Here is a 1,153,433-nt window from a genome sequence, read left to right on the forward strand (position 1 = left end):
ACTGTTACAGGCATTCAAACATTATAGTGGCACAGAAACTATTGAGCCGAAAGACATGATTAATTTCGTGTTCAGATTGGTTGAAGGATTGAGACCTGAAATTAGTCAGATAATAGTCATTTAATTTGGTGGCTGTAGTGATGAGATTGAATTGAAGCAGAGAAAGTTGAAGGAGAAGGCAATGGTGATGCAGATTAAAGCAGCACAAACAGGCATGCAAGGAATTTTTCCCCAACAGCAGCAAGGAAACATGTTGTTTCAGAATCAGGCAAAAGGTAGAGATTGTGGTGGAAATATGAATGTGAATCGCAGACCCGATTTGAGTACAGTGGTTACCATGAGAGATGTAGAGGGATTGAAGAGGTTGTTACCTTGCCACACTTGTGGCGGCCTCAGGCATTTGAAACGGGAGTGTCCAATGTTAGGACAGGAAGGTGATTGTTACACAGGTGAATGAAACCAATCCTTTTCCAAAAAGGACTGAGCATGAGAGGTCAAAATTATAATTTCCAAAATAATGCGAATCAAATGCAAGAACTTCAGCCCATGCAGCAGATGCAAATGCCACGTTTGCAAGTGCCACAGTCACAGAAAAAGCAACCCCAAATTCAAATGGTACCTAGACAACAAATGCCAATTCCTTAGGCTCCGATGGACCAGCAGCAGATGATGCTTACTCATCAGGGCACAGGTCAAAGGTTTAATAACAGTAATAACACAATAAAACCAATACCCTTTACACAGTGAAGATGAATCGAATGATGAATGGATGAGTGAGAGTTTGGACGAAGAGGATTGTTTAGTGGCAGCTTCTTTAGAAATAGACCAAAAGACCAAAAGGGTCCATACGTGAAGGGAAAGGTGATGTGTCACAAAATGTCCTTTCTAGTTGACGGATCTGCAGAAGTTCCTAACTTACCTATTTCGGGGAAGACAGTACAGATTGTAGGAGTTGCAAACCAATATTTGACAAACCCGATTAAAGAACAAATTTCAGTTAAAATTTGAAATTTTAAAGGCCTGAATAAATTTGTGGTTTGTGATTCGAGTCCCGTATCCCTACTGGGAAGGGACTTGCTGTGCAAAACAAGATGTTCAATTACCAGTTAAAATCATGGGATTGACATACAGACACATAGTGGTGGATGAGGAATACCCATTGATCAGTTTCTTTCCGGTCTTTGCAATGCAAGACCTTCTGTAGTATCTAGTGCGTGTTCTTTGGTAGAACCAGAACCCTAGTCATGTGTTTTGCTTTAGATTATACCTGGGTCAGAGGAGAATGTTGAGGGGAAGGAGAGAGACGCTTATGACTGTTGGTGAGTGGATGGGACTTTCATACTTCCAATAAACTTAACCTCCTCTATCCTCTGTTTCTTGGATTTATTGGACCTTGCCACACTGGCGACGAGGATGGGATACAGAGGATTCAACGTGATCTACAGGAGGTGAATGATCAAGTCATTGTGAAGGTCCTAACACTGGACACACCTTTGAGGACCACTGTGAGGAGCTTACTATTTGTGTCAAGCAGAGGATCACACCGCATTTCTTCCTGCCTTTGTTGTGAAGGAGGTTGTGTTCCTTGCGGTACTGGAGAAACCTGGTATGTATATTTTTTTGTTTTTTGGTGTATTCAAGGATTTTGGTGGGCAAGAAACTTGTGGTGTGAGGAAAACAAACGTCACATTTGTTTGTTTTGCTCCTCACAACCTTGAAAATGCTGGTGTGGTGAAGTGGCTGGTTACTAAAAGCACATCCTGTGTATCTACAGTTCCTCGATCGGTTCCAGGAGGATTGTACTGTTTTTTTTTCTCGAAATCGGCCAGTACCTAACTTACCTTCTCAAGCGCGTTCCGTGCGCACTCCTTTGGCACCGACGGTGAATGCACATACAGTGGTTCGTTGGGAGCTGATGCACTCATCCCAAGCTTGCGCTGTTCCTTTTCACTCCCTCGCGACTTGGATGTTTATCTTTGTATGAGACGTCTATTTGTCTTGGCGTGCGGCTGACGAAGCATCTCTGACGTGCAGTCACTGCAGCGTCTTGCTTCACGGACATGCGGCGCATCAACGAGACGTCTTATTGGTGCGTCCTTCTCATCTGTGCACTTTTAGCAAGATTTTGGTATTCGGTTCATCGAGGCCAAAGGAGATATCGCATGCAGTTCTACACAATACATTTTACTAGTAAGGAGATATCGCCTGCAGTTCTACACAATACATTTTACTAGCGTGTGGGAGGAATCACACGCGATTCCAGGACCATAGTAACTGTTACTTTGTGGACAATAGAAGTATTACGCTTCGGATGACAGGAGTCACAACACTGTTTATTTATTTCTTCAATGTTTTGTTTATTAACTGTTCTCTTCCTAGTTGTTTTTTGGAAGATAAAATAAAGGGGGGGGGTGTATAATTTACAATTTGCTTGGAAGAGGAAATTTACCTATTAAGCAGAATGTTACAGCCCCACCGTTTTTTTTGGCTTTTCCTGGTGAGCCACCCATAAAGTGGCGGAAATGAAAAAATGTGTTTGAAAGATATGCAAAAGTTTGTGGTGCGTCTTTAAGTGCAGAAAGGAAATCTGCATTACTCTTGCACTGTTTGGGTTCAGCGGCACAGGACGTTTTTGACAATCTGCCAGAAGTGGTTGATGAGAATCTAAATGAGTATGAAAAATGCATAGAGAAATTAGATAGGCATTATTTGCCAAAGGTTAGCACCTTTTTAGAGGGATATCATTTTGGAAGGAGATGTCAAAAAGAGGGTGAGAGTGTGGAAAATTATACCACTGCGATGAGGAAATTAGCTACCTCATGAAAGTTTGGCGGTTTGGTGGAAGAGCGTATTAGAGACCAGTTCATGCTTGGGTGCAACATAGAAAAAATAAGGGAAGAAATTTGGCAAAAGGATGAACCTTCTTTAGATTATGTTTTGCTAATTGCTAAAAAACAATTGAACATTCTTTACAATGTGTGGAAACCATAAAAAGAGAAGAAGTGAGTGGTGACAGTGTACTTGTGGTCAAAGTTAAAAATGAAAACTTAGAAGCTACCAACTGTAAGAAGAAAGAGAAAGTTTTCTTTCAAGAAAAGTGCTTTCGGTGTGGCAAACAAGATCATATGGCCAATGACATAAGTTGTCCAGCGGCAAAAGCTTCATGTAGACTCTGTAAGAAAAGAGGTCATTTTGCTGCTGTATGAAGTGATGGACAACTCAACTCCAGAGGATACAGGTGTGACTGATTTTGAATGTGGTCAAATTATTCTTCAAGTGGAAGGAGGAAGAAGGAAGATTCCCCTGGATGAAATAATGGTGGATGGCGAGAGAACCAAAGTTGTATTTGACTCTGGAGCAAAGATAACTATTGTTTCAAACAAATTGTATCTAGGAAAACTTAAGAATAAGGTGAAATTTTCAAACCTGACATCAATCCATATGCTTATGGTGGTGAGCCAATTAAGCTATATGGATATTTTTGGGGTTTACTTGAATTTAAGAGTAAGTATGTCAATGCAAAAATTTATGTCTCGAAAAAGGGGACAGCATTTTAAGTTGGTTTCATCAGAAGGATTTAGGAGTGATACTGGATCCCAATAGTGATCTGCCCGTGAAGCTGAGGGAACAATTTCTGGTGAATACAGTACAGGATGGAGAATATGAGAAGCATTAGGTGTTTGTGGATGATTATATTGAACATTTGAAAGTCAAATTTCCAGAAGTGGTCAAAGCACAGGTAGGGTGTCTCTGGCATTATTCTCACCACATTCGTTTAATTCATGGAGCTAAACCTGTGTGTAGCAAAGTTCGTGGTGTTCCTCTAACAATACGAGAGGAAATGAAAGTAGAACTGGAGAAATTGATGAAAGATGGCATAATTGAGAAAGTGTAAGGAACTGAATGGCTCGCCCCAGTGGTTGCAGCCAGGAAGGCTAATGGTAGTCTTCGTCTGTGCATAGACCTGAGGGAGCTAAATAAGAATATAGTTGTGGACAGATATCCCTTGCCCAACATTGCTGACATGTTGATGTTGCTTCATGGTGCCAAGGTATTTTCAACCATAGACTTAACATCTGCCTATCATCAGATTAGCCTGGATGAAGACTCAAGAGACCTTACTGTCTTAATCACGCCCTTTGGCACTTTTAGATATGTTAGGCTGCCATTTGGATTAATCTCTGCGGCTTTTGTTTTTCAAAGAGCTTTAGAGAAAGTTTTAAAGAATCTGGATGGGATTAAGATATATCAGGATGATGTTCTTGTATATGGGAAAAATGACTCTGAACATGATGAGAGGTTACAAAGTGTTTTGGGGAGACTGAAAGAGTTTGGTTTGACAGTCAAACTAGAAAAATGCAAATTTAAGAGGAAGTCTATAGAGTATTTGGGCCATACCATTACGAGTGATGGTATCACTCCAAAGAAAGATTTGGTTGATACCATACTAAAATTGGAGTCACCTTCACCTGTATTGGTATGGCAGATTATTATAGCAAATTTGTGAAGGGGTTTGCTGAAAGATGTGCGAACATGAGGAAACTACTACGCAAGGGTGAAGAATTTGTTTGGAATTCTGAATGTGAATCAGAATTCACGGAAATCAAAGAAATGTTGGGAAAGGCCCCAGAGTTGAAAAGTTTTGACCCTAATTGCAGTTCGGTGTTAATCACTGACGCAAGTATGAAAGGGTTAGGTGCTGTGTTACAACAAGAGAAAAGTGGTGCTGAGCGGGTCATTTTGTTTTTGTCTCGGGCCCTGAAAGGGGCGGAAGTGAATTATTCGGTGATAGAGAGGGAGGCTCTTGCAGTTCAATGAGCCATTAAGAAGTTGAGGAAATTACTGTGGGGTGCTAAGTTAGAGGTGAGGACAGATCATATGTCTCTTTGTGAGATCTTTTTTAAAAAAGGGATTGATGCCATTTCAAGCAGAATCACCAAGTGAGTAGTATCTCTGCAGGATTATGATTTTGTGGTTAAGTATATTCCTGGAGCAGAGAATGTGGTAGCTGACACTTTGTTGAGGTTGGTGCGTTTTGGTGATAGTAACCAGGGAGGAGACTGTGAGAGTGGGGATCAGGATGATGAGGTGGTGTGTGAAGTTGATTATGGTCCCGTAACTGAGGAGAAGTGGCGAGAGGGTTGTGAATCTGACAAAACTATGTCTGAGGTGTTATCATTGCTGAAGGGTGGATGGGAGAATAGAAAGGAGGGGAGTTTGGATTCTCAAAATTACTGGCATGTTAAAGATGAGCTGTCTGAGAGGAATGGACTGCTGTTCCGGGGGTCAAGGTTAGTGCCACCTGTAGGATTTAGGGACAATTTAATTACCCATGCACACAGTGGTCATCAAGGCATTTCTAAAACCAAAGGGATGCTACGTTTAACATATTGGTGGCCAGGGATGGATGGTAAAGTGGAAAGAGCTGTGAGGGATTGTATGTAGTGTGCATTCAGTGAAAAGTCTGCCAAACCCAAGGTTCAACCCATGGTTATTAGGGATCTTCCCACACATCCGTGGGAAGAGATCGCCCTTGATATTTTAGGCCCAGTTCGTGGGGATGGATGTGACATGTATCTCATTGTTTTGGTTGATTTGTTTTCAAAATGACCAGAAGTGGTTTTCACAAGAAAAATTTAGACGAAGCATGTTATTTCTTATCTAAAAGACATTTTTGGAAGAGAGTGTGTTCCAAAATCTATTCTTACAGACAATGGGGTACAATTGGGCTCCAAAGAGATGGAGTTGTTCTTGAGTGATCATGCCATTCAACATAAGAAGTGCTCCCTGTATCATCCTGAGACCAATGGTATGGTGGAACGCATTAACAGGGTGCTTAAAACGACAATAGCTATAGCCAAAGACAGTGGTCTAGATTGGAGGAAGGAGGTAGTCGAAAGGATCGAGTCGTACAGAGTTTCGCCTCACTCTGTGACTGGGAAGACTCCTTTTGAGTTGTTTAAAGGGAGACATCCCAACACTCGTGTAGCACCTGGTTGGGTGAATGATATGGAGCTAAGGTTGTACCAGACACTGATTGCAGAGTGAGAGAAGAAGAGAAAATACTGTCTCGCAAAGACAATTTTGATGTAAGAAAATCAGCATGTGCAACAAAGGTTCAGGTAGGAGATTGGGTGATGATTAGAAAACCTGTTAAGAAAGGAGGATTTTCTGGTAGACCTAAACTGGTGAGAGTGGTAAAATTATTCACTAATGCTGTTAAGACAGAAGACTCCAGAATTTAGAACCTTAATCGTGTTGTGGTGATCAATAAGGACGCTGTTGGGAAAGGACAAGAATTTATCAAGAAGGACTCAGCAATCGGAGTTAGAAAATCTGAAAGAAAAATTGTGACTCTAAAGTACCTGGAAGAGTACATTACATAAATGTTTTGGTCCCCATACATTGTATAATTCCAAGTTTTCATTACTGTGTTCTATTCTTGTTAACTCTGTTTGTATAAGGAAGGGAGGTGTGTAGTATCTAGTGTGTGTTCTTTGGTGGAACCAGAACCCTAGTCAAGTGTTCTGCTTTAGAATATACCTGGGTCAGAGGAGAATGTTGAGGGGAAGGCGAGAGATGCTTATGAGAGTTGGTGAGTGGATGGGACCTTCATACTTCCAATAAACTTAACCTCCTCTATCCTATGTTTCTTGGATTTATTGGACTTTGTCACACCTTCCTTCTGATTTACAGGGAACAGTAAAGATGAAGGCTTGGGATGTTTTAGGAAAATATATTGGTCTGATAAAACAGGTTGAGCAAGTTAAAGTCCCATTCAAGCCAAATGCAGTTTTTCACCAGATTCCCCAATACCACATGACCCTAGGCACACTCAAGGGAATTGCATCTATAGTTGCTGAATTTGTAAAAACAATGTGTTTTAAAAGAAGTACTGAGCAGCCCATACACTTCACCAATAATGGGATTGAGAAAGCCCTGTGGGAAATTTCAAATTGTTCAGGATTTGAGGAAAATCAATGCTGTCCCGTAGTGCCAAATCCAGCAGTAATTTTATTTTAGATTCCATGCGATGCTGAATCGTGGACCTATCACAAGCATTCTTTTCTGTGCCTCTTCATGAGGATAGCCAATTTCTTTTCTGTTTAAAATTCCCGAATCGTGTTTATTGTTGGTGCAGAATCCCTGAAGATTTTTCAGAGTCACCAACAATTTTCAGTCACATACTGAATAGGAATCTGGAAGCATTGAAATTGCCTTTCCAATCGACATTAGTTCAGTACATTGATACATCACATTGCTAAATCATTTGGGCAAACATGGACATAAGGTGTCCCCAGCAAAATGCAATACTGCCAGAAAGAAGTAAAATAGTAGGGACCTTTGATTGAACGGAGAGTATGGAAAATTTCCAGAGAATCACAGCTATACTGCAGATGAATCCACCAGCTACTCAGAGAGAAGTCAGGATGTTACTGGGAATGGTGAATTATTGTTTCCACTGGATTCCCAATTTCTCAATTATTTCAAAGCTATTGCAGAAAGTGACCCATAAAAAAGTTACCAATGCTCTAGAATTGGATGGGCATGTATGAAAGCATTTACTGAGTTGAGAGATGGTTTGTAGATAGCTCCGGCTCAGGCAAGTTTGCCTGACTACACAAAACCATTCATGTTGTTTTGTCATGAGAGTGATGCTTGCTCACTTGCAGTGTTGACCCAGGTACATGGTAGTGTAAACCACCCAGTAGCATATTTTTCAGCTTCAGTGGACCCAGTTGCAGCAGCTTTACCTGGCTCTTTGCTAACTGCAGCAGTGGTTGGCTTGAGCCTCACTCAGAGTGAGAGCATTATGATGAGACATCCCTTAACTGTATTCGTCCCTCACCCCATCGAAGTTTTGATTACCCGAACAAAGACGCAACACCTTTCAAACGCCAGGTTGACCTGATACAAAACTATAATTTTGGGTTCACCAAAGGTTACTTTGAAAAGGTGTAGAGTGCTTAACCCAGCAACTTTGCTTCCTGAAGAGAATGCTTAAATTGATAAAACTGAAAGAAGTTGAACATGACTGCCTGGAGGTGACTGAATTGTGCACTAAACCTAGACCTGATATTCAAGATACTCAACTAGAAGAAAATAACAATGTTATGTTTGTTGATGGTTCCTGTTTAAGAGACATTACGGGAGCGCTAAAAGCAGGATATGCAGTGTGCACAATCTCTGGAATACTCAAAGCTTCCTGGCTCTCAGAAGTCTATTCTGCTCAAGTGGCTGAATTGGTGGCTCTTACTAGAGCATGCCATGTTTCTGCACAACTTATCTATACCGACAGCCAATATGGATTTGGAATAGTGCACTGTTTTTGTCAGCTATGGTCACAGAGAGTTTTCATGACCTCTTCTGGTTCACCAATAAGAAATGGTGAAAAAAATTAATGATTTAGTACACGCCTTGCAAATGCCTGAAAAGATTGCTGTGGTAAAATGAAGTGCACGCCAGAAATTGAAAGATTTTGTGTCAATGGGAAATGGATATGCAGATCAAGTCACAAGGTTTTGCACATTGAATTAGATATCTTTCAAAGACAAATGGCAATTGTTACCTGAAAAAGAAATTTGTATGAATTATGCCTTGTCTGTGATTGACATTTGGGAACAGCTGAAGGCTCTACAAGAAGCTGTTGACAGGGAGGAAAGGAAAACATGGGTTAAAATGAAATGTGTTCAAAGGGAAGGTGATGTGTGGGTGTCCGGGGTCGGACAACTGGTTCTGCCAAACTGCTTGTTGACTCAAATGGCTAGATACTATCCTGGTCAAGACCATGTTGGGCGAGATGCCATTCTTCACACATTTAACAAGTGTGGTTTAATCCAAAATTTAGACAGGTTGCAGAAGCAATTTGTCACTGCTGTGTCACTTGCCAACAAATTAATGTAAGCAAGAGACCAGTTGCCAGCATGAGCCATATTGGGAGAGCGAGAGGTCCATTTAGCAGGATGCAGATGGATTTCATTGAAATGCCTGTGTGCAGAGGATTGAGATACGTGCTTGTGATTGTTTGCATTTTTAGTCATTGGATTGAAGCATACTCCACACGCAGAAATGCCATCCTTACTGTATCCAAGCTATTGCTTAGGGAATTAATTCTAAGATTTGGTTTCCTCGTCTCTTTAGAATCAGATAGAGAAAGTCTCTTCAACAATGAGGTGATTAAATTACTACGTTCAGCTTTAAACATTGAGCAGAAGTTGAATTGTAGCTATCGCTCAGAAGCATTAGGACTTGTAGAGCAGATGAAGGGTACCCTGAAGTCGCGACTTGCAAAGATGGGTGCATACACAAATTTGAAATGGCCAGATGCTTAACCACTAGTTCTGATCAGCATGAGAAACGCACCCAACAGGAAAACTGGACTGTCACTGCATGAAATCCTCATGGGTAGAGCAATGAGGTTGCCAGCGGTTCCTGCCAATGCTCTTATGAACATAACAGGTGATATGATGTTGGACTACTGCAAGGATCTAGCTGATCTGGTTCAATCTTTTTCTCATCAGGTGGAAGAAACAACTGTATTGCCATCACCAGAACAAAGGCACAACCTGAGAGCTGGGGATTGAGTTCTAATTCAAAAAGACATGAGGAAAACGTGTTTGGAACCATGCTGTAAAGATCCCCACCAAGTAGTACTAGTTACTACTACTGCTGTGGAGTGTGCAGGAGTTTGGCACTGGATGCATGCCAGCCATACCCAGAAGGTACCCTGTCCTCTGGATGATGAAGATGAGTTGTTGAGAGTACCAACAACATCTAAACAAACTCCAGAGAAGGAGAGAGAAACTGGAGATTCAGAGACAGACTCTGAGCAGACAGAAGAAATTTCAGATACATCTGTAAGAGGCGAGACTGAAGGCTTACAGGAAATTGACCTTGAACCAGTTTTACCTTAGGCATCAGAAGAGCCTAGACAGATGAGGGCTCTCTCAGAAGCAGACGATTTGAGTAAACAGTAAGAGCAATTCACTGACCAAGTAGAAGGGGCTGAAGCAAACCAGAGTCAATCAGATCTGACCCCTCAAGAATCAGTTGCAGGTACTTCAAGTCAAAATCCTGCAGTGCAAGAAGAAAATGCCAGTTCAAACCTAAAAAGATCATTGCCAAAAGGAGCACGAAAAGGAGACAAGTGGCCTAAATCACAAGCTAAGAGAAAGGAGTCAAACACATTGATAACAATCAAAGAAGAAATAGATACAACAAGAAAATAAGATTTGAGTGATGGAGAACTGAGTGGAGATCGAAAACTGAAAAGAAAACGAGTCACAATGAAAGATACTTTTGTCCTGAATGGGCATATGCAACAACTAGTGAATGGCAAAGTTAATTTTTGTCTTTTTGTTTTGATCGAGAAAATGCAGGTCAATATTTTGGCACATGAAATTGGTTCATGAAATGAACTTGAATGAAATAAAGACATTAAACTGAAGTAAGATAAAGTTACCTGGGAGAGACATTTTGAAATGAACTGATTTTTGACAAGCTGCTAAACCAATTTTGACAACAGTTACTGATTTTTGACAAAAAGCTCTGAAAAAGAAACTGAGAGCTGTGAATAATTACAAAGAAGATTATTTTGTTTTTAAACTTTTGCTACATAGTTATTGTGATTGGCAAGTGGGTATCCAGGGAGGTCTTGTAGTACTTTTATCAAGTCTATAGAATGCTCCACACTCTGTAATGTTTGAACAGACAGTCTTTATTTTTCAATGAGGAGTTCTAAAGATTAATTAGAGTCTTTTATGCTGATGAGTTATTTGTCTGTCTCTTGTTTCCTTTCATTGGTGGCCGTTTCTTTGGTTGTTCCATAGGACGTCAGGGACTCTTCTGTGTTTCACTCCCATGTAGCCAGCAAGAGAAGGGGAGAAAACAAAACAAGAAGACTCTATCAGGTAAGTGTTTTACTCTTTTTATCTCTTTCTGTTCTAGAATGTTGTTTTATTCCTTTTGTGCACGTAGTTTGGGGTGTGCTAGAGAAAGGAAGGGGAAGAAAAAGAAATAGGAAGAAAGTCCTATTGTTGTGCTCACACGCAAATGGAATTAGTGCTGCCCAAGAATTTGGTGTCTTGTTAGATATCTACTTGTTGGTTCTTGTACTATTGTGTTTCCTTTATTAATAGTTTTATATTTTTTCAGAAAAGAAAATAAACAATAAGACAAAAAATACTTCCAGTGCTCAAAACGGTGCCCTGTTTTATCTGACCGTGGCTCCTGAGGGCTTTGCCCTCTTACTCTCTCTTGGTGCTGTGCTCCATAGTGCCCAGCCCTCCTCCCCAATACCTTCCAAACTTCCCCACCACTTCTGACAGCTGACCACGCAAGTAGTCACGTACCTGAAAGAGCCATGTCCCTCCTGGGACGTGGCTGGCTTTTTCACTCTCCCCGTTCCCTGGCGCTGGATCCTGGCTCTCTGGTTCAGCTTCCCGACCTCTGCTCGCTGTCTTACGTCGTTTTCCTTCCTCCAGTCTCTCCCCCTTCGGTCCTCGTCCATCTTCCTGCTCGCACTTCTCCGTCACCGTGACAACGCTCTCCTTGCTCCTTCCGGCTCTTCTCTCTTCGTGGGGAGTCCTAATGACGTAAGCATGTTCAGTCATGCTTACGTCAAACAAGTTTTTGGGAGTCCCCCTGGGGGACTTGTACATCAGCCCGACCTACGATGTTTCCTGGTCCCTGGCACAGTTATATTTATTTAACTATATCAAGAGGTTTAGGTGTAGGAAGTATTTAGGTATTCGATTAGCAATTGTATGTGTCATAGCATGTTTGTTATTGATTGTGAGTATGAGCTCACAGAACAAGGTAAAAACAAATCATACTTCTTTTTTAGAAATTACTACACCTACAGAATTAGATAAACTTGTGATAGACCAAAAGTATTAACACTAAAATAACTCACAAGGAGATCTTTCTTCTAATGTTTTCCATTGCTTGTTGTGTGAATATGTTGAAATGGTGAATGTGAGAGAGTGTTATGTTTGCAAGCAAATGCCTTCATCAGTGGAAGAAGGTATGCCGTACCACAACTTGCCACTAACATATGGAATAAGTTGCAGAATTCTACTAACAAGATTATATGACCAGGAGTGCATTCAGTATTTCTACTCCAACCATGATTTAGTGTTTTCTTTTGTTCCTATTATAAAGTACTTAAGTAGGGTAGCTAGAGAAGAGCACATAGATTTAATGAGAGGTTTCTCTGAACCTCCATTGACATTTGGTACTGCTTAAGCTCACCGAAATAACCTCACATGCTTACTAACACCAGTAGAGAAATCATTTTTAGATCAGACTGATGACAGGAGAAAGGCATTTAAAGGACAAAATAGACAAAGGGTTAATGAAAAGGACATTTAAGAATGACCATGCTTTTAGTGTTGCTAAGATACAAGAGAAGTTAGCTTTAGATGCACAACATATAGGGAAACTTTGTATATGTAGATCACAATCTAAGACGGACACATTGTTTGTGGGGACGTGCTTTTTTCAGAGCAAATGGACGTTCATGTTAAATGGACACGACCCAGCAATTCCTGGAGTATATTATATTTGTGTACAAAAGGCCTATTACCGTCTTCCTAGAAGATGGTATGGTACATGGTATTTGGGAGTAGTTTTCCAAAAGATATCTTAACTTGATAAACTGAATGAGACGCCTAAGGTGAATGAGTTTCATCTTGCTAGATCAAAGTGAGACTCATACTCTAGTATAACTGGAGATATATCCAGAGCTATTATTCCTTCAGTAGGAGTAATCCTAAATTCTTTGAAAATTTGAAGGCTGTCTACTATTGTGGACAACATGTTGACAAGTTTTTCAGGAGCCATAGTTCCAATGGACACAGAAATGGCTGCGGTAAGATATATGACGCACCTTGCGTTAGGCATCCTTTTAGCAAAAGAAGGTGGAGTCTGTAAAATGTTGAAATCACAACATTGGTGTACTTACATTTCTAACAATAGTAAGGGAATTAAAAGCTTCATTAACAATCTGACTAATGTTAACACTGACTTAGAAGATTTGAAAGAATCTGGAGTTTGGGAAAATGCTGGCAAAAGTTTTGCTTCTATGGGAAATTGGCTGGGCAACCTAGGCAAAGGGATTATTATGAAAATAATTCAGGCAATAGTAATTATTATAATTTGCATTTTTGGCATACGGGGAGTTTTAAACTGTATAATTTAATTCAACAGTGTAAATTGAAAAATGAATAGAAGAGGGAAGAAAATGAATTGAGAATGATAAGGAGTAGATGCTTTAATGAGAGTTGGAGAAATAAAAGAAATGTTAAACGTTATCAAGGAAAAAATTTAGGTTAAAAAAATGCCTTGTTGTGTATTGTAGAGTGTGATGACATATTTAGTCATCAGAGGAGGGATTGTGAAAGCTTCTATATTCAATAACAAATTTGCATTGATAAGTAATCAAGAATTCTACATGTTTTAAATTAGCATAGAGAAAAATAAATGTTTACGAGAAATGTGCCTGCCATGGTGGCCATCATTTTGTGTACGACGATTTTAATGGGTTACATAATATGCCATAGTCAAAGAAAATGTATTTGTAGACCTGAATGATGTATAATTAATATGTATTTGCTTAAATGTATTATACATAGACTAATTGAGAATTCTAGGCCTACTTGTCTAAGACTCATGCTAAGTTTCATCACTATAAAATAAATGTTCAAAATTGTTTTTCTGATGCATGGAGAAATGTCCGTGCTTCATTTGTCCTTGTACACGCAGAGTTGACAAAATATAATGTTGCAATGTTTACTAGATGATGTCTTAACTTTCTCATGAGACTTTTATCACTATAGTGCAGAGGAACTTTTTGTGTTACTTCTATTCTATTGATGCATGACAAGTGGATGTTCTTCCACACTTAACAATGGGCTCACTGACAAAAGTATGAATTGCAACTAAAAAGATATCTGGCGGACCTCGTGACAGGAACAGGAGAGGAGCAGTGAATCAACGACATGTGAAAGACTGTCTAACTATATCTTAGATAGCATAGATTTTAGAAATAGAGACTACTGGTTCAACTGTGAACACCCGATATTATGACCAATGACAACGTGGGAAAATACTCTGCTTGCTGACCCATTAAGGAGATGTGATGCTATTTTCTGTTTCAGGTTTTGTCAGATTTTTCTAGGTACCAACTGCTATATTTTTGCTAGAGCCATAGTTAGATGTTCTTCCTAATTATTTTTGTCTTACTTTTACTTTTTGCATGAAGACCAACATGCACTTCGAATTAGGCGTTTGGGTAGTTTCAAGTCCCGTAATCAAACTAATCAAGGAATGATTTTGTTCAACTGTTGATGACTAAATGTATGCTATATCTTTAGTTCAAATATTAATGATAATAATTGGTGTAGTAACCTTTGAATGTTTGACTTTAAATGCGTTGGTGAAGTTAAGGTTCTTTTGTCGTTTTTTTGTGTTGTTCATGTATGTTTATCAGCTAATTTTGCAATTGCTTTGCGTGACCTTAGCTTTGCTAATATAGGGAAATAAATATTTTAACTTTACCAAAAGGTGTGGTTATTCATGGCCACATAGGTCATGGTGTGTGGAGTTACTGACCTCAAATCTTTATTAAATGTGATGACATTTTGAAATGTTATGTGGTAAAATTGTGCTGTATAAGGTTTGTGACTGTGGTAAATCACTCTTAACAGTCAAAAGGTCAATCGAACCTGTAACACATCCCCTTATCAATTATATCATAAAAGCCCAAATAAGGCTAAACACGCTCACATTTATGACAGCATTCTTATTTACCATATCAGAGTGATGGAAGAGAAATTTGTCATACTCCACTGCCAGAATGACTGAAGAGAGACTTTTCATATTAATCTCGGAGTGACTGAAGAGAGACGCGTCACAGTATACTGTCAGAGGTGACTGAAGAGAGACTTTGTCACAGTTTACTGTCAGAGGTGACTGAAGAGAGACGTGTCATAAAGCACTGTCAGAATGATTGAAGAGGGACTGGCCATAATGCACTGTCAGAGTGACTGAAGTGAGACTTGCCATATTGCACCACCAGGGGTGACAGGAAGGAGAATCTTCACATTACTCTGTCCGAGTGGTTGAAAAGAGACTTGTCACATTACACTGTCAGAGTGATAGAAGATAGACTTGTGACATTACACTGTCAGAGTGACTAAAGAGAGATTTGCCATAATGCACTGTCAGAGTGACTGAAAAGAGACTGGCCATAATGCACTGTCAGAGTGACTGAAGAGAGACTTGCTATTCTACACTGCCAGGGGTGACTGGAGAGAGAATTGTCACATTACACTGGTCCAGTGGTTGAAGAGAGACTTGTCACATTACACTGTCAGAGTAGCTGAAGACAAATGAGGAATTTCCACTGTCAGTGAGGCAGAAGACTGAGTAGTAATTTTCCATTCTTACAGTGACTGGAGACAAGACTCGATATGTTTCAGACTCAGAGTGAATGAAGACAGAAAAGTCACGTTTCAGTTTTAGAGTGATTGAAGACAAGATTAGTTATGTTCCAGTCCTAGAGTGTCTGTAGAGAATGCAAGCAAGCAAATGTCTTTGCATGACTAAAGAGGATTGGGACATTTCCTGATCCCTAATGGGGTAAAGTTCGAGATTACCAAAGGTTTGACAAATCCATAATAAAAAAAATAAGCATCATTAAATGAAGGCTATTATTGACACGTGGCTTGCACACAGCAACTGGCACCTTAATGAGGTTATTGCACACAGAAACAGATCTTGAGGTGTTGGTAATGTTTGCAGAAGTGCTGTACTTTAAATATACTGACGTGGTATTTCTACTAATGTAAATGAAAGGATGAGAAATTGAAATGGAGTTAAGCCCAAATGTAAGCATCTGAGGTCACAAATGCTAATAAATATGGCTGAAAACAATTTAAGAAGAAAAGTGAGTATTGTGCAACAGTTTGACAATGCATTTTTAGGAATGTGCCATGTAGGAATGGCAGTACTGAGCATTAAAACAATTGAAAATTGAATTATGTCTAAAGCTGTCATATGAAAGCAGAAGAAACTAATTTTTCAAATTCAAATCTGGGCAGATCACATGTTAAAGTCATAAGTGTGTACACAGAATAAAATTCTGAAAGATGTAAGATAATATTATATGGAGAGAGGTACTATTAATATTGATTATGGCCATATTATCAAAATCTGGTAGACAATAACAGACTGCACATTAATAAATCTGAGATTGATGCACAAACCAGTGTAGTGCCATGATCTCGAAATTAAAAAAGGGAAGAAGGTCTCCTGGTACGTGAACACTGTCCATGTGTAGACGTGTGAGCAAGAGAGTGTAACAAACAATTCCTTAGTAGCGGATTCACCCACTGCTCTGAGAGTGTGATATTCTGCTTCTGCTCCATAAAATGTCGAGCTAGGCCCGCAAATGCAAAAGCCAGGGTGCCTAGTCCTATTGCCATGCATTGGGCAGAGTTTATTTTCAGGCCCAACGTTAACAATTTTCTAACCCCTGACCACTGATAATCCTTGGTCCACCGACAGTTTATTTGAGCTACAAACCGAGGACAAGTGGTACAAAGATGGAGAGAAAGGGATAAATAGATAGGGAGAGCGTGAGACAGGAAAATGAAAGCAAACTATGGTCCCCATTATGACAATGGTGGTAAAAACCACCCACTGCCGTGGCGACGGCAGTCAAAAGATCGTCGCCGTGGCTACCATCCGTCCGCCATAACATGACCACAGCCGGATTTCAGCCACAAGAAGGGCGGAAATCCGTCTGTGGCCAAACTGGCGGATGGTGGTAAGGTGGCGCTGCTACCACCAGCAGCCCCACGGCAGTAAACCAACGCCAGCAGTATTATGACAAATGATACAGCCTGGCAGTGTTCTGCTGGAGGCCGCTGCTGGGGGTAGCAGTGCCCAGTCTCGTCCCCCACAGGAAGACCCCCTGGATCCAGGTAAGTCGGGTCTCCGACGGGGGTGTGGGGTGTTGTGTGTAGCGGTGTGTGCATGTATGTGTGAGTGTGTGCGTGAATGTGAGTGTTTGTTTAGTGTTGTTTGCGTGCATGTATGAATGTGTGTGAGTGCGTGTATGTATGGAAATGTGAATGTATGTCTGCGTGTATGTTTTGATGTGTGTGCGTGAATGGATGAATATATGTATGTGTGGATGAGTGTGTTTCTGCGTGTGTGAATGGAAGGCGTGGATGTAGGGAGCGGTTTGGGGGAAAAGGAGCCTCCTATCAGTGACAGGGAAGAAATTCGTGGTGTTTGGGACAATGGTGGCCGCCAGGCTGGTGATTCTTATCTCCAGCCCGGCAGCTGCTACCGCCATGGCGGTCAGAGTGGTACATTGGCAGGTTGGCTTCAGCCAACCCACCAATGTCATAATGTGGCGGTAAGTACTGCCTGGCTGTTGGCGTTTGTACCGCCACATTAGCTCCAACCGCTGGGGTCATAATGACCCCCTTTATGCTTTGTGACCCCCATCTCTGTTTGAAGTTTTAAATATGTTTGTTCATGGTCGTATTTCACAACAAATGTATGAAATAATTGAATAAAATATTTAGGCCCAGATTTACTAACATTCAACCCAAGGCAGTGCAGTGTGCCTTCCTATTATTTGCCCAATAAGCACACACCCCTTGAACACATACCTATACACACCACTGACACACTTCCACGTGCAAATGAGAGAAAGGGTGGGCACTGGATTATCCCACCAATCGATATGGACGACTTTGCAGTACAAAATCTCAATCAGTGCCCAGCCCGTATTTATCTGTTTGTCCTGGCGCTTGCCGGATGCAATAGTATGTAATGCTGAGTATGCAGTCCTTTTATGTGGTAATCAAGTTTGTACTGTCTTGCGAGTGGCACCACGCGAGTGCACGCGCAAAACTAGTAAATATGACCCACGTGTGAAGGGCTGTTGACTACATAATGGAGCCTGTGATTTGTGCGTGCCAGATATTGCTTCAGAAAAAATATTAATACAAGCGTCATTAGTTGACCACCATGGAATAGGAGCTAAACTAGAATCAGTGGAATTATAAACTAGATGGAATGTTCTGTGGTGACAAGGTTTATGATGCACCAGAAATGGCTTTACAATTCAAACTGTTTTACAAATTATGTGCAATGTCACGAACCTTATTTTAATGGTATAAGGGCTGTTGTGTGAAATTGCATTTTTTATCATGCACTGCACTTTTAAAAAGCCAATAGACATAAGCTGTAAACCTTTATATACATAGATAAATGTCCCTCTGTCGCATGTGCGGGGGCACAACGATTAAATTTTTTTAGAAAAAGCTAAGAACGAGAAAATGCACCTAATTTAATTGCGTTTTATGGTTTCAAAAATGGTGTGAAGTTAAACGAAAAGCTCAACATTACTGGATAAAAATACAAACGTTTATTCAGGGTGACTCTCAGATGAGAAACTAGCATCTTGTGCATAACTGCCTTCTTCTTAGTCTAGAGACAAGCACTGGTAATGCCAATAGGTGTGTGGGTGAACGAAAGTGCCTTTTGTGTCATTGATGGGCTGAGGGAATACATAAGCCATTTTACGTGCACTTAGTCATTCATCTTTATACTCATGCATCTGTACAACTATCCACTGATCGATTCTTGTCTTCATCCTAAGACACACCCGCAATAAAACATGCACAAACTCAACAACCTATGCAAGATAAATTAGAAGGCTATTAGTTAAATAAAGTAAACATGCTGCTGTCTAAACACGTCATATGTCTACGTAAAATAACAAAACTAAATCTAGCAGTTGATGTCTGCCTTACAAAGGTATTGTTTGTAAATAGTCTGTTGGTTAAGCATTGACACAACATTTAGAACCATTTAGAACCAATGTGTTGACCATCTTGGAATGGCAAACTAATGATACACTGTGGACACCAGCATTCCATAAAGGTCTCCTGGTTTAAAAGAAGTGGACATTGGATGTGGTGCACTGCAGATAAAACGAGTGGCAAGCACGCAATCTATTAGCAGTGCCTGGACTGCTGTAGTATCCTTTTAAGAAGCATTATGGTAAAAAGAACAGAAGGAAAGAAATGAAAAGGGCACTATAAAAGGAAAAAATCAAAACTAAAGGACCAGTCAATGGGCCTAGGCATTGAAGAGCACCAATTTTCAGGCGGATGTACAAACATGAACACAAAATGCAGTAATTCACAGGTCAAAAGAACCAATGATTGTTGTTGGCTGGACCCATTGTCCCATGCAGTTTGCTGTCATGGATAGAAGCAGAGTGTAAATAATACTCAGATGGCAGAACAGAGAGGACTCAAAGGCCCTTTATGGATCTATATGGACATCTTTATATACATGGATCGAAGTTTTATTTAATTATTTTTAATTAGATATATAACATCGTGGCACACAGCTAAGATGCGATTCTGGAAATAAGCGCTGCAGTTGAAAGGTTCTTCCCTGATGGTTTGTCAGAGGCAGTGACCAAAACCAAAATCCTTCCCTACAAAGGAAAGCTTAGACGTTTCAAGTAATGAAATATCTACCATAGGCTTTAATACAAAGAAATAACATTGTACCCTTAAATTCCTTTTGATTTAAACATATGTTTTTCACAATCAATAATCCATATGTGAATAATACCTTTATCATAACTTTCATAATAAACAGATCAGGTTTATTGCAACAGGAATACTATTTATGAGTGAACCCATCAGACCTGCAGGTGTTGTCAATAGCTTATCTCCGTAACCAGCTCAATCCTCCTGTAATGGGTGCATGCATTCCCACAAGGTAACAATGAGGCAGCCAGTCATAAAACGATATAGTCTACTAAATTACAAAGCAAACACTATCTCTCTTAAGAGGGCCTAGCAAGGATTCTGACAGTACAAATCATGCTTTGTATGATGGGACAACAAGCACCAACACCCTTGCCTACTATGGTAATATGTGAGATTCCGTGTAACAAAATACCTATCTGTAGATTTTAATACAGAGTAATAACAATCTACACTTGAATGCCTATTGAATTTAACATATGCTTTCCACTATCAATATGTTCAACCTACTTCCTTTATCATACATTTTCATTATAAACAGTCAGGCCTATAACATTTATCATTAGTTTGTCACCTGAACCAAATCAGACAGAGTGTTGGTTCATGAGCCTTCCCACAGGGTAGCCTTCAGCTAACCTGTAATAAAATTTCAAATATGTACAAAACACAGTTGCAAAAACAATACAGAACCCCTACTAATAGAGTCAAATAAGCTTTTCCACAGTGCAAATTGTCTATCTCCATGATTTGTTGAGGAGGGGCATCAGCACCAAAACCCTTGCAAGATTCTATGTAACAAAATACCTGTGTGCATGCTTTAGCACAGAGTACTAAGAATCTACCCGTAAACTCCTATTGCATTTATCACATACTTCTCATGATAGGTAAGGCCTACTTTTTTTGTCATAACCACTCATTGTAAACAGATCGCACCTAACTAATCTAAAACAGCTGTTCCCAGTGAACTGAAAAGGCCTCTAGCATCCACCAGTGGCTTGACATAGTGTTCAAATCAGGCCTACTGAAGTGCCCATAAACTGAAAACCATAAGGCATACAACTGTAAATCACTAATATGTGCAAAATTACAGGTGACAAAACAATATACAACCACTCTCAGTGGGGCTCAACAAGAATCATCAAAGCAAACTTCTACTCCCAGAGTGTGTTAGAGTTGGTGACCAACACCAAAACCGTTGTCTACAATGGTTATCTGTAAGCCTACATGTAACCAACTATTTTTATGCGGCCAGTAGCATAATGTGACAATTAGAGGCCTATTGACTTTACCATATGCATTTCACAATAACTAAGCCAGGTCTACTACCTATGTTATAACTTTCTATAACAAACAGACCAGCCCTGTGACATCAACATAATAATTCCTTGCATAGCAATCAAGCCTGTAGCTGTTATGACTGGCTTGTCACCATAACCAATTCTAGCCACCTGTTCTGAGAGTAAGCTTTCTCACAAGTCAAGTCATTAGGCATACAGTCATAAAACTGGAAACGTATACAAAATTACAGTTGGCAAAGCAAAAAACTGTTGCTCCTAAAAGGGCCTAACATGGATTCTCACAGGGCAAATCATCTTAACTTGTGCTTTGTCAGAGGGGTGTAACCAATGCCAAAACCCTTGCCTACTAAAGTAATGTATGAGATTCCTTGTAACAAAAATTCTATCTGTCAGCTTTAATTTGGAGGAGTAATAACAATCCACCTGTAAATGCTTGTTGACTTTAATATCCACTTTTCACAGTTAATATTACAGGCCATTGGCTTTATCACCACTTTTCATAATAAACAGTCAGTCATATTTCAGTTATCATTGGCTTTTCACCATAACCAACTCAAGCCTATTGTAAGTTTTCCACAAGGCAACCATCAGGCATACAAGAACATATTTATACAAAGTTACAGTTTGCAAATTCAAAAATATCTCCTAAATCAGCCTAACAAGAGATATTACAGTACAAATCTTCTAGCACCACATTTTTCTCGAGTGGATAAACAACATGGAAACCTTTGCCCTCTAAAGTAATCTGTGAACTTCCATGTAACAAAATACCTGCTTACAGGCCTTCCCGTTTTCATGTTAAAAAAACTTTTTTACTTTTCCCCAATACTTTAACTATGGGAAACTCCACAGTCAGGGCAAAGACCTCTCTATTGTGGAATAAAGGGAAACTGCAAAAAGTTAATTAAACTTGATAATAAGTTACTAAACAAATTTCATGTTAAATATGAATGTAAATGTACTATTATATACTTTATTTTAAATGTAGAAGAAAAACAACTGCACCATTAACTTACATACGGTTTTATCTTTATTTATTTTAAATATATTAAATTAAATCAATATTATTTTTTAACGTATACTATAAAAAATAAATTTTAATCCAAAGTAAAGCAAATAATTGGTTAAATATGGATTAATAATGATTAAAAGTATTTTGATTGATTTTGATTGAAATTCCTTTATTTAAATTATTAAAAAAATAATCATAAAGGTGCAAAACATTACAATTTACATAATTCATCTGATGAACAATCAGACATGTTAAAAACCTTAAAATGTTGAAAAGAAACAAGGCCATAACCCAACCATAGGTTCTTAAATAAAAAATTATATATTCTATCTACAGAAACCATAAACATCTTAGGCCCAAAGTTCATAATCTTGTTCCAAAGCAAGGCATTTTTTTAAAAGTTAGAAACTGCCCTTGCAACCATGGAATCATTCAGCAGTTGTAAATATAAGAAAGCAGGGCGATATTGATAAAAACCCTTGGTTTTAAGAATGGGCAGAAGAAATCTTCTTCTAAGAGAATCATAAAATTTACAGAACAAGACCAAGGTGGTCATTACAACATTGGCGGTAAAAGTCGCTTACCGCCGTGCAGAAGACCACCAACACACCGCCGTGGCCACGGAATTCCACCACAGCAATTATGACCCAAAGGCAGGAATCTGCCAAAATCTAGACACCCACACAAGTCCGCCACACCAAAGGTCAGTGATAAACTGGCGATAAGAAATCCTCCACCGTCACGCCAACAGGAATACGCCCATACTATCACGACCCACGAATCCACGCGGCGGTCTTTCAACCGCGGTATTCCGTTGACGGTACACACCGCTGCACTCAAAATACACACACTTTTACAAAACACATCCACATTGGACAATTCCAAATACACACACCTGATACACATACACACACCACTCCCACACACACAATACGATATAAAATACACACCCACATCACCCACAAACCGCTATGACAACAATTGCAACTGAAGGCCAGAGAGAGACACCACCATCTACAAACAAGCATCCACAGGCACTCAACACATCACCCACATAATATCCACGCACTTCACACAACACACCACTAAATATCACCCCACACATCACAACACACACCACCTCACACATCACCCACACCACCCCATGGCACCACAAAGACACCCCAGGTTCGCTGAGGAGGAGCTCAAAAGGTCATGGTGGAGGAAATCATCCGGGTAGAGCCACAGCTATTCGGATCACAGGTGCAGCACACCTCCATAGCTAGGAATATGGAGCTATGGCGAAGAATCGTGGACAGGGTGAACGCAGTGGGACAGCACCCAAGTACTAGGGATGACATCAGGAAGAGGTAGAACGACCGACAGGGGAAGGTCCGTTCCGTGGTCTCAAGACACCACATTGCGGTACAGAGGACTGGCAGCAGAGCCCCACCTCCTCCCCCACAACTAACAACATGGGAGGAGCAGGTCTTGGCTATTCTGCATCCTGAGGGCCTCGCAGGAGTAGCTGGAGGAATGGACTCTGGTAAGTAAGATCTTTACTACTATATCCCCCACCCTACCGGCATGCCATCACATACCCCCACCCTCGCCCTGACCCCCATCACTCCTACTCCTCACACATGTCCCAATATCACAAACCACCCATCCCAAACCCAAGCCCTGCATGCAAAACCAAAGCATGGACACCCATCACCAAAGCATGGCCACTGCACATACACTCCCCTAAACCATCATCACACAAGGTCCTACACAGAAATGCAAACACTGGGGTACACGGTCACCCACCCATTGCACACCATGGCACACACAGATGCAATAATCATGCTTTTACACCCCTGCAGGACACCTACCCAACGTCACCAGACAGGAGGGTCCAGACATGTCCACTCCACCCACAGAAGAGGCCCACCATGATGACAGCAGTCCTATCCAACCTGAACTATACGACCAGCCTGGCCCATCTGGGACCTCGGGACAGTCGGTTCCCCTCACACTGGCACAAGCCACTACAGGGCGTCCCCCCTCTGGAAACACCAGCACAACACCCACCCAGCGGGCCCATACCTCTGTCCCCAGGACACGTCAATCAGCAGTGTGTCCAGCACTACAGGGAACCCAGGCTAACCCACCACCCAACAACAACAGGGACCTGGGGGCAGTGGCAGTGGGCACATGGTTCAGGGGACAGAGGCCCAGGAACACAGGGGAACTGGGAGGACTGCTGTGCAACAGGGGGAGGACAGGCCCAGGGAACCCACTCTCCACAAGGCCCTCTCCAACATCATGGGAGCCTACCACCATTCCCAGGAGATGATGGCAACGGTACTGGCCAAGTTTCAGGAGACCCAGCGGCTGCAGGAGGAACAGTATTTGGGCTTCAGGGAGGAACTCAAATCCATAAATTCCACCCTGGGCACCATTGTAGGGGTGCTGAAGGAACTCATCAACACCAAGAGGGACACTGTGGCACAACAAGGGGTCCCTGACACTAGCCTGGATGATGAACTGCCCATCACCTCCACCCGCCGCTAGTGGACAGGAGGCACCGCCACAGGACCACCACACCGGCACTCCACCCCCTGCAGAGGGAGAACCACCCCGCAAACAGTCCCTGAGATCCAGGACAAAGACAGAGAACGATGCCAAGACCCCTGCCAAGAAATGAGACCACCCTGATTGTCATCCTTTTGCCCCACTTTGTCACCCTGTCCATCCTTAAACTGCCCCAGCTCCACTTCCTATGCCCCTTTGGACAATGCACCTGTGAGATTAATAGACTGGACTCTGCCATGGACATTCCTCCACCATCCCCCCTCACCATTTTACAACCCCCTCCAATATTGAGCACTTAAATAAACACCCTTACAGCACAAAACAATCTTGAGTCTGTCTGTGATTTCAAAATAGTGTATTAGCAATTACAGTGCCAAAATGCTCTTTCAAATGTAATGTCAAGATACCTATGTCCCACAGCTCTATTCCATGAGGATACAAAGCAGATGTCACACAGTGGGACCCACATCTGTGAAATGGTAAGGGAAAGTGGCAGACATTAGAGAGGTATTAGATTTAAATTAGATGTAGCAGGCAGGCTTGTCTTCTTACCTGTGTCTCACTGGAAGTATTGCAGGATCACCGTGTTCCTGTTGTCGATGTCCTCTTCTTCTGCTTCCTAGTCTTCACTGTCCACAGGCTCCACAGCTGCCACAACACCTCCATCTGGACCATCCTCCTGCAGAAAAGGCACCTGTCGTCGCAAAGCCAAGTTGTGAAGCATACTGCAGACCACGATGATCTGGCACACCTTCTTTGGTGAGTAGAATAGGGATCTACCTGTCATATGGAGGCACCGGAACCTGGCCTTCAGGAGGCCGAAGGTCCGCTGGATCACCCTCCTAGTTTGCCCATGGGCCTCATTGTAGCGTTCCTCTGCCCTTGTCCTGGGATTCCTCACTGGGGTCAGTAGCCATGATGGGTTGGGGTAACCAGAGTCACCTGCAAATGGCGAGGGACAACTTTTAGACACACACTAGCTCATAGGGACATCCACAGACCCAGACAACTATTCCTACTGATTTGGGTCCATTTTCTCACCTAATAGCCACACCCGGTGCCTCTGGAGTTGCCCCATCACATAAGGGATGCTGCTATTCCACAGGTTGTAAGAGTCATGCACTGAGCCAGGAAATTTTGCATTAACATGGGAGATGTACTGGTCTGCCAAACACACAATCTGCACATTCATGGAATGGTAACTCTTCCGGTTTCTGTACACCTGTTCACTCCTGCGTGCGGGGACCAAGGCCACATGTGTCCCATCAATGGCACCTATGATGTTAGGGATATGTCCCAGAGCATAGAAATCACCTTTCAATGTAAGCAAATCCTCCACCTGAGGGAACACGATGTGGCTCCGCAGGTGTTTCAGCAGGGCAGACAACACTCTGGACAACACGTTGGAAAACACAGGCTGGGACATCCCTGATGCTATGGCCACTGTTGTTTGAAAAGACCCACTTGCTAGGAAATGGAGTACTGACAGAACCTGCACTTGAGGGGGGATTCCTGTGGGATGGTGGATAGCTGACATCAGGTCTGGCTCCAACTGGGCACACAGTTCCTGGATTGTGGCACGATCAAGCCTGTAGGTGATGATCACATGTCTTTCCTCCATTGTCGACTGGTCCACAAGCAGTCTGTACACCGGAGGATGCCGCCATCTCCTCACATGCCCCAGCGGACGGTGCCTATGGAGGAGAACAGCGAGCAGAGAGTCAACCAACTCTGAGGTACGTAAACACAGCTTTCTCTGAAAATATTGATAAATCGAATTTTGCCTGTAATAGTGTTTAGGTAAGGCCTAGGTATGTGTGACGCAGTAAAAAATAAAGCCATGTGGGCCCCTAAAATGGCGACTGTCTGACCTGTAAGGTGGGACAAGGGGATATGAGGTAACTGCGCTGGCATTGTACACTGTCGCGGTTAGCGGTCAAAGACCGCGGCGCAATTCTGCATTGGTTAACATTGGACCCTATGGGTCCCAGGAGCCAATGACAATGAACGCCGGCGGTGACGACGTGGGAGGGGTTCCCGTCGCACCATGACCCCCCTGATGTTCAGGATCCTCGTGTTGGCGTACCCGGAGTTGGATGGGCGCTTGAGGGCATCACAGCAGCAACAAGGGGGTGAGTACGCTCTCATTCTGCTGATTCAGCGCGCATTGTAGGTGTCTAGGTGGGGGAGGTGGGCTGTGGGTTCCCTTAGGCCAGAGCAAGTTTGGCAGTTAAGTTCCCTTCTTCAGGCAGGCCCTGTGGCACCCCACCCCACCTGTGTACAGTGCCAACTACACCTAGTCAGGCTCCTGTGACATCCATGTGTGCAGAAATCGGCCATAGCCTTGTAAGCCATGCCCCAGGGATTGAATAGTGGACCACAAGCGCACAGCGTAGTGCAGGGGGCTTCTGTGTTTGTCGTGTCCGCCAACTGTAGCAGTATTGCATGCACTGAACATGTCTTTCTTCTGTCCCCCCCTTTTTGTGGTCTCCCTGTTCTTGTGTGCATTAGCATCATCAGGCGGAGGAGCAGTGGCACCGGAGCAAGAGGGAGCTGCATCCCACATGGCCCTGGAGGGCAAGACTACAGACTCCGAATTCACCAGTGGGACGGAGGGTGAGGGGAGCTCCACGGCGGGGACAGGAGCTGACACCAGCGAGATGGACTCCTCCTCTGATGGGAGCTCCCTTGCGGTGGCGGCCCCACCTGTGCCTGTCGCATCTACAGGTACAGCCGCCACCCCCCCTACCAGCACCGCCCTCCCAGCAGCCCCTCAGCTTTTGCCCCGTGCCCGCTCACCCAGGAGGGTGGGCATCGCCTTCACCCAGGCACCTCAGGCCCTGCCCCAGTCACCCCTGCTGCCCTCAGTGAGGAGGCCATTGACCTCCTCAGGTCCCTCACTGTTGGGCAGTCTACCATTTTGAATGCCATCCAGGGTGTAGAGAGGTAGTTGCAACAAACCAATGCATACCTGGAGGGCACTCACTCTGGTCAGGCAGCCCTTCAGCGAGCTTTTCAGACTCTGGCCTCTGCACTGATGGCAGCCATTGTCCCTGTCTCTAGCCTCCCCCCTCCAACTTCCTCCACCCAGACCCACACCCCTGTACCTCAGCCTATCCCAAGCACACCATCAGACCAGCATGCACACACGTCAACACACAAGGGTAGCTCTGGCAAACATAAGCACTACACATCCCACAGGCACTCACGCAAGTATGGGGGCTGCCTGTGCTCCAAGTGTTGCAAATATCTATGTAGGCTCTTTTGAGGAGAAATATATCTATAATGAGATAGCACAGTTTTTTGAAAATATTCATTCCTGGTCTCGCTATATAGATGACATTTTTTTCATTTGGACAGGAGAAGAGGAATCCCTACTTGAATTCAGTAAGTGGATCAATTTATGTGACTACAATCTCAAGTTCACTTTTCATATCAATAGAAATAAAGTTGAATTTTTAGATCTTTGGATAGGTCACAACAATTCCCAACTTCAAATGTCTTTGTTTATCAAACCTACAGCAAGAAATACTATTCTCCATTTTGATAGTTTTCACCCCTCCTGCCAGAAACAAGGGATACCTTTTAGCCAATTTCTAAGAGTCTGTAGAAATTGTTCTAATATATCTGACTTTGAATATCACGCTAACATATTACAACAAAAATTCCTATTGAGAGGTTATCCTAAGAAACTAATTAGAGACTCGTACAAAAGAGCCAAGTATTACAACAGGGCCAGTATGTTCGAAAAACAAAGGAATGAAAATAAAAAATCTATGTCCACACTGGCCTGTGTAATTCAACATTCTAATTTGAATGAGAAAATCAGAAAAATTATCCTCTCTAACTGGAAGATTCTTAACAGTAATCCTAACCAGGTACCAATAAGACGTCCCCTCCTATCGTTTAGGAGGAATCAGAATATCTCTAATAAATTGGTGAGGGCATTACTACCTAAAAATGAAAGTTTTTGCCAAAAATCCATCTGTGGAGATCGACCGATTAAAGGACACCACAAATGCGGCAATTGTAAAGCTTGCCCCACAGCAATTGTGGGCGACTCCTTTTCCTGGAAAGGTAATAACTATGCTCTCTCAGATATGACGAACTGCAAAACCGCAAATTGTATTTATTTGATTAAGTGTACATGTCCCCAACTTTACATAGGAGAGACAGGAAGGGAAGTCAAAGTCAGAATATTAGAACATATGTCAAACATTAGAAACGGTAAAGAAAGTGCCCCTTTAGTATCCCATTGGAAACAACATGGACACCAAGTAGACGATCTTACTTGGACTGTTATGGAAAAAGTCAAGAAAGCAGGACAGACAGATGATCACAAAATAAGGAAAAAACGAGAAGTTTTTTGGATTTTCACTTTAGACAGCTGTGCAAAGGGACTGAACGAGCTGACTCCTTGGGAAAATGCTATTATTTGATCAATTTTTATATTTATTTTTATTTTGTTTCAATAAGTTTTGTTATTCTCATTCTTCTATATATAATTTTATTTTTCCTTGCGGTATATTTAGTTGTTTCATCTTATTCCCCGTCTTTGTTTGTAATTTTATTAGTATCTTTATTCTTCTTCTTATGCTCATTTATGCATTTCCCTTTTGTATTATTTTGCACGTTGGAATAGTATTGCTTGGAATCAGAATAGAGTTCATTTAGGAACCCATCTGATCGTTTTCATTTAGCAACCTATCTAGTCAAAATTCGTGCCATTTTCCTAAAGATTATTTCCATATAGGCATTAGTGCCGATGGAATCTCCCTTTCTAACAGAGAAATCTCTTTTCTCTCTCTGCTGGCATATGTAGCCCAATGGTTACATAGGCGCCCATAGCTTTGTATTGTCAGCCGTAGAGCCGCGAAATTCCAATATGGCGGCGAGAGTAGTTTAGAATACTTCTACGAGAGGCCGCGGACTAGTCGAGCGCTACATTCCCATTAGCCACACTATTTAAATAGATGAAAGCTGCGGCCGCCCACGCATACCGACCAAAGGGGAACTTATCGGCATATCGGTGAGTCGCTTCTCTCTTCCTTTCTTCTATTATTCAACACGTTCCTGCCATTAGTTCTGGGAGTAAGCCCTCTTGGACTGCTCTTGGCTCTTGCTTAGAAAGCATGACAAGAGTGTCGTTTGACCATTATTCTTTATCACTCTCGGCGCTTGTAACCATAATTAATTTTATTGGTGCAGGATTTCCTACTCAAAGTGTCATCAGCCCGAAATTTTAATTGAGATCATCAAATATAGAACATTAGTTCGAAGTTTTTTCAATCGTGGCAGGTAATTATTAGTACCTTATACATTTACTCAAAACCTTTTCATTGAATAATAGATTTTAGAATCTACAATTAACATTATTACAATCATGTATAGACCGTGTGTTAGCTACTTTTATTGGTCTTGCATTGTGTTTATGTTAGCATTCATATCTATTTATTTATTGTCCCTATATATAGCCAGACCATCTTCTTTTGGCACAACGGATGTTGCCATGTCAATATAAAGAATCGGATTTAATAAGAGATTACACTATTGTCCGTATTACCAACACAGTCAACTCGAGTAAGCTAGTAAATACTTATAGAATAAAAGTATTTCTATAATATGCACTGATGCATGTTCCCACGGATATGGGATAAAAGCTCTAAGTATTTCTGTATAAGGTATTATTTTATCACATTTTAGCCACTACATATATCTTAACTATCTTATTAACTAACATAGTTTATATAAGTATTTATTTTGATTTCTATACTTACATCTCTGATGGACTTGTTCAATTACTTTATTTCTCTAGTTTTCAAATTTCTGTCTCTATCCTTCATCTTTACTTTAAATTTTCAGTTCGATTGTTTTTTAATCCATATATTTGAACAATAATGTGCATGTCTACTATATATTCGTCTATGTAGACATATATACTTACATATTGAAGATTTTAATTAATTAATTTTATTAAAGCTAACAATGCTATTTATGCTTATAACTCTATATATCTTTTTTTCTTCCATTAGATGACATGACTATGTGACTTCAGTATATCAAGCATCCAATATTCAATTAATTTAAGAACCTGGCTGCTTAAATTAGACTTTTGCTGTCCTTTATCAATGGGAATGGCCCTGAAGAAGGTGACCTGTAATCACTAGGAACACCGAAACGCGCGTAGGCCGTTGGTTCCCACAGCATATATTTGTTGTAGCGACACAATTTGGACCTGCTCTTTTTCAAATATAGATTATCTCTGTATCATACTATCAGAGTTTGAGTATTGTTTTTCTGTTTTTTATATGTTTTTATATGTCTATATTTATTGTATTTATCATGTATTAGTCTCTCCATGTTTTTACATGTGTAAGTTAAATACTTGGCTCCATTGTAATATATTGTCTTTTGTCGCCTAGTCTGACTGTGGTGTGTCTGATTTAGGATTAGAGTTTCATTTATTTATAACACATATAAGTCACAATAATATGTTTATTCACACTCTTCTATTAAAGGTTTTCTAATTGTGAACCTGTTCTTTGTTCTTTCCTGTTATTATTTGATTTTGTACAGCAGCCGGGTATCATTTTTCTTGGAATGACCTTAATTTATTAGCTTGCTTTTATAAGTCTGATAAGGATTTAATTCTGAAGTTTAGTATATCTTCAGATATTATATTACAGTTGTAGCTCATGTTGTAATTTCTCCCATTTGTATTTTTCCCTGATTGAGCTACTAGCATTCTTGTAGGGAACCCCCATATAGTTTTTCTCTTATTGTTACGACACTTTGTCGTTGGGGCCTGGTTTAGCCAGGAGTTTATTTATCATTATTGTTCTTATATATATATATACTTTTTTATATAATTTTTAGGTCTATTTTTCTATAGTCATGTTCTTTTCTTTTCCTTTTTATCTTTTCCCTTTTTTTATCTTTTATCTTTTTTTCTAGTTATTGCTCTATTTTCTTATTTCCCTATTTTGGTTTTCCTCTATTTTTTCTAATTAGTGATTGTTAGTTTTTATAGTTTTTTCAATCAGAACAAGTCTCATTTTTTTCATCTTTAGGAATAGTATTCCATCGTCTTCGTCAGTTCTAGACTAAATATGGACTCTATTAAAACATTTGGCTTTAATGAAGAAGATCTAGCTAAATTATTAGAGCAACCGAGATCAGGGGTAGGTACATCAATCTCTGTTAACCAACCCAAAGAAGGTTGGTACAAATTACTAGAAATTAGGAAAAAGACCAAACGTACAGAGTTACATGCAGAATATATCCTAGAATATCTTAGAGCAGGGATTATTCCGGCAGGTCTAAGAGTGAGAAATGTTCCGGGTCTCTTTGTAGAGATCAGACAATTTCTAGAGAAATGGTCTCTCATTTCCAACCGTTGTTCTCGGGATTGGATGATTCTTATAGTTGAGACAGCTAGAGAACTGATGGAAGTTCTGATGAAGGAGATTCAGACATTAGAAGATCAATTGAAATCACAAGATTCCCTTCAAGAAGCAAAAAAACAGTTAGAGACCATCAATCAAGAGCTTGAATCATTTAACCTATACTTAATCAAAAGAAAGACAGACAAGCTCAGAAAAGACATCAGATGGTTCACAACCGAGCGGGCATATCCATATCTATTAGATAAATACTATACTAATCAACAACAGAATATGCCAGATCAAGATTGACAATTTTGGACACATAAAAAAATTGTCACCTTTTCGGATACCTCTGAATCTGAGGGTGAAGGAACCTCTAATCAGTTGGAACAACAGAGTAGTAGATTAGGCTTCTCTGAAGGTCCCAATCGAGCTAGCCATCATTTTTTGTCCAGGGGAGGAAGACCCCGCACAAGATACAGGAATTTTCAGAGGAACAGATATCAGAATGTGGACAACGGGCACATATTCTACAAACCCGGAGACAACAATACGGGAGGGACTAAAGGTAGTACCGGTTTTCAATCTTAGAGCTACCCCTATAGACACAGATACAGAATCATTGCTTAAGAAAGGATTATCCTTCATTCCTACTACCTCTATAAATAAATTTGACCTTCTCTCGGATCTGCACGCTTTTTTTAGAAGAATCAGACTCACTAGATTCTTTGAAGATAAAGAAGACAACAGGGAGCCTAATCAATCAGGCCTTAAACCAGCTTCCACTTTTACACCATATTTAGATGCAGTAGGACCTGAAGTAAAAATCTTTGAAACTGTTGTTACAGAGAAAATCCAATCGTTGCTGACATTTGTCCCTAAACCCTGCTTCAATCTAAATAAAGGGGAATATCAAGCTCTGAACAACCTACAGAAAGATAAGACCACCATAGTCAAACCATGCGATAAAGGTGGCGGTATAGTCTTATTAGATACAGAGGTCTATAAATATAAGATCCAGACTATACTTAATGATCCTCATTACTACCAAAAAACCAATGTAAATTGGCAAGAACGAGTTAAAAGAGAAATAGCTCAAATTACCAACGAAGCATACGATAGTGGACTTATTTGTCATCAAGAATTACAGTATCTGAATCCTGTGAAGACCAGAATACCAGTATTTTATGGCGTTCCCAAAATACACAAAAACGCCACAGATCCTCCTATGCGCCCTATAGTCTCCACCGTAGGAGCTCTCACAGAGCCCTTGTCCAAATATGTGGAGAATTTCTTGAGCCCGAAGGTAGCCCAACTCCCAGCCTTTATTCGAGATACTAGCCATATCATCGCTAAACTAGAAGGACACCCCTATAATCCCAACACTCAACTATTAGTCACGATGGATATTGAGGCACTATACACTAATATCCCTCAGCAAGAAGCTTGGCAAGCAGTGGCTTCTTTATTTGAAAAAGAAGGCATAACAGAACATACGGCCTTCATTTTACAGTGCCTTGACATTGTGTTGCGAGAAAATTTCTTCGAATTTGATAATCAGATTTTCCAACAAAAGAAAGGGGTGAGTATGGGGGCTGCCTGTGCTCCAAGTGTTGCAAATATCTATGTAGGCTCTTTTGAGGAGAAATATATCTATAATGAGATAGCACAGTTTTTTGAAAATATTCATTCCTGGTCTCGCTATATAGATGACATTTTTTTCATTTGGACAGGAGAAGAGGAATCCCTACTTGAATTCAGTAAGTGGATCAATTTATGTGACTCCAATCTCAAGTTCACTTTTCATATCAATAGAAATAAAGTTGAATTTTTAGATCTTTGGATAGGTCACAACAATTCCCAACTTCAAATGTCTTTGTTTATCAAACCTACAGCAAGAAATACTATTCTCCATTTTGATAGTTTTCACCCCTCCTGCCAGAAACAAGGGATACCTTTTAGCCAATTTCTAAGAGTCCGTAGAAATTGTTCTAATATATCTGACTTTGAATATCACGCTAACATGTTACAACAAAAATTCCTATTGAGAGGTTATCCTAAGAAACTAATTAGAGACTCGTACAAAAGAGCCAAGTATTACAACAGGGCCAGTATGTTCGAAAAACAAAGGAATGAAAATAAAAAATGTATGTCCACACTGGCCTGTGTAATTCAACATTCTAATTTGAATGAGAAAATCAGAAAAATTATCCTCTCTAACTGGAAGATTCTTAACAGTAATCCTAACCAGGTACCATTAAGACGTCCCCTCCTATCGTTTAGGAGGAATCAGAATATCTCTAATAAATTGGTGAGGGCATTACTACCTAAAAATGAAAGTTTTTGCCAAAAATCCATCTGTGGAGATCGACCGATTAAAGGACACCACAAATGCGGCAATTGTAAAGCTTGCCCCACAGCAATTGTGGGCGACTCCTTTTCCTGGAAAGGTAATAACTATGCTCTCTCAGATATGACGAACTGCAAAACCGCAAATTGTATTTATTTGATTAAGTGTACATGTCCCCAACTTTACATAGGAGAGACAGGAAGGGAAGTCAAAGTCAGAATATTAGAACATATGTCAAACATTAGAAACGGTAAAGAAAGTGCCCCTTTAGTATCCCATTGGAAACAACATGGACACCAAGTAGACGATCTTACTTGGACTGTTATGGAAAAAGTCAAGAAAGCAGGACAGACAGATGATCACAAAATAAGGAAAAAACGAGAAGTTTTTTGGATTTTCACTTTAGACAACTGTGCAAAGGGACTGAACGAGCTGACTCCTTGGGAAAATGCTATTATTTGATCAATTTTTATATTTATTTTTATTTTGTTTCAATAAGTTTTGTTATTCTCATTCTTCTATATATAATTTTATTTTTCCTTGCGGTATATTTAGTTGTTTCATCTTATTCTCCGTCTTTGTTTGTAATTTTATTAGTATCTTTATTCTTATTCGTATGCTCATTTATGCATTTCCCTTTTGTATTATTTTGCACGTTGGAATAGTATTGCTTGGAATCAGAATAGAGTTCATTTAGGAACCCATCTGATCGTTTTCATTTAGCAACCTATCTAGTCAAAATTCGTGCCATTTTCCTAAAGATTATTTCCATATAGGCATTAGTGCCGATGGAATCTCCCTTTCTAACAGAGAAATCTCTTTTCTCTCTCTGCTGGCATATGTAGCCCAATGGTTACATAGGCGCCCATAGCTTTGTATTGTCAGCCGTAGAGCCGCGAAATTCCAATATGGCGGCGAGAGTAGTTTAGAATACTTCTACGAGAGGCCGCGGACTAGTCGAGCGCTACATTCCCATTAGCCACACTATTTAAATAGATGAAAGCTGCGGCCGCCCACGCATACCGACCAAAGGGGAACTTATCGGCATATCGGTGAGTCGCTTCTCTCTTCCTTTCTTCTATTATTCAACACGTTCCTGCCATTAGTTCTGGGAGTAAGCCCTCTTGGACTGCTCTTGGCTCTTGCTTAGAAAGCATGACAAGAGTGTCGTTTGACCATTATTCTTTATCACTCTCGGCGCTTGTAACCATAATTAATTTTATTGGTGCAGGATTTCCTACTCAAAGTGTCATCAGCCCGAAATTTTAATTGAGATCATCAAATATAGAACATTAGTTCGAAGTTTTTTCAATCGTGGCAGGTAATTATTAGTACCTTATATATTTACTCAAAAGCTTTTCATTGAATAATAGATTTTAGAATCTACAATTAACATTATTACAATCATGTATAGACCGTGTGTTAGCTACTTTTATTGGTCTTGCATTGTGTTTATGTTTGCATTCATATCTATTTATTTATTGTCCCTATATATAGCCAGACCATCTTCTTTTGGCACAACGGATGTTGCCATGTCAATATAAAGAATCGGATTTAATAAGAGATTACACTATTGTCCGTATTACCAACACAGTCAACTCGAGTAAGCTAGTAAATACTTATAGAATAAAAGTATTTCTATAATATGCACTGATGCATGTTCCCACGGATATGGGATAAAAGCTCTAAGTATTTCTGTATAAGGTATTATTTTATCACATTTTAGCCACTACATATATCTTAACTATCTTATTAACTAACATAGTTTATATAAGTATTTATTTTGATTTCTATACTTACATCTCTGATGGACTTGTTCAATTAATTTATTTCTCTAGTTTTCAAATTTCTGTCTCTATCCTTCATCTTTACTTTAAATTTTCAGTTCGATTGTTTTTTAATCCATATATTTGAACAATAATGTGCATGTCTACTATATATTCGTCTATGTAGACATATATACTTACATATTGAAGATTCGAATTAATTAACTTTATTAAAGCTAACAATGCTATTTATGCATATAACTCTATATATATTTTTTTCTTCCATTAGATGACATGACTATGTGACTTCAGTATATCAAGCATCCAATATTCAATTAATTTAAGAACCGGGCTGCTTAAATTAGACTTTTGCTGTCCTTTATCAATGGGAATGGCCCTGAAGAAGGTGACCTGTAATCACTAGGAACACCGAAACGCGCGTAGGCCGTTGGTTCCCACAGCATATATTTGTTGTAGCGACACAATTTGGACCTGCTCTTTTTCAAATATAGATTATCTCTGTATCATACTATCAGAGTTTGAGTATTGTTTTTCTGTTTTTTATGTGTTTTTTTATGTCTGTATTTATTGTATTTATCATGTATTAGTCTCTCCATGTTTTTACATGTGTAAGTTAAATACTTGGCTCCATTGTAATATATTGTCTTTTGTCGCCTAGTCTGACTGTGGTGTGTCTGATTTAGGATTAGAGTTTCATTTATTTATAACACATATAAGTCACAATAATATGTTTATTCACACTCTTCTATTAAAGGTTTTCTAATTGTGAACCTGTTCTTTGTTCTTTCCTGTTATTATTTGATTTTGTACAGCAGCCGGGTATCATTTTTCTTGAAATGACCTTAATTTATTAGCTTGCTTTTATAAGTCTGATAAGGATTTAATTCTGAAGTTTAGTATATCTTCAGATATTATATTACAGTTGTAGCTCATGTTGTAATTTCTCCCATTTGTATTTTTCCCTGATTGAGCTACTAGCATTCTTGTAGGGAACCCCCATATAGTTTTTCTCTTACAGTGCCAACTACACCTAGTCAGGCTCCTGTGACATCCTTGTGTGCAGAAATCGGCCATAGCCTTGTAAGCCATGTCCCAGGGATTGAATAGTGGACCACAAGCGCACAGCGTAGTGCAGGGGGCTTCTGTGTTTGTCGTGTCCGCCAACTGTAGCAGTATTGTATGCACTGAACATGTCTTTCTTCTGTCCCCCCCTTTTTGTGGTCTCCCTGTTCTTGTGTGCATTAGCATCATCAGGCGGAGGAGCAGTGGCACCGGAGCAAGAGGGAGCTGCATCCCACATGGCCCTGGAGGGCAAGACTACAGACTCCGAATTCACCAGTGGGACGGAGGGTGAGGGGAGCTCCACGGCGGGGACAGGAGCTGACACCAGCGAGATGGACTCCTCCTCTGATGGGAGCTCCCTTGCGGTGGCGGCCCCACCTGTGCCTGTCGCATCTACAGGTACAGCCGCCACCCCCCCTACCAGCACCGCCCACCCAGCAGCCCCTCAGCTTTTGCCCCGTGCCCGCTCACCCAGGAGGGTGGGCATCGCCTTCACCCCAGGCACCTCAGGCCCTGCCCCAGTCACCCCTGCTGCCCTCAGTGAGGAGGCCATTGACCTCCTCAGGTCCCTCACTGTTGGGCAGTCTACCATTTTGAATGCCATCCAGGGTGTAGAGAGGTAGTTGCAACAAACCAATGCATACCTGGAGGGCACTCACTCTGGTCAGGCAGCCCTTCAGCGAGCTTTTCAGACTCTGGCCTCTGCACTGATGGCAGCCATTGTCCCTGTCTCTAGCCTCCCCCCTCCAACTTCCTCCACCCAGACCCACACCCCTGTACCTCAGCCTATCCCAAGCACACCATCAGACCAGCATGCACACACGTCAACACACAAGGGTAGCTCTGGCAAACATAAGCACTACACATCCCACAGGCACTCACGCAAGCATCACACACATGCAGACACACCAACATTCACAGCCTCCACTGTGTCCCCCTCCTCCTCGTCTCCCTCCTCCGTCCCTGTCTTGTCTCCACTCACACCTGCATGCACTACATCCTCAGCCACTACGTCCATCACCAGCACACCCACCACCACACCCTGCTCACGTGCAGTCACCAGCCCCACTACCATTCACACATCCCCTGTGTCCTCTCCCAGTGTGTCTGTGAGGCCACCTCCCAAGGTACACAAACACAGCCACACACCCACCCAACAGCCATCCACCTCACGACAGCCTCCAGCCCATGCACCTTCACCCAAAGTCAGCAAACGTACACCACCTACAACCACTACCTCTTCCTCCACTCCCAAACCCCCTCCAGCTACCCGTCCCAGTGTTCCTAAGAAACTTTTCCTGGCCAGCCTTGATCTCTTTCCCTCACCTCCCCCACCCCTTCAGTCTCCTAGGGCCCGACTCTCCAGGTCCCAACCTAGCACCTCAGCCACAACATCGGCGGGACCAGTGGTGCCAGTAGTCACCGGATTATGGAGTGCAGCAGGGCAGCCAGTGTGGCAAGGAGCCACAGCACATACAGTCCCCCACCTGTCAAGCATCAAAAGTTGGCCAGTGCCCGGCGGGAGAGGGGAAAGAAATCAGCCACCAAAGCCGCTCCCAGGGGTCCGGTTGGGAGTGTGGAGACAGCTGCGACACCATCCAAGGTGGGGAAGGGGCTCAGTAAAACCGGAAAGTCTGGGAAGATCAGCATGGCGGACAAGACCGCCAGCAGCCCCACTGCCCAGGAGACGACCGCCAGCAGCCCTGCTGCCAAAGACAGGACAGCCAGCAGCAGCCCCGCTGCCCAGAAGGTGACCGCCAGCAGCCCCGTTGCCAAAGACAGGACCACCAGCAGCAGCCCCGCTGCCCAGGAGACAACCGCCAGCAGCCCCGCTGCCAAAGACAGGACCGCCAGCAGCAACCCCGCTGCCAAAGACAGGACCGCCAGCAGCTGAACCGCTGCCCAGGACAACACCAGCAGCTGAATCGCTGCCCAGGACACCGCCACCAGCTGAACCGCTGCCCAGGACACCGCCGCCAGCAGCCCCGCAGGCCAGGACAACACCGACACCAGCTGAACCGCTGCCCAGGACACCGCCGCCAGCAGCACCGCAGGCCAGGACAAGACCGCCACCAGCTGAACCGCTGCCCAGGACACCGCCGCAAGCAGCACCGCAGGCCAGTGAGCGCCAATGGTTCAGACGCTACTGAGTCCGCCACGGGCAGGATGAAGCACTCTGGGCACAAGGCTCCCTCCAGAACCAGTGGAGAGACAAATCCACTACCTCTGTCCTTGGCAGGATGAAGCAGTCTGGGCACAAGGCCCCCTCCAGGACCAGTGGAGAGATACATTCACTACCTCAGTCCTTGGCAGGATGAAGCACTCTGGGCACAGGGCCCGCTCCAAAACCAGAGATACATCCACTACCTCAGTCCTTGGCAGGATGAAGCACTCTGGGCACAAGGCCCCCTCCAGAACCAGTGGAGAGATACATCCACTACCTCAGTCCTTAGCAGGATGAAGCACTCTGGGCACAAGGCCCCCTCCAGAACCAGTGGAGAGTTACATCCACTACCTCTGTCCTTGGCAGGATGAAGCACTCTGGGCACAAGGCCCCCTCCAGAACCAGTGGAGTATCCCGTCCACTACCTCAGTCCTTGGCAGGATGAAACACTCTGGGCACAAGGCCCCCTCTAGAAACCAGTGGAGAATGTTATCCACTTGAGAGACTGTGGCTTTGCACTCCCCAGGATGCAGAAGTGGGCAAACCACCCACTGTAGAGACTTGAGAGACTGTGGCTTTGCACTCCCCAGGATTGAACAGTGGGCAAGCCACCCACTGTAGAGACTTGAGAGACTGTGGCTTTACACTCCCCAGGATTGAGCAGTGGGCAAACCACCCACTGTAGTGACTTGAGAGACTGTGGCTTTGCACTCCCTAGGATTTAACAGTGGGCAAACCACCCACTGTAGAGACTTGAGAGACTGTGGCTTTGCACTCCCCAGGATACATCAATGGGCATGGAGCCCCCCTCGTGGATCTGGCCTCCCCTTCCCTTCCCCCTGAGGTGCCTGTTGTATTTCTAACTGATGCCCCTGCAGTGTTCTCTCCGTCTTGTTCGGGTATTGGGTGTGGGCCTCGCCCATGCCTTTTGGGCCCAGTGATCTACGGACTATGATGGTGGAATCCCTTGGACTTGTGTTCTTGGTGTATGTAATTGTATATAGTATAAATGTATATATTTGTAAATATTCTTGATGTATGCAATTGAATATATCACAATTATTCGACTCATTTACTTTTGTCCTTGCATTCTTCAAGGGGGGTTGAGGGGTGTAACTGTTATGTATCAATATGTATTTGTGTATGTGTTGTAGTGGGTGAGGGTGGGGGTGGGGGTGTTGCGTATTGTGTGTGTGTGTCACAGTTTTTTCCCTCCCACCTCCCCTGTGTCGTAGGTGCAGTACTCACCGTTGTCTTCGCCGCCGGCGTTCGTACTCCTGGTAGAGGAGCAGGAAGATAAAGGCTGGCAGAATCTGGAGCTCGGGCTCCATGGCGTCCTGATTCCTCGTGGGGTGTGTAGAGTTGAGCGTTTTCCCTTCCAATTCCTGTTTCCGCCGTGTTTTTGTTCATGGTGAATCCGCCCCGGAAAAGGTGGCGGATTGGTGGGTTGTAATAGTGTGGGCGGTACATTGTGTTCCGCCTGTCTGTTGGCGGTTACCGCTGCGGTGTTTGTTTGTACCGCCATGGCGGTCGGAGTGTTAAAGTGGCTGTCTATGTTGGCGGTTTCCACCATGGTCGTGATTCCATTTTGTTTACCGCCGGCCGTTTGGCGGTTTTATCTCCGCTTTAGCACCGACCGCCAGGGTTGTAATGACCCGCCAAGTGATCTAAGGTCTGGAGTGAAGCGTTGTCACATGGGCAAATTTTTATCGCAGATGGCTCATATTGGCCAGGCGGGAAGCATAAGTTGCAACGGATGGAACCTAGTCTGAACCTGGTGAGGGGGACACTTTCCCATGGGCTTCTAACAAAGAAAAGGTAGGGTTCTGGGTCAAGAATAGTATTTGAAATCATCAGGGCCCTGGGTGACTTACTACCCAAGGCAGCGTTTTCTCTACTTTCACTGAGCTGCGTTAATAGCATTTCCTTCACAGTCTTTTTGTCAGCCCATTTCAACGCTTCAGGATTAAAAAATAATTCTGGGCGCCCAGCTGATAAAGCTAAAGATAAAATATACTTAAGCCATGCGATTTTAAGGCCTAAGTCAGAACTGAGGCATTCCTCAATAAATTCCCTGTTAAAAGTTGCCATTTCCCCACTCCAAACAGATATCCACAACAACATCGGTGCAATTTTAGCATGATCTTCAGCAAAGACCAGACCCAACTCCTCATGCATAAACCGGATTGAGCTAGCCGGTCCCAGCCCTAATAGCTTTCTGCAAAAATGATTTTCTTCGCGATGAACAGATATACAGTTGGAGTACCCCCCGATTTCGCCGGCATATAATAGTACAGGTAAGCATTTCATCTTGTAGATCTGCAGCAATGGTAAAACAGGCTTGCTCCCAACTAAACAAGCAAATCTAAAGAGCACCCCACATTACTTTTCAAAGTTCAGACAGTGGTTTGCAAGTCATTTGGTCCACGAACAGTGCTCATCAAAGGTGACACCAAGATATGAGAAGGAGGTTACCCTTGTTACCACCTGATCCTTAACTAAGATCGGTCTGAGGTTCGGGTTCTGCTTCTGACAAACCATAAAATGTGTCTTAGAAGTGTTATCATCAAGTTGCAGGTCACCCATAAAATCAACTAACAGATCCACCTGAACTTTAAGACCATTCCATGTGTGAGAAAGGATGTGAGCGTCACCTGCATATAATAAAGAAGGGACAGGATTATTTTTGACTTTAAAAAAATCTTTGCTATGGGTAACTAGATATGATATATAATAAAAATAGGATTGGTGCCACACCACACCCCTGCCTGACTCCCCTGGCTTGTTTAAAGACATCAGAGCATTCCCCTGCCTTTCCAGATCTAACTGAGGTGTTAATATCTTTGTGGAGCGTCCAAAGGAAATTTACCAAAGGTTGGGGTAGCCCAAGACCTTCCAGGATTGACCATAGCTTTGATCGAACAACACTATCAAAGGCACAGCTCAGGTCCATATTGGCCAGGTAGACAGCGCCCTTCTTGGCTACCACATATTTTCCCACCAATAGATTAAGATTAAGGCACTGTTCCATTGTCCCTATGCTCTCTCTAAAACTATATTGGGCCGAGCAGATAATATTATTTGCTTGTATCCATTCTTTGATACGAAGGAGGACAATGCGTCCCACTATCTTAACTGTGGATTCCAGCAAAGAGATGGGGCGGTAACACACTGGGTCCTATCTACACCATTTTTTTAAAACCGGCACTATTACTGCTGACTTCCATGAGTTAGGGATACCAGTTTACAATGCATCGTTAAGAATATTCATCAATAGGGGAGCCCTCAGGGCAATGTTTTCCTTATATAAGTCCATAGGGGCGCCATCCGAGCCGGGGGCTTTATTGGAGGTCTTCCCATGATGGCAACCTGAACCTCCTCCAATTTAAAATCTAAGCACAACGGAGAGGAAGCAGCCACGTCCACCTCTCCCAATTGTTCTACACTGCCCAATGAGTAAACCCCCTTGAAGTAGGCAACCCATTTTTGGGGAGTATGATGGTCCCTACAATGTCAGGGGAAACCTGAAAAGCAGGCTTCCCTTTCGCTATATGCCAGAAGGATCTCACATCCCCGAGCTTGCAGGCACCCACTAACTGCTCCCACCTCTCTTCTTACATTACATTACTTCCTACGTTTTGTTGCCACTTCGTAAGCAGCCCTAGCTTCACTGATAGAGTGGGGGTTCCTTGATGGTCCTTAAGGACTTTGTGGTGTTGTTTACTGGCAATATGGCAATTCTTATCAAACCATCCATCTTTATGGTCTTTTAACGGTCCAATATAATGGATCTGAGGCTGCTATTCAGAGACTGAAAGTCAGCCAAAATGGCCACTGGTGGGGACTCAAATAGTAAGAGGGAGATAGAAAACACATTCCTGCATCTCTTAAAAACCTCCACCAATAGCATGGGATCAAAACTTTCTGCCAGCTGAGCCTCCTACCTTGGTCTTTTGGAATCAGCCCAAACACACCTGGAGTCAAGTTCATAGTCCCAGTAGTGGAAGTAACCATTCCAGCTTCTATGGCATTATGGTCACAACGGTTGGTTGTGGATCAGCCCCTTGCTAAAACACTCAGCAAAACTATTAGAAATAAAAATATAATCAATTATAGTCCCTTTTCCCCACCCAACAAAAGGGAGTTTGAGTAAGTCACCGCTTGCCACTCTCTCCAGCATATTACAGAGACCGACACGTGTCACTTCAGTCACCAGAAATTTACCCCTAGGGTCAGGGGCTTCTGCGGGTGATACCCAATCATCCATAAGGAGGGGATCTACACCCAAAGGGGCCGTTCCTATTAAAATCTCCAGCTAAAAGGACATTGAAACACCCAACTTAAGAGCCACCCTCGCCTCCCCCTCTATATCACCCCTATCTAAACCATTCACTATCTACCTCCCTCTCTCCTCCTATCCACCTATCTCTCTATCTCTCTATCTCTCTATCTCACTATCTAACTCCCTCACTCCCCACCTCCTCCTATCCACCTATCTCTCTATCTATCTATTTCTCTATCTATTGATTTCTCTATCTATCCATTTTCTCTATCTATTTCTCTATCTCTCCCCCCTTCCCGCCACCCCCTCTATTACCTATTCTTCCTATCCTCTCACAAACCTCCTCTCCCTCAACCCAGGACGCTCCAACACCTGCTTCCAAGCTCACCCCAAACGCACCCATGGACCCTTCGCCTGCAACTCCTGCAAACACATCTTCCACCACGCAACCACCACGACCACAAGCCCACGCGCCATCAACCACCTCAAGTGCATCCTGGTCAACGCTTGTTCCATCCACAAGCACGCCATTGAACTCTGGGACCTCCTGGACTCCACAGCACCGGACGTCGCCTTCATCACGGAGACCTGGATGAACGCCTCCTCTGCGCCAGACATCGCCACCGCCATCCCCGAAGGCTACAAGATCTCCAGAAAAGAGCACACCAACCAAGTAGGAGGAGGTATCGCCATCATCTTCAAAGACTCCATCAGCGTCACCACCTCCACCGAAGACACCCCCCTCGCCGCTGAACACCTGCATTTTCAGATTCGCACCGACCCGAGGACCACCCTCAGAGGATCCCTCGTCTACCGTCCTCCCGGACCACGCGCCCCCTTCAGCGACGCCATCGCCGACTTCATCTCCCCGCACGCCCTCGCCTCACCGGACTACATCCTCCTAGGCGACCTCAACTTCCATCTGGAACAAAACAACAACCCCAACACCGCCACCCTGCTCGACAACCTCGCCAACCTCGGCCTCAAACAACTGGTGAACACCGCCACCCACATCGCCGGACACACGCTCGACCCTATCTTCTCCGCCAGCAAACACGTCTTCTTCAGCCACACCTCCGCTCTACACTGGACCGACCACAGCTGTGTCCACTTCACATTCCGATGCGAGACCCGCCACCTCCGCACTTAACCCATCGCTCGTCGACAGTGGAACAAGATCCCCGAAGAGCAACTCTTCTCAGCATTCGCCGCCAACCAACCCACCCTCACCACCGACCCCAACGACGCAGCCCTCAGCCTCACAAACTGGATCTCCAACTGCGCAGACAACCTTGCTCCCCTCAAACGCACGCATCGACAGACCAACACCAAAAAACCTCTCTGGTTCTCTGACACCCTCAAAGAATCAAAGAAAACTTGTCGCGCCCTCGAGAAGGCCTGGCGCAAGGACCACACCGCTGACAACATGACCGCCCTCAAGAACGCTACCCGCGAACACCACCGCCTGATCCGCGCTGCTAAAAAGACCTTTTTCACCGACAGACTGGACTAAAACGGCCACAACAGCAAAGAACTCTTCAGCATCGTCAAGGAGTTCTCCAACCCCAACGCCAACGCCGTCACGCCCTCACAGGATTTGTGCGAATCCCTCGCCACTTTCTTCCATCGCAAGATCAGCGACCTCCACAACAGCTTCGGACACCAGACCCAACATAACACCACCGAACCCGCACCCCCGGCCATCACCCTCAACAACTGGACCCACATCAACACTGAAGAAACCAAATTCATCATGAACTCTATCCACTCCGGCGCCCCTTCGGACCCCTGCCCTCACTTCATCTTTAACAAAGCCGACGACATCATCGCCCCGCACCTCCAGACCGTCATCAACTCTTCTTTTTCTTCTGCTACCTTCCTCGAATGCTGGAAACACGCCAAAGTCAACGCCCTACTAATGAAACCTACGGCTGACCTGAGCGACCTGAAAAACTTCCGCCCCATCTCTCTTCTGCCTTTCCCAGCCAAGGTAATAGAGAAGACCGTCAACAAACAGCTGACCACCTTCCTGGAAAACAACAACCTGCTCGACCCTTCACAAACCGGATTCCGAACCAACCACAGCACGGAAACCGCCCTCATCTCAGTCACTGACGAAATCAGAACCCTGATGGACAACGGTGAAACAGTCGCCCTCATTCTCCTCGACCTCTCGGCTGCCTCCGACACCGTCTGTCACCGCACCCTAATCACCAGCCTCCGCTCCACCGGGATCCAAGTCCAGGCCCTGGACTGGATCGCCTCCTTCCTCTCAAACCGTTTCCAAAGAGTTTACCTCCCTCCGTTTCGCTCAGAACCCACTGAGATAATCTGCGGCGTACCTCAAGGCTCATCGCTCAGCCCGACACTCTTCAATGTCTACATGAGCCCCCTCGCCAACATCGTTCGCAAGCACGACATCATCATCACCTCCTACGCCGACGACACCCAACTTATACTCTCCCTCACCAAGGACCCTGCCAGCGCCAAGACCAACCTACAAGAGGGTATGAAGGACGTCGCAGATTGGATGAGGCTCAGCCGCCTAAAGCTGAACTCTGAAAAAACGGAAGTCCTCATCCTCGGCAACACCCCGTCCACCTGGGACGACTCCTGGTGGCCCACGGCCCTCGGCACCGCACCGACCCCCACAAACCACGCCCGCAACCTCGGCTTCATCTTGGACCCTCTTCTCACCATGACCAAGCAAGTCAACGCCGTGTCCTCCGCCTGCTTCCTCACCCTCCGCATGCTCCACAAGATCTTCTGCTGGATCCCTGCCGACACTAGAAAAACCGTGACCCACGCCCTCGTCACGAGCCGCCTGGACTACGGCAACACCCTCTACGCCGGGACCACAGCCAAACTCCAAAATCGCCTGCAACGCATTCAAAACGCATCGGCACGCCTCATCCTCGACGTACCCCGCAACAGCCACATCTCCGCACACCTGAGACACCTGCATTGGCTCCCAGTCAGCAAAAGGATCACCTTTCGACTTCTCACCCACGCGCACAAAGCCCTCCACAACAAGGGACCGGAATACCTCAACCGACGCCTCAGCTTCTACGTCCCCACCCGCCTCCTCCGTTCCTCTGGTCTCGCACTCGCTGCCGTCCCTCGCATCCACCGCTCCACGGCGGGTGGGAGATCTTTCTCCTTCCTGGCGGCCAGGACCTGGAACTCCCTCCCCACCAGCCTCAGGACCACCCAGGACCACTCCGCTTTCCGGAGACTCCTAAAAACCTGGCTATTCGAGCAGCAATAACCCCCCCTTTCCCCTAGCGCCTTGAGACCCGCACGGGTGAGTAGCGCGCTTTATAAATGTTAATGATTTGATTTGACCCTCTTTTCCAAGATCAGAATTGCTTGGAATAGAGACCTGATCTGACAGCCCGAGTAATAACTGAGTTACACAAATGTACAACAAAGAAATGAAACTTTTCAGAAACCACAACCCACGATATTTGTATACCACTGTGCCTAAGAGGGATTGGAACAACTTGCAGCGATGCAGTTACTCGAAAAAATAGAGCCAAACCACTACTAGCTCCTGACCCTTGTGAAGGAGTTACTAATACAATGTGGGTCTCAAAACCCTATACAGAAAACAGCTCCTGTGTCCATTTTTCTTGAAGTAATATGATGTCATACTGGGAGTTGAACGTAATCCACTTAAGGTTCGGAGGGTTTATTCCAGAGACCCGCGCAATTCCATGAAATGAAACTTAGTTCCCTGGATGCGCATGCAGGAATACCTTCCTGAGGAGCGCAACCATCTGGCTTAACCCCAGCCAGAACCCTCATGGGCACAGTGATAGTTTGTCAATCAAATTCACCAAGATCAGACAGGTGGGTGAACCTATTTCTGGTGGATATCGTGGGAGCGGAGCACAGCCCTAATCTCTGCTCCAGATAATTAAAACCCCTAGCTACCCACGGGGTGGTGGGCTTATAGAAAAATCCTAAGGGCAGAATCCTAATGCCGGGTCCCATCATAGGAGGTTGCCTGGCAGTGAAAATCAACCTCCCCGCAATATCCGGGGTTCTACAATTAATCACCACACAGTCACACTCAATGGACTTATTTGTAGGACCAATCCACTCAACTCTTCGCACAGATAGTATATTCCTAGATTCCATGGGGTGAAAAGTAGTGTTTTGGCTCAGCCAGTGACAGACCTTGTTCTGCAGGTTTTCAGTTGACTCACTGTGGGGAAACTCAAGGGGAGGGGAACACCAGCTAATACTGCCACATGTGAGCAGCACTCAGGCGGTAGATTCAGACGGGGCAGTCTTCTGAATGGTGCAAATCGAGCAACCTTCCCCCGGTTATTTCTAAAGACCCCCTCTATGGATTTCCCCTGAATCACTATTTCCCTCCCAACTTCACGAAACAAGGGGCCCAATATAATACCTAATGAGGAGCCCGCAGCACGAGATTGTGAGGGTTGAATATTAGAAGGAGCTGAAGGCAGAACTCCTGAGAGACGACAGCCGAGCCCACCTCCCTAAACTGTAGATTACTAATGGCTTCTCCCTGCAGGTGACAATCCTCACATCTTCTTTCCTCCAGCACCGTGGACCCATGAGTGGTCAGCGTGGGATCTGGCCTATTCAAAGTGGAGATCAATGTCTCCAATTTGGATAACCTTTCTAGGACTGGAGCCAGACACTGCTCGATAACGTTTTAAATGCATCCAGTACAAGATCCCTCTCCTGGCTACCATCCGGGATCCATACCTTGCTGCTCATAAAACCTCTTCGCTCTGGCTGCTTGGGCTGTCGCTCCCTTTAACTAGCGGAGCACCCTTTTTGGCTATAAGTGGGATCTGTACTAAAGAGTCCATCAAGTACTCCCTCCCAGCTACTACCTCTCTTGGGTGGTAGTCATTGGGGGTCCCAAGGGCAAAATATCCAAGGACCCTATGGAGTAGTGGAGGGAACATGGGACCGTGGAAAGTCCCTCAAGTGGCCCGCCTCTCTGGCCTTCCCCCGGCTCCAAAGATAACCTCCTTTCAGCCAAGTCGATTTCTTTTGCAATTAAGCCCATATCCCCAGTTAGAAAGGCGTCAATTGTAGATCCCTTTTGAGGTTTTGGGGATGTTACCTTACTCTCCTGGAGTTTGCGTCTTCCCATATTGTGGCCCTCGTCTCTAAAAGCCTTGATACACCTCTTTAAAAATAAGGATGAGATTATGGAGAGGGCATAGACACATATTAGCTTATACCTCACATCAAAACATACATGATAAAATAAGGCAGGAGTCAAAACCAAGAGGGCAGGCCCAGCCCAGCCTCCTTCGGGCTCTGGCGGGTGTTGATGGCCTAAACTTGGCCTGGGCTTTGCCCGGGCGTGCTCTGCACACTTCCCGCACAGCCGAGTGTTCCCTTGCGCTTTATAGCGCTCATTGGAAATGCCAAGTGAGAGCAGGTGATGTCGAAAATGGCTGCCTCCTGGGGCCACAAAGCAGTCTGGGGTATGTAGTCCCTTGTAGCAGAGTTTAGCGCTTCCCAAAGTATTTTATATAATCAATTAATTGTAATATAATAATAGTTTATTCAAAATAATGTTACATTCATTTTTAAGTTCCAAACCTTTTTGCAAAATATTTTATCAATCAAAAAAAAATTAATACTATGTTTAGTTGCACTACATATTTATATTTTCACTATTTGAAATAATGTGTTTTACTTTATCATTATTTCCGATTGGATTTTATTTTAAGACTCTACTGCCATAATTTCCTATGGGAGGATGCTGCAGTATCAGTGGTTGGCTATGTGTGATGCTGGACTTACTAATGTATTTTTTGGCAGTAATAACTTAACACTCGAAACTTACCATGTGTGATGCTGGACTTACTAATGTATTTTTGGGCAGTAGTAACTTAACACTCGTAAGTAAATTTGAGTATATCCCCTTTTTCAGGGGGTGGAGACATTCAACTCTACACTTATGCATAATTTTACACTCAGACTTTGTGACTAGCCAAAAGTAGTAAAGCTACTTACAAGTATAAGAGTAAATTACCCATGTAAATTACTCATAAGGGAAAGTTACCTCTGTGAATTGTCTATTTTTTGTCCACAAAGCAATTGGCGTGTGTGGTCCAGTAAGACAGAGTTATAGAAACCATCATCTTGTTATGTTTTCACATGTGTGGGAAATACAATGCAGTAGATCCTTGCTGGGCCTCAAGCAAGCATAGGTATGGACAAACTTTCCAGCTTGAATTGAAGCATCTGGCAAGTTATCACACATGCAACTTCTTCAGCTTACCTGGATCTGTGATGCATATTGCACTTATAACAAACAGGCTAAAGACTTTAAGGCATTTGTATATATTGTTGTAGGTTCTGGTAACTTTTTGCCACAAGTGTTCACACAAAAGAAACCTAAAGTGTTATTTATGAAGGTTTTATTTCAAGCCAATTTTAGTTCACAACAATTGCAACAATGATATTGCATAAACATTATTGCATGAACCATTTTTAAAAGGTTAAAAAAAGGTTAAAAGTAGCAAATGCAAATGTACGGAGTGTAAATATGACAAAAACAGACAACATGTTAAATTGCGTCTTCAGAATCAAAGGTTTGCTGTTATGAGGACGCAGTATGTAGTTGTCAACACCTTTGCATACCTGAACTTCATCTATTTTTCCAGTCTGAAACCTGTCTGCAAGACAGGTCAAGTTATGTATCTGTAGAAGGACTGTTATTAAATGTTGACCTTGATGCAGCTTGATGCGGAGTCACATAACTCTACTGTCTGTCATCCTGTATTCCAAGTTTGAATGTCATTCTTTGCCAATCAAAAGTAGTGGACTAGTTCCTGGGCTGATGTAATATTGTGCTGTAATATGCTTGTGCAGACAGAAATGTGGAATCTCTATTTTGTCTTGCAGTCTGTGCAACTGCTGGAGTTTCAGATTGGGAATTGCTGCATTCACAGTGCTTAACTATGACAGTCTCAAAAGACTACTCAGTGGACTTCAAAAGTGAGAGTAATTGGAAATTCAGTGGATAGTTGACAGTGGTGGCATTAACATTGGATAAGTTTGGCAAATGCAGACCAGGTCCAAGGACTGGACTATATCCCTTTAGCTATTTCCTCTCTCCACTCTCTGGGGATCAACTCAGTTTACCGGAAAGATACTAAAGACTCAATCATTGTCTGGCTGGTGGGCAGCCATTGCTTGCTGTGTACCTGATTAGTTCATTTAGAGTCTGGTGAATTGGGACAATAGGCATAAATCAGTGGCGCTCCTGCCCCTACAAACGTACGGTTCCTGTACTCCATTAAGAAATGGGTTTCAGTTGAAAGAGCCTCAGCCCACTCCACCAGTGAAAATATTTGTGCTGGTGGCTGTACTACACTTTTGCCAGGTCCTAGGGATGGTCACTGTTTTCCACTTCCCAAGAAGACGTGTTTTTTTTCCAGGAAATAAAATGTACAAGTGTCCCTGCTATACAGGAAGAAAACTCTCTTCCAATCCGGGACATTTGTCTCTTAACTCATTGCAACAAACCTGAACTTTGGGCTTTGTTACTACAAAGCAGAACACAATATTGAGCAGTCCACTTAAATGTGGTGGCCTTCTCGGTATTCAATAGTAATGAAACTGCCTCCACTGTCTGTCAGATGCATTCATTGCGATAAGTGACAAAAAAGTAAAAACAAGAAAATGTGTCTGAGGTGTAAGAAGACCATGGATGGCAGGGCATGAGGGAAAAAGAGCGATCGGACAGAGGGCAACAGGGAGAAAGAAGGAGAGGAAACAGTCTCTGTCATGAACAACTAAAGAGCAAGTCTGATCCAAGCAGTGGAAGGATACATCATCTAATCAAAACACTGTGAAACTGAAGTACTCCTGGGCAGCCCAAACACAAGAATAAGGGGGAAAGCCATCAAGTCAGGAGCAGTAAAGTGAGACATATAACAAGCCTATCCATGTGCATTTGATATCTATTGGAAACAGTTTTGTGCCTAGACCTAAAAATAGACCTTCTCCTTTTATGTCTGTGGTACTAGAGTTTCATTGCAGTCTATACCAGCCAAGCTCCATTCCTCCTGTGCTTCAGGAAATATCTACTATATCCTATTTTAAAACTATTTTTTTTCTATGTAGATAATCTGTATTTAGCACTTTGAAGTCAGCTCCCTGCTTTCCTCTCCCCTCAGCGTTAACATCATCTATTCTTCTCCCTAACAGGGTGGGATTGGGCACCAAAATAGGCCCGGGCAACCCACAAATGGTGGCCCATATTCCCAGATTACAGTCTTTCATGAAGCACTGCTACATTAATATCAGGAGACTAATTTTTGCAAATATGTGTGGTAAATTTGTCACTTTAAAGCTTATAGGGGGTCATTAAAATTGGTCAAGAGAGGAAACACTGCATCTTTGAAAGCTGAATACTTACCTGGAGTGTCAAAGCCTTGCACAAAAATGTGATGTATCCTGTCCCAACCAACTATGTCCTGTACTATGATCATCATAGAAATGTAGTCTAAAGTCAAGATGGAAGGGTTTAAGCCAGCCTGCATTGGTCAGTCCTCATGGGAGGTGGGTAGGGCTGAAAGGTGAAAAAGATGGTCCTCTGGAGTTGGTGCTCTGGGCCGCCTATGATACTCCTGGCTTGTCAGAGTTACAGAAAAGAAAGGGCTTGGTGACCCTGGGTGGATGCAGGTGTGATATGTGTGGTCTGACTCCTATCTCGGCCTCAGTAACTGAACTAGGCCACTTAAGATTTCTTCCTTTTTGGCAGCAGAGGAGGTGGCGGGGACATAAGAAGTTGAAGAAGTGGTCTGAAGCAGAAGTCTGTTGAAACATGGTCTCCTGGCCACCTTTGGGCTGGTTAGCTCTTTGCTTGGTCTTCCTGCTGCAACCTTTGGATCCTGCTGTTAGTGGGCACTGCATAATTCATCTCTCTCACATGGCAAATGTGGAAATTGAAATCCGAAGGTGGGAAGGAAAGTTATCACTCCTTTTCCCTCTAGAACCCTGTGGCTGGATGAGAAAGGGGTAGGGTCATAGCCTCAAGGCACAGCCCCCCTCCACCAGCCCTACTGTTTTCAGTGCCATCATAAGCGTTATTGGCACCCAAGGCAAGACCTGTCTTGGGGGCCATTGTTTGGAACAGCTGTGAATTTTTTTAACTAATTTTCAGCTATTATAAGTCCTCATGATTGGAAACAATATTGAACTACAATCTTTCAGAAATGTTGGCATGCAGTAACAGTGGAAAGATGAAGCTGCTCTGTCTGCACCAGCCAAATAGAATCAAAATAAAGCGTGAACAAGCAAAAGTCATATCTTTTTGTGTATGGATCTAACTATTTTGTCATGCTACATAGTTTACATTCAAATGAATGTCTAATAATCTAGTTTCTATCATTGTAGGAAAGACATTGTAATGGTGATTGGTGGATGCTTTGCAGACCAGTGGATAATATTAAAATGTTGTGCATAGTGCTTGAGATTGTAGCTTTAATTGCTGAATAACAGTGGTAATGTAGAGAGAAGGGCAAAATGAGTAGTTACAGAAAGATAGGTTAGGTAAAGTGGACAGTGAAGTAGAGCGAAAGGCACAATGAAAGGGGTGTATGGAAAACAAAGATTATTTGTACAGAAAAGAGGTGAATTAGAGAGAAAGAGGCGAGGTAGAGAAGGAGAGGATACATTCAGACAGGGAAAGAGTGAGAGTGTGAGCAAAAGCCTGAGAGGTGAAGCATAGAGATATACAAAGAAAGAGACAGAGAAGGTATGTTGAATAAAAGTGCCCCAGAGATAGATTTTAAAGAAAAGAAAAAAATGTAATACTAGATTAAAACGAGGGTTAGATGTACAGAAAGAGGATTAGTGATAAAGGAGTACATTTGTGATAGAGGTGACACAGGGGTTGAAAGAAGCGGAGAGGAGAGACAGTGACCAAATGAAGGCCACTGAGGGGTTGGGTATTGAGAGAAAGAGAAATTTAGGGGGCAGAAAAATGAGGTAGTGTGTGAGATGTAAAGTACTGAGAGGAAAAGAAGAGAGTGGTAAAGTACAGAGAGGGAGGTGAAAAAGGTAGAGAGAAGTGAGGCATAGTGATGAAGTGGGAAGGTTAAGATATAGATAAAGTTGAGAGAGGGGTAAAGTATTTGGAGGAGATAGACAGGGCAGTGAAATGTAGAGGACTGTGAAATGCTGAGGAAGGGTGATGTAGAGCTGGACTAGGGAGGAAGAGATATAGAGATAGACCCAGATTGCTTATTTTATGACAGGTGGGATACAGAGAGGTATATTTTAAATAGAGGTGAGATTGAAAGGTGGTGGAACAGGCTACAACAGGAATTGTGAGGTATGCACATTGAGGTGTAGAGATCAGTGAAGAGAGATTGAAAGAAAATGTGTGGGGTAGAAGAGCTGAAATAAAGGAAGGAGAGAGATCTGAGACAGAAAGATACATGATGCTTAGAAAGAGAGGTGGGAGTAATAAAAGATAACACAAAGGTTGTCATAGAATGGGGCAAGATAGGTCTAGGCAGGGATTTAGTGACTGGTGAGGTATAGGGAAATGAAGCAAAAAAGATAGGTAGAAAGAGAAAGGAAGTAGCAAATGGTGAAGTGCAAAAAGAAGGAGTAGTATAGAGAGAGGCAAGGTAAACAGTGAGGGAAAATGAAAAGTAAGTGAAAGGGAGGTAGACAAAAAAGTAGAGAGATCAGTAAAGAAGGGTGAAGACAGATAGTGAGAGCCATAAGAACAAGTGATGGGTGAGGAGGGTAAGAGAGGTAACCGAAAGGTAGAAAGTGGTGAAACATGGACAGAATGAGACACAGTCAGAGGCAGGAAGAGAGAGAGGGCCAGATGTAGAAAGCATTTTGCAAGGTGCAAACTGCGAAAATCGCAGTTTGCGCCATGCAAAATGCCTTTTGCGATGCGCATTCACAATTTGCGAGTCGGTACCGACTCGCAAATTGTGAATGCGACCCGCAAATAGGAAGGGGTGTCCCCTTCCTATTTGCGACTCGCATCGCTATGCTAAATTGCTTTGTGACCGTGAATGCGGTCGCAAAGCAATTCGCAGTTACCACCAGTGTCACACTGGTGGTCACCCATTCGCAAAAGGGAAGGGGTCCCCATGGGACCCCTTCCCCTTTGTGAATGTTGCCAAAAAGGGTTTTTCAGAGCAGGCAGTGGTCCAATGGACCACTTCCTACTCTGAAAAACCGAAACCAAATGGTTTCGTTATTTTTTTTATTTTGCAACTCGTTTTCCTTTAAGGAAAACGGGCTGCAAAATAAAAAAAAAACTGCTTCACTTAAAAAGCAGTCACAGACATGGAGGTCGGCTGACTTCAGCAGGCCACCATCCCTGTGAGTGCAGGGACTTGCTATGGAGTCGCAAAATGCGACCCACCTCATTAATATTAATGAAGTGGGTCTTTGCGACCCCATAGCGACTCGCAGTCGGTGTCTGAGACACCATACTGCATCCGATTTTGCGAATCGGAAATTGCGAGGCGCACCGACTCGCAATTTCCGATTCGCAAAATCGGTCTTTGCTACATCTGGCCCAGAGAGAATGGGATTGTTATAGAGTTAGAGGTGAGAAAAAAGAAAGCAAGACATTATTTTACCAGGCGTACCTTGGGAGGCGAGGGCCTTTGCAATTGTCCAAATTGCCCATTTCTTAAAATATTACTGGCTGTTTTTGTGCCCTGACAGGCTGAAGAGTGAGGAAGGTAGCCTAGCCATAGGGAGGTGAGACAGAAAGTTTCAATTTCTCTTACTGCTGGAGAGGGAAAGAACATCACCCAACATTAATATGAACCTTATTAGAAGTTCAGATATTACCTCATTAAAGTACTACCAATGTTTAGAAGTTTCTTTGCTAATCTAGAAGTGACAGTCCTCTTTGAATTGTATTGAGTGCGTTATAAACAACCTGAGGACAGATTTGCAAGCCGCTAGCACCTTCTTGTGCCATATTACTGTCATGTTTCACATAATGTGGTGTTAGGAAGTCGTTTTTGCCACACAAGATTTACAAAATGGTGCAATACATGCATTTCACTGCACCATTTTTGGTGTCATTTTTAATGCCTGATCAGAGCAGGCATTAAAATGATGCACCCATATTAACTTAGGGGCCCCTTTGTACTTTACTCCACTAGCATCAACATTTTTGACTCAAGTGGAGCAAAGCACCACAATAGCGTCAAACATTTTGACGCTATTGTCCTAACGTGCGCCATGGTGTGCCTTATTATAAATACGGTGCCCCCATGGTGTCGTAGGTACCGTAAGGGCACGCAAGAAAACTGGCGCATCAGAGCTGATTTGCCAGTTTCTTGTAAATCTGCCCCATAAAGTGCTCCAAAGTTTGAGAAGGGGTACGCTTAGCTTGATTCCCTGCTGAGCTACAGGACAAAAGCAGTTGTGAGTGCAGAGGCCTTGTGAACATCCTCATGAAGGCTACAAGGGTATGTTGGCTCTCTTACTAACCCAGCAAGAGGGTTCAATGAGTTGCAACTGCTGCCTACAGCTGCTGTGACCTGCAGGTGAAGTGTCCTAATGAAGGCAAAACTAAATAATCCATCCGAGGTAGGAATATTGAGTACTTTTCAATTGGGTAAGTGACCTTTCTATAGAAGGTGCTTACATAAATTCTAAGTGAGCACTATATGAAAGCACTTGGCCATTCCCTGCACATGCACACAACAGATAAACATGTAAGTGTAGTCCCAGCTGCAGAGCTTGCATCACAAGCACCAGCATGACCCGGCCCACATAAACCTTGTTGTTTGTTATTATTTTCACCATCTCAGCTCTCGATCTCTCTTCCACCCACAAACTCCCTCTGTAACTTTCTCTTGCCCGGTCCTTTATTACATTTGTACTCTTTCTATCCAGCACTGTCTTTCCTAATCTTCACTCCTCAAGTCTTTCTGTGATTCTTAGGCCCAGATTTAAGAGGGCCTAGTGACTCCTTCTGCCACATTAACGTCATTTTTTTATGATGCTAATGTGTCCCAATGAGGTTGTTAGAAATGGGGTCTCTAGTTGGCAGAGTTATACTCCCTTGTCCAAGTAGGGACCACAATCCTAGTCACGGTAAGTCACTACACAATCCAAATTATCCTGTGCCCACCCTCTGGTAGCTTGGCACTTAGCAGTCAGGTTTAACTTAGAAGGCAATGTGTAAAGTATTTGTGCAACAAATCATACAGTAACACAGTGAAAACACCACAAAAATACACCACACAGGTTAAGAAAAATAGATAATATTTATCTGAATAAAATAGGGTCAAAATGAAAAAAGAATTCCAATAAGCACAAGTTGAAATATCACTTTGAAAAGGTTTAAAAGAGTCTCAATCCTTAGAGATTAACAGTTGTCTCTTTGTTGTACACAGTACCTGGGATGTGTCAAAAATAATGATGCACGGAGACCACAAAGGAGGAGATGCGTGGCCAAAATAAGGTGTTGTATCAGATTTTCCGGAGTGGCACAGAGGATGCATAATTTTTTTCCCATGCTGCAAGGGTTTGCATCATTTTTCGGTGCGCTTTCTTGGTTCCTTACTGCGATGTGGGGATATTTTGATTCGCATGGACGATGGTGTGAAAATCCTTGACACACTGAAAGAAGGAGCAGGCGCTGCATCAATCCGTTAGGTGGTGTGTCAAATTTTACGTCGTAAGGCAGACGCTGCATCGAATTTCCAATCGGTGCTGCATTGTTCCGGTTGGCTGTGCGGCGATTTATCAGCCGCAAAGCAGGCTTTACGCAGATTTCTGCAGGCACTGCATCGATTTTTGATTCACAAGGAATTTGTCAAGAGCTAAAGTCTCCTGAATAATGCTGCTCTTAAACACTCCCCTCCTCTCTCAGCTTAATCTGCTAACATTATTACGTGTCCACAGCCACCCCAAGTGAGCCCCACATGCTGATAATAGGCCAGTCCAGCATGACACTGGTGAGGATGCTGCCAGATCCTGCTAGGAACTGAAGGGATAAGATTGTGTCTGTCCCTGCTGCAGGCTTCCAAAGTACGTGCTTAGGGTCCAGAGAGTCACTGGCAAAGCCGGACACTACAGCTTATCCTGTAACCACTAAAAACTGGCACAAATGGATGAAACAAATCGCCACACAACTTCACCTCAGGCACCGGTCCTTCACCCATTTCCCAAATGACCGGTTTACGACTCTAACCCTGTATTCTCCCTACTAAGGCCCATATTTATGGAAGGTTAGCGTCATCTTAGCTTCATTCATTTTGACTTTAAAACAGCGCTAACTTAACTCCATATTTATATTTTGACACTATACCAGGCTAATTACAAGCATGAGCTGCACACCCTGAATCCTTCTAAACACCTACAGAAAAGACTGCTCTCAGAATTCACTACACAATACGTACAACACCATGTCATCATTTCCTTGCCCCAGTCCTTACATCGTAAGGTATGTTCACACTGTGGAGACAGTCGCACCTTTGAAGATGATAAGTTTAAACTCCTCCCTTTCCAGGTGTGCTTGTAAAGGCTGGAGGGGGCAGCTTTCCTTGTTAGTGCAGTCTGCTGGGCCTCAGTTAGATCTTCCACTTGAAGGCCTCTAGTGGTTCCATTGGAGGTCTTTGGTGCTAGTTGACTGCTGGGTCAGACGTTTGTTGCATTGAGTGCCAGGGCATGCTTCATCGGTTAAGTGACACTTTTCTCAGTCATGATGTTTACTTCCTCATTTGGGTGGGTTTGGATCTGATTGTGTACTCCCTTTTTGCTCCTTGTTACACCTGACATTCAATTTGCCCTTGGTGTGGTTTGCCTCCTTCCTCATGAGTTTTTGTTTTCTGACTCTTTCCTAAGGCGTGAGGGCTTTTCATGCGCTCACCCCATGCAGTCACTCCTGGGCACAGGGCAAACACTCAACTTACATATGGGTGGGCAGTTTGGTTCCCCGTCTCAGATCTTCTGGTGGATTTTTCACATTGCACTGGTTTGCTGTTTGATCTGCATTTCTGTTCTATCGTGCAGTTAGGCACATTACATATTGGTTGATGCAGCGCTTGTCTCTAACCTACTGGTGTTGTCTCCTTGCATGATTTGCTGGGTGCTAGCCTTTATATGCTGTGTGCTTTTCCCAACACAATTCGTGTTTTTCCTCCTCGAGTACCTAATCAATTATTATGATTCTTCCCTTTTTTGTGGAGCTGGGCACTATTTGGCTGACCTGTGATGGCTGGTTATCCATGTTTAAAAAATCAGCACAGTGCAATTATTCAGTTCAGCATTGTTAAACACTGGTCGGAAACAAGAATGCAGTTTTGCTGGTAACTACACAACTTACAAATCCAGTCTTCGGGGTTTTATGTCAACACCAGGCAAAGTTCAAATAAGTACCAAGAGTGAACCCACAATGGCACAGGGGCGGCCTGGTGCGGAGCTCAGATTAGGAATTGGGTGCCCAATGTTAACCAATACAGACTGAGAGTGAACGAAGATGTGCTGCTCATGGGTGAGTAGGAGGTGGCAGGGATTGATCTCCTGGGGTTGAGGTAATTACAGGGGGGACAACAAGGCAGCATCAAACTTACATTCTCAGCAGCACAGAGGCCTCTGGGCCCAGAGTGCCAACAAAGAGTGAGGCTTCCAATGTTCAGCAATTGCGCTGGGGGCAACCGAAGAAGCTCTGCTCACAGCTAAGTAAGGCAGTGTCAGGGGTCGATCTCCTGGGGTTGAAATCAGTACAAGGGGACCACAAGGCAGAACCAAATATCACACTCAGAGGCACAGGGGCAGCTAGGTGCAGAGTGCCAACACAGCGTCGGGCGCCAAATGCTAACCAATGAGGGAGATCACTTTTGGAAATAGGCTGCAGGCTTGTGCCGGGAGGCTGAACGAAGAAATCCCACAGCTTCCCAGGTAAATTCTGATGCTAGAGGACATAGGGACACTGATGGTCCAGCTCCATAAGGCCCAGGGGCTCCTGTGCAGGTGTGTCTTTTGGCATTGGGGTCATGCTTAGGGGGAGGCTTTGGGTTCAGACTGCAGACTTTGAGGCAGAGTCCAGCAGGGGTCAGCCCATGGTGGATTCAGACTCAAAATCACTGGGGAAACTTCACAAGAGCGGTGGGTCACTTCAATTTGGGCTGTGAGCGTTCATGTTAGGGGTGGGTCCGGAGACTGTTTCGTGATTCCTCAGTGCAGTGTTCTTTTCTTTTGAAGTTGGCGCCTTCTTGAACAGGTCTGCTGTTCTCAGGGGCCTTAATTTAGTACCCATGCCTTAGGAACCAGGGGTACCATTTACTAAGGACTTACAGTGTTAGCTAAAGGTTTGCAAATTGGGGAAAAATGACTGTGCAGTTTTGGAGGAAAGATCTGGCACTGGAGCCTCTGTGAATGCAACAAATGCTTAGCACTACCCTCTGATTAGCCTAACTGCTCGCCCACACTACCACACATGGTGCATTAGTCCTATCTACTTTTTGCCTCTGCAACACCAATTGGGGATTCACTGGACTCTGCACAGTGTAATTGTTTTTAGTGCACTACACCTCCCTCCTTGTAGATGGCCAGCATTTCACACCTATTTTCAGTAAGGATTTAGATTACGATGTACATGTCATTGTCCAAAGATAAACTGAAAATATAAAGTATGTCTTCTAATCTGTAATTAATCCTCTTTCAGGGTGCAATGCTCACCATTTTTGTCAGCCTATATTTATGCTTTTGGGGCTCTGCTGTAGTACGCAGGCTTCTGGCAAAACCAAAGATGTGGCATTCGGCCTTCTCCAATGCAGTGGTTTTAAGAGTAGGGGTGCTGCCATCAATGATATATCCATGAAGTCAAAGGTATGATGAAAACTCCAAACATTACACTAAGATCAAGTGTGAGAAATGAGCCTTGAGATAAGTGTATTCCCAGTTGTGCATTTTGGAACAAGTTGTCCCAACTATATGACTAAAGTGTGGTGAGTTACGGTACTCCCTTTAATGAGACTACATCTTCCATTGAAATGACCTCTTGAAATGTCAACTACATTAGCATTAGGCATGCAGGTTTACAGCTTAACCTATTGTGTGCACAAATGATGACCTATGAAAATCAAGTTTCCGTGCACTTATCATTTGCCCATCACTGTAGTAAAGGGTCTTGTTTTTTTTTTACCCTAATAAAATCTTTGTTTCGATCACACTGAAGAATTACAAAACACACAATGTATCTCATTTGCACTTTTTTTTGCTGTTGATATAGTTAGAAGTATTTTAGTTCATTCACGAGTGTCTACAGTTTGGTGTTTGCTAGAAAATGTATGACATCCTGCATCCTTCCCATTCACGCTTTCTGCCCACCAGCAAGATTGTCACTTAGTTCACATTATAACATTTCGAACACAAAATCAAGGAAAGAGAAATCAAATTGAAATGTTCATGCTAAATGAGCAGCAGTTTGCCTGAAGACATCTCCTGACTCTTTTCTGTTTGCTGTTAGTTTAAAGCTGAAGCTGAGTTAAAAACAAAGGCCGAGATTTAAGAGGGCCCAGCGCCATATATCGCCGTCATTTGTTTTTTAACGGCAATGTGGCGACATTATGGCAAAAACTCTGCACCATATTTACAAAGTGGCGCAATGCATGCATTGTGCCACTTTGTAACCCTTTGTGCCTGTGCCAGGAATAAAGTATGCAAGGGGGAGCGTTCCCCCATTAGGGGGGAGGGGATGAAAAAATTATGCAATTAAATCTAAAATATTTCTTTGCACCATTTTTAGCATCATTTTTTAACACCTGCTCTGAGCACCATTTATTAAAAGGGGCCTCTAAGTACTCTGCAGGACTAGCGCCCACCATTTTTGGCACTAGTCCTGCAAAGTACATAACTTGCGTCAAAGATTGTGATGCTATTGCCCTTATCCTGTGCCATAGTGCCCTGTATATTAAATACTAAGTATTGAAGACCCACAGTCAGATCAATCACAATGACTGTGCCTGAGAATGGAGGAGCATTGGGTACATGGTGTAACTCTAGAGGTACACTAGAATGGTGGAAAAGTGGGAGATGTAAGGTCACTCCGTATCCTTTTTCATTGACACTGGTGCTACCCATTCTACTGTACCTATAGTGGAACTTTGAAATCTACCCCTGGAAAACAGATCCAAGTTGTAGGTGTTGCCAACAAGCAAATGTTTAATCTCATTTCAGCTAAGGTCCCTGTGAAGAATGATACCTTTAAGGAAGATCATCAGTTTGTAGTTGTTGAATCAAATCCTGCGAGTCTTTTGTGGAAGGATCATTTGAGCAAGCTCATCTGCAATTTATTGTACCTCAGATGGAGTTGAGCTTCAAACCCATCATGAAGATTCAGTTTTTAAATTGAGCACTCAGAAACACATTGTTGGGCTATTTCATGTTCTGACCAGGGAATTTGTGCTGCCTGACTTGGGAGATTCAGTAAGAGAAGAAGTCTGGGATTTTACTGGCAAAGATATTGGAGTAATTAAAAATGTAAAACCAGTGAAAATTACCCTTAGACAGGATGACAAATTTCCTTGAACACCACAATTCAACCTCTCACCAGAGGCTGTGGCTGGAATTACTTCTGTAATCAAATCAATGTTGGAGCAAGACACTTTAAAGAAGATCTTAGGAAGCCTGTGTAATTACCATATTATGGGCATACTGAAATCAAACAAAAAATGGTGGGTCTTTCAGGAAGTGCAAAAGATCAATAATATTGTTATCCTGTGGTACTGAATCCAGCTGTGTTATTATTACAAATCTCTTGTGATGCTGAGTGGTTCAAGGTAAATTATTTGTGCTAAGTATTTTTTCCATTCCCTCACATGGAGACAGACAATTTCACTTTGTGTTGTGGTTAGGAAGCCGAGTTCTGGAATGGAGCTGAATTCCACAGGGTATACAGAAAGCCTTTGGATCTCTAATCAGATCCTGAAAACAGATTTGGAGACCCTAAAGGCGCTGTGCAAATCTGTCCTAAATTAGTCTTTTGACAACCTGTTGGTGGCATCCACAACAAACGAAGCATACAAACAATGCACCATAGCCGCTGGACGTATCTTCACAAAACTTTCCAAAAAAAAGTTCACCCACCTCAGCTCCTTCATAGAAAGTTTTGTAGTCATCTGTCAAGATGAGGCTGAAAAAAGGGGGGTCCCAAAATGTTAAATCCCCATGCATTTTTAAAGACGTGTCACAGCAAAAACTGCTGAACAGAATTACACCAATTTTGGCAAGAAACTAGATTTTGGTCCTCAGATTGTACTTTTTTGTGATTTGGTGTAAATCCATTCAGTAGTTTTAAAGAAATTAAGAGTACAAAAATGTACATAGAGGGACAATTGGGCTCTCTCGAGAGAATCTAGCGGGAGCACCAATTTAAAAATAGAGCGTTCTGATTGATCCATGGAGCTTTATTTCTCTTGGGCCTTCTCACTCCCATGGAAATCAGACTCCCCATGAGAGTTGGCACTCCAATTGTCTGCCAGCAACATGAGAAAAATGTTGCAGGCAGACATTAAAGGACTCGGGGACTAAGGGGAATATTTATCCTTTCTTTGTGCTGCATTAGTCACTTTTTTACGCAAATTCAGTGCAAACTTAACTCCATATTTATATTTTGATGCAAGAGCCATCTAGCGTCAAAATATTAGAGTTAAAGAGCATTTTTTGGATGCATGAAACCACCTTGCATCAATGAGATGCAAGGTAGGCATTCTCATCCAAAAAATGACTCAAAGCCTCTAGCGCCTTATTTATCCTCCTGTGCAAAAAAGGTGCAGGGGGGAGACTAGCCAGGCTTAGCGCCATTATTTAACGCCTGGGTCAGGGCAGGCTTTAGGGGACCTGTGGACCCATTTCCATGGTCAAGCACCATAGAAAGAGCCCACAGGGGCCCACTCCAAGGCCCAGGAACACCTCCACCCACACAAGAGGGACACTAGAGGATGGGGGGGGGATGTCATCCCAGGTAAGTAGGGGTAAGTAGGGGTAAGTAGAGGTAAGTATTTAAAAAACAAAATTAAACTGCCATTGGGGGCCCTGGAATGGGCCCCCGTACATGGCACTGGGGGGTGCAAAATTTATGCCCAGGGGACCCTTGTCCCCTGTGCTGGCTATTGGGGTGGTGAGAATGACTCCTGTCTTTTATAAGACAGGAGTCATGTGGTATGGATGGTTTTGCATCAGGAAATGATGCTAGGCTGGTTAAAGACATTTTTTTGTGCCTCTAACCAGCCTAGCATCATTTTTGTGTGCAAAACCCCCTTCCACCATTCCGCCACCCCCACCAGGCTAACATAATTTTCCCAGACACTAGTCCACCCTTTGCGCTGGCTTGCGGAGTTCCATTAATATGGTGCCCAGCTGGCGCTGTGGAATGACGCAAGCTGGCGCTATACTTTTTGACTCAAAAAGTATAAATATGGGCCTTAGTCCCCTGTCCTGAACTTAGGAAAAAAATAGTATAGATGGGCAGGGTAGGGGTACCTTGACCTCCTAGGACTCATGAGGTTGACACGGTGGAATCCACCCTGGGGCAAAAAAGAAAAAATCAGCAAAAATAGGGCAATCACGCAATACTCTAAAGACATTAAAAAAAAATGTTCACCAAGCCACATTCAATATATATAAATCCTGGAGAGCCCACAACCAGGGCTGTTTTCATGGAGGGGAGGAGGGCTGCATGGCCCTGATCCTGCAGGGGCCCCGGGAGCCCACCCTCAGGGCTGAAATTTGATTATATGGGGGGGATAACAAGTCCTCCATCCCGAGCAATTACACGCCTCAGGGAGCCCATTCCGGGGGCCGAAGATAGCACAAATGCGGAGGGGGATGCATGGCTTACCTCGCTGAGCCATTAGAGGCCTAGAGGAGGCCACCCCCGGGGCCGGACATTTTATGAATGGGTGGGGGAGACACATGGCCTCCCTCCTCATTCCATAGAAAGCCCTAGGCAGCCCACCACCAATGCAGAAGATACTTTGAAAGGGGAGGAGAGCCTTGCACCCCTCTCCCTGACCCCCATAAGGCCACAGGGAGCCCACTCCAAAGGCCAAAATATATGAAAATGGGGAGAGGGCTATGTGAACCCTCCCCAATCCTCAAAAGGCCCAGGGGAGCCCACCCCCAGGATAGGCTCAGTAGCTATGTCCCAGGGAGCCCACCCTGGGTCATATCAGTTTCCCTGTCTGCAGAAGCATGGGCAGGAAAACCTGGGTTTGGTCTCACTTGGCAGTAGCATTTTGAAATTCCCACAAAGCAGGAGCACATACTAAGGGCATGATTTAGATTTCGGCGCACAATGGTGACCGATATCCTGTCTGCCGAAATATAAATCCCATAGGAAATGATTGGTTTACAGGTTATCCGTCATCATTTTGGTGGAGTAACCCTTCTGCCAAAATCTAAATCAGGCCCCAAGTTCATTCCCAGGGGGTTGGAGCTTCGAAAATGCTTCCACCTGCTGGAAGCAGACTTTAGATCTGTTTCCGTCCCTGCAGTGATGCAGGCAGAGATACAGATCTAAATGTTGCTCACACCCACAGGGAGCAGTATTAGGAGTTGGTTCCCCCGGGCAGGAGCAGTGCTGGCTCCCGCTGGCTCTCCCCACAGCTCCCAACAGCACTATGGCAGGCACTAGGTCACCTAATTTAATCGTTGATGGCCCTGGGTAGGGGAGACAGTTGGAATGGCTAAAATGTGCAACTTTATATGACCTGATAGATCTGTTGATGATGAGGTCTTTATTGGCTCTCCTACTATCAATCCTCTAGAAATGGAAAGCCCCAATCCTCATACTGACCTTTGGTGGAACAAGATTTGTCACCCATACTCCATACAAAGACTCCCTTCCATACTTATGTAAAACAACCATCCACTGCTATGCACAGGCATCTTCCAAGCCACCTGGTCATAGAGTAGGCATAGGCACATCATACAAATGCATATCATGGGTGAAAGATTGATGTCTTTCCTGAAATTGCTGAAAGGGTTCATCAATACTGCTTCTCTTCTCTGCTAAATCAATAGGATGATATACAGAAGCTATAGAAATTATAGACTGCCTTCAATCAATACGTTTTGAAATTAATTTAGATCAGATGTACTAAGAATGTGTTTGGTAGACGGGGTTCTAATTTGTGCACCAACTTTAGCAAATACATTTGCATCTTGAGAGCTGACCTAAGTACTAATAGATCAGCTCACAAAATACTGAATTGTAGTGGGTCATAATTGGACATACTTCATGAATATTAATGAAGTACCCACTGCAGTTTGCTGCCACTAGAGAGATGGAGCATGCTAGCGTAAGCAGACCACCATGTTTGTGATTGCTTTTAAATTACGTAATAATTATTTTTTAATGTGGCTTGTTTTCCTTAAAGGAAAATGGGATGCATTTAAAAACTGAAAAGTTTTACAAGCTTTTTTTAGAAGTAGACAGAGGTTCCATTGATCACTGCCTACTCCTCCAAAAATTTTCTTTGCAACACTCAGAAAGGGGAAGGGGTCCCTTGGGGACCCCGTCCCATTAGCAAAAGCTTACCACCTCCGATTAGGTGCTGAAAAAATATTAATATTCAGTTACAAAAAATTAATACATACCTTAAGGAATCGGCATTTGGAAGGGACACTCTAAAAACTCCCCTTCAAAATACCGATTCAGTATGGTTTCCCAAACCTTTTTAGCGATTTGGAAAACTTTTTCCAAATTGTTAAATGGGATTAATACATTTGGAAAATGGTTTAAGTGTTTGTGAACTTTCTGATTTACTGCATCCAAGGGTTTTTGAATGCTAAAACAGTTTTTACATCTGTGTCTAGATATCTTGCATCATAAATGAAGACGTTTTAAAGAATCTCTGGCCTCATGTGCAGAAACGTTTTTCCAGTCTCAAAGGCTCTGATTCGCAAAGTCACAGCCTTCATGACCACAGTACAGCGTTTGGGTATGTACAAAACCCATGTTCGGTAATGTTACGGAATTGCAAAATAGGCCTTCGAACTGACATTTTAGTGTGTTCTTTCCAATTTGCAATACCTTAAGCTATGTATCAATGGATTGCAATCACAATTCTGATTGCAAACCATTTTTAACTTACTGGCTCCTTAATGGAGGTGGCATCCATGCACCAATGAGGAGGAGGGGGCAAGGGACCAATTCCCATTTATTAATGTTGAGAGAAACATTTTTAGGAGTATGCACTCCTACAAAAGTTTTGAACCTTTTACATTTTTAGGGTCGAGCAAGCGAGTGCATGTGCTAGTGCATGCATCTCACTTGCAGGACTGTTGCTAACTAAAAATGGCTTGGAGCCCCGCTGTTGCTTTCCATTTGTTGGCTTGCATAGCACTCGTCCATACAGACTTGCAATTCATCACTGCAGACCTGGCATCATTTCCGTTCCTTTCTGTGGAGCAGGGACCAAGAACTGATTGATTAAAATTATTTAGCACCCGTATGCTGCTCCTGACCTGATAGAGGTACTATTTTGTTCTTTTAATGCCCTGCAAATAGAAGATGTGTGACTGGCAAAAAAGTGCCTAGCAGGGAAACAAAATTGCAAAGCTTTATTTTCTATAGTTAGCTTATTTCATTAATGTTGCCAAGTCTTTTCTCACTTTGCACTTGTGTTTATGCACATGATCATGGCAGTTGTTTTGAGAAGGTACTGAAGTGAAAACAGTTATGTGTTTATTTTTGGTCACCTGTCTACAATTGTGCACTACAAGGGAGCATGGCTGTGTTGGATCTATTGCTTTTTTCACTTCAGCAAAATACATTATTACAGATTGTTTATTATACTTATTGAAGGAGATGGGACTTTTGTTGCACTAGAACCATTGCTGTCTTCTGTTCATCATCGTCAGCTTTATTCAATCAATTGACCATGAAGGCAACAAAGAACAATAGATAGTAAATAAAATAAGTCATCACGTTTAAATACAGCATCTATAAATTAGTGTGAAAACATTGAAACATATAATGAGATAAAATTTACACATACAAATCTAAAAGATCTTATCTAAGTCGGTTGTATGGGACCTGGTATTACTTTTAAGAAACGGCGACGTATGTGCCATGCTGCCACTAAAAACTTGCTTACTGCAAGATTGACATCAGTTGAATTATCACTTTTTAGACCCCATATAGCCGAAGAACAGTTTTTTAATCCTATGGCCCTACAGGTATTGCGGATCCATTTTGACCGTGGGATCACATATGCTGGGCAGAAGAACAAGAAATGTTCAACAGTTTCTGAAGTACCACCACAAGCAGGACATGTGTCAGGGAGACTATTCTGCCCCCAGCTATGGGTCACTGACATCAGGGGCAAAGATCCAAATTGGAACCTTGCATATAAACTTTTACCCTGCAAATCCGGTAAAATGTCCAAATAAAGTTCAAACTGTGGAGACCACTTAAAATCGATAAAAGAATTGGTTAAACAACCATGTGTTTTGCAGGTTACATAATTATCCCTGACATAAGACCAATAGATTGACTTTAAAACATTTTTGTGGCGTCTCTCTAGAATATGAGGATTTTCCCAATAATCACCCAGACCCAACAAACAAAACCAGTGAGATACATGTTGGATCCAAGGGAGTGTGTTAACATTTTGACATTTTAATAAATCGAGTAATAAAGTCTTGTATATGTCTAATTCAGGAGTGGTCCATATCCTGATCCAATAAAGAAGAGGTCTTAAAATGACTAGGTCAGCTACTCAACTTAAACCCAGGTCAGAGAATAATGGGAACAAGGGTGTAGTCCGTGGACACACAATCAAAGCCCTTGCGAAATTATTTTCACCCACTGATATCTTGTTGCAATTAGAAAATCCCCATACTTCCGCTCCATACAGAGCTGCTCCTTGCGCCTTGGCTATATAAATTTTAATTGCTGGGGATACAACTTTTCTAAAGGAACTTTGATAAAAACGCAGTATAGATGAAACTCTATGTTGTCGCAACCCTGCACTCTTTATGATCTGATCTTCCCATGTTAGTTTACTAGTTAGCCTGACACCCACGTAATCTATGGAGCTGACTTTCTTCAGGGGGACTCCATCAATATAGATGGAACATCTTTTACTAGGATCTTTAGAAAGCACCATCAATTTAGTTTTGTTAATGTTGACCTCCAACCCATGTTCACTACAGAATAAATTAAATCGGTCAACAAGGGTTTGCAGCCCCATTGGTGTCTTTGAAATGAGGAGTGAATCATCTGCGAAGAGGAGAATGAGAATTTTGTGTACATTCAAGGAAGGGGCATCATTCTGACAAATGGTCACAACCTTCACCACTTCATTAATAAATAAAGTAAATAGTAAGGGGGCTAGCACGCAACCTTGGCGAACTCCCCTTCTGATTGGAATCTGTTCAGTCTTTTCGCCTTGATTGCCCCACCTCACTTGCGCATAGGTATTTTCGTGTGGTCGTTTTAACAAAAGTAGTATATCCCCTGGAACTCCCAGTCTACCCAGCACTTCCCATAATTTAGCTCTTGGGACCAGATCAAAGGCAGATCGCAGATCTATAAATACTACATATAAGCACTGCTTGGCGATAAGTACATATTTCCAATACAATATGGCCAACCTGAAGACCTGGTCTACCGTGCTAGTTTTCACACAGAATCCTGCCTGAAGTGAAGAGAGAATTTGATGATCGTCATCCCAGCTAGTTTGCCTCTGTAAAATTTGTTTAGCAAAGATCTTTTGTAAGTTTTCTATAAAGTTAATTGGCCTATAATTGGCTGGAAGATTTACATTGCCTTTTTTATGGATTGGTATGATTTCGGCCCTCTTCCATGTGCCTGGGATTTGTCCCCCTGCAGCAATACTGTTTGAGATAGCATTGATGTACCAGGACCAAATGTTTGGTTCCAATCTATAAAGATCTCCAGGAAGCTTATCCGACCCGGGTGCTTTGCCAGGTTTTAAACTATTTATGGCCTCAAGGGTTTCTTCTATGGTAAAAATAATTCAACCCTTGGGGGCACAGTGGTCCCCCTCTAGAGGGGGCAGGCTAGGGTTCAAATCTGGAGGCATTGATGGTGGATGGACAACATTGGTGTCTGTTAGACCCTCTGGTAAGGCATAAAGACTGGAAAAATGCTCTACCCAACGTCCGGGTTGTATGTGGTTATTAGGGCAATTCCTGCCTCCATTTTCTCTTTTAGACAAACGTTCCCAGAAGTGCTTGTTGTTCTTCACTCTAGAGGCATCTAGTAATTCCTGCCACAGGGAATCCTCCCACTGCTTTTTCGCATTGGATAGGGTTCCTGTATATGTGCACCTGGCTTGTTTGATCTTCTCCTGGGAACCAGACATTACTGCTGCTTTTAGCCCAGACTTTGCCCTGGAGCACATCTCATCAAACCATCTCTTGCAAGCCCTTTTCCCTTCGCAAGGCCTTGGCCGAACCACTTTATAGAAGAAGCTCTGTAGCTGTATGGCCAGGCTGTTGTGTATTTTGAGAATTTTTTGAATTTTTACCATTGCTGTCTTATACCTAAAGGCTTCCTAGCCATGGGGCGTGCCTCACCTGCTCCGCTGGTAGCCTTGTAATCTAACTGTTAACAGTTTCAGTGTAAGGATTCCTAGCACCATTTTGGGACTACCTGCTGTGAACAGAGAGCTAATATTTCCCAAGCTTTTATTAGTATATTTTTTACACATTATCACATTATGCCTAGATATCAGTCTCCAGTTATAGGGGACCAGTGTTAGGGCTAGCTTGTTGGTTTAGTTATTTAATTTGTTACTGTTTCCTACCTTCCAATCTTTTCTATAGTTTCCTTTTTTCTGACTATTTGCCTGACCATTGTATATTTATGCAAACCCACTTGTAAAGCGCTCTGGTGCTCGAAGGCATGGTATGTGCTCCATGAATATATTAATAAATACAGTAAAACAACTGAAGTTGCATAAGAGCCTTCGATGACTTGTATCCCAGTCTTCAGTTGGTGGTGGGTTTGATGAGTGCTAGGATATTGGAGTCTGTGGGATTCAGTAATGCTCAAGTGTTGTTTGAATGCCTACTCGAGGAAGAATTTTCACTGCCTTTTCTGAAAGCTAGAATTTATGGTAGGGTAGGGATGGAGGGTGCTCCACACTGGAGCTCTGCAACTTGATGATGGTGCCTTGGCATGGTTCATATTAATGTGCATGAATGTGCTGACACTAAAAGAGAGCAAACCCAGCTCCCAAGCAATAGAGCCTTGCACACTAGGGAGAGCCCACTGAATGACAGTTGTCAAGCAACAGGTAAGTTCTAATCTTTTGAGGTGTAATGCTTCTTGAAGAGATAGGTCTTCAGTTTCCTCCTGAGTTGCATCAGGTTAGGAGACATTCTGATGTCAATGGGAGACTGCTAAAATGTTGGTTAAGGAGAAGACATCTTCCTTTTTAAGCTCAAGTCTGTGAGTGCATGCGCTGTTGCATGGGTCTCGCTCTGGAGACATAGTTGTTAACAAAAAGGGCTTGGAGCCTGCCCATTGCTTTCCATTTGTTGCCTTGCATGGCACTCTTCTTTACAGCCTTAGTAACTGGTCACTTCAGATGGAGCATCATTTCTATTCCTTTCTATGGAGCAGGGACCAAGCACTGATTGATTCAATTTAGTTAGCACCCACCTGCTGCTCCTATAGAGATACTATTTTGCTATTTTTATTAACGTCTAGTGCCCTGCAAACAGAAGACATGTGATTGGCAAAAACATGCCCAGCAGGACAAACAAAATTGCAAAGTTTTATTTTCTATAGTTAAATCTTTTCTTTTATTCTGACAAGTCTTTTTCTCTCACTTTGCACTCATGCTTTGTTTATGCTCCCAGGTGAGAGCTGTTCTCCAAAGATGATGACTATTGTGTTCTAAATACCGCATAGTGAGATTGTTTCTTTCTCATGTGTAATTTCCTAAATTATGCTTTCACACATAATCGTGCAGTACACCCCAATCCACCTGACTCCAATCCAATCCTCCCCACTCCAATCTACCCCATCTCACTCCACCTCAAGCCACACCAATCCACTCTAATCCAATCCACCACACACAATCAAATCCACTCCAATCCACCCCACACTGATCCAATCCACTGCACACTAATCCAGTCCATCCCACTCCAATCCACCTCACAATCAACCCCACTCCAATTCACTCAGACCCACTCTAATCCAAACCACTCACCCTAATCCAATCCAAACCACCACACTCCCACCCTCCCAAAACCCCCTAATCCAATCCACCCCACAAAATCCAATTGTCTCCACTCCAATCCATCACATTCTTTTTCCTCAATCCACCCCATTCAAATCCACCCAATCCAACCCTCCCGTCCCCACACCAATACACCCCACTCCAATACAGTCCACCACACTGCAATCCAATCCCCCCTACTTCAGTCCAAACCACCCCACTTCAATCCAGTTCACTCTGCGCTGACAGTTCACCCCACGCCAAGACAGTTCACCCGACACAGTCCAGTCCACCCCACTCCAATCCAATCCACCAGAATCCACTCTACTCCAATCCATCCCACACCAATCTAATCCACCCCACTCAAATCCACCCACCATTCAAATTCAACCCACCCATTCCAATTCAACCCAACCTCCTCCACTCCAATCCACCCCACTCTAACCCAATCCACCCCAGTCCACCCTACTCCCATACACCCTACTCCAGTAAAATACATCCCACCCCACTCCAATCCACCCTCTCAAATTAATTTCACTTCCATTCCAATACAAGCCACCCCTCTCCAATCCATCCACCCCATTCCAGTCCATCTCACTCCAATTCAATCCACCTTAATGCACCCCACTCCAGTCCAATCTTCCCCACTCCACTTCAATCCACTCCACTCCAATCTACCCACTTCAATCCATCCCACTCCAATTTAATCCACCCCATTCTAATGCAACCCATCCTACTCCAATCTAACCCAATCCACCCTACTCAATCCAATCCATCCCACTCCAACCCAGTCCATCCCCAGCACACTCCAATCCACTGAACCCTAAGCCATTCCAAACCACCCAATCCAATACACCCCCCCACCCCAATCTAATCCAAGCCACCCCACCCCACTCAAGTCCACCCCACCCCAGTTCAGTCCACCCTGCTCCAATCCACCCCATTCCAGTCCACACCACCCCAATCCAATCTTCCCATCCTATTTCAGTACACCCCACTCCAATGTACCTCACTCCAATCCAATCCAATTCTTCCCACTCCACTCCAATCCAATCCACCCCACTCTACTCCAATCCACCCCACCCCACCGCAACTCAAATTCAATCACCTAAATCAACTCCAATCCACCCAACTTTAATACAGGCCACCCCACTCTACTCCAGTCCACCCTACTCTACTCAGGTTCACTCCACTCCACTCAATCCACCCCACTCTACATCAATCCAATCCTCCACCCTATACAATCCACCCACCCCAGATCAATCCACCCCACTCCAATACATTTTACGCCAATCCACCCCACTCCAGTCCAGTCCACCTGACTCCAATCCACCCCACTCCAGCCCAATCCACTCCATCAAACTCCAGTCCAATCCAATCAACCACAATCCATCCCACTCCAATACAATCTAATTGCCCCATTTCACAGAATTCAACCGTCACTCTAATTCACTATATTCTAATCCAGTCCAATCCACTCCAGTCCAGTCCACCCCACCCAGTCCTATCATTCTAATCATTCCACCCACTCTAATCCAATGTACCCACCCCACTTAAATTTAATCAACCTACCTCAATCCAATCCACCCCACTCCAATTCACCCGACCCAATCCAGTGCATCCCATTTCAATCCATCCCACTCCAACTCAATCCAACCCAGTTCAACCACTCCAATCTACCCTACACCACTCAATCCCCCCACTGTACCTCATCCAATCCACCCTACTACCTCAATCCACCACAACCCACTCCAACCTACTCCACCCCGTGCCACCCCACTCTATGCCACTCCACTCTACGACACTGCACTCTATGACACCCTCTGCCACTGAACCACTGAACTCTAAACCCTTCTTCTCCAGTGTATGACACTTTACTTCCCCTACTCCCCTCTAAGACACTCCAATAAATTAATTCTATGACACTCTACTCCCCCTGTCCACTATGCAACACTCCACACCACTTATTTTTAACTATGCTCACCATCTGCCAAACTTATGAACAACATGGCTAATCATCTATTATCCTATGGTATTACTAAAGTTGCCCTAAGTGGGAAGGATATGCCCGGATGTGGGTCCCTTGGTCCCACTGCGCCACTGGGCTCAAGCTAGCCTGGCTGATGAAGGTTGCTTGTTTCTGGTACAGGGAGTACCTCGCCTGGCAGTTCAGGCTGGACTGTTCCCATGGGAAACAGGGTCAAGACTGATTTGCATATGCCTGGGTCCAAACTGGGGTGACATAATGAACAAAAGAGCAATGGATTAAACCCAGTTCTGTGACTGGGGGTGAGTGTTGAAAAGTTTTAGCACTCCGTCCATCATCCTTTTGCATTGCTAATGTTGCCCTAAATGGGAAGAACATGCCCAGATGTGGATTCAAGCTAGCCTGGCTTTTTTTTTGTATACTTAGAATTATTTAATCACTAAATTACCGTGGAAGTCTAGGTTACTTCCCCCTTGCATTGACCATCAATTTACTTGCACTGTTAGAAAGTGAGGATTTCTCTACACTTAAAACCATCTGTGCCTTACAGCCTGTCTCAAATCAACGTCTGGTCTGTGCTGGTTGACAGCTCCCTTGTGCATTTCACCCAGACAACCACAAACACAGGATACTCAGTACCATCTGCATTCATCTGCATACTGAATGGGTCTTCCTGGGATGGATGGGTGGAGGGCCTGACACTTACATTCCAAAGGCCAGTGCCCTGCCCTTACACAAATGACTGATAACACTCCACAGGGAACCTGACAGACAGGACTGGGCTGAAAGGGGAACGTGTGCACCTTAAAACCACTCTTTGAAGTCTCCCCCACTTCAAAGGCATTTTTGGGTATGTAAACTGGGTGTCTGACCCCACCAACTCAGACACTTCTGGACGTATACCTGAACTCTATCAGAGGAGCTGCCTGGCTGCCCAAAGGACTCATCTGGACTGCTTTGCTGAGAAGGACTGCTGGCATTCTGTTGCTCTGCTGCCCTGCTGGCCTCTGACTTTGCTGGAAGGAGTCTGACTTCCCCAAAAGTGCACTCCAAGGGCTTGGATTGAGCTTGCCTCCTGTTTCTGAAGTCTCAGGGCAAACAAAGACTTCACCTCTTCAAGAAAGTCCTTGTGCATCGAAAATCGATGCAACAGCAGCAGAAATTGGCGCAATGCCTGCATCGCGGCTGAGAAATCGCTTCACAGCTGACCAGAACGACGTAGCACTAACTTCCTAACTGGAAATTCGATGCAGCGCTTGGCTTGCAACTGAAAATTTGACGCATCTCCTACTGGATCGACGCATTACCTGCTGCTTCTTCCAGCGCTTCAAGGATTTTCAACACATCGTCCCTGGGCCTCAAAATATCCCTGCATCACAGTGAGGAACCAAGACTGTGTGCCACGCCGGAAAATTCGATGCAACACCTTAATTTTCTGCGCATCACCTCCTCTGTAGTCTCCGTGTGTCATTATTTTCTACGTATCCCAGGTACTGTGTGTAACAAAGAAACAACTGTTCATTTTTAAGGATTGAGACTCTTTTAAACCTTTTAAAAGGGATCTTGCAACTTGTTCTTTTTGGACCTTTGTCATTTGGATCTTATTTTATTCAGATAAATATTATCTATTTTTCTAAACCAGCGTGGTGTATTTTTGTGGTGTTTTCACTGTGTTACTGTATGATTTATCGCACAAATACTTTACACATTGCCTTCTAAGGTAAGCCTGACTGCTCAGTACCAAGCTCCTAGAGAGTGGGCACTAGATAATTTAGATTGTGTTGTGACTTACCGTGACTAGGATTGTGGTCTCCACTTGGATAAGGGTGTATACCTCTGCCAACTAGAGACCCCATTTCTAACAAAGTGTATGCCCAGACGTGTGTCCAGTGCTCACTGTCTCACTGGATTCAAGCTAGCCTGGCTGATTAAGGTTGATACCCTTAACCGGTCCCAGGATGCTTGTTTTCGGTCCTCGGAGGACCTGGCCTGGCAGTTCGGGCTAGACTGTTCCCATGGGGACCAGGGTCAAGACTGGTTTGTCTATGGCTGGGTCCGAAGTGGGGTGGCATGGTGAACAAAAGGACGATGAATTAAACCCAGATCTGTGACTGGGGGTGAGTGTTGAAAAGTTTCAGCACTCCGTTCATCATTCTTTTGTGTTACTAAAGTTTCCTTTAGTGGGAAAGGTATGCCCAGACGTGGGTTCTGTGCTCACTGTATCTCTGAATTCGAGCTCACCTTGCTGTTGAAGGGTGATACCTTGACACCTGGATTTATGCTAGTCTAAGCTGACCTGGCTGATGAAGGGTGATACCTGCAAACTGGTCCCAGGATGTGTGTTACCAATCCAGGGAGGACCTGGCCTAGCAGTTCAGGCTGGACTGTTCCCATGGGGACCCCTGGTCAAGCCTGATTTGCATATGGCTGGGTCTAAACTGGGGTGGCATGGTGAGCAAAAGAATAATGGATTAGACCCAGATCTGTGACTGGGGGTAAGTGTTTGAAAAGTTTCAGCACTCTGTCCATCATCCGTGTTACAACATGGCTAAAACACATTGCTAAAGCAAATATCAGTTATATAGATGAGACCTATTGGTTTACAAATTTGACGTTGTTGGGCCACATTAGAACCATAAACAATGATGCTAATGTGGCGCAAGGAGGCTCTAGGACCTCTTAAATCTGGGCTGCAGTTTGTGAATAGGCCTTAATGGCTGTGGACTTAGAGCCAGCATCTTCACCCCTTGGAGGCATTAGATTTGGACCAATAACTCAGTACCCAGTTATGACACCTGAGAAACATTCTAGGCTGACAGATGGCACTATTCCAGGAAAGCACATCTTGTGGCAATCGCCACCAGCCTTGGTCTAGCGCTGGAAAGCAGTTTCTAGTGGCACTCTAAGAGTGAACAAAATATTCAAGTAAAAGGATACACTGCATCTAGAACAAACCCTGCTACAAGGGGATCTGATGTTTTTAAAGAGATAGTTAATTTGCTCTGCTAACACTTTATTTGTGTTCATGCGGTGACTTTGGGTCCCGCTGGATGCATGCGCTGACGCGGTCTGAGGTGCAAAGAGACAATTCCTCCTGTTATTTTCTCACAGAAAAGTTTAATGCACTCTGTCCATCATCTGTGTTACAACATGGCTAAAACACATTGCTAAAGCAAATATCACTTATATAGATAAGACCTATTGGTTTTGCTAATGCTTGTTTTAAATGCATCTAATTTTCCTTTAAAGAAGACAGGTTGCATTTAAATAAATCATTGTTTTTTTTAAAGAAATCACCATCATACATGGTGGTCTGCTGATCCCACCAGGCCACCATCCCTGTAATAGAAGTGAATCGTAGCGGGGCACAATTTGCGACCTCCATCGTTAAAATTCATTTCTTCGGTCGAATTGTGACCCACTAGGAGTCGCTATTTTGTAAGCAAACCTATTAGTACATAGGCCGGTTTGCAAACTACCACTGCATTCTGTAAAAGTAGGTGCACAAACTGCAATCACTTTTAAGAAATACCTTCTTTCTACAGCAGGCCGTGCGTGCTGCATATATACCTGCTACAAAAAGAATCCTTGAGTGACACTCAAGTCTTTGTATCGCAGACCAGGCTGAATTTGCAGGAGTGATGCTTTTTCTTAAGGCTCCATAAATTATTGATGGAATTCAGGAACATTTCCAGAGGGAGCCCATGGAACATCGCAACTCTTATCACACAAATGCATTACTGGGTACTGAGCGGTCCTTTACACTAAATATTAAATGAATCATCAATGTTAGTTTGTGTAAACACCAACCTTTGCTTTACAAGCTGAGGCTCAGTGGGAGTTAAGCGTTTTTTTCCCGCGCAGTCACCGCATGAACACAAATAAAGTGTTAGCAGAGCAAATGAACTACCTCTTAAAAAATATCAGATCCCGTTGTAGCTGGGTTTGTTGTAGATGCAGTGTATCCTTTTACTTGAATATTTTGTTCACTCTTAGAGTGCCACTAGAAACTGCTTTCCAGTGCTAGATCAAGGCTGGTGGCGATTGCCGCAAGATGTGGTTTCCTGGATAGTACCGTCGGTCACCCTAGAATGTTTCTCTGATGTCATAACTGGGTACTGAGTTATTGGTCCAAATCTAATGCCTCCAAGGGGTGAAGATGCTGGCTCTAAGTCCAGTTTCCCAGTGCCTACAGAACTGAGGAGCAACTAGGCATTAGCTCCTTGTCCATCCTGTTCCACCTCTGACCACAGCCATTGAGGCCTATTCACGAACTGCCGTCCAGATATAAGAGGTCCAAGGGCCTCCTTGCGCCACATTAGCGTAATTGTTTATGGTGCTAATGTGGCCCAACGACGCCAAATTTGCAGCACCATATTTACAAAGTGGTTCAATGCATGAATTGTGCCACGTTGTAACCCCTTGCGCCACATTATGCCTGCGCTAGGCATAATGTATGAAAGGGTAGCATTCCCCAGTTAGGGGGACCACAAAAATGGCACAGTGGAATCTCAATGGGCCCCTACGTACCTTGCAGGATTAGCATCAACATTTCGCCACTATTCCTGCACAGTACATCAATAGCGTAAAAAAGGGTGACGCTTTTTCCCCTATGGTGCGCCGTGTGTTAAATACGGCACATATATGGTAGCGGTAGAGGAGCGCAAGAAAAGTGACGCTGCCTTGGATGCAGCACCCCTTTTCTTAAATTCAGGCCTGCATTTGTGATACTTTTAGTGTCCTAAAATGGTACTACTCAGGTGCTACAGAATGTTTTTCAAAATCCTACATGCGGAGACCTGCATCTTCACTTCTCTTACATTTTACTCCATGGAGATCTCCACCCTAATTGCGAAGATCTCCGCGCATAAAAGCCTACCTTTTAATTGTAAATATGGGAGAGATAAGGGGAGTGGCTGGAAATTGGGGAATACTTACAATTAAATGGAAGGCATTTAGGAAAGAGTAAGCAGGGGTGTGGGCAGGGCTAGCAAATGGGTTATGGAGGGAGAGAGACCAATCCACAAAAGAGAAAGCCCATTGCTGTTCTCAAACTGGACTTCTAAAACTTCAACAGCAATAAATGTCCCAAAACAGTCGCAAATCCACTCAAGCTCAGTCCTTTAGTAAGTTCACCCACACACATGGCCAACCAACATGCAAAACTCTTCCTTAGAAAACAATGAAGGCAGGTATTTAAAATAAAACCCCTTAGAAAATAACATTAACATAAATTAACTTCTTCAACTTTTTAAAAACATATATATACTTTAGTTAATCTTAAAAGCAATATATATAATTACAAATACTTGTGATTTTATTATAACTTTTAATAAACTTTTTTTTTAATGTTTGCATACGTATTAAATAAAAACAAACATTTTACTCTAGGAGAAATGTTTTAAAATAAACCTTGAAATAAATAATTATATGGAAGCTATATTTGAAATAACTAAATTAATAAAAAACACTTTTATAATGAAAGTGTTGTAACTTTTTGTTCTAGATTCAAAACTATATATTTTTTTACATTATTATTTAACATGAACATATTTTTTCAAATTTTATATAAAGTTTTATAAACATTTTTCTTTTCCTTATACTTTACCATCGAGCGATCCCCAATCTGGTGGCGGAGATTTCAGCTTATGTATGAAAAGTTACCAGTAGTAACATCATGCTTGTGAATTTTGCTCTACACTCAGATTCCAATGGACGGGGACATACTACACTTTGGACCAGCTTTGCACCCTGAAATTCTGAACAGCCAAAATGAGTATGAGTTATAGCAAAATGTGAGAGCAAATTTAAGTGAGTGAATCTTCACATCTAAATTTACATTTATTAATAGGCCTTTAATGTTTTTACCTAGGTCAGCCAAGAATAAAAATAAGAAAAAACTCAGATTTGTAAACAATGCCTTATTTTGGCCCAGCCTACATTTGATGGTAAAAGCATCGGACCCACATACACATCCTGTTTTTTTTCTCTCTCTCTGATGGTGGATGCATTTTTCATTATTCATTAGGTAAGGCTTTATTTATTTTAGGTATATGTTTGGCCTGCTAAAGCGATCAGTCTGTTTCGAAATGAATTTCTTAATATAGTGCTGGAGTGACCTTGTCACAATAGGAGCTTGATGCATTGATGTGCTTATGTTTTTTTTAGGGTCGAGCCTGCGTCCCATGCACTCGCGCATGCGTATCCATAGCGAGATGCTTTAGGTATTAGAAAGGGGCTCGGAGCCCCGTCCACGTCACGTCAGTGTCTTTCATTGGCAAGTTGCTTGCCTGTTACAATCCGCTTCTTTTGATTAGTGGAAGGCAGGCATATGTCATGCCTTTTCCGTTGGTTAGCCCTCCTCGAGGACAGCGACCAAGTACAGAAAACATGCGATGCTCGCTGGGTTTGTGGACTACTTCTTTTTCTCTATTTTCTATACCCATCTAAACCCATACCTGGGACCTCAATGATTTGACAACAGGGCGGCTACCGGAAGTTGTTACTGCGGGGCTCCTGGGCCCGCATGCCAGGTGCCATGGGAGGCCCAATCAGAGGGGCTTTGATTAGGGACTGCGACAGTGAGTAAGCAGTTGTCAGAGAATGCTTAGGAGTAAGTTAAGGTGACACTAACACGGTGACATAGCCCATTTATAAAGGACTGCCATTTGCTATTAGCACTGACACCGCGGGTGAAGCGCAGAACTACCTAATTGTCCGGTGGACAAGAGAACCACTGCCTGGATTGCTGTGCCATACCCTAGGGAGGGCCCCTGGGGCAGCATAACACCAGCAGATGAAGTGGCCCAATGAGACGACCCCTGAACCACCTAGGACCCTAAGGAACTGCCAGTACTAATGCCGCCCAGTGGCGTGGTTGCGTGGACTTTGGGTCCCGCTGGATGCATGCGCTGGCACGGTCTGAGGTGCTAAGAGGTGATTCCTCCTGTTTTTCTCCCCCATAATATGTCTCCATGGAGATTCCTGGCTTCTGGGGCCTATCTGCTGCCCTCTGCCAGAGTGCTATATGAGCGGAGCCGTAGATTGCTGTCCAGGCACTGACCTGTGTCTGGGGGACCGAGGTCTGACTAGCAGACGGATGGCTTGCCACTGCATGCAGATTACAACACTATTTGACCCTCACTGGAGAACTTCAAAGGCACTGTGGGTCCTGCCTTACCCCACCTGCATCTCCTCTGGATTGCTCCTCTTCAGCCATAACTTACTTGTTCATCACTACCAGTGAGCGCAGTAGGCCAGCCAGACAACTTCCTCGCATCTTCTTACTATGTGGAACCGCATTATAGAGAGCCTGCTCGTACCACCCCAGTCATCCCAGGTCAGGGTTGGGGAGGGGGGGTCCTGAAGGCACTGCCATGCTCCGAGTGACTTGTCAAGCAACTCCTGTGTCTCCATTGAATCCTGACTCTCTATCTCTCTTGGAGCAGCCAGGGGGAAGGCCAAACAATCAAAACTTACATTTGAATACCGCAAACACAGGAGAGTAGAAGACTTGTCTCCCATAGAACTGCATGCGAGTGAAGATGGTGGCATGGCTCCTCTCATGAGTCAGGCATTCGTACCATGTTCATGGAGCTTAAACATAGCTTCATGGTGATTGACACCATAACTGAAATGCTGGCAGATAGATATGATCATCCAGAAAACAAAGTTTAAAAGCATGATAAATGACTTGATCAACTGGAGCACCGCACCTTGAGACCGACAACAGGTAATTTGCACCAAGACAAAGATTCTGAGGTGCTTGAGGAGAAAAAAACTATGCATTATTGGTTTGCTGGAACCCAGAGAGAAGGGCAGCATGGAAGACGATGTTGAATTACTCTGCACACTGTTTGGCATGTTAATCATAGAGAGATCACATAGGTCCAATGGGCTGAGACCCTCCCAGCAGGCCAGCTAAAAAACTGCAGAAATCAGGCCACAATCTTACGCCTTGCAAGAGCAGAAATCCCTCCACTATCAGGGCAAAGCGATTTCTATCGTCCCAGACTTTACGATTGCAATGCAGGCCACCAGTGGGAATTCTTACCGGTTAGACAATCTTTGAGAAAAGCAGATGCTAAATATTTACTCATTTACCATGACAAACTCTGGATCCAATACCAAAGCAAAACCCATTGTTTCACTAGCCCTCAAGTCCACCACCAGGGTTGTCAAAAACATGAACAGGACGTCACGTTTGTCTGCTACAGCCCTAGCCATGGCAATGGAGCTCCTCAGTGACAGTGATTAGGAACCTCAAGGATCCTTTTTCAACTAATAGGACAACACTACTAGAAGACGTACAGTTTCCATATGAGCTTCGAATAAGCATTTCTGTGATTCCCTCAAGAAGACGATAGCAGACATCCATTCACAGATATTGCTGGTAGGCCACCTCAGGGTGGAGGGAGATTCCGGGATGCTTAGCTGTCTCATCTCCAACCACCTGGCTGCCCAAAGCTGGGAGTGTGTTGGGCCCCTGGCCCTCCCTCAAGGGATGATTTCCTGGTTGCTTTTGGATTTCAATTTCACCATTGAGCTATTTCGTGGTTGGGGCAGCACTATATGGCCTGATTGGGTGGTCAAAATGGGAGGTGGGGGTTCTGTTGGTATGTTTAGAAAGTTTGAAGACTTTAACTGCTTAAATGTTTGTCTGTCCTTTCTTTTCCTGACTACTTAGAACCATGTGTATTGTTCCTTCACATTATGGTGGTCATTACAACCCTGGCGGTCGGTGTTAAAGCAGCGGTAAGACCGCCAACAGGCCGGCGGTAAAAAAAATGGAATTACGACCGTGGCGGAAACCGCCAACATAGACAGCCACTTTAACACTCCGACCGCCACGGCGGTACAAACAAACAGCTTGGCGGTCACCGCCAACATACAGGCGGAGGACAATGTACCGCCCACAGAATTACAACCCACCAATCCGCCCCCTTTTCCGGGTCGGATTCACCGTGCACAAAAACACGGCGGAAACCGGACTTCGAAGGAAAAATGCTCACCTCTACACACCCCACGAGGAACCAGGACGCCATGGAACCAGAGCTCCAGATTTTTACAGTCTTTATCTTCCTGCTCCTCTACCAGGAGCACGAACGCCGGCGCAAAGACCCCGGAGAGTACTGCACCTACGACACAGGGGAGGGCAGAGGGAAAAACAGTGACATATACGCAACACGCAACACCCCCAACCCCACCCTCACCCACTACAACACACACGCTAATACATCATGACACATCACAGTTACACCCCCCCAACCCCCCTTGGAAGAATGCAAGGACAAAAGGAAATGAGTCGAATTATTTTGATATATTCAAAAACATGATTCGAAAATATTTACAAATATATACATTTATACTATATACAATTAAATACACCAAGAACACAAGTCCAAGGTACTCCACCATCATACTCCGTGGATCACTGGGCCCAAAAGGCATGGGCGAGGCCCACACAATATACCCGAACAAGACGGAGAGAACACTGCAGGGGCATCAGATAGAAACAAAACAGGCACCTCAGGGGGAAGGGAAGGGGGGGCACCTCAGCCGGTTGAGTGCACGACGCCAAATACACGAGGGGGCCCCATGCCCACTTTTCAATCCTGGGGAGTGCAAAGCCACAGTCTCTTAAGTCTCTACAGTGGGTGGTTTGACTACTGCTATATCCTGGGGAGTGCAAAGCCACAGTCTCTTAAGTCACTACAGTGGGTGGTTTGCCCACTGTTCAATCCTGGGGAGTGCAAAGCCACAGTCTCTCAAGTCTCTACAGTGGGTGGTTTGCACACTGTTCAATCCTGGGGAGTGCAAAGCCACAGTCTCTCAAGTCTCTACAGTGGGTGGTTTGCCCACTGTTCAATCCTGGGGAGTGCAAAGCCACAGTCTCTCAAGTGGATAACAGTCTCCACTGGTTCTGGAGATGGCTTTGTGCCTAGAGTGCTTTATCCTGCCAAAGACCGAGGTAGTGGATGCTTTTCTCCACTAGTTCTGGAGGGTGCTTAGTTCCCAGAGTGCTTCATCCTGCCAAGGACTGAGGTAGTGGATGCTTTTCTCCACTGGTTCTGAAGGGGGCTTTCTGCCCAGAGTGCTTCATCCTGCCAAGGACAGAGGTAATGGATGCTTTTCTCCACTGGTTCTGGAGGGGGTTTTGTGCCCAGAGTGCTTCATCCTGCCAAGGACTGAGGTAGTGGATAACAGTCTCCACTGGTTCTGGAGGGGGCTTTGTGCCCAGAGTGCTTCATCCTGCCAAGGACTGAGGTAGTGGATGCTTTTCTCCTCTGGTTCTGGAGGGGGCTTTGTGCCCAGAGTGCTTCATCCTGCTCGTGCCGACCTCAGTAGCGTCAGAGCTCTTGGCGCTCATGGGCCTGCAGTGCTTGTGGCGGCGGTGTCCTTGGCAGCGGTGCTTGTGGCGGCGGTGTCCTTGGCAGCATGGTGCTTGTGGCGGTGGAGTCTTTGGCAGCAGTGCTTATGGCGGCGGTGTCTTTGGCAGCGGTTCAGCTGCTGGCGGTCCTGTTCTTGGCAGTGGGGCTGCTGGCAGTCGCCTCCTGGGCAGCGGGGCTGCTGCTGGCGGTCCTGTCTGTGGCAGCGGGGCTGCTGGCGGTTGCCTCCTGGGCAGCGGGCTGCTGCTGGCGGTCCTGTCTGTGGCAGCGGGGCTGCTGACGGTCGCCTCCTGGGCACCAGGGCTGCTGCTGGCAGTCCTGTCTGTGCCAGCGGGGCTGCTGGCGGTCGCCTCCTGGGCAGCGGGGCTGCTGCTGGTGGTCCTGTCTGGGGCAGTGGGGCTGCTGGCGGTCGCATCCTGGGCAGTGGGGCTGATGGCGGTCTTCTCCGCCGTGCCGATCTTCCCAGACTTGCCGGTTTTTGTGTGCCCCTTCCTCACCTTGGAAGGTGTCGCAGCTGACTCCACAATCCCAACTGTACCCCTGGCAGCGGCTTTGGTTGCTGGTGTCTTCCCTCTCTCCCTCCGGGCACTGGCCAACTTTTGATGCTTGACAGGTGGGGGACTGTCCGTCCTGTGCTTGCCACACTGGCTGCCCTGCTGCCTGGTGCACTCCAGAATCCGGTGACTACTGGCACCACTGGTCCCGCCGATGTTGTGGCTGAGGTGCTAGGATGGGACCTGGAGAGTCGGGCCCTTGGAGACGGACGGGGTGGGGGAGGTGAGGGAAAGAGGTCAAGGGTGGCCAGGAAAAGTTTCTTAGGAACACTGGGAGGGGTAGATGGAGGGGGTTTGGGAGTGGAGGAAGAGTTAGTGGTCGTAGGAGGTGTACGTTTGGTGACTTTGGGTGAAGGTGCATGGGCTGGAGGCTGTCGTGAGGTGGATGGCTGTTGGGTGGGTGTGTGGCTGCGTTTGTGTACCTTGGGAGGTGGCCTCACAGACACACTGGGAGAGGACACAGGGGATGTGTGAATGGTAGTGGGGGTGGTGACTGCATGTGAGCGGGGTGTGGTGGTGGGTGTGCTAGTGAGGGATGTAGTGGCTGAAGATGTAGTGCATGCAGGTGTGAGTGGAGATGAGACTGGGAGGGAGGAGGGAGACGAGGAGGAGGGGGACACAGTGGAGGCAGTGGATGTTGGTATGTCTGCACGTGTCTGATGCTTGCGTGAGTGCCTGTGGGATGTGTGGTGCTTATGTGTGCCTGAGCTTCCTTGTGTGTTGAGGTGTGTGCATGCTGGTCTGATGGTGTGCTTGGGATAGGCTGAGGTACAGGGGTGTAGGTCTGGGTGGAGGAAGTTGGAGGAGGGAGGCTAGAGACAGGGACAATGGCTGCCATCATTGCTGAGGTCAGAGTCTGAAAAGCTCGCTGAAGGGCTGCCTGACCAGAATGAAGGCCCTCCAGGAATGCATTGGTTTGTTGCAACTGCCTCTCTACACCCTGGATGGCATTCAAAATGGTAGACTGCCCAACAGTGAGGGACCTGAGGAGGTCAATCGCCCCCTCACTGAGGGCAGCAGGGGTGGCTGGGGTAGGGCCTGAGGTACCTGAGGCGAAGGTGATGCCCACCCTCCTGGGTGAGCGGTCACGGGGCAAAGGCTGAGGGGCTGCTGGGAGGGCAGTGCTGGGGGGGGTGGCGGCTGTACCTGTAGATGCAGGGGGCACAGATGGGATCATCACCGCAAGGGAGCTCTCATCAGAGGAGGAGTCCGTATCACTGGTGTCATCTCCTGTCCCCGCCGTGGAGCTCCCCTCGCCCTCCGTCCCACGGGTGAATTCGGAGTCCGTAGTCTCGCCCTCCAGGGCCATGTGGGATGCAGCTCCCTCCTGCTCCGGTGCCACTGCTCCTCCGCCTGATGATGCTAATGCACACAAGTACAGGGAGACCACAAAAAGGGGGTGGGGAAGACAGAAGAAAGACATGTTGAGTGCATGCAATACCGCTACTGTTGGCGGACACAACAGACACAGAAGCCCCCTGCACTATGCCGTGCACTTGGGGTCCACTATTTAATCCCTGGTACATGGCTTACAAGGCTATTGCCGATTTTTGCACACATGGATGTCACAGGAGCCTGACTAGGTGTAGTTGGCACTGTACCCAGGTGGGGTGGGGTGACACAGGGTCTGCCTGAAAAAGGGGACTTCACTAGCAAACTTGCCCTGGCCTAGGGGAACCCACAACCCACCTCCCCCACCCAGACACCTACAATGCGCGCTGAATTGGCTGAATGAGAGTGTACTCACCCCCTTGTAGCTGCTGTGCTGCCCTCAAGCGCCAATCCAATTCCGGGTACGCCACAGCCAGGATCCTGAACATCAGGGGGGTCATGGTGCGACGGGCACCCCTCCCACGTTGGGAGGCCATCCCCAGCTGGGCCTCCGCCGTCTTCTTGCTCCAGCGTCGAATGTCCTCCCATCTTTTCCGGCAGTGGGTGCTCCGTCTGTGGTAGACCCCCAGGGTCCGGACGTCCTTGCCGTTGGCATGCCAAATATCCTTCTTCTGGTGGGCGCTGACCTACAGGAATTGTACAGGGGAAAAAGAGAAGTTATTACCAACTGCACCGTCACAGTCATTGGCCCGCATCCCTACCCTTGCCATGTGGCACATGCTCTCACCTTCGTCTCATGCATGCCTCATTCTCCTCCCCCATCTTTCATCCAGCCCACTCCACACAGGCATTGCCCATACAGCATGCTCCCAGTGTACTTACCTGCTTGTCTGGAGGAGAGTAGAGTAGCGTGTACTGGGGGAGGACCCCATCCACGAGCTTCTCCAACTCCTCCGTGCTGAAGGCAGGGGCCCTTTCCCCAGACGCACGAGCCATTGTCTCTTCCAGACTGAGGTCACAGCAGCACTTGTAGTGTAGGTCCTCTTGTGTAGAAAATCAGTGATTGAACAGATAGAAAATGGCGGTCACGTCCACGGCGGTGCGTACCGTCACCGCCGGCGTACATCATCATTGGCTCCTGGGACCCATAGGGTCCAATGTTAACCAATGCAGAATTGTGCAGCGGTCTTCGACCGCCTACCGCGACGGTGTAAAATGCCAGCGCAGTTACCTCATATCCCATTGTCCCACTTTACAGGTCAGGCAGCCACCATTTCAGGGGCCCACATGGCTTTATTTTTTATTGCGTCACACATACCTAGTCCTTGGCTCAACACTCATACAGGCAAATTTCGGGTTATATATAGTTTTCTGAGTAAGCTGTGTGTACGTACATCGGAGTTGGGTGACTCTGTGCTGGCTGTTCTCCTCCATAGGCACCGTCCGCTGGGGCATGTGAGGAAATAGCGGCATCCTCCGGTGTACAGACCACTGGTGGACCTGTTGACAATGGCGGAAAGACATGTGATCATCACACAGGAATCCCCCCTCAAGTGCAGGTGCTGTCAGTACTCCATTTCCTTGCAAGTGGGTCATTTCAAACAACAGTGGCCATAGCATCAGGGATGTCCCAGCCTATGTTTTCCAACATGTTGTCCAGAGTGTTGTCTGCCCTGCTGAAACACATGCGGAGCTACATCGTTTTCCCTCAGGTGGAGGATTTGCCTACAGTGAAAGGTGACTTCTATGCCCTGGGACATATCCACAACATCATAGGTGCCATTGATGGGACCTATGTGGCCTTGGTCCCCCCCGCAGGAATGAACAGGTGTACAGAAACTGGAAGAGTTATCATTCCATGAATGTGCACATGGTGTGTTTGGCAGACCAGTACATCTCCCATGTTAATGCCAAATTCCCTGGCTCGGTGCATGACGCTTACATCCTGCGGAATAGCAGCATCCCTTTTGTGATGGGGCAACTCCAGAGGCACAGTGTGCGGCTATTAGGTGAGCACCTGGAACCAAATCGGTGGGAATAGTTGTCTGGGTCTGGGGATAACCCTAAGAATTAGTGTGCGTCTAACAGTTGTCCCTCACCATTTGCAGGTGACTCTGGCTACCCCAACCTTTCATGGCTACTGACCCCAGTGAGGAATCCCAGGACAAGGGCAGAGGAATGCTACAATGAGGCCCATGGGCGAACTAGGAGGATTATAGAGCGGACCTTCGGCCTCCTGAAGGCCAGGTTCCGGTGCCTACATATGACAGGTGGTTCCCTATTCTACTCACCAAAGAAGGTGTGCCAGATCATCGTGGCCTGCTGTATGCTTCACAACTTGGCTTTGCGACGACAGGTGCCTTTTCTGCAGGAGGATGGTCCAGATGGAGGTGTTGTGGCAGCTGTGGAGCCTGTGGACAGTGAAGACGAGGAAGCAGAAGAAGAGGACATCGACAACAGGAACTCGTTGATCCTGCAATGCTTCCAGTGAGAGACAGGTAAGAAGACAAACCTGCCTGCTACATGTACTTTAACACTACTACCTTTCTACTGTCTGTCCTTTTCAACCAGTGTATGGTCACTGAGTTGTCACTTTCCCTTACCATTTCACAGATGTGGGTCCCACTTTGTGACATCTGATGTGTTTCCTCACAGACTAGAGCTGTGTGAAATAGGTATGTTGACATTACATTTGAAAGAGCATTTTGTCACTGTAATTGCTAATACACAAATTCGAAATCACAGACAGACTCCAGATAGTTTTGTGCTTTAAGGTTGTTTATTTTAGTGCTCAATATTGGAGGGGGTTGTAAAATGGTGAGGGGTGATGGTGGTTTGAGGATGGACAGGGTGACAAAGTGGGACAAAAGGATGACAATCTGGTGGTCTCATTTCTTGGCGGGGGTCTTGGCATCGTTCTCTGTCTTTGTCCTGGATCTCAGGGACCGTTTGCAGGGTGGTTCTCCATCTGCAGGGGGTGGGGTGCTGGTGTGGTGGTCCTGTGACGGTGCTTTCTGTCCACTAACGCCGGAGGAGGTGGTGGGCAGTTCATCATCCAGGCTAGTGTCAGGGGCCCCTTGTTGTACCACAGTGTCCCTCCTGGTTTTGAGGACTTCCTTCAGCACCCCTACGATGGTGCCCAGGGTGGAATTGATGGATTTGAGTTCCTCCCTGAACCTCAAATACTGTTCCTCCTGCAGCCGCTGGGTCTCCTGAAACTTGGCCATTACCGTTGCCATTGTCTCCTGGGAATGATGGTAGGCTCCCATGATGTTGGAGAAGGCCTCGTGGAGAGTGGGTTTCCTGGGCCTGTCCTCCCCCTGTCGCACAGCCGTCCTCCCAGTTCCCCGGTTTTCCTGTTCCTCTGTCCCCTGAACCGTGTGCCCACTGCCACTGCCCCCAGGTCCCTGATGTTCTTGGGTTTGTGGGTTTGCCTGGATTCCCTGTAGTGGTGGACACACTGCTGATTGACGTGTCCTGGGGACAGAGGTATGGGCCCCTTGGGTGGGTGCTGTGCTGGTGTTTCCAGAGGGGGCAAGCTCTGTGGTGGCCTGTGCCAGTCTGAGAGGAACCGACTGTCCCGAGGTCCCAGATGGGCCGGGCTGGTCGTCTAGATCCAGTTGGACAGAGCTGCTGTCATCACTGTGGGCCTCTTCTGTTGGTGGTGTGGACATGTCTGGACCCTCCTGTCCGGTGACGTTGGGTAGGGGTCCAGTAGGGGTGTAAAGCATGATTATTGCATCTGTGTGTGCCATGGTGTGCAAAGGGTGGGTGACCGTGTACCCCAGTGCTTTCATGCCTGTGTGGGACCTTGGGTGATGATGGTTTAGTGGGGTGTATGGGTATGTGCAGTGGCCATGCTTTGATGATGGGTGTCCATGCTTTGGTGTTGCATGCAGGGCTTTGTGTTGGGATGTGTGGTTTGTGATATTGGGACATTTGTGAGGAGTTTGAGTGATGGGTGTGGGATCGAGGGTGGGGGTATGTGATAGCATGCAGGTAGGGTGGGGGATGTAATAGTTAAGATTTGACTTACCAGAGTCCATTCCTCCTGCTACTCCTGTGAGGCCCTCAGGATGCAGAATAGCCAAGACTTGCTCCTCCCATGTTGTTAGTTGTGGGGGAGGAGGTGGGGGTCCGCCGCCAGTCCTCTGAAACGCAAGGTGGTGTCTTGAGACCACGGAACGGACCTTCCCCCAAAGGTCGTTCCATCTCTTCCTGATGTCATCCCTATTTCTTGGGTGTTGTCCCACTGCGTTGACCCTGTCCACTATTCTTCGCCATAGCTCCATCTTCCTAGCTATGGAGGTGTGCTGCACCTGTGATCCAAATAGCTGTGGCTCTACCCGGATGATTTCCTCCACCATGACCCTGAGCTCCACCTCAGAGAACCTGGGGTGTATTTGCCGTGCCATGGGGTGGTGTGGGTGATGTGTGGGTTGGTGTGTGTTGTGATGTGTGGGGTGATATTTAGTGGTGTGTTGTGTGAGGTGCGTGGATGTTGTGTGAGTGATGGTGTTGAGTGCCTGTGGATGCTTGTTTGTAGATTGTGGTGTTTGTCTCTGGCCTTCATTCGGAATTTTTGGTAGTAGGGGTTTGTGGGTGATGTGGGTGTGTGTTTTATATTGTATTGGGTGTGTGGGAGTGGTGGTGTGTGTATCAGGTGTGTGTATTTCGATTTGTCCAATGTGGTAGTGTTTTGTAAATGTGTGTGCATTTTGAGTGCGGTGGTGTGTACCGCCAATGGAATACCGCGGTTAGAAGACCGCCGCATGGATTCGTGGGTCGTGATAGTGTGGGCGTATTCCTGTTGGCGTGACGGTGGAGGTTTTGTTTTCTCCAGTTTATCATTGACCTTTGGTGTGGCGGACTTGTGTGGGTGTCCAAATTTTGGCGGATTCCGAGCTGTGGGTCATAATGACTGTGGCGGAATTCTGAGGCCATGGCGGTGTGTTGGCGGTCTTCTGCACAGCAGTAAGCGGCTTTTACCGCCAATGTTGTAATGACCCCCTATGTCTCTCATGGGCATGACAGGTGTACATGCTCTCACTCCCTGTCTGAGATTAAGCAGACTAAATGCGTGGCGTGGAATATCTGTGACCTTAATGACAGGTGTATGGCACGCCACGTGTGAGCCTACCTGCAACAACACCAGATGGACATTTGCATGCTGCAAAGAACTGCATCTTACTGAGGATACTAGATTGTCCTGCAAGCGGGCTGGAATGAAGAATGCAATATGGCATGTTACTCCAACTACGCCCAGGGAGTAGCTTTCCTCATTTGCGAAGAGCTTCCTTGGCCTATGCACCGAGTTCTTTGTGACAAACAGGGTAGGTATGTCCTGCTGTCGGGGGCCCTATGTGGTATCCTGTTTTGGCTCATCTCTGTGTATGGCCCAAATACATGATCCCTGCTTCTTTGCAGACGTACAGTGCTTAGCAAGTGTGCTGAGACCCAGGGCACTCTTGTATGGAGGGGACTGTCATGTAGTTGGGGTCCCCAGGTGGACCGCTCTAGCGAATCTTGGTGCCCTCATCCAAGGGCGGCAAAGCAGCTGTGCTTGTTAATAACAGACAACCACTTTATGGACCACTGGAGGGTGTGCCACACTGGTGATGCGGAAGGCACATGTAAAAACCACTTTGCATATTACTTTGTCACACATAGATTTTTGGTTGGCAATGCATGGTTTAGAAGCATGGACCTCAAAGGTTGAACACCTCTGATGGATGCTATCTGATCATGCTTTGGTGCTCCTGGAGTTGCTCCTGCCAGATTGTGCCATGCGCACTTTTGCTTGGTGACTCCTCTTTAACGTTTTGTGAGATCAGGTGTTGTGAGAAGATGTCAGATCAGCCATTATGGGCTCTTTTGAGCAAAACAAAGTGCTTGTGTCCTCGCAGTCCACACGGTGTGAGACCTTCAAGGCTGTCATACGGGGGGTCTGCATCACGAAGCAGTTGAGGGTATCGAGGGTGCTGCAAAGCAAACTGGCACACCTTGAAAGTGAGATTCAGGATTTGGAGCTCCGCTACTTTGAGAGCTGCTCTTCATCCCTCCTGGCGGAGATCAGGTGCAAGTTAGGGGAATGTGAAGAGGCAGCCAAAGAGAAGCCAGCTACCTAGGCAGGGATGCATCCGTGTTGCGATATGGGCAGGGGGATAGGGCTGTGCTAGAAATGGGGTCTTTAGTTGGTAGTCAGATTACCCCCTGTTCAAGCAAGGACCCTCACTCTAGCCAGGGCAAAGGAGAATCACCCTCCATTATCCACTGTTCACTCGCTTGGTAGCTTGGCACGAGCAGGCAGGCTTAACTTCAGTAGCAATGTTTTTGTACCAATACACACAGTAATACAGTGAAAACTCTACAAAATGGACACCACACCAGTTTAGGAAAATAGGCAATGGCCCTCATAATGACCCTGGTGGACGGGGAGAAGTGGCGGTAATACCGCCAACAGGCCGGCAGAAAAAAAATGGAATTATGACCATGGCGGTTAACGCCATGGTCATCTGCCACTTCTCCACTCCGACCGCCAGGGCGGTGACGACCACTGGGCTGGAGACTTCGGTCTCCAGTCCGGCGGCCATCACCAGACCACCGACGGTATCAGGACCCTGCAGACTGCCATGGATTTTGTGTGGTTTGGAACCGCCACGAAATCCATGGCAGTAGGCACTATCAGTGCCAGGGAATTCCTTCCCTGGCACTGGTAGAGGTCTCCCCTGCCCCCTTCCCCACCCCCGAATCCTCCCCCCACACCACTGACCCCCCTAACACCTCCCAAAGGTGGTAGTACAACACTCCCCACACACCCCCACATCAACACACACCCCCCTTCATGCACAGAGACACCACCACCACACATACACGCACAAATGCTAACAAACATTTCAGCAGACACACACAGTCATACACGCAACACATACATACAGACATACAAGCACACATACTCACAGTCAAACATACAGACAGACACACACACATATCCAAACACACAACACCCCCGCATGCATACATGCACTCACACACCCCCTCTACACACTCACACTCACACCCCCATGCACGCACACACCACACAACACCCCCGCCTCCCTCCCCTAATGGACAATCACCTTACCTGTTCCGGTGATTCTCCGGGAGGAGACGGGATCCATGGGGGCTGCTCCGCCACCAGCGCCCTGTCACCAGAGCACTGTCACACCAAATCATGGGATGTGATTCGGTGGGCGGTGTTCTGATGACGGGACGGTGGAGCAGCCTCCACTTCCCTGCCAACCGCCAGTATGGCTGCTGGCGGCTCTCTGTCCGAAAAAGGACGAATGGCTGCCAGCAGCCATAATAAGCTGCACGGAAAACCGCCTGCACTGGCGGTCTTCAGCGCGGCGGTACCTCGGCGGTCTTTCAAAAAGACAACCGAGGTCAAAATAAGGGCCAACATTTATCTAAATCAAACAAGACCAAAACAACTAAAATCCAACATACACAAGTCAAGATAAGTATTTTCAAAAGAATAGGAGTCTCTATCCTTAGAAAACAGTGAGAATGCTGTTGTTACACAAAGTACCTGGTTAGCGTAAAAAATAAAGCCCCACGTCAATTTCAGCCACAAAGCCAGCGGTGCATCTTTTATCAGCCATGTTGCAAAAAGTGTGTCAAAAGTTTCCCCATACAGCGTTCTGTGTGGGGAGTTTCAGTTCTTGTCTGCCAACTTTACCTTTCAAGGGCCCACGGACTGGATATGGCACCACTTGACATAAGTCTCAGCAGAGTAGGTTTTTGATGGCCCGGGGACTTTAACAAAAGGAGGCAAGCTCAGTTCAAGCCCTTGGAGATTCTTCTCAAGAAGGAATGCACAATTAAGTCCAACCTTTATCCCCTTTCACAGGCAGAAGCAGCTACTGCAAGATATCCCAACAAAACACAGGCACAGGCAGGGGCAGCACTTCTCCTCAGCTTTTCAGTTCTTCTCCTTGGCAGAGGTTCCTCTTGAATCCAGAAGTGATCTAAAGTCTGAGGTTTTGGCTCCACTACTAATACCCCTTTCTGCCTTTGAAGTTGGCAAACGTCAAAGGTAAGTCTCTGTTGTTCACAGGATCCTGCCTTGTCCAGGCCTGGCCCCAGACACACACCAGGGGGCTGGAGACTGCATAGGGAGAGGGCAGGCACCGCCCATTTAGGTGTAAGTGACTACTCCTCCCTCCACTCTGACAGAGATGGCTCATCAGGATATGCAGGCTACACCCCAGCTCCCTTTATGTCACTGTCTAGAGGAGAGATGCAAACAGCCCAACTGTCAAACTGACCCAGACATTGAATCAAAAAACAGTCAGCGTCACAGAATGGTTTAAACAAGAAAATGCCTACTTTCTAAAAGTGGAATTTTTAAACACACAATCTAAAAACAACCTTTACCAAAATATATCTTTTAAATTGTGAGTTCAGAGACCCTAGGCTCCATATTTCTACCTGCCCCCAAAGGGAATCTGCACTTTAATAGTATTTAAAGGCAGCCCCTATGTTAACCTATGAGAGAGATAGGCCTTGCACAGTGGAAACCGAATTAGGCAGAAGTTCACTGTTAGGACACATAAAACACATTAGTATATGTCCTACCTTAAACATACACTGCAAACTGCCTATGGTGCTACCTAGGGCCTACATTAGTGGTGCCATACATATATGAAAAGGAAAGGTTTAAGCCTGGCAAGTGGGTACACTTGCCAACTCGAATTGGCAGTTTTAAAGTGCACACACGGACACTGCAGTGGCAGGTCTGAGCCATGTTTACAGGGCTACTCATGTGGGTAGCATAACCAGTGCTGCAGGCCCACTAGTGGCATTTGATTTACATGCCTTGGGTACCCCTAGTGCACTGTACTAGGGCCTTACTAGTAAATCAAATATGCCAATCAGGGAAAGCCAAAGCACATACATTTTACATGGGAGTACTTGCACTTTAGCACTGGTTGTCAGGGAGACCAGATCCTCGGGCCTGCGCACGTTTCCAACATGTCCACCACAAGACAGCTCCAAAATTCTGATAGGAATATCACAGAGCCTAAGAGAGTCCAAGTGGGGAAAAGGGGATTAGGTAGGGAACAGCTGGGAAGGAGACCTGTAAGAAGCAAAAGGTTAAACAACACAACACCAGAGTATAATCACATTGACTTTCACTAGACTATGGTTCTAAGCATTGTCTTACTGTAACCATGGATAAACTAAGAAGTGACTTATAACTAGACCTCAAGAACTCTGGATACCTGAAACAAATCAAGAATGATTAATGCAATGTTTCATAAGAGCTTTTCATAAAATGTCACATAATGTCTAGAAATACATGAACCTTCTAGAATACTGTTTCGGCACAAACACTGCTTTTTTTACATGAGAACTAAAGGCAATCTGAGATATTCCCTGGAAAACAATTGGAATTGTACTAGGGACTTAATATGCACAAATTACATCACATTTTGAATTTAGCATCTTCACAGAAAATCCATAGGCTCAGGATAAATGTGTGCACTTCAACAAACATTACACATCAAAGTTTTTAGTTGCCATGAAATGATCGCGCAACACCTTTGCCGAACTGAACACCAAGTTTAGATGCTGGAAATTAATTATGCACACTACCTATTCTAACAAGTATAAGCAAATGCCATGAAATGATCACGCAAGCCTTTGCCGATCTGAATACCAAGTTTAGATGCTGGAAATGAATTACGCACACTACCTATCCTAACAAGTATAAGTAAATGCCATGAAATGATCGCGCAAGCCTTTGCCGATCTGAACACCAAGTTTTACATGCGGGAAATGAATCGTGCACACTGCCGATTCTAACAAGAATAACTAAATGCCATGAAATGATTGTGCAAGCCTTTGCCGATCTGAACACCAAGGGGCATATTTATACTCCGTTTGCGCCGGAATTGCATCATTTTTTTTTACGCAATTCCGACGCAAAACTAACTCCATATTTATACTTCGGCGTTAGACGCGTCTAGCGCCAAAGTCCATGGAGTTTGCGTAATTTTTTTGCGTGGACACCTACTTTGCGTTAATGATATGCAAGGTAGGCGTTCACGTCTAAAAATTGACTCCGAGGCATGTGCGCCGTATTTACACTCCCGGGCAAAATTCACGCCCGGGAGTGGGCGGGTCAAAAAAAATGACGTACGGCCGCTTTTGCGCCGTTTTTTAGCGCCTGGAAAAGGCTGGTGTTAAGGGACCTGTGGGCTCTGAAGGAGCCTAGAGGTGCCCTCCGATGCCCCCAGGGACACCCCTTGTCACCCTTGCCCACCCCATGAGGACACCCAAGGCTGGAGGGACCCATCCCAGGGACATTAAGGTAAGTTCAGGTAAGTCATTTTTTTTTTTTTTTTTTGTGGCAGAGGGGGGCCTGATTTGTGCCCCCATACATGCCACTATGCCCAATGGCCATGCCCAGGGGACAGAAGTCCCCTGGGCATGGCCATTGGGCAAGGGGGCATGACAGGAGTCATTTCTATGGGGGTTGGGAGTCGAAAAAAATGGGGCAAATCGGGTTGAGGCGAAAAATTTGCCTCAACCTGACTTGCCCCATTTTTTGACGCCCAAGCCCCATATTCCCCTACGCCGGCGCTGCCTGGTGTACGTCGTTTTTTTCCACGCACACCAGGCAGCGCCGGCGGCTAACGCCGGCTAACGTCATTGATTAAATACGCCGCCCGCATGGCGCTTCAGAATGGCGTTAGCCGGCGCTAATTTTTTTGACGCAAAACTGCGTTAGCGCAGTTTTGTGTCAAAAAGTATAAATATGGCCCCAAGTTTTACGTGCGGGAAATGAATTGCGCACACTGCTGATTCCAACAAGAATATGAAAATGTCATGAAATGATCGCGCTAGCCTTTGCCGATCTGAACATCAAGTTTTACATGCGGGAAATGAATCGCGAACACTGGCGATTCTAACAAGAATATTTAAATGCCATGAAATTATCGCGCAAGCCTTTGCCGAACTGAACACCAAGTTGTACATGCGGTAAATGAATCGCGCACTCTGCCGATTCGAACAAGAATATGCAAATGCCATGAAATGATTGCACAAGCCTTTGCCGATCTGAACACCAAGATTTACTTGTGGGAAATGAATCGCGCACTCTGCTGATTTGAAGAAGAATATGCAAATGCCATGAAATGATCGCGCAAGCCTTTGCCGATCTGAACACCAAGATTTACATGCGGGAAATAAATTGCGCACTCTGCTGATTCGAACAAGAATATGCAAATGCCATGAAATGATCGCGCAAGCCTTTGCTGATCTGAACACCAAGGTTTGCATCTGAGCAATGATTCGCGTACTCAGAAAGTTTCACGAATAGGCCCCAAAACTTTAGAGTCTTTTTAGAATGGGGTCTGGGGCCCAGCCCGACCTCCGCCTTACCACCCTGCTCAAGGATCACCAAGATAATGCGGGGCAGGCCTGGAATGTCAAAGTAGGCCTCCGGAACAGGAGCTCAGAAAATTGCTTCTGCTCTGCACCGGGACCACTGAATAGTGAGCACGTGGAGCTGGGCTGGCTCCCTTATGTAGAGTCTGGCCCAGCCCACAAACCACACCCAGTCATGCTGCAGAGAAAGCTTCTAGAAGGTCCTAGAAAGGGACCACACCCTAACACACTCAGTCTACAGCAATATCTTACAAATGAACAGTTATTGCAAACATCATTAATAGTGTTTTTCAAGGTTAAAGTCTGCAATGCAAAAGGTTAACATACTGCATATAAACACAATGCATGAATTATGCTCTTGCTTAAAGGCTGGGTTTTTAGATTTTTGCTTGCCCTTAGAGCGTGCACTGTCCTGATGTTGGCACTGGTTAGCAGTGGTAAAGTGCCCAGAGTATCAAAAACAGCAAAAACAGACTCCAGCACACATCAGCAACCTGGGAAACAGAGGCAAAAAGTTAGGGGAGACCATGCCAAGGATGCCAAGTCTAACAAACCAGCAAGACCCTAGCCCACCTCTTAAGCAAGCCTTGAGCCAGTGATTATTCTGTTGAATTAGAAGGTGACTACCATCATGAGTGTGTGGGGATGGCGGCTGTACAGAGGGAAATGGCTGCCTCCTACTTCAAACTCTATACAACCATGCAAGATGCATCACGGCCGGACCTTACCCCCTACTTTGACTCAGTGCAGTTGCTATGGTTCTAAAATTAGCGAACGGGTGCAAAAGAAAAGAGAAATTGCACTTCCTGGTGCTGGATGATGACATCAGAACCAGGAAGTACCTCCCTTGAAATGAGAGGGATCTAGCCACGACAGACAGCAGAGGTACACCCAGCTGAGAGGAGCAACTGCAGCCATGGCAAGACAAACTAAGGAGGCAAACACTGCAGGGAGGAAGAGAAAACTGAAATTCTCTGACAAAGAGTTGGAGGTCTTCACTGAGGAGTGCTGCCTACACTGTGAGGTCCTGTTTGGGAAGGCGGAAATGAGTCACCGCTCCATCAAGGAGGTGCGTAAAAGATGGTATGACCTCAGGTCAAGAACCAAGGAAAGGGTTGCATAGCAGATGCAGGAGGCACATGGAACAGGTGGGGGACCATCCACAGTACCACCACCCACAGCAATAGAGAGCATGGTGGAGACCACCCTGGAGCCAGAGGCTGCTGCTGGAATTGAGGACCTGGACAGTTCAGAACCTGGAACCTCCAAAAGTAAGTAGCAAATCTCACTTATTTACACTATTGAAGGCACCATGCGCACAACCACAGTTCACAAAAGTATGCATTATCCAAATAGTTCCATGCCTAAATGCCCACCTCAAGTTCAGTGCTTTATGGGTAATGTAGTATAGTAGTCCAATATTTGAAGAATATTTATTTTGATGAGCCACACATCTGAGAGGCACTGACAGTGAATCCCCTGTGTCCCACAGGTCTCCCTCAGGTACCCACTGATGACCCCAGTATGGAGGGAGATGAAGATGCCACCATGACAGCAGACAAGGCAGTCAGCATTTCTGCAGGGGAGTGCAGCACCACACCAATTGTTTCCCATGCACATGAGACAACAGAGGAGACAGATGTGGACAATGAGGCAGTAAACCTGACTCCCAGGCCACAGATGTCAGCCACTGAGAACAGCAGGGTCTGGGCGTAGAAAGTGTCATCTGACACATGATACAGGTGAAGAGAATGTCACTACACAACAATTCTTTGGATTGGAGGCATCCCTACTCGGCATTCACCGCCTGCAAAACAAACACATGCGGATGATGAACTGGAACTTGCACCGAATGCAACAGACCCTCACACAAGGATTTTGGAATGTTGAAACTCAATTATCCACCATGAACACCAACATGTTCAACCTCACCACTACCATCACTGACCTATGTAGGGAAATGGTGGCAGATCGGGCACATGTAAGGTGCAAAGAGCGCAACTCAGCTCATGGTTGGACCAGCTCAGTCAGTCCATTGGCCGCCTAGCCACCACAACTACATGCCTGTCAAGACGCACTGCCACGCTCCAGGTTAAACTAGGGAATTTTGCTGGAGATGTGGCAAGGGGACTAGGGTGCATTACTGCTGCTGTTGACCTCACTCAAACCTTCCAGGCAGCAAGAGGTACTGGTGACACCCCTCAGGACAGTGAGGACTTATCAAGTGTAAGCAGCGTTTCTGCCTCAGATGCCCGCATCCTGTGTAGTAGCAGTGCCCACCAGACATCCGTGGACCAACCAGGCACAGGCCATGGTGGTCGTAACTATAGGAGGGTGTGATGTTGTCTCCCTAGGTTTAGCCTAAGCCACAAGTGGAATGTGTTAGGTTTTGTTACATAATACTTGTTTACTGCTGGCTATACACCACCATTTACATTATGCACTTCTGACATTAAAGGATATTTTTGTTTTGCACAACCTGGCTATGTGTATCTTACATTTGTGAGTGCTATTACAGTTGGCACTTACCTTCCAAAGTAATGAGTTGCTACGTGATCCCGTCTCAGCTTGTCCTCCATTGCAATGCTACCATCTCCAGGCTGTCGTTGTGGAGGCTCCTGCTCCTCATCCTCTGAATCTGTGTCATCTAGGGTGGGATGTAGCACCACGTCTGGTTGCTATGTTGTGTAGAATGGCACATGTAGCCACAATCTTGCATGCAGTCTCTGGAGCATACTGGAGTGCACCTCCACTTTTGTGCAGGCATCTAAAACGTGACTTCAACATGCCAAAGGGCCTCTTAAGGACAGTTCTTGTGCGCCGATGTCCAGTGTTGTAGCGCCTCTCATTCTGATTGGCAGGTGTTAGGTATGGGGTGAGTATCCATGGCCTCAGAGCATATGCACTGTCACCTGTGTAACAAAACAGCAGATATCAGCATGGCTTCACATGGTTATGCAGTGACATGTAATTATGAGATTGGTGTGTACTACATAGTACCTAATACATATCCATCATCAAACTCCCCACATTCTAGGCGTTGGGGTATCCCACTGTTCCTGAATATGTACACATCATGTGTGCTCCCTGGAAATGTTGCCACTATATCAGTAATGACATTATGGGCATCACATACCACCTGGATGTTGAGTGAGTGAGTACATTTCCTACTGCGGAACACATATTCCAGATTTGCAGGAAGACATGTGTCCCGTCCACATACCCTATTACATGGGGAAAGTTTGCAATTCTGAAGAAGTCCAATTTGGTGTTGTATATTTCTTCTACATTCCTGGGAAGGTAAATGTATCTGGCATGTGTGTGAGTATGGCATCTCAGAACTGTCTAAAGAATCGTGACAGGGCACTTTGGGACACCCCACCAGCAACAGCAATCACCCCCTGGTAGCTACCCGAGGTCAAGAGGTGCAGTCAGGGCAGCATTTGCACATGTGTGGGGATGGAGCAGCTGCACAGGGTTTGGCTTTCTAGCTGAGCTATCAGCAGTTTAATGATCTCTAATATGACTGTGCTGCTCAGTCTATATTTCTCAATATTTCCTCCTCAGTCTGTTGAAATATGGTCTGCCTGGTTCTGTATATCCTCTCCTGTCTCTGCCTCGTCCTCCTCCGCTGGGCAGCCTGGATTCGCCTGCTCCATGCAATCAAGTAGAGTGCAGCCATTTTGAAAAACCCAGATGCCTTCTCGGTCTGCTTTTATACTTTGGTTCTGATTACCACCTGTTTAGAATCAGTGCTAATCTGGGTGTGCAAAATGGCCTATTTGCGACTAATCGCAATTTGCAACTGCCTTGTACATACGGTTTGGGAGTCAAAAATTGCGATTTCTTATTTGAGAGTCGCAAAATCCAGTCGCAAATGTTTGTGATTCAGTAATTTGTAGCATCGCTATTTTTGACTCCAAAATGGCATTTGTACATACCATTTTGCACAGTCGCAAATATCGCTGCGACCGATTTGCGAATCGCAAAATGTCCGTACACGTGGCCCTAAATACCAACCGACAACCATAAAGACAATGGTGACTGTTAGAAACTAACACTAACTGGGCCCAATACTATTAAACACCAGCAACAAACAGAGACATTGTACTGGCTGTTGGAAAGCAGTATACCGCTTTATTTCTTCTTTATAAAAATTTGAAAGAAATGGCAAATTATACCTCATCATACCATGTATTCATTTGTCTACATAACAGAGGCATATTTCTATGTGAACCTGTACAGCTGTTTTAAAAAATGATAGATTTACTTTCCATTATTTTCCAAACACAGTTTTTATAAATAAAAAATATAGAACTTCAATAAAAAAATCAAAAACTAATGCTTAGTTATAGGTAGGAAAAGGTTATTGTGAGTTGAAAACAGTATGTAGGGTGGTGCACAAGTTACATTAATTTGATCATGGTGCATAAATTACTATCAATTTATAATGTTTGTTTAGTTCACATATGGTTTGTATATTGCAGAGTGGCCTAGAGTGGAATACCAAAGATTGGAATGACATAGAGTCATATAAATTGGAGTGGTATAGGGTGGAATGGAGTAGAGGTGAGTGACATAGAGTGGATTGGCATATACAGATTGGCAAACGGTATAGTGGCCTAGAGTGGAGTAGAGTAGAGTTGAATAACATAGAGTGGAGAGGTGAAGAGTGAAGTGGCATAGAGTGGAATTTCATAGAGTGGTGTGGCATAGAATAACACACAGTAGAGTAACATAGAGTGGGATAGCATAGACTAAAGAGTGGCATAGAGTGGAGGGGTGTAGAGTGAAGTGGCAAAGAGTGAAATGACATACAGTGGAATAGTGTACAGTGGTGTGGAGTAGAGCAGAGTGGTGTAGAGTGGAATACCATGGAGTGGAATGCTGTAGAGTCATTTATAATGGAGTGGTGTAGAGTGGACTAGCATAGACTGAAGTAGTATATGGTGGAATGGCATAGAGTGGAATACTGCAGAGTGGTGTGGTATTGAGTAGTGTATATTGGAGTGGCATAGACTGGAATAGCATAGAGTGAAGTGGCATAGAGTGGAGGGGTGTAGAGTGAAGGGATTGAGAGTGGAATACCATAGAGTGGCATAGAGTGAAATAGCAGATAGCAGAGGGGCGTAGAAGGGAGTGGTGAAAAGTGGAATACCCTATAGTGGAGTGGCACAGAATCATTTATAGTGGAGTGGTGTAGAGTGAATAGCGTAGAGTGGAGTGGCATAGAGTCCGGTGGTGTAGAGTTAAATAGCATAGAATGGAGGGGCATATAGGGGAGTGGCATAGAGTGGAATACCATAGAGTGATGTGGTGTATAGTGAGGTATAATGGAGTAGCATAGAGTAGAAAAGTGTAGAGTGGAGTGGCATAAAGTTGAGTGGCGTATAGTAGAGTTTCATAGAGGGGAGTGGCATAGAGTGGAATGGCATACAGTGGAGTGCCATAGAGTGGAGTGGCCTAGAGTAGAATAGCATAGAGTGGAATTTTGTATAGTGGAGTGGCAGAGAGTGGAAGAGTGTAGAGTGGAGTGATGTAGAGTGAAGTGGCATAAAATGGAATACCATAGAGTGGAGTGGCTTAGAGTGGTGGAGAGTGACGTGGCATAGAGTGGAATCATGTAAAGTGAAGTAGCTTAGAGTGGAATGGCAAAGAGTGGAATACCATAGAGTGGATTGGCATTGAGTAGCGTAGAATAGAAAGGTGAGATGTAGAGTAGAGTGGCATAGCGTGGAGTGGTGTAGAGTGGAATAGCACACAGTGGAGTGATGCAGAGTGTTGTGGAGTGGTGTGATGTAGAGTGGAATGGCATAGATTGGAGTGGTATAGAGTAGAATGGCACAGAGTGGAGTGGCATAGAGTGGAACAGTGTAGTGTGAAGTAACATAGAGTTGGGTGGCATAAAGTGGAATACCATAGAGTGGAGTGGTGTAGAGTGGAGTGGAATAGAGTGAAATAATATAAAGTGGAGTGGCTTTTAGTGGAGTGGCATAGAGTTTAAAACCATAGAGTGTAGTGGCGTATGGTAGCATCCAGTGGTGTAGTGTGTAATAGCGTACAGCCGAGTGGTGTAGAGTGGAATGTCATCGCCTGGAGTGGTGTAGAGTGAAACAATGCACTGTGGAGTGGCGTAGAGTGGTTTAGAGGGGAGTGACAGAGTGGAATACTGTGGAGTGGAGTAGCGTAGAGTGGCGTTGCATAGAGTGGAATATTATAGACCGGAGTCAGGTAGAGTGGATTAGCTTGGAGTGGAGTGGCATATAGCAGAATAACATAGAATTGAGTGGGTTGGAGTGGAATAGTGTACAGCAGTGTGGCATAAAGTAGAGTGGGGTAAAGTGGAGTAGCATAGAATGGAGATGTGTAGCATGGAATTGCATAGATTGTGGTGGCATAGAGGGGAGTGTGATAAAGTGGGATGGTGTAGAATGGAGTGGTCAAGAGTGGAATAGCATAGAGTGGAGTGGTGCTGAGTGGAGTGGTGTACACTAGAGTGGCATAGAGTTGAGTGGCATAGAGTCGAATAATGTAGAGTCGAGTGGCGTAGAGTGGAGTGGCATACAGAGGAATACTGTATAAGGGAGTGAGATAGAGTTAAGTGGTGTAGAGTGGCACAGGGTTGAGTAATGCAGAGTGAAATAGCATAGAGTGGAGTGGCGTAGAGTGCAGTGGCATAGGGTGGCATAGATTGAGTGGGATATAGTGGAATAATTTAGAGTGCAGTGTGATAGAGTGGAGTGGTGTAGAGTGGAGTGGCATACAGTGGAGTGGCATAAATGTGATTGGAAGGGAGTTGAATAGTGTATAGTAGAGTAGCGCAGAATGGAGTGGGGTAGAGTAAAGTGGTGTAAAGTGGAATACTGTAGAGTGGAGTAGCATAAAGTGGAATGGTGTAGAGTGGGATGGCATAGAGTGGAGCACCATAAAGTGGTGAAGAGGTAAGTGGCATAAGAGTGGAATAGTGTTGACTGCCATAGAACTGAGTGCCGTAGAGTCACATAGCATGGAGATTAAAGGTATGGAGTGGAGTGGTGTGGAGTGGAAAATTGTAAAGTGGAGTGGTGCAGAGTAGTGTTGAGTTGAATAGCATAGACTGTAGTGGCATTGAGTTGAGTGGCACAGAGTGGAGTCGCCTACAGTGGAATACTGTAGAGTGAAGAGACATAAAGTAGAGCAGAGTAAAGTGGAACAGCATAAAGTGGAGTGGTGTAGAGTAGAGTGGCATAGAGCAGAGTGGCATGGAGTGGAGTGGTGTGCAATGGAGTGGCATAGAGTGGAGTTGTGGGAAACTGGCACCTTGTTGCAGTACCCCCTCCACCTTTTGCCTGGTTTCTGAATGCAAATTGGACTGGAGTGCAAAGGGATCCTGCTAACCAGATTCCCAGTGCCAGTGTTCTTTCCCTAAAAAAGATTGTAAAGGTAATTGGATACACCTTTAGCTATAACGATAAGTCCCTAGTAAAAGGTACTTAGGTACTCAGAGCATGGGGTACCTAATGGTAGACCACGAGGGCAGCAGCACTGATTGTGCCATCCTCTAGGGCCATGCATCCAGGTGCACCCAGCACTGCGATTGCAGGTTAAGTGTTCTGGTGCAAACCTAAAATACAAACGACATGGCACACTGCCTGTGTGCCTGTCCAGCATACAATGCATTTACAATGGGTAAGACCCACCTCTGGCACACCTTATAGCCCTAAAGAAAGGTGCTCCATATTATATGTGAGGGAATAGCTGCATGAGCAATATGCCCCGGCTGTGTCCTTGCCAAACCCGGGACATAGTGAGTGAACAGAGAAGCCATTTTAATACATGTGCTGGACACTGGTCAACGCCTGTTTCCCAGCCTCATGGTGGCAACTCTAATCCCTGGGTTGTTCGGTATCAAAAAACTAAGCATGATAAATCAAAACTGGTGCCAGTATTGGATTTATCCCTAAAAGTACCCAAGGCCCACCTTAAAGGTGCCCCCTGCAAAAGCTAAATAGCCTGGCATGGTTACTGACTGGTCTCATCCCACTGCCACCTCCAATCATCCAATATACAAACCTTGGGGGAGAGCCCTGCCTCTTCGGTTTGTAAGACTACAGTATGCCCTTCATGGCTAGAGGAGCTAACACCCCCTCCCTCTGGATGTGCACAGTCCTGGCGGTGAGCACAAAAGGGCTTCCTGCCCTGGAAACTCGACCCCCAAGCCTGCTGCTAGCAGCAGCTGGCATTTCCCTTTGCAAACCCCCAGTTTTCGCTGGAGCAAAGGTGGGAAACCTAACAAATGGTAGGAGGAGTGGCCTCACTTGGCATGCACCACCCCTAAGGTGTTGCCAGTGAGGTGGACCATCTTTTTCATCTTCCTCCATCTTGCATGGAGAGAAAATAGTCAATGAGGTTTAGGGAAGCAACCCTTCCCACAGGAAATGGTCACTATAGTGGATGTAGCCACCCAAAGGTAACTGTCCCATTGGACACTACCGGGGTCCCCCTAAAATGCCCACTAAATTCAGTATTTAGTGAACACCACTTAACCGAGATTTTTTATTCAAAAAGAAGAAGAGAAAACAACACCAAGAAGAATCAAAGCCAGAGAACTGTGGACCTGCTGTACAGGAAAATGCACCAAACCCTGCCTGCTGCACCCAGGACCTGACAATCACCGCTGCGGAGGAGCTGACCATTGGACTGACCTTGAGAAACCCTGATGACTTTCAGGTTTCGTCCCAGGTCAGTGGACATTAGACACCAAAAAAACAGCTTCCCCACATCTGGAAAAGGACTGGGAGGAAGCCCCAGTCAAGGGACTTCAGGAACACCCTGAACCTCCCACCAGAGTGTCCCCTTTGTCCTGTAAACCATGCTCCAAGAGACTGACCTCCAGCTCTAAGGGACTCCATTGTACACAGGTCCTGGATCAGCAACTCGCCCTGCATTCTGGCTGTACAGTGTTCTGCAACGAGAAACCAGCTGTGTCCACAGGGTCCCACACCCCTTGCAACCCCAACACCCCAAGGGAACCCCAGGGCACCACCTTTGAAATTGCAAGAATCACCCTTTTCAAAGTGGTCCCCCTGAGTGGTCCTGTACCTGCTCCAAAAGACTTTCTAACGCTGCTCCCACCAGGACCCGGATCTGCCCGAGCCTCTCCAGCTGGCACAGTATGCCCACTGACCACCTTGACCAACCTGCAAAAGTGGAGTCTGGTAAAATAACTGTGCGATTTTATATGCATTTTAAAAAGGGACTGCCTATTGATTCCTATGGTGCGTAACAACGCACAGAAAGACTGAATTTAATAAAACTTCAAAAATCCATATCTTAAAAAGTACTTAACCAATTTTGATAATCTTGGTCTTAAAAATTATATAAAAATCTGAAGTACTTTTATAAATTGGCCCTGAGTTATTCCTTTGTGTGTGTGAGTCGCATGATTGATTGATACTGTGAGTTCAACCACTGCTTTGCACTTCTCCAAGATTAGCCTAACTGCTCGACCAAGCTACCTCAAAAATTAGAGCATTAGGTGATCTAATTTTTGCCTCTGGAAACCAACGTGTGGTTACCTGGACCCCCTACACAGTGTGCCTGGTTTTGTACACTACATTGAGGGCCAGCCTCCTAAAGGCATAAAGTCAAGTGGCATAGAGTTGAATAGCACAGAGTGGATTGGTGCCCAGTGGAGTGGTGTACAGTGGTGTGGTGTAGAGTAAAATAGTATACAGTAGAATGGCATAGGCAGGAGTGGAATAAAGTGAAGTGGCATAACGTAAAATGGTATTGAGTAAAGTGGTGTACAGCAGAATAGCAGGGATTGGAGCTGCTTAGGGTGGAGTGACATAGAATGGGATACTGTAGAGTGGAGTGGAATAGAGTGATGGATAGTGGAGTGGTGTTGAGTGGAATAGCATAGATTAGAGTGGAGTAGAGTGGATTGGCGTAGATTGGAGTGGTGTATAGTAGAGTGAAATTGAGTGAAGTTGCATAGAGTCGAATAGCTTAGATTTAAATGGCATAGAGTGGAGTGGCATAGAGTGAAGTGATAGGTGGAATAGCTTAGAGCAGAGTGGCGAAGAGCAGAGTGGCATACAGTGGAGTGGTATACAGTTGGGTGGCGTGTCGTAGAGTGGAGTGGCATGGAGTGTCGCAGAATGAAATGGAATGTCGTAGATTGGAGTCACATGTTGTACATTGGAATGGCATGTCGTACAGTGGAGTGACGTGTCGAAGAGTGTTGTAAAGTGGAGCATTATAGATACTAGTGGAGCAGAGCGTTGTAAAGGGGAGTATCATAGATTGGAATGGCGTGTTCGATAGTGTGTTGAAGTGAAGTGGTATTCAGTGTCACACAATGGAGTGGAATACAGTGGTTTAGAGTGTCATGGCATAGAGTAGTACAGTGAAGAATTGTGCTGTACTGTGACATATAATAGAGTGGACTAAAGTGGTGTGAAGTGGCATGAGACAGTTACATAGAGCCACTGTGCAGGGGCATCATGTTGAAAATGGGCAGGCACCTCAGGGAGATGGGGGGGTGTGGGTGGTGGGAACCTCAGCTAAAGTGGGTAACATGCCCACAGGTTCTGGAGGGGGCTCCTTGCTCATTTGTTCCTGGTGGGGAGTGTAAGGCCACAGTCTTTGAAGTGGGAACGTGCCCACTGGTTCCGGAGGGGGCTCCTTTCCCAATTGTCTCTGGTTAGTGTCCTTGATGCCCTCTGCTGGAGGTGAGGGCTCCTTGCCCACTGCTTGTGGAGGTGTTACTGTGGCTGCCTCTGCTGGAGGTGAGTGCTCCTCGCCCACTGCTAGTGGGCGGGGCCTCCTACCTCTCTTTGCTGGTGGAGTGGGAACCTTCCCTTGCTTGGGTGGTGGAGTGAGATCCTTCCCTTTCTTGGGTGGTGGAGTGCGAACTTTCCCTTTCTTGGGTGGTGGAGTGGGAACTGAACCTTCCTTGCCTCCAGGACTAGGAGGTGCCTCCACTGTCCCTGTATCCTGTCCCTTGGTTTTCACCAACCTAGTCCTCCCTTTCTGAGGCAGAGGTGCGCACACAGTAGGAGTGGCAGCCGTCACACTCTGGGGCCCCTTTGTGACAGCAGCTGAAGATTTGATAGGCAGACTGTTTGGCTGAGGTGCTGTGCTGGGTCGTTGGGCTTGTCTGTATGTGTGCATGGGACAGGTTGAGGTTGAGGAGAATGGGACTGCGAAGTGGTAGTTGGAGGGGGGACCATAGGAACAGGGACACTGACTGCCATCAGAGAGGAGGCCAGAGCCTGAAAGGATCTCTGTTGGGCTGCTAACCCACTGTGGATGCCCTCCAGCTATGCATTGCATTGCTGCATCTGGGAGGCCACCTCCTGGATGGCATTCACCATGGTTGACTGACCTACAGAGATGGATCTCAGGAGGTCAATAGCATCCTCACTGAGGGCAGCAGGGCTCACTGGGGCAGGGCCTGAGGTGTCTGGGACGAAGGAGATGCCCACCCTCCTGGGTGAGCAGACACAGGCAACTCAGTGGGGGGCTACTGGGAGTTCAGTGCTGGGACGGGTGGTGGCTGTACCTGTAGCTGGGGTGGTTCCAGAGGTGTTCGCCACCACCAGGGAGCTCCCATCGGAGGAGTAATCAGAATCAGTGTCACCTCTTGACTCCACCATGGTGCTCCCCTCTCCCTCAGTCCCAATGGTCCCTTCGGCGTTGGTGGAATCTGCCTCCTGGGTACGGTGGCTAGTGCCCCTTCTCCTCCACCAGATGATAATAATGCACACATGGACAGGATAACAGAAGAAAATATGGGGGAGAGAGAGAAAGAGAGCACTGGTTCAATTACAGTACCAACACCAGAGATGGAATACACATTACCATCACACACAGGGATCACGATTGGGTACTATGCATCGCATTCCATTGGCTAGGTACCACAGCAAGATGAGAGCCAACCACCACCAACTGCATCCCTCCTGTCTGACCTGGAATGCCACCTACTAGGAATACAAGATTTTGCTATACTCCCATTTACCTTGTGCTGGACCACGCAGCAATGTCCGATCAGTCATTAAGGGGTACCCACTAACTGAAACCCACCATCAGGATCCCCTGACAGCCAACAAAAAATGTTGTCACACTCACTGTACTCACCCCCTTGTGGCTGCTGTGCTGCCCTCAAGCACCCATCCAGTTATGGGTAGGCCACCGCCAGTATGCGAGCCAACAGGGGGCCAGGTTCCGACAGGCTCCCCACCCTCTTTAGGAGGCCATCCCTAGCTGGGCTTCCGCAGTCTTCCAGGCCCAGCCTCTCAGGTCTTTCCAACCATTTCCTGCAGTGGGTGCTCCACCTGCTATAGACCCCCAGGGTCCGCACGTCCTTGGCTATGGCACGCCACAATATGTAAGCAAAAGTATGCCATCACCGCCGCCGGTGATCCTCATTGGATGCTGTACTACATAGAGCCCGATGTTAACCAATGACAAATAGCAAGACCGCCTTCCGCCATGATGACCAACGCCGGCGGAGTTACATCACTTCCACCAGTCCATACTTATAGGACAGGCAGTCGCCATTTCATGGTGGTAGAAATTGAAAACTGCGTCATTGCTGTGAAGTGTACATACATGACCATTCACGTTGTCCGATTACATACATGCACAGTTGCACTGGGGTGGTAGTTCCACCCTTCTCACTCTTGTGTCCCTTAGATACCTACCACTACGGATGAATAGGAGGAAGAGGCAAGACCCCGTGTACAGATCCCTTGTGAACTTGGCTACAGTGGAGGAGAGGCATATAATACTGACCTATAGACTTGACAGCGCCACAATCACAGAGCAGTGTACTCAATTGGAGCCTGATCTGATATCAGCTATCCGTCATCGTACTGAGATCCCCCCTCTTGTGCAAGTTCTATCAGTGCTCCATTTCCTGGCAACTGGTTCTTTCCAAGTGGCATTGGGCTTGGCAGCAGGAATGTCACAGCCAATGTTGTCAATATTGTTGGCAAGGGTTTTGTCTACCTTGCTCAAACACATGTGCAGCTACATCACTATCCCCCAAGTGGAAGATTTGGTCACTGTGAAGGCTGGATTCTATGCAATGGGACATATACCTAATATTATTGGGGTGATTGACTAAACACATATTGCATTGTCCCTCCCCCGCCACAGTAAATAGGTGTTCAGGAATCTGAAGATTCCACTCAGTCGATGTGCAAATGGTGTGCCTGGATGACCAGTACATCTCCCACGTCACTGCCAAGTATCCTGAGTTGGTGCATGACGCCTTCGTCCAGAGGAATAGCAGCACCCCAAATGTGATAGCACAATTACAGAGGCACAGGGTGTGGCTAATAGGTAAGCCTGAGTCCCCACGCAAGATAAGTCAATGTATGCCTTCTGGAGTCATCCCCCATACCATTGTGTAAGGCTTATGTTTGTCCCTCAATTCTTGCAGGTGACTGGCTATCCAAACCTGTCGTGGCTTCTGACCCCTGTGAGGAATGCCAGGGCAGGGGCTGGGAATCGGTATAATGGTGCACATGGGTGAACCAGGCAAATCATAGAACGTATCTTCGGCTCCTGAAGGCCAGGTTCAGATGCATCCATCTGACAGGTGGATTCCTGTACTACTCCCCTGAGAAGGTCTGCCAGATAGTTGTAGTATGCTACATGTTGCACAACCTGGCCCTCAGACGACATGTGCCTTATCTGCAGGAGGAGGAGATTGGAAATGCCCCTGTGGCAGCAGTGGACCCTGGGGGCAATGAGGAGGCAGAGGATGAGGATGTAGACAACTGAACATCAGTAATACGGCAGTACTTCCAATGACACACAGGTAAGACAGTGGAACTGACCATTCCTCTAATTATTTATGTTTTCAGTGTGGATGTGGCAGGATGACATTCACTTCCTTTACCTCTCAACTGACTGTTTCCTATGCCTTCTCTATTTGCAGATGTTGGTGTTATTACAACTGTGCACTGATGTCATGACTACAGACAGCTACAGCTCATCATGTGTACACTATACCAAAGTTCATGTCAATTGCCCAAGATGTAACTGTTCACATAAGGGCACATTTTCATCAAATAAAGCACTATCACTCAAGTTGTGTCCAATGGTGTTTATTGTAGTACAATTAATAGAAGGCATAGTGCAATGGAATGGTGTGATGGCTGCTTAATATATAGGGATTAAGTGTGTGTCTTAAATTTCATTTGATATTGTCTCTAGATGCGTTCCAATGATTGAGTGTGCAGGGAAACCTGCACCAATGCTGTGCACGCCCACTCATGTGAAACAGTTGGTGTATTTACACACATTTGTAAGTTCAATTCCTACACCCATACGCACGCCTATGTTACAACTGAAAGTCCATACTTAACTTGTGCAGTAACTGTAAGAAAAATCCACAATCATCCAAGGGGAAGGTTTTGACGGAATAATCGATACTAGGAGAACATAGTTATACGTGATAAAAACGTTTTCTGAACTTAATAAGAAGATGAGTTCAATTACTTAAAGTGCCTAATTTTGCTCAATATATGGCGTATGCAGATCTGGAGCTAGTAGAACTTGTGTATTTCCAGTAAATCCCATACAGTTCCATATTACATAAATGTGAACCCAACATGTGTGCCTTTATAACAGTAGCAAACATTACTTACAGGTGATGTAGGGTGCATCTATTTTAGTCAATTGGGCTCTGATGTATACTATACATCTAGTGTTTTTTTCTTGGTTGTCTGGGCACGTCTCCTCGTGCAATTATTTAACACATGGATGTTGGATGCTGAAATTTTGTTTGATGCATCCGTGCAATCGGACATAGGTTTTTTGTCCTTGAGCAGAAGTCAGAAAGGTTAGTTATAACTGGGTCTCCATCACAGAAGTGCGGTCTATCAGTATTACCTACCCAAACGGCATAAACATGTTGAGGTCAGAGGTCCAGATTTAATGGAAAATGGTGGTGCACGGCACTGCGCCAAATTTCGTGCACCGTCATTTTCACAACACAGGGATGTACCGTATTTAATTGAATACGGTGCACCCCTGTGTTTCCCCCTGCGCTGGCGCTAAATTTGCAGCTGTGTGCCAATGCAGCCACCCTTGCACCGTAGTGCAAGGATGGCTGTGTTGAGAAGGAGATAGTTTTTCTGCAGGAAGGAACACCTTTCTGCACAAAAGCAGTCTTAAATGGCGATTTGCTCTTTCTATAAGTGTGCTGCAAAATGCAGCACACATAAAAAGTGCAAAAACAAGGAAAAATTAAAGCATCTTTCCTCGTTGTGCCACTCCAACGCGGCCACCAGTGTGGTGTTCGATTTTGGTGCTGCCTCAGGTTTACAAAAAACTTGTAAATCTGGGGCAGCATCAAAATGCAATGGGTGCTCCTGTGGCACGCACACAGCAACACCCATTGCACGCCGTGTCCGCGCAAAGTGCTGCGTGTCAAGGGGCCCTATTTACAAGGTGGCATTAAACCACAAAAAGTGGCTTAACGCCACCTTGTAAATACGGCCCTAGGGGCTCCCAAATACGCCCCAGAATGTCTAATGGGAATCCTTTCAAATGGCGCTTGGAGATGGAGAAATAAATTCAGCTGCTCTGTGAGATATGAAGTAGCTATAAAAACACTTATGTGTAGAACAGGGTTCTTGATGATAGTATATCTGGTAAGGCAGCGCATGCAATAATGTTTATCAGCAAGATATAAAGGCAAAAATGATAAGGAGGTTTTTGGACAGGCACAGTTCATCATCGTCTCTTCCAGACATGTATTACAGCTCCTTTGAAATATCTGAAGGCAATCACTGCTGCGAGCCAGATGTTCCTTTCTTAATATACAATAACATGTTCATCACTGTCCCGCAAGCACACAAGTGTTAGTATTGTTTCACTCTGAGTCAGTGAATTAGGACACGGATTGCAATATGGCTGAGAAGAGATATAATGGTTCATTAGCTGTATAGGATTGCCTGCAATAGGTGCATTTCTCTACCCACAAAAATGGGGAGGAGGAAGAGAAGAAACCATAGTGTAGTTTCCTGTGTGTCCCCTTCCGTGGATCAGGGTTCTTCTACATGGAAATATGTCTTTGTATTCCTAAGTACTTATTTCTAGTATGTTACTACACATAAACCCACTCCATGCTGTGTGGGAGAAGACTTCGGTCTACAATACAACAGCGATGACGAGGAGAACTAAATGTAGTGGTACAACAAGGAATTAAAGAAATCAAAACTGAAGGAAAAGAGAACAAGTTGGCCAAGAAAACACGAAGAAAACACCATCCTTGTATAAGAAGAAAGCTGCCTCCAAATTTCTTAGATTAGTGCCTGGAACCTTCAAGGCTGCATTGTGAGCCTGTGGGTAGAAGGTCTGCTGAGAAGAGTAGAGTGGAGAAGATGTCTTGTCAAGGAGGACAGAGATCCTGCGTATGGCCAGGTGAAGAAAGGTTAACTGACGAGTCCACAGAAAAGCTACAGAGGTGCCGTGTAACTATGATAATCTCTTTAAAGAAGAAATCTTTTGTGGTGATCCTGGTTTGGTGTGTCGACAGATGCTGCATCAGTAATGACTGAGTATATTTACTGTAAAGCAACTTTAACAAGAGTAAAGTGCAGTTGTTGGTAAAAATCAGAGAAGCACTGGATTACCATCACTCTGGAGAGTGCAGAGAAGGTAAAAAACAGCACACAGACAAAAAGTGCTGGGATCAAGATTTTGGTGTCCAGAAGGGACGTTTCACATTTTTCTCATGCTGAGGGTAAGCATTCAACAGATAGTGTGGAGGTGAAAAATGCCATAAATGTTTTCAATGAAATTAACTTCATGCTGAGAGATGATCATGTCACAAAGGCATTTAATCTAAGGAGTGTTCTTCACTGGGTCTAGAAGGTTTTCATACAACCTGTCAAACTGAGGAATTCCCGGTGTTTCTTTCTGTACTTGTGAACTGTGATGTAGTGGTCCAGGTGTAAGCTCTAAGGGCCTGACTACAACATTGGTGGTCCTACCACAAGACTGCCAATGCCGTGGGGAGGATGCTCCTGTCTTGCCAGCGGCACACCTCCCAGTCATATTACAATGTTTTTGCCAGGCTGACAGGTGGGAACATTGTATTACGACGTTCGCTCCAGTCAGCCTGGTGGGAACAGTGCTATTGGTCTTGGCTCCCTAAACTACGGCACTCTTGGAATGCACACTGTATGCAAAGCAGACAGTGTGCATTCGGAGGGTGCTGGGCAGGGGGGCCCCTGCACTGCCCATGCCATTGGTATGACCGTGAGTCTGGCAGTCCTCAGAACACAAAGACTCATAATGAGGCCCTAAGTAATTGCTGGATCCCGATTTAAGCTTCATGAATGTGCAATATTGGAAGAAAAGGTGCTGCACTCTCTTTGGCACCAAAATGGGAAGAGGGACTTTACTAGGAAGAGTTGGTGTGTACTTAAACATAGAGTTGCGAAGGAAATGTGGCAGCAATCTGCCCTGTTTAGGTGACCAAATTCTGGAAATGTCCTCAATAACTTCAGGGGTTGAATTTCAAACCCTCGGTGCAGGGACTTAACTCAGTACATATGTTAAGTTAAAGATACCCAATGGCCTGCAATCCTAACACAAGGTCAGCAAGCTATTCTTTGTGCAGACAGTTTTTAAGGTTGTGTATGAGCAGTCCTATTCAATGGGTTAATGGACACAGTGACATTTAAAAAAATGTGTTCGCTTTGCAGACAACACACTCAAACATTTCACAAAAAAATCTGGGCTTGTAGTTTTAAAGGTTTATTTGATTATTCTTGATCTTGCGCAAATGAAATTAATCGCAAGGGCACAGAATGAAAATAAGGTAGCAGGCAAAATTGCTAATAATAATTAGAACAATACAAATATTTCAGGTATGTTTGAATGTTAGATAGCATACTAGACGCTAATGCTATTTTGAAACTCTACAAAAAAATGTAGTGGCCTAAAACAGTACATCTTAACCTTTTGACTGCGTTTGACCTTCACTTAATCATTACTGGAATCCAGGCCCCCAGTTGTTTCTATATTGGAATCCAGGGAACCCCACTGAATCATTATTAGAAGTTGGGAATCCCAGCCTAAGCAGTTTCGATGATTTGAAATGCAAAGCAGTACTCAATTGTATTCAATTCATAAACAAATATGAAAATACTACATTTTAATTTTAATGGGAAGGTCAGAGGTGTGTCTAAATTCAATTGAGGCCACCAATAGTCCATACGATATTCTATTTGATGCACTTCCACTGTTCCCATTAATTAATATATTACTAACTTTTTGGCCCTCATTATGAACATGGCGGTCCGTTCCGCACCGCTGGCGGCAGAAACCGCCAACAGAAGAGCTGTCCGGACGCCAAATAATGAACCAAACAAAACTCATGCATCCCGCGCACCACCCACCGCCAGGAAAGGAGTCCCGCTGACGACGGCAGAGGCCGCCCACAGGCCGTCGGAAAGGCCCAACCCGCCCAACAAATTATGAACCACCATTCCGCCGCAACTTCCGGGGCGGGAACCACCGCCACACAAAGCCAGGCGGAAAAGAAACAAATAGAAGGAAACACTCACCGGAGCTCAACAAAACGTGCAGCAGCAGCCATGGACAGAGAGCTGCAAATCATCCCAGCCTTGCTCCTTGCCATATATCTACACAACCGAGACTGCCAACGAAGACGACAACGGTAAGTACCACAACCTACAAAACAAGGGAGGAAAGGGCAAAGTTACATACCCACCCACCCACCCACTCCACCCACCCCGCAAAGCCCCCCCCAACCCTTCACAGCAGCAATAGTCAGACACCCCACACCAAGAGGGACATACCCGACCGAAGGCCACTGCAACTTGGCCATAGGACATACAATAGCACCACAGCCATAAATTTAAACAAACACCAGGGTGGAACTGCGTGCAGCCCAAACGCAGGCCACACAGAAACTTTATTATGAAGCTCACTGAGCGAAATGATGAAAACAGGGCCAATGGCCAGTCCAGAAAAAGTCAATTTTCCTTGGCCACAACTGGCCACACTTGACTCCCACAAAGGCTGGGTACTCCACTCAATAGGGCACCATAGGGAGATCCAGGCACCTCACGGAATGGGAATGGGGGTGGGGATTTACGACGGGGGTGGGACTTTGACTTGCTTGAGGAGGTTGGAGGGGGGTGGGCTTCTCCTTAGAAGGGGGTGGTGGCTGTTTGGCACGGGCGGAGCTGGATGCTTTTGGCTCAGAGCGGGCCTTCTTCTTAAGTGGAGAAGGGGCATGGGAATGGGAAGGCTGGACCGGGATGGGCTGCGATGTGAAAGGAGCGGAAAGGGCAAGGAGGTGGGCACGTTTCGGGACAAGACAGGGTGGGCCAGTGGGTTCAAACAGGTCTGCACGGGAGAGGAAAAGTTTCTTGGGAGCAGTTGGGGTGGGCGTGGATGAGGGTGTGGGAGTGGAGGCAGAGGGAGTTGATGTATGGGGTGTAGGTGTGCGTGTAGTGGGTGCCGGTAACTGCTCAGTATGCTGTGGTGTGGTGGATGTCTGATGGGTGGGTGTCTTGCTGCGTTTTAGTGTTTTGGAAGGTAGGGGGTGGACACAGTGGGAGACGACAGACAGCTAGTGTGGATGTATGTTGGGTGGGTGTCTCCAAGTTGGGTGAGTGTGCTGCATGTGTCAACTACAGTGGAGTTGGTGAGTGCAGGTGTGGTGCATGGGGTGCATGTATGGCTGTCTGCTCTTGTGGTGAGTGCAGGAGGAGGAGCAGTAACAGTGAGTGACGGTGCAGTGCATGAGGGTGTGCATGTAGAGGGGACAGACAGGGAGGCGGAAGAGCCGGGCACACTGGGGGAAGTGGACATTGTTGTGTGGGTAAGTGTATGTTGGATGTGTGAATGCTTGTGGTGGGAGGTGTGGTGCTTGTGTTTGGAAGTGTGTTCTTTGTGTGTTGAAGTGCTTGACTGTGTGTCTGAATGTGTGCCTTGGACGGTTGAAGGGAGTGGGGTGCTGGAAGGGATAGAGGAGGTTGGAGGGGGGATGGAATGGCCAGGGAAACTGGCTGCTGTCCAAGAGGAGGCCAGAGCCAGAAACAATCTCTGAAGGGCAGACACAGCACCGTGAATGCCACCCAGATAGGCATTAGTCTGCTGCACCTCTGATGCTAGCCCCTGGATGGCATTGACGATGGTTGTCTGCCCTACAGAGATGGTTCTCAGGAGGTCAATAGCCTCCTCTGTGAGGGCAGCAGGGCTGACTGGGGCAGGGGAGGAGGTGCCTGGGGCGAAAGAGACGCCCACCTCTCTGGGTGGGCGGGCACGGCCAACTCGGTGGGGAGCAGAAGGGAGGGCACTGATGGTATGGGTGATGGCGGAAGATCTCACGGTCGTGAATTCTCCACTAGTGTCCGCCACCGCCGGAGGACCCCCATCGGAGGAGGTTTCAGAGTTACTACCAACGGTGGTAGTAGCCTCCCCCGTGGAAGACCCCTCGCCCTCCCACCCATTGGTTCCCTGGGCGTCCGTTGTCTCTGCCTCTGAGGATCCGTGGGCCGCTGTCTCCCCACTAATGGGTGCCTCTTCTCCCTTGCCTGATGTTGATGCTGTACCAGACACACAAAAGAGAACAGGGATGGGGAGACAAAACAGGAGAGACACTTGTAAGTAGCTGAGTGCTGATACACAATGGCCAGACATACACCTACCCAGCAGACACACCCAACAGGCAGCACCATGCACTAGGCCCATGACCACGGCCCTGACTACTGAGCAGTATACTGACCTACACCCATATCCTGTCATTTTATTGAAGCTGAGGTAGGTGAAACCTGACAGGGACACCCCTACACCCTTTGGGGAGCACACAGTAGCTGGACACCAGTCAAATCCCTGCTCTAATCCCCATGAGCCATATCGCACACACACTCATCCTTCCAGGCTGAAGTATGGGCTGTGAGTACTCACCCCCTTGAGACTGCTGTGCAGCCTTCAAGCGCCCATCCAGGTCTGGGTACGCCACCGCCAGGATCCTTCGCATTAAGGGGGTTAGTGCCCGACGGGCACCCCTACCATGTTAGGAGGACTTCCCCAGCTGGGCCTCACTGATCTTCCGCGCCCAGCGCCGCAGGTCCTCCCACCTCTTCCGACAGTGGGTGCTCCGCCGGTTGTAGACCCCCAGGGTCTGTACCTCCTTGGCGATGGCATGCCAATGTGCCCTCTTCTGGTGGGCGCTGACCTAGTAGGGAGACACAGAGAAGAAACACAGAGGTCAGGCACCTGCATGATGGCAATAGCTGGCTGATTGTTAGACATAGGACAGACAAAGGTGGAATGCACCGTCACCGCCGGCGGCGATCATGATACGCCAAGATTCCCCATTGGCATCCATGTTATCCAATGAGGGTGCGAACAGCAGTAAACATCGCCGAACGCGTTGACGTCAACCGCTAGCGGTCTTAGGTCACTTCCACAACGAAGGGGCAGAACTACAGTGGGCAGACATTTTGCCATCACCTACGCATCTTGAAATTCAATTTAGTCACAATGCTGGGCCTACTAGCACATATGTCTCTATCCATACAGCATATTATCACACATGATTTACTCTGTTCCCTCTTAGTGATGTCAATGTACATCTGTCAGGTTGTAGTTATTGCACAGACACTACTATGAAGAATGCAGTGAATGTGTTTAGCAAATATGCCTGTGTATGTGTGCACATGATTCCTTGTTCTTACCCCTCACAGGTACCGACCCTTGTGGCGAGGAAGGGCACCATCTGTGTACAGACCACTTGTGGATATGGGGACCATGGTGGAGCGTCAGATCATTATCACTTACAGACTCACATGTGCAACTATTCAGGACCTATGTGCCACTGACTCCCGGAAATCGTAATCAGCATGCCATTCCAACTGAGGTGCATTTGTTCAACATCTGCAATCCTATGTGTGATTCCCCCACAGTGCAGAGCTCCCTGCCATCAAGTCAGACTTCTATGCCTTTGCAAACATTCCCCATGTTATTGGTGCCATCAATGGAACCTACATACCAATCATCCCCCCAAGAGTGAGTGAACAGGTGTACAGAAACAGGAAGAACTTTCACTCCATGAACATCCAATTGGTATGTACAGCAGACCAGTACATTTCCCATGTGAATGTCATGTTTCCGGGTTCAGTCCATGATTCATTTGTTTTGAGGAACAGTAGTGCTCCACAAAAGATGGAACAACTCCAAGAGGACAGAGGGTGGATCATAGGTAATTGTGCCTGTCACTAACAGACACATTGCTGGAAAACAGCCTGTCAGACTAAGGACATTCCAATGACGACTCTGTATTGACCATTTCTCTAGGTGATTCTGGCTATCCAAACTTGCGTTGGCTCCTGACACCAGTGAGGAATCCCAGAACGGATGCAGAGAGGAAATACAATGAGGCCCATTGACGTTCTAGGAGGATGATAGAGCTTACTATAGGTCTCCTGAAGGCTAAATTTTGGTGCCTACATATCTCTGGGGGTTCCTGGCCTATGAGCCTGATAGGGTGTGTAGGATAGTGGTGGCCTGCTGCATGCTGCACAACGTGGCAGTGAGACATTCAATCCCCCTTTTGGAGGTGGAGAGTGATATAGGTCCTGATCTGTTACCTCAGAGAGGTGAGGAGAGTGATGGTGAGGATGAGGAAGGGGAACATGTAAATTCCAGAAACCAACTGATAAAACTCTACTTCCAATAACTGTCTGGGACTTCAGCCTGTATATGTGGTTAGTGACTGATACTGTAAGTGTGCCATGTCAGTAGGGGTAATTGGTCATAATATGCGAGTCATGGACCTCTTCAGCATGGTACAGACAGACAACATAAGCATTCCCTTCTTGACTATTTAGAAACACACTGTACCAGCAGCATGCACAATTTGACCATAAAGTTTATCCCTGCCTGTTGCATCATGACTCCACTTTGTTCAACATTGGAGACAGGGGACAGTGTTACAAGTGAGATATGTTGTTTATTGGTGGAATACAATGAATTGTGCTATGTACAGTGATGGAAGTCATTATGGTTGGTTGTCCTCAAAAACGACTTGGTGGCAGTCCTGTTTGACTTCATAGGTGGGTCCTATTTGTAGTTCAGTACATCATTTAGCCCTCAGCTAAGTGCAGTTGGTGAATGGGCGGCGTGGTTGCTTGGCAGTAGCAGCAGTGTCAATTGTTGGTAGGGGCCTGTTCTTTGCTGGGTTTCCAGTGCCATATCTTGGCCTGAGACTACATTTGGACGGCTGCTGTGAAGCTACTTAGGGTGACATGGTCGGCCCTTGTGATTCCTGGGAGGGTTTTTCCAGTGCTGTTTCAGCTGCTTGGGACAACTGTTGCTGTTAGTCCAGGGCTGTTATGGGGGCCTCTTGTCCGGTGTGGGTGTCTGAGGGTTTGTTGACCAACTGCAGCAGTGCTCCAGCAATGGTGGCCATTGTGGCATTGTGTTCTTTCCACTGCTCCATGGCCTGTTGGTGTTGTTGCTGCAGCATCCTCTGACTTTGCTCCAGGGTGGTTACAATCTGTGCCAACCTGCCTTGGGTATGTTGGTATGCCCCAATACCTCTGCAATGACGTCCTGGGCTACTGCATCTATCCGGTGCCCTACCCCCTGACCCACTGGGGCACTTGACCTTGCCCTGGCTCCCTGTGCCTGTGTCCCCTGCGCAGGTCTGAATGTGCCACTAGTACTGGGGCAGTCGTCTTCCTGCATGTTGGGGTGGGAGACTGGGGCCTCTGTTGCTGTGTTCCACCTGTTTGTGCCCTGGGTCCACTGTAGTGGTCTTGACTGGGTGTTAGGGGTGACAGTGTTTTCCTGGCTGGGGCTGCTGCATGGTTAGCATCTAGGGCTGTGTGAGGGGCCTGCCTGCTCATCAGTGTCCAGGGATCCTTCACCAGTGTCCTGTGATGTGCCTCTGTCTCCCTGGAATGCTGTGGCACTCCTTGTCCCCTCCATCTGGGTTGCATGGGTGGTGGTGCCTGTTGGGGGACATAGAAGTGTTTGTTACATATGCAGGAGGGTTTGAGGTGGACAGTCTGTACAATTTTGTGCTGATGTGTCTTTCAGTTGCCTTCAGTGGTGCCTTTGTGAGGTGGACATAGCATCTAGTGGCAGTGGTGGTGTTACATTGTGGTGGGGGTTCTTATTCCATTGTGGGTACGTGCAGGGGTGGGTGGCCGTGCACAGCGGGAGTGTTGTGGGCCTGGTAGAGAGTTGTGGGTGATGCAGGGTGGTGGATGTGGTGGGTAATGGCTGGTAGGGGTGTGGGTCTAGGTGGGTGTGGGTGGGGTGGGGTGGTGCATGCATTACAGGTATGGTGGATATGGGGTAAATGTAGATGACTTACCCGAGTCCATTCCTCCAGTGAGTCCCTCTGGGTGCAGGATGGCGAGTACCTTCTCCTCCCAGTTGGTGTAGTCGGGTGGTGTTGGTGGCGGTCCTCCCCCAGTCATCTGCAATGCGATGTGGTGCCTGGATACCATGGCCCGGACCTTCCCCCGGTGTTGTTCCATCTCTTGCAGATGTCATCCCTGGTGCGTGGATGGTGTCCCACTGCATTCAACCTGTTGTCGATGGTCTGCCACAGCTCCATTTTCCGGGCGATGGGTGTGTGCTGCACCTCGGAGCCGAATATTTGTGGCTCCACTTTTAGGATCTCGTCCACCATGGTCCTTAGCTCCCTTTCAGTGAAGCGTGAATTTTTTGGGGGGGACATGGTGAGGGTGGTGAATGGCGTCGGGACTGGGGACGGTGTTTGGGTGCTCCTGTGTGGGTCGCTATGTGTGTCCTGTCTGCTGGCGTTCTCTGTCTGGCTCTGGTGCTCTCCGTCTTCTGGTCCTGGTTTCCTTGCAAGGGATTGTGGGGTGTGTCTAGGGGTGTTTTATGGTGTTCGGGATGTGTGTCAGGTGTGTGGGTGCTAAGCCTAGCCAATGTGTGCAGTGGTTGCTGTTGGGCCCACTTGCCGCCCGTGGCGGTCGCAGCCGCCAATGGTTGTCCTGCCTCCGCTGTCCGCCGAGGTGATTTGTGCATCTTTATTTGGAGGGAGGGATGTGGGTGTGCTTGGCGGTGGTGGGGTGGGCCAGGATTCCCGCTGACAGGATCCTGGCGGGGAGTGGTGGTGTGGGAATGTTTGGCGGGGTTGGGTTTTTGGTTCATTATATGGCGGGTTTCCATTCGCTGCCGCCGGCGGGATTCTGTTCACCGCTGCCACGGCGGTCGGCGGTCTTTACCGCCATGTTAATAATGACAGCCTTAGTCTCCAATTTCAAATTCCTTCACATTTACAAAATGTTTTAAAATGTTCTATTTTACATGTAGCTTCTTTATTTACATAGCCCTTATTAGTCTGTTAATTTTATTTAATTAAATAACCAGTCGCAGACCCCTTTATTCTCCGCCATGGATCCCCAGGGGTCACTAGACGCAGGTTAAGAACCACTGGGCTAAAACATTAGATACCCTCTCTGTCTGTTGAGCATTTGGAATGGATCCTAGAGCATCCAGTTTGAAAAAGCAAGTCTGGCTGTTTGTTATCAGAGTTCTGCCACAGAAGGGCAGGCTTGTGCTGCAGTCAATGACAAGAGTCCTAGCATAGCTGCTCCCAAATCGTGCATCTGGGTATCCAGATGTATTGCTCTGACTGTGAGCAGAGTCTGGATCACAAATCAACAAGTCAGAATGACCTCTGGAAATAATCTCTAGCACAAAGACCTCTCCTAATCAATGATCAAAAACCCAGGCTTTTTGTAGGAATTAGCTACTGATTCATCCAATATTTTAAAACCAAATCAGAGATTCAGACATTGTTATCTCCTTAGTTTAAACTATCACAGTGTAACATATGTAAGCTTACCTTCACATACTTACATTTAAGGGCTGCAGTGAATGCTCATGGCGAAGTCTCGAGGAATAGAGTACAAAAGAAATGTTGTGAGGCCAGCTTATTATGGAGTTCATTGTCTAAGGCTCCCCCTGTTTAAGGACAACAAATAACAGCTAGGGCTGGGCAGAGCAGATGCCTGCATTATTGGCACCTCTGTATCAGTCCTCAGTCTGGCATACTAATTACGAGGAACAGAACTCCAGCTTTTTTTGTCTTACTGTAGAAATTGAGCACTCTAAATAGAGACCTGTACAAGGAAAGCTCCCTACAACGGATAGAGGAAGTGAATTTGAGTTTCTGGACATTTCTTGGTGTACTAGGTGTGGCTATCAAGTAACACTCCTTTGAACCTGAGAGTTGTTTGCCTTATGAAATAGCAGAGTATACATTGATTATTTTTAGGGTTATTGCACAGTTCATTCATAATATGAGTTTAATGTAATGGTGCATTGGAGTCCAAGTTCTGTGACCTAAAAAATATTTCTATCTTTATAGTTTAAATTGTGTGTCTGCTGTCTGCGGACATACCCATGTACTGAGACATATTGTGGGTTCCTGTTAGGTGCAGACATATTTGTTATTTAATGTTCATTGACGTGGAATGCTAATATCCTTCACAGTAATTTGGTGTGTTTTATGCACGTTTGGCATTTGTTTCAGGGATATAAATTATAATAGAGTTAGTTATAATTTTGATGTACAGAGTTCAGCAAGGTGGAAGTTGAGCTGAAATGTGTTTGAATATGACACCAGCTCTTAGAATTGTGTGTCCTTAAGGTTCTTTAGAAGCTAATTCCAAGTGAGCTTTTGTGAAAGTGTTTTATGCTCTCCGTCTATGTGTTGAGGTGTGTGATGGTCTGTTCAGACATAAGGGTGATGGGTAAACATCATGTTGAAGGAGGCTTCAATGTTTTGTGCTCTGGGTTGCCAAAGTGCTCTAGAGCTGTGGCTACTTTGTGATGATGTGGGAAAAAATGCCGGTGCGTCGTATGGAATCCACTGACATAGCTGAGTGCCGGGGATTCCATGATACGCCAACGAATGACTGCGCTCGTCGTTTCTCTGTGCCCCGTTTTACATGTAACTTCATTTTATGTGCGTACTACGAATAAACCTATTTTGTGGAGCGAAGGACTGATTTTGCCGCTCGTCTTTACAACTGGCGACGAGGGTGAACAAAGGAGCCTTTTATTTTCTTCTGGCCCCTCTTCTTTCCCGGCCGTAGTGATTCGCAACGGCCGAAGCTGTGTTCACCATACCGCGGTCTCTGACAGAAGGCGGCGCTTTGGGGGCACAGAGTACGTTTATTTTTCATTATTTTCCATTCTTCAAAGTGTTACGAGCCGCTATTTACAACGTGCTTCAAATGGCACATACGCATGCTGTACTGGACTCTGCTCGCGCATATCCTTGCGCGCTGGCTTTTTGAGACTGGAGGCGCGTTCCTGACATTTAGCGCTGTGGGAGGCGCGATCCTTATAATGAACACTGTGGGAACTTTACACATTTTCTTACCACTGAATTTCCTGGCTGGTGAATCATTTCTTTTCCTCATCCTGTACTGGAGCTTGCTGTTCACCACTCTAGAGAACGTCAGGTTTGCCAGGAAGATCAAAGAAACAAAGGAAGGACACATTTCTTTTTCCTCTTAAAGTGAAAGAAGGACTACTTCTGATTAGCGAATTGGTTCGGCCATCTTTCTTTGGGACACTGTGCAAATTCAAATAATTTTTTTTGTTTTACTATCATCATTTTAAAAGTTAAAGAAGAAAATCTGTAAAAAGGAAAATGCAGAATGTAATGCCACCTGCTCTTTTTTTACAGGACCCTGGTGATCCCCCCTTGGAATGGAAGTTGTGGCTTTGTTTCTTTAAAGCTTTTTTGGGTGCCATTGACGGCCACAAACTCAGGCCGGAAAGGAAAAAGTGTTTAATGTATTATTACCTGGGTGTGGAAGGTCAGAACATTTTTGATCATTTACCTGTCTATGAGTTACGTGAGGATGAAGAGTTGGATGAATTTGAAATGGCTGTAGCACAACTGGACAAGCATTTCAAATATTGTAGTACATAGGTAAAAAAAAATTACGAGATCGCAGAATCCAAATGAAAGTATAGATTCGTTTATCACAGCGTTAAAGGTTTTGGCTGCTAAATGTGAATTTGAAAATTTTACTTCGCAACTCATACGTGACCAATTAGTTGCGAGGTGTCATTCTAAAAGGATCCAAGAAAAGTTGTTAACATGCAAAGACCCCTCCCTAGACAAGGCTATTGACATAGCAAAGAGCATTGAATGTTCGCTGGAGGACGCAAAGCAATTGGAAATGTTGTTGTCTAACATTTCTGTTTCAGGTGCAGTTTTGAATTCACAGAACAATGACAACAAGAAATCTGTTTCGTGTGGAAAGGAGACAAGAGGCTATCACATTCTCCAGAAATACTTCGTCTCCCAAGGTCAACCACAAGACTATGGGGTCATTCCGGCTTTACCGCCGCGGTCAGAATGGGGAAAAAAGCACCGCCAGCCTGTTGGCGGTGCTTTCAGTCATACTAGCCCTGGCAGAATTACCCCCTATGTATTTCAGATGTGGTTCTGCAAACCATATTTCCTCCTTTAAGAACTGTCCTGCGGTCAATCAACAGTGTAAGGGCTATTACAAACTTGGACATTTCTCACAGGTGTGTAGGAGCATCAAGAAGAGTAATGTTCGTTGTGTACTAGAGGAAGACAAAGAGATTCTTCAACACGAAGACAACAAATTTGTATTAGTAGTCAGAGACACTCCTACAGTCAATAAGTTAGTAGTAGATCCTGACATTGATATGTCTATTGGAGGAATTACGGTTAAATTATTGGTTGATACAGGAGCTCCATTACAATTGTTTCTACAGAGAAATTCAACGAGTTCTGGGGGAAAAAACTCTCCCTCCTCCTGATGTTGCTACGCTGGCTTTTGAAGGCAGCAAGATTGACTTGATTGGGTACTTTTGGACTTCATTGTTTGTTTTTAGTGAAACCATTCAAGGCAAAGTTTATGTAGCTAGAAAAGGTATCAATGTCTTGGGGCTAATTCACCAGGCTGAGTTTAAATTAATCATCAAACCGGGAAGGGTGAAACCAATCACCATTGAGAGGAGTGATAGCAACTGTGTTCAAACTGTTTCTCACACTGCTAATATCTGGCAACAGAAATTTAACAAATTATTTCAGGACAACTTAGGAAAAATAACAGATTTCACACACATAATTAAGATAAAACAGGGAGCAGTACCCATAAAACATAAATTAAGAAATGTCCCATTTAGTGTGAGATCAGACTTATCCAAGTTGCTGAAAGATATGTGCGAACAGGGCATAATAGAGAAAGTGGAAGCTACGCTATGGTTGTCTCCCATAGTTCTGGCAAAGAAGAGTTCTGGGAAATTGAGAATGTGTGTGGATTTGAGGAGTTTGAACGAAGTGATTTGGTTTGACAGTTTTCCGTTACCTCGTATTGATGACCTCATTACGAAAGTAGGTTCTGCCAGTTGGTTCACGAAATTAGACCTAAGATCGGCCTATCATCAAGTAGAATTAGATGTTAATTCAAGACACCTTAATGCCTTTGTGACTCCTGATGGGACTTTCCAATTTTGCAGATTATCATTTGGCCTAGCATCGGCTGCAGCCGTATTTAAAAGATTGATGACTGATATGTTTTCCAATAATTCCAATGTGGTGGTATTCCAAGATGACATATTGGTCATTGCTGACACGGATAGTGCACACAACATCGTTTTGGAAGAAGTCCTGAAAACCTTGGAGGATAGGGGGGTAACCCTAAGGAAGTACAAGTGCATTTTTAGGACTAGGGAAATTGAGTACCTTGGTCATGTTCTTTCTGAAAAGGGGGGTCAAACCCAAGCCAGGCTTGGTAAAAAGTATTCTTGAAGCCCCCGCTCCAGAGACCAAAGAGCAATTACTATCTTTTCTAGGGTTGTGTGAATTTTACGCGAAATTTTTGAAGGATTTTGCCAAGACCACAGATTGTCTCACATTATTACTCAAGAAAAAACAAGCATTTGTGTGGTCCAAAGAATGCAATAAAGCATTTGAACAGATTAAACAAAGCATTGTTAGATCTCCAGCATTACAACCCATCGTTAGATCTCCAGCATTACAACCCTTTTCAGAAAATTGTAAGACCATGGTTACAGTAGATACGTGTGAGTATGGTTTGGGAGCAGTTTTAACGAAAATTTCTGGTGATGGCAATGGCAAGGAGAATACTATTGGTTTTGCATCAAGAACTTTGCGAGTGGTGGAACGGAAATATTCCGTGATTGAAAAAGAACTTTTAGCTTGCCTATGGAGTGTAGAAAAGTTTAGGCAATATCTTTGGAGTAGACATTTCATCCTAAAAACGGATCATCGTCCTCTATTAGAAATTTTATTGGGAAAAAAGGTTAAACGCTCCACTGCTCGTATAGCCCGACTTTCAGCAAAATTGTTGGAGTTCTACTTCTCGATTGAGTATATTCAGAGAGGATGACGAACTAGAGTGGGAGAAATTGAGGAGTGTTTGATAGCATGCATCACCGACTTTGACAACATTTCGGAGGAAGGGTCTTGGATTGAGTCATTAAAGAATGATAATTTACTATGCAATGTTATGCATATGGTTGAGGTTGGTTGGCCAAAGGAGAAGAGTTTTCCATCAGAGTTGCAACCTTTTTGGAAGGTGTCAGATGAATTATCCATTGAAGGAGACAAACTTATCAGAGGTGATAAAATCGTTCCTCCTGAGTGTTTTAGGAGAGATTTGATAATTAAAGCACATTCTGGCCATTTATGTTTCACCATAACCAAAAGAAAATTAAGATCAAACTTTTGGTGGCCTGAGATGGACAAAGAAATTGAGGAATTTGTGAGAAACTGTGCTAGGTGCTGCTTAAGTGACAAGGTACTTATCACTCAGGAGGCGGGAGATTCTTTTGTTCCATCACCAGCAAGAGCTTGGCAGAAAATCGAGTTGGATTTTCTAGGGCCCTATCATGTGTTACCACCTGACATGAGTTATTTCATTGTAATAGTGGATCACCTTTCAAGATGGGTGGAGGTTTTACCTGAAAGGTTCCCAACTACACAAAGTGTTATCAGTTGCTTAAGAGATGTTTTTGGTCGTGAGGGTTTCCCTGAACAGATATTAACAGACAATGAGGTTCAACTTGTATCCGGGGAAATGTGTGAATTCTTAAGTAAGTGTGGAATTAAACACATAAGGACCCCATTATATCATCCTCAAAGCAATGGCATTGTGGAACGTTTTAAATCGTGTGCTTGTGGAGTGTATTCAGGCTGCTCTTAGGAGCAACATGTCGGTAGATCAGGCTATTAAGGAATTAGTTTGGTCTCATCGCACAACACCTTGTGTTGCCACTGGTAGAAGCCCTTTTGAATTAATGAGAGGCAGAGTCGCTACAACAGAATTATGTCCTTTTTGTATGATTGAGTTGTTTCATGAAGGTAGCAACTTGAAGGAAGTTTGGGATACGGCAAGACTCAACTCTGATATTGTTGGCAGAAAAAGAGTGAATGGGTTTCAGGGTAACAATACTCTGCAGGTGGGTGATTGGGTGAGAGTAAGGGATCCCTTATTGGTCAAGAAAGGCATGTCAAAGTTCAGAGAACCTCAGCAAATTCTTGAAGTACTCAGGAATGCTGCAAGACTAACAGATGGTAGTTGGTGGGGTATCACGAGATTAGCTTTGGATCCCAGTATTCGACATAGTATTGCGGAGAGTGAGGTTCAAGCTAAACAAGTGGGGAATAAAGTTCATGCCGAACAATTTAATGTGGGGACTAGAAGGAGTATGAAAAAATGCTAAAGGCCCACAAAATTTCACCCAGGCCCCAAAATCACTAATCACACAAGGGCAAAGACAATACACCAAGCACAGGAGTAGAGGGTAACTCACCCATTGCACAAGATGGCACACACAGATAGAATAACTATGCATTTACACCCCAACAGTACCCATACCCAACGTCACCGGACAGGAGGTGCAAGACATATCCAGTCCCCCCACAGAAGAGGCCCACAGTGACGACAACAGCTCTGCATGCCTGGATGAAGAGGACCAGCCCGGCCCATCAGGGACCTCTGGACAGTCGGTTCCCCTGCCACAGTCACAAACCACCACTGAACCTCTCCCCTCAGGAAAATCCAGCACCCATACAGCGGGCCCATCCCCCTGTCCCCAGGACACGTCAATCAGCAGTGTGTCCACCACTACAGAGACCCCAGGCAAACCCACCAACCCAAGACAATCAGGGACCTGGGGTCAGTGGCAGTGGGCACACGGTTCAGGGGACAGAGGCACAGGATGTATGAGGCTGGCCTGGCTTAAAGTGGGGACCTTGTGGTACTTACACCATGTGCCAGGTCCAGTTATCCCTTATTAGTAGATTAGTAGTGTTCTAGCAGCTTAGGCTGATAGAGGTAGCTATAGCAGAGCAGCTTAGGCTGAACTAGGAGACATGCAAAGCTCCTACTATACCACTTATTTCATATAGCACTATATCATAGGAAACACAATACTCAGAGTTACTAAAAATAAAGGTACTTTGTTTTAGTGACAATGTTCCAAAATTATCTCAGAGGATATACTCCCTTGGGAGGTAAGTAAAATACACAAAATATACACACAAACCAAAATCAGGTAAGTAAACAGTTAGAAAAGTAGTACAAACACTGTTGAATACAATAGGATGCAATAGGAGACAATAGGCCTAGGGGCAACAAAAACCATATACTCCAGAAGTGGAATGCGAACGACGAATGGACCCCAGGCCTAGTGTAGTGTGTAGAGGGTCGCTGGGAGTGTAAGAAAACACTAAGGGTGCCCAAGATACCCCACCCCAAGACCCTGAAAAGTAGGAGAAAAGTTACCCTACTACGCCAGAAAGACAGTAAAGTCGAGATAGGGGATTCTGCAAAGGCAACAACTGACTGCCAAGCACTGAAGACGGATTTCTGGACCTGAGGACCTGCAAAGGAAGGGGACCAAGTCCAAGAGTCATGCAAGTGTCCAGGGGAGGCATGAGCCCACTAAACCCCGGATGAAGGTGCAAAAGGGCTGCCTCTGGGTGGAAGAAGCCAAAGATTCTGCAACAACGGAAGACGCCAGGAACTTTTCCTTTGGTCAGAAGATGTCCAATGGCGTGCTGGAGGATGCAGAGTTCTTTCCACGCAGAAAGATCACAAACAAGCCTTGCTAGCTGCAAGAGTCGTGGTTGAAGAAAATGGTTGCTGCCCGGGCCCAGGAAGGACCAGGAGGTCGCCCCTTGGAGTAGGAGACATAGGGGGCACCCAGCAGTACAGAGAGCCCATGCAAAAGCAGGCAGCATCCGCAGAAGCACTTGAACAGGCATTCAAGAAATCTGAGCACTATGGTCATCTCAACACTACAAAGGAGGGTCCCACAAAGCCGGTAGTCAACTCAGTGAGTTGAGCAATGCAGGACGGAGTGCTGGGGACCTGGGCTGTGCTGTGCATGAAGGAATCCGTGCAAAAGTGCACAGAAGCCCTAGCAGCTGCAGATTACGCAGTTCACAGGATTACTGTCTGGCGTGGGGAAGCAAGGACTTACCTCCACCAAATTTGGACAGATGGACCACTGGACTGTCGGGGTCACTAGGATACAGCTCTTGTATTCCAGGGTCCGTGCACGTCAAGATGAGAGGGGACCCAGAGGACAGGTGATGCAGACGTTTGGTGCCTGCATTAGCAGGGGGAAGATTCCGTAGACCCACGGGAGATTTCTTCTTGGCTTCCAGTGCAGGGTGAAGGCAGACCCCCCTCAGAGCATGCACCACCAGGAAACAATTGAGAGAGCTGGCAGGATTAGGCGCAACAATTTTGCTGGAAATCGTCTTGCTACTTTGTTGTGGTTTTGCAGGTGTCCTGGAGCAGTCAGCGGTCGATCCTTGGCAGAAGTTGAATAGAGAGATGCAGAGGAACTCTGGTGAGCTCTTGCATTCGTTATCTGAAGAGGAACCCACCGGAGAGACCCTAAATAGCCCTCAGAGGAGTATTGGCTACCCAACCAGGTAAGAGCCTGTCAGGAGGGGTCTCTGACGTCACCTGCTGGCACTGGCCACTCAGAGGTCTCCATTGTGCCCTCACACCTCTGCATTCAAGATGGCAGAGGTCTGGGAAACACTGGAGGAGCTCTGGGCACCACCCCTGGGGTGGTGATTGACAGGGGAGTGGTCACTCCCCTTTCCTTTGTCCAGTTTTGCGCCAGAGCAGGGTTGGGGGCTCCCTGAACCGGTGCAGACTGGCTTATGCAAGAAGGGCACCATCTGTGCCCTTCAAAGCATTTCCAGAGGCTGGTAGAGGCTACTCCTCCCCAGCCCTTAACACCTATTTCTAAAGGGAGAGGGTGTAACACCCTCTCTCAGAGGAAATCCTTTGTTCTGCCTTCCTGGGACTGGGCTGCCCAGACCCCAGGAGGGCAGAAACCTGTCTGAGGGTTGGCAGCAGCGGAGCCCCGGGGATGCATGGGATTAGCACCCCAATACCAGATTTGGCTTGGGGGGGACAATTCCATGATCTTAGATATGTTACATGGTCATGTTCGGAGTTACCATTGTGAAGCTACGTATAGGTATTGACTTATATGTAGTGCACGCGTGTAATGGTGTACCTGCACTCACAAAGTCCGGGGAAATTGCCCTGAACAATGTGGGGGCACCTTGGCTAGTGCCAGGGTGCCCTCATACTTAATAACTTTGCACCTAACCTTCACTAAGTGAGGATTAGACACATAGGTGACTTATAAGTCCTATGTAAGAATTGTCTGAGCTCCCTATGGGTGGCAAAAGAAATGCTGCAGCCCATAGGGATCTCCTGGAACCCCAATACCCTGGGTACCTAGGTACCATATAGTAGGGAATTATAAGGGTGTTCCAGTGTGCCAATCAGAAATGGTGAAAATGGTCACTAGCCTGCAGCGACAATTGTAAAAGCAGAGAGAGCATAAACACTGAGGTTCTGGTTAGCAGAGCCTCAGTGATACAGTTAGGAACCACACAGGGAACACATATAGGCCACAACTATGAGAACTGGGGTCCTGCCTAGCAGGATCCCAGTGACACAGGCAAAAACAAACTGACACACAAATAAAAAAATGGGGGTAACATGCCAGGCAAGATGGTACTTTCCTACACAGGATAACAGGGAAACTGGGAGGACTGCTGTGCGACTGGGGGAGGACAGGCCCAGGGAACCCACTCTCCACGAGGCACTCTCCAACATCATGGGAGCATACCATCATTCCCAGGAGACCATGGGCACGGTACTGACCAAGTTTCAGGAGACCCAGCGGCTGCAGGAGGAACAGTACCTGGGGATCAGGGAGGACTTGAAGTCCATTAACACCACTCTGGTCACCATTGCAGGGATGCTGGCAGACATGGCCAACACCATGAGGGACACAGTGGCACACCAACGGGCCCCTGACACTAGCCTGAACGATGAACAGCCCTCCACCTCCGCGCCGGCGCTAGTGGACAGGAGGCCCCGTCACAGGAACAACAGGCCACCAGCACCCCACCCCCTGTAGGAGGAGAACCAGCTCGCAAATGGTCCCTGAGATCCAGGAACAAGACAGAAAACATTGCCAAGACCCCGCCAGGAAATAAGACTCTCCTGATTGTCACCCTTCTGTCCCACTATGTCACCCTGACAACCTTGACCTGCCATTACTCCACTTCTTATGCCCCCTTGGACAATGCACCTGTGATACCAATAGACTTGACTCTACCATGGACATTCCTCCACCATCACCCCAGCCCATTGCACAGCCCCCTCCACTTATTAGCACAGAAATAAACACCCTTGAATCACAAATCAATCAGGAGTCAGTCTGTACTTTCACAAATGTGTAATTGCAACTTCTCAGAAAAATAGCAATGTTGATGTTCATTTTCACATATCAATGTTTGACAGTTGTTGGGCATCAGTAAACATAGCAGAAGGCAGAAAGTGGTACCCAGATCTGTGAAATGGAAAGCCAAAGTGAAATATCAGCATCCATACACAGAGGTAAAAAGGCAGAATCATGCAATGTCCTACAGTAGTATGAAATGAGAGGAGCAGTGCCAGTCTCTTACCTGTGCCTCACTGGAAGTATTGCATGAGGATGTTGTTTCGGTTGTCTATATCTTCTTCTTCTACCTCCTCTTCTTCACTGTCCACAGGCTCCACAGCTGCCACAAGACCAACATCAGGCCCATCCTCCTGCAGAAAAGGCACCGGGCGTCGCAACGCGAGGTTGTGCAACATTTCGCATGCCACGATGATCTGGCACGGCGTCTTCGGTAAGTAGTATAGGGAGCCACCTGTCAGATGGAGGCACCAGAACTTGGCCTTCAGGAGGCCGAAAGTGCGCTCAATTATCCTCCTAGGTCACCCATGTGCCTCATTGTAGCGTTCCTATTCCCTTGTCCTGGGATTCTCACTGAGGTCAGTAGCCAAGACAGGTTGAGGTAACCAGAGTCCCCTGCAAATATCGAGGGACTACTGTTAGACGCACGCTAACCCTTAGGGACAACCCCATACCCAGACACCTATGTCAACTGTATTGGGACCTTGGGCTCACCTATTAGCCACACACGGTGCCTCTGGAGTTGCCCCATCACATAAGGGATGCTGCTATTTCTCAAAATGTAAGTGACATGCACTGAGCCAGGATACCTGGCATTCACATGGGAGATGTACTGGTCTGCCAAACACACCATCTGCACATTCAGGGAATGGTAGCTTTTGCAGTTTCTGTACACCTGTTCATTCCTGCAGGGGATGGGACAAATGCCATATGTGTACCATCAATGGCACCAATGATGTTGGGGATATGTCCCAGGGCATAGAAGTCACCTTTCACTGTGGGCAAATCCTCCACCTGAGGGAAAACGATGTAGCTGCGCATGTTTTTCAGCAGGGCAGACAACACTCTGGACAACACGTTAGAGAACATTGGCTGTGACTTCCCTGATGCCATGGCCACTGTTGCCTGAAAGAACCCACTGGCCAGGAAATGGAGTACTGACAGGACTTGCACTAGAGGGGGGATTCCTGTGGGATGGCGGATAGCTGACATCAGGTCTGGCTCCAACTGGGCACACAGTTCTTGGATTGTGGCCCTATCAAGTCTGTAGGTGATAATGATGTGTCTGTCTTCCATTGTCGACAGGTCCACCAGGGGTTTGTATACCGGAGGATAACGCCATCTCATCATCTGCCCCAGCGGACGTGCCCTATGGAGGAGAAGGGTGAGCAGAGGGTCATACACCACATAGCTTGCACAAGGGTGTTTAGAACAATCGTGATGTAATCGTTGTGTTGCACTGTCTGTCCGTATTCCTGCCCAAAAGTGCTGTGATGCAGTTAGTTGCCCGGCCATGTGCCCCCCTGAAATGGCAGCTGCCTGACCTGTAAGGAAGGACAAGGGGAAATGAGGTAACTGCGCTGGCGTTGTGCAGCGTCGCGGTAGGCGGACGAAGACCGCAGCGCAAATCAGCATTGGTTATCATTGGGCCTTATGGGTTCCAGGAGCCAATGACGATGTACGCTGGCAGTGACGGTACGCACTGCAGTGGACGTGACTGCCATTTTCTATCTGTTCACTCACTTTATACCTGACCTTCAACAGGAGAGGACCTACACTGCAAGTGTTGCTGTGACCTGAGTCTGGAAGCGACAATGGCTACAGTGTCTGGGGAAAGGGCCCCTGCGTTCACCGCAGAGGAGTTGGACAACCTGGTAGCTGGGGTCCTCCCCCAGTACACGCTACTCTACGGTCCTCCAGACAAGCAGGTGAGTACACTGTGAGCATGATGGATGGGACATGAATGTATGGAGTGGCGTGGATGGAAGATACAGGGGGCAGAGACCAGAATGTGAGGATGGTCAGTTGTGTGTTTCTGGGCCAGGGTGGGAGGTTTGGGGCCAATGAGTAAGAAGAACCGGACGGGGGAGTTAAATCCATTCTTACTTAACGTTTCCTCTAGGTCAGCGCACACCAGAAGAAGGGTATTTGCCGCGCCATCGCCAAGGAAGTGCGGACCCTGGGGTTCTATCATAGATGGAGCACCCACTGCCGCAAAAGATGGGCGGACCTGCGCCGCTGGAGCAAGAAGACGGTGGAGGCCCAGCTGGGGATGGCCTCCCAACGTGGAAGGGGTGCCCGTTGCACCATGACCCCCCTGATGTACAGGATCCTGGCGGTGGCATATCCAGAGTTGGATGGGTGCTTGAGGGCATCACAGCAGCCACAAGGGGGTGAGTGCAGTCTCATTCAGCTGACTCTGTGCGCTTTATGAGGTGTCTGGGTGGGGGAAGTGGGCTGTGGGTTCCCCTAGGCCTGGGCAGACGTGCCATTGCTAGGCAGGCTCAGTGGCACTCCAACCCCAAAAGTGGTAGTGGCCCTCTACCCTAGTCAGGCTCCTGTGGGTTCCAGGTGTGCATCAAATGGGTCTAGGCACCGTCCCCCATGGGCACGTGATTTTACCCTGAACTCTTAGTGCGTGGCCTAGTGCATAGGGCTGCTCCCTGTGTGTTGTGTCCACCAACGGTGGTGTTGTTGCAGGCATTGACCATTTGTCTCTTCTGTCTTTCCTCCCCTTTTTGTTTTGTCACCCTGTCCTTGTGTGCATTAGCATCATCTGGCGGAGGAGCATTGGCACAGGAGCAAGAGGGAGCTGCAATCCTCATGGCCCAGGAGGGTGAATGTACGGAGTCTGAAGGCACCAGTGGGACGGAGGGCGAGGGGAGCTCCATGATGGGTTCGGGAGGAGACACCAGTGACAGCGACTCCTCCTCTGATGGGAGCTCCTTTACGGTGGTGGGCGCATCAACAGGTACAGCCGCCACCCCCTCTACCAGCACCGTCCTCCCAGCAGCCCCTCAGCATGTTTCCCGTGCCGCTCACCCAGGAGGGTGGGCATCTCCTTTGTCCAATGCCCTCAGTGAGGAGGCTATTGACCTCCTGAGATCCCTCACTGTTGGGCAATCAACCATTCTGAATGCCATCCAGGGTGTTGAGAGGCATTTGCAACAAACAAATGCATACCTGGAGGGCATTCATTGCCTCAGCACTGATGGCAGCCATTGTCCCTGTGTCTAGCCTCCCCCCTCCAACTTCCACTACCCAGACCCAATCCCCTCTACCTCAGCCTATCCCAAGCACACCATCAGACCAGCATGCACACTCATCAACACACAAGAGTGGACATGGCAAACATAAGCACCACACATCCCACAGGCACTCACACAAGCACCATCCCCATGCAGACACACCAACATCCACTGCCTCCACTGTGTCCCCCTCCTCCACGTCTTCCACCTCCCTCCCAGTCTCGTCTCCACTCACACCTGCATGCACTTCATCCTCAGCCACTACCTCCATCACCAGCACGCCCATCACCACACACCGCTCACGTGCAATCACCACCCCCACTACCATGCACACGTCCCCCATGTCCTCTCCCAGTGTGTCTGTGAGCCCTCCTCCCAAACTACACAAACGCAGGCACACACCCACTCAACAGCCTCCAGCCCATGCACCCTCACCCAAACTCAGCAGACATACACCTCCTACGACCACTACCTCTTCCTCCAATCCCAAACCCCCTCCATCTTCCCGTCCCAGTGTGTCTAAAAAACTTTTCCTAGCTAACATTGACCTCTTCCCTATACCTCCCCCGTCCTTTCCCTAGGGCCAGGATGTCCAGATCCCAGCCCAGCTCCTCAACCATGAAATCCTCAAGCACTGTGGTCCCTGCAAGTCCATTGCCATCGTGGGTGGCACTCATCAGGACTGCCAGTGTGCCACTTAGTGAGGCAAAGGATCACCCTATTCCACCACCTACCAAAGTGAAGAAGAAGCCCACATGCTGTAGGGAAAAGCCGCACCAACCACCCAGCAAGTCATCATCCAAGACAAAAGAGGACAGGGCCAAGGTCCCAGCAGCGACTTCCAAGGTGGGGAAGGGACACAAGGCTAAAGGGAAGTCAGCTCAGGGCATTGAGCCTCTGGGTGAGAGACTGGTGTCACCCCTTCTGCAAGACAGAACAGCAACCTGTACGGCGGTGGCCAACGCCACAAACACCGCCACCTGCACTGCCACCTGCACCGCCACCTGCACTGCGAACCTGCATGTCTGCTACCTCTGCAACAGTCCCCAGCATCATCCCCAGTGGGCAGCCGTCGGTGGCTGCAGGAGACGTCCTGCTGTTTCCCTCCACAGGTGCTGACACATGCACCACCAGCAGCATCTCTGCCACAGACACTGCCACAACCACCGCCACCTGCCCCGTGACTTGCTCAGACAGTGCCACCACAGCCGACATAAACATCATTCCCAGTGGGCAGCCGTCCGAGGCTGCAGGAGACGACCTGGACCCTGCACAGACTACATGAGGCACCACAACCAGCACTGGCAGTACCAGCAGTTGGCAGGCAAAGTCGCCACAGGGTGGAGTGTCTCTCTGCCTCCATGGAGTCTCATGCTACCTGTTCCCAGAAAATCTCGTGCCTCACACACCCAGGTGAGGGAATGGGAACTGCCACACACCATGTGCAGCACTTTGGGCACCAAGCCCCCTCCAGAACCAGTGGACAAAAGCATCCACTACTCCAGTCCTTGGCAGGATGAAGCACTCTGGGCACCAAGCCCCCGCCAGGACCAGTGGAGAAAAGCATCAACTCACCCAGTCCTTGGCTGGATGAAGCACTCTGGGCACCAAACCCCCTCCAGGACCAGTGGAGAAAAGCATCCACTCACCCAGTCCTTGGCAGGATGAAGCACTCTGGGCACCAAGCCCCCGCCAGGACCAGTGGAGAAAAGCATCCACTAGAGAGATTTGCACCCCCCAGGACCAATCAGTGGGCAACCCACCCACTTGAGAGACTTGTGAGACTGGCTGTGCACTCCCCAGGACAAATCAGTGGGAAACCCACCCACTTGAGAGACTTGTGAGACTGTGGCTTTGCACTCCCTAGGAGCCCCCTGGTGGTGCAGTGGCGTCGTCCCATCTTCCGGCTGAGGTGCCCTCCCTCCCCTTCCCCCTGAGGTGCCTGTTTTGACCTGATGCCCCTGCAGTGTTCTCTCTATTTTGAGGCAGGTATCATGTGTGGGCTTCGCGCATGCATTTTGGGACCACTGATCCACGGAAAATGAATGGAACACTATCCGGACTTGTATAGTTGATGTACATTTTGTATATATTGCTCTTTTACAGACCTGTTGCCCTATCTGGACTTTCGATGATTACACTTGTTACAATCATTTTATTTGGTCCTTGCGTTATTCTAGGGGGTGACGGGGTGTAAATGTAATGTTGATGCATGTATTTGTGTGTATGGTGTTGTGGGTGAGGGTGGGGGTGGGGGTGTTGCGTGTGTGTGTCACTCTCTTTTTCCTCCCCCTCTCCCCTGTGTGCTAGGTGCAGTACTCACCGTGGTCGTTGCCGCCGTCTTTGATGTTCCTGGTAGAAGAGGAGGTAAACCAACATTGGTAACACCTGTAGTTTGGGCTCCATGGTGTCCTGGTTCGTCCTTGGGTGTTGAGAGGTGAGTGGTTTCCCTTCCAAGTACTGTTTCTGCCAGCTTTTGATGACCTCACCCCGGAAAAGCTAGCGGATTGGTGCCTTGTAATACAGTGGGCGGTACATTGTCTTCTGCCTGTCTGTTGGCGGTTACCGCCGCAGTGTTTGTCTCTACCGCCGCGGCGGTCGGACTGTTAAAGTGGCTGTCATGGGATCCGCCATGGTCGTGATCCCATTTTTTTTACCGCCGGCCTGTTGGCGGTATTTACCGCCACTTTAACACCGACCGCCAGGGTTGTAATGAGGGCCTGAGTGTTTGTTTTCACTTGTTACTTGTGTGTGTACAACAAATGCTTAACATTACCCTTTGAGAAGGCTAACTGCTCGACCACACTACCACAAATAGAGCATTAGTATTATCTATTATTGCCTCTGTCAAGCCTCTTGGGGAACCCCTGGATTTTGTGCACACAGTATCTCATTTTGATATAGGATATACAAAGCCAGCTTCCTACATTGGTGGATCAGCGGAGGGCTCTAAGACTTTGCATTTGCTGGACTACTCAGCCAATATCTGATCATACGACTAAATTCCAAAATTGTGATTTTGAATTTTGACTATTGTTACAAATTTTTTAAAGTCCTGCTAGGGCCTTGTGTAAGTCCCTCTTAACATCTCTTTTTTGAGTTTAAAAGTTTTGTAAAAGTTAGGATTTAAGTACTAGAAGTAGTTTTTAGTTTCTTAAAAATAAATCCCAACTTTTAGAGACATAGGCCCTCATTATGACCCTGGCGGTGAGTGATAAAGTGGCGTAATACCGCCAACAGGCTAGCGGTAAGTATTGCCAAACTATGACCATCGCGGTGAGAACTCCCATAGACAGCCAATGTACCACATCATCCGCCAGGGTGGAAACATCACTCACCACGGCGGTAGCCGCCAATTGCCAGGTGGAAGACAAAGTACTGCCCAGCATGTAGGAGGCTGGACTGGCTTGTAGTGAGTACCAAGGGGTACTTGCACCTTGCACCAGGCCCAGTTATCCCTTATTAGTGTATAGGGTGTCTAGCAGCTTAGGCTGATAGATAATGGTAGCTTAGCAAAGCAGCTCAGGCTGAACTAGGAGACGTGTGAAGCTACTACAGTACCACTTAGTGTCATATGCACAATATCATAAGAAAACACAATATACAGTTATACTAAAAATAAAGGTACTTTATTTTTATGACAATATGCCAAAGTATCTTAGAGTGTACCCTCAGTGAGAGGATAGGAAATATACACAAGATATATATATACACAATAGCAAAAATATGCAGTATACTCTTAGAAAACAGTGCAAACAATGTATAGTTACAATAGGATGCAATGGGGAAACATAGGGATAGGGGCAACACAAACCATATACTCCAGAAGTGGAATGCGAACCACGAATGGACCCCAAACCTATGTGACCTTGTAGAGGGTCGCTGGGACTATTAGAAAATAGTGAGAGTTACCCAAATAACCCTCCCCAAGACCCTGAAAAGTGAGTGCAAAGTGCACTAAAGTTTCCCTAAGGACAAAATAGTCGTGTTAGAGGGAAAATGCAAGGAAAACACAAATCAGCAATGCAACAACGATGGATTCCTGACTGAGGGTACCTGTGGAACAAGGGGACCAAGTCCAAAAGTCACAAGCAGCTCGGAGATGGGCAGATGCCCAAGAAATGCCAGCGGTTGGTGCAAAGAAGCTCTTACTAGGCTGAAGAACTGTGAATACTGCAGGAACGACAAGGGCTAGAGACTTCCCCTTTGGAGGATGGATCCCCCACGCCTTGTAGAGTCGTGCAGAAGTGTTTTCTCGCCGGATGGACGCCAACAAGCCTTGCTACACGCAAATCGTGCGTTTGGCGTTTTTGGACGCTGCTGGGGCCCAGGAGGGACCAGAAGGTCGCAAATTGGACCTGCAGAGAGAGGGGACGTCGAGCAAGACAAAGAGCCCTCACTGAAGCAGGTAGCACCCGGAGAAGTGCCAGAAACAGGCACTACGAGGATGCGTGAAACGGTGCTCGCCGAAGTTGCACAAAGGAGTCCCACGTCGCCGGAGACCAACTTAGAAAGTCGTGCAATGCAGGTTAGAGTGCCGTGGACCCAGGCTTGGCTGTGCACGAAGGATTTCCGCCGGAAGTGCACAGGGGCCGGAGTAGCTTGCAAAGTTGCGGTTCCCAGCAATGCAGCCCAGCGAGGTGAGGCAAGGACTTACCTCCACCAAACTTGGGCTGAAGAGTCACTGGACTGTGGGGGTCACTTGGACGGTGTCGCTGGATTCGAGGGACCTCGCTCGTCGTGCTGAGAGGAGACCCAAGGGACCGGTAATGCAGCTTTTTGGTGCCTGCGGTTGCAGGGGGAAGATTCCGTCGACCCACGGGAGATTTCTTCGGAGCTTCTGATGCAGAGAGGAGGCAGACTACCCCCACAGCATGCACAAGCAGGAAAACAGTCGAGAAGGCGGCAGGATCAGCGTTACAGAGTTGCAGTAGTCGTCTTTGCTACTATGTTGCAGGTTTGCAGGCTTCCAGCGCGGTCAGCGGTCGATTCCTTATCAGAAGGTGAAGAGGGAGATGCAGAGGAACTCGGCTGAGCTCATGCATTCGTTATCTAAAGTTTCCCCAGAGACAGAGACCCTAAATAGCCAGAAAAGAGGGTTTGGCTACCTAGGAGAGAGGAAAGGCTACTAACACCTGAAGGAGCCTATCACAAGGAGTCTCTGACGTCACCTGGTGGCACTGGCCACTCAGAGCAGTCCAGTGTGCCAGCAGCACCTCTGTTTCCAAGATGGCAGAGGTCTGAAGCACACTGGAGGAGCTCTGGACACCTCCCAGGGGAGGTGCAGGTCAGGGGAGTGGTCACTCCCCTTTCCTTTGTCCAGTTTCGCGCCAGAGCAGGGGCTAAGGGGTCCCTGAACCGGTGTAGACTGGCTTATGCAGAATTGGGCACCTCTGTGCCCAACAAAGCATTTCCAGAGGCTGGGGGAGGCTACTCCTCCCCTGCCTTCACACCATTTTCCAAAGGGAGAGGGTGTCACACCCTCTCTCAGAGGAAGTTCTTTGTTCTGCCATCCTGGGCCAGGCCTGGCTGGACCCCAGGAGGGCAGCTGCCTGTCTGAGGGGTTGGCAGCAGCAGCAGCTGCAGTGAAACCCCAGGAAGGGCAGTTTGGCAGTACCAGGGTCTGTGCTACAGACCACTGGGATCATGGAATTGTACCAACAATGCCAGGATGGCATAGAGGGTGCAATTCCATGATCATAGACATGTTACATGGCCATATTCGGAGTTACCATGGTGAAGCTACATATAGGTAGTGACCTATATGTAGTGCACGCGTGTAATGGTGTCCCCGCACTCACAAAGTTCAGTGAATTGGCTCTGAACAATGTGGGGGCACCTTGGCTAGTGCCAGGGTGCCCTCACACTAAGTAACTTTGCACCTAACCTTTACCAAGTAAAGGTTAGACATATAGGTGACTTATAAGTTACTTAAGTGCAGTGTAAAATGGCTGTGAAATAACGTGGACGTTATTTCACTCAGGCTGCAGTGGCAGGCCTGTGTAAGAATTGTCAGAGCTCCCTATGGGTGGCAAAAGAAATGCTGCAGCCCATAGGGATCTCCTGGAACCCCAATACCCTGGGTACCTCAGTACCATATACTAGGGAATTATAAGGGTGTTCCAGTAAGCCAATGTAAATTGGTAAAAATGGTCACTAGCCTGTCAGTGACAATTTGTAAAGAAATGAGAGAGCATAACCACTGAGGTTCTGATTAGCAGAGCCTCAGTGAGACAGTTAGTCACTACACAGGTAACACATTCAGGCACACTTATGAGCACTGGGGCCCTGGGTTACCAGGGTCCCAGTGACACATACAACTAAAACAACATATATACAGTGAAAAATGGGGGTAACATGCCAGGCAAGATGGTACTTTCCTACACAACCCCCCCCCCAAACGAAGGACAATAAGACTAGCCATTACCTGATGAGTCTTCATTGTCTAAGTGGAAATATCTGGAGAGTCCATCTGCATTGGAGTGGCTACTCCCAGGTCTATGTTCCACTGTATAGTCCATTCCCTGTAGGGATATGGACCACCTCAACAATTTAGGATTTTCACCTTTCATTTGTTTTAGCCAAAGTAGAGGTTTGTGGTCTGTCTGAACAATGAAGTGAGTGCCAAACAGGTATGGCCTCAACTTCTTCAGAGCCCAGACCACAGCAAAGGCCTCCCTCTCAATGGCAGACCAACGCTTTTCTCTAGGGGTCAACCTTCTACTAATAAAAGCAACAGGTTGATCCTGGCCCTCAGAATTAAGTTGTGATAGGACTGCCCCTACTCCTAATTCAGATGCATCAGTTTGGACATAGAATTTTTTAGAGTAACAAGGGCTTTTCAGGACAGGTGCAGAGCACATGGCCTGCTTCAGCTCCTCAAAAGCTTTCTGACAGTTTGCTGTCCATAATACCTTTTTAGGCATTTTCTTGGATGTGAGGTCATTAAGAGGGGCTGCAATGGAGCCATAGTTCTTAATGAACCTCCTGTAATACCCAGTGAGGCCTAGGAAGGCTCTCACCTGAGTCTGAGTGGTAGGGGGAACCCAATCAATAATAGTTTGGATTTTCCCCTGAAGTGGTGCAATCTGTTCCCCACCAACAAGGTGTCCCAGATAAACCACCTTACCCTGCCCTATCTGGCACTTTGAAGCCTTGATAGTGAGGCCTGCCTTTTGCAGGGCCTACAAAACTTTCCAAAGGTGGACCAGGTGATCATCCCAGCTGGAGCTAAAGACAGCTATATCATCCAAATATGCTGCACTGAAAGCTTCCAGCCCTTGCAGGACTGTGTTCACCAACCTCTGAAAAGTGGCAGGTGCATTTTTCAGACCAAAAGGCATTACAGTAAACTGGTAATGTCCTCCAATGGTAGAAAATGCAGTCTTAGATTTAGCATCTTCTGACAATTTGATCTGCCAATACCCTGCAGTCAAATCAAAAGTGCTTAGATACTTGGCAGATGCCAGTGTATCTATGAGCTCATCTGCCCTGGGTATAGGGTGAGCATCAGTTTTGGTTACCAAGTTGAGACCTCTATAGTCGACACAAAACCTCATTTCCTTCTTTCCATCTTTAGAATTGGGTTTTGGTACCAGTACCACAGGAGAAGCCCATGGACTGTCAGAGTGCTCAACCACTCCTAGTTCCAACATCTTCTGAACTTCTTGCTTTATGCAGTCCCTGACATGGTCAGGCTGCCTATAGATCTTACTTTTGACAGGTAAACTGTCTCCAGTATCTATAGTGTGCTCACACCAAGAAGTGGTGCCTGGCACAATGGAGAAGAGTTCTGAAAATTGTCCTAGGAGATTTATGCAATTATCTTTCTGCTCAGCAGTAAGACAATCAGCCAAAACTACACCTTCCACAAGAGCATCTTGTTCTGTGGAAGAGAAGAGATCAGGTAGAGGATCACTGTCTTCTTCCTGTCCCTCATCTGTTGCCATGAGCAGGGTGAGATCAGCCCTGTCATAGTAGGGTTTCAGGCGGTTGACATGGAGCACCCTAAGGGGACTCCTGGCAGTGCCTAAGTCAACCAAGTAGGTGACTTCACCCTTCTTTTCAACAATTGTGTGGGGTCCACTCCATTTATCTTGGAGTGCTCTTGGGGCCACAGGCTCCAAGACCCACACTTTCTGCCCTGGTTGGTACTGAACCAAAACAGCCTTCTGATCATGCCATTGCTTCTGGAGCTCTTGGCTGGCCTGAAGGTTTTTACTGGCCTTTTTCATGTACTCAGCCATCCTTGATCTGAGGCCAAGTACATAATCCACAATATCCTGCTTAGGAGCTTTTAAAGGTTGTTCCCAACCCTCCTTTACAAGTGTGAGTGGACCCCTAACAGGGTGTCCAAAAAGAAGTTCAAAGGGGCTGAAGCCCACTCCTTTCTGGGGTACCTCCCTGTAGGCAAAAAGGAGGCATGGTAGAAGGATATCCCATCTCCTGCGGAGTTTTTCAGGGAGTCCCATAATCATGCCTTTGAGAGTTTTATTAAATCTCTCCACCAGTCCATTTGTTTGTGGATGATAGGGTGTTGTGAACTTGTAAGTTACACCACACTCCTTCCACATGGCCTTTAAGTATGCAGACATGAAATTGCTTCCTCTGTCTGATACTACTTCCTTTGGGAAGCCCACCCTGGAAAATATTCCCAGGAGGGCCTTTGCCACTGCAGGAGCTGTAGTGGTCCTTAAAGGAATAGCTTCAGGATATCTTGTGGCATGGTCCACTACCACCAAGATAAACCTATTGCCTGAAGCAGTAGGAGGGTCAAGGGGGCCAACTATGTCAACCCCTACCCTTTCAAAGGGAACCCCAACCACAGGCAGTGGGATAAGGGGTGCCTTTGGAGTGCCACCTGTCTTACCACTGGCTTGACAGGTTTCACAGGACTTACAAAATTCTTTTGTGTCCTCAGACATCCTAGGCCAATGAAACAGTGGTACCAATCTGTCCCAAGTTTTCATTTGACCCAGGTGCCCAGCTAAGGGAATGTCATGTGCCAGTGTTAGGAGGAACTTTCTGTACTCCTGAGGGATCACTAATCTCCTGGCAGCTCCAGGTTTAGGATCCCTATGCTCAGTGTACAAGAGGTTGTCCTCCCAGTAAACTCTGTGTGAGTCACTGACATCCCCATTAGCCTGTTTGACAGCTTGCTGTCTGAGACCCTCTAATGTGGGACAGGTTTGCTGTGCCACACTCAGCTCCTCTCTGGCAGGCCCCCCTTCACCCAAAAGCTCAGCAGTGTCTGCTTCCAGCTCCTCTGGTGTAGGTTCTGCACAGGGAGGGAATTCTTCTTCCTCAGAAGTAGAATCCACTGTAGAGGGAGGGATAGTAGGAAGTGGTTTGCTTCTACTAGCCCTAGCTTTAGGGAGCACTTGGTCCATTGTTCCAGGATCCAAGCTTCCCTGTCCTTTTTGCTTTTTGGCCTGAGCCCTTGTCAAAGCAAAAATATGCCCTGGGATGCCCAGCATTGCTGCATGGGCCTCCAACTCCACATCTGACCAAGCTGATGTCTCCAAATCGTTCCCTAATAGACAGTCTACAGGTAAATCTGAAGCTACCACAACTTTCTTTGGACCAGATACCCCCCCCCAGTTGAGATTTACAACAGCCATGGGGTGGCTTTGTGTTATGTTGTGAGCATCGGTTACTTGGTACTGGTGTCCAAGTATGTGTTGTTCAGGGTGCACCAGTTTCTCAATCACCATTGTGACACTGGCACCTGTGTCCCTGTAGGCCTGGACCTCAACACCATTTATTAGGGTTAGTTGCTTGTACTTCTCCAAGTTATGGGGGCAAGCAACCAAAGTGGCTAAGTCAATAGCCCCTTCAGAGACAAAAGTAGCCTCTGTGGTCTCCCTAATCAGACCAACCCCAACTAAATTACCAAAAGTGAGCCCAGCTACTCCCTTGGATTGGCTATTAGTAGGTTTGCTCCCACCACCACTGCTATTAGTAGGGACACTAGGTGTAGCAGTAGGGGTTGTAGTGGTAGGAGCTGTGGTGCCTTTCTTTGGACAACTGGGATCTGTTGTCCAATGGCCTTTTATTTTACATAAATAGCACCATGGTTTCTTTTCCTTGTTCTGATTAAAGGAGGATTTGGGCCCACCACCCCCACCAGAGTGTTTTTGTGGGCCTGATGAAGACTCATTTTTAGATTTGTCCCCACCCTTGTCAGAAGACTTACCATCCTTCTTTTTGTTGCCATCTTTGTCACCCCCTGTATGAACTTTTCTGTTCACTCTTGTTCTGACCCATTTGTCTGCCTTCTTTCCCAATTCTTGGGGAGAGGTCAGATCAGAGTCCACCAAGTACTGGTGCAACAAATCAGACACACAATTATTAAGAATATGCTCTCCCAGGATCAAGTTATACAGGCTGTCATAATCAGTAACTTTACTGCCATGTAACCACCCCTCCAAGGCCTTCACTGCCTGGTCAATGAAATCAACCCAGTCTTGTGAAGACTCCTTTTTGGTATCTCTGAACTTTATCCTGTACTGTTCAGTGGTTAAGCCATAACCATCCAGGAGTGCATTCTTAAGAACTTGGAAATTGTTAGCATCATTTTCTTTTACAGTAAGGAGCCTATCCCTACCTTTTCCAGTAAATGATAGCCATAGGATAGCAGCCCACTGCTTTTGAGGGACATCCTGTACAGCACAGGCCCTCTCAAGTGCAGCAAACCACTTGTTAATGTCATCCCCCTCCTTGTAAGGGGGAACTATCTTATGCAGATTCCTGGAATCATGCTCTTTTGCAGGATGACTATGGGGAATACTGCTGCTGCCACCATGGGTATCTAAACCCATCTTCTGTCTTTCCCTCTCTATTTCTAAAGACTGTCTATCCAAATCCAGCTGTTGCTTCTTGAGCTTCAGTCTGGTTTGCTCCACTCTCAATCTATTGAGCTCCCTTTCTAACAATCTGTCATCAGGGTGGGTGGGAGGGACATTTCTAGATACAGAGGTATGATGGGAATGAACAGAAGGAGACCTGTCCCTTACAGAGGGCACCCTAACAGCTTGGCTACCAGCATAATGTGAGAGCACATCATCAGTATGATGTGATTCAACCTCTGTACCAACTATGCTAGACTGTCTAGTAATGGGCAGGCTGAGAAGTTTCTTTCCTGAACCTTTTCCTGGGGGAGTCCCTGGATCAGATTGAGAACCATTAGCTACTTTTTCTACAGATTGGGCACTTATGGCCTTATCCTGTACTCTAAGCATATTAATTAACAGTTCTAAGGAAGGATTCTTCCCTACACTCAAACCTCTCTCTATGCAGAGACTCCTTGCTCCTTTCCAGCTAAGGTGATCATATGCAAGTTTGGACAGTTCAATTTTTTGGCCTGTGCCAGACATTTTTTAGAGAGAGTTAAAGTGATAGACAAAGAGAAAAAAGTTTTCAGAACTTTTTGGAAAGACAGAAAAAACTTTTTAAACTTTTAAGAACTTTTTGAAAGTTTAGAAGTACTTTTCAGCACTTAGAAAAGAGTGAAAAGAGGAAATGCAAAACTTTTTGGCTATGTGTATATACACTGACCTTGTTTTGTATATTTTTCTCTTATGAAAAGTACAATGACAAGAGTGGTAAGTAGTCTCAAAGCACTTATCCCACCGCTGCACAACCAATGTAGGAGGCTGGACTGGCTTGTAGTGAGTACCAAGGGGTACTTGCACCTTGCACCAGGCCCAGTTATCCCTTATTAGTGTATAGGGTGTCTAGCAGCTTAGGCTGATAGATAATGGTAGCTTAGCAAAGCAGCTCAGGCTGAACTAGGAGACGTGTGAAGCTACTACAGTACCACTTAGTGTCATATGCACAATATCATAAGAAAACACAATACACAGTTATACTAAAAATAAAGGTACTTTATTTTTATGACAATATGCCAAAGTATCTTAGAGTGTACCCTCAGTGAGAGGATAGGAAATATACACAAGATATATATACACAATAGCAAAAATATGCAGTATAGTCTTAGAAAACAGTGCAAACAATGTATAGTTACAATAGGATGCAATGGGGAAACATAGGGATAGGGGCAACACAAACCATATACTCCAGAAGTAGAATGCGAACCACGAATGGACCCCAAACCTATGTGACCTTGTAGAGGGTCGCTGGGACTATTAGAAAATAGTGAGAGTTACCCAAATAACCCTCCCCAAGACCCTGAAAAGTGAGTGCAAAGTGCACTAAAGTTTCCCTAAGGACAAAATAGTCGTGTTAGAGGGAAAATGCAAGGAAAACACAAATCAGCAATGCAACAACGATGGATTCCTGACTGAGGGTACCTGTGGAACAAGGGGACCAAGTCCAAAAGTCACAAGCAGCTCGGAGATGGGCAGATGCCCAAGAAATGCCAGCGGTTGGTGCAAAGAAGCTCTTACTAGGCTGAAGAACTGTGAATACTGCAGGAACGACAAGGGCTAGAGACTTCCCCTTTGGAGGATGGATCCCCCACGCCTTGTAGAGTCGTGCAGAAGTGTTTTCCCGCCGGATGGACGCCAACAAGCCTTGCTACACGCAAATCGTGCGTTTGGCGTTTTTGGACGCTGCTGGGGCCCAGGAGGGACCAGAAGGTCGCAAATTGGACCTGCAGAGAGAGGGGACGTCGAGCAAGACAAAGAGCCCTCACTGAAGCAGGTAGCACCCGGAGAAGTGCCAGAAACAGGCACTACGAGGATGCGTGAAACGGTGCTCGCCGAAGTTGCACAAAGGAGTCCCACGTCGCCGGAGACCAACTTAGAAAGTCGTGCAATGCAGGTTAGAGTGCCGTGGACCCAGGCTTGGCTGTGCACGAAGGATTTCTGCCGGAAGTGCACAGGGGCCGGAGTAGCTTGCAAAGTCGCGGTTCCCAGCAATGCAGCCCAGCGAGGTGAGGCAAGGACTTACCTCCACCAAACTTGGGCTGAAGAGTCACTGGACTGTGGGGGTCACTTGGACGGTGTCGCTGGATTCGAGGGACCTCGCTCGTCGTGCTGAGAGGAGACCCAAGGGACCGGTAATGCAGCTTTTTGGTGCCTGCGGTTGCAGGGGGAAGATTCCGTCGACCCACGGGAGATTTCTTCGGAGCTTCTGGTGCAGAGAGGAGGCAGACTACCCCCACAGCATGCACAAGCAGGAAAACAGTTGAGAAGGTGGCAGGATCAGCATTACAGAGTTGCAGTAGTCGTCTTTGCTACTATGTTGCAGGTTTGCAGGCTTCCAGCGCGGTCAGCGGTCGATTCCTTATCAGAAGGTGAAGAGGGAGATGCAGAGGAACTCGGCTGAGCTCATGCATTCGTTATCTAAAGTTTCCCCAGAGACAGAGACCCTAAATAGCCAGAAAAGAGGGTTTGGCTACCTAGGAGAGAGGAAAGGCTACTAACACCTGAAGGAGCCTATCACAAGGAGTCTCTGACGTCACCTGGTGGCACTGGCCACTCAGAGCAGTCCAGTGTGCCAGCAGCACCTCTGTTTCCAAGATGGCAGAGGTCTGGAGCACACTGGAGGAGCTCTGGACACCTCCCAGGGGAGGTGCAGGTCAGGGGAGTGGTCACTCCCCTTTCCTTTGTCCAGTTTCGCGCCAGAGCAGGGGCTAAGGGGTCCCTGAACCGGTGTAGACTGGCTTATGCAGAATTGGGCACCTCTGTGCCCAACAAAGCATTTCCAGAGGCTGGGGGAGGCTACTCCTCCCCTGCCTTCCCACCATTTTCCAAAGGGAGAGGGTGTCACACCCTCTCTCAGAGGAAGTTCTTTGTTCTGCCATCCTGGGCCAGGCCTGGCTGGACCCCAGGAGGGCAGCTGCCTGTCTGAGGGGTTGGCAGCAGCAGCAGCTGCAGTGAAACCCCAGGAAGGGCAGTTTGGCAGTACCAGGGTCTGTGCTACAGACCACTGGGATCATGGAATTGTACCAACAATGCCAGGATGGCATAGAGGGGGCAATTCCATGATCATAGACATGTTACATGGCCATATTCGGAGTTACCATGGTGAAGCTACATATAGGTAGTGACCTATATGTAGTGCACGCGTGTAATGGTGTCCCCGCACTCACAAAGTTCAGTGAATTGGCTCTGAACAATGTGGGGGCACCTTGGCTAGTGCCAGGGTGCCCTCACACTAAGTAACTTTGCACCTAACCTTTACCAAGTAAAGGTTAGACATATAGGTGACTTATAAGTTACTTAAGTGCAGTGTAAAATGGCTGTGAAATAACGTGGACGTTATTTCACTCAGGCTGCAGTGGCAGGCCTGTGTAAGAATTGTCAGAGCTCCCTATGGGTGGCAAAAGAAATGCTGCAGCCCATAGGGATCTCCTGGAACCCCAATACCCTGGGTACCTCAGTACCATATACTAGGGAATTATAAGGGTGTTCCAGTAAGCCAATGTAAATTGGTAAAAATGGTCACTAGCCTGTCAGTGACAATTTGTAAAGAAATGAGAGAGCATAACCACTGAGGTTCTGATTAGCAGAGCCTCAGTGAGACAGTTAGTCACTACACAGGTAACACATTCAGGCACACTTATGAGCACTGGGGCCCTGGGTTACCAGGGTCCCAGTGACACATACATCTAAAACAACATATATACAGTGAAAAATGGGGGTAACATGCCAGGCAAGATGGTACTTTCCTACACAGCATATTAAGACACATCAATCCGCCACCTTTTCCGGGGCAGTACCAATGGTATAAAAACCCTGGCGGAAACGCATCACTGAAGAGAAACTACTCACCATCGGAGACACAGGGAAGAACAACGCCGACATGGAACCCGAACTGCAAGTCTTTCCGATGATCTTCTACGTAATGCTCCACCGGGAACACCAACGGCGATGAAGACGATGACGGTGAGTACAGACACCTAGCACACAAGGGAGGGTGGGAGAGTGACACGCACGCACGCAAAACACACCAGACACACACACCACACACACGTCCAGCTACACACGAAAAACAATTTCTCCCCGAAAAACTGCAGAATAATGCAAGGACAACAGGAATGGATGAAAGTGATTGTAATCAGATCAACATCAAAATAACTAATTCGGATTGTCAGTGAAACGGATATGTACACATTTACACAAAGGGACACTGCCCAGTCCAATGTTCAAAGGGCCTACATGGCCACAGGGCACAGTCTAAGGCGCAACTTGAATCCTGACCACACCCACGGCATCAGTTTGCAAATAGGCAGGCACCTCAGGGAGAGGAGGGGCACATCAGCCGGATGCAGGAACAAGCCCACTGGTTCTGGAGGGAGCTCCATGCCCCTTGCTCTGTCTTGTGGAGTGCAAGGCCACAGTCTCTCAGGTGGGTGACTTGCCCACTGGTTCTGGAGGGGGCCACTTACCCATTGCTCAGTCCTGGGGAGTGCCAGGCCACAATCTCTCAGGAGGGAGACTTTCCCACTGGTTCTGGAGGGGGCAACTTGCCCATTGCTCTGTCCTGGGGAGTGCAAGGCCACAGTCTCTCAGGTGGGTGACTTTCCCACTGGTTCTGGAGGGGGCAACTTGCCCAGTGCTCGGTCCTGGGGAGTGGAAGGCAACAGTCTCTCAGGTGGGTGACTTTCCCACTGGTTCTGGAGGGGACAACTTGCCCATTGCTCTGCCCTGGGGAGTGCAAGGCCACAGTCTCTGGAGTGGGTGACTTGCCCACTGGGAGGGGGCAACTTGCTGATTGCTCTGTCCTGGGAAGTGCAAGGCCACGGTCTCTTAGGTGGGTGACTTTCCCCTTTTTCTGGAGGGGACAACTTGCCCATTTCTCTGTCCTGGGGAAAGGAAGGCCACAGTCTCTCAGGTGGGTGAATTTCCCACTGGTTCTGGAGGCGGCAACTTGCCCATTGCTCTGTCCTGGGAAGTGCAAGGCCACAATCTCTCAGGTGGTTGACTTTCCCACTGGTTCTAAAGGGGTCAAATTGTACAGCAGCCCTTGGAGTGTGGCCTACATGCCGTCCACTGGTGGTGACGGCTGCAGTGTGGTGGTGGATAGAGGAGCCTCCTGGGCAGCCCCTGCACTTTTGGATGGCTGCAGTGTGGTGGTGGATGGAGGAGCCTCCTGGGCAGCCCCTGCCCTTTCGGATGGCTGCAGTGTGGTGGTGGATGGAGGAGCCTCCTGGTCCACCTCTGCACTTTCTGATGGCTGCAATTCATCAGCTGGCGGTGGGGGCCCTGTGACAGCTGGTGGTGGTGGAGGTGTCACCCTGACAGCCTCCGCTGGAGCAGAGGGCTTCGTCTCCTCCAGTTCATGGGGTGTGGATCCCTTACCCTTCCTGTCAGTGGCAGATGGGCTCTTTCCCTTCCTGCCTGATGGTGCAGGCTCCTTCCCCTTCTTGCTGGTGGTGCAGGCTCCTTCCCCTTCTTGCCTGGTGGTGCAGTCTCCTTCCACTTCTTGCCTGGTGGTACAGGCTCCTTCCCCTTCTTGCCAGGTGGGGCAGGCTCCTTCCCCTTCTTTCCTGGTGGTGCAGGCTCCTTGCCCTTCTTGCCAGGTGGTGCAGCCTCCTTTCCCTTCTTCGATGGAGGTGTGCTATCCTTACTGTAAGGAAATGCCTCCTTGGCATGGTTGCCCCCTGACTTTTTGCCTTTGCTGATGCTATGTTTACAATTGAAAGTGTGCTGAGGCCTGCTAACCAGGCCCCAGCACCAGTGTTCTTTCCCTAACCTGTACTTTTGTATCCACAATTGGCAGACCCTGGCATCCAGATAAGTCCCTTGTAACTGGTACCTCTAGTACCAAGGGCCCTGATGCCAAGGAAGGTCTCTAAGGGCTGCAGCATGTCTTATGCCACCCTGGAGACCTCTCACTCAGCACAGACACACTGCTTGCCAGCTTGTGTGTGCTAGTGAGGATAAAACATGTAAGTCGACCTGGCACTCCCCTCAGGGTGCCATGCCAGCTTCTCATTGCCTAGGCAGTATAGGTAAGACACCCCTCTAGCAGGCCTTACAGCCCTAAGGCAGGGTGCACTATACCATAGGTGAGGGTACCAGTGCATGAGCATGGTACCCCTACAGTGTCTAAACAAAACCTTAGACATTGTAAGTGCAGGGTAGCCATAAGAGTATATGGTCTGGGAGTCTGTCAAACACGAACTCCACAGCACCATAATGGCTACACTGAAAACTGGGAAGTTTGGTATCAAACTTCTCAGCACAATAAATGCACACTGATGCCAGTGTACATTTTATTGTAAAATACACCCCAGAGGGCACCTTAGAGGTGCCCCCTGAAACTTAACCGACTATCTATGTAGGCTGACTAGTTTTAGCAGCCTGCCACAAACCGAGACATGTTGCTGGCCCCATGGGGAGAGTGCCTTTGTCACTCTGAGGCCAGTAACAAAGCCTGAACTGGGTGGAGATGCTAACACCTCCCCCAGGCAGGAATTGTCACACCTGGCGGTGAGCCTCAAAGGCTCACCTCCTTTGTGCCAACCCAGCAGGACACTCCAGCTAGTGGAGTTGCCCACCCCCTCCGGCCAGGCCCCACTTTTGGCGGCAAGGCCGGAGAAGATAATGAGAAAAACAAGGAGGAGTCACTGGCCAGTCAGGACAGCCCCTAAGGTGTCCTGAGCTGAAGTGACTCTAACTTTAAGAAATCCTCCATCTTGCAGATGGAGGATTCCCCCAATAGGGTTAGGATTGTGACCCCCTCCCCTTGGGAGGAGGCACAAAGAGGGTGTACCCACCCTCAGGGCTAGTAGCCATTGGCTACTAACCCCCCAGACCTAAACACGCCCTTAAATTTAGTATTTAAGGGCTACCCTGAACCCTAGAAAAATTAGATTCCTGCAACTACAAGAAGAAGGACTGCCTAGCTGAAAACCCCTGCAGAGGAAGACCAGAAGACGACAACTGCCTTGGCTCCAGAAACTCACCGGCCTGTCTCCTGCCTTCCAAAGATCCTGCTCCAGCGACGCCTTCCAAAGGGACCAGCGACCTCGACATCCTCTGAGGACTGCCCCTGCTTCGAAAAGACAAGAAACTCCCGAGGACAGCGGACCTGCTCCAAGAAAGGCTGCAACTTTGTTTCCAGCAGCCTTGAAAGAACCCTGCAAGCTCCCCGCAAGAAGCGTGAGACTTGCAACACTGCACCCGGCGACCCCGACTCGGCTGGTGGAGATCCGACACCTCAGGAGGGACCCCAGGACTACTCTGATACTGTGAGTACCAAAACCTGTCCCCCCTGAGCCCCCACAGCGCCGCCTGCAGAGGGAATCCCGAGGCTTCCCCTGACCGCGACTCTTTGAATCCAAAGTCCCGACGCCTGGGAGAGACCCTGCACCCGCAGCCCCCAGGACCTGAAGGACCGGACTTTCACTGGAGAAGTGACCCCCAGGAGTCCCTCTCCCTTGTCCAAGTGGAGGTTTCCCCGAGGAACCCCCCCCTTGCCTGCCTGCAGCGCTGAAGAGATCCCGAGATCTCTCATAGACTAACATTGCGAACCCGACGCCTGTTTCTACACTGCACCCGGCCGCCCCCGCGCCGCTGAGGGTGAAATTTCTGTGTGGGCTTGTGTCCCCCCCGGTGCCCTACAAAACCCCTCTGGTCTGCCCTCCGAAGACGCGGGTACTTACCTGCAAGCAGACCGGAACCGGGGCACCCCCTTCTCTCCATTCTAGCCTATGTGTTTTGGGCACCACTTTGAACTCTGCACCTGACCGGCCCTGAGCTGCTGGTGTGGTGACTTTGGGGTTGCTCTGAACCCCCAACGGTGGGCTACCTTGGACCAAGAACTGAACCCTGTAAGTGTCTTACTTACCTGGTTAACCTAACAAAAACTTACCTCTCCTAGGAACTGTGAAAATTGCACTGTGTCCACTTTTAAGACAGCTATTTGTCAATAACTTGAAAAGTATACATGCAATTTTTATGATTTGAAGTTCCTAATGTACTTACCTGCAATACCTTTCAAACAAGATATTACATGTTAAATTTGAACCTGTGGTTCTTAAAATAAACTAAGAAAATATATTTTTCTATACAAAAACCTATTGGCTGGATTTGTCTCTGAGTGTGTGTACCTCATTTATTGTCTATGTGTATGTACAACAAATGCTTAACACTACTCCTTGGATAAGCCTACTGCTCGACCACACTACCACAAAATAGAGCATTAGTATTATCTATTTTTACCACTATTTTACCTCTAAGGGGAACCCTTGGACTCTGTGCATGCTATTCCTTACTTTGAAATAGCACATACAGAGCCAACTTCCTACACTTACCACCACGAGTAGGTGGTGCTACCACTGTCCCCGTGGACTGTTTGGCTGAGGTGCTGGGTTGTGTCCTTGGTATCCTGCTCATACAGGCAGGAGGGGGGAGGAAAGAGGTCAAGTTGGGAAAGGAAAAGCTTTTAAGGGACGTTGGGGTGGGAGGAGTAATGGGAGTGGAGGTTGAGTGAGTGGTTGTTGGAGGTGTCTGTCTGCTGGATTTGGGTGCAGGTGCATGGGCTGTATGCTGATGTGAGGTGGATGGCTGTTGGGTGTGTGAGTGCTTGCGTTTTTGTCCTTTAGGGGGGGCAGACAGGGTGGCAGAGGACAGAGGGGACGCGTGGATGGCTGTTGTGGAGGTGTGTGTTCTGCTTGGAGTAGTGATGCTGGTAGTGGATGCTGATGTAGAGCATGCAGGTGTGAGTGTGGACATGACTTGGGGGGAGGTATTGGAGGAGGAGGAGGTGGGGGAGACAGTGGATGCAGTGGATGTTGTTGTGTCTGCAACTGTATGGTGTTTGCGTGAGTGCTTGTGGAATGAAGTGTGGTGCTTGTGTTTGCCTGTGCCACTCCTCGGTGTTGTCTTGTGTGCATGCTCATCTGTATGTGTGCCTGGGATGGGTTGAGGTTGGGGAGAATGAGACTGGGAAGTGGTAGTTGGAGGGGGGATGGTAGAAACAGGGACAATGGCTGCCATCGAAGAGGACGCCAGAGCCTGAATCGATCTCTGTGGAGCCGCCAATCCACTGTGAATGCCCTCCAGGAATGCATTGCATTGCTGCATCTGGGATGCCAGGCCCTGGATGGCATTCACAATGGTTGACTGCCCTACAGAGATGGATCTCAGGAGGTCAAAAGCCTCCTCAATCAGGGCAGCAGGGCTCACTGGGGCAGGGCCTGATTTGCCTGGGGTGAAGGAGATGCCCACCCTCCTGGGTGAGCGGGCATGGGCAACTCGCTGAGGGGATACTGGGAGGGCGGTGCTGGTACTGGGGTGGCGGATGTACCTGCAGCTGGGGTGGTCACTGAGGTGTCCACCACCACCAGGGAGCTCCCATTGAAGGAGGTATCAGAGTCTGTGTTGTCCCCTCCAGTCTCTGTCGTGGTGCTCCCCTCGCCCTCAGTCCCACTGGTTCCCTCGGCGTCGGTGGACTCTGCCTCCTGGGTCCTGTGGGAGGCAGCTCCCTCTATCGCCAGTGCCCCTGCTCCTCTGCCAGATGATGCTAACGCACACAAGGACAAAATGACAAAACAAGAAAGGGGGCGAGAGAGACAAAGGATACACTGGGTCAATGACTGCACCAACACCACTATTGGCATACACATCACCCTTACTCACAGGGAACTGACTTAAGCACTATGCATTGCACTACTAGTGATATGCCTAGTCACTAAGGCAAGATGAGGACCACACACCGCCAACTGCAGCACTCCTGGGACCCACGATGCCCTACCTGATATGGACTGCTAACAAGCTAGGTTATCTGTATTTGCCATACACCCATTACCCTTCAGATGACCCATGCTGCAATGTCTGAATTGGCCTTAGGGGCACCCACTAACACACATCCACCACCCGGATACCACCTCACCAGCCAAAATATGTATTGATACCCACTGTACTAACCCCCTTGTGGCTGCTGTGATGCCCCCCAGGCGTCCATTCAGCTCAGGGTAGGCCACCGCCAGTATGCGGGCCATCAGGGGGGTCAAGGTCAGACGGGCACCCTTTCCTCATTGGGAGGCCATCCCCAGCTGGGCCTCCATGGTCTACCATGCCCAGCGTCTCAGGTCCTCCCACCGTTTACGACAGTGGGTGCTCTGCCTGCCACAGGCCCCCAGGGTCCGCACGTCCTTGGCGATGGCACGCCATATTCCCTTCTTTTGATGGGTGCTGACCTGCAGAGGCAATACAGACAGGAGAACACCATTAAACAAACAGTCCAGCCTGTCACACAAATGGCCCACCATACCCATTTCCATCACCATTGGCACACACATAGGCCAGCGCACAACATGTACACTGCCACAGACAACCCCCCAACCTCCCCCCACCCTTACACAATGCTTTCACACACATCTCCATGCATCCTTGCTACATGCATCGTGGCCAAAGTGTACTCACCTGTTGGTCTGGAAGCCCATACTGCTGTCCGTACTGGGGTAGGACCCCATCCACCAGTTGCTCCAACTTCTCCGAAGTGAAGGCAGGGGCCCTTTCCCTGGTCACACGGGCCATGGTAGGTTCCAGACACAGGTCACAGCAACACACGCAGTATAGGTCTTCTCCTGTTGAAGGTCAGGAAACAGGTGAGGATTGAGATAGAAAATGGCGGTCTTGTCCGCGGTGGTGTACACCTTCACTGCCTGCGTACATCCCCATTGGCCACTGTACTCCACAGAGCCCCATATTATCCAATGAGGAATTGCATAGTGGTGCAAGACCGCCTTCCACCATGACGCCCAACGTCGGCGGAGTTACCTCACTTCCACCTGTCCCTACATACATGACAGGCGGTTGCCATTTCGGAGGGGGCAGGCATATCGCCAATTACTGCATCACAAATTAGATTGACACATACTTCGCCATTAACACTGTCCCAATACATGAGTGCACCATGTGGACTTCTGTTGTGGTTTTGTTGTTCAAATTGTGACAGCCTACTCACTCTTGTGTCCCGTAGATAACTACCGCTGCAGATGAATAGGAGGTGGAGACATACCCCCATGTACAGACCCCTTGTGGACTTGAGGACAGGCAAATTATACTCACCTATAGACTGGACAGGGCCACAATCACAGAGCTGTGTGCCCAGTTTGAGCAAGACCTGATCTCATCTATCCGTCATATGACTGGAATCCCCCCTCTTGTGCAAGTGCTATCAGTGCTCCATTTCCTGGCGATAGGTTCTTTCCAAGTGACAGTGGGCTTGGCAGCAGGAATGTCACAGGCAGTGTTCTCAATCGTACTGGCAAGAGTGTTGTCTGCCCTGATAAAACACATGTGCAGCTACATTGCTTTCCCCCAGGTGGAAGAGTTGGCCACTGTGAAGTCCGGATTCTATGCAATGGGACAAAGCCCCAATATTATTGGGGCGATTGATGGGACACATTTTGCGTTTGTCCCCCCCCCTGCCAGAATGAACAGGTGTACAGGAATCGTAAGAGTTTCCACTTACTGAATGTGCAGATGAAGAGCCTGGCGGACCAGTACATCTCCCACGTCAATGCTAAGTATCCTGGGTTGGTGCATTATGCCTTTGTCCTGAGGAATAGCAGCATCCCAAATGTGATGGCCCAACTACAGAGGCACAGGGTGTGGCTAATAGGTGAGCCATGGTCCCCACCCACTGTATGTCAGTGTATGCTCTGCTGTTGATCCCATAGGATTGTGTGTGGCTAAATGTTGTCCCTCAATACTTGCAGGTTACTCTGGCTATCTAAACCTATTGTGGCTGCTGACCCCTGTGAGGAATGCCAGGACAAGGGCTGAAGAACGTTATAAAGAGGCACATGGGTGAACCTGACCGATCATTGAAAGGACCTTTGGCCTCCTAAAGGCCAGCTTCAGGTGCCTCCATCTGACAGGTGGATCCCTGTGCTACTCACCAGAGAAGGTCTGCCAGATAGTAGTGGTATGTTGCATGTTGCACAACCTGGCTCTCAGATGACATGTACCTTTTCTGCAGGAGGAGGAGGCTGGAGATGACCCTGCGGCTGCAGTAGACCCTAAGGACAGTGAGGATGAAGAGGCTGAGGATGAGGATAAGGCCAACAGAACATCAATTATCAGTCAGTACTTCCAATGACACACAGGTGGGACAGTGCAACTTCACATTTCTATGACTACTGGTGTATTCTGTGTGGCTGTGGCATGATGGCATTAACTTCCTTTACCTCTACTTACTGTCACCTATGGTTTATAATTTTACAGATATTGGTGCTATGACAACTGAGTACTGATGTGCTGACCACACCCAGCTACAGGTCATTTTTTCTATGCTCTCACAATGTACAGTTCATTTGCAATGGATGTAACTGTTTCCATAAATACACATTTTCAACACATGACATTCAAGTACTTGAGTTGTGTTCAAGGGTGTTTATTTTAGTGCTAACAAATTGAGGGAAAAGTGCAATGGAATAGGGTGATGATGGAGGAAAGTCCATGGTATTATTCCAGTCTGTTTGTAGCACAGGTGCAGTGTCCAAGTGGCCATAGGAAGGGGAGCAACAGCAGTTCAAGGTGGATAAGGTGACTGAGTGTGACACAAGGGGGACAATCAGGAGAGTCTCATTTCCTGGCGGTGGTCTTTGCAAGTGTCTCTGGCTTCTGTCTGGGTCGCAAGGAACGTTTGCGGGGTAGTTCACCTTCTGCAGGGTGAGGGATGCTGGTGGCCTCTTCGTCCTGTGGTGGGGCCTCTTGCCCACTAGTGGCAGCGGAAGTGGAGGGCTGGTCAATGGACTGGCTAGTAGCAGGGGCCCGCTGGTGTGCTGTTGCCTCCCTCATGATGTTTGCCATGTCTGCCAGCACCCCTGCTTTAGAGATCAGGGTGGTGTTAATGGCCTGCAAGTCCTCCCTGATCCCCTGATACTGTCCCTCCTGCAGCCACCTGTTCTCCTGCATATTGTCAAGTATCTGGCCCATCATGTCCTGGGAATGTTGGTAGGCTCCCAGGATCTCGGAGAGTGCCTCCTGGAGAGTTGGTTCCCTGGTCCTGTCCTCCCCCTGGTGCACAGCAGTTCTCCCAGTGTCCCCGTTGGCCTGTGCCTCTGTCCCCTGAATGTTGTGCCCACTGCCACTGACCCCAGGTCCCTGATTGTTTTGAGGGTGAAGTGTGGCCTATGGTCCCTGTACAGGTGGGCACACTACTGATTGTCGTGTCCTGGGGACAGAGGTGTGGGTACGATGGGTGGGTGTTGCTGTGTTAGATCCTGATGGGAGAGGCTCTGTGGTGGTCTGTGAGTGGGCTTGGGTGACCGGCTGTCCAGTGGTCACCTGATGGGCCAGGTAGGTCATCCAGATCCAGATGTCTAGAGTTACTGTAATCACTGGGGACATCTTCTGTTGGGGGACTGGATAGTCGTGGCACCTCCTCTCCATTGTCATTGACTGGGGTACCTGTGGGGATGTAAGTGATGTATTATACTTCATGTGTACAACATTTGTACATCCCTGGCTTCCCCTCTATCGTTGGTGTTGCCCTGCCACCTTTTGCTTGCGTATGGTGATGTATTATGTGATTGTTAGTTTCCCTACGCTGTGCATGCTTTAGTGATGGCTGTCCATGCAGGGCTGGGAGGGCTGTCCATGCATTGGTATGGCATGCAACGCCTGGCATTGTGGTTAGTCACATGTGCAGGTGCAGTGTGTGGGATGGAGTGGAGTGATGGGAGTGAGGGTGAGGGGGTGAGATAGCATGGAGGTATGGGGGTGATAAGTAGTAAATATTGACTTACCAGTGTCCAGTCTTCCAGCTACTCCAGCGAGTCCCTCAGGATGCTGTATTGCCAGTACTTGCTCCTCCCATGCTGTGAGCTTTGGGGAAGGAGGTGGGGGTCCATCACCAGTTTTCTGTATGGCGAGCTGGTGCCTTGCTGCAATGGAACGTACCTTCCCCCATAGGTCGTTCCACCTCTTCCTGATGTCGTCCCTTGTTCTTGGATGCTTTCCCAAGGCGTTTACCCTGTCCACGATCCTCTACCATAGCTCCATCTTCCTTGCAATGGATATCTGCTGTACCTGTGCTCCAAAGAGCTGTGGCTCTGCCCTGACAATTTCCTCCACCATGGCCCTTAACTCCTCCTCAGTGAAATAGGGGTGCCTTTGTGGTGCCAGGGGTGTTGTGTGGTGTGTGTTGGTGAGAGTGTGTTGAGTTATGTGGTGGGGTGTGCGATGTGGGGTGAGTGAGGGATGTAGGGGTGTATGTGATGTGTGTGTCTAGTTGTCGCACTGGTCTTGGTGTCAGTCTGGTGGCAATGATTTGTATTCGAAAAGGGTTGTGTTTTTTATAGTGGTGTGGGTGTGTGGGTGTGGGTGTGGTGTGTGTATGAATGTCAGGTGTGTGTTTTTAGTTTTGGCCAATGTGGTGTTGTTTTGTATGTGGGTGTCCATTCTGAGCGCAGTGGTATGCACCACCAATGGTTTACCGCCGTTGAATGTCCGCCGTTTTGATTCGTGGGTCATAATGTGGTGGGCGTTGTTCTGTTGGTGTAACGGTATGGGTTTTGGGACCGCCATTTTTCCACTGATCTTTGGGCTGCCGGATTTGTGTATGTGGCTGTATTCTGTCGGATTGGTATGTGTGTGTCATAATATGATGAATGAATATTCGCCACTGCGGCGGTATGTTAGCGGCCATCAGCGTGGAGGTAGGCGGCATTTACAGCCAATGTCATAATGAGGGCCATAATGAGTAGCTCAGAGGATATGGGAATGGAACTCAACCTCACCCCTTACCTGCATCAAGGGATGACAGAGCTAGGATCCATCTGTGAGCTTAGAAAAATTTAAACTGGTTCCAACCCTACAAAGGTCAAGCTACAGGAGCTCTTGGCAGAGTACACCATGGACCACCCTACTGAAGGGGAAGACCTCCCCTAAGATAGGAAAGACGCTGGGGATCAGGAGGTAGAACTCCCCCTCCTACCCTAACTAGGGAGACCAGGGTTCTAAGACTCCTGTCTCCACAAATCAGACTCAGAGTCTTTGGATCTTCCACAGGGGAGTCCAGTTCCTCTGTGAACATTGCGGGCACCCTCAATGAGGAGGACATCCTTTTAGCAAGGATGGCCATAAGATTAGCTTTGGAGAAACAGCTCATAGCCATAGAAAGGGAGAGAGCAGAAATGGGTTTAGCACCCTAACATGGTGGCAGCAACATAAATAGGATCAGAGAGAATACTGACATCCTAAAAATCCCCAAAGGGATTGTTTCAAAATATGAAGAAAATGATGATATTACCAAATGGTTCACAGCTTTTGAGAGGGCTTGTGCAACCAGAAAACTAAACAGATCTCACTGGGGAGCTCTCCTTTGGGAAGTGTTTACCGGTAATCCTAGGGATAGACTCCTCACACTCTCTGGTAAAGATGCACAATCCTATGTCCTCATGAAGGTTACCCTGATTGAGGGCTTTGGATTCTCAACTGAGGAGTACAGAATTAGGTTCAGGGGGCTCACAAAACCTCGAGCCAATCCTGGGTTGATTTTGTTGACTACTAAGTCAAAGCACTAGATGGTTGGATAACTGGCAGTAGAGTGCATTACTATGATGGGCTGAATAATGCATTTATAAAAGAAAATGTGTTAAGTAACTGCTTCAATGACAACTTGCATCAACATCTGGTAGACCTAGGTCCAATTTCTCTCCAAGAATTGGGAAAGAAGGCAGACCACTGGGTCAGGACAAGGGTGACCTAGACTTCCACAGGGGGTGACCAAAAGAAAGGGATCACAAAGCCTCCCCAGGGGAATGGTGGTGAGACATCCAAGGACAAAACTAAAGAGTCTTCTCAAGGGCCCCAAAAACCTGCTCAGGAGGGTGGGCCTGAGGCTCTTCACAGTCCAAAAATGGGTATAAGGGTAAAAGCTTTGATCCCAAGAAGGCCTGGTGTCACACCTATAGACAGCATGGACACCGAACTTGAGACAAGGCCTGTCCCAAGAAAAGTCACACAACTTCTACTCCAGTTAGCACTGGAATAGCCAGTCTCCAAGTAGGATCAACAGTGTGCCCAGAGCAAATCAGGGTTCACACTGACGCTACTTTAGTCTCTGAGGGTGGGGTTTATATAGCCACACTAGCTGCCTGGCCGCCTAACTTGCAAAAATATAGGTAGCAGCTCTTGATAAATGGGTCAAAGGTAGAAGCCCTGAGGGATACAGGTGCCAGTGTCACCATGGTGACAGAAAAGCTGTTTTCCCCAGGACAGTTTTTGGCTGGACAAACATATACAGTTACCAATGCTGACCATGAAACTAAAGTCCATCCCATGGCTGTGGTGACTTTAGAATAGGGAGGGGTTACTGGCCTGAAACAGGTAGTGGTCTCTTCTGCAATACCAGTAGAATGTTTGCTAGGGAATGATTTGGAGTCCTCAGCATGGGCTGAGGTAGAACTCAAAACCCATACAGCCATGCTGAGTATCCCTGAACTGGTGTGTGTAAAAACAAGAGCACAGAGCAGAGCACAGGGTGAAAAAGAAGTGTTGGTACCTGGAATAATGGCCCAACCTTCAAAGAGAAAAGATAAGAGGACGGGGGGACCAGCCTCTGTACAGCAAAAATAACAGGACCTCTGTTCCCAGGAAGATGTCCTATCCCCTGAGGGAACTGAGTCCATGGAGCTGGAGCCTTACCAGGTAGAGCTCTAGGGCCCAGGGGGACCCCCAGGGGAACAGCTGTGCCAGGGACAAAAGACTTGTCCCACTCTTGAAGGCCTGAGACAGCAAGCTGCTGAACAGGAGAAAGGAGATGTCAGTGGCTCCCACAGGTTCTATTTACACTGAGTAGTGCCTCAGGAGTTTAGATAGTTTATCCTCACTTTGGCCCATGACATCCCCTTATCTGGGCATTTGGGACAAATCAAAACATGGGACAGATTAGTGAACCATTTCAATTGGCCCAATATGTCCCAGAAAGTAAAGAGTTTTTTAGCTCCTGTGTCACCTGTCAAGCAAGTGGCAAGACTGGTGGCCATCCAATGGCCACCCTTATTCTACTTCAATTGGTGAAGATCCCCTTTGAAAGGGTTGGTGGGACATTGTGGGTCCACTTGAACCTCCCACATCCCCAGGGAACCAATACATACTGGTAGTAGTGGATCATGCTACCAGATACCCTGAAGCAATTCCTCTTAGGTCAACTACTGCCCCTGCAGTAGCCAAGGCCCTGAGTATCTTTACCAGAGTGGGTTTTCCTAAGTAGGTGGTTTCTGGCAGAGGTACCAACGTCATGTCAGCTTACCTCAAACACATGTGGTATTAGTGTGGGGTGACTTACAAGTTCACCAAACCTTGTCATCCATAAACTAATGGCCTTGCTGAAAGTTTTAACAAGCCATTGAAGGGCACGATCATGAGGCTCCCTGAAAACCTCAAAAGGAGATGGGATGTCCTCCTGCCATGCCTGCTTTTTGCCTACAGAGAGGTGCCACAGAAGTGAGCAGGGGTTTCCCCCTATGAGCTTCTGTTTAGCCATCTTGTAAGGGGACCATTGGCACTTGTTAAAGAGGGCTGGGAGAGACCTCTCCATGAGCCTAAACAAGATGTCGTGGACTATGTGCTTGGCCTCCGCTCAAGGATGGCTGAGTACATGGAAAAGGCATCCAAAAACCTTGAGACCAGCCAATAACTCCAGAAGTTGAGGTGTGACCAAAAGGCTGCAATGAATTGAATTCCAACCGAGCAGAAAGTCTGGGTTCTGGAGCCTGTGGCTCCTAGGGCATTCCAGGACAGATGGGGTGGCCCTTACCCAGTGCTTGAGAAAAAGAGTCAGGTCACTTACTTGGTGGACCTGGGCACTAGGAGGACACCCAAGAGAGTGATCCATGTTAACCGCCTTAAGGGCTATAATGATAGGGAAGATCTAACCATGCTGATGGTTACTGATGAGGATCAGGAAGCAGAGAGTGAACCTCTCTCTGACCTCCTCACAACTGACCCTAAAGATGGGACAGTAGATGGAGTGGTCTATTCAGACACCCTCTCTGCCCAACAACAAGCTGACTGCAGGCAAGTCCTGCAACAGTATGCTGAGCTCTTCTCCTTGACCCCTGGTTAGATACATCTGTGTACCCATGATATGGACACAGGAGACAGTTTACTTGTCAAAAACAAAATATTCAGAAAGTCTGACAAAGTCAAAGAGAGAATCAAAGTGGAAGTCCAGAAGGTGCTAGAGTTAGTGGTAATAGAGCACTCTGACAGTCCCTGGACTAGCGCAGTGGTCTTAGTCCCCAAACCTCATACCAAGGATGGAAAGTGAGAAACTAGGTTTTGTGTGGATTACAGATGTTAGAAATTGGGTCTTTGGTTGGCAGTCAGGTCTTCCCCTGTCCAAGCAAGGACCCTCCCTCTAGTCAGGGTAAAGGAGAATCACCCTCAGCTAAACCCCGCTCACCCTCATGGTAGCTTGGCACGAGCAGGCAGGCTTAACTTCAGAGTCTAGGTGTAAAGTATTAGTACCAACACATACAGTAACTCAGTGAAAACACTACAAAATGACACAACACAGGTTTAGAAAAATAGAAATATTTATCTAAACAAAACAAGACCAAAATGACAAAAATCGATCATACACAGGTCAAGTTATTGATTTTAAAAGCAAAAGAGTCGTAACTCCTTCAGTAAACAGTAAAAACACTGGTAGCTAGAAAAAGTACCTGGGTAGCGTCAAAATAACACGCACAGGTGAGTGTGCATCAAAAAAGGTTAGCGATGCGTCGATTTCTCACCCGCAAGCGACACCGTGCGTCGTTTCTCCTCCTCCGGTCGGGTCAGCGTGCATCATTTTTCCTCTCCACAGGAGAGCAATGCGTCAATCCGGGTAAGCACTCGGGTCTGGGCAGGCGTTGCGTTGCTTTTCCGCACCCAGCAAGGTTTGCACCGAAAATCATGCCCACAGTATCAGCAAAACTGCGCTATGTAGGTTGCGGCGTTATCAGCTTCCGTCAGCAGGTGTTACGTGTCAGTTCTCCACTTGCGTGTGTCGATCTTCCAGCCGCGTTGCTGGTGGAGCTTCGATTTCTGCTGCGAAGCCGGCGGTGTGTCGTTTTTCAGCCTACTCTCAGAAGGTGTGTCAAAATGTTCCCCGCATGCCGGTCTGTCGTGGATTTTCAGTCTTGGTCTGCCAGCTTCACCTTCCAAGGCCCCAGGAACTGGATAGGGCATCACTTGGCAGGGCAGGAGTCTACGCAGAGAGTTCGGGTGCTGGCAGGGGAAGTCTTTGATGGCCCTGAGACTTCAAAAACAGGAGGCAAGCTCAGGACAAGCCCTTGGAGATTTCTTCAGAAGCAGGAATGCACAACAACGTCCAGTCTTTGTCCCCTTGCACAGGAAGAAGCAGCAACTGCAGGATAGCTACACAAAGGACAGCCACATGCAGGGCAGCACTTCTCCTTAGCTCTTCAGCTGTTCTCCAGGCAGAGGTTCCTCTTGATTTCCAGAAGTGATTTAACGTCTGTGGTTTTGGGTGCCCTTCTTATACCCATTTTGGCCTTTGAAGTAGGCTTACTTCACAGGAAAGTCTCTTGTTTGTGAAATCCTGCCTGGCCAGGCCAGACCAGTCCTCAGACACACACCAGGGGTTAGAGACTGCATTGTGTGAGGGCAGTCACAGCCCTTTCAGGTGTAAGTGACCACTCCACCCTCCCTCCTAGCACAGATGGCTCATCAGGATATGCAGGCTACACCTCAGGTTCCTTTGGGTCACTGTCTAAAGAGAGGTGCAACCTGCCCAACTATCAAACTGACCCAGGCAGGGAATCCGCAAACAGGCAGAGTCACAGAATGGTTTAAGCAAGAAAATGCCCACTTTCTAAAAGTGGCACATTCAAACACACTATCTTAAAACCAACCTTACTAAAATATGTATTTTTAAATTGAGACCCCAAACTCCAAATGTCTATCTGCTCCCCAAAGGGAATCTACACTTTAATCACTTTTAAAGGTAGCTCCCATGTTAACCTATAAGAGCAATAGGCCTTGCAACAATGAAAAACAAATTTGGTAGTATTTCACTGCTCGGACATATAAAACACATTAGTATATGTCCTACCTTAAACATTCACTGCACCCTGCCCATGGGGCTACCTAGGGCTTACCTTAGGGGTGTCTTATATGTAAGAAAAGGGAAGGTTTAGGTGTGGCAAGTAGGTACAGTTGCCAAGTCAAATTGGCAGTTGAAATCTGCACACACGGACACTACAGTGGCAGGTCTGAGCCATGTTTACTTGGCTACTAATGTGTGTGGAACAACTGCTGTAGGCCGTGACCCCTCCTCCCTCCCTCCTAGCACAGGTGGCTCATCAGGATATGCAGGCTACACCTCAGGTTCCTTTGGGTCACTGTCTAAAGAGAGGTGCAACCTGCCCAACTATCAAACTGACCCAGGCAGGGAATCCACAAACAGGCAGAGTCACAGAATGGTTTAAGCAAGAAAAGGCCCACTTTCTAAAAGTGGCACATTCAAACACACTATCTGAAAACCAACCTTACTAAAATATGTATTTTTAAATTGAGACCCCAAACTCCACATGTCTATCTGCTCCCCAAAGGGAATCTACACTTTAATCACTTTTAAAGGTAGCTCCCATGTTAACCTATAAGAGCGTTAGGCCTTGCAACAGTGAAAAACGAATTTGGCAGTATTTCACTGCTCGGACATATAAAACACATTAGTATATGTCCTACCTTAAACATTCACTGCACCCTGCCCATGGGGCTACCTAGGGCTTACCTTAGGGGTGTCTTATATGTAAGAAAAGGGAAGGTTTAGGTGTGGCAAGTGGGTACACTTGCCAAGTCAATTTGGCACTTGAAATCTGCACACACGAACACTACAGTGGCAGGCTGAGCCATGTTTACTTGGCTACTAATGTGTGTGGCACAACTGCTGCAGGCCCACTAGTAGCATTTGATTTACAGGCCCTGGACACCTCTAGTGCACTGTACTAGGGACTTACCAGTAAATCAAATATGCCAATCCTGGAAAGCCAATTACATACACATTTTATACAGGAGCACTTGCACTTTAGCACTGGATAGCAGTGGTAAAGTGCCCAGAGGAGCAAAAACAGCAAAAACAGAGTCCAGCACACATCAACAACCTGGGAAACAGAGGCAAATATTTAGGGGAGACCACGCCAAGGATGAAAAGTCTAACACGTGTCCCCCCAGCTGAAAGTGGGGAGCAACTACCCAACCTCATGGGAGTTCTCATCACTAAGGCAGAAGAATCTGGACAGACCATCAGCATTGGCGTGTTATGTGCCAGGGCAGTGTTCCACCATAAAGCCCATCCCCTGTAGGGAAATAGACCACCTCAACAGTTTTGGATTCTCACCCCTCATCTGCATTAACACCTCTGAGGGGCCTGTGGTGGGTCTGAACCCAGAAATGAGTTCCAAACAAGTAGGGTCTTAGCTTCTTCGGTGTGCAGACCACACCAAAAGCTTCATGCTCTATGGCACTCCACCTACGCTCCCTGGGAAGTAACCTCCTGCTTATGAAGGCTACAGGTTGATCTAGGCCCTCTTCATTAAGCTGTGAGAGTACTGCTCCAATACCATGCTCTGAGGCATCTGTTTGCACAACAAACTCCTTGGAGTAGTGAGGTGCCTTCAGTACAGGTGCTGTGCACATGGCAGTCTTCAGGGCATCAAAAGCCATCTGGCAAGACTCAGTCCAGATCATCTTTCTGGGCTGCTTTTTGGAAGTCAACTCTGTCAAGGGAGCAACAATTGTGCCATACCCCTCAACAAACCTCCTATAGTATCCTGTGAGACCTAAAAAGGCTCTCACCTCAGTCTGGGTCTCGGGAGGCTCCCAAGCCTGAATGGTATCAACCTTAGGCTGTAGGGGTGCCACATGGCCACTCCTCACCTGGTGTCCCAAGTACACCACAGAACCCTTCCCTATTTGGCACTTGGTTGCCTTAATAGTGAGGCTTACCTTTTGCAGAGCCTCCAACACTTTACAGAGGTGTTGCAAGTGTTCCTCCCATGTGGATCTGAAGACAGCAATGTCATCGAGGTAGGCAGCACTGAACTCATCCAGCCCAGCCAACACCTGGTTGACCAACCTCTGAAAGGTGCAGGAGCATTGTTCATCCCAAATGGCATCACCTTAAAATGAAAGTGCCCATCTGAGGTAGAAAATGCAGACCTCTCCTTGGCCCCCTCAGACAAGGCAATTTGCCAATACCCAGAAGTTAAATCAAATGTGCTGAGGTATTTGGCAGCTCCCAACCGATCTATGAGCTCATCAGCTCGGGGGATGGGGTGTGCGTCAATGTTAGTGACTGCATTGAGACCCCGATAGTCCACGCAGAACCGGAGTTCTGGGGTGGCACCAGGAGCAGCAGCCTTTGGGACCAAAACCACAGGGCTGGCCTGAGGACGTGGGAACTTCTGGGGCCGGTTTCCCGTGCCCCTTGCCCTTCCTCCTTCTGGCAGACACCTGGGCCACTCTTTCAGGCTCCAGGGTCTCCTGATCCCCTGACAGGCTTCCATAGACCTGGTGGATACGCTTATCCACCCAGGCAGACCCAACATCTCCAAGTGTGACCTGTGTTCCACCTCCTTCCAAGGGGAATCCTCCAGGTCATTGCCAAGCAGACAATCTACAGGCATGGTTGGACTCACAGCTACCTTCAAGGAACCTGAGACCCCTCCCCCATTCAAAGGGAACCTGCACCACTCTGCACAGGTGCTCTGAGTTGTCTACTGCAACTACTTGGTAAAGTACCTAGGGATCTATCTGCTCTTCAGACACCAGGTGACTCCTCATTGTAGTCAACTGGCTCCTGTGTCTCTCAGAGCCTCCACCCTCTGTCTATTGATGGTCACTCACTGCCTGTACTTTTTAGTGTTCTCAGGCACTAGGGTTCTCTGGACCATCTCACTGTCCCCTAGTGAGACAAGGGGCACCTCTGCTGGCTCCCACCCACCTGGAACCAACTCCTCCCCAAGCGCTACACTAGCCAAACCCTGGGACCGCGCACCAGTGGGTGCAGGTGTACTCTTGGGGCATTTGTGGTCCCCCTTCACATGACCCACCTGGTCACATGTATAGCACTTACTTGGGGGACTCCCTGCCACAGGTTTCCCTCTGGAGAACCATGGCTTCTTCTCACTGGGGGGTCTGGGAATCCTTACCCTGGGAATCAGATTGGGGCCCTTTAGAGAACTCCCACTGTTTACCCTCACCTCCCCCTTTTCGTCTGAGAGGGACCCTGCCCACCCTTGGCGTGGTCTCCCCCATACCTCTTTTGGACCCTGGTGCTCTCCCAGTGTTCCGCGTCCTGCGCAAGCTTTCTGGGTCAGTCAGCTTGCTGTCAATCAGGTGCTGGCGCAGCTCTGAAAAACACAAACTGTACAAGTGCTCCCAAGCAATCAGATTGTAAAGCCCCTCATACATTGTCACCTTACTGCCCTTCACCCACCCATCCGGTGACCTGCAGAATGAATCAACACATTCCAACCAGGTTTGGGATTCCTTCTTTTAGGACCTAAACTTGTCCTTATACTGATCGGGGGTGAGACCATACCTAGTGATCAGGGCGTTCTTCATGATAGGGTAAGTGAGCTCCTGGGGATCCCCTAAGGATGTCAGAGTATCTCTTCCCTCTACCTCAAAGTGCTTCCACAGAGCCACCCCCCAATGAGCTTGAGGGACCAGATTCATATGGAGAGCAGACTCATTCCCCTTAAACCATAGCAGAATGTCATCCTCCCTCTTGTAATCCTTCACAAGATCCTTAGGAATGTGCACCCTCCTCTCGGGCTGCACTGCGATGTGGCTGTCACCATCCCTGCTACACTGGCTCCTCTGATCCAGCTCCCTCAAGCTGAGCTCATGAGCCAAAAGTAACTTTTTCTCCTCTATGGCCATCCTCATTTTCTCCAACTCAAACTGGTGAGCCCTCACTGCCTGTCTGTCCTGCAACTCTTCAGAAGTCAGACCCTTATATGAGACACTGCTACCTGCCCTGGAGATCCCCCCCCAAACAGAACAGGCCCACCCACAATTCCATTGTGAATACTCTGCACATCCTCCTCCTCCTCACCCTCATCCTCATCTCCTGTGTGCCCCTCAGCTTCCTTGGCTGACACCCAGGCCCTCAGTGTCTTTTGCAGCTCCTCCTACCTGGTGGAACTCTTAATAGGGCAGGCAAGATCCTTACAGAACTGTTTCAATTGGGTCACTGTGTAACTCCCCAGTTTCCCTAAATCAAAAGTAGCTCCAGATAATGCATCTCCAGACTGAGACATGATGAAAAGTCAACAGAAGTGAAAAGTTACAAAGACAGAAAACAAGTTCCCAATTAAGTTCAAAGTAAATCAAGAATTAACACAAAATCGAAGTAGGGAAAAATCTGAAAAAAAGAGAAAAAGCAAAATCACAAGACAAGTAGTATGTGGTCACGTACTGGTCTGCACTGAAAACAGTAGTGTACACTTTATCACTGTATATCAAGTACAAATACAAGTCCAATCCCAACTGCTGATCACCAATGTTAGAAATGGGGTCTTTGGTTGGCAGTCGGGTTACCCCCTGTCCAAGCAAGGACCCTCACTCTATCCAGGGTGAAGGAGAATCACCCTCAGCTAACCCCCGTTCACCCCCTTGGTAGCTTTGCACGAGCAGGCAGGCTTAACTTTAGAGTCTAGGTGTAAAGTATTTGTACCAACACACACAGTAACTCAGTGAAAACACTACAAAATGACACAACACAAGTTTAGAAAAATAGAAAATATTTATCTCAACAAAATGAGACCAAAATGACAAAAATCCAACATGCACAAGTCAAGTTATTCATTTTAAAAGCAAAAGAGTCTTAAATCATTTAGTAAACAGTAAAAACACTGTTAGCGGTGAAAAGTACCTTGGTAGCGTCAAAATAACATGCACGGGCGAGTGTGCATTGGAAAAGGTTAGCAATGCCTCAATTTCTCACCCGCAAGCGTGAACGAGCGTTGTTTCTCCTCCTTCGGTCAGATCGGCGTGCATTGTTTTTCCTCTCTGCAGGAGGGCGATGCGTCGATCCGGGCAAGCAATCGGGTCCAGGCAGGCTTTGTGTCGTTTTTCCACGCCCAGCAAGGTTTGCGTCGAAAATCCTGCCGCACGGTATCAGCAAAATCGCGCTATGTGGGTTTTGACGTTATCAGCCTCCAGCAGCAGGTGTTGCACATCGGTTCTCCAGCTGTGTGCGTCGATCTTCCAGCCGTGATGCTGGTGGAGCGTCGATTTCTGCCACGTAGCAGGTGGCACATCGTTTTTCTGCCGCGTCTCGGAAGGTGCGTCAAAATGTTCCCCGCACAGCAGTCTGTGCATGTATTTTTAGTCTCGGTCTGCCTGCTTCCAAGGAACTGGATAGAGCACCACTTGGCAGGGCAGGAGTCTCAGCAGAGAGTCCAGGTGCTGGCAGTGGAGGTCTTTGATGGCCCTGAGACTTCAACAACAGGAGGCAAGCTCAGGACAAGCCCTTGGAGATTTCTTCACAAGCAGGAATGCATAACAACGTCCAGTCTTTGTCCCCTTGCACAGGCAGAAGCAGCAACTGCAGGATAGCTCTACAAAGCACAGTCACAGGCAGGGCAGCACTTCTCCTCAGCTCTTCTCCAGGCAGAGGTTTCTCTTGATGTCCAGAAGTGATCTAAAGTCTTTGGTTTTGGGTGCCCTTCTTATACCCATTTTGGCCTTTGAAGTAGGCTTACTTCAAAGGAAAGTCTCCCTTGTTTGTGAAATCCTGCCTTGCCCAGGCTAGGTCCCAGACACACACCAGGGGGTTGAGGACTGCACTGTGTGAGGGCAGGCACAGCCCTTTCAGGTGTAAGTGACCACTTCTCCCCTCCCTCCTAGCACTGATGGTTCATCAGGGTATGCATGCTACACCCCAGTTCCCTTTGTGTCACTGTCTGGAGGGAGACGCAAACAGCCCAACTATCAAACTGATCCAGACAGGGAATCCACAAACAGGCAGAGTCACAGAATGGTTTAAGCAAGAAAATGCCCACTTTCTAAAAGTGGCATTTTCAAACACACAATCTTAAAACCAACTTTACTAAAAGATGTATTTATAAATTGTGAGCTCAGAGGTCCCAAACTCCACATGCCTATCTGCTCCCAAAGGGAATATACACTTTAATCAGTTTTAAAGGTAGCCCCCATGTTAACCTATGAGAGAGATAGGCCTTTCAACAGTGAAAACCGAATTTGGCAGTATTTCACTGTCAGGACAGATAAACACATTAGTATATGTCCTACCTTAAACATTCACTGCACCCTGCCCATAGGGCTACCTAGTGCCTACTTTAGGGGTGTCTTATATGTAAGAAAAGGAAAGGTTTAGGCCTGGCAAGTGGGTACACTTGCCAAGTGGAATTGGCAGTTAAAACTGCACACACAGACACTGCAGTGGCAGGTCTGAGCCATGTTTATAGGGCTACTAATGTGGGTGGCACAACCAGTGCTTCAGGCCCACTAGTAGCATTTGATTTACAGGCCCTGAGCACCTCTAGTGAACTGTACTAGGGACTTACCAGTAAATCAAATATGCCAATCCTGGAAAGCTAATTACATACACATTTTATACAGGAGCACTTGCACTTTAGCACTGGATAGCAGTGGTAAAGTGCCCAGAGTAACAAAAACAGCAAAAACACAGCACACATCAACAACCTGGGAAACAGAGGCAAAAAGTTAGGGGAGACCATGCCAAGGATGAAAAGTCTGACAACAGAGGACTCAATTCTGTCACTAAGACAGATGCTCACCCAATACCCAGAGCAGATGAGCTGATTGACAAGTTAGGTGCAGCCAACTTTCTGAGTACCTTTGACTTAACTGCACGGTACTGGTAAATTAGGATGGCACCTGGAGCAAAAGAGAAAACAGCATTCTCAACACCTGATGGGCATTATCAGTTCACTGTTATGCCCTTTGGCATAAAGAATGCCCCTGCCGCCTTCCAAAGGTTGGTGAATCAAGTCCTTGCTGGTTTGGAGTCCTTTAGTGCAGCATATCTAGATTATATTGCTCTCTTTAGTTCCAACTGGCAGGATCACCTGATCCACCTAGAGAAGGTTTTGCAGGCCCTGCAAGCAGCAGGCCTCTCTAACAAGGCATCCAAATGCCAGCTAAGGCAGGGAACAGTTTTATACTTGGGCTACCTTGTAGGTGGAGGCCAAGTGCAACCTTTACAACCCAAGATCCAGACAATTCTCAAAAAACCCAGACTCAAGTCAGGGCATTCCTTGGCTTGACTGGGTATTTACAGGAGGTTTGTGAAGGGATATGGGTCCATTGTGACTCCCCTCACAGAACTGACCTCTAAGAAAATGCCCAAGGAGGTAAACTGGACCATAGACTGTCAAAAGGCCTTTGACACACTAAAAGAAGCTATGTGCTCAGCACCAGTTCTAAAAGCTATTATTCTAAGCAATTAATTGTGCAGACAGATGCCTCTGGACATGGGATGGGAGCAGTCCTATCACTAACCAATGATGATGGTCTTGACCAGCCTTTTGCTTTCATTAGCAGGAGTTTACTCCCCAGGGAGCAACGTTTGAGTGCCATTGAGAGAGAGGCCTTTGCTGTGATTTGGTCACTGAAAACGTTGAGACCATACTTGTTTCGTACTCACTTTATTGTTCAAACTGACCACAGACCTCTCAGATTGCTCATACAAATGAAAGGAGAGAACCCTAAACTTTTGAGGTGGTCCATATCCCTACAGGGAATGGACTTTGTAGTGGAACACAGACCTGGAACTGCCCATGCCAATGCAGATGGCCTTTCCAGGTTCCCTTGGGAAAGGTTAGTCTCATCCTCTTTCGTTTGGGGGAGGTTGTGTAGGAAAATGCAACACAAGAGGATGATGGACGGAGTACTGAACAATGCAAACACTAACCCCAAGTCACAGATCTGGGTTTAATCCATCATTCTTTTGCTCACCATGCCACCCCAGTTTGGACCCAGCCGTATGCAAATCAGTCTTGACCCTGTTCCTCATAGGAACAGTCCAGCCCGAACTGCCAAGCCAGGTCCTCCCTGGACCGGAAACAAGCATCCTGGGACCAGTTTCAGGGTTTCACCCTTCATCAGCCAGGCTAGCTTGAATCCAGTGGCACCGTCAGCAAGGGACCAACGTCTGGGCATACCCTTCCCACTTAGGGCAACTTTAGCAACACAAGAGGATGATGGACGGAGTGCTGAACAATGCAAACACTCACCCACAGTCACAGATCTGGGTTTCATCCATCGTTCTTTTGCTCACCATGCCACCCCAGTTTGGACCCAGCCGTATGCAAATCAGTCTTGACCCTGTTCCTCATGGGAACAGTCCAACCCGAACTGCTAAGCCACGCCCTCCCTGAACCAGAAGCAAGCATCCTGGGACCGGTTTCAGGCTTTCACCCTTCATCAGCCAGGCTAGCTTGAATCCAGTGGCACTGTGAGTAAGGAACCCACATCTGGGCATACCCTTCCCACTTAGGGCAACTTTAGCAACACAATAGGATGATGGACGGAGTGCTGCACAATGCAAACACTCACCCCCAGTCACAGATCTGGGTTTAATCCATCACTCTTTTGCTCTCCATGCCACCCAGTTTGGACCCAGCCGTATGCAAATCAGTCTTGACCCTATTCCTCATGGGAACAGTCCAGCCCGAACTGCCAAGCCAGGTCCTCCCTGGACCGGAAACAAGCATCCTGGGACCAGTTTCAGGGTTTCACCCTTCATCAGCCAGGCTAGCTTGAATCCAGTGGCACCGTCAGCAAGGGACCCACGTCCGGGCATACCCTTCCCACTTAGGGCAACTTTAGCAACACAAGAGGATGATGGACGGAGTGCTGAACAATGCAAACACTCACCCACAGTCACAGATCTGGGTTTCATCCATCGTTCTTTTGCTCACCATGCCACCCCAGTTTGGACCCAGCCGTATGCAAATCAGTCTTGACCCTGTTCCTCATGGGAACAGTCCAACCCGAACTGCTAAGCCACGCCCTCCCTGAACCAGAAGCAAGCATCCTGGGACCGGTTTCAGGCTTTCACCCTTCATCAGCCAGGCTAGCTTGAATCCAGTGGCACTGTGAGTAAGGAACCCACATCTGGGCATACCCTTCCCACTTAGGGCAACTTTAGCAACACAATAGGATGATGGACGGAGTGCTGCACAATGCAAACACTCACCCCCAGTCACAGATCTGGGTTTAATCCATCACTCTTTTGCTCTCCATGCCACCCAGTTTGGACCCAGCCGTATGCAAATCAGTCTTGACCCTATTCCTCATGGGAACAGTCCAGCCCGAACTGCCAAGCCAGGTCCTCCCTGGACCGGAAACAAGCATCCTGGGACCAGTTTCAGGGTTTCACCCTTCATCAGCCAGGCTAGCTTGAATCCAGTGGCACAGTGAGCAAAGGACCCACGTCTGGGCATACCCTTCCCACTTAGGGCAACTTTAGCAACACAAGAGGATGATGGACAGAATGCTGAACAATGCAAACACTCACCCCCAGTCACACATCTGGGTTTACTCCATCGCTCTTTTGCTCACCATGCCACCCCAGTAGCCACCCCTGGAAGGCTGAGGTGAAACCCAAGTGGCAGAGAAGAAGACGGCCCACCTCATCCATGCAGAATTGTATTGCCACATCCGTCAAGTTGCCAAGGTATACAAGGGAATGGGAAAATGCTTTTTGGAGGAGAGAGCTACTGGAAAATGGTGCATCACACCCCAGGGACCATCCAAACCTGAGAAGCCAAGTAAAGCTGAGGATGTCTCAGTGGACCAAGGTGGTTCTGCTGAACTTATTGCTAGTACCTCCAACAGCCAGCCTACAGAACCAGCATTGCCCCAGGCACAGACCTCAGGACTGGTTAGCCAATTTGTATATACAAATTAGGGGAAGCCCTTTTAACCCCACTGTATTAGGGCCAAATCTCAACCCAACATACAGGTATACAGAGGATATATATATATATATATATATATATATATATATCCAAAGTGAAAAAATCAATTAATCACTTAAAACAATTACTATCTTTACCATTCCAATTATTTATTAGTTTTTGTCTCTCTTTGTCCAACTCTCATGGATAAGAATAAAAACATTACAACACTATATACATAACTACATCACAATCAATACATACAAAAGCAATTACCCATACACAATTAATAAACATATAACACTTCACATACAAAATTCTAAAACAATATTCAAAAAGAATAATTTTTTTGCACTAAACACTTTCAAATTATAAGCCGCTAAACCTTTTCCCAGCAAGCAGTGTTGTAATATGAGGTAATGAGGTTTAGTATCGTCTTTCCTAGGTTCTTTGTTCCCGGTACTTATATACAATACAGTCCCATTTTCATTGTCTCATTATTCCATAATTCCAAAAACATTCCTTAAAAGTATAGTACAGGTTAGCCAATTTGAGCAGATGATGTTGAAGGACATGTCCGACCTCAAGTTCCAGGTGGCAGGGCTTGAGTACAAGATGGACACAGTCATTCGGCTTCTACAGAATCTGCAGCAAGCTGTGGACCAACTTTGAGCCACACGGACTCTTTTGGCCTTTCCCAATACTTATAGTGTTTTTTAGAGGAATTGTTTTTGTAGCTTAGTTTAGGGTTAGTTAGTGTAGATGTAGTGTTGGTATATTAGTTTAAACATTTTAGGTGGGGGTGGATAAATATTTTGGGGCTAGGGGTGTTTAGGATTTTTTTGTGGGTGGTGATTGATGTGTTAGATATGTGTTTTATAGAAAAATAAAAAAATTACAAAACAATATGGCCCATATTTATACTTTTTTAGTGCCGCTTTTGCGCTGCTTTTTGATGCAAAAACGGCACAAACTTACGAAATACAATTGTATTTTGCAAGTTTGCGCTGCTTTTGCGTAAAAAAATGGCGCAAATGCGGCGCTAAAAAAGTATAAATATGGGCCTATATATTTGGTTAGGATTTTATATGTAAGTAGTTTTTGTGTAGGTATAGTGTGTGTAGTTTCTGTATGAAGATGTGTATTAAGGGGAATGGGGGGTTGTTGTTTAACCTATCATGTTAAATGTTTAAATTATGTTATGTTTAAAATATGAATTTGGCGGTCTATTCCGTAGACCGCCAAAGTCACCGCCGCCATATTACCGCCATATTATGGCTGCTGGCTGCTCTCCGTGACTATTTGGCGGAGATGCCGCAGCAGCCATACTGGCGGTCGGCGGTCTAGTGGAGCTTGCTCTGTCGCCACCGCCACGTCACCACAACTCCACCTGCCATATTACTACATTGTAAACGGCGTGGTGGTATTGTGTTGGCAGGGCGATGGGAGCGGAGCAAGCGCCATGGACCTCGTTCCTTCCCGGACGACTACCAGGTAAGGTGATCGTCCGACAGAGGAGGGGGGTGTTGAGTGTTGTGTGTGTGAATGGGTATGTGTGTGTGTGTGAATGGAGGGGGGGTTGTGTGTGTTTGTGTGTGTGTGTGTGTGCAAGTGTCTGTGGGAATAAGTGTATGCGGAGGGTGGGGTATGTGTGAGTGTATGCAAGGGGGGGTGTCGTGGCCGTGTGTGCATCTGTGTGTGAATGAGTGAGCGTAGATGTGTGTGTGTATGTATTTAAGTGTAGTGTGTGCGTGCATGGATCTGGGCGGGGGAGGTCAGTACAGTGATGGGGGGGGGTCAGTATGGGGACCAGAGGGGGCGTCACTGCTTGTGGGGGAGGGGGGCTTCTGATGGAGTCAGGGGTTCCTACATGGAGGGGTGGTTGGGGAGTTCTATTGTGGCGTTCCAAGTATCCTTACCACCAGGTATTTTGTGGCGAGGCTGCCGCCACGGAATCCCTGGCGGTAAGGATACTTATTATACCGCGGGCGGTGTTAGGAGGACTACCTGATCGAAGGTGGTCCCCACCTGGCAGTCATTATTTGGTGGTCCTCTACCGCCGCTCTGTCAGCGGTCTGACCAAAACCGCAGGTGTGGAAGTGCAGGACCGCCAAGGTCATAATGACCACCTAAGTATCTTTGAATCCTTGATAAAAGTCTTCCTCATGTTTACTGTGTAGGTGTTAGCATATGTGCCTACGTAATGTGAACTAAATGCATTTATCTTTGCTAGCAGTGTTTTTAGGCATGTGTGACTTGGTGAAAGGTCTATGGAGAGGAATCTGTCTGATTGGGCATGGAATGACATTAAGATTGACAAGCATAGTTGTGCTCTGTAAGTGGCGCTCTTAATGTAAAAGAGGAGACAGGCCAAAACAGGTTTTCCCACTTTGTTGCTCTGTGTGTGTGTGTCATGCCACATGCATTGGAGGTGTGGTGATGTAGAACTATTGTCACTAATCCAGGAAACATGGATTGGCAGGCCCGTATGCACTGAGCCTTCCATCATTTGCTTGTCACAGCAGAGTAGTTTGTTGGCTAGTATCCATGGATAGACTCCCCACTAGTGCTGTGACTTAATTCACCTTCAGCATTGATTGCATGCTACATGTTGCACTTCATGCTTGGGACCTACAGTGATTACTTTCTAGTCTACATACACATAGGGTTCACATGATCTATTCCCCTCATCCTGTGAAGATCTGTCCATGGTACCAGTACATATGTGTCCCTTTGGGGAGTATGTTTTTTTTTTTGCCTCACACAATCCACCAGGTTCTATTTAGTTCACACTCCTACAGTCATATGACACACCGATTAAGATAAAATAGTTAGTATACGTAATTGTACAAAGAAATACACATATCTAGATACATACACATAATCAAATTATAATATGTTTACGTTCACAGGATATGCAGTCCATTGCTGTTTGAGTATGGTGATTATGTAGGATAGAACCAACTCTTGAGTAGTGTTCTGAAGATAAGGTAGTTATCGTGGCTCTTATATTTGGGGGTAATGAATTCCATAGTTTGGCCACTGGAACAGAGAAAGATGTACCAATTATTGTCTTTCTCTGGTATAATGGTATTTCGAGGCGGGGTGCCAATCTTGAAGAATGGAGGTTCCTTTGTTGAATGTATTTGGTCATTTTATTCCTGATGAAAATTGGCCCTGTTCCATGTATTGCTTTGTGGGTGATACAAAGCAGCTCAAAGGTGGATCTTCTGGCAACCGGTAACCAATGGCAAGGCAGGGGAGATGTGGGCTAGTGGCTTTACATGCAGTAGTAGTCTAGTAGATAGAGTTGATCCATGATAGATCCATGATAGAGGCCATTGGAGTAATCCAGTTTCGATAGTACAAGAGCAATAGTAGCCTGCACTTTGTGTGGCAACCTGAGTTGGGGGAAGATGCATCACAGAGTTTTCATGGTGATGAAGCTGGATCTTATTAATTTGTCCACTTATTCATTCATTATCAACTTGGACTCGATGGTAATTCCGAAGTTTTTTACTTCCATAGATAGTTTAGGAGGCGCCCCCAGATCGTCAGGCCAGGAGCAGAGTGGATCATCATCTTTCCAATAGCCACATGTGAGTATTTCTGTTTTGGAAGAATTCAGTTTGAGATGGCTTCATGTCATGCACTGATCAACAGCTCTGAGGCAACTGAGGATTTGTGAGTTTACAATGTTGTTGGGGCATTCCAGTTTAGGAAGTATTTGTGTGTCCTCTGCATAGTTGTAGCATGTGAGTTTAAATTCATTGATTATTGTTGGTATTTACATCATGTGGATGTTGAAAAACATGGGTGAAATGATTGAGCCTTGAGGGACCCCTGCTTTTGTGAAGCAGGGTTTGTACGAGAAAGGGGGAGTGTGGATGACATTAGTTCTTTTTTTAAGGCAGGATGTGATCCAGCCGAGAGCAGTCCCCTCTATGCTGGCTTTGCAGAGTCTTTGTATTAGAGTGTCATGGTCAACTGTGTCAAAGACAACTGAGAGGTTCAGGAGAAATAGTGCAGCAACTCCTTTGCAGTCTATCGTGTTTTCAAAATCATCCCAGATGGCAGTGATGGCAGATTCAGTGCCTCTTCTTGGGCAGAATCGAGTTTGGTAGTTTGAAAGTATGGAGTTATCTTCCATGAGTTGTGACATCTGGGCGAAAGCTGCTCTTTCTATCAGTTTGCTCAGAAAAGGATCATTTGTAGTTGGTCTGTACGTATGCCTTTTTAAGATCTTTAGGAAAGATTCTCATAGATAAAGAGTTATTGATGATTCTTCTTACTGGTGTGGCAGCAGAGGTAGATGAAATAATATTATTGAAAATGTGAGGTGGACAAGGTTCAGAAGGGGAGATGGAAGGCCTGCTTGCTTTTACCAGATCCATAAATTCACTTTGTGATATTTGTTTGACGGAGTGCAGAGGCCGTTTTTTGCTTATTCTTGAAAGGGATCAATGGAAACGGGTTGGTGCTGATGATTATCCTTTGTTTTAAATAGGAGTCCAATGTGTCTGCCTTGGTTGTCTAATAATTTGCCAGTTTGTCTGTGAAATCTTGAGCAATGGGGAAAGTTCCTTCCATGCATTTTAGGTTTTCAAAATTAATTGAGAATTTTATACAATTCTTTATTTGCAGATATAGCATTTTGAATTCTGTCTGAGTAGTACCTTTTTCAGCTTTTTTGTTTGTATATTTCTATATTCTGTTAAGTTTGCATAGCTGAAGTTTGTCTTGAATGTTGTATGATTTGAGCAATGCTTGTTGCAGCCTTCTGATTTGTTGTTTTATCTTTTTTAGTTCTGTATTTCTCAAAGGTGCTTGTTTTCTTTTGTCCTGTTCTGTTTTTCTTAGTGTTATTAGAACATCTAAAGCTTCCTGCAGCCACTTGTAAAGTTTTTTAACAGAATTTATTGTTTCTAATTCTGTGTTGGTTGTTAGTTGTGTTTCTAAATGTTCAAATTTAGTTTGTTCCATGTACGTAAAGTGTCCTGGGTGTGTTGATGTGTGATGTTTTACGTTGGAAAGTTACAAAATGGTAGTCTGACCATGTGATGCTTTGAATGGTAACTAGTTCTGGGTTTTCAAAAACAACATCTAAGATTTGTCCAGCAGGGATTGTGTACAATCTGATGGAGGTTCAATATTAATAGGCTAGTTACAATAGCTTTTGGATGGGCATATTGGGTTTGTCAACCCAATGTTTAGGCCCCCAAGAATGCATAGGTTGGAATATAGTGTTAGAAGGTTTGAAACTCCATCTAGAAATGTGTCTGAGAATGTAGACTTGCTAGGTGGTGGCCTGTAAAGGAGGAGAAAGTTAGAGGAGGAAGTTGGCATGGGGTTGCATCTGGTGAGGATGACCTCACAACCTTGTATGGAGATGTTGTCTGTTTTGAGGAGATTTATTGCCTGTTTGAATATAACAGCTAGCCCACCTCCTTTTTTTGCCTATACAGTTTTGTGTGAAGGTTTGGTAGCCTTTTCATGTAACACTGGGGCCATGTCAACTCCCAACCATGATTCAGTTATGAAGAGTAAGTCAGGTTGTGTGTCAGTGAGTAGGTCATAGATGTGGTACTTGTTTTTAGAGAGGGATCGATCATTTATGAGTAGGCAGTTTAGAGATTGTGTTTTGGTGGTGGTGTGATTTTGTTTTGCAGAGTATTCATTAGTATATTTTGAACGGGTAGCAGGTGTGTCATTAGTGTTGATATTAACTGTATGAGGGTCACAATAGTGTTGTTTTTCTATATAGTGTTCCTCGTCCAGCAGGCTTAGAAGGCATTCTGTTGGGTCTGTGTGTGTTGGTGGTGGAGAGGGTAGTTGAGAGTGAGAGTTGTGTTGTTTTTTTAGAGTAGCCTTGATGTGTAATAGACATGGGAATGCAAAATTGTGAAGAGTGGCATGTTGTATATTTTGTTTGCATCTGTTTAGGGTGGAAGAAGTATGGGTGGTATGGAGCATGTGGATCATATTGAACTTAATGGACTCCAGGATCTTGTGTATTTGCCCCAGCTGTTTGACAACCTTACTGGTGCCACTCTGGCAGGGCAATTGTTCATGCCTCTGCCTCATGACACCAGCAATATCAACCAGGGACTGTTGGAGTCCAAAGAGCAGAGTGTAGGTGCCTCATCTAGTGGACAAAGTGAATTTATTTAGACTGAGGCACCTATGGACTGCCTCTAAGGTGCCTGCCAGGGTCTCCATTCCAACCCACACAACATCTAGCATCTCCCGCTGGACTCATACTGCCCGACATTGGAATTCCACTGGGGGGTCCTCAGGGTCCAGGGCTGTGGGTGGTGTGGCCAGTGGTGTTTGTTGTGTGCCTGGTGGATCCTCTGGAGACCCTGCAACACAGTTGGCCTTTACCGCAACCGGAGATGGTGAGTCAAAGAAGACAGGATTTCCAAGAGCGTGTCTCAATCAAGGGTTCACAGGCTGTCATCCTCAGCCTGATCACCACCCAGACAGGCATCTGCTCAGGAGGTGTAGCTACACCTTCTGCAATGAGAGAGAGAGCAATCTTAAGGGTATCCTTTGTGAGATGTTAAAATGGGTAAACTGTTTGACAATCGGACTTGCTAATGTTTGACTTTCAATACAACATTAATGCATAGGATGTCTGTTACGCGGACTCTTTGAGTCCAAGTTGCACTGTAATTGCCTTTCATATGCAGTATCTCTGCGTTATCATTACAACCACTGTTTGATCAGGCAGACGTTTGGACTCTTGGCACATATTGCAACACTGTTACACAGGTCACTTGGCCTACCATTCCTGGAGGTATGAAAATAGATTGTGTCCCCATCTATCAAGGTGCTTTGCATTGGTTGTCATGATGGCTATAGTGACTGGGTTCTAACATGTTGACCCCACTACTGTTCAGATTGCTCTTTATCCCTAGGGTGGGTGAATTCCCTGTGCCAGTATTTAGTCCACTGCTCCTGTGCATGTGATGTGGCTTTGCTCATGATATTGTTTTGATCCTGCCATCCGGGTTTCACTCTACCCTAATGTCACTCTGCCTTGTTGTATTGTCTACCATGTACATTGTGCATTCATGTGTTCAATGGTTGATTTTGTTACACTTATTAGGCACAACCCAACACACAGAAAAAAAAAACATGATAGATTGCAGGAATATGTGAGGACATTTAATTCTCGTGTAGTTCCTATTTCTGCCTCCTCATTTGTAATGATAGTAGTGCCCACTGTTCATCATTGTGGACAGTGGGAGCTACGTACCAAATATGAGGTTATGGTCAATGTCACACTAGGTAGTTTGCTAGCAATGCCACTCACCCCAGTTGATACTTGCCATATTTCAGTATCTGCATAGCGTGACACATCATCTGACTCAAGTCCAGTCACATGTACATGCCTCCTCTGCCCCTCCTCATTTAGGCCCAGGGTTGTATCTACCCAGTATTGCAGCATGACTGATAACCTCCACCTCAGCCGCAATCATCACTGACTCGTGTCCTTTTTGTTGCCAGGCTAGTTTTTCATGTCCCTTGACAGATCCCTATTTCACATCCTCCAACCAGGACATGTGTGGCAAGGTGATTCAATTTCCCTTCAGACTCCCTCCTGCCAGATGCTACATCTTCACCCAGGACCACATGACATGTAGGATGTTGTACTCCAATGGGCTCTTCTCTGTCATCCCTACCCAGCTGCAACACAAGTGTGACACACTCAGACACAGCAATGCATGTGTATTGGTTATGTTACTTTGCAGAACACGTATCCATTCAGAGCTACTTGCTATGCAACATCACCACATTCAGACACAGTGGGAGTTCAACCTACTCAGTCATCACTTACAATGCAATGCACAACCAAGGGCCCACCAGAGCCACAGATCATCTTTGGTTTCAACACACATGGTCCCCTGATGTGCACCACTTGCATTTACCCTGGCCCAGCCTGATTTAATACATGGCATGAGTTTGTGTGGTCCCTACCATGGACGCTGACATATGTGTGGTCTCACCATAAACATCAGGGCAGCTGTGTGCTATGTATTGTCAAGTCAGTCAATGTACACAAGTCTCTGTGTATGTTCCTATGTGTTCATACTTCACATTCTCCACACATGACCATTGTCTTAGGTGAGCTGATTTTCATTTGACAAGCACATGCCTTTGATTTCCATAACAGTGCATATTAATGTTTATGGGCCCATATAAGACACAGTGGCCTGATGGTGCAGGTGGGGTTTGTTAACGTAGTTTGTAAAGGGATCAGTGTCCATGCATGAGGTGTAGTTCCAGTTCATGGGGCATATGTTGATGCATCTTCCACTGCCGCTACATCACTTTCTGAGACACAACAGTGGTGCAAACTGCAGACCCATTTCTACAAGGTCACAAGCCCACTTCATATGGCTTTTTCTGGGCTTGGAAATGTGGCGTAAGGAAAGGCAGCACAAGCCGTTATATTGCCTTTCTCTGTGCCAGGGGGCATAGCATGGACATTGTGGTGAGTTTTCAGATGCAACACAGATTGGTTTAATTGCACTCCCTGATTTCCAAGGTTTTGTGACCCGGGTAATGCAAAAAAAAGTGTTACACCTCCTCAGGGGAGCCATAACAAAGAATGGTATCCTTTATTATCCTAGATTTTTTTTCCTTTTTCCTTGTGTGCTGCATTCTGACAAACACACAGGAAGAGGACAAAGCTTAACTTGTCTGCGATGCAGGCATCCTTGCAACAGGGATGCCAGGGTGCTTGCATCTGTCCCTCAGTGTAGGAGGCTGGCCTGGTTTTTAGTGGGTACCGCAGGTACTTACACCTTATACCAGGTCCAGTTATCCCTTATTAGTGAAATGTAGTCAGTCTCTAGAAGTCAGGCTGTCTAGAGGTAGCTGTAGGCAGAGCAGCCACGGCTGAACTAGGAGACATGCAAAGCTCTTGCAATACCACTGTAGTCACACAGTACTCATACACATGAAAGGTAATACTCAGTGTTACCAAAAATAAAGGTACTTTATTTTCGTGACACAAGGCCAGAAATACTTTGGAGGCTATACTCCCGTAGGAGGCAAGTAAATTACACAATAAATACACTAGTAACTAAAATCAGGTAAGTAAACAGTCATAAAGTAGTACAAATAGCCAAAATCACCATAGGTTACAATGGGTCTAGGGGAACACAAACCATATACTAAAATAGTGAAATTCTAATGTCGGTTTCCCACCTAGGCAAGAGTAGTGTTTAGAGGGGCGCTGGGAGTGTAAGAAAACACCAATGGTAAGTAAAGTACCCCACCCCAGAGCCCAGGAAAATAGGAGTAAAGTACAGCAAGTTTCCTCAGAACATACTATAAGTCTTGATAAAGAATTATGAAAAAACCAAGCAAGACTGCAAGACACCAACAATGGATTCCTGGACATGAAGACTTGTGGAGAGAGAAGACCAAGTTCAAGAGTCACTGAGGAGTCCAGGAGTAACAGGAGGCCCTGCTAACCCAGATGAAGGTGCAAAAGTGGATTCTCCGGTTGGAAGAAAAAGTCAGGGATGCACCAAAGAAGACACCTGCGGGTTCCTGCTTGGTCAAAGGAAAGGAAAACGGGCTACCTGGACCCAGGAGGGACCTAGGGGACCCAGGAGTGACCTAGGGGTCTCAACTTGGACTGAGGAGACAAAGGAGCCTCTCAGCACTTCAGAGAGCCCTCAGGAGACCAGGCAGCATCCACAGGAGTCCCAGGACATGGGGACAAAGGAGTTGCAAATGGTGGTTGTTGCAGCACTACACAAAGGCATCCCACACTGCCGGAGAACAACTCAGGGAGCGGAGCATCGCAGTAGAGAGTGCTGGGGACCTGGGCTACGCTACATATGAAGGATTTCTTGGAGAAGAATACAGAAACCCTAGGAGCTGCAAAAAACACAGTGCACAGGGGTACTGTCTGGCTCGGGGAGGTAAGCTCTTACCTCCACTAAATGTGGACAGCTGGACCTTTGGACAGTAATGGTCACTCCGGTCTACTACCTGTGTTCCAGGATCCACACTCGTCATCAGGAGAGGGGACCCAGAGTACCGGTCATCGCTGCTGTGAGGTGTCTGCTGATGCAGGGAAGTGACTCCGTCACTCCACGGGAGATTCCTTCAATTCCTCTGATGCAGGATGAAGACAGGAAGTCCTCAGAGCGTGCACGACCTGGAAACTGTTGCTGGCAGGAGCTGAAGATACAGAGTTGCGGTAGCCGCCTTGGATGCTTCGTTGCAAGTTGTAAAGTTCATGGAGCAGTTCTGCGTTGATCTGATGGTAGAAGGTGAAGCAAAGGATGCAGAGGAGTCCTGTTGGAGTCTTGCAATCTGAATCTGAGAAACACCCAGAGGAGAGACCCTAAATAGCCCTGAGAGGGGGATTGGTCACCTAACCAGGTAAGCACCTATCAGGAGGGGTCTCTGATATCACCTGCTGGCACTTGCCACTCCTGTGCTCCCAGAGTTCCCTGACCATCCTGAAAACAAGATGGCAGAACCCACGGACACTCTGGAGGAGCTCTGGGCACCACCCCTGGGGTGGTGATGGACAGGGGAGTGGTCACTCCCCTTTCCTTTTTCCAGTTTTGCGCCAGAGCAGGGACTGGGGTCCCTGAACCGGTGTATACTGGATTATGCAAGGAGGGCACCATCTGTGCCCTTCAAAGCATTTCCATAGATGCTAGGAGGATACCCCTCCCATGCCTGTAACACCTATTTCCAAAGGGAGAGGGCGTAACACCCCTCTCCTAAATAAAATGCATTGTTCTACCTTTCTGGGATTGAGCCGCTTAAGCCCGACAGGTGGCAGCAGGTGGGGCTGCAGTGAAAACCTCAGAAGGCTTGTGCGGCAGTGCTGGGGGTCCATGGTGGAGCCCCCAGGGTGCACAGAATTGGCCCCCCAATAATAGAATCAGTATGGGGGTACAATTCCCAGTTGTTAGACACCTCACATGGCCATATTCAGAGTTACAATTGTGAAGCTACATATATGTGTTGACCTATATGTAGTGCACACTTATAATGGCCTCCCCGCACTCACAAAGTCCGGGAAAATGGGCCTGGACAACAGGGGGGAACCTCTGCTAGTGCAGGGGTGCCCTCACACACAGGTACTATGCGCCTAACCTTCAGGGTCTGAAGGTTAGACATAGAGATGTCTTATAAGTGACCTGGTGCAGTGAAAATGGCTGTGAAATAGTGCTTACACTATTTCACTCAGGGTGCAATGGCAGTCCTGAAGAAGTGTTTTTATGAGCTTCTCATGGGTTGCAAAAGAAATGCTGCAGCACATAAGGATCTCCTGGAACCCTAATGCCCTGGGTACCTAGGTACCATATACTAGGGACTTATAAGGGGGGTCCAGTATGCCAATTCGCAGTGGAAAACTGGGTTGCCAGTATGTAAGTACAAATTTAGAATCAGAGAGAGCATAAGCACTGGTGTTCTGGTTAGCAGGATGCCAGTGACACAGTTAAGCATACTGACAAAAACAGTGAAACAGACTTACAAGTAGGCCACAACCTATGAGCACTGGGGTCCTGACTAGCAGGATCCCAGTGACACAGTAAAAACACACTGACAAATAGGCCAAAATGGGGGTAACCATGCTAGAAAGAGGTTACTTTCTCACACTCAGTAGCCGAATATGCATCCGCACATGGGGAAAGGACGAGAATATACATCATATTGTTGGTACAGGCTATTCCTCCCCTTTCCATGTGGCACAGGACAGCCCAGCAAGGTTAGTTGCACTGCTGCCTTGCACCACTTAGCTTGTGACTCGACACCCATGTTTTTTACTTTGTATTGTGTGACTTGTAGTTTTGGTGACTCATGATGTGCATTGCGCTACACATGCTAAAACACAGAGGTTGGTCTGGACTGGTGCTGCCTGCACTTCACACATGTAATGGATACATGTGACAGAGCGTGATTAAGATGTGTGACATATTACTGGACAGTGTGACTGGCATTTCAATGGCATTTGACGGGACATGACAGATTTCTTCCTTATGCCTTGCAGACAGTGCAGTGGAGCACTGGGACATAGGTAGCTGAACTGCACAACATGGTATTATTTGCCGCCATTTCCCATGTTGCTATCTACCCTATGTGTGTGTTGGTTCCTCATGTGTTGCACTGTCTTGACCGGGGACACAAGCCACCAGCGCGTCTGGGATGATAGCTGCCACCCGCTCCTCCAAGACATCCAGTCCTTCTGGGGCACAGGGCTCACTTCTACGGTCTGCATTGTTGCCTTCAAGTCTTAGCCAGTTTCTCCTTTGTCAGGGGCAAATAATCGTACCAGTGCTTCTTGCAGTCAGTAATGGTCCTCTTTGCTTATCCCACACTTGACTTTCTCCACAATGGACTTTCAAATGGCTCGTTTTCACCCTATTGGCAATTTTGAGGTGACAAAGAGCTGATGTTGGTGATTTGTCACCTCAGTGATCAAGATGTAATTTTCCTCATTACTGAAGTTACACTTCCTCTTCCCCTGTGAGTCTGTCTGGACATCCTGGCTGGTGCTCGGGTTGTTGTCTCTGCTGGTACTGGCTGCTGCCTGGTCCCTGCCTGCCTTCTGTGAAGTGTGCCATTTTTTTTCAACAAAACATCATTTTTTGTAATTTTTTGGCGCATTCCACACTCACAAGTGACGCAAGGTCGATTTGCGTCACTTTACGTGCAACAAGTCAGCCCTACGTCACTTTTGCAGCAGTAGCATCAGATTTTGCCACGACAGGGCGCACACAGGAGCATCATTTGTTTTGAAGCAGCCAGGATCCTTACTCCGTGGTGCTCTGTTTGTGAATACAAGGCATCCATGGTGTAGGATTATGACGTACTGAAGCGCAAATTATTTTGATGCATTGCTGACGCAGCATAGCGATGCGTCATTTCTTGTAAATAGGGCCCTGGAGTTGTTCTGTGTTAAATTCACCAGCATGAAAATGGAGATTTATATGAAGTGCAGATGATAGTCACAGGTGTTTTTTGCGCTGATTCGTGCCCTTTCCTCACCCATATCCACCTGACTTTTTACATCATTTTTTTGAAGGAATAGATCTTTAGCCTTTAACTACTGGTTGCCACTAGATACAAGACCTTCCCTCCACCTACAATATGCAAAATATTTCTAAACAGATACATTAGCAAACAACATGCAGTGTGACAGGGAACACAGGATTAACAACTTGGTTAGAGCAACCACATTAGTTCTCATGCATTGCCTAGTAGTGCAGCGACTCCAGTACATAACTGTAAGGGAATCCATATTCCACTGGCCGTCCTTCTGCCTTCATACTCTATCATGAAATTAACATTTATTTCACATCAAATATGGTCTCACCGACAGGTTATTTCATTTTCTGTCACTTGACATTTCATTACAATTATTCATCCGAAAAGCGGCCCCCATTATTCAGCCGCGCAGAGTGGGATCCGGTAATTGTGATGAATTGAACGTAACAGGGCAGATAGATTCCGTGTGCGGGATACTTTCCTTGCCGTAATCACAGCTGGAACACTTTTACTCTGCTGCAAGGTGTTGGGTTTCAACTCTGCGAGCCCGCAGAAAATAATAGGTAAAATGTACTGTAATGTTTTTTAAAAAATTGATTAACAGGTCAAATATGTACACATCAGCTGACATGAGAGTCAAAAGGTAACTCGTACTGCAAAACATTTTTTTTTTAAAGAATTATATTTACCAACGTCCATTGTATGTATTTTGAAAATCAACATTCTTTCAGGTAGAAAGGTATTTGACAGATTTAGAGTAACTGCCTTTCTCACACACTGCCTCCTTTGGGACTCGCTCTGAGTCACTTGAATTATGCGATTTTGCAGACAAGGGTTTTCTGCATAGTTATGAATTTGCCCCATTTGCCACATAATCCATCATCTGCTGTATACTCTACAGATTTTAACAAAAAAAAAAAAGTTTCTATCTCATACAGATCCCAAAATTACTGAAAACGCAGTGGCACACTTTGCCACACAGTGGAAGGTCCTTCACGCCTGTATTTTGGTGTTAAACTGGTACTAATGAGGTGAAACCTTTGCCAAAACAGTGTTAACATATATAGCAAGCATTTGAAATGCAATGGGTCTCGCGTTTGCGCGAGTTAGAGCTATTGGCATTGTAAATTCCTAACTGGACATTTCTTGCCACATAAGTTGAAAATGAAAACTAAAACAGTTGACATAAGCAAGACGATTCAAATCGCTATTGCTGCTATAATCATGAGTGTGAAGGAGATACACAAAAGGAAAAAGAAGTTCGCTCGCAGTCAAACATATCGGCAAACTGCAATTATCCATGTAACAGGGTCGTTGTCCAAGGCAGGAATAAAACCGCCTGAGGACGGACAAATGTAAAGCTTATACCAATGAGAACAAAGGATTTTTGAAAGGCAAGCCCATTAACGAGTGAAAGTGATGGGCGTGCGGTGGATGTGGTTAAAAGCCCACAAGACTTACAACAGGTCAAAGCGCTTGTGCACTCGACCTAAAAATGACAAAATAATGAAGCAATACTGTTGAAAAATGCACTGCACTATGCTGCATAATTTGCCTTTTCATGCCGCATCATTTAGTCAACCTGCCACATAATGTGTTCCTTCCTTGCTGCATACCTCTGGGAGACCAGCTCATGATGTATGTTACGTTTGCACAGATAGTTATCACTGCTGCCCCAATTCTCTGTCTCAGACATACCCCCTTCTTCTCAAATGCTCTTGTGTGCGGTCTCTTTGCCCGTAGACATAGGAGGAGAAAATCCATAAACAGAATGAATTGGAATAATTTCCAATGTCTGTCACAGATATGGGCTGCCCTTTTGAAGAAGTAAATCTTTTTCATATAATTTGACGAGCAAATAAATGAGTTGAAGAAGATTTGTCAAGGAATGCTGTAAGTCAACATGATTACTCACACTGTGATCCGAGCAGTGGGCTTAGGGGAAGGGATCACAATTCCGCAGTAAAAATATTGTCCTGTTACAATATTGCATTAACAGCATCTACCCTCACTTTTAGTCAAGGGACAGAAGTGTGGAGCAAATCTATCTTTTCCTACATGTGTTCGACAGTATGGATGCAACATTTGTTCTGTGGATATTTCGACTGTGGGACCGACCAGCTGTTTAGCACATTCTCTGTGTTGACAATGCGACTGTCGGACCTCGATCAGGGGACCACAGAGCAGACAGGGCTAATGGGCCCCAACCATGGTAGTTGAGGTTGTTTGATACTGGTGATCTGGGATCTGTCCTACTAAGGCTCTGAAAACTGGGCTAAGAACATCCCTTTGCTCACTTGATCCTCATGGTAGTGAGGACGAACAGTCTAAAGATTCATAGGGATAATGTAGGGGACAAGAATGACTTATTGTCCAGACTAAAGCTTTTCTTTTGTTAAAAGAAAGTACTTAAATCTCACAAGAATACTAAATATTGCACATGCACAACTCAATAGGCATGCAAGTACAGGGTTGTTATTTCAGTTGTGATCTCTAGTATAGTTTTATATCTTTTCCGGTATTCTCTTTTTCTGCTATAGCACGTCACATGATTGATTAGGCAGAGATGCATAAAGCAAATCGGCATCTTGTGTTTAATTGGTAAAAGACTTAAATCCATAATGCAAACTAATCTTTATATTCTAATCTCACGTTCCAGATGCAGGCTAAGTCCTACTTTTTCCTGCTGGTTGGTGTTGCAGCTCTAGCAGTGTAGCAAGTGTGGTAAGGGTACCCAACTCCGTTGATAGCTTCACTTCATTTGTGTCCCTGGCAGCAACCTCAGATTGGAACAGGGACCACTGGATGACATTGACATAGATGGCCTGTTCAGCAGCACTTATGTTTGGCTGGAGAGTATTTCTAGACTAGGTACAAACAGATACTGAGGTACAGCCATTGTGGTCTATGGGCTGGACAAGGAATTTCCACTTTGGCAGTGATTGCATCTTCATTACCTGATGTTGACAGCAGCATCAGGATTGAGGTTTGATTACAGATTGCCATTCAATGCAGTGATGCTTGTTCTTGTAAATGTCTTACCAATTTTCACATGGGAACTGTTCAAAGGGGCCAGGAGATGCCCTCACAGCACAAGTCCACAGAGAGTGAAGGGTAGGCCTTCACTCTTTGTGGTTGTCAACTTTCTGTACATGCTCCCCAACCTGGGAAAATGTTGGGCTTATCCTCTTTGTCTATCTCTTGTCTTGCAGTGCCAGTCACACTTCTTCATCCGCTGATAGACAGGTTTCTGGGTATTTTAGGCAGAGCCTCAGCATCTAAAACAGAAAGGGTAGCCTTCAGGTGAGGTCCCTTCCTTTCTCCATGAATGGCTGTCAGACAGACACAATCACTGATCACACAGCAACTCTTTGAGTATGTTGCACAGCACCCTCCTTCTTGTTCAAGAAGCAATTAGGCCCATATTTATAAATTTTGCCACAAACACAATTTTGTGGCAAAAAGTATAGCGCCGGCTTGCGTCATTCCAAAGTGCCAGCCGGACGCCAAATTTATGGAATGCCACAATCCAGCACTCAGGTTGGGCTAGCGTCAGAAAAACTAACGTTAGCCGGGTGGGGGTGGCAGTACGGGTGAAGGGGGTTTGCCTCAAAAAATTACGCTAGGCTGGTTAGAGGCAGCTCAGCGTCATTTCCTGATGTAAAACCACCCAAACACCATGACTCCTGTCTTATAAGAGAGTCATGCCCACTACCCTAATGGCCAGCACAGGGGCTCAGAGTCCTTTTTTGAACTGGAACGCCTACCTTCCATCTCATTGAGGCGAAGTGATTTCAAACATCCATGAAATGACGTTAACTCCTATATTGTGATGCCAGAGGGGTCTAGCATCAAAATATAAATGTCGAGTTAAGTTTGCCCTGAATTTGCATAAACAAATAACGCAAATTCAGCGCAAACAGAGTATAAATATGCCCCTTAGTGCTGTAACTAATAGGGGTGGTTTTGATTCACAGCCGTTATGCAAATGGATAACTCCCATAGCCGTTATGCAAATAGGTCACTCCCACAGCAGGTTGCAGTGGGGCTGCCTTCAAACAGGAGAAAGCAAACATAGGCACAATATAGTGGGAGATCTTTGTACCTTCTTGTCATTAGCCTTCCTGAAGCAGCAGAAACAATGGGGAAGGCATGACCTAGAATCGTTTGCATCTTGAACAACAGACACTGGAGCACCACTCTTCACCCATAACATCTACCAAATGGCAGTGCTAAAAAAACTAATCAGGATTAATCAGCAGCCTTCCGTTGTTTGCTCTCCAAGCCTACATTGAGTTGCTAAGGAAATCTGTGTCTCCACTCTTCTTCACTTCATTGTCTCGACTCCATCCTCCAGCCACAGGAATGCAGCCAATACACTTCCACTGTCTTGGGAAGCATTCCTCTTCCATCATGTGCCATGGGAAACCAGGGGCACCAAAAAATGAATCCCACCGTCCCGGTACTGGTCACAGAATAGGTTTCTAAACCTCACATTACCAGAGATAGGGCTGGCGCCTGCACACATTCTAGTTCAGTATGGTGCTGGGGTCGAATTCAGATAGTCACTATATCAGTTTCACATTAAGTTCTGGCACTGCAGGCAGGGGTACCTGCCTGTTTACTATGCAGAGGACATTTCTGTTGAAACAGTGACATATACTGTAGGAATTCTTACTCTATAAAAATTACACAAGTAATCCAGAACTGTGAGCTGTATGAGCGAATTGCACATTGGTTTATTGGTTGAGTGGAGGCGTTAGACATTTGGTTTCTGGTTGGCAGGGGCATAGACAGTGTCCAAGTAGGAACCAGACTCCTAGTCAGAGTAAAACACACACACACCTTAGGTCAACCTATTCTCACCTTCTGGTAGCTTTGGCCCAGAACAGTCAGGCTTAATGTAAAAGGCAAGGTGTAAAGTATTTGGGCAGCACTTGAGACAGTAAAGCAATGAAAACACACCAAAAATTTATTCCACACCAGGTTAGGAAAAATAGCTTAATTTAATAAACAAAATGAAAACAACAAAAATCCAGTTAGTAGAACCCAAGATATTAATTTACTTAGACTTAGTTGTAGTGCTTCAAAGCATAAGGCGCCAACCAGGGCTATCTGGTCGCAGTGGACTGAGTCAAGTCTGAAATGGGCTGCGAAGGACTGGGGTTAGGTAAAGGGCCCAGACTTGGTCTGCTGAAGGAGAACCTTGGTTTTTGGATGCGGCGACGTTGAAGTCGAGATGCGGGAAGCAGAGGAGGCAAAGTGTTGCTGTCGATCATTCAGATGTAGGCATTGCATCGGTGTTGATGGAGATTTGCAGGTTCCAACTGGCCCAATGGCGTTGATGCACATGTTATGATAGTTGCAGTACTTTACTCCCACCTCCAAGGGCCTAGGACTAGATTGGCACCATTTGGCAAGGCAAGGCTCACAGATGGCACAGTCCAGGTTTTGTAGGCGATGTGTTGGAAATCTTTTGTACCCATGAGACTTCAGAAAAACAGGAGACAAGCCAGCAAGCTCTTGGAGTCACTCTGGTACTGTGTTCAAGTGCTGTGGGTTCATTCTTTCTAACCCAAGCAAGGAGGAAAGTAGGCACCAGGTCAGCAAAGCAAGAAAGCAGTTGTTCCAGAGCAGCAGTCCAGCAGAGTCGCAGTCCCTGTAGCAGCACAGTAGACCTTCTTCTTGGCAGAGTATCCACAGGTCCAGAAGTGTACTGAGTTGTTGGTGCCTTTGAAGTGGGGAAACTTCAAAGAGATTTCTTTGAAGTGTACAGATCCCCTTCCGTCCTGTCTTGGCTACAAACTCCAGACTCACTACAAGGGATGAAGCAGTCCTTTGCGTGGAGACAGGACACAGTCTTTTCGGGTGTAAGTGAAGCAGTGCTCAGCTCCGTCCCCCCATCAAGCCAGTTAATGGCCCACTGAGGCACAACAAGTCACACCTAAGCTCCAATTGTGCGAGTCTGTTTAGAGGGAATGCACAAAGCCCAGCCGTCGCCACTCCCTAGAAGTATATTGGAGATAGACTGCTGGCACACAAGGCTAAGAGTAGGAAAATACCAACTTTCTATAAGTGGCATTTTCAACATTGTAACAATAAATCTAACTTTACCACTAAAGAGGATTTATCATTACAATTCCATAATTACTAAACATGACAAATCAACCCCTTCCCATTCGGGAATTACAGCTTATTAAAGGGAATAAGGAATCCCCAATGTTATCCAATGAGACGGGTATGCCCTATAGAATTGAAACATGAATTTGAGATTTCTTCGATACCAGGACATTTAAAACTTAAAGGTACATGTACTTCCTTTTCATTACACGGCACACTGTCCTAGTGGCTACATAAGGCCTAACTTAGGGATGACATATGTGCAATAAAAGGGGAGTTTAAGGCTTTGCAAGAGGTTTTAAATGGCAAGTCGTCATGGCAGTGTAACACTGCATTCAGGCTTTAGTGGCAGGCCTGGGGCCGCTTAAGTAGGGCTGCAGGCCCACCAGTTAAATTGTAAGATAAAAACTAGCACCTGAAAGATCAAAGCGCCAACTGCGGACACGTAGTTGGAATTGCGTGGGTCAAAGTTGAAAAATATAGCTGACTGCGACAGAGTGCGAGTCAGAAACAAGAAGTGGAATGTCCCTGGTTGGTGCTTATCTTCAGTCTCAGTAGATAGTTCAGAAAAAACGTCTATGAGAAGGTAGGAATTCACCGGTGTAATGCTGCAGGCACTGCCTGAGGAGGATGCATTGTGGTTGGTGAGCCGCTGGACCAAGCTTTGGTGAAGATTTCTTCATTTGGACCTGGGGCCAGATGTATGTAGGGAATGGTTTGTGAATATCAAATTGTGAGAAAACAGGGCTGATTGCAGAGGCCCCCTAACTTTTTGCCCCCATTTTCCACTTTATGCTGGTGTTTTCCTGACTCTGATGGTGCCCTGGGTACTGCTAACCAGTCCCAGGGCATGTGCTCTGTGTAAAATCAATATGCAAATTAGGCTAATTATAATTGGCTAAGTTAACCTACCTATAAGTCCCTAGTATATGGTAGGGCATGTAGGTTTAGGGACCACAGCATAGGTAGTGCACCCATAGGTGCACTGCTGAGGTGCCCAGTGTCATTTTAAAGGCAGGCCTGCCTTGCTGGCTGCTTTTAAATTAAAGTTATATGCAAATTCGACTTTGGAATTAAAAGTAGTTCCAAAGTCTTAAACTACATTATTTTTACATATAAGTCACCCCTAAGGTGTGCCCTATGTGCCCCTAGGGCTGGGTGCCATGTAACTATAAGCAGGGACTTTATAAAAATAGTTTTATAAGCCCTGGTGAGGTAAAAACAGCCAAATTCGTTTTTCCCTCATGGAAGTAAATGGCCTTCATAGGCTAGAATGGGGAGACTTTATTTTACATTTTAAAGTCTCCGTAAAATGTTGCATACCAAGAATTTGGTATCAAATTAATTGTTGTAATAAATCCCACAACTTCCAGTTGTTGGATTTAATATAACTTGTTCATTTAAAAAGTTTTAGACTTTACCTAAAAAGTTGCCAATTTCAGCCCTGCATTGTTTTTGCTGCTGTGCTCTGATTGGCCAGCCTGCAGCAGCTTAGTCAAGCTGCCTTGATGAGGTGTGAAGTGGCCTGGCTTCACACAAAGGAATGTGCTTGTGGGAGAGAATCTCCCCTCAGCAGATGGTGAGGCAGGAAGGGGGAGGGCTGCCAAACTGGTCTTCAAAGGCAGAGAAGGACATTTGGAGCAACCAGCAACACCCCCACATCCTGCAACCCCAGACAGCTAGGTGCCCCCTTGATTAGATTAGGAGAGGGCAGGAGAGGGGTGTGTTTATGATTTTTAGCCACACCAGTGGGTGGGCTCAGCCAGATGTAACCTCCAAAAATCAGATTCAGCCATGTTGGATTTTTAGAGAATGTTGCCTTCTGGGATGGATTTTTGCCACACTTCCCAGGAAGTAGTCATCACAGGGGGACGTCCCTGTACCTGATTGGAGAACCAGGACCCCCCTGCTTTTCACCCAGGAGCAAGGATAAAACTGGCAGACCTGCCCCCACACCTCAGATCCCCACCAGATTTCAACAAGAAAAGAACTAAAGGAGAAGAAGGACTGCCCTGCTGGACCCCTGGCCTGCACCTGGAACCTGCACTCAGAAGGACTGCACCAGCTGCACACTTGGGCTTCACCACAAGAAGGACTTTGCCTGGATTCAACTGGTTCAAGGAGGGGCTCCCTGTTTGCTACAGGTAAAAAATTGCTAACCAGAGTCCCCTGCGCCAACTCCTGAAGAAAGCGACCAGCTGACCACTGCCCAGTGGCCAAAAAGGAGTTTGCGCCAGGTGCACTCTGGGAGTTGTAGTCTGCACCCCCCAAGGACCATCTCAGAACTTCTGGACCCTTGAGGTGAGCTGTGGACCCCAAAAGAACCTTAAAAGAACATCTGGGTGAAGCCCCGGAAGTTTGGAGAAGATTTGAGAATTTTTGTAAAAAAGCTTCATAGAGGGACTGACCCGCCGCGGAAATTCTAGCCGGCTTGCCTCAACCGCGACCCGGCCTGATTTGGTGGTTCGTCCCGGTAAAGAAAAATCTCCAAAAAAGAGACTAAGTCCGAAGGTAAAAAGTTGACCGGGACCTCCCAGCCATCGTATCGAAGAAGGGCTCCACGGACGTCGGATCAAGATCCAGGTTTACCCCGGTCGAAGGATTTTCACCTCGAAAAAACGACTAAGTCCGAAGGTAAAAATCTCCACCGAGGAATCCAGCATCGCGTATCTGGAGAAGGGCTCCAGGAGGTCGGATAGGACTGGCAAGTTCGTACCGCTGAAGAAAATCTTCAAAATAAAAACTAAGTCAGAAGGTAACTTTTTAACCGAGGCCTCCCGCGACCTGTAGCCGAGCAGGGCTCCATCGCGGTCGGCCTGAAAGTTTGACTTTGCCCCGGTCGAGGTGCAACCAGATGACCCGATTGGCGCTTTTTTGTTTCTAAGCGCTAGAAAAGTAATAATTCTTTAAAAATTCATATCTCCGGTTCCCTTTATCCGATTTTATTCGTTTTTGTGTCATTTTAAAGATAAAAATATAAACTATTGTTATAAATTGTTTTTGGATTTTTGAACTGTTTCCTGTGTTTTATTTAATTACTGTTTTGTGATATTTGAATGCTTTACACACTGTCTCCTAAATTAAGCCTTGACGCTCGTTGCCAAGCTACCAAGGGTTAAGCTGGGATTAATTTACTGAGACCTAACTGTACCTAAGTGGAGGTTGGTGGCTTGTTGCTAGGTGTAGGTACCTACCTGCCCTTACCAATAACCCATTTTCCAACATTTTTGGTGGCAGCGGTGGGATCCTGTACTTGTGTTCAGTATCACGTTACAGTTTTAAGTAAAACGAATTAAAAATCCTTTAAATTGTCCTAGTGCAAACTTTTTTTTTTTTTTTTTTTTTTTTTTTTTAATTTATTTGGATTAATTTCAATTATTGAATTTTTGTAATTTTTCTAAATTCTTGTTTCCAAAAAGTTTTTGTTGACACAAAACCAGGGAACCATGGAGCTTGATCTGGCTAGCCTACCCACACTGACACTAGTCCAGCTTAGGGGGTTGTGTATTGAAAGAGGGTTGCCTGCAACCACTGATCTCAGGAAGCAAATCCTGATCAAATCCCTGACAGCATGGGCTGAGGCCCAAGAGGTAGACTCAGAGGAAGCTCCAGAGGAGGGAGAAAAAGGGGAGGATGCTAGCTCTAACCACTCAGGGGAGGGAAGGCATCTGAGCCTAAGTGAGGACGAGGAAGAACGGTCCTCAGTAAATACAGTCACTAGGGGCAGAACCAAAGCTAGTGGTGGGAAGGGGGTCCTTCCAGGAGGAGAGAACCCATCCATCAGGGAAAGAGAGCTGGAGGCCCAGCTAGCATATATAGCTTTGGAAGCAGACAAGCTGGCCCTAGAAAAGAAAAAGTGGGCAAACAAGGAGAAAAGAGATGGTGGCAGCGATAAAGAAGCTGAGGTGTCCATGGGTGGGGGAGTTTGCCCCAGATTACCCAAGGGGGTGGTTCCTGCTTATGTAGAGGGGGATGATATAGACAAGTGGTTGGAGGCCTTTGAGAGGGCACTCCAAATGAGAAGGGTTAGGCCTCAATACTGGGGTTCCCTTTTGTGGGAGTTGGTCCCCAACTCAGGGAGGGATAGGCTTCTGACCTTAAGGGGGGAGGAGGCAGATTCATACCCTAGTATGAAGAGGTGCTTAGCCAAGAAGTTTGGTCTGACCCCAGAGCAGTATAGAATGAAGTTCAGGGACACCCAGAAGGTCAGTACCCAGTTTTGGGTTGACTTTGTAGACACCTCACTAAAGGCACTAGAGGGCTGGATTATTGGTAACAAAGTAAATACTTATGAGGGGTTATACAATCTGATCATGAGAGAGCACATCTTGACCAATTGTACCCAAGAAAGGTTACGCCAGCATCTAGTGGACTCTAAGCAGACCAACCCTAGAGAGCTAGGGGAGGCAGCTGATGAGTGGTTGAGAACCAGGGTGGTTGTCAAGTCCCAGGGGGGAGACTCCAAGAAGGGGGGGGCAGGTCCCCAAAAACCTAAGGAGAGAGGTGGTAAGCCCACCACAGAGACTCCCTCTGTACCCCAGAACCCTAAGAAGGAGGAGAGAAAATCCCACTCCCACTCTGACAAGCAGAGACAGGGAGACCCAGGGTTAAAAAAGCTCTTGGACAGTAGGGCTTGCTTTGACTGTCAGCAGACAGGTCACTTCAGAGGGGATGCAGCCTGTCCAAAGAAGGTGGTTAGCACTGGGCTGTCCAGTGTAGCCATGGAGGAGGACTCCTCAGATGATGAAGTCCTCCTAGCATTGAGCTGGGAGACAGGACCAGATGGTAAGCTGGTGATCCCTGAGGGTGGAAGTAGGCACTTCCACCCCATTCAGGTGAATGGGATCCCTACCACTGGCCTGAGAGACACCTGTGCCAGTCACACTATGGTGAGTGACGGTTAGTGACCCCAGACATGTATGTCCCAGGAGAGACCAGGAAAGTCAGGATAGCCACAGGGGAGGTCACCTCCAAACCTGTAGCCATAGTGCCCCTAGAGAGGGAGGGTATCCTTGACTGGTTTATGGTGGTAGTCAGTGCTGACCTCCCCCTAGATTGTATCCTGGGCAATGACCTCCCAGAGGTGGGTCTGGTCCCAGATGGGGCGGTCGCCCAGGGCGCCCCCCCAAACCAAAGTCCTGGGGAGTCAGTCCCTACAGTTAGGAGACAGGGATCCCCAAGAAAAGGAAAGAAGAAAAGGAAGGGTAGGCCACTCTTAAAGAGAGTTCCAGGGAGCCAAAGGCCTTCTGCCCCAGTAGGGGGGGAGCCCAGAGTTGGCACTGGTGAGGCCTCCCCTGACCCCAAGGAAGTCCTGAGTAGTCAGGCAGCTGTCCAGATGCAGGGTGTTGCCCCTGCACTGACAGAAGGGAGAGTGGAAGGAGGGTGTCTGCCACAGGAGGTGGTAGCCCCCCACTCTAGACAGCAAGAGGGGTGCCAGGACCCCAAAGTTGCCCCTAAAGCAGCTCAGCCACCTGTCAGTGGAGAGCTTAGGGTGTGGTTCTGGGTACTGACAGCTGTCAGTAGCCTCTGCTGGGTGCTAGCCTTCCTGGCAGCACAGTACTTGGCCTGGGAGGCAGACCCCAGGGCCAATAGCAAAGTAGGCCCCCTGACCCTGTTGGTCATGGTGGGGTTGCTCAAGAGTTGGGTGACCTCTTTGGGTAAGCTAGGTGTTGCCCTAGCAAAGTTAGGAGAAGGGGAGGTGGGCACCTCACTACCCAAGTTGGCAGAGAGAGAGGAGGAAGACCCCCCTAGAGGGAAGTTTCAGTTTGAGATGGGTCCTTTCACTGTTGGGATGGCTTCACTACCCAGAGGGAGTGACCATGACAGGAGGATGTAAGGCAGAGTAGGCCCTGCAAAGGGACAGCCAGTTTTCTTCACTGTCTTCCTCGCCTAACAAGCCAGGAAGACTCTCCCAGGGTTGGGCTGAGTCTCCTGGGCGTGTGGGCTGGGGGGGGGCTTGTGTGAGAAAACAGGGCTGATTGCAGAGGCCCCCTAACTTTTTGCCCCCATTTTCCACTTTATGCTGGTGTTTTCCTGACTCTGATGGTGCCCTGGGTACTGCTAACCAGTCCCAGGGCCTGTGCTCTGTGTAAAATCAATATGCAAATTAGGCTAATTATAATTGGCTAAGTTAACCTACCTATAAGTCCCTAGTATATGGTAGGGCATGTAGGTTTAGGGACCACAGCATAGGTAGTGCACCCATAGGTGCACTGCTGAGGTGCCCAGTGTCATTTTAAAGGCAGGCCTGCCTTGCTGGCTGCTTTTAAATTAAAGTTATATGCAAATTCGACTTTGGAATTAAAAGTAGTTCCAAAGTCTTAAACTACCTTATTTTTACATATAAGTCACCCCTAAGGTGTGCCCTATGTGCCCCTAGGGCTGGGTGCCATGTAACTATAAGCAGGGACTTCATGAAAATAGTTTTATAAGCCCTGGTGAGGTAAAAACAGCCAAATTCGTTTTTCCCTCATGGAAGTAAATGGCCTTCATAGGCTAGAATGGGGAGACTTTATTTTAAATTTTAAAGTCTCCTTAAATGTTGCATACCAAGAATTTGGTATCAAATTAATTGTTGTAATAAATCCCACAACTTCCAGTTGTTGGATTTAATATAACTTGTTCAGGTAAAAAGTTTTAGACTTTACCTAAAAAGTTGCCAATTTCAGCCCTGCATTGTTTTTGCTGCTATGCTCTGATTGGCCAGCCTGCAGCAGCTTAGTCAAGCTGCCTTGATGAGGTGTGAAGTGGCCTGGCTTCACACAAAGGAATGTGCTTGTGGGAGAGAATCTCCCCTCAGCAGATGGTGAGGCAGGAAGGGGGAGGGCTGCCAAACTGGTCTTCAAAGGCAGAGAAGGACATTTGGAGCAACCAGCAACACCCCCACATCCTGCAACCCCAGACAGCTAGGTGCCCCCTTGATTAGATTAGGAGAGGGGAGGAGAGGGGTGTGTTTTTGATTTTTAGCCACACCAGTGGGTGGGCTCAGCCAGATGTAACCTCCAAAAATCAGATTCAGCCATGTTGGATTTTTAGAGAATGTTGCCTTCTGGGATGGATTTTTGCCACACTTCCCAGGAAGTAGTCATCACAGGGGGACGACCCTGTACCTGATTGGAGAACGAGGACCCCCCTGCTTTTCACTCAGGAGCAAGGATAAAACTGGCAGACCTGCCCCCACACCTCAGATCCCCACCAGATTTCAACAAGAAAAGAACTAAAGGAGAAGAAGGACTGCCCTGCTGGACCCCTGGCCTGCACCTGGAACCTGCACTCAGAAGGACTGCACCAGCTGCACACTTGGGCTTCACCACAAAAAGGACTTTGCCTGGCTTCAACTGGTTCAAGGAGGGACTCCCTGTTTGCTACAGGTGAAAAATTGCTAACCAGAGTCCCCTGCACCAACTCCTGAAGAAAGCGACCAGCTGACCACTGCCCATTGGCCAAAAAAGAGTTTGCGCCAGGTGCACTCTGGGAGTTGTAGTCCGCACCCCCCAAGGACCATCTCAGAACTTCTGGACCCTTGGGGTGAGCTGTGGACCCCAAAAGAACCTTAAAAGAACATCTGGGTGAAGCCCCAGAAGTTTGGAGAAGATTTGAGAATTTTTGTAAAAAAGCTCCATCGAGGGACCGACCCGCCGCGGAAATTCTAGCCGGCTTGCCTCAACCGCGACCCGGCCTGATTTGGTGGTTCGTCCCGGTAAAGAAAAATCTCCGAAAAAGAGACTAAGGGCCTGATTCTAACTTTGGAGGACGGTGTTAAACCGTCCCAAAAGTGGCGGATATACCACCTACCGTATTACGAGTTCCATAGGATATAATGGACTCGTAATACAGTAGGTGGTATATCCGCCACTTTTGGGACGGTTTAACACCGTCCTCCAAAGTTAGAATCAGGCCCTAAGTCCGAAGGTAAAAAGTTGACCGGGACCTCCCAGCCATCGTATCCGAGAAGGGCTCCACGGACGTCGGATCAAGATCCATGTTTACCCCGGTCGAAGGATTTTCACCTCGAAAAAACGACTAAGTCCGAAGGTAAAAATCTCCACCGAGGAATCCAGCATCGCGTATCCGGAGAAGGGCTCCAGGAGGTCGGATAGGACTGGCAGGTTCGTCCCGCTGAAGAAAATCTTCAAAATAAAGACTAAGGGGGTCATTCTGACCCTGGCGGTCGGTGATAAAGCGGCGGCCAACCCGCCAACAGGCTGGCGGTCCAAAAAATGGAATTCTGACCCTGGCGGGAACAGCCAACGGAGCCCGCCACTTTAACACTCCGACCGCCACGGCGGGACACACAAACAGCGCGGCGGTCACCGCCAACAGGCAGGCGGCAGACAATGTACCGCCCCCCCTATCACAACTCACCAATCCGCCACCTTTTCCGGGGCGGGAGCACCGCCGATAAAAACACGGCGGAAACAGACTACGAACGGGAAAATGCTCACCTCTATACACTCCACGAGGACGGAGGACAGCATGGAGCCCGAATTGAACATCCTACCTGCTCTCGTCTACCTGCTCATCTACCACGAGTACGAACTCCGGCGCAGACGACAACGGTGAGTACCGCACCTACGACACAGGGGAGGGGGGGAGGAGGAAGGGTTACGTGCACACACATACGCAATACACCCACCCCCCAACTATCTACACACCAATGCAGAGCACCAAGTCAAAGTGACCCCACCCAAACCCCCCGGAATAATGAAAAGATATAATTAAAGTGAGAAACTAAATTTATGTATAAAATAGGTTCATTGAAATCATGGTAAAATAGGAAAATGAATAAAAAAAATTCAAGTTTAAACATTGCGTAACCAATAAATAGAGGCAATAAGTCCAGCACAGTCACTGAAATTTCAACTGTCCGTGGGCCAAAGTGTATCAACACATGGGCCAAGCCCACACAGGAGACCTGAGTCCGTTGGAGAGAACACTGCAGGGGCATCAGATGATAAAACTACAGGCACCTCAGGGAGAAGGGAAGGGGGGGGCACCACAGCCACATGAGTCCACGACGCCAGATCCAAGAAGGGGCCACCATGCCCACTGTTCAATCCTGGGGAGTGCAAAGCCTCAGTCTCTCAAGTCTCTACAGTGGGTGGCTTGCCCACTGTCATATCCTGGGGAGTGCAAAGCCACAGTCTCTTAAGTGGATAACAGTCTCCACAGGCAATGGAGGAGGCAGGGTGGCCCGAGTGCAGCGTGAACAGTAGCTCGACACAGAACCGGCACTGTCATTGGGCCAGCGGTGCTTGAGACGGCGGGGCCCAGCGGAGCGGTGCTTGAGACGGCGGGCCCAGTGGAGCGGTGCTTGAGATGAAGGGCCCAGCGGAGCGGTGCTTGAGACGGCGGGGCCCAGCGGAGCGGTGCTTGAGATGAAGGGCCCAGCGGAGCGGTGCTTGAGACGGTGGGGCCCAGCGGAGCGGTGCTTGAGATGAAGGGCCCAGCGGAGCGGTGCTTGACAGGAAGGGCCCGGCGGAGCGGTGCTTGACAGGAAGGGCCCGGCAGAGTGGTGCTTGAGATGAAGGGCCCAGCGGAGCGGTGCCTGAGACGGCGGGGCCCAGCGGAGCGGTGCTTGAGATGAAGGGCCCAGCGGAGCGGTGCTTGAGACGGCGGGGCCCAGCGGAGTGGTGCTTGAGATGAAGGGCCCAGCGGAGCGGTGCTTGAGACGGCGGGGCCCAGCGGAGCAGTGCTTGAGATGGATGGCCCAGCGGAGCGGTGCTTGACAGGAAGGGCCCGGCGGAGCGGTGCTTGACAGGAAGGGCCCGGCGGAGCGGTGCTTGAGATGAAGGGCCCAGCGGAGCGGTGCTTGAGACGGCGGGGCACAGCGGAGCGGTGCTTGAGATGAAGGGCCCAGCGGAGCGGTGCTTGAGACGGTGGGGCCCAGCGGAGCGGTGCTTGAGATGAAGGGCCCAGCGGAGCGGTGCTTGACAGGAAGGGCCCGGCGGAGCGGTGCTTGAGATGAAGGGCCCAGCGGACCGGTGCTTGAGACGGCGGGGCCCAGCGGAGCGGTGCTTGAGATGAAGGGCCCAGCGGACCGGTGCTTGAGACGGCGGGGCCCAGCGGAGCGGTGCTTGAGATGAAGGGCCCAGCGGAGCGGTGCTTGAGACGGCGGGGCCCAGCGGAGCAGTGCTTGAGATGAAGGGCCCAGCGGAGCGGTGCTTGACAGGAAGGGCCCGGCGGAGCGGTGCTTGACAGGAAGGGCCCAGCGGAGCGGTGCTTGAGATGAAGGGCCCAGCGGAGCGGTGCTTGAGACGGCGGGGCCCAGCGGAGCGGTGCTTGAGATGAAGGGCCCAGCGGAGCGGTGCTTGACAGGAAGGGCCTAGCGGAGCGGTGCTTGAGACGGCGGGGCCCAGCGGAGCGGTGCTTGAGATGAAGGGCCCAGCGGAGCGGTGCTTGACAGGAAGGGCCCGGCGGAGCGGTGCTTGACAGGAAGGGCCCGGCGGAGCAGTGCTTGAGATGAAGGGCCCAGTGGAGCGGTGCTTGAGACAGCGGGGCCCAGCGGAGCGGTGCTTGAGATGAAGGGCCCAGCGGAGCGGTGCTTGAGACGGCGGGGCCCAGCGGAGCGGTGCTTGAGATGAAGGGCCCAGCGGAGCGGTGCTTGAGATGAAGGGCCCAGCGGAGCGGTGCTTGAGACGGCGGGGCCCAGCGGAGCGGTGCTTGAGATGAAGGGCCCAGCGGAGCGGTGCTTGAGACGGCGGGGCCCAGCGGAGTGGTGCTTGAGATGAAGGGCCCAGCGGAGCGGTGCTTGACAGGAAGGGCCCGGCGGAGCGGTGCTTGACAGGAAGGGCCCGGCGGAGCGGTGCTTGAGATGAAGGGCCCAGCGGAGCAGTGCCTGAGACGGCGGGGCCCAGCGGAGCGGTGCTTGAGATGAAGTGCCCAGCGGAGCGGTGCCTGAGACGGCGGGGCCCAGCGGAGCGGTGCTTGAGATGAAGGGCCCAGCGGAGCGGTGCTTGACAGGAAGGGCCCGGGGGAGCGGTGCTTGAGACGGCGGGGCCCAGCGGAGCGGTGCTTGACAGGAAGGGCCCAGCGGAGCGGTGCCTGTCTTGGCGGGGCCCTGTTCAGCGGTGCCTTTCTGCACGGCGGGGCCCTGTTCAGCGGTGCCTTTCTGGACGGCGGGGCCCTGTTCAGCGGTGCCTTTCTGGACGGCGGGGCCCTCTTCAGCGGTGCCTTTCTGGACGGCGGGGCCCTATTCAGCTGTGCCTTTCTGGACGGCGGGGCCCTGTTCAGCGGTGCTTGTTCTGTAAGTCAAGGGAGTCAGACCTGGCCACGACTCCCTGCTCAGTCGCCCTCCGACCGTGCAGTTGCTGGACCCTTCGGTGACGGTGTCCTGGGCCCTTGGGTGTCCTCCCTCACACCCGGGATGGGGCTTGTGGGGCCCTCCTGGTCCGCGCTCCTGCTGGCTGACTTCTCCGCCCTGCTGCCCTTGCCCTCCTTCGATGTGGCTCTCTGGGCCTTGCCTCCCCTGGATGTTGTGGCAGGTGAAGTGGCAGAACTTTGGTCCTTGGGGGCAGCCGTGTCAGTCTTCTCGCGGCGGCCCCTTACTTTACGGGTCCTCTTTCCAGGGGGGGGGGTGGCTGTCCCCTTGCTGCTGACCGATGTATCACTGCTGGCAAAGGGGGGACTCCAAAATCCATGCACTACGGTGACCCTTGAAGCTGGGCTGGTGGTGGCTGAGGCGCTCTTGGGACTCTTAGCAGATGGAGGGGGGGGGTCAGGTGAGGGAAAGAGGTCAAGAGTGGAGAGGTCAACTTTTTTAGGACCAAGGTAAAGGGTAGGTGTAGTGGTTATGGGAGTGGAGGAAGAGGAGGTGGTTGTAGGAGAGTCAGGTGTGCTGTCCTTGGGTGAAGGTGCATGGGCTGGAGGCTGTCGTGAGGTGGTTGGCTGTTGGGTGGGTGGCTGCCTGCGTTTGTGTGTCTTGGAAGAGGGGGTGACAGAAACAGTGGGAGAGGACACAGGGGACGTGTAAATGGCAGTGGGGGTGGTGACTGCACGTGTGCGGACTGTACAGGAGGGTGTGCTGGTGATGGAAGTACTGGCTGTTGGTGGTGTGCATGTAGGTGTGAGTAGAGACGTCACAGGGAGGGAGGAGGGAGACGAGGAGGTGGGGGACACAGAGGTGGTAGTGGGTGTTGGCATGTCTGCATCTGGGTGTTGCTTGGGTGAATGTTTGTGTGATCTGTGGTGCTTATGTCTGGATGAGCTGCCCTTGGGTGTTGAGGTGTGTGCAGGCTGGTCTGATGGTGTGGGTGGGATAGGCAGAGGAACAGGAGACAGAGACAGGCTGGAGGCAGTTAGAAGAGGGAGGCTGGAAACAGGGACAATGGCTGCCGTCAGTGCTGAGGCCAGAGCATTGAACGATCGTTGATGGGCAGCCTGACCCAAATGAATGCCCTCCAGGTATGCATTGCTACGATGCACCTCCCTCTCTACCCCCTGGATGGCATTCAAAAGGGTAGACTGCCCAACAATGATGATCTGTAGGAGGTCAATGACCTCCTCACTGAGGGCAGCAGGGGTAACAGGGGCAGGGCCTGAGGTGCCTGGGCCGAAGAAGACGCCCGCCTTCTTGGGCGAGCGGGCACGGAGCGAAGGCTGAGGGGCTGCTGGGAGGGCGGAGCTGGTGCGCTGGGTGGCGGCTGTACCTGTAGAGGCGGGGGGCACGGATGTTGCCGCCACCGCTAGGGAGCTCCCATCCGAGGACGTGTCGGTGTCACTGGTGTCACCACGGGTCCCCGTTGTGAAGCTCCCCTCGCCCTCCGTATCACTGGTGGTCTCGGTGTCTGTGCCATGGCCCACCGGGGCCTTGTGAGTTGCAGCTCCCTCGTGCTCCGGTGCCAATTCTCCTCCGCCTGATGATGCTAATGCACACATGCACAAGAAGATAAAGAAAAAGGGTGGGGGGAGAAATAAAAACAGGTTGAGTGCATGCATTCTCAACACCGTTGGCGGAGAGGACAGACACAGGAGCCTCATGCACTAAGCCGCGCAATCGAGGTACACTACTCAGTACTTGTGACTAGGCCAACAGGTCTAGGGACAACAAACGCGCACATGGGTGATGCAGGACCATGGATAGCTGTACTTGTCACCCTACAGAGGTGGGGGGCGGGGGCACAGGGACATGGCTAAAGGAGAGGACTACACTACAGAAAGCGCCCTGGCCTAATGTCACCCACAGCCCTCTTCCCCCACCCAGGCACCTCCACTGCGCGTAAAGATAGCTGAATGTGCTGCTACTCACCCCCTTGTGTCTGCTGTGATGTCCTCACGCGCCCATCCAAATCGGGGTAGGCCACCGCCAGGATCCGGGACATCAGGGGGGTCAGGGTACGACTGGCACCCCTCCTAGGTTGGGAGGCCATCCCCAGCAGTGACTCGGCGGTCTTCCTGGTCCCGCGGCGGATGTCCTCCCACCTCTTGCGGCAGTGGGTGCCCCGTCTGTTGTGGACCCCCAGGTTCCGGACTTCCTTGGCGATGGCACGCCAAATGTCGACTTTCTGATGGGCGCTGACCTATTTGACATGTACAGGGTGAAATTGGAAATATCATCAATTTTCCGCATGATAGATGCGATTGGCCCCCCCTCCCCAACCTTGCCATGTGGCACATGCTCTCATCTGTCGTGCCTTGCACTCGTCATTGTCTCCCCACCCCACCATCTAATATCCACCCCACTCAACACAGGCATAGCCCATTCAACGTGCACACAGTGTACTTACCTGTTGGTCTGGAGGACCGTAGAGTCGCGCATACTGGGGCAGGACCCCATCCACAAGTTTCTCCAACTCTTCTGCAGTGAAGGCAGGGGCCCTTTCCCCAGTCGCAGCAGCCATTGTCTCTTCCAGACCGAGTTCACAGCAGCACTTGCAGTATAGGTCCTCTCCTGTGGATGATCAGGTCTCGAGTGATTAACCAGATAGAAAATGGCGGTCACGCCCGCAGTGGTGCGTACCGCCGCGGTGCGTACCGCGACCGCCGGCGCACCTAGTCATTGGCTCGTGAAACCCATAGGGTTCGATGTTAACCAATGCGGCTTGGCGCCGCGGTCTTCGACCGCCTACCGCCACGGTGTGTCACGCCAGCGCATTGACCTCACAGCCAAACTCCAAAACCGCCTGCAACGCATCCAAAACGCCTCGGCCCGCCTCATCCTCGACGTACCCCGCAACAGCCACATCTCCGCACACCTGAGACACCTGCATTGGCTCCCAGTCAGACAAAGGATCACCTTCCGTCTTCTCACCCACGCACACAAAGCCCTCCACAACAAGGGACCGGAATACCTCAACAGACGCCTCAGCTTCTACGTCCCCACCCGCCCCCTCCGCTCCGCTGACCTCGCACTTGCTGCCGTCCCTCGCACCCGCCGCTCCACGGCGGGTGGGAGATCTTTCTCCTTCCTGGCGGCCAAGACCTGGAACTCCCTCCCCACCAGCCTCAGGACCACCCAGGACCACTCCGCTTTCCGGAGACTCCTAAAGACTTGGCTGTTCGAGCAGCGATAACCCCCCCTTCCCCCCCTAGCGCCTTGAGACCCGCACGGGTGAGTAGCGCGCTTTATAAATGTTAATGATTTGATTTGATTTGATCCCACTGTCACACTTCTCATGTCAGGCAGCCGCCATTTCAAGGGCCCACATGGCTTAATTTCTACTGCGTCACACAGGCCTAGGCCTTGCATTGCCACTCATACAAGCCATTCAATGCTTTGAGAATCGTGTACTGTGCAAGCTGTAGTTACGTACCTGTGGGTTGCTTGACTCTGTACTCCATGTTGTCCTTCCTAGGCACCGTCCGCTGGGACTTGCGAGGAGAAGGATGAATTCTCCCGTGTACCGACCGCTGGTGGACCTGTTGACAATGGAGGAACGTCATATAATACTTCGATACCGACTTGACCGAGCCACTATACATGAACTGTGTGCCCAGCTGGAGCCAGCACTGTTGTCCCCCATCTGCCAACCCACAGGAATTTCCCCTCTGGTGCAGGTTCTGTCAGTCCTCCATTTTTTGGCAAGTGGGTCTTTTCAGACAACAGTGGCCATGTCATCAGGGATGTCTCAGCCTATGTTTTCTAAGATTTTGTCCAGAGTGTTGTCTGCCCTGACGAAATACATGCGGAGCTACATTATTTTCCCTGAGGAGGGTGATTTGGCCACTGTGAAGGGTGACTTCTATGCCCTTGGACATATCCCCAACATCATTGGTGCCATTGATGGGACCCATGTGGCCTTAGTACCCCCAAAAGACGATGAGCAGGTGTACAGAAACAGGAAAAATTACCATTCAATGAATGTGCAGGTGGTCTGTTTGGCTGACCAGTACATCTCCCATGTAAATGCCAAGTTCCCTGGGTCAGTGCATGACGTGTATGTTATGCGAAATAGCAGCATCCCTTATGTGATGGAACAGCTACAGAGACAACGTGTGTGGCTAATAGGTGACTCTGGTTACCCCAACCTGCCGTGGCTACTGACCCCAGTGAGGAATCCCCGGACCAGGGCAGAGGAACGGTACAATGAGGCCCATGGGCGATCTAGGAGGATCATAGAAAGGACCTTCGGCCTCCTGAAGGCCAGGTTTAGGTGCCTGCATATGACAGGGGGATCCCTAATGTACTCACCAAAGAAGGTGTGCCAGATCATCGTGGCCTGCTGTATGCTTCACAATCTTGCATTGCGACACCAGGTGCCTTTCCTGCAGGAGGATGGTCCAGATGGTGGTGTTGTAGCAGCTGTGGAGCCTGTGGAGAGTGAAGAGGAGGAAGACGACGGGGACGACACGGACAACAGGGACACAGTCATACAACAGTATTTTCAGTAGCACACAGGTAAGAATCCCCCACGCCATTTTACATTTACTTCTGGCCTTCTGCATCTCTACTTTCTGTGTTTCCCCCAGTTCCTTTCAACTGAATTGTGACTTTCCCTTCCCTTTTCAGAGCTGTATGACCCACTGCGTGACTTCTGGTTTGTTCGCCCATGGAGTAAAGCACATTGACATTGGTATGTTGTCATCACAATGTAACTGAACATTTTTGAACCGTTATGTGTAATACATTTGTTAAGAATACAAGCAGACTCCTGAGTGTTTTAAGTGCAATTAGTGATTTATTTAAAGTGCTACATATAGGTCCATGATAGTAAAACGGTGATGGGTGGGGGTGGAGTGATGTCCATGGCAGAGTCCAGTTCTCGGTCGCACAGGTGCATTGTCCATATGCCTGTGGAAGGATGGAGCAGGGGCAGTTCAAGGTTGGACAGGGTGACAATGTGGGACAGTGGAATGACATCAGGGGGTATCTTATGCTGGCGGGGGTCTTGGCATCCTACTCTGTCTTCCTTTGTGATCTCAGGTTCCTCTTGCGGGGTGGTTGATCTTCAGCAGGAGGTGGGGTTCTGGTGGCCTGTTGTTGTGTGGGGGCCTCCTGTCCACTAGCGCCGGCGGAGGTGGTAGGCTGTTCCTGGTCCAGGCTGGTGACAGGGGCCCTTTGGGGTGCCACATGGTCCCGCAATGTGGTGACTATTTGGTTCAGGGCCAGGACGATGTTCCTGAGCTCCTCTCTGTACCCCATGTACCGTTCCTCCTGCTGTGCCTGGATCTCCTGGAACCTGGCCAGTACCGTCGCCATCGTCTCCTGGGAGCAGTGGTATGCTCCCATGATGGTGGTGAGGGCCTCTTGGAGAGTCGGTTCCCTGGGCCTGTCCTCCCCCCCCTGTCGCACTGCAGCCCTCCCAGTTGCCCTGTTTCCCCGGGCCTCTGTCCCCTGGACGGTGTGCCCACTACCACTGCCCCCAGGTCCCTGTTGTTGTTGGGGTGTTGGGTCAGCCTGGGTGCCCTGTTGTGGCGGACACACCGCTGATTGACCTGTCCTGGAGACAGAGGCATGGGCCCGCTGGGTGGGAGCTGTGCTGATATTCCCAGAGGGGGTTAGGTCTGCTGTGGCCTGTGTCTGTGTGTGGGGAACCGACTGTCCAGAGGTCCCCGATGGTCCGGGCTGGTCATCAGGTTCTAGGTCGACAGAGCTGCTGTCCTCACTGGGGGCCTGTTCTGGGGGTGGGATGGACATATCTGGACCCTCCTGGCCGGTGTGTTGGCGTTCGGGCCCTGCAGGGGTGAAAGAGTATGGTTATTGCTTCTGTGTGTTCCATGGCGTGCGATTTGTGGGTGCCCTTGTCCCCCAGTGCTGGCATTCCCTTGTGGGAGGAGTTGTGAGGGTGGTTTGTGGGGGGGATGGGTATGTGCAGTGGTCATGCATAGGTGATGGGTGTCCATGGTTTGTGTTGGCATTCAGGGTTTGGTTTTGGGTTGGGTGGGTTGTGCTGGTGAGACATTGGCAGGGAGGATGTGTGCTGGGGGGTTGGGGGTGAGGGTGGGGGTGTGGGTTGGCATGCTGGTGGTTGGGGGGGGGAGTAGTTGAGATTAGACTTACCAGAGTCCATTCCTCCGCCTACTCCAGCGAGGCCCGCAGGATGCAGGATGTTCAAGACCTCTTGCTCCCATGCAGTGAATTCGGGAGGAGTGGGTGGTGGTCCACCGCCAGTCTTCTGCACAGCGATGTTGTGTCTTGAGACCATCGACCGTACCTTCCCCCGTAGGTTGTTCCAGCGCTTTCGGATGTCTTCCCGGTTTCTGGGATGCTGTCCCACAGCGTTGACCCTGTCGACGATCCTTTGCCATAGCTCCGCCTTCCTGGCTATTGTGGTGTGTTGCACCTGTGTGCCGAAGAGCTGGGGCTCTACCCTTATTATTTCCTCCACCATGACCCTGAGTTCTTGGTCCGAAAACCTGGGGTGTCTTTGGGGTGCCATGGGGTGGTGTGTATGAGGTGTGGGGTGATGTTTGTGGTGATGTGAGTGGTGGTGTGTGGTGATGTGTGCGTAGATGTGGTGTGGTTGATGATGTTGGGTTCCTGTGTGTGTTGGGGTTTTCGATTGCTGTGCTCTCTCTCTCTCTCTCTATCGCCTTCTCTCCGATTTCCTACTAGTGGGGGTTTGTGGGTGATGTGGGTGTGTGTTTTATAGTTGCTTGGATGTGTGGGAGTGGTCTTTGTATGTGTATCAGGTGTGTGTATTTCAAATTGTCCAATGTGGCTGTGTTTTGGAGCTGGGTGTGTATTTTGACCGCGGCGGTGTGTACCGCCAATGGAATACCGCGGTTGAATGACCGCCGCGTGGATTCGTGGGTCGTAATGGCATGGGCGTGTTTGTGTTGCCGTGACGGTGGAGGTTTGGTCATCTCCAGTTTATCGCTGCCCGCTGATGAGGCGGCCTTCCGTGGATGTCGGGTTTTTGGCGGCTTGGCAGTTGTTGGTCAGAATGACCGTGGCGGTTTACAGCGGCCGCGGCGGTAGAATGGCGGTCTTCTGACCGGCGGTAAGAGCCTTTTACCGCCGAGGTCAGAATGACCCCCTAAGTCAGAAGGTAACTTTTTAACCGAGGCCTCCCACGACCTGTAGCCGAGCAGGGCCTGAAAGTTTGACTTTGCCCCGGTCGAGGTGCAACCAGATGACCCGATTGGCGCTTTTTGTTTCTAAGCGCTAGAAAAGTAATAATTCTTTAAAAAATCATATCTCCGGTTCCCTTTATCCGATTTTATTCGTTTTTGTGTCATTTTAAAGATAAAAATATAAACTATTTTTATAAATTGGTTTGGGATTTTTAAACTGTTTCCTGTGTTTTATTTAATTACTGTTTTGTGATATTTGAATGCTTTACACACTGTCTCCTAAGTTAAGCCTTGATGCTCGTTGCCAAGCTACCAAGGGTTGAGCTGGGATTAATTTACTGAGACCTAACTGTACCTAAGTGGAGGTTGGTGGCTTGTTACTAGGTGTAGGTACCTACCTGCCCTTACCAATAACCCATTTTCCAACACAAATAGTGAGTGTTTGCAATTCGTTACTAGCCCTTGGAGTCACTCCAGTTGTCCTGGGTTCAAGCAGTGGAACAAGGATCAATCTGCAGGGCAGTCTTATGAGGTTTCTAGTATGGCTCCCGGCAACAAAGCAGTCCTTCCATTGCAGCAAAGCAGTCTTGTATAGTACACTTCAGGCCACAGTAGCAGGCAGCTCTCTGAGAGTCCTCCCGCAATTCCAGAAAGTGAGCTGATATGTGGGACTGAGGGACCTATTGTTATTCCTGGTGTCTACTTCGAAGTAGAAGAATTTTCTATAAATAAAATCCTTCTCAAGCTCTTGAAGATGAACAAGGGAGGGGGTGGGGCTGTGAGGGGGTGACAAGTCTTTTTGTGAAGGCAGAGCACAGTCTATTCAGTTGCTAGTTGGGTTGTGTCTAGATCCGCCCCCCACCCCAAATTGCCAGTTGATGACACATCAAGCCACACCTATTGTGTGACTGTCTGGGAGGAATAAACAAATTCCTGCTGTCATCTACTCTCAGTCATGTGACCCAGGAACTGGCTGCAGGCACCAAATATGTGGGGCAGGAAAATGCCAACTTTCTGAAAGTAGCATTTTCAAAATTGTAAATTAAAATCTGACTTTATAATTGAAGAGGCTTTTAAATACAATTTCTCAGACACCAAACATGGAATGTTTACCTGTTCCCAATCAAAAGTCAGCACTTATTAAATGTAATAAGAAACCCAATGTTATCCTCTGGGAGAAGTAGGCCTCGCAGTAATGAAAAATGAATTTAAGAGTTTTTCCCTACCAGGACATGTAAAATTTAATTGTACCGGTCCAACCTTGCAATCACAATGTAGCCTACCCTAAGGGCTACCTAGGGCCTACCTTAGGAGTGACCTATATGCAATAAAATGGGAGTTTAAGGCCTGGCATGGGGGTTATATTGCCAAGTCGAATTAGCAGTTGCAAGCAGTATTTAAGTTACACATAACATGTTTTAAAGGGGCTTCTTAAGTGGGTGGCACTATAAGTGCTGCAGGCTCACTAGTAGCATTTAATTCACAGGCTCTGGGTAAATGGTATAGCACTGTATAAGGGACTTATAAGTGAATTAATTGTTCCAATCAGGTGTAAGCCAATTTTACTATGTTTAAAGGAGGGAGCATAAGCACTTTAGCACTGGTTATCAATAGTAAAGTGCACAGAGTCCTAGAATCAACAAAAGGAAATGTCAGCAAAAAATGGAGGGTAAAAGCAAAACGTCTGGGGGAAGACCACCTTAAGGCTGGCATGTCTAACCCACTAGTGCAGTGGTTCCCAACCTGTGGGCCGGGGACCCCTGGGGGTCCGCGAAGCCTCCTCAGGGGGTCCGCGGCTGCTTAAAACATTTAATAATATTAGGTCCCAGATATCAGTAATGACTCCTCGGGGTCCCTGTGTTCCAATAATGATTCAGTGGGGGGGCCTGGGCTCCAGTATTGATAAAATGGGGGTCCACAGAAGTCAAAAGGTTGGGAACCACTGCACTAGTGTCTTAGGTCAAGCCACATTATCACATCTTGGCATGTATAGAAACTGATAACACCACATTCTCCTCTTAATAGGGATATTGAATAGCTCAAAGACCCAGGCCTCATCTGCCTACCGAGATGTCAAGCTGCAACCTCAATTTTCAGTGAATAAAAACTAAAAAGAGCCTCACAGCCGCAGCACAAATAAAGCATGGATCGGCATTGACTCATCTACAATTAATCTCCAAGGATTCACAAGAAAGATTTGGATCAAAAAATATTTTTCAAAGCTTATCGGCATACATTACTTAATGCAATAAACCTTCTCTAACAGAGCTGGGCAATGCCCTCCTCGTTACGCTGGCTAAAGTGAAATTGCAGTTTATGAATAGTCGGAGGGAACTGTTGTGAATCCTATCTTGTTTTAATGGGAAACAGGAGTTAGCTAAGCCTTCTGGCTTGCGGACCTGTGCCTCCGTCACCAAGTGACTTTTACCCTACTTAGCTTGCTCTCTTTTAGCGCAATTATTTAATTATATGTTTCCTAGGTGGCTGCATTGTTTCTAGTTAGGCCAATGTTTTAGTTTCATGTTATCAGTGCCACCGTGCTAAGGCGTCACTATCAAGCGACAATGATAAAAAAACTGTGGGTATTCACATCAGGTATTTGCCTTCTGCACGCCTTTGAGGGAATAGTTTACATAAATTGTCGTCCCAAACCTGTCTTGTTATCTCTTGTTTGGGTAGAGACCTACATCAGGGGTCCAAGCAAATCTGTATAAATACACCTCACTTAGACAGACAGTCAGAAGGATTCCGGCCAGATGCCATCGCTGCTATTGATGCTGCATGTCGTCTTGACGCTGACCCAGTCTTCGTGTCCCTACGTTGCCTGAGCTAAAGACCTCATTCCAAGGGAACGAGGGTTGGGGGGGCTCTTCGCATGGACGTGGCATTTTCAGATTAGGTTCAACACTCCTATCTCTCTTTTAGGTTAGAGATTAGGTTCATCATGCTAGGGTATTAGGACATATTTCACATCTCATGTCATTTCATGCCATTGCAAGATGGTGGGGGTCTTTGTATTAATGACTCTTGTCTTTACCATCCTGTTTCTAGCATTATTCATCATCCTAATCATTGCAGCCCATGCAACTTATTGTAGATTGCTGATTTTGTAATAAAACCTATTTAAAACTTGACTGCATCTCCTTCATTGTATTTTTTTTTTTGATTGAGACGTTCACGTGAGAAAGGGGTAATATCCGTTTAACCACAACACTCCCTGAGATGTCACACTCTTGAGTCCATGCGTAAAGGCTGCCACAAATCACCTTTTACTGTTTGGGTTTTTGGAGAGGTGCTGCTTGTGAGTCGGTAGGGTTGGGACAACAGTTGCGACTTGTTGTAGGATTGGCATAGTCACCTACAAATGTAAGTACTGTCATCCTTAAACCAGCAGTTTTGCCTAGAGCAAGAGTCAAACTACGACATGGTGCCACCAACGATGGTGTTCAGGCACTAAATTACGGATACCCTGACTATCACTGCCTCATATACAACAGGAACCCTAAGTACCATTATATGGAGATGTCTTGGGGAAGATCCTCCTTAGCTGAACAGGGACTACTTACTTAGGCTGTAGGTTGTTTAAGCTCAAATTCATAAAAGGATTTTTCTCTCCACTTGGTGTTCCATCTCTTTACCCATTTCACAACATGGCTAACGCCATAGACATTCCTGAGAGTGTTAGACAAGCATTAACACTACACTTAGTAGCACGCAGCTTAAGAGAAGAGGGCGGGGATGTTACATTCATAGAGGAAGCTAGTGCAGCTTGTCAAACAGAAACATTTTATTCCTGGGTTCACTTCTCTAAGGCAGACAACACTACATGCACATTCTACACATATAGAATTGCAAATGCACCTCATCGGTACCAAGCAAACCAGTATCATGAAATACAGCTCACTTATTAGGAGCATCAGAACTGCTTTGAAGGCACCCTACCACATGTAATACAACCCGTGAGATTAGGTCCCTTATGTAATGACGGACCTATGTGGCCTATGTTTGCCACATACACACCTCACCCAGGTATACAAAATATGCAGACAGCAGATCTGCACAATTTATACATTGAGATAGTAACACTGTATAGACGACTTGTTCAGTTCGTAATGCGAACTTTGAACACTACACCAGCGCGCCCAGCACCACCTGCACCTCCTGGATACCAATTGGCTACTACTGGGATTAATCCACAAACAATGCATACTATCATGGGTAAGGTAACACAGAACAAGAGAAAATCCTGTTCTGGATAGAACAGAAATCAAATCAGCTGGAAGCTGTGTTTCCGCATACGGGACCACAGGATAAACATAGAATTCTCACAAGGTGCTTGCCTTTTGGGACAGTTCCCTCAGTGGATGACTGCGCCACATGGGGTACAGTCTTAGCTGCAATTTTTACTACCACACATGGTACCCTGACACTTGCCAATTTACCGGAAGTGTTAAAAATTCAGAGTGAGCACGGTGCAGCTCCAGCCCTAGATCTGGGGATGAAATATGAAATTAATGTGTCACTTTTACATAGTCTCCTCAATAATACTGAGTAACATTAAAGGGAAAGCGGTAGCACTGGCTATACGCCCGTGCCTCCATGAGATTCCACATTTGGGCCAGGAGAAACAGCTACCAAAAATGATTCCCAGTACCTATACCAGTATAGGACTGGATAGTTTGGGAATCAAGCCGAAGAAGCTTGAAATACAGGGTACCTCCCCTGAGGAAGGTATTAAACAAGCACAGGAGGATCCTAAGAAGCATTGGGATAAACAAAAAAATTTAAAGATAGACAAAATCAGAGAGCAGATTCTTCACACCTGGAGAACTCTGACAGGTGATCTACTCTCAGAAATAGAGAAAATATATAGGCTCCTGACAGATATACTGATTCATGTCCCACACGTTCCTTTAAGGATGCACTGGATAGATGTGGAGAGAGAGGGGGCCGTGCTGATCGACGTCCTAAATACGTGAAACAGAAAAAAGACTCACCACAGTCTTCAGACAAAAAAGAAGATAAGTCCCCACGACAAAAAACACACTTTAGAAAGAAAAAGGTGGCAGCACTGTCAATTAAAAATGGCAGTACACTTGAGAACATTGCTGAAGAACAAGACGTGGGCAGTGTCAATGTTAGACAGAGCAGCAGAGGTCACAATATGTCTCCAGAGTCTGAAAGATCATCTGGATGCGACAGCAACTATCGATTTCATTGCAGTTGAGACTGGACGGTGCATTCTCCCAACCGACAGGGTTTATGATTTAAATATCCAAATTGAGGGAGACATGGAGTGCACTATTTTTGTGATATTTTGGGATGAACTTAGTTGTGATATCCTACTGGCTACCTGAGCACATCTGTAAGGTCCCACATGGGGAAAATGTAATTTTGCCTTCAGGCACCTGCGTTGTACCGCAATCATGTAGGTTGGGACAGGGATTCTCCTTGCCATGTAATACCTATCAGGTCTACACCCCAGACTCAGCCACAATAGCCTGTTAAACATGAAGCTAAAGCTCCAGTGAGGGAGATCCTCCCTCAGCTCGAGTAACAGGGTGCAATTGAGCCCTGTGTCACTGCAATGAATAACCCGTTATTCCCTATTACAAAAACCGACCCTTCTTACAGAATAGTCTTAGATTACAGACACTTAAACAGTCATACAAGAATATACGCTACACAAAATTCACATAGCACAGCACAAATTAATAACACAGTGCACAAAAAATACAAAACAACATTGGATATTGCCAATGTTTTTTTTTCTGCCAAAACTTAGCACACAAAAGTTGGGACCTGAGTGCATTCTCATTTGGCCCAGAAAAACGCTTCTGTCATTTGCCCCAAGGCTACAAAAACATCCCAGGGCTGTTCTCAGCCCGTGTAACATCAATATTGCATGATATTGCTCGCTTGTCGTTGTCTTACGTGGATGACATCTATCTCACAGATGACGACCTCAACATTCACCTTACCAGGGTCCATCGGATCGTTTTAGGATTTGCAGGCCTTGGGTACAAATTTAACTTTAGGAAAACAAAAATACTCTTTCTCAGTGTATCATTCCTGGGATACACGCTATTAAACGAGGGCAAGAGTCTGGCCCCACACTTTCTAGAGAAATGTGCTCAACACCAACCACCAAATACAATCAAGAAATTACAGTCTTTACTTGGTTTCTTCAACTATGGCAGAACTTACATTCCTGACTATGCACAACACCACTCCATGACTTAATACGCCCTGATTTTTCTAGCAGACACTGGACTATTGAACACACATGCATCCTTAGGGAATTGCAACAGGACATGCTAGAAGCAAAACACTTGCACACTTGTGACATAAAAAAAAAGTGGTCATCAGAATAGTTGCTGGTGCTATTGGGTTCACTTATGTCACCTTAAACAAGGGTGACACAGTGCCATAGCATATAAATCATATTTATACTCCAATACAGAACAAAGTTTTGCACCCACAGAAAAAAATCTAACTGCAGTTCATATTGCTTTCATTAAGGAGAGGCCACTTGCCCAAGGGAAACGCATCATTGTCATTATCCCTTCTGCCAGCCTTAGAGGCCGTCACCAAAGCAAACGTTCCTAATGTTAAAGCACTACATCCACGCTGGATTCAGTGGGCAACCTCATTGACTGCCACCGATGTTGACTACATCTTTGATCCAAAACATCAGACACAAGAATTTATCCAATACAAACAGGAGTACCACGACCGTCTAGATATCTTGCCACTTGACAGATATCATTCTGTCATTTACACTGATAGTTCAGCACAACCAGCTGTAGGTACCAAACATCAATATTCAGCCACTTGCGCTGCTGTGAGCGGAGTGTTGAAGGATGGAGTCTTCCACCCTCACAATACCTACACGCAGACCTCAGGGGACTGCACAGCTCAGATTGCTGAACTTAAAGCCCTTAGCACTAGAACTCACAGAGCCAGGACTACTGACTTTGATTGTCTGTGACTCATACTACTGCGTCCAGTCCTACAATGATTATCTTAATCAGTGGCAATTGAACGGGTTTAGAGATTCCAAAGGGAACACCATAAAACACAGAACTCTGTGGGGTAGGGTGGCAAATCTTAATGATAAGCTACCTTGTGTCCATGTAGTAAATACATTGGGCCACCAACGTGCAGGAGTACACGTTATCAGCAATACTTTGGCTGATGAAGCGGCGAAATCTGCAGTAGCTACGGCTTCTGTGGCTGCAGTGACTTGTTCTCAGATGAGATTGAATAATTACATTTTGACTGCCGTGAAAGCTTAGGCTGAAGGCAAACCCCTTCCAAAAGCATACCCTACAAAATACTCTTACCATATCAGTGCACAGAATGTTGCCTACACAACACTTCCTGAGGTTGGAGATCGAGTGATCCAGAACTATCCAAAATTTACCACATGGCTTTCGCAGTCCCATTATAAGCAAATTACATGGACCGCTCAGCACCTCTTTCAAAACACCTTGGTTCACAAATTCTGCAATTAAAGGTGCAATCCCTTCAATCGTCTCTTGTGTCATGTGATATTGAGGAATCCTGAGAAAAATTGCATTTGGCTTGACTGGGACCTTAACTGGCTCAACTCCTTTCATGAGACCAATGTATTTTCCTGTAAAATCCCACACACTCATTTTAACCGTTCCCTGCAAATCTGAAGGAAGATCTCTCACTGTGAAAACTGGAAAGAAATTAACCAAAGGGTACTCCTTATTCACTGTGCCACAGTCTGTTTCTGTGGACGTGATCTTCTTCATCACTGTTTGTATCAATGGCAATTCCATCATTTGAACAAGTAATTGAACATCTTGTCTTACATAGCAAGTCCCTTCCCAGTAAGGAGACCGGACTCGAGTCACAATCTACAAATTTGTGTAATCCTTTAAAGTTGCCAATTTTAACCTGAACTGGTTCTGTAATTGGGTTGGTGAAATACTGGTTTGCAACTCCTACAATCTGGACGATTTTCCCTGAAAGGGGCAGGTTTGGAACGTTTTCAGTTCTCCCTGTAGAGCATGTAGCTCCTGTGTCAACTAGAAATTAGACTTTGTGACCCATTACCTTTCCCTTCACATATGGACCTTTCTGATCTACCTCTAACAAAGCTGCTGACACGCATTCTTCTTCATCTGAACTCTCACTTACCCAATCAACATTTAGTCCATCCTCACTGTGTAGCAGGAATTGGTGTACTGTGTTATTACTCTGACTAAATATTTGACATGTGACCTGCTGAGGAAGCATCACCTGCTGCTGCTCCATTGGGGCTTGAGGTATTTGAATTTGCTGTCTAGGTACCATTTGAACTGGTGGTTGCATTTGCTCCAACTGTGGCATCTGCAATTGTGGCATTTGCATCTGTTCCATGGGTTGAAAACCTTCCACTTGATTCATATTACTTTGAAAATTTGGATTGTGACCTCTCGTTCTCGGTCCTCTCATATTTGAAAAGGTATTGATTTTGCTCGTTTGCTGAATAATACCTTCCTGACCTAACATGGAACACTCCCATTTCCAATGTCTGAGGCCTCCGCGAGCATGGCATGACAACAATCTCTTCATCCCCTGCACATCATTCTGAACAACCACAGTATTCAAATCAGGACTACCGTTCACGTTTCCAATTCCACCACGAGCTCTACTTTTTGCTTGGTTCTGCAACCACACGTTTCCCTGCTGTTGCTTTTGGGGGAAACGTCCCTGTATTCTTGTTTGTGCCACTTTATTTTGCATCACCATTGCCTTCTCTTTCAACTTTCTCTTCTTCAACTCAATTTCATCACTACAGTACTTTGAATAATGCAATACTTCATAAATCGGCTTCGCTTGCCAAAAAATCAAATGACTCAATCATCTGGCTGATTATGGGTCTCAATCCTTCAACAAATCTGAACACAAAACGAATCATATCTTTCAACTCAATTGTCTCTGTACCACTGTAATGTTTGAACGCCTGCAACAATCTTTCATAGTATGCATGTGCTGACTCCTTCGCTTCCTGGGCTGCCCTGTCTACTCTCTGCCAATCAATGTTCTGGGGCAAAAGTCTCAGTTTAAAAAATGCAATCACCTTATAGTAATTTTTAATTACATCAGGAGATGGTGCACCAGTTGCTGGATCTCTCTAAGGTTCTCTTGTCGGCCAATCTGCACACCTCTTGCACTCAACCCATGAATCTGCTGGAACTACTATTTCTAATTGGGTGTTCAAATCCTCCAATAGGCATTTTGCGCATTTCACAAACCTATCTGTTTGCTGGTACTACTCTACTGGTTTCTCTCTCAACCTGGGATAATTATTAGTAAATGACAGAATTTAACTTCTGCTCCAGGGGACATGCAAAAAGTTCCCTCTGGAAATCTCTCTCATTGGTAGAATTTTCACTGAATCCTCAACCTGCTGCATATTAGCAGTGAAATTCACAGAATTCCTTTTCTTCTTGTCTCTTTTCTTCACCCATCGGCCTTCCCACTTATCTAGTGCTCTCCATGTTTGAATGCTCTGAATTAATTCCCTAAGCTGAATTTTCATTCCCGGGACTCTCATGTTTTAAAAATCCTTTGAGTCAAAATCTAGTCTGTAACTCCTCTTCAAGTGCTTTGGTTTCTCAATCTCTTTGTCATATTTCTCTGCTAGGACTGATAATTACTGATGTATTATTTCTGCTTTGTTCGTAATCAGTCTAAACAAGTAACGCAAGTCATCTTCTCTGAATGTGTCAATTCTGTCTAAACCCATTGTTCCCTCAGTTAGGTCTTCTGCCTCTAGTTTAAGCCTGGTCAAGTTCAGAGCACTTCCTCTGCTGGAATCTCCTTGTGTGCTACTCAACTTTTCTAACCATTCAGTTAAAAGCTGAGCTGTCAAACCTTGTAATGAAACATTGTTACTGCTTATACCTGGCACTTGCTGTAACATGAGGCTCGGGGTTTCTGGTGTCACCATGCTTGGATTAGGACCTACGTGTGATCTCACCTCATTATTTGGAGAGTCCTGAAAGGACTTAAATCAATTAACTGACCTGTTCCATCAAATGTTGCTCTCATGCGAGTTATCATTCTTGCACCCTCTTTGAGTCTTTTCCTCGCTATGCTTGGGTTCAGGGTTTTCTGCTCACTGTTCTCATTGTTTCCCTGGGTAAACAATGGTATGACTGGACCTATGGTAAATGCCACTGATACTGCGTCTGGACTTGATCGGGCATTTGCATCTCTAGGGTATATTATTCCCATATTCTGACTTGTCAATGCAGACATTTCTGTCTGTGCTCCTGTTATGGGGGTGTATCTCGGGATCGTCTGTATCTGTATTGGGGACATCAAGTTCAGGGTAGACTCCATCTGAATCAATGTCAGCTTCTGGTAAACTTGTCCTGTCGGCACTACTAGGTTTGTTGTGGTATCTACAATAGATACATCTGGGTAAATTCTGGGAATATCCATCTACGGCATAGGCCTTTGAATCACTGAAGTATTGGGTCAACTATGACTAACCTGTATCTGGCTCTGGGTCGATTCAACTGGTATTGGAGCTGTAGGATCTACACTGGTATTTGAGCTCCTCTCATGTGCTGCATGTAGTGGGGGACGATTTCTTAATACTCTGTAAAATAAACTCATCAGCATCTGACTCTTCATCGTGTGTTAAAGACTTCCTAGACTCTGGATTTCTGCTCTCTTTCGTCTGAAGGATAGGAATCCCTTTTCCTAGTACTCTTCTTAGCCTCATTCCATTCTCTTGTGTGATTGCAGGAAAATCTTAATTCCCTGTAAAGTCTCAGTCTCAGTTCTCCAAAGCGTCTGCTCACTATCCCATCGAGCCTCAGCTAGAGTATTCTTGGCTTTTTTCATTTTTCTCTCAAATTTCAGCTTCTGCTGTTGTCTAGCTACTAGTTCCCAAATCGCTAATGCTTCAAATTGTGCTGGTCTTGGAGGAGGTTACAAATCATACAGTACTCTCCTCAAATTCTCTAAAATACTCAAATTAATGGTTCCATGGGAAGGGAATGCTAAGCTCCCATCTTTCTCTGTCTCTCTGCATCATTGTTTCTGCCAAAGACATGGTGCAGCACCTTGTTCCTCAAATACAATACAGGCAGGTGTACCTTCTGGTGGTGTAATTTTCCCTGTTCTAGTTGGAATAAACATATCTCCCCTCAGGGTACTCTTTAAAGCATTGGAAAATGTCATTTCTGTGGTTCATGCTAGTTTCAATCAAATCAGGGAATGACTTTCAATCCCAAAATCCTTTTTGCTGACCTCCTCAACCAATTACATTTGACGGTTGTCCGCCAATCCATTTGTGACCCCTTTTACAAACCGATCTATCCCAGCGCAGCTCCAATGATGTCACACTCACACGTACAGCGGCTGACAAAGCCCTTTGGCTTGCCCTTCCAAACTCAGATCTGCGCAAAACTAATGCAAAATATTGTGAGCTCTAAATAAAATCAAAACCCAATTTGTCTGTTTAGTACAAGTAGGGTAACACAGTCGCTTCAGAAACCTTACTGATTTTTCACTGTGGTATTTCGCTCTAACAGGTACTCCTTCTATCTCAGTTTCCCTAACTCGTAAGCAAAATTCAACCAGAAAATTTCACCCCCAACCGATCATTGGGTCTGTTCTGGTGCAAATAGGACTCATCAAATCTCAGTCGAAAGACCTTTCATTCACTTCAACACACACTCTTGAGTTTGTCAACCACGCCTGATTGACCAGTTAAAAAGACAAATTACAACAAAAACCAAGTGTCTCATAAACTTATTCAGTACTCCGGCGTATTTGACCACGCAGGGTCCGTATACCAATAACCACATGGATAATTTTTGAGCACAAAGCGCCACACACATGTGAAGTTCGAAAATTTCCCTGCTCCCACACTTCAGAGTACGCATACTCCTTCAACAACTTCATTTGGAGTATGCAAACACCCTAAACCATCACAAACATCACAATTCACCCGCGATTGCCTTAAGTTGTGCAAGCGCAAAACCTATTTCATTCACTTTGTCACTAGAATGCTGAGAACATCCTCAAACAAGCATTGGCAAGCTCCAAGGTTCTGGGAAAGTCATTGTAAGTTCTTAGGGCGACACTTTCAATTTGTATCAATGAATCTTAAAATCTTAACCTTTTCCAATTTCTCTTACCAAATCTACAAATTGTTTTGATCTCTTAAGGAGACTACCCATCCAACTCTTTAATCGGTTTCGTAAGGGAAACTCTGTGGCAGCCTCTTACGGAGATGTAACCATCCTACTCTGTCATCATTTCTAGAGAGAAAAAGGGACCATGTGATGGGCTCTTAAGGAGGCTAAACCTGCACTGAGCCTTATGATGGGTTCTTAAGGACACTTACCAGCCAGCCTCTTCTACCATTTCTATTAGCGCGTGTGTCCTTATTTGGTCTTTTATTATTAATTTATAAGGGGATGCATTAGAGGTTCAATGGACCTTTTGACTGCGATTAGAGTGGTTCCCACCATAAATTCCAAATACCGCGCAATTACATCACCAACATCAGTCAACAACATCAAACACCATGGGAGTCAGAAATCTTCACACACCATGACCCATTTGGTCATGAATAACCACACCTTTATGTAATGTTAGAATGTTTATTTCCATATATTAACAATGCTAATATCATGTAAATTAGTCTCAAAACCAACTGGTAGACATACAAAAACAACACTGGTTGACCAAATCTTCTAAAGAATCTCAATGTAACAAGTGCATTGATAACCAAGCATTTGAGAGTCACAGTACAAATTAAAAGCAAGAACAATTGCGCAATAAAAATAACAGACAGCGAGGCTCAGCAAGTGAACAACTTCAATTCTTCGTTAATAACAATTTGTTAACATTTCTGGGTCTCCCTAACTAACCTTCTGATTAGAATAGCATGTTGGGCTTCATGCAAAACAATTTAGACAAAACAAATTTGGAAAAACATCTAGCTATGACTCTATCAAAATAGCGTTTAGTACCTGGGAGCCAAAAACATAACTTGCAATAAGAACAATAGCATTTTGTTACCTCTCCTTTTATGGATCAGCAAGCTGCGATTATCTTCATCAGTTGGACATCAATTCGATCAGCCTCAGCAATGGGCAGTGAAAGGGAATGGTTCAGAAAATGGGGGCTCTAAGCTATCTGATCCATTAGGAGGCAAAGTCTAAAGGATCTGCATTCACAAGTTTGGCAATAAAGTTAAAGATAGAAATACATCATCAGGAACTGTTTAGCTCCCCAAACTGAATGAATAATCCTCTATGGAGGAAATCAAAGTAGGAAAAGGCACGCTCATCTCTGTGCAGGCTAAGTTAGAATCTCCTAAATCTTTCCACGGTGTCATTGGTCGCAGAATCTTACATTCACAATTAGTCCAATAGGAAAAAAACTGAAATCTAAGACATAACTAAACTGTCTTTCACATCTCGATGATAGGCTCCTCTTCTCCTGTTCCCATCTTCAGGATCGTCGGGTAACATTTTTGTATCCATCCGTACTCCAGTCAGTGCATCCATTGGTAGCTCCAGGGAACATCGCTGTCTCACGCATCAAACTATACAGTGTAAAAATTACTAATACAAGATATTTTAGCAGGCAGTTCTCATGAGAAAGTTAAAGACATCTGCTAACACTTGGTCTATGCATTGAGAATAATACATGAATTCATTTCTCTAGACATCCATTCGCACAATTTTATTGAACAATGCAGCTTAACATGAGACTAGGACCAAAACTCGCTAACTTAAGGCCTATAATTAATAAAGTAAATACATAATTTAAAATCATTAATATAACACACTACAACAGTAACCTAAACATAGGCACTTCAATTAATATTAATACAAATTCAATAATGACACTTCATGATCAACGGTGGCCACTCAAATGGTCACATTTTCCAAGTTGCACATTAGTTTTTTTATTAATCAAATTCTATGCAGATTAATAATCCAAAATAAATGAAATCATTAGTAATAAATTCAGCGTTCACAGCATCCATTGTTTTGTTTGTAAGTGTGACTGAAGCATTTTAAACGGCCCACCTCTTGCTCTTTGTTTTATGTCACCAGCACATGCATTTCTACAGTTGTCTATTGTTTTTTTTGTTGTAAATTTGGCATTTCACAAAGGTTCTTGCAATGCTGATTGGAATGAATATACCCAAATCCTTCTCAAACACCATATAATACTGATGCAAAAGCAAGTCTTGTTTCCCCACCCTGAGAAGATCCACCAAGGCTAACTCGCACTCACTTTGTCCTTGCCTTAAAGAGAAAAAGTGCCTCTAAAAAGGCAGAACTAAACTATGATGCTGCTTGTTGCAGCTAACATTACACACCTTGAATGGCGATCCCAGGGCACCCCGGTGCAGTCTCAGGTGCCTTCTCCTCAATCCATCTCTTCCCACCAAGCCTTGGATCACCAGCAGCAGTGGCTGGGAGCCCCACACACATGTCCTGCCATTGACAATCCCCCTGTAGGCCTGTAGTTTGGGATGCATAGTTCTTGATTCCTTTCTGGCATTATTGAGAGATAACCAGAACAACAATACTCACAATCCTCTGTCCATACACCTACCCAGCAGCAAAGAACCACAGTGGTCAGGCTCAACAAGCACATATGATTTGAGTTTAGTGAGTGATGCATTGGGGTGATTTAATGACTGCAGCTCTGATTATGAACTACATGGAGCTCCACTCCTCCATGCCACAGCAGTTCTAATTTCTAATTTCACTCACAAACATTCCCATAAAGCTCAGGCAATATCTGTTTTCTCTCTGCTTGGATCAACTTGTTTTGACTTAAATGCATCTTGTGTTTGATTTTGGGGGTGGTCGGTAAACCCCTCCATACGGCAGATGGTGGAGTTTTTGCCAAACTCCACGCTCCAAGTGGACTGCACATTGGCAAAACTCCACTAATTCTGCCAGACGGAGTGGAGTTTACTGCTCATCCCTACTTTAAACCTTGAGTAAATTGCCTTAGACCTCATTCTGTGTTTCTTTATCCTATTTTCTTGGTGAGTTGTTGCTTACTGGAAACTGTTTCCTTGAGAATCCTATTCCTCTACATCTGATTATTTTCCTATTCATGGCATGCCCTGGTTTGAGCAACCTGTTTTATGCAAGCTACCTACTTAATTAATTAAACCTGTTACTCTACACTTGATTCTGTTCTCATTCACCACCTTAAATTGATGAGCTAGCTGATGTGAAAATTTGATCTTACCCATTTAATCCCCCTATTTTTTTCTTTCATAGACTATTCAATTTTTGGACTACTGTCATGAGTGAGTCACACTGAGTGAGTCTCACTGTTAGGTGAATTGGGAGTGCTAGCCACCAGTACCCATCCTTTAAAGCAAGGTTTGCTGTTGCACAGCTAGGGTAAGAGGCTCTGGGTTCATTGCACGTGAACACGTACTCACTTAGGCTGACAAATCAGATGACTCTGCATTTCAGACATTGATATGCACACAGGTAGCATGTCATTGAAGAGACGCTTCATAGATCGCTGCTGAGTGCTGACCCATACATGCTTTATAATTAAATTGGACAATCATAGTGTAAGTCTGTTGTGTTTTACTAAAAATTATATATGCTTCACTGTTTTGTACATTATCGGTGAAATCTGAATCAAAGTACAGTTTTCTTGTATTTAAGCATCAATCCTGTGGTAAATATGAATCCCAAGTGAAGATTTCATGTTACATTTGTCTAATCTGCATTCCTTCTTGCAATTGAAGATTTATTAGCTCCTACTCAGCTTGGAGAGACAACCACTTTCCCACACAATAGAGCTATTTGCCTAAGATTAAGCCTTTTGAAGGGAGTGGAAAAGATGAGGACAGAATATCAATGTGTTAATTACTTTTTATAATGTAGCAGGCCTGAGAAGGCATAACAAAGAGTGGAGTTGTGTAGAGCTGAGTAGCGTAGAGTGGAATAGCGTAGACTGGTGTGGCATAGAGTAGAATGGCATACAGTGAAGTGGCGTAGAGTGGAGTGGTGTACAATGGAGAGGTGTTTTTACAGTGCAGTGGCGTGTCGTAGAAAGCAGTGGTGTGGAGTGTCAGGGTGGAGTGGAGAGGACTGTTCTGGAGTGTCAGAGTGGAATGGACTGTTGTAGATTGATGTGGCGGGTGAGAGATTGGATTGATGTGTCATAGAATGGAGTGGTGAGTCGTAGAGTTGAGTGGCGTGTCTTCTCAAAAAGTCTACAATCTTCCCACAATGCAGACTAAGAATCTTAATTATGAGAGGCTTGCACTGATAGAGCGTCACTTTTTCTGATGATCTGGCAGCGCAAACCTCTCAATCATAACTATTAGGCCATTCCAAGCCACTTTGCGTGGCTTTGAATGGCCTCATAAAACTGGAGTAAGGCAAAGCGACGCAAGTCACTGCGTTGCCTTACTCTGCGCCAAGGAGGCATTCCATGAGCATTGTGTCGGTTTTCCAATGCAACACCCATTAATTTTGATACTGCTCCAGAGTTACTTAATCACATAAATGGGGGGAAGTGCCAAAAACGTACGCCTTTTGAGGTGAGGCCTAACAAGGGGAAATATTTGAATATCTCTATCCCATGTGTGTTCTATGCATGTGTGCTGCTTAGAAAGAGGAAAAGGCCTCTCAGGACTATGTTTAAGCAGGAAGATGCCCCTTCCTGCACCAAAACATTCCTGCATTCAAAGCAGACACCCTTGCACTATTTTTTATGCTATTGATGTACTCTGTAATCTAAGAGATTTCCTTGCGTCATTTTTTCAGCCCCCGTAATGGGTGAACGCCCACCTTGCATACATTATGGGGGTCATTGTGACCCTGGCAGTCCTGAGACCACCAGGGTCGCAGTGGCACTCTGACCGCTGCCAAAGCGGTTGTCTGACAGCTTTGGCAGTCATCTGACCACCACATTTTGACCGTGGCAGTGGCGCCACGGTCGAACCACCAGCACTGCCAGTTTACCTCCACAGGAGAGACTAGCGGTCCTAATCCACTAGGGCAGCTCCGCAAGCCTTTTAGCTCCTCTGCCCTATGCCAATTCAAAAGCGTGGGAATGCACCCTATTTATGTGATACAGTGCATTGCTATCCTTTCAGCCAGCGTCACAGTAGAAATGGCTGCCAAGTGCCAACACAGGCATCCTTGCACCATGGTGCAAGGGTGTCTGTATTGTTAGCACAAGTGTTTTTTGTGCTGGAAGCAGAATGACAATGCATAGAGAGAGGAAAAAAATGAGGAGAAAAAGTTACTTCTCCTCATTATGCTCCCCCTGGGGAGGCGCACAGCTTTGACGCCTTTTCAGGTGTACAGATTCTTGTAAATCTGGGAATGTATCAAACCCCATTGGTTGCATGGGAAAACCCACTGCAATGCCCCTGGAATGTCTCCGTGATATAGAGTAAGGCAACGCAGCACTTTGAGCTGTTTTGCCTTACTCCATATCTATGCGGCCATGCAAAGCCACGCATTGTGGCTTTGCGTCACGTCATAGATATGATTTAGAGGCCTGTACCACCAGAGCATCATAAAAAGTGACACTCCGGCAGCGCAGAACTCTTGTAAATGAGGCCCTTGATATACTAGATGTGCAGGAATTCTGATACTGCACAATGTTCTGCCTTATTTGTGATACACAGTGCCTTAAAGCTTATGCATTATGCTACCAGTAAGTAATGTGACATACAGAGCCAGACCTGCCAACTCACATGGAACTACTGTGTGTCATACTGTTTTGCTTTCTTCACACAATCACCTGAGGAGCCAAAATTACAATGTGGCAGGAAAGAGAAGCTGGAAACCACTGAACAGTGTAGATTTCCAGCTCCCCTTTGGAGGCTGTAGGCAGCGAAGTCCATTACGAGGTGTGAAAACACCACATGACATTGGCTGCAATCCCAGCAACCTTTGTATTTTTTGTTTTATTTGAGGGGGCCGGAGGTTGCTGGGGGCAGGGCACAGGCAGACGGACCTAAGCATAAAACCCCGTAAACGCCTGAAGGGCCCTGTCCCACATAGCAACATTTATTTTTAAGTTGGCAGTTCTGGCCTCCCTCTGGGAAGAGAACGAGGAATATCCTTCCTAGAAAACATTCCAAGGAGGGAAAATGTGCTTCTTCCTGGTTCCATGGCCTTGTAATCATTGAAGGAGTTGCGGGGGCTGCTGGCCACCTGTCAGGTCTCGGCAATATACTCTGGAGATTATTACATCCCACTTTGGACACACAAGAACTGCATGTGTCCACTGATGTTGGTGCTTGCAGAAAATTGAGCTGAACTTTCCCAAGTCTGGGAAGAATTGTGAAGTTCACACTTTCTGCAGCAAAGATGATCCTCTCTGAATGAGGAGCCACCCAGTCTGAGCTTTTACCACCCTCTGGTTGTAAAATACTTTTATTTTAAGGATCTATCAAAACCTCTATACAGAGAGAGGCGTATCTGTCATACACTATAGATCACTGTCCTAAAGTTGGGTTACTATTGCAATGTATTTCAATTGCTGCTGTGTAAAGGTTTGTGAACCTGATAAAAAGTAATTTGGTTTGGGAGGAGGACTGTGATCCATCATTTTGCAGCATTGTGATGGCAAGTGGAGACAGACAATTATCAGTACACTTTTAGGACTATTGTCAGATCCATTTCACGCGCACAGTAGCCATTTTCATACTGTGTGTGCTTTCTCATGTTCAGGAGTGCTCACGGTTATTTGAAGGATATGAATAGGCCAGGCGAAATTTTATTTCGGCTTGTGAAGTTTGCAATATTCTCAAATTTCGAGTTATGCAAGATTTGTGAAATTTGTCAAAATTTCACCTTAAACAATTTCGTCGAACATTTTCTTAAGATTCATGCACGTTCCATAAAAACGTCTCGTGAGATACGAGGACACACAGGTGCATAAAGAAAAGGTCTTACCGAGAGACATTTTTCAATCAAATCAGTCCACTACTGATAGCTCACGATCTTTTTGAGGTATATACTCGATTAAAGGACACAGATAAACCAGCCAATAGTATTTTACTAAGACTGTTTAATTTTGTGTAGTATGGGAAATTTAATATAGTTTCATGAGCAATTTTACATAATTTTGCAAAACCCTAACTATGAAGAATATGTACAGTTTATATCCTGGTTTAACCATTGTATTTCCCTTTTACTGTGTATTGTGATGGGAGTTTTTTTTATTGTTTTATCCTCATTTCTTTTCTGAATGTATTTATCCATTTGAGGTTATTATTAAAGTGTAATGTATCTGCAAGAACTTGAAACTCTGGCCAAGCATTCACACCTTTATTACAACTGTGATAATTTTCAGAATTCAACAAGGATGCTTAGAAAAACAACTTTCAGACCGAGTATTACCCAATGTCCTGGTTTGGTTTCACACAATTCACCCTACATAATGCTTGAGTAATCCTGCATCAGCGAAGACTGTGGAAAAAGAATCACAATCTTTATTTTAAGGCTTTATTTGGGACAAAGCAACTTAAATCATGTTCATTACACTCCTCAATTCCAGTCATGTGTTGCTTGAAAACTGACAGTACTGACAGGAGAATGATTCATGAAGGTGAATAATGTAAACATTTGTAAACAATAAGTAACGAAAAATTGCTAATCCAACTCAGCCACAGTCTTTGTCAGGGTGAACCACAAAAAATCACTAAATTAACCTGCACTTAACCCTCTGGTAGGTTGGCACAAAAGCAGTCAGACTTAACTTAGAGGCAAAGTGTAAAGTATGTATGCATAACCTAAACAGTAATAAAATGAAAACACAACACAAGAAAACATCTAACAACAATTTAGAAACATAGAGTAAAATGTAGTAAATGATTTGATACCAAAATTACAAAAATACAATCAGTAGACCAGGTGATTTTCCAGAATCAAGGAAAAGTATCGCTCCTTATAGCTCAAAGGGCCACTTGCGATAATCTGGTCGTCTGAGGCTGGGTGAAAATCACAAGTTCAGACTGACTATGATGGAGCATGGGCCGGATACAGGGACCAAGTTATTCTCGCTGGCAAATGTTACTTTCTAAAGTTCCACGTGAAGAGTTCAGTACATGGTGGAGGAGGCCGTGAGGAGTAGGAAAAATGCTGTAGATGGTCGTCATTGTAGTACGAAGAGCAGGCCGGGTATTGTGAATGGTCATTGCAGTAGCACGAATATCCTTTTGGGCCATGTAAGGTCGTTGTTGGAGCTTTGAATTGGCAGTTACCGTGGGCTGTTGATGCTGTAGCGCGAAGTGCAGATTTTGCATTGCTGGTCATTGCTGGCTATCCCTGTAGTGTGAAGAGTTGGGTTTACCGAAACATCAAACCGGTGGTCGGAAGGGGCAGTCAGATTTTGGCGGGTTGAGTTGCAGGTACAGACAGGTACAGACAGGTTCTGTACAGAAGATCAGCTAGGCAGTTGTAGAGAGGACTCTGGCGCTTGTTGTGTCCCTGTACCTCAGAACAGAAGGTCAGACAGCTGGTCTTGAAGTCAGCTCAGCCTGGGATGAAGGATGCGGGTCCAGTCTTTCTTCTCAGACAGCAGGGCAGACCTCAAGCAGCAGGGCAGTCCTCTGGCAACAGGGCAGTTCTGTTACTGTAGTATCCACAGGTCTGAGGATCACCATTTTTATACCTGGTGTCCACTTCGAAGTGGAAGGAACTTCTGAAGTCTTCCCTCTTACAGAAGTGTCTGGAACTTCCTGCCTCCCTGTCCTGGTTTTAGTCTGTCTGCAGGCGTAATAGGCTACTGTAAAGTCCTTTGTGTTTGAGATGAGGCAGAGTCTTTGAAGTGCAAGTGTGACAAGTGACAACTCTGAGCCTCTCATCAATTCAGGGTGGCCATCCAAACAACACCCATACCCTCTACTGCAGTGGTTTTCAAACTTTTTAATGCTGCGCCCCCCCCAGTGGGAAAAAAAAAATCGGGCCCCCCCCTCAAAAAATTTCATAATTATTCTATTAAGCTGGCAATGTTTATGTCTAAACTTATTTTAAACATTGCAGTTAAGTTCTGTTACCTTTTTAAAAATGCTATAACCATTTTTTCTGCTTAATACAAAGCACTATTATCTGCAGAATCCTTCTTTTGGCCAGAGCCTGGCACACCCCTGGGATCACTTGATCACCCCCCCCTGGTGGGGCCCGCCCCCCAGTTTGAAGACCCCTGCTCTGTTGTTTGGCTGTCTGGAAGGAATACACAAAAGCCAACTGCCAACCGTACCTAGTCATGTGACCAAGGAAACAGGCTGCAGACTCCAAATGATTAGCACAAGAAAATGTCAACTTTCTAAAAGTGGCATTTTTAGAATTGTGACTTAGAATCCAACCTAACCACTAAAGAGTATTTTAAGATGATCCAATGTTAAACTACCGAAGCAGTAGACCTTGCAATGGTGAAAAATGAATTTAAGAGTGTTTCACCACCAGGACAGGTCGTTTTTCACTACCAAGAAGTAGCTGCCAATTTTTTTTAAAAACAACACCCCCTGCCCCATGGGCTGTTTAGGGCCTACCCTAGGGGTGGCTTATATGTATTAAAAAGGAAGGCCTGGGAAATGGTTTATGTTCCCAGGCCGAAATGGAAGTTTATACCTGCATGCACAGACTGCAATGGCAGGCTTGAGATAGGTTTTAAAGAGCTCTGTAAGTGAGTGGCACAATCAGTGCTGCAGGCCCACTGGTAGTATTTAATTTACCAGCCCTGGATGTATGGTGTACCACTTTACTAGGAACTAGAAAGTAGATTAAGAATGCCAATTTTGCCATGTTTTAGGGAGTGAGCACAAGCACTTTAGCACTGGTTAGCAGTGGTAAAGGGCACAGAGTCCTAAGGCCAACAAAAACCAATCCAGCAAAAAACGGCTGGGAGAAGGCAAAAGGTTTGAGAGTGACCATGCAGAGAGGGTCACGTCCAACACCACCTTTACACTGGCAGACTCTTTAAAGTGCCTAAAGTATAATCTACAAGGCATTAGTATTGTCAAGCAGTAACCAGATTTATGCTCACTGACCATAATCCTGACCTCATCTAAGCCAAGTCCTCTCCGCAGGAAGTGTGCAAAGGTTGCACTTGTTTCTGGTACTCGTAGCCCAGCTCACAGATTGAAAATAGTTTGTTAATATTACTGTTTTCCAGCTGAGGTCACAAGAGAAGGAACACATTATATTCTGCACACATTTGTTAAAATTTAATCTTCCAGAGTTGGTAGTGCAATCCTGGTTTCTGCTGCCCAGGGTTTTCGGTCTGTTCCTAGTCACTAATGGAAACTGTTGGGGGACTTGTGATATTCTTTTAAAGTTTTTTTTTATTTTCTTTATTTATGCAGATGATAAGACAAGAAATGACAAACTCATTGGTCATGGTGTTTCAATTGCAAGTAAGAGAAAATGAATCACAATAATCAGTATCTTCATCCCCCCCACTACCCTCACACTTCCCCATCAAGCCAACATGTCATGGTCATTGCTATAGTGTCAATTTGACCGTAAGTGGTGTAACCCATCGGCCAAGAGGTCCACACGGTTGTCACACATTCCAGTTGTACAGATTTCTGCTAATGGCCATGTTAGTTTTTAGAGTGTCTCTCAAGTTCCCTCTGCACGTCTCTTTCTGTCGCCTCAGCAAAGCCCTTTGTGATTTCCCTCCAAGTTGTTAAGTCATCTTGGACTTTCTCGTCTTTCCTGGCCATTTTATAATGTGTTTCTTCTACTAAGGACCTTTGTAACATGACCAGCACCCACAGTGCACAACTGAGGTGTTGAGTGCCCAACAAGCCAATTGCAAGCACCCTTTTTGCTAGAGGCAAGCCCAGCCGTAGAAACTATTAGTGCATTTTTTCCTCTTTGGTCAAGCCACAAGACCTAACTGATAGTGCTGAGGATGTGGTGACAGCAAAATCCTCATTGTTCCCACTTCACACCAATAATCCAGCACATTCCAGGGGCGTAGGGCAGGTGCCTGATGACTCTCCTGACAACCTGCTTCCACACCTGGGCTGTCTGGCACATAACACATATTATGGCAGGACCTAAGTCACACCTCTGTCATTAGGAGAACAGAGAGGGGTTCCCAATCACATGTGCTCTTCAGCACCATTAGTCACCTTACTGCACATTGTATGTGGGCTGCAAAATTATATAATTTGAGATTCGGTATCCCTAAGCCCCCTAGTTCCCGATCCACGTAGAGTACCTCCAGCAATCCCTGCAGCGAAGGCCAGCTCACACCACAAATACTAGGATACTGTGTAATAGCTTGAAGATGTCAGGTCTCAGAGGACAATTTGTGTGTAGGTGATACAAAAATTGTGGCAGCAGCACCATCTGAGCCACCACCACCTCTTCCATAATATAGAGTGGGAGTGTGCACCAGAAGAATACCGATGCACAAAGTCCCTATATCACCCTCTCCATATTGCATGCCATTTGTCTGCCTGGTGTTGCGGCCACCCTAATGTCCAGGTATCTGAAAGTGTTCAATCTCCAGATTGTGGAGGTGCTACACTTTCAGTTGAGCCAACCCCATCCCCCGGGGGGGGGGGGGTTGAAGAATACTTTTGTGCCTGTTGAACCAAAGATCAAAAATCTCACCAAATACCTCCAGCAGGTGCAGCAGTTGAGGCAGTGAAGTCTGAGACACCACATGAATCCAGTCCCGAGTTCTGATCCCCCAATGGTGTAAGTCTTTCCTGATCTGGAACACCAATGGTTCCAGGGCCATGGCAGACATAAGAGGGGACAATGGATAGCCCTGTACCGAACCCTTTTGAGCAAACCAGATATTCAACAGCTTCCCTCTTGACTGGGCTCCATGCCATATGGCTCATGTACAAGAGCTGGACACAGCCACTAAAGGTTGGCCCAAACCCCATCGGCTGGGACACTTTCAATAGATAAAACTAACTCAAAGTATCAAATTCCTTCTCCAAGTCAATTGTTACCAGGGTTAGCTCCTCACCGCAGTCTATGATATTATGCAGCTGGGTTGTCCACCTCCCTATGCAGTCCCTGGCAATAAGTTTTAAGCATGAACTTGTCTATGTTTTACATTTGTCCCCAACTCTGTGCCTCAGGGGATCACCTTTCCCTTCACTGCGCATTCAGCAACATACCCTCCCAATGACTTTCTGTCAAAGTTGCCAGGAGAAAGAAGCTGCAGTAGTTCAACAAGGAGAAACGGCAATACCTGTCTTCAGGTGGAGGTTAAGTGATATAGGGCCTCATTACGACCCTGGCGGTCATAGACCGCCAGGGTGGAGGCCGGAGGTAGCACCGCCAACAGGCTGGCGGTGCTACATCAGGTATTCCGACAGCCGCGGTCGCCCAGCCGGGTCCGGCGGTTTCCCGCCGGATTTCCCCCGGCTGGGGAATCCTCCATGGCGGCGCTGCATGCAGCGCCGCCATGGGAATTCCGACCCTCTTCCCGCCAGCCTGTTCCTGGCGGTTTACACCGCCAGGAAGAGGCTGGCGGAAACAGGTGTCGTGGGGCCCCTGGGGGCCCCTGCACTGCCCATGACACTGGCATGGGCAGTGCAGGGGCCCCCTAACAGGCCCCCATTAAGATTTTCAATGTCTGCTTGGCAGACACTGAAAATCGCGACGGGTGCAACTGCCCCCGTCGCACCCCAGCAAATACACCGGCTCCATTCGGAGCCGGCTTCATCTTTGCTGGGGCTTTCACGCTGGGCCGGCGGGCGATCTTTTGAAGATCGCCCGCTGGCCCAGTGGGAAAGTTAGAATGGTCCCCGCGGTCATTCGACCGCGGGGCGGTGTTTGGGCAGTTTCCGCCCGGCGGGCGGCGCCCGCCGCCCGCCGGGGTCGGAATGACCCCCATAGTGTCGATCTTGCTTGTTACCTTACGGAACTGCACCAAGGCCACCACTTTTTAGAAATCTGCAGCAAATGAACCATAGGGGAGAGATTGGTTCAGTAATGTATGCAAGGGGGGCACTCTCCTATTAGGGGGGGCGAAAAAAATGGCCATTTGTTTTCAGCATTTCTAACGCCAGCACAGAGTAGGATTTAAAATGAGACTCCGATTGTTTTCACTGGGCTTCTAGGTGCTTTGCAGTATTAGCATCAACATTTTTGATGCTAATCTGGCAAAGTGCCAAACTAGTGTCAAAAATGTTGATGCTAGTTCCCTAACTACCGCCATGTTAAATATGGCGCACACATGGTGGCGTTAGTGGGGGGCTAAGGGGCGCAAGAAAAGTGCCGCTGCACTGGGTGCAGAACCACTTTTCTTCAATATGTCCCATAATTTTGTGTAATTTGGTTTAATCCCTCACCCGAAAAAAAAAAAATTGCCACGCATATCCTTAATAATGATGAAAGTACATGGGTGGCACGTTTTCGCTTGAGTACTCTATTAAAACATGTTACTGATTGTCAAAACAAGTTTTCCCAAATATATTCCTGTACACTGAGCAACTCCTCCTGCAAGTATTTTTTCACTTGGGACACATGACAGTAAAAGGGGACAAACATTCCAAATAACTCCCAGAAAACACCTTAACGCACGTCTTGACTCTAAATGAATGCCATCGTGTGTTCATTTGAGTATAGTACAGATGTCACATTTTCTAGTCACTGATTTCGGTTGATTGTCAGGAACACGAATTTGTTTGCCTACTGTCAACTTAAAGAAAGAAGGAAATTCTTAAGAGTAAGGTTTTTTTTATATAGCGCGGAATTACACAGATTGGGAATGGAGTTGGCTGGGTAAATGCACAGTTTTCCTTTTATTCTCTTCGAATTACATTTCCCCATAAAGAAAGCCCTTCTCCTATAGCACCAACTATTCTGGGAATGACTCATTGCAGTTCTCATCCTCGAAGAGTAGTCTCTTTAGTTGGCTGCAGTGCCCTCCGGCCATCTTCTGTGTGACAAAGGGTCGAATTTTGGTTTGTGAATGCACACAAATGTACAAGATTGTAGTGTTCCTTAATTTACAAGGAAAATTAAGCCTTGTAATGCCCACTTACCACTCTCTTGGGATTTACTTCTTGTGGATAAACATTTAGGGTAGTTAAGTGAAATATATATGTCTGCCAGGAATTGTATTCTGAATTCCTTGTTGGTGCAATTGGAAGCTTTTTTAGACATAAACCTTAGTTTGTGATCAAATTACCCTATTGTGTTTGTGTGTCCAAACACAGGAAGATTTTGGAGACAGGCGTCTTTTGCACATACAGATAGCCGAAGTTACTCAGTTCATAACAATGCCACGATTCATTTTGGGCCCTCAACCCCTTAGCAAAGGGAAAGATCTTTTTCGACTGATATGTTGTAAACACAGAACAGATTCAATCAATGCTGGGAAAGTTGTGTAAACTCTCAGCAAAATTAAGGCATGGTGTACCTTGAAAATTAGTTTTTGCATTTTTGTTTTAGAAGTCATCTTACCTTTAGAATGGTCCGCAGAGAAAATCATACACGCGTGTTGTGCTTATTTAGAATATTTTGGATTGCGGACATGAACCCTGGCAACACTATTCAAGCAGCATCTCTTTTATAAATTATCTCTGCACTCTGCACTTTCTTTTTAAAATTGTTAACTGTTGTAGTTATTATAACTGGATTCTGAACTTGCGCTTCTAGTGATAACTGCGCTATGATACAAGGCGATATAGCTAAAACAAGATTGGCTACTGGGGGGAACCAATTAGAAGCTGTTGTAAATGAACGAAGATACACAGGTTGTTTCAATCAATTAATCACTTGTAAAGTGAGCTACTCACCCGTTAGGGTCTCAAGGCGCTGGGAGGGGGGGGTGTGGGGGAAGGGTTGCTACTGCTCGAATAACCAGGTCTTGAGGCGTTTCCTGAAGGTCAGGAGGTCCTGGGTCTGTCGTAGGTGGACGGGTAGGGAGTTCCAGGTCTTGGCGGCGAGGTGGGAAAAGGATCTGCCGCCGGCTGTAGTTCGATGGATGCGGGAAACGGTAGCAAGGGCGAGCTTGGTGGAGCGGAGTTGGCGGATGGGAGTGTGGAAGGTGAGTCGCTCATTGAGGTAGTCAGGGCCAGCGTTGTGAAGAGCTTTTTGGGCGTGGATGAGGAGTTTGAAGGTGATCCTCTTGTTGATGGGAAGCCAGTGTAGGTCTCTGAGGTGGGCTGAGATGTGCTTGTGGCGTGGGATGTTGAGGATGAGGCATGTGGAGGCGTTCTGTATACGTTGCAGTTTCTTCTGGAGCTTGGCCGTTGTTCCCATGTAGAGCGCATTGCCGTAGTCCAGTCTGCTGCTGACGAGGGTGTGGGGGACCGTCCTTCTGGTTTCGGGGGGGATCCATCTGAAGGTCTCGCGAAGCATGCGGAGGGTGTTGAAGCAAGAAGATGAGACGGCGTTAACTTGCTGGGTCATGGTGAGCGATGAGTCTAGGATGAAACCTAGGTTGCGCGAGTGGGTGGTGGGAGTTGGTGAGGTTCCTAGGGTGGCTGGCCCCCAGGAGTCGTCCCATGCAGGGCGGTTGGAGCCGAGGATGAGGATCTCAGTCTTGTCCGAGTTCAGTTTGAGGCGGCTCTTCTCCATCCAGTTGGCGATGGCATGCAGTCCATAGCGGAGATTGGTCTTTGCTGTGGCGGGGTCCTTTGTGAGTGAGAGGATCAGCTGGGTGTCATCCGCGTAGGAGACGATGTTGAGGCTGTGAGATCAGACGATGTTGGGGAGCGGAGCCAGGTAGATGTTAAAAAGAGTTCGGCTGAGAGAGGATCCTTGGGGAACGCCGAAATGGTCTTGGTGGCTTCAGACAGGAAAGGAGGGAGGTGGACTCTCTGAGTTCTACCAGAGAGGAAGCATGTAATCCAGTCCAGGGCCTTGTGGCAGATCCCAGCATCGTAGAGGTGTTTGCGGAGGGTGTGGAGACAGACAGTGTTGAAGGCTGCCGAGAGGTCTAGGAGGATGAGCGCAGCGGTTTCGACTTTGTAGAGCATGGTCCAGACGTCGTCGGTTGTGGCAATGAGTGCGGTCTCAGTGCTGTGGTTCTTACGGAATCCGGATTGGGAGATGTCTGGTGTGTTGTTGTCCTCCAGGAAGCGGGTCCGTTGGCCGTTGACGATCTTCTCGATGACCTTCGCTGGGAAGGGTAGGAGGGAGATGGGCCGGTAGTTGTTGAGGTCTCCGGGTTCTGCTTTGTTGTTTTTTTAGCAGGGCGTTGACTTCTGCGTGTTTCCAACTCTCCGGGAAGGTGGCGGTCTCGAAGGAGCTGTTGAGGATCATTCGGAGTTGGTGGGCGATGATGTGGCTTGCTTTGTTGAAGACATGGTGGGGGCAGGGGTCGGAGGGTGATCCAGAGTGAATGGTGCTCACGGTATTGATGGTGTCCTCGTCATTGGTGTGGGTCCAGGTAAGCAAGAAGTTGGTGTGGCTGGGTGCGTTGGGGTTAGTGGTGGCCACGGTGGTCGTGGGGGTCGAGGAGTTGAAGCTGCAGTGGATGTCTAAGAACTTGCAATGAAAAAAAGTGGCGAGGGAGTCACAGAGGTCTTGCAAAGGAGGGGGGTCGATGGAGCAGGACTTGGGGTTGGCGAGTTCTTTCATGTAGTTTCTTTAATCAGCCTGCTCCAACGTGACCGTCTCCTTGTCAGTCTCTAAATAAACTGACCAAGGAATTCAAATCATGACATTCTAATAGAACATTGAATACAAGGTTCCATTACATCAACCAATAGACGACAGAAGCCTTCTTAGAGCTATTGTGTACGGAGTGTGTTAGGCTCCACGCCTATTTAATGTGAAGCGCGGACGCGCCAGTAACTCTGTTCAAGCAGCATCTCTTTTAAAAACTATCAATGCACTCAGTGCTTTCTTCTTTAAAGTGTTAACTGTTTTAATTATTGTTATTGGATTCGGGACTTACACCCGCACTGTGTTACTTGGCAGCATAGTTGAAACATGATTGGCTAGTGGGCAAACCCATTAGAATCGTTTTTAGAGCTAAGGCATACAGGCCCTCATTTCGACCTCAGCAGTCTTTTTTAAAGACCGCCGAGGTGCTGCCGCTCTGAAGACCGCCAGTGCAGGCAGTTTTCTGCGCAGCGTATTATGACTGCTGGCAGCCCTCCGTCCTTTTTCAGATGGAGAGCTGCCAGCAGCCATACTGGCGGTTGGCGGGGAAGTGGAGGCTGCTCCACCTCCACCGCCCGTCATCAGAACACCGCCCACCGAATCACGTTCCATGATTCGGCATGGCGGTGTTCTGGTGACGGGGTGCTGGTGGCGGAGCAGCCCCCATGGATCCCGTCCCCTCCCGGAGGATCAACGGACAAGGTAAGTTGATCGTCCGTTAGGGGGGGAGGTGGGGGAGTGTTGTGTGAGTGCATGGGGGTGTGCGTTTGAGTATGTAGAGGAGGTTTGTGAGTGCGTGTATGCATGCAGGGGGTGTGTTGTGTTTATGGGAAATGTGTGCAGGTCGGTATGTGTGCATGTCTGTTTATATGTGTGCGGGTATGTGTTGTAGTGTATGTGTGCGTGTAGGGGTGTGTGTATGTGCATGTTGAGGGTGGGGGTGGGGAGGGGGTGTGTGTATGTGCATATTGGGGTGGGGAGGGGGGGTCCTGCCACCTTTGGGGGGTGGCAAGGGGATGGAGGGTGGGGGGAGGACTCAGGGGTGGGGGCGGGGGGTGGGGGAGACCCTATCAGTGCCAGGGAAAGAATTCCCTGGCACTGATAGTGCCTACTCCCTTGGATTTCGTGGCGGTTCCAAACCACCTGAAATGCATGGCGGTATGCAGGGTCCTGATACCGCCGGTGGTCTGGTGACGGCTGCCGGGCTGGAGACCGAAGTCTCCAACCCAGCAGTCAGAGTGGAGAAGTGGCGGATGACCATGTCAGCAACCGCCATGGTCATAATTCCATTTTTTTTTCCGCTGGCCTGTTGGCGGTATGGCGCCACTTCTCCCCCGCCCGCCAGGGTCGTAATGAGGCTCATAGAGTGTTTTAGGGTCCAAGCCTATTTAATGCGAAGTGAGGAGGCACCACTAACTCTGTTCAAGTGGCATCTCTTTTAAAAAGTATCCTTGCACTTTGCACTTTCTTTTTTAAATTGTTAACTGTTGTACTTATTGTAACTGGATTCTAAAGTTGTCTGGCTGGGCCCGGGCCAGCCATAAGGCCAAAATCATCGCCTGCTCCTCGAAAGAGCTCCAATGTCTCGATTCAGTAAACTTGAATATATACCCCTCCCCTCAACCTGAAACTACACAAACTAGGTTTATTAAATATCCATGACTCCACTTTTATCATTTGTAATCTACCTTAACCCTCACGAATCCTCAGCCCAAACAGCTTCACCAGTACCACCCACATGCAAAATTCCATCCAACTTTCAGTGAGTTACCTTAATACATGTTCCCTTGTCAAACACCAGATTGAATATTCCATTTATTGGATGCAGTAGCACCAGATATGTTATTATTAACCGAAACTTGGCTTGCAGACGAGTCGTCTCCAGATATGTTATCAGCCCTTCCTACCGATTATTATATTTTACAAGCAAACAAACAGCAGGAAAAATTAGCAAAGGCGTAGCAGCAGTAATTAGGAAACATATTAAATTCACTAACTTGACATCATTAAGTCTACCTTCAGTTGAAAATCTTGTGAATAAAGTTCAATCCTCCACCCCTTCCTTGACATGCTCTTCTGTACAGACCCCCACTTCCTCAACTTCCAGCAGAGTCAATTTCCCTGCTCATTATTGATCAAGCCAATTTACTGTTAATTGGTGATTTGAATTATTGGGCAAATGAGGAAAAAGGTGGCCAGCAAGCAGCTTTATCCTTAACAGTTTAAAACTAGAAAAGCAGGTATTTAAGCCCACCAAATATTAAAAGTCATACCTAGGATCAAATTTGGACCACCAAATTCCTTCTGGAAAGTCTGACAATTGCTCCATGTGTATGGTCAGATCACCATTTGATTACATTTTTGCTGTCAGATCTTGCCCTTCCTAAACCATTGCCAGGACCTGGTCCGCTAACCACTAATTGGTCACGAGTTGACTTAATGTTTTTTTGCAACTAGTGGGAAAAATCCTTTCAAACACCTAAGGAAGATATAGACGGTTATGAGGAAGCAGTCAGGGAATGGCTAGTGGAGGCTAGCAACATTTATGCTCCCCTTAGGAAAAATAAAACAGATGAGACATTAGGATGGGCGCCATTAAATGGTTCTCAGAAGAGCTGAAAGCAGCCACACTGGAACTTTGGCACACTAAATGCAAATGGTGAAATAAATACTCTCCTGATCTTTAGGAAACTTTTGTAAGACAACTTAAAGAGTACAAACAGCTGATCAGGCAAGCCTAAGCTACTTTCTTTACAAGTAAAATTCTGACTTCCTCTAACAAGTCAAAATAGATATTTAAAATAGTCTCAGAGCTTTCAAATCCTGATAGAATTACCCTACCTATCACACCATCCCAATAGCTCTGTGACCCTCTCAATTCTTTTTTATCAGGAAGATTGAGACTATTAAAAAGAGTATTTCCGTCAACTCCCTGCACAACACTGCACCACCTGATGTTAAAAACACATGCCATCTGTAGTGTTTTCCCAAGATCAGTAAGGAGGGTCTACTGGTGCAACTGACAAAAGTTAAATCTGGCAGATATCTCCCCCCCCCTCCCCGTACGAAAGTATTAAAAACTGTATTCCCACTTTTCCAAGAACCAGCACTGTCTCTCCTTAATCTGTCCCTTAATCAATGAACATAACCTAGTTCCTTTAAAGAGGCACTAGTTTTTCCTTTATAAAAGAAAGTAGGTGAGGATCCCCTCAATTAAAAACAATTACCAGTTGATTTCTTTGCTCCCCTTCTTTGCAAAAATACTTCAGGCACACGTAGCTCAACACCTCAGTTTCTTCCTTGAGGATTCAGATTTTCTTGATCCATGTCAAGCAGGCTTTCATCTGGCTCATTTTACAGAAGAAGCTATCCTTTTGGTAGTGGATGACATGTAAGACGAGGCTGATAGAGGTATTACTAAAGCCCTCGCTCTACTTGATCTCTCAGCTGCCTTTGACATGGTTGACCATAACCTTTTGGTTGACTGTGTCAGGGCTGCAGGACTTCAGGACTCGGCAATTAATATGATCGTCTCTTTTTTAAAAGACAGATCACAAGCAGTCAGACATCCCCCTTCATATTCCCTAAAATACAATTAAATTGTGGGGTGCCACAAGGTTTTCCTCTCTCTCCACACTTTTGTTCACTTATATATTTGCCCCTTGGTTCACTCTCTCAAAAACATGAAAGTTAAAATATATAATTATGCGGATAACATGCATCTTCTCTTCACAATTGACAATACACCTAATTCCAAGTTGCATTTCCAAGATACTATGCTGTTTATCTGGGATTGGTTGAACAGCAATCCTTTTAAACTAAACTCTGACAGAGATAGTAATCACCAAAAATAAGCTCAATCTCTGGAACCCTTCCTTTTGGCCCATTGAGATCGGTATTCCTTCCTCCAAAGAAGTAAGTAAAAAATCTTTTGTTTATCATTGATGAGGATCTCTCCCTGCAATCACAACTTGGAACAGTGATATCATCCTGCTTCTTCCAACTCTGCAGAGTTAAGAAGATAAAGAAATTTCTCAATGTTAGTGCCTGGGTCCCAGCCATGATCGCCTTGTTTTTGTGAGGAATTGACTACAACAGTTGTTTCTATCTGGACCTTCACAACTATCTTACCAGTAGGCTCCGGTTTGTTCAAAACCAAGCTGTTCAGCTGATTTATTAACTCCCCAGACATTGCCTTATTTCTCAAGTAACAAAATATCTTCACTGGCTCCCAGCTGCCCAGAGATCCACATTTAAAACATGTTGCATAGTTTTCAAATTCCTGCACATGAAAAGTCCAGCTTTTATTAAGTCCCACATCCATAAGTACTCCCCCATTAGAAATCTTATATCAACTCATCTACACTATGTAGTGACCCCTCAATTTAAAAAGAAAAGGACATGTGGAGTCAGATTCTCAGTCATTGCCCCTCGCATTTGGAACTCACTTCCCTTGGAATTCAGGACTACTCCCAACTATGGGAGATTAATACAGATGTTCAAGACTTGCCTCTTCAAGAAAGCCTATCAATGAAATCCTGAGCCATGTTTGGTCAGTTTATGTGCACTCTATAAGATATAGTAACATAAACACATAATACAACCCAAGTCCTCCAAAGTTTTCAATAACATAGTTTCCCAATTTTCCTAGGGTGAGCACCAGCATTAAAATAGGAACTCTGTTGTGTAGGGCAGTGGTTCACAACCAGTGGTCCAGGGATCCCTGGGGGTCCACAAACCCTCCTTAAGGAGTCCATTACTGCTTAGAAAATTAAATAATATGAACAGATTAATAAAGTGTATCTAAACAAAGTGGCTAAATGTAATATTGAACATTTTAAAATGTACTGTAAATGTCAAGGAATTTTAAATTGGATGCTGAAAATTAAATTAGTGTTTTCAGATTGATTTGTGGGAGCAGTGCAGGTGCACCAAACAGAATATAGTGTAGATGAAGTGTGGCTTCAATAGAATTTAGACAAGCTCCAACCTTCCTATTGAAATTAACATTTTTATATTTGTATGCAAATTAAGTAAAATGTGTTATCATTTGTGTATTTGTTTGATGAATGCTTGTTTCTGTATTTTTTTGTGTATTGTTTTTTGGTTCAAATCATCGACCATATTGAAGGTGCCTGCCTTCCAGTAATGACTCAGTAGGGGGTCCCCGGATTCCAATAATAATTCAGTGGGGGTCCCCAGGTTCGAGTAATGGTAAATTAGGTCCCACAGAAGTCAAAATGTTGAGAACCACTGGTGTAGGGAACTTACCTGAAGCTGTCCTGAAATGTAGCCTTTACCTAAACTTAATTTAGCATCTTACAATGAAAGGAAAGAGTGTCATAAATGTCAGAAGAATGTCTTTGTTTCGGATTTCACAACAGTGTAATTCCATGATTCAAGTACGCATTGTATTTTTAGTATTTTTTGATTAAACGCCCTCCATTGTCATTTGCTTCATTGTTCCCATGGCATAATTTCTTTAGACAGTTTACAATACGTCGTTAGGGATACAGTCCCCTTAAACAGTTTTGATTAAAAAAACATGAACATAGCAACAAGGCAACAAGGCAAGAGGCCAAAAAACAAAATAGCACAAAAGTACATAATCCATTAAAATCAAATCAAAATGACAAAGGGAATAAATAATTTTTATCTTGCTTTCAGTTTTTTTATTCAAGTGCAACGGACATTTTTTCATTGCTCCTCACCATTATTAAAAAAGAAAACTACAAAAAATTAAATTGCTGTACACATTGTTGCGTTCAAAGCTACAGGAACAGAAACAAACGTGACATATTTAGTTGAATTTTAAAAAATATAAAAGGGCCTAAGAATGCTTTATTTATAAACAGAGGGGCTTCCCTAAACTGGCCAAGGGTGGGTGGGCAGTTCCAGTTATCTCAGTGACTGGCACTTGAGGATAGGCAGAAATAACATCCAATTAATGAACCCACTTACAAAAGCCATGTCCACCCAAATTAATGCATTGGGCCAGAACCTTACAAAGTTAGTACTGATGCTTGGTGAAAGGTCCACTGTGGAAGTCCTTAAATTTTCTTTCGATATGCACAAACCAGGGAACAACTATAATACATTTTGTCAAGTTGTCTTAAATGACTGCTGCTTACCATCAATAGATTGCCAATACCCTGTCAAATGTTCATCCTTGAAGATATATCTTATTGCAGCTTACGCAGGGGTGTCCAGCATATGTCCAGGAGGGTCAGATCTGGACAAGATTATCAAGATAACCACATAAAATAAATGTAAAGGCAATGAATCTAGCTCATTCACATAGTTAGTGAAGATCTGACGAATGTGGAGGTACATTGGACACCCATGAGCTGAAGATATACATTTTCCACCCTCATCAGGCATTGTTCTTGATAAGTTATTTTTCTTGGTTCCTATCACTCACGGAATATTTACCAAGTTGAGATCAATAGTAAGGAGTATGTATATATTTCAAAATACCAACAAAACCATAGAGTAGGGTCAGACCGTGTAGGAAATTATTCATCACTGCATTATGAAATTGTAAACTGAGATTTAAAACACAAATGTAACAGTTTTCTTAGTTTCGTTGCTCTGGGTGATGAATGCAAGAACATCTTGATTTCTTCCTCCTAGAATTACAAAGACCTCTCTTGAGCAGTAAATTGGGTCATATCTCACCAACACAAAAATTCACGATAATGTGTTTGTGAAAGAGCTAAAAGGAGCTTTAAAGTCTTTTGGTTTTATTGAAATGATACCTAGGGTAAAAGGGGTTATTCCTGAGGTGAAGAGTTCCAGGGACACTCCATTGCTTTAGTAAAATATTATTTTTGTGCCTGGAAGTGCTCCCACTGGCAGGACAAGCCCATCCTGTCTCTCATGGTGGTTCTCTGAGGACTGTCTAGTGTTAGAGCTTTACCCTACTCACGGACAGGCTGAGCAGTCACTGAAAATGAGGGATGATGTCATGTGTCCAGTATCTCACGGGATGGCGACTGCTCTTGAGAAACCCCCTGTGTGCTGTGAATAGTCTGATTGTGGGAAATTGAATTCTGCTGCAGTTCTAGAGCAATGGCATTCTCAGGAAACTCCTTCACTTGCTTCTTGTACTCCAAGAACGTGCACACCTTGGTGGCGATGGCAATGATGTTCTTGCCAATGAAGATGGTTGAGACTCTGCTGTCCTGGAAAAGGACCATGTTCACTGCCCGGATGAAAATGGTAACAAGATTGATGGTCACGAGGCTCAAGACAGGGTACAGCATCATTTTCTGTGGGGCGATGTGCTCGCCTTGCATACTTATCTCACTCAAAGAAACACAAGGTAAAATAAGGAGTAGTATGTAACAGTAGAAGAACATGAGACCTTCAGCCCAAATGGGTAGGCCGGTCTTATGGGGTTCCCACAAGTTAGCCTGAATGTCCAAAATATCTAAGAGGTCCAACGCAACCCAGAAGAGACGACCTCTCAAATCCTCTTTTTTTCTGAACGTTCTTACATACTCCATGCTATCAAGAGCAACCAGCACCAGGTAGAGTCCTGGTACACTGATGGACAGGAGTAAGGTCAGTGCCTTTCTTGCAACAGTATCTAAATTCTTTTTGTCTGTTTTGTAATTCTGAAATATAAAATATAACTTGATCTCCAGAACAAATATATAGAGAAACCACAAAATCATGGCATATCCTCGCTTGGCTGTCTTCACTTCGGCACCCACCCAGACAGCCACGTAGCGGAGCACAATAAGAAAACAGATGTCTCCCACAAGCACTATGATGCAGACTCCAATTTTCCTTGGTCCTTGGTTCTGCTCCACAAGATAAGCATCCATGAAGGCCATGCTGGTCATGATGACTATCGTCGTAAGACACACGTGACGTTTGTCTGGTGGAGGCAGCACCATCTTTAGTATCACCAACACAGTTCACTCAATTGGCACTCACTTGCAGGCCTTCATCAGGGAGGTGCAGTGGACCTTACTCAACCTCCTCTCATCAGTAAATTGACATGGGCGGAATACAAACAGGGATTTCTTTCTGGGTACATAAGTGATTTGTGGAGGTAAAGCGGAAAATTGTCGTTGTGAGGCTGAGAGTCAAAAAGTCACTTGTTGAAGCTAACATACCCCAAATATGATGAGTAAATTTGTTCTTGAGAAGCCAAACAATCCCGTAAAAATTAAGATAGTGTCACTCCCTTGTTTAAACAATGTAACCTTTCTTTGCCATTCCTACTGTCATTTTAGTACTGCTTTTAACTTATTATTTAGAGTATCATCAACACTATTTTATTTAGTTCTGAGATTTTTATCCAACACAGCACACTTTTATTAATGCTGCTCCTATGCTTATTAATCAATGCCTGTCACCAGTGCTGGTGTAGTGCTGGACCAGTCAATGTAGCTAATGTTTCTTTGGGCAGTGGGCCAACTCTTTTGGCGTAGATCCTCACAAATTAACAGTAATTGCTGACTGGTCACTCCAATGCATTCAGCGGTGCATACTCAGGGAATTAGAAAGGAATAGAAGCTCAGAAAGAGATGCATCTCTTCTTGGAAGTTGCTCACAAGAGTGAGAAAGTGGCAACAGGCTGTCGGTCTTGGGATGAACTTCGATCTTGGGCAGTTTGTTGTTGGCTCATTTTATGAAGTCACTTGCCTGAAGCAAGCCAGTGGTTTGAGTTTGCATGTTCATCCTTTTTGACGTCTCTGCATTTTTAGTTGGCTGAAGGGATCTGAATGAGACAAAAGAAAAAAAACAATAATGAGTGAAGGAGTACAATAATTCAGAAAACAAGTCTGTCAGCATTGCTTCATATTAAATTGTGACTGCTAACTTTAAGGCTATGCCATTAAGAGAACTTTTATCTTGAAATAAACCCATTGGTCCAGGGTGTCCTTGGGGCCACCAATTAGAAAATTAGAACATATCACTTTGGTTTGCTTTTTCCAATGTTTCATTAACAGGCAAGATCCCCTCGTCAAACTCGATTGGAGATTTCACGATAAGGGTGAAGAATGCTAGCCTAAGCCTTCTTGGGACACTGATATTCTGCCTCAGCATGCAATGGTATAATAATGTATTTTGGATGCCTGCTAAGCAATCTTTGAAATTATTGCAGAGATACCTTTAGAGAATATTCATGTATCAATAACTCCACTGCTTATTGACCAAGTCAGTAATGCATCCTGGGGATCTATTGGAAGAGCAACTGAAAGTTTGTGTACAATTTAGAAGGCAATATAAAACGTATTTCTCAATTTATTTGGTGATTTCCTAAACATGCCCAACAGCAGATGGTCGGTGGAGCAGAGCCAAAACATAAAGATTCTGGCATGCATGTGAACCAAGTTTGCAAGAATGCTAGGTAGGCCTAGGTGAGGTGAAGAGCAGCATTTCCCTCTCTTCTGCTGCCAGCCAGTTTAGTCTGTGGTTCTTGTTTAAGAGGCTTTATATAGATCTGGTCTTCCTCTAGTAGGTTCCTCTAATAGCTCACCTCCAAACATAACTGGGAGTCTTGCAGACTTAGGGGAACATACAAACAGTCAGCTGACCTTATGCAGGCTTCACATCATTTAATGAGGTTAGGTTGCTCTTAAAACTGTGATATGTCATCTTCACAACAAGATGGTAAAGGTTTGAATAGCTGTGTTGGCAAGAAAGTCGTAGTACTAATAGGTATGTGTTAATTAAATAAGTACAACATTTTGGTTTTCCATTAAATCACTTACTCCACTCACGTTAAAAAGCTACTTGAATGGGTCATCACCCATGGTCATTACCAGAGGCATTCAGAATTTCTGTCACTTTCATGACTGTGATAGCCATAGAAATAACTCAGCTATCAGACCTCCATTCAATCGCTAATTATTGAAGAACAGAAGAATCCCGCACAATGCTGTATTCCACACAAAGTACTTAATTCCTAACTTTCACAGCACAGGCCTTGGTTGCCAAACCCTATGATGAGAAACATCTTCCAAAGTTAAGCTCCAGTTCATGTGGCATTCATCATTTTTAGTCAGTTCCTGACACTTTTTACAGTACCCCAGAATGACCACATGTGTGCCAAGGAAAACAAATTTATTGAAAATCGCAAAGAATTTTAATTTTAAAATTTCAAAAATGTTCTACCTGTAATAATTATAAATAAACAATTAAAAACTATAGTCAAAGATGATTCTTAAAGAAACAGTAAAAATCTTCTCCATAAGACATTTTTACAATTTTATTTTTACAATCTTATTCTATGTACATAAAGTAAAACTTTGAATGGTAAAATGTCCTTACCGTGTGCAATTGCAATTTTTTTCTTTGGGGACAGTATTTATCTGTGAAGAAAGCCCTTTTACTACAAACCTTCCACTAGGTCTAAATTCCAACAAAAGTGTAAAGTTACTACAAAAGTGTAGTTTGTAAATACAGAAAAGTATTACAATTATTCACAAGTAAAAACATTACTCAAAATTGTAAGTTACCTTTGTGAATCAGGCCCCATGTGTTTATAAAAAAAAAAACAATACATTCATAATGTATATTTTGGTAATATGCAATTAGACTGAACTTATTACAGACCTTGTTTTTAAATGAAGAGCACCTGTAAAACTCAGCTGGTAATGTCCTTAATTCACCTCTCCAAAAGAATAAGGGTCTGACTTAGATCTCGGCGGATGGAATACTCCTTCACAAACGTGACAGGTATCCCACCTGCTGTATTACGATCTACATAGGCTATATTGGGATCATAATATGGCGGACGGGGTTTCTGTCACGTTTGTGATGAAGGATTCCCCTCTGCCAAGATCTAAATCAGGCCTTAAATCTTTTGGCACCAGGAAGTCTTAAATGTCTCCATCAATTGAAGGCCTCCCAAACAGCTTTGGGTTCCTGATTAGCCAATTTCACACATTTACATTTCTTTAAGGTGGCAGACACACTGGCAAGAATGCTTAATGATTATAATTTTGTTTTACAAAGTTTTTATTGAAAGTGTGTTTTGATGAGGGACAATTTTCTATTTCATGCCCCAAAATCGTGGCTGAAGGGGGCTCTGGCTAATGCTATTTGTCCAGCATAAGCAACACACTCTCAGCTTTTATATTTGTAACACCCCAAGCTGAAGTCAACATACACACAAGACATCAGGACCAACACATACAAATTTGCTAAACTTTTATCAAAAAGTTGAAAAAAGCCAGACTTCTGGCTTTGAAAATGCTTGTTTTATTCTTTTTTTTTTTTTTTTAAACATTATTTAGGAGAAGGCTTTACTTCAAAAACGTACTTTTGCACAATTTTGGGGCATTTTCCCACATCTAAAATCTGGTTCAATATGGTGTAAGTTTAGACTGGGTAATGAAATTCCATTATGTACCAGTAATGTTGCTTTACTGATGAATAGATCAGAATTTGCCTATCTACCAGTTGGATTAACACTGAGCATAAGCCTGTGTTTAACGAGCCCCTGTGCTTGGCACAAACAACTTCTCACTATTAGCAATACTAAAACAGGCCCACCTGGGACTGAACATGCTTTGAGGAATGAACACAAAGGACTAGTTGGAGGATGTTTAGGGAAAAGAAGGGGGGATTGAGGATGAGCCTAGAAGCATAGGCATTCCATCATTGATTGCATCATTCAATCAGACATTCGACAGGTATTTATGAAATCAGTTATCTATACTTGCAAGATAAACTGTTGTGTTATGATGAACTCTGCCACCATATTCACATATAACTTTGCCTGTCACAATATACAAGTAAAACCAAACCTTCCCAAAATATTCAAAGAAACAGAAATATAGCATTGTTTGTCACTAACAGTCACCTGCAGCAGTTCTACTATGAATAATTGGATAAACACATTTAGATTTCCAGGAATAAGAGTTCTAGAGGCAGCAGCCAGAGTTTGAATCCTGTAACCTTAGGCTGTCCATGGATGCCTGCAATCTGTAAGTTTACAGACTGGTGTCTGAACAGTAGAGAGAAAAGTTTCAGCTCTAGTCAATGGTTAAAATGGCCCCTGTTTGAACTGTACTTCTCACATGTCTTTACCGATTCAAGGCACTATCCTATTTAATGCACATTTACTAGAATTGTGATAAAAAAAATAGGTAGAACATTATTTTCCAGAAGACATGGTTTCAGGTGGGGAGTGGGGTGGGAGTCAAGCACTGGAACTTGACACCCAAACAGCTGCTTTCAAAACAAATGCCTTTCTTTGCCAATGTTGTGTTGTGTGAATGCTTGTGTGCTTGTATGTATGTGTGTGTGGATGTGTGTGTGTGAATGGATGTCTGCATGCGTGGATGAATGTGGGAATGAGTGTGTGAATGCGTGTGTGTATGAAGGTGTGTGAATGAAGGGGGGGTCTGAAGAAGGGGGGGTGTGGGGGGGAAACCTGGGGAGGGGGAGGGGGCAGGGAAGACCCCCTATCAGTGACAGGAGGAGTTCCCTGTCATTGATAGTGCCTACCACCATGGTTTTCGTGGCGGTGAGGTTGCCACGAAAACCATGGGGGTAGGCTGGGTCATAATCCCGCAGGCGGGCTAGTGACGGCCGCAGGGCTGGAGGCTGAAGTCTCCAGCACGGCGGTCGTTACCACCGTGGCGGGCGGTGTGGTACATTGGCGGTTTGGCTTGTGCCAAACCGACAATGTCTTAATATGGAGAAAAGTATCGCCAGCCTGTTGGCAGTACTTTCCTCAATAGTAACGCCGTCCGCCGGAGTCATAATCACCCCCTAAGTAATTCATTATCTGCAAGGGACCAGACCACCTTGCATATGGAGGAAGACCCCTACTCTGTACCTGTGCACGTTTGGAATTATGGTAATACGAAACTGCGGTTTAAAATTCCTGAAATTACGTTATTATGCCACATCCTGTAATTATCACCATTTCCAGTAAAAGTATAGTGCCAAAGCATAAGACAAACTTGTACAACCACAACGCAAATGGCTATGGTTCACAGCAACTGTGTTTTTATTCTGTTTTTAGCACACAACAAATACTCCTAAATGGTCAATTAACATTTCATATAATTAAGCTTAAATTCGTGGAATTTTCCTGCAATTTCGAATTGTTATGCAAAGGCAAATTAAGCAAATGTCACACACCTATGCACAAAATCAGAACAAGTTCTCATGAAGATTAGATCTATACTACAAGAATTAGCAAATGCCACCCTTTTTATAATCGAGGGGCAGGATTATAAGGCTATTTTCTCAAAATCACACCATAAATAAAGCAGAAAAACGTGTAAGGGACTCCTTGTCTCCTAGTCAAGATGCAAGGCCTTGAAACTATCCCATGCAATGTATGAACATTTTCAGTAACATAACACAATTACTAACATTATGATCACGAAAACCCTGCTGTTTTAGCTTCAGCCTCAGAGGTATAGATGCACTGGGTTCCAACATATGCAACCATTCTGACGGAGGGCGCTGTGACCTTAGTTCCCGCTCGGTCCATTGCCTGATGGTTATCATGGCAACCACAGTCCACATCGACACAACATCTTATTACCTCAAGGGAATGTTGAATTCTGTGAATGTGAGTGGTTTGTGACGACTGTCGATGCATGATTTTTTTTTAAATGTCTTCCTTTTCTTATTGCCGTTTGTGTTTTTTTCGAAAATGTATTGTTTAGCTAGTTGTTTACAGTAAGGTTTTATGTAAGAGTTAACATATCTGTTTTACTTCTTACTCTTTGTGTTGGTTTAATCTTTTTAAAAGAAAATGTTTTGTTCAGCTGGCTGTTCACAGTCAGTTTTTAGGTAAAGTGTCGTACCTGGATTTTTTTTTATATATGAGATTGTATGGAATCTATGGAAATCCATAGCAACACATAGAGGGTGCAATGATTGCTTCATTTTAGGAAGTTATGAGGTCTCTCCGGAATCTGAGGTATGTTGCTTCAATGTTTAAAACCGTTTTAAAATTACGTTTTCTATTACCATGCATCTGAATCAGAAAATTAAAATAGTGTAAACCAGCTCACCATTGCATTATGTGAAATCTGACACAATAATGTTCTCCTAAATAATGTTCCCCAGCCGTGTTCCTTCTCTCTTATCCCTAAGCGAATATTTATTTGGCAAGACAGTGATCTCCAAATCTGCAGAGTAAGAGAAATGGGAAGGGCCTGGAGGCAGATGAAGAATAGGGAAGTAAAGAGAACAGTGTATTGAGAAGGGTGAAGTAGAGAGAGAAGGGAGGTAGAGGTTGAGATAAGTGAGCAAGGAGATGCACTAGATAAAGAGTAGAAGGTGAACTTGCTAGAAAGAAAGAAAGATACATTGAGGTAGAAAGACAATGAGTTTGTTAACAAAAGGTAGTGAGATAAGCAACGCTTTAGACTGACGTAGAGTGCAGTAGAGTTAAGGACAATGAAACTTAGACAGCGGGAGTGGGGTTGGGTCCCTTTAGAGTGAGCTGGAGAGAGATAGGTTATGTTGAAAGAGAGGCGAGTTAAAGAGAGGTTGAGCAAGACAGACAGAGAGATGAGGAGTAGAAGTAGAGAGATGCAAGGAAGAGAAAGTGTTAAGCAAACGAGAAGGGCAAATTGTGAAAAGATATTGAGAAGCTGGTGAGGTAAAGAGAGCAGTGAGAAAGAGATAAAAGTAAAGAGAGAAGGATAAAGGATGGAGAGATGAAGCGCAGATAAAAATGAAGCGATTTAGAGACAGATGCAAAAAGGTAAGGTGAGAGAGGTAGAGAGAGAGAGAGAGAGACAGAAGAAGAGCTAGCGGTATATGTATGGTATATATGTATGTGGTATTTGTATAGTGCAAATGTAGCCTACAGGAAGCAAAGCACTGTACAGGTTCAAAGGCAAGCATGCAGTCAATGAGTGAGAGGAAAGCTAGCTGGATTCTTGGATCAGACATGTACTATTACCACATTCTGATGAAGTGTTCTTTAAAGTGGTGTCTTCAACTCTTTCCTAAATTAAAAATGCGTTGAAGTGGTTCTCATGGGGGTGTTGTTCCAGATCCCGGGTGTCATCTAATGGTGTCCTGGCTACGGGTGTGCTGAGAACCACTAGAGTTGGTGAGCGTGTCTGCAAGATAAGCAGGGGCATTGGTGTGATGGCTTTGTAAATGATGCAGCTGTCTTAACGATGTTTTGGGATTTCATCAGGATTTCATCAGGATAGCGAATCTGTGATCATATTTCTGCAGGTCATGGATAACAGATGATGCCTTTAAGTGGGAGACAATATAGAGTCCGGATGGCAATGGAGCAGGGGCTTACAACTGTCCAGATGTGAGTTTACAGGGGCTTGAACTGTAATTCTGAAGGTTATTTCCAGAAGAAATTGTTTCACTTTCTCTAGAAAAGATAGATCATACTAGATAGACGATGATTACCGTGAGGGTGAGGTTGGTGCCCAGAGTGAATGTAAGTGACTTAGATTTTGTTGAAATTTGGGGTTAGAATCCATCATCATTTAAGTCATTGAGCCAGGATTGTACTATTTGTTGCTTGTTCTTGAAAAATAGAAGGGATTCTACCTTGGTGGGACTGAGCTTCAGGAAGGCACTGGACATCTAGGTCCCGATGAGGTGAAGGCAGTGTTTAAGGCATTGGATATCTATACCTGAAGGAGACTTTCAAGTAGAGTTGCATATCATTAGCATATTAGTGGATTTTGATGCAGTTATCTGTGAACAGAGCCCCTAGAGGCTTAATGTGGAGGATGAGTATGAGCTAGAGTTGCTAGTTAGGTAAAGAAAAGTGGTAGGGACAGAGGTAGACAGATGTACAAAGAGAGAATGGAAGTAAGAAAGTTGAGGCACTCATGGCGAGTTGAAATACAGAAGGTAATATCAAGAGAAAGGCACAGAGAAAGTTGTGAGGTAAAAAGAAAGAAGGGAGAGAAGAGTGGTAGACAGGTAGAGATGGTGGCAAAGAGAGAGCAGAAGAGAGAGGTGTAGTAGCGAGGGTAACTGAAATTGAGAAGGAGGAACAGAAAGAAATGAGAGAGAGAGAAAGAAAGCTGAAAAGAAAGGGTATTATAGAAAAAAGAAGTAGAGAAAGAGAGGCATCAAGAAAGGACAGTCATTGAAAAAGAGGATGGTATTGAGGTGTGATAGAGAACAATTAGTGAGATAGATATAAAGGATAGGTAGAGATAGAGAAGAGGGGTGGGAGGAGATCAGGTAGTGACAGGATGTGAGGTAAATAGATAAATAAGGTACATAGAGAGGTAAGTTAGAAAATGGTGAGCTAATAAAAGGGATGAGGAACAGTCAGAAAGGGGTAACGTTCAGAGAGATGGAGTGAGAAGCATGTTGAGAGAAAAGTAAGGAAAGGTAAATTATACATGAAATTGAGAGTGTTGAAAGAGTAGGTAGGTAGGTACCTAGAGCGATAGAGGCAGGTAGAGAGAGGTATAGAGAAAGAGATAAAGAGAGCTTTAAGTAGAAGCACTGAGCAGGAGCAATGAACACGAAGATTATTGCCACCTACTTCCAGAGAGAACAACAGTTGAGGGTTTGTCAGGCTGACCCCTGCCCAGTTGTTATGTTTAAGAACAATCTGTTTCTAGGCACACAGTTTTCTGTATACCATCAGGGTCCATGGATGGTGTGGGCCCAGCAATTTCTCACTCTACCCATGCCTTAAAACCATCTACATCAAACTGATGTGATTTGGCTACTTCCAAATAAGTACAAGGCAATGCATGAGGGTCAGAGGAGAGAGAGGTAGGGAAAATTGAAGGGGAGGGGAGTAGGGCATAATTTGCCTTAACAAAACAACAATGGGGAGTGGCTGGAAACTGGAGAATACTTACTACAAACTGGAAGTGTTTTAAGGAAATTTAATGAGGGTTTTATGAGACATGCTAAGACAAACATGCACCCAGGCTTGAAATGAGCCTTATGTACTCATATATGCACACCAGTGTTGTTGTTAAATAATAAACACAATCCTTGTCAGGGTGAACCACAGAAAGTCACTAAATTAACCTATGCTTCATGCTCTGGTAGCTTGGTGCATAAACAGTCAGTCTAAACCTTTCCATCCTCTCTTATAAACTCTTGCACAATGGAGAGAAGGAGAGTTTGGACCATGGGATTAGACAGCAGCAACACCATGGACAACTGGAAGCACAAGCCCCCTGATGACTTAATGGACTAAATACTCTATCAGCAGCTTACCCCTAGGACCAGTGGGTCTCGCCAGGACCAATGATGCGGGCTCGCTTACCCTCCCTAAGGACCAGCTGGGGGAAGACCTGGACTTCTGTGCCCAAGTGGGAAGAGAGAAGAACCAAAAACCAAACAAAGGAGAAAAGATGGTACAGGGAGCCAGTAAAACCAGCCCCTGCAAGGTGTGCCATTGTTGAGGTCCAGGAGGCCTGCCAGACCTGCTGTAGGTAAGATAGGGCTCACCACCAGGAGTAAAATGAATCAAAGCACAAGGAAAACAGCCTAACAGGGCCAGGGTTATGCCACCTAGAGGCTTCTCCCATTTTACCCTGCCTTCAAAATCCAGCAATGGAGCCTGTGGGGCTTTACCACATCTTCTATGATTTCTACAGGGAGATGCTACAACACTCTTTGCAACATGCCAGGAGAAATGGGCATGCATAGGGCCCCCTCCTCTGGGGCCCCCATCTCCCTGGGCGTGACATAACAAAAAACCTGAGGCTTGAGACCTCATCCCTGGGAGGTGAAGAAAAGAAACATTGTGCATTTATTGATGGATTATAGTCTGAGGACACCATCTCCTGGACTGTAATGTGCCTGCAAAGCATGCACATTGCCCACCCTAGTGTCCATGTCAGGGGATGCCCTCAGCCTCCCTGCCCATGCTTTTCTAAAGCAGTAGGACAGTGCTGCTCCTGTCCCGGACAGGAGCAAGGAACCAAACTGCTACCGCCTAGCAGAAGCAACAAGGAGAATGCAGCTGGCTCGCACACCCGAGGAGGAGGGCATGTGGGGAGCAAGCTGGGATCACATGAGTCTTGGCGCTCCCACCACACCCCCTAATGTGGGATCTCCTGGCGCCCCAGGAGAACAAAAGAAAAGAGAATAAAAAGATGCACAGCAAGATTGTACCAGAGAAAAAAGCATCTGAGGCCGCTCATGACATTTATAGCTCCACCGAAAGTGCCCCACAATGCCCTGTGGGGCTTGTCCACTCACGTTTCTCACAATGTGGTGGCCCTGGGGATGGCAGGGGCACTACCAACAATACAAAAAGGGATCATGAGTATCTGCTTGAGGTGCAGCAGCCACACAGAAGTGTCTTTAGTAAAATGGTCTTAAGTTTCCAGGGTCAAAAAATCTATAGCCCTCAGGCTTTTGCTTTTCAGCATTAATTTCAAAGTATTTCTAAGATTGGATTTTTTGTTCTTTAGCCTGGGAGTGCAGGGATCTCTAGTTGTTAGTCATATGGTTGTATGCTTTGTGGTTTGAAGCAGTTGAAGAAAGACATAAACACGTTATGTTGCCTGACAATGCTTTATTTAAAATCTATTGTTGACAGTGATTTTTGATGAACACTGCACTGCTTTATTGACAAGGATGATTGCTTGTAAAACATATGTACTGATTTCAGTGATAGAGAGATGATTTTGAACATGTGACTCTTGGACGTTTAATTTGGTGACCTGGGCAAAGATAATAGGCCTTCATTATTTAGTGACACCCTTCTTATGTTGTAATGTGCTATGAAGTATATGAATGAGTATTGTTATTTTTGGGATTCATGACCCACTTGGGGTCAAATGTGATTTCAGAATGTCACCAAAGGTATTTCTACCTCCCTCATGTATATATTTGTAAATTACTGCGTGGTATTTTGTAGTGTGTGTTTATTAAATGTACATTTCTTTTTTCAAAGAAAAAGCACAGACTGGACAATCATTTATTCAGTGTTGTCACTGCATGCCTACGAATGGTGATTACTGGCCCACACCACCTCCACTTAGAAGGTCCTTGGACTGCTCTGCTTTGCCACCCTAGGGATTCAAGAGCTACAATTGGGTACTTGGTTCCCAGTCAGAGGATAATTATTGACCTATTACTTGTGCAAGGCTGACATCCTGCATAACTAATCGCCAGATTTCCTTGCAATGTGGAGCTCCACTGGAGACTACCATAAATATGAATCCAAGCAAACCCCCTTTGACAAATACATATCTGTCACCAGTATCAGTCCATGTACATATCATCAAGAGCTGCAGAAACCTTTAGAACAAAATGGCACTCCCTACCTCTGGGAGATAGAACATGAAATGGCAGCAGAGGAGGGCATTGACAGGGTTGTTTCGCTGTTGCTGTCCACTTTGCTCGCCCAACTCCTCTTCAGCTTCCTAGATCTCGCAGTAAGAATTGTGTCACCTGGAGAAGTACTTCATCTAATATATTATGTCATATAATTGACATTCTGTAAGGCTTTGTTCAGAGGTACCGGGGCCCATAGAAGGGATATGTTTAAACCTGCATCATGAATACACCTGTCAGGAGAGAGTGGAAACTCAAATATGAGGAAATACCTATGTCTACTACACATGTTTGCTAATTTATGAAGTAGGTTGGATTGCACAAGCTGTCCAAGAACTGGGATCAAAGGAGATATCTATGGAAATCCAGAAGGGAAATTAATTATTCCAATTAGTTTACACCGGGATCAGTATAAGCTGTCTCCAGTGTAGGCAATATACCACCATTCATATCACTTTAAAACAGGGAACCCAGGTATTATACAGAGGGCATGACCTTACTTGGTCTGAATTGAAGTAGATGCCCCCCCACAAGGTGAAAAAAACACCAATGGAATGATAAAATGTCTAAACCACTTGTGATGATTTTTGACCTCCAATTAGAGCAGTGAGTCTACGTGGCACCTCATGAGGATAAGTGAGATCTTAATTGTTCTTCTTCAGCCAGCAGGAATACTGACAGCCCTAGAATGGCTGGTAATTCCTGTCTGTTGTAATGGGACATGAAATGCATGTGAAAGCTAGCAGTGGATCACAATTAATACTCCACCAAAATCTCACATTGTAACATGTTATGTGATTTCCTGAATCATATGGGTGGAGCACGAGCACTCTGTAAACTCACAGACCATCATCATACATGATGTCAATCTGTGACAGCTTCCCATTATTAGTATGAGTGTCCTAAAATGGTACAGTAGGCAGTAATGCAGCACATGTCAGTGTGACTATAAAGGGTACAAGAAAATCGAATAGGCATGTTCTGGTGTGGTACTTCGGGTCAAACTGAAGGAGGAATATCTAGCCAAATGTTTTGTGGATGTAACTGAAGAGGTCATCGGACCTCAATGTGTCTCACTGGCTCGAAGCAGAAGACATATTGTTCGCTGGCAGCCTGACCAAAAGCCTGAGTGGATGGAGTGACTTTCCATTCCAGAGCAGGAGATTCTGTCAGATGTTTCTAGAACCTCTTCGGTCCAGATAGGTATGGCCAGAATTTGTTTCAGGACACCACATTATGGGTTCATCTCCTGGGAAACGATCCATCAGAGGGCAGGTGGTAATGGGCCTCTTGCTGAAGCAATGCAAGAATGTGGAGGGAGTGAGGGGAACACCAGTACTCCTAACAGGTGAGGGAATAATGGGGCCCATGTCTAAAATTCAAACTACTGTACTACTACTTACTTATTTCTATGGGATAGGGGAGATCTTCACGTGTGTAAATTTACTGCATAGTAGTAACTGTAGCAAGGGCTGGTAAGGTGGCTGGAAGAGCGAGCCTACTAACTACTAAATGGAAGGACCCTAGGGAGGGGTAGAGAGAGGTTTAAGCAGGGGCATCATCTCACACACAAAAGAGTAAGCCCATTGCTCTCCACAAGCTGCACTTCTAGAGTCACTACAGCCAAAAAGGACCCAAAACACTAGTGAATCTAATCCACCTAACAGCTGGAGTATGTCTAAGACCCCACCTAACCAACCACAGGTACTGTAATACCCTCCAATAGAGCATAATGGAGATAGAGACTTAAAATAAAACCACTTAAGAAATACCATCTATGGACAGTGCATGTAGAAAATCTGCATTCTGTGATGCACAATTATTACAGTTGCAATAATGTAAGACTGTTCAGCAACACATTATTAATAATATATATGTTGCATGTATTTACAGAAGAAACAACAACAAGAACAATTTTAAATACACAAAACACCAATTGCAGATGTCTCGCACACAAATAATACAATGAATCAGCGATCTAGCAATGGAAACAAAGATATGATGTATATACTAGTGTAGCTAAAGGAGATGTTAATACACTATGTGGCAATGATGTCAGAGGCTCTGGCTATATAGTTATATGTTGTTTGAAAAGCTTTGATGTCAGCGAATATCTAATGCTTATTAAGGTCAGAAAACACTAAAGGGCATATTTATTTTCCCCTAGCGACACCTTGCGCCACATTAACGTCATTATTTTTGCATACATTATGCCTGGCCCAGCGCCTGGCATAATGTATGCAAAGGGGGCGTTCTCCCATTACAGGAGCCGGAAAAATGACGCAAGGAAATCTATGAGATTTCCTAGCGCTATTTTTGTATGGCACTTTTAAAGCCTTCTCAAGAGCAGGCGTTAAAAGGGGGCTACTATTTTTTAGAATGGGCCCCTAGGTACTCCGCAGGAGTAGCGCCAATATTTAGGTGCTACTCCTGCAGAGTACATCAATAGCGTCATGAAAAATGACGCTATTGCCCCCTACCCGGCACCATGGTGCGGCGTATATTAAATACGGTGCACACATGGTGGCAGTAAGGGGCTGCTAAGGAGCTGCTAAGGGGCGCAGGGAAAGTGGTGGTGCACTCGGTTCAGCGCCATTTTCCATAAATCTGAGCCTAAGAATGTAATGGCACAGAACAATAGTATAAAACCTGGAAATAGGTATGACTATGAAGTCTGAAAAGGGCTAATGTTAGTGGACCTTGGAATGGATACAATCCAATTGATAAAATACATTGCCATAATTAAAAGGGAATACTTTGTGTCATTCAATATCTGTAAGTACAATTTACGGTTTGTGATCCTAGAAGTTTCCAAACCTTTTAAAATCAATACAGAACAAAGCAAACACCAAGTAAATTAAGTATCGGTTAAGAAAAAGGATAACAGTCAATCTCCAGACTGCATGCCTCAATATCTAGTGAGGGGTTTTAAGAGCTCAGTGATGTTTGACAATCTGCTGTCATTGAGATACCACTGGATTTAGGATTGCTATTCCAACTTCTTACATGCTGATCTTCAAACCTGTCTTCTTCACTGAAAGTAATTCAGAATTCGGCTGTCTGACTGGTACTAGCTGCCCATAGATTTTGTCATTCCTTCACTCTACTTTGAAAACTTCACTCATTTTCCATCAGTGAATGGATCTATACTGAGATTCATTGGACTGTTTACAGAATGCACTTGCCTCTAGGGGGTTTAACAATAAACAAATGAGGAGCTATTATCCCTCTGAGAGTTTTAATTCACAACCAATATTTATACTATTCCTAACTTCATAAAGTGCAGGCTGGGTGGTTATTGCTTTTTGGTCTGGGCTGCACACCTTTGAGATACTCTACAAGGCAATCATTGCTAGATCTTGTATCAATAATTTTGACACTATTCAAAGACATGTCTATTCTCCTAAGCGTCCTAAACATTTTAATTCAGAGCAAGTTTTATTATTAACGCCAAAAAGTGCTTTATAAATGCAACAACATTAAGGTTGATCCTTCAGCAGACCACCTCTGTTCTTGTGCGAAGGAGAAGAGTGGGCTTCAAGCTGCTGGATTGCTGTTCTGCTTTTCTTTGCCTGGATGGGTGATTTCATACAGGCAAGATATCAGTATCTGCAAGACAGTCCTGCAGAGTTTCAACACAGCCTTCTGGCTTTGTCCAAGAGTCCTAGCCGGAAGGAAACAAGGAGCCAGCAGCATAGTGTAGATACACAAGCAGCAGAGGGCATATTCATGTCAATGTCCCAAATCTTTTCAATGAGCTGTTGGACAGCTTCATTTTTTATTCTTAAAATTGGGAAGTTGGGCAGATGGCCACCGATAATCCGATCAGTATTCTTTGCAAACTTCAGGTGTCTGGCCAGTCAGGTTGGCTTAGGATCTCCCTCCTCAGAGGGGAATTTGGAAATGTCACCTCTGCAGGATGCACACCAGAGACCCCTTCCTATGTGCAGGCCTTAAGATAATCCTTTAGGTGGTTTTATACATTAATTCTCTTATAGTGGCGTCTACACAAATAAACAGCAAGAAGAAGAAAACGGGAGTGGGGTTGCTCTCTCTGAACATCCTTTAACCTCCATCTTATAAAAAACATTCTAATACAAATGTAAATGTTTGAAATCAGTTAAGTCCAACCCTCATGACAAGAGCCTTGGTAATATTCACAAAAGCTATCACAACCAGCACCCCTACCTATCTTGCAGACATTCTCACCATCCCCTGTGAATCTCAGCGCACCAGCAGCCAGGGCATCATAGAGACTGCAGACTAAGAAGTATAAAAATGAAAAAAAACAATACATCAGAACTTTTTTAATCGATGCACCTGGGATCAGGAACAACATCACTGTGTCTATCAGGATGGCTCTTCAGAGACCATACAACAACTCCATAGTTCATAAAATTGTTTAGATTGGCCAGTTCTCTTGGCAAACACCCTCTCTTTGCCCCTGACTTTCTGCATTTTACCCAGCTAATCAACAAAGCATATAACAGATTTAGATGTCAAGTTTTGGGGAGTAGCTATCTGGCCACAAGCATTGTGATAAACAATATCTTATGGCTTCTTTTTGCTATCAATGACATCTGACAGAGACCAAAAAGACTACGTAGAGAGTTCTGCAGGATTTCAATCCTCATCCAAAAATGTAAATAGGTCGTTACAGAAATTATTTATGTTAGAGCATTTCCAAATCATGTGAAACCAGTTACCTTTGTATATCACATCAAATCTGAAACATTTATTCAGGTAATCTTTAAAGATTGTGTTAAAAAATTGGGTGGGTCCGGTAAATAGGATAATTCGAAAAGAATTACATTTTGTGATAGCATGTCTCAGAATTTAAAAATGTAAACAATTAACTTTCTTGTCTTGTGGCACTACTGACCTTTCCTCCATGAGCCTTTTAGGATACAGCCAAACAAATCTGTCTTATCACATAATAACCCTTAAGAAAGCCGATCACCAACTTTCCTCCTCTGAGGGGTGCTAATTAAATACCCAGCTAGCTCCCTTTTTTCTACAGTAACTTTTGGATCTATAGACTGCAGTTGACCAAAACTAACTGTATATAGGAGACAGTCTTTATTGCTGGTGATGGAAATTGTGGCTTCCTCTCAAGATTTTCATTTGTCACCAACCAGGAAATCATCTAAGATTAAATCCATTCATTGGTCAACTTTTGTAAACGGTTCATCCATTACTCTCCCATTCCCCCATTCAATGAGTCCAATAATTGACTCAGAATGTATAATAAGAAGACTGTATCTTTTTTTTTAAATGCACTTTCCTTCTAAAAAAGCATTGGAGAGTCTTGTACCTGACTTTTTAGGAGATTTAAAGAGGCGTAAGGGATCAACAATTACGTTCTCTGTAGTCATTATGTCCATCAGTTGATTATGCAAGTGGTTAAGTGTCGAGCAAGGTTTTCTAAACCTTAAAGCGAACTGTGCAAAGTGAGCAATATAGTCAAATCTCACACCAGGAAGGGGTAGCTCCCCTTCCGCCATGCTTCTGTGTAAAATTGCTGAAGATATTCTTGGATTACCTCTGGTCCATAGAAATGATGAGATCATATAATCCACTTTAAAAAAAAAAAAAGAAAACAAAATGCAGGGAGCAGCAGCAAACAGAACATTTAAAAATGGAAGCACTGACATCTTAATAAGAGTTAATGTAACCAACAGCGTAAGAGGTAAGAGCATCCACTTAACTAGTAATGCTTCACCTTATTCAAGAGGGGCTGATAACTCATATTACGCAACCCACCTAGTTCTTCTGTGACAAATATGCCCAAATAACATTTTAGTCAAGTAAGTGCTCCAGCTCCAAACTCCGGCAGCAATTTCTCCCTTAAGCAGCTGCAAAGAATAATCTCCATTCTGATTTTATTGATATTATATCCCTCTAAAGTATTGAAAGATTTAAATATCTCTAACACTCTATTTTTTTGTGCTAAACTCTTGGGGGCCAGTATTAACATTACGCCATCTGCATATAGTTTCACTTTGGACGTTTTGGGAAAAGGTGCTTTAATGTTGTCATCTTGTCTAATAGCCCGAGCCAAAGGTTCAATAAAATAGGCAAAGAGAACAGGGGAAAGAGGGCAGTCCTGTCTAGTGCCTCAAAACACTTTAAAGGCACCACATACAGATGCATAAAATTAAACTAGCTTCAGTATTAAAATACATTCTTTTAATAAACCTGGGAGGAAAATCAAAATGACCTAGGAATCAGGAAAAGCGTTTCACAGGTCAAACAACATTTTGGCTTCTAAAAGAAAAATGGCTTCCAGAATCCGCTTGGTAACACAAATGTCGATGAACTCAATTAAATATTTTGTGTTAGTGTAAAGTTGCCGCTTTGCCACAAACCTATTCTGATCTTCATGTATCAACTTCGGGGCCAGTTTATTCAACCTAATTACAAATACTTCCTTGCAATTTTGTTACTCCTGACAGCCTTAGGGTAGTCTTTTCCCAACATTTTGCCTGCCTCCCTCCATTTTTTCTGAACTTGTTTTTTCTGGGTTTTGGACTCTGCACAATTTACCACTGTTGACCAGTACTAAAGTGCTTGTGCTCTCTCCCCTATGGTCATATTGGCTCATACCCAATTGGCATATATTTAATTTAGTGCTAAGACCCTAGTAAAGTGCATTCCATGTGCCCATGGTCTGTGAATTAAATGCTACTAGTGGGCCTGCAGCACTGATTGTGCTATCCCCATAAATAGACCCTTAACCTTGTCTAAGGCCTGCCATTGCAGACCCTGTGTATGCAGTTTTACTGCCACTTCGACTCGCCATTTAAATCCCTTTGCCAAGCTGCAAACCTCACTTTTATTACATATACGTCACCTCTAAGGTAGGACCAAGGTAGCCCAAAGGGCAGGGTGCTGAGTGGGAAGGATAATTGTCTCGGAATCTAGGGGGAATCATTAATCGTCCTGATGATGACCCTTTATTGACTGATTCTCCTTTTGAGGTTGAAAGGTCGACATTAATTCTTGTGGATTATTTCAGAATATAATGTGTGACTTCTGGACACCTGGACTGAAGGGGTCCCCTAAAAGTTCACTCTTTCTCTTATATATGTTTAACCACAAATTGTATATATTGTAGGTAACACTTGACACTTTATAATTTTACACTAATCACGTTTCACTGCACTGTTATCTTGGGAGCACCTAATTTTGCTAAATCATGTTAATAATTGAATAAACATATATGTTTATAAGTTCCTTTGAACTTTTGGGTTTATAATGTTCTTTCAAAAGTAATTGTTGCCATGGGAGTCAAGGGCCACACTCCCCCTTGGGGCCATACATTTCTTAGAAACGTTTAGAAAGTGGCCATTTCTCTGCTCTATGTGTCTTACAGTCTGTCTCTAATACACATCTGGACTGGATGACAGTTCACTTTGTGTATTTACTCCAAACAGCCACAAACACAGGAAGGCTAGGTGTGCCTGAGTACCCATCTACATACATCTGCATTCTGATGCCCCTTCCTGGGCAGGATGGAAGGAAGGGGCTCACACTTACATTTCAAAGGGCAGTGGCATGACTCCACACAAAGTACTGATTACCTCCCACAGATAGGCAGACAGGACTCATTTGAAAGGGATCCTGACACAATTCAAAGCCATTCTTTCAAGTCTCCCCCACTTCAAAGGCTTATTTTTGTACAAGTACTGGGTCTCTGACCCCACCAAATCAGACAATTCTGGACCGATGACTAGACTCCGTCAGGAGAACTGCTGTGTGTTAGACCTGACAGCCTTAGGGTGGTCATTCCTAACTTTTTGCCTGCCTCCCTCCACTTTTGAGAAACAGTTTTTGCTGGTTTTTAGACTCTGCCCACTTTACTTATAAGTCACTTGTAGAGTGCACTATATGTGCCCAGGGCCTATAGATTAAAAGCTACTAGTGGGCCTGCAGCACTGATTGTGCCTCCCACTTCAGTAGCCCCTTAACCTTGACTTAGGCCTCCCATTGCAAGGCCTTTGTGTGCAGTTTCACTGCCAATTCGACTTGGCATTTAAAAGTACTTGCCAAGCCTACAACTCCCCTTTTTCTATATATAAGTCACCCCTAAGGTGTGCCCTAAGTACCCCATAGGGCAGGGTGCTGTGTAGGTGAAAGGCAGGACATGTACCTATGTAGGTTACATGTCTTGGTAGTGTAAAACTCCTAAATTCATTTTTACACTACTGTGAGGCCTGCTCCCTTATTAGGCTAACATTGGGGCTGCCCTCATATATTGTTTGAGTGGTAGCTGCTGATCTGAAAGGAGTAGGAAGGTCATATTTAGTATGGCCAGAATGGTAATACAAAATCCTGCTGACTGGTGAAGTTGGATTTAATATTACTATTTTAGAAATGCCACTTTTAGAAAGTGAGCATTTCTCTGCACTTAAATCTTTCTGTGCCTTACAATCCACGTCTGGTTGGGTTTAGTTGACAGCTCCTTGTGCATTCACTCAGACATACCCCAAACACAGGATACTCATACTCACTTGCATACATCTGCATTTTTAATGTGTCTTCCTGGGCTGGGAGGGTGGAGGGCCCGCTCTCACACAAAGGACTGCCCCACCCCCTACTGGGACCCTGGCACACAGGATTGAACTGAAAGGGGACCTGGTGCACTTCTAAGCCACTCTTTGAAGTCTCCCCCACTTCAAAGGCACATTTGGGTATACAAACAGGGCCTCTGCCCTACCACCTCAGACACTTCCTGGAGAGGAAACCTGAACTAGAACCTGCACCCTGACAAGAAGAACTGCCTGGCTGCCTAAAGGACTCACCTGACTGCTTTCTGAAGAGGACTGCTGCTTTGCTGTTGCCCTGCTGTCTTGCTGCTCTGTTGCTTTGCTACAGAAGTGCTCTCCAAGGGCTTGGATACAGCTTGATGCCTGTTCGTTGAAGTTTCAGGACCAAAAAGACTTCTCTCCTGCAGCTGAAATCTCCGTGCTGCGAAAATTTGACGCACCGCCTGCCAAGAACGACGCACAGCCTGCTCGTGGTGAAAAATTCACTGCACGCCAAGTCCGGAATGACGCAACCCGACTTCGCAACAGAAGATCGACGCATCCCCAGCAACACAACCAGAACTTCGACGCATAGTGCTACTGAATCGACGCACGCCGATTCAGAACGACGCAGCCTGACTTCCTGAGAGGAATCGATGCAGCGCATGCAGTGCGGAAGAAAATTCCACGCATCGCCTACCGGAATCGATGCAGCACCTGTGACTTCACTCCGCAAGCCCAGGATCCCACGCATCGTCCCCCAGGCGTCTGAAAACCCCGCAACCTGAAGAGGCTCCAAGTCCGCGTGCCGGAAATCGACGCAACGTCTCCCCGCGTGAAAAATAACAACTCAAGTCCTTGTGTGAAGGGGCGAAACCGACGCACACTCACCGATTTCCATGCATCTCTTCTTCTGCGGTCCCTTGCGAGGATTTTTCAACGCAAACCAGGTACTTTGCCCTGCAAGAAGCACTTGTTGTTTCTAGGAGAACTTAAGACACTTTTATTTCTTTTATAGTAATATTTCAACTCTAAGACACTTGATATCACTTTCAGTGATATCCCTACATTTGCTTATTTCATCTTTAATCGTTTTGACCTGCATTTATCCAGATAACTATTATATATTTTTCTAAACACAGTGTGGTGTATTTTTGTGGTGTTATATTGTGGTATTGTATGATTTATTACACAAATACTTTACACATTGCCTTCTAAGGTAAGCCTGACTGCTCAGTGCCAAGCTACCAGAAAGTGGGAACAGGATAATTTAGGTTGTACTGTGACTTACCCTCACTAGGATTGTGATCCCTACTTTGACAGGGTACATACCTCTGCCATCTAGAGACCTAGGCCTTGATTTAAGAAGTATTAGTGCCACATTAACATCATTATTTTTATACTGTGGCGTTAGGCTCCAAACATCACCGCGCCATATTTACAAAGTGGCAAAATGCATGCATTGCACCACTTTGTAACCCTTTACGCCACATTATGCATATGCCATGGATAATGTATGCAAAGGGGGCGTACCGCCGTTAGGGGTAGCACAAAAATCTCTTAGATTCCACTGCGTCATTTTTTGTGGCTACTTTTAACACCTGCTCAGAGCAGGTGTTAAAAGGGGGCACACCAGTGGTTACAATGGGCCTCTATGTACTGTTCATGGTTGGGGCTAACCCTAAACACTACATCAATAAAATTACAAATGTTGAAGCTACTGCCCCCTACCCAACATGTACACATGGGGGACCTAAGTGGCGCAAAAAAAGTGGCACTGCACTGGGTACAGCGCCACTTTTTTAAAATCTGCCCCATAATTTCGATCAAATCTTATAATCTGCATTGAACAGTGTGATAGGGCGATAAGAATTAAGGTCTAGAGCATCTTTGACTTTTTGTTTTAAAGGCACACAACACTGCCATGATTGAAGAGGGGGGGGTAACCCATCCTTCAATATAAAATTAGCAAACTACAGTAACAAAGGATTTAAATGTTCCCAAATGCCTTATGAAATTCAGTGGGGAATCCATCAGGGTCCCCCACCTTACACCAGGGCATGCTTGTAACTAATTCTTCTAGTTCATGGAGAATGATACATTATCGATAAAACTCGACCATCATTAGATTATAGTGTGGAAGTAAAATGTCCTCTAAAAAAAAGTACCCAGCTCCCCCGATCAACAGCACTATATATATTATTTTAAATAGTCTGAAAAGTCTTCCTAATCACCCCTTCCGATAAAATCATAACACTTGGTTTGGAGCACAATGATTATATTATTTCTGAAGCACTCATGAGTTTATGAGGCCAAACATCTCCCTGCATAATCACTTTCTCATACAGTAGCTGCATATACGTTGGATTCTGCACATAATTGTTTGCATAATAGTATGAATAGAGCCAATTCGTCTGATCTAAAGACTTCCTATTTTCCCTGGACTCTACCCTAAAAAATGTCTCATACTTATTAATTTGATCTTCTAAGAAATATATCCTTGGAGCTCAAAGAGGCCCACACTGAGACTATTAAAGCATCCCATACTATAGTAACAGGGCAGTGTCCATATTAAGCTCTAGAAAATTCTCAATTTCAACCCTGCAGGAGCCCAACTTGCTCTCCCCCTCTAGCTATGTTTTATTAAAGGCCCACATTTGTGGCGTGGATTTTTGCTCCCCACTCCATACTTCCAGCTCTAGTGCTGAGTGATCTAAAAACCCATTCGGGAACATGTTCTACCTTTTAAACTTAATTGGAATAGAGACCAGAAAAAATCAATGCTTGACACATTGCCATATTGATTTGAAAAACAGGTAAACTCTTTTTTTTATCATGAAAGGCCATTTATCAAGGGTCTCGTAACTTAAACATGCTAGAATAAGTTTAAAGAGCCCTAGCAGTATGCGGTTTATGCTGTCTCTTGTTTTAGTAGAGGAATCAAGACCTGGATTTTGAAGGAAGTTAAAGTACTACCCTAATATAATCTTGTCTTTTATTGACCCTAAAAACTGAAAAGGTTTACTCAGTGGACTAGGATTGTATGCCACAGGTGCATACAGACAAATTAACATTAATAAAAAGGAATCAATCAAGCTAATGACCCAGCACCACCATCCACCTTTGGAGTCAGCCTGACATACATAAATATATAAATATATCACGAGCTCTGTATCAGCAGCGCTAGGGGATGAGAAACACTTAGGGCCTCATTATGAGGCTGGAGTTCACAAGACCACCAGCCTGGCGGTCTGACCACCACATTACAAGTTTGGTGGTCGGACCGCCAACCGAATGCCCTGTCCCCCAGGATCCATGATCCCAATGGGCTGACGGTATTCTTGTTGGTAATCAGCCAGGGCGCTGCTGAACTCAGCGGCAGAGTGCTGATTACAACCTTGTTCATAAACAGAACACTCCACCCACCAACAAATTATTTGGATGTGGTGGTTTGACACCCATAGCAGCTTCAGCTGAGTTCCTACTTAACCACTGCATTGTAATGTAGTGTGCCTAAGGATGAAGGAAGCACCCTTTTCATTAGTCCTATCGTATTAGGCCCTTTCAGCTTCCAATAGAAAATCCTGAGTTGCCTCCCCCTCAGTAAAGACCAGAAACTTGCCTCCCACAACATTTTTAAGCTGACTGGTTGAACCTACTGAATTTAGATCTCCCTTAACTCTGAAATCACACAACATTAACTTGAATTCACATAGATGACAGAAGGTCTCAAATGACATATCAGGAAAAATCTGAATAGAGAAATCTTGATCCACAATTATACTTTTCAATGGAATGGCCTTCTGCAGTATGTGCTCACAGATCCTAAAGTCCTGAAAGTAAACTAGAATGGTTCAAGTCCTTTTACCATCCCTAGGTGATCTATCAGCAGGTACTTGTGTTCTCTAGCAACAGACACCAGTTCATTAAGTACATGAGTTGCTATCAGATCTGTAACTGCCTTGGTCATTTCTGTCTCTGATTTCCAGTTCTAGGGAGCCACCAATAGCCGCAGGTTAGATCTGCAAAAGTGATTTTCCAGGTCCTCAAGCTTTCGGTTCAAGATCTGTTTTTCCTTCTGCATTTTTTTAATCCAGTTATCCTGCTTCAAGACCCTATTCTCCAAGTCTGACGCCCTTTGCTCAACTGTGAATTTTAATGAGTGCCTAAATCCACAACTCTGGCTCCCACAGTTTCTAACCTTGTTTCCAATTTACTCGCAAGATCAGCTTGAGCAATTTTAATGGCAAGCTCTTCCTGTAGGACCAAATGGAGCATGGCAAAAATGTTCTCACTCTCTGAACCCTCAGAGCTATTCCATAATGCTGTTTTACCAACCTAAGGGAGATAAGGTAAGCTGGGGCAAACTCAGACTGATGATACACATCCCTCTTTAACAGCCTTCATGAAAATTTGGTATTGAGTCTCATACTGTGCCTGTACATGTTTGTAGTTATCCTTGCTATGTGCTGAGGCAAGAGCCTTAAAAGTGTCAATCCCAAACTTTTTGTCTTCCTCCCACCTCAGTTTACTTCCTGCCCCTGGCAGGCTTCCCTTTACCTGATCATTGCTGTATGGACTCATTATATGTTCTGAGAGACAAATTGATGTCGCAAGGTCCACAGGTCCTAGTGGCAAAGCACGCACCACAGTTACTTGCCTCACATTTTCTCTGCCCCCAATTGACTTTCTGTCATCCAGACCCTTTTCTCCAGGGCCTTGCAGCTTAATACCCCCTGCTAGATCCATAGCCTGTTGTTCTGGCTGATTTGTTTCCAACAATATCTTAGTTTTAACTTTAGAAGGGGAGCAGGCTTGGTATGGCTTTGACTTTCTAAAAGAAGGCATCTTTTTCAACATTGCACTCAGTTGCGGTAAATGGGAATAAGCAAGACAAACATAACGAGGAGGGAAAAACTCTCTCAACTCCCCCTAATCCAAAAGGTACAGGACAGATAGCTTCTAATTTGCTAAGGATTGGTGAGTATTGGCTGTCTTTTAAAGCTTAGCACCCCAAACATACAGGGGGCACACAAAGGCGTGCCAACAACTGGGCCATCTAATATCCTCAGCTATGCACCACCACTTAGCTGTGCCTCCACTTGTGGAAGCATAAGACACATTATCATCTGCACCGCTTTCCCCCTCATGAAGCTCAGCACTCAACAACTTCGCTGGTCCAGTCAAATTGGTCCTGCCCAACAGCTTATTTGCATCAAGGTGTATTTTGAATTCCTCGATTCGCTCAAATAAGCCTCCAGGTCACGGCACAGCAAATTAACATTAATATTGCCGCTGAACTACAAACGCCCACAGGCACAATAGTCCAAACTAGCTTCCATCACCCAAGCCTGAAATGTTGAAGCCACATTGATAGGAGCCTCAGACACATAGCCTGCCTGGAACACACACTCTACTCATTCCCCCACAGCTACCCTTTATCATAATTCATACAAATTCATGTTTGTGAAGGATTATACCAGTGATGATTGTGTGCAATGTTTATGGGCATTATATGTAGTAAAATAATATACACATGAAGCCGTTTCCATGAGCCTAAGAATCAGGGCACTGCATGGGAAGACCTGCAGATAGTGCCTTTAGGTGTTCCTAAGCATCCCAAAAATTATTAATTAGCTGTCAGGTCTTGGTATGAAAGTCAAATGGAACCGCTGTGGAACTAAGGTGGAGAGACCATTGGGAGTCTGTCTTTTAAGGGCATACCCAGGGGGTGAGGACTCTCAATAACAGTTTAGAGGTTCCTAAGGATTGTAGGACATTCAAACCTCTTACCAAAATATAAGAAGCACAGGAGGATCTTTAAGGACCAGGTTGTGGTATTTGCTAATATAAATGTATTTTACACATGTTTTACTGAAACCCAAACAGGCATAGGTATTTGTGAATGAGATACACTAGATTTATGTTGCTTATGAAAATTTATTTTTAAAAAATGGGGTCTCTAGTTGGCAGCGTTTTGCACCCTAGTCAGAGTAGGCCACACAGCTAAACTATCCCCTGCTCACCCACTTGGTACCTTGGCACAAGCAGTCAGGCTTATCTCAGAGGCAATGTGTAAAGTATTTGTACACATCCACATTAACATAGTGAAACACAACAAAAGTACTCCACACCAGTTTAGAAAATTACCCAATATTTATCTGAGTAAAATAAGACCGAAATGACAAAAATCCAAAATACACAAGTAAAGATACAACTTTTCAAAGATCAAACCTTAGTATAGAACTTAGGCACACAATAGCTCCAACTGGGGCTATCACGGCATCTTGACTGAGTCACTTTCAACAGTCTAATGCTGCTCACGAGGGAGTGAGGGCTGGTCAAGGAGTGGCACAGACCCAGGTACAGTACCTTGGAAAACGATGAGGAAACAAAGATGTTTCAGGGTCGGGCAGTGAGGCATCGCTGGAGCCAGTGTGGCCTTGATTCCTTACTTCTACCAGGGAGGTGAGACTTCAGTTCCTTACTGACAGGCAGGGGAGGTGAGGCGAAGGTTCCTTACGGTTGCAGGGGAGGTGATGCAGTGTCGGTGGCGAGGCGTTGGTTCTTTACGACAAGGCGGGATTGATGAATCCAGCAGGTTAAGAAATGAAGTGTTGTGCAGCGGAGTCGGAGTCGGGTGTCATGGATGTCAGTGACACGGCACTCGGGATTCACACCATGGCAGGACTTCAGAGACACTGGAGCGGCATTGAGTCTGGGTTGCAGGTTGCGTTCATTGCAGTCTGCAGGGACCACAGCTCTGGTGCCATACAGCCTCACGGAGTCAGACAGCGGTGCCGTTTTTTAAGTCGATCTAAAGTCAATGTGCTTGGCTTCTTCTTGGTTGCACCAGAGCTCACTTCCAATGGCGCAGGAACAGGATTTGATACCACGTGGCAAGTCAGGACTCTCAGCAAGAGAGCCCAGGTGCTGGTAGGTGACGTCTTTAACAACCTTGAGACTTCTTAACAGGAGGCAAGCTCAGGTCATGGAGAACCTTCAAAAGCTGGACGTAGAAAGCCAAGTCCAATCCTTTCACTCCCAGGACAGAAGCAACAAGCCAGCACAACAAAGCAACAAGCAGAGTGGCAGTCCCTTCAACAACATCCAGCTCTTCTTCCTGGCAGAATGTCCTCAGTTCAGAAGTGTTCTAACTATGTGGGTTCAGTATTTATACCCATTTCTGTCTTTGAAGATAGTAAACTTCAAAGAGAAGTCTTTGTAGACCCTGCCTTCCCTGCCCTGGCCCAATACACACTTCAGGGGGTTGGAGACTGCTTTGTGTTAGGACAAGCTCAGCCCTATTCAGGTGCAAGTGCCAGCTCCTCCCACCACTCTAGTCCAGGAAGACCCATCAGGATATTCAGGGCACAACTCAGCTCCCTTTGTGTGACTGTCCAGAGTGAATGCACAAACAGCCCAAGTGTCATCCTGACCCAGACGTGTACACAACAAACAGGCAGAGGCACAGAATGGTTAAGCAAGAAAATGTCCACTTCAAAAAGCAGCTTCACAAAAGATGTATTTTAAATTGTGAGTTCAGAGACTCCAAACTCCACATCTCGATCTGCTCCCAATGGGAAATTACACTTAAAAGATATTTCAAGGCAATCCCAATGTTTCCCTATGGGAGAGTTAGGCCTTGCAATAGTAAAAACCAAATTTAGCAGTATTTCACTATCATTACATGTAAAACACACCAGTACATGTCCTACCTTTTAATTGCACTGCATCCAGCCCATGGGGCTGCCTTGGGCCTATCTTAGGGGTGACTTACATGTAGTAAAAGGGAAGGGCTGGGCCTTGCAAGTGGGTGCACTTGCCAGGTTGACATGACAGTTAACAAACTGCACACACAGGCACTGCAATGAAGGTCTGAGACATGTTTACAGAGCTATTCTTGTGGGTGGCAGAATCAGTGCTGCAGGTCCACTAGTAGTATTTGATTTACCGGCCCTTGGCACACATGGTGCACTATACTAGGGACTTACTAGTAAATCAAATATGCCAGTCATGGAGAAACCAATCACCAATACATTTTAGACAGAGAACCTATGCAGTTTAGCACTGATTAGCAGTGGTACAATGTACAGAGTCCTAAAACCAACAAAAACAAGTCAGAAGAAATAGGGGGAAGAAGGCAAAAAGTTGGGGGATAACCCTGCAAAAAGGGCCAGGTCCAACAGTAGCATCTGCTCAGAACCAACTCAAACAAAAGCAGTTAGATTCATTATGATACATCTCTGGAAAGTGCATTTACTGGAGAAACCTGAGCAACATTTAAGTTACCAGCTTGTATACCAGCAGGGCAGGCCCAGTTTCATCTTTCAGAAATCTGTACAATGAGCACCAGGTAGCTAGCTAAGATTGCTAACCTTTTCATTATTATTGATGATTTTTAAGGGCTATATTTCACAGTGCAGAGTGCTTGGTGGAAGTGGTACAAGAATGGTTACAGCGTGCATTGTTCCATCCTCTTGCAGCACTGCTATTGCTAGTCAGTGTATATCATTTTGAATTTCTCCTGTGATCGGAAAGCTATTTTAGAGCCAGAAAGTGATATGCTCATGTTAGGGGTTTAACCAGCTGAAATAGGATTGCGACTGACTGATCCAAATTTCTGAGCCTCTAATAAGGAGACCATTCCATCGACTGGAGGCTTGATTATGAATATCTGGGTAACATGTATGATAGTTATCACACCCAGGAAATAATGATACCCTGGAGATCATTATTGTCTGCAATAAATACTGCCAATCAGCAGTTTCTATGTGAATAAGAAGGTATAATATATCAATTTCAATTGTGGTGCTTACCACATTAAAATCTGCACATCCCAGTATTTATCAAGCCTTTTTCACCCAATAATTTTCAGAAGGCTTGACCTGCGAACATTTAAAGAGGGAAAAGATGACTGTCACAAAAATATGAGAAAGTCATACCTTCAACACCTCTGCAAACAGATGTTTGCACAGGCGCTTGAATTGTACGAGACACTCATAATCAAGGCCAAAGTAGAACTGCCCTGCCACAAAGGCTCTTTATGACAGGAGCACAATCCCACTAATTGCACCCCAATAAATATAGTGCTTTGGTGCAGTATTTACTAGGTACCACTCTGAATTTTGGACCCCAGAATAGGGGATATTGTGCTAATTTCCTGTGGTTTTCCCATTCCAAAGTACAGAAACTCAGATTTCGTGGCATTTACTCCCAAGATTATAACAGGGATTTGCCTGGTGAAGATCATCTGGCTAAACACCCAAGGCATAGGCATTCGGCACCTGAGCAGAAATCCCTTTTTGGGCACAAATTTCAGTTTAGTCTTGATTCAGGTTTTGTGCACAGTCAGCCTAAATATTTCTTCAGTAAAGGCAGGCAGATTGCTGAGATTGGTATAAGGGGACCTAATGGTTGATGAAGTTTGAAGCCATTAGAAAATCTGGGGTTGACCATGGAAAGCATTTGAAACATGGAAATGTACTAGAAGTTTGATGTTTTTTCGTTTGGAATCCAGTGATCCAACGGGAAGGCTTCTGAGATAAAGATATTGTATCGTAAACAGCAAGCATAAACCACCTACGTAACAAATATCTTTTGGTAGCCCTCTGAGAATGCTGCTGCAATAGTACAGAAGAGTAGAAACCATTAGAGGCGGGGGTGAGCTCCTCTCCGCTGGAGGAGTTAACAGAGTTTTTGGCACTCCGCGGTCCACATGGAGCGCATAGTTTGGCCAAACACTCTGCTAGGCCGGCAGTGGAGCAGAGCTCACCAGCATGCGCACTTGCCTTGCACTTTGTGGCCCATAACTGGGCTGCACTTTACACTTAGCTCATAATGAAGACAACATTTTCCCTACGACAGGCAAGGAGACCTAGCTAAGGTTTTGCTTTCTGCCGGTCAGCGTGGAGCTGCTGCAAGCTGCTGCTGACTGGCTGCACCAGTGCCAGCTCCGGATCCAGCCCTCCCCCATTTCACTGTCCTCAGCAGCCCGGGAGCAGGGTGCAGAGGGAGGCACAGAGCCAGGCCACGGGCAACAGGGACCCTGGACCCAGACAGCATTCAGGTCAGACCCTCGTTTTGCTTTCTCTTCTATGTGCACATGGGGGCCCGCACTGGGCATGGACAGTATTTGCATATGAGGGGAGTTTGTGCTTGGAAAAAAGAGACTAGCAGTCAGAGCTCCAATTGATAAGAACCCACAGTGCGAGGGGGCCCCTGAGCTACAGGAGGCCCCCTTAGCACAGTACACTGTGCATGGGTGGCAGGCACCTGACTGGGTCAAGGTTCTTTTCAGGGGGCCCCCACAAGTTTCGTTACGCCACTGCTCCTCAGAGTTCCGGGGAAAGGAAGTGGTGTTATGAGGTGTGGTGCTGAGGCCAGCAGGGAGTGCTGGAGACCAGGGTAGCATCAGCTGCTGAGTGGTAGTCTGGCAGCCCCCGCCAGATAGAGATGTGTGTGGCCTGAGAGAGTGCCTTAGAGTCCAGTGGCAAGCAAGGCTAGGCACTTTGTGAAAATACCAGACTGCTGGTGGTGAGCTGGTTTGCTGCTGCTAGTGCTGTGTCCTAAAGACGGGCGGACTGAGGCTGTGTGTAAGTGCAGAGGCAGCGATTGCAAGGTAGGTGCAAGATAGCTGGCGTGCTTGACCCTTCGTAGCAAATTTGTGAAGGAGGGTAGTTGGTGAAGGGAAGTGTGCTGGTGTGGTTGAGAGCAGTAGGCTCCAGACCGATGGGCTATGTCAGCACATCCTCTCCAACCATAGATGGTAAAATGAACGTTCTCTTAGTAAAGGTTTTCACATGTGGAATGGAAGTGAAATTGTTGCCATAACTTACACTCATTTACATACGTGTTGAACTGGAAGAAGGGCAGTCCTATGTAATCCAGTCATGCAAGACGGAACAGCAATGGGTCCTCTAGACAAACACCATCATGCAAATGATAGTAAAGGGCAACACAAATCCACAAAACACAACAAGACAAAGGCGCAGATTTGCTAGCACTTTGTGCCACCGCAAAGTGATGAAATATGAAGGAAGAGATGCAAACAGATCCTTTTTAGGGTCGAGCCTGCTTTGCATGGGCTCGCGCATGCGTATAGCAGGGAGACTCTTTAGTATTTAGAAAAGGGCTCCGAGCCCTGTCAACTTCACGTCAGTGCTTTTTATTGGTTCGTGGGCTTCCCTAATTAAATCGGCTTGCTTTAATTAGTCGAAGGCACGCATAGGTCATGCCTTTTCCGGTGGCTAGCCCTCCTCGAGCGCAGCGACCAAGTACAGAAAACATGCGAGGCTCGCTGTTTTGAATCCGGCTGGTGGACTTTTTTTAAAACTAATTTACGAGCCCGATCTCGCTTGGCAGAAGTCGAGCGCTTTACCTACTTGATTTCACTTTTTCGTGTTACGTGCATAAATGCACTTTTGCCCGATAGGTGAAAAGTCGGGTTAGGAGTTTACAACGCGATCGGCTCTAACACGAGCAAACGCGAGACCCGATGCATTGTAAATGCTTGTTTATTTTCCAGCATAAAAGTACTTTGTGCTCAAAATGTGCCCTTTTCTCGGTGCAAAAAATGCTTTGTGCTGCTTTATATCACTTGGCATCAAGGGGCACTCTAGGTAAAACAGCTCGAACACCCATTTGATACAAAGCCTCTTCTACTAAGATAATCGGAAAGGGCTTTAAAAAACTGTTACTGTCTCCACAACCCCAGGCAGACATTAGGCATAGGAAATGATTTCATTATTTCAAAAAACTATACAGTCCAGATGTTATGAAGTGCATAGCAAACATCCAATGCATGAGATCTCTCCCAGCTAAGGGTAATCTTCCAGTTAAAATCCTATGCTAGACTGCACACACACACACGCACACACACCTCTTTACCATGGTGCAAGGCTGTGCATCACTCAAGGTCGATCTAATTAGAGCACACGCATAGTGATTGACGGCAGCAGAAGGCTAATTTAGTAGACACTGTTCTGTCCCCCTTGCACAATGTAACACAGCAAATTTGTTTTCTGTGCTGAGATGATGAGTACCACTGAAGTGACAATGGGTAAAATTTGCTTTTTACAGTGCTACTAAACTGCAAGTCTGTGGCTACACATGCTGCCAGAAAAGAAATATAAATCTAGGTGTGAATGTATGTGTACTGGGACAGTGAGACTTCTTAGTTTGTCTGACCATAATGTTTTCACTCAGTTGCCATGAATGTAGAGCCGTAGTCTGGATCCTAGCCTGAAACTGTTTCATAAGCTTCTGCTCATTTCACCATCTTGATTAATAGGCCCAATCTACTATGATAACAGTCTTGTAGTGAAAACTCACAAGAGCTGTACTGCTCTTTTACCTTGTCATGCAGTATGTTATGTACGTAACCCCAATAGAAGAAATACAGTATAAGCCACGGTGAAACTACACACACACACAACTATACATGTTCCATGCACCATTTTTAAAAGGGGTGACTTTGTGAGGAGGATAGCAGTGGTTGGCCTGGTGAACTACTGGTGACTGCTCCATGGGCATGCAAGCAGCAGTACTGTGTACTGAGACATGTTTACTAGTAAAGAACTATGCATTCTGCACGTACGTGGCGCAATATATTAATGCTAGGGGAAATGGGTAATATAACATTTTATTAATCTTTTGATTTGCTCATTTCAACCTTATTCTCTACACAAGGTTATATTTATTTAGGGATTTCTCAAAGACAAATGACTCTCATGCACATCTGTTAGACAACTCCACTGGTTACAGAGGTCACACATATTTCGAGGAGCTGTTACGGTCAGATGTACGAAATCGCTGGTCTGTGATTTCCTAATAGTGAATTTTAGCGATTTGCTGTTAGGAAATCGCTAACTGCAATGTATTACAGTGTGTTTGACACTGTCTGCAATTTCCAGTGGGTAGCAAATAGACCTGCCTTGTCAATATTTAGGAGGCATATCGCAATGTGTGACACACTGAGAATGGCCAAAATGACAGGGGTGGTGGCCTACTGGGGTTAGCAGACCAACATGTCTGTGATTGCTTTTTCAATAAAGCATATTTCTTTTGTAAAGCAACCCATTTTCCTTAAACCTTAAAGGAAAACAGGATGCATTACAAAAACGAAAATGAAAACTTTTATTTTTATTTTTATTTTTATTTTTTAAGTGCAGGCAGTGGTCCATAGGACCACTGCCTGCACTTAAAAAATGGAGGTACCCACATTAATAAAGGAGAAGAGGTCCCTCAGGGACCCTTTCTGTTTGCGAATGGGTTACCACGTCTTTCACAGAGTCAGTAAAATCTGAATGTTTTGCAAAACATTCATACATGCCCTTACAACTCGCTATTAGGAAGGGATGCCCTTGACAGGCCCCTTCCTACTAACGACTGCAAACCCTATTTTGCGATTCAGTAATAGGCTACCGAATCACAAAATGGGTTTGGTATATGGATACATTATTTTTATTGGCCGCAACTAGCCTTATGCTCTATTTGCAACCACTAAGAATGTTTATACATCTGGCTCTTAAATCCTTATGTAGGTAGACATGGTTTGAACAGCAGATGCTCTTTATATACAACATCTCCTATGTGACCTGGATTTTTTTTGTTCTGAATTAGATGTGCTAATCCAGAACGGTGCAAAAAGGTCATTAACAAAAGTTCAATGAAACCCTGACACATTATAACAATGATGCAGGATTCACTCTGCAAATCCCACCTAGTATGCTTCAAGAGACTGCTGAACTCCATCCTTGCAATGGCACTTGTAAAATGCTGGTCATTCAATCTTTGTCTCTTTAAGGACCACAGGATTCAATAAAATAAAAATGGAGGCACAATGAGAAGGAACATTGAGATGGAGCAAGCAGAGGGCCCGTGGAGCACTGAATGTTCCCCCATTGCCTGCGTGCTGACATTCACTAAGTGTTAGACCTGGCATCCTTGGTGTAGTTCTCTCCTAAATGTCTGTCTTCATTCCTTCTGTTTTGCTGACTTTGTTTTTGCTGGCTTTAGGACTCTGTGCACTTTACCACTGTAAGTGCTAAAGGTCTATTTAATTTACTTGTAAATCCCTAGTAAAGTGGTACTGCATGTACCCAGGTCCTGTTCATTAAATGCTTCTAGTTGGACTGCTATATCACAAACAACAGTGGTCCTTATGTATAATACATGTTGCTTATCAATAGAAAACCAACATAATAACATTAATTGGCACAGCAGCAGGATGTACAGATGGAAAGGTAACACTCAAACAAGCTATTCAGATTTTAAATATATATATATTTATGCAAGGTACATAACAAATACACATCACCTCACGGACAACTCCCTACATACATAATATAAATTACAAAGCATGTACAATGCCCCCTCAGCAGGAACCTACAACAAACAATTAAAATACATATTCATGTGAATGAAACCATAGAAGGTTTTGGACTGCAGTACTGATTGTGCTACGCACTTAAGTAGTCCTTTAAACATGTCTCAGGCCTGCCATTGCAGCCTGTGCGTGCAGTTTTAAACTGCTATTTTGAATTTTGACTACTAAAATAAACACTTTGCTGGGCCCAAACCTTCCTTTTAATTACATATGTCACCTCTAGCTTAGGCCCCTGAACAGCCTGGAGGATGGGTGTTATAAAATGGTTCTCTAGTTGGCAGTGGTATCTACCCTGGCCAAGTAAGCACCACAATCCTAGTCAAGATAAGTCAAATACATAACCAAAATTATCCTGTGCTCACCCTCTGGTAGCTGGGCACAGAGCATGCAGGCTTAAATTAGAAGGCAATGTGCAAAGTATTTGTGAAACCCACATACAGCAATCACAATGAAAACATCACAAAAAGACTCAACATAAGTATATGAAAAACAGAGAATATTTATCTGAGTTGGTCAAGGCCAAAATGATGAAAATCCAATGAACAAAAAGATGTCAATAACAAACACACTTTGTAAGCAGCTCATTTTAGAGCCTTGGTGGTAGTTTGGAAGAGTATGTTGGTCCTTCTGTGAAGAGCACTGTGAAGACATGTTGGGGCTGTTTTGGGACCGGTCCGAGTATGGAATTCAAACCCAAAGAGGTGTTTGTCTTTTTACTACAGAGAGTGCAACAAAAGCTCCAAGGCTTCATAGGCCTCTATCGTCAGGGAATACTGCGCTGCTACTGCGGGTTAATGGTGAGGCGGAGTCAAGGCAGGCCGGCGCCGTGGCAGGAAACAGGGTTGCGCCCAAGCATGGCTCGCCACCAGGGAAATGCAAGCATGTGCAGCCCGTATTCGTTACCTGGCAACACAGGTGGCCTGCTGAGAGGATCCGGCTCTGAACTCCATGCAAAGAGGGCGGTGAGTTGCAATGAAGCCGCTCCGTAGTCTTGGCAAAGCGGGCAGTAGGCTGCACTGAAGCTGCTCTGAAGTCCTGGCAAAACGGGCAGTAGGCTGAAATGAAGCCGCTCCAAAGTCCTGGCAGAACAGGCGGTAGGCTGCAATGAAGCTGCTCCAAAGTCCTTGCAAAGTGGGCGGCAGGCTGCAATGAAGTCGCTCCAAAGTTTTTGCAAAGTGGGCGGCAGGCTGAAATAAAGACGCTCTGAGGTCTTTGATGTCCTGGAGACCTTAAGTAGAACCGGTGGCAAGTAAGTAAGCGCTTGGAGTCACTCTAGAGGTAGTTCTTGGTTCTTTATCTGCAGGGCAGAGGTCAGCAAGCAACAGGGCAACTCAGCAAAACAGTACACTAGATCCTTGAAACTGTCAGGCACTTCAAAGCGGCTATCCTCCAGCACAGCAGCTTTCACTCCAGCAGAGTTCTGTTTTAGATTCAGAAGTGTACTGATTTTAGGGGGGCAGAGACCCAGTATTTACAATACCAAAAAGTGCCTTTGATGTGGGGGATGACTTCAAAAGGTTTCTCTAAAGTGCACAGGTACCCCTTTCATCTGAATCCCAGCTCAGGACCACCTTTGTGTGGGCTCTGATCACTACCCAATGAAGTGTGTGAGCCCTTCTCAACCTCCTTCCAAGGAAGGCGCATCAGTATGCAGATGAATGCAGATGAAGTTGACTATCCTGTGTTGTGGGTGTCCGGAGGAATTACACAAGTGCAGCTGCCACCGAGCCCAGACCAGATGCGTCTTGAAGACAGACTGTAGACACACAGGGCAGTGAAGGCAGAGAAATGCCTACTTTCTAAAGGTGGCATTTCTAAAATAGTAATAATAAATCCGACCTTACCAATAAAAAGGATTTATCATTACCATTCCAATAATACTTAACATGATGGAGCTGTTCTTCTCTGACCTGGAATTATAGCTTTAAAGTATCCTAAGGAATTCCCAATGCTGGCCTATGAGAGAGGCAGGCCTCACAGTAATGAAAAAACGACTTTGGTAGTATTTTATTACCAGGACTTGTAAAGCCCAAAAGTACATGTACTGCCTTTTACTTAAATGGCACCCTGCCCTATGGGTTACCTAGGGCCTACTTTAGAGGTGACATATGAGAGAAAAGGGGAGTTTAAGACTTAAGAAGAGGTTTCAAGTGCCAAGCCTAGGTGGAAATTAAACTGCAGACACCGGCCTTACAGTGGAAGGCATGAGATATGTTTACAGGGCTACTTCAGTTGTTGGCATAATCAGTGCTGCAGGTCCACTAGCAACATTTAATTTTCAGGCCGTTGGCATATGGTATACCACAAGCCATTTACAGGTAAAATAAATATGCCAATTGGGGATACACCAATGTTACCATGTTTGGGGGAGAAGCACATCCACTTTAGCCTTGGTTAGCAGTAGTGATGCGCTCAAAGTCCTTGAGTCAACAATAAGATACAGCAGGCAAAAGGTCTGGTAAGACTACCCTAAGAAGGCCGGGTCTAACAGTGGGCACAGTGTATTTAAAAAAAGGACATATGCTTTTACGATTTACATGTCCTGGAAGTGAAAATCTCCTAAGCTTGTTTTTTACTAATGCAAAGCCTACCTCATCCATAGTATAACCTTAGAATTCCTCATTACATTTAATACACTGTAACTTCCAATTGGGAGCTGGTATAAAAATCTAGTTTGGTGTCTAAAGAATTGTAATTAAAAGCCCTCTTTATTGGTAAAGTCAGATTTTTAATCACATACTGAATGTGCCACTTTAGAAACTTGGCATTTTCTTGTTCTAACCATCAGGTGCCTACAACCTGATCCTACGTCACAGGACTAGGTGTAGCTGGTAGTTGGTCTTTGTGTATTGTTCCCAAGCAGTGAAACAAAGGAAATATAGCTTTTGGCAAGATGAGCCAAACTGAGTAATGAGGGTGAGGAGCTGTCACATACCACACTTACACATCCAAAGGCTCTGCCTGAGCACTCTCACAAAGAGCTGGAAACTGTCTATTGTGACCTAAAACAAGGTGGAGGTAAGACAGGGAGGAAGAGGATGTTCGGCACCTCAGGGTGTAGAAACCTCTAGAAGTTTCCTCCACTTCAAAGTGGGCACCAGGTATAAATATTGGGCCCTTAGAACCAAATCATCAGTACACTTATGATCCTGTGGGCTCTGCCAGGAAGAAAGACTGCTGTGCTGCTGAAAGGACTGCCACTATACTGGGCTGCTGCTCTAAAGGACTGTTGGTCTGATGTTCTGACCATCTGCCTTGCTGCTCCCGTACCTGAGGGAGAATGACTGGACCTGCATCTGTTGAACCCAGGACCCCAGAGTGACTCTAAGGGCTAGATGGCTGGTCTCCTGAATACAGCCTCAGGGACAGAAGGCTCCAACAACATTAAGCTCAACACCTGGACTCTGTCATCTATGAGTCTTACCCTGATAGGTGGTGCTACCACAGTCCTGGACCCTTGGAAGTGGGCCTGATGGTGTTCTACTAGCCCATGTGTGGATCCAGCAAAGTCAACGTATCTCCTCTGCTGCATGGTGTAACCCTGAGCAGAATTGATGCATTGCTTCTGCTTTGTAGACTTTCCCGGGGTAAGGGCTTTGCATGGCACTTGCAGCCTGCAGCCTCCTTGAAATCGCTGCTGTGCAACACATCCTCAACACAGGCCCTTGCATCACAATCTTCTTGTCGACTGCATTCTTGAAAACGATGCAGGTCTCCGCATTGCAAGCCCTGCAGCTTCTTCGGAACCAGCCTGGGCGTTATACATCCATGATTCAGGACATCACATCAAAACCCCCCTTGTCGACAACCTCATCAATGAAGATGCAGGACCTCACATCGCAGCCTCTTGGAACCGATGCAGCACAACACATCTCGGACCCAGACCATGCATCGCCTTGCCTGGACAATGCATCCTAGAAGCGGGACTAAGCAACTCTTAGAAACCTGGATCTAAGATACTCTTGTTCAGCAGGCCTTGCTGGGTCCCTATAACCGGCCTGCATTTCTTCACTATTAGCCTGAACATGTGACTTTGTCCCAGTTTAGCAAGATCAGATATCTACAGTTGGCTCTTTGTGCTTTTTCGTGCTGTTTTCACCTACGTTTTTAAAATTGCATATTTCCAGTTCTACTGTTTGGAGTTTTGTCCTTTTAGTCTTGATTTTTAATTACACTTTATTCTATGTTTCTTTTCTGTGAGATTTTTCTTATGTTATGTTTTCACTTTATTACTGTTTGAAGTGCTGCATAAATACTTTACACGCTACCTCTAAGTTAGGACTGACTGCTTCATGGCAAGCTACCTCAGAGTTGAGCACAGGTTAATTTGTGGGCTGCTTGTGCCACACTCTGTCAAGGATTGTGGTTGCTGCTTGAGTAAGTTTTCACCACCTCTAACCAATACCACAAATTCTTAGTCTTAGGGCAACCTGTCCCTCATGGAAAACTTTAGATTTGCTAATGGGTACCACCTACTATTTGAAGTTGTTAGACTTTCAATAGTTTGCAAATAGATGCTGTCTGCTATCTGGGGCCAGTAAAGTTTCAAGGATTTGCCAAGGGATACGTCTGCTATCAGAAGCAGTTAATATTTCAATAGTTTGAAAATGGTGGATGCTGACAGCTCTCAGGACTCGGTTATTTATCCATGAGACTTGCAAGGACCAACAATGCTAACTTTGTGAGTCACAAAGCTATACGTGAGTTCTATGGCCAGTTGTACAAAGGATTTGGCGGTTTTGTACTTCCAAAGCCTGTCAATTAACACAGTGCAGACTTTGCAAGTGAAAAACTATTGTTTCCGGGACGTTTGTTGCTTAACAGTTCTTAGGCTATGCCCATGTCATACGCTACACCTCCCAAAATGGCAATTTTAGACATTCCATGTTTATCCGTCATTCTTTCCCTCATTACCAGGTCCTATCTCTTCAAGACATGTTGGCCCATGTTTAAGAAAAAGTGGTGCATCAGAGTTTATGAGTCACTTTTTCTGCGCCGCCCCTGCCAGCACCTAATGACACCATGGTTGCTGTGTATTTATAATACAGGACACCATGGTGGTCGCTAGCACAATAGCTCCAACATTTTTGAAGCTATTGTGGTGCTTTGCTACACTAGCGTAAAAAATGTTGGCACTTGTGTAGCAAAGTGCAAGGAGGCCCATAGGTTTCTATGTTAGTGTCATTTTATCTCCCGATCTGGCACGCATTAAAAATGACGCCCAAGATGGCAGAGTGAAATCTGTTAAATTTAAGTGCGCCATTTTTGCAGGCCTCCTGGCACCGGAACGCCCTTTGCATACATTATGCCTGGCACAGGCATAATGTGGCGCAAGGTTAACAAAGTGACGCAATGCATGCATTACGTTACTCTGCAAATATGGAGGGGGTAAAACCCCCTTTGTGCCGTCTTAGCGTCAAACAAATGACACTATGGCGGCATTAAGGTGGCACTAGGGGTTCTTAAATTTGCCCCATTGATTTCTAATAGTGGCCTTGGAGTCTGCCCATTACTTTGCATTGGATAGCTCCTTTGGCACTCTCACTCCCTTGCTTCTTAGTGGTCAGCTGCCATAGGCTTCCTTTCTCTTTGTGTCTTTGTCTCCCCTCTGCTGCATGGATGCTTTAATAACATCCTTCCACTGCTTATTTTTTAAGGTGCCACTTTTTATTTGTATTAAGTACTATATCAGAGTGTGTCTATTTGTGCCATCTCCCTCTTGTACTTAACCCCTCTGTTTTCCTCCCGCCTGCTACCTTGCTGCTGTCTGCCTGCTTGCCCTCATCCCCTTCCTCCCACCTTCCATTGTTGTCAGCTTGCCCCAGGCATTTCTCTCCCTCCATTGTCCATGTTACCCCTTATTCAACTCTCTTTCTGCGTTTTTCTTGCAACATACACCCTCCGTCCTCTTTGCTTCCCACACCCCTTCTCGCCCTGCCAACAGCAAAATAAAAAGTGGTGCATCATAGTGCTTTGTTTTCTTTTTAATTTGAATAATGGTTTACACCGTACAGCGGTGCTATGCAACATGGGTAAAAAACATTGACAAAGTTAAAAGCTCTCTTGTGGGTGCAACCTATTGATTTTACCAGTGCTTCTGTTCTTCTTGGCGCTCCATTAAACACAGAAGGAGGGCTCTTTTCAAACAGTTCTCGCAGATGAGAAGGTAGACTCCACGCAGAGTTGGCCATATGTTCTGGGAGTGAAGACAGCAAAGAGCCATACACGAATGCAGTGCTTAGCTTTATTCAACACATGGGGCTCGAAATCCTGTGCAAGCTCTGATCAAAGCAGGGTATTAGACTGATGATCTCTTTGCATGGTTTCCCCTGTCTTCTAGTTTCTGACCTCCTGTTTTTTGAGCCTGTGCTGGATTTAGTTTTTGTTAGCTCCAGGACTCTGGGTACTTTACCACTGCTGACCAGTGCTAAAGTGCAAGTGCTCTCGGTTTAACCTGTATTAGTGCTTGGTTTATCCACAATTGGCATATTTTATTTACTAGTAAGTCCCTAGTTTAGTGCACCATGGGTTCCCAGGGCTTGCAATTCTACTTCTGGGCCTGCATCACTGATTGTGCCACTGATGAATAGCCCTGTAAACATATCTCAGACCTGCCACTTCAGTGTCTGTGTGTGCAGTTTTGAACTGCAAGTTTGACCTGGCAAGTGCACCTATTTGCCTGGCCCAAACCATCCCTTTTACTACATATATGTCACCTCTAAGGTAGGTCCATGGGCAGGGTGCAGTGTATTTAAAAGATAGGACACTCACTGGTGTGTTTTACACGTCCTGATAGTGAAATACTACTAAATTTGTTTTTCACTATTGCAAGGCCTATCTCTCCCTTAGGGTAACATGGAGATTGCCTTGAAAAATCTTTCAGTGCAATTTCCCATTGGGAGTAGATAGAGATATGGAATCTGGGGTCTCTGAACACAAAATTTAAACATACATATTTTGGTGAAGTTGGTTTTTTAATTATAAATTTGAAAATGCCACTTTTAGAAAGTCAACATTTTCTTGCTTAACCATTCTGCGCCTTTGCCTTTCTGTGGAATATAGGACTGGGACAGGATGACAGTTAAGCTGTTTATGAATTCACTCTAGACAGTCACACAAAAGGAGCTGAGGTGTGCTCTGCATATCCTGATGGATCTTCCTGGGCTAGAGTGGTAGGAGGAGCTGACACTTGCACCTGAATTGGGCTATGCCTGTCCATAAACAAAGCAGTCTCCAACCCCCTGGAGTGTGTCTAGAGCCAGGGTAGGAAAAGACAGTTCTTGTGCAAGAACTACAAAGAATTCTCTTCAAAGGCAGAAATGGGTAAAAGTACAGGACCTGTGACCCCACAAAGTTAGAACACTTCTGGACTGATGACATTCTGCCAGAAAGAAGGGCTGGATGCCTTAGGTTGGACTGCCACTCTGCCTGTTGCTTTGTTGTGCTGGCCTGCTGCTTGCTCTGCTTGCTGCTTCTGTCCTGGGAGTGAAAGGACTGGACTTTGATTTCTACATCCTGCTTTCCAAGGTTCTCCAAGGTTCTCCAAGGTTCTCCAAGGGCCTGAACTCAGCTTGTCTCCTGTTAGAAGTCTCAAGGACATCAAAGACCTAATCTGCCAGTGCCTGGACTCTTCTGCTGAGAGTCCTGACTCACCAAATGGTGCCAACTCCAGTGCCTGGGACCTTGGAAGTATAAGATGGTTACTGTAGGAGGCTGGCCTGGTTTGTAGTGGGTACTTTGGGTACTTAGACCTTATACCAGGTCCACTTATCCCTTATTAGTGAAGTAGTAGTGGTCTACCAGCTTAGGCTGATAGAGGTGGCTATAGCAGAGCAGCTTAGGCTGAACTAGGAGACATGCAAAGCTCATGCAATACCACTTATAGTTACACAGTACTTATACACAAGTAAAGACAATACTCAGCGTTACCATAAATAAAGTTAGTTTATTTGGGTGACACAGTACCAAAAATATCTTAGAGGCAATACTCCTTCTGGAGTTAAGTATTATACACAATATATACACTAGACACCAAAATAAGGTAAGTAATTAGACATAGGATAGTGCAAACAATAGGAAATGCTATAGAATGCAATGGGAGAAAATAGGTCTAGGGGCAACACAAACCATATACTAAGAAAGTGGAATGCGAATCACAAATTCCTCCCTAGACAAGTGTGGTGTGTGCAGAATCACTGGGAGAGTAAGAATACAATAAAGGTAAGTAAATTACCCCACCCCAGAGCCCAGAAAAACAAGCCTAAAGTACTGCAAGTCTCCTTAGGACACACTACACCTCGTGAAATGGATTATTGCAGTAACCAACTTAGTCTGCAAACAACAACTGCTGGATTCCTGGACCTGAAGAACTGCAAAAGAAGGGGACCAAGTCCAGAAGTCGAAAGAAGTTCCAAGAAGGACTGGAGCCCCTGCCTACCCAGAAGAGGGTGCAAAAGAAGAGTCCCCGGTTGGACGAAGACTGCAGGAATGCACCCTAGGAAGATGTCAGCGGGTTCCTGCATGATGCAAAAGATGTCCCACGACGTGAAGATGGATGCAGATGTGATTTCGTGTTGGAAGTCACTAATAAGCCTTGGTTAGGATAAATGTGTGTTTTGCATCAAAGTGGCGCTGGCTGGACCCAGGAGGGACCTGGGGGCCTCAACTCTGTGTGAGGAGGAAGAGGGGGCTCTCAGCACTTTAGAGAGCCCTCTGGATGCCAGGCAGCACCCACGGGAGTCCCAGGACATGGGGACAAAGGAGGTGCAAAATGAGGTTGGTGCACCACTACAAAGAAGGTTCCCATGCCGCGGGAGGTCAACTCAGCAAGTTGAGCGTCACAGGATCGAGTGCTGGGGACCTGGGCCAGGCTGTGCATGAAGGAATTTTGCAAATAGTGCACAGAGGCCTCAGGCAGTGAAGAAGACGCGGTGCAAAGGGGTACAGTCGCTCTCAGGGAAGGCAAGGTCTTACCCTTTCAAATTGCATCAGCAGGACTTCAGGACACTCTGGGGCTCATTCTGAGCCCGGCGGGCGGCAGGAGCCGCCCGCCTGGAGGGAGCCGCCAAATGACCGCACCGCGGTCAAAAGACCGCGGCGGCCATTCAGACATTTCCTCTGGGCCGGCGGGCGCTCTCCAAAAGAGCGCCCGCCGGCCCAGAGGAAATGCCCCTGCAACGAGGACGCCGGCTCAGAATTGAGCCGGCGTAGTTGCAGGGGTGCGACGGGTGCAGTTTGCACCCGTCGCGTATTTCAGTGTCTGCATTGCAGACACTGAAATACACAGTGGGGCCCTCTTACGGGGGCCCCTGCAGTGCCCATGCCATTGGCATGGGCACTGCAGGGGCCCCCAGGGGCCCCGCGGCACCCCCTACCGCCATCCTGTTCCTGGCGGGCCAACTGCCAGGAACAGGATGGCTGTAGGGGGTGTCAGAATCCCCCATGGCGGCGCAGCAAGCTGCGCCGCCATGGGGGATTCCAAGGGCAGCGGAAAACCGGCGGGAGACCGCCGGTTTTCCTTGTCTGACCGCGGCCGAACCGCCGCGGTCAGAATGCCCTGCGGGGCACCGCCGGTCTGTCGGCGGTGCTCCCGCCGACCCTGGCCCCGGCGGTCTGAGACCGCCGGGGTCAGAATGACCCCCTCTATGTCGATGGAGTCCATCCTCTGTGTTTCTAGGAGCATGCTAGTCGCTGTGAGAGGAGTCCAGGAGTACCGGTCGTCAGCTTGGAAGGTGCCAGCGTGAGCAGGGGAGTGACTCCGTCACCCAACAGGAGATTTCTTCATTCCTTCTGGTGCAGGATGAAGACAGGGATGCTGGCTGGAGCTGAAGTTGCAGAAGAAAAGTATCCCTTGGGGATACTTTGTTGCAGTTACAGCGGTCCTAGAGCAGGCTGCAGTTGATCCAAGGTCAGAGGATGAAGTCGTATTTGCAGAGGATTTCTGCTGGAAACTTGCAAGTAGAATCTGAAGAGAACCCACAGGAGAGACCCTAAATAGCCCAGAGAGGGGGATTGGCTACCTTATCAGGTAAGGACCTATCAGGAGGGGTCTCTGATGTCACCTGCTGGCACTGGACACTCAGAGCCCTCCAGAGTGCCCCCACACCTTGCAAAGCAAGATGGCTGAAGTCTGGGACACACTGTAGGAGCTCTAGGCACCACCCCTAGGGTGGTGATGGACAGGGGTGTGGTCACTCCCCTTTCCTTTGTCCAGTTTCATGCCAGAGCAGGGGACAAGGGGCCCCTGAACCGGTGTAGACTGGCCTATGCAAGGAGGGCACCATCTTTGCCATTCAAAGCATTTCCAGAGGCTGGGGGAGGCTACCCCTCCCCAGCCTGTAACACCTATTTCCAAAGGGAGAGGGTGTAACCCCCTGGTCTCAGAGGAAATGCTTTGTTCTGCCTTCCTGGGACTGAGCTGCTCAGACCCCAGGAGGGCAGAACCCTGTCTGTGAGGTGGCAGCAGCTGTAGCTGCAGTGCAAGCCTCAGAGAGCTGGTTTGGCAGTACTGGGAGTCCATAGTGGAGCCCCCAGGATGCATGGAATTGGCTCCCCATTACCAGATTTGGAATGGGGGGACAATTCCATGCTCTAAGACACCTTACATGGCCATATTCTGAGTTATCATTGTGAAGCTACATATAGGTATTGACCTATATGTAGTGCACGTATGTAATGGTGTCCCCGCACTCACAAAGTCCCGGGAAATGGCCCTGAACTATGTGGGGGCACATTTGCTAGTGCAAGGGTGCCTTCACACTTAGTAACTTTGCACCTAACCTTCAGCAAGTGAAGGTTAGACATATAGGTGACTTATAAGTTACTTAAGTGCAGTGAAATTGGCTGTGAAATAGTGTGTGCACTATAACACGCAGGCTGCAATGGCAGGCCTGTGGAAAGGCTTGTCTGAGCTCCTTATGGGTGGCAAAAGAAATGCTGCAGCCCATAAGGATCTCCTGGAACCCAAATGCCCTGGGTACCTAGGTACCATATACTACAGACTTATAAGGGGGCTCCAGTGTACCAATTAAAATTGGTAAATGAAGTCACTAGCCTACAGTGACAAATTTAAAAGCAGAGCGAGCATAAGCACTGAGGTTCTGATTAGCAGAGCCTCAGTGACACAGTTAAGCACTATACAGAGACACACATTAGGCCATAAACTATGAACAGTGGGGTCCTGACTAGCATTATCCCAGTGAGACAGGCAAAAAGATACTGACATACAGGTAAAAATGGGGGTACCATGCCAAGGAACATGGTACTTTCCTACAGTTACCTGAAGAAGAAAATGCACGCCCAACTTGCTGAAACAGAAAAATCGGAGCAGCCGTTGTACCGTGGCACAAGAATCGACACAGCTTGTATGGATTTTCCACACATTTTCCCTGGGGTGGCAATTTTTCATCAACCCCGCACCACAGTAAGGAATCGAGACTGCGTGTCCGGAAGTCAACGCATCGCCTTTCCTGCAAGGAAAGAATTGATGCATCACATCTCCTGCTAATAAGAAAGCGACGCATCACGTCTCCTGCAAGGAAAGAACTGATGCATCACCTCCCCTGCACAATAATGAATTGACGCATCGCTTTGCTTTTCAGCGCCTCACCTCCCCTGCAGGCCGCATCATCTTTGATTTTGACGCATCCCAGGTACTCTGTGCTAAAAAGATAAAATCATTGATTCCTATGGATTAATACTTATTTCAACCTTTAAAAAGTGATAACTTTACTTGTGTATGTTGGATTGTTGTCGTTTTGGTTTTGTTTAATTCAGATAAATATTGGCTATTTTTCAGTGGTGTTTTCACTGTGTTACTTTGTGTGTACAAGTATTTACACATTGCCTCTGGGATAAGCCAGACTGCTTGTGCCAAGCTACCAAGGTGGTGAGCAGGGGCTATCTTAGCTGTGTGACTCCCTTACCCTGGCTAGAGTGAGGGTCCCTACTTGGATAGGGTGCAAACTACTGCCAACTAGAGACCCCATTTCTATCACAGTGTCCATCTGAATTCACTGTATATTGCTCATGGTTATAGAGGCACTTGGGTTAATGAACCCTCTCTTTGTCGTGTCTAGGATGAAGAAAAACGTGCACATGATGGTTGCACAAAAATATCTCTTTTAACTTCTGATTATAAAAAGAGTGTATTTTTAGGATCTTACATTGTAGATCCCCTTGTTGTATGATGATCTTTTTGATTTTTTTACTCTTCTCCTGTTCTTTTACTATCCATAACCTCCTTAGGTGTTTCTCTGACTCACTTTGTTGTCTCTAGTTTGGTCCAGTGTGCTGTCTTTGAATTGTTTTGGGTTTAAAGCCTGTCTCTGCCTCTCCTCCTTTCTGTCTCTTTTCTGTCATAGCATCCACTCATTCACCCCCTTGCTGTCTTGATAGCACCTCTACTTCCTGTCCTTTTATCATCTATGGTCTTACCTGCCCTATCCATTATACAGTAATTCTGTTTGAAGTGCCACTTTACCCCCTAGTTTCTTATTCTCTAATTCCTGGCATTTTATTTCTCCTTATTTCTCATTTGTTTTCTTCCTTATCTTCTATGCTCCTTTTTGGTAACTATCCCCATTTCTTGTGTCTTCTGAATTTCAGTTCCATTATTAAAAGCTTAATTAAACAACTGCTTCCCATTATGTGTTCTTCACTCTGTGTTGCTTTATTCCAATTGAAAATGTTTTCTATGGTCTATTTGTCTTTTCTTTTACGACAAAGATTTGTGACAAACGAGATCACTGACATCTCACCGTAGTGCATCTTGTCTTGATAATTAAATATGAATTGATCATTTAATTGAAAGGAGGGTGATATTTGCAAAAATGACTTTTGAAAGCACAGTCATGCAAAGCAGAATGGAGACACTACTGCGTAGTACTGTGCACAAGAATTATATAGCACTACTTTATTTTTCAGTCTCGCTTAGAAAATGTATGCACTGTCTCTTTGATACCTGTTCTAACAGTGGCCTTAGAGACTGCCTATTTATTACCCTTGATATGCTTCATTGTCACTCTAATTTGCATTCATATTATTGGTCAGCTGCGTAGGCTTCCTTTCGTTCATTCGTTAGCTTTATTTCGGTAAAAATAAATACCATAAAAGCACATCACAATTCACAGTTTCATAGTTTTACAAGACAACAAGCTATATAAAAAAGATTTCGAACATGAAGAATTGAGCTACATAAAAAATGTTAGGCATAAAATTCATACCATATTATAGAGTCGTATAAAAATGCAAGATTTTGCATAATAGGTATTAGAAGTCAAATACGAACCTAAACAAACATATCACATAAGATAAAACATTTCTGTTTAAAAATATAAAAGTATCTAAGCATAAAAGAGAAAGAATGCATTAGGCAATGTAAAGTGATAAGTGCATGCAATACAATTTACAAATGGGTTCATCAATGACCGCTCCCCACATCCATTGTTAAGTTTTCCTCTATTGTTTTAAGCGTATTCAGTCTATTATGCCAGATAGAATCTAGATATTTTGCCAGGCAGCAGGCCACTAAAACAGATGGGTCAGATTTAAGAATTCTCAAAGCCAGTGAGCAGTTTTTAAAACCCATTTTCCTACAAAAAGGAATAATCCAACGGACTCTCTGTTTGTGGTATGCAGGGCATTGAAAGAGGGTATGGGTTATGGATTCTTCTCTGGCACAGCCCATCGGGCACATCTTGGAAGTGCAACTAGTATTAGACCATTTATATGTTAGTGTTGGAAAATGGGTCATTGGTAAGGGCAGGTAGGTACCTACACTTAGCAATAGGCCACTAACCTCCACTAAGGTCCAGTTAGGTCTCAGTAAATTAACCCCAGCTCAAACCTTGGTAGCTTGGCAACGAGCGTCAAGGCTTAACTTAGGAGACAGAGTGCAAAGCATTCAAATATCACAAAACAGTAATTAAATAAAACACAGGAAACAGTTTAAAAATCCAAAACCAATTTATAAAAATAGAATATATTTTATCTTTAAAATGACACCAAAACGAATAAAATCGGATAAGGGGAACCGGAGATATGAATTTTTAAAGAATTATTATTTTTTTGCGCCTAGAAACAAAAAGCGCCAATCGGGTCATCTGGTTGCACCTTGATCGGGGCAAAGTCAAAGTTTAAGGCCGACCGCGATGGAGCCCTGCTCAGCTACAGGCTGCGGGAGGCCTTAGTTAAAAGTTTACCTTCACACTTAGGGGGTCATTCTGACCCTGGCGGTCATGGACCGCCAGGGCCAACGACCGCGGAAGCACCGCCAACAGGCTGGCGGTGCTTCCGGGGGCATTCTGACCGCGGCGGTAAAGCCGCGGTCAGAAAAGGGAAGCCGGCGGTTTCCCGCCGGCTTCCCGCTGCCCCAGGGAATCCTCCACGGCGGCGCTGCAAGCAGCGCCGCCATGGGGATTCCGACCCCCTTCCCGCCAGCCTGGTTCTGGCGGTTTTCACCGCCAGAACCTGGCTGGCGGGAACGGTTGTCGTGGGGGCCCTGGGGGCCCCTGCAGTGCCCATGCCACTGGCATGGGCACTGCAGGGGCCCCCTAACAGGGCCCCACATAGATTTTCAGTGTCTGCGTGGCAGACACTGAAAATCGCGACGGGTGCAACCGCACCCGTCGCACCCCTTCCACTCCGCCGGCTCCATTCGGAGCCGGCATCCTCGTGGAAGGGGGTTTCCCGCTGGGCGGGCGGGCGGCCTTCTGGCGGTCGCCCGCCAGCCCAGCGGGAAACTCAGAATGACCCCCTTAGTCTTTTGTTCGAAGATTTTCTTCAGCGGGACGAACCTGCCAGTCCAATCCGACCTGCTGGAGCCCTTCTCCAGATACGCGATGCTGGAATCCTTCGTGGAGATTTTTACCTTCGGACTTAGTCGTTTTTTTGAGGTGAAAATCCTTCGACCGGGGTAAACCTGGATCTTGATCCGACGTCCATGGAGCCCTCCTCGGATACGCTGGCTGGGAGGTCCCGGTCAACTTTTTACCTTCGGACTTAGTCTCTTTTTCGGAGATTTTTCTTTACCGGGACGAACCAGCAAATCAGGCCGGGTCGCGGTTGAGGCAAGCCGGCTAGAGTTGCCGCGGCAGGTCGGTCCCTCTATGGAGCTTTTTTTCAAAAGTTGTCCAAACTTCTCCAAACTTCTGGGGCTTCTTCCAGATGTCCTTTTAAGGTTCTTTTGAGGTCCACAGCTCACCCCTAAGGGTCCAGAAGTTCTGAGATGGTCCTTGGGGGGTGCGGACTACAACTCCCAGAATGCACCTGGCGCAAACTCCTTTTTGGCCACTGGACAGTGGTCAGCTGGTCGCTTTCTTCAGGAGTTGGTGCAGGGGATTCTGGTTAGCAATTTTTCACCTGTAGCAAACAGGGAGTCCCTCCTTGAAGCAGTTGAAGCCAGGCAAAGTCCTTCTTGTGGTGAAGCCCAAGTGTGCAGCTGGTGCAGTCCTTCTGAGTGCAGGTTCCAGGTGCAGGCCAGGGGTCCAGCAGGGCAGTCCTTCTTCTTCTGTTGTTCTTCCTTGTTGGATGTGGTAGGGAACTGAGGTGTGGGTGCAGGTCTGCCAGTTTTATCCTTGCTCCTGGGTGAAAAGCAGGGGGGTCCTGGTTCTCCAATCAGGTGCAGGGTCCTTCCCCCTGTGATTACCACTTCCTGGGAAGTGTGGCAAAAATCAATCCCAGGAGGCAACATTCTCTAAAAATCCATCATGGCTGAATCTGATTTTTAGAGGTTACATCTGGCTGAGCCCACCCACTGGTGTGGCTAAAAATCATAAACACACCCCTCCCCTGCCCTCTCCTAATCTAATCAAGGGGGCACTTAGTTGTCTGGGGTTGCAGAATGTGGGGGTGTTGCTGGTTGCTCCAAATGTCCTTCTCTGCCTTTGAATACCAGTTTGGCAGCCCTCCCCCTTCCTGCCTCACCATCTGCTTAGGGGAGATTCCCTCCCACAGGCACATTCCTTTGTGTGAAGCCAGGCCACTTCACACCTCATCAAGGCAGCTTGGCCAAGCTACTAGAGCTGGCCAATCAGAGCACAGCAGCAAAAACAATGCAGGGCTGAAATGGGCAACTTTTCAGGTAAAGTTTAAAACTCTTTACCTGAACAAGTTATATTAAATCCCACAACTGGAAGTTGTGGGATTTATTACAACAATTAATTTGATACCAAATTCTTGGTATGCATCATTTAAGGAGACTTTAAAAATGTAAATAAAGTCTCCCCATTCTAGCCTATGAAGGCCATTTACTACAATGAGGGAAAAACGAATTTTGCTGTTTTTACCTCACCAGGGCTTATAAAACTATTTTTATAAAGTCCCTGCTTATAGTTACATGGCACCCAGCCCTAGGGGCACATAGGGCACATCTTAGGGGTGACGTATATGTAACAATAAGGCAGTTTGAGACTTTGGAACTACTTTTAATTCCAAAGTCGAATCTGCATATAACTTTAATTTAAAAGCAGCCAGCAAGGCAGGCCTGCCTTTAAAATGACACTGGGCAGCTCAGCAGTGCACCTATGTGTGCACCACCTATGCTGTGGTCCCTAAACCTACATGCCCTACCATATACTAGGGACTTATAGGTAGGTTAACTTAGCCAATTATAATTAGCCTAATTTGCATATCCATTTTACACAGAGCACAGGCCCTGGGACTGGTTAGCAGTACCCGGGGCACCATCAGAGTCAGGAAAACACCAGCAAAAAGTGGAAAATGGGGGCAAAAAGTTAGGGGGCCTCTGCAATCAGCCCTGTTTTCTCACAGTTAGGGTGCGCAGAGGAAGGGAGCCTATCCTGAATCTAATATACAATGCACGTGCGCGTGGAGAAAGTACTATGTCCATCTATTGCACAGATTCGTAGTGGCATTTGAATTGTAGAAAGTTGCCCGTCATGGAAGATGGCGAAACAACAGACAATTGTGAAAGTTGGACATAGAGCCAAAATGCATCCTTCAATGTCTGTATTGCATTTTTTGGGATAGATGGTGGGTCCTTCCAGTAAGACCCCAAGCCAAGTAGTGAGAAGGTCTGTCCTACGTATACGCGCCACTTGATTTTTGAACTGGTGTTATTGGCCATCAGATTGACTAGCCCACATCTATAGGGAGCAAGAGAGTCTAGTGACCATAGGTGAATCCAAAACAACAAAGGCCTGAGTGCAGCGATCTGGCTAATGGGGGGCAGGTTTAAATCCATTCGAATAGGGAGCATTGGAGTGCTGGAAGGAACTCTTAGCAACGACCTTACGAAAGAGTTTTCCACCTTTGTCAGATCGTCTAAATTACAGTGGCCCCACAATTCGGCTCCATAGAGGGCCCCCCCTCTTGCTTGTGATTTGTAAATTTCGACAGCGGGCGTCATGGCAAAGCTAGGAGATCTAGCTGCGAATCTTACAATACCACTCGCCCGTTGTTTCAGTCGGAAATTAGCCTTCTGAATATGACAATGCCACTTGTGCGAGTCTTCTAATTTCAGGCCTAGGTAATCAAAATCGCTGACTCTTTCCAGCGCGGCGCCCTCTAAATAAATGGGTCGTCGCATCCTGCCTTTTTTATCCCCAAACACCATACACTTGGTTTTTAGTCGATTAATTTCTAGGCCATGGTCATTACAGAAGTCCATGAACCTCGAAAGCAGGGTTGAAAGACCTGTAGCTGTTTGGGATATCAACAAGGTGTCATCAGCAAATAGGAGGCAGGGGATCTTCTGCCCCCCTAGTTTGGGGGCATCATTGGAGCACTTCGTAAGATAAGGAATACATGCATTGATGAAAAGAAGAAATAAGGTGGGGGCAAGCAAGTGTGTTTGTCCCTCCCCTGGAAAATGGACAGATTACTTGTGTCCTTCCACTGCTCATTTTTTCGGGGCTATTTTTTTCTTTGTGTTTAAGCACTTTACCAACATCTTTTCCTGCTGGCTTTCTCATGCTTTTTGTTTCCTTCACATGCCTTCCTACCTTCTGTCGTTGTTGCTGGCCCCCATCCTACAACCCGTTGATTTTGCTATCCACCACCCACCTTCACTATTCCATTGTTGTTGCTTTTGCCCTTCCACCCTCTGCTACCTATGTGCTTGCTCCCATTCTCTCTCTTCCACACCCAAAAATGTTTTATGATGTGGCCAGCTCTGGTTGTGTCATAGATCTTTTTCCCACACATCCTCCCACCATGCTGCCTCCCATCCCATCAGCAATAAAAAAACACACATTTGCAATGCAATAGGTCTCGCATTTTCTTGAGTTAGCGCTATTGGCATTGTAGATTCATAATTGGACTTTTCTTGCCACATAAATTGGTCAACCCTGCCTCATAATTTTATCCTTTCCTGCCATATAATTCTAGTGGCCCAGCATTTAACTAAAAAACTTCCATTAACCTTCTTCCCCTATCTTAAAACATATACAATTATCATGTAAACTTTTATCAGAAATAAACTTTTGGCATTAGAGTGTAATGCTCAAAAAACCGTAACAAAAATATAATTTGGGACTGATTGGAGGGTGAAAGAAAAGAGGGAGTAGGAGTAAAGATGGAGAGGACAGTTGGCGTAGTAACGATTTCATGGACCCTAGATTCAGAAAGGAAAATGGTTGACTGCAATTTCGGTTGGAGAATACAGCAGTAATTAGAGGTGATTGAGGTCCATAGATCTCTGGGTCCTTATGCCACTGCACCTGTTGCTCCATTGATAACCAGGCCTCAGGAGAGAAAGCTGATGGGGCATAAAAAGAGAAGCGAAAGGAAGACAACAGACAAAAGGAAGAAAGAGAAGGGATCACAAAGAAATAAAAGAAAGATGGGAAAGAAAGAATGAGAAAATGAAAACACAACTAAGAGAAGAACTAGAGCAAACATGTGAGACAAAACAAAAAAGGAAAGGAAGCTAGCAAACGAAAGATAAAGAGGAAAAAAATTATGAAAGACGTAAAAAGAAAGAAAAAAATGAACATAAGAGAAGAAAGAGAGATGGTGAAAGAAACAAGCAGCGAAAGAACCAGGGCATGTATGCACTGACACATTTCCCACAGACACATAATGGGAAAACCACTTTGACACTTCGGGTCCCGACAAGTATCCTGTGGCTTCCACACACAGATGGGAAAAAGAAGGATTTATCATAAAACGTGACTTGACAGATAAAGATAAGAAGAACACCACAGAAAGGAAGGAAGAAAGATCTAAAAAAAAGGGTGAAAGGACGCATATCAAGTCAAAGGAAAAAGAAAATAAAAAGAAAGAAAGAATGAAGGGAAGAGAAAAAAATAGTGAAAGAATGAACGCGTGATGAAGAAAAAGAGAGGAGTGAAACAAGGAAAGAAATAATCAAGATTTTGCAAGTTTGAAAGAGTAGGTAGCAAGAGGAACAGGAAAATTAAAAAAAGGTAAAGGATTAGAAATAAACAGTTGAAAGAAAGAGCAAAACTGTTAACGCATGGATTTTAACAGCTGGAAAGAGAAAAGTGGGGGAGAAAGAAAACATTGAGAGTAAACAGAGTAAAGGAAAGAACTGAGTGAGATAGGTGAAACAGACCCTCCCAAATAAAGATGGCATCTAAGAAAACATTTAATTGGCTCCCCCATGTCCTCAAATAGAAGTCATAGTGTGGAACAGCAGGGGGCAGTACTGAACAGCAGGAGGTGCATTAGCAGAGTTGGATGTGAACCCCAATACAGTAATATTGGGGAGCTTCAGATCAGGATTGAGGGATATCGACAGAGCTGTGTCCCCACCCAGCGCTGGAATAACTGAAAGGGTGTTGGTGAGGAATTAGAAACGGAGCCCGTGTAATTCCTGGTGTTGGAATAATGGGGTGCTGCAGGTTAGGTTTGAGGTGTACTGACAGAGTTGGATGTGGGCTGCAGTACTGGAATAGTAAAAGGCAAACATGGTCAGAAGTGAGGTATGTTAATGGAACCATGTGTGGAACTTAGTATTGGCATGCCAGTATTGCCGAGTGTTAGACTGGAGGTGCCCTAGAGAAGCTGTGACTGGGCACCGGTATGGGAGTGCCATTGCCTCCGAACCACAGAAGCGAGGAGTTCTGAAGGATGCATGTGTGTGAGCCTTAGTACTTAGATGAAATGTGCACTGAATGTTAGAATTGATGGATTCTGGCGGAACTGTGGTGGTTCCCATCAACAGTGGTGTTGGATGTTAGACTTGAGGTGCACTGGCTGAGCTGGGTTTAGCTTTTTTGGGTCCAGTATTGGCTTGTCAGTGGGACTGAATATTAGAATTGAGCTGCTGTAATGGAACTGTATGTGTGCGGGGCCCCAGTAAAGGAAAGGAAGTGACCTTGCCGTGGTAGAATTGAGGTGCAATGATGGAGCTGCGCCCGAGGTCCTAGTACTGGAACAGCAGAGTGTACTGACTGTAAGAATTAAGTTGCTCTGGCCTACATCATGTGTGGGGTTCTGACATGGGCACGGCTGAGGGCTTGGAGTGTGTGAACTGGGGTGCACTTACGGAGGTGCGCCTGAGATGCGAGTAGTGGAAAAGCAGAGTGTACTGACTGTAAGTACTGAGGTGCTCTGGCAGATGGCGTGTGTGGGGTGCTGTCACGGGCACAGCTGAGGGGCTTGGAGTATGTGAACTGAGGTGCACTGATGGAGCTGCACCCGAGGTCCCAGTACTGGAAAAATAGAGTGTACTGACTGTAAGAACTGAGGTGCTCTGGCAGAAAGCATATGTGAGGTTGTGGCACGTGCAGGCTGAGGGGCTTGGAGTGTGTGAACTGAGGTGCACTGATGGTGCTGCGCCCGATGTCTTAGTATTGGAACAGCAGAGTGTACTCACTGTAAGAACTGAGGTGCTCTGGCAGACAGCGTGTGTGGGGTTATGGCACGACTGAGGGGCTTGCAGTGTGTGAACTGAGGTGCACTGATAGAGCTGCGAACAAGGTCCCAGCACTGGAACAGCAGCGTGTACTGACTGCAAGAACTGAGATGTTGTGGCAGACAGCCTGTGTGGGGTTCCTGGCACTGACATTGCTGAGGGCTTGGATTGTGGAGCAGCACCCGAGGTCCCAGTACTGGAGCAGCAGAGTGTAATGACTGCAAGAACTGAGGTGCTCTGGCAGACAGCGTGTGTGGTGTTTCTGGCACTGGCACAGCTGAGAGCCTGGAGTGTGTGAGCTGCGGTGCACTGATGGAGCTGTGCCCAAAGTCCCAGTACTGGAGCAGAAGAGTGTACTGACTGAAAGAACTGAGGTGCTCTGGCAGGCACCGTGTGTGGGTTCCTGGCACTGGCAAGGCTGAGGGCTTGGAGTGTGTGAACTGCGGTGCACTGATGGAGCTATGCCCGCAGCAGAGTGTACTGATTGCAAGAACTGCAGTGCTCTGGCAGACAGCATGTGTGGGGGTCCCTGGCACTGGCACGGCTGAGGGCTTGGAGTGTGTGAACTGCAGTGCACTGATGGCGCTGCACCAAATGCCACAGTACTGGGGCAGCAGAGTGTATTGACTGCAGGAACTGCAGTGCTCTGGCAGATAGCGTGTGTGGGGTTCGTAACATTGGCACGGCTGAGGGCTTGGAGTGTATGAACTGAGGTGCACTGATGGAGCTGCAAGTGGTATCCCAGTATGGGGCAGATGTGGGCACTGTCTCTAGGGATTGCAGAGCCTGGTAGAGCTGGGTGCCTAGGCTATAAGCAGTTACAAGTGATCCTCGACCCCTGCTCTCAGCACAGTCAGGCACACTTGCTAAAGAAAATCCAAGCCAAGGAAGGGATGGAGCCAGGCAGCTGAGAAAGGGTGCAGAGAGCCCACAAAGACCAAATGTGACCACGATAACAGTCTAATTTATAGCCTTGTTTACAGCTAAGCTCAGTGAAAGAATGGTCTGCAAATGAAAAGGGAAGCTTCCCTGGACAGGAGCAGGAAACAAAGTAAAAAAATAGTCCCCTACGGACCAGATAAACAGGACCAAGTGTAATTATACAGTAGTTGGTCCCTGCTCCCACACATAAGAAGGAGGGACAATGAGGCATGACTGACCACTAGCAAGCAAGGATTTTTAAATGACACTGAAACTAACAAATGAAATAGCTGGAAGCCCACAGAAGAAGTATACTTAAAAGTATACAAGATGTCGTATGCTTATACTCAACCTAAAAAGTGCAATGAGCTGTCACAGCACTTTTTCTTTTTTTTTCTTTTTACTTTCAACCATGCTTAAAAGCAAGCGAGCTCCTGAACAGCATAGCTAGAAGACAGTGACAAATGAGATCTATTGTTTATGCATTGCTTGTTTTTCATTCCCCTTAAACTACCACCTACCTGTCAGGCAATTGGCCTCGTATTGCATCTCACTCCTAGGAACAGACATTGCTTGTTTTAGTTGTAGGCAACAGGTTGGTTTTGTAGAATCAAGGACACAATTAGTTATGGAAGAAATAAACTAGACTGAAACACTGGCATTTCGGGCCATGATCATTCAAACAGTGTCCCTCTGTTGCTTCTGTCATGAACCATATGAACTTCTGATACGTCATCCAAATGCCAGAGGCTTACAATGATAAAGTGACAGACGTCCTTGGTTTGCTTTCAACTTTGGGAAGCTGCGAGGTTCGTTTGAGCTGTTTTGCATCTCAATTTACATGTACTGGCTGCCTGAAGCAAAGCTTTGAAGAGAATTTGGGCATCCCGGGGCGCTTGGCCTTGAAGTTAGCCCCTGACAGACGTGGCGAACAGCTACTGCATAATCAGCACAAATTTCCCCTTCATTTTCTGGCAATCCGTTGTGAGCAGACTTCTGCCGACTGCATTGCACGCGGGGCTGCAAAAGGGTCAGTGTGACGCAGGCAGACAAACAAGGCTTGTTAGCCACTGGATTTAGCGGGGGCTGTTGAGAAAGAGGCCCGCAGGTGATTTTTTTCCCCATTTTTTTTCCCCAAGAGGTAGCAGACGTGGCGCTTATCTAACAAAACGTACACCTTATTGCAGACCAGCTGGGCCAAGAAAACACGTGTGCATGATTAGACGGGCAAGATGTGTATCTCGTCCGACTGATCTGGTGGGGTGCTGGCCAAAAGATAATGCTTAGTAGCCGCGATTACAATGAAGTGGAAGGTCTGTGTAGTGCATGCAATAAATTGCATATGATATGGTGCCCCATCACCGATTTAGCTGTGCCCTTTTGTCTCTGTGCAGGATTCTTTCCTTACTGTCAGATGCCACTACTAGCAGAAATGTACATGGTGCCCTCTCCGTGGGGCACCCTGTACAGCCTCCCGCCCCCAAGCCCAAAGAAGTTCATCCAACATGTTTTCCTCTACTTAGGGAAGGATGCAGTCCTTCTAAAAAGTCTTTGCATGTGGAACTGCATCATATCCTACAGCAGTGGTCCCCAAACGCTTTAATGCTGCGCCCCCCCAGTTGAAAAATAAAAGTCATTGGGCCCCCGCTAGAATTTTTCACAATTATTTTCATAAAGATGACAATGTTTAAATATGTCTAGACCTATTTAAGCATTGCAGTTAAGTTTTGTTACCTTTTTAAAAATGCAATAACATGATTCTGCTAAAAACAAAGCCCTGTTATCTGTATAATGCTTCTTTTAGCCAGAGCCTGGTGCCCCCCCTGGGATCAGTTGAGGCCCCCTTAGGGGGGCCCACCCCACAGTTTGAAGACCTCTGCCCTACAGTAACTCATCTGGCTCTTTGTCCATGTGCAACTAGGTCAATGAAAACACCCACCGGTATCACAGACCAAGCAGCCCGAGGTACACACTAGGCAGCACCTTGCTTCACCTCTCTCCTACCCTTCCACCAAGCTCTAGAGTTCCTTAATCTTTCCTAGGCCCGAAACAGGCACTAAAAAGTGCTGCTGGCAAATTTGGCTGCTTGAATTTAACAGCCTGTATGTTTTCCCACCAGGGGTGTCCCCTTTTTATACTGGACAGGCTATACAGCACCGTACTTCTACTGTCTGTTAAGTAAGCCACCCACACTCTCCCGTCTGTGACTACAGATAGGACATCAGGCACCATCATTGGGCTTTGAGTAACAAGGATATTCCTGAGACGCTCTTTGGGATCAGGTCTCACTCTCAGTGTCACCAGGAACTGCCTAAAAGAATAAGAACAGACCTATGCCCAACCCAAAAGTCACTAATGCAGCCAGAATGTCCCTTGCTCTCTTGTGCTACTGAGTCCCACTTTGACATGTCAAATTATTCTACTAAGCAGCCGCTGCCCATCCTTTAGGGTGGAGGGGCCATGCCCCCGCCCCCCACCTTTTGCCCCTCATGAAGACTGCCTGTTAGACTGAGCAAAGGTCAGCCTGACAGACACTCTTCATGTTCAGATCAGGCAGCCATGAGTGAGACATGTGCGATTTGTGCAGATTCCTGGCTGTCTAAGCTGAATTTTGCTGGGCTGGAGAGGTCACAGCTCCACAGCTCAGCAAAGGTGCCTCGAGGCCTTTCCCCTCGGTGACGAGGGGAAGCGTCACCCATTGGCTTCGATCTGGGCACTTCACGTTTAAACCCTGAAGCGCCCAGGGCGAGTGTCAATCAGTGACACCTTGTCACAGAGTGTGGAGGGGTCAGCAGTCTCACTGACTCCATCCCACTCTGTGACGAAGTTGGGACTGCTGTCTTCCCTCATTGGCTGACCTAAGGCAGCTGTCCTAACCCTCCTGGGACCTCCGAGGCTGAAGGTAAGTGTGTGTGTGTCTGTGTGTGTGTGTGTGTGGGTGTGTGGGGGGGTGTGTGAAGGTGTGTGTTTTTTAAATGAATGTTTGGTGCGTGCGTGTATGTTGGAATGTTGATGAGTTTTGTGAATGGATGTGCGTGCATGTGTGAATGAATGAGTGTGAGTGTGCTGCCCACCCCCTCCCTCCTATAATTACTGGCCCCCACTGCTACTAAGCTAGGATTTCAGGCTCTGAAACTCTGCTCTCTGAGGGTACAAACATGCTCTTACAGCCCTGGACCAATTACTCCGTGAACTGACACTGAGAGAGATCAAATTTTAGTACTATTTTAGTGGCATAGAAGTTAGCATATGATGACTAATTACCCTATGTTTAAAAGCCTAACAGAGAAAACATGAGTTGTAAAATGTGCACGTTCGAATTATAGTGGATCATGTGTCTGCCACTCTTATAAAGCACTACGTTTTAACTTGGCAATAACTAATTTGCTTTGCATATTTGATCTGAATTGTAAGGTAGGAAACATGCTTTATTAATGTATTAATCTGTATTAAGGCCTTCTTAGCTTGATCCGGAATAAAATATTCATTTTGCAGCAGTAATGGAAAATTACTTGTTAATTCTGTCTCCTTTGACTTGAATTCTTTTCTAGGGTGCTAATGTGAAGTTGAATGTCCTAGAGTATTGAAGGCAAGCAATATGTTTGTTAATAACAATGTTGTATTATTTGTTCTAGCTATTGAACAAGACAGGAAATTTATGATTCACGCAAAATTGTATTATTCATTTAGTGTACTGTGAGAGAAGATCATGATGTTGCAATTTATTAGAAAATGTAATATTTTGTCGGAATTGTGTGAAATCATTGAAATGACAATGCACTTTGGTTGAGAAAATATGGAATAGTTGCAAATTTGAAGGTGCCATATTCGACCATTGGACATTGAATCTGATGTCTAAAGTGAGCCCACCTGAAGGACCAATCAAGAGGATTGTGGTCTTTTAGGTCGAGCGTTTGGCCTGCTGTATACTTTTAAGTATACTATAGAGTGAGTTCCAGCATTTTAATTTGTTAGTTGCAGTGTCCTTCAAAAATCCTTGCTTGCTAGTGGTCAGTTCTGCCTCTTTGTCCTGCCATTTTTCCACTTTGGGAGCAGCACAAAGTACTGTGTAATTACGCTATGTCCTGTTTATCTCTTCTATAAGGGTCTTTTTTTGGCATTTGCCTGTTTCACCTCAACAGTGTGGGTGCTTGTTCAGTTACTCCTCCCCACCAGCTTCCTCTGTAAACATAAACCAACAGCAGAGTGGGGCTTTTCGAGGGCCAGCTCTTCCTCGCTCTCTTCCTTTTGTTATTTTCAGTCTGTATGGCAATAAAAGTCCAGTCAGTAATTTACAACGCTATGAGCTCTAACTCGAGCAAACACGTGACTATTGCATTCCAAATGCTTGCTTTATTTTTGTTTGGCATCTGGGCAAATGTCTTCCTGCTTTTAGGAGTTAAAAGTTGTCCCGGATTTCAAAAACAAATCCTAGGCTGGATACACGTCTCGCAAATGAACCCGAGAAACATAAATAGCTGGTCTCTCCCGCTGCCCATTCGCAGCATGTCACCATTTAAGAGGCACAGCAGAATCACTGGGAGGAGGGCTGGATGGAGGGAGCACCACATTCCGACCCTTCGCTGATCAGTGCTGCTCTGAGCTCTAACTCGAGCAAACACAAGACTATTGCATTCCAAATGCTTGGTTTTTACAGCCTACTTTCCAATGCTGAAGCAGTTTCTCGTACCATCATAATGTAATCTGTCTGACTGCCCAGGTTGTTGTCAAGTGCCCGTGATTCGTACTTTTCCAGTAAATCGTCTCCTTTTGTCACGGCACACTCGGATCGAGAGCGTCGGATCTTTAAAAATAATGCTACAAGACAGGCTGACTAAGTAATGGCGGTGAGCGGCCGGCATTCCGTCGAAACACGAAGGATTGTTACTCAAGGGCCGGGGCACACAGCATGGCCAAATTCCCTTTCTGTCAGTAGACATAAATAAACGATGGCGGCAGTCAATCGATGTGCTCATCCTGACCTGGGATTGGCAGATTGATAGAAGGCGGGAAGCGCGTGAGGATAGCTTTCACTGAAACGGAGATGTCCGCTATCAATAAGTGTCTGTCAAGGCTGAGGAATTTCGTAATCCGCTGAGAGTATCCAGATAGCTTGTTGGCATTTCATTGCCACTTCCGTGGCATCTCTTTCTAGGAAGCTTGGTGTCCTGCATGTCTGCTTGCTGGAAAAAGACATATCTTCAGGGTAATCTAGACCGAGAGGTACTGAATGCATCTGCATTAAGGATAACTTGAGTCCTCCGTTAACACACATCTCAAATTCAGATCCCCCAGGTGGCGACGGTAGACACATGTTACAATGATTTTCATACCGGAAGATGCTTCTCTATTGCAACCGGCTTCCATTTAATTCCCTCTTTACTGTTAAGCGTAATGTATTTGGGTTAAAATGTAATGCATTTTTAAACCTGGACTTCAAGAATCAAACAAGGGCTATTGATCTCAAATCTGTCAAAAGTTGTCTTAATGAAATTCATTTTCTTTCCCATCAATGAGTATTGTATCAGAAATTATTTGTTACAGACTGGGCTTTCATGAGTAATTTTTAAGTAAATTAGATCAGATTATTTATGTTGTAAGTGGCAGGCTTGTGATTTCACATTGTTTAAGTCCCAGATGTTCAAAACAAAACTTCTCAATTGTAAATGATTGAGAAAGACGAATAGTATGTGCAGTGTTTCCCTATAACTGATTATGTACATTGAGTAACAAATTATGCTAACAGGCCTCTTTCCTGTCTATTGCTTGCGCTTTGTTCTTCCGGGTGAAGGAGTACATACGCAGACAGGGCGCAGAAGTGGAGATTTATGATTGCACAGCCTGTTTCAGGGTAACCTAATTTTTCTGCTTTGGCCTGGATGTGGCAGCGGTGGGTGCAGCACCAAGTGTGCAAAAAAACTGTGGCACCAACACAACACTGGCAGACCTGTGCCAAACTCCACTGTTGCCATGGGTCTCACCATCTCAGTGCTCTTCTCCCCGCTGCTCAGCGAGAAGCAGATGTGGATTCTCATGGGTGAGAGTGATGGTTACCTAAAAGCCAGTCAGCCAATTGAGAAGACATCCCACTCAGAGCCACCCACTCCAACCAAGAGTCAGCCTCCATTTAGTACTTCTGTATAGTTGGTCTCATATATAACAATATTTATTTCTTTCTTTTAATTGCATAGCCCCTCCCAGAGGTACAGACCTCCACAAAGTCAACTTCCCCCACCCTCAACCAGGAGCATAGAAACACCCCAAATATAAACTGATTGAAAGTGTAACCACATGCCCTTCCCAGGGAAATATGTTACATTTTAGGTCCCTGGCCCATCCAGAAGGCTGATCACACCACGACTCAGCAGACAACTGAAACGACAAAATAGCAGATTACAGTGCTTAATGGCCAGTTGAAGGACTACTACTAATTTATGTGAAAACCGGGCCATTGCACCCAAGCTCCATAACGAGGGACCAAGCCTGACTCTGAGTACAAGTAAACGAATTTCATCGCCACCACCTTTCCGTTACAAGGAGACCACATGCAAGCTACTGAAGGAGGAAAAGCCTTTTTGTTCTCTGCTCACTTAGGCAGGCCCTATTGAGATACAGGGTCCTACACTCTAGTTCATATAGTGTAGTAACATCCTCCCCACTTCTAGTCTTTTGTAGCATTCCAGGTGCATGGAAAGGATCTGACCTTCACCCACCTCACTCTCACCTATCTTTCCCTCATATTCGATAAAGCTTGGTCCCTCGGATCGTGGCCACAGAAAGGGTTTGAGAGACTACCATTGTTGAGAGTTGTATGTGGTTTACTTTTCATCTCAGTCACTTGGCCAGACTTACACATTTTGAGTTAACAGATTGACAGTGCATCACAGTAGGCCACCATATCCTTGTTACTAGTCCTGGCAGCGGAGGTGAAACTTCTAAATGAAACAATGAGACGTTTGCACGGTAATAAATGTCAGACTACTGTTGCAACTGGGCATGCAGCCGGGGAGGTTGAACCGTATCTCAAAGGCCTGGCATGCCTACACTATCATTCTTAGTTCATAACATCGTACTTTATCAAACTTTCTTTTTACCTATTTTTGTAAAAACATGCCTTCACGAATGTACTTGTAAATATGCATGGGTTAATTATATCTGTAGTCCCGATCATTAATGTCAGTGTTAATAATCTATGCAGCAATCACATTATCCTGCCAGTCGCACACAAGTTCACGTTGTTTTAGCTTGTCTTTTTTTATCTATACTGTACAAACCACAAAGTTGCTGTTTCTTCTTTTTCTTCCTCAAGAGTAGGCCCCAATCCTTCAGTGCATTTGAATTTTATAGTCCAGGTTAGTACATAATGAACTTTCCGACTGGACTTCTTTCCTCCCTCATTATAGTGAAAATTATTTGTGTCAGCACTTCACAGGATGCCTTATCTATCTAAGCCAGTTAAAGCATTCACATGGTTCCATCTCACTCGCAGTGGCTATTTAACTGACTGTCACTTTTGTTTTCTTTCAGTTGGACTGGACGCGGCCGGCAAAACCACAATCCTCTATAAGCGGAAATTGGATGAGATCATCACCACCATTCCAACAGTCAGTACTTGGTGAAAGCTTCTTGTCATCTACATTTCTTTGCCCTTCTCAGGCTGATGTTTTGATTCTCTTCTTCTGCAGCTCTCACCCTTATCTATTCACCATGCCACATAATTCCAATACACAAATACGCTGCACACCACACAATACCACCCCAAACAATTCCACAACTAACAATTCTAATGCAACTCACATAATTCAACTCCGGACCACCTACATCCATAACACTCCAAAAGAAAACACATGGGTAAAAGACATTACCATTTATAACGCCAATAGCTCTAACTCTTGAAAATGCGAGACCTATTGCATTGCAAATGCTTGTTTCATTAGTGAAAGACTCTGAAACTTGGAGTTAGTTTACTCCTGCCGCAAAGCTGTCCAGAACCCTGCCAGAGTCTGTCTGTTTCTAATTAGGTCTCTTGCACTGCCTGTTGTCTTCAAGTTCCCTGATGAGTTTTCTTCTCTTAGTCTTAATTGCTCTATTCTGTTATGTGGTTCAATATTAATATGCCTACTTAATTCTGAACTTCTGATTTGTCCTGTGTGCTGCCCGTGTTCTGCACTGTCCTGATGCTGCAGTCAACGGACGCCGGGAAAAAGTGACCATTCTGTCTGATGAAGTACTACTGTCTGCTGTCCCACGAGGAGAGGTATAACTAAATGTGGTTTCTTGTATCCTTTTCAGTTAGGTAATTACACCAGCGTATTTTTATAGTGAGTTACCCAGTTAGATGATTTTATAAAATTATTTTTGTCTTTCTTTTATTTGTGCTTTTGCCTGCATGTGTTAGCCCATTTCCATGCATACAAGTCTGAATTTGTGTTGGTGATAGGGATGGCCCAGCCCTGAAATCTGAATGTGAAAAATTTTATTTTGATGATTTACTGTTGTCACCATCCTCTGAAATCATTTGAAATCTAACAAAAGTGTGCATATTGTGTTGTTATCAGTTTATATTATTCTTTTCGAATGTTCAACAGTATTGATGTTTAGTAGGTTAAATCTTTTCGGACGTTTTGGTCAGCCTATGGTTTTCATGTATGTTTATAACTTAATTTTGTGCTCCATATATGTAACATTGATTTTGGGATTGTAATAAAGTTGTGAAACTTTATTCAGTTTAGAGTCTGATTTAGTGTAAATTGCTCATGGTGTTTAGATTGTTATATGGTATAATGTCATTGATTTGTGATTAAATTATTCTGCCTACTACACTCTTCGCCAAGTCCAAAGATCTAGTCGACCTCATTTGGTAAGAATAGTGATGGTGTCTCACCAGCACGTTTGTGGTTTCTGAACCTTAAGAGGGGCGATAATTTTCCTCGTTCAAGGCGCCGACAGTTTTGGTAACAGAGTTATGGTTTTCTCTTGTGAGGAGGAGCGTCAGAATGTGCCCACATTGTGGGTTGTCCTTGGTGTAGTGTAAGAGTTTATGAAATTCCAGCGTTGTATTACAAGTGTACAATATGTGTTTTGAGTAGAGTTTGCGCTTGCAAAACTTTGGCTAAATTGCACTGAACTGTGATGTGTTAAGTGAGTAGGTAATTGAGTAGGGAGTTTGCGTACTCCAAGTAAGAGAGTGGGGAGCTGGTGTACTCCAAGTGAACGTTGTGCTTTGTGCTAAAAAATTGCCCTTGTGGTTGTTGTTATCGGGTCCTGCGAGGCCTAAGACTCTGGAGTATTGTACAAGGGTACAGAGACACTTGGTTAATTTATTGTCTGCAGTAAGCTGTTACTCGATTGAGCACTGTCGGCAATACCAGTAGATTTCCCTTGAATGGGTGAGTTTTTGGTTGGTATTAGGTGAATCCTGAGTGCACAGGGTGAATCCGTATCAACCAGAGTGAGATTTGTGGGTCAAAACTTACCTGTGTTCGTGAGAAAGCCATAGCCGTAAGAGTAGCTGTTTGTGCGAAAGGCGATAGTCAAAAGTTCTGTACAGCTTTCAAAGTCTTTGAGTCCTGCCCGTAGTGAGTCGACAGGTTTTGGTTTTTGTGCTTGCAATATTTTCATTTAGGTTCTGTGTGAGAGGTGTATGAGACGGCTCTGAAGTGAGTCGCAGCTGCTGAGCGAACTGAGTGTGATGTCATTTGGTCCACGCTGGGATAGGTCGGTTGGTGAGAAAAGCCACACACGGATTGGTAAACAAGACTGTCCTGCCAAAGGTTGAGAACTGCTAGTGAAAAGGATAGTGGGGTTGAAAATTATTTCCTGGTTTTGTAGATTTTGTGAGAAGAAAGGTACCTTAGCTTTCCCCTGTTACAGAACCCTTAGTTTGAGAATATTGGAGAATTTGAGCAGGGTGTTGTATGAGTCAAAACCCCTTCTTAGACCTGCACAATTTGAAGCACTTGCTATTTGGGAATAGGTTGTGAGACAAAAGGAGGCTCAGAAATGTGAAAGGAGAATGAAGAAAGCAGAGAAGACACTAGCGGAAGCTAGATGGGATGAAGAGCAGAAAATGTGAAGAGCAGAGACATTACTTGCAGTGAAGCTGTTCCCAGTAATGACACAGGAAGGTGATGGAAGTGTTAAACCTAAATCCCAAAGGAAATCTGAGGAAGATACAGACAGAAATTGGGGGAGAATAAAAGGGTAGTAGTAGTAGTAGTACAAACTTTATTCGACTTTCAACAAGTCATAAAAGTATCAGATATTATACATTTCAGTATACAATAAATAAGATCAAATAAATTAAAATAAATTAAAATAATAAAAGGATACGTACAGAGTATTTAAAATATCTTTAAAATTTCCTAGATTCGAACCATTAAATGAAGTAGATAAAATTACATTGCTACCCCCATACGCTTTCTTGTATTTAATACGGAGCATAAAAAGTTAGCCAAGGTTCCACACATCTCAATAGAGGATAACACCTGGAGGCTGGCGTACACGATACGACACTGGGGCAAGTTGATTAACCTTAAAAGAGGGGCTACTAAGCGCTTTCTCTGTTTGGCATAGAATTTACAGAATAAGAGCACGTGAATTGTAGTTTGGGGTGCCTTTGCATCACAGGGACAGGCCTTCAGCATGGTGCTCCAATCGTTCATAGTTGGAAAGGTTACTAAACAATGAAATATATCTAGCCTCAGTCTGGTGAGAACAAAGCGGTGGTGGGGGTTTACCACGTTCGTCAAATAAGGCTGTATGCCCTCCGTCAACAAAATTATTTGATTTTGAATGACGGTGGGCTTTTTTGATTCAGCCTCCCATAGTGAATCTTCTAAATATTTTAATGCCAGAACACTCAGGTCCTTCCTAGAGATTTTTCCCAGCGAAGCTGGGTTTGTGTAATAAACTTTGTTACCCATGTTTTCAAAGAAGGTCATAATGTATCTTAACCAGGGCACCCTTGCTGCGTATGTAGACTCCATGCAGTCAGTCAAGATGGCCTTGTTTAATTCAGTATATTCCGAGGTCCAAACTTTGTGCCATAACAATAATGGTTGAATCTTTATCAAGTCTGTAATAAAGGGGAGCCTCAGTTCAGAGTGGATAATGTATGATGATGTACCATTTGGTACCATCAATAGATGTCTTAAAAAATCATTTTCCACCGTCTGTACCGGGTTACAGTCAGTATATCCCCAAATTCCAGATCCGTACATGACAGCCGGTGTGCACTTGGCTTTGTAAATTTTTATCATGTTCGGCAGGGTGATCCCCCTATCGTTTTGGAAAAAAGCCTTAAGGCCACCGTTGATTTAATAAGCTGGGCTTTTTTTGTTTTCCTACAATTAACCCAGGAGCCCTGTTTGTCAAACTTTATGCCCAGATAAGAGAAGGTTCGCGCGGTTTCTACCCTCCCATCCGCGGTAGTAATATTATAGATCTTGCCGCATTTCCCGCCACAGTTCATAATAAACGTTTTTGAGCGATTGACAGTGAGTCCCAATTGTGACATAAATGTAATGCAAGTAGTTAAAAGTTTTTGAAGAGCTAGTGGGGTCCTGGCCATTAAAACTGCATTGTCTGCGTAGAGTAATACAGGGACAGCGCGATTACCTATTTGGGGTAGATCTTTGCAGTTACTAGCCAATACATTTTCTAAGTTATTTATGTACATTGAGAACAAGAACGGGGCAAGAACACAACCTTGGCGCACACCTCTATGTAGACCAAAAGGGCGAGTACATTCCCCTTTTAGCCCATACCTCACTCTTGCTCTGCACCCTGTGTATATTTCTCGTATAAACTGAATTATGGCTGGTTCTACCCCCATGCTGCTTAGGATATCCCATAACTTATCGTGTAGTACACAGTCAAATGCTGATGATAGGTCAATAAAAGCCAGATGCAGGTTACCTTCTCTGATCTTTGTATACTTTCCAATAATAATACTTAAATTCAGGCTTTGCTCCACTGTCCCGATTCCTTTCCGGAATCCGTACTGGACATAAAGCACTCTTTTCTTCCGCCCATATTTGCAACCTATTCAAAATAATTCTCCCTGCTAGTTTAGCCGTTGTATCCAGCAAGGAGATTGGCCTGTAACAGGCTGGGTTAAGGCGATCACCTTTTTTATATATTGGAATGATGTTGGAGTCTCACCAGGATGGTAAGGGACCGCGTATGCAAATGGCCCTCAATGTCTGCGTCAGTACAGGCCCCATAGCTGAATATTGGCCTTGTATAAGTCAATCGTAACGCCATCGGGGCCCGGAGCTTTCCCTGATTTACTTAGAGTTATGGCTTCCTCTACCTCCTCAAGGCTAAATTGAGGGGTTATGATCGGACGTGGACCTTCCTGGAGACCTTGATCGTATACAGGAACTGTAGGCTTCAAGTCGCTAGCCAGCGAGTATATTTTAGAAAAGTGTTCAATCCAATCCTCTTCGGAAATCGCTATTTCCATCCTGGGGGAGTCTCTGTCCCCAAACACAGGAGAATTGATTGTTTTCCAGAAGAGGATGTTATCTTTCGTACAGCTAGCTAAATGTAGAGTTTCCCACAGAGTTATTTTTAAGGTCAATTTCCTTTCCTTCATTGCTGCCTTGTATTCTTGTCTACACTTGCGTATATCAGTTGAAGATCTTTTTGGGGCTCTTAGAGCCTTTTTCAGTTTCCTATGTGCTTGTGAGCAGTTATAGTCAAACCATTGAGTGGCCCTTTTTTGCCCCGACTTACCACCTCTGATAGTAAGGGCTTCCTTTATGGTTTGCATAATCAGTGTAAAAGCACTTAAGCATCACCCTGGATCTAGATTCTCACTTAAACAGTCTGCAAAAGCGTGCTTGCAGTCACATAATAACTGTTTCAACAGGGACTTGGGGTCTGTCTGGGACCATTTCAGGGTATATCCATTACGCAGCACTAATTCGATGTCATCTACCTGAGTGGCCCTGTCATCCCTGTCTGCTATAAGGGGAGTTAGTGAGGGGTTCAGGCTCTGGGGATAATGGTCGCTAATTGCAATGTCATGCAGAGTATAATTCATAAGGTAGTGTGCAGAGTGAGTTGACATTAAAACATAATCAATCACAGTATTCGCACCCCTTTCATTGTAAGTAGGTTTAAACTGTGTTTCATCCGAATATAATTCGTTTACAAAGGATAGATTATGGGTTTGAGCCAGTAAATTCATTGCGTCTCGAGTTTACTACATCTGGCAAGTGACCTACTACATCTCCCTCCAGAGGTTACACCTTACGTAGTGGTCTTGGCTAATGTTCCACCCCTAGACGATCAGCAGCAAGAATCATGGACGGCCCTGAGAAATAAGGCCCTCAATTGGATAGGAGTTCGTCTGGGTTCGGGAATGGCTGGGCCCCTTTTTGAAGACATAAAAATGGTCAGAAGAATTAAGTGGATAGGAAGAAGTAAGAAAGCGCTGGAAGGAGATTGTGTGGTCCTTTCATTCAGCTCACCAAACATAGTGGACAGAATTATCTATGAATTAGGAGCCAGACAAGTCACTCCCCATGGAATCACGCTACTACCCTTAGGTTTCTTTTATCAAAGACCAGTGGGGTATAATCCCATTAACCCACAACCAGTAAGAGCACCTCTAAGCACACTAGACCCTCTCACAGGGCGTAACAGATTTCACCCTCTCACGACTCTAGAAGATATAGATTGACTCAACAAGAACCAGACAGTTTCCTCAGATGAACTAGCTCAGGTAGCATATTGTTGGAAAATGGCTTATTGGTAAGGGCAGGTAGGTACCTACACCTAGAAACAAGCCACCAACCTCCACTTAGGTACAGTTAGGTCTCAGTAAATTAATCCCAGCTCAACCCTTGGTAGCTTGGCAACGAGCGTCAAGGCTTAACTTAGGAGACAGTGTGTAAAGCATTCAAATATCACAAAACAGTAATTAAATAAAACACAGGAAACAGTTTAAAAATCCAAAACCAATTTATAAAAATATTTTATATCTTTATCTTTAAAATGACACAAAAACGATTAAAATCGGATAAAGGGAACCGGAGATATGAATTTTTAAAGAATAATTATTTTTCTAGCGCTTAGAAACAAAAAGCGCCAATCGGGTCATCTGGTTGCACCACGACCGGGGCAAAGTCAAAGTTTCAGGCCGACCGCGATGGAGCCCTGCTCGGCTACAAGTCGCGGGAGGCCTCGGTTAAAAAGTTACCTTCTGACTTAGTCTTTATTTTGAAGATTTTCTTCAGCGGGACGAACCTGCCAGTCGAATCCGACCTCCTGAAGCCCTTGTTCGGATACGCGATGCTGGATTCCTCGGTGGAGATTTTTACCTTCGGACTTAGTCGTTTTTTTGAGGTGAAAATCCTTCGACCGGGGTAAACCTGGATCTTGATCCGACGTCCGTGGAGCCCTTCTCGGATACGATGGCTGGGAGGTCCCGGTCAACTTTTTACCTTCGGACTTAGTCTCTTTTTCGGAGATTTTTCTTTACCGGGACGAACCACCAAGTCAGGCCGGGTCGCGGTTGAGGCAAGCCGGCTAGAATTTCCGCGGCGGGTCGGTCCCTCTCTGGAGCTTTTTTACAAAAATTCTCAAATCTTCTCCAAACTTCTGGGGCTTCACCCAGATGTTCTTTTAAGGTTCTTTTGGGGTCCACAGCTCATCCCAAGGGTCCAGAAGTTCTGAGATGGTCCTTGGGGGTGCGGACTTCAACTCCCAGAATGCACCTGGCGCAAACTCCTTTTTGGCCACTGGACAGTGGTCACCTGGTCACTTTTCAGGAGTTGGTGCAGGGGGACTCTGGATAGCAATTTTTCACCTGTAGCAAACAGGGAGTCCCTCCTTGAACCAGTTGAAGCCAGGCAAAGTCCTTCTTGTGGTGAAGCCCAAGTGTGCAGCTGGTGCAGTCCTTCTGAGTGCAGGTTCCAGGTGCAGGCCAGGGGTCCAGCAGGGCAGTCCTTCTTCTCCTTTAGTTCTTTTCTTCTTGAAATCTGGCGGGGATCTGAGGTGTGGGGGCAGGTCTGCCAGTTTTATCCTTGCTCCTGGGTGAAAAGCAGGGGGGTCCTGGTTCTCCAATCAGGTACAGGGTCGTCCCCCTGTGATGACTACTTCCTGGGAAGTGTGGCAAAAATCCATCCCAAAAGGCAACATTCTCTAAAAATCCAACATGGCTGAATCTGATTTTTGGAGGTTACATCTGGCTGAGCCCACCCAATGGTGTGGCTAAAAATCATAAACACACCCCTCTCCTGCCCTCTCCTAATCTAATCAAGGGGGCACCTAGTTGTCTGGGGTTGCAGGATGTGGGGGTGTTGCTGGTTGCTCCAAATGTCCTACTCTGCCTTTGAAGACCAGTTTGGCAGCCCTTCCCCTTCCTGCCTCACCATCTGCTGAGGGGAGATTCTCTCCCACAAGCACATTCCTTTGTGTGAAGCCAGGCCACTTCACACCTCATCAAGGCAGCTTGACTAAGCTGCTGCAGGCTGGCCAATCAGAGCACAGCAGCAAAAACAATGCAGGGCTGAAATTGGCAACTTTTTAGGTAAAGTCTAAAACTCTTTACCTGAACAAGTTATATTAAATCCAACAACTGGAAGTTGTGGGATTTATTACAACAATTAATTTGATACCAAATTCTTGGTATGCAACATTTAAGGAGACTTTAAAATTTAAAATAAAGTCTCCCCATTTTAGCCTATGAAGGCCATTTACTTCAATGAGGGAAAAACGAATTTGGCTGTTTTTACCTCACCAGGGTTTATAAATCTATTTTTATAAAGTCCCTGCTTATAGTTACATGGCACCCAGCCCTAGGGGCACATAGGGCACACATTAGGGGTGACTTATATGTAAAAATAAGGTAGTTTAAGACTTTGGAACTACTTTTAATTCCAAAGTCGAATTTGCATATAACTTTAATTTAAAAGCAGCCAGCAAGGCAGGCCTGCCTTTAAAATGACACTGGGCACCTCAGAAGTGCACCTAGGTGTGCACCACCTATGCTGTGGTCCCTAAACCGACATGCCCTACCATATACTAGGGACTTATAGGTAGGTTAACTTATCCAATTATAATTAGCCTAATTTGCATATCCATTTTACACAGAGCTCTGGCCCTGGGACTGGTAAGCAGTACCCAGGGCACAGCCAAGAGTCAGTAACCACCAGTACCTGTCCACAAAGTGTGGGGGTGATCAGGGCAAAAAAGGAGGACTTTCCTACACATATAAATCAGGGCGGGTTTTGAATAAAGAACACACATCCCACACAATGGACCCTATAAGAAATAGGATTCAACCCTACTTAAACCAGAGCAGCGCCCTTAAAAATATAACCCATCTATCCGGCGGTGTTTTATCTCCCTGTTTATCAAAGGACCAGTATGGTATTCCTAAACAGAAAGCAGAGATAGCTTTACTGTTTTGGAACATTGCAGGTCTAACCAACAAGATAGGCAATGAGACCTGGGTGAACTTTATAGAAGAATATTCATGTATCTGCCTCTAAAAGACGTGGCTATTAAGTCCTCTCCACATTAACGGCTATAAAACATTTCACTCACCAGCCGCTCAGTCCAGGTACGGTAGACCAAAAGGGGGACTATGCACATATATTTCGAACAAGTTACGTTTACAGAACCTAGAGATGAAATTTACGAGTTCGTTCTATCAAATGATAGAGAGTAACTTGGATTATAAGACCCATCTAGTCATTATTAATTTTTATAATAATGCAGCCCCTGGAGAGCTTTCCAGTATTCTAATGGAGATGGGAAATGATCTAAAAAAAATAAGTGCAAATAATAACCGCAAGATCTTCATGATCTGGGGCGGCGATTTTAACATCCACCCTTGTAAAGAATCCTCAGACAAGGTATGTGGCTGGGATCCTGAAGGTGTTGGCTTAAGACTTCACTTTGCACATAACACCCAAGGAGACGCAATGAATAAAAGGGTAGCAGATGTCGAGATTGATTCGGATGATGAATTTATAACTCAGTTGTTGCAGAATCGTCCCCCACCATCAAATGAGGTTGCATCAGTAAGCCAGAATGTAGTCCTGAGTGTTGCCACAGCTCCAGTTTCGCAAGGCCAGGTTCAGATAATTCTAAATGTGCTTACTGTTAATGGTGCACAGGTGCCAGCGGTTTATCCGACAATTCCAAATGTTAATACCGTTCAGAATGCTCCAGTTCTAGTTATGGCAAAGCTGATTCAGAATGTGGGAATGACTCAATTTGAGTCCACACCTAATGTACAGACACCTGTGCAATTTGTGAACCAGAGACAGACAATGCCTATGTATTCCCCAGTAATGGCACCACAGAATGTTGCCCTGAATCAGTGAAATCAAGCTTTTGGTACAGTATTAACTGGCCAAAGTAAAGGATTAATGTTCCTGCCAAATCGAACAAATGTGTCAGGACCAGAAGCATTTACTATTCCTGTAACTATAGGCCCATAGGATAATAATGAGAGTGGTCCACAGATCCCAAACCCAGTATCAGCAATGAATTCACCTTTTGGAACTAATGCAGAAATGGAGAGACTGAGCACTACTGTTCCAGCCATGACCCCTATGAATTATTTTGGTTCTAATTAGACAAATGATAGAGTGGATCCAATGATTGATGTGACATGTCCCCATGCTCTACAGGTTCATCTGTGTTAGCTCAGGAGCAGGCTTTGAGAACATCCTGTATCCATCCACAGCCCATGACCTGAGGAAATAACATTAGTTTGCAAGGGTTATCAGCACAACAATTGACTGAATGGTTAGATAATTTGAGTGGAGTATCAGCTCCAGGATACATGCCTGAGGGAGAAAAGACGTTGAACATGGCCAGATAAAATTGGAATTAAATGAAATGATTGAGGGAACACTTGAATTAGACAGTTTAGACTCTTACAATGAAAATGAGTTGTGCTTTATGTGCAAGGATGTTACTCTTTGAGCAGGAAAGGTTTATGAGTAATTAACTAATTTGGCTGAGAAATATGAAATCAAGATGAATAAATCCAAACAGTTGAAAAAGAGTTACAGATTAGAATTTGATTTGAGAGACATTGGCAACATGAGAACACCTGGAATAAATATCCACATTAAAGAGTTGATTCAAAGCATTCAAACTTGGGAAACATTAGATAAATAGGAAGGCAGATGGGCAAAAAAAAAAGAAGAAAAAGCAGGCTACATCTTCAAATTATGTACAGCAGGCTGAGGGAGCTGTAAAGATGATGCCATTGACAGACATTCAGTGAGGGAATTTTGTTCATGTCCCAGGGGGGCAGAAGTGACATACTATTATTTACAAATGATTACCCAAGGTTGAGGGAAAAGCCTGTGGAATGGTACCAAAAAACAAAGAAGTTTGTCAAGCTTGCAAAATGTTAGTTGGAAGATCTATACACTTTGAGATTGTTTTTCCAGCACATTTGTGGGTTGAGTGTAAGCAGAGTGTTGATTGGCCAATGCGTGAGCTGGCAAGGGATGTAGTGACAGGTGCGCTGTCTGAGGAGGTGATGAAGACCTATTACAAGATGATTGAGTTTCTGAAAATGAGGGTTTTCCCTAAAGATATTGATTGGCAAAGAATTGACAGATATTGACAGAACATCTCAGGAGATGAAGGAGTCTGTTCATGCTTATTATGAGAGATTGATGCAGGCCTTCAAGCAATACAGTGGCACAGAGATTATTGAACTGAGAGGCATGATTCATTTTGTGTTTAGATTTGTACAAGGATTGAAGCCTGAAATTAGCAATATGATTTGGAATCATTTGACTTGTTGGCAAGGAAAGCAGATTGACAAAGTATTCCATTACATAAAATATTGTAGTGATGAAATTGAGTTGAAGCAGAAAATGTTGCGGGACGATACCATACAAATTAAGTCTGCCCAAGCAGCAGGTATACAAGTTCTGCAAGGAATGGTGAACGGAGGAGAAATGCAGGGAACACAGCAGCAAGGAAACGTGGTGCCTCAGTGCAAAGGTAGAGGGTGTGGAATTCGAGTAGATCCGAATGCGAGTGTGGCTGACGTTCAAAACATGAAGAAAATGCTTCCTTGTCATGCGTGTGTCAATGTCGGACATTGGAACCGGGAGTGTCCCTTTAGTATTGTAAATAATTTGGCAAAAGGTGGTGGTGTTGTGCAGATGGTTGACATCAGTCAATTTCAAAATCAAAGAATTCAAAGGCCTCGAAATCAAAACATTAACGTTCCTACTGGATCCGTCCAAATGCAAGTTCCTCAACAACATGTACAGGTTCCCCAAAGCAAATTCAAGCACCACAGCAAATTCAGACACCACAAGCTCTGATCGCACAGCAACGGGTGGTGGTTCCTCAGCAGAACATTAACCAACGTACGAATGCAAATGTAAATCAGTTAAGCACACAATACCCATTAATTGATTTTAGTGATGATGAAATGAGTGAAGAATCCAGGAGTGAGAGCTCAGAAGAGGAAGAATGTATATTGGCTGCCTCACTGGAGCCTTTAAGTAAGGAGGGACTCACACCTCTACCATGCACAGTTTTTTAGTCAAAAATTGTACTGCAAATATTACCTGGATATTACCAGTGATGTTATCAAAGATGTTATAAGTGACGTAATTTTTGGTGCTATCACAGTGCATGGCGAGGGTGCAAATTATAGTTACCGTAGGGCACTAACTATAGTTACTTGAGATAACTATAACTGTAAATTTCTGTGGGTTTGTACATTTAAAATGTGAGCCTAACTATAACGTCCCTGTAACCTTTGTTTTTTCAAGTACATTTCTATGTTTTTTCATTCCTATTTCTCAACTATACCGTCCCTGTAAACTTTTTTTTTTTCAGTGAATTTCTATGGTTTTTCTAACCAAAAGTAGTTTTCATTACTATATGTCAATTCAGCCACTGCCGTGCACAGCCTTCGGCCGTGCATGGTCGAGGTTGGCCACAGGGCCTGGCCTGTGACCAGACCCTGCAGCCAACTCCTCAAACTCCCCACCCCATGCTGTATATGACCCTTTGGCCTTGCATGGTGGGAGTTGGTTGCGGCCTGTCTCTCTGGGTGTGAGAAAAGATTGAAGAGTGTGTATCTGGGGGCAAGAGTGGCTGTGAGAGTGTCTGGGTTTGAGAGTGGGTGCCTCAGTGTCTGTGTGGGTCTGTGAGTGGGTGTGTGAGGGTTTCAGTGGGTCTGTGAGTGGGTGTGTAAGAGTGTCAGTGGGTCTGTGAGTAGGTGCATGAGTGTCTGGGTGTGAGAGTGGGTGCATCAGTGTCTTAGTGGGTGCCTCAGCATCTGTGACTGGCTACATGAGAGTCCGAGTGGGTGTGTGAGTGTATGAGTGGGTGCATGAGGGTTTTAGTAGGGCTGTGAGTGGGTGCACGAGGGTCTGAGTGGGTCTGTGAGTGGGTGTGTGAGTGTCTGAGTGGGACTCTGAGTGGGTGCGTAAGGGTCTGAGTGGGTGTGTGAGTTGGAGAAACAGATTGAAAGGGAGAGAGGTAGTGAGGAAGATTTATTCCAAAGTGGTGCAGCACGGTGCTGCGCCAAAAAAAGCAGCACCACCCCACTTTTGAAACGCAGGGATGCACTGTATTTACTGGAATACAGTGCACTCCTTTGTTACCCTCTGCCCCCGTTGCGGAATTGAGCTGCGTGCGCCAATGCAGGCATCCTTGCACCATAGAGCAAGAGTGAATTCAGAAGAAAATGAAAAAATAATAAACGGGCAATGATTGGGACAACCTGACCCCTTAATTCTAGTCCCCACCAGAAGGGACACCTTCCTCAACATACAAAATCTGTCCCCTCAATGCAAAGGGTGAAGTGGATGCACAGCTAAAAAAAAAGCATCACAAGTGAAGATTCCAATTGGAATGTGGAATCAATGCAGTCCTGAGAATCGCTCAGATATGCAGACATCAAGTGGTATTGTCAGTGATGTTCAGTCCATCTGGATGCAGTGATTTTAAATGGTACATCCAGAATTTTTCTCTGATGTCCAGTAGTTTTTCCTTTAAACATGTTCCGCAGGGGAAATCTTCAAATCTGATAGTAAATGGTCCACAAGGTTAAAATGATTGGCTGCAAATTTGGCAGAAAGGGCACTCCTGGCCTATAAGGCGGCCTTTTTGTTATTTGATGGTAATCCGTCCTGTCGTTTTTGAGACTTTAAAGAAAATCCGAATTTGTATAAATAGGGACACGGGTGCTCTGCAAACCCTCCCGATGTCGTGCTGACATCTGATTGGCTACCAACACTTCAACAAGGAAGTTTTGACAGCCAAGATGGGACTCAGAAGAAAATGAAAAAATAATAAACGGGCAATGATTGGGACAACCTGACCCCTTAATTCTAGTCCCCACCAGAAGGGACACCTTCCTGCACATACAAAATCTGTCCCCTCAATGCAAAGGGAGCTGAGGTGTGTCCTGCATATCCTGATGAGTCTTCCTGAGCGAGAGTGGGAGGGAGGAACTGACACCTGCACTTAAAAGGGATGTGCCTGCCCTCACACAATACAGTCTCCAACCCCTTAGTGCGTCTCTGGAGCAGGGCAAGAAAAGGCAGGGTCTTGTGCACTACAAGGACTTCCCTTTGAAGTTTGCCTACTTCAAAGGCAGAAGTGAGTATATGTATTGGACTGCTGACCCCACAACTTCAGATTACTTCTGGGTCAAGAGGAACCTCTACCAAGGAGAAGAGCTTGATGCTTGTGGAGGACCTGCCACTCTCCTGTTGCTTTGCTGTGCTGGTCTGCTGCTGCTGCTGCTGCTGCTGCTTCTGCCTTAAGAGGGAAAGGACTGGACTTTGCCTTCTGAAATCCTTCTTGTGAAGTCTATCTAATGGCTTTGACTGAGCTTGCCCACTGTTCTGAAGTCTCAGGGATATCAACAACTTCATCTGCCAGCGCCTGGGCTATTCTGCTGAGAGTCCTGACTTGCTAAGTGGTGCCAAATCCTGTCCCTGGGCCCTTAGAAGTGAAAGCTGATAACTTGCAAGGGAAAATCCACACATCACTGTGTGCGTGTCAGAAAAATAAACACAGCGCCTGTCCCGCGGCTGAAAATTCTGCGCAGCGCCTGCCTTGTGGCTGGAGAATCAACGCAGCGCCTGTTCTCAACGCGGACTCTTCGCATGGCGTCAGAATTTTCCAAGCATCGATCCTGGGCGTCAAAATCTTCAACATCACCTCACAGACCTGAGGCTGCCTGTCCGGAAATCGATGCATCCCTTCCCTGTGAGAAAGAATTGACACATCGCTTACCCGACAGAGAAAGAATTGATGCATGGCCTCAATTGCGAGTAAGGAATAGACTTATTGCTCTCTTTTCCGACACATGCTCGCCCGTGCGGCTTTATTTTTGATGCATACCAGGTACTTTGGGCTAAAAAAATACATCCATTGATTTCTATGAATTAAGACTCTTTTTACTCTAAAAATTCATATATTTTCTTGTGTATGTTGGATTTGTGTTGTTTTAGTCTTGTTTGATTTAGATAAATGTGGTGCTTTCACTGTGTTACTGTGCGTGTTGGTACAAATACTTTACACATTGCCTGAGATAAGCCTCACTGCCTGTGCCAAGCTACCAAGGGGGTGAGCAGAGGTTATCTGAGCAGTGTATCTCCCTTACTCTGGCTAGAGTGAGGGTTCTTAATTGGACAAGGTGTAAACTGACTGCCAACTAGAGACCCCATTTCTAACTATTGGTTTACACTCAATTGGCACATTTATTTTACTTGTAAGTCTCTAGTACAGGGTACTGCATGCACTCAGCACCTGTAAATTAAATGCTACTAATGCACCTGCAAAGCACACAATGTTCATGGAGGAAACCTTTGCATACAAATATTTCAGCGATATTAAATACTATTAATGTTGTAATTAATCATAGATTAAATATCATAAATGAATAAACCTTCAAACAGCATGTAATTTGTTTCTGGGAAAATAAATAATTTTTATATATTCATTTATGGAATTTAATCTATGGTTAATTACATCATTCAGTCAATCAATCAGTAATTTGTTAAGCGTGCTACTCACCAAGTAGGGTCTCAAGGCGCTGGGGAGGGGGGCAGCTGCTCGAAGAGCCAGGTCTTGAGGCGCTTCCTGAAGGTCAGGAGGTCCTGGGTCAGACGTAGGTTGACGGGGAGGGAGTTCCAGGTTTTGGCGACAAGGTGGGAGAAGGATCTGCTGCCGGTTGTGGTCCACTGGATGCGGGGGACGGATGCGAGGGCGAGGTTGGCGGAGCGGAGCTGGCGTGTCGGGATGTGGAAGTTGAGACGCTCATTGAGGTAGGCAGGTCAGGCATCGTGAAGAGCCTTGTGAGCGTGGATCAGGAGTTTGAAGATGATCCTTTTGTTGACAGGGAGCCAGTGGAGGTCACTGAGGTGGGCTGAGATGCGTTCGTAGTGAGGGAGGTTGAGGATGAGTTGTGCTGAGGCGTTCTGGATGCGCTGAAGTTTCCTCTGGAGCTTGGCCGTTGTTCCTGCGTAGAGAGCGTTGCCATAGTCCAGTCTGCTGCTAACGAGAGCGTGGGTGACCGTTCTTCTGGTTTCAACGGCGAAGCATGCACAGGGTGTTGAAGCATTAAGATGTGATGGCGTTGAGTTGCTGAGTCATAGAGAGCGATGAGTCCAGTATGAAGTTGAGCTTGCATGTGTGGGTGGTGGGCCTTGGGGCAGATCCCAGAGTGGCAGGCCACCAGGAGTCATCCCATGCTGATCTGTTGGCACCAAAGATGATGATCTTGGTCTTCTCTGAGTTCAGTTTGAGGTGGCTTGTCTCCATCCAGTTGGCGATGGCGTGAAGTCCGGTGTGGAGGTTGGTCTTGGCGGTTGCGGGGTCCTTTGTGAGAGAGAGGAGGAGCTGAGTGTCGCCCGCGTTGGAGACGATGTTAAGGCTGTGGGAACAGACGATGTTGGCGAGCAGTGCCATGTAGACATTGAAGAGGGTGGGGCTGAGTGAGGCTCCCTGGGGGACTCCGCAGATGGCCTTGGTGGCTTTTGACAGGAACGGGGGGAGGCGGACTCTTTGGGTTCTGCCAGAGAGGAAGGATGTGAGCCAATCCAGTGCTCTGTGGTGGATTCCGGCATCGTGGAGGCGTGTGCGAAGGGTGTGGTGACAGACAGTGTCGAAGGCTGCGGAAAGGTCAAGGAGGATGAGGGCAACGGTTTCACCTTTGTCGAGCCTGCTCCTGATATTGTCGGTGCAAGCGATAAGGGTGGTCTCGGTGCTGTGGTTCTTGGGGAAGCCGGACTGGGAGATGTCGAGTAGGCTGTTGTCCTCCAAGAAGCAAGATAATTGGTTGTTGACTATCTTCTCGATGATCTTCGCAGGGAAGGGGAGTAGGGAGATGGGCCGGTAGTTTTTTAGGTCTTCGGGTCGGCTTTGGGCTTTTTGCGCAGGGCGGTGACTTCGGTGTGTTTCCAGCTCTCGGGGAAGATGGCGTTCTCAAAGGAGCTGTTGATGATGGTTCGGAGCTGGGAGCAATGATTTGGCAGCTTTATTGAAGACGTGGTGAGGGCACGGGTCGGCGGGTGAACCGGGGTGGATGGTGCTCATAGTCTTGGTGATTTCCACGTCGTTGGTGGGGGTCCAGGCACTCAGGATGTTGGTGTGGATGGGTGCGTCGGGGTCGGCCTTGGCAGTGGTGGTGGTGAGGGACGGCAGTGCAAAGCTGCCATGGATGTCTGTGATCTTGCACTGAAAAAAGGTGGAGAGGGAGTTGCAGAGGTTTTGCGAAAGAGGGGGGTCAGCAGAGCAGGACTTGGGGTTGGTGAGTTCCTTGATGATGCTGAAGAGCTCCTTGCTGTTGTGTGCATTGTCAATTCGTTCTTTGTAGAAAGATCTTTTGGTGGTCCGGATGAGCTGGTGATGTTTGAGGATGGTGGATTTGAGGGCGTTGTGGTTGCTTTCTGTTTGTTCTTGACATCAGATCTTCTCGGCTTTTTGGCATTCCCGTTTTGAGGCCTGTAGGTTTGCAAACCAGGGAGCTTTTTTGTTGGTGCGGGTGTTATTGGTTTTCCTGAGAGGAGCGAGGGTGTTGGCGCAGTCGTCGAGCCATTGCTTGAGGTTGAGGGCAGTGGTGTTGGGGTCGCTGGTGTTGGGTGGTGGGGTGTGGGCAAGGCTGGAGATCAGTTGGTCCTTGGAGATCTTGTTCCACTTGCGATGAGGGATTTGATGCTGTTGGTGGTGGGAGGTGGGTTTCTGGAAGGAAAAATGGACACAGCCGTGGTCGGTCCAGTGGAGTTCGGTGGTATGGGTGAAGGTGATGTGGCTGCTGGTGGAGAAGATGGCGTTGAGTGTGCGGCTGGTTGAGTGGGGGGGCATGATGAAAAGTTGCTTGAGGCCGAGGTTGGTGAGGTTGTCCAGTAGGGCTGAGGAGTTGCTGTCGCCAGTGTTCTCCGGGTGAAAATTCAGGCCGCCGAGGAGGATGTAGTCCGGGGAGGCGAGGGCGTGGGTGCTGATTGTGTCGGCGATGGCGTCGCAGAGTTGTGGGTGGGGGCCCAAGGTTCTGTAGATGAGGGTCCTTCTCAAGGTGGTGTTGGCATTAACATATATCTGGAAGTGCAGAAGTTCAGCGGTATCTAGTGTGGTGTGGGTGTCGGTTGAGGTCCTGATGGAGCTCCTGTGGTTTATGGCGAATCCTCCTCCTGGTTTGTTGGTGCGGTCTCTGCAGGTGATTTTGTAGCCCTCAGGGATGGCTATGGCAAAGTCGGGTTCCAATGAGGGGTTCATCCAGGTCTCGGTGAGGAAGGCGATGTCTGGGGAGGTCCCAGAGTTTGACAGTGTGCTGGTGGACGGAGCGAGTGTTGAGGAGGATGCAGCTGAGGTGGTTGAGGTGGGTGGCATTGCTGTGGTGCTTGGTAGCTTGAGCGCAGGTGAAGTTACACGTCCGGCATGAGAAGGGTCCATGGGTGGACCTAGGGGAGGTCTGGACGCAGGCGGCCACGGTTGAGCGCGTGGAGTTCTTTGGCAGTGTAGCAGTGTCTGGTGGTATGGGGAGCGCCTGGGACACGGGGACTGGTGCTAGGCACGGGCCAGGCGTGGACTGGCGCAAACGGGCTTGCCTCTGGTGTGCCTCTTGTGCGCCCGCTGCGTGGCTGCCAGTGGCCGCCCAGCGGCTGGCATTAAGAAGGGGAGGTGGGAGCAGCTGGGAGGCGGGGAGTGGTGGCAAATGGGGGCGCGAGGGTGGCAGGGCCGCAGGGGACACAGCGGCTCGGACAGGAGGAAGGTAAAAACCGGCAAAAAGGTTGGAACTTTAAAAAAGGCAATAAAACAGAGTAAAAACAGGAAAGACACAAGACTGAGTCAGAAAAAACAGAAAAAGTCACAGAAGAAGGTAAAAATGGTACAAAAACACAGAGACAAAATACAGGACACACACACAATACTTACGCAAACCACTAGCCACCAGGGATGAGGCGCAGGCGGGTGCCTGCGCGTGGTGGAGGGCTTCGAACTCGCAGCAGCAGCGAGGGCGGGGTCGGGGGCACGGAGGCAGGCTGGTGGAGCTGCTCAGCGTGTCGAGTGATACCTGGCCTTAAGACAGGTCAGGGGTCACTCTCAGCACCGCGCAGCGGCCACTATTAAGAAGGGGATCTGGGAGGGAAGAGCAGCTGGGAGGTGGGGAGCGGTGGCAATCGGGGGCACGAGGAAGGCGGGCCACAGGGGATGCATCGGCTGGGACGGGAGGAAGGCAAAAACCGGCGAGAAGGTCAGAACTTTAAAAGAGCCAATAATTAGTATTTAATATTACTGAAATATTTGTATGCTAATGATTCCTCCATGAACATTGTATGCTTTACAGTTTAGATTACCCAGTTCTGTGGGGAATATTGGGTTACCCTGTTTATTTATAACTCTAGTACACCTGCAGCATCAATTGTGCCACCCACTGAAGTAGCTTTATAAACATGTGTCAGGCCTGCCGTTGCAGCCTGTGTGTGGAGTTTTCATGGAATGCCATTTTGACATGGCAAAATACATTTTAATAGACCTAAAACATTTATTTTTAATACATATAAGTTACTCCTAGGCAGAGTCGAAGGCAGGATGCAACATATTTAAAAAGTACAAATAAAAATAAATGAGTAAATCTGGCACATGCCGTCTGTCCCTGTGATCTGTGTATGAAACAGTGGGAGCTGCTGCTTCTTTTCTCTTCGTATGTCTTCAGTTTCTTTCTGGATTGCAGGAGAATGTCATCTGTTCTGATGCTGATGGGGATATTTTTCCTGATTTTATTACTTAGATGGATAATCTCTAAATAGGATAGAGTTTATAAATTTTCTCAATAAGCTTTAACTCAATCATGCTTCCATTTAGGTACTAGGAGGTTTTTCTAGATTCTGGGCTGTGTTTGCTCTCCCTCCTCATACCATCCATAACTGTGTCCTGTTTTTTTCATTTAAAAGTCCTGCATAAAATTCTTCGTTGTTTGTATTCCCTCCTTAGGATGGTTATGTACAGTAATGTTTGGATTTTAGAAATACTGCTAATTAGGGTTTTCTAGATAAAGCGTCCATCATCTACAAGGAATCAAAAATTCGCTAGTTGTCAACTAATCAAGTTTGATCACGTGACTCCTTATCTTTGCCATCTCTATTGAATCCCCATTTAAAAAAATAATTCAGTGCAAATAATCACATACCATCCACAAAATCTACTAGAAGAGCCCCGCGTTCCTATCGCAAATATTTGTGAAGCAGTGTCTAATATGCACACTTCATTTGGGCATTCAGTGGATAGTTATGCCACTCTCTACTCGCCTGAGGAAATGGAGCAGAAGATCAATTTGATCGCTGAGAGCTATTTTCTGGAACCTTTTTCCTTTGAGTTTACAGGCTGAACCAATATTGATTAAATTCAGGAGAAGTGCAAAGACATTTGTTTTTTGCCAGTAATTCCTTAGCCTACAGCCTTGCGTCAAAATAGCTTCTACAGCACCAAGGGACGGTGCATATCAGAGTACATTGCACTATACAAATACCTATAAATAAATAAAACAAACAAATGGAAGAGGCCTGCTGTCTCGTCTTTTCCTTCTTGCATTTATTATTCTCTGGTCTGGAAATGTCTCGGCAGCTTGAGGTGCTTTCAACTTAAGCTGCTTTATTTTTCAGCCACATCTATAGGGGTGTCAATCCTAATAGCCATGTAGGTGATGCAAGTTTTAAATTCTGCAGTGACGCTGTCAAACTCTTTCAAGCCCCTGATGAGACATGACGGAGCATCTAAGATGCCTTTCAGGGGATCCACTGCAGTGTCAGGAGACTGTCCTACCTCTGCTTTAGTCTCCAGAATGTGCATTTCAAAAAATGGCTTTTGAGTTAATATATGTGTTTGCTATGTTTACAGGTTTTACCTAATGACATCCTCTGTACCTCACCATATTTGTATTAATAGCTATTATCGTGGGCAATCAATTTCCCTTACATCACTGTGGTTAAGCATCTTGGGGTTAAGGTCACTGGAACACCTCAAGATGGGTCTGAAAAGGAAGAAGCATAATAATGCCCCCCATAACCTGAACTTCAGTATGTCTCAAGTCAATCACCCCGTAGCCACATGTTCGCCACAAGATGCCCAAAACATGTGGCAGGACCTCACACACACACCATCCCAACCTTCCCACACAGGACATAATATAACTGCACACACTCCAACAAAACATACAAGCATACCTGTAAGTAGCCTTGAGACTTTGAATGTTACAATACCACACTAGCAGAAATTACACACTTTACAAATGCTTGATAGCGTAGCACAACATATTTTGGCTGAGTCCTTTGTATTGCATCATTGAAAACTGAAATTGCCATACACTTTGCCGAGTGCTTGGCACAGATGCATTGGGTATTCTTTGGTTATTCACAGGTATATGAAACCCTAGCTTTTATTTGGTAAAGAGTTAGGACTGTTGCTTTGAGAACTAATCTGATATTCACTTGCTTTTTGCGTGACTGTAGTAATCCTAGTCAAATATGATGTCAAAAGCTCTATCCACAGTCTTCCAATTGGGAAACAATGAAAAACTTTGTCTTCCACTTTCTTCTCCATGCCTAAATTTACTTTGTGCATGTACCTGTGACACCAGTCCCAGTTTCCCTGTGTATTTGTGAGAATAATATGCATTTATTTGTGGTTCATAAAATTTCCAAACTTTACTAAACAAGTCAAACTTTTCAAACTTCCAGTTTTCACTATCTGATATGATCACATTATGCCTACTCATCAGCTGGCCTGTTTCGACAGAGATCAGCATATATAAAGTGCACAATACAAAAACAGCACATACAAAGGTCTCCCAATTTATTTCCCTCTTTGACAGTACTAAAGCCCTTGTAATTGCTGCACTCATCTTAAAAACCTTTTAAGAAAATTATGTGAGCGCATCGATTCCCTAAAGGTAAGTGGATTAACTAAAATATGCATACATGTCAGTCCTCTTCACTGACCTGAGTTTTTAGCAGAAAAGTGCCAAATACGGAACTAATACACCAATGCATGCTATAACAAATTCCGGTATGCAGTTCATCATCATCAACAGACACCCTGTCTCTCATGTCACCAAAATTACCTAAATTGGAAGAATGTATAGTGGCTTTACAATCCATAATAGGCTTCTTCTTCTGGAGGAGCATGAATCAGCCATTTTATTGTACACTATTAACCTTCGCTTAATTGAGTTTTGAAATACTTAAGTTGATCCACACTATGTTTACTAGTAATCTCAGGAATCTACTCATGGTTAGATGATGATTTCCTCACCTCTACAAAAGCAGTGTATTCAGTGTGAACATTGTGAGTTGTAAATGCCCTGAAAAAGTTGCCAACAAAAAATAAGCAACAGCAAACTAATAATTTCCCCTAGTGCCATTCTTTCCCTCCATAAGTACATAGCATTCTGGGGCCTTCATCGTAGTTATTTTACCTATACCCAGGTATTTATTTTTCAAGGGGTAACCTAATTTGGTACGTGTCATACAATACTAAATTAGAACTTTCCTTGTTTCTTTTCTCTGAGCTAGAATAAACTGGGTGCGGCTTCTCCACCAAGACCCTTCTCATAACCCCTTTTCATTTTCTTAGGGCGCCAGATATGTTTTTTTTTTTACTCCAAATATGTTTACTCCACCTGCTTTTTACTCCTTCTTTGTAAGGGCTGCTATGTTTCAGATAACTTGGGATTCTGATACACCCAAACCCTTCAGACGTTCAGTATAAAAGACATGGACCCACTTCCATCTACTGCTGTCCTCACTCAACATTTAGGGGCAGATTTAAGAAATGTGATGCTGCACCCAGTGCAGCGCCACTTTCCTTGAGTCCCTTAGCACCCCCTACCGCTACCATGTGTGCGCGGTATTTAAAATACAGCGCAGGGTAGGGGGCAATAGCGTCAGAATTCCTGCCCCTATTGATGTACTCTGCAGGAGTAGTGCCAAAAGTTTGGCGCTACACCTGCAGAGTACATAAGGGCCCAGTGTTACCAATGGAAGCCTCTTTTTAATGCCTGCTTTAGGCAGGCGTTAAAAGTGCTGAAAAGAATGGCACAAGGAAATCACTTAGATTCCCTTGCACCATTTATTCCCCTCCCATTGGGAGAACGCCCCCTTTGCTTACATTATGCCTGGCGCGTGCATAATGTAGCACAAAGGGTTACAAAGTGGTGCATGCATTGCACCATTTTGTAAATATGGTGCAGCATTTTTGACCATCTAATGCCACATTAGCATAAAAAAATAATGCTAATTTGTTGTTAGGATGGAGCTAGGGGCTCTTAAATCAGCCCCTTAATTTTTCACTGCCCTAAACCTATGGTCGGCTGGCGCATTTCCTGACTGTAAAACAATAGTAGCATTGAGGGACAATCAGCACGTCTAGCAAGCCTCTCTGATTCATTAGGTGAATTTATGTATCAGCCAACATAGTGTCTGTGCATGGTTGCCCCACCATGACATGAGTGCCCCGCAAGAAAGGAAGCTGCCACCATCACATCTGAGACCCAGAATCTCAGGAAACTGAACAAAATATAACTTTACTTCCACTCATGAAAGGCACAAACACATCAGTAAAGGGCTACTTTAATTTTCATGTGATGTGACATCTTGCCGGATGAGAGTGATGCTGAAAGCCACTACTTACCAATGGGCAAAGAAATTGGTGTATAAAGGATGTCAGAAACCCTTTCAGCGGGCCACAGGGCATGCAGGAGCTACTGGGCCCAACTGTGGGGGTTGAGGCTTTTTACTCCTGATGACCTGACTTACTTTGGAGTATTTGGCTCTAAGCAGTAACATGGGTCGAGCAGTTGAAGGCCTCCGATGGGGAGGTAGACCTCAGGGGCTGAACACAGGCTTACAACTCAAAATAAATAGCAGTAATAAATGATTGTCCAATCAATTACTTGCTTTTATGAAAAGAAGAGTATTAACATACAAACACAAAGTAAAATATAACATAAACAAACAATACACACAACCCCCTGAGGGCGAGACTCTAGTGTTTAATAAGCAGGTCCCTGAGTCCCAATTCTCTCTGAGTGAAGGCAATGGTTATTCCTCATTCACTACAGGTGACATTCAGGTTTGGCACTACTAGTAGTTCAAGCCTCAGGAGTCCCACTCTGACCTTTATGAAAGTCAAAAGTGTTCCAGTACACAAAGCACTATGAAACAAAACAGGTTCCCTCGTGGCCTTCCTGCCCTATGATCAGTCTTAACTGCCCCTGTGGGGATTGTGTGACTGGAGTCTCTGGGAGCACTTCATTCGCAGGCAGCAGGGAGAACTGCAGCGGCTACTGTTGATGAGTAGGACTTGAGGCTCTCCTGGGGCATCGGAAGGCACCCAGGATTCTTCCTCTGGTGAGACGGTAAGTTCTTTTGACCCTTTCCACAGGTGGACTGGTTGATTGCTCCAGTTGTGGTGCTCATTTGGGGGATTAGGCCTGCACAGGTACTACTGCGGCCTCACCTTTAGACGACACTGAGAACCTTGTTTTTTTCCTGTGGCACCCTCTTATATATGGAGTAACTGACCTTACTCCACACATGAGCGAATGCACGACTGATACAGCAGTAACTTCCTCTTTATAACGGTGCACTCTGGCATATGGGGTCACTGACTTCTATCTGCACATGGACTATGGCCCAATCAGACATGGCAGTAATCTTCAAGGCAGCCGCCTTTAGCATGCAGGGTCACCAAATTCACTCCAGATATGGGCTACAGACTGATCGACACAACAGTAATTTTTGAGGCAGCCCTCTCAGATATACTGGGTTGCCCACTTCACTCTGCACATGGACTCTAGCCCAGTTTGGCACAGTAGTAATGTTCACAGCTGCCACCACTGGCATATGGGATTGCATATTTCACTCTGCACATGGGCTACAGCCCGATCAGCAGGCACAGCAGTGCTAACTGCAGTTAACCTTAAAGACAGCCACCTCTGGCATGTGGGGTTACCAACAATAACCTGGACATGGGAGATCACCTCACTACAGGGACCCACTTACCAGGATCCCTCACTGGACCTTGCTTCCTCAAGCGCTCTCTCTTTCCTCACAGGGCACACTGGACCTGGCAAGCAGGCAGGCATTGGTGCTCCAGTGACAGGTGGTCTTTGATTTCCCTGGGTAATGTCCCATCACCCAGCTGGAAGACTGGTATGCCTTAGCCCCCAGTTTTGGCCACAGGCAGAAGTCTTGCAGAGCTCCTGCTCTTTGCACAGACCGACTGGCTGCTTGGCTGTTGACAATTTTGGAGACCTCAAGTTCCCAATCTTATAGTCCATTTCCAGAAACCAAATGGTATTTTGGGTCTGAGTCTTTAAAGTTTATGTTAGGGATCTGATTTCTTTTGAAGAACCCACTTCTCTACCTTGCCCTTCCTCCATAAAGCACTGTGTTATAGTAGGAGTGACTCCAAATCTGACAGCTCCACAACACAGGCCATGGGAGTAACTGTAGCTTAAAACCCAGCATTACATAAAAAAGTGGGTCATTGCCAACCAGTGTGCAGAAGTAGTAGCAAGGTAGAAACAAGCAGCCATTAATGGTTAGTAATATAGAGATTTCAGAGGACGTAGACGTGTGTTGAGAGATAAGGTAATGTTGTTCTGACAGTTGAATGCAGTGCTATATTAAAATCAAATAGAGTAACGGGTCCAATATGTGATGCTAAAATTGGAGATGTGGACCTGAAAGTGATGGCTGATTCTGGTTCAGCAATCACAATGTTACCAAATGGAATTTTTCATGAGAGGTGGGACAATAAGATCACCCTTACAGTAGACATATGTTAATCCCAAGGCTCTTGGTGAAAAGGATACAGACATGCTTGGGTATATCATGTCAAAAGTGGAATGCTTGGGTAGAAATATCATGGTTAAGGTGGAAGTGGCCATCAAGGGAAGAAATATAATTGAGTGGTAAGATCTGATGAGAATGGGGTTGTACCTTATACCTGGTGCTGAGAATCCAGTAGTCCTAAGTGAAATGGGGATAGCATTTGTGAAGGAAGACCCACACCTGGTAGAAATTGAGAGATCCTATTTCAAAACAATTAGGTGTTTAGTTATCGTGTTGGGATAGTCTAAGGTTTTGAGCATCAGATTCATCTCAAGCCAGATGCCCAATCAGTAACTCTCAAGGTTTGCTTAAAAACATTGAGTGTGAGGGATCAACTTAAATTGGTGCTGAAAAATGTATGTTCTAAAAGGGGTAATCACCCCATCTGAGTCATCCCAGTGGGTATCACCAATTGTGGTGACTAGGAAAAAATCTGGAAAGGTCAGACTTTGTTCTGATTTACACTCATTATGTATGTAAGTTCTTGTGGATTGCTATCCCCTCCAAAAACTTCAAGAATTGTTAGCTAATCTAGGAGGGGCAAGCATTATTTCCATCATAGACTTAAGGTAAGCCGACCACAAGATACCGTTTATAGCTGAGTCGCAAGTACTGACCACATTTGTGACTCCCTTTGGGGGCTTTCAAGTACTTGAAACTACTGTTTGGTCTTGCTTCGGTGACCATCATCTTCCAGAAGCTCATTCGGGATGGTGGTCGGATCGCGCAGACAGGGTGATCTGACCGTCCCATTATGACCGTGGCAGAGCTGCCACGGTTCAATCGCCGACACCGCCAGGTTGCACCCAGCCTGCAGTTTGGCGGTCTCAGCAGTTGTAATCCGCCTGGGCAGCGCTGCCCTGGGGATTACAAGTCCTCATCCGCCAGCCTTTCCATGGCGGTAAACACTGCCATGGAAAGGCTGGTGGAATGGGGTGTTGGGCCCCCATTAACAGCCCCATCGTGCATTTCACTGCCTGAATTACTGGCTGTGAAATGCAGGACAGGTGCTGTTGCACCCAACGCACTACATCATTGCTGCTGGCTCAATTACGAGCTGGGATCAATGTTTTGGTGAGTGTTCCACTGGCCCAGCAGAACACTCCTAATATGGCAGGCAAAAGACCTCCAGTACCGGCGGTCTTTTGCCTGCAGCGGCTTTGGTGGTCCTGTTAAATGAAAGCCGAAGTCGTAATGAGGCACTATATATTGATCTTTTCAGACAAATGGGAAACACAAAATGAGATCTTAACTAAAGTGTTGTATACACTCTTTCATGCTGGGCTGACAGTGAAATGTGACAAATGCTAACTTGGCACGCAGGACCTTGATTACTTGGGACACATGATCACTTCGGATGGTATTAGACCAGAGTTTTCTCTAATTAAATCCACTCATTATGCCGCTCCAACTAAAGGTAGCGCTGCACTTCGTTCTTTTATGTTATGCTCAGATGGTAGAACCTTTAAGGGCCTTATTGAGGAAAGGTGTAAAATGCACATGGAGGATGATCTGAGTAAACCTTTGAAGGAGTAAAAAAAAAATATATATTGAGGAACCTCCAGTGTCAAGTCCATTTCCGGATGATTGCACATGCATGCTCATAGTTTACACCAGTTTATCTGTTTTAGCTGTTCTTGGTCAGTGGGTCTCAGGAAGAAAAGGTACAATTGCTTTTGCTTCTAGGACATTAAAACAAGCTGAAACACAATACAACACAGTTGAAAGTGAAGTGCTTGCATGTGTATAGGAAGTCTAAAAATTCAAAAGCTACATATGGGGTTGGGAATTTTAAGTCTATACAGATCATAAACCTTTGGTGCATAATTTTAATGGTGGTGGTTCCCAAAAAGCATCAACTTGATTAATATGTTTACTTTCCGAGATGAAATAGTATCACTTTGTGATTAAACATTTGCCTTGGGGGAAGAACTTTAGGCCATATTGCCTGTCACAAATGACATTGGTGGATGAAGCACTGGACGGTGAGTTGGATGACACTGAGGCCCATATTTAAACTTTTTTTGCACTACACTTGCGTCACTTTTTGACACAAAATTGGCGCAAACTTACAAAATACAATTGTATTTTGTAAGTTTGCGCTGATTTTGCATCAAAAAACGACGCAAATGCAGCGCTAAAAAAGTATAAATATGGGCCTGAATGTGTGGTAGTTGTAGTGAATGCTACTGAGGAGTGTGCTCCAGAAATAACAGAACATGCATGGCAAAATGCTTATTCTGCTGATGACAAACTCAATCAAGTGAAACAATATATAATCAATGAATGGGCAGTGAGTAGAAATCTGTCAGGAGAGCTAAAGAGTTTTGCTCAGGTAGCTACTGAAGTGTGTATTAGTAATGAAATGATCATGTGCCATAATTTGTTCATTCCACCTGAAAGGTTGAGAAAGGATATTATTTGTATAGCTTATCTGTAACATTTTGGTATTACTAAAACCTGTAAGCATTTAAAACAACATTACTGGTGGCTTTCCATAGATACACAGGTAAAATCTACCTTTAATGGTTGTACCAAATGTCTCCTTTCAGACAAGCATTGAAGAACCACTGAAACACCATTTTATCCTGCACCTCTTCCTGACAGTCCTTGGGAAAAAGTTGGATTGTATTTTTCAGGACCATATGAGGTATTATCTGGCCACAACAGATATTTAATTTTGCATTTGTTCATTGACTACCACTTGAAATGAATTTACTTTGTTATTTGTGATGATCCCAGCACAGAAAATGCTATAAAATTGTTCAAAAGTATATTTGCATTAGGAGGTTCAGTTAAGATTATAGTCACAGACAATAGCACACATTTTGCATCACACTGCATGTGGATATTTTTTTGAATTCCATGATGTACAACACTTCTAAGTGACTCATTATTCACCTTCCTCCAACGGATTTGAGGAGAGAGCCGACAGGTTAGTGAACGAAGGCATTCAAACAGCTCTGTCTTCAGGGCACAATGTTCAGGACATTGTGAAGACAAAAGCATGGAGTCATAACACAATGCCTCGTTCCACTACTGGGGTAGATCCTTACATACTGTCCATGGTGAGGAAAGCACATACAAATTTATTTCCAAATTGGTTGAAAATCAAAGCAATCTTTAAAGAAATTAAAGCAGACAATGTAATGAAATCTTTTGTGACACAAGAGCAAAATGCAATGAAGCAGTGGTTGATACAGGGAGAATTCTGAGAACACAGACTTGCATGTTGATGACTGGGTTATGAAGAAAAATCCAAAGATAGCACAGAAAGGCATATCAAAATTTTCAAAACCAATTAAGAAAACAAAAGTAAAGAATGGTTCAGTTCTTCTTGATAGTAAAGGTTGGTGGAACAAGAGGAACATTTTTTGCATTTCTAAACAACAGGCAGAATTGATAAGAAGTCCCAATGATGACATGTAGGAAATTGTGACTGGCCTAATTGGTTGCAGCCAGTCAGTGAAGGCGACATTGAATTCAGAATTGACGAAATCAGCTACCCAGCCTTCTCAAAGAATCCATCAAGATATTAACAATGGTATCTCTATTATAGAATCTGTAAATTTGCCATCTTCCCAAGATGCACAGAACGGTGTTGTTGAAGAACCAGAGAAGAGAAAGTGTGAAGGCCATCAAAGGAAGATAGTAAATAAATTAAACGGCTGTATTGTTTTAAGTAGTGCTAACTTCATTCCATATGTGCTTTGAAATACTTGAGGTATAGACAGTGTATCACTTTATGTTTATTAATTTTTGATCCCTTATACAGTTATCTTAGTTCTTGTATTTATTGGTTCTGGAAATGAGGAAGGTGTTTGTTAGACCTTGAATCTTTTGGCATGGTTTCCCCCGACTTTTTGCTTCCTGACCTCTTGTTTTGACTGTGTGCTTGTTAGACCAAACAACCTTAGGGTGGTCAACCCCCACGTTTTTGCCTGCCTCCCTCCATTTTTCTGATTCTGTTTTGTCTGGTTTTAGGACTCTGTGCACGTTACCACTGCTGGCAAGTGCTAAAGTGCATGTGCCCTCTCCCCCAAACATGGTATCATTGGTTCCTACCCAACTGGCATATTTAATTTCCATGTAAGTCCCCAGTAAAGTGCACTAGCGGTGCCCAGGGTCTGTAGATTAAATGCTACTAGTGGGCCTGCAGTCCTTGTTGTGCCACCCACATAAGTAGCCCCTTACCATGTCTCAGGCCTGCCATTGCAAGGCCTGTCTGTGCAGTTTCACTGCTACTTGGCATTTAAAACTACTTGCCAAGCCCTAAACACCCCTTTTCCTACATATATGCCACCCCTAAGGTAGGTCCTAGGTAACCCATAGGGCATGGTGCTATGTAAGTAAAAGGCAGGACATGTACTTATCTGTTTTACATGACCTGGTAGGGGAAAACTCACAAATTCATTGTCCACTACTGTGAGGCCTGCTCCTCTCATAGACCAGCATTAGAACTGCCCTTATATACTTTTAAGTAGTAGATTCTGATCTCAAAGGAGTAAACCTGTCCTGTTTAGTATGGCCAGAATGGTAATAGAAAATCCTGCTTACTGGTGAAGTTGGATTTAATATTACTTTTTCAGAAATGCCACTTTTAGAAAGTGGGTATTTCTCTGCACTTACTGCCATCTGTGCCTTCAGCCTGTCTCCAATCAACATTTGGTCTTTGCTGGTTGACAGCTCCCCTTGTGCATTCCACCCAGACAGCCTTAAACACAGGACACTCAGTCACATTTGCATTCATCTGCATACTGAATGGGTCTCCCTGGGCAGGAAGGATGTAGGGATTATCTCTTGCACTTCAAAGGACAGTGGCCAAAAGACTGATAACCCCCCACAATGATCCTGGCAGACAGGACTGGGCTGAAAGGGGAACTTCTGCACTTCAAAACCACTGTTTGAAGTTTCCCCCACTTCAAAGGCATTTTGGGGTATATATACTGGGTCTCTACCCCACCAAATCAGACACTTCTGGATCTACACCTGGACTCTGTCAGATGGACTGCCTTGCTGCCCAAATGGCTAATCTGGACTGCTTTGCTGAGACGAAATGCTGCCCTGCTTGTTGGCCTGTTGGCCTCTGGCTCTGCTGGAAGGACTCGGCCTTCCCCACAATTGCTCTCCAAGGGCTTGGATTGAGCTTGGCTCCTGTTCTGAAGTCTCAGGACCACAAAAACTTTACCCCAGAGAAGAAAATCCCTGTGCGTGGGAAAATTAACACAATGCCTGCAGAAATCGATGCAGCGCCTTCCTCGAAGCTGAAAATTCACTGCATCGCCTACCGGATCAATGCAGCACCTGCTCCTTCTTACTAGTGTGTCAAGGATTTCCAACCCATCGTCCCTGGGTATCAAAATATTCCTGCATCGCAGTGAGGAACCAAGGCTGTACTCCTGGAAATAGACGCTTCACCTTGCAGCGTGGAATGAAACAACACATCGTCTGTGCTGTGCTGTAAAATCCGATGCAGAGCCTTATTTTTAATGCATCTCCTCCTCTGCGGCCCCAGTGCGTCGTTATTTTTGACAAATCCCAAGTACTGTGTGTTACGGGATACAACCACTGAAGGACTAAGACTCTTTTAAACCTTTAAAAAGTGATATCTCGACTTGTGCATATTGGAATTTTGTTGTTTTGATTTTATTTTATTCAGATAAATATTATCTATTTTTCTACATGGGTGTGGAGTACTTTATGTGGTGTTTTCACTGTGTTATTTTATGAGTTATTGCACAAACACTCTACACATTGCCTTTTAAGTTAAGCCTGCCTACTCTATGCCAAGCTACCAGAGAGTGAGCACAAAATAATTTAGAATGTGTTGTGACTTACCCTGACTAGGATTGTGGTCCCTACTTGGACAAGGGTGTATACTTCTGCCAACTAGAGATCCAATTTCTAACAGTGCTGTACTTTGCTTTTGCTGGCTTTATGATTCTGCACAGTTAAACAGTGCTATCCAGTCCCAAATGGCATGTGCTCTAAGTCTAAAACATGGTAACATTGGCTTCTCCATGATCGTTATATTTGATTTACTGGTAAGTCCTCAGTAAAGTGCACTATGTGTGCCCAGGACCTATAAGTCAAATGCTACTAGCGGGCCTGCAGCACTGGTTGTGCCACCCACTACGGTATCCTTTCAAATATGGCTCAGGCCTGCCATCACAGAGCCTGTGTGTGCAGTTTAAACTGCTATGTCGACCTGGCAAGTGTACCCCTTGCCAGGCCCAAAGCTTCCTTTTTATTACATGTTAGACACCGGTAAGGTAGGCCCTGGTTAGCCCAAGGGCAGGGTGAAGTGTATTTAAATAGTTGGACATGTACCTTTAGGGTTAACATGTCAAGGTAGTGAAAAACTCTTAAAATCAGTTTTCACCATTGCAAGGATTATGTTTCCTATAGGCTAGTGGGGGGGTTGCCTTCAAACATATACTACGTTTCATTTCCAATTGGAAAATATAGAAAATTGAGTTTGGTGTCTCTAGATTCACAATTTAAAAACCCATTTTTTGGTAAAGGTGTTTTTTAAATTGCAGGTCCAAAAATGACACTTTTAGAAAGTTGGCACTTTCTTACTTCAATCATTCTGTGACTGAGACTGTCTCCAATGCATGTCTGGTCTGTGTAAGGTTAAGTGACAGCTGCCTTTGTGAATTTCATCCAAACAGGCATAAATACAGGACACTCAACTGCCCCTGCATTCCATCTGCATACTGATGGGCTTCGTGGGCGGTAAGGGTCGAGGGGCTCTTACACTTCAAAGGGTAGTGGCCTGACACCACACAAAGGACTGATAACCCCCCACAGTTCTCCTAGCAGACATGACAGGGCTGAAAGGGAACTGGGGCACTTCATAACCCCGCGTTGAAGTCTTCCCCACTTCAAAGGTACATGTTGGTATAAGTACTGGGCCTCTGACACTCTATACTCAAAACACATCTGGACCGAGGACATTCTATCAGAAAGAAGGATTGTGTGGCTGTTAGGAGGGACTGCACCTTTGCTGTTTGCTCTGCTGTGTTGGTCTGCTGGCTGCTACTTCTTGCCTGGGAGGGAGAGGACTGGATCTAACTCTCTACATCCTGCAATCTAAAGTTTCTCTAAGGGCCTGACTGAGCTTGCCTTCTGTTTCTGAAGTCTCAGGGACATCAAAGATCTCACCTGAATCTTGCTACTAGCACCTGGGCTCCTCTGATGTGAGTCCTGCTCTGCCAAGTGTTGCTAACACCAGTCCTCGGCCATTGCAGGTGAGTGTGATGCCCCAACACAAGAACTGACACAACAACGGCACGTCACTTGGAACCGATGCATCCAGCTGCAGAAATACCGCTTTTGCCACTGGCTACACCGAAGGCGCGGACAATGCTTATCAACTGTGCGACGCAATAACCCCGACTTACAATGCAGCTCAGGCTTGGCCAATGCAGCACCGACGCATCAGAAACAGTACTAATCGCTTATGGACATCTACACAATAATGACGTTGCCCAATGAGGAAACGCTGCATTGCTTGCAAGTGCAACACATCCCCTCCTCTGGATCAATGCATCGTCACTGAGCATCGATGCAACAAAAGTACAGCCAGTGGATCTACGTGACTCCTGTACCCGAACCACGCTTCATTGCGGGCTGACTGAACTTTTGAATCTGCCCCAGTCAGCGTGACCAGATAGTTCCAGTTGGAGCTATTGTCTTCTAAGCACTACATTTTGATGTAATATTTGAAATTTCATACCTTGACTTGTATATGTTGATTTTCTGTTGTTTTGGTATTGTTGGAATCAGATAAATATTGGCTATTTTTCTAAACAGGTGTGAAGTCTTTTTGTGGTGTTTTCACTGTGTTACTGTGTGTGTGTGTGCACAAATACTTAACACTTTACTGCTTTAGTTCAGCCTCATTGCTCAGTGTCGATCTACCAAAGGGTGAGCACAGGTGAAATTTTAGTGTGTATCTTAGTTGCCCTGACTAGGATTGTGGTACCACTTGGGCAGAGTGCAAACCTCTGTCGACTAGAGAACCAATTTCTAACAGTGCTGTAGTATGTTATGCCATGTTTCAAATGGTTTCATTCCACTTTGTGGAATGAAAAGGGAGCCTCCTTGCTCCTGAGCACTGCCATATTCTTTTCAAATGTGGGTGTATTCCAGCTGCATAAATAAACTTTTTAACCCATTTTCCAGCTGAGGCACTGTGTACAACAAGATCTGCCAGATAGCAAGAGCTGTTAGGTTTACCAGATGAATCCATTACACTAACGATGTAGTGCTGAAGTCCTGAGTTTTTATTTAACAACCTGTTGCACTCTGGGAGTTGTAGTCTTGGTTCACTTCAATTGATCCAATTAAACTCACACATCATACAGAAATGATCTATAGCAGAAAATCATAAAACTGGAGAATGATTGTATCGTTGGTGATAGGTTGGTGATCTGGTAAACATTCTTTTTGAACAAATGGCAGCTCCAGAAGACGCTGGCACTGAGAATGCCCATACGCCCAGCATGATTGATGCGTACGGTTGTTTGTCTCTGCTGCCCTTTAATTTGTGGATCATCTGCTAATTGGACATCAGTATGTATATAATAAGCACTGTACTGTAAGCTGAACATCGCATCCTCTTTGAACCACTGAGTACGTGAGGTCAAGCCTGGCGGAACTGCTGGTCTTTGAATTGAAAAGAAATGCAGTGCGCAGCATACTCACTCCCTGGAGCACCGTAAAGGATTGGAGTGGTCTCTGATGATTTCCCAAACGCTACTGTCTGTAAAATGCTGAGGGAGCCGGGGTAGTGTCAGTCATGCTTCTAACACAATTGATTCCCTCCCGAGCCTCCGGGCATCTCAGATTCAGTGAGATGGCGGAACGTCTTCGATGATCTTATCTGCAGTAATTGCGGGCCTTGGTGTGTATGCCTGTCTCGCAGCTGCGCAGTCGCCTCGTGTTCACTTCACTGACGCTTGAAGGCTCATGGACACACCGCTACACACACAGGTCATCGCCGTGAAGAAACTCGTGCTACCCGCGGCCCCAGAACAGAGGGCTGCCCGACTGCTTATTTAATCAAAGCAAACACACCTCAAAAAACACAAACTAAAGCATCCCCACCCACAGGGGTCTTGTCGTGAGACCAGACACGAGCCTGGAGAGGTCCTGCAACGGTCCTATTTAACTATCACCCAAACTCGCAAAAACAGCCAATATAGGGCCAGATGTAGCAAATTTGGAAATTGCGACTTGCAATTTGCGAGCCGGAGCGACTCGCAAATTGCAAGTCGCAATTTCCAATGCAGAACGGTGTCTCAGACACCGTCTGCGACTCGCTATGGGGTCGCAATGACCCACCTCATTAATATTCATGAGGTGGGTCGCAAATTGCGGCCCCATAGCGAGTCTAGGCACTCGCAAACATGGAGGCCTGCTGTCGTCAGCAGACCTCCATGTTCGTGACTGTTTATCAATAAAGCAGTTTTTTTTTTTTAAGTGTAGCCCGTTTTCCTTAAAGGAAAACGAGCTGCACTTTAAAAAAAAAACGAAACCTTTAGTTTCGGTATTTTTTCAGGGCAGGTAGTGGTCCAAGGGACCACTACCTGCCCTGAAAAAATTATTTTGGGTCCATTCACAAAGTGGAAGGGGTCCCATGAGGACCCCTTCCAATTTGCGAGTGGGTTACCATCCACTTGAAGTGGATGGTAACTGCGATACCCTTTGCGACCGCATATGCCGTCGCAAATGGTATTGCATTCCACTCCGAATCGCAAATAGGAAGGGAACACCCCTTCCTATTTGCGATTCTGAAATGCATATTGCGAGTCAGTCCGGACTCGCAATATGCATTTCTGCATAGGGAAATGCGTTTCGCGAGTCGCAAACGGCAATTTTTGCCGTTTGTGACTCGCTAAACGTTTCCTGCATCTGGCCCATTGAGACGTAACTGAGGCCATCTTTCTGTCAAATAACTCACGCTCGGACAAAACATGGGATTGAGTAATCCCTTTCAGATCCAGAGAGCTTCCAAAGCCAAACATATGTAATGTGTGCTCTACAAAAGAGGTAATGCAAAACGTCTGGTGTCATTAGCATAGCTAGGATGTCAGAGGGCCTGGTGCACCGTGCAAGCAAGGAAATGCCTCCTTTGACTACTGTGGGGATAGTACCATGCAGCAATGTACACAATGTACACAATGCAAAATGCACCACAGACCTATGGGCTCATGTGCACTGCGCCTTGAAGCACCAGTGGTAACTACGCCCCTGTATGGTCTTGGCGCAGGGATTTGGGGTGAGCAGCACAGGTTGTCCTGAAGGCAGAGCAGAATGTCTGACAGAAAATGCAAACCAAGCTCTGCGGCACTATTTTGGAAAAGGTCTCACGTCTCCAAGGGACGGGGTTATTATTTTACCTATAGGGAGATGACATGAGGAAGTAGGGGGTGAAGAAGAGAGAGAAGACAGATCGGAAGGAAGAGCATAGGGTGAAAGAAGAGATACAAGATACAAGAAACCAGGGAGCTGGAAGGCATGAATGATGGCCAAATTCAAGTAAATCAGACTAGAGGAGAATCCTGGCTCAGCTAGAGGGCCCTCCTGGATCATCGAGCCCAACACAAGCAGAGTCCAACCGCTCCCTTTTTGGGGGGGGGTCAGCTGTTAGAGGCTGTGAACCTAACATTCTGTTAAAACTGGTGAATTATCTCTTGGCATCTCTGACCAATAGACAATGTGTCTGGTTTGGTGTGAAAACCAGCATTGGGTTAGAACTCTAAAAATGCCAACATAAACCCCAAATACTTTCTCAGAGCAGGGAGAGTACATGGAGGGAGGAAGGGTGGGTAGTGGCGCAACCTTTGCTAAGAAAACACCAAAGGAGGAAGAGTAGGGAGCATTCAGTCCCGGAGTGGTACTTTTGTTTTTAGGTCTTGGCTAGACAGCGCATGCGCTGTCTCTTGGAGACTATTATAGTCTTACAGTGGGCTTAGAGCCCTCCCGTTGCTTACCATTTGTTGGCTTGCTTGGCAGTCATATTTACAGCCTCGTAATTGGTCACTGTAGGCCTAGCATCATTTCCGTTCCTCTGCGTGGAGCAGGGACTAAGCACTGATTAATTCAACTTAATCAGTGCTCGTCCGCTGCTCCCCTATGTTTTATTTTCTATAGTTGACTTGTATCTTTTATTTTGTCACGTCTTGTTTTCTCACTTTGCACTCATGTTTTGTTTTTGATCGTAGTCAATGTTGATGATGATCATCTTGTTCTAAATATTGCAAAGCAACATTACTTAATTCTTATGTGTAATTTCTAAAATTATTCTTTAACACATAATAGTGCAGTACATCCAAACTAACCCCACTCCAATCCAATTCTCCCCACTCCAATCCACACCAATCCACCCACCTCACCCACAACAATCCACCCCACTGAATCCTATCCAGCTCAGACCAATCCAATCCCTCAACTCCAATCCAAACCACTCACCCCAATCTACCACACTCAGTCCTCCCAACCCACCCCACTCAAATCTGCTCCATCTGCCCTACTCCAATCTGCCCCACTCCTACTCAAAACAATCTGCCCCACTTCAATCCAAAGCAATCTTCTCCACTCCATTCTGCCCCACACCAACCCCAAAAAATCTGCCCCACTACAATCTAAAACAATCTGCCCCAAATCCAATCGGCCCCATTCCAATCTAAAACAATCTGTCCCACACTAGTCTGCCCCAAACCAATCTAAAACAATCTGCCCCACTCCAATCCAAAAACAATCTGTCCTACTCAAATCTGCCCCACTCCAATCCAAAAACAATCTGTCCTACTCAATTCTGCCCCACTCCAATCCAAAACAATCATCCTCACTGTAATCTGCCCCACTACAATCTGCCCCACTCCATTCCAAAACATTCTGCCCCTCTCCAATCCAAATCAATCTGCCCCACTTCTATCCAAAACAATCTGCCCCACTCTAATCTAAAACAATCTGTTTCCACACCAATCTGCCCCACTCCAATCTAAAACAATCTGCCTTACTACAATCCAAAACAATCTCCCCCACTCCCAATCTGTCCCACTTCAAACTCCCCCACTCCAATCTGCCCCATGCCAATCCAAAACAATTTGCCCCAATCCAATCTAAACCAATCTACCCCACTCCAATCTGCCCCATTTCAATCTGCCCTACTCCAATCCAAAACAATATGCTCCACTCCCATACAAATCAATCTGCCCACTCCAATCAAAAACAATCTGCCCCACTCCAATCTGCTCCACTCCAATCCAAAACAATCAACCCCACTCCAATCTATCCTACTACAATCAAAAACAATCTGCTCCACTCCAATCTGCCCCACTTCAATCCAAAACAATCTGCCCACTCAGTTCTGCCCCACTCCAATCCAAAACACTCTGACCCACTCCACTCTACCGCAATCCACAACAATCTGCCCACTCCAATCCACAACAATCCGCCTCACTCCAATCTGCCCCACTTCAGTCCAAAACAATCTGCCCAACTCCTATCTGCTGCACTCTAATCTGACCCACTTGAATCCAAAATAAACTGCTCCACTCCAATCCACCCCACTCTAATCTGCCCCCCTCCAATCTGCCTACTCTGATCAACCGACTCCAGTCCACTGCATTCCATTCCACCCAACTCTATTCCAATCCACCTCACCCCAATTCAATCCAGCCCACCCCAATCCACTCCACTCCAATACAATCCACCACCATCTACCGAACTCAAATCCCAAAAAATCTGCCCCATTCCAATCTGCCCCACTCCAATCCAAAACAATTTAGCCCACTCCAATCCAAAACAATCTGCCCCTGTCCAAAACAATCTGCCCAACTCTAAAGCAATCTGCATACTACATTCCAATAAATCTGCCCCACTTCAAAATCCAAAAAATAAGCACAACTCCAACCCACAGAAATCTGCCCCACTTCAATCCAAAACAATCTACCCAACTCCAATCCAAAACAATCTTCCTCAATCCACTCCAAAACAATCTGCATCACTTGAATCTGCTCCACTCCAATCCAATCCACTTTACCCCTATCCAATCAACCTCACTACATCCCAATTCACCCCACTCCAATCCACAATCTCCCCCACACCAATCCAATCCACTCCAGTCCACCCCAGCCCAATCAAATCTACCCCACTCCAATCCAATCCCTCACGCCAATCTGATGCACTCACCCCCTTCACCCTAATCTACCCAACTCACCACACTCAAATCCAATTCAGCCAACCGCTTCCAGTCCAATCCACCTCACTGATGTTCAATCTACTCCAATCCAATCCACCCCACTCCACTCCATTCCAACCAGCTCCATTCCAATCCAACCCACACCACTCCAGACTAATCCAACCCACCCACTCAAATCCATTCCATCCCAGCCCATACCAATCCAATCCACCCACTCCAATGCAGTCCACCACAACCGAATCTACCCACTCCCTCCAAACAATCCCACTCTAATGCAATTCACCTTAATCCACCCAACCCCAATCCAGTCCAATCTAGTCCACTTTAATCTACCCCACGTCAATCCAATCCAATGCACCCTATTACCAAACTACCTGAATCCAACCCACTGCCGTCCAAGCCACTCCACACCAATCCAATTCACCTTTCTCCAATCAATCCCACTCCAAAAAGTCCACCCACTCCAATCCAATCCACCCCACTCCAATCCAGTCCACCCACACCAATCAAATTCACCCCACTGCATTCCACCCCACTCCACTACAGTCCAATCCACCACACTGAAACTCATTCCACTCAAATCCAGTCCATCCCACTCCAATTCAACCCACCCCACCCCACTCTATCCCATCCCACTCCAATCCAGTCCACCTACTTTATTCCACCCCACTCCTGTCCACTCCACTCCAAACCAATCCAACCCATCCAAACCAACCCACTCAATCCAATCCACCCCACTCCAATACAACTCAACTCACCCCTTTTCAATCCACCCCACTCTATCCAATCCAATCCACCCCACTCTATTCAGTCCCACCTAGACCACTACCTCAATCCACTCCGACCCACTCAACTCTATTCCACCCCACTCCACTTCACTCTACACCACTCCACCCTGTGACACTGCACTCTATGGCTGCCTCTGTCACTGAACTCTACTCCCCTCTACTCAACTCTGCAACACTCTACTTCCCCTACTCTACTCTATGACAGTGTGTGCCAACAAATCCACTCTATGACACTCCTCCCACACTCCACTCTATGACACTCCATGCCACTAAACTTTAGCTATGCTGAACAGCAGCCACACTGGTGTAAAACATAGCAAAAACACATTGCGAGGCGAGACCTATGAGCTTTGCCAATGCTTGTTATGTAGCTGATGCCAAATTAGAAGTGAAAGGTAATGAGCGATGAGGGTTCAAGGTAGAAGAAAGGGAAAGTGTGGGAGGGAAAAGATGGGAAATTAGGGAAAGAGATGAAACAAAGAGTGATTAGCTCAGCCGGTTTTAGCACAATGTACTGTGAGTATAAAATAAAATGTTCTTGGTTACCATGCTGATTTTATTAGTTTTTTTAGAGGGTGCAGCTTTTATTTGGGCTCTGAGAGCCAAGCTGGACTCCTGGCTTTTGCTCTGGCTCAGCTTGTTACATTAATTATCTGTCTCGCCCACTTCTAAGGCAGACTAATACTGCTACGTCCTAAAGCTTGTGCTAGCTGCTCACTGAGGCTTCACAGTGAAGAACTGATGGTGAGGGTCCTGCCTGCTCCGGCTGCTGGTAAAGATGGCATTTACAAGTATGTCTTTGAAAAGGATGCAGGGCCAGATAACTAAAGGAGAGAACACTACTCTATCCACACACTCCCATTAGTAAGGGAGTAGGGGGCTGCAGGCTGCTCTTCGGGCTGGGAATGCCCTGCTCAAGTCAGCCACCAGAGCTAAAGAAGTGACCGTTAGTGACACAGCCTGAAAAAATGACTGGGGTTATACTTTGGGGAGAAATTGGTATGAACTGAGAATAATAAAATTCACTCCCAGTGCCCCTCTTCCCCTGCAACATTTTGATCTTAATTGGGGCTGCTGCTAGTTACTGTCCTCGGATTTGCACTAGCGAAAGGACCCAGTGAAAGCAGCATGGGAACTGCCGGGCATTCCTAGTTAGGTTGAGCGTGCAAGCGCTTTGACCTATTGTAAGTATTCTGGGCTTTTAACCACGCCCACCAGATGCCCATCACTTTCACTCGTACATAGGCTTGCCTTTTCAAAATCCTTTGTTATCATTGGAAAATGCTTTATGTTTGTCTCTCCTTAGGGGGGTTTTGTTACCCCCTTGCAGACTGCCCCTGCTACATGGATAATTGCACGATTGCTGATACGTTTGACTGCGAGCAAACTTCTTTTTCTTTTTGTGTCTCTCCTTTGCGCACATTTCGGCCATGGTGCTTTGAACCGGCACGCTTATGTCAACTGTTTTACTTTTCATTTTCAATTTAAGAGGCAAGAAAAGTCCAGTTAGGAATTTAGAACGCTAATAGCTCTAACTCGAGCAAATGAAAGACCCATTGCATTGCAAATGCTTGTTTCATAGCATGGAACCATCTGCACTTGATTGCCTTGCAGAGCCTGCAAAGAGGCTGGTAAACGTTTTGAATTCCACTCAAGCACCTGATGGGATAAGCAATAGGGCGCAAAGCTTGGCATCTTAAGTAAGACTGGAACAGAAAAGAGGTCAAAAGAAAAGAGGTCCCATTATTGAGTTAGATCACTAACTGACTGGCACATATTTGCAGATTGGAACAATTGTGAACTTTTAAAGACATGCTGATGTGCAAGGTATTGAAGACTGTGTTGATTTGAGCTTACTACAACCAATGTTTGTTTTAAGATCAGGGAAAACAACAGTAACACCCAGTCTAGCAGACCATATAAGAGGGCCACAAACAATCACAAAACTGACCTGTCAGACCAGTCCATCAATCACTGCCTGACTGCTTTATAGACCAATCCAGTCCTGCTGGCATCGGTGAAATTTCCTATCTAAAGCTGGAGCCTGGAACATTTGTAGCATCCATTGCTTGATATTACTTTGTGTAGTATGGGTATTATGTAAACATCTCTGAAATGTCATGTTCATCGAGCCAGTGCATGAAGGGTGCTTACTCAAACAAGCAAACAGCTTAAGGGTGCTATCCCACATTACCTCGCTGTGTATTGTATGTTGAGTTGATATTCCCTATGCTGCACAGTTAAAGCTAGCACCAGCCAGCCCTAAACATGACTTGTGAAACACAAAAAAAGAGACACTAGGATTATGTTGTTAACTACCCTAACAAGGGGTATGCAATTATTTTGCGTACTTCATGCAATACTACGATTGCTGCACTTAGTTCATTAAGTTTTCTGCATGCATGTTTTCAATTTAAAATCAGGCCTGTTGACCGCAAGATTTGTGGGGTTGGCATAGTAAAATTGTTAAACTATGAGAACTTGTGGTGAGCTGGTAATCAGGAGCTATTAAATACTTTGGATCTGTATTAAAAAGTTGCTCATGCCCAATCCCAGTGATCTCAATGTGACTAGATTGATAAACATGTATAATGGACCCCACTAAAATGTGTGCTTTCATTTATACCTGAAGAAGGGACTTATTCCTGAAATTAATAGGCAAATTTAATATGTTGCACACATTGTGCAAACCAAAAAATTAAAAGACTAAGGGCCAGATGTAGGAAACTCACAAATTGCGACTTGCAATTTGCGAGTCCCTGCGACTCGCAAATTGCAAGTCGCAATTTGGGATGCAGAAAGGTGTCTCAGACACCTTCTGCGAGTCGCTATGGGGTCGCAAAGACCCACCTCATTAAAATTAATGAGGTGGGTCGCAATTTGCGACCCCATAGCAACTCAGGGCACTCACGGGGATGGAGGCCTGCTGGGAACAGCAGACCTCCATGTCCGTGACTGATTTTAAATAAAGCAGTTTTTTTTTTCTTCAAAGTGCAACCCGTTTTCCTTAAAGGAAAACGAGCTGCACTTTGACAAATAAACTGAAACCTTTTGTTTCGGTATTTTTCAGGGCAGGTAGTGGTCCATTGGACCACTGCCTGCTCTGAAAAATTATTATTAGGTCCAGTCACAAAGGGGAAGGGGTCCCATGGGGACCCCTTCCCGTTTGCGAGTGGGTTACCATCCACTTCAAGTGGATGGTAACTGCGAGTCCATTTGAAACTGCGACTCGCAAATAGGAAGGGAACACCCCTTCCTATTTGCGACTTGGAAATGCATTTTGCGAGTCGGTTCGGACTCGCAAAATGCATTTCTACATACCAGATGGGGTTTAGCGACTCGCAAACGGCGTTTTTCGCCGTTTGCGACTCGCTAAACCTTTCCTACATCTGGCCCTAAATTTTAAAATGAAGCACATTTGATCCTAAACGGAGTTTAGTTCACTTTTTAAAGAGATGGTGCATCGTGTAATCAGAGAATCACAATTGAATGGACCAAAGAAAACCCCTTATATGCTGCACTGAGCAGCAAGCGCCTTATTAGAGTCTTGTTAATAAAATGGCAGTATGAGCTAGAGCCCTCTCTAGCCACATAGCAAGAGAAGATATGAAGATATGTGCTATGTAAGATGCAGACTATCCATACAGATAAACAAGAGATTTTTTAATAGATTACGGCACCTGAAAGGCCTGTAGGGCTAGAATAGAGTCAGATGCGTGTTGCGCACATGACTGAATCTGATCAAGTCCAATGGACTTTACGCATTTTCAGCTGATGTAGAACCTTTAGATTCCTGGTTGATTTGTCTACACACTTAGGTAGGGTCTTTTTCCTGTGAGTGCCATCACCTCAACATAAAGGGGAACAGAGTCCAGACAGTAGTATCCTGAAAATTGATTACAGAACTATAGGCTAGATTTAAGAAAATTCCACTTGCAAAAAGATGTCAAACCGACTTTTTGTGAATAGTGTAGAATTTTGCGAACCAGCCTGTGTTATATGTCAGTGCGCAAAATTCAAATTCGGATGGATCGCAATCAATCCTATCTCATTACTATTTATGAGGTAGTTGCAAATTGTGCCTCACTCCGAATGGTGTCCATCGCAGGGATGGTGGCCTGCTTCAGTCAGAGTACAACCATGACTGTCATTGCATTTTAAACACTTTATGCAGCTCATTTTCCTCAAAGAAATCGGCCTGCAGTTAAAAAAAATGAAAAGTTAGTTTGAGGATAAAAAGTGGTCATCTGGACCACTGCCTACTTCCCAACTAACATTTACAAATTTACATTTTATATTTACCTTTTGTGATTGGATTACTAGTTCCATCCCAACTCTGTAACTTTTAATGTTTTGCAACCAGATTACATTCACAAAACATTGATACATTGCATTTCAAATTACAATTTGGAAGGGATATCCTAAACAGACCCTTTCAAACAGCGATTTGTTATACATTTCTAAACCCATTTTGTGATTTGGAAACAATTTAATGCAAAACAGATTTATTACAAAAAGTGCCTTTTTAGGTTACAAGCCCTGTGACTTTGCCACTTGCAGGCTTTGTGATCCCAAAATGAGTTTGTACATCTACCCTTTGTTAGGTTAAACCGGCTAAGTGTTGGGTGTGAAAAGCAGAAAATGACCTGAGTGCACAACTTGGCACTGTATGCTGACCCTCAACCAGAGACGGGCAGGAAACCAAAATCAGCACTAACAAAATTTTCAAAACAGCTGTTGCACTGCAAGACTTCGCAACTGGAATAGACCCACGAGGGCATGCTTGGGTCTTGGCAGCCCACTCTGCTCTGCAAGCAGCCCTGCAGCCTGCGGTACACTGGGGAAACGCCAGAGTGGCAGAATGGGCAGCCCCAAACTAATAAACACGACCTGCATTGAATTCCCCATTACTCTTTTATCCTCTTTCTTTTCTCAACAGTGCAGTTCCAAAGACCACAACACTAACTGCATAATTTGCCTGTCCAGTGAATTTCATTGCTGTCTCTATTGGAAAGGTACCCTCTGGAGTATCTTGAATACACATTGTCCTGATCCTGCAGCAAACCGCAATTGACTGATCGGGCTGGTCTGGGGTTCCCTGTCCAGACGCATACATAATGTATTGACTTCAAAGATCCCTGAGTCACTTTTTCAATAAGCAACACACATCACGGAACACCACTGTCAAATGGCCTATTTTCTCCCTTTTTCTTCGGCATTAAAGAATTCTTTCAGATTTTCAAGGCAGTATCATTTAGGCCGAGAAGGCATTCATCGACAAGCCACTGGTAGGGAGGTACAGTTTAGCCAATTTTATTCACTTACAAGAAAATCAAAAGCAAATCAGGGATCATTTGACCTAAAGTCCCAACTGATAAATATTCACATACTTTTTTTACAATAAAAAATTGTACATTTGTATCTGCTCCAGTGAAAAATAGGCAAAACAAGCCAAAATAGATCAAAATGAGCCCCGTTTTCCCAATACACATTCAATGTGTACATGTGCCTCGTAAGTGAATAAATATCATTAGCTAAAGTTCCACATGTGATGATTAAGATGTCAAAATCCATGCAGGAAGAACTTGTGCAGGTGAAGTCTCTAGAAGCTTGTGCTTCCATAACTGGAATACTGAAGACAGAACCCCAATACATAAGTGAAGAAACTGCGAGGATTTAGAATACTCAAGCAGGCAAAGCTCGTCTTTTCGTTCACCAGATAGATCAAATATCTCCAACCTGGCCCCCGAGAAGAGCAGCATACCACACAGACAGTTCTGTGCTCTGCAGACAAAGCTTGAAGGGGCAAGCGGTATGAGTAGCTGCAATGCTGAACCTGCAAGTACACCCGAGGCAGAACCTTTTAGTCCCTTGAAAGCTTAGCACCAACACTTATAAGAAAAAATATCAAGATATACACCCCTCCTGATCACTCCACTCAAACAACCTCCTCATGGTTCCTAAAACAAAATGTCAGCAAAAGGAGACAGGTGTTTCGCTGCGGATGGGCAGTACCTGTCTCTGCACAACTTCACCTCCTGCACTTGGACAGTTTCAATATTCTGCTTGAATATAGAAAAAAAAACTTGAAAACCACTTGTCCTAACCCGATAGACCGCCTTTCTTGTTTCCTGAAGCCCTTGATACATCAGGCAGCCAATTCTATAAAAGCACTTGGGAGCAAAGGTAAATCTTTCACCTGGATCCAACATTTCACTCAAGCCCACCAAGGTTCACTCTGAAACTGACCTTCCGAGGATGTGACACCCACATGCAAGACCAACAAGGGGGTTTTGTCATTTATCGGAACGTCCTTACCTTACCCATACATGTATTCCCCCCCACAACCTTACATGTTCATGCTTGTCTTCACTGACTCTTCCTGAAATGCATATAGTAATTTTCCTACTCACAGTCATAAACACAATATATGATCTCATACAGATTTGTGATTGCGGCCCGTAAACATTTAACATGATAGTCATTGTTCCAACAGGTGTTTATCACACACAGAGTTCAGTTAAGAATTTAACCAAAAACATTCAATATTTCCATTGAAAAGATCCTATACTGTACAAGACTATGTAAAGAAAATTTGTAAATGCAACTCAACAAGCACCATTGGCAACCAAACGCTCTTCAGAACACCACTTTCCCCCATTATTAGCTGCACAGCTCACATATGTAGCAATAAATTATAAATCCCCCACCAAACTGCTTTACCTTCCAGCAAACAGGCATCACAGGACGGAGGCACTCCTTGCTTCCGTCTTGTGATATATGTTGGCTGGAAGCCATGTAGGGTCATATTGTGAAACATTTACAACTGAGAGGGGAGCAGGACACTGAAACCCTGCATCCTCCTCCTACCTCCATGGCATTCAGTGATAGCTCATGTAGAAGATACCAGGTTTGTGTGCTACAGTACAAAGCATATATCTGAGATCAAAGATATGGAGGGAACTAAAGGGCAGAACTTATCCTGAGTTTCAACTGGAAGGAATATTTGGTGCTCCCCCTGCCTACAATTACGAGCTCCATGCAATCTGTGAAAATCTGCCTTTTTATAACTAGACATGGATCACACTGGTTTGTCTACAAAAGTTTTCCTTCAGTCTTTTTTAAACAAGATGTACACAAGAACTTCCCCGGACATTATTGAGGCCTTACGCTATAGATTCCACTCCGCTTTAAAAAAATTGTACCAAATATATTTAATAATTTCTTTTATTTATGTTTTGTATCTATAAAACACACACCATCACATAATGCTGATGAAATGTTGTACTAAAATACAATGCTAAGTAATAACAATTTAACACAGAAGAAAAATAATGGAATAGCCCTCTACAATAGTTACAATGTTACGTGTTAATTCAAAATTAGATAACTGTCAATCAAGAGGGAATGTACATGATCAACACATTTTAAAACTATTTTCTAAAGACTGCAGCCCATATTTATAATTTTTTCATGCAACGCACAACAATGAAATGCAACAAGACAACTTTCTGTGCTACACTGCGGGACAGGGAAAGGACAGGAATGCACTATATTTACCATTATATTGCACATTTCTCACCTCTCGTGCTGGCGCACTCAGGGAAGTCAAGTACCAAGGCAGACACCCTTGTGTCATGGTGCAAGGGTGCTTGTGTTGCCGGCAGGACTGTTGTTGTGCAGGAAGGAACACATTTCAGCACAAAAACGGTCCTTGGTAGCAATTTCCTCTTGTTAAGGGTGCTTCATTCTACAGCACCGCTAGAAAGAGGAAACAACAAGGAGAAATAAAGATATGTCTTCTTCTTGGGCTTCTGGTGGGAGAGCATACAATCTGATGCATTTCCCGGTCTACCAGTGTTGGTGAAGTTGGGAAATAAAATAACTTGTAAAATAAGCAACATTTTTGAAGACTTTGAACACAGAAAGGGAAAGAGTGTGTGTGTGTGTGTGTTTTTGTCTGGATGTATGCAAAATGTCCTGGAGAATTCTGACAGACACCTCACCATACCAGACTGAAAGCACTTGTACACAACTATTTCCCAGAAGATACATTTATTGGGGGGGAGATCACCCTAAACACCAGCTTGCTCCCCTCTCCCCCGAAGCTACGTCTCTGGATATCTGCCATGTAAAACCAGGGACACTCAAAATATGCAATTTTCTACTGAAATGATTTGCACTCAGTTCCTAACTGTAGTAGAAAGCTGTTCAATACTAATCCGCAAATGTCTAAAAGACTGGTTTTGCAGGAATATCACTTCACAGATAAAATGTCAGAGAAGCAGGTTCACCAAGCACAACTAGAATATGACAAACACATTCATTCTCTATTCTGCAACTTCAACTCTAATCTCCTTAGGAGCTTAATGAAATGTAGCTTTCCTATTTATTTATTTTAGTAAATAAAAAAGGAAAGGATTAATACATGCAATTTTGGTTTCACATGACTAAATGCACCAAAAACTACAGCAAGATAACAATTAGATACACCAACTGAAAAACTGCACTAAATTGTATTGATCCGTGGGCACCTAGCACATGCTCACTATCAATGGCAGCGTTCAAGTGGTTTCTACATTTTGTAACAGGGCTTTTCACTGTGACCAGATCTTTAAAAAATCACTTTCTTAATTGTATTATTTATTTTATTCTTGAAAATAAAAATATAGCATGTAAGATCCCCTATTTACAGGCTACATACTATGTGCATACTACATGCTATGCAGATGCTACACGTACAAGATTGTATGTATAGCGAGTATAACTATCACCTAGACAAATGGAGATAAACATTCATTAAAGAGAACATGAACAAGCCCGATTCCATGTATAAACATATATATGACTTACTTTTTAAATACCATGCACTCTGTCATACAGCCTTTCAGAGACTACCCTAGGGGTGACTTGTAGTTATTGAAAGGGTAGCTTTAGGGCTTGCAAAAGGTTTGTTTTCCTGGCCAAAATTGCAGTTGTTAAACTGCACACTTAGGCTGCAGTAGCAGGCCTGAGCCATGATTTGTAGTGCTACTTTAGTGGGTGACACAATGAGTGAAGCACCCCAGTAGTATTTAATTTACAGGCCCTGGGTACGTGCAGTACCATATATATATATATATATAGGGACCTATAAGTAAACTGAATAATCCAATCTGGTGTATACCAGTTTTACTACATTTCATAGGGAGTGCAGAAGCAATTTATTACAGGTTAGCAGGACTAAAAGGTGCGAGCCCTATGGCCACCTGAAAACAAGTTCACTTAAAAATGGCACAAAAACCTAGGGGAGATCCACGCAAAAGATGGTAAGTTTCAACAATAACATAGTTGTATGCCTACTTGCAAACATGATGAACAGGTGACTTTGGCATGATATAGCAGAAGGCAGCAAGAATGTTTGAAATTCCTACTGCAGCTTGATCTGTTGCACTAGATTTTAAATCTATTCAAAGTTGAAGTTAGTAATTAAACTAGTTAAGTATTAGTTGTATTATACAATGTATGTGAATTTATAATAAAGTTCATATCTCATTCTTTCACGATTCTTAGAGACACAAAAGCAACTTACTCAATGAATGTTCTAACAATAAATATGCAGATTTTGTAACCTCAGTTATGTAATAGATCTGTGTGTCCCTGAAGTGGTCTTTGGATTTTGATCTCTAAACAAAAATTTACTTTTGTTATGGTGTACATGAGAAAGGATATCATTCTATTTAAAGTGCACTATTTCCTGATGGCTTCTATCCACATCACACCCACACGTAATGTTGTAATATACTTACAATTCATCAACCATCCCCTCTTAGCCGACACCTCCCAGAACGCTGTAAAGTTGCAGTTTAGTTGTAATGAGTGTAATACAGAATAATTAGTAACATTTATTCAATCATTCATAAGTAGAAAAAAATCAGTAGCTTTTTTGCCATAGCTCCAATCTACGAATGATCCTCAGGTAACGCAGTATTATTCTATGTTGTCGATTGGCTTTCAGTAGCAAACTGCATATTATATACAGTGTAAGTCTTTTTTTACTGAATCTGTTTCCATATCCCTAAACATGTGAGCATCAGATTATTAAGATGGCTGACACCCCAGCGAAATCTTTATTTTTGATCTGCAACATTTTCCTTTGCAAATGTCTGTTCATGTGCCGGAAATCCTTTATAATGGAATAGGAATTTATGATCCAGAAGCCGTGCAGCAAATGGATTACAACTGCAAAATGTTATCATTATGTGGTGTCCTTGTGAAACTCAACTTAATATATGTATTCACAATTATTGTTTAATAACATGACAATAATACAATTCAATACTGACTGAGAAACCTTAATAGATTTTTACAAACAGACCTATGGAAAATACATTATTTTTATGTAACAGTGTATTTCTATGGCAGTGGAGACTGTTTTTTATTTACTTTTAGAAGAATGGTGACAACAGTAGGTTTTCAAGTCAGTAGTGGCTCAGTGGATGACATGATTATTTGTCACTAAGCTACTGTCTTGCTTGAGAAAGCCTGTCAATACACGAAATGTGTTGGCAGTAATAGTTTTCTGAGGCAAGCTCAGGAATACAATAGAAATGAAATTAGTCTCCGTGATAGAGTGAGGAACCTTCTCTATTGAGATCATAGAAGATTCATCTTCAAAAGGCAGCAAGATAATCCCTGAGTTGGCAAAAAAGGTGTAGCTAGCCACCCTTTACATAGTATGACACCATTTGTGGCATCCACAGTACCTTGTTCACTTAAGTTCTAATTAAAATACCTGGAATGCTTAAGTGACCGAGTGATAGAATGAGTAAATTAGAAACACTTGTGATCAGTTGAATCAGTTTGTTTGCATCTATAACACTGAAGTAGTTGCTCTTTTTCTCATTACCTTTCACGGTGATTTCAGAAACATCTCTATTTACAAAATGAATGTTCATTTACCAGACTGTTTGCCACTGTCCTAGTGCCTAGAATCGTCCGGGTGGAGGAGAACACAGTAAAACTTTCATAACATAACACTGCAAACTTTCTACTCTATTCCTCTTTTGTGGATGCGCAGGTTTTCAGTTCTGGGTTGTAGTGCTGATTCTTCTTTTTCATTGCCTAGGCACCAAGACATTGCTCAAAGGCAGCTGTTTTAGATTAGACTCAACAAAGTTTATACCTGACGTTTGCAGAAACTGTCTCAGAAAAGCCAGTCAGTTTCCTAACATATCAGATCTACACAAGGAGGTTAACAGTGACCTATGAAAAGGTGTTTAACACAAAACACATTGGGTTGGTCCTTTTTCGATCTGTGATTCCAATCAAAGTACACCTCCTTGTGTAAGCACAGAATCAACGCTCTCCTGCTATAGCCACAACTACTCTCTGCCCCTTTTATGTTATCAGTGAAGAAAATATCACAAGCATTGGCAAAGCCAATGTGATTTATTGGCTTTGCCAATGTTTCTTAGCAGCTCTGCGCAACCTTCACAATTTTGTGCTGTGTGGCTAAATTAAATTAAAAACCATGCATGCACACACATAAACGATGGATCAGTAACTAAAAAATTTGGGGGTGGAGGCAAAGCAACAAAGAGTGGAAGGAGAACATGGAGAAACAGCAAGGCAATAGAGAGCAACACGGAGAGCAGGGGTGAAAAGTACACAATGGAGACGGCTTGAAAACACACAGTCTTTATGTAATGCTTCACACAAAAGAAAAAAGTAGTGCTAAAAAAGCAAGCAATGGAAGCAGTGATACAAGCCAATCACAGAGATTGTAAAGGGGCAAAGCTTCATGGTATGAACAAACACAGGATTGACAAACTTGGACAGGAATAGGAAGTGGCCAAATAAGAGTGACAAGGAAAGCAACCAATGATAAGTGTTAGGAAATAGGGTACTTTTTGCAGGGCTGTAACCCAGCTCAAGCAGCAACCACCATTTCTGTGAGGGTGAAACACAAGCAAACCCCATATTAACCTCTGGGAGTTTAGCATTAGAGCAGTCAAGCTTAACTTAGAAGCAATGTATAAAGTATTTGTGCACCACACAAACAGCAATACTGTGAAAACAGCACAGAATAATTCCACACCAATTTAGAGACATTGAGTAAAATTATATATATATTTTGAGAGAAAGAATCCAATCAGTAAAACCGAAGATATGCAATTTTAAAGATTTAGGTAAAAGTTCTGCTTATGAGCACAAAGTGTCAATTGTGGTTATGTGGTCATGCTAAACAGGCACAAAGCCACAAGTTCAGGATGACTGCAATGTAGTGCAGCCTGGATACGAGGACCAAGTAAGGCCTGGTAAACAAAGTACTTTAAATCCTGGTTGCAGAGCATTGTGAGATCTTGTGGCTGCAATGGGAGTTCCTGCGTCGAGGATGCATTGTACAGCAGCAGATCTGAGGAGCTGCGGGGCTGTGATGTGAAGTCCTGCATTGAGGATGCGTTGTGCAGTGGTGGCTCGGACAAGCTGCGGCGGTCCTGCATCGAGGATGTGTAGTGCATTTGGGATTCAGGTGCAGAGCTGCAAGGAGGTACATCACACTGCATCAGTTCTGCTCACAGACCACAGCCAGGCTGGCAGAGCACCTTCAGGCCCACTTTTAAGGGCCCAGGATGGGGTGGCATCAATTGGGGGAACGGACTCACAGCAGGCAGAGTCCAGATGCAGGGCTCATGCTGGTTGAAGCCTATTCTGTCCCTCAACCTCTAATCCGGGGGGCAGTGAACTAGTCCTTGGAGTCACTCTGGTAGCCCTGGGTTCAAGATGCAGGTCCAGTCTCTCCCACTCTGGCAGTAGGGCAGCGGAGTAGCAGGGCAACAGAGAAGCAGCCCTTCTTGCAGCATAGCAACACAGCAGTCCTTATGAGTCTTCCACAGGTCCAGAGTTGTACTGAATAGTTGGGTCTGAGGGTCCACTATTTACACTTGGTGCCATATATGAAGTAGGAGAAGTTTCTAGAGCACTCCTCCTTCAGAGGTGCCTGGAATGTCCTGCCCCCTATCAAGTGAGAGATGACATATCCTGCCAACACCCAATTCCCCCTTTGTCTCACTGTCAGGGAGTAAAACACAAAGACCAACTGTCAGCTGCACCTAGCCATATGACCCAGGATAAAGGATGTAGGCCCTAAATGGTTAGGAGAAGAAAATGCAAACTTTGTAAAAATGACATTTTCAGAATTGCGACTTAAAATCCAACCTTACCATTAAAGAGAGAGGATTTTCAACATTCTAACCTAGCCTTAATTGAAAGTTATCACTTATTAAATGTAATGAGGTAGGCCAATGTTATCCTATGGGAGATGTAGGAATCACAGTAGTGAAAAATAAATGAGAGAGTTTTACACTACCAGGACACGTGAAATGTAAAAATACATGTCCAACATTTTGGATACACTGCACCCTGCCCTATGGATTTATGACCTATCCTAGGGGGGACATAGGTATTAAAAATGAAGATATATGCCTGCAAAAATGTTTATAAAATGGCAGTTTAAAAACTGCACACATAGACTGCAATGGCAGCTCGGAGTCACATTTCAAGTGTTACTTAAGTGGGTGTGTTGGACCTGGCCCTTTTTACAGGGTCATCCCAAAACTTTTTGTCTTCCTCCTCCTATTTTTCTGACCTCTTTTTGTTGCCTTTAGGACTCTAAGCACTTTATCACTGCTGATCAGTGCTAAATTGCATGTGCTCTCCCGTCTAAACTTGGTATGATTGGCTTACACCCGATTGGCACATTTAATTTACCCGTAAGTCCCTTTTACAGTGGTATCCTCTATACCTAGGGCCTGTATATTAAATGCTCCTAGTAGACCTGCAGCACCCCTTGTGCCACCCACAGAAATAGCTTTTCAAACCTGTCTCAGGCCTGCCACTGTAGCGCGTGCATATGCAGTTTACGGCCACATTGACTTGGCAAGTCCAACTACTTGCCAATGCTTAACTCCCTTTTTACTACACCTAAGTCACCCCTAAGGTAGGCCCTACATAGCCCTATGGGCAGGGTGCTGTGTATGTAAAAGGTGGGACATATGTCTTTATGTACTATGTGTCCTAGTAGAGGCAAACAGCCTATTTAGTTTCTCACTTCTGTGAGTGCTGCTCATCTCATATGATTGCATTGGAAATGCCCTAACATATGTCTAAGTGGTATTGTCTGATCTATGAGGGGTGGCATAGGCATGTTTGGTATGGTTAGAATGGTACTGAGTAATGCTGGTGTAGGTGGATTTTTTTATTACCATTGTAGAAATGCCACTTTTAGAAAGTGGACATTTTTCTGTGTTCATAACTCTGGTGCTTTTACAGCTTGAATCAAATCCATATCTAGGGTAGAGTGACAGCTGGGCTTTGTGCATACTTTTTTAGAGAAGCAGTACACAGGGAGGGTGGAGGTGTAACAGGAGTACATCTGCATACTGAATGGTCTTCCTGGGCTGGGAGAGGTAGAGGCGGGGCTCACCTGCATCTGTAAAGGCTGTGCCCTGGGCTTACACAAATTGCTCGTTCATCCCTTACTGATGTCTGGAGCCAGGTCTGGAGGATAAAGGGGACATTCCTGGAACCGGTTAGTGCTGGTTGGAACCCCCTCTACCCTTTTGTGGAAGCTGTGCAAAATGAGTATGAGTACAGGGGGTTGTCCCCCACATTTGTAGACACCTAGTGGACTTGTACCCGGATGCTGCTGGAAGGGGCGGTGACCACCATTAGGACTAACCTGCTAGCTGTGCTGACCTGTGGCCTGCTAGGTCATGAGGAGGACTCCCACTGGACTGTCAGGATTCACTTGTGCTGGCCTGCCCTCATCCTCTCTTGGGGCCCCAGTTTTCTCCCAGGTGTCAGCAGAGGAATTATCCTCCTGTTGCTAGTGCTGCCCAGGGTCAGTGAATTATAGTGCCTGGGGAGCACTATACTTTCGGCTGAAGCGCGTGAAGTGCGCTTTATGTCTTCCTACAAGAGCGCATGAAGAGAGCTTATTCGCCACAGTGAGTGCAGAGTACTCCTAAGGATTGTTGCCTACTTTGGGGCCTGGAAGTGCCCCGTGTCCTCATGGCTGTGCCCCTCCAGCCCACTTCTCCGACATGGAGGGGTCGCGAGAAGGCCACTGACCTAGCGCAGCCGAGCGCGCTCCGTGCCATGCCCCGGAGGCACCAGTGTGTCCTTTCTTCTGAATAGTCACAGCCACTGCCCGAGATGCAACACAACAAGATGCCAGCTCCTGGACGCATCAGGAGCTGGAAAAGGCCAAAGACGCCTGCCGGTCAGGCAGGATTGTGGTGCCTCGCGGCCCCGGTCAGAAAAGCTCATCCATCTGAGCCACCTCGCAACTGGGTCCCTAAAGTGAAGGAAGACAGAGCTTCCTGGAGCAGCCACTCCCTCTTCTCGCTGCATCACACTGCCTACCGGAGGGCAGCAGCCCAGGCCAGGATTTCTACCTTGAGGAGCCCAAGGAGGGTTCTCCCTGCCACTCTGTGACAAGGAGGCCCCGTGAGAGGAGTGGGGTTGCTTCCCTGTGAAGGGCATGGATTGTGGAGGGCAAGTCCCCCTCTTTGTTGGAGCTGTATTGGGGGCAGTATCCCTTGTTGGAAGGATGGGGAGGAAAAGCTCAACGGAGGTCTCCGTGCCTGTCTAGCCCTCTTTCTAGTGCTGCATTCTTGGTAGTAGGAGCACAGAAGCTCCTACTCCTCAGCATGATGAGCTGTGATCCACTGTACTGGAGGTGCTGAGGTACTGAGGTCACCGTGCCTGTCTAGCCCTCTTTCTAGTGCTGCATTCTTGGCAGTAGGAGCGCAAGAGCTCCCAGTCTCAGCATGGTGAGCCGTGACCCACTGAACTGGTAATAACATAGGTGCATACGCACTGTGGTTTTTATGTAGAAAGTGCTGTGGGGCGGTTACCTCTAGGATTTCTCCCAGCACCAGGATGAGTGGTTGTCCTCGGGGTATATGCTGCATTCCCCTTTTCTCTTTATGAGATGATTCCCTGACTGGTCGTGGTGGCCATGATGGGGGATATGTGCATAAAGACAGGGTCTGTCTGATATACTGGAGGAGGGTGGATACGATTTTATATGACAAATGTACTGGGAAAGTGTTCCTTTTTGTGGGCACTCACCAGGATGTTATGACTTATGCCCTATTTTTAGTGATAATGATGACCCGACAACTGCTTGTGTAGCAGGATATTACTGATACATGTTGTTTTTGGTCTAATGATGATTTATGTTTGCGCAATACAGTGGAGTATCCTTTGTGGTGTATTTTTCTGTTTCACATGTGTTGTGGGTGTTGTGCTACCGCTTTACACATTGCCTCTGGGATAAGCCTGAGTGCTTGTGCCAAGCTACCAAGGGAGTAAGCACGGGTTATTTTGGGTGTGTAGCTCCCTTATCCTGACTAGAGTGGTTGTTCCTGACTAGCTGAAGTGCCTACCCTAGCCGACCAGGAATCCCATTTCTAATATGGTGGCCGACTAGTAGCATTTGATTTACAGGTCCTAGGTATATGTAGTACCACTTTACTAGTGGTACCACTTTACTAGGGACTTAAAATAAAAAAATGTGTCAATTGGGTGTAAGCCAATTTAACCATGTTTAAAGGAGAGAGCACAAGTACCCTTCCACTGTTTAGCAGTGGTAAAGTGCACAGATTCCAAAAAGTCAACATTTTCCGGAAGACAAAAAGTTTGGGGATGATCTTGCAAGGAGGACCTACCTCAACAATGAGCAATTGGCAAGCTGCAAACCCCTCTATGTTCTTGGTAAGCCACATTATGGCTTGCAACAGACAGCATAAGCGCTGTCTAGCACGGTTGGCCCAAAAATGTATGTTTTACTGCAGTAAATATAGTAGGGAGGGTGGAGATTAAGATTTCCTATGGAATTTGAAAACCTGATCGCAGAAAACATGTTTGCAGCTTTAGTTTAATATTTTTTTTTTCAAAATGCACAGGGGTTCCTATCACCAGACTGTAACAGTTCTATGAACAGAAAGGACTACTGAGCAGTAGATTCCTGTACTGACAACATATAATTGGTGACACTGGGAAGCAACAAGGGGAAATAAAGATCAAAAAGTGGGCGCTTGAAAAGAATGCCATGGACACATTTAAAGGGATATTGTAAGTTTTAACAATGACTGATTCAGCTAGAAAATCTTTTGTTAAATTATTTTCCCCTGTAGGAAGATACTTCTGTTCACAAAAAAGTTAAGCATATGGTCAATTCAACAATCTCACCATAAGAGACACTACTCAAATGGCTCAGTTTCTATTACCATTATTTGTATGGAGCAAAGACAAAAAACAAGTGTAGGAAAGTACCATCTTGCCTGGCATGTTACCCCCATTTTTTACTTGTGTGTCAGTTTGTTTTTGCCTGTCTCACTGGGATCCTGTTAGCCAGGACCCCAGTGCTCATAGTTGTGGCCTAAATGTGTTTCCTGTGTGGTGCCTAACTGTGTCACTGAGGCTCTGCTAATCAGAACCTCAGTGCTTATGCTCTCTCTGTCTTTAAAATTGTCACTGCAGGCTAGTGACCATTTTCTCCAATTCTAATTGGCACACTGGAACACCCTTATAATTCCTTAGTATATGGTACCTAGGTACCCAGGGTATTGGGGTTCGAGGAGATCCCTATGGGCTGCAGCATTTCTTTTGCCACCCATAGGGAGCTCAGACCAATATTACACGGGACTGCCACTGTAGCCTGAGTGAAATAACATCCATGTTATTTCACAGCCATTTTACACTGCACTTAAGTAACTTATAAGTCACCTATATGTCTAACCCTCACTTAGTGAAGGTTAGGTGCAAAGTTACTAAGTTACAAAGTTACTAAGTGTGAAGTCACCCTAGCACTAGCCAAGGTGCCCCCACATAGTTCAGGGCAATTTCCCCGGACTTTGTGATTACATGCGTGCACTACATATAGGTGAATACCTATATGTAGCTTCACAATGGTAACTCCGAATATGGCCATGTAACATGTCTAAGATCATGGAATTGTCCCTCATGCCAAATCTGGTATTGGGGTGCCAATCCCATGCATCCCAGGGGCTCCAGCATGGACCCCTGGTACTGCCAAACTAGCTCTCTGGGGTTTTCACTGTAGCTACCGCTGCTGCCAACCCACAGACAGGCTTCTGCCCTCCTGGGGTCTGGGCAGCCCAGTCCAAGGAAGGCAGAACAAAGGATTACCTCTGAGAGAGGGTGTTACACCCTCTCCCTTTGGAAATAGGTGTTAAGGGCCTGAGAGGAGTAGCCTCTCCTTGCCTCTGGGAAGGCTTTGAAGGGCACAGATGGTGCCCTACTTGCATACACCAGTCTACACCAGTTCAGGGACCCACCAGCCCCTGCTCTCGCATGAAACTGGACAAAGGAAAGGGGAGTGACCACTCCCCTGTCCATCACCACCCCAGGGGTGGTGCCCAGAGCTCCTCCAGTGTGTGCCAGACCTCTGCCATTTTGAATGCAGAGGTGTGAGGGCACAATGGAGGCCTCAGATGTGGCCAGTGCCAGCATGTGACGTCAGACACCCCTCCTGATAGGTGCTTACCTGACTAGGTGGCCAATCCTCCTCTGAGGGCTATTTAGGGTCTCTCCTGTGGGCTTCTCTTGAGATAACGAATGCAAGAGCTCACCAGAGTTCCTCTGCATCTCCCTCTTCGACTTCTGCCAAGGATCAGCCGCTGACTGCTCCAGGACACCTGCAAAACTGCAACAAAGTAGCAAGAAGACTACCAGCTACATTGTAGCACCTAATCCTGACAGCTTTCTTGACTGTTCCCTGGTGGTGCATGCTCTGGGGGCTGTCTGTCTTCACCCTGCACTGGAAGCAAAGAAGAAATCTCCCGTGGGTCGACGGAATCTTCCCCGTGCTAACGCAGGCAGCAAACTTCTGCTTCACCGGTCCTCTGGGTCCCCTCTCATCGTGACAAGCGCGGTCCCTGGAACACAGGAGCTGGATCCAAGTGACCTCGACAGTCCAGTGGTCCATCTGTCCAAATTTGGTGGAGATAAGTCCTTGCCTCCCTACGCCAGACAGTAATCCTGTGTACTGTGTGAACTGCAGCTGCTAGGGCTTCTGTGAACTTTTGCAAGGAATCCTTCTTGCACAGCATAGCCCAGGTCCCCAGCACTCCGTCCTGCATTGCTCAACTTGACCACCGGCTTTGTGGGACCCTTCTTTGTAGTGTTGAGATGACCGCCATGCTCCGTTTTTTTGAACCCATGTTCAAGTTCTTCTGCGGGTGCTGCCTTCTTCTGTTGGGGCTCTTTCTGCTGCTGAGCACTCCCTCTGTCTCCTCCTCCAAGAGGCGACCTCCTCGTTTTTCCTGGGCCCGGGCAGCACCCATTTTCTTCAACCGTGACTTTTGCAGCTAGCAAGGTTTTTCTTTTGCGTTCTTTCAGCGTGGAAACAACTCTCTATCCTCCAGCACGCCGTGGGACATCTTTTGCACAAAGAAGAAGTTCACGGCATCTTCCGTTGCAGAATCTTCAGCTTCTTCCACCCGGAGGCAGCCATTTTACACCTTCATCCGGGGTTTAGTGGGCTCCTGCTCCCCCTGGACACTTTCGTAACTCTTGGACTTGGTCCCCCTCCTTTGCAGGTGCTCAGGTCCAGGAATCCATCTTCAGTGCTTTGCAGTCAGTTGTGGTCTTTGCAGAATCTCCTATCACAACTTTAGTGTGTTTCTGGGGAAGTAGGGTCACTTTATTCCTACTTTTCAGGTTCTTGGGGTGGGGTATCTTGGACACCCTTAGTGTTTTCCTACACTCCCAGGGACCCTCTCCACTAGGTCTGGTGGTTCGCATTCCACTTTCTTAGTATATGGTTTGTGTTGCCCCTAGGCCTATTTCATCCTATTGTATTCTACAGTGTTTGCACTACTTTTCTAACTGTTTACTTACCTGATTTTGGTTTGTGTGTATATTTTGTGTATTTTACTTACCTCCTAAGGGCGTATACCCTCTGAGATATTTTTGGCACATTGTCACTAAAATAAAGTACCTTTATTTTTAGTAACTCTGAGTATTGTGATTCTTATGATATAGTGCTATGTGATATAAGTGGTATAGTAGGAGCTTTGCATGTCTCCTAGTTCAGCCTAAGCTGCTCTGCTATAGCTACCTCTATCAGCCTAAGCTGCTAGAATACTATTAATCTATTAATAAGTGATAACTGGACCTGGCACAAGGTGTAAGTACCATTAGGTACCCACTATAAGCCAGTCCAGCATCCTACAACAAGGCCCTTAATGTCAATAGAAGCATTATAGAAGTTCAATGGCTAGTCTGTCCCAAAATTTTGGAACAGGTAAATATGAATATGGAGTGGTAGAAAGTTTGCTTTCAAGTTTGTAAAGCCAAGAGTAAAATCAGACTGCCTAAATACTGACCCGTAGTGCATTTGTGTTTGTTCTCCAAGTGTGCAAGTCTGTTTCCCTAGTAGGAGCTACTTATGCAAGAAGGCAATAGAGAAACCTCTCACAAAACCTGCCAAGCCTCAAGACGAACCACTGAGCTACCAATTACTGAAAGGCATCCTTGGTGAGGGCTGTGCTAGGAGCTGTAGAGGTTTCCGCTGAGATACTTAAGTGTAGTAAGGTGAAGTGGTTACCCACAGGGGAATATTTCTGATATGCCAATGTCCACTCAGTCATGCATGACAATATTGAACATTTCAATGCACTAACAAGGGTTCTTATTTTAAATGCAGATTACATCAGAAGGATACGATGTGCAAAATTCTGATGAAACTTGCCATATCCCTAGAAACTGTAGACTTTAAGTTGGGTACACAGTAAGACAATCCAATAAAAAACAGCCTTTAGTTCCCAGCTTTTATGCTGCAGGACATTCACCGCACAGTATTTGCCACTCAGGAAAGTACCATGCTGATAAGTTATTGTAGAGGTGCAAGTAAAGGTAAAGATCAGTAAGGCAGTGTTAGGGTTTAGCGGTGGGTAGAGGTAAAGGGAGGTTAATGTAGTTTTGGGGTTTAGAGGCCTATAGAGGTAAAGGAAGGTAAGAGTAACCTTAAGGGTTGGGGTACAGGTAGAGAGAAGTAGTTCTATGGTGTAAGGAGGGAAAGGGAAGTAAGGACAATTTTAGGGATTAGGGATGGGAAGAAGTAAAGGGAGGCAAGGGTAAATTTAGGGTTCAGAGGAGAAGAGGTAAAGGGATGGTAGGAGTAAAAATAAGGGGGGATTCACCCCAAAAATAAAATAAAAATAATATATTATATGTATTCCCCAGTTTCAGGCAGAGAGCATCTCCTTTATATGGAACACTATACAACACCACCAACACTCCAAATTTGCTTACCTCTAATGTCTAGAGTTTTTAAGCATAGGATTACCACAGGGCAATCCACGCTGAGCTAGAAAGCAACAAAGTCTTTTACTGTAAAGTCTTTAAACATGGAAGTGCCTTCCATTTGGAGGTGAAAAAAAGGCAAGCACCTTTTACCATTCCAGGCACAGTCATACAGTTTTAGATTGGTAAAATACAATTCAAGTCAACTTGTAATGACTAAAAGGAACCACTGGCATATGTGTTTCACTCGTATTAGGGCTCATCAAAGAGCTATAGCTATATACAGACACAGAGACCAACCAGTATAAATCAAAACAATGCCTTTCAGGCTGAGAGTGCTACATAAATTAAGCAAAAAAGGGGCGAGAACCCTGGATAGTTCCCCAGTATCAGATAGAGAGCAGCATCTTTATATTGACCTACTGCACCACTGACACATTGTGTGGTGTGTGTGTGCATTTATATTTATATACTCATACACACAAACACATACATATGTATATACATATATATATATATATATATATATGTGTGGGTTTTTACACATGTGCGTACACACACACACACCCACACACACACACATATATATATATGTACATACATACATATATATTATATGCAACATTGCCGCTATACCAAACATTTCAAGGGTAGCCAGTTCACATTAGCAATCAACCACAGATATATGGAAAACTCTTATTGCAGACGGTGTTCAAAATGTATGCAATTTGCATACATAACTCCCCCTTTGTGAGATGCTATTGGCCCCAGGGACCCCATTTCCCAGGGCCTGTAATTTCTAAAGGTGGGTGCCATGGTGCCAACCTACAGCACATGCCATAGTCTTGTTGGGGGCTTCAGGGGGGAGCCCCAAGGCTTCCGCTGCACTAGCCAGCTCTTCGCATGCACTTGGTGCTAGCATTGCTCCTGCCCAGGGGGAGCAGCTATTACTTCTGCTCCTTCCAGACGGGAGCAATATTTTGATCTGTTTCCCCACCCATATCAGTGAGGGCAGGGTAACATATCAAATGTCAGATCCCCAGCAAATAGCATGTGAGCCAGGGGATGGAGTCCCTCGGGCATTAATGGCTCAAGGAGTGGGGCCATGTGCTCCCCTGGTGGGGTTCCTGGGTTCTTTAGAGGCTCGGGACAGGGGTCAAGAGGCCCTTCCACCATATAAAGTAATTTTGGCCCCAGGGTTGGGCTCACTGGGGCATCTGGAGGCTCAGAGCGGGGGACCACCCAGCCCACCTCCCCATTATGAATACAACCCCTGGGGTGGGGTCCCAGGGGCATAAAGTTAATAAATGCAGGCTTCCTGGCGTCCGGGGGATAGCAGCATTGTTTCCCGATATTAATTTATTTTTTACCCCAGTGGTCCCTATGGGTCCCCCCATGGGCCCAGGGGGTCATGGTTTCCTTACCCTACCCCCTTATATTTTCTTTAAACATGTTCAGAAAAGGGCGCTAAGTCCCTGAGTCCTATAATGGCTGTCAGCAACATTGCTGGCAGCCATCAGAGTGTTCACTTCTGAGGGAGTTTTACTCCCACTGGAGTGAGATGGCCCAAGGGAAATGAAGTTCCCTTACCCAATCAGAATGTTCTGTTTTTAAACTGGTGCTCCAATAAGACTCTTGAGGACTCAATTCTTGAGGACCCTAATGTCCAGATACACAATTATTTTTCAACCTTAATTTTTCAAAAACTACAGAATTAATTTACACAAAATCACAAAAAGCACAATCCGTTGACCACAATCCAGCTTCCTGCCACATTTGCTGTAATTCCATTCAGCAATTTTTGCTGTAGCCCATTTTAAAGAAGTCTATAGGAATTACATGGGGATTTAGTGTTTTGTGACCCCCCTCCTTTTCTCTTGGCCCCGCTTCACAGATCACCCCAAACTTTCCATGCACAAAGTAGTCAAAAAAGAGCACTTTTTTAGAATGTTTTGTGGAGATTCATCAGACGTTGCCAAAGTTATAAGTAACACAAAAAACGCTTTTCCTATGGAACACCTGACCTAACTATATATACATAGCCAAATGGAGTGTTGTAAAGGTCAAGACGGAGTATTCCTCTATGGTAAAGGCATGCAAAGTAATGGTAAGTGCTGTAATGTTGTACAACCAACCTGATTGCTGAAAGCAATAGAAAATAAGTACACACTCTCACATCCTCACAAATTAAATCTTTCAGAGTAGGTTTAAGGGTCATTAAAACAATTTCAGGGAGAATAGTGATACCTATTATTATAAACAGTATTAATTAATCAATAAAACTGTTTCCTGTGAGATTAGTTGGAATTGGGATGGCCACTTGCAGTTGATCATGCTTTTCAATGGGGGCGGAGTTACAACAAAATTCCACTAGATTAGCTCCAGTGACCCTTAGTTAGACGGACTGAAAAGAATACATGCTGAGATGATAAAATGTTTCTGTGATCAGCTATGTGAAGTGGGCTACAAATAAGCCTTATTTAATATTTTTTATCAGACACATGTACCTCGAGTTAGCCTGTGGTAGAAGTAGTAAATCCATATCAAACTAGTTAGGTGTGGCATGCTGCATGGAGTGAACACATCTTATCTACAATGCAACAGTTGATAAAGAAGGACCCAGGCCATGTGAAGAATGTAAGTGTGTTGCTTAACGTGCCAGAGGTTACATTATAAGAGCTCTGATGTGTTCTCCAAACAAAATGTTCTTAAAATTTTTCGGTGTTGTGGTGTACCGCTGGAAGGCCATACACAAATGTGGGTTATACTTTCTAAATGCTGATATCCTGAACAATAAAATATATATGTCCATGTACCGCAGTTCTCAAAACGGTGCTGCATTCACAAACACATCATTAGGACATGATGTCAAAAAATCTATAATGGTTTCAAAGTTTTAGGACCAGCAGTTTCATGAAAATGAGCTCACAAATCCTTTTGTTTTGAACATACACAGGTTTTATCTTGCCTTTACTAGATGGGGAGGTGGAAAAGTACGTTGAGGTTAGATGAGCTAGTGACAAATCCTGTAGTCTGCACTTATACTTTATGTAATGTTGAACCAATAGCGTGTTTGTTTTCTGATGTTATTTATGGATTCAGGTAGTTTCTGGTAACATTTTCAAGTAATTGACTTCCTAGGTTCTTTGATATTGCTACTGTGAAAGTCTGACCTTGAAGCTACTTCAGTATGTGTGGGAAAAGTAAGGTGAATGCAAGGTAAGGTATGACAATAGGAGGTAGAGTATGCTGGCATTCTACACCAATCCTCTTTGGTGCACATGGTTTGTGATTTGAAATCATTATTTTACGCAGTTTCGAACAAGCGTAGCTGACCTCAGGGAATTAGTGGTCGAACTGAAACTGGCACTCAATTGTTCATCCCTGCTGAATATTGGTTGTAGGTCCTTGTGCCAAGACTTGGTGTTATGCAACCACCATGAGTACTCTGCCGCTGTGGATTCTGTGCTAACACTATCAAATTCACTACTTAATCGCTTGGCACCAGGGTCTTTTAACAAAAAGATGTTCTGAGTGAGGAGAATTGTTCTTCTATTGCCCTCTCATTAATCATAAGTGTTTGCTGCATACCAAAACTCAATCTGTGTGCCTTCAATGGTACCTTTTCTGTACAGTTGTTTACAAATAACCTCCAGGTTCCATTACCATGCTAAAAGCTATTAAATGTATATTTACCAGGGTGCATTCCATGGTGTATGTAGCGCAATGGTGAAAGCTACAAAGTTTCCCTTGGCACTGATTAAGAGATTCTCTCCTGCTATTCAGAATTTAAACAATGAATATATTTGCAACACATATTTTGAGATTATCCAGATTTATTGTTGATAAAAGAAATTCAGCATCATGACGAGTTTGGCGGTCGCAACGCGGGACTGCCAAACTCACGGGGAAGATGCCATTGCAATAGAGCATTGCAGACCAGCAGGAACAGTGCTACGAGCTAGCACTCATCTCCCTTAAAGGAGCTGAGCGCTATCTCATAGCACAGAGGGGGCCTACCACAACCCTCGAATGTGACTGCCTGCAAAGCAGACAGTGCGTGTTCTGAGGGAGCTGGGCGGGGGGGTCCCTGCACATCCTCACCGCCAGCCTTTCCATGCTGGTGAAACTGCCATGGGAAGGCTGGCAGTGAGGGGAGTTGTAATCAGCAAGGTGGCGCTGAGTTCAGCGCCGCCCTGACTGAGTAGAACTCAGACCGCCATTACCACATCATGAACCATGTTCCCGGCAGGGATGGTGGTCCCCTGGTAGGCCAACGACAAGGGTTGTAATTGGCCAATCAGACTGCCCGGAGTGTGGTGGCCCAACTGTCAGCGCGAGTGTAGTGGTCAGAGGACCGCCAAACTCACAATGAGGCCCATATTCTAAGCCAACAGGTAGCGTTTTGTGGTGCCATTCATTTTCTCCTGGCTGCTCACCTTTTCTGTACAATATAATTTCCACTGAAAGAGAGTTTTTGTAAGAATGAAGGTCATAATAACTGTGATGTGACTGATGGAGATGTTTATTGATTTTTCTGAAGTCTCTAATAAGCAGGTTGCTCTGTAAGTTTCCCTTGAGTTGTGTCGCTTCATCCTGGTGGACAGAAGTAAGTTTACATTTATTTTATACCAACTGCGGAAGTGAAGTCTCATACATAATAGCCCTTCAATGATTTTTATGTAATGAAATTGAAAGGTACTAAGTTTGTACAAGAAGTGACATTTATTTTTTTCTATTGTTCAGAATAAAGTATGTTTCTGTGAAAGGCAGGTTTTAGTAATTTAACAGAGGAATTTGACCTGTAAAGATATTTACTTCTAATTTATCACATCATCATGAAGAATGTTGAAATTAAATTTGTTGTGTACTGTTTAGGGGTGGGCAGAGCTTGTGTAGTCTTACTCCACAGGATTCTGCGGAGTTACATAAAATCTCTGTGAGATTCTGTTGAGTTCTGCAAATGGGCAGAATTTGGCACGTTGAGCTTCTTGCACTGAGTTTTAGCACCGGGAGCTTGTTCCGTAATGTAAAATTAGCACAAACGGCCCACATGGCGTGCTGGAGGATGCTGCTTCTTTCTGCAGCTCAAACAGATTTTCTACTCGAGAGGCAGCTTTCCCAATGTGAATGGTTGTGACCTGCCACGACCACCCACATTGAGAAAATCTCATCAGGTGGCAGTCTAGAGCTTGAAAATCGCGCTAGGGGAAACAAATTCTCTCTTGCGCTCGTCAACTTAAAGTTGGTGAGCCACGTCTGAGAAAAAACTCTGGCAAACTGTGCTTGTCAGAGTTTTGTCAGAACTCTGCAATACTCACTTGAGGCCAGATGTAGCAAAGGTTTTTACCCATTCTGTGTCTATGGGAAAAAGTGTTCGTACATATGGCCCTTTGTGTGGAAGGGCAAAACTCTGCAAACTCCACTGACAGAACAGAATTATCCACCCAGCCCTAGTCTTGTTCAAAACTGTTATTAACCAGTGCCACACATTTTAATTTCAGTTTAATGTTGATAAATATTTTTATTACAGAATTATGAGGCGGCCTCTGTGTTCATGTTTGTGGGCATCTGTGAGCACAAGGAGTATTTAGGAAGTTGGGTTGCCTGGTAATTGATGCTGAATTGTGTGAATGAACATTGTTTCCATTGACATGATGCTGTCTCAGGAGAGGTCTGACATTTTTGACATGCTAGACACTGTTTTCCTGGTAATAACTTATGCCCAGGAGGTGTCTGTATGATTATTGACTTTTGCACTATTACAACGGCCACCACCAGAGCACATTTTTGTGTTGTTTTGATTTGGATTCTTTAACGTTTTGGGTGTGCAGTCATCACCCTACTCTCTTAGAATGTGTAGTTGTCTTTGATTCTGCTACTAGGTTTTATGGAAGTTGTTGTTTATAGGCAGTTCTTTAGTGAAATTCCCATTTTAGCGGCAACAAAAGCAGGTTTCAAGTTTTGGGTTCTAGCCCAAGGAAGAGGTGTGCACTTCCTGTATTTTATTTAGCTGCGTTATTCCTGATCTGAGCAGTGGACAGTTTAGAAAGATGTTCTCTAACAAACCAAGTATGCAAAAGAGATCAGTAGCTGCTGGGTAATCAAGGACTTAAGGATCAGAAAACATGCCCTTGGATACATGCCAAGACTTTGGCCTCCTGGGCCCATCCATTGGTCACCTCCTAAGAAGAAACCTGCGACCCCCTCTGCCCTTGCGCAATAACACTGGTGGAGCGTACGCTTGACAACACTGACACCATCAATCCTTTCTTGCCTGATAAGAACTCTTGTGCAATACAACTAGGAGGAGATTGGCAGCTTGAGCCTGTAATACACTGAGGCTGCCTGCTGAAAGTCGATTGCTGCGCTCTTGCGTTTTATAGGTATTTGAGCTACAGGGACCAGTACTAATGGGAAGTTTATGCAAAATGCAAAGTAAATGTGTTTGTAAATATGAGTTTAAGTAATTGGAGAATTTTGTGTGGTCTATTAGAAGTTCGAGAAAGTATTCCTAGAAGTATGTTTTGTAGTGGCATTGGTCAAAGACTATACTGAATAAGTCCAGGACCGTAGCCACGGGGGGCCAGCTGGACCAGCCAGTCTTTATTTTGTTCAGGCTCCCCCAAATCATACCCTGAATTTTATTTCCTTTAACTTCTAATGATGAATTATGAAGCCCAGCGAAGTGCCACTCATCCAAATTTAGCCTAAAGCAATCAGAATGCTCACACACACTGAAAGCTCAGCATGTTGTTTAAAAAGAAAACACAAATTCCCTCCTGTGCTTGCTCTCCTGGTACGGGCTTGCACAGACAGCCAATCAGGAGAGATATAATGGTCATTATGAGTGATTGCCCGGCCCTTGTGCCTGATATTCAAATTGGTTGTGACCTAGTCCTATCCCGGTGTTTGCTGTGTCTCACATGAGACGGCTTCACATGCACCCGATAGCTGCCCAGGGCTGGACTGGGAAACCACAGCAGCCCTGGCAATTTTTGTGAGAGCAGTCCCCATAGGGTTTATACCGAACGAGCCTGACCAATACCAGGAAGCCTGTAGGCGCTTCTCCCCACCCCCTCAAAGAAAATTTGGGAAAAAAGTGATAAAAATGGGGGTGCATTCTACAACACATTTTCATCATATTTTCAAATATATTCCCTTTTAAAGCATGGTAAATGATGACCTTATAGCACACCAGGATACAGTAATCTTTATTGGGGCTCTTCAAGGAATCCCTCACCATCACCCTCTAACAGTGCCTCTCATGTCTGCATATCCCCTCTCTCACATGTATTTAATTTGTTTTATAGTGCCTCTCTTACCAGCGTAAGGTGTTGAGGCACTTTACATCGCACACACCCAGACAATGAATCATACATGTGTAAATCAGTTTATAGAAAATGGTATATAAGACAAAGGAGACTACAAAGTATAGGAGTCACATATCCATACTGGTAGGCATTTGTTATGAGTGCTTGGTCTGGGGAAGCATATATTCAGGATTCAGAATGTAACACAGTTGTTAGGGTTGTCTATACTAATAACAACTTATTTCAACCAAAAAAAAACCTTTTTAGCAAAATTCGATTAATCAAAGACTGGGAAAAAACACATAACATTCTAACCTATATCATACAGTTTGCATGCAGCTCTTTGATGGTAGTTCATAGCTCACTGTGCTAGAGTATCATTGTAATTTCTAAACTGCACAGTAACAAAAGGATCTCTATGATAAAATCAGTATACCAATGAACTCTGCACTTAAAAAAACTAAAAAACACATTAAAAAAACTATTAACCCTCTGCACTAGACAAAACTCCGATCTCTCTCCTGCAGGTACATTAATCACCAGAGTTATCTTGGCACTTTTGTTGTTGTCTGAAAATTGTTGGATATACAAGGAACTCTTCAGTCTTTTGAAACTGCTGCACTGCTACAAAACCAGCCTCCCAGGAACAAAAGCGCATTCCCACTCTTCCAGCCTCCTGGGCAAACACCCGATACCTGGCACAGCCAGCCCGGCCTTGTAGGTGCCCACGGGTCTGGAGTCACTTAATGCAAACTGTTGACCAGTCTGGTAAATTGTGCCCAGGTACTTTTTCAGGAGAAGGTATAATGCTACCAGTACTGGAGTCTAGTCTGAGAGGGCAATGTTGTGAAAGTGACAGTGCTAATTATATGGAGAGATGTACTAGAAGCCTGGAAAAGAAGTGTCCCCGGGACAGTGAGTGAATTATGAGTGCTGCTCCGAGAGAAGAGACCTCTGTCACCTCTAGTGCTAGCGAAGGAGGCCCCCCTTTTTCATGGATGTCAATTCACCAAAATGCCAGGGTTAGCAAGTGATATCACATGCCCTATGACCTCCACTTTCACTCACAGACAAATACTTACACATACACATTACGTCACTCCTGTGCACACACACCCATTTTAACATAAACGCACCCTCACCTGCAAGCACACACATAACATACATTTAAAATAATTTTTACTTACCCCAGCTGCCATAAAAGGGCATATTCACATTTTTAACCACACTAATAGTAGACAATATAATATTATTCACTATTAGTGTAATAAAACCGTGACAGAAAGAAAAGAGAGCGGAGTCCCAACTGATGTCAATAAGGAGGAGGTGCCACTGTGTTCCTGCACTAAATTTGACATTTCTGAAGCCAAGGGTCACAAAGGCAGTGCCAGGGGTCACAAAGGGCTAGCCAAGGGTCACAGCTGCGACCCCTGGTGATTCCCAAATGACATCTGTGCCCTTCTTGCCCCCATCCATTGTGAACTGAAATGGAAAGAAAGCTGTCACCATTGAGCACCATGCAGCGAGCCAGCTCAGAGTGGACTAGCACAATGGGAACATGTTTTGACAGGGATAAAGGTTTTTGAATCTAAGAGCACTACACTAGAGAGATGTAAGTAAGCCCTAAAATATGCACCAGCAGCCTAACCATGCCCCTCCCTCCCTGTCCCTGAGAGTAAATGTGAAACAGGCTGGTTGTCAATGACTGTGCCTAGTAGTTATGGAAACAATGTGTGCAGGAGCCACACATTCCTCACACATCAGTTTAATATTGCATTGTCATGTGTACAAAGTGAGACCTTCCCCAATAAAAGTTTATTGAGCTAAATAGTGTTTTACATTTTGAATAACGGCAGCTCTTGACTTTTGTACCTAAGCGTGTGCGGTTTACAAAGACATCAACATTTGTTTTACTCCTGCAAAACACGCGGGGGCATTTTTTTTTTGTTATTTACTTTCCTAAAAGTAACGCAAAGCAGCACCAAGCTCTGGTTTGCATTACTTAGCACCAAGGGGTGTTCCATAGGTGGTACATGGGTGTTCCCATCGAACCACCCTTGATTTGTGACGCAAAACCATATCTTCCAAAAATATGAGACAGGGTTTCGTGCCAAAAGGCAGTGCTCAGCTTTCTGTTTCCCTTGCCATGCAAATGAGAGGGCTGTGCTCTCCTTTGTTTATATCGCCTAATACTTTAACTCAGTTTAAGAAACTTTAACATGTGCTTATGTTTTCAGTACAACTGATCTATATAATCCTATATTGCAGTACAACCACCAAAGTAAAATCCAGACTGAATATCAGAAATTGTAGTATAGGTAGATCCTCTGACTAGCCAAGTGACAGAAATATGCTTTTAAGGTGCCATATTGATATCCACTGATGGTAGACTACACCTAACAAACCTGTGTTTCTGGGTGAGACAAGATAATTAACAACAGCATCAGAACCAATAGAGCAGTATCTGTTCAGAAACATGGCCTGTACTTGAGGCACATTTGTCACTAAAACCAACCCAGGGCAGTCAGTGCATGTGGACCAAGTTGCCCATTGTCAGGGTTGCCCATTGTCAGGGGTGCCCACCCCTGAAACATAGCTGTTTGCTTTTGCTTGGTGGTAGATGACAGCTCCCACCAATCAAAAACAAAAAAGTCCCCTTTCTGCCAGCAGGAGCTGTCAAACATTTTCGGTGGCAGAAAGCTGAGTTTTGATCTTTTTCCCTGTACTCAAAAATGCATGCAGGGAAACAGATGAAAAGCATTGCTCCCACAAGCAGGGATATGCTATTTAAAGCAGCTCCCTGCTTGTGGGTGCAATGCCAGCTTCCACAGGACTTGGAGGACCAGCTAGGACTGCAGGCCTTCAGGCTCCCCCTGAAGTTCTCTCTCTCTCTCTCTCTCTCTCTCTAGATTATCATTGAAATGGTCTCTCCATACAATGACTTAAAAGAGTAAGACTAGTAAGATGTTTGGTACAAGAGTTATAGTTACATTTGGATGCAGAACAGAGTCACTTCTGGGCTAATGGTCAAGGTCTTGTGCTATCACTCAGTAGACTGAAGATTCAGATCCTAGTATAGCTAGGCAATATGTTTATTTACTAGTGTTTTGGCCGTTAAACCTTCCTAGTGATGGAACATTCATGCTTCTTTCCAATTACATGTGTGGGTTGACTGTCATAGGTATGTCTGGAAGCCTCACAGTAAAGAATCACCTATGACTTAAAGGTTAAGGTCACAGACCTTCACACTGAAAGTTGAGAGTTCTACTCCAGGTGTCTCTGTGGCCATTTTCCTTCTTTAATTTCTTTGAAACTTCGAAAGTTTAAGGTTCATACTGAAAGGTGATCTCACTCTTTTTGATTGACAAATACATTTTTATTTTCCATTTGTCCAGAAATTTCTCAAGTGTATTATTCATCAAAGTCTAAAAAACTCTCTATCTCTCTTTAAGAGGTTGGGTGATTATAGGGGGTTGGTCTTGGCTCCAATCCCCATCACACACGGCCAAAGGTTGTGTGTAGCGGTGGTTGGATTAATGTATAGTAATAAAAATTACTTTATGTTAGAAAAACATGGAAAGCCACTTAAAAAAACAAAAGTTGCAGGGACGTTATACTTAGGCTGAAATTTTAAATGTACCAAACAAATAGAAATTCACCTGTTATAGTTAGAGTTATCTCAAGTAAATATAACTTGTCCTCCAAGGTAACTATCACTCGCGGTCTCTCGTCATGTACTGTTAATTACCCCAATAATTACGGCACTCATGACATCTTTGATAACATTATTGATAATATCAATGTAATATTTATAGTGACATTTTTGACAAAAAAGTGCATGCAGGGGCGTGAGTTATAGTTACCTTAGGGCACAAGTTATAGTTATTTGAGATAACTCTAACTATAACAGGTGTATTTCTATTGTTTGGTAGGTTTAAAATGTGAGTCTCACTATAACTTCCCTGTAACCTTTGCTTTTTTAAGTGAATAAATATATATATATATATATATATATATATATATATATATATATATATATATATATATATATAATATATTTATATATATATATAATACCTAGTGGCGGTCACCACTAGGTAGTCATAGTTAGGACCATGTTTCCATAGAAAAATGTTTTTTTTTACATGCCTATATATTTGCCACCATTTGACGAATCTTCACAAAATGTTCCCCAAAAGTGTTGGGGTAATTCTTGTTGTGCATGGAAAGTTTTGTGGTGATTCGTTAAGAGGGTGCTGAGAAAAAAGGGGGGGGTCAAAAAAGTTGTATTTCCTTTGTTAATTCCCATAGGACCTTTAGATACGCCTATAGCCCAAACCACTGAACTGAATTACACCATATTAGGCAGAAAGCTAGCTATCGGTACGCAGGTTGATCTTTTGCTTATTTGGTGTAAATTCTTTCAGTAGTTTTGAGAAATGTAGGGAAATCCAAATTTGTAAATCTCTGGTAGCGGTGTCTTCGCTAATAATTTGTTAATTTTCACAAAATGTTTGTAAATGCACGTGCGAAAGGAAGCGCACTGGGGTGAAAATCCTAATTGAAAGTGGCATAAGAGGCCAGGGTGCAGGTACTCTGACCCCAGGGGTGTGATTTAGGTGTGCTTTAGGGGCAAATAGTGGATTTTAAATAATTCTGTGTTTCCAAGTGTGGTACTCGCAAAAATTAGCAAATGTTCATGTATTATTCGCAAAATATTCGCAAATCTGAAAATAATTGAAAGAAACATCACAGACTCATTCATACAGTAATTCATTCACTCATACATGCACTCAGAGACTCATGGCCCACTCACACACCCACTCAGACACTCATGCACCCCCTCAGACCCACTCATAGAATTACACACCCACTTTCAGAACCACTCAAACACTCACCCACCCACTCACAGATCCACTGACAGAGACGGAGCCAATGGCCAACCTGCGCTGTGCTCCGCCAAAGGCCATGCGTGGCATGGGGTTGGGTAGTTATAAGGGCTTGACTGCAGGGCCTGGCTACAGCACACAGCCAAAGGCCCTACGTGGGGGGATGGAATAACCTATAGTAATTACAATTACTTTATGTTAAAAAAACAATGTAAATCATTAAAAAAAACAAAGGTTCAGAATTTACTCATATAAAACCATAGAAATTCAGCAGTTATAGTTAGAGTTCCTTTAAGTAAATATAACTCTTGCCATAAGGTAACTGTAACTCACGCTTTCATCATGCACAGCTTATTAGTCCAAATATTATATCTTTGATGAGATCTTGTATGGCATCTTTGATATTATCACTGCAACATCTGCAATACAATTATTGATAAGAAAACTGTGCATCGCAAGAGCGCGAGTTATAGTTACCTTAGGGAGCGAGTTATAGTTACTTGAAGGAAATCGAACTATAGTTGCTGAATTTCTATGGTTTTGTATGAGTAAATTAAGAACCTAACTATAACTTTCCTGTAACCTTTGATTTTTTCAGTGAATATTTATATATAATATAATATATATAATAAAAAAACAAAGATTGAGGATACTACATACAAACCTTGGAAATTCTAAAGTAATTGTTATAACTTAAAGTTATACTTTGCACACCCCAAAAACTTAATAAAACTTATGCACCTCAGTACATAGTGTTGAGAACTCTCTACGCAGGGTAAAGGAACAATAACTTGCACCATTTGCTTATACCCTTTTGCATTACATCACTTATAGTATGTTACATCATGACATTCATAATAACACTCAGGCCATTTCAAATAACATCATTTATAAGAACACTGTGCATGTAGCATGCTGATGTATAGTAGCGTGGAGAGGAGTGCATACAGTGGAGTGGTGTGTTATATAATAGAGTACAGTGGCATAGACTTGAGTGGTGTGCCATAGAGTAGAGTGGAGTGCAATTTCATAGAGTTGGGTGTCATAGAGTGTCTTCAAATGGAGGGTGTATAGTGGAGTGGTGTACTCTAGAGTGTCATAGAGTGAAGTGAAGTGTCATACAGTGCAGTGGTGAGGCTTGTCATAGAATAGAGAGTGGAGTGCCATGGAGTTGGGGGTAGAGTGGAATGTCATAGAGTGGAGTGGCCTGTCATAAACTGGAGTAGCGTGTTGTTGAGTGGTGTGTCCTAGAGTAGAGTGGAGTTGCATAGAGTGGACTGACATCTCATAGAATGGAGTGGAGCCGTGTGTCTTAGAATGGCGTTTCCTAGGGGGTCTTAGAGTGGAGGCGTGTAGAGTGGAGTGGTGTAGGATGTAGTGTCATGTTGTAGAGTTGAATGGCTTGTCGTACAGTGTAGTGGTGTGTCATGTAGTAAAGTGGGGTGGTGTGTCAGAGTCAGTGACATGTTATAAAGTGGAGTAAAGTGGTTAGAGTTTAGGGGCATATAGTGGAGTGAAGTGTTGGTGAGTGGCATGTGTACAGTGGAGTGGTGTGTTATACAGTGTAGTGGCGTGTTGTACAGTGAAGTGGCTTGGAGTGTCACGGGGAAGGAAGTGTTGTAGAGTGTAGTGGCGTGTTGTAGAGTGGCATGGCATGTCATAGAGTGGTGTAGCATGTTGTAGAGTGGAGTAGAGTGGTGGACAGAGGAGAGACATAGAATGAGTACAGTAGAGTGTAGTGGTGTGTCATAGAGTGGCGTGCTGTAGAGTGTCTTAAAGTGGAGGTGTGTAGAGTGGAGTGGCATGTTGTACAGTGGAGTGTCATAGAGTAGAGTGGCATGTTGGAGAGCGTGAGTGGAATGTTTTAGAGTGTCTCTGGGAATCCCTGTTATAACTATGGAGTGGCTACCACCTCTCTGTAAAACTTACAGACAACCATTTTTCGTAAACCAACAGCCTGTAATTCAATCTTGCATGGCAATAGTGGTCATCCAAAAGCTTTGAAGTGGAGTATTCCATATAGTCAATTTTTACGGGCTCGTAGAATCTGTTCTAATGATGATTGCTTCAAGACTGAAATCATGACGATGACACAGAGATTTTTAGAGAGAGGATATCCTTTGAAGATTCTTAAAGATGCACACTTGAGGGTCTTGAATATGTCTCGAGAAAAATTGCTTTTCAAGCATGATAACATTCATAATCAAGATCAAAATAAGGTATCATCACCTAGACTGTTCTTAGAGTTTAATTCTCAACATTCATATTTAAATAATATCATACAGAAAAATTGGCATGTTTTGAGACATGATTCTGCCATTAAGGACAGTATAGGTCCACATCCATGTATCACATATCGCAAAACTCAATCTTTGGGTAACCATCTTTCCAGAAGCCTATTTCAGAGTCCCAAAACTAATATGTCGTGGCTGGCTAAAAAAAGCTTGGGCTTTTGGAAATGTGGACATTGTAAATCTTGTTTGTATGCACAGAATACTCAGACATACACCACGTTTGAAGGAAAAATTTGTGACATAACTGATCGTATCACATGCCAAACTGAATATGTTGTATATGTCATTGAATGTGGGTGTCGCAAAATATATGTGGGCAGTACCATTCATAAACTGAAAGTCAGGTTCCTGCAACATCTTAGAGCCATTAAGAATCATGATCCATCTTATCCTTTAGCTAAACACTTTTGGGATGTACATGAAGGTAACTGTAGTTCCCTAGCATTTTATGGTGTTAAAACCATTGCGGCCCATCCCCGAGGAGGCAATAGAATTGCACATTTGAGACAAATGGAGTCCAAAATTATTTTACTTTTAGGTACAGAACACCCTTGGGGTCACAACTTGGACGCAGAGCTTCATGGTCATCTGTAAGTTTTTAGATTTCCCCACACAGATATATACATTTTTTCACATTTTTTCACACATAGATTTTGTCCAATAGAAAACATGAAATGAAACTGATGACTTTTTTAGAATACTGTGTTTTGTTAGGATCCTTACTGATTGACTTTATTATTATTGTTATTATTATTATTATTAGCATGTTGCCGGATTGAAACTTAGTGTATTTTGGTAATAATTTTTTATTAATATTTGACTCACTTTTAGGGTGTTATACTCATCTATTTTATTCTTATACTGTTGCATAGGGCTTTGGGGAGGATAGTGGCGCACATATACACTCTCCTGTTGCTGAATTTGTGGGGTTTATTTACAATTTCCTAACCGATAACAATTTTACCTATGATATGGATCTATTAATTAATCTCTTCAGATTCCTTTTAGAATATATTAATTTATAGGACTATGACTAATTTAATGAATTATGATGATGAATATCCATTTATTTATATATTTATTCTACGTTGAAATCCCTTTTACCTGTATTTTATTTTTTATTTTTAGAATTGACTGAATTTACTCTATTTATTTGTCATCATTTGTCATCTATTTATAGCCTGTATATGGAGTGGATGTATTGCAATCAATTGGCAGTACATATATTTATATATTTATATATTTATATAATTAATTAATTACATTTATATATCAGGCTTTTAAAATTTAAATTACAATTATTAGGTATAAGTGGGCAATATGTGGACATCAAGAGTAAAAGGAAAAAGGAAAAAGGAAAATTGAAAAAGAGAAAGAGAGAAAAAAATAGCATACATGGGATTTGTTTTGTATTCAAGAATTGTAGACTGTGATTACAATTAATTTTTAGTGTTCACAGGTGACCAGACTATATTTGTGATAATGTATTATAATATGAGAGCAATATATAATGTCACATTTTTAGTTCATAGTTTATTTCAAAGCATGCACAGGATTAGGAGTTTCTCATTTTTAAGTTAAAATTGTGACGTTATAAAATGGCCGCTCCATTTGCACTTCTCTTGAGCTATGCAATGAACAACAAAGAAGGACTATATGGTTTAAATAGTTGAGTGTAAAATGTCTGCCAATGTCCTGTTGAAGGCTTCGGCCGAAACGCGTAGACATTTGGTTGGGACAGCGTGTGTGTTTTTTGAATGGTGGACACATTGTCGATTTTCTTTTTGTGCTTTTTGTACCAACTTTTGCTGGTTTGATTTACCTGCAATCTAATCTTTTTTCAGTAAATAGCAGCCGATGAATTTATCGATAAAAGTGTTTTTTTTTACTATTTTACCAGCTGGTATTGGATGATGTGCAGCCCTTGGTGTGCGATTTAAATGCACCATTTTTTCTGAATATATGTATATATTTATATAATAGTAATAATATACTTCCAGAACTGCCGCATTCGAAAAGGAAGGATGGATCTGCCAACATCCAGTTGGCCCATCACTAAATGGCTAAATGGATGAGAGTGAAGTTATGAAACTAGCGTTTACAGATATGCAGAAAGACTAAGGGGCTTATTATGACCTTGATGGAGGGGTTTCCTCCATCACAAATGTGACGCATATCCCGACTGCCGTATTATGATTCCATTATATTCTATGGAGATCGTAGTACAGCAGAAGGGATATCCGTCGCATTTATGATGGAGGAAACCCCTCCGTCAGGGTCATAATAAAGCCCTAAAGATTGAGGCTTGACAATGGTTGCATTATTAAATAATGTTGTGAAGTGTCAGTGACTCTCTTGGTGAAAGCTGCAGCAGAAGGGTCATTTACAGTGTGTTTGAAACAAAGTAACCACTCATCTATCCAGCACTTACTTAGTAGCTCACAGAACTGCCCGATTCCATATGCTTTCTGTGTCTTTCTAGAGGTCCGTTAGTGATCAAGTCTCTTACTTTCAATTTCTAATTTTCCCCACTTTGCAGTGATATCACATATTTTGAAGATAAGCTATCTTCCAGTATCCTTTATTGATGGTGAGTACATGCTGTGGTAGGATAGAGCAGCAGACTGCCTAATCGCTCTGAGTCCACTCTGCTCTTCCCTGTGCCCCGACAAAGTGGTATCGATGTCTCTGATATTTTTTATGCAATGTCTGCAAAGGAGGCCTCTCCTTGTCCGACTCCTCCAACTGTCTGACTTGTCTTACTTACCGGACACACATAATAAACTGATTGTGGGTTGAGGAAAATACAAATTGTCTCCTCTATCCATCATTACTCTTCACCTATCTCCCCACAGGACGAAGGAAGGGTTAGGTGTGTCATCCTTGTTAATCATGGTTAAAATCATGGGTAGAAGCAAGGCGTTTACCGAAGCCCCTTTCCACTATGCAGGGGCTTCATTTTAACAAGCAATCTTAAATAAAAGATAATGGTCTGTTTGGTATAATCACACTGATTACATACCCATTTTGCAAATAAGTATAAGAGATGGGGTGTTAAAAATGACGGCATACACAAGATAGGCTCAACCACATACACTCGGATATATACATGCAGACTGATGATTTTATAACCATGCTATATAGAGATGCCAGTGTAGCCTACCTATTACTTACCATTGGTTGGTTATACTGTCTATAATGACGAGTCACATGATCCTCTTTATAAGGATTTATTTGATTGAAAGCACAAGATGAAATACATAAAGAAGGGGCACAGAGCACAAACATAGCACAAGACGGAGAGACACCAACAAATGTCGGAAACCTCATCTGCATGCAATGTCACCAGATTCTATGTGACATGCATAGCATTCCAAGACACATCATTACACTGTCACTCTTGTGTGCCTGCTTATGATTCGATTCCTTTTCTTGTTCGTTTCATCTTTGTCCTTCCCATGGAGCATAATCTCTTTACCTTCTCCTTAACTGGCTGGCTTCAAGGCTTTTTCGCCTTGCTTTTAGCCACCCACTTTCTTTTTATTTGTCTAAAGGACTCTACAATAGTGCATTGCTTCTGTGCCCTGTATTGGCTCTCCACCTGCTCGCTTTCAAAATAACATTTCCAGGTTTTTTTATTTATTTTGTCTAATGATACAACTAAGATCGGTAGATAAAAAGAAGGAAAATGGAACGTGTCATTTTGTAGGTGGGCTCATATGTCAGAGGTGCCCCAACAAGATGATGTGGACGGCCGCATCATAGGTTATTTTTTCTGCAGCCATGCTGCACAGCATTAGGAATGCAGTACATCATCTTTAAAGACCAGTGGCAAACTAAATAAGTCCCAAAGGAGAGACCATAGTCTGCTTCTTTCTCCTCCTCTCTTTCATTGTCCACTCCTCCTTCCACTCCTCTCCTTCCCCATCCTTTCACTGGGCCATGTTCTTTTCCCACATTTCTTTCTCTCCTCTTTTCAATTTTCTTCCTCTACTGTCTCCTTTTTCTCTCTTCACAAGACAAAGGTTACACCTATTGCCTTTGCCAGCACTTGTTTCTTTATAATTTTCATTCATGGTAGGATAATGAATGTGGCTAAAAAACCTTCTACTAACCCTAAAAAAAATCAAAGAGAAATTGTGTAGCAAGTTAAGGCTATTACTTAAAAGCAGGACATTGTGGAAGAGTCTAAATACTACTAATACGACGATCACAAATATCTCTGGTCAGTAGCACTCTCACAGCAACTGAGCCACAAAACTAGCTGGGGTGTTATTCTTTTTTGCCCCTGTTAGAAATGGGGTCTTTGGTTGGCAGTCAGGTTACCCCCTGGCCAAGCAAGGACCCTCACTCTAGTCAGAGTAAGTCACACACAATCCAAATTACCCTGTGCCCACTCTCTGGTAGCTTGGCGCTGAGCAGTCATGCTTAACTTAGAAGCCAATGTGTAAAGTATTTGCGCAATAAATCATACAATACCACAATATATACACCACAAAAATACACCACACAGTGTTTAGAAAAATATATAATATTTCTCTGAATAAATGCAGGTCAAAATGATTAAAGATGAAATAGCAAATGTAGGGATATCACTGAAAGTGATATCAAGTGTCTTTAGAGTTAAAATATTACTGTAGAAGCAATAAAAAGTGTCTTACGTTCTCCTAGAAACAACAAGTGTCTCTTGCAGGGCAAAGTACCTGGTTTGCGTTGAAAAATCCTCGCAAGGGACTGCAGAGAAGGAGATGCGTGGAAAACGGTCAGTGCGTCGGTTTCGCCCCTTCGCACACGGACTTGCGTCATTATTTTCCAAGCAGGGAAGACATTGCGTCGATTTTGGGCGCGCGGACATGGCTCCTCTTCGGGTTGCAGGGTTTTCAGAAGCCCTGGGGACGATGCGTGGAATCCTGGGCTTGCGGAGCGAAGCCACAGCAGCTGTGTTGATTCCGGTAGGCAATGCATGGAATTTTCTTCCGCACGGCAGGCGCTCTCAGGAAGTCGGGCGCCGTCATTCTAAGTCGGCTTGCGTCGATCCAGTAGGGCTATGCATTGAAGTCCCAGTCGTGTCGCTGGTGCTGCGTCGATCTCCGTTCGCGAAGTTGGGCTGCGTTGTTCCGGACTCGGCGTGCAGTGAATTTTTCACCCAAGCAGGCTGTGCGTCGTTCTTGGCAGGCAGTGCCTCGAATTTTCACTGCAAGGGGATTTCAGCTGCAGAAGATGAGTCTTTTTGGTCCTGAGACTTAAGGGAACAGGAGGCAAACTCTATCCAAGCCCTTGGAGAGCACTTCTGCATTAAGGCAAGAGAGAAGCAAGACAGCAGGGCAACAGCAAGGCAGCAGTCCTCTTCATAAAGCAGTCAGGTGAGTCCTTTAGGCAGCCAGGCAGTTCTTCTTGTCAGGGTGCAGGTTCTGGTTTCCTCTCCAGGAAGTGTCTGAGGTGGTAGGGCAGAGGCCCTGTTTTTATATCCAAATGTGCCTTTGAAGTGGGGGAGTCTTCAAAGAGTGGCTTAGAAGTGCACCAGGTCCCCTTTCAGTTCAATCCTGTCTGCCAGGGTCCCAGTAGGGGGTGTGGCAGTCCTTTGTGTAAGAGCAGGCCCTCCACCCTCCCAGCCCAGGAAGACCCATTCAAAATACAGATGTATGCAAGTGAGGCTGAGTATCCTGTGTTTGGGGTGTGTCTGAGTAAATGCACAAGGAGCTGTCAACTAAACCCAGCCAAACGTGGATTGTAAGGCACAGAAAGATTTAAGTGCAGAGAAATGCTCACTTTCTAAAAGTGGCATTTCTAAAATAGTAATATTAAATCCAACTTCACCAGTCAGCAGGATTTTGTATTACCATTCTGGCCATACTAAATATGACCTTCCTACTCCTTTCAGATCAGCAGCTACCACTTAATGTATGAGGGCAGCCCCAATGTTAGCCTTTGAAGGGAGCAGGCCTCACAGTAGTGTAAAAACGAATTTAGGAGTTTTACACTATCAAGACATGTAACTACATAGGTACATGTCCTGCCTTTTACCTACACAGCACCCTGCTCTAGGGGTTACCTAGGGCACACCTTAGGGGTGAATTATATGTAGAAAAAGGGGAGTTTTAGGCTTGGCAAGTACTTTTAAATGCCAAGTCGAATTGGCAGTGAAACTGCACACACAGGCCTTGCAATGGCAGGCCTGAGACCAGGTTAAGGGGCTACTGAAGTGGGTGGCACAATCAGTGCTGCAGGCCCACTAGTAGCTTTTAATATACAGGCCCTGGGCACATATAGTGCACTCTACTAGGGACTTATAAGTACATTAAATAGCCCAATTGGGTGTGATCCAATGTTACCAAATTTAAAGGGAAAGAGCATATGCACTTTAGCACTGGTTAGCAGTGGTAAAGTGTGCAGAGTCTAAAAACCAGCAAAAACAGTATCTCATAAGTGGAGGGAGGCAGGCAAAAAGTTAGGGGTGACCACCCTAAGGCTGTCAGGTCTAACAGCCCCCATTTCCCTTTACTTTTACCGACTCACTTTAAGTCCCTGGGGACACCCAATCTCAAGTTCAGAATTGAGCAAAAATTGTTCTTGCTTTGGGGATGTTTTTTACACAAATACTTCCAGTTATTAGCTGGAGACAAAGAATGTTGTGATGCCCTGACAGTGGGGTTCATTACAAGTCTGGCAGTCACTAGACCATCACACTCACGGATGGCAGTCGGACTGCCGCATCCACATTGCATCCCGGGCAGTCGGGGCATCAGGGAACTGCCAGCTCTTCCAGGACCGGAAATCCCGGCGGTCTGAAGGTGGTGGTGGTCCTAATCCGACAGGGCAGTGCTACAAACAACACTGCCCTGGGGATTATGACCCCCTTCTCTGCCAGAGGTTTCATGGCAGTACTACCGCCATGAAAATGCTGGCAGACAACGGGAGCAGGGGGCCCCTGGGGTGATTGTTGCGATGGTGCTGGGGCATCCTGCAGACTACAGCATTTTCCACCAGCTCGATTACGAGCTGGAGACAATGCTGTAGCCTGTTTCCTGCTAGGCCAGTGGGACCTAGCGGGAAACTCTCATTAACTTTGGCGGGGAGGTCACCACAGAGGCAGCAGCCACCCTGTCAGGAGTTTGGCCGCTGACTTTTCCGTCTGCCAAACTCAAAATTGGGCCCAGTATGTTTACCTCTTTTAGTGTATAGGGGAAGTGATATATAGAATTATGAGCCTATAATGCGGCACAGTCGTTTGCAGACTCAAGGTAATAAGGAATGAGTTGAAGACCCAGTAATCAGAAAATTCAGATGCCATTTTTGCACCATAATTCATCATTCAAGATTTGTATTTCTAATTTACTTGTAAAAACAGAATGAACTACATTTTATATCATAGGTCAAAATAATCTAACATTCGCACAGTTAGAAATGTGTTACTCTGGAAAACGTGCGATTGCCTAAATACAACGCTTAGAAATATGTGTTTAGGCCTTTGGGTTTTTTTCTATGTATGTCACAGTTTTATAGAACGTAAGAGTACATGAGCTCAACTGCACTCCTAGGACAGGCAGGGAAGGCTGCGCTGAGCACAATAAAAGCATTTATTAATTAAGAGGAGCTGTCACCTTGCAGTGGCAAGTGGAGTTTGTGAAGACTTAATTTACGGTAAGGCGCCAGGCTGCCAAGAGGGAGCTCGCTGCAGAGTTGTGATGCGAAGAGCGTTTCAGGGCGCTTAGTTCACCATGGGCGGGAGCAGACAGCTATATGATGAAAGTCCCTTTCAGACACACCGTGTGTTTGAGCCAGCCGCAGCTACCGGGGGAGGCGATGAGCAGATACTGCCGTCGCCCTGGAATGGCCTGTTTCCATTCCAAGCGAGTTCTTGGTTCCTTTCAGGATGGGCTGCGCTGTCTCAGCACAGGTGCGCTTATAGGGTGTTAAGTGAATTTATATAATCCGATATTTCCCCTATTTAGAGCTTGCTTCAGACAGTAAAGTCCGTAAACATTTTGTTTCTGAGCGGTGCCGGCTGAAATAATGCACTAACAGAGAAACAGAGACATTTTGGGTTGATTTAATTCACTTTAAACACTGCAGGCTAGTGCTCAATTTATGAAAGAATCCCTGCTGGGCAAAAAAAAAAATTTCATAAGCCAGACACTGTTGAAGATCTGGGTGCAGAATACCAAGGCTTCTAAGTCTTCATTCCTCATCATGCATCTTTAATTAATCAACAGACACTTCCTGCCTCTTTATTTTACTCTTCTAGGTTTCGTTTTTTTTACCCCTTCTTTCTTTACCCATTTGGCATGTTATTTCCTGTTTTTCTCTTCCTCCTATCTCCTTATGCATTTTTCTCTTTTGTTCTCGGTCAAAGTCTGCCAGTGTCTAATTTGAGTCGGTGGTCGTTGGCACACATTTTGCTGGTTGCTGGGGCTGGCCACTGGCACACATTTTTGGGGACAAGCAATTATTTTGTCTAATGAGGCAAGGGAGTGAAAACACACGAAGGGGAAAAAGGTGAAAGAGAAGGGAAACGTCCTGAACAACGCATTGGGAACAACACAGACATTTCCCAAGCAAGTGTAACCATGCTTGCCAGAAGAACAACTGTCCTTTTCTCTGCCTTAAGCACGCATATGCATGCTTAAGGCAGAGAAAAAGGCAGAGTGGATCGGGAGAGGATGCGGTCTGGAGAGTGGGGTTGGGGCAGGGTTGGGGGTAATTTTTAGGGGTGAGGAGTGGGTAAAGGGCTTGGTGTGGGGTTGGTGAGTTGGGCTATTTATTTTTTAGGGGCAAGTGTTTTTTTTATAGGGTGGATCAGGAGGGTGCCGTCAGGTAAGTGGGGCTGGGGCAGGGTTGGGGTAGTTTTAGGGGTGGAGTGGGGGGTTGAGGTAGTTTTGTTTTTAGGGTTGGTGGGGGGGTTGGTTGATTTTAGGATGGGTGGGGGTGTCGGGGTAGTTCAGCTTTTAGGGGCAGGGTGGGGGGTCGAGGTAGTTTTGTTTTTAGGGGGAGTTAGGGGGTCGGGTAGTTTTGTTTTTGGGAGTGAGGGGTCGGGGTAGTTTTGTTATTAAGGGTGGAGGTGGAGGGTTCAGGATATTATTGTTATTAGGGCTGGTGGGGGGGTCGGTTTTTTATAGGGTGGTGAGTCGGGAAGGTTTTAGGGCTCAGGGTGGGTGGGGGTGTTGGGGTAGTTCAGTTTTTAGGGGCGGGGTTGGGAAGGTCAGAGTAATTTTGTTTTTAGGGCTGATGGGGGGTCCAGTGTCTATAGGGGGTCAGGGAAGGTTTTAGAGCTCATGGTGGGAGGGGGGCGTCAGGTTTGTTCAGTTTTTTGGGGGTGGTGGTGGGGGGGGTCAAGAAATTTTGTTTTTAGGGGCAGGTGGAGGGGTCAGGTAGTGTTTTTTTAGGGTGGGTGGCGGGGTCAGGGTAGGTTTGTTTTTAGAAGGAGTGGAGGGGTCGGGGTAGTTTTGTTTTTAGGGCAGGTGGGTCGGTGGCATGATAGAACCATGTATGCCTTTATTAGTCATGCTTTTACAACAAAAATCATTGTAAAGACATGATGGGTAAAGGCAGCCGTTGAAACAATGTGGTCTTTGTTCCGACCTCGTTGTTAAGGCAAGCGTGGTTCCCACATGCGTTGTTTCATCATAGATTCAAAAGAGAAGGACAGGAAAAAGGCAGGGACCTGTGGGAGTGAGTTAAAGAGGCAGGCAGTATCTGTCAGTGCACTAAAGGGACCTCAATTGGAGTTGGGACTATGCAGTCCTGATCTTTGGCGCATTGACATTTAATAGTGCCGGTTGTGGGTTTCTGAGCAGGGCTTTGGACACGGCACTCGTTATTTTGCAAATGAAGCACTGAAGCTTGATAAGGATTAATAAGTGCTGACTCCCAAAAATGTGGGCTGGTGAGCTCACTAGCAACCACCGTCACAAAGTAAGTACTGATGCAGGCACATAAAAACATGCACTCTGCTCTGCACTGACTCAGCGCAGACTATCATGATATAGTCCATCCTAGACTTGTGGATGCTTGGAGCGCACCGAGTGTACTCTACTCAGTGCTAATGGTACCATTTCTTAGTGATACTGTTGTGACATGGTGCATGGGGCTGTGCTATGCACAGAGGGGCATATTTACAATCTTTTGATGCAGGGCAGCTCCACAAGCCTTCTTGCCACACTACCTGCATCAAAGAAAAATGCAGGAATGCACCATATCTAAGATATGGCACATTCCTGTCCTTTTCCACTGCTCTGGCACACAATGCTCTGTCACATGCCATTCCAGCATCCCTGCACCATGTTGCAAAGATGTCTGTGTTGCAGGGATTATTGTTTAAGTGCATGAAGGGGCACATTCCTGCACGAAAACAACCACAAGAGGTATTTCCTCCTTCTATATGTTCTGCAAAATGCAATGAGGAGAATGTTTCTCCTCATTGCAATTCACTTACGCCTCCCCTTGGGATGCGTAGACTATTGATGCATTGCCAGGTTTGCGAAATCTTGTACATCTGGAAGTGTGTCAATTGCCATTGGTGTTAGGTGGGAACACCCACCTTATTGCCCATGACATGCCTCCCTGTCGCAGGGCGAGTCACATAGTGATTTGATCTGCTTTGACTCAGTCCATACAAAAACTGGATACCGTGACACTAGTGATCATACCGGATACTAAAGTTGCAACTGAATCTTACATGGTTTTACCTCTTGCTTTAAATAGGATTGAAATTTCTAAATTGTAATTGTTTGCTCATATATTTTGGCCCCTTGAACAATCAATAGTCAGTGCCGACTTTTTGTCAGTTGTAGGCACCAACATTCAGTTATGTGGACCATGACTTAATTTTCATCATCAGGCATTGAGTAAAAGAAAAAATGCAGAAAAGGAAGAAACAAGGAAGAAGAAGAGGTAGGAAAACAGGGATAAAGAAGAAAGTATGGATGAAAAGGAACATGCAACAGTATGATAAAGAGAAAGGAAGTGTAGGGGGCAGAAAGAAAGGGGCATGTTGTGGGATCACAACTAGGCAACCTTGGTATTCAGCAAGCTCAGCTTTCAGCAGCATCGCAAGTGGGCTCCTAACAAAACTTTGGGCCCCTTTATTGTATTCCAAATTAAGCACCATTTACAGCCTCTAACTCAATGCCACTTCTCAGAATTTCAGTTAGTCATTGAACCTTTACATTGTTAGGTTGTCTACGATAGATCCCCTCCCACCCCGCTCCTCATGACTTTTCTTTATACTCGAGCTCCCACTATGACTGTGACTTTATATATAGTCATTGTCTTCAAATGTCTGCCACCTTATTGGCAAACTATTGTAAACTTTAAAGTAACTGTTAAATATGTTTTTTACGTTGTCTAATGCTCACCATGGCTTCACATTTCAGGCACATCACAAGTTCCCTGTTTGTGTTCATATACATGACTTACAAAAATATTTACTCAATGTACACTAGGTTTCTATCTTAGCACATTATTTTCTGATTTGTTGACATATAGTAAGGTTGTCAATGTTTGAAGTTTAATGAATAATTAACCAATCTTTATTTTATCTCCCAGAGTTATTGTATGACTGTTTAATAGTATGATTAACACCTTGTTTTCCCTGTTCCAAATCTATGGTCATGGCAACCTGACTTGCCAAACTAATAAATAATAATAATATTATTTATTCACTTCTTATCTTGATTTACTAGTCCTTTGTAGCCAATTTCATATTTTCATTTTTTTCTTATAGGTTGTATGGACATTACTATCCCTATTTCAATATTAATTGCTCTTTGTATGATATTGGAAATTTAAAAAGTGCCAAGTGCAATGCATCATTGACTTTTTGTATTAAAGTGCAATGTACAGTGTTCTGAAACTCGAACCCCTGGAGTTCGAGATATGTAAACTAATCCATAATTCATAGTAAAAAACTAATCAATATTCGTAACGACCTTTTTATGAATTCAAAGAAACACTACAGGTAAAGATAAGCAAGTATTAAAAAAATATATAGGTTTGGCTTTGAAATAAAGCATTTTGACATGCATAAACATAGCTAAAGCCATGAACACATTTGTCAACACAGACAGGTATCCTGATTTTTTGGTTAGGTTGAGCCTAGGTAGCGCGCATGCGCTGTCTGCAAGACCAGCTGTATTCAGTAAAAGGACTCTGATCCTGCTTGCTGCTTATCATAGGTTGACTGCAGTGTCGCTTTTCTTTGCTGCCTCTTAACTGGTTACCGCAGCCGCTACAGCCCTTCCTTTCTTGGCTGAGAAGCACCAGCCAAGTACAATTCCCTTACGCTTTGAGTGTTTATCAGTTGTTTGGGGTAACTCTTTTTTTAATTGTTTCTTGCCTCGGATTGTGTTCTGATATATGTGACTATGGCCCTCATTCTGACCCTGGCGGTCTTTGACCGCCAGGGCGGAGGACCGCGGGAGCACCGCCGACAAGCCGGCGGTGCTTCAATGGGGATTCCGACCGCGGCGGTAAAGCCGCGGTCGGACCGGCACCACTGGCGGGGTCCCGCCAGTGTACCGCGGCCCCATTGAATCCTCCGCGGCGGCGCAGCTTGCTGCACCGCCGCGGGGATTCCGACCCCCCCTACCGCCATCCAGATCCCGGCGGTCGGACCGCCGAGATCCGGATGGCGGTAGGGGGGGTCGCGGGGCCCCTGGGGGCCCCTGCAGTGCCCATGCCACTGGCATGGGCATTGCAGGGGCCCCCGTAAGAGGGCCCCTAAATGTATTTCACTGTCTGCTGCGCAGACAGTGAAATACGCGACGGGTGCAACTGCACCCGTCGCACAGCTTCCACTCCGCCGGCTCGATTCCGAGCCGGCTTCATCGTGGAAGCCTCTTTCCCGCTGGGCTGGCTGGCGGTCTGAAGGAGACCGCCCGCCAGCCCAGCGGGAAAGTCAGAATTACCGCCGCGGTCTTTCGACCGCGGAACGGTAACCTGACGGCGGGACTTTGGCGGGCGGCCTCCGCCGCCCGCCAAGGTCAGAATGAGGGCCTATATGTGTTACTTTACTTCGTGTTTTGATATAGGGTTGCTTTACTTCCACTTCCTTTGTTTGCAGGCATTCTGTATTAGTCATTTTCTTTCCATTGTATTGTTTGCTAACAATTGCAATGTATTTAACTTTTTTTTTAGGCATGGAAGAACCGACGCTGAGACTTGAACTCCCCTAGGTCCAAAGTCAGCAGCTCTGGATGTAACAGGAAATTCTCTCTCTAAATATTGCTGGGTTTCTTTCTTTTGAGATTGTGTTTTTTTAGGGCTCAGCTGGTGGCATTAGGAATGTGGGTCTCATGCACTTTGAACCACCTGCTGCTTTTTTGAAGGACAAAGAATGGGTAGCATTACCAAGAGCGGCGATGCATCTTACCCGCCAACCGCGAATGGCATGAGAAGTCCTGTGGATTGCTCATATTTGGCTTGTGCAAATGTGGCAATGCTGGTAGCACTCTATTATAAACATGAAAGACATCAAAAATATATGTGCAGCACACATTGTTCTAAGAAATTGTGGTGTTCTGCAGACTGAAATACGCCCGCCATGCCCACCAAGGAGGGGATGCCAGACAGCCCCTAAGTGAACCACTGCAGTTTAAACAGCTCCACACCATCCAAATGATGAGGCTGCAGCTTGTTGACCTCATAGGAAGATGCATGCCCTTCTGAGTGAAAAGTGTGGGCAGAGAAGCCAGTAAAAAAAAAACAGTTGCACGAGACACTCAGTGCCCCCCCACCCCAGAAAAAAACAAAACATATGATAAGCCTTAGTGCCTTAGACCCACTGCCTTCCCTTGTTTTCTGTGTCACTGGGCGTATGTGCTGTTGTGGTCTTCTTCAGTGTAACTAGTTGTGTGTCACACTGTAGTGAGCATTTTATGGGGCTGTTTTTATGTGCCATTATGTAACTTCTTCAATGTCGCTCTTTATAGAAAGTATGTCTCTAGAACAGGTAAAATGAAAGCAGTGTAGAGTGAAGTTTGGTCAATACTTGTATATTCAGTCATTAAAATAAAGTATGATGTATTATGAAGAAACCCTTGTATAGTGCATTCTTTAAACTGAGTTGTGTCCAGGTATTTATAATGGGCCACGATGGAGATGGTGCCGAATGCAGTAGGAGTTTCTCTCTGGGGTGTAAAAGGTGTTCAGAATACGTGTTCTTACAAGCCTTCCTCTCCAAAAAGATCAAACAGCAGTGGTCACCGATGGCAGTTGCAGTTGTGATTTTGTGAAAATGTGTGGTTAGGGTGGCTCTCTAGGAATTTGTTTACTTGTTTAAGTAAACCAGTAGCCTGCATCAATCTCTATTTTGATCCTTGTTGACTTTTTTCCAAATCTGATAAGTGTGCAGAGCTGTAAATTGTAGCTTCCAATGCCATTCAACCACCCAAGCTTTGGAAATACTGGCTCACACAGCAGTTAAAGATTCATTAATGCTCCAGGAAAATATTTCACTTTCTATTGATAGAGCTGGCACATTCAAGCTATCTGTATTAGGAAACATAAAAACAGGTCCAGTTTCCTGGTAGAGTGAATTTCACAGAGGACAGTGGATGTAAAATGACTGTGATCACCAGGTAGACATTAATGTAACACAGAAAATTGAAATCCCAGGTAGATACTTTTACGATGGGTGAGATATTTACTTGTTGTTTGTGCTATGCGGACTGTACTAAAGGTTCTCCTTCATCCTCAGTATGCATTTTGAATGAATTAGGATCTAAATACTTAGGGCTTTCCTTCGCTGAAACTGGGAGTGCCTACATTTGAAAGCACTAATCCAGTACTATCTTGCAATGTATTTATGCCTTCCATCTCAGTTACATAGCAAAATTGAGAGCATCATGTCGGGCCTGATTCTGTGTCCATCTTTTGCATTAAGCTCTACAGGTAATACCGCAGGCATTTCACTTTTGTCTGTAAGCTTTTGTTTGCTGTGGAGAGAGATGTAAAATCCATAATAATGTATTTATTTTTGTGTGCTCTGGCTACGTCACGGTAGAAGAAGCGTCCTTCTTATACATCTGCACAGTGTCCATTGGGACACATATTGTTTGATGTTTCCTGGGTAAACTGGAGATATACACGCTTTGTTCCTTCACTTTGATACAGTATGCGTGGTCTTGAGCTCTTTTATGTGTTTTGCTAATAGGGTGTTTTTTTTTTAAATATAATCTTTAATAATTGAAGGGGCACTATTTGAATAATTTGTTCCATGATATGGCACTGGGCCTATTAGACTAGAACACTCCAAACCAAAACACATAGATAAAAGACATTGTAATTTACAATGCCAATAGCTCTAACTCTCGCAAATGTGAGACCAATTGCATTTCAAATGTTTTTTTCCTTTCTAACAGACTCACAGGACTGACCCTCAAAAGTCAAACACACCAGATAACACCAATTTAGGCTAAGGGGGATAAAAGTGCTTCTGATAATACAGTGTGAAAGCAGCAGAAAATTAGGTACCTAATCTGCCTATAGATCATGAAATATTATAACTTTCCTTGTGATTAAAATTCATAATACTAGTTTTCAGGGGGGAGGATTGCAATTTGCTGCTGCTGATATAAGCACAGGATATTTTGAAACACTACAAACACTGAAAAGTGTCTTGTTTTGCTATGCAGCAACAATGCATAACATGATACAATCACATACCTTCTATACAAGCTGAGGAAGAAAAGTCTGGGAAACAAAAACAAATATTGTGTACTTGTTTAGGCATGCAGAGTTGCGTAGATCACCACCAGTATTCTAGATTACTCCTAGTCCAACTCTTCCTGGTCACAGTCCTAAGTGTGGTTTTCCTGGATCACTGGAGAGACCTTTTGAGTTCTGTTGACCCCCATGTATTCATCACTAGAACCCGGGGATTCCCACTAAGTCATTGCCAGAGCCAAGGTCACAAGCCTAAGCATTTTCAATGACTTGAATCACAAAACAATACAGAAGAAAATACATAAACAAGTGTCCATCAAACAAATACACAAATGATGAAATACTTTATTTAATTAACAAATAGTTTAAAAAATGTAATTTTAATGGGAAGGATGGAGAGTTTCTAAATTCAATTATGGCCACTCATCATTCATACTATATTCTGTTTAATGCACTTGCACTGTTCACACAAATAAGTTTGAGGATACTAATAATTTTTAGCCTCTAATTTAAAATTCCTTCATGTTTTATAATGTTCAATTTCACATTTTGCTTCTTTATGTATATTCACTTTATTAATCTGTTAATATTATTTAATTTCCAAAGCACCCCAGACCTCTATCCTCCTCCCTGTTCCTGTTTTATTTAATTTGGTCCTGAAGTGGGACTGTTGATGTTGACTCACCCCTAAACACTCTAAAATCTATTATTACTACTTTTATAATAAACCTCCTCGCTCCCTTAGAAGAAGGGACTATGAGGGACGTCCAGCAATCAGTAATTCTGTTTTTTCACTTAATTGAGGGGCAGATATGTGTCCATCAGTTGCTCAGAGTTCATCTGTCTTTGTTGTACTGTGGGTCCTGTTCTACATCAAAGCCATGGTGCTGTACACCCTGTCACAATGGACTTTTTATTACCGGACTTCGAAGCATCAACATTTCTTGCTCTTTAGTGGTTGCCTAAAGAGGCGATCTGTTTTGTGAGGATTGAGTAATGTCTCACAGATTCACTGCTAGCCATGTGCTGAGAGATACAAGTGTAATGGACTGGGATATGATCATGGGGCTGAACTTCTTACATGGTCTGACACTGTGGTCAAAGGCAAGAACCTCACTGAACTGGAAGAAATCCCATCCATTATTCTGGCTCCTCCCTTCTTTGTGCTCTCTCTAGGGGGTCAAGTGTGACTGCAAGGAAATATATTGTAATCTCTGTATATGACAGTTCATTGAATATGTACTTGTGTGGAGTTGAAGTGTTGTTCATTCAATGTAACTAGTTCAATTAAAGAGTTTTAAAACTCAACCCTAAAGTTGACAACTTCAGCTCTCTAGTGTCCTTTTCTGATTGGTCAGCCTCTGGCAACCTGGCCAGGCTGCTTTGACGAGGTGTGAAGTGGCCTGGGCTGAACACAAAGGATGTGCCTGGGGGAGGAGATCTGCCTCAGCAGATGGTAAAACAGGATGGGAGGAGAGCAGCCAAACTGGTCTTCAAATGAAGGAAGGACATTTGGAGCAGCTCAAGACCTCCCCCATTTCCTGCAACCCCAGACAACTAGGTGCCCTCCTGTTTAGATTAGAAGAGGGCAGGAGAAGGGTGTGTTTAGGATTTTTAGCCTCACCAGTGGGTGAGCACAGCCACACCTAACCTCCAAAATTCTGTTTCAGCCATATTGGATTTTTTAAGAATGTTGCTTACTGGAATTGATTTTTTGCACACTTCCCAGGAAGTGGTCATTCAAGGGGGAATTAGTCGTCCTGTGATTGGACAGTCGTCCCCCTTTGATTTTCACCCAAGGAGCAAGAATAAATATGGCACAGCTGATACCCACACCTCAGATCCCTAAAGGGGAACATCAGAATAAGAAGGACTGCCCTGCTGAACCCCTGACCTGCACCTGGACACTGCACTCTGAACAACTGTAACAGCTGCACACTTGGGCTTCACCACTAAAAGGACTTTGCCGGGCTTCAAATGGTTCAAGAAGGGACTCCCTGCTTGCTACAGGTGGAAATAGCTAACCAGAGCCCCCTGCATCAAATCCTGAAGAACCTGACCAGTTGACCACTGTCCTGTGGTCATTTTGGAGTTTGAACAAGGTGCATTCTGGGAGTTGGAGTCCTAGCCCTCAAGGAGCAACTCAGAGCTTCTTAAACCTTGGGGTGAGATGTGGACTCCTAAAGGACCTTCAAAGACCTTCTGGAAGAAGATCCAGACGTTTGGAGACCTTTTGGTAAAAGGCTCCATAAAGGGACTGACCCGCCGTTAAGTTAAGCTGGCTTACGTCGACCGCGATCGGGCCTGACTTGAAGGTTCATCCCATTAAAAAGAGGGCTCCTGGAAAGGCAATACAACGATGTCGACTTGAAATCGGCTTGCTATGGAGGGTCCTCAGACATCGGAGAGAAAAAGCTCCAAAAAAGTGACTACGTCCGAAGGTCAAAAGTTGACCGAGACTTCCCGCACAGCATATCCGAGGAGGCCTCCATGTACGTCAGATCAATATTCAGCTTTGGCCCGGAGGAAGAAATTTGTCCCGAAAAACCATCTAAGTCTGAACATAGAATTCTTCACTGAGATCTCCTGAGATGTGTATCCGAAGAGGGTTCCAGGAAGGTAGGATCGGACTAGTGAGTTCATCCCACTGAAGAAAATCTTCAAGAAAAAGACTACTCATTGTTATCCAAGAGACGATGGTAAGGTGACTGTACACTGTTACTTCCTAAAGCTTAAGGCTCCTTGGAAGAACATCATACAGTATACATGGCATGGAGGGGTGTGCCTTCTTTAGTGTTATGATTGGCATGTAACCTGCATATGCATGCAAACAAATCTTCTGGTAAAGAATTGGGTGCATTGCCTATAAGTCTGGGCAACATATGATGTGTCTGAAAAAGAGTGACTAAAATTGACTGGGCAGCCGGTCAGCCTGCGTGGCAACTCGAAGAGAAACATTTACCTTACACACTGGATTACCAATTAAAATAGAAAGGTGGTGATCACTGCAGCAGCGTATACCCTACCTGTTTGTGGTCTCCCCTTGACTGTGATATCAAGTGGTGGCATCAGAGTTTTCAGACCAGGTGTTAAAGTTCAGGTAGGCCCATTTCCATGGTAAAACATCATGGAAGGGGCACAAAGATGCTCACCCCAAGCCCCAGCAACACCACCACCCACACCACAGGAGGAGGGAGCCCATCCCGGGTAAATTGCAGGTAAGTGTTTGTGTATGTGTGTGGTGTGCCATTGGGGTCCCCATACATGGGGCCCCCTGCCTGGCACTGGGTATGTAGGGCTTGCCTAGGGGACACCGGTCCCCTGTGGTGGGCATTGGGCTGGAGGTAATGACTCCTGTCCATACATAGACAGGAGCCATTTTTTGGCTGTTTGTGTGTCAAAAAATTATGCTAGGTTGGCTAGCGACAGATATTTTGCCGCTAACCAACCTTACTGTCATTTCTTACCCACTAGCGCCATTCCCCCTAACGTCATCCTCCACCAGCTAGCGTCTTTTTTTGAGATGATAGCCATTCCTTAGCGCCATCGGGTGTCATTTAATAAATATGGCGCATGGATGGCGTTAAGGAATGGCGCTAAATAAAATGAAGCACAACTGCGCTAGCGCAGTTGTGCACCATTTTCCATAAATATGGGCATAAGTGCCTCATCCAGGATATTGTTTCCACCACGCCTTCCTAGACCACTTCTGGCTGGTCATATTGACCCTACCAATGTATTCCTCCAAATCATATAGACGGATGCTGTTCTCGAAAGCCTGAAGTCTACCCATAAAAATAACCCAGCAACACTAATAGCCTCAAACATGATGGATATTACTGGGGACACCCTGACACATGAACTGACTTTGATTAAATCAAATGTTCATTCAGTTGGCAACACTATAGAAATGCCACAGAAGTGAAATTGATCTGAAGGGACAAAGTATCATTCCAGAACAGGCTGAATGTGTCAGAATGGAGACTGCTTTCCTGGTTTCTCCCTATATTTATGCCCTTCTTTAGTTGCCATGATCCTTTCTCCTTCCCAGCATTCCTATCTTCTCCCTGCATGCCTGTGGAACCTTAATTAACATGGTGACTTTTCTATAGGTTTCTGTGCTATATTCCCAACCCAATATGGTGTATTTTACTTCCTGTTGGTCACTTCCTGTTCTTTGGGTATATAAGGTGAGGGATTCCTGTTCTCTTTGCGCTGCAACACTTCCTTTGGGTGGTGATCTTTGCTCCTGTTTCTTCTGCGTCAGTTATATTTTTTCTTAGCCTGTTCCAGTTTTTTTCATTGTCATTCCCTCTTTTGTTCAGATTTACTTTTTACTTTTTGTTTTTGTTCCAGGAGTTCCTGCTTGAGGTTTTTTCCCTTTTTTGGGTTTTTTCCCTTTTTGGGTTTATTCCCTCCTTCTGGAGGGCACGGACTGCCTTTGGATGTCCCTCCGTCAGCAGCTCCGTGCCTACCAGAAAGAGTTGCCCCTACTTGGGTCAAGGCAGAACATAAAGGAACCAAGACCTCGCCGCATTTCCAGTGGGCCACAGACATAGACAACGAGTAGTTTGTGACAGAATACTGAGCTCGTAAAAAGGAGACAGATCTAGAGCAGGAAATCTGGAACATGCAATAGAAACTGGTGGGCTGGAGTTCAAAAGCACAAGCGACTTGTGTTTCATGGCTGTCCCAGAGGCGCTGGAGCATTCGGACAGGATTTTCACGCTAAAGTGGAGTTAGATTGGCAAAAACGCTGCGCCATTTTGTAAACCCTAGCGCCACATTGTGCCTGAGCCAGGCATAATGTATACAAGAGGGGCGTTTCCCCATTTGGAGGCCCAAAAAAATGACGCAGTGGAATCTATGAGATTCTATTGCGCCATTTTTAGTGTCATGTTTAACGCCTGTTCAGAGCAGGAGTTAACATGAGGCACCCCATTATTTATAATGGATCTCTATGTCTTTTTCAGGATTAGCGCCAAAAGTTTTGCTGCTAATCCTGCAAAGTACTACAATCGCGTCAGTAATTATAACGGTATTGTCCTAATGTGCGCCATTATGCGCCGTAGGTTAAATACGGCGCACACATGGTGATGTTAGGGGGGCGCAATGGGATGCAAGAAAAGTGGCGCTTTAATACATGAAGCGCCAGTTTTCTTAAGTGTGGGCCTAAATTTCCTATGCTCTTTGAGTTTCAGAAGGCCCACAGGATTCAATCTACATGGCCCCGAAAGCAGGAAGTGCCTATACTCAATATAGCCTGTTCTATTAGTCTCTGAAGGCTAGACAGGTCTTCTGGGTGACAAAAAAGCACAATGGCTCATTTAGCCCAAAGAAATTCACAAGATCTTTAGCCCTGCATATTATGCACCCAGTTGAAGAAATGGGATACCACATGAGGTCTGACAGCTACAAAGCTTGTCGCGATTGATGGCAAGAAAAAGGAGTATTCTCTTGTGGGGAGGGAAGGAGTGAACGATCTGTGCATGGTGCTGGCAAGTGGTCGGCCTGGGCGATGGTGGGACTTGAGCATCGCTGTGCTGGAATTAAATTTTGCTCAGTGAAGTGGGTGAGGCTGAGAGGAAGAGAACGGGAGTCACTGACAAGCCCCTTTTTTATTTAGGTGAGTTTTGCACTTTGCCAAGCACCATAGTAAACAGATTTTACAACTTTGCGCATCCCTAATCTCATCGCACAGTGCTGCAGGCTAATAAAAGAAGCACTAGACAGGCTGTCACATGACATGGGCTCTCTTCCTATATGTATGCCATGCGAAGCTTTGTGCGCCCTTTGCGGTTACATCTGATGGAGAACCAATTTGCTCCTTGGCATCCTTCTGGAAGGGAGTTTCTTGGTCCATCAAGGACCGCTCAGGCTTGAAGAGGTTATGTCTCCATTATGTGTCATTCAGCAATACTGTATCCTTCTGAAGCACCTCCGAAATGTGGAATTGCTGTGCACAGCTGATTTAGGCATTTAAAAATGAATAACCTTGGCATGAGGGCTGGATGAGACGTGGCTGCCACATATGTGCAAATAAAGATTAAACAGGCAGATGCAGATGGCAAAGCAGAGACAGATGTTATATGTTACTTAATAGGAACATTTTTATCTGAATCTATTTCATGCGTAGCTAGGGAAGGGTTACATCCCTCCAATCCCTCAACTCCATCTGTGGCTGCAAGATCTGTAAACTCATTAATCGGGTTGGTTTGCTTACACTGCCAGGAATTTATCATGCACTCTTTCTTCCTCTCCTTCCCTCTAGGCTCCCCCCTCCACTCTTCTGCTCCCTACCTCTGCTTTCCTCTCCTTTCAGACAGGACAATAATCTTAAAAACTAAGGGGGTCATTCTGACCCTGGCGGTAAAATCCACCAGGGCCAACGACCGCGGGAGCACCGCCAACAGGCTGGCGGTGCTCCCATGGGCATTCTGACCGCGGCTACGGAAAACCGGCGGTGTACCGCCGGTTTCCCGCTGCCCTGGGGAATCCTCCATGGCGGCGCAGTTTGCTGCGCCGCCATGGGGATTCCGAGCCCCATACGCCATCCTGTTCCTGGCGGTTTTGGCCGCCAGGAAGAGAATGGCGGTATGGGGTGTCGTGGGGCCCCTGGGGGCCCCTGCAGTGCCCATGCCAATGGCATGGGCACTGCAGGGGCCCCCGTAACAGGGCCCCACAAAGATTTTCAGTGTCTGCCATGCAGACACTGAAAATCGCGACGGGTGCAACTGCACCCGTCGCACCCCTTCCATTCCGCCGGCTCCATTCGGAGCCAGCATCCTCATGGAAGGGTGTTTCCCGCTGGGCTGGCGGGCGGCCTTCTGGCGGTCGCCCGCCAGCCCAGCGGGAAACCCAGAATACCCGCGGCGGTCTTTTGACCACGCAGCGGTATTCTGGCGGGCCCCGCCAGGCCGGCGGCTACCGCCGCCGGCCGGGGTCAGAATGACCCCCTATATATCTGACCAGCTTGGTCTGTGCCCCATTTCAATGCTATGGAGACGTTCTCTCTGGAGCCCTCACACGTAACATTCAAAGTTTAGGTGGACACAGGCTTACTACAGAAGTCGACCCTCCTTACAGGGTACAGGGCGATTCACTCACTGACACAGCCAGACCTCAGTGAGTAAAATCTAAGGAGCATATTTACAACCCCTTAGTGCCACCTTGCACCACCTTAACGTCATTTTTTATGCTAAGGCCGCGTTAAGAAGGACTTTCTCCCGCACCACTTTGTAAACCCTTGCGCCACATTATGCCTGCGCCGGGCATAATGTATGCAAGAGGGGCGTTCCGACACAGGGAAGCCAAAAAAAATGTTGCAGTGAAATTTAAGACATTTCACTGCTCCATTTTTTCCATCATTTTTAACGCCTGCTCACAGCAAAGTGCCACCATAGCATCAACAATTTTGACACTCTTTTCTTAACAAGCACCATGGTGCGCCGTATTATGAATATGGCGCCACCATGGTGTTGTTAGGGGGCAAGGAGGACACAAGAAAAGTGGAGCATCAGGACCAATGCGCCACTTTCTTGTAAATATGCCCGCAAGTGCCTGATTTAGAATAGATGGTAACAGGAAATTCTATGTTTTCTTTAAAGAAGTCATAAATACACCAGTGGAGAATGTTACATTTTGAAACCATTCTCTCCTTCACCTCACTCCTAAGTTGTGTTACATAATGGCAGGTAGCTCCCACTGGAAAAGAAGTGCTTTATTGAAGACGCAAGTGCCCACTTTTAAATGGAGTATCACTTTCTTCACTAATCAGAGGATTTTTCATTAGCAAGAGAGTATTATTTCAACCATATTGTTAACTCTTCAAGAAATGTAATATGCATTACTTTTGTCTAGTCTCTTCTCAGGCTCCATTAACAAAAATATAGTCAAAGTAAAGTAAAGTCATCTTCTGGCCTGTCCATAAATGTTGGACTGAGAGTTATCTCAGCCTCACCACGCTTCCCATTATTACCCTGAAGCCTTCAAACCAGAGCACTCCAGTCATGAGCTGTCCTATTAAATTATTACACTCAGGGAAGGAGATAAGCAAAGGGGGCTCTTGGTAGGCCCTTGCTGTCAAGATGGCCCAACATCCTCCGTCAGCCCAAGAAATGTTCTTATAACTTTGTGTATATCAGGATCTCGCCAGAAACAATAATCCAATCATGCAATTGCAGAGCTGGTCTGTGAAAGATTCATGTCCACTCCCAGTGACGCAATCAGTGGCAGTGCTGATGGAGACTCAAAATATACTTCATAATTTCAGATTTCAGATAGAGAGAACACATCCTTTAATTGGAAATTGGTCTACTACCATTCAATAGGAACTCAACAGGGTATTTAAAAATAAAGTTGCTTATTAAAACAAATTCTCCCTATTGACATACTGGATTGCTTCCTCCAGACTGTAGCTGTGATTCAATGACTTTGGCGTAGAAAGCCACACTCTGCTTCTTTTTGGAGTGCAACTCCTTTGCTGAGGGCTGCCTTTTCCATAAATTGACATATTATTCAAAGCCTTGCTCCTGAGGTACAAGCCAAAATTGGCCACTCCGATGAGCAGTGCTGCATAACACCAAATTGCAGCCATTGAAAAAGAGGTGTTTTCTTTCAAAAACCAATTAATCACTTCTGAGTTCATTAATACATTCATATCGGGCACCAAACAGTACAGTTTGGCATAAGTTTCAAACAGTTCTGCTCTGAACCTAAGCGTTATGCGAATGAGTTTGATGGTGCAAGTAATATGTGGAAAGAGGAGCTTCACGTTACTGCCTTGGCGTACCCCATTAGTAACTTCAAGACAGTTTTAGACCTGTGAGATACCATAGTATAACTTTTCTTTTTACTAAAATGCAATGTGTATACATGCTTATATTACCGTTTGGGGATGTTTGACATGCATCCCATGTGCATACTGCTGGCCCTAGCAAAAGGACCTAATCAGGCAATCACTTTCTAGTTGGGCCTGCTCAACAGGAATCCAATAAAGAGCCAATAGGTGCACATCGACCTTGTGAGACTCAAGGGAACCACAGAGAGATAGGTGGGATGCAACCTTGTTAAGGGTTAAAAAGCAAAAAGAGACATCAATCAATCACTCAATGAGGCGTTATTTGTATAGTGGGTATCCAGGTGCTTGCTGCATGTGTTTATTCCAAAAGCCATGTTTTCAGGCCCTTTCTGAAGGGGGTCAGCGAAGGGTGGTGCAGAGGTAGAGGGGGAGGGCGTTCCAGGCTTTGGCGGCGATGTGGGAGAAGGAGTGTTCTCCGGTGCAGAAGCAGTGTATGCGTGGTATCTTTGTGAGGGTAATGTGTGCGGAGCGGTTGTTCCTGGTCGGTTGGTGGAGGTGAAGGTGGTGGTTCTGGTAGGCAGGTCCTTGGTTATCAGGACTTTGTAGACATCTGTCTCCTTGGGCAAACTGGAAGGCTTTCGGTTACAGCCTGCATTGATAGTTCAATGCCAAGTTATGAGGGAGCAGAGTTAAAGGTAAAGAGATCGTTTCAGCTTTTTAAAGTGCTACAAATGTGTCTTTGAGGGCCGTGGATTACAGATCCCCCATTATGATATAAAGAATGGGACAAGGAAGATTACCCCAGGAGTAATGAAGATTACCAGAAAGTAATCCATCAATTCACAGTTGTTTTGAGAGTGCTACTGCCTACAACAGAACTTTGGCACTGGCTTTTCTAAGGGTTGTTTCAGATCCTTTTCTTACCCACTGTTTAATTTCAGATCAAATAATGCCATTGCTGAGAAAAGCAGCACAGATTGACACAGATTAACAGGAAACACTGGTTTATTTTTATAAGCCAGGGGAAAAATTGAAAATATTATTAGAATGTTCTTTTGAAGCCTCAAGCACAGGTGCTTTGGATACAAGATTTCTGACATTAGGTACAAGATTTTCTAAAGATTCACACAACGCGGGGCATCATGTAAAGTTGCCACGTCTCATTCTGTGAACTGAAAAGAGCAGAACTGTGCCATATCTAATCAGGAATGGGGTACGGGCACTTGGGTCTCCCAATGTGCTGGTGCTTTGTGCAGCCACTGTGCAAGGGTGTCATTATTGTGGTCTGTATACTTTTTGTGTAGGAAGGGATACCTTCTTGCACAAAAACTATGGGCCTCATTGTGAGGTTTGCGGTCTTGAGACCGCAAACCTCACAATGGTGGTTGTGGTCAGACCGCTGCACTCCAGGCTAATTTGTCCACCACATTACAACTCTGGTGGTCGGACTGACAGGGAACTGACGCCACCGCCAGGGACAAGGTTCCCTACGGGGTGGTGGCGGTCGGAGTCGTGGTCATCATCATCATCCTTTATTTCTATTCATTTGAATCATAAAAGGTACAATCAAAAAGAAAAAAAAAACACATCATACACTAAAATGCAGTAGCATACACACTCCCCTATTCCTCTAGGATAAAAATCTACGTATAAATAGAAATATATACAATATATTAAAACATACCATAAAACACATGCTCCAGAATTCATTTTAGGCCCTCAGGTTTAGGATATTTTCTTAGCACTTAATGTCTTTGACCTAATGTGCCAAATGGGAAATGTAAGGGGTCTGACCAATAGAGGCCCAAGCCTAATTTAATAAAACTGTTCTTTATATAGCAGCTCCACTCAATTTTCTCTACATGCAGACCCTCCCACAGCCATCTAAGCAATAACCTATAGCGTTCTAGTTCTTCTGTGGACCATACCCTGAACCAATACTGCAGCCGCCGAAGAGCAGCAATATCTGCAATAGATAACAGACTCAGATCCAGGCGAATAGTGAGAGTTGGTGAGCTCTGTGGGATCTTTAGCAGTGCTTTCAATTTGCTGAATCCCCACAATTCAGTGCCATATAGAGCTCCCCCTCTAACTTGACTTTTATATATCTCTAACGCTGGCGTAATGGGAAAATTAGATTGTTAGACCTGACAGCTGACAGCCTTAGGGTGGTCACCCCTAACTTTTTGCCTGCCTCCCTCCACTTTTTAGATACTGTTTTTGCTGGTTTTAAGACTGTGCATTTTAGCACTGCTGACCAGTGCTAAAGTGCATATGCTTTCTCCCTTTCAACATGGTAACATTGGATCATACCCAATTGGACTATTTAATTTACTTATAAGTCCCTAGTAGAGTGCACTATGTGTGCCCAGGGCCTGTAGATTAAATGCTACTAGTGGGCCTGCGGCACTGATTGTGCCACCCACTTAAGTAGCCCCTTAACTTTGTGTCAGGCCTGCCATTGCAAGGCCGGTGTGCAGTTTCACTGCCAATTCGACTTGGCATTTAAAAATACTTGCCAAGCCTAAAGCTCCCCTTTTCCTACATATAAGACACCTCTAAGGTATGCCCTAGGTACCTCATAGGGCAGGGTGCAGTGTAGGTAAAAGGCAGGACATGTACCTATGTAGTTACATGTCTTGATAGTGTAAAACTCCTAAATTTGTTTTTACACTACTGTGAGGCCTGCTCCCTTCATAGGCTAACATTGGGGCTGCCCTCATACATTGTTTAAATGGTAGCTGCTGATCTGAAAGGAGTAGGAAGGTCATATTTAGTATGGCCAGAAAGGTAATACAAAATCCTGCTGACTGGTGAAGTTGGATTTAATATTACTATTTTAGAAATGCCACTTTTAGAAAGTGAGCATTTCTCTGCACTTAAATCTTTCTGTGCCTTACAATCCACGTTTGGCTGGGTTTAGTTGACAGCTCCTTGTGCATTCAATCAGACACACCCCAAACACAGGATTCTCAGCCTCACTTGCATACATCTGCATTTTGAATGGGTCTTCCTGGGCTTGGAGGGTGGAGGGCCTGCTCTCACACAAAGGACTGCCACACCCCCTACTGGGACCCTGGCAGACAGGATTGAACTGAAAGGGGACCTAGTGCACTTCTAAGCCACCATTTGAAGTCTCCCCCACTTCAAAGGCACATTTGGGTATATAAACAGGGCCTCTGCTCCTACCAACTCAGACACTTCCTGGAGAAGAAACTTGTAACCAGAACCTGCATCCTGCCAAGAAGAACTGCCTGGCTGCCCAAAGGACTCACCTGACTGCTTTCTGTGAAGGACTGCTGCTTTGCTGTTGCCCTGCTGCCTTGCTGCTCTCAGGCTGAGGTGAAGAAGTGCTCTCCAAGGGCTTAGATAGAGCTTGCCTCCTGTTCCCTGAAGTCTCAGGACTAAAAAGATTTCAACTCCTCAAGAAGGACTCCTTTTGCGGCGAAATTCGACCCACAGCCTGCCAGAAACGATGCACAGACTGCACTGTGGTGAAAATTTTACTGCATGCCGAACTGGAAATGACGCAGCCCAACTTCGCAACGAGATCGACGTAGCGCCAGCGTAGCGACTGGAAATTCGACGCACGGCCCACTGGATCGATGCATAGCCGAGCCGGAACGATGCAGCCCAACTATCAGAGAGGAATAGACACAGCGCCTGCTGTGCAGTAGAAAATTCGATGCAACGCCCACCGGATCGACTCAGCTCCTGTGACTTCGTCCTGCCAGTGCAGTAAATCCATGACTGTCCCCGGGGCGTCTGAAAACCCAGCAACCCGAGGAAAATCCACGACCGAGCACCGGAAAACAGTGCACAGTTGTCCCTGCGTGGAAACTAAACGATGCATCGCCATATGTGGCCCGAGAAATCGACACACCCCTTTGTTTCCACACTTCTCCTCCTCTGTGGCCCTTTGTGGAGATTTTTGACGCAAACCAGGTACTTTGTGTTTGAAAGAGACTTTGTTTGCTTTTAAAAGACTTATAACACTTTATATCACTTTTCATTGATATCTCTACATTTACTTATTGCATCTTTGATCGTTTTGACCTGCATTTATCCAGATAAAATATTCTATATTTTTCTAAACACTGTGTGGTGTATTTTTGTGGTGCTATATGGTGGTAGTGTATGATTTATTGCACAAATACTTTAGACATTGCCTTCTAAGTTAAGCCTGACTGTTGAGTGCCAAGGGGGTGGGCACAGGATAATTCCCAGATAATCGAATTCTGTGACTCTTTCAAAAGCCTCGCCATCTAAAGATATGGTTTTCTTCACTTTATACTTGCTGTCGCCAAAGACCATGTATTTAGTTTTGGTACCATTTACTTGCAGACCATGGTCTCTGCAGAACCCCAGAAATTTATCTGAGAGCTTAGACAAACTGGATGATGCTTGTGATATTAATAGGGTATTGTTGGCAAATAGTAAACAAGGTGTCTTGGACCCACCTATTTTTTGGGGCGTCATTTTTGCAGTCATACAGGTAAGGAATGCAGGCATTGATACATAGAAGGAAAAGTGTGGGTGCCAGCACACAACCTTGCCTGACATCCTTTCTGGGTAGGTATCTTGTCTGATAGTTCTCCATCCACGCCCATCTTATGCTGGCAAAATTCCCAGAGTAGAGTTCCTGAATAAATCTTATCAAGGCCCCGGTGACACCAATTTTAAAGAAAATCTCCCATAGTTTATGGCGGGGTCGAAGGTAGACTTGAGATCTACAAAGGCTATAAACAGTCTCCGGGCATCCAGGTCAATCATTTTCTACTTTATTGTGAGGAACTGGAAGATCTGGTCCACTGTGCTTGTCTTCTGCCTAAAGCCTGCTTGTAAGTTGCTTAGAGCATCTGTCAACAAAATCCAGTCCCAAAGTCTACTCAATATTTGATAATAAAATATTTTCTGGAGATTATTTATCAAACTAATGGGTCTGTAGTTAGCCGGTACTGACTTGTCTCCTTTTTTTGTAGATGGGTACTATGATGGCACATTTCCAGGATCGGGGGGATTGCTACCTGCCAGAACAGCATTTGACACACAATTCATATAAGGGCCCCAAAGCTTCAGATCAGATCTAAACAGATCAACTGGTATCCTGTCTAACCAAGGCACGTTCCCTGTTTTCAGCACCTTAATGGCTGCCGCAAAGTAAAGTCGGTGATAGATTCATCCCCTTTGTCAATCCACTCATATAAGTTCTCCAGACCTATTGGTGATGCAGGCTCTTGTCTACATATTTTGGCAAAATGGAGGGCCCAGTTTCCAGCAGAAATATGGCAATCGAGTCTAGAGTTCTCATTACGCCCATTTTTAGAAACCAAGGACCAAAAGCCTTTAGTGTTTTTTTTCTTTTGCAGCTATTAGTAGCTCATTCCATGTGTCCTCTTCCCACTGTGCTTTACCGCTTTTAATGACATCTGCATAGTCACGCCTAGCCAGGGCTATCATAGGTCTAGCCTTCTGTCTTATCACTTCCAAAAGTCTGGTTTTAGCTTTTTTACATCTATTATCGAACAATTTGTTGACTTGGCCCAATTTCAACTGCCTTCGTCCTTTGTGATCCCTGACAAATAATACCTTCAAGGAAGAAAATGGCTTAAATGCTTAGCTACAATCTGATCAGGAGCATGGATATTAGATGTAAATTACGACAATTGGCTGGAGACTAAATCATGCAATCTTGCTACTAGAGCGCCTGAGTTCCCAAAAGTGTCCCATTTTATGGAATGCTGATTGCTCAACACCACTAAATAGAGCATGGTATCTTGCTTACATGATTTTCCCCATTGGCTGAAAAACAGCCTATTACAGTATACCATTACGGGAAGATGATCACTATTTTGTTAATTTCCCACCCTGGGATTCATGATCTCATGCCATATCCTTAGATCTATAAGCACATCATCAATAAAACTACTATAGCTTCCCTGAGAAAAGTTGGTTTAGCCGGGCTATCTGAGTGGAAACGCTCATTGCCTGGCCGCGCACCATACGTCAGCATTAAGTCCATGGTCTGCAATGCCCTAACACCTGTCTTAGAACTGCTTCCTGGACATTGAAAGAAGTGGGATTCCCCACGTTACATCCTCTTCCTGTGTCAATTCTGAAAATAGAGGGTAGGGTTCAAATGACACATTAAAATCTCCAGAAACAATGGCAAGGTACGTAGATGATAATTCTGCCACAAGTGTGCTCAGATGGCTAATAGTTTTGGAAGTTTGGCTGAGGGGTCCCAGTCTATTATAAAGATTTACAAACAAAAGCATGGGGACTGTTTTAACCTAATGCTGACCTTTAATATATCAGGTGAATCAACATGGTGTGGTCAGTCATGGCTGCGATTAGTTCAGTGCCACGAGTTTAGTTTCCACCAGCCCCCACCATGAAAATGCTGGTTGAAACCCAGTGCTGGGGCCCAGAGGGGGCCCCTGCACTGCCCACAACCATGCCTGCTATAGCAGACAGTGTGTATCCGGAGGGTACTAGAAGCACCCTCTGTGCAATGGCATTGGCTCCATGAAGCTGAAGACAATGCTGCTGCATGGTTTCCACTGGGCTGACCGGCGGAAACCTCTGATTTCAGAGGTTTCCGCCGGTCAGCCCAATGAAAACCTTGCAATCGGCCTGGGGTGGAGACCAACAGCTCTGCAGCGGTCTCCACTCTCTTGGGCTGGCAGGCCTATAGTCAGCCCACCTGCCTTGTAGTGAGGTCCTATGTTATGAGACTGTTTCTTTCATGTATGGGTGCTGCAGAATGCAGCAAACATGCAAACACAAAAAACAAGGAGAAATAAAGATTTTTGTCATTGCTATGCAAGCCTCACGTAGACACAGGATTTTGGCATAGGTCCATGCCTGCCAGTAATTGTCAATAAGAATTTCCATCAAAATAAGCAGGTGGATCCAAAGGAATTCCCATGCACCGCCCCTATAGCGATTCCCTGATTTTGCTGCGTTGCATCACTTTTTGTTACAAACCAACACAAATTGCTATTTGCTTTGATTGGTAAAATCCAAAATAGGATTTTGCATCAGGTCTGCATTAAAAGAGTAAAGCAAACCTAATGCAAATCTTTGTAAATCTGGGCCACAATTTTACTTGAAAGTTCTTACTGTTGTCCTAGGTCATGCACCTGAAATGAATCATTTAGAACTGTAACATTAGAAATACAAAACAGCCCTCCAAACAAGCCTAAAGTTGGGGCACTTGGGGGAGTGCTGTAGAATACTACGCAGCTGAAAGGAAATGAAACATGAAGGGAAAGGCACAAGAGCATTGGTTAGGAGGTGGCTCAGTCCTGAAACAGAGCTGAAATACATGGGATTGTGCCTGGGTCATTTCAGAGACTGACTTCTGAAGGCAATTCCTCCATGGCTAGCATCCCTGTCTGGGCCTGCTAAGTCCCTTCATCCTTTCAGATCACACAAGGGATAGAACAAAAAGCAAGACTGCTAAAAAATGCAAGGCAGCACCTCACTGGTGAAAAGAGTGACATGGGAGAACAGAAGCAATATCCTGATGATCCCGGAAAATGACATCTTGTCCTTTTGTGCATTATATTGTGGTTTAGATTGAGATCTAAAACACTGACAGCAACTAAGCTCCCTTTGAAGCCAGCATGGCTCAGCTGATTTTAAAATAGCTTCACCGTGGACCAGAATATTCAATGTAGATGAGGGATGCGTCACCGGGCAAGACGTTAGTCCTGTGTATTGACGGTGGGGTGAGGTGCGCTCTTCCGGTTCAAGAACTGATGTGCTTAGAAGTAGCAGTTCCAAGTTAAATTTACACTGCACAAAAGACAGTGCTAATAGGATTTCTGAAACAACCAGCAACTAATTAACTAATTAATTGCATTCTTCGTATCTTTCTAAGGAAAAGAAACTGATAACTGACAATACAACGTTGTATACCAAAGAATGCAAACCAAACAATAATAATCACAAAAAGATTCAAGAAAATAGAAAACTGCGCAAGAGATACATTTGCACTCAATTACTTGAAACGTGAATTTGGCAAAACAAAAGAGTTCCAGTGTTGGTGAGAAAAGGACTTTACACATAGATTCTTGAAGCAAGATTTTTAAGTTTAACCCAAGACATTAATATAATAAAATAGTTCATGTGCCGTAGAGGAAGAAAATACTGTACATGAAGATAGATTAAGTGTGGCGAAGAAATTACAGCCCAAACCAAGATGGTGCAACCAAACACTCCTAATGTTGTTTGTTGCTCAATTCATAATGTCAAAGTTAAAGAAATATTTTGTTCCCAATCCAAGATGGAGGTCAATAAACATCCACTTCCGGTTTATCACTCCAAGCAGTGTGCTGAGAATTTGCGATGGCAAGGATGGTGGAAGATAAAACTTCCATTTCCGGTTCACCAGGTCTGATAACCTTCAAACATTGACTGCAGTGGGACACCCCGCTCACTGTAAGCCCCACAGAGAAAAAGGAGAGGGGCACTGTGAGGGATGCATACACAACATGTGAGGTCGGCACACGTGCTGGCATGTGTACTCTCATAAATCTACACAGGGAGACAGTGCATGAACCCAGGCAGCAGAACGGGTATTGTACCAGCTAATAAGCACAGTCAATGATAAGTTGAAAAGTCAGTAAAATATAGCTCACTTCCGCACAGCTTACTTGCCCACATCTGCAAAAGGGTACAGTTAATGAATGCTGTCCAACTTTGTTTGGAACGGGCATTGCAATGGCTGATAAGCACATTTAATGGAAGGTTGAAAAGTTACTAAAGTATAGCTTACTTGTATACCGCTTAGTTGCCTACACCTATAGAAGGGTACAGCTGATGAATGCTGTCCAACTTTGTCAGTCATAGAATGGTTTCAGCCAAACTGTAAAAATTCAGTAGATTAATTCATGTAGATTTTGAGGTGAAGGATGAGGTAATGAATGGTTCCTGACAGTCGTAACCAATATAAAGAATTGGGACATCTACAGATGGAGAGAAATCTTTTTTATTTAATTTCAGCATATACATCTGAGCCTCCACACCATAAGTCTTCTGCTCTAACTCTCTCCAACCCTCCTTCTTTTGAATTACCACATTCTCAGGCACTGGAACTCCCAATCTACTAACATTCTTTGGAGCCTTACACAATAGAAGATACACCATTGGACATGTACTTTTAAGTTTTTAATCTCTTGGTAGCGAAAAACGTTAAAATTCATTTTTCACTACTGCCCAGCCTCCCTCTCCATTTTAATAACATTGGAGGTACCTTATTATCTTTAATAAGCTGTAACACCCAATTAGGAGCAGGTAAATAATCAAATTTGGTGTCTAAAGAATTGTAATTAAGGCCCTCTTCAATGGTAGAGGCAAACCTTTTATCTCATTTCTGAATATGCCAATTTTAGAAAGTTGCTGTTTTCTTGTCCTAACCATTTGGTACCTGCAAGCTGATCCTGAGTCACATGACTAGGTACAGCTGTTAGTTGGTCATTGTGCATTGCTCCCAGTCAGTGAGACAAAGGGAAGATATGTGTAGGGAGGATGGGCCACTCTGAGTTAACGAGGGTAAGGAGATGTTACCTACCACACCTGCATGTCACAAAGGTTTTGCTTGAGCACTCGTACAAAGGGGTTGTCACTAATCTATTGGGACCCCACATAATCTGGGGCCAGGGCAAGAAAGAAGAGGATGCCTGACACCTGAGGGGGTGAAAGTCCATAGACCCTTCCTTCTTTGCAAAGTGTGCACCAGGTATAAATATTGGACCCTTAGTCCTGACTCTTCAGTACACTTCTTGACTTGTTGTCCCTGCCAAGAAGTAGGACTGCTGTGCTGCTGAAAGTACTGCCACTCTGCTGGACTGCTGCTCTGAAGAATTGATGTCCTGACATGCTGAACTGTTGTAAACTGTACTTTTGCCTGGGTGAGAAGAACAGGCCCTACATCCACTGAAGCCAAGACTCCAGAGTGACTACAAGGGCTAATTATCGGATCTCCTTACTAGAGCTTCAGAGGCAGAAGGCTCTACCACCTTGAACCCAGCACTTGGACTCTGCCATTTGGAAGTCATATCCTGCCAAATAGTGCCACCCCAGTGCTAGATCCTTGGAAGTGGTCCCGGAGGTGCTTTGCCAGCCCATCTGTGAACCCAGTGGAACCAATGCATCTCCTCTGCTAAGCAGTGCAAACCAGCACAGCGCCTCTGCTACATTGACTTTCCTGATGCAAAGACTTTTCGTTGTGGCCCCATCGAGTCTGCCACTCCTTGATGCATCCTCAATGCAGGCCCTTGCATTGCAAGCTTCTTGTTGATGGGTTCCTCAACAAAGAAGCAGGACCTCACGGCCTCCCAGCTCCTCAGAGGTGCATCATCTCGGCTATGCAGCACATCCTCAGTGCCAGACTTCACATCGAAGCCATCGTTGATGGGATCCTAGAAGACAATGAAAGACCTTAGACCACAGCCTCGCAACTTCACACAACTGATGAATCACATCACCTTGGATGCATGACATGGAATCCTGCAACTCTTCGCAACCGGGATTTAAGGTACTCTTGTAAAGCGAGCCTGACTGGGTCCCTCTAAGCAGCCTGTGCTCCGTCACAGTCATCCTGAACCTGTAACCAGAATCCACAGTTGGCGCTTTGTGCTTTTTGGAGCTATTTTCACTTAAATTTTTCACATTTCATATCTCTGATTCTAGTGATTGGATTTTTGTCATTTGGTGTTGAGTTATTTATTAAAATGTACTATGTTGTTCTTATTTGGGATGAAAGTTTCTTTGTGTTATGTTGTCACTTTATTACTGTTTGAAGTGCTGCATAAATACTTTTTCACATTGCCTCATAGTTAACCCTGATTGCTCTGTGCCAAGCTACCTGAGGGTTAAGCAAAGGTTAATGGGCTTTGCATGTGCCAAACCCTGACAAGGATTGTGGTGCTGCTTAAGTAAGGGGTTCACCCTGCTCAGCCGGTAACCCAATTTCTTAGAGGCAGTTAATCAGGGTGTGTGACAGCCACATAGAGGAAGAGGTAACCAATAGTTATCTTCTTCATAATGTCATATGTAAAGAGTATGCAGGCACTTAAGTGCGTATATATGTGCACAAGCACAAGTGTGTGCCAAATGTAATAACCTTTGAAACTACTAATAGTGTCAGAAGTAAATAACCAAATTCTTCAGGATTGCTTAGTAAATCACTGTTTCAAGCTCTATCGTTTTCAACAGAAGTTACAAGACACACAGATGCAGAGTCATGGGAATTAAACAGAAGACTGACCAATGAATTACGATTACTTCTCGTATCAAGAGTTGATCTACACGTCCTATTACTGTAACTACAGTACTTAGCTACACAACCCATCAGTTTAAAGTATATTTAAAATAGAAAAATAAACGTATGTTTTTCTGCACTTGTGCTTGCGTGTGTGCGTGTGAAAGTGCATTAAAGTGTGTCTGTAAACAACTTGCTCATCTGAACCTCTGAGAAGTAAAATTCAGAGCCTAAGGTCACCGAGAAATGATTGCCGTTCAGGAAAATATATTTTAAATCTGAGCGTCTGTTTGTATTTGTGTGCACCTTCATATATGTGTTCAATTGTATGGATATGTTACCTGTTTCTGACATTACCAACTCACGTCTCTTTCAAAAAGAACTAAAATGACAACACAGAACATTTGAAGACGGCTTGACAAGCAAGTTAATTCGGGCACAAACTCTGAGTAAGCGTTCGTATTCTATTTATCCTCAGTATGCCACTGGAACCAACAGCGCTTCATATGAATGAGTGTACTTTCACCCTGCCACCAGGGGGTGCTGTCTGCAGTGCTGCTGTGCACCGGCGGCATCTTAAAACTCGTTTGTACTACACTCCTATGTTCATTCACATGCTTTTATTATCATATTTGAAAGCAGACCAATACCAGATTCCATCTTTGTTTGGGTCAAGTCTGGAGTTGGATGCTGGAACCTACGTGCCTTCCCCGAGGTTGAGACCTAAAGAAGAGATATTCAAAGAATCTGGCTGCAGTTTTAGCCCTAATACGGGACTGCTAGAATCCAGCCAAGTTCTGAAACAAGATCCATTTCATATTACATTCCGGAGTTATATTCCTGTCCACTTGCTGTTTTCTGGAATCTGTATGAAATCGTTCAGGCAGAGAGCTGGAGGCGGCCCTTTCACTGCCCTCGCCAGCTCTGCTGCGGCGAGCACACATCAACCCAGCCCTGCCTGGGTGGCTGGAAGGACGTTATAGAGAGAGCTTTATGTGTGTATTTAATATTTTTAAACAGCACTGCTCTACCGAAGATGGGCGTAAATGCGCCCTGCGGACACTGAATACAGATACAAGTCATAATGAAGTGGAAGGCGTAAACTATTTGAGGTACATCGGACCACGAGAATTATAATAATGGGTGGAGAATGGATGACATTTAACATATTACTCATAAAAATAAATGCACTGTCTCGTGAGGGACAGAAGGCAAAGAAAACTGCAAGTGATAACCGCGACAGCGGGACATATGGATACCTACATAAAATACATGCTGAACAAATGAGGTTTTATTTTTTCACTAAACTGAATAATATCAACTTGCAAACTACAGCAGGCATCTCAGCAGCGTAGGAGCTGCCCCTGGGAATGCCTATGACAGTCCGATGAACATGATTTCCCTAGATCGCCAGTGTTAGACTTTCTCCACTTCTGAGGTTTCAAAGCAGACCCAAGTTCTGATGGCTTTTAAAGAGGTTTAAAGATGTTCTGCATTGCCTATGAAGGGAGACAATTTCAAATGTATTTGGGCTTCTACAGGAAGTTAGTGAAGATCCTTGTGCACGAGGGAAACATGATCCAAATGTTTCTTTCCAGACATTAGAGTGGCCGGTCCGTGTGGAACAGCTTTAAAGGGTATCCGTGTCGTTTCAGCAGTATCACAGGCGCATCATTTCGGAAATCAAGCAAAGGTTCACCAAAGACTGACGTAAACACTAAATAGAAGTCTTTAGGAAAACATTAGCACTGAAAATGTTTTTTTTCTCCACAAAGCAGAGCAGCTACAGCTCTTTTTAGAGAGTAATCAATATGGACACTCATGCAAAAATGCTAATCAATCCAAAACCTCTATGACATCAATAGAGAGAGATTTGGGGTAAAGCCATTATTGTTGAATTTGGAGAGTCATGTTTTATTTAAACTGGATTTGAGCTGCCTGGAAAGTAGAATTGTTTTCTAACAACCTCATGTCTTGGCGTGCCTGCTTTGTAAGGTCTGGCTCGACTGTGCAGCAGTCGTGGGACAATTATGTGAGAATCTCCAGGAGAGATGCTTTGGTTCCGCCCACATGTTGGGGACTAGAAATACATTATTCGTCCGGCACAAATGTTATGCTTTTACAAAAAGTGTCTGCTCTCCAGGCATTTCTGATCATTTTGCTTATTTATCCAGCTGCCTGAGCTTGAACTTTCAGGGACACACCCATGACACTGTAATGCTATGAAAGTGTCTTACATACCGAGATTATTTTATGTTGTTATTCTTTAACAATAGCACAGATGGGAGGAGAGCAGTGTTTACACTACATGGAATTTTTGGTTTAGCTGTCACCTGGAAATATGTCATCAACAAAGAAAAACTCACAGAGTTCTGAGAAAGGGCCCTGAGTTGTACTCACATATTGGTCCCTCTGAGCACAGCAATGAAGTAGGCTGTGCTAGCCAATCATTTTGGTTCTGCTTATCCCATCTGAGAAACCATGCATATAGAAGGTTTGCAATGTCAGAATCCTTGTCATCCTCTGACTCTTAAAAGACAAAACATTTTCTTCTGCAAGCTGCAGTTTTGTATAGTATGTACATTTATGACTGTGTGCCTCATGGCTGTCTTGTAAGAAATCTACTGGCCTGATTGGTTCACTAGGAAAAATGCCCATAGGTCTGATCTGTTTATTATAAAAACTTATAAAAACATTAGGTGTGATATATTGATGGTAAATAGCATGTGTTAAAATCAACAGGCACTTAAGAGTGGATTGTTAATTCTCTAAATCAGTGGTTCCCAACCTTGTGACTTCTCTGGACCCCTGCTTTATCATTACTTGAACCCGGGGACCCCCTCTAAATCCTTATTGGAATCCGGGGGACCCCCCCAATGAGTCATTATTGAAAGCAGGGAACCTAGTCTGTTAATATTTTTTAATCTTCTAAACAGTCGCAGAACCCCTGAGGAGGCTTCGCAGACCCCCAGGGGCAACCGGATCACAGGTTTGGACCACTGCTCTAACTTAAAGCCTACAGTAAGGTACTTTGTTACACGAAATTCCCTATATAGGTAATGATTCTGGTCTTAAATACTTCCCCGTACAAACCCCTGGGGGCGACTGTGCACTGTAATAATTCTTTCTAGAATCTCTTCCTATATGTCTGCATGGGTCTTGTAATAAAAAAAAAACTAAAAAGAAAACATAAATCCATATATAGTAATATATACCCATACAGATGTATGAAGGGCCTTTGGGTCCACTGTGTTCTGCCACTGGTCTGTCTGAGTGTCATTTACAATCTGCTTCCATCGAAGACAGCAACCTGCATGGGGTAATCGTTCAGTCTGCATCAGTCCTTGACTCACTTTCTCAGTGAATGGTGACATTTACTGATCATGTGTGTACATCCACCTAAGAATGAGTGCACTTTAGTTCCAAGGCTAGGTGTCCAGCCCTTTGGTTTTAATTGTCTTTTTTATACTTCCACTTTCATTTCTTTGCTTCTTGGCTTTTGATTTTAATGTTTCTTAAGAGGATAGTACAGCACTCTCTGCAGGGCTAGAGGGCTGCTTGACACTCATTTCATCTGCAGTGTGCTGCATTTCATGGGGGCACTTCCTCTAAAACAGGAGATCATTATGGAATGCTGTTATACATAGTTGCCCATTGTTTAGTATTCCAGGGTGCCAACACGTTTCTGAATTTGGTGACCGTGCTTGACATTTCAAACAAAAATATACTATTTACAATACCTTTGCACAAAAGACATCAGCTGCTCTTTTTGGTTTTGTTATTGCTTACATATGTTGACCATGTATAGAAGGCAATATGTTTTCTTTTTTCTACTAGTAGTCTTGTAATTTATCTTGCACCTGTTATTGAGTTTGTGTGGTTATGTCAGAAGGTGAGTGAAAGGATAAGTCCGTGGACTGAGGAATGGATGCATGAGTGCAAAGATTTGCGACGGAGTGAGTGTATGATGACTTACTAAGTGTCTACATCAATCACTGACAAATAAAGCACTTTCTTTTCTGAGCCAGACCTATTGGCATTGCTTATGTTCGCTTCCCCGGCAGCCTACATTGTGAACCTTTTTAATACCTGAAGAGTTCTAATTCCTTTTGCTGCTTTTGCAGTGACTTCTCTTGTTTCCGGTGGTTGCACTACACAAATGTCTGTTTTATGTGTGATCCATTGTCTCAAATGTTACATTTTTAGGTTCTTGTTTCCTGTGTTTGCCGTGTGCAGCATTAAACGTTATCTTTGAATGACCATAACTCACAGTCTTATGTTTTCTGCGTTTTTTTCTGGTTTTTCTTTTGCCCCATATCTTGCATTTCTACCCCCTTCCAATGGGGCTCTAGCCAAAAGCTTAGTTGGCAGTGACTCTTACTTTAGTTTCTTTTGGCTCTATGCTTACTCTAATCTGTGCATTCTTGAGTGCCCGTTTTCTATTCTGTGTTCCAGTGCATCTTGGATATATCCTCAATTTCAATTTCATGAATCTCTGTTCTAGTTCCCATGTGACAGCAGAGCATTCGGTGTTCTGGTGCCTGCTGTATACTGTACAACTGTTCTTGATATCTGAATTCCTACTAAAACTTTATGTAAGCCTATTGGTGGTTTCTGTTTTTGTTTTCTTCCTTATTCCTTGCCCTCTTTACTCTTTCCTAAGGAAATATAGTGTGTGTCCTTGTACACTGTCTCTAATTCTTCCCTTGTCTGTACTTGATTTTTGTCTACCCTTCATTCCTTTCACTCTGGTTTTTTATTCTATGTTTAAATAGATCCACTGTGTACTACAGATCTGGATCCATTCCTAATGTAACCTCATGGTTGGTCTTTATTTCAATAAGACAAGCAAAAGACTTGAGAGCTCATTCCACTTTACTGGGTACCATGCCACTCTGCTATGTCAGCAGAGGCACTGACCTCTGTCCCTCTGGTGGTGCACCACCTCCTGTACTTAGCCATCCCTGCCTAAATGTATAAATGTAATCATATAATAATTAGCTTTTCACTTTAAATCGTGTTTTGGTCCTACAACTGCATTTAATTTATAAAAAGAGACAACTTTCAGTTGATCTGCTATTTTGAATAGGTAAAATATTTGTAAAAGTTGTAGCAGCACTCAGATATAAATATGTATTTAATAATTGCAGAGAACTATCTGAAACTGATGGGGACTCCATGTGAGAGGGCACTTGCTTTCTTCAAAGCACTGGACACCATAATAATCCTGCAATAGTGTTTTAATTGATTACACAACAGCACAAACTGAACACTACCTAATAGGTTTCGATGATATTGGTGGTCTACTGCACACATTGCAATAGTCATCAAGATTGCTTAGTACTCTTGGTGGGGAGCTGTTGTATGATTTACAACTTTGAATATGGAGCACTTAAAACTATCAACTTGGAGTTCATACATAAGGATTGATTTTTGCGTTGGACTAACTGAATCCAGGTATAAAACCCTTACTTTGTCGTTAAGTATTGACTTTGAGCAATTTGACTGTGTGAACATGGAGCTTTGAAATAAATTAAAAAAGAATTGGCTAGGACACGTTCTGAGAGCAATCTGGTGGAATTTGGAAAGAAACAAATCATGCTTTGTTACTGATTGTTGTCATGAATTCTGTAAGGAGACTGAGGGATTGGATTTAGATTTCGGCGGATGGGTTACTCCGTCACAACGGTGACGGGTAGCCCGTCCACCGAAATCTAAATCCCATAGGAAATAATAGGATTTAGATTTAGGTGGATAGGCTATCCGGTCTCATTTATATTTTGCCAGTTGGGTTACTCCGTCACAAAGGTGAAATCATACCTGGGATTTGATTTCAGTGCACAGGCTATCTGTCATCATAATGACAGAGTAACCCGTCTGGTGAAATCTAAATCCCATAGGAAATAATAGGATTTAGATTTAGGTGGATAGGCTATCCGGTCTCATTTATATTTCGCCAGTTGGGTTACTCCGTCACAAAGGTGAAATCATATCTGGGATTTGATTTCAGTGCACAGGCTATCCGTCATCGTAATGACAGAGTAACCCGTCTGGTGAAATCTAAATCCCATAGGAAATAATAGGATTTAGATTTAGGTGGACAGGCTATCCGGTCTCATTTATATTTCACCAGTTGGGTTACTCCGTCACAAAGGTGAAATCCTTTCTGGGATTTGATTTCAGTGCACAGGCTATCCGTCATCGTAATGACAGAGTAACCCGTCTGGTGAAATCTAAATCAGGCCCAGAGTTTGGCACATATGGATAATGAACCTGTCTCCTTAAAGATTTTGATTTGCCGTAACAGAGCAGTGTGTTTTAATTTTTTTAATTCACAAACTGTTCACCAGGTCAGACAGTACTTTTATGCCATATAAAGGATAAATACAATGAAAAAAGTGGAGACTTTTTGGGATGTTTATTGCTGGGTGACTGAGTGCAGTAAAAGATAGAGTTATCCGAGAGGTTCACAAATGTAACTAACATTGCTTAGCACCCCACTGTTTTCTATCTACCGCTAGCTCAAGGACATCGGAGATGTTGTCGCATACAAAATTACTGAATACTGAGTCACAGTGAATAAATAAATATTTAATATTTTCCTTTATGTGCAAAGTGAGTGTGTCCTACTGGGCACCATCTCCAATCATACAATTAAAGGCAGTTGTATGTCATTATATTGTCTACAGAAATATTGTGCTTTTAATATCATTTTTCAAAAGTATCCCATTGGGTTTATATTTATATTGTTAAGCCAATTACAGCCATTTTTTTGTAGATGATATTCTGACAAAGATATTCTGGTATCGGATTGTGTGGGGGCTCTTGTTTATTTGGTAGTGTGTTTGTGTGTTTTTCTCCATGTGCGAGTGAATAAAAATGTGCTCAAAATCTTCAGTGCTACGCTGTACAGTGCGAGGGTTTTTTTAGAAGATAAAAGAGTTAAATTGTTTAACAAATGAACGAAAAAACACAAAATCCAAAAACATAAATAATGCTTATTTTAATTTTCTTAATGCAAAAAAACAGAAGACAGTTCACATTTAGAACTATACTGGCGTGATGCCTAGACCAGTAGCAAAAAGCTTCACCAGTAAACAGAAGCAAACATTGTGAAAAGGAACACTTTTACCTTTCGGTAGCGTGATGTTTTTTGGTGCTGTACAAATGATGACTTTGTTTCAGACTATAGACACTTTATATCCAAGGAGTTTGAGAACATCAGCTTCCAAAATGTTGAGCAGTGGAGATCCCTGAGCATCAACTGCTAGTCCAACTTGAAACGGCCATTAAAAGCTGGATGGGAATAAAGAAAAAAATAAGTTTACATTTATATCAATCCATGAATATGAGTGACTTGAGAACCTAAACTCATCTAAAGGTTGATTCCAGCATAATCAGTTTACTAACTCCAACCCTGATATATGACTCAAACCAAACCACATTAAAAGTTGAATTCTTGTAGTCACTTATGTTGCTAGCTACTCATTCATTACATGTAATTCAATTGATCCTTTATCCTTTAAAAACCAATGGCTTTAAAATTATAAATATAAGATCATTGAATGTTCGCAACTAAAGGCCAGATGTATTAACACACTCACTGCAAAAATTACTTGCAATTTGAGACTTGTATTTTTGTTACCGGTGTGGAATTTTGCAAACTGACCTGTGTACCAATAGGATGGTTCCCAAAATTCAGAATCAGAGTGGGTCGCAATCAGACTTACTCCATTAATATTCATGAGGTATGCCTCACATTGGGACTCAGCAAAGGTCAGCAGATCACCATGTCTGTCATTGACATTAAAGAAAGGAACATGCTTTAAAAAAAAAAAAAAGCTGCCAATTTTACTTAAAGAAAATAAGGACGCTTTAAAATAAGTTTTCTATTTTGAACCACTACTTATTCCCAGGAAACATTTTTCAAAATTCACAAAGGGGAAGGGATCCAAAGTGCACTTTTCAAATCTTTGCGACCAGAAAACCAGTTGGAAACCACTGATACATGATATACTGATTCACAATTTGGAAGGGACGCTTACAACACACTACTTCCAAACTGTGAATCAGTAATCATTTGAAACACATTTTATGAGTTGGTAAAAGATTCCTGACTCCTAAAATGAGATTTGTGCATTTAATAAATCTATGGCCAGATTTAAGAAACCCTTTGCGTCACCTAACGCCACATTAGCGTAATTTTTCTGATGCTAATCTAGCGTTAGATTCTCAAAAATGCTGCGCCATATTTAGAAAGTGGCACAATGCATGCATTACACCACTTTGTAAAACTCTGTGCCACATTATGCCTGTGCCAGGCATAATGTATGCAAGGGGGGCATTCTGGCACCAGGAGGCCATTTCTAGCATAATTTTTAACACCTGCCTAGGGCAGATGTTAAAATGAGGCTCACATTGTTTTCAATGGGCCTTTTTTCACTTTGCAGGATTAGCGTCAATATTTTTGGTGCTAATCCTGCAGAGCACCAAACTAGCATCAACATTTTTTACGCTAGTTCCCTAACGTGGGCCTTGGTGCACCGTATCATAAATATGGTGCGCACACGGTGGCATTAGGGGGGTGCAATGGGGAGGAAGAAAAGAGGCACATAATGACATGATACGCCACTCTTCAAAAATCGGCCCTCTAGTCTGCTGTTGCAAAAGCTGGTAGAAGGCTAGAAGAGCCGCAGTATAACTGGCCATTGCCTAGCATGTGACTAACACTGACTAGACATATTTGTCTTTCTACAGAATTAATCTGTTACATCAATTTTGATGTATTCCTGACCATATCTTGAACGGAGATACAGTGTTCAGAATGGCAAACACAAAAATTAGTAACTCTGTCAGCAGACCAGTGCCTCTGAAAAAAGGGCTGGAGCAGTGGCATGCCAGGTTTTGCTTGTCTGGCTACCTCAGGCCCACTGGTACTTCTGATATCCTGGCGGTCCTGTCATGAAACCTGCTGTTTAACTGTAGGTCTGACAACAGGCTGCATACACTCACACATAGGAAGCCATTATACGTTGCACAGTACTGGATGGGTGCAAATTCAACAGACATTATTACTGTTATTTTACAGTAACAACCTGAGAGTGCTGGCACAATTACAAGTTAAACCCCTTGTCTTGAGAAATAACTGTGTGGACACAAAATTACTGTGTGCTATTCTGCACTCTATTTTGAGGGTTTTAAGACACACATTTAGCACCTGATGTCAGTAGTGGCTTCTGTGTGGGGCAAGGGTGCAGAGAGGGGCAAGAGAGGGTATAGAAAGTAGGAAATACTTTTGGCAGAGGCAAGCATAACCTTGACACAGAAAAAGGGTGGGTGTGACATGATTCTGGAACCTGGCTGTCATTGGCACTAAGCCCTCGAGCGATTTCAGCAGCCCTAATTTCCATCCCTTCAAATCAGCTCCTGTGTTTCAACACCCAGGAAAAATCTGTTGCAGGAACACCCAGCCAGTCATGACCAGGCAGAGTGGAACTCCACACAGGACTCCTCTCATACCAGATCAAATCCTTAATGTGGGACAAGTAAAACTGACGAAACGATGAACATAAGAGGCAGAGGCAGTCTGGCCTACAGGGAAATCCTTAATTCATCAGGTCACTTCACTGGAGACACATCACAGCTTTCATTGATGCCATTCTAATAAACCTCAAGGACCATATTTAGGAGAAAATGATGGTGTGCGTCGCTGCGCCGAATTTGGAAGTGTCATGCACCGTCATATGCAGTACTCAGGGATGCGCCATATTTACTAGAATACAGAGCACCCATGAGTTTCTGCCTGTTCTAAATATGCTGCCGTGTGCGAATGCAGCAACCCTTGCACCAGACTGCAAGAATGGCTGTGTTGAAGGGGAGCTTGTTTTTGTCCAGGAAGGAACACCTTCGTGCACAAAAACAATCTTAAAGAGCGATTTGCTCTTTCTAAGTGTGCTAGAATGCAGCACACATAGAAAGATCAAAAAACGAGGAGAAAGCCATGCTAATGCCACCTCTGGGGTGGCGTTAGATTTTGGCACTGCCTTAGGTTTACGAAAACCCATAAATCTGGGTCAGCGTAAAAATGTAATGCGTGTTGCTGTGACATGCCCACAACACCCATTGCATGCCTCTTTCACACAAAGTGCTGAGTGTGAAAGGGTCCGCATTTACAAGGTGGCGTTAAGCCACAAAAAGTGACTTAACGCCACCTCGTAAATACGGTGCACTGCATAGTGCCACCGAGCTTCACTAAAAGTGATGCTCCAATGGTGCTAGGGGCTCTTAAATATGTCTCCAAATGCCTTTACTGACAGAAATAAAGAAACTACAAATGTATTTCAACATTGCCTGCGACTGTATTCCATATTTTGTCAATAAATCATAAATCAAATATGAACTGGTTATTTATCTCTAGTACGTACCCGATACACAGCATGCTGCCTGCCTTTTTGTGTATCTCTTAAGCCCTAGATAAATGTGATTCCGGCTGCTGGAGCTCCTGGGCGCTTGTGCCAAGAGCCAAGCAACTCATCTTATTTATTGGCTTGTTTGTGGCTTGTTTGCTGATTGTGTTCGTGGGAGGACAGTGACAGGTCTAGCAGGTCATCATGAGTGTTAGAAGTATCCTAGGGCTAGACATAAAACAGATACTTGGTCCAGGGGAGGATGGAGTCAAAAGGAAGCACATGCTCTGTGCAGATTCAGCAAAGACACAGCATCTTTTGTGACCAGTGCATCTTACATGATTAACAATATGAAGCATGCTACCTGCAATCACTAACAGGAGTCTCTCCACTCTGGGTTACTGAGATAACCTGCTTATACCCTAATTACGAGTATAGGAGATGTATGTTCCACAAGATAAATAATGATACCACGGGGTACGTTATTAATCGATGTGATAAATATCACGAGTTGTGGGCGAATACCATGAGGATTTTAGTGTTTAATGCACCAACAGTAAATAGTGTAGGTTTGACCTGCCGCAATTTAACGCAGTTTGAGCTATTTAACACATCCCATAATTTATTGATGTGCTAAATTTCTAACAACTCAAAATTCCAACCTGTGCATAAACAGGGGTTTATGCACAGGTTGGAATTAAGCGCCCAACTCATAATCACTTGGAAAAGCTTTGAACGATTAACATAAGTGACCTCATAATGCACTTCTAAGGATCCGTACATATGTTATATGAGCTCAATGAACCAACACTTGTGAGTTCATTTTCTATTAGGAGAAACGTGAGCATATAGGTGAAGACAGTCATAAATTGTAGATTCCAGTTGCTTTTCACTAGTACATATGAACAAAAGTATTTGTTAGTAACCTTCAAGGCATTATGGGTAGGACATTTGTGAATGCTGGGTAAGGAGCCAGGAAACTTTTTTCTCTTGCGAAATAGCTGCAATTATCATGAAAAGTCAGAAGCATTATGCAAAATGCACTTGGTATCTTCCATGAAAATGGAATGTGAAGGCATGCCTTACATACAAAGGTAGGCAAGATACCAACAGAAGACTAGTTTGGGCAGGGAATGTCTTTAGGCTGCAACACAAATCAATTTTACAGCTTCCACAAGACATTTTCGGATTGCACTGGTTTCCCAATGGTGACATTTTTATGAAATATCAAGACTGTAAACCTGGAACAAACTGAGCATAATTCAAGTAACGTGAAATTAGTGAATTTTGCAAGAATTTGGCCACATAATAACAATTGTAACACTGGCCCGGACCTGGGCTGCATCATGCAAAACACTCTGCTAATGCACTTAAACTTAAAATACATTGCTGCACTTTCGGTTTTCTTAGCTCTGGATCTCTATCTACGCAGGCAAGCCACGTACATTCATTATCAGGAGCTCCAACATATCGAACGTTAAATCAATTACTACCAATTACCACCAGCAGTAGATATGATTTCTTTTAGATGTAAATCTGAGCATATTGTGTTTGACGAAAATATATTGCAGATTGCTATGCATTATAGCTAGAGGACCCAGTTTTCTATATATTTTCCTAACTTCTTGAAGCTCTTTTTAAAATTTAATGCAAACTGCTTTTAGAGTGAGTTATTTAGAAATGAATATAGCTAATTAAATGCATATCACACAAAAAATGCCAAACTCTCTACCTATATTCTAAAAGATTCAAAATCAACACAAATCACATCGCATTGTAATTCCAGAACAGCAGATTTAATAGAATTTTGAGCTAGTTTTGCAGCACAAAAGCAACACAAACCTATGCAAAATGCATATTCGGAATTTACTTACCAATGCAAAACTTGTTTTTTTTGCATTGCAAGATTGACTCAAAGTAACACAAAGCAGCACTTTGGCCTTCTTTGAACTACTTTGTGTATCGGAGGGGTGTTCCATGGCCGGTGCATGGGAGTTTCCATGCAACAATCCATGGTTTTTGATGCAAAGCTCTATCTACTGACAATACTAAACAGGGTTTTGCAGCAAAAATTCCGCCTCTTTGAGAATGGCGATAACTTGGTTTTTACATCTCCAAACTTTTCTCACTTTGCAGGTGTGCTGCACTGTTCAGCTTACATCCAAAGTGGAAAAAGTATTCATGTTTTTCTAGACTTAGGGCCTGATTACGATCTTGGTGGAGGTAATACGCGGTAACAAATTTGACGAATATTACGTCCACCATTTTACGATTTACATAGAATACATTGGAACTGTAATACGGCGGACAGGATATCCATCATATCTGTGACTGAGTAACCCCCTCTTCAAAGATGATAAACAGGCGCTTAGTATTCTCTTCAGGAAGCATACCATCCCAGTGGAAAATCTATGCTACACAGGGAGAAGGTAACTTTGTACTATGGTGCAATATTATGTGTGTGGCACTAGGCAGCCTGATTGTGCACCAGTGCTAAGGAGAGCATGATTGTGCCATATCTTAATAGATAAGACTTTTTCCAGCTCTCAGTCACATAATGGGTGCTGCATAGCTGCGTATTGTGACATATTTGTAAATCTGCCTCTAGATGTTCTAATAATCAAACAAAGGTAAACTAGGATCACGGTGGGGATCATCACTACCAAGACTTTCCTTGGTACCCCTAGGCCTTTACTTTCTACTTGTTTACAGTAGCAAATCAAAGTCTGTTGCAACAGTAGCAGCGAATCAAGGGGGCCAATATGGAAAACATCTGAAAAAGCGAAATTTCCATCTGACTGAAGAAGTAGCGTTTTATGTGAATTTTACAAAAAACGTATCTTTTTCATGCAATCATATGGTCTTATGCATAATCCCATTATTTGGCTGATAGAGAAGTCCCAAATTAAAAATAGTGTATGCTTTTCAAAATAAATATAGCGGCTGTTCTTCTAATTAAAGAAAGTGTCATTATTTTCTCATAGCAGGTGAAGGATAACTCATATAGAATGACACTAATGTGAACCATGGATTGCTTGTCCACTCTGGATGTGAACATTGAATATTTTTAGACTAAAGCAGCAACATATTACTTTCCTAGAAAACTGCACTTCACCTGAGTGATGTCACAGACACATTTTGACTTAAATAAGTTACACTGATATGCAGAAAATTCAATTAAAGAAACAGAAAATGCTGTCATTCTTTTGAAGATCCTTTCACTATTTTCAGAAAATTGAAAAAAACAAATGGCCTGATTTAGAGTTTAGGTGGGAAAGGTTCTTTCCCACAAACTTGACACAGTACCCTGGATGCTAAACTGAAGGTCTGAACTCCTTATTTAGAGGACAGGACCCGTCATTCCCCACTAGCTATGCTGGCGGAAACCCTAAACTGACTGCCCACTAGAGTCGAGGCTGTTGCTGTAGGTGCATCAGACTATCTGCCCTATATAGAGTAAACAGTCTGATGTACTTTTTTATTTTTGTATACACAGCACTTGCACTGTGCTTGCAACATCTCCTGTATTAAAAAACAAATCGTAAAAGGGACTTAGAACCAGCCCAGTATTTACCTGAACTTACAATAGGTTCATTCCAACCTCACTCATTTTTAAATGCTTCTCATTGGTCAGCATGTTGTTACTTTATCACTTCCTGCTCTGCTGGCCTGTTCATGCCGTGGAATGGAGCTTGGCCCTAGTACAGTTACCAGTCACTGGCAACTAGCTACTGGCCAGTGTCCTTCCACTGGCGAGGCACTCTGATGGTACTTTAAAAAAAATAATTTCCTATGTAGCACTCCATACATGTGCATCTGCAGATTGTCTTCTCTCCTCCGTCTGTAGCTGTTCCTCTCCCCACCTCCTCTTACTTAAAGCATGGTTCAATACATAAGCATATAATGTTGAACAATAAATATTTTGTACCTATCCATGTGTATTTGTTAGCATTCAGTTCCTCCCTGAAATATGACCCCTAAATGCACTGTGAAAGCGCTACCCTCCTCACACTTCTTATCTTCCTCAACAGTGTTTTTGCAAAACTTTTTGCATCAGTGTCCTCAAATTACACTGCAAGTACAAATGATGGCCTATCTTAGAAAACATCATGCTGACAGGATAGCAACGACCATACACGTGGTACTCTTCATCACAACAGATGTTGCCTTCCAAAAACAAAACATGAAAAGCCAAATTGGTCTCCCTCCCACCTTCCTATAGCTTGACAGAACACAAAGGTATCAGAGTGCTTAACTTGAACAGCAGTTGTATTAGTTACAGGTGAACACATGCATTTTTAAGCACAGTGAAATTAAGTGATTCAGCCCGAATCACAGGATGTTGAGCCTCCCTCCAATGTTGCACAGTGCCGCTAGTTGCTGGACAACATGGCTTAAAGTTTTTTTAAAAAAGTGCTTTGATACAGACCGCGATGACCGATTTAGCAGAGGCAAAATCTACTTGCTTTGCCAATGCTTGTTTGCAGTTAGGGGCTGCCTAGGAAACCCTGGATGTCCTGAACTGAATCATTTACAAATGTCCCTCACATCTTGTAAGAAAACGTCCTGCATGTTAGGGTGATTAGTTTGTTTTTAAAAAACAAACTTTGTTTTGAAAAAAAAAAAATGTATGCTGCACCGTTGCCTAAAACACGGGGCCACTCAGAAAACTTTCAGTGCCTTCAGAGGCAGGTACTAGTCCGACCCTGGTCATTACTTCCACTACCTCATAGATGGCAGACCATGTGTCATACTCTTAATCAGGCCCAAAGTTACAATCCTTCTGTCTCATACAGTCATGGCCTTATGTAAAAAGAGATACACAGTTGATCTGTTTATCTTCTATTAACAAAGCAGGTAATGTTTCAATGTAAACAAGCATTTACAAATACAATAGGTTTCACATTGCCAGACATCTCCTCAAATGCCAAGCAATGACAAAAAAGTACGTGTCCTACATTTTGAAGGCAATTTTAGCTAAGCATATACATTAGACTACATGTTACAAATTTTTATTTGTAGAGGTTCCTCTTTTTCTGAGACTACTTGTACCGTATTCACAATTGTGCCTTGGCTCAATCATTCGATAACTGCCCAAAAGATGCCAAGAGGTACCACCATTACTCATTGTTAGGTTAGGCACTATATCATGTAATCCTGTCATGTGTAATGAATTACCACCATAGTTCACTAGCTAAGGATGGCATTATAAAGGGTGTGGATGCATGGATGTCCACTTTTGAGTAAGGGATTCCCATAATATGTTAAGAGTTAATGCCATACTTTCAGAATCACTGTATGTGAAGCATGATCGCTGTTCTGTCAGGAAGAGCATAATGTCAGTGGCAGACACAATCATACCAGGACAGCCCGCAATATGGCAGGAATTACCAACATGATGCCTGGGCCTGCATTTTTCGAAGCATTTGCCATGGATGCCTAACAGTTACCAAGTATTACATCATTGTACCAGGAACAGAATTTTATCACAGATGGGCATCATGCCATGGATGCCCGGAAGCTGCCAATATGATTAACTGAATCAGACTCTCTCAAAATGTCAGCCTCTATCGTGATTCTAGTACCAGTGAATGCAGGAAGAATATTCACATTTATTAGCTGTGGATGGGCAAATACAAAGGTGTTCCTCGGGGAGAGGCAGGCTATGGCATTTGGAGTATAAGCAAAACACACAGGACCAGATTTACTAACATATGACAGTGCAATGCCGCAAGACAACTAGCTGTGCTGTGCTGTGTGAAATGCAGAGGGCAGAAATCCACCATCTCCATAAGAAACGGTGCATTCCTGCTCTCCCTTTGTGCTGGTGCGCTAGTGACTGCCAATCGCCAATGCAAATACCTTTGTGCCGTGGTGCATGGTGTGTCTGTGTTGCAGGCAGGATTGTTTTTTGCAGGAAGGGACACCATGCGTAGGCTCTGAAAATAGGGGTGATGCAACACCCCCAGAAATAATCATGCTGGAGCTCAGAAGGTGAATGAGCAATAAAAAAGGCCTTTAAAGTTTGTGTCACATTTGTTGTGCATTTAAAGACAAAGGTCAAATGTCAGGCTGTGTCTTCGGACAAATTGACAGTGCAATACCTCACAAATCCTCCAAAATGCACCACCAGCTACGTACCACACCCTTACCACTCTCCTTTTGAACAAGCATAGCACATTTTCTACACTTGATTTTTTGCGGGAAGCTTGGATTTTTCACAATCCTTATAGCTTCAGTGTATTATCATTAATAGCAGGACCCCAACTCTGAAATTAGTCCCAGCACCACTGACACCTTTCTGCACAGAAGCAATCCTCTAAGGCGTTTTCCTCTTTCTCTGTGTGGTGCGGAATGCATTGTTAATCTACCCTGGGAAGGCATAGCATGTTAACGCATTCCCTGGTTCAGTAGTGTTGGTAGATCTAGGAATGCATCAAAAATCATGGGTGGATGCATGGGAACACCGATGCTGCACACATGGATCAACTTCCCAGAACACTGTAACACAAGGCAGAGACTTACGCTGCCTTGCATTACTCCAGATGTACTATGCTATGCAGAGCCACAGAAAGGGGCCCTGCTCGACATAGTAAATCTCACTTAAGGGCTTGCGCTGCCCTTGCATCACCATGCATTACGCAAGGGCAACATAAGGCCTTGATAAATCTGGCCCATAATTTTTCCACCCTGTTCGCAGACCCTGATTAACTCGTAGAAAGATTTAGAGCTAGTGTTTAAAAGTACTCAGAACACCTTAGTACTACAAATGCGGGGGTCGGACAAGGGATTTCTCCAAAAGTGAAAGACATTTCCTGCTGGAGCAAAACATATATTTGTAAGTGCATACTTCCACCGTGGATTGGATGCATCAGGGGGAGAACCGAGGGAGGAGCAGTACACAGGGAAAGGTCAGACTTGAACAGATGTACGTGCCGGACGAAGATTTCCGGGTATCTACTGGAAGACAACTATCTGTTAAATCTAAGGAGTTACCCTTGGGGGGGGGGGGGGCTGATTTAAAAAAAAAAAAATAGAAATACATTTTCATAGGTTTTTTACCGCATTTTTAGAACATTTTAGACATTTAAAAAATTCCGAAGGGATTATCAACTTGTCCACAGTGAAGCTATGACATTTAGATGTTCCCACCCTAAGTAAAAGTTGTTTCGGATTACTCTATAGAGTTACAGATTTCTCACATGGGGAAATACTTACACATACAAATGTAACACAGCATGTATACAAATATATATTTACACGTCTGTGAATACTTTGCAAAAGTGCAATTAGATTGTCATGTTTTCCACACACGGATTTACTTTGATCCTTGAGACAAGTACCCCCCACCTCCTATCCAGGGTGGCATTGTGCTATGTGACAGTTTGTAAATATCTACAAACCATAGAGTTTGTGAATGTTCACCTACTTTCCAAAACATGCCTTTCCCTTCAATTGGATTTTTTCAAATGTAATATTATAACATATTGATGTGAGGGGTAGATTCCCATTTTGTAATATTAACCAAGAATTTACACTTATCATTTGCACAAATAAGCTCAACATTGGCATGGAAATGTTTTTGAGAACCTGGCCTTTGATGAATAGATTTCCAAGTTCTGAATATAACCGAAGTGAATCATGACCTAGGTTACTGGCGCCTTAACCTACTGAGTTGCTTCCTGGCCGAGATGCTCAGATTAAAATCTACAGGAACGGAGGGTGTCAGACGGATCCCCAGGAGACTTTCCTTAACTGGAGAAAAAGTAATTACTTTATGCAGATGGCTGAAAAAATAGACATCATCTCGCTTATTATCTTTAATTATTTAAGTGGATGTTAAGTTTCATTTTCTGAAATATAATGATGCTGCCTTAACCCACCGAATAACATATGGCATATGGCGAACTTAATGGAAAGTGTGTTTTAATTGGCATGATTTGCAGCCTGCATTAGGAAACAGGAAATGGATGAAATGGATGTCATTGGGGTGCTCGTTGAGCAGCAGGGAATGAGCTGTTCTGGTTTGCTTTGATAGATGAATATTATGACGAGGACTCATTTGTGAGGATGCTGTAGTTGCTTTTTCTGAGTGGTGTGACTGCACTACGGAATTTTGAGCATTGCAATATTGTGGTATTAGAATATAGTGGTAGAAATTTGAGGGACAAGATATCGAAAGGTAAGTGCATATAGAGGAAGTATAGATTTACTGTTCTTAACTCCACATCTAAGCACACTGAAGATATATATATATTGTCAGCTTACATGTGTGTGGAGTTGGGGGTTGAAAATGTCTACTTGCTTACTCTTCAATATTACAGTCTAAATATTCTGGTTATAATATTTGAAACCATCTAGATTCCCATATCGGCATTCCAGGGGCATCCCCCTTGGTATTTGGACTGTGCTTTTGTAAATGTCTGCTGGGCCTGTCTCTCAAGGGTGGCATTCAACCAGTGCTAGATGATTAGTCTTGTATGGGTCACTGTTCCAATAACAAGTGACAGACTAAAAGTTTTGTTTGTGTTCATGGAAAGATCCATAAATAGGTCTGTCGTTCAATACGTCAATGAGTTTCACGGACATAGATTAACTTGGAAAAGAGTCGTCAACAGGACGCCAGAACTGGGGGTCGCCAGAACTGGGGCAATTAAGCAAAAAAATCAGCAAAGAAGCAAGAGTTATAAGACCTAAAAATGGTGTATTTCCACAAATTACAATGGAACGCTCAAAAGTTCTTAATTAAAATAGCCACAGAAATGTATGATCTAAACACCATATGTCTACCTTTGATACCCCTGGCCCACCCTGGTTAACCCTAGGTTTATGGGGCATGAAGGCAGTGGTAGGAACAGAAAGTACACTGGGCTTTCAGATCCTGTTTATTTCAAGTAGTTTCTGCTCCTCAGAATTCTCTGAATGCCTCAGCGGCAAATGGGAGTGTGTTAATGTTGTCCAGTCTACCAAGCAACATACAGTGTGATGTTCCATCACGGTAAACGAGGCCCTTCTTTGACCCAGTGACACGCTGTCCAAGGAAATAACTGCCTACAATGTATAAGGCACCTGTGTATTAAGCATACTTAAAACTGTCTACTCAGTGCTTAGCATTGGACAGCCATACTCTGTGTGTTCTTATTGTAAAATAGTGCCATGATTTAACCATTACATCATCTTTTGTATGTAATGGATAAGCCAGGATAATAAAATAATTGCAGTGAATACCTGATCATCTTCGACAGAGCATGAAAAAAGACATACTTAAATTTAAAAAAAAAGAAATAACAAAAGTATAGTGAAGGTTTGATTTCAATGCATGTAAAGCCTGGATACATGTGGTTGGGAAAGATGTTCATCTGGAGAGTAATCTGAGAAGTGTGTGGTCCTAAGTGGGAGCTCAGAGGTTGAGTTAGGTATGGGCCATGGTGTTGTGGTCTGGAGATTGGTCTCAAAACTGGTTGTTTGTGAGAAGAGTGATCTGTAAAAAGATCTGGAATAGGTGTGCTGGGTTATTTATATGGGGACATGTTACAGAGAATTGCCTACAAGAAATGTGCTCAAGATAATGAATAGGAAGATGTGGGATCTAAGAAGTAGCCCAGAGAAGACATATGAGCTAGAATTAATGAGGCTTGGTAGTAAGGCTTAGGGGAAGTGGTTCCTCGAGGGAAATCTTGTCTGGAGAATAGTCTGAGAGTTTGATTTGTCTGGATAGTCAGCTATGTTTGAGAGGTAGCCAAGGAAATTTGTGGTCTGGAGTGGGGCTCAAATCAGTGCCCGCTGGTGTTTGACATAGATTTTGTGTTAGCTGAAGAATGGCCTGTAGGATGTGTGGTGTGGGGGTGGCCTGTGATTACTGCGACTGGTGAATGGTCCTCCAGAAAAGCAATCTGCAGAAGGAGGACTGGAAATGTTTAGTGTTAAGAACTCATTTAGCTGGTATTGTTTCATTGGTTGCAAAATGTTAAGGTGATAGTTATCCTGCAAAAATGTGGAACCGATTCACTATAGGGGGTGTGCTTAATGGTGCAGATCCCCTACTTAGTTTAAGAAAACCAGACACAACACAAGGGCACACATCGAGGCTGAGACATTGTTGTTCAATTATTGTAATATGAAAGGACTTTGTTTAGTGTGAACATTTTAGATGTGAAATACACTCTCTGCAGATGAGTACAATGGTTCCGCTAGAAACAAATAAATTTGCAAATACCGCTAATGTTCACTTAACAATTTAATGGAAACTAATTAGTAATTATTTCTATATATGAAGATTACACTTGCAGTTCTAACACAGATGGGTGTAGTTAAAGTAGGAATTGGTCAGATATTGACCATCAGCAAGAAAGGTTATACTGATGTGTCTTGTATCTTCTTATAACTATTTACCAATAAAGCCATGCACATATGCGCCTATATCTCTTTTATGACTGTCATCCAGCCTCAGGATCCCAGGTTTGATTCTTACCATTGCACTCAACACTTCCAAAGAGGAAACTGAGGGTTGACCTAAAAACTCCCCATCTTCAGGTCTTCACATAAATTCCCTGCAACAAAGAGGACACTTTATTCTATACTTGATGTTGCACTTCGTTTTCATTATATCTTGCTCAACCCAAAGTTGGTTCGCCAGCTCTTGTTCTATATACTAGTTTCTCCCTATCTCTACACATTGCTTAATTTGACCTGGTGGTTGCTGTAGCACCGGGGGCAACAGACACTCATTTTTTAGTACCAGCACTTATTTTACTTCATCAGACTTTAACCCAGAACAGGAGAGAGAAAATACAAAATGGAGAAAGAAAGAGGATGAGAAAGACAGAAAACCAGTGACAAATGAAGAATGCAGGGATGGAAAAGAACATGCACGAGTAAGTTATAGAGGCAGCGAGTGCCTGTTACTAGATTAAAAAGGCATGCAGTGGAATTAATGCTACACTGGCTTGGCATTATCACTCCTTCCATTGATAGCACCGGCTGCGGACTTCTGAGCAAACCTTTGGGCAACAGCACCAATTCTTTTACAAATTAACCACTGCTGCTACACAGAGAAATCACAAGGATGTAAAGCCATATGGCCGATCTGTGAGTTGTTGATAACATAGGTTGACAACATATTAATAGACTGAAATGTATATGTGATGTAACACATGTGCCCATGAAGATTGATGGGCAGTGTGTTTGTCGCAGTTCAGGGACATGTCCAAGAGGTCATGCACCAACAGTTAAAACAGTACTCAAGCCAAGAAAGTTTATGCATCCACTTTCAATAGTGCTCTTCACAAAACTAGTCAAATGCTCTTGCCACTCACTGACCAGTAGGACGATATTTCAAAATCCATAGTCCACCCCTTGGCGCAAGGCAAGTTCCTATCCTTGATGAGGTGGCAGTCAGTGCTATAGCGAAGATAAAAAGAGGGAGATGAAGAATGCCCCAAGCATCTCTTTGCCAGTTTTTGCATTCTTTTCTGAGAAAGAACTCTTCACCAGGTAAATTCAGCTAGAGGTTTATTCAGTCGAAAAGGCACTAACCTCTACAGGACATGCTACAATCTCTAACAGCCTTTCCTAGAACTCGCCAGACACAAAGTTTCTGGATGGCACCCACACATTTCTAGAAGATATATCACAACCTTAACTGTCCATCAGCATCAACCACAACACCTTTTCTTTTAGTGACAACATGAACAAAACCATATTAGCTTTTAACATGTTTCACTCCAACTTTCATCATCGCTTGTTGTGAACTTGTAGGGAGAATTGGTATCATTTGAGCTCTATTTGGTCGAAGAGGTAAAAACTCAACCTTATCGACATCTTGGTTTCCCCAGGGTGACTTATCTCAGGCACTTTACTCTTCGGCTTGGTTCACCTCTTCTCTCCTGCCAGACATGATCTTTGTCATTTCTGCATCGATGGGATCACTCTGTAGAGTTCACTGATTCTGAGCATCACTTCCCACTCTACAAAGAGCTGAATCTAATTATTGTAGCACTGCCTTGCCTCTCATTCTGAAAATGATGACAGTGGGACAAAGAACCAAGCCCTTAGTCTGTGGTCAGAGTACGAGAAAACAATCCCCTTAAGTATAATTTCCAGTGACCAGTACTGCAGAATGTGAGAAAGTTAAACTCTGTACCATGGCCTGTGCATTCACGACAAAATATCGAATTTATTTGAAAAAATACTATTTTAAAATCTTTTGGTTTTTGGGGGGTTCTAGACTCTTTTTCCTGTTGCCTCATCACCTTTCCTTAATGCGCTCTCGTATCTTCCACATTCCCTGAACCTTCTTTGCATGTAGATCCTCGTCACGTTTCCTTTTTTATTGTAGAAAATATGGCATTGCAATAACTTATCATGTTAGGTACGTTATTCCCATTTGTCATGCTAAATTATATTGCAATAAATATTCCAAATATCCCATACTGAAATAAACTATTTATGTTTTCAGTTTCTTTTTTACAGTTATTTTTTCTGCTGCATATCTGTAATTTCAGGCAGTGAGAAGAGCTGTCACTTTTCTGTAGGTAGCTATTGCTAATTCGTAAAATAGGTCAGCAAGATTAGTGCTCGCTGCTGAAATCTACTAGGGTCAGAGATCTGAATTCCAGGAGGAACTGAACCTTGGATTTATTTTAATAAATTTTCAGAAATAAATGATATAGCAAATATGGGCTTCTATGATTCAAGCTCGTGGCATTAGGGTTCAAGATCATTAGGAGCGCTGGAACTGGTCTGTCTGTGTTACAAAACCTGTGAAAATTCAAATTCTTAAAATGTATTTACGCTGTAACAGAAAAGTCCACATTGCTTCTTCTGTATTACTCGGCCAGAAATTCTCTACAGTCCACATGCTTACAGTTTTATATCCTTTGGATGGGGGGACAACTTCAGAATAATCAGGAAATAAAATAACCTGTTGCCCTGATGCATGTCCTTCTTATTTGAAAGATCCCTCAATTTACGCCACCATTTTTAAATAGTGCAAAATCCGTAGCACTCACTTAGGTTATGTTTTGCTCTCTCTAACCCCAGTAGCTTTGGGGCAGTTCCAGTTCCAGTATACCAGATATTTCTAAAGAAATGGAGCAGTGTCTTACTATTTGTGCATGTTATTTTATGGATAATAGGAAGATACACCGACTCCAGGGCTTACTATAGATTACTCGGGTCACTGGTTTTGCTAGTCTGTTAATAAATGGCAGCGTCAAGATAGAGGAACTGTAAAAAAATTCAGTCATTGTAGTGAGGGATGTGGTTGCCAGGTCCCGTGTTCAGTGGCGGCCGGCAGCTTTAGGAGGAAGGGGCACACACACACACACACTCATTCTTTCACACACAGACACGCACGCACGCACATCCATTAACAACACTCATACCATTCAAACATGCACGCTCGCACCAAACATTCATTTTAAAACATCACACACACTAATTCTTTCACACATGCACACACGCACATCCATTAACAACATTCATACCATTCAAACATGCACGCACGCACCAAACATTAAATTTGAAACATCACACACATACACACACACACTTACCTTTGGCCTCCAGGACCTTATGTCAGCCAGTGTGGGAAGGCAGCAGTCCCAGCCTCGTCACAGAGTGGGATGGGGTCAGTGAGACTGCTGACCCCACCCCCACTCTGTGACGAAGTGTCACTGACAGACACTCGCCCTGGGCACTTCAGTGCTTAAACTGAAGCGCCCAGGGAGAGTGTAAATTGGTGACGCTTTCCTCGTCACCCAGGGGAGGGCCTCGAGGCACCTTTGCTGGGCTGCGGAGGACACGCCCATAGGAGCTGTGATCTCCTCAGCCCAGCAAAGTTCAGCTCAGGCAGCCAGGAGTCTGAGCAAATCGTGCATGTCTGCTCCTGGCTGCCTGACCTGAACATGAAGAGTGTCTGTCAGGCAGACCTTTGTTCAGCCTGACAGACACTCTTCATGGGGGGGCAAAAAGTGGGGGGGCGTGGCCCCTCCGCCCTAAAGGACAGGCCGCCACTGCCTGTGTTAGAAACTGGGTCTCTAGTTGGCAGAGGTCTGCACCTTGTCCAAGTAGGAACCACAATCCTACTCAGGGTAAGTCAGTTACACATCACAAATTAACCTGTGCTCACCCTCTGGTAGATATGGCACAGAGCAAACAGGCTTAATTTAGGAGGCAAAGTATGAAGTATTTGTGCAATATTTAAAACAGAGAAAACATCATTGAAAGAATTCACACCAGGTTAGAATAATAGATTTTAATTTAGTGATTAAAACAAGACCAAAACAATCAGTTAAAGTAAAGATATGGATTTTTGAATATTATCTGCAATTACAGTGCTTAGAAACTTAAAATGCAAACCGGAGCTATCTGGTTGCGCTAGACCGGGATAAATCCAAAGTTCAGGATGACCGCAATGGAGCAGCGGCAGGCTACAGGGACCAACCTTGTCACGCTGAAACAGCATCTTGTGTGGAAGGTTCCATCGACGTTGAAGATCCGATGTGAGGAACAGAGGAGACAATGCGAAGGTGATGCATCGGTTCTGATCCACACAGTCAGGAATGTGTCATTTTTTTTGTGCTGTGCATCAGTGAATGTAATGTCCTAAAGGTGTGGTTTCAAGCCCTTTAGGATGAAAGAGATGCAATGTTGTTGAGCCATGTAGCCGGCGATGCTAAGGCAAGGCATCGAGGCTGGGGCGATGTGCCAGTTCCGAGCCACGTGGTTGGTGCTGCGATGTCTTTGTCCTCGGTGGCAATATGTCAGTGTCAAGGAGAGATGCAATCATTCAAATCTGCCCAGTGGCAACAATTCATGGATTTCCATAGGGAACAGCGGCAGAACCCTCTTCCAAGAGCCTAGGACCGGATTGGCACCACTTGGCAAGACAGGTCCCATAGTTGGCAGAGCCCAGAACTTGCAACAGAGTGGAGCAAAGTATTTGATGTCCCTGATACTTCAGAACAGGAGTCAAGCCAGCAAGCCGTTGGAGTAACTTTGGTTCTGGGGATGTAGAAATGCAAGTCCAGTCCGTCTCACTCCCAGGCAAGGAGGGCAGCAGGGCACCCACAGCAAACCAGGAGTCCGGCAAAGTCCAGCAGAGTTCCAGTAGAGTGACAGTCTCTTTTGCAGCACAAAGTATTTCTCCCTAGCAGAATTCCCTCAGGTCCAGAAGTGTAGTGATTAGGTGGAGTTTGGAACCCAGTACTTATACCCAGTTGTGCCTTTAAAGTGGGAAAGATTTCAAAGAGAGGCATTTGAAGTGCACAAGATCCCTGTCCTTCCTTCCCTGGCTCCATGCACTCTCCAGGGAGTTATGCAGCCCATTGTGAAGGGTCAGGACCAGCATTATTCATGTGTAAGTGTCAGCTCTTCCCTCCCATCCTACCCAAGATGACTCATCAAGCTATTAATTGTCCATCAGGCACACCTAAGTTCCCTTTGTGCCTGGCTGTCTAGAGGGAATGCACAAGAACCCAGCTGTTACCGACGCAAATGTGTATTCAGAAACAGGCAGAGGCACAGAATGATTAAAGTAAGAAAATGGTAACTTTCTAAAGTTGGCATTTTCAGGCTTGCAACTTAAAACCCAACTTTACCAGCAATTGTGATTTTAAATTGTGATTTCAGAGACACCAAACTCAAAATATCTTTTTGCCCCGAAATGGAAATTACACTTGTAAAATGTAATAAGTAAATCACAATGTTAACCTATAGGATATATGGGCCTTGCAGTAATGAAAATGAATGTAATAGTTTTTACTACCTGGACGTGTAAAACTTAAAAGTACATGTCCAAATTTTAATACACTGCATCCTATCCTTGGAGCTGTCCAGGTCCTACCTTAGGGGTAATGTATGTGTATTAAAAAAAGGTTTGGGCCTGGGAAGAGGGTTAACTTGCCAAGTCGACATGGCAGTTTTAAACTGCACATAAAGGCTCTGCAAAGGCAGGCCTCAGACATGTTTAAAGGGCTGCTAAAGTGGGTGGCACAAACAGTGCTGCAAGCCCACAAGTAGCATTTAATTCACGGGCCATGGACAGATGTAGTGCACTGCTCTAGAAACTTACAAGAAAATTAAATATGCCAATTGTGGATAGGCCAATGTTATTATGTTTTAGGGAAAGAGCACATGCAGGAGGTCACAAAGCAAAATGCCAGGGGGAAACCACACCAAGGATGTCAGGTCTAACACTCTGCACCACCCATCTTGCCAGCTCCTTTTATCAGTCAATTTTTCAATAGACCTCCTCTTTCCCTATGAGTGGGTCAAGGAACAGAGCAGATGTTCACAAACATCTGCAGTTGTCAAATTTAATCCCTCTAAAGCTCATCCCCAGTCTCATGGTGATAGGTAAAACAGGTCCCAAGACTCTGGTCAAGCTCTCAGGTCTACCTGGGCTGAATAGTGGCATTTACATAGGTCATGGGTTGCTGCAGGCCAGGCTAGCAGTACTTTAGCTGGGCATTCAGGCAGGGCATTCTAACCACAGTAAATGGGTAGCAAGCATTCTCCCCAATGAAGAAAGAAGTTTCAGGAGCTGGACAAGCTTAAGTCTAAGCCAAAACAAAATTTAGTGAGCTACATAGTAGCTCTAGAGTGCATGCTCAAAGTTGGACCATTGAGCCGATGACCAGCACCACTCGGTGTCCAGTGCATCCTGCAGATTCACAGATCTGTACAATCTGGATGGGTCAATCTTTTTCTCCTCATAAAGCTATTTAGGAAGCGCCTCTCTCCAGAGCATTGTAAAATATCTTACCTATATGGTGAGGATGCCCATCTCCATGGGGAGGCTGTGGCAAGAAACAGAGTGGCTACCTCCCAGGGAAGCTTCAAACAAAGATAAATCACAAGGAAAATGTGAGGGATGCTGCTGTCTTCAGTGAGCAGCACTTATCCTCCATCTTGCAAATGCTATTCTTGAAAATAAAACAAATATCCTGTGTAAGAAAATGCCCTTTTTGCCTGTCCTCCCTCCACTTTTTGCTAGATTTTATTGCTGATGTATGGACTTTAAACACTGGGGAGCTGTGGTCCAACACCCAGTGGACGTGCTTTGACCCCTTGCAACATTGGTTAATCACTGATTGGCATATTTAACTTACCTATAAGTTCTTAGTATATGGTACTCTGTGATCCAGGGCCTGGAAGTTAAACATCACTAGTGGACTACACACTTGTTGTGCTACCACTAAAGTGACAAATTAAAACATGACTAGGCCTGCCACTGCAGCCTATCTGTACAGTTTTAAAACTGCAATTTCGACTTAGAAAAGTAAACCCTTTGCTTGGCCTAAACCTTCCTTTTTAATACTTATATGTCACCCTAAGGTAGGCCTAAGTGCACATAGGGCAGGTTGTATGGTATTTAAAAGGTATGACGTGCACTTAAGTTTTACATGTCGTGACAGTGAAAACTCTCCAGAGTAACTTTTCACTTTGGCAATCCTAGCTCTTCCATTGAAAAACACTGGGTTAGATTATAACACCTTAAAATGCAAAACTTACTTTTGGGAAAAGCTAGAACCATGATTCATAGACACATATTAATAGCAATTTGAAATCCAATCTAATGGTCAGGTCAGATATTACTTTATAATTGTGGAAATGCCACTTGTAGGAAGTTGGAATATTCCTGCCTAAAGCCTCTCATGGCCTTTTCAGAGTTAATACCCAATTGTCACCAAACAACCTGCTGGCCACCTGCAAGGAGGTGTGAATGGCTCCCAGGAAAGAGAATGAAAGGGATTTGGCTGGAAGGAGGTGTGTCCTCCTCCTGACAGGATAGTCTGGAGGTGTGCCTACCAACTGCACAACCTTCAAAGGGGCATCTCCTATCACAAGCCAGAGTGGCAACAATCCCAGTGGGAGGTAAAACATGTTTCAGAACTGGTTTGCAGAGAGAGGTTCTCATTTTCCTAGACACAACTCAGGGATGCACCCAGAGCTCTGCACAAGGGAAGAAAGATAGTGCCATACTGGTTTGAGATAGAAAGAGGCACTGTGGGATAACTTACTGTAAACCACATCAGAAGTGCTGAACAGGTGGGTAGGCCCACCCCTGGGAACGTTTATCTAAATAGTAAGGGAGAGGCCAGGAGTTTCCATCACCCACAAGCTGGCACTGAGCATAAAATTGGCAACCTCAGTACCCTCTTCAGAACCCTCTACAGAACACCTCCAGACCTTTGGAAGATAGAAGATGGACTGCACCTTATTTTGAGCCTGTAGAGGGAAACCCCCCCAGGCTGGACCTGTGTGTATCCAGGACAGAAGAGTGGACTTCAAGGGCTAGTTGGTGAGCCTCCTGCTCAGCTCCAGGTACGAGAAGACAAAAGATCTGCTGATTACAGCTGATAATTGGGTTACAGAGTCAAATAATGAGGCTATTACACTCTGCCCCTGCACCTCAGGCAGTCACCATCGCTACATCAGTTCAGGAAGGATCTTAAATCCTAGCTCTTCAATTGAAGCTCAGAGGACAAACTCCCTTTAGCGCCTTGAGACCCTTATGGGTGAGTAGTTGCACTCTATAAACCCTGATTTGATTTGATATATTATTAAATGTAATGTCTCTAACCCTAAAGTAACAGCTGGTCTCCATATCCAATTTCATGATGTGTGCGATGAAGTTTAACCTAAGTAAAGTTTTAATTATGATTTCTGGAACAAGACAAAGAAGTATTTGCCAGATAATGGGTCTCAAATGAAAACATTCTATGGTTGGTTGGAGTATCAGAATTTTAGAATGTTATTTTTAAGTAATATGACCACAAAGTTGCATCTATCTTCCCAGGAGGACTGGGCAACAATTATAATGTTAGCTTGGCTACATTTAACCTCCATTGAGCAAAATAAGGACGATACATTGTTAAAACCTCACAAATTGTCTTCCACTTTGGTATCCTGCAGGCCTGGTCCAAGGTAAACTGTGGAAAGTGTTTTTGTCTGTAATGTCAAGTACCATGAGAGAGGGAATGTTGTTGGACCTAGGAATGGTTGGAATAGCATTCGGTGTACACATAAATAATGTTTTTGTGGTATTCTATCCATAGACCTCACTTGGATTATTAAAAAATCTTCTTCTTGAGTCGCACAATGAAGTAGATATTTTTTATTGTTTAAATAAAAAGCTTCAATGTTAATGTTGAGCAGAAATGATCAGTAAGAGAAATCAAAACATGTAAACATTTATTCTCTGGAACTTTACATTAAGCAAGAATTGAGAGGGAGGTCAGTACAACTCACCCGGGTGCCACTAGATAATCCAAGGCTTTACACTATGCTGGTTTCAGGCAGGGCTCACAATGACCAGGCCAAGGGACTAACCCCTTGAGACTAAAGGCGGGGAAAGTGATTGTGTGTCAACCCTTAAGAGCACAAACTGCAGTCTGAGGGTCATTAGGGATTACAGGCGACACAAACTCTTGGCAAAAAAAAATAATCATATGTGCACATTTAGATACAAAATAATATTGAGCGGATGATGCAGCTGTACACTCTGGTAGGGACTTTCATTTTGTGAAAAGTGACGAATTCCAGAATTGTAGTTGTCTACTGTCACTGGAACACAAAATAGTTTAACTTGAATTGAAACGTGTTCCTAGGCTAGAGATTTACAAAAGTGACTATACAAGAAAGTAGAGAGAAATTTTTGAACATTCTTATGTTCTCCTTTATAAATATTCTACCAATTTAAAAATAGCAGTAGCCTAAACAATTGATATTTTCACGTTCTGCTTAATTATTTTCCCCCTAGAAAACCTAAGGTCATGGACGTTAAGTAAACTATTTTATTCAGAGATTATATATATATATATATATATATATATATATATATATATATATATATATATATATGTATATATATATATATATATATATATATATGTGTAAATTGAGTGAATATGAAAAAAATAAAGTGGCTTTTCTGCACTTATATCTGTTGCCAGTTCTCCTCCAGTTGGCATGACAATGTGGATGATCTCAGACATAGTGGAGTGACGGCCTCCAGGGGCATGAGTGTCCAGCGAAAATCATGCTCAAAACATAGGTAATGCAACGTATTTGATAGGCAAGATCAATTATACTGGAGCCCCCAGAGAACAATGTATCGTACTCCTGAAGCTGGATATATATGAAGAGCACGTTTTGGGCAATCCATAAGTGTGGCAATGCAAGGCCACAGTGCCCATTTGAGAATACAATGCAATAAAATAAGAAAAAAACTGTTCCCTAGAGCTTTGTAAATTCAATTCGCACAAAAGGCAAATGAGCAAACTTTGGCCCAGGTTTGGCTCATGTCATCGCCAAAAATCCAGCAAAAGGGCAAAACCAAATTTAAAAAAGTAACAAAAAATGAAAAGCAATGGATTTGAAAACTGATTCTGAAAAAATCTAAATGAAATGGAAATACTCTCCAGATTCAGACTCTGTTAAATTAAGTATTTCTTCAGACCTGAGCAGAACGTACTGTTTCTCAGAATTTGCTACCAGTGCGCAAATAGGTAACATTGTAGCACTACAAAAAAGGACTCATATTTCCAAACAGTTGAGTAGTCACTGCTTAGCAATTAGCAGCTTGTCAAGTAAGGAAACATGTCAATGCTTCTCCATGATGTCCATGAGAAGACAGGCCCGTATGTTTACCATCATTAGCTAGATCATACCAAAAGACGAACAACAAAAGAAAATAAAATATGTCTAAAGAAGGGAGTATACTGAAGGCTGTGGAGGCTAAGGTGAGATACCCGTTAAAAGCCAGCAACATAAACTTTTGGAGCAATTGGAAAAAGACGAGTATCAAAACTATCACCAAATTTATCTGATTCCTTGTCTCTCTCACACATTTTATTGGCCCTAGAAATGAAAAAAATAATTTAACCTTATGAATTTGGATATTTGATAGCCAATTTCTTTTAGCCAGTTCAATTTCATTAATTGTAACATTTAGAGCTGTCTAGCTGAGACTCAATATTAATGGTAATATTTGTAATATCGAGAAATGGAATGTTCACGGCGCTGATTGTTCAAACTTGAACCTGAAGGAAGACCACCTTATGAAACATAACTCAGTCCTTATCCCTCCCCTTTACTCTTTCATCCTGCATTTCTGTTCCCCTCAGTCTTTTCCCTCGTGTAACCTTCATTACATTGTATCTCCCCTTCACACTCTTCACACTGTTCTTCACTTACTCACCCCATCCTCTCCTAATTACCCCCTCCTACTCTCTCTCCATATAACATAAAGTGATAAAGATGGAGTCCAAGGTCTGAGTGGCATAAAGCATCTTTATGATGAGGGATTATTTCAATTTATGATTAAAGCTTTTGATAGAATTAGAATACTATAGCAGTCTCCTATACTTGCAAAATACAACTTCCATAAATTATCACCTCTTGCTACAGCTGACCACTTAAATGCAGTGTTTTCATGGTAAAAGACATTAGAGGGTTGACATTCCATGTAAAGTTCATGCAGCCTTAATTTGGTTCAAGTATTAAATGGCTGCAGACCTTTTTGGACGTTAATATAGTCAGTCGGGATTATTAGAGTTTTGCTGGGTACCTGGTTAATTCAACCAGCCACAAAACATAAGCAATAAACAGATAAATTAATACAGGATATCAGCATCATTAAGGGTCGCCAGTGGAAGCAGCTGCTAGCTAGGACTGCGCTATGAAGCCAGAACTAACAACTATAATCTCCACTTTTTTGCCATTTGGGATGTAGAAGTCTTGCCTTACCAGGTAAAGAATTGCTTATATTTCTCAAAGTGCTTTATTTGATGTACTTCGGATTTACCAAAGTGAAATTGTACAACTGTCTTTGTGGAGGGTTAAAAGCAGGAAAATGGACATGAAGCTGACTGTATAACATGTTGTATGTAGATGACTAATGTGCTTGGCTGGTGCAATCTAACTTGCTTGATCCAGTTTTATGTCAAAATAACAACCACTTAAAGCTTCCTGCAGCAAAGATATTGCAGCCAAATACCGAAATATCATGACGTTGCATATACATAGTCAAATATAGTTTTACTCTGCTTAACTTCACATAGATGCATGTTGACGATACAGATGTCTTCTAGGTGTGGAGATGTGGAGTTAGGAATAGTAAATTCATACTTATCTGCAAAAATGTTCACAATCTATAGGTAGTCGAGATTCTGTCTAGGATATTTTGTAGCACACTATATTCAACTCAATACACCAAGAGTGTAGCACTTGACCCATCTGCCACTGTGTGAAGTGGATCAATGGAAAGGTTTTAGTACTGCAGAGGTATAAACTGGTAATCAGTGACTCAGTGAACGGTCCAAAGTATGTTTGTTTTTAATGTGTAAATAAAAAGGGATGTCATAAGGAATATTGTGGGTGCCGAATGAAGTAATGTGACAATTTTGTGGTCAGCTACTCCCCCTCCTTTAGCATGAATCTCAATAGAAGTGAGTTCTTCATTGATCAATCAGAACATTGGATTGTTAGGGTTCCATTGGCAATGATGATGGGTGATTCTCAGCTCCAGGTTCACAAGATGCCTTGACCCTCAACATTTCACTGAAAACTGGGAGTCACAGTGGAAGAGGTGACCCAGGTGGCAGCTGCCAGATCTCACCTCTTCTTCTGGTGTTAACAAAAAAATAGAATGCCACTTAGATTTCTGTGCTTCATTGTAGCTTCATCTGTAACCATAGAGGTGTAGAGTTCTCCGGGAGGAGTGTTAGAATGCCAGTAGTGGTTGAAGACATTTTTCCAGCACAATCTGTGTACAACGTTCTGATACCACTTAATCCCTCTCGTTCTAGATTCTTTCTTGACCACAGCCCAGAGAATCACAGATCTAGACTCTCTTAAATATAACTCTGGATATTCAGTTTTCCACTTGAACCAGTCATAGAGTAGAAGAGGTCTATTGCTTGTGCGAAAAGTGAGATGGGGCATTATCTCGTTAGGACTATACACACTTTGCTCTGAACAGAGATAGTTCACTTACAGGGTATTTCATAGGCAGAAGGACAGTTTTTTCGACATGCACTGCTCAATGGTGTTCTCTGGGTTTCCAGTGCATGGCAGGTAATCTAGATATTCACACGAGGTGCAACCACACACTCTCATCCAAACATCAGTAATTTAAATACTTGGTTATTAACTTAATGCTTTGGCAAGGATGGACCCTTGTGGACTAATACTGGAACATCCTGCATTTCAATACAACTGCCTGATAATAGGCCAATAATAACCAAACCCCAGGAGGACCATATCATCAGCAACGGTCTTCAAATGGAAGTTGATCAGGATTGGAAAATGGTTTCTGGTGAGCATGGAGATGGAACAAGCTGCACCTTAAAATGACATGGGAGTATGTCTAATGGAAAGAGGATCCACAAATGTTAACAGGATAGAATGCAAACATATCAAGGTACTTATTTATTAACAACTTGTGTAATGCAACGCAGCAGCCAAAGCTGCTATACTGTTGCAATAGGAGGAGAAAGCAGCACTGAGCTATAGCTACAAAAATGTGGTGCAGCTGTTCTCCTCCCCAGCACTAGAGCCCACACTGGCTGCCTAGCGCCATTCACATACCTTTGCACCGCATTGCAAAGGTGTGTGATTGATGTCAAACGTAGGCTTTGTGCTGGTAGGGTACTCTTCAACTATACAAAATACTATTCTTAGGCATACTTTCAAACCATTTCCATATTGCATGTAAATACCACATGGTATCTGTGTTGTACAGTGGAGCACATTAGACATTGTGGGCTGAATTGCACCACAAAAAAGTTTTACGGTGGAAAGTAAATAATTCATCAGAATTTTGTGTCAGTTTGAATTACTTGTTGTGACTTCAGGCTGCAGCAACGTGTTGATAAATCTGCATTTTGGGCAGACTCGCCAACAGTTGTGCTCCACGTGACACAGGTGAAACTGATGGCAGTGGTGCATTTTGTGCTCTATTTACTGATCTCATCTCTAGTGTTCAGGCCATATTTGGTCTCCAACCAACCCCTTTGACTGGTAAAGGCCAATTTTTATCATATATCATAAATTCCAAAGTGGGAATCAGGGCATTATAAAAGGAGTTACTATTGAAACAACTATTGGACATTACATAGATAGGGAATAATCTTGCCCACAGAATTTATGGTTTTATCCTTAGATGGGTGCTCGACCTTGAGAGTTTGCTCTGCCCAATTTTAGGGGCATATTTACAAGCCCCTTGGGCCGCCTGATTTTTATGATGCCAAGGCGGCATTAAGGTGGCCATGCCCCACGTCATATTTACAAAGTGGCACAATGCATGCATGGCGCCACTTTGCAACTCCTTACCCCACATTATGCCTGCGCCAAGCATAATGTATGCAAGCAGGGCGTTCCCGCACAGGGAGGCCCAAAAAAATGCTACAGTGAAATTTACAAGATTTGATTGCACCATTTTTTCCATCATTTAAGAGGTGCACCCATAATAATCTATGGGCCTTCCTGTGCTTTACTGCACTAGTGCCAAAATGTTTGGTGCAAGTGCAGCAAAGCACCACAACAGCGCCAAAATGTTGACGCTGTTGTGGTAACGACCAGCATGGTGTGCCATATTGTAAATACGGTGCAACCATGGTGTCATTAGGGGACAAGGGGAATGCAAGAAAAGTGGCGAGGTGGACCAATGCCCCACTTTCTCATAAATATGCCCCTAAGTTTGAAGAAAATAGGTCAATAAGTAGCATGTTCAGAGAGCATAAACATGTTAGTTGATAATTTATGAGATTTCTCTTAATTTCAATACATGAATTTAAGATCATTGATTCTGGATGTATAATGCAAGCTATTATGTTAGGAGTTTGTGAACACACAAATACCTGAGAGCTACCCTATCCACAGCTAAACCAAACAAAGGCCCTGATTTATACTTTTTTTGCGCCGCATTTGCGTCATTTTTTAATGGAAAAGCAGCGTAAACTTTCAAAATAACTCGCATCAAGCAACCCTCAGGTAGGAAGAAGTAAATACCAGAATTTAAACAAAAAAGAAAACAACTAAAAGACCGAAAGCCAACTTTCTCTAAGCGCCTGTAAAAAATAAATAGATAACATGGGTTTATACAGACGCTAACATGCACTGGTCTGGTGTCAGGCCAAAGGGTTTTGGTTGAGGCAATTGTTTACAGACTTTGAAATATACAGATGCAGAGATCAAAGATGCTGTCATCTTGGTTTCCAGAATGTCAGATCCCTTTGTGTCTGATGTGGCAATAAAAATTGTATCTCAGGCAGTAACTCTTGCTCTTTATTCATATTGAAAAGTGACCGAGAGTTGAATGGAATGATTGTTAACAAAGTCGGCTACAAATAGAATGTTTTTATTTTCTTTCCCACAATGATCCAACTTGGCTATGTTAGCGTTTAAAAAATGTTTCAATTCGTTTTTAATTGTAATGTTCTTATTAATTAATTATGCACACATTTTCTTCGAATTTTAATATAGGAAGTGTGACTATACGTTCTTGCACTGACTGATGTCTTTCAGGACTCTTTGATCTATTCCATGCCTGTGGTTCTCCTGCCAATGCAGACTAGTTTCAAAGACTTTAAAGCAATTCAAACACCGCGGCAAGTCTGCTCAAAGTGGCATCACCTGTGGGATAGCAGGAGTATTTCTTTCTAGCCTCAATATGCAATAATGAATTTGTTAATATTTCAATGCATGCTAAAGTGAGGGCTCTAATACGGCATTAGGATGGTCGATAATAGGATGGTAGGCGTTCAGTGCACGTCCCCTATTCGGAAAGGGATACCAGGTTTCTGTCACTTTCCAAAGTACATCCAACTTTTAAGAGAAAATGGAGCAAATTCCAGGGCAATAATTAGTTACCAAAAATGGAAATCCCTGAGGTCAACATCAAGAAGTAGTAGGAGTGGGAATTGACCGTTATAATCTTCCACCCTCTCGCCTCATTCTCAACCTCACAATAAAGCTCCTGCCCATAACCACACTGGGTCCTTAGCTGTCTACAAAGTAGCCATGTGTCTGTTGACCTCTACTATTTCTTTCATACTATGTGCTGTAAAAATCTTTAGTATAATAAAATACAATAAAAGAATTAAATATGCACGTCGGACATTTGCATCATATTTCAAGGTTTATAATTTCAGCCTTTTGTATCTCCTTCACATGCCACCTATTGTCACTCATTGCCATCATCTGCAGTTAATATGTGAGAGCCACAGAAACAAGTCCTCATTTTGGAGTACGATGAATGTTGCAACAATCCCAGTCTCACCTCCAATACTTCCAGTACAAACAACAAGTTTGAATCTGGTATGGTTGTCGCTCTTCCTACATCAGTAGTTCCACATCGAGTTGGAAAACCCTTCCTAAGCTCCCTCCAAAGTCCCAGCAAGACACATCATTGAGACATTGCCCATTTCAAAGTTTTCCAACAACAGTGTAATGAGTGTGCATTAGCCTTCCACCCTCTCACCACATGTCTAATAGCAGTAATGAGAGCGGCCATAGGGAATTTGCAATCATGCCCACACATTTGTGAGTTCTGGGAAAGTCCCACTTTCAAAGAAGCTTAGAATGGTCGCCCATTACATCCAAGAAAGATTCCCTGAAACTGAGAGCCCTGAAAAACATGGATGGGACAGCAGGATACAGAGCTACATAAGTGGCAGCTAGTTAACCCAATGGATACTTCTTTGCTACTCCTTTCCTCGCTGCCTAATTTTCCGCCTGTGCCAACCAGCTGCAGGGAATGATTGGGTACAGCACCACAGAAAAAATGTACGCAGTTGTCGAGTGGGACGCCACTCAAGGTCCTGGGTAGCAGTAGGAAAGTCCTCAGTCTTTTTCTTTTTAAATATAGCAGTTTAGGGGCTGATTTAATAAAAGCAGCACTGCACCCAGGGAAGTGCCTTTTTTCTTGCGCCCCTTATTGCCCCCCTAACGCCACCATGTGTGCACTGTATCTAAGATACGATGTTCCATGGCGGTAGTTAGGGAAACTATTGTCAAATTTTTTACGCTAGTGTGGAGCTATGCAGGACTAACATAAAAAATGTTGACACTAATCCTGCAAAGCCCTTTGAGGCCCATTGAAAGGAATGGTTTGAATCCTTTTAACGTCTGCTCTGACAGGCGTTAACAGTGTTGAAAAAAATGACGCAAAGAAATCTCTTAGACGGGGGATTGCCACCTTGGCATACATTATGCCTGGTGCAGGTATAATGTAGAACAAAGGGTTACAAAGTGGTGCAATGGATGCATTGCACAACTTTGTAAATTTGGCACAGCGATTTTGGTCTCACTGGGCCACGGTAGAGTAAAAAGAAAATGACGCTAATGTGGTGCAAGGAGGCACTAGGGGCTCTTAAATCAGACCCTTAGTGATTCAAAGAACATTTTTGTGACGTTGCAAAAATTCATGACTCTCACCCCCTAAGCAGAATGGCTTGTAGAAGTTGCACTCAGTGATAGAGCGAGGGGCTGCTGGCCTACCAGCCGATGAGATGTCAGCCTTGAAAAAGGAAACAAATACAGAGAGGAAATGATGGAAAAGAGCGAGTAACAGTACAAGATGGCGCCGGACGGGTGATTAGCAGTCATTTGAAAGCAAGACATGATTTAGAGAGAAGGGTAGAAACGTTTGAGGTGAAACTGGAAGGTGATTTACTACATCCTGGTACGAAATTGTCTTTAACAATATTTTTCGCTTGAAAGCGAATTATATTAGTAAGTCCTGTGAAGAGGAAATCTAATGGACTGGGAGTGCAGTACAGAAAAGCCTGGGGATCAGAAAGCAGGTACCAGCTTCTGAACGATTATCCTCAAAGGTGTGTGACAATGATGCGAAGAGAAGGACAACTGAGTCATGTAATACAATCCACTCTCTGTGGCCCGACCTCTGCAAGAAGTGCAAAGTGAAGCGTATGCTGCGAGGGCGGACGAAGGTAGAGTCTCCTAGCTAAATAGAAAAAAAAGCACTGGCAAATGCAAGGGTCGGTCTACCGGATATCAATCCCGTCCAGGCCCCGCGGATCACTGCAGGCCAGACTCACTCTAGTAAAAATATAAGGCATTGATGTAGAGTTTAAAGTAAGATTAATGTTTCTCCAATTTGATATAAACAAAAAATGATGACAGCAGAAGCAATGTCAAGACCAGCAATGAAGACAACGCCAGCAGCACCATCATGAATTACTACAATAACGCAAAAGACAACTATGACAGTTTTTGCTATGGTTATATTATTATTGTACATGGGAAAAGGTATCTCTACGACATATAGTAACGATATTGCAAACCCACCACCAGACCGGTGAGCAAACAGTGGAACGTTCAAGATTTCAGACTCCTATATAAGGTCAGGGATCTTAGAGTTGAGTTCAAATACCATGTTTTCTGTCTGCAAAATTTTAAGAAGAACATGCACACAGGGGCTTTCAGTCACCCTTTTTCATCTATTGGTCTGTTGTATTGTCATTCACATTTTGCATCCACACACCGTAGCATAAAGCACTGCTCAATGGCTCAGCCCACTTTTGCCATTGGTTCCCTTCAGGGACAGTGATAACATTCTGCTCAAGCACAATGTTGCCACCAACACAGAAAATAGTGCCTCGTCAAGCCTCGTGGGATGAACTTTGCTTCAGTTTTTTCATGACTTTTTTTGTTTTTTTTTGTTTCAAGAACAGAAGAGGAAAAGTAGAGGAAGACGAAGAAGAAGAAGAAGTAGGAGGAGAAGAAAAAAAATAAAAAAATAAAGAAGAAACAGACGAAAAATAAGAAATGCAAGAGTGGTGTACACCACAAAATGTTCTTCTTACAATTTCATATTATCGGTCATTTTTGTCCAAATCAATAATGCCCGTTTTAACAACTAACAAGATAAAGGTGAAATCGACCAGTGTTATCTTTACAGATATTTGCAGTGAGTGTCACAGTCATTGATTATTTAAATTGGAAAATTGACGTGTGACGTAAATCGGAGCCATAGTTTGGTGGCTTGGTGCGTGACACATGCACTCAACAAGCCACCAAACTATGGCTCCGATTTTATCCTTCTCAAAGACAGCTCAGTTACACGGTGGTTCGGTTAAAAAGACTGATAGAATAGCGCACTGAAGCAGCCATCAGGCTTCGAGTTCCATTTGATATGAAGAATGGACCCGAGCTGCAATGCAGCCCTTTCGCAAAACTATTTTACCAGTCAGATTTCCCAGCTAGCAAGATCTGGTTAGGTGTTATGGCGACCATGAAATGTATGTGTAGGACAACTGATAATTGCACAAAATTCAAAAGGGAATCCAAGGCCACTCAAAACGAAAACAGGGCTCAAGCATTCACTTGGAATATGTAATGAAGCACAAATGAAAGGAAATAGAAGTGATGAAAGATGCTACACATAGAAAAAAATGAAGTGAGGCCATGCATTAGTGTGAACCCAGAAGATGTGAGCTGTCTGTCAAATCAATTACTTGAAAATTAACGTTCATGGGATTCTGCTGTAAAATACATTGCTGTACCTCCATGTTATAGTTTTCATGCCTGCTACCCGCAAATTCTGTGTGCAGATTCAGACATGCATGGACAGTAAGAAATGAGTAAGTATTTAACAAATGTCCCTACAGAGATCTCTGAACAGGTGACTGGTAATCAAGTGTATTTGTAAACTGTACTGTTAATAAACCTAGCAACCTCCGTTTCCAAATCTAAGGGATTTATACATCAGACAGATTCCCAAGGAGGAATATCTGCTGGAATCAGAAGAATCTTAAATCTAGGTGGGTTCTGGGTAGAACAGTTCTCAACTATGAGTTTCTGAAAGGTACTGGGAGAGACAATCACGGGCACATCAATTTCCTGTACGTATTTTAACTATGGCATTATGGGTCTGAATACGAGTAAGGCATAATTATGTATGGAAATATTGGGTGGCCAGAATTATTGATTCTAGTAGGTATCACCACACACAACTACACCTATTACATGTTAACTCCCACAGAAAGGGGAATCATTTTGCAGACCCCAATTTACTGTGTGGAATTCTGCACACATCCTCAGTTCTTTGGGAGTTTCATGCACATATTTACCACCTTCTTTTGCCGAGGGGTGCTGCTGTGATGAATGTTATGAGGAGGGTGTCCGAGGGAAGGAAAGCATGTGTCATGGTAGGGAGAGCAATCTATGCTCACCTATGCCTTAGAAAAGGGCCGGGCTGGCTGGCGACAGAGGTGGGCTGCACTTCAGCCCATTCATAAACTGATTTTACGTGCCAGATTTTCGAGCCAGTAGCATCAGGTCTAGTGTCCTTCAACCAGGAAATCCACCCATAGATACCACTCAGTACAGCTCATAATTAGGGCATATGATGGTTAAACGAATATCAGAAATTGCCTTATGGTGGATGACATCATTGCATCAGGGGTCATTTTCATGAAGGCATGAGAAGAATGTACATATTCCCTCAGGAACTTGTAGCCAGATCATTTGGTGTTGTGATATTGCAATATCACATACATGCAACTTTTTAAAGAGTCCTTCTAAACCTCTTTACCTCATCCTGATGTGACTGGGCAATAATGAGCAATGAGTTGCAAATTCATTGCCTTCCAACCAGTGGTAGTCATTGTTGGTATGTATCTGCTGAGGAATTCAGTGTGTTGCAATCACTTTCTCAAGTTTTGGAATAACTTCATCAGCAGACATTGATTAAATTAATTCAATGTCAGGGTGCCTGCTGTAGTCATCAACTACTACGAGGAGGTGTTGATGTTGGGAACGCTTTCAAAGCCTGACATAGTGAAGGAATAACCCCAGTGACAATGTGTGCAGGTGGCTTATTTGGCCTAGTTACTTGGCAGGGTAGGCAGTCACCCACTATTGTCGCTACTTGCTGATAAATGACGTGAAAGTAGACATTTTTAATGGATCCGCATTTTAATTATAGTTGATCCCCAGCATCAAACTTCTGTGCACAGGGCAAATGGGATTTCTTCTGAGTAATAGCCCTTCTTCTGTGACTGAACATTGTGAACCTCTTGTAGCATGCTTCTGGCATCACTTGTGATACGATTGACTTTGCAGGGGGTGTCGCATTTTTCTTTTTTTGCATTCTTCGTATTTGCAGTCTTCCTCAGCCAGAGTGGCAGTCACTATTTCATAAAGACACATAGGAAGCACATACAATTATGTCTCTTTACTTTGTGTAACTTCTTTATTGGCTGTCGTTTAAGGAAAATGCAATAAGTTGTCAAACGTTTTTCCTTGGCCCGGGTTGATACTCCACCTCAAATGATTATTCATGGGGCAGCAGTACCACTTTAATACTCATGGTATTAGTTTAGGTGCAAACGTCCTGAAAAGTGACACTACTGGTTTATGGTCGATTCATACACAAATCAGATTGTTGTAAACGTGAAAATGTCTGCTTCCGCACAATATGGTTATGAATTCCTTTTCAGTATGAGAATACCATTGCTTCATCTCGGCAAGTGCTCAGCTGGCGGATGTGACTGAGCACCAATGGCCATTTTCCTGCTACTGGATAAGAACTGCCTCTAAGTCAGTAGACCTAACGTTAATAACGTTAATACATAATTCAGTTACACTGGATGGGTCACAGAAATTGATGGCCTCTTAATGGACACTCTTTTTGCTCTGGAAAGCAACTTGTTATTCTTAAAACCAAGACTATCTTGTAGCTGCAGACATTCTATATAAAAATGTCTACTGATAAGCATAATTCAGGTCACCAGGAATCTCCACACATAATTCTCCATTAATTGTAATCAGGGTCTTATTGGTATATTATGTGTGAGAATCTACATGTAGGGATCATGGTGGGAACGTGAACCATTACTCAAATATCAATATTGGGCTTCTGTGTGCCTCCCTCCCTGCACCCAGGATGTGGCCAGAGCGCTCAACATTGGAACTAGGTGAACCCGGTTAATCTCTGTATTGGCTCAAAATCCTGTGATTCTGGCAGATTACTTAGGGCCTGATTTAGATCTTGGTGGAAATGATCCCACTGCTGGTTTGTGATCAGAAAACCCATCTGCCACCTTGACAGTTCCTCCGCCCGATTTAGATCTTGGCAGGATCATAGGAAAAAGAGTGCCCGAGCCCCGCCAACTCCCCAAGAATCTCCAGCAACTTCTATGGCGGCACTGGGACTAGGGGCTGACAGAGGCACTCCAGCCAACTTTACCATCCAGAAGATTTGGATGTGCCATTCCTGCCTAGCCAACTGTGGTGGTCTGACATCTACACCTGAGTTGTCACATTGGAGGGAAATGGGGTACAAACTTACCTTTTTTCCCAATTCCACTACTGTTTTCGACTGGACACTAATGAACATGACCTTTCATCGCTGCTGCCACTAGACCACAGAGAAAACACAACTCCACCCCCCATTGCTGGACGTAAAGGCAGGGAACCCGCATTGGCTGTGTACGTTCAGTGGTCACATATGAGCCTGGGGGGGGAACATCCTTTTTTACGACTTTCTTTTTCCGAAAGTCGTGGTTAACGAAAGCGCAACAACGCTTTTTTTAACCACGACTCCGGTTTTTTGTGCCTTAACTATGTATGTTCTGAACAACAAACATGCGTGGTTAAGGTACAAAGAAGTGAGTTGGCGAAGGTAAGTGGTGGGTTTAGGTTTTGGGGAGGGGGTGGGGGGTCAGAGGGTTTTAGGTTTTGGGGTGGGGTTGGGGTTGGGGGGGTGGGGCGTTTTTGGTTTTGGGGAGTGGGTGGGGGGTCAGGGGGTTTTAGGTTTTAGGGAGGGGTTGGGGGGGTGGGGCGTTTTTGGTTTTGGGGAGTGGGTGGGGGGTCAGGGGGTTTTAGGGTGGGGTTGGGGGGGTGGGGCGTTTTTGGTTTTGGGGAGTGGGTGGGGGGGTCAGGGGGTTTTAGGTTTTGGGGTGGGGTTGGGGGGGTGGGGCGTTTTTGGTTTTGGGGAGTGGGTGGGGGTCAGGGGGTTTTAGGTTTTGGGGTGGGGTTTGGGGGGTGGGGCGTTTTTGGTTTTGGGGAGTGGGTGGGGGGTCAGAGGGTTTTAGGTTTTGGGGTGGGGTTGGGGGGGTGGGGTGAGGGATGTAGGGTGAATGGTGCCTATTGCTAATGTTTTTATCAGGAATGCCTTTACAACGAAATATCATTGTTAAGGCATTCGTGGTAAAATCATTAGTAGTAGCAACGAGGTCGGTGTTCCGACCTGGTTGTTAAGGCAGTAGTTGTTTTTGAAGTCGTTGTTTCGTCGTACAGTCGAGCCTGGGACCTCTGAAGTCACATGCATGTCAAATTAATTAATTTTTTTAATTACTGTGCCATGCATATGTCAGGAGCACATTTGTGTGAGATATGGATGATGTACACTGGTCCATGACACATATTACACAGATACACAACTGTAATTTGGTGTCAATATTCATGTTAAATGCATGATGGCACCACAGTGACGTTACATTCACACCCATTTACTATGTCCATGTGTGCACTTTGCAAGGGGACCTGTACCTGTGATGTTGTGCTTCCAGTTGTGTATAAGAGTCAGTACGTCTATGTATGTATGTGATTTGATTGGCTGGTTGAGGCCGAAGGAGCTGGATTGGGTGATGTGGTTGTGTCTGTATGCGTGGCACTTGCTTGTGGGTTTGATACTGTTTTGTATATTTGGTTGTGAGTTGTGCTGCTGTGTGAAACATTCAAGTGAGTGTTGTGTGGTTGTGATGTTTGTAGTTGTGCTTGTGTGTGAGTTTGTTTGTTTAGATGAGTGTGCAGTTGTGTCGGTTGTTGTGGCTGTGATGTGGGTGGGTGCAGTGTCAATGACATGTGTATGTTGTGTCATGGATGTATGGCAATGTGTGTTTTCAGCATGTACATGTTTTGTGGTGTTGGAATGGCAATGGATTATAGTGTGTCTTTCGTGTGTTATGTAGTGTGCTGTGCAGGGGGACACGTATGGCTAAATTATAGTGTGGTTGCGTGACCTACCTCCATTCCATTTTCACTGCCATTGTATGATGTCCATTAAGTCCAGCCACAGGCTCGCTCAGTCAGTAAACCACCACTAGTACACCCGCAGGACTGTACATCTAAATAGGGTCAGCAGCAACCTTCCAGCCTGACAGCTAGGCAAGAGCACTCCGCTGTGGCAGTCTGCAGCTCAGCCGCAATACATCTAAATAAGGTGGGCGGAATACCGCTGACTTGACAGTGTTTTTGGGTCTTCCGCCACAGTGGATTGGGGGTAATACTGCCAAGATCTAAATCAGGCCCCTAATCTATAAATAAATAATGAATGGTGTCCTTGTGTAATGTAACTGGTGCTCATATAAAGTTCTCCAAAGCTTTTAGGTTGAGTTTGTGCTACATCAAAAGTGCACAACAGTTAAAAAGAAGGCCGTGACATAAGGAAAGAAAAATTGCTAACCCTAATATGGGCCACGCACAGCGTTCGCATGACAATTGTCCTGGCTCTTAGTTCACTAATTGTTCAAGTTTAAAAACTATCACTTTTAATAAAGTACTTCTCAGTGCAGTGCTATAATGTGACACATTAATGTTAAAGCTTCCACATGTTAAAGAAATAAGCTTTTTTGAATTTGAAAGATACTTTATCATATTTTACATGATGTTTGTTGTATGATTTACGGAAGAAACATTTTTAGGGCTCAGATCATGCACTTGCTGTGAGATATGAGCCAGAACCATTATGAGCTCAGCTCTCTCCATTATTTTGTTGGCTTACCCACCTTTAGTATCAGCTTGTGAAGAACAGGCAGTTCTGCAGTCCAGTATTTGGTTGCAGTGATGATTTGCATGGAGGTGATGTAAGGGGGTACTGCTGCTTATGGCTGAGGCTCATTGACAAAGCTGAATGTGGTCCACAATGTCTTTTTATCCTGGCCGGCATCTTAAAATGTTATCCCAATGCTGAGACCTCCAGAGAGATCTCACAATCAATGGGGCATACTGATACTTGGTTTGCGTTGTTTTAGCGTCATTTATTTTGACGTTAAAACACGCAAACCTAACTCCATATTTAAATTTTGACGCTAGACCCGTCTAGTGTCAAAATATAGGAGTTAGCGTCATATTGTGGATGCGGCAAACTACCTTGTGCTAATTAGATGCAAGGTAGGCATTCTCATGCACAATATAATGCCTTATTTATACTCCAGTGCAAAAATGACATGCACGGAGTAGGTGGACCCAAATATTGGCAATAAGCCTGCTTAGCGCCATTATTTAACACATGGGTCAGACCAGGCATTAGGGGACCTGTGGACCCATTTCCTTGGCTAAACAGCATGGAATGGGCCCACAGATGCCCATCCTAAGCCGCTGGAACACCCCCACCCACACCAGAGGGATGCCATAGGATGGGGGACACCGTCCTGGGTAAGTATTGGTAACTATTTTTTTTTCTGTGCCATTTGGGGCCCCTTACATGGGCCCCCCTGCCTGGTACTGAGAGTTACGCCCTTGCCCAGGGGACACTGGTCCCCTGGGCTTGCCAATGGGGTGGTGAGCATGACTCCTGAATTTACTTAGACAGGAGTCGTGTTTGGCTGGTAGTGTGTCAGAGAAAATGACGCCAGGCTGGTTAGCAGCATACTTATTGCTGCTAACCAGCCTAGTGTCATTTCTGATCTACTAACGCCTTTTACCCTCTCCCTATGGCCCCCCGGCTAGCATCTTTTCTTTAGACGCTAGCCTGTCCTTTGACCGTGCGCCATTCCATAAATATAGCACACGGCTGGCGCTGGGGAATGGCACTATCAGCCACTATTGATATTGCTGCAAAACTGCATTAGTACAGTTTTGCGGCAAAATCCATAAATTTGGGCCAATGTTTATCAATTTTTATCCTGCCCTGCATCAGGAAGTGTTTTCCAAACAGTGAGATACCCACACGGAGTTCCCACAATGGATCTTCAACCCAACGTGTTCAATGTAATGCTATCCCAACATGGGACATCCATCGAGCTCTAACAGGGCCTGTTCATCCCAGCTCACATAACTCTCTCAAAGTATCGCTGTACTGATTTGCATCATCAAGCAAAGTACCAGAAATGTGACATGTTCCGAGCTCATGACAAAACCCCTCCATCCTGATTTGATGTTTGAGTTGGAACACTTGTGCTGAAATAGGCAGGATTCGCTGAATGCACTTCTATATTTACGTAGATGATGTACTACTCCTTAGCGGCCACTTATACATCTGGCTTGATAGTACAGCTGTCTGCAAGATATATTGTTACCACTTCTTTAAAATACACATAGAGCAGACTGTGGCTCTACTCAGAGGACTATTACTTTTTAGTTGCATTCTATTTGTTTTTTGTTGTATCATGCCAACTTGCAAGAAGTATTTTCGCTAGAATGCAAGAGGGACTATGGGCTACATGTGCAAAGAATTTTTGAGGTCACAAATATCCCTATTTGCAGAATCAGGCCGTTCTGACCACAAAATGCTTTTTGGGATGTGCAAAGTCCAAATTGTGATTCAGTAACGTGTTACTGGATCGCAATTTGATACTGAATCACAATTAAAATTCCTTTAAAGACAACGGGATGCGTTTGAAAAAAAAGATTGTTTTATTTAATAGCAAGCACAGACATGGTGGCCTGCTGAGTTCACCAGGCCACCACCCCTGTGATTGCTGTGATTCCTAAAGGGTCCCAAATTTCGATCTACCTCATTAATATTCTTGAGCTAGGTCTATTTGCGACCCACTAGGAATCGCAAATGAAAATCAAAAGAGTTTCAAACATTGGAAATAGTGATTTCCTAATTGTGATTCACAGGAAACCACAATTAAGAAAACGCTATTTCTAAGCTCCGTAAATGCAGCCCTATTTTAGGTCTGGAAAATGCACAAAACAATCACTTGTCACATTCAATTCTTTAACTCATAAATACATTCTATGAAAGAAGCAATCGTTTTTTCCCGTTTTTTTTTTTTACCAGCATCAGCAAAATCAATAGAGAAAGGGGCAATTTAGCACTTATGTATGCAGAACATTTGAACAGTATTTGTGAATGTCTGCGTTTGACCTCATTTGTGCATTAAAGCGAGGCTGATTGGTCTCGACAATGTGTATTAAACTGGTTATCGGCATTTTTAAACAATAGATAGAGCGCCCATAGCAATAGTATCGAGATTTCCTTGTTATTTGTGAACTGTGAGAAGCAGGCATTATGACGTAAAGTACATTAACTTTCAACCAAACAATTGACATGACTGATAGGAGGGCAGTACCAAGGGAGAGACATAGACAGACGGGACGTATTAGGACCCTAAACCGCGATTAGTGGGTATGTGTAACCCCTTCAAGAGTATTGCGGCTTCTGGGCCTCTTGTAATGTAGTCAGGTCCTCTTGCAAGGCCCCCCAGGCCACATCCCGGGGAGGCCACAGGTGCCAGGGACTCTTCAAGCACTGACAGATCGCAATCGATTTCAAGGAGAACCGCTCACCCCTAACGCACGTCGGAAGCATCCCAAGGTTAAATAAAGCCGTCCGCAGACGTCATTGGACCTCGGTCACGAGCGATTGCATTAGAAAACAAGTTGCAAACGAGCTGTCGGCAGGACTGATCATCATGCAGGAGATCTGGAAGACACTGCCACGAGCAAGATAAACATTTGCATTAGTGCGACTCACTGCCGGCATGCATGCCTAATGATGCCGCGCATACAGCGGCCGGATACAATGGGCTTGCCGTTCAGAGGCAGGACCTACAACCAACACTGCGGACATCCGCGAGAAGTAACAGGCGCAAAAAAATAGCTCTTTGCCTTATTTATGTGAGTAACTCTTTACAGTGGGCCTACATTTACCAAAGGGTGAAGTCTAGCGGAAGTGACGTCACACACCCTTTGAGTTGACATCTTGATCCCCCAACGCCCCCCGCCCCTTTAAGCAACTTAACTTACTACTATTTGCTGACGACTGGTTAGTGAAAGGACATAGAGTGAAAACTACAGCAAGTAAGCAGGCCTCTTAGGGTATTCAGGATTAGAAGGCAATTCTGATTCAGCTGGTAAAGGGACTAAAATATTTCGAGGAACGCTACACTTCTGAGTTTTTACCAGAGCCCATTTGCCAGGAAAACCTGGCAAAATAAGCATGGGGACAAAGGTCTCAAATGACATGAAAATGTGGGACTCAAGGCGCACACAAAGACACTTGTGGTTATTCCCCACTCCTAAGGTCCAAAACTCGTAATGGTGTGGTAATACCATACTTGGGAATTGCCACCGGAGACTAACAGGATTCCTGGGAACGGTATATTCACATCAGGAGTTACAAGGGCCTTGCAATGGTGGCCTTTCTGAATTTCTCCTCAGATTGCTGCCTTCTGAGCATTGATACTAGAGATAGCAAAGGCAGTGTCAGGAGTACCAAAGGGCCCACCAAAGTAGCAGATATCATCCTTCACTAAGCTTACTTTAAAACCATTGAAAAAGACCACCATGGTCAGACTGCCCAATTATATGGAGTTGGTATTGTGTGTGAGCGAAAAGGGATTACAGAGGGAATCACAATTTGAAGAAATTATTTTGCATCACTTTTTGCTGCTTAGACATTAAGTCAAGAGCTACCCTTCGAAGATGATGAAGAGATGTTCAGCTTCAGTTCTCAAGGACAGACTTCATGCCATGTTTTCAGGATATCCACAGAGGATAATATTTACATGATGGTATTTTAAACGGTGTCATTTACATGTCCAAGGGTATCACGCAAATTAGCAGACACGATGGCGGTCTTTAAGGACTGCTGTTGAATACTGTGCTGTAGGTCTAGCGTTCCACGGAAACCACAGCAATGCCACACTTTTTAGGATCACACCTATGTACATTTTTCCTTTTGTGATTAAGTGTGTGTACATTTACATAACACATATATGCAGAAAACCTAGCAAGTCCCTGGGCCTCACGTCCCATTGTTGCAATAATGATGTATGCACCACTGAATAGCAGTAAACACTGAAAGGAGAGTTGTGCTTAATGTGCTCTACCTAGGCTTCTTTGAATCTTGCTTTCTATGGACATAGGTGAGCTACAGGTTGTCTGGGTAGTCCTTGATTTCTCTTGAGGTGGCATAAGTGAGTTTCAGATTTAACACCGTAAAAGGTGATGAAAGATGAATCAATACAATTGTATATGGTCAAGACATAAATTACTTAAGGTCCAGAGTAAAGTGGATATAATTGTTGTGAACATGTTTTAATTAAAGTAAACATCAGTGTTAAATCAAAAGAAATAGGTTTACAATTAAGCTGAACTCTTCAATTGTAGGGCGACCTTCTCACTCCATGTGATTACAGATACAGTTTCCCGTGTTGGAGTTCTGTGTGTGTCAGTCTAATGCATTTTGGTTGTTGTGGTCTTCCATTGAACGAATTAGACCACAATACCTGATACTAATGATTTGAAGGTGAAAAGTTTAGGACCGGAATTCACTGTCCCTTATGACATAGAGGGAAGGGGACACCCAGGCCAAACTTAATTTAACAGAGGGAACCTGAAGTAAAATACCCTACTAAGCTTGATGCCATTTAACATTATTCAGAACATTTCGATGAGCATTTAATGGTCCCTTGATTTACAAAGGATATACTCAAGGCCGGACTGGCTATACCGGGCATCAGGCATTTACACGGAAGGCTGGAATGGTTGAAGGCCGCATTTATTACTGCAACCGTTTTTGTAGCAGGGCAGCAGTTTTAAAACACTGCAGAGTTCCTTTTATATCCAACAGCTTTCAGGCAACAATAAAAGTAGCATGATAACTTCGGTAATTAATGCACTTGCTAGAGAGAGTTTCGGCTCATCTAAGGTAGTGTAGAGGGTTAATGTGCCTGCTGCAAAGAAAATGTATTATGCAGATCGCAGAACAGAATTTTATTGGCATAGCTCACTTGTTACTGCTTGTATAACAGAGTCCACTATCCACTAGAAGGCAGAGACTTTTTTGGAATTGGTATTCCCTCACCACAAGTAAATGGGGCAACAGTCTTTCTGCCCTGTCCCCGGGGCACTTGGGGTAATTACCCCGATCAGCAGTAAAATTGGGATAATTACACCCAGAAAGTCGACTACAAGCCAGGGATTTTTTCTTTAAATATAGGGATGAGGGCTGTCCAGCATGGACATGGGCATGCCCTAGCAAAAGAAAATGTGGCAACACTCTTTCTCGTGTTGTGGGCACCAGGCTATACGCACAAATGAAGTACCATGTTTATCAGAAGACTTAGACGAATGCTGGATGGAAGGAAGTTTGTGGCTCCCCACAGATTCCAGAACTTTCCATCACAGAAATATCATGGAAAAATGTATTTATTCAGTCAAAGTTTCAGGTTTGCAAAGGATTCTGTGTAAAACAATCTGGTGAGAGCCACACATGTCATCTTAACTTGGATTCCCATAGGATTCTAGTTTTCAAATCTGTACAGCTTTACTAGATTTCCCTAGGAGTGGGCTTATGTAGGGCCCAAATTTCACTGCCAACCACTCAGCAAAAAGCTGGTCAATTTTGAGTGGAAAAATGTGAAGTATCCATGTTGCTTCTTGGACCATTTCCTCTCACAGGCACTAGGCCCTCACAAGTGAGATACAATTGTTATCAGAAAACAAGTGGGAACATTCAATAGTAGGATATTTGGTATTGACAAATGGATTTCACTGCATTTGTGTTCTCTGCCTGCGCCACCTTTGGACCCTGGAATACCCATAGCCTGGGGCCAAATGTTTAATGAACAGGTAAGGGTTACAAGTAGCTCCCCTCCCTGAGCCAATGTTTGCTCCCCGGACCCCATCTGCCCTCTGCTGGAGTGCCCTACCTCAACAGTGACCCTTGGAGCCAGCTCCTGGAACACAGTGGCTCCCTGCCCAGGAGAATGTGGGAATATCTTACCACACACTCTCACAGGCAGGGAACTCATCCTTGCTCCTGCCTGGCAGTAGCAGTAAATAAATACTGCATGTATATCTTACTTTACCCTAAAAGAGCCATAGAAATTCATTGAGAAAAACAAAGGTTAAAGTAACTTAATAGGTGAACATTTTAGTGACAACGTAACATTTTAAAATACAAAAATTGCAAATAAATCACCAATTATAGTTATCTCTATTAATCATAATTCATGCCCTAAAAGAACTGCAACTCACCCCTTTGCCATGAACTGCTAATTACCCCACATATTACATCACAAATAACATGATCTAGGACATCACAGGTAACATCACTGCAACATCTGAAATTACATAACTGATGACGAGACTTTACATGGTGAGGATGAGAATATAGGTAATTTAAGGCACGAGTCATAGTTATTAGAGATAACTATAATTGGTATATTTCAGTGTTTTTTCAGCTTAAAACATTAGGCTGTCGCTGAAATTTTCACTTACCTATACTATTACCATAACCTTTGTTTTCTTATGTAGATACACATAGAAAGACACACCACTGAGTTAGCTCTCACTAATGACCTCCATGCAGTAGCCTTCTAAATGCACCTGTACATTGTTGCTTCTAGGAGTTTCCAGCCTTAGGAAATTATACATAATTTAAAATATTTTCATTTTGAAAGTGTCTACTAGTAAATAAAAATGTATTGGTAATATCCTTTTTGTTCATTTATTTTCCTGCTTACCAGTTTACAAGCCTTTAAAGTTTAAAATATGGAATTCTTATAAAGTTTGCACAAACTTTCCTCTTTCTGAAAATAAAAAAAATGAGTGCTAATTTTGACAGGCAATGGCGAGTATGTAGAAAAAAATGTAGTACAATATGGAGCTATTCAAAAGCATCACTTATCGAGGAACAGGTGCCAGTTAATGTCTCTTACAATCCCCTTCTAAGGCAAATGGACTATAAATGGTCTGAATAAAAATGGAATTGCATCACAAGGCAGATTTAATTAAAAGTATCAAAGGGAGAATAGCCTTCAAAAGAAATGTAGCAATGCCTGTGATCTTACAGTTCATTGAAAATCACTAATGGTTTCAGCTAAAAGGGGTTGTGAAATAGAGGACCAGGGTCAAACATAAAAAGCTTACTACAATAATAGATGCTGTGCAGAAGGTTGATATTATTGGGTTATCCATCAATCCGGGATGCCCTACAGTATCTTAACTCTGAATCCCAGGATCCATATTACTTTTAAGTCCATCCATCCAAATCAATGCTGGTTTCCCATGAATAAAAAGGCATTTCCATTAGTCTTACAATTTAACATTATAGCAAGCTGACTGGACTGTGAGTTTAAAGTGTACGTTCTTCTTTTACGAACACACCTTGTGTAGTTATGTGGAAGTTGAATGTACAGTTTGTTTAATGCGTCTGCATAAGGTTTCTATAATTCTCTGCAATACAGGATTCAATTACAAGTAAATTATAAGTGGCCAGGGTTCCCACACTTGATGTTTCAGGTAGTGGAATAATGGACCCAATTTTATGGGCCAGAAATTCCAGTTGGTAAAATCACTCTAGGAATGGGCTGCAAGTGCAAAATGACCAAATCACTTCCCCACATCTGACACTCTTGCAAGAAAATGGGACTATGTAATGCTCCATCCTGTCAGGCCACATCCTCTCCTTCCATCAGCCATTCTCCCGACCCTTCTCCTACCCATGTCCGGCCTTAAGCACACATTTACCACACACTATAAGCAAGCGGTAAATAAGAGTGTTAATCCCTAAAGAATTGGGAAGTCTAGTCAGAATTTCGCCCGGGAAAACCAGGTCTGCTCAGTTATTTCCCATTCAGTTGACATTAATTCATAAAAGATGCCTTTAGGTTCAGAAATTCTGCCCTGAATCATAAAATCTGACTGCTAAATTCGCCCCACTCATAATGGGACCTTATTGACAGTCAGAGCCAGCTATCCCGTTATCTAATTGACCGAGTTTGAGGGGCATTAACCGATGCAAAACAGGTGCAAATGTCATTTTCACATACTATTGTCAACTTGATTAGGACCGAGGTGTAAATACGTAGAATACTAAAACCCTACAGGCAATGGTGAAATATACTCTTTGTGGCAGAATGCTTTTGCAGTTCCCTTTATGAAAGGAAGCTTGAAGCCTCCTTCACGTAGAGTAAACAACAAAGAACACTTCTTGATATATAATTGAAGATTATAGTGTGGCAAACCTTGATGTAAGAGGAGATATTCCTATTGGAATTGATGGTTGGAAATTCCTAAGGGAGTGGAAAAGACTACCAGTGGCATCAGTTCATACAAATTATGAGAGCAGTAAAAATATTATATACATCTTGACCACTGATTAAAGGCCAAATATCCTTGGTTTTTGACAATGTTTATCGTTTTGAGGTACACATAACAATTACAACTAGCAGCAATGAAAGGGATGTTAATGTCCCATAGGGAGTGATTCTGATCCCTTATAACACAAGAGTTACAGGCGTTTCTCGAAAGGAGAGGCAAAAAATGCAAATATGCACATTTTGGTATGATTTCTTCATTCAAATTTTGCACAACGTTAGACGAGTGTCCTGTGATGGAGGCAACCTTCTAGATATCTACGATTGTGCAATAATCTACTCCAAATGTAGGAGAAAACATCTAACCTTTGCAACACCAGGGCTTTGTGAATCACCTCATTTACATGGACATCAAATCCATCTATGTATCAACCTCATATACTGGTAGAGATATCAACCTTGTATACTTGTCCCATGTATGTATGTGAACACACCCCAAACACCACTATCAACTGAAAAAGAATGTACAACCAACAGGACACACAAAAGAATCAAATTATCCACAACCACCTAACTACATCTAACTACAGCCAGACATTTAAAGTGTTTTACCGAATCATTCCAACAACTGAATATTAAATACTAGGGTTGGGTGTAAATTTCTGTACGTGCAATTACGGCAAAATTAAGCAAGATTATGAGGGATTATGCAAGGAGAGTAACCCAGCATTTAGCATTATTTTCTTAGAACAAAATTCACCCTTATGTCCAAAATGGACCCAAGGTAGAATTGTGTGCTACAGAAAAGAACACAAACAGCAGCAGCCAGCAACCACTCATGTTCGTTACGTTCATTGCTCCTGTGCTCCTGCTCTAGGATTTTTGTGCAAAATTACTCATAATTATACAAACAGGCGCAATTGCATAATACTCTGTAATTTTGCATCAATGAGCAATGTGAAATTAACAAAATTACCCTGGTTACTCTGTGTAACTAAACGTTCGCCGAGGACAACTACATCCACGCTTAATGAGTTAGATTGTCATCAAACTACTAACAAACCCTGTCTGCTTGGTGAAGATCCAGTATGGATAATGTGTACCTCTTGTGATGCACTGTTTTCTCTTTCAGTTGTACTTGACTACTGAGATGCAGTCCTCTGATTTGGGTGAGCCTTTGTAAGGATTCTGCTTCTAAGGTATAGGTGTGTGCCGGTGAAGTCGGTTGGGTCATCGAATAAGGATATGCTATGGGCGAAGTATTTTATACCACAAATGCACTAAGGGAGACAAGGGCTTGGTAACAGGGACATCTCGATTCCATCTAAATTTTGGAATGTAAATATACTTTGCAGGCTAAGCCAAAATGGTAATGAAATAATACCAGTACTACTCCCGCTATTACTGCTACTAGTATTAATACTACTGCTGTTGCTAGTACTACTGCCACTGCTTCTACTATTACTACTATGTACACTACTAATACTAATACTGCTACTACTATTAAAACTACTGCTACTGATATCACTACTACTGCCATTAATACTAATAATACCAATGATAATAGCACCCATAAAGAAAAAGGCAAATATAACACTAACACAAACAGAAAAACATCAAAAACATTAACACAACTATTATTTTTGTTATTATTGTTAGCATTACTATGAAAGATATATTTAATAGTATAATTAGTAATAATATTAGTAACACTAAATGAAATAATTGATATAAATATAATTATACGAATGCTGATAGTATGCTGCTTATAATGTTAGTATCATCACCATGCACCTCATTGCTATCATCATAATAATGGCAGATGCGTGAATAATTACTGTTGTAACCATTATTATTTGTGAAGTGTGGATAACTACTGTTTTTATTGCAATTATTATTATTATTTGTTTCATTATATTTTTATTTTTAAATTGAATTTTAGGATACCTAGTCTGAATGCACAGCCTTGGACCGCTACATTTGGTTGTCCCCAGGAATGTGCCTGACATTTCTAGACATTAAGTGAGATATGAAACATGTTGAAGGTTGAAGGATGTAATTATGTGAGAGGAGCTTTAATGAAGTAGTGATGGTTTAGCCTTACCCATGATTAGTCTATGTCCAATAGTGTATCGAGGCAATCAAGAATCACTTGGAACTGTTAATAGTGTGACTCATGTGTGTCCTTTGTAAAATACATGACAGGCATAGGGGTGTTCCATGTGTTGGTGCCCTTGGTAGTTTAAGCATCTCATACTATGTGGTTGAGCTTTGTACCTCCTTTGTTACATAAAACATAGGAAGACACATGTAAACTAGACAGTCATCAGGTTACCCCATTTTTGGTTAAATGATGGAACAGGAATTGGCCCACAATGGAAGTTAGCTAAACAGAGAGCCACCTCTTTATTATATTAGCCATGCCTCACGGGGTCACGCCACCAATACAGGATGCCCCTTGATCATGCAGCTCCTTGCTGAACATGGGTCGGTAGCACCAGTGTATGAAAGTGTTTAATATTGTGAGTGATTGAGTCTGATCCCACCTCCCTCACAGGTCCATCCAACACTTTGTTATGTTGTCTAAATACTTTCACTTTGTATACTTTAAAGTGAGTGCTTTGGGTTCTGTTATGAAGGATAGCAGTGCGGCAAAAAAAGAAAACAAATTGTTGATTGTGAAGACCAGGTTATGTTATATTTTCAGTGCTTTCTGTTGGCTACCTTAAAAGATAAGGGCTTGTTTGTAGTCCAACCCCATTGTATACCTCAACAGCTTCTGCTTGTGTTGGTTAGGGTCTTGTACAACCAGGGTTGGAGATGCAGATTCCAACAGTTTGTGCAAGGCTGTCAGATCCATGGATTATGAGACAATACGTGTGACTTATGTGAAAGAAAAGTTGTGACTGGTGTTGCCTATTAGAGGACGTTGTAGCCCCTCGCCCAATTTCTCGAGGGCTTACCAAGGCAATTAGTGTGTGGGTGTTTTTTTTCCAGCACTTTAAACACTTAGAAACATGCAAATTGCTGGTGTTGTATGCGATAAAATGGCGACTCATCTGAGGAGAGGCCTGTTCGTGACCTTGGGAGGAGAGGGTGGCAGGAGTTAGAAATCAATGGGCAGTGAAAAAGGACAGGCAGAGTGCCCACCACAGCATCACAACTTGCTAATCCCTCCCTTCTCCACGTGAATGTGTGCATAATGCCCTCACCTGCTCCTCCTCTCACTCCCCAGAGAACTTAGGAGAGAAGGTGTGCTGGTGTCTACCATATGCACACCCACTGCATGACCCTCCGTACGGGGGCGCCTCAGAGTACTGCTATCAGGCCCCATGCAATATTCTCTCAAAGGGACCGCAAACTAATTCTGCGCACCCTGCCACCCCCGTGGACTGGTCTACGAGTCCAAGAGCTTCAGTTTGGTTGATTAGATGGCTGATCAAAGAAGGCCCGCAGTCTTGCCCCAGTAAGGGCTTTGGTCAGGGGCTTCAGGGCATGAATAGAGATCAAGGGAGCACTACTCTGCCATTCCGAGGAAACAGTAACACATTTGCAATAACACGGTCTTCCACTGGTACTGTTGATTTCACAAATAATGGTAACACTTGGCTTTGACAGACTTGTGTCATCCACACACATCGTAACTCTCTCACCTGTTGCAAGTGCCTTTTCTCACATGTCCTTGGCGGAAGCTCTCCTGCAGGGCCTGCCCTCAACAGCTTGTGGCTGGGCTCATCCCTGGAACCGAAATAACAGGAGTTAAGAGTCTTTAAGGAGTCTGTGATAGTGCAATCTAAAAAGGAAATGAGATTAGATGTTGAGAATGTTTGAAAAACGATCAAAACGCTACACACCCATTGTGCCTGGAAAGACGTCAGATTATAATTATCATAAGGCGCATGGCTTGATCTTGGTTAGGTGGAATTTAGTGAGAATAGGCCGCAGTACATTATTTGCTTATTTTGCACCAAGCCTTACTTGCCACCACTGAAATGCAATAGCACAAGCCTACACCGAGTTATGACCCGGCACCCGGGCTTTTCCATAGGAAAGAGAATTGGGAATTCAGCGACAAACTGATACTTGGCATAGCTTGATTTATTCAGGAGGCATAAATGGGCAGGAATGGACTCAGGTTGACAACAAACATCGTTTTTGTAAAGGGATATAATATATGTCTGTGGAAAGACAAGTGAATGGTCACATATTGTGGGTTCTTTGTGGGTGCTTAATGTCCCATATTGTGCTTAGTTAGTAGGTTTAATTTTCGCTAGTCAATTACTAGAAGGATTGGATTTATTTATTTTTATAACAGTTCCTCGAAGCTGCATTAGAGAGCTACATCTCTCTGTACAGAGTCAGCCTGTGCTGAATTGACCCCGCTCCTTAAATCCCAAGTTGGCAACCTGGGCTCCTACCCATCAAATCTGTGCTAATTCGGATCACATAGTGGATTGAATGCAGCTGCCGCAGTTCTGTGGGACTAGGGCAGGCATTTGAAGTGCATTTGCACATGATATGGCACTGAATGCGAGGAAGGAGTGCTAAGGTGGGTGGGAGTCTTGGCATCGTAGACAGAATGGAGCGGGGGCTGGGAGGAGACAGACCATTAGCAACCAGAGTCATTTGACTTCAATCTGAGACAAGGTCAAGGCATGCATACGGTGTGGTTGTGATGTACACTAGCTGCCGTTCCTTAGTGCTTTCAGACATTTTGACAAAAATAACACCACTGATAACAATTGAATAACACTTTCTGAACTAAAAACAATAATTCTATCCACTGTACGACTATTTTATTTGAAAAGATATAGCACCATAAATCTCATTTTTCACACACATATTAAGCACAGACATGACATTTGCAACTCACCAAAGCTAACAAAATAAGGAAGCCATTACATCAAAAAATTGCATCATTTCACAAAACCAAAGGCTAACGCAACCTACTTTAGACTCACTCATCATAGGCAAATAATAATCCAACTCTATAGAAATCCAAGCCTGCAGAAAGTTGTTACAAAGTGATAAAGAGGAGAGCAGTCATTGAAAGTAAGGACAAGGTCTCTCCTACAATATCAGGAGACAGTGCAGTTAGAACATAAGTACAATTACCAAGCACTCTATAGTGACTGCAAGCAGCAGCCGATATAAAGGAGGTGTTGAGTTGACATGTTGTATATGCTGTTTTGGTATGCTGTGCACTCTGTGTTCCATTGTGTTGTTGTATTGTTGAGCTGTGTTTCGTTATTGTGGTGTTAATGTGCTGGTTTGATGCATTTTGTCGGTGCATATGGTACATATTTTTGGTGTATTGTTGCATTGTTTTGAGTGTTTGCGCTCTAGTGCTGGTATGGTGGTTTGTTTTGTAAGTACGGTGCTTTGGCGTTGCTATACTGCGACGGAAGATTATCTGCTGAAAGATGGACATATGTTGTTACCCGACAGCATCGCCCAAAATGACTTTCATTATGTGGTGGTAAAATATTTTGCACCAAGCCTTGCGCGCCAGCACTGAAATGCAACAGCACCAGCATAAATGAATGTTGACCCGGCACCTGGCCTTAAGTTAGAATTCACATCATTCACTTTAAAGCTTCCGGACTGGGAATTGCGAATCTGGACTAAACCTTGATGATACCTCTTCATGCTTTGATTGAGTCGCAATATCCACAGTGATGTCACACTAGATAAAATAGTGGACTGCTCTCTCTTACACAAACATGTATCAAAGTCATATATCAGAAATACACTCATAGAGCCTGATTTAGATTTTGGCATCCTGTCTGCCGAAATATAAATCTCATGGGAAGTAATGGGATTTTTAATTCGGCGGACGGGATATCCATCACCTTAATGATGGAGTAACCCATCCACCAAAATCTAAGGGCTTTATGTAAAGTTTGGCGGAGGTGGTTACTCTGTCACAAACATGACGGATATCCTGTCTGCCACATTACAATCCCATTGTAGTCTATGGAGATCGCAATAGAGCGGACGAGATATCCATTACGTTTGTGATGGCCTAGCGCGTCCACCACATTCTAAATCAGGCCCCAAATCCGGCCCATGACCTTGTCTGCCCTGGATCACACATAGTGTCAGAGGATGGAATCTGAAACTACTCCTTGCTCTTCCCTCTTCCGTCTTAACAGTGGAGTGGATAGATATTTTTCTGATACAAGAATCTCTTCCCCAGGCCTGTATTCATACCAGATCACTGTCGGAAACCTCACACACTGTACCCTGCGCTGCAATACCTCACAATCAGAGAACTAAGACACCGTGCCAAAAATAAAGGCATGAAAGAGGCTTGACGAGTACAAGGCTGCGGAAGAAATAATTACCACTGCAGTCTTGGCTTGGACAGAGCTGGCAGGCAGAAATATCCCGCAGTACCGATGTCCATCACATCGAGCAGGGACTAGAAAGAAACCCAGCATTTACTGAAGAGAAGTTGAAACCGTGGACAAGCTAACCACTCAACCAGGGCTGTTATTGTGCCCCGGGGAGCAAGAGGTCTAGTGAAATGCTGGCAGTCAATTATACAGAGTACAGCTATGCAAGGATTCCAGGATTGTCACAGCTGGCCTACAAGATACAACTGCACACGCGCTCAGCTGGTATGTGATTGAATGCTTAGACTATTCTAGTCAATCAGCTTGCTCAGAAAGGTGTCATTAAATGCAAATAAAGGCCTGCTGCCCACCATTTTGGAAGCTCCTTAAGCAATATTGCTTCCCTACTCAGTCAGGATGTTACTTACACTGAGCTTCTCTTGCTGCTTATTTCTTTCAAGGTACTCACTATGATGTCATACCTCACAGCTCAAATGTGATTGGACAGACTGTATTAAGTACTATGAGCAAAAGTTCCATTATTTAATCTTCTCAAGGAGCTCACCATTGAGAAAAGTTTCTATCACTCTCGGACTTATAGCACTGACTACCAAGCATATATATTGTGCAGACCTTGATAGACAGATACAGGAGACAGCTATGCTTGCGCTGCAAGCACAGTGTGGTGTTATGGGGTGTCTGCAAGATGGACCATTTGCCAAAAGTATGTTCTGAATGACAAACCAGGTCCCCAGTCCCATATCTCTTTCCCCAAAACTTCACAGTAGTTTTTCCCCAGTTGGCAAAAACTTTAGCACCCACTGTAAGTCCCTAGTAAAGGGTAGCTAAAGGCTGCTGCACATATGTTGCCATCCTAAGGGACCCCACACCAAGCACATGACAAGCTGCATTGCAGGCTGCGTGTCTTAGTGCAGACAAAAGTGAAAAAACAATGACATACGCCTGTGTGTCATGTCCCCCAAACACAGCATGCAATATATGTAAGTCAACCCTCTAACAGGCCTTATAGCCCTAATGCAGGGTGCATTATATTACATGTGAGGGCATATCTGCCTGAGCAGATATGCCCCTGCTATGTCTTTGTCGATTCTCAGAAATAGTGAGTGATCAGTGAAGTCTTTTTAAATACTTGTGCTGGGCACTGGTCAATACGAGTTCCCAAGCTACATGATGGCTTCTCTGAACATAGGGATGTTTGGTATCAAACATCACCTATTGGTGAGCCCAACCTGATGCCAGTGTTGGATTCACCAATACCTGCACCCAGAGGGCACCTTAGAGGCGCCCCTGAAAACCTACCCAGCTACTGGTGTGTTCACTGACTGGTCAAAACCAGTGCAGCCACTCGAGACCAAGTTCTAGCCCCCCTGAGGTGGGAGACAACGCTCTCGGACGCCCAGAACAAACTCCTGCTCTGGGCGCAGGTGCTAAGACCTTATCCAAAGCAGAATGGACATTCCAGGATGAGGAGCTTCAAAGAACTAGCTGCCTTTATAATGCGACCCAGGTCTCTCCAGATGGTGAAGGTGACTGCCCCCGCCTGTCCTGACCCAACTTTTGGCAGCAGCACAGGTGGGAAGAAAAGTAAGATTAGGAGGTGTGCCCACTTCATGGCAGTCCCACCCCTAAGGTGGACAAGCTGAAGTGGACAGTACTTTTTAAGTTCCTCCATTTTGTTTGGAAGGAATTAGGCCACAAAGGTTAGGGTTATGCCCACTTCCCAGCGGAAGTGGTCATAGAAAAGGTGTAGTCACCCTAAAGGTGGTCAGCCCATTGGCTACCCCTTGTCACTCCCTTTAATGCCTCTAAATTGAGTATTTAGGTGGCACCCCTGAACCACAGAACTCAGATCTCGATGACCTACGAAGCAAGGACAAAGAGGAGTTGCACCCCTGCAGAAGAGGAAAAGAAGAAGCAGCTGACTCGGTACCAGCCTTACCTGCCTGCCTTCTGACCTCGCCGGACTCTGCCCAAGAAGATGACTCATCTTGCACCTGAGACTCCAAGAGACCCAGGAGGACTGGCTGCTCAAGACTCTTGTGAAGAGTGGACCTACTCAGCAGCGAAGTACCAAGAAAGGACTCTGCAGCCTCAAGTACAGCAAAGCCACAACACCTGAAGTGTCCCCTGCACCTGATGTCCACAACCTAAGGCAAAGTGAACCAACGGGGCCAGAAAGGTTACGAGGCTGTCCAGAGTACGAGTCAATTCGAGTTTCATCTCTCAGACTCTCCCACAATGCCAGCAGCCTCTGCACCCCCCCTCTCCTGCAGCCTTGTATTAAGAGGAAACTTGACAACTCCAGCCACCACTGCACCTGTAGCCCCCAACGCAATCTGAGGTGGGTCACTGATGCCAACGACATCCCCCTGCTCCTCTGAGGTCAAGACCACCCCTGCTGGACTCCCTGACAATGCCTGCAGCCTCAACACACAGGACTCCCTGATGGAAAAACCTGATGCCTAAGGACATCCCTGCATCTGTTGCAGCTGGGCTCTGGAGAAAAGGACCAAAGGTGCACCTATGCCCTGAGCAGCCCAAGCCTACTACCTACCTGTTTTTGTCCCCGACTGGCTTCCTAGACAGAGTATGCAGACCCTCTTCACGAGGTACAACTCCCATAGAGAACCATTGAGCACCTGATGCCTTACTGCACCCCTGTATCCATCTGCCCCAGTGTGACCTACCGGTGTGGTTGTGATCAGTGCCCAGTACTTAACTTTGCTCCTTGAGCTTGACCTCATAAGTCATTGTTAAGCCAGTATTCGATTAACATTGTTTTTCCTCTATCAGATAACATTGAAAGAACTCTGAAAATTGCATTCTGAAAGTGCATTGTATTTATGCTTAAAAAGGGTACTTACCTGATTACGAAGTTCTTGTGTTTCAAACATATATTAAAAGAAGTGTTATTTTTCTAGATTGGTCTCTGATTTATTCTTTGAGTGTGTGTCTCTTTTATTGCCTCTCTGATTACAACAAATGCTTAACACGACTCCTTGATAAGCCTAACTGCTTTCTCACACCACCACATATAGAATATTAGACCTACTTACCAATTGGGGATACACAGGGCTCTCTGCATGGTGTACTTCTTTTTTAGTGCACCAGATAGAGAGCCAGCTTTCTACAAGCTTTAATCATAGAACATAAAAAAGCACAAGGAACCTAGACTGAGATCAGCCAAGTCTTTAGCTGCTTTTTGAAACTCAAATCGTTCTGAGTTTTCCTTAATTTTGGAAGCAGAGTATTTCACAGGATCAGTGCCAGTGATCGGAAGGAGCATCCTTCTGATCTTGTCCTTTTAGTATGTGCTATAAGGGCCCAATAGGAATTGGCCAAGGATAGGGCTCTGGTAGGCAGATACTGTTGCATCAGAAAAGCCAAACCGGGAGTACCTTGCCTGTTCATGATTCTATGGGCAATGCACATGGCTTTGAACTATGTGTGTTTCTCACTAGGTAGCCAGTGGAATTTGAAAAGAAGCCTAGAGATGGAACAGAATTTGGGAAGAGAAGTAAAAAAGTAGGCTCGCGGATGTGTTCTGGACAATCTGTAACCTATCGATGACAGGTCAGTTGGTACCCAAGTACAGGATATTACAGTAGTCTAGTCACAAAATAGTTAAAATCATTTACTGTATTTGTGGATGAAAAATTCCAATGATCGGCGTGAGGCTTCTCAGTGTAACAGAGCATGTGCCAGTTAGTATACTGACTTGTGTTTCAAAAGAAAGTGTGTCGTCATACCACACTCCAAGATTCTTTAACAGACAATTTAGGCTTTAGAGGGGGCCCTAACACCTTTGTCCACCACTGATCTCCCCAAGCATGGGCTCAGCTAAGGATCTCAGTTTTGTTGACGTTTACTTTAGACAGTTATGGTACATTTAACCTGCAACAGCTGTCATACAGTTTTGAAAGTTGGCTATACCCTCCGTCAAAACTATGGATAATAGACAATAAGTTGTGTGTCATTCGCATACGAAGTCAAAGAGATCCCAAAGGACTTCACCACATCTGCTAGCGGCCTAACATATATGTTAAAGAGCATATCTTCCCTTAGGGCCCTTCAATTAGCAGAACATGTCTGTTTGATCACTACCAACATTCAAAAAGTTCTTTAAGTACAGTAGATTTCATAACGGTCCATTTGTCATGAACTATGAAGCTGCTATGGAGTGCTGACAAGGTTTTATCCTGAGCAATTAAGGAGGAAGGTATTTTTCAGTACTGTTTACAGGCACCTTTAGTTGTCAAAAGACCTAATGTTATCATTTTGTCAAATAAGATGTAGAAGAAAAGGTACAGTACAGAGTGCTTTTTGGGCCAGTCCCCTTTTATTCATTTGCCTTCATTTGTTTTACATGGTTTGCCATTCCTCTAATGGGCTGTCGATTAAGATTGTGGCAGTTTCTTGATGGTTACATTGTATCTGTTGTGTTGCTGTTTTTGCCTTTTGTTACACGGCCGATGCAACATCCCATGTAGTTTGTAATTGCTAGTCAGTGTGTGTTTTCATGTATTAAGTATGTTGACATGATGACATTTTCATTGCAGGTTTATAGCTTTTTTTTAAAGTAAATTCTGTTTGGATGCCTTAGTTTGTCATAAAAACATAATGGTATTGACTAATCGACCTTGAGCACTCATTTGCATTGACTTACTGTTCTTTTGTCAAAAGAAACTAATATGCAGAATTTTACTGAAAATGCATGCCACCACACACAACACAAACGTCCGCTTCTAACTCATTTTCATAACACTTTCTTTGAGGGTAAAGTGTGAATCTTAACGCTTAATAAACAGTGTTACTTCAATAAGGTATTTTCTTTCTTGAACAGCTAGGGCACACTCAAAGTCACACAACTATTACAAACACTTCCTCTACCAAAAGTCAAGAACTCTTTGCTTTGTCATTGCTTGTCTGGAATGGGCAGTGCTTCATCTAGAAGGGACTGAATAGACCTGCTCACCATCAGAGATCTAAGATCTGAAAAATACTCATACTGGCCTAAGTCATACTATTTTGTTTGTTTGAATCTTAAGACATTTGTAAGTGATCAATCAATCTGTGGTGTTATCAAAAACAAAATGGAAAATATATTACTTTCTGGTGAGACGGAAGTCAATTTATTTTCTTAGTTGTAAGAAAAGTAGTTCCTGAAAAAGCACAGTATCAAATTTTAGTTTTTATGCAACATAGTTAACAAGATCTTGATTTTCAATCTAAGTAAATCTAATGGTCATATTTGTTGACAGAAAAAGCACCGCTCACCATTACCTTGTCTGTTATGAATGATTTAGAAACAGTAACTTACCTGGTAGCGATTCAGTTTAACAAAATTCTACTTTGTGATTTCCTTAAATAAAATCCCAAAATATTAATCAGCTGTGGTCAAATTTGTAAATAACTTAGAATACTCTGTGGTTAATGCTTGCAGAGGACTGGGCTTCCCAAATGTCAGAAGATGCATGAAAAAAATGGTTCAGAGGGAGTAACAAGGACTTGCAATGTAGTGATCCAGGTTTGCAGTGGTATCACTAGAGGGTAGGTACTCTGCAAAACTATGAGTTGTCCTGTGTTCTCACATACTAAATTCCAAGGTTCAATAATGCAGGGCCTGGATTTTCTGTATCTGGATTTGGCAGCACAGGGGAGGAGCTACAAGCACTGACACAGCCCAGTCCCACCTGGCCCCATCTGGCATCATCTATGCAGCATGCAATGCTCACCTCCCCCTCTACACTCATCACAAGATCACAAGAGCCTGCTCTCCATCTGATACCTTTCTTGTTCGATGACCTTGGCCAACTCTGCGCTCAGTTACTACCTGTTCATAGCAAGCAGTAATTGGCAATTGGGAGAAGAAAATGCCCTTATTGGGTGTAGAATAGTGATGTGCATGCTGATATTGAGCCGGATCTATGTGCTATTCCCCATTTCTAACCCAACAACTCATGGTCCCTGGAGTTTGAGGGAGACAACTACTAGAATCTATAATTTTAGCCCTGGTAGCTCACTGTCCATGTCACGATGGGGCCTCTAGTGACTGACATTGCGCAGGTCACACACAGGTAATACAGGATCTAGCATCCTAACACTTAACGAATGTGATTGTTCTTATATGTTGTGTGCCGCTCCCGTGTCTCAGTTGCAGAAAAGCTTTAGATCTTTGAGAGGAGAGATCTGACTCCCATCCACGATGTGCATAAACTCACAAACCTGGGTTCCAGAGCTGTAAAGTAGCTGTCAAAACACATTTCACCAGAGAAAATATGTCCTAAAATGCCTTCACTGTTCCTATTTGCATAAGTTAATCACTAATTAATTTTTGCAAGGCTGTAAAATTGAATTATTTCCAGGTTGATAGGTTTTCATCAAGTAAAATCTTAATTTTTGGCCTGCCACTAAATAAGTCTGAATTCCTTTTCTATTTTAGTGAGTTATAGTTTTAATATCAGAGTTCATCTCCTTCTTATTTATTTACAGACACCCAAGGGCGCTGATCCTAGCTGTCTTCATCTTCATTATTTAGGAGGGAGGTGTTGTTTAACTTTTTTCATGTCGCCTCTCTTACTCAACTGCACGTTCTTTCCTGACTTTCTCAGGACAGGCAGGGTTTCAGAAAGAGGTAGTTGCATCTGCATCATTCACACCGGGCTGGAGAAGTACTTCTGAGCTTGAACATGATCTACAGACAGCACAGCTCGAGAACAGAGCAGTCGTGGCCTCTCTTTGCCCAGCAGTGTCTAAATCTCATGCATAACGTGTAGGATTTATGAGTCAAGTGTTTGCACCAATGCACATAGGCCCCTGGGTGGATGTTGGACAATGCATTCTACACGTCCACTATAAAGCATTCAGAAGAGGCTCGAGTGCTCATGGCAAAGTGCTTTCAACCAGGCACGCGGCATGGGCAGGCAAGAGGAAACTGCAGTGATAAACTACGGAAGTGAGAGAACACATAAGCTCTACATAAGTGTTCTTCTGCCACTGCCAACCTGCAAACCAGCCAACACCTTTGGTCACCTGACACGTCCTTTGTGAGATGAAGTGGTCATTGATCTCACCACAAATTGGTGGTTTACCCCTCGAAAAGACCCAAAAACTCATATACCGTATTTACTAACAAGTCACCTGGTATTTCCACAAATGACAGTGCATGCGCACACAGCAGTATCTGAGGATACAATATGATGCCAAACCAGTTGGGCCTAATGTCATATTTCATGTTCTTTATTCTCTCTTTTGATGCGGGCCGAGTAGAAAAGGATGTGCCTCCTGCTCTTTGGGTGCGTGGATACCCAGTCCTGCCAACCATTGGCGTGACAAAGGCCCCCGCCCTGCGGGGGCCCCTGAAGTTCCATGGTGCCCCTAAGCACAGCACCCTGGCCTGAAAACTCCTGAGTGAGTCCAGAGGGCGGCCCCCTTCATGGTCTTTGCAGGGCCCTTCCCTCCACTTTCGTTACACCACAGCAAACCTGTGAAGGAAGTCAACACAAACAAGCTGGTGAGTCACACCTGACACATCAAACACAGCACAGAAGACAGAGTGAGAGAAGATTACATTTTAGCCCTTTGGACAAGAGTTTCCAATCCTCTTTCTTCTATCCGCCTCGACGCCTTCCCGCTCACGCGCCCCATCACATGCTGTCTACTTGTGCCTCCTTCAATTACCTGCTGTCTTTGAGATAGTGGTACTGTCTACTTTCCGCACCGAAGCTGACAGGAGTTGAAAGAAAACAATTATCCATCAAACAGACTTTGGAACCCCATTTTTTCCCCAGGACCGCTAAGGAAGAGGAGCGAGGCCTACATGTTTACAGCCTGGTAGCAAAAAGCTGCTCCTGTTCGCATTTCTGTAAGGTAGGCAAGCAAGACACGTACACGCCTGACAGCCTTGTTTTCTTTGTCATAGTGATGGAAAAAGTAATAGTTTTGTCGTTTTTTTTTCTCTCCTAATTTGAATAGATACCATAATATTTTTCCATTGCGATTCCCTCAAAAGGTTAACTGCACACCGTTTTCTGTATTCAATACAGTAATTTCAACAAATGTATATTATTTAAAGAGATCCAGATAATGTAAATGTCTAAATAGCAGGAATGTAAAAACGTGTCTTCTTATTCTGATACAGACAGAGGAGGCATGTTTCATACAGAAATTGTACATCATTTAGAGAATGTTACACTGTTTTTCCACCACAAAAAACACAGATCGCCTCAAAAATGTACAGAGCGTTCTGACCATTCCAGCTGCTCAGACACTCAAAGTCAAGCTCACTGAACCTGCTGTTCTACAGTAAAAGATGGTACAACTTAGTACGACAGGCTATAAGCGTGCAAGCCTTAAGGCGGAAGATCTCTACAAGCCCTTGGCTCTGGACTCAGGGCTTCCATTCCAGCTGGCCTCCACTAGGAGTCAACTGGAAGCAACCAACCGGAAGCAGTTCAGAAGCCACCCCTGACACTCTATGACCTTCAATGATCTCTGCCCGATAACCTCTAATATACTTCAAAGACTTTGGACTCTCCCGTCCAAACAGAGGGCACTGTTATTGCCCTGATTTCCACTCCCATAGTCTTGGTGCCTGAATCACAGAGTTAAAGTTACCCTTGTGTGTAAGTTTACGTTTGTTTTGGAACTCAGAAAACTGCATTTCAATAGGAAGGTTATGAGTGCAAAACCCTTGGAGTTTACAACACTTTAGGTGCAGTTAAAGACCTATAAATACATAACTAAAATGTGCCCTTCACGGCTTATTTGTCTTCTTTTGTTCTACCTGCACCCTGCTTTGCCGTCTCTGTCCTACTTCTCTCTCTACTATTTCCTCTGACAATTTTATTACATTTTCTCTCGTTGGTCCCTCACTTTCTGCCATAGTGCCATCGTTCTGTTCTCTTTCTCTCTGACACAGTGACACATATTTATTAACGTGCATCAGTCAATGTCTTTTTATCTTAGATGTTCAGTCAACATGTCGTCTTGCTCACAAATATCAGCAAAGAGCTACTGAATTTTTTTAAATCTGATAGGTGAGCATGACTGTGATGGAGAGGTGTCCACTGAGGATGGGGACCTAAGGAATAGACCGTTATGATCTGTGTGTGGGTGGAAGGATCAAATTCCCCCCAAACAAATTCTTGAGAAAGAGGAAAACTTAAATTTTAATCACTTTTGGGCACACATATTGATCAGTCAAATTGAATTGTTAATAAAGTTGCTGTGGACAGTTGAGGTCTCACTATCAAAACTTTGGTTACGAAAACAAACATTAAATTATTTGTTTATAATAATAATACCGTGCTTTTATACACTGCACCTGTGCCATTTCTAAGAACGGTAAAGGATGGGTGTTGTTATTAACTAGTTGAGGGCAGCTCAATTTCGTTTCCTTGTAAAGATGAAATGCTGATTCTGCATTGGTGGGATTACAACACATGACATTCCCGTAGCAGAAGCAGAACCTTTGTGACTCAAGCCTCATATTACATAAGAAGAACATCACACTGTTATGAACAACATTACACCCCTTAGGAAGAATAACGTATCATTTACGAACAACAGCATTCCATTAACGATGGCGAAAACTACCACATAAGGACACCAAAACACTTATAAAGAGCAACACGACAACACAATACTTAGGAAAAATATAACAAAAACACAGGGACGTAACACAGGGCCCTGTAGCCCCTGTAGCACAGAGGATCCACCAACTTTTCCGGGGGCCCCATTCTTCACAGGCCCAAAGAATATCTGTGAGATATGGTCGACTTCGGCCAGGTTTACTATAACAAGTGAACTTCAGTGTTTTTGGTTCTAAAATGCTAGTTTTTATATATTTCACAAGGCCTAACTATAACATCACTTTAAACTTTCTTTTTTTACAATGAATTTTTAGGTATTTTTAATGTAAAGTTGAATCTTATTACCATACCTAACTATACCATTACATTAACTTTTGTTTTTTTCAGTGATTTTTGGGGATTTTGATCATATTCACCCAGTTCCCTCACTGAGCATAGCTTCTGACCGTACGCAGTAGGGGGTTTGATGATGGGCCTGAGTCCAAGACAATGCGAATGACCAATCCTCAGCCATACACAGACTTCCCATGAGTAGCCAAGCCCCTCCCCTCTGTTGTTGGCCAACCCCCATGATTGCACATCCCACCCGCCACTCCACCCTGTATTTTCCATTTGTTTTTCACAGTACTGCGGTTCTCCCTAGCTCTTCTTTGGAAACCTTCCTCTTCAATTATTGCCAACAAGTAGAAGCAGGATTTCTGTTCAAGATTTTTAGTGAACATTCCTGGATCTTTTTGGTATGACCGGGTCACATGAAAAAAATCTTCTTTCAAGGTGTGGAATCTAAATCAACATTGGCAGAGGATGCTGCCCATTTTCCAGAAGCATGATGAGAATAATATATGGTCTGTGCATCTACCTGGAATTAATAAGAAAGCTGCTAAGATTGCAAGTGTACAGGTGGTCATTTTGGCTTCTTGCCATTCTCTTTCATCTGGGGGCCCAATATCCATCTCCCAGGCGAGTTCTATTTCAGTCAGCCTGTGGGAAGTATTGTTTACAAAGCATTGGTAGATCTGTGAGATATCTTTCCCTTTTGCTAATTTTGCTTCCTGAGGGATGTGTTCTGAAATATTTGCCTGCACCTTCTCGTGGCAATCAAAAGTATGGCTCAACTGAAAATATTTTTGAAACAGACATTTATGGAGTCCAGATGCATTGGACAGTTCTCAGAAGGATTTCGTATGGTTGTTTTCCCATATGTTGCCCAATCTTTAAACACTGATGTAATCCCAACATGAGAATCTAACTGGACCAGGCACATGTTTCAGCCAGGTGCCATGCCAGAGTGGTATCTCCTAGGCCATCCATTCATTCAACTCTGTCCACTTTTTTTTTTTAATCTCTTTATTGAATTTTACAGTGAACAGCTCTTGCATTGATTTAATAAACAGTGTAATTATAATGCAATTATGAGTTTCTTTTATCATTATTTTGCTTCTGATCAGTTTATACATTTAGTTCTACATGTTTTGCAGTTATAATCTTTATTGCATTTGGTTAAAGGAGCATTGTAAAAGTAATGAGAAAACTGGGAAGAGGGAAGCAAAAGAGAAAGAATCCGGAATGGGGTTGAAAGAACAAAGCTATATATAATGGGTTAGGGGGAGGTGAGAAAGATGCTGTCGCTGGAGATGCATTAGTGGGGGATTTGACGGTTTCTTTGTGGGTGTTTGTTAGAACGGTGAGGTCCATATGGGATTTGTGGGGTTCTATTTTGCAGTCTTGTGTGTTTACTTTAGAGGAGTATTGCGGGTACTTGTATATGGTTTACGGTTGTAGTGTCTTGTTGCTGTAATCATTTGTCGTTATCTTGCGTCAATGATCTAAGGTGGGCGGGTGTCATCTTTTTCGAGTATCTGCTCTAAGAAGGTGTCCCATATCTTTGCATTTTTGACTACTATCCCTATATCTTTTAATGAGTCCAATACATGTTTTGTTGCGTTGGCCCAGTGTATTAGGTCTTTATGCCATCTGTTTATATCTGGGGTGCCAGGGGACTTCCATTGTGTTGCTATGAGACGTTTAAAGATGATAAACGCTAGGTCTGCGCATTTATGTTTTTGCCTGTCTTTATTGCGTCTGTGTCGTATGCCCAGTATGCAGGATTCGGGTACAGGATTCAGTTTTAGACCCGTCCATTTGTTTGTCTTTTGTGTGACGTGTGCCATGTACGAAGTAGTGGTGGGCAGTTCCAGGTCATGTGACAAAAATCTGCTTCCATGGTTCCGCATCGTGGACATTCAGACGTTGCTTGTGGAAACATGCTTTTTTTGCGAAGTGGGGTTAAATATGTCTGGTGTAAATAATTAAGTTGGGTGTATCTGAAGCGGGCGTTGCGGGAAATTTCTTGCGTAGTTGTTAGGGCCATGGTCCATTGTTGCTCTGTGAGAGGTGTTTGCAGGGCTTTATCCCAGTGTGATTTAGCTTGTGTTTGTGTTTTTGCGGGATAGGCTTGTAGTATTTGGTATATTTGAGATATACTTGGTGTCGTGTTAATATCTGCTAGTAGTTCATGTAGGGTGGGGGCTGTTGGTGGTTCTGAGTTGCCTTGGCCCCATACTTTGCGTATCAGTCCTTTGAGTGCCTCGTATGTTATGAATTCCCCTGGTCCTAGGTTATATGCCTCTGCCAGTTTTGTGTATGTTATGTATTGCTCATCTACATATAGTCGCCGATCTTCTGTAAATCTTTTGCTATCCACGTCGCTAGATACAGTGTATCGTGCAGTTTATTTATCCCTGGTATAGCTAGTAGGGGAATCTTTGGTGAGTATAGTGGTACGCGGGTTCCCTGAGAAACATATCGGTTCCAGGTACGTTCGGCAACTGTCATTAGTGCGTTTTTGTGTTGTGAGGTGTGTGTCCCTCTTATGAGACAATCTAGTTTCTTTGTTCTCCGTAATTGTGTTCTCACTTTGTGTCCCTCTGGGCTTGGGGGGTCTTGTAGCCAAGTCATGATCCAGTGCAACTGTGCTGCTGCATAATAATGCTCGAGGTGTGGTACGCCCATTCCTCCCTTTTCTATTGGGAGGTAAAGTTTATCAATAGCTACCCTTCTACGACCATTCGCCCATATCAGTTCAATCAATAACTTGGTTAATTGTGCAAAGAGTGTTTTTGGTAGTATTAGTGGTAGTGCTGTGAAGTAATAGAGTAGTCGAGGTAGTACTATCATTTTGGCCAGAGCCACTCTTCCCATAGGTGAGAGGGGTAATGAGCACCAAAAGGATATTGAGCTTTTAATTGATCTAATGGCTCTGTCCAGGTTGCCTTCCCTTAGATCTGTAGCGCTATGATAGATGTGGACTCCTAAATATTTAAAAGTGGTATGTTCCCACTGTAATGCATCATCAGTTGACGCTTCGACGTGTGGTGTTGGGGACGGACACATGGGGAATATGCATGATTTGGACCAGTTGACACACAGGCCAGATAGGTCTCCGAATGTGTTAAGTAGTTGTAATATATGTGGTAGAGATTCTGCGTGATTGCGTAGGTATATTAGTGCATCGTCTGGATATAGTGATATTATGCGGAATTCTTCGCCATCTGGGATACCCCATTCTACTGTTTCATTGTGTAGTCTTGCCGCAAGTGGTTCTATTGCGAGTTCAAATAATAGTGGTGATAGCGGGCAACCTTGTCGCGTTCCTCTCCCTAGGTCAAATTTCTCTGAGATGATTGCGCCGGTTTTTATCCGTGCTTTGGGATTAGTATATATTATGGATATCCAGCGTATAAAGCCAGCACCAAATCTCATTTTTTGTAACGTTGTCATCAGAAATGGCCAGCACAGAGTGTCAAAGGCTTTTTCCACATCCAGTGACACCGCCACACTGGAGTGATCTTGTTCCTGAGTCATAGACATGATGCGTATTAAGTTTCTTATATTAATAGAGGTATTACACCCTGGTATAAAGCCAGATTGATCTGGGTGTATCAGGGTGGTCATTAGTGGCAGGAGGCGATTGGCTAGAATTTCCCCCAATATTTTGTTATCTGAATTTAATAGAGATAAGGGTCTGTATGAGCGGACGTTTAAAGGATCTCGACCTTTTTTATGTAGGACTACAATTGTCGCTTCCCTTTGTGTTTCTGTGAGTTGTCCTCTTTCATATGCTTCTTGTAGCATAGTTTGGAATGATGTGATTATCTGTGGTGTGAAAGTTTGGTAGTATTCGATGGGAAGTCCATCCGTAACTGGAGTCTTATTGTGTGCCAACTGTTTTAATGCCTGTAGTATCTCTTCCCTTTCGATTGGTCTATCTAGGTTAATTATTTGTTCTGCATTTAGCCTCTTCATTGGGGCTTGCTGAAAGAACTTTGCCAGTTGTGTCGGATGTGGGGGAGGTTCACCTGCGTACAGTGTGCTATAGTATTGTTTGAATGTGTTGTTGATCTCTTGTTGTGTATTTACCATTGTGCCTGTATCTTGGCGTATAGCGTTTATGGGAGTGACTTTCTGCGTCCCTTTTGCTGGCCACGCTAGTAGCCTGCTAGAGCGGTCACCTTCAGCGTGTAGACGTGCTATGTAGTGTTTGTGGTCAAATTTACGCAAGCGTGTTTCGTTGCATTCCATTGATTTTTTAGGTAAGTTAGTTCGATCCTATTGCCTCTCCCCAAAGCCAATTCACATTCTGTGTTGCGAATTTTACTTTCTGTTTCTTGTAGTTCTGCACTTAATGCTCGGCGGACCCCGCCTGCCGTTGCTATGCACATGCCTCTTATAACTACCTTGTGTTCATGCCATTCTACAGCACATGATGTTGTTGTCTTTGTGTTAATTGCAAAGTACGTTTCTATTTCTTCTGCTATTTTAGCACAGAAAGGGGGATCTCGTAGTAGGGTGGGTTGTAGGCGCCATGTTGGTATGCATGTTGATTTTCTGCCCCATTTTAATGTTACGAGTAATGGGCAGTGGTCTGATAAAGTTTTGACCAGGTATGATGCGTTATGTATCATATGTGCTAACCCGTTAGTGCATAATAATAAGTCTATTCTCGTATGGAGATGGTGTACTGGTGAGTAGAAAGAGTATTCTCTATCTGTGGGGTGTAAACGCCGCCATATATCTTGCAGTTCTCTTTCTTGTATCCATTTATTGAATGCACAGGACAGTGTCTTGCACTGGGTGTCTCTCTTTGGGGAGTGTGATCTATCTAATGACATCTCAATTACGCTATTAAAGTCACCCCCCCATATAGTGTATGGTCGGGTCATATGGGATTTGTGTGGTGATGGTTCGGAGGAATTCTCCCTGTCCTGTGTTGGGTGCATATAGTCCAATTATCGTTAGTTGCTTTCCGTCTAACTCTCCATCTAGGCTAGTGTATCTTCCATTATTATCTGTATGTACGTTTTTGATTGTGTACGGTACACCCGGAGCTATCCATATTAATACTCCCTTCGCATATGTCGAGGTTTTGGTTCTGTGTGCTGTTCCCGACCAATTTTTGTCTATTTCACTCAGTTCGTGTGCTGTGGCATGTGTCTCTTGTAGGATAGCTATGTGTATTTTGTGTCGTTTAAGGTATGAGTGTATCTTACTTCTTTTGGTCATATTTGCCAGTCCCCTGACGTTCCAGGTTACTATATTATATACCGTCATTTTGTGTGGATTGCTTGGTGTAGTGTGTTTCGCGTGTCCCGGGTCCCAAGCCGTTACGCAAGTCACACCCAGAGTCTCCTTTGTGTGGGATATTAAGCATCTTGTGGGATAGAATAAACGTAAAAGAGAAAGTAAAACTTACATTGGTTAATCTTACTGGGGGCTGCAAGGCACAACTGGTGCAACTGTTTACATTAGTTACTGCAAGGTCCATTCGGTAACCCATTGGGTTGGGGGGGGGGCGTTGTTCTATTTTCCGGAGTGTCTCCGATTTCCAGCCCGGTTGTTTGTGTTTGCATCCCTTCACGTGCTTCATTTTTTGCCAAGTCTGGTTGTTGCTCGCGTGTGGTGCCTGGTTTGGTTTCTGCACGTTTCTTGTTCTGCTTTTGTTCCTTGAGTTCTTAAGTGTGCATGAAGGAAGTCCTGCTATTTCAGAATTAAAGGTCATCCGCCGAGCGTGGGGTAAACGTTGGCCCCGCGGTGAGTGCCGACGCGATTAGGCCTTGTTGACTGTTTGTTGAGTCAGAATCTGAATTGTTTGTGTCTTGGTTGGATCGAGGCTGTATGGATGAAAACCTGTTCGGCAGTTTTAAGATTTGGAGTTGTTCCACCTCTACTTGCGATTTCGTTGGACCCGATTCAGTCTTGCGTGTTGATTTTCTCTTGCGGCGTGGTTGTGGAGTCAGCCACTCTTTTTGTGTTCGGGTCTCGGCTGTAGGGTCTATCAGGCCTTTCGCATGTATCCAGGTCCATGCATCTTCTGATGTTGGGAATATATGCGATCTTTCACCATCCACTACCCGCAGTTTAGCTGGGTACATCAAGGAGTATGAATAGTTTTTATCTCTCAGTATTTGTTTTGCTGTGTTGAAAGTAGCATGTTTGTGTTGGACTTCAGCTGTATAGTCTGGGTAGGCTGTGATTTTTGTAGTCTCTATGTCAATTGGGCCTGTTGTGCAGAAGTTTCTTAGTATCTGGTCCCTGTCTCTGTAGTTAAGAAGTCTCGCGATTAGTGGTCTTGGTGGGGCTCCCGGGCGGGGAGGACCCCCTGGAACTTGGTGTGCTCGTTCCACTATTAATAGTGGTGGGGGGTCATTTGTAAATATGTTTTCACTAAGCCAGCGCTCCAGGAATAGTTCTGCGGTTGGGAGTTCGATCTTCTCCGGAAAACCGAGGAATCTCACATTATTCCGGCAAGATCGTCCTTCCGCCTCGTCAGCCCGTTTGTTTAAGCGTAGTATTTCAGTTTCTTGTTGTTGAAGCCGGTGTTTTAGGTCTGCTATGTCTGGTTGCGCCGATTTAAGGGTTATTTCAGTTGTTGCGACCCTTTCTGCGAGTTTCCGTTGTTCCATTCGAAGCGTTTTTACTTCGGCCACTACGGTGTCTATTTTTCCTTCTAATGTTTTGGTGTCTAGTATTGCTTGGAGTACCTTTTCCATTTGCACAGAGTGGGCGGCTAGGGTCTCCGTCACTTTATATAGGACATTTGGGTGAGGTTCTGTGTCCATTTCTGGGGCTGATGAGGGTCCAGTTTCAGTTTGTGTTTTTTGTGCTTTCGGTTTCACCATTTTTATGTTAACCTTAAGTTCATGCGTATCAGATTCTAAGTTTATGCAGTTTGTCCTCCGCGGTGGCAGCCCATCACGGGACCGTTGAGCAACCACGTCGTTCCATCCGGAAGCCCTGATTTTATAGATGTATCTGGACGTGAGTTTGGTGTTATATCACGTTTTAGGGCTAAATGAGGTCGAGATTTTTGTTATTTTGCGTGTGTGTACAGTGGTCACTTTGTGGGTCGCTTAGTTCCTTTTTCAGCCGTTTCTTCCTGTGACATCTGGATTGCGCCCTCCGACGTCTTTCACACTAGTGAGTTTCTCTGTGCTAGTTGTAGAGGAGCTATAGAAATATGTAATTGTAGTGGGGCGGCGCCGCGCCGCGGGCCCCGTCCGATTTGTCGTGTTGAATTAAGCGTCTGCGCTTATTGCACACGTCCACCGATGTCGGTGTCGTCTACAGGTCTCAGCGCGGCCAGCGGTCGGGGCCCGATCACACCTCCAAGTTTTCTCTAGGCCCTTTGCTCCGTACCACCCCGCCGATCCAGTCGAGGTTCAAGCGAGTCTGAGCCAGCGTCGCCAGGTGGTTCCGCCCGCCCTGGGCCCAGTTCCTCAAGTGGTTTCGGCGTGGGTAGCAGCGTTAGCAGCGGCGCGAGTCAGAGCCCCGATATATGTCCCTGGGGTCGCGCGCTCCTCACCTCTGTCTCACTCAGCTCCGCCGGTCAGGTTTCTCCCTGATTTGGGTAGGCCCACGCGCGGGCGTCGTCTCGGCTCCTTCGCAGGTCGTCCGGTCCGCACTCGCTGCATCGTGGGTTTCCGTTGTTTGGTTTTCCTTATTGCGTTATCCTTATTGAACTCATATACAGTGGTTTTTTATGTGCAATATCTGGGATTTTGGTGCTTTATCAGGATCTTTTTGCCGGCTGTGGACAGAGCTCACTTTAGAGCGTCCTTTCACGTCGCCATCTTGACCACGCCCCAACTCTGTCCACTTAAGTGCTGTACTCAAACATTAAGAGACCACCCATGAAGATTGCAGAAGGGATAGGAGCAGCAGTGGCCCTCTGCATGGGTCCAAACTGAAATATCCTTGGCCAAGAATAGACACTGCAATTTCATGTACCTACTTTAGCATGTTCATATTAGTTTCTAACAGGGCATGGGTGACCAACCTTTAAATATTTCATGATCAGCTGCTAATTGGCCAAACTAATGTGAAGAGAACTGCAATATTCAATAGCAAGCCCAAACAGTGCTTCGTTGATTGGACTGAAAATACTGGGATGGGTCAAATAGTTTGTCACCTTGATTACATGTCCTAACTACCATATGCTACGCAAAGTCTGATATCTAAGTAGAATTGCAGTGTTTTGGGTGCTGGAACTAACTTGCACAGTTAGTCCAGAAGCAAACATTGGTTGCAAGATGAGATGTGTGGAGTGTGAAACAGTGAATGGTTGATGTCAGTTCAATTAATGGAGCACAGGGAGAATTCGTAAAACACAAGCACAGCAGGCTGAATTTTTCTGATCCTTTAAGATTAGCTCTATCTTGGAATTGTTTCAGCTATGGCAACTGTCCCACATGAGTTCATGCAAAAATAATAAGATTGGAAAGAAAGGAATTTGTGATATCTTGTTACTGAACCTTCGGAAGAACTGTATCATCAGAACAGATTTCTCATACTGGACGACTTGGTGAGTGAAGACATGTATTCATTATAGTCCATCCCTAAGGGAATCTTGTAGTCCTGAACTCATTTTAAAAGGGTACGATTTTGTAAAATCTGCCCCTCTGAAAACAATTGTAACTTGCAGTTGGTGAGAGTTCCAAAATACTGCAACCTGACTAGAGATGAATCAACCTCATTAGAAACGAATTACTTTTTTTCTTTGCACAACAGGTAAAGATATGACATTTTAAGAGCCTGAATTATTTAATTTGCTGTTGACTTATTTTGTGTGTGCATGGTAACTATCCATTTCTACACTAAGGCCCTTATTACAAGGCACTGGATAACTCTTAGTCCTCCACAGATAGGTTTGTCCATGTATTACATTATCAAGTTAAACCTGCTGAAGTTCAGTGAGGGTCATTTCCTGGTAAATAATAGGTCATGCAGATTTTGAAAGGTATTGCACCTGATTAATTCTGAACATAGGGCTATTGACTTTCATCAGATATGATGTGATAAATACTGCATATCTCACTAGGCCTTTCATAATCAGGGGTTAGCGCTCACATCAGTAATTTTAATATGAACCTTAGTTTTGTTGGTTCTAGACAGGCAGAGAAGTTAATAATGGTTCTTAGAGAAAAGGCCTATTTTCTGTGTTCCCCTGATTAGCATTCTCCTACGTTTTGGGGCTTTTTTCAATTTAGTAGTTAATTTAGTCATTTGAACTCTCTAAAAGACTTTCTAAGTATATGTTTTTTGTTGTTGCATCTCCTTCTTGTTTTAGGGTCTAAGCAGAAAAACTGTAATTATCTTCTTCAAAGGGGTTAGTTAAATGATACATGCCATTTTTGAAATATATAAGGTTCACAGGCCATTCCTGAACAAAATAATTTCTGGCTTCCTAACTTTCTTATTTACAGCCTGATTGAGATCTTGGCGGATGAGTTACTCTGTCACAACAGTGAAGGCTATCCCGTCCGCTGAAATATAAATCCCATTATTTCCTATGGGGTTTATATTTCAGTGGACGCGATATCCGTCACCTTTGTGACAGAGTAACGCATCCACCAAAAACTCGATCAGGTCCTTAGTGACAGAATAGGAATTACACGTGGCCATGTTTTAACCGTTTTATCTTCTGCATCCATGTCAAGAGAATAGTTGGTGAGAGGTTGATATTTTACTTACACACAGTAATACAAAATGGAACCCTGGAAAACTCTGCAAAGGACAATGACTGTTTTGAACGTGTTGCCAATGGTCAACCTTCAGTTCACCAATTCTTGGACTTGACCATCTCTGCAGGGCCATCCCCAAACTTTTTGACTTCACCCTCTTGTCTTCTGAACCTTTTTGTGTTGGCCTTTAGCCCTCTGCTCACATTACCACTGCTAAACTGATTGTGCTTTCTCCCTTAAACATGGTGAAATTGGTTTATACCCAAATGGCACATTTTATTTACTTGTAAGCCTCTAGTAAAGTGGTACTACATACACCCATGGCATATAAATTAAGTGCTACTAATGGGCCTGCAGCACTCATTGTGCCGCTGGCATGGTAGCCTTTCATTCAAACATGACTCAGGCCTGCCATTGCAGCCTTTGTGTGCAGTTTTAAACTGTCATTTCAACCTGGCAAAACAAACCTTTTAAACCCTTCCTTTTAATACATTTAAATCACCCCTACAGTAGTCCCTGAACATCCTATATGGCAGGGTGCAGTGTATTTAAACAGTTGCACATGAACGTTTACATTGATGCTGGTACTGCAGCTCCTGATCGGTGGTTTCACTGTGACCAAAGCAGTGCAACGTATCTTGAAGCAGGACCTCGCATAGTAAGCTCCTGTCAATGGCTCCTCAACGCTTGTGTCGCACAGGCTGTTACAAAGACTTTGCATCTTGACGCCCAGGGAACAAGAGACTTTTCACAGCGGAGTGAACTCAGTCCTGTATCGGCCTGCGCTCTATCGAGGACAGCCTGACTTTGTGACTTAGACCCAGTCCACTGTGACCAGATAACTTCAATCGGCTTCTAAGCATTACTTTTCATCTAAACATTTAAAGCTCTATATCTATGTTTCCACTCATTGAATTTTTGTTGTTTTGATCTTAAATTATTTAATAAAGTTTCTAGTTATTCTAGATTGGTGTGAATTTTTTTTGTGTAGTGTTTACACCTTATTACTGTTTGTAGTGCAGCATAAATACTTTACACATTGCCTCAAAGTTAAGGGTGACTGCTTTGTGCCAATCTACCTGATGGTTAATCACAGGTTAATTTAGGGTCTGCTTGTGTTTTACCCTAACAAGAATTGCGGCTGTTGCTTGAGTAGGGTTTCACCCCTTTCAAACAATACCTCAGCTTTCAGGAAATGTTTATTACACATAAGTATGAATGCGTAATCTACACAAAATCACACCATTATGCCACATCACGTAATTTCAAGGAAAAATGTTAACACAAGATGTACCCTTCAGGTAATTTATGAACAAGAGCTGCATTTTGGGTACATTTATTTAACCCGAGTAAACCATCCAGGTAATTTGTGAATGCAAAACAACAAATTTGAACGTGAACGGCAGTGTTTTGAATGAAAGTGGCAGTTCCTCTAGTGTGAATGTCAACAAACAGTTCAGTTAGATTTTCTTACCAAAGCAGACCTTTCACGTAATTGTTAAACACAAAACTGCAAATCTGAACATGAGTGGCACCATTTTCAATGCAAACAACAGGCAATCAATCTGAAATTATATTTTTGAGTTGATTTTTTTACCTGAACAAACCATTTGAGTAATTTCTTTCAGTGCAAGATGCAGGTCATGTAATTATGCATAATTTTGAGTAATGTTTTGGTAATATTTCAGAATTATGCTACCTGAAACCATGCTAGGTGTGTCCACCCCTACCAACAACACAATTTCTCATATCAATTACGCAATTTAACATGTCATGGGTGATGTAATATGTTTTATCATAAGCAGTGCATGGTGAGTGCACAAGTTGTACTTAGTTCTGTGACTTTCAACTTAAAAAAAACAAAAACATAGTTTTTATCTTTTTACAAGGACTTTCTATAGCTGGTGACTTTCAACTTTTTTTTAAAAAAGAACATAGTTTTTATCTTTTTACAAGGACTTTCTATAGCATCATTTTAATCATTGTTTTTTTCAGTGAAGTTCTAGGGTTTTTAATGTAAGCTAATACAGTCCAATAGTCTGAGTAAGAGATGTACCTCTAACAGTGGCAGCAGCCTGTTAGTTGATTCACCAGTCTTCTAATGCACAGTCCACAGTAGTCAAATGAACAAATAGAGCACTAACATTCTGTAATTATGACAAAAGTGTGGCACACCTGAATGCCATCCTGATGTAATCAAAGCTTTAAAATGAACACAATGATGGTAATCATTTTTTCATAGAAATGATGCTCAGCGCTCTAGAAAACTAAAATGAGGACACATTTTCTTTCAGCTCTCAAATATCTTTTTCATCCATTTCAGTAAAACATTCTAACATGCAGAGTGTAACATGTATTTCCAACACCAGTAGCAGCCTGTCATTTAACTCCCTAATAATCAACTGCCTCATCACCACACAGTTTTAATGAACACCTAGAATGCTAACATTTTGCATTTAAGGCAAAAATGACGCATGCTGAATGCCATTTTGTTGGATTCGGTGCAGTTGAACTGTAAGCCTTTCCTGAAGAACAGGCTGAAGTAAATGTTATTGAGATGTTAATGAATGCAGAAACCATTCATGTAACAGTGGGGTGAGAGTAAATTGTGTAATCCTATGCACAGTAATAATACAGAAACACCCAATCATTCTGCAAGATTAGATGGAATTACTGGAGAAGAGTAATTCTGCATTTAGCACTATTTTCTAAGTTATAAAAAGGCCCTCTCAAGTCTAAATGGATGCAAGGAAGCACTAAATGCATGTAAACATGAACAGTCAGTGCAAGCAGCCACTCATGCTTCCTAAAAGTGCGCTTGGGGTAAGATTTCCTCCCAACTTATGCCTGCCTCTTAAAGCTATTTCCTTTGCACAAAATGCACCTTTGCATCCAAAATGTGCTAAATATGCTCTCACGGTAGAATTTCTTTCATCAAATTACTCTTTGTTACACAAGCAGATCTACATCATTACATCATTACTCAAAGAGTAAGGTGGAAATTACTCTGATTACTCTGGCATAGTTGAAATTCCACCCAGGCCTAACTAACAGCTCCTTAATTTTAAAGTAGTAAGTATATATTTTCTTTTTAGTGAAAACTGCAAAGGTTAACATGACATCATAGTTAGGTGGGACACCAGCTAATGTTAAAAAATGACTAAACCAGTTTTAGCTCAATGAACAAAATATAATTTGCACCCCTGTCATGCACTGCTTGTAACTTCACATATTACATCACTCATCAAACATTAAATGACATCATTGATGGCATCACTCATGACATCTCAGCCATAGCCTCTGGCTAGACCCAGCAACAATCCACATCAGGACTTGGACTCTGCTACTAGGCTAAAGCAAGACATTTCTCTCAACTCTCTCTAGCATCAACCTTAAACTGCCCATGATATTCTGCCATATATGGGACAAACGTTACAGAAGACTTGAACTTATGTATGCACCCACCCACTTTTAACACAAGCAGCCAACCCTCACTATGCATAGGCTTATAAATACACAGGGGAGGTTGTCTGCATGGCCTGGTCTCACGTTAGACCCTGCATCCAACAGGCAATATGGGTGGGTGGTGGGTGGGAATTCACTATGTGTGAGCCCTGCGTCTAACCCTCCTCATGTGGCCGAACCCTGCTGCGTGGCATTTGACCATGGGCAGTAATCTGTTAGTCGTAGGGAATCGCCTGTAGCCATACTGAGTGCCCACTCCTCCATGAACACCTAAAACCCTAGTTACTCAGCCTTCAACCCTTTTTGCTGATGTTCAGCAGCCAGCTCTCTGTACGTGATGCACCACTGCTACACCCATCTTTTAGGTGAGTACAAGTGAAAAAGACAATTCTATACACGAAAAGTGCTTCACTTCTGAAAAATCCAACTTCTTTTGCATCTTTCAAAAATTTACAGTCAACCTTATAAGACTCTAGCAATTAATTTAGGCTGTTGTATTAGCCCTGATTCACAAAGCCTACAGTGCACTGTCAGAATCTTTGGTGAATCTTATCAGTAATTTCAACAGTCTTGTTATTTAAAGATAATCAGTATCACAATGAATTATGTCACTTAACATTCCTGATGGATGTACTATGATGGAAGCACAAGTTTTAATTAGTTCACTAAACTTTAACTGGACTTTTTTAGTGTTTTTTATTTTTGTTTTTAATAATGTCAATATAACATTATATATATATATATATATATATATATATATATATATATATATATATATATATATATATATATATAAGATTGCTCTCAGTAAGTATCACTTACAGTAATGTATGGACTTCCTATTTCAGGTGTCCCTCCCAAAGTAAGTAATAGGTCCCTTGGAAAATCACGGGCTGTTCAGCTTCTGCAAAATTCTTGCAGTGTGAGCTGCAAACTGGGGACCTACTGGCTAGCCGCAAACCCGGACATATCCCTAAACTGAAAGCAACCTTACTCTTTTTTAGTAAGGACTACGTACAATCTTGTTTTGGTTCTGAAGAAACACAGCTTCATCCATAGGGATGTCCATAGCATGAAACATGTCGACCAACACTCTGTAGTACTTCTATACGCAGATTCACGTACGGAGGGTAGGAACATTACTTTCCATAGTCCTCTCCCCTTTTTGTTGTTAATCTTGACATAGGTACCTCAGGGTAGAATAAAGGGTAAATCCACTGCCTATGGCAGTCAAGGCTTGCGGTGTTAGAGGGAGCATGGTGGCACATACACGGGGGAATATTAATAATATTAGAATAATAACCTTACCTGGGCCGCTGCCTGGAGAATCGTGCTGCTCCTCCGTCTCTGCTACTGGCTGCAGGCACAGGCTCCCAGCCTGCCCAGCGACCAACCCTGACGCTGCTCAAAGCAAAGCAAAGGATTGGCTGGGAGCCCCCAACCAGGGGGCTCCTAGGCAGACTGGGAGCCTGTGCAGGCTCTCTCCAGCCCAGCAACTGTGAGAGAGCCCTATGCGCATGTGTGTTTGGCCGGGCATCTCGGGTCGGCCAAACACACATGAACTCTGAGGGGAGTGCACTGAGCACTCCCCTCTGTTCCTCACATCCTGTGGCCCGCCCCTTTCACAAGGAAGGGATAATAAACATACGTTTATTATCCCTTCCTTGTGAAAGGATTGCAGCGGTTCCTGCTGGTGGCGGGGGGCAACGCTCATCCACCCTCATGGAGGAGCCTCCCCTAATTTCAGTTTCACTTCTTCTTGTCCTTCACCAGATCAGGTTTCACAGCATTCTGATGGCTTCCATCGGCACTACCTTAAAAGATCTCTGGCAAAGAGCCCCTTTCTAGAATGCAACTAGCAGTAAGTGACCAGCAGGTGAGGTTCTCACATCACACAAATTAATTTTTTGAAGGACAAGACCTGGAGGTGAAGACATAATTGGCATGCCAATACAGACCTTGGAGTTAGTGAATTACTCTTATTATGCCTAAGCGCTCCCCTGCGGCACAGCCTAAACAAAAGATCAGGGCTGATAGTATAAATTACTGGATCCCTGGCCTTCAATGTTATAACAGTAACATACTCAACATTATCATCATCATCATTATCACAACTGTTAGACCTGACAGCCTTAGGGTGGTCACCTCTAACTTTTTGCCTGCCTCCCTCCACTTTTTGGACACTGTTTTTGCTGGCTTTTAGACTCTGCGCACTTTATCACTGCTAACCAGTGCTAAAGTGCATATGCTCTCTCCCTTTAAACATGGTAACCTTGGATCATATCTGATTGGACTATTTAATTTACTTATAAGTCCCTAGTAATGTGCACTATATGTGCCTAGGGCCTGTAGATTAAATGCTACTAGTGGGCCTGCAGCACTGGTTGTGCCACCCACTTAAGTAGCCCCTTTACCTTGTCTCAGGCCTGCCATTGCCAGGCCTGTGTGTGCAGTTTCACTGTCACCTCGACTTGGCATTTAAAAGTACTTGCCAAGCCTAAACCTCCCCTTTCTCCACATATAAGTCACCTCTAATGTGTGCCCTAGGTAACCCCTAGAGCAGGGTGATGTGTGGGTGAAGGGCAGGACATGTACCTGTGTAGTTTACATGTCCTGGTAGAGTAAAACTCCTAAATTCGTTTTTGCACTACTGTGAGGCCTGCTCCCTTCATAGGCTAACATTAGGGCTGCCATCATTGAAGTGGTAGCTGCTGATCTGAAAGGAGTAGGAAGGTCATATTTAGTATGGCCAGAATGGTAATACCAAATCCTGCTGACTGGTGAAGTTGGATTTAATATTACTATTCTAGAAATGACACTTTTAGAAAGTGAGCATTTCTTTGCACTTAAATCTTTCTGTGCCTTACAATCCACGTCTGGCTGGGCTTAGTTGACAGCTCCTTGTGCATTCACTCAGACACACCCCAAACACAGGGTACTCAGCCTCACTTGCATACATCTGCATTCTGAATGGGTCTTCCTGGGCTGGGAGGGTGGAGGGCCTGCTCTCACACAAAGGACTGCCACACCCCCTACTGGAACCCTGGCAGACAGGATTGAACTGAATGGGGACCTGGTGCACTTCTTAGCCACTCTTTGAAGTCTCCCCCACTTCAAAGGCACATTTGGGTATAAAACAGGGCCTCTGCCATACCTCATGAGACACTTGCTGGAGAAGAAACCTGAACCAGAACCTGCATCCTGACAAGAAGAACTGCCTGGCTGCCTAAAGGACTCACCTGTCTGCTTTCTAAAAAAAGGACTGCTGCCTTGCTGTTGCCCTGCTGCCTTGTTGAACTCTTGCCTTGCTGCTGAAGTGCTCTCCAAGGGCTTGGATAGAGCTTGCCTCCTGTTCCCTGAAGTCTCAGGACCAAAAACACTTCTCTTTTTCATTTGGACGCCTTGTGCGCCGAAAAATTTGACTCACAGCTTGCTCCGCGGTGAAAAATTCACTGCATGCCAACCCGGAAAGACGCCGCTCGACGCGACGCCTGTGGTGCAACCGGAACTTCGACGCACTGCCTTGCCTGGACAATGCCACCCGACTCCAGAAAGGAAATCGACGTGACGCCTGCCGTGAGGGGGAAGATTCCATGCACAGCCCACCGGAACGACGCGTAGCCGGAAAACAAGCCTAGGATTCCACGCACAGACCCCGGGACATCTGGTAATCCCACGAACCACAGAGAGAGAATGTCCGTGCGCCGGAAAACGACGCCCGACTTCCCCGTGTGAAAAATAGCGACGCGAGTCTGTGTGTGCAGGGGAGAAATCGACGCACACACCATTTTTCCACATATCTCTTCTTCTGCGGCCCTTTGCAGAGATTTTCTACTTTAAACCAGGTACTTTGTGCTTGAAAGAGACTTTGTTAGCTTTTTAAAGACTTAAGACACTTTATATCACTTTTCAGTGATATCTCTACAATTTCACATTGCATCTTTATTCGTTTTGACCTGCAATTATCCAGATAAATATTATATATTTTTCTAAACACTGTGTGGTGTATTTTTGTGGTGCTATATTGTGTTATTGTATGATTCATTGCACAAATACTTTACACATTTCCTTCTAAGTTAAGCCTGACTGCTCGTGCCAAGCTACCAGAGGGGGGGCACAGGATAATTTTGGATTGTGTGTGACTTACCCTGACTAGAGTGAGGGTTCTTGCTTGGACAGGGGGTAACCTGACTGCCAACCAAAGACACCATTTCTAACAATAATAACAATATCATTACAATGATTATTATGATTAGTGTGAATGTTATTATGATTAATAATGATACAAATGATAATAATACCCGGTATCTATTGTTATTATTTTGAATAATAATAATAATAATAATAATAATAATAATTAAAAAAAATATGAATGAGTCTAATTACCCTCATCATGTGATAATAATAATATTAATAACAACCAACCAACCTGTATTATTATTAATAGTCGTAGTATTAGGAAAAAGTAGCAGTAGTGATAATAATAATAATGAATCTAATAATACCAATCATAATACTCATTGGATTAGTCTAATTACCCTCCTTATGTACCTTCATCTGTCGCCTAAGCCTATAAAATGTGTCAGGGAAAATAATGTTAATATTGTAATTTACAAGTTCCGTCGCCAACTAAGTTATAGCAGTTACATTACTATTGTAATGCTACTACTTCTAATACTGAAACTAATAATGATACAACTGATAGTAATATCATAATTCTCGTTACAACATCAAAAGCCATGTATTTGAAAGCACAAAGCAGAACGGCAGAGTTTGTGGAATGTAGGACACGGAGAAGGTAGAGGCTGTGGAAGAATTCATGAAGACATAAAACATTTCAGGAAGGAAACAGGGCAGACCCACACGGGAATGCTGACATTACAGTTCTCTTTCGACTGCTGAAGAGCTTTTGTTTTAGTAAAAACGTTCCCGCTTGTGTTCAAAGCAAAATGTTCACAGAGGATGAACTATCCGCTGGGAACGGAGCTGCAAAAGGCCAAAATAACATTTTTTATTCATCACGTGTGCTGTAGGCAATGATATTACTTGTTGGATCAAGAAAACAAGTGGAAAGAGGCATGAGGGCCGAGTAGCCGGTGTGGCTTGAAACATCTGCGCACAGCAGGGAGGGTGCTGGCTGGGCTCCAGAGGAGCTCTCATCTGCTTCCCACACCTCCACCCTCCCTCCGTGGCAGAGCAAGCATTTCAGTTCTCCCTGACACAGCAGAACCTGTCAGACCTCAGAGAGACAGCTAAAGCCGAAGACGAGGCGGGAGGTATGTGTTAACCCCTGCATCAGAATCAGAGGCTCTGCCAAAGGTACACTCTCAAGGTTCGTACGTCCAGATGTACTGACCTTCACTCCTGCCACCGTTATCCACGTTGTGCGCTGTTCCTGTCTACCATGGGCCGGTGACTGACACTGGGGGACAGATTTACAAGCCCCTGGAGCCACCTTAATGCCGCTTTAGCATCAGGTCCAAACCCTTGCACCACATTTTGCCTGCGCCAGGCATAATGCATGCAAGGGGGGACGTTCCCACGCCGGGAGGCCCAAATAAAATGGCACAGTGAAATTTACAAGATTTCACTGCACCATTTTTTCTGTCATTTTTAACACCTGCTAATGGCAGGGGTTGAAGTGACGCACCCATAATAATATATGGGCCTCCCTGTGCTTCGCTGCACTCGCGTCCATTTTTTTGACGCTAGCACAGCAAAGCGCCACAAAAGCATAATAAAGTTTGATGCTGTTATGGTAAGGACCGCCATAGTATGCCATATTGTAAATACAGTGCAACCATGGTGTTGTTAGGTGAGGAAAGAGGGGACTCAAGAAAAAGGGCACATCAGGACCGATGCACCACTTTCTTGTAAATCTGTCATAAGGTTTCCTCAGATCCTGCTCCTAGTTCCTTATACACTTTCTTCTATAGACCTTCAACTCTCCTCTCTTAAAGCAGTTCAAGCTCGGAAGTAGCCCATATTAAATGTATCTGACAGCTGGTTCTTTGTCCTCTCACTTTCATTGATTGTCTTGCTTTCCTGTTTTAGGACTGGCTACAGACAGCTTTATTGGCTTGCCAGAGCTTATGTCAACACCACATATAATATACAATACTGTTTGGGTGAGCCTGCATCAAGCACAACTTGGTGGATTGCCTATCACTTTCTGGTATCTGCTCATGCCATTTTATGAATGTTAACGTTTTGCATTTAAAGTCTGCATTTGGTTTTTGCTAAAAGTGTAGCTCTTTTTGGTGAAAGTCCACTCTTTCTAGTAACCATTTACCAACATAAGTTACATTGTACTGAACACCTCCGGACTCAAGAGTAGATCTAATGGCAAACGCCATCATAGCAACACAAATACCTATGGTGTGATGCTATTGCTATGATACCACTTTGTTCAAAGTTACAAGATTTCTAAATATAAAAAATGTAATACTTAAGGCACAAGACACTATTTATGTTTATTCACAAAAGAGGAAGTTTACAAAATAAAGGATTATCTATTAATGTTTTCTTGGGATTTGCAAATATCCCAGAGCCAATGACAGAAATAGCTAACCTTTGAAGTTTTCAATGTGCCATCCTGAATCTGAACCAAAGGATTTACATAAAATTCTAATCTGGGATTAAACACGCAGTGTGTTTGTCAATGCCCACAAAGTTTTGACTTTTTGAGAGTTTTAAGTATTTAGCATAGCTATTTAAAGGGGCATAGCTTAGTTAATACATTTAAGGGAGTGTGAGTCTGAGTTTTTTTCAACAAGCAGTGTATTGTAACCAACTGAAATAGGTTATGCTGGGGCCACTGGCTGGGTTAATGTACATTAGTTTTTAGTTATTGAGAAAAGTAGTTAGTCAGGACCGAGTCACAGTGAGATCGCCTGAACTGCTTGGTCTGCTCCAGTCCAGTTTCTCAGCACAGCAATGGAGTTGCGGGAGGCCAAGGACAGCAGGCATGGCACCAGCACAGGCCTAATATGAGCAGACCAGGCTTGGGGAGGGCAGTCAGGGCTCGGCTAATACAAGCCCATGAGTCCAGGAATACTGATCACAGTCAATGTCGCCTGCTATGGACCACTACTCGGATACGCACGTTGGTTACCAATAGGCATACAACTTAGCATGTATGTGTAATGCTTCGGAGGCAATGAAAGGACAGGTGCAAGTTTCCTTACCTATATAAAAGGTATAGCCCATAATCAGCTGTGTAACTGTCCTTCATATGAAAGGTCCAGCTGGGCATGAAGAGTGCAAGGTTCCCTCCTTCACAGACAAGTCCAGCACAGCAACTTGAGGGCAGGCTTCATTCTCTCATAGAAAAGGTTTAGCACACTATCCACAATTTTATCACCCAGTCCTGAAACAGGTACATCACAGTAGCAGAAGTGCAAGCCTCCCACTCACAGAACAGGTCCAGTCCACCATCATCACTGCAAGCAGCCCTCACAGAACGGGTACAACTGGACATCGGCAGTGCAATATTCTCCCGTTTACAAGCAGCTACAGCATAATAACAGCAATACAAGCTCTTCTCCCTTACAGATAAATTCTAGCACTACAGTAAAACAAGCTTCCTACATTTAACAGGTACAAGACAGTCTGCATCAACAGAGCAAATACCCTTACCTATTTGATGTGTGTGCTGCAGTATGGTTGTGTGGATTGGTAAGTGTGTAGATGAGTGGGTAAATAGTTAAATATGAATGGACAATTCAGGGGTAAATGGCTGAATCTCTATGTGAGTGGATGGAGGAGTGGGTGGTAGAAGGGTGGAGTGAATTGGTGGGCAGTTGGGGGAGTCAGAGGGTTGATGGTTCATGCACTTATATTTGGATGATTGTTGAATTTATGTGAATTGAAAAATGGAGGAGTAGAATGTATGTTAAAAGATGATGTCTGTGGATTGATTGACATTTTTGCAAAGATGCGTGATGCTCCATTTGTGTTTCTATAGACACTTTGTGTCACTTTGTGTGATAAATGTGTTTATGTCTATTGTGTGTGTTAGAAGATGTGTGTGTGGACAAATTGTGTGGGCATGGAGATGGATCCATGTTCCTCGGTGCTACTGCACTTTCAGTTGCTCTCCTCTCATGGTGAGCTGTAAAAAGGGTTTATGACTGTGCAGGGCCCTTGCATCTACCTAGTGGGCAACAAATCTCGGTGTCTCACGGTAATGGGACAGTACCTCCATCCAATACCATTGAGAATCCCGATGCTACAAAATGACTATAGTCCTGGCTTTTGAGCACTTATGTGTCAGTAGTAAAAGATACTGAAAGTGAAAAACATGATGTTTTTCATATGACGCTGTGATTCTGAAACTGGTGACTGGAAGATAGAGACATTACAGAAAAAAAACTCTTCATTTAAATAATAGAAGTGAGACATCTCAGAATGAGGTTTGTGGTAGCACTAAAAATAAAGAGTTGACATACACACATCAAGAAGTAAGTCATCTCCGAATTAGGTGTAACATGCCGTAGTACTAGTAATAAAGGGGGTGGAATGACATTTCAAGTACTGAGTCTTCTAAGAATGAGGTATAGCATGCGGTAGCACCAAAATAAAAGGATGATATACACATTCCAAGAAGTGAGCAATTTCAGAAAAAGATATAACATGCAGCAGCACTAAAATATAGGGGTGACATGAACATTCCAAGAAGTGAGCAATCTCGGAAAGAGCCATTAAAAAGCAATAGCATTGGTAACAAAGGGGGTGACATACGTGTTCCAAGATGTGAGTCATCTCACAAGAGGAAGAACATGTGGTACCACTGGTAACAAAGTGAATGACAGACACATTGCAAGAAATTGGGTGCCTCGGAATGAGGAATAGCACGCAGTAACATTGGTAAAAGAGGGGGTGTCATACACATTAAAAAAAGTGAACGTTTCCGAATGACGTACAACAGGTGGTAGCACTGGTAACAAAGATGGTGACAATGCACATTCCATGAAGGGAGCCGTCTCAGAATGAGGTATGACACACAGTAGCACTAGTAACAAGGGGTGACATGCACATTCCAAGGAAAGAGCCATTTCACAATGAGGTACAACATGTTATAGAACTGGTAACAAAGGGGAGTTATATGTATAATCTAAGTAGTAAGCGATCTCAAAAGGAGAGATAACATCCAGCAAAACTGGTAACAAGAAGTGACAGGCACATCCAAGACATGAGCTGCCTCAGAATGAGGTACAACAAGTTATAGCGCTGGCAACAAAGGGGGTAACATGCATGTTGCAAGACGTGAGCAATCTTTAATGAGGTATAACATGTGATAGCACTGAAATAAATCAGTTACATGTATATTCGAAGACAAGAGCCATTTCTAAATGAGGTATAACATGCAATGGTAATGAAAATAAAAAGGTGACATGCACATTCCAAGAAGTGAGATATCTCAGAATGAGGTATAATGTTCAATTGTCCTGAAATAAATTTGGAAGGCATGCATATTCTGAGAAGTAAGCCATCTTGGAGTTAGGTTTGACATGCAGTCATGGCATTGAAAATAAAGCATTGACCAGCACGCTCCAAGAAGTGAGCCATCTCATAATAAGGTTTAACATGTGATGTCACTGAAACTATGGGGCTGACATGCACATTCCAAGAAGGAAGCCATCTTGGAATGAGACATAGCCTACAGTTCTGGGTGTCCCAATCCCACCCAAGACACATACAGCTTTTTGTTGGGACATCAGGAGAGCCCGCTAGGCGCCTGCAGCCCTTGTCAGCTTCCCGGCCAGCACCTATTTTGGTTGCTGGAGGGAACGAACCACTTCATTTTTTTGGTGGGTACCCCAGTGCCTACCTGTCCCAGTGCTCAGCTTATTAAAAATACACTAGGTGACTTTTAAATAAGTTAGGGCCCTTGAGGGGAGATCCAGGACCTCCTCAGCCACTGACAGCTCCCTTGGTGGGAGCAGTCTACTTTCTAGTTTGGTGAGTGCACTGGGGCACTCACGTTTCTTAAATCTGTTTGGGTCATGATGGGGGCCAAGGGCCCTGCAGCCCATAACAACTCCTCGGCCAGCACCCATCCTGGGTACTTTGGGAGCCAGCAACAAGCAGGTTTTAGATCTGCTTTCACAGCAGCAGTAACAAACATGTTTACTCCTGACTGAGAGATTTGGCCCTGAGGATGGTGTCCCTGAAGCTGTACTTAATCTCTGGGGGGCTGCAGGCCCTCTCACCCCAGTACCCCCCAAAACAAGGATTTGACCACAGGGTCCCTTGAGCCATACATACTTCAGCTCTGGGAGATAGGACGCATTCCTCCTCCCTATTACAATTGAAATTGGCCCTTGGGGATGGGGTCCCAGGGTTACAAATGGCTCGGGAAGGGGGACCATCCACCACCCTCCCCAAAACAATATGCTGCGCCAACCTTCGGAGCCCTGGCCCAGCCCAGGGGAGGGTGTTTACAAGCAAGCAGGAGCCTACCATTTTTTTTTTTTAAAAAGCATATCTGTGATCCTCCTTAAATTTGTGGGAATTAAAAACAATAATAATTTTTTTTGTTCAGGGCTTGGTGAACTATTCCTATCCTGCCCCTATATGTTGCCCCCATTTTTGCAGAACAGGATACTGAGTCCCCAAGTCCTAAAATGACTGATGCCACATTTTTGTTGATGCAGTGGCAGCCAATCATATCATATCATTTGATCCATTAGATCTGTTGCTGCTCAGTGTTGTGATATCTCCATAAATGTTGAACCTTAATTTCTCACAAACTACTAAAGGGAGTTATAATAAATCACAAAACAGAGCACACTATCTGGACCAAGATCTAGCATCCTGCCAAATTTGGTGTGATTACTTTCAGCAGTTTTATCTGTAGCAGTGTCTAATTTTCCTATGGAAAACTGCATGGGGAAAACATGTTTTGTAACCAACCCTTTTTCTCAGCCCCACCTTGATGGATCACCCCGAAATGTTTAAGAAAAGAGCTACTATGGATGTATTTTTTTCTTGGAAAGTTTTGTGAAGATTTATCAAGTGACGCCAAGGTTATAAGTAAAACAAAGATGTAATGCTTTTCCTATTGAAATGTGACCCTAACTATAACAGGACTCTCAGGACTCAATGCGGCCCTCATGTGTGGTTCTACAGGAGCATGGGGAAAAACACTGGACTCTGCAAGCATTAAAAATTTAAGGTTGTACTTTCCCTTGGTACTTGGAATACCTCTTTTGCAGTGAATCAGTAGTAGTACCTCAGTGGAAGTACTATAATCCAGCAAAAAACCCTACATAAATAGAAAATATGGGGTTGGGGTCTGTAGGGTGGGGTGTTGGCTAATGGAGGGGTGTTGGCCAGCAAAGTTAGGTTGGCTCACACAGGGCTTTGCAGCACTCCAACCCCATGCTGTGCATGGTCAAAGGCCCGATGTTGCTGGTGGTTGGTAATTAGAGAGGGGTTGGCAGTCCACAGGTGGTTTCTGGAGGGCTTGGGACACAGGGCCGGTCCTGTATCCAATCCCCTATTGTGCAGGGTAAAAATATATGTTCAGTGATGAAGTGAGGTGAATATGGTTAAACCACCCTAGAAATTTACTAAAAAAAAACAAAGAGTAAAGTAATGTTATAGTTAGGAGCTGTTATGATATAAAAACTAATGTTACAAAAACCAAAAAACAATGACATTCATCTGTCAAAGTTTACTCATAGACTGGAATGCAGCTCAGAAAATTACAACTTTTTCCATGTGCTCTAGAGAAGAAAAAAACAAAAAAAACACTAAACTGCCCAATGTAAACACAAAGCCTATGAAAAAGATGATTATTAAGAGAGTTAAAAAATTAACGCAAGGAGAGTGGAGTTAAAATAGTTATTCCTACCTCTCCCTTGCAAACACTTTGTCCAATATTTGCCAGACTGGAAATTAGAATGGCAAGTCTGACTCCCATCCACTGGTTTAAAATAGTAAATCATCCCTCTTCCCACAAGGATACACTTTCCTCAATGCTTGTCAGATTGGTGTTAGAATAGCAACTTTCATTCCCCAGTGTATGCACTTTTCCCACAATTTCTTACACTGGGTTGGCAATAGTAAATCTGTTCATCGATATATGCTCTTTCCTTGGATGTTTAGATTGGAGTTACAATAGTAAATTTGCCCTGCCAAATGTGTGCAACTAGAATAGTGATTCTGACTCCTCCATGTATGCAGTTTCAGCAATGTTTGTCACACCAGAGTTAGGATAGTAATTCTGTCCCCCTCAACCCCATGTGTGCACTTTCCCCGGTGTTGGTTATATTTGAGTTAAAACTGTAGCTTTGAGGCGTCCTGCCCCATAATGCATGCATTGTCTCTTAAGTTTGTAGGATTGTAATTAGCATAGTCTATTTACACTTCTTTAATATTTTTTTTGTTATTACTGCTTTTCCATTGCTGGTTAATTACTACATGTTACTGGATTATTTTAAAGTTTGGTACATTTTATTTAAAAATAAGATTTTTAAAAATGTAGTTATTTTCTTTCTATTACAATTCTATTTTGTTTTATTACTTTCTGTTTTTGAGTGTCCTTTAGTATTTAAAAATTGTTAAATATTTTCAATTTAAATTATGATTAATGTTTACTACATTTTAAAATGTATGTATCTTTAAATATACTTATAGCTATTGTTGTTTATATAGTTATTTGTTATTAAATAAAAATGTATATTGTATTTGTAGTCAAAATTTATTTGTTTCTGTATAATACATGTGTGGCATGGTGTAATTTACTAATATTTTTATATTAATTGGTACAATTATTTTTTATGTTTAAATGATTTTTGAAGAATACTTTCTAAGCTAATAAATTATTAATATTTACATATTACTTTTTTTATCTTTTCTGTATTTGACATTAAAAGTTTGTAAATTCAATAGTTTGGTTGTCGATATTTGGACAAAGATATTTTTGTAACATTTTTGTGGACAATATAATGTCATACAACGAGTTAGAAAACTGTTCTGAGGGAATGAGAAGCAAGGAGAATGGGGCGCCCGGGAACAGATAAAATGGTGAACCAATGAAAGGAAGTATCTTTTAGGACAGTTTCTAACAAGCAGTGGTTAAGATAACATGTTTCACTGAGTTAGTGTATCACACAAATCTGTGAGGGTGCGCCCTATGGCATCCTGGCTCAAACTCATATTACAAGATCTGCTACTAATGCAGTCTTTACTGCCAGCTGAAGGGAAATGAAGGAAGTCAACAGAATCAGATGTCTAGAAAGCCAGCATGACAGACAATTCTTGATTAGTTTAGCAATTGCCAGAAGGAGAGAGACAGAAGGTAGCTTGCTTGATTCCACATTTCAGAATGTGTGTAAAAGAGTTCTCTTTCGACCGAGTGTAAATTGTTTCACTTCCAGAGGAAGTATTCAATATGGCAGACTAGACTGGCATGAGCACTGCAGCTAAAGCCTGCAGGACAAGTGTTGTCCAGCAAGTCAGAAATAAGAGTGATTAAAAGCTATCAGACTTTGGACCAGATTTACTATAGTAATAAAAGTTGCAAAAAGTGGCTGCAAATTTCATACCGACTTTTTGAGACACTTATTTTATTTTGTGAACTAATGGGTAATTTTACATTATAAAGACATGTGGATGATCACAATAGGACATGAATAATTAACATTGATCAGGCAAATTGCAATTTGCAACCCCGTGTGACTGTCTACATTGGAGACCACCATCCCCATAGCTGCATTCCAACACAGAAAACATTTTATTAAAAAGCCACCAAAGTTTTTTTTAAAGGAACTGGTGCTCTTTTTAAAAAAAGGTTATGCATTTTGAAAACTGCAGTGAGAGCATTTACTACTTACCGCCCCTAAAGTTGCCACCCGAATCCCAAAGAAGAAGGGGTCCAAAAGGGTCCCCACTCCTTTGTGAATCAGTTACCACAGCAACGTGAGAATCAGTAATTATTTGCGACCAGCATTATGGTTGAACCTTTGGTAAATATGTAACAAACAGGCGTTTTGGAAGGAATACCCCAAAAATGCCTCTCTCAAATTGTAAAGTAGTAATCATTTCTAAATCCATTTTGACAAAAGATTTTCAGAATCGCATTTGTTTGAAACATAAGGAAAAGTGATACAAGTATCCTAAAACCTTAATTTGCCAATTCACAGGGGTTGTCACTGATAAATCACTAAGTACATTTGTACACTCCTATCACATTGTAGGAAGATGGTACAAGGAGATTGGCACACATTTTAATAAAGTGGATGGTAGAATGTATTTTCTCATAAATCAGACAAATCCTTTTTCAGAAAGAACAAGACACTCTGTCATGAAAGGTCTGTGGAAGATAGGTATCAGCACATGCATCAGAAGGGCCAAGATGGGCATCAGAGCTGTTCTTCTTGACTAGTTGAGAATGGGTTCACTGGGACTTTTTTTTGGCATGCTGGAGTCTCTTTTGCTCCTTAAAGCACTGGATTCAAGAAGGCCATCTTTATGACATGAGCAGTCTCCTCCGTGCCCAGAGGGAACGGCTTCTATGTGCCGGATTTTCAGTTAACTGGAAAATTGGCAAAGAGGAAGGGCATAGTTTTGAATCTGAAAAAATAATTTCCCCACTGGGAGATGTTCAAAATGTCAAATCGACAAAACTGTTGTGAATCACAGCTTAAATGTTTAAATAGGGAGTACTTGGAATAGCTAATAACAGATGTCAATGCTTGATGGGGTCAAGCTACTTAGACCTAAACTCTGCTTTTGGGTGAATAATGTGTTTATAAAGTGAGGGGCCGAGGCTTCATACTTCAGCCTTGGAAAAAACAAGGCAGAAGGCATTTTCCGTTTATACGCCCAACATCTGGAACAGCATTCCCATACTCATAAGCAACCACCCCTGCTCCAGTATAAGAGGTGACAATGCTCCTTTTCAAAGAACACCACATGACAAAGTGATAACAACCTGATAACTAGATAATTCTCCTGTCACTTGTTAACTGTGCACTAGCCTTTTTCCCAGTACAGTGCTCCGCTGCCTATTAGGCTAGGTTTGTGGTATATACATACAACACATACATACAGCATGGTGACACAATAGTGTGTTAAGCAGTTACTCGGTGATGATTCACATTGAAATACCTCGTTTTTGTTTAATTATTGTTTAGGCAGAATTCAAGAGCTGTAATAGGACTCAGGAAAACTACCTTGAACTTGAACTGTCCTCATGGCCTGGCTGGGGAAGTCAACAGAACATTTTGATCTTAAGTGTGAACATGAAGCATATTGTAAATCCTCACACGTGATTTATGGTATTTCCTCTCAGTGACAAATACAAATCACTACAACTAACAAAATCTAGGTATATATGCAAACGCGAAAAACAGGTTTTCACTTTCTTGAGATGTGTGTTGCTATACCTGCGCTTAACTGCACTCCTCTGCAGTCATTGCATCCTTCTTATTGCTAGCCACAGCATGAAAAACAATTACAGCCAATATTCCCTGTAAATGATAAAAGTGGCTGTCGCCTCTGCCTCGTATAAAGAATATTGCATCAGGGTCTGCGACAATTTTTTTCAGATTTTTATATATACTTTGATTCTATTATCTGCTGCACAAGAAACAGAACCTTCAAATCTACACGAAGCAAGCAAATGATAGGAGACAGCTTTGTGTTTCATCACAAAATGCTAGGTGTCCTATTCATGGCATAGAATGTCAGGACAAATGAGTCCTTTGCTGAGAGATGATATTGTGAAGACTGCGGGAACGAATTTACCCCGCTATACAATATTCATGGTGGAGTAACCTCTGTCTGTGGAATTCCTCTGGATTTAGCTCTTGCTCCAGAAGCTGGAGGCCATCAACCAACTTTAGATCAGGCTCCGCCTTGGGCCCCATCACAAGTGAGTCGTCAATTGTGATTCCTGCGAAAACCCCTAGGAGATCCGAATTACAATAATTGGTAGTTTATATCACCGAGTAATTGTGGGATGCGATACACTCCACTCCACCAGAATTTTCACCAGGTCTCTTATGTTGTGTCAAACATGCTAAAATGTGTTGGGGAACATCCCCTGTATTTACAAGGAGATTTAGAAGTCGGCAACTTATTCCAATATTTTACCAGAATAAGGAATTTTGAATGTCGTACTAACAGGTTAACATGCCCTAAATATTGACTAACGATATCTTCAAGGTACACACATTGAGGTAAGTATTGTTTTAGTTCTCTTACCTTCATAATTGCGAACCTTAATGATATATGTGTGTGAATGCGTGTCGGCGGGTGTGTTTGTGCGCGTGTGCGTGCACATGTGTGTGTGCAACGACTATAATATTTTGACAGGACAACATTTTTCTTTATGATATTCAGACATACTGGATTCCATCTGATATACTCCATTTCGGAGTTTGATCTCAGAGTAGGAGTCATTTACTGGATGGGGTAAGTACATTACCCTTAGCTGCCGGTGCTTACAATGTGTCTGTGGTTCCTCTACAAAAGATTGCAGAAACAGTCAAATCCAGACTGCTTCAAGAAGTCAGTGTGACTCTAGGCATGTGTGGTTTCACTATGGCACTTTACTTTTTGCATTTCAGTAATGCTTATGCTATAAAACTATTATTGTATCACACAGTGCTGATTTGTAGTATGTTTTTTTACTTCTGAATTGAAGTAAACATTTTTATTTTCCGCACAGCTCATTCCTTATTTAGTTTCGGTATTTCCTATGCTTGTTAGATATCAGGATTAGATATGCTGGATAGATTACACCTTGAACCTCCGATGATCGGATTTCAATATCACTCTGTTTGTATTTAGGTGGGTAGTTCGATTACAGTATGTGATTTTTTGAATATTTTAGGACTCACGTTTAATTCATCACAGCATGATTTAAAATTGCAAACTTCAAAAGATCTTCCATTTTGGGACGACAATATGCTGTTATGTTTGACTTCAGTGACATGAGGCTTGACTTCGGGGTGATACTAAGCGGTCTGTTTCAGGATGGAACCATGACTGATTCGTTCCGGTTGGACAGTGTGTTTGCCTGATGGTTTGATTGTAATAAGGCCCCACTGCCGAGCTTCTGCACTGAATGCGAGGTCGGTGCACTAGAGGTAAGATGTCACGTCAAAGGGAAGGATTTTGATTGTTTCATTGTCAGAAAGTGTTGGCTCAGCCACAGATACGACTACATCCTTCTTAACGTGTTGCGGGTTGTGTATTCTATTGTATGGAAGGATGACGGTGTCGATACAACAGGATGTAGTGCCAGACATTGACTTCCGTGCTCTTTGCTGAAATCTGCTGAAAACTACAGGTTACATTAGCAATCATGACTACTGGCAGCCTTTCATTATGAGGCAGGTAAACTGAGTCCCCTTAAATTGTGTAATAGTAACAACTGTACTCACAAAGTACAGCACTTAGTAGGGACAGACGTGTGGTGTGGCGCATTCTGTATGAATCACGTTAGTGTCAGCATTCTATCTTGGGACTGGCTTGGATAGTCTAGGCTCAAAATATCCTAGCCCTGATTTACAAGGAAGTGGTGCATCGGTTCCGATGCACCACTTTTCTTGCCCCACCTTACGACATCATCAATCAATCATTTCTAAAGCATGTCTAATCACCTGTAGGGTCTCAAGGCGCTGTTTGTGGGCGTGCTGCTCAATCAAAGAGCCAGGTCTTGAGGTCCTTCTGATGCTGTCTGTCTTAGTTTGAGAGGTAGTCTGTTCCATGTCCATGCTGCAAGGAAGGAGAAGGATCTTCCTCCTGCTGTGCTTTTCCAGATCTTGGGAACGGTTGCGAGGGCGAGCTGGGATGAATGGAGTTGTCTGTTGGGTACGAAGAAGGTGAGTCAGTGGTTGAGGTGTGCCGGTCTTACGTCGGGTAGTGCCTTGTAGGTGTGGATCAGGAGTTTTCATGATGCGGTTGTTGACTGGGAGCCAGGATAGGTCTCTGAGGTTGGAGGAGATGTGGCTGTGTCAGGGATGCCCAGGATGAGTCAGGCTGCTGCATTCTGGATTCTTTGTAGTCTTGATTGCTGTTTCTTGGTGATGCTGGCAAAGAGTGTGTTGCCATAGTCCCGTTTGCTAGTGACGAGTGTGTGGGTGACTGTCTTCATGTGTCAGAGAGAATCCACTTGAAGATCGTCTGGAGGATTCAGAGGGTGTGGAAGCATGAGGAAGAGACAGCATTGACTTGGCGAGTCATGGATAGTGAGGAGTCCAGGGTGATGCCTAGATTGCGTGCATAGTCTGTGGGGGCGTTTCCCAGTGCGAGTCATTCCAGGTGGCAGGGGTGGAGCCAATTGCGGGGATCTCTGTCTTGTCCGAGTTGAGTTTGAGGCAGCTGGCTTCCATCCAGGTGGAGACTGCTCTCATCCCATTGTGGGAACTTCTCTTGGCCATCACAGGATCGTCGGACAGGGAAATGATCAGTTGGGTATCATTGGCATAGGAGACGATGTTTAGTCCATGTTGTTTTGTGATCTTGGCTAGCGAGGCCATGTAGATGTTGAAAAGCGTCAGGCTGAGTGATGATTCTTGGGGTACTGTGCAGCATTTATGTTTTGGTTCTGATATGAATGGCGGTAGTCTGACACTCTGGGCCTGATTCAGAACTTGGCGGACGGCGGAGGCCGTCCGCCAAGGTTCCGCCGCCGAATGACCGCACCGCGGTCAAAAGACCGCGGCGGCCATTCAGATATTTCCGCTGGGCCGGCGGGCGCTCTCCAAAAGAGCGCCCGCCGGCCCAGCAGAAATGCCCCTGCAACGAGGACGCCGGCTCAGAATTGAGCCGGCGTAGTTGCGGGGGTGCGACGGGTGCAGTTGCACCCGTCGCGTATTTCAGTGTCTGCAAAGCAGACACTGAAATACTTTGCGGGGCCCTCTTACGGGGGCCCCTGCAGTGCCCATGCCATTGGCATGGGCACTGCAGGGGCCCCCAGGGGCCCCGTGTCACCCCCTACCGCCATCCTGTTCATGGCGGGTTTCCCGCCATGAACAGGATGGCGGTAGGGGGTGTCTGAATCCCCATGGCGGCGGAGCGCGCTCCGCCGCCATGGAGGATTCATTGGGGCAGCGGTAAACCGGCGGGAGACCACCGGTTTACCCTTTCTGACCCCGGCTGAACCGCCGCGGTCAGAATGCCCTCGGGAGCACCGCCAGCCTGTTGGCGGTGCTCCCGTGGTCGGTGACCCTGGCGGTCACCGGCCGCCAGGGTCAGAATGACCCCCTCTGTGTTCTTCTGGTGAGGAAGGACCTGATCCGTTCCAGTGCTTTGTCTCAGATGCCAGCATTGTGGAGTCTGGCGCAGAAGGTGGGGTGGGAAACGGTGTCAAATGCAGCAGAGAGGTCAAGGAGGATGAATGCAGCCATGCCTCTGTGGTCTAGTATGCCGCGTATGTCGTCGGTGGCTGTTAGCAGTGCTGTCTCGGTGATGCGGCGCTGTCATGGTTGCACCGTATTTACAATATGGCACACCATGGCTGCGTTTCCTCAATAGCGCCATAATTTATGATGCTATTGTGGCTCTTTGCAGCATTAGTGCCATAAATGATGGCGCTAATGTAGCAAAGTACCTGGGAGGCCCATAGGTTACTATGGGTTGGTCACTTTAATGCCTGCCCTGTGCAGGCATTAAAAATGATGGAAAAAATGACGCAGTGAAATCTTGTAGACTTCACTGCACCATTTTTCTGGGCCTCCTAATGGGGGAACACCCCCCTCCTTGCATACATTATGCCTGGTGCAGGCATAATGTGGCACAGGGGGTTAGAATGTGGCAAGCATTGCGCCACTTTGTAAATATGGTGCTGGAGAATGGCCTTCTTAACGCCACATTAGCATAAAAATTACACTAGTGTGGCGCAAGGAGGCTCAAGGGCCTTATTAATCTGGCCCCCTGTGTCTTTCCACCTATTGCATTTGTCCTTATTTTCCATCTCTTTTGGATTAAAAACGTAGAACTGGAGATTAACTTCCTGTCAGCCAGACCCATGCAGAACACAACTACATGAGCTTCTATTGGTCTGTTTACCATCTTCACAACATACAGCCTCATATTCCACTAGGTGACTTCCATCCCTGTCCCAACAGCCCCAGAAAACTCGAATAAAGACAGCAGCACCGTGGCCCATGTGATCGCCAGACCCTTTCGAAGGGTAATATTCCTTCCTTGTTCCTAGCAAAGGACATGGAAATTGGTTTAACTATACTGGCCCATCCCCCTGGAGGCTTCACTATGGAGTTCATTTAGTAGCCATTTCATCGAAGGAAGCTTGAATAGGAACTAATAAGAGTTTATTATTATTGTTATCAATATTACAGGGAGTGCAGAATTATTAGGCAAATGAGTATTTTGACCACATCATCCTCTTTATGCATGTTGTCTTACTCCAAGCTGTATAGGCTCGAAAGCCTACTACCAATTAAGCATATTAGGTGATGTGCATCTCTGTAATGAGAAGGGGTGTGGTCTAATGACATCAACACCCTATATCAGGTGTGCATAATTATTAGGCAACTTCCTTTCCTTTGGCAAAATGGGTCAAAAGAAGGACTTGACAGGCTCAGAAAAGTCAAAAATAGTGAGATATCTTGCAGAGGGATGCAGCACTCTTAAAATTGCAAAGCTTCTGAAGCGTGATCATCGAACAATCAAGCGTTTCATTCAAAATAGTCAACAGGGTCGCAAGAAGCGTGTGGAAAAACCAAGGCGCAAAATAACTGCCCATGAACTGAGAAAAGTCAAGCGTGCAGCTGCCACGATGCCACTTACCACCAGTTTGGCCATATTTCAGAGCTGCAACATCACTGGAGTGCCCAAAAGCACAAGGTGTGCAATACTCAGAGACATGGCCAAGGTAAGAAAGGCTGAAAGACGACCACCACTGAACAAGACACACAAGCTGAAACGTCAAGACTGGGCAAAGAAATATCTCAAGACTGAATTTTCTAAGGTTTTATGGACTGATGAAATGAGAGTGAGTCTTGATGGGCCAGATGGATGGGCCCGTGGCTGGATTGGTAAAGGGCAGAGAGCTCCAGTCCGACTCAGACGCCAGCAAGGTGGAGGTGGAGTACTGGTTTGGGCAGGTATCATCAAAGATGAGCTTGTGGGGCCTTTTCGGGTTGAGGATGGAGTCAAGCTCAACTCCCAGTCCTACTGCCAGTTCCTGGAAGACACCTTCTTCAAGCAGTGGTACAGGAAGAAGTCTGCATCCTTCAAGAAAAACATGATTTTCATGCAGGACAATGCTCCATCACACGCGTCCAAGTACTCCACAGCGTACCTGGCAAGAAAGGGTATAAAAGAAGGAAATCTAATGACATGGCCTCCTTGTTCACCTGATCTGAACCCCATTGAGAACCTGTGGTCCATCATCAAATGTGAGATTTACAAGGAGGGAAAACAGTACACCTCTCTGAACAGTGTCTGGGAGGCTGTGGTTGCTGCTGCACGCAATGTTGATGGTGAACAGATCAAAACACTGACAGAATCCATGGATGGCAGGCTTTTGAGTGTCCTTGCAAAGAAAGGTGGCTATATTGGTCACTGATTTGTTTTTGTTTTGTTTTTGAATGTCAGAAATGTATATTTGTGAATGTTGAGATGTTATATTGGTTTCACTGGTAATGATAAATAATTGAAATGGGTATATATTTTTTTTTGTTAAGTTGCCTAATAATTATGCACAGTGATAGTCACCTGCACACACAGATATCCCCCTAACATAGCTAAAACTAAAAACAAACTAAAAACTACTTCCAAAAATATTCAGTTTTGATATTAATTAGTTTTTTGGGTTCATTGAGAACATGGTTGTTGTTCAATAATAAAATTAATCCTCAAAAATACAACTTGCCTAATAATTCTGCACTCCCTGTATTATTAGCAGTAGTACTAGAAATAAAAGTACTAGAATTGCTATTACTGGTGGAAGTAATAATAGTAATAATAATAATAATAATAATAATAATAATAATAATATAGTTTCTCCTATTTTACTGATTCCAATATTTAAGATGTTGGACCAGTCATACAAAAGTTGCAACCTACTTTGAGCCCGCCCTCCACAATCTGCTTCCGAGCTGCTGCCCGATCAGATAATTTATGTCCAGTGCCTTCTTTCTTGTTAGCAAACAATTAATGCAAACTGCAAAAACGTGTCCGAAAAGCAAAGCAAGATGGTGTATACATAAAAGCCATCATGCTTTTTTACAAGTAGCTGGTCTTTGAAGCTAGGCATTCCTTCCTATCTTTGAAATGTGACTCAGGTGGAAACTATACCATCCCTGGCAGCATGAAAGTGAATCCTCAACAATCCTATTACTTTAGTTTGAGCTCAATGTCCTTTTACTTAAAACATGGACAAGGTGAGATTAAGAAGGATGATTACTAACAGGTTGGGTGCAATGTCAGAATCGCATTCTTTAATAGAACATCCTTTTTAGGTCTGACTAGATATCACAGCTATCTAGTACCTATTGTTACTGACCATTTCAACCATTTATAGAGTGGGTTTTGGATCTCCCCAGAGGAGTATTTCTCTGTTACCTCCTGGTATTCACTATTTGGTGTATCATTCCACCACCTCCTATGTAGTGATGCTAACATCGTATGCATGAGAGACTATTTTCCACCTAATCGTCACACGGACTCTACATCTTACACGTGCACTGCAGTGATTGGTTTTTACTTCACCCCTAAAGGCTTTTTATCATTCAGTCAGTGCTCAAAATAAAGCCATACCAATTGGCTTTTCAAAATCATGATTTCATGAAGAAGCAATTACATTTTACACAGACAGCTCTTTTTCAGTTTTCAAAATATCACCATTGTAAACATCCAATGCAAATTAAGGTTAGGCAACATTTGCTTTTACATTGTGAAAGCAAAGTTTTTGCAAAGTATTGTAAACTTTGCAAATCTTTGCATGTATGTGAACTATTAATTTAATGCAAAACCCTTTGTGAGGGAATTATCCTACTAAAGTGAGTTATTGCTGAGATTTGTTTTCCGCAAAACATAATTTATGTGAATATGTTCTCACAATTTAAACTTCCCAATCTTCTTAAACGTTGACAAATTTATGAGGTTGAAAAACATCTTCACAAAGTTTGAGGGAAAAAAAACTTTAAGGAGTAAAATCCTTGACCACCCCAATAATTCTCCTCTGATCTAACACATGCGTGGCCCATTAAACAAAAAGTATCTCTTCGGTGGTTGTCAGATTTATTAACCCTTAATTTGACACAGGAGTGATTGTTGACTGTTTCAAGGGTATGTTGAGGGTCATTTTTTAAAGAAACCATTGTAAGATCCCAAATCGTTTTCTAACTACTGACCCAATACCAATCTACCAGTGTGTTCTATCTTTTTAGATACCATAGTTATTAACATGTTTCAGATAGATCTGGAAGCCAAGGTGTATCTCTCCACATCAAGTGGGGCCCTAGACAGAGATACAGTCTCAAGATCATTGTTACTGGAGTGTGGTGTGTTTTCCTTGAGACTGTTACGATGGCCTGTGTGGACCTCTTAGTCTTGTTTCTTGCAGTGGAGCATCCCATTCTCAAGGCCTCAGGATCACAGTGGTCCTCTTCTTTGAGACACACCGCTTCTTTTTATGCAGGTCTCATCTACTCCAAGTTCATTTCTAGGGCCTCTCATTTGAATTGCACTTCCTCAAGATGTTATGCTTGATTTTTCTGCGACTGCATGCTTGCTTAATTTAAGTCTACCGTGAAGCTTGATTTCAGCACGATAATGTGCTTGTTTCATTTCAACATGACACTATACTTTGTGTAAGTCACAATAGTGGTCTGATTTCAATATATAACAATGATTACTTGGTGTTAGTATGAAAAGACACAATAGTGGATTTCAGTGTGTGACTATGATTGCTTGGTGTTAGTATGAAAAGACTTTGGGGCAGATTTGCAAGCCCCTAGTGCCTTCTTGCATCACATTAGCTTCTTTTTTTTACACTTATGTGGCTTTAGGAAGGCTTTTTCGCCACTCCATTTTAACAAAGTAGTGCAATGCTAGCATTGCGCCACTTTGCACCCCCTTGCGCCACATTATGCCTGTGTCAGGCTGTGCATAATGTATGCAACAGGGGCGTTCTGGCGTTAGGAGGCCCGCAAAATTGATGCATTGAAATCTACAAGATTTCACTGCACTGTTCTTGGCGTCATTTTAATGCATTCCCATACGCAGGTACTGAAATAATGCACCCATAGAAACTATGGGCCTCCTTGCACTTTGCTGCACTAGCGTTAACATTTAGCGCCAAAATAGCATTAAAAATTCTGACACTAATGTCCTTCTGACTGCCTTGGTTTCGCCGTATTGTATATATAGTGCACCCATGGTGTCATTAGGTGGGCAAGGCAACGCAAGAAAACTGGTGCATCATCACTGATGCACCAGTTGCTTTTAAATATGCCCCTTAAAGTTTTATTTCAGTACAATGTGCAGTGCCTACTCACTTTACATGCCACACTACACATGCATCTAGTGTGAAGCTACTTCTTTGAATACTTTATTTTAGTGAGGTACTTTCCATGAGTAGTTTCACTTTGACACTATACTTGATTTCAATGTGTTTGTTCAATTTCAGTGTGCCACGGTGCTTATTTTTAGTGTGATTTTGTGCCTGTTTTCCCTAGGTGGCAATTAATAATTAAGCATTGGGCAACTCTCATTGTTCTGATGTTTCCAGATCTGGAAACTAATGAGTTTTTTTAGGGGTGTGGATACACACACCCAAAAGTATCAGGACAGTGTCTGAAGAGCAGAGCAATGATTAGCCCCAGCCTGATCCCTCATGAGTCACTGGAACGCAGGCAATACTGCTCCAGAGTGCTGACAGGCTCTTCACCCCCAAATCCCCTTACATAGTGGTTCCCCGCCAGTGGTCCAGGGACCTCTCGGGGTCTGCGAAGCCTCCTTAGCAGGCCCTTGACTGCTTAGAAAATTAACTAATGTAAACAGATTAATAAAGTGTATCTAAATAAAGTGGCTAAATGTGCAATTGAAAGGTTTAAAAAGTACTGTAAATGTCAAGGAATTTGAAATTGGAGACTAAAATTTAAATTAGTATCTTCAGATTGATGTGTGTGAGCAGTGCAGGTACATCAAACAAAACGTAGTATGGACAATGTGTGGCTTCAATTGAACTTAGAAATGCTCCAGCCTTTCTATTATTGTTTTACTTTATTTATTTGCAAATTAAATAGAATGTGTTATCAATTGTGTATGTGTTCCGGCTTCCAGTAATGACTCAGTGGTGGGTCCCTGGACTCCATCAATGATTCGGTAGGGGTCACTGGGTCCCAGTCATGATAAAGTGGGGGTCCACAGAAGTCAAAAGGTTGGGAACCACTGCCCTACATACATCCACATCTACAAACACTCCACCCCTTCCCCATAGATATATTATCCACCAGTTTGGAGAAAGTGGTAAATGGGTGTGTTAAAGTCCCAGAATCTGGGAAAACCTGCCCAAAAGGATCCGCTAATTCTAGAAGGTTAATCCCCATGCTAGGGACTTTAACTTGTGACCTACGTTATCCCTTGTGGAGATAAGAGGTTGGCCAAGTTAGCCACCTGCTTAAAGCAACTAGTAAATACCACTAGAGGTTTCTCCTCGCATAGATAATGGTGAATTCAACAAAGGGGGTTGATTTTGTTGCATGTGAGTGGGACAACGTGCTTGTGACATTCCAGAGTGATGTAGTGCTTTGATTTTAAGTTGATAATTTCCTTGAATCTAGCTCGATTTTAGTGGTTGATTTCATTGTGACACAAAAGGCAGTAGAGTTGTTTTAATTCTGGTGTAATAACAGGTGAACCACAGCCTTTGCCTGGCACCACAGCAGCTAGTAAGAAGCAGTATTGAGCTAATTCAAGATGAATCGTTCAAATCAAGGCAATCATCCATTCATCAAAGAAACCGCAGCCGATCATACATTATTCAATGATGTTTTCTCTCAGGATAATTGCATAAATGGGACATTTCTTGCCTTTTGCTTCCGGATTACACTGAAATACCCAATCCCCGGGGGAAATCAGATTCTCAGAGACTAATTATCTCAACTCTTTTTACGTGCGAGTTTATACAGCACCTGTTACAAGAAAAAAATCATAACCTTTCGTTCACCAAACAGCAATTTCTCTTCTTCAAATCCTCCATCAATCCTGGCAACGCGCGCCTTATTAAAGACTAATAGCTAATAAAAACTCTCCAGCTAGTGTTTAATGCAATTCCACCTTCCTTGAGCAGTCTCTGATGGAATTGATGAGACCGGGTCTGCACGTGTAAAGAATCAGACGTCCGACCCATTAAAATCCGCGAGACTTCCGGTGCAGGAGCACTGGCCAATTACCTTCCATTATGGCAGCATGTTGTTCCACACTCCCCAGTTCTCAATGTGCTAGCACAGGTGTATTCATAAATAAACTAAATTAACGAGTGTGCATGTATTCTGAATAAATGAAAATATAATAACATAGAAAAATTATGTACGCATGTGAAAATGTGATTACAAAGAGTGGCCGCTAATGTTCACAAAGTGTACTTACTAGTGAATTAATATTGTGAGATGTTGAATATAGGTTTCACTAATGTAGTAGCATGTCAAATTAAGGGTTATGCTTTATGCTCTGGCTTTATTAATTGTAGGACATAACGTAACAAATGTCTTGGCCTCGTTTGCCAGGCCTCATAGCAAAGCTGTATTTCTTAACGTTTAATAAATGGCTGTCCGAGAGAGTTAAACTGTGATTTTCCATTTTGCATTATGTGTTTCATATCCGAGAATTGTTTCTCATCAGAACCGACTGCTAGAAGATGCTGTGCTTGTCAATGTAACATTTGTGTGTAATGCATGTGAGACTGACTTTCTCAGGAGCAGAACAATGGAGATACTGACTAGAGTGGAGGCAACAACAATATTGCTACCTGACAAGCCGAATGATGAGGACATTGTAGGACAAACCAATCAACGACATGTGAAGGGAGTAATAGTAGAATTCATAGATTTGGAGTTTTAGTTTTATTGGACAAAGTGCGAACATGCGATTAACTGACCAATAGGGATTTTGGCAGTGGTTTTAGTAGTTCGAATTTAACAACACTGCACTGAGGAAAGATGTGCCATTTTTCTCTATTCTTCTGTACGGTTTACCTCTATTCTTTTAAGTTGCGTTTTCTGAACATTGATGCTTAATCCTGATGCCTTGCTGATCGACTGATGTCCTGAGGACTAAGACTGACTCTGCTTGCTGATCCTTATTGAGGATAGGTATTATAAAGTAGACTGTTGATCATTATGCATATTTGCTTTTTCTTTCCAGATACCAACTGCATTGTTTTGATTGAGCCATAGTTAGATGTTTTTCCAAATTTGTGTTACCAAACTGTTGTGCATGAATCCCAACATGCTGATGCTAATCTGGTGTTAGTTAAGGATCCTCACTAATGAAATTGTGCTAATAGGGAATAATGCTTGATTAATTTCTCTGCTAAACTTAATGTATGTAGCTACTTTGACGCAGTTGACTTTGTTACTGATTTGCACCGTAATCCTAGAGTGTGTTGTGGTTCAAGCTTTGATTAGATTATGTTTCTTCTGCCGCTTTGGACAGCCAGTACTGTTTTTGTATGTGTTTCATTTGATTATAAGATTAATCTACATGACCTTAGCATTGTTAACATAGGGAAGTAAATATTCTAACTTTTACTAAAGGTGTGGTTATTCAGGACACAGTCATGGTGTGTGACAATTACTGACTCCATTGATTATTGATGTTATTGATTGTTGTTGATTATTGAGTATTGAGTATTGATTATTGATTATGTACTAGATCTAAGATAAGAACATCTTAATTGCGAGTCAAAAGGTTCATCAACCTATTCGACTCCCCTTGTAAGTTTACTTATTAAGGTCAGATGTGCTAACAAATGTCAGCGAGGTTCAAAATGTACCTGCCCCATTCTATGTATGGCCATAGATGTCAGTAAAACTGCGTTTTAAAGTTTAACAAACGAGTCTTCTGTCAGATGCGAGCAGGGGCATAGTGGGGTGTTTGGGGTGTTACAACCCCCCAATAAATGTATTTTCTTATAACTAGTTGGGTACAGGTGCTCTCAGTGAGATGTCCATCGGATTTCATCAGGAAGTTTTACAAACGCAGACAAAAAACGCACACACTCTGTTTGAAAGTCCTCAAAATATTGGTTACTTTAGGCTCCCTCTTTTATATGACAGCCTTATTGTCAGAAAATCTGGATGTCATACCTCTTCCCCAATCTTATTGACCAAGTTATGCTCCTGGATGTGAGAAGGAGGGACTGTTCAGTTTTACACAGTTGGAGCCAGGAGTGCAACTTAACTCAGAGATATGGATGTGTGGGTTTGGGGGATGTTTTGATCAAAAGGGTCATATACATATTTTCAGAACCTGTGTCACAATAACTGTATATACATGCCAATAGACCCGGTTCAGGCGAGAGACTCCTGATAATGGCTTTATTTTGGATGTCTTCCACCTCAAGTGGCCTCTCCCTTAACAGAAGACAACAGGGGAAATACATTCTCATGAATTTTTTTTCAAAAACTCCCATTTTCCTCTTCTCAAATGTTGGCGTGTATGTATATGATAGTTGACTAGTTGAGGCTCCCTTTATTGTTGTGTTATAGTTCGTAATCTGGGTATCAGTACTATTTGTAACCCTTAAATCCAGCTTCTATCATGTATTCATGCTTTTGATCTGATTAATAAGTACCACAGCCTGAAAGCAACACATATTGGTAAAGACTTTGGTGGTAATTGCACATAATGAAACACAGAAAGATACCATACAGTGTGATTATCAATGGTGCATCACCAGCACAAAAATATAGCTTTCCGGCAGTAACAGCTGCTACAGTTGTCCGGCCATTTGCTAACCCTGGCATTGCCTTTGGCATTGCTGTTTTTAGGGGTTCATCAAGGCAGTTGCTGGATCACAAATTAAAGATAACTTTAAAAGTCCTATTCTGAGGAGTCAAAGGTAGGGTGTTGAGAGGATCAAGGTAGGTCAAAGGATCAATCATGTATTTGCATTCATGGTCAAAAGATATGTACTTTCAAGTCCACTTTGCTACCTTCTTCATTTGAAATCCACGAATACACAGACTCAACACCCAAGCATGTACCACATACATGATCATTAGTAGCAGAAGAGTAATAAATGATAATGGTTTCTGAAAATATTTAGTAAGCACAAGAAGAGGCAATGCTACATCCTTAGGTGTGTGGAATGTCTATTTCTTTCTATGTTTTACACATGATGTGGTGTGTTAGACCTGACAGCCTCAGGGTGGTCATCCCCCAACTTTTTGGCTGCCTCCCTCCACTTTTCTGGCACAGTTTTTGCTGGTTTTAGGACTCTGCACACTTTACCACTGCTAACCAGGGCTAAAGTGCACATGCTCTCTCCCTACAAACATGGCAACATTGGTTCATACCCAATTGGTAGATTTGATTTACTTGTAAGTCCCTAGTAAAGTGCACTACATGTGCCTATGACCTGTAAATTGAATGCTACTAGTGGGCCTGCAGCACTGGTTGTGTCTCCCACATAAGTATCCCCTTAACCATGTCTCAGGCCTGTCGTTGCAAGGCCTCTGTGTGCAGTTATCCTGCCACTTCAACTTGGCATTTAAAAGTACTTGCCAAGCTCTAAACTCCACTTTTTCTACATATAAGTCACCCCCAAGGTAGGCCCTAGGTTACCCATGGGGCAGGGTGCTATGTAGTTAAAAGGCAGGACATGTACATGTGTGGTTTATATGTCCTGGTAGAGGAAAACTCCTACATTTATTTTTCACTACTGTGAGGCCTGCTCCTTTCATAGGATAGCATAAGGGCTCCCCTCATATACTGTTTGAGTGGTAAATTTTGATCAGAAAGAACTAACCAGGTCATATTTAGTATGGCCAAAATGGTAATAGAAAATCCTCCTTATTGGTGAGGTTGGATTTTATATTACTATTTTAGAAGTGCCACTTTAAGAAAGTGAGCGTTTCTCTGCACTTACAATTCATCTGTGCCTTACAGCCTGTCTCCAATCCACGTCTGGCTGGGCTGGTTGACAACTCCCTTGTGCATTCCACCCAGCCACCACAAACACAGGATACTCACTCCCACCGGAATTCATCTGCATACTGAATGGGTCTTCCTGGGCTGGGAGGGTGGAGGGCCTGACACTTACATTTCAAAGGCTCGTGGACTACCCTCACACAATGGACTGCCTAAATCCCTACTGGGACCCTGGCAGACAGACCTGTACTGAAAGGGGATCTTGTGCACTTCAAAACCACTCTTTGAAGGCTATCCAACTTCAAAGGCATTTTGGGTATATAAACTGGGTCCCTGACCCCACCAAATGAGACACTTCTGGACATGAACCTGCAACCTGTCAAGGGGAACTACCTGGCTGTCTAAAGGACTCATCTGGACTGTTTTCGGTGAAGGACTGCTGCCCTGCTGTTGCGCTGCTGCCCTACTGCCCTCTGAATTTGCTGAGAAGTCCTCTCCAAGGGCTTGGATTGAGCATGCCTCCTGTTTTTTGAAGTCTCAGGGCCAAAAAAAGTTAATCTCTTCAAGGAAACTCCTTGTGTTCTGAAAATCAATGCACAACCTTCCAGTAACGATGCACAGCCTAGCCTGCGATGAGAAAATCACCTCACAGCCAACCCGGAATGATGCAGCCAGACTTCCCGAGAAAAGATCAATGCAGCGCCTGCATTGCGACTGGAAATTTGACACACGGCCCTACTGGATCGATGCACAGCTGAGCCAGAATGACGCATTGTCTGTGCCACGCCCGAAAATCCGACGCACACCTTATTTTTCTACGCATCTCCTCCTCTGCAGTCTCAATGCATGGTAATTTTGACACACACCTTGTACTTTGTGCGAACAAGAGACAACTGTTGATTTCTAAGATTTAAGACTCTTTTTAAACTTGCAAAAGTGATATCTCAAATTGTGCTTATTAAATCTTTATCGTTTTGACCTTAACTTAACCAGATAAATATCCTATGTTTTACTAAATCTGTGTGGCGTATTTTTGTGGTGTTTTCACTGTATCACTCTATTGAACAAATACTTTACACATTGCCTTCTAAGTTAAGCCTGACTGCTCAGTCCCAAGCTACCAGAGGGTGGGCACAGGATAATTTGGATTGTGTGTGACTTACCCTGACTAGGATTGTGGTGCCTATTTGGACAAGGGTGTATACCTCTGCCAACTAGAGACCCCATTTCTAACATGGTGCAGATATTTATTGGTAATCCTTGCATGGGAGAAATAGGACTATGAAATATGACTTCATGCAATAATGCTTAGTAGAAGCATAACAATGTACTTTTAGAAACAAGGATAGCTGGCTTTTTAAATCAGTATTTGGGTTAAATAAGAACAATTGAGAAAAACGTTTCCGATGAACAGAATTAATTTGCATGGTCTGTCTAACAAACCTAATCTGATTTCTCCTACACCCTAAACAACTAGTAAAGACCTACAATGTCCAAAGATAGTGGCCTCTGTCCTCCTAGGTCAGATCTTCCAGCAACACTTCTTCAGCAGTGGGGCGCACAGTGAAATGTAACTATTAGTGGGGGCTGATGAGAAGTGGAGCTTTATATATTGTGGAGCAGCTAGACAGTGTCCTACCTCAGTGGGACTCTATCTGACATACCTTAGAATTTCTTTAAAATTTACAAAGTTCTGGCGGCATCTGGATCTTCTCACTTCACCCCAAAACTTAACAACATCCTTCACTATGCTGATCCCAGTTACCAGTTGATTCTAGTTTTCTAGGCTGCATAGCTGTCGGTAGATGCTTACGCTGGTTACCCATAAAACACTGTTGCTTGTCTGGTGACAGACCAATGCCTTGGAGAATATCTAATTCATAGACAAGGCTTATTTTCTCTGCCTTGTGTTCTTTGTTTCTCTCTCCCCACCAATATTTTCTCTCTCCCACTCCCTTTGTGCTTTGAGACAATCATATGGTGGCTTAAAGAGCTATACAGAAAAGACAAATATCATCTTAAAACAGACAGAGGCAAAAAGGCAAAATAACATCTTAAGGCAACCAGAGGTGAGAACTAAAGTCTTTTTGCACTAACATTCTAAGTTAACATTGTTTTTTTACTTTGAAGCACAGTTTCTTGCTCTCTGGGTATCTATCTCTTGGTCTTACAATTTCTCCAGACATGTGTGGCTCTACCTAGATCTCACTTTCTTGAGTCTCTCTCTTACTCTCTCTCTCTCTCGTTCTCTCTCAACTCCTCAAACGTCTCTGAGTTCTTACTCTGTTTGTTACCCTGGAACCACTTAACAATTTTTCTTTTTTCCATCTCCCTTTAGCCACTGGCCTACTCATTCTTCCTTCTTCAGAATCACTGAAGAGGCTTTCCTCCTCCTCCTCCTCCTCCTAGCGATTTTTATCCAATCACTGTCTGCATCTTTACTAACTTCAACACTTTTTCATCTTCCACACCATCTCTCGTAATCATCATCCCCTTGACTTTCCTCCACCCATCTTCTCCACCTCACTCAAAATGATTTTGCTCATTTGATCAATTTGATACTGTCTGCATTTGCCCCCAGGACTCAATCATGTTCCCTGCTGGGCCTGCTATAAAACTTCCCTGGAGAAGATGTCTCTCAGGTGAGCTACAAGTGTTGTTTGCATTGAACAGACGTTCCACAACGAAGGAACGGAAATTTGCATAACTCAGCTGGAGTGGATACATATTGCCAACTGGCCACCATGCCTCCTTCAAGCAGAGCTGTATATTATTTGTCTGGTGTAGCTCAGCGGCCATTATGCCAGTCAGTGGAAAAGCTACCTCTTTGACAATTTGTCTCCAAAAGCATGAGATTTAGATTGTGTCTGAAGTGGTCAAGGGCAAGCAATTGAATGTAATGGTCATCAAACATTTTATGCCGAGCCTCCAATGAGTTAACTTGGCCAGCATGTCCTAACATGCAAAAATATTTAACAGTGAACATTGAATACTAGAGTTGGCTCATATTAGAAGTTAGGGTTATATGCTTGGTCTAAAATTGAAGTAGCAGAACAAACACAATATTATATGGTATTTTAAACAACTCTACTCTCCAAACAAGAAATGTTAATTCAAAGATAGTTGCAGTGTTGCACCTTCTAACACATACACTAAACCAGCACAGCATAGGTACTATTATTGCATGTTTTCTCTCACAGAAAAATGCACATAATTGACAACAACAATAAACTCTTACCTCACAAACAGAGCAAGTATAAAGTGGGCACCAGAAAAATTAGCATAGAGGCTTCCTGACACCAACAGTCTATGAAAGCTGGTGTGAGGGGCATGGATTTCCTAGGTTCATCAGCATTGGAGTGGTCTATTCCAGGATGGTGTAGGACCGTAAAATTCATTTCCTGTAGGAGGTGGACTACCTCAACAGTTTTGAATCTTACCCTTCATCTACATAAGCCATCTGAGGAGTCTGTGGTCTAGCTGAATCCATAAGTGAACACCAAAGAGGTATGGTCTCAGCTTCTTCAGTGCCCAGACCACTGCAAAGGCTTCCCTCTATATTACACAGCACTTATGTTCCCGTGGAAGTAACCTCTTTCTGACGAAGGCTACAGGTTGATCCAGGCCCTCTTTGTGCAGCTCCTATGCCATGCTCTGAGGCATCCGTCCTCTTACATTTGTTTTTTAACTATTGCAAGGCCTACTTCTCCCATAGGATAACATTGACGTTACTTATTACCTTTAATAGGTTAATAGGTGATAATTTGTAAATGTTAGCAGGTGACGTGTTCATGTTTGGTGTCTTTGGAATTGCAATGAAAAATCCTCTCTCATGGTGAAGTCCGATTTTAAATTACAATTTTGAAAATGCCACTTTTAGAAATTTGGCATTATCCTGCCTTAGCCATTTAGTGCCTGTAGCCTGTTTCTTGGTCACATGGCTGTGTGTAGCTGACAGTTGGGCTTTGTGCATGCCTCTTAGACAGTCCCACACAATGGACAGCTTAGGTGTATCTGGAGGGGCCATGACTGGCAGGAGGGGAGGGTGGAACTCGGCACAGCCCTTCTTACACTTGAAAAGGCTGTGTCCTGCCACCACACAAACGGCTATATACCCCCTGCAGTTAATCTGGAGCCATGACAGGGAAGGCAGCATGTCTGTGGGCTTCAAAGGGAAACCTCCAGACGCTTCTCTCACTTCAGCGGAAGGCCCGGGTATAAATATTGGAACCAGGCACCAACTCTTCAATAAACTTCTACACCTGTGGGTACTCTGCATGATAAGGACAGGTGTGCTACTGAAAGGACTGCCACTGTGCTGGACTGCTACTCTGAAGGATTACCACTCTTCTATCCTGCTGTGGTGACTTGCTGCCTGCTATCCTATTGCCTGTGTGAGGACTGGATCTGCGTCAGTTGCACCCAGAACCCCAGAGTGACTCCAAGGGCTTGTTGGCTGGCCTCCTGAATACAACTGCAGGGACAGAAGGCTACAACAAGCTTGAGCTCGGGACCTGGACTCTGTGAGTCCTACTGTGCCACATAGTACCACCCCAGTTGTGGGCCCTTGAAAGTGGGCATGCTTTGCCAGTGCATCTGTGGATTCAGCAGAGCCAAGGCATCTCCCCTGCTGCATGGCGCACACCTGAGCAGAACTGATACATTACCTCTGCTGTGAGTGTTCTCTCAGTACAAGGACTTTGCATCAACCTCAATGCCATGGTCGCTGTGTTTAGCTTCACTAAAGCAAGCTCTCACTTCACAAATCACTTGCTGCCGGCAACTTCGATGATAATGCAGGTTCTCGCATCTCAGCTTCACAGCTCTTCAGGACCAACGCATCTCCTCATCTGCACAAAGCATTCTTGGAACCAAACTTCACATCATAAGCTCTTGTCAACAAAATTCTTGATGATGATGCTGGACCTTGCATTACAACTCAGCAGCTCCTTGGAACCAGTGCATCTCCTTGACTGTGCAACACATTCTTCATTCGAGACCTCACAAAAGTCCACAACCAGGATTTAAGGTACTCTTGTTCAGCAGGCCTAATTGGGTCCCTCTAGTCGGGCTGCGCTTTATCGTGGTTGGCTTGAAATTGTGACTTGTTGTGGTCCATCATGACCAGATATCCACAGTTGGCACTTTGTTCTATTTTGCACTATTTTCACTGAAATCATTATAGTTGCATTTCTCGTATTCTACTGTTTGGAGTTTTCTCACTACTGATCTTTCTTTTTTTAATTAAAATGTATTCTAGTATTTTTCTAAATTGGTGTGGGATTTTTCTTGTGTTTCCTTTTAGCTTTCTTGCTGTTTGAAAGGGTGCACACATTGGCTCTAAGTTAAGCCTGGCTGCTCTGTGCCAAACTACCAGAGGGTTGAGCACAGGTTAATTTGTGGTTTGTTTGTGCCTCTATTTTAGAAGGATTGTGGTTGCTGCTTGAGTAGGGTTTCACCCCCACCAACCAGAAACTAATTTCTCACACCATTTGATGGGTATCTCTTTTAGCTCATAAGTTGAAGTATTGCGGGATACCCCTGCTGTTTATTTGTTGGTAGGTGTGGGATATAATAATGTCAGTTTTGACATCTGCTGATTTCTTTGCTATTCACAAACTACAACTTAATAGTAGGTTTATGAATGTGGAGACTCCACAATCAGGACAGAGAAAACTACTATTATCTCGTAGTTTGTGAATAGCAAAAACATAGCAAACTTACACAAAAACGTAAGTTTACCTTTGTGAATCAGATCTGAGTGCGGCTTCTCAAGTCTGTAGCCAGCATTACAAGGAATAATTTAGATGTGGCTGAAGGTCAGGCCAGCAGCATCAGCCCGTCTACCAAAGTTAAAATGAATACATTTCATTGAGGGAAGTGTGCTTGTGCTAATGTTTGTCAATGTAGGCCTCAAATTCAAAATGCAAAGCTTTGCTTGTAGCTATCTTTCAACACGCTGCTATTTTTTCATTTCTGTGTCTCTCTACACATAGGGGATTCATGAACCAGTAATCTTATATCAAATGTTTGAGGTGTAATGTCCCTTGTCCAGGTACAGACTGATTTTTCGTTTCTTTAGAACTCTGTAGCACACTGCTTTATTGAGAGTGATTGTTCCCAGGACTTCACCTATTGGAACCATGTTATGATTTTCATGAGAACTTGACCTTGTATATTAAATAGTGCTATTTCTATTAACTATTGAGGAGCCTGGAGAACACAAGGGATGGGAACTGCATTTTGTGAAACTGTAGGAAATTGCTGAACAATATGATTTCAGAAATGTAATCTTCTTTCTCTAAAATGATTGGTTCAATTTGTGTGATCCTATTATAATTATATTTATCTATGGATCCCATTGTACTTTGCATTATAAAAGAAGCCAATTTTGAGGGCATTGAGCTGACTTTCCTTTGACTTTTACGAGGTCGGACTTCTTTTTATGACATGTTATTTGAGCTGAACAATACTTTGTTCTGCTATTTAACTATTTGCACTTTATTCTAAGCTTCATGCTATTACTTGATTTTATTCAAGAGTTGACTGCGTTCTAATTATTTCTGTAATTATTTATTCATTTAATAAACCCTTATAGTTATCAGTATATTATTTGTACAGTGTTCATTGTAATGCCTAATGGCTTTACATTAATTCTTGAATTGCTATTGAATATCAAATAAAATTGTAAGACAGGCTCAGTTAGGGAGCAGGGAAATCCTTAGGGGATTAACTCCGCTCTTGTCCCATTGGAAGCGCTTACAAGAAAATGTATTAACATGGATAATGCAGGAAATTTATGTTTTGGAGTATGGTCCATATTTTTTTTAACTAAATGCATATTTCATCTATTTTGGGGTTACTCTTATATGCCTTCCTGAATCAAACCCAAAACGTATAAATAGATTTCCACTTTGTCCTCTTATTAGGTCCTTCCGCGATCCTCACGGAGATGATGTGAGCACTGGGCACACTAGTAACCTGTTGCCATATAAAACCATTCCGTTTCTGCTGCAGGTACCCCAAATGCTGCAAATTTATTTATGACACCTCATGGATCGCGTTAGTCGATATCCAACGTATTTCGGTCACCATGGCCTTGATGACAGATACTCGTACATGCCCAAATTCCATTAAAAAATGCACTGTGGTAACTATCAAACACAGATAATAATACATATCTACAATGCTTTGTTGAGATCGCCACCATCTTGAAACATGGACCATTCCATGTTTTAAGTCTACATCTGGCTATTTACATGAAATTCATTGCTAATCATGTCCCCTGGGATATGTTACAATAAGTAAATTATAGTATAGTAAAACAAAAGTATTTTTGTATTCTTGTCACAGCCGTCGAGTGTGATGAAGCTTAAATTGGAAATCCCAATGTCATAAGTATGCCAGTAAATTCGAATTGGCAGAATCACCTCCAGCGTTTAAATACAGTTTCCACACCGAGAGCGAGACTATTCATAGAAATCAAAGTCCAGCTAATTACGTCCAGTAAAAATAGGTTTGTCCACAGGTTCTGATCCTGGTCCAGTTTCTGCATCCAATCCTCCTCAGACCCCCTTCGCCAGACAGACTCCCAATCCAACTACCAATAAAAACAACAAAAACATAGAAAGGGTCCCATGTTCCCAACCCATCAGCTACTGGCAGCCATCTTTACCTTACTCAACATTATCTGAATGAAAAATGCAAGAGGCATCTGGAAATAATAGAGGGAAATCAAAATCCAACTTTATGGCTCCTTACAGTTTCATCAATGAAGATATACATACATATTTTTGCGAATTATTACAAGTCCCATTCCATATATCTGATTCATGGTATCAAGTCAAGTCAGCATTTTTATTAATGTTTACACATGTCTTTAAAACAATAACACAATAATTCTAATGGTTCAAATTACATAAAATAACCCAACCCCCACAGATCTCCCCACAATCTAATTCCACAAACCATGAAATCCGCTATAAAATTTGGTCCTACAATTGCTAGCAACACATTAAAATACTTCTTACCCTCAACCTATGAACATATGAACGAGGACCATCAAGTCTTAAAACTGCAGACATAACCACATTAGCAAAAGCTTCATTTTAGAAATGTTGCTAAGGCACATGCAATATCTCAAAATTCCATATTTTCCAAAAATGCGAGTGGTTCATTTCTAGAAAGAGTTTTTACAATCATACAATGAGCCTTATAAAAATGAAGACAATATAATTCAAAATGAACATTACAGTTTTGAAACCGTAACCCACACTTCCAAATGTTCTCAGTGACTAAAAATGCAGCAAATGTTTCCGCTCTTTGGTACCAGAAATTTAGTGCAATCTGGAATTTTAATAATAGTAAACAGAGCTGCGTGTCTGGGAAAGTGTACATGTACTGGTACACCCTCTGCTTATCCCAAGATTCCAACATATAGTTGGTTGAGGACTTTTCCCTTTCAAACTCCATATCCCGGTGCCAGACACTCTTCTACAAGTCTCTTTCAGCTGACTTTTCGAAAGACGAGACGCTTCAGACACCTTAAATTCCTCAATGCTTAAAGCTGCAGAGATTTTCCCTTAAGGTGTCTGACTAGCCCCGCCCATTTAAGTTCACGCCCAACAATTTTGTTGGCACAGAATGCTGATACCTTCTGAACCTCCGAGGGCCAGAGTTTATCCCAAAATGGCAGGGTTGTTTTGTAGGCCAAATTATCCCAGGCCTGCAGATCCCCCTCCATTCGAATTGCCGGGGCCATTTTACCTTTTGGGCAATGCACGGTATCAGTAGGATCCTTCAGTAACATAGGCCACAGCTAAAATAATAGCAACATACTGTGCAATGGAATCCAATTTGAAGATGCCATTCTTTAGGTTATTTTCCTGATTAATCCATCTCTTTATTTGAGTATTTGTAAAGGATGTTAGAGGGTACACAAGTAATAAAATGTCTAATGCTTTGGCTGTGTGGCCACAATCAGCAATGATGTCTCTGAAAAAGAGAAGATTGCTGTAAAGAGAAAAGGATACAAACATTGTGCGATAAAGGGCACCATTGTACAAGATAAATATAAGAACTACAAAATGGGTAGGTAACATGTGGAGAATGGCCAGGTCTGCTCACTCAAGAAATAGTTTTCAAGTGTTTTTTCTCTCTTTCCCCAATGCCTCCTCCTCTGCTGCATTCTTCCAGTTCATGATTATTTTTCTTCTGCTGCTCACCTGTAATCTTACCTTCCAGCTCCCAAGATCCCAATGTCTCCACCACTCTCCATTGCTCGTCCTAAACTGTCCTTTCTTAACTATTTGGCATCCCAGCTCCCTCATCTTCACCTGCCATCACCCCTCTTAAATCTTTGTGCCCATCTTTCCTCTGGCCCCTCATCCTCTACTTCTATCTTCTTCATAAATGTCCCTCATCCACCTTTCACTCTCTCTCCAGCTTTCACCTCCTCCACTCCTTAACATCTACCCAACTCATCACTCTCAACCCTCCTCCTCACTCAAGATTAAAATTCAGTTTGTTTTTTTGGCCTTGTTCTTCCTTTTCACCTTGATCTATTATCTCTTTTCCTTCCTTAGATCTCTCTTCCTCTATCCTCGCCCATCCCTGTCTCTCCTACTCTTACATCCATGGGTCTCCTTTCCTATGAAGTTTGTCCTCTCCCTATAATTACTTTCCCAACTTCTAGTCATTGCTCTCCACCTTCAATCCTCTCCCTATCCCTACACCACTCTTTCTCCACTATGTATCCTCTTGCCATCCCTCACCCTCTCATCCACCAATCACTGCCCATCACTTCACCTCTCTTTCTCCTCTCTCGATTGTCTCAGCCTACCTCCACTCTCTATTCTTTCCCAGTCTGTTCACCTCTCTTTCCCAACCCTCCATCCACTGCCCATCTCAGGACCTCTTCCTCCACTCTCCATCCTCACCCTACCCCTTAAACTTTCTTCCCCTGCCTTCAACCCAGACCTCCTTTCCACCACCTTCCTCTCCACATCCCTCGACCTCCCATCCTCCCCTACATTCTCTTCCTCATCCTCAGTCCTCTTTCCAGTGCTCTGCATCTTTCATCTTCTTCACATTCCCCGTCCATCCTGTCCTTATCCTCCACCTCTGTTCTCTCCCCATTGTTCTAGACCTTTCTCCTCTCCATGTACCCTGACCTCTCTTCTTTCCTCATCCATCCTCTCTCCATTGATCTCCACTTTCAGTCCTCTCCCCAGCTCTAATCTCCACCCTCTGTTTCTTCCCACTTTCCTTTGCTCCCTTATCTATCGCCCCTTTCCATGAACCTCCATCGTATTCTCTCTCCCCCCTTTTCCTTTGCTTGGTGGCTCGCTGCCCATCTCTCATCCCTTACAACCTGGTAAGACTGGCATGGCTCCACCTGTCTTGCCAGCCTCCAATGCTAGGCCTGCAACGGCAAGCCGGCAGACCCAAAGGAAACTGCGGAGCATGCCCAGCTCAGGAGGAAGCCACAGTGTCAGCTGAAAGAACATTGTCTTTGTTAGAGGAGTTCCCGTCCCCAACGAGATGTAGAGGTCCATGTACCTGTTTTGAATTATTACTAGCAAGCAGTGTGGAGAGTATTATTGTGACCAGTAAATCAAATGTGAGAGTATGCTTTGTGAGGCAGTAAAATTTATATAAATAATTTATGTAAGCCTCAGCAATTCTGCAATTAGCACACACCCAACTGCTGAGCTGGAACTACCAGCAATCAAACCTCAGCTCCTCTGTAGGTAGCTGACTTGTCTATAATTCTTCATAAAGTTCACACTGGCCATTTGTTACCCAGACAGATTGGCCATTCTCCTTCTGAAGTAGTTTAGGTGCCACACTCGTGAGGTGACTTTACCGTTAAGATCAAGCATCAGAGTGGAGGGCACGACCTCGCAACAAACTGCGTCAGAAGTACAATGACCATTCTTTCTGGGTATGCGCTCCACTACACTGCTGTCTGCTGTTAGTTATCACAATTTGGCAATGTGCAAAGATGACATCAGTGGGTTTAAATGGGAGTATGAACCAGTCTGGGCATGGACCAACTGTGATCTCAACAAGAACAAGTGTGTTTCGAACCTTTTCCAGAACAGAGGCATCTGTACAGACCATGTGAATGGCTATCAATACAAATACAAGGAGGGTATTTTTTAAATTGAAAGTTTTTCAACATAAGCTTAGAAACACTTTTGCCTTCCCACCTTGACAACAATACCATTAGTTGACTAACAGATGAGTCAGTTATGTGTAACCTAAGGTTGGCCTAGATTCTTAATTTAGATGGTGCAAAATAAATGTAAGCGTACATCCTAGGGCCACCTATTTGAAAGTGCTCTGATGTTTAATGATGATGAAAAGGAGGCTCTAAGAAAAACAATATTGATCCAGGGTCACACAATTCATGAGATGCGCAGCTGGGATTGATCACATTTTTGTTGTATTTTGGGCAGTTTAGCCACTAGGTGGGTATCTCTTTGTCCCTTCTGTTTTACAAGAGCAAATGTTTGTCTTTGATACTTGACTGAGGGTACAGTGTGGGTGGAAGGCAGAGGCTAGATGGAAGGACAGCTTACTTTGGACTCAAGGATCCAAGAGGACCTCGAGCTGAGCCAGAAGCAGGCCTCTGTGTCACATCTGACTTGAGCTTTCAATGGCTTGTCCACATCTGCTACACCTGGATGTGTCGGCCAGGCTATGCTGGAATTCACTGTGAAAAGAACATTCATGGCTGCACAGCCAGCTTGTGCTTCAATTCTGGAACTTGCACACTGTTAATGCCTACATCTGCACCTGGTGATACCTCACAGTTTCACACCGTCAGCATAAGATTGATGAGTGATAGTTCCACCCTTTGCTGAACCGCAGGGTGTGCATAGATGTAGTGGAGTCATACTGCTATACCTGACACAAGGATTATTGAGGCAGACAGTGCAAGAACTACTTGAACTGGTGTAGCTAATGCGTGTGCCAATATGGGTGTTGTTGCAAGCCAACTGATGCTTCCTTCAAATGTTAATGTCCTGGGAGATTGAATGGGCAATACTGTGACATCCCCAGTGTGTTCTGCATTGTGGCAGCTGCCAGGAGAGGGGTGAGAATGAAAAGTCCTTGTGAACATGGAGGGTCGTCCATAATTTGGGGGGCACCCACCAGTACATCTCCATGGAAGGTTACATGGGCAGCTACTGCGAGGCACAGGTGGACCAGTTCTAGCCAAATGAGTGTAGCAATGGGGCCAAATGCCACAGCTAAGCGGAAGGTCATGTATGTGACTGCCCACCAGGGTTTGAGGGCCAGAACTGCAGGTGTTTCCTTAATGAATACCAGTCCCATTCCTGACAGAACTTCACCTCTGTTGACTTGATTGGGCGTTAAATGTCTTCCAACCCACCAGGATCTCTGAAAGTTATCTGTGAAATCAATGAAGATGACTGTGCCCACAGTAGCCAGACACAACCCAAAATGCCGGAGCAGTGGCACCTGTGTGGATATGGTTGACGGTTGACGATGACTACCTACAGAAACTGGCAAACAGCACGAAGTGGACATTGAGTAGTATATTAATTTCCAAGTCATTTTATGTTTATCTGACCCATGAGTGCTCGGTCAGCACAGTCTTGCTCTGTGTAACTAGAGTCCCTCAATAACCTTTAACCCACCTATTATTCCTAGTGCTGAGCCCATTGTTCTGTGTTTTTAGATTCATCTAAAATGGCTTAAATGTTTTAGTTTCGTGTTGCCACTGTAAGATTATCATGTACTATGCTTTAAAAGTTCACATAATAAAATCTATAACAAGCCATGTTGTAGAAGGCATCATTAAAAAAAAATGTATTGAGGGGGGGGGAAGAAATACCCCAATTTCACATTCATATGATGAATTATGTGAACGACTGTTTGTGAAACCACACAATTGCAATATTTCTAGAGTTAGGAAACAAAAACCCTACAGATAGTGTTGTTCAAATTTGCAAAGTCCCCTGGGCTCCAAATTGCATGTTTATTGCTTAAAAAAAAAACTTACAAACTTCTGTAAGGTGAGATGCCTGCAAGGATTCTTTCAAAAATGTAACACAAAATAAAAGATACAAAGATGCAGTTACCCTTTGGAGAGGCAGGAAAATGTCACTGCTGCTGCAAAGGCGAGCGAGGCCAAGAAGTGAACTCGGCAGGGCAGCACTTCCTCTTCTCCACACTATGGCCCCCGTGGGCACATTGCATCCAGCATTTGTGCCTCATGCCCCCCCCTCCATGTCGCAATCTCCTATGACTCACACTCAGGGGCGTGGCTTGGTCAGTAAGACTGGGGGGGGTGAGCTTCAGATTTTCTGATAATGTAATTTTATAATACATTATATCACACGCAGGGCCCATAAAGGGGCTTAATGGGCAGTGAAAACAGAGAGGAAGGCGAACTGTTAGGTGTACTAAGAAAGAAATCACAATATTTTGTAAAATAACCAACATTTTTTAAGACTTTCAAAACTGAGAGGTGGAGAGAGTGTGTGTGCATTATTGTCCTGTCTATGCAAAAAGTTTTTGTGAAATCCGACACTTCACCAACCCAACTGAAAGCACCTGCACGCAACTATTTACCATGGAATACATTTAATGAGGGGGGTGTAACACCCCAGGCCACCTCCTGAAGCTACGCCCCTGCTCTCACCAGTGACTTCCTCTGTCTGAAATACCCGCCCCACCCCTTGCATCACCAGTTTCCTATGTAGGGTTGTGGTAGCTTACCTTTGGATTTCCATTCTCAAGATGTTCTGCCATGGTATGACCATGCTAGGAGATCTGGTGCACAGAACACCAGTTGGGTTTAAGTATTTCTGGGGTGAAGTTGACCTCACCTAGAAACTTCAGTGCGCAGAAGTGATCCAAGTTACCTTAGTATGTCTGACTAACAGAATGTAGCAACACCGCTTACCCACAACTAGCCTTGTGAGCTGTGGCCAAGTGATCAGACACATTTCAAGTGATTTTCAAATATGTCAGAACAGTTTAGACCCCGCAAACACAGAATCATACTTTTAAAATCACACAAGAAACCTATACTGTGTTTTATAGCCCAATTTATTAGTACCTATTCTCTGTTGCCCTGATGTCCACAGAGAAAACGATTAGTATTGATATATAGGCATTAAACAGATTTACTCTGTATTGTGTTAAAAGGTGGAACAGAAAGTAGACGTCCTCTCGTCAAGTGAACAGATTTTAATAAAAATAGGCATTAATGAAAGTCGTTTTTCATATCTCTTATCGTGTTCCCCTGAACTCCTGCTTAATATTTTTCCATCGGAAGTTAATGAATTTAAAAAGTGTACCTTAAATGTATCTTTTTCCATTTTGTCCAGTTTTAAATATGATGCCTTCCCTAATGGCTGCGGTCAGGCACAGAGAGAGAGTTTGTTTCCGATTGGGATAAAGCCTTTTGAATCATGTTTCAGGGGTGCCTTGTTTGATAATGATGTCCCTTCATTAAGATTCCAAACCAGGTCTTCCTTTCGAGCGAACTTACCAGGCTTGTTAACATTCAAAGGCCTGCGTTGTGGAACTGACGAATACGCTTCTCGCGAGGGCCTGCCGGGGACAGAGTCCATCACTGTGGATACAGACACAGGCGAGTCTGAGCTCATTAAGGTTTACACCTCAAAAGAAGAGGTTGAAGGCTCATGCTCACCTGCAGTAACACTCTAATTATTACTGATGCCCTCATTACAAGTTTAGGGCTCAACCAGAATTTGCACGGGGATCATAATTACAACTTATGCGACAAATATCTTACCCCTTACAGTTTTCCACTGATAGATTTTGCCAGTTCAAACCTGCATAACTATTACTGGTTGGGGTGAGGGGAAAGACCAGGAAAATGCAAAACTTGGAATATGATGTGTTAATCACCAATTCTTCAAATTATATCTCATTTTCAAAGTAGAAAACTGGAAATAGGATGGATTTATTGCTTCCAGTAAATACCTTACTCTGAGGCAAAGGAATTTACTGGGTTTGGTAAATACACCTCCCTATTCCGTCCAACTTGAAATGAGGACTGAAAGGGTTAATATCACCAAAGTGCCTGGCACACAAAGTGGCTCATTTAGCCATATATTAGTGGTAGACATATGCAGTAACCAGGTTAACACACATCCGTAACATTGCAGCACATTTTGAGTGTTATTTAGGGTTATGGCAAAACTGCACTATTCCACTAAACGTATCTCCAATTAACAAATTTTTATGAAAATGTTGTTAAACATGATACATCAAATGCAATTTTTGCACTCCGAACCACTGAAGGTAATTACAAAATCAGAGTGCAATCTCTGGGCCCTAAAGGAGCATGCCAGTGCATTTGGAAATCATTTAGGTCAATAAAAAAATGAAATGTATTTTGCATTGAGACGTATACCCTGGGAAGGTCAAAGTATGTTTCAGGTGGGTATAGTGTGGCAGCTTTAGCCTGTATGTCACAATATTCCCTTAGTGCTGTCAGGGAATTGTACGTTTCAGTCTAGGTGTAGTCTTTTGTGGATTTGTGGCATGGTAGCATGGTACCATGGTAGTGGGATGCAAGCGTGGTGGGAGGTGTTTGTAGAATGTGTGAATGTGTCAGTCATGAGTAATATCCAGAATCAAAGGATGAATTCACTTAGAAAGAAGTATATACAGTGCTTTAAATAGAAATATAGAAGTGCTGGTACTCACTAAAATGTGTACCAGTTTCCTCCTGAGAAGTGATGATACACTCCAATTAAAAGTATTGCAGCAGTGCTCAGAAGTGCAGGTACTCTCCCTTTCAGATGAAAGAAGTGCATGCACTCAGTAATTCCGATTTAAAGTACTGTGGATCTGCTTTGAGCTTGAACTGAGATGAGGACATTTCCTGAGTTGTTTTCTCCATGAGAATCTAAAATGTGGAGAGAAAAGGTCTCTATGGATCTGCTTCCCTACCCCACAAGACTGAGGTCTTGATTTAGATCTTGACAATATTACCATCTTCCTGCCATGGCTTCGGACCAGAGGACTCAGTCAAGTCGACTGAGTTTCATCCTCCTTATTTAGATTTATTGTGGCTGAGCCTCTGACTGCCTCAACAGATTGCACTTCCAGCCCATCCAGCTGGTGGGTTCCCGCTGACCATATTTCCATATTTAGATTTTGCAGTTCTGCAGGTATTGGACTGGTGGCGGATTGCTGACGGAGGGAGCCCATCATGGGAGCCAATGTACATTGTACAATGGCAGCGTGGATGGAAAACATGCACGTTACACAACCCCCTCGTACTGTGTCCATCTGCAGAATACAAAACACAACACTTTACTGTGATATTTTGCCATTGCATCACTACACAAGATGTACATGCAGAAAATACACCATGCCACACGTCCCACACACAATGTACACACACTATAGATACAAAACCCACATACAACACAACCACAACAATCAACACAATGAGACGCTCATCAACACCCTCACAAAAAACACAACTACACACATCACAACAGTGACAACAACACAGCAACAACACCAACCTGAATGTTGCCCACAACACACAACCAAATATACGCAACACACTTCAGAGCCCAATGCAAGTGGCTCATGTACAGACACAACCACATCCCTCACTCCAGCACCCTCTGCCTCAACCAACCAATCTACTCACACCCCTCCCAGGTAAAAGCTGTGAGGTGCCAAATATGGGCCCAGTAGATGCCCCTCCATGAGGAGGACACCCCTGGACTATAGGCAGGAGACAAGTGAAGGACAACACAACCAGGGGTAGTTGTACCATCCAAACATCTGTCACTGTCACATATGAGTAACATAGCCAAAAACATACATGAGAGTAGGAGTACATGTATAATGACACGAGTACAACATGTACACAGCGTGTTCCACATTGTGCATTGCTGTATAAGTCACTGACTCATTGGAATGGACTTGTTGTTTCATTGACCTTCATGTACTGACTCACATACACAACTGGAATCACTATATTACACTTACAGGTCCCATTACAAAGTGCACACAATTGTGATGTTATCTTTATTGTAATGGAAGCATTCATTTGGTAATGAATACTTACATCAAAATAAAAATTGTGCATGTCATCGATTTGTATAATATACAGGTGTGTCCCAAATAATGTCTGACAAAGATGTTTACAGACATATACATGTGCTAAGTTTTTTTTTTTCATATTACTGTGACATGTATTACTGCAGTGGTTCTGAGATAATGTGAAGTGACCAAACAATGTGCACAAGTAATCCGGAAGGCTTACCTTCAAGTCCGGTGACAACGGGGTCGTGTGTCCTCCGTGGTCCAGTGGCAGCAGCAGTGGCAGGTCTTGTCCAGTCAGGTGCAGTAGAAAATGGAAGTGGAAGTGGAAGTGGTAGAAAGGAGAGTTTTGACCTTGTTTCTTTTCCCAATCTACCAACTCAGGCATGGAGGTAACACTGCCACAGTTGGCTTAGTGGGAAGGCACATTGTGATTAGCTTGGCGGAAACAGTAGATAGAGTCCTGCCACCAGCCACTATTTCCAGAGGTGCCATCAAAGCGGGTATAGATTTCTTGTGGAGTCGGCAGGACTTGAGCAGTCTTTTGTCTATGGTCCCCCCAGCATTTAAATAGAGTGGGCAGACCGCCAAGCCGGAATCAGGCCCAGAGCCCATTTGTGAGATGGAGCACAAGGGGTGTTATGTACAGAGCATTTGGTGCCTAACACAGGGACATTTGAAAGTCAAGTGTGACATTATCTGTTGGATTTGCCCTAATTGTGCCTCTGCTCCAACTACCTTCTTCCCATATTGAAACCAAATTGTATACACATTGCAGCTAGCACCATAATTCACGCAATACACAAGGCACTGGTTTGAGTTACATTGCACGAGAGAAGATATTTTATCTGGAATAGCAGTGTCATGAGACCACACTCTTTGATTATAGATCTACAGGAGACAGAGGGATCAACAGAACACCAAACTCTGGGCCTCATTACGAGTGTGCCGGTCTATAGACCGCCACACTCGTAATGGCAGTCAGGACAGCCACTGTTTCAGCAGTCCGACCTCCACATTACAACCCTGGCAGACAGACTGGCAGGGAACCGCCAGCTCTGCCAAGATCCATGATCCTGTCGCACTGGCGGTGGCACAGATCATAATCCACCAGGGAAGGTCTGCAAGCAGCGCTGCCCTGCGGATAACAACCTTGCTTTTCTCCAACCAGGTATAACCGCCATGAAAAGGCTGGCGGAGCGCAGGTGCAGGGGGCCACAGGGAAGCCCCTGCACTGTCCATGCACTTGCCATGCACTAGACCCTCTGTTCCCAAAAAAAGGAATTACATCCATTTCAGAACTTTTATTATCCTAGGAACCAAAAGGGACAACATTGACATTACTGGAAAAGTTATTGATGCTGAACCAACACTTTGGATCCCAGTTCTCTCACTCCCTGTGAGCAGTTCTTGAATTGGTTGCTTGGTCTGTGTTGACCGCGGGAACGTGGCAGAAAGCTTTCCAAAGAGGTGTAAGTAGCACTGCAAATGGGTTTGTAGAAGTTAAATCACGGCATGGAGAAAGGGCCAGACGGCTTGTGCATTTCTTCACAGGAAGCACATTATATTTATTAGTTGTTGACATTCTTCCAACTAGCATTCAAGAGAAGGAACACATTGTACCCCTTTCAATTCAGACATCATCAATCCTATGGAACACATAATTCAATTTAATGTTTTGGGTTTTGAGCACGCGGCAGAACAGGAAAATGGCTGCCCTGCCATGAGCAATAAATTCACGACAAAACAAAAGCTAGCCTTATAATCTAAAACAAATCATTTCCTAACAGGGATAAAAGAGCCTGTTCTAGAAGACTTGAATGTTTAAACCAATTCAGAAAATTTTAAGTGGATATACAGCTGCCTACTGAGAAGCAAAAACCTCAATATTTGTTAAAGCACCATAGGGTCACAAAGACGAGAAAGAAGGAGGAGGCACGCGAGAGAGACAGATAAAAGCACTTTACGTGATGCACGTACAGGCGGAACATAGGTCAAAAGGTGAGTGACAGGCACAAGTGAAAAGGGAAGGGAAGAAATATTCCACTTACTGCACTTGCAGAAGTAAAAGAGGTGTAAAGATGAGTGAGAGGGAGATAGGAGAGAGAAACAAAGGAAACAACTCCTCTAGATAGACATGCAGCAGTATTGTGTAAAGATGAGCAAGAGACAAATGTGAGGGAGGGACAGAAGAAACAACTCTACTTGATGCACTTACGAAAGTAACATAGACATAAAGATTAGTGAGACACAAATGTGAGAAAAGAAGAGAAGAAAGAATTCGACTTGATGCATGTGCTGAAGTAACATAGGCATAAAGATGAGTGAGAGAGACGTGATGGTGGAAGAGAAGAAACAACTTTACTAATGCACATTCAGTAGTAGCAGCTATAAATATGAATTTGAGGCAAACGTGGGAAAGGAACAGAAGAAACATTTATACTTGAAGTGTGTGCAGATGTACCAAAGGTGCAAAGATAAGTGAGGCAAATGTGAGAAAGGAAGTGAAGGTGTATTCCACTCAATGTGCATGAAGAAGCAACAGCTGTAAAGGTGAGTAAGGCAAATCCAGATAAATAGAGAATATATTAAAGGAGCTCAAAAACAGGAATCACTGCTAATTTTGTGGTGCCAGACGAAACCAAAAACGTCATTATGAATTTTGGATTTCTAGACTGGGCAAAGTTTTTGCATCCCTCCACCTTCTTTTATTTTAGTTTTCCTATTGGTGTGCATTTATGCTCCTTCCTTCCTCTCTCTGAATTAGTTATACAAAAAATTTCTGAAGTGCATCATTAGGTTGCTACAGCTAAAATATCTCCTGATTTAATCCAGAGCAAGTAAAATGGATAGGGCAAGACTAAACTGCTATAGGGCGGGTCTCATAATGTGGTCAAGTGGATATTTGGACAAAATATTGAGTTTTAAATATTGAGATACAGAAATATCTTAATACAAAACTATCATGATACAGAAATATCATTGCCAAGAATATCAATTTTCAGGTAAGTAACATTGTTTTCGAGAATATCTGAGTTTTCAATATCATTTTCAATAATGGAGTTGTAAAAATATCTTATTTTAATTATCTTTATTTGTTTTCATTCATATATTCCTTTATATGTTAAATATTGTTTGAATAATCGTTGACAATATTTTTAAATATAGTTTATAATTTTAAGTGTTTTATAATTTTTATTTTTATTGCTAATAGTAATTTATAGTGTTGGAGGGGGTTGTGGGGCTTGCAGGAGTACAGGTTGGGAAGTTAATTAAGTATAATTAACTACCAAATAATTTTTTATGTATTATACATTATTTAATTGATTCTTAATTTTGTAAATTGTGTAGTTATACTTTTTAGTTATATATTAGGTGCAGGTTGTTGGGGTCACAGGGGTATGGATGGGATGTTAATTAAGTAATAATTGATTATTGAGTAAGCATCAATTTATTTGGAATAATTTAATTGATTGTTAATTATGTAGATTGTGTAGTAAGTATATTTTGTAAGTTATATGTTAGGCGCAGGCTGTTGGAATAGTAGCACTGGAGGGTGGGACGTTAAGTAATAATTAAATAACAATTACTTGTTTATGTATTATTAGTTATGTACATTTTGTAATAATTATATTTAAGTTACATATTAGGTGCCGGCTGTTGTGTTCGTCAGGCCATGGGATGAGAAACTATTTAAGTAAAAATGGATTAACAATGAATTATTTATTTATTATTAATTACTTAATTGAATATTAAATATGTAGATTGTGTTATATTATTACATTTTTTAAGTCCTAATTAATTATTACATTTTTGAATAATCATGTAAATAGTTATATATATATATATATATATATATATATATATATATATATACATATATATATATATATATATATATATATATATATATATATATATATATATATATATACTTTTTCCTAATCAGAGTTTTATATTTCTGGTCAAATATATTATGTGTTTGTAGTGTAGTACTTTCTCTACTGCTGCTCGGACTGAAGTGGGAATAGTAAATTTAACCCCTCTAGAGTCCAGCGCTTTCCCTACAGTTGCACAGACTGGAATTGGAATAGTAAATGTTATGCATTTGAATCCCAGCATTGTCCCTACTGTTGTACAGACTGGAGTGGAAATAGTACATTTCACCTCTCTGAAGTCCAACGCTTTCACTGCTGGTGCACAGCCTGGAGTGGGAATAGTACATTTAGACACTCTGAAGTCCATTTTGTTCTCTACCCACAGGTGGGAATAGTAAATTTTACCCCTCTGAAGGCCAATGCTATTTCTACTGTTGCACAAACTGGAGTGGGAATAGCATATTTTACTTCTCTGAAATTCATCACTTCCCTACTGATGGACAGAATAGAGTGGGAATAGTGTATCTATTTTATTCTGACTTAAATACTTATTTTGTAATATTGTTTATACATATATATATATATATACACATATTGATATATAATGTGTTTGTTTAATTTTATATTATCTGTTTATATGTAGATTTTGTTTTGTAAATATAGTTACAAATGTTATAGTTGTTTATGATTAATTTGGTAATATATTTACATTGATTTTTACTTATGTTTAACATTTTTTTACATTTCTTTTAAATACACACACACACACACACACATATATATATATATATATAAATATATGCTTTTGATAGTGCTAAACAAAACAAAATGTAAATTAAAATATATATTTTCATTAATAGTGTTACATTGTTACATTATACATTTGTCAATATAAACATATATGTGTGTGTTTTATATGAGTGTATATTTATATGTGTATATGTATATATATATATATATATATACATTTAAATATTACTTAAAATATTCAAGTACTGTAACAAACTGGGCTTTTTTGCAGATGACCCCCCATTTCTTGCACCCAATTGAACTACTAGATTCTATTGTTTTTGACCTGTCAGTGTCCTGAGGCCTGCTAACCAGGTCCAAGAACCAATGCTCTTTCCCTTAAAGTAAATGTTGAATTGCATAGGCCAATTGGCAATCACCTTATCCCCTCTGTAAGCCCCCAGTAAATGACACCCAGGGTACCCAGGGAAAGAGTTGTAAAGGGGATACAAGACTACAGCAATGATTGTGCCATCCTGAGTATCCCAAGTTAAAGAGAGACTGCAGAGCTACCATGTCAACCTGCACAAGCAGCCTGCTGCTCGAGTGAGATTCAGCCCACACCAGGCACAGTCAGAGTTCCTGTTACCGACCACGGACAGGTCAGTCACCACTAAGATAGGCTCTCTCTAGTTCAGGGGGCAGGATTCATTGTTCCATGAGTGAAGGCATATGTGCAAGAGCACATATTCCCCTGTGCTGGCATTTAAACTGCAATGCTGGGCCAGGTAACCAGCGGCCCATTGGATAACATGGGCTGGCTTCTGACCGTTCCTCAGATGTCCAGCTCTGCAATGGCCCAGCCAAATCCTGTCGTGTTTAGTATAAAACACTGTGCTTTTTAATCCTGAACATGATGTCCATGTTTAAGATTAAAAAGCAGATTCCCAGGTGGCACGTTTAGAGGATGCCCACTAATTTACCCACTCCTGTACTGTTTTAGGAGGCTCTCCTGTGCCGCTGCCGCCACAGACAGAAGTCCGACCTTCTGCTGGTGGTGCTAGCATCTTAGCAGGACGTAAGACAAAGGGCCTGGGCAGGAAGGAGGTCAGGTTGACTAGTGAGAAAAGCATCAGGGAATTGAGCCTCAAAGGCTTCACCCACTTTTGATGTGCAAGTAGTAGTCCCCCCAGTGGAAGTCAAAGCATTCCCACCCTGCTCACCTGGGCAGGTGGGAAATTAGCTATGCAGGAGGCACGCACCTCCCTCAAACTAGCCACACCTCTGAGGGTGTGCTAGGAGGTCTGCACAGCTAAGGAAACATTCTGCCATCTTGAAAGACTACTAGAATAGAGGGCTCTGGGCAGAGAGTGATGTACACCCCACAGGAAATCATCATTGCAGGGACGGACTAGCCGCAGGGACAGTAGACCATTTTCCACTGTACCTCACACCCTTAAATGCCCTCTAAACCAGGATTTAAGGGGCTCCCCTGGCATTAGAACTTAGATCTTACCTTGACAGAAGAAAGAAGCACAAAGAGATGCCTGCACCAACAACAGGACATAGATTCCAGCCCCAGCGCGAAGAAGAGGACAGAGTGACCTGTGGAGACCAGTACTGGAACTTGGAATGTGTTAGTGGTGAAAACTCATTGGTCCCGACCAGAGGGACCCCGTGGACACCGAAACCCCAATGAAGACTCCCCTGACTGGTGCACCAGTCCCCTGCAAATTGTAGGAGTTAGGAAGTGCTAAGGACTGTGATCCGATGGGCTCTGAGTATCTGAGCCCAAAAAAACTCAGGGTCAAGTATCCAAAGAGTGGGAGTGAGACCCATGTCAAGTTTCAAGCCTCTACTCACCATCAAACCACCATCAGCCTCCAGAAAGTTCATGTACCATCTTTGCAGCTACTAAGGCTTGTTTGTTACCTGCATGGAAAACGACAGCCACACGATGTTCACCAACTCCAGAGCACCCCCCTCAGCACAGGGTCCGATGCCACCAATGACCCCCCTCCTGTGGGTTTGCAGCCTGAAGGAAGTGACTTCGCTGGAGCAGCAAAGCAGCTTTGGCACAACCAGCTATTGATTGACAGCTAGGAGCTACCTCTGCACCCAGAGCCACGGACAAGGTGCTGAAGATCCAAGCGTCCATTTGTGGTCCTGGTCCCCCAAAAACCTCTACATCCAAAGGGTAGAGTGTTGCAATGGAGGGTAAAATGCACCAACGACTGAGGACCCGTTCAGCACCAAGGACAGCCAAGTCACATCTGCAACCGGACTCCCTGAGCAAGGTAACAAAAATCTGACTGTTGACTCTTGGTCTAGGCCCTCGCAGTACCTTAAGTTCCTGTGGGTTCACCGAGTGCACACTGTTATTTTCCCCATTGAATTTAATGGAAACCCTTTAAATCTGCAAAGTACTGTATTTTACAAAGACTTAAAAAATCATAACTCCAGTCATATAAAAGCTACAAAGTTCATTTTGGTGTCTAAATTAGGAGTAAAATCAAAGCTATTTTTCTAAATTTTTGGTGTCTAAATCAGGAGTAAAATCTAATCTATTTTTCTAAATTGGTGTTGGATTTCTGTTGAGTCATGTCATTTACTTTTTGTCCATGTGGGTAATGTGAAATGCTTTACATATGTTCCTCTAAGTAGCCTGAATGGTCTTTGCCACACTACCAGGACTGAGCTAGGGTTTACCAAGAGTGAATGCAAGGTCCACTACTGGGTATTGTGTTCGTATTGCAAGGTAAGACTACCTAGTCATACCATATAAATACCTTCACCTTGCTACAATTACATTTTATTGTTGTGATAAAATATTTAAGATTTGCTGTTTTATACTATATATATATATATATATTTAGTATGACCGATAATTTTGTTCTGATATTATTGTATTTACCATTATAAGTATTGGTAGACAATTTTTTTGTAATCCATATTTTAGACTCAATATTTGTGTGTCTCAATATTGTTTGTTACAAGATTCTGTAAGACATCAATGGAGTTCATAAAAGTTGTCACAAATTGTGCTCCGACTGGTACCAAATCCATTCTTTTTTTTGCGAACCACAAACTCCTGATTCGTAGTGGGTCACAGGGATAGTAGCCTACTGTGGTAAGCAGACCACCATGCCTGTGTTTGCCTTTAAATAAATAATTTTAAATGCAGTCCATTTTCTTAAATGAAAAACTAACATTTTATATGACTAGGCAGCGGTCCATTGGACCTAGTTTTAAAAAATTATTTTTGTCATTAATCACAAAGGGGTCTCTTGGGGACCATTACTGCTTGCAAATGCTTTACCACTACCTTAGGTGCTCTGTAAAGTATTAATGTTTAGCATACAGATATTAGTAGCAAAATATTAATAGATCCCACTGCGATTTGCTAGTTGGAAAGGACAACCTAAACATGCCCTTTCCAAATACCGAATCAGTAAGTAGTCGCAAACCCAAATTGTAGTTCAGAAACATGATACCAATTCACAATTTGCGCTCCTCACATTTGTAAATGAATTTTTTTTACAGTTGCAAACAAATCATTTCTGCGAATTGATTTGTTTGCAAATGCATGAAGGCTTGATACATCTGCCCTTTGATTCTGGATGTTTTATTAGTATGCTGTAATTACACACATATGTAACAAGAAAATGGAAAACCAATACTTACTGAACATTGGATTTGCCCTAGACATGGCTTTAGATTAAAATGTACTATTTTTTTTTAAATAATGTATACGTCAATCAACACTAGTCCTGCAATTCCCCATAATACAATCTAGAATAAAAGAAAAATACATTTTTACAATCTTACAGATTCCTTTATGCCATTTTTCTGCCCCCCCCCCTAGTGCCAGAATGTCCCCCTTACCTACATCATGCTTGGGGCAGGCATAATGTGGCGCAAGGTGTTCTTTGTAAATATGGCGCAGCATTTTTGCCCTTCCAATGCCACATTAGCGTAAAAAAATTATGCTAATGCGGAGTTGGAATGGCACTAGGCCACCATAAATCTGGGCCAAAATACCTCTGGGTTAGTCGATGTTTTTCTGGTAGCACAACATTTCACACAGCTGTACGATTAGTTATGCATCCAATTCATGACGCCAACCGCACTGAGTTACAACGCTTGCAGGAAATTATTTTCTGTTTGGTCAAGTTTGAGTTGGGGCACAGTGAGAGATATGCATTAGTAAATAGAATATTTCGGAACGGTACACTTATCACAATAAATTTGCAAGTCCTCAGTCAATGTAAATACTGCTTTCTGGGAGTGATTTTGCATGTGGCTGGTCTTTAGAAGTGTGCAGAATGTGAGCCTACCTCACAACCCCTGACATAAATTATAAGTGAGTTTGCAAACCATTCTGACCAAAAGGCTTGACAGATTTTGTTGAGCACCTGGTTTTTGCGACAATTATTATCACACTTGTGGTATGAAGCCTTGTGAAAAAAAGAAACAAATGGATCTCTGCTAAATTTCAAACCTATTGACATTCAGAATTTCGAACACAATCACCCAGATCATCAATTTTTTCATGCAACACCGACCAGCAACCACATTTACAGTGTTGTATTGTGCAGTTGTCATGGTGGAAACCCCATTACAGAGCTGTATTAACTCAAAGTGGCCTGCAGCTCTACTGGTGCTCTAACAAGGCTGGTCTGGACAATGTACAGCCTCACACCATGGTGCACAAGTGAGAGTACACTGTCTAGCCGAGGATTTGTACAGGAATCATACCTTTCCAATAGACATTCTTACGCCTAGGCACACATACAGTATAAGGATCCCAGGCATGTTGAATCATTAATATCGAATGGACAAAAAACTCAAGGACAGACTATCAAAAATAAAATATTGGCAGGTAAGTCTAGATTTTCTATATGTATCTCCACATCTATGTATCTTCTTTGTACACATATGTTTAAGGCACATAGATGTGGAGATAGGAGGTGTATAGCTATACCATCCTATATGCACTTACCTTTCAATATTGTCTCCCTTGATATTTTGTCCTTGCAATGCATAATTTTTGTTTGAGAAATCAATGGTGAATAGCAAAAAAGTGTAAAGTTATTACTCAATACAGTAATAGATTTACACATCCGAAAATGTGCGAATTTACCTTTGTGAATAGGACCCTTTGTGTTTGCCTTCCAGAATGGTACAGTCATAGTCTTTGTTTCACAGTGTGAGCAGGATTACAGATGGAGGTGGGAGTCTCCTATCAGGGGAGAACCAAGGCAAAGACAAAATTGGGAGACGCTTCTCCACTTCACTACCTCTGGGTTTTATGTTGGCAACACTTCTAAGGAAAAATGGAGCAGAAAGGGCAAATGTTTTACCCATACTGCATAGATACCATCTGTCTTCTACCTTCCCCACCCTAGCGTGCGGTCCTCTACAAAGGACTACAGAAACACTCTGAGGAGCCCTGCAATACTGCTGTCTGAACTCTTTTAAACCTCCACCTTAAGTATCCTTGAATAATTTTGTTTTGACCCAATACATGCTCGGTGGGGATCCTGGTTAACTACTTGAAAATGCTGGACCCTATAAAGTTATAATATTTCTTTTTCCCACAGATAATCCATGGACGCACATGTTAATTTATTTGTGTGGACATTTACGAAAGATGATTTGCCATGAGATAAGCAGTTCTCTCTTTTCATCATTGTTTTAGACATAGATATTGTATTGTAGTATTTGTTTTTCGTATTGTATGTTTTCTATGAAAAACAAAGTTGATTGAATGCCCTCAAGAAAGACTTGAGGGATTAACCAAATTATATGAGTTTCAGAACCAAACAGAACAACATGTTGAGTAGGGTTCACCAATGAAGAGAATGGGGCATAGGGACAATTATACAAAACCATTTTGCATTTGCAAACCATGTGCATCACAAAATCACAGGACTGTGAATGCAAAATGGTTTGTTACAATGACTAAATCCACTTTTGAGACCTAGAGATGCATTTCACACTAACAAAATATTTTTAGGGACCCATACCACCGCAATTAAGAAGGTGTGTAAAAGGACCATTTCTTCCTAATTGCAATTTGGTCAGATATGTATCAATGATTTGTGACATTACTGACACCGCAAAGGGGACCGCTTTCCATTTGGGAAACATGCCCGGCTACCTCATGGGGAGCAGGCAGTGATTCAGGGAACGGGTCACAAAACATCAATGCTCAGTTTATGAATTGCAACCTGACCCTTGATACATCTGGAACTTACCATACCCTATCCTATCAGACTCTAGCCACCCGTATATTTGACTGAGGTAAGCATTAAGAAAACATTTAGTAGCTAGAAGCATTTTATAAAATAACAGAAATGAATAAAAAGCTAATAGCTAAATAACCAAAATAAAAAAGTCCACTTTGCAAACATAAAGTTTCACCGTCCAGTTTTTGTGAAACAGGATTAGGGGAAAAAATGAGAATTTTTCATTTTGCCCACCTAATTTCAAGCTGGGTGTCAAAATGCTTTGTGGTTAAGTATTAAAAGTGTTCTGCATTAATGCCTTTCAAGTACTTCATCTGTTGACTTCATTTTTGTTTCACTACATTTTATGTTTGTAACTATTTCAGATGTTTCATTGTACTGGTTGTGCTACCCAGTAAACACAGCAGAACCAGTGGATTCAGATCTTTCTAAAGGCGTGAGAATTTCAGGAGGGCTTCGGAGTGGGAGGTGGTCCCTCCCCGGACCCAGCCTCTAGTCTAGAGAAATCAAAGTCCTGTTTGATGCTGATCCCATGAAGCTCGAAGACCGCTCCAGCTCAGACATAACAGATGTCTGTAAAGATTCTTTTAATAGCTGATGAATCGACAGGTCGTCTGCATACATATCCGAGACCTCATTAAATGTGTTCTGTGGAGGGAAGAGAGGTGGGCGTGCTCCATCATACCACAAGGAAGACGAGAGTTTCCGCGCGCCTAATGCATCCTCTCCAAGTTATAAAAAACACACTCCTGCCACCTTAAATTAAGCTCTATCCAATAACTGCTTCTGTCGGGGGTGTCTTACATCCTGTACATATTTATTTCACTGTACTGTTCTGGTGCTGTCTTCTCTTCGGAGTACATTCATCAGTGCATCTGTATTTTCCCTTCAGACATTTAAAGGGAAACAGCAACATCTGATCTTTTACTCAAATTCGAAGAGAAATTGAATGTTTTTCCTACCCTTTGCCAGTTTTATTCACCGAAAAATAAATATTTTTTAAATGTTGCTCTGTCTTAGGGGTCTTGTTGAAAGTTATATGTAACACATTTATACTCTCCCCAGCTGGTTGATCAGGCAATCCCTCACTTGGATCATAGCAGAATGATGACAGTGCACAGTGAAACTTTTACAAATTAGTGGTAGTTCCTCGGAGGTATGAAGGTAATATTTTCACCTCCTCCTTGGAATTTCTGGACAGCTTCCTGCAGCTAAATGTAGCCATGATAGACATGTGGAAGTCTGTGGTGGTAGCCATGTTATTCACAACTTTATATGCCATGCTCTAAAAGGTGTCCACAATAGTTGCCAGTAATCACATGGCCATCACTGCTGCTAACTCTATCTTTACTAAGGTGTACCTCATTCCTACATAAAAGCTCCCCCCCACAATATTCATTTTTGGGTCATACACAGTTTATCTGTACATTATTTACAAAGCTGAGCCCAGGCTGTACTGTGTATCCACTAGAGGATTTAAATTGAGAGCCAATTTCTCAGTTCTCTGAGGTCATCAGGGGTTATACGACAGCATCTTTGGTTGGTACTGCTATTTACCACTGCAGTCCATTACTGTATGGTGGTATTGCACTACAGTTGGATAGCCAAATAACTTCCTTTGTTCACTTGATTTTCAAAAGGTAGGTGGGGGTGAGCAGTGAATGATAATGCCAAGAGGTTGCCGTTGTTTTGTCTCTAATGCAGTAGGAAAAAGTTATCACACAAAATAAACTCAATCTGCAGGCTATCATAAAAAAGATATTTACTGTGTATAGAAATGTAGGGTGGTTACATTGAAGAACAACAAAGCAATTCAATCATGTATAGATAGAGAGGAAGGGGAGGAGAGGAATAAAGTCACATGACCCCTTAAGTATCAGAAAAAAACACAACCAGATGTGATTGCTACAGAAGAGAAGCCTGGTAGTGGTTCTCTTTTCAGACAAGCTTCCAGTTGAGGTCTAACTGTACCTACTATGGCCACACAGGGGTATTCCCTTTATGGCAGAAGAAGCCTCACACACATAGTAGTGTTGTGCTTCATCATCTGATTCCTCTCCCCGCCGTGGTAGGACAGTGCCATAAGAGCGGACTCAACCACCTGATAACTCAACGCAGGAGGGAGTTCTTAATAAGTAACATACAAACATGTCCAAAAAAGAGAATATGGGTGGGGCAGATGATGCTTTGGAGTGTACCTGCCCCTTAAGAGCAAACACCTTGCGGTAGCTGTATTGTCTGTCCTCTCACAGGGATGAAAGAGGTGTGTGTGTGTGTCTGAGGACACCATGGAAGCTAAACAATGTAACCAACTGAAACTCGAAAAATGTAATTTATATGATCAGATGTCCATGCAACCTACTTTATAAAGGCATGACTTCTAGGAAAGTGTGGACACAGATTGTGGAACATCACAGCACCATCAGATGTAAACAACACTGACCGAACATTACGTTGAGAAAGGACATGGTGAGGATCAGAAGGATTGGTGCGTGCTGGAGAACCTAGAACAAACACGCCCTGACATGACGAGGCCCCAACTAATTTTTGAGCATCAATGGATTTACCGCCTCTGGACAGACTTATTTGGGCTTAATGATGAGGTATCATAGGGGAGTATAAAAACCTGACCATGTGTCCACAAAACTTTCAGCACAAAAAATGGGCTGTAGGTCCTCCCGCTGTTGGCTGTAACAAGCATGGGTGTTTTGAACTGGGCTAATAAATGACTGACAACAGGTTCGAATAAACCCTTGGCACTCTAGTGATGATACCAGGGGCGCCAGCAGCCAAAATGAATGTGTAAGGTGTACGGCTCTGTACACCCTTGGATGGGGCCACTATTTTTGACTTGCCGAGAGACAGTGAAGTTTCCCCCTCCCTCCACCACTGGGAGAGGTGAATAACATGAAGGTAGAGGTGGTTTGTACCCAACGTATTTCGAGCTGCTTTTATTAGCAAAGATATGTTGTGGAGTACGCACTTGGTGATAAAAGATCTTTCTCATGTCGGTGGTGACCATGAGACTCCCTTTGCATCATGTGGTGCTTGCAATGTATGAGGGTCTTCAGCCTGGGCCATTGTTATTATTATTTTTGATATACGGAGGGGCAATGAGGCCCCAAGCCGCTTCTATCATCAAAGTTGTGTAGTTGAGTACCCCTATGGTGATTAAAGATTCTTTCTCATGCTGGTGGTGATCGTGAGATGCACCCTTGTTGGCTTGCCGGGTGGTAGACTACATTACCCAACATTCCCTGGATGTACACAGTTATGATGTGTTGCCACCCTCAGCACAGGGAAACAATAGAGCTCCAGATAATACTCAAAGAGGGTCCTCTGATGTACTCGTTCACAGTTCAGCACCAAGAGGGAATGGAGTAGGTCAAAAGGACCAACGCACCTTATATGCAGCATATGGGAGGAACGTATGTGAGAACACCTCGGGGGGGGGCGCTGCACCTCAGGGTAAGGGTGTGAACCTTTGCACTGTGTCAGATTGTGCTACGCTTGGCACTTGCATTATTATTATATGGCGCTACCTACAACTGGGGGGATGAATAAGCATGTTGACCCCCCCCGAGGGCCTTGTCCTGGGATTAGAACGTGTGTTTGTGGTGTTGTGTCAGAATGGCTTAACATTGGACAAGATGCGCCAGATGCAGAATTGAACATGTTGGATGCCTTAAGATTACCATGTGTGCTTGGGTCTACGCCTGAATGTCTTACACCTAAATAAAATGTCTTGCATGTCGATAGTGTCACAGGAACATGTTCTTCTGACTTTGCTGTCATCTCTATTTAATGCTACTACAGCGGAATGCAATGATTGGTGTGCCTACTCAAGAGAACAGTGGCACTGTATTGAGTAGACGTTTTGTGTATGACTGACTTGACTTTTTGGCTATAGATTAGCGTGGGGACAGTAACTCAGTATTATGTTGAGTGCACCAGTACTCCTGTTCATATAACCCCTTGTTTTGGAGAGTGTGCGAATACGCTCGCTGAGTGACAATTTTGAGCAACATAATTAATGACTTTTTCTAAATGTTGTCTCGTCGGGGCTTGTCCTCATTTTGTTGTCCTCATTTTGTGTGTTGTCTCTCATATTTCAGAGTGTGACTACAAAGGGAGTCTTACCTGTCCCTGACCAGGAAGCCATTAGTCCCTAGAACTAGGGTAAGGTCGATCAGTATTTGAACATCCTTATTGGAAGGAGGATTATAAGTAGTAGTAGGAAAGATATTATCCTTTCCAGTTGCTAGCAACCATGTGTATATGAAAGGTAAGGGGGTCATTGCATACTGGGGTCACTTGTCACCTGTGTTTGCAGTGAAATGTGGTGTGCCACGCATGATCACAGAGTGCTATTCTAGGGTCCCTTACAATTAGTAGAGATTGCTTCTCTAGCTGTGTTTTTATGTCCATACAAGTGGCTCAAGGGATTCTTGGTTTGAATCAAGTTAGGATACACCTGCATGTAGTTCCTTTGCACTCAATATTATGGAGAAATAATCAAACCAGGTAGAAAGGTGGAGTAGGGATCCTGGCCTCTGATGAATGCCCGAGATCTGTTAGGGTTGATAAGAATGGGCAGAAACATGATGGCTGCTTATTAGGTGACTTGAATCATAAGTGATGAGATATCACCTCCTTCTGTTTTCAACAATACCTATGGTCTCCACCAATAAAGGTGAAAAGCCTGGGTAACATACGGTATTTTTAGCATAGTTGTCTGGATCCAAGTTTTTATCCAGTAGGTATTTATTAGGAACTCCTTCCAGTGCTGTGTTATCAGGTGGTTGAGTCTGCCCTGGTGGCACTGTCCAACAAGGGTGGTGAGAGGAAGCCGGTGATGAAGCATGACACTATGAGGTGTGTGAGACTTCCTCTTCCATAAAGGGAGTACCAACCTGTGGCCGTAATAGGTACAGTTAGACCCCGAGTAGAGGCTTGTTTGAAAAGAGAAACACTATTGGGCTTCTCTTCTGTAGCAGTCACATCTGGTTGTGTTTTTTCGACAACAAAGCAAACTGGTACTAACTCAAGGAGCAGATGTCTCAGTCCCAGGATTCAAAACATTTAAATCATGATGCTTTAAACAGAGAATCTACCATCACCTAAAACAATGGAGTCTAGAATCTCTTTATCTTCTTTTTTAGCCTTTGTGGTCACTTCTTTCAGAAGACTTACTGCAGCTGAAAATGCCAACAATACATTCAGCCTGTATCGGTGTTCGATCAGCTACTCCTCACCTTGCAATTGATTCCTAAACTTCCAACCTTCAGGAAAGTATCGAAAAGCTCCTTCTTCAAAGCCTTGAAAAGCTCCATCTGCAAATCCCTGGATGATATAATTCAATCAGTTGTTTCGACTAAAAAACATATTGTGTCATGGAGCCTTACAGTGTTAGTTTGCATCATAAATTCCAAATCAAATAATCAAACCATTTGAGGTTTTAAAGTTTGTATTTCATAATATAATTGGCAAAATATCATCCAACCAAAACATTGTGCCTTGAATATTGTTTACAAAACATTGTTCCACTGAGTGTAGATTTTCAATTATTAACTACAACGGGACAATATTTGGGACTGACTATGCCAGTCAGGTGGTGTTTTGTTGCTATATCTTGGCATCGTTTTTTAAATACACTGAGTGGTCCATGACCTAGGCATCATTTTGTGATGCAAACAATGTACGAATCAGCCATATCAGAAAATGCACATTCACAGATTGCCCAACCTCCTGCCTCGTTGAGATTCATGAGGCAGAAGGTATTTTGCGACTTCTTTCTATTGACTGCTCATAGAAGGTGGAAGGCCTGCGACAAGGTACAACAGACATCCAGGCCAGTATTTACCTAATTTCCTGCAAATTGTTTTTTCAAGCAGCACTGGTTAAAGAGGGAGAATGCAGTGGTCCCTGTGACCACTGCCTTCTCCCTTCAGTAATCTCCTCTACAGTAGTACTAACCCATCATAGTCCTCGGTGGGGTGAAAAATGACTGCTCTCTCTTTGGGGGTGTTTGGGTTGCAGCAGCTATAGAGGGTAGATGCTTCGGCACAACCAAATTCCCCAAGACAAAAAACCCAGCGGTCAGCTTTCCTCTTAAGGGTTTACAAACCATGCATGTTGGTTACTGTGATGGACACGCCAGAAGGCTTCCCAGATTCCTTGTTAGTGCAGCTTAATCTTCTCAAAATGACATGACTCGTTAAGACTTCCTGAGAAGAGAATAAACACTTGTTTGCAGCAGGGAATCTGCATTGCACCTTTCTGTCCCACAAGCCTAGGGTAAGTGGACTAAGAAAAAGAGTTTGTCTTGCTTAGGATTTTGTCCAAAGTTCCTCTGCTCTGGCAATGAAATTGCCGCCTCTGCAAATCTTAAGGTCACTCAGAACTCATTCAGCTTACATACAAAGGACCGTGGATGTGCAACTTTTTTGTTCAGTTTCTTTTCCTCGATAATTTAGTTTTCTTCACATTACTCCAACCTTTCGGCCCCTCTACAATGCTGGTTAGAGGTCGAAAAGACCTAACAAAAGGTCTAACAACAGAAATTTCGCTTAATCAATAGTTTTTTTTTTTTTCAAAAAGTAATTCAAAACGAGGTAATGATAATTTCTTGCTGCATTTAAAATAAGAACCACTCCTGACATTTTGAGGCCGATGGTATTAAAGAGATTGTGGGCCTGATGTGCTGAGAGGGCAGTGAAAGAGAAACAATACAGCGAGGACTTTTAGCAGGACCTAATATTTAAAGCATCAGGAACCCATTTCTGGTGTTTTTTGCCTTTAGAAAATGTACTTGCTGTTTGTGTCAAGCTCAGGCAGATCCCTTATAGCTGCATTTCTCTTCCCCATTTATTGCCCTGCTTATTTTTACAGGCATGAATGCTCTAGTTCAGAAGCTGAATTGTCTGGAACCCTGGCAGATTTGTTTTACAGCGTAAAAAGACCTGCCCTTGTGTTACAGCTAAGGTAAAAGTAAAAAATAAAACACATTTACTATCAATCAAACTGTTCAGCTCGTTATCTATCCTTTTTTTATTTTATTTGTTTGCCACAGGGTACAAGATTATTTTATCCCTTAAGGACCACATAATTTCACAAGAAAAGAAAGCATCTGCTGCCAAGGCTAGAATAGGGCATTGTATCCATTACCCTTTTAATCAGACTTCATAACTGCTTTAGGACATTTCTCATCAAGTGACTAACCTGTGTTTGCTGGTGAACGCCTGGAAAACTTTTATGATCCCCAGCCAAACCTATGATCACTATTTGTTATCATGGTTTTGTAGGTGTAATTCCTTACTACAATTAATATTTTATGTTTTTTGTATTCACATATTCTTTCAAAAATACTCCAGGAAGCCTGCAGCATCACAAGTGGTGGCTTTGGCCTCACCCTTCATGTTTTCTGAAACAGCTTTTGCTGGCCTTAGGACTTTATGCTCTTTACCACTGCTAACCAGTGCGGAAGTGCTTGTGCTCACTCGCTAAAACATGGTATGATTAGTGTACACCTAAACGACATATTTAATTTACATGTAAGCCCCTAATACATTGGTACTACATTTACCCAGGGCCTGTAAATTAAATTATACTAGTAGGCTTGCAACACCTACTGTGCCACCCACTTACACAGCCGTTTTAAACATGTCTCAGGCCGGAAATTGCAGCCTGTGAGCGGTGTTGAACTGCCATATTGACTTGGCATAGCAAACCTTTTGCCAGGCATAAATATTCCTTTTGAAAACATACAAGTCTCCCCTGGGGTAGGCTCTAAAAGGCATGCAGTAGCACAATTGTGACTCCATTCTTTACATGCTGTCACTGCGCAATTACACATTTATTTTTGACAACTTTATTCACTGTGTTCCTTAATAATTTTAAAGAGTGTGAAACATTTAAACACATTAATGAAATGTAACCATTGAGAAACTAGTGTTCATTTACATTACTTACAAGCATTCATTATTCACATTTTATATTTATATTTTCAGTTGTATTTGCAGAAGTGACATGCATTTCTTTATTCATGTTCTCATGATTTTATTAGCTAGTGAAAGGGAGTATTGTTGTCTGTATTACCTTACTGATAGTAAGGCATGAGAAGATAAATATTGGCAAGAAACATGGAGACCTAATGAGCAGATGAAGCCTCTTACTCATTGTGTAACAGGAACGGGAGGTGCCCAAGGCTGCAGTAACTGTCGAAGTTGTGTGGTATGGGAACTTCAGGTAATGTTGCAAATGCACACCATGAATAAAAAGACGATTGGTTCCTGGTAGGGTGGGGGTAGAAGGGGTACTATTGTTACTGAAATTTTACTTGCTTTAATTAATATTCACACCGTTGGAAGTTAGAGCAGATTCCCTTGGCTTTTGAGAGGTATAGACCTCCCTCCTTCCTTTATTCTACACACTTATTCATTTTCTGGATGACTTCTACTGAAGCATTCTCTATGCTGATACCTTTTTGCATTTCCAAATTTACCTAAGACTTCATTAAAACCATTCTCATTCCTAATTTGAACCCTGCTTAGATGATTTTAGAGTCACTCTGGGGTTGATTATGATTTTGGCAGATGGAAAACTCTGTCCACCAAACTCCCGACATGGTGGCCACCACCTACGTGGCGACTCCCCCACCGGAGCTATTATGGGTTTCCAGCTAGGTCATCCTAAGTTTCCGTCTGCTCGCCTAGCGGGAAAAAGGCAAACTGCATAGTCTCTGACTTGTAATTGTTCCAGTGGCAATGCTGACGCCCGCAGGGTGCACCAGCAACCTCGCAATGTTCACTGACTGCAAAGCAGACAGTGAACATTGCGAGGGTGCTAGCTCCTGTGGTCCCCTGCACTAGTTCACTAGTTCTGCCATGAAAGCACGGGCAGAGAATGAGGTTGTAATCGCCAGGACAGCACTGCTTGCAGAGCTGCCCTGGCGGATTAGGACCTCCGCCACTGCCAAACTTCTGTGATCCAAAATCCTGGCAGAGCTGGCAGTTCCCAGGTGGTCCGCCCTCAGGGTTGTAATGTGGCGGTCCAAACTGCCACAGCGAGAGTGGCGGTCTATAGACTGCCCCACTCGTAATGAGGCCCTTTATGTTTAAGAGAGAGAACAGGAGTTTCTTTATGAGACACATATTCCATATTCTCAATTTCTGCATTGCAGTGGCTGTTATTGCTTTGTATCTTAATCTATTGTCATTGAACCATTTGTGATATTTCGGCTTGCCAGATGTAATCTTGAATTCTTTTTAATGTTTTCCTTGTATGCATATTAATTGGATTGATTATTGATTGGAAATTAAAATGTCTTCAGTCGCCGATTCCTGGTCCTTGTTGTGTGGCCCAATGGGCTTCACGAAAATTGAATTGCTTTATTATTGTTCACTCCATCAGTGTCTCACTCAACTGAAAAGATCCATCAGATGAGAGACTGTAAATCACGCACCTGCACACTCTCTGGCCAATAGGCCGGTGTGAATTGTACTTAAAATTTTCGACATGTGCTTTTAATATTTTGCATGTCCTGGTAGTGAAAAACTCTTAAATTCTTTTGTCACTACTGCAAGGCCTGCCTCTCCCACAGGATAATAGTGAGCTACCTTACTACATTTAATAAGAAGTGATAACTTTTGTTTGGAAACAGTACAAATGTCACGTTTTGTGTATGTATTTGTAATTTAAAAATTCCGTTTAATGGTAAAGTTGGATTTTAAGTGACAGTTCTTAAGAGGCCACTTTTAGAAAATTGGCATTTTCTTGTCCTAACAATTTTGTCCCTGCAGCCTCTTCCTGGGTCACATGATTAGGTGTAGTTGGTAGTCAGCCTTTATGTATTCCTCCCAGACAGCAACAAAATAGAGTGACTGTTGGTTGGCAAGATGCGCCATCCAAGCAGGTTGGGCTGAGCTGACCTGTTTACAGCTCCAATTGCATTTGAAAGCTATGGCCTAAGCACAGAGACAAATAATTTCACACTAGGTCATTGAGACTCCATACACCCTGGGACAAGGGCAGGGAGGCAGGAAATTCCAGACATATCTGTGGGACAGGGGGGATTCTAGAAGCTTCTTCCACTTTAAAACTGGCACCAGGTATAGTAAAAATAAAACTCACAGACTCACTCTTGAGCACACCCCTGAACCTGTGGACACTATAGAAGAAGGAAGGTCATGCTGCCTGATTCCTGCCCTGCTGTTGGAGAAGGAAGACTTGACCTGCTCCCTTCATCCCAGACTACCTCTAGTGACTTAAAAGATCAGCCAACTGATCTCCTATTCAGAGCTATTTGGACGTAACAAGCTCCAGAGGCCTCCCTGCAACTGCCCAGCTGACCAACTGCACTGAACCTGCCTGGACCTACAATTGCACCAGCCTTAGCTCGGCTGGTCTCTGGTGGAGGGAGCTTCTGATCCATAAGAGGTGTTTCCCAGGTCCTGTACCTTTGATTTGGAATCAGTTGCACTCCTTCTGTAACAAAAAGGCGAAATCCAGAAGTTCTGGGCTGTTCGCAACCGCAAACGGGCTGTTTGCTCCAAGATCTTGCCGCCCATGTTAACTGCCAAGGTGAAGCTCCACTGTACCTGACTCTTTGAGCTGCAGTGACCCCCAGCAACAATGTGCAATGCGAGAACAGCACTTCACGCTAAAGCTTCTACAGCCTGCTGTGACTTCCACAGCAAAGCTCCAGCAACGACCATCCATAACACCTAAAAGGATCTTCGTGCTACAGAGACAGACATCCATGATGCTCTCCTTGCTGCCTCCTCCACAGTGAATTGGACTCTTCGTTTCAGACTTTGAGAAGGTTACTTTTTCACTGGGCTAACTTCATCTCTACATTCGACCCACCCGCTGTTGTGAACTTGTAATTTTCCCTTGGTCTAGCACCACAAGATGACTGCAAGTGCCATTTTGTGCTTTGAGGTGCTACACTTACCTTAAATCTTTGAAACTAATTATCGCCTGTTCTATTGTTGGAGTTTTGTTGTTTTGGGTAAATTTATTACATTTTATTCTATTTCTGTAGATCAGTGTGGGATTTTTCTTGTGTTGTGTTTTCACTTTATTACAGTTTGTATGCTGCATAAATACGTTATACATTGCAACTAAGTTAAGCTTAATATTTTTGTGCGAAGCTGCCAGATGGCTAAGCACATGTTAATTTAGTGACATTTTCTGGTTCACCCTGACAAGGATCGTGGCTGTTGCTTGAGTAGGGTTTCACCCCCCTCAACCAACAACCCAATTTCTCAGAACATTTTTTTTTGTTTTCCTAGTTATATGCATGCATAGGCAGTTCTTCATAATGTTCAGTAGTGCAAATGGAAATGCCTTCACAGTATTTAAATTATACTTACCAATTAACTTTTTGTCCATGAGTACATCTTTCCTTCATAGAGAAGTCCCTTCCCCGACATGCTCAATACTTTTGAAGGTGTTTTCTTCCCATCAGGAAACACAATGACCCACACTCAAACTGAGGTGTGAGAGAGGATGTGTAGGACATCCATCCGTTTGTGGCAAGTATCCTTTTTTAATCCTCACCTCTAAATATGACAAATGTCTTCACACATAGATGAACGGGTCCAGATTGGAAAACAAAATCAGCCCTGATAAAAATGTTCAAACCTGGCTCAAGAAAGTTTGATTTGAATGTGGCCAGGAGGCATGGCTCCATGATTCCATCCAATCCAGCTCTGATAGCACCCTCTCTAGTCTGCAGTCCAACAGGAAAAGGCCAAAAAGGCAGAATGGCCAGTCTAAACTTGTAGAAGCCTGCTTTCGTGCTTCAAATGTGGCACTGTTCATGGAAGACAATCATGAAACAACCTTCTATCATTTTAACTAGTTTTATTTTATTTGAACTTTTCCAGTAAGATACTTCACCTTGTGACCACAAGTTTTTGACTCTAAGAGAACAAGAGAATGATGCAACAAATTTACCTAACAAAAACATATTTGTATGTAGCACTTCATATTTCAGTATGATAAATAGTGTTACTACTTGTCAGTGGAAAAGTGCTTGATTTACTGACCAATGAAAGATACAGGTATGAATTGTGCTGCCATTCCATAGATTTTTAAACAAAAATGAGTATGTCTGAGGGAGTTTCAAAAGCCCATCTACAGGTCCAGCATTTTTTAGAAGTTATGAGTGAGAGATATTTCATGTGGAATGAGCTTCTGACAGATCTTTCTTTGAATGAGCTTGTCACTTTAGGGTGTAATTCTCAATCTAGAGCTAGGAGATCTTGATCTATGGCAGATTTTTAAGATGCCTTAATGAGTTCCATTTAGAGTCTTTATTTGTGAATTTGGTTGTGTGGATGTCCTGAAAATCTGGCAAGAATACAGGTCTCCTGAAACTATGCCGACATCCCTTGTTAAGGGATGTAGATAGCAGTCTTGACCATTCATCCCCAGAGATACCAAGGTCCATTTTAGTATTCTAGTCACCTTATCTAAGTCTACTAAATTCCTGTATCTGATGTCCTTTTCACAGCTCACCTGTGTGAGCATGCGCTAATGCATACAGCTTCCGAGACTATTGTATTCTATAATGGACTAGGTACCCACCCATTGCTTGCCATTCATTTGCAGCTTTGTCAATCTAATTTTCTGCCTTCCAATTGGGCAGTGTTTCACATGCATCACTTCCTTTTCTGTTGGCGGTGCATGGACCAAGCAAGATACATTTAAATTTAATTAGTGCCCCTCTGCTGCTGTCATTTATTTAGGTACTATTTCTTTGTTTATTGCCACCCGCTGGCAACTTGCTGACAGGATTGATCGGCGGGCACAGCCTTCCATCCTTTGAGGTTAGTCTATTGAGTGCGTTAAGAATGATACTAGTCAAACTTGTTACATATGGCTTTTAAAAACAACCCATATACACAAAGAGTATAGATTTAGCCTGTGAGACAGGCATTGAAAGAGTAGAATTCTTATTTCATATGTGCTAAGAAGCGGAAGACGGGAATTGTCGTAGAGATGCACTATTTTGCCACATCTAGGTCACACAGAGTACAAGAGATGCCAACATGTTCCGTGTAAGTGGAGTTTTCTTGTTGATCAGGGGACAATTTTGTGCTTAGACCCCCTACTTCCCACCAGATAAACTAAACATGGATAGACTGCTACACTCACAAAACAGAACACCCCCCCACTCAACAGTCCTTCTCACCACATGCACACAACAGCTGCCCACATAACCTGGAGCCACCCCACCACACACACAATAGTCTTACATAACATGCCACTGATGCTGAATGCAACAAGAGGCACTACTTAGGTGCTTGGCGCTTGTTAGGTGGCCACTTCAGCATCACTCCATAATTGATTTTAAAGCACTCTTCAGGGTCTCCTCGATTCCTACCCTGAATCGAGAGGCAGCTCATCTAATTTATGGGAATTAGCTACCACGACAGAAGCCAGGGGCCAGCAAATTGCTTTGTATTCCCTGAATTTCCATAGTGTATTTTAAGGAAGAGCTGGAGACAGGAGACCCCAAGCCTCAGAAACAGAGTGTTTTTCAGGCAGAAGCTGGAGCCGCAGACAAAGTTTGAAATATTTGTCAGTGTAAATATGCTTTCTCCCCACTCCCGACCACTTTAAATAGTTGTAATGTTTATTTTGAATCTACTTTCCTGTACATTGTTCCAAAGTGCTCTGAAACGCCTTCTATATGACTTGAACTATTTCAATGTGATAATACGTAAACCAAAAGTAAGGGGATACTGTCAACCTGCTTTGAGTACGTGGTCTTTCAGAGAGAAGTTCTAAAACTAAACCTCGCTCGGACATCATTATGCAGGGCTTTCCTTTTTGCAGCCCGCCATCCCCATGATGAGAAGATGTGTCGTATTGGTAAAAGGTGTCAATTAAAATGACACGTGTTCGAGTGTTGCACGTTGAAGCCCTGCGTGTTAGACCCCCAAGTCACAAGTACTCTACCGAGCCGATTAGAGTTGGGCCTTTTCCTCAAACAGGAGTCTGCCCACCAGTAACTGCATGTGATAGGCTGCGGCAGTTCGCGGATGGCGAGTGACCTTTGCTAATCATGTACCATGAGAAGAGAAGAAACCCAGCCTGTTGGACAAAATTCAGTTTTGTCTTAAAAATAATCTATATGATAAACCACAAACCCAGAATTCCCATTTGGACAAAATATGTTTTATAAGCTAGGCATTTTATGTATCTAGCAATAAGAGCAAAACCATTTTGCTCAATATTTTGCTTTGATTCTAAATAAGATTTGCTTAATTCTGCACTACTCAAATAGCAAAAATTGATAAATATTTTATTAGCCGGATCAAAGATTCTATCACGTGACCTCCCCCCACCCCCGCAACATGCTCCCCACCCCCGCCTGCCACCAATCCTCCCTCCTCTCCAAAACTCTAATAGTCCTGTTTAATTTATTCCAGCTGCTGATCTTAAAACCATGATGACCAGGGATAGGAGGGACAGTGCCGGGGTACCAAACCAAAAACCAGGGGTAGCACGTGCTCCTGTATCCACATTTTACAGTTCCCTGTCCCATCTCGTGCACCATGGAGATTTATCTGCCACAGAAAAACTTTACTCATGCAAACGTAATGAGAAGGAGCCTTTCAACAGATCACAGAAAACATAAAAGGAGAAGAACACCTTCCACCTTGAAGCGCATGCGAACGCTAAAGACATGTTTTGGGCCCGAAGTCATATATTCAAAAGAATGTACAACAAAGTAGCGCCCACACGCAGGAAAAGCGCTATCTAACTTCCCATAAAAGTACGAATTCGATGTGATTGGCGCGCAGCATGATGATGCACAGCAGCAAATGGGGAGAAAATGAAGTGAATTCAGCATTGAATGTTGTTTCTGTCGGGTGACTCATTCCTCCTGTTAAGGGAATACTATGCTTTAGTTAATCATGTATTATTATTTTGAGAGAATAGCTAGCCATATAAAATGCTGGTAAATCAGTCGATGTAGAAGGTTTACACAGTATCTTTGCCTTAGGGCTAAATCCTGTGTTTTTCTTCACTCTGTAAACCATTTTTCTCCTACCGCTTCCATTCTGCAACATTTGCAGCTGACCTCAATTGATTTCTCTACAATATTTCATGTTTGAGTTTCACTAGACCTTATTTGTTCATGATCTACACTACACAGAGAGTTGAACTCTGTTTAACCTCACACAATTGACAGGCTCCTCTTTCAATCACATGCTGTGTTACAGCGCATGCGGCTTTTGACACCGATCCTGTTTAAAGTAACACAGACAAAGGAGGGAGAGTTCTTGGATGGGTGTATGTATGCATTTATAATATTTATAGAACTAGAATCGATTTAGAGAACAATGGGATTGTTCAGATTTTCATTTGCACCAACCCAGAGATGTTCCTCAGTTTGGTTCTGGGTAGGACTGTCCAAAACTGTGGTATATTTTATTATAAGAATTTACGCTTTTATTGCAAAATGTGCTTTCCGGGTATCGTGTGCCATGTTTTTTTTTATCCGAACACTCATCTCATGTTAACTGGTTTCGTGACATACCAGAAAATGTTGCCTTTCGTTTTGACTAAGTTGTAGATTTCTAGTGTTTGGACTGGTTTTACACTTTGCGTAGGAGTTGCCTAAAATGCAAGTTTTAATTGCCACTACATAGAAAAGCCCTTGGCATGCCTTTTCTTATATTTTCCGGAGTGTCAAACTCATATTTCATCTCAGTATGGTCCTATATTTATTTGTTTATATATTTTAAAATTTGGAATATTTCCTCTAGACTGCCTTAAAAGGATTCAGGTCTTGACCTACCCTGGTGGGCCAAGTAAAACACTCTACTGGTCAGCTGACCTTACAAAGTGCCCCCTGAACAATAGGCCAATTCAGAGAGTAACCTTCTCTTACAGGAAGAAGGGATCAGGGATAAATGTCTATAGGACAATAACCTGTCCTCTCTCTGTGTGACAAACCTAAGAGGGTGTTCCCAGAATAATAAAGAGAGTAGGCAGAACTCTGCCACCAGTCACTCCAGAGAATTCCTTTGAGGTCTTGGAGGAAAGAAAACTGTTCTGGCTAGAAGGAGTTACATTCAGAGGATAATACTTTCCCAACCTTGGTTGTAAACATCTTCTTGGAAATTCCCAGGATGCTGTGGGAGGGACTGCGAGCCTGCGGACTGCTCTCAGGAAATGCCATCCAAAGAGTGGAGCGGTGATGTGCATCCTTGGCTTGAGTAGGGGCTCCACATTTTTACAACACTCTCCTTCCATTTTTAAACTCTTCCCAAGGGAACAGCTTTTGTAAAGAGCAGAACTATCAATAAGAAAGGAGATTGACCAGCTTGCTGACTCACCTTAGCCTGGAGGGGAGTGACAGTCTGGACTAGTATACTTGAACTCTGGTGGATTCTGACTCAAGCTTGTAGCACTATCTTCTTCACTCATTCTGGGGGCCCTAGAGGGTGGGCCTGCTGAAACAAGGAAATAAGTTATTGGCATCAATAAGAGGTCACCAGGTGTCACAGTTGTGACCCCTGGCTTTCCACTTAAGAGCCCTGGCACTGCCTTTGTGACCCTTGGCCTCAGACATAGCACGGACATGCTGTAAAGCATGAGCAAAAGGAAATGGCAGAGGAAAAAGTATCAAAGACAAGACCTATTGGCTTTGTCAATGCTTGTTAGGTCTCGGCACAACACCCATGTGATTCTGAGCAAATCTGTTAATCTTTTCTTGCCTGAAAAAGATAAAAATATGACATTTGGCAAAGACACTTCTACCATATAAAAAACAGTGCCCATGTTCGTGTTTTAATGAGAATACATTTAAAAATGGATAACATTGTTGTCACAATAAAAGCAGGGAACATCTGTTGTCACAATAGACATCCATTTAAAGGACTAAGGGGCTTATTTAAAGTGAGTGGTGTAGTAAATCATCAGACCTGATTTAGATATTGGCGGACGAGTTACTCCATCACAACTTTGACAGGTATCCCATTGACTGAAATCTATATCCCATTATATCCTATGGGATTTAGGTTTCAGCAGAGGGAATATCCATCTCTGTTTTGACAGAGTAATTCGTCCGCCAGTATCTAAATCAAGCCCATAGTTACAAATGGTAAGAGGTTCAACAAGGATGACCAGGAAGTGGAAAAAATAAATGGATTGCCTCAATCACATCATGACCAGAGGAAGGTCAGCATTCAATTTGAAGCAATAAGTACTTGGTCCATGCTCCAGCTGAAAGAAGATAAAATGGAGTCAGTTTGCGGTGACCAATTAAAAACCAGTAAATAAGAGTGACAATGAAGCCAACAAATGTTAAGCACTGGGCTGGCTGCAGGGCTCCTTGTTGTATATAATATCTCCCATGAGCAAGAGCGCATGCAGTGCATATACTGTCGCAGGTGAGACCTACAAATGGAGTACAATTAAACACAATGGGTGCTTTCCTGGCATCTGGGATAGGGTAAAAATGCTTTTAAATGTATGTTGTTTCCATGATTGTGGGTTAAAGTGTATTTATGTGAGTGAGAGAGAGCGAGAGCATGTGCAAGCATGTGTGTGAGTCAAAGTGAGTGACAGTCAGTAACAGGCAGTGAGCGGTGATGTGTGAGATTGAGTGTTAGTAAGTGAGAACAAGTGATTCAGACTCTGAGTGAGATTAAATGAGAGCAAGAGTGACTACCAGTAAGTAAGTGAGTGTGTGGGAGTAGTAGTGTGAGAGTCAATTTCAATGAGAATGAGTGAAATGGACAGTGAGTTAGTGAGAAAAAATAGATAGCGAAAGTAAGCGCGACCGAGTCAGAGTAAGAGAGAATTTGAGTGAAAATAGTGTTAATGAATGAGAATATGTGATTCAGAGAGAGTGATAATAAGTGAGAGTGAGTGAGAATTAGGGAGTGACAATGAATGAGTGAACGTTAGTTAAAACAAATATGAGAATGTTGAGAATGAGAGTGAGTGAGAGTGAGAGATTATAAATGAGCTTGAGTGAGAATGTGTTAGTATGCTTGTGAGACAACTCTTTACCCTGGTATAGGAGATGTTATTCTTGTCCTATGGAGGTAGCCATGGCAAAACACAGGCACTGGCATACTTAGGGCAATCCTTAGCATGACAGACACCTGTGACAAAATACTGGCAGACTGGAAGTCATCCTTGGCATAATGGTAAAATACTGTTACTGGCAACCTATGGGAAATTAGTACTGTAGGTAGCTCTTGGCATAATCCCATCCCACAGCTTAAAATATATCCAAAAATATACTTTTATGTCCCTCCAACCCTCAAGGGTCCACTCAATACCATCGGAAGGCATCAAAAAAGCTATGAGTATAGAAATGTTTCCTACGTTTCTCCAGAATGGTTGAAACTTCAGGAAACAGGGAACTGTGTTTCCCAACTGGTAATCTGGGTTGCCCAACCTTGACTGGCCATGAGGAAGTACAACAACCCCTTTTTGGCGGCCGCATACCTCCTACTCACTGCTGTTGCAAGTTTAGCAGCAGGGAATGGGATGTGTGTGGGGCCATGTCGGCTGTTGGCTCTGTGGGGTAACTGAAGCACTATTTGAGAAACACAGGAATGCTTATAAACCTTTGCTAATTCCACATTGGGCAAATTTTGAAAAGTTACCAGTTCTTAAATTTTGCAATATCAGGCACCCCAGCACTCACTCAGCACACACTTTGTGTTACAAAAAAGAGGACACCCAAGTTGAAAACTTGAAAGACTGAGCTTTATGTTTCTCACCACGTATCTCAGCCTTACCCAGTCAGCTGCAAATCGGAGGCTGCTGAAGGGGTAGATATGGGAATTCCCACCACGTGTCTCTGCCTTACCCAGTCAGATGCAAACCGAGGGCTGCTGAAGGGGTAGATATGGGAATTCTCACCACGTGTCTCAGCCTTACCCAGTCAGCTCCAAATCGGAGGATGCTGAGGAGGTAGGTATGGGAATTCCCACCACGTGTCTCAGCCTTACCCAGTCAGCTGCAAATCGGAGGCTGCTGAAGGGGTAGATATGGGAATTCCCACCACTTTAATCACACCCTAGGAGATCGGATTCCTCCTAGCATCTACTAACTGGTAATAGCCGTAACAGGGCAAAGGGACTTAAGAATCTAATCATGGATCCTAAAAAGATCAGTTTACTTTCTGTCCCGGTAGCTGCACTTTCAATGTTTGAGTCAAAGTCAGTGAGGATAGTACCTGAGTTAGAAATGGGAAAATCAGAGGTAGCCAGCGATACCTGAGCAGACATTGGTTGATAAGGCCATTTCTTTCTTAATTTAGATCTAGAAGTTTTGTCTTTGTAGGAAAAAGTGCATTTGTGCAGCTTAGTGGATCAATGCATAATAGTAAAATAAAACATAAGCACTCAAATTAAAATTTTAATTTGCGAACATTCATAGTTACAACTAAATGCTACTTCACAACTGGTGTTCTCACTGCAAGAATGAAATCATATATTGGTGTGAGGATTTTCACAATCCTGTCTGGTAAAATCTGATGATTTTCTCCTTAACTCTCCCTCTCTGTGTCTTGTCCTTTTGCTCTAGCTAGACAGTGACCTCTGACACCTCTAAGAGTAATCGAAGGAGACAGGGGAAGGCCAGGGAGGTAAATAAGATGGCATAGTAAGAAAGGTAGAGTAGAAGAAAGAAGTAGAGATAGGGATTAATTAGACAGACAGGTGAGGAAAGGAAGAGGTATACGAAAAAGCAAGAAAGGTGAGGTAGCCAGAAAAAAAGATACAGAGAAATAGCAACAAGAAGGTCTAAATAGAGAAAGAGGCATAGATAGAATAGAAAGGTGTCAAGCAACGTAGAGAGAGTTAGAGAAGAAGTAGGGAGGTAGGGTTAAGTGAGGAGTACACAGGGGGATGAGTAGGACAGAAAGGTAAGGTAGGAAGAGAAGTAAGTTAGAGAGGGGTATAGTCAGACAGAGATAGCGCTAGACAAACATAGAAGTGAGGTAGTCAGAAAAAATAGATGCAAGATAGGGAGAAAGTGGTGAAGTAAAGAGCGGTGCAAAATGAGAAAAGGTACAGACAGACAAGTCAGGTGAAGAGAGTAATGAGGCAGGCAGTAAAATAGAGTGGGGGGCAAAGAGTAGAAAGAGATGAGATGTAGAGCGAAAACGATTGAAGAATCTCAGATGTTTCTGATACAAATTATATATACCTCTAGATGTTGAAGTGAAAGCAGGAACCTACTTAGACTATTTGAACAAAACCTAAGGTATACGGGGTGTATGTATTTCTCGGTTCCGCTGCTAGCAATTTCGAAACACTTAGGAAATACATCCATATTTCTAAGAGAAAGTGAAAGTTTACATTGCAATGTTATGTTATGTATATATTTATAGCATACTAATCGGTTATGAGGGCATTCAGGCACTTGCGGAAGGTGTGTGAGGCTCGTCCGGTAGGTCTTATCAGAAAAGCCAGGTCTTCAGCTTCAAGCTGAATTCAAGAGGGAAGGCGGAGGCTCTGATGTGTTGAGGGCGGTTGTTCCAGGCTGTGGGAGCCAGGTATGAAAAGGCGCGACCTCCCAATTCGCTTTGGTATATGCTTGGGGTGCACGCTAGTGTGAGTCCGGTAGAGTGGAAGTGTCTGGAAGGTTGGTGGAAATGAATGTGGCTTTTCAGGTAGGCAGAACCAGTGTTGTACAGTACTTTGTAGGTGTGGGTGAGGAGTTTGAAGTGTGCACACTTGGGTATAGAGCCAGTGGAGTTGCTTAAGGTTCTGGATGGTCTGAAATCTTCTTGTGAGCTGGTCGGTCGTCCCTGGAAATAGGGTGCTTCCACAGTCCAGGATGCTGGTGATGAGGGCTTGGGTGACTGTTTTCATGGTGCTGTCGGGTAGCAACACGAAAATCTTTTTCAGCATTCCACGGTTGTTGACGCAGGATGAGGCAACCACATTTACAGTCTGTTGTCTGTAATCATTCTGTGGTGTCTTGTTTGTGAGCTGGGCATTGGTATAGGACTAGGATCCGTAAGCCACCAAGTGAAGTCCCATGGTAAGATGTCTTTCCCAAATACCACCTTTTCATCCAGGTGGCCACTTCGGTCATGCATGCTGGAAATGTAATTCTGGTGTTGATAGCTGTTGGACCTGGCTTTTTGACGGGGACATCCCCAAACTTTTTGCCTCCTTCCTCCTATTTTTTCTGACCTGTTGTTGTTGGCTTTTGACCTCTGGGCACTTTACCACTGCTAACCAGTGCTAAAGTGCATATGGATAGAGCTTGCCTCCTGTTCCCTGAAGTCTCAGGACCAAAAAGACTTCACTCTTCCTCTTGGACGCTCCGTGCGCCAAACTTTTCGACGCACAGTTTGTTCCGCGGCAAGAAAAACGCCGCACACCGACGCTGATCAACGCGACGCCTTCGGGACGACCGAAACTTTGACGCACGGCCTCGCAAGGACAACGCCGCCCGACTTCCCGGGAGAAATCGACGCCTGCCGTGAGATCAAAACTTTGACGCACGGCCTCGCAAGGACAACGCCGCCCGACTCCGTAGGAGAAATCGACGCGACGCCTGCCGTGCGATCAAAACTTTGACGCACGGCCTCGCAAGGACAACGCCGCCCGACTCCGCAGGAGAAATCGACGCGACGCCTGCCGTGAGATCAAAACTTTGACTCACGGCCTCGCAAGGACAACGCCGCCCGACTCCGCAGGAGAAATCGACGCGACGCCTGCCGTGAGATCGAAACTTCGACGCGCAGCCCCGCAGAACGACGCGCAGTCGGAAAACAAGCAGGAAAATCCACGCACAGACCCGGGACATCTGGTAATCCCGCGACCCACAGAAAGAGACTGTCCGCGCGCCGGAAAACGACGCCCGACTTCCCCGCGTGGAAAATAACGACACAAGTCCGTGTGTGCTGGGGAGAAATCGACGCACACACCCTTTTTCCACGCACCTCTTCCTTTGTGGCCCTCTGAGGAGATTTTCCACCAGAAACCAGGTACTTTGTGTTTGAAAGAGACTCTGTTTACTTTCTAAAGACTTAAGACACTTTATATCACTTTTCAGTGATATCTTTACAAATTCATATTGCATCTTTGATCGTTTTGACCTGAAGATACCCAGATAAATATTATATATTTTTCTAAATACTGTGTGGTGTATTTTTGTGGTGTTATGCTATGGTGTTGTATGATTTATTGCACAAATGCTTTACACATTGCCTTCTAAGTTAAGCCTGACTGCTCGTGCCAAGCTACCGGAGGGTGAGCACAGGCTGATTTTGGATTGTGTGTGACTTACCCTGACTAGAGTGAGGGTTCTTGCTTGGACAGAGGGCAACCTAACTGCCAACCAAAAACCCCATTTCTAACATTGGTGATCAGCGGTGAGGATAGGACTTGTGTTTGTGCAGTGACATACAGTAGCTAAGTATTTCACTACCTACCCACAGTTGAAGGTCAACTTGATTTTTCATCTTTTTTGGCTCTTGGTTCTCTGATGTCCTCCTGGATATACTATTGATATTTTGGACTTTGGATTTTGGTTTTTGCTGATAAGATCTTATCAAAATGGGATTGTGTACCTACTCATTCTTTGTTCGTACGGACCACCTCACTAAGGCTGACCTAAGGAAGCTTTGCAGAAAATGGGGCCTTCCTGTAGCAAGGAGATCTACTAAGGCGGAGATGATCCATCACTACATAGTCTGGGGGGAGGAAAGATGGGCAGAGAGAGAGGCAGCAAGAAACCAAATGACTAAGTACCCCTCAGATGAGGAGGAGGACTACTCACATGAGGAGGAAGACTGCTCACATGAGGAAGAAGACTACTCAGATGAGGAAAGAGAACCAGTGGGAGATGAATGGCTCCTAGCTCTAGAGCGGTGTCTAGAAGAGCTAGATGAGCAGCTTGAAAGGGCTGAGGCAGCAAGTCTCTTAGCCCTGGAAGAAGAAAAGATTGCAGCTCAAGAGCTGAGCTGTAAAGAGCTGAAACTGGAGGCCGGAAGGGCTGAGTCCAGTTCAGATGGTGGCAGCAAAAATCTTGCATCCAGTACTGCTGAAGAAGGGCACAAGCCCAGAGATGTGGTGCCCAACTTGAAGAAGGGAGTTGACACACCCCAGGCGGTTCAAGGGTATGAGGTAGTTCCCGTTATGCACAGGGTCCCTGAGAAGGATTGGGGAACTGGCACAGGGACTCATATTCCTACTGGGGGGAGGGACACTTTACTGACTCTAGCAGAGAGTGACAGAGAAAAGGGTTCCCCCCTGGTGGACGTCCTGGATATAGAGTGTAGAGACATCCCAGAAGAGTTTGGGTTGAGTGTCAGGGACAGACAGATACTGTCTCACCAGTCTCAGGAGGGCGAAGTAGAGTGCTTTTCCAAGGTTGAGTTACTGGGTGGTTGGGTGAAGGGTACTGTGGTTAATACATGTGAAGGGAAGAGTGATGTAATTGCTGGAGAGCATATGTCTGGTCCTTATTTTCCAGAGCTACGCCAACACCAGGTGGAGTGTGAGTTCTCTGACCCCAGGGAGCTTACAATGGAGGCAGACTTCTGGGTGAGTACCAGAGAGTCTGAAGAGGCATTTGGGGGTGCTCCTGAAGGGAGTGGTCTAGGTGGTTCCCAACCGAGTGTGGTGGGAAAGGATTGTAGTGTCCCAGGTAGGTCCCAGGTCCTAGAGGGTTCCATGAGGGAACACCAGGAGGGAAGCCTAGCCTGTACCGTAGGGCCACCTTTTGAGGGAAGCCCCGCAGTGTCAGAAGAACTTGGGGGGGTGACTGTAGCCAGCATCCCAACAGTTCTGGTGTCTGGCAGTACCCCTCATAGTGAGGGGGTGCAGAAGTCCAGACATAGGGTTGAGAGGGGGTTGCAGACCTCAGTGGAGGACCTTGAGAGTCAGGGGACAGCTCTGAGAGCAGAGCCCCCCAGGAATGACCCAGGTGAAACCGTTTCTGGTTTGGGGGAAACCCAGACTCTGCCGGATGGGCAGAGGTCGGGAGACCTGCGCCAACCAGACTCTTGTGTGGCCCTTGGGGACGGTTTGTCCCTTGTGGGGGGTGAGAGTGCCCCCCAGGAAGTCCTGGCATGCCAGGCAAAGATTCAACCTCAGGGTGGTGACTCTGGGTTGGATACCCAGGTTCAGAGGTTAAACTCTGACCTGGTGGGAGGTAGATGTGCCTCCCAAGAAGTCCTGCTGTGCCAGGCAATTGTCCAACCTCAGGGTGTTGACTCTGGGTTGGATGACCAGGTTCAGAGGTTAAACTCTGACCTGGCGGGGGGTAGGTGTGCCCCCCAGAAAGTCCTGGCGTGCCAGGCAGTTGTTCAACCTCAGAGTGCTGACTCTGGGTTGGATAACCGGGTTCAGAGGTTAAACTCTGACCTGGTGGGGGGTAGGTGTGCCCCCCAGAAAGTCCTGGCGTGCCAGGCAATTGCCCAACCTCAGGGTGGTGACCCTGGGTTGGGGAACCAGGCTCAGAGGTTAAACTCTGACCTGGTGGGAGGTAGGTGTGCCTCCCAGAAAGTCCTGGTGCGCCAGGCAATTGTTCAACTTCAGGGTGGTGACTCTGAGTTGAATGGCCCAGTGCAGAGGTTAAACTCTGACCTGGTGGAGGGTCAGTGTGCCCTCCAGGAAGTCCTGGCGTGCCAGGCAATTGTTCAACTTCAGGGTGGTGACTCTGAGTTGAATGGCCAAGTTCAGAGGTTAAACTCTGACCTGGTGGAGGGTCGGTGTGCCCTCCAGGAAGTCCTGGCGTGCCAGGCAATTGTTCAACTTCAGGGTGGTGACTCTGAGTTGAATGGTCAGGTGCAGAGGTTAAACTCTGACCTGGTGGGGGGTAGGGGTGCCTTCCAGGAAGTCCTGGTTTGCCAGGCAGTGATCCAGTCTGAGGGTACAGACCCTGGGCTGGAAGACCAGGTTCAGGGTGTCCCCCCGGACCTGGAGGGAGGGGCTACTGATAACAGTGCCCCTACCATGTTGTCTTCTGAGGAGGCCACTCCTAGTTGGAGGGTGATGGACCCCAGAAGGGAGGGCAGGGGGAGGGAAGCCTCACCCCAGGCCCTAGTCCAACCTGAAGGTACAGGCCCCAGGTTGGAGGGCCAGTTGCAGGTTAACAGCCCTGCACTGGTGGAGGAATGGTACAGGGTGACTTCTGTAAGCACCCTGACCATGTTGGACTCTGGGGGTACCGCTCCAGGAGGGAGGGTACAAAGCCCCAGAGGGGAGGACCAGGTTCAGGCTGTCATCCCTGACCTGGTGGAAGGGAGAGTGGTTAAAGGGTGCCCAGCACCTGGGGCTACCGCCCCCCACTCTCCACAGCCACAGTGGTTGGAGAGCTTTGAGAGGCCTGGGGCCTGGCTCTCATCCCTGGCAGCTGTCAGTAATCACTGTGGCTTGCTGTCCGGGTGGACAGAGTTATCCCTGGGGAGGGGACAAGTGTCACACCCCAGGGGTAGAGTGGGCAACACCACTGTGTGGGTCATGGTGGTACTATCCTGCTCCTGGGATACATCTGTGAGCAAAGTAAGGTTAGGTGCTACACAGATGGGATCCGCAGGTAAGGAGAAATGTTCCCCATGGGTTGGCTTAGTGGGCCCTGAGAGTATGGACAGAGTGATCCAATTGGAGTCAGGAAGGCGAAGAACTGGAGCATGCCCCTGCTGTTGTGGGCCTGGGTCCTTGTTCTGTCGCCTCAAACAGGGAAGTACATCAGGATAGTGATTGTTCTCCCCTGGCTTTAGGCTGGTAGGGGGTCATGTTGGACCTGGCTTTTTGACGGGGACATCCCCAAACTTTTTGCCTCCTTCCTCCTATTTTTTCTGACCTGTTGTTGTTGGCTTTTGACCTCTGGGCACTTTACCACTGCTAACCAGTGCTAAAGTGCATATGCTCTCTGGGTAAATTGTACTACTGATTGGTTTATCCATGATTGACTATTTCATTTACTTGTAAGTCCCTGGTAGAGTGCACTACATGTGCCTAGGGCAGGTAGATTAAATGCTACTAGTGGGCCTGCAGCACTGGTTGTGCCACCCACCTCAGTAGCCCCTTAAACCTGTCTCAGGCCTGCCATTGCAAGGCCTGTGTGTGCAGTTTCACTGCCACTTCGACTTGGCATTTAAAAGTACTTGCCAAGCCTAGAACTCCCCTTTTACTACATATAAGTCATCCCTAATGTGTGCCCTAGGTAACCCCTAGAGCAGGGTGCTGTGTAGGTAAAAGGCAGGACATGTACCTGTGTAGTTATATGTCCTGGTAGTGTGAAACTCCTAAATTCGTTTTTACACTACTGTGAGGCCTGCTCCTTTCATAGGCTAACATTGGGGCTGCCCTCATACACTGTTGAAGTGGCAGCTGCTGATCTGAAAGGAGCAGGAAGGTCATATTTAGTATGGCCAGAATGGTAATACAAAATCCTGCTGACTGGTGAAGTCGGATTTAATATTACTATTCTAGTAATGCCACTTTTAGAAAGTGAGCATTTCTTTGCACTAAAAACTTGTTGTGCCCTTCAATCCACATCTGGCTAGGTTTAGTTGACAGCTCCTTGTGCATTCACTCAGACACACCCCAAACACAGGGTACTCAGCCTCACTTGCATACATCTGCATTTTGAATGGGTCTTCCTGGGCTGGGAGGGTGGAGGGCCTGTCCTCACACAAAGGACTGCCACACCCCCTACTGGGACTCTGGCAGACAGGATTGAGCTGAAAGGGAACTTGGTGCATTTCTTAGAGACTCTTTGAAGTCACCCCCACTTCAAAGGCACAACTTAGTATAAAACAGGGCCTCTGCCCTACCTCATCAGACACTTGCTGGAGAAGAAACCTGAACCAGAAACTACATCCTGCCAAGAAGAACTGCCTGGCTGCTCAAAGGACTCACCTGTCTGCTTTTCTACAAAGGACTGCTGCCTTGCTGTTGGCCTGCTGCCTTGCTGAACTCTTGCCTGGCTGTAAAAGTACTCTCCAAGGGCTTGGATAGAGCTTGCCTCCTGTTCCCTGTAGTCTCAGGACCAAAAAGACTTCACTCTTCCTCTTGGACGCTCCGTGCGCCGAACTTTTCGAGGCACAGCTTGTTCCGTGGCAAGAAAAACGCCGCACACCGACGCTGATCAACGCGACGCCTTCGGGACGACCGAAACTTTGACGCACGGCCTCGCAAGGACAATGCCGCCCGACTTCCCGGGAGAAATCGACGCGACGCCTGCCGTGAGATCAAAACTTTGACGCACGGCCTCGCAAGGACAACGCCGCCCGACTCCGCAGGAGAAATCGACGCGACGCCTGCCGTGCGATCAAAACTTTGACGCACGGCCTCGCAAGGACAATAACGACACAAGTCTGTGTGTGCTGGGGAGAAATCGACGCACACACACTTTTTCCACGCATCTCTTCCTTTGTGGCCCTCTGAGGAGATTTTCCACCAGAAACCAGGTACTTTGTGTTTGAAAGAGACTCTGTTTACTTTCTAAAGACTTAAGACACTTTATATCACTTTTCAGTGATATCTTTACAAATTCATATTGCATCTTTGATCGTTTTGACCTGAAGATACCCAGATAAATATTATATATTTTTCTAAATACTGTGTGGTGTATTTTTGTGGTGTTATGCTATGGTGTTGTATGATTTATTGCACAAATGCTTTACACATTGCCTTCTAAGTTAAGCCTGACTGCTCGTGCCAAGCTACCGGAGGGTGAGCACAGGCTGATTTTGGATTGTGTGTGACTTACCCTGACTAGAGTGAGGGTTCTTGCTTGGACAGAGGGCAACCTAACTGCCAACGAAAAACCCAATTTCTAACAATAGCTTTTTGTCCTGGAGGGATTCTATCACTTGCATGTCATCTGTGTATGTGATGAGGTATATGCTGTGAGTCCAGATGACATTTACCAGTGGAGTCTTGCATATGTTGAGAGTGTTGGACTAAGCCAGGAGCCCTCTAAGTGTTTGCAAATGTGTTCCTCTGCTTCAGAGAAGTAGTTTGGCGTGTTCATGGTTTGTGTTCTTTCAGCGCAGATCCACTTAAGGGTGTGTCCCTGAATATCCACTTTGTGGAAACATGGGTGAAGAATGCAATGGGAGACAGTGTTGAAGGGTGCTGACAAGTCGTGGAGGATGTGGCTGTGGCTTTCTCACTGTCGAGGATCACCTGGCTATCATCCGTTGCTGCCATGATGGTGGTTTTTATGCTATGGTTGGGTCCAAATCCTGATTATAGGGCATTTTTAAGATGAGTGGAGACATGGTAAGACAGGCATTTGTTGAGGACTTTTTCAAGGACCCTGGCTGGGTATGGGAGGAGGATTATGGGTTGGTAGTTAACAAGTTTGGTTGGGTCCGTTCAGGGCTTCTTATGGATGCATTAATAGATGCATGTTTCCATGGTTCTGGAAAAGCGGCTGCTCTCATTGAAGTGTTGAGGATGGGAGAGAGGACCTCACTGACAGGGGTCACTCCTTTGACTAAGGAGTGATGAGAGAAACAGTCCGATGAGTCCCAAAGTGTATAGTCTTCATGATTGCTATAGTTCCCTTTGTGCTCGTGTCCCATGTGGTCATTGTCTTCATTCGTCACCAGGAGACTTACAGTGGGATTCAAGGGGTCTGATTGTGAAGCAAAGTTTCTGTATATAGTTGTAATCTTGCTCCAGATGAAATTTGAGAGGATGTAACAGGTCTTGAGTTGGGATTATATTGCCGGAGGCTGCTGTATGTATAGTGAAATCCTTGATGATTGAAAAGATTTATTTGCTGCTCTCAGAGCTGGTGTACATTCATTTGTCAAAGGCCTTCCTCTTGGTTACTCTAATTAGACTGTGTTATTTCCTCAGGGTGGCATTGAAAGTATTTTTTTCCATTTCTCCTTGGCTGGTTCTCCATTTCTATTCTAATTGTTTGGAATGTTGTTTCTTTTTTATTCTGAGGTCTTTTGTGTACAAGCTGGCTCATATCCTTGTTTTTAGTTTTTGGCTTCATCTGTGGAGGGATGGGGTGCTGATGCAGTTGGTGATCTATTTGTTGAAATCTCCAATGAGCATGCTAAATGGCCCGTAGGTTCTAGTTTGTTCTTTTATTGGGCAGAGGCCTAATGAATTCTGCTACTTCTGCTAGGTTGTTCCAAAGTTGGTGTGCTGGATCTGCTGTGAAGATTTTTTGAGTTGGTGGCCATTGATTGTGAAACTGACTATGATGTGGGCGGTCCAAGTGATGGGCCTTGGGGTGTTAATCATGATGTTGTTGAGGGATGTGAAGATGGAGTCGAGGATGTGTCAACATGTAGGGTCCCTGACATGTTTGATTCGCAATTGAGGTCTTTAAGGAGAATGAATGTGCTAGAGTTGAGGACTAGTGTGTGATAAAGTACAGATTGTTGCTCATGAAATTGGCTATGTTCCATATTGTTTGTTCCAGCTTCCGTGAAGGTATTGTTAGAAATTGTGTTTCTAATTGGCAGAGGTATACACCCTGCCTAAGTAGGGACCACAATCCTGGTCAGGGTAAGTCCGATACACACCCTAAATTAACCTGTGCTCACCCTCTGGTAGTCCTCCTTAACACAATGGAAACACCACAAAACAAGTCCAAATAAATAAAAAAATCCAATCAGTAGAAGTTGAGATATTCATTTTTGAAGATTAAACTAAAAGTAGTGCTTAGAAGTCACTAGCAGTCAAAAGGTTACTTGAGGTCACAAGAGACCGGTGCAAATCCAAAGTTCAGGGAGACTGTGATGGAGAGTAGGCCGTCTTTAGAACCCATCTTCTGAAAAGTACATTAGATGGAGCTCTGCAGGCAAGTAGATGCTTCGTCGTCAAGCCATGCAGAGCGTCATTGTAGGTTCGTGCAAGCTATGAATCCGCTGTGGTTGAACAGCCTCTGTGTCCACCTAGAAGGGGGGATGTGTCAGTTCTAACTGACCCAGTGGTAACGATGCATCGGTTTTTGCAGAAGGCAGTTCTGAGGCCCAGGACTGGAGGGGGAACCTCAAACAAGGGTAGGATTCACAGATGGCAGAGGCCCGCAGCACCAGGAGAGTTGCAGGCAGGCGTGGATGTGCCTGAGACTGCGGGAGAACAGAGGGCAAGCTAGCAAGCCCTTGGAGTCACTCTGGGTTCAAGTGAGATAGGACCAGTCCTTGTCCCCAGCAGGTCTGAGATTTACAGGCAGCAGAGCAGTTCAGCAAAGCAGAGTAGCAGTTCCTTAGAATAGTCACTCCAGGTAACGCGGCAATCCTTACAGCACAGCAATCTTTACTTCAGAAGAGTTCTTCCTAGGTCCAGTAGTGTACTGATTTGGTAGGGTCAGAGACACAATTCTTATACCCAATGTGGCTTTGAAGTGGAGGTGACTTCAAAGAAGGGTCTTTGAAGTGCACAGAGACCCTTTGTTTCTAGTCCTGGCTCCAGACTACCAGTAGGAGGTAATCAGCCATTTGTGTGGGGACAGACACTTTCCTATTCAAATGTAAGTGTCAGCTCCCCTTCACCCTTCCTGCCCAAGAAGGCCCATCAGAATGTTAAAGAATATTAATAAGTACTTTGTCACACCCACCCTTGATGGTTTTGTGGCTGTCTAGGGGGAGTGTAGCTATCACCTAGTCCAGTCCTATATTGGAGACAGGCTATAAGGCACACATAGCAGTATGAGCAGAGAAACACCCACTTTCTAAAAGTAGTATCTACAACAGCATCCCAACAGGTGTTATTTATGACCAAAACGGAGTTTAAGGCTTGGCAAGAGGTTTTACATGCAAAGTTAAAGCGGCTGTGAAGCCACACACACAGGCTCTGCAGTCGCAGGTCTGGGAAATGTACTGGGTTACTTAAGTCGGTGGCACAATCAGTGATGCAGGCCCACTAGTATTATTTAACTTACATGCCCACTTTAACGCTTTACAAAGGACCTATAAGTAAACTAATTATGCCTATTCTGGATACACCAATGTTACCATGTTTAGGGGAGAAGCACTTGCACTTTAACACTGATCAGCAGTGGTAAAGTGCTCGGAGTCCTAAGACAATCAAAAAGATGCAGCAAAAACAGGAGGTAAAAAGCAAAAGGTCTGAGGTAAGATCACCCTAAAGATGGCAGGTGAAACTGAAAGTGTCCTTAAAAATTATGGTGATTCCTCCTCCAGGCTTGTGCTGGCAGTTTTGTCTGGTGATATTGTATGCAGCAGGGAAAGCAGCAGTGATGCCTAGTGTCAATGCTGCGGTCAGCCGTGTTCCCATGAGGAAAAGGCGCTCCTGGTCATTATCATCCTGCAGGCCCAGATTGCCTTGGAGTGCTTGCTGAGTGAGCGGCTGATAAGAAGCATGCATGATATTCTTGTGTGGGGGTGTGTGTTTGTTGCTATTTGTTCGTGTTGGTGTGGTGTTGGGTGTGTGAGGTGTGTTCTTGGTGGGTGTTGGAGCTGTGGATGTGTTGGTGCAGGTCGTGCCAGTGAAGTGGCAGGGGGAGTCGCTGAGAGCTCCATCCATGTTGCTTGGTGTGGCATGCCAGAAGAGAGTAGAGCTGCATCCAGGATTCAGCAGGGGGAAGGACTGCAGTGGGGTAGCTGTGGGTCAGTGGAGGACCAGGTTTCTTGGTGCTGGGTGCAGTCCAGGCACAGACAGGTGCAGATGGGCTTGCCTTTGGCACACCATTGGTTTTCCAGAGATGTGTCCGTGCTATGGCCACCATTTAGTAGGTTCTGTGAGGGGCGAAGAGAGCAGAGGGTGGAGAGAGGGGCTGTGGAGATGTACTGTTGGCAGAAAAGTGGAAAAGAGCGAGCAGTGTGAGGGTTTGGTAAGGAGTGGGGAGGAGAGGGGTGCAGAAAGGGCAGGAAAAGGACGTGAGATGGGCATACAGAAGCAGAGAAAGCAGGTATTAAGAAAAGAAGCAGAGCACTGGCAGAATCATTAAGAGTGAGAAAGAAAATGCACCAATGGTCCCAAAAGGGTGAGTGGAAAAGCACAAAAAGGCTACAAAGAGAAAGAGTGAGAGGAAAAGCAGCACAAAAAGGGTCAAAAAGAGAAAGTGAAAGACAGCACTAAAGGTCACAAAAGATATAAAAGAGTGAGAGGCGAAGCACAAAAAGTTCACTAAGAGAGATTGAGAGGAAAAGCAGCACAAATAGGTCACAATGAAAATAATAGAAAGAAAAGTGGTACAATAAGGTAATAAAGAGAGAAACCGTGAGAGGAAATGTGGCACAAGAAGGATAAGCCAAGAGAGAGAACGAAGGCACAAATGGTAACAAAAGAGTTATAAGAAAAGCACAAAAAGGTCAATTGAGGGTGGTAGGGAGGTGAAGGATGGGAGAAAGATTGAGAGTGCAAGTTGGAGAGAAATGAGGTGAGTGCCTCGAGTATCTGGAGCCAGGCCTGCAAGGGCCTTGACAGCTCGGAGGACTGGGCTGATGCACCTCCTTAATGCAATGAGAAGGAGTCATGTAGATCAACTAAATTGAATGTTAAATTTAAAGAATACATTCATAATTAATTTTACCATACACTGAAAGTTAGTTTGGGGCTTCCATTCATTATTTACAAAATGAGTACTCAGATATGCAGGTTTTGTGACACCTTCCAATTTTCAACACACTAAGCAATAATATTTCTCAATCTTTGGTCCAAATTTTGAGACCAGGTCCATCTAAAGGAAGGCATAGCCAGGCCTGTTTGCCCATATGTCCACATTTTTATAGGACCATAAGCTGCCACTGCAGCCTGTATTTATACACTAAAAAATGAACCATTGCCATCTTTTGGGATAGATTGAAGACAAGGCAGGAAAGATCAGCCACCACTAGTACGAGCACTCTGCTGGGGGGGTTTGCTCCAAACCTTTCATTGTTTTTATGTTGAAGCAGGTGCTCATGCTACTGGAAAACCACAGAGTGGTCCCTCATTAAGTTTTTCACAAGGGCCCCACAAGTGCTTATGACAGGTCTGTTCAAGGCCTTCAAGCTTATTACTACCCAAATTATGTTAGGTCCTAAAGGACCCTATAATAAAAATATTTTATCTAGTCTGATTGCTGAAATTAGGGAAAAACTGCATTTTCGACAATGCACCCATATTTTAGATTTTCTTACATAAAAATGCATTGAGTAGATACCATCAATAATGTAAAAAAGAATAGCATAAAGTATGTGAGCAACCAAATCAAACACTACTGCAGTGACTGTGAAGCCTTAAAAAAACATTGACCAACAAGGTCGGTATCAGTGTAGGTGCTCGGGCATGGCATTGATAACCATGTGCAGTGTTTATGTCAGAGGGCAATGAGCATGATAGTGACCGAGGGAATGAAGGATTGGTGCATGGAGGGTGCCTGGGTAAAGGCTGTTTTAAGTTCTCCTTTGCAGCCTTACAGTGTACACATGCTTCCCATGTCCTCGTGAGCCTTTTAATAGGACTGAAATTGACTCTGAGCTTTAAATCTTCTTGGATTGATATTGCATTACAATATGCTTGTGTCTGCAGCAGATCGGATAAATGTCTCCTACAGGAAGTAACCGAATTTTTCCAATTTGCAGGTGACCACTTTTTTCTTTGTGATCATTCACCCCAGATCTCCAGTTCTTTTGTCCTAGCCACCTTTCTTGCAAGATTAGAGAGTGAGACTTTAGGGTGTAAATGTCCTCTTGATGTTGCTTTCTAGATTAAGCAAGCACAAACTTTTGCAGGAGACCTCATGGGGGCGGACTACCAGCCCCAGGCTGCATTGCAGGAGAGGAGGAGGCAGGAACCGGCCTCTTAAACAGCGCTGCAGTCCCGCAGCGGGGGACAAACTTTTGCAGGAAACCTTGTGGAGGGAGGATTGGCAGCCCCAGGCTGCCTTGCGGCAGAAGAGGAGGAAGGAACTGGCCTCTTAAACAGCGCTGCACTCCCGCAGCATGGAACAAAGCTTTTTAGGAGACCTTATGGTAGGCGGACTACCAGCCCCAGGCTGCCTTGAGGGAGAGGAGGAGGCAGGAACCGGCCCCTTAAACAACGCTGCACTCCCGCACCACAAGACACGCCAGGGCCAAGACCGGGCCCATCTTCGCCCATCATAGGCCGGAAGAGGCTGGATCATGCCCTCTCTCTTTTCCCTTGTGAGATTGGATGATCCCTGTAGTGCAGAATAAATAAGGTACGTGAGAAACCTATCCCAATGAGGAAGAGAAAGAATAATGTGCAAAGGGGAAAAATAATTAGGGTTCCCCAGCCCAATCGTCAATTACAAACTATTTATCCTCTGTTATGGGGGTTATAGAGACCGAATTAGAGCGAGTGGAGGTAAAGATCGGGGCTGTGCAGAAACTGTCCCAGAGACCGCCTCTGGAACCCTTTTACTTGTAAAGTCTACAACATCTGAACAACCAGCACAAAAGTCCCTGGACTCTGACTCGCCCCATGACAGAACAAACGTGCATTCCTTGCACCTTCCCTCACAGAATCCGAGTCCAGCTAAGGAATTAACCTGGGAATTAATATGAGATTTCTCATTTGTGGACTCTCCATTTTTGAAGAAATGAAGGGAGGGAACGGAGGGCAAAAAGGCAAAGGGGACCTTAGGACCTAAAAAGGGACGTCATACACAGAAGAAAGATAGTGTGGGACTTCAGGCGGCCACTGACACGCCAAGGGAATGCACTTTGGGGAAAGGTACCCCAAATGATCTTACCTATAAAATCGATTCTATATTACAATTGTTTTGTTCAGCTTTGGAGGAAAAACTTATCAAACACTAAGAGATTGGACCATTTCCAAACCAGTTTGTCTACTGGTTACTCCAGATAACCAACTCAGAGACACCGACACTGGGGAAATTTCATAAACAGGAGTCTGTCCATAAGGTTAGAATTGTTTTGCATAATCCAGGCCTGAAGGTAAATCGTCCAACCTTAGTTCAACCTAGAACTCAACATATAGAACATAAATACAACCTGGGAATTCAAAAGGGGGCTCTCATTGGGTGCTCTAATCCCCCAATGTATTAATAACACTAACAACCTGGAAGAGACTCTGCATTTACCTCCCAAATGGATGCTGTATGTACCGGTGTTGGAAAACGTGCCTCCTTTGAATGGATGTAACAATGAAGATACAAATGCTCTGATGAGAAGGTCCACCTGTTGGTTGAGGACAAAAACTAGATATCAAGAGGATTTAATTAAGATCCTTTGTTTGGTGAAGCATCTGTTGGCAAACTTGGTTCACTGTGTAAGGGTAAAAGAAGGGATTCAAGAGCACCCACTAAGTAATTTCTATGATCCTTCAGTCTTATTTTCTGACACCCTTGCAGTCTCACTAAATCAAAACCCAGGGTTGGGGGCTTTACAAACCCAGATAAATACTCCCATTGCAAGTCATTTTCAGGTTTTGAACTCGCTAGATGGAAATGATTGACTCATGGATACAGCTCTGCATGGAAGATACGTTTTGGAGGGATCAAGGGAAGGAGTAAGTCAAGACATATCCTTGCCAGAGGGAGAGGCCTGTTGAGCCCTCCCCTCCCCAGGGTTCTGGTTCCAAATACTATCACGAAAGACCCAGTTGCAAGATTAGGATATACATCTTTAACACTGATCCGTGGGAACATAGCGGGAGTCCAGTCGAAAATACACAATCTAGACAGATTAAGATTTGTATCCACTCATGATATTATTTGTTTGTAGGAGACTTGGTTGACAGATCCCTTCCACCTGGATGGCTACAAAACTTTGCATTAGCCAGTAGTTCCATCTACAGCTGGAAGGGCTAGAGGGGGTCTTGCTATTCTTGTTCGCTGAATCTAGTAAAAATAGGGGCATCCCTACTTTGGTCCTCACCGTATTTAATGATTGTCCTATTATTGACTGAGGAAAGAAAGGTTATCCTGTTAATACATTTTTATAGTAATATACCATATGGTTCACTAAAGAAAAGTCTTGAGGATGTAATGGATTTCCTTGACTCTTCTACCTGTCTTCAGGATAAAGAGGTAATTATGCTCTAGGTAGGAGATTTCAACATGCCTTTATGTCAATGGGAAGGGTCTCATCTGTGTAGATTCCCGATTGAGGGCAGAGAGAAGGCGTCCCACTTCAAACATACAGACAAAGGGGATGCTTTGAATACTTTTATTAGTAGTAACATGACCTCTTGTTTGCAAGGGATATTGTGCTTCAACATAATCACAGAATTCCAACATTCACAGGGATCTCCAAAGGGAGCTTTATAGATTTTATTCTTATTAGCTCAGATGATTCCCATTTAATTCTTGATTCTAAGACAGTACCTCAGTGTGTCAGTGATCACAATACTTTGTGTATAAACCTAGCCTATGATATCAAACTAGAACTGAAAAATAGGGATGGGAGAGGGAATCATGTCTAACAGAAAATACAGGTATGCGCATGAAATGGGAAAAAGTTGATCAAAATGCGTTCAATCAGAGAATCATTAGCCAAAAGCTAGACTCTATTAACAATTGCCAAGCACATCGGCTAACTCACGACCTTGTAGTACAGGAATATGAGTATTTAAGCAGTGCCATTTCTGAGGCACTGGTTAGTGATAGGCTAAAATCGGGACCAGCAGTGCATTGATGGTTTAATTCCACATGCACAGCTGCTCACAAAAATAAAAAAAAAAGTACTTAAAGCAATTCCTTACTCCCGTGATTTAGTTAAAAAGGCAAGGAGTCAGTATAAGGCAATACTGGAAGAGAGGAAATCCGAAATTAGAACCAAGGCCTGGGAAGATCTAATGGCAGCCACCCACTTGAAGGATACTTCTAAGTTCTGGGGGGTGATAAATAACCCTTACTTCTCTGATCAAGACACAAAACCGTGCAATTGCTTGATCTCAGAGGATGTTTGGGTATGACACTACGCAAGCATCTTTCAGTCGGAAAATGAACAATAACATGAAGGGGAAGGAATCATAATTAAGAATTTTGTGGAAATAACCCCAATTCCACTAGATACTCCTACTGATTTACAAGAGGTTATAACAGCAATAAATCATTCTAGGGCAGGAAAGACGTCCAGTCGGGGTCCCAGTAGAACTATTTAAATCTATGCCACATTTTTGGGGCGCTCTAGTCACAAATGTCCTTAGAAGAGTAATAAAGAGAAATATACCTTCTTCATGGAAATTGGCCATAATTATTCCTATCTTTAAAAAAGGCAATTGGCAAGACCCAACTTGCTATAGGCCAATTTCCCTTATAGACTCTACCGCCAAAATCTTAGGAAGTGTGATTTGGTCTCATCTGAAAAAATGGGCGACGGAGGCAAAGATTCTTTCCCCAATCCAATATGGCTTTAGGCCTGGTCTAAGCACAGTTGATCAAGCCTTAAACTTGCATCTCATTTTTAATAAATATGTAATAGCAAAAAAAGGAGAAATTCATATGCCATTTATTGATCTGTCCAGTGCTTTGCATTTGGTAAACAGAGAGAAGCTACGGCAAATCATGGTAACTCTGGGTATTGATCCAAACCTGGTGGTTTTAATAAAGCACTTACATACAGACCTTATGGTGTCGGTGCAGCACGGTTCACAAGGTGAGAGAACACCCCCAATTCCATCTAGGCGGGGAGTAAGACAGAGTTACATTTTAGCCTCATTTTTATTTTTATATACATTAATGGGTTATATGATTTTCTACTATGGCGCGGGAAGGATTTTCCAAGGATGGAGCAGAGACAGCTTCCAGTTCTACAGTATGCGGATGATATTGTACTAATCTTACGTTCTGCAAATGGCCTTCAAGGCCAGTTAGCTCTTTTTTATCTTTTATGCAGGACCTTGATCTGAAATAAACTTTGCAAAGTCCTATGCAATGACATATAGTCCCCAAAATACAAAGTCTAAACAATTTAGTATGGGGGGAAATGTCCTTAACAAGGTGAAGGATTTTTGTTATTTGGGTATGCATGTAAGCTCCTCCATGCTATGTAATTCTCATCTTAAGGTCAAGAGTTAGCAACTTGTAAGGAATATAGAGGCAATCTTTCACTCATAAATGAGGTCACAAACCATTACAACAGATGGTGATGCTCTATAAATCTAAATGTGTAACAGCAGCAACATATGGGGCAGGAATGTGGGGTTACGGCAAAGTAGGCTCGCTACAATGCATTGAGAACTAAGTTGCACAGAGATTACTGATGGTATCCAAAAACGTAGCAAATATTATCTGTCACAAGGAACTGGGTTTGCAGTATTTAGAGGATTTGATTGCTGTCTCTCCTCTCTTACTGTGGATTAAATTTTGGAGAAACCCTGAGGCCAGTTTGGTGCACGATTGCATGACTGACTGTCTACAACTGGCCAATATGAAAAGGATTCCTTGGCTCTCATATCTGAAAATGTCCTTTCGAAATGTGGGGCCCGAACACATGTTTGCAGTGCCTGAAAATGCAAAATAGGTTGTGAAACAGAGCTATGGAGAGAATACTATGAGTCTAAGTTAGGTTTCCACTTTAGAGTGGCATTTCCCACGTGGTATACTTGGCAAAAAGACCTGCCCACCTGTCTCTGTGATGCATGGTCCAAGCAGAGCACATGACACTTTCTCTTATTTTGCACACTGTATACTGCCCCTAGATATGATTTTATACTCCCATTATTACATACGGCAAAAGTCAGACACTATAAGGAAGCAATAGGCTTTGTTAAAAAACTATCCATGATTAAAATTTGTCATTCTATATAAAATGTTATTCGATCTGCTATTGCCATTAGGAGACAATATGAATTGGTTGATGTAAATGTATAACTTTGTTTATATACAGGCCATGAATTTAAAAACTTTACAAGTTCCTCTTAGTATCTAGGAAATATGTTTTGATGGATGACATTTTAACTCGATGTTTTGCAGCTTTAGCTATTTTTATATGTATGTTTATTGATGTAAAGCCATATGTTTTCAATGTTTTCAATTTTTAAAATGCCCAAATTTTAATTTGTATTTAAATGTTATTGTGATTTTATTGCAATCTGCCAAATAAAGAAAACTTGACTGACTGACTAACTGACTGATTAAGCAGGTCACGAGGCACACCGATAATTATTTTGATGATTGAGCCAACAAACTGATCACTGACAGAATATCAGTAAGAAAAAAATCAAGTGAACAGAATATCTTGTCCAAAATATCGAGGACCAAAATATCAAGAAGGCAAATGCAAACAGGTAAGGATACTTTTACTCTTCTTAACTCCACATCTATGTACCTTGAAGATGTATAGCCCATCAAGGTACGTACATGTGGAGTTAAATAATAGTAAAACTATACGCACAGAAACTTACATTCACAGCATTTTTGTCCTCGATATTTGTGAAATTATATTTTGTCAACACAATATATTTTTACCTGATAAAATTTCTCTAAGCAACCCAACAAACTGTGATCCTTTAAGTCCTTTGTCTTTGTGGCACATATGATGGGAATGGTGCAGATCTTCATACACAAGAGAGAATGCGAGATTTGACTCTAGGGCTGTTGTTGGAAATCCTTTTGAAAAAAGCATGAGTTTTGTCCAGACCTTTTTTTAGCAGATACCTAAAATGCCAGTATTTTTTTAAGGTCCAATATTTCCGCTTTATTAGCTATCAGACTTCCCACTTTACCCTGTGCCACACCTTGCATTTTCTTGCAACTGGTTTGGAAATTTTTAGTATGAAAAGGAGGACTGTGTTCGGGATCACTTATATTACATGCCTGTTTCTTGTGGTTGCCAGGATAAGATCTTGCTTACCAAATGAATTACTAAGTATAGACATGTTCCCAATCTGTAAATTGCAATACTAATGCCATGATTTTGAGCCTGCTGGTGTTAAACAATAGTTGTCCTAAAGTACTTACTGCATTTAACCAGTCTTGGGGACTAGTTTGATCCTTGCTATCATATCAGAGCCATGTGTGAGAACAAGGGCGGGATCACAAAATATTTTGACTGTCACTGTTCCTAGAGGTAAGCATGGGAGTGCTCATTTTATCATCCTATTTCAGAAGCAGACTTGTGGAGGTGGTAATATGTGCCAAGGATATTTCTACTTTTTTGTTGTGTCCCATTTTGTTGTAGTGGTTATTTGTTATGTTGTTTTTTTGTTGTGTGTTTTTATGAAGCGTTTTGGCATTATATTGCTATTGTGTTGCTTTGCAGTTCTTGTGTTTTATTTTAAACTGCTTTTGTTGTGTTTTTCATTTTAACTCTTAGATGTGCTGCTATTTTACTTTGCTATATTATTGTGTTTTATTCTGTTGCTTTACTCTGTTGTTTACTTTAGAGGAGTCAGCAAATGTTCCTAAATTTCAAGCGAAAAGCAGTACATTCCATTAAAATTCAAGTGACAAACAACCATTTCACTAAACTGGTAAACTAGAGCTGATTAAGTACTTCACCTATTAAGGACACCAGTCAGCCTAAAAACTGAAGCTTATTCATGTTGGCCTCAGATGTTCCCTCCCGTCAGGAGTATATTCTTATAGTCTAGCTTGAGCCAGAAATTGTTCTCATAACTTCTGCTCTTTCTGTCCCAACTGGAGATACCTGAATTTTCACAGCATCTTCAATCGACAGTGTGAAGATGAGGTCATCCATTAGTGTATCAATCCAAAGGAATTCCTGAGTCCAGCATAACCCTGAGGCCCAGGTTTACACATTTTTCATGGAACACAGTGCAGGAACTGAATTTTCTGTGCTGTTTTGCACAAGAGAGACAACATAACAGAGAGTTGTAGCTACTAAGATTTGTCTGATGCTCCCATCTCCTGCGCTACCAACATAACAAGTCTGTACCCTAGTGCACCGGTGCGTGTGCGATGTCTAGAATAGGAATAGGATTTGTACTGGAAGCTCACAATTTTAATACAGAATCCTGTCCTAAAACAAACCCAGAAGGATGCAATGCAGATTTACAATCGTTCTGCTTCAGGTTTATGTTACTTTTCTAACATAAACTCGATGATGCAAAGTGTTCTGTTGGGATTTAACCTCCAATGCAAATAGTGATTTGAGTTGAACTGCAACCCGAATTAGTGCAAATTGTCCAATGCGCTAAATTACGTTACTTTTCATCAATTAAGCAATCCAGGGTGGAGCATTGGGTGCTCCCATGCAACCACCAATGGCTTTCAATGCAAGTCTCTGCCTACAGAGAATTGCACACAGGGATTCGTACCAAAATCCATGCGCTGCACATTGAGCAGAAATTTTTAATTTCTCCTTGTTTTTCCTGCTTTTTTTTCGCACACATAAAGTGGGAAAAGCCTTGAATTATATGTTTTGTACTGGAAGGGACTGTTCCTGTACACAACCTGTGCTTCAGACAACAAAGATGGATGTCTCAGTAGATATGGAGCTGTCCTGCTCTCTCGCTATCAGGCAGCAGCGCAGTGCAGCAACTTTATTTACTGACCAGCCCTGTGCGACATCTCGATAAATCTGGGCTGGATGTGTGCACTGCACCTCACGTGCAATGTGCTGTCTTTTTATTTATGAGAAATGAACATCTGAAAAGAATGACTGCCTAGTGCCTGGTGTTCCGATGACTTGAAGTAATCTGGCAGCCTTATGTATGCCCAGATTTCCTGCTCTGGTTGAACTCAGAGAAAGTTGTTATAATAGGGATCACAAAACTCTGCCATCCTTATATTACCAAACTTTTATTGTTTTGATCTTGCATTCACATTAAAGCGGTATTAATTAAGAATTGACTACTTTTATAATTTTCCCAAAATATATTCCAAATTCCATTGCATTTGCGATTTATTTTTTTTCTTTCTTTTTTTCTACTCTGAAATGATTTCTCATCTTTGCGCTTCGTGTAACCCCTCATTACACGTTGACCACTTTTAGGGACCTTCTCTCCCCTTCCCCACTGTGGGTACCCACTTGACCGTGACCATATGCGAGGTTAAACTGGGCCTGTCAGTGGTCGTCATTATTTCTGCCTCCTTTTCAAAGATGCTCTTATAATTTTTTTGCGTGTCTTTGTGACGATAAAGGCATGTATTTTGAGTGTTTTGTGGGGGTGATGATTTCTTCTTGTCACCTTCAAAAAAGGTGATGCTAAAAACATGGCACAACTGAAAGGCCTATTTGTTCTAGTAAAACAGCCATAAAATTGATTTTATTTTTTAATTTAACGTATTTATTGCAAGGTTACTGTTATCACATATATGTAGAAGCCTGTTTTCTTTTTGTTTATTTTTTCGTTTTATTTCGTGGCATATACTTGCAATAAAAAATAAAAAAAAGTTCCCATTGCCTCAGAATGCAAAGGCGTGACCCATTAGCATTGCCAGCTTTTGCTGTGTACTGTAAAGTAATTGTGGTTTTAATTTTTGTCCCTACTCATTTTTGAGTGCTCAATGAATTAATCTATTGCAACGGTGAGAACTCCAACTGGAAAACTGTATTTTGTCTTGGAATGGTGAAAATACTTTCACTGTTTTTTAGGATAAGAAGGTAAGACCTTCAGACACCAGGTGGCACCTACAGGGCTGGCAATCCTACATCAGTAAAAACAGATATGTAGCTATCGATCTTGCGTGTGTTTGTTCTCAATTAGGGGCAGATTTATGAAAATTGGTGCTGCACCTAGTGCAGTGCCACTTTTCCTGAGCCCCTTAACGCCATCCTAAATCCACAGTGGGAGCGCCATATTTAAAATACGGCGCACCATGGCAGTAGTTAGGGTGACTAGCATCATAATGTTTTATGCCAGTCCGGTGCTTTGCAGGATTAGCGTAAAAAATAATGATGCTAATCCTGAAAATCACCCAGAGGCCCATTGTAATCAATAGGGGCCTCTTTTTATCGCCTGCACTTAGCAGACTTTAAAAAATGCAGATAAAAATGGTGCAAAGGATTCTCAGAGATTCCTTTTTGCCATTTTTATGCCCCCCCAGCGCCAGAATGCCCCCCCTTGCATACATTAAGTCTGGCGCAGGCATAATGTGGCGCACGGTGTTACAAAGTGGCATAATGCAAGCATTGCGCAACTTTGTAAATATGGCGAGGTGCTTTTTGCCTCATTGGGCCATATTTGTGTTAAAACAAAATGACGCAAATGTGGCACAAGAAGTCGCTAGGGGCTCTTAAATATGCCCCTTAATGTGGAATTGAAGCAAACACGTTACCCTAGTTATGGTAGCATATAAAACATCAGAAAATGAGCCACATCTGTCTTCTCCTTTCCTCATTAAAGGCACCACAAAACAGATACACATTTGTCACAATTCACAATAAGGGCCAATGTGCCACAGTGCACAATGAAGGGATGAAACGATTGAGGATTTTTCTCTCCCCGAAGAAAGGGTGCGCAGTCAATTAGGGAAACAATATTTTTGTTTCAAATTTTTCACATTTTGAAGAGTAAAATTAATAAAATAAATCAAATCTCTTCCATTAACTGGTCAAACATCTGCCACGCAAAGAATGTCATAACATAAAATAGAAATGAATAGAAGGGTTAGCAAACATTTACAACCAGAAATACACAATTGAAAATAGACATCAACCTTTTGGCTGATGTTTCCCTCATGGTTAAATAGGCAAAGCCTACATCAACGTCACACCTATACATAAACCCTAATTCTATTTTTATGCAATGTATCTCCCAAACATTGCCTCATAGAAACTGGGGATTGGTGTCCAACATTGTCGCATAAAAACAGGGGATTGTTGTCCATTATCAAGCACTGGTAAAGCCAATAGGTTTTGGCAATCCAAAAGCTATAGGCGTTGGCAATGTAATTGTATTTGTGTACTGCTCTGGAGCTGTTCTTTTTGATATATACAAATGCATTAACATTGCCAACGCCTAAGGCTCTCACATTTCCGAGACCTATTGCCTTTGCCAATGCTTGTTTGTATTGGCTTTGCCACTGGCCTGCCTCCTTGTTAAAGAAGACCACGGTCCCTATCTGCAAAGTGCTGATACAATATATATCAATCACTGAGAATTCGAGGATAAAGTTGAGAATATAACCTTTTACATAAATAAGAACCATAAAATAATTCTGTCCTTCAGTGATGTAGTCAATAAATTAAGAGTAGAAAACAAAGTGCTTGGTGCTGGCACGTGATAAACACTGTGGTATAAAGTCATATCACTGCATCACACAAGATGTTCTAACATACATTTGAAACATTCGAAATTAGCTCTTTTTGCTGCCTTGCAGGTATGGGCGGGCGGACGTGAGTGCGGATGAAGGGCAGTGGGTGAAGGTGGGCATGTGGAAGCCCTTTGCAGTGCATGCGGGATTCGTTACCGCAGGTATGGTTCAGCTCTGCGTGAGGATGACTATGTGCTCTGGTATGTTTTACTACAAATTGTATATATGGAACAGCCGAGAACAAGCATGCAGCTGCTGTGCATTCCCAGAACCCACTACTACCCCCACCCACTTGCCACCTGCCAAGAGAGGTGACCCTGGACGACCTGGTGCTTTAGTCCTTAGAAGGAGAGGATGAGGAGGAATTACCTAAACTGCTGATTTAGGAGCTGGGGAACCAGGTTCGAGTCTTTGCGTCAACTCAGCATCCTGTAATTATGGGCCAATCATTTAGCCTCCCCGTGTCTAGCAAAAATATGAATGTGTCATTGTGTAATAGAACTGCTGTGTGTGTAAAGCGCTGCAATACCTTTGGGTTGATTTCATGTTATATAAAAAAAACATTTTTAAATTAAACAAAAAGAACCTTCAGAGTGAGGTGCATGTATGGAACAAATCGTTGTATGGTGCTAATTCAAACAATGGCGCTCCTAATGTGTGGTGGATTGATCACCATTTAAAAAAATAGTCCCATAACACTAGTTGAAAAATAACTTTATAGTACTTGGCTGGTGCTCTTGGGGAGGGCTGAAGATCATGAAACTAAGTTTAATACAGTACATATGCCATATGCTTGTTTTTTCATGGTTTTCAGAAAAGGTTATTGCCGGGGAAGCAGTCAGGCCCTTGTCAATCAAAAAACTAGTATCCTGTGTATCCCCATTCCTTGTATGTCTGAGATGGTACCTTGAGTGCTGAGAGTGAACCATTTCATTTAGAATGTAGGTGTGTGGAGGGGAGTGCAAGCAATGAGACAGGGATGGTTGTTTGAAGGACGGAGCTCTAACAGGACCTACCCGCTGTTGCTGTATCTTAAGGGTCCCACATGGGACACACACATAAAGGAAAGCTCTTGGGGCTGCAGGGGGAGCCCTAGGACCCCCAGGGGCATTGCAGGTCTTCACCTAGGTGCGGTGAGAGCAGACCACATTTGTTTGCTCCCTCCAGCCAGGTGGGAGCAATCCTGTGTTCCTTGCCCTCAAGCACATAGGCAAGGAGATGACTTTCTCCCTGTCGAGTCTCTTGCAGGCAGGGAAATTCAGTGCACTGAGGTTCCCAAGGACATTGCTGTCTTGGGCCCCAGGGAACGGGGGCCCCCAGGACCACTAAATGGCTTGAGAAGGAGTTGCTATGCCAATTTCATTAAAAAAAACTAATTTGGCCTAGTGGCCCGGTACTCTTCAGAGGCTCTGAGAGGGCCTCCCTCTAAAACAAAACAACAAAAAATTCAGCCTAGGGGCACGGGGTCCCCAAGGCCCTTCTGAGGCTCGGGGAGGCTGACCTCATGCCCCCTGCACAAAAAATTTACATTTTCTTAAAGTGAAAGCGGCGTGGAACCCCCTTCTCCAAGCTTTTATGGACCCAGGTTCCAAAGGGTCCCCGGGCTTTATTATATTTTAAAGGGGATGGGAGCATGCACCCCCCCTTCTCAGCCTTTTCATGGCCCCATGGACCCCATCCCTTATTTTTATATCTAGCGTTAGCCAAGACTTTCCAATTGATCTAAAATAATATGTATAATATACTTTAAAAAAGAGGCTTTCTGCTACCTCTTTTCACCCATTCGTCTCTTGAGTCATTTCCATCTTGCTTCCACCCACTGCAGCATACAGTATGGTTTAATGGGTCACTCTACATTCTGTTCTGTCACAAGGTGCACATCTTTCACTATTCTTTCCGTCTTTCTTTCCTCCTTTGTTCCTTCTTTCCTTTCTCTTTTGGTTTTTCTTTCTTACCGCTTTCTATTTCTTTGGTCTTACATTTTTACTTTCCATTTTCCATCTTCTTACCTTTTTCCTTTTTTCCCTCCCTAATTCTTTTTGACTTCTTTCCCTTTCAGCCTCTCTTCCTTCCTTCCCTTTTTCCCTCCATCCTTCATTCATGTTTTCCTTCCTTTCTTGCTTCCTTTTTTGCTATTCTTCTTTTTTTTTCTTGCCTTCTTTCTCAACAGTAAGGCTAGCAGTAAATGCCAGACTGATGCCTATTACAGGTCAGTGTTTATCAAGACATTTTGATATTACTAAAAGTATGTATAACATAATTACTTATAGGTGTTTTCAGAAAGACGTCATCCATTAGTCTGTGATTTGACAATCAAATTTTTCTTCCATCCACAGGAGCAATGTTAGCCCACTTTAGTCATTGACTGACTTCACTATGAGTTATGGCATGCAGCCCTTTCACAAGCAGCATATCCATACACCAGGTAGTTCCATTCAGTGCGAGGTGTACCATGGTAATGTGTACTTTTTCGAGACCAGAAAAACACTTTTGCCTGTATCCATTATTTTATTTTTTAATTTGAGGCCAGCAGTTTCCTGAACAATAAAGTTTTGCAAAAATCATGACAAAACAAAAAAGAATTGCCAAATGGTTGGCGCCAATGACAGACCTATTGGATTTTTCAATGTTTGTTTTTAAAGGGGAGGGAGGTGTGTGGCTCATCCCATTTCAAAATGTAATTGTCCCTGAGGGATGAGTCCCTGGAGCATTTAGAAGTTTCGAGGAGGCGGGTGGGCCACCAGCCTTCCTCCCCGTAAACGTAAATACCCAGCCCTGGGGGATGGGCTCCACAGGGCCTTGAAAAGGCTAAGGGAAGGGGGGCCACACCTTCCCCCTCCCTTTTATAAAATGATCAATTCCGGGGTCTGAGGGCTCTGTTGCCAAGGAATGGCTTAGGGAAAGGGCCACACGCCCATCATCCCAAATAAATATATTTTTAAAAATATAGTGAATGCCAAATTAGCAGAGTACCCACTGTTTTCTTTTCACACTTGCTGGTCCAACTGGGGAGTGCCCCATAATGCCTTGCAAGGTTTTTTTTTCAATATTTTAAAATGATATTGATGCTCCTAGAAGGGGCAGGAGAACCCCCAAGCTTTTGTTAATGTTGTGGGGGAGGAGGCTGCAAGGAGCACAGGTGTTGTCCTAGGAACATTTAAAAAAGAAATCTGTAAATCTCATGGATTATTCAATCTATGGCCCAGGAGATCTTAAAGAACTGCAAGCTGCACTATATGCTCTTCAGTGGAGTGCCAGGACCCTTTGTGGTTAGTCCTATGGATCTAATTTTTGGTCTGAAAAATGTTTTTAAAACATGTAAATGTTTTTTTTTTGCTTTATCGAAATTAACGTTTCATAATAACTCTTATTAAACATTGCAATGTGCGAATTTATCAAATATACATTTGATTATAAGTATTGGTGACTTTTCAATATAGCCAGCAGGTCTGCTTATTATATGTTCATAAGCTGACCCAATGATAAAGCCAATAGGCACACTTTTTATCCTTTGGTGTGCTTCCCCTTTGACAAATCCAATAGCTGTGCCTTACATAAAATGATACCTTTTATATTGTTACATGATATATTCAGCCATGAGCAGTAGTAGATGAATGGGTGTAGGGCCTGGCTGCTCGCCAAACCCTGGACCCAACCCCACGCCCTGCACAGCAATAGACCTCTTATTTTACACAAACAAAATAGCAATACACTGAAAAACCAAAGATTAAAAAGACATTATGGTTAAGGATTGTGATAATATTTTACTTAACATTATAATACATTAAAAATAACTCTTAGAATTTCACTAAAAAACCAAAGTTTAAAGGTATGTTGCAGTTAAGTGAGAAAGTCAGTTAAACCATTCCATTAAAAAAATTTACAAAATGAAGTCCACCAGTTATAGTTATCCCAAATAACTCATGCCCTAAAGTAAAAATAACTCACACACTTTTTCAGAAAAAATGGCAACTATTGAATTCCGTCTTGCAAGTTCATATTACATAAGCAGCAAAGGAGTAGAAATAGATTTGTTCTGTTTTTTCAGTGTAAGTTGAAAGTGGACAAGTCTACTTGCTGTGGCTCTTTCTTTTTTATTAAAGAGACATTTTTGCAAGATGTTACCACAAAACCTTTTCTTTTTGTCCCTACACTTTCTAAAGGTACTTTGATTTTTATATTGACAAATCTAATTGTCTCTCTTTGCCAATGCTTTTTAGAAACAAACATTAGCTTTGTCTGTACTTGTTGAATGAGACCAAAGCACTGGAAAAGTCAATGTCAGTGTGCAGTGATCTTGAGGCCTGGTTTATGAAACGTTTGCGCCGCCTTCGCATAATTTTTTGATGCAAAAGTGGCGCAAACTTACAAAATCTAATTATATTTTGTAAGTTTACGCTACTTTTGCATCATTAAATGGTGCAAAGGCGCGGCTAACTTTTCATAAATCAGGCCCTTGGTATACTTCCAAGATGGTAGTCATTGCAAGGTGATGGAATGTGAAGCCATCTTATAGCAATTTGACAATAGGTTCTAAGATGACCACCACATTGTTTATATATATATGTGACATGGCAGCCATCTTGGAAGAATAGAAAATAATGTTCTGAGATGGCCATCAGCCACTGTATGGTTCTCCAATGTTTGTGATGATATTTTAAAAGCAATAACAGGCACCAAGAGTTTCAAGGGAGGTGGAGGGAGAGAGAAGCATCTCATGGGGGCAGAGACATCGGGTGAGATTGGAGGAGAGAGGGAGAGAAGAGAGAGAAGTAAGAAAGTGAAAAGGACAGAGAGACTGAGAAAGGACAAGACATGCACTTCATTTGAATAATAAAAATGAAATACCTGAGATGAATGAATGAATAGTCTTTATTCGATCAAATAAATAGATCATAAAAGAGTCACATACAATACAAAGTGTAAAAACGTATAAAAATACAAAACGTTGTCCATACAAAAAACTAACTGAAGCCCTCTCCTTAAAACAAATCATCTCATCTTATTATTAAAACAGCAACTTCTTACACCAGGCCACCGCTCCTTTCAGGAAGAGGCCCACTGAGCAACAAACCTCATAATCATTTAACTGGTGAAGGAAGAGCAAGCGAGCACTACAATTAGTGAAGTTTTGTTTTCGTTACAGCGGTATCAAATACAATTTTCTGTTGGGCTCATAATACTTGGAAAAGAAGATAAAGTGCAGCAGCGTTTGTGGTGAGTACTCATCACAGGGGCAGGTGCAAATAGCAGTAGGGGAAAACTGTCCTTGGGGAAAGGACAGTATCCAATGAGGAGCCCCCAATCTGAAGCGGGTTAAGAGCATTCGGTCATAGGCATTATGAACAAACAATAAGTAGGGGGCTGGGCTCACAGACATTTGAGCCAGGCAATAATCCCTAACAGTTATCCTGCCCACTTCGTCTGTCTCTTGGGCCACCCATCTGAGCTCAAGAAAGCGATCACAGACCCACAATTTATCTTTTTTTAGTAATAAGATGCACGTTGTCGAACAAATGCAGGCAGCCCACATCGGTCAGAGAGCCCTTAATGTATTTCAATCACAGTATTGAGCAGCAAAATTGCTAGCGAGACAGTCCGTAATAATCAGCTGATTAAGGACGGCTTCCTTATTGAGGCAAATTGCGCACCATAGCTTCAGCGGAGCAACACTAATTCTATCTTGTAAGTATTCAAGACCCAGTTCCTGGTGAAGAGAAAAGTGTAGTGTGGAGGGCGGGGTGCCTAGCAGCCAGCAGCAAAACCGATTTTCCTCTACCTGGAGGCTCCCTACATCTTTATAGCCCCACACCATAGGTCACAGCCGACAAATATTTTCTCTTATAAACCTCCAGTATAGGGGCAATCGGCTTTCTCCCTATATTAGCAGTCAAGGAGTAGGTAATGCCTACTGTGCGCAACAAGCGTGATGCCCTATTTTTCAGGCAGGGGAGCCAGCTACATGCTTCATCAAATTCTAAGCCCAAGTATGAAAAGGAGCTTACTTTTGTCAGGGTACGACCTCCTATGTGCTTAGGGCATGTCTTGGTATTTTTAGGGCCACAGACCATTACAAAGCTCTACGAACAATTGGTTTCAAGGTCCAAATGTTTCATGAACTTAGCAATATTATCGACTAGCTGTTTAAGCCCATTTGCTTTCCTTGCCAGCAGAACTGCATCATCCGCATACAGTAGAGCAAGGATGTGGGGGACATCAGCTCCAATAGAGACCAAGATCTTCTCTAGGTCATTAATATATAGGAGAAATAAGATAGGGGTGAGAACACACCCCTGGCATACACCCAGACTGAAGAGAGGTGGTCTTGCCATTTGGCCCATACCTTACTTTTGTCCTCTGCCCCTGATGAAGGAGTCTCAGGAGATCTATTAGACCACCATCGAGACCCATTGTTGAATTTCCCAGATTTACCTACTGACACAGTCAAACGTGCGTGACAAATCCATGAAGGCTAAGTGGATGGACCCACCCTTCATGAACTTATACTTAGCCTTAAGGAGGTAGAGATTACGGCATTGTTCAATAATGCCCAAACCTTTCCTAAATCCATACTGGACCTGAGATAGAATTTTTTTATCCGGTACCTGGGAGATCAGGCGTTCCAACACCACTCGCCCTATTAATTTTGAGGAGGAGTCAAGCAGCGAGATTGGTCGATAACACCTAGGATCCAAGATATTGCCCTTATAAAAAATTGGTACCACTACAGAAGATTGGCAAGATGTAGGGAGCCCAACCCTACATACCATATTAAAAACCTTGGTTAAAAGGGGGCCACAGAATTATGGATATTTTATGAAAAGGTCCATTGGAATCGCCAGACCACCCTCCTGCTGTTATCCTTTAACCTTAGTTTCTGTCTGGGACCAGGCTCTCCCAGCCCTACCTGGGGAGGTACTTTGAGACATTGAGCCGGGGGGTGTGATCACTAAAGACTGATGGAATCACTTCGATCCCATGAATCAGGGCTGAGAAGTTCAGAGAAAGAAAAACATAATCAATAGTAGAACTACAGCCCAGCCCAATAAAGGTTGGTGAAACTGTGGTATCTGGACTAAATATAGGTCTGACCAAATCATGTACCCAGAGAAAAGCATATAATTGTCACCCCTTTGAGTTCATACCCATTTATTCCACTTCGCAGCTAACGGGATCCAAAGGGGATTCCACTAGATAAGGTGTATCCCCCAGTTTGGCATTAAAATCTCCTGTCAGGAGTATATTACAAGACCCACTTTTTGCGTGAGCTATATCAGCCAAGGAGCTAATAGCTAAAGAGAGCTCTTGAAAGGTGGAATTGTTAGTAGTTGTAAAATCATTGTTATAGTAGGTCACCATAAAAATTCTTAGCTTGCTGGCCCAACTCACTTTGAGTACCTAAATCCCACCCGAATCTATTGGTATTGGTAGGACCTTGTACCCAATGTTAAGTTTGAACCGCGCCATCAAACTCCCTTTAGCACGACCAGAGGGTGAGGAGGTGGCAAAGTTACTAAAACTGGAGTACCCATCAAGAACCAATTCTGATACCTCCCAAGTTTCCTGCATAAAGATAATATCAAACCTTGATATCAACATCTAACTTAGAGGCCAAAGCAGCCACATTCCAGCTAAGAAATGTCCAATGCAATATCTTACCAGCTCGCAAAAGCAAATTAGATGGCGAAATTGCCAATTCCCGAGGGGCATTTGCAGGTGGACTAATCTCAGACCCAGTCGATGTGGCGATCGTGTATTCCTCCTCCACCAGCTCCCTCCACCCCAGCATCTCCCCTGGGCACATTTGAAATTACAAGTGATTGCCAGTCTATATCCTCCAATTCATTCAAAACTGAAAACTGGTTACTGAGTGGAAGATGGGTTAGATGGGGTCAACCCCTTTTACCCCATAGGGAAACATGTTGAGAAGTTTGAGTGTTAACAGAATCTCCCATAGGAGTTAGGTGTTTATAAAAGAAGGCCAATGGTAAGATTCTGATCTGCTTAAGCCTTACCATACTGGCTTCTGCAAGCGCTAAAACTTCCCTAACAACATTGGGGTCACGAAAGATGACGATTACAAGATCACCAGGTGATTGCCTCCTTTATGGGCCTATGCCTCTCACCCGAAGTACAAACAAAATCTCTTTGAAAAGGTCCCACTTACAACTTACATTTGTGTTGAGCCAAAAAGGTACTTTATTTTTAAGAGCTGAGGTAGATTCCATTATGGGGCCTTGAAGCCTAGGCACATTGTCCGAGATAATCACATATGGGCATGAAGCTGGTGGCAAATCTATGACCGGGAGCTGGGATGAGGGGTGCTCAGCCCGCAGTTGTCTATGCTGGCTTCCAGAGTGTGACATTTTATTTGTGGTTTGGTAAATAAGTTCCTGTGTGTGGGAATTGGCAGAGAGAGTGGCCAACTGATTTGCTGTGCCACTTTCTCTGCCCCCCCCATTATGTAGGCCCAAGGTAGGACTCTCTGCGACTACTCTAAGAGGGAGATTAGGTCCTGAAGATGTCACCCTAGAAGGGGGACAATGAAAGTCCCTTGATTGGGTTGCTATGGACCGTGCTTGCATGGGGCCCTTCTTTGCCCTGGGGATTAAATTGCCCAAACTGGATTCTACTGAAGCTAATCGGCCATAAATTTGTTGTAACTTAGAGTGCAGTAAGTCATTAAACCAGATCTTCAACATTGCCCAAGAATCAATGTTTGGGGAAGGCACAAACACAGGACTAATAGAGGTGTCATGATTCAGGGGCTGTGAGTTTGAGGCTGGTTTAGATTTTAACTTAACGACCCTCCTTCACCTTTTTGGTAGTGGGCCAGAGTCAAGGGAGCCACTCAGGGCATCTAGAGCACCATGCAATCACCTGCCTTCTGAACTACATCCTCCCCTACGTTGCCCATATTGGGACTATCTACATCCGAGCCACGAGTTTGGATGACAGAAGCCTCAGAAGAAATATCATGCAATGTATATTTGGCCAAACCAGTACTACAAATAACAAGGCTCAAGGGCTCACTGTGGGGCCTCGATTCAATATCCTCCACTACCAAAGAAAGGCGGTGCTCAGCCAACTTAATTTCATTTGACACCAAATCCACTGCGCGAACCAAAAAATTATTAATGGAGGACCTAGGGTGAGATTGCGGGGTGGGCGTGGAGCCCATGGTCACCTTCCTTTTCCCCATTATGCCTTAACTACCTCAAGGAGGAAAAATTAAGAGTTAATAGTACCTGCAGGCACAGATAGCTAAAAAATAAACCTGGTAAAAATAAAAATCTAAAGACTCTGACGGGCTCAGATGGGCTAAGACGAGCCCGTCTTGGCCTGGTCTTGGCACAGGTACGTGCCTGGGCTCATCCTGAGTGCGACCCGCACTGCAGGAAGTTCAGCCAAGTTTTATGCACCTCCGGGCATGGATGTCCGTGCTAGCGGCATCCTGCCGTGAAGGAGTCTGGGCCTGGAAGCGAGTGGCCACCCTTCAAGGCGAGCTGGTGTGCGTCCGGCGCTGTGGGAAGTGCGGCCAAGTTTTATGCGCCTCTGGGCATGGATGTCCATGCTAGCGGCGTCTTGCCACAATGGAGTCTGAGCCTGGAAGTGCATGGCCCCCCTTCAAGGCAAGCTGGTCAGCGTCTCGCGCTGTGGAAAGTGCAGCCAAGTTTTATGCACCTGCGGGCAAAGTTGTCTGTGCTAGCAGCATCCTGCCGGAATAGAGTCTGGCCTTGGAAGTGCGTTGCCCCCCCTTTAAGGCGAGCTGGTGAGCGTCCCTCCTGAGATATGTACAAAAGAAAGACAGACCCACAATATCAACAGTGGAAGTACACGTTTACCCACTCAGAAAGTAGGAAACTCCAGGAGCAGGACAAACACAAAAATATGGAGAAAGTCCATCGAATTAAGAGCAGGGAATCAAGACAGATTAGAAACCATCTAATCAAGCCAAGGTCCAAACGAAAATTCTGCTCTTAGCTCTTATGCCTGCAATGCAGTCTCCTACTTGCATTGCTGCAAAAAGGTGTGAATAAACGCTATGGCAGGAATCCGCTGAGTGCTCTGTTCTGCTGGGTCTGTGGGCTTTGTTTTGGAATTTAACACGTGATTGGCAAAATCACGACGGAAGCACCCGTGCTGAAATAGAGTTTAGCAGTAATCGGTGCTGCTGGAAATATATATATATATATATATATATATATATATATATATATATATATATATATATAGCTATCTCTCTCTGTCGATATATATATATATATATATATATATATATATATATATATATATATATACATATATATATATATATACATAATATTTATATATATATATATAATGTTGCTAATAACTAAGAGTGAGATTTAATAAGACTAGACTTTCCTTTTCTTTCCTTTTTCGTTACCTCCCCTATGAAAGGGAAAAGCCTATTGGACCTGGCAGTGCACGAGAGGTCTCTTTAAGGGAAATTATCATTCACAAGGCTCAGCATTGCTCGATAAAGGAAGTACTTCAAAACACTTAAAATTAAGGGTCTTTTGACTTCGCAGCACATTATTTGATGTGTGAAGAGGAGCTGAGTGTCCTTCACCAACGCATACTGAAACTCTATTCCACTGAGAGCAGGGCTCACATGCCAAATATGTCCATCTAATTATTTGAACAAAGCACATGGGGACTAATGAAGGTCTCTTCATCAGACAAAAATGTTTGTTTTTGAAAGCCTCGTCTGTAATGCTAATATCTTCCTGGCATTTTCTACAAGCCCTTGTGTAGGGTTACTTTAGGAAGCAGAACAGTAAAGGATCAGTGCTTGCCAGGGAAGAGGCTGGGCTGTACAGGAGGGAACCCCATGCCAAGTCAGAAATCACGGGTGCGCCCATTACCTATGAATTAAGGAAATACTTGTGTCCCCTCTCTGACATTGCCACTGGAGCTTAGATAGCCTCCCGGGTGAGATCTGTGTTCTACAAATAATCATGACATACAACCACGGAAACGACAGATGTTGCCAGGATGTTGGGAAGTCCTTCACTGACACTTTCTCATTCTATGCAAAATCTCTCAAACCCATTATTTCTCGCTGCCCTTCAAGAAAGCACCAAGACAAACTACAAAGTGCAGAATTTTACAGACTTTAGTCCTTCTTCTCTCTTCCAAACTTATGGTCTGTGGTCGAGGTTTTTCTCTTATCACACATCAACAGATGGTTTCTTAAAGTCCTGACACTAATCAGTGCTCCAGCCAAAGAAAGCTCAAGAACATCTCCCCAAAGTTCAATCACATCCCTCTACATTTAAGCAAAAGAATGGGCTCCCTACCAGAAGTCACATCAAATTCTGTAGTGTCATCTACGATGTACTGTACACAAATAAACCAGACTATTTTATACCTGATCCCAAAGTATTTGGTGGCACCCACACTGCCAAGACCACCGCCATGCCAAGACTGGAAATTGAAAAGAATCATACAGAATTCACACACAAGCTTTCTCTGAATACGGCCTAGAACGCTGGAATAATCGCGCTTTGCACCTTAGACCTGTTCCTCCATTAGTGCAATCCAGGAAAGGTCTGACAATCAACCGTCTTCCTACCTAACATACTAAAACGTGCTCATCCCATCGCTCACCTCATCCCACAGTGATCCTATTTGTCTGATGCAGTCTGTATTTTGAAGCTCTTTCTAGTCTCAATTCATATCGTAAAATTAGCCATTCATCCTGGTATGCTCGCATGTTGTCTATGTGCCCTCTAACTTCGTAAAGTGCCCCAGAGTCCTTTGTGTGAAGGGTCATGCTATTTAAAAAAAATATGAAAAAAATAAAATAAGACAGCAGAAAACAAATCAAAAGAATACTTAAATGAGAGGCACATGATGTAATACTGATTATGAGGCGCCGCAGCTCGCTGCGACTCGAGCTGAGCATTCGGCTTGGAGCGAGGCCGCGCCCCTTCTGTTCTATATTTCCTTGCACGAGACCCCAAATTGGGCATGGAACCTTGGCGAGTTCTGGGTGCGATGTGCTCTCGATATTAGGCATGGGCACCCCCAACCCCTAACTTACCTGGTGAAGCCTGTTCCCTTCTTCTTTTCTTCTTTTTCTCTTCTTTCTCCTTTTCTTCTTTCCTTATTTTTACACTTAGCAGCGATGTTCTTCTTTATCCCAGCATGCCTTTCTTTTTCCCTGCATGCCTTGGGACCCTTTTCCAAAATGGCACCTTTCTTTATGTTCTCCTATGATTCTTTCCCAATCCAATATGGTGTCTTTCTTCTTACTGTTGGTCATTTCCTGTTTTAGGGCATACAAGGAGTGTGATTCTTGTTCTCCTTGCGCTGCAACACTTCCTTTGGTGGTGATCTTCACTCCTGTTGTTTTTTCTCCAGTTTTTTTCCCTTGCTTTTTCCAGTTTCTTCCAGTATTGTTTTCTTGTTGGAAGAATTACCTTTTCTGCTTATTTTTGTTCCATGGAGTTCCTGATATAGAGGTTTTTCCCTTTGGTGATTTTTCCTCTGGGACTCCTTCTGGAGGGCACGGACTGCCTTTTGTCGTTCTATCGACAGCAGCACAGTGGCTACCAGAAAGGGCTGCCCTTACCTTGGTCAAGGCAGAACCTACAAAGATCAAGACCACTCTGCAGTTACAGTTGGCCAGAGACATAAACAACGAGTAGCCCCTGACAGATTAGACTCAGTCTTCTGTCCATTTTCGAGGTGGCTGTATGGTGAACTGTCAAAGTCATTGAGAAATAATATATGCCCCAAATTGCACCCAGTGAGTGAGTGAACATTTAAGCTGCCTCTTCCCTGTGAATTTGGTTGATCAATCCACGAGAAAAAATTCAAAAATACTCAGTTCTGAAGGAGCATTCATAAAACATTCCAATATTTCATGTGTGTTGAGTGGGCTCAACCCTACAAACCTGCAAATGGATAGGATAGTTGGAGCATCCCTCACTAAGGTAACTTTGAACAAGTAAGTCCAATTGATGCATTTGTGGCCACACACTCACAACGTTCAGGTGCACTTTATGTACCCTGAATATTCCAAGTGACATGAGGCCACATGTACAAAACATTTTTGCCATTCCAAACAGCCCAATTCGCAAAATCAGCAATTTGCGATGGCAAACAAGCCTTTTCAAATGTATAAATATCCAAAGTGTGATTCTCCACAACTGCAGTTTGGATGTTGAAATCGCTGTTTGGAAGTGGCCTGTTCAGGGCACAGTTCACTGCCTGCTCATAAACAATTTTTAAAAAATGTTTCGTTTTATATTATTGAAACATATCCCATTGTCCTTGGTTACATCAGGGCATTCGGCAAAGCTCTATAAGCAGTGTCTTTCGTTGATGCTTCCTTCGCGGATTCCTTCACTAGAACATGAATCATCTGCACCACGAGAACTAGAACGAAAGCTTCCATATTCACATGGGACCATCCAAAAGCAATAAGGAAGGTTTCTCAAATGCAAACAGCACATTTAGATGTGGCAGGATTGCCAGCAGAACCGGTTCTGTATTGAAAAGGGAGAGGTTGGTGAATGAGTGTCCACACACCCCCTCAAAGCCCACTTACCAGGCCATTTAAGACTAAGTTTCTCAAATATAATCAACAATAGCAAATGCTAGGTTTGAAGCAAATTAACGGTTTGCAGTCGCTATTCTTGCAAAGTAATGGAAATTCAGGGAACGGTGAAAGCTGTACAGCCTCAGGGATATGGAAAGTAAATTTATAATCCATACCCTATAGTGGAACTCCTAACACATTTTGAGCTAGATCTATTAAAAGTCAAAACACATCAAGTGGTAGCGCACTCTACACTGACTTTTTACAAACGGACTCTGATTTCATTAAGTAACTTTGTATTATTTGCTCATATCGCAATCTCACCATTCAAAGGCGGTCATAGAACAACCTTCTTAATGAATATTAATGACATAGGTCACAATTTGTAGCTGCAGTGATTGCCTAGAAACAAAAGGCTGCTGGTCTGCAAGGAACAGCAGACCACTATTCCTGTGTTTGCATTTCCAAATGAAAAACATTTTTGTTCCTTTTAAAGCATTGAAGTAGCCTATGTTCAGTAAAGAAACCAGTGCTGCTTGGTTTCATTTTGGAAAAAACAAGAGAGGAAGCGTTCTCCTATGGTCTCCAAGACCAGTCTGTAGTCTTCCTGATGCTGCCAACATGATTCCCAAAGGGAATGGAATCCCACAGTCTGTAGTCTTCCTGATGCTGCCAACATGATTCCCAAAGGGAATGGAATCCCAAGGAGACCTCCTTTGAGTTGTTATTAAATGGATAATGGTGTACAACCAGAACTGGGATCGCAAACCACACTGCATACCAAATTTCAATTTGGAAGAAACGCCCAGGGACGTAGCTTTTTTTAGGGGGGGGGGGTGAGGTGTTACACCCCTCCTAATAAATGTATTTTGTGATAAATATTTGGGTACACGTGCTTTCAGTTGGGTATGGTGAGATGTCTGTTGGATTTTACCAGGAATTGTTACACACACACACGCAAAAATGCACACACACTCTCTGTTTGGAAAGACTTAAAAAATGTTGGTTATTTCACTAAATATTTGGTTTCTCTTAGTGCACCTACCAATACACATTCCTTTCCCTTTCCATTGCCCCTGAAGAACCTCTCATGTGCCCTGCATATTGCATAATGTATTTTAACATCATGTGGCAGCGTGATTATTGTTAAATCAGTAGCGAACACCCCCCAATCATACAGACCAAGCCACGAGAAACACCCCTTTTTGCTACTTCCAAGTTATGATCAATGCAGGTCGAAACCTCATTTTATGAGACAGAAAACGTTTCTAAATCATAAAATGGGTATTGTACATTTAAAACTGGGATGTTTCTGTTGCAAACCCAGTGATTTTGCAATTCATGTTTTGGACTTTCAAATCTTAAACAAGGCATCAACAGACGTTTACTGCATGCAAATTTAGAAAAACTAAAGTAGCTTTATGTGTCACCAAAAATACAAAGTCCACATTTATTAATTTATGCATGTGTGTTGTTTTTTGTAGAGCTCCAACATGTCTTCTTTCGCCAGTTTTAGAACACTCAGTCTCACAGTATGAATTAAAATCACAACCCTATGGAGGCCAAAAAGTGTGTACACAGAGTGCCTATTAAATCTTTGAGTTTTAATTTTAGTCATTTGTGCAAAGTTAGATCCCTACGGTACCCATTACATTCGATGCCACAAAAGTGTTCGAACAAAGTGGATGAAATTCAAATTAGGTGAACAACTAATTAGAATGATCATGGCACTTTACTCCAATCCAGTTGCTAAAGTTAGAGTTGGGTGTTGTAATCTCTACTTCATCCCCATTATAACAAGAAACCAGGCAGGGATGCCCACTTTCACCTTCCTTCTTCCTCGCAATATAACCAATTCTTCACAATTTGAAGGAAAATATAGACTTTGCTGGAGTCACATTCAGAAAACCCACTATAAAATGAGTTGCTTTTGCAGATGATTATTGATAGTCACAGAGGATGCCCAATGTTCCATTACTACCTTAATGCCATCAATCAGTGAATTTCAGGTCGTCTCGGGCTATTCGCTCAATTAAGATTTAAGTCTGAAGTTAAACTTTTAAACAACTATGGAAACAAAGGGATGTTGGGAAATTCTGGCCTTGCATGCAGCTGAGCTACATTACATTTTCAGGGATATAATTTACTGCTCCACAGTGCTGCTTTACAAAAGATCTCCATAACTTCGCTCCATAACACCACTCCACAGTGCTAACTCACAGCTGCTTTAGAGGAACACCTCATAATACCATTTCACAGTAGTAATTTAAAGAAGACGTACAGCAACACTCTATAAAATCACTCCACAGTACTAACTCGCACAGCTTTACAGCAACACACCATAACACTGCTCCACAGGGATAACTCACAGATACTTTACACCAACCCTCCATAGCACAATTCCACAGTGATGACTCCCTGCCACTTTACAGCAACACTTATAACACCACTTCATAACATGGCTTCACAGTGCTAACTCAGACACTTTACAGCAACAGTTCATAACACCACTCCACAGCACAGCCCCATAACACTGCTCCATGACACCTCCCCACAATGCTAACTCACAACTCTTTACAGCAACACTCTATAACACGACTCCATAACACCATTCCACAACAGCGCACCATGGCACTGCTCCATAACACCTCCCCACAACGCTAACTCACAACTCTTTACAGCAACACTCTATAACACGACTCCATAACACCATTCCACAACAGCGCACCATGGCACTGCTCCATAACACCTCCCCACAACGCTAATTTACAACTCTTTACAGCAACACTCCATAACAACACTCCATAACACCACTCCATAACACCACTCCACCACACCACCCCATAACACTTCTCCATAACACCTCCCCACAACGCTAACTCACAACTCTTTACAGCAACACTCTATAACACGACTCCATAACACCATTCCACAACAGCGCACCATGGCACTGCTCCATAACACCTCCCCACAACGCTAATTTACAACTCTTTACAGCAACACTCCATAACAACACTCCATAACACCACTCCATAACACCACTCCACCACACCACCCCATAACACTTCTCCATAACACCTCCCCACAACGCTAACTCACAACTCTTTACAGCAGCACTCTGTAACACGACTCCATAACACCATTCCACAACACCACCCCATAACACTGCTCCATAACACCATTCCACAACAGCGCACCATGGCACTGCTCCATAACACCTCCCCACTGCGGCAGCTCACAACTCTTTACAGCAACACTATAATGCCACTCCATAGCACCACACCACAACACCACCCATAGCACTGCTCCATAACACCACTCCACCACACCACCTCATAATTCTGCTCCAAAACACCTCTCCACAATGCCAGCTCACAACTCTTTACAGCAACACTCCATAACACCACTCCACAGCACCATCCCATAACACTGCTCCATAACACCTTCCCACAATGCTAACTCACAACTCTTTACAGTAACACTCCATAACACCACTGCACCACACCACCCCATAATTCTGCTCCAAAACACCTCCCCACAACGCTAGCTCACAACTCTTTACAGTAACACTCTATAATGGCACTTCATAACACCATTCCACAACAATGCACCATGACATTGCTCCATAACACCTTCCCACAATGCTAGCTCACAACTCTTTACTGCAACCCTATAATGCCAATCCATAACACCATTCCACAACACCACCCCATGACACTGCTCCATAATACCTTCCCACAATGCTAACTCTTTACAGCAGCAATCCCTAATACTGTTCTATAACACCACTCCACAGCAGTACATCACAGCCACTTTACAGCTATACTCCAGAGCACTACTCCATAACAACACTCACTAGAATTACCGGAAATTGCCACTTTAAAGCAGCACTTCATAAGGTAGCTAATTTCCAAAGGACCACTCATTTAGTAACACGGCTGGAATAGTTCCTGGAGGATCACATTACTGATACACTTTAAAGTCCTGCTTTATTGTGCCACCCCGTGTGGCCATTTGAATTAAGCTGCCTGGAACTACCATGTGCCACTTCATGTTGTCGTCTCCTAACATCTTCATTGCTCTCTTTCACTATGAGGGAGCTCCGCTGGCCCGTCATATCGTTCAATTCCGTAAGGCCACCCCAATTGAATCCACCTTGGAGGTCACGTTATGCGGTCATACTCTGCTACCTAAAGTGAACGGGAGAACGAGCAGTCTTTCATCCAAGTAGTTCTTGTGGTCCAGTGGCTCCATGACAAGGAATTTCTCTTAGTAGAGTCAAACATTTTTTACTGAATGTGGATTTGAGAATCCATATAAATATCTTACATGGCGAAATGTGTCTTTTGTCAACAAGTCACACAACCTGGTTAATGCCTCACCCCAGCTCACAGCACCTCATTTTACCCTCTCTGACATTCCGAAACCCCGCAAACAATAGATGACAAATAGACGTGGACAAAGAAACGGAAATTGGCCCAAGCTCACGCTGTTCATAAACCAGGACATGAAGTCAACTTATTGAATGTCCTACAAGCAGGTGCCACAATATTGCCAGCAAAATGCCGCAGTGAGTTGAACGCTCTCGGCTGAAACATGCGATGGTCTGCAGTGAGGAATTTTAACCCGAGCAAGGTCAGGTCACCTTGGGCCCTGCGGAGGTGAGAAAACCGAGTGCCATTAAATTGTTTAATTGTACCACTTGTTAATTAGTGTCTAGAAACATTAGTAAAAAGGTATGAAGCGCTTTAAAAACAAGTTACAAACATAGCAGTACAGTTGACAATTTTCGCACTTTATGTAATTTTGAATCCAGTGGACCACCAGTGGTAAAGCGAGGGTGCCTTGTTTGCAGAGCCGGGGCTTGGCTTGCATCAATTCACTCCCTGTATTTTTTTTCAAAGTCAGATTAATTTACGCCCCAGTGAACCCGACACGAGGTTCCTCGCAGTGGCCGCAGAGAGTAATGAACGCGCAGCTCTGATTGCATTTCTCCTCCATCACGGTCAGTCCTGTGTCTCTCTCCTGCCAAAGGTTAGACAAAGGAAAAATGGCCGTCTTTGATCTCCATATCATTTCTCTCTTGTGCGCAGCATGGCCTCACGTCCTTTTCAAGCAAATGAGCTTTCTTTTAAATGTAGGACGATCATGCGCGTCCTTCAAGCCCTACATCTCGCTCTCGCTCTATCCTCTTCGGAAGGCACTGCGCTTCCTGCAGTCCATGCAGCTCTTATTCGCTTCTCGATGCAACTGCATTTCCTGCAGTCCATGCAGCTCTTATTCTCTTCTCGATGCAACTGCGCTTCCTGCATTCCATGCAGCTCCTATTCTCTTTTGGATGGCACTGCGCTTCCTTCAGCCCATACAGCTCCTATTCTCTTTTATATGGCACTGCGCTTCCTGTAGTCCATGCAGCTCTTATTCGCTTCTCGATGCAACTGCATTTCCTGCAGTCCATGCAGCTCTTATTCTCTTCTCGATGCAACTGCGCTTCCTGCATTCCATGCAGCTCCTATTCTCTTCTGGATGGCACTGCGCTTCCTGCAGTCCATACAGCTCCTATTCTCTTTTATATGGCACTGCGCTTCCTGTAGTCCATTCAGCTTCTATTCTCTTTTATATGGCACTGCGCTTCCTTTAGTCCATGCAGCTGTTATTCTCTTCTGTATGGCACTGCGCTTCCTGCAGTCCATGCATCTCTTATTCTTTTCTTGATGCAACTGCGCCTCCTGCAGTCCATGCAGTTCCAATTTTCTTTTATATGGCACTGCGCTTCCTGCAGTCCATGCAGCTCTTATTCTCTTCTGGATGGCATTGTGCTTCCTGCAGTCCATGCATCTCCCATTCTTTTTTATATGGCACTGCAGTAAATGCAGCTCTTATTCTCTTCTTGAAGGCACTGCACTTCCTGCAGTCCATGCAGCCTTTATTCTCTTTTATATGGCACTACGCTTCCTGTAGTCCATGCAGCTCCTATTCTCTTTTATATGGCACTGCGCTTCCTTTAGTCCATGTAGCTGGTATTCTCTTCTGGATGGCACTGCGCTTCCTGCAGTCCATGCATCTCTTATTCTTTTCTTGATGCAACTGCGCTTCCTGCAGTCCATGCAGTTCCAATTCTCTTTTATATGGCACTGTGCTTCCTGCAGTCCATGCAGCTCTTATTCACTTCTGGAAGGCACTGTGCTTCCTGCAGTCCATGCAGCTCTTATTCTCTTCTTGAAGGCACTGCGCTTCCTGCAGTCCATGCAGCCTTTATTCTCTTTTATATGGCACTGTGCTTTCTGCAGTCCATGCAGCTCTTATTCTCTTTTATGTAGCACTGCACTTCCTGTAGTCGATGCAGCTCTAATTTTCTCCTGGATGGCACTGTGCGTCCCGCAGTCCATGCATCTCCTATTCGCTTCTGGATGGCACTGCGCTAACTGCAGTCCATGCAGCTCTTATTCTGTTCTGGATGGCACTGCACTTTCTTCATCCGTGAGCATCTTATTCTCCTCTGATTGGCACTGTGCTTCTGCAGTCCATGCAGCGCTTATTTCCTTTTACATGGAACTGCTCATCCACCAGTCCATGCAGCTCCTTTTCTCTTCTGGATGGCACTGTGCTTCCTGCAGTGCATGCAGCTCTTTTTCTCTTATGGATGGCACTGCACTTCCTGCAGTAATGCAGCTCTTATTCTCTTTGGAAGGCAATGTCCTTCCTGCAGTCCATGCAGCACTTATTCTCTTCTACATGGCACTGCCCTTTCTGCAGTCCAGGCAGCTCTTATTCTCTTCTGGATGGCACTGCGCTTCCTGCAGTCCATGTACATCTTATTCTCTTCAGAAGGCACTGCACATCCTGCGGTCCATGCAGCTCTTATTCTCTTCAGAAGGCACTGCGCTTCTGCAGTCCATGTACATCTTATTCTCTTCGGAAGGCACTGCACATCCTGCGGTCCATGCAGCTCTTATTCTCTTCAGAAGGCACTGCGCTTCTGCAGTCCATGCAGCTCTTATTCTCTTCTGGATGGCACTGCCATTCCTGCAGTCCATGCAGTTCTTATTCTCTTCCGGATGGCACTGAGCTTACTGCAGTCCATGCAGCTCTTATTCTATTTTGTATGGCAATGCGCTTCCTGCAGTCCATGCGCATCTTATTCTCTTCTGGATGGCAGTGTACTTCCTGCAGTCCATGCAGGTCATATTCTCTTCTGGATGGCACTGTGCCTCCTACAATCCAGGCAGTTCTTATTCTCTTTGGATGGTACTGTGCTTCCTTCAGTCCATGCACTCTTATTCTGTTCTGGGTGGCACTGCACTTCCTTCATCCATACAGCTCTTATTCTCCTCTGATTGGCACTGTGCTTCTGCAGTCCATGCAGCCCTTATTCTCTTCTGGATGGCACTGTTCTTCCTGCAGTACAGGCAGCTCTTAGTCTCTTCTGGATGGTACTGTGCTTCCTGCAGTCTATGCAGCTCTTTTTCTCTTCTGGATGGCACTGCACTTCCTGCAGTCCATGCAGCTCTGGTTCTCTTCAGAAGGCACTGTGTTTCCTGCAGTCCAGGCAGCTCTTATTCTCTTCTGGATGGCACTGTGCTTCTGCAGTCCATGCATCACTTATTCTCTTCTATATGGCACTGCCCGTCCTGCAGTCCATGCAGCTCTTATTCTCTTCTGGATGGCACTGCACTTCCTGCAGTCCATGTACATCTTATTCTCTTCAGAAGGGACTGCACATCTTGCAGTCCATGAAGCTCTTATTCTCTTCAGAAGGCACTGTGCTTCCTGCAGTCCATGCAGCACTTATTCTCTTCTATACGGCACTGCCCTTCCTCAGTCCAGGCAGCTCTTATTCTCTTCTCGATGGCACTGCGGTTCCTGCAGTCCATGTACATCTTATTCTCTTCAGAAGGCACTGCGCTTCTGCAGTCCATGCAGCTCTTATTCTCTTCTGGATGGCACTGCCGTTCCTGCAGTCCATGCAGTTCTTATTCTCTTGTGGATGGCACTGAGCTTACTGCAGTCAATGCAGCTCTTATTCTATTTTGTATGGCAATGCGCTTCCTGCAGTCCATGTGCATCTTATTCTCTTCTGGATGGCAGTGCACTTTCTGCAGTCCATGCAGGTCATATTCTCTTCTGGATGGCACTGCGCCTCCTACAATCCAGGCAGTTCTTACTCTCTTTGGAAGGTACTGCGCTTCCTTCAGTCCATGCACTCTTATTATGTTCTGGGTGGCACTGCACTTCCTTCATCCATGCAGCTCTTATTCTCCTCTGATTGGCACTGTGCTTCTGCAGCCCATGCAGCCCTTATTCTCTTCTGGATGACACTGTTCTTCCTGCAGTACAGGCAGCTCTTATTCTCTTCTGGAAGGCACTGCACTTCCTGCAGTCCATGCAGCTCTTGTTCTCTTCGGAAGGCACTGTGTTTCCTGCAGTCCAGGCAGCTCTTATTCTCTTCTGGATGGCATTGTGCTTCTGCAGTCCATGCAGCACTTATTCACTTCTATATGGCACTGCCCTTCCTGCAGTCCAGGCAGCTCTTATACTCTTCTGGATGGCACTGCACTTCCTGCAGTCCATGTACATTTTATTCTCTTCGAGATGGACTGCACATCCTGCAGTCCATGTACATCTTATTCTCTTCGGAAGGCACTGCACTTCCTGCAGTCCATGCAGCTCTTATTCTCTTCTGGATGGCACTGCAATTCCTGCAGTCCATGTACATCTTATTCTCTTCGGAAGGCACTGCGCTTCTGAAGTCCATGCAGCTCTTATTCTCTTCAGGATGGCACTGCACTTCCTGCAGTCCATGGAGCTCTTAATCTCTTCTAGATGGTGCTGTGCTTCCTGCAGACCATGCACCTCTTACTTTTCGTCTGGAGGACCCTGCACGTCCTGCAGTCAGGCAGCTCTTATTCTCTTCTAGATGGCACTGCACTTCCTGCAGTCCATGTACATCTTATTCTCTTTGAAAGGCACTGCAGATCCTGCAGTCCATGCAGCTCTTTTTCTCTTCGGAAGACTCTGCGCTTCTGCAGTCCATGCAGCTCTTATTCTCTTCTGGATGGCACTGCACTTCCTGCATTTCATGGAGCTCTTAATCTCTTCTAGATGGCGCTGTGCTTCCTGCAGTCCATGCAGCTCTTATTCTCTTTTGGATGGCACTTCGCTTCTTGTAGTTCATGTACATCTTATTCTCTTCTAGATGGCAGTGCCCCACCTTCAGTCCATGCAGCTCTTATTTTCTGCTGGATGGCACTCTGCGTCCAGCAGTCCATGCAGCTCCTATTCTCTTCTAGATGGCACTGCGCTTTCTGCAGTCCATGTACATCTTATTCTCTTCCGGATAGCACCGTGCTTCCTGCAGTCCATGCAGCTCCAATTCTCCTCTGATTGGCATTGTGCTTCCTGAAGTCCATGCAGCTCTTATTCTCTTTTGGATGGCAATGCGCGTCTTGCAGTCCATGTGCATCTTATTCTCTTCTGGATGGCAGTGCACTTCCTGCAGTCCATGCAGCTCTTATTCTGTTCTGGATGGCACTGCACTTCCTTCATCCATGCATCTTTTCCTCCCTCTGATTGGCACTGTGTTTCTGCAGTGCAGGCAGCTCTTATTATCTTCTGGATGGCACTGCGCCTCCTACAATCCAGGCAGTTCTTATTCTATTTGGAAGGTACTGTGCTTCCTTTAGGCCATGCACTCTTATTCTGTTCTGGATGGCACTGCACTTCCTTCATCCATGCAGTTCTTATTCTCTTCGGAAGGCACTGCGCTTCTGCAGTCCAGGCAGCTCTTATTCTCTGCTGCATGGCACTCTGCGTCCAGCAGTCCATGCAACTCTTATTCTCTTCTAGATGGCACTGCACTTACTGCAGTCCATGTACATCTTATTCTCTTCTGGATAGCACTGTGCTTCCTGCAGTCCATGCAGCTCTTATTCTCTTCGGAAGGCTCTGAGCTTCTGCAGTCCCTGCAGCTCTTATTCTGTTCTGGATGGCACTGCACTTCCTTCATCTATGCATCTTTTCCTCCCTCTGATTGGCACTGTGTTTCTGCAGTGCAGGCAGCTCTTATTATCTTCTGGATGGCACTGCGCCTCCTTCAATCCAGGCAGTTCTTATTCTATTTGGAAGGTACTGTGCTTCCTTTAGGCCATGCACTCTTATTCTGTTCTGGATGGCACTGCACTTCCTTCATCCATGCAGTTCTTATTCTCTTAGGAAGGCACTGCGCTTCTGCAGTCCAGGCAGCTCTTATTCTCTGCTGCATGGCACTCTGCGTCCAGCAGTCCATGCAACTCTTATTCTCTTCTAGATGGCACTGCGCTTACTGCAGTCCATGTACATCTTATTCTCTTCTGGATAGCACTGTGCTTCCTGCAGTCCATGCAGCTCTTATTCTCTTCGGAAGGCTCTGAGCTTCTGCAGTCCATGTAGCTCTTATTCTGTTCTGGATGGCACTGCACTTCCTGCAGCCCATGCATCTCTTATTCTGTTCTGGATGGTACTGCGCTTCCTGCAGTCCATGCAGCTCTTATTCTCCTCTGGATGGCATTGTGCTTCCTCAGTCCAGGCAGTGCTTATTCGCTTCTGGATGGCACTGTGCTTCATTCAGTCCAGGCAGTGCCCTATTCCCTACAAGATGGCACTGTGCATCCGAGAGTCCAGGCAACACCCCATCCCCTACAAGACGGCACTCTGTTTCGTCCAGTCCCAGCAGCTCTCATTCTCTTCTGGATGCCACTTTGCTTCATTCAGTCCAGGCAGTGCCCTTTCCCCTCCAAGATAACACTATGGTTACCTCAGTCCTGGCAGCACCCTATCCTGTACAAGATGGTGATGTGCTTCCTCCAGACCAGACAACGCTCTTACTCCTACAAGATGGCACTGTGCTTCCTTTAGTCCTGACAGCTTCTATTCAGGATGCCAAGGTACTTCCTTCAGTTGATGTAGTGGGTCATTCTATTTAAGATGGCATTGAGTTTCCTGCAGTCTATGAAGGTCCCTGTCCTCTTCAGAATGGCATTGCGCTTGATTCTGTCCGTGCAGCTCTATATTCTCTTCAGGATGGCACTGAGCTTCCTGTAGGCCTCTATCGTCTTCAGGATGGCACTAAGCTTCCTACAGTCAATAGTGGTCTCTATCCTCTTCAGGATGGAATGCTGCGCCTCCTGACATCTCCCCGGGTCACAATTTTTAAACAAATTCGTCAGGGTCCCCCCGCAGCCCCGGGACTGCCATCTCCCCAGGGCACATCTTTTAAACAAATGCTGGAGGGCCAACTGCTCCCCCCACCACACCCCACAGCCCCAGGCACTACTACCTCCCGGGGCTACAATAAAGAATGAAGGGGGTCCTTTACAGACCCCCAACCTCAGAGACCACTACCTACACAGGGCTATTTAAGTTGGAGGTGGCAACGTGGCTCCCCTCAAGGAGCCAATAATGGTCCTGGGGATCACCACCCGACAGAGCCGGCTTCTGCTATGTCTGGGGTGCTCACCCCAGGACATAGTTGTTTGCTCTAACTTGACAGCTTCCACCAAGTCAAAGCAGACACTTCATTTTATTCAAGGGAGATCTGTCAAACAGCTCTCAATTTCAGAAAGTGAAGTTTTCATCTGTTTACGTGCATGCAAATATAAGTGCAGAGAACCAAATGAAACCATTAATCCTGCAAGCAGGGAGCTGCTATTTCAAACAGCTCCCTGCTTGTGGTTCCAATGCCGGCTCCCGCAGGATGCCGGGAGCAGGCTAGGACCACAAGGCCCTTGAGGTTCCCCCCACAGTCCTGTGACTCTTTCTCTCTCTCTCTCTCTTCCATCCCATAATGGGATGGAAATGAGAGAGAGATCATTATTGCAATGGTCGCTCCATAAAATGAGTTCAAAGGGTCAGACTATCAATATGTTTGGTACCAATGTTATAGTTAAATTTGGATGCAGAGCAGGACAGAGGCACTTCTGGCCTAATAGTCAAGGTCTTGTGCTGTCACTCAGTAGGCTGAAGGTTCAAATCCTAGACTCTCTTGGCAGTGTATTTGTTCATTTTCTAGTGTTTTCACTGTTAAACATTCCTAGTGATGGAACATTGAAGTCTTTTTACCCTCAGAATTTGTGGATTGAATATCATAACTATGTCTGGACACTGTGCAGTAAGGAGTCACCTCTGGCCTAGTTGTTAAGGTCTCAGACATGCCCACTAAAGGTTAAGGGTTCTACTGTAGGTGAGTCTATGGTCATTTCCTGCTTTGGTTTTATTTCAACTATAAATATTTAAGTTACATACTGAAAGGTGATCTCACTCTTTTAAATTACCATAAACATTTTCTTTTCAATTTGTCTGGCAATATCTCACTCTAAGTATGTCATTCATGAAAGCCTAATTCACTCTCTTTCTCTCAATCTTTCACTTCCTCTCTCTCAGGTTTGGGTGGTTAGAGGGGTTGGACACAGGGTCTGGCCCCAGTCAAGGCCCAGTGGCCAACTGCCGCCACGCACGTCCAAGGGCCTTGTGCAGCAGTGGTTTGATTAACGTATAGTGATTGTTAGAAATGGGGTCTTTGGTTGGCAGTCAGGTTACCCCCTGTCCAAGCAAGGACCCTCACTCTAGTCAGGGTAAGCCACACACAATCCAAATTATCCTGTGCCCACCCTCTGGTAGCTTGGCACTGAGCAGTCAGGTCTAACTTAGAAGGCAATGTGTAAAGTATTTGTGCAATAAATCATACAATAACACAATATAGCACCACAAAAATACACCACACAGTGTTTAGAAAAATATATAATATTTATCTGGATATTTGCAGGTCAAAACGATAAAAGATGTAATAAGAAATTATAGAGATATCGCTGAAAAGTTATATGAAGTGTGTTTGCTTTTTAAAGACTTAAGAAAGTCTCTCTCAAGCACAAAGTACCTGGGTTGGAGTGGAAAATCTCCGCAAAGGGCCGCAGAGGAGGAGATGCGTGGAAAAATGGTGTGTGTTTCGCCCCTTCACACACGGACTTGCGTCGTTATTTTTCACACGGGGAAGACGTGCGTCGTTTTCCGGCGCACGGACAGGTCTCCTCTGTGGGATTACCAGATGTACCGGGGTCTGTGCGTGGAATGCTGGGCTTGTTGTCCGGCTGCGCGTCGTTCCGGTGGGCTGTGCATGGAATTTTCTCCCTCACAGCAGGCGTTGCGTCGATTTCCTTGTTGTCCAGGTGGGCCGTGCGTTGAAGTTCCGGTCGCACCGCAGGCGTCGCGTCGATCTTTTCCTTGCGGGGTCGAGCGCCTTCTTTCCGGATCGGCGTGCAGTGAATTTTTCACCGAGGAGCAAGCTATGCGTCGAATTTTTCGGCACACAAGGAGTCCAGTTGAAAGATGGAAGTCTTTTTGGTCCTGAGACTTCAGGGAACAGGAGGCATGCTCTATCCAAGCACTTCTGCAGCAGGGCAAGAGTTCAGCAAGGCAGCAGTCCTTTGTAGAAAGCAGTCAGGTGAGTCTTTTGAGCAGCCAGGCAGTTCTTCTTGGCAGGATGCAGGTTCTGGTTTCTTCTCCAGCAAGTGTCTCAGGTGGTAGGGCAGAGGCCCTGTTTTATACCCAGATGTGCCTTTGAAGTGGGGGAGACTTCAAAGAGTGGCTTAGAAGTGCACCAGGTCCCCTTTCAGTTCAATCCTGTCTGCCAGGGTCCCAGTAGGGGGTGTGGCAGTCCTTTGTGTCAGAGCCGGCCCTCCACCCTCCCAGCCCAGGAAGACCCATTCAAAATGCAGATGTATGCAAGTGAGGCTGAGTATCCTGTGTTTGGGGTGTGTCTGAGTGAATGCACAAGGAGCTGCCAACTAAACCTAGCCAGACGTGTATTGTAAGGCACAGAAAGATTTAAGTGCAGAGAAATGCTCACTTTCTAAAAGTGGCATTTCTAAAATAGTAATATTAAATCCAACTTCACCAGTCAGCAGGATTTTGTATTACCATTTTGGCCATACTAAATATGACCTTCCTACTCCCTTCAGATCAGCAGCTACCACTTCAACAATGTATGAGGGCAGCCCCAATGTTAGTCTATGAAGGGAGCAGGCCTCACAGTAGTGTAAAAACGAATTTAGGAGTTTTACACTACCAAGACATGTAAACTACACAGGTACATGTCCTGCCTTTCACCCACACAGCACCCTGCCCTAGGGATACCTAGGGCACCCATTAGAGGTGACTTATATGTAGAAAAAGGGTGGTTTAGGCTTGGCAAGTACTTTTAAATGCCAAGTCGGGGTGACAGTGAAACTGCACACACAGGCCTTGCAATGGCAGGCCTGAGACAAGGTAAAGGGGCTACTTAAGTGGGTGGCACAACCAGTGCTGCAGGCCCACTAGTAGCATTTAATCTACAGGCCCTAGGCACATATAGTGCACATTACTAGGGGCTATAAGCAGCTTAAATAGTCCAATTGGGTATGATCCAAAGTTACCATGTTTAAAGGGAGAGAGCATATGCACTTTAGCACTGGTTAGCAGTGGTAAAGTGTGCAGAGTCTAAAAGCCAGCAAAATTTAGGGGTGACCACCCTAAGGCATGTCAGGTCTAACAGTGATGAAAATGACTATACGTTAAAAAAAACCACGGAAATTCACTGAAAAAAACAAAGGTTACAGGGACATTATAGATAGGAAATAGAATTAAAAAAAATTATAGTTAGGCTCGCATTTTAAACGTACAAAACCATAGAAAGTTAGAGTTAGCTCAATTAACTATAACTCGTACCCTAAGGTATCAATAACTCATCCCCCACCATGCACTGCTAATTACCCCACAAATTACGGCACTCATGTCAGCTTTATTAACATAATTGATAATCTCAATGTAATATTTGAGGTAACATTTTGATGAAAAAGCTGTGCATGGCAGGGGCGCAAGTTATAGTTATCCTAGGGCTCGAGTTATAGTTACTTGAGATAACTCTAACTATAACAGGCAAGTTCCCATGGTTTTCTACGTTTAAATTGTGAGCCTAACTATAAGGACCTTGTAAACTTAGTTTTTTTAAATGGTAACATGTATGTATGTTTTTGTTTATATACATTATTTCAAGTAACTATAACTCGAGGCCTAAGGTAACTATAACTCACGCCCCCGCTATACACAATATTTTCTTCAATAATTTGACTTCTAATGTTTCATTGATATTTTTATTGATGTTATAAAAAGCGTCAGAGGGCACGAGTTATAGTTACCTAAGGGCACAAGTCATATTTAATTGAAATATCTAACTATAACTGCCCAATTTCTCCAGTTTTCTGCAAGTAAATTCGTCCTGTAGGAAAGTAGCCTCTTTCTAGCATGGTTACCCCCACTTTCAGCCTGTTTGTCAGTAGTTATGCTCTTTCCCATAAACTATGGTTATAGGCTACTGGTAACCCAGTATTTCACCCACAATTGGCATACTGAATCCCCCTTATAAGTCCCTCGTATATGGTACCTAGGAACCCAGGGCATTTGGGTTCCAAGGGATCCCTATGGGCTGCAGTATTTATTTTGCCACCCATAGGGAGCGGATGCAAATGCTTCGACAGGATTGCCATTGCAGCTTGTGTGAAATGGTGCATGAACCCTTTCACTGCCATTTACACTGCACTAGGTCACTTATAAGACACCCATATCCCAGGCCTTCCAACCCTGATGGCTGAGTGCAGAATACCTGTGTGTGAGGGAACCCCTGCACTAGCAGAGGTGCCCCCATGTCATGCAGGACCATTTTCCCAGACTTCGTGAGTGCGGGGACAACAGTTTATGCGTGCATTTTACATAGGTACCTATGTACAGCTTCACAATGGTAACTCCCAATATGGCCATGCTTCGTATCAAACATGTTGGAATCATACCCCAAGGCTTTTGCAAGCATTGGTTATATGATTGCATGCACTCTGTGGGCTCCTTAGAGGACCCCTGGTACTGCCATTACAGCCTTCTGAGGTTTGCCAGGGAGCCCCAGCTGCTGCCACCTCACAGACAGGTTTCCGCCCTCCTGTTGCTTGAGCAGCTCAAGCCCAGGAAGGCAGAACAGAGGATTTCCTTTGGGAGAGGGATGTTACACCCTCTCCCTTTGGAAATAGGCTTTACAGGCCTCGGAGGTGTAGCCTCCCAGAGCCTCTGGAAATGCTTTGAAGGGCACAGATGGTGTCCTCCTTGCATAACCCAGCCTACACTGGTTCAGGCACCCCCAGTCCCTGCTCTGGCATGAAACTGGACAAAGAAAAGCGGAGTGACCACTTCCCTGTCCATCACCACCCCAGGGGTGGTGCTCAGAGCTCCTCCAGAGCCTCCCTGGGTTTTGCCATCTTGGATTCTAAGTTGGCAGGGCACTCTAGGAGCATCTGAGTGGCCAGTGCTAGCAGGTGATGTTAGAGCCCTCCCCTGATAGGTGCTTATCTGTTAGCTGACCAACCCTAATATCAGGGCTGTTTAGGGTCTCTCCTCTGGGTGTTTCCTCAGATTCAGATTGCAAGACTCCAGCAGGAATCATCTGCATCCTTTAGTTCACCTTCTTACTGAAGAAACTGCATCTGGACCCTTTAGAAACTACAAATGCAACAAAGAAGCAAAGATGACTTCTGCAACATTGTATCTTCAGCTCCTGCCAGCAATTGCAGCTATTTCCCAATCGTACATCCTCATAGGACAGCCAGTCTTCATCCTGCACCAGAAGAACAAAGGAATCTCCCTTGAAGTGTAGGAGTCACTTCTCTGCTTCAGCAGGCACCCCTCTCAGAGACGACCGGTGGCTTGGGTCCCCTCTCCAGAAGAAGTGTGTGGATCCAACAGCACAGGTGGTGGACTGAAGTGGTCCCAACCGTCCTGAAGTTCAGCTGTCCAACTTTGGTGGCGGTAAGAGCTTGCCTCCCCATGTAAGACAGTACCCCCGTGCACCGTGTGTTTTGCAGTGGCCAAGGCTTGTGGCATCCTTTCATGAAGTTCTTTGTGCACTCTGCAGCTCCGGCCCCCAGCACTCCTTCCTGTGATGCACAGCCTCCTGCGTGGTTCTTCGGCAGCGTGGGATCCCTTTGTGTAGTGCTGCGTGAGCCTCCTTTTGCACCTTCTTTATCCCCATGCTGTGGGACTCCTGTGCACGCTGCCTGGTCTTCTGAGGGCTCTCTGAGTTGCTGAGAGCCCCCTCTGTCTCCCCTCCTGGGTTGAAGCCACTAGGTCCCTCCTGGTCAGCGCCATTTTCCGCTAACCCTCTGCGTGTGCCAAGGCTTGTTGATGGAATCCAGGGACTGAAACCAGACTGCAGTCATCCATCCAGCGTGGGACATCATCTGCACCAACCAGGAAACCGCATTTATCTTCTAGGGTTCAGTAGTGGCTGTTCTTCTTCACTGGTGGTTCTTCTTTTGCACCTTCATCTGGGTTAGCAGGGGCTCCTGTTCTCCCTGCTTCTTGGACTTGGAACCCTTCTTCCACAGGTCTTCAGGTCCAGGAATCCATTGTTGGGGTCTTGCAGTCTATTCTGGTTCCTGCAGTATTTTCTATAACGTGTTCTTGTTTGCCCTAGGAAAGTTACTGTGATTTACTCCTGCTTTCCTGGGCTCTAGGGAGAGTTCTATTACTTACCTTTGGTGTTTTCTAACGCTCCCAGTGCCCCTCTACACACTACAGGTGGAAAACCGACTGTCGCATTCCACTATTTCAGTATATGGATTGTGTTCCCCCTAAGCCCATTTCTAACTATTGTGATTTTCACTATTTGCACTGTGTTTACAGCTATTTTTGCATTCTAGTGTGTATACTGTGTATATTACTTACCTCCTAAGAGAGTATAGTCTCTAAGGTATTTTTGGCATTTGTGTTGTCAAAATAAAGTACCTTTTCTTTTGTAACACTGAGTATTTTCTTTCATGCGTGTGAGTTCTGTATGAATAATGTGGCCTTGGCTGCTCATCCACACTATGCCTAGAGAGCCTGGCTTCTAGACACTGTCTACATTTTACTAAAAAGGCATAACTGGACCTTGTATAAGGTGTAAGTAACTTAGGTACCCACTAAAAACCAGGCCAGCCTCCTACATGGCCCTGTAACGTCTGATTTTTTTAAAGTGAATTTCTAAAGTTTGAAATTCTATTTCCAAACTATAAAATCCCTGTAACCTTTGTTTTTTTCAGCGAATATATATATATATATACATATATATATATATATATATATATATATAAACACACACATTTGAGATCTCATCAGTGAAGTCATAAATGATGTCATAGAACATGTAATATGTGAGGTCATAAGCAGTGCATGCTGAGTGAGTGAGTTTCTAGGTTTGTTTTTTAAAACTAAAAGAGAAAAACAGATAATTTTATCACACCTATCTAGAACATTAAACTTTGTTTTTTTTCCAATGAGTTTCTAGGTTGTTTTCTTGAAAGATGGCTTGTCAGAGTGGAGCAATGGTAATGGGAACTAATAACAGAAATTGATGGTAAAAATTGGAAAAAAACTCTTCATTAAAGTCTCAGTATAAAAGAACAGCATACAACTCAATCAAAGGAAATGATCAAGAAAATAATAGAAATAGTTTTAAGCACTCATGAATAGAACAAATCTGAAAAGTAGGCACTTATCCAAATTGATGCTAACAGTTTAACTCAAAGTTTATATCAGTTTCCACCATTTTCTCTCTAGAGATAAGTCCCTTTGTGCATCTAATATAATTCAGCTTGCTATGTCACAAGTCCAAATTTTACCAGGACGGTAAATGCCCATGCTTTTCTGGTGCTATCTAGAAACAGTGGAATTCTTTACTAGTAGATTTATTTCACATTAAAGCGGTTTGTCATGAATATGTATGTATCTTTTAAAATGTATTCTAGACTATTTTTAAAGATGATATTCAATAAAGCAGTTTTTGAATAATTTTGTTTTTCACAAAGGTATGCTTTTGGCAGCAGTCTATTTATATGAATTGTGTAACGTTTGGAGGATGAGGTAACATTTGGAGACCAATATTTTAAAAATCTTCTTGAGCCATGAATTAGCCACCGCTAAGGTATATTTTTTCGCAAAGTACACTTTCACTGTTCCCGCACCTTCAGAAGACCTATTGAAAGTCATCTAGGTTTCAAATGCATGAATATTCTCCTCAAACAAACCTATTTCATACACATTTCTTATGTATGTTAGCAGTTGCTGGAGCACTGTGGGCGTCTTGCCTAGCATCAAAGATAGAGCTGACATCAGACACTTTTAAAAGGTATTCTTTACAAAGGTTTTAGACTATACTAATGGCATCTCATTAGCATTTCAAACGCCCGGTGTTGTCCGAATTTTCCCAATTCTTCATGGTACAGTGTTCTGTAGCTTTGACATCCCTTTGCCTTCAGAACAGGGGATATGTATCAGTGGTTATTAGGTAAGGCTGGTGACAATACAAAGGCCTCCCATGCAGAGAAATTGTTTTGTGTCATCTACAATGGGTTTTGAGTCCAGAATCTGTTATGGGAAGCCCTGGATCAGACGGTTTGTAAATTGTGTGATCCTCATTCACGCATTTGCTCTTCTGTTTGCCTGTGACTGTGATTACGATATGAAATATGTTACCGATTAGTAGTTATTTAGGCATACACCTGGCTTTGGTGTATAAGATTGTGCCCTTATGCCCAGTCCTTGCATACAAAACCTTTTGCACATTTAGGCCCATATTTATACTTTTTTAGCGCCGCATTTGCGCCGATTTTTGACACAAAAAAGTCGCAAACTTAAAAATTCAATTGTATTTTCCAAGTTTGTGCTGCTTTTGCGTCAAAAAATGACACAAATGCGGCGCTAAAAAAGTATAAACATGGGCCTTAATCCGAGATGACTGTTTCCAGGGTGAACACTGCAGTACTGAGTATGAAGGTGAGGTACTCGTGGGAACCTAAATCCTGTTTAATCTTTCATACATACTCATGCATATTTCTGTGAAATCTGGAAATCTGGAAATCTTTCGAAATAATAGGAGAAGACCTCAAGATCTACATTTTTTTATTATCAATTGGACTCTCCATGTTTGTTTTACTGACTGAAGGCCTGATTACGAGGTTGGCGGTTGGACTGCCAAGTCAATGGTATCCCGCCCGACGTATAACAATGTTACTGCTGGCCCAGCAGGGGTGTACTTGATGGCGGTTGACCGGCGGGGGACGCGGTCAGAAATACAAGGTATATTTTTATATTTGTGTTGCTACAGGTGTGTACATTTTGACCGAAAGGTGCACTTATGCATTATATGTGTGTAAAAATACTTTGTGCATTGACCATTCCATTGCTGGAGACTGGGCCATATATGTCCAGTCCAGTCAATGGCAGAAAAATGCAAATTGTACTGACCTGTATTTTATTTTGGAGACTGATGGGAAAAGAAGGAAATGTGGGAGTTAGCACCCCATATTCTTCGATTCCGCCATCTCAAAGAAAGCGGTCTCTGCTGCCACAGTTGGCTCGGTGGAACAGCACATCGTAATGTACACAGAGGTACCCTTGTCTATACCGCCCTGTGATAGCTGCTTTTCCCTAGCCACTGTCAAGGCGGTCGGTGGATGGCTGTTGGTGTCAGCGGGACTCCGGCAGTCTCTAGTTCAGAAAACCACCAACAACGAATACAGTGGTCAGACCGCCAACACGGTGGTGGTTGGATCTCCACCACTGCCATGGCAGTCCTCGGACCGCCAAACTTGTAATCCGGTCCTAAATGTCGGTAATGCTATGGCCTTTAAATTTCTCCCGGTGTTTGACTTCTAAAAAACTCTCCTTTCAGACAAAATATAAGGTTTTTAATTTTACTAGTGAAATCACTAAACTCAATTTAATGCCTTTTTGTCTCTGGGCAGGAATAGCTTTGCTTCATTTTCTCTAAGACAAACATTTTGTTAAATAAAATAATTTTATTAAAAGAAAAAGATGATGGAAATGTTTAACCCCCATCAATGGGCATTGGTCAAGAGTATGGCAGCTGCTTCAAAGCCACTTCCTGCTACCTGTTTCAGAAAAAAATGTATTATTGAAGCTGAAGATACCACGAAGAAATCAATGTAAACCTAGTATATAGAGCTAATAGTTGAACAATAAACTTTATAGAGTGAACTTAAAAAACTGTAAAACTTCGTACTTGTATAGCACACTACTCACCCATTAGGGTCTCAACGCGCTGTACGCATACCGCTGTGGAACCCCTCCTGGCTTTTTCCCTGTGAGGTGCCCACTCCTGGCCAATCTCCAAGGTGAAGCCAGGCATCCCAGCACTGTTGGGGCCGTTGTGGAGATTAAGCAAGCTATTGCCCAGAGTTACAGAGTGGGACCCATGAATTAGATTAGGCACTGATGCGAGAATTATCAGGTCTGAGGAAATTGAGCCCAAGACCCGCCGAGGCAGGAATTGAACACTGGTCCCGGGCCAGATTTCTGCATCAGGGTCTGCCGCTCTAACCATTGAGCCACACTTCTCCACTATGTAAGTTTAGCTGTGTGGTTATATTATGGGTCAGAACATGAAGCTAGGCCAACAGAAAGGCTGCAAGGTCAAACAGAGTCAAAACTAAGATGCTGGGGTAGTCTGATTGGTGACACCACTGGCTCTGCAATTCTGCCCAGTCGAGTTGCTTAAGGGCCCCAAAGAGCAGCAGACATCAGCAATGTATCTGAAAAATATGTGCATGCATTGTCACACTCAAGGAAACAAGTTCGGAGAACCTTGGTAGTAAGGCAATAAAGTTGGAAGGAAAGGTATTTGGGACTTCATTCAACAGAAGGAAATGTGCCCAGCAGGGCCGGCAACACAGCATATAGTTGACCTCCAAGGTGCATCAGCACAACTGGTATGCTTAACCTTTCCAGATGGTTTCAGCATGTGAATTTGACCAAGTTGATCTGGGAATATTTATTGGTTGATGAATTGTGGTAGAAGATGACTTATGCACCCAGAAATGTGATGAGGTACTGGGCTGTTTACATGATGCGTTTTTGAGGTAAGGGTGGTTTCCATGGGTATATTCGGCGCAGACCCTATACTTCTTTCCCAAATAAAGATGAAAAAGGAGTTGTTGATCAGAATCCCATGGTGCATTCCTTAATGTAATATCACAACGTCTGACAATAGAATGTAGGGTTCTAAGTATGGTGCAGAATGCTGATATCATGACTCTAAAGGGTCGAGGACAGACAGATGTTTGTGAATGGTATGTTTAATAGCTGGCATCAAAGTATTGCAACCCCAAAAAACGATTGGCAAGGACCATCTCCAGATGTGTCTGACCTGACATGAGTGACTGTGAATTCTCTGCAACATTGAGCCCTGCTAGCTTTTCAGTGGTGCACCAACCCCTGCCACTTCACCTTTTCATAGGAGGTCCAAGCCTGTCTTGTGACTGGTAGTACCCACAGTCCCAACCCTATTGCCCTTCTTAAAGCATACTGAATATGTGACTAGAAGTTTTCCTACTTCTATTAACCGTTGACAAGTGCTGATTTGATATTGGAGTGACTCTGCCCCAGTCTACCTTTCAGGGATATTGACCTTACGTATGGCTGACTCATTAGCTCTACTGGCTTTCTGAGAAAATGGCTTGACATATGACAGATACTGCCACAGTAACACTTTATTACAGTAAAGAAAAATACTGTTTGTTCATTAAGTATATTTGAGTAAGTCCTGTTGACTGTGGACATGCATACAATAAAGGAACAAGTGGGATATCTGAAGAACGTCTTGAAATTAAGTGATATTAAACTTTACAAGGGTGCAAACAGATAATGCTTGCTCTTAGGCTTCTAGGTCGGGATAAAGGCTAGGGTTTTAAATTAGATACTTCTAAAACTTCTGCTATGTGTTAGACCTCATGGCTGGCATGTGTTTAGCATTTCAAAGCTCTAGCTTTCTTTTTTCAGGCCTGCTCTGTACTATGATCTGTAGCTCTCAGATCTCACTGTTGCCTAGGGCAGAGAGAATGCTGTGGCAGGTGAGTGTTTGAAAGCAGCCTGGACAAGAGAATGGACCTGCTCCCTCCAGTACAAACTTTGCATTTAGAGTTTGTATTCACGAAGTATGTTTGTATATGGAATGTCTATAGTGCAAACCTAGCCAAAAGGCAGCAGACCACTGTACAGAAAGTATTGTAAGTATTTTCTCTGTTGCTTAGCACATTGAATGAGCTACAGCTTCTTGGCTTGAGGCATATGTGAAATGTGGTGCCCTACACATTTTTATATATAAATAGAACAATACACAAAGTAATAATGTGTTTATTTATTAACTATTATTAATATTTTTCGTGTGTAGCAAATGTCCCGGGGTCTATCTTCTACACACAGCAAATGTGACAAAAACCAGTTTCTAATAGTAGCATGATAAACTTCGACAATAGTAAACAATGCAAGTATCCTTGTAGCAATCTGTTGAAAGAAAGGAAGAGCATAGCCAGAGAGGAGGCAAAAGGTGCAAGTTAAACATTGATTATAGTACAGAGAACAAAGATAGAGAAAAGTTAAAATGGGGTGTAGATGGAGAATGGGAGGCATAGCGGGCCATACTGGCAGAGAAAAGGTGGTTGTGGTATAGTATTGGTCTATAGATACATATTATAATGTTTGTAGAAAGCTGGTGGGACTGTGGACAGCTCATTTGCAGAGATCTCATCAGTATGAGAACATATGAAAAGATGCCGTAGGACTAATTGGAGTACCTTGGATTTCTGAAGCAACATTGATGAATAATTATTGTCTTAATAGTTGCCGTTGTTTTAGGGAATTTTTGAAAGATTTGGCATGGTTTTAATGGAAAGCATGTTTCAGAGTTTTCCTCCATTCACATTTAGAATGTTGCCTCCAAATCTCGCTCGTCTCCCTTTAGGGATTATCATTTTGGTAGAACATAGCACCACTGATGTTTGATGGATCTTGAAGATGTCTGATTGTTATCCGGGATTTTCTGTGTTGATGGCTATCCACATAAGATAGAGGACCTTATGTTGTATTTAGTTGTCAATGCTTAATCAAAATAGCTTTGCCTTGATGGAGGAAACATGATACATTTTCTTCAGTATGAAAACTATCCTTATGGGTCAATTTTCACAAGTTGAAGTTTTGCAATGTCTTTGTTTGAGAGATTTGGGTATAGTGCAATACAATATCCTTAATAGGACAGCTACTTGGACTGGTAGTTTTCTGTGTTGGACGGATAGGAGAGGATCATTTTAGAAGTAGCAAATAAGTGGTAGTTTATTGCTTTGACTGTTGCTTGAATTTAAGAGCTGAAAGCTAATTATGCATCAATAAGTCTTCAAAATTGCGCACAATGTTGACTGGGGAAGGGGGCTGGTCAAGTGAATGAGGCTGAGAGATATTTGGAAGAGATGATTTGTCATTGTTTAGTATTACGATTTCTGTCTTATCTCTGCTTAAGCAAAGGCCATTCAAGTTCAACCAGTGTTTGACCAGGAGAAAGCATTTGGTGAGTGCTTCAGTGTTGAAGGTTTTGCTTAGGACTTCTAGAAGTTGTGTGTCATCTGTCAAAAAACTGTCATTTGAGGTATTTCAAACTGATCAGGTGGGCTAGAGGATGGAGGAATAAGTTGAAAAGGAGTAGGAAGAGTGTTGATCTTTGGGGATCACACATACCATGGTGGTTAATTCCAAGACATAACGATCAAATTTTATTTGCTGCTTTTGTTCTTATAAGGAGGAATTAACCCATACTCATGCTTTTTCAGAAATGTTAAACCAGAGGTCTTCAAACTTTTTTATACTGAGCCCCCCTTCTAAATATTTTTAGGCATCGAGCCCCCCCACCAACTGACGCAAATTTCTGGAAGCTGGTACTCTGCATCATCGACGGCAACCCCCACCCGCAGAGTCCAGATCATATATGGGAAACATTATTATACAAATTCAGAGTGTCTAATAAACTGAAGGTTTGAGAGCACCAGTGCTTATTACACAGTTCTAATGAAAAGCCTCCAAGAAAATGTTTGCAAAGAACAATTTACAATGCGGCTTTATTTTTCACTAAGACACAGAATTTGACATAATACTTTCAAAACTAATGTGACGGGTGTGCCTATTTATCACCACAGAGACGGTCAATTTGTGGATGAATTTTTGAAACTGCCAGCCTAAGGTTGTGCTCCACTTCCATTCTTGAGCGATACTTAGGGGGTCATTCTAACCCTGGCGGTCGGCGACCGCCAGGGCTAAAATGACAGAAGCACCGCCAACAGGCTGGCGGTGCTTCCTTGGCCATTCTGACCGCAGCAGTAAAGCCGCGGTCAGAAAAGGGCAACCGGTGGTTTCCCGCCGGTTTACCCCTGGCCCAGGGAATCCTCCATGGCGGCGCTGCTTGCAGCGCCGCCATGGGGATTCCGACCCCCTTACCGCCATGAACAGGATGGCGGTAACGGGTGTCGTGGGGCCCCTGGGGGCCCCTGCAGTGCCCATGCCACTGGCATGGGCACTGCAGGGGCCCCCTAACAGGGCCCCACTAAGATTTTCAGTGTCTGCAAAGCAGACACTGAAAATCGCGATGGGTGCCACTACACCCGTCGCACCCCTTCGACTCCGCCGGCTCCATTCGGAGCCGGCATCCTCGTAGAAAGGGGTTTCCCGCTGGGCCGGCGGGTGGCCTTCTGGCGGTCGCCCGCCGGCCCAGCGGGAAAGCCAGAATGGCCGCCACGGTCTTTTGACCGCGGTGCGGTCATTCGGCGGTTCCCGCTTGGCGGGCGGCAGTCCTTAGTCTTCAATACCGCAAGTGCTGAGAACCCAATCTCGCATAAATATGATGTGCTGAAAGGCAAGAGAGTTTTGATAGCACTTTCCCTCAAAGCTGAATGTTCTTCAGGCATTTTCAGCCAAAACTCCCCCAAGGAGAGTTTGCTACATTGCATCTGCAGTGTGCGATCACTCTGGAGATCAATTAGTTCTTCCTGCATGCGAATTGGGAGATGGATACCCCCATCTGCCAGAAATGGTTGAAAGACCCAGTCATTAATATGATTGTTTTCCTCTGGAAAATACTTGTGAAAACTGTCGGTGAGTGATGTCAGGTGATTTTTTATTAACTCTGTTTCCTCAAGAGCATCGACTAAACATGGAAATGGCTCAAACTGGGCAACTTCAATTAATAAAGTTATGACACTGAAGAAGGTACTATGATAAACTTGCACTTCCGAGTGTCAACTCCAGAGCTCTCATCTCGGGTCCATCATAAACACCACCCACAACCGCAACTCATAAGACACCTAGAGGCGACTCAGTTCACTGTATGTAACTAATACGTCACATGTGAAAATTACAAAGAAACATCCAATAGAAATCAAGCATTCACCCTGAGGAATTGTGGCCTGCAAAGTCAAGAAAGGTCAATAAATTACAAGACAGCATAGATACTCAATCACCAACCACATCAGAAATGCTTTGATGGGAAACCTTTAGCGAAAAGTGCCACAAGGCTAGTGCCTGTATCCACATGGCTAAAATTTAGTGACGTAGTGGACAGTGGTGTGGGGTGGAGAGTTGTACGGTAGAGGGTTTTGGAGTAGAGTAGCATAGAGTGTCAACATAGAACCATGTATAGTGGGGTGGCATAATGGTATGTTAGAGAAATGCTGCAATATGTATCATGCGTTTTATCGGTCGCAAACTGCCAGATTCTGCACGACTGATAAAATGCGTTTTGGTATGAATGAATTCCAATTTCCAGTTTGGTAACATAAAACTGAATCGCAATTTGGAATTGCGAAAACATATTAAGTTGATATTAGGAAGGGGCATGTTCAGGACATCCCTTCCTAATACCGCAATATGCAAGAATGTTTTGACTGAGATGCGGTCGCAAAACAGTTGCATTTTACTACCTAGTTCAAGTGGGTAGTAACCCATTGACAAATGGGAAGGGAGCCTCCTTAAAATAATTTTAAAAACTTTCCATCTTTCCTTTTTTAAACCCATCCCGTTTTACTTTAAGGAAAACAGGCTGCATTAAAAAAGAAATAGCTTTATTTAAAACCAGTGACAGACATGGTGGTCTACTGACCTCAGCAGGCCACCATCCGTGTGATTTCTGCATTTACTAATGGGTCGCAAATTGCAACCTACCTCATTAATATTAATGAGTTAAGGCAATTTGCGACCCATTAGGAAACGCTAAATGAAACTCATGGAGTTTTATACATTAGAATAGCGATTACCCAATTGTGATTCACAGAGAATCGCAATTAGGTAATCGCTATTTGGAATAGTAGTACATCAGGCCTATGGAGTCAACAAGGTTTACAGCCTCAGTGGGCTTGTCTGTATGCATGAGGATTTACCATGGGGGAAAGAGATTAACCTTTTTATCAACTGTTTGGAGAACCTTACATCACAACCATACACATGTAAATCAGTAAATAGAAAGTGTTGACAAAGGGAACTACAAGGTGTAGGATTCACGTCACCCATGCCGGTAGGCATTTTTTAACAGTGCTTGGTCAAGGGGGGGGGGGGGGCACAAACTCAGGATTCAGAATGTAACACAGTGGTTAGGGTTGATTTTACTATCAATAATGTATTTCTACCCCAACAAATCGTCTTTACCAAAATTAGAAACACATAACTTTCTAACCTGTACCATGCAGTTTGCATGCCGCTGTTTGATGGCAGTTCATAGCTCACTGTGCTAGATTATAAATCAATTGCACAGTAACAAAAGGAGCTCTGTTACAAGGGCAGTATGCCACTGAGCTATGCACATAAAATACTGCTCTGTGATCTGCATATATACATTCTTTGAGTTCTCATGAGTCACAACTGGCACTAGACAAAACCCCATCTCTTTCCAGCAGGTACCTTAATCACAACATATTGGCGCCTTTATTGTTACCTGAAAGCGACTGGATTTTTGGGGAACTCTGCAGTGCTTTCACAACTGCTGCACTGCTACAAAATCACCCTCCACCACCCCTGTAACGATTCAATGGATCTTTATAATGATGATTAATAGTTTGTTGTGATTTGGTTCTGTTTGTCCTAATTTATTTTGTTGGCTCTTTCCTGACCTTTAAGTAAAACAATATGGAAGACGTATTCTCTTAACTTAATGCCTGAGTGAAGTGTTTCTCCTGCATCATCAGATCAATTAAAAGTAAATAGCCTCGACTCCTTGTTTCACAGTGCAGTTTCGATTTCTCTTCAGCTGTTCCTTCCCTTTTTCCTGCATCTTGAGTCTTTCAGCCCCTGGGAACCCAGTGATTCCTCTAGATTGGACAACCTAACAAATAACGAACTCCTGTGTTTAACACCACGGGGACATGCACATATTTAGTATATAACGGCATGCCCTGTGTGCCACGAGCCAAAGTGGATAATTACTACAAGACACTACAAAAGCTGTTCAGGCTTACCTGTAATGTCTGTCTTTCGTCCTGGGAACGTCGTTGGCAGGGGCCAAGAGGCAAAGGGCAGGACACAGGAGGCAAAGGGCAGGATCCACGAGGTGAAAGGCAGCAAGCAGAATCCAAACAGCAGCAAACGGAGGTGAAAGGCAGCAGTGGAAAAGTGCCACTAACTCCAAAGTAGTGCACATTCTGGAGCTTTTTGAAGCAAAAATCGGCGGCATTTCCATCTCCTTCAGCTGCTGTCCTGTGATTTGTTAAACGTCATAGTTCATGGTGCAGGCTCCTGATTTGGCTGCTATGCTCTTATCTGCCAATCAGAGAGCTCCATGGAAAGGAAAGGAAACAAACGTACTTTCAACGTCGGAAAGTACACGAGGGATGGTGAAACAATCAGACGAAGTGCGCGCCCCCCCAGGAATGATGTCACGCCCCACAGATTGAAGACCTTTGTGTTAAACCAAAGTTTCAGGTGACCTAAACAGCCAAATGCAGGTGAGAGGTCCAAAAAGCCACTTGGTGATTTTGGTATGCTAGGTTTAACACTTTTTCTCTCATGCACATTACAATCTACATTGTGTGATGACAAGCAGGTTGAAGTTCTGGATTTGGATGACTATTTCTGCTTTAATGATTATCATCAGGAAAGAGAGTGTCAAAATGGGTCAGGAGTTGTTTGAAGAGGAGGCATTAAGATTTATTTTTCTGAGTATGTTAAATAATGGTATGATTTAGAGTGTTGTGGAAGTGACCTCTTTATAGGGAAGCCTTGGACATGCAGGCGATGCCTTCAGCTAAGGCTCCAGTGCTTGCTTTTGAGTTTGGCAAGCCATGCATCTACTATTGAGCCAGATGGTTTCATTTTCATACTCTCTTAATGATGTCATTGGGTGAGATTAGCTTCAAGTATCACAAATTGCAATGAAAGTGGTGAGGGGGAACAGGTTCTTCACTACAATAGTTTAGGGAACATTTGATGGTTCTTTTTTAATATATTGAATTTTCTGAGGAAAGTATGAATCCAGTTTATTTTACAATGATTGAGAGTTTAAGTTAGAGTGTATCTGGCTGCTACTGAAGGATGAAACTCTGTAGATTTTAAGAAAAATCTATGTGGAAATGTTCTGCTGAGGCAATCTGATTAGTGTAGAATGATTTCTTAGTGGCACGGATTTCTCTCTTAGATTTGGTTGTGACTTACAGGATTGTTTGTCTATTCCCTTGTGACTTTTCAGACAGCGTAGTTGAAGTCTTCTTCCTTCTTGTTTCAGCTGGGTGAGGAATTGACAGAAGTAAGTTCTGCACATGTCGTTTTTCGTGGAGACTTTTTAAAACTTTAGTGGTATTAGGTAAGTTAGAATCATCTTGCATTTGAAGTAATATTGGTTTGTGATATTGTGAGGATTATTTGAGATGTCTAATCATTAAGGGGACACATACTATGATGAACATCAAGCATTTAGAGAATTTGTTGAAATGGTTGAGGGTATGTTGAAGTATTAGCCTTGTAAATGTATTGTTGATCCAAGATACTGGAGTGATGGAGAGATCTAAAGGGGAAAATTATATTGTAGGATGAGGTCGATTAGGTGCCTGGCTCGGAGGGTTGGACTTTTGCAATGCTCAGGGAAGCTAAGGGAGCCCATTAGACAGGAATTATTTTGTAAGTGAATTGTCGTTGCCCTTTCAATGTTGGAGTCACTCATTATTAGAATTGTGTTAGCTGTATTATGTAGATGTTCACACAAGGTGTGAAATGTTGTCAGGAAGACAAACAATGTTTTCGCAGTTGATAGTGAACTGTTATGATAACTGAGAAGTTTGATGTTGTAGTGCATTACACTGACAGGTATTCAAAAAGAGGCAAGAGGGTCCTAAGATTTCTGTGAATTTCTGTGAATTTGAACATCAATGTAAAGTGTAAGGTAGAGGAGACAATAAGGGTGGAGAGTGAGTATAAGCTGCAGAGAAAAGGAAAAGGCTTCCAATGCCATGTTCAGACTAAAAAAAACGAGGGAAAAAAATTATGAAAGGGAGGGGAAAGTGAAGAGATAAATGGGCAGAGGTAAAAAAGCACATCATAGAAAGAGAAAGAGGTCATCTGAAACTTGGAATAGAGTGCAAATTAGGGTATACCAATGGTGCTTGTTTTAGGTGAGGGTATTGTGGGTAGTGGACCTAACTGCAGCAGCGTGAGTTGAAGGTGACTAATAGAGATGCCAACTGAACCCTGTCACAAACACAAGAATGTCTCATAGAATAGCCATGGGTATAGCATGTATAAAGCCCATAAATCCGCAGTAGAAGCTCTGATGGACTCTGGACCACCCTACCTTGCCCAAATGCAACCACCATTGTTTCTCACACAGGCTCAGTGTTGATCATTCCTAGTTGATCAGCTTTCTGGGATCTGTGTTCTCTTTTTGAAAAACTTACCAAGAAGAGAAAAGCATGCATTTGTTGCTCTTCCTTGCAACACTATTAACTGTTATATGTGTGTTAAGGTTTTAGGCTGCTAAATACTTGTACCTTGCAAACCCAGGCGGTATACAGCTTGTTGTCGTTTTTCTAAAATATCACCTAAATTATGTTGAAACATGTTTTGTAACAAAGATTAATGTTCCATTTCAGCTTCCCTAATGTTTCAATTTTTTCTTGATGGCTGGAATTCCATTTACTCGAGCACCTTTAAAACCAGTGTTACTGCTGGTGTTGCATTCCTGGTTGTCCGAAGATAGGCTGAGAATGAGGTTAGTAAGACCTCTGTGGAATATCAATCAAGCTGGAGTAATTAGAGTAATTTTGGTAATTCTACATTACTCCTTGATGCTGAATTACAGATGAATAACAAAACAGTAATTTGGGGGAATAATTGTACCACAAGAGCACATTTAGTGAGCTTGAGCATGCACCCATGCTCTCTATTTGTGTTCTGTTACATTTAGCGCTTTTTCTTAGTGCAAAATCCATAAAAATAGTGCTAAATGCCGGGAGTAAGTTTGGGGGAAATCCTACCTCAAGTGCAAATTTAGCGAGCAGATGCATTTATGTTGTTCCGTGTTCAGTGCTATTTCTGAGGTGAATTTAGAATCCTTTTTTTCTTGAATTCTAGTCTTTATTAGACCCATTTTGGTCCCATTTTTAATCTGACCATAACATTGTAGTTGATGTTTTGGCCATTTTAGATGACATCAGAATAACATTGGGATGGCTGAATCTTGCTCCTGTGACCATTGTAGATCTCCATGTGGCTTTTTATACAGAGTCCGGTCCTACTGTACTCTCAAGTCTAAGAGAACCTGGAGTGGAGAGATCGACATTCGGGTGGATTGCTTCTTTCTGGTAGACTATGATCAAATTGTCACTTTGCTTCCTTATCGCTCCACATTTTGTGAATTGCATGGTGATATGCCTTGGGACTCTGGTCTGAGCAACACACTACTTAAGGGTTATGTGTCTCCCCTGCAACCTCTCAGATGTTTATATAGGTTTCAGTTTTACTGCTACACAGATGACACTCAATTGGACCTTACTGTGTAATCGGATAATTTTCGTCAATTGCAAGCGTATGCTGGCAAACTGACACTGGATGTTTCAGATACACTTCACCAAAAGGAGAGAAAGAGGTCTAAACCTAGCATGACCTCCAAATCCACAAACAAAAAGGAAGAGTTGTCCTCATTCACTAACACTGCTTATGATAACTGGATGTTTCAAAGTTATTGACAATTAACCACCAAGAAGGGTTATATGGTCACTTATGCACTTGAATACCTTTTGGGGTTGTGGTGAGCATTACAAAGGTAGTTCATGCATTCATATATTACATGAGAAGCAGACATTCATCTGCTCCAGCAGTGTAATTTTCAGCCCTCCTACCACCAGGCATCACAGAATGCTTATTACACAATATTTGGTGGTCTATAGTGGACGTTCCACCAGGTAAAAACTGTTGGTTTTTGCCTTTGGTAATGAATGTGGGTGGAAAGCCACGGTATTTGCAAGTGCAAGTGTGTCATGTGGGACCACTGGACACGTACTAATTTGTTATTACATACCTGGCAGTGGCAGGGCAAACACCACCTACATCACCTACATGCACCTATATGTTATTGCTGCTGTGATTGTGGATGATGCTTGTAAGGGGGAACATTTGTTGTTCTGGGTCTATTAGAGTATGAAGGATAGGATCCTGGGCATTTCAACAAATCCAGGGAAAGGAGGCCACAGAGATTCATTTCCTGTAATAGGAGACCACAGACCTCACTTTGAACAGTGAAGGCATTTCTGCCCAGCAGTCCAACTGGCCACTGGGCAGAAGTGCGTGAGCTGGAAGGAAAATGACCTGTTTAGACATGTTATTTACTCAATGTGGCCGACGGAGGAAACTTCATGTATTGCATCTGTGTCAGGGTTTTGTCATACGCCGGGCGTATTTACTTCCCTCTTGGAAGCCAGTAGTTGCTTTATAATGAGGTTCACCATCTTTACCATATTTAAAATTGCTTTACATCACAGCTCTTCGTGGAAGCCAGTGACCAATGCCTCAGATCACTACTGCGCTTGCTCATAAGTGAACAGCTACATCTCCTTTAAATCTGTGTCCCTGTTCATGCACTGTCCCACATCTCTTTCTTTCCAAAGGCCACTTCCTGTAGCATACTAGTCAGCGCTTTAAATTCCAAGGGTATTAACCTAAACAATGCCCACTCAATCCAAATCTACTTAATCCAGACACCTGGCAGTGTTAAGTATAAATAAAGTGTCTCCTTGTCAAGGGAGGCTTGCCAAAGGTGAGTTTTGAAACTGTCGGCATTTGCAGGAACCATGTGCTGCTGTGTCATCCTGAAGTACATTGATGGGATGAGGAGAATACACAGGTAAAATTTAGAGGATACTTAAGGATTAGGGCTGGATGAAGTTGAAATTACGTTGGTGTAATTCATGTCATTTTGGGAATTTCATGTTGCACTGTCTAAATTATTCCATTAACCTCTCTTTATCTAATTACATGCCATTCACAGTAAACATTGATGGCAAACGCACGAGGACAGCAGAACACACATTGCTATTGTTGGCAATGCATTGTTTAAGTTTGTCTATAACCACCAATTGACATGAGGATGCATTTCCCACTAAAATATAGTGTGTTCTTGACTGGAATCCAATTATAAGGAATATGAATAATATTACATATGAACTCTTACACTCCCACCCAAGAGCACATGACTTGTTAGCTCCACGTGCCGAGTAGCAAGAAAATTAGGCCATTTACATTTTGAGGAACTCTCCTTACACCCAGAAGTTTGAGAGTTCCATTAAACATGCGTTTTTTACAAGAAAAAAAAAAAAAAACAGGCTAATAAACAAATATTATGACGTTTGTACATAACTAACTTTTACTGTAACTAATCGCCTGAGGAATTGTTAATGAATTCAAAGACAATTAGCAGGCACACAGCATCACAGCAGTAGCATTATTATGCATGTCAAAGGCCCTAATGACCCGACGCCTACAATACTACCCAAAACAGATAAAAACATGTATTTACATGTATAAGGAATTGAAGAATACATTTGCATGTGATGCATATTGTGAAATGCATGATTGCATAATAACTGCACTCCTGTAACACTCATGCATGATTTATTAACACTAATATTATAATAATTATTCCTTATTAACAGTTGGCTCCAATAGCGTAATGTGGTACCCATTCACCAAGTGCTTGGTGACTCAAAGATGTTGGTATGCGCTACATAATTAATGACAACACACACCCTACCATGCTTTGCTTCAAAGACAGAGGGTTAGAAAGGTTGTTTCACACAAACGAGTAAATGCACTCCCTATGTCCCTTAAACTCTCAAGCAGGGTGCAAAATGTGTGCTTTTGTATTGGACTATAAATAATATTTATTCCAAGATGGAACAGTGCCTGGAATGCAGCCTGAGGCCACTGGTACTTCAAAATGGAGTATTGCCAGCCAAGGTTTAGATTGAAACTGTGCGTCAAGAGATTAAGGGGCATGTTTAAGAGCCCCTATCGCCTCCTTGCACCACATTAGCGTCATTTTTTTTACATGAATGTGGCCCAACGAGGCCAAATTCCCCACGCCATATTTACAAAGTGGGGCAATGCATCCATTGCCCCACTTTGTAACCCTTTGCGCTACATTATGCCTGCACCAGGCCTAATGTATTCAAAGGGAGCGTTACCCTGTTAGGAGGAGGGGCAGAAATAAATGGTGCAAAGAAATCAAATAGATTTCTTGCGTCATTTTTTTCGGCACTTTTAACGTCTGCTCGGAGCAGGTGTTAAAAGGAGGCACACCATTAATTACAATAGGCCTCAATGGGCTTTGCAGGATTAGCATCAAAATGTTTGACGCTAATCCTGCAAAGCTCCAGACCAGCGGCAAAAATTATGACGCTAGTCCCCTAAATACCGCCGTGGTTCACCGTATTTTAAATACAGCACACACATGGTGGCATTAGGTGGGTGCTAAGGGGTGGAAGAAAAGTGGAACGGCACTGTGTGCAGTGCCACTTTTCTTAAATATGTCCCTAAATGCCCAGAACTCAGCTCTTTTTCCAAATTGACATTTCCCAAAAATGTTACTGCAAGGCAGAGTCACATGAAAGACGCTGGAAGTATACACCATATAATCCTACACAGCGATAGAGCGGTGTCATCTTCTGGTTTAGGGAGGGCCAAGGAGAGACGAACAGGAGGCAAGGAGGAGGCAGAAACGGGTGTGTTTTTCAGCGCTGCTACTCAAGGAGTGATTTTATGTTCTTGCTGCTTTCCTTGCCTGCCTTTGAGCTCTGTCCCGTGGGAACAATAAGCCTGGTGTGTGTCGTTAGTTAATGTGTGTGATTGATCGCTGCTCCCACTGAGACCCAGCAGTGCTGTCCTTCATGCACTTTATTGAATGGGTCCTCTTGATTACAACTGTGCAGAGGGGACTCTTTATGGCGTCTCATGGCTTCTGTTGGCCGCTGGCGTGCAGTAGCTGGCTTGTGTGGTGGTGGACACAGCGATTACACAAGGAATGGCTCTGCTGAAGGGCTTTTACCCTCCACAGGCTGAGTTGTTGTGCCAAGAGAGTTTAAAAGCAAAAAAGTGCACTAGACACATTTTCCTTTCAATTACAAACATTCACCTAACATATTCAACACCGACCTTTGTATAGAATAGCTTGTTATGACAAAAGCAATGTCTTTTTCGCGTCACTAGGTCAGAACCTTTTCTACTGCTTCACACCTGTGGTTTTGCTCTCTCAGCAAAAAGAGATCCTGTTTAAATAAGCTTGTGTCCCTCATTCATACACATAATAGGGAAGGAGATCAAGTTACAACCCTGCCTTGCTTATCCTCCCTGAGGACTGCGAAAGAGTTGGCCACTGCCCATCATCCGTGGAATAAATGCGCCCCACAGTACATAACGTCCGCACGGTACTGAGAGTCACCGGAGTTTCGAACTAAGATGGTGAGAGTGATGTTGAAATGCATTCAAACGCTCAAAGAGCTCTGCAGCGGCTTGCAGTGTTCCTGTTATGTGATATTGGTGTAAGTTATTGCTTAAATTATGTGGACCTCATGTTGGGTGTATTTGAGTTGTGGCACATTTGACACTTTCCAACTTCTGGCGAAGTTTCAGTATCACTCCAGAATTAAAGGACCAATGGATATTAGCATTACATGCACCTCAACCGAGAGTGAATGTTGAAAAGATGGCCCTCATACATGAGAATCCTGGAACATAGAGAACTTCCTTTTGAGAAAGCATTGGACACTCCAACTGAAGATGGCTTTTGCTGGTGTTCTCACATTTAATTGGAAATACATTGGCCCGAATTTAGGAAATTTGGCTTTTCTTGTGCCACTTAGCTCCCCCCTACCGGCACCATGTGTGTGCTGTATTTAACATACAGCATACCATGATGCAGGGTAGGGGCAATAGTGTCAACATTTTTGATGCTACTGATGTACTGTGCAGGATTAGTGCCAACATTTTGGTGCTAATCCAGCATAGTACATAGGGGCCCATTGAAAACAATGGTGTGCCCCCTTTTAATGCCTGCTCTGTGTAGGCATTAAAAACAGCTGCTAAAAATGGCACAGTGGAATCTCTTAGACTGAGGTCAGGACATGTATTAAAAATATAAAGAACATGAGTAGATATATAAAATTACATTTAGGCATGCATTATACCTGTAAAGCATGGAAGCCTGCTTGAAATCCTCTACCTAATGGGCCGATTATTTGTGGAATGGCTACTTATAAGTAATAAGAAAATGGCATAATTACTCTAGTTTAATAATGTTGTAGAGTTGAGCTGTGATATCCCAAGTCCTTCAGTAAGAAAAACTGTTCACCCGTCTGGACACCTAGTCAAAGGAATGACTACCTTCAGTGTCCCTTTCCTCCAAATTTTCTCTAAAATTAAAAGTATTCCATGATTATTTCCTTAGCACAGAGTACAGATTCAGGAATTTGAGAATGTGAAATTATAGTAGTCATTCATGATATATTTTTCTCATGTACATGAATCTAGCAATGTAACACATATGCTACAGTACACAATGTCTGAAATATACAGTCCTTCTAGCTTTGTTGCCCATTACTTGCCTCCTGCATATAGTTGAGGGGTAACCTCCTCAGGAAGGGGCATCTATAGGGCACATATCAGGTACCTCAAGGCTTTTTCTTAGAAGGGGTGGTTTTAAGTATGGGTAAGGCAAGGTATTTTAAGAATTGGGAAGGAGGACTAAGGGTAGGCAGGGTTGGAGTGGATTGCCTGGTTGAGAGAGGGAGCTGGCGTGGGTGATGTGGTTGTGTCTGTATGTTTGGCAGTTGCATGTGTGTCTGTTGCTTGTTGTGTATGTATGATTTTGTGGTTTTGTTGGTATGTGTGTTACTTTGGTTCTGGTTGGTGTTGTGATGTGTGTAGGTGTGGTTTTGTGTGAGTGAATTGGTTTAGATGAGTGTGCTGTTGTGGTGGTTGGTATGGTTGTGGTCTTGTGGGTGTTGTGTATGTGGTGCATGTTGGATTAGTGTCAATAGTGTTTATGTTTGTGTTTCTTTGTGTGTTTTCAGACGGAAAATGTTGTGTTGTGGTGAAATGGTAAAGGATCATGGCCTGAATGAAATGTGTTGTATGGCGTGGTATGCAGTTGGATACAACTGGCCAGCACACATCTGGTGTGTGATGCTGGCATCCATCCAAACATAATAGGAATTGTGCAATTTTGAAAGTGTCCCACAACGGAATCCCGCCATCAGGTATACACCACCAGAACAATGCCTTTGCATCTATAAAACCTAAATATGCTGAGTGCAATCCAGCCACCCTGACAGCGATGGAGTAATGTTGGCAAGTAGAGGATGGCGCGGCAATGGCAACGCAATCGCAGCAATGGCGGTGCATCTCTGATGCAACGGAAAACACTCTGTTGGCGCGGATGAGGGTTCAGCTGCCGTACATCTAAATACAGCAGGCAGGAATCCGTCAGCTTGGCGGTGTACTTCAAACCACCATCATGGAGGGACGACGGAAGTCTCGTCAAAATCTAAATCAGGCTCTTAATCTTACATCGCAGGTGTGTTCCTCTTGACTTTTGCCTTTCATATTACTAAGAAAGAGAGTTCAGGGTTCCAGATTGAAAAGCTTGCATTTACTTAATATCACACTTAATAATTATTACAGCATAATCATTTCAGTTTCCTCAAGAAAATTCTACAACATTGTTATTAGCATTTCCAGGGCTATGTTGAAGGAAATCGTTCTGATTATATCTAATTGTGAGTTCCAATCTCCTCATGGTGGGAAGTCACACAACTGTTGGTAAAGGCTCTAGATCGCCCACTGGTCCTGGCATGACTATTAGTGCATGCATGTACCTCGTGTCCCTATATTTCGGATCTCATCTCTGGACAGGTCTCTATATCTCGCCATGTTAAGTTCAACAAACTTGAAAAGCTTTCAACTGCGATAGCAAATGGATCTCACTACAAATCCCAGCATGCACTGGTCTGGCTCAATTTTTTGACTTTTACAGATCACTATTGGGGTGCGTAAATATTATAGGTGAACGCTAACACATGTTAAAGAAATTCTATTTTTTGACTTTTTAAGAGCCTTAATTATATGTGTACATGGTGTTTGCTGTAAGATTTACTTAGCAAATATGTTGACGGCTTGGCTCAGTTATGACCCTTGGCTCGGCTCTGGTCTCTCCATTAGTTTAATGGGGTACCCACCTATATTCACTACAACACATGCAAACCGAGTACAGTGGCACAGTCGCGTGTAGGGCATCTGTCCTCCGTAATCACAGGGCCTGACTGACCTGATAACCCGCAGGAAGAAGTGACTCAGTGATGAGAAAAGTGGTACCCCTCCTTTCCAACGCGGGAGGGTGGGAGAGGAGGGGAGCAGTAAATTATAACAACACATTAGCCTCCAGCGTACTTAATTCCTGGCCCTTCAGAGGTGTTTGATTCATAACATGAGGTTTTATAGGCACAGACAGAGCAACGCAGAGGCAATGGGAAAAGCACTTACTCTGCTGACAGAGCCCGCCCCAGTCCCGCAGCGGCGCCCAGCTGGAAACCTCTTCTAAATGGAAGCTTTTTCCGGAAGTACTGTTGAGGCAGGAAGCAGGCCCAGCCACAGCATGGGTTTCAAAATCCACCAAGTGACTGCAACCAAAACCAAACACGCACAGTTAACTTCAGACCCAGTTGGAAGCCTGCCATGAAAACAAAGAGATGTTAGAAGACGGTTCAATGGATACATTTCTGTTTTCTAATGGCCTTTTTGCTCTTTCTCTGAAAAAGGTGCCAGTTTAACAACGCAGAAGTGGTGTTCATAAAAGCTTAATTAGCATAAAAGTGAGTCATTTTGCATTATTAATGGCATTTATGCTAGAAACTATACTCGAGAACCTTTTTACCATCATTATTGACGATTTATAAAAAAACAGTGCTCCACATTTGAGAAGAATGGAAATAATGCTACACTACTGCACGAGTGCTAAACATGGGCCCAGGTAGGTTGTGTGTAATCCACATTTTTGTTATTACTTCTAAGTAAAGGAGTTCGATTAACTGAATGCAAATGTATACTATGTTGAAATCCTGAACATTTGGCTAGGATCTGGCTTTTCTGCACCTCCATGTGGCATGTGGGGTCTTTTTAAGCACCTTTTATAATACTCCAAATGAATGTGGTGCTTACGATAGCCTCATTAACGGATATTGAGACTATAGTTGGTACTCTTTAATGATTTATAGATTGAGGGAAGGGAGCTCAAATCAAGTAGCTCAACCACTTAGTAGTGCATAAGTGAAATGTGGAAGCATTGGTTAATAGTTATATGTCCTAATGTGCAAAACATACTGCAGATAGCATTTTCGCTGCTGAATGGCAGGAAAGAATCATGCACAGAGATCAGAGGTTGGCTGAATGGAGAGGTTAATGTCCTGTAACCCCACTGCCAGGAAGGGACTATGCTAACCTTAGTGTAAAGACAGGCAATACATGTGAAGAAACCAAGAAAGTATGTTGGCGGAGAGAGAACGCAAGAAGATGGTCCACCCCTCAATGTAGAATTGGGCAGATCAAAGGTTTGATGATGTCAGAGATTACGCCATCTCTGCCTGGTCAAACCCCTCCAATGACCTGACAGAGTAAGAGTTGTTGGAGGTTGAATGTATGTAGACCACCTAAATTAGATGCGAGGACATACAGAAAATTTTCAAGGGCCACCACCATTAGGAAAAACCTGGTGACATGGGGCAGTTAAAAGTGATCAATGCTCCTCTCGCCATGGGAGAAAAGTCCCATGGCAAGGGGACCTGTTTTTCTTTTTATTTTCTAAAAGAAAATCCTGCTTTGGGATTTTCTTTTTGAAATTAAAAAATTGTAAGTTTGTCATACAGCTCAGTCAAAGTTACAATCAATTGACAAGAACTGTTGTGACAGTCGTTCCTGTCAATGCTAGAAATGTCCAATGGGCCGGCAGACATTTATAAATTTGGCAAGCAGCACTTCCATGAGGGCGTCAGAGTAATTTACTCCATTTCCCTGGCAGAAAAACAGGCTGCCCACCAAGATTTAAATAGAAGCCCGTGTGTGTTTTGCTGAGTAGATCCTGAAGGTATTTCTGTGGGCACACGACTTGGAAGGGTTGTGTTGTGCCGTGTCTGGTTTGCGAGAGAGTCTCACTATGGGAAGCAAAAAAAAGATTGATGGGGAGAGATAATCTAGACCAGCTGACAGCATTCCCCATGCTGAGTACGGGGTTAAAAGAAAGTAAGAAATTAGGATGTGGGTGCACAATATTGGTGGGAAGAGGCTGCTTACAAACACTACGCATGGAAAGGCCTAACAACAGATGCAAGTGACGAGGGATCTGCCCCTAACTTCTAAGCATCAACTGGAAGGATGTTGAGGGGGTGGGCAATGGGGAACAGGTTTAGTCTCTACTAGTGGTCGACGGGAGTATGACCTGTACTGTTAGCTCTAGTGTTTTGATGAATCGAAGTCCATGAGTCACATGACCCAAAGTGGAGAATCGCTAAGAAATGTCCACCTGAATTCAATTCAAGGGCCAGTTCTTACAACACTGGTGAGTATGTTTTTTGTTTAGAAAGCTATGTTTGAATAGCCACAGTGATTCTGTAGCACAAGACTTGATACACGTACCACAGTGCACTTTACAGGAAGTTGCCACCTTTGCATCTCATCTGCCTCTCCACCTTCAGCTGCTTAAAATGTTTGCATCCTATTTTTGACCTGCGCCAACAGTACATATTAGAACACCAGATACCACTAGGCACACAACACAGCTCGAACCATAACATAAGCTAGAAGTGTCTCACTAAAAAAGCACATCCAGAACTAAGCTATATTCATACATACCACAACCTGATGCAAAAAATGCATCATAACTACTGTACCTATTTGAATTGTGATGTATATGTAGACAGATCTTACGCCAGCTGAGCCAGGGCATTCGACCACCTAATCCAAAGAAACTAAGAACAGTCCTTCACTACAGCCACCCATATTCCTTCATTACACCCATTCATACACTTAAATCACTACAAATACCTTCCAGGATTGTCGTATTTTACTAACGTAAACAAACTAACCCTAAACTAAAAATGACCAAACTAGCAGCTATCACAAATATTAATAAACTAAATACAGAATTGATTGGTGTTACTTTCAATCCACATGAAAGGGCAAACACACTGGCAATGCCCTATGATGCCATGTTGTGAGTGCTAAATAAGTGGTAAACAACATAATATCACGTAACGCATTCGGTCCTACCTCATCAGAGCACTTTAGCTACAAACCCGTTAACCACAAAGTGCAAATCACAGCCTCAAGCCATATAGCTGGCTAACGGTTTGTCACCTAAGTAGCCCATTAATTCATTCGAGGGTTATTGTTCTTACCATCGAATGAATTAATGGTAATTGTTCTGATGCATTTCCTGCAGCTCTGACGTAGGAACACTCTCTGTATCCGGCGTCTTCCGCTTCCTCATTCTGGCACAGCACCTGCTCTTCTCTCGGTTCTTTTTATCAACGATTTTGCAAGGGACCTTTCATTCGTTGAAATATTTTTCACAACATGGGTGTGTGAAGTTTTCCCAGAACAAGTTATTTTTCCTACAGATGTGACCCAGGGGCAGATGACATCAACCACCTCGTTTTCAGCTGCACCCTGAGGAAAACTAGCTCTATCCACCATCAGTCTTTCCTCAGACGGTATGGACTCACCTCTCACTCTCCTGAGGGCTTCCTCCCTGTTCTAACCTATTATCATCATTCTCACCTTCGTCACATCATGCTCTATGTGTCACTGAGCAACCACACGGAATGAGAAACATGATTAAGGTACAAGACATACTAGCCTCAGAAACGTAACATTTGAGACCTCACTGTAAACAGCATTGTTCCTCACACAATGTTGTTTATGACCTCACACAACATTTGACATCATCGATGGTGCCTATTGTGATGTCATCTGTGCTATGAAGACTATTATACAGATCATGAGATGCTGTCGCAGAGAGAATACAGACAGAAGATACTTCAACTTATCAGATGGACTCTGACTGCATGAACACTAACGACTGCATAGGCACTGACATCAAGCAGATGCTCATGCAGAGATTAGAAAGAGAATGACTGCTGTAGCTATCCCCGGAAGTACACGATAACCTCATAAACGTTAAATACGGGTGTTGTTTTGTTAAAGTCTTTGGGTTTTCAAATCAAATGACAGTGAAATGGTAAAAGGGAAGCAGAGGTAACATAAAGGAGGGAAGGTTGTGTACGTTTTCCGGAGGTCACTCTTTTCCTGGCGGTAAAGCTGGGCATTGGAATCAGTTTAGTGACAATAGTTACTTTCTAGAAAAACATTTCTGTCTTTTTTGTAGTTTAACAGTGGAGTTGGCTTCACACCCCCGAATGGCCATAAATGCTCATAAAGATGCGTTAATGGATGAAATATGTCCACTCTACAATATGTCTTGGCTAAGCTTTCCGTCATTCTCCAGTTCGATGTCAGATTTGAAATTGGTGTAGCTATTAGCATGTCAAACTGATTTTCTTGTACTTTGAGAATTATTACTATTGATTTTGAATGCATTTATGGATGAGATATGGTCTTTGATCTGATGAAATTCTTTCCATATTTCATTCAAACAAAAGTGTAACCCAATGCAGTCAGATAGCATTTATAAAACTATGTTTCCGTTTTGATTGCATTACCAACTGAGACTGGAGATGTTGAGTCTCACCTTATAGTGATATAGTTTTATGGACATCCATTCGCACCTGTGCCACAGAAATGTTTTGGCTTGAGGGGCAATTCCTACTCCAGAAGTTAAACATTTTTGAATCTTGACTTTTCCCTCATGAGTCCTTGCGAGGTTGATATACCTCGTGGACATCTCTATTTATCTGCCATGACTTGTTTGTGTTATTTGATTTGAATTTCAGATGTATATTTGGCTTCATGTTCTCTTTTATCCATTACTTTAACCTATTTTTCTGAAGTCTGCGTGTTCTACATTATTTTGATGTTTATTTTAGGCGAACTTTCGATGGTGGAATAATGTTTCATTAGACAGATTAAAGTATTTTTGAGTTCTTTAAAGTTTTTGATTTTGGATCAATCTTCAAATTCTTTGGTGCTAGTATTCCTTTTAGAGGTCACGTGATCTACACTTTTCTATGGCTGAAGAATTTAATTCAATAATACTAGCCTGTTGGAAAAACTAGTTGCTAACAAGAAGTACATACTGCACCCTAATTCTGCGATTACACACTGCTTAAATGAAACACTGTCAAATTTGAGTGCAGTGGGGCTTTAACTGAGTTTAAAATTAGGGGTTGGTCAGAACCCCTTGTTTCTTAATTGTAGGTTGGCTCCCAGTTCAGATGATGTTGTTAGCCCTGAAATCTGTTTGGATTTATTTGTTTGGGCTGGCAGAAGTGTTAACACTGCAGGAACCACTTTTCTGTAGCACAATATTGCAGGCTTCTCAATGTTTATGCAGATTTTTTACACACAAAGGCAAGAATCATACCAATGGTCTATCAGCAACGTTTTTTAATTTCTTTCATTGATCTATTAAATAATACTGACAGAATATTGCATTACATGTCAACAACTAACAGACCAATAATTCATATAGTTTAAAAGTTGGCAATTTTACACTCTCTGAAGAAATTATTGTAGGAAGCTGACTCTGTATATACTATGTAAACATGAGATGTAATGTGCACAGAGTCCAGGGATTCCCCAGAAGCTAAAGTAGTTAATACTTATGCTCTCTTTTGTGGTAGTGTGGACCAGCAGTTAGGCTTATCATAGGGTAGTGCAAAGCATTTGTTGTACACACACAGTCCAGAAATGGGGCACACACTCAATGACTAACTCCAGGCCGATGTGTTCAAATGGGAAAAATGTATTTGTTACTTTATTTCTAGAACCAAACGATTCTCGTTGCAGGTAAGTACAGTTGTAAATATGTATCAAGCATATGTATCAAATGTACTTTGTTTAAGTTTGGTAAATAAAACAGTTCACAGGAAGCAACACTTTTCACTTTCAAAAGTTGACAGTCAATTTTCAGAACAGTCCTAGAGGGGAAAACTGTTGGTGCAGTTTTGAGGTAAGCATTCGACTTACTCTGAGGGTTAGGAAGTCCACTGGTCAAGGTTCAAGATGACCCCAAACATACACCACAGGCAACATGGGGCTGGCCAGGTGCAGAGGTCAAAGTTGGTGTTAGATTTAGAATGGAATCCTATTGAGACTGGGGGCATTCGGAAACTGATCTGCTGGCAGGTAAGTACCGATGACTTCGGAGGGCAGACGTGGTCGGTTTAGGTGAGTACTGGGGGGACCACAGGTTAGCACCAAACACACACCCTCAGTGGCACAGGGGTGGCCAGGTGCAGGGTGCAAACACAGCATTGGGCTCCCAGTGCTCTTCAATAGGGGGACCTGAGGGTCACAAAGATGCTACAGGCTGGGTCCAGGGGGTCGGTTCTGGAAAACCAAAGGCTGGACAAGGAGGAGGGCTGCCTGCTGACAGTTGCTGGACTGTTGGTCAGATTCCCGAAGGCCAGGGGGCTGTGAGTGCAGGGGCATCTTTGGGCGTCTTGTAACTTTGTCCAGAGGTGAGGGGATGGGGGGGTCCTCTGGATTTAGGCTGCAGGCATCATTGTGTTTGCCAAGAGGGGCCAAGAGGGGTCAACCTAGGGTGGACACAAGGTCAGAATCACCTGGGGACCTGTTCTTGACAGGTGGGCCACCTGGACTCGGGCAGTGAGCATAGGGTGCAAAGTAGAGAGGACTTGCGGATCGGGGCGGTTCTGGAGTCCTTCTTGGAGTTTCTTGTGGACAGGGCCGCTGTCCTCAGAAGTTCTTGGTCCTCTGGTAGGCAACTAGTCCTCTGGGGGTTTGTAGAGGTAACTGGTCCGGCAAGGTGCATCGCACTTTTGTAGCAGGGCTTCTGAAGCCGCAGACAGGCCGGTAGGGCTGGAGCCAAGTCAGTTGGTGTCTGGAGTCTTGTCTGCTGGGGTTGGCTTAGAAAGCCTTCTTCTTGCTTCTTTTTCCTTTTCTTCTTGAGGTCGCCAGGAATCTGGTGGGGTAGGTTCAGGGGTGCCCTTAAATCCTAAATTTAGAGACATTAAAGGGGTCAGAGAGCAGTAGCCAATGGTCCTGTCCTTGAGGGTGGCTACACCCTTCCTGTGCCCTTTCCCTTTGGGGAGGGGGACATATTCCTAGTCCTATTGGTCCCTGTCCTCCAAACTGAGATGGGGTCATTTCAGCTCTGGACAACTCAGGGTTGGTCCTAGCTGGAGTGGTCACTCCTCCCTGTTTTTTCCTAATTTTCCCACCGGACTTGTTGCTAAAAGTGAGACTTTGTCTGGGGGGGCGGGCATCTCCACTAGCTGGAGTGCCCTGGGGCACTGTAACAAGAGGTCTGAGCCTTTGAGGCTCACTACCAAGTGTTACATTTCCTACGGTGGGAGATGTGAAGCACCTCCACCCAGAGCAGGCTTTGTTTCGGACCCGAGAGATCACACAGGCCCTCACCCCATGGGTCAGAAGCTCGTCTGTTAGTTTCAGCCTGGCACAGACTGGTCAGCCTAACACTAAAGGGTTGGTTAGGGTACAGGGGGCATTTTACAGTAAATCCAACACTGGCATCAGTGTGGGTTTACTGTACAGAGAAGTTTGATACCAAAATGTCCCAGACTTCAGTGAAGCCATCATGAAGCTCTGGAGATCGTAATGACAAACTCCCAGCTCATGTACTCAATATGGCCACACTGCACTTACAGTGTCTAAGAAGGGACTTAGACACTGTAGGGGCATATTGCTCATGCAATTATACCCTCACCTGTGATACTGGATAGGAAACCACTTGGCAGGGTAGGAGTTTCAGCAGAGAGTCCAGGTGCTGTCAGTAGGAGTCTTTGATGGCGCTGAGACTTCAGCAACAGGAGGCAAGCTCAGGACAAGCCCTTGGAGATTTCTTCATAAGATGAAATGCACAACAAAGTCCAGTCTTTGTCCCCTTGCACAGACAGAAGCAGCAACTACAGAATAGCTCCACAAAGCACAGTCACAGGCAGGGCAACACATCTCCTCAGCTCTTCAGCTCTTCTCCAGGCAGAGGTTCCTCTTTATGTCCAGAAGTGATCTAAGGTCTGTGGTTTTGGGTGATCTTCTTATACCCATTTTGGCCTTTGAAATAGGCCTACTTCAAAGGAAAGTCTCTCTTGTTTTTGAAATCCTGCCTTGCCCAGGCCAGGCCCCAGACATACACCAGGGAGTTGGAGACTGCATTGTGTGAGGGCAGGCACAGCCCTTTTAGGTGTAAGTGACCACTCCTGCCCTCCCTCCTGGCACTGATGGCTCATCAGGATATGCAGGCTACACCCCAGCTCCCTTTGTGTCACTGTTTAGAGAGTGGTGCAAACAGCCCAACTGTCAAACTGACCCAGACAGGGAATCCACAAACAGGCATAGTCACAGAATGGTTTAAGCAAGAAAATGCCCACTTTCTCAAAGTTGCATTTTCAAACACACAATCTCAAAACCAACTTAACTAAAAGATGTATTTTTTAATTGTGAGTTCAGAGACCCCAAACTCCACATGTCTATCTGCTCCCAAAGGGAATCTACGCTTTAATCATTTTTAAAGGCAGCCCCCATTTTAACCTATGAGAGAGATAGGCCTTGCAACAGTGAAAAACGAATATGGCAGTTTTTCACTGTCAGGACATATAAAGCACATTAGTATATGTCGTACCTTAAACATACACTGCACCCTGCCCATGGGGCTACCTAGAGCCTACCTTAGGGGTGCCTCTCGTGTAAGAAAAGGGAAGGTTTAGGCCTGGCAAGTGGGTACACTTGCGAAGTCGAATTGGCAGTTAAAATCTGCACACAAAGACCCTGCAGTGGCTGGTCTGAGCCATGTTTAAAGGGATACTAATGTGGGTGGCACAACTAGTACTGCAGGCCCACTAGTAGCATTTGATTTACAGAGCCTGGGCACCTCTAGTGCACTGTACTAGGGACTTACCAGTAAATCAAATAAGCCAATTATGGAAATCCAATTACACATACATTTTACATAGGAGCTCTTGCACTTTAGCACTGGATAGCAGTGGTAAGTGCCCAGAGTAACAAAAACAGCAAAAACAGAGTCCAGCACACATCAACAACCTGGGAAACAGAGGCAAAATGTTAGGGGAGACCACGCCAAGGATGCCAAGACTAACACAGAGACTCAGTAACATGTACACATTTTTAAAACTATCAAATTGGCCCAATACACATTTAAAATCTATGTCAACTCTGTTATCCGGGGTCTGGTTCCTATGCCAATTGAATTGTTATGTCTAATTCCATCTTTTTCGGTTCTTACCTTAATGCAAGACCCAAGAAGTACATGAACTGAATTAGGTTGTGTCTTCAGGATAAATTAAACATTTTTTTCAAAACGTTGCCACATGTGCACCAGTCAAATATCAAGAATCTTGACATACTGGAAACTACCCTGTCTATGTTTTTGCTTCTTAAAATACACATAGCCTCAACATGCTATGAAACAGAGAGAGAGAGCAACACACAGGAATTATCTACCTTCTTCTAGTTCTTGAGTGAGCTGGGCCGAAGAACATAAAATGTTTCTAATATTGAGAGGAACAGTTACATGCTGCACAACTTTATGTGGGGCCCTCTTTCACCTATTAGTTACTGCATTGATGGGTAAAGTACCATATCTTATTTTTAGGTACAGTGATCTAACTGCTGGAGGCTCAATCTGATCCAAAATTACCTGAAAGGACAGAGGGCATTGAATATCCTTAAAAACATTTGTTAAGGGACCATTCTCTGTTTCAAAGAGCTGGTAATTTAGGGTGTAATTTTAATATCTCCTCCTTTAGTTTCATTATCATCCCTTTACTTGCTTATTCGGGTTAACCCAGACATCTTCCAGGTTCAATTTACACAACCAGTATTTCAAATTTTTGAGCACATCTAATGCTCTTAGATCTGTCATGCCTTGTTTAATTGGGATCTGTTATTTGCCTGTCCAGAGCTTAACCAGAACTGGCAAAGGTTTCAGGATGGCTGTATGTGACATAGACCTTAAACCTCAAGGTGCATTGACACAAGTGGGGTACTGTCTGGCAGAGACAAAGAAGCTCTGATAATGTTTTTTTCAGCCAACTCCAGGCCTTTCATATTTTTAAAGCCCCATAATTGTGCTCCTTATAGTGCAGCTCCTAAACGCCTTGCACGGTAAATTTCCAATGCAGGGGAAATAGAGCGATAGTTTGATCCCTTAAGTGTCTTCATCACAGCTGCTCCAACATGTTGGAGAGACATTTGCCTTTCCAGGTTTTGGGCTGGCCAAGACATATTACTCACCAGCCTCACACCAAAGTAGTCAAATTCTTTGACCTGTTCCAAGTATTCAGATCCAAGCCTCAGTTTTCTCTCAAAAGACTTATGGGGATAAAAAGTCATAAACTTATTTTTGAGACTATTGATTACTAAGCCAAACAACTCACATGTTTCTGTGGACCTCTTCAAGATTTTTTGTAGGCCCATTGAGTCTTAGATATTAGTAGTGTGTTGTTGGCAATAAGAAGTGCCGGAACTGGTTGGCCTGCTAATTTAAGGGGGCCTCCCTTACAATCACATAGCTTGTTGATTATTCCATTCATATATTGCGACAAAAAGCTTTGGTGCTAAGACGCAGCCTTGCCTGGCCCCATGAGAAACACTAATATGCTCTGTCAGTTTACCCCCAGCTGACTTGTGCAAAGTTCCCCTGGTGTAGGTGGGTCGCTAGATTCAATAATTCTGACTGCATCCACATCTCCCTCAAAGTGGCTCATAACTTCCCGCTAGATATTAAATCAAAAGCTGATTTGAGGTTAACAAATACTACATATAGGTGGTCCTTAATAATCAAAACCCACTTACAGATAATTAACAGAAACCTGAACACTTGGTCGATGGTTCTCATGTTGGACCTAAACTCTGCTTGTAGGTGTGACAATATCTGCTCTTCATCATCTGGCTCTTGATCCAGTAACACTTTACTGAAAATGTTCTGTGCCGCATCTATTAGGCTAATGGGTTGTAGTTTGCAGGGTTCCCTTTATCTTCCATCATATAAATGGGGATGATCTCAGCCCCTTTCCACATTTCTAGGATAACACCCCATCTGGCAATTGTGTTTTACATTTTATTTAAGATGAAACCTCAAACTCTGAGCTCTGAGCTGTAAAGATCGCTAGGGATCCTGTCCAAGCCAGGTGCCTTCACATTTTTCATATTTCTTATGACTGCAATAGTTTCTTCCACAGTGAAGAAAAGCAATTCAGATGACTCCCTGTCTATCAAAATTCATGCCCCTTCCTTACCTACCTTTGTTAATAGCTCTTCTCCTGCGGAACATAATTTGGAGAAATGTGCTTCCTATGTATGACGTTGTATAAGGAAATCATCATTGCTTACTGCAAAGGGTACACCTGTAGTTACAAGGTGTCAGAAAGTATGATTATCCTTGGATAGGGCTGCCCTGGCTAGGTCCTGCAAGTTAGTCTCCTCCCATTGTTTTTTGCCTGTATTATTTGCAGTGTCTTCTCCCATCCATTATATGGATCCTGCTTCCCTCCTTTTTTCCAGCAACTAACTTTAGCTTGTTTACAACCCTTGTTATTCCATTCTGCAGCCTTGCACTTATGAACTTTAGTGTTAGGTGTTATGTAAATAATTTTCTTATTCTGGCAGTTTAAATCCTTTAGTACCTCCAACTGAGCTGTATATTTTGATTCTAGGGTTCCACTCTGAACCAGACCCTTTCCATTTCTGTACAGAGGCTAGATAGGGTTTCCTTGTTCATTATCACCTGGGGCCACTTTACACTCCTATCATCACTAGATGTTAATATTGGAGGTTCCATCTCACACAATAACTGCTTAGATTGCAAATGGGAGATAATAATCAATTGTAAGGCATTATGGTCATTATCAAATGCTCAATGACCCTCATATCATGTAAGTTGGGCCAAGGATCCAGTTCCAATAAAATACAATCAATTTTACTTTTTGTGTTTGCCCTCTTAAAAGTAAAGTGGGCCCCTTTATCTGAGTTGGAACGCCCATTACACATTCACAGGCCAAAACTGAGCAAGATAGAGGCTAGTTGTATTGCAATCTTATAGCCTTTCTTAAACGATGGGGTTAATCACCTTGGGATCCCTCTTTTGTCATCCTCCTCCCTTGTGAGTTCTTGCTCAAAATCTAGGGGTTTGTATGTTATATTCACATCACCAGCTATCACCAGGTGACTCCCTGTTGTGTCTGTCTCCAGACATTCTACTAGCGATAGCCAGGTGCCGGAATCATTATATTACTTGTGCAATTATTAGCACGCACTAATACTTCTGCCTCCTCAAATTTCAAATATACAATCAGTGATGGAAATAGCACAGTGAGCTATCATAATTCCTAATACAATGATAACTCTCAAAATGTAAAAAACCTGAAGACCTTTGTCAGATCCTGTATTAATACCTGGGGAAACATCAATGTCGGGAGGCCCGAAAAGTTAGACAAGCAGTGCTTTGATAGGTGCATAGAGATTCAACTAGAGTACCTGGACTTACCCCCAATAACTATGGCACAAAGTAATGGCTCTTCCTCAGAGAAATAAAGTACTTAAGCAGCTTCAAAACAACATCCAATGTAAGAAACCAAGCAGTAATATTTCCAAACCCTTTTATGAAAGTAAGAAAATTTAAATGATTAAAACAAGGACATAAAAACATAAATTGGCTACACAAATGAGAAGATACACATTTTTGAATAAAATGTCAACAAATGGCAACTGGAAACAATTGCATAATAATAATTGCTGTTGGCCAATGTGTTAGGTTGATATGCATACAGTGACCAGAGGCCAGTTTTCTCCAAAAATGAAAATACTTTTACTAAGATCCACACTCATGCTAGTGTAAAAGGGAAAGACAAATAAAGGTCTCAGTCCTTTCCTCATGCAGATACAGATGGCATAATCTTCCTCTATTGTTCTTCTCCAAGTTCAGGTAGGCTCAGAGGCGCAGTTGGTGGGAGTTCTAAGAAATTGTAGAACTTTAACAGTGTTTGGTTTAGGTCTGTAACATATCCCTGATAAATTCTCACACTAGGCTGTATTCCTCTGACTTCAGGTAAAATTATTGCTGCCATTCCTCTGACTTCTGGTAAAATTATCCAAAAATGCACTATCCTGGATGTCTTAAAAAGTGGAAGGATCAACGGGCCACTTTGAGAAGCTCAGTCAGCCCTCCAAAGTGCTAGCATGAGAAAATGAGAGCTTCCATTCTCCACCAGAATATAACCCACTCAGACTGGTCCTGGGCTCAGGATTCCTCTAGGGGTGATGGGAGTGAGTCTGGTTGTAAGAAAGATGAGCTTCAAAGACAAGGTCTCACTAGAGCTATGTTGAGTGCAAACATGCTACCATGTGTCTTGCTTATTATTGTTAAATTGTCTGTGTTGTCCCTTCCACTCATAGTCTAGATAACAACATGCCATCTGCTCATCAAAGTAATTTGTTTTGGGGAAAACCAATTTAAACCTCTAAGCTAACCTGGGGATATCTAATTACTTCTACTCGGGGGTGCGGGCTGCATGAAGGGAGGTAGTACAGTTGTGTGAAAGACAGTTTTGGGGTCTTTCATTTTCTTTAGACAGATGAGGAACTTTTATGCAAACATCATGTAGATTTTCTCTTTCCTTTGCCTCAAGTCACTTGGAAACAATAACTAGTTTTGATCTTAAAGTTTAATGTAAGTTTTATGTTAAGTCTTATGAAATAGAAAGTCTGCTTCAGTCTTCATCAATACATAGCACATTTGAATCTAATTGCTGCAGAGCCATGCCAACTTGTAAAAAACAATATATTTTACTGTGTGCTGGCTGCTGCAATAGCCTTCCTGAAGTCTTCCTCAGTGAGTGGCCAGACACCTCTCGGCAGCTTATATATGACTTCTGGCTTTTATGCATTTGATGCTATATCTCCACCGCTGTAATACAGCAATATTTCAGAATTGCTGATTTGCTATAACCATTTCTTACAATGTGTAAACTGCAGAACACATACATTCAGTAAGAGTTGCTTGGCAGACTCCTAATGCCCAGAGCCAAAATACAGGAGTAAAGCCAATCCCTTAAAAAATCCTAGGAGATCAAACAAAATAGCAAATGCTGCTACTGCTTCAAAACGTACAAAATATTGAACTTAAAAGAGGACAAAACAAATACACTGCTGCTGTTACCTGCCAAATGTCAGGAGAAGAAATGGGAGAATGATGATGCATGATCAGTGAAGAATTTGCACCAACAAACTAGAGGTAGCTCTAGGCATAATACACATAAATAGACAACTTACTAACTGCATAATGTAATTCACAACACTTGAGTAAACAACAACTACAACTCTGAAGGTGTGGTAACAAGCATTCTTTAGCAATAAACATGATTAATTCCATGAAAACACCTAAGACACTATTGAAAAATGTAGTCAATGTCAGATTATACATATTGTTGTGCTACCCAAGGAAAGGAGAATGATAACTGCATAAAGTCTGTAGAAAACACTATTCTTTGACTACTTGGAATTATAAAATATCCAGAAAAAGATGCAAAATACACATTGAATTACATTTAAGGACAATACCTTCCATCAGTAAACATTAGAGAGTATACCTTATGTAACTTTAGGTAACAATTTAACTTGCAATTTATTAAAGGTCCCGATTTGAAATGTTTTAGCTCCTTTGACCATAAAATCTCTTGACTAAAGGAACCGAGTATCAGAAACATCAGGCAATGCAGTCTAATTCATCTGAATTGCAAGCCATGTCATGATATAGATCAGGCTTCAGTACATTAGTGATAAGCATTCAAAGCTCAATTGGCATGTATTTGTGTCTCTATCACTGCATGAGAGAAACATAACCTCAATTACAAAATTAAGATTATGGAAAAACAGGTTGGATGGCTGAAAAATGTGAATGGGTGACCCTCACTTGAGGTTACTCCAGAAATATATATAAATACAATCTTATTTAACTTCAGTCGGAAATCAAGGAAATCAAGGTATGTTATCTCCAATGGAAAGCAAATATGGCTTTAAAACCATCAACAGTAAATAAAGGGACAGTGACTGGCTCTGCTCAATTAAAAAGGGCACAAATTCGAGTGTGGAGAACAGCAAGCATAAATCTCTCACCAAGACAAAGAAATCACGCAGAAGTTCCAGGACATATATCAAGGAGGAAGTAAACCATTACTCCACCAATTAAAATCCTCGTAAATAGTGTTAAAACCCCATCTTTTTCTCAGGAACTGAACGTTGATTTAGAAAATTCAATAACGTGGAAAGAAGTAAAACACAAGAAAATGCACAATGAGTACCTGGACCTGTCAGAAGTCTGACAAGCCTGCATGAATCATTTTTCTCAAGTTTGGCTTCAAATCGTACAGACTACTTTTTCAATTACTTGCACCCTAAGTGGTACTTGGCTCAATTTGACCTAAATTTCATCCCAAAAACCAGGAAAGAAAACACTAATGTATCCTACTATAGATCAATTTCCCTCATAAATTATAACTTCAACATGCATATTAGAGCTCTAACTGATAGTCTCTTGAGTCATATTCTTTCATAGCTGCAGCTAGATAAAACAGGTTTAAACTGATTTTCTTCTGACACCACTAGATTAGACAGCAAGGTATCTTTATTTAAAGTTACCCATGGGCATACTGTTATCAAATGCAGAAAATCCTTTTGATTACATTTCTTGACGGTTTTTGTTTTGATGACTAAAGAAATTTGGTTCTTGTTCAACTTACCAGCTGTCAATCAAAGCATCATATTTCAATCCCAAAATCCGCTCAGTATTTATAATAACCTTGTCACCACGATTCAAATTAAAATGATGCTATGCCAAGGTTTTCCATTTTCATCTCTTCTATTTCACTTGTATTTTCAACTATTGATTACCTGTTTTCTTATCAAACTGTAATACTAGAATATTAACCACTAATATATTGCTAAGGTAGTCATGTAAAGGTCAGTATAGACTTACTATTATTAACTCCACATTTGCTTACCTTGATGATATGTGCATCTTGTCAAGGTTACGAAGGGGTGGAGCTAAGAAGAGTAAATGTATGCTTCAATAGATATTCTTACATTGACAATATATTGGTAGTCGATATTCTGAACACGCAATGCTGCACCTGGGGACTCTCTGCCCCATAACACTCTGCGCCAGTAGGTGCTTGCAGCACCTGAGAACGCTAGCAGCACCTGGGCTCTGCAATCAGCGGTTTAAAGTGGAGACCTGACACGCGCAGCGCGGGAGGTAAAACGCTACATCTGGGGACTCTCTGTCCCTGGAGGGGCCCGCGGAGAGAGAGACCCGGTCTAGTCTCTCCGCGGGCTCTTTCGGGGCACAGGAAGTGGCACGGAGGCGCCCTATTGGTAGTCAGGTAAGTGGGGGAGGGTTTTAGGTCAGGGTTTAAAAAGGGGGGTGGAGCGGTGGGGTCGGCCTCTGTTCCGCGCCGACTGGGGATATCCACAGGCAGCGCTTGAGGCTCGGGAGGCATTCCAGGCAGTGGCGTGCGTAGGCAGGGCCCAGGGAACAGGTAGGCGCGTTGCTGTAAAGGAGGCAGGGCGCGTGGCTGACAGGCCCCCGGGGGGCCAGAAAAGGAGTGGTACCGGCCCGCAGGCACCCGCCCGGGTGCTGCATCCATCTGGAGGAGGCTGGCCGGGGATAGGCAGCAATTGAATCACGAGCTGCCACGTGGTGGCAGACTCGTTGGGCCGCGTAAGCGCAGACCGGGCCCCCTTTTTCACAACCTCGCAAAGGGAGTGGGGGAGCACAGGTGGAAACAGGCCGGGGGGGCCCCAAATAAATAAAAAAATATATATATAAAAAAAAGGGGGGGCATATAGAAATTTAGGCCCGCGGGGCCCGAGTACAAAAAAACAAAAAATATATAAAATATATACAGGAGTTGTTAGTAGAGGCAGGCATACTCCAGGCAGGGCCAGGGGAGGCACAAAAAAAAAAAAAAAAAAAAAAAACAGGTGAGGAGGCTGCCATGGCAACCAGTCACGATGCAGAGGCAGTGAGGGCCGCGCTCCGCGTTTTGGGTGATTTACTCAGACCGGGAGTACTAGAACAGGCTTGGGTGGGGATGTCACGCCCGACAAGGGCCGCATCCAGCCGGGTCGCGGCGGCAATCGCGGCATGCGAGTCTCAGGACTCGGACGGGGACAGGGATGAGGGCCCCGCGGCCCCCGGCATGGAGACAAGCACGCTGCAAGGGCTCCCCAGCGCCCATTGATGTTTAGCGGAGAAGCGCAAGGCACACAAGATCCGACACCAGGAACCACAGGAGCAGACAGCGCACCAGCAGGGGCCGCCCCTCCTGGCGCGGAGGGATGATCGGCTGACAGGGGAGGGCTGGTGTCACGGGGCGAAGAGACCGAGCAGCCACAGCCCAGGCCTAGCGGGGAAGCTGCACCGCTGGATTTGTCATACCACAAGGACGAGGGCCACAGCCACGGGGCCTTTGGGGCCCCAGCGAAGAAAAAAGGAAAATATGCGGGGAAAATCAGGGGGGGGCAGCTAGAGCCAAGGCACCCCCGCCAGGTCAAAGGGGCAAAACCCACAGTAGCAGATGAGGCGGGGCCCATAAGGGCCCCTGACCCACTCCCACAAGGGAGATGGGACCAAGCAGAGTCAGCGCAGGGTTGTTTTGGAGACGGAGGCCAGGTGGGCCCAGCTGTGCAGGGACAGGAAGAGGCAAGCGCACGCAGCGCAGCAGCCACAAGGGCCAGAGAGGTCAGAGAGGATAAGGGGGCGCAACAGCCGGGGGCATGGGGGGGGCACCTGGGTTTGGGTTCCACAGTCAGAAGGGAACCAGAGGCAAGAGGCCGGTGCGGCCGAGGGGCAAGTCGGTGCGGGGAACCCTGGTGATGCATACGGCCACGGGGGTAGTAGAAAAACAATGCCAACGGCTGAGGTTGGCAGGAGAAGGGCTACGCCAACTGGGCGCAATACGGCCCAAGCGCGTTGGCACGAAGCACTGGAGGGGTCTGCGGTGGCCTTTTCCACCCCGGGGGAGCGCGGGGGCCGCCATGCGGGTACGGAGGAGTCGGAGACGGTATCAACCAAAGCAAGAGGTTATGCCCAACACATGGGCCAGTGGGGAGGAGAAGAGGTTTTGGAGCTGGACTATGAGGATGAAGGGGATGAATGGGAAGATGGTGAGATTCGGGATACGGAGGTGAGCGCCATCCCGAGAGGGGGGGGGCGAGGGTGCAAGACCGGCGCAACCTCTTCTTCGTTTTCTCCATTTCAGGATACGATCGTAACGGAAGGGCCCACAGGAGTACGACAAGCCGCGCAACGCGGTAGAAGTCTGAAGAGAGTGCCGAGGAGCATTGGAGAGAATGTAGGAGGTAAGAAATGGTGGTCAGTGTGGGGCGAGGGGGGAGTGACGCTGAGGGAGGCAAGTACGAGTAGATCTATTGGTGTTGGGGAAGGTTCAGTTTTAGATACACCACCCCCTATCTCCGTACAAGGAACGGTTGAGAACAAGGATAAAGAGGGCGCTGCCCCATTAGACACAAGTACAAGCAGTAAAGCGGCGGGGCGGATGCAACAACAGAGGAAAAAGAGGGGGGAGGTCACAAGAAACGTCTTCCATATATGGGTTTGGCCATGCCACTCGGGTCTCACATATCTGAGAAAACAAAAGCTAGGATATGGAAACACGAATACGTGGATGTTTTCAAGCTACTACAGAGGGACATACAGGCTAAGGAGGGTTCTAAGGAAGAGGAATGGGAACTTATGGTGAAAAACTTTCAAAACTCTGTTCGAATTCGTGCTAATGACTGCATTTACCATGATGCCTTGGGGTCACAAATGCTGGAATGGAAGACAGGGTGCTCCCCATTTTGACTGTTGTAATTAAGGCTCCCGTGAGCCTCTGAGCTGACGAGCTCGGGTGAAGCACCTGTGCGCCTTCTTGAGTGGTACTTAAACCTGTGAATACTATCAAGGCGGCATTTCAAGCAACCCCGCCAGCTACACGTTGCTCTTCGCTGATGACGGCCAAATAGCCAGAAACACGTGTCCGAAGATACGGCACTCGCCGCACCAACTTATGGTGAAAAACTTTCAAAACTCTGTTCAAATTCGTGCTAATGACTGCATTTACCATGATGCCTTGGGGTCACAAATGCTGGAATGGAAGACAGGGTGCCCCCCATTTTGACTGTTGTAATTAAGGCTCCCGTGAGCCTCTGAGCTGACGAGCTCGGGTGAAGCACCTGTGCGCCTTCTTGAGTGGTACTTAAACCTGTGAATACTTTCAAGGCAGCATTTCAAGCAACCCCGCCAGCTACACGTTGCTCTTCGCTGATGACGGCCAAATAGCCAGAAACACGTGTCCGAAGATACGGCACTCGCCGCACCAACTTATGGTGAAAAACTTTCAAAACTCTGTTCAAATTCGTGCTAATGACTGCATTTACCATGATGCCTTGGGGTCACAAATGCTGGAATGGAAGACAGGGTGCTCCCCATTTTGACTGTTGTAATTAAGGCTCCCGTGAGCCTCTGAGCTGACGAGCTCGGGTGAAGCACCTGTGCGCCTTCTTGAGTGGTACTTAAACCTGTGAATACTTTCAAGGCGGCATTTCAAGCAACCCCGCCAGCTACACGTTGCTCTTCGCTGATGACGGCCAAATAGCCAGAAACACGTGTCCGAAGATACAGCACTCGCCGCACCAACTTATGGTGAAAAACTTTCAAAACTCTGTTCAAAATCGTGCTAATGACTGCATTTACCATGATGCCTTGGGGTCACAAATGCTGGAATGGAAGACAGGGTGCTCCCCATTTTGACTGTTGTAATTAAGGCTCCCGTGAGCCTCTGAGCTGACGAGCTCGGGTGAAGCACCTGTGCGCCTTCTTGAGTGGTACTTAAACCTGTGAATACTTTCAAGGCAGCATTTCAAGCAACCCCGCCACCTACACGTTGCTCTTCGCTGATGACGGCCGAATAGCCAGAAACACGTGTCCGAAGATACGGCACTCGCCGCACCAACTTATGGTGAAAAACTTTCAAAACTCTGTTCAAATTCGTGCTAATGACTGCATTTACCATGATGCCTTGGAGTCAGAAATGCTGGAATGGAAGACAGGGTGCTCCCCATTTTGACTGTTGTAATTAAGGCTCCCGTGAGCCTCTGAGCTGACGAGCTCGGGTGAAGCACCTGTGCGCCTTCTTGAGTGGTACTTAAACCTGTGAATACTTTCAAGGCGGCATTTCAAGCAACCCCGCCAGCTACACGTTGCTCTTCGCTGATGACGGCCAAATAGCCAGTAACACGTGTCCGAAGATACGGCACTCGCCGCACCAACTTATGGTGAAAAAGTTTCAAAACTCTGTTCAAATTCGTGCTAATGACTGCATTTACCATGATGCCTTGGGGTCACAAATGCTGGAATGGAAGACAGGGTGCTCCCCATTTTGACTGTTGTAATTAAGGCTCCCGTGAGCCTCTGAGCTGACGAGCTCGGGTGAAGCACCTGTGCGCCTTCTTGAGTGGTACTTAAACCTGTGAATACTTTCAAGGCGGCATTTCAAGCAACCCCGCCAGCTACACGTTGCTCTTCGCTGATGACGGCCAAATAGCCAGAAACACGTGTCCGAAGATACGCCACTCGCCGCACCAACTTATGGTGAAAAACTTTCAAAACTCTGTTCAAATTCGTGCTAATGACTGCATTTACCATGATGCCTTGGGGTCACAAATGCTGGAATGGAAGACAGGGTGCTCCCCATTTTGACTGTTGTAATTAAGGCTCCCGTGAGCCTCTGAGCTGACGAGCTCGGGTGAAGCACCTGTGCACCTTCTTGAGTGGTACTTAAACCTGTGAATACTTTCAAGGCGGCATTTCAAGCAACCCCGCCAGCTACACGTTGCTCTTCGCTGATGACGGCCAAATAGCCAGAAACACGTGTCCGAAGATACGGCACTCGCCGCACCAACTTATGGTGAAAAACTTTCAAAACTCTGTTCAAATTCGTGCTAATGACTGCATTTACCATGATGCCTTGGGGTCACAAATGCTGGAATGGAAGACAGGGTGCTCCCCATTTTGACTGTTGTAATTAAGGCTCCCGTGAGCCTCTGAGCTGACGAGCTCGGGTGAAGCACCTGTGCGCCTTCTTGAGTGGTACTTAAACCTGTGAATACTTTCAAGGCGGCATTTTAAACAACCCCGCCAGCTACACGTTGCTCTTCGCTGATGACGGCCAAATAGCCAGAAACACGTGTCCGAAGATACGCCACTCGCCGCACCAACTTATGGTGAAAAACTTTCAAAACTCTGTTCAAATTCGTGCTAATGACTGCATTTACCATGATGCTTTGGGGTCACAAATGCTGGAATGGAAGACAGAGTGCTCCCCATTTTGACTGTTGTAATTAAGGCTCCCGTGAGCCTCTGAGCTGACGAGCTCGGGTGAAGCACCTGTGCGCCTTCTTGAGTGGTATTTAAACCTGTGAATACTTTCAAGGCGGCATTTCAAGCAACCCCGCCAGCTACACTTTGCTCTTCGCTGATGACGGCCAAATAGCCAGAAACACGTGTCCGAAGATACGCCACTCGCCGCACCAACTTATGGTGAAAAACTTTCAAAACTCTGTTCAAATTCGTGCTAATGACTGCATTTACCATGATGCCTTGGGGTCACAAATGCTGGAATGGAAGACAGGGTGCTCCCCATTTTGACTGTTGTAATTAAGGCTCCCGTGAGCCTCTGAGCTGACGAGCTCGGGTGAAGCACCTGTGCGCCTTCTTGAGTGGTACTTAAACCTGTGAATACTTTCAAGGCGGCATTTCAAGCAACCCCGCCAGCTACACATTGCTCTTCGCTGATGACGGCCAAATAGCCAGAAACACGTGTCCGAAGATACGGCACTCGCTGCACCAACTTATGGTGAAAAACTTTCAAAACTCTGTTCAAATTCGTGCTAATGACTGCATTTAACATGATGCATTGGGGTCACAAATGCTGGAATGGAAGACAGGGTGCTCCCCATTTTGACTGTTGTAATTAAGGCTCCCGTGAGCCTCTGAGCTGACGAGCTCGGGTGAAGCACCTGTGCGCCTTCTTGAGTGGTACTTAAACCTGTGAATACTTTCAAGGCGGCATTTCAAGCAACCCCGCCAGCTACACATTGCTCTTCGCTGATGACGGCCAAATAGCCAGAAACACGTGTCCGAAGATACGGCACTCGCCGCACCAACTTATGGTGAAAAACTTTCAAAACTCTGTTCAAATTCGTGCTAATGACTGCATTTAACATGATGCATTGGGGTCACAAATGCTGGAATGGAAGACAGGGTGCTCCCCATTTTGACGAATGGGAACTAGCGCGCAGGCCCAGGGTTCCCATCACAATGGACAATTGGACGTCCGCTTTTTTTATATTCGCCAGTGTATACTGCGAAAAGTATCCGGATAGGGCAATTGCACTTTTTAAATACATGGACATCATTAGAAAGGCACAAATGCATTTTGGAGGTTTTGCATGGCTCAGCTATGATGAGGAGTTCAGAGCCCAGGTGAGTGTAAATCCCGAGAAGCCCTGGGGGGACGTAGATCCAGAGTTGTGGATGCAATGGATGGCATCGGCCCAGACAGCGGCTTCCACGCATACGGCAAGTGGTTTACCAGTCTTATATAAGCCCTTTCAGGCACGCCCCGTCCCGGGGGGGGCGAGCACAACCACAAAAACTACAGGGTCAACTTCAGGGGCCTGCTGGAACTTTAACAAAGGTTTTTGTTCCAGAGCACAGTGCAGGTTTAAACATGACTGCTCCAAGTGCGGGGGTCGTCATCCAGTCATTCAATGTTTCTCCCTCTCCAGCCCCGTAGTGCAGTGGAGAGCGGCAAGAGGGAGGGGATCTCATGGCGCTCCTGCGCCAAAGGGGTCCTACGCCAGTTAGACTGGAAGTTTTGCTGCCTTGGTTGCGCATATATCCCGAAGCGGATAAAGCGCGAATATTAGAATGGGGTTTTAGGGAAGTTTTTAGAGTAGGTTATCAGGGTCCCCGGGAGAGGAGGTGGGCAGACAACTTGCGGTCTGCCAAGGAACGGCCTCAGATAGTGCGTGACAAATTAGCGAAAGAGGTGGGCCTGGGTAGAATAGCCGGCCCGTTTTTCGAATGGCCAAGCGACTCTCTGATGATATCCCCTTTAGGAGTGGTACCCAAAAAAGCGCAGGGAGAGTTTCATTTGATTCACCACCTGTCATGGCCCGAAGGCGCGTCAGTTAACAATTTCATTGCACAGGAAGATTCAAAGGTGGTATACGCGTCAGTTGATGATGCAGTGAAGTTAGTACTGATGTGCGGGCGGAACACAGAAATGGCAAAATGTGACATTCAATCAGCCTTTAGACTGCTTCCTATTCACCCAGCAGATTTTGATCTTTTGGGCATGCAGCTAGACGGCACCATATATGTGGACAGGGTTCTGCCCATGGGCTGTGCAATATCCTGCGCGCTTTTTGAGAGCTTCAGTACTTTTCTACAGTGGGTTTTTGTGAAATCTAGTGGCCATAGGTCAGTGACTCACTATTTGGACGACTTTCTATTTGTGGGAACAGCCGCATCAGGGGAGTGTGGGCGGGCGTTAGTCAGTTTCCAGAGGCTAGCGCAGCAGGCAGGAGTACCCTTGGCCCCAGAGAAAACTGAAGGACCACTGCCGATTTTGACCTTTTTGGCCATTGAGCTGGATGCAAGAGAGTTGGTTGCCAGACTACCAGCGTCAAAAGTGAAGGAAATGCTGGCTTTCCTAGCAGAAGTGCGTCCATTACGAAAAATAGATTTATGGACAGCTCAAAGGCTGTTAGGTTAACTCAATTTTGCGTGTAGGGTAGTAAGGGGAGGTAGGACTTTTTGTAGACGTTTGGGGCTGTCCATGTCAGGTGCAGTGCTTCCACACCATAGAATACGAGTTTCCCTGGCCTTACGGGAAGACATCAGAATCTGGGAGATCTTTTTGAAGAAGTTCAACGGGGTACCAATGTCTTTTGGTGAGCGGGACACGGTGTGGCAGGTTCAAATTTTCTCAGATGCAGCTGGAGCAACGGGGTTTGGATTATACTGGATTGGGAGGTGGTGTGCAGAGACATGGCCGGCAAGTTGGTTGCAGCAGGGGAGAAGCATCGCTTTCCTGGAGTTTTTTCCCCTACTAGTGGCACTGGCGGTATGGGGACGGGAGCTAGCCAACAGGACGGTGATCTTTCAAATAGACAACATGGCGGTGGTAGAGTTGGTCAACAGCAGAGAGCGAGGGACCTCAGAGTTTTGCGCTTATTGTGTCAGTTTATGCTTCAATGTTTATCTCTGAATGTTATCTTTAAAGCTACGCATATACCCGGGGTTCACAACGAGATTGCAGACTCCCTATCTCGTTCACAGTGGCGGCGTTTTCGCGAATTGGCACCTGGAGCGGAACGGAGCAAGACCATGGTCCCGGCAGACATTTGGGAGTGGGGGGCATGATGATCACAGGGCTGGTGGAGATGTCATTAGCGGTATCTACGTGGCGAAATTACAGGCTGGCATGGTTGGAGTTTCAATCTTTTGAGCCATGTGGGGTTAATTTCTGGGTGCAGGGCTTGCAGACGCTAGAAGCACGGGCATTACGTTTTGTGCTTTTTCTGATCAGGGAGGGTTTATCTCCAGCTACAATCGGGGGAAAACTGGCAGGTGTTTCTTTTTATGGGAAACTACTTTTTGGTTTTGATCCTGCGAGAAATGATGTATTGGGTAAGATGCTGAAGGGTTGGGGCAGGGTCAGGGCCAGCGGGGATAGACCAGCGAGAGCACCTATCACATTCGAAATATTGCTGGAACTGTTACATGTGTTACCAGTGTATTGTGCGGACGAGTACGAGGGGGGTTTGTTTCGTCTATGCATGGTGTGGATGTTCTTTGGTGCCTTTCGAGTGTCTGAATTGTTAGGGGTGGGAAAAGAGATTGGGGTGAGAAGGAAAGAGGTGTGCCTGCATAAGGACAGGCTGGGGATATGGCTTAGGCGGTCAAAGACGGATCAGCTTGGCAAGGGCAAGTGGGTATGGCTCGAAAAAGGGGGCGTGGAAGTGGCATGCCCGGTAGCGGAGTGGATCAGTTTCAAGACAAGATGTTCTGGGGCAGGCGAGTCAGGGGTTTTTATGCATGCATCAGGGAAAAAGTTATCAGCTGTTACAAGTTATGAGAATGGCACTTGGACGGATAGGGCGGTGTGCCGGGGATTATGGAACGCATTCATTCAGGATTGGCGCAGCGGCAGCCCATTTAGGATGGGATTGGGCTAAGATTAAGTCCATAGGGAGATGGAAATCTAGGTGCTGCGAGAGGTATGTCAGGCCTTGAAGAGAACAAGGCAGGCGGGGGGGAGGTTTAGTCCAACAATACAGCCTTTACAGTGTTTTTTCTTTGCAGGATGTGTGGCTGGGCCGCAGGCAGACAAGATGACGACGTGGTTGGTCGGCCATTTGTTAGTTCATTGGGCGGCAAAATTTGCGGAGAAGCAAATTTACGGCAGATCATTGGGACTGCCCAGCAGATACCATGAAGTGCGTTGGTGGGGCAAGAGTGGTATGAGATGGGGCAGCCTGCTACCATTTATCACGGGTAACTTGCCGCAGTGGGGATGTCCGGACCTTTTATTGATTCATCTTGGGGAAAATGACTTAGTGAAGCTATAGGGGCTCACTCTGATACAGCTTATGCAGAGAGATTTGGAACTCTTGAAGCAGAGACTATGCAGGACATGCTTGGTATGGACTGAATTTGTGCCAAGAAGGGCATGGAGAGGGGCACTCAATCACGGAGCCATTGAGCGGGCTCAGAAAAAGTTGAATAGAGCCATGAGAGTTTTTTGCTGGGCACAAGGGATCAAGGTTTTAAGGCAAGGGGACATAAAAGAGCAAGAGAAGGCCTTGTTTTGGGATGATGGGGTTCATTTATCACAGCTAGGGAATGCGTTCTATATAACAGAATTGAGGTTGATTTTAGAAAGTGTATGGGGGGTGAATTTGTGGATTAGAGATTACAAAAAAAAAAAAAGGAAAGATGGGATCTTATGCAGGGGCGCATGCAGGAGCGGAAAAAGGTTGTTTTTCTTGGGGTGGGGCAGCAAAACGCCTCAAGGGTTTTGTTGGATGGCAGGAGATGGGGGAGGGTGGAGAGCCAGATGCGTGCTTGTCCACCCTTCCAGGGGGAAAAACAAGGAGGTGAAGGATCAGAGCAGGGGGGGGATAGGTTACAAGCTAGGAAGGCTTGGAAGGAATAGGGGAGCGCCTACGGTAGGAGAATTGAAGGGAACTATTTGAGGAAAGAATGAAGGCAAAGGAATAGTAAAAGTTAAAGTCTGGTTAAAAGGAGGATATACAGTTAAATGTTAATTGATGTTGTGTTTAAACCCTGTCCTAAAATAAATGACCTTTTACACTAACAATGAGTGTCATTGTATGTATGTCCCGAATAACACTCTGCGCCAGAAAGTGCTTTCTGTACCTGGGACCGCTAGCAGCATCTGGGGCTCTGCAATAAGCACTTTAAAGCACAGACCCGGCACCCGCAGCACGATAGGTGACATACTGCATCTGGGGATTCTCAGTCCCCCCATAACACTCTGCCCCAGGGGAGCCCACCACACATTTGACCGCCAGCAGCATCAGGGACTCTGTTATCAGTGCTTTAAAGCGCTTACCCAGCACAGGAGGTAAAATGCTGCATCTGGGGACTCTTTGTCCCATAACACTCTGCGCCAGGAGGCGCTGATCGCACCTCTGACCACCAGCAGCACCTGGGACTCTGCAATCAGTGCTTTAAAGCGCTTACCCAGCACCCACAGCACAGGAGGTAAAATGCTGCATCTTGGGACTCTCTGTCCCATAACACTCTGCACCAGGAGGCGCTGATCGCACCTGGGACCACCGGCAGCACCTGGGACTCTGCAATCAGTGCTTTAAAGCGCTTACCAAGCACCCACAGCACAGGAGGTAAAATGCTGCATCTTGGGACTCTCTGTCCCATAACACTCTGCACCAGGAGGCGCTGATCGCACCTCGGACCACCAGCAGCACCTGGGACTCTGCAATCAGTGCATTAACGCACAGACCAGGAACCCTCAGCGTGGCAGGTGAAATGCTGCATCTGGGGACTCTCTGTCCCATAACCCTCTGTGCCATGAGGTGCTCGCCGCACCTGGGCTGCCAGCAGCACCTAGGCCTCTGCAATCAGCGCTTTAAAGAGCAGACCTAGCACCGGCAGTGCAGGTGAAGCGCTGCATCTGGAGACTCTGTGTTCCATGACACTCTGTGCCAGGAGGCGCTGGTCGCCCCTGGGTGTGTGTGGGCCGTGCCCAAGTGTGTGCCTGGGAGAAGACCGGTCAGCCACGTCCAGGTGTGTGCCTGGGTGAAAGAGGGCCTGTTTGCGCCCGTCTGTGGTTGTACAAGGCTGAGCTGGGCTCACTCTCTTTGCAGCTGAATATTTTGTGTCTCCACGGGGGTGTCAGTGGAGGTTTTACACCGATGAGAGTACTTGGTTCAGAGAAGAAATGGACAAGCGTAAAACTGCTGTCACTGCTGCTGCGCTGACACAACAAACTATGACCATTGGTAGCGTGTTGGAGAGGGCAGTAGAGATCATCTCTAAAGCGACTGCATTAGTGGGGCGCCCGCTGTCACTGGATATTGGCTTGCTGGCTACCAATGATGGAGACTGTGGCAGTGACAGCCTCTTAGTTTCTTCTGATCCAGGAGTTGACTCCATGGACACCCATATTTTGAACACCGACCATGTAAGGGCGGATTCTGATGTAGGTACTCTGCTGGAGCTTCCCAGTTCACTATCTACTCAGTCTGCTATTCCTTTAAGCCAGGACCAGCTTCTAACAGGAAATGACTGTCAAGGAAGGCCTTGAGTGTTAAGCATGCGCAAAAGCAAATAACTCGGCAACAGGGTCATCAAGGCCAGCTTTTGTTATGGGTTCAATCTGCTTTCCAGTCCACTGAGACACCCGAGCGCTCTCCCCAGGAACCCACAGTTGGTGCTGATGTAAGTGTAAAACTTGGTTCCATCTTGGAAGAGAAGTTACAACCACTACTGGCCAGACTAGATCGGATTGAGACACTGAATTCAGGTATGCTTAATGAACATAGAGCATATGCTGGCTACTCACACACAACAGTTCTAACTACTCAGACCTGTTCTGTGCCCACTAGAACCCAAGAATTGACCAATAGTGCCACTTTGACTTCTGTGATCGCTTGCAACCCCATTTTAAATACCCTAACTAAGGGTATCATACCAGGGGGCCTCTGAGCTCACGACGGAGATTGTTACTGATATGGCCCAGGCAATAGGTGGTAATCAGACTCCTGTTCAGATTTAGCCAATGTTGGTCCTGTTATGTGTGACAATACCCTTAATGAGGTCATACTGAATTTACTGCCAGAAGCTTTTCCCTATGTGTTAGTTTTAGCAGGTGTTACCCCCTCTCAAGCCTGAGCAATGTGAGACTTGGGATCAGCTGTGCAATAAAATGGTTCACTGGATAAGTAAGCCCAAACATTTTAATGCAAGGGGCTCTAATGAGATTATTATGGTGAGAAGGATAGGATGGGTGGGGCAGTCACGGAAAACCATAACCGGAGATTCCAAACGTTTGGAATCGCATGTGTGTTCGGAATATACTCGGTATGAAGAAATTTAGCTGTAATTTTGAAACTAGTATTGCAGCTCTCCCTCTAAGATGTTTTTATGGGCTAGTGACCCCCCTCCCCGCAGTCTTGTGCCCTTGCTAACCAGGGTCCATGCTTTGCACTAATAGGTTTGCAGTATTGGATGACTTGTCACTAGGGGAGTCACTGGTAATTTAGCACTTAGCATTTTAACCATTATGAGTCTCCATATCCGCCTAGTATTAATTATTATGCTGGTACTCCAACTGTCCTCTAAGAGTTCTCATTGAGAGTGTTAAGTTGGAACACAGTAGGGTTGCGGTCGAACATTGGCCTGTCCGATTGGTTAATCTTTATAAAAGGTTATGATATTATTATGTTTCAGGAGACCTGGGATACCTGCCAGCGTGGTTGCCGGATTCCAATGTTATAGTGCCCCTGCCTTACCTTCTCTGCATGGCTGAGATTCTCGAGGCTTATCTGTTGGGATTTGGATACCAACTTGGGGCCATGTTTAACTTCTTGAAACAGCAAACAATAGCTTTCAAGTTGTACTGATTAAAACTAGTGCAAGTCTTTATTTTGTCAACTTTTACAACAACAATTTTTCTGATATACCAAATACTACGCTTCCAGCATTGTTTGACTATATTAACATGCTGCTCGATAAAAGCACCTCTGCTGAACAACAAGGGTACCTCTGTTCAGGAGGAGTTTTTAACGTGAAGTTGTCAGAGGGGCACAGCACATCTTGTGCCAGTGTCCAATCTCATGTATTCAATGACTTCTATAGTGAGGAACGGTTGTCTTATTTGGTGCCCTGAAACTTAATTAATGTGATGGATCTGATGGGTATAAGTGAACTGGCTTACCCCATTTTTGGGGCTGTGGTAGCTTATCCACAATAGATTACATCTTAACTATGCGTAATTTAGAAGATATACTCTCTCATGATACGGTAATAGTATTTAACCATTGAGTCCATGGAGACCATGTCATTTGAATAGTGCATGGCACTTAGAAAGTCTTTAGTTCTTTAGTTCTGCATTCTATTTCAACTATATGTTTGGATGAATTTTGGCATGCTCATATTCCTTGTGCAAATTCCAAGGTATGACCTGCAAACGTTTTGGTGAACTATACAAAACTTTAAATCTGTATCCATTTGATTTAGTAGAACCGTGGTTGCAGATTTATGACCCTTTCTAACAACAGGATCTCTGATCTTCAGGGTCATTCAGCCCTCCATTGACACCCAGAGCCTAACCCAAAATTGGACTTTAAAGTAGAGATTTCTGTTGCAAGACCCAAAGTGGGTGCATGGTGTCATGCATTTCTATAAAGGCTACTCACTTCCAAGAGTCTACAAACACACAATATGGCCTGCATTTCAATATACACTTTTTTTTTTAGCTGTACAGTGGCCTTTGCTGACAGTAATACAAGCATTCCACACATTATTATTTGTCCTAAGTGAAGCTTTCTAAGTAAGAGTGCATGCCCAGTAGATGACTGTTGGGCTTGTTGGGCTACAAGACTCAAGCTGCACCTCACTGAGAAGGACTGAAAGGCCAAAACTGAGGAAATATGACATAGTCGTTAAAGCTGAACTGCTTTTTATGAGGAAGAGCCAAGCCTGATTTGCATATGGGTGGTCCATGTCCGTAACGGCTAAGATGAGCTAAGAATTGATGGCACTGTCTGCTCGTATCATAAATGACATGGGACCAATTGGCAGATGTAACCAAAATATTAAAAGCATACCACAGAACTGCAAGTAAATTGTGCTGTATGCCAAACAATACAAATGTACCTGTAAAACATAATTGGTCTGCTAGTAAAGAGATGCTCTAATCACTGTGCCTTGTCACTCAGCCAAATTATCCACTTTCTTTCTTATAAGCTCCACACAAATGGCATTCTTCAACAACTTATCAAGATGAACTCGCTAGCACAGACTCCAGAATTAGTGAGAGGCAAATTCACAAAGCCAATTGCCTATCTAAACTAAATTAAGGCTTGTGCTGCGAAAGTACAATGATGTTTACAATTTAAAAAAAGGGATCTTAGCTCACCGTGCAATTTGCTGACATGCAATTTTAAACCTGTCTTGTGTAATATTACTTTTAAGAAAACTGCTCAGGAGGTGAACAGTGATCATTCCAGGGGCTCGAATACCTTGTAAATTTGATGAACTAATTGCATGTGTGTATTGGCAAATATGTGCACGGTGCAAACTGGATACCATTGGAAATTGACTCCTGTCAAGGTCAGGAGTGAATCTGTTTCAAGGGGTACCCAAGGTGAGTATGGGTCAGACCAATCTCTAGGTGGGGTGTAGAAGCAAGGATTTTCTATAGAGAAATAGGTTTGCTATATAGAAAAAAAGGTTTAAACGCAAGTGTACTTTTGAATAGCATGGACTCAGGCACGAATATCTTACTGTACTGTAGTGTACTTTTAGATATGCATAGCAAGTAATTTATATAAGTAAATGGAATTCGTAAATTAATTCTACAGCAGCTCCTGGGAATATATGATAGTCGGTCATACCCAGGAGCTGCTGTGACAACTGCTTTGAATTATATGATAGCTGTGATCTGAAGACAGGATAAATTCTCATGAGGAGACTTTTGATACATTTTAAAGAGTCAGGCTTTTCAGATTCACTGGCAGAAATTGATGCCATAGCTGCATTGGGTGTGTTAGTTTCGACAGCTTGTCTTATTTTTACTTTGTCAAATCTTCGAGCATGGGTGAAAATTCTACCATTCTCATAACCATAATCATCATGCTTCAATTTCTGTAATTGTTTTGTCCTTGATGTATAATTGGTGTCCCTTAGGAATTCCCTAAAAAGTCATGTAGTTTTTTTCTGTAGCTGCTGCTAAATTAAATTTCTTGATTTCTTCTTCTAGTTTTTCTATTTCTAGTAGAAACATCTCCCTACACGAAGTTATTTCTCAGCGTTTCTCATTCTGCAGAGGAAGACTAACTATTGGAACCTTGTCTGCACGGCACACTGGTCAGCAATGCCATCTTTCTTTTAATGTTTTAAAAGCTTTTCACAGTACATTCTTTCTGTAATGTACCTACACATCTTTATTCTTGGTTTGTACAGGGTGGACCTTTCTATGGTCTCCATTGGCATATAAGTACTTTTTTGGCAACATTATATCATTGTATACTCTTTGCTGATACATACAGTTGCCTCGGTTAGTAGGTTTGTTACTTTGAGTTTACTTCTTATACAAGTTGATGAATCCCCTCTGTGACTCACGCCTGTATATTTTTCTTTCAATATTTCATGGGTAAAGTACCATTGTTACTAATGCAACCGTACTGATAATTTTTTGGACAGTATTACTGTATCTGTTTTTTTAGTTTCCAGGTATGCTATTTGTCCAACACTTCATTGACAAATTACTATCACCACTGGGCATCGCTGTATGTTTAGGCATTTTTTTAGCATTGCCCAATTTGGATCACTGGGTATTTTTTCATTTCGGAATATCCTGTTTCCATTCAAAACTGTTTTTGACTCGCAGCTAAGAGCATCATCCCATTTTCCATCAGATAACAAGAGTGTAACTTTGGTTGTATGATCTTTGAACCTTTGTAGCCTTGAAAAAGCCACCTTAGACAAAACACGTGTTGGCTGCCTGATGTTGTAAATGCTAGTAGGATAAAGGAAAAGGTTGAAACTTCAAATGGATTGAATACAACTATATTGTGTAACATAACCCTACATTGTGGACTTGCAAATGTGATTACTATGAAAATAAGTGGTTTGGTATTGATCCATATTTAATTGGTGTACGGTAAACCCTAAGACTTACTATCAGCCTGCACCCATGAATGGAATCAAATTTGCTTTGAAGGGACTTCCTTGAAAAAGAGTAAGAATATGGCTTCCTATTGTTGTATGCACAATATTAATATGTGAAACGATAATTTTCAAGCTTCTTTGTAATGTGCCTTCTGTAAAAATCTGTTCTTTGTTTAATAGATAGTCATCAATTTTGATGGTTATAATGTATTTATGTGCTTCATTTCTCTTTCAGTGATAATTGTTGGGGTATACACCTAATTATTTTATAACTAACCATTCATTTCTATTTGAACACTCTAGTTCTATTCCATTCCCATCACTTTTCCTTATCTTTCTTTTTCGGATAAATGTTTCTTTTTAGTTATTATTTTACTAGCTGTTGTAAGCGTATTTTGGTAGTCTTGATATTCAATTGTGCTGTACATTTGAGCCTAATATTTAAGTTTATATTTTATTTCCCATGTACTGACAGCTCTTATTGTTTATTTTTAAATAAACCATTTTGCAGCTTGTTTTTTGCTTTTCTAAAGGTCCCCTCCCCTTTCCGGTTTGTTGCATGCCTTACTCAAAGGGTTGCAGGCCAAAATCATGTCCATAATGTTACTGGCTGAAGACTGCATGCCCTGTCTAAATAGCTGCAGGCCAGGCCCAGCTTACCAAATCGAGATAACTGTAAGCTGGAGAAACGTGCCTTCATCACATTATTGTATGTTGGAGCCAACATGCATTTTCCACATTGTAAATTGTTACAAGCCAAAGCATGCATGTCTTGTATGAAATGGCGTAGACTAGATCCTGCATGCCTTGCCTGAATTGCTAAAGCCTGGAACCTGCTGAACTGGTCTGGTTACTTGCAAGCAAGAAACAGTCAGAAGATAATGATGCTTTATCATTGCTCCTACAAATGATCCTTTAACAGCAAGCAATTTTGGAGACTTCCGTCAATTACTTCTCCACTGTTGACACCATCTACTGCCTCAAGTGTCTCAATATGCAAACTGTGCTCACCACGCAAAAGGTAGCTATTCACCTGTGCTCATGGACAGAGAGACCATGTATGTTAATCAGTAGTTGAGCGTGACTACGTAAACAGATGTTGTTCTGCTTGGGCCATTTGTAACAGCCATCCTGACATGATTTGATGGCAGTAATATTGTATGGTCAGTCTTGCATGCAGAAGATATCAACCTGCACAAATTCTGCCCATAGATTTTCAACTACCTTAATAGAGCTATTAAGGATTAGATGACCTAAGCGTAAGTTGGCAGCATTCCATGCTGGCCAACACACAGTCTTTCACCCACAGGACTCCCACATTGTTCTAGATGGAAGCTAGATGGTGGATCAGCCGGCTTATTTCCAGTCAATTAATATTATTGTAATGATCAGGTAATCTGCGTGTGGTGGTGCAGACTTATGTGCATATACTGGTAGTCCAGTTCTTGAGCAATGAAGTAGACACTGCTCATTATCAACCCAGTGGGAAGTTCATCCGGCATGGGATAGGTAGTATGTCAGTTGTGACAGTTGTGTGGGGGCTGCGCGGACATCTGAGTCCACTTTAAGTGGTGTGTGCCCAGATTTATAGGAAGAACTACCGGTCTAAATGATCGAAGAGCACTTGCCACTGTTACCAATAAGCTTTGGCTCTACATGAATGCCTTTTCAGACACTGACACGTGCATCATGAGTCCTGCGAAACCTGGTCAGTTTGGTGGCTGAAGAATCCCGTTCAGTGAGTGGCCATCTTTCGTGCAACTAGTTTTCACTTTTGCTCCTTTCTGACAAATTAATTGCTTACTATTTTTTTCGTTTCCTAGAAAAAATGGATCTTGAATGTCCTTATTATACTGAGCTTAAAAAAAAAACACAGAACTAAAGTTTTTATATTATGCTGGGTGCGGGTTAGCAACCTATGGAAGGGTCTGACTCTCCATGTTACACATACATTTATGGATTCAATCGGTTATCACCAGGGTATTGTGACTCTGACTCTGTAAGGTGCCCTGCCATGGACTATGCCTTTAGGAAGCAGACATTTACCCTTCTGTCTAGCAGTAGCCATGTTTCCCTTACTTCTGGGATAAGCTGCATCTCCAGTCTTGCAGATCCTACATCCTACCAAATCCAATGTGGAGTATCTATGCTTTACATACTTCTGGAGTCATGGAACTAGAGACCAAGGATTTCTATTTCGAGTTCCAGATAGGTGTGGCATGATCCTGCAGCAATTGTGGCTACTTAAGCCTTAGGGAACCAGGTCATGCAGGTTTCAGTGTACACCAACATTAATACCATATGGTTACAGCTAGGTGCAACTTTATAATGTCCTGCTCAGGACACAAGAACAATGCCCTGATTTAAAAAAGGCACCATTAGCTGATGTGAACCCAACACATAAAGAGTTTTCAAATTAAAAAGACATGTAACAGATATGAATAATGCTTAGTTCAGCACTTATAATGTAGACAGTTGTTCTGTTAATCTTTTAATCTTCATATTCTTTAGAATGAAGTATGTAACAACAGGTAGAATATCAAACTACCCAGAAACACAGAATTGTGAGTTGTTGGAGTGGGGAAGAGAAAAAGGACACATAGAAATCGATCAACTTTTAAAGGCTTCCTGATAAAGAGCGCCCCCTGCAGGTTCTTTCCCAGCAGGTATATGGTATACCGTAGGATGACCCCCTGGAGGTACAGCAACTGAGGAATGTATTGAATGCTACATTTGCTGGGTACCATTACATAACTTGGTAATAGCCAGGTAGCTACCATCCATTACTTAAATATAAGTGTAACCTGTCTGGTTTCATCCTACAAGAACCCTCTCAGTAGGATCAGTACCCCCGGTAGTCATTAATGGCAGACGGCTGGTGGGCTGAGTACATTTCCAGTGAACATATGATGTACAAAGTGGTCCATCCCGTACGTTTAGCTGGGGTAGCCCTTTCACCTCTTTCACCCCATGGGTAGAATACAGTTCCCCCACATGGCACCCTTCATCCAAAGAGCAATTTGCCTGCATTGTCCACAGGAAATCTACTAAGAAATGTGGCGGCAGATGGAAAAATGAGCAGCTCAATCAGTTCTTCTGCCTGCTTGGGCTGAGATGAACTGCATTTTTATTATCCTTCTCAAAGAAGGGGTTTCTACAAGACAGAACTAATACTGTGACATCACAGGGCAATAACATTGTACTGAGGTAAATTTTATTTGTGTCTTATTTGCATCTGTAAAGTGGTTAAGCATTCTCTTCAGCTTTTAGGTAATCGGTATCCTATTAGAACCAGGAGGGCTTGATCCATATCATATGTTCGGTTTGTTGACACAGATATTTCCACACACAGTCCATTTAAACATACTAATTAACCTAGTCAGTGGTTATCCCAAACACCAGGTGTGGATCTGGTGCTAGGCCTCCCACCTCGAACACCACTGTTCAGAATTGTCCATCCACCCAACGATATGATGGGATCAAGATGGGGAAGGTGCTTACTTTTACCAGTAAGCAACAGTTAGCATGAAAAGTAAAATAAATTATTAAAGAAGGAGCCCCCCCACACCCCCAAACACAGGTGTTTGTCGTGCAGAGATTCTGAGAGTGTGGGATGGGATGTGAAGTCCTTATCATGGGTTTGTCGCAATAATTAAAGTTGTTTGAGGAATATTGTTTCTAACAGTTTGCTAGGTGGAAAGTCATTATAATGGAGTGAAAGGATCACCCATCTTTATGCTGATAGGATGTTTATTCTTTTGTATTACTTTGAAGAAATAGAAGACTTCGGTACATGGTACTTAAGATCTGGGATGAGCCCTGAAGAAGCAACTGAATTCATCAAACACGTGTCAGCTGGCATTGTTTCTGTTTTCTGCTTGTGGTGACTCAAAAGGGTGGAAGTCTTTACTACGAGTTATATTTACCTGTGAATTGTACCTAATGAGGATCTGGTTGTTGGTGTTGCTATATATTGATGGAATAATTCTGATGCAATATTTATCTCTAATCAATGTTTGCGTATTGGATTAGGCTGTAAAAGAATTATGCTATGAACAAATTGAATGTACTATGTTATCAAAAACATGATGATAGACACATATTATCCATACTATTTTTGTATATGGATAATACATCTGAGATTTGGTATTCACAGAACCTACATTCAGATAATTATTTTGGGATGCCTCCTCCATTAAGAAATGTTTGTGTTTATACTTCTGATGAATAAAGGGCAGCTATCGTGTTGGGGTGCAACTTTACACAGGACAGATTATACGTATTACTTGTCACTTTCATTGTTTATTCATTGTAGCATAAATAGTGTTTTTGTTCAAAACAATTGCTGATCCGTCTGTTCTTGCCAAGGACAACTTATGGAAAGAATCCAGCTGCCATTATCTTTTCTCAATTGTGTCATTTTCTCAACTTGAAAATGCTCTTTTTGACATTCTGAAAAGAGGCAGAATATACCCTTGCACTGTTGCTCTGTTTTTTTTTAAAGATGTAAAAGGTTTTGGCATGCCAATAATCATATTAATAGGTCTGTTTGACGGTAGTTTGGCTAGGGACTAATGGAGCTTGTACTTGAGATGTGACTGAAGGTCTGCTGACGGTATGATGAGGGAATTGAAACGAAGAGGGCCACAAAGTGTTCCATTTATAAATGATGTGCGCTGTTCTATCATAGCATTTAGAAAGCGACATTCGTGTTGCATTTTACTGTGCAGACGAAACGGCTATGTACGCGCTGCGCTTTGGTAGTTATCTGAGATTACAGCGGTAGGCAATAGCTCAGGTCGTTACTAGTCTGTCAAAGGATGATGGGGGTCGGGGAATGGAGAAGGCAAAACTTCTGATAAATGTGTTAAGTGCCAAAGAAATCACAAAAGTGCTGCTCCAGGAAAATAAGCAAACAAATGGCCTCTGTTTTTGCACAGAGCAACATGTGGCAACGGAAAACCACAAGTCAATTTCATCAATAATCTGATGTAAACTGTGAGGTCATGTGTGAGGTTATGAAAGGGGATCCTGTTTGTGTGGTTAAACATAGCCCCGATATTCCAGGTTTTAATATTTGGATTTAGTTACAAGGCACCATCAAATTAAGGGACATATTTAAGAAACGTGGTGCTGCATCCAATGCAGCGCCACATTTCTTGCGCTCCTTAGCGCCCCACTAACGCTACCATGTGTGCACCATATTTAGGATACGGTGTACAATGATGATAGTTAAGGAACTAGCGCCAACATTTTTTACGATAGCTTGGCGCTTTGTAGGATTTGCATAAAAAATGTTGACGCAAATCCTGCAAAGCACATTGAGGCCCTTTATAAATAATGGTGTGCCTCCTTTTAACGCCTGGGTCCAGATTTAAGAGGGCCTAGCGCCTCCTTGTGCCACTTTAGCGTAATCTTTTTCTACGCTACTGTGAGCCGCATTATACCTGTGCCAGGCATCATGTATGCAATGGGGGCAATCCCCATTAGGGGGGCTAAAAAAAATGGCACAAAGAAATGTAAAAGATGTCTTTGCTCCATTTTTTGAGTCATTTAACTCAGAGAGCCAGGAGTGAGACATGCGCGATTTGCGCAGACTCCTGGCTGCCTGAGCTGAACTTTGCTGGGCTGAGGCGGCCACAGCTCCTATGGGCGTGAAAGCATCACCCATTGACTTTGACCTGGGCGCTTCACGTTTAAGTCCTGAAGTGCCCGGGGCGAGTGTCAATCAGTGACACTTCGTCACAGAGTGGGGTGGGATCAGCAGTCTCACTGACCCCATCCCAATCTGTGACGAGGCTGGGACTGCAGCGTCAGCCAATGAGGGAAGGCAGCAGTCCCAACCCTCCTGGGGCCTCAAGGCTGAAGGTAAGTGTGTGTGTGATGTTTTTAAATGAATGTTTGGTGCGTGCGTGCATGTTTGAATGTTTGAATGTTATGAGTGTTGTTAATGGATGTGCTTGCGTGCATGTGGAAAAGAATGAGTGTGTAATGTTCTAAAATGAATGTTTGGTGCGTGCGTGCGTGCATATTTGAATGTTATGAGTGTTGTTAATGGATGTACGTGCTTGCGTGTAAGAATGACTGTGCGTGAACTTTTCAAATTAATGTGTGGTGCGTGTATGTTTGAATGTTATGAGTGTTGTTAATGGATGTGCATGCGTGTCTGTGTGTGAAAGAATGAGTGTGTGTGTGTGTGTGTATGTGTGTGTGTGTGTGCGTGTGTGCTTCCCGCCCGCCCCCTCCCTCCTAAAGCTGCCGGCCGCCACTGCCTCTGAAGGCACAGAAGCTTTTTTTTTGTGCCATGTTTAGTGCGCCCACAAAGCACATCTTTTTGTTTTCAAAAATGAAAGTTCCTAAGTAGGGATGTCTTTAGAAAAAACAAAAAGGTCCCTGACATATTGGAAGTTTTCACCTGCTTGTGAGGGTTATTTATGTGTGTTCCTGTTCAGCACCAACGAGCTTTCCCAAGAGCTCCCAAACAGGTAAAGATGTATGTCAGAACGTCCACCCTGTATAAAGTAGACGTCCCGAGGTACTTCGACCATTGGTAAATGTAATTCAGGCTTTTAGTCAAAGATTTTCACTGGTGGAGCCAGCAGAGGTTCTTCTAGTGGTGACATGAAGGTTCATCTGACTTTAAACAGACCGGCTGAACCAGGAGTTCGGCAGACAAGGTACTTCTCCATGTTTGTGGTGGAATACCCCCTCCACCCACCAAACTCTAGCTAAGACCATACGTGTTCAATGCTATTTGTGTTCTTGGTTTTTCGAAATTACTACTATGAATTTGAATGGGAAATGGAGCTTTTGGGACCCAGCACATGGTCTTTTCCATTTTGAACAATATGTATCAAATTTTCCAAAATCACGCATGCAGCAGGTGGACAAATGCAATATTTCAAATTTTACTGAAGATTGTTGAGATGCACTAGATTTATAAGAACTCCAAAAACCCCTGTCAAAGAAAAAAGTGTCATCACCACAGCAAAAGATTTGCTAAAAAACGTTTTGGGAACGGAAAGCTTCTGTGCACATACATGGCATGGGAAAGAAATCAAGAAGAAAAACCACAGATAAAGGACCTTAGGGTTTCAATAAATGAAAATCTTAAGAAAATTAGCCCTGGGTGGAGTGAACGGAGTCCAGCTTTGTGGAATTCCATGGAGTTGAAAAAAAAAGTCAGTGGAATTCCGTGATGCTGGATTTCCGTACCCCGCAGAGTACTCCTGAATGCAGCCATCTCGGAAGCACTAAGCAGGGTTAGGCCTGGTCAGCCAAGCCCAACCGTGCTTAGCGCTTCAGAGATGGGTGCAGTCAGGAGGGCCGTAGGTAGTGAAAAAAAGCTGTCGTTTTAGGCCTCTTTTGCACCGGCCTGTCCTGTGTGCAGTGCCCTGCACGCAGGACAGGCCGGTGCACAAGAAGCCTGAAACAATAGCTTTCTTTCGCTCCCTATGGCCCTGGCCTGAATTAAGGCCAGGGTCTTAGGCCGCGAAAGCTGCCAGGTCTGTTGTACACCGGCGTGCCCCATGTGCACTGAACACGGGACAGGCTGGTGCACAAGAGGCCTCAAACGGCCCTGGCCTGAATTCAGGCCAGAGCTGTAAGCAGTGAAAGCTGCCCTTTCAGTACTTGCTTGTGCACCAGTGTGCACAAACAACAATAAAAAAAAATGAAAGAAACAAGGACTTACCTGGGTCTTCCTGGGGGTCCTCCTCTCCTCGTCGTCCAACGGCAACATCGAGTCCTCTCTAGTGGCTGCCTCCTGTGCTCCGGTGCTCACTGCAGCCTAGTTGTAGGCTGCCCAGCGCAAGCGCAGTGTGTCTGCATTTGCTCTGTGCAGCCCATACTGGCTGCAGTGAGCACTGGGTGAGCTCCACTGGTGGGGCTAGTGGAGTTTTTTTGATTACTCCACGCTAGTTCCAAAAACTCTGTTAGCCCTGCCAGCGGAGCGGAGCTTCCCGCACACCACTAAAAAAGATGCCATTCACGAGGTAAGGCAATCCTACTTCCACCGACCATGCACTGCTCACGACCTTGAATATGACATAACAAATACCCTCATCAATGAAATCAATGGTAAAATTACACGATGCTACCTATGCTCTGTGTGTGCTACATTTGTGGCGTTCTGCATTCTAGGAATTGCAAGTGGTCACTCATAACCTGCATGTATTGCACATTGGATGATACATAAAGGGTCATGCAGGGCATAGGGCACACCTCCATGTAGTAAAAAAGAGCACATGTGCTGCATGCATTGCCATAGGATAAATATGACATGCCTGGTCTCCATGTCATAAGTGGCTCTTAAATATTGTGGACTGACAGCACAGCCTTCATGTAGCATTCACAACGCGTGTTTTGCAGGCCCTTTGCACGTAACAATTAAGGTCCTAGGACAAAGACCTTTTTGCATAGGGCATCACCTTTGCTAGTGTCTCTACTGTGCTTCATGCATATGTAGGGGATATACAGCTCCGCATATGTAGTATGCACAGTCCTTGGAAATGCGTTGTGTGGGATACAATCATTGTCATAGACCCTTTTTTTGTAGTGAGCGGTGTGCACTGCTCACAGTATTCAGTCATAGCCGGTGGGTACTATATAAAAGGCAAATTATACATTTATATGTACTGCACACAGGACGTCTTTGGTCATGTCGTAGTTGCACTATCAATAGGAGTACAGAGAAGAAAAGGCACCGCCTGAGACCATGCTCTGTCCATAGCATGCAGAGGGCACAGCTTTTGTTTATGCGCTGTGCGCATAACATGCCAAAAACTTTCCTGTATGTAACATGGACCATGCTCGGCCCTCGGCCCTATGTCTGTGTGTAAGCTTTACATATTAAATCAGACAGTCCATGGTTGGAGCTATGTCTATAGGGCACACCTTTATATAGGGTCCCAGGATTTGGTCATCAGCCCTCACCTCATTTCCACCAGATTGACTCCATATCAGGTCTGATCTAGACATGAGCCAAAGCGAATATCCCCGTTTGTAAAGTGTTATTAATACATCTGTTAGCTCGAAAGGGTGCATCCTTCAGGTGCTTTAAAGAACATTCACACTTATTCTGTTGATCATATAAATAAGTCACCTTCATTGCTTGCAAGCCTCTGCCGACAGGAGTTTGCTAAATCACTGTGGTCGGTTTTAGAGCCCAATGTGACAGGCTTTGCACAGCACAACAGACAACCATTCAAAAACTCCTCGCCTAAAGCTCGGTGTGGCTGGGGTTGGAATCTGCAATATTCTTCTGGGGTGACTCAACATTTGCAAACCTCTCTTCACGTGCTGAGGCTTCAGTTTTACAGGAGAGAATGTCCACTATATTCTTAAACAAGGAGTCAAGTGCAGAGTTGGAGCAGAATTTATGTAGCTTTGCTTGCAGCTATGTTTTTTCATGTATATTTCTTTTCCCTTGATCAACTTATTTGGACCTTTGAAGCCACATTCAATCCATATTTGCGGGTAAACCAATTCAGTGATGCTTCACGGTCGACACTTTCATGTTAAATTCAATTTGAATTTTTAACTTTTTTCCATGGGCGGAGAAAGTAAAAATAGAACAGACGTGAGGCTGGACTGCTGAAAAAGGAGTACATCAGTGTAGGATGTACTGGACACTCTTACCCAGATGCTGGAGAAGTTAGAAAAGGGCCTCCAGAATACTATGGCCCTCATTCCAACCCTCGCGGTCTCTGACCGCCAGGGCGGAGGGCAGCGGAAGCACCGGCAACAGGCTGGCGGTGCTTCCTGGGCTATTCTGACCGCGGCGGTAAAGCCGCGGTCAGAAAAGGGGAACCGGCGGTTTCCCGCCGGTTTTCCCCTGGCCCAGGGAATCCTCCATGGCGGCGCTGCTTGCAGCGCCGCCATGGGGATTCCGACCCCCTTCCCGCCAGCCTGTTTCTGGCGGTTTTCACCGCCAGAACCAGGATGGAGGGAACGGGTGTCGTGGGGCCCCTGGAGGCCCCTGCACTGCCCATGCCACTGGCATGGGCAGTGCAGGGGCCCCCTAACAGGGCCCCATACAGATTTTCACTGTCTGCTTTGCAGACAGTGAAAATCACGACGGGTGCCACTGCACCCGTCGCACCCCTGCAACTCCGCCGGCTCCATTCGGAGCCGGCTTCCTCGTTGCAGGGGCTTTCCCGCTGGGCCGGCGGGCGATCTTCTGGCAATCGCCCGCCGGCCCAGCGGGAAAGTCAAATTGACCCCCGCGGTCTATTGACCGCGGTGCGGTCTTTCGGCGGTTCCCGACCGGCGGGCTGAAGTCGGAATGAGCCCCTATATCCAGAAAGCCTGGAGTGGAGTAGCAGGTTTTGGCACTGGCTACCTAACACAATTCCCACGAAGCAATCAGAAACTCTGTTATTATCCAATGCACAAAATTGGAGGTAGTACTGTGGTGCATAGTATGAGGTAAGCTTCAAAATGTGCAGTATGAAAAGCTGAAGAAAAAATGTTAATATCATATGACCTATAATAACCTTTTCTGTACCTTAGATGGATATTACAAGTCACCGAGGAGTTCCATGACCATATAGAGGCATGGGGCTGCAGGCAGAGCGCCGTTCTTGGTCATGCAACTGTGAGATGACTTGAAATATTTCTCATAATGTAAGCAAAGGGGGTGATTTATCTATAAAGGGGGTGTTTTATCTCATATAATATGTGAGCTTTCTACCCTGCTTCTTAAAACAAATTGATGGCCAACAAATGACCAAATGTTATGCATGACCTTTTCGCCCGGTCATGACTTTTTAGCCTACAGCACTTTTGATGCTGGAATTTTCAAATGTGAACCACAATTACATGTCACAGCATGCAACCTGCAGCAGGCTACAATGGCAGCCATTGTTGATGGTGCGGCACATGGCATGGGACCTGTCAGAAGCTATAATTATGCAGCCTTAGGGATTTCCAACACTGGCCTATTCAAGGAACAAAAAAACACAAAAAACATTTCGTTCATGGGGGACAGTAGAGGGACAAACAAACAAGTTCCTCTACACCTTGTCTGTGAAAAAAGTAATTTTTTGTTTGTCAGACAAGCTCTGTGAACTTCTTCAGGCTACCTAAGAAAGCCATTATTTCCTAAACATAATAAAGAAAGCTGGAATGCGAGCCCAAGAACTGTCTCTGTGAAGGGATGAACAGTAAATTATAAATTATTCTGCTACACACAAACAGTGCTTGGGATCTTGTGCACCATTTCCCTTTTTGCTAAGTGAATGCAGATGTACCCTTTGAGCACTGTGATGTCACTAGTAGCTTGTAATACTTTGTTCCCAATCTACATTAACGCCCAGATGTTATCAATGGCGCTAGCCCCCTTAGGCAGGCCTGATTGCTCTGTTGGGCATATATACCTACCTCTTCCATCCATTCACTTAAGCGTTTTGGATACGTTTTGCATATAATTTGTCCTCACACTCCAGTAATACTGTCGATCATAGTTTGATGCCACTACTCTGTTTCCCTTATGAATTAGAACTTTTTCCGCACAAGTTTGGGAGACTTTTAAATTGAATTAATCTCACAAAATGAGGATATAATATCTTTACTCATTTTTCCTGGTTTCTACATTATCCAGCTTATCAACACCACCGAGGAGGGTCTGACTCACTCGGCAGACAATAAAACCATCACAGCTCCCCTTTCAGAAATCTTGTGTGAGCTTACAGCCTTTTAGCTATCTTCCTTAGAAAATTGTTCTCTAAAAGTCACTGTTTAGCTTGGGTAGAAAATTACCTTTGTTTTAGCTTGGTCCTTCTGCGTGGTCCAGGATCAAGGGACTCGGCGGACATAGTTTCAAATTTATTTGAATATTCATCAGTAACCCAGCTTAGAACATTGCCCTTTACTTTCTCAAAGGGTCATTTTACGTTCTTTCCTTTACTCAGACCTTCTCAGTTGTCAGCTTTTAATTTCCTTTTCTCTGTTCCTTTTCATATTCAAAACTCATGTCTTTCTCTTCCAAAGTTTTCATAGTGTCATGGTGTCCAACATAGATATTGTGAAAGAAGGACAAACACACAGGGGGTGATTTTAACCTTGGCGGACGGCGGAGGCCGTCCGCCAAGGTACCGCCGTGAAATGAGCGCACCGCGGTCAAAAGACCGCGGCGGCCATTTAAACATTTCCGCTGGGCCGGCGGGCGCTCTCCGAAAGAGCGCCCGCAGGCCCAGCAGAAATGCCCCTGCAACGAGGACGCCGGCTCAGAATTGAGCCGGCGTAGTTGCAGGGGTGCGACGGGTGCAGTTGTACCCGTCGCGTATTTCAGTGTCTGCAAAGCAGACACTGAAATACTTTGCGGGGCCCTCTTACGGGGGCCCCGCGGCACCCCCTACCGCCATCCTGTTCATGGCGGGTTTCCCGCCATGAACAGGATGGCGGTAGGGGGTGTCTGAATCCCCATGGCGGCGGAGCGCGCTCCGCCGCCATGGAGGATTCAATGGGGCAGCGGTAAACCGGCGGGAGACCGCCGGTTTACCCTTTCTGACCGCGGCTGAACCGCTGCGGTCAGAATGCCCTCGGGAGCACCGCCAGCCTGTTGGCGGTGCTCCCGTGGTCGGTGACCCTGGCGGTCACCGGCCGCCAGGGTCAGAATGACCCCCACAGTGTTCTTCTTCACTTGATTGGATGCAGATAGAAACAATGGGTTTTATCTGTCAAATAATGGATACTCCTTGATTTGTGGAAAGGAAATTCCATACTCTATTGCCTGGAAATCAATAGACTCTGGGTCTGATTCAGATCTTGGCGGTGTTACCGCCAAACCACTATGGCGGTGGGCCTGAGAAGACCATCAAGTTGACTGTGTTTTGCCCTCTCTATTTAGATGTATTGTGGCTGAGCTGCAAACCACCACTACGGAGTGCCCCTCCTAGCCGTCAGACAGGTGGGTTTCCGCAGCCCGTATTTCGATGTTACAGTCCTGTAGGCGGTATACTGCCGGAGGCTTGCTGACAGAGGGAGAACATCGCTGGAACTAATGTATATTGGGCAATGGCAGTGTGTAGAACAGAGGTAATTCTCACACAGACACTGTAGCCTTGCCACATGTGCCCCCTGCATCACACATGACATAACACACACACACCATAATTCATTCCCATCTCACCACAACACAACACGTACATGCCGCAAACACACATTAATGTACATCCATGACACATCATACACACGCTCTTGATGCGGCACCCACACACAACATAAACAACACACCTCCACACTCATCTACACAAACATATGCACATAACATCACAACACACATCATGACCATGACCGCCACACACCAACATTCATCTGAATGCTACACACAGCAACAAAAGACACAACACAACACACACAACAACATCAAAGCCATATACTAGTGGCACACATACCACCTCCCTTGCAATGTGTACACATGGACACAGTTGACAAGTGTGATTGTGCCATCATTGTGGTGCCAGCATTCATTTGGCAATGAATAATGACACCATAATGACATCTGTGTACGTGTGCGAAATGTGTTGTGTCCAGTGTGTCCCCATCCATGTCTGACCCACTCATGTCCCTGACATATGCATGTCACACTAATTAGAAAAAGTACTGTGACATGTATATGTCTGCAGTGGTTCTGAGCTCATGTGCAGTGACCCCCAAATGTACACAGCCAATGCAGGTTCCATACCTTCATGTCCGGAAAGAGGGGGGGGCTCATGTGTTCTCCAGGGACCAATGGCAGCAGCAACAGAGGGTGTTGTCCAGTCGTGGCCAGTCAAAAATGGGAGTGGAATCTGGAACAAAGGTGAGTTTTCATCCTTTTACCCACCGATCTGCCAAGTCAGAAGTGGAGGTCGGACCGCCACATTTTGCTCTGCTGTAAGTGTGGTTGGAGTCCTGCTGCCAACCACTCTTTCTTATAGTGCTATGACAGCAGATGGGAATCCTTGGCTGAGTCAGCAGGACTCAGCAGGTTATCGTCTATGGGACCACCAACATCTAAATTGGGCGGAAAACCGAGCCAGCAGATGGGGTTTCTGTCGAAAAAGTGGCAGCTGACCGTTACCACCAACATCAAAATCAGGACTTCTGTCTCCTAATCTGGCTCTGTGTAATCTTGGAGCTTGTAATTTGGAAGATGTATTGAGATGGGTGAAGTGTTAAATCACCTTGAAGTTCTGCCAGAAGAAAGAGAGGGTGGGGTGATAGACTGCATGATAAACAATGCACATCATGGTTTTGAAGATCCTTCTCATATTTTCTTATGTATCCTAGACCTCTAATAACCTATTCATTGTACCCCTTGCAGTTTTCCCTTTTATCCTCACACTTTACTTCACTTGCCCAGCGCTTTCTATTTATTTCTACTCTTTTCTAATAGAAATCATTCTGCTAACACTAACTTCTCACGCAACAAATTCCTCCTTTGCAGTTCACTAACCACCTATATAAAAGAATGTTTCATTTTCTCATCAGTATGGCACAGAGAATATTAGCTGTACTCATTTCAGTCTGGTATTGGCAAACTTAACATATTGATGAAGAGTTTCAAACACCACTCTTTCAATCACAGTGCTATAGAAAGCAAACATTTGAAAAGGTAATTGCTACAGAACAAAGCTAACAGAAGCAGGAGAACATTGAAATTGTAACAAGTACAGCAACCACTAGAGAGTGGAAGCTGGACCATGGTCTCAAGTCCAAATTCCCTCAGCGCCAGTTCACCCTTACTCCTCCCAACCATCATTTATTTGACGTTGTTTTATTTCTATTGTCACAACTGAAGTACCTCAAGGTGCTAAAGGAACGGCAGCAGCGACAGAGAGAGAGTAATCAGCCATGTAAAAAATTACGGTACTTGTCTCGGGAAATTATCGCATTTTCACACATTTTGAAATATATAGAGTTCTCTTAGACATAAGTGAGTATTGTATTAAGAATAAACATGTCTACAATTACTGAAAGAACCACAATAGTATTGGGGTGGTACTATTAAGTATGAAGTACCATTATGCATTGAGTACTAATAAGTGTTATATACCAGTAAAATAAGTAATAACACTTCTTTCTCAAGTGCCAAGAGATATTTTATTCCATTATTCGATTGTGTGTGTTAGTGAGTGTGTGCACGGAGGTGCGTGTTTGTGTGTGTGTGTGCGTGGGTGTGTGCGTGCCACGCGCGTGTGGGTCCAGGTGTGTGTGCGCGCGCGCGAACGCCATAGAGCCAGTGGACCAAACAGCTACCCAGATGTGTGCGGCGTCATCCGTTCACTCGGTGATACCAGCAGGTCTAATTGAGACAGTTCACATTTCAACGTATTGATCAGTGCTGATGATCCGACAGCTGGGAGTCCTATTAAAGCAAACACATCCGAGCTGCTTGGCTAACCAGACCGAACTAGCGTCCAGGCGCAGCCGCTGTGAAATGAATGCTGCCAACTCACTCCCATTATGACTTGTCCCCCAGAGGATGACATTCCGCGAGCTCCGTGCATTTTGCTGGCTAAGGTTTCGTTGTGTGTTTTTGGCAGGGATTTTTTAAATACTTTTTTATGTTTTTGAGTCTTGGCAGCATTAGAATTCATGCACATTAATTCCCTGAGATTGAGGTTTAACCGAACTGATTTCATGCACCGTTTGACCTCTGATGACATCACCGGGTTGTCTCACACTTTGCACGTCAACAAGATCCTATTTGCTGCAGGTTGCTGCGAAAGGCCTAGGAGTGGAAACCTCAGACCGGGTTGAAAGAGGGGTTTACTTTCTGTTGCTGCCTGTTCCCTTACTACTCCTTAAAACAGGGTCAAGAAGGACAATGCCTCCCCCCCCAGGAGGGCCCGCCCCCCAGTTTGAAGATCTCTTGAACAGTGGCTGCGCTTTTGACTTTAAAACTGTAGACCTGTGTTCATTGCAATCTCTGTACTTAACTGATATAAGTACATGAAATGTAAATATGTGAAATGTAATTGTATTTCAATGATCTAGATTCCTTAGTTTCGATACATGATCTTGTATCTTTCTCAACTCCTATGATAATTTACAGTGCTCCGTTGCTGCTTAGTAATAACGCAAACATACTGCAAGCAGGCAGTGTCTTCCCCAGTGCAGTAATTTAGTAGGCAATGTCCTACAGATACCAGGCAATATATTGATGGCATTTAATTATTACCAGCATTTACCTTGAAGATGTAATAACCAATGGAGCCAGTGAAACACTGTCCAGGTGGCAGCACTTCGCGCTGTGCGTGAGGTCACAATCAATCAGGATTTATAAAATGCGGCTAGTCATCCGATAGGGTGTCTAGGTGCATGAAGGTCCCAGAGGCCTATTCGAGCAGCCAAGTCTTGAGGGCCATTCGTAATTCCAGAAGTGATGGTCCGGAGGTGCGTGGGGAGATGTTCTGGGTTTTTGCTGTGATGTGAGAGAAGAAGCATCCGCAACTTCTGCTTCGGTAGATACAGGAAGTATGGGCAAGTGAAAGAGAGGCAGAGCGTAGTCGTCTTGACTGTTGGTGGAAGTTCAGGCAGTGATACACGGGTCCTTGGGTACTCTCGCTTGGCATTTTGGTGACTTGACATCCATGCAGACATTAAGAGTACTGTGAGTGGCAGGATAACAATCCTATATGAGATTTATCAAGGCTACGTGCTGCTGCAGTGTCACAAAAAGTGACCTAAATCAATCAAAAGACGAATTGGGATTTACTTTTCAGCACATATCTTGATTTGCATTGGAAAATACTTCTAAAGGAAGACACAGTAGCCCTTTGCACTTCTTTCCACTATTATATGTAAAGGGGGCATCTCATGGGTACTGCATGGACATTTCCTTTCAATCACCCAGAGGTGTTGACTCAAATCCCTATCTACTAAAAAGGTAGATAGAGCTTTGCATCAAAACTATGTACTCCTCAAGGCAGGCATAACATTTGATAAACTTTTCTCAAAACATGTCTAGCTTTGCACATGTGCTGGAATATCCAGGAAAACAGCTGAATGAGTTACAAACTCGCTTCTGATGTCTGTGTGAGCTGCAGATCAGAACCTTGAAAAAAAAATACTCAATCAAGGTCGATACAACTGCGCGTAGAAATAGCAAAACAAGGAATCAAAGGCAAAGATACAATTAGGTTTAATCAAAAATGTGCTGTGATAATAGCATTTCTTCATAAGATTTTACAGAAGAAATTCCTTTTGAATCTAAACAATGCTGCACATTGGTATTACGGTTCATATCATCTTGAGACACCCACATTTGCTATTGCAGCACAACCCTAAATCTATATGTATTCTAAGGGCCGTGAACAAAGCCCCCTTTGCTGTTCTTTTATCACCTTCCTTTTACTAGTTAAGCTCACCAGGGCCAAAGCCACTTTCCATTTCAGATCTTTTTGCCTTTCGTTACTAAACGGCTGGCCTGTCATTTCATTCTTTGGCATCTGCATTCCCTTTCTCTTTTTGGCAGCTTTGCGACCATCTTCTACACGGCTGGCACACAAAAAGAATCAAGAAAGGGCATCCACCTAATTATGCCATGTCAAATTTAGCACAGCAAATTATAGTGATTAGCATTAAAAATGGGTTCGTTTATGAGTCAGATTTCTGCAGCTGTGCAAGTCCCCCATCATTAAATTGTTCCTTCAGGGACAAATAGAGGCACTCTCAAATGAGGATTTCTAAAGCCTGGAAACACATTTTTTATGTTCAACATTAGTACAGCAATGAGATGGTTTGGCCAGATTAGAGGACATATACATTTATGTCAGTTTCCTGCCCCATAACCAACTACCTTTAAGCCCCTGTGGCATCCTGAAAAACAACAGCCAATGTTCCTTATAGCATCCTCTGGAAGAGTATCGTGATGAGCTACTCAAGCTCCTAGATACGTTGGAACAGATTTATGGCCTGATTATGACTTTGGCGGGGATTACTCCATCCCAAATGTGACGGATATCCCACCTGCTGTATTACAAGTTCCATTATATCCTATGGAACTTGTAACATGGTGGACGGGATATCCGTCACATTTGGGACGGAGTAATCCCCTCCGCCAAGGTCATATTCAGGCCCTTAATATGTTTACACACACTGTAGCACATCAATCGAAGTTGCTATGTCGCATTACATGAAAGGAAGAGAGCAGGACAGACCAGTATCTCCTAAGATATAGTATTATTTTTCTCTACCCCTGCAGTGCCATATTATTGGCACTCTGTACTGAGTCCAGGGAACCCTCAGTGATAGTGTAGGAGGTTCTAGATAACCAGAGCTCTCCTGGAGAGCATCTAAGGCTTATCCAGGAAGGTGTAAACCGGTTGCAGGTACCACACAGGTCAGTCAATGATGTACACACAGGAAAGAAACACCAGTGTTAGAAAAATATGTTATATTTATTGTAACACACACTGTGGAACTAACTTTGGTATATCACCTTACCGGATATATGAACATACCAAAATATACTTAGCAACAATTAATCAAACGCATAAAATAACATAGACACTTATGGGGGAGGGTGTGGACCATAGACTAGAAAAATGAATTACCGCCTGAGGACCCTTAGGACTGGGGAAATACTAAAACTTCAAAGGTTAGTAAGTAGGATTCCCTAGTCGCATGTGTGCATAGTTGTAACGTGGTGTCAGTTTCATAGGATAACATGGGGAAGTTGCAGTTGGAGTTTTTGCATTTTAGGACCCTTCCCAGAGGACCAGAGGAAACTTATTGGGACAAGGGAGGTTGGATAGTACCTCCAGCTGTTTATACCCAGAACAGTGGAGTAACTACACCAGGGAGCCCAGGTGCATAGGGGTGACCTTTAGTTGGAACCTCCTGTTGAAGTCAATGGGGACCTTGGTTGTCCAGTTGCTGTCATGACCCGTGGACCAAGTCAGTGGAAACCAGGCATGGAATCCTGAAGAAGAGGACCTAAGCAAAGACGGGGCAGAGTCCAGACCACTCAAAGCTGCCCAGGTGGTTCAGGAGGACATTGCCCATCGTTCCCATAGATGATTTCCTATTGGACGATGGATGAAAAAGTGCAGCTGTGGAGTCCAGGTGATGCAGGAAGATCCCAGGAGTCATCCATTAGCTGTACAATGCTGGTTGTCGGATTGCAGAGGGGTCATTGGTCAGTGGGACCACCAACAAGCCTTGGCAAATGCAGGGAAGCAGTTCACAGTCTTTGTAAGATTTGTGGGGACCAGTAAGGTCCAGGTGACCCAATCTTGGCAGAAATGCCAGGGCCAGCCCTCAGCAAGCAGGAGAGCCGGGAGGAATCATTGGAGTCCCCAAGTGGACCCTCTGACAGCCAACACAGCGAGTCGCAAGGAGGCCTCAGCAGCACAGCAAAGAGGGATGCCCACGTCACAGGAGTTGCAGAGAAGACACTGTTCTTGGAGCTGTATAGTGCTGGAGGCTAGTGTTTCTTGGAGCTAGGAGGTCTCTGGACTCGAGAGCCAACAAGCCTTGGTGCAACAAACGCGGTGCATTGGGTTCCTATCCAAGCAGCTTTAGTAAGGGACCACAGACTTCCCAGTTGCAAGGAATATAGGTCAGACCCCTGGAGAGCCACAGAACCACCATTTGTGTTATAGAGCCTCGAAGACTCCATGGGACAGCACGAACCACAAACCGGTCATCATTATTGAGGTACATGCTGATGCAGGGGAGTGACTCCTTCACTCCAAGAGAGATTCCTTCTTCCTTCCCTAAGTGCAGGCAGAGTATCTGTGACTCTGGAGGATGCATGCATGGCCATGGGGATTGCAGAAGTCTTGCAGAACTTGGAAACAAAGTTGCAGTAGGAGTCCTCCAAATGGTTACTGTCTTGCTCTTAGTTCCCGCACAGAATAACAGCGGTTCCAGTGTCCAGGCTGCAGAAGTTACTTGCAGAGGAGACTTGCAGATGGTTCCTGAAGGCTTGAAACAAATCTGAGTTCCCACCCTCAGGGAAGCCCTTAAGTAACCCAGGAAGGGGGCTGGACATTTTCTGCAGGGACCCACCTATCGGGGTGGGGGTCAGGGACATCATCCAGCTAGACTAACCCTCTGCTCATCTTATTTTCAGGATGGCAGAATCAAGTGGCCACCTGGTGGTAGAGCTCTGTGCACCTCCATAGGGAAGGAGCTGGACAGGGGGGTGGTCAGTCCCTTGTACTTTGTGTGGTTTCCCACCAGAGTGGGAGCTGGGGATTCCTGCACTGGAGAAAACTGGTTTATGCAAGGAGGGCCCAGTGGCACAGTAAATCTGGCCCTAAGTGTGCACAGTAAGAAAATGAGACTTATGCATGCAACATGATAAAGGACAGGTGGTAACATCTCTCTTTTACAGGAAATCCTATGACTTATAGGGTCAGAATGCAATGACCATGATATAAAGCAAATCTTATCTCTGGGGTGAAAGGTGCATGCACCATTTCACACAGACTGCAGTAACAAGCCTGTAATCACAGTTTGCATGGGCCCCCATGGGTGGCACAATACATGCTGAAGCCCATGGGGAACCCTTGGTACCAATGCCCTGGGTACCTGAGTACCATATACTAGGGACTTACATGGCTGTACCAGTATGCCAATTGTGGGGTGTAAACTATACTTACCAGCTCAATTTAGGGCAGAGAGCACTGATACTGGGGTCCTCATTAGCAGGATTCAGGTGTAATACAGTCTAAACATACTGACACCAGGCAAAACGTGGGGGCAACTATGCCAGAAAGAAGCTACTTTCTTACAAGGACTATGATGTCTATCTAGTCACCTGTAAATTAAAAATACGGACCCTTAGTTTTGAACTAATAAAGTAGGACAATATATTGTAGAGAGTCAATCATAGCCTACACATACCTTTGGTGAAGCAAGACATCCTATGCTTCTACCTTGCTCTTCTCCCCATAGACACCTTCAAGTCTTGGATCTACCATAGTGTCAAAGCAATGGCTAAGTCTTGGCCTATTAAACCCAGACTGCACCAACTAAAACTAACAGAGTTTAAATAGCTCAAAGCATGCTGCTATGGAAAGTGTAGAAGCCAACCAAGAGCCCATGAAATCATTGTGTCATGTCTCAGCCTCAAGTAACAATACTGGTGCATGAGACACGCACTGGCTGATACAACTGAGTTCATTACATAAGATCCCATGCATATCCAAACTGGTTGTGTAGCTTCGCTGGGTGTATGGTGTTCGTTGCGACTTCATTGTGCAATATGAATATATGCCTTTGTAAATCAGTAGTGTGCCTCTGCCATTTGTTCAGATCAGATAGTATCTCAACTGACCTTCTAGACGCTGTTAAATGAGAAGCTCATTGCCCATTCTGGTCGCTAAGGGCAAGATTTATGAAAGGATTACAATGCTCTTGCGTCACTCAAGGTGACACATGTTTATGCAATCCTTCATTGAAATTTACCAAGCCACGCAAGGCCACCTTGCATGGGCCTCCATGGCTTGGTAAATCCAGAGTAAAGCAATGCAGTTTAAGTCATTGCTTTGCGTTGCTATGTCCAGGGAAGGCATTACAATGGCGGAGAGTGGGTGTTTCCATGCATCCATTCATGATTTTTGGCACGTTTGCAGATTTAATAAGAGCAGTAAACCTGGGAATGCATCAAATGTCTATGCTTTCTCGATAGAGGTGCAGCAAGAAGAAATGTCTTAATATCTCCTCATTGTTTCCTCTTTCTATGAGTGCAGCAGATTTAGAAAGGGGAAAAACCCTCTAGGCATTTGTTTTTGGGCAGGAACGAGTTCCTACCTGCACAAAAACAATCCTGTCTGCAATGCACGCACTCTCGCACCACAGCACAATGGTGCCTGCATTGGCGCTAGTCAGCACATAGTGAGGCAGCACAGTGAGAGAGCAGGAATGTGCCATATCTTAGTATAATTCCTGCTTTCTTTCTGTCATGGAAATCAGCAACCCAAATTGTTTGGCTGCATTGCGTTGCATGACTTCTTAGTAAATCTGGCCCGAGTGTGCACAGTAAGAATATGAGACTTGTGCAAGCAACATGATAACTAGGTGCCTCCAACCGTTGCAGTGTCAGTGGTGTATAAATGTGTGAAGCACAGTGTTGGAAATGGCCCTCTCCACAGGGTCACCCTCAAACATTTTGCCTTCCTCCTCACACTTTTTCTGTATTTGTTTTTATTGGCCTTAGGACTTTGTGCACTTTACCACTGCTAATCAGCGCTAAAGTGTTTGTGCTTTCTCCCTAAAACATGATTTGATTGGTATATACCTAATTGACATATTTATTTTATTTATAAGTCCCCAGTAAAGTACACTACATGTGTCCAGTGCTTGTAAATTAAATGCTACTAGCGGACCTGCAGCACTAATTGTGTCAGCAATTTGAGTAGCCCTTTAGACATGTTCTAGGTCTGCCATTTCAGCCTCAATGTGGTGTCACACTGCCATGTCGACTTGGGATTTAGAACCCCTTGCCAAACCTTAAACTCACCTTTTATTATTATAAAAGTCACCACTAAGGTAGACCCTAGGTCGCCCATAGGGCTGGGTGCTGTGTAAATGAAAAGCAGGCCATCTACTTTCAAGTTTTACACATTCTTCATGTCCTGGTAATCAAAAACTCCCATATTCTTATTTTACTACTGTGAGGCCTACCCCTCTCATTCGATAACATTGGGGATTCCTTATTACATTTCATAAGCTGTAATTCCTGAATGGGAGAAGGTAGGTCTGTCATGTTTAGTACCTGTAGAACTGTAATGATACATCCTCTTAAATGCTAAAATCCGATTTATTGTTAAAATTTTGAAAATGCCACTTTTAGAAAGTTGGAATTTTTCTGCTCTTAGCCCTGTGTGCTGCAGCCTGTGTCTGATTGCATGTCTGGGCTGGGTGACAGCTGGTCTTTGTGTATTCCCTCTAGACAGCCACACACAATGGGAGCTGTGGTGTGACTTGATGGACCTCAATGGGCCATTAACTGGCTTGACGGAGGGTGGAGCTGAGCACTGCCTCACTTACACCTGAAAGGACTCTGACCTGTCCCCATACAAAGGGCTGCATACCCCCTGCAGTGAGTCTGGCAGGTAGAGAGGCCTATATGCATTTCAAAGACCCTTCTTTGAAGTCGACCCCACTTCAAAGGCACCAGTGGGTATAAGAACTGGACCTCAGACCCTACTACTTCAGTACACTGCTGGACCTGCTGGTACTCTGCCAGGAAGAAGGACGGCTGTGCTGCTGAAGGACTGCCACTCTGCTGGACTGTGAAGAACTGCTTTCTTGCCGTGCTGAGCCGCTGGCTGCTGCTGTTCCTGCTTGAGTGAGAAGTACTGGACCCACATCACTTAAACCCAGTGAAAGCTGACCAGTGTCCTGTTTTCCAGAGTCTCAGGGACATAATAGACTTCCAACTCACCTACATCTGCACCTGGACTCTGCTATCTGTGAAATCTGCCCGGCCAAATGGTACCACCCCAGTCCTGAACCCTGGGAAGTGGGCCTAAGGTGCTTGCTGCAGCTGAAACAATGCAATGCCAGCGTAGCATGGATTGGAACAGGTGCACCCCCGATGTTGCATTGATCAGAACAGGCACATCGACCCCATTGTGTGGATTGGAGTCAACACATCAACTCTCCAGCGCAGATAATCCTCAGCGCATTGTCTTTGTCACTGCTGCATCTCAGGCCTAATGTATGGGTGCTGTTGTGTGGAGAAAATGGACGCATCTTTACTACTGTGTGGGAAAGATCGATACATCCCCTCCACTGCGAGGATCGATACAGACACTTTGCTTCAATAATAGCAACTTTGTTCCCTTAAAAAAACTCCAAGTGTGCATGAATCGGTTGTGCAATAATAGGACATACTGACTAAATCCGTAGTGCAATGGTGCCCCCAAAATCCTGAGTGCTCATTATGTACAATGTTTAGACAGGAGAAGAAACAACTTTCTGCTTCATCCTGTCACCTAAATTTGGACGCATTACGCATTTTAAATGTATGTATTATTCATTGATGCCAGTGTTTAGCTAGTGGTGTTTTTCAAATAACAAACCTTGCAGCTGTGCCACACATTTTATTATTATTTTACGATTTGTGAAGAAAATTATATTAAAACACTACCTAACCACACACTCAAATCTCAGGCAACTACAATGTTACAATGTTATTTAAACACTTTAAACACAAACTTCTAAATGGGATGCAGGTAAAATAAATAGACAGTATTTAAAATTAACATAACAAAAAATAAAAAAATACATTTGACCCAGTTTTGCAACTGTAGAGAATTGACATGCTTTGCACAGTCACTCACAGAAAAATGTGGGCACCATGGGCTGCTCTACTGCTTCATACTGTTTGAGTGGAAGCAAAATGAGAATAACAGTTTGACAAACTGAAGGATGAAGCCCTCTCTCCAAAAGCCCCGCTAATCATGTGCATAATGTAAGATTTTTCGAGCAAACAATAGTCTGACAAGATTGTGTGAGACAGCTAAAGCTAGCTCAAATGCCAGACCTAGAAAAAAACTCATAGTTCTCTTTAGTCTGTTTCCAAACTGCTCAGTGTGCACTGGGTGCTTGACAAATTCATGTTCTGAAAAAACTAATTCAAATTCCCTTCCATGGACCCTTTTCACAAAAAAATTGTAAATCTGCACCGAACATGGGGGCAGATTTGTGAATTTTAAAAGTTCTCAGAAGGTTCTAAAGGACCTTTTGTTATCTTGCAATGCCAGACTATCTGATTCGGACAAGTGCTGCTAGAAAGTTTTTGTGAATTTCTACCTACATGCATGTACTTTCCCCACGTGCAGTTTTATATAATGTACAATGTCTTATGTGAAGATGCCATCTGAGGAGTACAATTGTAGCAATTTATTAATCGGGCCCTCCATCTGAGAGCATTAGCAGATGGTAACAAGAGAAAGAACCTGAAGTTGTTGGACTAGACATGACTCATAAGGCCATCCGAAAAGGACCTAGGAGAGTGTAGGAAAGTACCATCTTGCCTGGCATGTTACCCCCATATTTCACTGTATATATGTTGTTTTAGTTGTATGTGTCACTGGGACCCTGCCAGCCAGGGCCCCAGTGCTCATAAGTGTGCCCTGTAGGTGTTACCTGTGTTATGACTAACTGTCTCACTGAGGCTCTGCTATCCAGAACCTCAGTGGTTATGCTCTCTCATTTCTTTCCAAATTGTCACTAACAGGCTAGTGACCAATTTCACCAATTTACATTGGCATACTGGAACACCCTTATAATTCCCTAGTATATAGTACTGAGGTACCCAGGGTATTGGGGTTCCAGGAGATCCCTATAGGCTGCAACATTTCTTTTGCCACCCATATGGAGCTCTGACAATTCTTACACAGGCCTGCCCTTGCAGCCTGAGTGAAATAACGTCCACGTTATTTCACAGCCATTTACCACTACACTTAAGTAACTTATAAGTCACCTATATGTCTAACCTTTACCTGGTAAAGGTTGGGTGCTAAGTTACTTAGTGTGTAGGCACCCTGGCACTAGCCAAGGTGCTCCCACATTGTTCAGGGCAAATTCCCCGGACTTTGTGAGTGCGGGGACACCACTACACGCGTGCACTATACATATATCACGACATATGTATAGCGTCACAATGGTAACTCCGAACATGGCCATGTAACATGTCTAAGATCATGGAATTGTCACCCCAATGCCATTCTGGCATTGGGGAGACAATTCCATGATCCCCCGAGTCTCTAGCTCAGACCTGGGTACTGCCAAACTACCTTTCCCGGGGTTTCACTGCAGCTGCTGCTGCTGCCAACCCCTCAGACAGGTTTCTGCCCTCCTGGGGTCCAGCCAGGCTTGGCCCAGGAAGGCAGAACAAAGGACTTCCTCAGAGAGAGGGTGTTACACCCTCTCCCTTTGGAAAAAGGTGTTAGGGGGGGGGGAGTAGCCTCCCCCAGCCTCTGGAAATGCTTTCATGGGCACAGATGGTGCCCATTTCTGCATAAGCCAGTCTACACCGGTTCAGGGATCCCCCAGCCCTGCTCTGGCGTGAAACTGGACAAAGGAAAGGGGAGTGACCACTCCCCTGCACCTCCCCTGGGAGGTGCCTAGTGCTCCTCCAGTGTGCTCCAGACCTCTGCCATCTTGGAAACAGAGGTGCTGCTGGCACACTGGACAGCTCTGAGTGGCCAGTGCCAGCAGGTGACGTCAGAGACTCCTTCTGATAGGCTCCTTCAGGTGTTGCTAGCCTATCCTCTCTCCTAGGTAGAAAAAACCTCCTTTTCTGGCTATTTAGGGTCTCTGCTTTGGGGAATTCTTTAGATAACGAATGCAAGAGCTCATCAGAGTTCCTCTGCATCTCTCTCTTCACCTTCTGCCAAGGAATCGACCGCTGACTGCTCTGGAAGCCTGCAAAACTGCAACAAAGTAGCAAAGATGACTACTGCGACCTTGTAACGCTGATCCGGCCGCCTTCTCAACTGTTTTCCTGGTGGTGCATGCTGTGGGGGTAGTCTGCCTCCTCTCTGCACTAGAAGCTCAGAAGAAATCTCCTGTGGGTCGATGGAATCTTCCCCCTGCAACCGCAAGCACCAAAAGACTGCATCACCGGTCCTCTGGGTCTCCTTTCAGCACGACGAGCGAGGTCCCTTGAACTCAGCAATTCTGTCCAAGTGACTCCCACAGTCCAGTGACTCTTCAGTCCAAGTTTGGTGGAGGTAAGTCCTTGCCTCCCCACGCTAGACTGCATTGCTGGGAACCGCGTGTTTTGCAGCTACTCCGGCTCCTGTGCACTCTTCCAGGATTTCCTTTGTGCACAGCCAAGCCTGGGTCCCCGGCACTCAAACCTGCAGTGCACAACCTCCTGAGTTGTCCTCCGATGTCGTGGGACCCTCCTTTGTGACTTCGGGTGAGCTCCAGTTCACTTCACTTCGTAGTGCCTGTTCCGGCACTTCTGCGGGTGCTGCTTGCTTCTAAGTGGGCTCTTTGTCTTGCTGGATGCCCCCGCTGTCTCCTAACGCAGTTGGCGACATCCTGGTCCCTCCTGGGCCACAGCAGCATCCAAAAACCCTAACTGCGACCCTTGCAGCTAGCAAGGCTTGTTTGCGGTCTTTCTGCACGGAAACACCTCTGCATGACTCTTCACGACATGGGACATCCATCCTCCAAAGGTGAAGTTTCTAGCCCTAGTCGTTCTTGCAGAAACCACAGCTTCTACCATCCGGTGGCAGCTTCTTTGCACCCACAGCTGGCATTTCCTGGGCATCTGCCCACTCCCGACTTGATCGTGACTCTTGGAGTTGGTCTCCTTGTTCCACAGGTACCCTCGTTAGGAAATCCATCGTTGTTGCATTGCTGGTGTTGGTCTTCCTTGCAGAATTCCCCTATCACGACTTCTGTGCTCTTTGGGGAACTTAGGTGCAATTTGCACCCACTTTTCAGGGTCTTGGGGTGGGCTATTTTTCTAACCCTCACTGTTTTCTTGCAGTCCCAGCGACCCTCTACAAGGTCACATAGGTTTGGGGTCCATTCGTGGTTCGCATTCCACTTCTAGAGTATATGGTTTGTGTTGCCCCTATCCCTATGTGCCCCCATTGCATTCTATTGTGACTATACATTGTTTGCACTGTTTTCTATTGCTATTACTGCATATTTTGGTATTGTGTACATATATCTTGTGTATATTTGCTATCCTCATACTGAGGGTACTCACTGAGATACTTTGGCATATTGTCATAAAAATAAAGTACCTTTATTTTTAGTATATCTGTGTATTGTGTTTTCTTATGATATTGTGCATATGACACTAGTGGTACTGTAGGAGCTTCACTCGTCTCCAAGTTCAGCCTAAGCTGCTCTGCTAAGCTACCTTTTCTATCAGCCTAAGCTGCTAGACACCCCTCTACACTAATAAGAGATACCTGGGCCTGGTGCAAGGTGTAATTACCTCTTGGGACCCACTACAAGCCAGTCCAGCCTCCTACATTGGTTGTGCAGCGGTGGGATAAGTACTTGCAACTACTTACCACTTTGTAATTTTGTACTTTTCATAAGAGATAAATATACCAAACAAGTTCAGTGTATGTACACCTAACCAAAAAGTTTTGCTTTTCTCCTCTCACTTCTTTGCTAAGTGCTGAAAAGTACCTCTAAAACTTTCAAAAAGTTCTTAAAAAGTTTTAAAAGTTTTTTTTCTGTTCTTTAAAAAGTTCTGAAACTTTTTTTTCTTTCTTTTTCTGTCCATTAAACCTTTTCTATAATGTCTGGCATAGATCAAACTGTTGATCTGACCAAACTTGCTTATGATCACCTTAGCTGGAAAGGAGCAAGGAGTCTCTGCATTGAAAGAGGTTTAGGGGTAGGGAAGAATCCCTCAAGAGAACTGTTAGTTACCATGCTCATTGAACAAGATAAGACCTTAGTTGGCACTTCTGGTGAGAGATTAGCTGATGGTTCCCACTCTGATTCTGGGGCACCCCCAGTAAAGGATTTAGGGCCAGATATAGCAAGCAGTTTTGCCCATTCTGTGTCTATGGGAAAATGTGTTCGTACATATGGCCCTTAGAAGGGAACCTTCCCAACCTGCCCATTAGCAGACCACCGAGCAGGGCTGGTACTGAGGTGAGTTCTCATCATAGTATAGAGATAGCTCCTTTAGGCCAGGTTGTTAGAGTGCCATCTGTAAGGGACAGGTCTCCCTCTGTTCATTCTCACCATTCTTCTGTGTCAAGGCATGCCCAACCCACCCACCCTGATGACAGAGTGTTAGAAAGGGAGCTCAATAGATTTAGAGTGGAAGAATCCAGGCTGAAACTCAAGAAGCAACAGCTGGATTTAGATAGGCAAGCATTTGATTTAGAAAAAGAAAGACAGAGGTTGGGGTTTGGACCCCATGGTGGCAGCAGCAGTATTACAGATAGTAATCCTGTAAAAGAGCATGATTCTAGGAATCTGCACAATATAGTTCCCCCTTACAAGGAGGGGGGTGGCATTAACAAGTGGTTTGCTGCACTTGAGAGGGCCTGTGATGTACAGGGGGTCCCTCAAAGGCAGTGGGCTGCTATCCTATGGCTATCTTTCAATGGAAAGGGTAGGGATAGGCTCCTTACTGTGAAGGAAAGTGATGCCAATGATTTTACAGTTCTTAAGAATGCACTCCTTGATGGTTATGGCTTAACCACTGAACAGTACAGGATCAAGTTCAGAGAGACCAAAAAGGAGTCTTCACAAGACTGGGTAGACTTTGTTGACCATTCAGTGAAGGCCTTGGAGGGGTGGTTACATGGCAGTAAAGTTTCTGACTATGAAAGCCTGTATAACTTAATCCTGAGAGAGCATATTCTTAATAATTGTGTGTCTGATTTGTTACACCAGTACCTGGTAGACTCTGATCTGACCTCTCCCCAAGAATTGGGAAAGAAGGCAGACAAATGGGTCAGAACAAGGGTGAACAGAAAAGTTCATACAGGGGGTGACAAGGATGGCAAGAAGAAGGATGGTAAGTCTTCTGACAAGGGTGGGGACAAATCTAAAAATTAGTCTTCATCAGGCCCACAAAAACACTCTGGTGGGGGTGGTGGGCCCAAATCCTCTTCAAATCAAAACAAAGAAAAGAAACCATGGTGCTATTTATGTAAAATAAAAGGCCATTGGACAACTGATCACAGTTGTCCAAAGAAAAGCACCAAGCCTCCTACCACTACAACCCCTGCTGCTACACCTAGTGCCCCTAGTAATAGCAGTGGTGGTGGGAGCAAACCTACTAATAGCCAATCCAAGGGAGTAGCTGGGCTCACTTTTGGTAATTTAGTTGGGGTTGGTCTTGTTAGGGAGACCACAGAGGCTGTGTTAGTTTCTGAGAGGGCCATTGATTTGGCCACCTTGGTTGCTTGTCCCCTTAACATGGATAAGTACAAGCAACTTCCCCTAGTAAATGGTGTTGAGGTTCAGGCCTACAGGGACACAGGTGCCAGTGTTACAATGGTAATAGAGAAACTGGTCCACCCTGAACAACACCTACTTGGTCACCAGTACCAAGTGACTGATGCTCATAACAACACTCTTAGCCACCCCATGGCTGTTGTGAATCTCAACTTGGGGGGGTTACTGGTCCAAAGAAAGTTTTGGTTGCCTCAGATTTACCTGTAGACTGTCTACTAGGGAACGATTTAGAGACATCAGCTTGGGCAGAAGTGGAGTTGGAGGCTCATGCAGCAATGCTGGGCATTCCAGGGCATATTTTTGCTTTAACCAGGGCTCAGGCCAAAAAGCAAAAAGGACAGGGTGACTTGGATCCTGGAAGAATGGACCAAGTGCTCCCTAAAGCTAGGGTTAGTAAAGGTAAAACACTACCTACTATCCCTCCCTCTACAGTAGATTCAACTTCTGAGGAAGAAGAATTTCCACCCTGTGCAGAACCTACACTAGAGGAGCTGGAAGCAGACACTGCTGAGCTTTTGGGTGAAGGGGGGCCTGCCAGGGAGGAACTGAGTGTGGCACAGCATACCTGTCCCACACTTGAGGGTCTAAGGCAGCAAGCTGTCAAACAAGCAAATGGGGATGTCAGTGACTCTCACAGAGTTTACTGGGAGGACAACCTCTTGTATACTGAGGCAAGCGATCCAAAACCTGGAGCTGCCAGGAGATTGGTGATTCCTCAGCAATACAGAAAGTTCCTCCTAACTCTAGCCCACGACATTCCCTTAGCTGGACATTTGGGGCAAATGAAAACTTGGGACAGGCTGGTCCCCTTGTTTCATTGGCCTAGAATTTCTGAGGACACAAAATAATTTTGTAAGTCCTGTGAAACCTGTCAAGCCAGTGGCAAGACAGGTGGCACCCCAAAGGCACCCCTTATTCCACTGCCTGTGGTTGGGGTTCCCTTTGAAAGGGTAGGGGTTGACATAGTTGGCCCCCTTGACCCTCCTACTGCTTCAGTCAATAGGTTTATCTTGGTGGTAGTGGACCATGCCACCAGATATCCTGAAGCAATTCCTCTAAGGACCACTACAGCTCCTGCAGTGGCAAAGGCCCTCCTGGGAATATTTTCCAGGGTGGGCTTCCCAAATGAGGTGGTATCAGACAGGGGAAGCAATTTCATGTCTGCTTACTTAAAGCCCATGTGGAAGAAATGTGGTGTGATATACAAGTTCACTACACCCTATCATCCACAAACAAATGGACTGGTTGAGAGGTTTAATAAAACTCTCAAAGGAATGATAATGGGGCTCCCTGAAAAACTCCGCAGGAGATGGAATGTCCTGTTACCTTGCCTCCTTTTTGCTTACAGGGAGGTACCCCAAAAAGGAGTGGGCTTCAGCCCCTTTGAACTCCTATTTGGACACCCTGTAAGAGGTCCTCTAACACTTGTGAAGGAGGGTTGGGAACAACCTTTAAAAGCTCCAAAGCAAGACATAGTGGACTATGTACTTGGCCTAGGATCTAGGATGGCTGAGTACATGAAAAAGGCCAGTAAAAACCTTCAGGCCAGCCAAGAGCTCCAAAAGCAATGGCATGACCAGAAGGCTGTTCTGATTCAGTACCAACCAGGGCAGAAAGTGTGGGTCTTGGAGCCTGTGGCCCCAAGAGCACTCCAAGACAAATGGAGTGGACCCCACATTATTGTTGAGAAAAAGGGAGAAGTCACCTACTTAGTTGACTTAGGCACTGCCAGGAGTCCCCTTACGGTGCTCCATGTCAATCGCTTGAAACCCTACTATGACAGGGCTGATCTCACCCTGCTCATGGCAACAGATGATGGACAGGAAGAAGAGAGTGACCCTCTCCCTGATCTCTTCTCCTCCACAGAACAAGATGCTCTAGTGGAAGGTGTAGTACTGGCAGATTGTCTTACTGCTGAGCAGAAAGACCACTGCATAAATCTCCTGGGTCAGTTTCCTGAACTCTTTTCTACTGTGCTAGGCACCACTTCTTGGTGTGAGCACACTATAGATACTGGAGACAGCTTGCCTGTCAAAAGTAAGATCTATAGGCAGCCTGACCATGTCAGAGACTGCATAGAACAAGAGGTTCAGAAAATGCTTGAACTGGGAGTGGTTGAGCACTCTGAAAGTCCATGGGCTTCTCCTGTGGTACTTGTACCAAAACCTCATTCCAAAGATGGTAAAAGGGAAATGAGATTTTGTGTTGACTACAGAGGTCTCAACCAGGTAACTAAAACTGATGCTCACCCTATACCCAGGGCAGATGAGCTAATAGATACACTGGCATCTGCCAAGTATCTAAGCACCTTTGATTTGACTGCAGGGTATTGGCAGATCAAGTTATCAGAGGATGCAAAAGCAAAAACTGAATTTTCCACCATTGGAGGGCAATACCAATTCACAGTAATGCCCTTTGGTTTAAAAATGCACCTGCCACTTTTCAAAGGTTGGTGAACACAGTCCTGCAAGGGCTGGAAGCTTTTAGTGCAGCATATCTAGATGATATAGCTGTCTTTAGCTCCAGCTGGGATGATCACCTGGTCCACCTATGGAAAGTTTTGGAGGCCCTGCAAAAGGCAGGCCTCACCATCAAGGCTTCAAAGTGCCAGATAGGGCAGAGGAAAGTGGTTTATCTGGGACACCTGGTAGGTGGAGAACAGATTGCACCACTTCAGGGGAAAATCCAAACTATTATAGATTGGGTTCCCCCTACAACTCAGACTCAGGTGAGAGCCTTTTTAGGCCTCACTGGGTACTACAGGAGGTTCATAATGAACTATGGCTCCATTGCAGCCCCTCCTAATGACCTCACATCTAAGAAAATGCCAAAAAAGGTATTATGGACAGCAAACTGTCAGAAAGCTTTTGAGGAGCTTAAACAGGCCATGTGCTCTGCACCTGTCCTGAAAAGCCCCTGTTACTCCAAAGAATTCATTGTCCAAACTGATGCATCTGAATTAGGGGTAGGGGCAGTCTTATCACAACTTAATTCTGAGGGCCAGGATCAACCTGTTGCTTTTATCAGCAGGAGGTTGACCCCTAGAGAAAAGCGTTGGTCTGCCATAGAGAGGGAGGCCTTTGCTGTGGTCTGGGCACTGAAGAAGTTGAGGCCATACCTGTTTGGCACTCACTTCATTGTTCAGACAGACCACAAACCTCTACTTTGTCTAAAACAAATGAAAGGTGAAAATCCTAAATTGTTGAGGTGGTCCATATCCCTACAGGGAATGGACTATACAGTGGAACATAGACCTGGCAGTACCCACTCCAATGCAGATGGACTCTCCAGATATTTCCACTTAGACAATGAAGGCTCATCAGGTCATGGCTAGTCTTATTGTCCTTCGTTTGGGGGGGGTTGTGTAGGAAAGTACCATCTTGCCTGGCATGTTACCCCCATATTTCACTGTATATATGTTGTTTTATTTGTATGTGTCACTGGGACCCTGCCAGCCAGGGCCCCAGTGCTCATAAGTGTGCCCTGTAGGTGTTACCTGTGTTATGACTAACTGTCTCACTGAGGCTCTGCTATCCAGAACCTCAGTGGTTATGCTCTCTCATTTCTTTCCAAATTGTCACTAACAGGCTAGTGACCAATTTCACCAATTTACATTGGCATACTGGAACACCCTTATAATTCCCTAGTATATAGTACTGAGGTACCCAGGGTATTGGGGTTCCAGGAGATCCCTATAGGCTGCGCATTTATTTTGCCACCCATAGGGAGCTCTGACAATTCTTACACAGGCCTGCCCTTGCAGCCTGAGTGAAATAACGTCCACGTTATTTCACAGCCATTTACCACTACACTTAAGTAACTTATAAGTCACCTATATGTCTAACCTTTACCTGGTAAAGGTTGGGTGCTAAGTTACTTAGGGGGTCATTCTGACCTCGGCGGTAAAAGGCCCTTACCGCCGGTAAGAAGTCCGCCATTCTACCGCCGCGGTAAACCGCCACGGTCATTCTGACCACCAACTGTGAAACTGCCAAAAATCCGACATCCAAGGAAGGCCGCCTCATCAGCGGGCCGCGGAAAACTGGAGATGACCAAACCTCCACTGTCACGCCAACACAAACACGCCCATGCCATTCTGACCCACGAATCCACGCGGCGGTCTTTCAACCGCGGTATTCCATTGGCGGTACACACCGCCGCGGTCAAAATACACACCCAGCTCCAAAACACAGCCACATTGGACAATTTGAAATACACACACCTGACACACATACAAACAACACTCCCACACATCCAATCAACTATAAAACACACACCCACATCACCCACAAACCCCCACTAGTTGGAAATCGGAGAGAAGGAGATAGAGATAGAGAGAGCGAGCACAGGAAACGAAAACCCCAACACACACAGGAACCCAACTTCATCACCCACACCACATTTACGCACACATCACCACATATCACCACGCACATCACCACAAACACCACCCCACACCTCATCCACACCACCCCATGGCACTCCAAAGACACCCCAGGTTCTCGGACCAAGAACTCAGGGTCATGGTGGAGGAAATCATAAGGGTTAAGCCCCAGCTCTTCGGCACACAGGTGCAGCACACCACTATAGCAAGGAAGGCTGAGCTATGGCAAAGGATCGTAGACAGGGTCAACGCTGTGGGACAGCATCCCAGAAATCGGGAAGATATCAGAAAGCGATGGAACGACCTATGGGGGAAGGTGCGCTCAATGGTGTCGCGACACAGCATCGCTGTGCAGAAGACTGCCGGCGGACCCCCACCCACTCCACCCCAATTCACAGCATGGGAGCAAGAGGCCCCCACCTCTGTAGGGTGACAAGTACAGCTATCGATGGTCCAGCATCATACATGTGCGCGTTTGTCGTCTCTAGACCTGTTGTCCTAGTCAGAAGTACTGAGTAGTGTACCCCGAATGCGCGGCTTAGTGCATGAGGCTCCTGTGTCTGTCCTCTCCGCCAACGGTGTTGACATTGCATGCACTCAACCTGGTCTTCGTTTTTCTCCCCCCACCCTTCTTCTTCATCTTCTTGTGCATGTGTGCATTAGCATCATCAGGCGGAGGAGAATTGGCATCGGAGCACGAGGGAGCTGCAAGTCACAAGGCCCCGGTGGGCCCAGGAACAGACACCGAGGGCACCAGTGATCCGGAGGGCGAGGGGAGCATCACAACGGGGACCGGTGGTGACACCAGCGACACCGACACGTCCTCGGATGGGAGCTCCCTAGCGGTGGTGGCAATATCCGTGCCCCCCGCCTCTACAGGTACAGCCGCCACCCAGCGCACCAGCCCCGCCCTCCCAGCAGCCCCTCAGCCTACGCTCCGTGCCCGCTCGCCCAGGAAGGCGGGCGTCTCCTTCGCCCCAGGCACCTCAGCCCCTGCCCCTGTTACCCCTGCTGCCCTCAGTGAGGAGGTCATTGACCTCCTTCAGACCATCATTGTTGGGCAGACTACCCTTTTGAATGCCATCCAGGGGGTAGAAAGGGAGGTGCATCGGAGCAATGCCTACCTGGAGGGCATTCATTCGGGTCAGGCTGCCCATCAACGATCGTTCAATGCTCTGGCCTCAGCACTGACGGCAGCCATTGTCCCTGTTTCCAGCCTCCCTCTTCTAACTGCCTCCACCCTGTCTCTGTCTCCTGTTCCTCAGCCTATCCCATCCACACCATCAGACCAGCCTGCACACACCTCAACACCCAAGGGCAGCTCATCCAGACACAAGCACCACAAAACCCACAAGCATTCACGCAAGCAACACCCAGATGCAGACATTCCAACAGTCACTACCACCTCTGTGTCCCCCTCCTCCTCGTCTCCCTCCTCCCTCCCTGTGACGTCTACACTCACACCTGCATGCACACCACCATCAGCCAGTGCTTCCATCACCAGCACACCCTCCACTACAGTCCGCACACGTGCAGTCACCACCCCCACTACCATTTACACGTCCCCTGTGTCCTCTCCCACTGTGTCTGTCACCCCCCCTTCCAAGACACACAAACGCAGGCAGACACCCACCCAACAGCCATCCACCTCACGACAGCCTCCAGCAAAAGCACCTGCACCCAAAGACAGCACACCTGACTCTCCTACAACCACATCCTCTTCCTCCACTCCCATCACCACTTCTCCTACCCTTTACCTTGGTCCTAAAAAACTTTTCCTCGCTAATCTTAACCTCTTTCCCTCCACTGACCCACCCACTCCATCTGCAAAGAGTCCCAAGAGCACCTCAGCCACCACCAGCCCAGCTTCGAGTGTCACTGTGGTGCATGGGTTCTGGAGTCCACCCTTTGCCAGCAGTGACACTTCAATCAGCAGCAAGGGGACAGCCAGCCCCCCCCCAGGCAAGAGGACCAGGAAACAAAAGGGCCGCCGTGAGAGGACTGACACGGCTGCCCCCAAGGAGCAAAGTTCACCCACTTCACCAGCCACAACATCTAGGGGAGGCAAGGGCCTGAGAGCCCCATCTAAGGAGCGAAAGGGCAGCAGGGCGGAGAAGTCAGCCAGCAGGAGCGCGGCGCAGGAGGGCCCCACAAGCCCCATCCCGGGTGTTAGGGAGGACACCAAAGGGCCCAGGACTCCGTCACCGAAGGGTCCAGCAACAGCACGGTCGGAGGGCGACTGAGCAGGGAGTCCAGGTCAGGTCTGGCTCCCTTGACTTACTGGACGAGCACCGCTGAAGAGGGCCCCGCCGTGCAGAAGAGCACCGCTGAACAGGGCCCCGCCGTGCAGAAGAGCACCGCTGAAGAGGGCCCCGCCGTGCAGAAGAGCACCGCTGAACAGGGCCCCGCCGTGCAGAAGAGCACCGCTGAACAGGGCCCCGCCGTGCAGAAGAGCACCGCTGAACAGGGCCCCGCCGTGTAGAAGAGCACCGCTGAACAGGGCCCCGCCGTGCAGAAGAGCACCGCTGAAGAGGGCCCCGCCGTGCAGAAGAGCACCGCTGAACAGGGCCCCGCCGCGCAGAAGAGCACCACTGAACAGGGCCCCGCCGTGCAGAAGAGCACCGCTGAACAGGGCCCCGCCGTGCAGAAGAGCACCGCTGAACAGGGCCCCGCCGTCTCAAGCACCGCTCCGCTGGGCCCTTCCTGTCAAGCACCGCTCCGCTGGGCCCCGCCGTCTCAAGCACCGCTCCGCTGGGCCCTTCCTGTCAAGCACCGCTCCGCTGGGCCCCGCCGTCTCAAGCACCGCTCCGCTGGGCCCTTCCTGTCAAGCACCGCTCCGCTGGGTCCCGCCGTCTCAAGCACCGCTCCGCTGGGCCCCGCCGTCTCATGCACCGCTCCGCTGGGCCCCGCCGTCTCAAGCACCGCTCCGCTGGGCCCTTCCTGCATGCACTGTTAACGGTTCACTGTGCCCACCATGCCTCCTCCTTGACCAGTGGAGACTGTAATCCACCTGATGGACTGTGGCTTTGCACTCTCCAGGATGGAACAGTGGGCAACCCACCCACTTGTGAGACTTGAGAGACTGTGGCTTTGCACTCCCCAGGATGGAACAGTGGGCAACCCACCTTCTGTAGAGACTTGAGAGACTGTGGCTTTGCACTCCCCAGGATGGCACAGTAGGCATGGTGGCCCCTTCGTGGATCTGGCGTCGTGGACTCATGTGGCTGTGGTGCCCCCCCTCCCCTTCCCCCTGAGGTGCCTGTAGTTTTTTCATCAGATGCCCCTGCAGTGTTCTCTCCAAAGGACTCAGGTCTCCTGTGTGGGCTTTGCCCTTGTGTTGTTACACTTTGGCCCACGGACACTTCAATTTTCTTTTGATGTGCAGGACTAATTGCCTCGGTTATCCATTGCACTGTATATAGAATTGTTTTGCTATTGATTTTTTGGCTAGTTGACCATGACTTTTCAGAGCCTATTTTGTACATAAATTTTTATTCACATTTTAATTATGTCTTTGCATTTTTCTGGGGGGTTTGGGTGGTGTCACTGTGACTTGTTGCTCTGCATTGGTGTGTACATAGTTTGGGGGGGTGGGGGTCGCATATGTGTGTGCCGTAAGCTTTCCTCCTCCCCCCTCCCGTGTGTCGTAGGTGCAGTACTCACCGTTGTCGTCTGCGCCGGCGTTCGTACTCGTGGTAGATGAGCAGGTAGACGAGAGCAGGTAGGATGTTTAATTCGGGTTCCATGCTGTCCTTCTTCCTCGTGGAGTGCGTAGAGGTGAGCGTTTTCCCGTTCGTAGTCTGTTTCCGCCGTGTTTTTATCAGCGGGGCTCTCGCCCCGGAAAAGGTGGCGGATTGGTGAGTTATGATACTGTGGGCGGTACATTGTCTGCCGCCTGTCTGTTGGCGGTGACCGCCGCGCTGTTTGTCTGTACTGCCGTGGCGGTCGGAGTGTTAATGTGGCGGGCTGTGTTGGCGGTTCCCGCCAGGGTCAGAATTCCATTTTTTGGACCGCCAGCCTGTTGGCGGGTTGGCCGCCGCTTTATCACCGACCGCCAGGGTTAGAATCACCCCCTTAGTGTGTGGGCACCCTGGCACTAGCCAAGGTGCTCCCACATTGTTCAGGGCAAATTACCCGGACTTTGTGAGTGCGGGGAAACCATTACACGCGTGCACTATACATATGTCACAACATATGTATAGCGTCACAATGGTAACTCCGAACATGGCCATGTAACATGTCTAAGATCATGGAATTGTCACCCCAATGCCATTCTGGCATTGGGGAGACAATTCCATGATCCCCCGAGTCTCTAGCTCAGACCCGGGTACTGCCAAACTACCTTTCCCGGGGTTTCACTGAAGCTGCTGCTGCTGCCAACCCCTCAGACAGGTTTCTGCCCTCCTGGGGTCCAGCCAGGCTTGGCCCAGGAAGGCAGAACAAAGGACTTCCTCAGAGAGAGGGTGTTACACCCTCTCCCTTTGGAAAAAGGTGTTAGGGCTGGGGAGGAGTAGCCTCCCCCAGCCTCTGGAAATGCTTTCATGGGCAAAGATGGTGCCCATTTCTGCATAATCCAGTCTACACCGGTTCAGGGATCCCCCAGCCCTGCTCTGGCGCGAAACTGGACAAAGGAAAGGGGAGTGACCACTCCCCTGACCTGCACCTCCCCTGGGTGCAGGTCAGGGAAACAGAGGTGCTGCTGGCACACTGGACAGCTGTGAGTGGCCAGTGCCAGCAGGTGACGTCAGAGACTCCTTATGATAGGCCCCTTCAGGTGTTGCTAGCCTATCCTCTCTCCTAGGTAGCAAAACCTCCTTTTCTGGCTATTTAGGGTCTCTGCTTTGGGGAATTCTTTAGATAACGAATGCAAGAGCTCATCAGAGTTCCTCTGCATCTCTCTCTTCACCTTCTCCCAAGGAATCGACCGCTGACTGCTCTGGAAGCCTGCAAAACTGCAACAAAGTAGCAAAGATGACTACTGCGACCTTTTAACGCTGATCCGTCCGCCTTCTCGACTGTTTTCCTGGTGGTGCATGCTGTGGGGGTAGTCTGCCTCCTCTCTGCACTAGAAGCTCCAAAGAAATCTCCTGTGGGTCGACGGAATCTTCCCCCTGCAACCGCAGGCACCAAAAGACTGCATCACCGGTCCTCTGGGTCTCCTCTCAGCATGACGAGCGAGGTCCCTTGAACTCAGCAACTCTGTCCAAGTGACTCCCACAGTCCAGTGACTCTTCAGTCCAAGTTTGGTGGAGGTAAGTCCTTGCCTCCCCACGCTAGACTGCATTGCTGGGAACCGCGTGTTTTGCAGCTACTCCGGCTCCTGTGCACACTTACAGGATTTCCTTTGTGCACTGCCAAGCCTGGGTCCCCAGCATTCTAACCTGCAGTGCACGGCGTCGTGGGACCCTCCTTTGTGACTTCAGGTGAGCTCTGGTTCACTCCACTTTGTAGTGCCTGTTCCGGCACTTCTGCGGGTGCTGCTTGCTTCTGAGTGGGCTCTTTGTCTTGCTGGACGCTCCCTCTGTCTCCTCACGCAGTTGGCGACATCCTGGTCCCTCCTGGGCCACAGCAGCATCCAATAACCCTAACCGCAACCCTTGCAGCTAGCAAGGCTTGTTTGCGGTCTTTCTGCACGGAAACACCTCTGCACGACTCTTCACGACGTGGGACATCCATCCTGCTAGCCCTAGTCGTTCTTGCAGAATCCACAGCTTCTACCATCCAGTGGCAGCTTCTTTGCACCCACAGCTGGCATTTCCTGGGCATCTGCCCACTCCCGACTTGATCGTGACTCTTGGACTTGGTCCCCTTGTTCCACAGGTACCCTCGTCAGGAAATCCATTGTTGTTGCATTTCTGGTGTTGCTCTTCCTTGCAGAATTCCCCTATCACGACTTCTGTGCTCTTTGGGGAACTTAGGTGCACTTTGCACCCACTTTTCAGGGTCTTGGGGTGGACTATTTTTCTAACCCTCACTGTTTTCTTGCAGTCCCAGCGACCCTCTACAAGGTCACATAGGTTTGGGGTCCATTCGTGGTTCGCATTCCACTTCTAGAGTATATGGTTTGTGCTGCCCCTATCCCTATGTGCCCCCATTGCATTCTATTGTGACTATACATTGTTTGCACTGTTTTCTATTGCTATTACTGCATATTTTGGTATTGTGTACATATATCTTGTGTATATTTGCTATCCTCAAACTGAGGGTACTCACTAAGATACTTTGGTATATTGTCATAAAAATAAAGTACCTTTATTTTTAGTATATCTGTGTATTGTGTTTTCTTATGATATTGTGCATATGACACTAGTGGTACTGTAGGAGCGTCACTCGTCTCCTAGTTCAGCCTAAGCTGCTCTGCTAAGCTACCTTTTCTATCAGCCTAAGCTGCTAGACACCCCTCTACACTAATAAGGGATACCTGGGCCTGGTGCAAGGTGTAAGTACCTCTTGGTACCCACTACAAGCCAGTCCAGCCTCCTACAGAGAGTATCAGAGAGCACAGAGAGGAGTTCAACTAGCAATGGAAAGGCAGAAGATAGTAAAATGTTCTCACACACAGTGCACAGCTCTGGTCTGAGACCCTCTGATTACTGTGTCTTTTTGCTGATGGCACATTGACCGGGATGTCAAGCCAAGATAAAGGCTGTCCAGGAAAGTACTGTACACTAGGTTAAGGCATTATGTCAAGGGGCAACAGCATAAATCCTATGACGAGAGGCTCAAGCATGTCAATATACACAGAGGTGCAAGTTACTGTTATTTCATACAACGCATCAGAGCAAAACGCAAAGGTGTGTGCCGAAGTCGAGTCTTATTTTTTACTGAAAGGGTATCGTGCCAGCCCAAATCACAATACTGAGACTGAATGTAAAACATTTCCCACTTTGCATGTGTGCTGCATAGCATTTAAAAAAAAAAAAACATTTCTCCTTCTTTGTGCCTGTCTCGAGGCGGCATCCTGTTTTTTTCTCAAAGCCCTTTCTGCCAGATGTAGTAGACAGGGCCTTGCATCAAACACCATGGGGGATTGTGTGGGTAGGCACATTTACCACCCAGGGGATGCTTATTTGGTGTAAAGCAACTTTCCAGTGCAAAATAGCTTTTGCGCTAGAAAGTAAAAAACAAAGGGGGTTATTCCAACTTTGGAGGAGGTGGTAATCCGTCCCAAATGTGACGGATTTACAACCAGCCGTATTACGAATTCCATAGGATATAATGGACTCGTAATACGGCTGGTGGTATATCCGTCACTTTACAGTCACTTTTGGGACGGATTACCACTTCCTCCAAAGTTGGAATAAACCCCAAAGTGTCTCTTTGCGACAGTTTTGCATCCTTTTTGGTGAGTGTGCACCAGCACAAAGGGGGTGATTCTAAGTCTGGCGGGCGGCAGAGGCCGCCCGCCAGACTTCCCCCTCCAAAATACCGCTCCGCGGTCGGAAGACTGCTGAGGGTATTCTGGGTTTTGCACTGGGCTGGCGGGCGACCGCCAAAAGGCCGCCCGCCAGCCCAGTGCAAAACTACCTTCCCACGAGGATGCCGGCTCCGAATGGAGCCGGCGGAGTGGGAAGGTGCGACGGGTGCAGTGGCACCCGTCGCGAATTTCACTGTCTGCAATGCAGACAGTGAAATTCTTTGTGGGGCCCTCTTACGGGGGCCCCACGACAACCCATACCGCCATCCTGTTCCTGGCGGGCGAACCGCCAGGAACAGGATGGCGGTATGGGCTGTCAGAATCCCCATGGCGGCGCAGCGAGCTGCGCCGCCATGGAGGATTCAAATGGGCAGCGGAAAACCGGCGGGAGACCGCCGGTTTTCCACTTCTGACCGCGGTCAAACCGCCGCGGTCAGAATGCCCAGCGGGGCACCGCCAGCCTGTTGGCGGTGCCCCCGTCATTTTAGCCCTGGCGGTCTTGGACCGCCAGGGTTAGAATGACCCCCAAAGTGTCCTTAAATTTGGTCCAGTCTGTGTGTGTGTGAGAGAGAGAGAGAGAGAGAGAGAGAGAGAGAGAGAGAGAGAGAAAGAGAGACAGGTGTGTTTTATATTTCGAAGCAAGGCAATGTCGGGAGACTGGTATTTTTTCACAACTAGGCCTTAGTCCTCCAAAACCCATGACATTCACTAGTTTCTCGTCGATCTCCATCTGTTGAGACTTCTTTGCAGCGATTTTTGGAGCTCTTCAACAGGCCTCGTGTTATGAGAGCGAGTGTGGACTGTGGTGCTTCGGTGGAGCTCAGGCTTGCTGGCTTTGCCCTTGCAGACCCTCTGGCAGCTTTGCAGGGAGGTGGCACCTTGGTGACTTTGCGACTTTCATGTGATGCTTCTTTGGGGTCAGTACATTTTTCTTCCAGAGTCTTAGGTTTGTTTTCTCCCATGTGGCTGTGCTGAGTTCTCTACCTTCACACGTGGAGAGGGATGAAGGCTTTCTAAGGAGCTGGCCATTGACTTGCTTTGGGGATGAAGAAGTCCTGAGATGGAAATAGTGGTGGCTGGTTTGTATTTACGGCGGGGTGTGGGAGGAGGGGGGAATACAATAATACTATAAAAAAAAGGCACTTACCGGACGCGATGGGTCTCCCTCTCTCTTACAGCTTCCTCCTCATCGTGGCTCTGGCACGGGGGCCGGGAAACAGAGCAACCAAATCCTGAAGCTGATTTCATGCTGGTAAACAGCATGAAACCAGCGCTGGGATTGGTGAGAGTGGCCTCTCTCAGCACTCACCACAGTGCTGGAGGCCTGTGCCTTCTCTCACCCAGCTGTCTTAAGACAGGTGGGGTAGAGATGTTTAAAGTGCGCATGTCTGGGTGGCCATTACAAGACTAGTCAAAGGGACATGCACACTTTGAACTAAAGTGCACAGCTCCCTTCTGCTGTCCCTCAGGAGCAGAGCAGAAGTCGCCCCACTCCGTTCAGGACGGGTGCTGAAAAATAAAATGGTAATAAAGAAAGTTTATGACCATTTTTATTTTCAGCTCAGGAGCATTTTTTTAGTGGGGCACAATCCTCCGCTCTCGTGGAGGGTCCACTCCTGGGAGACTGTGCAAAACTGAACCAGCAGAGTTTACAATCGATTCAGCAGAATAATACATTATAGAAGTTGTAGAAAATGTTAGTTAGAGTCCTTTATTCATTTAAACTTATCGCCAACATGCGTCTCGCAATAACTAATCACTTCTTTGGGGGAATTTAAGACTCATTTGGCTACCAAATATATTATAGGCTGCGTTGTTTCCTTTTAAGTGACGTTGTCAGACTATACAGCCACTGGAGCAGCGGGTAATCATGCCTCTAGCTAATATCTTGACTTCCAAAGCATCTTAACCTAGAGTTGAAGGAGCGCCCTCACACTCAAAAATAATTACTTCTCACATAACGCTCAAGTATCTCTTACATCAATATTAAATGAAGAGGAACCTCTCATGCCTTTGTGAAGCAAATGATTTTAAATAGCCCTGAAGAAGCAATTGTTTATTGCAAAACACTTGTTGGTAGTAAGAGTTAATAGGGAGAACCTCCTTTTATTTGAGTGTATAAATAAATAGCTCTAAACAATATCTCTCCATGCCTTCCTTGATAACTTATATCATGCTCTTTAGGCCATAGAATGCATGACGTCTGTCGCTAGGCAACACCAGGACACACAGTAGAGGCGTTGAGTTGGTCGAATGCCATAAGGTACCAAGTTTAAGAGAATAACGAGGCTAGGCATGCCCTCTATCAGGAATGAAGGGCAGATGACGATTCTATTGTTTTCAAGTGCAAGCTTATTTGCATGGTTTGAAATGACTGCTACTCAGTTTGTCAGTCTTACCTCTGAACAGTTTGTTTCATGCCATCCATGTAACTTTGAATGCCATTAAAGGATAACTTACCATCTTATCGGTACTAGTTAAGCCAACAAAAAGATTCAAGGCTGTACTATGGGTCCTCTTGTTATTTGTCAGTGTTCTACCCCATGCAGAAATAGGTGTAATTGCTACTGACCTGACTTCCCTTTTTGCCATTCTTAGCATCTTATGCCTTCTAGATTTTTTTACTCTCTTGAAGATGACCCTTCATCTATTAAGAATAACTCTTTAGGGGCCACATGTAGAAAGATAATTGTTTGTAATTACGAAATAGTAAAATTTATGATTCACTATTTGGTAATTGCAAACACCAATGTACAAATGTGTCTTTTACATATTTTAGGATTCCCAATGGGGCCCAAATAGACATACTGCATAAATATTAATGAGGAAGGTCTCGGTTTGCGACCCATTGGGAATCTCTAAATTCATTAGGATGGTGGCCTGCTGGGGTCAGCAGACCACCATGCCTCCGACTGCTTTTAAACAAAGCAATCCTGTTTTCTTTAAATGCAGCTGGATTTCCTTTAAGGAAAACGGGATGCGTTTTAAAACACGCCTGCTCTTAAAAAACGTTTTCACAAACATTCACAAAGGAGAAGGGGACCCTTGCAGCCCTCCTACCATTTGGGAATGGGTTACCACTCTTCAAGTAGGTGATAAAATGTAAATCTTTTGCGACCGCATTTCAGTCGCAAAACATTCACATATACCACTGTGATTCAGTATTAGGAGGGGACACCTTAAACAGATCCCTTTCTAATACTGAATCACAAACCCAGTTTGCTATTCTGTAATAGGTAACCAAATCGCAAATAGGGTTTGTACATCGATAAAAGCCTTTTTGCTTTCGTAAACGGGTCGATTCTGTGAATTGGCCCATTTGTGATCACAAAAAGGCTTTGTACTTGTATTCCTAGATCTTTAAATGAAGAAATAGGGTCAGTTGTTGGAAAGGGGGACATTTTTTATAGGTCTGGTTCATAAAATCATCCAATCTAAGATTTTGGGAAGATTCTTTTCTTTAAACAGTTACTTGCTTCTGTGAGTCATCAGCTCTACATCAGATGCCTTCCAAGTCTCAGCACCGTAAACAGGAGGTCTTAGTTTTACCCAATTTAATTGTACTTTTCCAATGTGAGATGGATTGAAGCCTAAGGAAGGCTTGATGGAATGTGAACCTTTGATGTGCAGAGCACTGCATTTCTCAGCAACGAGCATTTAACTCACTTAGCCTCCTGGCAAGTGGGCTTTGCATCCAAATGAAGGTGTTTCTATGAGACATCTTAAAGATTCTTGTTAATTATACATGAGCCTACAGCTGCTCTCTGGCAGATGTGTTACTCTAGTACATGAAGTTCTTCTCCGGTTCCATCATGGGCGAACCGTTGGCACCATGGCTACGTCAATCTCTGAAAGAGCTGGGCAAGGCTAGGTATAAGGGCAAACTCATAATGCGTTTAAGCTGCTGCACTTAAATGCACCCTATAGAAAAGATCAATACCAACTTCAAACAATGTGCAATGAAAAGAAGAAACACTGCCAATATGACAAAAAACTATAGAAAGATGGATAAAGGTGTGTCTTGTTTGGTGGAGAAAATCGCTTCTTTCTGCAAACTTTGAATCCTCGTATTTATTTCTGGTGGCATTAACACACAGAAACACTACCTGATGTACATTTATCACTAGTGAATGTGAAATACAACTACAAAGGAGTATAGACGTTTTGTGATTGTACATCTATAATAAATCCAACAAATGTTTTATTCCTATGATGGATCACCAAACAAACCTTAAATGTATTTAATAGAACAAATAGCAATCAATTTGACATTCTACAAAAAGCTCAAGTTTCATCAAAATCCGTACTTTTTACAAGTTAATGATTTTTACAAGATAGGTGCCTGCCTTTAAGTAGGAATACATTTGGGCACAATTCTGTTATGAGGAACAAAAAAAAGAGGTCTTGTTTGAGGACAAAGCTTCACATAATTGTTGCCATCCCTCTGTGCAGCCCAAAACTGAATCTAACAGAGAAGCAGAAAACAGCACTTCATCAAGTGTATCTTTCTGTTTTTTCTATATCGTTCTGTGTTTTTTTTTTCTTCGAACAATATGCAAAACATTCTGCAATATGCAAATTAGGAGCACATGTGCCTTTTCACCTTAACATTAATATTTACATAAAAGAAATGTATACAAAAATGTCGTTCTCCTTGTACTGGGTCGAATTCATGTCGTTGCCCACAAGACCCAGATCCGGTCCGGCATTTCAGGAAAGCTACCAAAATCTTTTAGAAGAATCAGACAAATGCAAAGAATCAGAAAGGAAAGCGTTTCTTTAATTCGTGGTCAGCCTGAAATCCTGACATGGATCCAAAGCCTCTGGATCTACACAGGAAACCACTGACCTAAACTGGTAGAAATATCTTGGGCACCCACTATGTGTATAACGTGGTGTGTTGTGTACCTTAATGTGATAATACACATCGATAAAGTCTTCAGATAAGTCTGAAAATGGAGCCTACAATTCAATGGAATAAGCAATTTACTACACAAATAGGCAATTTGGTCAACATCTGCTGCCCAACAGACCATCAGCCCCTTTGATTAATGTCTTGCTCTCATCTCATCAATACCCCCAATAGTACTCTTGGGAGCAGGATTCCAACAACGTCTATTAGCAAATACATTAAAAACCACTGAACTATGATTGGCAGCATAAGGAGATCCAGCGAGTGTGACATCAGAACAATTAGCTGGTGAAACTCTGCCTGTAAAATGGTCATGGTCCGTAAAGTGTATGTATCCTGATGCCAAGGCCGAAGAGAGAGTGCGCACACAGGGAGGGAATGAGCGAATGAGGTAGGCACCTCTACTTAGCTTGTGAAGTAGAGATGCTTTGTGGTGCTTAAGAGTTGGCTGGCTTTGATGCCTACATTTTTGGAAAGGAGGCAGATATTTGTATTTATTTAAAATATTTAGCAGTGTTACAGTGGGTACCTGCCTAGAACAGTATAATGTTTGGGGGAATAGTTGAAACAGGACAGGCCATAAAGGGCTGAAGGAAGAAGCCCATATTGCAGTGTATTATGCATCACACATATTTGTTGCACAATCTGATACAGACATTCAACCGCTGTTGAAACCCAGCTCTGTGGATTGCAAGGTAAGTAACTAGGCGGCTAGGTAAAAACCCCTTGTGAAAAGGGGCAAAAGTGCCATTTATAACTTTATCAAAGTGCTGCCTTCAGGCTGCCCTGCAGCAATGTGATACAAAAGCATGACTCAAAGAACATAGGGGCAGACTTAAGAGCCCATTACGCCACTTTGGCGCCAGCTTAGCGTCATTTTTTTTTTTACGCTAAGGTGGCCTTTTCCCCGGGCCATATTTACAAAGTGGCACAATGCATGCAATGCGCCACTTTGTAGCCCCTTGGCCACATTATGCCTGCATTAGGCATTAGGAGACCTGAAAAAATTGCGCAGTGAAATTTTAAAGATTTCATAGCGCCATGTTTTCTGTCATTTTTAATGCCTACGCAGAGCAGGCGTTAAAATGACGCACCCATTTAAATCAATGGGCCTCCTTGCACTTTGCTACACTAGCGTCAACATTTTTAATGCTAGTGTAGCAAAGCGCCACAATAGTGTCAACATTTTTGACGTTACTGTTCTAACTACCGCCATGGTGCTACATATCTTAAATATGGAGCACACATAGTGGCGTGACGGTAGATGCGGGTGGCGCAAGCAAAGTGGCGCTGCATTGGATGCAGCACCACTTTTCTTAAATTTGGCCTTACGAGATATTAGATACCCCTATCCGTATATTTTTTTTTGGGGGGTATTTATAAAGCGTGCAGTTGCCAAGCATGGCATGATAGCACGAACAAGAACCATCAAAATAGATATGTTTAGTATCTTGTAGAGTATAGATTCTGGAAATGAACTCCGTCACCTCTAAGTATAATGCATTAGTTTGTAAAGAGTCACGTATTTAAGTTCATTCTAAACTTGAGGAGATTGGTCTGATTGCAGAGAGAGAGCAGAAGCCCAGTCCATGCTTTAGCCACTTGATAAACAAAGGAAGAGCCACCTTGACGCGCCTTGACAATCTCAGGTACTTGACGAAGGTATGCGACAAAGAGTGGAGTGGTCTAGGAGGGCTGTGGTGAGGGAGAAGCTGGCAGATGAAGGAAGGACCCAGTCTGTTGTAAGCCTTAAAACAGATACAGACTTTAAATAAATGCGTATTTGAATCGGCAAGCAGTGTAGGTTGTGAAATGCAGGGAAGCAGCTGTATGGAGTGGCAAGTTCAGGGGTAAGTGTGTAAGACTCTCCCGAATCAGCTGCATACAATGTACTGAGTGAGTAGGAAGGCCAAGATAAAGTGCGCTGGAGCAACCCAACTGAGCTCCCACTATAGTTCGAATGACGAGAAAGTGTTGAGACGGTAAAGAGTTGATTGGCAGCAGAGAGAGGCTTTTTAGTAAGCATATCTGTAAGGGTCCAGATCGGACTGAAGTATCTAATAATCTCACATCTTAAAGGTAAGGGTGACAGTGTTAGCTACATTCACCATGGTCACAAAATAAAACAGGAAACAGAAGACGGACTAGAACACATGGCCGTTCTTGGGGTATTTACACAAGCTATTTCCGTCTTTTAGTCTAAGTATGGCCAACATAGGCCTCCAGGAAGATCGCCCTCATGCCAGAACTCCAGACTGCATAAAAGATTTCCAGATCTATTTCCATTTAGATGTTTGCAGGTATTGGTATGTTACAGGGATGTGCTGAAATCTGGAAGGGATCCACCAGCTCTAAACCTATGCTGGTGATCCGCATTCAAATAACTCAAGGGTGCAGCTTGGTCAGTAAGATTTGGGAGTGGAGCTTCAGTTTTTTTCCAACAATCACGCTGGCATATAATGTTAAAATACATCATACAACTAGTAGGGCACATGAAAAGGGCTTATGGTGAAGTGGAAAGGAACAGGAATACAGATTAGTAGGGGTACTAAGTGAGAGAAAACACAATTTTTTGTCAACAGGCATTTTTTTTAATACTTTCATAACAGAGATAGAGTGTGTGAGCACCTTTTTGTCTCTTGGTATCTAAAAGTTTCTGGGAAAATCCAACAGACACCTCACCATACCCGACCATTTACCAGAAAATATATTTTCTGGTGTACCTGTACCAAACTATTTTCCAGAAAATACATTGATTAGGAGGTGTAACACCCTAAACATCCCCCTCCCTAAGTAGAGGATAAGAGCAGGCATGCTCAAAGAAGGACACTACAGGAAAACATAAACTGTTTCATGAGCCGAAACGGGTTAGTGGTCAATGGTAATCTATTTATCAATAAGAAATGTCGTACAGAAGGACACCTGAAGGGGAACCAACTTTAGGAAGTGGTTTATTTGCTAAAGGCCCTATCCCTCAGTTAAGCATACTTGTGGCTCGTGTGAGGGCCGATACAAGGCAGCATCTCCAGGAAAACCAACTAGGCATGCTACCAGCTCTCCCTCTTATACCATATCTACTTCACCATGCAATAACATAGACTCATCACATTCAGTGCCTCAGTCCCACACTCATTTTAATTCAAAAGAGGATATCAGGCTACTACCTAAAATTCAAGCGGGCAAAGACAGAGTTCCAACTGGTCACCAGAAACACCAAAATTACCACAGAGTTAAGAAGCACTATCCAACATGAACCTAAAGGCCTCACCGACTGCCTGGCAGCTTCGGAAAAACATATCCTTTAAAGAACACATCACTAAAAAAACAAGAGAGCATGGAACCAGCTCTCTTTCTTCTGAAAGGAGAGATACTGTATTGACCTTTAGTCTTTTCTCACATTGATTGAAGCCAAGCTCTACTCATCAGCCTCCATGACAACACTCTGGCACACTTGAAATGCATCTTACACACTGCAGTATGTTAGTACATTTCATGAAAGCCTTGAGGAAGTTCGACTGTATCATCCGGACTTTGAAGGAACTATGGGCCTCATTATGAATGTGGCGGTCTGAGGACTGCCACACTCACGTTGACAGTCGGAAGGCCGCACTCTGGGCAGACCGCCCAATTAGAACTTTGGCGGTTGGACCCGTCTGAAGACCGCCATCCGTGCCAGGATCATAAAACCCGACGGGGTGATGGCTGTCGGGCTTGTAACTAGCCATGGCGGCACTGAACTCAGTGCCGCCTGGCTGATTATAACCCCGCTTTCTGACAGCCTTTTCATGGTGGGGACCCTGCCATGAAAAGGCTGGCTGAAAGCCAGTGACAGGGGCCACAAGGGGGTCTCTGCACTGCCCAGACATCCGCGCTCCAAGCAGAGATCAGAATAGGCAAAGATCTGCAAACTCTGCCGGCGGAGCATAACATTTTGCCCACCCCTAATCTGAGTGGCTTTTGTCTTTCGGCAATTCAGAAAGAAATTGAAGGCTCATCTCTTCAAAGAACTCTATGTCACACACATTGGGGACATATGTAACCTTACATTTGTGCATGTTCTTGGATCTTGTGGCTCACAGCAACTGCTCAGTACACAACAGCTCTCTTAAAGAATTGAGCTACACAAATACCAATGCACACATTCTTACAAACATATGTCACTTGTTCTAGTAAGATGACCACAAACCCTATATGTGGTGGATGGCCTCATGATGAAGATTAAATGATAGAAAAAGCGTGACAGAGCCAGAAGTATTAGGATAAAATCGAAATAAGTTCTGAATACTGGCAAAACCAAGCAAAGTATAAAATGAGATGGATGAAAAAACATGAAGATGTGTAGAATAAAATCAGATTTGCAAGGAAAAATATGCATGTGTAATTGGACATTGAAGTGATGAGATGTGAACCCAGTTATGACTAAGATTCTAATGAGTTCATCTGCTGAATGTTCAAGTTTCAATAAAGATCATGGAACAAAAATACATGATTAATGCATTCTTCCAAGAATGACATTTTTACCAGTTAGTATCCTCTTTTGGGGCATTTTTTCTCACTGTTTTAAGGGCACCTAGATACAACTGATTCTTTAGGCATGGTTAATACAGAATTCACACAAACCCTTCTCAGAACCACACACCAGAACACACTATAACACACCACACCATCCTCCCCCAGAGGATAGCCACAACCGCTCACTGCAACAATGATTAATCACACTACATCACCCCAGTCCACCCTTTATATTATACACCCCACTTTACTAAGACCAAAAGCATGCAATTATACATAAAACCGCACCTGCACAACAGAACATCCAATTCACAAGCACACCTAAGCTCTCCCAGCTGCAAGACTGAGTCAGAGACTACCACTGCTGACCATTTGACTCAGCTCCTCATGCACACATGGCCAGATCCACCATCCCAATCACCCTACCCTTGTAATCCCACACACAAAAAACCTTTATACCACAATACACTAAATCAATATTTTATCCAGTCTAAATCTCACTTGCTCACCCCACCTCCAGCCCACTATCTCTATTCTTCAGGGACAGTTAACTGTCATGCCCAACAACTGTGCTCCACATGCCTGTAGCGACAGCCTCTATGTAAAGATAGAAGGGGACCTGATAGCTGCAAACTATTCACCAACTGGGGGCACCACCTCCACTACATAAGTTATACAGTAATGTTTTACTAGAAACATTCCCAGCTACCAACATCCATAGTAGAACAAATCTAGGGAAAGAGTAATCAGGAGAACCACAAAATCCTAAAGCTGCATTATAACAGAGACACACACACAATTCTAAAGATATATGTAAAAATGAAGCTTTAGAGAAGAAATGCAACAATGAAGAAAATACAATGCAACATTCCTAATGGAGATTCTTTTTATATTACGTTAGGAAAATATAAAAGTGGAACTTGTGGCAAAGATGTCAATTGGGCAATGTTTCTAACCTGGTCATAACAATAACCATGTGCCCTACCACGTACCTTACTTGTCCTTTTCATCCTGAGCTTTTTAGAGAAGAAGTGAAACATTTTTCAAACACAATTGCAATAAACTACTGCATACTTGTGAAGCATTAACATTGCCAAAAACCCTAGAAATTCACAGCAAAACCAAGGTTAAAGTAACCTTATAGTTAGTTGTGATAGGAAGATCTATTTTTGTTTTTAATAAAATATACAAATTCACTGAAAAAAACAAAGGTTAAAGTAAAGTTATATTTCGGCCAATACATCTGTGACAACATTAAACTTTTGAACTAAAAACAAATCAGACGTTCACCACAACTAACTATAACTTGTGCCCAACCTTGCACGTTGTAAGACATCATTTAGGACCACTCATGACATCTCAAATGACATCACTGATGACAGCATCCAATCAGTGTGTTAGATTGTTTTATAGTTTACCTAGTGGCGGGTAGCTACCATATTACTTTTCTACCTAGTTTTGCACCTCCTGTGTCCACCTAATGGGAGTAAGTGTTTGAAAAACGCATATACTTCTAACGCATCATCGATGTGTAGAGGTATTGAAGATATCATAAATCTTTGTATTGAAGAGTAAGTTGGAATGTAGATGGCAGTTGATGACTTGTGTCCAGTATGTTCCACGCAAGTTTTTCGGTTCTGCATTGCGTTATAGTTAGCTCTGCTAACTGTAACTGGTGACTTTCTGTGGTTTATTTGAGTTCAAAATGTTAATGTTGCCACTGACATAGTCACCCAACTATAATGTTACTCGATCCTTAATTTCTTTCATATATATATATGTGTGTTTGTGTGTATGTGTCATCATTATCTAGTGTGTAGTGTATTAAGAGGAGTGTCTTCAGCTTTATCCTCAATTGCTGCAAGGTTAGGGCAGTTCTGATTGATATCGGGATGCTGTTCCAAGTCTTGGGTGTATACATGGAGAATGCTTGTCGCCTTGCTTTTTATCTATTTTGCAATTCTTCATCTCCAGTCTCATGGTGTCCTGGCTGTAGATTTGCCAAACTGGTGAGCTTATTAGCCGGGGGAGAGCTGGGTGAGGTGCTGGTCTTGGTGGCTTTGTAAATGAGGCAGTTGATTTTGAATACAGTGTAATCAGGGAAGGGAAGCCAAAGGAGATTAGGTGGCTTTGGTCTAACAGGGACCTGCTAAAAATATCACAATTTAATGACACTTCTGGGTAATACTTTTTGGGTTCTGCTATAATGGGTGAGTTAAATGTCTGTATATATAATCTGGCAGCTCACGCTGTGGACTAAATAAACATTTTAATTTCTTTGGAGAAGCTTCATGCTGGGAAACATTTTCTTCAGTAGTCTTCCAATTTAGTATTACACATCAAAAATGCAGGCCTGTTTTGTTGTGCACTGTTTGCTCAAATTTCAAGACTTTTATTGTAAATCATTTTAACAAAATGTGCTGAATATAATTTGGATTTGCACCTTACAACACAGTCTACTATTTATACTTTGTGTCGGGATTGCGAGAACATTCAGTTTTCTGTTTACAAGTTCTGAAAAATATTTCCTCTTTATCTTTTTGCTAAAGAGTTAGAATTGATCAAAAATGTTTGCGGCCTATTTGTCATAAAAAGCTTTTAGAACATTTTTGAAATGATATTGATGGCTTAAATATATTTATGATTTATGGCACAGTTAAAGCTTCCTGGTAGTGTTTAATTAATGTTAGTGTTGTTCAAACCTTGTTGGGAATTTTAAAGGTACTTAAACCTTTAAAACGCTTTTTGCCGATTTTACAAAATTGTTGTTGTTTAGTATTTTCAAGCTTCCTGTGTCACGTTGTTAGAAAATGTGCATAGGAGCTACAATTGAGTCGATACTATATATTCCAGTCAGTTTAAAGTTTCTAAAGATCTGTTGGAACCTTTCAGCAAACTAAATAAACTTTTTTGGGAAGCCGACAATTAAATGTGGGTTCCTTTAAAAAAAAAAAAAAAAAAAAAAACTAGAGCTCTACAACCAAACCTGTCTTTAAACTTTCAAATCTTTTGAGCGCTATATATTTCACCCATAATCTTTCACTTAAATCTAGAGTAGGCCATGTTAATTAAAGCAAAGCAAGGGATCTATTTCTAAGCAGTTTAAGTCTATTCTCCCGCAGTACTTACATTTTTCTACTGAACATGACAAATATCGCATGATTTCTCTTTGTGCAAAGTCCCAAATACTCCTTGCTTAATAATTTTGATATAAATTAGCAAATTAGCAGAATACATTTGAAAAACGCCTCTAGTGTCCTGTAATTTGTATTATGATCACATATTTTTCTAAATAGTTAGGATACCAGTATTTTGTGTCTGGTTTATTAAGTAATGCTCCAGATTCTAAACAGTAAAACTTTTTGAACACTAATTTTTGTGACCCTGGCATTATTTCATTTCTTTTTTTATTAAAAAACCTCCAATTATGCTTTTAATTCAGTTTCACTAGATTGACTGTCGCATGGTTGTAAACCACTGTTTTCATCACTATTTGAACATCTTTGCATAGATTATGTTGGAGATAAATAGCTACATCTTAAATGTATTAACAAAGTGCACAGTGTATATGCTGCTACTCTTGCATAAAGTCAAAATCAATTACATTTCTGCATTTCACGCCTGGAATGTATTTATTAAATACACATTAAAACAGCCGATGTTCACCTTTAGTTATAAATGATAAAAATAAACAATGTTTAAAACATTTCCCTGCTTAGATGCTCTTTCTCATTAAAATGAGTCACTTGGATAAACAGTCGCCTTTCAATCCTGAATAGGAAAGTACAAAATCAATTATTAGTAAGAATGAAGGTCAACATGGGCACAGCTGCTTTCAGGTGAAGAATTCGTATATGCACAGTGGTGATGCATTCATGGGGATTGTCTGCTGTCCTGGCCATTGAACATATTGCTTATGTGTTTTTTCTGTCTCAGCTCTTGCTTTACTGAAATCTTTGAATTTCAGAATATGCTTACTTGTGGCACTCAAGGATGGGTCTTTTTGTTCAGTAAACTAATGTATACACTATAAGAATGTGCTTGAATCGCGCCCTCAGACAGCCATCTTCACAAGGCTAATAAAATGACTACTAATGAATTGAGTACCAACATGCAGCTGTTGCTTGTCTATATACCCAATCTGTACTAGGGCTGAATATATGCTCTCCACATCTAGGTGTACGTGTTAGGTGATTATTTATTGCATGCTGCAATTAAGAAAATCTGATTTTATTTAGAAAGAAAATCTCATTTAGTCAACTGTCTAGCCCCTCTAGAAAGGTCAAAAAATGATCTTAGAATTGTTCCTGCCAATGCAGTGATAGCACAAAATAACGAACAAAGAAATCAAGCGAAAATGCAAATATCGTATTCTGTAACTGGTAGGTATTTACCACATATTGCTGGAAAACCTTCAGGAAATACATTTTCCATCGAAAACACTGGTTGGCTGTATTCTTTGCGTGAAACTCAAATAAATGATTGTGTATGAAATAGAAAATATGGATGCTGGGGTTCTATGTAAACATGGAGTAAAAATAATGTGTTCAGTGGGGGTGTTAAGTACAACTATAATCAACGAACAGAAGGGCCGCCCACTGAAAACAATATAAAATAACTTGCTGGGAATTTGACAGAGATGAGAGAGGGTGACATTTTAAAAGCTCAATTTGTACTACTTTGCTAACAACATCACAGCTGCCAGTAGTATTAAATTCCCTTTTCCATTATTTCAAAAAGGCAACAGCCCTGACTAGACCAGACTACTTTCGAAAGGAACTTCTATTATGACTTTATTGTCAAATATCCCTTTGGAAAACCTGAAGGTATGGTAGTCCTGCATGCTTAATTACCCCAAATGTCAGCATCCCAGTTCGGATCCAGAAGTCCCAATTTCATCTGAGGTTTTAGGGGTACATGTAAAATTACATTCAGAGTAATCATAAGTTGAATTATTTTCTCTGAATATACTGAAAATGTCACATGGATCTTTTGGACCTACACTGGACACCCCTGGTAAGGAACTTTCACCAAAGCAACCTTATGAATGAATGGATAAAATCTATGGCACTCAGTCTCATTAGGCCAGAGGTCCTGATTGTGGTACGAACAGGAGTTTGCACTCAGGATTACTGTTTATGTGGTAAATGGTGTAGGCACATATAAAATTTAGAGTCATATTTATAATTCCCTAGTACCACCTTGCGCCACATTAACATCACTATTTTTTACATTAATGTGACCCAACGAGGCTGAAATCCCAGTGGCGTATTTACAGAGTGGCGCAATGTGTGCATTGCGCCACTCTGTAACCCTTTGTGCTACATTATGCCTGTGCCAGGCATAATGTATGCAAAGGGGGCGTTCCCCCGTTAGGGCGGTCGAAAAAATGGCTTCCATCCTTTAGAATGGGCCCTACGTACTCTGCAGGAGTCGCGGCAACAGTTTGGCGCTACTCCTGCAGAGTACATCAATAGCATGAAAAATAATTACACTATTGCCCCCTACCCTGTGTCATGGTATGCCGTATCTTAAATAGGGTGCACACATGGTGGCGGTAGGGGGCGCTAAGGGGCGCAGAGAAATTGGCTCTGTACTCGGTGCAATGCCACTTTCCATAAACCTGCCCTTTACTTTTTACATGGCGCACAAGTCAGAGAACAGCTGGCCTAGGATTGAAGAAATTGACAACTACCGAATCAGTGCCATGCTACTGTCCGAGCCAAAAGGATACCTCATTTCTCTTTTTCACCCCTAAATGTCATTCCCTGTTAATAATGAAAGTGAAAATTATTCAGGGAGGAAGTCCTAGAAAGTCAAGAAGATGTGAGGTAAATTAAAAATAACAAGGCGCTATGGACCCAAGATATGGGTGGGTCATGCACTGAAGGGTGAGGCCATCAGGGACACACAAGGCAAGCTGCTTCATTCTTTTCATTCTTGAGCTGTCAGGGCAGTACTACTCAGCGGTGTAGTTTTGGGGGATGGGGCGAGGAGTTTGGGGTGTTTGTTCCACTCTGCCAGAAAACTAATTTTCTGATGAATAGCTGGACACAGATGCTTTCAGTCATTGATGCGTCTGTCGAATTTCACCTGACTTAGGGTTTTTTTCATACACACATACAATAACACACACTCTCTCTTCCTCTCTTCGTTTTTGAAAGCCTTAAAAATGTTAGTTATTTTACAAACTACTGTTTTCTCTCAGTACTCCTACCAATCAGCATTCCTTTACCTTTCCAGTGCCACTGAAGCTCCTCTCCTGAATCCTCCTTGTCGTACAACATCTTTTAACATTAAATGCCAGAGTGATTGTTGGGAAATCTAACGTTCACGTCCTCACTCAACCATTCTTACTGACCAAGCTACACCCCTGGACCTACCAGGTGGTTTGTCTTTCACCCTTGCATTTGCAGGCTGGCCATCAAGCTGAGGTTTGAGCTACAACATGACTAGGGCTTCCTGGTTTGATTCTCGCCCATCTTTGAGAGCTTTCCAGAGCCTCAGAGACGTTTGGGCTGTCTACCCCTGTTCAAACATTTTGGGATACTTTGAGCTACCTGGAGTAGGTGGAAACTGGGCCTTGGTGTAGTTGGTGCTCAGAATACGAGACTTAATTGCTGTTTATCATCCTTCCTCTTCCTTCATGTGATTTATTTATATATTCAACAGAGGTCAGTGTCCCAGCATTTTAAAAAACATAAATCCGTAGATGAAATCGTGCATGGCTATTGCTCATGTCACCAATTTCCATTTGACTATCTGGCATCCTTTAGCTCATTAAAGCACATCTCTGCCTGGCACATTGTTGTATGTATTGCTAGGCCTTCTCTGATTACCCCCCCTTTTGGTACGCAGGCACACTGTGGCTAAGTTGGTTAGTCCTTATTATAATTATAATTTGTGCACCTGTCTTTCACATGCATTCATCCATCACAACACCCCTGCAGACTGCTTCCCATACACTATAACCCCACCACGGTGGTTCTCGTGCATAACATGAAACAACTTCCTATGGAAGCTTACAACAAAAACAGTAAGGGCCTGATATAAGAAAAGTGGAGCTGCACCCAGTGCAGCGCCACTTTTCTTGCGCTTCTTAGCGCTCCCCAAATGCAACCATGTGTGTGCTATATCTAAGATGCAGCGCACAATGGCGGTAGTTAGGGAACTAGTGTCAGAAATGTTTCTACTAGTCCGGAGCTTTGCAGGATTAGCATAAAAAATGTTGACGCTAATCCTGCAAAGCATATTAAGGCACATTGTAAACAACAGTGTGCCTCCTTTTAATGCCTGCTCTGAGAAGGTGTTAAAAGTGCTGAAAAAAATGATGCAAAGAAATCTCTTAGATTTCTTTGTGCCATCAATTTGGCCCCCCTACAGGGGAACGCCACCTTTGCATACATTATGCCTGGTGCAGGCATAACGTGGCGCAAAGGGTTACAAGGTGGCACAATGCATGCATTGCACCACTTTCTCAATTTTGCGCTGTGATTTTGGCCTGATTGGGCTACATTAGCGTAAAAAAAATGAAGCTAATGTGGTGCAGGGAGGAGCTAGGGGTTCTTAAATCTGCCCTTAAGTTTAGGAATTTTTCCCTGCCTTTATTTTCAATTTTGGAAATTACATGTAAAATTTCCTCTCTCTTTGTGAATGTTTTAAGAGAGAAAAAGCTGGTTGAAGTTTCAGAAAGGGAAGGAGGAAATACATGTGCCAAGCAAGTGAAGCTAACATGACAACTATTACCATAGTGTAGCAGGATTGCAGGCACTGTATGAGAAACTCGGCAAGTGTAATTGCTCTCAGCTAAATTACAAAGTGGTCTGTTTGAAAGTTAGCTGTGCCAGTTTGGAATATTGCACATTGGTTTAGCAGATTTGAGCTTTTTCATGCGGATATGTGGACTATTTCTGCAAATACGTTTTGGAGATTTGCTATGCCTTTTGTAATAAATAAATACAAACAAGCCCACACATATATCTGCAAGGCATAGTATCAGGACGGTTTGTAATTAGGGTCACTGGAATTAGGTGGCATTGTAGGATCAAATTATGCACCAGGGATTAATTATAGGTGAGCAAGACAGCAACTTCACTTGGAGAGCCAAGCATGGCATCTTACATTAAGAGCTAAATCATAAACAACCTATTCTTTGTTCTCTTCCATTTTATGTCACTGAGAAGCCTTCGGTGAAAATTATACCTGTTATTCATTGCTACCCATTTAAAATACTCTGGTGCATAATTATGAGAGGCTTTTGCTACCGGATTTTATTTCCTGGTGATGAGAAATTGTGCTATTAACGACAACGAGATAAAAGGCCAGATGTATTGAGCGTGTTTGCATTCGCAAACGGTGCGAATGGCCGTTTGCGAATGCAAAAATGCCTTTCAGAATGTATGAAAGGCATTCTCTATGCAATTTTAAGGAATCGCTAAAATAGCGATTCCTTAAAATTGCGAGCCCGTTTAGAGAATCGCAAACTGCGATACTCAAAATAAGAAATCGCAAATAAGGAATCCTTATTTGCGATTTCTAAACCACATGTATCAAGCTTTTCCGTAATGCGAATTGGGCATTAAGGAATCGCTATTACCACCAAGTTGAACTTAGTGGTAAGCATGTGCAAATTAAAAAAATGCATGAAAAATGCATTTTTAAAATTGACATGTAACACACATGCCCCTTTGGCATGTGTGCGCCTTACATGTCCTTAAAACAATTCTTAGGGTGCAGCAGAGGGGGCCTTATGCCCCCAGCACCCTGGGTTTTGCATTTCCCAAATTTGCAAATTCCAATTAGGAATTTGCAATTTGGGAAATGCAAAAAATTCGCAAATATGGGCCTACAGGCCCATAGGTGGCAATGGGTCCGGTATCGCAATTTGCGATTCAGTAATAGTGTTTGCAATTTTTAAGAAATCTCTATTACTGAATCACAAATATGCTACATACCATTTGGCAATTATGAAATAGCGATTTCTTAAAAATCGCTATTAGAGAATTGCAAAATGGTTTGTTGATACGTCTATCCCAAAGTGACATAAGGTTCTGGGTCCAGGGTTGCACAGTTTGGACTATAGCAGGGACTGGGATTTCAACCCATGATTCTTGTTCACATGGTCGGCAATTCAGCTACCGGAGTTACTTTCTCTTATCTGTATTTTTACATTAATGTTTAATGCTTAATTAATGGTTAATTATCTTTGGAGATCTAAATGAGTACACTATCCTCAATAAAACTTTCTCGGGAAAGTGTACAAAACCCTAAATATACCTAGCACTAAATGCCAAACCTTTGTAGAAGCGCCTTGGGTAAACCTGGTTTATAGATATAAATTAGCTGTGAAGTTAGTATGAAACACACACGCGTGAGTACATGAACTAATATGCTCTTGCATGTTTTGCCATAGAACAATCACAGAGGAAAGGAATACTGCACACTCAGGCCTATATTTATAAAAAAAATTGTGCCACATTTGCGTCATTTTTTGACACAAAAGCAGTGCAAACTTACAAAATATATATTTGTATTTTGTAAGTTTGCGCCGCTTTTGCGTAAAAAATGACCCTAATGCAGCGCATAAAAAGTATAAATATGGGCCTCGGTTCGCATATTAATGTCATCGGCCTTCCCCAAGATACCAGAAGTAGCCAAAGGCCACTGTAGAGGAAACGAAATAGATTAACAAGACCCTAGGCCACTGAATGGGTGTGACGGAGCTTGTCCTCAGGCTACTGCCTGGGAATGGAACTCACACAAAAATGTCAGTTGTGCAAAAATGTTGATCATGGACGTAATTACAGAGCAATTAGGCAGCGCCCCCTTTTGAGTGTAAAAACAGCGCCACAGAAAAGTATGATGCATTTCACATTCCATCACATGGGACCCTAAAAACAGAGCAAAGTATTTGTGTTTCTGTGCCTTGGTAAAGCAACTACAGAGCTGGTAAAAGTGCCTTTGAATGGAATCGTTCTACCAACCCTGCTTGAATTACATGTAAGTGTTTAAGGAAACCTGTTCCATGCTGAGCCAAAAGCCCTTCACTTGTTCCATCTTCCGGGGACGTTGCTCTATCTGGGCAACGTTGTCACAGCTAATAAAAGCAGTAACAATTATTCATTCACTTGACCGAGAACCATTTTTTTTTGTTCAAGGTTGCAAATGATGCAACAGATAGTATGTTATTTGATGAGTTCGGCAAGTTCACGTTTGTGCACAGTTGTGTTTTCCAAGCGGGCACCACGTGTTTTCAGCTTATATAATAGCGACTGAAGCAAGACTAATGAAAATGACATGAGTGTATCCTACAATGTGATGCTTCGCACATTACTAAACTATATTCGTGCACCACTGAGTCAGTAAATCAAAAAGTAATTATATTAATTGGTGCTGTGATTAACAGAGAAAGCCTCCAAAGTGGTACGCTGATTATAAGATGTATTTCATTTGATGAATTTACTTTTGCATTCTGTATTTCATTATTTGCATAGCTGCTTTGCATTCTGAAGTTACTCCTGTCAATGAAAGCTGAATTCCACACTCCGTGGATGCTGTGATAGGCACAACCTTCATCACACCATCTGGAGGTTAAATGGAAATCACATTGGATTTAGCAGAAGGGAGTTAGATCTCAAAAACTGATGTCCTAGATTGTCCTCTGTGATAATCCTGCATCTGCAATCGCCAAGTCACCTCCATTTAATGATTATTTGTTGGCCATTTTCATGAGATCCCTTGCTTACCATGCGGACTCAAGCATAGAGGGATCATAATCACAAATCTAACCTAGGGACATTAGCAGAATATTAAGGCTTAATCTTTCTAATGAAAATTCAACTCAGCCAGTTACATAATGTTTCCACTAAATCCCATTGTAGAATGTGGGATACTCTGTTTTGACCTAAAAAGGGGCAATGCATATTATTAGAAGCTTATGCAGTTTTAACTAGTAGTTTGCTGAAAGTAAAGTTATCAGGCTGAGTTATGCGAAGGTCAAAAATAAACAACTGCTTTCTACTAAAAGTTTTGCGGGAGACATCTGTTGCCAAAAGAGTTTTTGCAAGTTTTTTCCAAGCAAAACCTACTTCTGCGTGTTTTTACAATAGTGTTGTTTAAAAAGAATTCCGTCTGGCTGACTTCTTTGAAGAACACTACATCTCAGCGCTATGAAAAGGTCACATCCAACCTGAAAAAACAGCAAGACCAAGCCCATTCAACCTCCCCTGAAGTGCTCTATGGTTATATTCTTCGCCTCTGCCCCGCACAGAGCACCGCTCCCCTGACTATGTTCATACTACAGAAACTCCTCATGAGTACATCTTTGTCATCTTCACGAAGTTAGTGATGTATTAAAAAATACTCCTAAGTGTATGTGGGCAAAGTTGATGAACATTGCCCACCTCTTCTAATAATGACAAAGAGGATACAACTGGCATCAGCTAGAATTTTCTACAATGCAATGCATCACATGGTTTAAACCCGTATGCAAGCAGCTGCATCCAGTTGGTAACCCATTTGTAACTGGTCACATCAAATTTCCACCCTGGCTTCCTCTGTCCAAGCTATGTCTGATCAGTGGATGATCCAATAAGTGAATTTCATTTCCCTTCTAATCTTGTGGCTTTGAAAAAAAACAAAATGTCATACAACATTAAAAGAAATTGTAAATAGAAATGTAAGGTTAGTACTTACAATTGGGATCAAACCTTCAAAAAACTTTGCACAGGATCAAACCATTCTATTTTTTCATTTGGGCCATGCAATCAGACCAACGGTGTAGGGTATTGTAATTCTAGTATTATGTCTTATAGTCGGGACCTAATTTTCTAAATCAAATATTTTAATATAGTGAATATCTATTTTCATTTAAAATTAGATATTTCTACATGATATTATAATGATTAATATTTTTCCTGAAAAACATGCACATTAATGCCCGAAGAATGGGCAAGTTATGTAAAATGGGATATCGCCATGTTGGCCCTCTAGACATCCAATTCCTTAGCAGCTAGGAAGTACATTGGCTGCCCGGGGGAATCACGTTTCGAAACCATACAAATCTGTATGTTTTTTTAATTCCTCTTATTGTTTCAGTTCATTTAAAGTTTTTGAAATGGAAAACGGGCATTTATTGTTTTACTGTACACTATGATCTATGATAATAGAGTAATATGACTAATGTTCCACTTTATGTGATTCTGCATCTGGACTTAAGTTTATCGTACACATTCCTACATCAGATCATCTTTGATGAAACTGATGCATCAGAAACTTCTTTAAAAAATTCCCATAAATAGGGGAGCAGATGGGAGTGCGGGGGGATTAAAATGAATGCAACAAAAATTGAATTGGGGTTATAAATACTTTCAATCTTCAAACACAAGGCGTCTCTTTCTCTCCTAAAAACTCAGTTTTGGTATTTATTTTCTGCCAAGAAAATTCAAATCCTTTGGGATTTCTATTACTGTGGACTGACGAATTTGGCTACTTCAAATGTTCATCTCGTTTTTAACACTTTACAAGTAGGATTGTGTATTTCTCTTCAGATCCTCCTGACCAATATCATATGGTGGTTAGTGTGTTCCTGAATTTCAAGCAGGCTGTTGCCCAGGAAGACATTTTCTGTCTTTGCTCCCGTCTTGTAAAATAAGCTTAATCTAGTTCTGGTGGGCATGATGTCCAACACGGCAGTCATCAAATTGTCATCTGAATGTGTAGCCTGTTGCAGATTTTGAAATTCATTTGACCAGAATGAGTTGGCTATATTTATTGCAAGTTTGTGTCTAAAGTGAAACAGAAAAAGGTTTAATTCTGAAGTTCCTCTCCATGAGGCAAAGGATAAAATGCACGTGTTCCAGATAAGAGGGGACATAACCAGCTCTTTGGGCTGGACTGTTCCCCTTGGAGCAGGATCAATGCTGTTTTGAAAATGTCTTGTGTCTGCCTATTAAAACACAGTTAGCAAAAATAAAACAATGGCATGAAAGGCAAAACCAGTGCAAATATCATTGGATAGGTTTAATTCAGTCTTTCTACCCATCACTTTTATGTTTTTAATGGGTTAAAGGGGTCATTTTGCCCATTATACCACTCAAAGTATTTTTCCAGCGTGCACTGATGTGAAATTCTGGCCATAAATGGAATTTCTGGTTAGATGGGGCTGTATGGTGACCCTGCCATGATGGGTCTAATTTCACCACATCCTCAAAGTAGGTAAAGCCTCACCATTTCCTGCTGAGTTTCACGTAAACTAACTTTGCTCCCCCTCCCACTGCTGATCACCACTTGCACCTGCAAGATAGGATGCAATGTGTAGTCTGATCTACAGAATCTGGTGTCACTCTGTTTCTCACTGTTCATACCTGCTTAACAAATAGATATATTTATAGAACTGCTTTATGGGAAATCAGGTGTAAGTTTCTAAATACTATAGGTGAGGGGAAAAGTTCCCCTTGGACTATATATGAAATGAACTATTCATTTTGGACTAATTTTTTCTCCTAGAGTACAGTGTACCTGGTTCTTGTACAACCCTGCTAGCAGAGGGCATTTTAAACTAACTGTACCTTTTTTCCCCGAGAGATATGTTTTAATGGAAATATATACATGTCATTATCGACATTTATTCAGGATAATGCAAAGGCCTCCATAAAATACACATCCCTATTATGATTATTCTGGGGTTTTCTGGTGTTGCTGAGCCCAGACATCCACTAATGTTCATTAATAGCAACGAGAGCCCAGGTTTAGCATAGAACTGATTGGCGACGGAGTTCTACTGGATCAGCCATTTTGGAGCTCACAAGCAAAAGATGACCGAATTTGACACAAATTATCAAATCCTGATTCTTTGCCACCAACGTTGTGAGTGAGGAGGGCAGCAAAATATCCCTGATCTAACATTTGGGCTATTTGTGCTCTTTGCAAGAAAGAAGAATTCTGCACTTCTACATTTCCATCTACCATCCAGTCTCTCTAACATGCAGACTCATTTCTCTTTTTGCATTAATCCAGATTCTATTGTGGAAGCAAATTTCACAGCTAATAATTCTGTGCTTTTAAATAACATAAAATAGTATTCAATTTTATGTTTGTACTATTTAATGAAGCAAAGTCCTTTGAGTGAGTGCACCGCAGGCAAAGACTCGGTGGGGAGCTTTAGATCGGGTCTGGCAAGGCTGGACAACAACGAATCCAAGCTCACCTCCTGCACCAAGTCACTTGCACCCGAGGCACATTCAATCCAGCTTGACTCCTGCTAAGTGGCATACTCTTACAGACAAGGACTCTAGGGGGAGACTGAGATCAGGACAGACTACAGGGCCCAGACAACAATGCGGCCGAAAACCCCGCCCCTTGCACAATACGTCACTTGAACCTGGAGGCACATTTAATCCAGCGCTACACCCGCTGTGGGGGATACTCTTACTGACAAGGACTCCAGGAGGAGCCAGAGATCAATGCCGACTACGGGGCCCAGACAACAGTGCGGCCAGAAGGCCCACCCCATGCACCACGTCACTTGCACCTGGAGGCGCATTGAAGGCAGCACGACTCCTGCTGCACAGGACGCACGGAGGAAGAGACTGGGCCTCATCTCTTTACTTTTTTTTTTATCGTTTATTTTATCTTTTTTTAGAGTCGAGCACGCAAGTGCTCTGGCCCCTGTTATAATCCCTCTGTGGGCTTTTAACCATACCCGTGTCACACCCATCAGTCTGGTTGATTTGTGGGCTTGCCTTTTAAAATTCACTTGATTTGATTAGTGAAAGGCATGCATCCATCTTGCCCTTTCTGGTGTTTAGCCCTCCTCGAGAGCACAGGTAAACTACTGAAAACATACGAGGCTCCATGTTTTCCGTATGGCTTCTGGACTACTTTTTATTTTTATTTCCTACGCAGCGTGATCTCACTGGGCAGTAGTCAAGTGCTTTGCATGACATCAACCCTGTTACATGGACAATTGCACTTTTGCCGGTTTCATGAACAATTGCACTTTTGTTGATGCGTGTGACTGCGAGAGAACTTCTGTTTCCTTTTGTGTGTCTCCTTCATACTCATGATGGCCATCGGCTCGCTTATGTGAGTTTATATGGCATTTTAATTTTCAGTTTATATGGCAAGAAAAGTCTGGTTAGGAGTTTACAATGCGAATAGCTCTAACTAAATGTGAGACCCTTTGCATTGCAAATGCTGGTTTACTTTCTCCTCACATTTTCCGCATCAAAGCAGCACAAAGCAGCTAATGGTGAGTCTGACTTTTAATTGTATTTTTGTAAGCCCTACCCCCATATTATTCTTTTGGGCCCCTGGGCTTTGTGTACTTCACTATAGGGAAGTGTAAATTGTAGGAAAATAAGGGTTCACCCATGAAGTCTTATCAAGGAACTATGATTGACTTTTTTAACCTAGGCCATGAAGGTGAATGCCAAAGAAATTGACTTGGCTGAGAGACAGTTGTCATTGGACCCTGGGGAGGGCCTGGGTGGTCCTTTGCAATTGACTGGTTCTCCCTCATTGGATTCTTATCCCCCATTGCTCCCTGATAAACTGTACCCAGGAGCTCATATTTTTCCCTCAAGGGCGTTGGTAGCTGGTGGTGATCCTTCAGCTGACACACCAGTCCAGGACTCTCAAACTATTAGAGTCTGTGCATTGACAGTTAAAAGGAAGCGATAAACAAAACAAACAGTGAATAATGACACTTTGGGAAGCAGGGTGGGGGGCTTGGGGCCAAATCAGGCTCAGGAAGTGACCTCCCTGGATTGGGACTGTATCTTGGACAAATTCAAGCATGTGGTTGAACAATGTGTGGTCTCTTTGATTGAAAGGCTGCACAGTTTAGAGTTGACTGTCCTTACCTGGGCAGATCGGCCATCGCAGTTACTGTTGCTAGTCATTCCACCTTGGGTGGTAAGGTGAGCAAGTAGTCTCATTTACTGGGGGAGGTCCTGAGTGATCCTAAGGCCATGGGAGGGTGTTCCCCAATCTCTGGGAATTTGTCCAATACCCCATCCAATGCCCATTCACACCTGGATTACAGACAGGCAACACTAGGTTTTTACCATCATGGGTTGCTGGGGGGGAATGTAGAATCTAGGCAAACTGTTGAAGGGGATTTGGGGGGTTATGGTGAGGAACCCCCCATATTCCAGCCCAAACATTGCCCTGTTTGAACTTGCCACCCCAATGCTGCACATATGTAGCAGTGTTAGCGGGGGTCACCCCATCTTGAGGCTTCCCAGGTTAAGACAACTGGCAAATCGCAGAACAAAGTTTGTCATTGGCTGAGTCAAAATGTAAGTTTTAACCTTAGGGAATCAAGGGATATATTACTTGTGAGAAGTGTTAATGGGGTTGGAACAAGACATTTGAGCATTGCATCATGTTGATTAACTGCAGAACACCTGATATGACTACGAGGCTGATTTTCAAAGCTAGGCAACCACCTAACCCAGGTTTAATATTAGGATTCTGCCACAGTTTTTTTATTTTTAAGCCTGCACTCTCGGGATTTATTGGGAGCTCTAATTGCCTTGCACAGAGTAAAGGGTGTTTTTCTATCTCCACAAGAAATAGATTCTATCCCCTGTCCAAGTTGCGAAACAATGACTGACAGTCCCGTACTGTGCCCACTGGTGTTTCAACTGGAGATAAAAAACATGATGTTTGGCAATTGGTAGAAACCACTATAAGTGCAAGTAGTTTCCTTTCCTGGAAGTGTGCATGTCTCAGGGAAAAGACCTCCAATCCCCAAAGGGTAATGTTTATTTCTCAGTTTGATATCATATTGCTCCAGGAAACATGGGTGCAGAGCTGTTTTCTGTGGCGGAGGATTCAAGACTCATGCTGTTCCAGCAACCCCTTCTTTAGGATTTAGAGCTAGGCGAGGCTTGGCCATCATGCTTTGAATCTCTGCACAGTTACAAGCTTACCGGTCCCTCTTGGGCACAGTGGGATTCAGATTTTATGAGTTGTTTTCCCTGCAGATTTTCATTTTTTTGTAGTGAATTTTAACAACGTAGTGTGTAACAGGACGACCGCTTGAGACCCTATTTCAAGTATTATCAACTCTGGCAGAAAGGGCTGCTCATAGGTTGGTTGATTTAATGTTTTTCTTGCGGGGGATTTCAACGCTAAATTGGGTTAGATTCCCACTATTTTAGATCCTTTTGTCTTGGCAGATGAGGCGCTGAATGTGGCCCCATAGGGAGGCAGCTGATTAATGAATTGGGTCAGGCTGGCTTATATAATCTGATAGAGCGGGTGGCCTGTCCTGATCAATATAAACCTACATTTGTAGGGTGGGATAAGGAGACTACCAATTAATGTATCTTTACCTCCAATAGTTTTGGGTGGCAGATTCATGACTCACTGAAGAGTGATCATAATGGCATTGAAGTTGGGATGGTAACCCCCATTCCCAGGCCCCCAGACTGTGGCATCAGGAGTGGTCGGGTTGATTCCAAAGGACCAGGGCAGGAGTATCAGTTGGCAAAGAATCCTGATTCCCATTTTATTTAAGAGTGTAGTTGGGAGCTGCAGGAATATGCTTTTAAGCTCTTTTATCACAAAAAGGCTTCGTTGATTGCCGTTCTGGCAGATTTCCAGACACTGAATAGTACCCTTAGATCCATTATGTTGGCTCTTTCTGTATCATCGGAGGTCCTCAAGGAGGGGTGGTTTGAAAAATACAGCAGAGTTGCAAGCAAGCATTTGCATGAAGCCCTTAAGGTTAAGCCAAGAGAGCAGCAGATTAATAGCTCAGCAAGAGTAGCCTACAAAGAGGAAATTAGAAATAGAAAGCAATGCCTTAAGGAAGAGAGTCAGTAGCAGTTATTGGGTGGTTGCAAGTTGGCAGAGGTGAGGTGAGAGGTTTTTGAAAAATAGTCAATGGCAAACCTGCATATTTAGTTTCCCCTGAGGCTGTAGGGTCCAATATTCCCGCCCAAAAATTGGTTGGTTTCCCATTTTGAAAAAGTTTACTCTTTGGATAATGTGGAACAATTGACTGAGGGGGAAGATGTAGAGTCTTTCCCCTTGGGTCTACATTTTAATCTGAAGGAGGTACCGCTGGCCATCATGGGTAGCCCTTCTAACAGTGCCCCTGGCCCAGATGGCTTTCCTATGGACCTGTAAAAGGACAATATTAGTTTGTGGGCGCCATTGCTGACAAATGTGCTTAATGCTGCTGCACAAACTGCTATCCCCCAATCATGGAGGTTGGCAGTTATAGTTCTGGTATTCAAAAAGGGGTCTAGGCAAGAGTCAGGCTGCTACAGTCCGATTTTCTTTACTTGACTCCACCGTCAAGATTATGGGGCATATCATTCTTCTCCGCATTGCACAGTGGATGCAAGCAAAAAATATTCTTTGCCCTGTCCAGTATGGTTTTAGAGAGGGTAAGGGGACGATGGAACAGTGCCTTAATCTTTCCCTGTTGGTGGGCAAACATGTGCTGGCTAAGAAGAGAGCTATATATCTCGCCTTCATGGATTTGAGCTGCGCATTCAATAGGGTTAATCTTTCAAATCGGTGGTCAATCTTGGAGGGCCTTGGGCTGCCTCAATTGTTGGTCAACCTTCTTCTGGCTCTCCCTACGGGTGTCAATGCTTCAGTATGGTTTGGTACTGCAGGGGAGTGTTCTGATTACTTTAAATTGTCAAGAGGTGTTAGGCAGGGGTGTGTCTTGGCGTCAATTGTATTCTTGCTATACATTAATGGCCTGAATTCACACATGATGGCCCATGGTAAAGACGTTTTGAAGGTTAAGACCACCCTGGTGCCCTGCTTACTATACGCTGATGATGCGGTTTTACTGTACCGTGCTATGAATGGGCTTAAACCTTTGGTGGATCTGTTTGTTGACTTTATAGGTGACCTAGAATTGAATGTAAATACCTTAAAACCCCATTTCATGGTTTGCGGGAAGCGGAATACAAATCTCATGCCCATTTCCATCAAGGGGCAGGTAGTGACAATGGTGATCTCCCTCTCCTACTTAGGGGTTAAGTTTGACCAGCACTGCATTTGAACCCTATGTCTTGCAAATCATTGTATGCACTTCAATCAATCATGTGGGTACCTTTTTAGATTTGCTCAAATGTTTGGCAGTAAACCTGTCTTGCCGTTGCTGCAGATATAAAAATTGAAGTGTTTACCAGTTCTCTTGTATAGTGCAGAAATCTGGGGGTTTTGTAACTGTAAGGTAAATCAGTGCGAAGAAAAAGCACTTCTGCAGGAAATTATTGGGGGTGGGCCCTGCCAGTCCAAGTCTGTTCTTGCATTAAGGCAGGGCCTGGATTTTGCAGAAGAGCATGCTAAAATTGCCCCTATGATGCTGTGGATTGTAGTGTGGAATGGGAAGCCCAATACGCTTAACAGGGAGGTAATTGAGGACTGCCTTGGGTGTCAGCAAGGCCATAAATCCGGTGGCCAAATAATATTAGATGTATTGCTTTGTCACTGGGGTGTCCTGAATTATTCTATAATCCGGAATTGCTAAAATAGTCAGATAGAAAGCTTGTAAAGGAGTTATTTCTTCAGCAAGCCAGAGAGGGTGGAGAAAACTTGGCATTGGGTAGTCATTCTACCAGGGCTTTGCTGCTTATAAACACTAGTCCCAGCCCGGAACCTTATCTTTCTTTTGTTAGAAACCCGTGGGAGAGACTACTTCTTACCAGGTTTAGGTTAGGCTCTGTCCAATATAGCCTATAATTCCCTCCTCGGCAATATTAGCTGTCTTCGATAAAGGTCTGTCCTTGGGATAACGTTTCACCTTAGAACACCTAGTCCTGTTTTGTAGTTACTTTGATCCACCCAGAAGGTGGTTCCTGCTGCCCATCCTTAAAGCCAAGGGTTTTTATCAATATCGTACCGTCTTCCTTTATTTACAAATGATAAACAAACGTATTGATGCCACGTTGGTTTGCAGCTTTTTGAAGAGTGCACTTAATTGGAATAAGATTATGAACTTTGGATTTTTATTGTAACTGTTTGAGGTTTTTACATTTTTACGCCAAGGTGTTCTTGTATTTGATGAGATTTATGGATTTTAAGCTTGTGATTTTATTCTAATATGTGAAAGGTTATTGTAAGATATGATTTTATGCTTTTATGATTATTTTTTATAATCGAAATCAAGATTTTCATTCAATAAAACAAAATTCTTTGATTTGAGTGGGACTATTTGAGTTTCAGTATAAAATACGCACTATAAAATACGTGTGATGTGCAGAGTCAGACGCCATCATCTTATCCTTTCTCAGCCTTAAATGTGACTTTTATTTTTATGCTTGCACGGTATCAATAAAATAATGTTTCTCTGGTGCGTTTGTGATGTTCCTGAAGGGAGGAAAGTGCAAAAGAATTCAAGTGAAATCCATTGCCTTTTTGCTGAATGAGGATGCTGTATACATTTTGAATGTGCTTTTGTTTGTGTTTCAGAGCCTAATACAGAATAGCAAAAGTCAATCTACCATGTGAAGTGTTTTCTGCTTTACTATTGAAAAGTAATATGCATTTTTTACATTATGCTGTACTGACTGTAAGATCTCTCTGGCTGAAAACCTATACAAATGTTGTATTAAGGACGTAAGCCAATGCTTATTACCCTACTATTAGAGACAGTCTACACGTCAGACATTTGTTTGACTTTGCCCTTACAATATTTCATGACTCTCCCCTGCCTTTAAACTGAGCAGCATTTTTAAGTTGTGTTTTTTCTGGGTTTACATGGAATACTGTATTTGTACGTAGGGCTCTCGTCTTGAACGACCCAACCCCACCCCTGATCCATCATACTGCCCATGTAATGTCTAAAACTGGCAAAAGAATGGTTGAAGAAATGTATTCCCAAATCGGAATTCTGAGTTGTGTGTAAATTAGAGCACCAACAGGTCCAATGCTGGATCATTGTGCTCCATTCTGAGATCTGAAATTCAGGATGACACTGTAATTGTGCATTGTGTAGGTACTGCACCAGGCTGCATAGGAATTCATCTGTTACTCATGTATCCCTCTGGAGTGAGCGTGAAGCGGATTGAGCTCCTTCTCCTGCCCTCATTTCTTCCACATGTGTCCTCCAAACCGAATGATATCAGTTCCCCACTGCCCCTTAGCTACTGATGGCTGCCATGCTTTAACACTGTCTATGGTTGTGCAGTCAGGCACCATCCAGCTGACAGCAGGCTGGGTAGCAGAAGGGGACTTTGGCACAGTTTGTCTCCCATTGCATTTCCACGGTCTATGATGTAGCCAGTAGACGACTGTGAAGTCCAAAGCTAAGTTCTTCAGCGGTGCACCTCTGCGCGTCTTTCTTGTAACAACTTCTCGTAAGTGTGGCTCTACAAGAGTCTAGCACGCTGTGTCCCAGTAGTGGTAGATGAAGGAGAACTTTCATTTGCTTCACCTCCAAAGATTTCTGTCCTTGGGAACTGGCTTCCGCCAGGCATTGTTTAAGAAAATGGAAATTAAGTTCAGAGAAAGAATGTGTTCCTGTCTCCTGGAGTGACCCTGCACCAATTGAAATTTAAATCAGGATTGCCCCTTAGCCTCTTATTAATTCGAAATATATGATCTAAAACACTAATAAGCAGGTAGATTAAAAAAAAATATGACTCCGTTTTAAGGATAGGGAGAGGGGAAACAAGGCGAAATGTGAGACCATTCCAGAAAGGAGAGCTTGGGTAAATCTAGGCTTTGCAGTAACAGTCTTCATTTGAACAAAAGAAAACATAAAGAAAGGGAAATCGCAACCACGTATGTTGCACGTGGCAGAAATAAAGCAGAGAACTCCAGGGCCGTCAAAGAGCTGGAGATAAACTCCTTACAAGGTGCACCAGAGAGCTGGCAGGGAATGAAGCACCAACCTTGTGCCTTGTAATTCAGGGAAGCAGGAGTGAACCACCAAGCAGAATGGCCAACACTTTAATTAAGGAGGAGTCAGTATCAAAGCAAAGTGCCCAGAACATACAGAAGGGAACGGTTAAAACATAATTCCAATAATTCAGTATTTAAAAGCAAACCACTGTGTCCAGAGCTCAACCCAAACAAATATTAAGTACAAATCACAGTCTCACGTAACAGTCAAAAGTATTAAACTCAGCATAATGCCTCAGACATTACCCACCCATCTAAACTTAATTTATAGCGCAAAACCGGGATAAAAAAATAATTAGCAGAACATAGTGCAATGCATTATACGTAAAATATGTTCTTTGATCCCACCCAAGCTAGAAGTTACACTAACGGTATGGCGCTGATTTGTCAAACCAAGGCAGTAAACTCAGGTTATCATGCTAATAATATCAAAGCATAGAAAACACACAGGACCAAACCCAAGTATGCCCAATCAACAGAGCCTAGGTGCATGCAAAATAAAGACAAGATGGTTCTGTGTCTGTGATACTCACTTCAGTCATCCATTGCCATACTATGGATCATATACAAAGTTCACAGTTTTGTTAAATTCATTATTTAAAGGTTCTGACCAAGATTATAAAAAAGTGCAGCCGGTGCAAAAAATCATAAGTGCAATAGTGTGCTAGTTAACATATGATACATATTGACAATTTTGGTATCCATACATCAAACATATCCATCCAGCCTAACTGCTGTTCCAGAAAGCCAAACTATAGTTGCTGATTCCCACAAAATTGTTGCCGTTTCGACCCACAGTTCTACATACAGTGGGTCTCCTCAGGGACAAAACTCCTTCTAACCAGGCACCTCTCAGTTGCATGTGACTTGCCAATTCAGAGGTCTTCTATATCAGATTGCTTGTCTCCATGCTGATTCCCAGACAGTCTCCGCACTATCCTGCAACCAACGCTCCACAGTATAGTAGGAGTTTACAGCATCTCTAGGCGCTACCCAGTCAGGACATTGGTCTGGTCTTAGATACAAGATATAGGACAAGGTTAGTCCTGCTGAAAAAAATACCCTCCTAAAGTCTGGCATGAACATTTCAGGGTGGAGGAGGCTGCAAAGAGAGCATTGTGGGCGGTTGTTCCTATACTGTAGTGCTAAGAGCAGGCAGGGCTTTGTGGACAGTCATCACCGAAGAGTGAAGAATAAGTCATGTGTTGTGGATGATTATTGCTTCATGTTGGCGATCAAACAGGGCTGTTGATTCTGTAGTATGAAATACAGATCTCCCGTTGCTGGTTGTCACTGGCAGCCACTGTAGTGCAAAATGTTGGGTTCAACTGAGTTTTACATTGGCTAGCTACGTGGGCAGCAAGATACCATGAGGTATAAAATGTGGTCATGTGGTCATAAATTACCCCAAATCTCAGGATTTTCATTCAGAGGAGTGCAGTGTAATGCCAGGTCCCTGGGAAGCACCTTTTGGGGAACAGGGACTCACTTTAGTGGAGGCCAGCAATGCTGAGGTAGGTCAAATTGCATGTACAGGCAGGCCCAGTCACAGCAGGTTAACTGGGTAAGAGCCTCTGAAGCTTGTTGTGTCCCTGTAGCTCAGTACAGTAGACCAGATAATCAGCCCTTGGAGTCACTCAGGTAGCCTGGGGTGAAGGGGATAGGTCCAGTCTTCCTTCTTAGACAGCACAACACACTTCAAGCAGCAGGACAGTCCTTCTGCAGAGACCACAGGTCCAGGAGTGTACTAAAGAGTTGGTTTCCGGGTCTAATATTTATACCTGGTGACAGCTTTGAGGTGGGAGAAACTTCTACACTCCTCCCTACATCTGGTGCTGAAATTCACCTTCTTCTCCTTCACTGGTCCCAGGATATCTGGAGTAATTAAAGGCTAGAGTGAAGTTATTTGTGAGTGTGCGGAGGCAGCCCCTTTGAATTGCAAGTATGGTAGGCCATAGCGCCCCTTTCATTAGGTCAGGATGGCCCATTCTACCAACGTCCAGTCCCCCTTTGTAATACTGTCTGCGAGGAATACACATAATGCAACTGTCAATTACACCTAGTCATGTGACCCAGCATATAGGCTGCAGGCACCAAATGGTTAGGACCAGAAAATGCCAGCTTTCTAAAAGTGATAGTTTCAAAATTGTTACTTAAAATCTGATTTTAATATTAAAGAGAGTTTTAAATTATAATTTGTGAGCAACAAACCTGACTTTCCTACCTATTTCCAATCAAATGTTAGCACTTACTAAATATAATAAGGTAGACAAATGTCATTCAATGGGAGAGGTAGGCCTTGCAGTAGAGAAAAATTAATTGAGGAGTTTTTCACTACCAGGAGATATAAAGCTTAAACGTATATGTCCAACTTTTTAAATATCTGCACCATGCACCAGGGGCTGTTAAGGCCTACCCTAGGAGTGACATATGTGTATTAAAAAATTAAGGTTTACATCTGGCAAAAGGGTTATTCTGTCAGGTCGAATGGCAGTTTGAAACTGCCCACAGACTGAAATGGTAGCCCTGATACAAGTTTAAAAAGGCTGCTTATGTGGGTGGCATAATATGTACTGCAGGCCCACTAGTAGCATTTAAATTACAGGCCCTGGGTACATATTGTTCCACTTTACTAGGGACGTAAATGTAAATTGAATGTGTCAGTCAGGTATAAGTTAATTGTACCATGCTGTAGGTAGAGTGGACATGCACGCTAGTGCTGGTTGGCAGTGGTAAAGTGTACAGAGTACTAATCCAACAAATATGAATTCAGCAAAACAGGAGGGGTGAAGGCAAAAGGTTTGGGGATAACTCTGTAGAGACGACCAGATTCAGCAATAGTCAAGACTAATGGCATAATAAATAAATGCTGAAAACCTAAACCAAGAAGGTGAACTGAAAGTAGGATGTTCAGAACCCAAACTATGCAGATATTTGAATGCCAAAAGTTTATACAGAGCTCAAATCAAAGCATGAGTTGAGCCCAAAAGATAGTACTGAGAATATATAAAAAGCCACAGCAGAACTCAATCTGGGGTGGCCTGAATGCTGACACGGAATGCATATATTTGATATAGTACCAGACATTGGACAAATAAGCCATTAAACTTGAAATTTATTTTCTAAACCCCTGAGTAATGGGATAAACCTATTTGCACTGCTCTTGATAGACCAAGCAACTACCTAAAACTCAGACCAAGAAATTGTTTATGCAGGCACATAGGTGGTCATTACAAGGCTGGTGATATTTAGACCACCAGCCTCGCAACGGCGGTCTCCCCGCCGCAGACCCGGTGGTGAAGACTGCCACACTATGAGATAGGTGGTTTGGCTGCAGGCAAAGTGCCACTATGCCGCCGGTACCTCCAGGGCAAAGCACATCCGGCCCGGCGGCAGCCATGAGACCGCCGGCAGTATTGTGACCTGGCAGAATGCCAGGCTTTCCATGGCGGTCACACTGCTGCGAAAACCCTGATGGTAACGCACTTGGCAACAAGAATCTCCATTCCTGCCACTGGCACCCTCTGCCCCATGTCCACACACATGCATGCACTCCCCCCCTCCCACTTCCACGCACATGCAAACACCCTCTCCCCACTTCCATGCACATGCAAACACCACCCCCACTTCCACGCACATGCATGCACACTCCCCACCCAGCTGCACACAACCATACACACACACCCACTTGCACTCACACATATGCAACCCCCTTCCGCAATCATGCACACCTCACCCCCACCGCATCCATTCATGCACTCCCCCTCTTTGCATTCATGCACAAGCACTCCCCCTCCACAATCATGCACACACCCAGACACCGCATCCATTCATGTACACAGATACCCCCATGCGCACACATACACGCACCCAGAAAACACACATGCACCCAACACCCCCCCTTCGGATGATCAACTTATCTTTTCCAGTGAGGTGATTATCCTGGAGGGGATGGGTCCTGGCATTTTCCACTGCCAGCACCACACCTCTGACAGGACTCCGCCACGCCGTATTACGTATTGTAATACGATGGGCAGAGTCTTGTTGGTGTGGTGGTGCTCGTGGTAGAACCGCCTCTCTTCCTCCATCGGCCAGGCCGACAGGGTCAGGTTTCCACCCTTCAATGGGTGGAAATCTTTCCTAAATCAAAATATGACGGTCTTCCAACAGCCAGCGCTGGCGGTCTGTTAGCAGCAGCGGCTTCAGTGCTCTTGGAAAAAGACCGCCGAAGTCGTAATGATCACCATAGTGCCTTCAGACAAAACAATCAAGTAAACATCAACTACAGTTGCCTTTTAAAATGAAAGAAAAAAATAAACCCAGTGTACAAATTTAAACCTTAGACAGACTTGTGATATGTTGGTAGTAGTACACAGAGCAAACAAATGTATTCATAGCTGAGGTTAAAATCAAACTTTACATCCAAAACAAAGAACAAGTCAAGGTTAATCCTGCATCATGAAATCCAGACTTAAAATCTAACAACAAGCAACTGCATGCAGTGCCCAGAAACCAAAGCAACGAAACATAAAATACCAAGAGAGTATCTGTAAGACATTTAATGGATAGTAAATTCTCAAACCTATTGCGCTTTAAATCAGAAAAAGAGCAGTAAGGACCTGATTTAGAGCCTTTTCAGTGATCCAGTTATTCTTATTTATTTTTCTTTTAATCATAGTGTTACCTTTGCGGTGGCTATTGTCTGCCATACATTCTTAGTCATAGGCACTCTTTTTATGCCTTTGTAGGTGTAAATCATCACAGCTGTTACTCGAATGGCATTATTGCAAAGTTGCACTCAAGTCAAAAACCATCCCTCAGTGAGTTCCTCATATTGTTTTATATGACCAACGCTTGCTGAAAATGGAACACATTGTTATTGGAAATTGGTTATTCATTTTCCATAATATAGTGGAAAGGAAGGACCTAAGTTTCTTAATAATCCTAACAGTTTTTGTGTGCATTGTAGTTTTTTTACTTACTTTATGATATACTACGCATTGTGTACACTTCCAGCATGTGAAAGTCGTTGTTCTTTTGTTTTTTAGGAACATCCTTCCAATTTAGGGTTTGTTTTTGAAAAAACAAAAATATTAAAAGTTTGGTGTATGGCCAGCAAAACCGACAATAGCTGTCCGCTACACTTTATGAACCTTGAAGTGAAGCACCATAACAGCAGGTCCTTTCACAGAACACAAATAACTTTTGGGCTGGCGGTTACCTCTAATGAGTGTAAACTGTTGTCCATCAGGGTGACCATTCTGGAGGACTTTATCTCATTCGACAGGGTCTAAATCCGTCCCTCTATATCTAGAGGAACAAACTGTCAGAGGGACCACACAACAAATCCAGTTGTATATACTCACTCCATGTTAGCCATATAGTTTGCCTCGGTTCCTATCAACTGTAACTTGACATTTTTATATATGTTTCCCCATAGAAGAAAATTAAATTCATTTTTCCAATATTTTACTATCAGGAGTTTTTTGACAGCATTGCAAATTACTGCTTATTTACATTTTTTGTTGCCTTAACAAAACATTGCATATTTATTGAACTTGTTTGGGGTGGTTTAGGTTCTTTGTCACTTACATGTCTAGTTGTCTGGCTGGCTGTTGCACAGATATCACATTTACTTACTTTGAGCAGGGCCTTCTTGCTTCTGCATACTACTTTCTCTGAGCTACCAATAGTGAACCATCGATTCATCGGAGAAATCAGTTCACCTTTTTGAGATGGATTTATTGTTTTTTTTATCAAGACTGTGGCCTCTTTCTCATTTCACCAGGCACTCAGGGATATTCCTAGCCTTTTAGGCCCATATTATAAGTTTATGAATACATTTTGATTTCAGTCCAAACACAAGTTTGCAGAGGTATCAGTGTTAGGGGTTGTGTGATAATTACCACACTCTCACAGTTAGTTGTATCATGGGTTCTGGCAGTTTCAAATGCAAGAAAAAGGCAAAGTGTGCTATAAAGTGATATGCCATGTTATGTCGTGTTTCCATGTTGCAAACGCAGAAAGGGATGCAAGTGGTGTTTACCAATATGTAGTAAATATTTACTACATATTGGTAAACACCACTTGCAAGGGTAATGGTATTTACTGGGTGTAGTAGATACCCCAACCCTATTCTGTACAGGTTGCAATCTGGTCCACCACTCGAAGTGACAGATGTGCTGCTGATGAACAGTTGACTCCACCAGACACGGTGGACGATCAGCCATCCATTGTAGTGTGACTGGTCTGATCCCGTGTCTGGCACAAGGTCTGACATGAAATTGTGGCAAGCTGCTGTAAAGAATGAGCATAGTTTCCCCAACAAGTTGGAGAGTCCAAACAATGATTACTGAGTGTTTGTTTGCCTTTACTTCATGTTATTTTATGTTGGCAAGTTGTATGATGAGATCACATAGGCTGAGATGCAACTCCCTTCTCTCGGATCCACTTAGGTTAAAGTTGTTTTTCCTTCCAACTCTCCAAGTTATTGAGCTGCCTGGTCGTTGTGTCACATTGGTACTGTGACTGTTGGCTTTACTGTTGAACTGAGTAACATCCGCTTAAGCATGAATGAAGAAGCGTTCATGAAAGGCCTCAACATCATCATAGAAATATTGAAACATCATTAGGAATAGCGGGTTGCCACGGTTGGTTACGAGTTCAACAGCTAGTGTTTTGCTAAGTGCTGTTATCCTATATGTAGAGATTTTAGCCATTAGCAATGCAGTGCCAAGGAGGCTGGTGGCTTCTTAGAAGTGTTTGGTAATGTCATAGGTGATAGAATCTGCTCCTGCGCACATCTAAAGCAATTTAGAACAATTGTGGTAAAAAAATATAATTAATAATCAAGCATGTGTTTCTGTTCCAGGGAAGTAACATGAACTTTATTTTTCATTTCTGCTAAGATTGTTCCTGAAGTAATGGGTTTTATCCTACTGAATGAGCCTCACTTCACATGGTTATTTGTGTGCTCATTGGAGCACAAGTTTAACTAGTTCAAAAGGTTTCAAAGAGATTATTTGAAATTAGTAGAAATGATAATTATAAAAGTGTGTCTTTGTTGTTCTATTAGTTAGATCAGGATACATGCTGTGTGTATGATAACAATGTGAATTCACAATCTAGGAAAAAAGTATGTTTACCAAACTGTTCACTTGTCTGGTTAAACCAGAACAGATATGGTAAAAAGGCACATGCTGCTCATTGCAAATAACTTGGAATTCATTATGAATAAATGCAAAGCTTTCAGTGTGCCTTCCTCAAATAGTGGCTATTTAAAGATGACTGCAGACTTTAGGCCTCATTATGAGGCTGCGGTCCGACTGCCAAATTATGATTAGTCAGACCTCCAAAACAACCGCTGTCTCCACCAGGGGTAATGTTCCTGATGGGCTGGCGGTAGTCCAGGTCGGAATCAGCCAGGGCGGCGCGGAACTCACACCGCCTTCCTGATTACGACCTGGTTCTCCGCCAAACTTTTCATGGTGGTTTTACCGCCATGGAAAAGCAAGTGGAGAATAGGTGCAGGAGGCCATGGGGGGGTCTGCACTGCTCATGCATTTGGCACACTTGCAATACTCGCAATGCTGTGCAGACAGTGAGCATTGTGAGGGTGCTGGTGCACCCTGCAAGTGGAAGCATTGCCGCCGGCTCTATTACGAGCCAGCAACAATGCTGATGCACTTTCCCACTGGGATGATGGGCGGAAACCTTGGTTTCTTCCCGTCAGCCCAGCGGGAAATCCGTAATGGGCCTGGCGGGGAGGAAGCCAGCATGGGGGCAACCTCCCATAGACCTGTCCGCCAAACTCACAATCATGCCCATTGTTCCTAGAGCTTCTGCACTTTATTTCAATATTTCTCTCAAACTTCAGTTTTACCAGATACATGGAAGGGTTCTACTATTGATGAACTATACAAACAGGAATTAGCAATACCAATCTGCCTTGCTTACTTTCACAGACTGAGAGACTGATTGCCTTTGTAAATGCTTATTCGTATTAGTTTTCAGTGTCTGTCAACCTTAATATTGTGTCTTCCACATTTCTGCTGCAGTTTCTTTAGTGATAACAGGATGTCTGGTGTTCTTTTAAGGATGCTCTGTTTTCTTAGCAATGCTGTTTTCAAAAAAAGGTGATGGACAAACCTACTGACATAGAAATTAAAAAAAAGCTCCTCTGGGTGGGTGAAATGCAGAAAGGGAGGAAAGCAACAACAACAGGAAGGCAAATGAGACCAACATAAAAACCACTTAATCTTTAGCAAAGATTGGCTCTGTGAAGTATGGCATATAAATGCTGTCTCCTGACAGACAGCTTGGCTGTCTGTAGCTAGATATCAAAAAAGTGATCCATCATAGTCAGCAAACCATAGCCTAATCGGGCCTTTTGATGTTGATGAGAACATTGTATGGTGAACTTTGTTTGGCTATCTGGGCCAGAGTATGTGACTAAGAGACTATTTACTTCTAAGCCTTCAGAGGGATTTCTGTGCAAACTGCACTTTCCATTATATACATATGCTTTTGTTATTAATTCAGTAAGTCATTTACACCAACAATGACCTATCATATGCAATGCAGGCTTTGCTGATTTTAAAGTAGCATTTGATAGTATGTCCATTTTTCGGAAACTGACCTACACTTCACACAAAATATGACACATTGAGGGCAGCTGAACACCAAATTTGAGGAAATTTTAGATTATGCAGAATATTTGATAAAACAAAGGACAAAACATTTGTGCCGCACATTAGATATGATAACACCTTCAGAATATGGTGGACATTACGGTGAGTGTTTTCATTGTCTTCTCTCAAACTCTAATCAGATTGAGCGTGTCAATGTCACAATAGAAACATAAACCACTGAACAATGACACTTGAACCACAACACACAAGACAGGCAATGACTGCAGGGCTGATCCATGGATAGGATCATAGACATTTACAAATCTGAGGCATGTGAAATTAATTATCTTATATCTAGCTGTCATACCTCGAGTATTCATTATTTTGAGAGAGCCAATGTCTGCTAGATTTGATAGTATTTTCCAAATGATAACTGTCTTCTACAAATACAGAGCAGACTATACATAATATGGAGGAGATATTGGGCCTGATTACAACTTTGGAGGAGGTGTTAATCCGTCCCAAAAGTGACGGTAAAGTGACGGATATACCACCAGCCGCATTATGAGTCCATTATATCCTATGGAACTCGTAATACGGCTGGTGGTATATCCGTCACTTTACCGTCACTTTTGGGACGGATTAACACCTCCTCCAAAGTTGTAATCAGGCCCATTGTCTTCATACACTATTTACTAATGTATAAAGGGGGTCATTTCAACCCTGGCGGTCATCGACCGCCAGGGTGGATGGCCACGGAAGCACCGCCAACAGGCTGGCGGTATTTCATTTGGGATTCCGCCGCGGTCGCTCAGCCGGGTCCGGCGGTTTCCCAACGGAATTCCCCCAGATGGGAGAATCCTCCATGGCGGCGCTGCAAGCAGCGCCACCATGGGGATTCCGACCCCCTTCCCGCCAGCCTGTTTCTGGCGGTTTTCACGGGAACGGGTGTCGTGGGGCCCCTGGGGGCCCAGCATGATTTTCACTGTCTGCATAGCAGACAGTGAAAATCGCGACGGGTGCACCCGTCGCACCCCTGCAACACCGCCGGCTCCATTCGGAGCCGGCTTCTCTGTTGCAGGGCCTTTCCCGCTGGGCCGGCAGGTGCTCCCTTGGCCCAGTGGAAAGTAGGAATGGCCGCGCGGTCTTTTGACCGCGGAGTGGTCTTTCGGCGGGGTAAATTTGGCGGGTGGCGACCGCCGTCCGCCAAACTTGGAATGATCCCCAAAGTGTCTTATCCATAAAGATATATACTCACAGTCAAAGATGGACACCCACAATGAGTGTCTCTTACTGCATTTAACTCAGGTAAATTTAACATATAGGGGGTTATTACAACTTTGGAGGAGGCGTTAATCCGTCCCAAAAGTGACGGTAAAGTGACGGATATACCACCAGCCGTATTATGAGTCCATTATATCCTATGGAACTCGTAATACGGCTGGTGGTATATCCGTCACATTTGGGACGGATTGACACCTCCTCCAAACTTGTAATAACCCCCATAGTAATCATGTGAAAGGAAAGAGATCGTCTTGACCTCCCTTTACACATAGGGTCTTACATGTTAGAAGCATGTATTGTTACTGTTATTTGAACTGGTTAATATATTCTACTTAAAATACATATTACACACGTTTAACAGTGCCTCACAGTCTGTCAGAATATGTATTTGTGTATGTAAATATGTGGTAATTGTGTATCACAATCACAAGCCTCCACAAAGTCAGGGGGCACCGTATACACATACACAAATTCTTATGAAAAATACAACATGTATGTATTTTGAGATGTAATTTGATGTGTAGCCTTGAGAAACCCTTTGGCCCTACCTGCCATGGGAGAAACAAATGATAGTTGAAAACGTTTTAAATTCAGGAAAATATATAATCAATATAAAAAAATCACTGTTGCAACAACAAATAATTCGGTCTCCTTTTTTAAATCATAAAAGAATTAGATTGAAAAATGTACCAATATAAAAGTAATCCAGTTTACCTAATCGTTGCTGAAAGTGTTAGCATAGGGCTGGCAAATATTTCACTTCTAAACCGACTAAACATCTCTCTCTTTAAGGCGTTTTATAACAATTAGCTAAGCAACTGGAAGCAACTTTTCTTCTGACTTCTGAATATAGCTAAAAGACATACTGGTGGTAGGTATTTAGCCTGCAGTTTAATCTCAGGTCTTGCAAATATATGCAAATAACATTGTGAATCGTTGTTGTTTTAAGGAGAGGGTCCAGGGTTATGGCTCTAATGCTATCAGAAACACCAGGGTCAGGATCACCAAACACTTTTCACTGGTGCTATTGCAGGGTCTTGATGGTAAATATAGGCAGTTCTAGGTGTTAAAAGCTTTAATTATTGCATTGTCAAAACACGTTTCTGGAGGTGATTATGCGTGACAAGAACGTTTGTGCATATTTGTTGTGCCATGTTGTTGTGTTGGTGATGTATTCTGCTGTTTTTAGGCTGTTTTGTACGCATTAGTTCAATGTGAAGCTGCTGTGTTATAATATGGTTGCTGTGTTGCATTTTGTGTTTTGTTTTGTTGTGCTGTATTTTAGTTGTGTTGCTATCTTGTTCTGTTTATGTAAATGTGTCATGTGCGGTTCTTTACTTTGGACATGTCAGCAAACGCTGCTCATTTCCAGCCAAAAGCAGAAATGCCTTTGAAGATATTATCACTGTTTAAGGTGGTAAACTTCTGCTGCTCCAACTTTCCATATGTTTAAGACACCAGTCAGTTTTAAAGTGTGGTAGATACAAAGTATTACGGAGGAGCTTGCAAACCTCACCCAGTGTGATACCACCCAAGCCTGAGTCCCAGATGTTCCTATAAACCTTGCTGTGTCTGGCAAGGATATCTACTATCCAGGACAAAAGCTATTGTGTGATTGAAAGATGCCTTTTCCTCAGAGAAAACAAACTCTTTGCAATGCTTTGCTTCAGTTTGAGTCCTTTTGAATCAGGGGTTCGGGGGATTACTGGAGTGTTACTAAAACAGATCACCACAAATAGCCATAGGTGTTGATGCAAAGCCCAATCTACTCAAGAAGCTAGATAAGGCTTTGCATTAAAAGCTAACACCTCCTTAAAGCAGGTGTTAATAGGTGCTAAACTGCACAGCACACATCCAATACATTGGATCCTTCTGAGTCTGTCTAGGATTGGGAATTTTTATTTGAAGTGTAAGCTTCCTGTACAAATCTTATGCTAAACAGCACAAGGTCAGCTCTGCACCAAGGTGTGAGGCTATGTGTCACTCAAGCAGTGCTTAATTTGTAAATAAAAACTTGCCGGTGCCCAAAGCCCTCCTCTTAAACAGGCGACTGCTGCAATTAAATGTGCGAACATGGAATACTGAGACAGCCTACTCCTGAAGCCATCTCGGGCCTCTTCAGTCGATTTACAGCCACTCCCTGCTCCTTCGGCTCACTCTTGCAGCTTTCTGCTTTCTCCCATTGTGACGCTTTTTCGTTTTTCGCTTCTTCCGTCTTTTCCATATGTGTCTTTTGCTCGCAGTAAATGCTTGAGGCAGAAAAATAAGTGCCAGCCTTCAAAAATAATTGCTGGTGCTCTGCACCGCAAACAGCAATCACAAATTAAATTAAGCACTGCACACAAGGAACCTTTTTTTGCGAGGGGTTGACACCAACAGGAGGCCACGTTTATTGAATAGGGGTCTGCCCTGTGTTACTACCCTACCCAATACAGCAAATTTGCTGTGATGCATGAAAAATTTGTAAATCTGACCCTCAGGGTCTGATTGGAAACGGAAATGGTGGAATGAGACGGGTGCACCAGATCACCCTCACAAGCAGATAATGTGCACCCATTGTTAGATGAAGGTTCAGCCAAATAAATGTAACAATTCCTAGTGTGGAGTTGCATAGGCCTTGGTATCAGAATTACCTAGAACCTTTCACCTCAAAAGCATATAGAAGCACAGTGAACAGTAACTATACTTGGAACTGCTTAGACTTTTTTTTATAAAGTGAACACAAAATATATGCACTGACTCCATGTACTATGAATATAAAGAATGCAATTAATAGCATACGTTTGGTAATTAATAGAATATGACGGGGAGAGTCTTTTGTACTAAAACAATAATTATTAGCTATATAACAACAAGAAGATAATATGGTTTCATGCTAAAATACAATAAAGACTGACTAGGTGATGAAATGCACAAATATGGTCTCTTATTCCAAAATGCAGTAGTTATAAATACATATTTTGATCCCAGCAATACAGCAGCCTTTGTACAAGTTTCCCAATGCTTCCCACTTTCCGCAGTGTTGGAAGACTGTACGGAGAATGGTCTTAGTGTGAGCCTTAACAATGGTTTATGCGATCCCCGTATCTCAGGGTATGTTAGAGAGGAGGCTTGGGGCAATCAATAGGCTTCACATTGCAGCAGGAGCGTAGCTATCAATAGTGCAGCAGGTGCAGTGGCACTAAGTTCGAGGGCTGTGAAGGTTTCCAAGTACCTCAATTGACCCTGCTTTTTTATTTTCAACAAGATGCGGGGGCTCCTACTTAACTGCATGTTTTGAGACACTGCACTGCAGGGCTACTTTAGAAGCAGTGCTGTTCTCCAGGTTGAGTGTGTAGTCTCTGTTATTGGAAAATTATGTTTAAACAAGTTTTAATATTCACTGTTCCCGAGGCTTGTCCTAGGCGCGAACCTCACTGTGTCCTGGACTCAACTCTCAAGCAAGTGCTAGCTGCTGAAAGGGTAATGAGCCCTGCACGCCCTGGTAATGCGTTCTCTTTCTTTACAAAATGGGAAAACGTCAAAAAATATGAACTAAATCAATAGCCACAAATAGGACCCAAATATGAAAGAGCTCCGGGTAAAATTAATCCTCATACATTGGTGGTGTAAATAGGCTTGGACTGCAGACTCCATTACCTGCGGACGGGGGCGGAGGAGGCTGGAACATGATTAAGCGCACATTGAGGCACTCTGATGTGTACCCCATTACCAACAGGCACCAAAGGAAAGCCGGAATCTATGTATGCTCTGTCGGATCACAATGTACAATTATGAGCCTCAGCGCTCAATTTATAAAAGTATAAGTGCCGGAAAGGTTTATCCAGTAGCTGCTCACAGGTGTTGAAGGAGGTGGGGCGGGGTGGCGCGCGTGGGTGGGGAGGGCCAGTGGGGTGGCGTGGGGGATAGTAATAAAAAAAAAAAAAAAAAAAAAAAAACTTACCCTGGCTCCCACGCCGCGTGCCGCTCTTCTGCTGGCTGGTGGCACGCGCAGGTTCCCAGCCTGCACTGTGGCCAATCCTGACGCTGCTCAAAGCAGCATCCGGGTTGGCTGGGAGCATCCAGTGCAGGCTCTCTCCAGCCCAGCAAAAGTGTTGCTGGGCTGGAGAAATCCTACTGCGCATGTGTGTTTGGCCCCGCTCCTTTCCTTTTGAATGTTTTGCAGCTGTCACTGCTGGCGGAGGTGCAACGCTCCTCTGCCCTCATGGAGGAGCCGCCCCTGGGTTCATCCAGAAGCCCTTGGCCAACGCTATTGAATTTTCGGGTACCAAATACCAAGGCTGCATAGACGTGATTTCACCCCATTCTATTTTCATCCCCCACCAGACACTCCGTGCCCACTGCTCTTACTCTTTCAGGTTCTTTTTCACCTCTGCTTTGTTTCTTTGTCTCTATTCTTCCATTGCTCTCATCTTCCTTCATTCCCACTTTTGTGCCTTGCATTCAAATGCTGTGGGTCAAAGTCTAATGAGGAAAAATAAGTTCCCGGCTCCAAAAATGAATACTGGTGGCCCCACAGCTACAACCGCCATCTTAGATTAAATGCTGATGAGCCTGCTAATATGTTGAGTTTTCAGCTGAGGTGCTAACTTCTTTTGAGTCTATGGCTTTCCATGTGCTCCTTGCTCTGAGACTCTAAACCCCCACTCAGTATTCCCAGCAAATGATCTGATCTTCTACATAATGTCCTTCGATTGGGTGCATTTCTCTGCAACACTATTAAGCCACCGCTGACCTTACACACTGTGTGGTAGACTTCATTCTCCTGATAATAAATATTTAAAGGACTCATTACAGTCATTTGTTGGAATTCTTACTGGGCATAGTCTTCTTTCGCAAATGGGTGAAGGATCCCCCTTCGCTCTATTTATTTGCCCCTCCCTCGAACAAATGGTCCATACGCTAACTGCTGATGTCCATAATCAAACCCTACGCATACTTTTATCAGTTCTGACTCTGCCCACCAGCAGCACAGAGCTGAGGTGCAGAAATTAAAATACTCAAATGCAGTCTGAGTTGCCACTTACACAGTGGAAGATGGAGATGGCTTCAAAGAGACTGTCCTCTTAATTATTTTGCTGTTACCAGTTTCGGCGTGGGTTCAAGCCACACTGGAAACAGAATATTTGCTATGCTATGCCTCACTGTCCTGTCTTTGCACACTCTTGCTAGGCTCCGATTGGCACAGTGCTCCGCATCTCTAAAGCGGCTCCTAAACTGTTCTAGGGGGTGAGTTCTGCTTTGGTAGGAGATGCAGCTTGGTTTATCTTGGGATTGTATTCCCACATGGATGTCCGCTCCTACTTGTAGATATTTTAATAGATACATACGCAGCCAATTCACTCCTAAGTGTGGAGTAGTCTCTTGTGCAATTCTTGTGTGTGAGTGATTGTACCTAGGAAATGAAATCCTTTCTTTCCTGTCACTATTTTTCTCCTTTCTCCACAATGTATTTTAATTATGGATATCTCTATGCTGCACACTGTTAGAAGCAAACCTGGGTTTCATATGCTATCTATTAAGAATGAATGCTCACTGTTTCATAACTAAATAATGGTAGACTAACATTGCCTAGTTATACTACATAGAAGCATTGGCATTAAATATATAATTGATTCTATAAGTGTTTTTCGAATCACTTGTCTCTTCCATGAATTGTTAAAGATTATTTGAGCAGTATATCAGGAATATTTCTTACCAATAAAAAAAGTCACAGGACAAATATTAGGATATGTGTGAATACATATATATTTTTAATTCTATTTTCTAACTATAACCTTTGTTGTTTTCAGTGAATTTCTATGTTTTTATCAACAGAAAGTTATTTTCATTATTACATGTTAAACTAACCACGCAGCTACTGCATTCTTTTAAAAAAAAAAAAAAAAACTTTGCTTGTACTATATTGATTCTAACATTTTTTGCAGCACATATCCAACAGTTTTCTTTGTTGTGTTCAATAGTTTTAATTCCAGAGATTCTATTTTTATTTTTCATGTTTGCAAACATGTTCTCTCTTCCTTACGAAAACGCCACACTCAATGGTTTAAGTGGCTGTGGGAAGGGTGATGGATTGAGCAGGTATTACAAGGAATAAACTACCCCCTGCCTTACACGATAAGGCTATATCACCTCAGAATTCAATAGTCTTATAAAGGAACTCGGCTTTTTGCTTCGTTCCTCTATGTGGTGCTGGAACTCCTCTGTGATTTACAAGATCTTTGTAATGTAGGACAGGGGGTACGTTATTCTGTAAATAAAATCGAAATTGCAACCTCGTACGATGAACATTTTAAAGACTGAATCTGTGGAATGGAAGGTGCATACCTCTTTAGGTAAAAAGGATATCCTTAAAGAGACACAGTTGAAATGGAAACATCAAAGAAGCCCAGATTAACATCACAAGGCGCGCGAGAAGGCTATGAGCAGCAGTTGGGCTTGCTGCTAATCCCAGGGTGAGCAGTCACGTATAATCAGCCGCGCCTTGGCGAGGTTTGCAGGACGGGCCCTGATCCCTCCCTCAGGGATGCACTGCGGTGCGGAATGATAGACGCGGCGTCAGATTCGATGCACTGACTGATCCCTGACAGGCCGGCGAAGGCTTGTTCTGCACGTGCGGCTGCAGTTCTCGTCCGTCGGGGCTGTAAATAACCGAAATCGATGCTGACATTTTGAAACCACAAGCAACCCCAAGCATATGCTAATAGCGCTGAGGTTTATCCAACTGTCAGATTTGCTTCGAGACCACAGAACCTGCTGATTACCTTGCACGGTCAGCACCGCTCCCGAGACGCCTTTCCTCTGACTCACTGTTTCCACAGTGTGCAGCTATGGAAGGCTCAGATTAGATGAAAGTCATGACGGTGGCGCTATACATTAACTGTGTTGGGGTACAGTGCTTAAATTGCAAAAGAATAAGCGCTGTGGTCCACAGTGATGCTCAGATGCACGCAGCTGGTTGCACTGAGAGGCAGGGGTGCTGGATACAGATGTTGTCTAGTCTTGGTTGCACCCATCCCGCTCTCTTCCACCAGGTAACACTACCTGCCTCTTTATCGCAGTCAAGCAGGTTCCTTCTTTCTCTCTTTGTCACTGTTTTCCTTCTCTCTCTTCCTTCCTCTTTTCTCACTTTCTGTCTTTGTCGCTGTTGTTCTTAGGCAAAGTCAGATGATCTTCAGCCAGCCCCAGCTTCAAAAATGAGTCCAAATACTCACCACCAGCAACCACTGGCACAAATTAAGCTCTGCTCCCAACCTCTTATATGCTCACCCAAGCAGGGCGGCCATTTTGTCCCGCAAGACACCAGTCAAGTTATAGAGATGGTGGGGGTGAAACAATTTTTTCAAAGAGAATACATCTTGAGGAACACATATTAACCCTCTCCGCATATGGAACAATCAATAACAGATTTTACACTTAATGCAAAGTAAACACAAATGAAGCATCCCCTAGTATGGATAAGCAAGAAGTTGTTCGTCTCTGTGATCAGACAATAGCAGTCGAGCCGAGGACTCCATTGGAGGCTAGGCCTCCTGACCCCATACCAGAAATAACCAAGCAGCAGGAGGAGCGACGGGGGCCCGATGGTGCATTTCCCTGCCTGCTACCGCCTCACAGGTGCTCACTGTTGAAACAAGCATTGGTAAATGCATTAAGTTTCGCCTATGGGACTATTAATAATTTAAGAGGTGTGGGAGCAGTGTACGGGTGCAGGGGGAATGGTGTAAGTGCTCACTGTGCAGGGTGAGTGATGCATGAATGAAGGTTGATAAGTGTCTGAGTGCAGGGTGAAAGTGCCTCAATGCACGGTGACTGGTGTGTGTTCAGTGCAGAACAAAACACTTTATTAAATAGGCAATAATTCGAAGGGACAAGATCTCCGATAGCATTCTTTTTATATATAGCGGGAACTAGACCCGAAGGTACTGGAGCGGTGCACATGAGCAGCAGGGTCATTGCACCTTGTTTCCAAGCCCATTTTCAACTTTACACTCTTCTGTAGTCAGAAAAGATGGCATATCAATAGGAGAGTGCTTCTATACAGAATGAGTTGTGGGGCGTCATAATGGTGTTCTGTGCACCCGTGAAAAAATGTTTGGGAATGCGCAGAAATAACACACGTTTTTGTGTGTTGGGTCCTGCAGCTCAGACAATTTGTGCTACAAAATAACAGACAAGGCCTTGCACTGACGAGCTACACTGGAATCAAACAAGATGGCTTGATTGTGCCTTGCGTCCTTTGGAACACATAATGAGAATGCATTTTAATTGTGTGTTCCAAAGAAGTGCCAGCCATCATGTATGCTGATCTTTTTTAATCTTAATATAGAGCAGAATATGTGATAAAATCACCCAGAAGTGATTAAGTGGATCCCACACTTTTTTTTGTTGAATTTTTGCTTATGTTTTTGGAGCTCGAACAAAATAAACTAGATAAGCCCCTTTTTCAGTAGGCAAACAGAATAAAAACAAACAACGATCGAGAAAACAAAATAGAAACTAGAGTGGGTGCCTGTTTTGGCCCAGGTGGGACTGGTGAGTGCGCTTTGCCCCAGGGGGACTGGTGAGTGCACTTTACCCCAGAGGGACTGGTGAGTGCGCTTTGGCCCAGGTGGGACTGGTGAGTGCGCTTTGCCCCAGGGGGACTGGTGAGTGCACTTTACCCCAGAGGGACTGGTGAGTGCGCTTTGCCCCAGGGGGACTGGTGAATGCGCTTTGCCCCAGGGGGACTGGTAAGTGCGCTTTGGCCCAGGGGGACTGGTGAGTGCCGTTGCGATCAGAGTTTGGCTTCCCAGTACGCAGAACTGAGATCACACGGTCTCCACACGCTGAGCCCATGGCACTTGGGCTGTGCTGTAGCTTTAAAGCAAGTGTGTAGCTCTTGTTTAATAATGCCAAATCCATGCTCAGCATTTTGGGCCATATGTACCTACGCAATTCCCATAGACACAAAATGGATAAACCCCGTTGATATATCAGTCCCTTTGTTTCTTAAAAATGGAAAGATAAAAGAAGTATATAGTTCAAAGCATTTTTCAAGTTATGGTGACATTTTTATTCGATGCGATTTCGAATGGCCTTGGTGAGTATATCATATAACAAGTGTCTGTCTTAGAATCAATTACCACACCGGTGGATTCTTCCAAAATGTGTAGTCTGCAGAGCTCCTATTCTGCAGTTCAATTTCCAAAACAAATAAATAAACTACTTGCAGGCTCTTTTAAACAATGTGCTCTTTTCTCGAGATGCAATTCTATTAAAGAAGTCTAAATGTTAATATATTTGTGAATACTGGTGTTTTTATAGCGCGAGCTTAGCAAAGAAGTGCCAACACAGCACATCGCCACAGTACAATGATTTGTGGATTGTTGTTCTTGGAGTGTGATTTTATGGAGTTTGATCAGTTTGAGCCAAAAGGTGCATTCATCTTTGACTGGGAAAAGAAGATGTAAACATATCAGATGCAGCTTCAAAACATGGAACATTCACAACTCCATTTTGCACCAAGAAGTCCGACCAGCAAGTTGCAAGGCAGAATTTCGGCAGGGCCAAATCCACATTTCATCCTCCCTAGTTCAACTGCAGGGCGTTCCAAATCAACTGGGTGTCGGTGATTTTTCTTATTTGTAGAGCCCATAAAAGGTAAACAGTGGTATTAAGCTATTTAAAAATGAAAAGAAAGCGCTTGAGAATTAAAGTTTTTAATATAGTAAACACGTTGTGACCATTTGAACCTCATTGTTTTCAGTCACGTTCAGAAATGTAATGTTGCCTTTAAAGGAATCAAGACGAATGCAATGTTTGAGTGCAGTTCAATTGATGTAGTTAATAGTGTCACCCGTTAGTTACAACGCTTTGAAACGGTCGATGTGTGGTTTGGAGCGCTGCATGAAAATAGCGCTTCTCAGTGTCGCTCTGGGCCACAATAGGATGAACAACAAAAGTCTCCCTGTGAACTAGGCCAGGATTTAAGAAAGCTGATTTAATACTGTACTGTAACATGATGAGGATATGAAAATATGGCCCCTGCGTGTACTTGCGGCCCACGGTGTTGTAAAATTAGTTAGCCGAAAAGGAGTGGTGCTTGTTACGGAAGTGATGTGTTGTAAAATGAGTTCGCTTACGAGACTCTCCCTTTACATTACAAAGATCTTGTAAATCACAGAGGAGTTCCAGCACCACATAGAGGAACGAAGCAAAAGGCCGAGTTCCTTTAAAAGACTATTGAATTCTGAGGTGACATATCCTTATCATGTACGGCAGGGGGTAAGGTGCTGCCTCGAGTCTTTGCCTTTCTGCATGAGACCCGGGCAGTTACATAGAAGCTCATTAACACAACTGTGTGAATGCTGCATGCTGACCAAAATAAGAGGCAGGGCAATGTTTGGATGAAGGCATGTACATCACAGCTTTATTAAACAAGGCAGTGGATTTATGGAATGATCCAAAAGAGTGGAGCAGCGAACCCAGCACTTAAAGGCTTAAGCAGGAGCTACCACTGGGCCTATAGGCTGGTGAACTGGGCCCCAATAAAATATTAATTAGTCATTTGTGGGCCTCTTCCATTTTCAGACATAGTGCTAATAAACAATAGCTAGGCAATACCATTACAGATGGGTGTGGGTCATGGGCTGATGTGCAGAGAAAGGAAACAGTAAGTGAATTAATGGAATGCTGAAAGTAGGGGGTACCACAGAGAGGGAGAGAAATAGTACAAGTGTGCCTGAGAGTCAAAACTTCAACATAGAAAGGCCGAGAGATAAAAGACGGAGAGAAAAAAAGAAAGAATGGAAGTTAAAAGGAATTAAGGGTCTGTGAAAGGAAACAAGAAAGTAAAGGTGAAAGGCAAGATGTAATGGTGAAAGAAAGGGTGAACAAATGAACGGCTGGAAGGGTGAAAGGATGGTGTGAAATGAAGGAGACAAGATTCATAGACAGAAGGCCATAAGATGGATAGGAGAGTGAAAGGGTTGATAGGTGAAAGGGTGAATGGATGGAAGGATGAAATTGGATGGATAGGAAAGAGTGAAAGGGTATATAAAAAGCGTGAAATAATGGGTGTGTGGTTGGAGGGGTCAGCGGATGGCAATGTAAAGTGATGAAGAGGTGGATGAATATATATGTGGGTGAAAGTATGGATGGATGCATGGATTGGTGAAGGAATTGACAGATGAATGGCTGCATAACTAAAAGGGTGAAAGGATTCATTGACAGAGCAAAGTAAAGAGGATGCAAGGGTGAAAGGATACCTCCTACGTAGGGTCAGGTTTGCTCGCTTTGCCTGTTCAGTGAGGTTTAGAGGTATGGTTCAAGCGGGGGGTATTTTAATTTTATGGCTACTCCCTTGATGCAAAAGCAGCCAGTCGTGATACATCCTAAACTGATTGTCAGCCTGATTAAACAACAATAATTAGGGCAACATGCAACTGATGCAATACTCACATGCCTTTGAATGGGTTTACCTCACCTCTGAAGGCCGAAGTCCAGGGAAGCGTAGCAAACCCAAAGGTGGAGGAAACAGAGACCAGCTTGTGGCTGCTAAGGTTTGCAACTGTCCCAGGAAATGCATGAAATTGCTTCTTTCACCGGTTTCCCGAATGAATGCTGAGATACTGTCATGAGTGTCCTTCTGGGCACATTGCAAACGATTGCAGAGGTATTGCCTCAAAGTCACCACTTCTGGGCAGACTTTCTTGGTTGATTTTGAATACTGAGTCCCTGGGATCACAAAGCTTCAGGCAGCTGCCAGCACTGAAACACCCCCCCCATCCCATTTCGCCCCCCCCATTAACTGCCACCGTGGACCACCTGTTAATGGGAATCAACATCCACACATCACACAAAGCAAATCAATAGCAGATATTGATGAGAGTTTCATAAAAATGTGCCCCTCCTCAAATTATTCATCCACTTATGGGCTGATGATGTGATATGTTATACACCTAAAGCCTCCGTTGGCAAATAATCCTATTTGATACACCGTGAGAAAACTCCATGCTTGCCTTGGATTTGGCTAGATGCCCACCAGACTATGTACTTTTAGTGCACTGATACTCCAAATACACCGCTTGGGGGCCCTCCTGACCGTCACATGCGGCCCCCTGGTGAGCAGCAGCCTTGGGCTGCTGTTCACTTAAGAGATCCCTAACTTTCAGAAAGCAGGTAAATAAACAGGCAATGGTTTATTTACAAGATAACCAAAGTAAAAGAAAAGAAGCAAATAAAAGGTATCCTGCACAGCTTAACTTTCGCAACACACTTTAATTTTTTAAGACATATTGCAACAAACGTATCAAAATGGCAAAGTCTCTTCAGAATGCAAAACCTTTTTTCATAAACATGAGGAAGTGTTTCACCTTCGTACATAAGATTGTAACAAGCACATTGAGAAGTATTTTTTAAAAGTGAGTTTTTAAAAATGAAAGTAGAAACATTCTTGCCTCCTCTCACCCTGATAACAATGCCAATAGTGAACTAAGAGGCAAGTCAGTTGTCCTCTCGAAACCTGTGGGTGGCCGGGGTTCTTACTATACATAGACAACGTTATAGTTTATTAAATTAAACACAAGAAACGGTCCACAGAAGATGTGTATTAGAAAGTGACCAAGCTCCTAGGTTGGGCAGCGATGTTTTCTGTCCCTAAAGTTTTAGGGGACACTTGTTATGTTTTCTACCTCCTTTTCATAAATGGGGAAATATTTAAATTAAATGGTACAGGTACATCATATGGCTCTCTTCACCACACATTCCTCAGACATTATTTGTGGAACCCCAAGAAAAAGTGAGATGTTCTTACATGGCACAATTTAGGGGAGCCTCAGCTCTTCAGTGCATGTTTGTGCTCATGATTTTATGGCATCGGCGGTGCCCAAAATCTTCAAACACTCACTGGAGGTAGGGAAATTCTGCATATGTGGCCAATTCAATTGAAGATATCTCGGTGTCAACTTCACCAACGTAACTGGGGTCAGAACATTTTGGTCCGGGCAGGAGGCCCCAGCCACCAGTTCCAGCACATAGGGGCCAACGAGGCCCAGCATATCTTTCAGTATTTCCTTCAGCCCCTCACTGCATGTCACCACTGCATACCCTGCTTAAAAGTAGAAGCTTCTCTGAAGGGGCTCTGGGCTTCCCTCCTGCCTAGCCCTACGGTCTTCTGCCCAGTTATTGTCTATTACCCAGGTCTTTAATTTTACAACCTAACTTTACCTTTCTGACCATAGGTACTGTGATACTCTGAATACCGTCTAATATGCATCTCTTCATGACCCAGGTCCTGCACGATTAACATGGTCTGATGTTAGTACTCTGCCACCTGTCATCTGGAAGCTTTTGAATCAATCCATCAGGACAGTCACTGTTCCACAGACTTCTGAACAAGCCTTCGTAGTCCTTTCCTTGAGATGTCATTACAAGTATGAAACATTTTGAGCACTTTTCTACCCTTTTTGCTCCCCTTTTTGTTACCAAATTTATTGGAAAAAGTCTACATCGCCAACTACTTGCATATGTCAATTCCAGTGAGATACTGAATGTAGATGGGGTGCGCTCTCCAGTCATGTCCTTCCAATTTATCAGTCTGATCTTCTCTCTCTATCTTGCGGGATTCTTCAAGGATTCCTTCTTATAATGCCCCACTATATTCAGTCCCGGTTTTTTTCTTGACCTTTAAGATTGTTTGTTTGATTATTCATTTCATAGATAGAAAATGTGTAGATCATCTTAAGGCTTTACATCAATTTACAAGCTGTTGAATTTAATTGTCGGAGTTTTTTATCAGTGGTTGTTCTTTAACTCCCTCAGCTAATACAGATTAAATCAAGGCATGAATAGTGTGTGGTCCTTTTACTGTCTCTTTGGGTGGTTGGTCTCCAGCTCATCATACAAAATATTTGATTGTATGTTCATGAATCTTTCACTTTGTTTCCACAGTTTAGTGAAATCTCCTTTGTGTGTTTTATTTTTTTTGGAATGGTAAAGAAGATTCTCCCTCTCATTCTTTTTTGTTGCTTTCCAACAGTACAGGGGGTCGTTGGCTTCTATTGTGATTCTCATCTACAACTTCCTGTCCATATTATTAATCGTCTGAAGAAAGTTTGGATCTCTGCTGCCCTATTGCAGGTTCTAGCTCATCACATTCTAATTTCTGGCCATTTTGAAAACACCTCCTTCGGCTACCTGGGGCAAAAAGGTCTGTATTTAGGATCCTTTGCCTTAAAATCATTTTCTGAGCCAGCTGAGCTTTTTACAGCAAGCCTTTTCTAATTACAGGCTGAAAAGGATTCGTTGTTGTTGGTCGGTCTTTGAGAATCTCTACAGCTTGCAAAGCATGGCAGAGTAGCTGTTCCTTCACTTTTCGAAAGGCCACAAGATGGAGTTCTCTCCGGTATATTCAGCGCTCCTAGATTTCACTTCTCTGTTTTGCATAGTCAACTTTAGATGTGTTACATTTTTTAGACAAGCAAAGGCGAGCTTTGCTGAAGGGTTGGTTTCAGGGCCATATCTTCAGTGCCAGAGGATCCTCAGGGTTTATCATGACCTACAAATTCTTAAATAATGAATACATATTTTTAGCTGTGCAACATTGTAATAAACTGATAAGAGAATGTTGTAAAATGATGCAAACTGTTTTATTTTATTCCTCCACGTTTCAACTCTGACCTTTTAGAGCTAACTAGTTAATACATTTTTACTATTTTATAGCAATAGTAATTTATATATACAATTATATTAAATTATATTTCTTTGCAGTGTATTGCATGGTGATTGTCGATTGCTGCGTTGCTCCAAAATTCTGGGCGGCTAAGGGCTATAATTGAGCCAGTCATGCTTTAAGGAAACATTTATGCCATAAAGGTTGCCTCTCTAAGGACCAGGGAGATTTACGGTGACTTCGTTTTAATCTGTTTTCTTTGCGGTAAACAGGCAGTGGTGAATGCTGGGGGTGAACTAGACAGTGGTAACATTGGAACTAATGACCTTCAAGGAGGCAGAAGTGGCGCCTGACATCTTTGCACCTTCCTGAGCCATATCGACTGGAAATAATTAAAGAAGATCTCAGCCCTCTGGGGTGAAAACAAACGTTTAAAAGATGGTATAGTGTTGAAACACAGCTTTTAAACTGTGCGCGTGGTAAAAGCCTGCTGTGCTCTGGCACAGTTGGTTGTTACTGCCCTTGGGATATGGAATGGCCACACAAATAATTCCTAATCCTTATTGTACAATTATGGTTAATTATGAGCGCTCCTCGGAGATGTAGACAATCATTCAACATTTTGATTACACCTCTAATTAGCAATCAAACAAGGATCAGCAACCGCTAGTGAATTGTATTTTTGAGGCGGTAGGTCAACACAGCGTGCAAAGTTGCAAAGAGAAGTTAAAGAACCAGCCTAAAAAGGAATGGTAGTCTTGGTTCTCTTTCACTTAAGATTATGGCTGGGCTTGCATTCAAGTAAGGCCCATATTTATACTCCTTTTGCGCCAAATTTGCATCATTTGTTTTGCGCAAATTCGGCGCAAACTTAACTCCATATTTATATTTTTTACGTTAGACATATCTAACGTCAAAATATAGGAGTTTGCACCATTTTTTGGAAGCGTGAACTCACCTTGCGTCAATGAGATGCAAGATAGAAAATTGTGCTATCCCCATAGCCTCATATTTTATCCCCTGTGCTAAAATGACGCACGGGTTGGAGGAGGGGCTAAATAATGGTGCTAAGCTTGCTTGGCACCATTATTTAATGCCTATGTAAGTCCATGCGTTAGGGGATCTGCGGACCCATTTCCATGGTTAAGCACCCTTGAATGGGTCCACAGGCACCCTCCCCAAGCCCCAGGAACACCCACCCCCACCAGACGGACACCGGAGGATGGGGGACCCTATCCCAGGTAAGTCCAGGTAAGTATTTTTATTTTATTTTTTTGCCATTGGGGGCCGTAACTTGGGGCCCCCTGCATGACACAGGGTGCAATGGCCATGCCCAGGGGACACTTGTCCCCTGTGCTGGTCATTGGGGTGGTGGGCATGCCTCCTGTCTTTTCTAAGACAGGAGTCATGTTTTTGGTGGTTGTGCACCAGGATAAGGCGCTAGTCTGGTTAGAGGCATTTTTTTGCCTCTAACCAGGCTAGTGTCATTTTTGATGCACAACCCCCTCCTTCCCTACTGCAATCCCCACTTGGCTAGCGTCTTTTTTTAAGACACTAGCCCAATTTTAGGGCCAATCTATTAATACGGCACCCAGCTGGCAGTGTAAAATGATGCAAGCCGGTGCTATACTTTTTGGTGCAAAACTGCGTTCCCTCAGTTTTGTAGAAAAAAGTTCAGGCCTAACTATCTTGATGTAAAAAATATGTCAATGCTGGGAACGAGGTTGAAAGCCCAGGATAGAAACAATGTTGGAGGAGAAAGGAGAAATTGCTGCACTGGTTGGAGCCAGAGGTCCCTATGAACTGTCGAATTATCTAATGGTTAGATGACTATTGGCACAGAGGCCTCTGTTTTGAATGGCCAGACCTAGAGATGATGATGTTTTTTCAGTGGGAAAGTAAAACAAAATGTCAATACCCCTTGCCAAAGCCAACAGGTCTGGCTTTAATGTGCATTAAATGCTAAGTGCATGTGTCGCCTGAAAAATGTTATTTAGCACCTTAAAGGCAGCACTATTGACTTACTGTTTAGATTTATATAGGGGATAAATCATGGAATATGATAAAGAATGTGATGAATAAGAGTAGTTTTCTGGTGTATGAAAGTTCTTCATGCATTGCAAAGTAAGCATTTCCTTGTTGACAGAATAACATACAAAACAGTCAATTGCATGAGGTGAGAGGGTGATACTATTCTGTCTGGAACCAAAGCCCACTCTATGTATATGTTAATGAAATGGAAACAAGAGACCCTGTAGGCAGTTCCACTGTCAAGCAAGAACTAAACTAAATTCAGTTTGATGGTAACATGTATTTGTGACATATTTATAGTTCTTCTAGAAGAGAGGTACAAATTGCTCATGGACATCAATTAACCAAAATGTAAGAGGAAGCAGTAACACATTATGCCTCTAGCCATCTCCACCCATGATACCACAGAAATGACATGTTATACCTCTATTAGCAGCAAATGAGTCTATTTCGCTGCTAAGATGCCTAGAGAGCAAGTACGACTCTTTTTTCATTATCCTTAAACCTCAGTCCTGCTTCCTGTGAACAAACATAGAAAAGGGAGCAATAGAGTTTCCAATGGACAAGCGGATGATAGCAGTGGCTACCTCCACTTGCCCATGATTTTGCTCTTTCACATTTTCTTACTATACAGAAGTGAGGAAGACAGTTATTAAACATGCAGTTGCATTGCCCATCTTGCTTACTTTTGCATTCCACCAAAACCGCTTGGCCTTACCACTGTTTGTTCATAGTATTCTTCAGTGTCTGTCAAGTGATCAATGTTGTCTTCCACATTTACGCTGAAGTTTTTCTAGTGACTTCTAGACATGGCACTAAGATGCAGCAGGCTGTGCTGAATAAAAGTGTCTGTGTTTTCTTAGATGTAGAACCGATGATGAATCTACCAATGGTGAAACTAAAAATCTCCTGTGGGTGGGTGTTAGAAATAGGGTCTCTAGTTGGCAGCATTATGCAGCCTGTCCAAGTACATATCACAATCCTAGTGAGTGCAAGTTAAAATACACAACCTAAGTTAATCTGTGCTCACTCTGTGGTAGGTAGGCACAGAGCAGGCAGGCTTAACTTAAAAGGCAATGTGTAAAGGATTTGTGCAACACACACACACAGTAATCACAGGAGGTACACCACTAAAAGACTCCACACAAGTGTGGAAGAATAAAGCTCGTTTATATGCCTAAATCAAGATCAGAATGACAGAGATCCAATCCATCAATCATGAACTATTCCCTTTTTAGGGTTAAGTAAAGCACGGCTGATGAACGACTATGGGATGAAAAGGTGGTGCCTACGACTCTTTGGCCCTCATTACGAGCCTGGCGGTCTGTGACCGCCAGGCTCGCGGTTGGCGGGAGCACCGCCGACAGCCTGGCGGTGCCCCTTAGGGCATTCTGACCGCGGCGCTTTGGCCGCGGTCAGTGCAGGAAAACCGGCGGTCTCCCGCCGGTTTTCCGCTGCCCGTCAGAATCCTCCAAGGCGGCGCAGCATGCTGCGCCGCCTTGGGGATTCTGACACCCCCTACCGCCATCCTGTTCCTGGCGGTTCGCCCGCCAGGAACAGGATGGCGGAAGGGGGTGTCGCGGGGCCCCTGGGGGCCCCTGCAGTGCCCATGCCAATGGCATGGGCACTGCAGGGGCCCCCGTAAGAGGGCCCCGCTTGTATTTCACTGTCTGCATAGCAGACAGTGAAATCCGCGACGGGTGCAGTAGCACCCGTCGCACCTTCCCACTCCGCCGGCTCGATTCCGAGCCGGCGTCCTCGTGGGAAGGTTGTTTCCCGCTGGGCTGGCGGGCGGCCTTAAGGCGGCCGCCCGCCTGCCCAGCGGGAAACTCAGAATGCCGGCCGCGGTCTTCAGACCGCGGTGCGGTATTCCTGCGGCGCAACTTTGGCGGGCGGCCTCCGCCGCCCGTCAAAGTTGTAATGAGGGCCTTTGGCATGAGTGAGCGCTGTCTTCACAGATTACACTAATGTCAGAGAGTGCTCTTCTTGGAAAGTGGCTGAGGTTCCTGGGCAAGGTTTTCCCCCAGCGCAGCCACAAGGAAACAGCTGGGGACTGCTGGGGAAATGCGATGCGGAGGCCAGCAGCACCGGGGGGAGTCACTGCCACAGGCACAGGCCTTGAGGATTGGAGCACACAGGGAAGTGCACAAAGCCGCTCGGGACCTTTGACGAAAGTGGGCGGCCAAGTTCAGCAAAGCTGCTCGAGGTTGTTGATGCAAATGGGCAGCAAAGTACAGCAAAGCCGTTCTGGGTTGTTGAAGGAAGCGGCAGCAAAATCCAGCAAAGCCACTCGGGTTGTAGTAGAAAATGGATGGCAATGTCCAGCAAAGGTGCTCAGGGTTGTTGATGCAAGTGGGCGGCAAGGTAAAGCAAAGCCACTCAGGATTGTTGAAATAAGAAGGTGGCAAACTCCAGCAAAGCCGCTTAGCAAAGATGCTGAGGGTGGTTTATGAAAGAGCGTGGCTAAGTATAGTAGAGCCGCTCTGGGTTGGTGAAGAAAGCGGTTGTCAAAGTCCAGCAAAGCCACTCGGGGTTGGTGAAAAAAGCAGTTGGCAGAGCCCAGCAAAGCCACTTGGGGTTAGTGAAGAAAGCGAGTGACAAAGTACAGCAAAGCTGCTCGGAGTCACTCTGAGGTTGGTGGATGAGTCCTGGGCTACTGCACAGAGATCAGTAGGCAGCAGGGTGGCACATCAGGGCGGGGCAGCAGGGCAGGACAGCAGTTCCTGGAAACAGTCAGTCCTGGCAAAATGGCAATCCTTACTCACAGTAGTCCCTTCTGTGTACTGTTTTGAGTGGGTCAGAGAGAGACCCAGGACTTATACTAGAAAAAGACTTTGATGTGGGGATGACTTCAAAAGACTACTGTGAAGTGCATAGGTCCCCTTTCAGTGCAGCCCCGGCTCCAGACTGTCAGTGGGAGGTAATGAGCCTCTTTTTGAGGGTCCTGGCAACTACCCTTTGAGATGTGAGTGGGAGCCCTTCCCAACTTCCTCCCCAGAAAGACCCATCGGTATGCAGACTAATGCAGATGTAGCTGAGTATCCTGTGTTGTGGGTGTCTGAAGGGAATGCACAAATTAAGCTGTCACCTAGCCCAAGGTAGGGGTGTATTGGAGATAGGCTGTGGGCACAAAGGGCAGTGAGATCAGAGAAATACTCACTTTCTAAAAGTCACACTCCTAAAATACTAATCATAAATTTGCCTTTGCTGGTACAGAGGACGCATTATTGCCATTCCAATGGTTCTAAACATGGTGCAGGTAGTCCTCTCAGATCAGACATTACAGCTTAAAAGTATTATAAGGAATTCACAATGCTGGCCTATGGGAGGAGTAGGTCTCAAAGTAATGAAAAATGACTCTTTGGAGTTTTTCATTACCACGACATGAAAAACCTAAAAGTGCATGCCCTGCCTTTCGCTTACATGGCACTTTGCCCAATGAGCTACCAAGGGCCCACTTTAGGGGTGACTTATATGTAGGAAAAGGGGAGTATAAGGCTTGGCAAGATGTCTTAAATGCCAAGTCGGGGTGGCAGTAAGACAGCACACACAGGCTATGTAGTGGAATGTCTGAGACATGTTTACAGGGCTGCTTAAGTGGGTGGCCCTATTGGTGCTGGAAGCCCACTAGTAGCAGTTCATTTACAGGCCCTGGGTATATGGTAGACAATTTTACAATAGACTTACATATACATTAAATATGCCAATTATGAATACACCAGTGTTACCACATTTGGGAGAGAAGCATATGCACTTCAGCATTGGTTAGCAGTGGTAAAGTGTTCAGAGTCCTAAGGCCAATATAAAGACGGTAATAAAAATGGGAGGAGGAAGGCTAAAAGTTTGGGTTAAGGCCATGCTAAGGATGCCAGGTCTAACAGTGGGTCAAAGCAGAAAGGGAAGAAAACAAAAAATAAGAGCAAGGCAACTGCGACTGATCTAAATGGCATCGAATCTTGAGCAAATTGTGGCTTTTTGGAGTATGGTTGGTCCTATGGTGAGCAATGCAGCCTGCGACAGACAGCTGGAAATGTCTGTAGTGAGACCTAAATAGGATAGAGAACTCCTAGGCTGTATGAGATTGTTAAATAAAAACCCAAAGCTGGAACATTGCATGCATGGCTTTCTCGTAAAATTACGCATTTGCATCTGAAGCGGTACTACCACAGGGAGTAAAATGAGACCATTGGGCTGCACAATTGAAAACTACATTGCTAAATTTGCAAAGTTACAAATAAAGGTGTAAAAATGACGTAACATAGCAAAAAACTCCTGTGTGTTTTAATGATTTAATTTAAGATGTAAGCAAATCTTTATTATTTTCTTTGGAGGGAGATCCATTTCCCTGTGACGTCACGCCTTCTAGAACAACAGCATCGATGTTTATAGGTGTCTTCCACACTATGGCCCTCATTCTAACCCCGGCGGTCTCAGACCGCCGGGGCCAGGGTCGGCGGGAGCACCGCCGACAGACCGGCGGTGCCCCGCAGGGCATTCTGACTGCGGCGGTTTGGCCGCGGTCAGAAAGGGTAAACCGGCGGTCTCCCGCCGGTTTACCGCTGCCCTTAGAATCCCCCATGGCGGCGCAGCTTGCTGCGCCGCCATGGGGGATTCTGACACCCCCTACCGCCATCCTGTTCCTGGCGGTTCGCCCGCCAGGAACAGGATGGTGGTAGGGGGTGCCGCGGGGCCCCTGGGGGCCCCTGCCGTGCCCATGCCAATGGCATGGGCACGGCAGGGGCCCCCGTAAGAGGGCCCCACAAAGTATTTCAGTGTCTGCCTAGCAGACACTGAAATACGCGACGGGTGCAACTGCACCCGTCGCACCTTCCCACTCGGCCGGCTCAATTCTGAGCCGGCATCTTAGTGGGAAGGTTGATTTGCCCTGGGCTGGCGGGCGGCCTTTTGGCGGCCGCCCGCCAGCCCAGGGCAAATCCCAAAATACCCTCAGCGGTCTTTCGACCGCGGAGCGGTATTTTGGTGGGGGAACTTCGGCGGGCGGCCTCCGCCGCCCGCCGAAGTTAGAATCACCCCCTATATTTGAAGACTTACAACAGCCTGTGGTGGAAGTAGTTTGGGGTGTGTAAAATAGGTGTGAAAATCATTCAGACGTTTCAATGGGTCATTAGCCTAGCCAGCCCCACTAGCTTGTCCGTATATATTCCGTAATGTTTGGACCAGTGCTACAAACACACTTGAAGTAAGACCCTGTCCTATAAAAACTTACACTCCAGTGTGTGTTCTCTGTTATGTATTATCATTAAAAAGCACAATCGTTCAAATGAACTGTAAATTATAGAGTAAAACACATGGTTTACTGAAAGCTTCGAATCCTGTAAAATTCACGTGTTTTTATGAAAGGGGTTGTTAATGCATCATTTGGTGTAGTTGTGGAATCTGCGAACAACAGGTGGTTAGGACAAACAGCAAACATGAAACACCACAAGATGTTTGTATGACCAACAGGCTCAGACGTAATTTGTATACAATGGAAGTGCAAGAGCCATACTTTTTTCTTAGGTGTCCATGGCCAGCATTTTGGAATGCCTTGACTGCTGAGTCTCGCCTTTGTATCACGCCTCCTTTTTAGCTGTTGCTGCAAACAGCTTTAGGTGTTGGTTGCCAAAGACCTAGAGTGTTTAATGCATTAGTACATATATTTGAGTCAGTCCACTGCTCTTGATTGTGTGGCTTTCCTTTTCTCTACTTGCTCAATGGCTATCATCTGTTGCTCCCATGCCCCTCTCTGTTTGCCCCAGTGGCAAGCTAGCTCCACTCAATCCCCACCGCCATGGGACCTCTGTTGCTTCCCCACTATTCCTTTTTTTAAGTTTAAGTACATTTTTAAACAGCTTAAGAGGACAATACAACTACAATTTGCTGCCAGGGTCCTCCTTTGTAAAAATGTGCTTTTGTATATATATACATATATATATTTTTTAATTTACCATAATGTGGAGATCTGCCATGTTCAAGCAGTAAACGTAAAACAAAATGGCCATGGCATATGCATGCACATGTTTGGTGATGCATGTGTGTGTATTAGTCGTCAGGCACAATCGTGTCCTGATGCGTGGATACACATATGTACGCATCACTCATGATCTCTGCAAGTATACACATTACCACACTTTTATTTTCACAAATTCTTTTTTCTCTTCTTGGCAAGTTGTAAAGCTACAAACAACCATTGGCAAAGCCAATACCTCTGCATTAGCAAAGCCATAAGGTGCCAACAATTGGCTTTGCCAATGTCTGTTCTATATTTACACCTCCCTGTTCTTCCATTGTCACTGTTTTTCGTTTCCTCTTCTTCCCCTTACTATGTGTCTTACTCTGTGTATAAAGTCTGATGATGAAAAATGAGTGCTAATGTCCAACATCTGCAACCAGTTGGGCAAATTAAGCACTTCTGAGGCTAGCCGTGATTAAGCAAACTGGGTAGGCAGCAAACATTTGACCTGATGGTGAAGAAGTCTTTAGGATTTGTCACTCTAATAAATCTGTATTAAAGCCCATAGAATCTACAATATAAATATTACACATTTGCAAATCCTTTGAGCTACCACATGCGGCTCAATGGACTTGACTAAAGCATGCCATAATCACATGGATAAGGAAGCTGCAGGATACAGCTGGTGGCAGCGTATGAACCTCATTAATGGAGGGACTGGAGTTCTTCTGTGCCCATAGCTGACCCACTGTCAGTCCCCAGAGGGGAAAGGTAGGGTGTGATTTTCATGTGCTGTTCCACACTGCATAGATAGAGTCACAGCAGTGAGACACATTGCATGGAATCCAATGACCTTACGACTTTTTCAGGAGAAGGGATTACCATGTGTAGGAAGCTGGCTCTCTAAATAGTGCACTAAAATGAAGTACACTGTGTAGAGAGTACAGTGGATCCCCAATTGATATTGCAGAGGCAAACTTAGATAGGACTAATGCTCCATTTGTGGTAGTGTGGGCGATTAGTTAGGCTTATCAGAGGGTAGTGCTAAGCACTTGTTGTACTCACAGAGACAATAAATAAGACACACACTCAGAGAATAAATTCGAGACCCAATTGGAAAAATAATTCTTTGTATATATGTTTCAAACCCAAAAACTTTGTAATCAGATAAATAACCTCTAAAGCATAAATACTTTGCAGTTTCAGAAATCAACACCATGCAATTTTCAGAGTTCTCTCAATGTTATCCTATGGAAGAAAAACAAAGTTTAGCAAACAAAGGGTTAACAATGACTTACGAGGTCAAGCTCAGGCAGAAAATGTAAGTACGGGGCACTGATCAGTGCCACACTAACAGGTCACACCAGGCGGCCCTGGGGCAGCCGGTTGCAGAGGTGCAGTAAGGCATCGGGTGCCCTATGGTTCTCTATGGGAGATGGGCCCCATGACAAACAGGCTGCAGGCTCTGGCTAGGGAGCCAGTCAGGGACAACAAGCAGGTAGGTAGTAGACTTGGGGTGATCAGGGACATAGGTGCACCTTTGGTCCTCTTCTCCTGTGCCCAAGGGCGATAGGTGTAGGGGTGTCTTTAGACATCCGTTTTTCTCATTCAGGAGCACTCACAGTGAGGGGGTCTGGCATATTGAGGCTGCAGGCATTGTCGGGGAGTTCAGCAGGGGTGGACACAGGGTGGACTCGAGCTCTTTGGGGGCCAGGGGATGTCGTTGGCACCAGTGACCCACCTCGGATTGAGTCAAGGGTGACAGGTGCAGTGGTTACTGGCGGTGTCGGGTCTTCTCCCACCACCAGGTTGGGAGAGAGGGGGCCTGCATCCAGAGGCAGCAGGCATTTTGGGAGAGTCCAAAATGGGTGATATGACACTGGACTCGATCTCTGGACAGTTGGGAAACCACGTTGGCCCCATTGGTTGGATTCACCTCGGGTCATGTATGTCGGTGCAGTGGTCACTTGAGGCGTTGGGTCTCTGAGGTTCCAACAGCTGAAGAGTCTTTTCCTTGGAGTTCCTTGTTGCAGAGCAGGTCCGCTGCCCACAGGTGACTTGAATCTTTATTGAAGACAGGACGACTTAGCTTCTTGGTCAACAGGCAGTCCGGCGTGGTCAGCTGCTTCGTCTTTTCCTCTTCTGCGGGTGCAACTCTTCTTTGTTTGGGTCTTCTTAGGTTGTCAAAATGTGAGTTCTGGGGTTCAGGGGTGCCACCTAAATACACAATTTAGGGACATTACCTGGAGTGCCAGATGGTAGCCAATGGGGTGGGATTGGCATGAAGTGGGCACACCTCCTACTCTAATTCTCCCACCTGTGCTGCTGCCAAAAGTGGGGTCAGAACAGGGGGGGGTGGTTGGTCATCTCTGCCATTTAGAGAGACCTGTGTCACATTTCAAAGGTGGCTGGTCCTTTGAAGCTCCCCACCCTGAAATGTCCATCCTGCTCTGTGTTAGCACTTTCGTCTAGAGCAGGCCTTTGTTCTGCGCCTCCGAGAGCGTAGGCTCTCATCCCAGGGGGCAAGAACCTGGTCTAGGGTGGCTGCACTAGTTCTAACAAGTCAGTGAACACACCAGTAGCTGGGTAGGTTTTCAGTGGGCACCTCTAAGGTGCCCGCTGGGTGCAGGTATTGGTGAATCCAACACTGGAATCAGTTTGGGCTCACCAATATGAGATGTTTGATGCCAAACATCCCTATATTCAGAGAAGCCATCATGTAGCTGGGAAACCCGTAGTGACCAGTGTCAAGCACATGTATTAAAATGTCTTCCCTGTCCACTTACTATGTGTGAGAAGTGACAAAGAGATGGGCATATCTGATTTAAATATAATATATGCGGTGGTAAGGAGACATGGCACACAAGCTGTGTGCCATGTCGTGTTTTCACTTTTGTCTGTACCAATACATGCAGTCTGCACAAGCAGCTGGTCATGTGCTTGGTGAGGGGTCCCTTAGGGTAGCACAATGTGTGCTGCAGGCCTTAGGGACCCTCCTTACCACTCCAGGCCCTAGGTACCAGGGGCTCTATTTACTTGGGTCTTACAGTGGGTGCTAAAAGTTTTGATAATTGGGGAAAAATGGCTGCACAGTTTTGAGGACAGAGATCTGGCACTGGGGACCTGGTTAGCAGGAACCCAGTGCACTTTTAGTCAAAATCACATCAGAAACCAGGCAAAAAGTGTGTGTGAGTGGGGGGGGGGTGACCATGTCAAAATAAGCACTTCCTCCACAATGCTAATAATGTAACATGAGAATTCAGTCTTAGTGAAGGAAATAACATCCAGAATTACAGGTTCAAAGAAGAGATTTCCTGGCTAGCAAATACATAACAATCACTGTCTCATGAAGTGGATATTGGAGTTTTGATGACCCTGGAATCAAAGCCCTGTCCTAGAAATTGCATTACATTGAGTAAATGCCCTGACAGATTAATACATTTTCTCACGGAGTAGTTTTCAGCTGCCGTAGGGACAAAAGTCCTTGCACCCTAGGGAAAACTGTGCGCACCTGTTCCTTCTATCAACTTTCTGGATAAACCTGTTTTGACATGAGACTCCATCACTTCGGACCCACTGGAGAAGCTACATGTATTTTTCTATTTGTTCACTGCTTGACTTAGGATACCCTGAAAGTGTACCCTCACCTCTATTATGTAGTGGATACTGCCCTCACCATATTACAGAGACTGACCTTTTGTAGCAGCTGTGATTACATTTGAGGCCTTTTGCTTTAGAAGGGTCTACTAACTGCCTCTATCTAAAATCCATTAAAACCCTGAACTATAGGCCAGATGTACAAAGGTAAGTGTTTGCGATTACCAAATAGCACATTTTTGTGATTCGCTATTTGGTAAAGTCAAACACCAACGTAGGAAGGTGTGTTTTTCACATTTGTGATTCCCAGTGGGTCACAAATGAATAATAATGAGGTTGGTCTCGGTTTGTGACCCACTGGGAATCTCAAAAATCACAGGGATGGTGGCCCGCTGGGTTAGTCGACCACCATGTCTGTAATTGCTTTTCAATAATGCCATCTTTTTTCTTTAAATGAAGCCCATTTTCCTTAAAGTAAAACAGGATGTGTTTCAAAATGAAAAAAAACGATTTTTATTTTTTAAGAGTAGGCAGTGGTCTATGGGACCACTGCATTCTTAAAAAATTATTTACAACCATTCTCAAACTGGAAAGGGCCCCTCTGGGACCCCTTCCCATTTGCAAATGGGTTACCACCTACTTGAAGTAAGTGGTAAAATGTGAATGCTTTGCAATCGCATTTCAGTTGCAAAACATTCATACATACCAATGTAATTCGGTATTAGGAAGGGATGACCTAAACACGTCCCTTCCTCATACCGAATCGCAAGCCAAAATTGTGATTCTGCAAAAAGGTATTGAATCACAATTTGAGTTTGGTACATACAAAATGCCATTTTGTGTTTGCAAACGGCCTGATTCTTCCAATCGGGCCATTTGCGAATATAAAAACACTTTGTACATGTGGCCCTATGTTTTTCTATTTCATGTGTATGGTGAGATGCTATCCATGACTAGATATATACATGCTGTATGGGTGAAGTCCTCCCAACAATAAAGTACCAGCAGAGTGAAATAGAAGCTCTCAACTATATTGCCTTGCGGAAGTGAAATACTCCTTGTAGCCTCCAAAGACCTGTAGAGATTTGGAAGGGGGGTAAGGAAAGTGCTCTACTGGATCATGAAGGAGTAACCAAAAGTGCTTTGGCTTGTTGGGCACCTAAATCGTGAAGATCACCACGGAGATAGCTCACTCATGCTGGCATATCTGGCCCTTCATGTCTTTACAACTCTACAACTCATCCCTGTGGCCAACTGTAGCCTCCTATTTGAACAATGTTGGGAATTTTCTAGAAATTATAGGGATCCTGCAGATAATGTCCACATGGTTCACCTTGCATACACATTTCTTTAATTGCTAGAAATAATCCCTTGTTCGTGGGGAAAATCCACCAGGATGTGGTCAGCTCTGATTGGTCAGAGTTAAGATTTTAAACATCTTACAACTTTTGCTTCCTGTCAGTGGTTCTCAGAACTGGATAAAAACTTGCACTCCCACATCAGTTGTTTGACAATACTTCGAGACTGATCAGATCAACCGGCAAAAGTATCGTACCCACTACATCACCACCAAATGAAGTATGTATTTATTATACAGTACTTAACTCCATATCATCTGTCAAAGACTTGTCCTGCGATGTACTGGATATACTGATTCTGAAGATATTTTGTTAGGCAATGTAATGCTAATATATCTCCATTATCTGCTCTATGTAGTGATTTGGGCATGGAAAGAAGCAAGCTTATGTGCACCAGTTTGGAGAGACTGCTGGCGAAGACTGTCTAATCCTTGTGGCTATTTCCTTCAGAATACAGATATTGGAAGAAAATCTAGTCCACTGGAAGATCCCTGCTGCTGTGTTCTTCTGGGATGATTGGATCTGTGCTGCACTAAATAGGAGAGCAGCTCCTGAGAAGAAAAGCAATGCCCATTTATCAAAGTCTACCTGGAGGATGCCTCAAGAAACGGATACTACCCTAGAACAACAAGACTATGCATGATGATGTGAGGAGCTCAATGGATTTGCTCAATCTCAAGTCAAGGACATGCTGGGACCACAGAATGACTGTGCCTGGTTGTGAGCCTGCATTATCCTTAAACTACTTAACTTTTTATGGCACCAGTATGACTCTGTTTTCAAATGAACCACAAATCAATAAGGTTATTTCGACTGCTTATCTTCTTCTAAAGGTCTTAGAAAAATGTCATTCCTTTCTCCACTTTGAGGGACATTGGTTAGGCTATTCTCACCTGCACTGGGAAACACCCTTTATCTGGTCCTCTACAAACAAGTGCATAAAAGATAGAAGATTGTTGAAAATATGGTGTTTCATTTCTGTCTGAGTCTAAAGGAATAGGTATCCTTCCGCCTTGGTAAGGCTTCCAATCAAAAGCCGTATTTTCTTTATTTCCTTCATCAAGATACGCACTTTAGTAGTTCAACTATTCTGTGCAGAATGTGCCTCTGCAGTGCTCATTCTTGTACCTTGAGATTTGTCTCTTCGGTATTCCTGTATACTCTGGTCCCAGTACCCAGGTCGTTCTTTCACTGACTGCACTAAGGCCTGCTGAAACACACTGCCTTTTTTGCATCAATTGGTAAGGGCTCATCTTTCTTTTCAGGAATATCCGATGATCCATCACTTTACCTCTCTCTGTCTGACAAGGACCAGGTTACCCTGGGTATAAATGTGTACTTTGTAAGCTTGTAAATTAATCATTAATCAAGAGTGCAATGAGTTTTACCTTTCATTATAGGTCTTTGCACAGTGTTATGTACTCTGTCTACAATCTTCCTGCTTCTGATTCAAGAGCTGTTTGAAAACTCTCCTTAGATCTTACAGTCCAGAAACACCACATTTTAAAGCTGTGCTAGATTCTTGACCTTAAATCCTAGATCCCCTACAGCAGTGGTTCCCAGCCTATGGTCCGGGGACCCCTGGGGGTCCGCGAAAACTCATGAGGGGGTCCGTGACTGCTTAGAAAATTAAATAATAGTAATAGTTTAGGTTCCCCTCTTTAGGTAATAGGGGTCCCCGGATTCCAATAGAGATTGAGTAGGGGGTCCTCGGGTTCCAGTAATAATAAAGTGGGGGTTCACAGAAGTCAAAAGATTGGGAACCACTGCTCTACAGAGAGCGAGAATCATGGGGTAGGGAGAACGTATTGTGTCTGGTTTTGTGGGTATGCCACCACCGTAAGGTTTCGTTCCTAACCTGCTGTTTAAGACACAAAGGACCCTACAATTAGGTATCTTCAGGGACCTACTGTTGGGTGACAGGCCCATTCCAGCAGCCCTAGGTGTCTTTTGACACCAGTTTGAGCTGTAAACAGTACCTCCTGAACTGTGACTTACATCCCAACTTGACTAATCACCAGTGCCAATGTGCCCTTACCCCAACTAAGTGCACACAGTGATTTTTAAACCATTTCTTTCTCACTTAATGCAGCATCTTTTAGGGATTGGGAATCCAAATTAACATTTGCTAGTATTCTGGGGCAATTGAAGACTCATTCCATAAAGCGTCCATCTTTGCACTCAGACTACCAAGAAACTAGGACAGAACAGAGTAGTGCAGAGTAGTGCACTTAGTACATGTGTGTCACTCATTCTGGCACCTTTTTGTTGGCATCAATACAATAGTTACTGTGTTGAGAGGCAAGGTGTTACCTAGACCCATTTTATTCATATTGTATCAGATTGTTGCAAAAACTCTGTACGATGTTAAGGGCCATATAGTGGTGTGAAAAGGTTTTAGAAATTTCTGATTTGTTATGGCGAACATCTTGTTAAGCAACATGCACTCCTGTTTTAATAAAGCATTTCCTTTTCTGTTTACAAGCTTTAGTGTTAACTAGACATGAGTTTATTGTATCCCATTACTAATAATTGTGGCTGAGATTGTAGCTCATGGCTGACTACTGCAGTCGGCCTTGACTACCCAACCTAGCTACCCTTGAGAATTGAAGTCTGCAAATGGCGTAAATTGAATACCTATGAATATCTAATAAGAATACAATAGTACCTAAGGGAACTGTACATTCATTATATTTGATTTATTCATCACTGATGTTGTCATGTAACCACAGAAGACCGTACAGCTAGAGCCCTTTTTACTGTTATTTATCGGGGGATTATATGATATTTTAGAACCAACAAATCTGTGAAGAAGTAATTCTTGCAAAACACCCAGAAACTGTGTTTATCACGGCCAACAGGCATGCTGAACCGCTCTATTTTAGTTTAAAAAATAAAAAGATTTAAGTTTGATCAGAAATTTTATTAGTAATGGAAAATCGGTATCCTTAAGGTGTTGCAATGTGTGTACAAATAAATTGTCTCTTTTACTTTTCTAAACTTTTTCTATATTTCTATAATTTTGTTATCTCTGTTAAAGGCCCGTTTTATAGTATTTCTGTTCATCAACTATTTTTGCTGTCTCCAATTACAAACTTCAAAAGGCACTGAATGGCCACCCAGTACAGAACAGAAAAACACATTCTCAGAGCCTCAGTTAGAAGATGTAAATTTAAGGGGCAGTTAAGGGACAATCCCATGTTTTTGGATAGAGGTCTGCTACAAGTGTAGTTTTCTGGAGTCTACTGTCCAATGTTCCTTGTACACCGTCTCCTTCCGTGTCAATGCCACTTCGAATGCTGGTTTCAGATTTTAGTACATTTCCAGGCCCGTCATTATGTCCACAGGGAAAGAGAACCAAAAGAGTAGACTTGTGAGAGGAGAGAACTGCCAAGGGTCTGGAGTGAGAAGAAGTGAATAGGGCAAGCCGTAGTCGCCAGTATGGGCAAGGAGCACAAGCTGGTATTCATAAGGGGACCACATAGGCACTAGACCAACGTTTTATGGGTAAGCCTAATTCAGGCAGAGTCAAGGGTGCAAAAATGTTCTGAATTTCAATGAGTGAATCAGGTTTCAGGGATTTTCCCTTAAGGAACATTTTGAAAAAAATGGGATCAAATAGTGCAATATACGGCACAGCTTTCACTTAGGTTTTCTGAGAAGATGTAAGCAAAGAAACAGCACTCTGAAAGGACACTAGTTAAGTATTCCGGTACTTTCATTGTCATTTTTGGGGGGAGGAAGACTAAAGGCTGGGGTGAAGATTATGGCTATTTGGGTATCTACAGGATTGAAATAGCTTTTTCTTGCCCCTTAAAACTGGTTGCTGGTGTCCAAAATTGAATTAATCATGCTTTTTTATATCTATATCTGGTGTATGAATAAACCATTACAGACAGAAAATCAAAGATCATCATTTCAAATATGTTTCACGATGTTAGCTTATTTGCTGACCACTACTTGAATGACTTTCCCCTGTGCACAAATTATTGCTCAGCACTGAGGGTTAACTCAGAAATGTTGCATTTTTTGTGATGTAGAGGGAGATGGGAGGTGCAAGAGGAAGATATGCCAGTCTCACTTTTAGGTTTCCATGCATGAGTAGGTCATCCAGTGTGAGAGTTTACTTTGCATTCTGGGACTTGTAGTCCTGGTTTTGTAACAAGACAAAAGGTATAGGTGCCGATGGGGCCTACCAACAGCAACTCGTTCAAATTAAATACTGTTTTGAAGGCTAGGGATTAACATCTCCCATCACAGGCATTTATTACACCACCTCTCAATAAGACATTAGACTCAGATCATTATATAGCACAACAAAGACTGGACTGGTAAACATACGTCAACAACGTCAGCACCATGTGTCCCGAATCCAGGCAGATGGAATATGCAGAAAACTTGAAATGTTTTTATTTGCCAGCCTTTCCGTACACTACAGACGTTTGAATTTCTGTCGTCAAAGTTGTAAATGCCAGTATTTCAAATCCACTATTTGATTCCCATTGCCACTAATGTTGAAAATTCTACAGCCTTTGCGTTTTTAGTGCGATAAAAAGCATTTGGTTTAACAGATTCGGAAAAGAAACGCCCGCTGTAATTGCCTCGGAAATCTGAAATACCCCACAAGACACTCAATTTCCCAAATAATTAGATGAATCAAAGAGAGCAGTGTAACCTTCTTTGACCGACAAAGGTCAGAGTTCAGTAGTTTTGGGCGTCACAGTGACACTATCTGTCTTCCTCGTGATTGGACAGGCGTTGAAACCAGATGCTCCCATGATGCAGTAGGACAGACTTCCAGCCCGCTGGGGCCATTCATCCTAATTTCTCAAACGCCTACTCATTTACACATCCAAGTGGTTCTGTCCTTTTGCAATCTGTTGAAGATGTTATTGCAGGATTTGTGATTAGTTGTGACAGAGTATTGGCAGCGCGGGTTCCTGGCGATGCCATCTTCCAGGAGATCTCCTATTAATTGTAATTAATTAAGCGTTACCGGGCCACATTCCACTCCAATCTGCTGCTACCTTCTCAAGCACTCCTTGAGAAGCAGCTCAAAAGTAGTAATATCTGAAAAGCACCGTGAATGTGAGACGATGACGTGTGTGCTCTCTGTAGCCCGGATGTACTTACTACTTCTGTGATTTGATGTTGTGTGTGGCAGAGGGTGTTCATTAATTACCAAATATACAGCACTTAAGCAATGTCGCACACACTAATGGAGAATTGAACAGCGCACAATTTAAATGGTATGTGTCCTCGTTGCCCAATGAAAAGAACTAAAATTAAAATAACAAAAAATTGCAATACACTCGCTTGAAAATGGGTGCACTCTGGACCTGGTGATTTGCCACTTCTTGACCAATCCTTGATTACTGCCGGAGAATCAGTGGTGATGCACAAGGAGGCGTGTAAATGCTCAGTGCTAAAGCTACATGCTGGCAGTATTTCCATGGGTATCACACATGGGGGTGGCCAAAACCCTTAAGATTGGCTGATGTTGCTGGAAATGGAGAGCTGCTCTCCAATAAAGTCTTCTGTGCGCCTCCTCGAACTTGAAGGTGCCCTCTAGTGCAGAGAAATAACAATTCTGTTTGCCCAGTCCTGCATCACTAAGGACCGCAAACAATACGCACTGTAGAACGTCCCTGTTTGATGACCTCTGCTGGGACTTGGGACTCTATTGTCACATCATTCACCGGATTGCCCCAACTATTTTATTTAGTATTCCCAAGCTTACTCCACCAAGCACCAGCACAACACCACTGTAGGCAAAGAAGGGAGAAGTATAGATGCCCTGTCATGTTCACTCATACCAGACAGAAGTATTCAAAAGAGGTTGCACCAGCGCCTCAGGTTGAAGAGGTTCAGGACTACCCATTAGCCTAACAGAGTCAAGATGAGTGGTTTAAGAGAATCCTGAAGCAGAAGCTGGGAACAGAACAAGTAATGTGACAGGTTTGATCTGGTTTTATATTTACAAAGACGAAGGGCTATTCGAAAGCTCTGGCTGATTCCATGAGGATCCGTTTCTCAAAGCCCCACCCAGTGGAGATGCCTGGGCTGTTACACTACAATGTGACGAAGTGACAGCAACACCTGTTGAGAGGCTACCGAGATGCTAGTGGTACTGCAGCAAAGACGGCATTCAGTATTACAGTCTTAGATTATTAAGGTACCTACAGACGTTTTTAAGAATCCCACAAAGGGCTGTGTTTGCGAGAGATTCTGGAACTGTTGCATGTCTCGCGCCCTTTCCTCGTTTGCTCAAGAGAAAATTACCTTCAGACACTGAGACCTTTCAATAGGTGCCTACATGGATCTGTGCATGGACATTCTGATTCAGTGATCCACGATTTTCAATTTGAAGACAGACACCTTTTTTATTTTTATTTTTACAAATGTGACACAAATGAACATTAAAAAAGTTTATGAATTGGACCTAGTGATCTTTGAGTCATTTGCAAACTGGTGAAAAATAGCCTGTGCCTGCTGAGGCAATATGTGGAGGCCTTTCTAACTTACATATTAAACCCCTAGAGCTGTGTGGTGCTTTCAGACCTGTATCAGTGGATGCAAGTTCTGCCATAGTACAGGTAGACAATGCCTTCCATTTGCACCTAGAGTTCTGTGTGTTTTAATCTATTTTTAATGTGATGACGGGATCTGATCGACAGGTCAAGTTTAAAGTTTATTTCTGGTCTAATCCGTAAAACCAGAAGAACCAAATTAAATCTAGACAATTGATTAACATTATGAACGTGTCACGTCATGAAACATGTTGATAACTGAACAACAAAAATTTGACAATTTACCATAAATCCACTGTTCTTGTGAATCAGTAGGTCCTGTGTCCTTATGAAAAAGTGCACGTAAAATCGGTCTACAAAGACCCAGAAATCGTAAACTTTTAGTTGGAAGGAACAAATCGCATAGCAGTTTAAAATACAATCAAATGAAGAATGCATAAAACATGAGGAAAAATGATTATCCTTTGCTTTTTTTAATTTACGGCCATTGCTACAGCTGCCAAAAAGCCTGCTGGAGGCTCGTGGATCAATACAGTACAACGTCATCGCATCAATTTATTTAAAGTGACTTTTAACTATAGAAATTAACATTTGCATAATTTAAAGGGCATCAAATATTATTTTGAGAGCCACACCACATGTACTCAGGTTTGGACTTGCATGTAGGCATGGCCACGGGAATTAAGCGATTGTGCGGCGGCAGTGATTTTTGCATAAATATAGATTTGCCATAATTGCTCTATAATCTGTCATCTGCCACATAATCTGCGGATTTTAACAAAAAAAATTGTTTCTATCTTAAACGGTTCAAAAGTTACTATAAATGCAATGTGTGGCATGTGTTGCCGCACATTGGAAGGCCCTTTGGAAAGCTGAACTGGTCACCTTTCAGTTGCTTATAGCTATATTTGTGTGTTAAATAGGTACTAATAAGATACAACCAATACCCAGTTACTGTTACTAAGTTTAACAATGACAAAATAATAAATTCATACTATTACAAAATGTGCTGCATAATGAGATGTAAGTTTGCCTTCTTTGCCCCATAATTTACTCAAGCCTGCCACATATTTTGTCCCTCTCCTGCCACATAATTCCAGCAGCCCTGCTTATAGGGCAGTCATCCAGTGCCAGTAGGGCTGGTCTGATATGTCAGAGTGTGGGCTGTTTGTGGGACTGTTTTATGTTGGGCCAGTTTTTACTGTTGATTCCTCTAATATTGCCACAAACATCACCTGCAGCAAGTACAAATCCATGCAGTCTTCCATACCTTGCAAAACACTTACAGAGCTCGTTTTTACAAGTTCAAAACCCCAATTTACAACTATGGGCCACTTTTTTAACTATCTAATTCACTAATAAAGGACACACTTATTTTGGTGCTGCAATCTATTTTCTATCCTGTGTCGAGCCCTGCACACACACCACTGTTCAGTGAGGCCCGGGTGGTACCGTTGTAACAGTCCAGCCCCCCGCAGTCACTCCATACTCTGCAAGTGTAAGAGCAGAGAGCAAAATTACACGAGGATACAAGTAGAAGGAGCGAGTCAATGCTTCCAATACCAGGTCATCTACCTTAATAATTCTGTTTCATATACAACTAGGAGGTTGACTAATTCTTTTACAAGAACCAAAAAAAATACTTTCTCAAAGAGAAATGTTAAGCTCCAACAAACAAGCAATGGATTGTAGTACAGTAAGAAATTTAACAGAAAACAAAATAACGGGAGAATCAATTCCACTTTAGCTTAACAATGGGTAGATCCAGCCTTTATGATGTGAACATTGGGCAAACCTAATTTCCAAGTAGCTCGGAATGACCTTGAGCTCATGTGGGTCAAACCACCATCATTCCCCATGGCTCTCTCATCCGCTCTTGTGACTGGGAAGTGTTGAGGGTATCCACATAAATAGTGAAGGTCCTACCACAAGCAAGTCAAGAGATACATAGAATAACTGCTTTCAAACCCAAGCATGCAACAACAAACACACCAACAGATACATTTGGACCACCTCACTTAATTCTGCCTTGGCAGTAGGCAGTCCATATCAAATGAGACACCATGGCTTTCAAGGAACAGTAATCCACAGGTATTCTTCATAGTATGAGTCACCTTTCATCAGAAAGAACAAAGGGGAACAGGTTTTTTGTTTGTCAAAAAGAATGTATAGTTAAAAGATCATTTCTCTGAAATGAGGGGCAAAATGCACTCTCTAGAGCTAGGCATTGAAGACTTTCCGATTTGGAGTGTTACCACAGCAAATCCTGCTAATGCACAATCTCAATCTGCAATTCACAAAATTGCATTGCAAATCATAACTATTACCGTCCACACTGCAAAGACCGCAAACCTCTGCAAGTTGCGCAAGAAATGGGGTGGGTGGCTAAAGGCTATTCCTTTCCCCTTGCAACTCGAAATGGCATGTACAAATGCAATGCAACCTGCTCACAATGCATGCAATAGTGAGCTCCTTCCAAGGGCATGCTGTAAGATTATGCAAAGTGTCAGCAGTCAAGATTTGACAGCTTGCACTGTCTTTGCACAGACAGGGGATATAGGACAATGCAGAGAGCAGTCCCATGGACTAACGCATGTAATCCCTCTTGTCAAATGCGCAGCGTGTAACTTCCTATGGCACTGTGACTCCCTGTTCTTTTCTGAAATGGGTGATGTCATGCCGTCACATTGTAAATGTGAATGCTGCGATGCAGGCCTGCTGTTGCATGAAGGCTTTCATCCCTACATTCAGAACTGCTCACAAAGATTCACAACCCATTTCTAATCCTACTAATATTTTGTGGTGGGCAATTTGCGCATCAAATTGAACAGTCCCTTTGTCCTGAGAGAGGTCAAAGTTTCCCTTGTAACTGAAACAATAAGTATAGTTGCATCACTACACAAATGATTGTAATGCAACGAGCTTCTTTGTGCATCAGGCCCTGTCTATGTTCAAGGTACAAAGTATGCCTCAAAGTTTAACGGTTAAAGAAGAAATTATCTTGACAACACAGGGAATACCCTAAAATAGAGTCCTACTTAGGAAAGGGACCATGATTGTTCTTATGTATGTTAGATAGTTCTAAAGAAGACTTGTTATTAGGACATTGGGTCAGACTCCAATAAGAATATCCATTTAACCATGATTTTTTAAACTCTATTATGGTCCTCTCTGGATAATTTAAGTGTTAACTTGAGATCAACCAATATTGGTGCTTTTAGACACTGGAGTCATGCAGGACCTGAATAGCCTGTTATGGACGTGTCATTCTACTGAAGCCTATTATCTCTGTGAGAGTTTATACTTCTATACTTGAGGGTCTATAATGCCTGTGAAGGAGCTGTCAATGATTTAGCCACACTGAGTTCGGGTGCTTGATCCTCAGTATCTGAAGTTTTCACCATCTCTGAGACGAACTGTTATGCTTAGGATGTGCACCGGATACACTTCCTTTGTAGCAACAGGTTGCGCAAGACACAAAGATAAGAACCTTCTGCCAAATACTCCTCTGATATTGAAGAATAATGGCTGACATCTCATCCTCATATTAAGAAATAATCCAGAAGAAGGCTGCCTCTGAATCAAGGGTCTAACCTTGAGGAAGAGCAGAAAAGCCATTAATCTGAAACTTGGATCTGACTATGGCTTCTCTCAAAGTCGTAGGATTGTGTGTTTTCTCATCTCTTAAAGACCACCTAAAGTTCTAAAAGGGTGCACAAACCTGGCATTCCCTTCCTCTACTGTAAATAATCTCTAGAGTGCCAAGAAGCATAGGATGGGTGGATCCCATACACATATAAGAACCATAACCTTCCCACCTTGCACTCAGGTTAACTTTTCTGCATCGCTGTACCCCAGTTCAAATGCAGTGCATCAGTAGCATCAGGCACTGCATAGACATCTGCCTTATTTAAGTAATAAGCTCTTTTTACCTTCCCAAAACAGAAATGCCACAATTTGGCACGTACAACATGTTCTGTGTCTTTTTCATCAGCAACGGCATGATTTCACAACTTCCTGCATCTTGCCGGTATGTAATGAGCATCAGTTGTGCTCTTTTGAATATATTTATCTCAGACAATAATCATTGGATTAAAGCAGAGGATCACCCAGTGAATTTAACCTGGTTACAATTTTGTATAATTTTGATGCTCATGACCTAGTGCTAATGCAGCACAACAAAGTGCTAGAAGGCTGAATCATCACATCAGTATTTATTCTACTGCATCAAAGAAAATTCTCCAGTATGGCACACTGAATGGCGTGCTGAAGGAAGTGCACCCTGGTAAATGAGACATGTCTCAGGCCTTGACCACAGTCTTGCCACTGTTGAGATGGAGACCCTTTGAAACCATCTACTATGCAACTAGGCAACTAGCATTAGAAGGTGGCTCCATGTCAACACAACATCTTCTTTTCTGACCTGCGGTTTCAATTAAGGAATTAGTGCATTCTGGGAGTTGTAATCTTGGTTTGTTAATGTGACCTAATTGGACGAGTAACAGACAGTGTCCAGAAAATGAACATCAGAGGACCAAAACAGTTGTTTGCCGTCAACATGGGGTCATCAGGTAAACCTAGAGCTGTTGATGTGCTGGAAGCCATATTTGGTAATGTTACCCAGTGATTTGACGCCACCAAGTATGCAATGGTCTAGTATTGGATTTACTTTTTATGTAACAGTGTGTTAAGTTAATTTAATCCAGTTTGCTTCGAGTATTAGAATGAAGACTGTCACTATCAGAATGCATTAGGTGGTTCAAAAGAACCTGTGCCTAGGGCATTGAATCCTTAGTTTCACTGAGTCTTTTTGGATCCTAAGTAAATTGGAAGTGCTGACTTCAAGAAATGATGGGGAGCCACTGGCACAGGATTGTTCATGTTAGTGTCACAGGGCGAGGGATGAAGTTATTGAAAATGAAAGCCAAGTCTTCTATAGTCATGCCCTTTGATCCTCGATGATATCATTTTGAATTGCACAGTGGAGGTGACAATATTACTGCAGAAGTTTGGGACTGCTGCAAAAAAAACGGTGTCTGCTGTTTATGTCATAAGGAACGGCGGGAGCATACTGTCTCCAAACTAGAGTTTGGAAACAAGGTATAATATGAGACAAATTGATGATTTCCATTTGCAGGGTTTGGTAATGGGAGATGTGGGGCATCAAGATTGCTTTGGGGTGGGAATGTAGTTGGACCTCAACTTTCAATTTGTTCCTATTGACTTAAAAATACCTTTCTCAGAGAACAGAGACTAGAGAAAAGATGTTAGGGTGCTTTGTCCCATTTTTCTGTATGTATTTGTGCTTCAGTATCTTTGTAGCTCCAAACCTAGTTGTAAAGAAGTGGAACTATGTGCAATTTATTTATTTTTTATTGGATTTATAAAGTATTTCCAAACAAATGATGGGGTTGCACAGTTAGGGTAAGTATGACTTGCTTGGAAATTTGTGGGATCTCTTTTTTGAGACCTAAATGCCAACAACAATCAAAGGGGATACTTGGTGATGAAGTGATCCATGAAGTGGACCCTCGTTCTTCCTGAAGTGGAAGAATGAAGGCACTACAGCACAGAGAGGGAGGGTTCGACTTCTTTTCTAATCATAATTTAATCTTTGTCATGCCGCAGATCACACTCGACCCATGGCTCACTCAACTACCTCCCTGGTATCTCGCATTACACAGCTGGATGCCCTAAACACGTACCTGCAGCCCGTGGAGCCCTGCGCCTTCTGTGCCTTGCTGCAGTCCTGGTCTTAAACCTCCAGTACTAATCCTCGTCGGCCTCCTGGAATTCTCCAATCACCATCAGAGGTTTTTTCCCTTTAGGATTTTTTCCTCTTGGGGCCTCCTTCTGGAAGGTCCTATCTGCTTAGATGTTCCATTGTCGGTGGCATTATGGCTACCCTCTGAGCATTTGTCCTTTAAAGAAACATCTAATTTCTTGTAGCTAATTCACATTCAACATGTCCAGCACACCTTACTTTTATCCTTGCAAAAACCTTTATTACTATTGAATCTAAAGGACATAAACTACAACATATTGGAGGAACATTTACAAGGCCCGTGGCATTTAGAGGTGCAGCAAATGCCTTGCTGCCGTGCCATTTGCCACCGAGAAAGGGCAGAAATGAACCATATCTACAAGATATGGCACATTTCTGTCCTCTCCCCCTGTGCTAGGAACACAAATTGCTGCCTAACGCCAATGCTGGCCCCCTGGCACCATGGTGCAAGGGTTCCTGCGTTGTGGGGATGCTTGTTTTTGTAATGGAAGGGACACATTCCTGCACAAAAACAATCACAAGAGGTTTTTTCCTCTTTGTATGTGTGCTGCATAATGCAGCACACATGGAAAGGTGAAAAAACAGGGAGGAAATAAACATATTTCTCCCTGGTGTATCATTCTTACGTCACCTCTGAGGTGGCATAGGAATCTGAAGCATTCCCAGACTTGTAAGTCTGAGAATGTGTCAGATTCCTTTGGGTTCCATGGTTGTTGCGTCGAAACACCCTACGTAACACCCATGGAATGCCCCTTTCACTCAGTTTCATGCATGAAAGGGGTCCTTATTTGCAAAGGCATAAGAAGCCATCCAAGGTGGCTTTGCGTGGCCTTGTAAATATGGGCTGGCACAACGCGCCACTGGAACATCAAACAAATGATGCTTCGGTGGCGCAGTGTGCCGATAGGGCTTTGTAAGTGAGGCCCTGAAATTGATATTGAGGGATCACTGGGCGCTTTTCTTATTGCACCTACCGGATTGTCCAATTGAACCAAATAATGGGAAAACATGCTTTTCGTTCATTATCAATGTATTTTTTTTATTTTGCAATGGATCTAGGCATTGGAGGCATATGTGACAAATTAAAGCTTGCATGTAGTACATCTGATAAATGTCTACATTGATTAATCCACACGTTTCAAAATCTCTTTGTTGGCAGACCAACACTGTAAGGATTTTGCATCTATTTTTAATGGAATTCTTTCATCTCATGTGACCCCCTCCGCACAAGAGCAGAATGCAGGAGTCAACCCAGTATGTGCTAGAAGTCTAGACTGAAAGACCAGGAAAGGACATTATGCCGCAAATGTTTGGCCAGCAGCTTTTCCTCCTAGCCATTTCCTCATCTCCTCAGTGCTTCATGCCACATATTTCTGCCACACTGAACCACGCTCTGTTGCATTCATGCATACCAAATAAAATATTTGTCTCATTAATACATATATAACATAAACATTTCATTTAAAAATGAAGTTCTGAAAAATAAACATCTGACTTTTTAAAAGAAACTTGAGGGTTTCCCATGGTTGCACGTTATGCGATTCTAAAACACAGGGCCTTAGCTAGAGATTGGCAGAAGGGATACCTCATCACAAATGTGCTGGCAGTCCCCTCCACTGTATCACAAGTGCCATCGGCTACAATGCATTCGTAATATAGCAGGCGTGATATCCTCTAAGTTCGTGACAGAATATCCCATCTGGCAAACTCTAAATGAGGCCCATAATGTGTACATTCCTGAGTCAATATTGTGGTTTTACCACCCCTTCTCCGCCAAAGAAAACACTTCTATTATGAAAATGAGCATCCTTCTTGTGGACGAAGTCCCCACACACTTCTGACCCTCCTTGCTAGGGGCGTAGCTTGGTCAACAGGACTAGGGGGTATGAGCTTTAGATTTTCCAACAATAGAAAGTTATAATACATTATAGCACAAGCAGGGGCCATAAAAGGGGCTTAATAGGCAGTGGAAAGGGAGAGGAAGGCGAACTGGTAGGGGTACTAAGAGAGAAATCACAATATTTTGAAAAATAACCAACATTTTTCAAGACTTTCAAAACTAAGAGATGGAGAGCGTTTGTGTGTGTTTTGTCTGTGTATATGCAAAAAAGTCTTTGTGAAATCCGACAGACACCTCACCAGCCCGACTGAAAGCGCCTGTACCCAACTACTTATCATACGATACGTTAACAGGCGGGTGTAATACCCCAGACACCCCCCAAATCTATACCCCTGCTTCTTAGCCCCTAAAACCGTGTTCAAACAGGACAGAACATATTTTCTATTACAGTAAAGTCCTCTTATCATCCATCTTACTACATTATCTGCCATTCCGTATCCCAGTAGGAATTATTATTTTCAATGGAAACACTTTTAACGCTTTACAAATTTAACACTTTTCTCTAAGTAAATTCCATTCCAGTGTCTTCCTTCCACACTCTCTGCCTGGCTCCCTTACTCGGGTTAAAATGATATCTTTCAGTGAAATCACTCTTGAATGCTGCACAATGTGCAAACCTATCTCTAATAAAATGGTGAACTAATGTCATTTGTGTGCTTTAAATTTGATATTTGAAAGATATGGCACAAAAATAGGGAACTCATCCGGCATCCGCCATCTAGAGTCACCCTGGAGTGACTGAAGACATGCATTTTCCTGCAGAGCTTTCCATCTAGGTAGTCTAGCTAACATATCCATCTTCATGGAGCCATGTTGGATAAACCCTTGCAACCCGCTCTAGTGGTAAATTTGGAGGGCCTACAATAGGGTGAGTCCTAAAATAGCTTTGTTCACTGCACAACACCTTCAAATCTTATCCAATGGAAAAATCACTAGAACTTTGGCACATATTCCGAAGACATACTCATTTTTCTTTTAAAATATTTTACATTTAGTATCATTGCTTTCCATATACCTAAATATTAGCAACTGATCCCATTGACTTACAATAACGTGGTTAAATCGATGTTTCTACATTTTCATCTTATGAGTTTCGCCAAAATGTCTGAAGTTGTTTTCTTAGTTATTGTTTCAGTTTTGTGATGTTGGTTTGGACATTACAATTATTATTCATTTGACGGTACTCCTCACTGTTAAGAGGATCACTAACGCATTGCTCGTGGTCTGAGTTACTCCGGGCTCCGGAGAGCAATGAATGTGCCTTGGGGGAGCTCTTTGACTTGCTTTGTAAGGTATGTCTAACTGGTGGGCAGGTGAAGTTTAGTCTCCGCACATATAAAAGTAGCATGCCATTCCTCTGCCTACCAGGCAAGCACCTTTCACCGTGGTTGTGGTGGAGGTGGAAGTTTGGACAATAACAGAGTGGCTGGAAAAAGAGAGGGACTTCTACCAGGAGATGTGGACCTTGAGTTGGGACTTATTTGTGATGGTGCTAAGGGCTTCTCTGCCTTTTAGCACCTCTCTATATATACTGAAGGGGACTGAAAGGCATCAGATACTTTCTGGATGATCACAATGTTTGCCAAGTGTGGCCACTTGGACTTAGACCTAAGTCTCCTTGCTTTAGAACTAGTGCCATAAACGTAGGCCAGACTTGTCTCCTAGGCCTTGGCGCTCAGGGGCTGGTATATTGCGATGCGAAGGGCACATAGGAGAACTGAACTAAGGAACCGAAGAACATGTGAGATAAGGGTACAGTTGCTAAGGACAAGGGGCTGATAGAAGCTCATGCCTCATTCAGCAGAGCAAGTACCAAGACGTTGCATACAGCCCATGTCACTCCATAAATAATGTGTAGGTTTGGGGCCAGTAGGCGACCTGAAGGTGCCCCAAGTGAAGCCAGAGGTGGGAACAATCAGTGATATCTCCCATATCTGCTGCACATGTCGGATGGTAACAATGGTACCTTCTACAGTGGGTGGGTGGCTGTGAGTGACATTATACCTGCGAGTGGTGGATGCTTGTAATATCATTCAGTCATCATAGACCTCGGGAGCAGAGTGCATTGCCCACAGGCAGGAATGCAGTTTGATTGAATGCTATTTTGGACATATTTCCTTCTTTTGACAGAATCAGCGCATTTTGATTGAGAGGAATCACCGTTTACCAGCTGCTTTGTTTACAAGCCCAGCTCCAGTTTGATTTAGAAGGTACCAAGTTTGCAAATTGGAGTTAATTTAACAGCATGCACAAAATGAGCAAACGGAGGACTGATATGGCATTAACATAACCGTCTCTCTGCGGTTATAGGACACTGAGCAATTTACCAATTTAGCCTTGATGTTTTTACTCCACTTGTTTACTTGCATATTTTTTTACTACGGATACTGATGGTTATTCATATTTTTCGAATGCAAATGAGATGCGCGGCATTCCGAGTTCTAGATGAGCGAAGGGCAGAGTATATGTCAACAGTGTGCTTGAGGAATAGAAATAAAGAGGAACAGAAGAATTACTGGGAAGAGGAAGCGAAAGAGAGAGAGAGACAGAGAGATGGAGAAAGAGACAAAGAGATGCAGAGGGGGATAAGAATGGAGGAGGGGATGAGACAGGATAGATGGGAGGGATGAGGAAATGAAGTAGAGGAAGGAGATAGAGGAAAGAGCGGAGGAGAGCGTTTTGGTGATATCCAATCGGAGAAAATATGATGAGAGGGTGGAAATAAAGGCAATGCTTTTTTTAAGCCCGGAAAAGTGTGTACGAGGAAAGAGTTGCGGAGCTCATCACCTTGAAGAGAAGGACCTCTAGGCGCTTTTATATGGAGCAGAATTGTGCTGTGACTGTTTTCTTCAAAGCTTCTGATAACCTTGTACATCTGCCCTTCCCAGATTTAGTCGCTATCAAGACATCGGAAGAATGTGTAATTGCCACAGGATCACATCATTTTGGTCAAGGGGGAGCCAAGGGTTTAGTCTACATATCTTTACGTGCACTGTAGCTCCTTTGCTGGAATGTATAGGGCTGGAAGATACTCAACTGGTAATTAACACATCATATACCCAAGTCAAGTTAATTAATTTGCAATTACAGTTTTGATAATTAAGTATCAATTGTCAAAAAAGTAAAATGCATGCATGTGTTAAATTTCCTAAAATGAATGATGACCTACTTTTTGTCCTACGGTTCACCGGCACCTTTGATTTAGGGGTTCTCTAGTTAATGACTCGCTGCAAGCGTGGTGTTTCTTGGCATGCTGGTCTTAGCGGGCCGTTAATAAGAGATGAGCTGCTGCTGTTGTCAGACTCCAGTCATCCTTCTTAGGGGGTGATCCTGGAGGCCTTGCAAGGTCCCGCAGTCAGCACATTAAGCTCTAGAACTCTATAGATATCCAATTCGTGTCTTCTAAATTCGCTAGTGAATTCTAGATGTTGCTACAGTCCACAATCCGTTTACACATTCCGTATTAGCAGAATGAAGGATTGTGGACCTTGTAGTCATTATCGTTCTCTCAGACAATTAAAGAATACATTCAGGAGTTGGACCACCACAGTTTGCACCTACTCTACTAACCAAGAAAGTGTGCCTGCTGGACAATGCTTTAAAAAACTCTGAGTTCAAAGGCCAGTGTTTTCTCACTTGGTGTTAACTTCCATTGCAGATAACCTGCTTTCCCGCAATGCTATGTTCGCCCCCTCCCTCCCTTTATCTCTCCCTCTCTCTCTTTTCCCACCACTCCTTCCCACTCCTCCCCCACTCCAGCCCACCAATTGCCAAAACCCCTGAGGAGGGGGCGGGGGCACCATACTCTTGATTAATTGGCTGACCTTGTCGCAGTATTTAATAGCTGCTGCTGAAGTGTGGGTTATGGAATTCAGGACATAGTTGGGGGTGTGTGCACTTGTGCATAAGTGTGTGTGTGAATGTGAATATGCATGTTGACTCTCTCCTGAAGATAAGGTGAGGTGATATGATTATTCATCACCACAAAGTCAGAAAACTCTCTCACGCGGGGTTTTTGTCAAACCCCTCCATAACAATGAGCAATACTTGCATGTAAGTTGTGTCCACTTATGTGGACAAATGTTCCGAGCACAAGCTTCAGCACACAGATATACGCATGCTGGGGTATGTCATAAAACATTCCACTACCGAGGCAAAACGTGTAAGGTGTGCCTGCTTCCCAGGCATCAGACACAGCTGCACTGGTGGCTTCATGTGAGTGAAGAACATGCAAACGCTTAAGATAACAAGACGTCAATATCAATCCATGCCCCAAAGCTCAGGCCTTATCGGATCATCTCTGTGTCCGGGAGATCCAGATGAAATGACCTCAGATGTAATTAACTCACAGCTTCATATTGTGTCTGAGCGGCGCCAGCACTTCTTCAGTAGCCTTGGTCCAGTCTCTATGGGCCTTTGTGTTTAAATACCAAGTGGGGGCGCATTTGTTGAGTATCGCATCGCTTCCCCACTATATTGCTCTCAGCTTCCCACACGTGCCTGTTAATTCCCAGAGTTGTACTCCAGTCTTCAGTGTGTGTCAGTGGAATCTCTCTTTTAATCCACTGATGCTAATGATTTCACAGTTCATTAATAGGGCCCATCAATTTCTGAGACAGTTCTCAGAGATCAAGGTACTTACAGATGCACCTCAATTCACAGAGAAAAAGCAACAACAAAAAATCCAGATGATCCTAGGCTACAGAAACTCAATTCTGATGAATTTCCAATATAAAGAAAATGTATTTAAGAAATTTGAGGAATTTTAACATAAAAGTAGCGAAGAGGGGAAAACATGGGAAAATGGCGCAAGGAAACAGGTAAGTTGTAAAAGAAGCAGGAATCTTGGGAGGTGGTAGAATGGGTTAGAGCTTAGAGGGTATAGGTGGGGTAGTGGTTCTAGGGTATATGCAGTTGTAGTAAAGTGTTAGCAGCTGTGCGTAGAACTACTGTGCCTGTAGTGGGAAAGCAACTAGGATACAGGCAGAATTAGAGGTACTAAGACACAGATGCAGTAAAGGTAATGTGGGAGAGAGAGAGGCAGCAGTACTACAGCGTAGGGATGGGTACGGGTACTAGAAGATAGGGGTAGGTATCAGGGTTTATGTCAGGGGAAAGGTGCAAACGTATGGGTAAGGATTAAGATAAGAGTTATAGGTAGACCAGAGGTGGAAGGTAATAGGCGGGGTAGAGGCAGGATATATAATAGAGTCGAAGCACAAGAGTGTAAGTAGAGGAAGCAATTCTAGGGTCCAACTAGTGGCCAAGGATTTCGGTATTGATAGAGGAAGAAGAGTTAAGGAACAGGTAGGAACAGCGGTGCCAGACTACAGGTGATCCTTGAGTTACTACAGCATTGGTAGGGATCGAAGACTGGGGCATGGGACGGTTAGAAGACAGGAGTCAAATAAAATACATACAATTCAGGGCAAGGCGGTCTTGGTGGGGCATAGGATAAGTGATGAAGAGACAAAAGAGGGGAGTGATTGGCCCCACCTTCACAAACAACACAACAAAAGGGCAGACAGTGATGGCGTCTCTGCCACGGTCTCGTCTGTGGCTTCAGCCTTTTTGTCAGTGATGTGAAGTAGGTGAGATAGTTGCATGTGGAATTAGAACTTTACTTTATCAACATGCTGAATGTACCTTACGGTACAAATAGTGATGCTCTATTATCATGCCCATTCGCAGAACGTCCTTGCGACCCGCAGTGCAGATATATTCTGTATGCACCTATTTGGGCCTCAGTAAGCTCTGTTTAGGTCCTTGTTCCTGTATTGGTATGTACCCAGCAGTTGCCGTCTTATCACACCTGTGTGTGAAAGCTCTGCTTCAGGAATTGTGTCCTAGAGTTGCCTGCTATGATCCTCATATGTGACTCAACTCATTACAAACCCAGAGACTTGGTAATTCCTGGATTGGTGCCTGCAGACTCCATTGTACTTCACCATCCCAGTGATCTCCCCTGGAATTAGAGGGTGAGGTCTCATTTTTAGTAGCCCTATCTACATTGGCTGGAAGCAAGAGCATCCATATCAATCTTTTCCAATCCAAGATGAATGACAGGAAGTATTGTGGGATAGTTTCCTGTTGGAACAGCATTTAACCAGAAGTTTAGAAAAGGGAGATAGACTACAATGATTTTGAAGTATCATTATGTTCATCGCCCACACAGTACTCTTTTTGTCCCATTGACTTTTCAGCAGTTCTCCTGAGGGAAATTCCAGCCGATCTATTCCAGCCTTAATTGAAGTTCAAAGCCTAATCTTTAGCTTAATCCATCCTCCAAGTATTTTCTACCCAGGCCTTCATCATCTTGGAAGATTATTTCACCATCTTGGCTTATTACTTCCATTGGGGTTCGTTCTGGAATGCACCACATTGTTCAGTCAGCTTCTAAGCAATGGATACCACTGTGGCTACTGGTAGCAATCACCCATGTCTCTAGTGGTACCACTGGATGAAGAAGGATCCATAAAGTCAGCGCCAAGGCCTTTGACACCCAAGATGACATCACAGGAGGTGACATCACACAGCCTTTGACTCTGTGCCCTGATGTAAAACGTATCCCTAACATCTGGCCAAAATGGAATGACTGGTCATAATATTACTATCAGCCACGTAACAATATTTGGAACATGGCTGGAGACTTTCAGCAATGACATTTTAAAACAGTTTCACCGTTCATTACCAGTAGTCTAATCAGACAGCAAAGGGTTGCTGGATATTCTCAGATCATTAAACGGAAGTGCACCTTAATACTGGGTTACCGCCTCGAATTGATACTGGAGCTCAATTTTAATGTATGGGTAACCAACGTGGTTGTTACAATGTGGTTGTTGTCTCAATAGGGAAGAAAATAAGTAGACCTGGGGGTGTGGCCTTTGCCCCAGGAACAAAATAAGTAACTGCTGTTCTGTTTGTTATGCATGTGACCTTGAGGCCTGATTGTTGGTTAAGTGTTGCCCTTCTATTGAACTTGGATCCGTTGGGTTATTTGACTGTTGTTTGTTGGTTTGCTTTGTACCTTTAGTTTCCTATACTAGTGCCTGATGCTCATGCTGTTGAAAAAATACTTTTATTGAATTAATACTTTATTTATTTATTTTAAAAAAACGTGTACAGAAACCTCATGTATACAGCTACTGCTAAAAGGAAGAAACAGGCTGCTGAAAAATTACGCACTAACTAAGGTCAGACTTATTTTCAAAAGATCAAGAATTAGACTGGTTAATTCACAGGAGTTGCAAAGAAGTAAAAAAAAGTTGTCAAACACCAACACCAAAACCTCAGCGCAGGGCAGCTGTTAACACTCCTTGTTAATCCGAAATGACTCCCAGACCACATTCAAAAACCTTTTCTTAATGAAACGCATCACCTTGAAAGGACTTTTTTGTTCGTAATGGCTTGATACAGGTTTTAATTTCTGGAAAAAATATATTGTGCACCATCTGTTGCAGTCCCTATTTATGTGCCACATAAGCGAGTTAAGAACTTAACATGCAGGGTGCGAAAAAGCCCTCAGAACAGACCCTAATTTACCAGTCCTAATAAACAGGCCGGTCTGCAGCGCGCATTCCCTAAGGGTCAAGTCGTTCGTCAATAACCAAAGGTGCGGCAGCATTAGGAGGGCGCTGGCATTTGATGGAGGTAAATAGGATGTGACAATAACCTCCCGCTGTTTGTGGACGAGCATTTGTTAGAGATTTATAAGAGATTCTGAGTAGTTTACAAGAGCGCGGGCCATGAAGGGCATCTGAGATCTGCTTGGCCGTCCTTATCCATTATACATGATATCCAAAGAGGAGACGCGCTGGACCACAAGAGGACTGGATAGAAATCATGCTCTAACTTTGAGTAAACACCTCCTATTGAATAATTATAGGCAAAAATGTCTAATGCAAAGCTCTTTGGATGCGATCTCTACATATAAAGGACGATGTAGGTAACACTGAGAATCAGGTTGTCCCGTGCCCTCCTCACCCTTTCCATATCTGCCAAACTTTGAATTACATCTATGATTGTGGGGTGGAAGCAGCAGAAGATCTGGATGGGGCACTTCTGTGAAGCACAATCGATGCCTGAGGACACCATCTACTCTCCACAACATCAGGAATCAGTGATTGTGAAGCCACCTCCTATGTCCTGGGGACATTGGACCATCGTCAATAAGTAAGGCAGTGCTTAACATCCACACACAATCTGCAAACATACCAACCTGCCTTATTGTTCACTATGTCATAGTGGTGGAGGAAAAACCTTACCAACTTTTTACGATCCTAATCATAAATATATAGTGATAGTAGACGGGAGCATTCAGTTTACCTTTGTAGCTCTATATTTCAATAGAGTACAGCTTACCTTTGTTTTTCAACAGTTTGGGCTCTATGGAAGAGGGTAGAGTAGATGAGCATCACTGTCATGTCGTTAGGGTTCTTCTTAAGGGAAGTTGGGCCGTGATTAACAACAGAGATGGAAGTAGAAAACCCAGAGCCTAATGAAGCCTGCAAGAAAAAATATGCTTGATTTGGATGCAAGGAGAGTTGGGGACCAGAAATATGATGCCAACAATGGTCTAGCATTGAGGAACAACTGGAAATGTTTTAAAGGCATACTGTTCAGGTCAGCAGCGCATAATGGCGGTGCACTTTAGTGACCATCTTGCCAGTTATGCCAGTCTGGCTTCCAGAATTGTCTGACGTATTTCGTCCTGACCAAATCTTTTTATTTGCCTGTACCTCAGCCCATGAAGCAGAGTTCACTAAGCTTTAGAATGTTCACCCACTTGTAGGGGACATGAGCTGGGTTTAGATCGCGGTGAGAGGGGTTAGTTTTACCATACTCATGATGTGTTACAGCAGTGTGTGAGGAAGTGCAGGTTCAGACATGGTGTATGTGGTTGGCTGAGGAGCCAATGAGGCAAAGCTACCATCTGCAGGATTATGACTGAACACCTATATGTCAGAAATCCCCCTAATCAGTGGCCAGCAGGCAAAAAATCATTAGTCAGTTGTTTTTAGTTCATCCATACAAAAAGAGCTGTACTTAGCTACTCAAGTATGAACTTTATCACTACTTCTCCTACCTTCTCTAGCTTTATATTTGCAAGTATTTGCAATGTATCTAATATATCCCCCACAATTAACTGCTAAATTTACACCAAAGTCAACCATGTGTGAGTGGTGCAGTAAGTGTGTAAGAGTGCATGATACACACATACAAATAAGCAGCAAACAGCACAAATGAAATTGTGTGAGACTGTCACAAGGACATGGCATGCCACCGAAAGGTGTGGTGTCCAAGATAAGTTATTGTTTAACTCTAAGAGACCTACAACATGCACCCTTGAAAGGTGTTGCTTTTGTGTTTTTTTAAAATGTACAAGATCGAATTTGCTGATACTAGGATTGTACACGTTCATGCTGTAATGTCTGCTTTTCTACAGGGTTGTAACTTTGTCTTTAAGATTGGGAGGGGTGTGAGCTCCAGATTTTCCAACAATATAAGATTAAAATAAATTATACAACCAGCAGGGTGCATGAGAGTTTTGTAAAATGTACCCACGCTTTTGAAAACTTTTAAAACCGAGGGAGGGAGAGTGTGTTTTGTCTGTGTGCTTGTAAAATTTCAGTTGAAATCCAAGACGCCTCCCCATACCCGGCTGAAAGCACCTGTGACCAACTATTTTTCAGAAAATACATTTATTGGGGCGTTTAACACCCCCAACACCTCCCTAAAGCTTTGCTCCTGCTTTTGGGGCTCACAGCTCTTCCTACAATCCTGCTCTCATGTCTTACTTCATCACTTTCTTGCCATGTCTTCCCCTTTTTCTGCTGTCTTTAACTGACATTAATTTCTCATTTCAGCACTTATCCTCCGCACCTCCTATTACCATTCCGTCAGTAACGAAACTTGAGGGAGGCCCCCTGCAAAGCACTTTGAGGGGGCCCCTTCCCCCGGACCACCCAAACACAGTGTAATGTGCAGAGGGGGCCATCCTGGAGCCCCGCCCCCCCCCCCCCCCCCTTCCGCTCAACCCTCCCCCGTGCTGCGTGGGGCTTTGTTACACCACTGCTTTCCGGTCTGCAAGAGTTAAAATTGGCTGTCGAGCCTGGCCCAAATCTATTAGGACTTGAGACGCAGGGAAGCCACCGTGTGTGGACAAAACAGAATATGAGCAAAAGAGAAAACCGGTTGCGCGAACTAGAAACAAGCACCCGAAAACACGGAGAATTCGAGTTATGCTTTTCAGGACCACGGAGAGCGCTGGACGCTGACCGCGGTACTGCAGCCGCCTACAGAGAGCTGTTCCTGTTTATTATTAGGACCACATCACAAAACCGTCCTAACTGGCGCGCATTTCATGTCCTTGGCGTTCACTTAAGGCACTGATTTGGTGTTTGCAACTTTTCACAGCATGTTATGGAAGCACATTTCTGAATGCGGAGTGCATATTAGTTGTATGGCATTTTGATACGGCGGTGAGTGGTCTGTTGTGTTCTTTTGAGCTGCTGTCTTTTTTTGAAACATATTTGCAACATGACGCCTTAGTGTGGTACAGTCTTTTTCGTTTTATATTCTGCTTTGTTATGTTATGCCTTGCTATGTTTAATTTGAGTAATGTATCTTTATTCATGTTGCTGTTTACATTAGCTAAGTAATAACATCCTGCTCTGTTTCCAGTAAATGCAGCACATGCCTATAAAGGTGTAATGGCAATCATTTCACACTGCGGTGGTAAAATACCACCGCTCCAGCTCTTCAACTTCAAATATTTAAGACACAAGTCAGCACAGAACTGTGTCAGAGGCACTGGCAGTGCTCACTGTGTGACATGGTTCTGCATCTCGCGCCAGGCACTGAGGTAAGGGGTGCTTGGAGCGTCAGTGCTGAACACTGATAAACAACTTCAAAACACAGACTGCAGTATTCATTGCAGCCTCCTGGAGTCGCCCTTCATGTTAGCCCCGCCTTCCCCGGTGCCTTAGAACCTTCAGCTACCTCCCGGGGATAATGATAGGCAGTTGTCGTTCACTTCATCCTTGATTGCGGAAGAGGCTCATCCAGGGCAGAAGAAAACAAGACAAGTATAATTTTCTTGCAATTTTAATTTCCATCAATTTCCCTCTCCGGCGATGTGCCTTTTACCTTATTGCGTGACGCTCCCAGTAATCTACTTTGTAAAGTGATGCGCACAGCGCCATGGCTGTGCTGCCTGCAGATGACTGCTAGGGGAGCAATCACAACAAGCATTTGCAATGCAACGGGTCTCGCATTTCTCCGAGTTAGAGCTGTTAGCAGTTTTAAACTCCCAACCGGACTTTTTTTGCCTCATTAAATGGAGAAAAAAAACGAGCGTGATTGCGCTGCGAAAAAAGAGGAAAAGTAGTCCACAAACCGGACGGAAAACAGCGAGCCTCGTATGTTTTCAGTACTTGGTTGCTGTGCTCCAGGAGGGCTAACCACCGGAAAAGGCATGAGGTGTGCATGCCTTCCACTAATGAAAGCAAGAAGATTTTAAAAAGCAAGCCCACAAACCAATGAAAGACACTGACGTGATATGGGCAGGGCTCTGAGCCCTTTTCTAACTACTACAGCGTCTCGCAAGCGATACACATGCGCAAGCGCATGCTACGCAGACTCAACTCTAAAAAGGCCCCATCAAGTAGCGTCACTAAATGCCAATGTCCCCCTAGTGCAGAATGTATGAAGTGCCCTGGCATGCTTGTCTAACGGCCTTCTTTTTATTGGCATTGTTGATTAACATTTGTGTAGCACACAATCTGTCATTAGCTTGGCTTCTCAGCAAGGCCTGGGCCTAATTACACATTATTTCACATTAGTTTCCCACACAGTTTCCTAAACCTCATGGACGTTTTGTGCTATATATGTCTTGACACATGGATGCTTGTCACATGAAAACTGTGTCTGTGGTGTGTCCTCTTTGACAAAGGACAGGAAAGATATCCGTTCAATGCACTTTCTAAATCCATCAGGTGCAGCCCACGCCACACATACATGATGACAATTCCCACAAAACAAGTGATAATTAAGAAAAAATGTAAGGGGTATGAAATGATGTGTAATACACTAGATTCAATGATCAGGAATTTTATAGGGCCTACTTTTAGCACTTTTCGGTAGTCTGGAGAATGACTTTGCAAATGTTTCCATGGCAGATAGGAGTATAGTTTTGGTTTGTGGTAATGTGCAGTCATGGTGCACATGTCAGTTTCAATTATTTTTTTGGGTGGGTGAAACTGGCAGCCTGTACTTACGCGCTTACGTTGTTTGTAGTATGTATGCAGCACGGGGGTCATTACCATGCTGACTTGTATGCAGTCTACCTGACAGTAATCAGTGCCACGACGGCCAGTTTATCGTGTGTTCGGCTCCATTCGCTGTATGTTCAGAGTTCTGCTTTAATGTGCCCTTTTGTAGGGTGATTTGAGTGTGTTTTGGTGGATGATGCTACTGTGAGCATGGTTGTATGTAGCTAGTTGTGGGTGAGGCGAGACAACTATGATAAATAGGGCACAGATATTCAGTACTGATGACGGGGGTGGCCAGACAAGATTGACAAAAAGGTTGCCTCATGAGGTGGAGCATATCTAAACAGAAACTCTTCTCTGCAAAAATGTGGAGAAACCTACATGAAAACTTCATCCGAGCTCCACCGTTATTCATTTTTTTATAGAGCACTGTTAGAAATGGGGTTTCTGGTTGGCTAGGGTATGCACCTCAGCCAGGCAGAACTTACCCACTCTAGTCAGGGCAAGGGAGTTACACGTCCAAGATAACCCCTGCTCACCCCCTTGGTAGCTTGGCACGAGCAGTCAGGCTTAACCCGGAGGCAATGCGTAAAGCGTTTGCACAACACACACATACATGTGACGCAATATCCCCACCACAAAGGAAACACAACACCAGATTATATAAAAATACACTGTATTGTACACAACGTAATTATTAGACCAACATCACATAACAGTACTATCCTGCTACCTTAGCAGTTGTCAGAACACGTTACACATTAATTACTCTGCAAACTAGCAGTAGTCACACATAACACACAGGTTACTCAGTATTCTGCAACATAAGCAGTAGTCAGGAAACACGTTATCACATTAGAACACTTGTCATAAGAATATCATAAAACGCCCATACTAGGAACATTAGAAAATCTATGGCAAGTTAAGCAAACATATTAGCAAGTCATGCCCATAAAAGGAACATGTGCACACATATGTCAACACATCAAAGAACAGGTAGGCAATATAACAGAATGAATAAAGTCTGTAGAAAGAACTTTAAATTATCAGCATATTGGTCCATGTTTAGACAGTACCTGTTCTGATGAAGCAGGCACCCTCCGTTCCTGAAGAAAAAGAAGAAAGGGGGCCCCAGCGCTCCTCTGCGCAAAATGGGGGCCCCTGACAATGTGGGGAGCGAGGAGGGTAACACACACCTCCCCTTAACGAAAAACGGGCCCCTCGGGGGACCGTAAATGCTGGGGGCCCCCCCAGGCCTCCACCGGCCCTCTCGAGGGGGGCGCCCCGGTCAGGGAAACCTTTGAGGTTGGGAGGGGGGCGCCACGCACCCCCTCCGGTTGGGAAACGGGCCCCTCCGGGGACCCGCAAACTCCTGGGGTCTCCCGGGGCCTCCGTCGGCCCCTTCGCCAAGGGAGACCCCCTTTATTGAAAAGCTGGCCCTCGCAGGGGCCCCGAGGGACCGAGGGGTGCAGCGAGCCTCCGATGAGGCTGCTGCCCGTTCCCCCTGGCCACCGAAGCCTTCCGAGGCTTCTCCCGGCGGGAGAGAGGCGTCCTCCTCTCCTCCCACCGCCTCTATGGCTCTCCGGCCCAAGGCAGGGCCTTCCGGTGCCCCGGGGGGACTACACTGAGCGGTCCTCTCCCCGGGGGCACCACCAGGAGCACGCTTGCTCCTTAAGACGAAAACAGGGTTTCCTTCGTGCCCTGGGGGCACAGTGCTGAGCGCGGACCTCGCGCTCAGGGATATTTTTCGAACCCGGCTGCGGCGGTGATTTCCAATCGCAGAGACGCGCTCCAGGAAGCGCAAGGGCACACTTTAAAGCCCGGGTTGCGGCGGTGATCCGGGGCTCAAAATACAGCGCTTTTCACAGCGCTAAAGTAAAATCTGCAGCCTGGGCTGCGGCGGTGATTCTTCCTTTGGCAAAAGAAAAGCGCTTTTCAAAGCGCTAGGACCTCAGCAGCTTCCACCATTCAAAGAATGCATTTATTTTCTCTTCAGGCATCCTGGGCAAAGATGTCAAAGATCGTTGCAGGGGTCAGGGGCCACAGCACCCTGCCCCTGGGAACAACTAAACAAGAAGGAGCACAGGGCTGGTGGGCCCAGCTACAGGCCAGCACAAGGGGTGCAGATGGTGGCAGTTCCTCCTAGTGACCAGACAGGTCACAGGTCAGCACAGCAGCAGCAGTCCATGGCGGTTTCCTGGTGAGTCCATTCATCAGCGTTCTGTGTCCAGTTTCAAGTTCCAAGAATGTTCAAATTGTGGGGAAAATTCCCCTGTACTTATAGTCAGTTCTTACAGTGTTTTACAGTGGTAGGGAGAGGAGGTTCCAGCCAGTTACAACTGGTTCTGGGAGTGCCCCCTCTCTCCTTTCAGCACAGGCTCCAAACATCAGTGGGGGGTTAACGACCCTATTGTGTGAGGCCAGGGCACAGCCTTTACAAATGTAGGTGTGCCCCGCCTCTCCCTTCTCTCAGCCCAGGAAGACTATTCAGTATGTAGATGCACCTCAGTGACACCTCCACCCTCCCTGTGTACAGGCTGTCTGAAAAGTATGCACAAAGCCCCAACTGTCACTCTGCCCAGACGTGGATTGGAGTCAAGCTGCAAAACACCAGAATCATAAGCACAGATAAATGCGCACTTTCTAGAAGTGGCATTTCTGTGATAGTAATAAAAAATACACCCACACCAGTAAGCAGTATTTATTATCACCATCACAACCATACCAAACACGCCTACGCTAGCCCTCATAAATCAGACAATACCCCTACACATAAGGCAGGGCATTTCTAATGCAATCCTATGAGAAGGCAGCACTCACAGCAGTGAGACACCAAGTTAGGCTGTTTGTCACTACCAGGACAGGCCATGCAATATGGCACATGTCCTGCCTTTCTACATACATGGCACCCTGCCCACAGGGCGTACTTTAGGGGTGACTTACATGTAGTAAAAGGGGAGTCCTGGGCCTGGCAAGTAAATTTAGATGCCAGGTCCCTGTGGCAGAAAACTGCGCACACAGGCCCTGCGCTAGCAGGCCTGAGACAGGTTTGAAAGTCTACTTCAGTGGGTGGCGCAAGCAGCGCTGCAGGCCCACTAGTAGTATTTAATTTACAGGCCCTGGGTATAGAGATACCACTGTACAAGGGACTTATAGGTAAATTAAATATGCCAATCAGGTATAAGCCAATCATACCAACTTTAGATGGGAGAGCACCTGCACTTTAACACTGGTCAGCAGTGATAAAGTGCTCAGAGTCCTAGAGCCAACAGCGAAAGGTCAGAAAAACCAGGAGGAAGGAGGCAAAAAGACTAGGGATGACCATGCGTATGGCCAAAAGTCCAACACAACCCCCTACCAGCCAAAATCCAGGGGAGAACAATCAATACCTTGATGTACTTTCCTGATTGGGGCGATAGAACAAGGACCCAGGCCCACAACAGAAGGGGCATGTTCCAGTTCTACGCCTTCCTGACTCCACTGGGATCTCTCTGTCAATGCGTCCCAGGCAGCCTAGACCAACCCACGGGGATTCTCTAGCTGCCAATGGCCAGAACCAGGCCCCAGGCCATCTAGGAGCCTCTGGTCTCTGAAACCATAATGAGTGGGGGGCGGTAGCCCCAGGTGCAAAGCAACCTGTCTCCACTCCATTTCTGATCAGTTCAGGGGCTCTACCCTGCCACTGATCCACCAACCTAGGGTCCGCACCCATAGGTTCTACAGGGGCTAGAGGCGAGGCTCTCCTCCCTCTACCCCTCCTTCTAGGATCCCGCCCTCCTCTCCTAGGAGGGGTATCACCAGAATCCACACTTGCCAGGGTGCTGGGTACAGCAGCCCTGCACAACTTTCTCGCCAGCCCAGGATCACTACCTGGCGACTGACCACCCAACCCAGGGACGACACCCTTGGGTTGCACCGGGGTCCGGGGCGGGCTTCCCCCTCCCTGAACCCCACTTCCAGAGTCCTGCGTCTCCCCACCTCGGGAGAAGCCACCAGAAGTTTCACACAGGGAGGTGAGCGCACTAACCGCCCCCCCAACCAGGTCAGAGTTTACCCCCTGAACCTGTCTATCTAGTCCAGGGACGACACCCTTAGACTGGACCATTGCCCAGCGAACCAGGACTTCCTTGGGAGCACACCTACCCCCTACCAGATCAGAGCTTACCCCCTGAATCTGGCAATCCAACCCAGAGTCACTACCCTGCGGTTGAACCACTGCCTGGCGCACCAGGACTTCCTTGGGAGCACACGTACTCCCCATCAGGTCAGAGTTTACCCCCTGAACCTGATCATCCAACCCAGAGTCACCACCCTGCGGTTGAATCATTGCCTGGCGCACCAGGACTTCCTGGGGGGCACACCTACCCCCCACAAGGGAAACACTTTCCCCAAGGGCCATACAAGAGTCTGGCTGGCGCAGGTCTCCTGACCTCTGCCCATCTGACAGAGTCTGGATTCCCCCCAGCCCAGAAATGGTCTCACCAAGGTCATTCCTGGGGGGCTCTGCACTCAGAGCTGACCCCTGACCCTCCAGGTTCTCCACTGGGGCCCGCAGCCCCCTCTCAACCCTATGTCTGGATTTCCGCCTCCTCCGCTGTAGAGCTAGACTACCAGACACCAGGACCGGCGGAACGCTATCACCAGCCACCCGCCCAAGTCCTAATGACAAAATGGGATCCTTCTGAACAGCTGGCCCTACGGCACAGGCTAGGCTCACCTCCTGGCGTTCACTCATGGAACCCTCCAGGACCTGGGACTGGAGCTCGGGTACCCTGGGCCTCAGCCCAACCCCATTCCCTCTCTTCTGAGACTGGACATGGGGTGCCTTACCCGCCCCAATACACTGGGACCTACCTGGGACACAAGCCTTTCCCACCACACCTGGTTGGGAAACACCTAGACCACTCTCATTAGGAACACCCCCTAATGCCACACCAGACCCTCTGGTACGCAACCAGAAGTCTGCCTCCTTTGCGAGCTCCCTGGGGTCAGAGAGCTCACACACTGACAAGTGTTGGCGTAACTCTGAAAAACAACAACGAAACAGGTGCTCTCTGAGAATCAGATTAAACAGCCCTTCAAAATTGTTTACTGTGCTACCCTTCACCCATCCATCTAGTGCAATGCAGCAATCCTCCACAAACTCCTCCCAAGACTGGTGGGACAGTTTCTTACCACCCCTAAACCTTTTTCTGTATTCCTCAGGGGAAAAACCATACTTCACAATCAGTGCGTTCTTCACAGCGGAGTACCCCTCCCTGTCACTCTCTTCTAGAGTCAGTAGGGCATCCCTCCCCTCCTCAGGAATAAAACTCCCTAGGCCAGTTCCCCAATCCTTCTCAGGGATCCTGCGCTCTACCAGAGCCCTCTCATATTCCTTTAACCACTGACGTATGTCACCCCCCTCTTGGAACCTAGGTACCAGATCTATGGGTATGTGAGGAACATCTTTGCTACAGCACTGTACATTGCTGCCACCACTGGACTCCACCTGCAGCGCTGGTGAGTCCAGAACCTTCAGACTGCGCTCTAGAGCGAGTCTTTCTCTGGCAAAGGCCCTCTCTGCCTCTGCCATTCTCTCCTGTACTAAGGCCTTGTCTACCTCAGCCCTTCTCTCCTCAACAGCTAGGCGCGCTAACTGCAACTTCAGGTCCCTCTCTTCCCGCCTATCTCTTAGCTCATCAGGCGTCAAGGAATGAGAGGTAGCCCTGCTTCTTACACTGGACCCAGCAAGGGACTCCCTATCACTGGGGCCTTCCCTGTCAACTGGCGTCCCCAACCGGTCATTCTCACCCTCCTGATCAGTCTCTCTACCACTCTCTAGGGATGAGGTCTGGGAGCCCTCCCATTGGGAACCCTCGCTACACTCAGGATCCTCTGGGTACCCCCTACGCACACTCCCTCCCTGGGTAAATGTCACAAACCTTTCAAAGAAATTCAGAGATCTCCTGAGGTCCCCTTCTACAGGCAGCCCTCTCTCTCTACAGAACCCCTCTAATTCCCCCTGCGTGTAAAACGGCAGGTCCTCTAAATCAAAGGTAAGCCCCATCTTGAAAAGGTACAAATAACTCAACTGTGACAACCACAATACCCAAGCGTGAGAACTGAAAACAGGAAAAATGACCAAAGAGAGAAAGTTAAGAGAAGCCAAACATGTGATGGTCTAAACGCAATCCTTGTAGTGAAATAATGAGTCACAATGGTATTGTGCAAGCGCAAGTCCTATCCTCACCGCTGACTTCCAATGTTAGAAATGGGGTTTCTGGTTGGCTAGGGTATGCACCTCAGCCAGGCAGAACTTACCCACTCTAGTCAGGGCAAGGGAGTTACACGTCCAAGATAACCCCTGCTCACCCCCTTGGTAGCTTGGCACGAGCAGTCAGGCTTAACCCGGAGGCAATGCGTAAAGCGTTTGCACAACACACACATACATGTGACGCAATATCCCCACCACAAAGGAAACACAACACCAGATTATATAAAAATACACTGTATTGTACACAACGTAATTATTAGACCAACATCACATAACAGTACTATCCTGCTACCTTAGCAGTTGTCAGAACACGTTACACATTAATTACTCTGCAAACTAGCAGTAGTCACACATAACACACAGGTTACTCAGTATTCTGCAACATAAGCAGTAGTCAGGAAACACGTTATCACATTAGAACACTTGTCATAAGAATATCATAAAACGCCCATACTAGGAACATTAGAAAATCTATGGCAAGTTAAGCAAACATATTAGCAAGTCATGCCCATAAAAGGAACATGTGCACACATATGTCAACACATCAAAGAACAGGTAGGCAATATAACAGAATGAATAAAGTCTGTAGAAAGAACTTTAAATTATCAGCATATTGGTCCATGTTTAGACAGTACCTGTTCTGATGAAGCAGGCACCCTCCGTTCCTGAAGAAAAAGAAGAAAGGGGGCCCCAGCGCTCCTCTGCGCAAAATGGGGGCCCCTGACAATGTGGGGAGCGAGGAGGGTAACACACACCTCCCCTTAACGAAAAACGGGCCCCTCGGGGGACCGTAAATGCTGGGGGCCCCCCCAGGCCTCCACCGGCCCTCTCGAGGGGGGCGCCCCGGTCAGGGAAACCTTTGAGGTTGGGAGGGGGGCGCCACGCACCCCCTCCGGTTGAGAAACGGGCCCCTCCGGGGACCCGCAAACTCCTGGGGTCTCCCGGGGCCTCCGTCGGCCCCTTCGCCAAGGGAGACCCCCTTTATTGAAAAGCTGGCCCTCGCAGGGGCCCCGAGGGACCGAGGGGTGCAGCGAGCCTCCGATGAGGCTGCTGCCCGTTCCCCCTGGCCACCGAAGCCTTCCGAGGCTTCTCCCGGCGGGAGAGAGGCGTCCTCCTCTCCTCCCGCCGCCTCTATGGCTCTCCGGCCCAAGGCAGGGCCTTCCGGTGCCCCGGGGGGACTACACTGAGCGGTCCTCTCCCCGGGGGCACCACCAGGAGCACGCTTGCTCCTTAAGACGAAAACAGGGTTTCCTTCGTGCCCTGGGGGCACAGTGCTGAGCGCGGACCTCGCGCTCAGGGATATTTTTCGAACCCGGCTGCGGCGGTGATTTCCAATCGCAGAGACGCGCTCCAGGAAGCGCGAGGGCACACTTTAAAGCCCGGGTTGCGGCGGTGATCCGGGGCTCAAAATACAGCGCTTTTCACAGCGCTAAAGTAAAATCTGCAGCCTGGGCTGCGGCGGTGATTCTTCCTTTGGCAAAAGAAAAGCGCTTTTCAAAGCGCTAGGACCTCAGCAGCTTCCACCATTCAAAGAATGCATTTATTTTCTCTTCAGGCATCCTGGGCAAAGATGTCAAAGATCGTTGCAGGGGTCAGGGGCCACAGCACCCTGCCCCTGGGAACAACTAAACAAGAAGGAGCACAGGGCTGGTGGGCCCAGCTACAGGCCAGCACAAGGGGTGCAGATGGTGGCAGTTCCTCCTAGTGACCAGACAGGTCACAGGTCAGCACAGCAGCAGCAGTCCATGGCGGTTTCCTGGTGAGTCCATTCATCAGCGTTCTGTGTCCAGTTTCAAGTTCCAAGAATGTTCAAATTGTGGGGAAAATTCCCCTGTACTTATAGTCAGTTCTTACAGTGTTTTACAGTGGTAGGGAGAGGAGGTTCCAGCCAGTTACAACTGGTTCAGGGAGTGCCCCCTCTCTCCTTTCAGCACAGGCTCCAAACATCAGTGGGGGGTTAACGACCCTATTGTGTGAGGCCAGGGCACAGCCTTTACAAATGTAGGTGTGCCCCGCCTCTCCCTTCTCTCAGCCCAGGAAGACTATTCAGTATGTAGATGCACCTCAGTGACACCTCCACCCTCCCTGTGTACAGGCTGTCTGAAAAGTATGCACAAAGCCCCAACTGTCACTCTGCCCAGACGTGGATTGGAGTCAAGCTGCAAAACACCAGAATCATAAGCACAGATAAATGCGCACTTTCTAGAAGTGGCATTTCTGTGATAGTAATAAAAAATACACCCACACCAGTAAGCAGTATTTATTATCACCATCACAACCATACCAAACACGCCTACGCTAGCCCTCATAAATCAGACAATACCCCTACACATAAGGCAGGGCATTTCTAATGCAATCCTATGAGAAGGCAGCACTCACAGCAGTGAGACACCAAGTTAGGCTGTTTGTCACTACCAGGACAGGCCATGCAATATGGCACATGTCCTGCCTTTCTACATACATGGCACCCTGCCCACAGGGCGTACTTTAGGGGTGACTTACATGTAGTAAAAGGGGAGTCCTGGGCCTGGCAAGTAAATTTAGATGCCAGGTCCCTGTGGCAGAAAACTGCGCACACAGGCCCTGCGCTAGCAGGCCTGAGACAGGTTTGAAAGTCTACTTCAGTGGGTGGCGCAAGCAGCGCTGCAGGCCCACTAGTAGTATTTAATTTACAGGCCCTGGGTATAGAGATACCACTGTACAAGGGACTTATAGGTAAATTAAATATGCCAATCAGGTATAAGCCAATCATACCAACTTTAGATGGGAGAGCACCTGCACTTTAACACTGGTCAGCAGTGATAAAGTGCTCAGAGTCCTAGAGCCAACAGCGAAAGGTCAGAAAAACCAGGAGGAAGGAGGCAAAAAGACTAGGGATGACCATGCGTATGGCCAAAAGTCCAACAAGCACCAATGACTGACTGGCTTGGAGAAGAACTGCTGGAGGACATTATGCACCAAAATCCCCATTTCATATGACTCCTAAAAGGAACCCTATGCAACGTGTCAAAATAGTACGGCCCAGATTTACAAATAAATAACACAGCGCAGTGAAGCAAGTGAATGTCATGACTGACCTCTGTGGCCCTCTGTCCCTTTAAACGTACAGGCATTCCTTGCTTTATGACAATGACCTTTGTTACATGGACAGCCAAGTGTGGCCTCTGTGCACAGTAGCACCCCTCCACAAGCAGTCTTTCCTGGCCTTTCTGACCCAAACTGCTATCACATGGACAAACACACGTGGCCTCAGTGGACCTCTGTCCCCTTACACTTACAGCCATTCCTTGCTTTATGACACTTACCTTTGTTACATGGACAGCCAAGTGTGGCCTCTTTGCACCTGAGCCCCACTACACGACCAGTCCTTCCTGCACTTTCTGAACCAAACTCTTATCACACGGACAAACACGGGTGACCTCTGTGGACCTCTGTCCCCTTACACTTACAGCCATTCCTTGCTTTAGGACACTAACCTTTGTTACATGGACAGCCAAGTGTGGTCTCTGCGCACCTCAGACCCACTCCACAAGCAGTCTGCCCTGGCCTTTCTGACCCAAACTCTTATCACATGGACAAACACACGTGGCCTCTGTGGACCTCTGTCCTCTTACACTTACAGCCATTCCTTGCTTTATGACCCTAACCTTTGTTACATGGACAGCCAAGTGTGGCCTCTGTGCCCCTCAGCCCCACTCAACAAGCAGTCTGCCCTGGCCTTTCTGACCCAAACTCTTATCACATGGACAAACACACGTGGGTTCTGTGGACCTCTGTCCTCTTACACTTACTGCCACTTCTTGCTTTATGACTGTTAGACGATGTGTGCTGGACTCTGATTTTTCTGTTTTTGTTACTCGGGACACTTTACCACTGCTAACCAGTGCTAAAGTGCAAGTGCTCCTTTACAAAATATGTATGTGATTATTTTATCCATGATTGGCATATTTGATTTGCTAGTAAGTCCCTAGTAAAGTGCACTAGAGGTGCCCAGGGCCTGTAAATCAAATGCTACTAGTGGGCCTGCAGCACTGGTTGTGCCACCCACTTAAGTAGCTCTGTAAGCATGACTCAGACCTGCCATTGCTGTGTCTGTGTGTGCAGTTTTACCTGTAAATTCAACTTGGCAAGTGTACCCACTTGCCAGGCCTAAACGTTCCCTTTTCTTACTTTTCAGACACCCCTAAGGTAGGCCCTAGGTAGCCCCAAGGGCAGGGTGCAGTGTATGGTTAAGGTAGGACATATAGGGGGTCATTCCGACCCCGGCGGCACCGCCAACAGGCTGGCGGTGCCCCGCAGGGCATTCTGACCGTGGAGGTTTGGCCGCGGTCAGACCAGGAAAACCGGCGGTCTCCCGCCGGTTTTCCGCTGCCCTGGGAATCCCCCATGGCGGCGCAGCTTGCTGCGCCGCCATGGGGGATTCCGACCCCCTCACCGCCATCCTGTTCCTGGCGGTTCCGACCGCCAGGAACAGGATGGCGGTGAGGGGTGTCGTGGGGCCCCTGGGGGCCCCTGCAGTGCCCATGCAGGGGCCCCCGTAAGAGGGCCCCACTTTGAATTCCAGTGTCTGCTTTGCAGACACTGGAATTCGCGACGGGTGCCACTGCACCCGTCGCACATCCTCCACTCCGCCGGCTCCATTCGGAGCCGGCTTCCTCGTGGGGAGGGGTTTCCCGCTGGGCTGGCGGGCGGCCTTCTGGCGGTCGCCCGCCAGCCCAGCGGGAAAGCCAGAATGGCCTCCGCGGTCTTTCGACCGCGGAGCGGCCATATGGCGGCTCCCGCCGCCCGCCGGGGTCAGAATGACCCCCATAGTAATGTGTTTTATATGCCCTGACAGTGAAATATTGCTAAATTCGTTTTTCACTGTTGCAAGGCCTGTCCCTCTCATAGGTTAACATGGGGGCTACCTTTAAATATGATTAAAGTGTAGATTCTCTTTGGGAGCGGATGGACATGTGGAGTTTGGGGTCTCTGAGCTCACAATTTTAAAATACATCTTTTAGTAAAATTGATTTTAAGATTGTGCGCTTGAAAATGCCACTTTTAGAAAGTTAGCATTTTCTTGCTTAAACCATTCTGTGACTCTGTCTGTTTGTGGATTCCCTGTCTGGGTCAGTTTGACAGTTGGGCTGGTTGCACCTCACACTAGACAGTGACACAAAGGGAGCTCGGGTGTAGCCTGCATATCCTGATGAGCCATTTGTGCTAGGAGGGAGGGGGGGAGTGGTCACTCGCACCTGAAAGGTCTGTGCCTGCCCTCACACAATGCAGTCTCCAAACCCCTGGTGAGTGTCTGGGGTCTGGCCTGGGCAAGGCAGGATTTCACATTCCAAAGAGACTTTACTTTGAAGTAGGCCTACTTTAAAGGAGAAACTGGGTATAAGAAGGGCACCCAAAACCACAGACTTTAGAACCCTTCTGGAAACAAGAAAGAACCTCTGCCTGGAGAAGAGCTGAAGAGCTGAGGAGAAGTGCTGCCCTACCTGTGACTGTGCTTTGTGGAGCTATCCTACAGTTGCTGCTTCTGACAGAGTAAGAGGGCAAAGACTGGACTTTGTGTGCCTTCCATCTTGTGAAGAACTCTCCAAGGGCTTGATTTAGAGCTTGCCTCCTGTTGCTTGAAGTCTCAGGGACAGCAAAGACTTCTCCCTGCCAGCACCTGGAGTCTCTGGAGAGACACCTGCTCTGACAAGTGGTGCCCTATCCAGTCCCTGGGCCCTTGAAAGGAAAGCTGGTGGAAATCCAAGGAAATCGACTTCGGACGACTCCGGACTGCCGCCGCTGCTGAATCCGGGGATTCTGCCTGCACCCGACGCCTTGACCTTCGCTGGAACGTGACGCTCTTCGCAGGCCTGCTGCAGCCCCGCTGAAGTCCGAGACTCCGTGGAAGTCGCCACACCACATCGTGACCGACGCCGCTCGAAGTGCGCGGATTCAATGTTTCGCACAGACGCCGCGACCCCTGACTTCGCGCATCGGCTTGTTTTCACTCTTCACCAATGGTACTGTACTTGGGGGTCTACGCGACTCCGTGTCCGGTGCCGCTGGTGTCGGCTTGTTGGGAACGGCTCCGTCACGACGCCGTGTTAACATCTCTTCGAAGCATTTTTGTTTCTAAGCGCTATTTTTGAGTTTAATCTTTAAAAATTCATAACTTGACTTGTGTATGTTGGATTTTTGTCGTTTGGGTCTTGTTTTGTTTAGATAAATATTTCCTATTTTTCTAAACTGGTGTTGTGTCATTTTGTAGTGTTTTCATTAAGTTACTGTGTGTGTTGGTACAAATACTTTACACCTAGCACTCTGAAGTTAAGCCTACTGCTCTGCCAAGCTACCAAGGGGGTAAGCAGGGGTTAGCTGAGGGTGATTCTCTTTTACCCTGACTAGAGTGAGGGTCCTTGCTTGAACAGGGGTGTAACCTGACTGTCAACCAAAGACCCCATTTCTAACAATGACACTAACCTTTGTTACATGGACAACCAAATGTGACCTCTGTGCACCGCAGCCCCATTCCACAAGCAGTGTTTCCTGGACCTTCTGACCCAAACCCCTATCACATGGACAAACACGTGTGACCGCTGTGCACCTCTGTCTCCTTACACTTACAGCCATTCCTTGCTTTATGATGCTAACCTTTGTTACATGGACAGCCAAGTGTGACCTCTATGCACCTCAGCCTCACTCCACTCCAGCAGTCTTTCCTGGACTTTCTGACCCTACTCCTGCTAGGTGGACAGCCCAGCCTGAGCTTTATGAATCTTAGTACCATTAGATAAATCATCCTTTCTGGCCTTTATGACCCTAATCCCTTTTTAAGTTTTGTTGGCTTTTAACCACACTCATCACTATCACTCGTTCATGAGCTTGCCTTTCAAAAATCATTTTTTATCATTGGTAAATGATTTATGTTTGTCCTTCCTTGGGGTGGTTTGGATACTGCTTTGGACACCGTCCGTGTTACATGGATAATTGCACTTTTGCTTATACGTTTGACTGTGAGCGAACTTCTTTTTCCTTTTGTGTCTCATCTTCACGCACATGCCGTTTTGAATCGTCCTGCTTATGTCAACTGTTTTACTTTTCATTTCCAATTTAAGAGGCAAGAAAAGTCCATTTAGGAATTCACAACGTTAATGACTATAACTCGAGCAAACACGAGACCCATTGCATTTCAAATGCTTCTTTTAAGGACAGCTAAGCCTGAGCTCCATGACCTCCTCTCCCATTATAAGAATCTTCATTCCTGGCCTTTATGATCCTAACACCTTTTATAAGGACAGCTAAGTCTAAGATCTTTGCATCCCAGGCCCATTACTCAAGCAGTCTTCCTGATCTTTGTGACCATAAACCCTGGTCAGCAAAGCCTGCGCTCTGTGAAGCTCAGTCCTATTACACTAACAATCATTTCTGGCCTTTATAACTTTAACCCCAGTTACCCGGACAGACGGCCCTGCCATCTATGAGCCTCGACGAGGGCCATCCCTAAAAACTGCACATCTAGACATTTCTCTGAGCAGGGAGGACATAATGAGCATTAGAGTCCTTTAATTGAAGCAAACCAAGTGACGACTTCATTGCACAGGTGTCTGTTTATCAAAGTCCATTACTGAGATGCAGGTATGGGTATCAAGAACATCCTTCGGCGAGCTTTCACCGACTGAACAAAATGTGCCTCTCGTAGTTTTGTTTTCTTTTTAAATAAGGTAATGATTGTGTGTGGCATCCCTCATTCTTAACATACAATAATGATTATCTTTAAAAAAAAATATATATATCAAGCAGCTGATTTGCTTTTTTTTGGTGACAGTAAAAAAATATCACATTTTAAATAAGCCATATATTTTAAAATGTTTTCACTCTGAGTTATTTCTGGGCTCAAGTATTCCCATTAGTGTGAACGGCATTTGATTTTCTTATGCCTATGGTATGTTTGGGAAACTGTACTCTTGAGTGCCTGGGTCGAACTGTGTGCAGCCATTTTCACACAGGACAGCAAGAACTCTAAGGTGCACTCCGACCTCTGTCCTATTTCATGTATATCCAAGTCTAACCTGGATTGCAAGTCCTGCCCTTTTTGAGGTTCTCCACAGTTGCACGGGCTATCGTTTTCAAAGTTTCACTGTGTCTACCTTAATATGGCCCAGTATGAATGTTTCCATTATGCTTTCGTAATCTCACATAATTTCGAAAATTTTATATCACACTTGCTATACAAAATTTCAGAAACGATGCCATTTCACCATGTGGCATAATTTTGCCACGTTCGCTGAAAAAACCTTAGCGCAAAAGCATAGAAACAACACAAACACAAACTCGAGCCGCTGTTGTTCACAGCACTTGTATTTTTGCCCGTTTTTTAGCGCACAATGGGTACTTGAAAAAAAAATGGGCGAAGGACACATTTCATGCTAAAATACAGAGCTAAATGTGGATTTTGCATGTCATGCATAATTTTTTGTGGAAGTTTGTACTAATAGGCAAAAGCAAACTACCTGAATTTCGCACACCCCTGGACTTAATTTGCTTTTAAGATCAACCCTTCAAATTCTTCACGAGTCACAGGAGTGGACCTCACAAAGAGTAAAACACTAAGGCCCAGATTTAGGAGGGCCTAGCGCCATTCTAACGACACATTGGCAAAACATTTTTTACGCTAATGTGGCGTTAGATGGCCAAAAATGTTGTGCCATATTTACAAAGTGGTGCAATGCATGCATAGCACCACTTTGTAACCATTTATGCTACATTATGCATAATGTATGCAAAGGGAGTGTTCCCCCATTAGGGGGGCTGAAAAAATGATGCAAAGAAATCTGAGAGATTTCTTTACGTCATTTTTTTCTGCACTTTTAACGCCTTCTCAGAGCAGGCATTAAAAGGAGGCTCTAATTGGTTACTATGGGTATCTGGGTGCTTTGCAGGATTAGCATCAACATGTTCATGCTAATCCTGCAAAGCACTTGTTAGATCTGACATCCTTAGGGTGGTCACCCCTAACTTTTTGCCTGCCTCCCTCCACTTTTTAGATACTGTTTTTGCTGGTTTTAAGACTCTGCACACTCTACTACTGCTAAAGTGAATATTCTCTCTCCCTTTAAAGATGGTAACTTTGGATCATACCCAATTGGACTATTTAATTTACTTATAAGTCCCTAGTAGAGTGCAATATATGTGCCCAGGGACTGTAGATTAAATGCTACTAGTGGGCCTGCAGCACTGGTTGTGCCACCCACTTAAGTAGCCCCTTAACCTTGTCTCAGGTCTGCCATTGCTAAGGCCTGTTTATGCAGTTTTACTGACAATTCGACTTGGCATTTAAAAGTACTTGAGAAGCCTAAAACTCCCCTTTTTCTACATATAAGACACCCCTAAGGTATGCCCTAGGTAACCCATAAGGCAGGGTGCTGTGTACCTATGTAGTTTACATGTCCTGGTAGTGTAAAACTCCTAAATTCATTTTTACACTGCTGTGAGGCCTGCTCCCTTCCGAGGCTAATATTGGGGCTGCCCTCATACATTGTTTGAGTGGCAGCTGCTAATCTGAAAGGAGTAGGAAGGTCATATTTAGTATGGTCAGAAAGGTAATCAAGACTGATTTGCATATGGCTGGGTCTAAACTGGAATGGCATGGCAAGCAAAAAAACTGATCAATGAAACCCAGATCTGTGACTGGGGGTGAATGTTTGATTTGTTCTGCATTCCATCCATCATTTGTTGTTTTTGCATTTGTCGCCCCAAGTAGTAAGGGTATGCCCAGACCTGGGTCCCGTGCTTGCTATGCCACCAGATTCAAGCTAGCCTGGCTGATGAAGGGTGATACCCTTAAACGGGTCCGAGGATGCTTGTTTCTGGTCCAGGGAAGACCTGGCCTGGCAGTTCGGGCTGGATTGTTCCCCTGGGGAACACGGTCAAGACTGATTTGCATATGGCTTGGTCTAAACTGGAATGGCATGGCAAGCAAAAAAACTGATGGATTAAACCCACATCTGTGACTGGGGGTGAATGTTTGATTTGTTCTGCATTCCGTCCATCATCTGTTGTTTTTGCATATTTAGTATGGCCAGAAAGGTGATATAAAATCCTGCTGACTGGTGAAGTTGTATTTAATATTACCAGTTTAGAAATGCCACTTTTAGAAAGTGAGCATTTCTCTGCACTTAAATCTTTCTGTGCCTTACAATCCACATCTAGGTGGGTTTAGTTGATAGTTCCTTGTGCATTAGCTCAGACACACCCCAAACACAGGATACTCAGACTCACTTGCATACATCTGCATTTTGAATGGGTCTTCCAGGGATGGGAGGGTAGAGGGCCTGCTCTCATACAAAGGACTGCCACACCCCCTACTGGGACCCTGGCAGACAGGATTGAACTGAAAGGGGACCTGGTGCACTTCTAAGCCACTCTTTGAAGTCTCCCCCACTTCAAAGGCACATTTGGGTATATAAACAGGGCCTCTGCCCCTACCAACTCAGACACTTCCTGGAGAAGAAACTGGAACCAGAACCTGCATCCTGCCAAGAAGAACTGCCTGACTGCCCAAAGGACTCACCTGTCTGCTTTTGTGAAGGACTGCTGCCTTGCTGATGCCCTGCTGCCTTGCTGCTCTCTGGCTGTGGTAATGAAGTGCTCTCCAAGGGCTTGGATAGAGCTTGCCTCCTGTTCCCTGAAGTCTCAGGACTAAAAAGACTTCATCTCTACAAGAAGGACTCCTTGTGCGGCGAAAGTCGATGCACAGCCTGCCAGAAACGACGCACAGCCTGCACCGCAGTGAAAGTTTCCTCACAATCCGAACTGGGACGACGCAGCTGGACTTCGCAAAGAGAAGATCGATGCAATGCCAGCATAGCGACTGGAAATTCGACTTATGGCCCACTGGATCGACGCACAGCCGAGCCGGAATGACGCAGCCTGACTTCAAGAGAGGAATCGACGCAGCGCCTGCCGTGCGGTAGAAAATTTGACGCAACGCCCACCAGATCGACGCAGCTCCTGCCAGCGCAGGAAATCCACGCATCATCCCCGGGGCATCTGAAAACCCCACAACCCAAAGAGGATCCACAACTGAGAGCTGGAAATCGCCGCGCAGTTGTCCCTGTGTGAAAACTAACTGACACATCGTCGTGTGTGGCCTGGTAAATCGACGCACACCCCTTTATTTCAACGCATCTCCTCCTCTGCAGTTCTTTGTGGAGATTTTTCACGCACACCAGGTACTTTGTGCTCGAAAGAGACTTTGTTTGCTTCTAAAAGACTTAAGACACTTTATATCACTTTTCAGTGATATCTCAACATTTACTTATTGCATCTTTAATCGTTTTGAACTGCATTTATCCAGATAAATATTCTATATTTTTCCAAATACTGTGTGATGTATTTTTGTGGTGCTATATGGTGTTATTGTATGATTAATTGCACAAATACTTTACACATTGCCTTTTAAGTTAAGCCTGACTGCTCAGTGCCAAGCTACCAGAGGGTGTGCACAGGATAATTTGGATTGTGTGTGACTTACCCTGACTAGAGTGAGGGTCCTTGCTTAGACAGGGGGTAGGTAACCTTACTGCCAACCAAAGACCCCATTTCTAACAGCGCTGAACTAGCGTAAAAAATGTTGATGTTAGTTCCCTAACTACTGCCATGGTGCACTGTATATTAAATACGGTGCACACATAGTGGTGCTAGTGGGGCGCAAGAAATCCCCAAAGGGCATATTTACAAGCCCCTAGAGCCACCTTGTGCCACTCTTTGATAATTTGTTTTTACACTAAGGTGGAGTTAAGGAGGCCTTTCTCCCGTGCTGTATTTACAAAGTGGTGTGATGCTAGCATTGCGCCACTTTGTACATCCTTGTGCCGCATGATGCCTGCACTAGGCATTATGCATGTAAGGGAGTGGTGTTGCGATGCAAAGAGGCTCGAAAAAATGGTGCAGGGAAATTTACAACATTTCACTGCGCCATTCTTTCTGTCATTTTTAATGCCTGCTCAGAGGAGGTGTTGAAATGACGCACCCATTTTAATCAATGGGTCTCAAAACTTTTGACGCTGGTTCAGCAAAGCATTACAATAGCATCAAATATGTTGATGCTATTGTCCTAATGATCATCATGGTGCGCTGTATTGTAAATATGGCACAACCATGGTGTTGTTATGTGGGTTAGAGGTGACGCAAGAAAACTGGTGCATCAAGGCCGATTCGCCACTTTCTTGTATATATACCCCAAAGGCACTACTGAACTAAATGAATGGGGGGAGGTTCTGAGTAGAAGAAGGGGACGGGGGAGGGAGGCCCACTAATTAAGCTGGTCTTCAAATGAAGACTGGAGCCACAACATTTTTATGGGGTCATATGGTGTTTTGAGAAGCAAGAAACATTTTCTATTTGGTGGTAGAGAGGACTGGAGCAGGAGACCTAATAAGGACATGACTCATTCAAGAAATTAATTCTTTGTAGATGACAACTAATTTATGATTTGAAAAAAATGACAATCTGTCTTCTTCCATGACATCCTCTCATTACTGAGCAGGTGTTCAGCTCAATTAGAGGAAATCAGAACTGTTACAAATTGTTTTAGATGTTCATTGAGGGTATGTCTGCAAATGTATTCATTGTGTTACTCAAAGTGATATTAACGTAAATGTGATATTTCTGTTTTACTCCATGAACAAGCTGTGCTGGTTAGCACAAGCTAACATGCCGTTACTTCATGCTATTTCTCATTTAATGGAACAAGTTTTGGTAATATTAGAGACGAACCCCAAAAATCTTCACAGGGAGCGGTGAGCCACAGCCAAACCAAGGGTCTGGCTTGGCTCTATGAGACAGTGGTTGAGATGAGCCTTAAATACATTTGAAATTCAAATCGTGCAACAAACATCATGTAAAAATATGATAAAATCTATTCAAAATACAAAAATAATATATTTCTTTGACATGCGGAAGCATTTCATCTTAGTCTGTCAAATTATATCAATGTTTAGAAATCTATTTATGAAAATTGATAGTTTTTAAATAGGGACTTGCAAACACTCATGCCATGTGGCATTAACAACAAGCTACCTGACATTGAAAACAATGTCAATTGTCATGTGCACCCCTTATGTATCCTACCTTCTTTTTAGAGATGAAGCAACATAATTGTTTATTAGATTACACACAAGATGTTTTTGTGCAGATACATTCTGAACTCACATATTTCAAGGTGCCCTCGTATGTGATAATGAAGAAAAAGGAAGAAATAAAGTATTTGCCTAGGATGGCGCAGCTTAATAAAGCTGAGAGTGAACCTAAGATTTATGTTGTCACATTGTGCAATTCAGCCACCGGCTGGGCATTACCAGTGCTTTAAATGAAAATATAAAAGTGCAGGGACTCACTATTTAGAGTACCTGTTTGCTCCTAAGAAGTGCCTATGCACTCCCATTAAATGTATTGCAGCAGGGCTCAAAAGTGCAGGTTCACTCCATATCAAATCAGAGAAGTGCAGGTACTTGTACCAGACAGTGCCTGCCCATTTAAAGCACTGGGTATCACACAAAGTACAAATCAGCTAAGGCAAACAAGTGACAGCACATTCTAGCCCCTTCACACAGTAGTCAAAAGGTGCAAATCCTGACTACTGCAAGAAGTGCTGATGCTGGGGTAGACATTAATAAGGAATCACTCCAGATGAATCCAATGTTCAGAAGCATCACACAAAATAGCAGACTATTGGATCTTTCTGTCGTCTTTAATAGTAAATTTCCATAAAAGGTGATTCAGCAAAAACATTTCTTTCTGAAAAGGGCTTCAGATCATTAATATAAGTCCCGATTTGTTCAATCCATGGCTGTGATTACTTGCACATATGTATGTAAATCATGCAAAGCCAAGTCTTTTCACACAGCTATAATTTACAATTGCAGATGTAAACATCAGAAACCATTAGTGGCACTGTGTGTTCGAGATGGCACAGCGTTCTCTGTTCGAAGAGAGAACACCGTCTCGAACACACACTGTCAGCCATGGGCACTAGTTGGGTATTTCTTTCTCTGTCGTATTTTACATCAAAGGTTAATGCTTTGCTTGTATTTCTTGGTGCATGAGGTTCGAGCGTGGTGGCAGACAAAAGCCACATGAACCCTCAGCTAGTTTTAGACTAGAGGGTCTGAGGCCCTCAAGCTGAGCCAGAGTTGGGCGTCTGGCTTGAGCCTGGCACGATCTTTCAGTGGGTCACCCACTATAAGGTAGTACCATGGATACCTGGTGGAGACCTTGTCTGCGTTTGGGGGTACATAATGCGCTCAGAATGAGAAGGAAACAAAGAAACAGACTTTTAACAAGCCATCAAGGAAGAATGGAGTGAAGGTAAACCCTTGACAACAGAGGGCCTCTCTTGCCACAATTTGTAAAGAGATTGACTGTGAAAACACATCACAAGAAAAATCTGTGACCAATTTTAAAAAAACAGAGCAAAATAGTGCGTAAAAGCACAAAGCACCAACTGTGGCTATCTGGTCGCCCTGAACCAGGACAAGTGCACAAGTTCAGGCAGTTCACAGGTATGAAATGTGCACACTTCCAACACATATGAAGTAAGAAGCCATGCATGCAGAGTTCTGACATATTGCAGACGCAAAAGCAGGTCAATCCCATATTGAGCTACCAGGGAACTTGCTTAATCCAATGTTTTGAGTATTAAATGAATGTCTGAGGTTGCCAGCTATATTTAAGTGGATGCCTGCTCAGCACTACTTTAACTAATCATATGCGTTTAGCATATAAAACGTCCTTGCTGCATGCTGTCACTTTAAGCCATCATCTCAGCAAGACATAAAAACCTATGATGAGCTGAGCTGTGCTTGGAACTGCACTGCCATGCATCAAACCTTGATCTGACTTGTCTGTACCACTAGTGTTCTGCCCCTCTATTTTAAGTACTCACATACCCTCAAAGTGATTTGGGCTCTATACTCCCTCAACAGTACAGAGGACTGACCCTGTAGTGTAACGTAATATACTTTCAGATCTGGTTATATTTTTCTGCTTAGGAGCTTCAACTTTATGGTAAAACAATATCTCAGTGCTTTAAGCAATTTGCAAACAGGCAAGCTCACACTTTCCTCCCTTGAAGGTTAATAAAAAGAGTGTTACGAGAAGGGAAATAGTTACATTTCATATTTAGCGTACTACAAAAAATCAAAAGTGTGCTAACCAAGGGCTATATAAAAAGTCGAGTGAGGTATCCAGAGGCATGGTTTGGATTGGGGGTGGTTATGCTGTGGCACACCAACCCTCCAAATATTTATTAGGTCAAGCCCTGGCATTGCCAGTCGGGTCCTGATGCCCGTCAGAACGGATCCAGAAGCCCCTTTCCTTTTACTCAGTCCAGACCTGTGTGCTGCCTGGGATGATCATGTGATGCATGCACAGTGTTGAGGTTCAGTGCCCTTGTCAGGCCGTGGGTCAAATGCTCTGGCTCAGGGGCACAATGCTCCAGCAGTTAAAGTTGGGTCGTCAGTACTTTGTTCTATGCTGCCCTCTACTGAGAGTTGCAGTGCAAACATGTACAGATATTCACCGTTCTTCAGCATACAGATGATTACCACTTCTAGCTCTTTGTCATTTCCAAGCACTGGAAATAAAGGGGGGTCATTATGACCCTGGCGGAAGGCGGAGAACCGGCGGTAAGACCGCCAACAGACTGGCGGTCTTACTTTGTGGAATTATGACCATGGCGGTTACCGCCATGGTCATCCGCCGGTTCTCCGTTCCGCCCGCCAGGGCGGAGACGACCGCCGGGCTGGAGATCTGGGTCTCCAGCCCGGCGGCCGTCACTATACCGCCGGCGGTATTTGGACCCGGCTTACCACCGTGGATTTCCGGCGGTCTGAACCGCCATGAAATCCATGGCGGTAAGCACTATCAGTGCCAGGGAATTCTTTCCCTGGCACTGATAGGTGTCTCCCCCACCCCCCACCCCCACCCTGACTCCCTCCCCTACCCCCACCACCTCTGCCACCCGCCAAAGGTGGCAGGGTCCCCCTCCCCACCCCGACCCCCAACATCACTTCACCCATACCCACACGACACGCACGCAGGCACCACCTACATACCTACACGCACACACGCCGACATACATGCCTACATCCACACACACAGTCATACATGCACACCCACATTCAAACATACACGCACACATCCATCCAGACATACCCACAGACATACACGCACTCATTCCCATACACACAACACCCCGCAGGCATACACGCACTCACACACCCCCTCTACATACACACACGCACACCCCCATGCACCCACACAACACACAAAACCTCCCCTACCCCCCTCCCCTCACGGACGATCGACTTACCTGGTCCGACGATCCTCCGGGAGGGGACGGGAGCCATGGGGGCAGCTCCGCCGACTCCACACCGCCAACAGAACACCGCCACAGTGAATCACAGGAAGTGATTCGCTGGGCGGTGTTCTGTTGGCGTGGCGGTGGAGCAACCTCCACTTCCCCGCCTCCCGCCAGTATGGCTGTTGGTGGCTCTCCGTCCGTAAAAGGACGGAGGGCTGCCAACGGTCATAATAGGCCGAACGACAAACCGCCACCACTGGCAGTCTTCCGCAGGGCGGTCCCTCAGCGGTCTTTAAAAAAGACTGCTGAGGTCAAAATGACCCCCAAAGTGTCTTCTGATACGTGGTCACTTGGTTAACACACTTGTTTGAGTCACCGTTGTGTTTATGTGATCCTAGAATTGTAATGTGCATGACAACAAGCTTCTTTTCAGTACCACCACATGGTATATCTCATTCCAAGAAAGCTCACTTCTTGGAATGTCGATGTAAATCCTTTACACATGTTATGCCGCATTCTGAGATGGCACACATCTTTGAATGTGTATGTTAACCCCTTTGTTATCAGTCCTACCACAGGTTATACCTCATTGTGAGATGTCTCACTTCTTGGAATGAGCATATCAATCCTTTATTTCAAAGCTAAAGCATGTTATACCACATTTTAAGATTGCTTGCATCTTTGAATGTGCATGTTAACCACTTTATTATCAGTTCTGACACGGGATACCTCATTATGAGGTCTCTTCTTGGAAAGTGCATGCCTCCCCTTTGTTACCAGTGCTACCCAGGGGTAAACCTCATTCTGTGATGGCTTCCTTCTTGCAATGTCAGCCCCTCTATTTTCAGTGCTGCCACTGCATGTAGTACCTCACTCTGAAATGGCTTACTTCTTGGAATATGCATGGCTTCCATTTTATTTTGAGTGCCATTGCATGGTATACCTCATTATGAGATGGCTCACATCTTGGAATATCCATGTCAACCCTTGATTTTCAGTGCCACTGTATATTATACTTGACTCTGAGGTGGGTCATTTCTTGGAATGTGCAAGTCAACCCTTTAGTTTCAGTGCTACAGGATGTTATACCTCATTCTGAGATAGCTCACGTCTTTATTTTCAATGCTGCCATTGTCTGTAATACCTCATTCTGAGATGGCTCACTTCTTTGAATATGCATGTCTTCCCCTTTATTTTAAGTGCCACTGCTTGTTATACCTCATTCTGTGAGGAGTCCCTTCTTAGAAGGTGCATACTATCCCTTTATTTTCAGTGCTGCTGCATATTATACATTATTCAGAGATGGAGCACTTCTTGAAATGTGCATGTCAACTCTTATTTTCAGTGTGTTCCATGTTATACCGCATTCTGGGATGGTTCACTTCTTGGAATGTGCATGTCACCCCTTTATTTCCAGTGCCACAGCATGGTATACCTCATTCAGAGATCGCTCACTTCTTGGTATTTGCATGTCACCCCTTTATTTCCAGTGCCACAGCATGGTATACCTCATTCAGAGATGGCTCACTTCTTGGTATGTGCATGTCAACCCATTCATTTTCAGTGCCACTGCATGTTAGACCTCATTTTGAGATGGTTTACTTCTTGGAATGTGCGTGTCACCCCTTATTTTCAGTGCCTCTTCCCGTTATACCTCATTTCGGGATGGCTCACCTCTTGGAATGTGCATGTCAATCCTTTATTTCAGTGCTACTGCATGTTATATCACATTATGAGATGGCACACATCTTGAATGTATGTGTTAACCCCTTTGTTACCAGTCCTACCACAGGTAATAACTCATTCTGATATGGCCCACTTCTTTGAATGTGCTTGTCACTCCTTTGTTACAAGTGCCATCCCTTGTTAAACTTCATTCTGTGATGGCTCACTTCTTGCAATGTATCATGTCAGCACCTTTATTATTAGTGCCACCAGTAGTACCACATTCTGAAATTGCTCAGTTCTTGGAATATGCACGTCTTCCCCTTTATTTTCAGTGCCACTGCTTGTTATGCCTCATTCGAATACGCGATAGAACATCTAGGTCCTAAACAACTACTTGCCTAAATCACTACTGCTCAACGATTTTGCCTGAATAACAATTGCCTGAACAACTAATTTTAATGTAAGTTTCTCTTTCTTTTTTTTATGGTTTATTAGTTGTTTAGAATTGATATATATATATATATATATATATATATATATATATATAAATTCTAAAGGCTTATGAGTTGTTTAGAATTGATATATATATATATATATATATATATATATATATATATATATACAAATTCTACACACATATAATATAAATATACACATAGAAGAGCCAAATCGCCATTGTAGATTGTTTAAACATATAAACAATCTATACCCTCAATGCAGGCACCCTTGCACTATGATGCAATGATCACTGCATTGGCGCAGGCAGCTCAATTCAGCACCGGCTCAGGGGGAAACACAGGGGTGCACCGTACACCTGTAAATACGGTGCATCCCTGCATTTCAAAGTGGCGCAGCGCGGTGCTGCTATTTTTGGCGCAGCGCTGAGCTGCGCCACTTTGGCATAAATCTGGGCCTATAAGCCTGGGAATACGTCAAAACTGTATGCCTCTCCAGGGCAGGTGCTACAAAGAGAAGTATCTTTATTTCTCCTTGCGGTTTCGTCTTTCAATGTGTGCAGCATTTTGCATCACACACAGAAAGTGTAAAGAGGAATATGCCTCAGAGGATTGTTTTTGTGCAGGAAGATAACCTTGCACCATGCTCCGTTGGTTGTAGGCAGCAAATTGTGCACCAGTTCAGAGGAAAAGAACAGAAATGCACTGTATCGTGTATTTCTGCCCTTTAAAATTGGTGTAGGGCAGTGCAGCAAAAAGACTTGTGCTGCTGCCCTACGCCAATTCATTGTTTATATACCCCTTGGTATGGGTCAAGGGACGGCATTGGCCAACTTCAGACACAACGTGAAAGTCATTATCTGAGTGTTTGTTGACATTTTCCAAAACATAAACAAGTCAGAGAGAGTTTGGAAAATACTTCTTGAATGATGCAGAATTCCTATGGCAAATAATGATGTACAAAAAGAACGCAGTAGTAGAGAATTACATACGTTTAAAAATGTGTCATTTAATGGTAACATCAATAATTTGTTTAACTTGTAATTCACATATTTCTGATAGAAGATTCACTCACAAATGCAAAATTCACATCATAATTTACTCACACATAAGAATGCACCAGTACTGCAGTACTTTGCAATATTATTCATAGGCAAATTTCTGCCCAGGAGTAGATGCTTACAAGTAAGTGGACACCTACACCCTTCAAGTTTCTGAGTGTTCAAGATATTTTCTAAGACACATTCCCACCATGAAGAGGGTATGGAATAAGCCTCTATCTAGGATGACGAAAGGAAGAGAATAACCCCAAAATGTGTGAGATTGTAAGCCCAAAGTTTCTCAACTGAGAAAATTCTTCTTATCTAAATAAAGGGCAAAGTTCAAAAGCACGTTTTCTAAGCATATGCACATATGTAAATGTATACCTATTGCACTAATGCGTTTTGTGCAAATGGACCCAATGAGATTCAAATCATTTATTAATGGCAAGTTCAAACTCTTCTTAATCTAGCAACTCTATTCCTGATTTTGCTTGATTTTCAACCTCTATAAAAATGATGTCTTATCTTCAGCCTTCAACAACAACCTCTCCGGAGAAGCTCTGTCACCCCAACTCACCATCATCAATACCTCTCCCACTAGAGACATCTATCTTGAATCTCTCAAGACAGGATAGATCCTCTGACTGATAAATAAAATCCACACTAGACCTTGACACCCTCACCAGCTAGCTCCCCATCACTCATACACTCTTCTCAAGCATGATCATCAAAAAAGCAAGTTATTGCCCATCTGCAACATTATATCAACATCAACCATCCCTTGCACAGCTATCAATTCAGCTTCAGATCACTCAACAAAATAGATACAGTGTTATAACAAAGGTAAAGATTACCTTCTGATATTATTGGGCCTCTCATCTGCCTTCCAAAAGGTGAACCACCCTACCGTCATCTACACCCTGAAGTCTCAAATGGGATTCACAGTAAATGTCCTTCATTGGTTCTCCTACCTATCTAACTAAAACCCGTTTTTTCATATGGGTATCTCCTGGTCCAAGCAGATCCCAAACACCTGCAGATCTCCCAAGTATTCCCTCTTCTCCCAAGTCATCTTCAACCTCTACATGGTCTCTTGAGGTTTTACATACGAATACTAGCATTACAATTCGCCAGTATGCCAATCACTATATTTGATGGCCTTCTATGCCTCAGACATTCAATGTCTCAAACACAGTCTGCACCTACTTCAGACGTAAGTGCTCAGTGCCTAATTGAAGCTTAACCCTACCAAAAACAACATACAACAGCTGGTTAAAGCCTCTTAATAACATGTACCTGGATTCGACCTCCAACTTTCATTCATTGATAAACCAAATGGATTCACCCTGGACACCTATCTCACCCTGCAGGACACACTGCCAACAAAACCAAGATGATCTAATACTAGTTCTCTCTACCTAAGAAGCGAAACCATTCCTCTGAGAAAGCTAGTTCAAAACTGATGATCAAGCACTCAGACTCTACCACCTGGTTGGTGGCAATTCTCTGCTCCACTGCCTCCTGGACTCTACACTACCCTGCCATAAGCGCATTGTACTTGTTGCAGAACACCTCATTAATGGCCTGAAAAGATATGATCACTTCACAGTGGTCCTGATGGACCTCCCTTGCTGCCCTCACAATCTTCAAAACATACTGCATCATTGACAAAACTATCCAGGCATACCTGGATGACAGTCTCTGGTGACTATTTACAAAAATATTATTAAAACCAGCATTGGCAAAACCCAACAAGTTTCACCTATACAAGAGCTATTGGCTTTACCAATGTCTTTTTGCCATGTTGTACAGCAGTGTGGAGTGAAATAGAGTAGAGGAGTTGGGTAGGGTGAAGTGGGGTGGGGTAGAGTGGCTTGGAGTGGTGTGCTATACAGTGGAGAGGCATAGAGTGGCGTGGCATACAGTAGAATGGCATGGCATAGAGCAGAGTGTAGTGAACTGGCATTAAGTAGAGTGGCGTAAAGTAGAGTGGTGTAGAGTGCAGTAGCATACAGTGGATTGGTATAGATTAGATTTGAGTAGAGTAGAGTGGCATAGAGAGGGAGTGGGGTAGACTATAATGGAGTAGAGTAGAGTGGCATGGCACAGAATAGAGGGGAATAGGGGATAGCGGCTTAGAGCAGAGGAGCATAGAGTGGCACTGTGTGGATTGGCATGGCATAGATTAAAGTGGTATAAAGTGGCACAGACTGTAGTGGCATAAGGTGCAGTGGCATAGAGGGGAGTGAAGTGGAGTGGCATTGAGTGGAGTGGCATAGAGTGAAGTGGATTATACTGCACTGGAGTAAAGTGCAGTGGAGTAGAGTGGTGTAGAGTGCAGTGGAGTAGAGTGGAGTGTCACAGAGTGGAGTGGTGAGGCATGGCATAGAGTGGAATGGTGCAGAGTAGAGTGACATAGAGTGCAGAAGGGTAGAGTGCAGTGGAGGAGAGTGGCAAAGAGTGCAGTGGGATAGAGTGGTGCACAGGTGAGATTAGAGTGCAGTGGCATAGAGTGACATAGAGTGGAGTGACGTAGGGTACAGTGGGGTAGGGTGCACTGGCATAGGGTGCAGTGGTGTAGATTAGAATGGTACAGAACAGAGTAGCATAGAGTACATTGGCACAGGGTGAAGTGCAGTAGTGTAGAGTGCAGTGGCACAGAGTAGAGTGGCACAGAATGCAGTGGCATAGACTACAGTGATGCAGAGTAGATTACAGTGACATACAGTGCATTGGCATAGGATGGACTGTCATAGAGTGGAGTGGCATGGAGTGGTATACAGTGAAGTGGCGTGAAGAGGCATTGAGTGGAGTGGTGCCGAGTAGAGTGGCATTAGAGTGCAGAGGGGTAGAGTGCACTGAGTAGAGTGGTGTAAAGTGCATTGGGGTGCAGTGGCATAAAGTAAATGGTGCAGAGTAGAGTGCACTGGTGCAGAGTAGAGTGGCATAAAGTCCAGTGGTGCAAAGTAGGTTGACATAGAGTGCAGTGGCATAGGGTTAAGTGGTGTAGTGTTCAATGGTTTAGGGTGCAATGCCATAGAATACAGGGAGTGCAGAATTATTAGGCAAGTTGTATTTTTGAGGATTAATTTTATTATTGAACAACAACCATGTTCTCAATGAACCCAAAAAACTCATTAATATCAAAGCTGAATATTTTTGGAAGTAGTTTTTAGTTTGTTTTTAGTTTTAGCTATGTTAGGGGGATATCTGTGTGTGCAGGTGACTATTACTGTGCATAATTATTAGGCAACTTAACAAAAAAAAATATATACCCATTTCAATTATTTATTATTACCAGTGAAACCAATATAACATCTCAACATTCACAAATATACATTTCTGACATTCAAAAACAAAACAAAAACAAATCAGTGACCAATATAGCCACCTTTCTTTGCAAGGACACTCAAAAGCCTGCCATCCATGGATTCTGTCAGTGTTTTGATCTGTTCACCATCAACATTGCGTGCAGCAGCAACCACAGCCTCCCAGACACTGTTCAGAGAGGTGTACTGTTTTCCCTCCTTGTAAATCTCACATTTGATGATGGACCACAGGTTCTCAATGGGGTTCAGATCAGGTGAACAAGGAGGCCATGTCATTAGATTTCCTTCTTTTATACCCTTTCTTGCCAGCCACGCTGTGGAGTACTTGGACGCGTGTGATGGAGCATTGTCCTGCATGAAAATCATGTTTTTCTTGAAGGATGCAGACTTCTTCCTGTACCACTGCTTGAAGAAGGTGTCTTCCAGGAACTGGCAGTAGGACTGGGAGTTGAGCTTGACTCCATCCTCAACCCGAAAAGGCCCCACAAGCTCATCTTTGATGATACCAGCCCAAACCAGTACTCCACCTCCACCTTGCTGGCGTCTGAGTCGGACTGGAGCTCTCTGCCCTTTATACCAATCCAGCCACGGGCCCATCCATCTGGCCCATCAAGACTCACTCTCATTTCATCAGTCCATAAAGCCTTAGAAAAATCAGTCTTGAGGTATTTCTTGGCCCAGTCTTGACGTTTCAGCTTGTGTGTCTTGTTCAGTGGTGGTCGTCTTTCAGCCTTTCTTACCTTGGCCATGTATCTGAGTATTGCACACCTTGTGCTTTTGGGCACTCCAGTGATGTTGCAGCTCTGCAATATGGCCAAACTGGTGGCAAGTGGCAGCTGCACGCTTGACTTTTCTCAGTTCATGGGCAGTTATTTTGCGCCTTGGTTTTTCCACACGCTTCTTGCGACCCTGTTGACTATTTTGAATGAAACGCTTGATTGTTCGATGATCACGCTTCAGAAGCTTTGCAATTTTAAGAGTGCTGCATCCCTCTGCAAGATATCTCACTATTTTTGACTTTTCTGAGCCTGTCAAGTCCTTCTTTTGACCCATTTTGCCAAAGGAAAGGAAGTTGCCTAATAATTATGCACACCTGATATAGGGTGTTGATGTCATTAGACCACACCCCTTCTCATTACAGAGATGCACATCACCTAATATGCTTAATTGGTAGTAGGCTTTCGAGCCTATACAGCTTGGAGTAAGACAACATGCATAAAGAGGATGATGTGGTCAAAATACTCATTTGCCTAATAATTCTGCACTCCCTGTAGAATGGTACAAGGTAGATTGGTGTAGAGTGCAGTGGCACAGAGTAGTGTCCAGCAGTGTAGCATGCAGTGGCACAGAGTAGAGTGGTGCAAAGTGCAATGGCATAGAGTAGAGTGGCATAGAGTGCAATGGGTTAGAGTAGAGTGATGCAGGGTAGATTAGAATGGCAAAAAGTGCAGTGTTGTATAGTAGATTACAGTGATATAGTGGTGCAGAGTAGAGTGCAGCGAAGTGTAGTGGTGAAGAGTAGAGTGATGTACAGTGCTGTAGTGCCGAGTAGAGTGCATTGCATAGAGTGGTGAAGAGTAGGGTGGGGTAGAGTGCAGTGGTGTAGAGTAGAGTGGTGCAGAGAAGAGTGAACTGGTGTAGAGTGCAGTGGTGCAGAGTAGATTGATGTAGACTGCTGCAGAGGTGTTGAGTTGTGCAGAGGGAGGTAGAGAGAGAGGCACAGAGGCACAGGGTGGTGCAGAAAACAGCACAGTGCCATAGACTGTATTGGCATAGAGTGCAGTAGTGTAGAGTGCAGTGGCAATGACTAGAGTGGCACAAAGCGCTGTGATATAGAGTGGTTCAAAGTAGAGTGCAGTGGTGTAGAGTGCACTGGTGTAAAATGGTGTGGAGTAAAGTGGAGTGGCATGAAGTGCAATGGTGTAGAATAAAGTGACATGGAGTGCAGCAGCTTAGAGTGGTGAAGTGGCACAGAGTGATGCAGCAGCATAGAGGGCAGTGGCGTAGAGTGGTGCAGAAAAGAGCTGAGTGGTGGAGTGCAGTGGTATGAAGTGCAATAGTGTAAAAAGGTGCAGAAAACAGCATAGTGGCATAGAGTGGCGCAGAGTACAGTGCAGTGGCATGGAGTAGAGTAGGGTTGCAGGAAGTGAAGTGAAGTGGTGCAGAGTACAGTGCAGTAGCATGGAGTAGAGTAGGGTTGCATGAAGTGCAGTGCCGTTGAGTGGTGCAGAGTACAATGCAGTGGTGGGGAGCAGAGTAGAGTGTAGTAGTGTGTAGTGAAGTGGTGTAAAATAGAGTGGAGTGACACAGAGTGCATAGAGCGCCTTGGCATAAAGTGGTGCAGAGAACAGTGGAGTGGTGTAGAGAGCAGTGCAATGACATAAAGTCAAATGCAGTGGCGTAAAACAGAGATGTGCAGAGCAGAGTGCAGTGGCGAAGAGTACTGGGTAAAAGTGGGAGAAAAAAGAAGCTAAATAGATGGGGATACAGGAGACGGACTGAAAACACAACCACTCATGTAAAGTGCTTCAACACAAAAAAAAACTAGCTTAAAAAAAACGGGCAGTGAACGGACACGAGTACTTGGTTCTTGCTCCACGGGTGGGCCAAACACGAAAATAAGAAACAACGCTTATATGCCATGACAACCGGGGACAAAGGGAATGAGAGCAACATTAAAGAACACAAATGGTAAGCTATGGGCGAGCTGTAAGCCCTTTGTGTGTAAACAACATGTCTCACAGAGACAGTGCATGTGCTAGGTGAAACCTAAAAATACATTTTTTCCTGATCACATGTGCGCTGTCACCTAAATAAGAGGGGTCTTCTGTGCCAAGGCTGGTGTGTCGGGGCTGCTAGGCCACTCATATGTTTATATTTGTTTATTGTATGTATGCAATCTGTTTTTGCATGTTGCATATGTTTGAATGCAAATCTATGAAACAATGTCATACTTAAAAAGGCCAGACCTATTGGTGTTACAATGCTGGTCAGCTTTGCTGCTTCCTCTTGCATGCCCTACAATTCACTAACATTCACATTCATGTCCAATTACTTTTTATGCACTTTGATGCAAATTATCTTTAATAAGGGGGCTGGCGAGCATATGTCCATGGAGCTACATAGAGTTTTACAACGGCTAACATCATTTATCTTATAGCAGCACGCCGTCTCCCTCCTACACATCCCCCAATGAGTGCTGTTTGCATGATGCTGACTGAACTGTATCTCCTCCCATCTCTTGTCTGATTTTATGGAATTAGATGGAAAGAGACTCAGAAATTGACAGCAGACACGGGGCGCTGGGCCCATCTGGTCTGCCCAACTCCCTTCGTATTGCAGCAGTGCGGATAGTAATTACCCTCCAGCTGGGCTTCCTTCGTAATCAACGTCTACACCACAAATTATCTTCTAAAACTCAGCAGTCCGCATTCTTACGTGTGCTCGCAGCCTGTGCCTCCCTCGCTGATTGGCTGAATACTACAGGAAGATGTTAATAAAAGTAATCTATGTTGATATAGCCGCCCAGGGCCTGCAAGTCAAGTGCGCCCCCTTCAGAGAGTCCTGGCTTTTCAGCCAAACACAGGTTGTAATGTAGGACGTGCAGTTCTAACATAACTTTAACATATAACATATGAAGTGAAAAAGTCTAACATGCAAAGTATTTTGGGGTAAAAAGCCAGGACTAGCAGACGATTTAACATGAGAAAATGTTCCACTTGGAAGCCATATGTTCATGTACCTCGTTTCATCTCTCCTTTACCACCCCTCCTCCTCCCTGCTGTCATAGATTACACCTGCACGCATATCCCAAGATTTGCGATAACGTTAGATAAAAAAACAAGCACTGGAAAAGCCAATAGGCTGCGATTAATCTTCTAACATTTAGCGTCAGCACGTAAGAAGGAGACTTCAGAGGGAACCGTCTATGGCTATAAATAGCCCCTCATGCAGCTCAATGCAAGTACTATAGCAGAAGTGGAAAAATAGACCAAACAGCAAATAGCATTAGGTGAGAGATAAATTCTTCACCGGGCTAAGCCAAGGTGTGATTGACATCTCAAGCCAATGGTTGAAAAAAGGCTGATCAAAGAAAGTCTATTGTTGTAAGAAGTAAACCCAAAGGCTATTCCATGTATTTTGTTAGCAATAGATTTATTTTACAGCTGTGCTGGCAAAACCCAGACTTAATTAAAGCCATAATAATAGCAACTGGATTGCCTCTTTGATACTAATGAATGATCCCTTCTGTTTTGGATCTGGGATCCCACATACAAGGGAATCATGTTATCTCGTGGAAAAAAAAATACCTCGGCCCTTTGCTTCTAAGTAGCTTTTGTGAAACATAGTACAGGTCAAAAAGAAATGAATAGATACATTTTAACTTAACCAAGAAGGTGAGTAGAACATTCTTCTGAAGGTTCTACTTTGGAAAGACTTGAAGGTCAGATTTAAAAGTGATAAATCCTCATGGTGACAAGGTTTCTGGGGGTGTGCTGGGTTGCATAGCTCAGCGCTTTGCAACTCACATATTTTTAAGCTTCTTCAGCACCACAAAGTGAGAAGGTAGTGAGGATGTTAAAAGTGATGAAGTGGATTCCTGTGTGACTGAGGTTCCAGGTCGCTGACCACACCACCGTAGCCCACAACCACTCACCTCAGTACTCTCCGGCCAGTGTAAGCCTTACGCCTTAGGGCCAGACGCCTCGTAGGTTAGTGGACAGTGCTGGCCTGTATGGTGGAGGGAGGCCACTTACCTGCAGTTTGACATCCCTTGTTTTTCAAAACATGCATACAGCTGCATAGAAAGAGCATTATTTGTCTCATCGAAGTTGGGCGAGGTCAGAAAAATATATCCACCTTCACAGAAGAGTGTTTTTTTTTTTTTTTTTTTACTTTGCTGGGATGATAAAAAATTCACACATCTCGAAGTTGAAATCTTGCATTGAAAATATTAAAAATCAACAAAGAAACCTCAAAACTACTACTGGTTTGGGTAGCTTCCAGATATGTGCAAGAGAAATCTTTCAATGCCCCTCTAACCCCGTGTAATAAAAAAAATCATAAAATAAAAAGATGCATGCACGTACGTGGGGATCTTTGAGTTAGCCTTGGTCAACTATCTATAGATTTTTCTTCCATCCACCACACTGTACCACGTGGGCCAACAGAGAAGCCTGCTTTAACCATTTTCCCTCTTTTACTATGGCTGGCAGGAGTTTCTTGTTTACATGTGCACATCCAACTAAACAGAAGTACTTCAGTGCCAGGGCCCGTGGACCAAATCTTCCTTTGTCAATGTTTTTTTTTTCTTTCAATTTTTATCCTTTTTTAAATTACTTTTTAGTCATCATGGTGTGCTTATACCATGTCTTCAGATATCCGTAATTCAAAACTAGTAGTCATCACATTTCTTGTGTTGTTCATTGAAACTTACAAGGATTGCTATACAAAAGGGTTTCTGTACCCCAGGCTACTCCGAAGCAACCATACTAGTCTATGAAGGTTCATTTTATATTATGTTTTTCATGCAAGCACATGGCAAGGTTTAGGCATTAGCAATGTTTTCTTCTACATTCTGTTTGTCCCTTTGAGCCAGACACTTGCAATAAAACATGTTTTTTTTTTTTTATTATTCATTACACCAGACGTTGCACCAGCAAAAAACACCCACTTTAGTTTGATGGTAACGGTATCACAATGTGCTGGCCATATGTTTGTCTAACTCGACCTCAACAGAACAGATAAGTTGAGTTTATCTCTTCAGGGCAGTAGGTATGAGCATGGCTTGAAGAACTCGAATCACCAGGAGGCTGTAGTAAACCAGGTAAGCTAGGTGGCTGTGTTCAAAGTGAGTGCAGATGAACCCTAGGGCTTTTTGGCCAGTACTACCTCCTGAAACTCACAAACCTCCAAAACTGCCCCAGTTGCCGAGCTGCTTAGTCATTCTGCAAAACCTGCATTCAGTCCTACTTACTTCAATACCCCGCAACTCATTAAGCTCAGGCAGCAGCTATCAGTCATAGTATACCTTTGCGCAGATGCAGATTCAATGTTGTGCTGTGAATGCATCAGTAGCAATACCTAGTACAACACCAGAATAATGAATGCAAGCACACCTTTGCATAACTATCCCTTGTCTTCCTACCGTACTCGAAATCAGCATATCTCCTCTTAAATGAGCCTTCAGAAACGCACTTCATGTCACGTTAGGATATACTTGCATTTGTCACACCGGAAGCCTTGAAACGTCCATTGGCCAAACATGTGTTGACTGAAGGATGTGGCTATTCCTGTTGATTGCTTTTTGAAATGCTGTTTTAAATCTTATCTTTGGGACGCATTTCTTCATTTATTCTTGAGGACAACACCATCCTCGACCCCACATAGGCACTATGGGCCTCATTTACAAAGCCCGTGGTGGACAGTGGTGCAGCAAGTGCCTTGCTTCGCTGCCCCGCGCCACAGGGAAAGGGAAAAAAATGTGCTGTATCTACAAGATACAGCACACAGAATGCAGCACACGTAGAAAGAGGCAAAAATGGGGAGAAATAAAGATATTTATTTACAGAACACCCCTTTCACACAGTGTTATGCATTAAAGGAGATCATGTTTACAAAGCTGTGAAAAGCCACTCAAGGTGGCTTTTCGTGGCTTTGTAAATATGGGCTGGCACACTGCGCCACCAGAGCTTAAAAAAAAGATGCTCCGGTGGGCCGCGGGCCGCTGGGCCTTGCAAATGAGGCCCAAGTTTTCTAACATGATTATCAGAAGTAGCACCAACACACACATGCCATATACCGATATGTCACATGGAAAAAACGTGTCCTTCTTTATGTCAGACAGAAAGTACCAAATAAAACCCATGGACGTAGTTCGAGGTTAATAATATCCAAAATGCAACCAGAATTTCCATTGTTGCAGCTCATTAGCGGTTCACAAATCATGAGCCATTGATTACATTCAAAACTCATGTCCAGGGACAGCAGTTATTTCTGTCCAGACAGCTTTCCTATTATGTTCAATACTCGGTCTCCAGCCATGCAGTAGGTTAAGAACACAACTCCATGTCTCAGGCGTCCACGGTGAGGCCGCAGGGTTTACAGTGGTAACAATTCCTTTTTATAAAGCTCTTCATATCACAGTTTTGCTGCCTCCATCACTGTAAAAAGCAGTTTTCCTATTACTCACTATAAGGGTACTCGATTACCCAACCTAAATAAGAAAGAAGGCTATGTTGGACATGTTGAAATTTCATCTCAAAATCAGCACCTTGTGGCAAATATCAGGGTTGAAAGGCTGAGCCAACCTGAGAATGACTACCATGGCACCAGTAATGGCGTGTGGTTTGGAGGGACCTGTCCCTTTAAAGCCATTCGGCTCCAAGGTCAATCTTTGTTGAAGGAACCATCTTCATTCGTGCAGCAGAGGGCTCGTTTGGGATTTGTTAAATATACTATAGTTTCACTGAGTGAAGGTCCACTACTCAGTCGTGACATGTAGAGGCTCTGTTCATCACCTCACTGTACTTCTGTTTGCTCCAACAAAGGTCCAACTGTTCTGAAAAGGGTTGATCATTGTTCCGCCTTGAACCATTATCTATAGAAACCATCAATTCAAACTAGAAACATAATATAATTTCAAGAACAGGAACCCTCTTCCCAGCAGCCATAGACTTGGCTTTCCCGGTATTCCTTAAAACAATGTTCAACGTTTCGATGCTCGCCCTCTCGCCTTTAACAAAGCATCGCCTATCTCTATCCTTATGGTTACTATTGGTGCAAATTGTTACATGGATCTTTTATTGAGGTTTGCCTTATAAAAACGCTGCAAATATTTATAGCTTTCTGCTGTTTGCATCTGTCTCTCATTCTCAAAGTTTACCATCTTACTCTCGAGTGGCATATTTCGAGTGTGGACTTCCCTGAAACCATCTTTTTAACACCTAAAACTAAACCTGTGTGCTTACTCGATGACCTCTCTAATAAAGTCATCATTTGTACAGCACTACGAATTAAAGCATTTGCTACATTTGAAATACTGGAAATAATCAAAATCTGCGTATTGGCACATTTTTTGCGTCATCTTTTTTTCAAACCATCTTTATAAAACTTTTGCATTATTAAATGTAAGTATGTCTTTGCATAACTACCCCTTATCCTACTATCTCGCCCGAAATCAGCTCATCCCCTCTGGAATGACCCCCTCTAAACACACTTCAGCCTCTTTAATGCCAAAATATACAAGAGAAAGCAAGGAGAGGGAGGAAGAGAGAGAGAGAAAGGCACAAAGAGAGGAGGGGTGAGAAGAGATGAAGAGAGTTGGGAACAGAAAGAAAAAGATAACGAGAGACGAGTGCCTGAATTTTTCAGGTCCTCCAAAGATAACAAGACTGAGACATAGTCAAAGAGGAAACTCTCACAAGTGATGTACTCTGCCCTGGATACATTCGTACATTGCCTACACAACGGCAGATTTCATATTGAAATTCATTTCGTCCAACGGTGCAGAACTTCCAGGAAATCGAGAAAAGTTCTCTCTAAGTGTCTGCAAACAGAATTGCTAGACAGGAGGCATGTGGCCAATGTAATAAAATCCTACCTGAATTACTGTGGCTGTGGTAACAAAATCACACCTGAATTACGAACCCTGTATTCAACTTCTCCTTTGACCATTTGACACAGTGTGTGACCTTTGGCAATTCGGTTTATCTTACTGCACAAACACATGCCTTCCTTGCCATGCATATGGATTCCTTAAAACCAACATAAAAGACAATATGGAGAACTGCTTGCGGTAGAGGCGGCGACCTTTCTCTACTGCCGTCACTCACAGGGAATAGCCCTCACTCTCCTTACAGACGTCTGTTCTGGCAGCGAGTCAGATGTGAAAAGCTGCCGCGTAGCAGGCGCCACGGGACTCAAACTGCTGACCCAACCAGTAATGTCATTCTTAAGGAATGGCCGATCCATCAGCAGAGACCGCCACTTATCCCATGAGCCAGTGTGCGCCAGTCAAGAATCATCTTCCATCGATCTCCTCTCTTCCGCCTGCCACTGATTGATTTCCCAACACACATAAATATGGGAAACGATAAATAACACGCAGGGCGCTGGAACGCAGGCCACGCCGACGTACTCCTGCGGGATTCAAAATGGCCCCTATTGGGCTGTTCCGGTGTCAATCCAGCTTGCTATCAAATTAAATAACAAGCCTCGGAGGGCATGGAGAGAAGGTCTGTGGAAAGCCATTTTTTCGTTCTGGCGAACTGGCCCGTTCTCTCAGAAGTGGTGTTTGCTTGCTGTTCGCCTGAATCAACACACCACAAAACAGTGAAGCGAAGGAGAGAATTAAAAAAGAGTGGTGACATTCGTGTGTCTTCTTAAGGACGAAGATGCCGGCCAGTGGATAGAGGCGCTGGCCTTGCATCATGGACAACCAGACTGAATTCTGGAGTTGGTCCAACATCCCGTAACCTCTGAAAATCACTCAATATCCCAGTGCCTAAAAATAAAAAATAAATAAAAAATCGTATAATAGCGCTCTAATGCCCCTGGTCCAGGTTCGTGCAGTAAAAACTGCCCAAAATAACAAATATTAATTGAAGCAATGCAATAAAAGGGCGTCACAAAAGCCATCCACAAACGAGGAACGTTGACAACCCTCCTCGTTTAAAATAAATAATGTGATTTACGAATCAAAATGCTTATATGTCTTTTTTAGCAAACGATGAGGCAAATTAAAAAGTGAATACGGGAACACAAAGAGGACATTATAAACCCATAAAAAAGTCGCGCATTGCTAGACACGCTATATGACCCAAGCACACTGCCGCACACCTGCGATCCCAAGTGTCTCAAGTTCTATCCGGTAAAGCCATGAAGTGGAGGTGTCGCACAATTTTGCCAAAGATCTCTCTGGTGGTTAGACTGTTCACAAACATTATAACCCAAAGCTCTTAATGAACAATGTACATACAAAGTGGAATTTACCATTAGAACACATTGCTGGAAATACATTAATACATCACAAAGATACAGAATGCTTATTAGGTCCTACTTGCTCACTTCTCTTCCTCTGTTTTTTCCTAACAGTGGCACTCCTGCCACTCTCCTGTAATTCCTTTCCCAGTGCCAAAGAGGACACCTCAGATTCGAATTCAGAAGAAGTTTTATCCGCCTCCAAATCCAGCTGCTCGTTGCTTGACCAACTTGAATGATCTGATAATGAGAAAAACTTGTCTCCTTGTATTGTCTCATTATCGCGTAATTCCACTGGCCTCCGCTCCACCTGTAATAATGACCTAGCGCCTTGTGCGTGCTCCCTCTGCTCCATCTGACTCCCGGTAGCTTGTTTTTGTAAAGTTGCCACATCTTCAGCATCACTCTGCCCACCTTCATGCGGGGGGGCACATCTATAGCCGTCATCTCTTCGTTTACTAGAGGATCAGCCTCCTCCACGGCGGCGGGGGGGGGTATCTATGCCCCCCACCAGTATGTCCTTCCCTTTCTCAAAATACCTGACCAGTGAAGCACTCTTGTTTTTGGAGACAACCTTCTCACCTAAGCCTTGTTTTATATCCGTACCCCCCCCCTGCCGTGCCGACAGGCTTACTCTTACCGGCTTGCCTCGTCCAGACAGAGTCACATTTTTCACTCCTTTAGGTGGCATTTTTACCTTTTTTTTGTGCTTTTTAATGCAAAATGCGTTATTATAATATACGCCCAGTGTCAAATACTTGTAATAAAATAAAGAAACTCTGACCGTTTTTTGAGTCCACGTCGAAAATTGCCCCCAATTGGGACCCGTGAGCACAGACCTGTAGTTGTCTTCAGGTAGGAGCAGGAGCAGTCCTGACCGCATCCCGGGAAAACACTTTGCAATCCTTTTAGCCTCCGTCAGCAAATCCACGTAGTTTTACTTCTCCCAGAGGAAGAAAAAAAAGGCCCCGCAGAAACCAAGAGACAAGTAGCCTAGAACAATCCTCACATGAAAAGCAGTCCTTCAAAAAGCAATGTCACCCGCAATATTTCCCCTGTGCCGCCCCTCCTGAGAGTCCTGGGACAGTCATCCCCAAAAAAAAGAGGGAGCAGGTGAAGCAAAGCGAGTCAGCACAATGTTGCTAAAATGCCGCTACATTGTTTTCCTCTAAGCGCGACTGCCGAAGGAAGCTCCGACCCGCGGGAGAGCTGCCGCAACACTGGGAGGTTTCCTTGGTCGGAGCAGACGCTTCGCGGCTGCGTTACGCGGCCGCCATCTTGCTCTCCGTCACTAACCCATTGGACACTAAGGGTCTTCAGGGGCTTCAGTGGGAGTATTCCAAGGATGATTTAACTCTATATGATAATGGTGAAAAACAGCCTAATCCTGTGTCACTGGAAACCATATATCAAAGCATTATGGAACATCGAGAGGAATCTAAATTAGAGAGCCGTAGGACTCGAATGGCTTGCCGCAAGATGCAAATCCAAATTCGTCGAGTAGCTAAGACATGTTCAGAGTTTACTACACGGATGGAAGAAGCAGAGACCCGGATCTCGCGTCTGGACGATGAGGCTGGAGCTCGCCAGTCATCTCGAGAAATGATGGAGAAACAACTTGAGGACACTCAGTGGAAATTGACAGATTTAGAGGACAGAATGAGGAGGAATAATCTGCGCGTCCTGGGTGTACCAGAAGGACTTGAAGGATCAGATATACATAGCTTTATGGTCGCACTTTTTAAGGAAGCTTTTCCGGACTTACACCAGTGGGACTGGGACAAAGAGGTTCAAAGAGCCCATCGATTTCCTTTTAGCAAAATAGGACCAAACTCAGAAGGAGGAAGTGGTAGACCTAGAGCAATATTAATCTCTTTGCTTAATTATCAGGCAAGGCAGGCTATATACGACCGAGCTCGACCCAATGCTAGATGTAAGGCTAAGGGATGTGAGTTTTTTGTGAGACCAGACTATTGCCATATTACTGTTGAAAAAAGGTGGAGGCTCCGGCAGTTAATTCAGCCACTTCAAAGTAAGGGGGCACAGGTTTTTTTATTAAATCCGGCTAAACTGAAAGTAGTAATGGATAATAGGACTCACTTCTTCACGACAGAGGAGAAAGCAAGGGCTTTTTTGGGTGGACTTAACGGTCCGGTTCCCTAAGATAGATTTTCTGGATTGGGACATAGGGGTGGGGGTAAAGTAGAGAGGGTTAGGAGTTAAGACCTGAGAAGTCGAGCCGGGGGTAAGATATTGTTTTGGCTGAAACAGGGTTAGATAGAGAGAGATAAAGACAAAGAAAGGGAGAAAAGGTAAAAGAAAAAAAGAAAAAAGAAAATCATGCACTGGGTAGGGACGGTCGGAGCGGAAGCTTTACCATCATTAGGGACAGTGAGATCCCATACTCTCCATAAATTGGGTGTAAGGGTAGGGGTAAGGGGTGTAGGGGGGTGGGGGTGGTTGGTAGCAGGGTTGGGGTACAAGGGGTGGGAGGATGGGAGAGGAGGGAGAGGGGGGAGAGGGGTGGTGGGGAGTGGGGGGGGCACTAATATAGGTAGAAATGTTCAGAACAATTTAATGAAGACATATTAAAAGAAGAGGATGTATAGGATTCAATATCAACAAGTTGGTTTCTTTAAGGGAGAAAGTATTGACGTGAGTTTGGTACATCAAACTGAGTGATATGGCAAATAGATTAAGGATTTGTACACTGAATATTTGCGGTCTAAATAGCCCCCAGAAAAGGAAAAGAGTGGCAGCTGGTCTTAAACTAATTAAATCAGATTTATATTGCTTGCAGGAAACACACATTGCATGGAGTAAGCGAGAGCTCATACGAGAGCTTGGGTTGACGCCTCTTGTTTGTACCAGACAGGAGGTTTCGACACGTGGGGTGACGATACTTGCCAGAAATAACAATGTACAAGTTTGTAGATCTCGAGCAAGTAACGATGGGCGGTGGGCTCTCTTAGAATTATCCATGAATACATTTAAATTTACCCTCTGCACTATATATGGATCAGTTTTGGACGAGGCTGAGCCTCTGGATACGTTGAATATGGAACTAGTTGGATGGCCCTTACCAATAATTATTTGTGGCGACTTAAATATTCATTTAGAGGTAGGTAGCAGGAGCATGGACACCCAGAGTTTATATCAGGGACGAAAGCCTAAAGTATGGAAAGCTCTAAGGAGGTTAGTAAGGGAACATGGGTTGAGAGATGTCTGGGAAAATATTAAAACTGTAGATCCAGGGTATACCTATTACTCGTTCCCACATGCTAAATTGGTAAGGTTGGATTATTTTTTCGTATCACAAAACTTAATCCATGGGGCTGAAATAGAATGCAAACCCAGATTCTTATCAGATCATAATCCATTAATATTGTCCATAACAATTAAGGGACCATCTAATCCGCGTCGTGTATGGACATTTGATAGGAAATTGATGGTTGACCCAGGATATATATCCCATATGAAAGAGTGGATTCACCACTTTTTTGATATCAATAGGAATACGGCAGATCCGGGGATGGTATGGGATTCATTTAAAGCTGCAGTGAGAGGTGAAACTCTTAGCTATAGTTTGGGAATACAGAAAATTAGGGGGAAGGAAATTGTAGAACTTCAAGAAAGATTAATAACAAAAGAGAGGGAATTAGCTAGTAAAATTACTAGTAGAGAAGACATTACTCTCACTCAGACCCAAATGGTGATTCTTAAGGCTAAAATAAATGCTTACTTGAATAAAACAGTGGCAGCCGTCTATCAAAGTCACCGATTGGAGTGTTATGAATATGGTGAATCCACAGGAAAAGTCTTAGCTAGACGGGTCAGACAAAAGGCAGTTAAACAGAATGTTTTGAATATAATTGATGGTAATGGGCGGAAACATACAGAGTTAGAAGGAATTCTAGAGGTTTTTAAGGGTTACTATCAGGAGCTGTATAGTGAAGATATAGTGTATTCTGAACAGCTACAAAAAAAGGTTAGTGAATTTCTGGGGGGATTAAAGAGTACAAGGCTCGCTTCTGAGGAACAAATTACATTAGATGCACCAATTCGTATTGATGAGATAATTGAGGCAGTAAGCTCCCTGGCAACAGGGAAAGCTGCTGGACCGGATGCAATACCACTTGAATTTTACAAGACCTTCCTGATAGACATTAAAAAGGATATGCATAGCATTTTTTGTATAGCGCAGGCAGGTCAGGCACCCTTATCGTGGGAATGTGCAAGAATTATAGTGCTAAAAAAAAAGGATAAATCAACAGAGTTCCCCAGTTCATATAGACCCATATCTTTGTTAAACGTAGATGGAAAGATTTATGCAAAGATTTTGGCCAGTAGATTGGCAAATGTGATAGTCAGGCTGGTTAGAAAACAACAACATGGGTTTATTCCGGGTAGAGATACAATAGATCATATAAGAAGAATAATAGCCATGTTTGATCTTGCAGAACTATATCAAACAAATTTAGGATTATTACTTTTGGATGCCGAGAAGGCATTTGATCGTGTATCGTGGAAGTTTCTATGGGAAGTCATGCGCTGGAAAGGTATAGGGAGTGGATATATCACAGCTATAAAAACTTTATATGTAGCCCCAAAAGCTAGAATTTGCATTGCTGGTTTGGAATCAGATACTATCTTAATCTCTAGGGGGACTAGACAAGGGTGTCCATGTTCCCCCTTGCTCTTTGCTCTATATATTGATTCTTTCTTGCTGAGATTAGAAGAATGCAAAAATATTCAACCTCTATTATATCATGGAGAAACATATAAGGTGTTTGCATATGCTGATGATGTAGCTATAGTGACAAGCAACACGGAGGAAGCTATTAAGGCAATAGAAATAGAGGCAAGAGAGTTCGGAAAATACTCCGGATATAAGCTGAACTCAGATAAAACACAAATAGTATGCTCTGGGCACGTTTCACTAGTAGATAGACGATTGGTATCTGAAGCAGTGTATTTGGGGGTGAAGATTACATCAGTGGTTAATCGGTTGGTGGAAATTAATTTTATCCCATTATTAAATAAAATAAAGAGGGATTTAGACCGAATGCATAATTTGCACTTATCGCTAGAGGGTCGTTGCAATGTATTGAAAATGATGGTTCTGCCAAAAATCCTATATTTATTTCGGGCTATTCCCCTTGAGGTTGATAAAAAATGGCTTAAAAGATTGGAAAAGATGGGGAATAATTTTTTATGGGGATATGCTAAAACGAGAAGGGCAATGAAGTATATGACACTTCCCAAAGATCGAGGCGGGTGGTCAGTCCCTAATTTTACACTGTATTACTACGCCTGTTGCCTTCAACATATGGATGAACTTATAAGGGGAAGTTTTAAGGGTAATGAAGAAGTAAAATCAACCCCTATTTATACTATGATGGCGGGTGGGGAGGCAAGTGGTTGGTTATCAAAATTTGAGGAACCAAGTTACTTTAAAAAAGTAAGATTTAAGCCTTTTTTGTCCGCCTTCAAGGTTTGGGCTCAGATAAAACGGAGTATGGGACTGGGAAAGATTACGGCTTATACACCAGTGAAATTTTCAGCTATCCCAAATCATATCTTTAGGGATCCCATACTAGATTTTTGGCGTTCTAGGGGAATAAATAAAGTCGGAGACTTGTATTGTAAATCCGGTTATAAATCATTTACGGATCTGCAGTCTCAATTTGGCTTACCTAAGACCCATTTTTTAAAATTTTTGCAAATACGAAATTTTTTACAGTCTCAGAAGTGCGTTACAGTACAGTTGTCGGAGATCCCGGTAGTTGAGGCTGTTAAAAATGGGGCAAAGATTGGCAAGTTATATAAGTTACTAACAGAGTTACAAGTAGATGATATGGCACAACAGAATGAGAGATGGATTGCACGATTTGGGGTGGCTGGAGAGTGGGTGGACCAATCCTTAGCCATGGCTGAGACAACATTTCTATCAGCTAATTTGAAAACCCAGCATTACAAAACACTGATGGACTTATATTATACTCCAGCAAAACTGAAAAAGTGGGGGATATCCTCTGGAAGCTGCAATCGATGTGGGGAAGTTGAAGCTGAGATAATGCATATGTTTTTTGTATGCCCAATGTTGCAGGGAATATTAAATGAGATATAGGTATTCCTTAAGAAGATCACGCATTGCAATATTCAGGTTACTGTTATGCTGGTAGTATTGGGAGTCGTGGACTCACCTGAAAGTACGGAACCTGTACTGTATAAAATAAGGCGATTTTTATTTTTGTCCATGGCAATATACCGCTTATGTATTGCTACAGATTGGCTCAAAAAAGAACCCCCCACGTTTGAGAATTGGCGCTCTAGATTACTTACCATCTATAATACTGAATTAAGTCTTTATAAGTTAAAGGGTCATAAGAAGAGACATAGAGGAGAACGAATGTGGGCACCACTGACTAGATGGTTGGAATATCAAGACACAGTTTAAACAAAAAAAAAATGCTAATTGTTTCGATATGTGATATATATAACTGAGGTTTTTTTTTAAAGGTCTTCTTTCTCCCGTTGTTTTGTTTACTTTACTTTCTTCGCACGGATATATTATGTCTTCTTCTTTTTTTTTCTCATGTAACCCCCTCCCTCCGACATATTAAAATAAAAAAAAAAAAAAAAACAAAGATACAGAATGAGCGATTCAACTAATAACATCCAGCCAAAAGCAGTGGCAAAAACGTCTGGAAGACTGCACGTGCATAAGAAGGAAAAGTGCTCCTTGCTCTTCCAGCCAGCGTGTCCCTGGATGTTGTGCTCCTTGCATGGGTGAGCATCCCCGCTGCCTGGACTGCTCTGGCATCTCCACACTCTCCGCCTCCCGGAGGGATGTTCCATGAGAAGCCTGGAGTTCTGCACTTTAAGGGCAGCGGTGGAGCTCTAAATCCAGCACGGAAAGAAGCATATCAAATTCGGCTTCTTCTTTGCTTGTCAAATGAATTTCACGAGTTTCTGAAAAGGTATTTGGTAAATCCTAACACTGAGGTCTTCCAAAGATGGTGATCTGTCCACAGGATTTCATTAAATGTTCTAAGTCTAGGATGAAATAGAATCCTTTCCTGTTGTGTCATTTCCAGTTTGAACAGGAGACAGTCACAAGAGGATGCATCACAATATATTTCTTCCCTTATTTAACAATGCATTCTTCACCTCCTTACTATTGTTTTTGTCCCTCAGTTGTATTTGTAGCTATTTCATTTCTTCTGGATTCTATGCCACAAATCCTTCTATCATTCCTTTCTCCTCCCTGATCTCATTGGAGTTTGGTACCCTGCCAAGTTTTTAGTATTAATGCTCAGATTGTCAAGAAGTTGTTTTCTATCGTATGGCGTGGTGCAGATAGTTGTAAAGTGGTGTAGAGTGGCAAGAAGTGGCGTAGAGTGGTATAGAGTAGAGTTGAATGGCGTGGAGTGAAGTGGAGTGCCATGGAGCGGCATAGAGTGTAGTGATATGGAGCGCTATGGAGTACTGTTGAGTGAGTAGAGTGTTGTAGAGTAGAAGGGCATAAAGTGGAGTGGAGTCGAGTGGCATAGACTACAGTAGCATGTCAGAGTGTAGTACAGTGTTGTAGAGTGGAATAGCATAGAGTATCATGTAGTGGTGTAGAGCAGAGTGGAGTGGCATAGAGGGTGTTGCATAGAGTGGAGTAATGTTGTAGAGTAGAGGGACATAGAGCACAGTAGATTGATGTTGAGTGGAATGGCATAGAGTAAAGTAGGGAACAAGACTGGAATGGCATAAAGTGGCATAGAGCGTTGTAGAGTTGAGTGATGTACATTAGAGTAGAATGGCATAAAGTGTCAGAGGGGAGTGACATAGAGGGGAATGTAGTAGCATAGAGTGGAGCAATAAATTGGAGTAGAGAGGAGTAGTGTGTCACAGAATAGAGTGAAACAAAGTGGCATGGAGTAGTGTAGAGGGAGTTGTGTAAAGCATCCTAGAGTAGAGAAGAGTAGTACAGTGGCTTCGAGTGGATTATAGTGCTGTAGAGTGGAGTGGCAAAGAGTGGAGTAGAGTGTCATAAATTGGAGTAGAGTTTAATGAGGTAGAGCTTCATGAAGTGGTGTATTATGAAGTGGAAAGTTGTAGAGTGTAATAGAGTGGAGTAGAGTGAGATGGCATAAAGTACATTAGTGCAGAATACATTGACATGAAGTGTATTGCTTTTGATTGATAGGGTGTATAGTACATTGGTGTAGAGTGCAGTGACATAGAGTAGAGTGGTTCAGCATAGATTGCAGTGACTAGACTAGAGTGCAAAAGGATAAAGTGGAGTGGTGTACAGTTCAGTGGCATAGAGTAGATTGTTCCAGAGTAGAGTGAACTTTGGTAGAGTGGAGTGGTGCAGAGAAAGCGCAGAGGTGTAGAGTGGAGCGGCATAGAGTGCAGGGGCATGGAATGCAGTGTTGCAGAACAGATTAAACTGGCATAGAGTGGAGTGATGCAGAGTAAAGTGGTATAAAGTATATAGGAGTAGAGTGCATTGATGTAGAGTGCTGTAGAGTGGCCTCAAGTTGAGCACGCTGAGTAGAGTGCAGTAGCATGGAGTGCAGTGGCGTGGAGTGCAGTAGCATAGAGTGAAGTGGCGTAGAGTAGAGAGGCGTTTAGTTCAGTGGTGGAGTGATCAATCTTGCAGAGTAGAGTGTCACATAGTGAAGTGGCATAGGGTACATTGTTATAGAATGTATTGGTGTAGAGTAGAGTCCTGCCGAGTACAGTGGTACACAGGCAAAGAGTCCAGTGGTGCTTAGTAGATTAGAAGAGCCTAAAGTGGATTGGTGTAAAGTGTAGTGTTGTAGAGTGGATTGGCATAGAGTGCATTGGCCTAGAGTGGCATAGAGTAAAGTGGTGCTGAGTAGAGTGAAGTGGCATAGAGTGCAGTGGTGCAGAGTAGAGTGGCATACAGTTCAGTGGCAGAGAGAGTTCAGTGTGGCAGATTAGAGTGTCATAGAGTGCACTGATGTACAGTAGAGTGGCATAGAGCATATTAGTGTAGAGTGTAGTGGCGTGGAGTGGTGCAGAGTAAAGTGATGTTTTGTAGAGTGCTGCAGAGTAGAGAATAGTGGCATACAATGCAATACTGTAGAGTAGATTGGCGTAGACTGCAGTGGTGTAGAGTATATAGGTTTTGAGTAAGTTGACAGAGTGCATTAGCGGAGAGTGTAGTAGTGTAGAATGCAGTGGCATAGAGTGGAATGGATAGCACAGGGTAGATTGCAGTGGCCTAGAGTGGAGCAGCATACAGAAGAATTGCTCAGAGTGGGATAGAGTGGCATAGAGTGCAGTGGCATATAGTAGATTCTTTCAGAGTAGTGTGAAGTGGGGTAGAGTGCAGTGGCATAGAGTAGAGCGTCACAGAGTGAAGTGCCAGAGTGAAGTGGTGCAGAGTAACAGAGAGTGGCATAGATTGCATAGCGTGCAGAGACAAAAGATACAGTGGCACATAAAGAGTAGTGTAGGGAAGAGTGCATTGCACAGACTAGAGTGATATAGAGTAAAGAAGCATTGAGTGAAGTGGCTTGGCGCAACATGGTGCAGGGTAGAGTGCAGTGATGCATTGTGGAGTGGTGTAGTATGGAGTGAAGCAGAGTAGAGTGCAGGGACATGAAGTGATGCTGTGTAAAGTGGGGGCAAAGTTAAGTGTGGATGGTGTGATAGAGCACTGCCATTACAGACAACACATCTTTAAATGAAATAACCATTACATTTGCACAGACATACAGTTCTACTGATAAAAATATACACTGCACAAGCAATAATGTGTGGAAATGTCATCACCTAGTTTATTGATTTTTTGTTTTTATCGTAATAAAACATTTTTTCCTCCACACTTCAGAATTACCAAAAATGTGCTTTGTTTGTGCTTTCCGTACTATGATATATCTGCACAGTTCATTTAAAGACATTTACATTTTGATTTATGCATAAAAAAGAACATCATACAGCACACCCTAAGTAGCCAGCATGATTGTCACATAAATCCTCTCATTTAGTCAGAGAAAGAAAACTAAACACCAGGATCCTTGGAAGACATTTGACCTCTGTCTTTGAATGCACAGTAAATGTAACAAAAAAACAAGATTTAAAGTTTAAAGGCCTGTTTGCGGAAATTCTAGTGGAAGTAAACAGTAAATAGGGTTTGGGCAAAGGAAGGGACCAACTCAAGCTGGGCAGCCTAAAACTAATAGAGCCAGCAAATAGCAAACAAGCAAATGAGTTGAATAACTCCAGGACCAGTCCAAAGTAATGTGATTATGCTTAGGAAACATGATCATATGAAGCCAACCATGAAAGTCCTCTCCCCAAAGATCAAGTTTAAGGCTTGCCTCATCCTTCCTTAGTTGCAGTGGAGCAAAGGGCACATTATTGCATCCCCACCAAAACACTCTGGCTAACTACCTCACCTAATCCAATAATAATCCTTTAAAACAGGAAAAGCGTGGTGGAGAACAGAGTTCCAAAGTCTAGTAGACACTTGCTCAGTCTTTAATGCAGAAACACTCTTCTTTTGAAGAAGGGGTGGATAGAACTACCTGGACAAATGCACAGGGACCCTGCGTTTCTACTTAGTGTGACTCAGAGTTAAAAGTAATGTTTGTACCTATCATATTCCAGAACAGCTTTATGTGTTGCAGAACATGAATTCACTGTTACCGGAAGAGGACTGGGCTAAAATATGACCAATCCTGTTCATACAAATCAATGTCCACAAAAGGCACAGAGCATTTCTTGTTGTTCCCTCTTCAGAATTTTATGGAAAGGACATTTTCTAAATTCGTGGTGTGAACTTCCTTTGTGAAACAGGATTGCTCAAATGGATTGAACCTTTCTCCATAAGCACTCTGTAGTGTTTATAAGTCAACATGACATGCACAACAAAACACCAGTACAAAAGGAACATGCAGGAGTAAACCATAGTGGCCAAAAATGACTTAATCTCATATTACTGACCTAGTATGTCATCATGTTTCCTCACTGCAAGATTGTTTTTCAAGAGTCCTAGAATTATTCCTTCCTGCTTCTGCCTATTTAAGGTTTCACAATTGTCATTTACACAACCCATAGGCATCCACCATTCTCATGTATGAAATGCCAGGAAGGTAGAGTGGGGAGAAAATGCCTCAATCATGCAGTAAACCATTTTCATAGCCTAATCAGTTTGTCTAGGGCATATTTTGCAAATGAAGAAATGCAGGCTTGTATTAGTGTGTACAGCCTGAACCCTTACTTGTACTTCCTATAGACGTACTTGCAGTGGAATCTGGCACATAGGGGTGTTAGGGCACAGTTCATCCAATTATGAGCAGCCACCACACATTGCCATCTCTTGCAATTCTCACAGAGAATTTATCATCTGTACATGGAAAGAATGGAGCCCTTTCACATGGACCTACTGTCTTACTCCCAACATCTATAAGCAAGTAAATTAACGATATGTCCTTTTCTCAAAAGCACTGTAACTACAACATGTGTTCTGCCCATGTGAAGGGTGCCATTGGTGCAGTCCCTGAATGACACATACAGACTATAGAGACTTCAGAAGAGGTGGGGGAGCAGAAGCGGTCTGGGCTTAATTGAGGGCTCCAGGGTGCTTCATCACACATCCCTAAGAGAATGTCAGATATCCTGACTGAGGGGGTCATTCTGACCCTGGCGGTAATTACCGCCATGGCGGAGGTTGGCGGTAGCACCGCCAACAGGCTGGCGGTGCACCGCCGGGCATTCTGACCGCGGCGGTACAGCCGCGGCCAGAAGCGGAAAGCCGGCGGTGTACCGCCGACTTTCCGCTGCCCATGGGAATCCGCCATGGGGATTCTGACACCGCTTACCGCCATCCTGTTCCTGGCGGTTCGCCCGCCATGAACAGGATGGCGGTATGGGGTGCTGTGGGGCCCCTGGGGGCCCCTGCAGTGCCCATGCCAATGGCATGGGCACTGCAGGGGCCCCCGTAAGAGGGCCCCACAAAGAATTTCAGTGTCTGCTCTGCAGACACTGAAATTCGCGACGGGTGCAACTGCACCCGTCGCACCTTCCCACTACGCCGGCTCCATTCTGAGCCGGCGTCCTCGTGGGAAGGCTGTTTCCCGCTGGGCTGGCAGGCGGACTTTCGGCGGTCGCCCGCCAGCCCAGTGGGAAACCCAGAATGACCGCCGCGGTCTTTCGACCGCGGTACGGTCTTCTGGCGGTTCCCGCTTGGCGGGCGGCGACCGCCGACCACCGCGGTCAGAATGACCGCCTGAGTCTCTTGTTGGCTCAGAGATAAAACGCATGCCAGTGTGACGCGACTGATCTCAGACGCTTCCGTACCTGCTCAGTGCTAATGTTAGGACATCTGGTAATCCCCGCGATCCACAGAAAAAGACTGTCCGCGCGCCGGAAAACGACGCCGACTTCCCCGCGTGGAAAATAACGACGCAAGTCCGTGTGTGCTGGGGAGAAATCGACGCACACACCCTTTTTCCACGCACCTCTTCTCTTGTGGCCCTCTGAGGAGATTTTTCCACGCTAAACCAGGTACTTGTGCTTGAAAGAGACTTTGGGGGTGATTCTGAGTCTGGCGGGCGGCGGAGGCCGCCCGCCAGACTTCCCCCACCAAAATACCGCTCCGCGGTCGAAAGACCGCTGAGAGTATTTTGGGATTTGCCCTGGGCTGGCCGGCGACCGCCAAAAGGCCGCCCGCCAGCCCAGGGCAAATCAACCTTCCCACGAGGACGCCGGCTCAGAATTGAGCCGGCGGAGTGGGAAGGTGCGACGGGTGCAGTGGCACCCGTCGCGTATTTTAGTGTCTGCAAAGCACCTCCAAACCCCTAGGAATCCCCTAAGGGTGCTCCATGTGAAACGACTAAAAGCTCATTTTGAGAAGTCGGAGATCAACATGCTTCTGGTCACAGATGAAGGAACGGAAGAGGAGAGTGAACCTCTCCCCGACCTCCTCTCTGCCCAAGAAGGTGATGGGTCAGTAAGCGGGGTCATTCTGTCTGACTCCCTGACTCTAAACCAGAAAGGAGACTGCTACGAGCTGTTGGAGCAGTTCTCCCCCCTGTTCTCCCTTACTCCTGGACTGACCCACCTCTGTGTTCATGATATTGACACTGGTGACAGTCTCCCTGTGAAGAACAAAATTTACAGGTTATCGGATAAGGTGAAAGCCAGCATCAAGGAGGAGGTCTCCAAGATGTTGACTCTAGGGGTTATCGAGAAATCCAGTAGTCCCTGGGCCAGCCCAGTGGTGTTGGTCCCTAAGGCTACTGCCCCAGGTGCGAAGCCAGAACTCCGGTTCTGTGTGGACTACCGGGGTCTCAACTCAGTCACACGGACTGATGCTCACCCCATCCCCCGAGCTGATGAGCTCGTGGACAGGCTAGGCGCTGCCAAGTTCCTGAGTACGTTTGATCTTACTTCAGGATACTGGCAGATCGCCCTGACTGAGGGGGCCAAGGAAAGATCCGCATTCTCAACCCCTGATGGCCATTACCAGTTCCGGGTGATGCCGTTTGGGTTGAAAAATGCCCCCGCTACCTTCCAACGGTTGGTTAACGGGGTCCTAGCTGGCAAGGATGCCTTCTGTGCAGCCAACCTGGATGACATAGCTGTCTACAGTTCCAGCTGGGAGGAACGCCTGCTTCACCTCAAGGAGGTGCTTCAGGCCCTGCAACAGGCAGGCCTGACCATCAAGGCCAGTAAGTGCCAGATTGGGCAGGGTGCCGTGGTGTACTTGGGACACCTAGTGGGTGGTGGCAAGGTGCAGCCACTCCAGGCCAAGATTGAAACTATCAAGGCCTGGCAACCACCACGAACGCAGACTGAGGTGAGAGCCTTTCTAGGCCTCACAGGATACTACCGCAGATTTGTCAAGGGCTATGGTACCATTGTAACACCCTTGACAGAACTCACTTCCAAGAAACAACCTAGGTTGGTGAATTGGATGGAGGCTTGTCAGAAAGCCTTTGACGCCCTGAAGAAAGCTATGTGCACGGCCCCCGTACTCATGGCCCCTGACTACTCCCAGGAATTTATCGTGCAGACAGACGCTTCAGAGCATGGCATAGGGGCAGTCCTAGCACAGCTGAATGAGGAGGGCAGAGATCAACCGGTAGTCTTTATTAGCAGAAGGCTATTACCACGGGAACAGAGGTGGAGTGCTATTGAGAGGGAAGCTTTTGATGTGGTCTGGGCACTGAAGAAGCTAAGACCCTACCTGTTTGGGACTCACTTCCGGGTTCAGACAGACCACAGGCCCCTCAGATGGCTCATGCAGATGAGGGGTGAGAATCCAAAACTCTTGAGGTGGTGCATTTCCCTACAGGGGATGGACTTTACGGTGGAACATCGCCCAGGGGTTGACCACGCCAATGCTGATGGTCTCTCCAGGTACTTCCGCCTTAGCGATGAGAGCTCCCAGGAGGTCGGGTAGCTCTCCCCACTTTCAGCTGGGGGGGACACATGTTAGACCTGACAGCCTTAGGGTAGTCACCCCTAACTTTTTGCCTGCCTCCCTCCACTTTGTGGACACTGTTTTTGCTGGTTTATAGACTCTGCGCACTTTACCCCTGCTAACCAGGGCTAAAGTGCATATGCTCTCTCCCCTAAAACATGGTAACCTGGAATCATACCTGATTGGACTATTAATTTACTTATAAGTCCCTAGTAAGGTGCACTCTATGTGCATAGGGCTGGTAAAGTAAATGCTACTAGTGGGCCAGCAGCACTGGTTGTGCCACCCACTTAAGTAGCCCCTTCTCCTGGTCTCAGGCCTGCAATTGCAAGGCCTGTGTGTGCAGTTTCACTGCCACATCGACTTGGCATTTAAAAGTTCTTGCCAAGCCTAGAACTCCCCTTTTTCTACATATAAGTCACCCTTAATAGGTGCCCTAGGTAACCCCTAGGGCAGGGTGCTGTGTAGGTAAAAGGCAGGACATGTACCTGGGTAGTTATATGTCCTGGTAGTGTAAAACTCCTAAATTCGTTTTCACACTACTGTGAGGCCTGCTCCCTTCATAGGCTAACATTGGGGCTGCCCTCATACACTGTTGAAGTGGCAGCTGCTGATCTGAAAGGAGCAGGAAGGTCATATTTAGTATGGCCAGAATGGTAATACAAAATCCTACTGACTGGTGAAGTCGGATTTAATATTACTATTCTAGAAATGCCACTTTTAGAAAGTGAGCATTTCTTTGCACTTAAATCCTTCTGTGCCTTACAATCCACGTCTGGCTGGGCTTGGTTGACAGCTCCTTGTGCATTCACTCAGACACACCCCAAACACAGGGTACTCAGCCTCACTTGCATACATCTGCATTTTGAATGGGTCTTCCTGGGCTGGGAGGGTGGAGGGCCTGCTCTCACACAAAGGACTGCCACACCCCCTACTGGGACCCTGGCAGACAGGATTGAACTGAAAGGGGACCTGGTGCACTTCTTAGCCACTCTTTGAAGTCTCCCCCACTTCAAAGGCACATTTGGGTATAAAACAGGGCCTCTGCCCTACCTCATCAGACACTTGCTGGAGAAGAAACCTGAACCAGAAACTACATCCTGCCAAGAAGAACTGCCTGGCTGCTCAAAGGACTCACCTGTCTGCTTTCTACAAAGGACTGCTGCCTTGCTGTTGCCCTGCTGCCTTGCTGAACTCTTGTCTGGCTGTGAAAGTGCTCTCCTAGGGCTTGGATAGAGCTTGCCTCCTGTTCCTTGAAGTCTCAGGGCCAAAAAGACTTCTCTCTTTTACTTGGACGCTCCGTGCGCTGAAAATTTCGACGCACAGCTTGTTTCGCGGCGAGAAAAACGCCGAAATCGACGCGACGCCTGCCGTGAGATCGTAATTTCAACGCGCAGCCCCGCAGATCGAAGTCTAGAGGAGAAATCGACGCGACGCCTGCCGTGAGATCGTAATTTCGACGCGCAGCCCCGCAGACCGACGCGCAGCCGGAGAACAAGCAGGAAAATCCACGCACAGACCCGGGACATCTGGTAATCCCCGCGATCCACAGAAAGAGACTGTCCGCGCGCCGGAAAACAACGCCGACTTCCCCGCGTGGAAAATAACGACGCAAGTCCGTGTGTGCTGGGGAGAAATCGACGCACACACCCTTTTTCCACGCACCTCTTCTCTTGTGGCCCTCTGAGGAGATTTTTCCACGCTAAACCAGGTACTTGTGCTTGAAAGAGACTTTGGGGGTCATTCTGACCCTGGCAGCCGGTGGCCGCCAGGGCCACCGACCACGGGAGCACCGCCAACAGGCTGGCGGTGCTCCCACGAGCATTCTGACCGCGGCGGTTCAGCCGCGGTCAGAACGGAAAGTCGGCGGTCTCCCGCCGACTTTCCGCTGCTCGGGGGAATCCTCCATGGCTGCGGAGTGCGCTCCGCAGCCATGGGGATTCTGACACCCCCTACCGCCATCCTGTTCCTGGCGGGTCTCCCGCCAGGAACAGGATGGCGGTAGGGGGTGCCGCGGGGCCCCTGGGGGCCCCTGCAGTGCCCATGCCCATGGCATGGGCACTGCAGGGGCCCCCATAAGAGGGCCCCGCAAAGTATTTCAGTGTCTGCCATGCAGACACTGAAATACGCGACGGGTGCAAACTGCACCCGTCGCACCCCTGCAACTACGCCGGCTCAATTCTGAGCCGGCGTCCTCGTTGCAGGGGCATTTCCTCTGGGCCGGCGGGCGCTCTTTTGGAGAGCGCCCGCCGGCCCAGAGGAAATGTTAGAATGGCCGCCGCGGACTTGTGACCGTGGTGCGGTCATTTGGCGGCGGAACCTTGGCGGACGGCCCCCGCCGTCCGCCAAGGTTAAAATCAGGCCCTTTGTTTCTATTTTAAAGACTTAAGACACTTTGGGCCTGATTCTAACTTTGGAGGACGGTGTTAAACCGTCCCAAAAGTGGCGGATATACCACCTACCGTATTACGAGTCCATTATATCCTATGGAACTCGTAATACGGTAGGTGGTATATCCGCCACTTTTGGGACGGTTTAACACCGTCCTCCAAAGTTAGAATCAGGCCCTTTATATCACTTTTCAGTGATATCTCTACAATTTCCCATTGCAACTTTATTCTTTTTGACCTACAATTATCCTGATAAATATTATATATTTTCTAAACACTGTGTGGTGTATTTTTGTGGTGCTATATGGTGGTATTGTATGATTTATTGCACAAATACTTTACACATTGCCTTCTAAGTTAAGCCTGACTGCTCGTGCCAAGCTACCAGAGGGTGGGCACAGGATAATCTTGGATTGTGTGTGACTTACCCTGACTAGAGTGAGGGCTTTTGCTTGGACAGAGGGTAACCTGACTGCCAACCAAAAACCCCATTTCTAACAATTATTCTGAAGAATTCAGAGTTCTGTTTCTTCACCATAAGGGGCAGATTTAAGAACACCTAGCGCCATCCTAACGCCACATTAGTATAATTTTTTTACACTAATGGGGCGTTAGAAGGACAAAATCCCCACACCATATTTACAAACTGGCTCAATGCATACATGGCGCCACTTTGTAATCCTTTGCGCTACATTATTCTTGCGCCAGGCATAATGTATGCAAAGGGGGCACCCCCCGTTAGGCAGACCACAAAAATGGCGCAAGGAAATCTAACAGAGCAGGTGTTAATAGGGGGTATGTCATTGATTAAAATTGCCCCCTATGTACTCTGCAGGAGTAGAGCCACAATGTTGGCTCTACTCCTGCATAGTACATCGATAGCATAAAAAAAATTGATGCTATTGACCCCTACCCTGTTCCACGGTGCACCATATTTTAAAAACGGCACACACATGGTGGCGGTAGGGGGTGCCAAGGGGTGCAAGGAAAGTGGCTAGTTGCAGCGCCACTTTTCTTAAAGATGCCCCTAAGAGTGTATAGCAAACATGAACAGCAGAAGCAATAGTTCTCTGTGAACACTTGAAGGATCACATCATTCACAGCCCTTAGTCACTAGCCTTGGTCAGTCTGCCACTTTTAGGGGTTTGCAAAATATGCATAATTTTCTATCAGGTAATTATGCAACATTTCAGAAACTAAGAGTAGTTACATGATATGCAATTCCTTCATTTTACAGTACTGTGATTTGTGAAATGTGTCCTATTGTCAATTTTTGACGTGTGGACGCATTTTGTATAAAAAGATGTAAAAATACAATTGCCAAGAACAACAGCTGCTCATGTTCTGGTTGTTCATATTGTTTGGGTTGTTCGCACACTCTTGTGCTTTAATTCTGGCAGCATAATTATGTCACGTGGCATAAGAGTGCTATTTCTGGAATTATGTGTAACAAACATAAAATTAAATTCTCAAACTATGCGAATTAGACCAGCGTACTATAAATTTCGGCTGAGCCAGGCCACTTTACAGTGCATCCGGGGATCTCCCTAGCTAGTGAATTAACCCAGTGAGCTATTTGATTGCTTTACTTGGGTACAACCAACTGGTCCAAAAGCATCTGAGTCGGCAGGTTAATGAAGAGTTTTGAGTCAAACAATCTCTACAACACCTTCCATAGAATCATATTTCCAGGGACTATTGATTGTCTCTATTCTTTCCATACTCTCTGCCCCTGGAAACGTATTTATAAAATCTGGACTAAGAAGTTGTATGTGTTCTATGCTTTGCCCGTGCCTGTCCAAACAAAATGAGATGATGCATGGTGACATTACCAGTCACAATCATCTGTCTTGTCTATATGCCATATAGACCAACTCTGGCCAAGTAATTCATGAGCTTTAGAGCCAAGATAACTGACTCTGGAAACCACAAAGTCTGAGATCAGCCACAACCAAACAAGAACAAAAATCTACCTCAACCAGGGGGCAGTAAGGCTTGCCTCATCCTTCACTAGTCCCAGTGGAACAAAAGGCCTCTCAACCTGTAAACATCGGTACCATTTTGAATCCACCAAAACATTTTGGTCACCTACCTCACCGGATCCAATAATAATCATTAAACCAGGAAAAATAGGGTCTGGTAAGCCAAAGCACGTGTGCCTTTGAGGCAGTTGTACTCAGAGAACTCCAGTTACAATATATCCTAAAGGTTTTTAACCAATGTCTCTTGGAATATGTGCTCTAAAATGCATAATGTAACCTTCTATTTTTAAAGAATTTATAGGAGAAGCCCTTCCCTTTGGGTCTTCTTTAGAACAATTGGGATCACTTGCTTTTTTGTGATATATCCAGAAATTAGGGACAAGTGATCACTTTTCAGCAGCCACCACTGGTTAATTATCCCATTTTGTAAATATATCATTTCAGGTTATCTTTTTACGAAACTACTTTTGTTCTCTGAGGGTTTTGCAGTTTTCACTCTCAACAACACTCCCTCGACAAGGCATGTCTCTTCCTGCCATCTGAAATGTGCCCTCGCACCCCACTCAGATCCCACTGTTGCCCCCCACGAAAGTTAGTGGGACTCACACTAAATCTGGCAGACACACACAGGCTCTTCCACACAACTTCTGACATCACTGCACCCGCATGATTACTCTGGTGTCTTCTTCCCTGCCCTTCTGTATGGAGCCCCTGACATTCCCTCCTAAAGGGCAATAGGCTTATTAAAGTGTCTCATAAAAATGCCTGTTTTATGCTGTCCCTTAAGTAAATTGCTTATTGGCAGCAATGAACTTTGCCTTGTGATTGTGATGTCCTTTCTGATTCTCTCCATCTCCCCCTGCCCATGCATATAAATGTGCTTTGTCAGATCAGTATTTCAAAAGGAAGTGCTGAGTTCTAAACTTTCTCACAATTAACACAGGTTTTTGTAAAGAAAGACAAGACTGGGCGCTGGGCAAGGGAGCCGACATCTCGAGTAGACCTTCAGTCTGCCACAATGGGTCAATTTGCAAAGATTTTACTATGAATAGATTTGATTAGTTCCTAACTTATTTCTGAATGCCCGGGAGTAGGGCACTGAGTGGCTTGTGCTTGGTAGTTTTCCTGCAGATGCTGAGGGCATGTTTTAAGAAAAGTGTAGCTGCATCCACTGCTGCGCCTCTTTTCTTGCGTCCCATAGCGCTCCCGTAAGGCCATCCTGTGAGCGCCATATTTAATATACAGCGCACCATGGCGGTAGTCAGGGAACTAGCTTCAACATTTTTGATGCTAGTTTGGTGCTTTGCAGGATTAGCATAAAAAATGTTAACGCTAATCCTGCAAAGCACATTAAGGCCCATTATAAATAATGGTATGCCTCCTTTTAACACCTGCTCTGTGCAGGCATAAAAAATGCCACAAAAAATGGTTCAAATAAATAATTTTTTCGCCCTTTCTAACAGGGGAATGCCCCCTTGCATAAATTATGCCTGGTGCAGGCATAATGTGGCACATGGGGTTATATTTTGGCCTTGTTGGGTCACATTTGCGTAAAATAAAATGACGCTAATGTGACGGAAGGAGGCACTAGGTCCTCTTAAATCTGGGCCTTAATATAAAGGCAATTCCGCAGAGCCCCTTCTAAAGTAAAATTCATGTTTATCTCAATCAATACCTGCAGATGTGCTTTATTCTTCTAATAGCTGCTATTGCTGTCCCGCCTTTACTGGCCCAAGAATTTCACCTTTATTTGTGATGATTCCACACACCTTCTCTCTCACTGGATATTCAGCTAGAAAATAAAAAAAATGGGTGCAGTTTTTAAAACTAGACAAATCTCATCTGCTGGAAATTTGACAACTGTCCACAATCTGCAAGGAACTAAGAAATCTGTTTTCCACAGAAAAACCTGTGGTGAGTGAGAAAAACCTTTATAAAAATGTCTATATTTTTTTTATAACAAATTGAGCTTTTTTTATTACTATCAGTACTTACTTAGCATTGACCAAACCACCTATCAATCTTGACACAAGATGACCAACGGAACCATTAACAAAAGATACCAAGAGTGAAACTGAGCCGGAGAAAAATAACCCGAAATTCACCATAATAGAACGCAGGAGGTTTTAGAGGTGAATTGTGTTGCAAGAAGGGTAATTGTGAGACCTCAATAAATAATTTTATCTATTGTCATGAGACAGCCGTAATTATAGCGTGCTTCTGCTTTTAGGAGCACCCTATCAGTGTTTAGTACTTGGATATGGCGGACGTGTGCTATGAAACCCTGAATAAAACACGTCATTAATTGTTTATTGTGACTCATTCCTCTAGGTAGTGAAGAAGGGAGTTGCCATCAACACATCCAAATCAGCAGAAGTGAGATATGAGAGTGTTGTGATCACAAGTGCTGTATGCAAATGTGAAATTAATCTAAACAATTGAGCCATATGGTTTTGTGAGTTGCACAAAACTCATCGAAGCTCTGGCCAGACCTGCAGACATTGCCCAGGAATGTCCCTTAAAGACACCCTTTAAAATTAGAGCACCCTGCTGAGAAGTATAAGTGAAGCAAAGCAGCCTTGATGAGATGTGCTGGTACTACAGGTGTGTCCAAAATAGATGCATGAGGGCTGGATATGCTCCAGATCTTCACAATTACTCTTATTAAATGTATCTGACAAGAGACAGTAATCGAGCAACGGTACCGCTCTCTTGTCCAGTTTCCTGGCAGTGCTCTGAACGCAGAGCAAACAGGTCCGATGAGTAAGAACTCCATGTTGGAGCACTTCCTGATTACATTAGTGCGTTGCTATGGTGGCTCAGGACAACGCTGGCCCTCTGGCACTGACATGAAAATGGGCCCTGAACCCCTATCATGCTTTCATTATTCTAGAACATCCTTAGGGGCTATGAGGATATTCTGTGTTTTTCATGGCAAAGAATGACTTGTGGACGTATGAGTGATAGGTATTGTGGTATTCAGGCTTCAAAAGCTCTTGAACACCTGTAGCAGCCCAAAACTGGAGCGCTGTGGCACTGCAATGCTACACTTCTGATGGGCCATGTGTGCCATCTAACAAATGCCCAGATTTATGGAAGCGTAGTGTCACCATAGCGCCATTTATTTAGGTGCTAAAGCAGTGCTAACCTAATTCCACATTTATATTTTTATGCTAGACCCATCTAGAGTCAAAATATTAGAATTAGCACCATGTTTAGGATGCACAAACCCACCTTGCATCAATGAGATGCAAGGTAGGCATTCCCATCCTAAACAGGGCGCTAGTCACCCAGCGCCATAATTAAGTCCCGGTGCGGAGGCGATGCGCAGGTGAGAGGCGGGCCTAAATAATGGCGCTAAGCCTGTTTGGTGCCATTATTTAACACCTGTGTCAGACCAGGCGTTAGAATGAAGGTAGGCCCATTTCCATGGCTAAACACCATGGAATGGCCACAAAGATGCCCACCCTAAGCCGCAGCAACACCACCAACCACACCACAGGGACACTACAGGAGGAGGGAGTCCATTCTAGGTAAGTTGCAGGTAAGTGTTTGTGTATGTGTGTGGTATGCCACTGGGGGCCCCTTACATGGGGCTCCCTGCTTGGCACTGGGTATGTAGGGCTTGCCCAGGAGACACTGGTCCCCTGTGGTGGGCATGACTCCTTAGACAGGAGTCATGTTTTGGGCTGCTTGTGCCACTAACCAGCCTAACGTCATTTCTGACCCACTAGCGCCATTCCCCCTAACGCCATCCCCCCAGCTAGTGTCTTTTTTTTACGCTATCCATTCCTTAGCACCATTGTGCGTTATTTTATAAATATGGCACGTGGATGGCTTTAAGGAATTGTGTTAGTCGGCGTTAAAAAAAATGGCGCACATGTGCCAAAATGTCTGTCTCACTTATGAGTCTGGTCACGTATATCCAGGGCCGATGCAGTTGAGGTGGGCATCTGACTGGTAAAAACACTATTTGGAGATCTAATAACATGGGTTAAGGATGGACTTTCTTGTACTTTATTGGTTTGACAGCCCTCCTATTTTTTGTTTTAGAAAAGATTGAGCTCTTTTTACCATTTTCATATCACTACCACAAGTCTAAACATACTGTTCCTGATTAACAAAGGTAAACCTACAGGGTTGTGCAAGTTTTCACTTTTTCAATATTTACAAAACTGCAATTTAATAGTTAGTTTATCCGTGCAGAGACTCTGCAGTCAGGGTTGAGAAATTCACACATAAAAACTAAAAGCCAGGCCTGTCATGTTGCAGTGGGCCAGGGGCTTGTGACTTCATTTGTAACTGAGACAGCTGTGATCCTCAATAAAGGGGAGAAAGAAGTGTGGTTTAGCAGATTCATTCACCTTGCTTCATGCTCAAGCCAACCCAGTAAACCCATGAAAAGAGGTCAGAGGTCATGTGCAGTATTCACAACAAGAGTGTATTCTGTGCTTAGGCATTGCGACTGAACAGTGGGCATTTTTAGGCCAGACTCATAGGACATGGGCAGTGGCACAGTGGCATAATGCAAAATGACCCTCTCCCCCCTCCTCCTCGTCCCCTGTAAAATGAGATGAAAAGTTCCAGAGTCTCACAAATCTTGCAGATGTGTTTTGACCTGGGGCTAAATGGGGTCGTCTGAAGGATTGGGGCCTCCTAAGGAGTTGCCGCCTCCCCCTGCACTGCAGAGGATTGTGTTACACCCCTCCACACCCAGTCCACTCAGCGGGTTGCTATGAAGTCATATCTAAATAGTAACCAAAAAGGTAAATAGGTAAATACTGCTTACATATACACTTATTTTGTAGCTGAGAAGATAACCCATCCGTCCCATTTTGGCCACTCTTTCAGGTCATGTTCTGGGTATCACCAGCAAACCTCGCGTGATTGAAATATTCAAAGGTATTTATCAATGAAAATGTATGGAAAGAAATACAAAGACTAAGGGCCTGATTCAGAACTCAGTGGATGAGCTACGCCGTCACAAACATGACCTATGTCTTGTTCGCCTCATTAAGATTGTCATAGGATAAAATACACTTGTCATAAGAAGGATGAAATATTCATGTTACCCTTACACCAAGCTCTAAAAAAAGTCCTTAAGTTATGACAATCTCCTAAAAATATTAAAATTCATATTAAAAAAAGTGTAAATACGTACCTCTATAGCGATCACAATGGCACTGAAGAGTTGTGAAAGGCAAGCTTAAAAGAAAAAAAACTACCTTTACCTGAAGTATGCATTGCTGATGACTCATAGCAGGTGCGTAATCTCTGATGGCAGTTGCCTTTCTGGTGACATCATGCATGACATCATATGTAATTGATTTAATTACTAATGTCATCAGTAAGTATAAGCTTGCAGGAACTATATGAGAAAGCAGTGCTGGGAAAGAGAGGGATCCAGCCGGATCTCGGCTCCATCAGTTTTTATTGAGGGGATCCGTGATTCAGACCAACCCTAGTTTCTTGGTGCAATTTTCCAGCACTATGACAGATTCAGCAGCACACAGGACGTCTATGCTTGGCGTTCAAGGCTGCAATCTGCAGGGAGGAGTGGAACCTCCTATTTTCATTTCCATCGGGGATCAACACAACCCCCAGGCTTGCAAGGCCATTAGTACTCTGTTCGAATTCATTCTGGCTGAGAGCTACCTGGAGATTGTCAGCCTACTATCAATGCCATCAGGAAACAAAGGCACCCAGCTTGTCACTTCAACAGTGCTTAAGAGAGAACCTATGATTTGAGGTAGATCTTTGACTTTTCCAAGCTCTCAATGTAAGAGATAGACATGTACCATAAGAAAGTCACAGGCATCTGCCTCTAGGAGTAATTATACTAATAACAATTTACATAACACTTAGTTGTAAGGGGTTATTACTGCTCTAGAAACCCTTAAAGCACACTTACGATAATGATATTAAGAAAAAACAGAAAGGATCTCAACTTGTGTATTGCAGTTTTGCAGCTGCTTGATGTTGGTTCATAACCGACTGAGCTGTATTCCAAAGATTGTAATTTGTGACCTGAAGTTAACACAAGGATCTCTGTAACTAAAGCAGTAACCACTAAGCTATCTTTATAAAATAAAAATATGTGACCTCCATGTTATATGCTGTGCTTTGCAGCAGGCACATTAACCCTCTATTCCATTTTATGATGAGTGTTGTCTATGACTAGACTGCATATAGATCTCTTCAGTAAGTGCCTTAACCACCAGCGTTATTCTGCAGCTACTGTACGCTAGAACCTGTTTGGCACACAAATAACTGCAGCATTTGCCTTATCCTCATAAGATATTTGTAAATGTGGAGTGTTTTGACTAATTAAGTAAGCTAGAACTGATTATGGCATCTGCCGTTGTTGCTAATGTATTTGTGTGTTCCATTCCTCACAACTTTGCCCATCTGACTCATCCTGCTTTCTTCTGTCATCTCTAAACTCCTATCTTAGAGTATGTTTTCCATTTCTAGCACTATAATCAGTCATTCAAAACAGAAATATGTTTCCCTTTTCCTTTGAGCAGGCACACAGGGAAACATAACATCCACGTACATAATGACATGGATCACACAGACTCATGATCACATATAAAGACATCCAGGCAGCACACTCGCATACATCATGCAACACTCCAGAACATAAAACACAACACATTTACCAACACTGCTTCACACACACTAAAATACATGCAGGTTCCCACGCACACAAATCAGTTCACAGAGTCCCGTGCATTAACAGATCGCATACATTGAATCTCATGCAGTTCAACGAGACCACATCCAGACCGTGATCACACAAGCAGGCCTGGCTAGAGAGAGACACAAAGAGTCGAGGGACAGACAGAGACATGGGTAGACATTAGACCCACTGTGGAGGAAATGAGATTCAAATGGATAAAACAAAGAGTGTCAATGTCCATCCAACTCTTGGGCTCTCCTTGGGTGATGGGATACTTCGGTCTCTATGCCCCTTCGGTGGGTAATGTTTGAAGGGAATGGATTGCAATTGTGGGCGAACAATATAGGCATGTTACAGCGTTGGGATTGCACACACTTGCTCTATATCACGTGTTCCCACTGGTTTTTACTCAGTAGAGTCTCTCGTTTCCAAAGAGAACACCACACATGGTTAGAAAATCTGAGCGCGTCCTGAGGATTCGTAGGTGATGGGTGGCAGATATGAAGAGTCTATGAAGTTCACAGAGTGATGGCACGCATGTCTAAACATATACGGATGCATGCTACTGAGCAACCAGCAATGCATGGGATGCAGCCTACGCACTGGAGGTTTTCCCCACCCACGAACTAGACAGCACATGAAGGGACACTTGTGAGGAAGCACCGGAGAAACACTGCAAATTGCTTTCATAAAATGCATGGTGAGTTTGTATAACAGCCTGCTAACTGGGATAGTGCAAGTTTTTAAACCATTCTGTTTATTTACAAACATTGGACAAATAGCGCAGAAAAACAGTGCAGAGTTTAAGACTATGGCGGTCATTCTGACCCTGGCGGTCAAAGACCGCCAGGGCGGAGGACCGCGGGAGCACCGCCGACAGGCCGGCGGTGCTCCAATGGGGATTCCGACAGCGGCGGTAAAGCCGCGGTCGGACCGGCACCACTGGCGGGCTCCCGCCAGTGTACCGCCGCCCCATTGAATCCTCCACGGCGGCGCAGCTTGCTGCACCGCCGCGGGGATTCCGACCCCCCCTACCGCCATCCAGATCCCGGCGGTCCGACCGCCGGGATCCGGATGGCGGTAGGGGGGGTCGCGGGGCCCCTGGGGGCCCCTGCAGTGCCCATGCCACTGGCATGGGCATTGCAGGGGCCCCCGTAAGAGGGCCCCTACATGTATTTCACTGTCTGCTGCGCAGACAGTGAAATACGCGACGGGTGCAACTGCACCCGTCGCACAGCTTCCACTCCGCCGGCTCGATTCCGAGCCGGCTTCATCGTGGAAGCATCTTTCCCGCTGGGCTGGCGGGCGGTCTGAAGGCGACCGCCCGCCAGCCCAGCGGGAAAGTCAGAATTACCGCCGCGGTCTTTCGACCGCGGAACGGTAACCTGACGGCGGGACTTTGGCGGGCGGCCTCTGCCGCCCGCCAAGGTCAGAATGACCGCCTATGTGGGTTAAGTGTGGCTTGAAAAGGCAGAACTTGTGCGGGTTAGCCTAGACTAGGTTTATTTAAATTAAACTATTTAAAGAACACATCTATAAAAACACATGGGAACAACCGTTCGGAGAAAGCAAAAGTAAAGTCCGAGACTATGTAGGGCACAGGCCCTTGAACAGGCAGGCCATTTGGGCTGGCATGATATTTTTTATAGAGAGGCAGGGAATGTGCCAACTATAAAGGACTTGCAGTGTTATTCTGCTGTCACTCTATATTTCTATGAGTAATATCTCACTGCTGTAGGCCTTTCACAAACCTGACTTTTACAGCAATAAAGATAGGAATATTATATACAGGGACAGGTAGATAGATGGGCAGTTTATCCTCACGCTGGGGAAATTCAGGCTCTACGTTTAACGACGTCTGAGGTGGGGAAAAACTATTGTATTAACACCAATTTAATAGGTATTCTTCCCTTGGACAAGTGACTATGACTCGGTAATAGAAGACTCAAGTATCCATGCCCATCACTTGCTGCCCCCTTTCTAGTGATCATATGCATGTCACAATTGCTAATATACAAATGATGACATAGCCAAAAGGCAGTAATCTCAAAACAAGGAGATAGGATTAATAAACCAGAAACAATAACACTACTCCGCTAAGAATTGCAAAATTTGCAGACTATCTTTCAATCCACAGCATTTGAAAAGCATCCCTAAGGACATGAAATATTGAGTTATAAAGAGGAACCCATAGGGGATACATCTCGAAACAGGGTGAGATAGCATTTGGAGCTTGATCTTTTAGATCTAATGGCTACGATTTGTATACTATGTGCTACTATAACTAACGGAAGATCAAAATAATGTAATATCCTGAAGAAGATGGATAGTTAAATATTATCTCACCAAATTCCTTTGACAATCTAGATTTCACAGTCTACCTGCTCTGAACAATTTTTTGGTGAAAACGTGTTTCATAATTGTACGGTGATGCATTAAGGGAGATGTGAATGCTCTTTCAATGCTGACAAGTTTCCCTCTTTTGAATGCTTCTGTAATTATGTGTTATTGTGTTTAGTATATGTATATATATATTTTGTTGACAAATTGTAAAAGCATTGGACCTGACCCTTTCTGTGTGGTCAGCTAAGATTTTTGCTTTCCCTTGCCTTGCTTTGCTGAAATCGTATTCATTTGCTTTTAGGACAGTTAATGTTACTCCTGTTATTAAGTGGTAAAGTGCATGTGCTTTCCATTCTAATCATAATAAAACTGGTCTCCATCTGACTGGTAAATTTATTTTACTTAGAGGTCCCTAGTAAATGGTAATACATGTACACAGGGTCAATAAATTAAATGCTATGTGTGAGCTGCAGCACTCATCCTGCCACTCATTAAAGTACCACAGTAAGACATATCCCATACCTGCCACTGCAGCCTGTAGTCCAGTTTTAAACTGCTATTTCCACCTGACAAAATAAACCATTTCCAAGCTTAAACCTTCCTTTTTATTGCTTGTAAGTCACCTTTAACGTAGGCCCTAAAGGCTCATGGGGCAGGGTGCATGGTATTTAAAAGGTAGGACATGTGTGTTTAGGCTTTGTATATCCTGACAATACAAACCTCCTAGAGCATTCATAGACAAATACTCGATTTCTTATTGTACTTAATAAGTTATAACTTTAGTTTAAGATAGAGAAATGCTGCTTCCACTCAATGACTTACAATTTAAAATCCTCTTTAATGTTAGTGTTGGATTTTAAGTTACTATGTTGAAAATGACATTAAAAAAAAAATGTACATTTTGCAGTCTAGACCAAATATGCCTTTCTGCCAGTGACTGTGAATGGCTCTTCCGTGGTGTTTTGTGTATTCCTTACAGACATGTGAACAAAAGGGCATTGGGCCTGGGGCAGGATGTTCTGGGGATTGTACTCAGCCTTTTTGAGCTTCAAAGGGTAATCACATGGCTTGCCCACCTCCTTCCTGTCTGCTAAAGGCTGCCTGCCCTACCACTGACAAATGCAGCTTACACATATGCCTCCCTGCTCTGTGTTACCCTAGACAGTTTGTAGGCAAACCCTTGATGGGGGGACGGTTAGACAAAAGGATCAGCCCGTACCCACTGAATAACACTGGAGATAACCGTGGCCCCTTCAGAATCTATCATCAGAACACTCCTGGTCCTGTGGAAGATTCAGAAGGACTGCCACCCTGTCTGAAGAAAGAAGGAATACTGCACCTCCTTACCTTTGGCCCAGGATCCCGAGAAGGGACTCATTGTCTGACCTCTTTTCTGAGCTACAGGTACACACCAAACCTCCAGAGTCCTCCCTGCAGCTGCCCAGCTATCCAGTACCAACTGGACCTTCCTGGACTTGCTGCTGGCTTCTGCTGGAGTAAGTCCTGATCCCCAAGAAGTGACTCCCCGGATCTTGGACCCTTAGCTGGCATCAACATGTCCTCTTCCTACCTCACCATCACCAGTCTTTAGCTGTAGGTGAAGATCCCAAAGGTTTGGAGCTCTTTGCAGCCACAAACATACTCCTCATCTTACCTGATAGCTGTCAGCAAAGCCACCAAATTGAATCTCAGGAAATGACCTGCTCTTCACATCAGCTCTTTGATTCCTTGCCAACAGCAACCGTCTGCATTAACTGCCAATGCAAAGCTCCAGCACATATGCAATATTTAGGGGTTCCCGCTTGCTCATCACCCAAAATGTATCCTATACTGGCCCTTCCTATGTAAATCATTGTTATCATATTTGTTAATTGAAATGGATAAAATGAAACAAAGAGACACTACAACACCCACAATGCACTTATTTGCTAAATGAAAAGTGAGCACTAAAACCAAAATGATGCGCACAGCAATTTATAGGCTTTATATGTACCAAATGTTACGTTCTATACTAAAAATATATTAACTGTTTACCAAGTTGATGTCACTCAATTGTAATGGCTTGGATGCTCTCAAAAGAATAAATAAAGGCATTCATTTTGAAACAAAGCAATTCGATTTTCACCTTCCTTGGCTACTAAATGTTGTTCATAAGGAAACTTTCTCATTCAAAAAAACAAAGCAAAGGAAGGCTTTGGATCTCATGTGACAACATGCTGTCACCACAGTGGACATACCTATTGCTATTACACAATGTGTTTTAAGCTGAGAGTCTCCATACTTGCTGGGACTGAGTAAAGAGGCCTTAAGGGGTCTAATAGTGGTGGGTAATGTTTAGGACAATTGGTATGTGGAAGGGGGGTCATGGTCCTTTACTTGTGGTTTCAAACCGGTCAGCATCATCCCTGATGCTGGCAGTAAATCCAGTTACAAAACTGACAATTCCAAAAACAACACAGAATCCTTTAGTGATATAACTCAAAAAATTAGTTGATAGTGAATATCACAAGGGGCAATTCGACAGACAGAACTAAAAAGGCAACACTTCAAGGCTTGAGCATGTTACTGTTTCTGTTTCTTTATTTTGCATTTACATCTTACTGTATCCTGATTTTTACTTTTGTGTCACATCACCCGTGATATTATTTGTGCTATCCTATGTAATGTTACACATGATGTTGTGTGCGCTTGCAGGGGAGACCTGTGTTTTGTCTAGTGCCAGTTTTGACTCATAAGGTAGCATACAGGGTTAATGTGTCTCCTGAAAAGCACAAGGCAGACATGAAAAGCTATGCTTCTCATGGTATGGAGATGAGGTTGTCGTTATATATGAGTCATTGTATATTAAACTAAGCTTCCTGTGTAAGCTGATACATTTAAATAAGGAGAAAATATATCTATCACACCACAAGATACATTTATATATCAGACCATGTCATTGCTATTTCTGTGTACAAATAGGTGCATATATAGAGGGGTTTATACTTGCTACCAAGACTTTAAGAAATGTCATGTATCTATTGTGTTTGTAAGTTACATACAGTTGTGAGAAAACTGGGCTCTTTGCAGATGACCCCCACCACTTTATGCCCCCATTTGGACTCACAGATGCTGTTTTTTTTACTTAAAGAGTATGTTGGGACTTGCTAATCAGGCCCCAGTCTATGTGTTCTTTCCCTAAATTATTTGTCGACATGGTAAATTCCTGATTGGCAAAACTTTGCCCCTTGTAAACCGCTAGTAAATGGTACCCAGGGCATAGGTGGTAAAGGGGTCCCCAGGCCTGCAGCACAAGTTTGTCCCACTCTATGTGACCCATGCAAACTAATGATGGCAGGCCTCACATTGCAGACTGCCAGAGCAGCGCAACCTGCTCGAGTTGACTGTGCTCTCACTATGAGTGGCCCAGTCCCATGCACTGCCTTACATATATGTCAGACACCCCTCAAGAAGGCCTCCCCAGTCCACGAGGCAGGGTGCATTATATTTAAGGCACAGACATATAAGCACAAGCCTATAGGTCTGTATAGCGTCCTTTCCATTAAGGTACACTATAAATGGAGCTGGTCCATTGTATAACATGGGACTTAAGCTCCATTAAGGTTCCACCTAGATAGGCAAAGTTTGGTACCAAACAGCTTGTTTTGGTTTCTCTCCCTCAGCATGAATCTGGTGTTGAAGGATGACTGGCATGTGCTCAGGTGCCACACCAATGGTTGACCACCTATTTCCCACCCTTCATTTTGCTCTGGCCAGTCAGCCTGTGTGATTTCCTGCATTTAGTGCTACCAAGACAGGTATCAGACCTCCTGTCAGGCAGCCTGGGTGCTCCCAGAGGTCAGGGACAAAGGCTGAGACAGGAAGGTCTTCACACCTTGTGCCCCTCCAGCCGAACTAGCAAATAGAGCCTTCAGGGCGGTGAGCTTCAAAGGCTCCACCATACCTGGTAGCCATCAGTGCTGTTCCCCAGTGTGGAAACAGCCCCTGCTCCAGGGATATTTGCTTGTGGCCAGGCAGGAAATTAGCTATGCAGGTTAGTGCATGCCTTCAGCAGGCTGACCACACCTCTAGGGTGAGCAACCCAGACTGTGCACCAAATTTAAATTTTTGACATCTTAGGAGTGGCAGAATACTGATCATCCTGTGTGGCTGGTAAGCCTGTGTGATTTCCCGCATTTAGTGCCACCAAGACAGATATCTGACCTCCTGCGAGGCAGCCTGGGTGCTCCCAGAGGTCAGGGACAAAGACTAAGGGAGAAAGGTGTTCACACCTCCTGACACCCCCCAACCGAGCTAGTAAATAGAGCCATCAGGGGGGTGAGCTTCAAAGGCTCCACCATCCCTGATAGCCATCTGTGCTTTCCCCCAGTGTGGAAACAGCCCCTGCCCCAGGCATATTTGCTTGTGGCAAGGCAGGATATTAGCTGGGCAGGTTAGTGCATACCCCCAGCATACTGACCACACCTCTAGGGTGAGCAACCCAGTCTGTGTACCACATTTTGATTTCTGACATCCTAGGAGTGGCAGAATACAGGGTTCTGGGTAGCTAAAGGTGATCTGTCCCACCGGATGTGGTCACCTCAGGCGCAGATTAGCTGTAGGAGCTAGCTGCCCATTGGTCACTAGCCCCCACTCCCCTAACTTGCCTAATTCCAGGATTTAAGGGACACCACTTACACCAGAACCTCAGATTTGATGGTCTAACTTCAAAGAAGGACAAATAGGAGCTCTGCATCTCTGACAACCGGACTCTGCCCACTGCACCAAGGCAAAAGAGGGATACTCTGTCCCTGAGGCAACAGACTAGAAACTGCATGAATGACCCTCATCCTTAGCTGAAACTCATCTCTACCAACGAGAAGGACCCCTGTGGAAGCCAGAAGCACCCTCAGTCTCCCCTGGACTGGTAGCACCAGTCCTCTGCAAACTGGAGGTAAATAGAAGCTCTGGAATCAAAGAATCATTGACCATCGGGACCCCCGAGAGACGAGCTGGATCCACTTGGTGAAGTGCATTGTGGGAATCATAGTGCTGCCTTCCACAAAGTTACAGGTCACTATAACACTTACCCAGACCTCCAGATGTCTCCAAATCATTTTGCTATGGTTACTACTACCAAGGCTTGTTGGCTACCAACCCGATAACTGACCCATTAACTCGATGCTACAAGAGGAGAGCACTGCCCAGCACTTGTGAACAACATCTGCAACAACCCCCTAGCAGAGTTTTTGCATCCTCTTTGTTCCAACACTGTGTGTATGGTAAAATAAGCACCAATGCGAGTCCTGTTCAGCACCAAGGTCAGTCAGAACAACTCTGCAACCGGGTTCCACGGATGAGATAAAACTGCACTGACTGTCATGATCTGGTCTTAGTGACTGCACAACCTTAAACCTACAAGGGTTGCACGCAACTTGCTTTTTAAGTCCATTTTAGCAACCAGTGATAATTCTCCCATGGACTTCAATGCAACGTTTAAATGCCAGGTCTGCTGTGATTAAATATTGCTTCTAAAAATGATAACTCTGGTTATACTGATTGGATTCTGATTATTTTGGTGTCTAAATTTATACAAAAATAAGCTCCATTTTTATAAATCGGTGTTGGATTTCTTTTGAGTCGTGTCAATTACTTGTCGTCCATGTTTGTACTGCAAAATGCTTAACACATGTTCCTCTAAGTAAAGTTTGACTGCTCTTTGCCCCACTACCAGGACTGAGCTAAGGATTTACTACTATGAATCCATGGACCATCTCTTAGGTACTGTGAGAGTAACGAGTTGTGACATAGAAGCAATGAGCAGGCTGGAGCTGTGGTGTGCTGTGAGAGTATTACATGGTGAGGACTAATCCCTACACCACATAATATTCAACTTTGCTACAACAGTCATTTGAAAAAAATAACATAGTTAACCACAATTTAAATGTGCACTTTAATAGTGTAAATATTGCGGCATCTAGGTTCATACGGATATTTATTAAGGGGGGTTTCCTCCAGCCATCTAGCCACACTAGGCCTTCACCAGGTTATTTATTTATAAATATATATATATATATGTGTGTGTGTGTGTGTGTTTCTGTGTGTCTGCACATAAGTTTTGTTATACAAAATAGTCCCTTTCAACCTTTGCCCGATCCCTCCTCTCTCTAACTCATTCCAAACCTTCCTGACTACGATTAAGTCTGAAACGTCCCTTTCAAATGTCGTCTTCCTTTTTAGCCATATCACCCAACTAACAAGCACACGCAACCACAACTTACATAAACAACCCAGCACTTCCCCTTTTCACTTTCATTCCCATCATTCTATCCCTACTCTAACCTATACTAAACACACACGAAATCAAGAGCAGAAACCCAACCCACTAATGCACAAGGAAAAATAAAGGAAAAAAGGAAAAAAAATCAGAAGCTACTACTAATGGACTATTAACTCTAATTTTGGGTTCTGGAGTAGAGCTCTATAGTCCGCAAAGCGCTTCAATGCCTCTTCAGCCAGAGCAAGAGCTATATTAATACAATTTACAATTACAACAACAAACAACTGAGGGAATTAGGTTTGTGTTATTCTCTACTGGTCACAGTTAATGAAGACTCCGTGCTTGAGACTCGGCCTTATATTAAGTACATTTTTCAAATGGATTTCAATTGAGTTTTTCCTCCCGCAAAAAGCAGAACTTATCTTTAACACTACCTCGATATTTTCTTCCAATGATTTCCAATTTTCTTGTCTCTTCTCTCACTGACAACTATTTTTCAAACAATGTTCGATTACCAAATTTATGTGATCTGGGAGGTCTTCCTTCTCTCAACTTCACTTGCTACTTTCTATATTTGACTTAACAGCAAACAGAAATGTATTTAGATCAACAGATATAAATGTTATTTCCACTTAATGTCACTCCTTTAACAATTTACATAAAAAATGGAGATGCATTCGCCTGAAACTTTCAATAGGTCTTTACAGGGTGTAGAATTGATAGACAGTAATGTATGATAACATTTCAATTGATATTTCGATTTCCTCAAAACTAAAAACATTTTCTTTTACATTTGATGCAATGGCTGCTTGCAGCTGCTGGGAGAAGCCAGGTGCTGTTGCCGGGATAGCTTCTTCTGTCTTTGCCTTATAAAGAGAGAAGGGCGAGGAATGCTGCAGCTGGGAAGGAGATGGTAAGAGTATAAAAGAACGAAATAGAGAATAAGGAGGGGTGGGGAAGTGGCTTAGCATTGCTACGGTGACCTCATGCCATATACTCCTAGTAAGCTAAATCAGAATTATATTTTGTGATATAAATAGAGAGGCATAGCAGGATTCCCTCACTCCCACCCTTTGACCATGCCCCTCAAGTCTCCATAACCACTCTCTCAGATACATTTATTTAGTTTTATAGTGCCACTCTTACCAGTGTAGGGTGTCGCAACAGTTTACACTGCACACAAATTACACAGGGAAAATCAATCATAGGTGTGCAAACAAGTGTATAACAAATGTTACGTAAGACAGAGGACTACAAAGTGAAGGAGTCACATGTCATCCATACTGGCAGGCTGCATATTTTGAGCACTTGGTCTGGAGAAGCACAAACTCAGAATTTGAAATGTACCACCATGGCTGGGGGTTCTCATTAATAATGGGAATTGATTTCTACCCAAATATTATAATGCTCCTATATATGCCTTGCAGTATGCATGAAGTTTTTTGATGACAGTTAATAGTTTACTGTTCTATGTTAGGATTTTAATCTATAAACTACAAGGAACAAAAGGACCTCTCTCACAAAAGTAGTAGCCCACTGACCTATATGCATTATATGCACTTAATCTGTAATCTGCATGGTACATGTTCTTTGCAGCGGGCGTATTAACAATCTGCGGTACCTTAAAACGTCCACTAGAAAAAACCTTGATCTCTCTCCAAGCAGAACATTAATCACCAGGGTTATTTTGACATATTTATTGTTGCCTAAAAACTGCCAGAGGAAAGAAACGTCACAGCAGGTGCTTTGAAAACCATAGTATACCTGCAAACATGGCGGCCTGACCTGTGGGAAGCACCCGCTGCGGTGGCACCGGTCATGCCACCCTAGAGCCGGCCCTGCACTCAATAAAATCTTTTACTTACATAATATCAGTGTAGTAGCACAAAAACGTTCCTTGTCGGGGTAAATTCCAGTTCCTGGTTCGTATGTCAGGAATGACTGAGTTTTACAGCCACAGATGATTATGCTCATATGAAAAATTTCCCAATGTGGTAAAATACCCACATTTGTCAACCCAGAGTAAGGCGTCAGTGTCCCTGAGTGGCTGACCAGTAACTACAAGCGCAGAGGTCATGCCTGCTTACAATTACACATGCAGAAGTACCGCCACAGTTCTCCAGGAGTATTTCTGGCATTCTTTGTGAATTAAAAAATCTGATGTTTGTTTTTTCAACTTTTGTAACAAGAGTTGAGATGTGTGGGCCTCCCTCACTACACAACATTTTCCACAAACAGCCCTGTGATAGATATCTACTAAACCAAACACACAAGCTCCTGACCTCATGACTCTCAATGTGAATACGTCAACAAACTAGAACCCGATCACTTGAGATCACAGGAAGGGACCACTACTCATTCTTCACTACCAGGAGATGCAATAAATACCCTAGCAAAGCTGACCTAATGTAAAATAAACCTTGCTCTTAAACCCTTTTGGTCACTCTGTGGTGTTATTTATTTTTCATGGCCTTCAAATATTAAGGGATGGATCTTTTGTGTTGCTTTGAATTCCTGTAATGTTGGTCCACCCTGGTATTCAGTAGGAGAAACTAGAAGTGAGTGGGTCCAGAAAGTGGAAGCATGATAGCTGTATGGTGCATACAGTAGTTTTGGTTTAGTTAGGAGCTATTGATTGAATGATCTTAAGTTGCAAGAGAGATCCTGTCAAGATGGAGTATCAGAAGATAGCCTGCAGCTAGACAAAAATAGCTTTTAAAGGATAGTTTTAAGATCTCTTAGAGGGCCTATTTTAACAAAAAGGCAAGCCGCCTGATGACAATAGAGTGAAGTTAGAGTGTGACTGGGAGAAGTTATAGTGCCTAATGAAATGTTTATGGCTTTTTAGAGTTTAATAGAGGTATGATGAGGAAGGCCCACTAAATGACTATTGCTGTAGTCCAGTTTGCACTGTAAATTAGTTCTTTGATGGTGCAGAAGGGGATATTAGAACAGGTTTTGCATACGTTTAGGGTTTGGTCTCTTGCAGCAGTGCTTCATTGGCCATGAAATATTCCATTCACACTGTGGGGTTGAAAAGAATGTCTAAGTGGCTCACAGACCTAGCAAAATTGAGCATGTCTGTTTAGAACTAGGTTGTCTTGAAGGAAAAGGAAAACTAAGGTCCTTGCTCTTTAGATGTGTAGAGAGAGAAAAACAAACCATGATTCAGGAACATTGGAGAGACACTGACAGGCACATATAGTGGAAGACTTAGGTACATAAAGACATTGATCCATGACATAGGGAGACTCAAATACAGGGATTAAAGAAGGCATGGGCAATTACACCAGCGTAATCTGAGTAATTTTGGTAATTCCATATTACTCTTTGACTGGAATTACAGCTAATAACATAATTACGCCAGCTCATGTAATTAAGAGTAAATTGGTGGGAATAATCCTACAACTAGAGCACATTTAATGAGCATGAGTGTTTGCTCATGTTGCTACTTATGTTCTGTTGCATTTAGTGCTATTGTCTAAGCGCTAAATGCATCCTCGAGTCCATTTTGGACCTGAGAGCGCATTTTTCACTTATGCTACGTGGAATTACACAAATTACACTCACCCTTAGATTGAACGTTTGGGAGGGACAGATGCTGAAGAGATGCAGCCTCTGGGGACACATAGTGACTGGTAAGACACAGACTCCCAGTGAGCAGAGAGAAGGAGAAAGAGAACAGACACAGGGATCGAACAGACATATTAAGGTGCACATGGGCGACACAAGCAATGGGAGAGAGAAACTGCAAGACAATGGCACAAGTAGGCACATAAAAAACCGCTGGCAACTGAGAAATATAAAAGACTGAAGGGGCTGTGAACTGTATGGCATGGGGGAGATATAGACTCGGCAGGTACATGAATAAAGGAGAGACTTGATTAACAGGAAGCCTTGAATAAGGCAGAGACTCAAACAAAAAACACACCTGTGATATGAGTCCTATTTTGGACAGGTATAAAATAGAGCCAGACGCTGGGATCGACAGACAGGAGGAACTGTAGAGCCAGGAAATCACATACACAGCAAATCAAAGATGCGATGAATCACAGGCGAGAGAACCACAGGTATAATGAATCAAAGTCACTGGAAACTCAGTCGCTGGAAATCACGGAAACTGGCAATCACGACCAAAGGAAAACAGTCATAGGAAATAACACTCACTGAACATTAAAGCCATAGGTAATAACACACAGTGAAACTGGATGGGGGACCTTGAACAATGCAGATCGTGAACACTGGGAGGAAACATGGAAAACAGTTGGACACAAGGTGAACACTGAAATGGGAAAGCAATGACAAAAGAGGCCACAAGCACTGGCACGGGATGTCCCAGCCTGGAGACATGGGATGACATGGATACAGGGTGACCTGAACAGGGTGGAGGGCACGGATAAAGGGAAGACACAAACATGGAATCTCCCAGGGAGAAATAGGCCAAAAGCTCAGTATCCGCTGAAAAGAAAATGTCCAGCGAGGCAATGGCATAGATGAACACAGGCTCAGGAAGGCATGGCCAATGTATACTTGCAGAAACAGACAAGGGACTCTCAAGAAGATACTAAACAGTGACCGGCCAGAAGATAAGGTAAGACAGCCAGGGGATACAGTGAGAAGCAATGCATTGCTTCACATGACAAAAACTCTGTTTTACAGGCTACCCATTTCCAAGCAGAAACACTTCCTCCAGAAAATCTACAGTACTATTGCATAACACTGGTAGGCATGTACAACAGAAATACAAATTAATACAGCATTACTCATCTTCTTTTCTAAAGATCATTAATGCTGCCTCATTCCTACCACCCCTGTATATGGCCTTCATTAGATGTGTGCCGTTTCTTGGTGTGGGGGTACCAGAAGACCAGAAGACCAGAATCTTTGATTCTGATTGGTATACCCAGACCAAAATACCCGTGATTACATGGTTTCTCCTTGGAATGTATAATAACTACACAGATGCAGACATGCCGGCTCATTACCCAGGTGAAGATCTCCAATTGAGAGAGGTTCCGGTGGTGGCGGCCAGGGCATATGGGCAGTCTTCAGCCTATCCAGGGGCAACAATGTCTGTAGCCCTTGCTGCTGCAGGGGTCGGAAGTGCACAGGGTAGTGATGCTGCCCACAGCCTCTGCTCCTGTAGCACCGAACAAGAGCTACTGGCTATGAGCCCAGAGTTCTCGGTTCCGAAGTTTACGAACACAATAACGCGGGCCTGGAGACACATGGCTTTAGGTGAAATTCTTCCACTCATAATGAGAGCCTATATACTTCACCCCATATTTTGTGTCAATACAAACTTATTGTAATGCTGCTTCTACCCAGCTGCAATCTGTTGAGTTCTGGCGCTATGGGTTGCTTCCATTTCATAAACAGAGGTCTTTCTGCTTTAATTTCTAAACTTCTATCCCTTCTGCTTCCAGAATCTTAAAGTGAACCATGAATATCGACACCAGAACATCGATGGGACACAGTACAGCGGAAAAAATATTGAAAATAAAATAGCAACAGTTAATTATGTCTAGATTTTCTATACTTAGCTACAGCTGGATGTCCCTTAGCAGTATATATTTCTTCATGGTACTTAGATGTGCAGTTAAGAATCTATACTTCCCTATATGTACTTACCTTTCTATTTTTTGTCCCTCTATATTCTGTAGTCAAAATTTTGACACCACAATAATTGGGGGTGAATATTCAGCAGTACAACCCAGAATCTCTCGCTTCACAAACTACCAGTACCGCCACTCATATTTAGTACCTCTTCTTACTTCCACTTCCAGTATCTTAGGCTCCTCTACCTTGCATAACCTTTGACCCACCAAGCTTACCTTACTCCTGCCTTCTCTAACTTGCAAATCTCCAGGTCCATCTAGCTTCTAGCTTCCATCTAGCTTCCAAAGCTACTCAGGTTCACCCTGCTTCAAATACCTCAACTTCCTCCAGCTTCAATTAATCATGTTCTTCACTTTTATAATTCCTTGCCCCTCTAGCTTCAGCGTTTTAATCCTCAGAAGCTTCAACTACCTCAGCTCTCTTCAGCTCTGTCGCTCCTGTTACCTGTTCAGTGTCAATTGAGTTGATTCAATTATATGAGCTTCTTTTGGCTTCCATATCATCATCCCTCTCCAGTTTCAGTACTTCTGCATCCCCTAGCTGTAAGCACTGCATCATTTTCCAAGTTCCATAATGCCTGCCTCTTCCAGCATCAGGAACAACAGCCATCTCCAGCTTCAAATACGATTCCCTTCCCCAGGTTCAGTCACCTCTACCCCTTCCTGCTTTAGTTACCTCAAGCTAGCATCTCTTACCTCAAACCTCTCCAGCTTCAATTATCTTTGTCTCATGCAGCTTCAATACACTAATTAGATCCAACTCTTCCAGACTCAGTTACCTCAGTCCCTTTCAGCTTCAGGTAGCTCAGACCTAGCCAGCTTCAATTACCTTTTGTCTGATCCAGATGCAATAACCTCGCCCCCTCCTGGTTGTTTACATCAGTTTCCAACATCTCCAGTTCCCTCAGCCCTGCCCAGTTTGAATTGCATCAGCCCTTTCCTGATCCATTTAATTTTTCTCATCCTTCTAAATCTTTCTTTACCATTTCGCTCTTCAGCTTCAAGCACTCCACTCCTTTCCAGCTTCCGAAATCTCAGTCACTTCCAGCTTCATGAACCCCAGACCTCTCCAGCCTCAGTTATCTCGGCCTTTTGCAGCTTTTTTCATCAAGCATCTCCACCTTCAATAACCTCAGACCTCTCCAGCGTCAATTTGCTCAAGCCCTTCCTGATTCAATAACTTCAGATCTCAACAGCATCAATGTCCTCAAGCCCCTCCTGCTTCAATAACTTCAGATATCAACAGCATCAATTTGCTCAAGCCCCTCCCTCTTCAATAACTTCAGATCTCAACAGCATAAATGTCCTCAAGCCCCTCCCTCTTCAATAACTTCAGATCTCAAGAGCATCAATGTCCTCAAGCCCCTCCTGCTTCAATAACTTCAGATCTCAACAGCATCAATGTCCTCAAGCCCCTCCTGCTTCAATAACTTCAGATCTCAACAGCATCAATTTGCTCAAGCCCCTCCCTCTTCAATACCTTCAGATCTCAACAGCATAAATGTCCTCAAGCCCCTCCCTCTTCAATAACTTCAGATCTCAACAGCATAAATGTCCTCAAGCCCCTCCCTCTTCAATAACTTCAGATCTCAACAGCATCAATGTCCTCAAGCCCCTCCTGCTTCAATAACTTCAGATCTCAACAGCATCAATTTGCTCAAGCCCCTCCCTCTTCAATAACTTCAGATCTCAACAGCATAAATGTCCTCAAGCCCCTCCCTCTTCAATAACTTCAGATCTCAAGAGGATCAATGTCCTCAAGCCCCTCCTGCTTCAATAACTTCAGATCTCAACAGCATCAATGTCCTCAAGCCCCTCCTGCTTCAATAACTTCAGATCTCAACAGCATCAATTTGCTCAAGCCCCTCCCTCTTCAATACCTTCAGATCTCAACAGCATAAATGTCCTCAAGCCCCTCCCTCTTCAATAACTTCAGATCTGAACAGCATAAATGTCCTCAAGCCCCTCCCTCTTCAATAACTTCAGATCTTAAGAGCATCAATTTCCTCAAGCCCCTCCTGCTTCAATAACCTCAGCCCGATTTAGCCTTATGTACATCCATTGTATCATGATTCAAGTACGTCTACCCCTTCTAACTTATAATTTCATTTGCCTCCTCCTTCCATAGGGACATGAAGAGCATCCAGCTTCATCAGTGTCTGCATCTGCAGCTTCATTTATTTAACCCCTCCCGCTCCATGTATGCCTGTCCCCTCTAGCTCCATTTATGTCTGTCCCCGTCAGGTCCATTTACATCACCCCTCTCCAGCTCGTTCACACCCGCCTTCCCCAGCACCATTTGCATCTGTTCCCCTCCAGTTTCATTTAGATTTGCTACCTTTAACTTAATTTATCCAAAGACCGCCCAACTTCTGCCTTTTTCCAGCCCTATTTATGCCCATCTCCTTCTTCACAATTTTCTTTGCTTCCAATGGCCCAATCTGTGCCCACCGCATGCTGCAACATGCGCATCTGCCCACTTAATTTACTCCTGTCTTCATTGACTTCTGTCTCCTCCCGTGTATACCTCTTCAGTGAAGTTGGCTGGGGCATCATACATACGACCACAACAGATTTTGTTAGCGCAAAAGAGTGTTGTGTTAATTCTGTGTTAATGTCGGTGAAGTCACATCCATCAGTCCTAAGTTTCGAATAAAGAATGCATCTTTTTTCAGCACATTCTGCCCAAGCATGAGAGTGTAAAAAATAAACTCTGATTATAAATGAGAAAAACTCAAATGACACTTATTGTTCACAATTATCGTGTGAGAAATGACACGAAAAACGGATTTCGATAACTAAAAAGGATAATAATTAATACAATGCAAGTGGAACAATTAAATAAGAGAACCGGGAGGAAATCTCTACTGGCAGAGCACACCAGTTACAAATTTGAATCACTTAGAAACCATATGGCGCGCGCGCGCTGTCTTCGGCCCACAAACTCCTGGCAGCTGTTTAGTGGTTACACATCTCTGCCTCGCGCGCTGCTTCTGGAACTGGGTTATTGTTTGTTTCCATGGCCGGTGTACTCAGCGAGGTGTGGTCACATGGGTGCATGACAACAATTGGAGATGTGAGGCAGCCGTCCCCAGGCCTTATCCTCTTATAACAGAAAGCACATTTATTTCCAGTGCTACAGTAATTGTGATTGCAGGTACATAGCACTTGATACCAGAGAAGGGGCCACGAAATCGAGTAGAAAGTTCAGCTGTGTTTATTTTTATGCCTGATGTTCTTTTTTTAATATTTCCTTCATTTTTATTTCTTTCCTTCTTTTGTTCTTTCTCAAAGGCAAGAGTCTAGCAGCCAATGGCACAATGATTGTCTTTTTTAGGCCTGTGTCAGCCAAGACCTTTTGATTTTACTAAAATTATATGTATGACACGGTCACTTATAGTTTTCATTTTTCTCCAACCCACTTGAGCATCAAGGGGCAATGCGTCACCCCTCTTCAGCCATTGGCTGACTTCATTATGAGGTTATGTCATGCTTACCTTTCACAAGGAGCATATCCACACTCAAAGTGGTTTCCTATAATGCCAGGGAGTACCATAGGATTGCGTGCTTTTTTTGAGACCAAGAAAGCATTTTTGCCTTTAGTCATTGGGCTTGTTTTTTTGTAGATTAACAAACTCCCAGGCACTTCCCAAACAATAAAGTTTTGCAAAAACCATGACAAAACAAGAACTGACAAAGGCATGCCAATGCTTGTTTTCTTTTGCTTTTTTTATACTATAGCAAGAATGGGCATCAGAATGCTATACATATAGAGATGTTGCTATACAGTGTAAGGCGCTATTGAGTAATACCATTAAACATCATTATTTAATTTGAGCCGGCATTTGCATGCCGGGTCCACCGGCACTCACTTTTGGTGACCAACACATATCTATCTCCTCAACAAAATTTGACCCAGAGCAAAAGAGAGAAAAACACAAAAGAGAAGAAAAGAAGGAGTAAGAAAGTTGGAAAAAGAAGGGAAAATGGAACAAGAAAGGATGAAAGAGACCCTGCAAGAGTGAGATAAAGGGGCAGGGAGTGTGAAATGGTGGATTAAAGAGGCATGAGGTGGAATCAAGAGTACACAGCCTTGATGTTCGGCACCCCTAGCTTCAATAGCGGCTGCCTTGGATGCCTGAACAAAACTTTGAGCCCGTACTTATATTTTCCAAAATTACACACTAATTAAAATACCAATAAAATAGTTTGGGTGTTTATATCCTGCAATATTAACAGGGGCTCAGGGTAGTGCCATATATCTTAATGCTATGGTTCCATGAGGTTTGAAGGTGCATAGGTTCTGAAGTTGTAAGGGATAAGAGCCAATAATTATGAGGTTGTCAGGGATAAGTGCTAAGCAATGTTTGGTGGTATGAAAGGATAATGTGCAAAAGAGACAGACGACAGAGCACCTTGCGGTACCACAGGTGACTTCTGTACAACAAGAAAAGAGGCAGACGGTGAGATGGTGGGATGTGGAGGTTATGTTGTTTACAGTATTCCAGGAAATATTCTAGATCTCTGAGGAGACCACGACATTTAGTGAAATTCAGTGACAGTTTAGAGGCCCATTAACCATTTTTGCACAGTGGGGCAACATTTTGAGTTATATTGCTGCTGATCTTGACCACAATGTAGTATAAATTTGCATCCAGAATCAAGACAGCTGATCAATCACCTTCCTCCCAGGTCACAGCACAGCGGGTCCACGTGGTCTTTAGGGGAGTGGTCCAGCCTCAACTGTTTGGGAGGAGGAAAATGTCAAGCTGGTCTGCTGCTCCAGCGCTGCCAAGTCTGCAAGTGCTACAAACCAGAAGACATCTTAGAGTATGGACTGTGGAATGAAATACTTGCTCTCTTCAACCAAAACCAGTGAACATGGCTGTGCAGGAAAGGAACTCTGAAACACTAGGGCCCAGAGATACTAAGGACTTGTCAAGGGCAAAGCAAGCCCTTAAGTGAGATTTACTATGCAACGCAGAGCCATACGGCTCTGCGTCGCATAGTAAATCTGGAGTAATGACAGGCAGTGCAAGTTGCTGTCATGTGTTACGCTGCCCTTGGCAGGCTTTCCATGTGTGGAGCATGGGTGTTCCCTTTTGGAGCATTCACAGATTTACTTAAAAAAAGCAAACATGAGAAAGAGTCAATATGCTACACCTTACCACAGGAGGCTTAACAAGAAGAAATATGTTAATTTATCCTTGTTTTTCTTCTTTCTGTGTGCTGCAGACCACTCTGCAGCACACAGCACACACAAAAGAGGAAAGAGCCACAGAGGATTGTTCTGTACAGGAAGGTTTCCCTTCCTGCACAAACATGATCCTGCCTGCAACACAGGCACCTTTGCGTAATGACATAAGGGTGCCTGAGTTGGTGATAGACAGCACTCAGTGCACCAGCACAGGGAGAGAGCAGACAGAAATGTCCCATTTCTTAGTAGATTTGACACATTCCTGCTCTCTCCATTTGATGCAGTGCACACAGAAAGATGTCTTGCTCCGTTGTGCTGCGTCAGATGCCAGTAAAGTTGCCCCAAGGTGAATAGGCAGATATTGAAGTGTGGTGGCCCCTATTGGGATTACAAGTTTAGTGGGAACAAAGATTGATGCAAGTTTTTCACCCAGACCTTGTCTGATATCGCCAATTTACTTTGGTAATTATACATTTTTCAGGGGAGCATCAAGGATTATCTCATGATCTTACTGTATTTCTCTCCCCCAGAATTACCTGTACTTCTGGGTTCAGTAATTCTGGGGAAGAAATAACCGGTCCCTTTACTGGTCAAGTTGAGTGAGACTCCTTACTTGCTGATTAATTGAGTGAGGTCAGGGGCATGGAGATGGGGGATAGAAGGACAGGAGAAAGCGAACATGATTACAGAGGGCTACATGTGCAAAAGATAGGGGTCATGGAAATATTAGAACATGGGGATGCATGGCACTGTGCACACTGACATAGATTAGATAGATGGGCCTATGGCTAGCACCTCCTCCCACAGAATATCATCACAGGGAAAATCCACCATTTGCAGATGATATGACCACACTCTGTAGATCATTTCTCTGGGTGAGCCTAAAAATCTAGGTTTGTTGTAACACATATGGCAATTATTTATATGAGTGACAGCACATCTCTAAAAATACTCACAGCTCTACCATTTGGAGTGAAAGCACACTGATGCTACAATGAAAATGACAATGTAAAGAAACAGACTTAATGGTCCCCTCAATTTTGCAGGTCTGTAACATCATAGAAAAAAAGATACTTTCACAAATCTCAATAACAGATCCCAGAAAGAAACCAGACATAATAGCATAAAATCAGAGAAAAACTAAGCCTTCTGTGGGTTTTAGCAGGTATTAATGGGCCAGAAGATACATTAAGCAATGCCAGTTTAAGGACCAGGAAGGGTGTAAGGATTTGCCAGTTCACCCAAAGTATAATTTTGCCACCTATGGCGGTAAAACCAACGGGTGACCTGAGTGAAAACAGGGAAAGTGTGCCCTATTATGGTGAATGTGCTGCCCTCAGGGCAGCTGCAAGCTCGCTCTGTCATGGGGCAGCACTTTAAAGTGAAATAGTAAGTAGCTGTTTACAAGCCACTGTGTGTTTCACAGTGCAGGCGCCAACCCCCCTGCTCTTTCAAGAGGGGAGAGAGATCCCTTGGAGGCGGGTGCAGTGAGCAACTGCACCTGCCTGCAGAGGGGTACCTGGGGACAGTCCAAGGAAGCCCCATTCCACCTTCTTGAGAGCTGCCCTTAGAGTGCCCACTAACAGTGCACCACCTTTTGTGGGGCACTGTCGGTGAGCCTCTTGACGGCTTCTTTGCCTTTGCAGCTGCATCTGTAATTTGACGCTAATGCAGAGGCAGAGATCCCTTCATTTGCATGGGGAATGGCCCCATGCAAATGAAGGTACGCCCTCTTGTGATAGCGCTGGTGCTACATGTGCATCAGCACTATCTGTATTACAGAAGGGGCTGCACAAGCATTTGCCGCTCATTCTGTAATGCCAAATGTCCTTGAGGGCGCATAACGCTGGTGTACACACCTGTTGCGCCCCCTTGGCCACTTTGTATATGACAGCCCCTGGAGTGTTCCCCTTACACTAATGAAAATGTATTTTATGGGCCTTTTCAGTAATTTGTTAGCATCACTGGGGTTCCTGAGCTGACGCCTTGCCTCACATTATGCAACTGTTGGAGGTGTAAATGAAATTACATAGCACATATAAGTCTCCTGGACCTGTATAATTAAAATGGCACACATTCCCTGTTTGCGCTATGGCACACCTTTAAAGAGGTGTGCTGGACGCAAAATGGGAAAGTATGACCTATTATTATGAAGAATGAGCTGCCCTGAGGGCAGCCACGAGGTCACGCTGCCCTAGGGGCAGCACATCAAAGCTGCTGTTTAAAAGCTTCACCATGTTTCACAGGGCAGGCGGAAACCCGCTCACATTTTCAAGCGTGATTAGAGATCCCCTTGAAGGCAGATGAAGTGAAGTGAGTGACTGCACTGCTTGAAGGGGAAAGTCAGGGGAGTCCAAGGGACCCCTTTTATCCCCCTCAAGAGGGCTGCCCTCTGAGGCACACAGACAGTGCACCACCTTGTTGTGGTCCACTTTCAGTGCACCTCCTAAGGACATGTTTGTCTCTGCGCCCATGCCCATAATACAGTGCGGGTGCAGAAGCAAAGGGATTCCCTCATTTGCATGGGATGCATAATTATTCTGCACTGCGGCCCTCCAGCATTCCCTATGTGCTCCATTGAAAATTACTCTAGCAGCAGGTGTAAAATGAACTGGCATAATAATTGCCGAAGTTAAGGTAATTTGTCCCTTATTCTTTCAGCTTGCAACGTAGTTTGCGATCAACGACTATTAGCAGCTTTAACAAACAAAGTAGTCTTAAATATTACTTAGTATAAAGAATTTTAAGCTGCCATATGTTTGGGTACAAGTTTGAAAGGAAATATGATTTTTAAGACTGTGCCATCAGCATCCTTATGTTTTTTGGCAGACTTCTTTAGGTTTCGTCATTTAACATTCGGTTCCGAATTTTGGAACTCATTTCTGCCCCCTGGAACTAAAAAATAGGATTTAAAAAGTACCACAGTCTAACAAATCACACCAGTGACTCATCTGTGGATTCTTTACAACAGCAATATTGTCTGTTTGGTTAGCAAAACAGCATATCTGCCCCCCACACGTCGCTGCCCCAGAGCATGATGGGCCACGTGCTTCTTTTTCTTCCGCGAGCACTGAGAAGAAGTCTAGGGTCTCTACACATTTTAAGGCTAGATTAACAAGGCCCTTGCACCCTTTAGCGCCACATTTGTGGCAAAAAGTTTGATGCAAATGTGATGCTAATGGGCCACTACCATAGCGGCATATTTACAAGGTTGCGAAACTAGGTTTGCACCACCTTGTAAACCCTTTGCGCCACATCATGCACAATATACGCATGATGTATGCCAAGGAGAGTTCCCTCATTAGAGGGACACTGAAAGGGGTGCAATGGAATCTTTAAGATTTCATTGCGCCATTCCTAGCATCATTTTTAATGCCTGCTTAAAGCAGGAGTTAAAATAAGGCTCCCATTGATTTCAATGGGCGTTTTAACACTACACTGGATTAGCGTCATTTTTTTAACGCTAATCCAGTATAGCGTTACAATAGCGTAAAAAAAAGGACGCTATTGCCCTTAACATGCACCATGGTGTGCCGTATTGTACATATGGCGCTACCAGTGGTATTAGGGGATGCAGGGGGGCTGCAAGAAAAGTGGCGCATCACTTGTGATGCGCCACTTTCTCGTAAATATGACCCTAAGGTTGATAATTACTTCCACCCTTCCCTTTTTCCCATGTAGTGTGGTTTAGTGCAAAATATAATATCAGGTAAATGTAACATTTGTCTTCATTAAGCAACATACAAATTGAGGGAGGACCTGTGAGTCCTTGGTGCTAAATACTTATCAGATGCACTGCCCTGACAACACTGCAGCGCACCCTTCACCATGAATGTAGTCACCCTTGGTGCAGAAGGTACAGTGGCACCTAGGCCCAGAACCCATAGAGACCCATTAAACCCTAATAATTGCTGTATTTCACTTCCACAAAAGAAGCCAAAGGAGACATTTTCCTTCAGTGCTCTAGGGCTCTGGGCATCCTTCCTACGCTACTGCCCTTAACTAGATTGTTTAAATTATGTTCTGATTTTTATGCAAAGGCTGTTGAAATCCTGCAACCAATATTTCCTATATAGACTATTCAGCTCCCAATGCCATGATCTTCCATAAAGAATCCTCAAATACCTTACAGCTGAAATTTCCTATTTAGGAAGATAAAACCTTGAAAAGTATGGTAAATCGCACTAGATGGGTCGCCTATAAAGGAGCTTCACTCAGATGAATTCTGCTTTTCACATTTTTTCTCTTTGTATTTTTTAAACTATTTTTGATGGCTAATCCTCTGAAATGTATGTTGACTAGAACCACCCCTTAAATAAAGAAACAACTTCATCTGGCCTCAACAGGGCTGAAGTAAATTAGAATGCACTTTGCATGTATTCTCTATCTGCCTAGAATAACATATTTGCCGAACCTGCGTGGCTCTTGCATCAGACGGCATGATTCACAACCCCTTTTAACGCTAAATAGAAACCTTTAAGATATTTCGATGTTATAAGGGACTTAAATGTTAGGTGCTGACTCATCACCTGGTTAATTGCTCTTTGAATGCTGTGGTGCCAGTATCTCCAGGCACTCTCTGCCAATGAGCAAGTTTACACTCTAAATCAGAGAGTGGAGAAACAGATGCTAGGAAGGTGCCGGCCCTTGTACCCGCACTCCAGGTGAAGAATGATCGCCTTGTTTCTGAACAGCATGACGATTAGAAGATGCCATTTTCTTTCATTCATTTTTTATGGGGGAGCACAAAGTGCTCCGTCCATTCTGTTGTCTCTCTTTGGGCTTGAAACCACGCCCATGCCACGTCAGTCACTTACATTGGTTCGTGGGCTTGTTTTTTAATATCCGCTTGCTTTCATTTGTGAAAGGCATGCATACGTCATGCCTTTTCTGGTGTTTAGCCCGCCTACACAGCACCGTTAAAGTACCAAAAACATAGGAAGCTCGATGTTTTCAGCCTGGAGTCCGGAATACTTTATCTGTTTATTTTCCACACAGCGCGATCGCGCTGCATTTTACATAGTGCGATCGCGCTGCGTTTTATTTTTGCTTTACAACGCTGATAGCTCTAATTCGAACAAATGCGAGACCCGTTGCATTGAAAATGCTTGTTTCTCTTTTACATTGAGGATGCGACCGAGTGGGAGGAGAGAAATCCTGTAGAAAGATAGTACGCTTAGTGTACCAGGATGTGCCTGGGGCTTTGAAATAACGCCTCTCCCTGCCTTCCCAGGAGCCCTTCAGCTTCCACTCATTAGCTCCTTTGGTGTCCAGAGGGTGCAAGGGTCAAGAGACAGTCATCAACCGGTTCCCTCTGGACTATGCAGTGATGACCTTAAGACAAATGTGCGGCGGTGGTTTCCAAGGAGGTTAAAGGTGAATATCTTTCCCTCTTCCTATGAGATCTAAATGTGGGATGGGAAGGAATTCTAATTGTGGTCATTTATCATGGTGTTTAATAATATCAATAATGAGGATTTTTTTGCATAAAATACCAATACAGGGTACAAAAATGTAGAACTCACTCTCCTAATAACACGGTCAGAACTAGTGATAAGCGAAGTCGCCTAGATTAGCTTGCAAATGTACTTGATTCTCTCAAAGGTGAGGAAAACCTTAAAAATTATCTGCAGTTCCATGCAAGTGGTGCTTGAGCATGAAAATCAACTTTCTCAAGCATTTTGTATACAAATGTTTCTAAAAATCTTATTTTGTGAAATGTTCCTCACTAACACTCTTTTGATGAAAAAGCTTTGCAAAGCTGACTGAAGTACAACAACTTCACAAGTATTATGACGTTTTTGAAATGTGGTTTCAGAAGTGAAATCGAAGATTTGTGAACCCGTAGGCAAGACGCTTGCAAAGAATCAATTAAAGCATGTATTTATCTATTTTGGTTTCATGTAGCAGGAACAAGACCCAACTGGTGATAAAGTGCCCCTCACAATAACATTGGTGGCTGATGATCCCTAAAGGTGGTGGAATAAAAAAAAACTTGTTCTGCCAGGAAATATCATCAAGTGAAACAATTTTGAAGGGTTTAGGATACAAAGTAACAAATCTTTAGCAAGATGCCGTAACAAATTTAAAAAAAGAAACAAATGACAAATAAACTGTTCTAGATACTTAATTAGGGTGTAATGAACCAAACAGAGTTTCCGCCCGCCGGCCCAGCGGGGATGTCGGCCGTAACATTGGAGCCAGCTCCCAATGGAGCCGGCGGTGTTGCGGCCGTGCGACGGGTGAAGCTGCACCCGTCGCGCTTTTCACTGTCTACACAGGGCTGTGCCTGGGGGCCCCTGCACTGCCCATGTCAAGTGCATGGGCAATGCAGGGGCCCCGTGACTCCCCTTCCCGCCAGCGTTTCCATGGCGGTCTCTACCGCCATGGACAGGCTGGGGGGAAGGGGAGTCATAATCCCCAGGGCAGCTCTGCAAGCAGCGCTGCCCTGGCGGATTATAACCGCCGGGACAACGATGGCGGGAAAACGCCGGTCCCGGCACTACCGCCGCGGTCATAATATGGCAAATTGTACCGCCAGCCTGTTGGCGGTACAATCGCCAAAACATCGCTGGCAGTCTTTGACCGCCAGGGTTGTAATGAGGCCCTTTGGTCTATAAAAACAGAAACTGATCTGTTACTCAAAACGGTGCTCCAAGTGGCTGCACAGTGCAAACTGAGATTAAGTGTGCCAAAACAAAGTGAATAAGGCAAAAAGCATGAATATATACAACATGTATAGAGACAAAGGAAAAAAGGTCAAGTCCAAAAACAGGAACTTGATATGAATTAATCAATCAAATGTCCACTTGTAAAACCAGGGTTGATGTTAGGAAAGTCGGGGTTTCAACCCCTAAAGGAAAGAATAGTTTGGAGTCTTCATCAAGACCAACTATACTGCTGGAAGGCACAGGACCAGAACAAAACACGGTCACAATAATACAGATCCTTTGAGTACTGGATAAATATCAATGTATCTCATATAGCCAAAGGGGACTGAGGATTGGCCACAGCATGCTAGAACCGCTGTGAATTAGCAGGCACCTCTGTACTTCCTTGCTGCATTCAGGACACAGTATATATGACAATATTTCTAGATATGATATTCTGACATACAGACATCTGATAAGAGTAGTATTTGGACAAGGAGGTTTAAAGCCCCTAGAAACAAAGCATTGCACATTATACAGTCACATTAGAGGACTTTCTCAAAGGGGAGCCACTTCAAACTGATCAGAATCTGTGATATGTGGTCAAATATTCTGGTGCCTGTGGCCAGTCTAGTGGCTGCATGAAGGGCAATCTTATGTAAGTAGAGTGAAGGTAGTTACAGTGTGAATATAATCAAACATAGAACCCTGAGGATTCTAAAACTCCTATTGGCCAGGGTTATTCTTCAGTGCAAATGGACATGGTGGGGGTGTCCAATTTAGGGGTGTCCAATATTGGCCCCACGGGATTGGATGAATGGCTGATTACCACATAAAATAGCTGTGTATGTTATTAATATAAAGGGAGCTCATCTACACAGCCAGCAAATAGCCTGAAAATCTGGCATGAATTCAGACCTCCTGGACTTATGGTGGATAACCCTGCTCTACGAGAAGTGTTGATTTCATCACCAGTGTACCAATAATGTGCATGCACCATATAATAATGTTTCACCTCTAACTCCTTGCTACTGGAACATCCAACGTAGCTGAACATGGCATGCAATGTTTCATATATCAGGGGAATTTGAGATGGGTGTGTTGATAAGGAAACTGAAGGCTGGGTAGTATTGAAATTCACTATACAATAAGAGCTGCAACTTTGTATTAAATTGTAACCAGAGATGAGATTAGGAAAAAAAACTTTGTTTTCAACCTATATTCTCTGAATAACTTCTACTCAAAAGCCAGCAACCATAAGGAGGACAGAATACTTGATCATGTTAGCAAAAGGCTCTATGAGTTAAGTGCTTGCTCCTGACATCAATGCATCAGCTGGTCTTTACAAGAGTGATTTCATCAGGGCCGACTCCGCCTTTCATGCTTCTGTGGTGGATAACTTGAATACATTTGGTGATAATATGACTTCCAGTATGGTAACCATCATCCTAAACATCAGAGAGTACTGGTCTCTGCAAGAGACAATGGTTAAGCATACAAATTGATGTCTGGCCACTGCATGAATCCTCCTCCACTAATGAGTGTCAAATGTAAGAGTGAGGAGTGATGATATAACATGGTTCAATTCCTTGTTGATCCTTTTCACCCACCAAGTCCACTTGAGTTCTTCCCTTTCTGCTGCTACTCAGATTACAGAGGGAGTCCAACGTTTTAGAACTCTTTCCCAATAGCTTCAACATACACATAACCTTGAGGTAGGACTCACACTTACAATGCTGACTACCATATGTAGGTATTTATCTCAAACTGGAAGAAGGAATGGATGTCTATCATCAGGTAACCAGCTACCTGAATGAAGTCCATAACTAAATGCATCTCATTAGCTTTGGTTGAACAGTCAGCAGTTAAACATTATGCTATTATGTCCTGTTGACCTTTCAAATCTATTTTTCTATTGGCCAATCACCAAGGATGCACCACCTCTTCTGTTTCAGAAGGAAGAAAATCTAATTATCATCTTTAAAAACAATATCCACCTTAAGGAATAATCACAACTCTTGTCAGGATGGTCCTTCAAAGTCATTAAATGACCCGAGCTCAGCCCACTGGTAGCAATAGCACAGAGCAAATATCCTTAATTAGGGCAATGTCTAAAGTACTTATGCAATACCAAAACAGTAATGAAGTCAAAACACAAAAAAATAAAAATCCCAACCAAATTAGAAAAATAGAGTAAAATGTAATAAACTAAATTACACTAAAATGACAAGAACCCAATAAGGGGAACTGAAGATATGTATTTTTAAAGTTTTAATTAAAAATAGTGCCAATTAGCACAAAGAGCCAAAGATAGCCAATGGTCGTGGTAAACCGGACCTATGCTCAATTGGAGGCCGGCCATGAGGGAGTGTTGGTTAGAAACACCAACCAGGTTCATCCTGGTCAAAGATTTTACCTTCTGATTTAGAGCATGATTTAAAGTTTTCTGGATAATATACTGTCCATCATATTACAAGTGCATTATAGCCAGTGGCACTTGAAATAGGGTGGATGAGATATCCGTCATGTTTGTTATGGAGTAACCCATCCGATAAACTTTGTATCAGGCCCTTGGTCTTTTAATCCCAATCGATCACAGGATTACAAGTCTAAGCCCTCTATTACCTCAAGGAAAGTACTAAGAGACTCATAGGGTGTGATGCAGAGGTAAACCACAGGGTAAATTCCAGGCCCAGATGACCCTGGTCAGCTGAATATTTTGAGGATAAGGCTACTTGCAGTTTCTTGTCTCCATGTAGATGCAGAGGAGGTTAGCCAACAGGCCCCTTGAGTCAACTTTTCTGTTCCACGTACAAGAGGGAGCTGGTCCAGTCCCTCAGGGCTCCTCTCAGGTCAGCGAGAGCAGGTACAGTTCTCTTCTGATCTTTCCCAGGCCCAGAAAGTGTTCTTAATTGGGTGCCTTGGGGTGCCATATTTATACCTGGTACTAGCTTGTGGGTGTGGGTGACTCCTGGACACTCCCTAACCAATGGCTTAAACATTCCTGGGCCCAGCCCTAACCCCATTTTTCAGTGGTTCCTGTTTGACTTATTGCAAACAGGTCCAAAGTGTCAAGGCATTTTCAAGATGGTGACCATCTTCGCCATACTAAATTTGTGCTCTGAGGGCTAAGGGTGTGTGCAGGGAGTGTACTAATGGTAATTCTAATGTTATCCCACATCAAACACAAACCCCAGTTTGAAGCAGGCACTGTACTCATAACAAAACCAGCAACAGATGTGTGACAGGAAATTAGCATGGTCCTTTAGCAACTAGGCAGGGGACCAACATAAGTTGTCTTGGCATTCTTCTTTCTCCCTTTCAAGTGCACCCTAAGTGTTACATGTGACTCAACACAATTGTCAAGAAGGATTTGGCATTGTGCAATCAAAGGAGCCTCAGAGCCCCCACCCTGCATATTCTGTTGTGCTCAGAGGAGTCTCTATTCAATTTTGTCAGACTATAGTTTGCTCCCCGGAAGCACTGCACCCCTATTTCACAACTATTCAAGGCTGAGCAAAGAATAAGAGCATGTAGAGGATTCTGCTGATCTGCCTTCTGAGAGTTCAGGCAGTTAAATGGTAACATTCTAATTTTCTAAAAGTTGCAGTTCCTTAAAATGTATTAAAAATCGGAAATATTCATTACATTGGGCTTTTAATAACTCTTAAAAATGATGTTCTAGCTGTTTCCATTCCTGGGACACGGTATTAGTATTTTAATCTATACTCTGTTTTTTATATTGGTCAGCTAGGCCTGCCACTGTAAGCACATCTTTTTGAACCTTGTCAATGTACAGGCATCCTAACATTAATTTTCAACAGGTCCCATTTTCAAATGCCACGCACTCTACTTTGTGTGCTCCTGTCAAAAGTGATACTTTGTACTGCAGGATATAAACTTCAGCATTTAGTCTACACAGGTAAGGCCTGGGTCTCTGTTTATCTGGTCACTAATAGGCATAATAGGTGCTGCTGTCCAATAGTGGCATTTAACTTACAGGCCCTTGGTGTACTTTCTACATAATATATTACAGACCTATAAGAAAGTTACATGTGCCAATTAAGAATAAACCTATTCAACCATGTTAAAAAAGGGGAGGACATACACTCTACTCCTGGTAAGCGGGTGTAAACTACACAGAGTTCTAAAGTCTGCAAAAATATACGGTCCAATGAAAGGTGAAAAATCTGGGTGAACACAAAGATGGATTTCCCACACACCTGATCTCAGATCACAATATTAGCTCTGAGCATAAGTAAGATCCCACTACAAACCACTTAATCTGAACAAGCCTTTGCATGGCCGTGTTCCAGTTATCAAACCAGGCTCCCTCTAGCATATCATCCATACAGTCACCTAAGATCATTCTATGCACTCCTGGTGGCCATCAAGCAACTGAAGCTTGAATGATCTGATGGCATATTGCTTCATGCACTCAGCTGCTCCTTTCCAGCCACCGAGAATGGAATAAGTCTTCTTTAAGGCGAGAAGGAGCCTTAAGAAGCATCCATTCCACTTCACACAGGACCTGTACTCCAAAGAATTTAGAGAAATGTAATGCCTGACCTCTTGTTCATTTCTCTGCATGAAAAATAACATTCAGCTCCTTTACGTGTGGCACTGCAGACTATACTAAGTAAAAATTCAGTTGAAAATATTTAATTCTACAAAATATGGAGAAACACTTTTAGGTTTTTAAATATGTAAAGACTACACCTCCAGAACTTCCTTATAAACAGTATTGTGTTTCACCAAGTTCTTTATCAAAAATGTCTTTACTATGCACCACTTGGCCCTCTTTTTTTCAAAGGATTCACCTGACCACCCCTTATGTCAGTTGAGCTCATTAAATTTGCTTGCTTGCTACGCCATCCTTGCCATCAATGTGTCTGTCCCACCACTTTGCAAAGTCACTAGCCACCACTAGGAAATGGTAAAACCTTACATCAGCATTGCACCCTACAATGCATCCATTCCACGTTATTAGCAATACTTCTCCTACTAACAGGAACCCATTGTTTAGAGTGCAGTTCCAAAATGTCTTCTCGGTAGTAAGAGCTTTGGGACAATTTCCATGAACTGCACTATACATCCATGAGGCTCAGATCAACCGATGTACAGGAATGTAAATAGCTTCTATGTCTTGATATTGTCCACATATTGCGTATAGTTTACAACTTGATCATAGGTATTTGTAACCTGCTTCCTCCCAATGATTGGTTTAGCAAATCTTTTTATTTATTTAGACCCTCCAGGTACTGGTATTTCTTGAAGATGGTGTAGATTATTCTAAAGTCTTGCCATTGTGCTATTGTTATGTCCTAGGGCCTAAGAGTTCATTCCTTTTTCATATTCTAGCCCCTAATTGCCACTCACTTGCTCTGTCCTCTCACACTTTTCCCTCCAACCTCCTATGAGAATGATTGCTACACTTATGTATTTCCAGCAATAAATTGAAAACATAGTCCTCCATATGACAGATGAATGCAGTCCCATTATCTAAATGGTCACTTTACAGCACCTGTGTTAGAAATTGGCTTGCTGTTTGGAGGAGCGGGTGGGTGAAATCCTACACAAGCAGCAATCACAATCTCTGTCAGGTTAAAACACAAGCAACCACACATTAACCTGTGCTTAACCCTCTGGTAGCTTGGCACAACAGCAGTCAAACTTAATTTAGAGGCAATGTATAAATGATTTATGCAGCACTTCAGACAGTATTAAAGTGGAAACACAACACAAGACAAATACCACACCAATTTACACAAACAGAGTAAAATGTAATAAATATATAAAATGACAAAAATTTAATCAGTAAAAGCGGGAATATGAATTGGAAAATTGTAAGTAAAAATAGTGCCAAAAAGCAGAAAGAGGCAACTGTGGTTATTTGCTTGTGCCGGATAAAGAGTAAGTCACAAGTTAGGCCAACTGAGTGTGGGCTGGCTACAGGACCAAGTTAGGCCTGCTGAACAAAAGCATGTTAAATACTGATTGCACAGTAATGCAAAGTCCCAAATCGAGAATGTGTTACGCAGCAGAGATGATGTGAGGTCCTTGTGTGGAGGTGCATCCCACAGCAGTGGTTTTGAGGGAGCTGCAATGGCAATGTGAGGTCCATGCACAGAAATGCATCATGCAGTGTCATTTCTGAGGAGCTGTGGTGGTAATGTCCTATGTGGAGATGCCTCGCGCAGCAGCGGTTCCGAGAGGCTGTGGCTGTGATGCAATGTCTTCCATGAAGATGCGTTGTGCAGCGGCCGTTATGAGGGGCTGCTGTTCCAGTGTGGAGTCTTGCGAGGTGAAGTTTCGCACTGCATAGGTAAAGCTGAGACAGCAGATGGCCTGGCAGAGTCCTCCAGGTCCACTTCCGAGCATCCACGACTAAGGTGGCACCACTTAAGGGGACAGGAGTCATATCTGGCAGAGTCCAGGTGCTGGGTTCGACAGTGTTGATGTCTGTTCTGTCCTTGAGGCTCTGATCAGGTCAGCCAATTGGGAGTCACTTTGTTCTGTTCTTATAGAGCAGCACAGCAACAATTCTGAGCTTCCCACATACCTGGTGCATACTTTGAAATAGATGAAGGTTCTAGAATTTTTAACCCCTAGAGGTGCTTGGAATTTCCTACGACCCTGCCCTGACCCCAGATTGTCTGGGGTCACATAGACAAGCGTCAAACTCATTGTGAGTGTGCACTAGAAGAGCCTTTACAATGTGCAAGTGCGGTAGGGCAGCATGGAAAATCAGTGCACTCCCCATTTGATTTATTGTACTCAAATTTTATCCTATTCAGTGTGCTGATGTGGTGTCACCCACTTATCATGGGTACCATCAGAGAATATATAACATGCACTATGCCAGGACTTGATATAGTGTCTCCCTCCTACTCCTTATGGTCTTTGTGGGTTCCAACCAAACTTTATCTGAATCTCCTATGGTTCAAATACGAAAGAAATAAATATGAAAGTATTTCATGTTCTGACATATGTTTTTATTTGTCAGACTCTCATTTCTGTGTAACTTCAATTACTAGACATCATTGTCCTTATATATTAGTTTCTTTTACATCATGATTTCAATGTGTTCCCCAGTGCATTTCAGTCCCCTCAGGTCCTTCATCATGTTTTTTTTGTCTGCATGCAACAAGCTGTTGAACTAAAATACCTCACATTTACTAATATGAGTGTGTGTGATGTATGTGGTGGAATCTGTCTCCTAATGTCCAAACCTAAGTGTCAGTTATCCTCCAAACATCAATCATTTGCTGTATATCTCCCCTGGTGTACGCAGATTACAGCTCCTTCCCCTTATCAAGTCAGAGATGACCCATTCTGCCAACATTTATGACCTTTTTTTCACTGTCTGGGAGCAATCACAAATACCAACTGTCAGCTACACCTATTCGTGTGAGCCAATAAACAGGATGTGGGCACTAAATGTTTGGGACCAGAAAATGACAATTTTTTTAAGTGGCATTTAGAGAATTGTGACTTAATTTAACTAACTTAAAATCCAACTTTACTGTTAAAGATGACTTTAAATTGCAATTCTTTAGACCCCAAACTCAACATTCCCACTTCCTCTTAATTGAAAGTATCACTTATTAAATTTCACATGTTCACCCAATGTTATCCTATGGGAGGGGCAGCCCTTGCAGTAGTGAAAGATGCATTTGTTTTTTTCACTACCAGCACATGAAGCATTTAACAGTACAAATCCAACTTTACTTTTTAAATACACTGCACCCTGCCCTAATGGGTATTTAAGGCCTACCCTAGGGGTGACCCATATTTATTTAAAAAGGAAGGTTTGGGTTGTTTGGGCCAGGTTGAAATACCAGTTTAAAACTGCACACACAGGCTGCAATGGTGGGCCTGAGACATGTTTACAGTGCCTCTTAAGTAGGCAGCACAATGAGTGTGTCAGGTTTAGTAGTAGAATTTAACTTTAAATGCCCCAGGCACATGTAGCACCACTATACTAGGCACCTACAAGTAAATTAAAAATGCCAATTGGATGAAAGCCAATGTTAACATGTTTAAAGGTGATTGAAAACACACTTTAACACTGGTTAGCAGTGGTGAGGTGTGCAGCATCCTAAAGCTAGCAAAAACAAAGTCAGCAAAAACAGGAGACTGGAAGGCAAAAAGCTGGGGGGAATCATGCCAAGGATGTGGACTATCCATCTGAATATGGTCAGTAATGTTGGTACCATTCAGCAACATATTGTTGTTTTCCAAAACCTAATCAGAAAGTGTCTCCAACCAGCTACATTTCATCTCATAATTATAACCCAAGGCCATGAAAAGTCTTGACATTTACATTATAAAGCATGGTTAGGGAGGTATGAACTACTGGTGCATTGACTCTCTCTCCACCTGAACTTGCTTTGTCAAGAAACTCTTACATCAACTAAGAGAGTTCTCGGAGACCCCCTGAAACCTGTTACAGACAACTCTTGAGAACCGCAAGATCTATAGCGACAAATGAGCCTGAGAGGTCACAAACACTGTTGGCACTGCAGGACTCTCGTCTGATCTTTTAAGAGTAACTCTTGCACCTATAGCAAAGCTGTATCAGTACTGCTGTGTAGCCTGAAATCTGTATGGCGGTAACTTAGGTAATTGATCTCCAAATGGGCAGATACTGGATTGACCGCCATTTTATCAGAACATTTTACTAGGAAAAAGGTTCAGCTATACACTCTATATCAAGCTGTGTCCAGGTATTTAGGAAAAGCTTTTTAACAACCGATTGATCTACAACTGCTTCAAACATGCATGCATTAATCCCTTAACTAGAAGACATGTAAGAATCTCAGGATGAAGGTACGTTGATTGCCTTCACAAGTTTACAGCACTTCATGTTATATGCAGTGTCTTATGAAATTTACAATCTGGCATATCTTATACCATGTTTAACAAAGTTTGCCACACTTGAATGGGGTATACTGTGTCTTAAGGTGTTCACTGCACTTTATGTAGTATATTTTGTCTTAGGATGTCCACTGCACTGTATATGGTTTATTGTGTCTTAAGATGTTCACTGAACTTCATTTGCTATATTGGAGCATATTTACAAGCCCCTTGCACCATATTAGCGCTGCCATAACATCATTTTTTGGATGCTACGGTGGCTTTTCTGCCGCACCATACTTACAAAGTGGCACAATGCTAACTTTGTGACCTCTTGTGCCCCATTATACCTGCATCAGACATTATGCATGCAAGGGGGGCATACTGGAGCAGGGAGGCCCGAAAAAAGTGCGCAGTGAAATTTACAACATTTTACAGCACCATGTTTTCCATCATTTTTAACACCTGCTCAGAGCAGGCGTTAAAATGACGCACAAATTATATTCAATGGGCCTCCCTGTGCTTTGCTGCACTAGTACAAAATGTTTGATGCTAGTGTAGCAAAGTGCAACAATAGTGTCAATAACTGTGATGCTGTTGTGCTAACTACTGCCATGGTGCACCATATTGTAAATATGGAACAATCATGGTGTCGTTAGGTGCCGGAAAGGGGGGACGCAAGAAAAGTGACGCAACATTTATGATGCTCCACTTTCTTGTAAATGTGCCCCATTGTGCCTTAAGATGTTCACTGCACTGCATGTGGTACGTTGTGTCTTAAGATGTCCACTGCACTTCATGTGGTATATTGTGTCTTGAAATGTCCATTGCACTTCATGTGGTATATTGTGTTTTGAGATGTCCGCTGCACTTCGTGTGGTATATTGTGTCTTGAGATGTCTGCTGCACTTCGTGTGATATATTGTGTCTTGAGATGTCCGCTGCACTTCATGTGGTATATTGTGTCTTGAGATGTCCACTGCACTTCGTGTGGTATATTGTGTCTTAAGATGTCCACTGCACTTCGTGTGGTATATTGTCTCTTGAGATGTCTGCTGCACTTCGTGCGGTATATTGTGTCTTGAGATGTCCGCTGCACTTCATGTGGTATATTGTGTCTTGAGATGTCCACTGCACTTCGTGAGGTATGTTGTGTCTTGAGATGTCCGCTGCAATTCATGTGGTATATTGTGTCTTGAGATGTCCACTGCACTTTGTGTGGTATATTGTGTCTTGAGATGTCCACTGCACTTTGTGTGGTATATTGTGTCTTGAGATGTCCACTGCACTTCATAAGGTATATTGTGTCTTAAGATGTCTAATGAACTTCATGTGGTATATTGTACTTTTAAAGTTTTACTGCACATCCCCACCTTTTCCAACTCATTGTCAGTGTACTGGTCTAGGCACAGGACGTCTTTTGTGTACTTAAGAGGTTTGCACCACTTTATGTGATATATTGAGTCTTAAAATATTTACTGAGCTTCATTTGGTATAATGTGCCTTGAAAGGTTTAATGCACTTCGGGCCATATGTACGAACACATTTTCCCATTGACACAGAATGGGAAAAACCCTTTGCTACATCGGGCCCTTCATTCAGTATACTAAGCCTTAACAGGTTTACATCAAGTCATGTTTAATTTGTCTCGATGAGTTCACAGTACTCATGTGATACAATGTGTTTACCACCTTGGTATGACACACTGTGCTTTAAGTAGTGTACTGAACCTCTGCAGTCTGGACACATTTACTGCAGTTCAGTCATATACTCTTCAGGGGTCTACTGAACTTGCTGCTGTATACTGTGTGACGCTTGCGTGCTGGAAGGGATCACACAATGTCTTTGATGTAGAAGCGAAATAAAATATAAGGTTCTACTACATTTTCCATTTATGTGCTTTACGTGTTTAGAAATCCATCGAATGCACCTTTTTACCGGTCTGGCTGTCTGAGCTGTTCCTCAGACAATGTCTAATCAGTAACGCTGCATCTAAAGATTACAGGCTGCACACTGAAGCAATCATGATATCGGCACAAACTCCTCACTTAGTCAAACCATATTTTGGATTTAAAGTGCCAACGCAGGTCACAAGCTTTTAGTTTCAATAGGAGGCATTTTCAACTTGTCATCGGGTTTTTGGCATGCATGTCACAAATGTAGCAGCCTTTGTCTGAGAATGCTGGGACGTGGAATCAGTGCTTACTTTGCTCAATGTGGTCTTTAGTTACAGGTGGGGCTCACTATCATTCATTTTTGGGGACCACAATTATTTTACCACATCAGTCTTTGACACAGATGAACAGCGAATTGATGATGGGGAAGAATGTTCTAGGAAATTATACAAAATGCAGGCACTGGAGATCAAAGAGAAATGGGATTATTTTGTCAATGGATGACGAAAAGAATGTTTTTTTGGATACTTCATAGATATTAACTAATAATGAGATTTGTTGAAATACACATGTTGTCAAATCAAGGGTTACAATATTGTAACATGTGCTAACATCTGGAAACCCTCATACTCCTCGAATGATCAATTTGCATGCCATTATCTTGAAAGGAAACTCTACAGAATCAGTCAGTGTTGTTTAATAAACCGAGTTTGTTCAAATTATACATTTCCTATGTAAATTCCTGACAGACAGAATTCATGTGGAGTTTTACATTTTGGGCTTTTAAAATGTGCTGCCATTTATTCAGAAAAGCTGCTGTAATGAAACGCTGCATGGAATCCTCGCAAGATGACGTATTTCCCAGGTGCTTCATCAAGTAATAGGAGTGGTTTGCCTCCATAGACAAGCTCAATAGGGATGCTTCTTTTCTAAGCAGAGATAATGGAAGCCCCCGCTCTCGTTTATCACTTCACAGATGGTTGCTGTAATATCAAAAATGTATGTCGCCTCTGGGCTACAATGCAGAATTTTAACTGAATTGCACTGCATCGCAATAATCATAGCTAAAATGTTTTTGCTCAGTGAGAAACGTTCAACATTACTTGCTCAACATAGCTGGGTGCTGCAATTCACAACTCAACCATGACTGCACAAATATTTTAGACAGAACCCCAAAATGCTAAAGAGCAAGGTATGTGTGTCAACACACGCAGCCTACTTTTTCTTTTTGGTACATGAACATTTATTAAACATGGTGCAAATAAAACACTCCCTTTGGCCGTCTAACCACTTTGTCAAGAGGAAACTTTTGGAAAACTCTAGATTCAGAGGAATTTCAAACACAGTGATTTGATCAAGTTGTTGATGGCCAGCACCAGTTGGAAGAAACTAAGGGGCAGATTTACAAGAAACTGTCGCATCAGCAACAGTTTTCTTGTGTCGCCCCTGCCCCACCTAACGACACCATGGGTGCGCTGTATTTACAAAAATCTTGACGCTAGTGCAGAAAAGTGCAGGTAGGCCCATTGAGTTCAATGGGTGCGTCATTTTAATGTTCAGGCATTAAAAGTGATGGAAAAAATGGCGCAGTGAAATCGTGTAGATTTCATTGCACCATTTTTTGGGGACTTCCTGTGCCGGAAATCCCGCTTTGCATACATTATGTATGGCGCAGGCATAATGTGGTGCAAGACGGTGCAAAGTGGCACAGTGAATGCATTGTGCCAATTTGTAATTCTGACGCCGCAAAAATGCCTTCCTAACGCCACATTAGCATAAAAAATCACGCTAATGTGGCGCAAGGAGGCACTAGCGGCTCGTAAATATGCCCCTAAGGAACTGATTTATTCTTTGGTGGAAGGGTTACTACATCATAACGATATCCCGTCTGCAGTATTACAAGTGCCACCGGATTTAATGTACCTTTTGTACGGAGGATGGGCTATCCGTCATGTTTGGGATGGAGTAACCTGTCCCCTGAACTTTAGATGATGCCCGAAATCACAGAAGAAAATTAAAAAAACACAACAGAGACTTGCTTTTTTCAGTGTCTTTGTTCCTTGTGGCAGGATCATAAACTTATATACCAGACAACTATAAATGATTTACCACAATAGTAACATTTTCGCAAGTGTTTTGTTAACAAGTTTCCTATCTCACTGTTGTCTCCTAAATACTGCGCCACCACAATATCATAACCAAAACTGTGCTACCAAGAAATTGTGAAGTGAGTGTATATAGGTTTGCATAGTTTTACTGTACTTGGCACCACATCTACCTATCTTGAAGGCATATATATGTATGTATATCAAATCAAATAGTTTCCATTAGTTGGGTCAATTAGGACATCTGTCATGATTGATTTCCTCTAGTGTGCGTCACCAGAATAACATAAATCCATAGTCATGGCCCGTCTCAAAACATCATCCAAAATTCTAACAGAGCAGCCTCCATCCAGTATGTTCAATAAAGGTTTGTCTGCAATACTGAAAAAGCATTATAAGAATTGTTCTGTAGGCAGCTCAATGGTCACTAGCCCTCCATTAGTTTGGAGAAGTGCATTTAGTCTACATTTGCCTAGCTCTTCAGGGAAAAGACAACCTTTCTTAAGCACAGCTGTAATCCAGACAACTGAGGACTACATTTATTAATGATAGCAGCTACTGATAGGGAGATTACTTCTCTGACATGCAGCAGTGATACCGAGAAGTTATCTAGCAGAGAGGCCAGTGGTTTACTCTGCGGTACTAATAAGTAAATGTTTCCTAACAGTGCTTTAACAATTGGTGAATGTAGCCTGCTGATTCATTGAAAGGACATGGAGTAGGTCTTGCTAGTGGGAATAGATCTTTCATTGTTTCGCTTAGCTTACTTTTGCATGATCTTAAATTTGAAGAGGACATTGACACATTTGTGAAACCATTAGTTTTGCTACTAAACTAAACACTTTTCATCTCAAAACATCTGTGGAATACTTTTGAAATATCAGATGGAACTACAGGGTCGTGATACAACATTTCCTCGTATACCAGTGACTTTCCAGTTAGTTGGCTACTTTACTCATGCTGGTTACAAAGAAGAAGTCCACAATGTGCCTTCATATTAGGGAGCAGAGATGGCTTAACACAAATTGATATATTTCCATTAGCTTACACACTAGTGTTAATCCTGAATTGAGTGTGATGTTGTTAGGCTACCTTGTAAAATAAGTTTAAAAGTTACAGTCTGGGTTGCGGATGCTGTGCTATATGTACCTCATGGGCAATCTAAGTCCACAAAGCGAATATCAACCAATGCTAGTTTTGCAGGTCATGAAAATTGTATTTTGGTAAGCATATACCTTTATGATTAAATGCTAGCTGAGACAAGTCTCCCTCAAGTAAGATGATACTTTGTTCCAGTTTGTCACAGTAATGCTTAGTGGAGAGTAATTTGTCTCTTTGAGAATCCCTTCCCAGTTCAAGATGATTAGCAGGTCATGATTTAGTTATTCTTCTGCTAACAAGACTCTTTAGAAAGGAGCTTGCAACAATCAATTGTCCTGTCCATGGCTTATTCTTCCACGTGCACATCAACATTTAGTAAGTAATTGTCTGAAAATGAGGTGGCAGAAACAATGCCTATAGAATCTGTGACTTTGCACTTTTGCTTGTAATTCACTCTTTCATTTTTAAAATATGTTAAATATTAGCAGAACATGGCACATTTCGGGCATCCAAAGCTGCATCATCACATGATTTGCATCAAGAGCTTGCACGAGCAAACAAAAACAATTCATTGAGATCATAGGATAGAATGCAAAAAAAGAAAAAGTTATGATTATACCAATGATGCTGCAAAGCCAAAATATGTTTCATGTATTGATGCCTTCACAACAAGTGGCTGGTTACCAAGAAAAGATTGAAACTACTGAAATGTCTCCTCGTGCATTTTATTGGGAAGGTCATCCATCCAATGAAAAGTGCACTGAAATTCCACAAAGCCCATCAAATACCAAACAATTAGTAATTACTTTGTTATGTGAAGGTAAGCTAAGTTTCATTTGGCAGGGAAACACTTCCAAGCTGTGTGAGAAAGCACTGAGTCATTCAGCACATTAACAGATAATATTTTCACTTGTAGATTAAATACCTGGATCTGTTCAAAGTGCTTTTAACTATTCCAAACATTAGGCGAGAAAAAGCGTAACAACACTGTTGGCAATGTTCTGACTCCATACCTTCCTCTTCACTCGCATACAATACTCATCAGTTGCACTTCTTGTTGGCTCACTCCTGACCTACTTTTTGGCAGAACACTTCCTTCCCTCAACCAGCACACTGTGTTTTGTAGAATTTAAATAGAAGCTCTTGATTTCATTCCCTCACCATTGGCATAACAAAACTTGAGGGAGTCCCCATGCAATGTACCTGGAGGGGGCCCCTTTGACCCACTAACCCAGTAAGGGGCCTCCCGCCCGAAAACAAGGTACTGTGCTGATGAGGCCCCTTGGAGCTTGCCCCCTCCCCGCAACATGTGGGCTGTAGGGGCCTTTGTTATGCCACTGTCCCTCAGTATTCCAAACATGAATGATTCATCTCTGGTACCGCCTCACTTTCACCTATTTCTCACACAAGCAGTTAAAGTTTTACTGACACCATTTTCACCTTCACAATTGAATATCTGATTGGTTAGTACTCAGTTTGTAGATATTATTCAGCTGACTGACACTTACAAACTTCATCTGTTTGCTGTTAAAACAAATGTGACTTCATGATATCTCTTCAACACACTGCTATTACTGTTCTACAGAACCAGTATATCAAAGCAGCTATTTCCCTTGAACTTGACTCTACCTTGATGGTTACAATACAACTGTAGAGCTGTAAAACCTTGACTAGCAAAAGGTAATTATGTGTTACAGGCAGTTGGAAACTTGCATATCTATTTAAAATGTATCTAGAAATACCTACATCATATTTGAAAGCTTTCATTTAAAATAGATTTCTGTTCTATAGAGATCTTGCAGTTAAGTGTCATTAACCTGACCTGTCCTTTGTAAGTTCACAAGGGTGAAATCCTTCCACATTAACAAAATAACCACCAACCAGGTAAATGATTTCCAAATTGTAGGTTAAAGTCGCTCACCCGTTCCATCGGCCTAGCTAGATCCTTCTACTTATATTTGAAGAGTCAGATGAAAATTGTATGTATTGCACCAACCTAACTTCAAGGCAGTTACTATCATATGTATCAATAAGTTCACCTACAAACAAAAACTTCACTTCCCTCAAAGAAATCTTGCCAAAAAGTATCTCAATTATACACTGTACATGAAGTGAAATAGGGCATTTCTAATCCAGGGACATTATAAGCCCCTGATTATGAACTGGGATTAAATTCTGATTCTTGCAAACATACATGGGAATTCCAAGTTGTGGAACAATTATTACATCATCACTGTTTCCTCTCTCAAACAGTTTTTGATAGGTCAAACCTCTAGAAATGTATTAGGGAAAGATCAAGATAAAAGGTGAAACAAAAAAGTGGAATAGGGTCAATTCTTCACATGTGGCAAATGAGTCGCTCAGGTAATAGCAGGAACTCAGTTGGTAAGTACCACACTAGTTAGTCCTGATGGTTGACTGTGAGGCAATAAAGACTTTGTCTGGGTTTAGCTAATACTCCTACATAAAAAACTGTTTCCATGATATTTTAGAATTTTATGTGATTCGGTTCAATTTATCAAGGTAGGGGATAGGAGAGAAGACTAGTATTCTGTCCCCATAAGGCTTGCAAATTGCTGTGTGGACTATCTGACCTTAGTGTTTTTGCAGGCTGGTAGAGTATCAAAGTTTTATATTTTTATATGGGATTGATGTTGCGGTGCCGACAAAGCCAGGCTGTGTTCTTCTTGAGATGAAGTAAATTCCCACAACAGTCAATTTACAAAGGACTTAAAATAAAATATTTTGTCTATAAAGAGCTATTGATCAAATCAAATGCCAAAGTTCCAGGTTCTAAATTAGAGATCTTTATATTTTCTGTAGGCAAAAATCTCCAAATTGCATTGACCTGAAGCTTTCCACCATCATAAAATTATTATCAAAGAAAACTGATTTTGTCAAAAATAAAATCCTTAATGATGCACCTGCAACAGACTTTCAATCCTTGCCATATAAAATGATCCAATCATTTAAAGCCATGTGTACTACTTTTGAAATGTGTAATGGACCAAGGCAAGTCATCACTGGGTATTTGTTTGATTGCTAGCCAATTACCCAGTGTTGCAGTTCAAATATCTTACCCTTTGGTAAGGATTAATTTTCATATGAACTAATATGGGCACAGGAAAGATCAAATCTGAAGCTATTTTGATGCATTTATTTGGCCTTTAATCTCTCTTGATGCCTACATCATTTTAGATATCTGCCATTCCGGGTTTTTATACATCTTGTAGCACTATGGCAACACTATTGGTTCTTTATGATCAGTTGCTCTCTGCAGCAACAAGGATCATGTGGCAGCATTTGTACGTCTCAAGCTGTATGCTTCATTTGAGCATCAACCTCACTCTGGGCAGCTATAGAGGAACAGTAGGAGTCTTCACAGGTGCTGAGAACTTGCTTGAATTAAGTCTTCGTGATGAAATGTGGTTTGTATTTGGTGCATTGCCAAAGAAGTTGGGAGGACTTTTCCAATATATTCTCTATAGCAACCAACATTGGAAGACTCACTATTTTAGGATTATGAAAAACCCTCATGAAGCTTATCTGAGACTGATAGCAACTGTTGAGTTCTGGTTTCCATGACTATGAGGAGGACATTCAAAACCTCAATGTTTCTGGAGATCACAAGAATACTTTCTGCATCCTAACCAAATCAATTCCCACCGAAAAGCCCTGGATTCATTTCAAACGTGCAAGATTGAATTATGAGAATTCTCAGAGGCCACCCACAACACATCACCTACATGATTTTTCAGCGACCACTCAATTTCTTCACGCCATCTTTGATGCTATTTGATGTTATGGTACAAATAAATTCTAACAGCTCAACAGCCCGTGGGATCCTGCTCTTGCTCCAGAGTATCACATCAAATCAAATATTTTGTGTAGTTTTATTATGAGAAGGCTTTTGAGAGTGTCACATTTTTTATTTATCAATTTAATTGAGGGTCATGGCCTGCACCATTGTGAAGGAAAGGTTGAACTGATTTAGAGCCGTTCATGCATTTTCATCATTCAACAGGTGCATCGGTTGCACTTGGACCAATGTTTCACTGCTGTTCTTAAAAGCAAGGACTGGTGACTGCAATCATAAAATAATTGTCAATCAAAGTGTGCACCTACTTTGGAACTTTGAGTGCAGGCTTGAAATGCATTCATGTAAATATTCTCAAATAGCTCTATGCCATACGCTCCAACCTGAACACTTTGTCCAGCACCAATGACAAGCTCGTTCTGCCACCACCCCAACCCCCACACTCGCTCCAAGAGCAACAATTTTGTCCTTGTAACATGTATGTCCACATGCAGTGCATTTTATTATGCAAGCACAACAGTGGGACAGTTATCCCACCCCACACCTTCAAATCCTGTTTCCTCCAATAAAAGCTATCCCAAACCACATCACTGAGAATTCTTTACAGGTCCAAGACAATGGAAAAATTTCCTTTTAGCGATGTCTTATCATGAAGATCTGCTGGGTTCAATGATCTATCTACCTTTCTGGATTTTTAACCCCTAATGGATTTTTGACAGTACCTCAGATCGTCTGTGGATAGGTTTACAAGCATTTTAGTAAGTTCTCTTAAACTGGAAATTAAGGTTTGGTGCTCTTCTCAGTGCATTTTACTGATATCAACACGTTTGATCGTTCTGAAACTGTTCTTCTTTCACGCAAAGAGGGAGGGATGGACACCACCATATGGACAGATAAAAAGTCTGCAACCTTTCTCAGGTCCAACCTTGAATAAAAGTCCTTATTAGTACTTCATTTCTCCCGCTATGCACACACAGCCCATGGGACACAAAGAGCGGCACTCCCCTCCATTAGAAGCTCCAACATGTGTTACTCCTCAACCAGACCGTGCTTGCAGTGGTATTACCACAGCTCCTGTGACCCGCCTCATTTCAGTGACTGAAGATAAAAGAAAGTTTAAAAACCTGACCTCTTCTGTGAGAAAAAAATGGTAATATTTGTTTTCTGCCTAGCAACTGCCAGGAAAATTTACAAAAAAAATGATATCAATTCTACTTGGACCCTCTAAAGTGGAGGTCAGTGTGTTAGTTAATACTGTTCCTCATTTTTTAGGCACTTACAGGGCCAGAGGAAGGACAAACATTTTTACCTCTCTGGGAGAACTTGTTTTTGGCCCTCCCTTCACATGCACATGGGACAGATTTATTGCTAATGGGAGCAATTTATACTAACGTGCTTGGATGAAGGGTCACTCCATGTCATAAGCAAAACACCAAATGATGGGGACCCTTGCACAAGACAGGATGCAGGGGCTCCCAGCCATGGGATGTCCTTTACAGAGCATGTGCATTCTGGGAGATGTAGTATTTCCTTCAGTTTAACCAGTTGGCCTAATGCACCAAGCAGCAAATGGAGTTCTGTAAGAAAATCCCAGGACCGGAAAAGTGTTTTCCCGGTGCAATCTGGAAACTTTCCCTAGAACGGATCCAAAATGGGTCTCACAACTTAATTATGAGTAACTGCATGGGATTTTATTGTCTTTGCTGAACGAATCAGATAATTTGGATAAATAAAGGCAGATTCTGTTTCCAGGCTCAGATTATTGTACATTAAATGAACACAGCTCGGCTTCATTTTACATCACAGATGTGAGTGCCTTTGTCAGGAAATATTTATTTAACGGGATTATTTCAGCCCAGTTCTGGTTTTCATAGCATGGGCTGCTATTTCTGGTAAATCAGCAATCGCATTTGCGGAGTTCCAAGCTTTTTTCGTAGTCCCATGCGGGCCTCTGATCTCGGAACTGCCTTTAAAGACGACCAGCCTTGCTGTCGGCGGTGTCTCTCTCCCGGCGATCTCCCTTCCATCCTTGAATCCCCGGTTCAGAGAAGGAGCGCTGTCCTCCGCTCCTGCAAAAGGGACCGAGAGTCCAAGAAAGACAAGGCAGTCCCAGACTAAGGAGAAGACGCCAGGACCAGTTCATACGAAAATATGGCGAGCGCTGAACTTTTTGTTTTTAAAGACTGACGCTCGATGAATCCGAACGTGTTCCTGAAATTAATAGCACCAATTTACGACCACTGTATCCGGCACCGTAACAACACGGAGTTCCATTGTCAACAGGGAACCAGCGTGTGAAGTCTAGTGAAATAGTCTCCAGACGTCCCCTAAACATTCCCCTGGCTGTCAATACGGTCCCTCGAGCTCCTCTCAGCAGAGCCCCTCACATACATGCACGTCTGTGAGGGGCATTTAAAAACAGGTGACAAGCATGTGTTTACAAGGTAAAACTCCACTTACCTTCCTGCGTATGCAGCGGTGCGCCAATTCCGAAATCCACTCGAAGCCCTATTCTCTTCAAATGGGAATCCCTTGTAACTTATGAAGAAAAGCGCCGAAAAGTCCCCTTCTTTGTCCCTCAGGGATGCAGAGACCAAAACGCAGAACGTTCAGCGGCAAATATCTTCCAATCCAGTAGAAAAACGAGAGAGCACCAGAAATGGGAATTTTAGATATCGAGAGCAAACAAATTAAATTACAGCACGAAGGCAAGGTAGGTGAGGCGGACGGCAGCGCCCCGAAGCCGGCAGGAAATGTCCACTCTTCATGTGCAAGGCTTCGGCTGTAGAGTTAACTTCCCTACCTGAGAGGGGTGCATAATTTATGGGCAATTTGCTTATATCTCAAGGCTGACAGACATCACTCCCCGTGTCTGTCCTGGCGGAGGCGGCTGCAGCAATCTGATCCATCCTTTGCCTGGCCAGACTCTCTCCTCACAGGCGGTCAACACTGCCACCAGCCAACGCCAGTGCACTCCGGGGGCTGCACAAGCCAGGACCGTGGGACTGCTGACTGTGTGCTGCTGGCGGGCGTGGGGGAGGTGCCAGCGCCGGGGAAGGGGGCTTCTGTGGCACGGAGGCGGTGTCTGCCGCGTCCCCACTGGCTCCTGGAGACGAGAATCAGAGTTAGCAAGCTCTGGAAAGGGAACAGAGGCGAAACTGGATACAAATCAGCGATGTCCCCGTTCTGTTCCACGCATCTGCGCGGACACCTCATCCCACGATAGCTGCGTGGAGGGTTTCAGGGAACCCTTGTGCGCGCGTCAGACATTCTCTCGAGTCCATCTGCTGCCTCGGCCGTGGGCTGCTTCCGAGAAAGCGGTGTGTGTGCCAGGCGGAATTTCATCAGATACGACTCTTTAACAGATTATTCATGCCCATTTGGGGATTCAGGAGAAAACAAAAGCGGAGTTAGTGATGGGTTTTATAGACCTCACGTTGCCCCATGTTGGTAGCAAGGAGTCGAGCCAGTCGTATTTTCCTTTGCATTTAGGTATTCGTGTTTTTTTTTCGGGGGAGGGATGTGGGGGTTCTTGTTGAAAAAGCTCACAGATGAGTACCCAAACGCAAAAAAACCTGGACTGGATGAGAGTCTGACTCCAGGATCCGGACCATTTGAGACCTTGTGGGGCTATCAGACCACAAGAAAACTCAGGTTTACCCGACTGACTTCACAGAGGCAAACTGCGTGGGTGGGAAAACTAAAATCTCTCATTTCTGACATTTGAATTAAGGCCAGGGACATTTTAGCTTCTTTTGGAATCATTTCAGTGGATCAAAATCTGGAGCGAGGACGACAGAGAACGAGAGTGAGAGAGGGAGAGAGGCAGAGGGTGTGTCCTTTAGAAAGTTGAGATTGCTTAGTGAGAGATGTGCTAGCTGAGCTGGAGAGACAGATATGGTATGATTGATGGTTGAAGATGACATCTAATCGGGTGCGACCTTGCTGGTGAATGGAGGCCATTGCTGGAATCAGAATATGCTAGTTGTTGGTCCTTAAGCAGTCAAGCCTACAAGTGGATCTGCAGGAAGCGATGGCCCTCAATGAGGTCCTCCAAAGGACCTAGGCTCCAGATGAGTCAGCACCAGGCTGACCTGAGCCACCCACAGGCAGATTTCCATTTTTGTGGTGGTCCCATGTGTTGGTTTGCAGGATGGCCTTTATACAAATAAACCCAGAGAATTTAGGATGCAGAAGGTGAGTACCTTGATAACACATGCTCAGCCACCACAGGATGGCTACGGATCCATGGGGCTGTGGATCGGTAAGGTTGAGCTCCGTGCATGTGTCCTTGGGTGCAGGTCGCTTTAATCTTGTTAACCAGGGAGTATATCTCCTGCATTCCCCTAAAGGGTCATGGGAAAGAAAAGAGATTGGTGGGACTCAGAGAGTAAAATAGAACGGGGTAATCTTGTTTGGGGACTAAAGGCGAGGAACTGATCAGTACATAAATGTCTTTGTTTAATAATCTCAAATCAATTTTAAAGCAGCAAAATGCTAAGAGTATCATAGAGGAAAATCAAGCAAATGTAGTTTCCAATGAAGGTAAAATTCCCTAATATGCAAATCTAAAGAAAATCTGGAAATTCATGAGAGAAATTAAGAAGATGGTGTCAGCAAGTAAAGCCTCTTAAAGGCAGAATCAAATAAGGATTCTGTCAAGTAAGTGAGAATAGATATGGTCAGGAGTCTAACTCTATGAGCAGGGCCAGAGTAAAGCATTTAGGGCCAGATGTACGACCCAGAGTATTGCGACTCGCAATTTGCGACTCATTTGCGAGTTGCAAATTGCTATTTGCAAAATCATATGTTCAACAGTATACCTCGCACTGTTTGCGATTCCCAACGGGGTCGAAAATGACCTACCTCATTAATATTCATGACGTAGGTAACAATTTGCAACCCCTTTGGGAATGTCTGCACTCACAGGGATGGTGGCCTGCTGGGGACAGCAGACCACGTTGTCTGTGACTGCTTTTAAAAATACAGTTTTTTTTTTAAACTGCAGCCCGTTTTCCTTAAAGGAAAACTGAATGCATTTCAAAAACAAAAATGTAAAAGTTTTCTTTTCATTTTTTCAGAGCAGGCAGTGGTCTGTGGGACCACTGCCTGCTCTGATATTTTTCTTCACTTCCATTCACAAAGGGGAAGGGGTCCCCATGTCCCATGAGGACCCCTTCCTGTTTGGAAATGGGTTCGCACCAGTTTTAAATTGGTGCTAACTGCGATTGTTTTGTGACCGCATTCACAGTCACAAAACAATCATACATCGCACTGCGACTCGCAATTAGGAAGAGAATGCCCCTTCTTAATTGTGACTCGCAAACCTACAGTATTTTGCGATTCGGTAAATAGATTACCGAATCGCAAAATAGGATATGTACATACCAAAATGCTTTTTCTTGTTGCAAACAAATCGGGCCGTTTGCAACAAGAAAAAAGCTATGTATATGTGACCCTTGATCACAAGAAAATGGAAACGGCCATCTGAATCTAAGTAGCTCAGAAGTGCACAATACAATTTTACAATACTTGACAAGCTGCAAGGCTCCCACGTTTCCCATGGAGAAGAGGTCAATCAGGGTCAAACGTTCCCTGATAAGATGATTTCACCATTCATCTCAGCCATCTCACAATGGAAGTTTTCCGCTTCACAGCCTTCAAGAGATATCACATAGGAGGATGATACATTAGGATCTGCATCTCCAGGAAGAGGTGTGGAAAGTCACTATTCCCTATTTATGGAGTGCATAAAGATAAATGATACTCAAGGAAACCAAAATATTTTGTAACATTCCAACTAACTACTGCAGTTTGGCTCCTGAAACAAGAGAAAGGAAAAATGCACAGCAAACATAGAACATTTTGTTTCCTCAAATTGAGGCCTACATTAACTATGGCTAACTTAACATAAGCATCATTAACTATGGCCAACCATAAAGGGAAAATCCCACTACATATATAGGTGTGGGAAATGTAAATTAGTGTAGCTCTCTATAAAGCATAAAAGAGTAACAATGAGTCATCATTATCCTGGGAAGAAGCTTTCCTTCCAGAAATGTAACTGTTCAAGGTCTTTCCCGCCTAATTCAGTGGGCCTAGTCATTTAATGGATTGGTGTTTGTTTTGTTTGGAACTAGATTTGTACTGTCACATCTGATGGCATTAGGTCAAGAAGGGACTAATTATTTATTTAGGGGATGGCTTTGGGATGGAATTATGTGCTGTAAATATTTATTTAGGGGACTGTGTTGGGATGGAATTATTTGTTGCTGCCTTTTATTCTAAATTGTGATCCAATGAGTCTATATAAGATAACAGTTTTGCTCACTTTATATTTACTCTGTGGTTTTTGCTATGTATTTTCTTATAAAAGTAGGCTACACTAGAGAGAAGACTCATGCAGTTATGCCTCATTATTAGGACTTGGAATAATTTCAATATTTTCTCTGAGGCCTGTGTCAATGTCAGACCTCCTGCTGCATCTAACTGAGACTTATATTAATTCCATATTTGATCTGAGTTTGCCTTCTGTAACAATGCTAAACTTTTAATAAACCAGTTAAACCTGGCATCCTTGGCGTAGAGTCCTCTGTCTTTTTTTGACTGCTTCCTGTGGTTTTGACTATGTGCTGGACTATGTTTTTGCTGTCTTTGGTACTCTGGGCACTTCACCACTGCTGACCAGTGCTAAAGTGCAAGTGCTCTCTGTGTACTGTATGTGTAATTGGCTTTTCCACGATTGGCATATTTTATTTACTAGTAAGTCATTAGTAAAGTGCACTAGAAGTGCCAGGGCCTGTACATTAAATGCTACTAGTGGGCCTGCAGCATTGATTGTGTAACCCACATGAGTAGCCCTGTAAACATTGCTCACACCTGCCACTGCAGTGTCTGTATGTGCAGTTTTAAACTGCCAGTTTGATCTGGCAAGTGTACCCACTTGCCAGGCTCAAACCTTCCCTATTGATACATGTTAAGCACCCTTAATGTAGGCCCTAGGTAGCCCCATGGGCAGGGTGCAGTGTATGTTAAAGGTAGGACATGTACTGATGTGTTTTACATATCCTAATAGTGAAATACTGCAAAATTCATTTTCGCTATTGCAAAGCCAATCTCTACCATCGGTTAACATGCGGACTGCCTTTAAATTACTTTTAAGTGTAGTTTCCCTTTGGGAGCAGATGGAGGACTGGAGTTTGGTGTTCCTGAACTCACAATTTAAAAATACAGCTTTTGGTAAAGTTGTTTTTTAGAATGTCAGTTTGAAAATGTCACTTTTAGAAAGTGGACATTTTCCTGCTTAAACCATTCTGTGACTCTGGCTGCTTGTATATACCTTCTCTTGGTCAGACTGACAGTTGGGCTGTTTGTGAATCTCCACTAGACAGTGACGCAAAGGGAGCTGTGGTGTAGCCTACACATCCTGATGGCTCATCTGGGCTAGAGTGGAGGGAGGAGCTGACACTTACACCTGAATGGGCTATCCCTGCCCTCACACAATGCAGTCTCCAAACCCCTGGTGTGTGTCTGGGGCAAGGCAAGATCTTGTGAACAACAGAAACTTTCCTTTGAAGTTTGCCTACTTCAAAGGCAGAAAGGGGTATAAGTAGTGGAACCAAAACCCCAGATTGTTAGATTACTACTCGAACCAAGAGGAACCTCTGCCAAGGAGAAGAGCTGAAGAGCTGAAGAGCTGGAGGAGTATTGCCCCTTTGCTGTGTGTGCTTTGCTGGGTTGGTCTGCAGTTGCTGCTTCTGCCTTAGAGAGGGCAAAGACTGGACTTTGTTGTGTATCCTGCTTGAGAAGGTTCTGTATGGGCTTGGGCTTAGCTTGCCCCCTGCTCTGAAGTCTCAGGGCCATCAAAGTCTTAATCTACCAGCACCTGGACTCTCTTGCTGAGATTCCTAACCTGCCAAGTGGTGCCTAACCCAGTCCCTGGGCCCTTGACAGAAGAAGCTGGTGAAAAACCAAGAAGAACGAAGTGCACATACTTTTGACAACTCTGGACTGATGCCGCTGCTGGATCCTGCAATGACACCTGCAACTGAAGCTGTGGTCCTCACTGGAGTGCGACGACCCCGCAGGCCCGACGCTGTAGTCCAAGACTCTGTGACTGCCGAAGTGCCATGTCACCGACGTCTGTGACACCCGACTTCGCCGAACCACGCCATGGCTGTCAGATATCGACCCCGCCGGAAGTGCGCTGATCTAACGCTTTGTACCAATGCCGCCTCAGCTCCACAGCTCTGCAGCAAGGACCCAACGCCTTGAGAGACGCCTCTGTTCCTTTGTGCCGCAGCATTGGAACCGACACCGCACCGGATCCAGCGACGCCTTGATCCCCGACTCCGTGCACCAGTTTGTTACCTCATTTTCACAAGGTACTCTACCTGGGGTTCATTTGACTCAGTGATCGGTGCCATTAATGTCAGATTGTGGGGAACGACTTTGTCACGACACCGTGACATCACCAATTCGAAGCTTTTGTGTTTCTAAGCGCTGTATTGAAGTTTATTCTTTAAAAAATCATAACTTTGCATGTTGTATTTTTGTCATTTTGGTCTTGTTTTACTCAGATACATATTGGCTACTTTTCTAACCTGGTCATGAGTACTTTTTGTGGTGTTTTCACTGTGCTACTGTGTGTGCTGGTACAAATAATTTACACATTGCATCGGAGATATGCCTGACTACTTGTGCCAAGCTACCAAGGAGGTGAGCAGGGATTATCCGAGGTGTGTATCTCCCTTACCCTGACTAGAGTAAGGGTCTCTGCTTGGACAGAGTACATACTGACTTCCAACCAGAGACCCCATTTCTAACAAAACCTTTATGGGTTCTAGCTCTTACTTGACTCGAAAAGGCTTAATTGACCATGCCACATGTTTACTGATAATCTTGGCCCTCATTATGACCCTGGCAGTTGGCGGTAATATGGTAGAAAATACTACCAACAGGCTGGTGGTACATTCCACCATATTATGACATGGCTGGTTTGGCTGAAGCCAAACCGTTAATGTATCACACCGACCGCCATGGCGGTAATGGCCACTGGGCTAAGATATCAATCTTGACCCCACCTACTGCCATGGTTTCCGTGGCTCCCTTACCGCCACGAAAACCATGACGGTAGGCACTATCAGTGACAGGGAATCCCTTCCCTGTCACTGATAGAGATCTTCCCTATCCCTACCCCCTCCCCAGATTCCCCTCAACCCCCTTCCTCTCCAACCCCTCCCTACATTCAGGCCCCCCTTCACAAACACACACACACATAAACACACCCATTCCCACATTCATCCATGCATGCATACATCCATTCACACACACATCCGCACACACTTTCATACATACATGCAGACACGCATTCACAGAACACAACATACACATACTCACACCTCTATCCATGCACACACATTCAACACGGAACACACACCCGCATCCACGCACGCACAAACATTTACACACACCCCCCACACACAAAACCCACTCACCCCCTCCCTTGTTGGAGCACCCACTTACCTGTGTTCAGGGGGTCCCCCGGCAGGAGACAGAATGGGGCGTTGCTGCCAGCAGCAGCGTCTGCTAGCAGAACACCGCCAGGCCGTATTATTGGTCATAATATGGCTGGCAGCGGTCTACTGGCATAGCGCTGCTGGTGGCAGCGGCGCCACCTTACCTCCATCCACCGGCATGTTCACAGCTGGATTTCCGCCATCCTTATGGCAGAAATCAAGCTGTGGTCATAATATGGTGGGCGGCTGGTAGCCGCGGCGACAGTCTTTTGGCAGCCTTCACCGTGGCGGTAGATGGTTTTTACCGCCAATGTCATAATGAGGGCCTTTGTCTTTATTAGGGGAATATTACTATATACCTTCTTGACTCTAATGTTACCCTGATACTAGGTAGGTGCTTTATCTCATATTTTATGAGCTAATCAAATATAGCATCCACAGAGTGATACCCCCTATGCAAGTTACTACTGTTGTCACTGGTTGGGGTTCTGCTTGGCAATGCCACCATTTTTGTATCTGGCATGACAGTCTGCTTAGTACACCTGTATAAGGAATCATGCTGGTTAAAGATGAGAGTGTGGCATCCAGCCTGTGAAACCTTTTGTTATCACTTTTAGGTGAAGAATTGTGACTCTGGGACAGATAGCCAGGCACCTATAGTTGCATGCATACACAGTATGAAGACTAGGGTGATCCTGAAGGTATCTCTCACGTACAGACACATCACAATTTCACTTACTTAGTTCAAATACTGTCACCCTTTTCTGTACATTTTGCCTCATAACAAATATTAGTCACCATTTGCACCAAATACGTGGGCAGGTCAGAATTGGTGGGGAAAGGAGGGATCACTATGAAACCTATTTCAGAGGTATGTATTTCAGGGAGATTTGCCTGTTTACGTCTGTATTGTGACTTATAGAGAGATCAAGCAACGGAGCACTTTAAATAGTGGGAGATGAAAAGATTCATGACAATGCTGGTCTACTTAGTCTAAATGATGGGATGTTCCTCAGATTCTATACTGATAGTGGATGGAGTTACCCTAGAAGAGCACTTTTCTCAAGTGAATTGAAGGAGCAATTCTTATCTATAGCAGTACAGGGAGTGCAGAATTATTAGGCAAATTAGTATTTTGACCACATCATCCTCTTTATGCATGTTGTCTTACTCCAAGCTGTATAGGCTCGAAAGCCTACTAACAATTAAGCATATTAGGTGATGTGCATCTCTGTAATGAGAAGGGGTGTGGTCTAATGACATCAAAACCCTATATCAGGTGTGCATAATTATTAGGCAACTTCCTTTCCTTTGGCAAAATGGGTCAAAAGAAGGACTTGACAGGCTCAGAAAAGTCAAAATAGTGAGATATCTTGCAGAGGGATGCAGCACTCTTAAAATTGCAAAGCTTCTGAAGCGTGATCATCGAACAATCAAGCGTTTCATTCAAAATAGTCAACAGGGTCGCAAGAAGCGTGTGGAAAAACCAAGGCGCAAAATAACTGCCCATGAACTGAGAAAAGTCAAGCGTGCAGCTACCACGATGCCACTTGCCACCAGTTTGGCCATATTTCAGAGCTGCAACATCACTGGAGTGCCCAAAAGCACAAGGTGTGCAATACTCAGAGACATGGCCAAGGTAAGAAAGGCTGAAAGACGACCACCACTGAACAAGACACACAAGCTGAAACGTCAAGACTGGGCCAAGAAATATCTCAAGACTGATTTTTCTAAGGTTTTATGGACTGATGAAATGAGAGTGAGTCTTGATGGGCCAGATGGATGGGCCCGTGGCTGGATTGGTAAAGGGCAGAGAGCTCCAGTCCGACTCAGACGCCAGCAAGGTGGAGGTGGAGTACTGGTTTGGGCTGGTATCATCAAAGATGAGCTTGTGGGGCCTTTTCGGGTTGAGGATGGAGTCAAGCTCAACTCCCAGTCCTACTGCCAGTTCCTGGAAGACACCTTCTTCAAGCAGTGGTACAGGAAGAAGTCTGCATCCTTCAAGAAAAACATGATTTTCATGCAGGACAATGCTCCATCACACGCGTCCAAGTACTCCACAGCGTGGCTGGCAAGAAAGGGTATAAAAGAAGGAAATCTAATGACATGGCCTCCTTGTTCACCTGATCTGAACCCCATTGAGAACCTGTGGTCCATCATCAAATGTGAGATTTACAAGGAGGGAAAACAGTACACCTCTCTGAACAGTGTCTGGGAGGCTGCGGTTGCTGCTGCACGCAATGTTGATGGTGAACAGATCAAAACACTGACAGAATCCATGGATGGCAGGCTTTTGAGTGTCCTTGCAAAGAAAGGTGGCTATATTGGTCACTGATTTGTTTTTGTTTTGTTTTTGAATGTCAGAAATGTATATTTGTGAATGTTGAGATGTTATATTGGTTTCACTGGTAATAATAAATAATTGAAATGGGTATATATTTTTTTTTGTTAAGTTGCCTAATAATTATGCACAGTAATAGTCACCTGCACACACAGATATCCCCCTAACATAGCTAAAACTAAAAACAAACTAAAAACTACTTCCAAAAATATTCAGCTTTGATATTAATGAGTTTTTTGGGTTCATTGAGAACATGGTTGTTGTTCAATAATAAAATTAATCCTAAAAAATACAACTTGCCTAATAATTCTGCACTCCCTGTATGTTGTTTCATGATCTTCAGGAATGAAGTGAAAAGGTTTGTATTTGCGGCATTTGTTTCACACTACTCGATTTCCAGGCTAGCAATGTAATGCTTTGTGTGTAATGTTGAGCTCCATAGTTGATTTTCTTTTCCAGCCAGTTGAGGAGGTATTCTGATTAATTATGTAATATTTGAGATGCAGCAGGTCCTGAAGGTGATGCAGGCATATAGGCATAAGCAGTGAAGTGCCTTCAGTTGTGAAATGATGATCCAATATTTTTTCAAGTGCTGGAAACCAGGGTTTTCAAAGTGATACTAATGTCAGCTTCGCCAAGATAGTGCCTGATATTTTTGTGAGGATGAGAGATGTCTTGATAATGTTTGCATGTTCTGGAAGAGAAGGATATTGAATGTAATGTTGCTGTCTAGCATGAGCCTAAGGATTTTGTGCTGAAAGTGAGTTGGAGAGTGAATCCCTCGATCTTCATCCATTTCCATAATTTAGGTTGTGTTAGACCCTGAGCTGGTGTAGGATTGTCCCATCTCAGGAATGTTATGTATTTAATATAGAATGTAATATGTCTGCTTTGGGAAAGAGTTCCATACAAGTCAGTTAGTTGGCTGACTGGTAAGGGAGGACTGCACAAAGGACTGATTATTGACAACAAGTGGTTGCTAGGAGCTGTTGGTGATGAGCATGATTTAAGTCATGGTTGTATTCAATTTAAGGAATGCCATGGGTATTGGCTATTCATAATCAGATAAGTGCATATCTTTACCAAGACTCACCAAGCTTATGTAGGTGGGAGAGAAATGTTGAGAAATAAATCCTTACAAGACTCCAAGTGGAACCTGGTAGTAATGGGACAGGGTGTAGGCCAATCTGAGGAATTGGCTGGAAAGAAAGGAAGTCAACCAGGGGGCCTGAGAATCCTACTACTTTGGAAAGGTGACAGGGTAGATTAATGTGGCCTATGTTTTCAAAAACATATACAAGTATACAAGAAAGCTGTGCATGGACAGATGGCTGAGATTAATTGAAGTATTCCTTCCATCATCTTGTTGTTGCTGCTATGTTTTCAAAAGCCACCTAATCTGTGGTAGAACAAATAGGTACCTCTTTTTCACCTAGGTCACATGGATTGCCATAGATATTCCTTGCAATACCCTGGGCACGATCTAGGCTGCAATGTATCAGATGTTGTGAGCATCAAGCTGGGTTAGGAGTGGGAATAGATGCAGAATTTCCAGTTTACTGGATGTAGTGAAGATGCTGTTGCATCCTTGTCACCAATTCTTGCAAGCCCGCAGAGAATACTCTGAACATAGAGGTAAGTTAAGGAAATTTATTGATAAAGAGTTCACCTACATCAGGGGCGTGGTATCCCTCAGCAAGTCTCAAAGCAACTGACAGCCTTGGAATCCAGGCTTCACATTCAGAACATAGAGTTGAGTCAAACTCCACATTCTTTGTGACTCACTAGTACATCAATATGTAACACTATCACGTGGTCTTTAGTTGATTGTGATGATCCTGGTAAGTTTGGCTTTCTTGAGCATTAGTGTTATGATGACTCGTTTATTGGTGACTCTTCTAAACTCTGCAGAATATACAGGGTGGGTCAATGGGCATCCTTTTTGACACTACAGTGGCAAATCCTGGTCGGTTGAGTTCACATATAACACTTGAGGCACACTTGAAAGGGGTGAAAGCAGGATGCATTGTCAAGACAGTTCTTTTGGGCCCACTATCTGGTAGCTGAAGGACTCTGCTTATCCTACCAGCCGTCTGTCTCTAGGCTTAGATATAACTCTTGCTGCATACTTCAAAGGGGAGAGAACAGGATAGCAAGACATTTCTTGTTGATCCACTGTCTGGTTTTTGAAAGAGTCTGCTTTAATCCTGACAGAAGTCTCTGTCTGGGTTTATTGTGGGTACATTGTGTTCCTCAAACTGAATTTTAGTGTTAGATATGAGAGAACATTCACACTGACCAGCTAGTGTCAGGCAAAAATATGGGAATCCAGGCACCCACTACAGAAGACTTTCTGGATCTGAGGAAGACTAGAAGAAGACTGGACCTGCTGTCTTTGACCTGAGAGGAGCCCTGAAAGACTGGGCCTGCTCCAACGTGAACTCAAGACAAAAAAGTGGACAGCAAGGATCAGTTTTCTGACCTACTGTGTAAGCAACAGGGCTATAACAAACTGCAAGAGGCCTTTTCCTGAAAGCACTCCACTGACCAGTGGCAACTGGATCTGAACTGGCCCTCCTGTTGGCCTCTGCCTAACATACTGTGAGTCTCTAAGTGGCTCCCCTGAAGTCCTGGAGGGCTTTAGAAGCATACCAATATGGTAGATTGAGTCTTAAAGCACTAGGGGGGTGATTTATAATTTGGTGGGCAGAGCTTTGGCGGTCAGGGTGGTGGAGTAATTTACTGCGTTGACTTGATTGTACCTTTGCCTTCAAAATTATAAAATGACCACCAAGCCAGCAGTCATTTCTTAAAGCATTGCCACCATCACAGTACGTCCTGTCAATACTTTTTGCAGTTTGATCTACGTCTCCATCAAGAATGACGGAGCCATATGGTTTAGTTTTTTTTTTTTTTTTAAAACTGGCTTGATGGTAATTCTCTAAAAATAATAATCTCCACTCTTAACTTGTCAAAAACGGCCGGTCCAGATGATATGCCTGCAATAGTAATCAAACCATAGATTGGTGGGCCAGATATTTGCATTGTTTTTCCCATTTATTCCTAAATTCGAACAGTTCCCTCAAAGAAGAAAGATGCATTAGTCAAGTCCTTTTTATGAAGAAGTATCGGACAGATCAAAGTAAATAGGGGCATATTTAGGGAAAGTGGTGCTGCACCCAGTGCAGTGCCACTTTTCTTGCACCCCTTAGCGCCCTCCTACCACCACCAAGTGTGCACTGTATTTAAAATACGGCGCACCATGGTGCAGGGCAGGGGGCAATAGCATAATTTTTTACGCTATTGTACTCTGCAGGAGTAGCGCCATAATGTGTTGGCGTTATTCCTGCAGAGTACATAGGGGCCCTTGTTATCAATTGCATGCCCCTTTTTAACGCCTGCTATGAGCTGGCATTAAAAGTGCTGATAAAAATGATGCAGGGAAATCTGTTAGATTTTCTTGTGCCATTCCCCCCCCAATGGGGAAATGCCTATTGTGTGTCTTTGTAAATATGGCATGGCGTTTTTGGTCTTGTAACTCCACGTTAGCGTCAAAAAATGACTCTAATGTGGTGTTCTTAAATTCCCCCCTTATTGCTTTATTAGCTTAAGGGATGTTGATGCAAACATTTAGGTAAAGGTGGTGTTACCATATATGAAGTATTGGACCTTAACCTGAGCAAAGGTTAACGGGGGGCACTTAGTCTTAGATTATTGTGTTAGCCTTTGGACACTGGCCCAGAGTGTAATCAAAACAAGTGTCATCCTGTTCTGCTGTTACGTAGATGTTCGAACTGTCATCGAAGTAGTTAACCGAGAGATCCTTTGGCAAAAAAAATAGAACATTTGAAGATTCCCCCAGGGCTACTGTTGGTGTCAAAGAACTACATAGGATAACTGGGCGATGTTGGGGTTAAACAATGTGGTTCACTATCTCGAAAAACCCCAACAGGGAATTGCCTAAGCCAAGGATGCGTTTCAGCCCCCACATTTGTTCCATTTTATATTGCTGATCTCCCAGCGCCCCATGTACACACATTCCATTTCTCTAAGGGTGTTGGGGGGGTTATCATGTCTCTTGCTTATTCTGATGATTTTGCAATCACAGACATGCACAAATTGGGCTTCAAAGAAAGTTAATTGCATTTAATAAATAATGTGATGCAAATAAGCTACTTATTAGTATGGAAAAAATATCTTGGTGTTTGACCATGAACATAAATCCTTTGCATTATCCATTGGCGAGATGATGGTTGAGAAAGTTTTATCATATATGAATCTTAGAATGATGGTAAGTAGAAAATGCATCTCAAAAGGCAAGCATTGACAGCATTTAAATCTAGGTACCACAACAGATGCTATATGGACCAGAGATTTTATGCTAAAACAGGGCGTTTGATTGTGAGATGGCGGAAGGTCTCTGTCTGAAAACTCTGTCATGTTTACCAAAATGTGAAATAGTACAAGCTATAAGTGTGGAAGCTAGTTTGAAATCTTGGCATTGTATAACTATGATCCAATGTTTACGTTTTTGGTTAAAGCAGGTAACCATCATCCTATTAAAAGTGTCCAGTTACTGTACAGATTAAATAATCAGCAGAAAATTAAGGTTGGCAAGGGTACAGAGAGCCCAATTGCTTGTGAATGCAAGATATTGTAATCTCCAACATTGTATTAAAGAAACCCCTTTAACTTTATCTACAAAAGAATTATATGATCTGAGTGAAGCAGAATTAAGATCAAGATACCTTGGTTGTGAAGAGTTCAAAGGAATTCTTGTGGGTCTTATGGCAGGAATTACAACTGTATCCTTATTTAAAAGATTTATAGAACGCAGCAATCAAAAATTAATGATTCAAATTCAGATTGTACTTAAACCCTTCATATGCTTGCAGAGAGGGGTTTAATTTTTGTTTTTTGGAAGGCAAGCACGCATGCAGCTGTATGGTGTACAAATTTGCATATATGGTTAGATTATTTCATTTCTCCTTTTGAGGTATCTTTTTTAAAATAAAGATTGGGCCTCATTTACAGGAAACTGACATATCGTGATCAATGTGCCAGCTTTCTTGCGCTGCCCTGCGCCCTTCTTACCACGCCAGAGCACCGCCTACCTTGCATACATTATTACTGGCGCAGGTATAATGTGGTGCAAGGCTTTACAGACTGGTGCAATGGTTTGTAAATGACGGTAGGTGGTGCAAGGGACTTGTTAATGAGCCTCTTTGTTTTTTAAATATGAGAGAAATTCTCATATGGATGCAGTAATATTTTATTTGTCATACAGTTTTTAGATGTGGATTGTAAGTGGAAAGATGTGGAAGACTTATACTGATTTTATGAAGTAAGTGCATATGAATTTTGTGCTCTTGTTTAATAGCCTATAGTCTTAAATAAACATTTTAGTACTAATGTGCAAAATCTTCTGTAACAAGTCTTGTCACAAATGTTATATGACCCATAATGTAATCTAGCCCACAATACATGTCCATCTCTCTTTTTAAATCATCAACAGTCTACAATCATAAAAACAACAACATACTATAATTTTTACACAGAACAAACACAGCAAAACTATAAAATGTTGTGAACACTGTGACAGTTCCCTTTTAATCCACTTCTATTTCATTCTGTGCTTGCTTTCATTATTTTTTATTTCTTTTTTCGAAAATGCGAACTATTGGAATGCGTATAAGCCTTGGCATCATGTCTGCTTACCATCTCGGCGGACATATTTGATCTTTTTTAGTTGTGCCTGCTTATGTCATCGGGAACGCTCGTTGTATTAGCTGACATTTTTTCATTGTTTCTAGCAATAGAAGCATGACATCAATATGTGAATCAAGATGATGCCATTATTGCCATGTTGGTTTAGTCTTGTCAGTGCCTTAGTGTCTGCAAGTGCTGTTTTATTTTATAAACATAAGTAAAGTTAATTGATTAGAGATTATAAAAATCCAGGTATTTGACCATAGGGTGAAGGGACTTCGCACTAGGACTATCAAGCAAAGGGTCACTCTGGTTTAAATCACCAAGCACCCTCAGTCATAGCAGATGCTGGGAGCAGTGCAGTGAAATAGCCTGAAACTCAGCGCTGCTTTTTCTTCTCAGGCACAAACTGTGATAGCCGACTTGCTGTTTTCTTAATGACAACAGATATGCTTTGAGATCCATTCAAGAAACTGGAAAAAGAGACTTGCTATTTACTGGTTCAGCTACAATTTAGCATAGTGCCTAGAAATAGCTTTCAGTTGTTGGGATGTTAGGAACGTATAAATGTTCCTGCTGTTTTTGCAGACTATGACACACATTGCTGCGGTTACCGTTCATATTTAATGCACTAGACTACGATTTTAAAATAAACATTTTAAAGTTACTCACCTGTTTCTTAGTGCTATTTCGAGTATGTTTTTCATTGACGAAAGAGAGTTTTGTGTTCCATAGTTTGGCGTAGCTAATCTGGGGACTGATCAATTCCAGAAACAGTTGCAGTCCAATTACATTTATAATTTGTATTGCTGCCCTGATTGACTTCTTGTGCCACATGGTTTGAAATCTTACCCCTGCGGCTTTGTTGGATGGGGGCATATCATATCCAAAGACTCATACAATCACAGGTCTGTTCAATGGGTTCAGTCACCTAATATAAAAAGCCATTCTCCAGATAGTTAATTCAATACATCAACAGCCCACAAACCAAATATCTTCCCATCTCGTCTATCAGTCTTTGACGTAATGCTTGTCATTTACCCAGTATAGTGCTTGGCTGTCTTTTGACTATGTTCCTACTATTGAAACACCACATGCAGCAAATAATTTTGTCTTTTGCATTCCCCTCTATTTAAAGTAATACCAGCATTTTCAACCTTTCCAAAACCTGACCAGGTATCCTGCTGTGATCACTTCTATCCTTCCCTTCAACATGCACGCTGTATTTTAAAGTCCCCTCTAATAACTTAAACATAATTCTTTGAAACAATGCAGCAGACACCAGCCCAACCAGCATTTTAAAGGACTTAAATGTCCCCACATGAGAAACAAACACAGTAAAATGTTTAGAATCTCTTGCTCCACGTGGTGATAAACCACGGCGAGGTCAATCTTGCTCAGACAGTTTGCATCCAAAACATCAATAAGATCCCATCTTTGCATGGCAACAGATGGGCATCTACCCAGATTTCATTATCAAAATTTCTGAAATCATTACAGACTCTCAACTTCCCATTTCCCCTCTTCACTATCGCCAATAGAGCTAACCATAGACACTACTCTATAGGTTTGATGACACCAGTGTCACGCATTCTCCTCAATTCATCTGCCGGTGTATTCCTAATACTGAATGGTACATTCCTCAATTTACGTTTTCCTTCCACGCCCCATCCTGACTGTGGATCCTGTGCTTAAAACCACACACAATGCTTAGATTGGGACTGAAATATTCTTAGATAAAGCATAACTCTGTTCATCTTTCTCTACCCACATCTCTTGCTCATTCCTTCTGGGTTTGAGCATCATGCCAAAAAAGCTGTGATGGTACTACCTTAAAACTTGTAATCTCTGTTTTGCAAAGTAACTCTTGCTCTGTATACTACTTCTCTTGAACAGCAATACTGACTCAAATAATCCAGTGGATGCTATTTTCCTATCCTGAAATAAAAACTGGTGCTGTATCAGGTAACCTCCAAATTCTTGTTGCTCAAATGTTCATTCAACAATTCTTCCACAAGTATTGCTATTTGAGCTATTGACTCCAGGTTCAAAACTCTTCGGCCCACAGTTGTGTTAAGTATGAATTGATACACTCTTCCCACCATCACTAACAATATGCAAAGATGCTTTCCCCATCTTGATTCTCAGCTACAATGTTAACCATTTTTGACCCTGACACACTCTGGCAAAATGTGCTATATTTTCACAAATTGTGCAAGAAAAATTATTAGCAGGACCCACCAAGCACACGAAGGAGATAAATACACTAAAACAAACACTATATTGTTTAGAAAAAGGTGTCTCAATATACCAGAAACATTTCCCTTTTCCACTTAGGACCACTTTTTAATTGGAGTCTTGTACTCCTCTAGTACTAGAATGTCCCTTCTTGTCCAACTCCTGAGATGATGACTGATATCTGAATGTTTTTACTACATCTTTTGTATCCTGCTATATTTAATTTTCCATTGATGATATTCATTGCTTGACATTCTAATCTCTGTAAATCACTTCTATTTGACCTCTTATCAGCTGAAAATTAAGGTGTTCAGACTAACAGGCTGCTCCTACTACCTTAAATAAAGACACATATGCATCAATCGATTCTTCCTGGTGCTGTTCCCTATCAAGAATTAGGTCTCATGACAAGAAGACTTGGAAGAATATCAAAATGAACTTGCAGCCTTTTCTCTGCTTTCTGATATGAATCAAGGACTTATTGCTAATTCACCTGTTGGTTAGAGTTCAGATATTGATTGTCTCTCAAATGCCAAATCGTGGTTCAATAAAATATTTCACGAACACTTGTAGCTGTGTTTTCCAGTTACTGGGAGGTTCTCTAGCTATTTGTAACAAGCATTGGCAAAGCCAGTCAGTTTCACCTCTATCTTTTTTTCTATCTAACTGGCTTAAAATATTTGAAAAATGTTATAATAATGTTTGTTTTATATTCTGTAAAACAAACATTATTATTATATTTTTCTAATATTGGTAAGCCATTTAGGCTTAAAAAAAAGAAGACAGAAGACAGCATGCGGGACAGAAGACAGGAGCAAAACTAGAAAACAGTAGCAAAGACAGAAGGCGGCAGTGAAGACAGAAGATGGCACTGAAGACAGAAGACGGCATGCGGTAAAGAAGAAAGAAGACAGCGAAGAAAGAAGACAGAAGACTTCATGTGGTAAAAAACAAAGAAGACAGAAGACAGCATGCAGGGATGAAGCAAGAAGACAGTTAAGAAAGAAGACATAAAATGGGATGGAAGACAGAAGATAGCAGTGAAGACAGAAGGCGGTATACAGTAAAGAAGAAAGAAGGCAGGGAAGACAGGGAAGACAGAATGCAGAAAGAAAAAAGAAGATGGATGGCAACGAAGAAAAAAGGCAGAGAAGAAGACATAGAAGAAATAAGATGTCACAGAAGCAAGAAGACGGCATGCAGGAAGAAAAAAGAAGACAGCAACAAAGAAAGAATACAGAGAAGAAGGCATTAAAGTAAGAAAACATCAGTGATGAAAGAAGACGGCATGCAGGAAGAAGTACCTTCAGCGTCGTAGCCAGAGGAAAGACACTGGCCAATGTCCAATAGGAAGTGACTAGATGGAGTACTTGGTCCACAGGCAACTCAACGGCAAGATTGGTGAAGAAGATGAAGACGACTACAGGAAGTGATGTGCTGGCCAGTCCGAAGCTAGTAAATCAGAGCAACGTTGGAGTAAGCCAATGGTAATTTCAGGTAAATAGGGGGCTGGTTCTCAGCCCCTTTTAAGTTTTTTTAATAACAAAAGATTTTGTAGGCATGCAAGCATGCGCTCGTGCAGGCAAAACCTAAAAAGGAGGTAACAGATTGCATTTTGCATCCTTCAAAGGAGATGTTTAATTATTAGGACAAAATTAGGCACATGACGATTGGTCGTGAGAAGCTGCTACACAAATGAAAGACTAAAATGAAAATAAATAATGCATGGCATTGACAAATATTCCCCAGTATAAGACAGTATAAATACCTGATACTTTTTAGGCAGTACACTACAACTACGTTGCTCAAAAGGCAGTGACGGACACAAAGGCCCAGAGCTAGTGACTTATATAATATACAGCTTCCGATTTGAAATGCTGGGAAATTTCAACGAAATTTGGTTGTGTGTATCACAAATATTCCTGGGCATTTGGTCCATATATATTTCGGGCTTTCATATCACTGCTACGCTTTTTTCCAAGCATCACTTCTATTGACCTTTTGAACAATGTGAAAGCACTTGACAACTCACTTCCTTGTTCCATGGGGGTGCAAGTAGTTGCAATAGTGTACATTGTCTTTGCCTGAATTCAAGATGACCCCATGATAACATGAGCGATGGCGTCATCACGTATGTGCATGGTGACATAAAGCACTGTCGGCCTGCAGCTAGGAATGTGTTCACCTTTGTGACAGATGCAGTAATGGCATCAAGGGCAATGCACACAAAAGGCCTACCAAGGCATTGGTGAATAACAACACCAGTCTCGAGATCACTACGGTACTACGGAGAGTATTCATAGTGGCGGGTATTCTATTTTTCAGGCTACTCAAGTGGCAAGCAGCCTGCGAGGGGGTCTGGATAGTTATTGTGCAGTATGGGATACCGTCCTGCACAAAACCTATCTTTGAGGCTATTTCCTCTTTGCAGGTGTGCTGCTAAATGCAACACTAAAGCGAGGAGGAAAAAACAAGGAGAAATAAAGACATTTCCCCTCTTTATGCCAGCCTCAGGAGGGGCACCATTTTGGCACAAGCCCATATTTTCACATCTTTCAAGTATGGGTTTGCTTAGAAATACTGGGGTGGATGCACAAGAACTCCCATCCACTACCAATGATAGACCTACCTGATGCAAGGTAATGCAAGGCAGCTCAGTGTGCTGCCTTTTGTTATATATTGTTTTTTTAGAAAGACTAGCAAGGCCACGGAAATTGAGATTTGAGTGGCCTTGTAAATACCAAAATGGATTTTGTGTCAGGGGTGCACCAAAAAAAGTGATGCAACCCTGTAGGGAAATGGGTTACTGTTTGAGGGGGGTGTAACCCTACTGAAGCAGCAAACACAATTGTCAGGGTAAGCACAAGCAAACCCCAAATTAACCTTGCTTAACCCTCTAGTAGCCTGGCACAAAAGCAGTCATGCTTAACTTAGAGGCAATGTTTGTGTTGTGCTGTGTGTGCTGTCCTGCATTTTTTCGTACTAAGGGCCCCATTTACAAGGCCAGTGGTGCAGGGCGACGCAGCAAGTGGGATGCTGTGCTGCCCCGTGCCAATGGGAAAGGGCAGAACTGCACCATATCTACAAGATATGACTCATTTCGGTCCTCTCCACCTGTGTTGGTGCACACATTTCTGCCATGCACCAATGCAGGCACCCTTGCATCATGGTTCTAGGGTGCCTGCTTTGTGGGGATTATTGTTGTTGTGCATGAAGGGATACCTTCCTGCAGAAAATAAATCACAAGAGGTGTTTTCCTCTTGTTGTTGTGCTTGAAGGGATACCTTCCTGCACAAAAACAATCACAAGAGGATAAAAAACAGGGAGGATTAAAGATATTGCTACCATCTGCACTGCTCTTATGCCACCTCTGGGAGGCGTAGGAATCTGACGCATTCCCAGACTTGTTAATCTGGGGTTGCATCAGATCCCTTTGGGTTCCAATGGTGTTGCGTGGGAACACCCCAAGCAACATCCATGCCCCTTTCATGCAGTGTTATGCGTGAAAGGGGTCCATATTTACAACTCCATTAAAAGCCACACATGGTGGCTTTGCATAGCCTTGTAAATATGGGCTGGCACACTGCGCCACTGGACCGTCAAAAAATATGATGCTCCAATGGCGCAGTGTGTCGCTAGGGCCTTGTAAATGAGGCCCTATGTTTTTGCAACCAACATGTGTTTCACCCTTGGCAGTGCCAGTGTGGCAGGGGCTTTCTCAAGGCTCCTAAAGTACAATTCTGCAGAACATGATCCTAAGTTTGAGCTAGTTTAGGATCAGGTCAGTGTCCTGGATAAATCCTGGGTGGTTTAATCAAACTTTCTTCTGCATCAGGAATCGAAAGTCACAGTCTCTGCTGTCCCAAGAAGTAGATATACATGCGGTTCTTTCTCTAAGACAACGTGTAAAGTATTTATGCAGCATTTCCTAACAGTAATTAAGAGAAAACCCAAAACAAGAAAAATCCCACAGAGATATAGAAAAACAGAGGAAAATTTAATAAATTACTTGAGATCAAAATGATAAAAATCTAGTTAGAAGAAATGGAGATATGCAATTTTAGAGGTTTTGTAGAAATCAAGTGGCAGGCCTGAATCATCTTTAACGTTTTCCTTAAGCAGATGGCACAATCAGTGCTGCAGGTCCACTAGCATCATTTCATTTACAGGCCCTGTGTACATACAGTACCACTTACTGGGGTAAATGAAAAGGGCCAATCGGATGTGATCCAATTTCATCATATTTAAAGGAGAGAGCTACAGCACTTTAGCTCTAGATAACAGTGGTAAAGTGTGCAGAGTTCTTAGGCCAATAAAAACGAAAGTCAGCAAAAACTGGATGCAAGTAGGCAAAATATTTGGTGGAAGACCAGCCTAAGGCTGACAAACCTTGGCACAAAATCTTACTAATTCTGGGCCTTGATTCCCTAAACATGCTGTACTAAATATTCTGTAACAATAAAAAAAAAACAATGTAATCTATCCAACAACAAAAATATACTGTGTTAGTGCAATACTTTTTGCAGAATTTTGTTACTTCATTGAAAGAGAGAGTTGGCTGCTTGTCCAAGAGTTCTTTGAATTCAATTGCAGATGGAAATAAATTAGTCAAATTTAGAGATTTAGCAAAACCTAGAAAAGCTTAAGACAGTGATGTGTTGCATTAGAGCGCATTGCCCAGCAGATATCTATGACTACTAGGTAGCAAGTGTGGTGGGTTCCTTACAGCTAGTTAAATTCAATAGCGGCTCGTACTCTGTAAAAAGGAAGGGCGGGTTACGGTGAGATGCCAAAAAGACTCACCCATGCTGTCTGTATGGCTCTCCTTCTCCGACTCCTGGACCGGTGACGGGCAGGAAGTTGGTTCACAACTTCCGATTGTGCCAACAACCAATCCTGGAGCTGCTCTTATGTGGCTTACAGCATGAGCACAACTCCAGCACTGGTTGGAGCAGGCTAACCCAGTGCTCATTTTGAGGCTGGGAGCCTGTGCCAGCAATCCCCCGGCTGTTTCACAGCCCAGGGATTGCTGCGTCTACAGTGCGCATGGCAGATATGTCAACTGTAGACAGCCGGCCTGTCCGACATGCACACTTGCAGCAGCCATCATGCTGCTATTGCAGCCCGCCCCCACCCTCACAGATGCACTGTATTAGCAGCGTGGGCTGGCAATGCAGCACACAGAATAATAAAATGGTAATCACAATTTTATTATTCTGTGTATTTACCTGCGGTACTAGCTGCAGGCGGGGTGTCGCTCTTCCGCCTCTTAGGAGGAGACACCACTGGTTAAATTGATGTTTGGAAGAATAGGTCAGCATAAGGCCCCAGGGCCGGCTGGTTTTTATATCTAACAGTTTACTGGCTCATTTGCACTGGTGTGTCATGCATTAGGCTACACCGGCTGCTCTTTTTGGCGAGTGCAATTTCATTTCGCTGGCTACAAGTCTGCTTACGCTCTATGCTATTTCAGTCGCTGATGATTTTGGTCCATTGGACTGGCAGGAAGTTCACTGTGCCAGCTGCTTATTCATAATCATCTGCATTTGTCAGTCCTTTCCTTTCTTTGCAAAAGACCATTGCTGTACGGAAACTCGGGTATTTCCTTCTGAACAATATGTTGTGTGACATATTTTACATCCCCTGTGTTGCATTAAGAACATGTTTCTATAGTACTCTACTAAATTAAAATGTATTTTCGATCCACTTAAGACATCCATCTGCCCTGTGGTTCCTCACAGGGCCGGCTCTAGGGCGGTGCGAGAGGTGCGGCCGCACCGGGTGCTGGCCTGGATTAGGGGTGCTGACCTCAATGGTGCGCTGTGTTTAGCAATTTATGAAACTTGCGATTTAAAAGCACCTGCTGAAACGTTCCTTGTGTGTCCAGCCTTCATGAAGCAATTCAAATATCAAGATATCTCTTATGTTAGCAACTTAGATTGGAGATTTGTCCAGTGGCAGTTTTGACTCGCCATAAAGAAGCACATAGGGTTAAAGTGCCTGTTGCAAAGAACAGAACTATATTTTATGTGGATAGCTGAGTGGACTAGTAAAGCCAGCCTTTCCAAGTGCTTTAAAAAAAATGGATGTATGTGGGTAGTGTGGGAATCCGAGGAGGTGGTCATGTGATGGGGGGAGGGGCACCAAAAAAGGCTGTTGCACAGGGCACCACCAGACCTAAAGCCAGCCCTGGTTCCTCATAAAAGGTTTGACGGCGCCTGTACCCATTGTTTGATCTGGCATAATTAGAATATTTTGTTTTGAACAGCTACATAGAGAATGGGGTTAGATCTGACCCCTGCAGCTATTGGCTAACCTTGATCATTCCCTTTCAGCTTGCCCTCTAGCGCAATTTAAATCACATTTTGGATTAACCCTGCAAAATATTTTTTCACACTCTCATGTTTTGCCTTTTTGGGTAATTATTCGACCTCATTTCCTTTGCTTCCATTCCAATGCCTTCGATGTATTGCTGTCAGGAGCAATAGAATTTGGCAAGCACTATTTGAGGAACGAGAACACATCTTGAAAAAAAGGATTCTCCCTTTAAAGCAACAAATTAGGAGTGATAAAGAAACATTTATATACATTTTGAGTTAAGTGTGCTGATTCACTGTAATATTTGTCAGGCAATTATTTTTCAAGAAAATATCATGTGCAAGTGGACACTAAATAAAAATTACAAAAAAACACAAACATTTAAAAAAATAGCACATCATTATAGCGCCTTTACATATTCATTCAGTTTATACTGCAAATACGTCTTTCTTTCTCATATAGCTTGTATATATATATATGTTTCTGTGCCTGTGAATTTTGTCGTCTGGTCCTCATGTTCACATGCAGCACTTAACATACTATTAGAGGACAAGCAACCTGACTTTCTTTTTATCAAAGAGACCTGGTCACGAGAAGATTCCTTGCCAGATTTTGCAATGGCTCTACCCCAAGGTTCCGCTATAGAAAGGTGCAACTGTAAAGACAGGAGAAGCAGGGGGTATCAATAACATTAAAAAAACACTCTATAAGGTCAGTTCCCCCCCATAAAGTCTCCTGAAAGTGAATGCCTTCTATTTTCAAAGGAGTTCTCAGTTACATTCATCTTCTCAGGTATCACAATACAGAGTGACTACCAGCGACAGCGGGCGCATATGTCAAGGTGGGAGGCGAGGTGGGGATAACGGGTGAAACATTCTTGAAGAAAAAATTTAAAGAAAACACTTACCTTGCGCCGTGCCGCCCTGTCTGTCATCTGCTGCTGCTTCCTTCCGCCTTGCCTCTCTTGTGGTGTCCCAGCATTAGCTGGGACACCAGCACAGGCTCCCAAGCAATCCTTGTGCTGCTTACATGCTAAAGATAGCTGTAATCAGAGTCAGGATTGGTCTGACACAAGCCTGGGATCTGTGCTGTTTCTCCAGCCCGGCAGTCTATACAGCCGGGTTGGAGAAACCTAAGTGTGCATGTGTGTTTGGCCAGCCTCAGATGGCCGGCCAAACACACATGCGCACTTAGTGCACTCTGTCCCCCTCCAGTCTCCCCGTGGCCCAGCCCCGCCCCTCCCTGCTGGCCGAGCCAGCAGATGAGAAATGGAAAATGAAATGATAGCAAGCTATCATTTTATTTTTCATTTGCTGGCTCAACTAGGGAGGCAACGCCCCTCCACCATTGCATAGGAGCCGCCCCTGGTGACCACTACCTAGTACCCTTCTCCCTGAGCATTCCTGGGCACACAGAAAAACAGCCCCACTCTACAAAATTAAAACGTTGTTGGTTAGAATTAGACTCCACAACCGGCGAAAGTTCCCTAGCAGAACGAATCCCAAAAAAGGGAGGGAGTAATTAAAGAAAGATCTAAAAAACGTGAGTATTGGCTCATACGTCCTGTAGATGCTTTAGCTCCTATGAAGCCCATAGGCACAGGTTGCCCTGAATGTCATGTCCCCGTGGGTCATAGCCAACCTTATAGAACTAAAAAAAAAAGCAAAAAGAGCAGAAAGAGACTAGAGAAAGTCGCATGATGGGTCAAGCAAGGCATCATACAAAAAAATAATAAACTATACCAGTGTGCCTTTGGAGAAGCCAGAGTATCGAACTTTAGCAATAAAATAGAAAATGCCCCAAACTCCTCAAAGGAACTATTGATGCTGATAAATAGACTCATGGAGCCAGCCAAGATCCAAAGTGGGACCACACCCTCTAATGAGTGGTGTAAAATGTTAGCATAATTCTTCTTGGGGAAGGTGAACAGCATCCTTCTTGCCCTTACCAAAACACCACCGACAATACCTTTAATACCCTCACAGGAACAGTAAATTCTAAGTTAACTGCTTTTCCCCAAAGAGTAATGAGACAACTGAGAAAACTCACAAGACAATCAAATCAGGGTCTCTGCTCAACCAAGCTCCTCCAGATATTTTAAGAACATGCTATCCTAGTCAAGATAACAGCCCTCTTCTAAATAGCCATCCAGTTCCCTGGGCATGGAAACATGCGGTCATCAAATCCTTCCTAAAAATAACCACCAACGACTCTCTACTGGAGGGGAAATACTGCCCCATCTCACTTCTTCCCAGGTTAAGCAGGACCCTCGAAAAACATGTGTAGAAACATCAATCAGCCTTACTGGAAACACATACTATCCTGCACCCATCCCCCTAGCGACAACAGAAGACTTAAGTGCCACTATGGACCAGGGTGCTCAGCTGCAGTGATTTTGCTTGACCTGAGCATGGCCTTTGACATAGTATCACACACAGTCCTTACCCAAAGACTAAAGGAGGCAAGAATAGGTAGAATCACCCCACATGGTTAATTAACTTCCTAGAACAGAGAAGCTTTCGACTGCAGGTGGACTTCTCCATCTCCACAACTTATGCGTTAAAGTGTGGAGTACCTCAGGGATCATCGCTAAGTCCCACACCTTTTCCCCTTTATGTTCACCCACTGTCAGAAGTAATACAAACCTACAAGTTTGCTTTGGTCTTTTACACAGATGACACTCAGATTGTGGGCTCACTTCCTACTGACACCAAGAACACCTCCCATCAACTAAATACATGCCCTAGTCATGTCATAAACTGAATGTCGGATAGCTGTTTAAAATTGAATGGAAACAAAACAGAGGTCCTGGTTGCGGGAAACAACCCTTCCCTCTGGAAAGAACCTAACTGTTCAATTTAGGACCTCCCTTTCACCCGCCTCGGTAGATAAGAGCCTAGGGTTCTGGATAGATGACAGGGTACCGATGGAAATCCAGGCCATGGAGCTGGGTGCCTGCTGCTTTGGACTTCTTTGCACCTTAGTGAAGCTAGCAGGCTGGCTCTTAGTTCCACAGAGTGGTAGTACAGAAACTGATCAACTCACGTCTGGACCATGGTAATTCCCTGTACCTAGGCACCCCCAAATACATAACCAACCATCTACAGGTACTTCAAAATGCAATGGCACGCACACTTTTAAAAACCCCCAAGAGAACGTCAGCAGCACTGGCATTGGCAGCACTTCACTGGCTTCCAATCCAGAAGAGAATACAATTCAAATACCTCTGTCTGGTCCATCGCGCACAAAAAAGGCTCCGATCTCATCCAACATCTTGTAACCCTCTATTCACCAAAACGTATCCTACGATCGCAGGGTCACAAATTAGCTCTAGTCCCTAGGCGGAAGTACTGGTGGAAGTTCCTTAGCATTTTTAGCCTCCAAACTGTGGGAAGTGCTCCTCATTTAAATTAGACTGGACAGTTCAGAAGTCAGCTTTAGGAACCAACTAAAGACCTATCTACTCTTGATTCAAGCAGGCACCTAAGACTCAGAGTGGGGGTTTTACCAGCGTTGGGAGGCCCATCGGGTAGCTATGTGCTATATAAATCCCAAAGAATAGAATATAACAAGTGCAGATGTTAGTCACTATTCTTTTCAGGTCCTAGGTTCTAGGTTCCCTCTGACTATGTGAAAGCGTGGCTGAATGAAGTATGAGCTGGCCATGTTAGTCCTTCATGCAGCCACCCTTCAATGGTACTTCACGCTAGGAAATTTATCAAAAATATTTTAGTAAGTAAAGTATCAGAAAGTGTCATTTTCATTTTTTTAGTAAGGTGGTGCAGTTAATTTTGGGGATTATTTGGTAAACCCAGGCCTTTTATAGGCTTATTTTCAGTGAGGAGTTGAGATTGTTTTCAGCCCCTTTTAATGTCACATGGGATATCTTCAGTCTCGTGTACTTTTTTCTGTTTTTTCCAACAGACACTAGGCGTGTTTTTCTTTTACAACTAAAATGCTTCAGCAGTCCTAACAAAGTTTCATTAACGTGGTTATGTAACTAAAACTGATTTTGAGCCTCAATGTGATTTTGCATCTAAATTAAAGCTTTGCTCGCGCAGGTGTTTCCACACCTTTGTTGATTCTCCACCAAGGTGAACTTCGAGCCTAAAATTATTTAGAACATACATGTGATCTGTGTTCTGAAAAGCTTTCAACGCTTATAAAGATGTCTCACCATGGGACCATGGGCAATTTGGTTCTTAAGGTGCTGTCAACCAAATGTGATTTCATATTAAAGCACACCTTTCACACCTAATGGGAGATTTTACTTTTACATTTTTATTCTGTACACCAAAATGTGACCATGCTCCTGCAGACTTTGCACCAAGGGTGGATTTACACCTAAATGTGTCTGTTCACTCAAAGTGTACGTCCTAAGTGTGTTTTGCACTGTAAACTATTTCCACACTCCTGCCTCACGTTAAGTGAAATTGTTTTTAAATGTGTTTTTGCACCTTAATGTGATTGTGCATAAAATGTGATTTGTGCTCCTACAAATGTGTTCCCACTTCAGTTGGTATCACACTAAAGATTAAGGTGAACCAAAAGGCAATTTTACACATAAATGTGCTCCTAGAAGTAATTAATGATCTTGCTTAGTTTGCACCAGGGTCACCTTGCATCCAAAAATGATATTTCTCAGGTCATGCCAGACAAGGAAGTCACAGTTGAGCACGGGTTGGTTACAGGACTGCGTTAGGCCAGCTGAACAGAGTATCTTAAATCCTAGGTTGTGGTGCGAGGTCCTGTTGCTTCGATGTCGAGGATCCGATCGCCGGGGTTTGCAATGTGAAGTCTAATGTTGGGGATGTGGTGCAATGTTGGGGAGATGTGTCAGTTCCAAAAAGCTTTGATGCTGCGATGCAGAGTCCGGCATCATCTTAGACATAGCAGTATACGAGAGAGGCCAAGTCCTGCACTTAGGATGTATCCTGCAGTGCTGGTTCCGAAGGCAAAGCGGACTACGATGGCGATGTAAAAATTTGTGATGGATCCAGTCCATGCAGCAGAGGAAATGCATCGGTTCTGCTTGGGGTTGCTCTACATAGCAGACATGTGAGTCAGTTCTGCTGGACCCACAGAGGCTGACAAATCACCTTTAGCCCACTACCAAGGGTCAAGGACTGAAGTGGTACCACTTGACATGGTTGACACACAGATGGCAGAGTCCAGGAGCAGATGCAAGGATGTTGGTTGGAAGGCTGTTATGTCCCTGATGCTTCAGATCAGGAGGCCAGCCAGGTAGCCCTTGGAGTCATTCTGGGTTCTGAGTTCAAGGGATGCAGGTCTAGTCCTTCTCACCCAGTCAAGAGGGCAGCAGGCAGTAAATCAGTATAGTAAAGCAGGAGTCCAGCAGAGAGCAGTCCAGCAGATGGACATTTCTTCAGCAGCACAGTAGTCCTTCTCCTTGGCAAAGTATCCTTAGGTCCAGAAGTGTACTGAGAGTCAGTGTCTGAGGTCCAGTATTTGTACCCACTTGGGACTTTGAAGTAGGAAGAAGCTTCTAGGGTCATGACTTTGAAGTGCACAGATGCCCTGCCTTCCCTGCCCTGGCTCCAGACTAACTTCATTGGTTATGCAGCCCTTTGTGTGGAGACAGTAAACATCCTATTCAGGTGTAAGTGAAGCTGTGCCCAGGTCTTCCTTCCCATCCTGCGAGTGATGGGCTGTCTACTCACGCCTAAGATCCCATGGTGTGTGGCTGTCTAAGAGGAATACACAAAGCCCAACTACACCCAGTCAATTGACACCAGACAGGATGGAGGCACCAAATAGCTAAGGCAAGAAAATGCCAACTTTCTAAAAGTGGCATTGCCAGAATTGTAATTTGAAAAACAACTTCAGCATAAGTTAGAATTTTAAATTAGAATTTCAGTGACACCAATCATGAACTAGTCATCTCTTCCCATTTGGAAATTACACTCATGAAATGTAATAAGGCAACTCCAATGTTATCCTATGAGAGAGAAAGGCCTTGCAGTAGTGAAAAACAGATGAAAGAGTTTTTCAGTACCAGGACATGTAAAATGTAAAGGTACATGTCCTTCTTTTGAAACACTTTGCACCAGCTTCTTCAGGGCTCAGACCACAGTGAAAGCCTCGCTTTGAAGGCAGGCAGCATGGGAAGCTCAGCAGGGACCTGGAGTTTAGACCAAACAATGCTTTAACCTAGTTGGCTGTTCTGGACTGAGTCTTAGGTAATACCTCGTATGGACTCTCCTGTCACTTGGTTGCACGCTAGAGCCTGTCTGGCTTGCGAGGTGTTCTTGAGCACCATTAGGGGATCCCCAAGGAGTATCTGTATCGGGGTCAGTAGGACTAAGACTCTGAGGGCCATCTCCTTGAGCAGTAGTGAAGAACCTCAATTAAAATACACTTCACACTAGCACACAACAGTGAGGATATTGAAGTGTCACAACCAGGTGGGACCCAGTTGTCAACAGGTTGATCATGGTTCTTGTCACAGTCACTTTCCACAGCTTTAAAAAAGAAGAAGCTTTGAGTGATTGCTTCATCATTTTGTCAAGCCGTGATCAATGTGCCTCAGTGCCATGCTACAACCCATGGGTGGCATTCAAAAGGCTACTTAAACATTCTTACAGGGAACCAGTCCTTAATGAATACTATGCCACCTGGGCGAAGGCCTACTTGTCAGGCCACACGAGAGACACTCGCCATGTGATTGGTGCTCTTTCTCTTTTGGGGCACCCTTGCATAGTTGAAAGGGAGCAGGGCCCACATGAGATGTGGAAAGGTGTCTGTCACGCCCTAGGGACTGCCCAGTGGCGGAATGAGGAGTTAGATGGTGTTCATGCAAGAAGGCATAAATGGCTTTCTCAACTGGTTGGTGGTCGGCATGATGTATGTGCATGACTTTATTAAGGGTCCGCATAAAACATTCGACCTCTCTATTGGCTTGGGGTCAATGCAGAGTCACCTTCCGGTGTCTGATACTCCAGGATTGTAGGTAGGCAGCAAACTCCTGACCCTGAAATGGTACCCGTGAGTTGCTATCATTTTTTTGAGCTTGGGGACGACCTCCCTTGCAGACTGATATGTCACTATTTCTACTTGAGGATACTGGGTATGGTCATCAATGAGGACAATGTCATAACGTCCGTCATGTAAACACCTTAAATCAAGGCTAGTGTATACCCAGGGATGTTGGCGACCTTGTTCTGTGAGTATTAGGGAAGGAGTCTCAGGAGTGTCGGTGACTTGACACCATTGGCAGAATCTCACTGCAGCTTCCACCATTTCATCCATTTGCAGGAAGCAGACATTTTTGTCTGGAGGCAGTTCTTGGTTTTCACCATGCCTTAGTGACCTTGGTTTGCAAGCCGCACTGCCTGTTCTGCAAGACTGGCAGGGATGACTATGTGGAACCCTCTTAGCAAACACCCACTAGAGTCTGTTGAAAGTTCATGGTGTACATGGCACAGTGATTCGAGTCCCTTTTGCTTCAGGGGTCCAGTAAGACCGACGTTCCTTGAATGAGTGCCACCACTTGCCAAGAAAGTGTATCTCAAGAAGCTGCTCTGTCGCTTCATAAGCTCACACTTTTCCCAATGACGCTTGAGTCCTGAATCACAGATCCTTCTGAGTACTCTGCGGAGGCACGCATGATGTTCTCTTACAGACTTGGTGAATTCCAAAATATCACCACTGACATTGAGGATGCCAAGGATGCAGTTTACATATGTGACACACAAGCCTTTGAGAACTCTTTTGGTGTTCCATGTACACGAATGTCTCCTAATGACTTCTCAGACTCCTGCAGTAAGGCTTCCCTTATCTTAGATGATGCACAGCCTTGCATGATTTCGCCTCTCCTTTCCTCTTGTTTGTCACTGAAACTGCAGGTGCTGGCAAGCTCTTTGAGTGTGCCATAGAATCCACCTAGTGATTCTTCTGGTTTTGGGCAGGCCTGGCTAAACATGAAACACTCAAAGTCCCAGTTTGCCATTGGCTCGAATTATTGCTCATTGAGGGCTGCAACAATTGGGGCATAGGGTCAGAATGTTTCTTCTGTAAGGGTTTTATATGCTTTGTGTATATCCTTGCCTCCTAAGTGCAGTAGAAGGACACAGCGATATTCTCTGCTATGTCTGTACCCTCAAAATAGAACTGGAGGCATTCTACTCAATCCATCCAATTAGGCGCTTGGGAGGATCGCACACCTTCAATGAGGAATGTTCGATGGCAGGGACAGTGCACATTTTAGTGTGGTCAGAGCAGCTTGCAGTTGCGCAGTTGTCCTTCTAGGGATTTTGGGTTCTGGGAGCACTCCTCGCGGCACTTGCACTGAGTGCACTAGGGGTGAGAAATAGTCACCTGGCTGAGGGTTAGAGGTCAGGCGATGAGTCTTTTGGCTTCAGGGTGAGTACACAGGCCCTTTCGTGGTGTCACCCACCTGAGTCAGGCTTATTGTAGGCCGATGTTCTGGACCATGTAGGGTGTGCGACAGGAGGCCAAAGAAATCTGTCTGGGAGCACACCACGAGTGAAGAAGCCTCTTGAAGGCCCACCTCAGGTGAAATTGGGACCAGGTCGGTAAGTCCAACGTATTCTGTCTTGGCTGCACAGATCAAACATGACCCAACGCACACTCCTTTGTCTGCGCAGCACAAGCACCACCGGTGTGGCTTCACGTCGGTCAGCAGCTGCCAGCGAGACTGAGGGGCAGGGGCAGGCAGTTGGATAGAGTGGAGCACAGGTAACTACCATCCTTATTGTCATTGTGTTGGCAGATGGGAATGATCTGACCAACAACATGGCTAGAACGGCCTGGTCATGTGCTGCACACTCACTACGTAGGAGACCTCACGGAGCCAGTGTCATCAGTTGGCATCTCACGTGTGACTGCGTAGCACTCACTCCCATCGACTTTTATTGGTCGCTGTACGCGGCAGGCAGGGAAAACAATTAACTCATGCCTGCATGGGTTTCGCGTGATTCCCCTCCACAGACTCTGGTAGTAGACTGCACTACAGGGCCCATGGTGAGTCAACAGCATTATGAGAGGTGTGTGAGGGTAGCCATGCCACAGGGACTGAGAAATGTTCAGCACAGCTGTATTCGCATTTAGGCTGGAAATGTTGCTACTGCAGAGTGGCACAGTATACAGTGCCTGACACACTAGTCTGTGGCTCCTGGTGATCTGAGATGCTAGTGCTGATAGCGGAATGCACCGCATACAGAAAACATGCTGACAAACAGGCCAGGTCAAACTACACAGGCCAACAAAATTGTGTCCTACACCTCTGTTGCTAGGAACATGGGCTCTGAAGTAGGCTGACTCGCAGAGTCACTTGGCAGAGTAGTTTCTTGAGAAATTGATATATAGCATCCTTAAATCAGGAACCAGGGGACCTTTCTAACCTATTTTCAATTGAGAGGGTGCATAGCGCATATATGTGGCAGATTAAGACTCGTGTCCCACCACAATTTATCATAGCACACCTTTTAAAATAAGGAGACAAGAGAGACATGTTGCAGCGAGTCCGTATGAAGGATTGTGTACACTTTCAAAGGAAAAACATCCAAATCTTTGACTTCACCTCGCTGGTCCTGCAGCGATGCGCATTTGATGCAGATAAGTGACACATCAGAGATAAGGAACTGAAGCATATGTTACTCTTCCCTTCCAAATTGAAAATGCGATGGTCACACACACACACACACACACACTCCACATCATTTGAAACAGCATTGGTTTGAGACGCATTTCGTGCTAAAAAACATGCATAAAAGGACACCCACTGTGACCAAAGGTGCATGTGATCTGTTTATTTTATGAACTTGCTGTAGATTTATACTTTGAATGGGGCATAATTATTAGTTGTGGCGTAATTTCTGGAATGTTGCGTAACAAGCGTAACACAAAATTCCCGAAATTGCGCTGGCATACAGTAGTTTACATTTCACCGAGGACTAATAGGCATGTTGTCGGGCACAGATGGATGTTAGATTTGCTGTTCATAAGAGAAACTAAAAAGAAGCTCATCTTCTTCATATTAGACAGCAATGGTCAATTACACTGTACATAATGAGAATCAATAAAGTAATAAGGACTGCTAACCAGTGCTAAGGTGTATGTGCTCAATTCCCTAAACACATGGTAAAATTGGTAGATATGGAAGATATGAAACTCCACAGTTCTAGACAATTTTCATCTTCATAATTCCAATGTTCAGAGAGGACTGACTCAACATATACAGTAGTTCTGTCAGTGAGGACACACCGTTGACGTTTTAGTCTCACTTAGCTGGAAAGGTCACAAGAGCATCCTCAGGACTCAACGTCGAAAGGGAACAGGTCCTGCAAATGATAGTCAGCAATTAATCCAAACATGGTTCAAATACACCATATCCATCTGGCCAACAATCAGGTAGTAGTCTGTTCAAAAACGGGCAAGAAACGTCAACGCCATACGCATGAATTAAACAGTGCGTCTAGTCCTGAGGATGGTCTTGTGAACCTTTCCAGCCAAGTAAATTGTGTAGATGTTTCATATCTGTATGGTTAGGAGGATTGTGTGCTTCTTCCCGTCCCTGGATTGTAGACGGCGCCAGTGCGACTTTATGGACATACTGTTGTATTTGCTAGCAATTAGCTTGAAGAGCTGGTGATGTAATATTAAATTTCTTTTGTATGTATATAAAGAAGAGATTTATTCTTTCTAGTAACAATATGCTGTCAATTGATTATTTATATAAGGCATTAATCGTTGGCTGGTGGATCAATATGTTGACCATTACACAATATTGATGATTTATATATAAATAGTTCCTCCAGAAAAACGTATGTTTTCTACATTGTATTACCCAATTCCATGGGGGAAAATTGGCTTGCCCTGTTGTGTAGAATGCTTTTAGAAAGTTGGCATTTTCCTGCTCTAAACCCAGTGTGCCTGCATCCTGCCTTCAATGCATGTCTGGGCTGGGGTGACAGCTGGTTTCCTGTGTTCCCCATAGACAGTCTCACACAAAGGAAGGGTAGGTGTGACTGAGTGGCCATCTACATGTTGATGGGTCATCCCGAGCAGTTTGAGAGGAGCTGACACTTACACCTGAATAGGAAGTGTCCTGCTCCCATAAAAATGACTGCTTAAGCCCCTGTAGAGAGCCAAGGCAGAAAGAGAGGACCTCAGTGCACTTCCGGTACCTCTCTCTGCAGTCATCCCTACTTAAAAGGCACCACTGAGTATAAGAACTGGACATTTGACCTACTAAACCAGTACACTTCTGGACCTGTGGATACTCTGCCAGTAAGAAGGACTACTGTACTGCTGAAGGACCTCTACCCTGCTGGACTGCTACTCTAGAAGAACTGCTTTTCTGCGGTGCTGACCTGCCTGCTCTCCTCTCTGCCTGGGTAAAAAGCCCTGGACCTACACCACTTGACCTCAGAGTGACAACAAGGACTTGTCTGCTTACCTCCCGATTGAAGTCTCAGAGAGATCAAAGACTTCCAGCAACTCTACAACAGCACCTGGACGCTAATAAACTGTGAGTCATTCCTGCTAACTGGTGCCAATCTAGTCCTGGGCCCTTGAAAGTGGGGTTCCCTGTGCTGAACAACCAAAATCCACCCATTGCAGCCGTTGGTCCGGATGGAACTAACACATCTCCTTCATTAATGCCACATTGCTGCTCAAGGACTGGTAGACTTTTCATCCTTGGTGTGGTCTCCCTTAACTTTTTGCCTCTGTTTCCCAGGTTGCTGATGTGTGCTGGACTCTGTTTTTGCTGTTTTTGTTACTCAGGGCACTATACCACTGCTAACCAGTGCTGAAGTGCAAGTGCTCCTTGTGTATGTAATTGGTTCATCCATGATTGGCATATTTGATTTACTAGTAAGTCCCTAGTAAAGTGCACTAGAGGTGCCCAGGGCCTGTAAACCAAATGATACTAGTGGGCCTGCAGCACTGGATGTGCCACCCGCCTAAGTAGCTCTGTAATCATGTCTCAGACCTGCCACTGCAGTGGTGTCTGTGTGTGCAGTTTTAAACTGTAAATTCGACTTGGCAAGCGTACCCACTTGCCAGGCCTAAACCTTCCCTTTTCTTACATGTAAGACACCCCTAAGGAAGGCCCTATGTAGCCCCAAGGGCGGGGGGCAGTGTGTGGTCAAGGTACGACATGTGGGCCCTCGTTTCAACCCTGGCGGTAAAGGCTGCCTACCGCCATGCTGACGGCCGCCAAAATACCGAGAGCATGGCGGTATACCACTACGGGTATTATGACCCACACAGAGCACCCACAACAGTTCGCCAGACCAAAGGTCAGTGATAAATTGGTGGTACTAAAACCCACACCGTTACACCAACAGGAATACGCCCACAGTATGAGGACCCACGAATCACCGCAGCGGTCTTTCAATCGTGGTAATCCATTGGCGGTACACACCGCCGCGCTCAAAATTCACACACATTTACAAAACACCACCACATTGGACAATTCAAACTACACACACCTGACACACATACACACACCACACCCACACACTCACACCACTATGAAACACACACCCACATTACCAACAACCCTTTCAACGAAAAAAAAGATTGCCAACAGAGAGAGACACAAGCCAGGAGCACCCACTCAATCTGAGCCACAGAACACCATCACCCATACACCATCCATGCACCTCACAGCACACACCACAACACATCACCCCACACATCCCCACACATATCACTCACACCACATCCATGGCACCCCAAATACACCCCAGGTTTTCAGAGAAGGAGCTAAGGGTCATGGTGGAGGAAATCATCCGGGTAGAGCCACAGCTATTCGGATCACAGGTGCAGCAGACGTCCATTGCTAGGAAGATGGAGCTATGGCAGAGAATCGTGGACAGGGTCAATGCCGTGGGACAGCACCTCAGAACAAGGGATGACATCAGGAAGAGGTGGAACGACATACGAGGGAAGGTGCGTTCCGTGGTAGCAAGACTCCAGGTAGCTGTACAGAGGACTGGCGGTGGACCCCCACCTCCTCCCCCACAACTAACAACATGTCAGGAGCAAGTCTTGGCGATCATGCATCCTGAAGGCCTCACAGGAGTAGCAGGAGGACTAGACTCTGGTAAGTCAAATCTTTACTACTTCATCCCGCCCTACCTGCATACCATCACAAACTCCTACCCCTACCCTCACCCCATTACTCCACCACCTCACATATACCCCACTATCACAACCCACCCATCCCAATACCAAGCCCTGCATGTAACACCAATCCATGGACCCCCATCACAGACCTGCATGGACACCTATCACCACAGCATGCCCATTAGAGAGAGGCACCTAGCTCACAAAATCACCTTGCACACAAGGCAAAGCTGACAGGACAATCAAAACCATACAGGGAAACACACCCATGCACAAGATGGCACACAGAGATACAATAACACTGCATTTTCATCCCCACAGGAATCCTACTCAACATCACCAGAGAGGAGTTACCAGCAACATCCAGTCCCCCCCCATAGGAGGCCCACAGTGATGACAGCAGCTCTGCACGCCTAGATCACGATGACTAACTTGGCCCATCAGGGACCTCTAGACAGTCGGTTACCCTGCCACAATCGCAACCCACCACAGACCCTCCCCCCTCAGGAAACACCTGCACAGCACCCACCCAGCTGGCCCATGCCACTGTCCCCAGGACACGTCAATCAGCAGTGTGTCCACCACTACAGGGACCCTAGGCAACCCCACAAACACAGGACGATCAGGGACCTGGGGTCACTGACAGTGGGCACACGGTTCAGGGGACAGAGGCACAGGACAACAGGGAAGCTGGGAGGACTGCTGTGAGACAGGGGGAGGACAGGCCCAGGGAACCCACTCTTCAGGAGGCTCTCACCAACATCCTGGGAGTATACCACCATTCCCAGGAGACGATGGGCCAGATACTGGCCAAGTTGCAGGAGACCCAGCAGCTGCAGGAGGGACAGTACCTGGGGATCAGGGAGGACCTAAAAAACATCTACACCATCCTAGTCACCATTGCAGGGATGCTTGCTGACATGGGCAACACCATGAGGGCAGCAGTGGCACAACAACGGGCCCCTGACACTAGCCACACCAAAGAACCGCCCTCCCCGCCGGCGCTATTGGACAGTAGGCCCCGCCACAGGAACACACCAGCACCCCAACCCCTGCAGAAGGAGAACCACCCCGCGGACGATCCCTGCGATCCAGGCAGAAGACAGAGAACATTGCCAAGACCCCCGCCAGGTAGTAGGACTCTCCTGATTGTCACCTTTCTGTCCCACTCTTTCACCCTGTCCACCTTGAACTGCCATTACTCCCCTTCCTATGCCCCATTGGACAATGCACCTGTGATACCAAGAGACTGGACTCTAACTGGACATTCCTCCACCATCACCCCAGCCCACTGCACATTCCCCTCTACGTGTGAGCACTTAAATGAACACTCTTGGAACAAATACTTATCTGGAGTCTGTCAAATGATTGAAATATGTATTAGTACAACATTCTGAAAACATTGCAAGCCATATGTACAGTTATATACACATTGGTATGACCCTTAGTGGGCAACAGTAAACATACCAGGAGTCAGAGTGGGCCACAGAGATCTGAAAATAGAGATGCCAAAGGGTACAGTAAGTGGCCATAGACATAGGGAAATCAGGCTGCCATGTACAATTTCCAACACAAAACTGAAAAGTAAAGTGAAGTTACAGTGTCTTACCTGTGAGTCACTGGAAGTACTGCAGTATGAAATTACTTTTGTTGTCCACATCTTCTTCCTCTGCCTCCTCTTCCTCACTGTCCACAGGCTCTACCACTGCCACAAGACCTTCTCCAGGCTCACCCTCCTGCAGAAGAGGCACCTGGCGTCTTAAGGCCAGGTTGTGCAACATGTAACGATGATCTGGCACACCTTCTGGGGTGAGTAATACAGGGATCCACCTGTCAGATGGAGGCACCGGAACCTGGCCTTCAAGAGTGTTAAAGTGGCTGTCTGTGTTGGTGGTTTCCGCCGTGGTCGTAATTCAATTTTTTTTTACCGCCGCTTTAACACCGCCCGCCAGGGTGTAATGAGGGCCATAGTAATTTGTTTTATATGTCCTGACAGTGAAATACTGCTAAATTTGTTTTTCACTTTTGCAAGGCTTGTCCCTCTCATAGGTTAACATGGGGGCTACCTTTAAATATGATTAAAGTGTAGCTTCCCTTTGGGAGGAGATAGGCATGTGGAGTTTGGGGTCTCTGAGCTCACAATTTAAAAATACATATGTTAGTCAAGTTGATTTTAAGATTGTGTGTTTGAAAATCCCACTTTTAGAAAGTGAGCATTTTCTTGTTTAAACCATTTCTGTGACTCTGCCTGTTTGTGAATTCCCTGTCTGGGTTAGTTTGACAGTTGGTCTGGTTTCACCTCTCACTAGACAATGACACAAAGGGATCTGGGGTGTAGCCTGTGCTAGGAGGGAGGGGAGGAGTTGGCACTTACACCTGAAAGGTCTGTGCCTGCCCGCACACAATGCAGTCTCCAACCCCCTGGTGTGTGTTGGGGGCCTGGCCTGGGCAAGGCAGGATTTCACAAACAAGAGAGACTATGCTTTGAAGTAAGCCTACTTCAAAGGGCAAAATGGATGTACGAAGGGCACCCAAAACCACACACTTCAGAACACTTCTGGAAACCAAGAGGAACCTCTGCCTGGAGAAGAGCTGAAGAGCTGAGTAAGAAAAGCTGCCCTGCCTGTGACTGTGCTTTGTGGAGTTATCCTGCAGTTGCTGCTTCTGCCTGTGCTAGAGGACAAAGACTGGACTTTGTGTGCTTTCCTTCTTGTGAAGAACTCTCCAAGGGCTTGATTTAGAGCTTTCCTCCTATTGTTTGAAATCGCAGGGACAGCAAAGACTTCTCTCTGCCAGCACCTGGAGCCTCTACTGAGACTCCTACTCTGCCAAGTGGTGCCCATCCAGTTCCCGGGACCCTGAATAAGAAGCTGGCAGAACAAGTGTGAGAAATCCATGCACCAACCGACGTGCTGGGAAAAGATTGACGCAACTCCTATCCGTGGCTGAAAAATCGACGTGCCGCCAGCTTTGCGGCTGAAAATAGACGCTCGTCTGCAGCGCGACTGAAAGATCGACGCAAGCAGCTGGAGAAACGATGCAAAGCATCGCTGACAGAGGCTGGTGAGATCGCAACCTGCGCTGAGTGGGTTTCGGATCAGCGTGCGGTAGGATATCCGATGCAAACATTGCTGGGCCTGTAAAAACAACGCGAGGCCTGCCTGGACCCGAGAGTGCGGTTCGAATCGACGCATTGCTTTCCTGCGGAGAGAAGAAATGGTGCACACCGACTCGACTGAAGGAGAAACAACGCACGGTCTCGCTCGTGAGTGATATCGATGCATCGCAAGCCCTTTTTGACACACTCGCCCATGCAGGGTTATTTTTCTGGTGCACCCAGGTACATTTCGTAGCGTTAGCTTTGTGTTTAAAATCACATGAAGACGCTTTTTGTTTTTTAATTGATAACTTGACTTGTGTATTGTGGATTTTTGTCGTTTGGGTCTTGTTTTGTTTAGATAAATAATTCCTATTTTTCTAAACCTGTGTTGTGTCATTTTGTAGTGTTTTCATTAAGTTACTGTGTGTGTTGGTACAAATACTTTACACCGAGCACTCTGAAGTTAAGCCTACTGCTGGTGCCAAGCTACCAAGGGGGTGAGTGGGGTTAGCTGAGGGTGATTCTTTTTTTACCCTGACTAGAGTGAGGGTCCTTGCTTGGACAGGGGGTAACCTGACTGCCAACCAAAGACCCCATTTCTAACAAGGACTTTGCCTCTCTGGCTGTGTGGCTCAAGGACAGAGCATTATCTTCATCGCCAAAGGACTCGCTGATGACACATCCCAACTGGGCAAGTCAGAACTGAGGCATCGCCTCCTCTGCTCCTCACATCTGGTCTTTGACATTCATGTGTTCTCCACCAAAAGGTACTTTTGCAGCAGGACAAGGTTGGTCCCTGTATCTAACCTGTGCTCCATCACAGTTGGTTTGGCTTTTCAGATTTGACTCGGTCTAGCATGGCCAGATAGACCCAGTTAATGCTTTAAGCTTTTAAGCACTAGATTTACAGATAATTTTTAAAAATTCATATCACAACTTCTACTTATTGGATTTTTATTGTTTTGATCTTGTGTTACTTATAAAAATATAATCAATTTTTCTAACTTGGTGGGCAGTCTTTTTTTGGTCTTTTCACTGTGTTACTGTTTTAAGTATTGCACAAAAACTTTACACATTGCCTCCTAAGTTACTCCTGCCGGCTCTGTGCCAAACTACCAGAGGGTGAGCTCAGATTAATTTAATTTACTTATCCTGATAAGGATTGTGGTCCCTACTTGGACAGGGTGCATACCTCTGCCAACTAGAAACCCAATTTCTAACAGTGTGTAAGAGTGAGTGTTAATGGGTGTGTGAGTGGGTGTGAGTGAGTGTGTGAGTGGGTCTGTAAGTGGGTGCATTTATTTTTTTCACCTGAAGTCTGGATCCACAATTTCTTGCCCACTCCGGGTCCCTCACAGACCCCCTCCATCAGTCCCATGGGGTCCGGGTTGCTTAACCCCTTCTATCAGTCTCTAAGTTTTATTCCACCCTAGAACCAAGTGTCAATATAAAAAATGGTGGAAGCATCTTTCTTCTCAAGTTTTGGCCAGCCAGTTATGACATTGCTGTTGGCATGTGGATCCGCGGTGAATCTGCATCTCCAGACATATATACATCTTTTTTTTTTTATAGCTCCAAAGCTACTAACAGATTTGCACCAAATTACAAAAAGCACTCTTTCTGGACCAAGATCTATCTTTCTACAAAATTTAGTGCAATTACGTTCAATGGTTTGGGTTGTAGTCATGCCTAAAATCTCTATGGGAAATTGAATGGGAAAACTCATTTTGATGCCCCCCCCCTTTTTCTCAGCCCCCACTAGACAAATCACCCTGAAACATTCCAGACAGACAGACAGGCTTTAACTTTCCTGTAGGAAGAACGAAAGTCATGTATTTTTTATTGGCACTGATATGCATTTTTATTTGCTTTTGTCTTTGCATGCCCATGCTGCTAGTTTGAATGAACGTTTGTATTTGAATTACGTGATAAGATGCAATGTCTGCTTTAGTAAACATTGGTATGGCATGCCTTCCTTATTAAAGATCTGCTGATGTTTATAGTTCATTGGCATAGATACCTCTTACACTTTAACTTTGGAATGTGCAGGATGAGGGATTTTTATTTCCTTGCTATTGGCTCTGATGTGCACTTGCACTGTTATTCTTACTTGCATTAGCCTGTCCTTGTTCTTTATCTTCTGTTAGTATGAATTAATGCTTCTAATTTAATCATGTGATAATGTATAGTACAGTCTATTCATTCTGTGTTTTTTGCTATGATTTTAACTAACTGTCTAACTGTGCAATTAGAATACATTTTGAAGCTTTCAGACAGCAGCTGAAGAGAGTGGCAAGCTAGTTTTAAAGGTTTTTTGAAGATTCGTCAAACTGCGCCAAAGTTATTAGCAATACAAAAAACACTTTTCCTATGGAAACTAGGACCTAACTATACCTACTTACTATATATATATATATATATATATATATATATATATATATATATATATATATATATATATATAATCAGGTATGGGTGTTTTTAGGGTTTAGGGGTGGGTAAGTGTTTAGGGTGGTAAGGGCATTTTTTAGGATTTAGAGCCAGATGTAGGTAGGTTCCGATTTGCGACTTGCAAATTGCAAGTCAAAGCGACTCGCAATTTGCAAGTCGCAAATCGGAATGTAGGATGTGTCCCTGACACCATCTGCGTCTCGCAAGGCGGTCGCAAAGGCCCACCTCATGTATATTCATGAGGTGGGTCGCAATTTGCGACCCCCTTGAGACTCGCAGCACTCACAGGGATGGTGGCCTGCTGGAGACAGCAGACCACCATGTCTGTGACTGCTTTTAAATAAAGCAGTTTTATTTTTGTAATGCAGCCCGTTTTCCTTAAAGGAAAATGAGATGCATTACACAACTAAAAAATGAAATGTTTTCGTTTCATTTTTTCAGAGCAGGCAGTGGTCCATAGTACCACTGCCTGCTCTGGAAAAATGTTTTTAATGCCATTCACAAAGGGGAAGGGGTCCCATGGGGACTCCTTACCTTTTGCGAATGGGTTAGCACCCATTTGAAATGGGTGCTAACTGCGATTGTGTTGCAACCTTCCTAATTGCGACACACAATCCCCTATTGTGATTCGGAAACCAGGTTATCGAATCGCAAAATGGGGTTTGGGCATCGCAATGTGCTTTTTGCACGTCGCAGACAGCAAAATTCTCTGTTTGCGACGTGCAAAAAGTTTAGTACATCTGGCCCTTAGAGTGGCTAAGGGAGTTTGGGTAGTAAGGGTATTTTTAGGGTTTAGGGGTGGGTAAGGTCAAAGGGTGGTAAGGGTATTTTTAGGGGATAGAGTGGGTAGGGGTACTGGGTGCTAAAGGTATTTTTAGGGGTTGGGTGGATGAATTTAGGGGTCAATTAGGGAAAATATATAAATGTGAGTGTGTATGCATGTTTCAGTTGCCTGATAAATACTTATGATTTCATTGTTAAGGATGCATGGTAATGGCATATGCGTGATAACGACATGAGTGGTAAAGGCAATGCATGGTAAAGGCATTGAGTGGTAAAGGACGTGTGGTTAATGCATGTGTTGAAATGACATTTGTTGCAATGTCATATAACCACATCCAATTTCCCTTTCCTTTCTTAACTGCATTGCTTTCGGTTTTTAGTGCCATTTGATGTGTTTTGCAGATTTTCCAGGTAAATAAAGGTGCCATTGTCCAATTTAGTCCTACCTCCACATTAGTGAAATCGCTATTGGATTAAAGGGATAAGAAAAAAGCTGATAGTTTTGCAGAGACAATTGATGAAATCTACGCCTTCAGGCTTGCTATGCAATATGTGCACAGTGTGGAAGTGGAAACTCAGAGTGAGAAATTATTTACAATAGCAAATAATATATATGGTAATGTGCCCCCTGCTGAGCCTTAGAAGGTTATATTCCGGAGTGGCAAATCCTTTCCATTTAATTTGTCACTCATAATTTCCTTATTATTTGTGAGTGCAGACATCTGTTCACTCAAATAATAAGGCAATGCAATGTTCCCTCTATCCCGCTGATGTAAAAACTGCATGCTGATTCACCAAGCAAAAACTCAGTAGGCCTCTTTCATGGCAGAAGAAAGTTAAATTTAGATTTGTATGGAAAAGTGAATGGCACAACAATAAAACACAAATGCCCAGATTTACAAGAAATGATACATCGCTGTGTTGCGGCAGTGATGTGTCAAAAAAAGTTGTGCCTCAGTACAACAGAATCCTATGCCATGGATGCGTTGTATTAACAATACGGTGCCCCATGGTGTAAGGATCCTGCCTGTGGCAAAAAAATGATGCATCCATGTGCGTCATGTCATAAAAAAATTCAGACGCATCTGCTGCAAAAGTGGCGCAGGCTCGACTTGGGGCACGTGAAGTGACACAAATTGACCTTGTGTCATTTTTGTATGTTGAATGCGTTGTAAATGTACAAAACTGATGCATTGAAAAATTCCACTTTACAAAACCACTTCAGAAGACAGCAGGCAGTAACAACAGAGACACCAGCCAGGATGTCCAGGAAGAGTCACAGGGGAAGAGGAAGAGGTGTAACTTCAGTGATGAAGAGAATGAAATCTTGATTACGGAGGTGACACAGCACCAACACCAGCTATTTGTCACCTCCAAATTGCCATTGAGGAGAAAAGAAGCTATTTGGCAGGCCAGTGTTGAGAAAGTCAACAGTGCGGGACAAGAGAGAAGGACCATTATTGACTGTAAAAAGCATTGGCACGACTATAAGCACAAGGCAAAGGAAACACTGGCAAAGAACTTAAAGGCAGCTATTCAGACTGGAAGGAGCTGTGCACCACAAAAGGAGCTGGATGAATTTGAGAAGTGGGTGGTAGCTGTCATCCCAGATGAGCTGGTTGCTGGAGTCCCCGGACATGACAGTGCAGCACACAATAAACTGACACCAATTGTATGTACTGCTGCTAGATATGTCTGATTGTCTACTGTGAAATGCAAATTAAGATCACTCACGATGCCCAGTAAGATGTTGCACAGCTCAGGAAGGCTCCATCACATGTAGGCAGAATAATCTTGAATGTGTAACAATAGCCCATACTAACATGTCCATTGTGAGATATGTAGTGCAATGCACAAAATGAGGGCCAAAGTAAGTAAGTAACTCATGACAAACGGCCGTGATGCACGCATTCTTGCTGAGATGCCCTGTGTCCAAACAAAGAGGCAGGAATGTGTTTTATCTACAAGATACAATGCATTCCTGTCTTTTCACCTGCGCTGGTGTGCCAACGCATGCACCCTTACACCACGGTGCAATGGTGCCTGCATTGCAGGGAAGATTCATTTCTGTGCAGGGAGGGGCATCTTCCTGCACAAAGTAAATCGAGAGAAGTTTTCCTTTGCCCATGTGTGCTGCAAAAAGCAGCACACATAGAAAGAGGAAAAAATGTTGAGTCACTTCTATGCCACCCCTGGGGTGACATAGGCTTTTGACACATTCCTAGGTCTCCAAAACCTTGTAAATCTGGAAATGTGTCAAAATCCAGGGGTGTTGCATGGGAAAACCAATGCAACACCAATGGAAAGGCCTCCCCGTCATAAAGCAAGGTAACCAGCGACTTTTGCTGCATTGGCTTACTCCATATCTACAAGGCCATGTAAAGCCACGCCAAGTGGCTTTGTGTGGCCTTGTAGATATGAGTTAGCAGCCTGAGCCTCAGATGCATCAAAAAAAGTGCAGCATCGGCGGCACAGGCCACTTATAAATCTGGGCCATGATGTGAATGTGTGCAAGCACAACAAGGGAGAGTACTGTACAGTCTAAAACTCAGGGGCTTATGTAGAAGCCCTTTGTGCCACCGGTGTGTCACAGTGTCAATTTGCACTTGGAAAAAGTGACATTCCAGTAGCGCAAGGGCTTGTAGATAAGCCCCTCAGATTTGTAGAACCCAGCAACATCATGATCAGAGCCACATAACATGCACAGGAGCAGCGGGATAAATATTGGCACAGAGAATGTAGCCAACCTGGGGAATAGGTGAAATCAGAAAAATAGTGAGGCCAATAGCAGATGTGACATATGTCCATGACGGGTAGGAGTAGTGACCTGTGTAACAAATATGCAAACTGTTACATGAGCATTAAAGTCTGTCTGGTCATGCACTGGTAGTAAGAAGGCAGACATGCTATCATGATAAAGCAAATAACAGTGTAACTTGCATCTAAATACTCTGTGTAATGTACATCTTTGAAAAAATGTTGTTTATGAAGTCAAATAATACCAAGGCAGACAGTCAAACAGTTTAGCCTTGCCAACATCTCACAAAGGACACCCTTATTATTTATCTCTCATTGCAGAGGGTGTACTCACACCTCCTGAGCTGCTGCCTGTCCAGGATGACAATCTGGCTGAGGATGAAAGATTGGCCACCCTTGATCAGGACAGCCTCCATGAAATTCTGAGCTCCCTTGGCATACCTCCTCCAGTCACAGGAAGAGCCAACAGCACTCCTCGGTTTTCAGAGGATCAACGTCAGCACACAACCACCACAATCTGCTACAGAAGCCCCAGCCCTGGACTCTGAGGACCCCCAAGTAGTGTTTCATCATAGGGCAGTAGAATTTCAGGGGTAGATGCTAAATGTGGTACGGGTGGGAATGAAGAACATGGCAGGCACCTTAAAGGCGGTCCATAGGTGCCTCAGCCCAAATAATGACACCTTGGATGCAATATGAGGCACCCACACTCTGCTCTGTGGACTACATCAGTCCTGGCTGATATTGCTGGTGTCATGATGCAGAGGCATGAACAACTGCCCTACCAAAGTGCCACCAGTGAGTTAGCGAAAGAAATGGGGCTATTCATAACATCCTGCAGTACCTGGAGTGGAAACAGGATGCATACATCACCACTATGTGTGCCTACCACCGTGAGTTTGGAACCCCTTTGGCAAAACATTAGGACATTCTTATTGCATTGCTGCATCAGCGTGTGGCAGAGGGAAATAATGCTATGGACTGTGGAGCCACTTCTTATGCCCCAGATGTGTCAGTGCCTCCCTTGCTGTCACCCCCAGCACCTACAACACCACACTCACAGGAAGCAACAAACACATGAGAGGATGAAGATATGGGCTTCTCTAATAAAACACAAAAAATCCTGATGGCAGCTTGCTATGCCAAAATGCCACTTTTTCCTTTGCCCTGTGCTCAGAACTATGCCAGTAAGCACCACAACTGGTGAAGATCCCTATGTCGTGTCCCATCTGTTGACCTCAACCGTGTCAGGAATGTCAATTTGTTCTTCCCTAATGGCAGTTTGTGAATCCTCATCATCACTGAGACACTCCTCTACAGCCCCTGAAACATGGAGAAGTTAAGTCATGTACTCTGTCTGGACATTCAAATGCCAATAAATAGCTTGGGTAAGACTTTACAACAACTGTGGCTGTCACTCAAACATCGTTGCACATGTAAATAAATGTAAAGAATAAAATCTGTATGTTGTATGTCTGTAGGAGTATTATGACAGATAACATGGGGTATTGTCTGAGTAAAGTTCAAAGTAACTCACCAAAGCAGGAGAAAATAACAGGAATGCACTGTATCTTGTAGGTATTCGGCATTCCTGCCCTTTTGTTTTGACACAAGGCAGCGCAGCAAGAATGCTTGCGGTGCTGGCCTGCGCCCCTCTTTCCCTCGGAATCCCTCATGCCTGTTGCTTATTCTTCACCCAGGACCACATTACATGTAGGCGGTTGTACCCAAATGGCCTATTCTGTATCATCTTTTCCCATCTGCAACAAAAGGGTGACACTGTCTGATTCAGCACTACATGTTAATTGTTTGGCTTCCCTGTCAGGACACATATTCACTCAGTCATACTTGCTAGCCAGGGGCATATTTACCATGTTTTGGGACAGGGCAGCACCACAAACCTTCTTACTGTGCTGACCCACATCAAAACAAAAGGGCAGCAATTCACCATATATCTACAAGTTACGGCGCATTCCTGTCTTCTTCCCTGTGCTGGCGCATAAATTGCTGCCATGCACCCACGTATGCACCCTTGCACCAAGGTACAAGGATGCCTGTGCTAGGGCATACCACATTCAGAACACTGTGCGTCAGTGCAGATGAGAGGACATGAATGCACCATATCTTGCAGATACAGTGAATTGCTGCCTTTTGTTTTGAGGCAGGCAAGCGCAGCAAGAAGTCTTATGGCACTGCTCTGCTCCAAAAATTGTAAATCTGGCCCTTAACATGAAATCATACACAGCAAAGTCAGCTCCAAATATGTGTACTTATCAAGTTCTCCAGCAACTTCTATGATGAGGTAGTGCAGCAGGTCATGTCCACAGCTAACTACATCATCCCAGCGATGCTTAAGTTGATGTAACGACCGCTCACTCTGGAACATACACTGCATGTGCTTGTGGACCTTTTTCCACTGGGTCTTCCCCATGTGTGTGGAGTATCTCTGAATGACCCTGCCACCACTTGCCAACATATTTGGGAGGTAATGGGTGATTAGCGAGAGGAAACCTTCAAACTCTTCCACATCCATATTCCTGGCCCTTCCCTTGCCAACCATTGCCCTCCGGACACTATTCTGTAACCTAAAATATCACATTACCCCAACAAACCCCCAACTACCCTCAGGCTACAACTAAAACCCAGTTGACAGACACCCGACAATACAAAAGACAAAACTATTAGACCCACGGGTGCAGCACACAAAATGAACCTACAGGGACAGTAAAGGGACAGACAACACTATGACAAGTTTGACAAAACATCAACACACACTCAGAACCAGCACCAACACAACCTTCACCAAGCACTGACAGAAGGACTGTGAGGTGAAGAGAAAGTAACTCCTCACTTCCTTGTTTGCAGCATGTCTGAGCCATTGCATCATTTCCTGGGTGGATGCGTCATGTTTTGAGCTGATGCATTGTTTTTTTAGACTCATCCAATGGATACATAGCCAATGCGTGGTTTTTGCAACAGGCTTGACAAAGAACCATGCAGCAAAACAAATGCATCCACTGGGATGTGTGAAATTTGCTTCACGCACAGTCTGGAAAAATCACACATTTATCAGATGTGTGCTTATTTTTCAAGCAATGGTGCAAATGCTCGTAAATGGTGAAATGTGTATTGAAATGCATGTGTAGTAGTGCATAGATTAGTGTTTTGCATGACAGTATTGTAGAGGAAATGCATGTTGTGCATGGATGTGTGACATATGCACATTGGGTGGCATGTTTGCAAAATGTTATTTTTCAGAACAATGCCAGGAACATTCTTCCTGCACCATCATGCACCATCCTGCACCACAAGGAAAGGGCAGAAATGTACCATCTCAGGAAATAAGATGCATTTCTGGCCTCACCCCCATGGTGTAAGGGTGCCTGCATTGTGGGGATGATTGTATTTGTACATGAAGGGAGACCTTCGTGCACAAAAACAAAAATCACAAGAAGTGTTGACTTCTTTCAATGTGTCTGCATGCTGCAGCACCCATTGTAAAAGGGGCAAATGTTGTACAAAAGTAGGAGTTTCTTCCCATTGTGTCACTCATACACTACCCTTGAGTTGGCATAGGAATGTGACGCATTCCCAGACTGATGGGAATGCATCAGTTTCCTTCTGGTTCCATGGGTATTGTGTGAGTACACCTAAGGCGACACCTACATAACCCTTTCACGCAGTGTTATGCATGTAAGGGGTCCATATTTCCAAGGCAAAGAAAAGCCACACAAGGTGACTTTGCCTGGCCTGTTAAATATGAGCTGCCACATAGCGCCAACGAACCATCACAACATCGCTTCAGTGTGCTAATATTTCTTCATACATGAGATTGTTATCCCCTGAGGTGTGTACCATGACACGGCTGATGGCCCATGTAGATTGAATATGAACGTCCCCCGAGTGTACATGGTACACCTCACTTGCACAAACAGATGTCGGGCGTATTTCCTGGCTGCCATGCATGGCTGTGTGCCATTATATCATGCAACATGTGCATAACTTGTTTGAGATGTCTTCACCTGTATGTCACAGTGATTTGCATTCCATATGTGAACTGAAGCATGGTAAGTGTAACAGCCCTCACCCGGCAGTCCCTATCTGTTCAGGCAGACCTATATATGTGTATTTTGTCCCCCATAACTATTTGTTATTGGCCTGGTGAGGCACGAGGCATGCACAAATATACTTTGGGGCATATCTTTACTTCTCCATGTTTGGTCAAATTCCTATGTGTGTTGCATTCTGCAGCACACATAGGAAGTGGAATGTGACTCTCATAAATGTATATGTGCAGGAAGATGTCCCTCCTGCCCATACACAATCATCCCCACAATCCTACCAACATTGCAGCACATTGAGTGCCACAACAGGGGACAAGGCCAAGAATGCGTTGTTTCAGTTAAATGGAAGGAATGTGTTCATGCCCTGTATAAGTCTGTGACTATGGCCCTAATTGACTCAACTGACATCCATCAGAGTATGAGTTTACTGTACAATGCATATCAAGCATGTGGCAGTATCATTGGGTTGCTGAATACCATACATATTGTATTGCGAGATTGATGACATTCATTCCACTATTCAATGGGGTTGTGTTGTATGACACTATTTGCAATGCTACTCAACACAATCTGTATGGCAGTCCTGACTTGGACACATTACAAGAACATTTGTGTGTCCTGTATTTTCAACAGAGCTGCATTTGGCATGGCTCTACAGTCTATTCTCACATGTTGTAATCCACGCCTGTTTGTTAGGCATTGCTACATACCTTTGTTAGGTGCCAATCAGTTTGACATCAGATTTTAAGGTTCTATACATTCTAGTAACTTAAATGAAGTTTTTGTTCCGAAAAGGAGTTTAAAGCCCAAATAGAGTAGATTCAATTTCCTATGATTAGGAATGGGCTAAGCTCAGGGTTCGAGACTTGCTTGGGCTATTTATTTATTTTAAGACTTTATTTATGAATATAGAATAACAACACATAAAATTGCACTCTTCATAGGATATATTGCAACACCGCAGGTTTACATTCCAAATCAGTAATCATAAGTTTGCATCACATCTTCGGCAGAGTCACTGGAGTGCAACCCATACAGAAAATGATAAATTGAACTAACCAATATGCTGCAAGAACAATTGCTGCTACACAAGTGATAAAAGGGCTACGGAACAATATATCTCATGCACCAAATGCGCAACAATGTGGAGCACTTTACAGACAAACCATCGAGTTCCCGTAGTACATCCGAATCAGGAGGGAAACTACAGATATGAGCTAGACCGGCCCTGCCAACAGAACAAACCATTGGCGGAAACACTCAGTACCACAACAGCTCCGTACCCCGCAGGCAGAGTCTACCATGCAGGCAGAAGGAGAGATGAACATCCACTCCTCAATGACAATCCCCCGGCAGAAGGGGGGGAGGGGGTAAGCGGACAGCGGGGGAGACCCCACTCACCCAATTATCGTAAAACATTCAAACAATCTACACACATGTTGCCAGCCATGAATGTCATCATCCCATCTCAGCAAGTAGCAGCCCCATCCGAGGAGTGCCCGGTAATCTCCAATAGGGTATCAATCATACCCCTCCATCTATCCAGGTTCCGCTCAGCATGCTCATCCATACGTACCTTTTGAAGCCAACACTCATCCGCAGTCGCCCACTCAACAAGATCCACCAACCAAGCATCATGTAGAGGAGGGGATGGGCTCGCCCAATGTATCGCAATGCGCTGCTTGGCGAGGATGCGTCCCATTTGTGAACCTGTAACTAATTTTACGACTTTTTTGGGGTGAGGAATTAAACCAGGTAGGCAGTGTTTCCTAGTCGCCTCTACGTTAATCGCTGACACTTCTCTCAGTGTCCGCACTATTTGAAGCCAAATGGGTTGAATCACACTGCATACCCATGTCATATGATCAAAATTAGCCGGAGACCCACCACAACGAGCACACCTGCCTGGGCGCGTTGGAGATATTCTATGGAGGCGGTGTGGTGTCAGGTAAGCCCGGTGAATGTAATAAAAGTGTGCCAGTTTAAATCTCGAATTACTAGTGGCATTCTGCACCAAGGAACAAGTTCTAGACCATTCACTATCTGTAAGCGGACCATACAGATCAGCATCCCCACTGTCTCTAGCCCCCGTAAGGCTTATCTGTCTGTCTTGTTTGAGAGTCCTGTAGAGCTGGGAAATCAGACCACGGACGCAACCTGGGTCAACGAGACTCGCTGCAAGGCAGGATTCAATCGGGTCAGTAGGAAAGAGGTCCAAATCTCACGTGCCGTCTGCGAGAGGTTAGCGTATTGCAGGAACTGACCTGGGTCAGTTCCAAAAAGGGATTGCATTTCTTGCCAAGTAATAAACACATTATTTTGGTAAAGATCACCAGCAGTATCACAACGCCATCTTGCCACTTTCCGAAGTCTAGTGTTGCTGCAGCACTGGCGAAGGGGTGCAGCCACCACAGCCGAAGCAAGCGTGCATATGGCGCTTTACGCAACACCTTCACAACGACCCGATGCCAGATTTGCGACACCTGCACAACTAGGAAGGGGATCCCCGGTAGCAACCAAGAGCCCCTCATCAGCAAGCACAGTAAGCGTGACAGACAAACAGAGCCATCCAACCGTTCTTTCTCCCAGTTAGAGCCGTTGTCACACCAGATGGCCGCATATTGCAGCCAGCATGCCGCATAGTATAAATACAAACCAGATAGGCCCCATCCTCCGTCAACCAGATCCAGCTTAAGCACCTCCAAGCGGACTCTAGGCCACTTACCCATCCAAACTAGGGACAGAAGGAACTTATCGAGCTGACGAAAAAGAGGTGATGGCATCACACAGAACGAGTTCTGCAACATGTACAGGCATCTCGGGAGGAGAATCATCTTGCAGAGTGCAACTCTGCCCATAACTGACAGTGGGAGGGAGGTCCAAAATTGGATTGAGGCATGGAGGCCATCTATCACTCTGCCTATATTCAAGTCATATTGCAGTTGGGGAGAGGGTGTCACCTGCATGCCCAGATACTGAAACAACTCTGTCTCCCACTCCAAATCCATCCGCGGTAACTCCGAAGTAGCCACTGCAGAGAGCCCCACCATAGGGAACAACACCGTCTTCCGTCAGAGTCCCGATACCCTACCAAAATCATCCATCAACGTCAATAAGAGAGGGACTGAGCTCTCCTGGTCCGTAACATACACCAGGGCATCATCAGCATATAGCGATATGGTGTGTGTCGTTGCCCCAACTTATATGCCCCAATTCTGTAGGTGTGTTAGAAGTTGTATAGCTAGGGGTTCCATGGCGAGAGCAAACAGTAGCGGGGATAGGGGGTAGCCTTGTCGAGTGCCTCGCTTTATGTCGAACGTCTCAGACACAAGCGCCCCAGTGCGGACCCGGGCCCACGGAGACGAGTAGAGCAGATGCACTCATGACAAAAAGTAAGGACCCAAGCTCATCCTATACAGGATGGCCCATAAGTATTCCCAGGACAAGGTGTCAAACACCTTTTCTATGTCCAAGGCAATCAGTGTGGCGCGGTCAGGGAGCCCACGCGTCTCGTGCATAATATGTGATAGTCTCCGCAGGTTCATGTGGATCCCTCTTCCAGGGATGAACCCACACTGATCCTTACCCACCACTGAGGTCACCCTCCAGCCTAATCGCATTGCATGGACCTTAGCAAGGAGTTTCACATCCACATTTAACATCGACAGTGGTCTATAGGAGCTCGGGTCAGCGGGATCTCTCCCAGCCTTAGGTACAATAACAATCAATGCTTCTCTCAACTGCTGCAGCAGCAGGCCCCCCTTGCGTGCCTCTTGAAGCATTTTCAGTAGTTTAGGAAGCAGTATTGTGGAGTATGCACGGTAAAACTCGACTAGGAGGCCCTCCCAGAGGCCAGGCCACACAGGGCCCCCTAAAGATCTTCCAGGGACAGCTCAGCCTCCAATTCCGTCACCTGAGCGTCCGTGAGCCTGGGCAACTGAAGGCCATTCAGGTATTCTTGTATCTGGGAGCTCACGTCACACCGTGGAGAGGAATGTATGGCCACGAGATGCTCCAGTAAATGTGCGTTCACACATGTTTGACCCGGATTCCTATCACCGGTGGGCACCCGGAGAGATAAGATCATGGGAATGGGGTGGTCACATCGAAGCAGCCATGGGAGCAAATGCCCAGACTGATCACCCTCATGGTGCAATCGCTGTCTGAAATCTTTAAGAACATAACTATCTAGTCCACTCCACAGAGCACCTATGCGACCACGCACCACTTGACTTTCGGCCTCCAGAGCGTCACCATTGTCAATTTGACACTGCAGAACACCAAGGGCATCCTCCTGCTGTGCTAATTCCTGGTCTAGTTTCTTCCGAATACCATATGTCTTAGTGAGGCTTTCGCCCCGTATAACAACTTTAAGGGCCTCCCATTCTATGCCGCGACTCTGGGCTGTGGTCCAATTTCTGCCAAAATAACCATTTAATGCCTCCTGAATGTCACGTCTATACTAAAGGTCACCCAATAATTCCGGCCTCATGCGCCAGAGGGGGATCGCCGGTCTAGGCGTGTGGGTACCGGATTCTAATAGAAGAGGGGCATGATCTAACAGAAATCTGACCTGATAATCAGCCAGACGAATATCGAGGGTCCCGTTGTTCGCCAGCAGAAATCTGTCTAAACGGCTATATGCTCCATGAGTGGGGGTGTAACAGGAAAAGGTTGTGGAAGTGGGATGCATCTCCCTCCATATATCCACCAAATGTAGATTCTTCATTACACTGCGGAGCATGACGGTCTTATGAGGCTTAGTGCCCACCCTGGGGGGACTTTTATCCAAGATCCTGTCCAAAACACAATTAAAGTCACCTGCCCAAATGATGGGCATCCCCGCATAGGGCACCAAGTCACACTGGAGCTTGTGGAAGAACTCTGCATCGTTGGAGTTGGGGGCATATATATTTAGGATGCAGAGCTCACGGCCATCTAACTCCCCATGCAGAAAGACATAGCGGCCTTGGATATCAACTTTACAGCTCCTTAACTGAAAAGGGGTTCTGGGGGCCACCCAAACTGACACACCCCTGGCATAAGATGAGTATGTTGCTGAGTACAGCTGACCCCGCCACTTCCTCTGTAATTTTTGTGCTTCATTTTCTAGCAAGTGTGTCTCCTGCAAGAGAGCAACATGAACCCCCAATCACCTAAGATACATGTGCACCCTATAACGTTTTACCAAGGAGTTCAGCCCCCGCACATTCCATGTGACCATTCTAATCAATGTACCTACCATGCTCTATGCCAAGCTGTCATCGCCACTCCCAGCTCCCCTCCAGTCCTCCCCAAGACTCATCATCTCACTGGTCCGGCTCCACAATCAGACGCATTGTCAACAAGAAAGGTGCGGATCCCCCCATTGTCACCGGAAATACAGTGCAATCAGTGCATGATACAAAACTCTAGTAACAACTAAAATTGGAGTCCATAACCAACAACCTCATCCCACCCCGGGTAAACACCACCCACAACTAGTATCTGCCCACTCCGTGCGTGTGCCCCACAATCTACCCTAGAGTCCAGAAGGTAGTGGCAGCACTAAACTGTACTGTTGCGGAGAACTGCCCTGGACAGAGTCAGGTTACACTCTCACTCCTCTCACCCCACTACCCAGACCATGCACACACTGTACCCAAACTCAACAGAACTTCTCTGCAAGTAATTAGTAAGCCACAACACGTGACAGTCCCCGCTACAATACGGGGGAAGGAATAAAACAATATTAGCCTAGGTCAAGCTAACGGAGAGAAACTGAAGAGGGGGGGAGAGATAGCACACAGCACCCCATTAGCCCCACCCCGTGACTTGTAGCCACCCAAGTCTCCGTCACCCCGCAATATAAGAGCATAACAGAAAGGAGGAGGAAAGGGTCGAGAGGAGAAAAGACGGGGCGCAGTGGGAAAAAAGGAGGCAGGGGGGCGGGAGAGCAGACAGCAAGGGCAAAGTCCCCAGTCTGGCAACAGCCACTGCTTCTCACATCCAGTTCAGGTATACATTCTAACAGTTCATCAGGCGTTGATGCTGTCAAAGTCCTGTTTCAATCCATCATCCACACGGGGGGAACCGGATCGAGAGGATACCTCTGCAGTGACGGATTGCACCAACCGTCTCACCTCCTCCCGCTCCTGATGCCTCTTCTCCATGCTCAAGGTGCCGTCCGAGCGCGCCATCACCCTGGCGCTGCAGGTAGCACGCCGTTGTCTACTGGTCCGGCGCACGGTGGACTGCATGCCACCCATTTTGGTAGGACTCTCACGGGTTCCTCCGCTTTGGGACCCCGGCGCACTGCCACCATCACCAAGCTCCAACTAGTCCCATACCGCCTCGGGTGACTGAAAAAAATGAGAGCGGCCCGCATGGAGAACCTTCAGTTTAGTGGGGAAGAGTAACATATAAGTATACCCAAGTTCTTTCAATTTGCGTTTAACACCCATGAAGGACTATCATTGGAGCTGCACCTCCCGATTGTAATCCGGAAAAAAGCAGATTGTGTGATTCTCGTAAGAAGGGTCCCCATGTTTGCGCACTTCCTGAAGGATTGTGTCCCGGTCTCTGTAGTTGAGGAACTTGGCGATGAGCTCTCGAGGAGGTGCACCTGGCGGTGGTGGAGTGGCCAGTGCCCTGTGTGCAAGTTCTACCACAAACACGGTTGGCAAAGGGGCGTTAGGCAATGCTTTTTTCATCTAGTCCTCCAAGAAGGTCTCTGGGTTCATGCCCTCTGCACCCTCGGGGAAACCCACCACACGGAGGCTGGACCTACGCGCTCTTCCCTCCGCATCCTCAACTCTCAATTCCAGTTTGCATGTTTTAACCTCCAGTGCAGCCACCGAGGTCTTTAGGGTGTCAATGTCAGTCTGCATGGAGGTCGCCTGTTGTTCAGTCGCCACCGAATGCTCGGCAACCACCCTCAAATCAGCTCTCAGCAGGTTCACAGCAACCGCCATGGTGGCGATTTGCGACTTTATCGCCCGACCCGAGGCCTCAATGGCAGCCAGGATTTGCGCGCTCGTGGGTTCACATCTTTTGTTCAAGGGACCCGGGGGTTCTTGTGGCAGAGTCCCACCGATAGTCTGCGCTATATATTGGTCCATCCAGGTTTGTTGTGTTCCCTTCCCCGCTTTATCCTTGCCCATGGTGTAACTGTGTTCTAGAGTCACTTTCACCACACACCAGATCACTGAGGGTCCCAGCGCACAAGGCAAGGCCAACCTAGAACCCCAAGCTCCTATCTGGTCCTCTCAGGCCAGTGTCTCGCATAGGCCCCGCAGGACATCACTACCGTGTGTTAAGTCCACACCACAGACAGTCGGCCCGTTGCACAGGAAGTCTGCAATGTCCAGTGTTCTACTGTTCCGGAGGGGTACCAGGTCAAACATCCCACCATCCGTTCCGTCCGCCACACGTGCAGAGACCCAGTAGAGGGGGGTGATCCGCACCCCACCGGCGCTGATCTGGTGAGGCAAGTTGTCACTCTCTGGGCAAACCTCTCACTGAACCCCCTGGGTGGCACCTCTCGGCATCTCAAACCACAAGATTAATGGCCGGCTGACCCAGCGGCCACCATGTTGAGGACTTGCAGTGATTTAGAATCCAGCCAACTGGGGGAAGTCAGCACACCACATAGCCCCCAGCGGCGCAACACCGCTGTGCCCCACTGTCTACTCGTTGGCGGCCAATCCGTACCGCAGGGGTTCCACCACAAATGGAGCCGCACCTGTTTCAGGGGGCCTACCAGACGCAAGCCAGCTGCAGGCCCAGCCCACTCCCTGTAGCAGATCTGGACAAAAAGGAGATGGGGGGTCCGCTCCCCTCTTAGACCGACTGCTGCATGATTAAGTTGCCAACTCCAGGGGGGACCCCCTACCTCCAAAATCGCAGGGCGGCGCTCCGCGATTCACTAGCATCAGGTTTTCAGCTGACCCGCCTGGCGGCCGCCATGTTGAAATCAGGCAATCCCCACGAGGCCCGTCAGCACGGCCCGCCACCAACACGTTCCCCGCCTCTCGAGCCGTACCTCCATTCACAAACCCCCATGGTTAATCTGCGGGGTCTGCGGAGCCTCGGGCAGGCAGGATGTTACAGGATCTTAGATGCGGGGCCGCAAGCACTCTACAAGTACATCTGAGTGGCCATCTTGCCAGCCACACCCCCCACATTCTAGTAACTTTATCTTAAGAATGCATACAGATTGCAAATTGTGAGTTTATAACCTGTATTGACCTGTACTGTGCTTCACAAAATATTTATTTTTCTCTTCGGCGGGAGCCAGCACTTGAGGCAGCATTTGTATGTTCGTCCTCTTCTTGCCTTCTTTATAATCTGGGTCTTCGTGCTCCACAATTTCATCCTCCCAGGGCACATTTGTCTACCCACGTATGTTGTGCATGAAGCTGCAGACATTGATGATTTTGCAGACTACTGGGGGAAAGTACAGCATTCTTCTTTTTGACAAATTGAGGCACTAGAAACACACTTTCAGGATGCCAAATGTCCTCTCAACAATAGACCAGGTCCTGCTGAGGGCATTGTTGTAGTTGTGCTGTGCTGGAGTCTGGGGATGTGCATAAGGGGTCATGACCCATGGCTGCAGCCAGTATCCTTGGTCAGCAATGAAGACAGGAGGGATACAATTCGTTTTTGTCCATGAAGTGTGCAATGCCCACAATCATTCATATACTACTTTAGTTCATGATGGACTGATCAACTTCTAACACAGTGATGGAAGTGTTTTTACATTGTTTGTCATACAAGCACTTTTACACTTCATAGGACTGACACTGTACGACACAAGCATTTGTTATGGTACATTTCCTATATTTTTCAATTGTGTATGCCAATGGCATGCCGATGGCAACTCTACATTCTCCTGTATGTCAATTTGGCAATGGAGCAGACACTTTTCTCACACACCAAACTGTTTTTTCTTGTTAAGTTAGTTGTGTTGGCCTATCATGGACTCATACATGTTGGAAGGAGGGAATTTTGACGATTGCTGATGAAGCTGTCCCATTCCTGCTAAGTTATTTGGATGTGACAGTAGTACTCACTGTTATACATTGGCTGCTGCCATGGTTTCTTTCAAAGTGCATGTTATCATGCTACATTATGGTCTACACAGGGCACTGTGTTGACAGTACCACACATGTTGTATTGTTTGGATATGTTGTACTATGCAATGTATATGTGTGACTCAGAAGACTACCCAGCCTCACTTATTTAAAACAGTGTTGCCAATTGTGTTGCACAAGATGTATTGTTCTGTGTTTGACATTGTACGTTGCTGAGACTATACATCAATGCCCCTAGACAGGCAAAATGGCCCATGCATGGCTACCTGGTGTATGGACTGAATATTGTGAGGCCTAGTCTGACATTTGGTTTTTGGATTTGACTCACAATATTCAACAGACACTGGATTGCAGATAGGATAATATGGTAAGAGAGCTACTTTGGCAGGGTACACATGGCCTGTGTATGCTAAGGTTGTTATACATCACAATTTCTCAAAGGTGTAGGATACTTAAGATGGCTCATGGCAATAGAATGTATTTGTGGACACACAGTTGGCAACAAATGGAGGCATTTCCTTGCACACAGTATTGTTACACAGCATTTCATATGTGATTGCATTGGTGAGGCTATTTCTGACATTTGGAACCACACACAGGTCCTCATTTCCAGATTGTTTCCATATGGCAGCCTAAGGAGTCACTTATCTGCACTACCCTATATTAACTGACATATTCATACATGTGACATATGAATGCCACACAGCACAGTTGTGTGTCTTCTGCATGCACATTATCACAGAGAGGTGAATGATGTGTACACATGCTCTCTTACATCACTGTGCAGTTGTGTCTGCATTTGCCACTCACTTCTTATGATGACATAGATGTTTTTCCTGCATATGGATTAAGAAGGTAGGCTATTGACATGTAGAATATGTGCTGCATAATGCAGCACACATATGAATAGTAACTCTGGATACAAAAGAAGATATGTTGTCTTTGTTTTACCTCTCGTGGGTGACATGTAAACGTAATTATTGTGTGGATCATCATGTTCTTCCTCATCTTGAAAAATAGATCATTGCGTTAGGTTTTGGGTGGATGACCTCAACATGAGGCCCATGCGACACATCTTTGATGCAGGGTGGGGTCATGCAACACTGTGGTAGTTCCCCCTGTGCATATATGTAGGGTGCCAGCCACACAGCCCCAGCTTTTATGCTGGTGGCACCTGCAGCAGCAGGCTATTTTTGGAGCCACACCATTACCTCCTTCTTCACAGATTCTCCAAGAACAACTCTCCAACAGTGACCCTCAACTCTCCATTGCCTCTCCATTCCTTTTTTGTAACACTACTGACATTTTTGTAATATGGATGGTACATGTTATTTTCAGCAGGCACTTTAACCCAATGCCCTACTTTGTGACACAAGTAAACTGTCAGTACAGTAAATTCCTAGTTCTCAACAGCAGTGACATTTCTCAGCAGAGTGATCTTGACATTTTTATTGTTCCCTGAGAACTGCTGCATGCACAAGCTGAATCGGTGACTCAGAACACATTATTTCTTTTTCAACTCGGTACCCCACCCACATCTGGTACTGGGGTGTGAGACATATGATGGCATCCAGGACTGAGGGGAGGAAAGCAGAAAATTATGCCTGCGAGATCCCTGCCACTCTGGCTGTGGTGTTTTGGAAGGACCCAGTGGCCAACATGTGCAATACAGCCATCAGCTTAGCAGAGGGATATTGGTGCACCGCTGAGATGTTGGCTGCAACCTTGGTACTATCTGATGCCGGAGCCGGGCAAAAGACTCCCTCTTGAGCATGTAGTATTTGATGACCTCTTCCTCCCTCACTTCAATGAGGGTAATCATTTGCCGGTAGATACAGTCCTTTCTTAAGCGCTGCCTCTGTGGTGGTGGAGGTGGTGCTACCCGCCTTTGCTTTGGTACTCCCAGCTGTAGCAGTAGTAGCTCCATGGCGTGTTTGAGCTTGTAAGAATGATTTTGTGCATGTTCTTCTTATATGATGATACCACTGCATCATTTTTACACCTGGGTTTCTGATGTGCAGGAATTTTGATGCAATTTTGAGTCTGTGCGTCACTTTCCCCAAATCTTGTAAATATGGATGCATTTTTGAGTGGGAACACCTACTTTTCATCTCATTAACTTAACTTGATGCAACCAGTTGTCACGCAAGAATAAAATGATGCACGGGGTAGAAAAGTGAGGCGTTCAAGGGAATGCATCACTTTGTAAATATGGAGCAGGGAGTGCGCCAACGCTGGGTAAAATAAATGATGTAGCAAGGGCGCAAGCTCCTTGTAATTCTGGACCGTACTGTGGCAGATCCTTCAATTCAGACCACACAATGGCAATTAAAGAATTGTCGTTGACAGATGAAGGTACGCTTATTGGCCCCATTCTGTACACATTGACAAGAGAATAAAAGAACAGGATTAATCGGAGGGGCATTACTGACATAAGCGCCCAGAGACTAAATAATATACGAACACAGCACTGTCCAGAAACCCAGTACCATAACATAACATGGCTTTTTATGCAGGACATGAAACAAGAGAACCGGCTTTGATACTTTAGCAGAAGAGGTGATGTTTAGCACATTAAAGGACACAAACAGACGGACATATTTAGTTGTTGCTCACACAAGGGCAGGTCCGGACAATGTTTAATGACAACAAAATCCTGTTCAATGTCACTTTTGAGTATTCTCTGTCAGAATTGTACTGAATATCATTATTGTTCAAACATCTGTTTGCACAGAGATCGAAAAGTAACCACATAGGCTTGTAACAAGGGCTTAGGTATTTAACAATGACCTCCAAAAGTCAAATCTCCATGATCTCTTCTAATGTTGAGGAAGAATAAATGGATGAAGACTTATGCACATGTGAGAGAAAGATCATCCAAGGAACATGGCAAGCCATTTTTATGGTCCTTTTCATTGAGATGAAATCAACTGGACAGATTAGACCAGGGGCCTCCAAACATTTTGGTAATAAGAGGTACTTATGTTCAATTGATAATCATCCAGAGCTACTAATATTTAGTCTAGTGACCACATCAAACCTGATTATAGTAGTGTCAAAGCCCAGCTCACCTGAGTCCTTGTTCAGTTCTGATGGAGGTTGAAGACAATCCGACCCCACCCTGAAACTGCTTGTTCCAGCACACTAGTTTTTTAGAACAGTGCACTAAGAACAGAAGCTCAAGGGTAGGGGGGAAGTGGATAAAATAAAATAAAGAGACAACAGCATTCTTGCGTTTCCACTGTTGAAGTGCTGCACAAATCTGCGGCCCTCTCTGACTTCAGTAGAAACTGGTGCCTAATGAAACATAAACAAAGAACAGATAAGTACATCCTATTCCTAACTGGGTTCCTGACTATCCCTTTATTTATTAGAAATGTTCTTCTAAAAGTACCTCTTGGATCCTGGTCTCTAGTTTCCAGGTTTGGAATGTGTTACTGCTCTGGGATGTGCTTTCTATTACTCTAAAGCTTCTAAAACATTAAACAAATACCGTTATCAGAATTATCAATATCAAACATTCATCTTAATATAACTAAAGCCTAATTTGCCAATAGCAGACTCACTTTTCCCATATTTCCAGAATCTTTTATAAAACAAATACTGTACTTTTACGTCAAAATACAGCATGTAATTTGTGCAAGTCCTTGATTTACTGTTTGCCTTGCTGTTAATGGTTTCCACGGTTCGATTCTTAAAAGTTCCATAAAAAAATGTTTGCTTCACAAAGTTCCGCAAAGTATTGTTGTAACAAAGAGTTTGAATCACAATGTTCGTGGAAGGTATCTTGTTTCAAATTGTCTATACACGAATCCAGAAATTGTTGTCAAAGTTCTTTCAGGTAATAAAAGTTTTGCACTTACTTGTTGCTGGCAAGAGATACTGATCAGTCTAACCTTGTCTTCTTTCTCTTTTGCAGGTTGCTTGTAGGAGAGAGGCTGAGGCAAGGAGGAACCGGAAACCGGAAGAAGGAAGAGCCAGCAGCTGCGCCCATTGAAGCCAATGAAAGTCTGTAGAGAGCAGGAGTGCCAGCGCCGAGGGATCTGTCCTCAGGTAAGCGGGAGGTAGACGAGCACAAGCACTGGGCGAGGCTCGAGGGCTGCCTTTTATAGACAGGGCTGGGTGTGGTCCTCACATGCTGCACATGTTCTTGAAAGGTGTGCAGAGCTGGGTGTGGTTTGAAGAGCTGGGTGTGGTCCTCACATGCTGCACATGTTCTTGAAAGGTGTGCAGAGTTTCAGTTATTATGCAAATGAGTTAAATTAACACATGGCCTAGAGAGGAGTGTTTTAAAGAAGCCTTGGTAAAAGCAAGGCCCAATGTGTAAACAAAACAGCACATTAAACAACATACACAGAAGCCTAGGGGGGGGGGAAGGTGAGATAACAAGAAAGGCTTTCAATAGTAAGTTTAAAAGGGAGCTATTACAGAACCCACTAGTGCAGTGAGAGGGGACATGCTCTTTGCTGTGCACAAACCCTAACAAGTAGTGACTATCCAATGCCAGTTTACCGGCAGTAAACACATCAGTACATCAGGATTGTGATTTGGGATGTCATGTGTAATACATAACAGCCATAGCTGCAGTGCTTCAGGCACCAAGGTAATAATGTTAGTAAAAAGTCTCCTCAATATCAAATGAATTATCATTCAATAGCAGATTAAATATATATTGGAAATTCAACCATTTTCACCTAACATCAGCCTATGACTTTTCAAAATACACACATTTTCATCTCAAATGCATTGTTTTCTATTTTAGTAGGCATGTATTAATTGATTGACACAAAAGCTTCTGATTTATTGGGCTGGGTTGCACACAGGAGAGCTACTTACAAGTAGTTGGAGAGCCACCAGTAGCTCACAAGCTACTCATTAGAGAAGCCTGGATCAGAACCATCATACTTCATCCACTTGTCAATCAGTTCAATGTTTCTCTTGAAATTTGTAGATACCACATATTAAACCTTGCATCCTAAAAGTGTAACTGCCACCCCCACCCCTATTAGCAAATCAGGTAGTTAAAATTGTGGCCCAAGTTTTCAAATCAAAGCAATTCTGAAGTTGTAAAGGCACGCAGTACAGCAGTTTTGTAAGGAATGGAAGGTTGCAGGCAATGTAATATTAGAGTCATCACCAGTGAAAACACACCCACCAGACTATAACAATGGTCCACATACAGCCGCAAAACCAGCCCACACACTTCCATATCAAACCAGCCCGTCTGGTACACCCAAATCGCCCTATAGGCCTGCCTGACCCTGTTATTTGTCACACTGAATAAATAATGATAGCTGGGGGATATTCTTTTATTATATTTGATAAATAGTGCCAATTATGGGTTTCCTCATTGAAATGGGGAATGACAAAGATTTTGGAGTTTAAAGCACAAAAATTGGAGGAAAAATCCTGCTGTGAGAATTTACTGACAAGCTCCTAATTCAGACACAAAGAGTAGTTTGCACAGGAGTCTGAATGTAGCTGGCCACATCACATGCAGGAAAACATAGAGGGGGCAGCATCCTAGTATTGCTTCCCTGCTAGGAAGGTAGACGAGCACATGGGGCCACCGTAGGTGGAGAGGGTGGGTCACCCCTCATTTATTGCCCAGGCATCAGGAGGGGAAGAGTAAATGCCGAGAGGTATCATAATGGGTCATCTCCAAGGGATGGGTCTCTTTGGTGATCAGAAGTCGAAGTCTGGGTGAAGTTCATGGCCATAGGGCAGGCAAAAGGTCTGGAGTGGACGACGAAGATGCTACCGTCACACGGTATGCAGCAGCAGTCAAAAACACTCGCTGTGACAGACACTGATGGGCTACAGCCATCTGATTCTACCCTAGATGTACAAAGCCAGGAACGTGGCAGTCAGCCGGCCAAAATGAAGAGGCCAGCAAAAGCCAATGCTGAGGGTAAATCAAGGAAAAACAAGAAAGACAGTGTTAATCAGAGAGCAGAACAAAGATGAGCAGGAAGGACAGTGAAGAGCAAGAGCCTGTCACTGTGAATGGTGTTCCCCTCGCAGGAGGAAGACTTGTCCTACTGAGTAACACACCAATTGCTAAGAGCCTAACCAATCCACGCAGAAGGAGGTCCCTAGCCTAAACCTGGGAGTATTGAGTCAGGCGCTGCAAGAAAGATTGGGTAAGATGATGAAAGCAATGCACAGCTTCTTGGCCTCAGCAAACGTGTTGGTTGGGTTGGACATGGAGGAACAGGGTCCCAGCAATAAGCAGGCAGGCACAAGTCAGGTGTGGGCGGCAGGGCAGCAGTCAACCTCCAGAAGCACAGTGCGAGAGTTCCTCTTTGTTAACTGAGGGTTCAGACACGGGTGCATCAGACATTATCACATGTGTGAGTAGGGATGCTTTGGTCAGGCTGGATCCCCTCTTGCTGACAGAGAGGTCATCCCTGGCATGGACAGTTCCCCTAGAAGCGAGGGAGAGAATTTGAAACAGGAAATTCATTGACATTTTCTCATTGCTTACATTTGCCAAGGAGGATGCAGACAGAACAGTGGGCACTAAATATGTGGATAAACATAAGGGGAAGTGGAAGGTTAAGCCAGAGGAGACAATAGACAACTGGTTAGAGGTATTTGCTATGCTATCCACGGTAATCATGGAGAAGTTCCCTGAACAGGGACCAGCCCTCTGCAAGTATAATCGGGTAATTTATGAGGAAAATAAGCGTAATGGGAGCTGGGGTTGGCTGAATTATGACAGAGAGTTCAGACAGAAGATGGAGCAAGCACCTGAGATGTCATGGAACTGTCTCTAAATTGAACTCTGGATGCAGTATATGGGTACTGGCAACAGGCAAGCAAGCAGGAATATCCCCCACACTCCCTAAACACACATAAACAAAGCCATGCTATTTTAAGCAACAATTTAGGCATTGCTTTTGGGGCGGGGGCCCACATAGAGGGAGGGGGCCACCAGCAAAGGGCCAACAACTCATGCAGGCTATACAACACTGGGGCATGCTCCTGGGGCACCACTTGCAAATTCATTCACAACTGCACCAAGTGTGCAGGATGGCACCCAGCAAGAGAAGTAAGAATCATAAAACAAGAGGTGCCAGTGCCATTGCAAAGCAGCCCTAACCATCCTAAGATGCGAGACTCTCTGATAGCACCACTTCCCATATCCTTTAGTATCTTGACTCAGATCCTTAAAGACTACCCCGGACCAGTAGTGCGTGAATTGTTCTTCAAAGGTTTCAGTGAGGGCTTTAGGATTCCATATTCTGGACCTGCAGTAACTAGGAAGGTCAATAATTTATGCTCAGCCAGGGAAGCATCGGGGGATCTGGAAGAAGCTGGAGAAGGAATGTCATTTGGGAAGGGTGACTGGGCCTTTTGCCCAGCCACCCTTTCCACATTTTATTGTGTCTCCTCTGGGAATGGTGCCCAAGAAAGAGCAAGGCAAGCACAGACTAATTCACCATCTATCTTAACCCAAGGAGTTGTCAGTGAATTACTACATGGAGGAAGGAACGCACTCAGTTTGATACGAGCAGCAGGCAAGGATGCTCTTATGGCGAAGTTCATCCTGATAGTTTCCACCTCCTAGAGATGCAGTGGGACAGCCAGTATTTCCATGACAAATGCATGCCCATGGACTGTGCAGTGTCATGTTCCCTGTTCAAAACGTTTGCATGTTTCCTGGAGGGAGCCCCCAGGGAGCTCACTGTACTACTTAGATGACTTCCTCTTCATCAGTAAGGCAGGTTCCAGTGAGTGCAGTGAAACCTTACATGAATTTCAGCACCTTACTCAGGCTTTAGGGGTGCTATCAGCACCAGAGACGATTCAAGGACCAACTGATTATTTTACATTCTTGGGTATTGAGATTGATTCTACCGAAGGGATTTGCAGATTGACGAAAGACAAGGTTGATGCTCTTCAATCCAATATTCTGTGGGCTCTGGGAAAGGACAAAGTAACGCTAGCCACAATTCAGAGCCTAATGGGCAGGCTAAACTTGGCGGCCAGAATTATACCAGCTGATAGAAACTTTGCCAGGTGGCTAGCTAGGGCAACAGTAAAGGTTACGAAAGCCCATCACATAGTGCGCCTTAGTGGGGGGCTGAAGGATGACCTTTCTGAAACAGTTCAATGGTGCGCTGTTGTGGAGCACTCCGTGGTGCAACAGTCAGCAGCTCAAGCTTTTCACAGATGCATCGGGGACAGAGGGTTTTGGTGCCATTCTGGGCCAAGTGTGGTGTGCGGCAAAATGGCCTAATGCATTGATGAAGCCTGGGCTTACAAAAAACATCACTGTTTTGGAAATGCTTCCAATCATTTTTTCACCCCATCTATGTTGCGCCAAGGCTGCAAGCGCGGGCAGCGGCAGCACAACATTCTGCAGCGGCAGCGGGCCGCGGGCGGGCCGCGGGCGGGCCGCAGGGGAAGCCGTGGCTCAAGTCAAGGGTCGTGGCACTCGCCGCTTCCCTTTTCTGCAGCCGCGGATTCCGGGGAGGACGCGGCAGGATCAGAAGACCCGATTCGGGTCTCGGTCCTCGCCGCGCTTGCCGCGCTGAGCGCGCCAGTGCCATTTTTTCAAACAATGCAATTCCCATTACCCTCCTTGTCACCACTTACCGGCCACGCAAGCAAAAGCCGTATTTTTGCACATGCTTTTCTTTTATGCCTGTTCTTCTCTTTCCCAGCATGCATTGTTTCTCTTTGTTTAGACGCATGTTCTTTATTCATTGTTATAACCTTTTCCCCAATCCAAGATGGTGGTGTTTCTACTTCCTGTTTTCTACTTCCTGTCTAGGGGTATATAAGGGGAATTCAGCTTCTTGTTCATTGCGTTGCAACACTCCTTTGGTGGTAGTCACGCTCCGGCTGGTTTCCTCTTGTGGAGTTATTCTTGACCTGTCTTCGCCTCCAGTTTTCCTGTACTCTCGGATCTTCAGTTCTAACGTCCTTGTGTCCTCCTTCTGTTTCAGGGAGTTCCTGTTGGAGGATTTTTACCCTTTTGGGGTTTTTCATCTGGGACTCCTTCTGGAGGGCACGGACTGTAGTGGCTTGCTATTGTCAAACAGCACCGTGGCTACCGGAAGGGGTCGCCCCTACCTCGGCCAGAGCAGAACCTGCCGGAATCGGGGTCGTTCCCCAACTCTCATCAACTTCGATGGTAAGCCCAGTGTAAACCGTGACAATCTATGGTTGCAAGCGCTGGCTAACAAAAGGATTACATTCTGGTCAGACAATATGGTGCTAGTACAGGCCATTACTTGCAAGTCCAGGAGTTGCCCAGTCTTGGTGGGGCTTGGTAAAAGATTGTCTGTTGAGAAAGGTAGGATTTCACACACGCCATGTCCAAGGTGTAAAGAATGTAGCTGCTGACGCTCTTTCTTATTTTCAGTGGGTAAAATTCCAGACATTTTGCCTCCAAGCTATAGAAGAGATGACACCCTTCAATGCGGAATGGTGATGTTTGGTACAGTGGAACAAAGGATAGGGGCTTTAGGAGAATTATCATTGGACCCTGGGACCCAAGCCAGATACTGGGCATGTTGCAGCATGTATACATCAGTGACCCATGCTTACCTTCTTATTTTATTTATGATTTAAAACAGTGTGGGTGATGAGTCACTCCTTTGTGGCCAGAGCATGGCAGCAGGACAGAGAGAGGAGCTGGCACCACGGTTTCAGTAACGTTGAATAGTCCTGGATGGGAAGCCCAGGAATGAGATGGACCATGCTGGAACCTAACTTTCACCAGCTTTTGGAGAAGAGAGAGATTAAGCCTGACATTCTGATAATCCATCTGGGGTGAAATGATCTGACGTCCTGTGGGAGGGCCTCCTTTTGCTGGCCATACAACAGGTTCTTACCAATATAGGCACCCTAATGGGAGGCAGTGAGATAGTCTGATCAGAAATCATCCCATAGAGAGTGTGGCAGGGAGCTAGATCACCTGTGGCTACCGAAATGTCCAGGCAGAGAATTAACCTATCCCTACAGATATTTACAATGCAGCATGGATTGGGTTTTGTCATGAATATCCTGCTCAGTGGACATCTGAGCAGTAATTTTGCGCCAGATGGTGTACACTTGTCTGACGTGGGTACAAACATTTTCCTGCTGAATATTAGTGATGCCCTGGAGAGGGCTGCTGTACTTAATGGACTTGTGAGAAGAGCACAGGTGGGGGGGCTCAGTTATCGCACAGTGCATCCCTGAGGCTTGGCGGAGTTACAGGGCAATCCTAAAGCTTTAAAACAGCTAAAAGGCCTCCAGATAGTGGCTCATGGAGCCAAAAGCAATCCCTTAGGTCGCTTTGAGCCTTTACAATGGGACCTCGGGTGAAGTGACAGCGCTCCTTGATGCATGAGGGAGAGAGGGTTTTAGTGCCATTCTGGGCCAAGAGAGGTGTGCGGCAAAATGGCCTAATGCACTGATGATGCATGGGCTTACAAAAAACATCACTGTTTTGGAAATGTTTCCAATCATTTTGTCACCCCATCTATGTTTGCAAGCGCTGGCTAACAAAAGGATTACATTCTGGTCAGACAATATGGTGCTAGTACAGGCCATTAATTGCAAGTCCAGGAGTTGCCCAGTCTTGGTGGGGCTTAGTAAAAGGTTGTCTGTTGAGAAATGTAGGATTTCACACATGCCATGTCCAAGGTGTAAAGAATGTAGCTGCTGATGCTCTTTCTTTTTTTCAGTGGGCAAAATTCCAGGCATTTTGCATCCAAGCTATAGAAGAGATGACACCCTTCAATGCGGAATGGTGATGTTTGGTACAGTGGAACAAAAGATAGGAGCTTTAGGAGAATTATCATTGGCCCCTGGGACCCAAGCCAGATACCGGGCATGTTGCAGCATGTATACATCAGTGATCCATGCTTACCTTCTTATTTTATTTATGATTTAAAACAGTGTGAGTGATGAGTCACTCCTTTTTTGGCCAGAGCATGGCAGCGGGACAGAAGGAGGAGCTGGAACCACAGTTTCAGTAACGTTGAATTGTCCTGGATGGGAAGGCCAGGAATGAGATCGACCATGCTGGAACCTACATTTCACCAGCTTTTGGAGAAGAGAGAGATTAAGCCCGACATTCTGATAATCCATCTGGGGTGAAATGATCTGACGTCCTGTGTGAGGGCCTCCTTTTGAATGCCATACAATAGGGTCTTATCAATATAGCCACCCTAATGGGAGGCAGCGAGATAGTCTGATCGGAAATCATCCCATAGAGAGTGTGGCAGGGAGCTAGATCACCTGTGGCTACCGAAATGTCCAGGCAGAAAATTAACCTATCCCTAAAGAAATTTACAATGCAGCATGGATTGGGTTTTGTCATGAATATCCTGCTCAGTGGACATCTGAGCAGTAATTTTGCGCCAGATGGTGTACACTTGTCTGACGTGGGTACAAACATTTTCCTGCTGAATATTAGGGACGCCCTGGAGAGGGCTGGCTGTACTTAATGGACTTGTGAGGAGAGCACAGGTGGGGGGGCTCAGTTATCGCACAGTGCATCCCTGAGGCTTGGCGGAGTTACAGGGCGATCCTAAAGCTTTAAAACAACTAAAAGGCCTCCAGATAGTGGCTCATGGAGCCAAAAGCAATCCCTCAGGTCACTTTGAGCCTTTACAACAGGGCCTGGGGTGAAGTGAGAGCACTCCTTGATTCCTCAACGGACAGTTGACATCCTGAGCAACTGTGGAGGCTGACCAGGGTCGCGCTCTGACTTTTCAGGAGCATGACACAAAAGTAAAGAGTAGTTGTCAGGTCTTAGCTATGTTTGCTCAAATCTCATTTTACTGATTCATAGCCAAATTTTTGTTTGCCCTTGAGCAGGATTAGCATGTCCCTTAGAATGAGGGCCCTTTTAGGATCACAGGATACACCTACGAATGAATTGCCTCTAGGAATATTTGAACTATCTGACCTTGATCACAGCAATGTTGGGAAGGCTTTGCCCTCCAGAAATAAAGATCTGTTGACATAATCTGCGATATGTCACAATGGATGTGTTATTTCAGAGTGACAGAGGAGACTACACATATTTGTGTTCTGCCATAATTTATAAACAACTCTTAACAGAGGCCCTTCTTTACTTGGCTTCTGAACTTGACATGTCCATATTTGGCAACAGTACAATTCGGATGTTTAAAGGCAGGATCCCTTGGCCTGAATTGAATTTCTGCACTGTGTTGATATCTCGCTATCTTCTGGAGCAGCTGGTCATGGGTCCAGGCTATCTCCTTCTGTGGAACCTATACAAGAAAGGTAAGATGTTCTTGACATTTAGGAAAAAAACTACCTGTCTTATAAAGTGATGTAACATGAAGGGTTATCATGGGGAAAAGCAGGTAGAAGCATAAAATGAACAAGGCTGTGAAAGCAAGTGTGGGAGTCAAACATCACCCCACTACTATTTGGAAAAGACAACTGGGTAATGCGCTAGAACTACAGCTCTGTGAATGGTCCTTGAATGGACAGGGACATCTATGGACATGGCTGAGCATAAGATATACGCTAGAGGACTTTAGTAAAGTTGAGTGAAAAGTGAACCAGGGACTCAGGGCATGACCCTGAAAAACTGACAAATTTGAAAGAAATTCCAGATGATTTCTCGAATCATTGGTACAAGGGAGGAGTCAATCGGAGAGTTATGGGCATTTCAAGGGGCCACCTACGAAACCGAACATTCTCTCCTTTTGATCTCTGTCTATTCTTGTACTCGATCTAAACTGCTCTTCCTTTCTGTCTACCACTGACTCTGTTTTTTGTTTTCCTTTATCATCATTTTAGTGGTCCCGGGAAAGATATATTTCAAACGTTTTTGTGTGTGACTGTTAAAGTTTAATATATAAATTAGTATTGTTTGGTATACTGCAGGTTTGAATTAACAGGAAATGAGTCCACAAAATTCAAATTCGCACAGGTGCTCCTAAAACATGCCTTGACCGGGGTCCACAACATCATTAAAATAATACTGGAGCCAATAAACCTACCATAGCTTTCTCCAGAAAATTGCTGAAAGGTTGCTGCTGACCTGGAAACTATTTCAGTGGGCCAATAGCAGTTAGATAAAACAATTGAGAAATGTAAACATTTTTAAAACAAGTAAAGAAGGTTATCGATAGTCCCAGGTGAAATTTAAATTTCACCAGCGTAATTTGTGTAATTTTGAGAATTTCACATTACGTTTGATATGCTAAATTCCCCAAATTATGCTGTTACACCACATTGCATAGTTTCGCACCCTTCAGAGTAGCATTTAAACCACAATCGGGGGGCGGTACTGGGTAGGTAGGAATAAAGTGACCAGCCAGAATGCAAGTGGTGGTTGCTCAAGCCCATTGTGTTTTTCATGCTATTTCTATACTGCAAAATGTGCCTTCTCATCACAAATTGACTCAAGGACACATTTTGGGTTAAATATCACACTAAGGATCAGATGTACGGAGCTATGGGTTAGTGATTCCTTATTATTGAATCTAACTAAATCCCAACTATGGAATCGCTAAACCATAAAGGCTTAGAAGGATTTTTTTTGTTTAAGCGATTCATTTGAATTTACAAAGGAATCATTAAAAGCAGTTTGCAAAAGCGTTTAGAGTGAGATTTGCAATTTGAAAATCCATTCGCAACTAGGAACTGATGGTCAGGCAGCAAATCATGACATCACAGCCAAGAATTACTGCAGCTCATACCTCACGCTGGCTAGCAAATTATACTGGAGAGGAAGAAAGCTTGATTACAATCCTCTACAATCCATCCTAGTTCTTAGCAATCCTTGTAAGTCATGGACATCACAAATCAATCAAGGGAAGAAGGAGCAAGAAAAAGGAAGGAGAAGTTCAGTTGCAAGGAGTTAGATTTCTTGATTAAACATTGTGTGACACACAAAGATAAACTTTTTGGTAAATCATATTTCTATGTTCCTGATTCACAGAAAAGGGAAATTTGGACCAGAATTCAGGATTCAGTTTCATTAAGTCATTATACCATTGAAGATCTACACAAATATTAGATCTATGTACATATAAGTAGAAAAGAAAGGCTGGTTACACATGTCAAAGAGACAAGTAGCACTGTAGCAGGCCCTTCACTGCAGAATAATCGACCTACATGGAACAGATCATAGATTCTACAATACACCCAGAAGAAGGCTGTTATTACCGACATTGATAGTTCTATTATTGTGCCACTATCTGTGGGTAAATTATAAAATTATTTTTTGTCATTATTATGTATATAATGTTATATTTAGACTAGAAAGTAGATGACTGCAGTGTCAAAAGTTGGGAATAAAGTCACCTTTATATGATGTCAATTTGTATCTTATAAATATAAGAATAAATGCACTCTGAAATTTGTATTTTATTGTCTTTTTTAATTCCAAGTCAAATATTAGTTATAAGATTTATAAAAAATATGATAAATAATATAAAGGTATATAAAATTAGCAAAGCCTTTTATATAGCTGAATCTCCTCAAACCTTTGCAAACCTATTGCTTTTTTTACATTGGCAGATGATGGAAACTTTCACAGTGATTGGTCAAGTGGGTGCAAAGAAAAAAGAGGCATTCCAAAACATTTCCCACCAATACATTTTCCATAGACTTTGTACTCACACAGAGGCCAAACGACCAGTCAGATTTCCATGAAATTTGCCAGGAATATAGATTATAGTGTGTAGAAGATCCTTTTTGATACGGGAGGTAAGTATTCTTAAAGTTAAAATTAATTTAAACTTAGTGATCTCTCAGGCTGCGGTAGTTTCACAAACTGTCATGAAAGTACCACGGTACATGCAATGGTAAGGAATTATGGGGGTCATTCTGACCTTGGCGGACGGCGGAGGCCGTCCGCCAAGGTACCGCTGTCAGAACACCGCACCGCGGTCGAAAGACCGCGGCGGTGATTCTGACATTTGCCCTGTGCTGGCGGGCGGCCGCCAAAAGACCGCCCGCCAGCCCAGGGCAAATCAACCTTCCCACTAGGATGCCGGCTCAGAATTGAGCCGGCGGAGTGGGAAGGTGCGACGGGTGCAGTTGCACCCGTCGCGTATTTCAGTGTCTGCTGGACAGACACTGAAATACTTTTTGGGGCCCTCTTACGGGGGCCCCTGCCGTGCCCATGCCATTGGCATGGGCACGGCAGGGGCCCCCAGGGGCCCCGCGGCACCCCCTACCGCCATCCTGTTCATGGCGGGAGAGCCGCCATGAACAGGATGGCTGTAGGGGGTGTCAGAATCCCCATGGCGGCGGAGCGCGCTCCGCCGCCATGGAGGATTCAGACGGGCAGCGGAAAGTCGGCGGTACACCGCCGACTTTCCGTTTCTGGCCGCGGCTGAACTGCCGCGGTCAGAATGCCCAGCGGTGCACCGCCAGCCTGTTGGCGGTGCTACCGCCGACCTCCGCCATGGCGGTAATTACCGCCATGGTCAGAATGACCCCCTATGTGATTGGCTAATGACTGCTTTTATAAAAGTTAAAAAGTAAGTGTGGTTAAACCATATTTCGCACTTTTGGTTTTGGAAGGGCAAAATATTATTGACCCCATGCATTCTGGATTTTGTGGGAAAATACAGTCTACTATACTGTACTAAATAAAAATGTAAAAATATTAATAAAAACTTTCCTACACTATATTTGCCTTTGAAACCCAAAGCGCACACTAAGGCCCAGATTTATGTTAAGGTGGTGCAGCACGGTGCTGCGCCAAAAATAGCAGCACCGCGCTGCACCACTTTTGAAATGCAGAGGTGCACCGTATTTAGAAGAATATGGCACATCCCTGCCTTTCCCCCTGCGCTGATACTGAATTATACTGCCTAGTGTCAATGCAGGCATTCGTACACAATAGTGCAAAGATGTCTGCGATAATGAGATAGATTGTTTATGTGCAGAAAGGTGTCTCTTCCTGCACAGAAACAATCTATAATGTCGATATGGCACTTCTATGCGTGCTGCAAAATGCAGCACACATAAAAGTACCAAAGCATCATTTTGCTTACAAGACTCTACTTCACTTTACAACACTCTACGTAATTCTTTGTATAACACTCCACCCTACTTGATGCACATCTACTATGATACAGTATTGCATTATGATTCACTCTACTCCGCTTCTACAATCTACACCAATCCACTGTACGCCACTCTGTGCCATTCACCTCTTTGATAGTCTATGCCACTTCACTCTATCACACTCTACTGCATACCACAGCACTCCACAACACTTTACTACACTGTAGGCCACTACACTGTATTCTAAAGTATGAGCTGTTCCAAGATTGTACGACATGTCAGACAACTCTACTGTACGACACTCCAATTTGTAACACTTTACTTAGCTGTACCCTATGCCACTCTACTCTAGTACACTCAATACCAGTCTACTATACAACAAGCCAGTTCATTCTATGGTACTTTACACCATTCCACGTGATGCCAATCTACTCTACTTCACTCTACCAAATAACACTTTACCCCTCTGTAAGCGATTGTACTATATACTATGACGCTTCGCTGTCCCACACTCTACTCCACTGTTTGCAATCCACTCTACACCACTCTACTACACTGTATGCTACTCTAGAACACTCTACTCCACACTATGCCAATCAAATGTACCCCTCTCTAGTACACTGTATGCCATGCTACAACATGCCACTCCATTGCTCCTTATGACTGTAGGAAAGTACCATCTTGCCTGGCATGTTACCCCCATATTTCACTGTATATATGTTGTTTTAGTTGTATGTGTCACTGGGACCCTGCCAGCCAGGGCCCTGGGGTCATAAGTGTGCCCTGTATGTGTTACCTGTGTTATGACTAACTGTCTCACTGAGGCTCTGCTAATCAGAACCTCAGTGGTTATGCTCTCTCATTTCTTTCAAATTGTCACTAACAGGCTAGTGACCAATTTTACCAATTTACATTGGCATACTGGAACACACTTATAATTCCCTAGTATATGGTACTGAGGTACCCAGGGTATTGGGGTTCCAGGAGATCCCTATGGGCTGCAGCATTTCATTTGCCACCCATAGGGAGCTCTGACAATTCTTACACAGGCCTGCCACTGCAGCCTGAGTGAAATAACGTCCACGTTATTTCACAGCCATTTTACACTGCACTTAAGTAACTTATAAGTCACCTATATGTCTAACCTTTACCTGGTAAAGGTTGGGTGCTAAGTTACTTAGTGTTTGGGCACCCTGGCACTAGCCAAGGTGCCCCCACATTGTTCAGGGCCAATTCCCCGGACTTTGTGAGTGCGGGGACACCATTACACGCGTGCACTACATATAGGTCACTACCTATGTGTAGCTTCACAATGGTAACTCCGAATATGGCCATGTAACATGTCTAAGATCATGGAATTGCCCCCTCTATGCCATCCTGGCATTGTTGGCACAATCCCATGATCCCACAGGTCTGTAGCACAGACCCAGGTACTGGCAAACTGCCTTTTCAGGGGTTTCACTGCAGCTGCTGCTGCTGCCAACCCCTCAGACAGGTTTCTGCCCTCCTGGGGTCCAGCCAGGCTTGGCCCAGGAAGGCAGAACAAAGGACTTCCTCAGAGAGAGGGTGTTACACCCTCTCCCTTTGGAAAATGGTGTTAAGGCAGGGGAGGAGTAGCCTCCCCCAGCCTCTGGAAATGCTTTCATGGGCACACATGGTGCCCATTTCTGCATAAGCCAGTCTACACCGGTTCAGGGACCCCTCAGCCCTGCTCTGGCGCGAAACTGGACAAAGGAAAGGGGAGTGACCACTCCCCTGACCTGCACCTCCCCTGGGAGGTGCCCAGAGCTCCTCCAGTGTGCTCCAGACCTCTGCCATCTTGGAAACAGAGGTGCTGCTGGCACACTGGACTGCTCTGAGTGGCCAGGGCCAGCAGGTGACGTCAGAGACTCCTTCTGATAGGCTCCTTCAGGTGTTGCTAGCCTATCTTCTCTCCTAAGTAGCCAAACCCTCTTTTCTGGCTATTTAGGGTCTCTGCTTTGGGGATTTCCATAGATAACGAATGCAAGAGCTCATCAGAGTTCCTCTGCATCTCTCTCTTCACCTTCTGCCAAGGAATCGACTGCTGACCGCGCTGGAAGCCTGCAAAACTGCAACAAAGTAGCAAAGACGACTACTGCAACCTTGTATCGCTGATCCTGCCGCCTTCTCGACTGTTTTCCTGGTGGTGCATGCTGAGGGGGTAGTCTGCCTCCTCTCTGCACTAGAAGCTCCGAAGAAATCTCCCGTGGGTCGACGGAATCTTCCCCCTGCAACCGCAGGCACCAAAGAACTGCATCACCGGTCCCCTGGGTCTCCTCTCAGCACGACGAGCGAGGTCCCTTGAATCCAGAAACTCTGTCCAAGTGACTCCCACAGTCCAGTGACTCTTAAGTCCAAGTTTGGTGGAGGTAAGTCCTTGCCTCCCCACGCCAGACTGCATTGCTGGGAAACGCGTCTCTTGCAGCTACTCCGGCTCCTGTGCCCTTTCCGACGGAATCCTTTGTGCACAGCCAAGCCTGGGTCCACGGCACTCTAACCTGCATTGCACGACCTCCTGAGTTGTCCTCCGGCGGCATGGGACTCCTTTGTGCAACTTCAGGTGAGGACCATTTCACTCCTCTTTGTAGTGCCTGTTCCGGCACTTCTGCGGGTGCTGCCTGCTTCAGAGAGGACTCCTTGTCTTGCTGGGCACCCCCTCTGTCCCCTGACGCAATTGGCGACATCCTGGTCCCTCCTGGGCTACAGCAGCATCCAAAAACCTAACCGCACAACTTGCAGCTAGCAAGGCTTATTTACGGTCTTTCTTCAGGAAAACACTTCTGCACGACTCTCGACGGCCTGGGACAACCAATACTCCAAAGGGGAAGTTTCTAGCCCTTGTCGTTCCTGCAGAATCCTCAGCTTCCACTACCTAGTAGCAGCTTCTTTGCACCCACAGCTGGCATTTCCTGGGCATCTGCCCACTCTCGACTTGGTCATGACTTTTGGACTTGGTCCCCTTGTTCCACAGGTACCCTCGTCTGGAAATCCATCGTTGTTGCATTGCTGGTTTTGGTCTTTCCTGCAGAATTCCCCTATCACGACTTCTGTGCTCTTTGGGGAACTTTAGTGCACTTTGCACTCACTTTTCAGGGTCTTGGGGTGGGCTATTTTTCTAACCCTCACTGTTTTCTTACAGTCCCAGCGACCCTCTACAAGGTCACATAGGTTTGGGGTCTATTCGTGGTTCGCATTCCACTTTTGGAGTATATGGTTTGTGTTGCCCCTATCCCTATGTGTCCCCATTGCATCCTATTGTAACTATACATTGTTTGCACTGTTTTCTAATACTATACTGCATATTTTTGGTATTGTGTACATATATCTTGTGTATATTTGCTATCCTCATACTGAGGGTACTCACTGAGATACCTTGGCATATTGTCATAAAAATAAAGTACCTTTATTTTTAGTATATCTGTGTATTGTGTTTTCTTATGATATTGTGCATATGACACTAGTGGTACTGTAGGAGTTTCACTCGTCTCCTAGTTCAGCATAAGCTGCTCTGCTAAGCTACCATTATCTATCAGCCTAAGCTATTAGACACCCTATACACTAATAAGGGATACCTGGGCCTGGTGCAAGGTGTAAGTACCCCTTGGTACTCACTACAAGCCAGTCCAGCCTCCTACAATGACACAGCACTCCACTCTATGACACACCACTCTACTCTAAGACACTCTCCTCCAGTGTATTTTACACCACTCCACTCAACGACACTCCACTCTACACTGTACTCTATCCCACTACATTTTATGCCACTTCACATTACAACAATCTTCGACCACTCTGTGGCACTTTACAACACTCTATTAGACAACACCTCACCCAATGACACTCCACTTGATGACACTCCTCTGAACAACACTCCCCTCTATGGCACTACACTATATGACACTCCGCTCTACAACAATCCACTGCACTGTATAAGAGTTCACTGTACTCTACATTGCACCACTTCCCTGTATGCCACTCCATTTTAAAAGAAGCTACGCCACTGTATGCCAATCCAAACTAGGCCACTCCTTCCTCCTGTGAAACATTTCACACCACTTTATGACACTCTACTGTACTCTATAATAAGCCACTTCAATCTTCTCCACTCCATTATAGAAGACTCTACTCCACTGTATGTCCCTCCATGATACACCATTCTACTCCACTCTATGACAATTGAACACACTCCACTGAATGACGCACAACTCTTCAACATGCCACTCAATAACATCACATTGAATGAGACTCTCCTCCTTTGTTCTGTGCAAGACTGCATTCCACAACACGCCACTCTACCACACTCTAGTCCACTGTACTCTACTGTATGTGACTCCACTCTACAACACTCCAATCCACCCTATTCCACTCTACAACACTCTACTCACTGACACTTGACTCTATGACCCTCCACTCCATGACACTCCAGTCAATGACACTCCACTGTATGACACTTGACTCTACTGTTCAACACACCGCTCCACTGTACAACATGATATTCCACTCTACTACACTCCAATCTAGTCCAATCTACGATACTTCACTCTACGACAGCACACTGTACAACATCCTACTCCACTGTTCTGTGCGACTTAACAACAAAGTAGTACATGCTATGATTTGAAACTTTTTTTGTTAAAAAATAGAAACCATTGAAATTTAATGAGAAAACCAATGGTTAAGAATATGGTATAGTTAGAAAAACTTTATTTATTCTTAATATGCAAACCCAACTTAAACCTCACAAGCATTATAAATTCCAAAATTACACTTATACCTTACATTTATAATTTACTCTTTCTATAGAAACCATACTTAAACTAAACAAACATTAGAAATTCTATAGTCAGAGTTAACGATCACCAGTAGTTAGTTATAATTTGGACCTAGTTTCCATGGAAAAACATGTTTTTTTTGTTTTGCTAATAACTTTGATGCAGTTTGATGATTTTTGTACAAAATTTTCAAAACTAGTACGCCACTCACATCAGCTGCTGTCTTGAAAGTTTTGGGTTTATTTGTCAAGCAGAGGCCGAGAAAAAAGGGGTGAGCCCTAAAACATGTTTTCTCCATGCAATTTCCGACCGGGATTTTGAACGCCACTACAGTCCGAACCGTTAAAAGGAATTACACCAAATTTGGCAGAAAGCTACATCTTGGCCCAGAAATATCCTGTTTTGTTATTTAGTGTAAATTCATTCAACAGTTTTTGAGTTATTAAAAAAGAGCTTTTATAGATATGCAGGGACGCAAATCCTCTGCAGATCTGAGAGATCTCGTTATGATATTTGTTTGGCTTCCAGCACTTCATCTAGAAAGTGCTGGCAGCCATATTGGAACTAGGACTCAGTCGACCCCGCAGGGGGCCAAATGTTTTTTTTTCAATTGCCAGAAATTCATGGAGGATCCGCAAATCCACTGCAAAAAAAAAACAAAAAAACAAAAAAAAGCGTGGGCCCCAGAGCTTGTTTTGTAATTTGCTCCCCGGGGGGCCAGGTACCTGGGGAAATACATACAAACATATATAATGGGGAAGGGGCGCATATGCCACCCACCCTCCTTGTGCCACATTTGGCTTCGGAAACCTCCACTCCCAGGGCCCGGCTGCAGAATTGAAGGGAAGGGGGCACGTAGCCCTCCCTGGGCTGATTTCAGCCCCGGGACCGATAACCTCAGGGGCCTGCCAATAAATAAAAGGGGGAAGGAGCTGCACACCACCCCTCCTGGGCTGATTTTATCCCCAGGGTCTGCCCCCACTAAGGCCTGGCAATGAAAGAGAAGAAAAAAAGGAAAAGAAAAGAAAGAAAAAGAAAAGAAAAGAAAAGAAAAGAAAAGAAAAGAAAAGAAAAGAAAAGAAAAGAAAAGAAAAGAAAAGGAAAGGAAAGAAAAGAATACATATGTCTTTCTGTATAACTTTTTATTCCTCAGAAGATTTATCAAATTATCACTACAGTTATACTTAATATAGATTCATTAATTGTCACTATTAATACAGTATTAAGTATAAATGGAGTGTTTTTTCTGTGCTTCCTGTAACATAGTTGAAGTCACAACTGATTTTTTTTCTGTTGATGTACCTCATCCAAACCTGCAACTACACCATGTTTTAAGTTAAATGTCTTGAACAAAAAACTCATAACATCTAAATTATTTTTTTAAATAGATCCACCATATTATGAATAATAATAAGAAGAAGGAGAAAAAGAAGTAGAAAAAGAAAAAGAAGAGGTGATAGATCTGTATATGGATGTGATGGTACAAATCAACCAATGGACGCTCCACACCCAATGCGAATAATCCCACCAGGGTCAAATGAAGAAAGATGTGCTTGTCAACACACTCAAGGAATACAAAGAAATGCAAAACACACAGGCAAATTTGAGATTTTGTTTATTAAGGAGCACATTAATGAACATTATTCAAAGAGAGGACATGCCTATAAAAACATTGAGGGTGAGGTTGCAGTCCCAACTTCACAACATTTAAAAAATCATAACATATCAATGTTGTTGGTACATAAAATCAATTTAATGTTTTGGAACACATTTCAAGAAAAGTAGGTTTGCTTTTCAATGAGGTTAAAGAAGGTTATGATGTATTACGAGTCAAGATTAATAATGGATTTAAGGGCCATATTTATACTTTTTGACGCAAAACTGCGCTATCGCAGTTTTGCGCCAAAAAGATTAGCGCCGGCTAACGCCATTCTGAAGCGCCATGCGGGCGCCGTATTTATTGAATGGCGTTAGCCGGCGCTAGCAGACCGGCGCTGCCTGGTGTGCGTGGAAAAAAACCACGTACACCAGGCAGCGCCGGCGTTGGGGAAAATGGCGTTAGGGCGTCTTAAAATGGGGCAAGTCAGGTTGACGCAAAAAAATCGCCTCCACCCGATTTGCGCCATTTTTAATGACGCCCAGACGCCATTTACATGACTCCTGTCTTAGTAAAGACAGGAGTCATGCCCCCTTGCCCAATGGCCATGCCCAGGGGACTTATGTCCCCTGGGCATGGTCATTGGGCATTGTGGCATGTAGGGGGGCACATATCAGGCCCCCCTATGCCAAAAAAAAATATTTAAAAAAATAATTATTATACTCACCTGAACTTACCTGATTGTCCCTGGGATGGGTCCCTCCATCCTTGGGTGTCCTCCTGGGGTGGGCAAGGGTGGCAGGGGGGGTCCCTGGGGGCATGGGAGGGCAGCTGTGGGCTCATTTTGAGCCCACAGGTCCCTTAACGCCTGCCCTGACCCAGGCGTTAAAAAGAGGCGCAAATGCAGGGTTTTTTGCCCCGCCCACTCCCGGGCGTGATTTTTGCCCGGGAGTATAAATACGACGCATTTGCGTCGCAGTCATTTTTTTAGACGGGAACGCCTACCTTGCATCTCATTAATGCAAGGAAGGCGTTCACGCAAAAAAATGACGCTCTTTCCTCATACTTTGGCGCTAGACGCGTATAACGCCAAAGTATAAATATGGCGTTAGTTTTGCGCCGAATTTGCGTCGAAAAAAATGATGCAAATTCGGCGCAAACGGAGTATAAATATGCCCCTTAATCTATTTACAGCAATATGGAGCATTTAACTGAGGCTGTAACTGCCTTATGTTCCACCAGGCAAAGCAATAACAATCTACAAAAATGTAGACTTCATCATGTGACTGCATATATATATATATATATATATATATATATATGGATTTAAATTATTTAAATCCTACTTGTGTATTGTCCTTATGCTTGGTTAATTTACAGGTTGAACTGGGGCATTGCAGAGGTGATGTAGCACATGGATAGCTGCAAGTCACCACTGTACAAAGTAAAGACATTAAATTTATTTTATGATGTTGCTATTAGCACTGCTTTGAGGAATTTTAAAAATTGTTGCACTATTAAATTACAGAACAGACTCACAATTGTAGTATAATTGTATTTAAAATTCTGTCAAATACCAGAATTAGAAATAAATAAAATTCTTGATGTGTTCTTTTGGTATTTTTATTTTATGATGTTGATGTATGGATATTAAAACATTTTCTATGAGCTATTATCTTGTTAAAAATGTGTTATATTAACAACAACTATACATTTAATTATATTTTTTAACAAAATAGGAAAACATCAATAAGAATCCATTATAAAATGTACAATTATTTACACTTATGAAACACAATTAATATAGTTTATAAATGTATTATAAATCTGTATTGTATATATATATATGCACATATATATATATATATATATATATATATATATATATATATATTTTTATAAAACTATTTATAATTTGATCACTTGTCCCCTTTCCCACCAAGATACTCGGAAAGGCCATCAACTGGCTACTCACTCAACACCTGGAGATGAACAAATTCCTGGACCCCTCTCAGGTTTCAGTGCCAACCACAGTACTGAGACCACCCTGACTGCTGCCACGACAACATAAAAGCCCTCCTCGATTGAGGAAAAATGTTGGCCCTGATCCTTCTCAACCTCTCAGCAGCATTTAACACCACATCCCACCATACCTTCATCGTGAGGCTGCATCATATCAGAATCCAAGGAAATGCGCTAAAATGGATCGCATCCTTCCTTGCCAGAAGAACCCAGAGAATCTACCTTCCACCTTTCACCTCAGAAAGGACATCATCTGTGGCTTCCCCCAAAGCACATCCCTCAGCCCCATGTTGTTCAAAATCTACATGACCCCTCCGGCCAGCATTGCCAGATCCCATGGAATGAACTTCATACCTTACGCAGATGACACCCAGCTGATCCTTTCACTTTCAGAACACCTCGCCAGCTCAAAGACCAGCTTCCACAGATGCATGCGGATATTGCTTAAAAACAACTGTCTATAACTCAATACGGACAAGGTGGAAGTGTTGATCTTCAGAAACAACACCTCCCCATGGAACGACTCCTGGTGGCCTTCAGAACTTGGACCATCACTCACCCCCACTGACTACGCTCACAACCTCGGCATCTGACATGGACAGCAAGTTCAATATAAAAAACAAGGTCAACACAATCTCCACTCCCTGCTTCCTAATGCTTCCCATGCTCTGTAAGATCTTCAAATGGCTCCCTGTCAACAACAGACATACCGTCACTCAGGCCTTGCTAACAAGCCGACTGGACAACTATCAAAATGCATTCTACATAGGAATCACCACACACCTCCTGAAGAGGCTACAGATCATACAGAACTCAGATGCCAGACTCATCCTTGATCTCCCTAAATGGACCCACATCACCCCCCAACTCAGGAAGCTCCACTGACTCCCAATCTAGAAGAGGTGCCAACTCAAGATGATGATCCAAACCTACAAAGCTCTTCACAATCAAGGACCAGCATACCTAAACTGCTGCTTGAAATTCCACCAACCCCCCAGACTTCTGTGCTCTGCCTCTGTCTCCCTCACACACATCCCCCAGAGCAACAGTGGAGGACGATTCTTCTCCTACCTCACAGCTGAATCATGAAACAACCTCAACCTCACCTGTGAACCTCCTCCTCCCTTCTGGAATTCAAGGAGGTACTCAAGACCTGGCTGTCTGACTAATTTAAGTAGCTACACTCTGAGCGCCAGGATACCCTTGCAGGTGACAAGCCGCGATTTACAAATTCAGTCGCTGATTAAAAGTAAAACAAAAGATTTTATTCCAAAATATATTATAATTATTTCAATCATGGTTTATTTAAATATATGCAATTATCAGTAGTTAAATATTTTTCTTAATGCATTTATTAATATAATATATTTAATATAAAGATAGAATTTTTTTGCACACAATAACCACTGGTTTAAACTCTAAAGTAATTTGTGAGTGAAAAGTTTTGGCTTTGTATACAAAGAATAAAGTGTAGTTAACCTTTGTTTGTTAATGCTCCTTATTAGCAAATTGTGACTACAGATGTATGTAATATTTAAGTATTTAATACATAGGAAATGTTGGAAAATAGGGATTCAGTGAAAATTCAGTTTGATTCACAATTAATGCAACTTTTCTTAAAATAGCCTTTGATGCATAATAAGTACACATTTTAGCAGTAGCAAAAAAGTTACTAATTGATTTGTGAGTCAGAAAACACTCGTTCATCTTGACATAAATTATCGACTTACATCTAATTTTGCATCATTTTCAGACAAAGTTTGCATAATTATAGGAAAGCAAATTACTCAAATCCCGTACAACTCTATCACACACACCTAGTTTTCTAATGATTTGGGTTCGGTATCAGACTATGAAAAGTGAGTGATTAACTTGAAAGCCACCTGGAAAGGGTCGAGAGCACAAAGAGTGTTTTTTCCTCTTAGAACAATAATCTAAGCGATTATATTAAGTACTCAGGAGCTAACCCTGTGTGAAACTTAAGTGTTATGCACACGTCTCTAATCTTGCATTAGCAGTACGCTGGTGAAGTTTTTCATGTGTCCTCGGAAACAAAGTTCACAATCAACGAAGAAATGTTCATTCATAAGTAAATATGAAAATGGCTCAAAAGAGCTGCATTTCCGCATTTTAAGTATAACACAAGGATATCCAGCAGACATAAATATAAATACTACTGCATAACCATAGGTGATGACTGTGTACAATTACGCAGTAGTGAACTCCACACAAGAGGAGGGTAGGGAGTGAAATCTGTTGTGGCTTGCTTTGATAGTTTGAGAATGCCCAGAGACTCGAAATTTGTGTGCATTAACAAACTCTTCTCCAACCTTTCCCACCAGGGAAATTGTTGAATATTTGCTCCAGAGTAGGGATAGAGTGAATCTAGGGCCAGATGTAGGAAAAAAGCAATTTGCGACTCGCAATTTGCAAGTCGCAAATTGCTATGCAGTACGGTGTCTCAGACACCGACTGCAACTCGCAATGGGGTCGCAATGACCCACCTCATGAATATTCATGAGGTGGGTCGCAAATTGCGGCCCCATTGCGAGTATAGGCACTCGCTAACATGGAGGCCTGCTGACGTCAGCAGACCTCCATGAGAGCGACCTGCTTTTAAATAAAGCAGTTTTTTTTTTTTGAAGTGTAGCCCGTTTTCCCTAAGGGAAAACGAGCTGCACTTAAAAAAAAACCAAAACCTTTAGTTTCGGTTTTTTTCAGGGCAGGGAGTGGCCCCTTGGACCACTCCCTGCCCTGAAAAAATATTTTGGACTCCAGTCACAAACTGGAAGGGGTCCCATGGGGACCCCTTCCAATTTGCGATTGGGTTACCATCCACTTGAAGTGGATGGTAACTGCGATGCCATTTGCGACCGCATATGCAGTCGCAAATGGTATTGCATCCCAATGCGACTCGCAAATAGGAAGGGAACACCCCTTCCTATTTGCGAGTCTGAAATGCATTTTGCGAGTCGGTAACGACTCGCAAAATGCATTTCTGCATTGGGATACGCGTTTTGCGACTCGCAAACGGCAAATTTTGCCGTTTGCGAGTCGCAAAACGTTTGCTACATCTGGCCCTTAGTTCCAAGCTGGGCAGAGGAACTTAACACTCCCAAACTTTGTATGGGTGTAGAAAATAATGTGTTGCAGTGTTCCTGCCTTTCCACAAAGCAGAAGCGTATTGCCAGTATAATTCCGTATTGAACAAATAACAATGTCCAGAAATAGCATATGACTTTACCATTAATACACTTAGAAGTCTGCAACTGTTGTTAGTTTTAATATAGACTTAGAACCCGCCGTAGTGCATTTAACAAGGGAGAGGGACTTTAATAGCCGGTAGAGCCCGCTACGGCGGGTTCTAAGGCTATTAGAACATTCTGCCACTCAGGGCAGAATGTTCTATTAAAAAAAAAAATGTTCACGGAGCCTGAGGGGATTAAAATCCCCTCGGGCTCCGTGAGGCTTTGTTCACAGCTGTTGCTGTGAACAAAGCGAACATTGGAATGTTGGCGCTGCGGGCTTTTACCGGCCAGTAAAAGCCCGCAGCACTCCATTGTTTTCAATGGAGCCCCCAGCATTCCAATGTTCTAATATATAGTAGCGGCAATGTTTGTGATTTCCAAAAACGAATGCTTCACGTTCATATTAGTAGTTCTTCAGATACAGATTTACTAATTTGATTGTGGATCGGTTCCCATAATTTAGGAAGAAATGACCATCAGGCAGACACATATTTTGTAACAATCCCCAGATGAAAACTGTGGTAAGTGATGCAAGAATAGAGTCAACACAGTGTAATTACGGTTCAGCTGCACTTTCCATTCCCTATACCTTAAGACTCCATGAACGATTCTGCACCTAATTTGGCAATCTCTTGGCATAGTCAACTAAAGTCTGGCACACCAGTTTTCCAGATCCATACAAGGGGGAAAAAGTAAAGGAGAGTGAAAAAGGAAGTGTTTTCCCGTTTTTGCCCCCATAGAAAATTTTGCTGGGGCCTACAGCCAAAACCCCTGAATGGACTTACACAACATTTCTCAATAAAGAGGACATTTTGTCAGAAAGCGTGCTTTAGATGGGTTGGTGTGAGTCTGTTCAAACGTTTTCAAGAAATACGAAGTTTATTAGGTGCTGGTTTAGGTTGAAAGGGTTTACTTTTTCAATTTCTATGTGGCTTCAAATAATGATTGAGGATGTGCGACTCCTTCCACTTGATAATTGTAATTTTCTACATATTTGATTGACAGGAGATGGGCTCTGAAAATTATTTTTCAACCATCTTGAAAACTGATTTCAATTCATGATTTCTACAATGAATTTCAACACACAAGCGGAGGCCATCCTTAGATGTGTGAAACCCAAGGGAAGTGATGAGTGGAACTAGTGGTGTGAATTACTTGAATCTTAGACCAGAAAAAAAACATAAAAACCAGCAGCCAGTTCTCAAATCAAAAAGCGATCGAAATCCTGTGATCAGCCATTTTAGATGCTTCACTGGCTCCCCGTGGACAAAAGGATCACTTTCAAGCTTCTTACCCACGCTCACAAAGCGCTCCCCGACACCGGACCAGCCTACCTAAACAACAGACTCAGCTTCCACACCCCCACCCGTCCACTAACCTCGCCCTCGCCGTCGTCCCCCGCATCTGAAGAAAGACCTCCGGCGGCAGATCCTTCTCATACCTCGCCACCAAAACTTGGAACACCCTCCCCACCAACCTGCAACAGACCCAAGACCTACTCACCTTCAGAAGACTCCTCAAAACCTGGCTCTTTGACCAGTAACAACAGTCCCCCCCCCCCAGCGCCTTGAAACCCTCACGGGTACGTAGTGCGCTTTATAAATCCAATGATTGATTGATTGATTGATTCGAAAGCCCATTTGGGAACAAGTCATGAATCTGGTATGACTTGTGACTTTTGAGCACTAAAAATAATAACACAGGTAAAGGGAGACACTATCATGAATATCTGACCATAGGGTACAAGTGGTGGGGAAATTACGGATTTGTCCAGGCCCATCCCCCGCTGCACACAGTTAATTCACATGTACAGCAAGGGTTTGCATTGCAGCAGAGGGGTGGATATAGAGGCTGGCTGCAGGTTAAGACTTTCGCCCAATATCCACCGGATCATGCACGTATATTGTGAGTTATGGTGTGAGTTGTTGATCTATTGCACAGGGTTTCCCCTAGCTGAATTTGTGAAAGAAGCCTCTGGTAATCCTGATTTCAGCACAAAATCACATTTGCTTCCTTTTAAGGCTTGTAGAATGAAGGCTTTAGTGCTTCCTTTTCTAATGTGGTATTGGAAATGGAATGAAGGCTGGTGACACAGTTCGTGCCTCCTTCTAGCAAACTACTCCTTTCTCAACGATAAGGTAGCCACACTCCTCTGAGTACTGCAAAAGGTTCAGGATTTTAAGCAGAGAACTTGTTTTGGAATTGACACTGTGGGCCTCATTAGGAGTTTGGTGGATGGTTTTCACAGTCTGACGAACTTCCGACGGGGAGGTTGCCACCACACTGGCTACCTTCCCGCCAGATCCATTAAGAGTTTCCCGCTAGGCTGGCAGGTGGGAACCTAGGTTTCGGCCCACCAGCCTAGCGGGAAAGAGGCTACAACATTGTCAATGGTTCGTAACTGAGCCGGCGGCAATGTTGTAGCCAGCAGGGTGCACCAGCACCCTCAAAATGTTCACTGTCTGCAAGGCAGACAGTGAACATTGTGATGGTGCTGGGTAGGGGTCCCCCTGCACCTGTTCTCCCCCAGCCTTTTCATGGTGGTGTTACCGCCATGAAAAGGCTGGCGGAGAGCAAGGTTGTAATCCGCAGGGCAGCTCTTCATGCAGCGCTGCCCTTTCAGATTAGGATTTCCGACATCTCCAGACCGCTGGACTCCAAGATCCTGGCTTTGCTGGCGGTTGGGCCACCAGGGTTGTTTTGTGGCAGTTGAACTGCAGCGTAGGTGGTGTTCCAGACCGCCACCATGAGTGTGGTGGTCGTAAGACCACCACACTTGTAATGAGGGCCTGTATGTCATATCATAGTAAACCTTGACTCTCAGTAGTGACTATATGCCGAGCAGTACAACATCACCATCTCTGAGCTTTTAAAGGGTCAATTCCCCAAGCTTTTAATCTCACATAGGGCAGAGGTAATAGCCACTTAGGACGCTAACTTTATCTGATGGGAAGCAGTAAAGAAGTGATGTATATGCTGGGTGCTAACTTGATTGCGATTTAAACATTTTCTCACATTGTATCCAGAGTTTCTATCAGACAAGCACACTTTTAGGGATTACGTATTTTTACACTCTGCACTAGAGACCTGATTCTTGTGTATTATTTCACACACATGCCCTTGGGGGTGCATATAATTGTTATATTTGCTCTGAATTCCTTTTGACTGCCTACAATTGGTTTCCACTGGCAGGTCTTAAGGTCTTAATACTAAGGATCAAATTAATTTTGAAAGGATCTGCATCACTGTTGTACTTGTCCCTAACTGCAGAGTCACACCAAATGTTTGGTCTTCACCACTCATGTTTTCTGAACCCATTTTTGTTGGCCTTTAGGACTCCATGCACTTTACCACTGCTGACCAGTGCTAAAGTGCTGATGCTCTCTCCTTTAACCATGGTAAAACTGGGTTACACCAAATTGGTAAAAATGTATTTACATGTAAATCAATAGTAAGTGGTACTACATGTACTCGGGGCTTGTACATTAAATGCTACTAGTGGGCATGTACCACTTATTGTGACACTCACCTAAATAGCCTTCTTAAACATGTCTCAGGTCTGCCATTGCAGCCTGTGTGTGCAGTTTTAAACTGCCATTTTGACCTGGCAAAATAAACCTTTTGCCAGGCCTAAACCTTCCTTTCTGATACATATGTCACCCTTAGGGTAGGCCCTAAACAGCCTATAGAGCAAGGTGCATTGTATTTAAAATGCTGGACATTTACTTTTAGGTTTTGCATATCCTGGTAGTGAAGAACTCTTACATTTGTTTTTTAATTTCTGCAAGGCCTACTTCTCCCATGTGATAACATTGGGTTACCTTATAAAACTTAATAAGTGATATCTGTAGATTGGGAGTGGGTAGGGAAGTGATGCTTTCTGTCTGAGGAAATGTATTTGAAAACCTTTTATGATAAAGTTAGATTTTAGGTCACAATTCTGAAAGTGCCACATTTAGAAAGTTGGCAATTTCACGTCCTGACCATTTGGTGCCTATAACCCACTCCTGGGTCGCATGACTAGGTGTAGTTGGCAGCTGGTTCTTGTGTATTCCTCCCAGACAGCATTCATTACAATAGAGTGTCTGGATGTTGGCAGGATGGGAGGCACAGCTGTCACCTACTACTCTTGCACCTAAAAGGCACTGGCCAAGTGCACACTTAAAGAACATCACAGTTATCTATTGTGCCTCCAGACAGACTGGGACCAGACTAGGGCAGAGAGGCAGGGAATTCAGGAGCATATCTGTAGGGGAGGGAGGGGGGGGGGGGGCTCCAGAAGATTCTTCCACTTCAAAGTGGGACCAGGTGTAAAAAGGGGATTCTCAGACCCACTTTTCAGTACACTCTTGGATCTGTGGATACAACAGAAGAAGGGTGCCCTGCTGACCCGCTGTTTGAGCCCTGGCCTGCTTGCTGAGAACGAAGATTGGATCTACTCCCTTCATCCCAAGCTCAGTGACTCTTAGGGTAAGCTGACTGAACTCCTGTTCTGAGCTTTAGGGAAAACAAACTTCAGAGGCCTCCCTGCAACTGTCCAGCTGACCGGCTGCACTGCACCTTACCGAGCCCTGATGGCCTCCACTGGAGTGAGTTCCTGATCCACAAGTGCAGCCTCCCTATGTCCTGGGTTAATGGCTCGTATCAGAGAGAGCTCCTGCTGGCTTAACTGAAGGTTCCCCAAAATCTGGTTCAAAGTGATGCAAAGCCCCCCAAAACCTCACTGCACAGCTGCCAGCCTCATTGTGAGCAACTACAAGTGAAGCAAAGCCCCACAAAGCCTCACCGCAGAGCTGCTAGTGTCTTTGGAACCAACAATGAGCAAAGTAAATCCCTTCAAACCCTCACTGCACAGCTCATTGGAACTGACGCAGATTGAAGCAAAGCTTCACCGTGCAGCTCCATCGCAACTAATGCCAGACAATGCAAAGCCTCACAAAACCTCACAAAGCAACGCTGTGCAGACCAAGTACGCAAGATACATCCTGAGCATGCCAAACTCGGTCCTGTGTCTGGCCTATGTGCCATCGCAATGGGCCTGAACCTGTGAGTTTGACCTCGTTCAGTGCAACCAAATAATCTTGGTGCTTTGTGCCATTTGGCCTACATTTACCTAAACTTTTAAAGTTGCATGGGCCTGATTACAACTTTGGAGGAGGTGTTAATCCGTCCCAAATGTGACTGATATACCACCAGCCGTATTACGAGTTCCATAGGAAATAATGGACTCGTAATACGGCTGGAGGTATATCCGTCCCTTTTGGGACGGATTAACACCTTCCTCCAAAGTTGTAATCAGGCCCCATATCTCCAATTCTACAGTTTGGAGTTTTGTCATTTTAGTGGCAAATCATTTAATAATTTGTATTCTATTTTTCTAAATTTGTTTGGGATTTTTCTTGTGTTTTCCCTTTATTACTTTTTTGTGCGCTGAATAAGACTTTACACATTGCCTCTTAAATTAAGTCTGACTGTTTTTGTGCAAACTAGCAGAGGGTTAATTTAGTGACTTTTTGTGCTTCACACACAAGTATTGTGGCTGTTGCATGAGAAGGACTCACATCCCCTCTAACTAGAAACCAATTTCTAACAACCGTGAAATTGGTTATTAGTGGTGTCAGTTACTATTTGTTCTTAACATTTAGAAATCTCTTAGCTTTGTAATTGTAATATATAGTTCAATGTACAGAAACCCTCAGGTCACTAGACAAAAAATAGTTCTCCTCTTAGGGCGCTTCAGAAAATTAGATTCTTTCCTTTAATTTTGTCCACCGTGTATCACAAATATCACTTCTATAATTGAAAAGTAATTTTTTACTTTAATGCACAAATAAAAATCCAAGTTTCTTCTGAGGAATAAAAACCCACATGTAGCAGCTGCATCCATTCGAAACCACTTGTAACTAGCTGAGTAAAATGTCTAGCATAGTAGATGCTTTTAGTCAACCTATTTGGAAGGATGTACTTGAAATCCATCCCTCAGCCATTTTTTTCAAACTAGACCTTTACATATTTGCTAAAGAGTGAATCAGGCGGTTTTTGCAGCCATGTCTGATTCAAATGAAATTAGGCTTCAATGCACCTGGCCACTAAAACATTGTCTATTCTATCCCGATCTGAGCGTATGGTCCTTTATCAGCTGCACATTTTTATGGGAAACATCACTTACAACGTGGTCAATGCAATGCTATGCATTGACCACGCTGCAATTACTACGCATATGCATGTAGCATGCATTCCTTTACTGTGTATATACATGGTTACGGCAGAGAAGGTGGTCTAGCTGCCTGGGCGGAACAAGAAGGAGCAGAGGAGAGAGAGGTAAGTGGGTCTGGGTTTGGGGGGGAGGTTGGGTTAATTTTAGGACAAGGCAGGGTCGGGGGATCAGGGTAGTTTTTAGGACAGGGCAGGGTAGGTTTTAGGGTTCAGGGCATGGGGTCGAGGTGTTTTTAGGACAGAGTGGGGTAGGTTTTAGGGTTCCGGGTGGGGGTAAGGGTCTGTGTAGTTTTTAGGACTGGGTGGGATAGGTTTTAGGGTTCAGAGCAGGGGTGGGGGGTTGGGGTAGTTTTTAGGATAGGGTGGGGTAGATTTTAAGGTACAGGGTGAGGGGTCGGATAGATTTTAGGACAAGGTGGGTATGTTTTAGGTTTCAGGGCAGGGGTGTAGGGTAGTGTTTAGGACCGGTCGGGGTAGGTGTTAGGATTCAACAGTGGGGGGTCAGGGTAGTTTTAAGGACTGGGAGGGTAGGTTTTAGGGTTCAGGGTAGGAGTGGGGGTTCGGGGTAGCTTTTAGGATAGGGTATGGTAGGTTTTAGGGTTCAGAGTAGGGAAAGGGGGTCAGGATAGTTTTTAGGACAGTGCGGGTAGGTTTTAGGGTACAGGGCTGGGTGTTGGGGTCGGCTGGTTTTTAGGATAGGGTTTGGTAGGTTTTAGGGGTTAGGGCGGGGTGGGGGGTTGGAGTAGTTTTTAGGGCAGGGTGGGGTAGATTTTAGGGTTCAGGGTGGGGGATGGAGGTCAGGGTAGTTTATAAGACAGTGTGCAGTAGGTTTTAGGGTACATGGCGGGGGTGAGGGGGTCGGGTAGTTTTTAGGGCAGGGTGGGGTAGGCTTAGGGTTCATGGCGGGAGTTGGGCAGTTTTTAGGACAGGGTGGGTAGGTTTTAGGGTTCAGGACAGAGGTGGGGTAGTTTTTAGGACTTGGTAGGGTTACTTTTGGGGCTCAGGGTGGGAGGTTTTAGGGCTGAGGGAAGCGGGCAGAGGGAGCAGTTTTAAGTGCGTGTGCAGGGTGGAATATAATATCAGTTGTAAGAGGGCAGGGCAGGGGAGAATTTACCAGGCATGTTCCTTTACCAAACATGCTCTTACAATGAAATTCGTTGTAAAGGCATGTGAGGTTAAGACGCGGTCATTGTTGAGAATGCTTTGTAAAGGCATGTGTGGTAAAGGCATGCGTAGTTAAGACACGGTCGTTGTTGAGAATGCTTTGTTAAGGCATGCATGATATACGCATGCGCTGTTCCATCATACATCCATTTTTACTCTAAACGTTACCAAAATAGGCCCTTCCGGGGGTTTAGCGATATATTGTTTGCTGAAAGAGTAGCAGCAGCTCTTTGGAAAGGCATCCTGGTGCTCAGCCTCACTGTGGGCATCCCTGCGCTTTATTTTTAGAACACGGGCCTATTTGTTGCTTGTAGAGCAGAGAGAATCAACAGATCCTAGTGTTTTCTTAAAACCATTAGCGTCCTGCGGAGCAGGAAGTGGGAAAGGAAATTAGCTCTGACGAAAGAATTAATGAAGTGGGAGTGTAAGCCAAAAAACGTGGAATTCAAGCACAGAAAAGGAGCTGCTTTTCAGAGCCTTCAGCACATGTCTTACTTAATATCACGCTTGAGAACCTACCCTCGGGACCCTCTTTCAGGACTCTAGAGCACGGCTGCTGTAGTGATACTACTTGGAGGGCTCCAGAAACCCCAGCAGTCAATGGCTGCAGCTTTTCGTGGTCCCAGGAAACTTTCCTCGGAATGCACAAGATGACAAAGTGGTCTCTCTGGCAATAGCCAATGTAGGAATTTATGGAAGCGTGGGAGTGGCTGAGAGAAAACATATGTTAATGTGTCTTTGCCACATCACCAGTAAAAGCACATGGGCTAAAGGCCCGTGGGAGATGTGCTCACTGTACACCACCTATGAGGTGGTGCATAGTACGCTCCTGACGGTGCCTTTTGAGATGTAGGAGATTAAGCCTAGGAAATGGGAAGGGTGCCCTTTTTAAGTCTGGTTTCAGACAGCTTTAGCATCTGGATGATCTCATGTCATTGTTTCTTGAAAAAAAAAGAGTGTGTGCTATGATTAAACTTCTTTCAGCCTTTGGCTGTGGTGTCTTGTTCATAGGTTTGCCATTGCTTCGATGGGTGAACCAATTAAGACATAGCAATTCGTGAATGGTAACATTGTCCCATTATTGTTCCCATTAGGATTTAGTGACTGAGCATCAAATACTCCTTTTACAAGACTACGAATGCAACATTATATATAGGTAGTAATTAAGAGCCAGTCTGTTTACCTTGCTGTATTTACTTTGCTGGCACTTAAACATTGTAATTGTAATTTGTAATTGTTTTGTTTCAAAAGTAGGAGCTATTTGGATGCCTCTGCCTTTCAGACACATACAGGGGACTAGCTACTATGGCACTAAGAGTATGTGAAGTATTCTCCTGTTTTATTAGTGCACATGCTAGAAATTCAGAGCCAGATTTACAAGGCACTACCGCCTCCTTGCGCCACACTAGCTTCATTTCTTTATGGTAATGTGGCTCAAGGATGCAATTTTCTCAGCGCCATATTTACAAAGTGACAGAGTGCATTCATTGCGCCACTTTGCGACCCCTTGTGCCACATTATGCCTGCATCAAGCATAGTGTACGCAAGGGGGGTGTTCCGGCGTTAAGTGGCCAGCAAAAGTGGCACCGTGAAATTTACAGGATTTCACTGCACCGTTTTTGGCATCATTTTTAACGCCTGCTCAGAGCAGGCATTAAAATGACGCACCCATATTAACCTATAGGACTCCTTGCACTTTGCTCCACTAGCGTCAACATTTTTGATGCTAGTGGAGCAAAGTGCCACAATAGCGTAAACAATTCTGCCGCTATTGGCCTATCGACCACCGTGGTGGTATTCTAAATACAGCGCACACATGGTGTGGATAGGTGGGGCAACGGCGACGCAAACAAACTGGTGCATCAGTACTGATGTACCAGTTTCTTGTAAATCTGGCCCTCTGTTCACTAATGTACAGGAACAGGTCTCTGACTGCGTAGGTCATGTCTTTCATTTGCAAAGATCTCTGCTACAATTGTAGAAAACTCCAGACACATAGGTATATGTTTGACTGTTAAAAGGGGGAGTAGAAAGGATGAGTGACTTTAAAACTGAGAATAACTTCCACAAAGAAGGAGGAAAAGAGAAAATTAAGAAAGGGTAAATAGGAGGACATGGCAATACGAAAAATCACCTACACAAAAGGTTAATGTTTTTTCAATTTACTGAAGTTGAATCACATCTCCTCCAGTATCACTACAGCAAAACAGCACAAAATAACTCCATCTGAGCCTTGGAGTATGCTAGTGCAGGAGTTTTTAACTGAATTATTAATAAATATTCATGTATCCTGAGTGTTGAATTTGCGTAGAAAATGTAATAACGTATGAAAAATAATGCACGCATTTCAAAATATTACCAAGAAGAGTGGCCGCAATGCTCACAAAGTGTACTTTTAATGGATTATTAATGTGAAGTATTGAGCATATTTTTGATTAATGTAGTCATGTGTCATATTTAGGGTTATGCATTACCTATTAGCTTTATTAATTGAAAGCCTTAAGTTAGCGGAGGTCTTGGCCTAGTTGCACAGCCTCATGTCAAACTGTATTTTCTTAAAGTGTTGAAAAAATATCTGCTTAGAGAATTAAACTGTGATTTTTCACCATGCTATCATAATGTACTTCTTAGCTAAAAGTCTTTCTCATGAAATCTGCTCACTAGAAGATGCTGTTCCTGTTGAATGAAACATTGTAAATGTAGCATGTGTAAGACTGACTTTCTCAGAGGAGAACAATCTCCACACTGACTGGAGTATAAGCTGCAACAATATTGTTACCTGACAAGCCGGATGGATGAGGACAGTACAAGATGAGCCAATCGTCGACATGTGAACCGTGTACAAACAGAAATAAAGATCTGGGGGCATATTTATACTCTGTTCGCGCCGGAATTGCGTAGTTTTTTTTGACGCAATTCCGACGCAAAACTAACTCCATATTTATACTTTGGCGTTAGAAGCGTCTAGCGCCAAAGTCCATGGAGTTTGTGTCATTTTTTAGCGTGGACACCTACTTTGCGTTAATGATAGGCAAGGTAGGCGTTCCCGTCTAAAAAATTGACTCTGAGGCATGTGCGCCGTATTTACACTCCCGGGCAAAATTCATGCCCGGGAGTGGGCGGGTCAAAAAAAATGACGTACGGCCGCTTTTGTGCTGTTTTTTAGCGCCTGGACAAGGCAGGCGTTAAGGGACCTGTGGGCTCGGAAGGAGCCCAGAGGTGCCCTCCCATACCCCCAGGGACACCCCCTGTCACCCTTGCGAACCCCAGGAGGACACCCAAGGCTGGAGGGACCCATTTCAGGGACATTAAGGTAAGTTCCGGTAAGTATTTTTTATTTTTTTTGTGGCATAGGGGGGCCTGATTTGTGCCCCCCTACATGCCAATATGCCCAATGACCATGCCCAGGGGACAGCAGTCCCCTGGGCATGGCCATTGGGCAAGGGGGCATGATTCCTGTCTTTGCTAAGACAGGAGTCATTTCTATGGGGGTTGGGAGTCGAAAAAAATGGCGCAAATCGGGTTGAGGCGAAAAATTTGCCTCAGCCTGACTTGCCCCATTTTTTGGCGCCCAAGCTCCATATCCCCCTACGCCGGCGCTGCCTGGTGTACGTCGTTTTTTTCCACGCACACCAGGCAGCGCCGGCGGCTAACGCCGGCTAACGTCATTGATTAAATACGACACCCGCATGGCGCTTCAGAATGGCGTTAGCCGGCGCTAATTTTTTTTACGCAAAACTGCGTTAGCGCAGTTTTGCGTCAAAAAGTATAAATATGGCCCCTGATGTTTTGGTTTTATTGAACAAAGTGTGAAAGTACGATCCCTTGACCAATAAGGACTTGGGAAGTAGTTTTAGGAAATCTAACTTAGCAGGACTGCACAGAGAAGAATTTGCCATTTTGCTCCTTTGCCTTTTGCCACAGCCAATATATCCTTGTGCATCTTGAGAAGGGACTTACTTAACTTTAATGCTTAAAGACTTTGCTTTTCTGAACTTTGATGCTGAATCCTGATGCCTTGCTGACCGAACTGATGTCCTGATGATGAAGACTATCTTAGCTTGCCAATCCACTTGAGGAGAGGTATACTGTTACGCATGTTTTTGTTATGCCACTTGCTTTATCTTTCTAAGTACCAACCGCAATGTTTTGATAGAGCCCTAGTTAGATGTTTTCCAAACTTGTGTTTACTAAATTGTTTTGCATGAAGCCCAACATGTCGATGCTCATTTAATGCTAGTTAAGGAGCTCACTAATGACGTCTGCTAAATGAAATAATAGTTGAGGTCTTATCTTTGCTAAATCTAAATGTATGTGATATCGTTTGCGCAGATATTCTTGCTATTAATTTGCACTGTCATTTCAGAATGTGTATTAACTCAAGCTTTGGTTAGATTACGATTCTTCCACAGATTTGGACAATCAGTGTTGTTTCTGTATGTTTATCATTTGATTTTGAGATTAACTTAATGACATTAGCATTGTTAATATAGGGAAATAAATATTCTAACTTTGACATAAAGGTGTGGTTATTCATGACTGAAAGGTCATGGTGCCTCAATTACTCACTCCTATTGATTATTGATGTTATTGATTAGTTTTTAATGATTGATCTGCGTGTACTAGATCTGTGATGGGAACATCTTAAATGCGAGTCAAAAGGTTCCTCGACCTATTCTCGTCCTCTTGAAAGTTTACCTATTAAGGTCTGATGCACTACCAAGTACATAAACCACTCATGGCCAATCACAAAATTGTATTTGTAATTGTAATTGTGTTTATATAGTGCTCGCTACCCCTGAAAAGGCATGGAAGCACTTTTTACTGAGTAGCACACTACTCCAGAACCCAAAAGGATTAGTGGTATATTAGTAAAGGGAAATAGGAATACAGTATTACTATAAGGACGTATGAGTAGTTGGATTGAAAAGAATAATGGAGGGATACAGGAGGGAAGAATCCAGAAATGATCATTGGGACATCATAGTATCAAGGTGATGTTTGGAATGAGTAAAGGAGAGATGGAGGAGGGAAGAGTCTGTAGAAAGGCATTAGGGAGATCATAATATTAAAATGAGGTTTGGGATGATTAATATCAATCCTGTCTTAAATGCCAATTGACTTTTTACATCTCCTTTCCACAGTAAAAACAAACATCATGCCTTCATTGTAACATTTTATAATAGACAGATCAGGCACTTAGCTTGGTCATTGACTTTCCAGCTTAATCAACTAAGACCTGCTATATCGAGTATAAGCTTTGCAATAGGCCAAAAAGTGCAAAACAAGCAGTCTTTTTGGTGAAAGTACATAAATTCAACCCAAACAAATCCTGTACTCAGAGAAACCAATTTGTGGCTGGATCCTATGTTTTCTCACTAGTGTCTGAAAGTGTTTTTTGTTGATTACATGAGGCACAGCAACAGCTGTGTGGTCAAGCCAGACTTAACCATCCATGAGGATTAGTGTAGCCCTGGATGCCCTGCAGCTTTGAAACACACAATTGCTCTCTGATGGCTAAAGTTGATGATGGAAGGGGATGGTGCTGGGACCGCAAAACAAATACATTCATCAAGACTGCCCTCCTCACATATGTGCTACTGCCAGAGGAAAACAAACACCATAACTGATCTACTTATGTAAGACATGTTAATGGCACTATGTGCGTCCCCCAAAACTTCAAGCTATGTCCCATTAGTGACTTGACACTTCATGTGTTTCAGTAAGACTTCTCTAGGAAGTGATGGCTCAGACAGCTTAATAAACAAAATAATCACAGCTGCATGGATAGGAAGCACATTTTTCTGAGGACGCACACAACCTCTGCCCAATGAAACCATGTACTCCTGTTTACCAAGTGGGTGAAGCCAAAGCCTCTCTCTGTAGTACTACTGAAAACTCTTTTTAGGTTAATCACAAATGGTCTAGTGACAGCTATGCTGTCAAGCCAGACCTAATAAGGTGTATATTTTGTTTACAACATATACATTTTCCCTTCTAAGCTCTAAATTGACTATGTACTACACACTCCTAATGAAATGTCCAATTAATAATGTTTCTCTATGGGCTTTGACAATTTGCACCTAAATTATACCCTCGGGATTATGTGTCATTTATTTGAACTCAGATAGCATGCAAAAACGTGCACACCCCGTATTAACTCAGAGATGTGTCCCACCTGACATAAAATATCTTCCTACAGCTAATACCATATCACTGTCAGTGTCTATATCTCCTTGTAATCCTCCTCTTTAACCATGGCTACCTAGTCAGTGCTTTTGTGTTGTACAACATGTGGCCTTTGGAATGGACACATATCTGCCACCAACCTCTGTCCAATCTGCCTAGTTCCAAAGCTCCAACTACTAATAGTTTGCAAATGGACAATGGTCCACCAACAAATTTAGCTTTGATAAACCTCTAGTGCAACACGCCCTGAATTAATATAATGCTAACAGTTCATGTAATATTGTAGGCATACCCACCACTTCCGCCCAAACCTAACTTGAGAGTGCGCTGGTTCTTGCTTCTCATGGCAAAGTCTTTTTGAGCAGGGGCAGGTATAACGTTGTGTAAACCTGTTCCTCCTACTAATATTTTGTGTAACTTACAACTCTAGATATAAAACAATAAGAGCTAGCACCCATCCACCTAACCAAAGTCCCCACAGAGTCTCCAACACCCAGCAACAAAATAAAAAAACAATGTTGTATATCTTTGGACAGTGCATACACCTATATAAATCATATTGCAAGATTATGAAGATGAAATAATAAAATCAATTATAGTATTTAATAACCCTAACTACTGAAGACATTTCTGCAAATCACAATGTAAAATTTAACCATACCAGATATAACAGATGTTTATATAGAGAGAAAGACAAATATATAAATAATTAACAAAAAGAACACATTTAACACTATTTTACAAACACTCAAAAACACTTACCCACACACACACACACGCAGATAAATACAGCTGTAGCTGATGTTTGACATCTACAACATATTGCAGCAAAAAGGGAAGAGGTGAGAGTCCAGGAGTAGGATTTATTTTTGTAAGTTGTGTATTATTTTCCTCAGGTGCTGCTTGTTTCCTTAATCTTTTGAATTGGTTGCTATACACTGTGTAGGCAAAGGTCTGCACCTATGTGATGTAAAACTTCACTTGAGTGATTTATGCTTAAAATACAAATGTAAAGGTATGAACTTTACAGTTGCATTTAGATTTTTAGGTGTCCCCACCTCCTTATGGAAGGACATGGAGGCATATATTCTCTGCATGCATGAATCACATTCTAGAGTTGCTGAATTGCTTCTAGATGGAAATTTATGCATAGGTATGAATCGACATGTGGGGACATTTCCACTTACAGATTTACCTTCGCAAGTAGGCCAAAAAGTGTTATTTACTAATCACCGTTGTGTAGTACTTTGTTTTAATTTACTGTCATGATAACATGTAGCTGGTGATGCTTTTTTAAAATTCACAAAGTAAATATGTGCATGCACATAGACTATCCTAAAAATGCATCACAAATTCCTGCATTTGTTTCTATTTTCCTTTGTTAGTTGACATGTTGTTTTTAAATGACCAATACAATTTGTTAGCTAACACTACAACTAAAACTACTAAATACGAATTTATAACAACCACATTTCCTTATGAAATTGTGTTTGGACACAAATAATCATCTAACAATACCCTTATTTATAAACAAATTAAAGAACTATGCATTATCACAATTTATTTGCATGGCCAATATTAAAGCAAAGGACTGCATCCTGTTATAACTAGTAGACTTTTACTATTGTTTCACAAATACTAAGGGGGTCATTCCAACCTTGGCGGTCGGTGTTAAAGCAGCGGCTAAACTGCCAACAGTCTGGCAGGTAAAAAAAATGGAATTCCGACCCTGGCGGAAACCGCTAACAGAGACCGCCACTTCAATACACCGCCCGCCATGGTGGGACAAACAAACAGCGAGGAGGTCACCACCAACAGACAGGCGAGAGTCAATGTACCGCCCACCCCATCAGAACCTACCAATCCGCCACCTTTTCCGGGGCGGTAGCCCCGCCGATAAAAACACGGCGGAAACAGCCATTTCTAACGGAAAAAGCTCACCTCCATACACCCCACGAGGAATCTGGACAGCATGGAACCTGAACTCCACATCCTCCCAGCGATTGTCTTCCTGCTCTTCTACCAGGAGCACGAACGCCGGCGCAGAAGACAACAGTGAGTACTGCACCTACGACACAGGGGAGGGGGGATGGAAAAAATTACGGGGACACACATACGTGACACACCCACCCCCACCCTCACCCACTACAACACACACATCAATGCATAGCAACAACTCAGAGTTACACCCCCCAAGCCCCCCGAAAGACTGCAAAGACAAAAGGAAATGATTCTAAACATTGGAATATATTGTATCACTGGCTTAAAAATATATCACACATCTAAAACCTTTACATACATAAATGTTAAAGTCCGATCATTGTAGCAGGCATTGTCCGTGGACCACTGGGCCCAAATCACATGGGCAAAGCCCACACAGGATACCTGACTCCAACGGAGAGAACACTGCAGGGGCATCAGATAGCAAAACTACAGGCACCTCAGGGGGAAGGGAAGGGGGGGCACCTCAGCCAGATGAGTCCACGATGCCAGATCCACAAGGGGCCTCCATGGCCACTGTTCCATCCTGGGGAGTGCAAAGCCACAGTCTCTCAAGTCTCTACAGTGGGTGGTTTGCCCACTGTTACATCCTGGGGAGTGCAAAGCCACAGTCTCTCAAGTCTCTACAGTGGGTGGGTTGCCCACTGTTCCATCCTGGGGAGTGCAAAGCCACAGTCTCTCAAGTCTCTACAGTGGGTGGGTTGCCCACTGTTACATCCTGGGGAGTGCAAAGCCACAGTCTCACAAGTGGATAACAGTCTCCACTGGTTCTGGAGGGGGACTGGTGCCCAGAGTGCTTCGTGCAGCCCTGCCCGACACAGAGGCGGGCCTGCCCCTTCCGCCAATGGGCCAGCGGTGCTTGAGACGGCGGTGCCCTGTTCAGCGGTGCTTGAGACGGCGGTGCCCAGTTCAGCGGTGCTTGAGATGAAGGGCCCTGTTCAGCGGTGCTTGAGACGGCGGTGCCCAGTGCAGCGGTGCATCGGATGAGTGTCCAGCTCAGCGGATCCGGCCATGGCATGGAGGTCATTCGCCACCTGACCTGTGGCTGGCGGTGCCTTCCTGCCCATCTGTTGTGTGGCTGGCGGGGCCCTCCTGGGCTGCAGTACCGGGCCTGTGGGTGTTCTCCTGCCCACCTGGGATGGGGCTTGCGGGGCCCTCCTGGGCTGCAGTACCGGGCCTGTGGGTGTCCTCCTGCCCACCTGGGGTGGGGCTGGCGGGACCCTCCTGGCCAGCTGGGCTGCTGGCGGACTTGTCGGGCGTGCTGCCCTTCCCAGCCTTCCCTGTTCGCCTGTGGCCCTTCCCCACCTTTGGCGATGTGCCAGGTGGCACCACACTTCCTGCCGGAGCCATGGTAGGGATTTTGGTCCCTGGTGTCTTCGGCCTCTCGCGCCGGCCACTGACAATCTTCGGATGTTTTACCGGGGGTGGGCTGGCCGTGCCTTGGCTCCTTACTGAACTGGCTGCCCTTGAGGGTGGGGGACTCCACAGCCCATGGCACACTGTCATTACAGGTCCCGCTTTTGTGGTGGCTGAGGTGCTGACTGGAGTCCTATGAGATGGACGGGGTGGGGGAGTTGTTGGAAAGAGGTCAAGTTTGGAAAGGAAAAGCAATTAAGGAACAGAGGGACGGGTAGGTGTAGTGGGTATGGGAGTGGAGGAAGAGGTTGTGGTTGTAGGAGTCTTCAGTCTGGTGTCTTTGGGTGCAGGTGCTTGGGCTGGATGCTGTCGTGAGGTGGATGGCTGTTGGGTGGGTGGCTGCCTGCGTTTGTGTAGCTTGGAAGAGGGGGTCACAGACACAGTGGGAGAGGACACAGGGGACGTGTAAATGGTAGTGGGGGTGGTGACTGCACGTGTGCGGGGGGTTCTGGTGGGTGTGCTGGTGATGGACGTAGTGGCTGAAGATGTTGTGCATGCAGGTGTGAGTGGAGACGTGACAGGGAGGGAGGAGGGAGACGAGGAGGAGGGGGACACAGTGGAGGCAGTGGGTGTTGGTATGTCTTTATGTGGATGTTGCTTGTGTGAATGCTTGTGTGATGTGTGGTGCTTATGTCTGGATGAGCTTCCCTTGGGTGTTGAGGTGTGTGCAGGCTGGTCTGATGGTGTGTCTGGGATAGGCAGAGGTACAGGTGATAGGGTATGGGTGGAGGAAGTTGGAGGGGGGAGGCTAGAGACAGGGACAATTGCTGCCATCAGTGCTGAGGCCAGAGTGTTGAACGATTGCTGATGGGCAGCCTGACCAGAATGAATGCCCTCCAGGTATGCATTACTCTGGTGCACCTCCCTTTCTACACCCTGGATGGCATTCAAAAGGGTAGACTGCCCAACAATGAGCGTCCTCAGGAGGTCAATGACCTCCTCACTGAGGGCAGCAGGGGTGACAGGGGCAGGGCCTGAGGTGCCTGGGGCAAAGGAGATGCCCACCTTCCTGGGTGTGCGGGCACGGGCCAAACGCTGAGGGGCTGCTGGGAGGGCGGTGCTGGTGCGCTCGGTGGCGGCTGTACCTGTTGGTGCGGGGGGCACGGATGTTGCTGCCACCACAAGGGAGCTCCCTTCAGAGGACGAGTCCGTGTCACTAATGTCTGCACGAGTCCCTGCTGTGGAGCTCCCCTCGCCCTCCGTCCCACTGGTGTATTCGGAATCCGTTGCATGGCCCTCCAGGGCCATGTGAGATGCAGCTCCCTCGTGCTCTGATGCCACTTCTCCTCCGCCTGATGATGCTAATGCACACATGAACAGGAAGACCACAAAAAAAGTGGGGGGGGAATAAAGACATGTTGAGTGCATGCATTGGCGACACCGTTGGCGGAGAGGACAGACACAGAAGCCCCCTGCACCACGCCGCGCACTTGGGGTCCACTACTCAATCCGTGGGACATGGCCTACAAGCCTATGGACGACAACTGCACACATAGATGACACAGGGCCATGGATAACTGTACTTGGCACCCTACAGAGGTGGGGGGCGGGGGCACAGGGCCATGCCTTACGGAGGGGCCTAGCCTACAGAAATCGCCCTGGCCTAGGGATACCCACAGCCCTCCTCCCACACCCAGACACCTCCAATGCGCGCAAAGTCAGCAGAATTAGGTTGTACTCACCCCCTTGTGTCTGCTGTGATGTCCTCACGCGCCCATCCAAATCGGGGTAGGCCACCACCAGGATCCGGGACATCAGGGGGGTCAAAGTACGACTGGCACCCCTCCCACGTTGGGAGGCCATCCCCAGCTGAGCCTCCGCCGTCTTCCTGCTCCAGAGTCGGATGTCCTCCCATCTCTTCCGGCAGTGGGTGCCCCGTCTGTGGTGGACCCCCAGGGCCCGGACGTCCTTGGCGATGGCACGCCAAATGTCTATCTTCTGGTGGGCGCTGACCTATGTGAAATGTACAGGGGGAGAAAAAGAGTCATCACCTTCTGCACCCTCAATGTGAGTGGCCCCCCATCCCTACCCTTGCCATGTGGCACATCCTGTCATCCGTCGTCTGATGCATGCCTCATTCGCTCCCCTCCCCACCATCTTTCATCCACCCGACTCAACACAGGCATTGGCCACAAAGCATGGTCCCAGTGTACTTACCTGTTGGTCTGGAGGACCGTAGAGTAGCGCATACTGGGGGAGGACCCCAGCCACGAGTTTCTCCAATTCCTGAGCAGTGAAGGCAGGGGCCCTTTCCCCAGTCGCATGAGCCATTGTCTCTTCCAGACCGAGGTCACAGCAGCACTTGCAGTGTAGGTCCTCTCCTGTCGAAGATCAGGTATCGAGTGATTAAGCAGATAGAAAATGGCGGTCACGCCCGCGGCGGTGCGTACCGCGGTGGTGCGTACCGCAACCGCCGGCGCACATCGTCATTGGCTCCTGAGACCCATAGGGTTCAATGTTAACCAATGCTGCTTTGCGCCGCGGTCTTCGACCGCCTACCGCCACGGTGTGCCACGCCAGCGCAATGACCTCACATCCCATTGTCACACTTCACAGGTCAGGCAGCCGCCATTTCAAGGGCCCACATGGCTTACTTTTAACTGCGTCACACATACCTAGGCCTTGCATCAACACTCCTACAAACCATTCAATGCATTGGGAATTGTGTTTTGTGCAAACTGTGGTTACGTACCTGTGGCCTGATTGACTCTGTGCTCGCTGTTGTCCTACATAGGCACCGTCCGCTGGGACAGGCGAGGAGATGGAGGAATCTTCCTGTGTACAGACCGCTGGTAGACCTGTCGACAATGGAGGAAAGACATGTCATACTGACATACAGGCTTGACCGTGCCACTATTCAGGAACTGTGTGCCCAGCTGGAGCCTGACCTGATGTCACCCATCCGCCAACCCACAGGGATCCCACCTCTAGTGCAGGTGCTGTCAGTACTCCATTTCTTTGCAAGTGGGTCATTTCAAACAACAGTGGCCATATCATCAGGGATGTCCCAGCCTATGTTTTCCAAGGTGTTGTCCAGAGTGTTGTCTGCCCTTCTGAAATACATGCGGAGCTACATTGTTTTCCCTGAGGTGGAGGATTTGCCTACAGTGAAAGGTGATTTCTATGCCCTTGGACATATCCCCAACATCATAGGTGCCATTGATGGGACACATGTGGCTTTAGTACCCCCCAGCAGGAGTGAACAAGTGTACAGAAACAGAAAGAGTTATCATTCGATGAATGTACAGATGGTGTGTTTGGCAGACCAGTACATCTCCCATGTTAATGCCAAGTTCCCTGGCTCTGTGCATGACGCCTACATCATGCGCAATAGCAGCATCCCTTACGTGATGGGTCAACTCCAGAGGCACCTTGTGTGGCTAATTGGTGACTCTGGTTACCCCAACCTGTCCTGGCTACTGACCCCAGTGAGGAATCCCCGGACAAGGGCAGAGGAACGGTACAATGAGGCCCATGGGAGAACTAGGAGGGTGATCGAGCGGACCTTCGGCCTTCTGAAGGCCAGGTTCCGCTGCCTCCATATGACAGGTGGATCCCTATTGTACTCACCAAAGAAGGTGTGCCAGATCATCGTGGCCTGCTGTATGCTTCACAACCTGGCTTTGCGATGCCAGGTGCCTTTTCTGCAGGAGGATGGTCCAGATGGTGGTGTTGCAGCAGCTGTGGAGCCTGTGGAGAGTGAAGAACAGGAAGCCGAAGAGGACGACATAGACAACAGGAACACAGTAATACAGCAGTATTTTCAATGACACACAGGTAAGAGTCCAACCCGTCATATTACATATACTTAACCCCTACTACCTCTCTACTGTCTGACCTTTTCCCCCTGTGAATGGTAACTGAGTTGTGACTTTCCCTTCCAATTTCAGAGATGTGGGCCATACTGCGTGACATCTGCTTTATTTCCCATGGACTACAGCTGTGTGACAGTGGTATGTTGGTATCACAATGTAAATATGCATTTTGGGACGGTAATGTCTAATACATTAGTACAAAATCACAGCCAGACACCTGATTGTTTTGTCGAATAACTGTTTATTTCAGTGTCCTATATTGGTGGGTGGTTGCAAGTCGGTGAGGGGTGATGGTGGAGGATTGTCCATGGCAGAGTCCAGACTATTAGTCTCACAGGTGAAATGTCCAAATGCCTATGGAAAGTGGAGCATGGGCAGTATAAGAATGGACAGGGTGTCAATGTGGGACAGTGGGATGACAATCAGGGAGGTATCCTTTCCTGGCGGGGGTCTTGGCATCTGTCTTCTTCCTGGATCTCAGGGCCCGCTTGCGGGGTGGTTCTCCTTCTGCAGGGGGTGGGGTGCTGGTGGCCTGTTGGTCCTGTGGCGGGGCCTCCTGTCCACTAGCGCCGGCGGAGGTGGTAGGCAGTTCTTGGTCCATGCTAGTGTCAGGGGCCCTTTGTCCTGCCACAGTGTCCCGCAATGTGGTGACTACCTGATTCTGAGCCCCTACAATGGTGGCCAGGGCGGAACTGATGTTTCGTAGTTCCTCCCTGAACCCCAAATACTGTTCCTCCTGCAGAAGCTGGATCTCCTGAAACCTGGTCAGGACCGTCGCCATCGTCTCCTGGGAGTGGTGGTAGGCTCCCATGATGGAGGAGAGGGCCTCGTGGAGAGTGGGTTCCCTGGGCCTGTCCCCCCCCCTGTCGCACAGCAGCCCTCCCAGTTCCCCTGTTTCCCTGTGCCTCTGTCCCCTGGACCGTGTGCCCACTACCACTGCCCCCAGGACCCTGTTGTTGTTGGGGTGTAGTGGTGGACACACCGCTGATTGACGTGTCCTGGGGACTGAGGGATGGGCCCGCTGGGTGGGTGCTGTGCTGGTGTTGCCAGAGGGGGGAAGGTCTGTTATGGGCTGTGGCTGTCTGAGGGAAACCGACTGTCCCGAGGTCCCCGATGGGCCGGGCTGGTCATCTAGATCCAGGTCGACAGAGGTGCTGTGCTCACTGTGGGCCTCTTCTTGGGGTGGAGTGGACATTTGTGGACCCTCCTGCGCGGTGACGTGGCGTTCGGGTCCTGCAGGGGTATAAAAGTATGGTTATTGCATTTGTGTGTGCCATAGCGTGTAATGGGTGGGTGCCCTTGTACCCCAGTGCTGGCATTCCCGTGTGGGGGCTTTTGTGACGGTGATTTGGTGGGGGATGGGTATGTGCAGTGGGCATGCTTTGGTGATGGGTGTCCATGCTTTGTGGTCGCATGCAGGGCTTGGTGTTGGGATGGGTGGGCTGTGATGTGGAGACATTTGCAAGGAGCAGGATGTGATGGGGGTGAGGGTGAGGGTGGGGGTATGAGTGGGCATGCTGGTGGGGTGGGGGGATGAAGTAGTGAAGATGAGACTTACCAGAGTCCATTCCTCCGCCTACTCCTGCGAGGCCCTCAGGATGCAGGATCGCCAAGACTTGCTCCTCCCATGTTGTAAATTCTGGGGGAGGAGGTGGGGGTCCGCCGCCAGTCCGCTGCACCGCGATGTTGTGCCTGGATACCATTGAACGCACCTTCCCCCGTAGGTCATTCCACCGCTTCCTGATGTCGTCCCTATTTCTTGGGTGCTGTCCCACAGCGTTGACCCTATCGACTATTCTGCTCCATAGCTCCATCTTCCTGGCAATGGTGGTGTGCTGCACCTGTGTCCCGAAGAGCTGTGGCTCTACCCGTACAATTTCCTCCACCATGACCCTGAGTTCATCCTCGGAGAACCTGGGGTGTCTTTGCGGTGCCATGGGGTGGTGTGGGTGATGTGTGGGGTGGATTGTGTGGTGATGTGTATTGGTGTGTGCGTGGAAATATTGCTGGGTGAAAGTAAAATGCGCGTCTGGGTGCTCAGTTCTCTTTTTCTCAGTGCGTGGTCCAGATTCTGTAGAAGTGGGGGTTTGTGAGTGATGTGGGTGTGTGTTTTATATTGTGTTGGGTGTGTGGGAGTGGTGTGTGTATGTGTATCAGGTGTGTGTATTTTGAATTGTCCAATGTGGATGTGTTTTGTATATGTGTGTGTATTTTGAGCGCGGCGGTGTGTACCGCCAATGGAATACCGCGGTTGAAAGACCGGCGCATGGATTCGTGTGTCGTGATAGTGTGGGCGTATTTCTGTTGGCGTGACGGTGGAGGTTTGGTCATCGCCAGTTTCTCGCTGCCCTTTGGTGTGGCGGACTTTTGTGGATGTCTGTATTTTGGCGGTTTGCCTGTTGTGGGTCAGAATGACCGTGGCGGTTTTCCGCGGCCGGGCGGTATGTTGGCGGTCTTCTGACAGCGGTAAGCGGCTTTTACTGCCAGGGTTGGAATGACCCCCTAAATGTATAGTATTTTTAAATTGTGAAAAACTACTAGTTTTCTCCTTGAAATATGTAACAGCATACCTGCTTTAATGAATACTACTAATATATTTAGCTGCTTTTTCATACATAGCACTTAATCATTATATTTAATAAATTCTTGCTTTGCTTTTGAAAGTTCTCATCTAATTCTGAAGAATGCACATACATTTGTATAAACGAAATTATCAAAATAAAAAAAACTTAGCATGCTTCATCTACAACTCTATGGCATGTTAACAATTGTGAAATGCGAAGTAAATAGCCACATCTATTAGTACTTTTTATTTCATTCAATTTCTTGAATATAACTAATTTTCTCTCTCTGTGGTGATATAGTTGTTGTCCGTAAAATAAAAGCACCTCTGTATAGCTCCATGCGATTCATTTTATCACTGTGCACTTTTTTGGAACAATGCACATTCCCCATTGCTGGAAATGGCCCCCTCTACAGGGTCACCCCAAACGTTTTGCCTTCCTCCTGCTACCTTTTGCTGGATTTTTGCTTGTTGGCCTTGGGGCTCTGTACACTTTACCACCTCTAATCTGTGCTAAAATGCTTGTGCTCTCTCGCTAAAACATGATTTGATTGGCATATACCTGATTGGCATATGTAATTTACATGTAAGCCCCTCGTAGAGTTGTATACCGTATACTTAGGGACAGTAAATTAAATGCTACCAGTGAACTTGCAGCACTTATTGTGTCACCCTCTTAAGTAGTACCTTAAATAATTCCCCCTGCCCTTTGAAGCCTGAAAGCAGAGTCCCACTGCACTGTTGACTTGGCATTTAAACTCCCTTGCCAAAACTCAGAACTCCCCTTTTATTACATATGTCACCCCTAAGGTAGCCCTAGGTATCTCATAGGGCAGGGTGCTGTGTAATTAAAATGTGCTTTTTAGTTTTACTTGTCCTCATTTTGAAAAAACTCCTGAATTAGTTTTCTCACTACCGTGAGGTCCACCCCATCCATAGGATAACATTGAGATTCCTTATTAAAATTAATAAGTTGTAATTCCTAAACAAGAGTTGGTAGATATGTTATGTTTGGTATCTATGAACTTGTAATATAAGACCCTCTTTAATGGTAAAGTTGGATGTATAGTTACAAGTTTGAAAATGCCACTTTTTAAAAGTTGGAATTTTCCTGCTGTTAGCTCTCTGTGCCTGCAGCCTGACATAGGTTGCATGACTGGGTGTAGCTGACAGTTGGCACCACAGTCACACAACAGTGGGATTAGAAAGGCATGAAAGGCCATTCCACTGGCAGGATGGGGGTAAAGTTGAGCACAGTCCCACTTACATCTGAATGGTCTGAGCTCTGCTGCACACAATAGGCTTAACAACGCAGTAATGTCAGTGTAGCCAGCTGGGAGCAGAGGAGGCAAGAAATTCCTGAAACTTCAGAAAACCCTTCTGGAAACTTCTTCCAACTTCTAGGAGCAGGGCATCAGGGTATGAAAATAGGACTCTCAGACCCACTCCTCAGTTCGCTATGGGGCTGTGGAAGGACTCTCAGAGGACTGTCTGCTACTGTGAACTGTTGTGCACTCTGCCAGACTGCTGCTGTACCTGGAAGGACTGCATTGCTGCCTGGAGCCTGCTCGAACCATCAGAGGTCAACCCTGCATCTCCACCTGCCCCCAGGACTTCAGATGTGACTCCAAAAGCTAGTTTATTTGGTCTCCTGTCCAGAACCACAGGGACATATGCTCCCACCACATTGAACCCACACCTGAACCAAGCCTGTGTGAGCCCTGAACCCCCATGAGGTCTCCAACCACTCCTTGACCCTTGGTTGTGGTGTTAAAGTTGCCCAGATGACCAATTTTCAAAAGAGAGGACTTCAATTTTTTTTTGCCAAAATGTACTCTGAGAAAAAGGAGGAGACCAGGACCAACCTGCTTGCCTATAAGTCCAAGGTGCATAACCGGTTGGATTGACTTTGTGGCTTCTCCTACAGCAGCAAATCCTTTTCAGAAGCCCTTCACAAAAAGGGTATCCGACCTTGTGCAACTGTCTTCGGCTACAGCCTTCTGCTTCATCCCACTGGAGATTTTCGACTTCCATCTTGACGGCTAAGTCAGAAGGTAAAAATCTTCTCCACTGCTTTTCTCCACAGCTACATGACGACGTCATTCCCTCCTCGGACAACCCTGCAGCCTTGCCCCATTGAACATCTACCTTCTCAGAGATGTTTTCTTTAAACAATTTAAAACTCTGAAGGTAAGCACTGATGGGGCCCAAGAAACTTTGTGTATGCGACCCACGCTCCATCACGGTAAATCTTAACTTTTGACGTTGCCTGGCCTATCGCAACCAGATGTCCCTAGTTGGCACAATTCGTTTTTAAGAGCTGTTTTACACTTAAAACTTTAAAAGTTCATAAGTCCAGTTCTACTTATTGGATTTTGATGGATTTGGTGTCAAATAATTTATTAAACTTTTCTCTATTGTTCAAAATTGGTTTCAGATATCGATTGTGTTCTGTTTTTACTGTGTTGTTGTTTGTGTACTGCATAAATATTTAACACATTGCCTCTAGGTTTAGCCTGACTGCTTTTTGTGCTAAGCTACCCAGGGTAAAGCACAGGGTAAATCAGTGACTTTTTGTGGTTCACTCTGCAAGGGATTGTGGCTGTTGCTTGACCAGGGTACACACACCCAGTCAACCAACAACCCAATTTCTCACACCAATTAACTAATTTGTTTGTGATGCACTTCTTTACACTAGCATTGTTATGACAAATCTGCAATCTTGTCCTATTTCCTTTCCTCCTTTTCCCATAGAGGAACATACAGGGCAGGGAGTCTCATACTTCACCTACAGCTATTTTACTTACTACTATTTTCAATGTGTTTTTCCTATGCTTAACACATGTTACGAGTACAACCATATGCTGTGTAGCTGACGTTTTGAGTGGGGCAAGTTCACTTTCTGTTCCAACTTCCCAAAATGCAAAAAATACTAGGGCCTCACATCCTTTCACATGAAGTCAACATGCCTTCACAAATAATACTGACAGATCCAACATTGGCTCAGTATTCAGTATTCCTTTCATAGCATAGCAATTAACCACACAATTTCAATCTTTTGGGGTACGTACATTACACCAATGTTTCATGAATAATAAAAATTCCTACCATTGCTGGCAGGCTTTATATCAGGTGAGCATCACATTGGATGGCATTTCAAATAAAAGTATCTACTATTTGCCTTGCATCCCTTGGAAGTTCACCTCTAACAAACAAGCTTCATTTTTCAACTCCTTTTCATAACTCTGTTCCTTGATGCTACAGCTTGCCTCTGATAATGAAGCCTGTTCAGTAAAAGGACCACACTCTCTTCTTTCTACAAAAGCTGCTGGTACCACATGCACACATAGTTGCCCAACTATGTCCAATGTTTGCTCTGTGAAAGAGTGAAACGAGAGTGTGCAACAAAAGCGTTCAAGCTCACAGTACATGCCCACATTCCTTGTTGGGAATTCAGGGTCTGATCACTAACATCGGGACCATAATCCCCAAGGTCAATGTACACAGGTGCCAGGTAATTGTTATTCTTTGCATCCATTTTACCAATTGGGACAAATACACTAAATGCATATATCTGTTGTTTTGCATGTTTAGCAAGTTATTTGCCCACAGTTAATACAGTGGACATTTTGAAATTACCAGCAAGATGCTGGTGGTTTTACCAAATTTACACACACCTTCAAACACAATATGTGCTCAGCTCAGCTCAGAGAATGCAGTAGTGTAAAAAAACAGTTTTTTACTTAAAGCTCTGCATTGAATCCTACATATCCCCAAGCATGTGTTAAACTACAGCATGCGTTTAAGTCATAACTATGTGGAACAACAGGCTGTAGAATTTGTATACCTCATTTTCAAACACCTCTTGCATTTGTTGACTAAAATTGTAAGGGTTACAATCTAGCCCACAGAGATTAGAAGCATAGACGTTAATAGAAGGAACACATTAGTAGCAAGTAGCCATTTACAATTGAAATGGTGTTAATAATGTCAATTCATGTCCCCTTTATGACCACCTGACTTGCGTAGGTATTGCAAATATCTGCCCTTGCCATAACTCTGATGAGCTCCCCTGGACCTAATTTAGACTCCACATTGAGTGGGTCTTGATTTTGGCACGAAATTGATATTCTTGTCAATCTGGAATTACAGGAGATATAGTTATAACACACTCTATCTTAACACCCCCCTCGCCTCCCCCCACTCAAGACATTTCAATGTTCCTTCTGAATTCTCAAACCTAAAATGGAGAGATAATATGGGAACCAGGTCTAGTGATCCTATTTGTATGGCAATTCTATGTTTCTTAGGGACTTCTTCAAAACATAATCATAATACAACAGAATTGCCAACTCAGAAAATTACTGATTTCCTCTGCTAATTACAAGAGTATTAATGCTGCACTGGTATACTTATCCACTCTTATCCATCTTGAAATCAAGCCCTAAATAAGTAGAGACAATCCTTGACTCTATTAGTAAATATTGGCTATGATCCATAAGAAAGTCATTTCTGCTACATCTGTGCTGAGAATCAGATTGAGAGTTTACCGGATGCCCTTTTCAAGCCGCAGAGGAAAAAGCACTGACTGCATTGCCAAGGTGGACATTCTGAGGTAATGCGCCTAATATGCAGAAGAGCACCTGCTGGGCCACAACTGCTATGTTGCCTTTGTGCAAATGAGCATCTGGAGGAGTCTTCTTTGGCCTGTTTGGCATTCAGGACGCCTATAGAAGCACTGAAATTGTGGAATGTTGCACTGGGGGAAAGATGCTGCTTCTCCTTTGCTTCCTAAGTGAAAATCATGGTTTCCATAAAGAGGATGTGGCCAAGACTTATAATGTATACTGAGTCCGTGAGGCATTGCCTGAGTTTCTCAATCTAAAATTAGGAAGATATTTACCTTTGATGTCAGTTCCTGTTAGTACATGTAAAGGACGCATTGCAAGATGTGTGTTCCCTTATTGCTTGTCAAATTCTTCTCAACCTTGTTTCCATTTTTGTCCCACGCGAATGCCTACGCGAGGCTTCTCCGGAATTTGGGCTGGTCCTTTTTTCCTTCCTGTTACTTCAGAAAGAATTTGATGCTTGCCATTATCATAATTTCTATTATTCATCTTCAATTAAGATGCATAAGATTTCCAATGAGGTTTCTCCCCCTTTCGTGGGGTTTTCTTTCTATTTGAGACACTCCTAAGGAGAGACGTGACTCCTTTCAAATATACTATTCTGTGCGATCTGGCAACGTATCTACCGGGAACTGTCATCCTTTCTTTAGGCAGCCTAGAAAGGGAATTAACAGACTGTTCAGCATCCAGTCCTTTGCAATTTCACAAAACTGAATCATTGTACCGTCATCCATATTAAGTTTTTGCTATGGTGCACAGAGAGCAATTTTTAGCTTTTAGTTGCCCATGGCAACAAAATGGCAATACCAATAGTAATCTAATCTTTTCAGAGTTGGGCAACGATGTTATGACTCTATAAAGAAACCACGTATTAGCATTGCAGAGCTCCATTTATTATTAAAAGGATAATGTGTTCTCAACTATAAAAAGTCAAATCACAAAGGGAATCCTACGTTTTAAAGAGAGCCTGCAAGATATGTACAATGTAATGAAATCTCAATAAGGCTTTTCCAACTTTCCATTAAGCATTTGGAAAATAAGCAAACTATGATCTGCTTACAAACTTTGAGGTGTATTTTCTCTTTAAAGATGTCCTTTGGTGGCAGAACTTATCTGTAATAAGACAACGAAGAGCCCTAAGCACTCGCATTGAATTATTAAAAGCACCTTGCGACATCAGGGCACCCAGGCCTAGCAGTGACAGAAGTGGTACCAGTCTTCCTTCAGATACAGTGCAAGAGGATGGTGGTCAGGCATATACGTAATATATCTGGGAGCTGGTCCATTTCTGAAGCCCCCCCCTGCATCCTAGGTGTTCTGCCACTTTCACTCATATTTAACCACGTTGAAGAGGTAGGTGCCCAATGAGGAGTAAAGTTGCCCACCCCAGTATTTGCCTTTGCAAACACGATCTGATGGCAGGCCGGGACCAGGGTGCTGTCTGCGAATACTGATGCAGGTGGAACGTGAATATATATCCCTGCTTCAAAGGAGTACACATAGAGCACCAGCATCTAGCATTCATCAAATCCTAAATGCAATAATGGAGATGATGCAGGTGCAGTGGGACACATGGACAAATGGGGTTCAGCAGAGTACAGTTGCAAGTCAGTTGATGGAGAACACAGTGTTTCACATGAGAACTGAGGCTAATGGACCAGACCGTGCTCACACACAGTTGTAAGTACAATAAAGTTAGGAGAGCAGCAGAGGAGGGAGAGGGGCACATAGATGATTTAGCTGAACAGTATTGGACTGAAAAATATAAGGTTTAATAACGATCTCTGAAACAAAACAGATGAAGATGTGAGACACACAAAAGCAGAAAATGATAATACTAGACACGTGGACGAGCCATTGAGTGGTGCCATTTAGCAGTAATATACATAAAAAAGATAATTCATATCACACTGCATTTGCCCGGTATATAAGGACACACAGCAGCTCCACAGAAATGTCAATGGGCCAATGATAAATCCCAGAAACATGTAGAAAGGGTGCCCAGACTCTGAAGGTGTCATGAGGGCATATAGTGGTGGGAATCAAATCTTGACGGCATAGTAGAATATATCACTTGGCCTGTAGCATCGTGCTTCATTATAATATACAATCAGGGTTGTTTATCTCATAATCAATAAAAGAGAGAGTGTAATGTCCATATAATGGGGATGATGATATTTCTCTACCACAGGCCTTATGTCAAAATGTGTTTGTAATAAAAAAATGAGACACTCTACTTACTTTCAATAGCTTATTGCAAGTGAGAAGTGATGCCCCAGTAAATATGTATCTCATGATGACGGTAAAATGGTCTCCACCCATCCTCACCACCTCACATACGGGAGGAGGTAGCTCGCATATTGAGCAGACAGCCTCAAATCAGCCTCTCTATCAGAGTAAAGGCTGAATGCTCCAGTGCTACCAAATCCAGCTGCCTGGAGAGCGGAGAGGCAGTGCAGCAGGGAATCGGTCATAATGTAGAGCAGCAGGGTGAGTGTTGGGATCGGAATGCCCTCTGCATAGGAAGCATCTACCCCTGCCCTGAGTGACTGTCTGCAAGTGAAACCGGTATCTTGATGTATATTTTGAACCTGGTGTCATGCTAATCTCGTCTAGCATGTGAGCAGATTCCTGGGCCTATCCCTGACAGTTCGAGGTCCAGCATTTGTCCTGAGACCTGGAGCAGCACTCCAAGAGAATTAGGCAGTGGACTACTGTCCATGCAGTGTGTATTGAGTTAAACAGTGGTGGTGGTAGCATGACATATTTTATTGGTTACTATCACTAGATCTCTTCCCTGCATCAGTGTGTGTACAGACTACTGACCCCACTCATGTAAAGTTGTGCAGTTATTTGAAACAAGCACTGAATCTTGCTCTGGCATCCCTTGTGCATGTTGTGTGCCTGCCTGTGCAGTGCACCAATAGGACAAGCATGATGGTAGCTCTCTGCATGTTGTGAAAGTCTGAATAGAGGGGCCAGTGGGATCCATTTTGGATGATTCTGGTTTAGCATGGCACTAGATTGTAGATGTGGACAGCTTCCATCAGACAGTGGAAGTATATTCCCTGCATTTCTATGGATGGAGAGTGGGGATTCAGACACTGAATTTAGAAGGGTGGTAAAGGGCACTTTTTAATATTTTTATGAGGGCCTTGTTAGCCAAAGGATGCTGATTAGTTCTTCTTGAACACTGTAATTAAGTAGATGGCAAGTGTGAGAGTGGGACTGCAGTTTCTGTTAATCAAGGTGAGGACGTTTCTAGGCAGGGCCAGCCCTTTTGTTGTCTCTGACAACTGTATTAATATTCTAGACAAGTCACTTAGTAGATGCCAATTTACTTAAAAACGATTTTCTTAAAGGAAAATGATCAGAGTATTGGTGCGAATGGACAATTATATCAATGATGTCATCATGGATGTCATCAATGATATCATTTAACATGTCATGAGTGATGTCATATGTGACAAATTTCAGTGGTTTTTATGTTTTGTTTTGTAGCCATAACTACATTTTAACTATATTTTTTTCAGTGAATTTCAGATTTTTTTAAATCCTACTCTAAGGTGTTATAACTAAGAATAGCTTTAATTTACTTTTTTTCAGCCAATTTCTTTATATTTTCCTTATGTACCAAATCCAATAGTTCACTGCAGCCAACCCACTGCTGAGTGACAACTTTCAGTCATGTGAGGTTGGGTGCATGGTCTGGCCAACTACCCATGGCCAAAGGGGAATTTGGGCACATGGCCTGCCCATCGATGATGTGAAAATTACCTAAGGAGAATCAATCGATCAATCAATCAACATTTACAAAACGTGTTTTATCACCCAGGGGGTGTCAAGGTGCTAGCTAGGGGACGTGGGTCAGTCAAAGAGCCAGGTCTTGAGGTCCTTCCTGAACTGAGCCAGAGATGGGGACTGCCTGAGGTGGAGCGACATTGTGTTCCAGGTCTGCGCAGTGAGGTAGGAGAATGATCTTCCTCCAGCCGTGCTCTTCCGAATCCTCGGAAAGGTAGCAAGAACCAGTTGCGTTGAGCGGAGTTGCCTGGAGGGGGTGCTAGAAAGAGATGCAGTGGTTGAGGTAGGCAGGTCCGACGTTGTGGAGGGCCTTGTATGCGTGGGTCAGGAGTTTGAAGATGATACATTTGTTGATGGGGAGCCAGTGTAGGTCTCTCAGGTGGGCGGAGATGTGGCTGTGGCGGGGGATGTCAAGGATCAGTCTGGCCATGGCGCATAAATTCTCTGGAGTCTTGACTGGAGTTTTATTTTTGGTTCTGGCATAGAGTGCATTGCCGTAGTCAAGTTTACTGCTGACGAGTGCCTGGGTGACTGTTCCTCTTGCATTGATGGGGATCCACTTGAAGTTATTCCAGAGCAGGCAAAGCATAATCAGGAGATGGCACTGAATTGGCAGACCATGAACTGTAGTGAGTCAAGAATGATTCCGAGGTTGTGGGTGTAGTCAGGCAGAGGTGGGGAAGGTCCCAGGCTACTTGGCCACCAGGAGTCATCCCAGACGGAAGTGGCGGGCACAGGATGAGGATCTCTGTCTTTTCCGAGCTGAGCTTGAGGCAGCTGTCCCTCATCTAGTCGGTGACTGCCTTCATCCCATTGTGAAAGTTCTTTTTGGCTGTTGATGGTTCGCTGGTCAGGGAGTGAATGAGCTGTGTGTCTTAATTGTATGAAACAATGTTGAGCCTGTGGTGTCTGATGATCTCGGCGAGCGGGGTCATGTAGATGTTGAAGAGGGAGGAGCTCAGGGAGGAGCCGTAGGGAACTCTGCATCTGGTTTCGATCTGCTTTGAGGTGAAAGGTGGGAGCCTGACTCTCTGGGTTCACCTGGTGAGGAAGGAGCCTGATCTATTCCAGGGCTTTGTCACAGATGCAGGCATTGTGTAGTCTGGTGCACAGGGTGGTGTGGAAGACGGTGCTGAGGACACTGGAGAGGTCAAGGAGAATGAGGGCAGCTGTCTCGCTGCAGTCCAGTACGGTGTGGATATCATCCGTGGCTTCAAGGACTGCGGTTTCAATGCAGTGGTTGTTCCTGAATCTGGATTGGCAGGAGTCAAGGGTTAGCTTTGATGAACTCGGTGAGTTGTGCGTTGAACGCTTTTTAGATTACATTAGCTGGAAAAGGGAGCCGTAAGATAAGTCTGTAGTTTTTGTGCTCCCTTGGGTCTGTGGAAGAACAGCCAGGGTAAGTTACAGTAGCTAAAAGTGTTACTTTGGAATAAAACATAGGTGAGCCATTTTATGAGTGAAGCCCTCACCTACTTGAGGTTTGGTTACTCAGGAAATAGAACCCAGCATGCTGGGACTTTTAAGGTATGTCTCTTACAGGTGAAAGCAAACATATGCATCCTAGATTCCTAAGAGATGTTGGCTAAAAAAGGTGATACACATGACATGGGACACTTGTCATTTAGGAAAAAAAGATTTGAATTTAAATGGCAAGGTGTCACATTTATTTTCTGCATAGGTTCTATGTAGCTTAACCTTTTGCCCTCTGTAATTATGGTTCACCTCTTAAAACTCGAAACCTAAAAGGAGATCTGAGGTTATCTCTTGGAAAGGTACGACATATGTGCATGTAGTTCTAATTCTATGAAAATGTAAATTAGTTATGCTATTACAGTTCTAAATAGGAAAACAAAAGTAATTGTTTGTATCCTATAACTAGATTAATTAGTCTATAAAGTTTTTTGTTTAATATGTTTCAAATATTGTTACAAGAACTCACTATGACACTTAATATTTGCACAGAAATAATTTTCTTCTTAGACCACTCTAAATACTGACCCATCCTTCTTTGGAAAAACATTGTTATGCTATATAGGCGACCTTTGAGGAATCAATGTTCATTCATTAAAGGAAGGGAGGCTACAAAGGCTACCATCTTAAATATTCTAGGTGTGTGGGGGTGACTATGGTGCTCTCCTCCGTTCCCCCTGTCCAGTACCCTGCAAAGGCTAGGGTCTGTGCCTTCCTCTTTGGTTAGCAGTGCTAGCGCGCCTTGTCCTTAGTAAGTAAACTTACAAGGGGATGCATATAGGTCTATGAATCTTTTGGATCGCATAGGGTATCCTAGTCAAGTATAGCGAGTAAAAGAAAACTTCAACAAATCAGTCCAATCAACTTAAAATTCCATGAACTAATTGAATCAGAAAAACCATCATCACTCATATGAAAGTTAGTTCTGTTTATTCCCTATTAGTTGCAACTCTAGTCATAAACCTTTATTCAACAATATCATGATTTCCACTTTTTATTATCAACCTAAGCAATGAATTCTTAGCACTTTATTAATATGCAACCAACGTTAAACAAAGCATTGCAATTCATGAGCAATCGAATAATTCAACAATATAAGTCAGTCAGTCTAAGTCACCCTAAGTCACCCTTGTCAGCCTACCTATCTCCAAATTAGCATCAGCATGTGGGTCTTCATGCGAAAAAACTATTTAGTCAAAATCCTTAATTTGGAAAAAATCTATCTAAAAGAGAAAAACATTAAAAACAGCGCAGTTGGTACCTAGAAAGAAAAACATTCATTAGTCAGGTTATAGCTACCTAGCCAAGATAGATTAGCAACGAGTCAGTCTTCGTCTCCAGGTCATCAGTCATCAATAGGACTCGGGCTCACAGAAAGCAAGCCCAAGTTTCAGCACTTCGGACAGCATCTCCTGATGTCATCAACTTTCACCCCTCCGTTTTGATTCTTCCCCTCATGTTATGACTTCTTATTAGGGTCTCTCAGTCCATCCCACAATTTGCCCATTGGTCAACCTTATCAGGGGTTATGACTCCAACCTATAAATTTTGTTTACCACTTGTCAACGTTATTTTGAAAGTAAGGTTCCATTAACATGATTGGTCGATGAGTACATCATCCGGTTCTGCGGGTAACAAAATTGTTTCTCCCAACTCTTAGTCTGTAGCTCTATTGTATGAATCCTGGGAAAGTACATTTAGCCTACTCTACACATAATTGTATCAATTTGTTCTGATCGTCTCCTGTCCGGTGACGAGTTTGCAAATTTTTCTAGTGGCGTTTCATGGTGAACTCTGTGCAGTTCAAGGTCTCTTTTCTTCAGTTCCAGACTGCAGCAGCTCATTGCGTCTCCACGTTTAAGCAAGCAAGGCCCATTGCTGACTAGGCCACTGATATAGCTAAATTAAGGATATGAAGCATCATAACATAAATTTATATCTCTCATTATAACACATTAGTGCAAATTATTAAACATTTTCACATTATTTTAGTGCTGTTAACACAGATGGTGACCACTCCCTGTGGGCACATTTTACACATTACACGTTATTTTCAATTACTGTTAATCAAATGTCAAATTGTCTCATTAGTCATTATACGAAACTCATTAGCATATTCTCATATTAGCATATCTGCTGCAACAGAAGCAATCAGCTACTTACTCTGCAGTTTGTGTGTTCGTATGTAAAACTGGTCACAGCTCATGGGGGCTACAGGGAGTTGGGCGTCATGCAGAGGGATGGGAGGCTGGGAAAAGATTAATGAAATCAAATAAGATAAATTATAAAAAAACGTACAGCTGCACTACCAATCCTCATCATCTCAGCAGCAGGCAGGCACACACTCCCTGTCTGCCCTGCGGCCAATCTTAACGCTGCTCATAGCAGCATTAGGATTGGCTGGGAGCACCCAGCCAGAGTACTCCAAGGCAGACAGGGAGGCTGTGCCTGGTCTCTCCAGCACAGCAACACAGTGCCGAGCTGGAGACAGCACAGTGCGCATGTGTGTTTAGCTGGCCCAAGACGGCCGGCCAAACACACATGCGCATTGAGGATAGTGACAGTGCACTCCTCTCAGTGCTCGTCATACCCAGTGCCCCGCCACTTTAACAATGAAAGGATAATGAACTTAGGGCCAGATGTACAAAGCATTTTCCATTTTGCAAAGGGCGGATCGGGCCGTTTGCGACGTGGAAAATGGTATTTGGGATGTACAGACCCATTTTTGCGATTCAGTACTCTAATTACCCAAATCGCAAAAAGGTTTTGCGAGTCACAATTAGGAAGGGGTGTTCCCTTCCTAATTGGGAGTCGCAGTCCCATTTATGATTGTTTTGCGATTGCGAATGTGGTAGCAAAACAATTGCAGTTAGCATCAGTTTCAAACTGTTGCTAACCCATTCGAAAACGGGAAGGGGTCCCAATGGGACCTCTTCCCCTTTGTGAATGGCAGCAAAAATATTTTTTCAGAGCAGGCAGTGGTCCTACGGACTACTGACTAATGTCTCCAGCAGGCCACCATCCCTGTGAATATTCATGAGGTAGGTAATTTTCGACCCTTTCAGGAAACGCAGTGTCATTGACACTGTTGTGCATCAGGTTTTGCGACTCACAAATTGTGAGCCGCTGTGACTCGCAATTTGCGAGATGCAAAACCTTAAGTTCATACATGTGGCCCTTAGTTTATTATCCTTTCATTGTTAAAGGATTTGCAGCGCTTGCTGCTGATAGGGGGGCGACGCTCCTCCACCATAGCGGTGGAGCCGTCACTGGTAACTTCTCCAAGTTAATCCATGAACATTGGCTGGAAGAAGTGGGAAACAGAGACAGGCAATCCCTGCTAACTGGTTCCATCTTATGTTGTCTGCATTACATGCATGAAATCTGGAAAATTCTGAGTTAATTGAAGCACGAACGTTAGACAACACAAATGCAAAAATGCTGGTGTGTGGCTCTTCACTGAGCCAGTACAGCTCTTCATGAAACAACCCTAAATAACTATCAGTCCTGTGTAGTAGACATTGGCGTAACACAGATATACGATTTACCAGCTACACATACAGTTCCACTTACCTATATCTGTGCTGAGTAGACACATTTTTGGCAGATGATAAATATTTGGTATAGATGTTTCTTAATTTAATAAAGTACAACTGTATCAGAGAAAATATAAACACCTTCTTTACTGAAACATTAGGTATATCAGCCATGATGGTCCACGGGCAAACTCAAATCACATTTTCTCAAAACATTAACAACACCTGTTCATTGAGATACCACAATAGTTATTGACCTGCGTAGTTTCCTGCCTCTTCAGAGTCAATCCTGGTGGGAGTTACAAACAGAGGCTGTACTTAGTTTTGCTGGCCTGGCCTGACCCAAACATGTTTCTTATGATGAGGCTGGTGGAGAAGGAAGCAGATGATAATGGGGGGCATCATTCTTTCTAAGAAGTGTTCATTTGACAGCAGTCAGTCTGTCTTTCTCTTTGGGACTCTTGATAGCTATGGTGGCTGCATGTAAAAAAATCAATTTCGCTTTTCTATCTCTGTTTAAAGAGTGGCTTTGGTTAGAAATGTGTGTGTTTTTACTTAGGCTATACAAAAAGTCCTTTCAGTTGTAATTGTATCTAGTTAGGTGTTACCTTAGGGGTATTCTCTCCATTTCAGGTACGGCCCAAGCTTTACAAACAACAGAACTTCCTAATCATCAGCAATGATCTCAAACTTTAAACAGTTTTTAAACAGTGTCTGTGGTTGTATTACCGTATTGTGTTTTACTTCCACTCTGACTGTGTCCTGGGACCTCACTAATGAGTAAACCTTTCATAGCAGAATCACCTGTATAAACCATTACTGCATATTGATGAGTGAACATTTTGTTTGGCCTTGTATAGTTTAGCGCTGTGTGTACTTTCTATCAGTAAGTAAATAGTAATTAGTGTATGTGTGTCTCTGTGTGTGTATGTGTGTGCATGTGATTATAAAACATGCTGTGAACACACAACCCTTGGCTGGGCATTTATGTCCCATTGCTCTTGGAGTACTGGGTTTTACTGCTCCTAGAGTCACCCTCTTCTAAGTTAGCCACATCTACCCAGACAGCAAAAGACACTTAAGTGACCCCACACCTTCTGTTGCAGACTGTGCACCCAAGTGATGATTGCTTTCTTTGATCTAGAGCGCTCCAGTGCCCTTGCAGTTTGCCCTCTCTGGAAGACCCAGCCTGGCAGAGACACTGGCATGCCCTGAAGGATGGATAAAAACTGAGAGCACAAGAAGGAGACTTGGACCCTGAAACAGAGACACTCAGAAGATCATTACCGAACACGGAGTCCTTTCCGCCAGTATTTTCAGCGTGGTGACTTCCCTGAATGTCAGTGATTACTCACAGTGATAAGAGGCCATACAAATGGCAGAGGTACACTGTACAAGAACCAAATAACACAACGGTACACGACATAACGTGCATGCTCAATTGCTTGACTGTCACCAAAAAATTAGTATCATTAACTAGATAGAGGTCTGTAATTATTTATCAAGTGTACGTGTTAGAATCAAATTATACACATAATGGCATATGCTAATTGCACTATTAATAAAAGTTAAGCTAATGCTCCGAAAAAAAAATATCATTAAACTGTGAAACCCCTTCTTCCCTCATTAAGTTGACACTTAATTTTTTTAATCTAATTTCTGTCAGGAGGTGTAAACCATGTTATCTTCGTTAGAACAGGACCAAATGAAGAAGTTTTCTTTGGGCTATTGTTCACTGCTGGTGTCAGAAAATGCAACGAGGAAATGAAAAAAAACAATAACTAATTACATACAAAAGTGAAAATAAGTCACACCCACAACTCAGGAATCCTCCCTTGAATCCAAAGAGGACACCTTCGGGCGTGTTTTGGTGCTTAGATTCACACCAAGCAAGCGGAAGTAAGAGAAAACCTGCAAAGTAGGAGTCTACAGGAGTCTCCTGTTGTATCCTCTCGTTAGTTGAAGTGTTACAAGACAAAGAAAGCTTGTAGCTGGCTTTTTAAAGACAACGGCCAGGCCATCCTTCTTGTGCAGATAACTGCGTCAGCGAAGCACATGTGCCCTTGTGTCCGAAAGAAAACAAATGATTTGGTGGTGATAGAGCGTTCCGTACTAATAATTTACCTGTACTTGGACGCTCTTTAGGCCGATTAATCTTTTGGCTAAGTGGGACTCTCTTCACCCGAGACCAGCCAACTTAATGTAATCAATAATCAATAACGAACATAAGCAATACCCTGATCAACATAACACTTAACAATTAATCCAGAATACATTTCGGCGAATCATGACCTTGCGGTCATGAATAACCACACCAGTTTATTCAAAGTTAATGAATTTATTTCCCTATATTAACAAAGCTAGCACAATATAGATGTGTCTCAACACCAAATGGTAAACGTAAATGAACATTAATAGCTGTCCATAACGGCGGAAAAGATGCAATCTATGCAGCATTTGAATAACAAGGCATTCGATAATAGCAATGCAAATCACTAAAACTATAATCTGTAATGAGCTAATTGCATACATTAGTCAGCATAACAAGGTCTCAAATTGCATCGTGCAACAAAAGGAATCCTCATCTAACCTCAAATTAGCATCGGCATGTGGGACTTCATGCAAAAACAATTTAGCAACATTAATTTAGAAAAACTCCTAACTAGGGCTCTTATCAAAACTCAGCAGTTGGTTACCTAAAAGAAACACCATGCAATTGTACAATTTCCTTTCATATTTACCAATTACAATCAGCATTCAAGGAAGTCTTCGTCTCACAGGTACCGTTTCTCGATCAGCATGGGACGGGGCAAAGGGGCAGGGGTGGACGGGGCAATTGCCTCACGGCGGCAAGATAAACTACTACTTCATGCAAAGGGACAAATCAAAGTTAAAGTCTCTAGGGTAAGAATCATTTAAAGTCTCTTTCTCTCGATTAGAGAAAGAATCAAAGTCTCTTTCAAAATGGCGTCACAGCAAGGTGGGCCATATTAGCTGCAAAATGGCGGGTAACGGCAATAATGGCTGTAATGGCTGCAATGGCTACCTTCTTCTCGTGCACCTGGTTTAAATAGACAACAGTTCAAATCCAGTAGGGTCTTCCATTGGAGGGTTCATAGGTTGGCTTCAAATTATCCAATCAAAAACAACAGTTCTCAAGCTTTTACTTAAGCATACATTATCCTTGGAGACGGGTACGCAAGTTGCAACATTTTATACCAATTAACTCATTTTCAGAGCTTCCATTGTCCGCACCTGCAGATTGACCTTGGAGCAAAGAGAAAAATGCCAGGCTGGCACGAAACCTTAAGATAAGCATGTGAACGATCTCAGTGGAAAAGTACAGCTTCAAGCAGAAATACACGTTTAATAGCACATTGGAAAAATACGAGCATCTAAACCGTGAGACCAGGCAACTAGGCCGAAGCCTCCATTAAAGTAAGGCTAAGCTAAAGCATTTCAAACAAGCAAATCATAGCACACGTTTACGATTATGTCAGATTCGTGCAGTTCTAATACATCACGTTATATAAAGCACGCTTATAAATGTTGGCAACTACTCTGAGGGCACATTTTGTCCCCGTACAATCTTTATTAGTTCGGTTAAAGTCACTCTTGATTATTGCAGCACTACGTTTAAGCGTCAATAAATGAAAAACCTTTATTTCTGCGTCATCAATCCCTCCTCTGATGACTACTTGTCATCACACAAACTATTCCCACAAATTTTATTCCATTAAAATTCAGTCAGTTCTCTTTTCCTTTTAGTTCCCCTAGTTTTCTCTTTATATTCTTCTGCCATTCTTTTCATCATTTTCTCTTCCTTCCTTCTTTTAATTCTTTCCATAATCATTATTATTCCCCTTTTTATTCCCCAAATTCCAAATATGCAAGTCAGTACTATTAAAATTCCCTGTATTATTTTTAGTAATATTCCATTCCAGATTCCACCAATCCAATTTCCCACTGAAGCAAGTCCTTTTCCAACCTTCTCCCACACTCCTGGTTCTTTCAATTCCTTCAAGTCTGCACTCTCTTTTGTTAGATTAGCAAGCATAGTTTTAATTTTCACACTGTTGTCTGGAATATACGTGCAACAGTAGCGCGCACCAAGCATTTTGCAAACGCCGCCATCCTTTGCTAAAAGAATGTCTAAGGCAAGCCTGTTTTGAAGAGTCATAGCTCTTTCCGCTGCAAGTTCAGCATCTATCAGGATTATAGCACCTGAAAACTTTGTCAACATGTTATCCACTATAGTAGACAACTTTCTTATTTTGATGGAATTCAACACAACTCCCAATGAAGGAATCATGGCTCCAAATATATCTCCTACCACAGCAGCTGCGGTCTCTCTTTTCTGGATACGATGGGATCCAGATGTCTTCGGAATCATCGATAGGTCATCCAGTTGATAAACCTTTGGGAACACTATACCCAAATAACATCTTCCCCACCATCCCTTCGGAAGACGATAATAGGCATTATACCCACAAATGTAATATACGCCTGGTATGACAGGGTCAAGTCCGTTCATCATGAATGTCCATTTGGCCTTAAAGATAAACGTATGTTTACACTCACTCGCTCCTACGAAAATGTTATCATAATAAGATTCACCTCGATATATACAAAATTTCCCTACATGCCAAGCATCTAAAGCTATTCTCCCTTGTGTCTTTCTTGCGGCAAAATCATAGTGATCTACTGAAGTCCTCTTACTTAGCTCCTTTTCTAATTTCGCATTCATTTGTGCCCTTCTATCATCTGTGCGATCTAAAAAGCTTATTTCTACTGCAGAGAGCGAGCAGGTAAGGTTTTCCCTATGAGCGTGAGCCGTTTCAAAAGGTTGCATTGGCTCGAAAAATTCCCTCATCATTTTAGCATCCCAATCTTTAGCAATCTGGCTTAGCTGCGCTATTATAGGAAAATATGCAAAGGTAACATCATAATTCGAGTAAAAATACTGTATGTTAGTTTGACCATAAAATCTAGAAGTTACTATACTACATGTAATCCCGTATGTAAGAGGCATGTGGTGATAAGTCACCCCTTCCTTTACTGATGTCGGTATCTGTGTACACACATAACAATCTTTCGCATCCATAGTCTCAACATATTCTGTTAGCAAGCGATAGAAAACATTATACGAAAGTTCTTTCTTATCATGCAAGTGTCTCTCATCTAATTCTAGTCTTTTCAATGCGGTTAGTTCAGTGACAGTAACAGGAGCAAAAGTAGAAGCATCAATTTTCTCATTCTCACCCTTTCCATGCATTGCAAGCACTATTGCCATTATTATTAGTACACATGCAATTATCAAGCCTATACACACATATTTACAATATTTCACTCTACTGTTTTGTGTAGCCATGATCTGTATAGAATCAGAGAGCTAGAAGCACCTATAAAGAAACTATTTAGCAATTCAGTTACAAAGCTGAACGAGCGCAATGTTCACACAGTTTTCTTCAAGAGGCCAGTCACTTATCGGTTAGCAGCATTTGTCTCTATTCGGCAATAACTCAGTCTTTTATCAGTTCAGCAAGTGTCTTATCCGGTTTAGCAATGTCTCAGCTGGTTGTTTGTATCACGTTAGATTGCAGCAAGCAATGTCATTTATTACCCTTTCAATCGACAGAGTCCATAAAACTTTTCTTTTCTATTGGTATCTCTTCTTCTTCGTTCTCGAGGCTAAGAGATACAAATTCGTCAGTCCAATCGTCATTGACTACATATGCCCATTCTAGACCGGAATATCTCCTGTTTGGTATCCTTTTCCTTTTCAATTTTGCTTCTCTTTTCGATTCTGCCTCACTAGTACTCTCCTCTTTTGCCAAGTCTTTTCCTTCAGTTGAGGATGGTACCACGACAGTCACTTCCTTTCTTTTCTCTTTCACTTTTGGCCTTTCTCCGTCGTTCAAGTTTTCTTTAGTCCTTTGTTTTATTGGTGATATACTTAGTCTCCTCTTTGCACCGTGTCCATTTGATGGACCTGCGATCTTTTCTGTGGAAGCTTGAACTGTTTCGTTCTGTTCTGCCTTGTCCCCTCCTTCTGGGGAATCAATCACGTTCTCCTTTTCTTTTTCTCTATCGTCTGCTTCTGGGAAAGCCCTCCTCTGATCAGGCTCTCCTGCCTTTTCACCTCTTTCGAGCCCTTCGTCACCGTTACTTTCTTCAGACTCTTTATCACTTTCAGCTGCTTCAGGCTCTTTATCACCTTCAGCTACTTCAGGCTCTTTGCTACCCTCAGCTGCTTCGTCGCTGTCTGAGGTTTCTCCTTGGTCTTCCCCAAGTGAGTCGGTCGTTTCGTCCTCAGAGAATATTTCTCTCTCTTCTGTTCCTGCCTGTTCGCTTTCAGTTCGGTTTTGCTCTGTCTCAGCGCTCAGCACTGTTTTATCAGGCACTGGCAGTTTCAGCGCTTCAACTTCCTCATCTGTGGGACACAACACTTTCTTTGTGTGACTGGCGTGAATCCAGTTGGGAACTCCCGCACACTTCACAGCGGTAGTGGTCGTCAGGATCACTTGGAAAGGGCCTTTCCAACGGGGTTCCAGACACGACTTTCTCACGTGCTTCTTTACCACGACCCAGTCACCTGCTTTCAGTGTGTGTCCTGGACCTTGGATCGGTGGCAAGGTGGTCGCTTCCACCTGGTGAGAGAAAGAGCGAACCACGTCAGCCAGACCTTTGCAGTAGTCTAACACCATATCATCTGTAATATTCAAAAGCGCGTTTGCGGGAACTGCAGGAAGTCTCATGGCCCTGCCCATGAGAATTTCGTGCGGAGACAATCCAGTCTTTCTATCAGGGGTGTTTCTCATTGACATTAACACCAAGGGCAATGCGTCAGGCCATTTCAAATTTGTCGATGCACATATTTTCACCATTCTTGATTTCAATGTACCATTCATTTGTTCCACCAGTCCTGAGGCTTCAGGGCGATAGCTACAATGCAGTTTTTGCTCAATGTTCAGCGCTGCGCAAAGTAACTTTATCACCTCGTTATTGAAGTGACTTCCCCTATCTGATTCTAAAGAGATCGGGAATCCGAAACGTGGTATTAACTCCCTCAACAATAGTTTTGCAACTGTAAGGCTGTCATTTCTACGTGTGGGGTATGCTTCAATCCAGTGACTAAAAATGCACACAATCACCAACACATACTTCAGACCTCCATACACAGGCATCTCAATGAAGTCCATCTGCATCCTACTAAACGGGCCGCTCGCCCCACCAATGTGGCTCGCGTTCACAACCGTTGCCTTCCCTGGGTTCATCTGCTGGCAAATGACACATCGATGGCAAACTGCTTCTGCAGCTTGACGAAATCTGGGGTTAAACCAATCAGTTTTGAACAATCTTATCATGGCATCTCTCCCTAGGTGAGCCTGCCCATGATAGAACCGCGCTAGCTGCGATAAGAGACCATTTGGCAAAACAAATTTTCCCTCATTTGAAACCCATAACTCATCTGGTCTCTTTATACATTGTGACTTAATCCAGGAATCTCTTTCATCCTCCCTGACGTTATTCTGTAACGCTTTTAGTTCATCCATTGTATCTACGACCTTCAAGGCAAATGCTTCAGCTGGTTCAAGTTCTGGTTCACTTATCGAATTCCATTCATCTCTGAGTAATATACAGTTCAAGGCACAAAATCTTGCGACTTGATCCGCATATGCATTTCCCAGAGAAACATAGTCCTGTCCTTTTGTATGAGCACTACACTTTACCACTGCAACTTCGGCTGGCATTTGAATGGCGTGTAACAATTCCCTTATTCTCTCCCCGTTTTTCACTGGGGATCCTGAAGAAGTCAGGAAACCTCTCTGTGACCATAGTTGTCCAAAGTCGTGCACAATTCCAAACCCGTACTGACTATCAGTATAAATGGTGACTTTCATCAATGCAGACAGTTGACATGCTCTTGTAAGGGCTACAAGTTCTGCTACTTGTGCAGAATAGACTCCTTGAAGCCAGGACGCTTCCAAGACACCTGTTACAGTACATACAGCATATCCTGCTTTCAAAATTCCCATCCCATCTCTTAGACATGAACCATCAACGAAAACAATTTGGTCATTTTCATCAAGCTTAGTATCCTTAATGTCAGGTCGAGGTTTTGTGCAAAATTCAGTCACCTGAAGGCAGTCATGCTCGACGTCTTCAGCGTTCTCAACTTCAGCATTTTCACCGGGAAGCAAGGTTGCTGGATTCAACGTAGTGCACCTTTTCAGCTGCACATTCGGTGAGCCCAGAATTATCGTTTCATACCTTGTGAGTCTTGCTCCAGTCATGTGTTGCGTTCGGGAGCGGGTCAAAAGTATCTCAACTGAGTGAGGGACCATGACTGTTACTGGGTGTCCCATCACTATTCCTTCACTCTGAGTGAGGCTGATACCAACTGCTGCTACGGCGCGCAAACACCCTGGAAGTGCTGCTGCGACCGGATCCAAAGTAGCTGAAAAATACGCTACTGGTCTGTTTATGCCACCATGGGCTTGAGTAAAGACAGACAAAGAACATGCATCACGTTCATGACAAAACAATGTGAAAGGCTTTGTGTAATCAGGCATACCTAAAGCTGGAGCCCTGCACATGCATTCTTTCAATTCGATAAAAGCATCCATCTCATCTCCTTTCAGCTCAATTTGATCCAAGGCATCCTTCTGGGTCAGCTTCAGTAAAGGCTTTGCTAGAGTTGAGAAGTTGGGAATCCACTGACGACAGTAGCTTACCATTCCCAAAAACTTCCTCACCTCCCTCCTTGTCTTTGGTGGACTCATTTGAAGTACACTCGTTATTCTTTCCTTCATTATTCTCCGTGACCCTTTCTCTATCTGGTGACCCAAGTATTTCACTTTCTTCTGACAGAACTGCAATTTGGAAGGAGACACCTTGTGTCCATTCCTTCCCAAATGGTTCAACAGAGCAATGGTATCGGCTGTGCAGCCACTTTCTGTCTTTGATGCAATCAGTAAGTCATCGATGTACTGTACTAGGGTTGACTCGAATGGCAATTCTAATGCTTCCAAGTCTTTCTTTAGAATCTGATTGAATATTGACGGCGACTCAGAAAACCCTTGAGGAATTCGACACCAACTGTACACTCTGTCTAAGAATTTGAAACAAAAGAGAAATTGGCTGTCCTCATGAAGAGGCACCGAAAAGAATGCTTGTGACAAGTCGATGACTGAGAACCACTCGGCATCGCAAGGGACTTGAAACATTATCACAGCTGGATTTGGTACGACAGGGCAACATTTAATTATGATGTCATTTATTTTCCTCAAGTCCTGTACAATTCGGACCTTTCCACTCGGCTTTATTAGTCCCATGATTGGTGAATTACATGGACTGCTTAACACTTCTTTCAGTACTCCCTGTTTTACAAATTCGTCAATGAGTTGGGCAACCTTCATGAGGGTGTCTTGTGCCATGTGGTATTGTGGGGTCTGCGGAAAGGTTGCATTGGGCTTTACAGTCACTTTCACTGGTTCCACTCCTTTCATCAATCCCACCTCTTTCCCTGTCATATCCCACACTTCCTTTCCGACTGTTTCCCGTAATTCAGTTGGAATATCTTCTTCAGTTATCATCGGGAAAAGACAAATCAGAGGATACTCTTCATCGACAGTTTCCATCTCATCCCCCTCTACACTGTCCTCTTCTTCCCCATCACTGCTCGTCTGAATTTTTATTCCATCGTTCGAACACATAATCGAACAACCCAATTTGCACAATAGGTCTCTCCCTAACAGTGCTATCGGGCTTGATTCACATACCACAAATTTATGTAACCCTTGATAGTTACCAATGCTGACTGGTACCGGATCTGTAATTGGGTTTGTCAGGTGCCTGTTTGCTACTCCCACCACTTGAACTGTTCTCCCTGAGAGTGGCAAATTTGGTACTTCAATGCTCTTAACAGTTGAACGTGTGGCTCCTGTGTCAACCAAGAATGAGACACGATGACCCATTACTCTTCCCTCCACGTACGGACCCTTTTGATCAACTTCCAAGGATGCTGCAAGCACACAATCTCCTTCCTCTCCTGAACTTTCACTCTCCCATACATTGTTTATTCCACTCTCACTGTGTAATGGGAACTGTTGTACGGTGCCATTTGTATTCATTACCTGACCCGAGACCTGTGGAGGAACCATCACTTGCTGCTGACTCATTGGTGCCAAAGGTATTTGCATTTGCTGATTAGGTACCATGGGAAACTGCTGTTGCATTGGCTGCATTTGCGTCATCTGCATACGGGGCATCTGCATCTGCTGCGGCTGCATGGGCTGTAATCCCTGCAGCTGATTTATGGTCTGAAAATTTGGGTTTGGACCTCTCATTTTCGGTCCCCTCATTGTCTGAAATGCATTGACATCATTGTTTTGCTGACCAACACCTGCACCTTCCTGCACCACCATCGGGCACTCACGTTTCCAATGACCGACAATTCCGCACACGTGACATGGCATCACCTTTTTCAATGCCTGCACACCATTCGGAGTCACAACAGTGTTCAAATCCGGACCATTATTCACAAAACCTCCTCTGCCTCTGCCTCTGGCCTGTGGCTGAAACGTCATATTTCCCTGCAACTGCGGCTGCGGTTGTGGTACCTGTTGTTGGAACCCTTGCAACCCTTGCAAACCTTGCAGACCTGTCTGAGCTGCTTTAAGCTGCATCATCATCACTTTCTCTTTCAACTTTTTCTGTTTCACTTCAATTTCGTCGCTACAGTATTTCGCATAATTCAACACCTCATCAATAGGTTTCGACTGCCAACAAATCAAATGCGACTTTATCATCTGACTTATCTCTGGTCTCAGCCCTTCCACAAATCTAAACACAAAATGAAGCATGTCCTTCGCCTCTATTGTTTCCGTGCCACTGTAGTTCTTGAACGCTTTCAACAACCTCTCATAGTAACTATGAATCGACTCTTTAGCCTCTTGGGCAGTTCGATCGATCTTCTGCCAATCCACATTTTTCGCGGCAACCTTCGTCTTCAAAGGCTCAATCACCTTATAGTACAGGCTCATCACCATAGGTGATGGTGCACCCGTATCCCTGTCTCTCTCTGGTTCACTTGTCGGCCAACCTACAGCTCTTTTGCAATCCTCCCACAAATCTGCCGGAACCACAATCTCAAAGAGAGTGTTCAGGTCTTCCCAGAGACATTTTGCAAGCTTCACAAACCTATCAGTCTGTTGATACCATTCAATCGGTTTCTCTCTCAGTTTGGGAAAATCATCCGTAAAAGACTGAATGTCGCTTCTGTGCCATGGTACATGTATTAATTTTCCCCCTGCTGTCTCCCTCATTGGTAACATGGTTACTGCATCACTACTCTGTGGTCTTTTCTCGTTGAGCTCTGGGACACTGTCTTTCCTCTTTTCCTTTCTCTTTACCCATCTGCTTTCCCATTTGTCTAAGCACCTCCACACTTGTGCACTCTGCAACAATTCTCTAAGGTGCGCCTTCATGCCTGCTGACCTCATGTGTTCAAAATCTGTGGTCCCGAAATCCAACCTGTAGCTCCTGCTCAAGTGTTTCGTCTTGTCTATATCAACCCCGTTTTTGTCAGCTATTTCTTGCAAGCTTCTGTGTACCTTGTTCACTTCTCTCGTAATCCTGGGACATAGATACCTCAGCTCTTCTTCCGAGTAGGACTCTAACCTATTCACACCCATAGTCCCTTCCACCAATTCTTGTGCTTCCATGTTCAACCTGACCCTATTCAGATAATCTTCTCCCTTCCCACTGGCTGAGCTTTGTGTGGAATTCAGACTGTTGAACCACTGTGTCAGCTGTTGCGCATTCAACCCCATCAGTGTAGCATTCACATCGACTGCCATTGATGGTTGCGGCAACTTTTCAGTGTTCGATGATAGCGGTATCATCAGTGGGGGACTCGACCTCACCAGTGTTGACTGAGCACATATGGGACTAAACTCCATCAAGGACCCAGATCCAGTTGGCTGAGCCGCTATCGGAGTTATCCCTGGAGTGTTTTCTATGCACCTCCTTTCTGTCCCATTCTGCAGCATTGATCCCTGACCGCTCATACCTAAGTTAGGCTGACTGTACAAAGGTACCGGTGGACCTACAGTAATGGGTAGTGATATCGCATCTGGGTTCTGTCCATTTCCCATGTTCTGAGACATGTTCATTCCCACACTATGGGTCATCATTGCCGGCATGCCCATCTGACTCCCCGTCATCTGAGCATGTGCTGTTCCCCCCTGCATCTGTTTTTGAGGCATCAAAAACTGGGTTAATTCAGCTTGTGCCAGTGTTGGGTTCTGACCATTCTGTCCTCCCATTACGGTTGGATCTAAAATCATTCCCGTACTGTGGTCACTGCTGTAGTACCTTGGGACCTGCGGCTGATAATTTTCGGCTGGTTTCAATATGGGCACATCTGGATATATCCTCCTAACCTGCGGTATCTGCGGAGTGAACAGTAAACTCGGGTCCTTAGATCCCGATGATGCTCCTGAACTCTGAGTTTCACTGTTCTGTACCGATGCCGGAGGGGCAGAACTGGTACTTGGACCTTGTCCACTCTCTGCATAAGGTGGTGGACGGTCGTTCAGCAATTGCATTATTAACTCCTTATCCTCTAACTCCTCTTCTCTTCTCAACTTTTCCTCGTCCTCTCTATCCTTGGAACACCTCCTGTTTGTCTTACAGGTAGCTTTCTTACCTGTCTTCTCTTCTTCCTTAGTAATTGCGGGAAACAATTTTATCCCCTGCAATACATCTGACCTCCACACCTTCTGTGCATTATCCCACCTAGCGTCCGCTAGTGTCTTTTCTACCTTCCTTATCCTAGTCTCGAACTTATTTTGCTGCTGCTGTCTAGCCATTAGTTCCCAAATCGCTAGAGCCTCAAACTGTGCTGGCCTTGGAGGTACCTTCATGTCGTACATCGCGAATCTCAAATTCTCTAGGATCCTTATATTGAATGTCCCATGGACCGGGAACGCTACGCTCCCATGTGTCTCTGTCAGCTTGTGCAATGGCTTTAGGCAAAGGCACGGAGCTACCCCCTTTTCCTCCATTACAATGTAAGCTGGTGTACCTTCGGGCGGCGTTTCCTCTCCTACGCTCGCTTTAATGTAAGACTCCCCCTTCATCGCACTCTTTAATGCTTTAAAAAATTTCATTTTCTCGTCTTTTATTTCACAAAGTTTGTAATCAATAGGTGACTTTAATTCCCGGAATACTCTTCGTTTTCCTTTCCCCTTCCAATCGAGCCCCACGGACTGCGTCCAATCCGTGCGCGACCCTTCTCTACAACCAACCTATCCCAGCGCGGCTCCTAGTGATGTCACACTCACACACTGCGGCTGACAAAGCCTTGCGGCTAGTCCTCCTTCACTCAGCTCCTCTCGTAACAACTTCTGGCATGTATCGCGAGCTACCAAAAAATTTATAATAAAACAGATCTGTCGGTTTACTACAGGAAGGGTAACACAATCGCTTCAGGACCTTAGGGATTTTTCACTAGCCTCGGCAGTTATTCCATCTTTCTCGGTCCCCACGTTCGCAAGCAAATCTGACCCGCAGACTGCTCTCAACTTGTCAGTGATCTATTCTAGTGCACTTTAGAATTTTGTCAAAGCCCGAAGTCGAAGTTTTCTTTCACTCCTTTAACACACGTACCGACTCGTTGACCACGCCCGATCAACCTATTAAACCGACCAGACCACAACATAAAACAAGTGTCTCATACACTTTTCAACATACTCCGGAGTCTCTTGACCTCGCAGGGCCCGTCTCAACAACAACAACCACGTGGACCTTTTTCTGCACAAAGCGCCACATACACATGAAGTTCGACGACTTCCCTACTCTCACACTCGGAGTCGCACCTCCGCTATTTTCTATGAAGTTCGACGAATTCCCTACTTCTACACTCGGAGTCGCACCTCCGCTATCCTCTAAAATCCTCGCAACCTTTTTCACACAATCTGCGGCAATAAGCTGTGCAAGCGCAAAATCCTAACTTCACTCATACCGTCACTAGTACCACCAACGCCGATCTCACACCTCCATTCTCTCCATCCGCAAGCTCCGAGATCCCGGGAAAGTCGCGGTGGACTTAGCCCATCATCATTTTCTCAATCAGTTTTATCCAAGAAAAATCTAATTCAACTTCTCGAGTGGGGTCTCAAAGGGCGTAACCGTTAATTCAACACCATGTACTTTAACAGTACGGAGTCCCAAAAGGCGAAACCGTCCTCTGCTACCATCTACTGATAGAGCGTTCCGTACTAATAATTTACCTGTACTTGGACGCTCTTTAGGCCGATGAATCTTTTGGCTAAGTGGGACTCTCTTCACCCGAGACCAGCCAACTTAATGTAATCAATAATCAATAACGAACATAAGCAATACCCTGATCAACATAACACTTAACAATTAATCCAGAATACATTTCGGCGAATCATGACCTTGCGGTCATGAATAACCACACCAGTTTATTCAAAGTTAATGAATTTATTTCCCTATATTAACAAAGCTAGCACAATATAGATGTGTCTCAACACCAAATGGTAAACGTAAATGAACATTAATAGCTGTCCATAACGGCGGAAAAGATGCAATCTATGCAGCATTTCAATAACAAGGCATTCGATAATAGCAATGCAAATCACTAAAACTATAATCTGTAATGAGCTAATTGCATACATTAGTCAGCATAACAAGGTCTCAAATTGCATCGTGCAACAAAAGGAATCCTCATCTAACCTCAAATTAGCATCGGCATGTGGGACTTCATGCAAAAACAATTTAGCAACATTAATTTAGAAAAACTCCCAACTAGGGCTCTTATCAAAACTCAGCAGTTGGTTACCTAAAAGAAACACAATGCAATTGTACAATTTCCTTTCATATTTACCAATTACAATCAGCATTCAAGGAAGTCTTCGTCTCACAGGTACCGTTTCTCGATCAGCATGGGACGGGGCAAAGGGGCAGGGGTGGACGGGGCAATTGCCTCACGGCGGCAAGATAAACTACTACTTCATGCAAAGGGACAAATCAAAGTTAAAGTCTCTAGGGTAAGAATCATTTAAAGTCTCTTTCTCTCGATTAGAGAAAGAATCAAAGTCTCTTTCAAAATGGCGTCACAGCAAGGTGGGCCATATTAGCTGCAAAATGGCGGGTAACGGCAATAATGGCTGTAATGGCTGCAATGGCTACCTTTTTCTCGTGCACCTGGTTTAAATAGACAACAGTTCAAATCCAGTGGAGGGTTCATAGGTTGGCTTCAAATTATCCAATCAAAAACAACAGTTCTCAAGCTTTTACTTAAGCATACATTATCCTTGGAGACGGGTACGCAAGTTGCAACATTTTATACCAATTAACTCATTTTCAGAGCTTCCATTGTCCGCACCTGCAGATTGACCTTGGAGCAAAGAGAAAAATGCCAGGCTGGCACGAAACCTTAAGATAAGCATGTGAACGATCTCAGTGGAAAAGTACAGCTTCAAGCAGAAATACACGTTTAATAGCACATTGGAAAAATACGAGCATCTAAACCGTGAGACCAGGCAACTAGGCCGAAGCCTCCATTAAAGTAAGGCTAAGCTAAAGCATTTCAAACAAGCAAATCATAGCACACGTTTACGATTATGTCAGATTCGTGCAGTTCTAATACATCACGTTATATAAAGCACGCTTATAAATGTTGGCAACTACTCTGAGGGCACATTTTGTCCCCGTACAATCTTTATTAGTTCGGTTAAAGTCACTCTTGATTATTGCAGCACTACGTTTAAGCGTCAATAAATGAAAAACCTTTATTTCTGCTTCATCAGTGGGAGGGCTGGTGGCTGTTCAGATGCGCCAGGATTGAGTGTTTCTTCTGCAGAGTCCTCCACCCCCAGGCCTGGAATCCACTTTCAAAGCCAAGGAAACTGGTGAGTCCCTCTGTGGCTACTGCAATCGAGGAATCTCTGAAATTAAGAAATATATAAGAACATTTTGGTTGGACAGTAAGATTAGGACTTGTAATGAAGGTAGAATGCAGCTTTGAGTGGGGCGGATTTACAATTAAAAGAAGCAGTTGTGCAGTTACTTGATATGGCAATTAAGGAACTAGTTATGAAACATGATGAGTGTTAGACCTGACAGCCTTAGGGTGATCATCCGCCAACTTGACTGCCTCCCTCTGATTTTCTGACCCTGTTTTTGCTGGTTTTAGGACTCTGCACACATTACAACTGCTGTCCAGTGCTAAAGTACATATGCTCTCTCACTTAAATACAGTAAAATTGGTTCCTACCCAATTGGCATATTTAATTTACCTGTAAGTCCCTAGTAAAGTGCCCTTTATGTGCCCTGAGCCTATACATTAAATGCTACTAATGGGCCTGCAGCACTGATTGTGCCACCCACATAAGTAACCTCTTAACCATGTCTCAGGCCTGCCATTGCAAGGCCTGTGTGTGCAGTTTCACTGCCACTTTGACTTGGGGTTTAAAACTACTTGCCAAGCCTTACACCTCCCCCCCTTTTTCTACATATGTCACCCCTAAAGGAGGACCTAGGTAACCCATAAGGCAGGGTGCTATATAGGTAAAAGGCCAGACATGTACTTATGTGAGTTACATTTCCTGGTAGTTAAAAACTCATAAAGTCATTTTCCACTACTGTGAGACCTGCTCCTCTAAAAGACTAGCATTAGAACTACCCTCATACACTTCTGAGTGGTAGATTCTGATCTGGAAGGAGTGGCCCTATAATGTTTAGTATTGCCAGATTGGTAATAGAAAATCCTACTTACTGGTGAAGTTGGATTTAATATTACTATTTTAGAAATGCCACTTTTAGAAAATGGGCATTTCTCTACACTTACTGACATCTGTGCTTTACAGCCCTGTCTCCAATCCATGTCTGGTCTGTGCTAGTTGACAGCTTCCCTTGTGCATTCCACACAGACAGCCCTAAACACAGGACACTCAGTCATATTTGCATTCATCTGCATACTGAATGGGTCTCACTGAGGAGGAAGGGTCTTACATTTCAAAGGCCAGTGGCCTGCCTTCACAGAAAGAACTGATAATACCCCCCCCTCTCCCCCCCGTCCAAGGATCCTGGCAGACAGGACTGGGCTGAAAGGAGAACTTGTGCACTTCAAAACCACTCTTTGAAGTTTCCCCCACTTCAAAGGCATTTTGGGTATATATACTGGGTTTCTGACCCCACCAAATCAGACACTTCTGGACCTACATCTGGACTCTGTCAGAGAGACTGGCTGACTGCCCAAATGACTCATCTGGACTGCTTTGCTGAAGGACTGTTTTCCTGCTTGTTGCTCTGCTGCTCCTGACTCTGCTGGAAGGACTCTACCTCCCTACTAAAGTGCTCTCCAAGGGCTTGGATTCAGCTTGCCTCCTGTTTCTGAAATCTCAGGGCCAAACAAAGACTTCACCTCTTCATAAAATCCTCATGCGTCACAAAATCGATGCAAAGCCTGCAGAAATCGATGCCATGCCTGCAGCGCAGCTGGAAGATTGGCACATCGCTGACTGGAATGAGGCAGCACCGGCTTCCCGACTGGAAATTCGAAACAGCACCTGCCTTGCGGTGAAAATATTTGCTGCATTGCCTGCCGGATTGACGCTGCACCTGCTCCTTCTACTAGCGCGTCAAGGATTTTCAACGCATCAGCCCTGGGAGTCAAAATATCCCCGCACCACCATGACGAACCAAGACTGCACACATGAAAAACAACGCATCACCTTGCAGCGTGGAAAGAAACAATGCATTGTCTGTGCCACACCAGAAATTCCATCGCAACACCCTATTTTTCCACGTATCTCCTCCTCTGCAGTCCCCGTGTGTCGTATTTTTGACGCAACCTAGGTACTCTGTGTTATAAGGATACAACCACTGTTTCTTAAGAACCGAGACTCTATGAAACCTTTAAAAAGTGATATTTCAACTTGTGCTTATTGGATTTTTGTCGTTTTTACCTTATTTTATTCAGATAAATATTATCTATTTTTCTAAACCTGTGTGGGGTATTTTTGTGGTGTTTTCACTATGTTACTGTTTGAGTTATTGCACAAATACTTTACACATTACCTTCTAAGTTGTCTGCCTGCTCTGTGCCTTTGTTTTGTTGTAATCATTTCTATTCTTTGCACAATATGTTTTGCATTGACGACCAATCTCTCTATTGAATCAGCAGTGAGGAGAGGTTGGGACTTTGTTGGTCCCATTCATTTCTGATAGCTTGGTGTCTCTACGGTGTGCCACCTTCACAACGAGCAGATCCTGGTTTCTTGGTCACCTCATGCCATGCTACTGGTTCCCGTTCTGGTCCTCCCCCAGTGCAGCAAGGAATATGGCGGCCCTCAGTTGCCTGGCATCCCACAGAGCTGGCCTCAACCCCCGCACACATGAGGGAATCATAAAGGCACTCTCTTGTTGCTACTCATAAGGTGAGAAAAATATTACGCAGCGTTGCGATCTTTCCTGTGTTAATAAGGTTACACTCGCAAATATGTTAAGAATGAAGTGATAAATGTTGAGAAAAGCCATTTACAAACACAGGAATACAGTTTTCATTAACATCTCATGATTAGTCATCCAGAAACTGGGTTGTCTGGCACCAACTGCAAGACCCTTTGAATTGGTCAAGATTACATAGAATTGTTCTTAATACATTTGGTCACAGGCCTCTGGTTAGCTCTTGTACAAAAAAAATGCTAGAAAGAAGGTAGATTTATTATTTGTAGTGCAATGCAACAGAACAAATAACGTTCCTCTGCTGCATTACACAGAGAAACCAGTGCAGAGCCATATTTATAAAAAAATGACCAGGTGCTGCTCACTACTTGTGAACAGGTACACAAACAGGCTGCCTAGTGACATCCACAATGTTTGCATTATAGTACAGAGGTGAAATTGTGTTACCAAGGACAGGATTTATACTGGGAGTATACTCATCCAGTAAAAAAAATATCCTTATATGAATTCTTCTACATTCTGTGTGCTGTGCAGTGCAGAATATATGCACTCGAGGAATATTTGGAGAAATTATAAAATTCCTCGTTGTTAGCACCTATTTTGAAGAGGTGCTATTTTTAATGCAAAGTCTGGTCTGACTATCTTAGTAGATCAGGGTTTGCATAAAAACCATGGAAATTTGTGGTGATCCACTCAAGTTACACCAAAGTAGCACCACTTGATATAAAATGGAGCAAAGCAACGCAAAGTGTTAAATGCACTTAGAAAAGAGCACATTTCACAGTTCAAAATACCTTTTGCTCTGGAACATAAATACCTTTACAAGAATTTGCAGTGATTTGATTGACTTTTTTGCTACAGTGTAAATCCTTAATAACTCTGGCCCCTAATATGCAAAGGAACTATAGCAGTGTTCTATAAAAAAAAATTGACCAAAAGCATCTCTGTGTACCAGTGGAAAATTATTCTCAATGCCCTACTGGGCCAAAGTATACCACATCGCAGCTCCACCACTGAGGCTCACTTTCTTAGTTGCCCATGTGCAACTGAATGCTCTACCCACTGGTAGTCCTGTTCCTCAAGTGTGCAATAGATGGTGCAATGGCCTGGAAGCATTTCCCACTTCCATTCAAAGCTACTGGCATCCTGGAGTGGTAACACTCAGCTTAGGCTGGATTTTCGACAGCAAGGAATATATGACAAAACTTTCCTAACTTTGCCCAGATTTGCTGTACCACACTACTACTCTTTTCAGCCTTTCTATCCTGGGTGATAAAGGATAAGTATGCCCTTCTAGGAAATTTTATATCAAAACTATAACAAAAAAGTATTTTCACAAGTTTGTTGATCCTGCCAAGGAAGTGTTCTGGGCGAGGTCCACAATCCACAGATAGATTCATTTGGATGTACACATTATGGGATTTTACTTTCTTTCCCTTTTTGTCTGATTCACAACTTGCACGTCTGTGCTTCTGATTTAGTTGAGAAATCATAAATGAAGAGAAAAATCTTTAACTTTATCCTATATCTTTTTATCTTTATCCTTTCATACTAAAAAAAATTGTGAATACGTATCTGGATCCATCTGTCGAACTGATATGTTCCCCTGCCAATTACCCCTATTACTATATTTCCTTTTGCAATAATGATCAATGTCCCGGTTATGCAAGAAAAAGAAAAATATATAAACCCCTGAATTCACACACCCAAGTCACCCAAAGACAACCAGTCATTAAATTACACCATACACAATCTCACACAGATACACAAGAGAACTGGATACACATCTATTTTGTGTTTTACCAGGTATAGTACACTAATGTGCTATTTTAATTTTTGTATTGAGTGATCCATCTAAGTTTTGCAAAACATGCTGCCATGTGCTGTTATGGATTTAGTGACTAACCTGTCGTAGTTTGACCCTTGATCTAGGCAAGACCGCTGGTTTAAGGATGACAGTACTTATGTTTGTAGGTGACTAAGCCAATCCTACAACAAGTCGCAACTTTCGTCCCAACCTTCACGGCTCACAAGCAGTACCTCACCAAAAACCCAAACAGTAAAAGTTGATTTGTGGCAGCCTTTACGTATGGACTGAATAGTGTGACATCTCAGGGAGTGTCGTGGTTAAACGGAGATTACTCCTTTCTCACATGAACAATATGTCTCAATCAAACACAGGCAATAAAGAAGATGCAGTAAAGTTTCAAAGGGTTTTATTTAGCAAAACTGCAATATGCGATAAGTTGCATGGACTGCAATGATTAGGATAATGAACAGTGCAAGAAACAGAATGGTAAAGACAAGGGTTATTAATACAAAGACACCCACCATCTTGCAATGACATAAAGTGACATGAATTGTGAAATATGTCCTAAAACCCTAATAATGTGAACCTAATCTCTAACCTAAAAGAGAGCTGGGTATAATAAACCTAATCTGCCAATGCCATGTCGATGAGAGGAGCCCCCAACGCTTGTTACCTTAGAATGAGGTCTCTAGCTTAGACTCTGTAGAGACACGAAGACTGGGTCAGCGTCAAGGCGATGTGCAGCATCGATAGCAGCGATGGCATCTGGTTGGAATCCCTCTGACTATCTGTCTAAGTGAGGTGCAGTTATACAGATCTGCTCGGACCCCTGACGTGGGTCTGTTCCAAACAATAGATAACAAGACATGCTTGGGACGGTAATTTATGTAAACAATTCCCTCAAAGTTTGTTTATCTTTGTCGCTTGATATTGACACCTTAGCGCGGTGGCACTGATAACGTAAAACTAAAACATTGGCCTAACTAGAAACAAGGCAGCCAACTTAAAAGATATAATTATATAAATGCCCTAAAACACAGCAAGCTAAGTAGGGTAAAAGTCGCTAGGTGACGGGTGCACGAGTCTGCAAGCCAAAGGCTAAGTTAACGCCTATATCCCATTAGAACAAACTGGGATTCACTACAAACCCTCCACCATATCTGTACATGCTGCAAATACCTACAACCAGCATAGCCCAAGAAATGCATAAGCAAATCAGCTTTTCTTATTACCAATGGTGTAACAAAGGCCACCTGTGGTGCGGAAGAAGGGGGTGCCAAGTTCTTGTGGCCTCCAAGTATTGTCTAGGGGGACCCCTCAAGTTTTGTTACGCCACTGCTTTTTACCATGCTTATAAACTACTGAGGAGTGCTTATTATCATGCTCATATGCTACTAAGGCAGAGGTCTTCAAACTGGGGGGAGGGCCCCCCTAGGGGGGCCTCAAGTGATCCCAGGGGGGGCCCCAGACTCTGGCCAAAATAAATATTATACAGATAACAGGCCTTTGTTTTAAGCAGAAGCATGTTATTGTAGTTTGAAAAAGGTAACAGTACTTAACTGTAATGTTTAAATAGGTTTAGACATATTTAAACATTGCCATGTTTATAAAATAATTGTGAAAAATTCTGAGGGGGGCCCAATGATTTTTATTTTTCAACTGGGGGGGCATGGCATCAAAAAGTTTGGAGACCTCTGTACTAAGGCGATGAGAATTTCCTTCTTTATAAAATTTCATACTAATTACCCAAAAACATTATGGCCCTCATAATGACATTGGCAGCAAATGCTGCCTCCCGCCACGGCGACGGCCGCCAACATACCGTCGCCGTGGCTACCGACCATCCATGGCATTATGACAGAAGGCTGGCGGAATTACGTCTACGGTCATGGCAGCGGAGGGCGGTAAGGTGGCGCTGCTGTCAGCAGCAGCGCCATGCCAACAAAACACCGCCTACCGTATCATGTTCCATGATACGGCCTGGCTGTGTTTTGCTGATGGAAGCTGCTGCTGGCAGAAGTGCCGTATCCCGTCTCCTGCCAGAGGACACCCTGCAAGCAGGATGTGTCGGGTTCTCTGACAGGAGAGGGGGTGGGGGGTGTTGTGTGCATGTGTGGGAGTGTGTGTGATTGTGTGTGAATGCATGCATGCGTGTGTAATGCGTGTGTGCATGAGTGGGTGTGTGTGTACGTGCATGTTGTGACGTGAGATTGTGCGAGTGACTTGATGTATGTTTGTGGGTGTTGCTGTGAGTGTGGATGAATGTGTGTATGCATGTGTCTATGGGTGTGTATGTATGTGCGTGTATATGTGTAAATGTGCAGGAGGGGTCGGGAGAGAGAGGGGAGGATGGGGGAGGATTCTGGGGAGGAGGAGGGTGAGGGGGATGGGGTAGACCCCTATCAGTGCCAGGGAAGGCATTCCCTGGCACTGATAGTGCCTACTGCCATGGTATCAGTGGCGGTACAGAAACCACTGAAACTATGGCAGAGGGCGGGGTCAAAATGCCATGGGTGGCCTAGTGATGGCCGCTCGGCGGTCATTATCACCATGGCAGTCGGGGTGTTGACTTTGCGGTTTAATGTTATAATAGTGGAGGTAGGTACCGCCAGCCTGTTGGCGGTAATACCTCCACTATACCACCGACCGTCGGGGTCATAATGACCCCATATTTGTTTTGACTGTCTCACTAGAGGGCTATCTGTCTCCAACTTCAAAGTCATAGAGTTTGAAAAGCACATGCTTTTAGATGCTGCCCATTTTTTGGCCAGCTCCTAAAAGTATATGGATTTGCTACATTTATTTACAGATTCAAAGATGATTTCAGTATTAGGGAGCTTTCTCCTGATGATGCTCTGAGGGTATACCCAGTCAAAGAATACTACACAGCAAGAAGTGTAGCAGCAAGCCAGCTTGTATCAAGCAGTGTACCCAGGAGTCAATTAGTCTTCAATCGCAAATCCCCTGTAATCCGAAATTCGACAGAGAGAACTGCATCTAGGATAGCACTGAGAAAGAGACCCTATTTGAATAGATATCCCATCTTTGAATGTGAAGCCTTCCTCTCTAGAGCCGTTTTAAAACATGACAAAAGTGGGGTGTCCCACAGGGCTCCCACCTTCCACGGGGCCCCTGGGAAAGTTAACTTTTGGTCTTTCGTGCCTCTGTCCATTTCTCTATCGCAGCTTTTAACATATAATTAAATAATGTTTGGCATCATTGGACTTCAATTGGTAGAATACGGGTAAAACAATTCAAAGTTGTTCTGAACAGGGGTCCCCAAAATAAATCTTGGTCAGGCCCCAAAATCCTTAGAATGACGTTGATCCTCTCTAGGAGAATACATCAGCTGCATGCTTGCTTAGGACTCACTAGAGATTATTGCAAGCCTCAACATACTGTTGTCCCTAATTTAGCCTTGTACATCTGGCTATCACTGCGACCCATCCTTCTGAAATTGACCTAGTGTAAGTAACATACCACCTTAGGCTGCAGATCTACTTGCGAGATTCCCTCTGGTCTTGTAAACAGACTAACAACAAAGGGGCATATTCAAGAGTCCCTAGCCCCACCTTAGCACTGCCATAGCATCATTTTTTTTAAGCTAAGGCCATTTTCCCTTGCGCCACATTATGTCTGCGCCAGGCATAATGTATGCAAGGGGAGCGTTTCCCCACGTTCTCTTATTGGGGGGATGGGTGAAAAAATGGCACAAGGAAATCTAAGAGATTTCCTTGCACCATTTTTTCGGCACTTTTAACGCCTGCTACTTAGAGCAGGCGTTAAAAGGGGGCATGCCATTATTTATAATGGGACCCTATGTACTCTGCAGGAGTACAGCCAACATTTTGGTGCTACTCCTGCAGAGTACATCAATAGCATCAAAATCAATAGCGCTATTGCCCCCTACCCTGCGCCATCGTGCACTGTATTTCAAATACAGTGCACACATGGTAGCAGTAGGGGGTGCGCTAAGGGGCGCAAAGAAAGTGGCACTCCACTGGGTGCAGCGCCACTTTCCTTAAATATGCCCCTCAGTTTCACCATCATTCATGGTGCTCACTAGCACCACTTTTACCAACAGACATCGTACAGGAGGACTAGGCTACTGTAAGTTAGCCTTTGTGGCAGCTATTATTTGGTTGTAACTCTTTTTAAGCTTTAGTTCCACCTCTAATGGGATAAGGAGATGCACTGTGAGTCAATCGCTGACAATGCATACCCTTTAATTTTACTCACTCCTTATGTAAGTAGTTTGTTCCAGGATTCCACATCTTGAGTTTGTCTGCACTCTTCAGTTTTCATTCTCCATTGAGTGCTTTCCATGTTACAGTACAGAGTGAACTAAAGTGAACACAGTGTATTCGCTCAAGTTTTTCATCAAAATCAGTCTTGGGATATCTCAGCTTTGCCTAGCTCCTTTACACATCTCTGCAAGTAGAGTGGAGACACAAACTTTTTCCAGTTTATTTATGAATAGCTACCAGATAAAAACAGGTGACAAAGCAATTTCTGGGCCAGCCAGGCGAGAACGTTTTGGACTGATACAACGTTAACTACCAAATATAAATTGAAATGTTATATGTATATATTGGTAGAGAAAAATAGATGCACTTGAAACATGCAGACAGCTTCATAAAAGATGCAGCGCTTGTTCCTTTGTAAATACTGTCATCTACTTTTCCTGGAGGAAATTCCTGATCTTTATTTTTGCACCTGCAGATTTTTAGTAGACAAAGTCCTTCTCACTACCTAATTTAACGTTTGAGAAGACAAGTACAACAGCCCCACTGCCTACATGAAAGCACTGATTTTCGGTCAAAAGATCAGAGGACACGCGCACACTCCCACAAGAATGTGGCACCGTCTCATTCTTTAAAGCAGCCTCACATCACGTTGAAGAATTCATTAATCATCATTCTCCTGTCAAAAAGTTTTATCAGCATCACATCTTCTGCACAGTGTAGCTCAAGCATATAACTTTTCCATGGATGAATAATCTTAGCAAAACATACTTTGCTGTGATTTATAAAGCAGTCTGTATCAAACCTTATAGCAGTCATTTTCACAATAACTTGATGAGGCAATTTGGAACCCCCACAAAATAAGACAACTAATCCCGTCTCCCAAAACCAGCAACAGATGGTTCAACTGCGATTTGGCAAGCTCAGAAAGCTTCACTGGCAATGGGCATGATGATGGGTAGGAATCTGTCAGTGCTCGATAAGGACACTTAAGAAACAGAGGAGGATATGTCATAAAGACAGCAGCATAGCCAAGAAACCCCACGTTATCGCTTGTGTGGATGAGGCCTGGAACCAGACAAACTACATCAGCGTATTGCAGGAAATGATGATCTCAGAAATGGAGATAATAATTCCATGAGCCAAACAACGGCGCTGTAAACATTTACTGTTGATCTTCCAATCAAACATTGCAACAGTCCATGAATCCATTATGAACAATCCCAACCAATCACCACATTCCACCTACCCCAAAGCTTAACATAACCTTCACTACCATCAAACCAACTGAAGAGGAGGAGATTTCAAGGCTAGCTTTAAAGCTCAAAACATCTAACATTCTGGTTGCTTCATAAATAAATGTTTCCCAAAACACTGCGCCAACATTACTCAACTGATAAACATACATACCCTTTGAAGAACTGGTTTCATGACCGATAACACATGCTATCATTTCTCCACTCCTAAATAAGCCAGTGGTGGACTTGCTGGTTATCTCTTTGGTCATTGAAAAACTTCAAGAAGAGGAAAAGAAGTGGACAAGCTCTATCTCTGCAATATGTAATTAGTACTCAAGCCATTCTGACGAAATAAATACTGTGCAAAAGTAGAGACAATTTGATCATTACCCTTGAAGGGGGGCAAGCTGCCCTAATTCTCCTCGATCTCTCTGTAGCTTATTATATTTTAGAGCATGGAATCAGATGTATTAAATTGTAGGGGTGGCCTGAGATATTCATAAGTTTCTTGATTTGGTTCCACCCCTTCCACTTTGCATGCTGACAGTCTGTTTTCTGCTGAACAATGGAATGCTCCACCCAATTAGTGTACTGTAGTGTGATACACGAATGTTCCCATTACACCCTCCTCTCCTTTGTCAAAATACTACTGAGAACTTCTTATGCATGCTCTAAAGAAATATTAGGTGCATCCACATGAATGCCTTTCGCATGCACATCAACATTCGACTAGGGAAAAATCTAGAGGGTCAGCAAACATCACCAGACCTCAATTTAATTCTAAGTGTATATTCCACACTCAATTATCATTCAAATAATATTTCTTCAATGGTTAATATTAAAGAAAGAAATTGAGGGAGAGCATCCAGTTCAGTTTTCCTACTACCCCAAATGGTTACTATTTTAACATGCATATTTTTAGCTATAAATATGAATTCATTTTTTACAGAGGACAGGGACTTTGATGGTGTGTAATACTGCCCCATCATGTGCAAGCATATTTATTTATACATTTTACACTGGTCACCTACTACACAGTCTGTAAGTGACAGGAGCATTTGAAGTTTTATTTGAGAAATATTGGTATATTTCTAATCTGACATGGAAAGGAAGATGAATTAGACAAAATGTCTATGAATTGAATATTTTGTAAGATAGAACAATCTGGTACACTTCAATGAGTTTCATAGTTATTCACTACAAAATTACCTCTTTGAAAACGTATGGTTGATAGAAGAATTTTATCAAGCCAAGATAAGTACAGTACATGGTTGCATAAAGTAGAGAAAGAAAATTAGCCATGGAAGATTCACAGACGGCACTTTGAAAGAAGGCAGAAGAAATCAAAAAAGGAAGAGATTTATTGTCCTTGACCACTAAGAATAAAGTTGCAAGGGATGTATAAGTAATGAGATACTCTATCAACAAAACAAGGTCAAGAGAATTATGAATACATATTGAAAATAGTTTTCAAAATTACATGAGCATTAATCACTTATTTAGGGAAAGCCAATTTTTTCCTTTTGCAGATCACAAAATGCTAAGCACTTATATGTGCTTAGCAATTCTAGATGGATGAAAAGTTTTTAACTATGCACAAAACAGGTGTAGGAAGCTGGCTTTTTATACAGTGGCCACAAATGAAGTACACTTTCCAGAGAGTCCAGTGGATCCCCTATTGGTATTGCAGAGGCAAAAGGAGATTGGACGCATACTCTAATTTGTGGTAGTGTGGTCGAGCAGTTAGGATTATCAGTCAGGCTTATCAGAGGGTAGTTTTAAGCATTTGTTGTACTCACAGAGGCAATAAATGAAACACACACTCAATGAATAAATCTGAGACCAATTTAGAAAAATACCAATTCTTTTAATATATGTTATAAACCCAAGAACTTCGTAATCAGGCATGGAGACTTGTAATCATAAATACTTTACTGTCTCAAAAATAGAAAGTGAAATTTTCAGATTTTTCTCAGTGTTATCTTATGGGGGAAAAACAATGTTCAGCAAACACGGGGTAAACAATAACTTATGAAGCCAATCTCAGGGAGTTAAGGTAAGTACTAGGCATTGATCAGAACCACACTAACAGGTTACACTGGGCAGCACTGGGGCAGCCAGGTGCAGAGGTGCATTAAAGCACAGGGTGCCTAATGGTTTCCTATGGGATTTTGGCCCTGTGACAAACCTGCTGCAGGCTCTAGCTGGGAAGCCAGTTGGGGTCAACAAACATGTAGGTAGTAGACTTGGAGTGCTCAGGGATGTAGGTGTGCCTTTGGTCTTCTTCTCCTGTGCCCAGAGGTGGCGGATGCAGGGTTCTCTTTAAGCATAGGGTTTTCACATTCAGGAGCACTCACAGTCAGGGGATCCTGTGTGTTAAGATTTCAGGTGCCATGGAGGAGTCCGACAGGGGCTGACTCAGGGTGGACTCTAGCTCTTAGGAGCCGGAGGATGTCATTGACGCTGGTGACCCACCTTAGCTGCGGTCAGGAGTCAAGGATGCAGTGGTTGCTGTAGCTGTCAGATTTTCTCTCTACACAAGCCTGTGGGAGAGGAGGCCTGCGTGCAGAGCCTGCAGGCATCGCAGGAAAGTTCAAGATGGGTGGGACCACACTCGACTCAGTCTCTTGCCAGCTGGGGACCCACGTTGGCACCATCAGCTGGCTTCACCTCTGTTCGTGGATGTTGGGTGCAGTGGTCACTTTTGGTGTTGGGTTTCCAGGATTCCAGCAGCTGCCGAGTCTTTTCCTTGGAACTTCTTGTTGCAGGGCAAGTCTGGTACCCACTGGAGACTTGAGTCTTTACAGAAGGCTGGACGAGTTGGCTTCTTGTTCAAGATCCTTTGAGGCAGGCCGGAGGGTCTGGGTCCAGGTCAGCTGCTACTTCTTTTGTTCTTCTGTGTGTGCAACTCTTCTTTGTCTGGGTCTTCTTAGGTTGTCGAAATCTAGGGTTCAGTGGTGCCACCTAAATATTCAGTTTAGGGGCATTACAGGCAGTGCCATGTGGTAGCCAATGGGCTGAACACCTTTAAGGTCACTACACCCTTCTTATGACCTCTTCTGCTGGGAAGTGGACATAGCCCTAACCCTAGTGGCCTAATTCCTTCCAAACAAGATAAGAAATTTATAAAGTAGTGTCCATTTCAGCTCGTCCACCTTAGGGGTGGGACTAACATTATGAGGGCACTCCTCCTTTTTAAATTAATTTTCCCACCTGTGCTGCCACCAAAAGTGGGGTTAGGACAGGGTGGTTGGACATCTCCTCCATCTGGAGAGACCGGGGTCACATTGCAAAGGTGGCAAGGCCCTTGAAGCTCCCTACCCTGGAATATCCATCTTGTCTTGGAGAGGAGATCACACCTCTGTCCAGAGCAGGCCTTTGCCTCAGGCCGTCAAGAGCGCTGGCTCTCATCTTGAGGGGCCAGAAATGCATTGTGGTGGCTGAACAGGTCAGGACCAGTCAATGAGCACACTAGTAGCAGGTAGGTTTTCAGGGAGCACCTCTAATGTGCCCTTTGTGTGCATTTGTTAATAAATCCATCACTGGGGTCAGTGAGGGTTTATTATTCTGAGATGCTTGATTCAAAACATCCCAGGATTCAGAAAAGTCATCATGTAGCTGAGGAACTCACAATGATCAGTGCCCAGCACATGCGTTTAAAATGGCTTCCCTGTGTACTTAGTATGTCTCAGAATCGACAGAGACATAGCAGGAGCATATCTGCTCATGCATATATGCCCCCACATGTGTCTGGATGCACCCTGCCTTAGGGGTGACATATACCTGGTACATACAATGATATGGACCTGGCACACAGGGATGTGTTACAGATCGTGTTTTCAATTTAGCCTGCAATGGCAGCACAGTGTGGGTTTGTTGAGGAGTCGCTGGGGATGGCTCAATTGGCACTGCAGCCGCATAGACGTTCCTTAGTAACACATTCTCTAGATACCAGGGGTATCATTTACTTGGGACTTACAGTGGTAGCTAAAGAGTTTGCCTTGTGTGCAAAACTCCAGTGCAGGTTTGGAGAAGAAGATCAGGCACTGGGGACCCGGTTAGCAGGGACCCAGTGCACTACCAGTCAAAGCCATGTCAGAAAACAGGCAAAAAGTAGGGGCTAACCATGTCAAAAAGGGTGCTTTCCTAAATTAGGCACCTATACATGTTTAAATTGTGAGAATTGAAACAAAGCAATGAAGGGAGATTGTATATAACACCCATACATATTGAAGGATTACTTTAAATATATATTGTACTTGTGACTGTGACTCTTGCATCCATTCACCGGTGTCCATGTGGAGATTAAGATGGGGGCAAATCTAAGAAAAAGTTCAACCTCAGACCAAAATTAACATGTGTGGTTGCCAGAACAAAAAAAAACACAAATTAAAAATAGCACACCATTAAGAAGAAAACATGGAATAATATCCATACAATGCATTTTTAAGTCATTTAAACATTGAGTAAAAAATATTTCTGAATAAAGATAATGAACTACTAAGGTAGGCGTATTGGATACATTTTCTGAATACCGAATGGACTAATGGATTAAATAAACAATTGGATGATCAATCCTTTTACTGAACTACAGAAGATATACAGTGGTATTTTGCCTCCCGGTGTGTTGGGATATCTACTGAAATAGACTGAAGAAGACCGTTTACATCTTGTTAGAATGAGGTAATGCAGAATTTGTGCAACGACCTGCAAATTGTTATTATCGGTTGAAAAGGTGTTTAAATATGAATTAACTGAGATTTGTGCTGTAATTTTGAACGGCACACCCTCCTTGTTGACGACTTATTTATTTGTAATAATAATACATGAATTTGTTTTTTATGGAAACTTTGAGCCCCTGCAGAAGTGTAATCATTATGGAAAATGCACCAGGCTTCGAAAAGATTCAAAGGGAATTGAGTTGTAATGTAAAAACGAATGTTGTTTAAAATGAGAAAATTATGAACTAACAAATGGTATGTATGTGGAACTGATATAAGCTTGAAGTCAAGGTGTACTACAGGGAACCTTTTTGGGAGATTCTCAATTGCACAATTTTGTTTCAAACACCACATGATTGACCAGAGCACATTCTACTAGATGAAACGCTCCTCTTCAGAAACCGGGCAATAAATAGCCATGGATGATAGACCCGAAGGCAGTACCGCCAGCAGCAATGGTTGTTTCCTAGAAACTCAAAATCCCAGGTCACACTTTGATGGAGGACCTTGGGCACCTGATTGCAGTGGTCCCCGCCTCGGAGAATGCTTCAATGTGTTTAATTTGAGTACTGCGCAGGACCAACCGGAGGTCTGACGACTGCAGGACAGCAGTACTGAACTCTGAGATCTATGGGGGTCATTCTGACCCCTGCCGGCGGCGGAAGCCGCCGGCCTGGCGGGAACCGCCAGAAGAACGTACCGCGGTCAAAAGACCGCGGCGGTCATTCTGACTTTCCCGCTGGGCTGGCGGGCGACCGCCAAAAGGCCGCCCGCCCGCCCGCCCAGCGGGAAAGCACCAGCAACGAGGAAGCCGGCTCCGAATGGAGCCGGCGGAGTTGCTGGTGTGCAACGGGTGCAGTTGCACCCATCGCGATTTTCAGTGTCTGCCACGCAGACACTGAAAATCAATGTGGGGCCCTGTTAGGGGGCCCCTGCAGTGCCCATGCCAGTGGCATGGGCACTGCAGGGGCCCCCAGGGGCCCCACGACACCCGTTCCCGCCAGCCAGGTTCTGGCGGTGAGAACCACCAGAACCAGGCTGGCGGGAAGGGGGTCGGAATCCCCATGGCGACGCTGCTTGCAGCGCCGCCATGGAGGATTCCCTGGGGCAGCGGGAAGCTGGCGGGAAACCGCTGGCTTCCCTTTTCTGACCGCGGCTTTACCGCCGCGGTCAGAATGCCCCCGGAAGCACCGCCAGCCTGTTGGCGGTGCTTCCGCGGTCGTTGACCCTGGCGGTCCATGACCGCCAGGGTCAGAATGACCCCCTATGTATATTAGGCTACCCAAAATGCTAATAGACTGACTCGGGTTTTTGGAAAAACAGGCATCTGGGTGTGTGCTTATAACTGCAGAAACACCATCACATTAAAGCAGCCTTGGAAGTCCTGTGCCAGAGTAAGGCTAAGATTAGATGCATTGCACATAGCCTACTGCGACAGTAAAGGCCTGCGGCGTTTGCAAACACTATTCCGGTCCGAAGGAAGCGAGTGTGCAAGGAACCAAACTGTGGACTGCGCCGAGCCCATGCATAGTCGCAGGACCGAATATCAACGAATATCACAGACCAGAGCGGGTCTCCGGCGCAACAGCTGGGTAAGGTCAGACATCTATCCTATTGGCATCAAATTCAGAATCTGGCTCCATCCCTGGTAGTTTCAGGATTGTGGAAGGCCCCGAGATAATGGTAATGCATGCAGAAGAAAGCAAGAAGGAAGGACGGGCGGATGGATGGATGGATGGATTGACGTTTCGGTAACGTGTAGACAGATGAACACGTGGACTCTCCCGCACCCCTCACTCATAATAATACCATCAAGGCCGAAGACGCTGCCTTCTGTTATTTTAATTAAAAAGATGACAAATAAACGCCGAGGTCAAGGGGTCAAAAGGGAAGCGGCACCTTCCCCGGGCAAATTGTTAACGAGAAAGCTCTTGCGATAGCATTTTGCAAGCCCCCGGTGGCTCCTGACAGCTTCAGACCGATCAATACGAGTCCTGCGCCCGCCATTCACCTGTCACGGATGGACCCTTAGTAAACTGTGGCGGGGGAGGTCCGCCCGCAGCGCTGAGGTTACGCACTCACCTGTACACTGCGAGTGCCGCCAACCACCCGGCCTGACAGGCACCTCTCTGCTTCACGGCCCAGCATTGAGTCGCTTTGTATCTGACAGATGCTCTCTCGTACGCCTCTCCTTCCTGTCTGAATGAAGGAACAGAATAATTACTTGCCAGCCATTCATTTCATTTATGACTTTGTCTGTTTGTTCCATCCCGGGCGCTGGTTTCCGACAGGCTGGTTTTGGCTCAGCACAAAATCGCACATTGCATGTGGGATGACTTTGCTGTTCGTATTATAGGGACTTTTAATTCTCTCCAGCACAATATTATCTTGTGCAAGATTATTGGCTGAGGCTAAACAACTTCGATTTTTTCCCCCCAAAGGATTATAATGTAAGTGCGTTTTTGCTTTATAGTTGTGCTGTTGTCTACTAAGTGGCTGCCAGGGGGGTTGCCAGCACCGAGGCGTAACGAAACTTAAAGCCCCCCTCCCCTCTGCAAAGTATCTGTAGGGGAGGCCCTTCCCCGTGGACCCAGTGAGGGGCCTGCCGCCTGTGCAAAGCGTAGTGTGCTGAGGGGGCCCTGGTGCTCGGCGGCCCCTCGCCGCACCGCCAGGGCTGCGGGTTCCTTTGTTACGCCCAGGCGAGCGCAGAGACTGTTGATGCACAACGCCCCTTGCTAGCTTCTTGTGGCACAGTATTGAATGGCTGTAAAGAAGACACGGTGACGTTAGATGCAGGACTTACCAGTGCGGGTAGATGTTGTGGCAGGCTGGGAGTAGTTTGGGAGATTTTTTTGGCGAAATGTGAAACCGGTAAAATCCGACTTTTTTAATGCACCCGGAGAGGACTGCAGATAATATCTGCTTCACAAGCAGACTAGAAACAAGCATTTGCAATCCAACAGGTCTCGCAATTCTCCAAGTTAGAGCTATTAGCAGTTGTAAACTCCCAACCGGACTTTTCTTGCTACATTAAACCAATCGGAAAAAGTACAATTATCGTGTAACAGCAAAAGTGCAATTAACTATGTAACAGGGTCGATGTCATGCTCGACTTCTGCCAAGCAAGATCGCGCTGCGAAAAAAGATAAAAAGTAGATCAGAAACCGGATAGAAAACAGCGATTTTGAAAGGCAAGCCCACGAACCAATGAAAGACACGGACGTGACATGGGTGGGGCTCCGAGCCCTTTTCTAACTGCTAATGCGTCTCGCAAGCGAAACGCATGAGCAAGCGCATGTGACGCAGGCTCGACCCTAAAAATGGTGCTCCATGTTGGTTGGGGCATTTGGCCTCCGGCAGTGAGCGCATGTCCAACTTCCCAACGGGAGCCTGTGCAGGTGCGACTAAGAGCAGCGGGCTTCGGGCGGTGGGCTTGCTGAGCAGATAAGAGCCGAAACTGCAGCTTATCCTGCCTACAGTCATACCACCCTGAATGCGCCCGATCTCGGAAACTAAGCAGGGTCGGGCCTGGTTAGTACTTGGATGGGAAACCGCCTGGGAATACCAGGTGCTGTAGGCATTTTGCCTCTCGCAGACACTAGGTGCTGCACGTCTTAGCTCAATTACACAGCTCCCTCGCTAATTTCATTTTACACTTTTTATTTCCTGCACTCTTTTTTTTCCTGTCTTAAAAAAAGAAATACAAAAGAACAGCAATAACACTAAAATACACACTTTCCAAAGGAAAACTTGCAATAATTCTGCACTTTACACTCCAAGCTGAAGAAAACATTTGCTCCACGACGGGAAAAGGGATCCCTAGCTAAGGCTTTGCTTTCTTACGGTAAGCATATGCGTGAGGTCTTAAGACCCGATCTCACTTCTTGTGATGTCATTTCCTATCAGGTCATGGGTTGTGATGCCACTACCTGTGATTCCAGGTGCAATTTCACACGCCGTGGTGTCATGTGCCGTGATGTCACTGGCATAGTGTCTAACTTGGTCAGTCTCCCCACTTATTTTCTTTAAGACTTGTGCCATGAATAAGCCTTAGCCCCAAGAAATAGTGCTTGAGCCCACAATTGGCAACCAAATGGAAAAAATCAGCACATCTTGTCGGAAAATGTGATAAAAGGACGATGATGTATTCGGTGTGGAAGAATGAAATGAGTTGCAGACACTAGTGTAACAGAGTCCAAAAGCAGAGCATTCCAGAAACAGGGAATAAAAAGAGGAAAGGTGCGTACAATTTGAGTTGTTGTAAAAGCATTCTAAAGCATTTTCCGGCATTTCATGGCACTGTAACAGGTGTCATTCACTTAACAATACAGTCAGCCCAAGCTGAAGAAAACATTTGCTCCACGACGGGTAAAGGGATCCCTAGCTAAGGCTTTGCTTTCTTACGGTAAGCATATGCGTGAGGTCTTAAGACCAGATCTCACTTCTTGTGATGTTATTTCCTGTCAGGTCATGGGTTGTGATGCCACTACCTGTGATTCCAGGTGCGATTTCACACGCCGTGGTGTCATGTGCCGTGATGTTACTTGCATAGTGTCTAACTTGGTCAGTCCCCCCACTTATTTTCTTTAAGACTTGTACCATGAATAAGCATTAGCCCCTAAGAAATAGTGCTTGAGCCCACTATTGGCAACCAAATGGAAAAAAATCAGCACAGCGTGTCGGAAATGTGATAAAAGGACGATGATGTATTCGGTGTGGAAGAATTAAATGAGTTGCAGACACTAGTGTAACAGAGTCCAAAAGCAGAGCATTCCAGAAACAGGGAATAAAAAGAGGAAAGGTGCGTACAATTTGAGTTGTTGTAGAAGCATTCCAAAGCATTTTCCGGCATTTCATGGCACTGTAAGAGGTGTCATTAACTTAACGATCCATTTATCGACCACAGAAAGAATGGGTGAGCAGAGCGTGTGCAGAATAAAACCTGTTCAACATAGGAAAACATCCCAGCAGAGAGCACATTACTCACTGTTGCATCCAAAGCATTAAACTACAGACCTCTGTCTCTTTCAGTTGCACTTGAATTGTAAGAAGGGGCATTATTTTGCATGTTGTTTGAGAAAGGATTCCATGATGAAAGATCTGATTTTTTCAACAACTCCTAAATACTTTCTGTGGGACCCTGGTTTGACAAAAGTAAAGAAAAGACTGGCCACCCTCTGCCTATTAGGCATGGCGAATATGTTGCAGATGGCACTTACAGAGTGACAGAGCCTCTCCATTAAGGGAAAAAAAGTGCAAGAAGAGGGCTTGCCTTCACGTTTATTTCTGGATTTGTTAAGGTAGTGTAGAAGAGATATTTCTTCTGGCAAGAGTGAATGGAGGTGTCGCCACTCAGTGGGATAACGAAGAGAGAACTCCTGCACAGCAGCAACTAATCGTCCTTGGGAGGGGAGAATGAACGCTGCTGTTCAGAAGCAGTGTCTCCCCTGGTGACTCCTCCTTGTCATGCCCTATGGAGGGGTCCAAGGAGGCGCAGCACATGCTGTGTCAGGTCAGGGTTGCCCATTGTAATTGAGTGTGTGAGAGGGGCCGTCTGATAGTCGTGCTAGGTTGGAGAGGGGCTGCTGCAGCCTGTGAAGATGAGAGAATCGGACGTAACCCAGAGCATTTAACGAGCATTTTCAATACAACGGGTCACGCATTTGCTCGAGTTAGAGCTATTACCTTTGTAAACTCCTAACTGGACTTTTCTTGCCACACAAATGAAAAGAAAAAAAAAACGCAGCACGATCACGCTGCGTTTTTTTTTCATTTGTGTGACAAGAAAAGTCCGGTTAGGAGTTTACAAAGCTGGGGGTAGGGTGAGGGAAAGCAATGCTCTTGTGTTTGCTCGAGTTAGAGCTTCTAGCGTTGTAAATTACTGAGTGGACTTTTCTTGCCACACAGACTGAAAATAAAGAGAGCGAGGACGAGCTGGCCCTGGAAAAGCCCCCATCTGACGTTGGTTTATATTTACAGAGGGAGCTGGTGGGGAGGAGGGACTGAACAAGCACCCACACTGTTGAGGTGAAGCAGGCAAATGCCCCAAAAAAATCCCTTACAGAAGAGATAAACAGGACATAGCGTAATTACACAGTACTTTGTGCTGCTCCCAAAGTGAAAAAAGGCAGGACAAAGAGGCAGAACTGACCACTAGCAAGCAAGGATTTTTGAAGGGCACTGCAACTAACAAATCAAAATGCTGGAACTCACTCTTTTGTACACTTTAGTATACAGCAGGCCGAACGCTAACGCTCGACCTAAAAACCTTGATTGCTTCTTTTATGGATTTCTCAGAAAAAATAAATATTCATCAGGTTGCTGTACATGGAATGGATGGGCCAAATCCCAGGGGTGTTTTCATTTTTAAAGGGGTGGGACCATGGGGGTGACCAGCAGTGAGGGGAGTGCACAGAGCACTCCTCACAGTGTGCATGCATGTCTGGCCAGCCGTCTCGGGTGGGCCAAACATACAGGCTCACAAGGGCTCTCTCCAACCTGCCATTGTTTAGCCGGGTTGGAGAGAGCAAGCCCAGGCTCCCAGTTTGCATTGGAGCGCCCAATCAGGGTGCTCCAGCCAATCATAATGCTGCTTTGAACAGCGTCAAGATTGGCTGCAGGGCAGGCTGAGAGCCTGCAGTGCAGCAGAGAGTGGCAGAGAGAGCAGCAGCGACGTTGAGGTTCTTAAAATTTATTTATTTTTTATTTTTGTTTTATTCCCTCCCGCTCCGCCACTTTTCCAAGTCACCAGCCACGACTGCCAAGTCATCAGGCAACATGTTCATGGTTCGCTGCAGAATATCACCTACTTTTTTTCATCCCTGGCCGACAGCCCCATTTCATTGGCTTTCCATGCTTTTTCTTCCCCAGCACTCCTTGAAAGTAAACCTTCTATGCATTTGGGGCCTCATCATGAAGGGCTGCCTGCCTCAGCGCAGAGCATGCGGGCCTCTTTTAATGTTTGCAGTGTGTTACGTGAATTAATTCACTCCAATATTTCCCTGAATTAGGATTTGATTTTCAGACAGTACAGGTCAGAAATAATGATGAGTTTTTGTTTCTGAGCTACTTTGCCTAAAATAATGCACTGACTAGGAGAATTATCGAGTAAAATGAATCCACATTACATATTACAGACTCTAAAAAACAAGGGGGCACATATTAGCGCCATCATTGCATCACTTTTTTTTACGCTAAGGCAGCACTAAAGTGGCCTTTCTGCCGTGCCTTATTTACAAAGTGGCGCAATGCTTGCATTGCACCACTTTGTAACCCCTTGTGTCAAATTATGCCTGCGCCAGGCATAATGTATGCAAGGGGGGAGTTCTGGCACTAGGAGGCCTGCAAAAATGGCGCTGTAAAATGTAAAAGATTTAATTGTGCCATTTTTGGCATCATTTTTAATGCCTGCTCAGAGCAGGCATTAAAATGATGCTCCCATAGTAATCCAGGGGCCTCCTTGCACTTTGCTGCACTAGCATGAACATTTTTGACGCTAGTGTAGCAAAGTGCCAGAATAGCATAATAAATTTTGACACTATTGTGCTAACGACCGATATGGTGCGCCATGGTGTTGTTAGTTGCCAGTAGGGGGCGGTGCAAGAAAAGTGGCACACGATAGCTGATGCGCCACTTTTTCTTAAACATAGGCCCAAGTGTTCAGCTCTCAGGATGACCAGCTCAACCCATCATGATATAGGTAGGCTGTAGGCAGCACCTACTTTCCATATTATAGGTAAAATCATTGCCTAATGGGACATGAATATCAATGCATTTGTGCAATTAGATTCTGTCCCGCACAGAGTTTATGAATCTATACTACGTTAGTATTAATATTTAATGATGTTCTGCAGTGGTGCATGTCACATCAACATACAGAGAGAATTTGTTTTACACTAGGGCAAGGACCACATAGCTTCAGGAATGCAAAATGGATGAAGCTTGTTGATATACGATAAAGCTATTGTTTACCAGAGCATAAATATTAACAACATTGAGTATGCTTGAAGGCATAGGACTCTAACCAAAAAGGTACATTTGTTCATAAACTTAGGTTTATGACCACATTTACCTTTTCTACATGGGGTAGGAATTCACAAAGGGAATTCGGGCAGGCATAAGCCCGGTTGCGTTAGCAAAGATCTCTGCCATGAGTGCAGACATTGCCGTAGTTGTGAATCCATTAAAGGGACAGGCAAAAGGGTATTTCAAGATGTAGCTTACATAGAACGTTTGGGAACACCCACAAATAATGACATTTTTATGGTCTTTCCACACTGCTGTCTAAACCATTTCCATCCTGGAAATGGGAGTAGATTTCCCCAATAATGTGCTTAGTAACTCTCCTTCCAGAGTGGGAAGGTGATCATTTCACCTCACATTTGGTGGGGGAGTAGGCAAAGGGCTGTCTCCATGGGGTTAATGTTTGCCCCATGGAAAGGAGATTTATTTTTATTTTTTAAGTATGATTACATGAGTGAATTAATTCCGCCTGTACCAACTTTGCACCACAAAGATCTTTGTACAGAGAGAATGGAAACAAATGGAAGGAATCACATGATTCCCAAGAGAATTTGCTTGGAAACCAGCATGAGGCTGAGCTTTCCATGCTGATCTGGATGCACTTTCTGGCCAAGTATTACAAAGGCAGGACATCAGCATTAAAATGTAACCATGCAACACAGTTTCACTCGTTCGAACTTCACTGTCTCTATTTTTACCCAGGACACCTTTGAGTACATCCATGTGGAGGCTGGACATGACCTGTTACTTCCAGGGTGCGTTTTAGGTATCACCTGCGCAGCGCTTGCTCTGTGCTTGTGAAATCTATTGTATTCAATATAAATCTTAAAAGGGGCTTACATCCTGCCCTTGCTCTTCATTGGTTCCTGTGCTAGCCACTTACTTTTCCTCTGTTTTCATTGGCTTTAGCATACTATTTCCTACATTTACCAATGCTTGTTGCTTGTTTTTTGATGTGTTTCTCTTATCAGTTTCCTGAGGCTTAATTACTCATTCTCATCTGCTTCTCATCAGCTTTGATGGCTGGCACTAGTTTCGCAGATGCATTGGAAGAATTCTTATCTCAGCAGCAGACACAACTGCATTTCTTTTTTTCTCCTGCATTTTCGTTACATTTATTTAATTGCACCTTTACTTAACTTTCCCTCCTTTCACACAAAACCTTTCCTGGCTGCTCACCTACTTTAGCTGACGGCGGCTCAGTGCCAAGGCTCAGGCGGACAGGACTTCTTTCCGCTTTTGAACTACTCTTTGCAGCGAGTTCCGGGACCCTTTTGGCTGTGTTCTGTGAGGGGAACTTTCAAGGTATCGATTGGTATGCTCCGCAGACTGGATCGGTAGCAGAGCCGTGTTTTCCCCAAACAGAACCTTAACGTACTTAACAGCACTTAAGTTAGATTTGGAGCTCTGTCTTCACGCTTGTTTTCCTGTAAGATAAAGTCCATTTTAAAATGTAACTTGTATTTTAGATATCTATTTTAGCCATGTTACATAATACATAACGAGGCTCATTAAAATGTAAAAAAGAATCCTCCCTTGTTTGACAGCAGCTGCACGGCAGGGGCGCACAGCTGCGAATGCCCTTCTGCCAAGGATGCACGTTTTCATGAGATCTGCGTAAGTGGGAAGCTTTTTTCCTGGGTGCGCTTGATGACAATTTAACAAGAGCAATTCTGGAGTATTATACCATATAAATCAACTTAGTACTGCTGGGTTTCAAGCCCTAATGTTATGTTACAGTGTAATTTATATGATTCTGCTTTATTGTGCGGTTTCAGGACAAATGTTGACGGCCGCATCTCAGGTATTTTTTACCTGCTTTAAACATCATTGCTTTTCATCCCATGTGCTGTTGAAGTTAGCAGCGCTATTTATTGAGTGACGGTGGGATTTATTTTTTGCCCCTGGCCCAGTGCATCTGAAATTCCCCTACACCCATATACAAGCAGAGCTTTTATTCAGTCTGATCTGACCAATCCATACTCCGTGTGCACGAGCCGCCTCTGCTGTACATTAAGCATATTGGAATGGTTTTTAGTGAGCTTGCCCGATGGGTGTTGTTTAGACTACTTTGCCCGTCTTTAAATCTACTTGTTTTTACGAATATTGACGTGGAGCACCCAAGCCAATGTAGACAGCAAAGTTTCCACTCCTTGCTTCGAGAACAGTTAAGTGAAAGATGCCTGTTTTTTTCAGAATAGCATCAGAGATGTTAAATTGTGTCTAATCAAAAACAGTCCTTTTTGTACCACTGTGTGTGCCTTCGTGTTGTCAAGTATGTTATTTGTTTTGCATTTCTAATACAGTATGGGAGGCAAAACTACATGTACCAGAATGCAAAGGGAGAAGTGGACAGTACACCCTTAACGCAAGAATATTTGTTTTTTGTTTCCTTTTGCAGCTTTCTGTGAACTCCATGAGTCATGAGCTCATACATAGACATTTTATGTGAAATTTGGTAGACTTTTATTAGGTTTCTCTTGTAAAGGAGACAAGCATTGGCATAGTCAATAGGTTTTGTTTATTGTCCACGTTATGGTGCTTTTTAAAATTCAAGTTATATTGCACAGCAGCTCAGCTCCTCTGCTATATGTTAAAAAAACATTGACACAGTCAATCGACTTTGCATAGGTGAAACCTGTTTGCTTTGCCATTGCTCGTTTGTGTTATTGTCCAGTCAGGTGGTATTAGAAAATGTGTACTTATGATGTTCATGTGGAGGTTAATAAAAGATAGGGACACAATTACAGGAATTAGGAACTAGGAAAAGGCAAACTTAACTGTGAATCACCCTCACAAGTAATGCAGGCATCCATCCATGGAAGTTCTGCGATGAGAAAGGGATGTAGGAAAGTACCCTCTTTTTGGCAAGTTACCCCCAATTTCTGCCTGATGTCAGTGTGTTTGACTGTGGCACTGGAGTCCTGCTAACTAGGACCCCTGTGCTTATGCTCTCTCTCCTGCGAAATGTGTTACTACGTACAGGTAACCCAGTATTTCATCCCAAATTAGTTTACTGGTCACCCCTTATAAGTCCCTAGTATATGGTACTTAGGTACCCAGGGTGTTGGGGTTCCAGGGGATCCCTATGGGCTGCAGCATTACTTTTGCCACCCATAGGGAGCTGATGCAAAGGCTTCTGCAGGACTGCCATTGCAGACTACGTGAAATGGTACATGCACCCTTTCACAGACATTTTCATGCACCAGGTTATTTATAAGTCACCTATATGTCAATACCTTTGTCCAGCTTCACAATGGTAACTCCGAATATGGCCATGTAAGGTGTCTAACTCCTGGGAATTGTACCCAAATAATGATTCTAGTATTGGTTTTATAATTCCATGGACTCTGGGGGCTCCAGAGTGGACTCCCAGTACTGCCATACCAGCCTTCTGAGGTTTTCCAGGTAGCCCCAGCTGCTGCCACCTCAAAGACAGATGTCTGCCCTCCTGTTGCTTGAGCAGCTCAAGCCCAGGAAGGCAGAACAAAGCATTTCCTTTGGGAGAGGCGTGTTACACCCTCTCCTTTTGGAAATAGGTGTTACAGGCAGGGGAGGGGTAGCCTCCCAGAGCCTCTGGAAATGCTTTGAAGGGCACAGATTGTGCCCTCCTTGCATGATCCAGTCTACACTGGTTCAGGGACCACCAGAACCTGTTCTGCCATGAAACTGGACAAAGGAAAGGGGAGTGACCACTCCCCTGTCCATCACCACCCCAGGGGTGGTGGCCAGAGCTCTTCCAGAGTGTCCCTTGGTCTGCCATCTTGGATTCCAAGGTGGTGGGGCACTCTGGGAGCATCTGAGTGGCCAGTACCAGCAGATGATGTCAGAGCCCTCCGCTGATAGGTGCTTACCTGGGTAGCTGACCAATCTCCCTTTCAGGGCTATTAAGGATCTCTCTCCTGGGTGTTTCCTCAGATTCGGATTGCAAGACTCTAGCAGGAATCCTCTTTATCCTTTACTTCATCTTCTACCGACGGAACCGCATCTGGATCCTCCAGGAACTCTACAAACTGCAAGAAAGAAGCAAAGATGAGTTCTGCAACATTGTATCTTCAGCTCATGCCAGGTCGTGCATCCTCCGAGGACTGCCTGTCTTCAGCCTGCACCAGAAGAACCGAAGGAAGTCACTTCCCTGCTTCAGCAGGCACCTCTATGCTGCGACGACCGGTGGCGTGGGTCTCCTCTCCAGATGACGAGTGTGGATCCAGCAACATGGGTGGGGTACTAAAGTGACTCCAACAGTCCCAAGTGCAAGCTGTCCAACTTTGGTGGAGGTAAGAGCTTGCCTCCCCACGCAAGACAGTACCCCCATGCACTGCGTGACTTGCAGTTGCCAATGCTTCTGTGCGACCTTCCAAGAAGTTCTTCACGCACAGCACAGCTTAGGCCCCCAGCACTCTATCCTGTGAGGCACAGCTTCCTGAGTGTTTCTACGGCGGCGTGGGATCCCTTTGTGTGTGCGGCGTGGGCCTCCATTTGCACCTTCTTTGTCCCCATGCTATGGGACTCCTGTGCTTGCTGCCTGGTCTTCTGAGGGCTCTCTGAGTTGCTGAGAGCCCCCTTTGCCTCCGCCCCGGGTAGAGGCCACCAGGTCCCGCCTGGCCCCAGGCAGCACCATTTGACTCTAACCATGAGTTTTGCGTGTGCCAAGGCTTGTTGGTGGAATCCAGCAACGCAAACTAGACTACAATCATCCATCCGGCATGGGACATCTGCATAAACCAAGAACCCGCATCTGTCTTCTTGGGTGCATAACTGACTTTGTCTTCTCACCAGTGATTCTTCTTTTGCACCTTCATCCAGGTTAGCAGGGGCTCCTGTTCTCCCTGGAGTCTTCAGTGCTTGTTGGACTTGGTACCCTTTTTCCACAGGTCTTCAGGTCCAGGAATCCATTGTTGGTGTCTTGCAGCCCCTTTGTTTCTTGCATAATCTTCTATCACAACTTCTTGTGTATTTCAGGAAACACTCTGATTTACTCCTGCTTTCCTGGGCTCTGGGGTGGGTTCTACTACTTACCTTTGTTTTTTTCTATAACTCCCAGTGCCCCTCAACACACTACACTTGCGTAGGTGGAAAACCGACTTTTGCATTCCACTGTTTTAGTATATGGTTTGTGTTCCCCCTAGGCCCATTGTAATCTATTGTGATTTTCACTGTTTGCACTGTTTTCTAACTGTATTTATAGCTATTTCTGCATTCTAGTGTATATACTGTGTATATTACTTACTTCCTAAGGGAGTATAGTCTCTAAGTTATTTTTGGTATTGTGTCACTAAAAATAAAGTACCTTTATTTTTGTAACACTGAGTATTTTCTTTCATGTTTGTGAGTACTGTGTGACTACAGTGGTATTGCAAGAGCTTTGCATGTCTCCTAGATAAGCCTTGGCCGCTCAGCTACAGCTCCCCTAGACAGCCTGGCTTCTAGACACTGACTACATTTTACTATTAAGGGATAACTGGACCTGGTATAAGGTGTAAGTGCTTTTGGTACCCACTACAAACCAGGCCAGCCTCCTACAGGGAGAATTAAAGTAATCCATAGTATGAATAAGTAATCAAACCAGTCCAAGGCATGAGAACAAGAGATTTGAATTAATGCTAGAAGCTTTTGTGTTTTCCCTGACAGTTCTGATATCTAAAAAAGCCAAGATTGGTCAAAATGTTCCCACAGGAATGGCACGGATCCAATTTGTAGCAATAAAGTAGTATTGTTTCACTATGAAAGGTGTAAATGTAAGTATTTCCCTCAGGTTTGCCCTCCTCTTACTCAGTGCAGCAAACCACGTTTCCACCTCACACAAGCATCCCTGCTTACAAAGAGCCTTTGGCCTGTGGGGGGAGCGGAGAATATTAGAATTCTTAACAGACATTGATCAGCCATGTCACCGCCATCAATCAATCTGTCCGGCGCATCAATACTTATTTCGTTTTGTGAAAATATTCTGCTAACAAGAAAGAGGCGGCAATAGAAAGCAACGGGAAGAAGCGCCTATTGAGCAGACCCCAGGGTATGTGCCGCCCCAGTGCCCTTATGAAGGAAAAACGGTTATATAATTATTCCCGTCAATAAAAACAATGCACTGTGGCTTCATTGTGCATTCCCTTCATGGTAGTCTGTGGCATTGATGACTGGAAGTCTCCTTTAATGAGGATTTTTCTTGATCAAATGCAGAGATTCAGATTCAGTAAGGTCAAATCTCGCCCAATAACGTTTGACGCCATTTTGTCGACTTCACCTCAATGCTGCAGTGTGTTTAAATATGATGTACACAGCATCACTCAAGTGATTTTAATGTTTTTGGCTAGTTTTTCGCTGTACCAGCGTGTCATCTTTATGGTGAACCTTTCAGAACGAGTCAACGTTTTTATTCTTGTTAAGTTATTTGCAGAGTCCGTGCTGTCAACCAGCCCACATAGTTAAATAGTGCTTGATGGGAGCAGCTTTACAGTGAATTAACAACATTGGCAAAGCCAAGAGATGTGGCCTTGGCAGGCTGGTGTCATGGTTTCGTTTTTATTGCAAGCATATGCAAGAAAAATAAAACGAAAAAAAAGAGAACAAATCACCCCTTAAAAATGGATACCAAATACTTGCAATAAAAATGCTACATTTAAAACACATTCACCATGCAGCTGGTTTGCTAGTGAATATTTGTAAACAACAAGACTGTCAAATATGCCATGCATTTTATTATTATTTTTACTTTTGAATCAAAAAAAAATCACCACCTAACCAAGTACTCATACCACAGGCAGCTGCAGTGTTAAAATATCACTAAACACTTTATAATGTAAACTTTAAATTGGAGCAAAATACATGGGCTGTATTTAAATTGAACATAAAAAAAATAATCATAGTAAAACGTAAATGAAGGGGAAGTGTGCTGTGCCATTGGCTCATGTGTGCTGTGGTGGGTGGAAGAAATATGTGAATTACCATTTTAAGCACAAACTGATTACACCTGCTTACCAAAGGTCCCTTTCTGTAAGTAAATTATGTTTGAACTTTTTGGAAAAACAATAGCCTGGAGAGAAAGCCAGACCTAAAATTGTAGATCGTTACTTATGTTCTTGTCTCACATATGATCCATTAGCCTCACGCACACGAAATAAAGACACATTTAGCAGTCAAGAGAGTATCCACAGCTTGACAAAATAATTGCCTAAAATACGAAGAAATGTGACATTAACACTCAGGAAATGTACCGGCATAGTTGTTTGTAATATGGAGTAAGCCCAGTCAAAACATTTTGACATGGGAAACATTTTATGAAATTTGGGAATTTTGTGATACATGAATATTGCAAAACTTCACAAGATTTTTACAGGTGTGACATATCACATGCCGTGTCACTGAAAGGCACAAAAATGTCTCAGAGAAAGAATAAAACCGCAGCCAAGAGAGATCATTTTCTTCACAGAACAATCTCCGCCTGTACATCACATGGACTAGAATGTACTGTATGTCCCCACCTTTAATTTTCACGCAAAATACTGACACGTATATTTTGCAAAATGTACATACATACAAGCACAATGGATTCAGGAATGGTCTCCCGGTAAGCGGCAGGTATAAAGAAGCTACCAAGAGTCACCTGCATCAACTCCTGCCAGAAGAGCCTGCTGGACAGAGTGTTCAGTGGACTTTTAAGGTTTTGGTCAGGTACATTGTAAGAATTATAGTCCCAAAGTCTCAAGGAGCAACTCAAAGATTCTGGAACCTTGGATTGGGGTTGTGGACCACTTTCATACATCAAGAAACACTTCTTGAGGTAAGTATAAAACTGGTACATTGCAGACAGCTGGAACTCTTGACTGTGTCCATTGCAACCTTTTTTTTAAACCCTTGAGTGCTGTTTGCTTCTAAGCTCTAATTTTGCTTTTAAACTTTAAAAAATCATATCTCTTGTTGTCTAAATTGCATTTTTCTCCTTTTAGTGATCCTTGCATTAGAGTTTTTACATTAAAAACAGGATCTGGGTCACTGTTTTTTAACCCATGTATGGTGGAAACATCTGTTAAATTAACGTGGTACTGTCAAAGCAGGTGGTGGTCCTGGTAATTATTAGGATTACTTGTGAACCACCACATGCCCCCTTTGAATAATATTAATGGAAGGTATAATCATTGTGACGTTCATAGAAAAAGGTAAGAGGCACAATAAGATTGTTCTGGGCTGAAAGCATGTAGATGTCGCAGTACAAGGAAATTATCCCCTCTGCTTTAGCTGGTTGTGATATGTTGATGTAGGGATAACAGCCTTCTAGTGTGCAGAGCATGTAACTTGATGGGCTCATCCAATTTCGGTGGATAGTTTGTTTATTATAGTTTATAGACATAATTTTGCCTACTGAGCCTTGCTAGCCATACCATTCAACAAAGGTCCTCACAGGCTGGAACAACTAGCACAAGTAGCTGAGAGCAGTGCTTGAAAAGGAAATGCAGAAGTACAGGTGCTCATAATACCTGAGTACCAGTTTGGTACTGAATACTATCAGCTTAATCTACATTATGCGAATTAGGGACTTCACATGGGCCTACAGTAAACCTGTTGCTTATGCCTCACATATTTCTTTATGTAATCTGCATAGATTTCCTCATTATTACCAATAAACAATGAATATGCCATAAAACTCTAGAAGTCCAAACTCATACACATTCCACATACACTTCTACTGGTGGATAATTACAGCTGTGGCCTTTTTTGATGAAAAAAAAACACAAAACAAGCTGCTGCAAACAACCTGCAGAGGACATGCATAAAGTGCTTGGAGATAAACGTCCTAAATTATGTGGTTGTCAGGTGGCCTAGAAATCTATTTTTTAACAATTCTTTTTATTACGTAAAATGTCAGTACAGCAATGAGACGAAAATCTGAATATAGCATATCGCAATACAGAGCAATGGTCGTAGTTAAAAATACACAAACTTTTACATTCCAGAGCCTCTTACTCATTACTGATTCCATCATTCCGGATCACCCGATGCCCCTCCCCTCAGCCATGTCTTCCTCCGACATGGGATCAATGCACCAACTCCATTTAACACAGGTTCCCTCTATAGTTATTCCATTTGCCCCAGATCTTCATCCATTTATGGGGCCGTCCTCATCACTCGTACCCACGTTTTCGGCTAGCATCCACCGATCTAGATCACTTTTCCATTTGTCAAGGCAAAGGGGTGACCCTGCTCCCCAAAGCCTAACAATATTGCGCTTGGTCACCATAAGACCCAGAGTTACCCTCATACGGTCCATGCGACCCAACTTAGATTCAACCCAGATATTAAGAAGACAACATTGCGGGGCAGGTGTCAAGGTGTGCCTACTAACATCATAAATACATTCAAGCTCTGCTTTCCAATATTTCTGCATTTCTGTATTGTTTGGAAACTCCATACAATATGATGGAAAGAGCCCGATAGGCCACATATCCACTGCCATGGGAGATCTGCAACTCTGCCCATTTTCGCCTGCATGGTACACAACAGATATGGCCTGTGGAGGAGTTTAAGCTGCACCAATCGGAATCCGTCCCATAATGCCACCTCCCTTGGGGACACCTCTGCCTCCTGCCACTCGCCATCCACCAAAGTAATCAAGTCACGCTCCCATTGCAACCTCAAGTGAGTCAGAACATCGGGGAGTTGTTAAGTACCTTTTGATAGGTAAGGGAGATCGCTTTGCGGGGCATACATGTATCGAGAGTTAGGTTCTCTGGGGACACTGCCCACTTTAGTAGAGTGGCCAACAAGGCATGGTAGGTCTGGAGGTATCCAAAGTATTCTGTTTGGGCTAGTTGGTAGTCTTTTTGCAGGCCTGGAAGCAAAACTACTCCCCCCTACTCCCAGAGGCCCCCCACCCTCGACAGACCGATCAAATTCCATTTGGCAAAACCCAATTGATCCCCCAGAGTTCCCAGAATGGTAGTATCCCAAAGCGGGGTGACCTGTGCAATGAAATACGAGAAATAAAACAAAGATTGTTTAATCCAGATGTCAACTAATCCAATTAAATATGTTATGAAGTATAAACGAAAATTTGTATATAAAGAAAGAAACTTGAAAAGGAGTAACTAAGCAGTGAAGATGCAGATATACTAAGTAAAATGTATACCTTAAATGCAAGAATGTTTCAATCGCCAAGAACAACACATACATCTAAAGAAATAATCACAATTCCTATAGGACAAGAGAGACTTCATGGAATCTAGGGGATTGCCCTATTGATAAGAGGTTGGAGCTGATCTAGGAAAAAAACTTCTCGGAGCAGACGTCAAGAACCTCATCTGAGTTCTAAAGTTGACTTATAATGTAAAAATGAAAGAATCCAAGACTGATCTTAATTTGTCATGGAATACATACCTGTTAACACCAGATCAAAGACAGAAACCAATTAGAAGAGGAAAAGAAAGAGCAGAGAATAGTGTACAAACAAAAGCGATGCCTGATCCTCAGATGAAAAAGAAGGAGGAATAAGAGAAACCTCAACTTTACAAGCAATACATGCTTGCTCTGGTAGCACAGGTTGAGCACAACAATGAAAACTTTAAAACTTTAGTCAAAATCTGCAAAAAACACTTAACCAAAGCTGAACATATGTTCTTAGAACATGATCTAACATCACGTTTGACGTATAAAAGTACCATAATTAACATTTGAAAATATTTTTGTAAACTGACATTTTAAGTATTCTAACAAATAACACCATAGTTGATAGACAAGATCCAGTTCAGATCTGGGAATGTGACTGAGAGAGCGTAGTTTAAATATCATATATTATAGACGTGAAACGCTTACATTTGGCAAAGCAATATTAATAAATAATAATTAAAATGCATTAATAAACGTGAAGATTTACTCATTTATGAACACTAATAATAATAATAATAAGATATATGCATTATTACAATCAAAACTGTATTCATTAAAACGTGTATGTCTTAAGTTAGCATGAGTTGCGAACTAGCTGTGTAACTCTCATTTCAAAGCTTATTTTTCCTGCTTTTTCTGTGTGCGGACTCGCGAATGATTATGACCCAGCTATTGTTCTTTCTGTATTAATTCGAAACATGAAGAAATCTTCCCATCCGCATGCTAGCAGCTTTTAGTATAAAAGATATGTGCTTCGAAACAGTAATGGACACTCTCAAGGACGATGAGACGAGGGGAAAAGAAATCCTGACTCGAGACGTGTGCGAAGATGGTGAAGTAACCCCGGACGTACCACCTACGAAAAATGCTGATTATGAAGACCAATTGAGAAACAATTCAGTATCAAGAAATAACAAATGCATTACTTAATGAATAATTTGATTGGTTACCAATGATAGGGTGTAGTTAATAACCAATAGAATTTTAGGGGAATGCATTATGAAAAAGGGATAAAAACTCATGACACAAGAGATGAGCAGCAGTTAGGAAGGGATGACATCAATTGCATCCATAAACTCTGTCACTCTATTTGGTGAATGAGACTTAGACAAAATTATCATAGCCCATAAACCGCCCTATTATACTTTCCTCCATATGAGGAGTGTCCCTTGATTCCATTTAGATAGATTGACGGTGAACCATCTGATGTCCTGAAGACGAAGACTGATCCTGTATGCTGACTTAACTCGAGGAGGGTAATTATTAATGCTAATAGAATCTATATGCCTTTCTTTCTAGGTACCAACTGCTGTATGTTTAATTAGGTATCTTAGTTAGATGTTTTCCAAATTGATGTTCTAAATTGTTTTGCATGAAGCCCAACATGCTAATGCTAATCTGAGGTTAGATGAGGTATTCATTTGACGGACGGAACTGACGTGACTGACATGTAGCTATGCTGAACTGATATTCTGTTGTTTATCATGCACTATGATCTATTCTCTTCTAACATAGCTATTCTATGATTCTGATCATCGCATTGTTGAAAATACATCATAAATGCCACTTTGTGATTATGCTCTAATGCTTCTTGGTTTGAGATTAATACGTTTACTATTAGATTGTAATCAATAGGGAATAAATTCACAAATCTTCCTTCAAGGTGTGGTTATTTGAGTCTGAGAACAAATGAATGCGCCGGAGAGTCATTAATGGTTATTGTGAAATATATTTTGATCTTTGGTAATCTTGTCTTACGGAGACTCACCACTGGGTCCAAAGGTTCATCGACCTAAAACGAGTCCTGATGTGTATAATTTAACATAGACGGACGCGTTAGCATGATCATAGCTGACCTCAACACTCTTACTTCCATAGGGTGCTGAAAGAACCCAACAATGATTAGGTGGTCTTGATGATGAGACCTCTTTAGAAATGCTGATATATTGTGTGACTCTTTAGATATTGAAGCTGGCAACACAGCAGAAATTGGCTACCTCAGATCGAGCAGCCAGTGTCCCGTTAGAGCACGGTCCAGATGGAGACCAGTTGAAACTTTAACTGTTTTCATGGTTTTTGACAAGCCAGCATCCACTAAGATATTTAACAGAGTTCTCAAATTTTAGCAGCTTGACTCTCAAAACTGCCTGGTTGTGTTTAATGTTTCCCCTGGTTGTGTACCATGTGCTGTGCAAACCAGATAGACCCTAAGTCTTCACTTGCAATTAGATATTAAGATTTAAACCTGAGCATGATTGTAAACTCTGATAGGTAACTGCTGGAAGAAGGTTGAACTAGTTTTGAAATCAAGGTGTTTGGTTTCAATCAATTAAATAATCCCCCAAAACCATGAGTGGTAAGGGAAGATGTCTGTGTCACTCTGGACCCGGGAAGAGGCAGATACAAACATCCAAGGATGCAGAACGAGTTTGACTGGTACAGAGAAACGTACCAGTTTTGAAAGCAGGGAATTCACTCTGTAGTTTTCCGTTTTCAATGTTCCATCTGGGCTGAAGAACTCACAGTGCCACTGGGAGCCCTCAGTTCTTCAAGGCACCCTGAGTGCAGATTTGTCATCCATTCATCCAGGCCTTATGCAGATTATCCTGAATGATGTCTAAATATCACCTGCCTGAATATTGTCTACAAAAATCTCACCTGCTCGAGTTAACAGTACAAAGTCTGGATGGTTGTTTTGTTCCACATTTAAGACACAATATTTAGTCAAAAAACATTTCTGTATACTGTATTCTAACATACATCTCTCTACTCAGGGACCAGCACCTCTTTCCACAATAAGGTGTGGTGTCCAGAGATCCCAGAATTGCCACAGCCTGAGGGAGAAAATCCACCAAGATTCTGCATCTGCGATTTGTCTGCACAGCATTGATTTAAAGTGGCTTCTCAACGTCCAAATGAGGAACAGAGTGACGAGCTAATCGTCCGAATATTGATCTAATTATGGAAATAAAGGTAGAAGACCAGAGCTAACTAATGTACTGCCTAAAATTTGACTTTTTATACCTAGTCACTGAGAATTGCGTATTCTCTCTTTGGCAATAGTTCTTCCTGGCTCTTGGTGCTGGTCGGCACGTCAGGCCACGCTGAACCAGTTAACATCAAGATGAATATTGGCTCTAGACTCTTTGTAGAGGAAATTTTATATGCCTTCTCCTTATTTCATTCTGTGATTAGATATTCAGCTAGTTATCATGTGTACTTCTGATTAAAAAGCAAAGAGTTTCTGAAGACTAATGCCTATATTTATACTTTTTTAGCACCGCGTTTGTGCTGCTTTTTGACGTAAAAGTGGCGCAGACGTACAAAATACAACTGTATTTTGTAAGTTTGCACCGCTTTTGCATCACAAAATGACGCAAATGCGGTGCTAAAATTGTATAAATATGGGCCTAAGTATACTTCAAACGCACAAAACCCTATGTCTGTGAATGGCGTGGCTACTAAGAGGATTATTGTACTTGTAACCCACCTACAGCATATTACTCAGGAGCTTTCATATTTTTCTAAATACAAGAAACTGGGTTATTGGTTGATGGGGAGTTGGAAGCCCCACTCAGGCAACAACTGCAATGCTTGTAAGGATGAACAACAAAAAGTCTCTTAATTAACATGTGCTTAACCCTTTGGTAGCTTGGCATAAAGCAGTCAGGCTTAACTTAAGGCAATGTGTGAAGTATTCATGCAGCACACAAACAGTAACAAAGTGAAAGTACAACACAAGAAAAATCCCAAATCAATAAAAAAAAAATAGAGTACATTTTAATAAATAAAATGAGACCAGAATAATAAAATCCAACCAGTAGAACAGGTAATATGCAATTTCAAATGTTTAATTAGATATAGGGGGTCATTCCGACCCTGGCGGTCCCGCGAATGACGGAAGCACCGCCAACAGGCTGGTGGTGCTTCCTAGCCCATTCTGACCGCGCCGGTAAAGCCGCGGTCAGAAAACCGGGGCCGGCGGTTTCCCGCCGGTTTACCCCCGGCTGGGCGAATCCGCCAGGGCAGCGCTGCAAGCAGCGCTGCCTTGGGGATTCTGACCCCCTTCCCGCCAGCCTGTTTCTGGCGGTTTTCACCACCAGGAAAAGGCTGGCGGGAACGGGTGTCCTGGGGCCCCTGGGGGCCCCTGCACTGCCCATGCCACTGGCATGGGTAGTGCAGGGGCCCCCTAAAAGGGCCCAGGGCGGCTTTTCACTGTCTGCTTAGCAGACAGTGAAAAGCGTGACGGGTGCAACTGCACCCGTCGCACCGCTGCAACACCGCCGGCTCCATTCGGAGCCGGCTCCTGTGTTGCGGCCCTCATTCCCGCCGGCCCAGCGGGAATGTCAGAATGCGGAAAGCGGTATTTTGGCTGCGTGGCGGCCAAATGGCGCTTCCCGCCTGGCGGGCGGCAACTGCCGCCCGCCAGAGTTAGAATGAGGGCCATACTGCCTAAAAAAACAAAAGCCCATCAGAGTCATCTTAGCGCCATATTTATGAAATGATGCAAGATGATGCTAAGGAAGACACTAACCAATCAGACATGGTGCTAGTGAATATGGTGCTAGTGGGTCTGAAATGATGTTAGGGTGGTTAGCGGCAAAAAATATGCCGCTAACCAGCCTAGTGTCATTTTATGACACCCAAGCAGCCAAAAAATGGCTCTTGTCTAAGTGTTGACAGGAGTCAATCCCACCACCCCAATGCCCACCACGGGGAACTAGTATCCCCTGGGCAAGCCCAAAATACCCTGTGCGAGGCAGGGGGCCCCATGTAAGAGGCCCTCAATGGTACTTACAAAAAATTAATACTTAAATGGGATGGGGTCCCCCTCCTGTAGTGTCCCTGTGGTGTGGGTGGTGGTGTTCCTGGGGCTCGGGGTGGACATCTTTGTGGGCGGGCTTAGCACCATTATTAAGGTTTGCCTCCTACTTGCGTCTTGTTTCTGTGCCTGGAGGTAAATAGCACGCTGGGGGTTAGGGTCATATTTAGGATGGGAACGCCTACCTTGCATCTCATTGATGCAAGGTCGGTTTGCACATCCTAAACATGGGGCTCACTCCAATATTTTGACAGGTTTAGCGTCAAAATATAAATATGGACTTAAGTTAGCGCAGTTTTAGAGCCAAAATTAATGGCACTAAAGTGACGCTAACCATCCATAAATATGGGCCTCATTGTGTTCCTGTAACTTACACAGGAGTTTAGCCAACTGAACCTTGGAGTCACTCAGGTTAGCCTGGGGTGAAGGGAGCAGGTTGTGCCTTCCTTCTAAGACAGCAGTCCTCAAGGCAGCACACAGATCTGCTGGAGCATTTTAATCCTTCGCAGAAATCAATGCTTATCGAGGTTGGACATACCGTATGACCCATTTGGCCACACAAGGAAAACTCCAGTCGGGAATGAAATTAAGGAGATTTATTGCAAACCCAAGAGTAAAGTCATGTAGATTATTCTCAATATGAAATTATAAATGTACACTATCACCAGGGGTTGCCTAAGGCCACAAAAGAAGTTTAGTCGAACTAACGTCAACAAAACTAAACAATATAATACCAAAATACTAAACATTAACAGAATCAATTGTGGCAAAGATAATAAGCGTTGACCAGACTAGGCATACATTAATCAATTTCAGTGGACATTAACAGTTTTCGTGAGCAAAGTGACAACCCTACCATAGCCGGACTAGGGATTATCATGTATGGGGACAAACACATGCAGGCAAAAAACAAAAAGGGCAAAAGAATGAAACAAATTTGGAAAAACTTGGGCAGCCAGGTTCTAACTAAAGTGGGCATAAGATAGGTAAAAAGGGAAAGCGTCAGCATGTCATGGGCTCAATTAAAAGTCACCTGAAGGGGCGTGGCCAAGGCGTGAAGATGGCAGACGCACTTCCCTAGTGCTCCGGACCCCTCCGTCATCCACCTCTAATTCACCTGTAATCCCCCCTTGAAGACGACATCCTATTGCCGGGAAGGCTCTGCAGTCCTCCCTACCCGAGAGAGGTGGAGAGAGCGGGACCCCGAACCCAACAGAAGAACCGGGCGGAGCCCTGGGGTTCACGGCCAGGAATCGGCTGCGGGGCGAGGCCGAGGATGCAGAGGTGCCGACCCCGAGGTGATTCGGACAGCGCGGGGGCGGCTCTGGTGGACCGGGAAGGGAGTCACCTCCTGCCCTGCTTTCTCCTCCTTCCCCCTCCTCTCCCTGGCGGATGAAGAACAGACCGTGTCCCGGACCGGGCGAGACCGAGGCCCCCGCTGGAGATGGAGCCTGAAAGGAGGGTCGGCACTGGGGGTCCCCGATGAGAGAGACGGCCCTGACCCCGGCCGAGGACTTGAGGTGCTGGGGCGTCTGAGGCGCTGTGCGCAAAAGAGAAGGAGACCCGTCTTCTGCAGAAACATCAAACAAAGGTACCGGGGCTGGGACCCCCTGAGCTCAGGGATGTGGCGGAGGGGCTGACGCTGACTCTTGCATGAGAGGGGCCCTCTCCTCAGCGACAGGCCCTTCCTTCATCCGCCTCCCCTCTTCTCCCTTCCCCCTGGGAGCAGGGGGAGGGAGAACACCCGGCGACTGATGCCCGAAGGGACTAGGAAAAGAGATAAATGGTGAAGTTCTGGGCCCCCCTTCTCTGCCTCTCCTGCCTATTCAGGGGCCCCTCCCCCCTGTGATTCTGCGCCTCCTGAACCGGGGCCGCAGGGGTGGTGTGGTGAGACCCAGAACCTGCACGGCAACGAAAGTTGCCTGGATGCCCCGTGGGCGGGACGCTGAGAGCGGGAAGGGTCGGAGACCCCTGAAGACGCACGGAGTGGGGGCAGGGAGCTGAAGGACTACGCCCCATACCCGGGTGACAAACTACTGGAACCAGGTGGGTGGAGGGGGCAGAGACCCGGCGTAGTCTGATGCAGAGGCGATAGACAGCCAGAGACAATTGCTGCGCCCGGAGAGGGACTCCGGCTGGACTCCGATACGGACCCCGAGAAAGAGGCACAGCAAGATCATGGGCAAAGACAAAGCACCGAGAAAATCGTCAGCCCAAACACGTATAGAACAATTTACCACAAATACAGCTGGGCCACGAACAGAGACCCTCACCCCGGGCGGAGGAGAAGACCAGCCGGCGACATCTGGAGATCTAGAGACGATTCTTCGAGCTATCCATACATCTCAAGCTGCGGTGGAGGCTAGGGTCGGAGAGGTCAGGGAGGAGGTGTCCCTAGTCCGACAAGACCTCCGCAATGCCACGGCCCGTATTACAGAGGCAGAGACAAGGATCTCTGAGGTGGAAGATGAGATAAAGACCCTAAAGACACAAGTATCCACTCACGTCCCGAACGACAGAGCTATACCGAAGGGCTGAAGGCGCTGAAAATAAATCAAGATGAAACAATCTCAGGGTAGTAGGACTCCCGGAAGCCACGGCAGTGGCATCAATTGCCACGTTCTTGGAGGAATGGTTCTGCTCATGGATCTCGGCTCATCGCCTCACACCATAGTTTGCCATCGAGCAAGCTCACTGAGCTTTACAGATGAGGCCCCCGCAAGGGCCCCCGCCTGAGACCGGTGATACTCCCCCTCTTTAATTTTAAAGACAGAGACATGATCCTACAAGAGGCCTGCTCCAGAGGAGACCTCATGTGCAATGGGGCTAAGGTTCTCCTTTTTCCCGATGTACAACAACTGTGGGGTTCATTTCTTGAAGTCAAACAAAAACTGTGAGCAATGGATATCCAATACCGTCTACTATTTCCCTCAAAACTACGAGTGGTCCATGGGAGTCAAACCTACTTTTTAGAGCAACCAACTGTGGCATGGACATGGCTGACAGAGGAACTGCCGCTCAGACCAGCTGGTGAGCAATCAGGTCAGTCACAAGACGGAAACAAAGCCAACAACCGGCCGAACCGACCAACCACTGAGCGACACCGCACACGGTCAAGGAGACGCAGGGGAGGCCGCGGCTCCGGCTCATACTCCCCACTATTGACTGCAGTTGACAAATCAAAAGACCACCGGCCACCACAGAGACTAGGGGAGGGTGTGGAGGAGCCGGAGAAACGGAGCCCGTCCCGGACTAGGGCTGATTCATCAGGGACCACCGATCTATCATGCAGCCCGGCAATATAACTTGCTATTCAGAGAGAGACCTCCTGGGGGAGGGACTTAAGTTACATTGAAGTACTGATATCATAGACAACTAACCACTACTAAGTGCTTTTACTTCAATGATCTGTCGATATGGAGGGGTCCACCACTGCTCAACTAGACACAGTTACCGTTATCATCCCATCAGGTTAAAGGGTGGGAGGTTCATGGGTAAGGGCGACAGATGCTTCTGGGGGGAAGTATGGGGTGGGGAGGGAGTTGGGGGGGGTAGACATTTTAAGTTCTAAAATGGGGGGTAGACCACTGTTCAATGTCAAGTTGACATGTTTGTTGGTTTTAGGTTTTGTTAAGGCACAAGACAGACCACAGACAGACCTAAATGTCACATTAAAGCTCTCAAATTTACACGCTGGAGATAGGAAGGGAGACAACCCAAACCCAGAACAAATGCACACGAGAGGCAAGACCAAGACAGTTACCTACACAGATATCGATGAACCCAATACAGGCAATCTCATGGAATGTCAATGGACTTCTAGATAAAATCAAGTGCACCGCAGTGTTCACCTTCATACTTACATAGATATCGACCCGAAGTGCTCCAGCTGCAAAAAACACACCTAGCCGGGGAACGCTGCCCCTTTCTGGCACAAAAGGGGTTTGACAGGGTATATCATGCGGGGTTCATGCAAGGCTCCAGAGGCGTAACAGTTCTCCTACACCGCTCCTTTACTTTGAAGGTGCTGCAGACATGGAAAGATAATCAGGGCCGGTTCGTAGCCATTACGGGTAGAGTGGAAGGGGTAACAATCAACATAGTCAGGGCGTATGTCTCCCCAACACTACAACGGGGAACCACCAAGGAGCTGACTCAGCTTCTCCTGGGTCTACCTCCGGGGCTCTTAATGCTGGGGGGTGACTTCAATGCAGTCCCTGACCCGACCCTAGACGTAGAAGGCCCAATAACCACCCATAGACGCGATATGGCGACAGGCCTTGCAAACTGGTTGACAGCAACAGGGCTCTGCGATGCATGGCGGCTGTGGCACCCAAGACGTAGACAATTCACCCACACCTCAGTGGCACATGGCTCACAATCTCGAATTGATCTGGTACTGCTGCCTGGCACAGACTGCAGCGCACTAACTGATATTGAGATCCTAGTAGGAGGCATATCTGACCACGCGCCGCTCCGATTAGTTATGGGACATACCCGGCAGGCGAACCGCCCCATGTGGAGGCTAAATGCATGGTATTTGCAAGACAAAGGGTTTGTGGGACAGCTGCAACAGGCACAACAGGACTATTTCAGCCTTAATGATGGATCAGTGTCCTCACCTGGCACCTTACGGGCCGCAGGTAAGGCTGTACTGAGAGGGTCGGCCAAGGGCCTAATAAGAGAAATGGAGCGCCAAAAATCCCATGATATTGAATCACTGGAGAAACAGGCAGCAGAGTTCGAACAATCACAGGAAGGGAATCCCAGTGAGAGAGGGGCAAGGCAGTTATCCCTAATAGTGAAGAGATTAGAGATATATCCCTAGAAGCAGCAAAAGCCCTCTGGCAAGCGAGTACAGCGAGAATATATGGATGGGAGGACAAAACAGGGAAGTTACTCCATTGGCTGGTCTCCCACCAAAGAGCCTCGGACATCACCTCCGAAATTTGGGATGGAGATCATGGTAAGGTCGAGAGACACCAAGACATAGCATAGGCCTTCGCCCGCTATTACAAGGCGTTATATAGGGCCTCAGAATCAGTGAACCCGGACTACGCTCGTAAGCTATTAGAGGGCATCTCTCTGCCAGGCTACCCCATTCAGAGGTACAGATCTTAGACGAACCTCTGAGTGAGGAAGAGATAAACTGAGCTATTGCAGGGTTGAGGGCTGGGAAAACCCCAGGACCCAACGGTTTCCCATCAGAATATTACAAGAGATATAGGAAAGAACTGGCACCCCATTTGATGGCACTCTTTCTAGGGGTGGAACAACGGGAGTGCTTTCCGAAGGGCCTAGACGAGGCCACCATAGTGATGATCCCCAAATCCCAACCCCCATCACTAAACTGTGCGAACTACAGGCCGATCTCACTAATTAACTGCGAGGTCAAAATCCTTGCCATCATCCTCGCAACACGCCTTAAAAGAGTCTTACCGCAACTGATCCATTCAGATCAATGCGGATTTATGACAACCCGAAGCACCCGTCTTTGTATCCGTCGCCTTCACGTGGCTCTTGATGAGAGACATAGGGGGTTATTACAACTTTGGAGGAGGTGTTAATCCGTCCCAAAAGTGACAGTAAAGTGACGGATATACCACCAGCCGTATTACGAGTTCCATAGGATATTATGGACTCGTAATACGGCTGGTGGTATATCTGTCACTTTACCGTCACTTTTGGGACGGATTAACACCTCCTCCAAAGTTGTAATAACCCCCTATGTCTCCCTCAGGATCTAGCACTGCTCTTTATTGACTTCGAGAAGGCCTTCGACTCAGTGGACTGGAACTTCCTTTTCTTGGTACTTCGAGGGGCGGGCGGCGGACCGAGGTATTGCCGCCTCGTCCGAGCGATGTATGCAGATCCCTCGGCCCGAGTGCAGGTCAACGGGGCCATGTCATCACTCTTTGAAGTCAGAAGGGGAACGAGACAGGGTTGCCCACTGTCCCCCCTCCTCTTCGCTCCAGTCATAAAACCCCTGGCCCAGATGTTCCGAACAGATCCGGAGTACTGCAGCTGGAAATGGAGACACGCTAAAGAAGATAGAATAGCCCTATATGCGGATGACGTACTACTCTACATGGGCACACCAAGTATTTCGGGCCCACGTAGCCTCCAGATCCTTAGCAGTTATGCAAAGGCATCAGGCCTGAAAATGAACCCCACCAAATCAGTGCTGGTCCCCTTGTCAAATACCAGTGACTGCTTCGATTGGCAGGACACGATACCCCTACGCAGACTGAGTTTTAAATATCTGGGAGTCTGGGTGACCCTCCTGCCAGAGCAGACCTGGGCAAAGAACGTGGACTCGTTACTGATACAGATCAAGGCAGACCTGCAAAGATGGCAGACACTGCTGCTGAATATAACAGGCCGTAATGCCTAATATAAGATGATGATATTACCCAGATTACTATACACTTTGCAGAACTTCCCCTTTTCGATCCCTTGTTCATGGTTCTGGACCTTAGAAGCAGCCACAACACAATTCCTTTGGGGAGGAGCCAGACATAGAGAGGCGGCAAAGCACTGTAGGAAAGGAATAAATGAGGGAGGCCTAGGGGCGTCTGTTCTGTACCTATACTATTTGGCGGCACAGTTACTGATGATCCATGATTGGTTTAATGGAGGGTGGTCAGACCCGGCATACCAAGAAGAATTAGGTCCTCTGGGCTTCCCACGTATCCTTGAGATGCTGTATGGTACACCCCTACCCCATGACATGGGCGAGATAACCAGGGCAGCTCTCCTGGCATGGCGGGCAGCATTACGATACACCCACTGGAACGGTATAGTTACCTTGCAGACTCCGTTGTGGAGAGGAATACTACCATATTGGAGCGATTTGGGGAATGGGACTTATAAGGGATTTCATTGGTAGGAGATGTGTGGAAAGGAGAGACACTAAAATCCTTCCAGGAACTACAGTCAGAGTTCCAACTATCCCGAACACAGTTCTACAAGTATCTCCAATTTAGGCATGCCATAGGGACACAGCTCTCCAAAAATCTACTGCCGGAATCCAACCCCCTCGAAGCTAAACTACTAATGGGGAACATGGGAGGAAAAGGGGTTTCACAGATTTACAAAACACTAGTTAACAACACACCAGAGGGCACAGATCTGACGAGAGCAGGATGGGAGACATGGCTGGGCGCACTAGAAGACACGTAATGGCTGGAGGCATTAGGATCCCCCAGAACCCTAGCCATATCAGCGAAACTACGCACTGTACAGTTCTACTACCTGCACAAAGCATATCTAACAGGAGCCAGACTCCATCGAGCTGGACTATGGGCCAATAGCCATTGCCCTCGATGTAGCAGGGACCAAGCAGACTTCTTCCATATGGTCTTGTCATGCCCGACCCTGCAGACCTATTGGGGAAAGATACTAAATGATTTGAACAAGACACTGGAGAAAGAGCATCATGCTCTCTGCCAGCATGATGCTCTTGGGGGTCATGGAAGGGGTAGTGAGATCACGGTCCAACCGCGCTATCCTTGGAACAGCCCTGCTGGTGGCAAAACAAGACATCGCTGCGGCGTGGAGCCCGCTCTCTGGTCCAGCCTTACAATAATGGAGAACTGTGATGGATTGGTGCACAAATCAAGAAAAACAAGTATATGAATCAAGAGGATGCCCCCGGAAATACGAAAATATATGGGGCCCATGGCTGGAGACACTGCCATAGACTGGCCCGAGACAATCACCTCTCCACTTTACTGGATTATTGGGGTTAAAGGAACATCTACACTCCCCGAGAATCTACACATACGAGTGACACTGACACTAATGCATAAAAGTGTATTGCCTTGTTCTGTCTGTACTAAAGGTTTGGAAATGTATATCTTGGAAAACGATGAAAATTTGTTTATATAAAAAAAAAAAAATCACCTGAAGGGGCATGGCGAGAAAATTCTAAGTCTCAACAGGACATCTCAAAGCACAAGGGTAAGGCAGAGAGGAATATACCTCTCCAAGGGTTCAGCATACAAGGATTTTTCTTCAGCAGAAGTTCAGGTTGAAAGGCATCAAGTCTGTCTCCAATCTCTAACTGACTCTGGAACAGACCAAAGTCCAAAAACACACTGTAAAAACAAAGGGGGTCATTATGACCCAGACAGGCGTTGTTAATATGGAGGAAAGTACTGCCAACAGGCTGGTGGTACTTTCCTCCATATTAAGACATTGGCGGTTTGGCTTTAGTCTCCAGCCCGGCGGCCGACACTTGCCCGTCTGCGGGATTATGACCCCGTCTACTGCCATGGTTTTCGTGGCTTCATTACTGCCACGAAAACCATGGCGGTAGGTGCTATCGGTGACAGGGAATCCCTTCCCTATCACTGATAGGGGTCTTCCCTGCCCCTCTCCCCCTCCCCAAATTTCCCCCACCCTCAACCTCCCCAGACCTCCCCTACATACACGCATCTTCATGCACACACGAACACACGCATACACACACTCATACCCACATTCATCCACGCATGCATGCATCCATTCACACACACACACTGACATATATACAAGCACACACGCATTCACACAGCACAACATACACATCCATCCATGAACATACATACAACACGCACCACACACCCGCACGCACAGACATACACTCACACACCCACACACACACACAACACCCTCCACCCCCCTCCCCTGTCGGAGCACCCAACTTACCTGGGGTCAGGGGGTCCTCTGGCAGGAGACGGGATGGGACGCTGCTGCCAGCAGAACACCACCAGGCCGTATCATGGGTCATGATACGGTCTGCAGCAGTCTACTGGCATGGCGCTGCTGCATCTTACCGCTGTCTGCCGGCATGGCCACAGCCAGATTTCCACCATCCTTCTGGTGGAAATCTGTCTGTCGTCATAATCCGGCTGACGACTGGTAGCAGCGGTGACGGTCTTTTGGCAGCCGTCGCTGCGGCAGTAGGTGTTTTTTACCACCAATATCATGATGAGGGCCAAAGTTCCTACAATTATTTGATTCTCATGGGGAATCAGTCCGTTAAAGTGACATCATCCAATAATAATCAATCACACAACTCCAAACTGCAACATGGGCATTCACAAGAACATCTTCCATCCGTGTGACTCCATGCAGATTTGAAACTATTGTATAAGTTGGCAGTCCATGTTCCACAATATTCCGATTTCAAGGCTACTGAAATACAACCTATCTGTGTTTAAACATCAACATTCTTGAACAGTTCTGAAATACAACTTGCAGACCTCACTTGAGCTCACAAAAAAAAAATCAATCATATATATAATGAATATGATTTAATAAAGCACATTTCATACACACACTTATAAATTCAACATTAATAATGCTTCAATAATATGCATATCATATTCAGTTTGAAGGCGCACAAAGTCTGTTAATACATTTCAATAGATGTGGCAAAGTACTACATTTCTTTCTATTTTTGAACATGTATTTAATCACTATTCACATGAAATTCACTATTGTTTCAATGTATTCTATTAGTCTAGAGTCTTTATTACATTTTACTGCCACTTTAATCCTGCTAACTTTTAATTTCATCCAATTCAAAAATCACCTAAGTTGAACTCTGCATTACAAAAAGAACATTCATAAACGTGTCAGTGCAACTTTCTATGTTTTAAACTGTTAGCTCTGAATATAATAGGGCATAGCTGTCACATTCTGATTATGTTTGTGACATGAGGGACACCACTACATTTCAGGCTCTATCAGTTTTCTGGTAGCAGCTGGGAAGTGCTTTGGTGGCAACGCAGTCCTTCTTTAATTCCAACATGTCCGGGAATGTACTGATGAGTGGCTCTCGAGGTCCAATGTTGATACCTTGTACCAAGCTTTGTGTTGGGGGGGGCACCCTCTAAGTTCTTCTATTCTTCTGTCAAGACTGCAAGAAGTTTGGGGTGACAAATGACAGGCAGACTTGGTGTCATATTCCTGTTTTGTCCATAGGAGGCTAAGCCCTTTAAAATGTAAGTGGGCTTGGGTATAGCATTCATCCTGCCAGGTTTGCCCATTCTCTCCACACCCAAGCCCTCTTTTTGCTAAACTACTGTCCAGAAGCAAAGCAATTCACAGTCATATCAGCCAGGACATTTGAAAAAGGTACAAATGGCCAGGACAAGAAAATGACAACTTTCTAAAAGTAGCATTTTTATAATTATAATTTAAAATTCAACTTTACCTTTAAAGAGGATTTTCAATTGCAATTAATTTAAGTGTAAACAGTATATTTTTACTTGCTCCCAATCATGTGAAACCCTGCAACTTCAGCCCAGCGCATTGAATATAACAATACCAGGTGCCAGTTTATCCTTTGCGTAGCACAGATTGCCCAGTTGTTGCCTTTACCTGGCAAAGTACTTATTGAAACATTAAGAGTAGAAGCAAAGGTGACAGAATCTGATTTGTGATGAATTGTCATTCATTATCACCAGCCTTTAAAGACATTCTTCTAAGAATATGTCTGATTTGGCTATTTTAAAAAACAAAAACCTACCATTTATCCCATTCAAAACACTCCCATTTAAGGACACTTTCAGGTCTTCTATGCCAGGGTTTCAAAAGATGCATCTGAAGTGAATGTATTTTAATAATGTCTACAGTAGACAGTTGTGATGCAGGTAAAACATGTGACACAAACATCTTAATTGTCGATCATCTTGGGTTACTTCTGTGCACAACAAACAAAATTACCAGAGTATTCACTACAAAAATCAAAAGTAAGCATGCATTAATATGAAAACTGACCAGCTGTAGAAAATGTTAACCATGCAGAGTATTTGCTGTCAAATATCAAGATTTTCCCTTTGGAATAGGTTTTCAAATCACTGATGCATTTGAAATCATTGCATCTGTAATCCTCTATAGCATAACGAAAGTACAACATATCCAGGATTAGTTGTGGAGTAAATAATTCAAACGTATTAAATGATATCAGCGTACCAAGAGAACATGATATGATTGCCCTGTAGGTAGGAGCTACAGTGTGCAGCTAGGAGCTAGAATGGTAGCATTAGAACCCTTGAAGAATGTGTGACTACAAGCTGGCACACCCACTACTACCCTTTTTTTAAGCAGAAATTGATGTGAAACTCAGGATTAACCGAGGTGTTACTGGAGACTAGGGCAAATAAGGCCAGAATGACCACACTCACCCCAACACAGTAAGTACTGAAAAAAGAGGAGGACTATCAAGGTAAAGGATGAAACATCCTGAAAAAGTCCCAGTGACCTTGAGAGGCGAAGATTGAGGGCCGACACATGTTGATACATGCAGAGTGGGGGACAGGGAGAAAATTGCCCACAGTCCACTCAATATCTTTACTTTTAATCCTGCCAAGGGGGACCAAGAATAAAGTCTAGGTGGTACCCCCTTTAGACAGTTGTAAACTTTTCTGCCATATTGAATCCAGTCAGGAAATAGGGTGACAGCCCTTGCACACACACACCTTGCACCACTCAGAGTGTTTGGCTGCACCAGGGTGTTGTAACATGCCCTATGATGAAGCATGCCACCATATAGTGGGTGAGGGCACTTTTAAAAAAACTCACTCTGGACCAAGTAGATAAATAGAGGGTGTACCATTTTGTATTTTCTCTTTCCCTTCGTATTGTGAGATTTGCCTTGTGGCCTTGTAGGTACTCTAGAAACCCTAAACAGGTTGTCCGCTGGTGTTGGTACTTTGCAGAATTGTTGTGGCCACACGCAGTCACGGGTACCTACTCCTTGCTTGGCAATCATGTAAACACATTTTACAATTCACAACATTTAATGTACAGCTTTATCTGCTGTTCATTCCATTGAAATATGCATATGTGAAAATGTTTTAATGCCTCTAGGATCCCTTATGGAAAGGTAAAATGTGCATAATAGATACACCAAAGACTTGTTTAACCCTATCCATGTTGGAGCACAGTTACTATTATTTCATACAATGCAGTGTTGGGCCAAAGAGAGACAACAGAAATGCTCCTCATTTACAAAGATATGGAGCATTTCTGCTCTCTTCTTACCCTGGTGGACTTGGGGGCCACCTATTGTTAGCGCAGGCATTTTTGCACCAAAGTGCAAGGGTGCCTATGTTACAGGCAGTTTCTGTTTTGTAGGAATGAATACAAAAACAATGCAAAGGTGAAATAATGATCAGAAAAAAATATATTTCTCCTTGTTAGGCCATCATCTGAGAGGCATACTAATTTGGCACAATACCAGATTTACAAACATTTGTAAACCTCAAACAGCAGCAAATTCAGGTGTACATCCATAGGAACTCCTATAATCGACCCATAAAATGGTTCCCTGCACAATATGTAACATAAGGCACCACAATCCACACAAGGAAGTGCATATCACTCCCTGCATGGCAATACATTATTTACATTTTTCTCAAAGACTTGCACACCGCCCAATCCACTCAATAATGTAGCCAATGGTGAAGCAAGAGTTCTATGGACCCTAACGCAAGCTGAGAACATTGGGCCTCCATCACCTCGTTTGGAAGTAAAACATTTTGGTTTAGCAAACCCCTCAGATCCCTGTGGCCTGGTCCACTGCACTTGATGCACTATTGATAGCTATGCTTCTAAATGTGGTACAATCACATACACAAAGACACAGACATGTAAAAATGTATACACATTCTAATCACCCCTCCTGAAAAAGTAAGGCACAATAACATACAAAGACACAGACACACAAATAATCATGATATTTCATTCACACTCACATCAGTGCTATACACTGATCACAGCCACCACATGTCTTCAGTTCCTGGCTGGAAGTGCCACACAGTGCCTCAGGAGGGAATGATTTGTGTGCGTTTCAGCCTTTTTGGGAAGTAGGGGCACCACAATGATAGTCAAGGAAATGCTTTGGGGCTGCAGAGTTTATTCGACTGTACACTACGTAACTACACTATAATTCACTACATACCACTCTACTCCATGACCTCCTAATACACTCTATTATAGTTTTCTTGACATTACGTTACATAACTTCACTGAACTCTACTCCTCTCTCCTCCACTATAGGAGACCTTACCTTGCCCTACACCATTGTACAACCCAATACAGTACTCTATACAACTCCACTCTACAACACTCTATTACACTGTTTGCCACTCTACCCCACTACATACTACTACACTGAACTCAATTCCATTATACAATACTCCACTCTGTGACATTCGATTGCAAAACAATCATCTTCATTTTACTGTACTACTCTCCAGTGAGTGATGGCTAAATAAAAAGCACTCAACACAACTTGGCGCACATTTTTATTAAAAACATAAAAAACATTGACATTTCATGAATAAATTAAAGGTTACAGGTAAGTTATAGTTAGGAATACTTTATCTAGTCTTTCAATTCCAACCATAGCTAAACTACACAAACATTAGTTATAAATTTAATTTAAAATTTACACACTACCTTCACATTACTTTAAGTCGCCACCTATGTACACAGTGTTACTTATAACTTACATTTCAACCTAACACACCACCTTGAAATTACTATAAGTTGTGCAGCTTCCCACACGGTGTTCTCACCTGACTCGTCATACTACATAAACTATAACTCACAACTATTCCACGCACTGTGTTCTGAAAAAATCAACTCAATTGAAGTGTCATAAGTGTTGTTATGAAAGCTATTTCCAGATGGTCTGGTACGTGATGTCATATGCAAGGGTATAACCAGTGCATTGAGAAGGCGTGAGTTATAGTTATTGTAGTATGACAAGTGAGGTGAGAACACAGTGTATGAAACTGCGCAACTTAGAGTAATTTCAAGGTTGTACGTTAAGTTAAAATGTAAGTTATAAGCAACACTGTGTATGTAGGGGGGGCGACATAGTAATGAGAATGTGGGGTGTAAGTTGTACATTAAAGTTATAACTGTAACTTTTGAATTTCTAATGTTTGTGTAGATTAACTATGATTAATATGGAAAGAATCAATAATGTTTTAACTATAATTTTTCTGTAACCTTGTAAGCTTTGTTTTTTTATGGAAATATATATATATATATATATATATATATATATATATATATATGTATATATATATACATATATATATATATATATATATATATATATATATATATATATATATATACATATATATATATATATATACATATATATATATATATATACATATATATATATATATATATATATATATATATATATATATATATAGTAAAACACAGTGGACCACACATGCAAAGTCGGAAAAGCAGGGAGAAAGAAAACACGTTTCTTCATTTAATGCCTGCTTTTCAGTGGTTAATTTTTGGTGTTAAACCTTTTCTTCTGATATTTCAGAATAGGGTTTAGCGACAAAAAGCATGGGTCGTAGCACGGGTATGCCAATATACCACCCATGTAACACCCCTTTCACACTGCTTTGTGTTACTTTGCCACACAAACCTATGCAAATACCAATTTGTGTTTGTTTGTGAATGCCACCGTAAGTTTAGCATTGGTTTAGCATTACCAAAGCAATTAAACCAATGCTAAACCTTTAACAATTTGGACCCCTATCTCTGTGAGGTGCAGTGCAAGAACTGTGACTTTGCTGATATCTTTAATATGACAATAACAGAAAAATATGAAGGTGGTGGAGGAGCATTATCATTTGCACTTAATAATTTTTAGGACAGGAAACTATTTTTAGATCAGAGGTTAAAAAGGGAATAAGATTGGTTACTAAAGTAGGACATGTTTTGCCTTTGAATTATTAAATATGAGGTAATATTATTCTAGATAGTACTATTAATAATGTTCTTTCCACATATGAGGACCACTGAAGAAGAATTGCACTTAGAAGTCGTCTTCTCCCACTGCAAAACAGAGACTCCATCATCCCAAAATGTTCATTGCTCTTACATGCTTTATTTAATCCTACACATGCCTGCTTGTACCCCTTTCTACAAACTCCAGGCCACCCAGCAACAAACAAAGAAAATTAAAAAATGAACTAAAAACCTGGTGCCTGCCCTCCCTCAAACAGCAAACATTTTGTAAAGTACTACACTGAATTTGTTTATGTTCTTAAAAAAAAAAGTTTATATTGCAAGGCTGAATGATGCAGCAGAGACTGGAGACAAAGAGTGAGTGATGCTTTCCCTCTAGAAACCAAACCCAAATTGACCAAAAACCAAAGTTCAGGGAGAAGTTTTCAGGACAGGAGGAAGAAGGCAATGCTCTATGTACAATACCTTATGGCACTTTACAAAGTAAACAAAAAAAATTAAAAAAGATTAATTTTGTGCTAAAGTAATGACCCTAGCTCTCTTCTCTGGAGAAAAATCAACTTGAATTATGAAATGAATTATGAATTTGATTTTAATGGTGCCCGAGTTAAACAACAGCTGCTGGAGTTCAAGTCCATTGCGTTTATTCTGTGCCCTCGCAATAGCATTTTAATACAAACGCCTTTCTTTCTTTACCTGACATGGAATAATGGCACAATCTGTGTCATTACATGTCACTTCCATAATTTGAAAGGCAGAGATTACTTTAGATTACACTGGCATAACAAAAATTATGTTTAGGCCAAACTCAATTTCCTGTTGTAGAACAGAGTGGGTGAGGGGACAAGTGCGGGTGAAATTTAATCTCACATAATTTACAGCATTTAATATTACTGTGGCTATGCTCAACAAGCGAGATAATGCCAAATCACCAGATCGTGTAAGCACAATTTTGTTCAGGTAAGAATGAGAGCATGAAAACAATGCGAGGGAAACGAAGGGGTGTGACTGCTGTGTGCCTCCAGCGTAATTCTGCGCTATATTTTAGTGAGAAATGCCTATTTTGTGAGCCAGGTGTTGGAAAAAGGTTTCTCATTATAACATAATATTGCACACTTTTTGACATTCTGCGTTATTTCTGCAAAGGAAATTATACAAGTTTCGCCCAGGTAATGATTTACAGGGCATTTCCCTCATATATACGCACCTCTTTTTACTCCTTTTTTTGGTAAACATATTTTATGGCCATTGCAAAACGACTTCCTTCTTTTGTCGAGATGAAAAACTATCGAAGTTGTTATGTAATTGGAGCATATGGAATCAGTGCATCCATTGCCAGTCAGTTCTGCTCAGACATCGTCTAGAAAGGCCACAATGTTGCTCATCTGCACAAGAACCTGAGCTAACTTCTTTTCAGTTTTAAGTAAGTGCGACTTGCGGAGAACCAATCCCCCTCCAGCATCGACCTTCCCATAAACGAGAAGCCAGCCAGGGACGTACCTATCGGTGATGCAGCTGGTGCAGTGGCACCAGGGATCTGGAGGTGAGAGGGTGCCCAGTCTGCCCTGCACTAGCTGCACATATTTTAGAGGAAGCCCTTTGATATTTCTTTCAAACAGAGGGGGTCATTACGACCCTGGTGGTCCTCTGACAGCCAAAGTCATGGTTGTGGTCTGACCACCACATTATGATCGTGTTGGTCATGCCGTGGTGGGACCGCTAGCATTGCCAGTTCTCCTCCACATGAACCACTGGCGGTCCTAACTCGGATTGCGACCCCCCCTCTCCAAAAGCTTTTACGTGGCAGTAGCACTGCCTTGTAAAGGCTAGTGGATCCGGCGTGACCCAGGGGGGTCCCCTGTACTGCCCATGCACTTATCATGAGCAATGCAGGCCCCCCCTGCACAGCCCCATTGCGATGTTCACTGTCTTCTTGCACACAGTGAACATCGCAACAGGTGCTGGTGCACCCTACGCACTACAGCATTCCAGCCGGCTCTATTATGAGCCGGCGTCAATATTGTAGGTCGTTCCCCGCTGGGCCAGTGGGGAACTCTTAATGGGGACCACGGGAAGGCAGCAGCACTGGCGGCAACCTGACCGTCAGGACTTCGGCGGATGGTGTAAACCGTCTGCTGAAATCATAATGACCCCAGTGTCTGCCTTGGGCCTGGCTTGTGTTTACTCTATGGGGAGGTTCGAGGACGAGGAGTATGGGAGGGAGTAGAGGATACGAAAATGCAGAACAGGAAAGGGATGGAAGAAAATGAGAAGATAAGAGGGAGGAGAAGAGGAAATGACAGAATGGGAAAAGAAGTTAAGGATCACAGTGTAAAAGATAGGAGGTAAGGGCGAGCAAAAGGAGGAAAGGAAGAAGAAAGGGACCATAAATAAGAATGTCAGGAGAAAAGGGAGGAAGAAAGTATGGAAGGGTGCGAGACAGAAGACGGAGAAGAAAGAGCCAGAGGAATGGGATAGACAAGAGGGCGTGAAAGGGGTGAAGGAGATGAGAGATGGACAGCGATTCCCATCGAAGAGCAGGTAGAATGAGGAGTTTGGAGACTCGTAAGTAGAAATGGGGTCATGTGTGCAGCAGGTGCAGGGGCACCGAGGGCCAGTGGTGTGGTTGGCCTATTGTACAACAATGATATCTTTATTTGTATACCGACTGGGGCCATGTTCCATCACTGCACTTCCTTGTTTTAGGGCTCATGGCACCCAGGCTACCCCGCTGATTAACCTGCCACGATTCATTTATGTGTTATCTATTGTAATAACGTCTGATCATGATGAATTTGCTTGGTATGAATATGGATACAGCTTGTAATTCATTTGTAAATCTGCAATAAATTAATGCGCCATTATTTTGAATTACCAACGCGATGGAAACCGCAGCGTACTGCGCCAGTTCATTAGCTGTCTTAATTACAGAATTGAAGGACTGCTGGCTAATCTTTTCTTAAAGGACTTGGAAAAAAAATAAAAACAGCGATAAATTGTTTAAATAACGTTTTCAATTATGGAAAAGGCTAATTTATTTCCAGCATGTTGTAAAAGTGGCAAGCCTGTTATATGACTCACTATCTGAAGCTATTTCAGTTTAACAAGGGAAATTGTTGTGTACATGCATGGCTCATTTGAGAATTTGAGAATGAAGCCCTCAATTCATTAATTTTCTTTCACACTGCTCCTCCAACCTGTCTGGCTTCTCCCAGTTCAGTCTCCATACAAAAAATGAAAGCCCTAAGACATCCAAATCCCAGTAGGAAGACAGCTCACTCCTGGGGATATGCCCCAATATTGTGCCCAGGTTTAACCTCACCCTGCAGTCTGTGCATAAGTATTAGAATTAGCTTGGCATGTGTAAAGGTGAAGGATGAGACCTGGGTGGGATGAATTGTGGGGACTATAGAGGAGAAGTCAAAAGTCAGGCATGTAATTGGGTGTGAGTGTTGTAGTTCATGAGTTCTTACATGTATGGTGACCTAGCATTGCCATCTGCAGAGTGAAGGCAGCGGGATGGAACAAGTACTGAAATTCACATACCTTGGCCTTCAAATCGAAGTTAAACTGGCTTCAGTACAAATAAAAATTCAGGTGCTGGACCACTGAAACAACACATGCTATTAAGCGATTCTCAAAGAAATACAGTGGAGGCACACGGTTTTAAAATCCAAAATATGAACAATTCTCTTTACTGGGGCAATAGTCTTCAAGAAATAAATAATAAACTATTCAGAATGAGTGTTCACCCAATTTATTCGACACATGCTCAATTTAAGGCAATCAATTTCACACTTTTGAATGAGACAAGAAGGATATATGGCTTACGCTCCACTAACTTACTCAATTATTTATGTGACTGTTTCGCTGGAAATATAACAATATTAAAAAAAAACTTATAAAAGAGGAATAGGAGACAGAGGAAGAACAGGGTTTGTGATTACAAGAAGGGAGCTCATGTCTCTGTTGAATATCTCCGATCTCCTTTGGCAACACTGGAAAAGATACTGGAAAACTCCCTATCAAGAAACATATGAAAATCATGTCATAGCATCAAGATCTGGAGTGTGTGCGAAAACATAAATGCTCAAATTAAGTTAACAACATCTTTATACAAACAGACAGGTCCATCTAGGCTCCAACTTGTTTTCAGCAACCACAGTCGCATTTCCGAGACTGAGACGTATCCACAGTTTTATATCACAGTTTAAAATAACTTGAATTCCACCCTCGAAAGTTAGCAAAGATTGCTGTTTGTGAAAAAGTTCAGCTGAAACAATTGAGCAACTGTTTAATTCCCGTTTGAACGTCACTGAGAAAGATTTACTTACAGAACAGTGAGAACCACCTGACGTGCTTCCTAAGACAAACTCATAGACGTATTATCTGTACAATTGAGATCCTAACAACAGCACTCATATTTTTCTTACAAACTAAAGACAATCCACCACTTTAAAGCGCAGTTTTTCATGTTGAAGACGCATTTTATCTCTGTAATAGTGTTTAGTAATCTAGTATTGCTTTAAATGCAACTCATTTTATGCTTTTTGTTGTAATGGTTTTAATAAACTGCCACACTAAGTGAGTACATTTATATTTTGTGGTTGTTAATAAAAGGATTTTTTGTAGGCTGTAGGTCGAAGGCTCTTGAAGTAAAAGAGGGAAGAGGTAAGAGGTAGTGAGAGTCCAACACTTTTAATAACTGATGAATAGTTTAATTAAGGAAGGCCCCAGATGTTAACTTATCGGATTCAAGTATTTATCCATCGAGGGGTGTAGTTGTTTGCAGAATTGTTTGGGTGATAGGTTTCTTTGCCTCATGTTTAGTTCACAGACATATTTTTTGTGATGTTATGTATCTACTAAAAGCAAAACTAAGGACCTCATTTACTAGAAACTATTGCGGCGCTGCACCAAATTTGGCAGGACCACACATCAGTGGCTCAGAAATGCAGGGATGCGCTGTATTCAATACAATATGGCACCCCCCTGTGTTGTCCCTAGCACGGCTGCTTAATTTAGCTGCCTCGCACATAGACTGGCACCCCTGCACTATAGTGCAAGGATGCCTGCGTTGCAGGGAATGTTTGTTTATGTGTGGTTAGGTGTCGCTCCCTCCACATAAATAATCAATAATGGTGAATTGTTCTGCACATAGAAGTAGCAAATCATCATTATTTAGTGATTGTTTAAGTGCAGGAAGGTACACCTACCTGTGCATAAACATATATTCGTGACGTTTTGCTCCTTCTATCTGTGCTGCAAGATGCAGCACACATAGAAAAAGAAAAAATTAAGAGACATAAATGCATTTCTCTTCGTTGTGCCATGCTAACGCCACCCCGGGGGATGCGTTAGTTTTTGGTGCTGCCTCAGGTTTACCATTTATCGTAAACCTGGGGCAGTGTCAAAATATAATGGGTGTTAGGATGGAATGCCCACCGCAACACCCACTGCATGCCCCTTACATGTTAAGTGATGTGTGTAAAGGAGCTGTATTTACAAGGCAGCATTAACCCCTTAGCTGCCAGGCCTTTTCCCCCTCAGGTGCCAGGCCTTTTTATGGCTGTTTGGGCCAGGTCGCACTTAGGCCCTCATAACATGTTGTCCACATAAGCTATGCATGCAAACTTTGCGTCCTTTTTTCCAACATCCTAGCGATTCTAGAAGTACCCAGTGTTTGTGGTTTCCTCTGGAGGAGACCAAGAAATTGGCCAAAAGACAGTGAATATTTTTTATTTTTATTTTTAAATGGGAAAAAGGGCTGCAGAAGAAGGCTTGTGTTTTTTTTTCACTGAAAATGGCATCAACAAAGGGTTTGTGGTGATAAAATCACCATCTTCCCAGCCTTCAGGAACAGACCGACTTGAATCAGAAAACCACATTTTTCAACACAATTTTGGCATTTTATTGGGACATACCCCATTTTTACTATTTTTTGTGCTTTCAGCTTCCTTCCAGTTAGTGACAGAAATGGGTGTGAAACCAATGCTGGATCCCAGACACCTAAACATTTCTGAAATGTAGACAAAATTGAAATTGAGGTTAAAAAAAGCAATTTTTCTCCATGTTGTACTTTTTTTTCTGCGATGTCAGATTTTCTAAAGTAATATACCGTTACGTCTGCTGGACTCTTCTGGTTGCGGGGATATATAGGGCTTGTAGGTTCATCAAGAACCCTAGGTACCCAGAGCCAATAAATTTGACTCTCACCAGGTTCTGTTACCCAGAATCCTTTGCAAACCTAAAATTTTTGCAAAAAAACACTTTCTCCTCATATTTCGGTGATAGAAAGTTCTGGAATCTGTGAGGAGCAACAAATTTCCTTCTACCCAGCGTTCCCCCAAGTCTCCAGATAAAAATGGTACCTCACTTGTATGGATAGGCCTAATGCCCTGAAACACAACGTGGACACATCACATTTTCCGAAAGAAAACAGACCTGTTTTTTGCAAAGTGCCTGGCTGTGGATTGTGGCCTCTACCTCAGCGGGCACCAATGCAAACCTACCAAACCTGTGCATTTTTTTAAACTAGACACCTAGGGGAATCCATGATAGGGTGACTTGTGGGGCTATCACCAGGTTCTATTACCCAGAATCCTTTGAAAACCTCAAAAGGTGGCAAAAAAAAACCTTTTTCCTCACATTTCAATGATAGAAAGTTCTGGAATCTGAGAGAAGCCACAAATTTAAGATGGGGTGACTTGTGGGGCTTTCACCAGGTTCTGTTTCACAGAATCCTTTGCAAACCTCAAAAGTTGGCAAAAAAAACCTTTTTCCTCACATTTCAATGATAGAAAGTTCTGGAATCTGAGAGAAGCCACAAATTTCCTTCCAACCAGCATTCCCCCAAGTCTCCGGATAAAAATGGTACCTCACTTGTGTGGGTAGGCCTGGTGCCCGCAGTAGGAAATGTCCCAAAACACAACATGGACACATCACATTTTCCCAAAGAAATCAGACTTGTTTTTTGCAAAGTGCCTAGCTGTGGATTTTGGCTTCTAGCTCAGCTTGCACCAAGGGAAACCTACCAAATTTGTGCATTTTTGAAACTAGACACCTAGGAGACTCCAGGATGGGGTGACTTGTGGGGCTCGCACCAGGTTCTGTTACCCAGAATCCTTTGTAAACCTAAAAATTTTGCAAACAAACACTTTTTCCACACATTTTGGTGACAGAAAGGTCTGAAATCTGAGAGGAGCCACAAATTTCCTTCCACCCAGCATTCCCCCAAGTCTCCAGATAAAAATGGTACCTCACTTGTGTAGGAAGGCCTAGTGCCCACGGCAGGAAATACCCCAAAACATACCTTGGACAAATCACATTTTCCCAAAGAAAACAGGCCTGTTTTTCGCAAAGTGCCTAGCTGTGGATTCTGGCCTCTAGCTCAGCCGGGACCTAGGAAAATCTGCCAAACCTGTGCATTTTTTAAAACTAGACACCTAGGGGAATCGAAGATGGGGTGACTTGTGGGGCTTTCACCAGGTTCTGTTACCCAGAATCCTTTGCTAACCTCAAAATTTGGCCAAAAAAAACACTTTTTCCTCACATTTCGGTGATCGAAAGTTCTGGAATCTGAGAGGAGCCACAAATTTCCTTCCACCCAGCATTTCCCTAAGTCTCTCAATAAAAATGGTACCTCAATTGTGTGGGTAGGCCTAGTGCCCGCAAAAGGAAATGCCCCAAAACACTATGTGGACACATCAAAATTATCAAATACAAAACTACCTGTTTTTGCAGGGGTGGGGGGGCAACTGCATTTTTGGTCCTGGCTCCTCAGCCATCTAGGGAAACCTACCAAACCCAAACATTTCTGAAAACTGGACATCTGAGGGAGTTTATGGAGGTGTGACTTGCGTGGATCCCCCAGTCTTTTCTTACCTAGAATCCTCAGCAAACCTCAAATTTAGTTAAAAAAATTTAAATGTTCCCACATTTCTGTGTGGGATCACCGCACCAGCACAAATTTCCTACCACCCAACATTCCCCTCAGTCACATGGTAAAAACTATACTTCACTTGTGTAGGTGGTCCAAGTGCCTGTGAGAGGGAGGAGCCAAAAACATGTTGAAATTGAGGGGGAACCAAAACTGGTCCAAAATGGCAGTTTGAAAAAAAAAAAGTTTTTACACTGACAAGTGAGGCAGAATTTTTATCTGTATAGATGCGACAATGCTTGGTGGTAGGAATTTTGTGGAATCCTGCAGATTCTGGAAGGTTCCTTCACAAAAATGTGGGAAAAATGTTTGATTTACAGCAAAGTTGGAGGTTTGCAGGGCATTGTGGGCAAGAAAATGGTGCGGGTGGATGTGATGCACACCACCCTTGACTCGCCTAGATGTTTAGTTTTCAGATGTTTCTAGGTCTCGTAGATTTTTCTACATGGCAGCGTCCCAAAGTCTAAAAAGTGCAGCCCACACCATTCCAAGTGGGACGATTTTGAGAGTTAGGCAAGCTCTCATGGCCCAAATTTAAAACCAAAATCCAAAATAATCAAATGTCTTGCTTGCCGTGGGATAAGATGTTTGAGTGTGCGGGGGGAGAGCTGAAAGACTGTTATCCCCTTCAGTTGGGGCGGAGGCATAACCATGCCCATACTGGTTGGTAGCCACTACCCCACCATTTTTTTATTTTTTATTCAATGGCATCTGTTAGGCCTTCTGTCCCCCCACCCGCCCAGGGAATGGATCGGGGGTAATTGCCCCAACTGCCTATCGGTGGGCAGAACAACTTTGACCCCATTTATTTGGGGTGGGGTATGGCCATACCCCCACCCTCTTTTTTTTTTTGTAATCTTACCTGGTCTCTGGTGGGCTTTCTGCTCCCCCTGGGGGAAGATGGGCCTTACAAACATAGGCCAATCTGCCTTCAAAGGGGGCAGAAATGGCCAACAGAAATGTTCCCCATGGGGAGCGACCGTTGCCCAAGGGGCTGACCCCCAAACAAATCACACACACAGACACACCAATCCCTGGTGCCTAAGTGTTTTTTGCCCCTCCCTGGGGGCAGATCGGCCTAATCGAAATAGGTCGATCTGCCCCCAGGGGGTACCGTAATGGCCTAAAGATAATTTGCCCCCCAGGGGAGCGTCCCTTGCCCAAGGGGTCATTCCCCTCATGTCAATAACACAAAAAAAAACATCCCTGGGGTATAGTGGGTTCTGCCTCCCCTGCGGGCAGATCGGACTAATTAAAATAGGCTGAGCTGCCCCCAGGGGGGCAGAAAAGGCCTAATGATGAATTGCCCCCCCTGGGAGCGATCCTTTCCCAAGGGGCCGCTCCTCTCATTAGTAAACCAAGCATAAAGAAAAAAAACAATCCGTGGTGTCTAGTGGCCATTTCTGCAGCCCGATCGCTTCTCTTCTGATCCACGCTGGAAGCTGAGCTGCCAGTGCAGTGGGTGCTGCCTCTGATGAGGTCAGCGCACGATCGTGCACTGACGTCATCAGATGTCACTGGTAGGGTAGGGGTGGGAGCAGGGGTAGAAGGGGAATCGATTCCCCTTCCAGCCCTGCCGTGGGGGGGGGGGGGTGGGTGTGAGGCCCTTGGAATTATGTCCTTGGCACCTCAGCACCGCTAAGGACGTAACCGTTAAGTCCTTGGCGGGGAAGGGTTTAAGCCATAAAAAGTGGCTTAACACCGCCTTGTAAATATGGCGCAGGACATTACGCCATCCGAGCGTTGCTAAAAGTTGCTAAATATCTTTGGTTCTAGTAATAATATATTTACCCAAGAACCACAGGGTTCTCTATGGTATATTAACAGTATGTATCAGATTCTATTGAAGTGCAAATATCTTACTGAAGCAAATATTTAAAATATAGCTGCTAAAAATATGTGTGGAAAAATATTGTTGACACATTAAAAAAAGGTTAAGGTAAGTAAAGAACACCTTAGTTCCCAAGTCAGCCCTGTAAATAATAATTAGTAAAATGCGAAAATGATGTCTAATTAGTGTCACAAAATGCATTTTGTAATGTTACAGGAGTCTCATCGACAAAATGATCACCTCTCAAACGCCTATGTAAAGACGGAGACCGGCAGTAACAGGTAATATTTTATTCTAAAATATGCGGGGACTTTACAGGAGCAATGTCGGAACCGCTCCGTTCATTCTGATCCTTTCCTTCCTAACCGCCACCTTCCGAACCCCCGTCTCGTAGATCGAATGCGAATGTCAACCTTTCACATTCGATCTACGCACCACACATCTTCCCCTCTTATCAACAACAACAAAACAAATAACATACTTAAAATTTGGAAAATACATATAAGAGAAAATACATAATACATGTACCTCTAAAGGAAATTAATTTTTTACATTGAATTGGAAGCATTCCCATATAGTTAACTTCCCATCACAAATTCATTGAAATGCCTTGGTAATTTCCTTTCTCTCAAACTTTTACGAATAGGTATCACGTCATCCTCCCGATTCCTAGATTCAAGACCACGGAATTCACCGCCTCCTTCACCTCTGTCTGGCCGCGCATCCTCGTATCCCCACAAATATCCACTCTCTTCATCAAAATCTTCACACCCAAATTCCTGGGGAATGTTACTTGCTTTAAACAAACTCACATGCCGCAAATTACGTACTCTTCCATCCTCAAGCTGAACTGCACCATTCAATACCTTCACCACTTTCATAGGGCGTGACCATCTCGCATTCCCTTTATTTATTAGCCCAAAATTCTTCACACGTACGTACTGTCCAACTGCCAAGTTTGGCATATTTTTTCCACTATTGATTTTGCTTAAAACTTTGTTTTGATACTCTTGCACCCGATTTCTCACAGAGCTAAAGTCTACCCCACCAAAACTTCCTTGCCTTCTGTTCATCAACCACCAAGGGATTAGTTTAGAAGATGGTTTCCGACCCCTCAGTAACTCAAAAGGTGTTTTTCCAGTGACTGAATGTGGCGTAATTCTGTATGATAACAACATATTTTGGATGGCCTCCTTCCAAGACAAATTAGATTCTAAAGCTAATTGTATAGTGTCCTTAATAACCTTGTTGAACCTTTCAACCTGACCATTGCCTTCAGGATGGTATAATGACACCCTCACATGATTTACCCCACAGCTCTTCAAAAAGGAACTCATCTTAACAGAAGTAAGTTGTACACCATTGTCCGAAACAATAGTTTCAGGAATTCCTTCCCTCGCAAATACATCTTTTAAGAATTGGATCACAGTATCAGTAGTTATATTGCCAACCATACGAACCTCTGGCCATTTGGAAAAATAATCCACTAGGACAATCGCATAACCTTCCTTAGCAGGTAAGTTAACAAACGGACCCATAAAATCAATTGCAACTTTGCGCCACGGGCCATCAGGCAACTCAACCAACTGTAATGGTACCACTAATGGTTTCACAGACTTATCACTCAGTACACACTTACCACACTCTCTTACCCAACGATCTACCATACCATCTAACCCCGGCCACCAAAAAACTTCTTTGATCTTCCTCCTGGTACTTGCCATGCCACCATGACCTTCATGTCCCAACTTAACAATGGTATCACGCATACCATAGGGAGGCACAATTTTATCACCTCTTAATATAATATCATTCGACACAGACAATTCCTCTTTAATCTTCCAAAATGTACTGCTCTTACCTCGTAAACTACGTTCTGATGGCCATCCTCTCAAAATAAACTCCTTCACTTTCAACAAAACCTCATCCTTCTGCATTTCTCTCATCCACACGCATTCAGATAAATTGTCATGCACATTCCCATTTTGCAGAAACATAGCATCCCTATAAGTGAACGCAACATCACACTCTCCATCATCAATTTCCTCGGCACTACTATGCGATAGTGGTAACCGAGACAACCCATCTGCTACACAATTACTTTTCCCTGGAAGATGCAAAATCTCAAAGTGATACATTTGTAATTTGGAAGCCAACCTTGCCAACCTAGGAGTGAGGTTCCTTCCCCCTACCGCGCTCAAAATATTAATCAGAGGTTTGTGATCCATACAAATTTTAAATTTGCGCCCCCATATGTACATCCTAAATCGTTGCACAGCCCACGTAGCGGCCAATAACTCCTTCTCAATTACAGAATAGTTCCTCTCTGCTTGAGACAGAGTACGAGAAGCATATGCAACCACCCATGTGTCTCCTTTCTTCTTCTGAGACAAAACCGCACCAATACCATATGCGGAAGCATCTACTGCTATAATACATTCAGCAGTTTCATCAAACGATTTGAGACAAGAGGCATTGACAATTTCTTTCTTTATAGTCGAAAACTCCTTGGAATGTATCTCTGTCCAGCAGAACGTCGCATTTTTCCTCAGCAAGGCACGGAGGTTCTCCACCTTGGATGCAAAGTTTTCCACAAAGCGAGAATAAAACTCTGCTAGGCCTAAAAATGATAACAATTGTTCCTTGCACCTTGGTTCTGGAGCCTCACTAATAGCTTTGATGTGACTAACCTTAGGTCGAATACCATCCTTAGAAATAATATGACCTAAATATTCCACGTGGCTCTCTCCAAATTTGCATTTTTGATCCTTAGCAGTTAATCCATAGTCACTCAGTGCTTGCAATACTATTTTTAAGTTCCGGTCATGCTCACTTCTGTCGCGACCATATACTAAAATGTCATCCTGGAATACCTTTGCCCCCTTAACATTCGAAAGTATTTTGGACAATTCCCTCTGAAAAACTGCAGACGCACTAGCCAATCCAAACGGCATCCTTTTGTACTGGAACATCCCCTCCGGTGTAATAAAAGCTGTACAATGTTTAGACTCAGGACTTAAATGTATCTGGTGATACGCACTTGCCAAGTCGATGGTTGAAAATACAGTAGCATCTCCAATAGACGACATCAATTCCTGCAAATTTGGTAAAGGAAATGTATCTATCCAAATTGCATCATTGAGTGCCCGCAGGTCAACACACAACCTGAGGTCCCCACTGGATTTTACCGAAATTACAATCGGAGAAACCCAATCGGAGCACTCAATGGGTTCAATAATATCATTATCACACAAATCCTTTAACATCTCCTTCAATTTTTCTCTATAATTCAAGGGAACATTCCTCAACTTCTGCCTTATGGGAACAGCATTCTCCTTTAATACAATTGTATGTCTAAAATTTTTCATACTTCCCAAACAACCACTAAACACGGTGGGAAATAGTCCCTTTATATCATGATACAAATCATCCTGTGACGTATCCATACTCACAATGTACACTGGCGGAGTAGCATTAGGGTCCACCCTCAACCCCAATTGACATATATGTGGCCAACCCAGAATAGTTGCCCCTCCTTCTGCCACAAGAACTTCACCTGAACACTTCTTTCCAGCATATTCGATTTCTGCCTGTATTTTTCCTACAATAGCAATTCTATGACCAGAATAACTGCAAGGACTGTTTTTTGTTTTTTTGTAAACTCCTTCCAGGCCACAACTGATTAAATAGAGACTTGCCTATTATAGTGTACCACGCACACGAGTCCACCATAACTTCCAGTCGTGCACCGTCAATATTTATATAACACTTCGGAAATTGAAGCTCTTTTCCCTTAATGTTATGCTCTTGAATACTTAGTACCAAATTCTGAATTCCTCCCTCAACCTCATCATCATCCACATTCTCCACAACACAACTCACTTTTTTCTCGAAACTTCTGCAGACGCGTGCAAAATGTCCCTTTTTTTTACATGCACTGCAATTTTTCCCAATCGCCGGACAACCATTAAAATTTGCAAAATGCGAACTGGCGCCGCATCTAAAGCACACTCTAGTATTGTTATTCATGCCAGACTTGTTATCCCCACTACCAGACCAGGAAACCATTTTTTTCTTTTTATCCTTGCAATCCCTGTCTTTGCTTACGGTACAAACGTTGTCACAATCTTTAACTTCCCTCCTCATAGTTTGTATGCAATCTTCGGTAATCTCAATGCTCCTCGCCACTTCAACAGCCGTTTTTAAAGATATTTCCCAGGAAGACCAAAGTTTCTCCTGTATTTTTTTAGATTTAGTCTTCATTAATAATTGGTCCCTTAAAACTTGGTCATATGTCATATTGTCAAAAGCACACGTAACCGCTAAGCCTCTTAACACTGCCATATACTGGTCAATAGACTCATCAACCTTCTGTTCCCTGGAATAAAATGTATATCTTTCCATAACTACATTTATTTTCCGGCCATACCTATCCTGTAACTGTTGTAAAGCACATTTATACACATCTACCCCATGCACATTATCTACAGGTGGTAAATTTTTTAATTCCCTTAACCCTACAGCGCCCAAACGATGTTTAAGCAATGACAGGTGCCTATCAGGTGAACATTCGCCCTCTTCCAACACATCAACATATGCCTCAAATAAATCCAACCACAATTCCCACTGAATGGGCGGATCTCCTGGTTCATTCAAAAAAAATGGTGGAGGTTGAATACTAGACATTCTGTAATTAATAATGTCCTATATCAATAATTACTGAATGCAGTTGTATTTTTTTTTTTTTTTAAAAGAGTCCAGTCACAATAAATTCCAGCACATCCAACAAGTCAAATGTATAGATAAAGGTTCTTTTTGTAATTATAAGCACAAGGTGTGCCTATCACCGTATTCCAAATTAAACGTACCAAATTCCTTGTAATTGTATTTATAGCACACTAAACGTGCCTAGTTCCTTGTAATTGTAGACAATATTTGCAGGTACGAAGTCTACTCCTTAAAGATGGCTGCCAATTTTCTATTTGTCGGCACACAGGTGTGCCTATCACTGTGTTCCTTAATAAAGATTGAACAGATCTCCAAACCACTTCAAAATGGCTGCTTCAACTGTGTTGTTCACTCTCTAGAGTAATTTGGGCACACTCCAACCCATAATTCCTGGCGTAGTTGCAGATATTTTTCCGAAACAGGAATCTTGCCAATACAGGACATCAAGAAGTACTTAATGCGCCGCCCCTCAAGTTATGGAAACACCAGCAGCCAGAAATTCGCCGAAAATAAAAGCACGATCCTCACCTCCGACATCGCTCCTGCCCGCCTCGTCGCCACTGTAAAGACGGAGACCGGCAGTAACAGGTAATATTTTATTCTAAAATATGCGGGGACTTTACAGGAGCAATGTCGGAACCGCTCCGTTCATTCTGATCCTTTCCTTCCTAACCTCCACCTTCCGAACCCCCGTCTCGTAGATCGAATGCGAATGTCAACCTTTCACATTCGATCTACGCACCACAGCCTACTTCTCTCTGCTGAGTCCAGGCAAACTGGCTGTCTTCTGTAGACACGGTTATGTACAAATTACAGACCACACTACTTCCCCCTTCTACCTTGCCAAACTCTCTGCTAGGGTGCCACCTCACAATCACTGCATTCTGACAGCCATCATCTGAACTTCCCAAGTCCCATCCAGGTTCAGAATGCAAATTTTTCCTGCATCCCTTCATTCAAATAAAATCCTAGTGTACAGTAGCCAAAAATATTCATATTTTCTTTAAAGTGTAGCCTGAAAATCCACTCTTAGAACCATCACTTCTCATGACTCCATTTTAGCCATTCCCCCCATCAGGCCTTTGGTCCACAACATCCCTTGCTTTCCAATGTAAAAATTATCACTATATAATATATTCAGTGTTGTGATGTCATTGTCTCTGTGTCATCATACTTTATTGCAACATTGGGTTACCCTTATTACATTTAATAAGTACTAACCTTTGATTGGTGCCAGATAAGAATGTCAAGTTTGGACTCAAATGAATTGTAATTTGAATTCTTCTTTAAAGCTACAGTTGGATTTTAAGTCACGGTTCTGAAAAAGTCACTCTTAGCAAGTTGGCTTTTTCTTGTTCTAACCACTTGCTGCCTGCAGCATGTGTCCTGGGACACATGATTGTGAATACCTTGACAGTTGGTCTTTGTGTATTCTTCCCTGACAGTGAGACAAAGGGGGAGGCTAAATGTTTGCTGAGGGGTGGGGCGGTGCAGTTCCCTGCTCCAATTCCATTTGAAAGGGCTGCCTCCAGCACACTCACAAAGGAACTTGATAGCAGTCTACTTTGAGCCATGGTAGGGGAAAAGAAGAGCTTTCCAGAACTAGATATGGTGCTGCCAGAAAGTCACTTCAAAGGCTGGCATCCAAAGGCTTGGAGTTCCTGAGCCTTTTCTTCAGCATGCTACTGGACCTGTGGAAGACTCAAAAGGACTCCCTGCTGCCCTGCTGCCAAGAGCACTGCAATGGTGCCCTGCTGCTGGAAGGACTGCCTTGCTGCCCTGCTGACTGAAAGAGGACTGCTCCATAACCCAGGACCACCTGAGTGAATCCAAGAACTAGTTGGTTGTCCTCCTGTGTGAGCTACAGAGACATAACAAGCTCCTGAGACCTTAAACCATGCACTTTGCCTTTGCCAGGATTGAGTCGTAAGCCCCCAAGTGGTGCCCTCAGGTCTTGGACCCTTGGAAGTGGTGCTGCTCCTATCTGACTCTAAACATCCAGCAGGAAGTCGCAGAAGAACGGACAAAGGGCCAGGACCTATCTGACAGTTGATCCACCCAAGGTGCATCACCGATCACCCTGTCTTTGTGGTAGATCCCGCTACATTCTTTTCCACAGCAGCAAATCCTGTTCAGCTGGATCTCTCACTGAAGGCATCTAGCCTCATGGAACCCTTATCAGCTACTGCCTGCAGCTTCATCCCACTGGACGTTTTCGACTTCCATAAAGGTGACAAAGGCCAAAGATCTTTCCTTCTACCTTGCCTAGCGGCTCCCCAACAATTTGGCCTCTTCCTCGGACACCACCAGCTGGCTTGACCCACTGAACTTTACCTTCTGAGGAACATTTCTTCAGAAATTCTTCCAAGTTCAAAGGTAAGCCAAGACTGGACCGGGCCCTATTTACCTCATGTAGCCGAGACACCGCACTCCATAGCTGTTGGCCTTAACTTTTTACTTTGCCCAGTCTTACAAGACCAGATACCAACATTTGTCGCTTTGTTTTTTCAGGTGCCGATTTACACTTCAAACCTAAAAGTTCATAATTCCTGTTCTACTGATTAAATTAAATTTGTTTTAGTGTCATTTCATTTATTAATATTACTCTGTATTTTTAAGTAGGTGTGGTGTATTTATTGTGCTGTGTTTTCACTTTATTACTGTTTGCTTGCTGTAAAAATACTTTACACATTGCTTCTAAGTTAAGCCTGACCGC

The 1,153,433-nt window shown here is 44.3% G+C and overlaps 1 protein-coding gene and 1 pseudogene across 2 annotated transcripts; one reads left to right on the forward strand and one right to left on the reverse strand.

Annotated features, from left to right (window-relative positions):
* Positions 1-248,654: 248,654 nt before the first annotated feature.
* TMEM121 (transmembrane protein 121) lies at positions 248,655-945,394 on the reverse strand. Of its 2 annotated transcripts, XM_069208841.1 has the most exons (5): positions 944,213-945,394; positions 664,110-664,246; positions 483,705-483,789; positions 433,522-433,685; positions 248,655-252,283 (listed from the first exon to the last, which is right to left on the reverse strand). In XM_069208841.1, the coding sequence occupies exon 5, from the start codon at positions 251,451-251,453 to the stop codon at positions 250,515-250,517; it is 939 nt and encodes a 312-aa protein (XP_069064942.1). In that variant the 5' UTR covers positions 251,454-252,283; positions 433,522-433,685; positions 483,705-483,789; positions 664,110-664,246; positions 944,213-945,394; the 3' UTR covers positions 248,655-250,514. The 2 variants fall into 2 exon arrangements, with proteins under 2 accessions (XP_069064942.1, XP_069064944.1); XM_069208843.1 differs by lacking the exon at positions 664,110-664,246 and having other exon boundaries at positions 249,204-252,283; positions 944,213-945,134.
* Positions 945,395-1,101,682: 156,288 nt separating this feature from the next.
* LOC138260547 (5S ribosomal RNA) lies at positions 1,101,683-1,101,791 on the forward strand (annotated as a pseudogene).
* The last annotated feature ends 51,642 nt before the right edge of the window (positions 1,101,792-1,153,433 follow it).

The sequence above is a fragment of the Pleurodeles waltl genome, chromosome 9 (genome assembly GCF_031143425.1).
Source record: "Pleurodeles waltl isolate 20211129_DDA chromosome 9, aPleWal1.hap1.20221129, whole genome shotgun sequence".
Taxonomy (NCBI): domain Eukaryota; kingdom Metazoa; phylum Chordata; class Amphibia; order Caudata; family Salamandridae; genus Pleurodeles; species Pleurodeles waltl.

Excerpts from the sequence above, each read along its gene's own strand:
- TMEM121 (XM_069208841.1), bottom strand. The coding sequence starts at position 251,453 with ATGGTGCTGCCTCCACCAGACAAACGTCACGTGTGTCTTACGACGATA.